This window comes from Acomys minous (genome assembly GCF_964271855.1).
Source record: "Acomys minous genome assembly, chromosome: 2".
NCBI lineage: Eukaryota > Metazoa > Chordata > Mammalia > Rodentia > Muridae > Acomys > Acomys minous.
This window is the reverse complement of record NC_140484.1, coordinates 97842885-98995439: the sequence shown is the minus strand read 5'-3', so window position 1 is coordinate 98995439 and position 1152555 is coordinate 97842885. Positions and strand designations below refer to the sequence as shown.

The following is a 1152555-nucleotide window of genomic DNA, read 5'->3' as shown; positions in this document are numbered from 1 at the left end:
ATCACAAGCCTGCTTACCTGAGCAATGGCAACATTGGTTATTGTATTTATAAACAAAATACCATCACCACTGCATAAACCCCCTCATTACAAAAAGCCCACAATAGTTTACCTTCCTCCTTCTCTATACCTGCTGCGTCAATCTCCCCTCAAAGATATTTTGCACTACAAAGCACAATTTCAGAAAGACAAAAGTAATGCCTAGGCGTGTATGTCCTGTGGATGAGCCCATACCAAGATGGCAGCCAATGTAGTTACACAGTTATGCAAGGTGAGAGACAGATTAACCCTTTGTAGGTATAATGCCATTCATTAATATCACCCCTCTGTCATAATACTTGTTTAGCTGCAGACTGAGACATGCTGATTGATCCAAGCAACCATTCCTGATATGCACTTATCAAATCCTAATACTATCTTTCCAAGAACCATTTTAAAACATTATTTATCAGACATGTCTTCCCATTTTTTAATGTCTTTGTTGAGCAGATATAGGTTCCTCAGAGAAGTTATATAGGAAGGGTCAATTGCTTTCCACACGTGCTTCAGGCATACTCAGTGTAACTATAGCTATTTCCCCAGGAACATGATTGTGTGTCCCAAGATACCTAGGATTAATGGTCATATCTGGAGTATTGATAGAGTCCAAGAGAAGAGAAGAAGGATTTACCTCTTGAAAGAGTATTGAGAAAAATATAGAATCATCCACAGGGCTTTCAGTCTGTGTGATCCTGGCCTTGGCTGTGATTGACAAAGTGAAACTGTATTTCTATGAATATAAATAACATAGTAAAAGCAAGGAGAGCTTATAGCACACACTAGCTAGGGAATAAGCATAGAGTCCACCAAAACTCATCAGAGGCCTTTGTCAAGTAGGAAAGGGTTTCCATGGACCTTGCCAGAGTAGAGTCCCAACAGCGAAACACTCAAATCTCTTTCCTAGGTTATCAAGACAGAGTTAGAGCCAGCAAGCAATGTTTGTCTCTATTTTTGGCCTTGACCTCTTGCTATATCTGTCCTCAATTTTGGGTGATAAATCAGAAGGTAAGTGTAAGCCAAGTAGCTGCCCTCCACCTCAAGGGCCAGAGTGTTTTATCACAGCAACAAAAATGGGTTTAGAAGACTTGCTTCTGCTGCCAACTTGAAAACAGACTGAGTTTACAGATCACAGCTATAGTGGCTTCTGAGTATTAGAGGTAAAGAGAACCCAGAAAGACACTTCTCCATGCCCCTGGTCTAGAATAGCTCACAAAAATATATATCTTCTTAACCATAATTTTATGTTCTATAAGATGAAGCACATGCTTGTGATCCATTACACAGTCATATGAATAAAATAAGAGAGCATACAGGAGAGATACACAATGCTTTATTATACTTGAGGTTTTATTTTTAATTTTAATTTTCTGTAATAACTTTCACTGTTTAAAGTATTCTTTACAGAAAGTAAATTAGGATCTACCAGTATTAAGATCATGACTTCTGTACAATGTGTTTAAAGTAGATTACAGGGTGCTCATTATTATCACTAAAGAGAAACAAGACCAATATCACAACTAAAGCAGAATTCTGTTTCCTGTAGCACTTCTATTAACTGAAGTTATTTGAATCAATGCCTGTGAATTGTCTTATAATAAAATTCAAATATCTGTACTTTTAAAAGTTAAATAATTCCCATCCCTGTGCCGTTCTTCACACCTTCTCTCACCCAGTTCCCTTCCTACATAAGATGTAGGAAGAGCAGTGAGGCATGGGGAAGAGGGCTGGTGGAGATAACAAAAATTGATGGTGGGCATCTCTGGGATAAACCAGAGACCTGTGACAGAGGATGCTCCAGAGAGTCTATGGGGGTGACCCTATCTGATACTACTAACAACAAGAGACATGGAGCTGGTAGTGACCACCTCTTGTAGCCAGGTGTGACTTCCAGTGAATGGAGGTGCACACCAATCTACCCACAAAACATTTGACTCCAAATTTGCCCTGCCTACAGGATGTTCAAGGGAAACAGGACATCAGTATTCTTAAAGAAGATAAGAAAGGAGTCACTCTCTAGCCTAGGATTTTTTTCTATTCATAAATATTCTATTCATATCAAAATATATTACTTAGTCATTAATATCTGCAGAATATAGATTCATAATATTCTGTTTTATGTTTGCAAGATATAGTTTAGAGCAGATACTACTCATGTCAGACAAGGATGAATTCAGGCATGCTATCCCTTAATCTTGTCAGAGATCTGATGAATATGGTATTGAATATATATTTACGCGTATACCGAGAGAGACTCCAAAATCCTAGCCGTAACTCCCCAAGGTCTCTGAGAAGGTTTGAGCATGACAGATGATTTCAACACTGGATTGTGATATTGTAACCACTGGTCCGAACTGAGCTCAGTGCCTTGTCCAATGCTAGGGACCAGCATGAACTGTGGACAAACTGCACATCCAGAGAGTTATTGTCTCATGTTACTGAAAATGAGGTGAGTTCAGTATCTCTCATGTTCTTCTTCTACCAAAAAGAGCCTCTCATCTTCTGTGCCTGATATCCACATTGCCTCTACCCATGATGCCTGGGACAACTGTCTAGGAGGTAGACTGAGTAGTCATCTATGTCATTTTGATTGGTGCATAGATTCATCTATGTTAAAATTTATCCTTCTCAGGTCTCAAATCATATTAATAGCTGAACTCAGGGTAGCTTGACAGCTAGAGGACAATTAGATCCATTGTTAGTTCATTAGTCAGTTCCTTAGCTATTTAAAACTACTAAGAACAAGGAAATCTTGAGTTTTGCTGGCAAATGGATAGAATTAGAAATGATTATCCTAAGCGAGATAACCCAGACCCAAAAAGACACACATGGTATATACGCACTCATATGTGGATTTTAAACCAACACAGACATCCTAGGAGGGACTCCACCCAGCAGGACATAGGGACATTTACAGAGACTTAAAGCTGGACACTGGACAGAGTATCGAGTGTGTAGAGTGGCCCAGTCAGGCCACACAGGAAGAGGTCATATATAGTACAGGGGATATTAGAAAAACTAAGATCAGATGGTAGGCAAGGATAGCTCCCCTATCTAAGGACTAGGGGAGGTAGGGAAAGGGGTGGAGAGAGGGGGTGGGATCAGGGGTAAATGAGGGAGGGGTGGTATTAGGAGGGGAAGAGAGAGGGGTCCACAACTGAGATGTAAAGAACTCAAACTACAGAACAAGCAGGTAATTTATATTCCTAATCCCACTACATGGGAATAGTTCTGAAACTGGCAGAGGTATAAATGTATATAGGCATAGAGAGGCCTCATATGGACCACAAAATCTCTGTGAATTACTTTTAGAAGCCATTACTAGTAAGGAAAGAAGGAAAATTTGTAAGTGCTTTATGTCAACCCATACAATGACCAGAAAACTAGCTTTAATTGTTCTGGGCATCCCGCACACCTCATACAATTATAATGTTAGAACTGTATAATACATGTGAGAGATTATGTTTTCAGAACAAAATAACCAGCTGGATCAGACCTGACAGGAATCATTCCCCCCAGCACGATGGACTCTGATATCCTGCATCCTCCTAGATCCAGCCCGGGATGATTCTGTTCCTTTTACTCATCAGAGTTGGACAGCTTCCTGAACAATATTGTAGAAAACTTCTGATCCAATTAGGACCACCATTGCAATCTCCTACTAAGCCTGGAATCTCTCAACATTTAAAAACTGAACCACAAATGCAATCACTAGATTGCTTAACCATTCTCTCCAATTTTGGGGGGCCCATTCCAAAGTATTATGTGCCCCAATTGAACCTGAAGAAACCTTAAGAGAACAATGCCCCATTCCCTCAAGGGGGAGGTAGTTGTATAGATTGCTGTATATTTGCCTGATCTACAAATGCTTATTCTCATCAGGAGGTGGTCAAAAATCAATATTGATCGTATACAGATAAAACACAGGAATGTCTCTCTTTGCCTTTATCTTGCATATGTAGGCAAGGAGATGGGAGCTGAAAAGAAAGAAAGGAAGATTTAGGAACATAGAGGGAGGATAGAACAAAAGCTAGATGATTGAACCTTCTCCTTAACTCAAGGCCTTAATTGCTACTTATAATGAAGGGTACATCTAAGTCCTTGCTATAGAATTCAATATATTGATACAAAACATGGGCACGTCAAATAACTGGCAGATGTTAACACAAGAATATATATCCTAAGTCTAACAGATAGATATGACTATATTGATATATGAGGTAAAATAGTTGAATAAGGTCTTCAAAAGCCTCAGAGACACACTGAATATGGCATTTAAAGTTGTTCTCACAATCCTAAATTTCTTTGACAACAAGACAAGTTAACTCCTGACAACAACCAGCCAACCTCAAAGAAGATGATGAGTATCAAAGAGCCTCGTTATGGGCATGGCTTCAAAGGTGGCAAAATAATGACTGGGCAAAATGTCCTTGTTCCACCACTAACAGAATCTGACTAAAAATGGGCAAGTAGATGCAGGAAGAGTTGACGGCTGCATTCTGCTATGTCAGGGTAAGCAAGTCCTCAGTAGTTCCTGCCCTGCGAACAAGTCTGGCAGAAATATTAGGCCAGAAAGCTGAAGATGAGGCTCCAACATTATACAGTGTATTGGGGGACTGGTCAGGAGGTAAACTGTCTTAGGTCCATTTATACATTTTGGAAACTGCTAACACACACTGCTGGTTCACTCAGGAACTTAAGTTTTATTTCTCCTCAAGTCTCTGATGGGCATTGAAGACAAGATAGTATAGTTCTATAACCAAGTTTAGCTGGTTAGGGGACAAGATCATTTTAGATCAAGATAAAGAAGTTAAGCTATTAGAGTTGAGATAAAATAGATATTGAATCTCATTTGGAAATTTAGACCCAACAAGACAGGAAAAACACTTACTTCAAAGGAGATGAAAGCAGATGGCCAAGTCACTATCAATGTAACATATATAGTACTCAGTATTCTCATGATTGTCACATGGTTCTCCCTGCTGTATGTAGTTTGTTTTACACATGTGTAATAAAAGAAAAGTATATATTAAAAAATAAAAATAAAATAAATAAAACTACTAGGTACTAGATCTTTTAATTTTAAAAAGGCAAACAGGTTTGCCTTGTTCACTGGCTTCATGTTAAAAGGTAAACCGATTTCAATGTAACTTTTTACTATTCCTTTATTTAAATGAATGTTCCCAGTTACTAACTGCTTGTGTCTCCCCATGGAAAACTGAATAGAAAGCAATGTAAAGTTTATATAATATCTGAGGGTACAAAGCTTTAAAATATAGGATCTAAGAATATGTCTGAGGATAAAAGAAGGTGTTTTAGGTTTGGTAAATACAAATTATTAAGAAAAACTTCTAAGAAAGTTTTTGAGGGTCTAAGAGTGTATTTGAAGGTTACTCAGTACAAATTATGAAGGTTGAAGGGTCTAAGAATATATTTTCAGGTATATAAATGGAAGTTGTATAGCTATAAGAAAGAGATTTAAGGCATATAAAGATGAAAAATGGTAGAGATTTCTATCCTTCTCCTATGCTAGTTATGTTTTTACAAGATTTCAAAAATTCAGTATTTTAACATTGATCAGTACAGTTCTGATAAGATGGTAGAGCAGTAATTGCTTATTATTCAGTCACAAGCTCAAGATTTTAACTTCCTTTTGGTTGTCTTCTGAATATAGACTGAAGGGTGCTTCTCATCATGTTAAGAATGTGTCTGCCCAGATGGTATATCCAGCCTTCTGAACTGAGAAAATAATGTGCATGCTTTTTAGCCTGAAGTACAGCTTTTGCTAGGTCTCAAAGCATGAACTTACTCATGCTGTCTTATAGAAACAATTTTAATTTCTGTCACTAGTCTGTATTTGTCTCAGCAGATTCTCACCTAAATAACAGCCTCCATCCAGAAATCACCTGTGTATTAAAAGCTGCTGAAATCTAGACTTGCTAAAATCTGATGTAAACCAGCCCAGCTGATGTAATTGTTCCCTGTCTCTTCATCTAGATCAGCTAATTAGAGGCTTCTGATAAGTGTTATGCCTTAAATCATTGCCTACCCTTTCAGCCTTCCTGGGCCCAATAACAACGTTGTCCTCCCTAACTGGCTGAAATTCTAAGTCAAAAGAAACTCTCTGGCATAAGGGAAAATGGCTACCTATTCACACAGTAGAAAATAGGCCCTTAGTTATGTTCCTCCCAGTCATGCTTTGTGCCCTTTACATAATAGACTTTATTTTATTTTTCTCCAAAACAAACTTATGGTTTTGAGGACACAATACAACTTCTTGTATACTGTACAGAAGTCATAACATCAAAGATTTGATTCAGGTACATACAGGCGGGGGCGAATGAAAGACCTGAGTGAGCTCAATCAGATCTCTACACTGAAACTCATGGTGTTAAAATCCCAATCAGCCCTTAAACCCCATTCAAATATTTGGGATGGAACAAGACTTGATAGGGGAATGAGAGGGTTGAAATTTACTAAAAGGAAAAAAAAAGAAAAAAAAGAAAAGAAAAAAGAAAAAAAGAAAAAATATCCTGGCTAGAGTTACTTTCACAGGCACAAGCTAATTTCCCCTGGCATTGGAAAATTCCAGTTAGAGTCATGTAGCCACTGATAGGATTCCCTGTAGATGCCTTTAAAAGAGCCTGTGAGTTCTTCCTTCTGGTTGCCAAAATTTAGTATGAATGGTTGACTCCTGCATGCAGACTGTATTTGCAGAATAAATGCCTTTTGTTTTTACATACTATTTGAGTCTGGGGTCTTCTTTCAGCAATTTTCATACCATTACACACAACCTAAAGAAAGATATGTCTATAAACATACAATATACATACAGAATACTAACAAGATTGAAGCAGAAAAGAAAATTCTTCTGCTACATAATAATTAAAACACCAAATATATAGAACAACAACAAAGAATATTAAAATATGCAAGGAGAAAAGCCCAAGTAACATATAAAAGCAGACCTATCACAATTACACCTGACTTCTCATAAAAGTCTCTAAAATTATGAAGGGCCTGTGATGATGTCTTGTAGAGGCCTAAAGACCACAAATGTCAGCCCATAATACTATACCCAGCAAAAATCTCAATCACTGTAGTTGGGAAAAAACAAGATATTTAAAGACAAAACCAAAGTTAAACAGTATCTATCCACAAATCCAGCCTATAGAAAATACTAGAACTAAAACTCCACACCAAAGAAGGTTAATATATCTCAGAAAACACAAGAAATAAATAATTCTACACCAGCAAAAGCAAAATAAGGAAATAACACACAAACACACACCAACAACATGAAAATAATAGGAATTAACAATCATTGGTCATTAACAACTGTCAACATCAATGGAGTCAATTCATCAATAAAAAGACATAGCCTAACAAAATGGTTTCAAAAACAGGATCCATCATTCTGCTGCATACAAGAAACACACCTCAACAACAAAGATAAACATTACCTCAGAGTAAAGAACTGAAAATAGGTTTTCCAAGCAAATGGGCACAACAAGCAAGCTGGAGTAGCTACCCTAATGTTGAATAAAACAGACTTTCAACCAAAAGTAACCAAAAAATTAGGAAGGGAACTTCATACTCATCAAAGGAAAAACTCCACCAAGATTAAATCTCAATTCTGAACATATAAGCCTCAAATTCAAGGGCAACCACATTCATAAATGAAACACTACTAAAGCTTAAGTTAATCCACCATCACCAATGACAGATCATTGAGACAAATACTAAATAGAGAAATAAGGAAACTAACTGAAATCGTGAGTCAACTGGTCCTAATAGATATCTACAGAACTGTTTACCCAAACACAAAAGAAAATACCTTCCTATCAGAACCTCACAGAACCTGTTCAAAAATTGACCACATATTCACCAGTCAAAAAGCAATTTTTAAATGATACAAGAAATTTGAAATAATTCCTTGAATCTTATCAGACCATCAAGGATTAAAGGTGGGCTTCAGCAACACCAGAAACAATAGAAAGCCTACAAACTCATTGAAACGGAACGACTTTCTCCTCAATGACCCCTGCATCAGGAACGAAATAAGAAATTAAAGACTTTCTAGAATTCAGTGAAAACAAAGGCCCAACACACATACCCAAACCATAAAAGTGGTGCTAAAAAGAAAATTCATATCACTAAATACCTTAATAAATAATTTCAAGAGATCTCATAATAGCTATTTAAAAGCAAACTTGAATCCTCCCATTCTTCCCTCCCTCCCATTTTCCCCTTATTCCCCTCCCCTATGACTGTTTCTGAGGGGGATTACCTCCCCTAGTATATGTTCATAGGGTATCAAGTCTCCTCTTGGTAGCCTGCCGTCCCTCCTCTGAGTGCCACCAGGATGGGATAACCATTGAAATGTAACAAGAATAAAGTAATAAAGGAGAAAAAAAGGAATACTCTATCACCATAAATATCACATTGTAGGATAATATGCATTCATGTGAAAATTTTTATGATATATTGTTAGGTTATAAAAAAGCATTGCTGATCTTTTATACATTTGTATAAAACAGGACTAAATAAAAAAGGAGATAGCACCAAAAAAAAAGAAAGAAAAGAAAAGAAAAAAGAAAAAATAAATAAAAGCAAACTTGAAAACTCTGGAACAAAAAGTAGCAAATACATCCAAAAGAAGTACATGGCAAGAAATAATCAAACTCAGGGCTAAAATTAATAAAGGGGAAACAAACAGGACACTACAAAGAGGAAATAAAGCCAAGAGCTGGTTCTTTGAGAAAATCAACAAGATAGACAATCTCTTAGCCATCAAAGTAAAGTGCAGAGGGAGAGTATCCAAAAGAGATGGGAGACTTAATAACAGACACCAAGAAAAACCAAAGAATCATTAGTTCTCACTTCAAAAAGCTGTACACCACAAAATTGAATTTTTTAATTAAATGGATGATTTTCTGGATATATATCACTTATTCTGTTAAAGAAAGATCAGGCAAACAATTTAAATAGAACTGTAACCCCTAAGGAAATAGAAGTAGTCATTAAAAAGGCTAGGGCCAGATGCTTTCAGTGCAATATTCTACAGACCTTCAAAGAATAGCTAATACTAATACTCCTTAAACTTTTCTACAAAATATAAAGAACATTTCCAAACTTATTTTATGATGTCACAGTTACCCTAATATCTAAACCACACAAAGACTCAACAAAGAAAAATAATTTCAGGCCAATTTTCATGATAAGCATTGATGGAAAAGCACTCAAAATACTCACAAACCAAATCCAGGAACACATCCAAATGCCATCCACCATGATCAAGCAGGCTTTATCTAAGACATGCAGGGATGATCAACATACTAAAAAAATCCATCAATATAATCCACTGCATTTTAAAAATGGAAAAAAAATAACACATGGGCATTTCATTAGCCTCTGAGAAAGCTTTTAGCCAAATCCAACACCCTTTCATGTTTAAAGTATTGGAGAGATCAGGCATACAAGGGACATAGCTAAACACAATAAAGGCAATATACAGCAAGCCAATAGTCAACAGCAAGTTAAATGGACAGAAACTTAAAGATATTCCACTGAAATCAGGGACAAGACAAGGCTGCCCCTCTCTCCATATATCTTCAATATAGTGCTTGAAGTCCTATCTAGAGCAATAAAACAACTAAAGTAGAACAAAGGGAAGGAGTAAGTATCACTATTCATGGATGATATAGCACACATAAGTGGCCACATAAACTTGTACAGCTGATAACCAACCACCTTCAACAAAGTGGCTGGATATAAAATCAACTCAAGAAAATTAGTAGCCCTCCTGTATTCAAGCAACATATTGACTAAGAAAGAAATTAGAGAAACAATACCATTCACAGTAGCCACAAATAATATAAAGTCTCTTGGTGTAATACTAGCCAAGAAAGTCAAAGACATGTATCGCAAGAACTTCAAGTCTCTGAAGAAAGAAACTAAAGAAGATAACAGAAAATGGAAAGATATTCCAAGCTCATGGATTGGTAGGATAACTTAATACAAATGGCCATTCTTACCAAATGAAATCTTCAGACTCAATGCAATTCTTATCAAAATATGAACTCAATTCTTTACAGACCTTGAAAGAACAATCTTCAACTTCATATAAAAAAACCTAGAATAGCTAAAACAATACTGTACAATAAAAGAACTCCTGGAGCTATATTTATCCCTGATTTCAAGCTGTACTACAGAACAACAGTAATAAGAACTTCATGTTACTAGCATAGAAAAAGACTGGTAGATAAATGGAATCAAATTGAAGACCCAGAAATAAATCCCAACACTTACAGACATTTGATTTTTGACAAAGAATCCAAAACTATACAATGGAAAAATGATAGCATCTTCAACAAATGTTGGTAGTTACTGGCCTAACTGGGAGTCTACATGTAGAAGAATGCAAGTATACCGATATTTATCACCCTACACAAAACTCAAAATCAAGAAGATCAAATATCTCAACATAAAACCAGATCCACTAAGTCTAATAGAAGTAAAGTGGAGATCATCCTTGAACTCATTGGCACATGAGACAACTTCCTGAACAGAACATCAATGTCTTTAAGATCAACAATTAATAAATGAAACCTCATAAACTGAAAGCTTCTGTGCCACAAAGGACACTGTCAATAGAACAATGGAAGCCTACAGATTAGAAAAAGATATTCAATAAACCTACATCTGACAAAGGGCTAATAAACAAAATATTAAAGAAAACAAATTAAATAATCTAATTGAAAAATGGACTACAGATCTAAACAGAGAATTCTCAACAGAGGAATCTCAAATGACTGATAAGCACTTAAAGAAGTGCTCAACTTTATTAGTCATCTGGGAAATGCAAATAAAAATTAAGATTCCACCCTACACCTATCTGAATGGCAAAAAAATAGAGACAGCAAATGCTAGCAAGGACATGGAGAAAGGAGAAAGGAGAAGACTCCACTGCTGGTGGGCATGCAAAACTGTACTTCTAGATATTCTCAGAAAATTGGGAATAGCTCTAATTAAAGATCTAGCTATACCACTCACTCCTGGGCATATACCAAAAAGATGCTCCATCATACTACAAGAACATTTGTTCAACAATGTTAATAGCATCTTTATTTGTAATAGCCAGAAAGTGGAAACAATCCAGATGTCTCTCAACTGAAGAATGGATAAAGAAGCTGTGGTGCATTTACACAATGGAATATTACTTAGACTTTTTTTAAAAAAGGATATCATGAAACTTGTAGGCAAATAGATGGAACTAGTAAAGAGTGAGACAACCCAGATACAGAAGGACACACATGGTATGTTCTGACTTTTAGGCATATATTAGCCAAATAGTACAAAATAACCATACTACTATTCAAGAATCCAAAGAAGCTAAGTATAAAGGAAGGCCCAAGGAAGGATCCTTGAGTCATAATGAGAAGGTAAAATAGAATAGACAAAAGTGCTTTAAGAGATCAAACAGGATAGGAAAGTGAGTGTTGACAGAAATGAGGGTGAGGACCAAATGCAGGGAAAGGGGGTTTCTTGCAGAGAGAAGAAAAACCATGAGCAGGGGCATCTCTGAGACAAGGTGGAAACCTAAGGCAAGGTAGGTTTCTGGGAGAATATCGGGATGACTCTGAGATCCTTAGTAGTGGGAGACATGGAGACTGAAGGAGCTACTCTTTAACCAGAAAGGACTCCTATTTCAGGGAAGGGAATATCAACCCATCCACAAAAACTTTGACCCAAAATTATCATGTTTACAAAACATGCAGGGATAAAGATAGAACAGAGATTGAGGGAGTGTCTAATAAATGCCTGCCCAAACCTAAGGCACACCCCTTGGGAGAGAAGTAACCCCTAATACTATTAGCAACACTGCTATGCTTCCAGACAGATGCCTACCATAGCTGTCATCTGAGAGGCTCCATACAGCAGTGGATCTAAACAGATGTTGAGATTGGGCTAAACATTGGGCAAAGCATAGGGAGTCTTGTAGAAAAGTGTGTGTGGGGGGTAGATAGAAGGATCTAGAGGTAACAAGAGCTCCACAAGATGACCGACAGATCCAACTAACCAGGGCCCAGGAGTGAGCTTGCAGAGAGCGAAGCACCCACCAAGGACCATAAATAGACTAGACATAGGCCATCTATACAGATGCAGCAGATGGGCATCCTAGGCTTCATGTGGGTCCTGTAGCAAGTGGAGTAGAAGCTAGCTGCCTCTGACATGGACTTGGTGGCCTGCTTTTTATCACTCATTTCTGTTGGGCCTGCCTTTCCAGGCCACAGGGGAGGATGAGTTGGGGTGGATGGGTAGGGGGGCTCCCATTTGTTGAGGAATAGGGGAGGGAGTGGGAGATAGAGTAAAGGTGGGATTAGGAGGAGAAGAGGAAGTAGGCTAAAATTGGGATGTAAAGTTAATAAATTAATTTTAAAACTTGTAACTACATTTATTGTTGGCCTTAGAGCCTGGGCTGTTGGATTTCTGTTCAGGAAGTTGTCTTCTGTGCCAATGAGTTCCAGGCTCTTCCCCACTTTTTCTTCTAAGAGATTTAGTGGCTCTTTGATCCACTTGGTCTTGAGTTTGTGCATGGTTATAAATATGGATCTGCTTGCATTTTTCTACATGTAGACATCAAGTTAGACCAGCATCATTAGTTGAAGATGCTATCCTTTTTCCATTGAATAGATTTGGAGTCTTTGTCAAAAATCAAGTGTCCATACAACAATTAGTAAATGGGACCTCATGAGGCTGAGAAGTTTCTGTAAGGCACAAAACACTGTCAACAGAACAAAGTGACAGCTGACAGACTGGAAAAAGATCTTCACAAACCCTACATCTGGAAAAGGTCTAATATCCAAAATATATAAAGAACTCGAGAAATTAAACACTACTGAACCACATAACCCAATTAAGAAAAGGGGCTCAGAACTCAACAGAGAATTCTCAACAGAGGAATATCAAATGGCTGAGAAATAATGTCTTTAATTATCAGAGAAATGCAAATCAAAATGACTCTGAGATTCCATCTTACACTCATCAGAATGGCCATGATCAAAAACTCAAGTGGCAGCACATGCTGGCAAGGATGTGGAGAAAGGGGAACACTCCTTCATTGCTGACAGGAGTGCAAACTTGTACAACCACTTTGGAAATCAACCTGGTGCTTTTTCAGTACTGGTGTTTTATAGTTTTATAGTTTTCCTTTTGGTCCTTAGGTCGCTATATAGTCACTGCTGTCCTGCTGATCAAACAAGGTGTGTGTTTGATGCCACCATCTTGGATCCCCACTATATTATGCTTCCAGAGATCATTTCTTAAGTATATTTTAATAGTCTGGATACAAAGTCAAGTGGCCACTTCTGTTAATTTAATCTGTTTTGTAATATATACTCTCAAGTATTTGTGTGCACTATAATATGGGGACTGTAGTCCATATTTAATGTTTCATTTTATAGTACTCATTTTAAAAATCCCCAATAAATGTCAACAATAATAAACCATTTCCCAAGAGCTAGCTACAGGTTATATCATCCCTTTCAATGGTGAATTAACTTTTAGGATCATAATTAGATTTCTATCAGACAAAATCTTGTGACATGCTTTCACAACTTTAATGTCACCTTAAATATAAATACAAGCTCTTTCTTAAACTTTGTATGAACCTAAATTTGTAATTCCTCCTATTCCAAGTTCACAGAGGTTAATTCTACAATTAAGATATGTTCAAATTACAAAAAAAAAAACTTGTAACTACAGTTACTACAAACTACAGGTTTGATGGTTAAAAATCTATACAGAGATAATCCTATGGCTTGCTGTCATCTTTCATACTGTCTCCCCCATTGGTATGGAGCAAATTGTGTGGCTGAAAGCCATCTTTGGAAAGGATTTATTTTTCCACATGACTTCATTCCTTTCTTGCTAAAAAAAAAAAAAGAGTGACCATAGAGCATAAGCCAACCAAGGAAAAACAACTCCTCCTAGTCATAAAGCCAAAACCAGATGATTCTCTATGTTTCTGATCATGCTAAAGAGCCTTCTCTTTATTGGTCTAAATGTGCAGTCCCTTCTTACCCTTTCCAGACTCTTCAGTCTCCATTTGTACCTCATCAGCAATAAGCTGCCCAAATCAACTATCCCAGGTGCCTACTTTAAGCCCATGGGCATCTCTTATTCTTCCAGCTACTTACTCCAATCTACCATGGGACCCACTTTACCTCCCCTTACCTGACCTAAACCAGCAACAATGCTTACTTTGTGGGGGGTTTCCAGGGTGGATAGCTTGACCAGGGTACATTTTCCATTTTCACTAAGTGAACTATCTCAAACACTAAAGAGATGGGAATCCTACATTCCAATTAACTCTACATTTATTGAGGAAGTGCATGATGTTTATATGATCCTAACCAACAATATTCTCCAAGTAGTGAAAGCAAGTCTAGGGCACATTCAGATGAAATCTAGCTAACTAATGATACTTACCCAGATGGGACTGTACATGCAGCCAGAAACTTAAAGGATTGTGCCTATACATGTCATTCAAATACCATGGAACAAACCTGGGGTGTCATAATTGAATATTGAGTACAAAATAACACTCTAGCTAGCCACTTTGGACAGTGCTTATTGTGTATTCCTCCCGTTCAAATTCATGACCACCATTCGTGGCCCCACCCATTGCACTACTAGACTCTCTCACCTCTCATTAACTGCTTTTAATCAAATACCACTACCACCCATTAGCACTCCCATATTTTTCACTTGGTATTGTAGACTGTTTTGCCACCTCATGGACACATTTTATGGGACACTGGATCTCTCAGACTGTAATAATTCTTTGACTCGGAGCACTGCCAACAATACGTTATTTTCTACTGCCTATGATGCCTCAGGTTTATGGTGCCTACATACTAGGTGGTCTGGGACTTGTGCTCTGATCTTTTTTTCCCCAAAATTATTAGTAGTACCGTTTTACGAACCCTTTTCAAATCCCATAGTAGTGTTTATAGTGGTAGAACACGATAAACAAGCAGTTCAGGTCCTGTCCTTTTTTGTAGTCACGGGTATAACCAGAGGTGTCCACACTGGAGTAGTATGATTGACTACTTCCCTAAATATTTGCTATCAGTTATCATCTGAGTTCATCCATAATCTCCAATGTGTGTGGTTCAGACCGTCCTTAAACTCCAAAGTCAAATAGACTCACTGGCCGCCATTGTGCTACAGCTCAGAGTGGTGGTCTTTATCTACTCCTCAGGGAGGAATGACGCTTCTATGTCAGTCAGGTAAAGTAAAAGACAAGATCTGACAACTTCATATGGATTTCCAAAAATGTAAGAAACACCTCAATGCCTCTAGCCAGTGGATCATTGACAGTCCAATATAAAATCTGATATCACCCTTCTTAATCCCTTTCTCTTCCTTTTCTTAATCCTACCAGTTAAACTGTTTAGTATAAACTTCTTGTCTAGATTTCTTCATCAATAGTTCCAGAAGATTTCTAACCATACTTTTAAGCAGTTGCTATTGAAAGATTAAAGGAGCACCTAGCCACTAAACCAGAGGCCTGGGTTCTCCAATTATACAGTGACAATGAAGATAAAAGTTGTTCAAAGAACTTTAATTCCCCAAGGAGCAGGAAGTTGTATAATGGAGGTTTTGGGTTCTTTATAAACTCAGTTGTGTCACATAAATATATTTTTTAATTTTTTCTTTTAATTCCAATTGTGGGATTTCAGTTTGAGCTGTAGTTTGCCCACAGCTGTTAATTGTCTCATGTGGGGTGTGGCTTTTACCAGGTGGTAAGGCTTTTCTTGTGTGTCACAGAGACAGGCATAGACTAGGGCTCTGAGGATATAAATGAGAGCCTAGAGGAAGCGTGGCTTGGTGTGTGGTGTTGGTATGTGGCATGTAGCAGTTGGCAGAGACCAGAGACAGAGGGTGTGGTCTCAGACTCAGATTGATTAGAGCTAAGCAGGCCATAAAATATATGAATCACATCTTCCCTCAGGGATGAGTTCTATTGGATGGGAGCTAAAGATAAAGGTCTGTAGGGGAAAGTCTAGGATAATAATTATTATAGATTTGGACAAGCTCTGGCTCCACAGATAGCAAAAGATCACAAGGATAGTAACAACATCCAATCCCAGCTTTCTGGGTAGAATGCAAGTATTTTCTTTTTTCTTTTTTTTTATCTTTCATTTTAAAAATATTTTATTAATTTATTCATATTACATCTCAATTATTAGCCCATCCATTGTATCCTCCAATTCCTCCCTCCCTCCCATTTTCCCCCTACTTCCCTTCCCTATGTCTGTGACTGAGGGGGACTTCCTCCCCCTGTATATGCTCATAGGGTATCAAGGCTTTTCTTTTTTTTTTAATTTTTTTTATTATTAATTTATTCTTGTTACATCTCAATGGTTATCCCCTCCCTTGTATCCTCCCATTCTTCCCTCCCTCCCATTTTCCCCTTACTCCCCTCCCCTATGACTGTTCCTGAGGGGGATTATCTCCCCCTCTATATGTTCATAGGGTATCAAGTCTCCTCTTGGTAACCTGCTGTCCTTCCTCTGAGTGCCATCAGGTCTCCCCCTCCAGGGGACATGGTCAAAGGTGAGGCACCAGAGTATGTGAGAAAGTAATATCCCACTCTCCACTCTACTGTGGAGAGTGTTCTGTCCATTGGCTAGATCTGGGTAGGGGTTTAAGGTTTACCGCCTATATTGTCCTTGGCTGGTGCCTTAGTTTGAGCGGGACCCCTGTGCCCAAATCTGCCTATCATAATGTTCTACTTGTAGGCTTCTAGGACCCTCTGGGTCCTTCTACTTTGCCTTTCTCCCATGATTCTCTCATCTAGAATCCCACTAGAATGTCCTCTCCTCTGTCTCAGTTTCCTGGTAAGTGAAGGCTTTCGTGGGACATGCCCTTTGGGCTAATATGCAGATATAAGTGAGTATATACCATTTGAGTCTTTCTGCTTCTGGGTTAACTCACTCATTATGATCATTTCTAGCTCAATCCATTTATCCACAAATTTCGGGAAGTCCTTGTTTTTAATAGCTGAATAGTATTCCATAGTGTATATGTACCACAGTTTCTTTATCCATTCTTCTATTGAGGGACACTTCGGCTGTTTCCATGTTCTGGCTATTATGAATAAGGCTGCTATGAACATGGTTGAGCAAATTTTCTTGTTGTGTGCTGGAGCATCTTCTGGATATATTCCAAGGAGTGGAATAGCTGGGTCTTGAGGAAGCCCTATTCCCACTTTTCTGAGATAGCACCAGATAGATTTTCAAAGTGGTTGTACTAGTTTGCATTCCCACCAGCAATGAAGGAGTGTTCCTCTCTCCCCACATCCTCGCCAGCATGTGGTGTCGCTTGAATTTTTGATCTTAGCCATTCTGATGGGTGTAAGATGGAATCTCAGAGTTGTTTTGATTTGCATTTCCCTGATGATTAAAGAGGTTGAGCATTTCTTTAAGTGTTTCTCAGCCATTTGATATTCCTCTGTTGAGAATTCTCTGTTTAGTTCCATGCCCCATTTCTCAATTGGGTTATTTGGTTTGGTGGTATTTAATTTCTTGAGTTCTTTATATATTTTGGATATTAGACCTTTGTCAGACATAGGGTTGGTGAAGATCTTTTCCCAGTCTGTAGACTGTCGCTTTGTTCTCTTGACAGTGTCTCCTGCCTTACAGAAGCTTCTCAGCCTCATGAGGTCCCATTTATTAATTGTTGACATTAATGCCTGTGCTGTTGGTGTTCTGTTCAGGAAGTTGTCTCCTGTGCCAATATGTTCCAAGCTCTTTCCCATTTTTTCTTCTAAGTGACTTAGTGTCTCTGGTTTTACGTTGAGGTCTTTAATCCACTTGGATTTGAGTTTTGTACAAGGTGACAAATATGGGCCCAGTTGCATTTTTTTACACATAGACATCCAGTTAGACCAGCACCATTTGTTGAAGATGCTATCCCTTTTCCATCGAATGGATTTAGCTTCTTTGTCAAAAATCAAATGACCATATGTGTGTGGATTCATATCTGGGTCTTCGATTCGATTCCACTGATCAACCAGCCTGTTGCTGTGCCAGTAACATGCTGTTTTAATTACTATTGCTTTATAGTACAGTTTGAGATCAGGTATGGAGACTCCTCCAGAGCACCTTTTATTGTACAAGATTGTTTTAGCTATTCTGGGTTTTTTGGTTTTCCCTATGAAGTTCAGAATTGAACTTTCAATGTCTTTAAAAAATTGTGTAGGTATTTTGATAGGGATTGCATTGAATCTGTAGATTGCTTTTGGTAGGATGGCCATTTTTATTATGTTAATTCTCCCTATCAATGAGCAAGGTAGATCATTCCATCTTCTCATGTCGTCTTCAATCTCTTTCATTAGGGTTTTGAAATTTTTTTCAAACAGGTCCTTCACTTGCTTAGAGTAACTCCTAAGTACTTTATATTGCTTGTAGCTAATGTGAAGGGTGTAGTTTTTCTAATTTCTTCCTCTGCAAGCTTGTCATTTGTGTATAGGAAGGCTACAGACTTTTTTGAGTTAATTTTGTATCCATCCAATTTGCTGAAGGTGTTTATCATCTGTAGGAGTTCTCTGGTGGAATTTTGAGGGTCACTTATGTAGACTATCATATCGTCTGCAAATAGGGATAATTTGACTTCTTCCTTTCCCATTTGAATACCCTTGATCTCCTTATGTTGTCTTATTGCTCTGGCTAGAACTTCGAGTACTATATTGAAAAGATATGGAGAGAGTGGGCAGCCTTGCCTTGTTCCTGATTTTAGAGGAATTTCCTTGAGTATCTCACCATTTACTTTGATTTTGGCTATTGGCTTCCTATATATAGCCTTTATTATGTTGAGGAAAGTGCCTTGTATTCCCGATCTCTCTAAAACTTTAAACATGAATGGGTGTTGGATTTTATCAAATGCTTTTTCTGCATCCAAAGAGATGATCATGTGGTTTTTTATTTTCAGTTTGTTTATGTGGTGGATTACATTGATGGATTTCCGTATATTAAACCATCCCTGCATGCCTGGCATGAAGCCTACTTGGTCATGATGAGTGATATCTTTGATGTGCTCCTGTATTCGTTTCGCAAGTATTTTATTTAGTATTTTTGCATCAATGTTCATCAGAGAAATTGGTCTGAAGTTCTCTTTCTTTGTTGAGTCTTTGTGAGGTTTAGGTATCAATGAGACTATGGCCTCATAGAATGAGTTTGGTAATGTTCCATCCCTTTCTATCTTTTGGAGTAGCTTGAAGAGTATCGGTATTAGCTCGCCCTTGAAGGTCTGGTAGAATTCTGCACTGAAGCCATCTGGCCCTGGGCTTTTTTTTGGTTGGGAGACTATCAATGATTACTTCAATTTCTGTAGGGGAAATAGGGCCATTTAGCTTGTTTATCTGTTCTTCACTCAATTTTGGCAAGTGAAATTGATCAAGGAAATCGTCCATTTCCCTTAGATTTTCAAATTTTGTGGCATATATGCCTTCAAAGTAGGATCTTATGATTCTTTGCATTTCTTCAGTGTCTGTTGTTATGTCTCCCTTTTCATTCCTATTTTTGTTGATTTCAATACTGTCTCTCTGCCTTTTAGTTAGTTTGGCTAATGGTCTGTCTATCTTGTTGACTTTCTCAAAGAACCAGCTCTTGGTTTTGTTGATTCTTTGGACTGTTTTTTTAGTTTCTATTTTGTTAATTTCACCCCTGAGTTTGATTATTTCCAGACGTCTACTCCTTTTGGGTGTTTCTGTTTCTTTTTTTTCTAGGGCTTCCAGTTGTGTCGTTAAGGTGTTTATGTGCGACACTTCCAATTTCTTTTTAAAGGCACTTAGTGCTATGAATTTTCCTCTTAGCACTGCTTTCAATGTATCCCACAAATTTGGGTATGTTGTTCCTTCATTTTCATTGAATTTCAGAAACTCCTTGATTTCTTTCTTTATTTCTTCCCTGACCCAGGTGTCATTTAGCAGAGAGTTGTTTAATTTCCACATACGTGTAGGCTTTTTGTTATTTCTGTTGTTGTTGAATTGCAGCCTAAGTCCATGATGATCTGATAGGATACAAGGTATTATTTCAATCCTCTTGTATCTGTTGAGGCTTTCTTTGTGAACTATGATGTGATCAATGTTGGTGAAGGTTCCATGGGGTGCAGAGAAGAAGGTATGTTCTTTCTTGTTTGGGTGAAAGGTTCTATAGATATCTGTTAGATCCATTTGACCCATGGCATTGGTTATTGATGTTATTTCTCAGCTTAGTTTCTGTTTCAATGACTTGTCCTTCAGTGAGAGTGGGGTGTTGAAGTCTCCCACTATTATTGTATGGGGATCGATGTGTGGTTTAAGCCTTTTTAGCAGCTCTTTTACAAATGTGGGTGCCCTTGTATTGGGAGCATAGATGTTCAGAATTGTGATGTCATCTTGGTTGACTTTACCTTTGATGAGTAAGAAGTATCCATCCTCATCCCTTTTGATTAATCTTGGTTGAAAATCTATTTTGTTCGATATTAAAATGGCTACGCCTGCTTGCTTCTTGTGAACATTTGCTTGGAATATTTTTTCCAACCTTTTATCCTGAGGTAATGCCTATCATTATAGGTGAGATGTGTTTCTTGAATGCAGAAGAATGTTGGATCCTGTTTATGCACCCATTCGGTTAGTCTGTGTCTTTTTATTGGAGAATTGAGACCATTGATGTTGAGAGATATTAATGACCAGCTACTGTTAAGAGTCTTAATTTTGATGTTGGTTCCAGTCGAGCGTTTGTGTAGTTGTGTTTTTGCCATGGTATAGTTATCTATTTCCTGAGTAGTTTTGGTTGTAGCTTGACTCTTTGGGATGGAGTTTTCCTTCTAGTACCTTCTGTAAAGCTGGATTTGTGGATAGGTACTGTTTGAATTTGGTTTTGTCATGGAATATTTTGTTTTCTCCATCAATGGTTATTGATAGTTTTGCTGGGTAAAGTAGTCTGGCCTGGCATCTGTGGTCTCTTAGGGTTTGCAGGATCTCTGTCCAGGCCCTTCTGGCTTTCATGGTCTCAGCTGAGAAGTCGGGTGTAATTCTGATAGGTGTGCCATTAAATGTTATTTGGCCCTTTTCCCTTGCAGCTTTTAATATTTTTTCTTTGTTCTGTATGTTTTGTGTTTGATTATTATGTGACGGGCAGTTTTTCTTTTCTGGTCAATTCTATTTGGTGTTCTGTATGCCTCTTGTATATTTATAGGCATCTCTTTCTTTAGATTGGGGAAATTTTCTTCTATGATTTTGTTGAGAATAGTTTCTGGGCCTTGGAGTCTGATATCTTCTCTTTCTTCAATGCCTATTATCCTCAGATTTCTTCTTTTCATGGTGTCCTTAATTTCTTGGATGTTTTGTGTCAGGAGTTTTCCAGATTTGGCATTTTCTTTAATGGTTGCTTCAAGATCTGAGATTGTATCTTCTAGACTTGAGATTCGTTCTTCCATCTCTTGGATTCTGTTAGAAAAGCTCAGCACTGTGTCATTCGCCTTCTTCTCTGAGACCTCACGTTCTCGTTTTTCTTCTGTCTGTGTGTTTATCATTGAATCCATTTTCATCTTCATATCTTGAACAGATTTTTTTATTTCTTTCATTTGGCTGTTTATATATTCCTGAAAATTTTCCAGTTCCACTCTATGTGTTTCTTTTATGTCTCGCACCTGCTTCGTTGCTTCTTCCTGCATCTGATTTCTAATTTTAATTGTTTCCTCCATTACCATCCTCATTACCAAGGATTTGAGTTCATTTTCTTGTGTTTCCATTGTATGTGAGTTCTCCGGGTTGTTTTCTTTGGGGTAGCTGGGAACTGGAGACGCCATGTTGTTTTGGGTTTTTTTGCGTATGCTTTTACGCTGTCCCTTAGACATTTTGCCATCTCTGTTTTTGTTGGGTAACTTCTAGAGTTGAGTGGAGGGAGTCTGGTGATAGATTCACTTGTTTTCTCATGATTTCCGTAGGCTGGAAGCCCTGATACTTCACTTGTGTGAATGGCGGGAGGTTAGCCCTGTCGTTTTGGGCTCTCACCACCAATGATCCTCAGCTCCCCTTTGCTGTGGGTCCTGCAATCGTTCTGGGTCTCTGAATGATCATTGGGTCAGGCCAAGGTATCCACAACCTTTTGGGTCCCCTGCCAAGTCCAGCCAGGGATACTGGGCCCAAACCACGGGTGGAGCTCAGCTAGTTTCTCAGGGCCTGAACCGTCTGCCACAGCAGGAGAACTGTGACTGTACTGAGCAAGCACCCAGGGTGGAAGTGAGCACCCCACCCAGTTTGCGTCACAGCAGGAAAACCAAGTCTGCGCTGATCACGCACCCAGGGTATATCTGAGTGCTCCGCCCAGTCCGCGTCACAGCAGGAAAACTGCCACAGCGCTGAGCAAAAACCCAGAATATAACTGAGAGCTCCGCCCAGCCTGTGTCACAACAGGAAAACTGCCGCAGCCCTGAGCAAGCACCCAGAGTATAACTGAGAACTCCGCCCAGCTCGTGTCACAGCAGGAAAACTGTGTCTGCACTGAGCCAGAGCCCAGGGTAGAAGCGGGCACTCCACCCAGCCTGCGTTACAGCAGAGGAGCTGCACCTCAGGCAGAATTGCCCGCCGAGCCGAGCCCGCCTCTCCACAGCACAGCTCACTGAGCAAACCCAGGACTCCGGGGCCAAACCGTCCGCTGAGTCCAGCCTGGGTCTCAAGGCCACGCGACCCAAATCCTGTCCAGAGTCCCCTCGCCTGTCTACTGCACTAATCGCCTCCACTGGAAGGCTCTAAGCTGCAAACCTCAGCCACCGCCTCTGTCGCCGCTGGAGCTGCGCTGCTGGTATTTTCTTTATTGAGGAAACAAACTCTGAGTGTTTAACATTCCTGGTTTCCCTAGTGCTCTGTTGGAACAAGGATGTTTGTGCCTACAAGAAATAGTGATGTGAAACAGTTATGCCACTGATCTACACAGTTATTTTAATATATTATGACACAACCATATCCACTGGAAATGGTAAAAGTCAGGAAGCCAGAACTGTTTCACACAGTTTCAACAAAGCTGGGCCACATGGTATAATCACTATCATTCTGTCTCTCCCTTGTAAGTTTTTGGTCTCTGCATGTTTTAGGGTGTTTATGCATTACAATTAAGTTTATGTCTTTTCCTGGGAATATTATGTCTAAGTCATTTGAATAAGGTCCTAAAAATAACCTTATCTACTCCATTTTGGAAGTCTTCCTTATGCCCTGGAGATGATTAAGCACAGATAAGCACATAGCTAGAAATTTCTTTTTGATGTTATTATTCCAGAAGTCATCTTGATGTATCCCCTGCTAAGCAAACTCAAACAACATAATTGGTGCATGGGAAACAAAGACAATTGACAAACTCTGACTGGCCAGAAAAATATTTAAAGATTCAAGGCCTTGTTTTAACCATACACATAGAAGGTTGCAGAGAGTACACCCCTAGAGGAAGAGAACTCAATAAATAAGATAGATTGGCTTTAAAAATAAAGAAAACTTTTCATATATAATAACATAGATATAGTAAAGGGAATTGGGTATTAGTATTTGCTAATCATAAAAATAATACAGTTCAGATATTCTCTGCTGTCTGAAGTACTCAAAACCACAAATGCTGCCAGGCTAAAAGCAGACTGTCATATAATAAATGCATTTTCTTTGGAGAAGGCATTCTGTAGATTCTTTAAATTGAAGTTATAGGGCTGATAGTAAAAAATAAAATCTGTTCTATTCTTACTTTCTAATTGCGACTAAACTTGTAACCCTGTACATGCAATGAAAACTCAAACACATACTTGGGGGCAAAATGATATGATCTGTACTTCTTGGACAATCATTAGGCTGTCTTTGTTCTGTAAAACCTATATAAATTTTAAAAATCAATCTGATTGCTAGTTAGTCAGAGCTGAAAGACTCTCCTTACCATTACACCTAACCCATTCCTCTCTTGCTGGCTCCTCGACTCCTCTGTCGGCTGCCCTGGGAAGAACAGGACCTGCTTCACTCTGGCATATTTTTTTTCTTAATTAATAGTTGTGCTGGGCAGTCTTATGTCAATTTCACCCAAGCTACATTCATCTGAGAGGATGGAACCTCAATTGCGAAAATGCTTCCATAAGATTGGACTTTAGCTTGTGCCAATGGGAGATTTTTCTAAATTAATGATTAATGAGGGAGGTTACAACCCATTGTGGGTGGTGCTATCCCTGAGCTGGTGGTTCTTGGTTCTATAACAAAGTAGGTTGAGCAAGCCATGATGAACAAGCCAGTAAGCAGCACCACCCCATGGGTTATCATCAGCTCCTACCTTCAGGTCCCTGTCCTCTTTGAGTTCCTGTCCTCATTTTCTTGGCTGAAGGACTACAATATGGACGTATAAGACAAAGATACCTCTCCCGAAACTTGCTTTTGGTCATAGTGATTAATTGTAGCCATAGAACACCTAAGACAACTGTGTTCTGATTATTAAAAAATGTGAAATTAGTGTGTCATGCAATACAATGTGTTTTGTTTTGATTTCTCCTAATGGATACATTTAATGATGATGCTTCTTCATCCAGGATTATAGAAGAGCCAGCCATTATGTCTGAAACATTAACTATCTATCATGAGGATGCATTTCTTCACCACTGTACAATGTATAGATGAACATGAACTACAAAACAATTCCAAGGTATTTTCATTAATGAACTCTACAAAATGTTTAAGAAAGGGTACTAGAGAACCTACAGATGACAAGTGGGGGAATGCAGAACTTAAGAACATCTTGAATGACATAATGATACTGTCTCAAATCCTTCCCCACAAATAAAAGGTATGGATTCCATATGCTGTGTTTCCAGAAAGTGTGAAGGTGAAACCATTTCAGTTTTATTTTAAAATGCTACCACTTCCCCAATACAAAAACCAGATAGAGTTATCAAGAGAAAAAGACAAATATTTCTAGGTAAATACAATGCAGCATCTCTTAACTAGTTATAGCAAATAATATCCAGCAATATTTGAAATAAAAGATAATATAAAATAATCCAATGAGGCTTCCTTACATTAAAAGTACAAGGTTGATTCCCTGCCACTGTCTAGTTGCTCAGAGGTGGAGGCTCCGGTGTGTTCAAGATTCTCGAGTTGAAGACCCAGAAAAAAAATCCACACACATATGAACACTTGATTTTTGACAAAGAAGCTAAATCTATTCAATGGAAAAAGGATAGCATCTTCAACAAATGGTGCTGGTCTAACTGGATATCTACTTGTAGAAAGATGCAAGCAGATTCATATTTATTACCATGCACAAAACTCAAGTGTAAATGAATTAAAGCCTTCAACATAAAACCAGAGACACTAAATCTGTTAGAAGAAAAAGTGGGGAAAAGCCTGGAACTCACTGGCATAGGAGACAATGTCCTGAACAGAACTCCAACAGCCCAGACTCTAAGGTCAACAACTAATAAACGGGACCTCATGAGGCTGAGAAGCTTCTGTAAGGCAGAAGACACTGTCAGCAGAACAAAGTGAGAGCCTAAACACCAGGACAAAGGACTAATATCCAAAATATATAAAAAGCTCAAGAAATTAAACACTACCAAACCAAATAACCCAGTTAAGAAAGCTCAGAACTAAACAGAGAATTCTCAACATAAGAATATTGAATGGTTGAGAAACACTTAAAGAAATTCTCAATGTCCTTAGTCATCAGAGAAATGCAAATCAAGATGACTCGGAGATTCCATCTTATACCAATCAGAATGGCTAAGATCAAAAACTCAAGTGACAGCATATGCTGGCAAGGATGTGGAGAAAGAGGAACACTCCTTCATTGCTGGTGGGAGTGTAAACTTGTAGAACCACTTTGGAAATCAATCTGGTGTTTTCTCAGAAAACTGGGAATAAGGCTACCTCAAGACCAAGCTATTTCACTCCTTGGAATATACCCAAAAGATGCTCAACCACACAACAAGGATATATGCTCAACTGCGCTCATAGCAGCCTTATCCATAATAGCCAGAACCTGAAAACAACTTATATGGTACATTCACACTACTCAGCTATTAAAAACAAGGAAATACTAAAATTTGCAGGCAAATGGATAGAATTAGAAATGATGATCCTGATTGAGTTAACCCAGACCCAGAATGATACACATGACATATACTCACTTATAATTGGACAGCAGCCCAACTGGGCTACCCCCTGAAAGTCTTCCCTTAGACAGAGATTAGGATAGATACTGGGATTTTTATTGGGACTCCAGGTGAGAGATCTAAGGAAAAATGGGGAAATAGAAGGATTCAGAGGGTGGTAGTAACCTACAAGAAGACCATTAAGGCTGGCAGAGCTGAACCAACGAGGGTCTGTTAAAACTAATACACCAAACAAGGACAATGCATGCAGTAAACCTAGAACCATCCAGATCTAGCCAAAGGACACCGCATTCTCCACAATTGTGAGAAGAGCAGAGACTGACTCAGACATGAACTCTGATACCCTCTAGTCGACCTCTTCTCCTTGGTGGGGAGACCTGGTGATACACAGAGAAAGAGTAAGCAGGATATCAGGAAGAGACCTGGTAGGCTGTGATCTTATAGTGGGGGACAAGGTCCCCTTCTGTCACAGACCTAGGGGAGGGGAATAGGATCAAAGATGGAGAGAGAGGCAATGGGAAAAATACAAGTGAGGGGATAACAAATGAGACATAATCTGAATAAATTACTTAAATAAAATTTTAAAAAATTCAGCCTCACCTATAATCCACCACCATGGCTGAGGAAGGCATTGCTGCTGGAGGTGTAACGGACGTCAACGCTGCTCCACAAGATGTGCTGAAGCCTGCCGTCATCCACGATGGCCTAGCATATGCCATACACAAAGCTGCCAAAGCTTTAGAAAAGTGCCAGGCCCACCTTCGTATGCTGGCATCCAACTGCAAGGATCCCATGTATGCCAAGCTGATGGAGGCGCTTTGTGCTGAGCACCAGATCAACCTGATTAAGGTTGATGACAACAAGAAACTGGGGGAATGGGTAAACCTCTGTAAAATCATCGAGAGGGAAAGCCACAGAAAGGGGTTGGTTGCAGTTGTGTAGTGGTTAAGGACTATGGCAAAGAATCTCAGGCCAAGGATTGACATCGAGGAATACTTCAAAGGCAAGAAACGAATAAATAAATTTCTGGCTCAAAAACAGTACAAGGCTGATTCAACACTTTATATCATTGATTTATTCCATTCATTATATCAAAACAACTTAAAAGATAAAATGAACACATTAGCAGATGCAGAAGCTCCAGTTATGTAAAGTCAACACTTGATCATGTTCCAAACTATCAAACCAAACTAGAAACAAAATGAATTTCCTTCAACTTAAAAAGAGTTTATGTAAAGCATGTCCATGTAACATGATCCCCCACAATGATTATAAAACTCAATGCTTTCCCTATGAGACCAAAGAAAATAATATATGTGAAAGAATAGACAGAGATCTGTTATTCAGAATGCAATCGTGGAGGTAGATTGGGAGTAGTATAGTCAGTCTTTTTTCTGTCAAAGGCATGGAAGAATAGAATCATCATAGAACAATTCACTTCAAGCAGCGATGGTGGAAAATTAGCCACTTAAATGAAACTATGAATCTTGAAAATGATTTGACAAATATTTGAAATGAAACAAACGTACATGAGTATATTGATGCGGTCTCAGAGCCAAATAATATAGAACATAAACTTTAGTGAGTCAGACCTTTAAAATATATTATTTATGTACAAATCAATATTGTAGAAATATAAAGACAAGTTTAAGCCTTGGATATCACATTTTTACAACATATTTACAATAAAGAGCACAGATAAAGAATGTTAAAAACACAAACAAATAAAGGAATTGAAAAAAAACTAATATGATTATCAAATTTTCTTTCAGCAGGTGCCACCATTATCTCTACTATCCACAAATGATTATATAGCAGACTTTTTCTGAGAACGATGTAACTATCAGGTTGGAGCTCAAAATTTAGATTACACTTTTTCACATATATATCACCCTGAACAAAACTAAAGTCCAAGTGGATTAAAAATCTCAGCATAAAACCAGACACACTAAATCTTTTAAAAGAAAAAGTTGAGAAGAGCTTCAAGCTCATTGGCACAGGAGACAACTTCCTGAACAGAAAACCAAGGATCACCAACCAAGGATCATGCATGGTGAGGACCTATACCCTCTACTCAAATGTAGTAGATAAGCAACACAATCTCCTTGTGTGTCTCATAATATGGAGAATAGGGACAACTTCTGACATGGACTCTGGTGCCCACTCATTCCTTACTTCCCCCTATCAGGGCAACCATGTCAGGCCACAGAAGAATAGGATACAGGAAGTCCCTATGAGACGTGATAGGCTGAGGTGAGATGTTAAGGGAAGAGGGCTCCCTCTTTCTGAGGAGTAGGGGAGGGGGGAATGAGGGAAACATTGTGGGACCAGAAGGCAAGAAGGGAGGGAGCTACAATAGGGATTTAAAGTGAAGACATTAAAAAGAAAAAAGTCATATTCAGAATGTTTAGCTCTTGGCTCCCTTAAAAGAAATACTATCTATCCTATCTAGGTGAGTGTAAAGTTTTGCACCTAAGTCAATCTCTATCGTAGCTTGCATTTATCAATTTGAAAAATATTTTTCTAGTCATTAAAAGTAACATTTTCTTAAATCCTAAACAACTTAAGCCTAACTGTGAAACTATAACTATCTAGTCTTCAATCCCATCAGAGACTTGAGAATGAATAAATTGATTACTTAAGTAAGAAGTACAGGTAAGCGGCTTCCAAAATTAAGAAATGACAAAGACAATTTAATACCTGGTCAGTTACTCATTCTCTCTCTATAACATGAGAGCATCATCTTCAGCCTTCTCTCCCTGTATATCTGGCTGACATAACTGTGAAGGAGGAAATATGAAGGACTGGCTTGCCCTTGTCAAGCACAGCTTTGCAGTTAACTCAGCCTGCATCCAAGTCTTGTACCTTGTGCACAGCATGGTGTCAGTACAGAGAGCTGAGGCATTTTTGCCCAGTGGCTAGCTTGCCATTAATGAAGCTACCTCAAAAAAAGAGATTTTATGATTCTTAGCATCTTCATTAAGGTAGGCTGGGTGTGTTGCCAGGAGCTGACATGTGTATCAAAATAACATTATATTTAAATAAATGTATAAAATTCTATACCTATGTACTAAAAATAGCCTTATTTCTGTATCAATATACAGAACTCTATACCAGTAAATTAAGAAATATTTGAAAATGGCAATAGTTTTATAATTGAAGAGCAGATTCAATATTCTATTCTTTTCTCTTATGTGTAGCATGCATGGAATGGGCCTAGGACCCTCAACACATATGTAGCTGATAGGCAACTTGGTTTCCATGTATAGTCCCTAGCAAGTGGAGCAGGGGTTGTCTCTGACATGGACTCTATTGCCTGCTTTTGGATCACTTTCCTCTGGCTGGGCTGCCTTGTCTTGCTTCAGCGGGAGAGGATTTGCTTGGCCCTGGTGTGACTTGATGTCCTGGGGTGGGTGGTATGGAGGACAGCCCTTTTATGAGAAGGAATAGGGAAAGGTGGAGTGGGTAGGAAAGTAGTACAGGGAGTAGAGGAGGAAGTGACTAGGATCAGGATGTAAAGTGAAAAAATGAAAACATCAATATAATAAAAAAAAAGAAAGAAAAGGAGGGATATAGGAATATCATGTGTTAGCTTCGTTTAATCTAGGGTGAGAAGCCTCAAATCATAAACTAGGACATTTTATATATTTTAAAAGTCTAATAATACCGAAATAAATGAGATAAGCTTTTATTTATTTATTTTTATTCTCTTTATATCATGGGCGCTCCCCCCCTCTCCTTATGTTCCCATCATCCCCTGCCCCAGCCCGCAGGGTCTTCAGATGGGACCTGGGAAGGGGATGCAAGGCTGAAAAAGAGACAGGACAGGGAGACACAAAGAAATGGGGGCAAGTCTGGATTCTGATCAAACCCCGTTTATTGAAAAATTTCACAGAGTTTTTATAGGGTCTCAGAGAGGCAAGGGCAGGGTTACTATGGATACCTAACGGCAGCTATTCTGCTCTCTAGCCCGGTAGTAAAAACTTTAAGATAAGGGGGTAAACTTTGAGAGAATGTAGCTGATAAGCAAGCGGGTTCCTAGGAGCTAATGGGGATGCTCTGCTATATATCTCAGTAGTAAAAGCTTCAAGGATAGGGAGGTAAGTTCTGAGGAATGCAGCTGCAGAGATAAGGTAAACAAGTGGCTTCTCAGGACTGGGACTGAGTGGCGTGGCCTCCGGCTGACCCTCAGCTTGCTACGTGCCAAACAGAGGTGTAGAAAATGGAGCCTACAGGCAAGGTGGAATTGCCTATGTTTTAGGCCAAGAGCCACTAAGGTTGGCTCCTTACAATCCCTCTTCCCTACTCCTCATAAAAGGAGATCCCCCAGTACCATCCTACACCAGTACATCAAGTACCATCAGGCATGAGCACCTCTTCTTCCCCTGTGGCTTGGTGAGGCAGCCCTACCAGGGAGAAGTGATAAAAAAACAGGCAACAGAGTCTATGTTAGAGACAGTCCCTTCTCTCCTTTCTAAGAGACCCAGATGATAGCCATGCTAACCATTGGCTGTGTGTGTTTAAAGGGCCTAGGTTGAATTCACGTTTTCTTAGTGTGGCAATTGTACTTAAGCCTAACATTCTTTATCAGTAATGCTAGGGGCACTATTTGAATTTAAGAGACAGGGGAATTTTTAAATAGTTCTCTATGCATAAAGATATTCTTGAGGATAGAGCCCTTCTCTAAGGTTAAGTCATCAGGGAAACTCAAATCAAAACAACACAGATATTCCATCTTATACCTGTAAGAATGGCTAAGATTAAAAAAAAACTCAAGTGACAGTACATGCTGGCAAGGATGTGTACCAAGGGGACCACTCTTCTATTGCTGGAGGAAGTGCAGACTTGTACCACTCCTTGGGAATGAATCTGAACATTCCTCAGAAAATTGGGAATAACTCTACCTGAAGACCCAGCTATACCACCTCTGGACATATACCCCAAAGCTGCTGCACTATACAACAAGGAATTTTGCTCAACTATGTTCATAGCAACTTTATTTGTAATATCCAGAATATGGAAACAAATTAGATGTCCCCCAATAGAAGAATACATAAAGAAACTGTGGTACATTTATACAATGGAATACTCCAGAAGGCTTAGTGGTATCTAGAACTGTCTCTCCAACTTGACTAAAGCTAAGTTACAAAAGACTCACATTGGAGCAAGAAGTGCACTACAAATGTTCAGTGTGAGCTAAATGAAGAACTATGCAAAATAAATGTATTTGATACTTCTGATTCACCTCTTTGAATAACAGGGAATTTGGTGACTATAAATAAAAATAGTATTTCTTTATGTGCCCCAGAAGAGAAAATACTCTACAATGGTCATAGGGCTTTAAAATGCCAAAAATCCAGCCTAAGTCATCATCTTAATATAGGTACATCACAAGTTGATGTCCCAAACTCAATTTGTGTTGGTAGTTAAAGTGCGCCCTGATTGGAAAAGAGAAAGACGCTATATCTTAGGATGGAAATGTGTGAGAGAATCATATATAGCTAAGACAATAGAATACTCAGATCCCTTAGCATGAATCTACTGCACCCTTCCTTATCTTTGTTTTTTTTCCCCTGGGGAGTTATTCCTCTCTTGTCTATGGAATTGACAATGGCCTTTTTTTTTTTTTTGAAGAAAATGGCAAACAACACAAAGTTGACATACCTAGGTGATCACTTATCTTTGCCTTAGATTGATAAACATTCTCAATGTCAAATATGCCATTGGAGGAAAGGGGTGAAATATGACCCATGAGGTTACAGAATACTGCTAAAGCACTTAGTTAGCATTCTAACTCAAACAAATTGAAGTCTAGGAAATTTATGTGAAAATCTTTTTTAATGGTATCAGATAATAATGAGAAGGCAAAAACTAAATCAGGCTCAGTTATTGACATGGGCCTAGTGCACAAAGAATATAGATCTATTATTTTATCTCAGTTTTAAAAGGCGCCAAAGGGTTATTTGATTATTTGCCTGACTATACATTATAAGGTAATCTACTGTGAAGGAGTTTGAAATACCTGACATGGCTTGGTTTACTGTTGAGGAAAAGACTCAAGGGCACAAATTGCAGGGTATTTGACCCCACTGTGATCCCTGGCATTGTGAATTGTAACAACCTGTCTTTTGTTTATCATGGTTGAGCCTTAACACGCACCTTTAATGCAAGAACTTTCTGTTTAGTGTAAACGTGTGATTAAAGTATGGTTCAGCCAGCCCTAGAACACACCTTTAATCCAAGAGCTTTCTGTACACAGGATTTAATAAAATTAACTCCAGGTCAAGAGGTGGAGCAAGAAACCAGCTGACAGGGATTAAAGAGTAGGAGGGACTTTGAGTAGAGGGGCATCTAAGACAGCACGTAGAAGTAGAAGGAGCTCTTTAGCTCCTTAGCTCTTGGACCTTTTTATCTTTAGTTATTGAGCTCCTTGAGCTTTGGCTTTTGGGGCTTTGAGCTAGCCAGTCCTTGGCCTTGGGTTTTTGACCTTTTCCTCCTGGGATGATGTAATACCGAGATTGCTCAGTATAATACTGAGATCACCCAGATCGCGAGACCCCAAAAAGACTACCAGGACTCGATACTGATGCCACAAACACAGGCTCCTGTATTATGGGCTCAGAGCTTTAGATGACAATCCTTCCTGATGGAGCAGGACAGGAGAGTGACCTCGAGCTCCCAGGACAATGGGCTTATAAAGGGAAGCAGGGGTTGTGGGTCCCAGGAATGTTGATCGTTAGGCAGGTTGGTTAGGGGCTGGAACTTCAGGGAAGTTGTACGTCTCAGGAATGTTGACCTTCAGGCAGCTTTGGTGGGGGTTGGATCTTCAGGGAAATTGTAGGTCTCAGGAATGTTGACCTTCAGGCAGCTTTGGTGGGGGTTGGATCTTCAGAGAAGTTGTAGGCCTCAGGAATGTTGACCTTCAGGCAGGTTGGGTCGGGGCTGGATCTTCAGGAGAAGTCTCTTTTTCGCAGAGGAACATCAGTATCTAATTGTAGGTAGTTGCTCCGGTGGAAGTTTCTGGGGATTGCTGGCACGTGTTATTCCCAGAATGCAAGGAGAAGAGTCACCTAGAGGACAAGTTCTTATAAAAACCGTTATTAATTGCAGAATATACATAACATATAGAATATGGCATTGATTTTGCCTTTACAATGATAGCTAAGGTAGTGAGCCTTTTTGAACCTTTTCTATCAGGACATGAGCTGAGTAGGACGGTCAGCTGGATGATTTTTCTCTGCCTCTCTGAGCTGGCAGGTTTTTAACCTCAGCATCTGGCTCCTGAGTCTTTATTGATAAATTAGAACATTTAGGATTTTCATTTAAAACCACAGGCAAAAGCAAATAGAAATATTAGAGTGGGTTTTGTCATGTAAAGCATAATCCTACAAAATTGAGGTGACCGGAAGACTTTCCCTTCACTAATACTGTAAGGAACTGATGATATATTGGATGACCACAAATATACTTGATGAGTGTTCAGAGAAGCAAAGGCTGAAGTTAACTGTTTTCAATAGGTTAAATTGGATCCCACAGTGGAAAGGTCCATGAGACAGTACTGAATCACAAAGACAAGGCTTGAATATTCACTTTAAGGGCAGTATCTGCAAAGCAATGTCCGTAATGGTTTGGCTCTAAATAACTAATCATATTGTTTTCAAAAGCGAGGTAGATAGGAAAACTACTAAAGTCTTATTTGGTCTGTGTAAACAGAAATGTCAGAAAACAAATGAATAAAAAATTTCTTTGAATCACAATAACATCCAAATTTGGCCAACTATTGAGAAATTGTAAAATTATAAAATGTAAGACGCTTGCTTGCCCTGCCCAGGGGCTTCTCCCAGTTCTCGTTACTACTAGCCTCAGAGTTCCACCCTAGTTCCCAGAATAGCTACATGCGAGCTCCCTATATTAGAAGTCCCATATGGTTTCTAGTAACCGCCCTAGGGACCCACACCCAAGTCCCCACAAGAAGTCTCCCACTGCCAATGTCCATATGGTTTAAGCTTGATAAGGAACCCCACGTGCTTTGCAGTTTTTACCCTTAAAAACTAGTCTGTAACAGCTACTCAGGGTCCTTCACCTCCCGAGGGCTGAGGGACCCTGACGCATCAGCAATAACAATAAACCTTTGCTTTTGCATCAGTGTGTTGTGCCTCGCGTGGTCTCTCACAGCAACCCCCCTTCCCGAGTTGGGTGTGAGAGTCCAACACTATCAGTAATTGGCCCAGAGCACATGGGATCCAGGAGAGACTAAGATCCTTTAAAATCAATCTTTCTCCTGGCCTTCACACAAGGAACATATAGCCTTGTACTAGGGTAACTCTACAGTAATGGGGGAGAATTAAGCAGACCTTTCAGAGTCCTCTAAAGTTTGCTTCTGAGTAGACACTGATTCCTGGGGACCCCAAGCAACACTACGAACCTGAAGTTATAGTGGGGCTTATGGAGTTCAAGTGATCAGTGGCATTGGTTTTTCTGTTTATTTTCTGCCTCATTTTGTTTTTTACATTACATTTTTTATTTTCTTGAATATGGATGTTTTTTAACAGTTGTGGGAGATAACTTTTTTCCATTTATTTAATCACTTGACAGCCTGTTCCCAGCCTCTTCCCTCCTCTTCTCACAGTCCCACCCTCATGCCCCTCCCTCCTTTTTTCTCAGAGATGGGGAGGCCTCCAAAGTGTACCAACACACCCAGGTACCTGCCAGGGATAAATGCATCCCCTCCCACTAAGGTCAGACAAGGAAGCCCAGCAAGAGGAAATGAATCTAAAGGCAGGCAACAGAGTCAGAGAGAGCCTCTGCTTCCATTGTTAGGAGACCCACATGATGATCAGGTTGCCCATCTGCTATGACTGTGGAGGGGGTCTAGGTCCAGCCTGTACATGCTATTTTATTTATAGTTCAGTCTCTGTGATGGCCCATGGTTCCAGGTTAGTTTGCTTTGTGGGTCTTCTTGTGGTCTTCTTGACTCTTCCATCTCTCTCAAGCCTTCCTCCCACTCTTCCACAAAACTCCCCAATCTCTACCTATTGTTTGGATGTGAGTCTCTGCATCTGTTTCCATTAGCTTCTAGATGAAGATTCTCATAAGACAGTTACTCTCAGCTCCTGTCTCAAGTATAATTAATATTGTCAGGGGTTGGCTCTCTTCCATAGTGTGGGTCTCAAATTGGGCCAGTCCTTGGTTTGTCTTTCCCTCAATCTCTGCTCCATTTTAATCCCTACACTTCTTACAAGTGAAAAAAATTTTGAGTCAAAGGTTTTATGGATGGGTTGGTGTGTCCCTCCTGCTTTTTATGTATCTGCCTGTGTTCCATGTACAGACAGTATCCATGGATGGCAGAAGAGAATATTGGATTCGCTAGGACTGAAGTTACAAATGGTTGTGATTCACAATGTGGATGCTGGGAATCAAGTAAAACACCCATAATCTGGAAGAGAAGTCATTGCTCTTAAGACATGAGCCAATTCTTCTAGCTTTGATCAATGGAGTTTTAACGAGAGTCTGACACACACTCGTCCTAGTTGGTATGCAAATATCCTGTTCATTTCTCCAGTCTGAGCATGCTTAATTGATATTGTTGCTTACTAGTTGTTGTTATCACCATAGTTGCTTTCTGATCTATACGTAGAGAGAAATTATAATTGAAAATGATAAGCAAAAGCCATTAGAGCTGCCTATGCCAGGAGAAATAGTGAAGCAAAGCAACATAAGTCCCCAGAGGGATTCCAGAAATTGTGCCATCATCAAATACACGAAAGATGTAAGTAGTGTTCCCCCACCATAGTTTCCTAAAACTTTCCAATTGTGCTAATATAGAAAATGCATGGATCGTGCTGGATGAAAGTTTATTGTTTCAAAATCAATGATGTAAAAATTCTAATTATAATTGCAATATACCCAGAGTTTCCTTATATCTCCTGTCCCCTGGTATATTATTGTTTGTATTTTCTCTATTCCTATCCAAAAGACCATAAGAAGCACTTTTCTTTCAGCTGGCAATATTAGTGTTACACATTTATTTATCTACCTCAGGGTGTATAAATTCCTCAGCGCTCTACCATAGCTTAATTTTAGTGGATATTAATCATGACTCTTTTGCACATTTTTCCATTATTTTGATGCCATTATGTTAATTGGACCAAGTGAAAATGAACTAGCAATCACTCTGGATGTCTTTGTGATATGTATAGAATTAAAAGATTACAACTAAGTGCAATCAAAATTCAAAGGCCTTCTACTTCTGTCAAACTTCTAGGAGTCTAGTGGTTGTGCCATTTAGAGTGATTTCTATTAAAGTGATGTATACATAATTGATTGTGGCCACTTCCACCACCAGGAAAGAAGCACAATGCATATTGGAACTATCAAAAGAGTTTTGAAAATTATATTGCATTTATTTATATGTTCTTTTTACTGTGTAATGAGTAGGCTCCTGTGCATACTATGGCATATGTGTGAATGCCAGAACACATCTCAAGAGGATAGATTCTCTCTATAAGCCACATGGACTCCAGAAATTGAACTCAGGTCACTAGACCTGGCAGCAAGTTCTTTCATTCTTTTATCAGCTCACTGGTCAACTTCTGATGTTTTGAGGGTGAAATATTTTATCTTTAAGGTTAACATGAAGTGGGCCCATGTTCAGTGAACAAACTGGGCTTAGTGTTAGAGGTGGAATTCATTCATTCTGTAAAAATCATGGACTTTGATTCAACAAAGCTTTATTGAACATGGCTGTTGCTTAACGCCAAATCTTCCAACAGCAGAGATTAATACTAAAGCCACAACATGACACCATTCCTTGGGTAATGAGCCAGTGATTGGATATAAATTCAAATATCTTGAACAACTTAACGACACATCTGAAAACCCTGGGAAAAAAAAGAAGCAGAAACACCCAAGAGGAGTAGACATCTGGAATTAATCAAATATAGAGCTGAAATCAATAAATTAGAAAAAAGAGAACAACTCAAAGAATCAACAAAACTAGGAGCTGGTTCTTTGAGAACATCAACAAGATAGACAAATCATTAACCAAACTAACTAAAAGGCAGAGAGACACTATCCAAATCAACAAAATCAGAAATGAAAAAGGAAACAAAATAACAGACACTGAAGAAATACAAAGAATCATAAGATCCTACTTTAAAGGCATGTATGCCACAAAATTTGAAAATCTAAGGAAAATGGACAATTTTGTTGATCAATTCCATTTGCCAACATTGAGTCAAGATCAGAAAAACAAATTAAATAATCCTATTTCTCATATAGAAATAGAAGCAATCATTGATAGTCTCCCAAACAAAAAAAGCCCAGGGCCAGATGGTTTCAGCACAGAATTCTACCAGATCTTCAAAGAAGAGTTAATACCCATACTCTTCTAGCTAATCCAAGGATTGAAACAGATGGAATATTATCAAATTCATTCTATGAGGCCACAGTCACATTTATACCTAAACCATACAAAGACACCCCCCCAAAAGAGAACTTCAGACCAATTTCTCTTATGAACATTGACACAAAAATACTCAATAAAATACTCGCAAAACGAATACAAGAACATATCAGAGGTATCAGTCACTGTGACCAGGTAGACTTCATTCAGGGCATGCAGGGATGGTTTAATATATGGAAATCCATCAATGTAATCCACCACATAAACAAACTGAAAGATAAAAACCACATGATCATCTCTTTACAAGCAGAAAAAGCATTTGACAAAATCCAACAGTCATTCATGTTTAAAGTTCTGACGAAATCAGGAATTCAAGGCACATACCTAAACATAATAAAGGCCATACATAGCAAGCCAATAGCCAAAATCAAATTAAATGGAGAGATACTGTCGTGAGCAGAGAGTTTACACTCAGAATCCGGAACAAAAAAGTCAGGCCAAGAGCAAGTGGTACGATTTAGCAAGAGAGGTTTATTAGCAATACAAAGGCAACTACAACAAAAGGCAGCGGCTAAGGCTCCAAGGCCAAGCCACCAATACCATTTCATTACACTCTTAAAACTATCTTAATTCTAATAGGAGTAGCATTTAGCATCTTATAATATCAATGTTCTGGGACCTTATGCCATTAGGGTATACGACCTGATATTGCGAAGTTCTGTCGAACAGGTTCGCTGCTGCGACTTGAATCAGTTCTCGGGTTGTTATCTGACAGCGTGTCTGTCTGCTCTGTCCTGGGAGAGCGCCCGTCGGCTGGTAGCATTTTAGGTAATCATGGTGACAGCGAGAGAGAGAGAGACAGAGAGCTAGTGAGCGAAGAGAGCTGGCTGCTTCTTCTCAGGGTTTTTATACTTACTTAACCTTATCCTCTCTAATTCACACATCTAGCTTTCTGTGGCACTCTTATCACCAACTTGCAGTCCTGGCTGCTCCTAGGTCAGAACTTACTACTAAGGTTTTATCTATCACTCACACATCTGGTCAGACGTCAGCTTTTTGGGCTGTCAGCTATTTTCTACGCTGGGCCTTGAAACAAGCCCTGACATGTAGCTGCTTCCTACACTGGGCTTTGAAACAAGCCCTGACATGTTTATTACAGATACTCAAGAAAATTCCTCTAAAATCAGGGACAAGACAAGGCTACCCACTTTCTCCATATCTCTTCAATATAGTTGTTGAAGTTCTAGCCAGAGCCATAAGACATCAAAAGGAGATCAAGGGGATCCAAATGGGAAAGGAAGAAGTGAAATTAGTCCTATTTGCAGATGATATGATACTGTATATAAGTGACCCCCAAATTTCCACCAGAAAACTCCTACAGCTGATAAACACCTTCAGCAAATTGGCTGGATACAAAATTAACTCAAAAAAAGTCATTAGCTTTCCTATATACAAGTGACAAACAGGCAGAGGAAGAAATTAGGAAAACTACTCCCTTCATGATAGCCACAAGCAACATAAAATGTCTAAGAGTAACTCTAACCAAGCAAATGAAGGACTTATTTGAAAAAAAACTTTAAATCTTTGAAGAAAAAGATCAAGGTGACATCAGAAGATGGAGGGATCTCCCTTGTTCGTGGATCAGGAGAATTTACATAGTAAAAATGGCCATCTTACCAAAAGCAATCTATAGATTCAATGCAATCCCTATCAAAATATCTATACAATATTTTATTTATTTTTGCATATTATATATTTATTAGTTTGGCAATTTTATTTTGCTTAGCCTGGCTTATCACCAGAGTTACAAATTAATCACATTTCAGTGGGGCAAGCAACTCATATAACACAAACACCACAAACACAATAAATCTTCTAGATAAATTAATGTGCAACTAATAAAACATTCCACAAACTCATATTCAGTGCATGGCATCAAGAAACTGAAAGCAGAATGCATCTATGCAGACATTTTGACCCCAATAAGGTCATGACTGATGACGTAGTGCTTGTAATGACCTGCAAAGCTTGGCATCACACACATTCTGACATACTCTGCTTTCACTACCTCTGAAAATTACTAGTCTAAAATTACTTATATAATTACTCAACTAAAGTACCTTGCATTACTTATCCTGCTAGAATACCTTGGATGATTACTCTGCTAAAGTACCTTGGATGATGACTCTGCCAAAGAACCTTGGATAACTACTTTCATCAGGTACCACAACAACTGTTTCGATTCAGACAGCTGTTAGAATTCATATAGACTTGATAGTCCTGTTGGATTTGTTATAAAATATTTTAAAGACATTGAAAGATCAATTCTCAACTTCATATGGAGAATCAAATTAATTCTCTTAGGGTCCCTTTGATGGCTTTGATGGTAGACAGCTTAACAGCAGCGAGGGAACCTCACCCAGCTTCTCTCTCCATTCCCCCACCCCTCAGTTTACAGCTCCTAGGTCAGCTATTTCATATGTAAAAATCATGCCTTGTTTTTCTTAAAGCTGCTAGGTTTCCCACTGAGAAATGCAAATCAACAGGCAGGTTTGCATTGCTGACAGGCGTCATGCTGTGAAACACAAATCTACGGACTGGTTTACCTTGCTGGCTGAATTCACGCTGAGAAAGGTAAACTCACAAAACAGGATTACCTTGTTGATAGGCTTCGTGCTGAGAAAGGCAAACTCACAAAACAGGTTTCAGTGTAACAATTGCTTTCTACACTTCCTTTATGTGAAGAAGTTGCTTTTTAATGACAGATCTCAGTAATCAACCATCATGATCAACACTGGATGTTTCCCAATGAGAAAAAAGTTTGAAGTTGTGGACACGCGAAGAAATAATTTCAGGTGTGTAAAAAATGAGACTTAACAATGACACACAATATGAAGACTTCAATGTTCAGAGTTTTATCATATTAACCAATGGAGTGCTGTCATAGGAGAAGTTAGCAAAAATATTTCTGATGGGGATGAAAAATATTTTTTATAAGGAAGATGGAACCTTTCTCATTTTCACACAATATGTCCCAAAATGATGAATCATAGATATGAGTAATAATACTACATATTTGATATTTATTAGCATAAACCGCCTTCTGAAGAACCTGCCCCAAGGCTCCCAGATGCTTCCCCATAGTTGGAACCTGAGCTGTTTACTTAAAGGGACAGTTTAGCAATTAATGCTGGTCAGCTGAAGCTGAGAAATTAGTGGTGATTAAGAAGAGAGCAGCAACATTGGTAGTGTCAGGTGGTATTGGTTTCAAAAGCATGAAGGGGTCATGCAGAGTAGCTGAAGTTTGGCATTGTGTGGTAAGGCTGGAGTCCTCAAAGAGAGACCATGAGAAGCTCTTGGTGACTGTGCAGCCCAGATGAGTTTTGGAGATGCCGGTGCCATTGGCAGACACTAAGAAGAGCAACAGCCATAGAGTGGATTCAACCTGAGTTTAAGACAGTCTGTGCAGGACACAGTGAGTGGAACCTGAGACATGACCCTGGCCTGGAAGAAGGCCAGAAGGTAATAAGTGGATCCTAGACATTGGATACAGCAGTTATTAACAAAGTTTGGGTTTGGGTTTGAGTTTGCTTTTATTTGATTGTGACTATGCCCTAGTCCTTCACTCTCTACTTTTTTTATTTACTCACTCATCATCTACCTATCTATCTAATCTATCAATTATCTATCTATCTATCTATCTATCTATCTAATCCATTGATGTTTTGCCTGAATATCTCTGTCTGTGTCTCTGTATCTCTGTCTCTCTCTCTGTCTCTCTCTCATGCGCACGCGCGTGCGCGCGCGCGTGTGTGTGTGTGTGTTGTGGTGCATTGTGTCAGATCCCCTGGATGTAGAGTTACATAAGGAGTTATGAGCTGCCATGTGGGTGCTGAGAATTGAACCAGGGTCCTTTGAAAGAACATCTAAGTCTCTTAACCCCTGAGACATCTCTCCAGCCATAATTCTTCACTCTTTAAAAAGAAAATATTTGACTACATTTTTTATTTTAAAGGAGCCAACAATTGAGAGACTTGGGGTTTTAAAAGAGACCTTTTTAAAAGAGATTTAATAAAATCTTAAAGCGTTTGAATTTGTAAGACTGTGGAACATTTTATTTGTAAAATATTTCAAATTGTGATGTCAATACTAATGTGTGGTCTTGGGGATGAACAGAAAAGGAAAGATTGTGAGTTAACAGTGATGTGTTTGGATGTCTAGCTGACAAGGTGTCAGTTATGCTTGCTAGGTTTAAACAAACTTGACACAAGCTAGAATCATGAAAGAAGAGGGAGCTACAATTGAGGAAAAAATGCCTCCCAAAGATCTGGCCCTAGGATAGCCTGATCTGGGTAGGCCCAGCCCATTGTTAGTGGGGACACACCAAAGATTTTGATCCTGAGCTTTACAAGAAAGCTTGCTGAGCCAGCAGTGAAGCACAAATGAAGAACCCATGGCTTCTGCATCAGTTCCTGCTTCCATTTTCTTGCTTGAATTCCTGCCCTGACTTTATTTGGTGATAGACTGATATGTGGAAATGTAAGCAAAATGAACTTGCTACTTCTCTGGGTGCTTTTCCTCATAGAGTTTCATCACATCAGTGTTTAGTGTAACTGTGACGCTCACCTTCACGCCTTGCTGGTACTAGACTTTGACATCTGTGACCACTGATACTCCATCCATCTGTAACATCATAGTTCAGTTTTTTATGGCTTTCAGGTGTGGATAGAATAACAGTGGCTTTCATGATATCCTCTAGTCCTGAAGCATTACTGTCAAACTTCTGAGGCAACTAATCTCATAGACTAAGGAGAAACTCAGCTGGCTTTTGTTGGACTACTTAATGCATATGATATCAGTCTAACAAATCCCATTTGTAATACACATACATTTTTTTATTCAACTAGAGAGTGCCAACTAAAATTGTTTAATATTAATGATGAGTGTTCCATACCTGAAATGTTAGGTCCTCAAGTTTTCTAGAGATTTCAGGCATTTTAGGTTAGTGAATAATTTCATAGTTCATCATATTTAGATGTGATAAAGAATTGATTGGGGCAAAGTTTAGGCAGTGAGTTCATTTATGCTTTTCTTGTAGCTCATGCACATAGCCTTACAGTGAATTTCTACAGCATTTTAGTGTACCTGTATTTTCACTACAACCCATCACATAAGATGTGGAATTTTGTACAGAAATATAACTCTAAAAGCTATAATTATATAGAAATATAATTCAGATTTAAGATTTTCAGATTATAAAACATTAAGATACATAATATTACTTCTTGAACAAAGATCAAATGTGGGGAAAGAGTAGAGACTGGGTAGAAATTGGGAGTCTCTGCCTCCTGTTATTCTTTTGGGGACAGACCCTTTCACCATTGGATTATTTCCTCTAGGTTCTTAGGATCCATCCTTTCACTGAAATTAAAAGAGCAAAAGAAAAATTATATCAGAATCATTGTGGACTAGATATTGTAGTGGGGTACTCTCTCTCTCTCTCTCTCTTTCTCTCTCTCTCTCTCTCGCTCATCTTTCTCTGGCCCTTAGAGAATTGAGTTACATGATATCACCTAAGCACAGAACAATGGTTAGTAAAGATAAGGCAATTGGACATTCAAATAGAACTATGATTCAAATGCCATAGAATTATCTTTTATGTATTAGCCCTAGATATCATCAAATATTTACTTTATACCTCCACAGAGGAAAAAATATTTTTCATAATCAAAGTTATCTATAATTTTACAGTCCTTCAATGAGATCTACAGTTCTGGATGATACTTCCTTCTATCCTGACTTTATTTTTTTTTAAGTTTAAAGAAGCAAGAAATAACCTGAAAACTTATTTCCTTCTATAGAAAGTCACCATGGCAGAAAAAAAATGGATAACGATAAAGTGAATCCTCGTTTAGAAAGAAGAAGATGGTTCCTAGCATCCTCTGGTGCACAGGACACATGGAAGCTAGCAGTTACTGTAGGATATTTGGCCAAACTGTAAACCCTGAAATTGTGTAGTGAAAATAACCTGTTTCTAGTTGTGGTATGGCTCAGCCCCAGCACATACCCTTAATCCATGATCTTTCTATAAACAGAATTAAAGTGAACCATAGGTGAAGAAGTGAAGCAAGAAACTGGTTGATGGGAAATAAGCATGGGGGGGAAACATAGTGAGAGGAAGTCTGGAGGACAGATGGAGAGATGCACAGGAAGTGGAAAGAAAGGATGCTCATTTTGAAGGAGTTTTAAGACAATGTGGAGAAAAGTGGGCTTTTTCTTTCTGTGACTTCTCCTGAATAGGAAGGTCAGTTGGGTGCTTTGTTTGTCACTCTGAGACAGTAGGCCTTCACCCCAGCGTCTGGCTCCTGAGACTTTATTGGTAAAATTGAACACTGGAATTTTGTTTAAAAACAACAAGAGGTGCTTGATTATTTACTACAGCAATTCTTTCAGGACATATATCTGTGACAGACATTTGGTTCTACTCTTTTTGATTAATAAAGATATATAAGGAAGTGAAATAAGAAGACTTTTGTTTTTTCATTGAAAAGAGATCAGATCTGTGGCTTGACGCTATGCCAAAGTAATTATATAGATGGTTCACTCTCCTATTTCCACTCTCAGGGTCAGAACTTACCTGGGTGTGAGTCATCTATATTGAAAGCTGGTCAGGATATTATCTGAAAAAAAATGTCTTCATGCTTATAAGGAAAGGAAAAACACATTTCTAATACTTTATGTATAGTTCTTATAAGTGGCTATTGACTGTTTGCTCTGTGTGCAAATGTTTGTGTGGTTTGATTTAATTCACAATTGTTAGTGTTGTTTTCATACCTTGTGACTTTGACATTTGTGTAGGGAATGTTTGAGCAACTTAGTCATAACATGTCTGCACTGTTTTTTTTTTCCCTAGTAATCATTGATGTCTAGATAGAGGAGACTTTTGCATAAAAACAGAGCATATGCCTTGCACATCCCAGTTCATAGACAAATATCTGCATCACAAATATTTGTATGAGCTCAGTTGCACCTTCCTCACAAATGAATGGGTATTTAATGGCCATTGTCATACATGTTCCAGCTAGACCATATAGTGGTCAGTGTGAGTGATACCGCATCAAAAACTGTATTGTGGGTTAAATTACTGTGGTCAGTGATGCTTATTGGTTCTAGTAGACACCTTTTGCAACTGAGATATGGAAGAACAAATTGTACATTACAAGTGTATCTTCCACAGATGCATACACTATGCTAATGGTTACTTAGGAAAGGGAAATGATTTATATTTAAGAGATCACCTAGAATGGACAGTTTTGGTGTACTGGGGTTGTTCAGAAATTCACCAATAGGATAATGAATACATTTTAAACACATTATAGTGTTTTATTTAGACAGTAACACCAGGAATGATTGGCACCTAACCCCAGGAAAGGATTTAAGAGGGCTCTAGAGATGCAGCACCTAGCCATATTAGCCCAAGGCTTTTATAAAGGCAAAAATCAAAAAGTTACCAAGTTACAAATTTTGGTGGGTGGGTTAGTTCACATCCTGCCTTTTGTGTGAGTAGTACCTCACTTTCACACCAGATGTTTGACAGATGCCTGAGTTATCTCCAGCAACCAAGCAAATTTTATAGAAGCAAACCTAGAGGTTAGTTCCCCAGGCCCATTGTCTTGTAAAAACAGCAGATGCGTAAAATTTACAATGATATGCAGTTTGTTCACATCAGCTCAACTCTTCCATGAGGGCCTTCTATTTGGGCCCGTTCACTGACTAGAGATTTAAAATCTAAAATTTTCTCTCAGGGATTCTTTAAGAATAATAGTTCAAAATCTAAAAATTGTAACTATAGATGGAGAGCAAATCAGACACAGTAAATGTATTACTCTTTTCCCAAGTGACTAGATGGTATTCTCCTTAAATTTTGTGATCTCGATTAAAACATAGAGACTTTAAAGGTAGAAGGAACATCAAATAAGGAGGTTCCTCCATCAGACTGGCCTGTAGGCATGACTGCAGGGCGTTTTCTTTTTCTTTTTTGTTTATATAATCCAAACACTTTTAACGTTTTTCATTTTTGAGATAAATATATAATTATAAAATGTATCCATTTCTTTTCTTCTCTTCAAATCCTTCCAAAGATGCCCCTGCTTTCTTTCAAATTCGTGCCTTCCTTTTTCTATTAACTCTTATTTCTTGCATGCATGTATATGCATGTACATGTATATTTCTAAATAAAGCCTGCTTGATCTGTATAATATTTTTGTATGTATGTTTTCATACCTGACAATTTGGTACTAGATAACCAGATGCTATGTTATTCCTTAGGAAGACTATTTCTTCTGATTTCAGCATTGGTTATTTACCTGTAGCATTTTGTGTCGGGTGAAGTCTTGTGGGGTTTTCCCTGTCCACTTTGGCTTATATATTGCTGCCGTCTTTGTTCTGATAATGTTTGGGCAGTCATGTTGGTGAGACTTCATGTGTGTAGCTTATGCTATTACTAGGAAAAACAAACTCATTGAAAAAATGCTTGGTGTTCTGGCTCTTACCAACATTTTGTCCTCTCTTCTGTAATGTTTCTGTAATGTACTTGCTTAGGTAGGTATGAAGCACGTTGGAAATGTATCCACTGGCACTGTGCTCCACTGTGTTTATCTCCTTTGTAAATTTAAAAGAATTTTTGTAAGCTACAGGAAATCCACTTCTCAGGTCAAATGGAGAGCAGATAGTACTGTCAATCAAAAGCCTAAGTTTCCCACCTATTGCTTCTCTCAGAGGGCGAGATTACTCTGCCTTTCCCTGTTTTTTGGACTCCTTATCCCCCAGGAACCAAAACCATGGGCCCAAAGCTTTCAAATGTGCCTCAAGACTCGATAGGCTCTCCCAGCATCTGCACTACCCACCCCTGTGTAGAAATTGCTGGGACCCTATTCTGGGGCTGCCCGTGAGTGGCTCACGTCCAGGCTCCCCAATCATTACATTCTTACATGCAACAACCACTTGGTGAGTTCCTCCTCTTTTTGCTCAGCAGTGCTTCTCTGTGTCTGAAAGACTTAGCAGTGCCTCTCTGGCACCTTTTGAGGTGGAGGTACCTCCAGTCACAGTCTTTATGACTATAGCTGGTCTGGTGCTTCTCTCTGACCTTCATCATGGCTTTTTCTGTGGCTGACAATCCTGGTACCAGGTAAACCATGTCTGTCTGGCTATGCTTGTGTTTGTCCGGCCTGTGGCCTTTGTCGCAGACCAGTGCTGACAAGCTGCTGGAACAGATTACACCAATTTTTGAGTCAAAAATCCACTCTTAGGACACCTGGTACAGATCACCAACTCCACGTTACCCACAGGAATAGTCCATTCGCCTGTCCTGCAGGTTCCCCTCTGGGATGCCTTCTGGAGAATTTCAAATCCCTGCACCTAGTGCCCCCTCTAAGGGCTTCCAACCTTACATGCTTCTGCAACCAAACTTGTTCTCAATATCCCTTTGATTGCAGATCTAAAAGGAGACCTTTTCAATTACCTCCAGCAATCAGGCAAATGGGAGGAGGTTCCCTATGTTCAAACTTCTTTTCTGCATTACTCCAAACCTTCCCTCTCTGCTTGCTCTCACAAAGGATTCAAATGTACACCTAAAACAAAATTTTCCCCTTAGTCCAATAACTTTGTCTTCTGCCTATAAATATGTTCCAGTATCCTGTCAGGTCCAGATGTTTCCAACATCTAAGGCAGCACCAAGGCAGCTACCTACAGGCACTCCAGTCTGACCTCACAGAGTGTGTGAAGACAGATCTGTAACTTCCCTCCAAGCCACACAGATGTTCTCATACTTTATTTATTGCATACTCATATGTACATTAAAATAAAAAAATGAAAATCACACACACACACACACACACACACACACACTTTTGATTTCTTTCCTGATTGTAGAGGTTTTCCTTTTCCCACTCCCAACCCAGGCATTTGACCATACATTTTATTTCTGCTTTGGGCTAAGAAGAAGTAAGGATAAAGGGGACTTGGGCTTTCATCTAGGCACAGTCTTTCCGGGAATACTCCTATTTCATACCTGATTATTTCTACTTTTATTTTTATTTTTTTTTCAAATTTCAAGTCAATGATTTGTATATATATATTTTTTGCCTTAACATATTATTTGCCTCACAGAAGAGTGAAGAAAAAGTAATCTTCTCTACCAAGAATAGTATGTTCATCTTTTGATTGAATTTTTTTTACTTCTTAATTTATTCAATTTATATGCCATTTGTAGCCCCTCTCTTGTCTCCTCTCAGTTCCACCTTCTCTCCTTCATTCCTCTTCCCTAGTCCTCAGAAAGGGTGAGCCCTCCTCCCCATCATCTGACCTCCTCCTCCTCCTCCTCCTCCTCCTCTTCCTCTGTGGCCTGGCCAGGCTGCCTCTGAGTCCTTCTACCCCTCCACACTTACATAAGATGCCCTGATCTGCTGGGATAATCTGATGTATTTTGATGCTAATTACTGCTTGCTGTCTGACCCACCTTTTGCTTAATGAAAAGCCATCCCACCTGGGCAGGGTAGGAGATAGGCGGGGCTAGGAGAGAGAGAGAGAGGAATTCTGGGAAGAAGAAGGACTCCCACCAGGAGAGAAGGAGAGAGACCTGAAAGGAAGAGAGGAAGGTCGCAGTGGGTTAGCTGGAGGAGAAGCACATGGCTGGCGGCGTGGATGGAGAATCCGGCCCAGATGAAGAACATGAGCAGGTATATGGGATTATAGATGGGAGGTAGCTTGATAGAAGTTACTAGAAGCAGATGGCCTGGGACTAAGACAGGGATCCCATGCCTGAGACCCTAGTATGGAAGGTAGTTTAGAGGATTGATATCTGCCCTGCCCCAGGTTAACTAAGGCTATGTTAAAATATAACAAGTGTCTGTGTCTTAATTGATTGCTAGCCAGGCTTACAGATAATACATGTAATTTTAAAACAATACTGAACTCTGCCTAGAGTTTGGCTGCGAGTCTCAGCATCTGCTTCTATCCCCTGCTGGGTAGAATTGTTCAGAGGGCCCTTGTGGTAGGCTCCTGTGCTGTTTCTTCTCTTCAACCGCTTCTATTCTGTTTCACCTTCTGAATGAAAATTAAGCATTCTCTCTAGAGTCTTCTTTGCTATCTAGCTTCTTTAGGTCTTACGTTGTAGTGCAGTTATCCTGAATTATGCGGCTAATATCTGCTCATAAGTGAATATATGTCATGTGTGTCTTTCTGGGTCCGAGTTACCTTACTCAAGACTCTTTCCTAGTTCCATCCATTTGCATGCAAATTTCAAAATGACTTTGTTTTTATTTTTTTACATTTTTATTTATAATTTGTTTACTTTACATCACAATTGTAGCCCCCTCCTTGTCGCCTCCCGATCCCACCCTCCTTCCCTCATACCGTCTCCCGCCTTCCCCTAGTTCTTAAGAAAGGGGAGACCTCCTCCTCGCACATCTGACCTTGGCCTATCAAGGCTCATCTGGACTGCCTGTATCCTCTTCCTCTGTGGCCTGGCAAGGTTGAGCCACCAGGGGGAAGTGATCAATATGTGGGGAACAGAGTCCATGTCAGAAGTAGTCCCAACTCCCTGTGTTATGGGATGGAAAAGGAGACTGTGCTGCCTATCTACTACATCTGCAGAAGGTCTAGGTCTACACCATGCATGGCCTTTGGTTGGTGCATCATCTCTGAAGCACCCTCTCCTCCACCCTGATTTGTTGGCTCCAGTGGTCTTGTTGTGGAGCTCCTGACCCCTCCAGGTCCCTTTATTCTCCCCTTTATTCACCCCAGGGCTTGGCTGTATGTCAAGGCATCTGTTTGGATCTCCTGCTGGGTGGGGTCTTTCAGAATATATCTAAGACTCCTTCCGGTGTCTATTCTATTTGTCCTCCTGAATGAGAGAATTAAACATTCTCCCTAGGATCCCCATTGTTACTTAGTTTCTTTACGTCTGTGTATTACAGTGTGGTTATCCTGTACTTTTTGGCTACTGTCTGATTATGAGAATATACAATGCATGTCTTTCTGGGTCTGGGTTACATCACTCAGGATGATCATTTCTAGTTCCATTCATTTGCCTGCAAATTTCAAGGTTTCCCTGTTTTTAATAGCTGAGTGGTATTCCATTGTGTAAATGTACCACAGTTTCTTTATCCATTATTTGGTTGAGGGGCATCTAGGTTGTTTCCAGACTGGAGATATTACAAATAAAGCTGCTATGAACAGAGCTGAGCAAATGTCCTTGTTATATGGTAGAGTATCTTTTGGGTATATGCTTGGGAATGGTACAGCTGGGTCTTGAGTTAAAGCTACTCACAGTTTTCTGAGAAAGTGCCAAATTGATTTCCAAAGTAGTTGTATAAGTTTGCACTGCCACCAGTAATGGGAGAGTGTTCCCCCTTTCTCCACACCCTCACCAGCATGTGCTGTCACTTGAATTTTTGATCCTAGGTATTCTGACAGGTTTAAGATGGAATCTCAGATCCATTTTGCTTTGCGTTTCCTTCATAAATAAAGACTTTAAGCATTTCTTGGCCATTCTATATTCCTCTGTTGAGAAATCTCTCTTTAGCTCTGTACCCCACTTTTAATTAGATAATTTTGTTTGGTAGTGTTTAATTTCTTGAGTTCTTTATATTTTGAATATTAGCCCTTGGCCACATGTAGGGTTGATGGAAGATCTTTCTCCAGTCAGTAGGCTGTCATTTTGTTCTTTTTATGTTATCGTTTGCCTTACAGAAGCTTTTCAGTTTCATAAGGTCCCATTTATTAATTGTTGACCATAGATCCCATGCTAATATTTTTTATTAGTTCTCTGATAATTCAATACACTGAGCTTTGATTATATCAATTTCCTTTCATACACACCAAATTATTTTGCCCTCTCTGTTTTGTTGTTTGTTTTTTTACATCATGAGAATCCAGTTTGTAATGCCTACATATTCTTTCATATGTGGCCGTCCATTAGAACATAAGAAAACTCTCAGGGGACACATTCTTAAATAAAACATTTTCAAACACACAAATTGTGTTAGAGTGAAGGAGTAAAGGATAGCATTTACTTGAAACAGGAGCCCTTTAATATGGACTGCATCTCATCTTAAAAGCAAAATTTTGCTTTTATAATTTTTATGTTTCCTCCTTTATGAAAAATTTTAGGCAATTACTAAGATGAACCAGAGACAGTTGAACAACTGTGATTTCTCTGGTTGAAACGTGAGAGCACGCACTAATAAATATAACCACTAGAGGGCACACATGCAGTTGATAGATTAGCAAAGGTGTTAACAGCTTCAAAGAGTCGGATGCATATTCTTCTGATAGAAATAGACTAGTAATTGACATAATCATGAGTTGGTCAACCAGCAATTACCTTGTGTTAATTATCCTAAGCATCCTATAATAGCACTTTCAAAGTATTAGGAGTAAGCCTTGTATTATAGTTGAGTTTTATGGGTACAATACTTCAGATTAGAGTAGAACATATGTGTGTGTGTGTGTGTGTGTGTGTGTGTGCGTGCGTGTGTGTGTGTATTATGTGAAGATAATCTTACATTTGATTTCTATACCAATGTATCAAAACTAAACTTATTTTGCGCCAATATGCAATTATCTATACAAATGAATTAAAAATAAACTTGTAACAATTAAGACATTAATTTGAGGAGTAGAGTCAATAACTACTTCTTGTCCTATCACCCCAACATATTTCTATGTTCTCTCTTCTTTGTTTTGAACCCCTATCTCCAAACCTAAGAAAGAAAGAGAAGAGAGAGAAATCCCTGAGTCCAATCTCATTTTTCTCTCTGAATAAGACTGAATAACTTATAACCAACTCCCAATAAAAATAAACCCCTAAAGCCCAAGAAAGCAACCAAAATCCTACCCAACCCCCTTAAGGGAAATGGGGCATCATCCTCTACTCAGATAATTTTATTCCTTCTCAAGTCTCTGATGGGGTTGAAGACAAGATAGTTTAGTTCTACAATTAAGCTTAGTTGTTTTGGGGCTAAGATGTTTTTAGGACTAAATACATGTTTTAAGTTGATAAAGATGAGATGTGATATTGATATACATTCAGAATTTTAGATGCACCAAGATAGAAAAGATGTTTTTTTAAAGGTTGCCAAATACAAATAGGCAAAACCTATGAATGTAACATTTATATAATTCCTGATTGTTTCATGGCTCTTCTTGCTGTGGGCAGTTTATTGTATATATACATATATATATATGTAATAATAAAATGTATATATAAAAAAGAAAAATTTAAATTAAAAATTTAAAAAGCGTCTGATCTGTTTTTACTACCATATGAAATCATTGCTCCCATAAACCGACACTGTGGGAATTACATGTAAGGAAACTTGTGAAATATGTCTCATTTGTAAAAGAATTGATACTGGATATATTCTTACTCCAGTCTGTACTTGATACAGAAAACTAACAAAATGTGAAAGAAAAATAAATTCCCTATGGGAAATTAATGACTCTATTTTTAAAATTACAGACAGGTATAAGAGAATGATTAATCAGAAATGTTTTTGATTAATAGTGATTTTGTTAGTTATCCAAGTTTCTGCTATAAAGAGCTGCTTAGACGGATCACAAACCCTGAGTTATGCATACTATGTACACTTCAAATACCTTGATCATATTGACAGGGAGGAAATTTGATACCAGGGACAGGATTTAACTCTGCAGACTCTAGTTTTCTGAAACTCCCTGTTTAACTCAGACTCCAAACCGCCGTGATCTTCCTACCCAGTTGTTTTGAATACTAAACAAGAATCACATGGAAACACTAGTAAAACTATATAAATATAGTAGTAAAAATATGAATTTGAATCTATAAATAAGTCCATTTGTTTACTTCAAAAAACATGCAGTTCCCAAAACTTCAGTGAATATGAAAATATTTTTAGACGATGAGAAAATAAAACATGTTCACTTACCAATGTCTTAAGAGTTTTATCATGGGTACCTATCAATTTTACAAACTTTGTTATTTCTGATAGTTTATATTTTTACACTCTGGTTTTTTTTTGTTGCCATAATCAATTACATTACTGATTTCATATGTTCATATTGGCTTATTACATTAAACCACTATAATGATGTCTTCTTCTGTTTCATCATTTTAGATATGGCTAAGCTTCACTTTTTTATTCTGTTATAACCCTTTCCTATCTCAGTTTTTAAATTTTACATTGGAGGGTATAATTTTCTGGATGTTTTCTTGTTATATTCTCTCCAAAACACAGACTCCCAGTAAGACTGTCGCTGCATTTGTGCAATGTAAAACATACTTTTCATTACTACACATTTGTTCTTCAGTGAAAAAATTTTCAGTTAATTTTAGTTTATAATTGTAGTTCTGTAAATTTTTGCTTATACTGCAATAAAATTGGGTGTAAGATTCTAGTCCTAAGCATTTCTTAAGGTTTGTAATTCCAATGACCCCTCTATACCAAATTAACATTCTCTCATTTGTTATTTACTTTAGATTATTTGAGATTTTCATTTCAGAAACATTTTCATATTTAATGGCTAAGTTCTTCCTGGTTCCTTTCTAGGGTATGCATGGTTATATATACACAGTTTTTATTTTTTTAAAAATATTAATTTTTATGTATATGGTGGTTTTATGTATATGGTTCTTGAATGTATATATTTACCATATGATTACAATGCCCATGCAGTCCAGAAGAGGGCGTTAGATCCCCTTGACAGATCATCGAGATCACCCATGAGGATTCTTACACTTTTACCTGATCTTGAGAAAGAGCAGCCAGTGTTCTTAAACTTTAAGCCTTCCCTAGAGTCCCTCATTTTTTATTCTTGATTTTAGTTTACTGCTCACACCTTCTCACTGAATCTCATGGAACTGTACTGGTTTTTCTAATTGCAGTAAGAAATCACTTTCTTCTTGTTCTCCTGGTTATATTCCCTTTTTGTTACTTTGAGTTGTCATTTACTGTCATTTCCCTTCTAGACTTGTTTCTGGTAAAGTTCAGTATCATGTTTTCTGGCTACCTGGACTGGGTTTTCACCGCAGGAATAATCAGTGGCCAAGCATGCTTTGCTATAACTGTAATCTTAGACTTCCATTCAAATCAGTGGGGTAGGATGATCATCATGGTTCGGAGTTAGTTTCAGAACATCATATGATACAGAATGTGATCGTGCCCAAGAAACTGGCAGAATTCTTCCATTCACAATTCACCAGGCATTACACATCCACATAGTATATCTCAGGGTCTGCAAATTTCCTCAAAATAACTAGGTCCTGCGGGAGGTTATGGGCTATATCAGGATCCAAAACATCCAGTGAGTCACTAGCAGGGTAATAAAATCTTCCTATTTGTGTAAACTTGCTTCTCTGGTGGATAACCCATAATATTTCAAAAAGATATAAACAATGCCCAAACAAAGCAATGAGAGCAGATTCTACAAAAATACCAATGTTCAATTATTTTGGGTGTAGAGAATTGCTTTGCATTCCAGGCTGACACTCAATACATTACCCTTCTGACTCGGCTTTTTATATGCTTGGATTATAGGCATGAGCTGCCACACCAAGCTCAAACTCTGTTAACCCTTGTGATAATTCTAATTTCCAATATTGATTAACATTTTGAGATAGTATTTAATGAGTATATTGTAGAAAATTTTTGTACTAAGTTATCATCTAAGGCACAAGTACAATTTATGTTCTCTTCATTTGATATGAATATTATTTTAAAATATTATTTTCACTTCAACATATGTAGGTTTATCAACAAAAAACAGGTTGCACATGATAATATGATTTAGTATGATTTTGTGTCTATGGAAACATGGATCCTGTGTGTGCACCTTCCGTCTTCTGAGTCCTTCCCCTCACAGGTGATTATGATCACTATTCTAATTTTCAGATGGAATATATTTTGGATTGTAAAATATTCAGTTTTAATAAAGTGCATAAAACATTCATAAGTATGTTCTGTATAGGAAACCATTTTTCTTTGTTTAAATATATATTTATATTATTTCACATATATACAATACACTACCTACAGCAAAAAGAACCACAAAACAGTCAGAAATTATATAAATGTTACATTCATAGTGTTTTGGCTATTTGTTTTTGGTAACCTTGAAGAGAACATCTTTCTTATCTTGGTGCATCTAAAATTCTGAATGTAAATCAATATCTATCATATCTCATCTTTATCAACTATCTAGACCTAAAAACATCTTAATCCTAAAACCACCAAGCTTAATTATAAAATTAAACTATCAGATGGAATTGTTTATCACAAAATTTTAACATATAAATTATGCTTTACCAATCTGGGTAAATTACTGAATACTATTTTAATTATACATACATAAACTGTATTTACCACACACTCATGTATACTTTAAAATCTGAGAGATAATTACATACATATCTACATGTATACATATATGCACATTTATTTAACTTTTATTTTCTTCCTTGTTTGTAGAAGTTTTCTTTTTCCTGTTCCCACACCAGGCATCTTATTATAAATTTTATTCCTGCTTCTTGTTATGAAAATGAAGTGAAGGTGGAGGGGACATGTGCCTTTATCTGGGCACAGTCTGTCCTTGCATACTTCCATTTCACACCTGCTCATTTCTGCTTTTATTTTCTTTGATTTCAAGTCAATGTATTTGTAATTTTTATGTTAACATAATTCAGCCTCACAGGAAAATGTACAAAAAGCAACCTGCTCTACCATAAAAAAATGTTTTATACTTTTGATTTAAGTTTGTATTAGTTCTCTAAGAATTCCATAATGTGTGTTTTGATTATATTTATTTACATTTCCAACTCCTCTAAGACCTAACCCCTGTCATATACACACAACTTTTTGTGCACTTTTTGGTGTTTTTTCCTTATTTGTTAATTTTTCACATCACGAGAATCCAGTTTGTGGTGCCCATATATTCCTGCATATGTGACCTTACTTTAAATCATGAGAAAACTAGTACGGGACTCACTCTTTAAAAAAGAATTTCAAGCACACAAATTGTGTTAGAGTGAAGGAGTAAAGGATAACGTTTACTTGAAACTGGAGCGCTTTAATATGGAATGCATCTCATCTTAAAAGCAAATATTTCCTTTTGTAATTTCCACATTTCTTCCCTCAAGCAAAAATTTTAGGCACTTACTATGAAGAATCAGAGACAGGTGAGAGCAACTGTGACTTCTCTCATTCAAAGGCGAGAGCATGCACTTATACATGTAACCACTAGAGGGCACACATGTAATTGATAGAATAGCAAAGGGATTAAAATCTTCAAAGAAGCTGATGCATTTTTACTACCATATGAAAACGCTGCTCCCGTCAACCCGGACATCAGGAATTACATATGAGAAAATCTGTGAAATATTGAACCTGAAATATGTCTCGTATTGTAAAAAAATCGAAATCATTCTGAATATACTCTTACTCTAGTCAAAACTTCAGACAGAAAACTAACAAAATGTAAAAGAAAAATAAATTCCATATAGGAAATTAATTCCTCTGTTTATAATTATACACAGGTGTAAGAAAAGCACAAATCAGAAATATTATTTAACAACGAATTTGTTATTTATCTAAATTTCTGCGAGATATACATACTATGTGCAATTCAAATATCTAGATAATATTGAACCTCTGTTTTGATTTTGATACTTTTTGGAGCCAGGATGTTGCTCTGTGGCTTACCGTTTTTCTGAAACTCACTGTTTAACTCAGACTCAGGCCATGGTGACCCTACTACCGAATTGTTTTCAATGTTAAATAAGAATCACAGCCAGACACTAGTCAGATTATAAGACTGTAGTAGTAAAATATAAATATAAACAAGAATCTGGAAATAATCACAGTTGCTTACCTCAACAAAACATGCAGTTCCCAAAATTTTGGTGAATATGAAAAGTGTTTTCAGGCAATAAAAAGCAAGTCATCTTATCTTACTAGTGGGATTGTTTAATCACAATAATTTAACATATAAATTACACTTTAATATTTGTTTAAATTACTGGACTTTATTTTAATTATATATACATATACTTTATTTACTACATACTCATATGTACTTTAAAATATACAAGGTAATACATATATGTATACATATAGATACATAAATTTAGCTATTATTTTCTCTGTTGTTTGTAGAAAAATTTTTTCTCACTCCTCAAACTGCCATCTTTCCATGAATTTTATTTCTGTTTCTGCCTCTGAGGAAGAAGTGAGGATGGAGGTGACTTGGACCTTTATCTGTGCACAGTCTGCTCATTATTCCTTTTATTTTCTTTGATTTCAAGTCGATGTATTTGTAATGTCTATGTTAACATAATTCTGCCTCACAGGAAAATGTACAAAAAGTAACCTGATCTACCATAAGTACATTTTTTACACTTTTAATTAAATTTTTATTCGTTCTCTGAGAATTTCATACTATTTGTTTTGATTATATTCATTTTTCCCAACTCCTAGAAGATCCAACCGACTACATACACACACAAGATTATGTGCTCTCTTTGTTTTGTTTATATATTTGTTTTATTGGAATACAGTTTGTGATGTACATATACTTTTTCATGTGTAGCCTTTCATTAGATCATGAGAAAACTACAAGGGGACACGCTCTCAAAGAAAACACTTTCAAACACACAAATTGTGTTAGAGTGAAGGAGATAGCATTTATTTGAAATGAACCCTTGAATATGGACTGCATCTCATCTTAGAAGCAATTTTTCCTTTTATAATGTCCATATTTCTTTCATCATGCAAAAGCTTTAGGCAGAATCAGAGGACCAGTGAGCAACTGTGACTTCTCTGCTTGAAAGGCAAGAGCATGCGCTTATACATGTAACCACTAGAGGGCAGTCATGTAATTGATAGACTAGCTAAAGGATTAAAATCTTCAAAGAGGCTGATGCATTTTTACTACCATATGAAAACGCAGTAAACTTCAAACCCCTACCCAGATCTAGCCAATGGACAGGACATTCTCCACAGTTGAGTGGAGAGTCGGGGCTGACTTTCACACAAACTCTGGTGCCCCGTATTTGACCACGTTCCCTGGAAAGGGAGACCTGGTGGCACTCAGAGGAAGGACAGCAGGCTACCAAGAAGAGACTTGATACCCTATGAGCATATACAGGGGGAGGAGGTCCCCCTCAGTCACAGTCATAGGGGAGGGGAGTAAGGGCAAAGTAGGAGGGATGGAGGAATGGGAGGATAGAAGGGATGGGATAACAAATGAGGTGTAATATGAACAAATTAATAATATATATTAAATTAAAAAAAGAAAGAAAAGGCTGCTCCCATCAACCCACACTTCGGGCATTACATATGAGGAAATCTGTGAAATATTGGGCCTGAAATATATCTCATTTTGTAAAAGAACTGAAATCATTCTGAATATGTTCTTACTCCAGTCTAAACTTTAGACAGAAAACTAACAAAATGTAAAAGAAAAATAAATTCCATATGGGAAATTAATGACTCTATGTCCAAATTACACACAAGTATATAGAAGCACAAATAATAAATATTGTTTAATTAACAGTGAAGTTCTTATTTATCTAAATTCCTGCTAGGAAGAGCTACATAGAGGGAAAGGCAGACACTGCAATATACATGCCATGTGCACTTCCAGTGCCTGGATCACATTAAAAGGGATGATTTTGATGTTTTTTTAAAAAAGATTTCTTTATTTGTTATGTATACAATATCCTGTCTGCAAGCCAGAAGAGGACACCAGATCTCATGATAGATGGTTGTGAGCCACCATGTGGTTGCTGGGAATTGAACTCATGACCTTTGGAAGAGAAGTCGGTGCTCTTAACCTCTGAGCCATCTCTCTAGCCCAATTTTGATGTTTTTTTTTTTTTTTTTTGAGACAGAATTTCACTTGGTGGCTTACAGTTTTCTGTAACTCACTGTTTAACTCAAACTTAAGCCACGATGATCCTCCTATCAAATTGTTTTGAATGTTAAAGAAAAATCACAGCCAAACACTAGTAAAAATATAAGAATGTAGTAGTAAAAATATAAATACAAAAATAAATATAGAAATAAGTATATTTGCCTACCTAAGAACAACATGCAGTTCCCAAAACATCAGGAAATACGAAATGTTTTCAGATGATGAAAAAAAAAAAACCAAACCAAAACATGTCTGCTTAACAGTGTCTTAATAGTTTTGTCACTGATATTTATTACTTTGACAAAATGTACAATTTCTGATAGCTTATGCTTTCTACATTTCTCCTTGGCTGTGCTGCCACAATCATTTACATTAATGATTTCATGGATTCATATTGTCTCATTATCTTAAGCAACTATTCTGGTGACATGTTCTGTTTTGTCATTGTAGATATATCTTAAGTTTTACCTTTCTCTTTCAGTTTTTCCCCTTCCCTGTCTCACTTTTTAAAATTTTAGTTTTAAGGCATGAAGTTTTCTGGATGCTCGCTTGTTTCATTCCCTCTGCAAAGAGAGACTCTCTCTAAGTGCATATCTTCATTTGTGTGACTTAAAACACACTTTTCATTAGTGCATATTTGTTCTCCAGTGAATCTTTTGTTGATTAACTTTAATTTATGTGCATAGTTCTGTAAATTTTTTCTTATGATTTGATAAAATTTGTTGTGAAACATTCTGGTCACAGATTATTTTTTAAAGGGTTTAGTTCCAATTATCTCTGTATACCAGCTAGAAGTACATGAGCATCCTCCTTGCTTGTTATTTACTTTGGTTATTTGAGATTTTCATTTCAGAAACATGTACACATTTAATTGCTAAGTTACCCCTGGTTTCTTTTTAAGATATGTATGGTTCTGTAGAAACAGTTTCTATTCTTTAAAAAATATCAATTTTACGTGAAAAAATAGATGTTTTCCCTGCATGGATGTCTCCACCATATCATTGCAGTGTCCATGGGAGGCCAGAAGAGGGCACTATCTACACCCTTGGCTGGAATGACACGTGTTTGTGATTATCCATGTGGGTTCTTGGAATCTTCCCTGGGTCCTCGGGAAGATGCAGCCAACCTTCTTAATCATTAATCCTTCCCTTCAGTCCCATTTTTTACTCTTGATTTTAGGTTACTGGACACATATTCTCAGTGAATCTCATGAAGCAACATTAGTTGTTCAAGTTGTAGTAGGAGATCACCCTCTTGCTGTCCTCCTTGTTATATTTCCTTTCTGTTACTTTGAGTTCTCATGCACTGTAATTTCCATCACACGCTTCTTCCTGGTAAAGTTTTCTGTCATGTTTTATGGTCACCTGAATTTAATGTTTGTACCTGACATGACTAGAAGTGCAGATTAGCTTTCAAAGCAGTGGGGTAGAAGGACCAGCATGGTTTGGAGTCTGCGCTAAACAGTGAGTTTCAGAAAACCACATACTGCACCCATGAGATCTTGTGTTGGAATCTGACAGAATTCTTCCATTCACAATTCACCACACGCTGGAAGTGCACCCAGTCTATCTGAGGTTCTGTAATTTACTCTAACTACTTAGTCCCTGGTGGAGCCTCAGGGATACACCTGGATCCAGAAACTACAGTGTAGTCACTGAAGTCTTCCTATTTGTTTAAACTCCCATCTTCTCTGGTGGAATCCCCACAATATTTGAAACAAAAGACCAGTAAGATTTAAAATATGCCCATTGGTCTGGAGAAATGGCTCAGAGGTTTAGAACATTGCCTGTTCTTCCAAAGGTCCTGAGTTCAATTCCCAGCAACCACATGGTGGCTCTCAACCATCTACAATGTGATCTGGTGCTCTGTTCTGGTGTGGAGGTATATATGCAGATAAAACACTGTATACTGAATAAATAAATAAATCTTTAAAAAATAAAATGAAATGAAATATGCCCAAAATGAAGCAATGCAAGACCAAATTATTCTGTGGACAGATACTTGCTTTGTATTCCAGGCTGTCATGAATGCATCATTCTCCTGCCTGACCTTTCCATATGCTTGGATTGTAGGCATAAGCTCCCACACTGAGCTCTAACTCTATTAAATTTAGTGAGATCACTTATATAACTCTTAAGCTTCAATATTGATTAAAGGTTTTGAGATAGTTTTTAACTGGTATATTGTAGAATTTTTTTGTCTATAAGTTATCTTTTAAGGCACAAATCCAATTCATATTGTTTTCACTTGATATGAATATTATTTAAAACATGCATTTAATTATTCTACACATGTACTCTTATTAGCAAAAACTAGTTGCACATGCTAATAAGATTAAGTGTGATTTTGTGTATATGAAAACCATATGCATGGATCCTGTGTGTGTGCATCTTTCCTTTTCTGGGTCCTTCCCTCTTACAGGTGATTATGATCAGTATTCTGTTTTTAGAGGGAATTGTTTTTCACAAAATTTTAATATATATTATGCATTAACAGTTATGTTAAATTACTGAACTTTATTTTAATTATATATACATAATCTTTACTTACCACACCCTCATATATGCATTAAAATAAACAAGATAATAATATACATATGTAAATGTACACGTATATTTACCTTTTATCTTCTCTCCTATTGTTTTTCTTTTCCACTGCCAAATCAGCCATCTAATCATACCTTATTTTTGTGTCTTGTTCCAAAAAAGAAGTGAGGAACAAGAGCATGTGACCTTTATCTAGTCACAGTCTGTTCTTGAATACTTCCATTTCATACCTGCTCATTCCCGCTTTTATTTATTTTTTATATTTTCATGTCAATGTATTAGTAAACATTTATGTTAACATATTTTTGCCACACAGAAGAATTTATAAAGTACTGTGCCCTACCATAAATAAACGTTTTTATATTTTTATGTAAATGTTTAATTAGTTCCCTGAGAATTCCATATACTGTGCTTTGATATCTATTTCCTTTCACACCTCTTCCAGATTTTTGTGCCCTCTTTGTTTTTTTGTTATTTATCTTTACATTATGAGCTTCCAGCTGTGATGCCCATATATGTGCCCTTCCATTAGATCATGAGTAAACTACCAGGGGACACGCTCTTTAAACACACAAATTGTGTTTGAGCCAAAGAGTAAATGAATAGCATTTACTTAAAGCTGAAGCCCTTGAATACTGACTGAATCTCAGATTAAAAGTGAAATTTCCTTTTATAATTTCCATATTTCTTTCCTCATGCAACAGCTTTAGGCAGTTACTATAAAGAATCAGACAGGTGAGCAGCTGCGCCTTCTCTGACTGAAGGGTGAGAGCATGCAGTTTTACATGTAACCACTAGAGGGCACACATGTAAATGATAGATTAGAAAAGGGATGAGAAGCTTCCAAAAGTCTGATGCATTTTTATTACTTTATGAAAACACTGCTCCCATCAAGCCAGACTATAGGAATTGCATGTAAGGAAATGTGTTCAATATTGGACCCAATATGTCTCATATTGTAAAAGAATTGAAATCATTCTGAATCCATTCTTACTCCAGTCTATACTTGAGACAGAAAACTAACAAAATTTAAATGAAAAATAAATTCCTTATGGGAAATTAATGACTTTATTTCCAAATTATATACTGGTATAAGAAAACCACAAATCATAAATACGATTTCATTAACAATGAAACTTTAATTTATCTAAATTTCTACTTAGAGTAAACACCCTGAGTTATGCACTTCAATTACCTCGATAATATTGAAAGGGAATTTTGATCCTTTTCAGAGACAGAATTTTACCTTGCAGCCTCTGGTTTCCTGGAACACACTGCTTAACTCAGACTCCAGTCCACATGATCCTCCTACCCAATTGTTTTGAATGCCAAACAAGAATCACAGCCAAACACTGATAAAAATATATAAATATAGTGGTAGAATATAAACATAAAAATGAATACAGAAATAATTATAGTTGCTTACCTCAAAATAACATGCAATTCCCAAAACTTCAGTGAACATTAAAAATATTTTTAGATGATGAAAGAACATGTTTGCATACTAGTGTCTCAAGAGTTTTCTCATGGATATCTATTAATTTAAAAAATGTGCAATTCTAGATAATTTATATTTCTTATATTTATCTTTGACAATGTTACTGTAGTCCATACAACAATGATTTCTATTCAAGAATTGTCCTCTTACCTTAAAGCACTATAATGATGCCCTGTTCTGTCTTTTCATATTATATGTGGCTAAGCTTTCCTTTTCTCATTCTGTTTCTCTCCCCCCCCTTTCTGTTTCACTTTTTAAAATTTTATTTTTGGAGCACCATAGTTTATTGGCTATTTCCTTCTTTCATTCCCTCCACAGAGAGAGAGTTTATCCACGTCGCTGTCTGCATTCGTACATCTTAAAACATACCTTTCATTACCACACATTTGTCCTTCAGTGAATCTTCGATTGATTTACTTCAATTTATAACCAAAGTCCTGGAAATATTTTTGTGAAAAATTCTGTCTGGGGATTTTCTTTTTAAGGTTTTTAATTCCAATTACCTCTCTCTACCAGCTAAAAATATGTTAACACCTCTCCCTTGTTATTTACTTTGCGTAATTTGAAGTATTCAAGTTTCTATTTTCTATGATGTGCATACTTCTATGGAAAAAGTGGGAATAACATTTTTATTCTTTTAATAGATTTCTTTTTTTTACTTATATGGGTGTTATTTTTTTTTTCCTGCATGAACGTCTGTGCACCATACTGTTGCAGTGCCCATGGAGGTCCAAAGAGGCCATTAGATGCTCTGGGACTGGAGGGACAGATGGTTGAGATCATCCATGTGGGTTCCTGGAACCTTATGTGGGTCTTCTGGAAGATCAGCCATTGCTGCTCATCATTAAGGCAGGCATGTTGATAGTGGATGCAAATATTTTTCCATTGATTAATTTATTTATTGAATTTACATCCTGATCACAGCTTCCCCTCTCCATTCTTTCCTCCCAGCCCTTCCCTCTCCCTTCGCTTTCCTCCACTAACCCTTCTTTTTCCTCAAAGAAGGGGAGGCCTGCCATGGATATAAACCCATCTTGGCATACCAGGTTGCAGTAGGACTAGGTGTGTCTTCTTCTGAGGCAAGACGAAGCAGCCCAGTTTGGGGAAAGAGATCCAAAGGGCAGGCAACAGAGCCAAAGACAGCCCCTGTCCCTGCTGTTAATACGTACAGGGCCTCGGTCAGTTCCATGAATGTTCTGTGGTTGATGTTTCAGTCTCAGTGAGCCCCTATGAGTCCAGGTTTGTTGATTTTGCAGATCTTCTTCGTGGTGTCCTTGACACCTCTGACTCCTTCAATCCTTCCTAACCCCTCTTCCACAAGATTTCTGAGCTCTGCCTAAATATTTGGCTGTGATTCTTGTTTAGCGTTCAGAACAATGGGGTAGGAAGATAACCATTTGGAATCTGAGTTAAACAGTGAGATTCGGAAAAACACAGCCACAGAGTGAAATCCTGTTTCCAAAATATACCAACATCTCTCCCTTTCAGTATGAACCAGATATTTGAGGTGCACACGATATGCGTGGCTCAGTGTCTGCATTTCCCTCTAAATAGCTCATTCTAACATAAATTTGGATAAATAATGACTTCATTTTTTAATCAACTCATATTTTTGATTTGTGGTTTCCTTATACCTGTGTATAATTTGGAGCTCTAGTCATTAATTTCCCTAGTGGAATTTATTTTTGTTTCACATTTTTTTTTAAGTTTTCTCTCTCAAGCATAGACTGGAATAATAATGTACTCAGAATGATTTCAATACTTTTATAACACGAGGCATATTTTAGGCCCAATATTTTACAAATTTCCTTACATGCAATTCCCATAGTCTGGATTGATGGGAACAGTGCTTTCCTATGGTAATAAAATACACTATTTATTTCTATGTTTTATTATAAAAACTCTGAGAGATTCAGGACCTTGTATGAGAATTGGTAATAACCCAAAGGAGATTAAAACAACCATATATAATTAATTTAATTCAGGACTAAGTGGGCCTGACCATTGTTATTCTTGATTCCTTGTACTTTATATTGTTTAGGAGGTCATTCTTATTGCTAAAAGAAAATGCAGAAATAAATTTATTGGTTCAAAGAATAAGTTAAATTTGTAAGTTGGTTTTCCCCTTTCACAAGATGTCAGAAAATTGATTGGTAGCCACATCCCAAAGCCCTGACCCTCTCCCTCTGCTTGCTTCTTCAATGTACAGCAATGGTCTATCGTACCAGACAAAGAATGTCAACTAAGTGTCTGGAATTTGGGATTTTATCAGTTTTTTTGTGGTACTAAGAGTCACAGCTCTAACACTCAGTGCTAGGACACCACCGCCTGCTAAAGTGAAACCAAAGCCTTAACCCGTCAAGTTTGTTTTTGCAAAATATCTAAACAATACTAACCTGGCTTTTTTGCTTCTGTAGTTCTGCTTTTTGTTATCTGAGGTTTCTTAACTCAGGAAAAAAATTTTTTTTTCTTAAACATCTCCTTTCTGGCATAAATCTGGATGTGCACAAATATCGCTGTTAATCAAATCGTATTTTCAATTTGTGCTTTTTCTCATATCTGTGTGGAATTTTGAAACAGAGTCACTAATTTCCAATGATTTGTTAATGGTTTTTCTTTTATATTTTGCTGTTTCCCTGTCAGAATTCTTTCATATCATCGAAAGAAATGAGGAAATAACTTTCTCAGTCTAAAGACTAAGTTAAAATTGTAAGTTCATTTCCCTTTTTCAAGGCATATCGGAAAATAGGTAGTAGCTTGCTTCATCCCATGCCAGATTTTCAGCTGGAATAATAGTATATTTAGAGGATTTCAATTCTTTTAAAACAAGACATGTTTCAGGGATAATATTTCCTAAATTATCTCAGTAATTTAATTCCTACTGTCTGAATTGTAGAGCAAAGTGTTTTCATATCATAATAGCAACACATCAGACTTTTTTGGAGCTTTTAATTCCTAGGTAGTCCGTCAGTTATTTGTGAGACCTCTAGTTGTTTCATGTGTTCGTGCACGCTCTCACAATTTAGACTAGAACACTCTCAAATTTTAGACTAGAAAACTCATTTTGGCAGTTCATGAAGAGAACTCCTTATTCTCTTCAATTGCCTAAAACATTTGCATTATGGAGCAATGTGAAAATTATAGAAGAATATTTTTGCTTTATAAGATGAGATGCAGTCCACATTAAAGGGCTCCAACTTCAAGTAAACACTAGCCCTTTATTTCGTGCCCCAAACGCAATTAGCATGTTTGAAAGTGTTTTCTTTAAGATAGCATCTGCCCCTTTGGTAGTTTCCCCACACTCTAATGGAAGGCCATACATGGAAGAACAATGGGACATCACAAACTAGATTTGATTGATGTAAAAAGCAAAAAGAGGCCTCAAAATGTTGTGTGGGTATGAAAGAGGTTGCATCAGGGAGAAGCTGGAAAAGGAAGTGAATATAATCAAACTACATTGTGTGGAATTTTCAGAGAACTAATAAAAAACTAAAAACAAAATAAAAGAATAGTTATGGAAGAATACATTATTTAGAGTAGGTTCTTCTATGAAGAAAAAATATCTGTTAACAGGAAACATTCAATTATACATTGACTTGAAATCTAAAATTTTTTTTGAAATAGTCATATATAAAAAGGGACTATTTCAAGAGAGGATGTATCTAAATATGGGTCCAAGTCCCCTCCATCCTTAATTTCTATTTAGCCAGAAGCAGTAATAAAATACATGGTCAGATGGCTAGTTCATGAGAGGCAAAGGAAAAACCTCTAAAAAACAGGGAAAAAGAGGTAAATGAGATATTACTAAATAATGACATGTGCATTTTAATGTATGTATGAATATGTAGTAAATAAAATTCCCATATATAATTAAAGTATAATGTTTAATAATTTTACATAATTGTGAGTGTATAGTTTATATGTGATAAAAATGTGATAAGAAAAATTAGATCTTAAAATAGAATAGTGACCAAAATCACCTAGAAGAGAAAAGGAGCCAGTAGAAAGAAGGCTTTTGCAAAGGACCCATGCATACTATTTCCATATACACAAAATAACACTGAATATTATTAGCATGTGAAATTTGTTTTTGTTAATATAAGTACATATGTGGAAAATAAAATTGATCTCTTAAAAATATTCATATTAAATTAAAAGAACAGTGCTTGTATTTGTGTCCTACAGGATAGCTTCTACACAACTATTTTCTACTATGTACCTATTAATATTTCAAAGGCTTTCATTATTATTAGAATTTAGAGTTACAGATAGGGATCTCACTAAATTTAAAGATGGTTGAAGCTCAGAATGGCAGCTCAGGTCAGTAATCAAAGCATGAGTAAGTTCAGGATCATCCCAGACAACAAAACATTCCTCTGCCCTCACATTAAATAAATAAATAAATAAATAAATACGCATAATTTTTGAAGGGTTTCATTTTGCTTTTACTACTTTTTTTTAATTGACTTACTTCAGTTGCAATGTGGATTATCTACCAGAGAATGCAGGTCAAAAATGGGTTTAAGCCAATAGAAAGCCTTTATTGTCTGGCCAGAGTCTACGGTGGATGCTTGGGATACCATTTTAAGGACAAGCCTTTCTAGGGTAAGTTTTTAAGCACAGAATCCTTATCCTGAGTTGACATACCTCAGTTAAGAGGAAGACTGAACAAGAACAGTTGCAAACTGGAAACACAGAAGCCCAAAGGCAAGTTCATACCACTGTTTCAGCAGGAAATATCAGCCACATAGGATACAGTCTTTTAAATGAAAATTTAGCAATATCTTGAGCATATAAAACATACCAATATTACCATGACAGCATATAAATCAAGCTTAATTTGACATGTGTAGAGCAGATGAAGCAACTAATCTTTAAGAAACCCACACACATGTTCTTAGATGTGTCTTTTGTCTGAGCACCTTCTCATCCTAACCCTTAGGCTTACATCTGCATTAAACATCTGTCGTAAGATCTCAAAAAGCTCTAAAAGTTTTAATGAAATTCTAAAATTATTAATGATTATACTATGGTGATTATAAAGCTAGTGTGCTTATTATAATGAATGTGACTTTGCTGGTTGTAAAAGCAAGTTGTTACTGTATTATTTAAGCCTCTTCTAGGTCCATATTGAAATTAAAAGAAAATCTGAGGCACGGGACTATGATTCATTGCATGTATGTATGTATGTATCAAAACCTGGGTTCAAGTTCAGACAACCATTTTCAAAGGCTCAGTATGAGAAGCACCTGTCTATAGTCACAGTGTTCCTATTATTAAAAAAGACATAGATACAGGAGACCTCCCCAGAAACTGACAGGCTATATGGCATACACAAGAGCAGACAACAGGGGGATTTTGTCTTAAATAGAGTAGGATTTGAGGGCAGATTCCAGCAGCTGGACCTATAATATTATCTATGGCAAAATACACAGCATACACACACACACACACACACACACACACACACACACACACACACACACGTAATGTTTTGATAAATGATTTAGAAATAATTTTTTATCCAGTTATTCATTCAGAATCATTAGATATTCATTATACAAACAGCCCATCAGTCCCCATGAATTTCCATTCTAATTCCAGCCTTAATTCGTGGCTGTCAGAGGAGCAGAGAGACAAATGTCCACCTGCATGCAGAAAGGTGCCTGTGTCTGATCTTTTGGAGTAGAATTACATACAATGGCTTTTAAATTTTCAAGGGAAAAATAAATTTGTTTATAGATATGAAACAATATTCATTCAACAGTTCATGTCCTTGGAACTCTCAGAGAGCCTACCAACATACTGCTGTGACATGGATCTAGTAAAGAAAAATGAACTGACAAAGAGAGAGTCTAGTCAGATGAATCTAACATAGATTATATACATATGAACTGACAAAGAAAGAGTCTAGTCACGTTATTGTAAAATATAATATATACATCGCTCAAACTTTAGCTGTGGGCACCAATATTGTTCAAATTATTACTTTTTTAATAATAAATTTTCTTTAATACTTACACATGGTTGTTAGCCAGCCATTATTTATTCTTATTTTTTTTTTTTAGATACAAGACCATACTATGTTCCCCAGGATAGCACTGGCCTCAAAATCATGGGAATTTTCTCATTTCCACTCATTAGTGCTAGGATTATAGCTATGCACCATTGTGCCTGGCTTACTTTCTAATACCAAACATGGTAAAAAAAAAAAAGTAAAATTAATACTAGTGACACAAAGATTTCAGTTAGATAGTAGAGGACATGAAACCATAAGGCTTCTACAGACAGTTAATTCCTGTCCCCAGCTGCCCCTTCAGTGCTGCTGAGGCAGTAGCTGGGAAGCATAGCACTATTGTGAACGAGCTTGCTTTGAGACTATTGTGTTCTTTTTAACTGTGGACATGTTGAGTGTGTGGGGGTTAGCTGTGCAACCCTGCTGCTTGAAAAGAAAGACATAGGACCAGCTGCCTTTTCAATGCAGCCCCACAGTCTAGTCTCCAGTCTCTGGAACTATTTGTCAAGCTGTCTACACTTTCCCTCTCCTGTGCGCTGCCTACAATCTCCACCTTTGCCCTTGTCAGTTTGTACCCTAGCAACATGATGTTCCACACAATCTGCGTTAGAGTTGTGCTTCTGCATTCTCCACTCGGATCTCCTATTTCTGGACATTCAGGAGACCCTTTGTTGCAGTCTTAGGGCCCAAAGTCTTCTGGATTTTTCTTGAAAAGACAGTTCTACTTAAACAAAAAATGGAAGAAGTGATCAGAGGTATGTTTTCAGAGAATCTTTGAATATATTGATGCTAAAAGAGAGAAAAAAAAGAAGGGAGGGAGGGAATCAAAGAAGGGAAAGAATATGGTTTCAGGTGGTCAGAGAGAAAATTCTGAATATAGCTTCTTGGCCAAGATGTAAAATTGTTGTTTAATATACTTTCTTGGTCAAAATGTAAAATTGTTGTTTAATATACCTTCTTGGCCAAGATGTAAAATAGTTGTTTCTTTCTCTCAGGGTATCCCAACAAATATTTATAGTTACTGGTCTACTTGGAATTTTTAAAGATTAGCATGTGACTTTAATTTCTAATATAATATTACTGAATATCACTCTTACATGAATTGTCATTATGAAGTAGAGGACACAATATACACAGGACTGGAAGCCAAATACAGCAGCAAAGCCTTGAACATATTAAGAATGCATTGATTAATTTTCAGTTCTTTAAAGTTTGAGGTGAAAGAGTGGTCTGAGTCAGTATTAAAGGTACCTGGTTAATATAGTTGGTGTGAGTGTCTAAAGTATGGGTGGATCATTGTTGTTTAATAATTTAAATAATTTATTTAAAAATTAAAAGCAAGATCCTAAGAAATTTCATTTACATTTCAGTTATTCAGAATCCAAGAGAGGCTAGTGAACTGAAAAGCATCCCTATAAATTGTTTATAGAGATTTCTAATGCTTTATAAACACAAGATTAATGTAATTTATATGTGGTTCTTGAGATAAATCAATACTGAAAAAAGTATGAGTTCTACAAATATCCAAGATACTTAAATTTATAAACTGTGGGTAGTTTGGTATTTAAGGCTAGGATCTACACTAATCCTTTTTATATTTAAAAATTAGTCAGGCTGTTAAAAGAGTTAGCATTAACTAATACATAGAGAACACTGAAGAGAAAATATATTCTTTACAGTTCAAATATATCCTACTTTGGAAAACCTATTATCTGACTAAAAATTCATAATCACTATGCAGAGGAGAAAAATAAAAAATAAGCAAGAGTTTCTTGATTCAAGATGAAAACCAAAGGAATGATTAAATGTTGCCCATGGAGGATGCTTTATATTTAAGTAAAAGTGAATTTTAGTTGGTGACAATAAATTTCACAGGATAAACAATCTTAATTTCCATAAATTCAATCCACTTTACAGATTTAAGGATCATTTATGTCTGTATACATGCTATATAAATTGTACTTTATTTATTGAGTTTCTGAGCACCATGCTTGCTAAGTATGCAAACAAACTAACTTTTTTTTCTGTGCATAATTTAAAATTTTTCCTGTTAGTAAACTCATTGCTTTCTGATTCTAACAAATCTGATTTCTTTCCTTGTTCTGTTGTAAAAGTGGGAACTTTAAAAAATACAAGCTTTTCAACTTTTATGTTTATTTAAGAGTAAAAGTTTTATCAAACCTTATTTCAGAATTACTTATGTAGCTTACTTAATTGATCTGTATTTCTGTTTCTGGTAGTTTTACTAATGGATGTTTCTAGATATATGACCATTTATGAAAACTCAAGTTTCATATTCAAATGTTTTCCCCAATACCATTTCATAGGTTTTAGGTTTCTCATAAACTAGTGGCACTAAAAACATCTTAAGACTTTTAGATTTGCTGTTAATTAGTGCCAGCTCTTTTTAAAATAGGTGACAGTTGCAATCTAAGCCTTTTATTACTTTTTCTTAATAAGTTACACAATAAAAATTTTGCTTATTCTATTGTCCTTATTTCATGCTTATTCTGCTTAATTTACCTGTTTTTAAAAACAGGTAAAATTCTATGATAATGTTCCTCCTTGCTTAGCATTGTTTGTTGTTGTTGTTGTTGGCTTTGTTTAATGGGGACATACTTTGATGTGGATGATTATATCATAGACATTAAGAGTTTCTTTAAACTTGAGCTTTTAGACTCTCTACGATAAAATTATTTTAGCAAACATAATAGAATGTTTAGAGAAAATGTAGTAAGTTAAATATTTCAAACACTGCAAATTCGGATAATTAAGTTCTGAAAGGAAGAACTATTACTCAAAAAAAAAAAAAAAAACCCCCGTATAACTACAGTATAAAATTTACTATGCCACTATAGTAGCATTGAAGAAATAGAATGTATCTACAAAAGAAAAATTAAAAAGGAACAACTCAGTGTGGATATGGCAACAAGGCAGAGCTGGTAGTTTGAAAGGCTCTCTGCAGCAGGATGGCATGAAAAGAAGAGCGGGGAACAAAGGGTCTCTGAATCAAAGCAACCGAAAACAGTTAAAGCCTGGGTCATTTGCGTACTTTGCTTTATTAAGGCTTCATCAAGGCTGCACCAAATTTGGGCTTCTACACTGTTGGGGGAAAAGAATGTAACAAAAGCAGGAAGGCTCTAAGAAACCTCAATTCAGAGGACTCCCGCCTAATTAAAGTACACCCAAATTAACCCTTTAAGGGACTAAAGACGGAAAGAAATCCTGTCAGGTCTGTAAGGGCCAAAGGAGAAAAGCTTAGGCAGGGTCGCTGTTCTATTTTAAAAATTAGTCGCCTATAAACAAAAGAGTAAACAGAAAATAACTTATAATGCTTATGAAGAAATGTTTTTATAAACTCCAAGAGCAGCAGATGGCAGAGGTAAGGATTGTATAGCTTTCTTTACACAAACATAAAATAATGGAATACAGTGCGTACAAGGAAAACCCGGGGAGATTAAGAGATCAACCTTGAGTGGAAACAATGTACAAACGGGGATTCGGGGCTTAAAAATCACATTAGGAGACCCCGGTGAAGCCCGTCCGGCGATCGTAAACTCTTAGCGGCGAGAGAAAAACATGGCTGAAGCAACTTCCGCTGAGCGCCGGAAAGTGGTGTCTCAACCGGAAGTGTCCGTCTGCCTGGAAGCAGGTAGGAACCAAAGTTTACAGGGAACAGGGAGCAGGTGGGAAGACAAAAAGTGGTGCACTTCTTCCCGAGAAGAAGCGGAGGATCGGTCCAGCTCCAGCTCCGCGATTCAAGCACAAAAACGATACAATATTAGAGGGTTTCTGGACAGTGTCAGGGGCAGGCAATAACGATGGAAGAGTCTACAGCTCCCTCTAAATCCTACGCCGCCGCAGGTGCCGAGGCAGGTGCCGAGGGGGGGGAGGGTGTGTCAGTTCCCCCCCTTCCTGAGTTTGAGGCCTCCGGAGCTTCTGCGGTAGTCAGCTCAGCCCCTCTGCAAGAGGCGGCGGGCCTGGCACCGTTCCTTGTGGCTCCTGTCCCAGCGAACCGGCGCGCGGCGAGTTTGAGGCCCGCTCCAGCCGCAGGGGGCGGAGCCAGGTCTGCTCCGGAGCGCAACAGTGGCAGCTGGACAAAGCAGATCCTCTGCAGGTATTATCTGCATGGGCAGTGCAAGGAGGGCGATAACTGTCGCTACTCTCATGACCTTTCTGGGCGGCGGAAAGCTAGGAGGGGCCAAGATTCTCAGCCTCGGGCCTCTGCAGACAGAGGGCCCAAGATGGCCACTCAGAGGGAGCCCCCGACTCAGGAAGTGGCAGAAGCCCCCCCTACTGCATCCTCAAGGTCCTTGCCTCTGATTGGCTCCGCAGCTGAAAGGGGCTTCCCAGAAGCTGAGATTGACAATGCAGGCATTGGCTCAGCTGCTGAAAGGGGCTTCTCTGAAGCCGAGATTGACAATGCGGGCCTTGCAGCAGGTGCTGCGGGAGGCGCGGGTGCAGAAGGCTGGGAGGGGGCGATTGAGTTTGTTCCTGGACAGCCCTACCGAGGTCGCATGGTCCCCCCGCATGGTCCCGAGGCTCCCCTGCCGAGCCCAGAAATTGAGAGAGAGCACATGGCTATGGGCATGGGGATGCCGCTGCCGCTTTGCCGCTATGCTGCCAGGGGACAATGCCTCCGTGGGGACAGGTGTGCATACCCCCACGGAGAAATATGCGACATGTGCGGGCAGCAGGTCTTGCACCCTTGGGATGCGGCCCAGCAGGAAGCACATAGAAGGGCCTGCGTTGAAGCACACGAGAGAGATATGGAACTCTCTTTTGCTGTGCAGCGCAGCATGGACAAAGTGTGTGGCATCTGCATGGAGGTTGTCTATGAGAAAGCCGACCCCAGCGATCGCCGCTTTGGCATCCTTTTCTGCTGCAACCACACCTTCTGTCTTAGATGCATCCGCAGGTGGAGAAGTGCCACACAGTTTGAGAACAGGATCAGTAAGTCCTGCCCACAGTGCAGGGTCTCCTCTGGCTTTGTCATTCCTAGTGAGTTCTGGGTGGAGGAGGAAGAGGAGAAGGAGAAACTTGTTCAGCAGTATAAGGAGGGTATGAGCCAGAAAGACTGCAGGTATTTTGCCGGAGGCCTAGGGCACTGCCCATTTGGAGAATTCTGTTTTTACAAGCATGAATACCCCGAGGGCTGGAGAGATCAGCCTCCAAGGCCAGATGGTGGTGGATCCTCAAGCGCCTACTGGCATCAAGTTTTGGAGCCTGTGCAGTTGCGAGAGGGAAAGGTGCTGTTTAAAAGCCGTAAAAAGGAGCTTGCCGTGCTTCGCCTGGCCAATCAGTTGCTTAAGAAGTTGCTTTGCCTGAGAGGCAGTTTTTCCTTCTCGGATGATCGGTGGCTCTTTCTTCAGTACCAGCTGGAAGAATATTTCAACTTGAATCTGTAGTATCTTGCTGTGGCATGTAGTCTAGTATGCTAAAGCTCTGTTGTCTGCTGTTGCTTATTTCCCTTTATTGACTGGTAAACCTATTGCTTTAAAAGGCTATTGAAGCAATCTTTATGCAGTATTGCTGTTTTTTCCTCTACTTCCCATTTCTCACTAGAATTGTGATGTTTCTCTGTGTTACAAAGTAACAAATCTTAAAAGTATTGTTTGGTGAAATTACTATTTCTGTCAGCTAATGACTTGTGGTGTCTTTTTCCAACAGGATTCAATCACTTCTAGTCTAGTGTTTACAGTTTTTCATCGTGAAGTCCCTTAAGAGTAAATGTGACAAGGTGACAAAAGTCTTTAACTGAATTATGAGCTTTTTGCTATATAGCCTTAAAAAAAAATGGACCCTTACAGGGCCTTGCAGCTGCTGTCTGTGTTTGTTTACATGTCTGTTTCTTCCCTTATCTTTCAAGTGCACTTGTTGACTTGTGGTTAATTTGTGATTCTGTTTACTTGACCAAAATGAGGTGCATATGTTTACATGTTTTTATCCTGTTTGGCTTGATGTGAAATTATTTATATTTGGAAATATATATTTAAGAATGATATATATATATGCGTATATGTACACAAAGATGTATTTGGAAAAAAGAATAAATATGGAATAATTATGGAAAAAATAAACACCATAATATATATGTTTGAAGTAATGAAATAAATGCAGAACTGAAAGCCTAATGTTAAAGTCTAGGTGTATGGGCTCTGTGTGAATTGTGTGGACGATTTTTCTGCCCCTGCACTGATGTCAGTGATTAGCGTCTAATAAAAATGACTGCTATGTGTATTGGACTCTTTTTAAAGGACTTATAAAACATTGGGGATTCCTATGATAGCATTAGCAGCTTTTAGCTGTTAAAATCACAAAAATGTGCCTCTAAATGTAGTCACCATCTGATTATTCTTAACAGTGGCAATTTCTGAACTCAAATACACTATCTTCAATAACTGGTTATGTTATACTTTAGAAACAAAGAACTTTTGAAAATAATTTTTATAATAAAAGTTATAAGACTATAAAAGAAAATGATAATAAATATTGAAATAAGTCAGAATATAAGAATGGAAATAAAAAGTGAGAGATGGGGCTTTTAAAATGTTAAACATAATAATATTGAAACATCCTAATATAATAAGCCGTAATTTGATCTAAAATTCATTTAAAAATCAAAGGTTATTTTACTTGCTTTAAATGGTACTATATTCTACTGAAAATGCACAATGATCATTAAAATAAAGCAGGAGGATTGTGGTGAAAGTAACTGTACAGGTACTGAAAGTATAACAGACCAACTTTCTACTAAACATTCCTGAAGAGGAAAAAGGTAAAAGCATTAAATTATAATCGATCTGGAATATATAACTTCATATTCCATACCCTTTCAATATGACACAATTAAACAAATGAATAATTCATAGAGATAATACATTCCAAGTGCTTAGTGGACAGTTTTACTATGTCTTTTAATAAATGAAGAGACTTGTTCAGTCACTGAACAGTGCAGTTTTAAGTCTCCCAATGGTACAGAATATGGTTCATTTTTCTTGACTGAAGTTGGTGAAAAATATGCTATGGGTCTCAGTTCTCTGGTATACACCATATTCTGACTATGTAACAAAGCCAACATATTTGCAGAATTTTTGTTGGTTACAAAGCATGTTTTGAAGCACTGGTTTTGTCAGAACTACCTTGAGTGGGACTTGCAAGTTTGCCATGTGATGAAATAAATGAGGTAAAAAAAAAAGTATTTAACAACAGGAATGTTATACAAGTATTACATTTTCAGAGCACTGAGATTAGGGTATTCTACCTCTGGCCCACATATTAAAACTCAGAAAAAGGTGTGTGTGTGTGTGTGTGTGTGTGTGTGTGTGTGTGTGTGTGTGGCTTAACTTCAACTTTTAAGCATGGATTCATCAGCTGGAGCAGGGCAGGACCAACCTTCCACAAAATGGGGTATTTTGGTGCTTTTATCTGTGAGGTGCCAGGCTCTGTTTAGTAGTGAATTGTTCACAGCAGGATATGCCATAATGCTTCCCTCTTCATTCCAAATAATGCATCAGTCAGGGGCCTGGACAGCTGACTATTTCCCCACTAAGTAGGAATTGGGGTTAGGTCAGATTAGCCAACCAAAGAATGAGATCAGATGGGGCATTTTTGAGGACTGCTGATTGTCAAGTCTCACAGGTGTTTCTATACTGGTTAAGGTGTAATGGGATTTTGATCTGAGCTTCAAAAGCTCTGAAAATTCTAATGTACACTGCACAATCTCATGAAATGATAAGAGTTTTCTTCAAGAAGTATATTGGAGTAGGACGTCATAATAGATTTCAGCAGTTACAGTGGTTTTAAGGCTAGTAGAGAAATGACAAGGAAGACAGATTACAGGGTAATAGAGTCTTGATTCAGGCTGTGTGGGATGCCAGGTAAGGGAGTGCTTGTGTCTACCTCAGTTTGTACATAGGAGAAGTGGGTGCAGTGTGACCTGTTTTGTAGAATCATTGTGCAGACCAAGTATGCTGTAGGCAAAAGGTTTGGAATATGTTTAAAAGTGTTTATGTACAAGTATAATTTGCATGCTTATCAGCTCAAGTGGCTATTACCAGAAAATGAATACTCTACCAGGTTTTTCTTTTATGAATCTTTGGAACTCAAGGTAAAATTTATTTTGACATTATTTTTTTGGGATTCAAGTATAGTACCTATTACCCTTACATTAATAATTTTAATTGGCTTTTCTTCCAGCAGAAATCATAGTTAAAGCTAAACATATTCTATTCAGTTGCTTAAGAATACCAAATATTAAAAGCCATTTCTTGTAGCAGATGCATAATGGGGAAATAGCAAAATACTTTTTAAAAATCAAAATTCCTTATTCATCTAATAGTTCATTAAGAAAGAGGTCAGTAACAGATGTCACTGCCACCAAAACCAAGTGAATTTATCTCAGCTGCTTTCCCAGGAAGGCTGTAGGTCCAGGCCTGCTGTACTCAAGAACAAAGGAACTCTTACCACACAAAGGTTTGCTTTGTGAGGAATTGAGAACAGGCTGCCCCTACCTCAAAAGAGCTTTTGAGCTTCATAAAAGAACTTTATTTCTAACTGAAACAGAAGGATTCTGGTGAAACACATTTAATTTCCTTAATTTGGTGGCTGTGCATGTATACAACATGCTAGTGTAATTTTACCTAGTTACCACTCAGTAAAGTTACAGAAACCACTGTTTCTCAACAGCTCATATCATTGATTCCATCTATGAAAATTTACAGACACACAAAAAAAGTGTAAGCAGCCCACAGTCAGTGCTTTTATGCACTTCTGCTTGCGTGTTTGCAAATCTTTTTTTTTTTTTTTTGCATGTTTGCAAATCTTAGCACTGTGGCTCCTGCTGACATATACAAGTGGATGGCCTAGGGATGTAGTTGAGAAAAAGTACTTTTAGAAATTATTTCTAGTGCCAAGAAACAATTACTATGTCAAATATCTTGCCATTGATGGCATGCTGACCAGAAATAGTGGCCAAGTAGTGGATTACAGTGAAATGGTCAGTTGCAAATTTAAACTAGTGATTGTTTTCATAAATATCTATGAATGTTGGTACAAAACTGGATGAGATAATTGTGTCCTCTGCCTCAGTTTGTACATAGGAGAAATGGGTGCAGTGTGACCTGTTTTGTAGAATCATTGTGCAGACCAAGTACACTGTAGGCAAATGGTTTGGAATATGTTTAAAAGTGTTTATATACAAGTAGAATTTGCATGCTTATCAGCTCAAGTGGCTATTACCAGAAAATGAATACCAGGTTTTTCTTTTATGAATCTATTGGAAATCAAGGTAAAATTTATTTTGATACTGTTTTTATAGGATTAAGTATAGTACCTAGTACCCTTACATTAATAATTCTAATTGGCTTTTCTTCCAGCAGAAATCATAGTTAAAGCTAAACATATTCTATTAAATTGCTTGAGAATACCAAATATTAGAAGCCGTTTTTTTGTAGCAGATGCATAATGGGGAAATAGCAAAATACTTTTTAAAAATCAAAATTCCTTATTCATCTAATAGTTCATTAAGAAAGAGGTAACAGATGTCACTGTCCTAGGAAAATAAAGATTATAAAATAAGATGATATTTTCTATCAAAAGAGAACAAGTATCTTTGTGTCTAAAAAGTATTAATCAGAAAAAGATTATTAATCAGTTTGCTAGTATAAAGTACATGTTATATTGATAGGTGATATAAATATGTATGTGCATATCTTGTTTGACTTCTAAGTTATTCATTTTGATTTTTATCAGGCAAAAAAAATAGTTATCTCTCATCAATAAGCATGATTTTGATGGGTAAATCTGTGCAAATGTGTGTGTGTATATATTATATATATATATACACAATATATATATATATACATATATATACATATATATATATATACACACACACGTACGCACACACTCACACGCAAATGGAACAAACGCAAGTGTGACATTTCAAGAGAGTATCAGAATGTCCAACAAGCCATAAGAAGACAAGTAAAGCCCTATGTAATCAAAATAACATAATTCCTATTATAACCCAAAAGGTGGTACTAGGGCAAAAGAGCTATTTTTATTATAGCAGATATAGAAATAGATACCAACCTGTAAATCTGGGGGAAAAATCACTTTTTAAGAAGTTTTTTTAAAAAATGCTTAAGACATGAAGTTTTATTTCAAAAAATTGATAGGGAAATTTGGTATTACAATTTTGTGTTTGATGATGTTCTAGTGATCTTCAAACAAGTCATTAATAATTTTTTGAGAAATGAAGAAACTTAGGAATGTCTGCGGTTGAAAACACAATTAATAAAGGCTCAACATTTTATAATAGTAAAAAAAAAAACCAGGTACAGTGGCAAATACTTGTAATCCTACCATTCTGGAGGCAAAGGAAACAGGATCATGAGTTTGAAACCTGCTTATGCTAAATAGCAAATTTCTGTCTCAGCAACATCAAAACACAGCTCTATATGAAGGGCGCTACCGTGGAGGTGAAACAAAGCATGGCGTGAGAACAAAGGGGAATGAGAGCCAATGAATGAACCCTGATGTCTCATAAGACACCGTGCCATGTATTCTGAGTGTGGAGAGACACAAGATGCATTCGAATTCATGTATTTCAAAAATGTGTGTGTGTGTGTGTGTGTGTGTGTGTGTGTGTGTGTGTGTTCGTGCAGATACACACATGTACCATCATGCTTAGCAAGAGTATATTTATCAGGCTCACAAATAGACATATATTTAATTCAAGTTTGTGATAAAGATCATTAAAACAACTTGGTATTATTCAATACAGATTGTATGAGCTACAAAACGACTTAGAAAATGAAGGTGTGGGGCTCATATGAACACCTTTCTAAAAAAAAAAAACATTTGGCAGAATCTTAACAATACATAGTAAAATACTTCGTGGATCTTACAGTGTGATTGTCTTTGTTATAATGACATATCTCATTTTATTTTTCCAATCATCCAAACATGTAAATTCTGTTATTAACAACTTTCGGCCACTGGGAAAACTGCAGCTTAGGGAGGTTGAGATTCCAATGGCCAGTGTAGCAACTCCAAAGTTTGCATAAACAAGCCCAGAAGGAAAGGGTTGTTTATAATAATTTTAAATAATGTATAGTGGTGCTGAAGAGATGGCTTCATAGTTAAGATCATTGATGGTTCTTCAAGAAGATACAGGTTTGGGTCCTGATACCTATTTGGCAGCTCACAACTGTCTGTAACTCCAGTCCCAAGAAATCTGATGTCATGTTCTGACCTTTGCAGACAGTGCATGGATGTGATGCATAGGCAAACATGCAAGTCAAACACCCATACACATAAAATAAAGACAAAATAGAAAAAAAAGTTTACAAAGTGGCAAGTGGTACAAAAACTTAACTTCCATAATGTATAAGGTCTTTAGTAAAACAAAATGAATAACTTAATAAAATCATGATGAATAGAACCTGCAGGTTCCATGAAAATGGAAAAACTTTTTTAAGTGTCCTTAATAGTGGCACTTACTAAAACTGTACAGACTTTAAATTTGTCTAATACCCAAGTGCTTTCAAACACTCTTGTTGAAGGTTTGGAAAGTGGGTAATCTTTTACATTGCTTTTAGGAGTGTCACTAGTACATAAATTGCCTCAGAGGTATATTATACACTATGATATTGCTCAAATAGGAGAATGTGAGTTGTAACCTCCAGGAGAGCAGGAAAATTGCAGAAATAACCAAAATGTAACAGTTGACAGCTGCTGAAAAATGGATCAGGAACCCAATACAATTTTAGGACTATAGATTTAATAGTGAGACAACCATGAGAGAATCTATGGGAAACATTGTGTGAACAAGAAGTAAATGTGTGGAACTCTATAGAATTAAGCCACTCATCTAGGAACTAATAATTTCATGTCTAGGTTTATATTTGTAAAAATATCTTGAAGCAATATAAAATAGTCACATATATGCAGATACACAGTCACAGATATAAAACTATGCATACATACACAAGTGTGTAAAATATATTAGGTGAATGCACACAGAAATCACATAATGTAGATATGTAAAACATGCATAGTGGAAACTGTCAAATTTTTAATACGTTTGATTGCTTTGTGAAGAATCAAAATGTATTTTGTTAGACCTCAAGGAGAAACATTATTTAAATTTCTTAAGGAAAAGCCAGTGATAGGTGATGTCTGCAATGCAAGCATTTGGAGGCCAAGTACTGTAAGGCACAACTAGGCTTCAGAGTGAAACCAAGCAGTGAGTCTCTGATCCAGTCACCACAAAAAGAGTGCTAGTTCTAACACTAATGTCCTGATGGGTCATGGGGATTTGGTATAGCTATCTGGTAATGTAAGTTATAAAGTTGAATACAGCTATGCCTAATGTCATTTGTACTCATCCATCTGTTTTCACCTGAGCCTTCTGAAATAAGGTGTTTGAGAACTATTGGAACAGTAAGTGAAACTCTGGGGTATTAAAAAGCTGAAAGATATTAACTATGTAACAAAGTAGAAAATGTGAAACCAGTGATAAAAATACCAGTGAGATGGTTCAGTGGGCGAAGACACTAGCCACAAAGCCCGACAACCTGATTTCAACACCTAAGGCCCGTAATGGTGGGAAGAAAAGTGACTTCTGCAAGTTGTCCTCTGACTTCCACTCTGGCACATATTTGTGCACACAGCAAAAAGTTAGTATTCTGCATTTTACAAAGACACAGAAAATAAAAATTAAACAGCAGTGGGAATTAAACACACTCAAAAAGAAAAAAAATTCTAGGTTTATAGCAGACAATGTTACTTTTAAGTCAAAAGTGTTGGTAGATGAAATGTGAATGATTCTTAGAAATTTAAAACATTCCAAAATTTGCATTACAAAATTAAATAGTCTCAAAATATTCAAAGAAGAAATGTTAGCTAGATATTTTCTTGAATCATTAGTACTTACATATTTTAATATGCTTTTATACAAGTAACTTATTTAAAAAGTGGTCAGCATAGAATATATTTAAGTAGCACAATGGGGACTGTAAATTCAACTGTCATATTTAGAAACATATTCACTAAATAGTTACTTCTCAGTATACAATATCAATGGGAATGGAAGATGCCCTGCCCAAAGCCTAAATCCCATATGACTTCCATTAGAAAGTTTACAGGCAGTGTGCCTGTAGCATGACTGAGTTCAAGGGCTGACATCCAGATTAAAGTAATTTTCATTATCCAGATCAGGGAATAGGTTACAGATAGGTGGTATGCCCAAGGTCAGCTCATACACAGAAAACATGGACCCAGGATTTCAACTTAGGTTACTTAATTCTGGAACACAAATTTTCTGTCTCTTCCATCCTGTCAACACTTTTAATGTGTACTTGCCCTGTGTATATGGTGGGCAGACATCTGCCAACAACTAGTTGGACAAAGGTGCACATCCTTTCACTCGTGGTGCATTTACCAAAGGACACCAACTGAATGAACGTGAGGTTTTGCAAAGTGAAGACTGAAAGGATTTCTGGTTTTGTATATATTACCTGTGTTTAAAGGGACCATCAGTGTCTGTATCCTGCAGACACTGAAAAGCATCAGATGCATCAGACTGCACCTGAAAAGAGAAAATGAAGCCCTTTAATGACGATTTCTCATTTCCTTGATGTCTTGTAAATAAATTCTTGAAGACATTCTATACCTTTATTCTATAACAATGAACAGGAAATCTAGTCTCATAACTCGTTAATGCTGCCTGTTTTCTCAAATTTATACAGTAGTATTTTGAGTTCAGCTCTCCTGTCTTCAAAAGCCAGCACTTAACTGCTGAGCCCCACTCCTTGTCTCTTTATTCAAATCAGGCATTTATGATACCACTGTTAATTGTTCGATTCTGAAGTTTGTATGACCAGCACAAAGCTTTCTAGAATTTAGACACTGAGAGAGGATGCCATGATCTGTATGTTGGCCGGCAAATCACTTAGGCATGTTCTCACCCACCTTCACTGAGAAGCATTCTTTGGGGAAGAGGGGCTTATTATGCCATAACTGCCATCTATGCTCGGTCCCCGTACAATGGGCACATGGGCTCCTTTCTAGACCCTCCTTCCTGCACTGTACAGCCCATCATCCTCTTTTGCGCAGGGGCTTTTCATGCAGAATGAGTAATCCTGTCCAATAGGAGTTTTTGTTGCCTTTTAAAATTTTAGATTAAGTTTTGGCTAAATTTATATTGACTCAGCACTGAGTCAATTGTACTCAGAATGAGTACAATTTTTCCAAGAGTCTGCTATTTCTTCCAGAAAAAAAAAAAAAAACAACAACAAAACAAAAAAAACCGAAACTAAACACAACAAAATCCTTGTCGTCACATAGAGTAAAGCAAATTGTTTCTTTTGTGCCTAAGGTTCTGGGTTTTGTTTTTGTTTTTTTGTGTGTGTGTGTTTGTGTTTTAAAAATAAGAATCTAACACCATGACAAAAGCATCAGAGGCAACCCACTCTTTCTGAGCCATGGGATTGCATATTCTTCCTTTCAGTGCTCTTGGCTACTAAGTCTTTTTTCCCCCCAAGACACAACTTTACTCTTTTTTCACATGTAAAAGTTCTGTATCACAAGAAATGGAATGTAGATGATGGATGACTGACATAGCTCTAGCGAAAATGATTGTATAAAAAAAAGTAATGTATTGAAATTTATGCGTAACGAGGGCCTTTTATTCCTGCCTTTCTCCATCTCCCTCTGAAGCCTCTTAATAATAGTCTTTGGAGGAAGGGGTTAAAATGTGACTGTTTCTAAGGTGTTGCCCTTTGGCAGCAGCAAACATGCTTTAATGTAACAGGCAGAATGACAAAGAGTTCCTTTTGCTTTGATAACACGGGATTTTGTATTACACTGTAAAAAAAAAAACCTGTGCTTAAAAACAAGAGATGTAAAACAAATTAAAATGCTCTGATATATCGCTAAAGCTTCAAATCACAGCAGAGCAGGGTCACAGCGCTGCTTTCTGTAGTCCGTCCTAAATGACCTTACATTTATTAGTCCTATTGCATTTTAAGTGCACAATTTTAAGAGCACCTCAATAAAACAACAACAAAGAGACCGTTAGGAATGAGACAAAGAGGAATAAATATGGAGCATGCTCATGAACGAGTAGAAAAGTTTTACTCGTTTTCTTTCTCGGAACAACAACTGAAAACCTTCCCAGATTTGTTAAAATTTTGTATTTGTTTTCCTTTTCCATTCTTTTGGAGTTCTCCAACTTCGACTCATGGGTTCCCTGTCCAGGTGGGTCCTTCTGCTGAGGCTGTCCCACACAGCGCCCGCCGAACTGTGTCTGCGGAGTGGAGAGCGCAGGCGCGGGATTTGGAAAAGCTGCTAGTGGCAGCCCAGGCGATATTTACATATCCCTGACTGAGGCTGTAGTGGGTCACTTGTGGCCTGACCAGCTGTGCCCCCGCGGTTTGTGTAGCTCTATTGTGACCCAAACAGGGACTCTTCTCCATCCTCCAACTCGAGACCGGCATGCAAACCAAGGATCTGCGAATGACCAACCTGGTGCTGAGGCTCCCGCTCAAGGGACACTGACAGGAGGGTCTCTGGGGGTGGGGGTGGGGTGGGATGGGGTGGGGCTTGATAAGGGATCTCTTCTTCTAAGTGGGTGACAGTCCACCTTAACCAAAAGACAAGAAATATCTAAAGCACCAGAAGTAGTGGGGGAAAGGGGGAAAGTAGCCCATGCTGATCCCCAACTGCCACTACCGACCTCTGTCTGCCTGCAAATATCAGCGGGGGGGGAGGGGGGAGGCGGGGGGGGGGGGAGGGAGAGAAGCTCCCTAAATGTGTCTCAGGCCCTCAAGTCTTTTTCTTAACCCCTCACAAATCCAAATAGGTTGGAATGCCAATGCAGCAGCATAACAGTGGGAAAGTTATTTACCAAACTTTTTTCAAAAATATTTTCTAAAATAGCCTTTGGGGTTCATTTTTTTTTCGGGACGTGGGATGGAGGGTTGTTTGTTTTGTTTTTGTTTTTTGTGTTTTTTTTTTGCTTGCATTTCAAAGGAGCTTTTCATATTTGTTACAACGCACGTGATTTTTTTAAAGTCCAGTACATCTCTTAAATCCTCATAAATCAACCTCTGTGAAAATAAGCTAAAATGAGTTAAGTTGAACAAAGGTTAAAGGATTTCAACACGAACTGTTAAGAACAGTACAATACGAATTGATAACATCTTGAAAGAAATGGAGTATTTTAAAATTTGTGTGAAATGATTTTATGCTTTTAGTATATCTCATCCTCTGATATTACATGTAATGTCAAAGTCCTGGGGGAAAAAAAAAGTCAACATGCTAATGCCAGCCATTTCATAAAGAATTTCAAACTCTGCTGCAGTCACTCCAGGCAGCACCGACTGGTAAGTGGATCTAGTGATGGTTATCCAAACAAGACATGGGAGGGGAAGGGAACTTAAGTAGAATCGGAGAATGAAGCTGGGAGTAGTTGTCACAACATTTCACTGTAATACATTGTTAAGACGACACAAAGAAAACACGGGTCATAGATACAGCTGTGTTTGGGTAATTTGTAGACATGCAGAATGTTCTAAGCTTTTTGACTTCTCACTATTGCTTAAAGAAACTGTTATTTTTTTTTTAAATAAAAATTCCAAATATAGAAAGCTTCAAGTATCAGCCTGCAGTAAGTCCACCAGCTTACTATGGTCTGTGTACCCAAAAACAAACAAACAAACAAACAAACACACAAACAAATCTCTTTTACCTTCGTGGCCATCAGTGGCGATTGATCTTGGAATTATCCACAGAAGACTATACATGTGTTCTGAACACAGAAAGAATAATACTTTTGGGAAGAGGGGGGACCATTGGGAGGAAAGATGATGGGCAAAGGGAGCAAAATAAGAAGACACATATATGTGTATATGTATGTGGGTGTTTGTGTGTATGAATGCACACTAACATAATGAGTGTTACAGTGAAACCCATCCCATTATTTGATAACTGAAATATAACTTTAAATATTGTTATGGAAAAACCTTGCTGTCTGTATACTGGGGAGGAAAAGTAATTTTCAACACCATTGTGTATCATGAACAATATCAAGCTCTAAGAGACTTAACTATAAACTCCCATCTGTGCATAGGGTTAGACATACTTTTTTGAGCTAGGAAATATCTCATCTTAGATACACAGCAGTGTTACTACTGTGTGTGAAATACACAATATTACTTTAGCCTCCAACTAGAAACTAATACATGAGAGGAGCGAGCTCCTTGGTGTTTACTTTGAGGATTCTGCATGGTCAAAGATGTAGTGAGGAGGTTTTCCGGTAAGAGCTAGGCAAATTCTGGGAGCAAGTTCCTTACTTATATATGTGGTTTGCCTTTTCATTCTCTTTCACTCTCGCTTTTGTGTCCATCTATTTCTGTGTTCTCCATTCTGGATCTCAGATACCTATGTGCACTGTTTCACTTACACTACTATGTTTTCTCTTAGGGAAAGCATTCTGTTCCTAAGGATACACACGATTGCTGATGCAATATTTGAATATTGCTTCTTCTACAAACAATATCAGAACTTAGAAGTTCAAGCTCACAGTGGCTGCTAGCATTATGCTAAGTATATTTTACCTAAAGGAATCACCAAAGATATGCTACAAACAGAACTTCCTAGTCTGTTCGTTATGCTGTAGGACCTATGATGGAACACAGACACTTGCACATGTTGGACAAGTAGTATGCCCTTAAACCATATCCCGAGCCGCATTAGTCTTGAAAGACACCAGAGCATGGCTATACATACATGTGAAAGACAAAGCACAGTCACTGTTAAGATTTTGGGATTCAGGTTGGAGAGGTGGCTCAGTGGTTAAGAGCACTGTCTCCTTTTCCAGAGGTCCTGAGTTCAATTCCCAGCAACCACATGTCTCATAACCATCTATAATGTGATCTAATGCCCTCTTATGGCATGCAGGCTTACACATAGATAGAGCACTGTATACATAACAAATAAATTATTTTAAATAAATAACTTTTTAAAAATAAATAAATTAAAAAATAAACTCTTTTTTAAAAATAAATCTTTTTAAAAAAGATATGGGGATCACATGGTCTTCAAGGCCTGTAACACTCACCACAACACCTTCTTGCATTGTGTTTCCTACAGATACTCAAAGAAGTCCCCACATTTCCTGAGGGTTATGTCCCACAGACTGCAGTTACTTATATGTCTCTTCTATTTCATGCGACTCTCTTCATTATATGAAAGTCCATTCCTTTGCCCAGAAAGGCACAACAGAGAGCTTTCTATCAGCTTACCATACATTTCTCCAAAATTAGCTTGTACTCAGTTATGGAAGGAAAACTGTATACAATAAATAAAGCATCTGTACTAAACACCATCAACTAGCTGTTGAATTTGGGACAAAGTGAGTTCCATGTATGTCCTCAGACGAGCAGGCTCTACACATTTAGAAGACTGGAGGCACTTCTGGACCCCAACACCAGTTGCTCTCAGCTTTGAGCACAAGGTGACTTATTGTGGTTGCTGAAACCACTGTACTAAGACAGAAATCACAGCTGTAGGGAATGGAGGAATCTGACATTATAGGTCTTTTGAAATATAGGAGACGGTGGCACTCTCCAATCTTTTTTTTTTTTTCTTTTGGAACTCTTTTTTTTCCTTCCTTCCCTCTTTCCTTCCTCCCTCTCCCTCCCTCTCCTCCTTCTCTTTCTTTCTTTCTTTCTTCACTTTACATTTTTGTCATAGCCCCATCCCTCCTCACCTCCCAGTTCTACCCTCCCTCCGTCTCCTCCATCCCCTCCCCTAGTCTACAAAAAAGAGGAGCCCCCTCTTCCCATCCATCACAGTATATCAGGTTGTATCAGGACTGATCCTGTCCTCTCCCCCTGTGGCCTGGCAAGGCAGTGCCTCCAAGGGAAAGTAATTAAAAACCTGGCAAGAGAGTCCATGTCAGAGAGAAGCTCCACTACCCTTACTAAAGGACCCACATGTAGCCTGAGCTGCCCATCAGCTACATCTATTTAGGGGGTCTAGGTCCAGTCCGTGCAACGTCCTTGGTGCTTCTGTATCAGCAGGCCCCTCTGTGGCCTGGTTAGTTGGCTCTGTTGGTCTTCTTGTGAAGCTCCAGGTCTTTTTCTTCTTCTTCCCACTTTTCCACAAGGATCCTATGCAATGTTTGGCTATAAGTCTCAGCATCTGTTTTAAGGTGCTGCCGAGTGGAGTTTCTCAGAAGACAACTGCTTGACTCCTGACTGCAAACATAGCAGAGTATGGTTAATAGTGTCAGGTGTTGGTTCTTTCCCATGATATGGGCTGTGGGTTATGCCAGGCCAATGCATGGACCTTTCCTCAATCTCTGCCTATCTTGATGCCTGCAATTCATATAGACAGGGTAAACTTCGATTTGAAGTTTTTGTGGCTAACTTGGTATTCTACTTCCTCTACTAGGAGACTTGTCTAGTTAGAGGGTGTTGTCTTCAATGGCTATGGCCCCGGCTACTACGAGTCTCTGTAGAGTCCCTCTCATAACCCCAATCCCAGTAGCGAACCCCTGACTTAGGTCTTCAGCTGTCACTGAGATGCCCTGCATCTCTTTTCCCTACAGGTCTTTTGTCTTCTTGTCCCAGCTCTCCCCAGGTCGGATCTCTCTATGTCCCTTCTACTTTGTTCCTTTGCTTCAACCACTCCCTCTGTTTATTCTATTTCCCCTTCTAAGTGAGCTTTAAGCACCCTCCCTTGGATCTGCCTTGTTACTTATTTTCTTTGGGTCTACGCATTATAGTATGTTTATCCTATACTAGATAGCTAAAATCCACTTATAAGCGAGCACATTCCATGTGTGTCTTTCTGGGTCTGGGTTACCTCACTCTGGGTGATCTTTTCTAGTTCCGTTTATTTGCCTGAAAATTTCATGATTTCCTTGTTTTCCATAGCTGAGTAGCATTCCATTGTGTAAATTTACCACAGGTTTATTTATCCATTCTTTGGTAGAGGGCCATCTAGGTTGTTTTCAGATTCTGGCTATTATGAATAAGGCTGCTATGAACATAATTGAACATGTGTCTTTGTTGTATTGCGCACACCACTCTTAACCTCATGAACCTGTTGCTCTTGAGCAATAGGCAAATTCTCCACAGTGATCCCCTTCTCTCAGGATGTTATCTGTTTATTGAGCCCTACAGGTTTCAGGGAGAAACAGCTAGAAATTTCATGGATGACAATGCCAATGCTGTAAACATGCAACCACTTAAAATTGCTTTACAAGTTCATACACATGTAGTTTTATCATATTCCCCTCCTTTACTTTCTCTTACTGCTTCCCCACTTCATCTGGAGTCCTGTTGTTTTGTCAAGAAGCCACCCTCCTTTTTTTCATGTCTTTTGTTAATGGCCCACTGAGTTTAATTAAAGATGCTTTCATGTTCATAGGTATGGGTTTCATGTACTGGAGCATAGAGAACTCATTACCTACACCACTAGGGAAAATAACTCACACCCCACTAGCATCTCTTTAGTGCCAATAGCTTCTCAGCAACTGATATGGCCTCAGGAGCCCCTTTCCCATCCAAACCAGAATGATGATGGCCACACCACTGTAAAATTTGAGCAGCAGATAACCTTAACATTTGAGATTCTGTGTGTGTGACAATCATGTGGCGTGACATCTCAGCACACTTGGCAGCTTCCAAAGTAAGGAGCACCCTCTCCTAAGCCCAGCACATTTGCAGAACTTGTCATAGATTCAGTGACCTAAGAAATTGGATAAGTGGAGCTTTGCATCATCACTGACTTACAGATAATAAATAGCTTATGTGTTTTGGTGAGGTATTGGATATTAAACCTGCTTAAGGTACCACCATGTGGAAGAAAATTACCATTTAAGTACATATCTTGGTCCTGTAAATGTCACCCCTTTGGACACCCTAATCTAAAAATACTAAACTAAAAGGGGTTTAATGTTAAAAATCACACTAGAAAATTCCAGACCAGAAAGTTGTGTTTCATTCAAAAAATTACTAAAAATGTTTCATAGTATTACTTTCAGGATATTTGTACATGATGTGTGTTAAAGTCAATTGATTGCAATTTATCATCAGTGTCTGTCCCATCGTTGAAAATCTCTAAGTATAGGGGGGTGCTTAAATTTCCCAAATCTGAGAATCCAACACATCTATTTCCAAATGTTTCAAATAAGGAATAGTCAACATGTAGAAAAATTATTACTAAGAAAATAGTCCACTTTACATTCAGATTCTTTATGAACTGTATGAGGAAATATCACAGTTTTAATTTTTTGAGTTCTTAATGTATCTTTAACAAAGTGAAGGTTTTATTGTACATGTACACAATAGGCTCTCTCATTCATCACCAAATAAAGTAAATTATAACATTTACAAGGAAGTGTTTGAAACTGCAATTCATCATAGTAATTAATATAAGGCAGATGTAGAATAAGAAATACATTTTTAACCTCTAAGACATCCTAAAAACTTTTTTAGAATTTACTTAAATTTTAAACCCGCAGGTTACAATCTGGCCAACAGAGGGCTTCGTAGCCTTAGAAAAGCTAAAGTTAATACAATCAGAAAAAAAATGGAAAAGCTGTTGTTTTATGGATGGCCACCAGAGGGAGCATAAGGACAATCTTAAGACCATAGAAAGAGAATGAAGTTTGCAGCTATGTTTTAAATTGTTACTGAGGAGAACACTTTGCCATTTGTTTGCAGTTAAGGAGCTAAACGTAATGTAGACTAATGAGTTACAAGCTAGGTAGAAAGACTGCAGTGTTCTACAGAACTAAAATTAAGTAAGAGTCTAACTTACATAACATACGTTTTAGAAGGATAATATGAATATGCACATATTTGAAATGTGCAAACATAGATGAGCCCCCATGAGACAGCTATATGGATATTACTACATGCCTTTAAATCAAAGAGAATTGCTCCTATTCACTTATTTTTGAATAGGAAAGGCATAATAGTATTTAAAAAAAAAACACCTAAAACAAGGTTTCTGCAATCACCACACGTTTTGTGATTATTTTTGTCTTATTGTTTATGTCTCAATTGGGCTATTTGTAATTGTATATTTTAGATGATATTTTTATCATATATGTGGTATGCACATATTTTTCCAAGGCTGAAGAGCAGTGAATTCTACAGAAAGAAAGATTATTTTTACTAAAGATAAATTAATTGTTTTTCAAACATCATGCAGACTCATCAATAAGCCCACATGCATGTAAAGTTTCTCTAGTTTTTCTATGAAATATCAGACTTTCAGTTCAATTTGAGTATGATTCATTTAGAATTACTTCTTCATGTAATGGGTGAAGTCAGTGTTCAGAGTTTCATTTGTATTTTCACTTCTAACTGTTGAACATAATTTGTTGAAATGAATGTCCCATTACTAATGGGTTGTCTTTCGCCCTTTGCCAGGAATCATCTGGCAACTGTTGTACCCATCTGCTCCTGAGTTCTCCACTATGGGACCTGAAAGGAAAAGGGTTACAAATGCTACATAGGAAACTAATATCTTGTTTTAAAAAACCAATGAAACATATAGGCTTTTAAATTGGAGATTCTGAGTGTCCTGGTAAGCTTTTATCAACATGGCACAAGTTAAGGTCATGTGAAAGAGAGAACCACAATTGAGAAGATGTCTCTATTAAGTTCACAGAGAAGTCTTTGATTTTGATTAATGATTGATGTGGGACAGTCCAGCACACTTCTGGGTGCCATACCTTAGCAATAGAAAGCAAATTAAAGCACCATGCCCAGATGGAAAAGTCTGCATCTAGCAGTGTTGGCTAATAAACAATTCTCCAATTCCAGGGGTTTAACACCTCTTTATGAGTTGGTGGTGAGAGAAGCCTCTAAAACAATACAGGCTTTTTCATTCCTTTTGATCACCCATCTGAACAAGCTGATGAACCCCATTAGTGAAGGCATCACATACTTCATCTCAAGATATAGAGAAACAAACTGTATATGAACACATACCTTTTCCCCTGCTGGCTACGCTTTTACTTTTCTTTAGAAAAAAAAATGCTGTTGTTGTTTTTGAAACAGGGTTTCTCTGTGTATCAGCCCTGGTTGTCCTGTAAATCATTTTATAGTCTATGCTGGCCTCAAACTCACAGAGTTCTATCTGTTTTTCCCTCTTGAGTCTTGGGTAAAAGCAGGCTACCTTTCACATGTCTAGAAATAGCTGTGTATGTTGCTGAGGAAGAAAAAGCATCCGTGGGCTTATCCAGCTGTAAACCCTAGGAATCTCAGGATCATTCATGATCTTCCCAGCTGGACAATGATGACATTAATATTCCAGGGGTAACTAGCCACCTTTTCTGTGGATTTGAAGAAGCCCGCTGCACATGAGGCAATCCATGCTTCACTCTATAAACCTGGAAACCACACTAGAGGAAATCACGGAGCTTGCAGGGAAAAATGAATACTATTGTTTAGCTAAACTGACATAAAGTCAACATTCTTTCTAAATATATTTTATGCTAAAAGATAAATGTTATTTTTAACCTTAATCAGGGTAACCTGCCTTTTCAGTAAACAACATGGAATGCACAAACACATGGTTTTACAGGGAACAGAGAATAAGTAACAGATTAGTGACCACCCCTAAAGAAGACATTTACGTTATCCCTTCTAAGTCTTAGGGAACATTATAGAAGAGCAGATTAGGAGAGTCAGGTCTTGGAAAGAAGAGTGGCAAAATGCCATCTTCTGGGAAGATACCAACATTGCAATCATGAATTCATATCTGATGCAGATGCCTGGATCTGCACAAGGCTGTGACCATTTATTATAACCTGGATGGGAACTATACCACTAACTACTGAAATTTTGCTTCTGATCGATTCAGTAGAGAAGCAGCCCTTTCCATACTTGTGACTACATCATGTCCCAGTGGATGGTTTCAATACAATGTTTAAATCAATGGGTCTGTTTAAATGAAATGGGCCACAGAATAAAACCAAAAACCATAAATCTGGGAAAAAGACTAGTACAAAAGTGGTTGATAGAGGTGTGTGTGTGTGTGTGTGTGTGTGTGTGTGTGTGTGTGTGAGAGAGAGAGAGAGAGAGAGAGAGAGAGAGAGAGAGAGAGAGAGAGAGAGAGAGAGAAGGGTGGTGAGAAGAGTAATCAGAAAGTATTATATATTAAAAACAAAATTAATGTAAAAAATATCTGTGAACAAATAGAACCTGGTGCTATAGGGGGTCCTGTTGGTTTTCAAAAGCAACTTACATGACAAAAAAGTTTACTTGGATTACATGTCTTGATCACATCCAGTATTGAAGGATGTCAAGGCAGAAACCCAAGTAGGAGCAGAGACAGGAATCTTGCAGAAATTTCTGCTTACTGGCTATCTCATTGCTTTTCTTATATTCCCAGATTTCTTATACCTTTCAGGACCATTTCCTAGGGGTGGATGGATCATCCCATACCAATCACTCATCAAGAAAATGCTGACTGAACTTTCCTCAACTGGGATTCTTTCCTCCAAATGACTATTGTTTGTATCAAGTTGAAAAAAATCAACAAGAACACAGGTTTTTCTTAATACCAAGAGCATATGGAATGCTTTGTGCTTATTCCCATATATACCACACTTGATAAGCAGTGAAAGGCTACATACACAGTGTCCACTTGTGTAAGATACTTATGAATCATTATTTTCAGTGTACAAAGGTGAGCAAATTGCAGAGTGACACATTTCTAAGAAGACCTATAAGGCCCTGCTTCTCTCCTGTCTTTGACTCTGAGATTTAAGAAACTTGGCCAAGTCATATTTTGAAAGGATAGGCAATCTCTAAGTGTAGCTTATATGAAGAACTAATAATGCTGAAGAATTTAAGAAACTCCTACAAATATCATGTTCTTTGTAGTAAGAAACATTACTATTGTGTAATATTTTATAAACTTCTGTGGATGAGAATTTAAGTGATGACCCTTTGTACAAGTGTCACCAATGGGTGTTAGAACAAACAAGGTTTGGTTACATGCCTTCTTGTAGGTAGACCAAGTGTGAATACAACCACATAGGCGCACAACAGTCAAATACTTGTATACAAACACACTTCATAAACAGACACACTTATGTACACTAACATGTACCAGTACATAGGATCATGCATAAATGCACATTCTTACACACATATACACAGACATAAGTCACATACTTCTTTACATGGTGAAAACATCTTCAAATGTAATTTTCCACACCAACAACTACGTAGTTCCTCGTGCTAACCCTAAAAATGGACAAAAGTAAAATACAAACATATAGTTCCATACAAAACCAACTAAAATACATAATGTGTATCCACAAGAAGGCATGTGAAAAACACCCATGGACAAGCATCCTTTTCTACACACAGTCACCTTCATTTAACCAGACCATTTGTGAGGCTCAGTAGTACTTTTGTTTGCTCTCCATTTTACAGAGTATACCTTGCAGCACTCACTACTTTCAAATATCATTTCAGGGCTTTAATTTGATTCCAGTTTTTTTTTATTCTAAATATTTTTTTGTAATTTCTTTACAAAGTAATTTCTGCTAAGCTAAATGGTTTCCTACTGCTACCTAAATATAGATACAATAGCTGGCTTTTTCTCTCTCCTTTTTTATTTATTTGTTGTTTGTTTAAGTTTTTCAACACAGAGTTTCTCTGTACAGGCTTGGCTGGATCTCACAGAGATCTGTCTGCCTCTGCTTCCCAAGAGCTAAGATTAAAGGCAAGTGCCACCATGCCAAAACTCTTTTTTTTTAAAAAAATAATTTGTCAGTGTATTTTCCTTAAATGTCCATTGCTAATTGGGATCATTTCCACTTATCTTTCAGTTGTGGGTCACTTCTTGCCCTAATCTAAGATCCCATGGCTGCTTTTCAGAGTCTGAGTTACCAACTGTTCTTCAAATATGCAGTCCAGTGTCTGCTGGCAAACCTCAACAGGGCATTCAGCCTTTCCTACTTGCTGAAACCTACTGGGTGTATCTTCAGGGGTATCTGGAAGCAAGCCCACACATCTGGTGTAATAACACACTGTATAGTTCACTCAAATTTCTTTCCATAACAAAGCAAAACTAAACAATCTGTCTGTGTAACCCCACTTATTGGATTTGTAGCACAAATATGTCACAACCACATGCACACCCTCTCTGGCTAGCTCTGTAGCTATCTTTGTAGGATCGCTTTATCAATGGAAGACTGTAAATCCTATCCACCACCCAAGCCAGAGAATTCAGTGCTGCCTTTAATGGCAATATGTTGTTTGTACTAAGTGCAAAGGGAAGAGTTTTTCCTGACTCTCCTAAATCTTCAGATCAATTGTCCTTATCTTACCTCTGCCACACCCTAAGATTAGCAAGATTTCAGTTGATCACAGCAGCTTCCAACTGGCTTTACTAATTTGTCTATCTTCACGGGAAGAGTGTGTTATTTCCCCAAGAGTGTGTAACTGATTTCATAGTGAGCATAGAAAAGGTATGTGAATAAACACACACACACACACACACACACACACACACACACACACACAGACACAGAGAGAGAGAGAGAGAGAGAGAGAGAGAGAGAGAGAGAGAGAGAGAGAGAGAGAGAGAGAGAGAGAAAACAAAACAAAACAAAAACCACACAGCTCTCACCTTAAAGGGAATAAGAGTTTACTCTAGAGCCACTTTAAGTGACTATGGGTGGGGAACACAGATATAGGTTAGTTCAAATTCCATCTTCCAAGATGGAAAGCAATTCCATGAAGTTCTATAGTTTTACATAAAAAAGAATGTTATAAATCTAGGGAATTTTATAATACACTGTTGGTTATATGGAAGAGGCAGGTACAGCAAGAGAGTGGGGAGCTTTTCTATAGTCTCAAGATGCTATCTGATGATGTTTTTAACTTTAGAACTGGTAGGAGCCGGTGCTCTGACAAGTTAGTAGATTCAAAGTGCTTTTATCTATTAGTCACAAGATGTTAGTTCCAAAACAGAGATAAGCAATGAACATCTGTTCCTGAGGTTAGGTCCACCCCAAGGTAAGGTAAATAGCTTTTGGAACTACAACATTCCAATCTTTCCAAAGCTAAGGAGTTCTAATCAGTCAATCAGTCTCTGCAAACACAACTTCTTTTCAGGAGGTTTTGTTCATAGTGTTTCAGATTAGGAATTAACTGGTTCAGGATTTGGGTGCAGCTGAGTACCTTGACACAGCTTTGAAGCATGATTCATGTTTTTTTCTATTTCAGATACCAATGTATCACTCTTCTTTCTGGAAACTAAATCATCAACAAACCAGAGTGTTCAGTGACTTTCTTTTCCTCCAGAGGTTTGTAAAATGGCATAACACTCTCAAGAATTTGGAAATCAGACAGACACTGTGAGTTGTGCATTGTTCTATCAATCTCAAAAATATGTTTTGATGGCTCAGTCATGAAAAGCTGTCTACAAAAAGAGAGCTTAGAATTCCTTAAAAGTCTGCTTTCTTTATGATATTCACCCATTGGGTCTTCCTGAATAATCTACCCTGCCTTGTGTGCCCTGTCCCCATATCTTCTATGCCACATTTTTTCATATTATGGGGGTAATTTTCACCAGATGCCTGATTGATTTATCACTTTGTTATGCCTGAGGATCCTTAGTAATGGTAGTAGTGGGCGAAGTTGTATCTATTCAGAGGTTACTGGACACCCTGCTGAGTAGAAGAAGACAGTGCTCTCTCTTCCAGTTAAAAAGTTAAAAAAGTTAAAAAGTTTTTTAAGAAGTTAAAAAAACAAGAGGGGGAATCCAGTCAGTAATGAGAACAGCTAGGGATTTCTTAAGACTCTGAAGCTACACAAAGGCATCAAAGGGAATCTAGCCCAGGAAATACCAGCCGCTGAATTCTTTTCACTGGAGCCCTTGGTCAAACATTCAAAGCCTCTTGTCACTCACAGATGTTGGTGACTTGCCTAGATCTACTATCTTTATGCTTCAAGGTCTTCAGGCAAACAAAAGGAGGTGTAGAACAATTGGAAGAACCGCAGGTTTTTCTCTTTCATCTCTTCCTAGCCCTTTGATAAAGAATCTTTACTAAACAGCTGGGCAAGGTGGTTCATTCCCGCAGTTGATTCTCTGGGAATCAAACTATTGATATGAAACTTCTTATATATTTTTTTAAAAAGAAGTCTTCCATAGAGTTTAATGTGAAATATACTTCCCAATCAGAAAAGCAACACACAGAAGACACATCATGGGGAATATATTTAGGAAGTTGAAGTGGTGTAGCTGGTTTCTGATGAATGATAAGGAAAGTAGAGGAAATGAGGAATGTTGAGCCTAGACTCTCTAGGGCTGCATAGAAAATGGTGAAGCATTTATCATTCACTATGCTTATTAGAGAATACCATCCAGAAATTTGTAAACAAGAAAAACACATGGGTTTATTAAAATATTTGTTTTTAAAAAGCTCTTAAATGTTTATTTTAAAATTGTTCATATTTCTCTTTGTGTGGGAGAGTACATATGAATGCAAGTACCCAAGGAGGCCAGCAAAGGACATCAGCTCCACTGAAGCTGCCTAGTGTGAGCACTGGGAACCAAACACAGTTCCTTTGCAACTTGTTTGCTCTTTTAATTACTGGTATAGATCTCCAGCCCCATGATAATTTTACTATTAAAAGACAATTTAGTTTACTTTTGTAGGAGAAAAGATACCTATGAAAAAGTAATAACAGTCTCCAGGAAATATTACTTTATGAAAAATAAAAATATGCTATACTCCCTTAAATAAATCAAATTTATGAAAATTAGGTATATTATGTATTTATATGGTAATTATTTATTAAATATTCAACCTTATATGAATTAAAATTATCCTAATTCCCAAATTTGAAATGTTAATATAATATCAACATCTAAAATTCATATTATTTATGCCTGAAAATAGTGTTAAAGTTTGATATTAGTATAAGATATCTATAAAATATAAGTTAAGTTCTGGAACACTGCAGCTTCCCAGGCACTCCAGATTAGGAATTGTCAATCCACAGTGCAATTATTTTACTATGAAAACATGGCTCACGCATTTGTTGGTGAGTTTGAGTCACTTACTGTAGTTCTGAACTTTTGACTTTTCTGTGTAGTGTTAGAGAGGCCTTGATTTATAAACAAAAATTAAAACACTATTTGAGGTTCCTCTCTTGAGAATTTTTTACTTAGATCTATGCCCCATTTTTAATTGGATTATTTGGCTTGTTAATGTCTAGTTTCTTGAGTTCTTTATACATTTTAGAAATTAGGCCTCTGTCAGATGTGGAGTGGGTAAAGATCTTTTCCTATCCTCTAGGCTGCAGTTTTGTCCTTTTGATCATGTCCTTTGCCTTGCATAAGCTTTTCAGATTCATGGGGTCCCAATTATTAATTGTCAATCTTAATTTCTACACGATTAGTGTTCTGTTCAGAAAGTTGCCTCCTGTACCAGTTCACTCAAGGCTAGTCCCCACTTTCTTTTTTAAATAGGTTTAGTGTATCTGGTTTTATGTTGAGATCTTTGATCCACTTGTACTTGGGTTTTGTACAGCATGATACATATGTATTTATTTGCATTCTTTTAAATACCTACATCCAGCACCATTTTTGAAGACGAATTCTTTCTTTCAATGTATAATTTTGGCTTATTTGTCAAAAGTCCAACTGTCCATAGGTGTGAGGATATGCCATGGCTGACTGATGACTCTGGGAGGCCTTCTCTTTTCTGGAGAGAAACAAAGGAGTGGATGGAGCAGGGAAAACAATGGAGGTGGGAAGACTGACTGGGAGGAGTGAGGGGGAAACTGCAGTTGGGATGTAAAAATAAAAAGAACAAACTTAGAGTTACTGATCTTACAAAGAATGAATAAGTTAATAGGGAACCAGCTTCACCTTCCAAAGGCAGCTAACGGAATGTAACTTTATATCATTGAAACAGTAGGCTATTCCCATTTCTTTGGAGATTTTCTTATTTAAAAATGTAAAAAAAAATGTAATCAGATGGGTTTGCATTTGTTTTGAGTCTCTTGTTTTCTCTGTCAGTCACATTCACATGTACCGAAACTGTAACTTAGTACAGGGGATTGCTTCTATTTTTATTTTTTATTTATTTTTATTTAATTAATTTATTCAGATTACATCTAAATTGTTATCCCCTCACTTGTATTGTCCCATTCCTCCTTCCCTCCTTCTTTCACCTTATTCCCCTCCCCTAGGTCTGTGACAGAAGGGGACCTCCTCTCCCACTATATGGTCACAGCCTATCAAGTCTCATCCTGGTAGCCTGCTTATCCTTTCTCTGAGGGATTGTTTCTATTATAATGATAATATTATACAATGCATTTACATAAAGTGTTATGAACTTGATTATTGACAGAATAACATTTTTATCAATAAACTGTGATGTTGAGCGAATACAAAAATTAAAGTACTCAAAGCTGCTATTTAATGTACTAGCCACAAGATGGCGATATGATAAGTAGAGAGAAGGAAAACTAAGGTACCCGCGCCATTTCTTTCCCCTTACAGTTTCATGACATTTAAAAGGCTATTTCTCCTTGTGGCCACCAGAGGGAGAGATAGGATCTAATTCAAAGCAACCGAAGAGTCTGATGTTTGCAGCTGGACTTTGTAGTGTAAGAATAATTACTGTTTGCTTACTATGAGGTGAATTTTTTTCCTCATTTACATCATCTTAATTAAAGGGGCACAGTGCCTACTCCACTATAAGTTCACACAGAGCTGGAATAGAAGGTGACCAACCCCAGAAAAGCAAAAAATATCCCTACTTCAGAATATTGATGACCATATGCACAGAATATGTAGTCCTACATTTGAGAGCCAAATATATGCATATATAGTTCTTTTTAAAATTAACTTATTCTTGTTACATCTCAATGGTTATCCCATCCCTTGTATCCTCCCATTCTTCTCTCCCTCCCATTTTCCCCTTACTCCCCTCCCCTATGACTGTTCCTGAGGGGGATTACCTCCCCGTGTATATGCTCATAGGGTATCAAGTCTTTTCTTGGTAACCTACTGCCCTTCCACTGAGTGCCACCAGGTCTCCCCCTCCAGGGGACATGGTCAAATGTGAGGCACCAGAGTACGTGAGAAAGTCATATCCCACTCTACACTCAACTGTGGAAAATGTTCTGACCAATGGCTAGATCTGGGTAGGGGTTTAGAGTTTATCACCTGTATTGTCCTTGGCTGGTGCCTTAGTTTGAGCAGGACCCCTAGGCCCAAATCTGCCTATCATAATGTTCTACGTGTAGGTTTCTAGGACCCTCTGGATCCTTCTACTTTGCTATTCTCCCTTGTTTCTCTCATCCAGAGTCTCAATGGGATGTCCTCCCCTCTGTCTCAGTTTCCTGGTAAGTGAAGGCTTTCGTGGGACATGCCCCTTGGGCTAATATGCAGATATAAGTGAGTATATACCATTTGAGTCTTTCTGCTTCTGGGTTAACTCACCCATTATGATCATTTCTAGCTCAATCTATTTGTCCACAAATTTCGTGAATTCCTTGTTTTTAATAGCTGAGTAGTATTCCATAGTGTATATGTACCACAGTTTCTTTATCCATTCTTCTATTGAGGGACACTTAGGCTGTTTCCATGATCTGGCTATTATGAATAAGGCTGCTATGAATATGGTTGAGCATATGTCCTTGTTGTGTGCTGGAGCAACTTCTGGATATATTCCAAGAAGTGGAATAGCTGGGTCTTAAGGAAGCCCTATTCCCATTTTTCTGAGATAGCACCAGATAGATTTCCAAAGTGGCTATACTAGTTTGCATTTCCACCAGCAATGAAGGAGTGTTCCCCTCTCCCTACATCCTCGCCAGCATGTGGTATCGCTTGAATTTTTGATTTTAGCCATTCTGGATGGAATCTCAGAGTTGTTTTGATTTGCATTTCCCTGATGACTAAGGAGGTTGAGCATTTCTTTAAGTGTTTCTCAGCCATTTGATATTCCTCTGTTGAGAATTCTCTGTTTAGTTCCAAGCCCCATTTCTCAATTGGGTTATTTGGTTTGGTGGTGTTTAATTTCTTGAGTTCTTTATATATTTTGGATATTAGACCTTTGTCAGATGTAGGGTTGGTGAAGATCGTTTCCCAGTCTGTAGACTATCCCTTTGTTCTCTTGACAGTGTCTCCTGCCTTACAGAAGCTTTTCAGCCTCATGAGGTCCCATTCATCAATTGTTGACATTAAGCCTGGGCTGTTGGTGTTCTGTTCAGGAAGTTGTCTCCTGTGCCAATATGTTCCAGGCTCTTCCCTGCTTTTTCTTCTATCTGACTTAGTGTCTCTGGTTTTATGTTGAGGTCTTTAATCCACCTGGATTTGAGTTTTTTGCAAGGTGACAAATATGGGTCCAGTTGCATTTTTTTACACATAGACATCCAGTTAGACCAGCACCATTTGTTGAAAATGCTATCCTTTTTCCATCGAATGGATTTGGCTTCTTTGTCAAAAATCAAATGACCATATGTGTGTGGGTTCATATCTGGGTCTTCGATTCGATTCCACTGATCAACCAGCCTGTTGCTGTGCCAGTACCATGCTGTCTTAATTACTATTGCTTTATAGTACAGTTTGAGATCAGGTATGGAGATTCCTCCAGAGCTCCTTTTATTGTACAAGATTGTTTTCGCTATTCTGGGTTTTTTGTTTTTCCACATGAAGTTCAGAATTGAACTTTCAATGTCTTTAAAAAATTGTGTAGGTATTTTGATAGGGACTGCATTGAATCTGTAGATTGCTTTTGGTTGGATGGCCATTTTTACTATGTTAATTCTCCCGATCCATGAGCAAGGAAGACCATTCCATCTTCTCATGTCATCTTCAATCTCTTTCTTCAGAGTTTGAAATTTTTTTCAAACAAGTCCTTCACTTGCTTAGTTAGAGTAACTCCTAAATATTTTATATTGCTTGTGGCTGATGTGAAGGGTGTGGTTTTCCTAATTTCTTCCTCTGCAAGCTTGTCATTTGTGTATAGGAAGGCTACAGACTTTTTTGAGTTAATTTTGTATCCAGACAATTTGCTGAAGGTGTTTATCAGCTGTAGGAGTTCTCTGGTGGAATTTTGAGGGTCACTTATGTACACTATCATATCATCTGCAAATAGGGATAATTTGACCTCCTCCTTTCTCATTTGGGTGCCCTTGATCTCCTTTTGTTGTCTTATTGCTCTGGCTAGAACTTCGAGGACTATATTGAAGAGATATATAGAGAGTGGGCAGCCTTGCCTTGTTCCCGATTTTAGAGGAATTTCCTTGAGTATCTCACTATTTACTTTGAGTTTGGCTATTGGCTTGCTGTATATAGCCTTTATTATGTTGAGGAATGTGCCTTATATCCCCGATCTCTCTAAAACTTTAAACATGAATGGGTGTTGGATTTTATCAAATGCTTTCTCTGTATCTAAAGAGATTATCATGTGGTTTTTTATTTTCAGTTTGTTTATATGGTGGATTACATTGATGGATTTCCGTATATTAAAGCATCCCTGCATGCCTGGAATGAAGCCTTCTTGGTCATGATGAATGATATCTTTGATGTGTTCTTGTATTCGTTTTGCAAGTATTTTATTTAGTATTTTTGCATCGATGTTCATAAGAGAAATTGGTCTGAAATTCTCTTTCATTGTTGAGTCTTTGTGAGGTTTAGGTATCAATGTGACTATGGCCTCATAGAATGAATTTGGTAATATTTTGTCCATTTCTATCTTTTGGAGTAGCTTGAAGATTATTAGTATTAGCTTGCCCTTGAAGGCCTGGTAGAATTCTGCACTGAAACCATCTGGCCCTGGCCTTTTTTTGGTTGGGAGACTGTCAATGATTGCTTCTATTTCTGTAGGGGAAATGGGACTATTTAGCTTGTTTATCTGTTCTTCACTCAACTTTGGCAAGTGAAATTGATCAAGAAAATCGTCCATTTCCCTTAGATTTTCAAATTTTGTGGCATATACGCCTTCAAAGTATGATCTTATGATTCTTTGTATTTCTTCAGTGTCTGTTGTTATGTCTCCCTTTTCATTTCTGATATTGTTGATTTCAATACTGTCCCTCTGCCTTTTAGTTAGTTTGGCTAACGGCCTGTCTATCTTGTTGATTTTCTCTAAGAACCAGCTCTTGGTTTTGTTGATTCTTTGGACTGTTTTCTTAGTTTCTAATTTGTTAATTTCATCTCGGAGTTTGATTATTTCCAGACGTCTACTCCTTTTGGGTGTTTCTGCTTCTTTCTTTTCTAGGGCTTCCAGTTGTGTCGTTAAAATGCTTATGTGCGATGCTTCCAATTTCTTTTTAAAGGCACTTAGTGCTATGAATTTTCCTCTTAGCACTGCTTTCAATGTATCCCACAAATTGGGGTACGTTGTTCCTTCATTTTCATTGCATTTCAGAAACTCTTTGATTTCTTTCTTTATTTCTTTCCTGACCCAGGTGTCATTTAGCAGAGAGTTGTTTAGTTTCCACATATGTGTAGGCTTTTTGTTATTTCTGTTGTTGTTGAATTGCAGCCTAAGAGCATGGTGATCTGATAGGATACAAGGTATTATTTCAATCCTCTTGTATCTGTTGAGGCTTTCTTTGTGACCTATGATGTGATTAATTTTGGAGAAGGTTCCATGGGGTGCTGAGAAGAAGGTATATTCTTTCTTGTTTGGGTGAAAGGGTCTATAGATATCTGTTAGATCCATTTGACCCATGGCGTTGGTTAAAAATATGGAACGCTTCATGAATTTGCATGTCATCCTTGCGTAGGGGCCATGCTAATCTTCTCTGTATCGTTCCAATTTTAGTATATATGCTGCCGAAGTGAGCATGCATATATAGTTTTTAATGCAGTCACATTTGTAAGGCAGAAGCTACACATAATTATTTATGAACACGTTAGGTACAGCAAAAGGAAAAAAGGGATTACTTCCATGCTGCACATGTGTGTAGAATATTTCTATGTAACTTGTTGTCCATTTATTAGTCATTTAGTCTGTATTGTAAGATTTTTTTGTACATGACGGATGCAAGTTCTTCACTAAATATGTGATATGCAAACCTTTTGTTTTAGTCTTGTGAGTTATTTTTAATTTCTTTTGTGTAGTGTGAATCCACTGTCAACCATCTCAGTTGTATATGAACACCTCATATTCACCTTCATTTTTTTTTGACAATTTTTTTTATTAATTTATTCATATTACATCTTGATTGTTAGCCCTTCCCCTGTTTCCTCCCATTCCTCCCTCCCTCCCACTTCCCCCCTTCTCCCCTCCCCTATGTCTGTGATTGAGGGAGACTTCTTCCCCCTATGTATGCTCTAAGATTATTGAGTCTCTTCTTGGTAACTTGCTATCCTTCTTCTGAGTGCCACCAGGCCTCCCCATCCAGGGGACATGGTCAGCAAAGGGGCACCAGAGTTCACGTGAGAATCAGATCTCACTCTCCACTCAACAGTGGAGAATATCGTGTTCGTCGGCTAGGTCTTGGTAGGGGTTTGAAGTTTACTGCCTATTTCTCCTTGGCTGGTGCCTTAGTTTGAGGAGGACCCCAGGACCCAGATCTGCCTGTCATAAAGTTCTTCTTGTAGGTTTCCAGGACCCTGTGGGTCCTGTTATTTCCCCATTCTTCCATGCTACTCTCGCCTAAAGTCTCAATAGGATGTCCTCTCCTCTGACCCACTTTCTTGGTAAGTAAGGTTTTTCATGGGACGTATCCCTTGGACTAGTGTTTTGATATAAGTGAGTATATACCGTTTGTCTCTTTTTGCTTCTGGGTGAACTCACTCATTATGATAATTTCTAGGTCAATCCATTTGTCCACAAATTTCGGGAATTCCTCGTTTTTAATAGCTGAGTAATACTCCATAGTGTAAATGTACCATAGTTTCTTAGTCCATTCTTCTACTGAGGGACACTTAGGCTATTTCCATGTTCTGGCTATTGTGTATAAAGCAGCTATGAACATGGTTGAGCATATGTCCCTGTTGTGTGTTCGAGCATTTTCTGGGTATATTCCAAGGAGTGGGATAGGTGGGTCTTGAGGAAGCCCTATTCCCATTTTTCTGAGAAAACGCCAGATAGCTTTCCAAAGTGGTTGTACTAGCTTGCATTCCCACCAGCAGTGAAGGAGTGTTCCTCTCTCTCCACATCCTCGCCAACATGTGGTGTCATTTGAGTTTTTGATCTTAGCCATTCTGATGGGTGTAAGATGGAATCTCAGTGTCGTTTTGATTTGCATTTCTCTGATGCCTAACGAGGATGAGCATTTCTTTAAGTGTTTCTCAGCCATTTGATATTCCTCTGTTGAGAATTCTCTGTTTAGTTCTAAGCCCCATTTTGCAATTGGGTTGTTTGTTTTTGTGGTGTTTAATTTCTTGAGTTCTTTATATATTTTGGATATTAAACCTTTGTCAGATGAAGGGTTGGTGAAGATCTTTTCCCAGTCAGTAGGCTGTCGCTTTGTTCTCTTGACAGTGTCTGCTGCCTTACAGAAGCTTCTCAGCCTCATAAGGTCCATTCACCTTCATTTTTGCATTCCACATATTTTTGTCAGGATTCAGATGACACTATTTATGATCATTCATTCCTCTGTTCTTCACTCTAAATTACTGGTCTCTTTGCTCATTCTTTCACCCAATACTAAAAAGGTAATAATAGTAATATGATGATGATTATGAATATGATAATGATAAATGTATGTTTACTATATGATATAGGAATTGCATCCATTTTTAACAAATATGTGAATATTTGTATTTGTAGAAACACCTGTGTGTGAGTGTTAATCTTGACTGTATAACAAATTATTCGAAACAGAAAACAACAGTATTGTCCTTTGTTAGCAGGCATGTTACCAATGTTAAAAGAGAGTTAACTATACATACAAAGATTTGAGTCAACTTCAAAGGAATTATGCTGAATTAAAATGCACCAGTTTCAACTTTAAATCCCAATGTTTTAAAGATTACCTCATCTATACTAGAAAGATCAACACATTCTAAAGTTGTGAATATATCCATATTTAGGGTATAATTCTGAGCCATTATACAGTGCACTCTAGTAAGTCTTATAGGTAGAGAAAAGGCTGAAAGTTTGGGGTATCACCAACGTCTCTTCTAAGAGTGATGCATAGTAAATAATAATAAAGACAGCATATCTCATTCATAAGTGAGTTGTCAACTTATAGAGCACTGCGCTATTTGTATAGGAAATAATATTTCCTTAAGACAGCCAGGGGACTTTCCAGAGTTCCAGTAAACAAAAGACAAGGATATTGATAATGGAAGGTACTTCAAACAGAAAGAGAAGTAATTTTGTTTTCAAGATCCCATAAGATTCAAGGAAGGACTGCATGATGCTTGAGATACAAGGTAAAAATCAATTGCTTTAAATCAGAAAAAGGTAGAAAAGTATAATCAAGGTGGATCCACAGAGTGAGTTCCTTTCCAGAAAGTGTGTGTGTGTGTGTGTGTGTGTGTGTGTGTGTGTGTGTGTGAGAGAGAGAGAGAGAGAGAGAGAGAGAGAGAGAGAGAGAGAGAGAGAGAGGAATATATACATAAAAGTATCTATGGCTATCCCATTAAACCTGCCTGGTGATAAAGAAAGTTCAGGTCTTAATTGAGGAGAGGTTTGTCTTCCCTTAGGATACTTTTTGGTAGAAAATCTTACAGCTTGTTTTCATGTTTTTACTCTTATTTTTATTTTTCTGGGAGGGAGGGAGGGAGGGAGGGAGGGAGAGGAAGAGGAGAAGAAGAAGAAGAAGAGGAGGAGGAGGAGAGGGAGAGGAGAGGAAGAGGAGAGGAGGGGAGGGGAGGAGAAGAGAGGAGAGTAAGAGGAAGGTGGGAAAGAGAGGAGGGGGAGAAGGAAGGATCAGTGAGGAAGGAATGGAAGGAGAAGACATGAAAAGACATTAATTGAATGTGTAGGGAATAGGGAGCATTTGGGAGAAGTTGAAACTAAATAAGTTTTAAATTCAGATTCTAAGTAATTCTTGGAGCTGGCCAGCAGATGGCGCGCTAGTCTCATTTGTAAATCTTTTATTCCCTGATGACCAATAAGTTAGCCAAGGAATACCAGGTTCTAATCAGGAACATTGAGAGCCACCGCATGTATTAAGATGGATGATGCCTTATGGGATTTTATCCTGCCTTAGTGACCATGGCTGCTATGTGGCAGTCTGATGGAGGGGCAGAACTGAAGGTAGAGAAAGGCTGGCACAGTGATGTGTGTGTGTGTGTGGGGGGGGGGGGGGGAAGGGGGGGCAAGAAAAAGCCATGAAAATACAAGATGGCAACACTGGTGTTACCTGAAAGCCTTTTGGGGAGCAAGAATATTTCTGTTTTTTTTTTTTTATCACATACAGGCAGACTATAGAGATGATCCTGTATCTCTTTGGGAATTGTGATTGTCAGTAAGAAGGTGACAAGACTTGGTGTTCCTCCAAATCAGAAGCAAATTCATGACATTGGCAGCTGTGCAATGGAGTAAGTTTTTCTGGGGGCATGAAGATTCCACATTTGCATCTAGAAAACAAATGTTTCTTTAATCATAGTGTTGATTTCTAGCTCCTGTTTGCTAAAATGGCTGGCACATGTATGACCTTTACAAATAACTGGTCCATTTTCATATAGCTCTAAGGAACGATGGATTTAGAACAAAATTACTGTGAAACACAGGTCTTATTTTTAAAAAAAATAACCCACCATTAACTTGCTTATAACTTAGAAACTTGTACATAGTTTCCAATTGTTTCTCAACTTCAGAAAGCCATATTTGGATTAGAATTTATTTAAGAAATATATTATAACAGAAAAAAGTATTTTGGTGATTCCTCTTCACTACAAATCATAGCTTAATACACAGTGGTTTCTACTGTGGCCATTATACAGTCATTGTATTTTAGCATACAGTTTTTAAAAAATTGAGTATAAACCTTCAACTTGTTATCCTGGATTTTAGTCTTCTAAACTAGGTGTCACCAGATCCACATGTGTTGTACGATATGTGATCCCATTGTGAGCCCCAAGATTGTGAACTATAAACCATGTTTCATGTTTGGTGTGCTTCAGCTTTAGCACACAACTTTGATCCAAGAACTTTTTGTTTATTGTAAACAGGTGATTGTGGTGTAGCTTAGCTAGCACACTCCTTTAATCCAAGAGCTTTCTACATGAAAGATTTAATAAGGTTAACCCTGGGTCAAGAGACAGAGCAAGTAACCAGATGATATCTCTGTGATAAGATGGAGACCTAAGTCAGGGTAGGCTTCTTGGTGGATATGAAGGGGACTCTAGCTAAGACTCCTAGTAGCAGGAGCTATAGATATTGAAGAGGACACCGTCTAACTAGAGAAGACTATTAGTGGAGAGAGGGGAACACCAACCCACCTACAAAAACTTTGACCCAAAATTACCCTGCCTACAATATATGCAGTGATGAAGATAGAGCAGAGATTGAGGAATTGTCCAACCAGTGGCTGGCCCGACCCAAGGCTCACTCCCCTGGAAGAGAACCAACCCATGACAAAATTAATGACACTCTGTTATGCTTGCAGACAGGAAGCCTAGCAAAGTTGTCATCTGAGAGGCTCCACTCAGTAGCCGAGGGAATCAGATGTTGAGAGTCACAGCCAGACACTGGACAAAGCATAGGAAGTCTTGTGCAAAAGTGGAAGAAAGGAGGAAAGGACCTAGCGGTGACAGGAGCTCCACGAGGAGACCAACAGAGCCAATTAATCAGAGCCCCGAGGGGCTTGTGGAGACTGGAGCACCAAGAAAGGACCATGTGTGATTAGACCTAAGCCTCACACATAGATGTAGCCAATGGGTGGCTCAGGATTCATATGGGTCCTCTAGTAAGGGAAGTGGGGGGTGTCCCTGATATGAATTCTGTTGCCTGCTTTTTGATCACTTCCTTCTGGTGGGACTTCCTTGTCAGGCCACAGGAGACAAGTACATGTTCAGTTCTGAGGTGACTTGAGCTGGGGAGGGTAGGTGGGCGGGGCTCCCATTTTCTAGGGAATATGGGAGGGGGAGGGCCGAAGAGGGAGGAAGATTGGGAATGGGAGGAGAGGAGGGAGAAGGCTATAACCAGGATGTAAAGTGAATAAATAATTTAAAAATCAACAGAAAGGACATACTTTGAGTTGAGGACATTGTGGAGAAGAAGGAAAAAAGAGAGCTTTTCGGCTCTTTGGCTTTTAGATTTGGCCATTTCCTTCTGGGCTATCTGGTGAGCTAGCAAGCCATTTCCTGCTGGGTATTCAGCAGAGATAGCAAGCTTTTGGTGTCAGGCTTTTGGTCTCTGGCCTTTTTCCTTTGTGATGTGAGCTGAATAGGAAGGTCATCTGGGTGCTTTGTCTGCCTATCTCATCTAGCAGGTTTTTCACCTCAGCATCTGGCTCCTTAGTCTTCATTGGTAAAATGAAACAACTTGAGTTTTTTCATTTTCACAACACACATGGCAGGTTACCATCATGACATGCCTCTTTTTATCCAAGACATTGCATAACTTTACTGTGAGTTATGGGATTTGCAGAACTCTCTCACTTTCCAACAACTCTTGGTAAACATTGTCACAATAGATCCTCTGGAAAAGGGGATCCTTGGACCATGTGTATCCATGAAGGTCAAGTGTATAGTAGGGGCCAATTGGCTTACACATGTTCTGCAATGGCAGGATAGACATTGCCACTTTGTTCTAAGTGGCAGTGTAACAGGGCAGAGGGTAGTAATCCTTGAGTGAAGCTTGGGCTGCACTTGAGGAGATGTTTGAACTTAGCCTATCAGATAAGAGAGAAAAAATGTTGGGTATAAACAGAAGTGAAATTATGGGAAATGGCATGAAACAAATAGTGGGGCCGCTTGTTTGTTTATATGGGTTAAGCTTTACACTCAAAGACAATGGCCTCAGAAAGAGCTGTGTAACTGTTAATCGGCCAGTAGGTGGCAGAAAAGTTCCACTATTGGTGCTCGCCTTTCTGTTCCTCGGCTTTTTAGAAAGAATGGGAAGACAAGGGGTTGGATTTCTTGATTCAGACAGAACAAGAGGTGGCAAGCAGAGGTTTTCTGCCCCTGTCTAAAAGCTGTAACCCTCAGACATTCTTCTCATATGCACAGCATTTATATGCACATGAATTCATTCCCCAGAACACAGGCTGGTGAGCCATTCGCCAAGTTCCTCTCCTTGTGGTCCTGTAACTAAAGACTGGCTGCAGACATTTAGCCATTTCCTCTCCGGATGTTCTCACAGAACTCAAGGATGTGGAGTTGCCCACCCTCCCCTTGCAATAGCTACCTGTAATCTGCAGAACCCCCAAATCTTTAAATCTTGGTTTTCTTCTTCCCTGGTATGATTTTGATATTTTAAGGGGGGAGAGGGAACAAGTTTCTATTCTGGTACCAGTATAGTACCATCTGACCACCTGCAAATCTTCAATGCAGACTACTGACAAAGAAAACTCTGGAGTTTTGTTGTATGGCTACTAAATCTGGATTTTGTTTTATGGTCCTGAGGGTACAGTGTCCTCCTTTTCCAAATACCCCTGAGGAGATTTTCTGCTTGGAATTATAATTTTTACCAGTGTGATATTCATATATATGTTAATTAACTCATTGATGTCTTATGGCCTTATGTACAAAACAGACATGATGCCTAATTTGAAAGGTTATTGTGAAAATTAAATCAGAGGGGACATACAGCTCCCCTCTTAATTTGACATGTCTTGCTTATGAGGTTTTACTTTCACTTTAAGGAAATCTCTGGCTTCCACACCCACCACAATCACTGCATCGCTTTAAGGATGAATGGAGTACTGTTCTGGGAATCTGTCATCACCCGTGAGTTTTACTATCACTGATAGTAATCTTGGTGTTTATATGTATTCGCGGAGGGTGGCAAAGTCGGCCTCCCACCATCCTGTTCAAAACTAAAATAAAGACAAACACTTCATGTTATGCTAAAAGTATATTTATATAGATATAGATCTTCACTTTCCCCCCCAGAAAATATTTTACTGATGAGTCATATTAACAACCAAAGAACATCCTATTATGATCTTACACAAACAGAATGAGAGAAATAGACTGCCACTTCATTTCACAAAAGGCTGCACAACTTGGATTCTATAACATAACAATCAGGACACAAAACAGAGAACCACAGATCTCATTAAAAAATACAAATGCCCAAATACAAAACAGTACAACAGCCACTTTAAGTCATCTCACATAACTGTACAAAAGCTTTGGCAAATATAAAAAGAGGCTGAAATTCAAACTTACACACAGAGAACAATACCAAAAAACACCAGAAAGCACAATGTTCTCCCCGCCCCCCCCCCAACCCCCACTGTCTGTTGTCTTTGGCCTGGGACCCCCCCCCCCCCCAGGAACTAGATAGTCTTAGTAACATCTATTAATGAGGATGGTGGCTGCTGGTGGGCTCGTGAGAATCGTCATCGCTGTCGTGGGGCTCTTCATTCGTGTCCTTGTATTCCAACTCTCCCAACGATTCAAGGTACTGGTATGACCAGGTCTGGGGCTGGTTCTCATAGAGCGCTGACAAAAACCTCATGATATGCACCCTGTTTGTCTCAAGGAATGCCCGGGGTCCCCAGAGAAGCTCATATTCTGCTGGCTCAGTGAACGGGATTTGCCTGTACTCTAGGTACCTGTGTCTCACAAACACACTGGTGATGAGCTTCTTTGTACTTCTGAAGAGACCGCTTGTCTCGTGGACGTCCAGCCCTAATTGGAACAGGAAGTTAAAGAGCAGATTCTCCCGTATACAGTAGCCTTTCATAAAGATGAGGCTCAAGACCACCATCAGGAGGTTGAACTTTGGCCTGTCTAAATAGGATGTCAGCAAACTACACTGAGGATTCCCCGTCTTTTTGACGATGATGTAAGAATGGGTTTTGGTGTCAACTTCCTTCAGTTGATAGCCAAAGGTGCACTCTAGCTTAGTGTTTGCACGGCTGATGATTTCTAAGCTCTCATCTTTATATTCTCGGATGACAACATTAACCATCTCCGAGAGCTGGACAGGCACCTTGGCTTGGTCTTTGACCAAGAGAAACTGCACCAAAGCATTTGCTCTCTCATCTAAGGGGGACAGTGCCTGGCTCTCTTCATTGGAGTCCTGAACAGCACTGGATCCCCGAGAGGCACTTGGGACCTCAGAGACCATCCATGACTGAGACCCCTGTGAGCTATCACAGAACCCCTGGTCCTGTGAAGTGCTGGGGCCATCGAAGCCCCTTGGAATCCTAGAGGTATTCGGGCACCCCCAGCCATTCCTATTCTGGGGAGTGTGGAGGGATTCCTCGTCCCCCAGGAGCTGCATAGCCCTTTGGATTTCCCAGTCATTCTGGCTGGAATTCTCCCAGGATCGAGGGCCCTGCCAGTCACGTGAGGCCATCCTATGGCCAGAGTTGTCCTCCTTGGGTTCCAGATGCTTCTTCTTCCTGGTGGCTTTGCCAGAGCGTCGTGGTGCCTCTGAGGACTTGGAGGCCTCTGCACCGGTGGCACTTGCCTGGGGAGCAGCTGCTGTCATCATCAGGATGGCAGGCACTGACTTACACGCTGGCGAGGCATTCACCTCGGGATATGGAACCCAGGGAACTGCAGGCAGGGCCTCTACACAGGCATAAGGATCCTGTGGAGCAAATGGCAGTGACTTTGGGCTCTCTGAGGTGGCAGAGGGGCCTCTAACGGAATCAGAAGAGGCAGGCTGGAAATGAGAGGTAGATGGAAAGACCCTTGAGGTGGCAGGAAAGGTCTCTGATGTGGCAGGCAAGTTTTTCCAGGCAGTTGGCATGTATGCCCGGGAAGCTGATGCTGCCCTTGGAGCAGAGAAGGTGGCACCAATGATCATGCGCTCCTTTGGAGGACCCTTTCTGTCCCGTGCAGAGGTCCTGCGATCTCTAGAAGGGCCCCGAGGTTCTAGAGAAGAGGGGCCAGGCTCTCCTGATGGAGTCATAAGTGACCTAGTGGAGCCCCTGGGAAAATTTGTCGGTGTTGCAGAGGCTCCAGGCTGGGCTTGCAACATTGGCAGTGGGCCTTGCCAAGAAGGCTGCAGCTGCACCGATGGCAGTTCTGCCTGCAGGCCTGTGGGCTGTGCCTGGTGGGCAGCTAGCTGAGTTTGCAGTGCCCTGGGGGAGGCTGACGCTCCCTGAAAGGGCTGCTGCTGCTCCACATGGGCAATCTGAGTGGCCTGCTCCTGTGCCTCCTGGGTAGGCACAGGCTGCCAGAAGTGAGTGGGTACCCTGGGTGCCCGCCAGCCCATTGCTTGGGCCTGCTGTGCCTCCTGGAACTCCAATGGCACCTGGAGCTCCTGTGGCACCTGGAGCTCCTGTGGCACCGGGAGCTCCTGTGGCACCGGGAGCTCCTGTGGCACCTGGAGCTCCTGTGGCACTGGGAGCTCCTGAGGCACCGGGAGCTCCTGTGGCACCGGGAGCTCCTGAGGCACCGGGAGCTCCTGAGGCACCGGGAGCTCCTGAGGCACTGGGAGCTCCTGTGGCACCTGGAGCTCCTGTGGCACCGGGGGCTGACCTTTGGGGGCCTGCCAGATGATGGATGGGCAATGCACAGCCCTGGGAGCAGACTGAGAGGCAGTCGGGGGCACCGGAATTGGGACAGAAAGTGCGCCTGGCAGCATTGTCTGAGGCACCTGTGGGCCTGCCTGTGGAACCAAATGTATCTGAGCAACTGATGATGCTGCAGGCACCTGGGGTGTCCCTGGTACCCTTGGGACTAGTACACGAGCCTGTGGAGCCTGACGCAGTGGAGGTGGGGGTGGCAGGACTTGCCACAGCTGAGGCTGGCTTGCTATGCCGTGTGGAGCTGGTCTGATAGGCTGAGGGGTATGGCGGGTCAGTGGTGGGGCTTGCCGCATCGAATGTGGGGTCTGACGCATCACAGGAGGTATCTGGCGAAGCACTGGAGGTGGTCCAGGTCGAATGGGTGTGTGCCCGGTACGAATGGATGTGGGTCCTTGACGCACAGTGGGAGGGGCCTGCCAGGCTATCGCTGGGGCCTGCCACGTGACCTGCGTGGCCTGCCAGGCAACAGGGTTAGGCTGCCAACCCTGGGGGGTCACCTGCCAATTGGGTGTGGTGGCTTGCCAGCCTGGGGGTGTGGCCAGCTGCACCTGGGGGGCTGGGGGGGCAGGGGGAACCTGTGGAGGAGGCCTTATGACTTGAGACTGGATTTGCAGGATCAAAGGCTGACCCTGTGGAGCCCAAGAAGCCAGGGGCTGCCCTGGGGCCATCACTGGCTGCGCCATTGGTGCTCCCGATACAGGAGTCTGAATGATTGGAGCTCTGGCAGCTGAAGGATGGATCATCACGACACCAGGACCAGCAGGCTTGGCCATCGGAGTTATCGACGGTGGAGGCTGGGTCATCAAGGCCGGAGGAGGAGGAACCATTGGAGCTCCTTGAGCAGGAGGCTGGACCATCAGGACTCCCGGTGTCAGCTGTTGGGCCATCAGGACTCCTGGGTTTGGTGGCTGTGCTATTGGCGTCCCCGCAATGGGACCATGTGGAATTGGTGGTCCATGTGGGGGAGGATGGACCATCGGGTTTCCGGGAGGAAGAGGATGCACCATTGGGTTCCCGAGTGGAGGAGGATGGGTCATAGGGTTCACAGGAGGCGGAGGGTGGCCCATAGGGGTCCCAGGTGGAGGTGGGTGGGCCATCGGGGTCCCAGGAGGAGGAGGAGGGAGCGCCATCGGGGTCCCAGGAGGAGGAGGAGGAGGAGGGTGTGTCATTGGGGTTCCTGGAGGAGGAGGATGAGCCAAAGGGGCCCCCGGGACAGAAGGGTGCAGCATCAGGACTCCTGGAGTAGAAGGCTGGGCCATTGGGGCTCCAGGAGGGGGAGGATGAACCATCAAGACTCCAGGAGTTGGAGGCTTGGCCATTCCTCCCCCCAGCGGTGGGCCCTGGACCATTGGGGCTCCTAGGGCAGGAGTCTGGGACAGCTGAGCCACTGGGGCAGGCAGCTGGCCCTCTGGAGGCTCCCATGCAGGCTGAGGAGTCTGCCAAGCAGCCAGGGGAGCCTGCAAGTCCACTGGAGGTGGATCCCAAGGGACAGGAGGAGCCCGGGAGGAAGCAGGCGGAGCCCTCATCAGAACTGTAGGGCGGCTATGGACTTGAGGCACCGGGGTCTCCGGAGGGCTGGAATCACCCACATTCGTACTTAGCTCGTCCCTTGATTGACTGGCGGTGGCTCGCCTCCGGTTGCTGCGCTTTTTCTTCCAGTGTTGAGCATGTCTACGTGGCTGTCCAGGATCCCCCTCCAGCTTGAAAGCTGAATAGGCTGCAAATGAGATTGGTTTACTCTGACGCTCTCAGCGAGCGCTGCGGGACTCTCTCCCCAGCTCTCGGCGAGCTTGGCGGGCTCTTCCCGCAGCTCTCCGCGAGCCTTACCTGGCTAGCACCGCAGCTCTCGGTGAGCGCGGTGGGCTCCGTAGCTCTCCGCGAGCAAGGCGGACTCTCCCCGCAGCTCTCAGGGAGCGCGGCGGGCTCCGTAGCTCTCAGCGAGCGCTGCGGGCTCTCCGCAGCTCTCAGCGAGCCTTACCTGGCTAGCACCGCAGCTCTCACAGAGCAGTGTCTGGCTGGTACCGCAGCAGAGATGTTTGACTTCCTCCGAGGTTTTCTGCCAAGTGCTGCTGCCCGGCTTACTCTGCCACGCAGCTAGCAGCTCAGCTCGCAGCTAACAGCTAGCAGCCCACTGTGAGTGCGGGCTGCCTCTGCAGCTCTCCGCAGTAAGAAGGAGGGGGGGGGGGAGGGCTTTCAATCCCGCCCTTTCCCCGCCCCCGACCACCACAAGTGGATTGTGCAGAGGGGCGTCTACCAAAGTCCTGACTGACACAAGATCCTTTCTTCTACTCTATAGTTCCTCAACTCAGCTAGTTCAGCCTATTTAATCATAAATTTATATAGGCAAGCAACAGGAATAGATTTATACTTCAAAAAAATACCACTGTGTTGTATTGTGAAGTGGGATCGGACCACTAGCAACATGGAACATGTCCAAAGGTGGGGGCGGTGGTGTGGTCTGAGCTCAGAAATGAAGCATATTGACGTAAGTGGTACTGGGGATCTATACCAGACAGCTATTACAATTTAACGAAGGTGTAGGGAAATTGTGGGGGATGTATTTAGGTATCTGTCTCGAAAAAGTGTGAATTTCCTGGAGAATTTATTTTCTCCGGCGACAACGAGGCACGGGAAGCACAGGGAAAGAAGGCTTGATGAGTATTTGCTAAGACACGGGTCACTTTACCAGCGATATCTTAGGCGTTCTCATCTAACGGTATTCATTAAGAGCATCTGAGAATCAAGTTTACCAATTGTTTATCAAAACAGAGCATCAGTAGTGAAAATAGTTGCAGCAGAGTGTGTTTAGAGTGGAAAAAAAAAACCACCACTAAGCTCATCTAGAAGAATCGTGACTACACTGTAGAGTCAGGCAGAGAAAAGATGAGCCAATTAGAGAGGAAAGAAATAGGAATCTTGGAGGTTAGTTAACAGAAATTCATAGAGACAGTTAACAGAAATTCCATTTCCGAAGTGGGAGAAACGAGACAATGGAGTGTGAGAGACATTCGAAAAACAAAAAAAATGAAGCAATGTGCCAGAAATTAGCAAATAGGCTAGGAATACTTCCAAATATTTCCAGAAAAAATAGAAACTATAAGAAAAGCTTTCTGGAAAACCGGCTCAACAGTTGGATGTATGCCATGTTAACAGATAAAGAGGGAAACATCAAAATTTCTCTGTATTGGTATTCTTTCTCCTAGAAATTAAGTGGCAATCACAGTTTAGTTGAGGAATTTTATGGATATTTAGATGGTAATTAACTTTAGGGTTCTTTTAGAGGGGCTCTTTGCAGCCTAGGGCACGAGTCCAACGTGAGGAAAGAAAACCACAAGGGGGCAGGAGAGGATGATCGAGGCTATATCCCATTCTTAAGATACCCACAGCAAAAATGTTCCTCATATCTTTTTATTTGTGGGCTCTAAAGGAGAAATGTGCTCCCGGACTACAATTTCTTAAATAATTAAAGAAGAATTTGGGAGTCGTATTTCAGAGACTATCTGGCTGTGGAAAGCATGTTATACCCGCAATTCACAATGATCTAGGTCAGTTTTGTGTACATGGGGGGTGGGGGGGAGGTTGTGTCCAAAGCAGAAGCAGCCTTCTGTAGAATGAATACTGCAATATTGTCATGGTTTTCAGTTTTCACCTCAGGTTCATAGCCCCAATCTATGCAAGAACTGTGACATGGGTTAGAATCCTTTGAGAGGAACCAGCTATAAACATAACCCCTTTGTTCTCTATTATGAGCCTTGCCACATGGTTTTTCCTAACTGTGGGTGGTTTGATGAAAACTGGTTCATTTTCTCATATGCTAACTCAGATAAATAAACACATCAGAATAAGTTCTCCCACTAACCGTTTGTTTTCTAGAATTGTGACAGATTTGGATTCCAGTCTGCCAAAGTGTAGGTCACCCCTCATGGCAAATGGCTTTCAGTAGGGCATGGTTATTCTCATTGACTTGGACATCAATGAATAGTTCTGCCGTAGCCCATCAACTCCAGCCAAACCTGTTTTATGGAAAGAGCATCCAATTATGTCAATAGACAGTATATAAGCCACAAGGAAGTGATTATGAACGATTCAGGGTGACAAAGAAAAACATATATGTATAATTAGAAGCAGATGATAAATAACTTGCAATCTGTACAGGGGCTGTTCCTTGGTAAATATGTAAACAACAGAAAAACTTGAGGATGGAGGATTTGGTGATTGTCGAAGGGCTTGTAAATGTGGGTACTTCCTAAAAATACAGATCTGTATATGCTGAGCAATAGGTACTCTCCAGCTCACATCATACCCAGACACCAAGGAGCATATAATTCTGTTCTGCAAACTGACCAATGCTAAAACGTAACAATTCAAGCATCACCAGACTGAAGAGACATCTGCATCACCATTCTGAGTTCCCTTTATCTTTGTGAAATCTTCCAGCTTCCAGAGTTCCTCATTAGCCTTTTATGCGAGTACAACATTTCCCTCCAATAACTCTGATCCAAGTGTTTCGCCTCCTCAAGAAGACCTTGAAAATTCAATAAAATTCATAGGAAACACAGTGGAAATGAATATGAAACATTTCATTGAATTTTGGCATCTGTTTGTCCTTTTAGTGACTTAAGTCAGTGTATAATGTGTGCAAATTGTTGGAAAATAAAAGAAAGAAAATTTACCCCTGTGTCATAGAAGCATTTTTTAATTTGAAAGCAGTCTGGAACTTTGCTTTGGCACACTAGTTAACACCAAGAACCCTGAGTGGTCAGTAAGCGGCTGTGGACTATGAAGTGAGAAAAATAAGTTGTGGTCTTCACAAGCAGCTCACAAATTATTTATATAATATTTTTTGTCAAACATTCACTGGGTGCCTGGAAGTGTGCTATATGTAAAAACTACAACAAAACAAAACAAAACACAGAAACAACAACAACAAAAACCCCAAAAAAACTCTGATGCAAGATCTTACTGTTCACTACATACAAATATTAATGTGATGATTTTTGTGTCACTATGAAAAAACATATTGGCCATAATTGACACAAATAAGCAAGTGTTCACTTTTGCTTGGCACATTAATGCATAACTGTCATGCTAAATGTGCATCAGTGAAAAGAAAATACTACTACAACAATAAAGCTAGGAAAGGCTCTTAAATGCTCTTCAAATAGATTTAAAAAAATAAACAAAATACTCAAGATACCAGACATAAAAATAGTTAAAAAAATATAAAGGCTTCAATAAGATAGCAAAACTATCATTTACTGAATTGTTGTGATTTGATAAAATATTGCCCTTAGATCTTTATATATACTATTTGTTATTTAAAATAAATCCTTAAGTGTTTGGTTTCATTTTGTATACAAATATGTAGGATCTGATCCTGTATCCTGCAATAGATAGCAGAATGCATATCTTAATAAAATAGTGATTAAGATTAGCAGTCTTAATCACTAAGTCAGTGATGCCCAAACTCTGAAAAATTTTATATAATTAACATACAATAAAATGCACAGACTTAAAATGGGTTTAGCTAGTTCTTTCAAGTAGCATGTAACAATCAAAGGACAGTTTCATCATTAAAGGAGAATTCTCATTTGCCACGATAGCCATTTTTCAATATTCAAAAGAAAACATTTCCTTTTCTGCTTTTTGTTCAATATGCTTAGCCAGTTTTTCATGTTCATAAATGACAGTAGTATTTTTTGTTGTTTATTGTTTTATATTCTGCTGTTTGATGTACTTTTTAAACATGCAGACACTTTGTACCTATTATAACTTTGTTATCTAACTCTTAAAATCATAGAATTGTTTTGGAACAACGCAGTTCATTTAAGGCTCACCTATGAGCATTTGAGATAGCCATAACTCAGTGCTATTAGTAAATTCTTTTCCTTGTCCTTGGTAACATGTGCTTTAATTTATTTTAGCTAAATTAGTAGGGGTGAATGGTGGCATTTGTTTATAAGATTCTGAAGCAGCCTCCACAGTTGGGGTAGAACATTGTATACTCCTCCAGAATATAATGGGATTCCAGATACTCACTATGCTGCAAAAGTTAGTAAGTCTAACCTTTTTGATGATTATATTGTAGTGAATATGAAATGGTGTTTATACGACTCTGTACTCAGATTGTTAAGTATGAGTACTACATTCCTGTCAAGTTGATACTGACAGACATTATAATTGTCTTAATAATTACAAATATTTATGGAGTAAGTGTGATAATTAGCTACATTTACACATTCTATAGTTACCAAATAAGAGTAATTAGCATTTCTATCTCCTTAACTAGTAATTATTTGTCTAGGTTAAGAACCATATAATAAATTCATACTAGGTTTTTTTTTGTAAGAATATGGTCAATTACCAAAACTTACTGTCATCCCAATGTACAACAGAATAATAAAGCTAGCTATTCTTATCTAACTGTATTTTGGTACATGCCATCCCGCTTCCTTCTATCCCAATGTCCTCCATGAAACCTGCAGTTATTATCCTATGATTTATGCCTATAACTTCAAAATCTAAACTTCTATTAAGGACTGGGAGCACATATTTTTCATTTGTGCTAGGGCTTTCATTTCATACCTGTCCTCCAGTTCCATCCATGGCATAGTAAATAAGTCTGTCTGTCTTCATAACCTTCAACTGAATCTCATTTTGTGTACATGTCATGATTACTTTTTAGTGTATTCATTTTTCTCTGTTACCTATCTTTAGCTCCTTATGTTGACAATTATGAACAACTTGATCATAAATATCGAGTGTGTGCTTTTCTTTTGGTTGTTGTTGTCTTTCTAGATAGTCAATCTATCTGCAGCCTGGCAGGCTTGAAATGTATGATGACACTCAACGTTAGCTTCTCATGACCATTTTCCTGTTTCAGCTTCTTGAGGTTTGGGATTACAGGCATGAGATAGCACACTTGGATATATATTAATATTTTCCTATCTTTGGAGGTATATATCTAAGAGTTAGCTGGCTGGTTCCTATAGTAGTAGTTCTACACATCTTGATAAAGTTATATTTATATGTGTTCACTAGTATAACTATGCATTAAATAGTGATATTGTATCTTATATAAGTGAAGAGTATGCTATACCATGCAAGTCTAGGTGAGAACACGTAGCCATTCACACAATGAAGATATAGGTGTCAGATATATCACCACTAATAAGCCATGGATACATACACATTAGTATACAGAATATTTTACTCTCTTAGAAACTCCTTCAACTCCTTCCTGCAGTATCCTTGGTAAATTTTAGTTATTTTTACTGCCTTCATAATGTTTGTTTTAAAGAATGTCACATGATCTCATTTATTTTCTATAAGGGGTTAGCTCTAGAACCTTTCTAACCAATATGAGAAGAACATGCGATCTCTTTCATTGTCAACATCTTCCTCCTAAGCAATCCATCTGTTACATTAAGTGAGCTTGTACTGAAACATAACTATAGCATGAATCACACCAGGCTTAACTCTTGGTATTGTTTGTGCTATGGCTTTTGACACATGTTTGGCATCATATGAAGATCACTACACAGTCATAGAATGTGATGTTTCTCCTCCTGTGGCTGGCTTATTTCACAAAGTCTAGTATTTTGGGAGACCAGTGGTCAAAACTACCTCAGTAGATCTGAAACCCTAAGGATGTTTACACTCCTTGTGTGATTGTGTAGACAGTGCTCCCATATAACATATGCAATACTCGGCATGATGGTAGGTCTCTTGATAACTTATATCACATATGATGTAAATGCTATACAGTTTGTTATGAATTATTGTTTAGGAAATAATGTCCTAAAATCCTCTCTTGTCTGCCTTATTACACTTTCTTTCACTGGTTTGTTTTTTCTTCTGCTGTGTAGGGTGCATGTGTGTGAATATGCACACGCAAACACACACCTATGTTCATTTTCACGTACACATATGCCCACAAACTATCACACATTGTTTTGTGAGTTATATGTTAATTATCTAGATCATTTCAAACTGTTTTTCTCTAGGTCTTTTTTTTTCCTGAAATTTTAAGTTTACTGCAACTGTTAAGTACAAATCTTTTGTTAGATATGTATTTTCCTTGTGATTTCTTTTAAGTGTCAGATGATGAGGATTTTTTTTTGTATTTAAAGGTCATCTATATATCTTCCCTGAATGTTTCATGTTGCTGCTTACTTTGTAATTATATAGGTCATATATTTTCATTGATTCCAACAGAAATTCATGTTCTTTATTCGCTCAGTTGAAATTTTGGCAAATTTTGGCCTTTTAAAAATAGTGTTTTTCTACACAGCCCTGGCTATCCTGAACTTCACTATGTAAACCAAAATGGTCCCCAACTTACAATGATCTACCTGTGTCTTTCTCCTGAGGGCTAGAATTATGTGGCAGCTCTTTAGCATCCCCTTTTTTTCCTGGATATTTTAAAGGTGAATTTCATTTAAGTTGTCTATTTTATTAACTAAAATTGTAAATACTCTAAATATTCTTTTATTGGCAGTTAATCTTTTATTTGTTAAACAACCTGAAATTTAACAAATTCCCTATGATAAGGGAAAAGGTAATAGAATCTCTCTTTGTGACTCTCTCAATGTCTATGTTATGTTGTAGTTTCTCTTTGGATTGTATTTTATTACTAATTTTTAAGCTTATTATTTGCCTTTGTATGGTGTGTGGTTGTAGTTTTGTGAGCCATAGCATGCATATGGAGCATACAGGTAAACAATTTTCTAGTCAACTCCCTCCTTCCACATTTGCATAAATTCTGGGGATTGAACTCAGGTCACAGGTTTGTCCAGCAAGTACTTTCACCCACTATGATATCAACTCCTCCATTCTTGATATGACATTGAACCTTATCATCATCCATCAGCATCTTCTTTTTAATATTACTTTATCTATTTATTCACTTTGCATCCTGGTCATAGACCCATCCCTCCTTGCCTCCCAGTCCCACCCTTCAACACTCTTCCCCCTCCCCCTCCTCTATCCCTCAGAAAAGGGAAGCCCCACTCCCAATCCATCCCAGCTCATCAAGTTGCAATCAGGACTGAGTATCTTCTCTTCTCCTGTGGCCTGGCAAGGCTGTTCCACCAGGGGAAAGTGATAAAAAAAGATAGCAACAGAGTCCATGTCAGAGAAAACCCCTGGTCCCCTTACTAGAGCCTCCACATGAAGCCTGTGCTGTCTGTTAGCTACAGGCCTCTTCTTCTTTTGAAACCCTGTTCCTAAGACATCCATAAACAACCTCAGTAAAGGTCTTGGTATCCTGTTAATGCACTAACATAGACTCCCTCCCTTCCTCCCTCCCTCCCCCCTTCCTCTCCTTCCTTCCCAATTCTGCTGTCTCCTTTTTTATATTTCTGTTGTTCTCTCCTTTATTTTCTAGTGTTTCAATGATTTTCATTGATGTTAATTCTTTTCTGAAATGAATTTTGTATTGTATTATTTCTTTCATTTATCTGTTTTCTAGTTCAACTTACTTCTCTTCATTTTCTACTTAAGTTAAATTTGGTTAATTTCTGAATTATTCATTTTATTTTTATACAAGGTAAAAATTTACAACAACAACAACAACAAAATAAAAACGAAACCAAAAGGCTGGCCCAAACTCATATATGTACTCACAGAGTACAGAGATGGCTCAGTTCTACTCAGTTCTAGTATTGACAAAAGCCTATGTCACCAGGCTTAACACTTTTTCTGTGTTCTTAATGTGCATAAATAGGTAATTGATTTGAAATAGTTATTGGTATATAATGTAGGTTTTGAAAATCATATACTTTTCACTAATCTTTGTTATACTAGCATCCTAAAGCACTCAGTGTTTTTTTTTAAATTAATTTGAAACTACTTCATATGTGCCTATGTGATTTCATCGACTCTTGGCATATTTTAAGTTTTAAATTAATACAACACTTTAACATTTTATAGAATTTTTAATCACATACCTTTTTAATTTAACTCTAGTGGAATCAGATAATATGTACAATATGGTCACATTTGCTCATATAAATATATAAATTCCCTGTTCTGAATTTACTTTGAAATAATAGTTTGAAGGCAGCCTAAAATACATATCAAGACTCTCTTAGAAATGTGCTCCTGGGCTGAGAGAAAGTTCTAAATATGTTCTGAGTAGATTATTTCTTATAGTTTCACCTTATTTTTTTTTAAAACTCTGCTTGCTTACTTATTCTGAGAAATGTAAAATCTCTAAGTATGTATGTGAACTTATTTATTTCTCTTACTTAACTATTAAACTTAATATGCCACTAACTCCCTTGGTATGTTGTTCACATTGCATATGTTTATGTCCTTCTATTTGACCCCTTAATTGTTATAAAATGCCCTCCTAGAACTGTTCATGTTTATGGTCTGAAAGCTTCTTTGCTTGACACTAACAGGGCCACCCTGGCTTGCTGGGGCTTGGTCATTGTATACTTTGTTTATTTACATACTTTGCTCACTGTTTGGTTGTCTAGAGGTCTCACTGGCTTTTCTCTGCCAATTAAAGAATTAAAAGGCAGGAAAATCTCAGACACAGCAGACAGTGATGGTTAACAAACTTCATTAAAGTGAAGAAACGCACACTCACAGAGACAGACAAGAGCAAGGCACACAACAAGATTCCCTGCAGAATAGATTTTTAAACTGCTTTTAGTGGTCTGGGATGGATGTCATTCCCCAAATTTTGGCTCAGTCAAGTTACTCAAAGAAATGGGAACTGAGAAGTTCCCAGTGTCAGGTAAACAGGCGTGAGTGGTGGAATAGCCTAGGTCTCTTTCACTCTTTTAGGGTTTTTCAACTTTGATAAAGAAAGAGGAGTAGATAGGTCCACAATTTCAAGTAAACATGTTCAGGGCTTGCCTAGACTATATCTGACTAATTTGGACAGATTAACCAGAAGGTAAGCCCTTCTGCTGGGATAAAACGTCTGTCAGGCCCTTGTCTAACTAAGATCAGGAAGGTGAAGAAGGAAACAAGAATCTGACATTTTCATTATCTGTCTGAAGCCCATTTTGCTATCTCCCTGTCTGAGATCTGTGAAGCTCCTAGTCTCTCAGCTGAACACGTATAAACTAGTTGTATATAGATATAGTCTCTGTCTTAATGATTCTTTTTTTTAATTCATCTGTACTTTTTTTTTTATTAATTTATTCTTGTTACATCTCATTGGTTATCCCATCCCTTGTATCCTCCCATTCTTCCCTCCCTCCCATTTTCCCTTATTCCCCTCCCCTATGACAGTTCCTGAGGGGGATTACCTCCCCCTCTATATGATCATAGGGTATCAAGTCTCTTCTTGGTAACCTGCTGTCCTTCCTCTGAGTGCCATCAGGTCTCCCTGTCCAGGGGATATGGTCAGAGGTGAGGCACCAGAGTGTGTGAGAAAGTAATATCCCACTCTCCACTCTACTGTGGAGAGTGTTCTGTCCATTGTCTAGATCTGGGTAGGGGTTTAAGGTTTACCGCCTGTATTGTCCTTGTCTGGTGCCTAGTTTGAGTGGGACCCCTGTGCCCAAATCTGCCTATCATAATGTTCTATTTGTAGGCTTCTAGGACCCTCTGGGTCCTTTTACTTTGCCTTTCTCCCATGAATCTCACATCTAGAGTCCCACTAGTATGTCCTCTCTTCTGTCTCTGTTTCCTGGTAAGTGAAGGCTTTCGTGGGACATGCCCATTGGGCTAATATGCAGATATAAGTGAGTATATACCATTTGAGTCTTTCTGCTTCTGAGTTAACTCACTCATTATGATCATTTCTAGCTCAATCCATTTATCCACAAATTACTGGATGTCTATGTGTAAAAAAATGCAACTAGACCCATATTTGTCACCTTGTACAAAACTCAAATCCAAGTGGATTAAAGACCTCAACATAAAACCAGAGACACTAAATCACTTAGAAGAAAAAGTGGGGAAGAGCCTGGAACATATTGGCACAGGAGACAACTTCCTGAACAGGACACCAATAGCCCAGGCATTAATGTCAACAATTAATAAATGGGACCTCATGAGGCTGAAAAGCTTCTGTAAGGCAGATGACACCGTAAAGAGTACAAAGCGACAGTCTACAGACTGGGAAAAGATCTTCACCAACCCCACATCTGACAAAGGTCTAATATCCAAAATATATAAAGAACTCAAGAAATTAAATACCACCAAACCAAATAACCCAATCGAGAAATGGGGCATGGAACTAAACAGAGAATTCTCAACAGAGGAATATCAAATGGCTGAGAAACACTTAAAGAAATGCTCAACCTCCTTAATCATCAGGGAAATGCAAGTCAAAACAACGCTGAGATTCCATCTTACACCTATCAGAATGGCTAAGATAAAAAATTCAAGCGACACCACATGCTGGCGAGGATGTGGGGAGAGAGGAATACTCCTTCATTGCTGGTGGGAATGCAAACTAGTACAACCACTTTGGAAATCTATCTGGTGCTATCTCAGAAAAATGGGAATAGGGCTTCCTCAAGACCCAGCTATTCCATGTCTTAATGATTCTTTAACTCATACTTTCCCAGCTTAAAAGGGTGAAAAATTACAAAAATAATGCGAAAGCAAAAACAATGTGAAAACAATTTTATCTTTTTACTGTACATTTATTTATTTGTTTATTTTTGAGACAGAGTGTCTCTGTGCTGGCTAGCCTACAACTTTCTCTGTAGACCAGGCTGGCCTGGTCATAGAGATCTGCCTGCTTCTGCCTCCTTTATACTGGGATTAAAGGTGTGCACTTTTTACCTTTTATGTGACATTTTTACTGGACTTTTGATAGGATTGTGGTATTCTTATATAGGGGAGTGGCAGCTAGCTGTAAGCCAAATATACAGTCATGAGAGAAGATAAACAACAGATACCCAATATAGTGTCCCGAGATTCTCATGGTTTATATTTTTCATTGTGTGACTTTGCTTTCTGTTACGTCTACTAAAAGTAACCCCACGTATATGTATACATTAGATATTCCACGCCTTATTATAAACAGGTTTTATGTCAAATGACAGTGCTTAACTGCAGGCTGTGGTAAGTGTTCTGAGAACATTAAAGTAGGGCTTATGACATTTTTCAAATGACTTTTCTGCCATGTACAATGGTTATCAAGGAATAATCCCACAACTAGGCAAGGATTATGCACACAATTGCTGTATTAGAGAGAAAGAAAGAAAAAGAGAGAAAATTGGCTCATTTTACTTAAAATCCTAAGGTTGTGTTTCAGCATGCTTGAGGCCACGCCAACCAGCAGTTTACTTGCGGCATGGGTCTGAAGATCCAAGGACCTCAGCATTTGATGGTGTGGTTGCAGTTAGAATTAGGTGTGCTGAGAACTCAATGTGAACTATCCTTCAGGCTGAGTTCAAGGGGAAAACCAAACAATGTTACCCCATACATGAAGCCCATCAAGTAGGAGACATATTTTCCTTTTAAATAGAAGCATCAGTCTTTTTGTCTATTCAGGCCTTCACCTGTCTAACGACAGCCCATCTGAATGATTTTTTTTCTATTCTGCTAAATATAATGTACCCTTCATCTAAAACATTGTCCCTGAAACACTCTGAGTTTGTTTGATTGATGATTCAGGTACCACATCATCTAGATAAATTCATTAAAATATTTCAGTATTATATGCAGATTCTGTGTTTAAAAAACTACTGAGTTCTGCTTTTTTATGGACTATTTATTCATTAGCATTTAGTGTCATTAATTGGACTAAATTAACTGTATTGATTCATTTTTCTGTATGTCTTTTGTTTTTATTTCCCAGTTTGAATTAATAAAGTTTATAGAATTTAATTTTCATTCTATATTAACTGTTATATAATCTTCTTTTCATAATGGTCTCACTAATACTCATAATACTCATTTTAAAATTTTCTTTGTTTGGTGTCTTTACATATCAAGGCTAGTTACAATCCTGCCTTTCTCAGTCTCTCATAATTACACTTGTATTTATTGCTATTCAGGGCTTGTAATACTCCTATTTAATTCAGTACTGTATATGTCAAAGTTCATGAATAAAATATTTGCAACAGTGTAATTCCAGTTAAACTGCTCAGATTCATTGTATTCTCACTGTCGTGCATTTTTAGATGGAAATCTAAACATGCTAAAAATCTCAGAACACAAAGATCTAGTCAGATTGATGTAGAGTGACAGTGAATCATGATTGGCAGTACGTAATTATACAATAGAAAGTGGATGTAAAATGATTCCATCACAAAGAAGTGGCACATACTCTAGGAACTAGATATACATCACTCAGTTGTGCCAGTTGTGCATATGTGGAGTCATCGTAAGGTACCCGATATTATGTAAACATTTTGTCTTTTATCTATAGCAATCAAAATAAATTACAATTTAAAAAGATGTTCTTTGGCTGTTATCTGGAAATGAGATCTTTCTGTTCAACTCTATGTAACCTCGTCCATTTTGTAACTTCCAAGGCTTTTTATGTTTGTACTTTTGCAGCATAATAATAATAATAATAATAATAATAATAATAATAATAATAATAATAATAATAATAATAATAATAATAATTTTCATCCTGATTAGGATATGCTAAACTTGTTGGGTGATCAGGTTAATATTTTAACAAAATTCTCGCCTATTACCTTTTGAAATAATTCTGTCCTATTCCTTTTTCCACATCAAATACATGTTTGCATGCTTACTATGGGAAATGAATGCATGTTCCCCTCTCTTTATTCTTCTACACTTCAGTTTGCATGGTTTTCTCTGACCTAGCTTTATATTCACTGATCCTTTGTTCTGTTACTATATTCATTTTGCTCCTGAGTCCACTGAATTGATCATTCATTTTATTATTGTACTTTTCTATTACATTATTTCCACTCATCTTTTTTTTTGTGGTTATTGTATCTGGGATATCTCATTGATTCATGTGTGCCGTTTTCTTTGTTATGAGATAATGGAACACACTTACTATAATTATTTTAAATTATTCTTTGTCAATTCAAGCATCTAGTCTGTGCCTAAATCCCCTGTAATCAAGATGACCATGTTCATCTATCGGCCATACACTCCAACATCTCCTGTTTCTCACCTTTTATTGTATGAAAGACACTCTGTGTGAATAATCAGAAACTAACATACATTCTATTTTCTCTCAGGGAAAAGCTATTTGTTCTTCTTTTGTCAGACCATCATAATGTGGTCTTTGATCTAAAAAAAAAAATTGAGTGCTATCCGGGATTTGTTACAATTATACTTAGATTCAGCCTCACTGTGGTGGCAGATCTATTTTCAGGGTAGAAAATGATGTTTGTTAAAGCAGAACTTCAAATATAGGAGCATAAAAGTGTTAAATATCTCTGTGTATTAGACCTGGATGCTTATTTTATGACTATGTACAATATTTCTTTCTGGTTTTTTTTTTTTTTGCCCATTTCTCTTTGTCTCCTCACAAAAAATACTTGTTCATCTTTTGATAAATAAAGGACTTTTCTTTACTCCCTGCCTCTGTTTTTGGATACTCAAGCCCCAGGAGATGACTCTTCTGTATATTTCCTGCTTCCAGCTTCCAGTGAAGCTTTTGTGCACCTAGCAGAAGATCGTGCTGCCCCTTTCTCAGCCCACAACCTCTGCAGGGTGCTGCTCCCTTGCAATCTGGAGGTGCCTGTGCATTACAGGATGCCTACTCAGTTCTCCTCTCCTGCGTTAGTCTTCTTCAGCACCACTTTGCCCTCAAGGAAGAGACCACTCACCTTCTTGCTCTTACTCTCAGCTATCAGTGGGTTATTCCATGTCATCAGCTAGAAAAAGCCCAGAGTGAAGAAGAGATTTGGTGGGTAGATTTTTGCTTCTCTCAGATGCCGTAGAATTATGGCCTGTCAAGCCAGACATCATGCAATCAATAAAAGTTAAACACTGGTTTGGTTTCTCTTTATAGTCTTCACTGAGAGACTTCGTATTGGGTTCCGTGCAATCCCCAGAGATTGAAGCAGCAACAGGCCTGTTCTTTAAGAAAGGCACCCAACTCATACAATATAATTAAGTTACAATAATTATTGAAATGGCTCTATACTTAAGAGGTGGTAAAATAATATTAATGCTGCATATCCCTTGCATTCAACTTGCTCTGGTGCTAACGACATGCATAGTTACAGAGCAGCAATCAAAATGGCTGCAGAGTTAGTAAATCGATTAGTACTCTTTTTCTGTTTTGCTTTTTAGGTTTTGAAGTGCACTCATTTTCTTATGTACTACAAATGTCTGTAAAATTTATCATGGAATCCACTTTTACAGGCATCAGTGTCATCAAGATATAGAACCATTGCATTATTTCACACGCTGAACCTCTATCTTACATTCCCTACCAACCATTGGCCTATTATTTGTTTTAACAATTTAATTTTTTTTCTAGAATTTTCTACATACTTTTCAGATTTGTTATAATTGTTCTGTATAACAATATTGCTTTATTTAATCATTTATTTTTATGTGTATGACGGTTTTGTTTGCATGTATGTATTTGTACTGTGTGCATGCTTGGTGCCTATGGAGGTCAGAAGAGGATGTACGATAGATCTCCTGGAACTGAAGTTAAGGATGATTGCAAGCTCCTCTGTGAGCGCTGAAACTGAATTCAGCTCCTTTTAAGAACCACACATGGTTTTAACTGTTGAGCCTTCATTCCAACCCCCATATTCGTTCCTTTTTATTACTCAGTAATACTTCACTAATTTATGCTTTCCCATGTTCAAAGACACATGAGATTTTCCCATTTGTTTACAACTGCAAAATAAAGCATTGATAAATGTTGTCATACATATCTTAGTGTAGAAACATGTCTTTAATTCTGTATACATTCAAACTAGATGATATACATTGGATTATATGATCAGTATATGATAATAAAAACATTAATTTGGTTTACAGAGTAGCTATTGATTTGACAGATGCATCAGCAGTATGTGAGTTCTCCATCTCTTTCACATATTCTCTTTTATAGTGACATTGTATTCTCTTATATCCGTTCTAATATGTGTACAATCGTATTCTGTGTAAAATAAAAGAAATATGAAAGTAGAAGGAAGCTAGCTAGAAAGAGGAAAGAGGTTAGAGGGAATATAAAAAGGAACAAGAAAGAGTATGTGTGGGACGAAAATGCCCTAATAAAATCCATTATTATGTATAACTAATATAGGCTATTATCTTAAAACATTAAAATTAATTACACTTCTCTAAGGGTGAACTATGTATCCCACCATTTCACAAACTTAACTTGTTACCTACACTTCTTGACTGGGTTAGTCTCTGTCCCAACATCTATCTTCTGATTGGTTTCTTTATTAGTGTTGACTTTAAAATATTTTGATTAAGCTAGTTCTTTGACAAATTCATACACACACACACACACAATTTATTATTATGCTCTCTTCCATTTTCTTTTTTTGTAGTTTGATTTTTAATTTTACTATAATTTATTCACATTACATTCTGATTGTAATCCCTTGCTCTTATCTTCCTGTTACCACCCTCCCTTGCTCTTCCACCCTATTTCCCTCCTCACCCTGTACAAAGCTAAAGTCCAAGTGGATTAAAGACCTCCGCATAAAACCAGACACGCTAAATCTGTTAGAAGAAAAAATGGGGAAGAGGTTTCCACTTTCTTTTATCTCTCTTCCAACCCTGTCAATCTTCTCTTCTCTCTACCCATCCATTTTTAATGTTTATGACTTTTGTTTTATTGCTTAACCCACATCATTTAGCCAAGGCCATCTGTGTGACCATTAGTTTAAATTGTCCTTTGGAGCCTGGTGAGGTCAGCAAAGGGCACACAATTGAGATAATGTCTGACTCTTCCTAAATGTGTTGGTAGGAGATAGTTCAACAGTAAGAGGCCAGTTCCCTCAAGTCCTGTAGGATTCCTCTTTACCAGTTGGGTTTTCCTTGTGCTTTCAGAAGCCTTTTATTTTCATGATGTAAAGTTTGTCAGTAGTTGGATTTATTTCCTGAGAAATTAGTGTCCTATTTACCAAACAAGTTAGAGGCTATATTCACATGGTAGCACATTTCTTATTTGTTATGTCAGTCTGCAAATAGTTTCCCCAAATGATGATTGCTTTTTTTTCTTTATTTTTGATTTCTGGATTTTTTTTTCGAGACAGGGTTTCTTTGTGTAGCCTTGGCTGTCCTGGACTCATTTTGTAGATGAGGCTGGCCTCAAACTCATAGAGATCCACTTGACTCTTTCTCCTTGAGTGCTGGCATTAAAGGTGTGTGCCATCACCCTCACCTCAATTTCTGTATTTTTTTTAAAGACTAGGTTTCACTATGTTGCCATGGACAGCCTGGACCTATGCAAAGTAAAATAAATAAACCAATATAATTTCACAGTTACAGATATTTAGAGCTATACTAAGTTTTAGTTAATTTGTATGTAAACTGTATTTCAAGTCTTGGGTTTGTGTGAAATTTGCATACAATGTCATTTATTGAGGTACCGTCTTTCTATGAGTTGTTATATCATGTTTGTCAGAAATTGTGTGTGTGTGTGTTTTTTTTTTAAGTAACTTACATGTGTATCCTTTTGCCAAAGTACACATTGTTTTCGTTTCTGAGTTGTGTAGTCAAGTACAAAGTTAGGATGCATCTTCTCCAGCTTTATTAACCTTTGGGCCCTTTTAGTCAGATTCTCTTCCTTTCCTGGTCAATTTGTATATTTGTTTTACTTTTGCCGTGTCAAATTTTTCTGCACTTTACATGTAACACTTAAACAACAGCCCCTTCAGAGATCACCAAGTGTATTTCTTAGGGGTGGTGGTGGGAGGAATCACACAATTTCTTTGAAATAATTTCCTTCTTTTTTATTCTCATCCTCATGCATTTCAAAATTACATGGATATTATTTTTGTCACATACTTTGAAAATATGATTTTTATGACAAACCAGCATTTTGATTCCTTTCCTGCGACTGGATGTAATGAGCTAGATCCTCTAAGGACATGATTCATTCCGTTTCTGTAAAGCCAGCAATACCAATCATGTTTCTGCATGTTTTCCAAAAATTGAAAAATTATTAAAATACTAATTACGAAAGCTTACAAAACACAAGCAAGCATGCATCCCCCTTTTTAGCAGTGCTGTGTGGTCTGCGAAATATTTAACAGGTAATATATTTTCATTTAGTTTGATAAGAAGCTGCATACACGGAATGGAATTTGCCAAATTTACATTGGCACGATCTGCCAATGATGCATATGGATGAGCAATATCTACTTAGGGTTTGAATAAGGTATAAATAATCTTTTGTTTTTCGTTTTCTAAGACTTAATTAAAATTTTCATAAAAAACAAGAAGGTAATTGGAAGTTCTATTTTTTAAATTAAAGTGACTCAGAGGTAGGTGGAAAACGTGTTTTGTTTCCTATTTGATGCATCCCTTGATATATAGTAACAAGCATGATTGATGAAAAGACCTAGCAGAGTCAGCTGCACACCGATGCATCTGCTATCCTCATTTCCTATTTTATTCACCCAGAGGACATTAGTTATGACATATGAGTCAGGAGATGTCATTTTACTCAGTTTTAAAAAAATCAAGAAAATTAAAGGAGGACATGTGCTTATTTATGTGTTTTATCCAAGTATTTTAGTAGCTGCAACTTTAATTAAACACTGGTATGTTTTTAGAGACAAAAAGAAACATTTAACACAGCTAGAAGATAGCTCTCCCACAGTCCCCGTGGTTTTTGCATCAATGCCATCCTATTACAGATTAAAAATATTAAAAGAAAATGTTTATTATACATGTTGACACATCTTTTCTTGTTATTTCCTAAATAACACTCACATTAACTCTTTTCTGGAAGTTCTTGTGTATTAGGTATAAGAAACCATTGAGAAAAGATAAAGTATGTGAATGGATGTGTATGAACTGTGTATAAGCATGTTGCAATATTTCTTAAGGTACTTGAAAGGATTTATTTATCTGTAATGGCCCTAGAACAATGCACTGCAGACACCGAGGGACATTTTTACATGTATGTCTTATATACACTTTGTGAGATTTCATTTCATTAACAGAAAAATTCTACAGAAACATACACAGAGTGAAGAGGGCAGCCACATGCAAGCGAAGGTGGGCTTCAGCAGAACTTTCCCTTATAGTTCTCAAAAGGAAGTGATTGCTCATCCCTGAGTGATGTGCTTCAGTCTTCACTGTTATGAAGAGATGGATTTTTGTGTAAACCATCTAGTCTAGGTATATTACTATTCATGCCTGGAAAAGCATTGGGATGATTCTGCTTTCTCTATTAAGCCCAATCACAAATGTGTTTTCTCTGCTGTACACAATGTGCTATCTTGTTTACTACAGTTTTAGTCCATTTATATGTAGCCTGTAGATACCATAAAAATAAAACCATAATTTAGCCTTCCATACTCTGCTAGCCTTCACATTGTTGTTCTTATTTTCTCTATCTGAATTCTCAGAAACCATGGCCCTACTGCACTAAGCAAGGACAACACAAGCAGTAAACATTGAACCTCTATTCTGATCTAGCCGATGGACAGGACATTCTCCACAGTTGTGTGGAAAGCAGGAGACTGACTGGGCATGAACTCTGGTGCCCCATATTTGACCACTTCCCCTTGGTGGGGAGGCCTAGTAGCACTCAGAGAAAGGATAAGCAGGCTACCAAGATGAGACTTGATACCCTATGACCATATAGTGGGGGAGGAGGTCCTCCTCTGTCACAGACCTAGGGGAGAAGAATAGGGTGAAAGCAGGAGGGAGGGAGGAGTGGGAGGATACAAGGGATGGGATAACAATTGAGATGTAATCTAAATAAATTAATAAAATAAAAATTTAAAAAGATAGCTCTGATTTTAAAAAATGTGAAATGGCACTAAATTGACAAAGACGGAACATCAAATATGCAGGAAAAGAAGTTTCTAATAGCTTCTCATGGTCAGAACATTGTATAATTGATCAAACAAGTCACAAGAGTTTCAACTGTACCAAGACAGATTGTCTAGTTTTATGGGCTGTACATTATGTGCCATTTATGGTCAGGGGAAAGAAGTCATAGAGGCATGAGAAAACATAAACTTTCTGTTCACATGTGACCATGGACGTCCTTCAGCTGTTTCAAGATTGTAAAGGAGGTTTTGCAGTTTCCTTGCAAACAGGTTTACTCATAGAGTGTGTTCTGACATGTCACAATTGCTACCCAGAAAGTGGGATTTTTTGGTAGCAAAAACAGGAAAAAATGTAGGCATTTGATTTTGGTAGAAATTGTATTAATTTTATAACTGAAATTTGTCTCTTTACTCTGTTCTGATTTATAAACACGAGATTTCTCTGTTTATTTTCTTGAATATGTTTTAGTGTTTTATATGCTTTTCAACATACAGACTCAGAGCACACTTAGTTAGATGTAGTTTAAAATGTCTCCGAGCTGGTATAATTTGTATTAGATTTAACCTTTTCCCCATTCCTGTAGCTTGAAAATAGAAATTTTCTTATTAATTTTGAATCTATTGTTACCAATAAAATTCCTTATTTTTCTAGAAATATTTCATTTTTGAATTTCTAAAATTATTTGAGACTTTCTAAGTATACAATTATACCATAATATGTAAGTAAGGATGGCTTTCTCTTTTTACTTATCTCATCCTCTCTGGGCAGACACTTTGCTGCTAATTTGAAAAGAAAGAGTTAAGAGTAAAAGTGGATCCCTTCCTTTTGCATCCAGTCTCAGTAAAAGCATACCTACCATTAACTATTAAATATTGTGATGATTTAAAAGATAAACTTAGCTAATCTGCTGTTCATTTCTTTTTAAATTTTAATTGATATGTGACAGTTCAAAATATTGACATAGTATGGTCTTTTGATATGTGCATAGAGTGTTTAATGATCATATCAGAGTAATTAGCATTTTGATCTCGTCAAACATTTTTCATTTCTTTGTGTTGGGATTCATGATCCAGTAACATCTCTGCTGGCTATACAGCCAAAAGGAATGAGATGTGTTTATAAAAGAAACATCTTCACTCCCACAGTTATTACAGAACTGTTCAAAACAACAAACATATGAAATCAACTAAAATGTCCATAATTATCTTGGATAAAGAACTGCAGTGTATGAACAGAATACAATATTATTAGGAAAAATGGAAAATAATTTTGTCTTTTTTTTTTTTTTTTTGCTTAGAAATAGATTACCTTGGATGGTCTCATGCTAAATTAAGCCAGTAGTAGAAACACAAATACTGCATATTATCACTTTCATCTCTTTCTTTGGGATTGTAATTTTGTTACAGTATTTCTCTCCCTGCTTTCATTATTTCAATATCTCCCATGTATCTCTGTCTGCACTTCTTCAAATTCATAACCTCTTTTTTTTCATTCATTGTCACTGCATGCATCTGATATATATATCCTGCTGAATACACACAGTGTTACTTGTATTATGTCATGTGGGCTGATCACTTGGCACTGGGCTCCTAATTGGTGTCCCCTTACTGGGGTATGGCTACTTCTACTTCTTTGCGTAGTGGTGAGGCTTTATGTGTTTTCCCCAAATTTGGCATAATTGTTGATGTCATCCTTGTCTGTCTCATGTTGAGGTGTCCATATTGTTGAGACTTTATGAGTATAGGCTTTGGTGTCACTATAAGACACAATATCACAGAAAACTCCCTGATCCTCTTATGAAATGTTCTGAGAGGCTTAAGTGGAACACTGTTTTGCAGGTATATACATTGGGATTGGGATCCATGATGGCATTTTGTTTGCTTGTTTTTTTTTTTTTTTTTAATGGCTGTCTCTGTTGAAAAGAGAAGTTCTTTTGATGAGGGGTGAAGACTACATTTATCTGTAGGTAGAAGGACAAATGTTTATAGAATTTTGTTAGGGACGATACTGATTGCATAAACCAGTGGTTGCATCTTCTCCAGTGACCATGACTTCACTAGCATTGACTAGTTAGTAGGTTTCCAGTACCAGGCATGGTACATTTTTATTGAGCAATATGGGAGAAATATAAAACAGTTACAAAGGCAAAATTATTTTTACTGATGTTCCTTTCCAAGTCTAAATTACTAACTTTTAAAAATATCAGTACGCATCAAATTTTATCAAATATCTTTTCTCTGTGGATTGATATGATCGTATATATTTTCTTCTTCTGATTGTTAATGTGGTTAAATTATGGCAGTTTCTTTCTAAATACTGAGACAATCTTGCATTTCTGGATTAAATTGAAAAACATGGCAGTATTTTATTATTCTTTTTATATATTAGTAAGTTAAAATGTCTGATATCCACTGGACTTTGCCATGACAGTCTGCAGTGGTTAATTCATTTGGATTGGTGTTTATTATACTATTTCCTGTCATCCTCTGAGAATATAATGCCATCAACTTTTGTCACGGATGCAAATAGGCATGCAACTATCATTCATTTTTATCTACCTGTCTCATCTAAATGACACATGCATTCTCAATTCCATTTAAGGCATGTCACTCCACTTATGCGGATTGTCACCCCATTCCCTTAGTGCTGGCTTCTCTCAATCTTCAGTATTCAAGTTGATTATACACTTACGCTGTTCAATTCAATTCTCAATGTGCTAAAAACGCTTTTTTTTTTTTTTTTTTTTTTTTTTTTGGGAATCAGACTTTTGGTGTTTTGTTTCATAAGTTTAAATAATTTTTTTTTTTTTTTTTTTTTTTTTTTTTTTTTTTTTTTGGTTTTTCGAGACAGGGTTTCTCTATGTAGCCTTGGCCATCCTGGACTCACTTTGTAGACCAGGCTGGCCTCGAACTCACAGCGATCCGCTTGCCTCTGCCTCCCGAGTGCTGGGATTAAAGGCATGCGCCACCACGCCCGGCGCAGTTTAAATAATTTTTAAAATAAATACTTTTTAGTAGATGCTTTCTGTTATTTCATTAGTTCAAATCTTAGGAGTAACTAACCCCACGATCCTTTGATTCTCACAACATTTGTAAAGTAAGTTTTCTAGACTTCACTAGACTCTGTATTTTCATGATATTATTTGAGCGTTCTTTTTCTGTATTTCAGATTCATTTCCTTTCTCCTCTTTCTTGCTTTCCCTAAGTTCCCAAGAATTTCCTTAAAAGGAAAAGGGAACATAGATAACTGGTGTTAGTGACTGAAAGTGAGCAGCAGAGGGAATTTCCTGCCTAAGTGGCATGGGAAAAACACAGTTTACCTTCTCAAACCCCACCACTGTCTCTAAGCAGTTTCACCCGTCCACAGTCATGTTTTCACCAGATTGTGCCCCACATTTTAGCTTTTTCTCTTGTGAATTTCTACTCTGTCAAATTCACATCTCTGTTTATGTGTCTCATATTCATGTCAAAAATCAACTTCTTTTAAACGGAATTCATCATCCTCCCACGTGAATCCTCTGTGTTTACTTTCTAAATAAACAACTGATACTCAAGAAGTTCTGAATGCCAGACATCTGTCCACAGTCCTTCCTTTATCCTACCCTTCTTATCTGTAGCACTTAGTTAATCACTGCCTTTTTGTCTACTTGATCTACAGACATTTTCAAATATTTCTCATTATTTTCCATTCTCATTACTCATTCCCTGGTTAAGTCCATAATTGTTTTTTTTTTTTTTTTGGCCTGAGTTATCATAGTTATTGCCGATCATGTAATATATTTCTAAACTTAATTTCTTCTCTAATCAGCAAGGATCACACTAAATGCAAACATCCCTTTCCAAACTGTTTATACTTCAAGAGCATTTGATACCCTTGGCGACTTCCTCTCCCTGAAAATGTTGCTATTTTGATATCTATGACCTTGCACTCTGCTGGCTTTCTTTTTGAACTCTTATCCAGGCAGTCTTTGTAGTGGCACTGCCAGACATTCCTCTTGCACTACTCGAGAAGGAAATGCTTCAGGTTCTCAGAATACAAGCATGAGCACATTTTTAAAATAGTTTCTGTAGATAAACGCATTACTCTACTGTGGGGGGGGGATTGGATGCCTTCACTTGAGCTGACGGTCCTCATTGTATAAGTCATCCATCTTTTAGTACAGTTCATAGATTTTTCCATATAGAAATGTCTAGCTTTCTCCCACACTTGCTCTTTCCTACCTTGTTCCAGTCTCATCAATTTAAACTGACCTTTAACCTGTATTCAAGCCTGAAACCCGAGTCAACACCTGTTGCTCATTTCTCACCTTATCCTCAATCCCTCAACCTACAAAATAAAAAAATAATGAGCAAGTATTACAGTGTGCTATGAAATAACCATTGGTATCATTGAGATTTTAATTTGAGGGACATTACTGATTAAAATTAGAGTCACTTTGACCTCACCAATATTACTATAACTAGACAGTTGATCTAATAAACAAGACAGTTACTTACAGACATTTTTTATGAACAGAGTACATTACATACTTGTTGAAGTATATTTACACATGCCTTTAATTTAATTAATTAATTAATTAATTAATATTTATTTATTTTTATTTTATTTTTTCAGTATTAATTTATTCTTGTTACATCTCAATGGTTATCCCATCCCTTGTAACTTCCCATTTTTCCCTCCCTCCCATTTTCCCCTTACTCCCTCCCCTATGGCTGTGCCTGAGGGGGACTTCCTCCCCCTTTATGTGCTCATAGGGTATCAAATCTCTTCTTGGAAGCCTGCTATCCTTCCTACACATGCCTTTTAAAATTTACCAATATATACAACTTTCTACAACTAGTTAACAATGCAATGAAGTCTAATAATTTTAAAAAGCAAATAAATGAATAAGTGCATACATCAAGCTCCAAAAGCTGTAATGTCTTCTCATATTAAGTTACTGGGAAAATAACTTGAAAAAAGTCACCAATGTGGGGCAGATTAAGAGATTAAAATATTTTAGGCAATAAATTAATTAAAATATCTTAGACAAATTGAAATATAATTTACTTCTTATTTTCCTTTTCTTTCATTTCAAGGTAATATATAGCATATTGAGTCTGTGTTTTCCTTACAGTGCTTAAACACAAAGAGATGCTTCTGTCAAATTCACCCTTCTTGGTATCACTTTCAATTTGTTAATCACCGTTCATACAGTAAATGCAAACTTATACAATACTTCTTTTGGAAACTCTGAGTTATGTGCATCTGTTTGCAGTCCTCTCTCCTCATGTTGCTTCTAGGGTGGCACTCTGTGTGCTGAAGGGTAATTCTCGTTACCCACCTGCCTTTTTCCATCTAGCGAATCCCTTCTGAACACAGGACAATGCTTATTTGTTTATTCTCGAATCCTTAACCCTCCGCCCTTCATTTTCTAAGCTCTGAATGCTCAACACGCACTCCAGTGAGTATAGAAGGCAAGATGTAGCACGTGTCAAACTACAGAAGGGCATGTAAGTGCTCATGTCAATGAGTTAGAATGTGATATTCATTCACTTTTTATTATGTATTTACTCACTTACTGTATAAAACACATCTTGATTTTGGATTTTTTTTTCACTTTCTCACTTGATGTTTTATTCTTACAGTACAGACTATATTTTTGTACCTTTCTACTTTTGTTTGAATTTACTTATTATTCATCCTTCTCTCATAAAAAAATAAACTCACCACAGCCTCCCCGTCCGTCCTCCTCTTCATGAAGTCCCAAACACCTCCACTCTCACGCATCCACTGCTTCTCCATTTCCTTTAAGGAAAGTGCAGGCCTCCCCAGTGACAGCAGCCCTCCTTTTTTATTTTTAAACTAAATTAATTTTAATTAAAGTGAATTAAACCCTTCCTTTCCCCAATTTCTTCCTTGCAGCCCCATCCAGCTACTTGTGTTCTTGCTCCACTTACACAGTAAGAAGTTGTTATTTGGTACTATTTATCTTTTGAAAATCCCTGGAAAAATTAGAAACGGATTCATATTGTTGGTTTTTTTTTTTTTAAAAAGTGGCTCAATGTTTTCTACATTTATTTCCTTTCTTTAATTGCTTACCTCTTCCTATTTTTCAGGCTAATTGAGTATGTTTGTTGTTCTTGTTTCTTTCTTGTCTGAAGGTGTTGATCTTTTCTAATATTTTGAGTTTTCAGGTCCTTTGCATATGCATTACGGACAGCTTCAAGTTTTGTGTTTTTATAGGATTAATAAAGATGCAAACAAGTTGATTTCTGCACCTATATCTGTTTCTTGTGCATTTTCTTTGGCTTTTTCCTCCTATTTGATTGTATTTTCCTATTCCGATGTATTAGTTTTTGTTCCACATTATTATGTCCTATTATTTCCATAAAAGCTGTTTGTTTTGTAATTAGAGACAGGTACAGAAAGAGGGTGGATCAGAGAGGGAGGTGTGGGGAGGAACTGGAAGGGGCAGAGGGAGGGGAAACTGTAATCAGGATAAAGTATATAAGAAATAAATCAATATTCAATAAGAGAGAAAGAGAGAGAGAGAAAAGAAAAGAATGCTCCATTTCTTTAAAAAGAAGTATATTCCAAGAACATCCATGAATCAGACCCAAAGGAAAGGAGCTTTAGTTACATTATGTGCAAAGCAGAAAATACTTTTTACCTTCATGTATCTAACAATCCACAAAATAGTGACAAAATATTCTCATTTATGAACATCATGTATATTCTGGGTAGGAGTTTAAACATGTCATTGTGAACAGGCACAGGAAGGGGTATCTATAGTTGCTCACACAATATTATAGTAGTGGTGAGAATACCAGGACATATAGGAAGGACATGATTTTACCGGCTCATCCAAATTTCCTATTTAATTATGCTATAGTTCAAACCATATGGGCTTTTCTGAGGTTCGCTTAAACTGAGCATTATAGTTTATATTAAAACTCCAGACATTCTTTTTACCTTATATACTTTAAAAAATGAAGTGAACTAATGTGAAAAAAATGTACTAAAACAAGAAATATTAATGTGAAATAACTAGGAGGGGCTGGAGGAAGGAAAAAAAGGGAATAGTGTAATTCTTTTTCAATTAAAACAGTAATATAAAATAAATTTTAATTGAAAAATAATAATGGTACACAGATAGGTCTGCTGTAACAGTAAAATATCAAGGTAAAAATGAAGTTACTGTTGGCAGATGTGGTACATTTACACAATGGAATACAAGGAAATCCTAAGATGTGCAGGCAAATGGGTGGAACTAGAAACAATCATTGTGAGTGAGATATCCCAGATCCAGAAAGACACGCATGGTATGTACTCACTTATAAGTGGATATCAGCTCAACATAGACGTCCTCTGAGAGACTCTACCTGGTGGGGGACCAGGACAGATACTAGGACTCTTGTGGATCTGGACCCAGGGTAGCCTGCACAAACTGTTACAACAACCAAGGATGTATCAAGCAGAGAAGCAGGGAGGATGATCCCTGGACAGCTCATCCTCCACATGGGAAGGGCTGGGGAAGGGGGGAGCAGAGGGACTGCCTCTGACAGTAACTCTGGCGCTTGAGATTTGATCACTGCCCCTTGGGGGAGAGGCCCTGTGGGAACACAGAGGAAGCAGATGCAGGCTATCCAGATGAGACTTGGTAGGCTGTTGTCAGAAGGTGGGGGAGGAGGACCCCACCTGTCAGAGGTCTAGGGCAGGGGACTAGGGAAGAAGTGGGAGGGAGATGGGAACGAGAATATAAGAACGAGTGGTTTACAATCCGGATGTAATGTGAATAAATTATAATAAAATAAAAAACAAACAGTACAAAATAAAAAGCGTGTCTCATAGCTATAGTATCCCAGTGTCACAGCGATGGCCTCTCAAGCTGAGAGTCTGCTGTTCCCTTAATGATCTATTTCATTAAGGGACTTTCCCAAAATACTTAGAGGACTCTCCTATCTTTTAATTTTTAGGCAAATATGAAAATATAAGAAAGTTATTTAGTGTCTCTTCCCTGTGTCCCCATGCTACTGTGTCTACAGAACCAGGTGTCATGAATTAACTACACACTCAGTATCTGCAAAGCTTCCGCTATGGCTAGCTGTCTCCAAGACAACCCAGTTGGAGAGCAGCCCTGCTCTTGCGCTTGTCTGGCATCAGTTCCTTGTTTTTTCACAATGCTATTTCTCAGCAATGGTTTGGCTAGGCCAGTGTCTGTAACCTCGAATCGGACTTGCAGATGCATGCAAAACAGACACATGATTTTTACAGCACAGAAAGCCTAACGTTTTTAAATAGGTGTGACAACTAATACAGGCTTTTCATGAATAAGTTAGTTATGTCACCCACGTCAGGGTTAATGAGATTGCCCACCCACTCTCCACTCTCGCCAGCAAAAAAAAAAAAAAAAAAAAAAAAAAAAAAAAAAAAAAAAAATCAAAACCAAAATCAAACAAACAAACAAAAAAAAAACAACAACAAAAAAACCTATGGGGACAAGTAAATAGGACAGATTCCATTTTAACAAATATGTGGGTATATAAGCATTTTCCTTCCTTGCACCACCAGCCAGGTAATATCACTGTGTGTTGACAGTTCCATATGTAAACACACTGATTGTAGATCTTGCACATGAATATGACTCCCAGTTTACTTTTGTGTATGCTGTGACAGATGTGCCCCCCTTATTCATCCTCTCCGGAAAAAAATTTTTAATTTTGGCCAAACGACTTTCCCCACTTACAGTCTAAAGGATTTATAATCTATTAAAGACTGTTCTCTCCCTCTTTCTCTCAGACCAAAAGCTTCCCAGTAATATTTCCCACCAGGTCCCGCTGTTTACAGTGGCTCTTATCCCATTTCACCCTCTCATCGCGTACTACCCACTGCAATGTACAGATTTCTGAGCCACAAATATGATTGTGTTGCTGGGGGCAACTTCCTAACCCCAACCCCGCCTTTATTTCCTGTGTCATGGCTGTTACTGGTACTACTGTTTGAATAACTTCCCTCATCTTCATCCTCCTGGAAATATTAACTTTCAGATCCCGTCTTCATCCCTAAGCAGGAGAAGGGCTTGATTAGGTTGTCAGTTATTTCTGAAACTGAGTTTGCTAATTTGCACATTCAGAAGCTTATTTTCTGTGAGCCTCTTGGAAGTACTTAGAAAAACAAATTTCTTAGTGCATGCAGCAGGGAGGCAGGAGTTCTCATGTGAGTGGTGGCCAGAGGAGAGCTAAGAGTCAGGACTCCAGTATAAGGCCTATGATTTTTAGGATATTCATTACCAACACGCTTTATATTTCTTCTCCCGTGCTTATACAGCAACTTCCCACCTTTTATGGCTGGCAGGAGGGGGGATAAAATAAAGGAGAAAACGCACATAAAGGGTTAATAACAATACTTCATTCCGTTAAGTGCCCACCAAAGATTAAAAAAAAAAGAAAAAAAAGAAAAAAAAAAGAAAAAAAGGAAAAGGTGCAGTCGCTCCATAATACCTATTATTATTCCCATGTGGAGTGATGTTATCATGCCCTTCTTGTTGGTTATTACACCTTTTTTTATGTGACCAAGTGTTTGAATCACCATGAGTTTCATTAAAAAACAAAACAAAACTGTAAACTTCTGATGGGTCATGTGTAGTGGTGTCTCATTCTGTCAGAAGAACACTGTATTTGTTCAGGCTGTATATGTAGGGACCCTTTCTCACCTCCACCCATTCCCATCCACCGTTTCAACAAAATAAATGCCCCATCCATCCCCCAAAAATTTTTTCACAGGCTCTTTAATGCTCACTTAAAGTTTATTTATGGTGGGGTTGTATACATGTTTAGGAAAGTGTGCTAAGTGCCTACACTGAGAACATTCCAGTTAAAACCAGTCCATTCCACATGGATGCTTCCAGTGCCAGTTGAGGTCACACAGAGAGGGGTCTTGATCTTTCCCTTGGCCAAGCTTCTGTTGCTGGTGAGTCCTGCTAACTCTCCAGGGCCTTCAGTGTTGGTACAGACCATCAGTCCCATACAAAGAACAAGATAAACAACATCTCAATGCATTTCACAAGTTCAGCACAGCACATCTCTTGTACAAAAATCCAAGAAAGCACAAAAGTGAAAGCACCAACCTGCTTACTCATAACACACATGCACAAAATCTTACATAAAAGTACACAAATGAATACATTGCATTAAAAAGTATAAAAGCACTGTAAGGGAAACTTAAAAGTTATACATGAAATACTGCACTGTGAATCTGGAATACTCTAATGACCCAACCCCACCCTTACACAGCCCTATATGGGTCAGAAACTATCAGTGTGCCCCTGGACCTTTCTAGTCCTCAGAGACACTGCTGCGGGGGCAGTGGGCAGCAAGATTAGCCTCCCGCAGAGCTCTGGCTTGCTCCAGAGCCTCTCTGTATCTGGAAGGCCAAGCCTGGGGGTCTTTCTTGAAGACCCTGGCCAGGAACTCCATGATCTGCATCTTGGTGATTTCACGGTTGGCTCTGGACCCCCAGAAGAACTCGTACTCGGGAGGTTCGATGTGGGGCACACGCTGGTACTTCAGGTAATTCTGCTGGACGAACTCCTCGGTGATAATCTTCCTCACATCCCCAAAAGTGGAGTGCTTCTTCCAGGGCCTCAGGCCCAGGATGCGCAGCACGTTCCAGACGGCACCCTCTCTGGCTCCGCGGCCCTTCACATAGATGAGGCTCAGGATCATGAGCAGGAGGCCTGTCATGGGCATACGGTTGTTCAGCGCCATCCTGTCCAGCTCCTCTGGGCTGAGTGCTTTGACAAGCGCAAACTCCATGGTGTGGAGATTGGTCAGCCTCAGGTGCAGCCCAAAAACTCTGGCGAGGATGAGGCTGGTGCGCCTGAGGATGCTTCTGCACCATTTCTTGTAGCTGCCCATGACATCTTTCACCATGTCTGGAAACCAGAGGACCATCCTCTTCTGGTCCTTCACCAACACGTACCACATGAGCTCGTGCGCCTTCTGCACCAGCTGGGCCGGGGCTGGCGGTGCTGGGATCGCCCGGGCTGGGCTCTGGGGCTGGTGGGCGCGGCCCTCCTCGGCAGCCTGCTGCAGGATCTTAGGGTCAACCTCTTCGAACCTTTCTGCGGGTGGCGGAGAGGCCTGTGGGGCTGCCATCGGGCCTTCGGGAGCGCTTGGTGGCCCTGCAAGGTTTGCGGCCAGAGACGCAGCAGGAGGGACCCCCACCGGAACCGCAGGGCTGTCAAGCACCTGGGAGTTGGGGACCTCGGTTGCAAAGTTAGGGTCGCTCGGGTCCTTGCTTTGTTCCGACATCTCGGTACCTTCTGATCGGAGCAGGACCGCTGCGACTTGGAGCTCTTGGAGCCGACACTCCCTAGGTGGACACTCGCAGAGGAAGTGCGCGTTAGTGAGCACTCCGCCTTCCGCACAGCGGGTCTGGCGGGGCGGGGCGGACATGATACTGCGCATGCGTTCCAGAAAGCCAGCAGGGTGGTAGGGCTGGGTAAAAGTAAAGAAGCAAAGCCCAACCGCTGGGGTCTGAGGGAGGGTACCACTAGACTAATGAGAAAGATCTCCAGGTCTCCCCTATAGTCCAGGGACGGATGGTGGTTGGGGAAGAAGAAAGTTTAAGGAGAAAGATGTAGCTGAGATGTTGAAGTCAAGTTAGAACACACTGAGTTTGTACAAAATCAAGTTAAGTATGATGGTCCTGGATGAAGAGGACTACTGCCTCTTTTTTGAACTTGTGGTTTCTACAAATGAATAGGAAAGACTGTAAAGATTTTTTGAGAAAGTGTGTACATTTAAAGGTGATGTGATGTCTACGATCGCAATGTTGATAAATTAGTAAAGATAAATCAGTACCAAATCAGAGTGCAGATCAAACAAAGAAGAATGTAGTTACAGACACTGGAGTGAGATTTGAATGTTTTGGAAGTAATAGATTCATATAGCATAATTGTTTTGGATTTAAATTTTTAATTGGGCTGAGCATTGGTTCAGTGGGCAAAAACTTTTGCAGTGCAAACATGAGAACCCGATTTCAAATCCCCAGGGCCCACATGTACACGATGATAATATAGTCTATGTTTGCAATCCCTGCTCTGAGAGGTGTAATTAGGAAATCACAAGGCTTTGCTGGAGACCAGCTTAACTTCAGGTTCAGTGAAGGACCCTGTCTCAGAGGAATAAGGCATAGAATGACAGAGCAGGAAACACAATCTTCTCTGACATCTGCATACATTTTCACACACCTACACACATTTAATTGACACAAAGTGTTTATATTTGGTGGGGACAGTGTGTCCCAATACAGGAACACTATATATATATATATATATATATATATATATATATATATATATATATATATATATATATATATATCCTCCATAATTAGCATATTCATCATCTCAAATATTAGAATATTCAAAGTTACTTTTCATAATTATTTTAAAATATACAGCAGAGTATAGTCACTCTTCTTGTTGTAGTACACTAGAGAACATTGTTCTTAAATGTGTACTTGTATCAGAAGGCAATCTTTCTGTATTGCTTCTCCCTGTTCCTTTCAGAGCCATTGCTAACCAACTTTCTACTCTCTACTTATGTAACACCAACTTAATTAGTTTCCCCAAATGTGGGAGGTCATTAAGCATTTTTCTATGTATAGCATTTATGTTTCATACAATGTCCTCAAGTTCATCCATGACAGTACAAGCAATAAATAATATTCTGTTATACATAATACACCAAATTACATATACAAATATTTGTAAATGAATATAATCACATATGCATCACTACATATGTATGTATACATAGACATAAAATTTTATGTATTCATCTATCATTGGATATTTAGCTTGCTGGTTTACAATTGTTTTACTACCTATAGATTTTGCCTCTCCACTTCTATTACATCACTTTTGATTTAATTTATAATTTCCTTTGAGATACTAGAGGGAAATGATCACCATATTTATTAGTAAAATTTTTATGGTAGTCTAATTTTCATGTTTTCCAAGTGCCCTTTCTGCTTACTACTGCTATATCTTCTGAACTTATAAGAAATCTTCTTCTTCTCATATTATGTTGTTAGAAAATGACTATTTCCTTGTTGGATGAACATCCAAATCCTTCCCAATATGTTTAAATACAGTTCCTATAGATAATATCTAACTCCTCTCATCACTGAGATACAGCATATTGGTGACCATTTCCTGAGTGAAAATAAAAATGTAAAGACTGAAGGAGGTAATCTGAAGCTGAGTCTTTTTTGGTCCTTTATACAATGACCATTGCTGAAGCTTTCAAGATCAGAAGTCTTTAGATTTGATCATCTTCCTTGTTCTGAAATATTGGGATATCTTGGCCCTTCTTTGGTTTCCTTAAGTTTAAAGCATCTTAAAATTATGCCCTGAGATTCATTATTGTCACTTGAAAGATACTTAAGACATCATGTTGGCATCTCTAGGTTCCATAATTTGTTTATTTAGACAGGATGAATATCATCTACCCAGAATATTTGTGACAAGAAAAATTTCAGAGTTTTTCAGATTTTAGAATATTTGTATATACAAAATAATATGTTATGAGATCAAGTTTAAACATGAGATTAGATTGTTTTTTGTTTGCATTACATACAGAGTCTGAAGTCAACATTATGTGATAGTCTTGGTAACTTTTGTCCTAGTTGTTATCTACTTCATGAAGTTTGATGTGGAATTTTTCATCATAATGTCATGTACATCCTGGAAATAGTTAAGATTGTTTAGTATTCCAGGTTTATGGATTAAGGGTGTTCAAGTTCTCTTATATTTGTTTCTTAGATTTGCTTTTCTCCTAGTGGGTTAATTTTGAAGAATTTTCTGGGATATCTCATTATGTTTATATACGTATCATATTTATCATCTTGGACTTAATTGGTTCATGAAAGCAAGTCACAAGTACAGGGCCAACACTTTTAAAGTTGTTTCTTGCTGAGGGAGGATACCAGAGAGATACTTGGGCCTTAGCAACAGCCTAGAATGACCTGTATAATTGTATATCTACTGGACCTCACTTAGATGAAGTTGTTACCATGATAGTAGAGAGAACCTCTACAGAAACTGACACCACACATTCTTACTGATAAGAAAATTGATTAATGCTGAACAAAGGCCTATAGATTAGAACCACACTGAGAGACAGTGCTTCAAGAGTTTCAAGCCATAGAATTACTGTTCCACTTGAAATGAGCCCATCATAAACTGTGGTGCTGCTTACCCTCAGGGCTCTGAAGCACCCCTTTAGATATGATTTCATCTATTCAAGGAAGTCCTTTTGAAGAGGATCAATCTACTACCATAAAGAAGAGGAAGATTTTTTGGGGTAATCTTTAAGCAGAGAAAACAGACTTTCAATAGAAAGCATATCTGTTATGAAAGCTAGAGAGGTGATAGCTACACAATACATTACTTACCTCTATAGAGAATGGCAAACATTACAAAAAATACTGAAAAGGAGAGTGACAATAGGGAAAGGAAAATAATTCAGTACTTGTGCTGTATCCATGACTACTCCAAACCCGAGGGAGATATTGTGGCTAGACATCTTTACAGTGGGCTTAACAGGACATAGAAAGCAAGCCATCTCACCAGAGGTTCGGATGGAAAAGCAGAAAACTTACGTTAATGACTCCCAGAAAACACTCAGAACGAGATGTAGAAAAAAATAAATGGAGATGTTATGTCTTTGGATTTTTTTTTGAAAAGACAGTTTTTCCAGTGGGTTACTTCAGAGTGTAATATGGAACAAATCATACAGCTGTGGAATAGGCTGTTCTTGGCAGACTCCTCTGAAGAGGCCTGTCCTGGCACCAGCTTCCACAGAGAGCTGGGAAAGGGGGTCATCCTGGAACCTCATGAGGATACTGTGCATGTTCTCAGGGCAGGGCCCTTGGATGAAATGTGAATTTTCCTGGCTCTTTCCCATCCACATAGCCAGTGACCTTTCTCTTGAAGCCCCCAAATGGGCCCCACATGCCTTTTCTGGCCAAGAAATTGAAACAGAGAACTCATTTTAATATTTTCAGCAAATATTATTAAGCAATATCTGTAGTAGTTTTAAAATTTGCATTTTGAAAAGTATCTGTCTTGTAGATAAAGCTGAAGTTGGGACTACTGGGCATCCAAGTCCCTTTTTTGTTAGAAAAGAATAGAAGTCAAAGACAGAAGGGTACATTTCTTGGTTGTAGGGAGGAAAAAGGCCAGTATCTGACCTGTCATAATTTGCGTCTTCATTATTGGGTGGAACTCAAGTTTGTTTCCTTTTGAGGCCAGCCACACTTATCCAAATTAGGCAGTCTAGTTCTGTCCCCACTCAGAACTCATTCAACCAATACACAGAGAATACAAGGGTTGAAAGTGTGTCCTAAATGGTCACCTGGACGGAGAGTTAATACTGAAAGTAATGATAAAGAAGAAATGGGTAGGGAGGCTCTGAGAAGGCAAGACTATTGACACTCGTATTAGAACTATAGCTTGGGTCTTTGCCTGGGATAAAGTACATACAAACATATGATGTGTGAGAATAAGAAATGGGAAAGAAAAACACAATAAGAAAAAAAAATCAAGAATAAAGTAGTAATTATTTTGATGAGTATTGTTAATTAGCTGCAATTTTGCCAACTAGCCTGAAACAGAAGTAAAGGATGCTCAGTAGGAATGACAAGGAAGAGGTGGTGAGGTATATAAAACAGGAACAGCAGGAGTCTGCCTGCTGTGTGACCATGATACGTGAGACCATTTTAGATATCTATGTAGACTGAATGGATCTCAGTTCCCAGGAATACAGAGTTGGCATGCCTGTGATAAACCGGCATAAATACAAGGATGGTGACATTTATCTGAAACTCAGGGCTCCATAGTAGAGTCAGGATAATCCAGAGTTCAAGGACAGTCAGAAATAAACAGTGATACACTGCCATTCCTTTTAACCCCTAAACACACAATAATCTGGATGAATAATTATCATAAAAATATGTTGGCGGAAGGTGAAAAAGGTAAGCACTATCATTCTCAGAGTTCCTAGAGCCATATTTTTTTATAGTGACTATTTCTGGCGTATAAGGATCCTTTTTCTTGTTCAAGAGTACAATTAACACCCCATTATCCCACCTCTACCCTCTAAGAATACCATGAGGAAGGCAGAAAAATTAAAATGACACTTTATTCATACGACAAAACCTTCTATAGGCAGCCAGGTACTCAATTTAAAACTACAGAAATGGTGGGGGAAAAAGATCAGGGAGGAGAGAAGAGAGCCAGCTATGTCAACAAATCTAGGCAATTTATGCCTCTTTCCAAAATAGCATGCTACTTTTCCTACTAGATCTATTTTGGAGCATATGAAAACAGGATTCTTCATCCTAATCATACCTCTCCAAAAATGTTATTTGCACCACACCTTGGCTTCAGGTTTGTACTGTATCATATTAGTAGATTTTGCTTGCTAATATTTTGTTGAGAGGTCTCATAGATATTCTCATCCTGTGTGCTTGTTTTTAATGATTTTTTTGGCCAAGTTTTTACTTGGTCTTGATATAAGGTATTATTTTTAAAATTTATTTTTATTTACACATCCCCCTCCTTCCCCCTCCTTTTGGTCCCACTGTCCCACCCTCTTCCTCCTTTCCTCCATCCCTTTGCCCTCAGAAAAGGAAAGCCCCTCCTTCATATAAAAGCACTCTGGCACTACAAGTCCCATCAGGTGTAAGCACATCCTCTTGCATTGAGGTCCCACAAGGCAGCCTGGCTAGGGAAAATTTTCTCAAAAGCAGGCAACAGAGCCCATGTCAAAGACAGTCCCCACTTCCCTTGCTAGGGGACCCACATGAAGACCAACTGCCTATTTGGCTACATATGTGTAGGGGGGCATAGATCTATTCCATGCATGCTGTTTGGTTTATGCTTCAGTATCTGTAAGACCCCATGGGACTAGGTTAGTTGCCTTTGTCAGTCTTCTTGTAGAATTCTTGTTTCCTTCTGGTCCCTCAATCTTTCCACCAACTCCTCCACAAGACTCCCAGTTCCTCCTAGTGTTTGGCTGTGAGTTTCAACATCTGTTTTGATCCACTTCTGGTGGAGCCTCTTAGATAGTTATGCTAGCCTCCTGTCTGCAAGCATAGTGTCAGAAGTTGGCTCTCTCCTTTGGGGTGGGTCTTGGGTTGGGCCAGTCACTGGTGGCCATTTCCTCTATCTCTGCTCCATCTTTATCTTTGTACATCTTGTAGGCAGGGTAAAATTTGAGTTTAAGGTTTTGTGGTTGGGTCGGTGTCCCCCTCCCCCCACCCCAGACATCCCTCATGGCTAGAAGGTGGCCACTAAGGTCTGCATGTCTCCTGCTGCTAGGAGTGTCAGTTAGAGTCACCCTCATTCCAGGAGCCTACCCTGTCACAGGTCTTCAGTTTGTGATATTAGGTATCATTATAATCTCATAAAATTGGTCTTCCCCACTTTGGCTTACGGAAACAAACCTATAGCTCTAGATTTATTTCTTTAAAAGATGAGTAGCATTTTTTTTTCAGTGAAGCCTTCAGTGTTTAGAGATTTCTTTTTGCAGATGGTCTGTGACTACAGATGCAATTTAAAAATGTGTGGTTGTGGGCCTATTTAAGTTACCACATTCTTGTTGATAATTCATGGTTCTCATGAAAGTTGCTAAAATTATGTGTGTAGTGGTATCTGGAGTATTTCCTCTCATGTACTTTATAATCAGTTCATCCACACTGCCACTTTTTAGCTCTCAACTCTGTACTGGACATACCCAGATACCTATGCCATAGATACTCCTCAAGAGACTCCCTTAACTCTCTTAGTTACCTTAGTTACCTTATAGGCTACCCAGACATCTGAGAAACTACACATGCTTCATATCTTTGCATGTGTCTTTTTCTCTAATTTTCCCTTAAAACTTGGGCTTCTTGCTTGCTTGTCATTTGTCCTCATCTTTCCTCATCCTATCTCTCCCTGAGCGTTTTTGTCCTTTAGGTATTGTCATTTACATCTCCGTACCAGTGAAATCCCAAGTGTTCTCCTTCAGTTCAATCTATCTTTCCTTGTGACTGTAGCAGTGTATTTAGTTACATTGTTCTAGCTACCTTAAGCATAGTAATCAGGATCCTTTTCAAGATCTGTTTCCTGTATGTTCCTTCCTCAAAACTAGGCTAAGGTGGTCCACTTAGGTTTCAGAGGAGAAGTTAGAATAACATGGAGTATATGTCCTTCTCGTGTGCTGGTGCATCTTCTGGGTATATTCCCAGGAGTGGAATAGCTAGGTCTTGAGGAAGCCCTATTCCCAGTTTTCTGAGATAGCACCAGATAGATTTCCAAAGTGGCTGTACTAGTTTGTATTCCCACCAGCAATGAAGGAGTGTTCCTCTCTCTCCATATCCTCTCCAGCAGGTGCTGTTGCTTGAATTTTTGATCTTAGCCATTCTGATGGGTGTAAGATGGAATCTCAGGGCTGTTACGATTTGCATTTCCCTGATGACTAAGGACATTGAGCATTTCTTTAAGTGTTTCTCAGCCATTCTATTTTCCTCTGTTGAGAATTCTCTGTTTAGTTCTGAGCCCCATTTTTCAATTAGGTTATTTGGTTTGGTGGTGTTTAATTTCTTGAGCTCTTTAGGACTATCTTTTAAAAGGCCTTAACTTAATCACATCTGTAATGATACTTTGTTGATTTGTTTCCTTGTTTGTTTCTATAGGAGATGAATATTCACACATTTCAGATATAAGGAGAATGGCCTTAAAAAAAAGCATTCTATATATTTTCGACCAGAATGACCAAACACACATTAAGCTAACATAGACCTCAGATATTTATTAATGCTGAGAACTAAAGAATAACCCAGAAATTTAAAAAAACAAACAAATAAATAAGAAATTCTAACAAACTCTTTATCTCAAAAAATTATCTCCTGAGAGAGATGGATGAAAAGAATTCAAGACTGGTGAGATGGCTCAGAAGGTAAGCAGATTCACTACTAAGCCTAAGAATCCAAATTCAATTCTTTAAATATAAATGGAGGATAGAGAGCACAAAATCCCTACAGGTTTTAGTGCATGCGTGTGCGTGCATGTGTTTGTGTGTGTGTGTGCACAGAATAAAACGATTAAAATCCAGGTATGAGGATGCATATCTATAAATCCAGAACAATAGGAAACAGAGTAATAACTTGACAGTTGAGATTGACTTGAGGTGTACATTAATTTCCAAGACAGACTGAACTATATATAAAAACAAAGCTGAACAAAAATAAAACAAATGAAAAAAAAATCTGACTGTGAAATGGAGTCCTGCTGAATTTTGATGGGGAATTCGTGATGATGATAAGGGCTGCTAGGAAGAGTCTAAACAAGTCTCAAGAGGGAATGTGTCCTTTAGCATCACTGGGTGCAATTACCAATTTAATGAGTTTGATATATAGATTTGGATACCACCTTCCCACTGACAAATTAAGACCAGGCACTCATTTTTGGTATAAACATACTCATTAGTCATGAAATCAGTACTCTATTTTACTATGTCCATCACAGCCATCAGAGAAAGACTACATCAACCTGTTAATAATGATTGCCAAGTTTTAATTTTTGTAAAGACAGAGTTGTATGCAACCATGTAAAATAATTTTTCTCTTAGGATGTTACTTAGCTCCTTTTCTATTAATGTACCATTTAGTGATTTATAAGCTCCACTGGGGTTTAGATTATTGTATTACACATAGTCTGTTTTGGCTTTAATTGTTTTGCTGACAATTGTAATTACAGTTAGGAAACACCTCAGGGGCTAAAGGGCACAATCTCCTTAATGACTGCCATTCCCTAGGGAATGCTGCACTTTAGGAATCTTAGGCCGCTGACACTTTTGATTTTCTACACATTAGGAATTTGCCAGAATCCCTCAGGCACAATAGTTCATTAGAATGACTCACTGGGCTTGCTGAAGTAACATACTTATAATTTCAGTGTTCTTACTAAGGACACACAAACACTAGAGCCTGGCCTCTCTATCTGGACAGGTCACACTCCCAGAGCACACATCTAGAATGTTCTCTTGGGTACAGTTTTCAGATATTTTATGACATAGGTATCACTGCCTTGTACCCTTAGTGAGATGATTAACCAGAAGCCAGGAGCACACAATACCAGGCAATCGAAGTTTCCATAGTGCTAATCATATTTTTTGATTCTTAGTTATTCACTGAGCCCTAAATTACTGTGTCAGTACAGTAAGGACACTCCTGTAGCTGAACAAAATTATAAGTCATTTTGGAATCAGATGCAAATACTAAACAAATTTCTTTGTAGCGTCTAGCCTTTCATCAAACACCAGATCAATCTTCACCAGTACTTCTGGTACTGCAACTTTTTCCATTTGATGTCTTTGTTTTTACATAAATGTTTTTATTCTAGGAAAAGCTGTGATGATGTTGCTGTCCATAAAGAAGAGTGGCTGGGCATGGTGAGGCTCTCCACATGGGTATGCTGTCCATTTTTCTTGGAGCAGGAGGAAGAAGGTGTTACAACTGTGAGACATGTGCCTTTGGATACCTTTGCTTCCCACATCTTGCTTTATCTACACGTTCCTTTTTCAGAGACAAAGTACCACAGTTTTGCATTGTTTTATTAAGTTTCTACTGATGAATCCCACATATTGAAGTTGTATAATTTGATTGTTCTTGACATGTGTATCCACATATCCATTACTACTATATAATGAATACAGGCATTATCTCCCTGTTTCAGGCCCTTTTAAGATTGCTCTCCTACGCACTCAGTCTTTTCTTCTCAGTTTAGCAGTGATCTGATGTTTTTACTCAGGAAGTTAGTCTGCAATTTCTATAGGCTCAATAAATGGAGTTTCTGTTCAATTTATTTTCTCTGGCACCTTTTCTTCTCAGCAGTTATGAGATTCTTCCTGTTTAGGGTATGTCTGGGGTTTAATCTCTCAACAAATGGTATTATGCAGTTGGCACTTTATATTACTGTGACCAAAATTCCTGACAGAAACGGTTTATGGCAGGAACAAGTTATTTTGGCTCCTGTTTTCAGAGGGACTCAGTCTATCATGATGGAGGAGGCAGGGCTTACTATGCCAGGGCCATATGATGAGAAACACTTGACTAGCAGCAGGCTTAGAATCATATTTGCTGGAATCAAGGTGTGGGATATAACATTACAATCTCACAGCCATCATTAACCTGTAGCAGCCACATCGACATTCACAATACTTTCACAAAACATACATGAACAGGAGAAGCATATTATTTGGGAAAATAAAGGAAGATAATGCATGTAAATATGACCATAATCCACTGTGGGCAAATACGAAACCTGTCAAAACAAAACAAATAACAAGACTAAATGAAAATTTACCCACTGACAGCTTTCTTTGTCCAGTGGAACCCTAGGTCACAAAAGCCTCCCTAGCCTACCAAAAACATGAACCTATGAGGATTTTCAGAGTCAAAACGTAATGATCATGCTGTACAAACATATTGAAATTTATTTAGCCTTTTTATTGTTTACACAGTGATTTTCATTTTGGAACTACGATAAGTATAGTTGACATAACTGTTCTTGTAAAAAATTATTGTCAGATGCCATCTCTTTTCTTACTAAAAATTGGATGGCTGGATTATGGAGTAGATGATTATTTACCTTTTAAAAGTTAAATAGAAGTTTTTTTTCAGTTCATATCTATACTAGTAATGTGCAATGGAGCTAGTTCTGCCACATTGTGGAAATCTTGCATATGGTGTTTAATATTTTTATTTATTTTCACATAAACATGACAGTGTCTTGTACTACTAATTGTATGTACCTAATGATTAGTGATACTAGGCATTCATCTTTTCTTGTGCATTCTTTTGTGTACATGCTATCTTTGATAATCATACAAATCTCTCTTTCTCATACACGCATACACATACATTCTCTCTGTGTCTCTGTCTGTGTGTCTGTGTGTCACTGTCCCTCCCCCCAGCCCCCGCCTCCTCTCCTTATTGTGTAGCTGATGTTTGAGGCTGGCTGCAACTCACTCTCTCCTTTCTATCACTGGCTGTTATTACAGGCATAGACCACTACAGCTGACTCCTTGTCATCATCTAATTGTACATTTTATGAGTACAATATTTTCTCTTCACTATATACAGTTGAAAAAAATTTCATTTCAAAGACTGATTTTTAATAGCGTGAGTGAGTGTGTGTTTGTATCACATATGTCCATGTGAGTGCAGATGCCTACATGCCAGAAAGGCTGGTTTGAGCACCTGAAGCCTGATGTGTAGTCGGTATTGAGCTCCTTCATGTGGGTGCATGGGACCGATACCGGGTCTTCTCCATGAGCAGCAAGCAATCTTGGCCTCTGAGACAGCTTTCTAGTCCTGAAAAAAAAATTATTCTCACTTACTAAGCATTTGCACACTAAAGCTGAGAAATATTGTCCTGGCTTGAATATATACTGTTTTCTTCTAGAAATATTGAAATTTTAAGTACAATGGTTGTATAATTCATGCCAGAAATGTTTCATTTCATAGTAGCCTATATCTATTTTAGAAAGAATTAGCTACCTTTTGCTTTTATTAGTTTGAAAGAAAACATTGTCTTGGTACCTCCGTGGCCTTGGAATTCATTACCTCCACACCTGTGGTTATTAGCCAGGACCGACCATCTTGTTTCTCTGACCGGTCTTCTTTCTATCAAAGGCAGGAAGCTGTCTATAGTTCTAATCACATCAGTTACTAAGATGCCTTGATGAATTGCCTGGCAAAACACTTGAAACAGGTAAAAGTCTCTGAAATACTACACTCAACTGTACCTAGGCATGCATGTGGATATATGTGAATGAAAATGTGACTATCTATATATATATGTGTGTGTATGTATATTTTTAAGCTTACAGGTATATTTGTGGTATGTGTGTATATATATGTGCTTACATATGTGTGTTTTGCTTACATGTTTGTCTATGCATATGCATGTGTATGTATGTATGCACATATGTATAAATGCATGTATGTAAGTGAATATTTTTGTGTCATTGAGAGGCATGTACATGTACACAGGGCACTTATAAACATCAGAGGAAAACGTTTGGAGTTAGTGCTCACTTTCCACTTCTTTTGAGACAGGATCTCTTGTTTGTCAGTGTGTTTGTCAGACTACTTGACCTGGAACATCTAGAGACTCTACTTCTCTGCTCTGCATTTCACTATAGGAGTGAAGAAGTTACAGAATCAGACTATCCCACCCTGCATTTTTTTTTATATATCTGGGTATCCAAATTCAGGTCTTTACATTTCCATGACAATTTACCCAGTGAACCATATCTCTAACTTATATTAAAACACTTTGATGCTAATTGTCCATTTATCAATTTTCTTGGTCATATGTCACTTTGTTCTGTTGACAGTGTCTCCTGCCTTACAGAAGCTTCTCAGCCTCATGAGGTCCCATTTATTAATTGTTGACCTTAAAGCCTGGGCTGTTGGTGTTCTGTTCAGGAAGTTGTCTCCCGTGCTCATGTGTTCCAGACTCTTCCTCCATTTTTCTTCTAACCGATTTAGTGTCTCTGGTTTTATGTTGCGGTCTTAGATTCACCTGGTCTTGAGTTTTGTGCATGGTGACAAATATGAGTCTAATTGCATTTTTCTACATGTAGACATCCAGTTAAACCAGCACCATTTGTTGAAGATACTATTCTTTTTCCATTGAATAGATTTGGCTTCTTTTTCAAAAATCAAGTGACTATATGTGTATGGATTCATTTATGGGTCTTTGATTTGATACTATTGATAAACTAACCTATTGCTGTGCCAGTACCATGCTGTTTTAATTACTATTGCTCTATAGTACAGCTTGAGATCAGGCATGGAGATTCTTCCTGAAGATATTTTATTGTATAGGATTGCTTTAGCTATTCTGGATTTTTTGTTTTTCCATATGAAGTTGAGAATTGGTCTTTCAATGTCGTTAAAAATTTTTGTAGGTATTTTGATAGGGATTGCAATGGATCTGTAAATTGCTTTTGGTAAAATAGCCATTTTTACTATGTTAATTCTCCCGATCCATGAACAAGTGAGATCCCTCCATCTTCTGGTGTCGTAGTCAATCTCTTTCTTCAGATTTAAAGTTTTTTTTCAACAAGTCCTTCACTTGCTTAGTTAGAGTTACTCCTAGATATTTTACATTGCTTGAGGCTATCGTGTTGGGTGTAGTTTTCCAAATTTCTTCCTCTGCATGATTGTCATTTGTATATTGGAAGGCTACTGCCTTTTGAGTTAATTTGTATCCAGCCAATTTGCTGAAGTTGTTTATCAGCTGTAGGAGTTCTCTGGTGGAATTTTGGGGGTCACTTATGTATACTATCATATAATATGCATATAGGGATATTCTATAAAGCCAGATTTGTGGATAGGTATTGTTTTAATTTGTTTTTGTCATGGAATATTTTGTTTTCTCCATCAAAGGTTATTGATAGTTTCACTGGATATTGTAGTCTGTCCTGGCATGTGGGGTATTTTAGGGTTTGCAGGACCTCTGTTCAGGCCTTTTTGGCTTTTATGGCCTCTGCTGAGAAGGTGTAATTCTGATAGGTTTGTAATTGTGTGTTACTTTGCCTTTTTCTCTTGTTGCTTTTAATATTTTTCTTTGTTCTGTACATTTTGTGTTTTTATTATTATGTGTCAGGAAGATTTTCTTTTCTGTTCTGTTCTATTTGGTGTTCTGTAGGCCTCTTGTATGTTTATATGCATCTCCTTCTTTATATTAGGGAAATTTTCTTCTGTGATTATGTTGATATTTTCTGGGCCTTGGAGTTGGGTTTCTTCTCTTTCCTCGATGTCTATTTTTCTCAAATTTTGTCTTTTCATGGTGTCCTGTATTTTTTGGATAATTTGTGGCAGGAACTTTTCAGATTTAGCATCTTCTTTGATGGTTGTTTTAAATTCTAGAGTTGTATCTTCTAGTCCTGAGATTTGTTCCTCCATTTCTTGGATTCTGTTAGAGAAGTTTCCTTCTGTGTTCTTACTTTTTTTTTTTTTTTTTTTGGTTTTTCAAGGCAGGGTTTCTCTGTGTAGCCTTGGCTATCCTGAACTCACTTTGTATACCAGGCTGGCCTCAAACACACAACGATCCACCTGCCTCTATTTTCTTCTCTAAGGTCTCTTGTTCCTGTTTTTCTTCTGTCTGTGCTTTTTTTTTTGTTTTGTTTTGTTTTGTTTTGTTTTCCCCCTCCCATTATTTCCTCCAAACCATATACTCAACCTTTATTTCGTTCAAATTCATGGTATCTTATTTCACACACACATACACACACACACACACACACACACACACACATACATACATACACACATGCACATGTGTGGGCATATTTTCCTAAATACATAAATACAAACTCTTGCATTTGTACAATGTTACCCGTGTGTTTTCAGGGCTGACCATTTGGTACTGGATAACTAATTTGTATGCTATTCCCTGAGGAAGGCTATTTCTCCCACTTTGTTGCCTACTGTTCTTTGCCTAGAGTTGAGGCCCTGTGGACTCTGTCCCATTCACTTTTGTTATGTCTGTTGTCTTTGTTTTCCTCATTCCATGGATAGGCAGTCACGCTGATAATACTTTATGGATGTAGCTTCTGAAATTCCTAGGTGACACAAAATCACTGCAAACTCACTGTTTCTCTAGGTCTTACAATCTTTCTGCCCTCTTCTGAAGTAATATCTGAGACTTAAGTGTGGCAGTTGTACTGTAAATGTATCCATACTGGAAACCTAGCCAATTACCCAGTGCTAATGAAGGCATGGATCTTGGAGGAGAACCTCCAACTACTACTTTATTAAACTAGCATAATCTCTATCTACATTCTAAATATGTATGTTTATACCCACAGATAAGTGCAGTCCTCAGACCTCATCAAAGAAACTTCTCTTTGGAACAGACACCACTCTAGAAACCACAACCAATCAAGATGCAGAGATTTAGAGCTCTGTCTGTGCTTTTATCACTGTTTCCATTTTCATCTTCAGATTGTGAGCTGTTTTATTGATTTCCTTCATCTGGCTGTTTGGATTTTCCTGAATTTTTTTCCAGTGCCTCTCTATAGGTCACTTTCATGTCTTCCACCTGTTAGCTGCATCATCCTGCATTTGATTATGGATTCTATTCATTTTCTTCATTATCATCTTCATTACTAAGGATTTGAGGTCATTTTCTTGTATTTTGATTGTGCTTGATTTCTCAGGGTTGCTTTCTTTGGCATAGCTAGGATCTGGGGATGCCGAGTTGTTTTGGTTTTTGTTGTTTGCATTCTTATGCTGTTCTTTAGTCATCTTGCTATCTCTGATGTAGGGTGGTCACTTCTGGTGTCCTTCACTGGTCTTTGAGAGTGGGTAGCTAGTGAATGACTATAGTCATGTTCCCTTGCCTGTGCGGATCAGGGAGTTCTTCTCTGGAACCAGCAGGCAACCTAGTTTCTACTTCAGGAGACTTTGCTCTACACCTTAAGCTCCTGACTGGGTCAATAGAGGTAGGCTTATACTTGATTCTTTTCACGCTACTGAGAGGAATCAGACCAGCTGTGTTGGCAGCTGCTATTTAATTTTCTGTCCTGACCCCTTGGAGCAGTCTAGCCTCTCCCAAGCCTGTAAGAGACCACAATGGGCCATGGGGACTGTGGCTTTATTTGCCCAATTGTCCAGGCCTAGCCTGCTGTGGTCTGCAGACAGGCTTCTGCCTGGATCAATCTAGATTGTGCACTTTTGGTGGCTCAGTCCCACCACGTCCTGGCCACAACTCAGATTCCCCTCTGGACACCCAGGGTAGTCCAGCTTCTTCCACAAGCATGGGAGTCCCTGCTGGGCAATGGGGACTGTGGCTTTATCTGCCTAATTGTCCAGGCCCGGTCTACTGTGGCCCACATACAGGTTCCTGCCTGGATCAGTCTAGATAGAGGACCAGTCTAGACGGGGCACCTTTGGCAGTTCAGTTCCATTGAGCTGTTCAGGGGGGCCGCAATTCAGACCCCCTTCCACACCCTCAGGGCAGTCCAGATTCTTCCAGGAGTGTAGGAGTCCCTGCCCGGCCATGGAGACTGCCCTCGCCTTGTTCTATCAACCCAATTTTGCAGGCTTGGTCGGCTGAGGCTGGTTGCCTGCTGCTGCTGGGTGTCTTGGGCTTTGCCATGGCCTCCAGGGATGCCTAATTGACTGTGATGGGGTGGGTGGGGGGTGTCCGAGGACAGATTCACTTGTTTCCATGAGACTTCCCTCGGCCAGGAGCTCTGGTGTTTCAAAGCCCGGAGAGTGGGTTCAGGCCCTCTCTGGGCTGTTGTTTGACCCAGGACCAAGCCGTCCTGTGGTCCACACTGTGCAGATTCACCTAGTGTTCTCCAGTTCTTGCAGTCTGTGGTTCCCAATCCGATCCCTGGTCTCTGTGTGGTAGATCAGATACAGTGCATGATAGGTGCCGCCATCTTAGAACTCTCAATTATTTGAGCTTTAATAGTTCTTTATATGTTATAATCTTTCAGATATCTGTCCGTCATTAGGTAAATTATTTTCTTCTAATGTAAGTGCAAAAAATTTCAAAAGGTAATAAAATTGGCTCAATAATGCATGGAAAATTTACATACAGTGACCTAGTATAGAACCTATTCCAAGTGTGGGAAGGCTTCTTCCAGTTGAAGAGCCAATTGATGCAGCAAACTGCTATGCCAAGAAGCCAAAGAAAAGGTGTCAGCACTTTGTACATTGCTACTATCATTTGGAATACATATAGCTAAGAAATACAGAGGGATACACTTTATTTTTCTGCTTCTCTTTATATATTTCTGAAATTCCCTATGCAATGAGGTTGTCTTTGGATGGCGCATCAGTTTCGCAGGACCTCTATGGTAGACTCCCATTCTGTTCCTCCTCTTCAACTGCTTCCAGTATCTATTCTATTTGTCTTTCTGTCTGAGAATTAAGCATTCTTCCTAGGGTCCTCCTTGCTATTTAGGTTTTTTAGGTCTATGTATTGTAGTGTGATGACCTTCTATTATTTGGGTAATATTTTCTTCTAAGGGACTATACACAATATGTATCTTTCTTGGTCTGGGTTACTCACTTAGGATGATCTTTTCTAGTTCCATCCATTTGCCTGTATATTTCAAGATTTCCTTCTTTTTAACAGCTGAGTCATATTCCATAGAGGTCCTCTGAAAGACTCCACCCAGCAGGGGATCCAAGGCTTTGGTGAGAGAATCAGCCAAACTTCAGGGTAGAGCAGAGGGTGTCTTATGGAAGAGTTGGGCAACAGAAGGATCTGTAGGGGTCAGGTGCTCCATAAGGAGACCATAAAGGCATACAGATCTGGGCTTAAAGTGTCCTGCAAAACTGATGCACCATCCAAAGACAATGCATGAAGAGAACCAAGATGCCCTGTTCAGATGTAACTGATGCTCTCCACATGGGGGTTGGGGAAAGATGCTGAACCTCTGATGTGCACTCTAGTGTCCATGATTTGGTCACTGCTCCTTGGCAAGATGGCCTAGTAGGCATACAGTGGAAGGGAATGCAGGCTATCCTGATGACGTCTAATAGACTGTCACCAGACAGTTGGGATAGGAGCCTTCCTTTCAGAGGTCTAGGGGAGGGGATTAGGCAGAAGAGGGAGGGAGGTTGGGGATGGGAAAATAAAAGGGAGGAGATAACTATCAGCATATAATGTGAATAAATCATAATAAATAAAATACACTTTAAAAAGATTTTACACCAATCAGTTTAAGGCAAATCCTATTGAAATATACATTATAGAAAACTGCAATTGTAGTCTTTGGGTGAGAACATCTCAAGAAAAGGAAAAAAGTGTAGTGTTAAAGATAAAATGATACCAAATGATATCCTGCTATACTCATAGGGTAGTGCCTGTTTCAGCTATTGTCAGAGAATCCTTTTCCTGCAGCAGATGGGAAAAATATAGAGACCCACAGCCAGACATTATGTAAAGAATGAGAGACCTTGGACCACTCATCCATAAATGGGATGAGTTTATCAAATTCCTCCCCTTGGAGCTCAGAAACCCCAAGGAAGAGGAGACAGTAAGAGTGTAAGACCTAGATGGTATTGAGAACAACAACAAAACAAAACAAAAAATAAAAATATAAAACAACAAAAAACCCCAAGGTTCTCTCAATCAATAGGAGCAAAGCTCATATGAGCTCACAGAGACCGAAGCAGAATGCATAGGTTGAACATGGGTCTGCACCTGGTCAACTCTGCTTATAGCGTGGCTTCCAGTTTAGTGTACCTATGGGATTTCTAGGTGTGTAAATGAGTGGGTATCCAATTCTTGTATTCTTTTCTTTCTTTTGGTTTGTTTTCTCCAACTTCAATGTTATAGCTTTTGTTGTAGCTCATTATACTATATTTTATTTTGTTAAAAATAATTTTTTTCCATGTTTGTCTACCTGTAAAAGTGTTTCTTTCTTTTGTTTTTTAAGGAAATGATGTTTCATATTTACAGGCTTAAAACACTAATCTCTAGTAAAATAATTAAGATACCGTTGAAATTCAAAATGGAGATTCCTCCAGTAAATTCCTCTATATCATCATCACCACCACCACCATCATTGATTATTATTTAAACTGCTGTATATCTGTGTGTGAAGTGTTTGTGTGCATGTGTGAGGAGGAGTGTGCCTGTGTGTGCCTATAGGAAGACCAAAACCAACCAACTGTTGCCACGTCCTTATCTATGACTCTGAATTCTATTTCTTTGAAGTGGTGTCCCTCACTGAACCTGGCACTAGGCTGGTAGCCAGAAAACGTCTTCTGCCTTCCTGTGTCACTCTGCTCAGCTCAAGTTACAGCACACCTTCAGCCATTGCCAGCTTCATTTACATTGCTCCTGGGATCTCACCTCAGTTCCTTGTGCTTGTACAACTATGACTATTACACACTGAACCATCTGTTCACCCCAGGTACTTTAATTTCCCTTCATACAAGCATTGCTTATGTTTATTTACTTTCTCCCAATGTTTCCCTATGCACATTTGGAGAGAATATGATGATAGTAAATTTAAATATATTTTTACTTCACTTCAAATTGAGATCATTTTCATTTCACTTTCTTCTACAATTTAGTGAATAGTGGCTACACTACCATATCCATGAGGCATAGATTTTTAAAAACATTATTTTACAAATTTCTACTGAAGTTTCCCCAAAAATTGCTTGCATAAATTACATCTATATTATATATGTGTGTTGTTAAATATGCATCCTACATATCATTAGAAATAGAATTTCTGTGTTAAATAATTGTAATTTACTTTGTTGGTTTGCCTTGGTAGATATTTTGTTGATTCTGGAAGGTAGTGGCAGTCTGCCAATGTGAATTTCTCCGTGCACACATTAGGATTATCTACTAACAACTAATCTTTTCAGTGGAAATGTATTTAAGAACCAGTGAAGTTGTTCATCTTGAAATGGACAATGCCTCCCTGACCTATTTTGCCCCCTCGGATTACTTTAAAAAGGCATATAACTGTCTTGTACATGTCCTTTTTATTGCTAGGATAAGAAAAATAAGTATTTATTGACTATATTTGTGGCAAATATCTCACTTTGAAAATTGTTACCTGCTAATCTTATTGCTATTTCTGCAGAGGAAAAAACATGTATCAACAGAACCTGACAGTTTCATGATTGGTTTTACAGTTTTGTGTGTAGTTGATCCTTTCTACACTACCATTTCAGAAAAGCTACAGATTTAAACCAGTTACACATACCTTGAAAAATATTTCTGCCATATGGACCATTATCTAGGGAAAGGGCTACAGTTAGTGAACCACGAGGCTCCTCAGCATAAGTGGAGATCAAAATGGCATTACACAGTGGTTTCCAAGGAAAGCCCATGAAACAGAGCACCTTAATCCACTGACTTTAATTCATTTTATATAGCGTATATGTTATTAAGCAACCTGGGAACTCTGAAAAGCAAAACATTTTTATCACTCCATGGCCCTGAGCTGGTAATATTGCTGTTTGGAGATCTCTTTTCTGGAATGTCTACCTTTGCGTGCTGTAGTGCCTATTTCTTTTTCCTTCAGTCACTTCTCAGCCAGCATACATTTCTCTCTGCAGTGGGGATCCATCATACTGCACTCTTATATGATTTTTTAAAAACATAATCTCCTGGATCTCCTCACTTCTGCCAATCTTTCCTTAGGTATAGACAACAGAGTTTTAAAGGCATGATTTTAACTCTGTGGAGAAATGATCTGATTCGACCTGTGGGTGTTCCTCTGGACACAACACAATTTCCTCAAACTTTTCAATTCCAACTGTCCATGCTTAACAGACTCTCAAAGGGTGATTCTCATTTCTTTTTTCTTCCTTAATTGAAAGGCTCACAGGCTGAATGAAGGCTTATTAACTATTTGTATGCCACAGAGGGGAAAATGCTGAAATTCCTGCCCCATAGAAAAACAAAATGACCAACATGAATAACTTTAAGTATTCTAGAAATACATCTGTGAGAAAGACAAAGGAAGGAAAGGAAAAGAAAGGGAAGAAAATAAAGAAAAGCAATGCAAATAGGAGATGAAAGAGGACGAAGGGGGGGAATTCAGGTTGACACAGGTCTGTGTATCTTATCACTCTGGGACGGGTACTGGAAATGTTCAGAACCAAAGATACTCTCTTCTCTAGCAGAAATTCTAAATGTCTTGCCATTTTTTTTTTCTTTTAGATGATGTGGAGGCATACACTTAACCTCAGTCCCCTCTTTAAATTGAGAATACTGATTGAAACAACCCATGCGCTGCATTAAAAAGATGACAAGATGAAATGGCTGGCCCTGATTAAGCAATTAACTAACAGTACCCACTATTATCATTTCAAATTATTTGCAAGCAATGTGTAATGCTATTATTCTAAATGATTATAGCAGAAAACCCAGGTGATATTTACTTTCGGTGTTTTTGTTGTTACCTTTTCATGAACAAAAATTACCTACATTTTCCAGATAATGGTTTTTCTTTAAAATATATAATAACATCAATTTTCTTTTTCCCTTTATCCTCACAGCCTCTGCCTTGGTTTAGAATTTCATCATCTCTCATTTACGCAATTTCAGGACCCTAGTAACCCGTCTCCCTGGCAACAGTTTCCACTCTACTCATCGCCTAAGGACTGATTTCCTCCCCTCTCCTCCCCTCCCATGCCCTCCTATTCTTCTATCTTCTCGATCAAATGAATTTCAGTGCCACACATATAATACATGGTATAATATTGTTTGTGTGACTGGCCAGATTTTTTTGCATATGAATACATGTTTTTCAGTAGTTGAAATGATAGCTACATATAATTTATATTCTGATTTTCACCTAACAATAATTTTATGTGCACTGTCTAGGCTGCTAAGAAGCCCTGGTAATTATTTTTCTCAGCAACATGAGGGTCTTTCAGGGGAAAAAAGACCATCATTCAATTAGTTATTGTATACTGTGGTTGAAATGAAGGCTGCCTCCAATTTTCCAAGGTTGCTTAAATTATGTTATTTTGGAGGTCCGTATGTATGTTGGTATTTTCCTCAATTTTGACTAATTTCATCATAAAGAAGTGTAGAGTAATACTGCCTATGTGACGAGGGCTGGGAATGATTTGCGGCACTGGATCACAATGGCAGTTGATTTCCACGTGTGGTGACTGAGTCTTGGCAGGGCCCTTGTGTATTTTGCATCAATTTCCAAAGACATGAGAAATCACACTCTATCATTTAGCCTAGTTTGCCCATTAAGGAATGAACAACTTCTTAATTTTACAGTTATGAACTGGAACCTTTGCTTTATTTTCATTATTAGCCGAGTTCAGATTATAAAAGTTTTTTCACTGTGTAGAAACCTGTGTGTGGGCAGGTCTTTGTATTGTACCTATTAACACCCCCCCAGATGACACATACGTATTTGTGTTTTGATTTTTTTTTTTTGCTTTTTTACAATTAGCAGAAGCCCTGCATTAGCAAGGTAAAAATCACCTGCAATATTTCTTGCAATGGCTTTCTTTGTTTTGATGTCTTGTTACTTTTGATGAGGAAGGTAGCATATTCTTTTTTCCTTGTCCCCTTATTGGGTTTTATATCATGCACTATCGTCCGATTTGCTTTATGTTCTTTTCATATAAAAGCTTCCCTAACATCTTCATTCCCGTCAATGAGAAGATTAAAAAGTAAAAACAATAACACATGTTCACGAGCTGCAAGATTCTTTGTAATGAAGCCACTCCCTCCAGTCAGCACAGAGTGAGGGGCCCACCAAAGGAACAAAGTCTTTGTGTCTGCAGGACAAGTGGAGTAATGCCACTGGACTAATCTAATCACTCTGAGGCTCCCTGAAGAAGTAGAGGTACAGAGCCAGGCACAGCCTACAGCAGCAATGTGTACCACCTCTAGGTTCTGTTTTCTCTTTCTTGTACCTTCTCTTTCTTGTGTTATGTGTATGTCATTGAAATTCATTTGATCAAGACATAGAGCAATTGGAGGGGATGGAACAGGATCGAAGAAAATCAGTCCTTAGGCAATGGTTAGATTGGAAATGGTTGAAAAGGAGACAGGCTATTGGGATCTTTTAAGTTTCACATAAGTTTACCGAGACAGGCCTATTGTAATTGGAGGTCTTCTAAGTGAATTAGACCATCCTCAATAGTGTGGATGCCTAGAGGACACACAGTGCATTTTATTTATCTGTTTTTCCTCTATCATTTATGTCTCAAAGAAAGACATTTAAAATCTATATTGAATGAAGGGACAGAACATTATGCTCTGGGGTACAGTGATTTCAGAAAGCAAATGACTGTGTGGATGTTGTTTCCAAATAAGTGTGGGGATTTATGCCCTTGAATGTGCTCTCTGGCCCTTAGAATGGGATTCTAGTGGGAGAAAATTGCAGTGTTGGATGAACAAGCACCCAGAAATGCATTAGGTATAAGAGAATAAATTAGAGGAAATAGGCTTCAGGGAAATAGGTCTTACAAAGCATTGTTCCTTCCTGTATTATCCAGAAGTGGACTGCACTGAGGGTCCTAAACAGATTGTCAATATGTGTGTTTTGTTTGACAAACAAGGATTCAAATCATTATCGTTGTTTGTAAGATAGTCTTGCTTATACTTTTCTTTCTTTTATCTTTATGTTGTATATTGAAATGTTATTAAAATGTTTTGACTTTATTTTTTATTTTGAATTTTTTACTGTTAGCATATTAGAATACAAGATTTTAGTCTAAGTTATGTGATAATCATATATTTACAGAATAATGTGAGAAATTGTACAGATACACACCTACAGTTCTTGCAATCAGCAGTCAGAGGCAGGGTTTTGGAAAGTGTAAATACAGATTTGTCTACATGAAGCTCTTGTTCAACCTGAGATACATAGCAAGACCTTGTCTCAAAACAAAACAAAACAAAACAAAACAAAACAAAACAAAACAAAACAAAAACACCCTACGACATAACACAGAAGATTCTTTTCTGCTCTTTCAACTCATTACAGTGCTAGCATCTTCTAAACACACAGTGCAGGGCACAGGCACAATTGACGCACTAAGATCCAGGGCTCCTTCTCCTTTCTCCCCTCCCTGTTTTTCTTCTTTCAACTTGTTTTTCCTCTTATATAATATTGGTCATGTCTTTTGTGTTTATTTAGTGTTTGTAATTCTTGTTAATGGCATGATACCTTGTTAATTCACTTTTTTATCTATTTTGTTATATTTTATTCTTAAAATATTTTTTGTGATTGGGTATTTCTTTGTATTTTTATATTACAGTTGTTTGTTAAGTAAATGGTTTAGAATTTTTTTTTTACCCTGTTTGTAGTCTGTACTCACACTTTCTCAGTAGATCCTTTAGTGAGAAAAATCATAACAACAACAATAATTTCACTGACTTCTAACTTATTAAAATCTTTTATATAATTTACTTCTTGGTTTGAGAATTATTGTCTATTGGAAATAGACAATACCCTGAAAATAATCTATTTCTACAAAGTTTTGTTTATCCATTTTTCATTTACATTTGTGTTGCATTTGAAGCAACCTCTTGATAAGCTGAGAGTTAGGGTAGTGTTCATCACTTGATCCATTGATGTTTAACAGACTCGTGCTATTAGTTGAAATGATATATCTTTCCATCTATTTGATTTTGCTCCTGTGATGAGTGTGCATTTCCATTTTTCTATTGTTTTAGCTAGCAATCAATATCTATACTAAACCACTCTTGCATACTAATCTTATTGGGATATAAGTACTCACATTCTATGAAATATCTGTTTAAAGTGCAATGTTCAGTTAGGTTTAGCATGTATATTCACAAAGTTTTGAAACCATTACAAATGTCTTTTTTTTTCATAGCATTTCATCATAGTTTTCAAAACAATGTTGTCTATTTCCCATGATCATAATCAAATCATGCAATATCCAGGATTCAGTGCTTAATGTTTTGCACGTTCGTGCACCAACTCAGCGTAACATGAAGGACTCATTGTCCCTCTTGTTCACTTAGGTACTTTTTCTCTTTAGGCTACTGCAAATAGCGCCGCTGCTCAGGCACTGTTTTCCCCCCTCCTGTTGATGCAGTTTAATTATGTTGAATGATCATCATATACATCTGTAGGCTTGGTTTCATAGTATTTTCTTAAGGATTTCAAAATGTACACTTCTAATGGATATTTGCTTGTTTTTATTTTGTTTGATATCTCATCTCCTCAAAACTGACCATCTTAAAGAGGGTTTCCACTTTCTATTTGTTGAAAATATTTTGTGAAGAATTTCTGGTAATTATTTTTGAATATTTATATTGTTCTTGATGATGTTTCTAGTTATCAGCTTTCCATTAAAATTATTTTAAAAATTACTTATAAAGATTATTGCTTGCTATTAATGTATTCCAGTTTTGTAAATTTTAGCAAGTTTCAGCATCTTTCTAGAAAAATTTTCTCATTAACCTAGGTATTGTGACATGTGCATTTCATGTCTGTGTGGTCCTTGCTTGTGAGATGTTTACTTTATGTTTTATGATTAAGTGCTTGTATTCCTTCTCAGTTTTTCCTATTGTTTTAGCATGAGTAAAGATTCATATTTCTCAAATATACAAGCTCTGGCTTGTTTGGGAAATACCGATTTTCTATTTCATTATTTATGTGTGTTCTAACTTTTAAACTTTTTGCAGTCTATTTATTTTGGTGTTTTTTACTTTTGCTTTTTGAAATGCAGGATGGAATCATTTATTTAGTATCTTAATTTTCTATATAGGTAAACATATGTAGCACTTATGCATCTGTAGTATACTTATGAAACACCGCTTTTCAGCTTGCTTTCAATTTTGGTATTGTGTGCATTCATCTTTAATCATCAGAAAGAAGTTTTTTAATTTACATTTTGTTTTCTTATATTACATCAGTTGAGATCGTGTCATTTAATTCCTCTGTATTTGTGATTCCCCTCTGCCTGTTTTTTTGTTTCCCTGATTTCTAATTTTATGGTATTTTGTTTGGAGGATAATACTGTGTATGATTAAAATTCTTTTGAATTGATTGAAGCTCATTTTGCCCTGACATATGGTGCCCCTGGACAGTGTTTTTGTGCTCATCATGGACAGAATGTGTGCTCTGCTGCTTTTCGGTAGAGCACTTCGCGTTTGTCTATTATGTGTAATTGGTGTGTTGTGCTGGAGGAGTACTCTATTTCCATGCTAATTTTCTGTGCAGTTGTTCTGTCCATTATCGAAAGTAGGTTATTGAAGAATTCAACAATTATGTTTGAATTGCTTATTCTCCCTTGAATTCTGTATTGCTTCACCTATTTGGGTGTCTGTTGTTAGATGAATTTGCAACTATTTTGTGACTGCAATAGAAGGGGCATTTGTTATTATAGAGTATACTTCTTTTTCTCCAACAGTAATTTTTATCTTAAAGGTTAATGTTTCTGATATTGGCATAGATTATGCTTTCTTGATGCTTTTTATAAAAACTTTATTTTTCACCTGACACATTTAGATCTCATCTATAGAACATATAATTCTTACTCTATTTATTCTTCCTTATCTGTATTTGTTTGATTTCCATTTATTTAACTGACTGATAATATATAACTCAAAACTTATAATTAGTTGATTTCCCTATATCTTACATCATCAATTCCTTCTGTAAGTGTATTTATTGTTTAATAAATAAATATTTTCTGCTGTAACATTTTAATTTCCTTGTTTTTTTTGATGGTATGTTTTTGTTATATTCTTAGTGGGGCCTTTAAACATTATAATTAGCAGCTTAATTTATAACAATCCAGAGAAAATTAAAAGCAACTTAATTGAATAGTATACAAGAATCATGCCCCTTTATGGCTGTATCACCTCCCTCTAATTTGTCTTGTTATTGTCAGACAAATTACCCCTTTGTACATTTTAATCCCATCAGCACAGACTTATAATCATGCCTTTATGCATTTGCCATTAAATTAGATAGGATTAAACCGTTGTTATGAACAACAAATCTCTTTGTGTTGCCTTTTCTATTTACTGAAATAGTCACTGCCACTAAAGCTCTTTATGTTTAATTTCCTTTTAGTTCACCCTAATAAACTCTATTGCTTGTAGTATGGGTTTGTGGAAATTTTTTTTTGTCCATTCTGTTCTCTTTTTGTTGTTATTGTTATTTCATGTCAAGGCATAGCCTTCTTTCTATTTTCAACATGGATTTTTCTGAGTATAAACACGTTCTTAGACTATTTTTCTTTCATCATTCTCATGGTGAACTTCTACAATCCTTTGTTCTTCCATGGTTTAAGGAGGCACCTGTGTATACTCCTGATGAGCTGTGTATGTGGTGACATGCCACTCTTGCAGCTTTCAGTATTTTCTCTTTGTCCTTGGCTTTGACATTTTCGGTTATTAGTAGGTTTAGAGATTGATGTCTTTGAGTTAATATTACTTGGAGTTTATTATAGAGTCTAGATGGGTATACTAATGTTTTTTTTCAAGATCAGAGATATTGATTCTTTGAATATCCTTTTAGACTCTCTCTACTCATTTTTCTTCTGGCACTCATTATGAGCATGCCAAAGTACTTTATGTGGTTCAGCAGGTAAATAATAAAGCTCGTCTCATTCTTCTGAGTGTTGTTTTCATTCTCAGGCTGTTTAAAGTCAACTGAGTCATCTTTGAACTTTTCCACTGCTTATTCTGAGATTTTAAATGTTATCTTTTCTTTCTATTTGTGCCCCATTATATATGTATTTTTAAAAATTAAAATTACTATTATTTTTTTTTACTGCAAAGTCTGTTTTTCTAAAGAAATGACCCAACTTTTTGTTATTTACTTATGAGATATTGTACACATATCTTTCATTCTTCAGAAATGTTTTTACTATATCCTTAAAACTTTTGATGCTGATTTGAAATAATTTCTGTAGAGATCAACTCCTTGTTCCTTCATGTTTAACTTCCTAAGGATCATTTTCTATGGATTGATTTAATTTTTTTCCTCTGGGTATATGAACCATATAGTCTTATATTTTTGTATGCTTCTTGTATTTTTGTTCAAGATACATATTTCACTCTGTCATGAATTCATATGGTAGTAATCTCATCACAAAGTGAAGGAAAAAGATTGAGTCATTTAATACCAAACCAGGCTACATAGCAAAAACACATTGCTTAAAAATAAATCTACAAATTTGTATTCAATAACTCTCTTCTTCTCAAAGTTTTACTGTGATTATATGTCATATTTTCATTGCCAATGTTTTAGTGATTTCAAAACTATTTTAACATATGTATGTTTTGAACGTAGGTCTCTGTGTGCTGTGCTAGGTATTTAAGGTAGTGTTATGCCCCTGAATTCAGGCTGTGCTTCTCCACTAGGCTCAGATTATGTGGAGTGTTTACAAATGCAGGACAGAGATGCTGTTTCCTTTCATAAACGTACACAGAAACATTAAGACTTGGTTAATATAGTGGTCAATTAACACACTTACCATCATTGTCTTCTTATAGCTCTGAAGGTTTCCTTATTTAGCTTTTTAAGAAATCAATTTTATTTCTAAGTATTAAACTGGATATGTGCCCCTAAAGTAAACCAAGTAGGATTGGTTCTCTTGTTTTATTTATTGTTGATTGAGGAATGCTAATACTTCTTTGGGATTTCATACCTCTTTCCTTGGGATGTACATTGGTCCATAGCAATATACCATTTGTTACCTTGTGCTTTCTTATGTTTTATTTTAATATAATATAACTTTCATGATATGAATTTTAAGGCAGTCCTCCACCCCTTGGAAAACACTATAGACATGAAGCTCATTATTTTAACTTTTAGGAGACCTGTACTCTGTAGTTGTCCATATATGGAGAATCTGTTGCGAAAAATTTAAATTATACATCCTATTTCTTTTCCATTATAGGGATAGTCAAATCTTGTAATACAAGCTGGGTGAGTTGTACCAGGCTGTAGTGTTTCCTGACTTGGTTCATTTCCAGTAAGTGCTTAAATCCATGTGAAGTTATTTTTAATGTTCACTTGTCATTAACTTTTCAGGGCATAGTAACAATGCTTATTTGATTCTTATTGTTCATAATTTGCATCTTTCCTTTTTCTTCTTTGTTAGCCTTACAATGGTTTGTCAATTTTTCTGATGATTTGACAGTCTGTCATTTAGCTTCACTGGGTCTAATAATCTTCTTTAAACTTGAAATTATCTTTCAACTATTTAATTACCATTCCTGTGATTGCTTTAGATTTATTTTGTTGATAATTTTATGTTCTTCAGGTAAAATCTGAATTACTACTGAGATTTTTTCACATTTTAAACTAGTTTTATAGATTATAAACATCCTTTTAATGATGATTTGTCTATTTTAGTGTTTTAATTTTTATTCATTTATGTGTATTTAAATTGTTTAAAAGGCTGAAAATTTAGATCAGCGGTAGTGCATTTGCATATTAAGCACAAGGCCTTCATTTTCTGCTGGAAGCTTTTTTTTTGTTGGTCAATGTATTATTCAGAACTGAATTGTTTTTAATGTGTTTGAAGACTTTGATAATATGTTTATATTTTATATTGCCTAAGTAGTAGTTACAACACTGCCTAGAGGATTATAATTTTATGATTGAGTTGTTTTCTTGCATTGCTCAGTAAATGCTTATAAACACCCAAATGAGGCAAGTCTCACAGATGAATAAATAAAAAACTCATGAAATGCCATTTTCCATTCTTTAATTTTCATCTTAATTACAGTGATTACATTTGAAGGTGTTTTCTTCTAGGCAGACTGAAATGGGAGCATTTTAAAATCTATTCTGACAAAGTGTTTTGCATTTTTAATTGTATTTACCTAACTTTTGCTTAAATTGACCATGAATTCATTAGCAGTTATTGAAAAGCATTTTCCATTAGTTTTGTGCATTTCCAACCCTCACTATATTAACTTTCCCCAGTGCTGCACTTGATTTTTTCCCCTGAAATTCACTTACAATTTAGTTAAAGATAAGGATACATTTACTTGAAACAGTATCTTACAGTGCATCTTAGTTTGGACAGGAGCTTACAGCAATCTACTATCTCAGAACCTGAGTGCTTGAATTGTAGGTGTAATCCACAGAATCTGGATGTTTAAAGATGTCCAATAAGTGATTTCTCTGTTTATCTGTTTGTGTGTACACTCTGTTTACCTCAAGATACTTAGAGTGCAATTTTACTATTTCAAATGAAATTTGGAGAACTTTATTTGATTTCCTTCCTTTATATTATATAAAATATTACTCTTTCTGCATGGAGACCTCGGTAAGAACTTACTCTGTTTTTTTTACTACCAGCATCAAACATTCTGAGATACTCAACAAGAGATGACATATCATATAGATGTACTTATATATTTTTCCTTCCTTTTGTCCTTACTTTCTTTTTCCTTCCTTCCATCTCCTTCTCTTCCAATCTCTAGCTTCTTTTCTTTATTGTTTTCAGAAATTACTTCTTGTCCTCTTTTCTGTCATAGCTAAGATGAACATAAAAATTGTTAACTAAATTGTCCACATTTTTTCCACCTTAAAATTCCTTGATTTCTCTCCTTTGATAAATATGTATTTCCAGTAGATAAAGCTCCTGAGGTGGCTTTCTTTCCATTCAGAACTTGAAAATTGTTGTTCTGTCCCTGTGTGTCCCCTGTGGTTTCTGATGAGAATGCCACTGTTTTTCAAATTGCCTTTACCCCACAGGCAAGGTTGTTTCTGTCAGCTGTGTTCAGTTTTTTTCCTTTGAGCTTTAGTGGCCTAAGTTGACTATGGTGTATCTTGGTATCTACCTGTCTGAATTTTTTCAGTGTTGAAACTCCTTTCTGCTTCTCCAAGAAGTGTGTAAAGAGCTGTTGAAACCTAGGTACAAGCCCATTAAAACATCTTTTAAAGCTGTCAGCCTTTCTATTTTTCTCCTCATTATCTAGAACTTCTCGGTATAATGTTTAGATCTGAAGGCTGTAGAGATAGTTTTGCGATCAAGAGTACTTGCTGCTTTTGCAGACACCTCAGTAAGTTCTCAGTTCCATAATTTCACATAACTGCAGCTTTATGAGGTCTGACTTGGTCCTCTGGCATCCTTGGTCTCTCTCTCTCTCTCTCTCTCTCTCTCTCTCTCTCTCTCTCTCTCTCTCTCTCTCTCTTCTCTCTCTCTCTCTCTCTCTCTCTCTCTCTCTCTCTCTCTCTCTCTTTCTCTCTCTCTCACACACACACACACACACACACACACATCATGAAAGTAAAAAAAAATATCATTACAGTTTGGGACTTTAGTACAATGGCACAGGTCTCAGGAATTATTTATTTGTATTTTCAAGCTTGTTCCCTCTTTGAAGTGCTGGTTTGTTGTTTCTAACAGAAATGAAATCATCACAATAAAATAGGTAGATAAGTCAGGAAATTTCATTTGTACCTTTTTTATTTAACATGATAATGCAGGTTCTAGTACATATAATAATATTGGAAGAAGGAAAACTATTTGAAGAATCTATAGGTAGAGATAAAGATATCTTTATTCATAGCAATAAAACCATGTGTACAGATGTGTCAAAAATTCTATTATGAGACAATTGATGTAAGAAAGTATATATCTGAAGATTCTACAGGATAGATGCAAGAAGTAAGTGGAGACAATTCAATGAACCTTCTATAAAAGGCAAAGAACTTTTATAGGACCTCAAGGGTTTGTGTGACTGGAGTAAGAAATAAACTTTACATAGTACAAGTTATTGGATAAAAAGAAAACAGTAAGATCGGCAAACTTCAAAGTAAAAGGAGTGAAAGGATCTGGACTTGCAAGAGATATGAACACACTTGTTCGAGAAGCAGAAAAATGTCTCTACTTCAGGAGAGAAATGTTGGACAAGATACACCATAGTCAACTTAGAACTTCAAAGCGTAAAGAAAAAGTATTGAATACCCCTGAGAAGAAACTACACCTTGCCTGTGGGGGTAAAAGCAATTTGAAAAACAGTGGCATTTTTATCAGAAGCCACAGGGCACAGAATGAGGTGAAAGAACAATTTTCAAGTTCTGAATGGGGAGGTGAGCCACCCTAGGAGCTCTATCTACTGGAAATATACTTTAGGAAGCATGACATTTTCAGGTGGCAGAGAAATGTGATAATATGTAACCAACCGATGTGTTATAGAACTGGCCAAAGGAAAACTTTCCACACTAAAGGGAAGGAATGAAAGATAACTTTTTGAAAAACATGTTTCGAGTGTGAGATGCGAATTCAGCGCTAGCTCATGCTCTCATGCTGCTCTTATTTTTTTGTTGGCTCTGTATACCACAATGGCTTATAACTTTCTTCCTACTTTTATTATCAAACATTCACTGTACCTCTTCCTTCATATAGAATTACATATACCTTAAAGCATACGTCCATGGTAAAACAAAAGTTGTGTTTTATTGCTGCTTGGAAGGCATTATTTTTGAGAAGATAATCCATAACTACTGTAATAATTTGACATCTTGTCAAAAATTAGCTGATCATATGTATTTGGGTTTGTTAATTTCTTCTGATCCATTGATATGTGTCTATCTTTTGGCTCTCAAACAAATGAAGAAGATAATTCACACACTACTGTATTAAATTGGCATCCAGTCAAAATTATTTGGCCATATGTGTTTGGGTCTGTTAATATTTTTTCTAATCTATTGATAGATGAGTCTATCTTTTGGCCCTCTAAAATGATTTGAATTACTATAACTTCACAGTGTATCTTGTCAGACATATTTATTTGACTATTTCTTGAAATTACTATTTCTTCATAAATTTTAGAATAAATTGAGTAATTTATATCATAAAACACTTTACATTTCTCTATGGTTATTGATCCATTTCAAATAATTTCATCTCCTCCCTAATTGACCTCTTCCTCAACTGTTGCAAAAATTATTCTTCCAGTATATAGACTTATTTATCACATATTTAATTTATGTCAACAGGATGCTATAGTTAACAGTGTGTCATTATTTTAAATAGTTTGTTTATTACAGCAGTAAGCAAGTGTTTGTAACAATTTTTTAATGTTACTTAAATGTAATTTTCGGTTATTCTTTGTATTGGTAGTCTATATATATTAACTTTATATTTTTAAATTGTAGGTAATATACGATAGCTGAACACATTTATAAGTCACATTTACTTTCTAAAAATTTTTCTCTGTAAAGGTAAGCACTGTATATATATATATACACACACACACACACACACACACACACACACACACACACACACACGCACACACAAAGGCAGTTTATTTCTTTTTAAAGTATTTTCACATTGAGAACATATTTTAATTACATAGATTTATTGCATACCCTGTGATAATTCAGTGTATGTACACAGTATACAATGGTTAAACCAAGGAAATTGATATTTCTATCTCCTTATATTTAATTTTTGTTAACATATAACAATCTGAATTAATACATGTCATTGCAACTTGGAGAATGTGTGCATGTGTATATATGTGTGTAACTATGAATGGTTTGTACATTTCAAACTCTTGAATATTATCTAATTTTGACACTACTGAGTTGCTTTCCTGGGTATTATAACATGCATCATATTTATTATAAACTGTCATTCCTCCAGCCTTTCATGAGTAACAAAACACATTACATATAAGTGATATCTGATATTGCTAATAGATGTCACATAATAATAAGGTAGAAATAATTCCATTTTCCTCTTTTTATTCAACATGATAGCAGATATTGTATCTGCTAGAATTAGCAGTTACAATGATGTTGAAAGAAACAATCATATCCCTGTTCTCCCTACAATGGTGGAGAATGAGCTATCCATTAAGTAAATATGAACAGGGGGGCTAAGTTTGCTGCATGCATTGTACTTTGTTGGTGCAACAGTTTGTACAGGTTCCCCTGGGTCCGTATCTGCCGGCCATGATGCTTTCCTTGTAGGGCTCTTGAAACTTCCTTCTATTCCCCCATTTTTCCATACCACTTTTCACTCAGAGTGCAGCAAGGAGTTTCAGCAACTGTCCAAATCCTCCACTGGATGGAGTCTCTCAGAGGACTTCTATGTTTGGCTAATATCTATTTATAAATCAGTAAATACCATGTGTGCCTTTCTGGGTCTAGGTCACCTCACTCAAGATGATCATTTCTAGTTCCATCCATTTGCCTGCAGATTTCAAGATTTCCTTGTTATTAATAGCTGAGTAGTATTCCAGTGTGTAAATTTACCATAGTGTCTTTATCCACTCTTTGGTTGAGGGACATCTAAGTTGATTGTAGATTCTAGATATTATGAATAAGGCTGCTTTTAACATAGTCAAGCAAATGTCCTTGTTGTATGGTGGAGCATCTTTCAGGAATATGCCCAGGAATAGTATAGCTGGGTTTAGAGGTAGCACTATTCCCAATTTTCTGAGAAAGCATCAGATTGATTTCCAAAGTGGTTGTACAAGTTTGTTCTCCCACCAGCAATGGAGGAGTGTTCCACATTTATCCACATCCTCGCTAGCAAGTGCTGTCACTGGAGTTTTTGATTTTAGCCATTCTGACAGGTATGACATGGAATCTTAGTGTCATTTTGATTTGCATTTCCCTGATGACTATAACATTTCTTTAAGTGTTTCTCAGACATTTTTTTCCTCTGTTAAGAATCCTCTGTTTAGCTCTGTATCCTGTTTTTAAGGGATGGGATAACTATTGAGATGTAACAAGAATAAATTAATAAAGTAAAAAAAATTTAATTATTTGGTTTGGTGGTGTTTCTAGTACCCCAAATGTGATCACTGACCCTTGGTGGGGAGGCCTGGTGGCACACAGAGGAAGGGGAAGTAGGCTAGCTGGATGAGACCTGAAAGGCTGTTGTCATATGGTGGGGGAAGAGGTCCCCTTTGGCTAGAGGTCTAGAATAGAGGAATAGGGTGGAAGAGGGATGGAGGGTAGACATGGGAAGATACAAGGAGGAGATAACAATCAGGATGTAATCTGAGTAAATTATAATAAATTAAATAAAAACAGTCACATTTGAGAGTGTTTCAGTATGATATCTAACTTTGTACTGTATTTCCTTCCTTATGTTTTTCAGGTCCTAACAAACACTATATACGCCCTTATTTATTTGTTTATTCTTTTGAGTCATGGATCTTTCTAAGTTCCCAGGTAAGCTTCAAGCTCCCAAGTATGGTGATCTTCCTGAATCAGTCTCCTAAGCAGCTGTGAATATAGGCATGTGCCAATGTGTCCAGTATACTTTTCTTACAAATGGAAAAATTTTAAATGATTTTAAAAGTAAGTTACTATATAGATATAAAACCAGAATATTCAGTAAATCTGTGTAAAATATTTTTCTGGTGCTAACCAGTATAGTTAAAAATATTCAGTCTTTTTATTGTTTTAAACACATTAATAACAACAACAACAACAACAACAATTGTTGTTGTTTTTGTTTTGTCAAAGGATCTCAGTATGTTGCCCAAGATGACACTATCATACTTTTAGTGGAAGAACATTGTTGGATAGAGTGTTATATATCTGGGGAATACCACAACTAGTTTTCCAAAACTTATAGTCATTTTTCATCATCTACTCAGCTCCTCCCTGTGGCCTACTGAGATAGGGCTTTCACTCATATCCCCACTCCAGTGAGTCCAGCTTGCACTGTTTGGTCTGTCTCAAAGCCAAGAGTAAGTTAATTCTTTCAGATGCTGTACCTACTGTTTGAGCTGGCTCTGACAAGCTCTGGATTGGTGGTATAGCCATTGCCTATTCATCATCAGCAGCTGGATGATGAACATGGAATAATTGATGAGATTAAGGTGACAGTTTGAATGAAAGTAAATTTATCTTTTTTATCTAATAGTGTCACCATGGAGCTATATCTGATTTGTGGAACAATTATGCTCTTTAGTTTCTGTGATACAAAAGCAATGGAAATTCCCTGCATATTTACCATCATAGTTAAGTATCCTAAATGAGACTGAAAGAGCTATGTAAACAATAACAATTTTCAGCTAGAAAGTTTCAGATAGTCAGTGATAGTAATCTTGAGGTTTTCTTTTTTAATGATTTACTTTAGTTAACTTGTTTATTTCTACTACTAGGCATTTAATTGCACATACCAAGCTCATGATCTACCATATTGCTATACCTCTGATCCCAGTTTATTTTTAAATGATATACCACATTAAAAGCAATATATATTAAATTTGAACTCAAGTATAGATTGTGTGATGCTCATATAATTCCAAACATTGTTTCTTTATGTTGGAAGCTATATAAATCCTTCTACTTCTGAAGTGTATGCTACATTATGGTGATCTTTAGTCACCTACTGAGAACATTTGGTCCCCTGCTGTCCAGATGCACGTTAACTTTTTCTTTTCTATTTAGCTATATCTTTGTATGCATTGATCCATCTCTTCCCACCTTTCCCATCATCAGGTAATTGCATACAATGTCTTTTATGAGAACAACACTTTGGATTCCACATGTGATTGAGAACACCAGGTGGTTGTGTTTCAGCGTCTGGTTTATTTCACTTAAGCTGATGATCTCCAGTTCTATCCATGTGGTTGCAAATGACAGGATTGATTTTTTAAAAAAATGATTTTTTCTCATGACTAATTTGAGAAAAAAAAGTCAAACTGAGCCAGTGTTCATGTGAAAAGGATCCAATTTACAGTTGTATTGCCACAGAAATTGTTGGCTTTTCAAGCTTACTTTCATAATTTGTTTGGAAGAGATTTTGGACTTGTTACAGATGCTGTGTGTTGTAATAAATTACATTGACAACATCTAAAATGAAGAAGCTGTGACTGATTTAAATTTAGTGGTGGCACATGTGACCAATTAAGGGCATTTTGTACATCAGTTGAGATACAAAATTCAGCAATAGCCATATCCTTGCAAACTTCTAGAAGCACATGCTATTCCATAGGATTCAACAACAATAAGCAACAGCACTACTTCTCTGTCTTAGTTGACATAAAACATGAAGCACAACATCTGGCTAGGATGTTTGGATTTCAGATGATGCATGTTCCCATCTAAGAGAGTGGGGAAAACACACACACACACACAGATACATCTCAACAAAAGTCCGAATAATGGTAGCTTATAGTTGTGAATATTGATGGCTTAAATAATAGCATTATATCTTTATGTCCCAGATTCAGAACAATTTTATAAATAAATATATTTATGAACACGTAGTTTATGAAAAAAATCCTTTAGGTGTCATCAAACAGTGATTCTGATTTTGGACTAGAAAAGTCCAGCTGCAGTCATACATCAGCCTTACTCAAAAAGTCCTTTTAATGCTAGTTTTGTGTTGTTTTCAACTATAAGAATAACTTGAAATCTGAGACGACAATACATTCATCAACTTTAAAAAGTTGTTTAGGATGTTTTGGATATTCTGGGTATGTTATGTTTTCACATGAAACCCATTTCTATTTCTGTATCATGTTATTTTCCTTTACCCTCTTTCTTCCTCCCTCTAGTTTCAGGCCCCTTCTCACCACTTTCCCTCTCACACAAGGGCCACTTTGTCCTTGTTTCCCTTCAGAGAAGAGCAGCCTCCCAGGGATATTCATTGAACATGGCATAACAGGATACAACCAGACTAAGCACAAACCCTCATACCAAGGCTAGGTGAAGTAACTCAGTAGGATGAAAAGCCTCTCAACAGGAGATGACTGTCACTACCACTTTTATTAGTCCCACAAAGATGTCAAGCTAAACCCCAATATAGATGCAGAGCACCTAGGACAGACTCATGCAGACTTGATTACTGCCATTCCAGCCTCTGTAGCCCCATGAGCATTCTTTAGTTGATGTCTGTGACCGTTTTCCCGGTGCTCTCAACCTCCCTGGCCTCTACAATTCTTCCTCTTCCACAACTGTGAACTGCAGATGTGGGCTTTCACCTGCAGGTCGAAGTGAGGCACCCATTCTTTTAAGCTGCCCTCCCCCTAACTCGGAATAGAGGCTTCCTCCCTGCCAGAGCCAGTTCACACACAAGGCTCTCAGAACCCCAAGGGGAAGGATTCTGTGGAGATTTCAAATTTGAGCTCTCTCTCTCTCTCTCCTCCTAATGTTTGGTTGTGGTTTTCTGGAGCTACTCTTATCAGCTGCCTGCAAAAAACCTCTCTGATGACAATTGGTATAAGCACTAATCTATGAGTATATAAGAATATCATTAGAATCATTTTATGATTTTTTTTTCTATCATAGGTTTCTGGGCTATTCTGTTTCCAGTTCCTGGTCATCTAGGCAGTGTCTGGCAAGGACTGCACTCTGGGTATGGGCTTCAAATTAGGTGAAGTCATTGGTTGGCCACTTCCATAAGTTGGGTGTTTCCATCCCACACAACTTGCAAGTGGGACAGATTGTAGGTTGAAGGTTTTGAGTCTGGGTTGGTGTCCATTCCTCACACAACAAGACTTACCTTGTTATAGAAGATGACATATTTAGGCTCTGAAGCTTCAGTTACTCAGAGTTCTCAATAGGATCACCTTCATGGAATCCTGGGAGTTTCGATGGTTTGCACGTCACTCCCCACCCCACTCCACAGTGCCACAATGCCCTCCAACTCCAGTTTTCCCCCCAGACTCTCTCCCTCCATCCCTGCTTCACCATCTGATCCTTACTCTTCCTATTTCCACCTGCCCCCTGTTTACCTCAAAATCTGTTTTATTTCCTCTTCCCATGGAGATCTATGCATTTTTTTCTTATAACCCTCAGCAGTAATATGCCATGTGTAAATGTACATTATTATGTTATTAATTTCCAGTTTAGGGTTGTCTTTATTTCTAAACATACCTGTTTATGTATCTTGAGAGCTGTACACATGATTGCTTTAATAACATTATTTATAACTCTTTCTCCTTCTCATAGTGAAAGTATGTTACCATTCACATATCTTTCAAATTCAGACACACATATTGACACACACACACCGACACGAATACGTATACATATATAAAAACATACTTTCTTGAATCAATTTTGTGTTGCTCATGTAAGTTTGGAGCATTTCAGAATGGATTACCTATCTGGCAGCTTCCCAAGAAATGATTGATTTTTCTCCTTCTTAACTACATTAATTGTATTTGCTTTTTTAGTTGGGGGTGGTACCTTGTAGGATTTCATTAATCCATGCACGCAGCTTCACTTCTCTTCCATCTTTCCATACTCCCTATTTCTCATCTCTGTATTACATATTCCTTCTTTTTAGTGGCATCCTCTGCAGGGCCCAGAGTGGGCGATTGGATGTCTCTATTCTTTGATTTTTAACTAATGTGGACTTTTTTGTGGTAATCTCTTAATAAGAAGCTTTTTGATAAGGAATGAGAGATACACTCACCTGTGGATATACATACCGATTTTTAGAATGGCATGAGAATTCTACTTTTTAGCAAAGAGTGAGTAGTACATTCTCCTCTAGGGATCTAGGGACTTACTACCCATGTGTATTTTATTAGGGTTACAGTACCAGAAGTGAATTCCATTTTATCTACTGGCTTTTAAACGTATTGAACAATTTTTGGCTGCCCTCAAATCGTAAGTGCTACTATTCTTCTCTTTGATTTATCTTGACATGTTGGTCATTGCAATGGTTTGTAGGCATTTATAGTTGGGCAGGACTATTAATTGTTTTGTCCTTTGGCAGTGTACATATTTCCTTTAGATGCTATGAAAGCTAATCCTTAGAGAGAATGCTTACAGGTCAGTTAAAGTTCAAATCCTCCAACATCTTTCTGTTTTGGATTGTAAATTATCTTAAACAATAGGGTCTTGGCCAACAACTTGAAGGTAGCTTTTCCCATTTCCAGTAGGGTTGTTTTTAAAATAAACAGAAAATAATATTATTCCTCGTGGACTTTTATTTTTTTTAATTGGCATATAATTACAACACTTTCCCAACTTCTTTCCTAGAGCCTTTCTCAGATACCCTCTCTTTAGTTAACATCTCTTCCACACATCCCATGGCAGTCCTCTCAATTTGATAATCTCTTTTTCTTTGATTATATTATATATGTATATATATTATAATGAGGATTTTATATTTAGGAATGGATATATATATTCATATGCATATAATAACAAATGCTGAACAAAGAGACCATCATTTCAGAAAGAATAAGGAGAAGTATATGGGAAGGTTTGCAGGGTAGAATGGGAGGAGATGATATATATATATATATATATATATATATATATATATATATATATATATGTGTGTGTGTGTGTGTGTGTGTGTGTGTGTGTGTGTGTGTGTGTGTGTGTACATATATATGTGTGTATATCTTCAATTAGCAAATACAAATTAAAATTAATTTGAGATTCCAACTAACAGCTGACAGAATGACAGAATGATTAAGGTTAACAAACCAACTGACAATAAACTCTGAAAAGAAAGTAGTGTATTTACTACTTGTATATTTGCAGAAAATGAGTGTAGCCAGTATGTAAATCATTGTGTATAACTCTCAAAAAGCTAAAGTAGGTCTACTATAGGACTCTAGCTATATCACTGCTTGGTATTTGCTTAAAGTACTTGACCTCCTACTCCACAGGACTTGCTCTCCTATGTTTCTTGAAATCTATTCATCATCATTATAAAACGCAACCAATGTACCTTAACTGATACATACACAGAATGGAGTCAGAACATTTTTAACAGAGCCTGATCCTCTTGTCTTTAAAATACATTTTTTTTTACTACATAAGAGCCACACTTTCATAAAATTTAATCATTTTTTGTAATTTTTATTGTGTGGTTACCTGTTTAGAATATTTTTATCACACTTAAAATTCTATAGTATTAGGTAATATTAATTTGTAACTGAATTTCAGAGTCAAGTAATTATTACTAATCAGGTAAATGAAAATCAAAAGAACAGTAACATTTCATTTTATATCCATTATGCTGACCACTGTAATGAAAAGCTAAAACTTGAAAGTGGATGCTCTGAAACCCTGTTGCACTACTGATAATGTTGAAAATTTAAGATACTCTTCAAAAAATTAAAAATTGAATTATCTCAGAATTCCACTTTTTATATATACTCAAATGAATTAAAGGATGGATTTTGATGAGAGTTTTTATATCCACATCCACAGCAACATTATTAATGGTAGGTGACACATGGAAACACCAGGCACCCTTGAGTAGATGAATGCATAAAATGTAGACTAGGCATACAGTTAAATATTATTCCTTCCTTAAAAAGACATTTTGTGGAACATGGATTAACCTTAAGCAAATAAGAAAGTAACCATGAGATAGATTATTTATGATTCCATTTCGGTGAAATACTTAGTGCCTTGTATAAACTCAGTGTTTAGAATCACAGGACAGAAAATAGAGGCTCTGTCAGCCAGAGCTGTGTGAATAGGAGTAGGGAGCTGTTATTCTACAGGCAAAGAGTTGTTGCTTTAGGATAAAAATCAGCTGAAGATGGACATTGCTGACAAACAAAAATGACATTTCACTTACTACTCCTGAGCTGTACATTTTAAAGTGACTAAGATGATAATTGTCTTGCTGTTTATATTTTACCACAATAAAAGAAAATGATTCAAAGTTTTCTAAGTTGAACATTTCCTTCACATAAACATGGGTTCTCAGGATGGAGTGGGAAGCACGTAGGAATATGGTATTATTTAGCAATGTATTCACCTCTAGGATATGAACAGAGTTGGAGTAGAAGCACTGGAAAGATGTAAATGACAAAAAATGAAAGGCTCAGTGATGCAACCAGACACGATTGGAGAGAGTTTTCTGGAAGGCCCAGCTGGGATGTTCAATTACCTCAGAATTTTGTCACAAGCATGGGAAACAGACTAAGACCCATTATAAAAATCTTGCTGGGGATACCAAGAAATTTCATAAAAGTCAAGAAATGTTTTATATTGATTTTCCTAGGAGTGCAAACTCAGTATTGTGGATGGGGAGTGTAACATGTAGATTTAGGATTTCAGAGATACACATATGTGGGTGGGGACCAAAACCAACTTTACATAATTTTGCTTTCTATAAAGCAGCTAAACTGTATCCCACAGGCAAACCTATGGTATGGAATATTAAAGTTGGTTTGAAGAATAAAAGATGTTATTGATCAAACATTGTTCCAATGGGAAACAAAAATAATTCTCAATCTTCCATACATTTCTTTGTGCACTGTTTCCATAGAGTTTGCTCTAACTGAAGTGGGCATGCAGTTCTCTAGGTGGCCACATGCTTGCCCTTCCTATTTACCTATAGATTCTGTTTCAGAACAGCATTTTTAAACTTTTTTTCCTTTTTAGTTCATGTGTTTTTGAGACTGGGTTTTCTGTACTGTCCAGGGTTTCTCACACATGGCTCTTAGTCTTCCATATACTGGTATAACCAATGTGCAATATGACAGCTGACTGATTGCTAGATTTTGGTGTCTTATTGATTAGTCCAGCCTTATTGTTGCTCCTCAAGCACGCCCTCTCTATCACTGAATAACCTCCCCGTGTTTAGACATCTGTGAAAAATTAGTCTCTTTGTCTCCCTCTACCAAATCAACGTGAGTGTGCTAAGATAATGAATAGTACTCAGGGCTATGGCTGATGCTGGGTTAAGAGCTCGTCACTGTCAAAATACCTCACAGTGACTGAAGAAAGCATGCACCCAGAATTTCCTTAGCCTCATAAACTTTTTCTTTCATCTTGTGGTTGTATTATTTACTTACTGCTAAGGCGTTAGAAAAGAAGACGGAATGAATATTTAGTCTTGTGGCCAGGTGCAAGGCAATGACGTTTTAAATCAAGGCTATCCAAGGGACCCTTGATATTGCACATTTTGCATAGGCTTTATTCCTGAAGACAAAGCTAGTCTTTGTCAGAAATGGAAAATAGACTTTAATAGAGGAAAGAGACACAAAAAGTGGCCCTTTGTCCTCGGGAGATTCAAGGAGGCACACTAGTGGTTCCTTTGTCTCTGGCATACTTGAAGAAGAGTGGTGGGGCATGGAGAGGTAGGGGGCATGTATAAATGAATGGGTGCAGAAAACTGGAGGCACAGCAAAAGACACAGAAGTGGGGCTCTAGAGAGGTGGAATCAGTGAGAGGTGTGGGTGTAGAGATGTGAAGAAATAAGAGATCACGGCAAAGAGAACAGGTGGGATTTTAGAATAAAGGGGTCATAGAGTGGTGAGGTCATAGAAAGTTGGGGAGCATAGACCGATGGGGCATTTATCTTTTATACCTTTCTACATCTCTACTGCTATTACTTTCTGGGTTTGGTGTAAATGGGTTGCATGGTCGTGTAGTGGTTCATTACAGAGTATCCTAATAGCAGATAAGCCATTAGGCTTCTCTTTCTGATACCTACAGTTGTTTTTGTGGGTGCTGAGCTCTGGGGGGGGGGGAGTTAATTTCAGTCCATATGGCTAAGATGATTTGAATCTAGTAATGGAGGTAGAAAGGGTTTAATTAAGTAAACTGTGATAATGGTACAAAGGGCTGAACAGTATAAAAAATGGAACAGAATTTCAATTTTGAGCACAGAACATAAAATTGGAAAAATTGCTATCATTTCATAAATGGCCACAATTTTCCCATTAGCCTCATTTTACACTCCAGTACTAAAAGAGATGATTATGTTAGATTCAGAAGATATCTCACATGGACAAACCTACTTTAGGACTCTCAACATTAAGGTACTTCAGAAATTATGGAGTCCAGCTTGTATATGTTGAGAGGATGGCTGTACGTGATAGCCAGCACGAAGCAGTGTAGTCAAGGCAATAAGCAGAGCCTCTTTTGCATTGAGGGGGTCTTCGTAGTGGGCTTTGTAGACTAAGGGAGCTTCTTTGTGTCTGTCTCTCTTTATCTCTTGCTGGGGGAGGTGAAGTGGGGGCTGGGCAGACTCCTTCTCTATTCTAACCTCAGCCTATTCATCTCCCTGGGCTCAAGAGCACTAATCATCTATTTTATATTCTATAACTGTGCAGACTTAAATTGCCTCCACTTAAATTATTTTAATTTGCCGATCTTCTGCATGAAGGTCTAAAGGGATCTTTGGTTTGTGTGCAGAACAAAAGTATAGCAAAAACTACAGCACCTCAAGATTCACAGGGGGATTTGCTTGAAGCGGAAGATAGGCAGTATCAGTTGAGACTGTGAAGGAGTTGCAGAGAATATGAATGAATATATCATGTAGTTTTAGGATTTCTGAAATATTGACAGCCAGGTGTACCATTCACTTAGCAAAGAGACAATGATAAGGCCCTGTTGCCTTTGCTCCTCATCCATTATGTAACAAGGTTCAGCAAAGAATATGAGGCTGCGTATATTCTCTGGAAATGTGTGCACTGGTCTGCATCTTCAAAAGCTTTGTTTTGAGAACAAATGTGTGGTCCCACAGCTGGGAGGGAAGTGTGCAGGACAGAGGGAGGGGCAAATCACGAGCCCTCCTATTGTGAGGAAGGGGCTTCTAGCCTTACACTCTCTTTTCTGATGCCTGAAAAAATCCATCATTGTGCTTGTGCCTCTTTTAGGGTCATAGCAGAAGCAGCGTGTGGGAACAGTGGAGAGACAGATGGAACTAAAGATTTGCAGACCCTCCCAAACTGCCATTCTTCCGTTTGGGCTGACAAACTCTCAGCAGCCATTGTCCTTACAATTATGAAGGACAACATTCACTGGCTCCAAATAAAATTACCATTCTGATCACCTGCTCCCTCTCCTAATGTAACTGTGGGTGTGGACATTTGGGAAAAAATGTTGGGGACTTCGTTTCAGGTGTGGACGAATGGTGAGATCTTGATCATCTGCGGCTTAAGATGTGAAGTTTAAAAGGCAAATGGGACTCGGCAAGAGGTGAGTTCAGAACCTGACAAGTTAAGGGAGACTTCAAGAACAGCCCCCAAGTAAAAAAAAAAAATAACAGAGGGTTAAACCATGACGTTCAGCAGCCTCTGATATAAGAAATATTGATTATGTCTTTGCCATTTTAGTTCTTTGCCCCAGAAGCATATGTCTCTCAGGACTGCAACAATGTGCTGCAATGCCCTACAGATCAGCCCACACAGAGGTCACTAAAGCTATGATTGGCTTCTGTCCACTGTCACAGAAGTGCAGGAATTATTTGTTCATTTGTTTGTTTGGGGATTTTTGTTGTTATCCTTATTTTATTTTGTACTTCTGACGATAAGATTGATTATAGCCCTTCGGACAGTGTTCCTTTTAAGCACTGGCAATAACCTTCTGTACAGTGATAGTGGGCTGTTTGAATAAGAATTCTTGAGAATAGCTGATTTCAGGCCCATAAGTAAAAGATTGCCTCTGAGAACAAAGCTTGTCAGGAGTCACTTGTGTTCCGAGCTGCAGAGGGGGAGGGGAGAGTCCTGGTGTCTGTGTCCTGGGAGAGATCTCTAAGCTTGCACACTGATCTTTCAGCATAGGGGAGCGTGGATGGAGATTTAGGCTTCTCTCTCTACACTGGGCACTTGATGATGGGTGGATTGTCTGGGAGAGAGGCTGGGTGTTCCTTTCCGTCCTGCACCCCATCCATCCCTGTGACGTAGTGATTATTAATAAACCATTTCTCACTATTGCTGCGGATATAAACACTTCAGAGATTTGCGCAGCTCTTGCGTGCACAGTCCATTGACGTAAATGGCAGTCCGGGATTTGAGATGGGCTATGAGTATGCCAAATTTAGATTTAAAATATAATTATAATGTCTTGATCACTGAGAGCTGTGATGTAGAATAAAAGGGCAGGAGGTGCTTCATGAGACATAATTAAAGGGTGGAGGGGCTTGGACAAATCTAACTGCTTTCTACCCACACATCTTCTGTTAACCCTATGGTCTCCCCTTTGTCTTGAGTACAGGAATGTGGTGCTGGCTTACTAGCGAAATCCAAGTGCTCACACTGGGCCGCATTAAGCTTATCAGTGCAGGTTTCTGTTTGGAAAATAGTGATATTAGTGACTGAAGAAAAGGTTTTCACTAAGGAGTGGGTCCACAAGAAACTCCAGGTTATTATGAATCAATCTCTGTCATGTCACAAAAGACCTACAGCCAGTGCGTATATTCCCTCTTCCTTATTGATTTTAGCCTGAGTGTGGGGTGTTTTCTTGTGTTAAAGATCTGCTCTTTAACAATTAAGGATGGTCATACCTTATTGTTACCATTATCATACATGATGGCTTTATAGTTCTGAAAAGAATTCACCTGTTCAAGGTTCTATGTCCTCAAAACCCTGGCATCACAAAAGTATCTATAGTGTGTCTATGGTTTTTCCTTTCCATAATTTCCATAAAGTAAATTACATACAAAGTAGCCTTATTAATGTATGTATGTATGTATGTATGTATGTATGTATGTATGTATATGCATACCCATATCTGTGTGTGTTGTCTGGCCATTCTATTTCACAGCTAAATTGTAATAAATATAAATGGATGTAGCAGTTTTTCCCTTCCCCTATCTCTGGTGGAAGGAAATCTTGGTTGTTAGAGTGTTTACTGATTATGAGTAAAAGTTTTGTAATCATTCTCATGTACAATATGTGTGTGGACATGAATTTTCAGATCAGTTGGTTAATAGCAGTGTGACTGGTAGATCATATGGCAATGCTGTGTTTAGCTCTGACAGACTGCCAAACTGTCTTCCAAAGCAACTGTGCCACTTGGAATTGCAGTCAGCAATGGGCTAGTGTTCCTGATTCCCAGATGCTCGCCATAAGTGTACTGTCAGCTTCTTTGCCTTTTGGAGTTGAGCCACTCCAAGGAGAATCATGGAATATAGGTTTAGTTTGTACTTCCATGATGGCAAACTGCATATCTTTGCCTACAAAGGTTTCTATTTGTGTGTCTTCTTTGATGAGATTTCTGTTCATTTCTTGCTTTCATTGAATCATTGGATTTCTTCTTCCTAAGATTTAAGAGGCCGTTACATATTTTTTTGATTTGAATTTTACAAACACTCCTGCTAGTCTGTGGCTTCCCCCCTCATTTAACGTTATCTCTGGCAAGGTAGTCACTAATTTTAATAAAGTCCAACTTGTTATTCATTTTGTTTTCATATTAAATTTTAAAAATTTGCAATATAATTATATTAGCTTCCCTGTCATCACTCCAACCTTTCCCATATCTTTTTCTCAAGTCCTTCTCATATACCTCCTCACTTCCTCATAAATTGATGTTTTTTATTGATTATTGTTGATGAATATATGCATAAATACATAAATATTTAAATACAACTTTTTATGTCTATTTAGTGTGACTTGTGGGATCCATTCTGTATTGGATATCTAATTCAGGATATTATCTTTGAAAAACACTAATGTACCCTCACTCATAAAGTTTTCCCTTTTCACATTAGCATGTCTATAGGTATTATCATTTTTTCATGTCTTATTTAGACAGCCATAGGAATAGCGTCACTATTGTTTCTGGTAGACACAACCTTACAGCTCATGTCCTGTTACTCTGGCTTTTACATTCTGTCTTACTTGACCCCTTATGCATTAAATGTATAATTGGTGATTTGATGTATCTGCTGGGGCTGGGTGCCACAAAATTTACTGTTGTCTGTGCTATGACTTGTGGTTTTATGTAATGATTTCTATTTGCTATAAGAAGAAGCATCTTTGATGACGTAAGAGTACATGTGAGTATAGGACAAGCTTCAGAATGCAGTTAGGAGTTTTACTAGGCTAGTAAGTTGACACTGGTGAGGTATCGTCTAGGACGGATTGCCTTACAAGTCCCTAGTAGTTGGCTAGTTTTCTAGTACCAGGTATGATTTCTCTCCCACTGAGAGGACAGTAAGTCCAGTTAGAGAATTGTTGACTAGCTTCAGTATTTAGACACCACTTATGCATCTTTAAGGATAACTTTCCACATTGTCCTTATTATAGTTCATTGGTATCACAGCTGTATAGAATTATTGCTTGCTTCCTACCCAATGTAGCTTGCATAGTACCTTGAAAGCTAGACCACAGGAAAGAGAGTTTCAGGTTATATCCTGCTTTAAATGTTGGAGTCTGTTTTCTGCAATGTGTAGTGTCCCCAGCAACAGACACTAAACTTTTACCTCTCGGAGGTAACAAAGGAGAGCAGCAATAGTACATTTCTATGGGAGTCATGTGGACTACCTTTCCGAACAACTCCAAGGGCTTCAATTTCTCGTATTAAAGGTTTTGATAGATTCTGCCTCTTGTGGGGGGCATTGTCAGCCCAACAGGGGGCACAACTTTATACATTTACATTTGTTATGTATGATTTTACACTATCAATGGCTTAGGATTATTTCTTTCCCCTACCTTTTCCTTGTGTTTCTTTATTGGCCTTCCTCCTCCTCCCCTATCAGAGTGCACTCTCTGTTTTTACAGGTTCCTCATTCATACCAACATTTTCTCCTGCTATTCCCTTTTCCAGACAATCCTCCCATGTTCCATTTTCACTTTCATGATTTCTTTCATTACTTTACATTATAAAATCACATTTGAAGATTTGGGGCTGGGAATATCCAGTAAGAAAAAGGATGAAATGTTTTTGTATCTGAGCCTGGGTTAGGTTACCAATATGATCTTTTCTAGTTTCACTTACATATCTTTAAAGCTCATTTTTCTGTTACAACTGAATAGCATTCTGTGGTGCTATGAACTTCCTTTTCATTTGATATGAATAAGCTGAAGGACATTTAGGTTGTTTCTGTTTTACAGCTGTTATGAAGGGAGCCACAGTGAATAGGGCCAAGCAAGTCATTGTAGAATCTTAATGGGATGTTGAGTCCCTTGGATACATGTCACAGAAGCTCATAGCTGAGTAATGTGATAGATTGATTTTTATCTTTTTGAGGATTCTCCATGCTTATGTTTGGATTGAAAGCTACAATTTGACTTCTTCCCAGCAGCGAAGGAGGGTTTCTGTTCACCATATCCTTGTTAACAATTAGAATCAATTGATTGTTGGTCTTTACTATGCTGATTGCAGTGAGACAAAACCACCAAATTGTTTTGATTTGCATTTCCTAATTGCTAAGGATGTTGAAATTTTTTGATGTATTTCTGAACCATTTTATTTTTCTGTGGACGATTCTGTTTAGGCATAGAGTCCATTTAACAGCTAAGGTGGTTTTAAAAATTTTTCTATATTTATCGCTTTCTATCACAGAAATGTTAATATTTTGTTAGATATACAACTGGAAATATTGTCTTCCACTCTGAGGGATTCTTCTTCACCCAGTTGGTTGTGTCTATAGCTTTGACTCTTAGCTTTATGAAATCTCACATGTCAGTTGTTTGCTTTAATTCTGGAAAAAAAAATAAAGTCCTATTCAGAGAGTCATTTCCTGAAAGTCATGGAGGGTACTTCTTGTCTTTTTTTCCCCCCACAATTTCAGTGTTTCAAGTTTTAAATTGTCTACTTGAAGTCATTTTAAATTTTTAAATTTAAATATATTTAAAAAATTTATCCACATTACATCCTGATCATAGTCCCCTCCCACATCTCCTCTTAGTAGCTCCCTCTTCCCCCTATGCCTCTCCCCTAGTCTTCAGAGAGCAAGAGTACTAGTCCCCTACCAACTACCCCAGACAATCAAGTCTCCTCAGGACTCCCTGCATCCTCCTCCTCTATGGCATGGTGAAGCTTCCCCGTAAGGCAGAAGTGATCCAAGAGCAAGCACCAGAATACATTGCAGAGACACAGCCCCTGCTCTCCTTACTAGGGGAGCCACATGTAGACTGAGCTGCCTATAGGCTACATTTGAGCAGGGGCCATATGTCCTCTCCATGCATGGTCCTTGTTTGGTGCATCAGTCTCTGCAGGCCTCCCTGGGCCTAAGATTTGTTGGCTTTCTTGATCTTCTTGTGCACCTTCTGTCTCCTTCATGTCCTTCTATTCCTCTACTGTTCCTAAGACTTGCTGCATTATGCCTAAAGTTGGGCTGTGAGACTCAGCATCTGCATCAATCCCCTTCTGTGTAGAGCTTCTCAGAGGCTGTCTATGCTAAACTCCCTTCCTATTCCCTTTCTTAAGCTGCTTCCAGTGTATATTGTATTTGCCCTTCTGGATGAGAATTAAGCATCCTCCCTATGGTCTTTCTTGTTACTTAGCTTCTTTAGATCTATGGATTGTGGTATAGTTATCTTGTATTAAATGGCTAATATCTGCTTATAAGTGAGTATACACCACCCGTGTCCTTTTGGGCCTGGGTTACCTCACTCAGGATGATCTTCTCCAGTTCTATCCATTTGCCGACAAATTTCATGATGCTTTAAATAGGTGAATGGTATTCCATTGTGTAGATGTACCACAGTTTCTTTATTGATTTTTTTAGTTGAGAGACATCTGGGCTGTTTCCAGTTTCTTTCTATTATGAATAATGCCACTATGAACATAGTTGATCATATGTCCTTCTTGTATGGTGGATCATCTTTTTGGTATATTCCCAAGAGTATCATAGCATAGTCTTGAGGTAGGGCTTTTACCAATTTTATGAGAAGCACCAGATGGATTTCCAAAGTGGGTGTACAATTTTGTACTGCCAACAGCAATGCATGAGTGTTCCCCTTTCTCCACATCCTCACCAGCATTTGCTGTACTTGAATTTTTGATCTTAGCCATTTGGATAGATGTAAGATGGAATCTCAGAGAAAGCTCCAGATTGATTTCCAAAGTGGTTATAAAACGCTTTATCAGAAAATTAGGAATAATGATACTTCAAGATGCAGCTATGCCACTCCTGGGCATATACCTGAATACAGGATAAACACACTACAATTCACAAACCAAAAGGAGCTAAATAACAAGGAGGACCCTAAGGATAATGTTTAATTCTCATTAAGGGCTACCTTGGGGGCACACAGAGGAAGGGGATGCAGAAGGGCAAGTAGAATCAACACCAGGAGTGGTTGAAGAGAAGGAAGAGGATGGGAGCCTATCAGAGAGGTCCTCTGAAAGACACCACCCAGCAGGGGATCAAAGCAGATGCTAAGGCAGCCAAACTGTGTGGTGGAGTTCAGGAAGTCTTATGGAAGAGTTGAGTGATAGAAGGACCTGCAGAGTCAGGAGCTATACAAGGAGACCGATGGAGCCTGCAGATCTGGGACAGGGAGCTGTGGTGGGGGTTTCTTCAGAGATTGATGCATCAACCAAGGACCATGCATGGGGAAGACCTAAAGAGAGAATAGGAATGCTCAGATGTAGTAGATAGGCAGTGTCTTCTCCTTGTGGGTCTCATAATATGGCAAGTAGGGGATACCTCTGACATAGACTCTGGTGCCTACTTGTTGATCACTTCCCCCTGGCTGGGTGACCTTGCCAGGCCACAGAGGAAGAGGATGCAGAAAGGCCAGATGAGATTTGATTGGCTGTGGTCAGATGATAGGGGAGCAGGCTCCCCTTTTCTGAGGACTAGGAGAGGGAGGGAGGGAGGGAGAGAGGGAGGGAGGGAGGGAAGAAAGAAGAAGGAAGGTGGGACTGGTAGGAGAGTAGGGACGGAACTACAAACCAGATTTAAAGTGGATAAATTAAAATGAAAATAATTTTAAAAAGGATGGAATCTCAGTCATTTTGATTTGCATTTCCCTGATGGCTAAGGACATTGAGCATTCCCTTAAATGCTTTTGGGCCATTCAATATTCATTCAAAATTCTTTGTTTAGCTTTGTATCCCATATTTAACTGGAGTATTTGGTTTGTTGGTTTTTAATATTAGCTCCCTGTCAGATGCACGATTTTTTCCAAGTCTGTAGGTTGTTCTTTGGTTTGACACTATCCTTTGCTTTACAGAAGCTTTTTAGTTTCAACATGTTGCATTTTGTATTTGTTGGTGTTTTGTTCAAGAAATTGTCTTTTTAAAAATGTTTTATTAATTTATTCTTGTTACATCTCAATGGTTATCCCATCCCTTGTATCCTCCCATTTTTCCCTCCCTCCCATTTTCCCCTTATTCCCCTCCCCTATGACTGTTCCTGAGGGGGATTTCCTCCCCCAGTATATGCTTATAGGGTATCAAATCTCTTCTTGGTATCCTGCTACTCTTCCTCTGAGTGCCACCAGGTCTTCTCCTCCAGGAGACATGGTCAATTATGAGGCACTGGAGTTCATGTGAAAGTCAGACACCACTCTCCACTCAATTGTGGAGAAAGTTCTGTCCATTGGCTAGATCTGGGTAGGGGTTTAAAGTTTACTGCCTGTATTGTCCTTGGCTAGTGCCTTAGTTTGAGTGGGACTCCTGGGCCCAAATCTGCCTATCATAATGTTCTACTTGTAGGTTTCTAGGACCCTCTGGATCCTTGTACTTTGATATTCTCCCATGCTTCTCCCATCTAGAGTCCCAATAGGATGTCCTCCCCTCTGTCCTAGTTTTCTGGTTAGTGAAGACTTCCATGGGACATGGGCTAGTATGCAGATATAAGTGAGTATATACCATTTGAGTCTTTCTGCTTCTGGGTTAACTCACTCATTATGATCTTTTCTAGCTCAATCCATTTGTCCACAAATTTCGGGAATTCCTTATTTTTAATAGCTGAGTAGTATTCCATAGTGTATATGTGTGTATATGTGTATATAGTGTGCTGGAGCATCTTCTGGGTATATTGAGAAATGGGGCTTGGAACTAAACAGAGAATTCTCAACAGAGGAATATCAAATGGCTGAGAAACACTTAAAGAAATGCTCAACCTTCTTAGTCATCAGGGAAATGCAAATCAAAACAACTCTGAGATTCCATCTTACACCCATCAGAATGGCTAAGATCAAAAATTCAAGTGACACCACATGCTGGCGAGGATGTGGAGAGAGAGGAACACTCCTTCATTGCTGGTGGGAATGCAACCTAGCACAGCCACTTTTAAAAATTTTTTTTTTTAGCACAGCCACTTTGGAAATCTATCTGGTGCTATCTCAGAAGACTGGGAATAGGGCTTCCTCAAGACCCAGCTATTCCACTCCTTGAAATATATCAAGAAATTGTCTTAACTGTCTCTTTCATCTTGTCATTTGGAAATCTACTAACTTGCACTCCTGGCATACTCAGATAATCAAGTTTATTTCTTCTCAAGTCTCTGAGGGTGTTGAAGACCAGGTAGCTTAGTTTTACAATGAGGCTTACTCTTTAGGGGTTAAGATGTTTTTTGGTCTAGATAGGTGTTCTAAGTTGATAATGACAATATTTGATGGAGACTGAGTTATGTTCAGAAATTTAGACACACTAAGACAGGAAAGAAATCTTCTTCAGGGCTGTCAAATACAAATGGCTAAAACACTAAGAATGTAACATTTATATAAATCCAGATTGTGTCATGCTTCTTCTAGCTATATGTAATCTATTGTATATATGTGCAATAATATAAATATATATGTAAAAAATTTTTAAAAATTGCACAAGGGAAAAAAAGAAAGTGTCTCCTGTCACAATGAGCTTCAGGCTTTTCTCAACTTTCACTTCTAATATATTTAGTGGTCTGGTTACATAATAAGTTCCTTGAGTCACTTGGACTTGATTTTTTACAATGTGATAAATATGGATCTATATGCATTTTCTACTTGTAGATATCCAGCTAGAACAGTGCCATTTTTGAAGAAGCTAATAGAAAGTAAGCTGTGTAATGCTGTGGCAAGCAAATAGCTCTCTGTGTCCTTTGCATCCTCCACCACCTGCAGATTAATGGAGAGCACAGGGAGAAACAATGTGGGTCTGCATGTCCATTCTTGCCAATCATTTCTTTGGTTAAGCTCCTGGGAACTAATGGGACAGGTTTGAAATGTATCACCCCCCAAAAAATCTATCATAAATATGACTTCCCACAAACAGCCACCCTTCTGCCAGTAAAACAAGTCTAACTGTAAGAGGGTACAATTTGACATCTCTAATTCTGAACTAGAACAAATCTGATATTTCATGAGCTATGACTCAGAATGAATGGGCAGCTAGTGTAATTTAATAAATGGTACTTTTCAATCTGGTGGATTGATGAGAAAACAAGCATTTAAGGGAAAACAGGGAGGAAGGAGGACCAACGTCATAAATCTCAGCTCCTCTCCCTGTCATCCCTAGCCTTCATTTTCATCCCTAAATTACCCTCTAAGCAGAGCCCTCTGGACAGATTTCAAGACAAGAAAGTAAAAAATCCAAAGGTTTTCTTCGTGATTGCTTTATAGATAAGAGGTCTTCCAATTGTAGATGCATGGCAACATGTGCTGGATAAGTATACCTCTGTGTTTTAAAAAGTCTCTCACACTCCCACAGGGGTGTTTTGCTAATTTCTTAGGGGCATCACAATCCAATATAGTTGACACTCAAGATTAATTTCATGGATAGGGCAATAACTTTAGAAGAAAATAATTAACAGGATTTCTCTAGTATGTTAGATTGGTCTGATTAATCAGATAATAAATAAAGGCTGACATCAGACTCATTTGGGCACCAACAGCAGTTGTAAGATAAAATATGGAAAGGAACTAGGAATTGTGGTGCATTCAGGAAGTAGGGTCAGGAGACACTGAATATCAAAGTCGGCCTGGGTTAGTTGAGATTTATACTCTACAAAACCAAAACACTAACAACCAAACAAAAACAAGTAACACAGAACAAATAAACGAAAACTAACTAACAACAGTAACAAACCACCACACAGGGTAAGATTATTTGGGTATTTTTTGTGTAACTCAAAGAATTATGAGTGTATATAGGCAAGAGCAGTTCAGCTGGTCTTCCTGTATGTCTTTTCTAAACTGTGAAAGGTGAGGAGAGCACGGATGGTAGAAAAGTGTCTGTTTGTCTCTTCTCTCACTGACACGTTCCCTTTCTACATCCATGTCTATCTGTGAGGTGTTTTGAAAAACCCTCATAGAGCTCTATGTCTGCCTTTGTATTTAAAAATATATATTTTATTAATTTATTCATATTACATCCCAATTGTTATCCTACCGTTGTATCCCCCATTCCTCACTCCCTCTCATTTTCCCCTTGCTCCCTTCCCTATGACTGTGACTGAAGGTGATCTCCTACCCCTGTATTTGTTCATCAGGTATCAAATCTCTTCTTGGTAGCCTGCTATCCTTCTTCTGAGTGACACTAGGCCTCCCCCTCCAGGGGACGTGGTCAATTATGGGGCACCAGAGTTCCTGTGGAAGTCAATCCCCACTCTTCACTCACCTGTGGAGAATGTCTTGTCCATTGGCTAGATCTGAGTAGGGGTTCGAAGTTTACTGCACGTATTGTCCTTGGCTGGTGCAATAGTTTGAGCAGGACCCCTGAGCCCAGATCTTCTCATCATAATGTTCTTCTTGTAGGTTTCTAGGACTGTCTAGATCCTTCTGTTTGCCCATTCTCCCTTGCTTCTCTCACCTAGAGTTCTAATAGGAAGTCTTCCCCTCTGTCCCACTTTCCTGGTAAGTGAAGACTTTCAAGGGACAGGCCCCTTGGGCTAGTGTCTAGATGTAAGTGAGCATATACCATGTGAGTCTTTCTGCTTCTGGGTTAACTCACTCATGATCATTTCTAGTTCAATCCATTTGTCCACAAGTTTCGGGAATTCCTTGTTTTTAATGGCTGAGTAGTATTCCATAGTGTAAATGTACCACAGTTTTTCATCCATTCTTCTATTGAGGGACACATAGGCTGTTTCCATGTTCTAGCTGTTATGAATAAGGCTGCTATGAACATGGGTGACCATATGTCCTTGTGTGCTGGAGCATCTTCTGGGTATATTCCAAGGAGTGGAATAGCTGGGTCTTGAGGTAGTGCTATTCCCAGTTTACTGAGGTAGAGCCAGATAGATTTCCACAGTGGTTGTACCACTTTGCATTCCCACCAGCAGTGAAGGAGTGTTCCTCTTTCTACACATCCTCGCCAGCATGTGGTGTCGCTTGAATTTTTGATCTTAGCCATTCTGATGGGTGTAAGATGGAATCTCAGAGTCATTTGACTTGTATTTCTCTGATTACTATAGACGTTGAGCATTTCTTTAAGTGTTTCTCAGCCATTCTATATTCCTCTGTTGAGAATTCTGTTTAGTTCTGAGCCCCATTTATTTTCATTTTTTATTAATTTATTCATATTACATCTTAATGGTTATCCCTCCCTTGTATCCTCCCATTCCTCCCTCCCTCCCATTTTCCTGTTACTCCCCTCCCCTATGACTGTGACTGAGGGGGATTTCCTCCCCATGTATATGCTTATAGGGTATCAAGTCTCTTCTTGGTAGCCTGCTATCCTTCCTCTGAGTGCCACTAGGTCTCCCCCTCCAGGGGACATGGTCAAATATGAGGCACCAGAGTACATGTGAAAGTCAGACCTCACTCTCCACTCAACTGTGGAGAATGTCCTGTCCATTGGCTAGATCTGGGTAGGGGTTTGAAGTTTACAGTCTGTATTGTCCTCGGCTGGTGCCAGAGTTTGAGTGGGACCCCTGGGCCCAAATCTGCCTATCATAATTTTCTTCTTGTAGGTTTCTAGGACCCTCTGGATCCTTCTACTTTGATATTCTCCCATGCTTTTCTCATCTAAAGTCCCAATAGGATGTCCTCCCCTCTGTCCCAGTTTTCTGGTTAGTGAAGACTTTCTTGGGACATGCCCCTTGGGCTAGTATGCAGATATAAGTGAGTATATACCACTTAACTCTTCCTGCTTCTGGGTTAACTCAATCATTATGACCATTTATAGTTCAATCCATTTGTCCAGAAATTTCGGGAATTCCTTGTTTTTAATAGCTGAGTCATATTCCATAGTGTAAATGTACCACAATTTCTTTATCCATTCTTCTACTGAGGGACAGTTAGGCTGTTTCCATGTTCTGGCTATTATGAATAAGGCTGCTATGAACATGGTTGAACAACTTTTCTTGTTGTGTGCTGGAGCATATTCTGGGTATATTCCAAGGAGTGGAATAGCTGGGTCTTGAGGAAGCCCTATTCCCAGTCTTCTGAGATAGCTCCAGATAGATTTCCAAAGTGGCTGTGCTAGTTTGCATTCCCACCAGCAATGAAGGAGTGTTCCTCTCTCTCCACATCCTTGTCAGCATGTGGTATCACTTGAATTTTTGATTTTAGTCATTCTGATGGGTGTAAGATGGAATCTCAGAGTTGTTTTGATTTGCATTTCCCTGATGACTAAGGAGGTTGAGCATTTCTTTAAGCGTTTCTCAGCCATTCGATATTCCTATGTTGAGAATTCCTGTTTAGTTCTGAGGCCCATTCCTCAATTGGGTTAATTGGTTTGGTGGTATTTAATTTCTTGAGTTCTTTATGTATTTTGGATATTAGACCTTTATCAGATAAAGGGTTGGTGAAGATCTTTTCCCAGTGTGTAAACTTTCACTTTGTTCTGTTGATAGTGTCTCCTGCCTTACAGAAGCTTCTCAGCCTCATGAGGACCCATTTATTAATCATTGACCTTAAGGCCTGGGCTGTTGGTGTTCTCTTTAGGAAATTGTCTCCTGTGCCAATGTGTTCCAGGCTCTTCCCCGCTTTTTCTACTAACCGATTTAGTGTCTCTGGTTTTATGGTGAGGTCTTTGATCCACTTGGACTTGGGTTTTGTACATGGTTGACAAATATGGGTCTAATTGCATTTTTTACACGTAGACATCCAGTTAGATCAGCACCATTTGTTGAAGATGCTCTCCTTTTTCCATTGAATAGATTTGGCTTCTTAGTCAAAAATCAAGTGACCATATGTGTATGGATTCATTTCTGGGTCTTTGATTCATTTCCACTGGTCAACCAACCTATTGCTATGCCAGTACCATGCAGTTTTAATTACTGTTGCTTTATAGTACAGCTTGAGATTCCTTCAGATGATCTTTTATTGTACAAGATTGTTTTAGCTATTCTGGATTTTTTGTTTTTCCACATGAAGTTGATAATTGAACTTTCAATATCTTTAAAAAATTGTTTATGTGTTTTGATAGGGATTGCATTTGTATTTTTATTCACACCTAAAATACAAAGAATTTTCAGGTATTGTTTCTAATGTAAGACTCAGATACAGGATGTGACAATTTCTGTTGAGAATCTGTGAAAAGTAACGTGTTGCGTCAAACAGCTCCATGTTAGGAAAAGCTATTTTCATTTGCAGATGAAATTTCAGAGGGTTGACTAAACACATATCTTATGGGGAACATAAGCTCATCTATAAATCTGTGTTCTGCTCCCCAGTGACCCTATTACTCACATTCTACCTCTGCCTACATATTTTTGCCAAGCTTGGGCAGAGATGATGGGATGCTGACATGGTGTGTGATTCATCTGCCACCAGAGCAGGATGTTTGAAATTGGATATATGATGTTCTAAATTGCCACTCTTTGGACGAGCCAACTTCCACAGCCATCTCTGGATGTGTAATCACACGATTTTCACAGGCTCAAGAGACTGCAGTGCAGTGTGGACACCTGTTTGCTGACCTGCAGGGTTGGCAGCCAGACAAGCCTAAGGAACCTCAGCTATGAAACATCTAGGCAAGATCTTGCTTCAACTTAATCCCACAAATTCTCAGAATCCCTGCTCAGCAAATGGTAGGGATGGAGTGCTGGCAACTGGTTGCCTGAGTCAGGATAGTGGGAGAGACTTTTAACTTGGTTCACTTGTGTCGTTAGATATAAAAATTTTTCCCGAGAAAGTGTTTAGTAAAGTCTTCACAATTTTCATTAGAGGAGATGAGGTTTTATCTCTAGCATTAGCATTTCTTGTATACCTGATTCTTTCTCTCTTTCTTTCTCTCTCTCTCTCTCTCTTTCTTTCTTTCTTTCTTTTTTCTCTTTTTGGGGGTGAACTACAGAGTATTTTTTTTGACTGAGTATGTCTTCTTGTGTACATGGGTGATGATTAAAGGCTTGCAAAAATTTGAAGGCATTTGACTTTGGAGTCCCATATTGGTTTCATTTTATGGGAGAAAAATGTGGCTCTTAGTTTCAGGTGTAAAGAAAAATTGCAATGATAGTATAGAACCCTCATGTACTTAGCCTCAGTTTTTCTACTCAGTAACATTTTACAATAGAATTATCCACCAGTCAAAATAGTGAACAAATGTGGAGAATGTTGAAATATGTTTATTAAAACTACGTTGTATTAAATGTCACTTCATATAGATCTAATTGTGTCCGAGCATTTTTTCCCAGGAAGCCACATTGGATTTATCATCATCATGTAGCTTTTGGCTTCTCTTGATTGTGAGAATATTTCAGTATTTGATGACCTGTACAGCTTTACAAGTTCTAGTCTGATATCTTATAGCTATTCTAAGATTTTATTTCTTATGTTTTATTTCTTTTTCATGATTGACTAAAGTTAGAGCAGGAGAGACATAGGCTCTCCTATAATTTCTATCCCCTCCACTCAAGACTGAAGAATTTACTGACCCATAATTGCTATACCTATCATCATTGCTGAGTTGGATGAGGTCATGTCTATTTCATGACCATTCAGAAGAAGGAAGGCACTATGTCCTGTGCAACCCACTGTGTGTGGATATGAATCATGCTTTCCCTCCTTGGTGATGAAGAGTTCATATAAATTACATAGAATTCTCATTAATATGGGCTTTTGTGTGAGCTATGATATCTAGAATATTCTGAATTTCCAAGAAGGGCAAGAGTAGACTAATATAGATAGAAACACCTAAATAGAAGTTATTCACGTGATTTTGTTGTCTCTATTCATAGTTGTTTGAAAGTTTTGTTTTACTTTCTCTGAAGAAATAACCTTGATGCTAGTGTCTCAAGTAGCATATGGAGAACTAAAGTGGGATCAGCTTTCTTCAGAGCCCAGTCACTAACAGCAGACACAGTCACCAACATAAGCTTTCCTATGTTCCAAAATTCTCTCCTTAAAGCATGCAGGAGCACTAAGGAGCTTTAGAAAGGAAAGTGTCATTTGGGTGTTGATAAAAGTTCATCAGTTGCTAGTAAGTTGTGGCTCAAAGACAAGACCCAGCATGGGACAATAGAGCAGGCCTCTGCTGAAGTACATTCTTCATTATGAAATCTGGGTTTAACATATGCAATGAGCCAATGTGTGGATTAGAAACAGTTTTCTTAGCTGATATTTTCTTCTCTTTGTTTCTCACCTTCCTGGTCTCTGGTACAAGTGTTGCTTCCTTCTGCTGCTTTGGCACTCATACCAATCAATAAATACAGCTTCTCTCAGGGAAAATCATGGGGGACTTATTTCTCCTGTATATGATTTAAACAGAAAAAGGACAGGCATTTAAATGACATTTATAGAAAATGAACTTTTAATTTGAAAAACAACAGTCCTTTGTTCTGCAATTTTCTTCTGAAGAAATGAGAAATGTGATAGATTGTTAGTCAAAATTTAGAAGGTATTGTACCACAGTCAGACACTCTCCAATCTCATCAGTTTTGATCATGAATATTTCTTTATTGCTCACCTATGTGATAGGCAGCTGAATACAGTTCAGTGTGATGTAGCTTCTGGTATCTTGGCAGAAATTACATCACATTCTTATATCAGAAATTAATGTAATCATTCTCCCTTTAATGAGTGCTTAGCCATCGGCCTGGATACTTCAACTCACATTTGAAAGGCAGGTTTTGGTGAGGTTCAATGTGTGGGGAATAAATTGTGGAGGTGAAATGAAGACAATGAAATCAATTGTAATCCTCTTAAACATATTTTTCTTGTAAACATGAGACATTCAATGTTTTTCCAGTGAAAATATCAAAGCATCATCTATTCATCTAATCACACCACCAGACTCCAGTATCTTATAGTCTCTAGCTGGGTGTGTTTCATCCTAATTATCTATAGAATTAAATGTATCTTACTATTTTTTCCCCATCTGTAAGAATATGACACAGGGCATTCTCCACAGTTGAGTGGAGAGTGGGGTCTGACTTTCACATGAATTCTGGTGCCTCATATATGACCTTGTCTCCTGGAGGGGGAGACTTGGTGGCACTCAGAGGAAGGATAGCAGGTTACCATGAAGAGACTTGATACCCTTATGAGCATATACAGGGGGAGGAAATCCCCCTCAGGAAATGTCATAAGGGAAGGGAATAAGAGGAAATGGGAGGGAGGGAAGAATTGGAGGATACAAGGGATGGGATAACCATTGAGATGTAGCAAGAATAAATTAATAAAAAATTAAAAAAACAATATGACACAGGACAACTGATTTTGCCAATATTTTTAGTCACAATTAGAAAACAGTGTTGTTGTAGGTTTCAGCTCTCCTGATTTTGTGTGAACTCTGAAATATTACAGACAGACTGACAATCTGACAAATTACATATTTATTAGGTCATCATTTTTTCATTCCCTATGGGTAATCTTTCTAGCAGAGCTCCATGTCTTTCAGGTCCACCTCCTTGGAGATCTCTCATTCTCTATCATCTTTATTGGACACAATAAAATAGGGCATTAAGGAACAATGTCTCCCTGTAGGGTGAAGAAAACATTATTTACTCAAAGATAATTTCAAATCTTAAATATCTATAAAAATTATGCCAATACAAATCACTCAAATTTTAGTTAGTTTTTATTTCAGGTGATTGTAATGTTCGAATACTAACACTATATTTTCAAGATATGTACTACTTGTACATTGATTCACCATAATATATATCAAGTTAAGTTTGTTTATTGCAACTCAAAGAATTAGACATGCATTTATTCTTTTTTCCTGGGGTGTTTTATATGATAAATATTGACTGGATCCTCTTGACTGGGTGCTCTTATCCTATATAGTTTGTATCTTGAGCACCATCCTCCAAAGGCCTATGTGTTATAGGCTTTGTTCTTACTTCGTGATGCATTGAGACAGGAAACAGAGATTGGAAGCTTATTCTCCTAGGAAGTTTCAGTTATTGGGAGAAGGCATTTAATTTTGGATATTTTGGAACCATGCTTACTTTATCTTTTCCATCCCTGGATATTTCTTTGGTAAATAGCAGTAGCCCAAGTATGCTAGTTATTACCAGTTTCCAATATATTTATATAAATTCATGCTATCAGTCCAAATCACCATGCTCAGGTGTTTTAACAAATGTTATTCTCAATAAAATGTTAGATCGCTGATTTTTTTTGGAGTAAACTTTTTGAATTTCTGTGGACTTAAGAGGAGTACTTTAATATTTTGTTTGCATGGTACCTCACAATGGATAGATATTTCTGTCATTATTACTAATTCACTAGGTTACTGGCATAATAAAATATATCACTAAAATATTGCATAATTATAATACCACTCTCTTGTTCACTATGCCTCTGATAGAGGCCAATTACAATTTCCTGCATTTTCTTGATTCTACAATCCAGGTTGAAAGGCATGCCATTATTCTGACAGCAGGAACAAAAGCAATTCCAGAAGCATAAGATGGCTCTAAGGCTTATGTTCAAGTGTGACATTTGCCACTGCTCCTCATATTTCATTGCCAAAAGCACGGCACATGTCTAGGCATTGAATGGAGCAATAAAATCTAATAAAATGAGTCAATCATTTGTATGAAAAATGTAATTATTGCCGTATGAAAGACGAAGAGGATGTTCCTCATCATAAAATGTCTTTGTATAGTATATATAATATTATTTGAATAATGTATTCACATACTGTGTTGTACGCTTTTAAAGTATTTTTTTTAAAAGAAGCTAGAGAAATTAAGCTTGTAATACATGGAAAGGCAGGACCGTCATCTTGGCTTTTTGCCTCCATGCTGGAAGCAATACATCTTAATAGAACTTCTTCTATCCTGTTGCTATGGTGATAGAACAAAATACTGCTCAACATTTACTCACTGCGACCCACCTGTTTCCCTGTTGACAAGCACTGTAGTCACTGGAGTTGGAATGAATTAAGGCGATCCCTGATAAAGGTCTCTATAATGTATGCACAATATACTGATAATCAGAGATTTTTAAGTAATTTATAAAACATGAAATTTCAAAAGAAGTAAGCGAATGACAGACAGAGAGGCACTTCACATAGTTCTGTGAACTAATTGAAGAGCATATCTAATGCAGGAACTTTAGCTGGTTTGTTAGTCTCTCCCCTCGATGCCTGGGCTCATTCCTAGAAGCATTTTCTGGCTTCAAGACGAGCACAGCTGTTGAGGACATGCTACGTGATTCATACTGCTACAAGCAAGAACATGTAAAACCAGAGCAGGGTATTTTAAAGTAGTTTTATCAGGTGTTTTTGTTCATATTGAGCTACCAAAAATAAAGTTTAGGGCCAGACATATGGCAAGACATGTTAAGAAAGAAAAAGAGAAAAATTCATTCAGATTAAAATATTAATCTTTTGTTGCAACAGTGTAGATTTCTCTGCCTGATCTTGCCTTTACACAGAGGGGCATGTCATTGTTTTCTAGACAACTTTATCTGGTAATTAATCATCATTTGGAATCATTATGTCTTCAGATTCATTCTTACATGGTTAGTTTGTAGAAGTACTACCATTTAGTATTATGCTATTGTGAAGCCATTTGCATAAAGGTTCTAGAAACAAAAAATAAATACATCTATCACTCTTTATATTTATTCAGACATTAAAGGAAATCAGTTAAATTTCACAAAAATGTTGCTATTATTTATATAAAAATACAATCCAATATCATTTGCTCATGAATTTTCATAAGTATTATTTATAGTTTTACCTTATGTATAAAAGTTTGAAGTTATTTATTTGGCAAAGCAGTTTATCCTCATGTGCTAGGAAACTATGTTAGTTGGTAGTATCATTTCAACTATTTATTAATAGTTTTCACCAAATGGAAGAAAATACACAGAAGAGGTAAGATAAGTTTTCAAAGCCTAATGAATAAAAAAACAAATTTAATGAGAGCATTAAAGACACAATTGATAAAGTTATGAACTCTATATATGCCAATAGCTTAAATAACTTAGTAAGAAATAAGACATTTCAATACTAAATATTTTAAAATAATTATACAAAAATCACATCACATTTGCAACATCTAGGACACAATGAAAGTATTAAACACTTGAAATAAAAGTGTAAAATGAGAAAGAAAGCTACACACTTTTGAGGAAATATTGTATGTACGTTTTCTAAAATTGATTCATACCTAAATAAACACACTGAGAAAGTCCAGTGACTTCATGACAAGGTAAATGAAAGCTTCATTACAAATGTCGGACACCATGGGTAATGAGGACAACCTTGAAAGAAACCAGAAAAATAAAACACATTTTGTTTAAATGAGCACCAATAAAACTGACATATTTCTAAACAGAAATAATTGAATCCAGAAAGCAATGGAATGCCTTTTTGTAAGCAACAAGATATTTCGTTATCATGATTTCTGTACTCAGTGTGAGTAATCTTTAAAATAAAAGTACAATAAATGTTTTTGCAGAAAAAATTACCAATAGATCATTGCCAAACAAAAAGACAATCAAGAAGACTTTTTTTTTTTTTTTTGGTTTTTCGAGACAGAGTCTCTCTGTGTAGCCTTGGCCGTCCTGGACTCACTTTGTAGACCAGGCTGGCCTCGAACTCACAGCGATCCGCCTGCCTCTGCCTCCCAAGTGCTGGGATTAAAGGCGTGCGCCACCACGCCCGGCTCAAGAAGACTTTTTAATGTGATTAATGGTTACATTTCTCTCTTTAAATTGGAATACTATCTTTAACTTTGTGTGAAAGTGTGTCTGGAAGCAGATGTCTATAGATGTTGGGGATACATTTGTGACACCACCAGTGCCTTCTTTAGAGTATAACAAGGAGCCATTTCATTCAATTTTGATCCTGTAAAGGATAAAATCTGTCCTTATATAAACTGGAGCAGGTGTGACAAAGATCAACTGTAGTGGTGTACAGATCTTAGAATGCAGCAGCACCTTCCTAGTTCTAGCACTGTGAAGAATAGTGTTATATTGTTTAAAGCCAGTCAGTTTATATCACGGCACTGAGACATAGCAATGTGAACTGGTCAGACACCTACAGAGGCAGAGTTTGCTTCCAAGAAATGAAAATCCATAACAAATTCTTAAATGTGTTGAGAGAGCTTTGGAACAGGATTTATTGACCTTTTAAAAGTTCTGAGTTGCATGCTAGACCAACCAAAGTTTTCCAAGAGGGATTTTTACACGAGTCTCATGAAAGAATAAAAAGAAAAGGGGACATCTAGAGAGAAATATCTCATTTCCCTCTAGACATGGTTCAGAATAAAACATTGATGGGGAAAATGGATTCTACATAGCATTAAAATGAGGTCTCAGAAATAAGGGAGTGCGTTGCTGGAAAGAAACTGATGGCTTCTGTATATATTGAAGAAAAAAAGCACTCGCTGAACTTTATTAACTGCACAATAAGGTAGATCTTGTGTACTATAAAATGATTTATGTATTTCTAAGTAAAATGTTGAAGGGTTGACTTTACTTCTCCTGATGGCCAGTGATAGCAGTAAACAAAACCGTCAAAGATAGAATTGTCAAAGAAAATGGAAATTAAATATTTAGAATTTTTTCTGGATATGTACATAGAAGATAAATTTGATGTCTGTGTGAGGACACTAAGAACATAGATGGGTGAATAGGAAAGAAAGGTCAGTGTGGTAGTAAGAATTTTTATGAGCCTTGGTTTAAAAAAGCCGTGCTGATCAGATCTTCTGCATCTGTCTAGTTTTCAGAAGCAAGTAAAGTACAGATAAAGAAAAGCTATCCTACTTATTAGACCTTACAGAAATATTCAGATATAGCTATGTTTATTTGTCATTAGAAATGATAAGGACTATCCATTTAGTGCACATATAGGGAAGAGTATCATAATGAAGGGGATTGTTCCAGACCATTGTTAGATTTGCAGGTGACTTGGTTTGGATGATTGCCCTTTTTCTGTGTGATATTTCTCATATGAAATGGAAATGGCAAGACCATGTTGTTTTGTAAATATTGTACTTGTTTAATTCTCTGGCTCACAGTTGCAGAAGAATGTTGCTTTCAAGTGAATTGTTATGCTATTCTCATCCATATATAATATAGCTGATGCTCTGGTGATAATTTAAACTTTATGTTTTAAAGGTGATGTTGAAAGAACTTAAGACTTTTAGGTGTCTAAGCATGGTGGCATATATACGCAACCCAACAAAACACTCAGGAGGCTGAATTAGGTGTATTGTAAATTCAAAGCCACCTTAAGCTATAAAATAAAATTGCACATGGGCAAAACAAAGGTTGTGGGAGAATGCTTGTTATTCATAAATGATGTTATGGTTTGATTCTCAATACCAGAAAAGAGATTTTTGAGACTGTTTGTAGAAAATGAAGGTATCTTCCATGTGAGGGCACTTATACTGAGAGAATAGAGACAGAAAGAAATGAAACAATTGTTTCCTTGTCACTTTTCAAATGTTGAAGATCCAGATCCAATATTAAGAGATTTAGAGGTAGATCCTCTGGGAAATAACTATGTGATGAAGGCTGAACATTTATTCATGTCACCCGCATCATATAGAAAGAGTCCAGAGTGTTTCTACCGGAGGCTTACACAACCAGATATCAGGACTTCACACAAACAAAATAGGCAGACCTGACTGTGGTAACAACTTTATTGTTAGATAAAGAAATTATCAGTCACACTAACAATCAGTGATTTACAGGATCAATATAATGTATCTATGTTTCCATTTGATTTTCAATGATATAGGAAATTTAAATCTATCAAAGTAAACACTCACTCTCATATTGAAAAATTGGGAAACATTGTTATATTTCCACGGAATCTTCTGGTCTTGAGTACTTTGTGTTCAGCACTTATTGAGCCCAAATATCCATATATCTAATTTTTCCCTGCCTTGTATACCGGAAGAACTGTGACTTTTGATAAACCAATGCACCTCCATAACTCTTATCAGATACCAGTCTTTCACAACAGTCCTGAGATACATAGTTCTATTGTGATGCCTTTGTACACTAAACTCATTCAAACAACATTAGACTTCTATGACATTGGTTAGGTATGCTTGCTTTTCTCACATTGGAAGGGAGAATATAGTACAGAGAATTTAAATGATTTACATGAAACCGTAGAGCTGGTAAGTAGCAGAATCAGGTTAGGAAATGAAATGATTGTGAGGGATATCATTCTCTATTATAGCTTTTACAGTTTTTAAAAATATCTAAAATAACAGTGGGACTAAGAATTGGCAAGGAGTAAAGAAACATGTAAAGTGAAATGACAAGGCCAGCTGCCATGATATATTTAAGACAAGGAATGGAAAATCTTGTGAAAGTTGACCAGGGTGAGGTAAGAGATCAGAGAGCAGCGGGAGGGAGGTGGCTCTTACTGGCCAAGTGTCCAGAAAGAAGGCACCTAAGGAATGACTTTAGTGAGCTCAGAAATATGAGCCATGCCCTCACCAGCTGTTCTTTTACCCGAGGTGCTGAGAAGAGCCTTATACTGCAAGAGGAACATAAGGAGAAACCATGGTGCATATGACTGAGCTCAAGCCACAGTTATGGAATAAATATGTGGAGATAAGCAGCGTCCATTGAAAACTGAATCATACCGAGACTTCTAGGGACAGAACTTGTGGTGATGTTTAACCAAGCAAGGGCACATACTGTGTCTAAATAGTTTCATATCATCAGCAATTAAATATGTTCTTTGTTTTCCTATGGCTTTCATTTCAACCTGTGCATTTTTTATGGGTCACAGCATGGAGATGGACAGTAAGGCTGCTTTTCATCTGCACCCTTCCCCCTCAAGCACTCCAAACACATAGTTTCTGAGAGGTTGTGTGTGTGCTTTCACTCTACTGGGTTTATTTTTACCTGTCTTATTTCACTTTGATTTTTATAGAAGTATAGCTTCCTGTTTTAGGACTCTGAGAATAATTCTAAACACCACATTACAGGCAGAAAGTGAATAAGCAAAGAATATGTTTTAAAAGTCTTCTTATTTTCTGTTTGCTTTGATTTTTACTTTTAATGTTGTTTTTGTTTTTTGTTTTGGAGAGAGAGGTAGAGGGAAAAAGAGGTAGCACTATAGAGACCACGTGGGTGGGTAGAAAGGTGGGAAGTATTTTGGAGCAGTTGGGGGATGAAAACATGAGATAAACAATATTTTTATATAAATTAAATGCAGACAAAGATCTTGATTTTCAAAGATCATATTTTTAAAAAAGACAGAGTTCTTTTTTAAAATAAGTATCAGATGGCGCTGCTGGAATAAAAAAACACATAATTCAGCTGTAGCATGTTGTAATATCATAAAGTTAAAAAGCAGCGGTAGGAAGAGACGGTAGGTAAAGACACAGAAATTGATTTGATGTATGCCTGGCTTCCAAAGTAATACAATTTCAGCGAGAAACTTAAGAATAGATTTGGACTATATTCCCTAGTATAAATAAAAATACCCGAGTTCATTCTTTCAGTGTAGTATGGATTTCATAGAAATTTGCTTCCAGCAAGCACAGAAATGAGAAGTTGCTCTAGAGAAACCTACTGAATGACACCACAAGTGCTCAAGGGTTTCACTGGTTAAAATAGGTCATACTAGTATCATGTATACCTAGAGGCTATGTTACAAGAAGGATTTCTTCTGCCTGTGGCACTCCTCCCAAAGCCTATACTGAACCTGTGTTAATCCGTTGTAGGTTAACACGATGGAAAAGTAGAAAAGAGCATATCAGATCTGAGCATATGTTTGCATTTTTACTGTAAATCTAACATGATTTCTAGTTACTTTTTAAGGACTCTGTGGAGGATTAATCAACAACTAAGAAGAGCAGACTCAGAGATGAATCTCAAAATTACTAAGATGATTAAAGGATATAGACTAAAAATTATACGCTCTGCATAATTTTGTCCATATAAATTTCATAAACATTAAAGCTAAAATAAAATTTAAATATATAGATGCATTTCTGATTATGTAACTGTGAATGGATTATAAAGTTACATGATGAGGATTTCCTGATTACATATACATTGGAATACTCACTAAGTTATCAAACTATATACACCAGATATTTGCAAGGTGTGTGTTACCTTTGCTCTATACAAACAAGCGTAGATGCATGGATTTACTGAGGAGAGGTCTTACTCTTTAGGTAATAATGACAATATGCATCATAGGGGTCAATAATAATCACCTCCTACCCACTTTGTAATAACTAATTCATGCCAGATGACCAGATGAACTATGTGGTGAAAGGGACTTGGGTGGCTTCAACTATCCCAGAGTAAACACATCTGTATTTCCATCAAACACATCCAAACACAGTATCAAAGAGAGAGGCAACCCACTGCCATGGACTAAAGGCTAGTCATATGTGTATACCTGAAAGCAAATCCCCTGGAATCAAGCCAGAATGTAGAAAATTTGGGACTCTTCAAAAATCGAGTGTCATGTGATGTATATATACATACGTGTGTGTGTGTGTGTGTGTGTGTGTGTGTGTGTGTGTGTGTGTGTGTGTGTGTCTGTGTGTGTATGCTGTTAGGCATTTGGAGGAATGAGGATATATATTAACATTCTCAGCTGAATTCCCTTCGAAGCTATAATGCCATCAGAGTTGTGCAGTAATAAAGCAAATATGCGAAGATGGATTGTCCACAGATAAATAGGGGTGGAGGTGCATAGATAAATAGCAGGCAAGAACGCTAATCTGCCAAATTGTAAGTAATTGGTGAATTTAGGTGACGCTATTATAGAAGACTACTTTATTATGCTTTCAACATTTCCATCAGTTTGAAAATTTTTTAAATAAATAAGTAGAGGAAGAAAGAGGAAAATAGCATGAAAAAAGCTTTGTTTTGTCCTGGGTTGGGCAAGCAATCTATCTTTGCTGCATTCCGTCCTGTACAGGTCGCCGACCTCTAAAAGCCTCTTCTCATCAAGCTTAGGGATTGGTTGTCGTGAAATGGCCATATTGTCACCAGATTGTTTGGAGTTTTTCTTTTTATTCCTTTCTTTCTTTTTTCCCCCCAGAAAGGTGGTGTATCCAGGCTAATGGGGGAAAACAGGATGGAGGGAGGAAGGCGAATGAGTCAGTTGCCATGGCACCGAGCAGTGAAGGGCCCCTCTCGCCTGGGTTTGACGTGTGTTTATAATCCCGAGAGGTGATGGGGGTGGGGGGAAAGAGGAAGAAAGATGGGGGCTTAATTTGCTCTCACAGATTCTGGCTGCCCACGGGGCTTATTATCCTTGATTGCCTGTTTTCTGCTTTTTGTCACCATGGAGACAAGTGAAAACGTGATTCTACCCAGATTCACGCACTTTATTTGATGAATGCCTGGCCCTGCTGTGCCTGCTGTGCCTGCTGGGCCTCTGTGGTAGGATAGGGTCCCTGCAGAATGTGTGGGTGTGAAGCCCTGTGATTAGAAGGTTGGCGACCACGAAGAGCGTTGTACCCTTGCAGGTAGGGGTATTAAGATGTCCATAGGGTGCTTGCTAGAACAGAGTTGTCTCATTCCCTGGTCACTGAATCCCAGTCAGTCTTGTTTTCAAGGCTGTAAATTGAAAGCACATCTGTACTGCTGAAGACACAGTGTGTGTGTGTGTGTGTGTGTGTGTGTGTGTGTGTGTGTGTGTGTGTTGGTGTTTGTGTTATTCAGAAGTTTTACCCCACCATGAACATTTTGTCATATATACAGATTCTGTTCATAAGAATAGATCCAGTGGCAATGGCCTGTTGTCACTCTAATGGATAGGCAAGCATTAGTAGCCTAGCTAGGGCACCACAGTTTTCAGCATAAGGGGGTTCTGAGAGTAGATGATTTGTTAAGTGCTGAAAATGAATCTGGTGACCCATCCTCCAGGTGTTTGATATAAATGACATGGAAAGGTGGAGTTTCCTAGCTTTTACTCACTTGAATAGCATGAGGTTCTTTGCAAGTGTCATTGGCCCCTTTATAGTTCCATAACAGAAATAGTTTTTGGCTTCTTATCTCTGTAAAAGATGAGTTGGCAGCATTTACAAAGGAAAGACGAACATTCAATCTATAAAGACTAGAAGTATTACTTCTCCAGAAAAGGGTACTATTCAAGAATCAATGGAAGTGAAATGACCATGCTACCCAAAGTAGAATACACAATAAAAATAATCATTAAAGTCACAATATCATTTTTAATAGAAGTAAAAGATAACTTAAAATATTTGCTGGGTCTAGGAAATATCCCAAATAGTCAAGGCAATATTTAAGAAAATGACTGAATCTCAAGACACTGTATAACATGATTTCAAATATATTACAAATATTAGTAAACAAAACATTATAATACTAGCATAAGATAGACACCTCAACAAACAGACTAGGATAAAGAATGATCAATGAAGCTACATTCTTATGGTCACTTGGCTCTTAACTCATGTATCCTGAATATAATAATGAGAATGGGGTATGTTTTTCAATGAGCAGTATAGTTAAGTGCTTATAAATATTGGCAAAAATATAAAGAAAACCAAATCTTTAGTTTTACATTTTATTTATTTTAACAACTTATACAATGTGGAGAGTGCATTCACAGAGGAGGTCAAAGGAAAACTCACTGGATTTGGTTCACTCTTTCACATTGTGTGGTTTCTGGGGATAGAACTCAGTCTGTTATTCCAGAAAAGAAAAGTTTTATGCTTTTGTCCTTGGGATTCTGAGTTGTTACAGTAATCTTCTGAAAAGGCTGAAAAGAGAGCCATTATATGTCTCAACCAACTCAGGTGGTTATTTTTTTCTTAATGTACTAGCAGAACCTCAGGAAAATTTTTGAGTCATGTTCATTGCAGCATTACTCACTGTAAAAGGATGTTTATTCCAACCAGGTGCCTGAAAGTGAAGGACAAGGAAGATAATGGGTTTTATAATCACAGTAGGCTATTCAGTTTTTAAACAGCAACAGTGTGCTTGGATCTGGAAGACATTATGCTTAAGTAAGGCAGATACTGAAGAGCAACACTCTACAAAACATGAAACATCTAAAATAGAAATGTATGTTAAAAATAAAGAATGATGGTTACCAGTGGATAACAGATGAGGACAGACAATTTATTATTATTATTATTATTATTATTATTATTATTATTATTATTATTATTATTAAAATGTCATCCAGAAACAAATTAATAAGTATTTTAAAAATCTTTTGGGAAGCACAGTGCCTATACCTAAAATGTATATTCAAAAGTGCTTAAGAAACAAAATTCAAAATGTTTTTCTGCAAGTCGTGTGTCTATGCATATGATGATTAGTTTGATTTGATAGTGCAAGCATATAAAAAATCACATTGTGCCCATATTACACATATGTACTGTATCAAGTGACCCCCAAAATTTTATTAGAGAACTCCTACAGCTGATAAACACCTTCAGCAAAGTTGCTGGATACAATATTAATTATAAGACAAAGTATCTTGGTGTAATTCTAACCAAGGAATTCAAAGACCTGTAAAACAAGAATTTCACATCTCAAATTAAAGAAATCGTAAGATGGAAAGATGTTCCATGCTCATGGATCATTAGGATCATTAGGATCAACATAGTAAAAATGGCCATCGTACAAAAATCAATGTATAGATTCAAAGTAATCACCATCAAACTACCAACACAATTCTTTACAGTTGGGACTCCAGGTGAGAGAACTATGGGAGAATGGGGAAAGAGAAGGATCCAGAGGGTCCTAGAAACCTAAAAATAGAACATTATTATGGGCGGATCTGGGCCCAGGAGTTCTGCACAAACTATGGCACCAATCAAGGACAATATGTGCAGTAAATATTGAGCCCTTACCTAGATCTAGCCAAGGGACAGGTCATTCTCTACAGATGAGTGAAGAACAGGAACTGACTTTCACATGAACTCTGGTGCCCCATAATTGACCATGTCCCCTTGATGGGGAGGCCTGGTGGCACTCAGAGGAAGGAGAGCAGGCTACCAAGAAGAGACTTGATACCCTATGAGCATATACAGGGGGAAGTGGTCCTCCTCAGTCACAGTCATAGGGGAGGGGAATAGGGTGAAAGAGGGAGGGAGGGAGGAATGAGAGGATATAAGGGATGGAATAACAATTGAGATGTAATATGAATGAATTAATAAATAAATAAAATTTAAAAATAATAATAAAATAAAAAATAAAAAGAGAAAAAATATAACAAAAAAAGACAGAACAAGTTGAAACTTCATATGGAAAAACAGCAACAACAAGAACAAAACCCCAAGAATAGCTAAAACAATGCTATAAAATAACAGAACTTCTGGAGGTATCTGTATCCATAACTACAAGCTATACTACAGAGCACTAGTAATAAAATCTAGCAATATACTGGTTGATCAAATCAAATCAAAGACACAGAAATAAACCCACAAGCCTATGGACACTTGATTTTTGACAAAGGAGCTAAAACCACACAATGGAAAAAGGATAAAAATCTTTGAAAAAGGGTGCTTGTTTACTAGATGTCTAAATGTAGAAAAATGCAAATAGACCCATATTTATCACCCTTCACAAAATTCAAGTCCTAGTGGATCAAGGACTTCAACATAACACCAGCAACTCTAAATTTATTAGAAGCAAAAGCAGGGAAAAGCCTTGAACTTATTGGCACAGTAGATGACTTCTTGTCTCAACTCTGGTTCTAAGATCAACAATTAATAAATGAGACTTCACGAAATTGAAAGATTCTGTGTAAGGCCAAGGACACTGTCAATAGAACAAAATGACAGTGTACAGATTGGGAAAAGATCTGAACCAGTCCTACTTATGACAAAGGGCCAATACCCAAAATATATAAAGAATTCAAATCATTAAACACCAACAAACCAAATAACCCAATTAAAAAGTGGGGCACAGAGCTAAACAGAGAAGTCTCAAAAGAGGAATCTCAAATGGTAGAGAAACACTTAAAGAAATGTTCAGTGTCCTAGTCATCAGGAAAATGCAAATAAAAATGACTGAGAAATTTCATGTTAGACCTGTAAGAATGACTAAGATAAAAAAACTGAGGTGACAGCACATGCTGACAAGGATGTGGAGAAAGGGGAACACTCCTCCATTGCTGTTGGTAGTGCAAACTTGTACATCCACTTTGGAAATCAATCTAGTGCTTTCTCAGAAAATTGGGAAAAGCTCTACTTCAAGATCCAGCTGTATCACTCCTGGGTATACACTCTGTACCATAAAACAAGGTCACTTGTTCAACTATTTTCATAGCAGCTTTATTCATAATAACCAGAATTTGGGAACAATCTAGCTGTCCCTCAACTGAAGAATGGATAAAGAAACCATGGTATGTTTATACAGTGGAATACTATTCAGCTGTTAAAACCAAGGAAATCATGAAATGTGTAGGCAAATGGATGTAACTAGAAAAGATCATCCTAAGTGATGTAATCCAGATTCAGAAAAACACACATGGTATGTACTCATTTATAAGTGGCTTTTAGCCATATAGTACAAGATAAACATTCTACAATGCACAGACCTAAAGAAGATAAGAAACAAGGAGGATCCAAGGGAGGATGCTTAAATCTCACTCAGAATGGGAAATAGGATAGACTGAGGTAATGGTTGTAAAAAGGCAACAAAGAAGGAGAGGAAACACAGAGTGATGTAAGGAGGGAGATCAGACCTGGGGAGAATGGTATAGGATGACAAAAGACCTATAGGGAAAAGAGAGACTATAGGCAGGGACATATCTTTGATAAGGTGGAGACCTAATCAGGCTAGGCTCCTAGCTCCCAGGGCATTGCAAAGGGACTCTAGCAGAGACTTCTGATACTAGAGGACACAGAGACTGAAGAGGACACCCTCTTATTAAACAAGTCTCTTCATAGACGGAGGAGAGCTCCAAATCACCTACAAAAACTTGAACTTACGATTTACCCCGCCTACAAGATGTGCAGGGATAAAAATGGAGCAGATACAGCAAAGATTGAGGGATGTCTAACCAGTGTCTGGCCCAACCCAAGACCCACACTATGGAGGAGAACCAACCCCTGACATTATTAATGATACTCTGCTATTCTTGCTGGCAGTAACCTAGCAGAATTGTCCTCTGAAAGGTTCCACCCAGCAGTGCCTCAAAAATGATCCCAAGACTCACAGCCAAATATTAGTTAATGTATAGGGAGCCTTGTGGAAAAGTGCAGGGAAAGACAAAAGGACCTTGAGGTGACAGAAACTTCACAAGAAGGTCAAACAGGGCCAACAAACCAGGATCAAGAGGGGCCTGCTCAGACTGAAGCACCAACCAAGGACGTTGTAAGGACTGGACTTAGTCTCCCTACAAAGGAGTAGCTGACAAACAGGTAAGGCTTCATTTGGGTACTCTAGTAAGAAGATCAGGCACTTTCTTTCTGATATGAACATTCTTGCCAGCTTTTTCTTTACTTACCTCTGGCAGGAATGTCTTGCCAGGCCACACGGGAAGAAGACAAGCTCAGTCCTGATAGGACGAGAAGAGCTGGGGTGGTCGGGAGGGGGGCTTCCTTCCTTTTCTGGGGAATAAGGGCAGAGGATGGGGGAGAGGGAGAGTGAGTGTGACTGGGAAGTGAGAAGGGATGGGTCTAGGACAAGGGTCTAAAGTGAATAAATAAACAAACTTATAAAACACTGCAATGCAACTTAAAGGATGATGGAGGAAATAGGAATATAGTGAATTTAAAATCTTGATACAGATACTGAGCTGTGTTCCTGTTTGCTCATATTAGTCCTTGCAGAAGTTTGAACTTGAGCACCTCTAACTTGCTACAGTATTGAGGGAAAAAAAGATGAGTTATGTGGATGCTTATAACAGCTACTGGGACCCACTGCTATATCAGCTAAATATTGGTTAAGGAGCATCTTCCTGTCCCATTAATAAGTTGTATGTCACTATTTCAGATAATTGTGGCTTGTGGCTTGATCTCTTTTTGTTAGTCCTAAAATTTTGTAGTGCAGCCATGTAGACCACAAACAGAGAAGAAAAGATATAGCAAACAAGTCTTCGACTTACAACTATCAAAAATGTTAAGTAAATAAGCTTCTTTTCTTTAAAAAGTTCTTAGCCTCCAATTATTTTGTTATAGCAAGGAAAATGTATTACCAAACGTTCAAATCCATTTTCTTCTCCCTTTCATTTCCAAATACATTTTTTTTTCAGATCAAATGAGGAATATAATGCTTTTTACTCTTTCTAAGCCCTTTGGTCTCCAGTAGAGATGACACCAAGGGTCTGGAAGAAGTTATAGGAGGATATAACAGCTAAGGAATCACACTGAAAGTTTCCTAAAATATTTTTTGCAAATGATAATATCAGCAGAAAGCAAAGACAAGAGATCTGTATTTGAGGGGAAAGCTTTATCTGAGCAGTGGGCTGCGCAGTGATCCACATTTCTTTTACACACACACACACACACACACACACACACACACACACACATACACACACTCATACAGACATGCATAAGGATATACATATACAAATAATCATATAGTCACAGACAAATGTACAGATGCAGACACATGAACACATACATACACACATATATTTATATATACATTTACACACATATGAACACCAGGAACACATACAGATATCCATACATGTACACAGATAATATACACACATATAGGCACACATAGAGATATACACACACATAAATGCACATAAGCACATGCAAACACGCATATACATATTCAAATAAGTACACAGACACACATAGGCATGGTCATATGCATACAAACACACATGAGAACATGTGTATATATAGTAACTCATACACTTACATGTACAAACACACACACACACACATATATATATATATATATATATATATATATATATATATATATATACACACATGCACACAAATAGACATGCACACATTTAGACACATACACATATGCCAAATTTTTCCCATCCTTTGTTTTTATCTTAGATCACTGCTCTAATGGTTAGAAATGTTTGGTCCTGTTGTCCTTATTTCCCTCCGTCTCTCTGTCTCTATTATCTTTCTTTTTCTCTGCCTCTCTGTCTCCCCCTCTCCTGTTGTTTAAGATGATAGTTTCTTGGGATATAGACTTTTACTTTTCTATAGAAAGGGCTTTCAAGATGCTTTGAAAAGCTTCTTTTTACTTATTTGTAATTCCCGCTGTTTATACATTGGAGAATCCTGAAAAAATGGCTCAGGAGGAGTTTGAGATAAGCATGAATATAGAAGATACCTTATCAGTTCTTTACACATAAAAAAGCAGCAGCTCTTCAATACCATGAAGGCATGATAGGAGAGGGGAGAAGCCAGAGTGTGTCCTATGAAAATAGAGACCCTTTCCTGCCAGCACAGCATCTGGGTGGATTTAGGTCATTCTGGAATTGACTCTGCCAGAGAACTGAATTTTTTTCTTACAAAACAACTGAAATTATAGTATAATCATGCAGCTCCTCCACTTTCTTCCTCCAAAGCCACTCTTATACCCCTGCTTGCTTTCAAGTTTATTACTTACTTTTCCTCATTTGTCATTTCATGCATGCATACACCTGTATAATGCTACTTGAAAGTATGTTTACAGGGCTAACCATTTGGTGTTGGTGTGCTTTTTCCTGCTACACAGCATTTTCCTATTCTCGGCATTCCTCAGTTGCCCATAGATCATTCTGTGTGGTTGACACCTCATGGGAATTACTATGTCTGCTTTGGAATGTCCAGGTCACATTTGGGCAATCTCAAATGCATGCATTCTCATTCTCACAAAATTATGACACACACACACACACACACACACACACACACACACACACACACACACCCCTAGGTGATGTCATCTGGAGAATAATACCTAAAGTTTTTACGTAGCCTTCACATGCTTGTACATACACATGCATGCCAACAAACATACTCAGCCACACATAGAATTTTATGTATGTTCTAGGCAATATGTAATTATAGCTCATACATGTTATTTAAATATTTTTCCAAATCTTTTGATTTTACTTTAATTTTTGATGGTGTACCTTGAATCATAATATACCTTAATCTAATAAAAACCCAATTTATTTTGGTTTGTGACATATGATTTAGATGTTATATATGAAATCTATTATTTGCTTTAAGTATGTAGAAATGTGCACCTATTTTTATATTTTTAAGGTTTTTACATCTTGCAGTAGCATTTAGAATTGTGCTCAATTTTGACTCTCTAATGTAGAGAATCAGGAAGTCTAGATTGTATGTATACATTGCTTTGTTCATATTTTAAACATTATATCTGGAGAGTGGGATATTACGTTCTCACACACTCTGGTGCCTCACCTCTGACCATGTCCCCTGGATGGGGAGACCTGATGGCACTCAGAGGAAGGACAGCAGGTTACCAAGAAGAGACTTGATACCCTATGATCATATAGAGGGGGAGGTAATCCCCCTCAGGAACTGTCATAGGGGAGGGGAATAAGGGGAAAATGGGAGGGAGGGAAGAATGGGAGGATACAAGGGATGGGATAACCATTGAGATGTAACAAGAATAAATTAATAATAAAAAAAAATGGAAAAAGGAAAAAAAAAAGAAAAAAAACATTTTAAATATTAAATTGTTTTAGAACACAAATTCAAGTAACCATAAATCTGTTTATGTTATATTCTCTCATATTTATGGATTGTTTTACATAAGCATCTAAATAATTGTGTCATTTTATCGTGATCCTTGTAGCTTTATGGTGGGTTTTGAAGTCAGGAATGTTCAGATGAGTATTCCAACATTATGGTTATTTTTCAAGGTATTTTTACTATAATTTTACTATATTTTCTCATGAAAATTTGAATTAACTTTTCTTTTTTATTTAAATAATTTATTCAGATTACGTCTCAATTGTTATCCCCTCACTTGTATCTTCCCAGTCCTCCCTCCCTCCTTCTTTTACCCTATTCCCCTCCCATAGGCCTGTGACAGAAAGGGACCTCCTCTCCTACCATATGATCACAGCCTATGTGGTCTCATCCTGTTAGCCTGCTTCCCCTTCTCCTGAGTGCCACCAGGCCTCCCCACCAAGGAGATAGAATTAAGTTTTCAATATCTGCAAACAAATATGGCAGTAAGGATTTTGATGAACTGTTTGCCATCTTAATGTGGGTGTTCATAACAAAAAGCATGGTGTAGTTATCCATTAAACTAAGTTTTGCTTACATTTAGAGAGTTTTAAACAACATATTTTGATTATATTCATGTCCCAACTGTTCCCCAACTTACCCTTCATATCCTTTATGAAACAACTTTGTGTCAATATTTTCTTTCAATACTACTTTGTGTTTCCAAATATTCTCAAATATAAATCTTCCACTCCAGGGAGGTTGACTTACCAAAGCCTTCATTATTACAGAAAGCTCTCTTTTAAAGATGGGGGTGGGATTATGTCTCAACTCCTTCTTGCTGGGAATTGGTCTGGCTTGGGCTCACAGAGTTTTTGTGCATGACTTCATATGTGCACTTATCCTGCTGTATCCAGAGGATAATGATTCCCTTGTAATCAATCCACTAACAGAGGTTCTTACACCTTTTCCAATTCATCTTCAATAATGATCCATGAGCCTTGGGATGAGATTATAATATGTATGCTCCATTTAGGACTGAGCATTCTGTAGTCTCATACCTTGTACCTTGGACAGTTGTGTATTGTGATTCTAATAATAATAAGTGCAAAAATAAGTTACTCAGATTATACTTGAGAAATACATTGATATATGGATATAATAAGCAGTAATTATGAGTCTGTTTAATATTATGTACATTTAATGGCATGGCAGTTGAAGATTCTCATCTAGGGACTATGACTTGCCTATCTATAGATTCCTAGCATACTAATGATTCCAGGTATGGGTTTTCAACTGAGGACTTAAATCCAATCAGAAAGTGGTTGGTTATAGTGATGATGTCGTGTCCCCAGGGCATGTCTTTCTGAGCTAGTTGTTATTTTAGTTCAAAAAGTCCATAAGTAAATGAAGTGATCAATATTACTTTTATCCTTCTTTAGCATAACTAGACAGTAAGGATAAAACTTTCAGGCAGTACAAGTATGATTTTTTTCCATATTCTAAGACTCAAGAAAATGACTTCTTCAGCAATAGTGTCTCATGGTCACATTCAAGAGGATGACCAAGAAAATTGGAAATAGCTTGTAATGTTTGGGAACTCTTTGGGGACTCATTGGCCAGCAAGTAAAATAAGTTAACTCACATGGCACTGATGTTTTTATTTTTCAAAAGATCTTCAGTATTATTTATCAACTCTCTACTCCCACCTCTGTTTTAAATTCCAACGTTTCACCAAGATTAATTCTTTAAGTTCCATGATTTCCTTTTAATTTTTTTAGACAAGTGCATTCTATGTCTTATCCACTGAAAGCCTCCACCAATTATCCATTACTATTTACCTGGCCTTCCTGATATTCCAATCTAAATAGTCACACCACCATTGAAATCGACAGATGAAAGAAAACATGTGACATTTCTTTTACAGGTCACTTCCAGTGGGAATATTTGGTGCTGATCATTTCAAATGTACTATTCTGTATTTATTTTGGGGTAAAGATTTGCCTTATGACCTAAAGTCTGCGGGAATTTCAAGATAAGTTAATTGTATTCAGTTTGTTAATATTTTTTAACGACAAATGAAAGTTTCATTTCTGTTCATATGTCAGAGGTGATATAAAAGTATGTACAATTAAGGTTTGAAAAGAATAAAGTGGATTATTACTCCCTTGTCATTATACTGGTGCTACATCACATCACTGTAATTCTCACTAAGGATAGTAAGGCTGGCCATGTAATAAAACAATTATTAAATAATTGCTTCTCAAGAAGATACTTTCTTGCCCCTTCCTTAGTGATTTTCAAAGCACATACACTTAGCTATAGCCAAGAGAAAGAGATGAACCAAGACTCATTTCCTGCAGGAAGAAAGGTTGAGTAATTCAGAAGGCATTTGCTAAGGATTTCAGAGTAATTAGTATTTGGAAGGTTAGAGTAAACTGTTTGGAACCTTGAAAAGCATATGCTGATCCTGAATGTGTCATTAGATGAATTTCTCAGCTATCAGTGGATTTTTTCCTCAATACTTAATATGTATTTATCATGGTGATTTAATGTTTTCTTTAATCATTTATTCTTATATCGTGTTAAGTGTTTGCCTTCATTCTTTACTTATAAATTTTTCTATCGTCATTAACATGTAATTTAATTGTGCAACAAATTTTGAATGTATAACACAATCACATTTTGTAGGCATCAGTTGTTGAACATATTTAGGAGATACATCTTGGATATAGAAACTTACTCCACTCTATCCTCACAACTGCTATAGTTTACAGTATTTCCCTGAGTTGAATTAATTTTATACATCATACAAATGAAACCACACTGGATTTTTTGCTATGAATACCTTATTTCACTGAAAAGTTTCCTTAATATTCAGTCAGCATGTCACTTATGGCAAAATAATATTATCATTAATTCATGTGTTCCTGTGCTTGGCATCTCCAAGTCACATAGTAATTCTATTTTAATTTTTAGAGATCTTCATACTCTCTTGTAGAGCAATTGTATCACTTTATGGTTATACCATCAGTGCATAAGAATTGTGATTTCTTTTTTTTTGTCTTATAATGGTAATTCAGTTTTTAAATTTTTTTCTTTTCTTTTTTTTCTCCTTTATTAATTTATTCTTGTTACATCTCAATGGTTATCCCATCCCTTGTATCCTCCCATTCTTCCCTCCCTCCCATTTTCCCCTTATTCCCCTCCCCTATGACTGTTCCTGAGGGGGATTACCTCCCCCTGTATATGTTCATAGGGTATCAAGTCTCTTCTTGGTAACCTGCTGTCCTTCCTCTGAGTGCCACCAGGAATTTGTGGATAAATGGATTGAGCTAGGATTGTGATTTCTGTGTAATACCCTACACTGAAAATGATTAGGGATGATGTTGAGCATCTTTTAAGTGCTTTTTGGCAATCCCCATGCCTTCTTGGAGAAATGCCTATTCAGGTCATTTGCAAAAACTTAAAACTTGAGATTTTAAAATCTCTTTCTCCCTCTCTCCCTCCCTCTCTCTCTTTCTCTCTACCTATCTATTTATCATCTACCTACCTTTGTTGCTGTTTTTCTTTCTCAGTGCTACCTTTCAGAATTTCTCAGTGGAGCTCTGTTAGACTTTTCGCTAACTTTACAATGACATTTCAGCATTAGGTGTGCTTCTTGACATTAGCATGCCATATATAAATAATTTGTTTCCATAACTGGTTATATCAAAATTATGCACGCACAGAGAAAATTAAAGCAAACATGCTTATTATAACCAAAACAGTCTAGCCTTGAATTGTACCATCTTGTTACTCTTGGCACTGTTAATGTCTGCGTGATCTTGACAAAACTTTTCCAAACTCAAGTGTTCATTAATTGTTTTTCTACATTTATGCACAGAGCGATTTAAAATTTTCTTCATTTATTCTTCATTATTTCTTCATTGTTGCCAGCCTTAAATCAATGTAGTGGATGCTGTCTTGGAGTAAAGACCAGAAAGCATCCACTTGATCAGCTGCTTAAAGACGCAAAGTCAAAAGCAGATTGGAACTTGGCAATGGTGAGTTGAGTGCTTAGAGGATTGAAACTTCCAATATGGAAAGCACTGTAACACAAACTGTTTGGTTGTCCTTGGTGTGTTTGTGGTTAATTCCATTAGCAGAGAGCTTCACTCTCACAGGGATTCCATCAGGGTAGGACACAGAGGTATATGTTAATTCATGAATATTCCTGGGATTTCTACTCTCTAAGATGTTGAAGGTTGGACTTCTTAAGAAAGCAAGATTCCAGATATCTAGTCACAGGTTTCCTTTCTGAAGATAATTGTATAAGTATCATTTAGGTGACAAAAGCTTGAAAAGTTTTGTGGCCTTCCTTATTGTCAATGCTTCTACCCTGCATTAAGCAGTACAAAGACATTCATTTCTTTCTTTTCATTTTTTGTTTTGTTTTGTTTTTGTTTTTAGAGATAGGGTTTCTCTGTGTAGCCTTGGCTGTCCTGGACTCGTTTTGTAAACCAGGGTGACCTTGAACTCACAGTGATCCACCTGCCTCTGCCTCCTGACTGCTGGCATTAAAGGTGTGAGCTACCACACCTGGCTCTTCCCTTATATCTATCTATCTATCTATCTTTCTTTCTTTCTTTCTTTCTTTCTTTCTTTCTTTCTTTCTCTTTGTCTCTTAAAATTCATATTTCCTGCTTAGTGTACTGAGAAAGAACAGAACACAGCTTGGGAATAACAACATTAATTTGAATTACCTTTTGATTTTTACACATTTTCCAGTTGGTTGTAGGATCCTAATACAGTGGTATGAATACACATAAAGGAAAAGGATCTCATGTGTGCTCTAAATAGAAAGAGGAACAGCTAAGCCATCAGTCCTGAGAATGTGAACCTCATTAGGGCAGGTACAGTACATACTGAGTGACTCTGAGCCTTCAGGTCTAAGTTGTACCTTGGCAGCCTTGTCCTCAGTGATAGGCAACTCGGTGGAAACCTCTTTCGATTCAGTACTGAGGAAGCCTAATGCAGACCTGCTGCATGTTTTATCATAATAGAGGGTTAAACTTTCAGCATATGGTGATACAATATCAAATTAATTTCCATGGTGAACAAAATCCTTCTGGTACAATTTTTGATAATGAGACCAAGCTTAGCAATATAGCAGTTAACAGAAAATAGTATAATCAGAATAGGGAGAAGAATGTTCTGAGTTAGTTTGTAGACTAAGGAAAGTCTATGTGAAGCCTGAAGTATTTGAGGAAAACTATACAGACTTTCTGTTGTATTTAGAGTAGAGAAAATGGGGACAAAGTTTATGATGTGATAGCCTCCATCCCCTACCTGCTTCTCCATCTGTATTAGGTCAAGATTCCTTGTTCTTTTGTTTATGACACATTTATTGATATAAAATAATGCAACATACAACTAAGCATGTAAAACCATTAAATTTTAACATAGTCACAAAATTTTTATCATGGTAAATAAATTTAAGGGCTGTAGATATGGATGAATGATAATTACTTGTTCTGCATGCATGAACACCTGAATTCAGACTTCCAGAACTCATGTAAAAAAGTGAACATCGTGTATGTGCCTGTGACCTCAGTTGTGGAAGGTGGAAATATAATTCCTGAGGATTGGGGAGAAGCTAGTATAGACAGCCTTTGAGCTCTAGGTTGAACGAGAGATCCATTCTTAGAAAAAAAGTCATCAACTTACACCCTCCATATGTAAATGAATATATACATGTGCACACATACACACATATATATGTCTACAAATATATATATATATATATATATATATATATATATATATATATATATATATAATGTGTGTGTAAGAGAGTGTATGTGCATGTGTGAGAAAAATAATTTTAAAGCAAGTTAAATGAATTGAACACATCAAGACTAAACTTCAAGTCTGTACATTTTATTGTCATCTCTTTTTTTCTGTACTTGCTAGCTGTATGCAAACACTATTAATATGCTGTCCTTAATTATTTGTTTATTGTAATTACTTTATAAAAATGGAATTAAAAGTTATGTGGTCTTTTGTGGCTGGTTACATCTGCTTAGCAAAATGCTTTTAGTGTTTGTCCATGTTGTAGAAATTTTTAACACTTCATTTTTATAACCACATAGTATTCTACTAAAGCATATGCCATCTTTTACTTATCTCTTCACCCTTAAAAATAGATATTTGTATTGAATATATATTTTTGTTCTCCCAAAGCATAAAACTGTGTGTACTTGTTTTTTGTTAACATGTTTCTTACATTACTTAAAAACAGGGAAACAGCCTGACTAATTCTGAGAAATGCATTAGGTGATTTTTGTCATGGTACAAACATCCTAGAGACTACACAGAAAAGATTTGTGTTGAATATATATTTTTGTTCTCCCAATGCATAAAATTGTGTGTACTTGTTTTTAGTTAACATGTTTCTTACATTACTTAAAAACAGGGAGACAGCCTGACTAATTCTGAGAAATGCATTAGGTGATTTTTGTAATGGTACAAACATCCTAGATACTACACAGAAAAGATTTGTGTTGAATATATATTTTTGTTCTCCCAAAGCATAAAATTGTGCGTACTTGTTTTTTGTTAACATGTTTCTTACATTACTTAAAAACGGTGGCACTCAGAGGAAGGACAGCAGGTTACCAAGAAGAGACTTGATACTCTATGAACATATACAGGGGGAGGTAATCCCCCTCAGGAATAGTCATAGAGGAGGAGAATAAGGGGAAAATGGGAGGGAGGGAAGAATGGGAGGATACAAGGGATGGGATAACCATTGAGATGTAACTAGAATAAATTAATAAAGGAGAGAAAAAAAAACAGGGAGACAGCATGACTAATTCTGAGAAATGCATTAGGTGGTTTTTGTAATGGTACAAACATCCTAGAGACTACACAGAAAAGATTTACATAGTACGTTAAGACACTATTATCCTTGGATACATGTTGGATAAAGTGTTACTCTGTGTACATGACTACCCAAAGAAAGTATTACGGTATTCATTTATTGAGCTGATTCTTATTCTATTCCATGTATAAACAGTGTGTTGCTAATGAGTTGCACTGTCAATGAATATTCGATTTGTTCTGCATTTTGTCTGTTACATAGAGTGATACCATTAACATAGATGTGCCAATATATCTTTGAGGTCGTTGGTTAATTATTTTTCTATATATCCAAGGGAGGAACTATTGGACAAAATGGTAATTCTTGTAATGGTTAATTGAGGGTCTCCATAGTATTTACAGCATTTTACATTCTTAGAAACATGGTACAAAAGTTCTGATATCTGTATCTTCTCCATAAACCTTGTGCTCATTAATGACTGTTGAAAGGTAACTGTTTTGGACTTAATTTCCTAAATAATTGGTGGTTCAGCGCATCTTTCTTGCTTACACTGCTCATTTTTGTATCTTTGGAAACATTTGTTAAGATTATTTTTTCTCTTCCTAATGTGTTTCATTTGCCTATTGGTTTGGTGTCTTGGCTATTTCTAAGATATATACAGAATTTTCATTGCACATATTTATTCAGGAATGCCTAGAATGTGTGATTGTTCTTCTAACATGTCCACATATAGTTATGAGTCATCCTAGATAGAAAAGGCAGGATCATGTGCTGCATATAGATGTAAAGGCACGTATTCAAGAAACATCTGAATCACTATGGATTATCAGAACACTATTATATAGATAATAAAATACCTATAAAATAAGGAGGTGTAATGAACACTGTATCAAGAGAGATGTGACAACCAAGGTTGTGCTGATCATAGAATATGCACTTTGCTCTAATAGACTCTCTATCTCTTTTGTTTCCTTTTACAATATTTAGGCTTGTGTGTTCAATGCTATACAAAGAACTTCAGGCAACCATGGCACTATATGAGTGGAAGAAACAGTATTCCCCAGGAAATATCACACCAATGGGTTATCCAATACCAAATAGTCAAATTGTGTTCTCCGAGCAATGTAGTTTTCAGCAGGGTGATTTTGGTTTCTTGGATTGGTTGTGTTTCTGCTTAAAACCAGACATCACTATGTAGTCCAGAGTAGTGCCAAATCTGGGACTGCAGGTATGGGATGTCATACCTGGCACCCAGGGTCTAATATTCTGAGATGTATATCTTCTCTCTCCTTTCCCCCGCCCCTAGGTATGGTTTCTCAGTGTAGCTTTCACTGTCCTGGACTTGCTATGTTGATCAGGAACTCACAAAGCTGTGCTTGTCTCTTCCACCCTGAGTTCTGGGATTACAGACCTGTGCCACTGTGCCTAGCAATGTAGATCATTCTTAAGACATCTGTGGGACTGTGGTGTAGAGAGGCCCTATTTTGAGGGCACAGCAAGATTCTTCTTACCAATTCCTTGTTCAATTTTATTACTATGAGCTCTGTAAAGCACTGTTTAATTAGTAATGTCGTGATCAGTTTACCAGCTACTTTTCCAGAAATGATTGAGTGTGTTTTGGTTTTTATTGGACTAATTTAATTCAAATGAGGAAGGAGAAATCTCATATAATTAAACAAAGAGATTAACTAGGAAGTCTTACTTTTTCATTAGTGATTTAAGAGTATGGAAGGCTAAATATCTGTAAAATGTGACGCAGAAACAGCATTTCACCCAAGAAAAACGAGCAGGTTTGCCTACATCCATTATTCTACAGAGGTCCTTGCATTTGTTTTCTGAGACTATTTGCGGAAATATTCCGTTTCACAAATTAAGTCTCCCATTTATTCCAAAGTCATTTTAGCTAAGGGAACTCTCAAGCAGGATAAATGATCTTTCTATGGAGTTCTGCTTAGCAATCATTCCCAAAGAGCACTTCCTTCCTTGCATAACTCCACCATGAACACGGGCTTATCAAACAACTCTGTAATCTCCTTTATCGTATAATAGACGTAAAATTGAAGTAAGAAAAAAAAATAATAACTAGGAGTGGTTCTAGTAGGTGAAACTAGGAACTCATAGAAGCTCCTTCCTATCAATATGATGATTTCTGGGCAGAGACGATTTAAAGGATGGAACTGGCAGCGTGAGTTCTGTGTGTGCTCTACCCTACTCAGTGTGAAAATTCCCGTGGCGACTGTGGATCTTGCACGAGCACTGTCCTTCTGCAACTTCAACTCAGCCGCCACACATCCTCCAGTACGATTCCCTGTTCCCGGAAATAGTTGCGAGTCCACCAAATGGAAGAGGGAGCGGCATAAAACCACTTTTCCGTGGGAGTGGCGTCAAACCACGGTGGGTAACCTCTGCAATGACTAAATTTGGAAATAGTTGTGTATTACCTGTCAAATTATTAAATGGAGTGGGTGCTATAATAGCTCACACAACAATTATCTCTGATTATATACTGAGCTTTTCACAGCTTGTTTGAATAAGAATTTGGAAGAAGGGAATGGTTGCAGAAAGGTCCAGACAACTTATATCCTAATTCTGGTGATACATACTCTTCTGCCATTCCTACTCTGATGATCTGATCCACATAAGACTTTTCCGTTGGGAAACTGAGATAGAAGCTAAATATATTTGCACTGTGATTTCATCGAGAAGCTTTAAGGATATTCAATAAATTTTGTTTGTGTGCTGGTTTGAGAATATGGATAACCTTTCTGCGTGCAGAATAAAATAGATTGTTCTTGTTGTCAGGGGTCTCTGAAAAGCATGGAGATGGAACTTGATGCCTTAAGTGACATCAGTGACTGTGAACACTGTGCAATTCTACCCTTCCCTACTGCCATTCCTCTCCTTCCATTCTTCTTCTTCTTCTTCTTCTTCTTCTTCTTCTTCTTCTTCTTCTTCTTCTTCTTCTTCTCTCTCTCTCTCTCTCTCTCTCTCTCTCTCTCTCTCTCTCTCTCTCTGTTCATTTCATCAAATATTAAGACTGTGGATAGTTCAAATTATGACCTTCATCTCTCTCTCTCTCTCTTTCTCTCTCTCCCTCACTCCCCATTCTTCTCCATTTTTTTCCTTTTATTCACTCCCCATCTGTACTTTTTGATGACAGGTCCGGACTGCAACATGTTGTGTAGCTCAGGTTGGTCTCAAAACATGCTTTTCCTCCTACTCCATGATGAGTGTTAGCACTACTGGCATGTAGCCCAGTGTCTGGCTATTTTCTGCCTCATGACATGAAATCTTGTAATGTTACTGAAGCCTGAAACCATGAGCATATTCTCCAAGTATTTTTTTAATAACTACAAATTATAGCTCTAACAACTGAACACTCCTCATTCCTGTATTGTGATCATGGTTTGAAATAAATACTAGAGTGACTTTGATAAAAGACATAGCTTATCTGGTGACTAGAGCTCTAGTGAGAATAAAGCCATGGTAGGAAATAAAATATTCCATATGACTCTGCAGTCTGTGATTGTGAAAGCCTCAAGAAAGATCAGTAAAAAGGATACATAAAGGTCAGAACTAGGTACATCCTTGAGAAAATGTGGCTGGAGAGCTTCATCAGTGTTTGCATGATTGCAGCATGACCAAAACATATCATGAACTAACATTAAAATTAAACAAAGGCATTTTAGAATACCTGTAGCACCACAATATAGCATAGCCTAACATAATGCAGCTAACACCACAGCAAGAAGAATAACATACATCTGGCTGCAAGGAAACTGAAACTAATACCCAGAGAGATGCTGCTTTTTTGTGGTAACAAGACAAAAGATTATTCTATTGTCTGCCTATCGGTGGTCAGATAGACTACCTGCATCCAGAGCTCACAGTATGAAAAGGTAACTTGTGAAATCGAATCTCTGTTCCAAGTGACTTTTTATTATCTTCAAATAGTAAAATATCACAAGAAAAAAATCAGCTCAGAATACAACAGATAAGTGCACAATCAGGAATGTAAAAGCAAGTGATGAGAAGGAAACATATTTTAAAAATAAGAAAGCAAATGAAGGATACAGACCAATAAATTGATTTCCTCTCTAGTGAACATTCTTGAATATGGTGGGAGATGTTGGGGGTTGTTAAATGGTTTTATTTTTATCTGTAGCTTTTTCTTTGTTCCTGAGAGAATATATGCACACCAAAATGTGAAGTTTATCCTTTTTAATTGCAATCAAATGTAAAGTTTGAAAACCTATTTTTTTAAAAGCCAAACTAAGATTTTTTAATCTGAAAAAGTATCAAGGCAATAATAATTCTGTAAGGGACCTTCAAAATATTCCAAACATCCTAAATTTGTTAACATATCCTGAAAAACATTACAAGGTTGGGGAATCCTTATTCTGTGTTCCAAGAAGATTAAGCATTCTGCTTTCCCAAGCTTTGCTTTTCAAATTGAAAGTCATGGCAATGAAAACATAGAAATGGATAACCGACAAGTCCTCTAAAGACTCGGAATATAGATGCTGAGAAAATATGCTGAATATAATAAACACATACATCACCAGACTGCTGTGTGTTTAGGAGATATAAAACCGGTAACTCTAGGGGTTAGCATTGTGCATCAATAGTTCTGCACCACAATGTACCAAGCCAAAAACCTCACCCTAGTTATTTACTCATAAAAATAAAGCTTTATGTCTGAAAAAAGCTCAGATTCTCATGCTCAAATATATATATATATATATATATATATATATATATATATATATATCTGATAGTCCTTATCTAGAATTCATTCAAATGCAGTTAAACAAGTACTGGATACACACATGACATGTTTATACATTGAAGTGCTACTGTGCAATGAAGTAGGGCAATTGACAGGTAGATGATACAGCACACACAAATATCAAAACACAGTTAAGTGAGGGGAGGTAAAATAAAGGTTTTTTCCCATATAATTTTATTTATATTACATCATAAAAAAAGAAATTCAATCTGCAGTGGTAGATCATCAAGGAAGCCATAGAGTCCAGAAAAATGTCTGGAAAGCTTTTGGTGTTATGTAACATTTCAGATGAGCTTGGAAAGGGACAGCTCACAGTCAAGTTGGAAAAAGAGGTTTCTCTTCCAGGGGATATCATTTGATCATTGCCAGAGTCTCTGTTCAAGTTTTAGCCTAGGAGATCTCAGAAGTGGAAAGGTAGGAGGTTTGTTTTTATTTTCCACTAAGCTTCTCATCCACTCCAGCATCCATATTCCCTGTATGCTCATTTTTAAACTATAAACATGTCATGTGCCTAAAACCTTTTATTTTCTAAAGATTAATCTTTTTCTACAGCACATATACAAACACTTGAATACACTTGCATCCCCCCCCCCCAAATTAAAAATATCAGTGGCAATGGCTCCAGGAAGAAGACTGAAATTGTCAGTGAGTATTAGTTAGGCCACAGGCATCACAAGAGAATTAGACAACACATTTAGAATGATGGAAAGACACAATGTCAAAATAAAACTGTTTACTATTGATTGGCATGATATCTGAAATAAAAACAAATACAATAGACCTTCTATTAGCAAAAGAAACAGAAAAGTAGAAAAATGTACTTTGTAAAACTTGTGCAATACATTAGCACTAAAAATGCTAATATTGGTATGGAAATTTTGAAAAGATCACATAAATGCAAACAGTGGGCATAGGCATGGACAAAGTGATGAAGTGTGTTAAGACATTGAGTATGTCTCAAATGGTTACACAGATAAATTAAAAAATACAATGCTGGCACATGCCTACAACCCAGTACTTTGGAGGTAAATGCAGATGGACTCTGAATATAAGGCCAGCATGGTCTACAAAGTGAGTTCTAGGACATCCAGAGCTACACAGAGAAACTTTGGCTTGGAAAAAACAAAAACAAAAACATGACCCCAAAACTATGGAGCACATGAAGGACTTTGTCAAGATAGTGGCACAATGAATCTAAAATTCATTACAATAAAAATGGACACTTTTCTTCACACTCCTGAAAATATATTTAACTTGAGTAATGTACATATAAGAAAGTAGTATAAATAGGTATATATATATTATATATTATGTTACTCTAAGTAAAGTTATATTATAAACAGTTTGAGTCAAAGATCATTCAATCTATCTCCAAGGGAATTTTCTGTGTGTTATGCAGGACTTTTTCATCAAAATGGGGAAATGAGTTGTTGCAATATCTCCCAGGATACATATATTTAAGCAAAGCTGGACTTTTGAAATAAATGAAATGTCAATATAATAAAGCATCTACAAAACAATGGGAGGATGAATTTATTGGTTCAAAATGTGAATCATGTTTAACAATAATTTTAATTTCACTAATAATGATACTCTGTATGTTTGCAGACAGGAGTGTAGCAGAGTTGTCTTCTGAGAGGCTCCACCCACCAGCGCTTAGAAGACAGATGCTGAAACTCACAGCCAAACATTGGGTGATGCATAGGGAGTGTTGCGAAAAAGTTGAGGGAAAGAAGAAAAGGACCTGGAGGTAACAGGAGCTCCACAAGAAGGCCAACAGAGCCAACAAAACATGGTCTAGAGGGGCTACTGAGATGGAAGCCCCAACCAAGAGCTGTGCATGGACTAGGCATATGCCCCCTACGCAGATGTAGCAGATGGACAGCTCAGGCTGTAAGAGAAGTGGGATTTTCTCTGACATGGACTTTGTTGCCAACTTTTTGATCACTTCCTCATGGGACTGCCTTGTCAGGCCACAGGGGAAGAGGATGCACTCAGCCCTGATAAGACTTGATGAGCTCGGGTGGATGGGAAGTGAGTTTCCCTTATCTGTGGAAGAGGGGAGTGAATATAGTGGAGAGGGTGGGAGTGTGGGACTGGTAGGAGAGGAGGAAAGGGGCCTACAGCCAGAATGTAAAGTGGATTAACAAAATTTAAAGAAAAAAGAAAAACCACTCATCACAGCAATATGAATGATCTGCAAACTACCAAGGAAAACAAAAGAGTATTTGGCATTTTGTTATAGCTGCAGCTTGGTGCACACGGAATTGAAAGGTAGAACGAGTCTAATTGTCAGAGTATCACTAACTTTGGCATGGAATGAACTGAGTCCTTAAAATGGGAAAACTACATTGCAAATAATCTAACATATAGATGTCTTTAAAAAAGTAATGATGATCTATGACAGGTGGATCCAGGTCCTGGGGTCCTGATCAAACTATGGCACCAGCCAAGGAAAATATAGGCAGTAAACTTCGAACCCCTACCCAGACCTAGCCAATGGGCAACACACTCTCCACTGTTGAGTGGAGAGTGAGGTCTGACTTTCATACAAACTCTGGTGCCCCATTTTTGACGATATCCCCTGGATGGGGAGGCCTGGTGGCACTCAGAGGAAGGACAGCAGGTCACCAAGAAGAGACTCGATACCCTATGAACATATACAGGGGGAGGAGGTCACCCTCAGTCACAGACATAGGGGAGGGGAGTAGGGGGAAAGCGGAAGGGAGGGAGGAATGGAGGATGTATGGGCTGGGCTAACATTTGAGATGTAATATGAATAAATTAATAAAATATTTTTTAAAAAAGAGAAAATAAAAGTAATGAAGAGATATGTTCTTATTAATGTGTAATTGTGCCTATGTTCCAACTGTTTCCTAATCAACTGAAGCATCTATCACTCTGCTATGTCTACCACATGTATGTGCAAGAATAACATGGAACTGGAGGTGTGACTCAGTTGCATGGTGCTGGCTTAGCAGTTGCAAGCTGTGGGCTTGATCTCTACTACCGCAAAAAAAAATGTTAGTCAAGGGGCTGGAGAGATGGCTCAGAGGTTAAGAGCACAGTCTGCTCTTTCAGAGGTCTGGAGTTCAATTCCCAGCAACCACATGTTGGCTCATAACCATCTGTAATGAAACCCAATGCACATGCAGGCAGAATGCTGTATAAATGATAAATAAATCTTAAAAATGTTAGTGAGAAATTGGGAATTCCTTGCTTTAGGGATCTAATGTTTAACCTGAGTTCCACAAGATGGAACCTGAAAGGGGATTGAACCTATATCTATGTTGTGGCAGGCTGGGACAGGGAGATGTCACAAAGCACCTGAAAGAAGTGTGATGTATAGTTTCAACAATACCATTATATGACAAACAAGATGCTGCACATCATTGCCACCAACTTTCTAGGTTGAAATTTCTGATCACCTGAAACCTATATGGTCTGAAACAAATGCTTACTGACCATATAATTAATAGGATTAGAAATATTTGACCATGTCCCTTGGATGGAGATGCGTGGGGGACTCAGAGGAAGGATAATAGGTCACCAAGGAGAGACTTGATACCCTATGAGCATATACAGGGGGAAGAGGTCCCCCTCAGACACAGACATAGGGGAGAGGAGTAGGGGGGAAGTGGGAGGAAGGGAGGAATGGGAGGATACAAGGGATGGGCTAACAACTGAGATGTAATATGAATAAATTAATAAAAAAACTGAAAAAATATTAAGGCTTTTGGTAGAGTTTTGTTAGCCAGGAAATAAACAAAATATTTCGATATCAGATTTATGGAAAGGGGAAAATGAACATGGGTCATTCCCATATCAGAGATGTTTACAAGGATAAGCAAAGGCTCTCTTGTCTCTTTGTAAATGTGGCAGAGTTTCACTTCCATTCCCACCTCCGTACAGATACATCAATTTACTGTAACGAATCTATTTTCTTATCTGAAGTGCAAGGGCACATTTTGTTTCATATGTGTGGCACTCTCTGCACATTGTCTTTTTTTTTTTTGTGGGGCGGCTATTTTATTGGAGGTACAAATTTCTTGATTTAGGGAAGCTAACATCCATATTTTAATGTCTTGAGAATGGGAGTTGAGGAGTCTGAAATCTGGCACATAGTTATAAACTTGGAAGTGAGTAATGGTTTCATAAAGAATGAATTAAGAAAACAGATGTATCTTAGGAAGAGCTGTGAGCAATGCTCCTCTCAGCTGCCTTTTCTGGCCTATGTGCTGTCTTACTCAATTCTACACTCTGGGGTATTACAGTTGGACATACGGACTGGCATGCATTGTGGTACATATATTAGTGACCAAACATTCATACTGAGAAGACACCTGTGGCATTATTTTGGGGAGGCTTTTGAGGTAGGGGATTAGAATAGCATTTCTGTGTGCTGTGTGCCCCATCAGCTGCAAGTATGTCTCCAGGATTACAAACATTAGACACGTTGAGAGCTAGAGTACATTTTATAATCTCAAATCTCAAATCATTTGCTCTTTGTAAAGACAGAATAATTTTGAAGTTGACATTTGTGAGAAATAGTTATAGTCTGGTTATCTTGGTATAAAAAAAGATATGGGTCCTGTATGTTCCCAGAAAACCACATCTGTTTTTAAAACATGTATATAGAAAGATTTAGGCTCTACTTTTACCTATATATTGATCCCTAGGATGTTTCCCTTCACTTTGTGATCCAAATCCCGTCCTATCTGTTCAACTTAGTATCCATATTAATATGGATTAATGCTAATTCTTTGAATAAATGAGGTCCATCACCAGCTCATTATTTTCTTCTCTCTTTCCTGCTTGACCCCCATGTCTGTTGGTCACAAAGGTCATTGTGATGAGGCACATCTATTGAAAAACATCCCTTATAGCCACACTAAAATTGAAAAACTACTATGTACCATGAATCTGGGAATATAATGTAAGTAGGGACATGATAGTCCAATATTGTAAGATACTAAGGAAAGAAAACTGTATTAAATAAAATGAAAAAGATTCTCCTAATTTAAGTCTTGACTAGATGCTGTGTTTTCCTGTGGGATGAGGTCAGCACTTGGAGAGATAGGTGCTTTGTGAAGGCTAACTGGAAACAATAGCAATCACTAAGGGATAAAGAAAAAAGAATGAAAGGAAAACAGAGCCATGTTTCCTGTCTTTGCTGTGCTCAATCCAGGTCTCCAACTCCCCAAAGTGGGTCCTGTCTAAAGCTGCAGGATGTGTTATTTCATTCGGTTTATTAAAACAAAGAACATATTTTGTGTTTTTGACATGGATGGGCAGCCATATGCATCTGAGATTTCTTCCCTTAGCACACAAGAGGAGGAGAGATGGTGGGAGAGATGAAGCAGTCTTAGCATGCAGAGCTCTTTCCTGAGCCCACACCTTCTGCTTACCTTCTCCAAGTGTTCAATTCCCCCTTATCCTCTTTCAGATAGATGCATCAGAAAGGATAATTTTTTTTCTGTCTTCTGTTTACCCACCAGGTTTTTCCTCAAAACCCATAGCAAAATTCATAGTACATAAAAATGAAAAATAAATGTATGTAAAAGCCTCTATGTATTGACTGAAACCTGTCCATTCCGCCTTTCCAAAACAACCTAATTTTCTTTGGTGTCTGGAAACAAATGAATGTGCTTCTGATCAGCTGGCATGAAGTTTTGCTCCATGCCATAGTCATGCAAATAGAAAAAAAATACGGACCTATGTATAAATATAAACTATACATATATATCACTCTTATTAATTTTATGTTCGTCTAATATGCATAAGAGGTAGGAGCTTGTGTCTTCAATTCTCCCTGAACTCCTAAGCTCAACTGAGGATTCTCAGACCTCAGTTAATATAATAGCTTAAATTGCTTGTGCACACCACTTGCCTATATAACATATTATTAATATTAACCATGATAAGCCTATCTTCAAAATTATTTGAATGTATCTTTAAATATTATAGTGAATAGAATCTTGACTATAAATAAAAAATGTGATACAAAATCACCTTTTTGAAATTACCCAAGAGACACAAAAGCAGATATTCTGGAATGGTTCTGAGTCTATCCTATACATTTAGGGTTTTTTTTCCGTCATTTAAATAATACTGGTCTCAATTCTGTGCCGTGGAGGGTATCTAGAAATACAGTTGGAAACTATGCATCTGTATGGCCTTTCAATAGCAGAGGATAGAGTTAAGGAGCGTTATATCACATAGGTATGGAAGAGTTTCAGAAACAAGTGTTATACAGAAGACGTTCAATTCTATAGATCTGTTCATATAATCCGTCCATCTCTAAATGGTCCTGAAATAATGCATAAAGATTAGTATGGGCTTCCCACTGGAAAATAAAGAGAGCCTGAATTTACACCATCTGCAGAATCAGTTTGTTCAGCCAAGTTAACTGTTTATTTATGCATGTTATAATGATGTTTTGTTTAAGTGAACACCATGATATTCACAGGATACATTTCTCAGAATGTAGCCCCGCTGTTAATTGACAGCTAACACTATGCATGCATCCATCAGAAGAGTGTGTAACAATCAAGAGTGTTTATACTGTGCAGTCAATAATGTCTAGGCATATGAAGAAACAGGAAAGTGTGACAGCATGCCCAGAAGCAAAGAGAAGGAAGAGAAACACAGCAAAAGCCAAGTGAGGATCTGGTCTTTGGGACAACTGGGAGATGATTTGGCCATTAATAACCAAAAGCTTAACGTCTGTCTCCACGCAGCTTGCTGAACAAAACATGAACTGGAGTTAGAAAGTTTTGACTACATAGGTGTGAATTTTGTTGTTGTCAGCTCTAATTTTATTGCAGAGACATTGATAGCTGGGAGCTGAATATCTAGGACCTCTGCAAGGATTACTGTATAGGTCACATAAAATTAGTGGGCAGAGATTAGAATGGTTTAGACTGCGTTAATCTGAAGAAATATTCTGCCCAGTCCAGTTGGAAAAAGGAAGGGTTTAAGGTTTGCTGTGGAGACTGGGTTTAGATTAATGAGAATTCCCATGCAACGATGTGGGTTGTACTTGCATGGACCCACCTCTTGATTTGGGTCTAGGCCACTAAATGGCACTGGTGTATATTTGTGCACAAGCACAGAACCTGTCTATATTCTCCATCTCTCTGTCTCTGTCTCTCTCTTTGTATCTCTGTCTCTTTCTGTCTTTGTCCCTGTCTCTCTGTCTGTCTGTGTCTGTCTGTCTGTCTGTCTGTCTGTCTGTCTGTCTGTCTGTCTCTCTCTCTCTCTCTCTCTCTCTCTCTCTCTCTCTGCATTAAAATGGTTAATTTGTTTCTCATTTAGCTTTAATCTTTCACCTATTAACTTGTTCTTTGTCATTCTGTAAAAAAACTGGATAGTTTAAGCTCAAGGTAAATTATGTGTGCAAGTTCACACTCCTGTTTTAAGCACTCACACCCAGACTCCCTTGTTACTGCCTTTTTGTCTTGCCTCCTCGGATCATCTCATTGCCCTGTTGTAAAATGGCTTAAACATAGAGAAATTAATTCCATTGCCTCTCATTAAATATACCAGCCAAGTAAACAAGAAAGTGTTATGAGACCACAGAGGAAAAATTTCTCCCATACTCCTTTAATCATAGAAATTAGTCAGCTTCTTTTTAAAAAGAGGATTTAAAAGATGACAGGATTCTGGAACATTGAAAGAGCACAGCAAATTAAAAGAAAATCTGATATTTGCACCTGGTTATTTTTCCGTGGTCCCAATTGCCTGGGACTAGGATTTGGGGCAAATGGATAGGGGCAACCGTGTGTGGGAGTCAAGTTAAAGCCAGCATAACCAAGGATGCTCTGTTGCATCTGTCTAAAAACATGGTACTCAGAGCCAATTTCCTGTAGATTCCTAGCCCCTTAAGTACTTCTCACATCAGGCTTCCAGAAGGACAGGTTGCCAAGGAGAGCAGAAGAGAACACTACTCCGTTTGCTTCCCACCCCTCAACAGCACTCCACCCACAATGTGCCGAGTGAGCAAGCCAGGAGGAGGTTTCCCAATTGCCTTGGTGTGATCTAAGCCCATCTTCTGCATCTCGGATCACCCTGGTGGGGTGCCTACAAGATGTTTTTAGAGGTAGAGCAGTTAATCTTCTGTTTTGAGTCATCTGCTTCCTACCCATCTATGACTTCACAGAGGCTAACAATTAATTTCTTGGTTCTCACACACAGACATAAGTGTGATGCTGCTAATGAGCTTCAGTATGCCTACAGGAACCAGCCCTGAGATAAGCTAGTGGGGGTTTCAAACAGACCTAGAGGACTCTTGATGTAGAAAAAAGGGACACGTTGGTAGGTGAAAGTTTGCAATTAGGAGATGAAAAGAAGGTGAAGATGGACATGATAAGTTTATAGGGAACCTTGACTTTATTCCACCTAAAATAAAACAACCAAAACAGACAAGCAAGCAAACAAAATATAGCATAGCCACAAAAGGGGCAGGGAAAGGCAGTCAAAAAGGGTAGGCTAGGCTGGAGAACCCTAGAAGAACATAATCAGGAATGAGTAGGAGATGGCAATGCAAGAAGGGGTGATGTGAGGCCTTGTCTGATAATCAATATCAAAAGGCCTGGCTATAACAGCGAATGTCAGCTGAGACATGAGTAAGTTTATTGGCATGATATGATGAGAACAAATTTTTTTTGTAGACCCCCAATAGAAAGATAATAATGGGTGTAATCCTAGAGAGATCTCTCCTGCCCTTATGCTTGAAGGCCTTTAAATTAACTTTTCCTAGAAGAACACACACACACACACACACACACACACACACACACACACACACACACTCCACCACCACCAAATGTATGCAAAGTCTCATGGACACACACACACACACACACACACACACACACACACACACACACTCCACCACCACCAAATGTATGCAAAGTCTCATGGACACACACACACACACACACACACACACACACACACACACACACACACTCCACCACCACCAAATGTATGCAAAGTCTCATGGCCACACACACACACACACACACACACACACACACAAATACACAGAGAAGCATGCACAGACATATACATACTCAGAATACAATCATGGAGACATAAACAGAAACACTCACAGATGCAATAAAAAACAGAAACACATACAGAAACAAATATGGATGCACAAAGGCAAGCAGAGTCATAAACATATCCATAAAAATACACAGGTGTATATAGACATTCATACATACACAGACACTGAGATGTATACACTTGGGACACACATAAAGACATATACTCACTCACACAGACCCACACAACAAAACACACTTTTGACACACAGTTGAGACACACTAAAAACACGCACATACACGTATCAAAACAAAGACACACAGAGACACAGACAGACACACCCATACAGATGCACGTAGACACAGATGAAACAAGAGACACACTGAAGCACACATTTCTGGACACTTTTACACAGACACACAGTCATATACAGACATGAGAAACACTCACATTGATGCACATAGATGAACATACACACAGAAACATTTCCACAGAGACATTCTCATACACACAAACACTCAAACTCAAATGTTCACAGACACTCTTATAGACAGAACAAACAAAGGCACAATCAAACACATATAGAGACACGGATATATTTGGAGACTCACACATACACACAGATACAAAGGCTATAACACACACACACACATACACACACACACACACACACACACACAAACACCAGGGTATTCACACGTGCAGACTCACATGTAGATATATACAAACACAAGCAGACATACTCACACAGATGCACACACAGACACACAAATATACATACATGTATACCCACAGATATAGACAAACAGATATGCACATAGTCAGACATACACAGATACTCGCTCAGAAACATACACATGCACACACACACACACACACACACTCAGGCACACTCACACAGATATTCATGCAGATACACATGCAGACAAACACAGACATACACAGATGAACACAAAACAACACACATATTCACAGACACAGACTCACACTGATGCACATAAACACACACATATAAACCTACATCCCCACAGACATACACACACAGATATATGTCTCTCTCCCCACTCTTTCCTCTGTCTCTCACTGAAAAAACACAAACATTCCTGAGTTCGATCTCTCTCTCCATGTCCTAAGGGAGCATATGCTAACCTCTGACATATTTCAGAGGCTCTAAAGACACCACCATTCCAGGATCTACTCATTTCTTGGCCAGAAGCGAAGAGTGGATTTTAAGGATGGCTAGGTCCAGCTGGAAATGTACAGCAGGCAATTTTTGTGTTTGGACAGGACAGAGGCTTGTGATGATCATGATAACTAAACATGACCTTCAAAGTCATTTTTATTTATTAGTCCTTGAGGTGTCATGTGTTAAGATTCAACAGAAAAAGACTATTTTATAATAAGAAGTTTAAGGACCTTTATCTTAATTGTTATGTAGAAGTACACATAGGGATGAATATATGTTCTGAAAATTCTGTAACAGTTTAGTTGTTTCAAAATATGCAATGCAAAAATGTTCTTAAACATTTATGATTGCCTTCAACTCCCTGCAGATAAAGGTAACAAAGCATTCTCCATTCAGGCTGTTCTTAATCTCCCTGCGGAATTTTCTAATGTAATTTTAAGACGTAAAATGTATTCATGATCACACCAATAATTACATGCTTGGAAAATAAAATGATTTTCTTATTCCCCATTAACATTAATTGTTTCCAGAACCTCAGTCTCTGGCAAGAGCCTATCAGTGCCACAGGGCAGCAATGCCCATGAGGCCACACTGTTGAAGAATGGAAACATGGAAATAGAAATCATCAATACACATATTTAAATCTCATGTTGCCATAATTTGATTTTCATATAATTTGTCTAGTTTCCCATCACTTCAGCAACCCTTTCTTCCAGTGATTTATAGATGTTGTTTCTGTAATATAGTTACAAAATTTGCAAACATTTCCACCAAGCCTATATCTTCTCTTTTTCACTTTTTAAAAACTACCGTTCCTGATTTCAGACCACTGGGTTTATTTATTTTTAATGATATAAGATAGTATTTTAGCTAGTTTCTCCCAATGGAAGCCAACCAAGTGTTGTGAAATGATTTTTAATGTCTCAACCTTATCCTGTGGGAATTATTTTAATTTGTTTGGCTAAATCTCCACGTATACATAGATTAAATACAGATCTTGTTCCTTCATTCCCCTCCTTTTTTTTTCTTCAACCTCCGTAACATTTAATTACAATTTTTGCCACTAAATCCACAGTGACTTGCTTTAATTCATCATTTATATTTATGGGATGAAAATCCTCTAAATAAGGGTTTTTGTATGTCTCTCCACTTGGCTCCAACAACCCACTTGTGGCAGTCCTCCCAACTCAAGTGTAAAACAGCAAAATTCAGGATAATTAAAATTTGATGGAATACTGTTCTAATAGATTTCTCTTGTCATCTGAATCATTTTAAGCACCATGACTGCCCCCCATGCCAAATATCAGCCCTTTCTGCAAATCCACTGCAGCCACATTTTTCAGGGCTGCCCTTTTATGTCTTATTTCTGTAGATTACAACATGATAGGTCCCCGAGAAAAGTCTGCTTTGTGTTCTGTGCATTTAGGCCATTTCCCAAGAATGTGAGGGATCAGGAGACTGCGTGATTGAAGATAACAGAACTTGCGTTCAGGTCCCCAGGCACTTGCTCTAATACAGCTGTGTTTTCATCCTCAGGAGGGTTCCTGCTTTCCTCTCCACCCAATTCCTCAAACATCTGCTTGTAACCAAAAGAACAAATCCCCACTTCCTCAAGGAAGGAATGAACCCCAGGCACATCCAAGTTGGCTGTTTCAAAGTGATTTTTATTTTCATTTCCTTTATGATGGTGGAGAGCCTTCACTAATCAGGTTACAGTGCCATCTAGCAACCAGCACAGGAAGTCTTTCTCTGGAGTAAAGTGCCTACAATAAACCTCTGAAACTGCTGGAAAGAACAGACCGTGAACATCGCAGGCACTGATGACTGGGTGCTGATGGGGTTAATGAAGCAGAGCATTTTTAAAAAAATCATACTTACAACAAACATTTAAATAACATATCATTGTGCAAAATCACCAAGTATTTGTGCTCCATTCCGCTCTCTCTAACTTAACCAGATAAATGCTTATTTCTAACTAAGCAGCATTTTAAAAGGGATTGATGACTCTAAACACACAGCTAATTGTGTCTACAGAAATACATAGTTTGCTTTTTACATTATTTTTGTAATCTGAAAATGTTCTTAGCTTGGAAAAATCTCACAGATCATTTTTTATCCTGTCATATATTATCAAGTCTGTGATACCTAAGATCATATGCATCATTGTTTTGTAGTCAATCAATATTCACAGACAACTAGAACATTTCTAATTTTTCTGCTATCGCAAATAAATGTTGATCTCAACATATTTGTTCTCTTTATCAAAAATATTTCTGTAGATGTAAAATAGGTATAAGTGCAGGCAGAATATTTAATATTTTTCAACGTATTGAAAAATATTTCCTCTAGTAGAGGCGTCTATGAGATCATAAAAACGGAGGCTTCAAGATAGACTTGCTTTGATTTCACAAAGGAAGTTATGTCAATTTCATTGCTCTATCTAGACAATTAATTCCTCGAAACCCTCTCTGGCTAAGGGCAAGGACTGATCACTTGAAGACAGCCTATGTGATTCAGACACGTGGAGACCAAGATATTAAAGATGAAGCCACCGATTGTGAAACTGAGGACTTCCAGGGAAAGCAAGTTTCATGCCCAAGTGTATGCACATTGTGTTCCAAGGAAGTGCGGGCTCGGTGAGCTTTTTGTTGGCCAGTGCAGTAAGGGAAGAAAAAGCAAACGTGATGGAGCCTTTCATTGTGATCACATTACACTCTGCCAAGAACACAAAGAATTTTTAGAATACTGTTTCAGAGACTAGTAATTTTGCTTTGGTATTTTTCTTAGGTGCTTTTCATTGTCACTAAGCCAATTCATTTTATATTGAAAACCCTGCTATTTTATATTAAGATCTCACTTTTATTTATCTATTTACTTATTTATCTAACAAATATGTATTGAAACTCTGCTAATTATGTAATCCCATCCTAGGAGCCTGAGAAACATTTGTGTGTAGAATAAAGGTGCATGTTTCCATGTAGATTTTTATCAGGCTATCATTATATTTTCACATTATGCAGAGCATAACAGACCCAAAAAAATTGATGCACACAAAGGCAAGACTGAGTGTGCTAGATGCCTAATGCTTCAAAAACTAATCAAGGGAGTCTGGGCAAGATGTATTTGACTGGAATTTTGATAAAAATGCACAAAAGCCGAGTCGAGTCAATCAATAGAAGTGGAAGATGGGTCTTACTAGGAAAAAACACTACAGTGCTAGTGTAGTCTGTGAATGACGTTAGGGTCTGTGTGGCTGGAAAGAAGTTGGAGTCAGAGGTTCACTCAGAGAGCATATAGCTTGATTCCTCTGGCTTCCACCCTGAGCGCAGTCAGCTACCATTTTAACTTTTGAAAGGAGATTTACCTCAGTGTGACTCATTCTGCTGTGTGGATGATATGGGGGGGGGGGCAGCACTATAGGAGTAGAGGCAGGAAGTCATGTTAAGGAGTTACTTGAGATACTCAAGTAGGTGCGATGGACACAGGTCAGGTTTCACCTATGGGCCAGGTCCTTTCCAGCTGCTTTTAGTTTGACAAAACTACGGGGTTATGTGAGTTCCTGACAGCTGCGTGAAGGAGAATCTATAGTAGCTCTATGTAATGTTCCAGTAACAGTGCTGAACCTCAGTAAGTATTAAAATAAGGTAAAGAACAAGTGCTTTGCTGTGCTCCCAGATCCTTGCTGCTCAGAGAAGCCTTGTTTAGTGGGACTCTGGGGCAGGATACTGAAGGTGTGGCTTGGATCACAGCCAGTTTGAAACCAGAATGTTTAAACTTGAAGTCTATTGGGAAAATGCGGTTCTTAGCAGAGGGAAAAATGGCCCAAGGAAAAACTGTGCAGGCATTTGTATGTAAGGCTAGAGTTCAGTAACCAGGGAGGCTGCGCTCCCGCCCCTCCTCTGCCTCCAGACTTCTGGTTACAAATGGAGTCTCTGCTCCATCAGGCTTTCTGTGCCTCTCCTGATTCCCCATACCTGTGAGTTATTAAGATGTCATGGCAGCTCAAAGCCTAATTAGTTTAGGTTCGTCCAAAGTTTAAGGACGGATGATACCGATAACCCATGATTTAAGAAGCAGGAAAGCCAGAGGTCAATTGCAAATGCCGTCTCCAGGCTGTGAGGCCGATGAGACTTGAAGTCAGTGAAGTGTCTGGAAAACCTGATTTCAGAAACCTGAGCTAATCTGACCTTGGCTAATTGACCCAGAGTTAGCTCACTTCCTTGCTTTAAACTGTCACCTTGGGGTCAGGGGCAGGTATCTGGGTTCTGTTCCAGCAACTGAGAACATTTCAGTTACATTTCTGCAGGGGAACCAGTTTCAAAAGCAGCATTTTACAAGCTCTCATCACCCTTTTGGGGCCTCATCTAATGTCAATCACCTGAAAAGAAAAGCAGGAGGCTTTGGGCTGAGAGCAGCTCACAGTCTTGGAAGAAGGGGGGCCTGCTAGCACATGCGCACTCTTTTCACCGCAGTGCAGGGGTCTGCTCACAAGGGAGGGGGATTTCTTGGCACATGCGCAATGGAAACACACTGCAGGCGCTCCCTTCGCTCGGGGAGGGGGCTTCCTGGCGCCTGCGCACTCTTAATGCAGCATTGCAGAGCCTTCTTTGCGACTGCGCCAGTTTGGCAGCTTCTAGAAAGATCTGGGACTAGGCAGGGGCGGGGGACAGAGGGAGTTGGGCTGTGGCTCTTTGCTCCAGCCCCTCCCTCTGCAGCTTTCAAGCCACAAGTGTTCCTTTGCTCAGGTTACTGCGCCAACAGGCGGCTGCTGCATGGAACAGAAGAGGCCCCTCTGTCCCCTGACAGCTTCTGACTGCGGTGTTTGTTAAGGCTTGGAAATGTTGGAAATGTGCTGTGTGGGTCACTAAAGTGGTATTCGAGTCAAATAACACATCCTAATTTTGGAAAGAGCAGCCGCATAGGATTTTTGGGTGAGTTGACAAGCTGGAAGTAAGCTACCTCAGAAAAGGATCACCTCAGCATTTGAATCCATTGCCCCTCAGGCTGCCCCCAACCCCAGAGCCTATACTGGGGGTTCAGCCCCCTCCAGGCGTCCACATTAGAACGACATTGTTAGAAATGCAGATTCTCAGTTCACTCCCGTCAGAAAAATCCATTAGGAAATCAGAGAGGACCCTCCCTGGCTGGAACAGCTTGGAGTGTTTTATATCCGTATCCCCAGATGGACACTAAGGAAGGGTGCAGGGACGAATATCTGGTAAACAAGGGCCTAACTGCTTCCTGAGAATGCTGCTTCCTAGGATCTTACCCTGAAGTCCCACCCTCCTGTGGCTGACAGGAACAGCAGATCATCATTTGGGCAAAACAATGGTAATGTCTGTGAAGCCAGCAGAAGACTGAATTTTTCGGAAGCCTGCATGTTAACAGGTGCACTAAAACACCATCTTTGGGCTTCCTTCCCCACATGGTCGTGTGACAAGCAATGACTCAAAAAAAGCTTTCGAAGGACAGGATGTCATTCTTGGACAGCCTTCGCTGCCCTGAACTGCTGATCACCAGTCTCTCCCCTAAACTCTGGTCATTTAGCTTAGAGGTGTTTGAAACAATGACACCACTATTTTCCTCAGTCAATCTACTAGATTTCTGTCCATACATCCCTGTGTTCATGGAAGTTTTGGTGAGTTCCTGTACTGAGAGGACTGGAAAGGAAGCTATGTGATGTGACACAGGGTGAGTAAGGATACTCACAGCCTGTCACCAACTTCATATTTGCTCAAAGGAAAAGTTAGCTGACTTTTTCCATACTCAAGAACTCAAAGCAGGAATGAGTGTCCTGACAGGAAACAAACAAACAAACAAAAAACCCAAAACAAAACAAAACAAAAAACAAACAAAAGACAATCCCCCCCAAACAAGCAAAGTTCACGTTCTGACTTCTTAATGTGTGGAACAAATTGGTGAAAATTCAAGCAGATTTCGAGTTAACTATATTTTGTATGCACGTGCAACTTATAGTATGACTTGGAACCAACCCTCATGAACGTGGACATATTTACATGGTGAAATTAAAACCATAGCATGTGAGTTAGTTTTCTTCATTCTAAAGCATAATAGAATCAATGAGGTTTTATTGAAAATTTCTGGGTTTTCTTTAGCTTCTACATGAAAAATAGTTCTTCACTCTCATTCTTCAAAAACCTTGTTTATGGATTGAACTGTTTTTTCTTAAGCTATTCTGTACTTTTGGTTGTACTTTATAATACTTAACAACAACAACAAAGCTTAGTGACTCATTTTACTTGTGAATCATCTTGTCATGCATGGTTCATAAGTCACTGGTAGGTACTTCAGTTCCTCATCAATGACATTTAGCAGTTTTATCCAACCTTTAGCTACTGAAGCTTGTTTATTTTTCCCAGTGTTTCTAACACTTAAAAAAAAAACCTTGTTTTCAATCTATGCCATTCCAAAGCTGGTGATACAGTTACTTCTTTTTATTGAGATATTTCATTTTGGGTAGTGTGAGCACATATGCACACTCGTGTGTGTGTGTGTGTGTGTGTGTGTGTGTGTGTGAGAGAGAGAGAGAGAGAGAGAGAGAGAGAGAGAGAGAGAGAGAGAGAGAGAGAGAGAGAGAGAGATATGTTTTTCTTCCCTTACGGATTTATCCCTCAACACTAGACTTTAGTTCAAAATCATTCTGAATATTTCCATTTACCTGAAAAATAATCACAGGGCACATAATAATCTCTAAATTAATTTAAGCTTTGTTACTATCTGATTTTAAATATAAAAGAGTTGTCATCACGGTACAAGGGATTTTTTTCTTTAATAATATTTGTCATATGTTATCATATATTCTACTTCTTGTTATTTTCTCTACATATGTTCACATGTACAAACAGTGCGCACATATTTATGTCAAACCATTGAAAAGACATTAGAGAAGGGTTTTTTTTTTAAACTCAAAATCTCTCATAGTGCATTTGCTGTAAAACAGATATTATATAACCACAGTTCAGGCAAGTTAAGATTGATTAAATACTCAAGAACTTATCTACTTCATAGTCACATTGAAATTATCCATAATTGGATATGTTCCTTTAGAGATAGCATTTTAGAATTTGACATCAAGAGATAAATTTAATTTTAATGTCTTTTTGGTCAGTTTTTAACTGGTAAATATTTTTTATGGCTTCTGGGGTGTACAAATCAGTTATTTTTGTAAAATCCTTCTGAATTGATGCTTACATGATATTTTTAAATTATTAGATTTATAATTTATATGTCTTCACAGGAATGTTACTATACTGTTAGTGTATCTTTGGGCACATCATTTCAAGCCTGTTTATGTTTCTAAAGGTATGTAGTTGATAGATAAAGCCCTCAAATTCTACCTGGAAACCTTACATTAATCTATTTTTGAAGGAGGTTTGATAGCCCTGACAATTTTGTTTTTAGTTAAAATCCGTTTCATTCAATTGTGAGGAATCAGTATGCTTATAATATAGAAAAATATCATAAAGCTATTCAACATCGCCATCTGCCATCCAGAAATGGAAATGCAGCATTAGGCTATATCTTATGGCCAGGGACCCCATTAGTGAGGGGCATTATCAATTTAGATCAGATTATGGAAATGGCTCAATAAACTACTAGACTTCTATGAGGAGCATATTTAATCTCCCCCTCTCTCTCCTTCCCTTTCTCTTTCATCCTTCCTTCCTTCTTTCCATCTTCCTGTCTGTCTTCTTTCTTTTTCCATTTTTCTTTTTTGCTAAGAAAAAGATACAAATCTATATACACATGACTCAAAGGGCTCAGCCATGAAGTACCTAGCCTGGGTACATGTGGAAATCCTGGCTCCAAAACAACAAATAACTGTAAACCAGAGACCAGGAAACAAATAACAATAAACCAGAAACAAGGGAAGAGTTAAAAGACTGACATATAACATCTCTGTTATTTTTACTTACTTTGGTACTTCTTTTTAAACATAAACATGTTCAAAATTTTCAAGACCTTAATAATGTACTCAACTTTCTATATCCATCTGAAAGGATACAGTGTGGGAAGAAGGAATCTCAACCGAAGAATTGTGTCTAGCAGACAAGACTGTAGCTAAGACTACAGAACAATTTTCTTGATTTATGGTTGATGTGTGAGGGTCCAGCTCACCTTGGAGTTGCCACCCCATGGGCTGGTGACTCTAGGTAGTGTAACGAAGTATGCTGAGCTAGCCATGGAGAAGAAGCGAGCAAGTAATATTCCTACAATGCCTGCTTCTAGGTTTCTGCCCTGAGTTTCTCTGTCTTTAGTTCCCTCAGTGGACTGTTACCTAGGATATGTAAGTCAAATGTACCCTTCCTCCTTAAATTTGGTTACCATAGGTCATCACAGTAATAGAAATCTTACCTAAGATAAAGAATATTTCCAATTACCCTCAGTTACATCTACATATTTCTACAGAGTCATTAATAATTCTACAGCTAATATATAAAGCTAGCTTTATGTGATACTCATTTTCCAGTGTTTAATATGCAGAACATTGCTTTATTTTTCTTTTTTATTAAAATTTTTAATTTATTATTAAACATTTTTATTTTTTACATATACATTGATATTACACATATATACAATAAACTACCAATAGCAAGAATAGCCATGGCTCACTCAGGAATTATATAAATGTTACATTCTTAGTGTTTTGGCTATTTGCATTTGACACACTTAAAGAAAACATTTTTCCTATCTTGGTGCGTCTAAAATTCTGACTGTAAATCAATCACCATCACATCTTGTCATTATCAACTTAAAACATCTACCTAGACCTAAAAACATCTTAACTCATAAACAACTAACCTTCATTGCAAAACTAAGCTATTTAGTCTTCAACCCCATCAGAGACATGAGAAGGGATAAACTTGATTATCTGAGTATGCCAGGAGTGCAGGTTAGTAGCTTTCCAAATGAGAAGATGACAGAGACAGTTTGTTAGCTAAATAGTCACCCCAAACTCTCTATAATGTTGAAGCATCTTCAGCCTTCTGGCCCAATATATCTGCTAGACATATTTGTGAGGCAGGAACAATTGAGGACTTGCTTACCCTGCCTTGGCTGACTATGGCTGTCAACTCTGCTCGTACCCAAGCTTATCTTGCCCTTTTTTGTAGGAAGAATTATGTCAGTGGTAGAAGCCAGGACATTTTGCCCAGTGGTTTGTTTGCCACATTTGAATCCATCTCCATAAGAAAGTTCTTTGATCCTCATCATCCTCTTTGAGGTAGCTGGGTGTTCCTAGGTGTTAATCTGTCTCATTGTGAGTGAATCTTTAAAATAATAAAAACATTTTTAAATGCCATATCCTGAGATTTTTGAAAATAGATATGCATTATTTTTGTATTTTTTGTGATCCTAAATACAAATTTATTTTAATTTATATATAAAATATCAATACATACTTGATTTATTGTTTTCTGTTTTGCAGAAAATAGAATAAAAAATATTGTAAATTTCATACTTGTGAGTTCACTAGTAATAAAATTATTGAGACCCCCAAAAGACCATCATGATATTAATTCTATATTAAATATGCAGTGTTTAGGCTTTAGTATTAGCAGCTCTCCTTCTGAAAGATAAGACAGCTAGTCTGATATGTTTACTTTAGTGTTCTTAAATGCATATTATTTGTTTTCCATATTTCTTTTTATTTTTTGGAAAATTGTCTTAACATTTTAAAATTTATTCACTATTTTTCATTTGAGGAAGCCCTAGTTCCAGTTTTCTAAAAAAGCGTCAGATAGATTTCCAAAGTGGTTGTACAGAAATTAGGAAAACTACACCCTTCACGATAGCCAGAAGCAATATAAAATATCTAGGAGTAACTCTAACCAAGGCAAGTGAAGGACTTGTTTGAAAAAAAAAACTTCAAACCTCTGAAGAAAGAGTTAGAAGATGACATTAGAAAATGGAAAGATCTCCCTTGTTCATGGATCGGGAGAATTAACATAGTAAAAATGGTCATCTTACCAAAAGCAATTTATGGATTCAATGCAATACCTCTCAAAACACCTACACAATTTTTAAGAACATTGAAAGATCAATTTTCAACTTCATATGGAAAGACAAAAATGCAGAATAGCGAAAGTAATCCTATACTATAAAAGATCCTCAGGAGGAATCTCCATACCCGACCTCGAGCTGTAATTTAGAGCAACAGTGATTAAAGTCAGTGGCCTTCGAATGGTTCTGCTCACAGGTCTCAGCTTCAGGTTTGCTAGGTGCTTCCCCTCAGAATCTAAAGTTGGACTTGGAACTTCCTGCCCAGCCATGCTTTCCAAACAGATTCTAACCCCACACAACATATAGAAGATAAACGTTTCCCCCAGAAAATGTAGATATGTATTTAATATTTATCATGTTTATATTCATGCACAAGAAAATAAAGTGCATATAGTAGTATTATCTGCACATTTCTTCCTTCCCTTGGTCAGCATACTTTTCAAAATTTTGTAGGTTTAAATTTTTTGTTTGTTTGTTTGTTTTTGTTTTGCTTAACAAGAAGACTGTTAGTTATACCAAGTCTGATTTTCTATTTTGTACATGGTAAATCGTTATTCATTCACTACTTCGTTTGTCAGCACTCTGAATTTAAAGAAATAAGTTAATGGAAAAGAATCAGAAAAATACCAACACCAAAATATTGTTATTTAGGATTTGTGCCCATCTACAGTTCTGGAATTATTTAAAAAGTAGTCAGATCTATATCCAGGTGATCATTTCACTAAGTGAATTTTAGAATTTTTGAAGAAAAATTGAAAGAATTCAAATTATACATACAAAAAATTGTACAATGAAAAGTCAGTCTGAGCCAGGCAGAGTGGTAGCACCTTTTATCCCTGCCCCACCAGGGAGGCAGAGGCAGGCAGATAGCTGTGAGTTGGAGGACAGCCTGATCTACAAAGTGAGTCCAGGAATACCAAGATTACACAGAGAAACCCTGTTTTGAAAAACAAACAAACAAACAGACAAACAAACAAAAACAAAAAAGTCACAGCCTGACTTTGGAGTTCTGCATTTTGTAAACACCACCTATACTTTTTAAACCTATGTGTGCAGAAAAAGTTTATATGTTATGCAGTAGTATCTGCAAATTTCTTCCTCCCCTTGGTCAGCATGATTTTCAAAATTTTGGTGTTTTTCCATTAGGTAAAATGTGTACCAGGATCATCAAGTTAATTTTAGATAAATATATTGTTTCATATGATAGTTATATATTACTCTTAGTGTCACTTTAAATTGATAGGATTTTCTTATTAAATAGACAAATGCTGTGTGAGATGTTGTACCAAGTGTTTTGGTAGGAGCACCAAAGGTGCAGTAGGCAAACAATTTAAAAAGCTCAAGAGGATTTAAGTGATGTGAATCTAATATCTTCCTATCTCATCTTCTTCACCACTGTGCACAAGTATTCATTCTTAGTGTCCTATTGCCCTAGAGTTGTTTACTGTGCATATTTAGGTATTAACAAGCAATAGATTGTTGGTAATATTTGGACATCTATTTTAATGATATGCAGTGAGATTGTTGCCAAATTATATTACCATTATTTGATTAGCATATATTAATTGTGGTTTTCATTTTATTTGGCTTAGTTTGTATCTGTATTGCTTCAGTTGGCCTAACCAATACTGAAATACGTATATTTATGCATTTATCTGCCTTATCAACATATTATTTTGTAGAACAAAATTTAGAATTCAGTTTATTGGTCAATGCATGTGCATCCCTCAAATCTTCATACATATTAGCACATGGGAATCCAAGTAGTATTAGTCCTCATTTGTTTATGCATCAAAATAAACTTTCATGTCCTAAACATCCATATATAATTATAAAATATATTATTCAGTCACTTCATATTAGTAAGTATTTAAATACTGAATAGTGCATTTAGTTATTTTTCACAATCTGTGTTTGTAGGTGGATGACTGGAACATTAACTGAAAATGCATTATAAACCAGAGGGCAAAGGACAGAATGTTACCACAGAGAAACAAAACTGCTGTATATGAAAGAACATGGATTGAGACATTATGGGATTTAAGTGGTTGTGATGAGTACTGCCCAGATATAAAAGAACCTAAATCCTATGGCTTTTGTTGTTTTCCTTTTTTGTTGTTGTTGTTTTGTTTTTAGAATTCCTGTTTTAAACAAAACTTAAACTCTTATGTTAGTTTCTTAAAATTGCAATGACTATTTGTTTTCAAGATGATCTTGAAATCTCAACTTCTTAACAATCTTTTCCATCATAATCAGTATGTAGACATGGCTCTGAGGAAAAAATAGTATCTTACTCCTTTAATTCTGGAAGACATGATGTCAGAGGCAGGAGGAAAGAACCATACAGCTTGTTAGATTGCATGTGCAGGGGTCACTGAAAATTTCTTTTACTATTTTTTTTTTATTTTTTGAGATTATACAGCACTTATCTCTTGCCTTTCCACCTTCTACACTCCAAACTATTTTCCTTAATATTTGATGTGTCTTCTTGCATGCATTATATATACGTGAATATATTTCTAAATATAGCCTGCTCTATTTATATAATGCTACTTGCATGTATGTTTTCAGGTATGACAAAGTTTTGAAAAACATCTGTGTTATTTTATACATCTCTCAGCTAAAATTTGAGTTTAGTAGAGAAGATTAGGATGCCTTGCTATTGGATCACATATGCTAAATATTTTTTGTTGTAGTATGAATGATTCAATAGAAACTCTTTGATCAAACGTTGACAAATAATATGGGCAGGTAATCCCAGTACTGTTATCCAAATACTCATTAGGCTGGTATAAGAAGATCACTGAGTTTGAGGATATCCTGGACTGCACTGAGAGATGTTATTTGACTCCCCGATTTTCCAGTGAGATAATGGAATATTTTAAATACTTAGAGGTTATTGTATTAGAGATTACAAGAAGTTTCTCTGTTATTTTCAAGATGAAGACAAAGCTTAGGTAATGATAATCTGAGAGGGCACACTTATTAATACCTATGATGTCACCTGGTTTCAACTGTGAGGAGACAGCAGGGATGGTGGGTGTCATTCCTCTTTCATCTGATTTTCATTTCTCATTCTCCACATTCACGAATTTTTGATACAGTACACCGATCTCTCACTTTGTCATAACCACAGGAAAACAGGTTGCAGAATAATTCCTGTTTATAGTTATTCTTAAATATATTCCTTGGTGAATAATGATAAACCACAGAATTAGCTATTTCCTGATATGGCTGCGTGTGTGATGTGAAAGCGTGAACAGTGAAATAAGGTGTCTTAGCTTTGAAAATTTGAAGATACAACATTTTCTATAAGATATTGCTTCCAGTTAACTTTCTGAAGTGAGAAGACCCCATCTTATTACTACACTTAATAAAAACGCCAGGGAACTGAACATACAAGAAATGTTTTGGTTCCTGGTATTTTGCTTGGCATCAGAAAGCTGTAAGCTGTGCTTTATTTTTGTCACACTTTAGAGGTCATCAAAACACAGTTCTGATGCATTGTTTAGACACTCCCCCAACAAGACCATTTTGTGTAACTGCAGGATGATGCTCAAACTGTAGAATTGGCATTGGTGAAAACAAATTTACTGACCTATGTATGTTTTGCTTCCACAATTTAAGTGAAGTATAAAATTATTCACATGTATATATTTATGTCACATGTGTGTGCTGCTTTGTGTGAGTATGAAGTGCACATGATGAATTTGGAGGACAACCTCGGGTGTTTGTCCTTCCGTTCCATCTTCTTTAGGACAGAGTTACTTCTTATTCATTGTTGCCTATATCTGCTTCAGGGAATTATCTTATGTATACCTGCCATCTAGCTAAAGGAGTGCTTAGATACTGCTCCGACTTTATATGTGTTTGGGGGGGTAACAATTTCTGGTCCTCCAACTTAATAACAAATGCTTTACCCACCCACTCACTATACTACTTCTCCAGACTTTTGACTTATTCATTTTGATTAATGCATTAATACATTGAAATACATATATTGTTTGAAAAATCTACTCATATTTGTCACCAAGTACTATATTCCCCTTTATTGTTTTTCTTTTCCGATTAAAGAAAAAACAGGTTACTTGCACTTTGGGGACAGTAAAAGTAAAGTACTATGATCACATGTTCTTGCATGCATTTAATTTTTATTTTCTAATTAGGATAAATGACCATGAATGAGACTAATGGGCCATATGAAAGAATCAAGTGCCATTTTATAATTGTCATAGTTTTCCAGAGATTCTGGACCATTACAAAGTCACAAAACCACTTGAGATATCCTCAAATAAAAGAATTTCAGCGAATATTATAGGCATGCTATATTAGCTCTTACTTGAATTACTGAGAAGCAAAGATACGTTACCATTTTCATCATCTTATAAGTATAAGCTAAATTTTTGTTCTTTTCTATTTTAGCTTCCAAATTTGGTTCATTATGTCTCCACAGACGCATCAAAACTCCATCCATATTCCGTGTTGATGGTATTACCTAACCTACTTAAGTTCAAGCATCAACTGTGTGAAATTTCAGTAGCTTCCTTAAAAATTTCAATGTAAATTTACATCTGAAAACTACCTACTTTTATCACCTTCACAGCTTTCATCCTCTTCTTTCTGTTTTTTCACTATCCCGATTCATAGCCCTTCCTTTACTATTCTCCTCTTCTGGTATTTTTGTCTACACATACTTTCTTGCAAATTGGGTGGAAGTAGATTTTTTTCCTTTTCTAAATAGGAATCATTAGTGTTTACCATTGCAATGCTATATAGGGATTTTAGGGGTAAGGTTTTTACTACTTGAGGAAATTCAGAACTTTACTTTGGGCTGTGACTATTTCCTGACAGATGGTATTCTGAATGAATGGTGCTATTTCTATTTCTTTTTTTTCTCTGTGGGTGTGTTTTAGATTTACTTAGGCTGATGTTTTCTTCAAAGATATGGTCCATCTTATAAAATATTCCCTGTTAAAATGAAAGAAAATTCAGATATTATGGATAAAGTATAAAATTATGTAGGTGAAAACTAGGTCGCATTAGTAAATGGTGTAATTCTAACATCCTTCATTATTAGTTGTTTCTTCCCCATTTCAATAATCACTGAGATTTGATATTGGAGTTTCTAATTAAAACTTTGAGTTCTTTATTTGTCCCTCAGGTTCCATTAGCTTTTAGCTCATGCAGTTAAAAGATCATTGTGCGGTATCCAATGGTTGTGTATTCTAGGTACTCTTACAAAGGAATATCTATTGCTAGAAAGCAGCATTAATCATTAGTATTATTCTATATAAACATGACTTTGACTTGAATTAATATTATTTTTTAATTTAGAAGACTTGTATATATCTATGCTCTAACATTTACTATATTTGTACTGTCGTATTTGCATATGACTCTACAGAGTACTTTCTTTTTTTTCACATTTTAGTGAAATGCTTAATCATATATGTTTAAAATCCCTAATCTAACTGCCTCAATCTGATGTAGGAAGCTTTCATATAATCTTTAATTCTTCATTCATATATTAAATTCAAATTGCAGTAATCTCTCCCTCCCCTGCCCAAGTCTTTTATCCTCAGCTCCTCTCTCCCCAACATCCACCTCCACCTCCCTACAGAAAAGAGTAGATCTCCCAAGCACAGAAACCAAATATGGAATAATAAGCTGTAATACGACCAAGCACATATATCTTCTCCAGTAGGAGGAGAAAAGTCACACAATTAGAATAAAGAGTCAGGGACAGCTCTCTAACCCCACTGTTAGGAATCCCACAAGAACAACTTATGTATGCGGAGGACATAAATCAGTCCCATACAGGCTCCCTTACCTATGAGAGCATTTTTGAGTCCTGGTAGGTTGATTCTGTTCTGTAGGCCATTTTCTCGTAGTGTCCCTGACCCATTTATTTCCTCCAATCTTTCTCCTCCTCCTCAGGACACCCTGAGCTCTGCTTACTATTTGCCTGTGGTGTTATTCATGTGATTCCATCAGTTGTTGGTTGAAATCTCTCTGGTCTATTTGAAGATGATTAGGCCAGGCTCTGGTCCCAGAATACTTTGCAGACAGGACAAACTTCTTTTGTGGGGCTGAGTTGGTGTTTCAATCCCTCTACCTGAGACCTTGCCTGGTTACAGAAGATGGTATGTTCAGTGTCCGTGTGCCACATTACTAGGAATTTTTGCTAGGGTCAGTCTCATAGATTCCATGGGGTTTCTATTGCACTAGGTTTCTATATTACACCCCAAATATCACAGCCCCCAATTCCTGTAATTTCTCCCAGTATTTTCTCCTTCCCACCTACATGATCCATCCTGTTCCCAACTACACCCACCTACAGTCCACCTGTGAAATCTACTCTATTACCCCTTCCCATGGAACTCTTTGTATCCTCTCTTAAACCCTCTTTGTTGCTTAACCTCTCTGGGTTCCTAGATTGTAAGATTATTATCTTTACTTTACAAACAATATCCACTTATAGGTGAGTAAGTACCACGTTTGTTTTTCTCAGTCTGGGTTACCTCACTCAGGATGGATTTTCCTAGTTCTGTCCTTTTGCCTGCCAATTCATGTTGTTCATCTTTTTCATTGTATTTATTATTTTCAGATATGTTTCTTTTAATACACATGCATAAAACAAACTACATACAGCAGGGAGAACCAAGTGACAATCATGAGTTTTATCAATGTTACATTCATAGTCATTTGGCTATTTGTATTTGTCAAACTTGAAGTAAATATCTTGCCTGTCTTGTTGAATCTAAATTTCTGAATGAAATTCAATATCTATCCTATCTCATTTCTATGATCTTAAGTCCATTATCTTGATCTAAAAATACCTTATCCCCTAACCAATTAAACTTGATTATAAAACTAAACTATCTGGTATTCAACGTCTCTCAGAGACTTGAGAAGGAACAAGACTTAAATTCCTGAGTGAGCCAGCAGTGCAGGTTAGAATCTTCTAAAATGAACAAAATGACTGAGACAGTTTACTGCCTGAACAGTCACCCAACATTCTCTATCATGTAGGAGCCTCATCTTCAATCTTCTGGCCCAATACTTCTGTCAGACTTTTTCGGTAAGGCAGTAACTATTGAGGACTTGCTTACCCTGTCTCGGCAGAGTTTGGCCATTGACTCTGCCTCCATCTAAGATGCCCCTTTTTAGACAGAATTCTTTTTGTGGCAAGAATAAGGACATTTTGCCCAGTGGCTGGTTTGCCACATTTGAAGCCATCTCCATAAGGAGGTACTTTGATGCTCATCATCTTCTTTGAGGTCAGCTGGGTTTTGTCAGGAGTTAACTTGTCTTGCTATCAAAGAAACTTTAGGAAAATAAAAATATCTTTGCGCATTTCTTTTTTAAATTGAGTAATTTACATCCTGGTTGAAGCCCTGCCCTTTTCTCCCCCCAGTTCCACTCTCTCTCACTCTTCCCTGCTCCTCTCTTCACTCTTCCTCAGAAAAGGGGAGCATCCTCACTCACCCCAGCTCATAAAGTCACTCCAAGAATGAATGTTTCTTCTTTCCCTGTGGGCTGACAAAGCAGTCTCACCAAAGGGGACATGATTAAAAAGCAGGCAACAGAGTCCATGTCAGAGACAGTTCTCACTGCCCTTACTAGATGACCCACATGAAGCTTGAGCTGCCCAATTGGCCACTTCTGTGCAGCATCCCTAGGTCCAGTCCATGTACAGTCCGTGATGAGCACTTCAGTGTTCAAAAGACTCTCTGGGCCCTGGTTCTTTGGCTCTGTTGTTTTTTCTATGGAGCTCCAGGCAGCTCCAGGTCCTTCTATACACCCTCACACTTTCCACCTAGATTCCGTATGATTCATCCAATGTTTGACTGGGAGTCTCAGCATCTGTTTTTGAAATGGTGTTGGGTGGAGCCACTCAGAGTACAACTCTTTTAGGTTCCTCTCTGCAGGCATGGCATAGTATCCATGACAGTGTCAAGGGTTGGCTTTTTTCCATGGGGTGGGTCTTGAGTTAAGTCAGGCATTGACTGGACATTCTTTCAATCTCTGCTCTATTTGCTCTATCTTTATCCCTGCATGTCTTGTAGGTAGAGTCATTTTTGGCTTAATGTTTTTGTAGGTGGATTGGTGTTCTCCTCCATCCAATAGGAGTCTTGTCTAGTTAGGGAATATCCTCTTCCATCTCTGTGGCCATGGCTACTAGGAGTCACAACTAGAGTCACCCTAATATCTTCCCAGAAACCTACCCTGACTTAGGTCTCCAGCTGGTCATAGAGAAGCCCCCACCTAGTTTTGCTTTGTTCTGCAGGCCTTCTGTCTTCCTGCTCCCACTCCTGCAGGTGTGATTTCTGCCCTCATTTATTTCTGTGCTCCCTCTCCTATCTTTTTGCTTCTCTTCAGTCACTATTGCTGTCTAGTCTATTTCCCTTCTGGGAAATATTTAAGTATCCTCCCTTAGATCCTCCTTATTCCCTCTTTTCTTTGGGTCTGTGCATTGTAATATATTTATCCTTAATACATTGTTAAAATTCACTTATTAGTGAGTACCGTTTCATTCACTTGCCTGAAAGTTTCATGATTTCCTTGTTTTTAATAGCTGAGTAGTATTCCATCATTTAAATGTACCACAATTTCTTTATATGTTATTTAATTGAGGGGCATCTAGGTTGTTTCTAGATCTAGCTATTACTAATAAAGATATTATGAACAGAGTTGAGGAAATGTCCTGGTTGTATGGTGAAGCCTCTTTTGAGCATATATATAGGAACAGTATAGCTGGGTCTTGAGGTAGAGCTCTTCCCAATTTTCAGAAAAGCACGAGGTTGATTTCCAAAATGGTTTTACAAGCTTGCACTTCTACAGGCAATGGAGGAGTGTTTCCTTTTCTCCACATCCTTGCTAAAAGCTTGAGTTTTTGATCTTAGTTATTCTGACAATTGTAAGATGGAATTTCAGAATCATTTTGATTTGCATTTCCCTTTTTACTAAAGGTGCTGAGCATCCCTTATGTGCTTATCACCCATCTGAGATTCCTCTGTGGAATCTCTATGTCCATGTTTTTAACAGTTGAAATTACTCCCTTGTGTAAATGTACCACTTTTTTGAAGTCATTCTTCATTTGAGGAACATCTAGGGTATCTCTATGTTCTGCCTATAAAATGACTAAGGTTGTTATGACTATAGTTCCGCAAGTGTCCTTGTAGTAGGTTGGAATTTTTTTTTTGATATAAGCCCAGGAGTGGTATAGCAGGGTCTCCAGGTAGATCAATTCCCAATTTTCTGAGAATCTAACATACTAACTTCCAAAATAGTTGTAAAAGTTTGCACTTCTACCTACAGAGGAGGAGTGCTCCCCTTTCTCTATATCCTCACCAGCATGTGCTGTCACTTGAGTTTTTGATCTTAGTCATTTTGAAAGTTATAGGATAGAATCTCAGAGTCATTTTGATTTGCATTTCTTTGATGACTAAAAATATTGTGCATTTCTTTAAGTGTTTCTCAGCCATTAGATATGCCTCTGTTGAACATTCACTGTTTAGCTCTGCTTCATTTTTAATTGGGATATTTTGTTTGTTGTTATTTCATGTTTTGTGCTATATGAGGTTCTGTCTTTAAATAGTGTGTATTAAAGAAGCTTTACAGCCCCTTAAAATGCAATATATTGTCCTCTTTGGATTCTAATTCAGGAAAAAAGCATTAAAAACAGTCTTTTGGTAAGTTACTGATAGAGAAAAATTATTCAGTTGTAGAACATAATTTAGCTTTCTGCTTTTGTGAGGAGATATCTGGTTTAGACATGAATGTGAAGGTATGTAGCAATTAAATGATATGACTTACAAGAATTTGCCTTAAACTGCTCATTAAATAAAAATACAGATATATCTATGGTAAGACTGATGCTTATAGAATATACGTTTTGAATATAGGAGTGTTCACTACTTTGCGTTATTGCATATGTCTTTAATTATTGTTAAGGCTAAATTTCAGTGTGTAGCTGTGCTGTAAAGGCTGGAATCAAGCTTCTGTACACTTTGTTTTTCCGTTTTTGAGATGGTCTTTCACTGCAACCTGAACATGTATATTATGTGAGGCTGGATATCCAGCAACGTTCTGGGTTCTCCTTTCTGTCTCTGCCTTCCGAAGGTTGAGATTACAGGAAGATGTCAAAAGTTTATAATTTTACCATCAATTAAAGAAGTTAACTAAAAGCAAGTAAAACTGGGGAAAGAGGGGTGTTATTCAGGCGTTTCCCAGGTTCCATCAATCTCTGTGCAATGTCTGTTTTTTTAAATTGGTCCATAATCTGCAAGTTTTGACAGAAGTGGTCTACCTGAATGTAATAGAATTTTCAGGACTTATCTCTGAGCAGACAATGAAGCTCATGACATATTGCTGCCAGGCATAAAGTATTACATATTTAAAAACAACGTATACAGGGCGATACTGGCAAAACATGGTAACTAATAAAGACTTGAAAATATTTGTCTAGAGAGACAGGTTAATAAAGCTGAATATTTGATAATGATTTAAGAGATTTTAACCAGAAGATATACAGATAAGGAGAGAGCCCATATTGTCAGACTGTTTACCAGAAGTTGATAAAGGGTGGCCAAAACCAAGAATTAAATTGGGAAGAAGGGACTGCGCCTTGTCTTGAGAAAACAAGAAATAAGGAAAAAATGGTAATCACTAACTTCAAATCTTCAAATCGAAGACTTGTTTTTAATTGGAAAGCTGGTAGAATAAATGTGAGGAGTTTGAGACATTAATTAATGTCGAAAGACATAGATATAAAGGAGAATCCGTGTCTCTTCTTCCCAAGACATGTGAAGGACTTGAACAGACACCTATAAACATAGTTTTCAGCTTCCCTGATATTTCCTTTTCGTACAGATGGATAAAAATTGAACCTAAAATGCCTCCCTGTAATCCAGAGACCAAATCAGAGCTAGGTGGGATGGAAAAGAAATGCATTCTTTATGAAAAAACATAGAGATGCTCTGAAGATGGTGGACAGTAGAGTCAGGTAAGTATGTGGGATAGAGAAAAGCCGTGTTCATGGCAACAGACTGGGAGTTGAAAAGAGGCCAGTGGATTTGCAATAAAGCAGGGAAAAACCTCAGCAACCATGACAGGAACAAGAAGGTCAAAGCTAGGATACTGGACAGGTGAGAGGAATGTATCTTCCAGAAGAATTTCTTCTTGTGCTGAAGAATTTTGTAGTCTATTTGTCATTGGGTTTATTCTTTAATACGTCCTCTACAACAAGACGTCTGTTTGTGAGAAAGAGCACAGAAGCTCTTCCCTAGGCTACTTCCTGGTGAGTTGGGTTTAGGAAGGGTATGCATTGCATAGAAAGGACTGCTGGGGAAGTGGGCTAGCAGGCTTGGTGACTGTGATTTTTTTTTTCTGTTCACCTTTCTCTTCCTTACGCCATTATGAGGACTTCACCCTCCCAGGCCAATATGTCCATGTTAGTTTTCTCATTTTTTCAGGCTTAGGTAAATTCTCTGGATTAGAAATTCAGATTCACAGGCCACATTACCATCTAGTGTCCACTAGGTGGAGGCTGCGAACGGACTGCTGGGAAGCTGCGGTTGGGCAGGGTTTGCAGCTGCGCAGAGAATGAAATGGAGGGTGCAACACTGGCAAGGCCCCGACCACTCCATGAGACAAAAACCTTGGCAGGAGGTAAGCTTTGAGGTCTGTGGACAGCGATGAATGGTGGGCGTCCAGTGTTTGAAGAAGTATTCATTGTAAATGCGTGGGTGGAAAGGCACTGTGCTGTGGGTAGTCCTCCCTGGATTTTTAGCATTGGTACAGATTCTCCTGTGTCTGCATCTTGCTTTGTATTATTACGTAGTGTACTCAAAACATCTTTGTGATTTTACCATGTACCTCAAATTGTAAGGTGTAATTTGACATCTTTTTCTTTCTCTGTCCCCTCTGCATTTCTTATCAATTAATACTGTGGATAATTATAGCTTTGGGTGGTTTGGTTATTCATAAAGAATTTTAGCAAACAAAGGGAATTACCTCATATTGGTACATTTTTATTTAACAGTTGCTAAAGAATACTATCTGGCCATTTTAAGGGATCTGCTTTTGTGTGTTCTAAAGCAAAGGTTCGGTTTGGGGTTTGATGTGTATCTTGCTATTTTTGAATATTTTGTTATGTAAATTTTTAAACAGTATTCCTATGAATAACTACATCGTATTTACTTTTGTTTCTAAAATGTAATTTATATTACATTATTCCTTGATAAGTTCATTTTTGTATATAATGTATATTATATGTATGTATAATGTATATTAACCATATCCATCTGAAAACATCCCCCCCAACTCCTCACTGTCACCACTGTGCCCCTCCTAATTTTTTCTTTTATTCCCTCCTAGTAACCTGGGTCCAGTTAATATTTCTTGTATGCATAAGGTTGTTGAGCCACCCACCAGAGCATGAAAACACTACCCCAGCCACACCCCTGAAGAAACCTTACATTCTTTCCCCTAGCAGCAACTGCCAGGCTGAGAGTGTCAAACAGCCCACATACTCCCTCTTATATGTGAGTTGTAGCTTTGCATCTTTGGATTTGTGTGTTTGCCTTAGAGTTATGGTAGAAACCAGGACATGGGACCATTGGAGGGCTTGAGGGAAGGGGGATAATAGAACACTGGTGTTCTTTTACCTTTTTGAGCAATCTATAAAAGTTTATAACTTCCTCTACCTGCATTCTTAATCACATTTAATTGTATCTTTGAGTTCACTGGATGAAAAAAACAAGACACTAATTTAGGGCTTCTTACTTTTCTAACTCACATTCAAACATTTATATTTTACCTAAAATTATGATGGTTCAAGGGACATATGCTAATTGTATTGGTTTTCTGCCAAAGCCTAAAATCTATAATTTCCTTACATATTTCTCACTCCTTTTATTGAAGAGTTCAATAGAGAACTTTTTTTTAACATCAACTGTATACAGGATGTAGCATTATTATTTGTCTTAAAATGATACAAAAATTTCAAAACAAAGCCATAAAGTTATTTCCAGTGTTGTGTGTTTTGTTGCCATTATTTAAGGTGTTAATACTTTATTGTAATTTATAATTTATTACAGGAAGTATATGGGAGAAGTGAAATAATACAGAGGAGGATGTGAAGTGACACAGCTAACAAGTATGTGCCGTTCCCTCAGGTGTATTTGCAGAAGCTATGCATTATAAGTTCATCATTGGTCTATTAAGATTAAATTCTTGTAATTCTGGCCCTTCATCAGCTTTACTATTCATTTAGAACAACATCTATTTAACTAGGATTTGGTTGATTATGCCAATTTTTTTCATTTCAGCTTTGACTTCACATCCTGTATTTATCATTTAAAGAATAGCTTAAAGATTGATTCATATGTTATTTTCATCATTGATAGGGTTTCTAGTTTTAGTAACAATCTGGTATATGGCCTTTTTTGATGCAGTTATGTATGCAGTGTGAGCGGACTTATTTGTGTTTGACATTAGTTTTGACTAACACATTTAAAATTATATTCCTTTTTCATATCATGAAAATTTGTAAAATCAAAGGGTTAATTCTGAATGTTGAACTTTATCCCACAGATCTATATATCTAAACATATAAAGTATCAAAATATTTTAACTGCTTTCAGTTTGTCATAAGGTTTAAATGGAGTATGTGTCAAGTACTTCAAATTTCTTTTGGCTTTCAGGATTGTTTTGATTATACAGGATAATTGTTTGCATTTCCAGATAACTTTAAGAACTGGCTTATTCATTGTGATGAAATACTTAAATATCTGGGGTTTAGACTGGGTATTCTCTTAATCTCAAGGAAATTTATGTCATCACAAAATATTTAATTTAATTATTATTAACCCTTAATTATTTAAAAAATTTTAAAGGTATATTTTATTTTTTCTGCAAGACTTAAACAGATTTAAGTGCACATAGACTATACTTATTCATTTATTTTCTTTCTTTCTTTTATTTTTCTTTCTTATCTCTTTTCCTTCTCCTGTCTTCCTTTCTTTAAAAGCAAATTTATTGCTAAATATTATATTTTATATGTCATTTTGTTTATTATTATTACTTTCCAAAATGAGACATGACAAAACCAAAAAATATAAAAATGTAAAAAATAAAAAAGATGAATCCTCACTGTGTTTCTCTTGCCTTTCTCAGGCTCACACACGGAATAGGTACGCCTGCCGCACCTTCTACAGCAGCATGAACTCTAGACGTGCGCGGCCGTACCTCAGTGACAGTACTATAATGTAAGTGATGTCTAAGTTTCACTTTCCAGCTGTGAATTTTTATCTATAAATTAATATTAAAATTTTGTTGTTGCATATACTGATACTTTAATGAACTCGTTTTTATTTCTAATCATGTTTTCCTGGATGTGGCCTTTTGTTCTCTTTCTCTTAGGTTGCATCTTTGAGTATTCGTGTGTGAGTATGTGTATATCAGTGGGCGATACCCAAGAGGTCAGAAGGAGGGACCAGATCGCCTGAAGATAGAATGACAGCTAGTTTTTAGCTGCCCGATATAGGTACTCGGCTTGGAACTTGGATCCTTAGAAAGAGCACCAAGTTCTCTTAGCTGTTGAGCCATCTTCCAGTGCCCAGATGTGTTTTTCTTAGGCAGAAAATTATGTCCATTGCAAATATATGCAGTTCATTTTTGCTGTTTTGATGCAGTTTATCTTAACTCTGATAGGGATAAAACACATAAGAAATAGGCATATGTAATTTATTTTGTTCATAGATTGCCTATGATGGCAAGACACAGTGCAATGTTCAATAAGAATGGTAAAGCTTGCATCTTGTTTCACTTTTCTTCTTTTGGGTTTTGTGTGTGTGTGTGTGTGTGTGTGTGTGTGTGTGTGTGTGTGTGTGTGTGTTTGTGTGTGCGTGCGCGTGTGTTGTTCATGCATGAAATGTGTTTATGCATGTAGGATCAGTGGAGACCACAGTTTAACCTGTGACTTTGTTTTCCAAGAGACAGCCTCTCTTTTTAAAGTTTAATTGTTCTGATTTTATGCAGATGGTATTTTTTGATTATATGTCTGTCTGTCTGTGCAATACTTCTTTCCTTTGTATCTTCTGTGGCCATAAGGGGGGGATTGGTTCTCTGAGAACTGGGGTCACTGATGGTTGTGAGCTACCATGTGAGTGCTGGTAATTTAACCCAGGTCTTCTGAAAGAGCAACCAGTGCTCTTAACCTTTGAGCCATCACACTGGACACTTGTTTATTGACACAGAGACTCTCACTGTCACATGAGGCTCACAGGCTGCCTTCCTGGCCAGGGAGCTCCAGGGACATGATTGTCTTGACTTCCCAATGTTCTGAGTTATAAGTACACACCTCTATGATTCCCCCATTTTTTGTTTTGTTTTCTGTTTTTGTTTGTTTTTTTGCTTCAAAGCAGATTTTTTCTGTTTAGCCCTGGGTGTCCCAAAACTAGCTCATTAGACCAGACTAGCCTGAAACTCAGAGATCTGCTTGCCTCAGTCTCCAAAGTGCTAGAATTAAAGGTATGCACCACAATTGTCTCATGCTTGCATTTATATATACAGGTATTGCCTGGGTAGTTTACCAAGTTCCAGTTAATTTTGTTTCTAACTTTGAGCAAAAGACTAAAATGTTTAAAAGAAACATAAGATTTTATGTGTTTCATTTTAACTTTAAGAAATCCAGCTTCAGAACCTAACTTGTAATTTTTTTTTTTTTTAGTTTTTTTTCTTAGTTACATTTTATTTAGTGTGTGTATCACGTTTGTGATTGTGCTACAGTGTGTGGACAGAAGTCAGAGGACAACTTGCATGTGTCAGTTTGCGTATTATACCATGTGAATTCTGGGAAGCCGAGGCTATGAGACTTGGCAGAAAGAGCCTTAATTTCAAGATCCATATTGCCAGACAGCTGTATTTTCATTTCAAACTCATGAGCGAACTTCAGTTTTCTCAAATGTTTCAAATTCTTCTTTTGACATGTTTGTGTAATATTATCATTTATTGTGTTAACATAGTTAACACTGAATTAAAATATATGTGCATCTTATTCAAGACCTGAAGATTTGGTGATATTCCACTTGTCATATTGTACTATCAGTTTTATGTGTAGGAGGGTTTGATTTAATAACATTTCCTTGATTTGTTTTTGTTTTTGTTTATAATGAGTGCCAGTCTGCAGTTTTCTATCCCCATCAGACAGTAAAATATCTCCATAGAATGATTTAGGAAGTCTTAACTTATATATATTTTAACTTTCAAATATTTTGTCAATTACCAAAATTATTATTATTTTTTGATAAGTGGAATTATTCACCACTGAAACTTTCTTTACTTAGGTCATGTATTGAACCATTGCAACAATTGCATGAGCTTGATGGGGTCCTTCCCTGCTGAACCTACAAGTTCAGTCCTCATGCAGATGCTTGATGACTTTTCTTTTTTCTTCTTCCCCTCAAATGTTGCATTTAGTCAGTGATTTGAATGGTGGTATCTACCTTGGTTCTTACAATAAATAATTTTAGATATTGTTTTAATAGCTTATCTAAAGAACTGTAGGGGCTAGGGAGAGGGGCCTTTGATTAAGAGCACAGAATGCTCTTAGTCTCCACCACACAAATCAAGTAGCTCTGTCACTCACATCTGAATAGCACCACTATATACGATTTTAAATATTTAGTAATATAAATCTGAAGTATCCCACTAGTGACACTCATTAATACATAAGTTCTGGTCATTAGACAAAATCTGGATATGTCACCTTACTATTGGTTCACCAGTCAGGACTTTATGGAACCCTTTTCTTTGTTTTTTTTTAAATCCATTTATTTATTTATTTACCTATCTATCTATCTACTTATTTATTGAATCACTTTACATCCTGATCCCAGCCTCCTTCCTCCTCTCCTGCAGTACCACCTTCACATACCCCTCCCCCATTGCCCCCTCTCCTTCTCAGAGAAGGGAAGACTCCCATGAGTGCCAACACACAATGACACAGGAAGTTGCATTAAGAATAAGCACATCCTCTCCCATTGAGGCCAGACAAGGCAGCGCAGCTAGGGGAAAGGTATCCAAAACCAGACAACAGAATCATAGATAGCCCTTACTCCATTGTTAGGGCACTCACATAATGACCATGCTGTACATCTGTTACAGATGTGTAGGGGGCATAGGTCCAGCCCATATATGTTCTATGATTGGTGGTTCAGTCTCTGTGGGCTCTCATGGGCCCGGGTTAGATCTCCTTGATGCCTCTGGCTCCCTCAATCTTTCCTCCCACTCTTCCTCAGAACTTCCAATGGTTGGCCTATTGATAAGCTGTGGGTTTCTGCCTCTCTTTCCATCAGCTGCTGGATGAAGCCTTTCAGAAGACAGTTATGCTATGCCACCTGGGACAGAGAGAAGACCCCTCTATGCCTTCTCTTCCTGCCTGTTGGATCCTTCTGTGCAAGCCCAGCAATAGTGAGACATGCCCTGTTCCCTGTATGCTCCATCTCCCAAACCACATCCCTACCTGCATTGCCAGAGGCCTGCCATCAGGGACTGCCAAATGAGACTTCTTTGCCCACAATTCCCAACCTGTCTTGTCCTTTTGGGAAAAGGACATCAGCGGTGAACACTGCCTCACGCACTGTGTACCTCATTCCCTGTCCACAGCTCATCCTCTATCCCTGCAGGCCTGCAGCCCCCCCTGGACAGACAGATGAGACTTCTCTCTTCCACCCCTACCTGCTGGCTTTTCCTTGGCAAGCCCAGCAGCAGTGAGCTACAGCTTGTACCCTGTGTGCTCCATCTCCCAGACCATAGCCTTACCTGCATCCCATAGGACTGCAGCCATCAGGGACCACTAACTCAGCCTCTGTCCCTGGAGACCTGCTTGTCACCTGGGAAAATATAGAGGCCTGAAGTCATCAGGGACCACCAGAGGTAAACATCTTCCCTAAGACCAAAAATATTGGTATGTATCTATTTTCTTTTTGTATTCTTGTAAAACTTTGCTGGAGACATGTCTTTTCAGGAAATTATTTAGGTAGGTAATACATTCTTTTTTTTTTTTTTTACTTCACAGAGGTGAAACATTTAATATTTTCATAGTAGTAGTTTGCTTTAATTTGTGTGATTTTAAAATGTATTATTTCATTGACTGAGATGTTACTTCATAGCCATTGTACACTCAGGATTCTCAGTTATTTTGGATATTGTTTTTAAGTTTTCTTTGTCTATCTTTTTGTGGTAAATGTTACTAGGTATTATTACTTAATGGTACTTATACTGCACAAGAATGTCCATGAAGAAAAATTAATTAGAACAGGAAAGTTATAAAGAGACAAAGGTGCTGGATGTACCCCATCTACTGGGTTTTATGTGCAGGCTAATGATTTCTTTTTTATTAATTTATTAATTTATTCATATTACATCTAGATTGTTAGCCCTTCCCTTATTTCCTCCTATTCTTCCCTCCCTCCCACTTCTCCCCTTCTCCTCTCCCCTATGTCTGTGACTGAGGGAGACCTCCTCCTCCTATATATGCTCTTAGGATACTGAGTCTCTTCTTGGTAACTTGCTATCCTTCCTCTGAGTGCTACCAGGCCTCCCCATCCAGGAGATGAGGTAAGAAAAGGGGCACCAGAGTTCGTGTGAGAGTCTGATCTCACTCTCTACTCACCAGTGGAGAATATCCTGTTCATCGGCTAAGTCTTGGTAGGGGTTCAAAGTTTACTGCCTATGTTCTCCTTGGCTGGTGCCTTAGTTTAAGGAGGACCCCAGGACCAGATACGCCTGTCATAAAGTTCTTCTTGTAGGTTTCCAGGACCCTGTGGATCCTACTATTTCCCCATTCTTCCATGGTACTCTCACCTAAAGTCTCAATAGGATGTCCTCTCCTCTGACCCACTTTCCTGGTAAGTAAAGTTTTTCATGGGACATATCCCTTGGACTAGTGTCTTAATATAAGTGGGTATATACCAAGGCTAACGACTTCTATGCTCCAAATTTTCTCACAATTCCTTTACTCACTGGTAAGCACTGTTACAACAAAATTAAACTCTGTATTTGGTTCATTGTACACTTTGGAGTCCTTAAATCATATTTTAAAATGCTTAACTTATATTGTTTGCAATGTATGTTTTTTCCAGTTTTTACTCTTTTGACTACACATATTAAGATTATTGACTTTTATTGAAAATGTTCATAAAACATATATGATAACAGTTTCTTCTCCCACAAATAATTCCCATTTCTTCATCTATCCACCTACCACTTACTATCTTCATTCTCTTTGCTTCCTCATCTAACAAACAAACAAGCAAACAAAAAAAACTAAACATCAACCAAAAAACCGTAATAAAAATCCAAGAAGCACAAGAAATACACACACACATACACACACACACACACACACACACAGACAGACAGAGACACACACTAAAATGCATAAAACATAGTTGTGCAGTTCTGGGGCATATCTTTAATTCCAGTACTTAGGAGGCAAGTCTCATGAGTTCAAGGACAGCTTGGTCCACAAAATGAGTTCTAGGACAGCCAGGGTTACACAGAAAAACTCTGTCTCAGACAACACACAACAAAACAAAAAAACTGAGTAAGAAAGATAGAAAACAAGAAAGAAAGAAAGAAAGAAAGAAAGAAAGAAATGAAATGCATAAAACACAAAATTAGAAGGCAAAATATACAAGCAAAAAGCGCAATAAGTTAATGCCTAGGGTGGAACTGAGCGCTCGATGGGGAAGCCTGGTGGCACTCAGAGGAAGGATAGCAGGCTACCAAGAAGAGAATTGATACACTATGAGCATATACAGGGGGAGGAAGTCCCCCTCAGTCACAGTCATAGGGGAGGAGAGTAAGGGGAAAATGGGAGGGAGGGAGGAATGGGAGGATACAAGGGATGGGATAACCACTGAGATGTAATGTGAATAAATTAATAAAATATTTTTAAAAAGCGCAGTATCAGAAGAGAATAACCATGGAAAGCAATATGATATAAACACTCTACAAAAAAACCCCACTGAGTTCATTTTGTGCTGGGCATGTACTTCTGGGCATGAGGCCAACTTTCAAGTGTGGTCAACACAGTCAGTGAGACACTATTGGAAAAAACTTATTCTTTCTTTGCAAGTGATTGTCAATTGAAGATAGCCTCTTGGCTAGTGATTGGGGCCTATGCTTATGTCCACTTCCCCCCTCTTCATGCTAGAATCTTGTCTAGCTTGAACCTGTGGAGCTGTGCAAGGTACTATAATTTTTGTGAGTTCATATGATATCTTTTCTTCTATATCTGAAAGAGTGTTTCTATGGGAAGTATCCATCACCTTTAGCTCTTAAACTCTTTCACCTTCCTCTTCCTCAAAGAATGAGTGGAGTGAAGTTCTAAAAGACATATTATTTGGTACTGAGTGTTCCAAAGTCTCTCACTTTCTCCACACTGTTCAGTTATGGGTCTCTGTTCTCAGTAAATACAAATATAGCTGCACACACACTCACTCACACACACACACACACACACACACACATATATGTACATGCACATATTCATAATGTAATATATATACATGAATACACATACATAGATGCATGCATACATACATGCATGGATTATCATTTTGTGTTTCCTAATTACTTTCTGGCCTGCAGCTTGTTTCCTGTTTACTGCTGAGATTTTGTCTGTTTTGAATATGTGAAGTCTTCTGTATGCAGTAACATTCTCTGTGAGGTCAGACATTTATTGGTTCTCTTGTGTACTGAAGAGACTTTTCTCTGGTGTCATTTATCATTTCTTTCTCCTTAAGTCTTTCTACTTTCTCTTCCCCATAGATCTATGAGGCTTGAAAGGAAAGGTTTGATGAAGAAATCTCATTCAGGACCTTTTGCTCCAAAGTCTGCATATTTGCTCCAAAGTCCAGTTGTGAGTTGTTAGGTTATTTCCCGTATACTACAAGAAAAAGCATCTGATAAGAGTTAAATGTTGCACTGATCTATGACTATAACAATATGACATTAGAAGTCATTTCATTGCTATGTTACATTTGCAGAATAATAGTGGTTCTTCCATGAGGTCCATGACATATGTATTTTCTGGTTCTTTACCATATTAACAGTGTCAGGTATGGGTTTTATTTCATCGAGTGGGCCATTAATTCAATCACAAGTAGGTGATTACTTCAATTAAATCTGTGACACAATTATAGCAGTATATTTTGCAGGCATGTCACTATAGTAGATTCCAGGGTTTATAGTTGAATGGTAATGACTGTTTATTTTTTTCTCCAGTAGCATGCAGAGTACCTTCCAACTCCAGGAACACTAGGAGTGAAGCTTCTGATTGGGCATAAACTCAATTTCTCATGTTTGATGATACAAGTAAGTGGTATTAGGGCCTTACCTTAAGGTTGTAGGGTATCAGAGTATCAGAGACCTATCAGAAAAGACTTATTTTCCATCTTTTAGTATCTATTAAATACCCCTAGATCTTAAGTATGGGGCATTGTAGTATTTTCTCAACACACATTGACATGTCTACTTGTGTGTTGATTTGCTAATCTTTAGGTATCCATTTTGCTGACATTTCAAGGGAATGTTTTCCTAGTGCAGAAGACAGTTTCTTACAGCAGACATTCCATTAGTCTGGATGTTACAATCTTTCTGACCTCTTTCAGCAACATCTTCAGAGGCTTGGGTCCCAAATATCATTTTATTTTTAATTTATCTGTTATGATTGGTCACATCACTGTCAATTCTTTTATGTAATTTGACCAGTTGTGGATTTTTGCAATGTTTTCTGTCATTTTCAAAATGAAGCTATTCACTGAGGGTGACAGTTACACTCATCAGCGGGTCTAAGGATAGGTATTTGAAAACTTGTTAGAACTTATACTTGTTTAGGAAATTGACAGCATATTTTCTTGCAGGGATTATAACCTTACAAGCCTTAAGTAATTGGCTAGGTTTGTAGTCAGTTATCTGGCATAAGTTCAGTTCTGTGGTATCAGTTTGTATTACTAATGAGAAATATAATGAACAAATTGGATATGCATTTTTTCCACCCAGTAACTAATATCCTGGAACGCAAATTTTGGAAATGATGACACTTGTGGAAATTACTGAAATAATGAAGTTCATGTAGATATTTTGTATCACTGTTATCTGTAGTGTTTACCTAAACATACTATGGTTGTAAAGAGAGACAAAATAGAAAGCAGAATGAAACAGGAGAATATCTCTACTACCTTAGTGTTGAAAGAAATTCTTAAGTGGAAATTTTGGGAAGTGAAATGAAGGTAGGGGGAAAATTTGACAATGTCTTGGTTCACATATGTTGTGTAGTATGTGGGAGGGTGGTCTATCTTGCTCTTGTTCTACAATGTGTGTGGGGATCAGAGGAGAACAGCACAAACTCTAATTTATTAAAATTTTAGTTCAGAATTCAGAAAACCAAATTTGATACTTCTGTGGTATAGCAGAGAAAAATCATCAAAACTATAATTGCTTTTTACAACAGATTTACATAGAGATAGCATCAATGTTGTCTTTGCACAATATTCAGTGTGTGCTAAAATGTGTAGGTCTGGAGAGTTGGCTAAGTCATAAATGTACCTGTCTTACAGGTATGAACCCCTGAGTTTTATTTCTAGGGTATACATATGAAAGCAAGGATAACTGTATGTACAAACACTCCCAAGACATGAAGGGAAATGACAGTCTGATATCTGAATTTTGTCAGCCAGCCAGCATATACTTCTTTGAAATTTCCAGATTAGTGAGAAACACTGTCTCAAGTGAGCCAGGGATAATACACATCTACATCAAAGCAGCATTTGCTGGATGTGACAGAAAAGCTGAACAAGTGAACTCTTAACAGCTAAGAACATATACACAAGATGTGTACTAGAGCAAGATCCAATATTGCGCCATGGGTGGAGGAAGGACTTAGGAAGTCCTACCTTGCATATATATTTAAATGTGATTGCATTTGGGAGCTGAGAGAATGATACTTCTTTAGGGTTGTTTGCCCTGTGAGTCTACTCGTTCTCCAATAGATTGTCCCACATTCATGCCCATACATGAAGTAGTAAATGGACTCAGTTGGTATAAAGGAAAGAGAGAATATATGAAGTTGTAATAGAATAATAACAGTAGAGTAGTTACAGGAAAATTTCCATGTGTTTATTAATTTAATCTCTTTATGGCCTGGCCCCAGCTACCCTCCATCCTCTCCTCATGGTCACGCCCTCACACCCCTCCCCTTCATCACTCCCTCTTTTTTTGAAGGAGACAGAGTCTTTATAATAGCCAAGGATGAATGTATTGTTCTTCCCTTGAATTCACTATTTCATTTAAGTATTATATGTAAGCCTTTAGATGACTGTAATAGCTCTAATTGGTGGGTATATGGAATGGAATGTGATATTGTTTATTGAATGGGATTTTACCAAAATGTGTTTCACCATGCCATTCCAGATTATAGCAGAGCCTTTATAGTTATACATGAGAAACAGGAATAACAAAACAATATTTTATTGCTATAGTGATAGTGTATTTTTTGTATGTAGGGATGGTATGTAAACCTGAAAGCAGTCTTCATGCCATTATGCTAATGGTATGCACACAAGTACTTGATAAATAATCTATCAATCCCTTTTCAGAAATTTCATTAGTATCACCAAATGCAAGGAAGATATAATAGCTTAGAAAAGCAGTTCCTAAAGGTGGTGCAACATTCCATAGAATTTATAAAAAATGCTGTACAATCAAAACGTTCATGTGCACAGAAGTTTACAGTGCGAAAATTTGTGGAAAAGAAGATAGGAAAGCCTTTAATAGAGTTTGACCTAGATGGCATAAAGTATATATTATTATATTTTCCTTTTTCATTTAATCAAAGTGTTATATTTACTAATTTATTTGTATAATTATATGTGAATTTAAGTAGTAGGAAATTATTGTGTCAGCTTTTGTAAGAGACTATGTAAAGTTATTATACAGAAAATGAGGTGATGATTAAATATATTTTTGACAAATCAGTTAATATTAAAAAATACTACCAATAATTTCACAAACCTTTGAATAGTCTACTGGATTATGCATGGGTGTCTCATTAGTTCCTTATATAGACCAATAATCAGGCACCCTTACCTAAATTTTCAACCAGAAATCAAGTTGTTGGAGCTCAGTGAACCCTACGGAAGAGGAGGAAAAAGGATTGTACGAGACAGAGGGGTAAAGGACACCACGAGAACATGGCCCACTCAGCCATCAAGGCAAGACTCATAGGGGCTCACAGAGACTTAAGCGACAGTCACAGATCCTGTATGGGCTGATCTAGGTCTTCTGCATATATATTATGGCTGGGTAGCTTGGTGTTCTTGTGGGACTGCCCAGACTGGGAGTGGCATTTGTCTGACTCTTTTGCCTGTTCTTGAAACCCCATTTCTGCTACTGGGTTGCTTCATTTAGTATTGATATGAGGGTTGTTGTTCTTCATGTATGTATGCGTGCGTGCGTGTGTGTGTGTGTGTGTGTATGTGTGTGTGTGTGTGTGTTATGAACTTCATTTATTTTATGTCTACACCTGTATTCTGGTTAAATTGTTTCCCTTATTTTTTTCATTAAATTTATTTATTCATTCATTTGACATCCAGATTGCAGTTTCTTCTCTCCTCTTTTCCTGGTCGCACCCTCCCACCCCACTCTCCCCTTCCCTTCTCCTCTTCTCCTCAGAAAAGGGGACTCCTGTACTAAATCACCGTGGCACATGAAGTCACGTCAGGACGAAGCACATCCTCTTCCGCTGAGGCCAGACAGGGTAGCCTAGCTAGGGGAAAGTGATGCAAAATCAGATAACAAAGTCCATGTCAGAGACAGCACCTGCCCTTCTTTTTAGGAGACCTACATAAAGATCAAATTTCCCCTCAGTTATATATGTCTCTGGGCCTATCTTGGGACAGAAGAGTTTGGATGTGAGGGGGTTAGGAAAGAGAAGGGAAACCACGGTGGAGGACATTTCTGGGGAAAAGCTGGAGACCTGCCACAGTGTAGGCTCCTGGATGGATATGGCAGTGACCGAATCTGAGACTCCTAGCAGCGGAGTACATGGAGACTGAAGTGACCACCCCCTAGCCACGTAAGACTTCAAGTGAGGGAAGGAGGACACCAATGCACCTACAAAACCTTAGACTCCATGTTTACTCTGCCTATAAGATGTTCATGGATAAAGAGGGAGCAGAATTTGAGGGTATGTCCAACCAATCACTTGTCCAACTTTAGACCCATTGCATAGGAGAGTACCAACCCATGACACTATTAATGATATTCTACTATTCTTGCAGACAGGAGCCTAGCATAACTGTCCTCTGAAACTCCACCCAGCAGTGGACTGAAACGGATGCTGAGACCCACAGCCAAAAAGTAGCAGGAGCTCCTGGAGTCTTGTGGAAGAGTGGCAGATAGAACAGAAAGACTCAGAGGGGACAAGAATTCCACAAGATCAACAGAGCCAACATTCACCTAGTCCAGCGGAGGCTTACAGGACTGAAGTACCAACCAAAAAGCATGCAATGACTGGACCTAAGCCCCTAGACTTATGTAACTGATGAGTAGTTACTCTTCTTATTTCAACTTGATATGTCCTGTTTTTGTTTATATCCCTGGGAGGCTTGATCCTATTGGAAGGGAAACAAAGAAAGGGTGGATTTGAGAGAGAGAGAGAGAGAGAAGAGGTGGGTGCAGAAAAGGAGGGATGGAGGAAGGGAAATTATAGTGAGGATGTAACATAGGAGAGAAAAATAAAATGTACATATTTAACAATTACTAAATCCTTATTGCTAAACATTTTGTGTTTTTCCTTCTAGGTTGCTGATGCAGCATTACACCATGTCCTTATGTTGGCCTCAGCTTCTGAGGAGATTCTTGTTGCCTTTTTCTGGAGGAGCTGGTACTAAAGACTGAGACCTCACAGCTGCCTGGTGATACTTTAAATTGAGGGACTTTTCCCTTTCATTTTCCATTATTATTTTCTCCTATAAAAATTCAATTGAAATTTATATATTGGATTTTTGCAAGCTATATTTCTAAATCTGGATTTTGTGTATTTGTGACGATTTCTGTAGAGATTACATGATACCCTTTCCATTCCAAGTAGTCTGTCTTCCCTGTCATAAGTAAAAGTCAGAATGCTGACCTAATTTAATTTTATACACTACTTTGACTGAGATTAATGGCTACTATATATTTTTGGAGAGACATCCGCTTATATCTTTTCCTTTATAATTTTAAGAAAACTACTTCAGTATCTTAGGTACTTTCTTCTATTCAAACTCATGATCTTTCAGTGCTGTATATGACCTGATTTGTTGAGATTTTTTTCCTTAGAGTTCATTTTTTAAATAAACACACTTCATGCATTTATATAATGAGTTTTTTGCTTTTTATTACTCTTTTTTATTTTTTACATACACATTTCTATTATTACACATATATACAAGCAAGAAGAACCATGAAATAATCAGAAATTATATAAATTAATTTTCATTTCAATTATTTTATTTCATCCTATTTGTTTTCTGCTGAAAACATACATTTGAAGTATCCTTACAATTTTTTCATTTTAAAAAACGTGAATTTCATATGACTAGAGTATTTGCATACTTTTGATAAGTCTGTCTAAATCTTCCCATGTATTCCCCTCTTCACTCTAATTCTTGTACTGTTCATTTATATATATATATATATATATATACACACACACACACATAAAAGCACATGTATGTATTTGCATGTAAATACAAATTACTGAATAACTTTCATGTTGCTAGCTCTATAATATACTGTAGGTATAAGGACCCGATTTAATCATGAAGTTAGGAATTATAATAACTTGTGAAGGTGCTGGTGTGGTCCATAAGTTTCCAGGACATGGTAGCCTTTTAAATTTTTCTGCATTCCAATACATGGCATCATTCACTTCTCATTATACAGACCTTGGGTTATATTTGGTAGCCCGTAGTTACAGAAACAAACAAATCAACAAATTGTGAATGGTGGTATGCCTTCTAATTCCTGAATTGGTTTGACATTCAATTAAGTTTCTGAATTCTAAGATGAGTGACAGAAGTGGTCTCAAAAAAGGCAGAATAGGATTTATAAAAAGACCCGGTGTGGATCATGTATTCATTCACACATGCACGTTTTACAGTATTCTCACACACCCATGATCATATACACAAAAGCTATTTAAGTGTTCATTTTGGCACCTGGTTTTATTTTACTAATATATGTTTAACCATATACCATATTCAAATGTATTTATTTGTCATAGTTTTTTAAAAGAAGCAAAAGTTTAAGCTCTCCATCTTTGTTTTTCTTTATCTGAATATTGTGTCAGTTTTAGCTATTTATGGCAATTCCTCATACTATTTAGATTAGTTTAACAGTACAATAAAAAAGTAAGATACATTGCCTTTGGATAAGGCCATTATTTTTTCTTTTTTATATTTTATTAATTTATTCATATTACATCCCAATTGTTATCCCATTCCTTGTATCCTTCCATTCCACCCTCCCTCCCATTTTCCCCCTTACTCCTCTCCCTTATACCTGTGACTTTCATGGGACATGCCCCTTGGGCTAGGGTCCAGATATAAGTGTCTAATAGCTTTAATTATTAGGAACTTTTAAAGTAAATAAATTGGGGTATTAAAATATATGGGTGTTATTAATAATCTTAACAACATGTTTTTGTCTTTAAGTTTTCTTACACTCATTTATTCATGTGATTTCCACTTTCTGTATGTCAGGAATTTCTGATGTGGAGTCTCACTATATTGTGCAGTAAGGTTGCACTCAAGTCCTACAGCCACACTTCCTCTCAGTCTCCTGAAGTTCACACTGGAGGCCACTACTCTGAGATTATGGTATTATATAATTAATTATTTCTGAAAATTAGTTTTTGATGCTTGATTATGTGTTTAAATAAACTGATTTTTATATTTTGCTATACTTTACAATTTTCAGAAGTTATTATACTTAAGCACATTTTCAATTTCTTAATAGTTTTCAATAAATAATGTTATGCCCTTCCAAAAGTTATATATTATTTTTCTTAAGTGTCAGGCATCTCAGAAAAAGAAATATACAATATTTATTTTCCCAATAAATTCCAGGACAATAAGAAATGGAGATTATAATAGTACTTATTATTGGTTATTAAACCTGAAGAAGTACTATACTCTAAATTTCTATGTATGTGCTATATTCATAAATAATATATCATATTTTATATGTGTGGAGGTTTTAATTTTGATTATTAGGTTGTATTCTCTCTTATTCATTATTTTATATACAACTTTCTGTAATTTCAGGGTTTTGATGAGTTTGGTACCAAAGAGACGCCATGGAAAGATTTCAAAAGTGATATCTAAGTATTGTTTCTCAGTTATTTGTTAAGTAGTAGTCCCAAGCTTTAAGTGATTGGCACATGAGAAAGTGGATAAAATGAGTGGACAGCATGATGTTTACTGTGTGGATTCATAGGCCTGTCAACAACTAACATATCATGTTTGTAGCAGTTCACACATACAAAAATAAAGTAGCTGTGAAACACCTTCACATTGTAAGAAATTATAAAGAAGCACCAAAATAATGTTCTAAGTTGATTTTATGTAGTGGATTCTCCTTCCAGAAGGACATAAAGTCACCTTATGGTCAAGATGCTAATTAGATGTGAAGAAAATGATAATTAGTGTAGACTCCATGGTTATCCACCACACCACAGCCCCTGTTCAGGAAATCACATAGCACTTCATAACTTTTTTTCCATTTTTTCTTTCACATAATAATTCAGCTAAACATTGATTAAAAATAAAGGGCATGAACATGAAGGCACCAGTATTTTAATAGTTTTAAGCAGACACTAGTATTTTAACCAGTTCAAGCAATTAACTATTTAGTGTTTGTTCCACACAAATGAGAAAATCCTAGTGGATGAGAAGAGATATAAGTAATGATCTCGAATTGACAAGGGAGAGTGAAGATTCTTCATTTGTTCTGGAAAAATACAGAATCACTCAGTAGCAAGGACTGACAGACCATCAGTCAAATTTCCTTCTTCACATTCCTTGCTCTGCAGAGCAGCATTTGAAACTGAATTTTCCGTAAAGCCTTTGAAGTATAGCCTACCCTCCATTTTAGCCATGAAACTAGCACATTTGGCATAATGATATATCTCCACACCATATTTCTATTTTGAGTGAGGAAACTAGGTTCTATGTACTCAAATGTGGAGTAACAGATGTAAGGGCCACACCAACATTTGTACTTCTGCTAGACGTGTAAGAATTGTTAGGTGCCTTCTGTTTTGTGTATTTAGAACTGAGAAGCCCTGTCTTGCCAGCCGGGTCATCCAGATATCATTCCACAGTAACAAAAATGAATGTTTTTATTTTGTGGCCATTTATACTGAAGTAATATAACAGTCATATGATTTTGTTTGCCCCATCTCCTCATTTCTGTGGGTACATTATATATGATGCTGATTATAGTATGATATGTTGTTGCCTCTGGAGATGCTACACAGACACATATGTGCTGTAACCTGCCTCATAGAGTGAAATGACATAAATGAAGTTAGTAATCAGGTTTAGAGACCTCATGCGGTACACATAATTCTGCTGTGCTGTGATACCATGGCACAGAGGATTTGGCAATACGCTGCCAGTTAGATCACATGACCCGCTGAGAGCATTAAGTGTATGAACGGCCACAACCCAGGAGGCACACAGGCAGAATATACATTTGCAAAGAGATTTAGGGATGAAATTGATATAAATATACTATTATAGTTAACCAGATTTAAGATAAGTTATGACCAAATGTCTTATATAGACTATATTCACTAGATTGCATAGATACAAGATTAAAACTGAAAACCAGATTTTTAATTTTCATTAGGCTATGGAGGAAAAATAATACATCCAGTTTTGTTCAGCGTTCTAAATCATGAGGAAAAAAAATTCACTCACTGTGTCCATCATTCATGTTTCCATGTCTTAAGGAGAGTTTCTGTCAGGGTGAGACTCAATCATTCCAAAGGCAGGGTGTATTGCCTTGCTTTGTGACAGAAAACAAGGTGATCTGTGTGATTACCATTCTTGAGACTGCACAAAACTGATTCAACCAGACAGCATTAGTCATCATTAAATTTGCAGTGATATTACATAGTTGCAGTATAGTTTAGAATTTGTTTACTTTTGCGTGTTTTTTTAACCAGGTTGTCCCTAAGGTAATAGATGATTTACTCCCCTCTTCTCAGTGAACACTCCATTCATGTGATCATACTTGTTCTTGTGCATTGTACATTTTATGCTTTATTAATTTTTCATACCGTATATTTTGATTAATTTTATTTTCCTCTCCCTACTCCATTCAGATCCTTTCTAGTTTTGTACCTAGTTTATTTAATATTATCCTTCTTGTTTCTAACTTTAAGAAAAAAATGAAAATGAAATCAAACACTGAACCTAATAAAACAAAAACATCATAACAAGACACATACACTTCATTTTCTTTCAGTCCACTATTCTTGGGAATGAATCCAGGCAAGGATTTGTTTCTGATATTGCCAGTAGCTTCATTTGAGAAACTTGATTATTCCTTTCTCTACAAATATAAACTACAAATAGGTTCCTGATTAGCTTTAAGATTTTATGTCCACATCCTTAATCAATCCTGAGACAGAAAGTGGTTTGAAATTTTGGCAGTCTTTTCTCTACCTATTATTTTAGAAGCTTCTTATAATACAAACATATATAATAGCAATTTTAATGTACTCATGACATATCAAGGAGACAATTTCTCAGCTAGGCATGCCACCAAGTAAACTTTAAGTACTAGAGATGCATTAAGTCTTGCAAAGAGTTTCCATACACCCCAGCAGCAAACATGAATTAATGTTGCTACAATTATTATTTATATCCAAAATATTGGTGGAAGGCCCTCTTCCTAAATTTCCCACTTACTTGTATCATCAAACATGGAGTTTGTGCACAAGAAGGTACCTTTATCCATATTAGCTAGATTATATGCCCCAGAAGTTATTTTTCATGAAACGAAAGGATAGTAGTATTCATCAATATCAAACAGCTACCTTACACACTTTGATTAGGGCTTGATTGTAGATTTTAATTATTTCAATCCCTCAGCACATTATTCATTTTGAAAGATGATGGAGGATATTTATCCGTTTTGTAGTATACTTGTTTATGCTGGTGGACCATTGTACTCCTAACTGTCTGTACATTGAAATAGTAGTTCTCTCACGAGAGGCTCATTTTATCATCAGAATGTCATATTCTCCTTGTAGTGCCTGAGTTCTACTCATTGTACCTGTTTTCTTTCTCTAGACAGTCAATGGGAAAGAAAGAACATGAGGGCACGACATTTTGATCAACTGAAAACAAATAAGGAAAAATAAAAGAGACAATAAAAGAGTACACAGTACTGGGAGATTTTTTTTTTCATGGAAATCTTAGTGTGAGGAGAGAATCTTTCTTAACTAGAGTTGCACATTTAGATAGATAGAGCATCCTTAGAGATGTTCGTTTACATACCCAGATAAGCAAAGCCTTTCTACTGTCCACAGCCATCACAGACACTTCCCATTCAATTTGCTTCTAGCAGAGACATGGAAAATTTCAGGTGGCCATACTACAACTAGGAATTATATGGAGGGTATTTATGCATAGACAGTGTGCATTGAGAAACTCAATTCTGCAACTAATGGGATGTACTGACTTTCTTTAAGGAGTTTTGCACTAGAGCATAAGCGCAAGAATGAAGTATTGTTTGACAATGTTGAGGAAGATTAAGGAAGCAGAGAAATGACATCAATTGTGAGTATGATGTAATCACTTTTTAGTAAAAGATATTCAAATACCTGTAGAAACATCATATTATTGTGATAATTGGTGATAACATAATTTGTAATTGTAACATTCTACTATTAATCATATTCTCTAACCAGAAGGTATTGTTTGAATTATGTTATCGTACTGATATTTCACTGGGTGATGTTTAAGCAATATAAGGTAGAATGTAATACCTTGGGCTTCATATCTTTACCCATGAGATTCTTTCCCATAGACAGAAATGTATACACATGCACACAGTGAGAGGATTCCCAGTTAAATAAATGACACATCTTGGTAGTAAAGTCTTTTTCCTACAAAAATCACTGAGTTTTGTGCTTTTATAAGGCTAAATTAAATTTGGAGAACTTATGTATCACTATTTTACTTTCAACATGTAAACAGACCTACACTGTCTTGTGTCTTGCTAAACCTTGACTAAAATCCTGAAGAAAAGAAAGAAAGAAAGAAAGGAGGAAGAAAGAAGGAAAGAGAGAGAGAATTAGAACACAATGGATTCTCTCAAATCTTTTTGTGGCATCTGATCTCATATCACCTATGAAGTGTATTTCTTTTAATGGCCATTTCCTCTGAAATGAAACATTCATACCTGGAAGGATAAGGAAAGTTTAGAGCACTCAGACAGCACTGATACTGGCAAGTTTTATGCGCACATTTTCAGCAGTTATTAATAGTGTTATTAATGGTGCTTTCTTTGTTACATAGGTAGGTCTCTAACTGTTCCAATTTTGAGATCCCCCACACGATTTATTTCTTCAATACACATGTAAAGTCCTCATACAGTGGTATAAATATGCAATTCATGAACATGGTCCGTGACAGATCTCTGAGATATTTCTGACTGGTCAATCTAGATTATTTGGTTAATTTCAATGAGAAACATTGTCTCAAATGATTCAGATATAGCAGACATTTGAATCAGTATAATATTTGCCAAAAACGATAGGAAAGTTGCACACAACAGTGCCCAGTAGCTAAGACTGCATGTGTAAGATTTGTAAATGTCTCAGCTTGTCTGGTAGAAGGACTCATGAAGTCTCATCCCTATTTTAGTAACTACTGATATTTTGATAGGCTTCTGGATAAGAAATAATTTTGAGTCTTTGGGGATGTTTGGCCACATATGCCACCCATGTTACAGTAACTTTCTGCACTTTACACACAGGCAGCCCTACAAGAACTCAGTTGCTATTAACAAGAGTGGGAGACTGGGATTCACAACTCTGTATTTTGATTAGTTAGGGATTTCTGTAATGATTTCCATATGTTACAAATGGAATATTCCTTATGAGAGATGAAGGCTTCACTTATCTCTGAACATAAGGACAAAAGTTTAGAAACTGTTGCTAGAGATTATGTTGATTGAGTAATTTTTGGTTGTAAATTTTATTCCAATGACTCACTAGCATGGAGTTATTAGCTAGGTATCCAGTAACAGACAAGGTACAAATTTCTGAAGAAAGTACTAAGTGCAACTACTGAGCTGTTCCTTACCAGTAAGTTATGTGTGCTATATTTCACATTTAGGGTTATTGTTCAATGCTACTCAGTGATGTCTTTTCTTCTTCCTCAGCCAGATTGTAAGTCCTATTAGATATATGTACAAAACACATTCACACCTAGTGTTCATGGAATATTGCTGTAAAGTGTGCAGAATAAGTTTGAGTCAGATGATAAGAAAATGTGTATTATATTGCTTATCCTAATAATATCAGAAGCTCCACTCAAAGTCTCAGCAACACGACTGCCCAAAAATGAGCTGAATAAGAATTAACCTGCCAAACATGACAGAGAAAATCCCACAGGACTCAACTATGCCCACAGAACTACAGGCACCTTAGGAAAGCTAAAAAAGAGAAATGTAGACTTTCCCAGTCTACATAATATATGATTGTCTAGGACAAAAGAATCAGTTTTGAAATTATACATGCAGGTAGCATTAGATGTACTGAACAGGATATATTTAAGAATGTGCATGTACATTCTTATACAATATGCATATAATTACAATTATTAAAAAGGGTATGGGTGTGAATTTGAAGGAATTCATGTCCTGATGTACCAGAAAGTTTCAAGGAAAGAAAAAAATAAGTATTGTAATTATGCTAAAAATGAAAACAAAGAAAGCCACATTGATGCATTCATTCATATCTGCAACACCACATACAGAACCACATAATACACACACACACACACACACACACACACACATACACACACACACACGAACACACAGAGAGAGAGAGAGAGAGAGAGAGAGAGAGAGAGAGAGAGAGAGAGAAAGAGAGAGAGAGAGAGAGAGAGAGAGAGAGAGAGAGAGAGAGAGAGAGAGAGAGAGAGAGAGAGAGAGAGAGAGAGAGAGAGAGGGGAGAGAGAGAGAGAGAGAGAGAGAGAGAGAGAGAGAGAGAGAGAAGAGAAGAGAGAAGAGTTATTGATGTTAGCATAGGACAGTGTTAGTAGTGATAAGAGAAGAATTTTAGGTTAGTGTATGAATTGTCAATTTTTGCAAACATACAATATGTATATGCATATGGTTTTGTTAAATTACATAGTTTAGCAATGAAAGAAAGAAAGAAAATAACAGTTTTACTTCCAGATGTCATCTCAGTACACACATATGTTCACTACTCATATCAAAATACACACACATACACACACACACACACACACACACACACACACACACACACACAGAGAGAGAGAGAGAGAGAGAGAGAGAGAGAGAGAGAGAGAGACAGAGACAGAGACACAGAGACAGAGACACAGAGAGACAGAGACAGAGAGACAGAGAGAGACAGAGAGACAGAGAGAGACAGAGGGAGAGACAGAGACAGAGAGAGATATGAAAATATGAGAGAGATGAAAATATAAATAGATTTTCCAAAATTACTCTAAATTGTTTCATTAACACTATGACAGTTTAATTTACTCAATGGTCCATTGTTCATGGGCATATGGCTTAATCAAGACATGACCACTTTCTTAAATCTTTGGTAAAAATTGATGTTAGTGTGAATTTGGTATTTTTTGTCCTGTTTTTTTGTTTTTTTATTATAATTTATTTGCATTATATCTTGATTGTTGGTATTTTTTTAAACTATAATTTCCCAGTGGAAAAAAAATCTAAGCAGTTTTTTATAGGGTACTGCAATAGAGATACTATTCTAATCCAGTGTGTTCACACAATTAATCACAGCAGTTGGGGAAATGAAAACAAGCACCTTACAAAGAGTCAGCACAAGCTGCTCTTAGCTGCACAGAGTCACAATCACAAGGGCTCAGACTAATTTCAAGACTTTCTACTAAGTAGCCAGTATTTAGGTCCAAGTGGCCAGGTACATGCTCACACCCAGTACTACTGCCTGTTTTTGTCTGCTCTCATCTGGAGTCAGAGCATAGGAAGACAGTATTTTTCCTGTCTTTATGCTTTCATTTTCCTTGCTTCTGCAGCACCATAAAGGGAGGGGAAGTGATAGATGAAATAGCTGCTCTTATGGGAATCTTCCAAGTTACAGCAGAGTTTTAGTATCCATGGCTAGGTTTGAGACCACTCTCTTGACTGGATTCAAATATATTCCCTATTTGCATGTACATATTCAGCCAATCATAGGCAACCAGAGCTAATATAAATCCAAGTAAACAGGGTATTCACCATCCAGGCTTCTGGCTGGAGTTAGCTCTCAGCTGGATCTAGTCTCCAACCAGGGCTTGACTAAAATCTGTTAGTCAGAAATGGACAGTTCCTCATGAGGCCTGAAGGAGACAGCCTATGGTAATAAACACTGTGGGATGGCATGTTGGGATTGCTCACAGATATTCTAAATGTGATTCTGTACTGTTTCATTTATTGGAAATTTGATTCTGCATCTGAGGCCACTGAATCTCCTTTAAGATAATTTTTTTCTGAGTTTGTTATTCTGACTATATCTATGAGAATGTGATTCACCTTAGCCTTCAGAATGTCACAGTGACAGGAGACCTGCTTGTTACTCACACTCCCTTTATGAACCTAGTATGTGAGGAATTATTATTTCAGTACAGTTGTCACCTATGACCTCAACACACTGAAAACTTAGTACTAAGACATTCTCTCTCTCTCTCTCTCTCTCTCTCTCTCTCTCTCTCTCTCTCTCTCTCTCTCTCTCACACACACACACACATACATTTTTGTTACAGAGAGATTTTAATTCATATAATATATATTTGATTTAGTATTTCTGTCCCTTCCTTCCTTTCTCCTCTCCACTTTCCCACTCATCAAAATTTACACTATGTCTTTCTCTGTCCTTCAGTAGAATATAAATGGACACATGTAAACAATATGAATATTAATGATAGAAAAATTGGGAAAACAACATCAAGGTAAAATGAATAATGAAACAAACAGAAGAAAAAAAGCCAATGAAAAACCACAATAAAATATGTCAATAGAGAGACACACACTTGTTCATGCCAACAGATATTTCATAATAACACAGAAACAGAAACCAAAAGATTTTTAAAAAGTGAGGGCATATCTGTAACAAACTGGACACCTAATTCAAGATAGGCTCCTGGGAGGATAAGAGGGGGACTGTAACAGAGACTCCTAGTAGCAGGGGCTAGCTATATAAGTCTCCTAGTACAGGGAAAGGAACACCAGTCCACCCACAAAAGCTTCAAGCCAAACTTACCCTACCTACAGGATGTACAGGTATAAAGATAGAGCAGATAGAGCAGAGATTGAGGGAATGTCCAACCAATGGCTTCCTGAACCCCAGATACAACCCCCATGGGAGAGAGCCAACCACTAACACAATTAAGGATGTGTTGTTATGCTTGCAGACAGGAACCTTGCAGAATGGTCTTCTGAGAGGCTCCACCCAGCAGCAGTTTGTAGCAGATACTGAGACTCACAAGCAAACCTTGGGCAATGGGTAAGGTGTTTCGTGGAAAAGGGGGGAAAGGAGAAAAGGACCCAGAGGTGACTGAAGCTCCACAATAAGACCAACAGAGCCAAATCACAAGGCCTGGACTTGCTGAGACTGATGAACCATGCATATGCTGGACAATACAAGTGCTGGACCTAGGCACCCTACGCAGATGTAGCCAGAGGGAAGCTCAGGTTTGATGTGGGTCCTCTAGTAAGAATCATGGACATTGTCTTTGACATGGAGGCTGTTGCCTCCTTTTTGATCACTTCTGTCTGGTGGAGCTGCCTTGTCAGTCCACAGCAAAAGAGGACATGCTCAGTCCTGATGCCACTTAGTGAGCTAGGGTGGATTGAAAGGGTATCACTCTTTTCTGAGGAATATTAGAGAGGGAGTTAAGGAGGGAGGGACTGTGATGCGAGGAGGGATGTAGCTATGACCATGATTTAAAATGAATACAAAAAAGCACCAAGAAAGCATTATGATACTAGCAACCTCTAAAAATGCCATTGAATGCTCTTTGTTGGGCCATCTATTGCTGGGCCCTGTCCTTATGAGAGCTGCATATATGCAGTGAGGCTCCACTGCAGAACACTAATTTATCACTTGCTTTCAGCTTTCAATTAGAGTTAGCTTCTGTGACTGCGATGGGCCTTTTGATGACACTTTCATGTTTGGTATCCAATGGCCACCTAAGAGCAGAGAAAGAACTTTTCCACCAAAAAGAGGCATTTATAATTAAATTTCTCTCTTTAATTTACTTCAACCAGTTCCATATACCCACTTCCACAATTCTTCAAATTGTATTGTACTCACACACACACACACACACACACACACACACAAACACACACACACACACAGACACACACACACATATACATAAATATAACCTGTTCAGTATTTAAAATGTTTTTAAATATTTGCTATCTGGAATTATTCTTTAGACTTATAATTCAACTTAGTATATAGTGTCTGTTTATTAGCATTCTTTCTCATCAAACTGTTCATTGTAGTGAGGTAATTTTGTTCTTTTTTAAATAATACTTTTATTATACATGTATAAAACAAACTACATACAGCAGGGAGAACCATGTGACAATGATGAGAATGAGTTCTATACATGTTACATTCATAGTAAATATTTTTAATGATTTATTTTGATTTTAGTTTTTTAAATTTGTTCACTTTACATTCAAATTGTAGCACCCTCTCTCCTCTCCTGCTGATCACACCCTCCCTCCCTCATCCATTCCCCTCCCCTAGTTCTCAGAAAGGGAGAGCCCTCCACCATCTGCCCTTGGCTGATCAAGTCTCATCTAGACTGCTTGTATCTTCTTCTTTTGTGGCCTGGCAAGGCCGCCCTACCAGAGGGAAGTGACCCATGAGTGGACGCCAAAATCCATGTCATAAGTATTCCCTACACCCCATATATGAGACCCATAAGGAGCCTGTGGTGCCTATCTACTACATCTGAACAGAGGGTCTAGGTCCTCACTATGCACCGTTATAGGTTGGTGCATCAGTCTCTGCAGCACACCCCCTCCTTTGCCCAGATTTTTTGGCTCCATTAATCATGTTGTGGAGCTCTTGTCCTCTCCAGGTCCTTATATTTCCAAACTATTTGATAAGACTCCCTGCTCTCCACCCAAAGTTTGGCTGTGAGTCTCAGCATCTGCTTCTATCCCATGCTGTGTGGAGTCTTTCAGAAGACCTCTATTTTAGGCCCCCTTCCTATTCCTTCTCCTCACCTGATTCTCTGGTCTATTTTATTTGCTATGCTCAGTGAGAATTAAGCATTCTTCCTAGGGTCTTCCTTGTTATTTAGCTTCTTTTGGTCTGTATTTTTTTATTTTTTTATTTTTTTCTCCTTTATTAATTTATTCTTGTTACATCTCAATGGTTATCCCATCTCTTGTATCCTCCCATTCTTCCCTCCCTCCCATTTTCCCCTTATTCCCCTCCCCTATGACTGTTCCTGAGGGGGATTACCTCCCCCTGTATATTTTTAAATGTATATTTTATTTATTATAGTTTATTCACATTACATCCCGATTGTTAACCCCTCCCTCTTATCATCCCATTCTCACCTCTTCTGCCTATTACTCTCCCTTAGATTTCTGGTAAGGGGCCCTCCCACCCCAAATGTCTGGCCACAGCCTATTAGGTCTCATTAGAATAACCTGTATCCCTTTCCTCTGTGTGCATTCTAGGCTATCTTGCCAAGCGGCAGTGACCAAATCTTGGGTACCAGAGTACGTCTCAGAGGTTCAGTAACAATACCCCTCCCATGCATGTGGATAATCAACAATCCATTGGTTAAAACTGAACAAGGGTCTTGGTTTTCTGCAGGCATTGTTCCTGGTTGGTGAATCAGTGCAGCCCCCCCACACTCCCGTGTCTATATTAATAGGTCTTTATGGTGTCTCTGTAGAGCTCCTGCTCCCTTTTGGACTTTCCATCCCCCACTCTTCCCTACATTGCTGAACACTCCACCCAGAGTTCAGCTTTGAGTACCATTATCTGTCCTAATCCCTCACTGGGTGGAGTCTCTCTGAGGAGATCTATTTTGGGGTATTTTCGGATCTGGATGTTGTAGTTCTGAGCAGTATCTTTGTACACTCAGGGCTGGTACAATGGCTGCCTTTGTCATTCCCTGTCAAGTTCTGCAAATGACAGAATTAAGGGAGATAGGTCAGGGATTAATGACTGGGAGGCATAGGAGGAGGTTGTTTATCAGAACTATAGGAATTTATAATCTTCCAGCATTGAGAGCTCATGAGGGAAGCAAAGGACCAAGCTGCTTGACACACTCAGACCTCCACTGATCTAGAAATCTCCTCTGGTTTAGTAATCAGAAACCAGAAGACCAGGGAGGAAGAGAACATAAATGCCAACACATAACTGCACTGAAAAAGAATTAAAAATTCCAACTGTTATATACAGACAAATAGTGATAAGTTTTAACTTACCTATATAGGTTTTTTTTAATTAATTTATTCATATTACATCTTGATTGTTAGCCCTTCCCCTGTTTCCTCCCATTCCTCCCTCCCTCCCACTTCCCCCCTTCTCCCCTCCCCTATGTCTGTGATTGAGGGAGACTTCTTCCCCCTATGTATGCTCTAAGATTATTGAGTCTCTTCTTGGTAACTTGCTATCCTTCTTCTGAGTGCCACCAGGCCTCCCCATCCAGGGGACATGGTCAGAAAAGGGGCACCAGAGTTCACGTGAGAATCAGATCTCACTCTCCACTCAACAGTGGAGAATATCGTGTTCGTCGGCTAGGTCTTGGTAGGGGTTCGAAGTTTACTGCCTATTTCTCCTTGGCTGGTGCCTTAGTTTGAGGAGGACCCCAGGACCCAGATCTGCCTGTCATAAAGTTCTTCTTGTAGGTTTCCAGGACCCTGTGGGTCCTGTTATTTCCCCATTCTTCCATGCTACTCTCGCCTAAAGTCTCAATAGGATGTCCTCTCCTCTGACCCACTTTCTTGGTAAGTAAGGTTTTTCATGGGACGTATCCCTTGGACTAGTGTTTTGATATAAGTGAGTATATACCGTTTGTCTCTTTTTGCTTCTGGGTGAACTCACTCATTATGATAATTTCTAGGTCAATCCATTTGTCCACAAATTTCGGGAATTCCTCGTTTTTAATAGCTGAGTAATACTCCATAGTGTAAATGTACCATAGTTTCTTAGTCCATTCTTCTACTGAGGGACACTTAGGCTGTTTCCATGTTCTGGCTATTGTGTATAAAGCAGCTATGAACATGGTTGAGCATATGTCCCTGTTGTGTGTTCGAGCATTTTCTGGGTATATTCCAAGGAGTGGGATAGCTGGGTCTTGAGGAAGCCCTATTCCCATTTTTCTGAGAGAATGCAAACTAGTACAACCACTTTGGAAAACCTATATAGGTTTTTTTTCCTCCTTTATTAATTTATTCTTGTTACATCTCAATGGTTATCCCATCCCTTGTATCCTCCCATTCTTCCCTCCCTCCCAATTTCCCCTTATTCCCCTCCCCTATGACTGTTCCTGAGGGGGATTACCTCCCCCTCTATATGATCATAGGGTATCAAGTCTCTTCTTGGTAACCTGCTGTCCTTCCTCTGATTGCCACCAGGTCTCCCCCTCCAGGGGACATGGTCAAAGGTGAGGCACCAGAGTATGTGAGAAAGTAATATCCCACTCTCCACTCTACTGTGGAGAGTCTTCTGTCCATTGGCTAGATCTGGGTAGGGGCTTAAGGTTTACCGCCTCTATTGTCCTTGGCTGGTGCCTTAGTTTGAGCGGGATCCCTGTGCCCAAATCTGCCTATCATAATGTTCTACTTGTAGGCTTCTAGGACCCTCTGGGTCCTTTTACTTTGCCTTTCTCCCATGATTCTCTCATCTAGAGTCCCACTAGAATGTCCTCCCCTCTGTCTCGGTTTCCTGGTAAGTGAAGGCTTTTGTGGGACATGCCCCTTGGGCTAATATGCAGATATAAGTGAGTATATACCATTTGAGTCTTTCTGCTTCTGGGTTAACTCACTCATTATGATCATTTCTAGCTCAATCCATTTATCCACAAATTTCGGGAATTCCTTGTTTTTAATAGCTGAATAGTATTCCATAGTGTATATGTACCACAGTTTCTTTATCTATTCTTCTATTGAGGGACACTTAGGCTGTTTCCATGTTCTGGCTATTATGAATAAGGCTGCTATGAACATGGTTGAGTATAGGATTTTTTCATCTAAATTATCTTATAAACTAATTTTGGATTGCTGAATTTTACCAGAAAACTCAATAAAGAAAAAATATATTTCTACAAATCAAAAGAAATGTGCTCTGATTTCAGCACCTTATCTTTAGTAAACAAATTGCATTGTAGTTCTAACTCATGCCAATAAATAACCAAAAACTGAGTTTATTCACTGCTATCGGGACCACCCACATTTAGCACAGATGTTCAGCAAAAGATTTAGGAACTGTTTGGAAGCCACTTATATGTGAACATATACCATGTGTGTCTTTTTGGGTACGTGTTACCTCACTTAGGATGATTGTTTCTAGTTCCATCCATTTGCCTTCAAATTACAAGATGTGGAGAAAGGTAATCACCTCTCCATTGCTGGTTGGAGTGAAGATTTACACAACCACTTTGGAAGTCAATATGGCACTTCTTCGAAAATGGGGAATAGTGCTACCTCAAGATATAGCTATACTTCTCCGTGGCATATTCCTGAAAGAAGCTCTGCCATGCAACAACTTGCTTAACTATATTCATAGTATTACTTGTAATAGGCATAATCCAGAAACCACCTAGATGTCCCTCAACTGAAAAATGGATAAAGAAACTGTAGTACATTTACACAATGGAATAGTACTCAGGTCTGTGTATTATTATGTGTTTATTCTGTATTTTGTGTCTAATAGCTGCATGAGTATATAACTTGCATGTCTTTCTGGGTCTGGGTTACATCACTCAGGATGAATTTTTCTAGTTCCATCCATTTGCCTGTAAATTTCAAGATTTTCTTGTTCTTACATGCTGAATAGTATTCCATTGTGTAAATGTGCCATTCTCCAGTTGAGAATCAACTTTTTTTTCCAGATTCTGGCTATTACCAATAAAACTGCTATGAACATAGGTGAGCAAATGTATTTGTTGAATGGTGGAGCATCTTTCAGGTATATGTCCAGTAGTGGTATAGCTGAGTCTTGAGATAGCACTATTGACATTTTTCTGAGAAAGTGTCAGATTGATTTAAAAAGTAGTTGTATAAGTGTGACCTCCCACCAGCAATGTAGGATTGTTCCCCTTCTCCAGATACTTGCAGCATGTGCTGTCAGTGGTTAGAGCTTCATCAAGATACCTTTTGGCTTTTGTGGCTATTGTGAAGGTTTTTGTTGCCGTACTTTTTTTCTCAACCTATTTGTGTTTTGTATAAATAAGAACTACTTATTTTTTTTAGTAGATTTTGTATCCAACCACTTATTTGAAGGTGTTTATCAGCTTTGGTAAACCCATGGTAGGATATCTGGGGTCACTTATGTATACACTCATATCACCTGTGAATAAAGTTTCTTTGATTTCTTCCTTTCCATTTTTTGTGCCTTTGATCTCCTTTAGTTTTTTTTTTTGTTCCTCTAGCTAGGACTTCAATACTATATTGAAGCGATACAGAGAGAGTGTGCAGCCTTGTCATGTCCCAGATGTCAGTGTAATTGATTTAAGTTTCTCTTAATTTTGTTTGATGTTGGCTATGGGCTTGCTGTACATTGCCTTTACTATGTTTAGGTATGTGCTTTTTATCCCCAGTCTCTTCAAAACTTTTAACATGAGTAGATGTTAGATTTTTTTCAAGTGCTTTTTTGGGACCTGAGGAGATGATCTTGGATATTTTTTTCTTTCAATTAGTTTATATGATGGATTACATTGATGGATTTCTATATATCATGGTATTTATATTAATGCAGAGACATTACTTAATCTAATTTGTTCCTTGAATTCAAAAATTATTCTTAAACACTTTTATTGACTATCATTTTGCAGAATGAATATACAAACCCACACAAGAGGGAGTCATATTGTTTTTATATTGAACCTTATTATAGGCCTTGTATTAGGTGCATCCCCTTAATATTTCACTTGTTGAGTATTTTAAAAGGGCAAGAATTCAGGTTCATGGGTGGTTGCCAAAGGAGACACAATAGTGACAGCTCAACAAATACATCCAAAAGATGGAAGTGTTTTATCATTTAGAGATCTCAAAGGAAGAAGTTTTATTTCAAAGTTCAATTCATGGAACGATGAATTGATAAGAATAGATGGGAAAGGTAAGGCTGTTATTGGATAGAATTTTTGTAGATTATAAATGTAAATTGGACAAGAGACAGAGAAACATACGCACACACACACATACATGTAGGGTGAATCACATATCATTTTGATGTACACACCATTATTCAAAAAGACTTTTCTTCCGTCATCTGTATGGAGAAGCTATCAGATTGCAGGCAGTATCAATTAGCTAAACAGGGTTTGCTATGCTGTTTTTATGAGCAATGTGAATACACAAAATCACAGGAGCATCTCAAATGTTGATTTGACTTTTCTTTCTTTTTTGAAAATTTTTATTAAATATTTTATTTTATTTTTTTACTATAACTTTTTGTTATTACACATATGTACAATAACCTACATCAAGAAGAACCATGAAATAATCTGGAATTATAAAATGCTACATTCTTAGTGTTTTGGTTAGTTTAATTTGGCAGCCTTGAAGAAAACATCTGTTCTATCTCGGTGCATCTAAATTCTGAATGTAAATAAATATCTTTCATATCTCATCATCATCAGATGAAAACATCTATCTAGACCTAAGCACATCTTAACCACTAAACAATTAAGCTGAATTGTAAAACTAAACTATCTGGTCTTCAATTCCATCAGAGACTTGAAACAGAATAAAATTAACTACTTGAGTGTACAGGAGGGTGCAGGTTAGCAGCATTCCAAATGAGAAGATGACAGAGACAGTTTGCTACCTGAGCAGTCACACAAAACTCTATATAACATTGGAGCACCATCTTCAGCCTTCTGGCCCAATATATCTGGCAGCCATATTTGTGAGGTGGCAACTATTGAGAACTTGTATACTTTGTCTAGGGGAAGCCTACTGGTCTGATGCAGCTAGGACATAGAACAGACAGGCTGAGGAGAGACCTGTTGGGCCACACTTCACATTATCTGCTACTCTGTGAAGAGCTTCGAGCTCTGATCTCTCTCTGCCCAAGGATAGCTTATTGGCCTGATCCATCTAGGTCACAGAGCAGACAGACAGAACAGAGACCTGTGCAGGTCACATTCCATATTAGCTGCTATCCTGGAGCAGCTATGGGCTCTAATCTCTCTCCATCAGCCAACAGCTTACTGGCCTACCCCAACAGGGACACAGAGCAGATCAGCAGAGCCCTGTCACATCGAGAAGGCCTGTGGAGCACCCCAGCAGCTTTGGGCTCCAAACTGCTTCATCTTGCCAACTGCTTCCCAGCCTGCCCCATCAGGGATACAGAGCAGATAGACAGTGCTGAGTCTGGCCTGGTTTGGTACTCACATTTGCTTCCATCTCAAGAAGGTCTGTGGGGCACCTGAGCAGCTTCAGGCTTGGATCTCTTGCAGCCCCTCAGCTGCTTACAGACATAGCCCATCTGGAACACAGAGCAGATAGACAGCTCTGCCATATGAAAAAGGACGATAGGGCACTGGAGCAGCTTTGGCCTTGGAAATCTATCTGCTACTCCTCTCCTGATTTGACTTTTCACTATGACCTTCACACTAGGGTGGTGGTACAGGAGTCTGAATGGGCAATTTTATGAAGTTTGAGGAAGTAGAGACTGCAAAATATAGTCAAAGGCACATTCATCTGTTTTCTTTTATAAAAAAGTCTAAGCTGATAAATTGATTCTAATACATGGCAAATAGAAGAATTCATTATATTATTCCAATAGTGATTACAGTAATTTGCAAGTTTAAACAGTTCTATTATATGGTCAATTTTTAACCTAACCAATTTTTATTTAAGCATTTAATTGGGTAAAGCTTACATTCAGAGATTTTGTCCATTGTATTTTTGATGTGAAACATGGTAGTATGCAGCTAGACTTCATGGTGTCTTTATATATATATATATATATATATATATATATATATGGATTTATATGCAGCAGAAAGAAAGACACTGGAGCTGCTTAAACATTTAAAATCTAAAAGCCACTCCTAATGAAATACTTTCTCAATCAGGACCTCAGCCTCTCCAACAATACATATCTTCTCATATGACCACTAAATAGTGATCAAACATTCAAATCTATGAGCCTATGGGGTCCATTCTTATTCAATCCACCACCTTAGCTTAAAGTGGTATATTGCTAAGCTCTCATAATTGTTTCTATCAATTAGGATATCACAGCAAATTCCTGTTTATACTAATAGTAATGTAAATTTAAGTGACAGAGATAGAGAATTCTGGATTAAATTACTCTTAGGACTTCAAATCTGTTTCTGCTAAAGTGCTCTTGACTCCTAGGGATACCACATATGGATTATAGTTTACTGATATCTGATAATAGCTTAGAATTATAATCAATGAAATGTCATATGGGACTTTTTAATATTTGTAATTTTATTTGACTTATTCTTTGACATTATCTATGTTTACACAATAGCTTTTTGCCATATTCACATCCTATCTACCCTTGGAATTTTTCATGATGTCCATATCAAATCTTGATTCCAAGTTCATGTCTTCTTTCTATCACTGAAGAGGAATGGTCAATTAGTGCTTTACATATGTATGTTTATGGTGAGTACCAAGATAGAAAACATTCAATGTAAGTAATAAGGTAGGGGAAAGGAGAAAACAGAGGGGATGTAGATAGATACCCCACACAAGGAAAGATAAAACATTTATTAGAATATAGCAAACATCACAAAGCCCACCTTGAATACCTGATTTAGAGTAAGTACATGGAAAACAGGAGGTCACTGCTACCTTGTAGCTGAGTGGTAGTTCATATGCATTTCTCCATGGACTGTGGAGTGAGAGTGTCAGTGGTGATACTTAACTGTTGTCTCTCTCTGTCCCCTACAATCTGGTCACAGTGCAGATTTGTTCTTTGTGGATAGCCAGACAAATCACATTGATATTGTTAGGAATAACCATGAACTAGAAACCTGAAGGCTGTGGGCACTACATTTTTAAATGATAAACTTGAGTTCATATTCTCATGAATATATAGAATAAAAATTTAAGCATCCACTTTATCTTTAATAACACTTAAATGTCCAATAGTAACTATTATCATGAAGAGTAGATGAATCAATTTTATAAAATTGTTGAAATTTCATTTAGTAATTTTTCTTCAAGAAATGCACAGACATTTTAGCTCATTTTCTAGTATGTTTTCTAAGAAATGTTATCTCACAGACTTAGTTAATTCCACAACTAATAGAGTCCAGATGTGTCTGTCTAATTTAAGTGGTATGTTGTCTAGACAGTACTTTTCGTATGAAGATTCTCTTGTTTTCTCCCATGTATTAAAAAACAACAACACACAGAAAAACAAATAATCAAAGAAAAAATTTCACTGGCTCTTTTCTGAGTATTTCTTTAGATAAACAAAACAAAACACACAAAACCCATCAACTATCAAAAACAAAATACAAAACAAAACAAAAATGTGTTTGAAGATTGGAATAGATAAAAAAATCACAACAAATTTTAGGGGAGAATTGAGACTTTCTTAAGAAATACAGCATCAGTCATGCATCAATTCCACACAGAGGATAGCTTTTTCAGAAAGCCATGGCACAAGGGAAGGAAGTCTCTTACATAGTCTGATCAGGAAAGAAGTCAGCATATATATATATATGTTACTATATCTGGCTTATTTTAACTTCTCAGTCCCCTAATATATACACACAAACATACACACATACACCACATACACACTCAAATATATTATTGTGCACATGATATTTCCCAAGTACAACCTTGGCTGTCTCAGAACACAGCTTCTGCATGATGATGCTCAGAATACAGTTGCTAGACTTCATCTTACTAATGCTGGTCTTTTGTAATCACAGCTAATTATTCAGGCCCATATGAACAGTATCCATTGTCCCAGCAATATTTTTTTCAAACTACAGACTTCCCTTTATTGAAATAATCAAAGTGAAAACTAAATCTCTTAAGTCTTTTCTTTATTTTATTTTATTTTATTTTTTCTCCTTTATTAATTTATTCTTGTTACATCTCAATGGTTATCCCATCCTTTGTATCCTCCCATTCTTCCCTCCCTCCCATTTTCCCCTTATTCCCCTCCCCTATGACTGTTCCTGAGGGGGATTACCTCCCCCTGTATATGTTCATAGAATATCAAGTCTCTTCTTGGTAACCTGCTGTCCTTCCTCTGAGTGCCACCAGGTCTCCCCCTCCAGGGGACATGGTCAAAGGTGAGAAGTAAAACATTATGATAGGCAGATTTGGGCACAGGGGTCCCACTCAAACTAAGGCACCAGCCAAGGACAATACAGGTGGTAAACCTTAAACCCAGCAATATTTTTAGGATAGGGTTTCTCTATGTAGCCTTGCCTGTTTTGAAACCCACTCTTTAGAGAAGTCTGACATTAAATACAAAGAATTGTCTGCATTGGCTTTAGAAGTGCTGGGATTAAAGGTATGTATCACCACTCTTCTGATTAAATTAAAATTTTCATAGAAAAAGTCAAATAGATCAAGAAAGAAAAAAAATGTTTTTAAGAGAAGCAAGGACTAAGCCTTGTCTAAATACTTGGGAAAGTCCTAGTGTTGACTTATGTGAACTTACCCTAAGGCTTAGGGGACATATCTTGAAGCTATATTTTATTTTATTCATTTTTTTCTTTTATTAATTTATTCTTGTTACATCTCAATGGTTATCCCATCCTTTGTATCCTCCCATTCTTCCCTCCCTCCCATTTTCCCCTTATTCCCCTCCCCTATGACTGTTCCTGAGGGGGATTACCTCCCCCTGTATATGTTCATAGGGTATCAAGTCTCTTCTTGGTAACCTGCTGTCCTTCCTCTGAGTGCCACCAGGTCTCACCGTCCAGGGGACATGGTCAAAGGTGAGGTACCAGAGTATGTGAGAAGTAAATCTTTCGCCTTGAAGCTATATTTTAATGATGAACATTTCTGTTTATTCACTTTTACTAAGCAAGCCCCTTCATACTCTGATATTCATTTACACCAAGAAACTTTTAATTAAAGTATATGGAAATGCTAACAACTAGACAGTAGAAGATTCAAAGAAAATGATTCAAGGAAGATTTATAAGCTTTCAGGAAGATTACATAACCTTACTCTATAGGAGCATTCCTGCTTACATTGTCTAAATCATTGGATCTGATAGCTTTTGAAATCTTTCAATGCACTTGTCCATAGTAATTTCAGGGAGCATGATCAGCACCCACTCTAAGTAAGTATAATTTGTTTATTTTTTTATTATTTTTCTTTTTTACATACACATTTATCTTATTACACATAAATATAATAAATTACATACAGCAAAAAGAACCATGAAACAATCAGGAATTATATAAATGCATTCATAGTGCTTTGGCTATTTGTATTTGGCACCCTTGAAGAAAACATCTTTCCTATTTTTGTGAGTCTAAAATTCTGAATGTAAATCACCATCAAGTGTAAAATTTAAGCATATTCAGAAATACAACTAGTTTTTATAGCACACATTTTGCAATATTATTGAAGTCGGTGTAATGTTTGCGTTGGTTAAGAGTGACGTGCTAAGAAACAAAATTTGGTTTCACCTATGAGTTGCTTTCATTGCACAACCTTAAAGAAGTAATTTTTTGTTACTTTGTTTTCCAAAATATATATTTTCTATAATGGCAGTGGCATGTTTCTTCAAACAGGCAGTTTGCACCCTTTCTTTTTTAATGTTAGATTATGTCATATTATTTAATATTATTTCTGATGCACATCCAACATCTCTTAATTGTATTCTGATCTCTCTCATCACTTTTTGTTATTATAATTATAGCAATTCAATATATTCAAGAATATTTAGCTTTTATTTTATTTTATCTTTATTTGAATTTTATCTTATTTTGTTTTTTTACATATACATTTATATTATTACACATCTATCTGAGAAAGTTCTGACAGCAAGAAGAAGCACAAACCATCAGGAATTATATAAATGTTACATTTACAGTGTTTTGGCTATTTTTATTTGGAAACATTGAAGAGAACATCTTTCCTGTCTTGATGCATCTAAAATTCTGAATGTAAATCAATATCTATCATATCTGTTCTTTATTAACTTAAAAGGTCTACCTAGACCTAAAAACATCTTAACCCTAAACAACCAAGCTTAATTGTAAAGCTAAACCATCTGGTCTTCAACCCCATCAGAGACTAGAGAAGGAATAAAATCAATTATCTGAATAGACAGGAAGTGCAGGCAAGCAGCTTCCACATGAGAAAAATGACAGTGACAATTTGATGCTTTTATTTTCAATGTTATGTTTTCACGGTTAAGTCTTAGTATCCAATTATTTATACAAAACAACATTAAAAATGGAGAGAAAAATCATATATATTAGCTACTTTTTAAACTTTAACTAATTATACTTCAATATCTTTTAAGTATACAAATAATGAACATATTTCTTTTTGCATATAGACTTTATTAATTTATAATAAACTACATAGAGTAAGAAAGGTTACATAACAATCCATATGTAAAAGTTACATTTGAAATCTTTTAGCTCTTTTGTATTTGACAGCCTTGAAGAAAATACCGTCAAGCATATCTAGGTGAGTCTGAAGGTTTGGAACTGAATCACTCTCTGTTATACCTTGCAGTTATCAACTTAAAAAATCTTACCAGGCCTTAAAACATTTTATTAAAGCTTAAACAACTTAAGTCTAACTGTGAAACTCGATCTATTCTTCAACCCCATCAAGGATGGGAGAAGGAATAAAATTATTAAGTAGGAAGTGAAGGCAAGCAGTTTCTAAAATTAAGAAACGACAGAGACATTTTACAGGCCTGTCATCCATTCTCTCTATATATCCTTGGAGCATTTTCTTGAGCCTTCTGGCCCAGTATACATGGCCGACATTATTGTGAAGCAGAAAACATAAAGGAGTTTCTTACCTTGTCATGGTAGAGCTTGACAGTCAGCTCAGCTTGTATCCAAGTCTTATCCATTTGTGGGAGCATATTATCTTTAGAGAGAGCTGGGGCATTTGTGTACAATGGCTGTCTTGCCAATAATGAAGTTATCTCCAAGTGGAGATTTTATGATACACATCATCTTCATTGAAGTAAGATGGGTGTGTTGCCAGGAGCTGACATATTTCAAGTCAAAGAAGCTTAAATTAATACAAATGTCTTTTTATTATGTGTTTACACTTATATTTACATTGTCTGTAATCATATCTATCATTATCTATCTATCTGTCTATCTATCTACCTATCTACCAATCATCCATCTGTCTATCTATCTATCTATCTATCTATCTATCTATCTATCTATCTATCTAACAATCATCTATCTATCTGTCTATCAATCATCTATTTTAATCATAATTCTGAATAGGCAAACATTGCTTGCTTCTGGCTATTTACTATCTATTCAACCTAGGATGTATATTTCTGTGATAAGCTAGACTAGTATCTGACAGGACCATGAGTCTGATTCTAACCATTAACTTGTATAAGTTAATTGTCAAAGTCTAGTTTTGAGGGATCCAGAAGGAAAACTGAGGCAAGTGGATTCAACATTGGAATTTAGGGTCAGTCAGATTGGTGAGTGAAGACTTTCTTTCCTTTGGAGTCAGTCAGTGACTGACATTTCTTTCTCATCTTATATACCTAAATTAAAAAATATTTTTAAATTCAAAGACTGCAAGAAGAAGCCAGTAGGAACTGGGAAGGTGAGAGAGAGGCAGGGTTTCCTCTCTGTGGCTCAGGAAGGGCTGTTCTGCCATGAAGGAGGACAAACTTAAATGTTTCCTTGTAGTACCAGATGCAAAAAGCAGCTTCTAGACAAAAGCTATAGGAAATTGTAAAAGGAAGGTCTTTGATCCATATATAGGCCTCTTTGTGGAGATCTATGGTAGGCTAAAATATGTTGATGACAGAGCCTGGAATCTGTTGACTTATTGCTGAATCTACAGGGGAATAATAAACAAGAGAGACATAGAAAGAAGATCACGCACACATACAAGCTTTCAAGAGAGAAAATTGATTAGGCAAATGGCCCCAACAAACTCTTTTGTTCTGGTTATATCTCTTATACTCTGAACAAAAACTCTCTCCATCAGAGAAGGAATTGTCTTATAGTTAAAAGAATTTATCACAGAGACAGATAAAACCATTACAGTGGTCCATAAAAGTACTTATTGCATCTATAAACTTTCTATCAACTGTTTAACTTTTTAAATTCTAAAATTCTATATTTGGAAATTAATTCATCTGAACAGCAGTGCATTATCAAAAAGGTCCCATAGGAAGATTGTTCAGTCAGAGTGGGTATACCCAGAAACTGAGGCTTCGCACCATGCCAGATTGCTGAGAAATACAGCAACACAGAAATGAGGGATGCTATGGGCTGGAAGCAATACTGGGGGTGCATTATGGTACAGATATTCTAAAATACCACAGTACCTTGCAGAAAGCCCACATGCCTACTGAACTTTGCCAATTCAATGGCTCTTGATAGTTAATTATCCTAACAACTTTTAACAGGACTGGAAGTAAACTTTACATTTGCAAATGATTAGTGTAGGTACAATACCTAATTCCACAGTAGAAACATACTTATATATGTGTTCCAAAATAAGCATAAATTTGAATCAACACATAAAATTCTATACTCATGTATCAAGTAATCTTATTTCTGTATTAATATACAGAATTCTATACAAATGAATTAAAAAATTGAGAATGACAATAGTTGTATAATTGAATTAACATATTCAATAACCTAGCCATTCTCCTGTTATTTCTATATTTTTCTAGATGATATTTTATATTCTCCCCCTTCTTTTAAAATTATATGATGTTTTAGTTTTTTCACATTACTTACTGATCCCAACCTCCTTCCCTTTTCTCCCCTCTGTCCCATTATCCAAACCTCTTCTACATTTACCCCTACCAATTCTTCCCAGAAAAGGACACCCTTACCCAATGCATATTGGCACATCAAGTTATACCAGGGCTCAGTGAACCCTCCTCCATTGAGGCCAGACAAAGCAGACCATGCAGAAAAATGTGATCCAAAAACAAGCAATAGAATCCATGTCAGAGTCAGCTCCCGATCCATCTGATAGGAGACCTTCTGAAGACCAAACTCGGTTACATATGTATTGTGGGCCTACATCCAGTCCATACATGCACCATACATGCTCTTTCATTGGTGACTCATTCTTTGTAAAACCCTTGGGCCTAGCTTCGTTTCTTCTGTTGATCTTCTTGTGAAGTTCTTGTACCCTCGGAGTCCTTCTGTCAATCCTCCCACTCTTCCATAAGCCTCCATTAGCTCTGCCTAATGTTTGGCTGTGGATCTGAGGCATTAGAGACCTAGACATGGCTATACCCGTGCCAAACAAACACATTCTTTCAGAATTTCATTGTTTTTTCATGAGTACATAAAATATATGTGCAGTGTGTCTGATTTTTTCTGTGTATTTGTAGGTAGTGTATTATCAAAGTTTAGTCGACATGAATATATGGGCCTGGAGGATATAATTCAGTGTTAGCTGTCTTCCCCTTTCACTCTCCATATCAGTATTTGGTACAGAACTTATGATAGAAATCCAGTTAATTATTTGATCTACACTAGTCCTCTCTGATCCCCAAGGAAACTCAACTCTTTTGCCATATGCTGGAATACAGTTTTTCACAAATCCTGGCCTTGACATTTTGTGTGTTTATTATGATTGTACTTGTTTTATATGCTCATATAGTAGACAAATTATTGCCTTAACCATACTCAAAACATCCCTTTTATTTTTCTTTTGTTTCTGTTCATCTATGGTATGATAAAATTCTGGCCATGTTACCTCTCTAATTAGTTTTGTTATCAAAATTATACCCATATACTGATTTGGGAACATATATTCCCTAAGTCATCTGTAGTAATTTTCATCTATAGAGTTCATTTTGAACAGGCATGAACTGAATCTGGGGACCAACCATGTATACTTGGTAAAGAAATCTGTCCCTTTGTGCCTTGATACTGACATAAGCATTGGCCATGATCCACAACTGCAGTCTCCACCAGAGAACCTGTGATTAATCTATATGTAGACCTGTCATCTTTAACCTCATAAAGTTTTGTGGTGATTTATTCTCAAGAATTTTGGGAAGAAGTTTATATTTGAGAGCTAGAGTCCAAGGAACCAATCATCTTCCTATTTTGGGGGTCAGGGAATATTCCTACAAGATACACCTGGGAAATCTCCATATAGAAAGCCACTCTGGTGCTGAATCCCAACTTACCACAAGGTTTGACCTTGGATTTAAGCATCATGAATATCTTAGTGTAGTCAGCTAGGGCCAAGGAGGTCTGGGGAAGGGAAAATATACAAACTTATTTATTTTTAGCCACTGGAATGTAGGAAACTCTAAAGCAGTCTTGAAGTTTTCTAACATACTGAAAAGAAAAGTAAAACAATTTTGCTCCAAGTTCAAATTTGACACAGCCAAAAATTCCAGTGGAGACAACTGGAGTTTGTTTGGTGGGAAAATATTACTACGTGTAGGACATCTTCCTTGAATGATCAATCCCCTAAACAAGTTTACTTCTTTGGCCAGAATTACAGAGCACTGGGTTCTTGTCCTTGTTATTTGTGAGACAGCTAGAGTATCGATATGTTCATAAATCAAAGAATTATCATAACAATCCAAGACCTTATTTCGAACATGTGTATTCACCTTTCTTTGTGCTCTAAAGGGAGTGATATGGATAAATTCTGAAGAGAGAAATGGTACAGCAGGATCACAGCCCCATGGCTTGTACTCTGTAACAGGACAGTTGCATCCTTGCAGGTACTTCATTTGAACATATGACTCTTCTTCATTCCAGGCACCTCAGCAAAGGGTCTTCTAAAATATGTGCCTACCCATTGTAATATTGTTGGTCCACAGGTCTTATAAATGAGGATACCATAGGTACTTGACTTAGGTAAAGACAGTCTGTAGTGGGATACAGTAAACATTTTCAGAGAATGCCCCAGGATCTAATTAGATGTAGTTGTAAACATTGCCCTGTCAGGCCAGGAGAGGCAGAAGAGGTCAAGTACTTGGATGTCGATGTTAGACTGTTGTATTATGAGCATCTGTGGTGATTTCCTTTCTAATTTCTTTATTTTCATGTTAACGAGAAATGTTTAATTTCTACTTTCACCTTTCTACTTTTCCTGACATTACTTCTCCACTTCAGAAACTGTCACCTCAGCCTACCTCTGGCCTCATCTAAAGAGATAGAATTTCCCAAGAAGTGAAAAGCTATTATCATTTAGTGACAGAATATCACTGATAATATGTGCGTTCCATGGCCTGGATCATTCTATCTTGATGACCCTTGTTTCTATGAACATGGAACCTTAGTTTAGATGCCTCCCTCTTCTTGTTGATGATTGACCAGTTATCTATACAAACTGGTTCAAAGCTATAACCCTTGGCCTCACATCTGTCTAGTGAAATGTGATAGGAGACATAAGTGATAATAGGTAGGTCATGGTGAAGAAAGGTGTTGAACTATGATCAAATGCCTGTTGCCTGAATGCAGGCTGAGCACATCTTTGAAACTTTGCTGGGTGAATTTGAAAGAACTAGTGAGTTGTATGTCACCCGCTTTCTTGGTTGGCCCCACACTCAGTGGCAAGACACAGATGTGAGTTTCATATTGGGAACAGTTTTCTTTTGGAAGAACCTCCAAACTGCCCATTTAGGGATCACACAGGAGTGTGATGAGCACAAAATGCAAACCATTGCCATGAAGACCAACATTGCCTCTTACCTTGGTCAATAACTGTGAAAGAATTATAACAGTTTTCTTTGGTTTTCTGCCAATTACTATATTGTACATACATTTTCATATAACTTACAGTTGGGGGAATACATCTGTGCCAGTTTTAGAAGATCATCACATCTTGCCTTGTTGACTACTTTTCTGCTCACATGCACAAAAAAAGCAAGCTGGGTTTGGAGACTGCCATATGATCATCCAGCCTATCCCTCCCACTTGTTTTATTTCTGCTCTAAGTAAAGAAAACATCAGAGACAGGCTAGAGTATATAGTCCAGGAAAAAACTAGGGTGGATGTTTTCATCTATACAGCTAGAGGAGAGCCATCGTCCCTGCTGGGAAGACAGTCTGAGCAGCATTTGAATGAGATAACACTAACTTTGATATCTATGCTGTGCTTACAAGCAAAATAGTGTCATTAGGTTCCAAGTGTTTATCTTGAAAGGATGTAAATAGGTTTCCTCTTTGGAACATATGAGGAGTGTTAGAGATAGTTTATATTTCTTGCTAAGTAAAGGAGTGCTTGTCTCATTTGTGGTATTCAGGAGAACACCAAAACTGCAGATGGGTTCAGGAATTCAGTGATGATTTTCCTGATATATGGAATGAGAAAAGTAACTGAAGTGACATTGTTTGAGTGAGAAGTCATGCAAGGGAAAATTTCAATTTTTTTTCTGAACAGTGATTAAGGGAAAAGTTGCACAGTTATAAACAGTACTAGTATGGGTTAGAATTGGGAATGGCCCATGTGAGATATAATTCTCTGTGAACAGTTGCAGAGGCAACATGGCTACCTCTAAAGGCAATGAGAATTGTATGTCACTGTGAATTTACAGATATGGGAGAGGCTATGTGTATGGCAGGGATTGTAGAAAGGTCTGGATATAAGGATGGGATTTGGTATTGGCTTCTGACATAATGAGGTAAATTAATTGTTGTGTTCAATTTGTTTGTTTGTTTGTTTTTGCTTTTCAAGATAGGGTTTCTCTGTGTAGGCTTTTCTGTCATGGGCTTGGTTTGTAGAGCAGGCTGGCCTAGAATTCCAAGAGATTTACCTGCCTCTGCCTCCCTTTGATTAAAGGCTGGGATTAAAGGTGTCCACCACCACACCTGGCTTGTGTTGGACTTTTTCCTAGTTAGGTAAACAGTAGAAAAACTGGACAGGGATTACATCAGTAATATACAGCACTGCCATGGAGTCTCAAATCTTGAGCCAATGGGAAGAGCCATGTAGTAATTAGGGAGCGTGTGACTAGAGGATCTCACATATTTTCTGAGAGAATATTGTAACACCAAAGCTTGAGGTCTGCACAGAGCATAGTGGTGTGGGGGAAATGATAGACAAGAGAGCCTTTCACAGAGTTGAATATGAAAAGGAGAATGGGAATTTAATGAAATTTTATTTATTTATTTTTAACATTTAAACATGGAGTTATATTTGCAATAAATGTTTACAATTATAAGGATTGAAGTTGTGGTCAGTCATGGTGTATGTTTTTCTCAGCAAAGACCAGGAAGACTAGCAAAGTCAAATGAAGATTTCCACAGTGTAGCAATGCAAAAGTCCCCATCCTATTGTTTGTGGTTCTTTTTATACTCCTTCCAAGCATCATGTGCACCCTCACTTATATCTTACCAGGAAAACATCACATGCCCTCTCACAAAACGTCTACCAGAAAAACCACGTGACCTCTTACAAGACAGCTTTCTGTAAAATGCTGCATGGTGCTCATCTTTAATCTCAGCAGTCAGGGGGACAGAGGTAGGCATATCACTGTGATTTCAATGCTAGTCTGATCTACAAAGCTAGTCTAGCACAGTCAAGGCTAAACAGAGAAACTTTGTCTCAAAAAAGAATCCAAAAATAAAAGTAAAAGTAAAGTTGTAAAAAAATTATCTTTTTATATTTTGTTAGTATATATTCTTCACTTTATGCAAAACTGAGGAGTTTAATATTGAGTCACATATTTTAAACAGACAATTAACATTAGAAAATGTTACTGGACTATAGAAATGGCTCAGTGGTTAAGAGCACTGGCTGCTTCATCACAGGGCAAAGGTTCAAGTCCCAGCACCCACATGACAGCTCACAACCATCTGTTACTCTAGATCCATGGGCTTCAGTATCCTCACACTAACATACATGTCCACAAAACTCACATATATGCCCACAAGGCATGAAAAAAGGAAAATACTACCAGTAGTTTTGGTGGATCTGCCATCAATTTTTCTGCAATGCATTGTGATTTTATTCAGTCCTCACATTAAACTAAGAATCGAGCAATCTTTTTCCTCCTTTGCCTTATTCTCACACTGAGATGAAGGTAAGTAAGGAGGTAGTAGAGAGACCTTGAGTGTGGTAACTTTGTTCCCATGGTCTTTCCTCACATGACCCAGGTTACTCCATTTTTTTCTTTTGTGAATGTACATTATCAAATGTTAAGCAGTTCCTCCGGGGAGGACAGTTCCTGAAAGAGGGTCAATGAATTAACTACAGTGTTGTGTGGTCATTGTGCTAATCTGTCTAGGTACCCCCATTGTTGACATTTCACGAGAATGTTTTCTGAATCATGTGTAGAAGACAAGGATTTTAAAATATTTCTGACATCTTTCAGCAACATTCTCTGAGTCTTGTGTTCAGAATGAGTTTTTTTTTTTTTTTGTAATTTATCAGTTAATATTGGTCACATCACTGTTAGTGTGTGTGGCTGTGTGTGTGTTGTCATTCTATCATAAGTTTTGAAACAAGGTAAGCAATCTTCAAGTCATAATCAGAGAAGCTTCCTCCAGTGGCAGATAGCAAAAGATACAGATACCCACAGACATTATGTAGAATTAAAACCTAAATTGGAAGTTTCTAATGGGTCTTTATTTTAGAGCTCTGGGAACCTCATGGAAGACAGGGAACAATGATTTTAGGAGTCAGAGAGGATGGAGGACACCAGGAAAACATGGCTCACTGGATCAAATTATCTGGGCTCATATGGGATCACAGAGACTGAAGTGGCAAGCATGAGACATTCAAAGTTCTGTAATAAGTCCTCTGCGTGTATGTAATGGCTGTTAGCCTGGTATTTCAGTTGGAGCTTACAGTGGCAGCAGGTGTATCTCTGATCCTCTGGCCTGCCCTTAGGAAGATTTTCTCCAAATTGTGTTCCCTTGTCCAGCCTTGCATAAGGGCTTTTACCTTTTCTTACTGTATGTTGTTTTGTTGTCTTTGGTTGTTGTCTTTTGGAGCCCTGCTTGTTCTGAAGGAAAATGGAAAGAAAGAGGATTTGTGGTAGAGAGGATGTAAGAGGTAAGAAGGTATTGTATGAGAGAAGAATCTTTTTAAAGAAGAAAGGAAGTCTGAATCTACTATTCTGATTCATTTCTTATTTTCAGAATAATTTCATTAATATTGGATTTCTTGTACTTCTGTACAAATGTTAGGATTATTTTTGTCATTAGCACAAAATGATAACACATATGGATACCGGCATGGCCACTGAAATGAGTTTCAATATTGCTTATGAATACTAAACTCATAATAATGTTAAACCTCTTGTTTATAAACATTGGATTTCTATATCTTATATAGATCTTAGAAATAACATGAAAATTAGTTTTTGCGTAGTTGTAGAATGGAGGAGCTCAGTGCATCCTCCAGAAGAGGAGAAGAAGGATTGTATGAGACAGAGGGATAAAGGACATCAGAAGAACATGGCCCGCTCTATCAACAAAACAAGGTTCTGAGAGACTCACAGAGACTTAAGCACAGTCACAGAGTCTGCATGGGCTGAGCTAGGTTTTATGTAGGAGCTAGGATCTATGTTATGGTTGTGTAGTTGATGTTCGTCTGGGCCTGCTCAGAGTAGGAGTGGCATTTGTCTGATTATTTTGCCTGTTCTTGGAACCCTTTTTTGCCTCACCCAGCCTTGATATAAGGGTTGTTCCTCTGATTTTTTTGCGTGAGTTTGACATGAACTCTATTTTTATATCTACACCTGTATTACAGTTAAATATTTCCCTTATTTTTAAATATAATTTACTTACTTATTCAGTTTACATCTTGGCTATAGCCCCCTTCCTTCTCTCCTCCCAGTTCCACCCTCCCAGCCCTTCTTTCTTTCTCTTCTCTCCTTCTCCTTAGAAAAGAGGAGCTCCCCCAAACTACCCAGCATATAATTTTCTATCAAGATTAAGTTCCTCTTCTTCCACGGAGGCCAGAGTAGACAGTCAAGCTAAAGGAAATAAGGCAATAGAGTCCATGCCAGAGACAGTACCATACTTCACTTTCCAGAGGACCCAAATGGAGATGAAGCTTCCCATCATTTACATATGTGTTGGTGGCCTAGGTGGGTATTATGGCAGTGGAAAGTGAGAGGTCTGGGAGAGCATCTCTGGGAAAAGCTATAGACCTGTTACAGGGTAGGCTCCTGGGATTATGTTGGAGTGACTCTAGCAGCAGGGGACATGGAGACTGAAAGGGCCCCCTAGTGGAAGTCCTAGCTAGGCAGGACTTCTAGTGGAGTGAGAGGAACACCAAAACATCCACAAAACCTTACCTCAAATTTTACCCTGCCTATAGGATTTTCAGAGATAATGTCGCAGCAAAGACTGAGGGGATGTCCAACCAATAACTGGCTCCAACTGAGACCCACTCTGTAGGAGAGTGTGAATCCCTGACACTATTAATAGTTCTCTGCTGTGCTTGGAGACAACTTAGAATAACTGTCCTCTGAGAGGCTCCACCAAGCAGCAGATCAAAATACATACTGAAACCCACAGCCAAACACTGAGTATAGCTCTGGGAGTCCTGTGGAAAGCGTGTCTTGGAGCAGAGGAGGCTGAGGATAGAAGTACCAGGAGCAAACAAGAACTCCACAACAAGACCAGCAGAGTCAACTAACCTAGTCCCGTGGGGGCTTACAAAGAATAAAACAGCGAGAAAAGAGCATGTGTGGACTGGAATTAGGGTTCTGACACATAGGTAACTGATGGGTATTTCCTCTTTTTATTGCAACTTGTTTGGTTAATATCCTTCAGAGGCCTGATCCTATTTGAAGGGAAACAGAGGAGGAGTTGATCTGAGGATCATCAGAGGTGTGTGCTAGAATGGGACGATTATAGTGAAAGAAAGTGCAGTGGGGATGTAATGCAGGAGAAAAAAATAAAATGAACATATTTTACAATTACTAACTCTTTATTCCTAAACATTTTGTTTTTCTTTCTATCATGCTGATGCAGGGTCTCACCATGCTCTCATATTGGTGTCAGATTCTGAGGAGGTTATGTTGCCTTTTCCCAAGGAGCTTTTTCTAAAGACAGACACCCAACACTTACCTTGTGGTATTGTACATTGAGGAGCTTTCTGCTTTTCATTTTCCATTATTATTTTCTTCTGTATAAAATCAATTGAAATTTATATATTGAATTTCTACTAGCTTTATTTCCAAATCTGCAAATTTTTGTGAACTTCTGACTATTTCTGTAGAGATTGCATGATATCCTTTCCAACTACAAGCTGTTTGTCTTCCTTGTCATAAGTAATACACAGAACACTGACCTATTGTTCATTTTACTTACTGATTTTACTGAGATTAATGTGCAATATATTTTCTGTGAGAGGGATCAACTTGTATCTTATTATTTATAACTTCCAGGAAACTACTGAGACCTTTATTATCCTAGGTATTTCCTTCTATTCAAATTCATGAGTAATCAGTTCTATAAAAGAGCTGTTTTGTTGAGGCTTATTTTATTACTAAATATATTTCTTGTGTTTATATAATGAATTATTGTTATGTTCATCTCAACTCTTCTATCACAGTTCACTCTTTTTTTCTGCTGAAAACTTACATTATAAGTCTCCTTACTATTTCCTTTATTTATAAATGTGAATTTCATATGACTGCTGTATTTATGTAATTTTAACATGCCTGCCTCTCCAGTTCTTCTTGTGTGCTGCCCTCTTCACTCTCTAATTCATGTAATCTTCATTAATCATTATTGTTACATATATATTCTTACATATAAACATATGTTGTTGTGTGATATCAGAGCAAGAGTTATATATAATTTGGGATAAATATAAATAAGATTTATCTTGTCATTTTTGAAGAAACTGAGTGTTTATATTTATTTTATAAAATTTGAAGAATGGGAGGATACAAGGGATGGGATAACCATTGAGATGTAACAAGAATAAATCAATAAAAAATTTACATCTCCAACCCTCATAAAACTGCTTTACAGAAATGTCCATTCAGAATATTACTTATATAGTTCTGATATTCTGTAGGAACCAGGCCCAACTGGGCTGCCTACCTGTCTTGCTGTTTCATGTCCTGTTTGTAGCAGCTTCCGTGTCTGTGTTTATGTTGGTTAGCTAGTCATGTTTACTACTCTGAGAATGCACCCCTCCCCTCCTTGGGACTTTTCCTTCTGTGTGCAATCACCTCTTGAGGGATTTCACATGAGAGCGGCATTCCTGCTTTGCTGCCTACAAGAAGGCTCTTTGATCACTGAATAAAAGCTGGTGCTGCTGCCACTGCTGCAGCTCTCTTAGCACAAAGGACCCACTGTTTTAGTGTGTGTGTATGTGTGTGTGAGTTTGTGTGTGTGAGTTAAATCCGCAGTCCCTCGCCCTTGACTCGGTACTGTGGTGGTGCAGGCACCACAATATTCATATTTAAAATTTAGAATATTAGGACATTTTACACGTGTGTGGTAGTAGACTTATCCAATGTTATCTAAAAATATGTGATTCTAATGACTGCATTTTTTACTAAGTTATATCAGGCTCTACTGTTTTTATTTTTCTTGATTATTTTGTCTGTTATTGTGTAGTGATGGCAGTTTTATGTGTTATCACTTTATTGTAATTTGTGATCTATGAAAGCAACTACATTATAAAATTCAGGTAGCAGAGGGAATGCCTTGAAGGGACATAAGGTGATGTACATCACCACATAGTTTATATTTGCATAATTCATTCTCTTGTTCTGTGTCTCTTCCAAACACTTTACCTCACTGCCAGTTATTTTACCCCGAAGTCCAATATTTGTGTGGTCCTAGCTTTTTGAATTCATAATTCATGTTATGCATAGTTTGTATTAAGTACAATATGTTCCTTTCAATGCATTCCTTATGCCTCTGTGTTGCTAATAATCTGTTCATTAATGCTATAATAATTAGCTCATTAGATTTCACTGTCTGGTACATTTTCTAATTTTAAGTATATGTTGGTGTGTGGGCAATTTTAGTCTGTGTTTTTGATGTATTCCCATGTGTGTAATGTATAAAATTGTCCCAATAGCTTTAAAAATTACTCTCTCTAGTTCATATCTCAGAAGTTTGTGGTATTTATTAATGCTAAATGTAAGTGTCTTTGGCTGTGGGATTGCTCAGTTATAAAATGTTTCCCACAGAAACAAACAAATCAACCAAAAAATAGGAAAAGATGGTATGCCATTATAATCCAATATTTGTTGTGCTAGACTTTCAAGTTGCTGTACTTTAAGATGAGTGTAATAACTTAAAAAGTTAGAGATCCATTGATTAAAAAGGCCTGTTGTTGACTATGTATCCAAACACATGTGCACATTTTTGCAGCATTCTCACATGCCTATGATCATATGCACAAAAGCTATTTACATGTTCATTTTACACCTAATTTCTTTGTACTCATCTATGTTTAACTATATACCATATTCAAATGCCTTTACTGAGAATAATTTGTCGTAAGTTTTGAAACAAAAGCAAAAGTTCAAGGTGTCCATCTTTATTTTTCTTTATCTGATTATTGTGTCAATGTTGGTTATTTCATGGCAATTCCTCATGAGTGTTAGAGTAGTTTGACCCCGCCCCCAAAAGTAAGACACATTGGCTTTCTGTGTTCTGATACTCTTAGTGTCTAATAGCTGTAGTCATTACAGACTTCTTAAAGTCAATGAATTGGGACATTAAGAAATATATGGATGTTGTTAATAATTTTAAGTACATGATTTTATCTTTAAGTGTTCTCACTCTTAATTATTACTCTGTTTTCACTTACTGTATGCCAGGTATTTCTGATATGAACTCACACTGTATTGCTCAGTGAGGTTGACAACCCAAGACCCGAAGCCACTCTTTGCCTCAGCATCTGGAGAAGCTCACACTGGAGACCACTACCCTGAGCTTGTGGTATTATAACATCAATTGCTTTTGAACTATTTTTATATTTCAACACTTATGTAAACAAGTAGATTTAATTATGTATTTTTATGCTTTAGAATTTGATGAAGTTATTAGATCTAAGCACATTTTTATTACCTAATAATATAATGAACAAGATTATGTCCTTCACAAAAATTGTAGATTATCCTTTTTGCCTCAATGTCAGGCATCCAAGAAAGAGAAATGTACAGTATTTATATTTTTTACTGACTGCATTGAGGAAACAGTCCATGACAATGGGAAATGGCGATAGTAACAGTATTTATTATTGGCTACTATTTGAACTTTCAGAAGTACTGTCCCTTAAGGTTCTGTACATGTGCAACATCCATACATACTATGTACCATATTTTATGTATGTTGGGGATCTTTATTTTGATTACTATCTCGTATTTTGTCCTATGTATATTCATTAGGCATGTATTGCAAAACCCTTCAATTTCAGGATTTTGATGAGTTTGGTAGCAAAGAGACCCCATGAATTAATTTCAAAAGTGTCATATCATATGTGTATTGTTTTTCAATTGTTAAGTAGTAAACGCACGCTTTAAATAATTCCCATTATTTACAATGAAAATTTTCATGAGTGGTCAGGAAGCGAATCACAGCAACAGTATATGAGCTTAGAAGTGGAATCAAACAAACTAAGCCTACATTCTTGTCTTCAGCCTTAATAATGAAACAAATTTCCATTTCTCACCAGTGTGATGATGTGTGTTCTTGCTCGTTGAACCTTGAAGACCCTTCGGTTTGTTTTTGTTTTTGCTTTTTACAGAAAAACCTGAATACCTAACAGTAAGTACAGTGTGATATCCTGGTAAAAGTGTAAACGTGAGAATAGGTTGTCACAAGAAAATAGGTAAAATTAGTGGACAACAGGAAGTTTGCTATGTGGATTCATAGGGCTATGAATAACAGTGTTGACTAACATTGTATTTGTGTGGAGTTCACAAATACAAAACTAAATTGGCTGTGAAACACACACATACTGTCTCTTCCACCTTGATACTTTAAGAAACTAAAATAACATCAAAATATTATTGTCCTGAGTTGATTTTAGTGGAATCTGCTTTCAGAAGGACATAAAATAAGCTTATGCACAAGATGCTAATTAATTGTGTTGAATACAAAAATGAATTGTAGCCTCTATGATTACCTACTGTACTAAATGCATATGCCTCCACTCAGGAGATCACTCACCACCTCAGAACTACATCCACATCACACATTCCGTTTTCTATTGCTTTTAAATAAAGGCATGGGCATGAAGATACCAGTATTTATTTATTTTCAAAATCAAAATATATTATTTTTATTGGTGTATATTAAAACAAGTTACTTTTCAAGGATGTGCTATTTTGTACAGTTGATATTTATGAGAGTTTCCGTTTAGACATGATATATGTTAAAGTGCACAAAATGACATTTGATTTTTCCAAAAGTCTTCTTCATATATTATACATTGTTTTGTTTTCTTTACAAATTATTCATTAAGGTTATTTTTACTATTTTAAGAAAACACACACACACACACATACACATATATATATATGTATATATATATATGACATTAGCTTAATATTTTGGAAGTATTCATACTTAAATCTTGACAATGGAGATCAACCACTGGCAATTTACGGTCTGTAAGATATCAACTTTTAAAATTATGTCACACTGTAGTTGATTAACTTTATTTTTCATCACTTTAACATTTAATCAATTTAAAACTTGTTGACATTTTAACCCTTTTTAAAAATTATTTTGTTTTTGTATATACACTTTTATATTATTGCATATATGTACAGTAGATTACTTATGACAAGAAGAACCGTGATGCAATCAGGAATTATATAAATGTTACATTCTTAGTGTTCTGGTTGTTTGTATTTGACGGCCTTGAAGAAAACATCTTTCCTATCATGACACCAGTATTTTAATAGATTTAAGCAGACACCAGTATTTGAACAGCTTGAATCAATTAACTACTTAGTGTTAATGGGAAATCCTAGTTCATGAGAAAGGATATAATCCAGACCCATGCAGTGAAATAGGATTGACAAGAGCGAATAAAGATTCTGCATTTGAGCTGGAAAACACAGAACATTCACTAGAACGGACTGTCAGGTCATGCCACAAGTCTCCTTCTTCATGTTCTCTACTCTGCCAAGCAGCATTTGACATCTGAATTTCTGGCAAAGCCTTTGAATTATAGCCTATCCTCCAAAGTTAGCCATGAAACTACCAAATTTGGCATAATGATGTGATGTCTCAATAACATGTTGCTATTTTGAATGAGAAAATCAGGTTCTATGTTCTCAAATGTAGGGTGACAGATATAAGAGCATGATAACTTTATTACTTCTGTGAGGTATGTAATTATTAATATTAAGTGCTTATATATAGTGTATTTGGGATTCAGAAGTCCCATCTTGCCCCCAAGACCATTCAGATATCATTCTACAATAACAGAAGTGGATGTTTTCTCTCTTTTTAAAACTTTTTTTACTGAAGTTCTATAACAATCATATGGTTTTGTTCATCATATTTCTGGCTTTCTATGGGAACATCATGTATGATGATGACTATAGCATAATTTTTTTCCTCTGCAGATGCTACACAGAAGCACACATGCTGTCACCTGTATCACAGAGTGAAATGACCTAAACGCGGTCAGTAAAAAGGTTTGGAGACCTCATATGGTACACACAGTTCTCTGTCCTGTGATGTCATGAGCACAGGATATAGTGATAATCTCCCAGACAGATCACCACACCCACTGGTAACATGAAGTATATGAACAGCCACAATCTTGGAGATTCCCACCTAGGAGACTCATTTACAGAGGACTTCAGACATCAAGTTACTACAAATATACCTTACAGTTAGATATCTTGTTTGAGGATAAGTTATGCACAACATCTTGTATAGTGTATATTCAAGAGAGTGCATAGATCCAAGTGTTAAGAGAAGTAATAGATCAAGATTGTGAGAACTAGATTTGTATTTTCATCAGCTTTGGTGGGAAAATTAATTCATCAATATTTGTTCAGCATTCTATATCATGAGAAAAATTTTTACTCATTATGTTGATCTGGAAACACCAAAGCTCATTCATGTTTCCAAGTCTCAGAGGAGAGTTTTTGGCAGAGCCTGGGCCAGACTCCAGAGTTTCTGAAGATAAAACAAAACAAAACAAAACAAAACAAAAAAAACAGGCGATCTGCTTGATCGCCATTCCAGAAACTGTGCAAAACAGGTAGAACAAGGCCGTATTAGGCACAATTAAATTTGCAGTGCTGCTTCATATTTCCAATGTAGTTCAGTATTTGTTTATTTTTGTCTGGCTCTTTACCGAGCTGCCCTCTAGCATGTGTATTCAGATAACAGCTGATTTTGTCACTTTCTTCTCAGTGAATATTTCATCCCATATTTGTTTATGTGTATTATACATTTTATGCTTTATTATTTTTATGCAGTATATTTTGTTTATTTTTTTCTCTCAATTCTGCTCAGATTTTTCTTATCTTCCTAAATACCTAAATTAATATTATCCTCTTCTCTCCACCTTTAATTAAAAATGTTAAATGAAATTAAACAATGAACACCACAAAACGAAAACACTACAACAAAAGCACAAACACATAAACAGACGAACCACATATTTCTTATTGTTTTTGTTTACTACTCCTGGGTAGTAAGCCAGCCTTGGATTGTTGCTGATATTCTTAGTAATCCATTTGAGAAAACTGATTCTCTCTTTTCCAACAAATATAAAATACAAGTAGGTTCCTGGTTAGGAGTAGGATATTGTGTTGACACCCTTAACGAATGCTGGGATTGTAAGTGGTTTGAAATTTTGGAAGCCTTTTCTCAACCTATTACTGTAGAAGCTTCTTATAATATGTACATATATGATAGTAATATTAATGTACTCACCACATATAAAAGAGACAGCTAGGCATGACACCAAATAAATTTGCAGTAGCAGGAATGGGTTAAATCTTGTGGGTAATTGGTCAAAAAGTTTACATACACCACAACACCAAGCATGAATTTGTCCTGCTAAAGCTATTATTTACACCCACAACCCTGATGGAAATCCCTTTTTTAAAAATATACCACCTATCAGTATCATTAAACATAGAGAAATTGAATTAGTGTCTAAGAGGACACCTTGTCCCTATTAGCTAGATTTCATGCTTCCAGAAGTTATTCTGCATGCCACTGAATGATAAAAGTATTCTTCAATATCAAGCCACTACTGATTCTCCAAGTGTGTGATGGGGGGCTGCTGCTGAGTCTCTGACACGCACTCCTGTATGTATGCATGATTTGATCATTTCCCCTTGGCAGGATGGCCTTGTGGGCACACAGAAGAAGGCTATCCTGCTGAGACCTGATAGGCTGTGGCCAGACAGTGGGGTAGGAGTTCCCCCTCAGAGGTCTAGGGGATGAGAATAGGTAAGAAGAATGAGAGAGGGTGGGGATGGGAAGATAAGAGCATGGGGTAACTATTATGATGTAATGTGTAAATAAATTATAATTTATTATATAGTATCATATATTTATATATAATATATTATAAAAATTATATTAATACATATACATGAACACACACACAGACATTTGAAAGAGTAGTTCTCTCACAGGAGGCTTATTTGATCAACAGAATGTCATGTGCAAGTTTTAGGGCTTGTGTTTTACTCATTGTCCCTCTTTTTTTATGTGATCCATGGCAAGGAAAGAACATTATGTCAGGACTGTTTGATCAACTCTATAAAAATGAAAAAACCTCAAAGAGCACACAATACTGGAAATATTTTTCTCTTAGCTCAAGGAGAGAATATCTATTAACTAGCATTTCACAATTAGGAAGACAGAGCATACCCAAAGAAGTTTGTTCTCATGCTAGGATACCAAAACCAATGTCCACAGCCATCTTAGACACTTTGCTTTCAGTGTGGGACTAGCAGAGGCATAGAAGTTTTCAGGCAGTCATACTGTAACTAAGAATTATATGCAGGGTATTTATACCCAGACAGTGTGGATAGAGAGACTCAATTCTGCAACCCATGAATAGTATTTTTCTTCATTTAAGGACCTGCACACTACGGAGTTGTTGCAAAGAATGGAAAGTTTCATGAACCACATTGAGGAATATTGAGGAAGCAGAGTAATAACATCAATTGTGAGTATTATGTAACCATTTTGCAATAAAGGGTCAATTGATATTCAAATATATGGTCAGGCATCATAAAATTATGATCATCAGTGACAACACAGGTTGTATTGTAACATTCCACTATTAATAAAATTATCTAAACAGAGGTTATTATTTGAAGTGTGTTATCAGTATTTGATTGGGGCATGTTTAATGAATATATGGTATAATAAAGTATTTGAGCCCTCATGCATGTCTCTACACAGGAAATGCTAACTCAAAGACAAGAATGCATACACATATTTACACTATAAGAGGATTCACAATTATCTCAATGATACATTTTGGCAGTATCATCTTTTCTCCCCAAGATGACTGAGTTTGTGGTTTCTATAAGCTAAATCATGTTTTTATGATCTATATATAATTATTTTACTCAGTCTTAATGTCAGCAGACCTACACTGTATTATCTCTTTCTAAAACCTGGTTAAAATCCTGAAGAAATAAAAAGAATGAATGAAAGGAAAGAAGGAAGGAAGGAAGGAAGGAAGGAAAGAAGAGAATTTGAACACAATTTATTCTCAAATATTTTTGTAGCTTTTTATCTTTTATCATCCATGAAAGATTTTCTTTCTTAGTTATTTTACCTTAAATACCCACTTTTCATCTTGATTATAGCTTAGTGCCTCCTCTCCTCCCACTTATTCCCTCCCATCCTCTTCCCCATATCACTCCTCTCCTCAGAAAAGGGGAGTTCCCCCACCAAGCCAACCCAGCACATCAGCTTGTATTCACTGAATACAAGCAAGGCATCCCGTTAGAGTGAAGTGTTAGAAAGCATGCAACAGAACCCATGTCATGGTCAGCACCCATCCAATTTACTAGTGGACCCATATGAAGATCAAACTGCCTATCTGCTACGGATGTGTGAGGAGACTATGTACAGTCCATGCATATTCTTTAGTTCGTGTTTCCATTTCTGTAAGCCCATGGGTCTAGGTAAGGTGATTGTTGGTCTTCTTGCAACACTCTTGTACACTCTGTGTCTTTCTATCCTTCCCTCCCACTCTTCCACAGGATCTCTGAGCTCCACTTAATGCTTGGCTATGAGTCTCAGCCTCAGAATTGATCAATTGCTATGGGATGGAAGGCTCTCAGAGAATGGTTAAGTTAGGATTCAGCCTGTAAACATAGCAGAGTATCATTAGCGGGGTCAACGGTTGTCTCTCTCCCGTGGATTGGGTCTCAGGTTGGACCAGGCATTGGCTGGTCATTCTCTCAAACTCTATATTTATATCTGTACATCTTGTATGTAGAGTAAATTTTGGTTTAAAAGTTTTGTAGGTGGTTTGGTGTCCTGCCTGGTTAGATGGTGGCCTCCTCAGTCTCTATGTCCCCTGCTTTTAGGAGGCTCAGCTATAGACATACTCATCTCCCCTGTAGCCTACCTTGTCTCTGGTCTACAGCTTGTCTTAGGTGATGTCCCCAGCCTTTGGTTTCCCTTTTCTCTCTAGGCCCTAAAACATCCCTTCCCCACTCCCTCCACATCTAACCCCCACAATTTCCCTCTTCACATCTTATCCATGCAGTTCCCCCTCGATTTCCTCTTTCACCCTCTATTCTAATTCCCCATTTGAGTGAGATTGATACTTAGCTTCTTTGGTGTTTGTGATTTGTTATATATCCTGCAATATATGGCTAATATCCATTTATAAGTGAGTACTTATCATGTGTGTCTCTTTGGGTCTGTGTTACCTGGATCAGGATGGCCCTTAGTGGTTGCTCCCATCAGCCTGTAAATTCATGATTTCCTATTTTTTAATAGCTGAGTAGTGTTCCATTGTGTAATGTAGCTATTTTCCTTATCCATTGTTCAGTTGAGGGACATCTAGGTTGTTTCATATTTGTGGCTATTATGAATAAAGCCACTATGATCATAGTTGAGCATATATCTTTGTGGTATGGTGGAGCATCTTTTGGATATATGCCTGGAAGTGACATAGCAGGGTCTCAGGGTAGTGCTGTTTGTAATTTTATGATAATGACATAAATTGATTTTCAAGGTGGTTGTACAATTTGCACCTCAGCCAGCAATGGAGGAGTTAAATTAGAGAACTCTTGGTTACTGCAAAAGTATGTGTGTCATTCCTGCACCCAGATTTCTCTCTCTCTCTCTCTCTCTCACTCTCTCTCTCTCTCTCTCTCTCTCTCTCTCTCTCTCTCTCTGTGTGTGTGTGTGTGTGTGTGTGTGTGTGATGCTCTTGTGTGTTGTGGTTCACAGGTGTGATAGTTGAGTAGGACTATTGTTAATGTGTGAAATGTGTGTGAAAAGTGATATATAGAGAACCATCATCACTCTTCTTGTTTTACTTCATGTGTGTGGTTAACCACATGTGGTTACACACAATTATCCACTTCATGAGATTTCAGTCCTGTATTCAAAAAACTAAAATGAACACTAGACTATCTAAGATAACTATATCAGAGAGAGCGAGGAGGAATATTTGATAATTACCTGTAATGAGTATAAGGCAGGTTTCTGAATTATATTTAATTTGTTATTTAAGTTTAAAAATTCAGGGCTAGGGAGATGTCTCAGTCAGTAATGTACTTGCTGTTTTTCTCACTGGTGCTCTCTCTGTTACATAGGTATAATCTTAGAATTCTTCTGACTCTGGTTATCATGAGCTATGACCACATGAACACCACGAAGCTTGTCAGATATTACTTTAATACATTTGATTTATGATATAGAGTCTCAATTTGCTTATCAATATTATTGAATCTCATTAGTGTAGTCATACTTGTTCCTTCAGATCCTGAGGAACTTACATTGCATGTGTAGGCCTCCACATTCACTGACTGGTGGTTTTGAAAAATCGGATGATATTCAACTTCAGTTTTAAATGTGGATTGCTGATATATAGAATACAACTGAAATTTTTGTATACAGTACTACTTTATGGAAATTAATTTTTGACCTAAAAGCACCAATATTTTTCTATATACAAGATAATGTTCTTTCTAAAAATTTTAGATTATTTTTTGCCTTAAGAATCAGAAATTTTCCTGGTAAGTGAAGGCTTTCGTGGGACATGCCCCTTGGGCTAATATGCAGATATAAGTGAGTATATACCATTTGAGTCTTTCTGCTTCTGGGTTAACTCACTCATTATGATCATTTCTTTGGGTCTCTAGATGAGAGAAGCATGGGAGAATAGCAAAGTAGAAGGATCCAGAGGGTCCTAGAAACCTACAAGTAGAACATTATGATAGGCAGATTTGGGACCAGGGGTCCCGCTCAAACTAAGGCACCAGCCAAGGACAATACAGGCGGTAAACTTTTTTTATTAATTTATTCATATTACATCTCAGTTGTTAGCCTATCCCTTTTATCCTCCCATTCCTCCCTTCCTCCCACTTCCCCCCTACTCCCCTCCTTTATGTCTGTGTCTGAGGGGGACCTCCTCCCCCTGTATATGCTCATAGGGTATCAAGTCTCTCCTTGGTGACCTATTGTTCTTCCTCTGAGTGCCACCAGGTATCTCCATGCAAGGGACATGGTCAAATATGGGGCACCAGAGTTTGTGTGAAAGTTAGATCTCCTTCTCCACTCAACAGTGGAGAATGTCCTGTCCATCGGCTAGTCTGGGTAGGGGTTCGAGGTTTACTGCCTATATTTTCCTTGGTTGTTGCCATAGATTGAGGAGGACGCCAGGGCCCAGACTCGCCTGTAGTTTTCCAGGACCCTCTGGATCCTTCTATTTCCTCATTCTCCCAGGCTTCTCACACCTAAAGTCTTAATAGGATGTCTTCCCCTCTTACCCACTTTCCTGGTAGGTACAGTTTTTCATGGGGACATACACCTTGGACTAGTGTCTCGATATAAGTGAGTATATACCATTTAGCTCTTTTTGCTTCTGTGTGAACTCACTCATTATGACAATTTCTAGTTCAATCCATTTGTCCACAAATTTTGGAAATTCCTTGTTTTTAATAGCTGAGTAGTATTCCATAGTGTAAATGTACCACAGTTTCTTTATCCATTCTTCTACTGAGGGACACGTAGGTTGTTTCCAATTTCTGGCTATTATGAATAAGGCAGCTATGAACATGGTTGAGCATATGTCCCTGTTGTGTGGTAGTGCATCTTCTGGATATATTCCAAGGAGTGGAATAGCTGGGTCTTGAGGAAGCCTTATTCCCATTTTTCTGAGAAAGCACCAGATAGCTTTCCAAAGTGGTTGTACTAGTTTGCATTCCCACCAGCAATGAAGGAGTGTTCCTCTTTCTCCACACCCTCACCAGCATGTGGTGTCAGTTCAGGCGTTAAACTTTAAACCCCTACCCTGATCTAGCCAATGGTTTGAACATTCTCCACAATTGAGTGGAGAGTGGGATATGACTTTCTCATGTACTATGGTGCCTCACATTTGACTATGTCCCCTGGAGGGAGAGACCTGGTGGCACTCAGAGGAAGGACAGCAGGTTACCAAGAAGAGACTTAATACCCTATGAGCATATACAGGGGGAGGTAATCCCCCTCAGGAACAGTCATAGGGGAGGGTAATAAGGGGAAAATGGGAGGGAGGGAAGAATGGGAGGATACAAGGGCTGGGATAACCATTGAGATGTAACAAGAATAAATTATTAAAAAAAGCAGAAATTTTAGAAGAAAATGTCCAGTTTTTATTTTCCTCAATAACTCCCTTGAGGATGTCCTCTGGGACTATGTCCAATGCAAAGTGCCAACATTGGATATGATTGATTTTTTTTAAAGTACAGAAATAGTGAATCTTATCAAATGTTATAGCCTCTTAAGATTATAGGAACTCATTCCTATGACTGATTTTTTTCTAACCCTGAAATACTTAGACCTTCTTGAAGATTTTTTGCTGTGTCCTTTGAGATATTCATTCATTCTTGTTTCCTTGTAATAAGGCAGTATGTTACATGAAAGCTTTATGTATATTCTACTAAATATACATATATCAGTCATTTTCATTAATTTTATTATAAAGTGCTTTCTATAAACTGGAAGTTCTTGGTGATATTTTCAAGTATAGATTTTTAAGTTGCATTATATTTGTTTTAAATAAATACTTTTCAACTGCTTTCAAATTCTTTCCATCTAATTACCTACCCAACTTTATATTTTTCTTTATTTCTTTACCTTCCCACTTCTCCTCTCTCCTTTTCTCTGTCTATAAAGCACACACTTTCTAAAAGATAAAATAAGGAGTATCAAACTAACAAAAACAAAACAAAAACCTCATAAGAAAAAACTACCACAACACAAAACAACAAAAAGTCCACACAAAATCCAACACAAAACATGGAGTCCCTTTTTTGTTAACTTACTACATGTGGGGTTAAGGACTGCCCTGGACTCAGTGAGAATCTACTGGAGAAAACCCATTTTCCCTTCAACAGTAGATACTAATTATACATAGCTTCACAAGAATGGTGGGATGTTTTTTTCCATATCCTCTGCTGAGTGCAGGGATTTTTGCTTGGTTTGTCCCATGAAGGTCTTATACATGCTGCCACAGGCTGTGTACTGATATGTTTATTTGTCCTGTTGTGTATAGAAGAGTTTTTTTCTTGGAGTCATTTATTACCTCTGGATCTTACACTGTTTCTGCCTCCTCTTCTTCACAGATCCTAGAGGCTTGAGAAGAGAGGTTTGATGCGGACTTCCTATTTAGGAAGAAGTGATCCAAAATATATTCACATTGTCCACTTGTGGGTCTCTAGATTATTGTCCATCTAATATAAGACTACATTTTTCAAATAGAGGTTTAGTGATTCACTGATCTATGTCATTAGAAATCATCTTATTGATATTTTCCTGTAGCAGAATAACAGTACTATCTTTAACCCTAAGAATAAGACCTATCTAGTCTCAGATACATAATATATAGTATAATATACAGCAATAGTAACATATGTATATATGCTTTATATTTTGCATGTGTATCTATATTTATAGATTCTTGGTAATATACATTAACAAGGTTTTAACTACTTTAAAAAATTAATTATTCACTTTACATCTCAGTCTTAGCCCTCTCTTTCCCTCCTTGTGGCACCCTTCCTCCCTGCTTCTCCTATTCCCCATCCTCTACTCCTCAGAGAAGGAGATCACCTCCCCCCACCCCAGCATGTTAAGTTGCATCAAGACTGAGTGTGTTCTGTTCTCCTGTGACCTGGTGAGGTAGCCTCAACAAGGAGAAGTGATAAAAAAAAGCAGGCATCAAAGTCTATGTAAGAATCATCCCAAATTCCCCTTACTAGAAGACCCATATATAGGACCAAGCAGCCCATCTCTTACATATATGTAGGAAACATAGGTCCAGTCCATGCATGGTCCTTGATGGGACATTCTGTCTTCCTGGACCTCCTACACCCTAGTTAGTTGTCCCTGTTGGGCTTTGTGTGGAGCCCCTGTCTCCTCTGAGTCCTTCTATTCTTCCCCTTACACTTTCACCAGACTCCCTGCATGGCATGCCAATGTTTAGCTGTTGATCTTTTCATCTGTTTCCATCAGCTGCCGTGTGGAGCCGCTGAGAGAACATATTTGTTAGGACCTCAGTGCAAGTATAGCAGAGTATTGTTAATAGTATCAATCATTTACTGTTTCCCATGGGGTGTGTCTCAGGTTTGACCAAGTACTAGTTGGACATTTACTCTGCTTTATTTTTGTCCATGCACATCTTCCAGTCAGGGTACATTTGGGATCAAAGTTTTTTTGGGGGGTAGTTTGTTGTTTCCTTCCTTCCATTATAGTTGTGTCTACTTAGGGGGCATCCTCTCCAGTCTCCATGACTCCTGCTACTATGAGTCTCAGCTAGAGTCACCCTCATATCCTTTCCAGAATCTACCCTGTCATAAGTCTCCAGCTTGTCACAGAGATAGCCCTGCCTAAGGTTTCCCTTTTCTCTGAAAGCCCACTGTCCTCCCACCTCTTCGCTGCCGGTCTTACATTGTCCCACATTTTGCTCCACCTTCCTTTTCTTACTCTGTTCCCTCTCTTAACCACTTATACTGTCTATTCTACTTCCCCTTCTGAGTGAGATTTAAACACCCTCCCTTGGGTCCTCCTTGTTACTTATCTTCTTTTGATCTTTGAATTGTAGTGTGGCTAAAATCTGCTTAAGTGAGTACAGACGATGTATGTCTTTCTATGTCTAGGTTACCTCACTCAAGGTGATTTTTTTCTAGTTATTTTCGTTTGTCTGCAAGTTTCCTGATTTCCTTATTTTTAATAGCTGAGTAGTATTCCATTGTGCTTGTTAATATGTATTAGCAAACTTATGTAGGAACCAGGCCCGACTGGGCTGCCTGCCTGTCTTGCTGTTTCACGTCCTGTTTCTAGCAGCTTCCAGGTCTGTGTTTATCTTGGTTAGCTAGTCATGTTTAATGCTCTGAGAATTCGCCGCTCCCTTCCTCGAGACTTGTCCTCCTGTGTGCAATCACCTCTTGACGGATTTCACCTGGGAGGAGGATTCCTGTTTTGCTGCCTATAAGAAGGCTCTTTGGAACTCTGAATGAGAATAATAAACCACTGCCGCGGCTGCTGCTGTGGCTGCTGCTCTCTTAGCACAAAGGACCCGCTGTGTTATTGTGTGTGTGTGTTTGTGTGTTGTGTGTGTGTGTGTGTGTGTGTGTGTGTGTGTGTGTGTGTGTGTGTGCATGAGTTAAATCCGCAGTCCCTCGCCCTCGGCTCAGTACCGCGGTGGCACGGGCGCCACAAACTTGTAAGTACTTTTAAATTTTTATATACTTGTAATGGATTTATAATTATTCTATTATTACTTCTTTCTAATTTTAAAAAATTTGTTCATTTACATCCCAACTAGCCTCTTCCCTCATTCCCTCCACTAGTACTTAGAAAGTACTAACAGCTGACCTCAGCCTACCAAGTCTCACCTGGACTGTTTGTATCCTTTTCCTCTGTGGCCTAGCAAGGCTGCCCTGCCAAAGGGAAGTTATTGACCTGTGGGGACAGAGTCCATGTCAGAAGGAGTCTCGAGTCCCCATATTATGAGACCCATGAGGAGACTGTGCTGTCTATCTACTAGATGTGGACTGAGGGTCTAGGACCGCACCATACATTTTTCTTGGTTGGTACATCAATCTCTGCAGCACTCTTTTCCTCTGCCCAGACTTTTAGGCTTGATTGGTCCTCCTTGTGGACCGACTGGCCCCTCCAGGTCCCTCTATTCCTCAACTCTTCCATAAGATACCCTGCTCTACACCCTGGAATTTGGCTGGGTGTCTCAGAATTTGCTTGTATTCTCTGCTTGCTAATGCTCAGCTGCTGTTCTGAGACGGTCCAGGGTGGGGTCTCTGGTGCAAGATAGATACACGGATGCTTGCTAATGCCCAGCTGCTGTTCTGAGATGGTCCAGGGTGGGGTCTCTGGTGCTAGATACGGATGCCCTTCCAGTTTGCCTCATCTCTCGGGTCACCAGAGCTGATGGCTCAGGCAACTGATCAGGACTGAAAGAAAAAAGGGAAGAATGGGAGGATACAAGGGATAGGATAACCATTGAGATGTAACAAGAATAAATTAATAAAGGAGAAAAAAATAAAAAAAAATTAAAAAAAATGGAAGGAACATTGCTCAGCTAAAAAAAAAAAAGCAGAAAAGGGTCCCAAGGTTTCTTCTCCAGGAACTGGCTATACTGTGGCAATTTTCCTATGGCTGAGGCTGTAAAAGCAGCTTCTAGCTAGAGACTGCATAGGGGTCATCAAAGGAGGGGCTCTTTGCTGGAGATCTCCAGTAAGCTAATGTAAACTTAGGCCTATTATCCTAAAAGGCTGATGGTAAATCCCTGAGTCTGGTAATTTATTTGAGAATCTACAGGGAAATAAGAAATGAAAGAGAGAAAAAATAACCACTGACACACACACACATTCAAGAGAAAAGGTGGATGAAGTTAGGCATCTTACCTTCAGGTGAAGTTAAGCTTCTCAATTTCAATGCCGTTTATTGTTGGTCACTGTTCTTATACTTCTGAGAAAAGGGAATTACCTCATAGCCAAAAATGGGCAATTAATCTAAAAAACAGATGAATTCTTTTTAAAAGTTTTATTTATTTATTAACTCATTCATATTACATTTCAATTGTTATCCCGTCTCTTCTATCCTCCCATTCCTCCCTCCCTTAAATTTTCACCCTATTCCCCTCCACTATGACTGTGACTGAGGGGGCCTCCTCCCCCTGTATACGATCATATGGTATCAAGCCTCTCCTTGGTAGCCTGCTATCCTTCCCCTGAGTGCCACCGGGCCTCCCCATCAAGGGGACATGGTCAAATATGAGACAACTGAAAAAAAATAGATGAATTCTAAAACACAACAGATTATATGTCTTAAAGCTAAGCATTTCTTATCTAGATATCCATAACATAAGTTCACAGTGATGTCAGAGTGACAAAGGTAATATATGGCATTTCCATGTTACAAACAGAATTTTCCTTCACAAGAGGTAAAGGCTTCACTTACCTGTGAGCATGAGGGCAAATATTTAAAAACTGTTGTTAGAGGTTCTGTTGATTGAATAAATTTGTGGTTGTGACTTCACTAGCACAGAGTAATTAACTAGGTGTCTAGTTACAGACAAGGGATAAATCTTGAAAGAAGGTCTTAAATGCAATTACTGAGCTGTTCCTTACTAGCAAGGTGTGTATATGTGCTATATATTTCACACGTAGGGTTATTGTTCAGTGCTGTGCAGAGATGTCTTTTCTTTTTTCTCTGCCAGTTTGTACATCCTAATAGACATATCTACAAAACACATTCACACCTAATGTTCAAGCCATGTGGCAGAAAGCTTGTAAAAGCCAGATGATCAGGAAGTTCATATGATATTATTTATCTTAGCAATAACAGAAGCTTAACCCATAAAGTCTCTGCAAAATGAGTGCCCCAAAATAAGCCAAATAAGGATTAATCTGTTAAACTGGACAGAGAAAAACTCACTGGACTCAATCATACATATTAAATTATATGCATATAAGGAAAGCTGGGAAAGAGAGATGTGGACTTTTCCAGGAAGGAACACAATGTACGGTTGCCCATGACCAAAAAGTCAGTTTTGAGAAAATACATGCAGTTAGCATTAAATGACCTGAGAAGGTTATATTTAAGAATGTACATGTACATGCTATATAGAATATGTATGTAATAACAATTAGTTAAAAAAAAATAAGGCTATGAATTTAAAAGAAAGCATGTACTGGAATATGGGACGGTTTCAAGAAATGGAAAAAAATGTTGTAAATACACTATAATCTCAAAAATGAAAACTAAGAAAGCCATATACATGCATGCATATGTGCACACAAACAACCAACCCACACACACACATACACAAGCAAACAAATAAAGAGAAAAAAGGAAGTTATTGATGTTAGCATAGAATAATGTTAGTAGTTATAGGATAAAAATTTAGAGTAGGGCATGAATGGTGGAATTTTACAAACATAATATATTTATATGTTTTGTTAAATAACATACTTTTATAAATGAATGCAGGAGAGAAGAACAGTAGACTTACTCTTCTGGGTGTCATCTGAATGCACATGTGTTCACTCTATTTGTCTAAATTTGCATGCTCAGATAGATATGTGTGCGCACATGCACATACACACAGACACAAAATATGAAAATATACATAGATTTTGAAAGTTTCTTTTCCAAAATAAGCCTTTAAATTATCCTTTTTAACTTTTTAATTAACTAACTAATTAATTCACATGACTATCATTGCCCACTCCATTGTCTCCTCCCTGTCCCATCCTATCCCTTTCTCTTGTCTCCTATTCCTCTGAAAAGGGGAGCCCAACCAACAAGTTGCATCTGTTCTGAGTTTGTTTTCTACCCCTGTGCTCTTGAAGGCAGTCTCCTCAGGGGGAAATGATCAAAATGTAGGTAACAGAGTCGATGACAGAGACAGCCCCACTTACTCATGGACCTAAATGAAGTTTGAGCTTCCCCTCAGCTACATCTATGTAGAGGACCTTGGTGCAGTCTATGCCTGGACCTTGGTTGGAGTTTCAGACTCCATAGCCCCTCTGGGTCATTGTTAGTTAGCTCTCTTGATCTTTTTCTGGAGCTCTTGTCATCTCTAGGTCTTTTTATCCTCCCCATTTTCTACTAGATGCCTTATGCTTGGGCAAATGAGGTCTGTGAGTCTCAGAATCTCTTTCAGACAGATGCTGGGTGGAGCCTCTCAGAGGACAAATTTGATAGGCTCCTGTCTGCAAGCATAGTGGATTATTGTTAATAGTATCCAGGGCTGTCTTTATCCGTGGTATGGGCCTTGGGTTGGGCCAGGCATTGATGGTACATTCCCTCAATTTTTGCTCTATCTGCTCCATCTTTATCCATGCATGTCTTGTAGGCAGGGTGTTTTGGATCAAAGTTTTTGTAGGTGGGTTGATATTCTCCTTCCTCTACTAGGAGTCTTGTCTAGTTAGTAGGTGTCAGCTTTAGTCTCCATTGTCCCTGGCACTAGCAGTCTCATGTATAGTTCCTTTCATTGTGGCGTCCGTGCTTCCGCAGTACCGAATCACAGGCGAGGGACTGTGGATTTAACTCAAACACATGTACACACACAATAACACAGCGGGTCCTTCGTGCTAAGAAAGCAGCAGCAGCAGCAGCAGTTTTTATTCAGTGTCCAAAGAGCCTTCTTATAGGCAGCAAAACAGGAATGCCACTCGCAGGTGAAATCCCTCAAGAGGTGATTGCACATGGGAGGAAAAGTCCCGAAGAGAAGAGAGGTGTGTTCTCAGAGCAGTAAACATGACTAGCTAACCAACACAAACACAGACACGGAAGCTGCTAGAAATAGGACATGAAACAGCAAGACAGGCATGCAGCCCAGTCGGGCCTGGTTCCTACATCTCGTATCATCTCAGAGGCCTCTTCTGAGTTACATCTCCAGCTTTTCACCGAGATGCCCCAGCCCACAGTTTTTCTGTTCTCTTCAGGCCTTCTGACCTTCTGGTATTGCTCTCCCCAGGTCTGATATCTAACCTCATTTCTCTCTGCACACCTCTCCTATTTTGTTCCCTCTCTAACCACTACCTCTGTCTATTCTAGCATCCTTCCTTGGGTCCTCATTACTTATTTTCCTGCTTTGTGTGTTATAGTATATTTATCCTGTACTAAATGGCTGAACTCTACTTATAAATGAATACATACCATGCCCATCTTCCTCTGTCCCATTTACCACACTTTGGATGACCTTTTCTAGTTCTATACATTTGTCTGCAGATTTCATGATTTCTTTGTCTTTAAAAGCTAGGTAGTATTCCATTGTGAAAATGTACCACAGTGTCTCTATCCATTCTTTGGTAGAGGGGGTCCAGGTTATTTCCACATTCTGGATATTACAAATAAAGCTTGTCTGAACATTGTTGATAAAGTGTCCTTATTGTATGGTGGAGCATCTTTTGGTTGTATATCTAAGAGTGGTATTATTTCTTTAACACTATGATACTTTAAGCCACTCAATGTTCCTTTGGTATATTGCTCAACCAGAGATTGATACAACAGTTTCTTTAAATCCAAGTAGTTTTCAGAGGGCACTCCAATAATGTTTCAATTCTAATCCAGTGTTTTCATACAATTAATCACACCAATTGTGAACGTGGATACAGGCTCTTTACAAAGTGTCAGCAGCAAGCTGTACATTGCAGCCCAGTTTTAGAAGCACAGATGCTCAAGCCCTTTTATTAAATACCTAGGATCTATGTCCAAGCATGCAGATAGATGCTCACACTGACTACTACAGAATTCTTTTCTGTTTTCATTTGGAGCCAGAGAACAGCAGAAATTGCACTTTTCTTGTCTTTATCCTTTCACTTTCCTTGATTCTACAGCAATATACGGGGAGGGGAAAGTGATAGGTTAAATAACAACTGAGATGGTAATTTCCTATGTTACAGCATACTTCTAGTATCCATTGCTATCTTTGAGAGCATTCTCTTGGTTGGCCTTATATATATTTTCTATATGGATATACACATTCAGCCAATCAAAGGAAACCAGAGCTAATATAGGTCTACATACACAGGATATTTGTCAGGCAGGCTCTTGCCTGGAGACCAGCTCTCAGCTGGTTCCAGGCTCTAGCCAGGGCTTGACTAAAATCTGCTAGTTAGAAAAGGAAGACTGGGGGCTGGAGAGATGACTCAATGGTTAAGAGTGCCGCCTGCTCTTCCAAAGGTCCTGAGTTCAATTCCCAGCAACCACATGGTAGTTCACATGTGGTAGTTCTGGCCTACAGGTGTACAGGAAAGCACAGCACTGTATACATAATAAATTAATAAATAAATAAATCTTTAAAAAAAAAGAAAGAAAAGGAAGACTGCTCCTGAGAGCTACAGGAGACAGAGCCTACAAGACGACCAACAGAAATAACAAATCTGGGCCCATAGGGCCCAGATGGAGACTGATGCACCAAACAAGGACAATTCATTGAGAGGACCTAGGCCCCCTGAACAAATGTAGCAGATAGGCAGCTCAGTCTCCATAGTGATTCCCTAGTAAGGGGAGCAGGAACTGACCTTGCCATGGACTCTGTTGCTCATTCCTTGACCACTTTCCCCTGATTGGGTGCCTTACCAGGGCACAGAGGAAGAGGATCTAGGCAATCTTGATGAGACTTGGCATGCTGGCATCAGTTGACAAAGAAGAAGGCCTCCCATTTCTGAGGATTAGTAAAAGGTCATGGGGGAAGAGGAAGGGATGTTGCAACTGGGACAAGACAAGAGAGGAGTGACAATAGGGATGTAAAGTAAACAAAATTTTAAAAAGTTAAATTAAAAAAGCACTGTGGGTGGCATGTTCAGATTTTGCACAGTTATCCTTAGCCTGATTCTGTACCTATTTTACCTGTTGGAAATTTGTTTCTGCAGCTAGAGCCACTGATTCTACATAAGATATATTTTTCTTACTGAGTCTTATATTCTGGGCATATCTGCAAGAACGGTGACTCATCTCAGCCTCCAGGATCTAACAGAGATAGGAGACATGCTTACTCCTTATACTCCATTCATGGGCCTACTATGTGACCAATTGCTATTTCAGTATAGTTCAAACCCAGCACACCAACACACTGAAAGCTTATTACTAAAATATTTGTTCTCTTTCTCATGTGTGTGTTAATAAAAGATAGCTTTTAATTCATACAATATATTTTTATTTTGCTTTTCTATCCCTTAACTTCTTGAGATCCTCTCCACTTACCCACTGAACACAATCTACTATAATTCTTTATCTTTAATCAGGATATAAACGTACATATGTTAATAATATTAATGATAGAGAGATAGGTGGATAGATAAAATCAGTTCTGATTAAATTGAATAATGACACAAACAGAAAAAAATAGACAAAGAAAAATCACAGGAATCACATGTAAGTGGAGATACATACTTCTTCATACCCACATATATCTCATAATAACATATAAACAAAACCAATAGAATATAGACAACTGTTTTTGAAAAAGCACTGAGAAAGCATTATGATACACATAACCTCTAAAAACGCCATTGAATATTTTTCATGGGAACCATCTACTGCTGGGCCCTGTTCTTAAGCGAGCTGTATATATGCAGTGAGGCTCCATTGCAGAACACTAATTTATCATTTGCTTTCAGTTTTCAGTTGAAGATAGCTTATGTGCTTGGGATGGGCCTTTTGATGACAATTTCTTGCCTGGTATCCAATAGCCATCTGAAAGCAGAGAAATAATTTTTCTACCAAAAATAAGGCATATTTTAAATGTTGAGTTTATTATTTAATTACAACATTTCTCCCTTTATTTTTCCTCCACATCATTCAGTATACCCATTCTCACTCTCCTTCAAATCCATGGCCTCCTTTTTTGCCCTAATTGATAATATTGCATGCATATATATTCTTAAATAATATATATATATATATATATATATACATATATATGTACACATGTGTACATATGTACACATACATATATATTCTTAATCTGTTCAGTATTTAAAATTTTTCTTGCATATTTCATTTCAGAGTATTGTTAAGATTTGTAATTTCTCTTATTATCTAGTTTGTGTTATTAACATTTTGTTCTCATCAATCTCTTCAATGTAGTGTGATTTTATAGTAATTCAGTGTCAATACATCATCTGAATTGCTCCTTGAAACCATAACTATTCTCAAAAATTATTATATATCATTTTATAGCATGCATATACATAGATCCACAGGAGGGGGGGTCATAACATTTTTTATTGTACCCTATTTTATATTAGCTTTGTTACCTTCAAATTTAACTTGTTCTTGAGGATTTTGAAAGGGCAAGTATTCAGGTTCAGGAGTGGTTGTCAAGGGAGACCTAGTAGAGACAACTCAACAAACACATGCAAAAATGGAAGTATTTTATTACTTAAAGATCTCAGAGGAAGAAGTTTTATGCCTCAAACTAGATGGAATGACAGATTAATAGGAACAGTGTGAAAAGTAAGATTATTACTGGATAGAGATTGTTGTAGATTACAGGTATAAGATAGAAAGACAGAGGGGAAGAAGAATTGCAGAGAGAGAGGGGGGTAGAGAAAAAGAGAGGCTTATATACACATGGTGAGGTCACATATTTTAATTTTGAACACCAATACTCAAAAAGGCTTTTCATTCATCAGGGATATGGAGGAAGTTAGCAGGTTTCCAGGAACTATTGTGGTAGCTAAATAGGTAGCATTTGCTGTGCTCTTCTGCATGAGTGGTATGAGCAGTTTGTTTCACTGGAACATCACAAATATTAGTTTGACTTTCCATTAGAAACTTTGCATGAAGGGGTTGCTCTGAAATGTAGGTGCCTAGATGGGCAATTTTAGGAACCTTGAGGAGGCAGAGACTGCAAAATATAGTCAAGGGTGCATTTGCTTTTATGTTTTATAACAAAGTTAAGGGGATATTCTGGGAAAAAGAAATTTACTGAGATCAAACTCTGTATATGGTTGCATGAGGGAGTGTATGTTGGGGATGAGAAGATTTAAGATGAGCCGTGAATTTCATGGAGTCAGGGGACTAAGACCATTCTTTATTCTATCTTATGAATTAGATATTAGAATACAAAATTTTGAATTAATGCAAGCAGTGACCATTGACCAATGTATTTTGAAGGCAGATTGGGACGAAGAAGCTTGAACAAGTATGGCCAGAGATTTTTATGTTTGTATGCTGATAGATTAGCCTGAAGAAAGGCTCAGAATGTGTAATTTGAAAAACACAATATTTGCAGAATGAAGGTGAAAGCAGAGGTTGACAATCTAGAGAATCAGAGCAAAATGTGCCTGGAAGGTAGAAAAAGCCTTTCAAAACTCAATAGTTTCCAATAGTCAGGAAATGACAGAGCTTGAGAAAAGCTCAAAAAGCCACTGACTAAACAGTCTTAATATGAGTCTTGTGATTCCAGAAGACTTAAATTGGGTTTTTCCAAATTAGATGACACAAGGTTTCTTGTGCCAACTCTCTTGGAGGTGTTCGATGAATAGTTGGGTTGGATGGGAAAAATCTCCAGTCCCCAGGTTAGACTCTGCCTGAGTAAAACAGAAAGGAGTAAGAAGTGATAAGAGATAAAAAGTGACTTTCCGATAGACACACGGTACTAGCCATAGGGCCAGCAAGTGAATGAGAACCAGGGGATTGTTTGAGGAGAGTTCAGGCCAACAGTGGATTACAATTGATCTTTCTGGGTTTCAGCACCAGATGTTAGATATATGAGGCAGCTTAAAGTAAAAGAAAACAAACAAACAACAATTCCAGTTCGAACCCCACAGAAGAGGCTGGACACTGTCTCTCTGAAAGGAGACTTGGTTTGTCCTTGATTATCTGGTATTCACTGCAGAAGCCACCTTCTGAAATGGAACCCTAAAACCAAAGCTATTACTAATGAATCACCATTAATCTTCAGCTCTACTAAGAATGAGATAGATGAGATGGTTTTGCTCTCATGGGGCTGTGAACTTTGATTATGACTGTATGCATGTTTGCACTGAAGGATCAAGGGAGGAGAATTATACTTGGGAACTGTATCTCAATGGTTTGGAGGCAAAAAACCAGATTTTACTCTACATAAATCCAGAAACATTCCATGGGGATAGTCATTCCACTACTGAGGTACCCTTTTGCCCCAACATGGATGTTGTATCCATGCACTATGATTACCTAATTATAGACATCTAAGGGTAGGATGCCTACAGGAAGGGGAAACATTTTTTTTCACAGAGAGAATTTTTATTAAGCAGGAAAGAAAAGTTAAAGTTACTGCCTTCTGACTTAGGCAGGAAAACAACAGCAAATTACCTTGTAGATATAACTTTTAAGAATCAAAACTGGAGGGGTATGTTAGAATAGAATAGAATAGAAAAGGATATGAGGTTGTATATTTTGATTGGACATATTAACTAGGTGAAGTAAAGGGGACTTTTGATTGCTGGACTTGGTAGTCAACTTCAGGAGGAGAAAGTGGACAAAAAAGGTAATAGACCTTGGTGGATAACTTTAGAAAGGAAATTTAATTTTTTTTTTTATGAAGGCAGAGAGAATGGGGGAAAAGGGCAAGGCCTGCTAGAGTACTGCTGGCCATAGACCTTTTAGTGACTTAACTTGTAATTCTAGACATGTAGTCAAAATCAAATACATGTCCAGAGACAAAAATTATATAATCCATACTGCTTAATCATTAGTTTGTCTTTGTTCTCTGTATAAATAAAGAAGCAACCTGGTTGCTAGTCAGTCACAGCTGCAGGATTTCCCTAAGTACTTCGCCTAACTTACTCCTCCTTTGTCAACTCCTCATGGTCTTTTGAGCCACCCTGTTAAGTGGTGTCCCTTACCAGTGAGATATAAACCTTCTCTGAGGAAACAACCTTTTAACCATCCCAGAGACAATAGATGTGAATGAATCTACAAGTAGACTACCCAACATTAGTCTTCTTGGTTCTGGAGTTGTTTGCGTCTTCCTTTGTCAATCTATAGGATTTATTGCTCTTCCTTTGTAAAATAATATTCAAGAAAGACTCTTAAGCCATTGTTTGAAGGAATCTACTCTCCGAGGGAGTTACTTCCCTGCTATGTAATGGGAAGATCTCATATTAAGCTTAATTGGCTTTTGTCAATCTACCTTCTCTCATGTCTCAGCTATGAATTTATGAGGGATATAAAGGATGGTTATACATTTCTCCATTTCATTCTTTTTATATACTTACTATAGCAAAATAGATAAGTGTAGTTCATTTATTTTAAAAATGCACCTGGAATGTCTTCTTACATTAAGAGGTGGGATTCCTGAATAGTAAGTTTTTTGAGGTCAGAACTCATGATATTTTTAACTATCCTATGCGTGGCCCTAATAATCATAATAAATCACTGCTAGCAAATGATTTATTACACAATAAAGTTGGTTCTCTTAGGGCATTCTGGGGTGTACAGTCTTGTACTTGGGCTCAATTTGATGACCTGTAGTTATCTCAAGAAGATGATGAGTATCAAGGAACCTTATGGAGATGGTTTCAAATTCGGTAAACCAGCCACTGGGTAAAAAGTCCTCATTTTGGCTATAGTCAGAATTCTGTCTAAAAATGGGCAAACTCAGATGCAGGCAGAGTTGCCAGCCAAATTCTTCCAAGAAAGTTTAAGCAAGTCCTTAATAGTTCCTGTCTTACAAATAAGTCTCTCAGTTATATTGGGCCAGAAGTTTGAAGATGATGCTCCAACGTTATTAATAGTTTTGGGTGGATGTTCATGCAGCAAACTGTCTCTGTCATTTTTTACATTTTGGAAGCTGCTAACCTGCACTTGCAAGATACTCAGGTAATTAAGTTTTATTCTTTCTCAAATCTCCGATGAGGCTGAAGACAAGATAGTATATTCTTTTAAATTAAGCTTAGTTGTTTAGTGGATAATTCTATTTTAGGAAGGGGAAACTTTTAAAAAAAGATTTATTTATTTATTATGTATACAGTGATCTGTTTGCATGTAAAGACTGCACTCCAGAAGAGGGCACCTGATCTCATTGTAGATGGTTGTGAACCACCATGTGGTTGCTGGGATTTGAACTCATGACCTTTGGAAGAACAGCCAGTGCTCTTAACCTCTGGGACGTCTCTCCAGCCCAGGAAGAGGAAACTTTTTAAATATACCTATTGCTTTAGCTTTTCTGTCATTAAGGCAAACTTTGAAGTTTGTGAAGTTTTCTGATAAGATGTCAAAGTGATACTGAGCCTTCTTTAAATTGAAGGGGAGAGAACCTGAAAGTAGATTAGAAGCCACTTGACTGTGTTAGCATGTAAAGCGATGTCTCTGTTTATGAAATCTTTCTTGAGTGATGGCCACCCTTACTGCCTGTCCAGAAATAACATGGCTACTGGAATTTTTGTCATGGATCTTAGAGATCTGAAGATAAAAGGCATGGTTGAATTTCTTTACATTTTTATCACAAAAGTCATTAGAAATAGATAGAAAACTGTGCCTTCACCTGCTGTGGACTGAGATATATGGACACTAATGGAGGACATTGTTGCAGCATAAGCAGAATATAATATGTGCAGACTGTACAATATTTCAGATAACATAATCACTGAATGTGAAGGGGCTTTCTCCACACATTTGAAGCCTAACCACTTCATGGTCCCTCATTATACATTGTTCATATAATGGTCATTAATGTCTTCATGGAAGACACCACGGGCTCTGCAGGTATCTAATGTGATTTAGGATAAGGGAATATAATGTCACAGAATTAAATGTAACACCTGATGATGTTGCCCAACTGTAGAAAGATTTTCTGTCCACAGAAGCGTTGGGTTTTCTTTGTACCACAGTCAAAGGGGAACTAAATATACATTGTATAAAGAATATTTAACAAATATATAGCTCTAGCGCTAATATGGGTGACAATTAAAGTACATGTTAATTCTCATCTCCCAAGGCCAGGGGCTAGGCTAGCAACACAGAGAATCAAATAAGGATCAGCATATTAATTTGAGATATTGGAAATATTATGACATAACTGTTTATTAATGCCTACTTCTTGGAGAGTAAATCCAATCTTGTTATTTATTCAGAACAAACTGAGTATTCCATATTCTCTATAATCTTTGTACATGTGGTCAGTTACTGATATTTTGCTTCTTTGGTTGCTTGTAGATCATAAATTAATTACAAAATACAAGAGTCAGAAAGAATACTAACTCCAGATCATTGTTTGAACTATGGATATTATGTAGGCAAGACAAGGTCAGGAATTTGTTAAGGTTACAACAGTTCAAGTGTCACATAGATAAGAGACAATAATGTAAATAAACCAGGTATTTTTAATAGGTACCATCGAGAAAGAATAAAGCACAGGTGCTAATACCCATTACAATAAGATTACCGTAGAAGGCTTTTCCAAAGGAATGAAAACCATGATCTGGAAAATATTCCAACAAATCTTTTATTATCCTATGGATTTCAAATCAACATAAGAGGCTCTTTACTGTCTACATAACCATTTGGACATATTTGATCCACAGATCTTTAATATAGGAACCCAACAGGTTCATGGTATTTGGGATAGAGTAGCCTGTTTGGTTAAGAAAACATATTTAGAGCATCGTCTATAAACATTAGGTTTGTCACAGTTCAACATAGGTTTAACATAGGTTCACACACTCAATCCTTGCAGGATCAGTGGAAACAATAAAAAAAAGTCAAGTTCTGGGGCTTTGAATTCACACCACTGTGTCTTGAGCTCCTTCAGAGATTTTTCTTATATTCCCTTGCTTTACATGGTAAATATGAATAGGCATTGTCTAGTTTTCCTGCATTTTTTGTTCCTTATACTGCTTTCCCACCTTAGATAGTATCTCTTTAGCTTAACTTTAAGCTGTTCCAGGCACCTTGTTTTTCTTTAGAGGTGAGAGGATTTTCTTTCATTATAGTGGCATAGAGTGTCCATGTAAATGTCTTTCATGTTATAGATCCTTCTATCCTTATGACCCTAAGAACCATGATCCCTTTTCTTGACAATTTGAACAGCTTCTACTCTGTGGATGGATTTAGGTATCTCCTTGTTGAAGTTCTTTCTTTCAGGTGAGAACATTTAGTGCAGGTCCTTATGTTTTTTTTACTTGAACTCTTGGAACCATGATTGTGTATTGAATTATAATATGGAAGGTGAATATTAATAAGAAGCTTGTGTTAAAAATGTGCAGAAAAGAAAGTAAAGTAAGAGTATGCTAAAATTGTCAGGCAGGTCTAGTGAGAGGCAGGACTGGCAGTGTTTCACCAGCAGTCAACATTGACCTGGATGTGCTGGATCCAGTTTTACTGGCTGCCAAGGCAGCTCTGCCATTGCTGCCTTGACTACCTTGAGCATTAGTCAATCCCCAGTGTCCAGCAGTGATTCTTCCCCCAGAGAAATGGAGTCTCAAATGGTTATGATTGAGGAATGGTGCAGCTAAATTTATTTATAAATATTCGACAGTGGGGAGGGGCTTGAACGTGATTGCTTCTGATTTGCTGGTACTAGAGGTGCCATGATACTTAATCTACAGAGAGTGGTATAGTACCTCATTTACATGCTGTAGCACAGGGAATTATCACAAGAAGAAAAGCATAATACTTAATTATCCCATGTGTGGTTGAAGAATTTCTAGATATTATTAAAGATCATTTGCTGAAAGATAGGATATTAGCATAGGCTGGATGGGGTACTCCCAGGAATCTTCATGTGCCTGCTGAACATGTTCTATCAGAAAAGGTTTGGGTCTGTATTTTTTCTGAGGGCTATGTTCCCAGATGCCCAGATCAGGTAAAGAGAGAACACCACAGAGAAAGGGAGTCCATTGTACTAGATTGAGCTTAGTTGGCTATTTGGATACACTAGACTTTGATCTCTCCAGCTGCGCACCATATATATATTATACATACATATACACACACGTACATATTTATGTGTTTAGAGCTTAACTCTCTTTTTTTACTCAACTTCATCAAACAGCACATCCCGAGAGAAGACTGCTTTCCATCTCTTAGCCTTGATTGTCTCTAAAACTAGCATTAAGAACTTGTGAGCATCTTCTCATTCAAACTGACATTTTAAGTTGAAGTGTCATTTTATTATTTTTCTTTCAGTATTCTTATTATTGTAATTTCATAGATGCAGTTTCTCTGTCATATATAAAAGATATATGTTACCGTGTTTCTTCCACAATATTCTCTGAGGCTTAAGTGTTGGGTGTATTTTTTTCTTTTATGTATCATTTAGTACTAGACATATCACATTCATTGGCTTTTTGTATTTTTGATTAGTGGATTACTGTCATGGTTTCCATGTACTGCAAAATGAAGCTACTTTGCTAAGGGTGCATACTATAGAAATATGTAGATAAAATAGTAAATATTTAAAATGATGTTAGTATTCACTTTACTCTGATTGTAGCCACTTCTTTCATCTCCTCTTGGTCCCACCCTTCCTCCATGTTTCCCCACACCACTTCCTTATTCTTCAGAGAAGGTGAGCTCCCCCATCCAAACATACAAAGTTGTATCAGGATTGACAACATCCTCTAGCCAGAGAAAGCTACCCTTCTAGGGGAAGTGATAAAAAGCAGGCAATAGAGTCTATGATAGAGATAGCTCCTGCTCCAATTTTTCTAGGGGACCCACATAAAGCCTGAATTGTCCATTCGCTACATCTCTCTAGGGGGCCTATATCCATTCCATGCATGGTACTTGCTTGATGCTTCATTGTCCATAAGGTCCTGTAAGCCCTTTTTAGTTGGCTCTGTTGGTCATCTTGTGTAGCTTTTGTCCCATACAGATCCTTCTACAATTCCTCCACTTTCTCGCAAGACTCTATTCACGTGGCAAAATGTTTGACTCTGAGTTTTAGTGTCCATTTTGATCTGCAGCTGGTGGAGTCTTTTAGAGGACAGCTATGGTAGGCTCCTGCCCAGAAGCATAGCACTGCATCATTAATAGTGGGGAGCTGGCTTGCTCCCATGTGGTGTGTCTCAGGTTGGGCCAGGCACTGACTGGACAATCCCTCCATCACTGCTTTATCTTTTCGCTGTTCATCTTGTAGGCAGGGTAAGTGTGGGAGTCTTGATCAACTATGTTAACAGCAGCTTTATTTGTAATAGTCAGAATTTTCAAATAACCAGGATGTTCCTCAACCAAAGAATTGATAAAGAAACTGTGGTACATTTTCACAATGAAATACAACTCAGCTAATAAAAACAAGGAAATCATCAACTTTGCAGGCAAATGAATCAAACTATACAATAATCATCCAGAGGTAGGTAAACCACAAACAGAAAGACACCAAAGGTTGTACTAATTTGTAAGCAGATTTTAGCCATATAGTTCAGGATAAACATGCTACAATTCACAGGCCAAAAGGAGAAAAGTAATAAGAAAGACCAAAAGGTGGACATTTAAATCTCAATACAAAAGGGGAAATAGGAAGACAGCAGAAGAAGTTGGAAGGGAACAATGTAGAAGAGGGGACAGAGAGTGTGATGATCAGACGCAAGGAGAGAGTGGGGTGGAGGACAGTGGGCTTGAAGAGAGAAGAGACTGTGGGAAGGAGCATCTCTGTGTCTAGAGACCTAAGACTGGGTAAAATCTGGGAAGATATAGGGGCGACTCTCACTGATACACCTAGTATAAAGGGTTATGGAGACTGAACAGGACGGCCTCTAACTAGACAGGACTCCTCGTGGAGCAAGGGAACCTCAGCCCAACCAATTCTGTCTATAAGCCAATCATCTGTTCATATTGCCATCTCCAATACAGATACAATTCTAATCCAGTGTGCTCATACAATTAATAATAGCACTTGGGGAAACAGACACAAGGCTAACTAAAAAAAGTCAGCAGCGAGCTGCACTTGGCTGCAGAGTCATAATCACAGGGGCTCAAACAGAACTGAAGATTTTCTAGTAAATAGCTGGGATCTAAGTCCAAGCAGCCATATACATGTTCACCCCCACTACCATTGAATGTTTTTGTCTGTAGTCATTTGGAGCCATCACACAGTAGAAATTACACTTTTCCTGTACTTTACCTTTCATTTTCCTTTCTTCTGCAACCAACATAAAGGACCAGGGAAGTGATAGATGAGATAGATAGCAGTTCTGATGGAAAGCTCTCCAGTTACAACAGGCTTTGGGAATGCACTGCTAGGTTTGAGATCACTCTCTTGATTGGCTATAAATGTTTTCCCTGTTTGCTTGTACACACTCAGTTAATCAGTGGCAACCAGACCTAATATAAGTACGTGTACCCAGGGTATTTATTAGTCAGTCTCCTGGTTGGAGTCCAGCTCTCAGCTGGTTACAAGCTTGAGCTAGGGCTTGACTAAAATCTGTTAGTCGAAAATGCTCAATACTCCTAGTCATCAGGGAAATGCAAATCGAAATGACTCTGAGATTCCATCATACACCCATCAGAATGGCTAAGATTAAAAAAAAGTCAATGACAGCACATGTTGGCAAGGATGTAGATAAAGGGAAACATCACTTCATTATTGGTGGATGTACAATCTTGTGTAACTTCTTTGCAAACAAATCTGATACTTTCTCAGAAAATTTGGAATAATGATACCTCAAGACCCAGCTATACCACTCCTGGACATATACCCAAAAAATACTCCACCATATAACAGGGACATTTGCTCAACTATATTCATAGAAGCTTTATTTGTAATAGTCAGAGGCTGGGAACAAGCTAGATAGATTTACACAATGGAATACTACTCAGCTACTACAAACAAATTTGTAGGCAGATGGATGGAGCTAGAAATTATCTATTGAGTGAGGTAACCCAGACCCAGAAAGACACACATAAGTACCCAATTATAAGTGGATATTAGCCCAACCTAGATGTCCTCTGAGACACTCCACCCAATGGGATATCAGGACACATAGTGGGACTCAAACAGGACTCTGGTTAGAGCACTGAGTGTTGTAGAGAAGAGTGGGTGGATGGAAGTCTGGGAGGGAACAGGAGCTCCACAGGGAGACCACCATCAAGGCCTGAAGATCAGGATACAAGGGTGCCTACACAAAATGATGCAACAGCGAAGGACAATGCATAGAGAGAAGCAAGAAACCCTGTTAAGATGTAACCTATGTTGGGGGTAGGTAAGACTGATGCTGAACATCTGATATGCACTCTGGTGCCCATAATTTGGTCGCTTCCCCTTGGCAATGCAGCCTAGCAGGCACACAGATGAAGGAGTTGCAGGCTATCCTGATGAGACCTGATAGGCTGTTGCCAGAGAGTTTGGGTAGGACCATCCCCATCAGAGGTCTTTAGGAGGGGAATAGGCTTAAGAGGGAGGGAGGGTGGGAATGGGACTATCAGATGGGTAACAATTGGGAATAAATTATAATAAATAAAATATACATTAAAAGTGTTTTAAAGGATTGTTCCTGAGACCTACAGGAAACAGAGCCAATGGTTATCTAGAAAAAGCACTGTGGCTTGGCATTTTCATATTACCAACAGTTATCATTAGCTTGATTCTTCACCTGTTTAATCTATTGGCAATATATTTCTGCATCTTAGGCCACTTATTCTCCTTTAAGATATATAATTCTTACTGACTCTTATATTCTGGCTATACCTGTAGGAATGGGGATTCATCCCAGCCCTCCAAGACTAACAGAAATGGGAGAATTGTTTCCTCCTCGCACTCCCTTCATAGACCTACTGCTATCTCATTTCAGTTCTCAGCAGCACTTGAAGGCATTGAAAGGTTAGTATTAAAACATTTGCTGACACTCTGCCTTTCTGTATGTGTTGCACTTTTTAAAGATAGATTTTAATTCATATAATGTATTATGGTTATGGTTTTCCATCCCTCAACTCATTCCGAATCTTTCCACGTATGTTCTGTCTGAAATCTACACTCTTTCTTTATCATTCATTATATTATAAACAGACATATGATGATAATGTTAAAATAAATGATAGTTATCTATCATTAAGGAAAATAAGATCATGCTTAAGCAAATCATTAAAAAAGCAGAAGAAAATATCCAAAGAAGAAGAATAAGATACCCGTGAAAATGTATAGACACACATGTTCATACTCCCAGATATCCCAATAATAACACAGAAAGAGAAACTGTATAGACAATAGTTTTCAGAAAAAGCCTGAGAAAGCATTATGATACAACTAACTTCTCAAAATGACATTGAGAGATTTTAGTGTATCTCATCAATTACTGTGCCCTGTCTTTAAGAGAGGTGTATACAAGCAGCGAGTCACCATTGGAGAATGCTAGTTCATTATTTGTTTGTAGTTAACAACTGGAGATAGCTCTTGCTCTAGAGATGGGGCTTGTGCTGAGATTTTCTTTCCTGGTATTCAATGGCCACCTGAGAACCAAAACTACAATAACGGCATTTTTCTTTGTTTCCACCCTGTTGCTATGAAGAGTTTCATACATTCTACTTTCCAAATTGAGTTCTCTTGATGGGAGTATATTGTTACTTACATGACAAATATGCTTTCTACTCTTCCCTGACTGCACACTATACTATTTGAGATCAAGGTAAGAGGGTGGTCCATATGCCCATATACATAACTCTTCTACCCACCCCAATATATATTTCTAATTTTGAGATTATGATTTAGTTACTACATTTACTTTCCCTTCAAATCATTACATATATACACTCCCACACTTCTTCATATCAATGGCCTCCCTTTTTCACTAATTGCTGTTGCATGCGTATATATATATTTAAAGGATGATTCTTTAAACTGATAATTCTCCTCAACATCTAGTGTCTGTTTATTTGTATTCTGTTCTCATAAATATCTTCAGTGTTGTGAGATATTTATTTTTTATTTTTTAAATAATTTAATTAATTTATTCATATTACAACTAAATTGTTATTCCATCACGTGTATCCTCCAATCCCTCCCTCTCTCCTGCTTTTACCCTATTCCCCTCCCCTAAGTCTATGACCCAGGAGGACTTCCTTTCTCATTATATGGTCACAGGCTATCAAGTCTCATCTTAGTAGCCTGCCTATTCTTTCTCTGAGTGCCACTCGGCCTCCCCATCAAAGGGAAGTGGTCAAACATGGGGCACAAGAATTCATGTATGAGTCAGTCCCCGCTCTCCACACAACTGTGGAGAATGTCCTGTCCATTGTGTAGATCTGAGTAGGGGTTCGATGTTTACTGCTTATATTGTCCTTGGTTGGTGCAGTAGTTTGAACAAACTTCCCTGCACCCAGATCCACCCATCATGATGTTTATCTTGTAGGTTTCTAGGATCCCCTGGAATGGATAAAGAAACTGCGGTACATTTACACCATGGAATACTACTCAGATATTTTTAAAAAAAAAAGAAATTCAGAAATTTGTGGACAAATGGATGGAATGAGAAATGATCATACTGAGGGAGTTAATCCAGAAGCAGAAACACTCACATGATATATACTCACTTATAATTGGACACTACTCCAAAAGGCATGTCTTATGGAAGTCTTCACCTACCAGGGGATTGGGATAGAAGTGAGGACATCCTATTAGGACTCTAGGTGAGAGAAATGTAGGAGAATGGGGAAATAGAAAGATCCATAGATATTTCTATTAATGCAATGACATTACTTTGTCTGAATTGCTCCTTGAAATCATAAATTATTCTTCATTATTTTTATTAGATATAATTTTTCATCATATGTATACATACATACATTGGGAGCATATCTTTTTTTACTGTACCTTATTGTATGCACTATATTGTTTTTTACATTCAAATTTCATTTCTTGTTGAACATTTTGAGAGAGCAATTGTTCAGGTTCAGGGGCGATTGTCAATGGAGACACAGTAGAAACAAGAAAGAAACACGTGTAAGATGGAAGCATTTTATCATTTAGATATCTCATATTAAGAAATTTTAATGCTTCAAACTTGATGGAATATTGGATTAATAGGAACATCTGAGAAAATTAAAGTTATCGGATAATGATTCTTGTAGATTATGGGTTAAATAGGATGAGAGACATGGAAAGAGAAGGAGAAATGGAGAAGATAGACAGAGATAGAGAGGGAAAAGAAGCATAAACACATGGTGCTAAATTTATTTTCTTGTGCACACCATTATTAAAATGTCTTTTCTTCTATCATGGGTGTGGAGGAATCTAGCAGGTTCTAGGCAGTGTCATTTTAGCTAAGTAGGATTTGTTGTGCTCTTCTCCATGAGTGGTATGAGCAGACAAGATCACTGGAGTATCTCATATTTTTTTCTATGATTTTGTTGAAAATATTTTCTGGGCCTGGGAGCTGGGAATTTTTTTTTTATATTTCTATTATTTTTTAGTTTCTTCTTTTCATGGTGTTCTTGATTTCTTGGATGTTATGTATCAGGAATTTTTAGATTTAACATTTTTGATGGATGCATTGGTTTATTCTATTGTGTCTTCTGCATCTGGGATTCTTTCCTCCATCTCTTTTATTCTGTAGCTCTTGTTTTCATTCCTAAGTTCTTTCCAATCTCCTCCATTTGTGCTTCCTTTATTGTTTATATTTCCATTTTCAGATTTTGAACTGTTTTATTGATTTACTTCCCCAATTTGTTTGTACTTTTCTGCATTTATTTAAATGAAATGGAGAAAATTTGTTCAGTTCCTTCCCCTATTTCTATTTTCCTGTCATTCTTTGAGTGTTTTATTCATTAATTATCTAAAGGCTTCAAATTGTTTGCCTGTACTTTCTTATATTTTTAAAGGATTTTATTATTTTCTTCCATTTTCATTTTCATAAGCATAGATTTAATGTCATTTTCTCGTGTTTCAGTTATGTAAGAGGATCCAGGGCTGCTTTCCATGGGATAACTGGGTTCTGAAAATGCCATATTGCACTGGCTTTTGTCAATTGTGGTTTTATGATGGCTTTTAGCCATCTGGTTGTCTATGGAGTTGGCTGGTATATTCTGTTGCCTGATGGACTTCTTGGGGTACAAGAAGAGACCTGGGAAGGAAGATGCGTGTTCCTATAGCAACCCTCCTCAGATTGGTTGGAGTCATCTTGGACTTGTGAGTATTTCTCCAGGGCATGCCTCTAGCTCTCCTTAGATACATGATGTTGGGGTTTAAGTGGGCTTCTCAGGAGCCCAGGGACTTTCTGCACACCAAGGGAAGTCCCAGAGTTAGCTGTCTTCCTACTGGATTTCCTGCTCCAAGATTAATGAGGACTTCCTGCTCAGACACTGTGCTCTGACACTGATCAGACACAGAGCTCACTGGTCACAACTAAAGTTTAATAGAATGGAAAGTATGGCTTCTGTAGGACATCTTCCTTGAATGGTGAATCCCCTGAGCAAATTCACTTCTTTTCCAGAATCACAGGGCTACTAGGTTTTGTCTGTGTTATTCCTGAGAGATATGGAGTGGAGGCATGTTCATGCCTGAAAGCTTTTCTACCTCAGTCCCATACCATATTTGAGAACATGAATATTTACCTTCAATTGTGCTGGAAAATCACAAATTGAGAAAAGAAAAAAGGTACAACAGGATTACAGCCTCTTTGCTTGTACTCTGTTAAGATGACACCAGAACCTTGCAGGTATATATTTTGAACATATGCCCCTTTTCATTTCAGGGAACTTCTTAGTAGAGGCTCTCCTACAATGTGTCCCTTCCCATTGGAATATTGTTGATCCATAGGCCTTATAAATAGGAACAGCCTAGGTACCCATCTTAAGTAAAGAAGTAATCTGTAGTGGGATAATTAAAACATTTTCAGAAAAGATTCTAGGAGCTAAGTAGGTGTAGCTGCAAGTTTTATCCTTCCAGGTCAGGAGAAGCAGAAGAGGTCAAGTACTAGGCTGTTAATGTTATGTTTCAGTATTGTGGGCACTTGTGGTAAGTTTCTTGATTTTCATGGTTAAGAAGAATATGTAGTGCCTAGTTTCACCCATCTACTCTTCTTGCTACCACTTCTCCTTGAGACACCATCACTTCAGTTACCTCTGGCCTGGCCTAAAGAGCTAGGATGTCTCCAAAAGTGAAAGAAATTATTTAGTGTCAGAATGTTATTTATAATATGTGTATGCCATACCATTGATCTTTCTATCCTGATGATCCTTGATCTAGAAACATTTTTTTTCTGAGTAGATACTTCCCTCCTTGATGGATTTAGATCTCATTGATGAGATCTATACAAGTGCTACTTATTCAAACCTAGAACCCTGAGTCTTACAGATTTGGAAGACTGGACACTCCTATGGAATGTCATAGGAGAGGCAGATAATAATAGACTGGTCATATTAAAAACTTGTAGAGCAATGAACCAATACCTGTAGTCTGAATTCAGGCTGAGGACATCTTTGAAACTTTGATGGATGAGATTGGACAAACCACTAAGTTGCATGTGAGCAGTTTTCTTGGCTGGCCCTACAATCAGTAGGGCAGACACAGATGTGAATTTCACATTGGAAGGATTTGTCTGTTGGAAGGAAACCTAAACTTTACTTTTGGGGCGCAGTCAGGAATATGATGAGCACCAAATGCTAAACTTATCCAGGGAGACCAACACTGCCTCTTAGCCTTAGTTTCTAATGGACAAATAATTATCATAGTTTCCCTTGAGTTTCTAAAAATTTTTATGTTGTGCATACATATGAGCGTACAACTTACATCTTTGGGCATATAGTTGTGTCAGTAATAAAAGATCATCCTATCCTGGCTTTTTTTTTTTACTATTTCTATGCCCATGTAGAATAGCAAGCAAGGGTTAACAACTGTCATATGATTATTCAGCCTTTCTCTCTCAGTTATTTTATGCAGTTCTGCTGTAAGTAAAGAGAAGATCAGAGACAGGATAAAGTATATAGGCCAGAGAAAAGCTAGTGTGGATGTCTCCATCTATGCAGCTATAGGAAACCCATCATTCCTGATATGAAGACATTCTGAACAGCATTGAATGAGCATTTCCTAACTTTTGTATTTAGCCTGTTATGCTAGCAGAATAGCATCATTAGTTTCCAGGAGTTTATCTTGTGGGTTCAGGGTTGTGAATAGGTTTGTACTTTGAAACTTTTGAGGAGTTGAGACATAGTTTACGTTTCCCTCCAAGTGAAGGAGTGTTTGTCCCATTTGTGGTAGGTAGTTGGGAGAATACCAAACCTGCAGATAGACTCAGGAAATAACTGATATTTTTCTTGAAATATAGAATTAGAAAAGTAACTGAAGCCATATGGTATGAGTGAGAAGTCATTGCATAGGAAATTTGTACATTTTTTGTCTCAACACTGCTCATGAGAAAAGTTGTGCAATCAAAGACAATACAAATATGGATTAACTTTGAGGATAGCCCAGCTGAGGTATAACTCACAGTGAACAGTTGCACAGGCAACATGGCTAGCTATGAAGGCAATGGGAAATGTATAAGACTGTGAATTTGCAGAAACTGGAGAGACTATGTGTATGGCAGGGATTGTAGTAAGGTCTGGATATGAGGATAGGATTTGGTATTGGCTTATGACATAATGAGATAAATGGTGGTGCTGGATTTGTTTGTTTGCTTTTGTGTTCCCAGGCAGAGTGTCTCTGTGTAGGCTTGGCTGTTCTGGACTTGGCTTGTAGATCAGGATGGCCTTGAATTCACAGATATTCACCTGCCTCTACCTCCCTGAGTGCTGGGATTAAGGGTGTGTGCCACCACATATGGCTTGTGTTGGATTTTTTCATGGTTAGGTAAACAAGAAAAGAACAGGGCACAGATTACATCAATAATATATGGTACTTGCAGGGATTCTCAATTATGGAACCAATGGGAAGAGCCATGTAGTCATTAGGAAGCATGTAGCTGGAGGATCACATGTACTTTCTGAAAGAATTTTGCAGAACAAAACATGAGGTATTCATAGAGGATAGTGATGTGGGGAAATGATAGAAAAGATAAGAAAGCCTTTTAGAGTTAAATCTGAAAGGAAAAATGGGAATTTAATGTATTTTCTTTACTTATCTATCATTTTCGTGCTTATATATTCATTATATTTACTGATAAATATTTGTAATTATAAGAATTAAAGTTGTAGCTAGACTTGGTGGTGTAGGCCTTTAATGTTAGGCTCATGGAAGCAGAGGAAGACATTTCACTGTGAGTTCAAGGCCTTCCTGGTCTACAAAGTCAATCCAGGACATCACCAGCTCCACAGAGTAACTCTGTCTTGAAAAAACAAACAAACAAACAAAACAAAAAATTAATGTTGTAAATAATTATCACTATATTTTGTTAGTGAATTTTTCATTGTTATGGAAACCTGAGGAATTGATTATTGCATTATATGTTTTTATAAAAGTATTAAAATTGAAAAACACTGCTTTGATGGAGAGATGACTCAGTGGTTAAGAGCACTGGCTGCTCTTCCAGAGGACTCAGGTTCAATTCAACACGTGCATGGAAGATCACAACTGTCTGTAAATCCAGATCTAGGGACCCTGACACCCTCACACAGGCATATAGCCACAAAACCAATAGTGAAATAAAATAAAATAAAATGCTACCAGTAGTTTAGAAAGCTCTGCTTCTAATTTATCTACTATTTACTGTGACTTTATTCAGTCCTCACATTACATCAAGTATCAGACAGACTTTCTCCTCCTTTGTTGTATTACCAAACTGAAGTGAAGTTAAGTAAACAGTGAGTAGAGGAACCTTGAGTGTGCTGATTTTGTCCCCATTCCTTCCTTGCATGACACAGGTTAGTTCATTCTATATTTTGTAAATGTACTTTATATCAAATTTCAATCATTCCCTTTTTGAAGGATACTTCATTAACTAAGGTCACTGTTTTCCCTACAATGCTAATGAAGCTCAGAAACTTATTAGTTGAAAAAACTTGTTCCACATGCTTCATTTATATAAATATTAAATAATTATTATTGTAGTGGGGGCTGTTTAGTTGAGCTTTGGACATTCATGGCAGCAAAGATCTAGCCTTGCAGCTTTCCCAAGTAATTGTCATTGCTAATTTGTGCTTCTTGATGGTGCCTGTGCCTTAGTTTCACCTGTAAACCCAATCAATTCACTGGCTCATCAAGCAGATTAGTGCAGTTTCATAGTAAATTTTATGGATATCCTATCATGGATGAATAGATCTTCCTTCATGTCTTTCTGGGAAAAGACAAATAGCAGGATAAATACCTAAGCCCAGTTTATTTTTTCCAAATTTTAAGAAATTATTCCTTTCATGTTTCGATATTATAATATAACTCCATCACTTCTTCCTACCCTTTCTTCTTCTACAACTTCCTACTCACTGTTTCTTGCTTTCTTTCAAATTCATGAACTATTTGTGAATTTATTGTTTTCAGACACACACACACACACACACACACACACACACACACACACACACACACACATCCTGGTAAATCTGAATGAATTTACTTTTTTCATTTTTTTAAGGTTGACAACCCAGTATTGATAAACAATTTGCTGTGTCTACTTGTTATGAAAATTTTTCTCATTCATTCATTCATTCATTCATTCATTCATTTACTTTATATACTAGTTGCAGCCCCCTCCCTCCTCTCTTATGAGGTCCTCCCTCCTAGCTCTTCCTTAAGACTCAGCTATATCCCTGCTGGACATATACCCAAAAGATAATTTTTTATCCTTATAGATAAGTTGTATTTTTTCAGAATTTTTTTCATTATGTCATATGAAAAAGACTCAATCTTTTGAACATTGTTATTCTCTGAATTTTCCATGAAACTGAAGCTGCCACAAGCATATCTCTTAGTTTTCATAATTATATTTTTCAGTTAATTAATTGATACCAAACCTCTCCTTATTCTTCCTCTATTGCTTGTATAAGTAGGAAATTTCTATTTCTCCAGCATCATTGAGAACAAGGGTAGGAGACTATGGAAATATACCATGATAGTCCCATCCAACAGACAGGATATAGAGGACATTTTTCTCTTTTTTCCATAACATCTATGGCTGCATGATTTAGAAATTATTGTTTTTAATAATGATTCTGAGGTCAATTGTTGAGATGTATGATCTTCGATTATTGTGTATGTTTTTGAAGTTTTAAATTAATTGCATTATTTCTCCAATTTCTTTTCTTCTCTCTAAATCAACCATATAATCCTCCTTGTTTACTTTCAAATTCATTAGGATTTAAAATTCAAAATAGCATTTGGAGTAATTTTATTGCTATATTTTCCCCCAAGTAACATGCAGCGTACCTTTCAGCTGTAGAAACTTAAAGGCGTATCTTCTAGTTGGACATCAGCTCAAATTCCCCATGTTTGATAAGTAAGTGGTATCTTTAGCATTGGAGCTTTCTATTAAGGTTATAGAGTGTTAACTAATAGCCTTCTAAACAGCTGGTTTGGGGTGGCTATAGGTACCCATCAAACAAAACTCAGCAAAAATAACGCTCTCCTAACTCTGGAGGTTTTATTTTGTGACATAATATACCTAGTTGTGGTATTGCCTCCTCTATTTCATGGCGACTACCTTTAAATTACTTTCAAAATATTTTGGGAAGTTCATACATTAGTACTTTTTTTTAGATAATTTGGACCATTCCTCCCTACGCTACTGGCTCCTCATATATATGCCCTATTATCCATCAACTCATGAACTCTTCTTATAATTATTATGCTACATACATATTATTATGTGTTTTAACTAGTAACTACTGAGTCCATTAAACAATGCTGAAATGTTTTCGTGTTTAGTTATAGCTTGGGAGGTTTGTGCAGGTTTTATGGCATCACATTGGCCAGCAAAACAACAAAAATGAACCATTCCTAACACTTAACATTTAATTTTATAGAACAAAATATCTAGTTGGAATATTGTCTTTTCCATTATATAGTTACTACCAAAGGGTCCCACATGGTCACTGGCATCAGTTGACCTAAAGTAGCCTGGAGATACCGATATTTCCCCTCTTAGAAGTCATTACTTGCCTGTAGTTCTTAAGTGTTATGCCTTATACTTTTCCAATACACACTAGTATGTGTACTCATGTGATGATTATATCAACCTTCCTTAGGTATCCCTCCTGTTGGTATTTCATGAGATTAGTTTCACAGTCATTTGTAGAAGATAATTTCTCTGCATGGAATTGTGTTCCTCTGCATGTTTCAATATTTCTGACTTCTTTTAGCAACATTCTCTGAGTCTTGGGTTCAGAATTATTATTTTTTACTTATCAGTTAAAACTGGTCACATCACATTGTTTTCCCTATTTTGAGCAGTTGTGGATTTCTAAAATGATTTTTGTCTATTCCAAAAATGATGCATTCTTGCCAATGGTGAAAGTTACACTCTTCAATATTTCTAAAGATAGCTATTTAAAATGTTAGAAATTATACTGGTAGAATTCAAGGCTCAGTGGTTAATAGCACAACCTGATCTTCCAGAAGTCCTAAGTTCAAGTCTCAGCAACCACATGGTGGCTCACAGCCATCTGTAATGTGATTTGATGCCCTCTTCTGCAGATAAAGCACTCATATAAAACAAACAAACAAACAAACAAACAAATGGAAAGGAAAGGAAATTACCAGAAGCGTATTTTCCATAAGGGTTTATGACCTTGCCAGTCATGAGTAGTTGTCTTGGTTTACATTATCAGACAGAATTCCTCTTAATTTCCATGGTAGAAATTAACTAGAAATATAAAGAGAAATTTGGATATGGCTCTATGCCGCCAAGCTACTAATATCCAGGATAGGGCTACAATTTGTGGAATGCTAACACTTGAGCAAATTAAATAAAATCATGAAGTTGATCTAGAAGTTTTGTAGCACTGTTAGCTACAACAATTACATGAACATAGAATGGTGTTAAGGAGTAGACCAAATACAAAGCCCAATAAAATAGAATATTGTTTCTAACACCTCTGTATTGTAAGAAATTCTCTTATTTTGAGATAGAGTTTCTCTGTGTAGCCTTGGTTGTTGGGGACTCACTTTGTAGATAAAATTGGCCTTGTACTCACAGAGATCCGCTTGCCTCTGCCTCCTCAAGTGTTGGGATTACAGGCATACACCACCATACCCTCCAATGGACTTGTGTGGAAAGTGGAATGAAGAGAGGTAAAATGTTTGACACAATCTTAGTTCACCTGTGTTCTGTAATATGAGGGAGAGTGATCTGTGCTGCTCGTGTTCTATTGTATGTTTCCAGTTAACATGGGAACAGTACAGACATTTTTCTATTTACTAAGATTTTAGTATACTATTCAGAAAACTAAAATTGAAACTTGGTTATGCTCACAAAGGAAAGAAAAATATTGTGGAGATTTACATAGCGAGCAGGATTGTGGTCCTTTCAGTGTTATTTTTAATTTTTATATTAAAATATGCTGGTATGGTGAGGTAGCTCAGTCATAAATTTGCTTGCCTTACAGATCTGGACAACCGAGATTTATTTCTAGAGTATGCATATGAAAAGCCAGGCCTAATGATATGGACAAATATTGCAAAGTTATTGGCGGGGGGGGGGGAGACAGTCTGATATCTGAGTTTTGTCATCTAGCTAGCCTATACTACTTAGAAATTTCCAGTCTAATTAGAGCAATGTCTCGAATAAGCCAGAAGTGGTACAAATCTGCATTATAACAGTATTTGCTGAATGTGATAGAAAAGCTGAACAAATAAAGTCACAACAATTAAGACCACATGCACAAGACTTGTACCAGAGCAAACCAAATAATATCTCACCATGGATGAATGAAGATTTCATGAAATCTCACCCCTGCATATCTTTTTGAATTTAATTGCCTTCTTGGAGATTAGAGAGTCATAATTCTTTCGGGCATTTTGCCTCAGGATTCTATTTATTTTGCAATAGATTTTCCCACATTGATGCACACACATGAAGTAGTAAATGGACTCAATTTATCTAAAGAGGAGAAAGAATACATGAAGATGTAATAGATTAATTATAGTGGGGTTATTTTAACACATTTTGATTTGAAATGAAGGAGACATAATCCTTGAAATAGTCAGTGGTAAATGCACTGTTCTTCCTTTGGTTTTACTATTTCATTCAAATATTACTTATGAGTCTGCTAATGACTGTAAAAGTTCTAATTGGTGATTTGATTGAACACAATATTGATAATTGAATGGAATTTTAATAAAAAATGTTTTAGCATGCCATTCCAGATTATAGGTTGGCCATTATAGTTATACATATGAAAAAGAAATAACAAAACAATATTTTATTACTCTAGTGATAGAGTAGTTTTTATAAATAAGGTATAAAGTACTCTTTATAAGTAGGGATGGTATCTAAGACAAGAATGAATCTTCATTTCACTAGTACTTGCTCACAAACGTTCTACCAACCCCTTCCAGAGACTCTATTATTATTACAGGAGTATATTATAGCAAAGCAAAGGAGATAGAACAGCTTAGAAAGAAAATTCCCAAAGGTGGTTCAACATTTCTTTAGAATTTCTCAAAAATGCTTATTATTAATAAATTTGGTATCCACAGAAGTTTACAATGTGGAAGAATTTTGATAAAGAGGATAATAAAGCCTTTCATAGAATTTGAGCTAAATGGTAAGAAAGTATATGTTATTGTATTTTCCCTTTAATATCCTTTCTCATTTACTCACATTACTATATTTACTAATTTATGTTTATAATTATATAGGAATTTAAGTAGTAAGAAATTATTGTTTCAGAATTTGTTAGTAGCTATTTAAAATTGTTATACAGGAAATGAGAAGATTAAATAATATATTTTGACAAAACCTTTAATATTAAAAAATACTACCAGTACAGACCTATGAATAGTGTACTGGATTATTCATGGGTATTTCGTTAAATCCTTATATTATACCAAAAGGCAGACACTCTCACAATTCTCTTGCCTAATTCTCAACCTGAGATCAAGGTAAGTAATAACTGAATAGATGTACCTTGGATGTGCTCACTCTTTCCCCTGGTTTTTCCTCATATCACTTAGGTTTTTGCAATTTTCTCTTTTGTGAATCTATTTTCTGTGAATTAAAGCATTTCTTCTAGAGAGGATATATCCTGTACTAGGAGCATTGCATTCACACATATACTAAGGAATCTCATGACATTACTAGTTTGAAAAGGTTTCTTAAAGTTACCTCATTTATGTAAAAGGTGAATTATCAATGTGGTATAAAGGGCTACTCAGCTGAGCTCCTGTTAATAATCATAGCAAGGCAGTTCTGACTCTGTACCTTTCCAAAACCATCACCATTGCTGGGTTAGTTTTTTTCGTGATGTAGGTGCCCAGATTACATAAATCACCTCAATAAATTCATTGGTTCACAAAACAGGAGTTTGGTATAATCTATTATCTATTCATCTATCTATCTATCAATCTACACACACACACATCCATCCATCCATCCATCTATCCATCCATCCATCATTCAACCTGTGTAAACACACCCAAGTGTCTGACTCCATCTCTCAGAGGTGACATAAAGGACCTTAATCTCTTTCGTCAATAATTTATATGGCTCTACAACATAAAAACTATTTTTAATAATGCATCAGATATGAATTTGGATGATATATGACATTTTCATTATTTTTGAGATTATAGCTACATTTTGTTATATTATTTGCTTTTTATGTAATTATATTTAAAAATGAGATTATGATATAGTCACATCATCTCTTCCTTTTATTTTTTTCTCTTAAAATTCTTATATATTTCCTTGTTTACTTTCAAATTCATGACTTTTTAAAGGACTCATTATTACATACACACACACACACAAACACCCACACACATACACTCATAAATAAGTAAATACAGATCTATTATGTTTGTCATATGAGTTTAAAATCCAAGTTTTTGTGATATCTACCTGTACTAGGACTTTTGAGAAAAAAATTATCTTGCATGACTTTTGGCAGTTTCAACATGAGTTAAATGATAATTGGTAAGTGATAATTTTGTGCCCTCAAATTATCTCTAACAGTTTTGTATTTATATGAAAGTGTGCATTTATGTGTCTCTGTGTGTGTGTGTTTGTAATTGTGTGTCTCATGTAACACTATTATACATTTTGATAGAAGATAAGTGTCTTGTCAAATAATCATCAGAGAGGCTTTCTCCAGCAGGGGATGGGAAAGGGTACAAATACACAGTCAGACATTATGTGAGATCAAATCTAAATTGGAAGTTTGCTGGGTCCTTGCAATGGAGTTCTGGGAACCTCAAAGGATACAAGTAGCAATGATTGTAGGAGTCACAGGGGATGGAGAACACCAAGAGAACATGGTTCACGGAAGCAAATAATCTGAGCTGATATGGGATCTCAGACTAAAGTGGCAAGCATAAGACCTTCAAAGTTCTGCAGCAGGTGCTCTATATGTATGTTATGGCTGTTATCTTGGCATTATTGTTGGACTCCTAACAGTGGGAGAATGTGTGTCTCTGACTCTGTGGCCTACTCTTAGCCCTCCCCTTTTTGCTAAAATATGGTTCCCTAGTCTAGTTTGACGTGACTTCTTTTACCTTGTCTTACTGTGTCTTGTTGTGTTTGGTTGCTTTCTCAGGGAGTTCTGCTCTTCCTTAAACATACATGGAAGGGAGTGCATTTGTAATTTATAGGATGTGAGGGGGGGTGGGAGGATTAGGAGGGGATCTTGTAGCCAGAAAGTATTTAATGAGAAAATAATCTATTTACAGAAATAAGGAAATACGAATGGATTGTTCTGACCTTACTCTTATATTCAGAATAATTCATTAATGTTGGATTTCTTCTGCTTATGTACAAATGTTAGAAATATATTGGTCATTAGGACAAAATAATCACATATATGAGTGCATGGATGGCCACTGCAGCAATTTCTATATTGCTTGTGAATACTGCATTCACAATAATGTTAAAACCTCTTGTTTATGTATTTCTAACTACTAAAACTTATATAGATCATTAAAATAATATGAAAATTATTTTTGCTTAGTTATAGAATGGTGGATCTTGGTGCACCCTACAGAAAAGGGTGACTAACAATTTTTTAAGACAGAACGATTGTGGACATCATGAAAATATGGCCAATTAAATCCACAAAGCAAGACTCATAGCAGCTCACAGAGACTTAAGCAACAATCACTGAGCCTTTATGGACTGAGGTAGGTCCTCGGCATACATGTTATGATTATGTAGCTATGGGTTCTTGTTGGACTGTTCACAGTAGGTGTGGGGCTTGTCAGACTACTTTACCTGCTATTAAGACCCTTTCCTGTTACTCTTCTATTTTTGTGTGTTTAACACGAACTTTATATTTTATGTCTATACCTATATTACAGATAAATTGTTTCACTTATTTTATATTAAATTTATTTATTTATTCACCTGACATCCTGATTGCAGCCCCTCCCTCCTTTTCTCTTGGCCCTTCCCTTCCAACCTCTCCACCTTTTCCCTTCTTTCCTTTTCAGGGTAGGGGAGACACTGCAACCCACCCAGGCAAATCAAATTGTATGAGGACTAAGTGATGCCTTTTCCACTGAGACAAGAGAAGGCAGCCAAGCAAGGGGAAAGGGATCCAAAATCAGGTAACAAAATCCATGTCAGAAACACTTGCTAGGGGACCCACATGAAGACCAAGCTGCTCATCAGTTACATATGTGTAGGAGGTCTGGGTGGATGTTGAGGATGTGAGAGGTGAGAGATCTGGGAGAGAGAAGGAAAAATGAGCAGGGACAGCATCTCTGGGACAAGCTTAAAAGATGCTACAGGGTAGGCTTCTGGGATTATATGGTAGTGACTCTAGCTGAGACTCCTAGTAGCAGGGGAAATGGGGACTGAATTCACTACCTCCTAGCCAAGCATGACTTCCAGTGGACGGAAGGAGATACCAATCAATCAACAAAACTTTCCGCTCAGAATTTACCCTGTAATAATATGTGCAAAGACAAAGTTGGAGCAGAGATTAAGGAAATTCCAGCCAATGACAGGACCAAATTGAGACCCATTCCATAGGAGAGTGTCAACCCCTGACAGTATTCATGATTCTCAGCTATGTTTGCCAACAGGGGTCTAGAATAACTATTGTGTGAGAGGCTCCACCAAGCAGTAGTTCAGAACATACTGAGACTCAAGGTAAACATGAGGCAGAGCTCAGGATGTCTTCTGGAAGAGTGGGGGTAAGGATAGAAGGCCCAGGTTGGGACAAGAACTCCACAAGATCAATAGAGTCAACTAACCTATGCCCATGGGGGCTTAGAGAGACTGGAGCACTGAGAAAAAAAAAAGCATGCATGGGCCTGACCTAAGATCCAGACACTTATGTAACTCATGGGTTTTTCCTCTTCTTATTGCAACTTGATATGCCATGTTTGGTTACTATCCCTGGGAGGCCTGATCCTATTTGAAGTGAAATACAGGAGGGGTAGATCTGAGGGAGAGGAGTGGAGGAATGGAAACTGCAGTGAGGATGTAATGTATGAGAGAAAAATAAAAGAATAAAATGTACATATTTTACAATTCTAATTCTTGATTCCTAAACACATTGGTTTTTCCTCTTATGATACTGACGCAGGGTCTCATGGTGATCAAAGATTCTGAGGAGTTTCTTGCCTGTCTTCTGCAGAGCTTTTTACTAAAGACAGATACCCCACACCTACCTGGTGGTATGGTAAATTGAGAAGCTTTCTGCCTTTCATTTTTCATTGTTATCTTCTCCCAGACAAATTAAATTAAAATTTGTATATTTAATGTTTGTTAGTTATGTTTGTGAATATGGACATTTTTGTATATTTCTGACAATTTTTGTAGCCATAACATGATATCCTTTCTAGCCATAATTAGTTTGTCTTCCTTGCCATAAATAACAGACTGAAGATTGACCTACTGTTCCTTTTATTCACTATTTTGACTGAGATTAATGTCCAGTAAATTTTCTGTGGGATGGCATCCACTTATATTTTCTCCTAATTATCTTTTAGGAAACTACTGAGCCTTTTAGGTATTACTTTTCAAATTCATCAGCTTTCAGTTCTGTACATGATCTGATCTGTTGATGTTTTTGTCTTAGAGTTCATTTCCTTAATATATAAATAAATAAAGTTTGATGGTTTATAGTATGGGGAAACATTTACCTCAGTTAAGCAGGCCTTAGTTTAAATTAGGTGGCTCTTAGTTATTGAAAATGTATAAGAGCACTATTGTACTTTTAGAGATATGTTGCCGTGCTTGTCATTGTCATGTAGACATATCATAACTGGCTTGGACAATGATGGCTTCTAAACAGGTTTCATCAGCCATTATTGTGCTATGAAATTGAAATCTAGTCCATAAGAACTAGAATTTTCTGTAGTTCTATTTCAATTTCTCATAAACCCATGTCTAAATGTAGTGGTTTCAATAATGGATATTTACATACCACTTCTTGGAGCAAACCACATGCAATAGGAATAGACTACACTCTTGTGGTAATCTCCCAGACTCCCTTTACACGAACTCAGTGAATTTACCAACATCTCAAAACTTAGGAGTTTTCTTCTCATTGGCTTGGGAGTTTTTCTTAGTTATTCATGGCTAATGTTGGTAAATTATTTTTTCCATTTGTGTATAATTCATATACACATGCATATATACACATGTTTTTCAATTACAATCACCCTATACCTATAGCAAAATTCATGTTGAAAGTAAACTAGCCACCATGTACATGGTAATATTGTGCCAGTGAGAGGGCCACAGGTTCATTTCCCAGTGGCTATTCATCACACCTTCATGTCTTCAAATTCAGAATATCCTGAGGGACATGTCTATTTCCAAGGTTGGTTGCCAGCATGACATACACACTTGGCTGTCCCTAGACACAGCTTCTGTGTGCTAAGCTCAGGGAACACTTGCTAGAAGACTTCATCACATAGATGCTTGTCTCTTCCTAATCAGCACTGATTCTACAGCCCCATCTGTCCAGTATTCATTGTCCCAGGAATGCTTTTATTTCAAAACAGGGTTTCTTGGTGTAGTCTTGGCTATCCTGGAACAACTCTATAGAATAGTCTGGCCTCAAACTCAGAGATATGACTGCCTTTGTCTACTTCAGGAAATTCTACAGGTGAGCACCAAGCACAACTAATACAATGAAAAGATTTTACTTTAGTATTTCTAAACTCTTGTAAACACAGCTGATTTTTCAGCACTAGCTGTCCAGACAACACAGACTCATTGTAACAACTGCCCTATAGAATTTTTGCTACCCTATAAAACCTCCCAATCCAGGAAGGCATCCTTTGCCTACAGTTCTCCCAAGATTCTCATCTTGTAAGCTCATAGAGCAGGTAGGTCACTGAGTTAAAAGCCTCAATGAATTTTCAAACAAAGACTTCAAAAGTTGTTTCACAATGTTCCCAAAATATCATGGTCATTTCTGACGCAGGAATACTCAACTCCTGGTACTTATTTCTTTCTTACTTACAGGTACTACAGCTGTGGTGAAACATCATGACCTGAAAAATCCTGTGGAAGAAAGAGATTATTTATCTGCTACTTCCTCATTTTATTGCATCATGAAATGAAGTCAGGGCAGGAAATCAAACAAGGCAGAAAACAGGAAGCTACAGTTGATGCATAGGTAATAAAGTAGTGAAGCTTAGTAGTTTGATTTTATGTTTTGTTTAGACTGATTTTTATGCACCCTAGGATGACAATTGTAGTGATGAGCCCAGCCACATTGCTCTGGGTCCTTCTCTATGAATAACTGCTAAAGTAAATGTCATAAAGCTTTCCTAAAGCCAGAGCTCATGAAGACATTTTTCTTTTATTTAAATATTTTATTATGTTTCTTTTTAAACATATGCATTTATATTGTATTATGTTATATTTTTAACACATACATTTATATTATATATATTGTACATATATATTACACATAGGTAAAACAAACTACATACAGCAGGAAGAAACACAGAACAATCAGGAATCATATAAATGTTGCATTCATAGTGATTTGGCTCTCTGTATCTAGCAAATTTGAAGTAAACAGCTTTCCTATCTTGTTGGGTCCAAATTTCTGAATGGAGATCAATATCTATCATATCTCATCTCTATTAACTTAAAACATCTATCTTTATCTAAAAACATCTTAACCCCTAACATACTAAGCTTAATTGAAAGACTAAACTATCTGGTCACAGAGGCTGGAGGTGTAAGGAAATGGTAGACAAGATAAGAAATCCTTTTACAGATTTGAATCTGAAAGGGAGAATGGTTATATTACCTTAAATTTCCATCCTTTAACATTGGTATTATATTCATTGTTAAATGTTTGTAATTATAAGAATTAAAATTGTAGCCAGACTTGGTGGTACAGGCCTTTAACCTCAGTGGTCAGGGAGGAAGAGGCTGGAAGTTCACTGTGAGTTTCAGGCTAGCCTGGTCTACAAAGCAAATCCAGGGTAGCAAGGCTAAACAGAGAAACCCTGTCTTAAAATGACAGTAACAGCAGCAGCAGTAACAGCAGCAGCAGTAACAGCAGCAGCAGCAGAGGCAGCAGGAACAACAACAATTAAAGGAGTAAGAAATCATGACTATATTTTTCCTTCCAATAACTTTATTAGCAGAGACATAAATTTCTTTTTTTAAAATTCACTTTACATACTGATCATAGCCCCGTCCATATCACCTTCCAGTCTGACCTTACCTCCTCTCCCTGTCCCCTATTCCTCAGAGAAGGGGAATCCCACATCACATTCACCCCCGCTCATTAAGTGGGATCAGAACTGAGCATTTTCTTTTCTGCTATGGTCTGGCAAGGCTGTATGACCAATGCGAAGTTATTTAAAAAATATGCCAATATAGTTTACCTCAGAGACAGCCCCTGCTCTCCTAACTATAGGCCCAAAATGTACCCTGAACTCCCCATTGGCAAGAGCTTTGCAGGGGCCTACGTCGAGTCCATGCATGGTTAATGAGTATCAGGAAGCACTTCTGTGTACTAGTTAGTTGGCTCTGTTGGTCTTTTTGTGAGCTCACGTTACCTCTAGGCCCTCTTCTCCTTCCTCTTACTTTTCCAAAAAACTCCTTAAACATTGCTCAATGTTTACCTGTGAGTCTCAGTATGTGTGTGAAGGACTGTTGGATGGAGCCTCCCAGAGGACAACTCAGCTAGACTCCTGTGTGCAAGCATAGCAGAGTGTCATTAATAATGTTAGGGTATGACACTCTCCCATAAAATGGGTCTCAGGTTGTTCCGGGCATTGGTTGCACATCAATTGCTGCTCTATCTGTTATACCTTTGTCCCTTGAACATTTTGTAGTCAAAATAAATTTTATCTCAATTTTTTGTGGGTATGTTGGTGTTTCTCTCCCTCTACTAGAAGACACATCAAGTTAGAGAGTTTCCTCTTCATTCTCTATGACCTTAGGTACTAGGAGTCTCTGATAGGGACTCCTCATATCCTCTTAGTAGCCTACCCTGAATTAGGTCTCCAGCTTGTTACAGAGATGCCCCTGGCCACAATTTCTCTGGCCTCTACAGGGCTTCTGTACTCTTGTTCCCACTCTCCCCAGGCCTGTTCTCCACCTTCATTTCTCTCTGAGTTCTCTCTTCTACCTTGCTTCCTCTCTTCAACCACTGACTTTTCTGTTTCCCCTTCTGATAGAGACTTAATCATCTTCCCTAGGATCTTACTTATCTTTTTTGAGCTTGTGCAATGTAATATGTTTATCCTGTACTATATGGTGAAAATCTACTTATAACTGAGTACATACCATGTGTGCCCCTCTGGGTCTGGGTTACCTCACTCAGGATGATACCATTTTCCTGATAATTTCATGTTTTCCATGGTTTTAATAGCTGAGTACTATTCCATTGTGTAAATGTACCACAGTACCACAGGTTTTTTTAATACATTTTTCAACTGAGGGATATCTAGGTTGTTTTCAGATTTTTGGCTGTTATGAATAAGGTTGATATGGCCACAGTTTAGCAAATGTCTTTGTGGTATGGTGGAGTTTCTATTGGTATAAACCCAGAAATAGTATAGCTGGATCTTGAGGTAGAGCTATTTTCAGTTTTCTGAGAAAGCACCAGATTCAGTTCCATAATAGTTGTACAAGTTTGCACTCCCAGCAATGATGGAGAAGTATTCCTCTTTCTCCACATTTTCTCCAGCATGCGATGTCACATGAGATTTTTCATCTTAGCCATTTTTACTGGTGTAATATGGAGCCTTTTTTATTTGAATTTCCCTATGACTGAGCACATTGAGATTTTCTTTAAATGCTTCTTGGCCATTCAAGAGCCCTTTGTTGATAACTCTGAGACACTCCACCTAGCAGCAGTTCAAAAAGGTTCTTTGACTCACAGACAAAATTTCCAAGAGTCTTGTGGAAAAGTAGGGGGTAGGAGATAAGGAGGTGACAGGGGCTCCACAAGAAGACCAACAGAGCCAACCAACCAGGGCCCAGAGTGTCTTGCTGAGACTGAAGCACCAACCATGGCCCATGCATGTATTGAATTTAAGTCCCCTACACATATGCAGCTGATGAGCTGCTCAAGCTTCATGTGGGTCCTCTAGTAAGAGGAGTGGGGGCTGTCCCTGACATGGACTCTCCTGCCAGATTTTGATCGCTTCCCCCTGGACTGACTGTCTTGTACAGCCACCAAGAAAGAAGACACAATCCTGTTGAGACCTGATGAGCTGGGGTGGATGCGAAGACAGGCCTCCCTTATTTGGGAAATAGAAAAGAGGGCATGGTTGGAGAGTGAGGGAGAGTGGGACTGGGAGGAGAGGATACATGGGGGCTATGACAAAGATGTAAAGTGAATAAATAATTTAATTAAAAAGAAGACATTGTGCAACACCATGTTATTAAAGAGAAAATGGAACCCAAATTACATACATAGCATAATGCAGTAAATTGTTACACCTATGGAAATACTGTTAAACCTTAGGCCATGTAAGTATGTTTCTAGGTATACCTTAGAAAAATATACGATTGAGTTTATGATTTATGTAGCATATAAAGCAGCAGTTTTCATCCTGTGAATCAAGACCCTATTGCAGGCTCAATGACCCTTTCAGAGACATTACAAGTCATGTATTCTCTATATCATATATTTACATTGCAATTCATAATAGTAGAAAATTACAGTTATCAAGGAGCAATGAAAATAATTTTAAGTTCAGGGTCACCAGTCACAGTCATAGGGGAGTGGAGTAAGGGGAAAATAGGAGGGATGGAGGAAAGGGAGGATACAAGGGATGGGAAAACAATTGAAATGTAATATGAATAAATTAACAAAATATATTTAAAGATAAAATATAATGATCTGTGAGTTCCATGACAGTACTCACCCCAGACCATTCTTTATTCCATCTTATGAAGTTATCTACATCAGGTTAGACATAAAAATTTGTTTTTATTTTTAATTTCCTCTGCCAAAAATAGATCAGTCTCTATTCTCTAGAACTTTTGGACATGTGGTAAATTGCTGAACTTTTGCTTCTTTGTTTTTTATAGATTATGAATTAATTACAAAATGTAAGAGTCAGAAGAAATATTCACTCCCGAGAAATGTTTGAACCATGGGTTTTTCTAGCCAAGTCAAGATCAAGAATTGCTTAAGGTTACAACTACTAAAGTATCACATAAACAAGAGACAATAATCTGAGCAGGACACCTTTTTTATAGTAGCTACTGATAAATCAGAAGGTACAGGCCCTAATGCACATTTAAATATAAGGTTCCAGAGGGATGAAGACAAAGATCTAGAAAATGTTCCATCAAATTTTCGAATAGCCATGCCTGTAGCCCGTGATGGTTGGGGCGACTAGGAGACCCTGTTGATTATTGTCACAATAAATAACCTATTTTTGACATTAGAGTCTTTATTTCATGGTACAAATATGTCTTTTCTATTGTAAATTAACTGCTCTAAATTTCTCTCATATATATGTATATATTGAAGTGTGTGTGTGTGTGTGTGTGTGTGTGTGTGTGTGTGTGTGTATTTAGGGCTGAACTCTTCAATTTACTCTGCCATTTTAGTTTACTTGGCTGATCCTAGAAAAATATTTATCCATCTCCTCGCCTTGATATTCTCCAAAATTAGCATAAAGAACTTACTTGTTTCCTTTCACCTACATTGATATTTCAAGTTGAAGTATTATTGTTTTCTTCTTCTTTAGGTATTCTTATTATTGTGATCTCATGGGTGCAGTTCGTATGTCGTCTATAGAAGACAGATGCTACAGTCTTTCTGCTGCAATAATCTCTGAGGCTTGAGTGTTGGGTGAATGTTTTCTTTTATGTGTCATGTGGTATAGGACATATCACATTAAGTTGATTTTTGACTCATGGGTTACTGGAATGGTTTCCATGTGTTGCCAAATGAAGCTATATTGCTGATGGTGTGTGCTACATTAGTATGTAGGTAAAAGGATAAATATTTAAAATGCAGTTAGTATTTATATGAGTTTGGATAACTGACAGTTGTACATTATTTTTAAGCATCCAAGACAACATTACATATTTGTAGCTTCCAGGTTTACATAGTTTCACTTAATTTCTTTCCTTGATAATGTTATAAGTCTACCTTACTGATGAGAGTGTCATGAATAACTCACATGTGGCTTTGAGGCACTAAGCCTTAAGTATCCTGGTATGAGCTAAGTTTAGGCAAATACTGATACTTGAGGAAGTTTGGTAAAATCATGAAATGTACCTAAAAGTCTTGTAATCCTGTTATCTGCAGTGTATCCAGTAATATAGCATTCTGGTAAGGAGTCAACCAAATATAAAACTTAATTCTCATTCAGCCTTCAATGGGCAGCCAGACTTCCCTGTCTGGTGGACTGGTGTAGGCTCTGCTTGCTTCTGGAAGAGAAGGGACAGACGTTGATAATCAAATGTCCAGTTCCTCTCAGGAGTGGCTAGAGTGTTTTAGGTCAAGGCCTGTGTTCTAGGCAACGCTCCTGGGGTCACTTGGGGAAGTGGAAATAATTTTCCACCAAGTGTTGCAATTTAGCAGTGGAGATTTGGGAACTCCACAAGTCTGTGCTGATACCAAAGAGTTACAGCTCTTTGTGTAGCTGTACTAAGCACAGTAGAACAAGGAGGTTGGTGCACAAAATTGGCCAGCATGCAGGTCTATTGAGACCCAGGCCTAGGCAGTGGATTCATAGGCAGTCAGCACCAAGACAGCAGGGGCAAGGACCACGCTCCAGTGGCTACTGTGTCAGTTCTGCCATCACTGCCAGACCACCAGGAATACAGCAATGGTGCTTCCCCCTAATAAATCGAGTCTCAGATGCTCATAGTGGAGGGATGGCTAGCTCAAGATTGAGCACACTAGTGACCCTTTATTTATGCATGAGTAGTTGGGAAAAGATGTGTAGGTGAATGTATATACTTCCCTGGGACTAGAAGTGCCAGGATATTTTAATAAACATGAGGTGGCACATTCCCTCATTTACGTGTAGTATCAAGGGGTCCTATCACAAGAATAGAAACAGAATACATAATCGTCCTATGGTTGGAGAAAAAACTTCTAGATATGGCCAAAGATAATTTTCTTAACTCTAGGTTCTCCTTAGCATAGGGTCGGGTATATATTAAAGCATATCTGTACATACATAAACATGCCATTACACACACACACACACACACACACACACACACACACACACACAGAGAGAGAGAGAGAGAGAGAGACAGAGAGAGAGAGAGAGAGAGAGAGACAGAGAGAGACAGAGAGAGACAGAGACAGAGAGAGAGACAGACAGAGAGACAGACAGAGAGAGAGAGACAGACAGAGACAGAGAGAGACAGAGAGAGACAGAGAGAGACAGAGAGAGACAGAGACAGAGAGAAACAGAGACAGAGACACAGAGAGACAAAGAGAGACAAGGACAGAGGGAAAGAGAGAAGAGAGATTTATTAATATTTTAGAATGGAAAGGGGAAGAAATTTAGATTACGGTATGGATGGTGGGTTTTTACAAACATACAATATATGTTTATGTTAAATTACAGTTTTCTAATGTCATTAGAATGCACACATGTATTCACTCCCCACATAAAATCTGCAGATGTATGCAGGAGCATGTGTATACAAACACACACACACACACACACACACACACACACACACATACGCACACACACACTACTAACACAATGATGAAAATATAGATACGTTTTAATATTTCTTTTCCAAAATAACTCTTAAATTTTTCTTTATACTATGGCACCTGAAACCATTCAATGCTCCCTGTGTATATGGATTAACCAGAATTAACCCACCACTTATATCTTTAATCCAAACAGTTTTTCAAGAGTACTCCAGTAGAGAAAAAAATTAATCACAATAGTTGTGGAAGTAAATAGAGGTACCTTACAAAAAGCTATGAAAAGAGGGGCTCAAACCATTCAAGCCTTTCTAGTAAACAGTCAGGATGTTGGTCCAAGCAACCAGATACATGCTCTGACTCAGTACTGCTGGTTGTTTTTGTTTTATTTTTCTAAACAGGATTTCTCTGTGTAGCCTTGGTTGTCCTGGACCTATTCCGCAATCCACCAGCCTCTGCATCCTGAGTGCTTGGGTTAAAGGCATGCTCCACCATGCCCAGTTTACCACTGGTTGTTCTTTTTTTCTACTTGTGATTTGGAGGAATCATATTTTTCCTGTCTCCATCCTTTCACTTTCCTTGCTTCTGCAGCAACATACAAGGAGGGGATTGATAGATGAAATAGCAGCTCTGCTGGAATCTCCTAGGTTACAGCAGGCTTTTGGTATCCATGGCTAGGTTTGAGATCACTCTCTGCATTGGCCCTAAATGTATTATCACCTATTTGCATGTACACATTCAGCCAACCAGAGGCAACCATAACTAATATAAGTTCATGTACCCAGGATATTTGCCAGTCTGGCCCTGGCTGGAGTCCAGCTCTCAGCTGGTTCCAGGCTGTAGCCAGGGCTTGACTAAAACTGCTACTCAGAAAAAGGAGACTGCTGCTGAGACCTGCAGCAGAGAGAGCCTATGGTAATCTTGCATAATCACTGTGGGTTGGGATGTTGGAATTCTCTACAGTTACACATAGTGTGATTTTATACATGTTGCATCTATTAGAAATTTGTTTCTGCATCTGAGGCTCATGTTTCTACTTTAAGATATATCATTCTTATTGAGTCTTTGCTTCTGGCTATATCTGTATAATGGTGTTTCACTTCAGCATTTAGAATGTCACAGAAATGGGAGACCTGCTTGCTCCTTGCACTCTCTTCATGGACCTAGTATATGAAGAATTGCTATTTCAGTACATTTCTTACCTAGCACACCGAAACATGAAATTTATAAATTTATAAATTTGTTGACACCCTGTCTTTGTGTGATTTTAATTTATACAAAATATTCTGGCTATGTTGCTCCATCCCTCATCTCTCCCCATATCTTCTTCCCTTATGTACTCTCTAAAATATGCCCTTTCTTTCTGTAGATCTTCTTAGAATATAATCCAGTATATTATAATAAAATTAATATCAATGATATATAGATAGGGAAAATAAGATATGGGTAAAATAATAATTAAACTAACAGAAGACAGTAACAAAATAAAATGAACAAGAAACACATGTAAGTGGACAGACACATATTTATAACCACAGATACCTCATAATTACACAGAAACAGACAGCATCAAATATAGCCCAGGGCTAAAAGAAAGGCCCAAGAAAGCCTTATGATAAAAGTAACCATAAAAGTGCCATTGAGTAATTTTTGTGGTTGTCATAAACTGCTGTGCCCTGTGATTAAGAAAGCTGTTTAAATGAAGTGATACCTCATTGGAGAACACTAACTTGTCATTTGGTTGGATTTATCAATTTGTGATAGCTTCTGCTCTAGAGATGAGATTGTGCTGACAATTTCTTTCCTGGCATCCAATGGTCATCTGAGAGCAGAGACAGTAATAATGGCATTTCCCTTTGTCTCCATCTTGTTGCTATCAGGAGTCTCATTGATCCTACTTTCCCAATCAGTTTGTCTTGAAAGGATTGTATTATTAGTGATGTGGCACGTGTATTTTCTACTTTTCTCTGATGGAACATTCTCTTATTTGAGATAAATTAAGGTAACAATGTTGTGCATATGTCCATAGAAAGAACTTTTCTACCAAATACAGTTTATTTTTAGCCTTGATATTATTACTTAATTACATAATTTTTCATGGCCTTTTTCACTAAATGATATTTTTTTCTAAAATATAACCTGTTTAGTCTTTAAAATCTTGCCTGCATATTTGGTGTCAGGGATGACAAATTTAGCTAAGTATCTAATGTCTGTTAATTAATATTCTGCTCTCATCATTATTTGAATTGTAGTTGTGGTATTTATTTTAATGCAGTGGCACATCTTTGTCTGAGTTGCATCTTGAAATTATAAACTATTCTTAAATAGTTTTATTATATATTATTTTGCAGCATGCATACACACACAAACAAGCAAATGCACAAGGGTTCTTATCTTATTTATTCAACCCTATTGTATGCCTTACATTAGTTTTATTCTTTTCAAATTTCACTTCTAGTTGAGAATTTTGGGAGGGCTAGTTTTCAGGTTCAAGAGTGACTCTCAAGAGAGACAAAGGAGAGACATTTCAACAAACATATGCAAAAATATAAATATATTACTGGTTACAGATCCCAGAGAAGGAATTCTTAAATTATCAAACATGATAGAATGATGCATTAATAGTAACAGCTGGGTGAGGTAAGAGTATTATGGGATAGACATTGTTGAAGATTATGAGCTATATAAGATCGGCGAGAGAGGCATCTCTACACATGGAGTGTCACATCTCTTTTTAATGTGCACACCATTATCTAAAAAGGCTTTTTTCCCATTTGTGTTATGGTGGAAGGTATCAGGTTTCTAGGCAATCTCATGAGGGCTAAGTAAGATTTGCTGTGGCCTTCTGCATGAGTGGTATGAACAGGAAGGCTTACTGGAGCATCTCAAATGTTGATTTGACTTTCCATTAAACAATTTACTTTAGGGTGTTGATCCAGAATATATACACCTGCATGAAGAGTTTTAGAAAGTTTTAGGAGTCAGAAAATGCATAATATAGTCAAAGGTACATTCATTGCTTTTGCTTTATTAAAAAAAGTGATGCTGATACTCAAACAGATCCCTACGTATTCTTCCTGAAATTACTCCTCCAGTTTAGGCACTGTCACTTCTTCCTAAGTCTGGTCTGGTCTAAAGAGCTGGAATGTCTTCAGAAGTAAAAATCTATTATTATTTAGTGACAGAATTCATTAATAATATATGCATGATAATCTATGGATCTTCTATCCTGATGATCCTTGGTTGTAAGAACACTTCCGTTTGGGTGGATACCTCCTTCCTTGATGGCTTTAGATCTCTTCTTGTTTAAGGCCTTTTTATAACTTCACAGATGGCATTCATGATAAAGAAATATAGGTAAAGAAAATCAAGACTTTCCTAGATTTAGGCAACTTTTATGACAATTTAATGATTTTTTTCTTTTTTCAGTGAAAAAGTCTATGGAGGATTGGATGGTTTGCACAGCCTGGGCTCTCTCAAGCAAGCAGCCGCATTTTGGGTGGAGAGGAAGCAGCTACTGCTATAGATGAGCCTCTCTGATGAACCAGGTCATCCACAAATGTGGTTTATTCTATTAATATAGTATATCAGTTGCAATTAGGGAAGATATGTTAGTGAGACCTACACTGCTCCTCCCAGCTCAACCTGCATTGCCCTTCCCAGCTACAGAATTTTCTCAGACCCTGGACAACAAATATAACAGCCTGTTCTCCCACAACTTGGACAACATTTCAGCCTTTTAAATGCCCTATCACCGCCCTACTCTGTTTGGATGTTGTCTCTTGGAGCTCTGCCTTTTCCTGAAGGGAAATGGAAGGGGACTAGATTTGTGATAGACAGGATGCTAGGGGAAACTGGGAGGAATAGAAGAAGGGAAACATGTGGTCAGAATATATCCTCTGAGAGAAGAATGTATTTATAAGAAAAATGAAGTGTGCATGGAGTGTTCTGATTTTATTCTTGTTTTTAGAATAGTTTTTATTAATACTAGGCTCATTGTGCTTCTGTACAAATTTTAGAATAATTTTCATCAATAAGACAAAAGAATAACATATATGATTATGTCGATTGCCAACACAAGAACTTTCTCTATTGCTTGTGAATACTGCATTCCTAAAAACCTTAAAACATCTTGTTTATGAATTTTGATTTTTATACTTAAACGCATGTTCATAAAAATATGAAAATCATTTTTGTTTACTTGTACAGTAAACTTGGAGGGGAAGAAAGATTGTATAGGACAGATTTTGAGGACATCATGACCTCATTGCCAAATAAATTAACTAAGAAGACCCATAGGGTCTCACAGAAATCAGAACCTGTATGCACTGAGCTATGTGCCCTGCATACATGTTAGGTCTTACAGCTTGGTGTTCTTATAAGACTGCTCACTGAAGGAGTGGGGCTTTTCCTGAAAATTTATCTGCTCTTAAGACCATTTCTCTAAAAAAAAAATGTTGCCTTATCCAGCCTTGATATGAGGGTCCTCTTCTTTTTTTGTGTTTGATATGAACTTTATTTTATTCTCCTTTTTCCTGATCACAGCCACCTTTCTCCTCTCCTCCTGGTCCCACACTCCCACCTTATACGATTTCTGTTCTCTCCTTTTCCTCAAATAACGGACACCCCATACTAACCTATCCTGGTACATCAAGTTGCATCAGGACTAAATTTATTGTCTCCTGATTAGGCCAGAGAAGGCAGCCAAGTTAGGGTAAGTACTCCAAAAGCAGGCGACAGAGTCATTGTTAGAGGCAGCACCCACTCCATTTGTCAGGGGAATACATGAATACCAAGCTGCTCATCAGTTACCTATGTGTCCATGACTTAGGTAGGGATTGTTGGGGTGGGTGGTGAGAGGCCTGGGAAGGAGAGAAAGGAAACCAATTTGGAGAAGTATCTCTGGGACAAACTGGAGACCTTTTACAGGGATGGTTCCTGGGAGCATATGAGGCTAACTCTAGCTGAGACTCTTAGCCGCAGGGGACTTGGAGACTGACGTGGCAACCTCCAACCAAGCTGAACTTCAAGTGGAGCGAGGGGGACATAAACCTACCTGCATGGATAAAAATGGACCAGAGATTGATGGAATGTCCACCCAATGACTGACTCAATCTTAGACCCACCCCATAGGAGAAAGCCAATCCCAGAGACTATTTATGATAATCTCCTATGCTTGCAGACAATGCTCTGAGAGGTTCCACACATCAGCCGGTCAAAACAGATAGTGAGACCCACAGCAAAACATTAGTGAAGATCAGGGAGTCTTGTGGAACAGTGGGAGTAGGATAGAAAGACAAGAAAGAGAAAATAGCTTCACAAGAAGACCAATAGGGTAAACTGACCTAGGCCCATGGGGGCTTCCAAGACTGAAGCACCAACCAGAGAGCCTGTATGGTCTTGATCTAGGACCCAGACATATATATAATTGACGTGATGTTTCTCTTCTGATTGTAACTTGATATGCCATGTTGCTTTGGGAGGACTGCTCCTGTTTGAAAGGATTCAGATCAGGAGTAGATCCCAAGGAGAGCAGTCATGGCTGGGAATTGGGAGAAGGGAATTGGGAAGGAAACTGTAGTGAGCATGTAATGTAAGAAAAAAGGAATAAAGTGTATATATTTTTCAATTTGTCTATTTCTTTTTAGGATACTGATGCACGGTCTCACCATGCTGCTAATGTTGATTTCAGATTCTGAGGAAGTCCCCTTGCCAGTTTCCTGAAGAGCTGTTACTAAAAGTAGATGTTCCATACCTAGCTGGTGGTATTGTAAATAGAGGGGCTTTCTGTTTTTCATTTTCCATTATTAGATTCTTTCATTTAAATTCAGTTGAAATATATATTTTCAAATAATTACATGCATCCTAGCAAAATTTCTAAATTCGGACATTTTTGTGCATTTCTGACTATTTCTGTAGATATAACATTGCGTTCTTTCCAATTATAAGTAGTTTATCTTGCTTGTCATAAATAAAACACAAAATATTCACCTACTTTTCCTTTTGTTCACTAATTTGACTGAGATTAATGTCCAGTAAATTTTCTGTGGTGAAGCATCAATTTCTACCCCTCCATTATAACTCCCTTGAAAGTACTAATTCTTTTTGTATTCTAGATATTTCCTTATATTTAAATTCATGAGCTGTGAATTCTAGACATGACTTGAAATGTTGAGCTTTTTTTTTAAAACATAGAGCTCATTTTCTTAATCTATATATGTATTTTTTCAGACATTTATAAAATGAGTTTTAGTCATTTTATTCTTAATTTTGAGATCTCATTCTACCCTTTTCTTGCTAAGAACTTAGAAACTAAGTCTCCATATTATTTTTTCATTTTTAAATGAGATCTTGTTATGACTAGAATATTTACATAATTTTAGCATGTAAGTCTCTCAAATTCTTTTCCTGAACTCTCGACTTGACTGTCTAATTCATATATGATTTACTAATATTATACACACACACACACACACACACACACATATATATATATATTCTCATACACAAACAAGCATATGCACTTGTACATTAATACAACCTACAGAATTAATTTAATTTTTCTTGTTCTTAGTTTTTAGTATGGAGCATCATTTACCTCTTGTTAAGCAGGCCTTGTGTTAAGTTAGGTAGCTATTAGTTATTGAAAATATAGGAACATTATGGCACCTTTAGAGATATATTGGCATGCTGGAGATTGTCATTTAAATGTATAAGTTGTTTGGAGACTTTATAATTTGACTTTTTAACAGCTTTCATAAGCCCTTATTGACCTATGAAAGTGAAAGCTAGTCTGCAAGGATGAGGCTGTTATGTTTTTCCAGTTCAGTTTCCTATAATCCCAAATTCAAACTGCAATGATTTCAGCAATAGGTATTTTCCTGTCACTTAGTATGAACGATCAAGGGCTATAGAAATAGACTACACACATGTGGCAGTCTCCTGGACTCACTTTACAAAAATTTAGTAAATTTACTAATAACTCAATACTGAGTTGTTTCTCTTGACTGGCTCTGAAATTTTTAGAGATATTCATGGGTCCTCTTATGAAAATTATCTTCCAAATTGTGTGTAATTTCAACACACACACACACACACACACATGCAACACTATGTGTGAGTCTACATGAGGAAATCATATATACAATTTGGGATAAATATAAATTATTCCCTTGTAATTTTTTACTATCCACAGTGTTTTTATTTATTTTTATAAAATTTATTTTTCTATCATTATAGAACTGTTTAGCAGAAACGTATATTCAGACTATTACTTACATACTTCTGATATTCACCTTTACAAGTTAGAAAATTATGTTTTTATTTTCATAAGATTTTTGGGGAAATAAATATATCTAATGTTGTTCAGTGCTACAAATCATGAACAAGTGATTTTCACTTACTCTTTTGATCTGGAAACACCAAAGTTCATTCATGTTTTTAGTCCTAAAGGAGAGGTAGTGGTAGAGCCAGAGAAAGACTCTAAACTTTCTAAAGATAAGGATGTATTTATTACCTTCTGATGTGAAACAAGATGCTCTGTTGATCATCTCATAAGACTGCAAAAAAAAAATAGATTGAACAAAGCATCATTAGTAAACCTAATTTTCCCTTTGCCAACAGATATGAAGTATTTCTAGAATTCTGGTTAGGAGTAGAACCTATATTTACATACTTAATCAATGTTGGGATTGTAAATAGTTTAAAATTTTGGAAGTCTTGACATAACCTATTGTAGTAGCTTCCTATAATATGTGCATATATGATAACAATTTTAATTTATTCACCATATATAAAGGACACAATTCCTTGGCGAGGCATGCCACCAATTAAATTTCTAGTACTAGGAAAGGGTTAAATCTTTCTTGGTCCATGGTCAAAGAGTTCCCATACACGCCAATCTAAAACACATATTAATATTGCTAAAGCTATTATTTACAGCGCAATCATGATGGAAAGGCTCTCTTCCTAAATAAATGTCAACAAACAGAACAATGGAATTTGTGCCCCAAAATATACTTCATCAGTATTAACTAGGTTCGTGTGGCTAGAAGTTACTTTTCATGGAACTAAAGGAAAGAGTATTCATCAATATCAAACAGCTAAACTTTGCCTTAGGACTGACTGTGATTTTAATTATTTCAATCCTTTAACTCATGAGTCATTATTTAAAGTGATCGATATTTATCCATCTTGTAGTGTACTTGCTTATGCTGGTAGGTCATTATCCTCCTGACTGCCAAGCCACTGAAATAGTGGCTCTCTCACAGGAGGCCTATAATATCATAGGAATGTCATATGATCCTCATTGTATTCTATTCATTTTCTCCCTGTTTTCTTTATTGAGTCGATCTATGACAAGGAAAGAACAAGTGTAATCAAGTGAAAAAAATAAAAGGAAAAGAGACACTCAAAGAGTACACAATACTGTAAGTTTTTTTTTTCTCCCTGCAAATCTTAGTGCAAGAATATAATCACTATTAGCTAATATTGCATATTTAGGATGACAGAGCATACCTAAAGATGTTCATTCACATGCTGTGATATCAAAGTCTTGTCACTGTCCACAGCCATCTTAGACAGGCTTCTTTCAGTGTGGGTTTAGTAGAGGCTTAAATGTTTTCAAGTGGTCATACTATAAGAATTATATAATGGTATCTATGCATAGACATTGTGGATAGAGAGACTCAATTCTGAAAGTCATGGTTGTATTTGATTTTCTTTAAGGAGATGTGCAGCAGAGAGTCATTGCAAAGAAGTGAGAATTCGATGGACCCCGTTGAAGAAGATTGAGGAAGCAGAGAAATGATGCCATTGTGAACATTATGTAATCATTTTGCAATCAAGGGTAAGTTGATATACTAACATATGTGGAAATCTTATAAAATAGGATCATTAGTGATAGGATGATTTATAAACATACCACTTTAGTATTAATCAAAGTATCAAAGCAGAAGGTACTAGTTGAATTATATCATTGGTCTTTCATTGGACAATTTAATCAATACAGGGTATAGTATATATCTATTTCTTAGTGCCCTTACTCATGACATGCTAACTCGTAGACAGAAATTATACATTTATTCACAAAATAAGAGGATTCACAGTTATGTCAATGACAAATTTTTGGTAGTACTACCTTTCTCCTAAATATAACTGAGCCTGTGGTTAATATACAACTACAATGAGTTTGTAGGATATATATATATATATATATATATATATATATATATATATATATATATATATATTTCACTTACTCCTAATATTTCAACAGACCTTCAATGTTTAGTCATTCATAAGATCTGGGTAAAATCATAAAGGACAAAAGAAAGAAACAAAGAATGAATGAAAGAGACAAAGGAATAGGGAAATAGGCAGAGAAAGAGAAGTAGCGAAGGAAAGATGAAAAGGAAAAAAGGAAAAAGTCTATTAAGATGTAACTAATGTTATTTCTTCTCACATCTCTGATGAGATTGAAGAACAGATAGTTTAGTTTTACAATTCAGCTTAGTTGTTTAAGGATGAAGATGTTTTTATGTCTAGCTAAATGTTTTAAGCTGATAATAATGAGATATGATAGATATTGATTTTTAATCAGAATTTTAGACTCACCAAGATAGGAAAGACATTTTTTTCAAGGTTGTCAAATACAAGTATCCAAAACACCATAAATGTAAAACTTATATAATTCCTGATTCTTTTGTGGTTTTTCTTGCTGTAGGTAGTTTATTATATATATATAATATAAATGTATTTGAAAAATAAGTAATAAAAACAAAACAAAAAAGAGAACACAATAAATTCTTTTAAATATTTCTGTAGCTTCTAATCTTATATGATATATGATGAAAATTCCCTTTGTAATTAATTAACTTACTTATTCAATTACACCTTGGCCACACCCACATCCCTTTTTACCTCCCAATCCCACTCTCTATCCTTCCTCTACATCCCTTTCCCTTATTTCTCAGAAAACGGAGCTTCCCCTTCCTTTTAACCCCAACTCATGAAGTTGTATCATGACTCAGCATGTCCTCTTCCTTTGTGGCCTGGGTGGGCACTCCTACCAGCAGGAAGTGATCAATCAGCAGGCAAGGAAATCCCGTCAAAGACAGGCCCCATTCCCATTAGTAGAAAACTCTAATCAAGCCTTAGGTGACCATTAACTACATTTTCGTAGGTGACCTAGTTCCAGTCTATGCAAGGTCCTTGGTTGCTGCTTCTATCTCAGCTGTATCCTCTGAATCCTGGTTAGTTGACTTTGTGGGTCTTCTGTGAGGCAACCCTTCATATATACCCAAAAGACACTCCACCAGATGAGAAGGACACTTGCCTTAACTATGTTCATAATAGCTTTATTTATAATAGCCAGAATCCAGAAACAACCTAGATTTCCCTCATGCAAAGAATGGATAAAGAAATTATGGGACAATACACAATGGAATGCAACTCAGCTATTATACACAAAACAAACAAAAAATCAAGAAACTTGTGGGCAAATGTATGGAATTAGGAAAGATGATCCTGAATGAAGTAACTCAGGCCCAGAAATACACACCTTATATATACCCACTTCTATGTGGCTTTTAGCCCTACAGTACATAGTAAGCATTCTTCAATGCACAAGCCCAAAGAAGATAATTAACAAAATGGATCCAAGGCAGGATGTTTAAATCTCACTCAGAAGGGGTCCTGCAATAGAACATCATGACCCTGGGTGGATCTGGACCCAGAGTCTCTGCTCAAATTACTGAACCAACCAGTAACAATGCATGCAGTAAACATAGAACCCCTACTCAGATCTAGCCAATGGCCAGTACATTCTCCACAGTTATGTGGAGAGTGAGGACTGACTCAGACATGAACTCTGGTGCCGCATATTTGACCACTTCTCTGTGGTGGGGAGGCCTTGTGGCACTCAGAGAAAAGATAATCAGGGTACCAAGATGAGACTTGATAGATACCCTGTGACCATGTAGTAGGGGAGGAGGTCCCACTTGATCATAGACCTAGGGAGGGGGAATAGAGTGAGTGGGAGGAAGGGAGGAATGGGTGGATAAAGTGAAGGGAAGGCAATTGAGATGTAATCTGAATAAATTAATAAAAATAAGTTACATTATATTCATAAATATAAACCAATCATTTTCAGATTAAAAAAAAGAAGGGGTAACAGAATAGACAGGGGTAGTGGTTGCAGAGAGATACGAAGATGGAAATCAGACATGAGGAGAGCAGAGGCTTGAGGACAAGGCCAATAGAAACTGTGAACTGGGGCATCTCTGTGACAAGCTAGATACCTAAATTAAGGTAGGCTCCTGGGAAGATATGAGAGGGACTCTATCAGATCTCCTATTATCAGGCATCATAGATTAAAGAAGACAAGACACTTCATAATTAGACAAGTCATCTAGTAGAAGGTGGGGAACACCAACCCATGCAAATACTTCAGCTCCAAACTCACCCTGTCTACAAGATGTGCCTGGATAAAGAAAGGGCAGAGAATGATGGAGTGTCAAAACAATGCCTCGCTCAACCCAAGACCCACCCCATGGGTGATAACCTACCCCTGACACTATTAATTGTATTCTGCTAGTCTTACAAACAGGAACCTAGAGAATTGTCCTCTGAGATTCTCCACCAAGCAGGGCCTCCAAACAGATGCCAGGGCTCATAGACCTACATTGGTTGATATCTAGGGAGTCTTGTGGAAAAATGAGGGAAGGCACAGGGGACCTGGAGATGATGGGAGCTCCACAATAAGAATATTTGTTTTAATGTTCACTTTATCTGAGATGAATTATTCACACCAAAAGGAAGTGGAAAGTGAAGGACATTCTGATAGCAAAGACATTGGCAAGTTTTATTAACAAACTTTGAGCTGCTATTTAACAGTAAACAGTTGTGTGTGGAAAAGAGTCTGATAGAACTGCCTTGTCTTAGGGCACTGATCTTTGCTTTTTTTCCCCTTTACTGAATCATCATGCACTGTGTTTTGTTCTTAGTGTTACTGTCTTGATGTTACACATGATCTTTTAACAGAAACCACTCAACTTAATTCATTGATCTTGACTTGGTTTAAATTGTTTTTAGATATTGTTCTGTTATTTGTCCCATTCATTCAAATCATCCAAGGGGCTGTCCACCCACATATACAGAAAGAGGGTAGTTATATACCTGCTTTTGGAGCCAATAAACTTGTCCTAAGTTATATACTTTATTATGTTGTGCACCCATTTTCACACATAAGTCATATTTATATTTTTGTGTATAATCTTAAATATGTATCAGAATATTTTGGCTCATGCATGCATGTGTTCATTTTCTGGAATATGTCCAGTTTTTTCTTTTCTCTTTTGTTGTCCATTAAAAGCAATCTGGGATTATCCTAACAAGGTGTTCCTTTCAGTCACAGTCAGGTCACTGTCAGCTATTACAGCCGTGACACTGTCAATATATGACTCTAGAACATCCTTAGAGGTTCAGAATTTGTTTCATATATAAAAATACTATCAATAATTCCATATATGCTGTTGGAATATTAGAGATAAGATATTCTCCTAACATATTTTCTTTAATTTCTGTGTTAAGAATATTATTATGTTGTTCTCCTTCCATTTTTTTCCCTTCAAACACTCCAATATACTTCTCTTTAGTTTGTTTGAAATTTGTGTACTCTTTGCTTATTTGTTGTTATAACACACAGATATCCATATTTAGATACATGTATATCCCCAAAAATAACCACTTAGGATTCATAATCTCTGAGCAAATTTGTGCTTGTTTGGCTCTTACCTGTCTGAGTCTTCTATTGTAGGTTTAGGTGGGGTAATGTTTTATAGATGTATCCATTGAAACTAGGCTCCACAACTTTGCCTTTTGATTCAGTGTGGTTTACTGTATTTATCCCCTTCTACTTCAAAGAGAGGTCTCCTTCACGACGGTTGAAACTACACACTTCTATAGGCAATACAAAAACTTTATACAGATGTTAAGGATTAGGCTGCTTTAGTAATGTCATCATTCTTAGCATAGTCTATTCTAAGAATGATGCAGTAGTGAGCTAAATTTTCAGTACAAGACATGGATCTGTTCAAGATGAGTAGGTCTGAAGATGAATTAGAGAGTTCTTGAATAGTGGCAAATTATGTGTGCCATTACTGCACCCTTAGGATTTTTTGGTGTTAGTTTGGTGTATGTTGTGGTTCATAGATGTAATGCTGAGCAAGTCTTTTGATTGCTTCCTTCCTTTGAAATGTCATGTGGCATTTTCTGCTGTTATGAAAACCAGTCCTCATGCAAAAGGTTTTAAGGCCAGTTTCACATCATAAACCATTAAGCCCTGTGTTTGAAGTATGGAAATTGGGATAGATACTTGGACTTCCTTTTGGGACTCCAGGTGGGAGAGGTAAGCGAGAATGGGGAAATAGAAGGTTCCAGAGGGTCCTAGAAACCTACAAGAAGACCATTAGGCCACCAGATCTGGAAGCAGAGGTGGCCTGCTCAAACTACTGTACCAACCAAGGACAATGCATACAGTAAACATAGTACCCCTATCCAGATCTAGCCAATGGACAGCACACTCTCCACAGTTGTGCATAGAGTAGGGACTGAGTCTGACATGAATTCTGGTGCTTTCTATTAGACCACTTCCTCTTGGTTGGGAGACCTGGTGGCACTCAGAGGAAGAGTAAGCAGGCTATCAGGATGAGATCTGATAGGCTGTGATCACATGGTGGGGGAGGATGTCCCCTTCTGTTACAGACCTAGGGGAGGAGATTAAGATGAAAGAGGGAGAGAAAGTTTGAAGATACAAATTAGGAGATAACAATTGAGATGTAATCTGAATAAATTAAGTAAATAAAAATATGTTACTCTAATCAATACAGAATTACTTTCCACATCTGGGAGCCAATGATAGGCAAAAACAGCCAGTTTGCTTTGGGAATCTCTCGAACAGATCTTAATAGCAACTCAAAAGATGGAATCTTTTACCTATTTTGTGAGTTTTGCCTGGTGGAGTATGTGTGTGTGTGTGTGTGTGTGTGTGTGTGTGTGTGTGTGTGTGTGTATGTGTGTGTGTTTGTGTGTGTGTGTGTATTTCATAATTTTTAGTTCAGTGATATTATGATTTCCTGTGACTATTCAGGTATCATTATGGTTATTTTCACATCTTCAATTCTATGTATATATCTATCTACACAACATAAAGCCCTTGTTTTATGATTTTCCCAATCAATTTACTTTTATTAATTTTTTAAGTTTTTTTGTTTGTTTCATGACAATGTTTCTTGGCATAGCCTTGGTCTGCCTAGATACGCTTTGTAGGTCTGGTTGACATCAAACTCACGGAAACCCACACTTCTTTGGCTCTCTCGGTGCTGCAATTATAGCCATGCAGCACCGTGATGGGCTTTATTGTGTTTCTATAGGGGAAATACCTTGATTTTGAAATAGAAAGCTAATTTCTGAGCTCATTAGAATTTTCATTGCTATATTTGGAAAACACAAAATAATGATTAAGGTATGGGGACAGAGAAGTTGGAATAAAGAAAAGGACAACCAAGAAAAAAAAGAAAGCATGAGAATGAAAAGATAGGAATGGCAATGTCAATAGATTTTTGGGATGGGTCTTGAAATGGATTAGTCAGCAATAAAACAATGAGATGAATTATAGTCGGGAAAGTCAGCGAAATAAACCTTAGCATAAATATATGCCATTCTAATATGTTTAATTGTGTTATATTTTATAAGTTGGAAGTCCTATTACATTACTTCAAACTATATTAATTTTTTTGAGCTAGCCATAACACTATGCAATGTAGAAAGGCATTCTTGTTGAACAGTAAAACCTGTTCATGCAAAATACCTAATTTAAAATGAAAGAAAGTTGGAGATTATTGGAAAGTTGTGTGAATTTAGGTGAGGAATTTGACAAGACCTGTTTGATATGTGAGAAGGGATATATACACAGCCATTGGCACTGCTTTTGTTCTACTACATATGTACAGTTAACCACGGAGTCACACAGACATTTTCACATTTCCCCAGATTTCAGTCCTGTATTATAACAAAACTAAAATTAACATTAGAGAAGTATCTCAGAGGAGGACACCAGACATAGTGTGGAGCAAAGTTTGATATTTATATGCAGTGAGTAGCAGTCAGGGATTTGAAATATAGTTTTACTTAAGTTTAATATTGCAGTACTGAGGAGATGGCTCAGTCACCAATGTATTTGTCTTACAGTTATGATCCTCCAAAGTTTATTCCTAGTACAAATGTTAAATGTAGAGATAAAGGTTTGTGAAAAACCACTCTGACATCAGAGTTAGAGGGACCTTTACGTCTTGCTTGTTATCTAGCATAGACTACATCATGAAATCTTTCCCACTGTTAAATGTTATATAACTAGATACAGAGAGCAGGTGTCTTCAATGAAACAGTATTTTGTGGACAGAACAGCACATTTCAACAAATAATCCACCAAAATATGGAGCGACATGCACAGTTCTTGTACCAGAACAAGACAAATTAATCCCAGAAATGTCATGAGCAGGAGGCATGAAGCCAAAGTCATATCTGAAAAAATAGTAGCATTAGCTTAGCTTCAGGTTGAGTGAGAGTCCTTTATCTTCAGAATCACTTGCCATGAGAAATTATCCATGATCTAGTACGTGGTTACACATCTATGCACACACAAAGAGTACTGAATGAACTGAGTTTGTTTTAAAGAAGAGAAGATGTGAAGTTGGGAATAATCATTAGTCCATACTGAGAAGGAATTCAAGTTGAGGCAATTGTGACAGGTTAGTACATCGTGAAATATATATTTGTCTTCTCCTTATCTTTTCAATCAATCCTTTGGTGGCACAGAATTCAAGAGTCCTATAAATATATTTTTACTAAAAATTTCCTCTTTCAGAAGTTTCTCTCTGATTTGTAATCTCTAATTAGTGATTAGTGTGTTTATGTAGTTATATTGCTTTATCTGAGCTGTTCTTTGGAATCACAAAATTTTTCCAGTCACATTTATTCTATATAACAGTGCAGTTATTGTGTGATCTATGTCAAAATGTTTCCCTTCAAGTTTTCCTCTTGTGGAAAATATTGTGAATGACAGGAATTCCTGATCAGGAGAAATGATTAAGAGATAAGTTGTAGAGACAAGTCAAGAAAACATATGTCAGAATATATGTATTCCATCACTTACAGATCTCAAAGAAAAGACTTTTTATGGCATAAAATGAAGGGATGATGAATTGACAACATCTGAAAAGGGATTGGGAATTATGAGTTTGAGTTTACTGGAGAGATAATAGATAAATAGGGACACCAAGAGCAGCATTGCAGAAGAGGAAAGAAATGTTACATTTTGCTAAAAAAAAAAGGGGGGGGCAATGCAAAAGAAGCAGCAATTATAGAGTGTCACAGGAAGATACACTCAAGGTCCTAGTAAAACTCAGGAGATGGCAAATGCCCATGACAACAGGCGAACATTTGGTTATAGTGCCTATTCCACAAGCATACTATCTGAAGGAGATAGTCTTTGTAACATATAAAAGTGAAACTCTTAGTAATATAATTTTTTTCTGAGGGCATAATTAAGATAATAAGTCAGGCAGTTTTCTCCTTATTACAGAAAGGGTATAACTAAGAATACCATCTAAAATAACTGTAAATATATCTTTATAGGTGCTAGACAAACTGTTGATTTACATCATTGTTGATAACAAGATGCTAGGGCATTGCTTTGGTGACAGTTTTTAATGAACAGAATAAGTAGAAGAGGGGAATAAGGGGAAAATGAGAGGGAGGGAAGAATGAGAGGATACAAGGGATGGAATAACCATTGAGATGTAACAAGAATAAATCAATAAAAAATGAAAAAAAAAGAATCATGCATTGTGCTAGCCCAAAGGGCATGTCCCATGAATGTGTTCACTTACCAGGAAACTGGGACAGAGGGGAGGACATCCTAGTGGGACTCTAGATGAGAGAAGCATGGGAGATTAGCAAAGTAGAAGGATCCAGAGGGTCCTAGAAATCTACAAGAAAAACATTATGAATGGCAGATTTGGGCCCAGGGGTCCCACTCAAACTAAGGCACCAGCCAAGGACAATATAGGCCATAAACTTCAAACCTCTATTCAGATCTAGCCAATGGCCAGAACATTGTCCACAGTAGTCTGGTGCCTCATATTTGACCATGTCCCCTGGGGAGGGGATGCCTGGTGGCACTCAGAGGAAAGATAGCAGGCTACAAAGAAGAGATATGATACCCTATGAGCATATAAATGGGTAGGATGTTCCCCTCAGGCACAGTCATAAGGGAGAGGAGTAAGGGGAAAATGGGAGGGATGGAGGAAGGGGAGGATACAAAAGATGGGATAACCATTGATATTTAACAAGAATAAATTAATAAAAATTAAAAAAAAGAAAAAAAAGAATCATGAATTGTCTCTCTACTATTACTAAATTGGAAGAAGTTTTATAATTTTAGTATAATAATCATGTAAATTTTGTTTAGTAAGATGAAATGCAGTTGTTTAACTGGTTGGACCACAATGTGCCTTAGGTATGTAGCCAGTAACTGTAATTTGGTCTTTATAAACATTAAACACCTGCGTATAGCAAAAGCACCTGGAAGGTTTTTTAAATAATTCTGTTAAATTCAGCCATGATTGACAATTTAAAAAAGAGAGATTTCTCTTGAGTCATTTTATAGGATTATGTAACAAAATTCTACACACTGAGTATTCTGAATAATTACTCAAGGTTGTGGATTTCATGACAAAGTATCTGTCAGCCATCCTTGATCTGGGTACATGGGTGGCTATGGTATGAACCATTGAATTAGATTTTGATAAGAGGAACTATTAAAGGCCATTTTAAAGGTCATGGGTAACTGACCTATTATGTAGGCCTCGTACTAATTGTGTGGCTAGGTACTAAGTTTCCCTATTCACACATTCCTTATTTGTCAATTTCAGAGTCATGGATAACAGAGTAACTGGTATGTGTTTCTCTGTTGTTTATTAGTGCAGAGTCTACAATCCTCTCTTGGGTAAGAAACTTTTCCTTCTGCCATGTGAGACATGAGGAATAATGCATTTTCCCTATACAATAGTTGGAGGGTTTCCTGGACTGGTTTACATAGTGCACCAGAGTTCATGTCTGAGTCAGTACCCACTCTCCACACGACTGTGGAGAATGTCCTGACTACTGCCTAGAACAGAGTAGGGGTTTGATGTTTACTACTTGTATTGTCCTTGGTTAGTGCAATAGTTGGAGCAGACTCCCCTGGACACTGATCCACCCATCATGATGTTCTTCTTTAGGTTTGTAGGACCCCCTGGATCCTTCTATTTCCCCATCTCCTATATTTGTCTTACCTAGAGTCCCAGTGGGATATCCTCACATCTATCTCAATCTCCGGGTGAGTGAAGACTTTCATGGGACATGCCTTTGGGCTAGTTTCCAATTATAAGTGTATATACCATGGAAGTCTTTCTGCTTCTGGGTTAACTCACTCAGTATGATCATTTCTTGTTCCATCCATTTGTCCACAAATTTTGGGATTTCCTTGTTTTTAATAGCTGAGTAATATTACATTATTTTAAGTGTACCAATTTTCCATAAATTAGAACTTCTTCTGAGATTGGCATTGTATAATTTCTCTCTTGTTACAGTTTTGAAGCTCATGTATTACAGTTTTGAAATGATACATTTTTGTACTAATATACATTTACACCATAAATACAGTTCACTGAGAGTTTGGCAATCTCATTTTCTTTGTCTTTTTAAAGCATTTTATTTTTTGTTTGGTTTGTTTGTTTGTTTGTTTGTTTGTTTGTGTCTGGTACAAGGAGATACATTGGGAGATTAAGAGAAGGTTATGCTAAATGGATAGAGGCCATATGTGTGGCATCAAGGATGAGAAAAATGAGGTAGAGGGAAGTAAAAGAATACACCATGGGCAGAAAGAGAGAGAGAGAGAGAGAGAGAGAGAGAGAGAGAGAGAGAGAGAGAGAGAGAGAGAGAGAGAGAGAGAGAGAGAGAATGAGAATTAGAACAGAAGGAACAAAGAGACAAGGAAACAGAACGGAGAGCTAGGGTCACAGAGGTGCTTTTATCTTTTTTTTTTTAACATTTACACATTCTTCATTAAATTTTTAACTTGACATGGAGAACACAATGTTATTTAGATAGAGTAAATGAACAAAAACTACCAGAAGGATACTATAAAAAGATCATTTTGGTTTTTTTATGAGGGATCATATTTTATTTTTTATTTTTATTTTTTTAAATTCTTTTTTTTAATTAATTTATTCTTGTTACATCTCAATGGTTATCCCATCCCTTGTATCCTCCTATTCTTCCCTCCCTTCTATTTTCCCCTTATTCCCCTTGAAGCAACCATTAAAGAAAATACAAGAGGCCTGCTTTTATCTTTTATCTAGCAGCCATCCATGGAAGAACCTGGAGGCAGCAGGTGATTATGTATGACATTGTTAGGTGCCTGAGGACAGGCCAGCAGGATTCCCCCCACTAGTAACACTCCTTCCTTTTTGTTTAATAAAAATGAGGGACTAGGAAGTGGTGGTAAGATGGGAATGAGTGTGTTGTGTTCTTTTTGCTGCTTCTTGCTGACTGGGGTTAAAGGCATCTTTGGGGGCCATGAGTAAGTTGGGATGCTGGCAAAGTACTGGGAGAGATGGCTGTTTGGTTCTCTTCAGAATTTCTAGGACCATCTGTGGATAGGGAAGCACTGGCCTAGCTTAAACAGTCTTCAGGTTTGGGCTGTAGCACCTGTGAGTAACTCTTTTGGAGGTGTCCTGGGTGCAGGAAAGACCTGGACTTGGCAGAATAGTAGAATATATATATTCCACAAAGTTAGGAAGAAATTTTTTACATGTACATGTGATACCTTTAGGGCCAACCTCTTGATGTGTTGGTGGAGGGGAGTCCCAAAACCAGGAGGAGAAATTCCACCCTCTAAAACAGGAGGTCAACATAGGTTTTTGATTCCCAAAGGGTACTTAACTGGTGTCCATTTGATGTCTGAGAGGTGGATCCAAGTGGATTCTCTGAAGCTTACAAATACTTTTTTTAGTTTACAAAAGAGTCAAGGTTTAGACAATTTAGCATTACCATTGTTTGCAGTCTGTATTGAAACACACATAATAGAGAAGAAGCTTGAGAAATAATTTTGGGTTAAAAGGATAAAACCTCTTTGAAGTGATCTCAGTGAAGATGTGGTTCTGTGGAGTAAGAGGATCAAAAATTTCATTTGATTATGATTTCTAGTATTTGAGCCGACTGTGAAAGAGGGGCTTGTTCCCTCTGTATAGAAGATTGACATTGGTTGTATATAAATTTAGCACAATAAGACAACACTTTTAAGTCTATAATTAAAATCCAACCCAAACAAATTTGAAATCTTGAAATTGTGACTATGATAATGGATCATAGAGTGAAGGCTATTTACAAGAGTTAGAGTACTAGTTTGTCATAACTCTACTGATTAATGCCAAAGCTCTGAAATTTGGAGCCTTAATGCAACAGTAGCATAGCACATGAAGAAGTCTGAAGCTTTTTTAATTCTTTTTATATACTTTAAATCACTTTCATTTCTTACTTTATGCTTTTCCTTGCATCTATCAACCATAAAACAACTTCTTATATCATAAAATATGTTCTTAGGTCCTCATAACTTAAGCTGATGTATCTTTAATCCTTACATAAATTTTACATACTTTCCCTATTCAAGTATTTGCCATGTCACAGGTGTCTGATTTTTTTTTTTGGTGTTTTTTTTCCTCCTTTATTAATTTATTCTTGTTACATCTCAATGGTTATCCCATCCCTTGTATCCTCCCATTCTTCCCTCCCTCCCAATTTCCCCTTATTCCCCTCCCCTATGACTGTTCCTGAGGGGGATTACCTCCCCGTGTATATGCTCATAGGGTATCAAGTCTCTTCTTGGTAACTTGCTGTCCTTCCTCTGACTGCCACCAGGTCTCCCCATCCAGGGGACATGGTCAAAGGTGAGGCACCAGAGTATGTGAGAAAGTCATATCCCACTCTCCACTCTACTGTGGGGAGTGTTCTGTCCATTGGCTAGATCTGGGTAGGGGCTTAAGGTTTACCACCTGTATTGTCCTTGGCTGGTGCCTTAGTTTGAGCGGGACCCCTGGTCCCAAATCTGCCTATCATAATGTTCTACTTGTAGGCTTCTAGGACCCTCTGGGTCCTTCTACTTTGCCTTTCTCCCATGATTCTCTCATCTAGAGTCCAACTAGAATGTTCTCTCCTCTGTCTCAGTTTCCTGGTAAGTGAAGGCTTTCGTGGGACATGCCCGTTGGGCTAATATGCAGATATAAGTGAGTATATACCATTTGAGTCTTTCTGCTTCTGGGTTAACTCACTCATTATGATCATTTCTAGCTCAATCCATTTATCCACATATCTTGGGAATTCCTTGTTTTTAATAGCTGAATAGTATTCCATAGTGTATATGTACCACAGTTTCTTTATCCATTCTTCTATTGAGGGACACTTAGGCTTTTTCCATGTTCTGGCTATTATGAATTTGATTTTTGACAAAGAAGCCAAATCCATTCAATGGAAAAGGGATAGCATCTTCAACAAATGGTGCTGGTCTAACTGGATGTCTATGTGTAAAAAAATGCAACTGGACCCATATTTGTCACCTTGTACAAAACTCAAATCCAAGTGGATTAAAGACCTCAACATAAAACCAGAGACACTAAATCACTTAGAAGAAAAAGTGGGGAAGGGCCTGGAACATATTGGCACAGGAGACAACTTCCTGAACAGAACACCAACAGCCCAGGCATTAATGTCAACAATTAATAAATGGGACCTCATGAGGCTGAGAAGCTTCTGTAAGGCAGGTGACACGGTAAAGAGAACAAAGCGACAGCCTACAGACTGGGAAAAGATCTTCACCAACCCCACATCTGACAAAGGTCTAATATCCAAAATATATAAAGAACTCAAGAAATTAAATACCACCAAACCAAATAACCCAATCGAGAAATGGGGCATGGAACTAAACAGAGAATTCTCAACAGAGGGATATCAAATGGCTGAGAAACACTTAAAGAAATGCTCAACCTCCTTAATCATCAGGGAAATGCAAATCAAAACAACGCTGAGATTCCATCTTACAACCATCAGGATGGCTAAGATCAAAAATTCAAGCGACACCACATGCTGGCGAGGATGTGGGGAGAGAGGAACACTCCTTCATTGCTGGTGGGAATGCAAACTAGTACAACCACTTTGGAAATCTATCTGGTGCTATCTCAGAAAAATGGGAATAGGGCTTCCTCAAGACCCAGCTATTCCACTCCTTGGAATATACCCAGAAGATGCTCCAGCACACAGCAAGAAAATTTGCTCAACCATGTTCATAGCAGCCTTATTCATATTCATAATACGTGTCTGATTTTTTAAAAGAATATAGTGAGTTACTTTTAGGTAAAGGAATAGTAAAGGGTAACTTTAAACCTGGAACTATCTGGAGCAGAGTTAATCTTAAGGCCTGATTTTTACACATGAAGAAGACTGAAGGCTTCTGAAACTTTAGGTAAACCGATCAGTCTTTCACGAGTCTAGTCTTCATACCCATTAGAGACCTGAGAAGTATAAATTTCACCTGAGTAAGCAGAAACTGCAAACCAAACAGCGTCTTAGTATATAAAAATGACAGAGGCTTAGTGGCTACCTGGACAGTCAATGAAAGTTTGTCTCTTTTGCTGGGGGCATCCATCTTTGGCCACCAGTCCCAGATCTAATAGAAGTTTCTGTGAATCAGGAACCAGGAGGGTTGCCATACATTTATTTTATCAAAGTAACACAGTCAACTTCTCAGTGTTTTTCCTGTAAGCAGTTTGGAAAACGTGCTGTCAGCAGTCTAGGTAGAAGACTGTCTACATTGGCCACTGTGGTGACATAAAGCAAGTTTCAGGTAGGGGTTCGTCTGTGCCCATCATCTTTACTGGAGAAGTTTTGGAGTACTGTCAGCAGCTAGCATGTTTATCATAAAAAATCACTTTTTATTAAACATGTTAAATGCAACATTCTACAGATCTCTGAAGTGTTTGAGGACCACATATCTAAGTAAAATAGACCTAAATAGACAAACATTTTCCTTTTTTTGTTTTTTTTTGTTTTTGTTTTTTCGAGACAGGGTTTCTCTGTGTAGCCTTGACTGTCCTGGACTCACTTTGTAGACCAGGCTGGCCTTGAACTCATAACGATCCGCCTGCCTCTGCCTCCCAAGTCCTGGGATTAAAGGTGTGCTGCACCACGCCCGGCCTGACAAACATTTTTCTTGTTACTTACTTTCGGTTTAACTTTAAAAACATGGACAGGAGGTTAAATAAAGCTTAGTCTTGTCATTAATTTCATTAGTTATTAGCATGACTATAAACATTTGTCTGAATACATTAAATGATTTGATCATTTATAAGGTAACTGATTAGGTTGCATTTATTTTTTTAATTAATTAATGTACTTTACATCTCAGCTGTAGTCCCCTCCTTCCGTCCCCTTTAGGTCTCACCATATATCCCTCTGCCTTATAAGCTCCATCATGGAAATATAAAGCCACACCATCCATCCCATGACTGAAAACATCCTCTACCACAGTGACTTGGCACTGTCTTAAGGAAGTGATTGAAAAGTATGCAAAAATCCTTAGTCATAGATACCCCTTGCCACTCTTCCTAGGGAATGCACATGAAAACAAAACTTGCCATGGGGTACATATTTGAGAATTGCCTAGGTCCAGAAAACCACTTGTGAACAGAGTCTTGTTTAGTTCATTTGGTGTTTTTATCATATGATAATTTAAATCATGCGTATATCATCTAACATAATGTAACTGAGGGAACCTGATTACCATCTATGATTCTGGCCTGTTGGTAGGGATAGAGAATTATGTGTGGCTGCCCCATTTCCATCTGAAAATTTCTTTACCATAGCTTCTGTATCCACTATTTTGCCTTTGTGATATAGTATGCAGGTAGAGTCATTGTCTGGGTAATGCCTCAATTATTATGGACAATGGGAGCCATTTGGGAGAAGGAACACAGGAGTTTTTTAGAACTAAACTCTGAGCCTAGTCTTAGTTGCATTAGTGTGTTTAGTGGCAGGGATAAGAACATGAAAAAATAGGCTTGATTTTTATGGAGGCAGAGGCCCTAGACCATTCTCTATTTCATCTTATGAAATTACCTATATTAGTTTAGACATTAAAATAAAAGTTCTTACTTGGGATCAGCAGTCACCATTGACCAATGTATTTATTGAGGCCAGAGTAGGACCAAGAGGCCTATACAAGCGTGGTCAGGGATTTTGCTTACTTATATGTTGGCAAAATAACCTGCAGACAGGCTCACGGAGTACATGTATAGGTGCTGTATAATTTGGAGTACATGTTAGGTGCTGAATGAATATAAATACAGAAGTCAACATCTAGTAACTTAGAACAACCAACCTAGTATAAGATTGCCAAAACATGCCTGGAAGGTAGGAAGGGCATCTCAAAACTCATTGTTTTCCAGTAGTAAAGATACCCAAAGTTTCCTGAAGATCTCAACAGGCATCACATATTATCTTGTCCCAACTGTTCTGGAGGTATTGCATGAATATTCTGGTTGAAAGAAAAAGCTCTCTTATTTGAAGGCCAGATTGTACCTGAATAACAGAGTGCAGTAAGATTGGAGAAAGAGATTGAAAGTGACATCCTGAGAGACATATGGCACTGCCAGTCTGTCTCAGTCAGGCCCATAGCATCAGCAAGTGAATATGAATAGGGGAGTTCTTTGTGGAGAGTTGTAAGGCCAACAGCAGATTCCCTCTGACATTCCTGGGTTTCAACACTGCATGGCAGAATTTTGAGGAAGCTTAAATTGACAGAAGGCAGAAAACATACTCCATGAAGACACTGGACAGAGGCTCTCTGAAACAATAGACACAGAAAAGAATTATGTGGATTAGTCAGGGCTTGGTAGATTTTGTTCAAAGTTGATTCTGACAACTCTCACCAAAGTTTTTATGAGGACTTTGATGTGGCCCTGGGTATATGTCAATCACTTCTGAAGTCACCTTCAGAAAATGACCTCCAACACATACACAAAGGCTATTGGATTTGGAATATTCAGTTAGTCCCTACCTCCACTAAAAATGAAAAGAAAAAATGGAGACCATGTTGTCATGAAGCTGTGAACTTTAATTATGGGCATGTGAATGTCTTCCCTGTAGAAACAATGGAGAATTATGCTTGGGAAATTGACACTCAAGGGTTTGAAGGCAAAAAGGAGATTTCACTCTAGATAAAACTTGAAATGTACCATGTGGGTAATCATTCCACTGCTAGTCCGTTCTTACCCCAAAGATGGATCTTGTGTCCATGCTCTATGATTAGCTGAGTGTAGACATTTGAATGTAGGCTTTTTATAGAAAGAGGGACCTTTTCAATGAATTTTTTTTTAGCTTATCTGGAATGAAGGTATACTCTGAAGTAGTCTGGAGTTTTCTGATGTACTAAAAACAACATGATACTGAGCCGGATTTAAATTAAAGGGTAGACAGGTCCTGAAATTAGATTATAAGCCACTTGGTTGTGTTATGTCGAAAAGTCCTATCTCTGTTTAGGAAATCTTTCTTGAATGATGCGAGCCCAGACTGCCTGTCCATAAACAGCATGAGTATGTTAATTTGTCATGGTTTTTCCTTAGAGATCTTAAGATAAGAGGAATGAATTTGTTTCTTCAAGTTGTTATCAACAAAATCTTAATGAATAGGTGAAGCCCTGTGCCTTCAGCTGCTGATGGTTTCCATGGGAGTTTAGATAATATGGTCAATGCTGGAGAGCTAATTTGAGTAGACTATAACAGGTGCAGGTTGTACTCTCTTTCTGATTACACTAGCCCTGACTGTGAAGGGGATTTTTCCACAAAGGCTTTAATATAAGAACACAATGGTTGCATGAAATTTTTAATAAAGTAGTCTGTATAGGCTAAAGAAAACATTTTCAGAGCATGCCCTAGAAACATTAGGTAATTTATAATTCAATATATGTTGAACATATTCAATCTTTGCAGGACCAATAGAAGCAAAAGAGGTCAGGCACTGGACATCTGAATGCACTCTGCTGTGTTCTGTGTATCTACGTTTATTCTCCTTCTAGTGTCTTGCTTTCCATGGTTAACAAAGATGTATATTTTACTGTGTCATGGCACTCTGGCACCTGCCACTGCTTTTCCACCTTAGACACTGTCCCTTTAGCCTATCTTTTACCTGGACCATGCATCCAGTGATTACCCAGAGAGATTGCATATTGTTATCCTTTTGAAATAGCATTATGGAGTGTTGGCATAAATGTCTAAATGTCATGTCACAATCCTTCAATCCTGATGATAGTTGTGACCATGATTGTCCTTCCTTTGGAACACCCTCTATTGTGTGACTAGATTTAGGCGTTTCCTTGTTTAAGCATATGTTTCACCTTTTCCAAACATACTTTATTTGAAGTTCTTTAAATTCTTATATCTCCCTTCCAACTGACTAACTGTAGTTGGGAGAGAAAGGAGACTTATGGGAACAGGGGGAAATAAACTATGTTGAACTCAGTTCTGGGAAGTGAGTCCCCTGGCATAGTTGGCAGGATTTCAGCAGACCAGATATCCTACCAAAGTTGCTGCTGGAACCTGGAGCATCAGCCAGAACCTGGATCCTTGAGTCCTTTACTGGAGCAGTCACTCTATGAAGGTCTTGAAGTGCAGCAATGAACAGCCAAACAATACCAAGACCCAAAAAGCTCCAGCCTCTTGTTTTGTGATCATGTATGTATATATAAATCCTCTCTGAGTCTGTAATAGGATGTTTTTCAGCTGGCAAAAACCAAGCCACGCCATGATGTGGTTCGACTTCCAAGTCGATAAATATCACCTGTTCTTTCATAAATCTGCTCCCCATTCCCCTCTTGGGATCAAAACAAAAACGTGTTCACATCCAACATCTATCCCAAACTTGGGATCAAAACAAAAACATGTTTATCCACTGTATATCCTCATTTATATTAAAAATTAACTATATACAATAAAATAATTATGTTAATTATCCAAGCAAAGCTACACTTACAAGGACCAGCCCATTTGTATTCGATAATCTTGGAAAATTTATTCTATGATCTATCCTATTCTACTGATAGGATGGTGCCCAAATTTTTTAAAAATTACTTTATTATAATTTACCTTTATTGACCTCAATACATGTTGTTCTCTCTTAAACTAAAGCTTATAATAATGCTATGGCTACATATCCTTTAACCTTGTCTGAGACTTAAGAAGGAAATATCTAACATGAAGGAAGTGAAGGCAAGCAACTTCCAAAAGTATAGACAGGACAGACAGAGTTGACTGTCTGGACAGTCACAGGTTTTTCTCTATTGTTGGGGTCTCCAGTTTTTAGCCTGCCAGCCCAAAATATCTGAGAAATTGTTCTGTGAAGCAGAAAATTTGAAGGACTGGTCCACCTACTCTCTGCAAAGCTGACACCCAATTGCTCAGGGTCCTGTTTAAATCACAGTTTACACAGTCAGACTGTAATCTGCAGTAGAGATAAGAACAGCTCCTCAGTCCAGTAGCTATTCCACCAGTGGGCTATTTCTTTGATGCCCTTCATGTTCACTGAAGTCTATTGAAGGTGCTGCCAGGAGTGGATGTGTTTCTTTGCCAGAAACCCCTTTATTATGAAATGCATATTTTTAGAACTCTATAGTGTTTGAAACCATCTATACATTTACTACAGTGTATAATCATATCGATCTATTCTATCACTTGTCTATTCTATGTATCTATTTGTTAATTAATTTACATATCTGTCTCATTATATTAGAATAGACAAACATTGCTTGTTTTTAGCCATGTAATACTTGCTTAACTTTGAAAATATATACAAGAAACTAAATAAAGCTTATTCTGTAATTAAGTAAACTAGCATCTAATAAGACAAGTAAGAGTTGCATGTGCCTAACTACTAACTTGTATCTCCAAATACTGTGAGCAGCTTGTAGTATTTAGCTCTCATATGACTATCATGTTACCATAAGACTTTCACTTTGCATCATTTCAAATGAGTTGTATATGTACAGTACATTAAGCAAATGTTGAACAGAATCTATCAAAATACAATATACACAATATATATACAGCAAAAGTTGAACAAAATAATCTTAAATTTCTATTGATCTACAACATCATTATAAAATATTTGAGCCTAATAATTAAGTAATTTACCTTATATCTTATAGTTCTATATCCTCCCTGTTTTTCTCTCCCTTTTTCCACGACATTGAAGTGTCTTCTCTCAGTGAAAGCATTCTGTACATGTTCTTTTGGTTCTAACCTTGAGCCCTTGTGCCTTTGTATATTGAACTAAAACAGAGAAGTAAGATGTTAATAGTGAGCCTGTGTTAAAAATGTGCAGAAGGGAAAGTATTACTAAATGTCCTAAAAGAAGGTTTTCTTTTCTGCTTCGTAAACCTTTTTGACTAAGTAAGAAAGAATTTCACACAGCTTCTGTTGTGTATATTGGATATTGGAATGGACAGAAACAGTGTATTAAAAGTATTAAAATCATTATTAAAAGTATTAACAGTATATTAATCACAGATACTAAGAAATAGAATTCCATAACTCCCTTGGTGTATAATCTGTATAAACTGACACCATCGATAGCAAAATATTCTTGATAAACTCTCTCATATCCATTAGTGATGCCATTCCATCACCAGAGGAGTTCCTCATACAGAGAAATCTTGTTTCAAAAGAGAGAGAAGATAGACGTTGTAGAGACCTTGAAGTATTAAATGACTTACACCAGACTTTAAATCTTATCCGTAATGTAGGACTTCATTCTGGCATGACATAGAAAAGATATGCAAAAGAAGAATCCTGTGTGGAGCCCAACTTCCCAAGAAAAACATTTAAAGTTCTAAATACTTTTCTAATGAAATTTTATGACGCTTTAAATATTTACAAGACCAGAACAGAAGGCATTCAGACTAAAATAATATAGTTGAAAAATCAAACATATCCCTGGTGAAGGAAAAAAAAATGAATGAAGACATGTTTGCTTCTGTGGGGTTGACATTCTTATACTAGATATGAAAGAGAGAACATAACTACACTTGTGTGCTGTAGACTGAATCATGCCTTGAGGGAAAAGAGCAGGCAGAACGGAGTATGAGAGGATGAAATAGGAACCTAGAGCACAGAGGCCAGGAGATAGCCAGTATATCAGGAGACCAAGAGGCGCTGGTATAGTAAAAAAGGCCATGATATACAGGAATCAGAGGAATTGTGTAAGGGAAACTTCGTTCTGTCTCTGGGCTTGGTTTTTTTGGGATAGGGGACAGGGTATACCAGCCATAATGTATCTGAAATGGGTACTGTTGATCCTGAGAGAAGCTTTAGTATGTGAATAGCCCCTTCAGTTAGCCATTTCTCCCTTGTATGAGACCTAACACTTGTCAGTACAATTACTCATCTAGATTAATCAGTGCTTCTTCTCTTTCCCTGAAAAAAAAAACATGTTAGGCTTGGGGATTGTTTCCATAACTAGGACATGCACCAGGATTCAAATGTGGTGGATGTCAGGCAAAATTCATAACTAAGGCATCAATATAAAGCAGAGACATTGTGATGCCCTGGTAATTAACCTAACCACCAGATGTAGCACTATAGAGCAGAATGCCACTTGACTTTTGCTATAAAAGAGTTACTGTCTCTTCCATGCTATCTTACTTAATATCAATGTGCACAAAATGTAACTTGTGTTAACACTGAATGTGGTTAGATCTTGCTTATTATTTGACTTCAGAGTCTCCTTACTTTTGAACTCCTGAGATCAGCTGACACATTTTCAAGAGAGAACACTGGGTGCTGTACCAAGGTAGTGGTACAGGAATTTACACCATTATTCTGTCTATCTTCCCTATAAAGCCTTTTCTATGTAAATAGCATAGTACTATACTTTCATTGTTTTACAGATGTAAAGACTCACTGAATATACAATTGAGTGCAAGCATTGAAATGTAAGAACACATACAACACAGGAGAATCCCTCCCAGGGACATGTTTGCAGCTGGATTTCAGACACCAATTTTTAAATAAATATGCCATTGCAGTTATCCTGCTTGAGGTTAAGTTATGAGAAAATGTCCTGTACAGTGTATTTTCACTAGATGGCATAGATCCAAGTGTCTAGAATATCATAAATCACAATTGTGAAAACTGGATTTGTATTTTCATCAGTTTTTGAATGAAAATGAATATATCTAGTTTTGCTCAGCGTTCTAAATCATGAACAAAAAATTTTTCCTCTCTGTGTCGGTCTGGAAACACCAAAGCTCATTCTTGTTTCCTTGTCTCAGATAAGAGTTGGTGGCAGAGCCAGTGTGAGACTCCAAACTGTCTGAGTATTAGAATGCATTACTTTCCTTTGTGTCAGAAAAGAACATGATCTGTTTGATCACTTTTCATGAGACTGCAAAGAACACACTGAACAAAACAGCATTAGACATAATTGTCTGGTTCTTTACAGAGTTGCCTCTCCAGCATATGTATTCAGGTAATAGCTGGTTTTCACTCTTTCTTCTCTGAGTATTTCACTCACATAATCATGCTATTTACATTTATTATACATTTTATACTTTATTAATGGTCATGCAAAATAATTTGATTAATTTTTCTCTCAAGCACCATCCTGATAATTTTTGTCTCCCTTCACTCCTAATTAAATATTATCCCTCTTCTCTTCTTTATGAAAAATATGAAAATAAAAACAAACAGAAAACCTAATGAAACAAAAAGAATACTATAAAACACACATAGAAACAAATAATACACAAGAAAAGAAAACACTTATTTCATTTTGTTTGTGATTCTTGGGAAGTAATCCAGCCCTGGATTGTGGTTGGTACTCTTATTAACTACATTTGAGAAACCTGATTCTCCCTTTGCCAATTGATATGAAATATAGATAGAAGTCTGGTTAGGAGTAGACCCTTGTATATACATAATTAATTCTGGAGTTGTAAGTAGTTTGAAATTTTGGAAGTTTTGTGTGTAGCTATTATGGTAGAAGTTTCCTATAATATGTAGATATATGATAACAATTTAAAATTTTACTTATCATATATAAAGGAGACATTTAGGCATGCCACCATGTAAACCTCCAGTGATACCAAAGGGTTAAATCATTAGCCTAAGAATTCCCACACACCCCAACCTTAACCATGAATTAATATTATTCACAGCATAACCATGATGGAAAGGGCCTCTTTCTAAATATACCACTTACTAATGTAATCAAGATGAGAAAAATGTTTGTTCCAAAAGAGATGCTTCCTCATTATTAACTAGATTCATGTAGTCAGAAGTTATTCTTCCTGCAACTAAAGGATAGAAGTATTCGTCAATATCAAGCAGCTATAGTATGACTTAAGATTGATTGTTTTCAATAACTTCAATCCCTTACCTCCTGATTCATTATGAAAGATTATAGAGTATACTTACCCATTTTGTAATGTATTTGTTTGTGCTGGTGGGACATTTTACTCCTGACTGTTCTTTGAATGAGTGTTTCTTTCAGTGGAGGTTTATAGTATCATCAGAATGTAGAGCCTGTGTTGTAATCATTGTCCTTTTGTTTTCTTTCCCTAGGTGATTCATGGCAAGTAAAGAACATGGGGTCAGGTCTGTGTGATTAACTGCAAAAAAAGTGGAAAAAAACTAAAATAGTACACAATATTGACAGCATTATTTCTCTTAAAATTTAGAGCGTGAGTGAATCTCACTTAACTAATACCTCACTGTTATGATGACAGAGCATTCCTAGAGATGCTCATTCTCATGCTGAGGTACCAAAGCCTTATTAGTGTCCTCAGTCATTTTAGGCTGTTTCTTTTTAGAATGGGTTTAGCAGAGGCATGAAAGTTTTCAAGTATATACTTGACACTATAATTATGAATTATATAGAATGCATTTATACACAGACAGTGTGGAATGGTAAGACTCAATTATGCAACTCATGGCTTGTATTTGATTTTTTTTAAGGAAAGAAAGTTACACTAGAGAGTTGTTGCAAAGAATGGAGAATTTGGTTGTCAACATTGAGGAAGGTTGAGAAAGGAGAAAAATGCCATCAATTGTGAGATGATGCAAACATTTTTCAATAATGGGTAAGTTGATAGTCTAAAAATGTGGAAGAAGCATAAAATATGATCATTAGTCATAACAATTTATAATTTTACCAGTCACCTATTCATTAAGTATCTAACACAGAGTTATTAATTGACTTATGTTATAATATTGATATTTCAAGGGACATGTTTAATGAATATAGGCTATATTATAATAGCTTAGTCTCTATGCCCTTTCCTATAAAGTGCTAACACATAGACAAAAATTCATAATATATTCACAAAATAGGAAGATTTTTAGCTTTGTCGATGAGACATTTAGTGAGCAGCATCTCTTCTTTCCAATATAATTGATTTTGTTGTTTGTGTATAACTAAAATAAATTTGTAGGATTTATGCATAGGTATTTTATTCAGTCCTAACATTTCCACAGACCTGTACTGTCTTGTCTTTTATTAAGCTCAGACTAAAATCCTGAATTAAAAAACAGATCATTTTCTTTATTTTTTCCTTAGCAGTATAACAGTAGTAAGTTTAGCCTTAAGCATAGTAACTATCTAGTCTCAGATTCTTATACTCGTCTCATAGATGGGTCCCAGTTTATGGAATGGCCTTTAAATACAAGATGAAGTTGTTCATTACTCCCATAATATTGTTGTCTTAATTGCAACAGTGTATCTTACATGGATGTCAGTACTGTAGCTTTCAGGGTTTGTCTGGGTGACACTGATAATTTATTTTTTTATTCTAGTAGTGTGCAGTGTAACTTCCAACACCACTGATACTCGTTCAAAGTAGTGAAGCTTGTAGCTGTAAACCAGCTCAAGTACTCATTTTCAGTGCCATAAATTCATAGCATTTTCAAATTGTGAAGAATAACTGATGATCTTGGCAATAGCATGTTATATTGGAAGAGTGTTTGCAACATCACGGGACATTGCTACACAAAATGTTATCCACTCTTGACTCTGAAGTTTTTCTTTAAAATCACAATATGACTATCTGAAAATGGCCTTATCTACTGTAAGGCATTTCTACTTAAGTGACTTGTATTTATGCATACATATATTATGTATGTATGTATGTATGTATGTATGTATATTTATATTAGCAAGCATATATATGCACACACATAAATATTACAACACACACACACACACACACACTCAGAGAAGGTATTCTTTTTCTTGAGCAGAAGAACAATACTGTTTAACCTGTAACATAGGACCTCTCTAGTCGTAGACTGAATGCATGTGTGTGTTTGTTTGCTAATATATATTAGCAAGTTTTGAAGTATTTTTGAAAATTTCACATACAGGAAATGCATTTAGTCTTTTAAGTTTTAAATTTTAGGAAATTTATCATTTAGGAAACTACTAAGCCTTTTAGGTATTACTTTTCAAATTCATCAGCTATCAATTCTGTACATGATCTGATCTGTTGATATTTTGTCTTAGAGTTAATTTTTTAATGAATAAATAAATAAAGTTTGATGGTTTATAAGTATGGGGAAACATTTACCTCAGTTAAGCAGGCTTTAGTTTAAATTAGGTGACTCTTAGTTATAGAAAATGTATAAGAGCACTATTGTACTTTTAGAGATATGTTGCCATGCTTGTCATTGTCATTTAGACATATCATAACTGACTTGACAATGATGACTTTTAAACAGGTTTCATCAGCCATTCTTGTGCTATGAAATTGAAATCTAGTCCATAAGAACTAGGGTTTTCTGTAGTTCTATTTCAATTTCTCATAAACCCATGTCTAAATGCAGTGGTTTCAACAATAAATATTTACATACCACTTCTTGGAGCAAACCACGTGCAATAGGAATAGACTCACTATTGTGGTAGTCTCCTGGACTCCCTTTACACGAACTCAGTGAATTTACCAACATCTCAAAACTTAGGAGTTTTCTTCTCATTGGCTTGGGAGTTTTTCTTAGTTATTCATGGCTAATGTTGGTAAATTATTTTTTCCATTTGTGTATAATTCATATACACATGCATATATACACATGTTATGTGTGTCATATCAGAATGAGCGTTATATATAATTTGGGATAAATATAAATAATAATTCTCTTGTCATTGTTGACTATTGTTAGTGTTTTTATTTATTTTATAAAATATGGAATGATGGTATGTCATTCTAATTCTGGAATTGGTCTCCTAGGCTATTAAGCTGCTGAATTCTAAGACACGTGACAGAAGCTTTCTTAAAAAACTAAAATATAGTTAGACTGTTAAAAAAAAGCCTGACATTGAGCATCTGTCCATACACGTTGGCATTTTGTCAGATTCTCTTACTCTGCATGATCATATGCAGAAAAGCTATTTCTGGTTATTTTTCCTAATCTATGTTTAACCATATACCATATTCAAAAGTCTTTCTTGAAATCAATTTGTCATATGTTTTGAGACTAAAGAAAAGTTCAAATATCAATCTTTACTTTTCTTTATCTGAATATTGTTTCAATGGTTGCTATCTTATGGCAATTCTTATGATGTTTAGATTGCTTTGACTCTACTACATAAAATATGATATGTTGGCTCTCTATGGGGATTCCCTTAGCCTCTAATCGACTTAAGCATTACTGATTCTTAATGTCAATGCATTAAGACATTAAAATATGGGTGTTATTAGTGATATAACTACATGTTTGTAGCTATAAGTTATCTCATATTCATTTATTCCTGAAGATTTCCCTTACTGTATTTCAGGTACTTCTGATATGGAATCTCTCTGTACTGCTCAGTGAGGTTATAATCCAAGCCACACAGGCATGCTTCCTCTCAGCATCCTGAGAAGTTCACAGTACGGTCCACTACCCTGAGCTTATGGTATTGTATGGCCTATTCCTTTTGAACATATGATTTTCATGCTTGATTACTCATGCAATAATTAGATTGAAATTTTATTTTTTTATGCTTCACAATTTGCTGAAGTTATTAGGCTTGAGTATATTTTTCATTACTTAATTATTTTTAGTAAATAAGGTTATGCCTTTCCCAAAAGTTGTAAATTATCTTGTTTAACTTAAGCACAAGACAGCTAAGAAACAGAAATGTGGAATGTTTATTTTCCCACAAACTGCTTTGTGGAAGCAGTCCAGGACAATGAGAAATGGAAATGGTAATGTTGATTATTATTGATTACTATTCCAACCCAAAGAATTAATGTCCTTTAAGGATATGTACATGTGATAATTTGATAGTTAGTATGTAACATTTTATATATACTGGGGGTTTTCATTTTGATTAATAACTTATATTCTGCCTTATTTACATCTATTAGGCATGTAGATGCATAATTATCAGCACTTTCAGAGGTTTGATGGGTTTGGTACCAAATAAACCCCATGAAATTGTTTCAAAAGTATCTCATCTTATATGTGCATTGTTGCTCAGTATTTAGTTAAATAGTAGTCTTTGGTTTTAAATAATTGCCATTATACACAAGGGAAAATTTCATTACTGGCCAGGAAATGAAACATTGTAACAGATATATAAGCTTAGCATGGTATCAAGACTACCTGGGCCTACATTACTGTCCTCAGCCTTGATTATGTAACAAAACTTCATTCATGACCAGTGTGATGATGTATACTACATATGTGTGTTTGAACATTAAAATGTGAGCACACTTTTTTTATGAAACTGTTACATACTTAGCAGTATTACAAGGTGATATCCTGGTAATGTGCAAAATTGAGAAAATCTTGACTCTCCAGAAAATGGAGAAAATGAATGGAAAATGTGACATTTACTATATAAATTCATGGGGCCGAACACTGTTTTGACTAACATATCACATGTTTGTGGAGATTGCAAATACAAAAACAAATTATCTGCTAAAAAACATACACTGTTTCTCCCACCTGAATATTTTAAGACACTTTAAAATAACTTAAGAATATTATTGTTCTAAGTTGATTTTATTTAGATGAATGTACTTTTAGATGGGCTTTAATAACCCTATGCCCAAGATGCTAATTAGATGTGCTAAAATGAAAATGAGTTTATAACCTCCATGATTATCAATCATGCCAAATGCAGGTGCTTCCACTCAGAAAGTCACTCACATTTCAGAACTTTTTTATTCTTTTTTCTTCCACATCATACATTCAGTTTACCATTGCTTATGAATAAATGACATGAACAAGAACATCCACTATTTTAATAGATTAAAACAGACACAAGTATTTTAACAGCTTGAAACAATTATCTATTTAGTGATTCTTCCACAAAAAACAGGAAAATCCGTGTTCATGAGAAAATATCTAAGCCATACCCATACCGATGTAGTGATCTAGGATTGAGAAAGAAAAATAAAGATTCTGCACTTGAGCTAGAAAACCTCTAACTGCTCAGTAGAAAAGAGTGCCAAGACAACGCACATATATCCTATTTCACATTCCTTGCTCTGCAGAGAGCATTTGAAACTGCCTTTTTTGGGAAGCCTTTGAAGAATACCCTACCCTCTGTTTTAGCCATGAAACTACCACATTTGGCAAAAGGATGGTATCTCCACACCTTATTCTTATTTTTAATAAAGATAATTAGGTTATATGTACTTAAATGTGGATATATATATTGTGTGTGTATATATGTATCACACCAATTTTTTATACTTTGGTGAGAGTTTAAGAAATGGTAGGCATTCTATTTTGTGTTTTTGGAAATGAGAAGGCATGACATGACCCCAAACTCATTCAAAAATCATTTTGCAATAATAGAACGTAATGTTTTTACTTTTTTATCATTTATACCAAAGGCCTATAACTGTTCTATGATTTTGTTCATCATATTTCTTCATTTTATAGGTACGTTATATATCATGAGAGAATGACATGAAATAATGAGGCCAATAAGAAGTTTAGATGCCTCATATTGTACACACAACTCTTTGGCCTGTGATATCATGGACAGAGAGGATGGGGTGATAACCCCCCATTAGATCATAGGAGCCACTGAGAGTGTGAAATATATGAACAGCCACATCCCAGCAGAAGCCCAGGCAGGAGACACATTTGCAGAAAGCTTCAGACACCAACTTGGCATAAATTGTTTAAATATGCCTTTATAGGTAGCTTGATTTAGGCTAAGTTATGAACAAATGTCTTGTACAGTGTATTTTCTCTAAACAGCTTAGAGCCAATTGTTAAGGAAAATCATAGATTAAAAACTGTGACAACCAGAATTGTATTTTTGCCAGCTTTTGGAGGAAAATCAATGCATCCAGTTTTGTTCAGTATTCTTAAGCATGAGCAAAAATTTTCAATCACCATTTTGATATGGAATCACCAAAGCTTATTCATGTTTACAAGTCTCAGAGGAGAGTTTTTGGCAGAGCCAGGGCAAGACTCCAAACCTTCTGATGATCATAATGCATTACCTTCCATGTAGACAGGAAACAGGGCCATCTATGTGATCACCATTCCCAAGACTGCACAGAACTGATAGAACCAAGGCAGTAGTAGGCACAATTGAATTTACAGTGCTGTTTCATATCTGTAATGTAGTGCAGAACTGGATCACTTTTGTCTGCCTCTTTACAAGGTTGCCACTCCACCATGTTTATTCACATAATAGCTGATTTTATTTCCTTGGCAGAATCATACTAGTTTGTGTATATTATATATTTATGTTTTATTATTTTTCTCCCAAACTCCTCTAAACCTTTCTTATCTCCCTACAACCTAATTCAATATTATCTCCTTCTCTATACCTTTAAGTTAAAAGATGGAAATAGTGAACTTAACAAAAGATAACCACCATATGTATATTTGATTGTTTTGTAATTGTTTTTCTGTCATTTGTCACATTAATTCATACTTCCAAAGGGAATACCAAGCAGTAGGATGATAAAATGGGAGGCTTTATATCTCCTTCTAGAGACATATCATATAATATGATAGTAAATTTAGTAATTTTAGTGTATTCACCACATATAAAGGAGACAATACTCAGCTAAGCATGCCACCAAGTAAACTACCAGTGGCATAAATGAGATAAACCTTGCTGGGTCAATGGCAAAAGTGTACTCATACACCATAACATTAAACATAATTAATACTGCCAATGCCAGTATTTATACAAACAACCCAGAATGAAAGGCCCTCTTGCTATATATGTCACTTATATCATCAAACAAAAAGAAATGAACTTTGTTCCCAAGAAGATTCTTCATACCTATTAGCTAGATTTCATGCTGCCAAATATTATTCTGAATGTAAAAGAAGGATATAAGTATTCATCAATATCAATACCTTCCACAATTTACTTGGATGAATTGTTTATTATTATTATCATTTCAATCTCATTCTTCATCATTCCTGCAGTAAGGAGATGTAGGATATTTTTTATTTTGTACTGTATTCATTTATGCTGTTAGAACATTTTATTCCTGACTTTCTGTCCTTCAAGAGAGTAGTTCTCTCACAGGAGGTTTATTTTATCATGAGAATGTGATGTGCTCTTTATAGGGTGTGTGTTCTATTCATTGTCCTTCTTTTCTTTCTTTAGGTGATTCGTGGCAAGGAAAGAACATGAGGTCAGGACAACTTGATAACTGCAAAAAAAAAAAAGAAAGAAAGAAAGAAAAGAAAATAGACACTAAAAGTACACAATACTGGAAGTAATGTTTTCTTTGAAAATCTTAGTGCTAGGAGAGAATCTCACTTTACTAGACTTGCACATTTAGGATGACAGAGCATACTTATAGAATTTGAAGCATAGGCTGGGACATCAAAGTCTCACTAATGTCCACAGCTGCTTTACACACCTCCCTTTCAATGTGGGTCTAGCAGAGGCATAAAGTTTTTCAGATGGTCATACTGCAACTAAGGATTTTCTGAAGGGTATTTATTCCCAGACAGTGTGGATAGGAAGATTCAATTCAACTCATTGGTTTCATTTGACTTTCTTTAAGGAACTGCACAGTAGAAAGTGGCTTCAAAGAATGGAAAATTTGATGAACCACCCAGAGGAAGATTGAGGAGGCAGAGAAATGATATCAATTGTGAGCATGATGTAATCATTCTGTAATATAAGGTAATTGTATATTACAATATATGTGGAAACAGCATAAAATTGTGATGATTGATGATAATATAATTTACAATTGTAACTTTCCACTACTAATCGAATTATCTAACCAAAGGTATTCATTGAAATATGTTATATGACTCATATTTGGGGGGCATTTTTATTCAATATTGGGTAGAATGTAATATCTGGTGCTTTATGCCATTACCCATGAAATTCTAACACATAGATAGAAACTCGTATGCATATTCACAAAATGAGAACATTCAAAATATGTCAATTACACATTTTGGCAGTAGAGTCTTTTCCCTCCAAAATAACTGAGTTTGTGGTTTGTCTAAAACCTAGTGAAGTGTGGAAGATCTATGCATTGCTATTTTAGTCAGTCTTAACATGTCATCAGACTACCACTGTCTGTATCCTTACTAAATCCCAGCTGAAATCTTCAAGAAAAAAGAAAGAAATAAAGAAATAAACATAGTTGATTCTCTTAAGTATTTTGCGGCTTCTTACCTTATATCACCAATGAAGCATATTTCTCTTAATGGTCATTTCCTCTGAAATGAAACATTCACACCTGTAAGGAGGAAGAAAGTTTATGACATGCAGATAGCACAGACATTGGCAATTTTATAAACACATTTTGAGCAGTTATTAACAATTGTTTGTGGAAACGAGAATCTGCTGGCGATACTAGTTGACAGGGCCTTGATCTCCTCTTTTGTCCCTTGCCTGAATCATCATCTACTCAGTGGTAAGTGTTTTTCAATGTAGCTGCCTTTATGTCACACATGATCCTTTAACAGAAACCACACAGCTCATTTCATTGATCTGGACATGGTTGAATTTGTTTTGTAATTGTTGTTCTCTCATTTTTCACATTAATTCATACTTTCAAAGGGAATACCACTCAATAGGATGATAAAAATGGGAGGCTTTATACCTTCTTCCAGATTCAATAAACCTTTCCTAAGTACTCTATATAGCACCTGTGAATGCTGCCAGTGACCCTCTGAGTTCATATGTTTGTCATTCTTGATGTGTCTGGAAGGTGTTGCTTAATTTTTGTCTTAGAACTTCACTGGATCTTACAGTCTTATACACTCCTATTCAGCAATATCTTCAACATAATTTTTAATTACTAAGAAATAGTAGTTTGACGTCTAACTATCAAGTGCACATAAATATATATTTATTCCACTCATGAAAAAATGCATTTTTTACACATAAGAACAGAATGGTGAGATGTAGGGTAATAATTAATGATTATAATCATAGCAGTTGGGATAACAATGCAAAGAGTCAACAGTAGGATGCACTTGGATGCTTAGAGTCATGATCAGAAGGGCCTGGACAGAAAATGAAGAGGTCTTTCTTGATATATTGTGGTTAATTTATCAGTATTGCCTAATAATATTAACTATCAGGCCTATAATTATTGTCAAAGGCATATTTCTAACCTTCTTGCAATCAATCAAGAGAAAAGCTTCCATTATATTTTAAAATAGCCTTAGTTAATCGGGGCAGGGCATATATTAATCTTCTAGAATAAATCCCAAATTGGGGCAGGTATAAGATACCTGCCTCAAACTCATGCTATTTCCATCTGATACTTTCTTTTTAAAATTTTTTATTAATTTATTCATATTACATCTCAATGGTTATCCTCTCCCTTGTATCCTCCCAATCCTCCCTCCCATTTTCCCTTTACTCCCCTCCCCTATGACTGTGACTGAAGGAGACTTCCTCACAGGGTATCAAGTATCTTCTTGGTAGCCTGCTATCCTTCCTCTGAGTGCCACCAGGTCTCCCCATTCCGGGGACGTGGTCAAATGTGAGGCACCAGAGTACATGCAAAAGTCAGACTCCACTCTCCACTAAACTGTGGAGAATGTCCTGTCCACTGGCTAGATCTGTGTAGGGGTTTGAAGTTTATGGCCTGTATTGTTCTTGGCTGGTGCCATAGTTTGAGCGGGACCCCTGGGCCCAAATCTGCCTATCATAATGTTCTACTTGTAGGTTTCTAGGACCCTCTGGATCCTTCAACTTTGCCATTCTCCCATGCTTCTTTCATCTAGAGTCCCAATAGGATGTCCTCCCCTCTGTCCCAGTTTCCTGGTAAGTGAAGACTTTCATGGGACATGCCCCTTGGGCTAGTATGCAGATATAAGAGAGTATATACCATTTAACTCTTTCTGCTTCTGGGTTAACTCACTCATTATGATCATTTCTAGTTCATTCCATTTGTCCACAAATATCAGGAATTCCTTGTTTTTAATAGCTGAGTCAGATTCCATAGTGTAAATATACCACAGTTTCTTTATCCATTCTTCTACTGAGGGAAGCTTAGGCTGTTTCTATGTTCTGGCTGTTGTGAATAAGGCTGCCATGAACATGGTTGAGCAAATTTTCTATCGAGCTACTTCCCATCCATAATCACAAATATATGCTAATGCTCTTCCTCTGAACCAAATCTCCAAATCCACTTTTTCCAGTAGCTAAAGTTTGGGAAATGTCTTCTCAGGCACGTGTGACAGGATTATTTAGAGTCAGTCAGCTCTGTTTTACTAAGTCGGCTCCATTTGTCACCTATCTGCCCTGGTACATTAAAACGTTGGGTTGTCTGTTTGGGAGATTATCCCCCCCACCCAAACTATGATAAATTATTATTTTTCAAGACTTTGGATACATTAAATTTGGCTTGGTGACAATATGTTGTGGTTATTTTAGCAGTAGGCCTAGAAAGGTTTATTATTTGCCCTAAAAATTAGTATGGGGGGTATTGTCTAACCCACTAGCAATCAATCAAGATACAAACCTCTGTTATTTTAAAAATATCCTTAGTTAACCTGGAGCAGGACAGATATTAATCCCATAAGCTACTTCCCACATTGCTGGCTGGTATCTCATACCTGCCCCAATCCCATGCCATCTGCTTCTAATAATTTCTAACAAGCCACTTACCATCCATGATCTCAAATACTTGCTAATGTTCTTTGTGTGGGCCAAATGGCCATCTACCCCATCCATGTGCTTCTTCCTGCCTAACCTATGGCACCAGCCTCCTTCTTCTTGCTCTCCCTGGGCTCTCCACTCTCTCTGGATTCTCTCTGTTTCCCAAAGCATGGGAACCTTATCCATTACTATGCTGTTTGCCCTGCTCAGGTGTGATTGCTTTTTATTGATCAAAAAGGAAAAAGCTTTTAGGCAAGGTACAAACAGTCCTCATCAAAGTATATCAGACCAAACTCCAACAGAAGCCCCATGTTACCAATACATGCTTATCCCCAAAACACCACTGGCTATATTATCTCTTTTTGGTTGATGCCAGACCTCCAGCAAATTTTATTTTCTACTGTCTGTCTTGTTGCACTTTCCCTGTTTCTGCAAAAGTACACAGGGTGAAGTGATAGCTTCTTCAAACCATACCTCTAATGCAGATCTCTTAGGATGTTTTTGATTTCCCTTTCTTGATTTGAGTGCTATCTCTCTCTCTCTCTCTCTCTCTCTCTCTCTCTCTCTCTCTCTCTCACCTTCTCTCTCTCTCTTCTCTCCTCTCCTCTCTCCCCTCTCTCAATATTTTGCTTTCAGGTGTGCCATTCATAACTCAGTTTTTGATTCCAGATTTTTCAAATGGAAGTATGGTTCATTTCATCCTTTGGAAATAGACAAAAACAGAATTTTGTTTTTTACACTCCCTTGGTGGACATACCTGGTAAAGAATTGATATGACAAGGGTAGCTCTCAACTGCCAGCACGAGACTATCTGAGGGCATAGAGATGTAATATGTGCTTAAATGCCATGGCTTTCTGATATTATTGCATTCGCTTGTATGTTGTTGCCTTCATTCTACCATAAAGAATCTTAAAGCTTTTATTTTCCTGACAAAAATCTTCTAGTCAGAAGAGGAAGACTATTTCTGGAGATGGAAACTATAGCAGTCCAGCATAAAGACTGTAGGTCGGCATGTTGGGATTCACCACAGTTTTCCTTAATGTGATTCTGTACCTGTTTCATCTACTAGAAGTTAGTTTCTGCATCTGAGCCCACTTATTCTCCTTTAAGATATATTGTTCTTTTTCTGTCCTGTATTCTTGGTATTGTGGGACTTTGCTGGATAAGGTTAAAGTCTGATTTCTCTGGATAGCCATTTCATGCTTGGTCTATGAAGAGTGGACTCACTTTCTCTGCAGGGATCTCACTCCAACTGATATGATAATCTCAGATTTTGTGAGGGGTGTCACAGAATCCTAAAAGAAAGATACAGCCTGACCCTTTCCTGATAAGAAATATTAACAGGCACAAGGAATCCCAGAAAGTACCCCAAACTGTACTGAGATGCTAGCCTCTAGCAAATGTACCTAGGAGTCATCCCCTCACATATAGGATAATTAAGTACTGTTTTCTCCTGTTTGTGTTTGGACCCTATGTTACTGAGGCACTATACTACAGTACATAGATTAAGTATCTTGGCATTCTTAGCCATAGGGAATCAGACACATTCATACTCAAAACCCCTGGCACACTGCCTAAGTTTGTAAATAAAGGCTTGCTGGCTTGTGGGGGAGGGGTTGTGCACATGCTCCTGCTCCTGCTTGTGTTCCTGTTGATGCTCTCCTGCTTGCCATTCCTCCACCATTACCATCTGTGACTCCTTTTATTCTGTGTGTGACAGGGGACTGCTGCTGGATGCCTGGTAGTCAGGATACAATGGGTGAACTGCCTTTGCAGCTGCTGTGGCCTGCTGATCCCCCTGAAGCACCTTATCTTGTCTGCCAGTGGGTTTTGGACATTTGCTTGCTTCCTCCCGGTGCTCTGCTTGACACAGGGCCTCAAACCAGGAGCTGAAACACTCGTGGAACTCTCAGGTATCCACTGCCTATTGACAGCTGCAATCTCATTCCTAACTTTAACACCCTGTGTGAGAATTCATTTAACATCTCCCTCTGTAGAGGTGGGTATCTGGCTTTGGGACCTAGCCACAATCCTCATCCATAAAGCACTTTAGCCAACTCTGAGTGAGAAACAGAACCTCAGACCTCAAAGTCCATCCATTTTGTCTGGAAGCAAGCAGCTGCTAGATTGACCCCCTGGATGCACAGCCACAGGCTATATCTGTAAGGCTTGTGTTCATCTTAGCCCACAGAGTCTAACAGAAATGTGAGACATGCTTTCTTATCTCACTCCATTCATGGACTTAACTATGTGAGCAATTACTATTTCAGCAAAGTTTTCATTTATCCCAAGGAATCTCTGAGAGCTTAATGCTAAAACATTTGCTGACACTCTTCTTTAGTATGCATGTGTCTCTCTTTGTGTGTGCACGTGGGTGTGTGTATGCACATGTGTTTTGTGCATGTCTTTGTGTTTATTTTTATTAAAGATAAATTTTAATTCATACAATGTAATTTGTTTACATTATTCCATCCCTCAACTCCTCCCAGATTCTCACCACTTACCCAGTCACTACACACTTTTTCTCTATTTTACACTTGAATATAAACATGTATGATGATAAATTAATATTAATATTATGAGAAATAAATAGGAAAAAATAAGATCAAGGTAACATGACTAATTAAAAAAAACAAGAAAACTCTCCTAGAAAAAACAGAAAAACATGTAAAAGAGAGACACATGTATTCTTACCCATAGATATCTCATAATAACACAAAAACAGAAACAACAAAATATAGGCATAGGATTTTAAATAAATAATTAATTTCACAAATAGTATAGTCTAGACATACATGTGTTGGGATGTATTTAGTCCTGACAGTAAGTTTTATATGCAGATCACCTCTATTTCTCCTACATATTAAAGAAAACAAACAAACAAACAAACAAACAAAATGTCCACTGGTCCTCTTCTGAATATTTCTGTGGAAAAAAAAGAAATGAAAATCTATCCAAGACAAACAAGAAAAATACCAAAGATAACTCCCAACCTCACAAACAAACCACCCCAAAACCAAACCTAAAAACAAATCAAATAAAACAAACAACCATATAGAGTATATGACACAGAAAGGAATCCATACATGATGGTGTTGAGTATATTTCATCATTAGATAAAAGTAGAAGTACTGTCAATTGATTTCATAGAATCTATTTTAAACACATATTCATATTAATAAATACATCATGGTTTTCTAAAATGATACAGGGACCATGGAAAAGTTATGCTTACTGGCTAACTCCCTGTGAGGTACACAGCCAAAATTCTTACAGAACTTAGGACAACCAGCACAGGTGTGGCACAGACACAATGAACTCACTGTCAATCATTAATTAAGAAAATTACCTACAGAATTTTTTACATCTAGATCTTAAGGTGGTATTTTTCAATTACAATCACCCTATACATCTAGCAAAATTCATGTTAAAAGTAAACTACCCACCACTTGATAATATTGTGCCAGTGACTGGGTCACAGGTTCAAATCCCAGGGGCTATCCATCACACCTTCATGTCTTCAAATTCAGAATCTCCTGAGGGACATGTCTATTTCCAAGTTTGGTTGCCAGCATGACATACACACTTGGCTGTCCCTAGACACAGCTTCTGTGTTCTAAGCTGAGGGAACACTTGCTAGAAGACTTCATCACATTGATGCTTGTCTCTTCTTAATCAGCACTGATTCTACTGGCCCATCTGTCCAGTATTCATTTCCCAGAAATGCTTTTTTTTTTCAAGACAGGGTTTCTTGGTGTATCCTTGGCTATCCTGGAACCAGCTCTATAGAATAGTTTGACCTAAAACGCAGAGATAGGACTGCCTTTGTCTACTTCAGGAAATTCTACAGGTGAGCACCAAGCACAACTAGTACAATGCAAATGTTTTACTTTAGTATTTCTAAACTCTTGTAAACACAGCTGGTTTTTCAGCACTAGCTGCTCAGACAACAGACTCATTCTAACAACTGCCCTATAGAATCTTTGCTACCCTTCACAATCCAGGAAGGCATCCTGTGCCTACAGTCCTCCCAAGATTCTCATCTTGTAAGCTCATAGAGCAGGTAGGTCACTGAGTTAAAAGCCTCAATGAATTTTCAAACAAAGACTTCAAAAGTTGTTTCACATTGGTCCCAAAATATCATGGTCAGTTCTGACACAGGCATACTCAACTCCTAGTATCTATTTCTTTCTTAGTTACAGGTACTACAGCTGTGGTGAAACATCATGACCTGAAAAATCCTGTGGAAGAGATTATTTATCTGCTACTTCCTCATTTTATTGCATCATGAGATGAAGTCAGGGCAGGAAATCAAACAAGGCAGAAAACAGGAAGCCACGGTTGATACATAGGTAGTAAAGCAGTGAAGCTTAGTAGTTTGACTTTATGTTTTGTTTAGCCTGATTTTTGTGCACGCTAGGATGACAATTGTAGCAATGAGCCCACCCACATTGCTCTGGTCCCTTCTTTATGAGTCACTGCTAAAGAAAATGCCCTAAAATCTTTCCTAAAGCCAGGTCTCATGAAGACATTTTTTTTCTTTTTTAAAAAAATATTTTATTATGTTTCTTTTTAAACATATACATTTATATTATGTTATATTTTAACACATACATTTATATTATATATATTATACTTATATATTACACATAGGTAAAACAAACTACATACACCAGGAAGAACCACAAGACAATCAGGAATTATATAAATGTTACATTCATCATGATTTGGCTCTCTGTATCTGGCAAATTAGAAGTAAACAACTTTCCTATCTTGTTGGGTCTAAATTTCTGAATGGAGATCAATACCTATCATATCTCATCTCTATTAACTTAAAACATCTATCTTTACCTGAAAACATCTTAACCCCGAGCATACTAAGCTTAATTGAAAGACTAAACTATCTGGGGTGTGAGACAAGATGATAAGAAATCCTTTTACAGATTGGAATCTGAAAGGGAGAATGGTAATATTACCTTAAATTTCCATCCTTTAATCATGGTATTATATTCATTGTTAAATGTTTATAATTATAAGAATTACAATTGTAGCCAGACTTGGTTGTACAGTCCTTTAGCCTCAGTGATCAGGGAGGAAAGAGGCTGGAAGTTCACTGTGAGTTTCAGGCTAGCCTGGTCTACAAAGCAAATCCAGGGTAGCAAGGCTACACAGAGAAACCTTGTCTTAAAACAACAGTAATAGCGGCAGCAGGAGCAGCAACAATAACAACAACAACAACAGCAGCAACAACAACAACAATTAAAGGAGTAAGAAATTATGACTATATTTTTTCTTACATATACAGCTGATGAGGTGCTCAAGCTTCATGTAGGTCGTCTAGTAAGAGGAGTGGGGGCTGTCCCTGACATGGACTCTCCTGCCAGCTTTGGATTGCTTCCCCCTGTAGGGACTGTCTTGTACATCCACCAAGGAAGAAGACACAGTCCTGTTGAGACTTAATGAGCTGGGGTGGATGACAAGATGGGCCTCCCTTATTTGGGAAATAGGGAAGAGGGCATGGTTGGAGAGTGAGGGAGAGTGGGACTGGGAGGAGAGGATAAATGGGGGATATGACAAAGATGTAAAATGAATATATAAAGTAATTAAAAAGAAGACATTGTGCAACATCATCTTATTAAAAAGAAAGTGGAATCCAAATTACATATATAGCATAATGCAGTAAATTGTTACACCTGTGGAAATACTGTTAAACCTTAGGCCATGTAAGTAAGTATCTAGGTATACCTTAGAAAAACATATGATTGAATTTATGATTTATGTAGCATATAAAGCAGCAGTTTTCATCCTGTAACTCAATACCCTGTTGCAGGCTCAGTGACCCTTCTGAGTTGTTACAAATCAGATATCCTGTATATCATACATTTACTTCACAATTCATAATAGTAGCAAAATTACAGTTATCAAGTAGCAATGAAAATAATTTTAAGTTCAAGGTTGCCAGTCACAGTCATAGGGGAGGAGAGTAAGGGGAAAATAGAGGGGAGAGAGGAATGGGAAGACACAAGAAATGGGATAACAATTGAGATATATTATGAATAAATTAATAAAATATATTTTAAAATAAAATAAAATGAGCTGTGTGTTCCATGACAGCACTCACCCCAGGCCATTCTTTATTCCATCTTAGGAACTTATCTATATCAGGTTAGACATAAAAGTTTTGTGTTTACTTTTAAGTTCCTCTGCTGAAAATAGATCATTTTCTATTCTCTAGAATTTTTGGACATGTGGTAAATGACTGAACTTTTGCTTCTTTGTTTGTTTATAGATTATGAATTAATTACAAAATGTAAGAGTCAGGAGAAATGTTCACTCCAGAGAAATGTTTGAACCATGGGTTTTCCTAGCCAAGTCAAGATCAAGAATTGCTTAAGGGTACCACTATTAAAGTATATAAACAAGAGACAATAATCTGAGCAGGACACCTTTTTAATAGTACCTGCTGATAAAGCAAAAGGTACAGGTCCTAATACAGATTTAAATAATATTTCCATATAAGGTTCCACAGGGATAAAAACCAAGATTTGGAAAATATTCCATCAAATTTTCCAATAGCCATGGCTGTAGCCTGTCATGGTTGGGGAAACTATGAGACCCTATTGATTAATGTCACAAGAAATAACCCATTTTTGACATTGGAGTCCTTATTTCATGGCACAAAATATGTCTTTCCTATTGTAAGTTAACTACTTTAAATTTCTCACATATATATCTATATACTGAAGTGTGTGTGTGTGTGTGTGTGTGTGTGTGTGTGTGTGTGTGTGTGTGATTTAGGGCTGAACTCTTTAATTTACTCTGTCATGTTAGTTTACTTTGCTGATCCTAGAAGATGACTGTTCTCCATCTCATAGCATTGATATTCTCCAAAACTACCATAAAGAACTTGTTTGTTTCCCTTCACCTACATTGGTATTTTACGTTGAAGTATCATTGCTTTCTTCTTCTTTAGGTATTCTTATTATTGTGATCTCATGGGTACAGTTCCTATGTCATACATAGAAGATGAATGCTATAGTCTTTCTGCCACAATAATCTCTGAGGCTTGAGTGTTGGGTGAATTATTTCTTTTATGTATCATGTGGTATTAGACATATCACACTCAGTTGATTTTTGACCAGTGGGTTACTCTAATGGTTTCCATGTGTTGCCAAGTGAAGCTATATTGCTGATGGTGTGTGCTACATTAGTATGTAGGTAAAAGGATAAATATTTAAAATGCAGTTAGTATTTATATGAGTTTGGATAACTGACAGTTGTACATTATTTTTCAGCATCCAAGATAACATTACATATTTGTAGTTTCCACGTTTTCACAGTTTCACATAATTTCTTTTCTTGATAATGTGATAAGTCTACCTTACTGATGAGAATATCATGAATAATTCATATGTGACTTGAGGCACTAAGCCTTAAGTATCCTGGTATGAGCTAAGTTTAGGCAAATAATGATACTTGAGGAAGTTTGGTAAAATCATTAATTTATCTAGAAGTCTTATAATCCTGTTATCTGCAGTGTATGCATTAATATAGCATTCTGGTAAGAAAGAAACCAAATATAAAACTTAATTCTCATTCAGCCTCCAGTGGGAAGTCAGACTTCCATATCTGTTGGACTGGTGTAGGCTCTGCTTGCTTCTGGAAGAGAAGGGACAGACATTGATAATCAAATGTCCAGTTCCTCTCAGGAGTGGCTAGAGTGCTTTAGGTCAAGGCCTGTGTACTAATCAAGGCTCCTGGGGTCACTTGGGGAGGTGGAAATAGTTTTCCACCAAGTGTTATAATTTAGCAGTGTAGATTTGGGAACTCCACAAGTCTGTGCTGATACCAAAGTGTTACAGCTCTTTGTGTAGCTGCTGTAGTAAGTGAAGGAGAAGAAGGAGGTTGATGTACAAAATTGACCAGCATGCAGGTCTATTGAGAACCAGGCCTAGGCAGTGGATTCATAGGCAGTCAGCACCAAGATAGTGGGGGAAATGGACCGTGTTCCAGTGACTGCTATGGCAGTTCTGCCATCACTGCCAGACCACCAGGAATCCTGCAGTGGTGCTTCCTCCTAATAAAAACAGTCTCAGATGCTCATAGTAGAGGGATGGCTAGCTCAAATGCGAGCACATTAATGACCCTTTATTTATCAATGGGTAGTGGGAAAAGATGTGTAGGTGAATATATCTACTTCACTGGGCCTCAATGTGCCAGGATACTTAATAAACACGAGGTGGCACAGTACCTCATTTACATGAAGTACCAAGGGGTCCTATCACAAGAAGAGGAACAGAATAATTAATTATCCTATAGTTGTAGAAAGAGCTTCTAGATATGGCCAAAGATAATTTTCTTAACTCTAGGATCTCCTTACCATCGGGTGGAGTATGTATTTATGCATATCTGTATATACATAAACATTCCCTTACACACACAAAGGCAGAGAGAGAGACAGAGAGAAAGACAGACAGAGAGAGAGAGAGAGAGAGAGAGAGAGACAGAGAGAGACAGAGAGAGACAGAGAGAGACAGAGACCGAGAGAAAGAGAGAAGAGAGATTAATTAATATTTTAGAATGGATAGGAGAAAAAATTTAGATTACAGTATGGATGGTGGGTTTTTACAAGCATATAATATATGTTTATGTTAAATTACAGTTTTCTGATGTCATTAGAATGCACACATGTATTCACTCCCCACATAAAATCTGCGGGTGTATGCAGGTGTGTGCATGTACACACACACAGACACACACAGACACACACACACACACACACACACACACACACACACACACTAACACAATGATGAAATATAGTTAGGTTTTAATATTTCTTTTCCAAAATAACTCTTAAGTTTTTTCTTTATACTATGGTACATGAAAGCACTCAATGTTCCCTGTGTATATGGATTAACCAGAATTAAACAACCACTTATATCTTTAATCCAAACATCTTCTCAAGGGTACTCCAGTAGAGAAAAAAATAATCACAACAGTTGTGGAAGTAAACAGAGGTACCTTACAAAAAGCTGTGAAAACAGGGGCTCAAACAATTCAAGGCATTCTAGTAAATAGCCAGAATGTTGGTCCAAGCAACCAGATACATGCTCTGACTCAGTACCACTGGTTGTTTTTGCTTTGTTTTTCTAGACAGGGTTTCTCTGTGTAGCCTTGGTTGTCCTGGACTTACTCAGCAATCCACCAGCCTCTACATCCTGAGTACTTGGGTTAAAGGCATGCTCCACCATGCCCAGTTTACCACTGGCTGTTCTTTTTTTTCTATTTGTGATTTGGAGCCAAGGCACAGCAGGAATCATATTTTTCCTGTCTCCATCCTTTCACTTTCCTTGCTTCTGCAGCAACATACAGGGAAGGGCAGTAATAGATTAAATAGCAGCACTGATGGGAATCTCCTAGGTTACAGCAGGCTTTTGGTATCCATGGCGAGGTTTGAGATCACTCTCTGGATTGGTCCTAAATGTATTAACATCTCTTTGCATGAGCACATTCAGCCAAACAGAGGCAACCATAACTAATATAAGTTCATGTACCCAGGATATTTGCCAGTCAGGCCCCTGGCTGGAGTCCAGCTCTCAGCTGGTTCCAGGCTCTAGCCAGGGCTTGACTAAAACTGCTACTCAAAAAAAGGAGACTGCTGGTGAGACCTGCAGCAGAGAGGGCCTATGGTAATCTTGCATAATCACTGTGGGGTTTGGTGTTGGGATTCTCTACAGTTACACATAGTGTGATTTTGTTCAGGTTTCATCTATTGGAAATTTGTTTCTGCTTCTGAGGCCCATGATTCTACTTTAAGATATATCATTCTTATTGAGTCTTTGCTTCTGGCTATATCTGTAGAGTGGTGATTCACCTCAGCCTTTAGAATCTAACAGAAATGGCAGACTTGCTTGCTCCTTGCACTCTACTCATGGACTTAGTATGTGAAGAATTGTTATTTCAGTATAGTTCTTACGTAGCACACTGAAACTTGAAAGTTATAAGTTTATAAATTTATCAATTTGTTGACACCCTGTCTTTGTGTGATTTTAATTTATACAAAATATTCTGGCTGTGCTTCATCCCTCATTTCTGCCCACATCTTCCTCCCTTATGTACTCGCTAAAATATGCACTTTCTTTCTGTAGCTCTTCTTAGAATATAATGCAATATATTATAATAAAATTAATATCAATGATATATACATAGGGAAAATAAGATATGAGTAAATAATAATTAAACGAACAGAAGACACTAACAAAATAAAAAAAAACACATGTAAGTGGACAGACACGCATATTTATAACCACAGATACCTCATAATTACACAGAAACAGACAGCATCAAATATAGACCAGGACTAAAAGAAAGGCCCCAGAAAGCCTTATGATAAAAGTAACCATACAAGTGCCATTGAGTACTTTTTGTGGTTGTCATAAACTGCTGTGCCCTGTGATTAAGAAAGCTGTTTACATGAAGTGGTATCTCATTGGAGAAGACTAATTTATCAGTTGGTTGGAGTTGTCAATTGGAGATAGCTTCTGCTCTGGAGATGAGAGTGTGCTGACAATTTCTTTCCTGGCATCCAATGGCCATCTGAGAGCAGAGACTATAATAATGGCATTTCCCTTTGTCTCCATCTTATTGCTATCAGGAGTCTCATTTATCCTACTTTCCCAATCAGCTTGTCTTGACAGGATTGTTTTATTACTGATGAGGCACATGTATTTTCTACTTTTCTCTCATTGAACATTCTATTATTTGAGATAACTTAAGGTAACAATGTTGTGCATATGTCCATAGAAAGAACTTTTCTACCAAATACAGTTTATTTTTAGCTTTGATATTATTATTTATTTACAAAATTTTCATGGCCTTTTTCACTAAATGATATTGTATGCAACCCCTACCCAGATCTAGCCAATGGACAGAACACTCTCCACAGTAAGGTGGATAGTGAGATATTACTTTCTCACATACTCTGGTGCCTCACCTTTGACCATGTCCCCTGGAGGGGGAGACCTGGTGGCACTCAGAAGAAGGACGCAGGTTACCAAGAAGAGACTTGATACCCTATGAACATATACAGAAGGAGGTAATCCCCCTCAGGAACAGTCATAGGGGAAGGGAATAAGGGGAAAATGGGAGGGAGGGAAGAATGGGAGGATACAAGGGATGGGATAACTATTGAGATGTAACAAGAATAAATTAATAAAGGAGAAAAAAAGAAAAAAATAATAAAAAAATAAAAAATCTTACCTGCATATTTGGTGTCAGGCATGACCATTTTTGCTAAGTATCTAATGTCTGTTAATTAGTATTCTGTTCTCATCATTATTTGAATTGGGGTGGTGGTATTTAATTTAAAGCAGCGGCACAGCTTTGTCTGAGTTGCATCTTGAAATCATAAACTATTCTTAAAGAGTTTTGTTATATATCATTTTGCAGCATGCATATACACACACAAACAATCAAATACACAAGGGTTCTTATCTTATTTATTTAACCCTATTGTATGCCTTACATTAGTTTTATTCTTTTCAAATATATTCAGGTTCAGGAGTGACTGTCAAGAGAAACAAAGTACAGACATTTCAACAAACATATTCAAAAATATAAATATATTATTGCTTACAGATCTCAGTAGAGGAATTTTTAAATTATCAAACGTGATAGAATGATGCATTAATAGTAACAGCTGGGTGAGGTAAGGGTATTATTGAATAGACATTATTGAGGATTATGAGCTATATAAGATCAATGAGAGAGGTATCTGTATATACATGGAGTGTCCCATCTCTTTTTACTGTGTACACCACTATCTAAAAAGGCCTTTTTTCCATTTGTGTTATGGTGGAAGGTATCATGTTTCTAGGCAATCTCATGAGGGCTAAGTAAGTTTTGCTGTGGCTTTCTGCATGAGTGGTACGTACAGGAAGGCTTACTAGAGCATATCAAATGTTGATTTGACTTTCCACTAAACAATTTACATTAGGGTGTTCATCTTGGACATAGATGTCTGCATAACCAATTTTAGAAAGTTTTAAGAGTCAGAAAATGCAAAATACAGCCAAAAGTACATTCATTGCTTTTGTTTTACTAAAAAAAAAATGACGCTGATACTCAAACAGATCCCTATGTATTCTTCCTGAAATTACTTCTCCAGTGTAGGCACTGTCACTTCATCCTAAGTCTGGCCTGGTCTAAAGAGCTGGAATGTCTTAAGAAGGAAAAATCTGTTATTATTTAGTGACAGAATTCATTAAAAATATATGCATGATAATCTATGGATCTTCTATCCTGATGATCCTTGATTGTAAGACCACTTCCTATTTGGGTGGATACCTCCTTCCTTGATGGCTTTAAGTCCCTTTTTGTTATAGCCTTTTTACAACTTCAGAAATGGCATTCATGATAATGAAATATAGGTGAAGACAATCAAGTCTTTCCTAGATTTAGGCAAGTTTCATGAAAATTTAATGATTTTTTTTCTTTTTTCAGTGAAAAAGTCTATGGAGGATTGGTAGATTTGCACAGCCTGGGCTTTCTCAAGCAAGCCATGTTTTGGGTGGAGAGGAAGCAGCTACTACTATAGATGAGCCTCTCTGATGAACCAGGTCATACATAAATGTGGTTTACTCTATTAGTATAGTATATCAGTTGTAATTGGGGAAGATATGTTAGTGAGAATGCAAGGATAATATGATTATTTTCATGCACTCACACATGTTCTTGGTTTAGAAACCTCCCATCAACCCCTTAGAATGACTCTATCAGTATAACAATGCTGATAGCTTAGAAAAGCAGCTGCTAGATTAATCCCTGGACTTTCCAAAAAAGTATTAAAGTATTGAAGCACTAACCTATGTGTTTGCCTTGTGGAAAAGGGTGGACAAGGTGATAAGAAAGCCTGCTCAGAGTTGAAGACAAACAGAAGAATTTGTATTTTTATTTTATATGCCAACATGTAATCATAGTATCATATTTACTGATAAATGTTTATAATTATAAGAATAAAAGTGGTAAGAAACTATCATTCTATAGTTATTAGTAGACATTTTTCATTATTATGCAAAAATGAGGTCTTGAATACTGAATCATACATTTTTTAACAAAGCAATCAGTATTAGAAAAATACCACCAGTAGGTTTTACAGACCTGCAACTAATTCCTCTACTATGCATTATGACTTTATTCAGACCTTACATTAAACTAAGAATTACAGTCTTCTCCTCCCTTGCTATATTCTCAAACTTAGATGAAGTAAGGAGTGAGTGTGCAACTCTGTGTGTTCTTTTCAGAAGTATATGTTTTAGTTATTATTTGGTAGCTATCCTCTTTTGATGCTTCCTTCATTACTTGTATTCTTCAGAAATTTGAATTTCTCTAACATCATGTCTCAGAATAGGAGCCTGTGAAAACATGCCAAAATAGTCCCATCCATCATAGAGGATATAGAGGAAATTTATCTCTTTTTTTTGAGATTTTGACTTAGAAACTGTTATTTTTAACAATGATTCACAGTCCATTCTTCAGTCTCCCAACAACAGCTGAATTCTCCCTTCCTAGTCTCATAAATGCTTCCTTTTGTCCAAGAGACTGTCAACACCTCTCTGGTTCACTGGGAGCAGAGGTACCCAACTTCTTTGCTGACCTCCAACTAAACTCATCCCCATCAAGTGAGATTCCTGAGGTAGCTTTCTCTGCTGTTCTGCGACAGCCGCTAAAAAATTGGAGTGCACTCATAGCTGCATCCCTGTGGCTAACTCATCTGTTGAGTTAGGTTGTGACTAACTCATCTGTTGAGCTAGGCTGCTGGTTGCTAGTTAGTGCTGATGGGCTACTAACTGGTCTGCACCAAACCCTTGGATCACTAACCATTTTGGGGATGTCCTGACAGCTTAGGCTTACTGTCCTCACCTCCCCATGGGAAACATCCAGGCATCCATTCTTCCTGACACACCTTTGGGAACACCCACCTTAAAGCTTACATGCCTCTACAACCAAATTTGGACACACCCAAAACTAAAGTGTTTTAATTATTGCCAGCAATTGGGTAAATGGAAGGAATCTCCTATATCTAGACTTTTTCTTTGCTCTCCCAAAAGTCTCACAAAACATCAACATTGTCTTCAGCCTTTTTTCTTTGCTCTCTCAAGAGTTTCAAATGTACACCTAAAGGAAATTTTCTCCCTGGCCTACTAACTTCGTCTTCTGCCCATATATATGTTCCAGCATCCTGGCAGACTGCCTACATCTGGGACATCATCAAAAGAGCTACCCACAAATGCTCCCGTCCAACCTTAGAAATCATGCCAGCTGGACCTGCTCATCCCAGCTGGACCTGCATTGCCCTTCCTGGCTACAGATTTTTCTCAGACTCTGGCCAACAAATACAACAGCCTGTTCTTCCAAAACTTGGCCAACATTTCAGCCTTTTAAATGCCCTATCGCCACTCTACTCTCAGCAGGCAGTAGTTAAGACAATTATTTCTCCCCTTATCTATTTACAAAAGGCTGAAATGGTGTGCTCCAGGTTCCCCCAGCACTCCTCATTCCCTATCTGCTATAAGGCATGGCTGACATAGCCTGCCATCTACCTTGAATTTTCAGGGCAGAACTTTTCCTTCCTCTTCATGATACAATTTGGACATTTTGTTGCTATTGCTGTTTTTTCTATCTTCTTTCGCCATTACCTACATTTATATACTTTATCTTGCCTTATATAAAAACAACCAAGCATTCCTCATTTTTAAAGATAGGAAAAGGTAAGAATGTTAGGATTCTTCTTCAGTGGGCCTACCTGTGATGTCACTGCTTACTTGCCATGGGGGATTACCTCTGCCCTTGGCCATATAAAAGACACCCTCCATGTGGCACTCTCTCTACCTCTCTACTTTTCTACCACTCTACCTCTCTCTACCTCTCCTCTTTACCTTTCTCTCTACTTCTCTCTCTCTCTCTCTCTCTCTCTCTCTCTCTCTCTCTCTCTTTTTCTCTCTCTCCCTGGGGTGCCCTTTCCCCTTTCCTTCTCCTCCCATGCTCATTTAATAAACTTCGTGTAACATAACATCTGCTACCTGCTACCTTATATTCTATCATCTGACATCATCTTTACTTTCTATATATAACAGGTAGTGGGGTTCCTCTTTTCTGAAGAATAAGGGAGGGAGATGGTAGAAGAGAGTGGGAGTGTGGTAGTGGCATAAGAGGAGGGAAAAAGGCTATGACCAGGATGTAAAGTGAATAAATAAGTAAATAAATAAATAGTTACATAAACACATAAACAATAAAATAAATCAATAAATAAAAATTTTAAAATGGCAAAAATAGAAAGCGTGAATTTGTCCAGTATTAGGAATCAGTATAGGAACCTGTAAAAACACACCAAGGTTGCCAGCCCCATCCATTAGAGGCAACATAAAGGACATTTATCTCTCTCTTTAATAAATTCTATGGCTGTATGACATTTAACCTATTGTTTTTAATAATGCCACAGAGGTTAATTTGTAAGATATATGATGTTTGATTATTAGTTAAATTAAAGCTACATTTTGTCACATGGTTTGATCTGTGATATGATTATATTTTAAAATTTTACATTATAAAATATTTACATCATTTCTACTTTTTATTTTTGTTCTTCACATTCTTCCATATAACCTTCCTTGTTATTTTCATATCCATGTCTTCTTTCACTACTTGTTCTTTTTTCCTTTTCTTTCTTCCTTCCTTCCTTTCTTTCTTTCTCTTTGTTGTTTTGTTTATCTATTCAGGGTTTCTCTGTCTAGCTTTAGCTGTCTGGGACTTGCTTTGTAAACCAGGCTGTCCTCGAACTCACAATGACCACCTCTGCCTCCCAAATGCTGGGATTAAATGAATGTGTGTGAACACACACACACACACACACACACACACACACACACACACACACACACACACACACACGGGGGTGGGAGAGAGAGAGAGAGAGAGAGAGAGAGAGAGACTCCTAACTAAGTAAATGATGAAATCAGTTATGTTTAGCATGGATATAAAAAGATTCAACTTTCCTAATTGAGAACTTCTGAGAAATTTTTTACCTAGTAAGATTTATGGCAGTTTCCCATATAAGTTAAATAACAATTACTAAATGATTGTTTTGATCACGCAAATTATCTGAAATAATTATATATTTATATGAATGTGTGTATTTACTGTGTGTGTGTGTGTATGGTTGTATGTTTAGTGACACACTATCATAAGTTTTGAAACAAGGTAAGTGCCTTTGTCAAGTGATCATCAGAGAGGCTTCCTCCAGCAGTCAGAAATTATGTGAAGATAGAATATAAATTGGAATTTTCCATTGGGTTCTTATCTTGGAGTCCTGGGAACCTCACAGAAGACAGGGAGCAATGATTGTAAGAGTCAGAGAGGATGGAGAACACCAGGAGAACATGGCTCACTGAATCAAATAAGCTGGAACCATATGGGTTCATAGAGCCTCACGTGGCAAACATGGGGCCTTCAAGGTTCTGTACCATGTCCTCTGCATACGTGTTGTGGCTATTAGTTTCGAATTTTTGTTTGGACTCTTAACCATGAGTGCAGCTATATCTCCAACTCTCTGGCCTCTTCTTAGGACTCTTTTGCTAAAATTGGGTTGAATTGTCCAGCCATGATATGAGAACCTTCACCTTGTCTTAAAATTTTTGTGTTGTGTTTGGTTGTTGTCTCTTGGAACTCTGCCTTTTCCTGAAGGGAAATGGAAGGGGATTGGATTTGTGATAGACAGGATGCTAGGGGAAACTGGGAGGAATAGAAGAAGGGAAACATGTGGTCAGAATATATCCTCTGAGAGAAGAATGTATTTATTTAAAAAATGACGTGTGCATGGAGTGTTCTGATTTTATTCTTATTTTCAGAATAGTTTTATTAATACTAGGCTTATTGTGCTTCTGTAAACATTTTACAATTATTTTTGTCAATAAGACAAGAGAATAACATATGTGATTTTGTGGGTTGCCAACACAAGAATTTTCTCTATTGCTTGTGAATACTGAATTCCTAAAAATGTTAAAACATCCTGTTTATGAATTTTGACTTTTATAGTTAACTGCATCTTCATAATAATATGAAAATAATTTTGTTCACTTGTAGGTTGGTGGAGATCATTGTACACTACAGAGGAGGGGGAAGAAAAATTGTATGAGACAGATTTTGAGGACATCATGACCTCATTGCCAACTAAATCAACTAAGAAGATTCATAGGTTCTCACAGAGACTCAGAACCTGTATGCACTGAGCTGTCCTCTGCATATATGTTAGGTTTTATAGCTTGGTGTTTTTGTAGGACTGCTCACAGTAGGAGTGGGTCTTCTGAAAATTTCCCTGCTCTTAAGAGCATTTCTCTGATAAAATATTGCCAAATCCAGCCCTGATATGAGGGTCCTCTTGTTTATTTTGTGTTCGATATGAACTTTATTTTTATGTCTACACCTGTATCACAGTTAAAGTTTCCTTTTTTACATGAAATTTACTTTTTATTCACCTTTCATCCTGATCACAGCCCCCTTCTTCTTCTCCCCCTGGTCCCATGCTCCCACCCTTACACCATTTCTGTTCTTTCCTTTTCCTCCAATAAGGGACCCCCCATACTAACTTATCCTCGTACATCAAGTTGCATCAGGACTAAATTTATCCTCTCCTGATTAGGCCAGAGAAGGCAGCCAAGTTGGGGAAAGTACCCCAAAAGCAAGCAACAGAGTCATTGTTAGAGACAGCACCTACTCCATTTGTCAGGGGAATACATGAATACCAAGCTGCTCATCAGATACCTATGTGTCCATGACTTAGGTAGGGATTGTGGGGGTGGGTGGTGAGAGGCCTGGGAAGGAGAGAAAGGAAACCAATTTGGAGAAGTATCTCTGGGACAAACTGGAGACCTTTTACAGGGATGGTTCCTGGGAGCATATGAGGCTAACTCTAGCTGAGACTCTTAACAGCAGGGGACTTGGAGACTGAAGTGGCAACCTCCAACCAAGCTAAACTTCCAGTGGAGCGAGGGGGACATACACCTACCTGCATGGATAAAAATGGACCAGAGATTGATGGAATGTCCACCCAATGACTGACTCAAACTTAGACCCACCCCATAGGAGAAAGCCAATCCCAGAGACTAATTATGATAATCTCCTATGCTTGCAGACAATGCTCTGAGAGGTTCCACACATCAGCCGATCTAAACAGATAGTGAGACCCTCAGCAAAACATTAGTGGAGATCAGGGAGTCTTGTGGAACAGTGGGAGTAGGATAGAAGGACAAAGAGGAGAAAATAGCTCCACAAGAAGACCAATAAGGTAAACTGACCTAGGCCCATGGGGGCTTACAAGACTGAAGCACCAACCAGAGAGCCTGTATGGTCATGATCTAGGCCCCAGACATATATATAATTGACAAGATGTTTCTCTTCTTATTGTAACTTGATATGCCATGTTGCTTTGGGAGGACTGCTCCTGTTTGAAAGGATACAGATCAGGAGTAGATCCCAAGGAGAGCAGTCATGGCTGGGAATTGGGAGAAGGGAATTGGGAAGGAAACTGCAGTGAGCATGTAATGTATGAAAAAAGGAATAAAGTGTATATATTTTTAAATTTGTCTTTTTCTTTTTAGGATGCTAATGCAGGGTCTCACCATGCTGCTCATGTTGATCTCAGACTCTGAGGAAGTCCCCTTGCCAGTCTCCTGAGGAGCTGTTACTAAAAGCAGAGATTCCATACCTAGCTGGTGGTATTGTAAATAAAGGGGCTTTCTGTTTTTCATTTTCTATTCTTAGATTCTTTCATTTAAATTCAATTGAAATTTGTATTTTCAAATAATTTCATGGTTCCTAGCAATATTTCTAAATTCGGACATTTTTGTGCATTTCTGACTATCTGTAGATATAACATTACATTTTTTCGAATTATAAATAGTTTATCTTGCTTGTCATAAATAAAACACAGAATATTCATCTACTTTTCCTTTTGTTCACTAATTTGACTGAGAATAATGTCCAGTAAATTTTCTGTGGAGAGGCATCCATTTGTAACTCTTCCTTTATAACTTCCTTGAAAGTACTGATCATTTTTGTATCCTAGATAGTTCCTTATATTCAAATTCATGAGCTGTGAATTCTAGACATGACTTGAAATGTCGAGCTTTTTATTTTATTTTATTTTATTTTTAGATTTCATAATTTTATTTTTTATTTTTTACTTTTTTCTCCTTTATTAATTTATTCTTGTTACATCTCAATGGTTATCCCATCCCTTGTATCCTCCCATTCTTCCCTCCCTCTCACTTTCCCCTTGTTCCCCTCCCCTATGACTGTTCCTGAGGGGGATTACCTCCCCCTGTATATGTTCATAGGGTATCAAGTCTCTTCTTGGTAACCTGCTGTCCTTCCTCTGAGTGCCACCAGGTCTCCCCCATAGAGCTCACTTTCTTAAATATGTGTTTTTTCAGACATTTATAAAATGAGTTTCAGTCATTTTATTCTCAATTTTGTGATCTCATCCTATTCTTTTCTTTCTAAGAACTTAGAAACTAAGTCTTCATATTATTTTGTTTCATTTTTTAAATGATATCTTGTTATGACTAGAGTATTTACATAATTTTAGCATGTGAGTCTCTCCAATTCTTTTTCTGAACTCTTGTCTTGACTGTCTAATTCATATATGATTTACTAATTTTATACACACACATGTATATATTCTCACACACAAACAAACATACGTTTTGTGCATTAATACAACCCACAGACTTAATTTAATTTTTCTTGTTCTTGGTTTACAGTATGGAGCATCATTTACCTCTTGTTAAGCAGGTCTTGTGTTAAGTTTGTAGCTATTAGTTATTGAAAATATATGTGCATTATGGCACCTTTAGAGATATATTGGCATACTGGACATTTTCATTTAAATGTATAAGTTTCTTGGAGAGTTTATAATTTGACTTTTTAACAGCTTTTATAAGCCCTTATTGAGCTATGAAAGTGAAAGCTAGTCTGCAAGGGTGAGGCTACTATGTTTTTCCAGTTCAGTTTTCTATAATCTCATATTCAAACTGCAATGATTTCAGCAATAGGTACTTTCCAGTTACTTAGTATGAGTGATCAATGGCTATAGAAATAGACTACACACTTGTGGTAGTCTCCTGGACTCACTTTACAAAAATTCAGTAAATTCACCAACTCAGTACTGAATTGTTTCTCTTGACTGGCTCTGAAATTTAGATATATTCATGGTTCCTCTTATGAAAATTATATTCCAAATTGTGTGTAATTTCAACACACACACACAATGTGTGAGTCTACATGAGGAAATTATATATACAATTTGGGATAAATATAAATGATTCCTTGTCATTTTTTATGGTCCACAGTGTTTTTATTTATTTTTATAAAATTTACTTTTCTATCATTATAGAACTGTTTAGCATAAATGCTAAACATACTTGTGATACTCACCTTTACAAGTTAGAAAACTATGTTTTTATTTTTGTAAGATTTGTGGGGAAATAAATATATCTAATTTTGTTCAGCACTATAAATCATGAACAAATGATTTTCACTTACTCTTTTGATCTGGAAACACCAAAATTCATTCGTGTTTCCAAGTATAAAAGGAGAGGTAGTGGTAGATCCAGAGAAAGACTCCAAACTTTCTAAAGTCAGGATGTATTTATTACCTTCTGTCGTGAAACAAGATGATCTGCTGATCACCTCATGAGACTGTAAAAAAATAGATTGAAGAAAGCATCATTAGGCAAAATTTCTGGTTCTTACAGCATTGCCATTTTAGCATGAGTATTAAGGTAATAGCTGATTTTCTCTTTCTTCTCAGTGAATATTTCATTCACAGAAGTATATTTGTTTAATTTTTATTAAATGTTTTATGCTTTATTAATGTTCATGCAGGATAATTTAATTTTTTTCTTCCAAACTCCATCCTGATCATTTTTGTCTGCATAAACACCTAATTCAATATTTTCCATATTATCTCCTTCTATATGACAAATATGAAAATAAAAACAGTCAGAAAACCAAACAAGATGAAAATGCTACAAAAACACACATAGAATCAAACAAACAAAAACACGTATTTCATTTTATTTTCTATTCTTGGGAAATAATGCAGCCCCATATTGTGGTTGATATTCCCATTAACTCCATTTGTAAACATAAATTTCCCTTTGCCAACAGATATGAAGACTTTCTAGAATTCTGGTTAGGAGTAGAACCTTATATTGACATACTTAATCAATGTTGGGATTGTAAGTAGTTTAAAATTTTGGAAGTCTTGTCAGTACCTATTATTGTTGTAGCTTCCCATAATATGTGCATATATGATAACAATTTTAATTTACTCACCATATATAAAGGACACAATTCCCCAGATAGGCATGCCAACAAGATCATTTCTAGTATTAGGAATGGGTTAAATCTTGCTGGGTCAATGGTCAAAGAGTTCCCATACACGGCAACCTAAAACAAGTATTAATATTGCTAAAGCTATTATTTACAGGGCAATCATAACAGAAAGGCTCTCTTCCTAAATATACCATTTACTTATGTCATCAAACAGAACAATGGAGTTTGTGCCCCAAAATATACTTCATCAGTATTAACTAGGTTCATGTGGCCAGAAGTTACTCTTCATGCAACTACAGGATAGAAGTATTCATCAATACCAAACAGCTAAACATTGCCTTAGGTCTGATTGTGGTTTTAATTATTTCAATCCCTTAACTCACCACTCATTATTAAAAGTGATGGCTATTTATCCAATTTATAGTGTACTTTCCTAAGCTGGTGGGCCATTATCCTCCTGACTGTCAGTCCACTGAAAGAGTGCTCCTCTCACAGGAGGCTTATATTATCATAGGAATGCCATATGCTCCTCATAATGTTCTATTCATTTTCTCCCTGTTTTCTTTATTGAGTCGATCTATGGCAAGGAAAGAAGAAGTGTACTCAAGTGAAAAAATAAAAGAAAAAGAGACACTTAAAGAATACACAATACTATAAGGTTTTTTGTCTCTGCAAATCTTAGTGCAAGAATAGAATCACTCTTAACCAATATTGCATATTTAGGATGACAGAGCATACCTAAAGATGTTCATTCACATGCTGTGATATCAAATTCTTATCACTGTCCACAGCCATCTTAGACAGGCTTCTTTCAGTGTGGGTTTGGCGGAGGCATAGAAGTTTTCAAATGGTCATAATATAAGAATTATATAGTGGGTATCTATGCATAGACAGTGTGGATAGAGAGACTCAATTCTGAAAGTCATGGTTGTATTTTACTTTCTTAAAGGAGAAGTCCACCAGAGAGTCATTGCAAAGAAGAGAGAATTTGATGGACAATGTTGAAGAAGATTGAGGAGGCAGAGAAATGACACCATTTGTGAACATTATGTAATCATTTTGCAATGAAGGGTAAGTTGATATACTAAACATATGTGGAAACAGTATAAAATAGGATCATTAGCTATAGAATAATTTATAAACATACCACTTGACTATTAATCAAAATGTCTTAACAGAAGGTCTTAGTTGAATTATGTTATATAATTGATCTTTCATTGGAAAATTTAATCAAGCAGGGTAAAATACAGTATCTATTTCTTAATGCCCTTACTCATGAAATGCTAACTAAGAGACAAAAATTATATATTTATTCATAAAATAAGAGCATTTACAGTTATGTCAATGACACATTTTTGGTAGTGCCACCTTTCTTCCCAATATAACTGAGCCTGTGGTTAATATACAACTACAATACATTTGTAGAATATATATATGTATATATATATACATACCACCTAATCTTAATATTTCAACAGACCTTCAATCTTTTTTCATTTATTTAGATTTGAGTAAAATCATAAAGGACAAAATAAAGAAAGAAAGAATGAAAGGGATAAAAGAATAGGGAAATAGGCAGAGAAAGAGAAAGAGCAAAGGAAGGAAGAAAAGGAAGAAAAGAAAAATGTCTATTATGATGTAACTAATGTTATTTCTTCTCAAGTCTCTGATGAGTTTGAAGAACAGATAGTTTAGTTTTACAATTAAGCTTAACTGTTTATGGATGAAGATGTTTTTATGTCTAGATAAATATTTTAAGCAGATAAAAATGAAATATGATAGATAGTGATTTTCAGTCAGATTCTTATACTCACCAAGACAGGAAAGAAAATTTCTCCAAGATTGCCAAATACAAATAGCCAAAACACCATGAATGTAAAACTTATATAATTCCTGATTCTTTTGTGATTTTTCTTAATGTAAGTAGCTTATTGTATATATGTGCAATAATATAAATGTATTTGAAAAATAAGTAATAAAAAGAAAACAGAAAAGAGAACACAATAAATTCTTTTAAATATTTCTGTAGCTTCTAATCTTATATGATATATGATGAAAATTCATTTTGTAATTAATGAACTTATTTATTCACTTTATACCCTGGCCACACACACACATCCCTTCTTACCACCCAGTCCTCCTCTCTCTCCTTCCCCTACATCCTTTCCCTTATTTCTCAGAAAAAGGAAGCTTCTGCTTCCCTTTAACCCCAACTCATCAAGTTGTATCATGACTTAGCATGTCCTCTTCCCTTGTGGCCTGGGTGGGCAGTCCTACCAACAGGAAGTGATCAAACAGCAGGCAAGAGAGTCCCCTCAGAGACAGGCCCCATTCCCAGTAGTAGAGAACTCACATGAGGCCTTAGGTACCTTGACTACATCTCTGTAGCAGACCTAGTTCCAGTCTACACAAGGTCCTTGGTTGGTGCTTCAATCTCAGCTGTACCCTCTGCATCTTGGTTAGTTGACATTTTAGGTCTTCTCAGGAGGCAACTCTTCATATATACCCAAAAGACACTCCACCAGATGAGAAGGACACTTGCCTTAACTATGGTCATAATAGATTTATTTATAATAGCCAGAATCTGGAAACAACCTAGATTTCCCTCATGCAAAGAATGGATAAAGAAACTATGGGACAATACAAAATGGAATGCAACTCAGCTATTATACACAAAACAAAAACAAAAAAAAATCAAGAAAGTTGTGGGCAAATGTATGGAACTAGGAAAGATGATCCTGAGTGAAGTAACCCAGGCCCAGAAATACACATATCATGTATATTCATTTATATATGGCTTTTTGCCATACAGTACATGATAAACATTCCTCAATGCACAGACCCAAAGCAGATAATTAACAAAATGGATCCAAGGGAGGATGCTTAAATCTCACTCAGAAGGGGTCCTGCAAGTAAAACATCATGACCACAGATAGATCTGTGCACAGGGGGTTCTGCTAAAACTACTGAGCCAAATAAGGACAATGCATGCAGTAAACATTGAACCCCTATTCAGATCTAGCCAACGGACAGGACATTCTCAACAATTATGTGGAGAGTGAGGACTGATTCAGACATGAATTCTGGTACCCCATATTTGACCACTTCTCTGTGGTGGGGAGGCCTTGTTGCACTCAGAGAAAAGATAAGCTGGATACCAAGTAGTGGGGGAGGAGGTCCCCCTTGGTCATAGACCTAGGGAGGGGGAATAGGGTGAAAGCAGGATGGAGGGTGGAACAGGTAAAGTGCAGGGAAAGCAATTGAGATGTAATCTGAAGAAATTAATAAAAGTAAATAACATTATATATGAAAAATATAAACTGATCATTTTCAGAGAAAAAAGAAGGGGTAACAGAACAAACAGAGATAGTGGTTGCAGAGAGATATGAAGGTGGAAATCAGACATGGGGAGATCAAGCCTGGAGGACAAGGACAAAAGAAACTGTGAGCTGGGGCATCTATGTGACAATCTAGATACCTAAATTAAGGTAGGCTCCTGGGAAGATATGAGAGGGACTCTATCAGATCTCCTATTAGCAAGCGTCATAGACTGAAGAAGACACTGCATAAACAGACAAGTCATCTAGTAGAAGGTGGGGAACCCCAACCAACCCAAAAACCTTCAGCCCCAAACTCACCCTGTCTACAAGATGTGCCTGGATAAAGATAGGGTAGAGAATGATAGAGTGTTGAAACAATGCCTGGCTCAAGTCAAGACCCACCCCATTGTTGGTAACCTACCCCTGACACTATTAACAGTATTCGGCTATGCTTGCAAACAGGAACCTAGACAATTGTCCTCTGGGATTCTCCACCCAGCATAGTCCTACATTCATTGATATCTAGGGAATCTCGTGGAAAATTATGGTGAAGTATAAAAGGATTTAAAGATGATGGGAGCTCCACAATAAGAATATTTGTTTTAATGTCCACTTTATCTAAGATGAATCATTCACACCAGTAACGAAGTGGAAAATGATAGGAAAGACATTGACAAGTTTTATTAAGAAGTTTTGAGCTGTTATTTAACAATAAATAATTGTTTCTGGAAAAGAGTCTGATAGAGCTGCCTTGTCTTAGGGAACTGATCTTCGATTTTTTTCCCTTTTCTGAGTCATCATGCACTCTGTTCTGTTCTTAGTGTCACTGTCTTGATGTTACACATGATCTTTTAACAGAAATCACCCAACTCAATTCATTGATCTTGACTTGGGTTGAATTGTTTTTAGATATTATTCTGTTATTTGCCACATTCCTTTGTATCTTCCAAGGGACTGTCCATCATCATGAACATAAAGAGGGTAGTTATTTCTACCTGCTTTTGGAGCCAATAAACTTGTCCTAAGTTATATACTCTAATATGTTGTCCATCCATTTTCACACATAAGTCATATTTATACTTTTGTGTGTAATATTAAATATGTATCAGAACATTTTTGCTCATGTAAGCATGCATGTGTTCATTTTCTGGAATATGTCCAGATTTTTTTCTTTTCTTTTTTGGTGTCCATTAAAAATAATCTGGGATTATCCCGACAAGGTGTTCCTTTCAGTCACATTCAGGTCACTGTCAGCTATTACAGCCAAGCCACCTTCAATATATGACTCTGGAACATCATTAGAGGTTCAGAATTTGTTTCATATATAAAAATATTATCAATAATTCCATTCATGCTTCTGGAATATTAGAGATAGTCTCTTAACATATTTCTTTAATTTCTGTGCTAAGAATATTGTTATATCATGTTCCTTCCATTTTTTCCCTTCAAACATTCCAATATACTTCTCTTTATTCTGTTTGAAATTTGTGGACCTTTTGCTTATTTGTTGTTATGACATAATGTGCAGATATGTATATTTAGATACATTTATGCCCCCAAACATAATCACTTAGGATTCATAATCGCTGAGAAATTTTGTGCTTTTTTAACTCTTACCTTTCTGAGACTCCTACTGTAACTTTAGGTGGGGTAATGTTTTATAGATGTATCCATTGAAACTAGGCTCCACAACTTTCCTTTTTGATTCAGTGTGGTTTACTGAATTTATCTCCTTCTACTTCAAAGAGAGGATTCCTTCATGGTGTGTGAAACTCACACTTCTGTAGGCAATACAAAAACTTTATAATGATGTTAAGGATTATGCTGCTTTAGTAATGGCATCATTCTTAGCATTATCTCTTCTAAGAATCATGCAGTAGTGAGCTAAGTTTTCAGTACCAGACATAGATTTATTCAAGATGAGTAAGTCTTAGGATCAATTAGAGAGTTCTTGATTAGTGGCAAAGTATGTGCGGCATTACTGCACATGTAGTATTTATTTTTGTGTTAGTTTGGTGTATGTTGTGGATCATAGATGTAATCGCTGAGCAAGTCTTTTGATTGCTTCCTTCCTTTGAAATGTTGTGTGGCCTTTTCTGATGTTATGAAAACCAGTCCTCATGCGAAAGATTTTAAGGTCAGTTTCACATCATAAATCATTAAGCCCTGTGTCTGAAGTATGGAGATTGGGATAGATACTGAGACTTCCTCTTGGGACTCCAAGTGAGTGAGATAAGAGAGAATGGAAAATAGAAAGATCCAGAGGGTCCTAGAAACCCACAAGAAGACCATTAAGCCTGCAAATCTGGAACCAGGGGTGGTCTGCTCAAACTACTGTACTAACCAACGACAATGCATGCAGTAAACCTAGAACTCCTATCCAGATCTAGCCAATGGACAGCACATTCTCCACAGTTGTGTGCAGAGCAAGGACTGAGTCTGACATGAACTCTGGTGCTCCCTATTTGACCACTTCCTCTCAGTGGGGAGACCTGGCGACACTCTGAGGAAGAGTAAGGAGGCTATCACAATGAGATATGATAGGCTGTAATCATGTGGTGCAGGAGGAGGTCCCATTCTGTTACAGACTTAAGGGAGGAGAATAGGATGGGAGAGGGAGAGGGAATGGGAGGACACAAGTGAGGAGATAACAATTGAGATGTAATCTGAATAAATTAATTAAATAAAAATATGATACTTTAATTAATACAGACTTACTTTCTACATCTGGGGGCTGATGGTAGGTAACACAGCCATTTTGTTTTGGGAATCTCTTGAACAGACCTTAAGAGCAACTCAATAGAGAGAATCTTTTACCTATTTTGTGAGTTTTTCCTGGTGGAACATGTGTGTGTGTGTGTGTGTGTGTGTGTGTGTGTGTGTGTGTGTGTGTGTGTGTTTGTGTGTGTACCATAATTTTTAGTTCAGTGATAGTATGATTGCCTATGACTATTCATGTATCATTATTGTTATTTCACATCTTCGATTTTATGTATATACCTATCTACTCCAGAAAAAGCCCTTATTTTATGATTTTCCCAATCAGTTCCCTTTTTGACATTTTTTTTTGTTTTTCTTTTTTATTCGTTTAGTGTCAATGTTTCTTGATATAGCCATGGCCTGCCTAGACTCTCTTTGTCAGTCAGGCAGACATTAAACTCACTGAAACCCACTCTTCTTCGACTCTCCGAGTGCTGCAATTACAGCCATGCAGCACTGGGATGGGCTTTATTGTATTTTTATATGGGAAATACATTGATTTTGAAATGCAAAGCTAATTTGTGAGCTCATTAGAACTTGCATTGCTATATTTGGAAAACAAAAAATAATGATTAGAGGACAGGGACAGAGAGGTTGGAATAAAGAAAAGGCATGGGCTGTGGCTCCATCTGCATCACTCAGGAAGTGATGGCCTGCGGCCGGCCCCAGGGTACCGCTGTCTACAAGGTGGCTGAGTATGCGCGGCGCTTTGAGGTCCCAGTGATAGCTGATGGCGGCATCCAGACCGTGGGCCATGTGGTCAAGGCCCTGGCACTTGGAGCCTCTACAGTGATGATGGGCTCCTTGCTGGCTGCCACCACGGAGGCCCCCGGCGAATATTTCTTCTCAGATGGGGTGAGGCTTAAGAAGTACCGAGGCATGGGGTCTCTGGACGCCATGGAGAAGAGCAGCAGCAGCCAGAAACGATACTTCAGCGAGGGGGATAAGGTGAAGATTGCACAGGGTGTCTCAGGCTCCATCCAGGATAAAGGCTCCATTCAGAAGTTTGTGCCCTACCTCATAGCGGGGATCCAGCATGGTTGCCAGGATATTGGGGCCCAAAGCCTGTCTGTTCTACGATCCATGATGTACTCAGGAGAGCTCAAGTTTGAGAAGTGGACCATGTCAGCCCAGATAGAGGGCGGCGTGCATGGCCTACACTCTTACGAGAAGCGGCTGTACTGAGGATGGCAGTGGAGGCCAAGGCAGTGGAGGGGGTGAACCCCGGGGTCCCACTCCAGGAACGGCCCTCCTCCATAACTGAGCGGTCACAGATTTGCACTATGGGTTTCCCAGTTCCTTTCCAGGGAGAGAAGTGGAGTCCCCGAGGGGACTGTGGCCCCTCTCAGGGCACCCCCACAGGGTCAGGTAGCTCCCTGTGCCAGGCTCCCCCATGAGACCTACTGGGCTCCCCCCATCTTCAGCCCCTCCTCCCCCCCTCTGAGCCAAGTCAGCCTTGGCTCTCAGGTCCTGTGCTTGCCTCAGGTCTTTCTCGCTGGAGCCTGCTCTGGCCCAGTGTCCAACTCTGACCCCTGGGGAAGGTGGCCCCTCCTGGCTTCTCCTATAGGGCACCTCTTTCTCGCTGCCCCCTTCCCCCCCAGGAAATGGTGCTCTTTTGACCCTTCCTCTGGCCCATCCCTGGACTTCTGTCCTCTCAGCCATGTGGCATTTGGGTTCTGGACCTAAGCTAGGGGGAGGTCTCTGCCCCCTTCCTCTGGCTTGAGGCTCCCATGGACCCTGCCCCTCAGCCCACTTCCCCATCCCTGAGCTTGGGGAGGGCCTGACTATGACCACCTGCCCTTCATTCCTGACTCACCATCGTCCCAAGGTGAACCGTTTCTGCCCTCTCCTCTCAGCTGCAGTTGAAGGCTTTAACTTTGCACACTTTGGGGTCACAATCATGTCATTGTATATTAAATAATCTGAATAAATCATGCAGTTATCAATGCCAAAAAAAAAAAAAGAAAAGAAAAGGACAACCAAGAAAAAGAGAAAGACAGAGTGAATGAAAAGAATAGGAATGTCATGCCAGAAGAGTTTTGGGATGGGTGTTGAAATGGATTAGTCAGCAATAATGTAAGGAGATGAATTATAGTGGGGAAAGTCAGCGAAATAAACCTTAGCATACATATATGTCATTATAATATGTTTAGTTGTGTTATATTTCAGAAGTTGTAAGTCCTAATTACATTACTTCAAACTATATTAATTTTTTTTGCTAACCATATCACTATGCAATATAGAAATGCATTCTTGTTGAACTGTGAAATCTGTTCATACAAACTACCTAATTTAAAATGAAAGAAAATTGGAGATTATAGGGAGGTTTGCATGAACTTAGGTGAGGAATGTGAAAAGACCTGTTTAATGTGTGAGAAGGGATATATAGACAGCCATTGGCATTCCCTTGTTCTACTACATGTGTACGTTTAACCACAGAGCCGCACATTTTCACATTTCCTCAGATTTCAGTCCTGTATTAAAACAAAACTAAAATTAACATTAAAGAAGTATCTCAGAGGACGACACCAGACATAGTGTGGAGGAAATTTTGATAGTTATATGCAGTGAGTAGCAGTCAGGGATTTGAAATATATTTTTATTTAAGTTTAATATTGCAGTACTAAGGAGATGGCTCTGTCACCAATGTATTTGTCTCACAGTTATGACCCTCCACAGTTTATTTCTAATACGAATGTTAAATGTAGAGATAAAGGTTTGTGAAAAACCACTCTGTGACATCAGGGTTAGAGACAGAGAGACCTTTAAGTCTTGCTGCTTAGGTAGCATAGACTACATGTTGAAATCTTTCCCACTGTTAAATGTCATATAAATTCGACAAAGATAGCAGGTGTCTTCACTGAAATAGTATTTGGTGGACAGAACAGCACATTTCAACAAAGAACCACCCAAAATCTGAAGCGACATGCACAATTCTTGTACCAGAATAAGCCAAATAAATCCCAGCAATGTCATGAGCAGGAGGCATGAAGCCAAACTCACATCTGAAAAAGTAGCAGCATTAGCCTAGCTTCAGGTGGAGTGAGAGTCCTATATCTTCAGAATCACTTGCCATGAGAAACTGTTCATGCTCTAGTACATGGTTACACATCTATGCACACACAAACAGTGCCAAATGGACTGAATTTGTTTTAAAGAAGAGAGGATAAGAAGTTGGGAAGAATCATTAGTGGTTACTGAAGAGGAATTCAAGTCGAGACAATTGGGATGTGTAGTAAATATTAAATGTATATATCACTATGATAAACATCTATATGGGATGAATGATACCTGAGAAACAATTTGAGGAATCTTCCTCTAGTTTCCAAATTTATGCAGACTTTGTACTCACTCAATGGAGAAAATATATGTTAATTGCCTTAAACAAATGGTGAAAGTATGAGTAGAATTTGACTATTTTAAAAATATATTTTATTAATTTATTCATATTGCATCTAAATTGTTATCCCATCCCTTGTATCCTCCCATGCCATCCTAACTCCCATTTTCTCCTTACTCCCCTCCCCTATGATTGTGACTGAGGGGGACTTCCTCCCCCTTTATATGCTCATAGGGTATCAAGTCTCTTCTTGGTAGCCTGCTATCCTTCCTCTGAGTGCCAGTGGATGGTTGCAAAGAGTCAACAGCAGGGTGCATTTGACCATCCTTAATCACAGTCAGAGAGCCCCAGACCCAAATAGAACTTTTCTTGTATGGTGCTAGGATGAGGGATCAGGATGACCAGATAAAGCCTCGAGTTTCCTTACATCAATGGCAACTTTTCTCCAAAGTCAGATAAATCCGTCAACTTTGACAAAAAGAAAGGTGACTTAAGAAATGGATCAGGCTTCAAGGGAGAACTCTCCGAGCTTTCTTTTTCCATTTCTATGCATGAAACTTCTCTTTTGCTTAGCCTTTAATTCATTCTTCATTTGAATGCACACACTTAGCCTACGAGAGGTAACCAGTGCTAATAGAAATTTACACACATAGTATTTTTGGCACTTAGGGGCCTGGCTGCTGTCACCTCTCAGCAGGTACCAGGATCAAGTCAGATGTTGACTGAAACCTGTTCCTCATAGAAGGACTGCTTCTGATTTTATCTAGGCAACAGACAAACAGAAAAGGTAGGGATCCTTGATGGGATTATCCACAGTACATTTTATTTTGTCTTCTCTGTCAGCCTAATATTTCTTAATTATTTGTGTGACATATGAGGGAAGAAGGATTTCCACACTCCAATGAAAAGAACTTTACACAGTAAAAATTTCTGTCTTTTTTTAAATTGGCAATATCATCTTGTGTACTAAATATCTTTATTAGCAACCTCCCCCTTCCTGTCTTTTTTATTGTGCTAAGTCACGTGGTTTAATGTAGCTGTATTACTTTGTCTATGTTGCATTTTGCAATCACTAAACTTTTTCAATTTTTATAACATCTAATGGGTCCATGTTAACATTTTTCACTCTCAATTTCTCATCCTGTTGAGACTCTGAGGGGAACAATAATGTTAGAAGATATCATCAGCTCAGATAAAGAATAGACAATGCAACAAGATATTTTATTCTTATAGTAAATTTTGGGTAAGACTGTTTTAGAGGAGGTTCCCTCAAGTTAGTTAAGAAGTGACAAGGCTTTAATTTTACTAGCTTTCACTCACACTGCTTTGGAATTTTAGTAATGCAATTGCCTTTGTGTCACATAAGCATACTGATGGCTTTGTATGTAACTCCATTAAACACAATGGTTCACCCAGTAAGCATGAACTTACTGGGACCTGTTAAATTTTCTTTCCTGTCATCCATGTTGTTTCTGAGTCAAAGACATCACTCACTATGCCTCTCCAGGAAAAGAGAAAGTTCAGGGAAATATGTCCAGACCTATCTTAAGAATAATTCCTTACCAATGGAAAGACATTTTAAAAGAGTATCAAATAGTGTTTATATATAGATGCTGTCATTTCTCAATGATGCTCTCTGTCTGTTACATAGGCAGGTCTCCAAGTATTATACACTTGTGATCCTTCTGACTCAGCCTCTAGTGAGCTGTGACCACATGAACATGACCAAGCTTGGTACATATTACTTTAATGCATCTTATTTATGAGACAGAGTTATAATGTGCTTTTCAATATGATTTGAATCCCCTCTTACAGAGAGGTCACTTCTGTGGCTTTCAGGGTTTGTATCTTGGTAATATTGATGATCTGTTTTTTAATCTAGTAGTGTGCAGAATACTTCATTAGATGTAGTGAAACTTGTACCTGGAAACCAGCTGACTTTTTCCAGATTCAGTATCATCAATTCATGATATTTTCCGGTTGTGAAGAGAACTGATGATAATTGCAATGCATGTGATATATGGGGGGCAAGAGCAACACCATTAATCATTGATCCACAAAAAGTAATCCATTCTTGACTATGAAGATTTTTTTTGGTATCATATATGTCTAGATGAAAATTTTCTCACCCATCATATGGTATCTCCATTTAAATGACTGTTATGGACACAAACAAATACTCATATGTATATATTATATATATTATTCATATATTAGCAAGCATACATGTACATGTAGACACATATATATGTACACACACACACACACACACACACACACACACACACACACTTACTATTTTTCTTTAGCAGAATAACAGTATGAAGTTTAGTCAAAAACATAGGAGCTATTTGGGTTCCTGGTAACTTTAGCAGTTGCATATACAGCATCCAACTTATGGAATGGCCCTAAATTATATATTGTTATGCATTCCTTTTCATGAAAAATTAAAACACGTTTTACTTTTATATTTTGTTTTATATTTTATTAATTTATTCATATTACATCTCAATGGTTATCCCATCCCTTGTATCCTCCCATTCCTCCCTTCCTCCCATTTTCCCCTTACTCCCTTCCACTATGACTGTGACTTAAGGGGACCTCCTCCCCATGTATGTGCTCATAGGATATCAAGTCTCTTCTTGGTAGCCTGCTATCTTTCATCTGAGTGCCACCATGTCTCCCCATCTGGGACATACACAGAGAAGCCCTGTCTTGAAGTTAAAAAAAATAAAATTCCTGAGACCCCACCTGAAACTGTAGAATTTTATTTTTTAAGCTTTTATTTCAAGACAGGGCTTCTCTGTGTAGCCTTGGCCATCCTGGACTCTTGTTGTAGACCAGGGTAGCATCAATCTCACAGAGATATGCTTGGCTCTGCTTCCCCAAGTGCTGGGATTACAGGTGTTTCCCCTGTGGACTGCTATGAAAATTTTTAATTGATAAGAAATAGTAGTTTGACTTCTGATTATCACCTGCACACACATATCTATTTATCAGAAACATTCAGAAATAAATTTTATAACAAATAAGGACAAACTGTGTTGATCCAGTATAAATCAAGGCTATAATGGTAGCACATGGCAGAATTGACACAAGTAGAATGCAAAGAGGGAATATCGTGCTGCCCTTGGCTGTGCAGAGTCAGAATTAGAAGGGACCAGATAAAAATGGCTTTCTGTAGGAAAGCCATGCTAAAGCCCCAATTAGCACATACATGCTCATTACCAAAGCACCATTGGCTATATTAACTGTCGTCAATTGACGTGTAGCTCCAGGTAAATCACTTTTTTCCATATATTTCTTATTTCACTTTCCCTGTTTTTGCTAAAATTACACAGGGGAATGATAGTTACTTGAAAGAGTACCCCTAATGGAGATCTCCAAGGATACAATTTTGATTTCATTTTCTTGGCTTGAATTCTCTCTCCCCCTCTCCCTGTGCTGACTCTGCCTTCACATGTCACTCATAACTCAGTGTTTGACTCCAGGTGTCTAGACAAAGAATGGTTCACTTCATACTCTGGAAACTGAAACAAAGAGAAATTGGTTTCCTTACACTTCCTTGGCAAAAATAGCTATGTCAAGGGAAGTTCTTAAATTTCAGCATGAAAATCTCTGACAGTTTAGAAATGTAACATTTGCTGGCCCTGTTTTACCTTATATCCATGGCTTTCTGATAACAATGTATTGGAACATTGGTATCTACTTTGTTACCATCATTCTACCATTAAGAATCTCAGGGCTTCCACTTACTAATCCAACTTCTACTGACAGGTCAGTACATAGTGAAATATATATTTTTTCTTCTCCTTATCTTTTCACTCAATCCTTTGGTGGCACAGAAATCAAGAGTCCTATAAATACATTTTTTACTAAAATTTTCCTCTTAGGGAAGTTTCTTTTCTCTCTGATTTGTAATCTCTAATTAGTGATTAGTGTGTTTAAGTGGTTATATTGCTTTATCTGAGCTGTCTTTGGAATCACAAAATTTTTCCAGTCACATTTATTCTATATAACAGTGCAGTTATTGCATGAGATATGTTAAAATGATTCCCTTCAAGTTTTCCTCTTGTGGAAAATGTTGTGTGTGACAGGAATTCGTGATCAGGATAAATGATTAAGAGATAAATTGTAGCGACAAGTCAAGAAAACATATTTCAGAACGGATGTATTCCATCACTTATAGATCTCAGAGAAAGAACTTTTTATGGCATAATATGAAGGGATGATGAATTGAGAACATCTGAAAAAGGATTGGGAATTATGAGTTTTTGAGTTTAATGGAGGGATAATAGAGAAGTACGGACACCAAGAGAAGCAGTGCAGAAAAGGAAAGAAGTGTTACATTTTTTTTGCTCAAAAAGGGGGCAATACAAAAGAAGCAGAATTATAGAGTGTTACAGGAGAATCCATTCAAGGCCATGGTAAAACTCAGGAGATGGCAAATGCCCATGACAACAGACAAACATTTGGTTATAGTGCGTATCACACAAGCATATTATCAGAACTGGATAGTAATTGTAACATATAAAAGTGAAACTCTTAGTAATATTGTAATTTTTCTGACAGAATAAATAAGATAATAAATCAGGCAGTTTTCTCATTAGAGAAAGAGAACATCTAAGAATATCATCTAAAATAACTGTAAATGATTTGTTATAAGTGCTAGCAAAACTGTTGATTTATATCATTGTGGATAACAAGATGCTAGGGCATTGGTTTGGTCACAGTTTTCAATGACAAGTATAAGTTAATAATCATGCATTGTCTCTCTACTATTACTAATTTGGAAGAAGTTTTATAATGTTAGTCTAATAATAGTGTATATTTTTTTAGTAAGATGAAATGCAATTGTTCAACTGGTTGGACCATAATGTGCCTTAGGTACATAGATAGTAACTGTAATTTGTTCTTTATAAACATTAAACTCCTGAATATAGAGACAGCACCTGGAAGGTTTGTATAATAAGTCTCTTAAATTCAGCCATGATTGAAAATTTAGAAAAGAGATTTCTGTTGAGTCATTTTATAGGATTATCTAACAAAGTTCTACACACTGTTTGATTATTCTGAATAATTAACCAAGGTTGTGGGTTTTATATCTCTCAGCCATCCTTAACCTGGGAATGTGAGTGGTTATGGTATGAACCACTGAATTAATTTTTGATAAAAGGAACTATTAAAAGCCACTTTAAAGGTCATGATAACTGAATTATTATGTAGGCCTCATACCAATTGTGTGGCTAGGTACTAAGTTTCCCTGTTCACACATTCCTTATTTGTCAACCTGGGGATCATTGAAAACAGAGTAACTGGTATTTGTTTCTCTGTTGCTTAGTTACTTATGGTATGAGTGCAGAGTCTACAATCCTCCCCTGGGTAAAAATCTTTCCCTCTCCCATGTGAGACATGAAGAGTAATTCATTTTCCCTATATATTAGGTGGAGGGTTTCCTGGCCTGGTTTACATAGTTGCACCAGAGTTCATGTGAGAGTCAGTCCCCAGTCTCCACATAACTGTGGAGAATGTCCTGACCACTGGCTTGATCAGAGTAGGAGGTTGATGTTTACTACTTGTATTGTCATTGGTTAGTGCAATAGTTTGAGCAGACTCAATGGACCCTGATCCACCACACATCATGATAGGTTTGTAGAACCTTTTGGGTCCTTTTACTTTCCCATCTCCCATATTTGTCTTACCTAGAGTCACAGTGGGATGTCCTCATATCTATCCCAATCTCCTGGCAAGTGAAGACTTTCATGGGACATGCCTTTTGGGGTAGTGTCCAATTATAAGTGAATATATACCATGGAAGTCTTTCTGCTTCTGGGTTAACTCACTCAGTATGATCATTTCTTGTTCCATCCATTTGTCCACAAATTTTGGGATTTCCTTGTTTTTAATAGCTAAGTAATATTCCATTATTTTAAGTCTACCAATTTTCCATAAATTAGAAATTCTCTTGTGATTGGCATTGTATAATTTCTCTCTTGTTACAGTTTTGATGTGATATATTTTTGTACCAATATAAATTTAAACCATAAAAACAATGCACGGAGAGTTTGGTAATCTCATTTTCCTTGTCTTTTTTAAAGCATTTTATTTTGTTTTTTTATTTTTGTTTGTATCTGGTACAGGGAGATTTATTGGGGGTTTAAGAGGTCTTGCTGAATGGAAAGAGGCCATAGGTGTGGCATGAAGGATGAGAAAAATGAGGCAGAGGGGAGTAAAGGAATACACCATGGGAGAGAGAGAGAGAGAGAGAGAGAGAGAGAGAGAGAGAGAGAGAGAGAGAGAGAGAGAGAGAGAGAGAGAGAGAGAGAATTAGAACAGAAGGAACAAAGAGACAAAGAAACAGAGAACAGAGAGAGCTAGGGTCACAGAAGTGCTTTTATCTTTTATCTAGCAGCCACACATGGCAGAATCTGGAGGCAGCAGGCGATTATGTAAGACATTGTTAGGTGCCTGAGGACAGGCCAGCAGGATTCCCTCCACTAGTAACACTCCTTCATTTTTGTTTAATTTAAAATGAGGGACTAGGAAGTGGTGGTAAGATGGGAATGAGTGCGTTGTGTTCCTTAGACTGTTTCCTGCTACCTGAGGTTAAAGGCATCTTTGGAGGCCCTGAGTATATTGGGATGCTGGCAAAGTACTGGGAGAGATGGCTGTTTGGTTCTGTACAGATTTCTGGTACAATCTGTGGATAGGAAAGCATTGGCCTAGCTGAAGCAGTCTTCAAGTTTAGGCTGTACCACCTGTGCGTAACTCCTTTGGACCTGCCCTGGACGCAGGAAACACCTGGACTTGGCAGAATAATGGAATATATATATTCCACAAAGTTAGGAGGAATTTTTTTACATGTACATGTGATACTTTTAGGCCCAACATCTTGGTAGTGTTGGAGTAGGGGAGTCCCAAAACCAGGAGGACAAATTCCATTCTCTAAAATGGGAGGTCAAGATAGGTTTTTGATTCACAAGGGTACTTCACTGGTGTCCATTTGAAGACCATTTGAAGTCTGAGAGGTGGATCCAAGTGGATTCTCTGAAGCTTACACATATCTTTCTATGTTTACAAAAGAGACAAGGTTTATACAAGTTAGCATTACCATTGTTTGCAGTCTGTATTGAAACACACATAATAGAGAAGAAGTTTGAGAAGTTATTTTTGGGTTAAAAGGATAAACCCTCTTTGAAGTGATCTCAGTGAAGATCTGTTTCTGTGGAGGAGGAGGATCAAAAAGTTCATTTGATCATGATTTCTAGTATTTGAGCAGACTGTGGAAGAGTGGCTTGTTCCTTCTGTAGAGAAGATTGACATTGGGTGTATATAAATTTAGCACAATAAGACAACACTTTTAAGTCTATAATTAAAAGCCAACCCAAATAAATTTGAAATCTTGAAATTGTGACTATGATAGTGGATCATAGAGTGGAGGGTTTTACAAAAGTTAGAGTACTAGTTTGTCGTAACTCTACTGGTTAATGCGAAAGCTCTGAAATTTGCAGTCTTAATGCAACAGTAGTGTAGCACATGAAGAAATCTGAAGCTTGTGTCATTCTTTTTATATACCTGAAAGCACTTCATTTACTTACTTTATGCTTTTCCTTGCATCTATCAACTATAAAACAACTTCTTATATCCTAAAATAAATTCGTAGGTCCTCATAACTTAAGCTTATGTATCTTTAATCCTTACATAAACTTTACATACTTTCCCTACCCAAGTATTTACCATGTCACAGGTGTTTGATTTTTGAAAAGAGTATAATGAGTTACTTTTAGGTAAAGGAATAGTAAAAAGTTCCTTTGAAACCTGGTAGTATCTGTAGCAGAGTGATTTTTACACATGAAGAAGACTGAAGGCTTCTGAAACTTTAGGTAAACTGATCAGTCTTTCACCAGTCTAGTCTTCATACACATTAGAGACCTGACAAGTACAAATTTCACCTGAGTAAGCATAAAATGCAAACCAAGCAGTTTCTGAGTCTATAAAAATGGCAGACGCTTAGTGACTACCTGGACAGTTAATGAAACTTTTTCCCTTTTGCTGGGGCACCCATCTTTGGCTACCAGTCCCAGAAAATCTAATAGAAGTTTCTGTGAATCAGGAACTTGGAGGGTTGTCATACATTTGTTTTATCAAAGTAGCACAGTCAGCTTCTCAGTCCTGCCTGTTCACAGTTTGGAAAACATGCTGTCAGCAGTCCAGGCAGAAGACGGTTTACAGCAGCCAACTTTGTCACATTTAAAGCAAGTTTCAGGTAGAGGTTCATCTGTGCCCATCATCTTTATTGGAGAAGTTTAGGACTACTTTCAGGAGCTAGCATGTTTATCACAAAAGCACTTATTATTAAACATGTTAAATGCAACATTCTCCAGATCTCTGAAGTGTTTGAGGACCACATGTTTAAGGAAAATAGACCTAAATAGACAAACATTTTTTCTAGTTACTTACTTTCTATTTAACTTTAGAAATATGTACAGGAGGTTAAATAAAGCTTAGTCATGTCATTAATTTCATTAGTTATTAGCATGAGTATAAATATTTGTCCAAATACATTAAATGATTTGATCAATTATAAGGTAACTGATAAGATTGCATTTATTTTTTAATTAATTAATTTAGTTTACATCTGAGCTAAAGCCCCATCCTTCCTCTCCTCCAGGTCTCACCATATATTCCTCTGGCCCATATGCTCCGTCATGGACATGTAAAGCCACACAATCCATCCATGACTGAGAACATCCTCTACCATAGTGGCTTGGCAATGGAGCCCTGTCTCGAGGGACTGATTGAAAAGCATGCAAAATCCTTAGTCATAGATAGCCTTTGCTACTGTGGTTAGGGGATGCACATGAAAACAAAACTTGCCATGGAGTACATATTTGCGCAGGGTGTAGGTCCTGACAACCACTTGTGAACAGAGTCTTCTTTAGTTCCTTTGGTGTTTTTATCATATGATAATTTAAGTCATGTGTATATCATTTAACATAATGTAGCTGAGGGAACCTGGTTACCATCTATGATGCTGGATGGTTGGTAGGGATAGAGAATTATTAGTGGCTGCCCCATTTCCATCTGACAGTTTCTTTACCAAAGCTTCTGTAGCCACTATTTTGGCTTTTTGATACGGTATCCAGGTAGGGTACCTGTCTGAGTGATACCTCAATGCTTATGGACAATGGGAGCTATTTGGGAGAAGGAAACCATGAGTTTTTTTAGAGTTAAACTCTGGGCATAGTAGCATTCGTGTGTGTAGTGGCAGGGATAAGAACATGAAAGATAGGCTTGATTTTGATGGAGGCAGGGGCCCAAGACCATTCTCTATTCCATCTTATGAAATTACCTATATTAGTTTAGACATTAAAATAAAAGTTCTGACTTTGGATCGCCAATCACCAGTGACCAATGTACTTATTGAGGCCAGGATAGGACCAAGAGGCCTATACGCGTCTGGTCAGGGTTTTTGTTTACTTATATGTTGGCAAAATAACCTGTAGACAGGTTCAGGGTGTACAATTTGGAGTACATGTTAGGTGCAGAATGAAGACAAATGCAGAAGTCAACATCTAGTGACTTAGAGCAACCACCTAATATAAGATTGCCAAAACATACCTGGAAGGTGGGAAGGGTATCTCAAAACTCATTGTGCTCCAGTAGTAAAGATACCCAAAGTCTCCTGGAGATCTCAAAGAGTCACTGACTGAACAAGCCTTAAGGTGAGACTTGTGATCCCAGAATACCAAAATGTGGTGTTTCTGAGTTAAGCATCACATATTATCTTGCCCCAACTGTTCTGGAGGTATTGCATGAATATTCTGGTTGAAAGAAAAAGCCCTCTTATTTGAAGGCCAGATTGAAACTGAATAAAACAGAGTGTAGTAAAACAGGAGAAAGAGATTGAAAGTGACATCCTGAGAGACATATGGCACTGCCAGTCTCAGTCAGGCCCATAGCATTAGCAAGGGAATGTGAATAGGGGAGTTCTGAGTGGAGAATTAAGGCCAACAGCAGATTCCCTTTGACATTCCTGGGTTTCAACACTATATGGCAGAGTTTTGAGGAAGCTTACATTGACAGAAGGCAGAAAACATACTCCATGAAGACACTGGACAGAGGCTTTCTGAAACAATAGACAGAGAAAAGGATTATGTGGATTAGTCAGAGATTGGTAGATTTTGTTCAAAGTTGAATCTAACAACTTTCACCAAGGTTTTTATGAGGACTTTGATGTGGCCCTGGATATATGTCAATCATATCTGAAGTCACCTTCAGAAAAAGACCCACAACACACACACAAAGGCTATTAGATTTGGAATATTCAGTTAGTCCCGACCTCCACTAAAAATGAAAAGAGAAAAATGGAGAAAATGTTGTCATGAAGCTGTGAACTTTAGTTATGGGCATGTGCATGTCTTCCCTGTAGAAACAATGGAGAATTATGCTTGGGAAATTGACGCTCAAGGGTTAGAAGGTTTATAGTATCATCAGATTGTAGAGCCTGTGTTGTAATCATTGTCCTTTTGTTTTCTATCCCTAGGTGATTCATGGCAAGGAAAGAACATGGGGTCAGGTTTGTGTGATTGATTTACTGCAAAAAAAGTGGAAAAAAAAACTAAAATAGTACACAATATTGACAGCATTTTTTCTCTTAAAATTTAGAGCATGAGTGAATCCCACTTAACTAGTATCAAACTGTTAGGATGACAGAGCATTCCTAGAGATGCTCATTCTCATGCTGCGGTACCAAAGCCTTAACTGTGTCCTTAGCCATCTTAGGCTGTTTCCTTTTAGAATGGGTTTAGCAGAGGCATGAAAGTTTTCAAGTAGTCACACTATAACTATGAACTATATAGAATGCATTTATGCACAGACAGTGTGGAGTGGAAAGACTCAATTATGCAACTCATGGCTTGTATTTGATTTTCTTTAAGGAAAGAAAGTTACACTAGAGAGTCGTTGCAAAGAATGGAGAATTTGGTTGTCAACATTGAGGAAGGTTGAGAAAGGAGAAAAAGGCCCTCAATTGTGAGTATGATGCAAACATTTTTCAATAACGGGTAAGTTGATAGTCTAAAAAGGTGAAAGAAACATAAAATATGATCATTAGTGATAACATAATTTATAGTTTTACCAGTCCCCTATTCATCAAGTATCTAACACAAAGATATTAATGGACTTATGTTATAGCATTGATATTTCACGGGACATGTTTAATGAATATAGGCTATTTTATAATAGCTTGGTCTCTATGCCCTTACCTATGAACTGCTAGCACATAGACAAAAAATTCATAATATATTCATGAAATAAGAGGATTTATAGCTATGTCAATAAGACGTTTAGTGAGTAGCATTTCTTCTTCCCAATGTAACTGAGTTTGTGATTTGTATATAACTAAATAAATTTGTAGGATTTATGCATAGATATTTTATTCAGTCCTAACATTTCCACAGACCTGTACTGTCTTGTCTTTTATTAAGCTCAGGATAAAATCCTGAAAGAAAAAAACAGATCATTTTCTTTATTTTTTCCTTTAGAAGTATAACAGTAGTAAGTTTAACCTTAAGCATAGTAACTATCTAGTCTCAGATTGTTATACTCATCTCATAGATGTGTTCCAGCTTATGGAATGGCCTTTAAATCCAATATGAATTTGTTCATTACTCCCATAATATTGTTGTCTTCATTGCAACAGTGTATCTTACATGGAGGCAAATACTGTAGCTTTCAGGGTTTGTCTGGGTGACACTGATGATTTTTTTTATTCTAGTAGTGTGCAGTGTAACTTCCAACACCACTGATACTCACTCAAAGTAGTGAAGCTTGTAGCTGAAAACCAGCTCAATTACTCCATTTTCAGTGTCATAAATTCATGGCATTTTCAAATTGTGAAGAATAACTGATGATCTTGGCAATAGCATGTGATATTGGTAGAGTGTGTACAACATCACGGGTCATTGCTACATAAAAAGTAATCCACATTTGACTCTAAAGTTTTTCTTTAAAATCATAATATGTCTATCTCAAAAGGGCCTTATCTACTGTAAGGCAATTCTACATAAGCAACTTGTATTTATGCATATATATATATATATATATATATATATATATATATATATATATATGGGAAGGCCTATATATGCACACACATAAATATTACAACACACACACACACACACACACACACACACACACACACACACACACACGGTTGCTATTTAAGTTTAACCCAAAGCATAGGACTTCTCTAGTCGTAGACTCATGGCCATCTTAGTTGTATCATACATGGCTTCCTACTTATGGAATGGCCCTTAAATACATTCCAATTATGTATTTGTTGATAATTGTCCATATATGTATTTTTGTACATATATGTATATGTATATATGCATGTGTGTGTGCTTGTTTGCTAATACATATTAGCAAGCTTTGAAATATTTTTGAAAATTTCACATATAGGAAATGCATTTAGTCTATTTCCATGCTCACATCTTTTTACCTGCAGCTTCTTCTTTGTGAGTTCCAGAAGCTGCCAAATTCATCACCTATTCTTATATATTACAATCATAAATATTTAGCTACCAACTACTAAGTCCCTTAGATGTTGCTTATGTATATGTGTGCTTCAGGCAGATTATTTGTGAGACTTCATAGCTTCTTAAGGACTTGTTCCAGGGAAAACGTTATTCTCCCTATCTTAGAATCTATTAATTACAGGTAGGTCTACAGTTTACAGTGTGGTCTGTAACATTTCTCTCAGCCACCTCAAAAGAAGAATTTGTGGTTTCATTTTTTTAATATATATTATTTATTTATTCAAATTAAGTCTCAATTGTTATCCCATCCCTTGTTCCCTCCCATTCCTCCCTCACTCTCATTTTCCCCAAACTCCCCTTCCCTATAGCTGTGAATGAGAGGCACCTTCTCCCCCTGCATATGCCCATAGGGTGTCAAGTCTCTTCTTGCTAGCCTGCTATCATTCCTCTGAGTGCCACCAGGCATCCTCATCCAGGAGACATCATCAAATATGGGGCATTAGAGTTCATGTGAAAGTCAGACCCACTCTCTACTCAATTGTGGAGAATGTCCTGTCCATTGGCTATGTCTGAGTAGGGGTTCGAAGTCTATTGCACGTATTGTCCTTGGCTGGTGCCATAGTTTGAGCAAGACCCCTGGGCCTAGATCTGCCTGTCATAATGTTCTTCTTGTAGGTTTCTAGGACCCTCTGGATCCTTCTATTTCCCCATTCTCTCATGCTTCTCTCACCTAGAGTCCCAATAGGATGTCTTCTCCTCTGTTGCACTTTCCTGGTAAGTGAAAACTTTCATGGGACATGCCCCTTAGGCTAGTGTCCAGATACAAGTGAACATATACCATGTGAGGCTTTCTGATTCTGGTTTAACTTACTCATTATGTTCATTTCTAGTTCAATCTATTTGTCCACAAATTTTGGAAGTCCTTGTTTTTAATAGCTGAGTAGTATTGCATAGTGTAAATGCACCATAGTTTCTTTATCCATTCCTCTACTGAGGGACACTTAGACTGTTTCCATATTCTGGCTACTATGAATAAGACTGCTATGAAAATGGTTGAGTAAATGTTCTTGTTGTGTGCTGGAGCATGTTCTGGGTATATTCCAAGGAGTGGAATACTTGGGTCTTGAGGAAGCCCTATTCCGAATATCTGAGATAGCGCCAGATAGATTTCCAAAGTGGCTGTTCTAGTTTGCATTCTCACCAGCAATGAAGGAGTGTTCCTCTTTCTCCACATCCTCACCAGCATGTGGTGTCACTTGAATTTTTGATCTTAGCCATTCTGATGGGTGCAAGATAGAATCTCAGAGTTGTTTTGATTTGCATTTCCATGATGCCTAAGGATGTTGAACATTTCTTTAAGCGTTTCTCAGGCATTCAATTTTCCTCTGTTGAGAATTCTCTGTTTAGTTCTGAGCTCTATTTCTCAATTGGGTTATTCAGTTTGGTGTTGTTTAATTTCTTGAGTTCTTTATATATTTTGGATATTAGATCTTTGTCAGATGTAGCATGAAGATCTTTTCCCAGTCTGTAGGCTGTCACTTTGTTCTGTTCACAGTGTCTCCTGCCTTACAGAAGCTTCTCAGTCTCTTGATGTCCCATTTATTAATTGTTGACCTTAAGGACTGGGCTGTTGGTGTTCTGCTCAGGAAATTATCTCCTGTGTCAATGTGTTCCAGGCTCCTCCCCACTTTTTCTTCTAACCGATATAGATTCTCTGCTTTTATGTTTAGGTCTTTAATCCACTTGGACTTGAGTTTGTGCATGGTGACAAACATGGGTCCAATTGCATTTTTCTACATGTAGACATCCAGTTAGGCCAGCACCATTTGTTGAATATGCTATCCTTTTTCCATTGACTAGATTTGGTCTTTTTCAAAAATCAAGTGACCATATGTGTGTGGATTCATTTCTGGATATTCAATTCGATTCCATTGATCAACCAGTCTATTGCTGTGCCAGTACCATACAGCCTAATTGTCCCTCAGTTGAAGAATGTATAAAGAAACTGTGCTACATTTACACTATGGAACACTACTCAGCTGTTAAAAACAAAGAAATCCCAAATTTTGTGGACTAGATGGGACTAGAAATTATCATAATGGGTGAGTTAACCCAGAAGCAGAAAGACTCTCGTGGTATATACTCACTTATAATTGGGCACTAGCCCAAAAGGCTTGTCCCACAAAAGTCTTCACTTACTAGGAGATTGGGATAGATTTGAGGACATCTTACCAAGACTAAGTAAGAGAAACATAGGATATGGGGAAATAGAAGGACCCAGAGGGTCTAGAAACCTATAAGAAAAACGTCATTAGGGGTGGATTGGGGCCGAGGCGGTTCTGCTCAAACTTTTGTACTAACCAGGGACAATACAATAGTAACCATCTAATGCCTATTCTTATCTACCCAATGGACAGGGCAATTTCCACAGTTATGTGGAGAGTGGTAACTGACTTTGTCATGAACTCTGGTGCTCCATATTTGACCACCTTCTTTGGTGGGGAGGTCTCATGGCACCCAAAGAAAGAATAAGTAGGCTACCAAGATGAGACTTGATAGCTTATGAACATATAGTGGGGGAGGAGTTCTCCCTCTGTCATAGACCTAAGGGATGGGAATAGGGTGAGAGCAGGAGAGAAGGAGGAATGGGAGGATACAAATGATGGGATAACAATTGAATTGTAATCTGAATAAATGAACAAAATTAAAATTAAATTAAAAATAAAATTCAGAATCAATCTTGCATGAATTCCACACAGAGGATGGGTTTTGGAGGAGAACCATAGAGTGATGGATGAATAGAACACAGTAGATGTCAATACACACATTTTTATTTACTGTATCTGCTTCATTTTAAATCCCCATCCCCATAATTATTTACTAAATATGAATATATTTATATATACATATATATTTATATGTATATACATATAAACTTGAAGACATGATATAGCAAGAAATTTATAATGATGATGTTGAGTATTTTCTTCATTAGATAAAAGTGAAGTATTGGCAATTGATCCACATGATCTGTTTTGAACAATATTCAATATTAATTAATATTCCATGGTTTTAGAAGCTGATACAGGTGCCCTGGGAGACTTCTGCTTACAGGTTTCCTCCCTATGAAGTACACAGCCACATTTCTTAGATAATGTAAAAGCACAGGCACAGCCACACACTAATGGAATGTGTATTCTGCATCAGTCTCTAGTTAAGGTAATGCCCCACAGGAATTTTTACATGTAGTTCTTATGGTGACATTTTTAAGTTGAGGTTTCAGTCATCCTCTGCCTTTAGCCTATGCTATTTTTAAAGTAGAATATACAACACATACATGGCAATGTTCTGCAAATGACAGGGTTATAGTGACAAATCTCAGTTGCTCTCTATGACATCTTCATGCTTTCAAATTGAGAACCCTGAGAGTGACATGTGTATTTCCATGTTTGGTTGCCAGCATGACATACACGTGTGGCTAACTCTACAACAAAGCTTCTGTGTGCTAAGCTCAGATAACACTTTCTAGAAGACTTCATCTTATTAATCCTTGGCTCTTCTTAATCACAGCTGATTGTTCAGCCTCATCTGTCCAGTATTCATTGTCCCAGAAATGTAGTTTCTTACAAGACAAGGTTCTTCTGTGTAGCTTTGTCTATCCTGAAACCAGTCTGGCCTCACCTGTCCTTACCTTCTTTCATCAAATTCTACAGGGGTCACTAAGCACTACAGGTTCAAGCAAAGATTTTACTTTAGTGTTTCTGATCTTTTATTAATCAAACTGATTCTTCACACAAATAGCTTTATAGGACCTTTGCTAACTTGTGAAACTTCACAAGCCAGGCCTCCATTGCCTGCACTTACTCAAGATTCTCATCTTCTTGCTGACAGAGAGGCATTACCTCACTGAGTTCTCATAACTCAGTGAAGTTTCTAACCGAGATAGTTAGGTCTAGATAGATGTTTTAAGTTGATAATGACAATACTGCTTTACCTTCAAAATTTAAGACACACCAAGATAAGAAAGCTATTTTCTTCATGGTTGTCAAATACAAAATCCAAAACACTAATAATATAATATTTATATAATTCTTGATTGTGTCAATGTTCTTCTTGGTATAAGTACTTTATTGTATATAAGTGTAATAATATAAACATATATGTAAAAAATAATAAAATGCTTAATCAATATATATATATATATATATATATATATATATATATATATATATATATATAAAAGAAAAAATGTATCAACAAGTCTATTTGTATGACCTGAGCCTGGCTAAACTCACACAGCTAGGCCACAAAGCCCCCCTTCCTGGACATTTATGACTGAGTTCCAAAAGCTCACTCTAGAAATTTAGACTTAAGACAGTTTATGACCAATATTTGAAACTTTGCATATCTTTGCTTCTTCTATCCATACTTGTCTTGCAGTGCTCCAGTTAACAATAGAACCAGTCCTGCAAAACCTCCAGTGAGCAGTGACATCTCAACAAACTACAGTCCCTATCATTACATGTAACACGGGTATATATTAATGGCATCTAGTTTCCACCAAAAACAATGTATTGAGGTGTAATTCACACAACATAAAATTAAGTTTTATGGTAAGGCATCTTTCTATAGCTCAAGCTGATCTTGAACATGGAAGCTTCCTGACTCAGTGTTAAGATTACAGGCCTATGCCAGCACACCTAGTTTATTTTACTTTAAAATTTTATTTTGAGGGCAGGCATGTTAGCACATAGCTTTATTTTCACCATTCAAGAGGCAGAGGCAGGTGGATATGAGCAAGTTCTAGAACAGCCTGGTCTACATAAGGAGTTCTCAGACATCAAGGGCTACATAGAGGAGACCTTGTGTCAAAAGAAACAGACAAACAATCTAACACTTAAAAATAAATTAACTAAAATTAATAGGTACGTAGTTTACCTGATGGATCTCAATTAATGTAATTACTATTTAAGTAAATTATCATTAGTGTGACATGTACCTAGAAATTACTTTTGTTGCAAAGTATAGACTCGTCATGTGGGGTTCCAATGCAAAAACGCCTGGCATTTCTACCTTTATTTGTTTCTGTCACCTTTTCTCTGCATACAGTCCTAGCTCGTGCTTAAACTCAGCATTCCCTATGCTATTTATTAAATTATATGTTTAAGAAAAAAATTGTTTTTCTGAGACTTCAAAATTTGTTCCACAGTCTTCCAGAAACTACAATGGTCCATTCTGGCACAGGAATATGCAACTGCTTGTAACAACTTCTTTCTTACTTACAGGAACCATTGCTGTGTTGAAACACCATGGCCTGAAATAACCTGGGGAAGAAATGAATTATTGATCTTGAACTTCCTTGTTATATTACGTCTTTTAATGAAATCAGTCAGAAACTCAAACAATGCAGGAAAAAAATCAATAGTTGGTGCACAGATAGTAAAGAGGTGAATTTTAGTAGTTTGATTTTATGGTTTGCTCAGTCTGTTTTCATATTCAACCTAAGACCACCAGCATCAGGATGGACTCATGCACAATGCCCTGGGCCCTTCTCCATCAATCACTACTAAAGAAAAAGGCCTTGTGGGCTTGACTACAGCCAGATCTCTTAGAGGCATTTTACAGTTGAGCCTCTGTAGTCCTCTACGACTCTAGTAAACATAAAGTTGAAATTAAGCCACACAGCACATAGATGGACTTGTCTTGCCAATGACATGGACCAAATGTCACCTTTTGAATTGAGGACATTATTTTTTTGTGATGAAAAAATCCATCTTTCAGTTAAAAATATCTTTCTTTTTAAGCATTTATAGAAATTATATGATAATAAAGTTGTTGGTAATTTGTTCAGCAGAGGAAGATTCATTGTTGGCTCATAGCAAGTTCAATATTTTATTATCACTCCTACAAGAGTTACATCATGCTTGGCATTAACAATTCACAGAATTGTAGTCCAGTCTCCAATTAAATATACACCGAAGGACCAAGCATTGTTACAGGGAAGTAGTACTGACTATACAGCATAGTTATTTGGAAATCCTACAAGAAAAATAGGGTAAAACATATGAGATAGCACATTCCACAGATAAATAAATGTTCAGTTATCCCTTAGGAGCTTCCAATACACTGTGAGTATACACTGAGCCCCATGAGTGTCTACAAAGTCAGAACTACTAGTTTAATATTCACTACTATGGGGCATTTTCACCATATTGATATGTTCATTGAAAATATTTCATTCTGTATCTCATATATTGGAAAAATTGAGAGCTGCTTTGTCCCATGTGTCTCACTTCTGAGATCAGTGTAGCTAATATTGAAAGGTGTTAATTTTGCATAAATGGAACTTCTTGGTCTTTTCCTCACCTCTCATCACATAAATTACTTCTGAAAACTGGACAACCAAACTGAAAATATACCTTGATTTAATTGTTTACATTACAACCCAGAATTTAAGGCAAATGATTCTTATTGGGGGAGGATATAAAAATTTGGCCCATATCTCTCCTGGACATGAGTTACTGAGTTGTATATGAGTGCAAGTTAAGTGGTCCATGTGGTATAAGCCACTATGCAGGATTACTCATTGGTTTCTCTTCATTTCCTACCTACAGGGCTCGCTCTGCAGTTACTTGTTTTCCTGAATTTCCATCACGAAGTGATATAAGCTGTAAGATGAACTTAATACCCTTTTATCACCAAGTCACTTTTGGTCCCACTGTTCATTACAGCAATACAATATCAAATAATGATAGAAGAGCAGTGGAAAATATTACAATTTCTGATACGTATGTGAACAGAAGAAGACTGTTACTAAAAACAATACCATGTTCAGTGTCTTCTGGGGTTAGAGGTGACATGATCCACATAGAACTAGACACATTCTGTCAGAGTATCTCACACCTCAGTGCAAATTGCCCTGTTTACATTCTGTAAGTATAAGGTTTTCTTTAAAAGAATATGTTAAGTCACTTGTAATAAGTGCTCCCTAGACTACCTGTTCTGGAGAAGTTCCATAAGGAACGCACGACAAATATCCCAGTGAAACCACACTGTAATCTAAAAGTCCCAAGCTTGTCTATGAACCAGTATAAATGGAAGAGAACATCTATTCTGTATAGGAACCAAATATCTTACTATTTTATGTGCATAGCTATCTTAGACTGAATAAATATGTTGTTTGAAACATCATTTTTAGGACTATACAAAAAGAATTAGAGAAGAAGATAATGTTACATAAATAGTTGTATAGAATCATTAAACTGAGATTCCAACTTTAGAGAATATCATGTCCCTAAATTGTGCTGAAAATTTCAAGTTAAATTAGGTAAAACTTGTCATATTTCAAGATTTATCTCGAGTTATATAAATCTCAAATATTTCTACTTAATCATTAAAGAAGAAGACACCACAACCAAGAAAATGTATCTATAAGGTTGAACTGTTCAGAGTTGTGTTTGAAATTTTCTTAATTTGTAATTGATGTGGAGAGCCGAGCACATTTTGAGTGTTGCTGCCCATGGGCTCATGATAAGCTAGGCAGTTCAAACTATGTTTAGTTTGTTTTCAACATGACACAGGCTAGATTTATAATAATATGGGAAACGTAAGTGAAAAATGAAATCATAAATATAGATGTAGAAAAACCCATAGAGTATTTTCTTAATTAATGTTTGATGGGGATTGCCCAGTCTATTGTAGGTGGAGCTACACCTATGCTGGTGGTCCTGAGTTCTCTAAGAAAATTGTCTGATCTCCTCATGGGGAACAAGCCAATAAGCAGGACTCCTTAATGACCCCTGCATCAGCCCCTGCCTCCAAACTCTGGCCCAGCTCGAGTTCATCTCCTGACATCCTTTTATGATGAAGATTACGACACAAACCATTTTCTTCCTATTTTGCTTTTGTTCATGGTGTTTCATCATAGTAAAAGAAACCCTAAGACAATTTACTTTCCCACTGTGGATATCAGAGATCAACATTGTGAGTTCTGTTCCCTATTCCTGGTATGTAGGTTCTATATTACTAGTAAAGACAACTCCCATGGCAGAAGGAACTTTTCATGTGAGACTTTAATTTTGACTTCTAAGTGCTCACTAATGAGAACTTCCCATAAAGCTTAGGTATGCATTAATATTTTCTGTCCTGTGCTGTGATTTTGGATTTAACAAAAAAGGAACAGACAAAGGGTCTAAAGGAAGGGTAGACATTCAGATACATGTATCATAGGTATGGGACTCTGTAAAGGGCCTTTGCTCTGATGAAGAGAATCATCTGTGACTGTATACTCAGTAAATATATTTTACACTTCTGTATCAAGAAGGTGGGTTTACTTTATATAGATGAATATGGAGGCAGTTTTATGGCATATGAAAGAAGAGAGAGACATGTTTAGATACTCTTGATAACATATCTCTGCATTGTTGCATCTCAGACTGTACTTACTCATTTAGGAGGGAGCTGTGCTTGGTAATTATTACATAGCCTGGGGATATTGAAATAGGACGAGAGTTTTGTCATCATACTGAGTTTCACTTGGTTAAGGATTTCAAAATACCACGTGTCTGAGACATTGTGGACATAGACATGTCAAGCAAACACATTCTCTCAGAAATTCATTAAGTTTTCATGAGTACTAAAAATATGTTTTGCAGTGCTTATGTTTTAATATGAATCAGTCTTTTTTTCCTGTGTACTTGTGGTAGTTTATCATCCATGTTTTATGCACACAAAAGTGCATGTGGATCTGAAGGCTACAATTCAGTATTTCAGTATCACTCTTCATAGTAATTTTGATTCAGAATTTCTGATAGAATGGTCATTAATTATTTGAGGTAGGCCAGAATTTTCTGAGCCACAAGGAAACTCCTAGATCTTTCTCCAAATGGTTCAATACAGTCTTTTGCAACCCTAGGTCTTCATATTTTATGTGATTACTAGGTTTGTACTTGCATTTACATCCAACATAATGGGAAAATTATAACCATAGTGATACCCACAGAATTTCTATATTTTTATTTTGTTTTTGTTCATTTCTTATGGTACCATAAAATTCTGACCATGTTACCTGCTTAATTTGTTTCATTATCAAATTTTCCCATATAATTTTTTGGGAAAATATATGTACTTAATAATATGTATTAATTACTTAACATATGAGTTATTATAAGGAATTAATTCTGAAAAAATCTGAGAACAGGTATGTGTTTATGACAAAGGACTCTGGCCTTGTGTGCCTTGATCCTGAAATAAGCCCTGGCCATGATTGACAGCTGCAGTCCTCACCAGAGAAGCTGTTAGTAATCTACATGTGGAACTGTAAGCTTTTACCTCATAAAATTTTGTGGCAAGTTGTCCTGAAAACTTCAGAAAAGAGGCTTATGTCTGGAAACTGGAGTTCAAGGAACCAAACATCTTCCTGTTTTGGGTGGCTAGGAGAGATTACCACTAGATACATCTGGGAAAGTTCCATATAAAAGTCATTCTGTTGCTTAATCTCAACATACCACAAGGTCAAGACTAAGTTTATGCACCAGGAATCAGTTAGTAAAGGCAGATAGAGCCAAGGTATTAGGGGCAATGGAAAACATGTGCAAATGTAACTGTCCTTAGCCTCTGAAGGGTAGGAATCCCAAAAACAGTCTTGGCATTTTCTGAAATAGTGTGAATTTGTAGATCTACATGCCTTATAAATAGGAACATCATAGGAACACTTCTTAAGTAAAGAAGTAATCTGTAGTGCAATGAAAGAAACATTTTTAGAGAAGGCTCTAGGAGCTAATTTTTTGCAGTAGCAAACATCACACTGCCAGGTCAGGAGAAGCAAAAGAGGTCAAGTATTAGGGCGTTAAAGTTAGATTGCTGTATTATGAGAACTTTTGCTGTTTCTCTTTCTAGATTCTTGTTTTTTCTGTATCTTGGTGAGATGTGTAGTGCCTAGTGTTAGCTATCTACTCTTCCAGACATAACTTCTCCACCTTAGGTACCTTCAGCTCAGTCTATCTCTGGCCTGGACTAAACACCTAGAATGTCTCTGGAATGCACAAGATATTATTATGTAGTGACATAAGGTCATTGATAATATTTGCATGTCAAGTCATAGATCTTTCTATCCTGATGATCCTTGGTTACAGAAGCAACTTATTTTCTGGTCACATACCACCCTCCATGATATCTTTTTTTCTATTCTTGTTCATGGACAAGTGCTCTAGTTTAAAATGAGGACACTTGGCCTTACATTTGTGTAGTGAAATATAACAGTAAAGGTAAATGCTAACAGTCTGATCATTTTGAAAAACATGTGGAACAAGGAGCAAATACCAATCACTTGAATGCAGGCTGATCACATCTCTATAAGTTTGTCGAATGTGTTTGAAAGGACCAGTGAGTTACATATAAGCAGTTGCCATGATAATAGTATGAATTTCACATAGGCAGCAGTTGTCTATTGGAAAGATCCCCAAAATGCATATTTGTTTAGCAGACAGGAATGTGATGAGCAACAAATGCTAATTTTTGTGAGGGAAACCAACACTACTTCTTAGCTTTGGCTAATAAAGGACAAAGAATCATAATAGTTTTCCGATAATTACTATGTTGCACATACAAAGTCATAAAACTTAAACTTGCAGGATTTACCTGTGCCAGTTTTAAAAGATCATCCTGTCCTGCCTTGATGACTACTACTCTGCCCATATGGAATGGCAAGCAGTGTTTGGAGCCTGCCATATAATTTGAATATCCAGCCTCTCTTTCAAACCTAACTTATGCAATTCTGCTTTAGGTAGCCAGGGGGTCAGATAAAAACTAGAATATATAGGCTAGGGAAAGACTAGTGAGTGATTCCATTTATGCAGCTGTAGGAAAGCTACCATCCCTCCTGTGTAGTCATTGTGTACAGATTTTTACTGAGAAGACCCAAAATTTTGTTATTTAGCCTATTATTTATATTATGTAATTTATGTAAGCAGGTTAGCATCATTATTTTCCAGGTGTTTATCTTGGTGGGTGGATGTAAATTGGTTTGCTCTTTGTATATCATGAGGAGCATAAGACATAGTTTATATTTCTCTCCAAGTAAAGAAGTATTTGTACCACTTGTTGTAGTCAGGAGAATACCAAATCTGCAGATGAGTGCCGGAAATCAGTTATGTTTATCTTTATATATGGAATGAGACAAGTAACTGAAGCAAAGTGGCATAAGTTAGAAGACATTGCATAGGAAAATTTTACATGGTTGTTTGTCTCAAAAGTGCACTAACCAAGGACAATACAGATAGTAAACACTAAACCCATACTCTGATCTAGGCAATGGACAGACCATCCTTCACAGTTATGTGGAGAGCAGGGAGTAACTATGATATAAGCTCTGGTGCCCCATATTTCACAACCTCCCATTGGAAAGGTGCCTTGGTGGCACTCAAAGAAAGAATAATCAGACTACCAAGATAAGACTTGTTAGCCTACGACCATAAAGTGGGGAGAGGGGATCCCTCTCGGACAAGGACCTAAGGGAAAGCAATAGGGTGGGGGTGGGAGGGTAGGAGGAGTGGAATGGTATGAGTGATTGGAGAACAATTGAGATGTAATCTGAAAAAATTAATAAAACCTGGTGGCACTCAGGGAAAGGATAGCAGGCTACCAAGAAAAGACCTGATACCCTATGAGCATATAAAGGGGGAGGAAGTTCCCCTCAGGCACAGTCATAGGGGAGGGGAGTAAGGGGAAAATGGGAGGGAGGGAAGAATGGGAGGATACGAGGGATGGGATAACCATTGAGATGTAACAAGAATAAATTAACAAAAAAAGAGAAAAAAGTTTTGCTAAAAAAAGTTTAAGAGAAATGGTGCACATTTGGTACCATAGAAAATTGGTAGCATTGCCTTGGGGATGGCTCAGGTCAGGTACAAGTTTCAGAGAACAGTTACAGCTGCAGCATGGCTACTTCTGAAGGATATGAGTGATATATACACTGTGGATTGTCATAGAGGAGAGATACTGCTTGTGTATGGCATGGATTTTAGCAAGACAGTGATATGAAGATTGGACTTGGTATTGGTTTCTGATCAGTGAGATGAATGGTGGTGTTGTATTTTTTCTTGTTAGTGAGGCAACATTACAAGAGAGCATAGATTACACCATAAATATGCAGTACTGCCAGGTATCCTTAAACCTTGAACCAAAGGCCAGTGTCATGTAGTAGTTAAGAAACAAGTGTGTATGGAAAAACAAAAAGATAAATTTGATTCCACAATTTGATACAAGTAAGGGGTATCATTAAGGAAGCAGCATTCAGACATTAGTCATAACTCAGGTTTTAACATCAGTCATTACTCAGGTGTATTAGACAGTGGTATCCAAAGATAATTCAACATAAAAATCTGGGATTGTGAAATATTGAAAAGCAAGTAAAGACTCTTTCATAGCCTCACTTGTGTTGCTTTGGTCTGTGAGGCACATAGAATCTGTTTTTGGAATGTGGAAATAGACAAATTGAACAATGTAGTTATTTATCTCTCCTAGAGCCAAGAGAAGTGTAAACTGAGGTTGTTCAAAGGTCATTAGTCTTTGATGGACCCATATGAGCCAATAGAGATACTTGTCCATCAACTTTGAAGTCTTGGTACAATTCAGAGTGTAAAGGACAGTGGAGGTGGAGTTAGCGCTTCTGAGGGAACTAAGGATAATGAAGGTTACGCATGAAGCTCAGTTAATTTGGGTTGCTAGTACTGTGTTCAGAGCAAAAACTTGAGACTGTCGTGGACATTTAGTATCTTTTCTGGGCATTTTGTCCAGCAGGGTCTGTAAAAATTGAAAGCCGTTGGCCAATTTAAGTGCTATAGACCAGCATGGAAAGAGTGTCTATAAATGGTATTGCATCCTAGAAGAGATAAGAGAATGAATGGATAAGCAGAGAAAGAAGTCTGTCTTGTGCACTGAAAGGCAAGGTTTCATGTTGATACCATTTCTAATGAAAAACACTGAAACAAAGTCTAATTCTGTGGTTAAAAAAACAACCTCTGGGGCAATTTAAATCTTCATTAGAACTTCACAGAAGGCATTCACAATAAAGCAATGTAGATGAAGATAATCCTGTCTATTTGATTCAGGCAATTATCCACCTTGATTAGTGACTTTTTCCTCTGTTTCTAGTGAAAATGTATACCAGGGAGTGGATGATTGGCACAGTCTGGCTTCCCCAAGCAGCCAGGTGTGTTGGGTGGAAAGACAACTGATACTACCACAGCCAACCTGCCAAGCCTGAGCCTCTCTGATGACCCAGTACACACACAGCTTACTCCTTTGGTGCTAGTGTATGGTTTGTAATTTGGAAAATATGTCAGTCAGTGAGAAAGCTATTTGAAAGTTATTATTCTTATATACTCACATATGCTATTGCTTTATTTTACTTTGTTTTATTTATTTGTAATTAATTTATTCAGATTACAACTCAATTGTTATCTCATCACTTATATCCTCCCTCCCTCCCTCTTTCACCCTATTCCCCTCCCCTAGGTCTATGACTGAGGGGGACCTCCTCCCTCACTATATGGTCATAGGCTATCAAGTCCCATCTTGGTAGCCTGTTTATTCTTTCTTTGAGTGCCATCAAGCCTCCCCATCAAGAGGAGGTGGTCAAGTATGTGGCACCAGAGCACATGTCTAAGTCAGTCTATCCTGTCCAGTGCTAGATAAAAGTAGGGGTTTGATGTTTTCTACTTGTATTGTCCTTGCATGGTGCAATAGCTTGAGCAGAGAACCACTGGTCTCAATCCACCCATCATGATGTTCTTTTTGTAGGTTTCTAGGACCCTCTGGGTCCTTCTATTTCCTCATTTCCTATACTTGTCTTACCCAGTTTCTCAGTAGGATGCCTTCACAGCTATCCCAATCTCCTGTTAAGTGAAGACTTTCATGGGACATGCATTTTCCACTAGTGCCCCATTATAAGTTAGTATGTACTATCTGAGTCTTTCTGCTTCTGGGATAACTCACTCAGTATGGCCATTTCTAGTTCCATCCATCTGTCCACACATTTTGGCATTTCCTTTTAATAGCTGAGTAGTGTTCCATGGTGCAACTATTCCACCATTTCTTTATCTGTTCTTCAACTAAAGGACATTTAGGCTCCTTCCAGGTTCTGGCTATTATGAATAAGGCTGCTATGAACATGGTTGAGCATATGTCCTTGTTGTGTGGAGGAGCATTTTCTGGGTATATTCCAAGGAGTGGGATAGCTGGGTCTTGAGGAAGTGCTATTCCCAGTTTTCTGAGAAAGTGCTATATAGATTTCCAAAATTGTTATACAAGTTTGCATTCCCACCAGCATCAGCCCTTTAAATGACTCTATCAGTATAACAACCTGTATTGGTTGTTAGCATTCTGTTTCAGGTGCCTACCTGTGATGCCACTGCTTACCTGCCATGGGAGAGTGGCCCTGTCCAGGGCCACAGACCCTCCTTATGCTCTCTCTCCCTACCACTTCTACCTGCTTTAGTCTCTTACTTTCTCTCTCTCCCTCTTTCTTTCTCTTTCTCTGGGGAACCCCCTTTTTTCCTACTCCCCCCATGCTCATTTAATAAATTCCTCTACAACATAATATGTGCTGTCCAGTACCTTATTATCTTTATTAACTTATATCTTACTGTTTTAATTTTTAAATATATTATTGGTGCCTTGACTCAAATATGAAACCCACAGCACCACTCCACCTGTCTCTCTTACACGCTGTCTGCCTGCCTGCCTGCCTGGTATACTTCTGGTAAGCTATCTGTAAATTACAAATAAGCTCCATTGGCCATGGATTTCTCTGGAGTTACTACATACAGCTTTCCTCTGATTGGGTTGGTTAACTGGCCTCAGACTGTATGAGATGCCATAGATGGTCTACTTTGAATCCAAGGAAGGCCAATAATGGCCCATCCCACCATGCCTTTTGTGGTCCCTGCACAGCTGGTCACATTCTGCCAGCTGCATGCACCTCCACACTCTCTGCCATTCCATTACCCCCACCTTGGGGCATGTGTCTATTTGGTGTGTAAATATTGTGCAGGTCACACAAAGCATGGACAGAAAGGGGCTGCAGGCACTCCACAGCTCTGCTTCCTGTCTGTACTGTGCTCAGCCACCCTGAGAATTTTTTAATTGTTTTATTTTTGTACAAATAAATTTATATTATTACACATATGTACAGTAGATTACCAATGGCAAGAAGAACTGGGACAAAATCATGAATTGCATAAAAGTTATATTCTTAGTGCTTTGGCTACTTATATTTGACCTCCTTGAAGAAGACATCTTTCCTATCTTGGTGCATGTAAGTTTCTGAATGTAAGTCACTCTCCATCATGTATTGTCATTATCAACTTAGAACACCTATCTAGACCTAAAAACATCTTAACCCTTAAACCATTAAGCTTCATTGTAAAATTAAGCTACCTGGTTTCAATTCCTTGAGAGACTTGGGAAGGAGTAAACTTGATTATCTGAGTATGCCAGGAGTTTAGCTTAGTAGCTTTCCAAATGAAAAGATGACAGAGATAATTTTCTACCTAAACAGTCATCCAAAACTCTTCATGACATTGGTGCATCTTCTTCAGCCTTCTGGTCCAATATATCTGACAGACATATTTGTGAGGCAGGGTAAGCAAGTCCTCAATAATTTCTGCCTCACCCAGAGTTTTTAAGTATGCCACTATGTGGTAGCTGCCATGTTAAATTTACAGTCTCTCCCCTCTGCATCTGACCACATGACTGCTAGCTTCCCACCTCTGCTCTGGTCCCTTCCCCTTCCCCATCTCAGGCCTGTTGGAGGTCCAGCCTACCTACAGGCTGGCCAGGGAAGGCCAAAGGCAGAATCAACATCCTCCAGCTAACTCCAGCAGAACTGACAACTTGCTTTCTCTAAAACTATTTTCCAACTCTTAAAAATAAAATTTGTCTCCAATTTATTTTCTACTCCCAGAAACTTATATGATTATTTATTGGATATACAACTATTTATTGCCTACATTTTTATGCTGATCTAAAATATTTTATTGCTAATTTATGTTTTTCCTAATTCCTAGACAGGTAAATAATGCTACTTCACCTGCCATCATCTAACCTGGATTCAACTATTCCTGGCTAATGAGTTTGATACAGATTTTTAACATTATTCTATAATGTTCTACTGTATTAACATTCATTTGTTTACAATGTTAAAATCTAAATCAGTCTTAAACAATTATTTGGCCTAGAATTCTAAATGTGTTATTTATACAGAAACTATTCTATTCTCTTTTAGGACTGTGCGTTGGGACTATGTTTGAGTTTTTAACGTTCCAACTAAAAAGAGATAAACATAAAGTCTTAGTCTTTAAGTATTAAGATAAACTATAAACAAAGTTGTCTATTTAAATATTCTTAAGATAGACAAGACTGTGGTCTCTGCCATCTTAATTAAAAGGCTAAGGATGTGTCCTAAGCCCCCATATAAGAACTGGTAAAATCTTTAAAACCTGAAAAGAGCCTTCCTGATAGGCTCAGTTATAGGAAACTCTTTTCCAGGCCTTAGCCACTACACCTGAAGAAAAATAGAGGTCTGCAATACCCCTTCCTGCCAGGGTACAGCAGAGCCAGCTCTGCCAAGGACCTGTTTCAGATACAGGCTAAAGGAGACACCAATCTCACAGCTACTGCAGCCAGAATGGGACACTGGTCCCACAGCCTAGCCTGTCGGCAAATTTGGCCTATGAATGTCAATGCTCACATGCAGGCTTGTTCTCTGTGCCGAGCGATTGGAGGTTCAAACAACACAAGAGCTTTAGACATTTCCAGCCTTCAACCTCCTTGACCTGGTGAAGTATACAAATTGCTCTTAAATTCAGCTGCCTCACCATCCAGGGTAATGCTACAAGTCTGTTTCAATTTCATACTCAGGTTACACAGTCACATGGCCAGCTTCTATCATGGGAGACTTCAGATACTTTCCAGCTCTCTTCATATGCAGGAGACCAACCTTAAACTGTCAGGTCTATATACAGTCAACTTTGTTCCCATTCTTTTAGCTAAAGAACAGTGACTACTTAAAGCATTGTCACATATGTCTGGAAACTTCCAAGAACGTGTTTTAAAACATGTTTTAAGTTGGTAAATGCAAGTTATGAAGGTCAACATGTCTAAAGGATGATTTATTTTTTCCTGCTGCTATCCCGTTGATATGCTATTGTAGTATTAACTGTTCAAAGTACTGACACTGATCAATGGAGCTCTAATTTATTAATCTAATTATGGCAAAACATTCCACTATATGATCCTATCATAGTTCCAAGCTCAAGAGTTTAAATTTCCTTTAGTTTGTCTTTTTTTTCTGGACATTTTATATTTAATTTATTTATTCAAATTACAACTAAATTGTTATTCCATTACTTGTATCCTCCCATTCCTCCCTCCATCCTGCTTTCACACGATTCCTCCGCCCTGGTCTCAAACCAAGGGGGACCTCTTCCCCCATTATAGTCATAGGCTACAAAGTTTCATCTTGCTAGCTTGCGTATTCTTTCTTTGAGTGCCATCAGTCCTCCCAACCAAGGGGAGGTGGTCATATATAGGGCACCAGAGTTCAGGTCAGAGTCAGTTCCTGCTCTCCACATAACTGTGGAGAATGTGCTGTCCATTGGTTAGATCTGAGTAGGGGTTCGATGTTTACTATCTGTAATGTCCTTGGTTAGTGCATTTGTTTGAGTAGGCCCCCTTGGGCCCCTATATACCCATCACTGTGTTCTACTTGTAGGCTTCTAGGAACCTCTGGTTCCTTCTATTTCCCCATCTTCTATCTTCCTCTTAGCCAGAGTCCCAGTAGGATGTCCTCACATCTATCCCAATCTCCTGGTATGTGAAGACTTTCAAGAGACATCCCTTTTGGGCTAGTGTGCAATTATAAGTGAGTATATACCATGTGAGTCTCTCTGCATCAGGGTTAACTCACTCAATATGATCATTTCTAGTCTCATCCATTTGTCCATACATTTCGGCATTTCCTTGTTTTGTTTAGCTGAGTAGTATTCCATAGCATAAATGTACCACAGTTTCTTCATCCATTCTTCTACTGAGGGACATTTAGGCCTTTTCCATGTTCTGGCTATTATAAAAATGGTTGCTATAAACATGGATGAGCATATATCCTTTTTGTGTGGTGGAGCATTTTCTGGGTATATGCCCAGGAGTGGAACAGCTGGGTCTTGAGGAAGCCCTATTCCCAGTTTTCTGAGAAGGTCCCAGATAGATTTCCAAAGTGGTTGTCCAAGATTGCAATCCCACCAGCAATGAAGGAGTGTTCCTCTTTCTCCACATCCTCACCAGCATGTGGTGTCACTTGAATTTTTTATCTTAGGCATTCTGATGGGTGTAAGATGGAATCTCAGAGTTGTTTTGATTTGCATTTCCCTGATGATTAAAGACATTGAGCATTTCTTTAAGTGTGTCTCAGCCATTCGATATTCCTCTCTTGAGAATTCTCTGTTTAGTTCTGAGCCCTATTTCTCAATTGGGTTACTGAATTTGGTGGTGTATGTTTCTTGAATTCTTTACATATTTTTGATATTAGCCCTTTGTCAGATGTAAGGTTGCTGAAGACCTTTTCCCAGTCTGTAGGCTGTCGCTTTGTTCTCTTGACAGTGTCTCCTGCCTTACAGAAGCTTCGCAGTCTCATGAGGTCCCATTTATTAATTGTTGACCTTAAGGCCTGGGGTGGTAGTGTTCTGTTCAAGAATTTGCCTCCTGTGCCAATGTGTTCCATGCTCTTATTTGTCTTTTTTCTTAAAATGTCTCTCACTGTGCTTAAATTATCCAGTGTTCTAAACAGAGGCACGGAGCCCCTCTTTCATGATGTGTACTGATACTAAAGTGAGCGTTTTCCTTTGCTCTACAGAAGATTTCTGTCCTTCTCATGTTACCATTCTACAGAGGTGAAAAGGCTTCTGCCTTCCGTAAGCTGACTTCAGAGTATTTGTGTACTTAGCACAAAGTTCTTTTCCCAAACTTCTATGAATATTTCACTGCAGATTACAAACAGTGATGATACTAAATTTATTTTTCATTATGAACTTAAAAGGATTCTTGAAAGCTACAGGAAATACATATCTCAGGTCAATAGAATCCAGATGAGTACTGTCAATCCATAGCCTAAAAGATAGAGATAGCCTATCACCTATCTCTAAAGGTGGGATTCCTCAACTTTTTACTGGTTTTGGGACTCCTTCTCTCTAACTATCCAATTGTCACCATTCTGCACCCAACACCAGATGACAACCCTGCTCTGCATGACTGGCTATTTTGTCTCACTAACCTATGACAATGACTTTCTTCACTAGGTGAAACCACTGCTTCCTCTTCCTTTCTGCTGCCACTGCATATGAAAAATATTCCATTTGCAGTCCATTCTCCAGTCTCCCAACAACAACAACTGAATTCACCCTTCCTAGTCACATAAATGCTTCACTTTGTGCAAGAGACTGTCGACACCTCTCTGGGTTACTGGGAACAGAAGGACCCAACCTTTTTGCTGATCCACAACTAAGAAAGTTCACACTGGGTAATAACTGACACAGCTACGCCTACCACCACTTGGCCTCTGAAAAATTCTGAGTGCATTAGGTAGGTGACTGTGTCCCTGGGGTCAGCTCTGCTGCAGAGCTGCCCTCTTTGGTTTCTGTCCAGTACTAACAAGTCACTGGGACAGCAGGTACACCTGTTTTTTTGGGTCACTATACATTTTGGGGGATGCCTTAATTGGGTTACTTACCTCACCTCCTCATTGGAAATGTCCAGACACCTGTTCCTCCTAACAGGCTTGGGGCTCTCTTTTAGAGAATCTCAAATCCCCATGAGAACATGAAGTGCTTTTAAGCTTACTTGCCTCTGCAACCAAACTTGGACAGATCCAAAACTAAAGCCTTTTAAATATTTCTAAAAATCAGGCAAAATGGAAGGAAGTTCCTATATCCATACCTTTTCTTTGCTGTCACATATTCAAGCCTTTCCTGGGGTAAAATGGAAAGTCGTTCCCCATGTTCAAACCTTTGTCTTTTCTCCCAAAATTTTCACAAATTGTCAGCATTGTCTCAAGCCTTGTCGCTTCGCTCTCCCAAGAGTTTCAAATGCACACCTAAAGAGAATTTTCTCCCGAACCTACTAACTTTGTCTTCTGCCCACATATATATTCCAGCATCTTGCCAGACTTCCTACATATGGGGACATCGTCAAAACAGCTACTCACAAGTGCTCCCACCCAACCTCAGAAATCATGCCAGCTGGACCTACATTGTTCCTCCTAGCCTGACGTACATTGCCCTTCTCAGCTCCAGATGTTCACAGACCCTGGACAGCAAATCAGCATCCTGTTCTTCTAGAACCTGGCTAACATTTCAGCCTTTATAACACCCTATTGTCACCCTACTGCCAGCAGCAAGTAGTAAGACAATTACTTCACCCTTTATCCATTTGCAAAAGGCTGAAATGGTGTACTCCAGGCCTGGGACAAACAGCTCCAGACTCTCCCTGCACACTTTGGTCCCTATCTACTGTAGGACATGGCTGACATAGCCCGCTTTCTATCTTAAACTTTCAGGGCAAAACTTTTCCTTCTTCACTATATAATCTTCACCTTTTGTTACTATATTTTTTTTCTCTTTTACTCTTACATGGCAGCCAAAAGCTGATTCCAATGAACCTACATTTATACACTTTAAATTACCTTAAATAAAAAACAATCCAACATTCCTCATTTTTTAATTAAAGGAAAAGATAGGAATATTAGCATTCTGCTTCAGTCCACTTACCTGTGATGTCATATAAAAGGATAGACCCTCCATGTAGTCTTTCTCTACCACCTCTATCTCCTCTACTCTCTTACCTTCTTCCTCCCCCTCTCTCTCTGGGGTTCACTTCTCCCCTTTTCCTTCTCCCACCCATGCATATTTAATAAAATTCTCTGTAACATAATATCTGCTCCAGGTACCTTATTACCTTATATGTTACTGCTTTAATTTTTAAATAGAACAATGGGGCTGTTGTAGGTTAGAAAACCAACTTCTATAAGGTTCTGTGCAAGTTAAGGAAAATATTTCAGTACTAAACCATAAGATGTCAGTGTGGAAAAATATAAAAAGATAAGAAAGCTTTTTATAGCTTTGAATCTGAAAAGGAGAATGGGATTTTATTGTATTTTTCTTTATATTCCATTATTTATTCATGATACATAACTACTGGTAAATATATGTAATTATAAGGATAGAAGTGATAAGAAATTATTGTTTTATATTTTGTTAGTATACATATATTACTGTTATACAAATATAAGGAGTTGATTATAATATAACTGTATCTATATATGTATATGTATATATGTATTTTACAATACTATTAACATTAGAAAATACTACCAAAGAGGATGGGGTTATAATTGGGGTATAAAGTGAATAAACTTTTAAAAATAAATTTAAATTTAAAAGACAGATTACTCTACCAGAGCTGGCTGCAGTGGCACACACCTGTAATATCAGCAGTCTGACAGGGTGAGGTGGTGGATCTCTGTGAGTTCAAGGCCACCTCAGTTTTCAAAGGGAGCCTGTGACAGCTGAGGTTTCACATTGATACTTTGTCTTGAAAAAAAAACACTATCTGTAGTATGTACAGAACTGTGACTTAATTTTTCTACTGTACATTATGAATTTATTTAATCCTCACTTTACACCAAGAATCAGACTGTCTTTCTCCTCCCTTGCCTTATTCCCAAACTGAGATGAAATTAACTAAAGAGTGAGTAGGGGAATCTTGAATGTGCTGATTGTTTCCTGTGTTTTTTCCTCACATGACCCAGTTTAGTACATTTTCTCTTCTGTAACTATAGTCTATCACATTCCAAGCATTTCCTCTTGGGAAGATATTTCCTAAACTAGGGGCATGGCATTCACTACACTATTCCTGAATCTCATAAACTCATTTGTTTTAAAAGTCTTTTCCCATATTTCTCATTTATACAAATAGTAGATAATTATTGTAGTAGAGATGGCTCTTCGTTTGAACTTCTGGCAATCATGTCATAAAAGTTATGTTGTCTGTTTGTGAACTCTATCTGCAATCCCAGTAAACTCATTGGCTCATCTAGAAGATGTTTAATGCAATTTCTTGTTAAATTTTGGATGTCTGTCCTGGATAAACAGACCTTTCTTCATGTCTCCCTTGGAAAAGACAAATGGCAGGAAATTATATCAAAGCCCAGTTTAGCTTTTTTTTTTTTTTTTTTTTTACAGATTTTCATAAATTATTTTTTTCATTTTTAAGACTCATATAATTGGAGCATTTCTGACAATCCAGGCTTGCACTTAGCCTGACTGAGATACCATGAGTCACTATCCCTTCAGAGGAATGGGGCAGCTTGGATACTCAGATTTGAGAAAAGTCCAGATAACAGAAAGTTCTTAGTTAATATAAAGACAGTTGGGAGTCCAAGAGCTAGATTTCAATTCAATAAGCTTAATGATTAAAGAAAGACAAAGACTGGAGCTACAGATGAAGAAATGGGGGACTCAAATACCCCACTCTAGAACTCTGGATTTTAAACAAGGTGTATGTGAATTGCAGAAGCCACACCCAGGACACTTCTCAGGGCTTGTCTCCAGGGCATCTCTGATATGTGTTTCTTCAAAAAGCCAGATTTTGACACCTTTTGGCCTAAAGTCTGTGTGCCTTGCTTTGAAAGTGTCTTTGCAAGGAATTAGCTTGTTGACACCTATTGTTTAGGCTTTTGTAGGCTGTTGCCAGTAGGTGGTACACCCCCTATTTCTGAGCTCAAAGCTTACCTGGAGGGGGTGTTCCTCCACCTACAGACAAAGGCAGAAGACAAAGTTAGTAGGTCAGGGAGAAAATTTTTTAGGTGTACATTTAAAACTCTTGAGAGAGCAAGGAGAGAAAAGGTCTGGATATGGGAGCTTACTTCCATTTGTCCAATTGCTGGCAATAATTAAAACAATTTACTTTTGGAAATGTCCAAGCTTGGTTGCAGAGGCATGTAAGCTTTAAGGCCAGTGTTCCCAAAAATGTGTCAGGAAGAATGGATGACTGGATGTTTCCCAGGGGAAGGTGAGGTCAGTAAGCTGTCAGGGCATACCGCAAAATGGTTAGTGACCCAAGTGTCTGGTGCAGACCAGTTAGTAGCTCATCAGCACTAACTCGCGACCTACAGCCTAGATCAATAGATGACCTAAACATAGCCTAACTCAACAGATGAGTTAGCAACATGGATGTAGCTATGAGTGCACTAGAATTTTCCTGCTGCTGTCACAGAACAGCAGAGAAAGCTACATCAGGAAACTCATCCGATGGAGACATGCCTAGTTGGAGGTCAGCAAAGAGGTTGGGTACCTCCGCTCCCAATGAACCAGAGAGGTGTCGACAGTCTCTGGGACAGAGGAAAGCATTTTTGTTACTAGGAAGGGAGAAGTTAGCTGGTTCTGGGTTTAGAACGGTAGCAATGAGGTAGTTAGGGAAAGGGGAATCCTAAAACCAGGGAAAAGAAGAAGGAATCCCACCCATAGGTGAGAAACTTAGGCTTTGGATTATATTACTTATCTGGACACCATTTGAGCTGAGAAATGGATTTCCTGTAGCTTACAAGAATCTTTGTATGTTCATAAAGGGAGATATATTTAGCATCATCACTGTTTGAAATCTATAGTGAAATACACATTGTTAGACAAGAATATATTGTAGGAAAAAGGTAGTAGACATATAGCATAAGACAGGCTGGGGAAAAGAACTTTGTGTTAAGAGCACAAATATTCTGAGATGAGCTTAGGGAAGGCAGATAGAATCATATAGTGGAATGTTTTACCACAATTAGATTAATAAATCAGAGCTCCATTCAACAGTCTCAATACTTTGAACAGTTAGTACAAACGCATAGTAACAGGAAGAAATAAAGGATTCTTTTAGACATGTTGACCTTTATAACTCACATTTACCAACTTAAAACATGTTCTTAAAACACCTTTTTGGATACTATAAGCAAAAGGTAAAATTAACAGTTAAAGTTTGGTCTCCTGCATTTGAAGAACCTGGGAAGGTACCTGAAGACTCATAGAAGCTGGCAATATGACTATGTAACCCAAGTATGAATTTAACACAGACCTGTAGCATTACCCTGTTTGGCAAGGCTGCTGAATTTAAGAGCCATCTGTACTCCACCATGTTAAGAAGCTTGAAGGCTGGATATGTCCACAGCTCTTGTGCTGGTTGAACCTCCAGTGATTAGACACAGAGAACAAGCCTGCATGTGAGCAGTGACATCCATAGGCCAGGTTAGTCTGTGGGGCCAGTGTCCCATTCTGATCGCAGCAGCTGTGAGACCGGTGTCTCCTTTTGGCTATATCTGAAACAGGTTTCTGGCAGTGCTGGCTCAGGCTGTACCTAAGCAGGAAGGTGGGGAAAGGACCCCACCTCTATTTTCCTCAGGGGTAGTGGCTAAGGCCTGGAGTAGTTTGAGCCTGTCAGGAAGGCTTTATTGGGTTTTAAAGATTTACCAGTCCTTAATTGGGCCTTAGGACACATACTCAGCCTTTCAACTAAAATGGCAATGAGACCACAGTCTTGCCTATCTTAAGAATATTTAAATAGACAACTTTGTTTATAGTTTATCTCTCAAGTTGGAACGTTAAAAACACAAGTACAGTCCAAAACCACAGTCCATAAAAGAGAACAGTACAGTTTTTATACAACCAATAATATCACATCTAGAATTTTAGGCAAAAGACGGTTTAAGAAAATGATTGAAAATCTAGTATTGTAAACACATGAATGTTAATACAGTAGAACATTATAGAATAACTTAAAAAGCCATATCGAACCCATTAGCCAGGAAGCCTGTGGTTGAATCCAGGTTGTCTGGTGAAAGGAGAAATAGCATTTATTTACTTGTCTAGGAATTAGCAGAAGCATAAATTAAAACATAGTCAATGAACAATTATATACTCAATAATCACTCACGATTTTTTTTCATCAAAAGGTGGGTGTAACAAACAGCAAAGCTGGGCTGACTGGCTGAGCATATCTACTGAATTGTCGGCATACCTGCAATGGGAAGGAAGTGGCACCAGAGCATGTGGGTTGCCCTTAACAAAGATGGCAGCTAACTACAGTTGTCCTTAGAGAGTAGCCATGTGGTCACACAAAACAAAGATGGAGGCTAGCCACAAGGCCAGCAGGGAGAACAGCAGACAAAATTTAAAATGGTAGTAGGCTGTGAGTGGTGGTGCATGGTTCCCTTGAAGGCTGTGCCTGCGGGCTTGCTGATGACCTGTTCTGTCCTGTTGAGGCAGGGGTCGGGGACAGCAGTGGTAGCTCCATGGCAGAAAAACAGCACTAGCTGAGTCTAGGTTGGCAGAAGGAACGTAGCTGGCAGCATGGAGCCAGGAATGTCCCAGCAGGATCAGATCTCTGGGCCTTTTCTGGAATTAAAATGGACTATCTGAGGTTATAGGTATGCATTCCGGGGGACTTGAATCCAGTGAGAGGAAAGATGTGTGCAGTAAAGCAGAAGTCTATGACTGATGGACCCATGGGTGCGAGTCAGTGAAGAGGACCAGGGTATCTCCTGCTCCCATTCAATTAGAGAGGGCCAGCAAACTCCGTAACTAGAGGGAAGCATTTGCACTGAGAAAAAGAAAGAAAGAAAGAAAGAAAGAAAGAAAGAAACTAACTAATTAGCTGGTGTGTGAGGAGGCCAGAATCGGGATTAAGGATGGATCTGTAAGCGGGCAGGCCAGCGGGTCTATGATGGAAAGAGAGGATTGTAGTGTTTTTTTATTGAGTAATCTGGGAAGGATCACCCTTTATCACCACCAGAAGGGACTCCCTGGCTTTGGACATCAAATGTAAAAAGCTAAGTGGTGGAGGTTATAGGTGAACAGCAGAGCTGTACAGAGGAATGGAATCACACCATGCAACAGATCCCCTTATGAGGCTTAATAAGGAGAGATGGGAGAGAGAGAGAGAGAGAGAGAGAGAGAGAGAGAGAGAGAGAGAGAGAGAGAGAGAGAGAGAGAGAGAGAGAGAGAGATATGAGAGAGCATGCGCCATGTGGAGGGTGTCTTTTGTATGACCCAGAGTCAGGTAAACAGTGATATCACAGGTAGGCAGGCTAAAGCCGAATCCGACCAAGTCCATTGGGTGATCCTTATGCAACAAGCTGTTTTTTTGAGACCTCATAACTTATTACAGGACATGTTCCAGGGTAAATGTTATTCTCCCTCCCTTAGGGTCTATTATTTACAGGTAGGTCTGCAGTATGCAGTGTGGTCTGTAACATTACCCTCATCCATCTTGGCAGAAGAATTTTTGGTTTCATTTTTTTCAGTCTCCTTTAGATATCTCTATTATTTTAGATTTTAGTGGATGCAACTTCCTTTTCATGAGTAAAAGACACTTTTTTTCACAACAGACATCCTGTTCCTCTGCATCTTACATTCTTTCTTCTACCTCTTTTACAACTTCTCTGAGTCTTGGTTGTAGTATGACTTCATTTTTCCTGTTCTTTTTCTGTTTTTCATTCTTATTTTTCTTTTCTTGTGTTGATTTATCAATTGATGTTGTTAACACCAGTTATTAATTCTTTGATTTTATTTTTTACTCATTGCGGAATTCTTTTCTAGTCTCAATGTGCTCTAAAATGAAGCTTCATTGTTGAGGGTGAGAGTTGCAGTAATGTTTGTGTAAAAGTTTAAATTTTTAAAATGTAGTTAGAAATTAAACTGATTGAAAAGAGCAGCTATGTTAAGTTCTTATGCAGTATCCATAACCTCACCAGCCATGTACTGTAGACCAGGTACACAGTATCCATCTTGATTTGCTTTTGGCAAATTTTACTCACCAAAAATAGTGTGAATAATTCATGTTTGGCTTTGGGACATTAAGCCTCTAATACCATGGGAATGACTAAGATTTTGAAAATGATTGTGGGAAAGAAGGTAAAAACATGAAGTTTACCTAGAAGTGTTTTTTTTTTAAGCTATGTTATCTGCAGTGTTTACATCAACATAGCATGGTGGTAAGGAATAGACCAAATGTAAAGCTGAATGATATAGGAGACTCTCTTATCAGTTTAATATTGCAATGAATTCTATCATTGGATTTATTGGAAAGTAGAATGAGTGTAGTCTAGGCTGTTGACTGATGAGTGTGCCATGTGTGTCATAGAGCATACATTAGAGACTTCTGTGCTTCTCTTGTTTCACTACATGTTTGAGGTTTACAGAGGGAAGGGCTCCAGCAATTCCTTATTTCCTGAGATTCCAGTCTAGTATTCAGAACAATAAAGTTGTGGACAGAACATTCTCCACAGTTGAGTGGAGAGTGGCGTATGACTTTCAAATGAACTCTGGTGCCTCATATTTGACCACGTCCCCTGGAGGGGGAGACCTGGTGGCACTCAGAGGAAGGACAGCAGGTTACCAAGAAGAGACTTGATACCCTATGAGCATATACAGGGGGAGGTAATCCCCCTCAGAAACAGTCATAGGGGAGGGGAGTAAGGGGAAAATGGGAGGGAGGGAAGGATGGGAGGATACAACAAATGGGATAGCCATTGAGATGTAACAAGAATAAATTAATAAAAAAATTTAAAAAAAGAAAAAAAGAGAAACTTGAAGAAGATATCAGGAGAAACCTTCAGAAATAATGTAGAAAAGAATGGAGGCTTATAGAGTGCAAGTAGCCTTTGGCCAATGGATAACTTCCATTTTGCTACTTTTCTTTTTTAAATCAGAATATGCAGGCCCTGGAGGTAGCTTAGTTAGTAATATACTTGTGTTACATTTATGAGCACCTGAATTTCTTCATAGAATAAGTATGTAAAACCCAAGGGATAGTGTTGTTTATTGTCAGCTAGCTCTCCAATGTCATGAATGAAAATCACGTATAATTTTTTTCCCATCTAATCTAGACTACTTTTCCAAACTAGTCTATTAAGAAACATTATCTCACATGAGCAGAGGTAGATAATCTCCATCATAATACTGTTTTCTGGACATGACAGAACAGTTGAACACTTGAACTCCCTATAGCTAAGATTGCATGCAAAAAACTTGTACCACTTCAAGGCAGAAAATATTCTACTGTAGCTGGAGGGTACACTTGTGAAGTTCCACTCCTATCAGAGTAGCTATTAGCATCTGAAGGGCTGACAGATATGGGTAAGTAAGTACCTTCACGGATATTTGACCTGAGGGGATACCTGTTGTCTATATGATTTTTCAACCACGCACAACAGGATTTACATTAACACATTTGGGGAGAGAGAGAGAGAGAGAGAGAGAGAGAGAGAGAGAGAGAGAGAGAGAGAGAGAGACAGACAGACAGACAGAGACAGAGACAGAGACAGAGACAGAGACAGAGACAGAGACAGAGAGAGAGGCAGGGAGAAAGAGACAGAGAGTAATGGAAACAGAGAAAGATAGAGGAATAATACAGGGACAGAACAAATATTTGGGATATAATATGGATAGTATAGGAGGAATTTGTAAGCACAGTATATATTAACAATGAATAAAATATTTTAATTGAAAGTATTTTTATGATATTTTGTGATTATGGTTTCCTACTGACCTCTTCCAAACACTCTGTGCCTCCCAAACCTTTTTACTTCTTTCTTTGTCTATTCTTTAGAAAAAAAGTAAATAAAAATAGCATAAGACAGAGAAGGAGAGAAAACATCAAGAAAAGAACAAGAGAAGTACGTATACACAGAGATACATGACACATGCACAGAAGAAACATTTAAGGAAATACAAATTCAGAAACTATAATATATCAACAATATACAATAATGTAAAAACTCCCAGCAGAGCATTATGAGAAAAACTATCATCAATGATGCAATTGATTTGCTTTGACTTGGCTGTCTTTTACTGGGCATGGGGCCTGTCATTTTAATTTGGTTTATAGAGTCAGTGAGAATTCACCAGAGAAAATCTCTTATTTATTTTCTATTTGTTATTATTATAATTTATTTACGTTAAATCTCAGTTTCAATCCCCTTGCTCTTATCTTCCTGTTCCCACCCACCTCCTTTACAATTTTATTCTGCTCTCCTAGACCTCTGATAGGTGGAGTCCTACTCCTCCACCTTCAGGTCACAGACTATTAGGTCTCACCTGGATAGTCTGCATCTCCTTCCTCTGTGCTCCCACAGGGCCTCTCCCCTAAGGGGCAGTGAAAAATATCAAGGACACTATTGTTCTTTTCAGGCAATCTTCCCCTCCCATCTTCATCCTCCTGTAGAGAATGAGCTGTTCATTGTCTACATCTGAAAAGGAAGGACATCTAGTTCTTCTTCCAATGTCCTTGCTTGGTGCATCAGTTTGTGTAGGACCCATTTGTCCAGATCTGTCAACCTTGATAGTCTCCTTCTGGAGATCCTAACCACTCTCGCACATCTTTCAGTCCTCCACTTCTTCCCCTAGAGTTGAACTGCATGTTCCAGTATCTATCCTGAACCCCCACTGGGTGGAGTCTCTCAGATGACATCTATGTTGGGCTAATATCCACTTTTAAATGACTATATGCTATGTATGTCTTTGTGGGTCTGGGTTACATCATTCAGGATGATCATTTCAAGTTCTATCTATTTACCTGAAAATTTCAAGGCAATCCTTTTTGACAGATGAATTGTATTCCATTATGTAAATGTACTATAGTTTCTTTATCCATTCTTCTGTTGAGGTACATCTAAGTTGATTCAAGATTCTGGTTATTACAAATAAATCTATCATGAAAATAGCTGAGCAAATGTGCTTGTTGTATGGTGGAGCATCTTTTGGGTATATGCCCAGGATTGGTATAGCTGGGTCTTGAGGTAGAGCAATTCCCAATTTTCTGAGAAAGCAGTAGATTGATTTCCAAAGTGGTTGTAAAAGTTTGAACTCCCACAAACAATGAAGGAGTGTTCCACTTTCTCCATATCCTTGCCAATATGTGCTATCATTTGAATTTTTTTAAAGCATTAAGACAGGTGTAATATGGAATCTCAGCGTTTTGATTTGCATTTCCCTGATGACTAATGATGCTGAAAATTTCTTTAAGTGTTTCTCAACCATTCAATATTTCTTTGTTGAGAATTCTCTGTTTACCTCTGTACCCCATTTTATATTTGGATTAATTGGTTTGGTGGTATTTAATTTATTTTTATTCCTTTATGAGTAGTTATCCTTTGGAGATAGCTCTTTGCTTAGGAATGGGAGATCATGACTTCCCCTTCTCAGAGTTGGGATCCTATCTGTCTTTGTCTTTAAAAGTCCTGAATATGCTGCCACTGATTCTCAGAGTTCATGCGTATGTTATCCTAATTGTGTCAGGAATGATTGCTTCATTTTTTTCTTCGGACAACACTGGGTTTTGCAATCATATACAGTCCTCTTCATCAGATATATTTATTTTTCACTGATAATAAATATTAGTTTGACCTCTGACTATCACCAGCACACACATGTGTTTTTAACCCACACATACAGGAATGCATTTGTATGCACACATAATGGCACAATGCTATGATCCTTTGTAATAACTCATGTATGTCTATAATCATAGTATTTAGAAGGAACTGACAGAAGGAGAATAAAAATACTCAACAGCATGCTGCCATTTGCAGGCCAGTGTCATAATTAGAAGGCCCTGGACAGAAAAGGAAGAAAGCCTTCTTGTTCAAGGCTTGAAAAGTCCCAATTGGGAGATTCATGCTCCACCCCAAAGCAGCACTGTCTGAATTATCTGTTGTCAATTGAGATCATGTCCCCAGTTATATTACTTTCCTTATTTCTTTCTTGTTTCACTTTCTGTGTTTCTGCTAAAATATACAGAGAAGAGTAATAGCTGCTCAAAATCATACATCTAATGGAGATCTAGAATATTTTCTCACTTCCCTTCCTTGGTTGCACTGTCTATCTCTCTCTCTCACTCTGTAGAGCTTTCAGGTACATAATTTTTAACCCAGTGTTTTATAGCTTTATCAAAGCAGAGCATGGTTCACTTCATTGTTTGGAAACTGACAGAAACAGAAGTTTTGTTACTTAGACACCCTTGATGGACATACTTGGTGAAAAATTGCTATCACATGACTAGCTTTCTACTGCCACCATGCAGGTGTTTTAGGGCTTAGAGCTGTAACATTTTGGACACTATTGCACCTTACGTTTCCTGACTTTCTGATAGCAAAATATTATAACATTGGCATCTAGATTGTTGGCCACAGTCTGCAATAAAAAATCTTAAAGCTTCTACTCTCTTGACTAAAATCTGCTAGTCCCAAAAGGAAGCTTGTTCTTGAGACCTGCAGAAGACAGAGCTATGGTAGTGCAGCATAAGCACTGTGGAGTGTCCTGTTGTATTCCATTGCAGTTATCCTTAGTGTGATTCTGCACCTGTTTTATCCATTAGAAGTTTGTATCTGCATCTGAGGACACCGATTTGCCTTTAAGGTGTATCATGCTTACTGAGTATTGTATTCTGGCTATATCTGCAGGTATGATGATTCACCTCAACTTTCAGATGTTAACAGAGATAGGAGACTTGGTTGTCCCTCACACTCCCTTCATGGACCCACTATGTGAGTAATTGTTATTTCATACAATTTTCACCTTTCACGTGGAGAATCTGAAAGCTTAGTGCTACAACATTTTCTAACACTCTCCCTTTGTGTATTGTGTGTTTCATTTTTATTAATAGATTTTAATTTGTATAATACATTTTGGTAATATTTTCCACCCCTCAATTTCTTTGAGCTATTCTTCACTTATCCACTCATTGAAATCTACACTCTTTCTTTCTCTACAATTAACTAGAATATAAAAAGATATTTGATAATAATATTAATGATAAACAAATAGGAAAATAAGATTAGAGTAACACAAATAATTTAACAGACATGAAAACTAGCCAAATAAAACACACAAGAAGCACATGTAAATGGAAGGAGACACCTGATCATAGCCATAAATATCTCATAATAATACAAAACAGAAACGATGAAATACAGAAATGGTTTTTAAAAGGTCCCAAGAAAGCATTATGTCACAAACATACTCTCAAAAACATCTACTACTGTGCTCTGTTCTTAAGAGAGATGTGAGCATGCAATGAGATTCAGTTGGAGAACACCAATTTATCATTTGCTTGCAGTTATCAATTAGAGATAGCTCTAACTTTAGGGATGGTGTTTGTTTTGTCATTTTTTAGCATGGCAGCCAACAGTCACCTGAGAGCAGAAACTATAGTAATAGTTTTTCCCTTTGGTTCTATAAAGGGTCTCATAAATTCTACTCTCCAAACCAGTTTGTATTTACAGTTGTATATTGCTACTGATGTAACAAAAACATTTCTACTATTTAAAGATTATATTTTCAAACACACACACACACACACACACACACACACACACACACACACACACACATATATATATATATATATATATATATATATATATATATATATATATATATATATATAAACCTATCAGAATTTAAACCCTTACTTGTATATTTGTTTTCAGAATGATTGTTTAGACTTGTATTCCCTATCATATCTAGAGTTTTTAAAATTAGCATTATGTTCCAGTAAGTCTCTTCAGTGTAGTGAGTAATTTTTATTAAATAATTTGCATAATTTTGCTTTAATTGTCCCCTGAAATAATAAAATATTGTCAAACATTTTTATCTACATATTATTTTACAGTATGCATATACATATAAACATGGGCATTTAAATATTTTCATTGTTCCCTGTTATACGATTTATATTAGTTTTTCCTTTTCCTTTTCACTTCTTGTTGGCAGCTTGAAAGGGCACGTATGTAGTTTCAGGAGTGATTGTCAAAGGGGTACACAGTAGAGAAGACAGCAAACACAGGTAAAATGGAAGTACTTTATCACTCAGAAATCTCAAAGGAAGAACTTTTCAGCCTCAAGCTTGATGGAATGCTATATTAGTAGGAACAATTTTGTGTGGAAAGGATATCATTAAAGAGAGATTCTTATAGATTATGTGCTAATTACCTGAACGATAAAACAAGAGATGAGGAGAAGGAGAAGAGACATGGAAGAGAAGAGGAGAGGAAAGGAGAGAGAGAGAGAGAGAGAGAGAGAGAGAGAGATTATGAGAGGGTCACAACACTTATTACTGTGCACACCATAATTCAAAGAAGGATTTTATTCTATCATGAGTATGGAGGGAGCCAGAATGTTCCCATGTAGTATCTTGGTAGCTAAATAGGATTTAGTGTGCTCTTCTGCATGAGTGGTGTGAGCAGGTAGGCTCACTGGAGCATCTCAAATGTTGATTTGAGTTTCTGTTATGAAATTTAGATTAGCGTATTGAACTAATGTCTCAATAGGCAATTGTAGAAAGCTCAAGGACATAAAGACTACAAAATATAGTCAAGGGTGCATTCATCATTTTTTTAAATAAAAGTAGATGTTGATAGGCTGAGGTGTGATGTTAGGGGAGGAGTCTCCTTACTGTGTACTAGAGGAGGGAGAGAGCTTTGATTTGAGAAGTGATGACGGAGGGGGAGCACTGTAGGGATTTAAAGTGAACTAACTAAAAATACTTTTAAAAAATAAAATATTTTATTTAAAAAAATTTAGTTTTTTAAATATTTTAAATATTTTTTAAAAATATTTTATTTTAAAAAATAAAAACACAAATGCATGCTGATACATGTTGAGTGTAAGAATTCACTCTATTATGAAAATTTGTGATTACAGTAATCTGCAAACTTAAATAGAGCTATTATGAGATAATTTTTTATCTAATCAACTTTTATTTAAACATACTTTTTAATTTAATATAAACAAAGAAACATTTTGTTATCTGTGTTAATCAAATTTTCTAGTGCTATGAAAAGACACCATTACCACAAAAAGAAACTTTTACAGAGGAAGGCAATTAACTGGGGCATATTTACATTCAGAGATTTCACCCATTATCATCATGGTGAGAAGCATGGTAGTACACAGGCAGACAGGATGGTGTCTATGAAATATATATATATATATATATATATATATATATATATATATATATATGAATTTATATGCAGTAGAAATAAAGACACTAGACATGGTTGAGTATTTTAAATCTCAAACCCAAGCCCAGTGATGTGCTTTCTCCAACAGGGCCATGCCTATTCCAACAAGCCATAAGTCCTAATAGTGCCACTCCCTAGTGATCAAACATCCCAGCCTATGAGCCTATGGGGGTCATTTGTATTCAAACAACATTATTTTAGAATAGTATATTGAGAAGCTCTCTTAATGGTTTCTATGAAATAGAAAGTCACAGGAAATTTTTGTTTAATCTATTAATAATGTAATTTTCATTGACATAGATTGATAATTAACCATAGAGCAATCTGGATGTGATTATCCTTAGGTACTCAAACATGTATAAGTTCAAAGTCCCATTAACTTCTATAGATACCAGACATGGATAATAGTTGACTGATATCCTATAATAGCTTAGAATTATAGTTAAAATTTACTTGGAACTTTTTAACGTTTATAATAGTTTTTCTCTTTTATGCCTATCATTATATTATTACATATATAGGCAATAATCTACCTACAGCAAGACAAACAATGAAACAACCAGGAATTATATAAATATTACATTCATTGTGTCTTGGCTATTTGTATTTGGCAACCTTGAAAAGAACACCTCTCCTATCTTGGTGCATCTAAAATTATGAATGTAAATCAATATCTATCATGTCTCAATCTGTTAACTTAAAACATTCATCTAATCCTAAAAACATCTTAACCCCCAAACAACTAAGCTTATTTTTAAAACTAAACTATCTGATCTACAACCCAATCAGAGACTTGAGAAAGAATAAAATTAATTACCTGTGTAGACATGAAGTGCAGGTAAGACGCTTCCAAAATGACAAAATGACAGAGACAGTTTGATGCCTGCACAATCATACAAAACTCTCTGTATCATTGCAGCATCGTCTTCAGCCTTCTGTCCAAGTATGTCTGACAGACATATTTTTGAGGCAGGAACTATGAGGACATGCTCACCCTGTCTTGGCAGAGATTGGGTCTAGGCTCTCCCTGCAAGCAAGCTTGCCAATTTTTGACAGAAATCTGTTTGTGGCAGAAACGAGAACATTTTCCCCAGTGGATAGTTTGTTATATATGAAGCCATCCCCATAAGGAGGTTCTTTTATGCTCATCATCCTCTTTGCGTTTGGCTGGGTGTTGCCAGAAGCTAACCTGTATTGTTGTCAAAGGATCTTTAAAAAAATAAGAACATGTTTAAATGCCATATTTTGTTGGTCTCTGAGGCTTTTGAAGACCTTATCTAACTTCTTTACTTTATATCTACATTATCTTATTCACCTTTTAAAGCTAGGATAGATATTCCTGTGATAGAAATATATTAGTAATTGACATAAACCTCATTTGGTCAACTAATAATTAACTTGCATTACCTAGTTATTCTAAGAAGCCTGGAATAGCACTTTCAATGTACTAGAAGTAAACCCTGTATTAGGGTTGATTTATGGGCACAATATTTCATATTAGAGTAGAATATATATATATATATATATATATATATATATATATATATATATATATATATATGTATGTATATATATATATATATATTGTTTGTGTGAAGAATAATTTTAAATTTGAATTCTATACCAATGTATCAAAATTAAACATAATTTGCATTATATACAAAACATCTTTGAATGAAGTCAAGTAGGAAATCAAACAATGCAGGAAACAAGAATCAATACTTGGTACATAGGTAGTGAAGAGGTGAAGCTTAGTAGTTTGATTTTATGGTTTGCTTAGCCTGTTCATGTCCAACCTAAGACCACAAGCATAGGGATGGACCCATGCACAATGCCCTGGGACCTTCTCCATCAATCACTAGTAAAGAAAAAAGCCCTGCAGGCTTGTCTAAAGCCAGATCTCTTAGAGGCATTTTACAAGTGAGCCTTCCTAGTCTCCTATGACTCTAGTAAATATAAGGTTGAAGTTAAACTAGACAGCCCATACATGGAACTGTCTTTTCAGTGAATGGACCAATGTTACCCTTCTGCATTAAGGACAGTATTTTTTTGTGAAATGAAATCCAACTTTAAGTTTAAAATATCTTTCTCTTTAAGCATTTATAGAAATTATATGATAATAAAGTTGTTGGTATTTTGCTCAGCACAGGAAGACTCACTGTTAGCTCAGGTCAAGTTTGATATTTTATTGTCAATCATACTGTACATTAACAATTGAACAGAATTGTAGTCCAGTCTCCAATTATGGGTACACTGAAGGACCAAGGATATTACAATTTCTCATACAAATGTGAAAAGAAGAAGACCACATTACTAAAAACATAATACCATTCTTAGTGTCTTCTGGTGTAAGAGGTAACATGATCCACATAGATCTAGACACATGCTGTCAGAGGAGCCCACAACCCAGTGCAAATTGACCTGCTTATATGCTGGTAGTATAAGGTTTTCTTTAAAAGAATATGTTTAGTCACTTGTAATAAGTGTTCACTAGACTCCCTGTTCCGGAGAAATTACATAAGGAAAGCATGGCAAATGTGCCAGTGAAATCACATTGTAAGCTAGAAGTCCCCAACTTGTGAATGAACCAGTATAAACGGAAGAGAGCATCCATTTTGTATAGGAGCCAAATATCTTACTAGTTTATGTGCATAATTATCTTAGACTGAATAAATATGTTGTTTGAAACATAATTTTCAAGACTTTTCAGAAAGAACCAGAGAAGAAGATGGTGTTAGACAAATAGTTGTCTGAAATTATTAAACAGAGATTGAGCTTAAGAGAACATCATGTCTCTAGATTATACAGATTTCAAGTTAAGTTAGGTAAAACTTGCCATCCATAGAGAATTATTACTCAGATATTTCTACTTAAGTATCAAAAAGAAGGTGCCACAACCAAGAAAATATATTTATAATGCTGAAATGCAGGAAGTAGTATTTGACATTTTCTTTACTTGTAATTGATGTGAAAAGCCCAGCCCAGTTTGAGTGTTGCTACCCCTGGGCTCATGGTACTCTGGGCTTGTCAAACTATGTGTAGTTTTTTTCAACATGATACAGGCTAGAGTTACGTGATGATGGGAAGCTTCATTGAAAAATGACAGCATAAGATATAGATGTAGAAAAACCTATAGTGTATTTTCTTAATATTTGATGGGGATTTCCCAGTCTATTGTAGGTGGAGCTACACTTGTGCTGGTAGTCCTGAGTTCTCTAAGAAAATTGTCTGATCTCCTCATGGGGAGCAAGTCAGTAAGCAGGACTCCTAAATGCCCTGTGAATCAGCTGCTAACTCCAGATTCCTGCCCTGCTCCCGTTCCTTTCCTGACATCCTTTCATGGTGAACTATGATCTGGAAGCTTAAAAGAATAAGCCATCTCCTCCCCATTTTGCTTTTTGTCGTAGTGCTTCATCATAGTAATAGAAACCCTAAGACAATTTACTTTCCTATTCTGGACTTCAGAGATCAACATTATGAAGTCAGTTATCTCTGATATGAAGTTTCCACATTACAAGTAAAGATAATTCCCATAGAAGAAAGGGTGTTTTCATCTGAGACTTTAATTTGGACACTCAATACTATTTTTATGACTATTTGTAGTTTGGCAGATTCTTAAGGTATATATTGAATTTCTTTAACTTTTTGGAAGAACTCATCTAGAAAAACAGTATACCCTTATATTTAAAAAGAAGACGCTATGGTCATTGCAGTTACTTAAATTTCACTAAATTCTTTAATTTTTAACAATATCATTATCAATCAAATAGTGATAATTTCATAAACTGCCCAAATCAAAAAATTATATAGGAAAAAAATGAAACAAAAAATTCTTCTCAACAAAAGTAAGGACTAGGTCTTGTCTGAGTACGTGGGGGATTATAAGTGCTCACTAATGAGAACTTCCCATAAAGCTTAAGTGTACATTAAAATTTTCTTTCTTGTGCTGTGATTTTGGATTTGACAAAAAAGAACTGACAAATGATCTAAAGAAAGGGTAGACATTCAGATACATTTATGATAGGTATGGGACTCTGTAAAGGGCCGTTGCTCTGATGAAGAGAACCAACTGTGACTATATACTCAGTAAATACATTTTACACTTCTGGATCAAGAAAGTGGGTTTACTTTATACAGATTAATACTGAGGCAGTTTTATAGCATATGAAAGAAGAAAGTGATATGTTTAGCTAATCTTGATAACATATCTCTGCATTGTTGCAAGTCAGACTGTACTTATTGGAGGGAGCTGTGCTTTGTAATTATTACATAGACTGGGAAAATTGAAATAGGAGGAGAGATTTGTCATCACACTGAGTCTCACTTGGGTAAGGTTTTCAAAATCCCATGTGTCTGAGACATTGTGGACATAGACATGTCAAGCAAACACAGTCTCTCAGAGATTCATTAAGTTTTCATGAGTACTTAAAATATACTTTGTAGTGCTTATGTTTTAATATGAATCAGCCTTTTTTCCCTGTGTACTTGTCGTAGTTTATCATCCAGGTTGTGTGCAACAAAATTACATATGGGTCTGGAGGCTATAATTCAGTGTTTCTGTATTCCAGTGTCACTTTTCATATAAAATTCTGATACAGAATTTCTGATATAATGGTCATTAATTATTTGAGGTAGGCCAGAATTTTCTGAGCCACAAGGAAACTCCTAAATCAGTTTCCAAATGGTTCAATACAGTCGTTTGCAACCCTAGGTCTTCATATTTTATGTGATTACTAGATTTGTACTTGGATTTACATGCCATCATAATGGGAAATTTATAACCATAATGATACCTACAGAATTTCTATGTTTTTATTTTGTTTATGTTCATATCTTATTGCACCATAAAATTCTGACCATGTTACCTGTTTAATTTGTTTCTTTATCAAATTTTCCCATATAATTTCTGGGAAAATATATGTACTAAATAATATATATTAATTACTTAACATATGAATTTACAGAGAATTATTCTTGAAAGAATCTCAGAACAGGCATGCATTTATGACAAAGGACTCTGACCTTGTGTGCCTTGATCCTGAAATAAGCCCTGGCCATGATTGACAGCTGCAATCCTCAACAGAGAACCTGTTCATAATGTATATGTGGAGCTGTAAGCTTTCATCTCATAAACTATCCTGGAGAAAGTCATCCTGAAAATTTCAGAGAAGAGGCTTATGTCTGGAAACTGGAGTTCAAGGACCCAAACATCTTTCTGTTTTGGGTAGGTGGGAGAGATTACCATGAGATTAACATGGGAAAGATCAATATGAAAGTCATTCTGTTGCTGAATCCCAACATACCACAAAGTCAAGACTAAGTTTATGCACCATGAATCAGTTAGTGAAGGCAGATGAGGCCAAGGTGTCGGAGGGAATGGAAAACATGTGCAAACGTACCTGTCATGAGCCGCAGAAGTGTAGGAATCCCCCATATAGTCTTGACATTTTCAGAAGTATGGAAAAGAAACGATTCTTGCTGTGATTTCCAACTTGACAGAGACAAAAATTCCAGTGGAGACTACTTTAGTTTGTTAGGAGGGAAAGTGAGGTCTCTGTGTGGAACATCTTCTTGGAGTGATTAATCCTTAGAGTGGGTTTACTTATTTATCCAGATGTATAGAGCTACTGGGCTCTTGTCCTTGTCATTTTTGAGTTATCTGCAGCAGATCCATATTCATATATCAAAAGTTTTTCTCCTCAGTCTGAGTCAATATTTGGGAATTTATATATTCCTTTGTTTGAACTCAAAATGAGTGATATGCATAAATTCAGAAAAGGTAAATGGTACAGAAGTATCACAGTTTCTTTTCTATAACTCTGTAAGATGACAGAACCTTGCAGAGACCTCTTTTGAACATAACCTCTTCTTCATTACAGGCACCTTTTCAGCAAAGGCTCTTGTAAATGTGTCCCTTTTCATTGTGATACTGTAGATCCACACGTCTTATAAATAGGAACATCATTAGAACTTGTATTAAGTAAAGAAGTAATTGGTAGTGGGATGAAGGAAATATTTTTAGAGAAGGCTCTAGAGCAAATTATGTGCGGTGGCAAACATCACACTGCCAGGTCAGGAGAAACAGAAGTCAAGTATTAGGAAGATGAAATTGGATTTCTGTATTATGAGAACTTTTGGTGGTCTCTTTCTAGTTCCTTGGTTTTTCTTTAACTAAATGAAATATGTAGTGCCTAGTTTTACCTATCTACTCTTTCCAACACTCCTTCTCTACTCTAGGTACCTTCAGCTCATCCTACCTCTGTCCTGGACTAAAGAGCTAGAATGTTTCCAGAAATGAAAAGATATTATGTAGTGACAGAATGTCATTAATAATATGTGTATGACAAGCCATAGATCATTCTATCCTGATGATCCTTGGTTACAGAAACAGCCTGTTTTCTGGTTATATACCTCTCTCTGTGGTAGCTTTCAGTCTCATCTTATTGATGGTCCACAAGTGCTAGTCATTTAAAACTAGAGCACTTTGTGTCACAGTGGTGTGGTGAACTATGATAGTATAGGTAAATGCTAATAGGTAGATCCTGTTGAAAAGGGTATAGAAGGAAGAAAATATACCTGTCACCTGAATGCAGGCTGATCAGATCTTTGCAAGTTTGCTGAATGCATTTGAAACAACCAGTGAAGTGCATATAACCAGTTGCCACGGCAAAAGTGTGAATTTCACATAGGTAGCAGTTGTCTATTAGAAAGATCCCCAAAATACAAATGTGTGGGGCAGACAGGAATGTGATGAGAAACAAATGCTAATCTTTGTGAGGGAAACCAACACTACTTCTTAGTTTTGGCTAATAATGGACAAAGAATCCTAGTAGTTTTCCTAGGATTTCTGATACTGATTATGTTACACATACATAGTTATACAACTTAAACTTGCAGAATTTTCCTGTGAGAGTTTTAAAAGATCATCCCACCCTGCCTTGTTGACTATTTTTCTGCCCATATGGAAAAGGAAGCAGTGTTTGGAGACTGACATATTTTTATCCAGCCTCTCCCTCTAACCTATCTTCTGCAATTCTGTTTTATGATCAGGGCGTCAGAGAAAGACTATAATATATAGGCCAGGGAAAGACAAGAGTGGTTACTCCATCTATGCAACTATTGGAAAGCTACCATCCCTCTTTAGAAGTCATTCTGTAGAGCATTTTAATGAGAGGATCCAAGCATTAGTATTTAGCCTCTTACTTATATAAGTAAGTGGAATAGCATCATTATTTTCCAGGTGTTTATCTTGGTGAGTGGATTATAATTAGATTTCTCTTTGGATCTTATGAAGACTATTAAAAATAGTTTACATTTCTATGCAAGTGAAGAATTATTTGTCCCTCTTGTGGTAGTCTGGAGAACACCAAACCTGCAGATGAGTTCAGGAAATAAGTGATGTTTACCTTGATACATGGAATGAGACAAATAAGTGAAGCAAAGTGGCATAAGTGAGAAGGCATTGCATAGGAAAATTTTACATGGTTGTTTGTTTCAAAATAGTTTAAGGGAAATGTTGCAAAGTTGTGTACAGCCCAAAATTTGGTGGTGTTGGCCGTGAGGATGGTCCAGGTAGGGCATAAGTCTCAGTAAAAAGTTACAGAGGCAACATGGCTACTTTTGCAGGAAATGAGTGATATATAGATTTTGAATTGGCAGAGAGGAGAAAGACTGAATGCGTATGACAGGGATTTTAGCAAGACAGGGATCTGAGGATGGGACTTGGTATTGACTTTTGACAAGTGAGATAAATGGTGATGTTTTATCTTTTTATGGTTAGTGAAGCATTATGACAAGAGGGCATAGATTACACCACAAATATTCAGTACTGCCAGTATCCTCCAACCTGGAGGTAATGGGTAGGGTCATGTAGTATTTAAGAAGCATGTGTCTGTGGAAAAAAGCAAAGACACCATTTGATTCCACAATTTGATGCAAGGAAGGGGGGAATCATTAAGGAAGCAGCATTTAGATATTAGTCATAGCATTCCTCAGGTGTGTTAGACATTGGAAAGCAAAGATAATTAAAAATCAAAAGACTTTATTTGTGAAAATACTAAAAATCAAATAAAGGCTTTCCGATAGCCTCACTTATGTGGCTTTAGTCAATGGCACATAGGATTAGTTTTTGGGATGTGGAAACAGATACATTGAGCAATATAGTTATTTATTTCTCCTTGAGCCAAGAGAAGTGTAAACGGAAGTAGTTCAAAGGTCTTTAGTCTCTGATAGACCCACGTGAGCCAATAGAGATACTTGTCCATCAACTTTGAAGTCTTTGTAGAATTCATAGGGTTAATGACAGTGGAGGTGGAGTTAGCAGTTCTGAGGGAACTAAGGATAAAGAAGGTTATGCATGAAGCTCAGTTAATTTGGGTTGCTAGTACTGTGTTCATACAAAATGCACTGTTTATGTGTACATATTTTAGTTACTCACTATTCCTGTAAACTCTTTCACTTTATTATTCTAAGGGCTCAGGCAGTAATGAGGTTCTTCTCTTCTCCTGACAAGCTTTCATTGAAGACACAGAACTCATACTTTCTTAGTGCTATTGTAAATTGAGGTGCTTTCTGCTTTTTATTTTTCATTATTAGTTTGTGTGTAAAACTCAATTAAAATTCATTGTTTGCACGTAATTTCATGTTTGTTGGTTATATTTTTAAATCTGTGTATTTTGATCATATCTTATTATTTCTGTAGAAATAGCATGATATTCTTTCAACAAGATGTAATATATCTATCTTGCCATAGAAATATCCACTGTTTATTTTCTCTAATAATTGCCCAAAGGACAATGTCAGAAAATTTTCTGTGAAGTGTCATCTATCTTTAAGGATTATAAGTATTTGCTTCCATTTAAATTTATAAAATTCTAGTTCCATACATGACCGGATTGAGTTTTCTTCTTCTAGGATTAATCTTGATTAGTAAAGATGTTTTCACACATTTACATAGTGAATTTTACTCATTTTCAACCCAATTCTTTTTTCTTATATTGCTCTTAGCTAGAATCTTACTTTCTAAATCCCTGTACTATTTTTTATTTTAAAAATGAGCTCTCTCTCCACTCTTTCTCTCCCTCTACCTGCCTCTTTACTTTCTCTCTCTGGGGTACCCCTTCCCTCCTTTCCCTCTCCCCCCATGCTCATTTAATAAACTCTGTATAACATAAAAAATGTAACAATTCCATACAAGACTTATATATTTATATAATTTCTACATCTCTGTCTTTCTAACTGTTCAAGTGTACTTCTCATACCACTTTAAAACGCATGATCTCTTCATTATTATAGTTAAACACACACACATTTATATATAAATACAATATTTGCTGAATCAATTTAATATTCCTTGATCTACAAAATTCTGTGGGTAAAAAGATAAAACTTCTAACACAAAAATTATACTGGCTTATGAAAGTAGTTATAAGGTATTCTAAAATCCATGAGTTTATCAGTCATGTGACCTATGATCTTTTAGGGTATGTAGAGTATGAGACATAATTTTCCTCTTGTTTAGCAGACCCTGGGTACAATTAGGTAACTATGGGATACTGACAAGATGTAAGGGCCACTTGTGTATTTTTAGAAATATCCTGCCATGGTGCCCATTGTCACTCAAAGATAGCACAGATACTTCTCCATTTATTAGGATTTCAGAAAACTAAAATTGAAGAGACTCTCAGAGGAAAACTGCAGAAGTTGTAGAAGAGTGGAGGTTTACATAGAGTGGGCATCTTTTGGTTTTAGAATTATATTTAAAGAGTTACTTTTTCTTTTAAAATCAAATATGCCAAAAAATAAAAAACAAAACAAACTAAGAAAAACTAAACAAAACCAAACAAAAATCCACCAAATATTCCTGGATGGGAAGTTGACATAGACATCAATACACTTATCTTTTAATTATAAACACATGTGCATATTTCTAGACTAAAGGTGTAAAATTTCAGGAATAGTATTGTGGATGTGCAGTTCCAGACAATGATGGGAAATGATAGATCTCTGAGTATTTCTGGTCAGAAAAACTAGTTTATTTGGGGAATAAGTGAGAATCATGTCTCAAATGAGGCAGAGATGATACACATTTGAGTTAAAATAGTACTTGTGGAACATGATTGCACACCTGAGTACCTAGCATTTAGGGAAGATATACAAGATTTGTAGCAGTTCAAGATAACAGAAATCTCAGCATGGCTGGTGAGTGAACTCATGAATTTCTGGATATATATATTACTGGTGGGCTGATGAAATCACTTTATCTGCTTGAAGGAAGAAGACTAGGCCAGAGGACAGGTTCCAGCCAAAGGTCCAGGACTTTGGTTTGGGAAATAGAGGTCTTTTTAGAGACAGATATTTTAATTACTATGAGCATCTTAAGGGCTACTGAAGAAGGAACAGTAACTGTTCTTCAGATATGCTCACTCTCAAGCTCCTCACAATTGATTTCTATATATCTATACACAAACAGGCAATCCTAAATGGGTACTTTTATCTGAACACTGGGATTCATTTTTATTGGTCTGGCATTTTTGTAACGGTCTCTATCTGTTGTGAAGAGAAGTTTATTCATGAGAGGAGAAGATTAAATTTATCCTTGGGTTTAAGGGAAAAAGATTATAAATTACAGATAGAATTTATGTTTTTTGAATATTTTTTGTTTGTAGATTCTCTTCCAGTAATGCTGAATTCACTAGTATTGAGCAGTTAACTAGGTTTGCAGTAGTATTTATGATATTTCCTTTGTTGATATGTCATAATTGTAATTAGAGAGCTGTTTGTTATTGCGAGGATATATGTGCCAACACCGCACCCTTTGGATTATTTTGCCCTGTTATTCATTGAGGTTACTCATAACTATCATGCCTATGTCATACTCTTGAATTCTTTATCTTTTGTATGTTGGTACAGTACTAAACACTTTCACATCTAATGCTTAGAAAATCTTACATGAAACATGGTAGAAAAATTGTAAGGGCTAGATATTCAGAGAGTGTGCTGTGATATTGTGTCTTTAAATAATATCATGTAGATAGAGTCTTAGCAACCTGGCTGACTAAGAATCAGCTGAAAAAGTATTACACAAATGAACATGTCAAAGTGTTTAAATAAAAGCCAAAAAGGATTCAACCCTACTCAATGTACTATAGGCAACTTGCAAAGGGAGATGTTGGCTTTCTCAGGGAAGATCACATCAATTGGTTTTCTATTACCAAAGGTCTGCTTTGAAAACATACACATGGGTAGGAGAAGCAGACTGATCAGGTTATAGTCATTCAACAATGATTTTTAAAATGAAGCCATAAATTTTAAGGAAAATTTAAAGCTACATGGAAGGGTTTGAAGGAGGAAAAAGAAGACAGAAATGTTGTAATGAAATTATGCTATCAAAATAAAATGGAATAAATCCCTATGCAACACACATTCAAGCACACATATATGAACATGCTTGCATGTGTGCATGAAAAACATGTATACAAACATGCACACATAAACAAAGAGAAGACAGGGATCTCAAAGTTAAAATGGAATAGTGTTAGTTGAGACAATAAAATATTTTATTATAAATTTTTATTAAATATTTTAATATATTTATATTATCACACATATAAACAATAAATTGCCTACAGCAAGATGAACCATAAAATAATCAGGAATTATATATATATTTCACATTCATAGTGTTTTGACTATTTGTATTTGGCAGCCTTGAAGAAAACATCTTTCATATCTTGGTGATCCTGAAATTCAGAATGTAAATCAATATCTATCATGCTTCATCATTATCAACTTAAAACATGTATCTAGACCTAAAAACACCTTTTTTTTTCCTAAAAACACCTTAACTCCTAAACAATTAAGCTTGGTTGTGAAACTAAACTATTTGGTTTTCATCCTCATCCAAGAATTGAGAGGGAATAAAATTAATTACCTGAGTATACAGGGAGTGCAGTTAGCAGTTTCCCAAATGAGAAGATGACAAAGACAATTTGCTACCCAAAACTCTCCACAGTGTTTGAACATCATTTTCAGCCTTCTTGTCCTATATATTTGACAGACATATTTTTGAGGCAGGAACTATTGAGGACTTGCTTACCCTGTCTTGGCAGAGTTTGGCCAATGATTCTGCCTGAATCCTTGATTGCCCAATTTAGGAATAATTCTGCCTGTGCTAGAAACAAGGATATTTTGCCCAGTGGCTGGTTTGGCACAATTGAAGCCATCTCCATATGGAGATTCTTCAATGCTCTTCAATTTCTTTGAAGTAGCCTGGGTGTTGCCAGGAGTTAATCTGTCTTATTGTAAATGTATCTTTGAAATAATAAAACCATCTTTAAATGCCATAATCTGTATGTATCTTAGGTTTTAGGAGACATTATCCAACTATTTTTACCTCATCTTTCTATAGAATCATATCTATCTATTACACCTAGGATGTATATTCTTGTGATTAAAAAAAAAAGACTACTAATTGTTAGGACAATGATTTGATCTACTAAGAATTAACTTGTATAACTTCCTTATCATAAACAGTCTGCATTAACAATTTCAAAGTATTGGAAGTAATCCTTGTATTGTAATTGAGTTGTACGAGTACAATGAGGCATATTAGAGTAGAAATATATATAATGCATGTGAAGAATAATCTAGTACGGTGGAAGGTACCTTTTTACACTATACAATATTTACATATTTATATTGAATTAACTATTTTTACGTAGTTAGAGTACCAGAGTAGCAAAAGTAGAATTTATGCTCTATATGTTACCTGCTTGCACACATGAGTTCAATCATCACACCAGACCTGCATATGCACACACACTACACAAAATAACATACACATATGTATACACATAAAACAGATTTGTCAAATTTAGCATAGAAAAAATGACAGTAGAGATATGGGAAGGGTTCTAGATTGGGGTGTGGAGGGTGTGATTTTATAAATACACAGACAGTATTTGCATATTTATATTGAACAGTTTAAGAAATGAAGGTATTAGAGAAGCAATAGTAAGATAGATCCTCTGGCTGGCATCTTCATGAATATATGTGTGCCTTCCCAATGTCAAAAACTACGTATTCATACACACATATATACAAACACACAAAATATACCTAGCATGGAACACGACAGGTTTGTTTTTCTTTTTTTGTTTGTTTGTTTGTTTTTTTCATTTATTAATTTATTCTTGTTACATCTCAATGGTTATCCCATCCCTTGTATCCTCCCATTCTTCCCTCCCTCCCATTTTCCCCTTATTCCCCTCCCCTATGACTGTTCCTGAGGGGGATTACCTCCCCCTGTATATGTTCATAGGGTATCCAGTCTCTTCTTGGTAACCTGCTGTCCTTCCTCTGAGTGCCACCAGGTCTCTCCCTCCAGGGGACATGGTCAGTGAGATATTACTTTCTCACATACTCAGGTTTGTTTTTCTAAACCATCTCTTTTTATTTATTTATTTTACCACCATGATACTTTAGGACTCTCCATGGTCACTGGTTATATTGTGTAACAAGGCTTCAAAACCAACATTTCTTCTTTAATACAAGGGGCTATATGTAGGGCAGTGTAATAAATATAAAGTTCTAATCCAAGGTGATAGCTCCTGCATATAATCATAGCACTTGGGAAAACTGACCAGGCAGATTTTAAAGAGTGTGCAGCAAGCTGAAATGACAGCCCAAGGTCACAAACAGAATGGTCCAGAGCAAAACAGAAGCTTTCTTTTTAGTAGCCAGGACCTAGGTCTAATCAGCCAGATACATGCTCAGGGTCCAGGTAACACCCACTGGTTTTATCTGTTTCCTATTGGATCTACAGCTCACATTAAAATCTTTTATTTCTTTCCTTTTAATTTTCTGCTTCTGCTGCAACATATAAGAAGAGTAAGACAGATGAAATAAAAGCTTTGATGAAAATCTCCTTAGTTACTGGAGGTTTCAAACCTAAGTTTGAAATTTCTCTCTTGATTGGTCCTAAATCCATTTTTCATTTGAATGTGCAGACTCTGCCAATCAGAGGTAAACAGAACTTACATAAGTCCCTAAACACATGGTTTTCATTGGTCAGGCTCCTGTCGGAAGTTCAGCTATTGGCTCCAGGCTCAAGCCAGGGCTGGACTACATGCAGCTCAGTAGAGAGGGTAGATTGTTCCTGAGTCCTGCAGGAGATAGAGCTAATAAAAATGCACTGTAGGGCTAGTGTCCAATTATAAGTGGGTATATGCCATGTATATATCCTTTTTGGTTTGGTTTAACTCACTCAGGATGATAATTTCTAGTTCCATCTGTTTGCCTGCAAATTTCAGGATTTCCTTGTTTTTATTTATTTATTTATTTATTTATTTATTTATTTATATTTTTTACATATACATTTATATTATTACACACACATATACAATACACTATCTATAGCAAGAAGAACAATGAAACAATTAGGTATTGTATAAATGTTACATTCGTAATGTTTTGGCTATTTGTATTTGACAGCCTTGAAGAAAACTTCTTTCCTATCTTTGGGTGTCTAAAATTCTGAGTGTAAATCAATCTCTATCACATTTTGTCATTATCAACTTAAAACATCTATCTAGACCTAAAAACATATTAACCTCTAAAGAACTAAACTTCATTGTAGAACTAAGGTACCTGGTATTCAGTTCAACCAGAGACTTGAGAAAGAGTAAACTTGATTATGTGAGTATGGCAGGAGTTCAGGCTAGACACTGGTATAGAGTGCTGTATATAGATGCAAAATAAATTTAATTCTAGATACAGTATTATGGAATTCAAATGTAAGTTTATTTTTTCACATACATTATTTACAAACATTTCTACTGTAATATGAGCTATTATACCCATATAACTAAGTTATAATTGAAGGTTGACTTCCAATACTTTGAAAGTGCTAATGCAGGTTGTTTTGGATAAAAAGTAAGACAAGTTACCTGTTAGCTAACCAAATCATGGTCTTCTATATCCCTAGTCTACTTTTATCACATGAATATATGTCTTAGGTGTAGCAGATAGTTATAACTCCATAGAAAGATAAGCTAGGAGAGTTAGATAAGGTCTTCAAAGACCTCAGAGACATAGAGAATATGACATTTTAAAATGTTTTTTATTGCTTTAAAGATTCACTGACAATGAGACAGGTTAACTCCTGGCAACATCCAGCCTACCTCAAAGAGGATGATGAGCATCAAAGGACCTGTGGAGAATGTGATGTCCATTGGCTAGATGTGAATAGGGATTCTATGTTTACTGCATGCATTTTCATTCCTTGGTACAGTAGTTTGATGGCTTCAAATGTGGCAAACAAACCAGTGGTCAAAATGTCCTCATTTCTGCCACAGACAGAATTCTTCCTAAAATGGGCCATCATAGATGCAGGCACAGTAAATGGTCAAACTCTGCCAAGACAGGGTAAACAAGCCCTCAACAGTTCTTGCCCTACAATTATGCCTGTCAGATATATTGGGCCAGAAGGCTGAAGAAGTTTCTCCAGCATAATAGAGAATTCTGTGTGACGATTCAGGTAGAAAATGTTCTCTGTCATCTTCTCATTTGAATTTTCTTGTTTTTAATAGCTGAGTAGTATTCCATAGTATAAATGTACCACAGTTTCTTAATCCATTCTTTGACTGAGGAACATCTGGGTTGTTTCCAGATTTTGGATATTACAAATAAGGCTGTTATGAACATGGTTAAGCATATGTCAATATTGTGCGCTGAAGCATCTTTTGGGTATATTCCAAAGACTGGAATATCTCTGTCTTGAGAGAGACCTATTCCCAGTCTTTTTGATAAAGCACCAGATTGATTTCCAAAGTGGTTGTACAAGTTTGCACTCCCACCAGCAATGAAGGAGTGTTCCCCTTTCTCTATATCCTAGCCAGCATGTGTTTTTTATCTTAGCCATTCTGATGGGTGTAAGATGAAATTTCTGAGTCTTTTTTATTTGCATTTTTCTGATAACTAAGGACACTGAGCATTTCTTTAAGTGTTTCTCAGCCACTCCCTTGAAAGTCTTCATTTAACAGGAGACTCGTAATAGATACTCTGAATTCCTTTTGGGACTCCAGGAGAGAGAGGTATGGGAGAATGGGGGAATAGAAGGATCCAAGGGTCCTAGAAACTTAGAAGAAGACCTTCAAGGCTGGCAGATATGAACCCAGGGGTTCTACTCAAACTACTGTACCAAGGAAGGACAATGCATGCAGTAAACCTAGAATCCCTATTCACATCTAGCCAATGGACAACACATTCTCCACAGGTGTGTGAAGAGCAAGGACTGACTCTGGAACTCTGGTGCCCCATATTTGACCACTTCCCCTTCTTGGGGAGGCCTGGTGGCACTCAGAGGGAGGGTAAGCAGACTACTAGGATAGACCTGATAAGCTGTGATCATATGGTTAGGATGAAGGTCCCCTTCTGTCACACACGTAGGGGAGGGGAATAAAGTGAAAAGAGAGGGAGGGGGAAATGGGAAGATATAAGTGAGGAGATAGCAATTGAAATGTAATCTGAATAAACTAATTAAAAATATAAAATGCACTGTTGGCACTGTTAGGTAGCAGGTTGTAATTTACACAGTTATCCTTAAAATGATTCTGTACATTTTTAATCATTTAGAAATTTATTCTTGCATCTGAGGGCACGGATTCTTTAACATATATCATTTTAACACATCTTTCAGTTCTGGTTTTATCTGATGGAAGGGCAATTCATCTCAACTTTCAATATCTAGCAGAGAGAGGAAAAGTGCTGCTTCTCACACTCTGTTCATGGACCTATAGTGTAAAGAATTGTTATTTACATACATCTGTCACAGCTCAGGCTCTGAAAACTTAGAGCTAAAACACTTGCCAACCTCCCTTTTTTTGGAAAGTTTCTTTCTTATTGATGAGTTTATTTTGTACAATATGTTATGATTTCAGTTTACCCTCCAAATTCCGATATAATCTATGGTGATACAGTCATCCAAAACTACACTCTTTTCTGTCTTTCATTAGAACATCAGCAGACATATGACATATGTTTACTATTACTACTGTTACTGCTACTGATAATTATAATGATAATAATTATGATGATGGTAATGATAGCAGTAATAAGGAAATCAGTAGTGTTTAAAAGAAATAAAGAATAAATGGGAGAAAATATCTAGAGTAAAATCACATGAAATACGTAGATGTTACACACATATTTAACTCACAGATCCTATAAAAACACAATACCTGAAACTGTTTTAGATAGGAAAGGGAACTGTAAGCCTAGGAAAAAGGCTTGGGCAAAACAGTATGAGAGAAAGACCTCTAAAATGTGGGGACCAGCTACTGCTGAGCTCTGTTCTTAAGTGGGGTTTGTATAAACAATGAGAATCCACTGGAAAAACATCTTTTTAATTTTTCATTCATTAAATGGAGATAGCTTCTGATTTAAGGACAGGACCTTGTGCTGACATTTTTTTTTGGCCTGATACACAGTGTCCTTCTCTTTGAGAGCACAGCACTATAACAGTGTCTTCCTCCTTTACTCACATCCTCCTTCCATCAAGAAGTTTCTTAGAATCTATTTTCTAAGCCAAGTTTATATTGCTACTGGTTTGTGAAAATTAATTTGTTGAGTTTTCCCATAGAACACCACCTTCTATTATTTGATGAGGGAAGACTTTGGTCCATACTCCCATGTGAAGATCCTTTTGAAGAAAATTTCCTTTGTCTTCTATATTTTATTGTGTCTTAGATTATGATTCAATAACATTTCTCCCTTTCATTTACCCTTCTACCCTTCCATATACCTATTCATACTCTCCTTCATGTTCACAGAATAATTTTTCACTAATTGACATTGCATGCTTATTCTTACATATATATTCTTACATACAAACTATTAAGTCTGTATGGTATTACTTGTAATACTTCTTTTCAGGGCTGATTGTTTAAATCTGTAAACTTTATAGTAGGTGCTCATCAGCATCTGTTCCCAGCAGTCACTTTATTGAGGATATAAATGTATGTTAAGAGAGCTGAGTTACCTTGAGTTGCTTTATAAAACTATAAGCCATTTTCAATCATATTTATTATATATTATTTTTTAAAATATTGTACTACTTGTCAGTTTTTTTTTTACTTAAAAATTTTGTTTATTTTTACTTTATATAATTTACATCCCAATTGTAACTCCTTTCTCATCTCCTGGTCCTACCCTCCCTCCCTACTGCCCCCCCTTCTCCCTCCCCTAGTCCTCAAAATGTAGGAGCCCTCATCCCGTACCAGCAGACTGCAACCTGTCAAGTCTCATCTGGACTGCCTGCATCCTCTTTGTCTGTGGCCGGCAAGGATGCCGTTTCAGGGGGAAGTGATCAATAAGTGGGCAACAGAGTCCATGTCAGGGACAGTCTCTACTCCCCATATTATGGAACTAACATTGAGGCTCTGCTGCCTAGAGACTACATCTGAGCAGGGGTTCTAGGTCCTCTCCATGCATGGTCTTTGGTTAGTGCATCAGTCTATGCAGATCACCCTGGGTGCAGATGTGTTGGCTCTGTTCTTATCTTTGTGTAGATCCTGGTCCCTTTTATACCCCAACTCTTAAAAAGTCTTGCTAACTCTGCTCAGAAGTTTGGCTGTTAGACTCAGCACCTTCAATACTCAACTGGATGGATTCTTTGAAAGGACCTCTATGGTAGACTTTCTTTGTAGTCTCTCTCTAAGTACTTCCAGTGTCTGTTCTATTTGACCTTCTCAATGAGAATCTTATTTATTACTTAGATTTTTTTAGGTCTCTGTATTGTACTGTGGTTAGCCTGTATTATATTGCTAATATCCACATATAAGTGTGTATATAGCATGTGTTTCTTTCTGGGTCTTGGTTACCTCATTTAGGATGATCTTTTCTAGTTTTGTCCTATGCCAGAAAATTTCAGAATTTCATTGGTTTTAATGGCTGAGTAATTTTCTTTCTTTTAAAAATATTTTATTAATTTATTCATATTATATCTCAATTGTTATCCCATCCCTTGTATACTCCCAGTCCTCCCTCCATCCTGCTTTCCCCCTATTCCCCTCCTCTATGTCTGTAACTGAGAGTGACCTCCTCCCCCTGTATATGATCATAGGGTTTCAAGTCTCTTCTTGGTAGCCTGCTATCCTTCCTCTGAGTTCCACCAGGGCACCACATCAAGGGGACATGGTCCAATATGGGGCACCAGAGATTGTGTGAAAGTTAGTCCCCACTCTCCACTCAACTGTGGAGAATTTCCTGTCCATTGGCTAGATCTGGATAGCAGTTCAAAGTTTACTGCATGTGTTGTCCTTAGCTGGTGCCATAGTTTGAGCAAGACCCCTGGGCCCAGATCCACCCATTATAGTGTTCTTCTTGTAGGTTTCTAGGACACTCTGGATACTTCTATTTCCCCATTCTTCCATGCTTCTCTCACCTAAAGGCCAAATAGGATGTCCTCCCCTCTGACCCACTTTCCTGATAAGTGAAGACATTCATGGGACATGCCCCTTGGGCTATTGTCCTGAGTAGTTCTTTATTGTGTAAATTAGCAAAATTTCTTTATCCATTCTTCAGTTTAAGGATAAGTATGTTGTTTCCAGATTCTGACTGTTATGAATAAAGCTGCTATGTACATAAATGGCTTTGTTGTATGGTGGAGCATATTTTGGGTATCTACCCAGGAGTGGTATAACTGGGTCTTAAGACATCACTATACCAATTTTTTGAGAAAGTGCCAAATTGATTTCCATAGTGGTTGCTTAAGTTTGCCCTTTCACCAGTAATGGAGGAGTGTCTCTCTTTCTCCACATCCTCACCAGCATGTGCTGTCCATTGAGGTTTTCATCTTAACCATTCTGATAGGTGTAAGATGGAATCTCAGAATTATTTTGATTTCAATATCTTGATTATTATGCATGTTGAACATTTCTTTATTTGTTTCTCTGCCATTTGATATTCCTCCATTAAAATTTCTCTGTTTATCTCTGTACCCCATTTTATTAGATTTTTGGTTTGTTGGTGTTTAAATTATTGAGTTTTTCTATTTTTTATTAATTTATTCTTGTTACATCTCAATGGTTAGCCCATCTTTTGTATCCTCCCAATCTTCCCTCCCTTCCACTTTCTTCTTACTCCCCTCCCCTATGACTGTGCCTGAGGGGGACTTCTTCCCTCTTTATATGTTCATAGGGTATCAAGTCTCTTCTTGGTAGCCTGCTATCCTTCCTCTGAGTGCCACCAGATCTCCCCCTCCAGGGGACATGGTCAAATATGAGGCACCAGAGCACGTGTGAAAGTCATACCCCACTCTCCACTCAAAATACCTTTGATGTTAGCCCTCTGTCAGATGTAGGATTGGTGAAGATATTTCCTAGACAGTAGGCTGTATTTTGTTATATTGACTGTCCTTTGCCTACAGAAGCTATTCAGTTTCAAGAGGTCCCTTTAATTAAAACATTGATCTTGGAGCCTGTGCTGTTGCTGTTAGCTAACATAGTCTATGAATGAATTCATAGCCAAACTATAACTTTGTTAAAAAAACATATAGTCTTTCTATTAATAGTCCCTTGATGAGTCATACCAAGGCTAGCAAATTTAGGTCTCCTTTTTTCTAGTAACCTTATCAATGAACTACATTGATACATTACTATTTTCTTGACCTACCCTTTCCTTTATTCTTATAAGCATTGACATTATCATTCCATTCCTTTATTCAATATACATAATTATTATAACCGAATAAGGAAAACTAATAACTTTCAACCCCCCCACACATATAAGAACTTACACTTATAGCAATTCATATTATTCCCCACATTTTATTAGCCATTAACCTCAAACTTATCATGTGTTACGCATTACATAAATATAGTTTGCAAAATACATTAGACTATAATTTTTATTTATCAAGAAAGTATACCAGAACTGCTAACTCATGTATCTACATTTAAACATATAACTTTCTTACTTTTTATAGGACAGAACTAATACATTGTTTTAGGAACCAAATCTTGATGCAATTACAAATAAAAGTAATAAACTTTACCCCATCTTCAATAGTCTTAATTTTTCCCTCATGCCCCAATTTTCATTTCTGTAACTAGTCTTTTAAATTCAAATGATTTTCTACTCTACATAACATCAATTAAATATGCCTTCTTTGCCTTTTACCCCTTATACTACTTTTCTATTCTACCACCAAATTTGTAAATACCAGTTGACACCAAATAACTGTTGATACTATCAAACTTTTTAATCAGCTTCAAAATTGACTTCTCTTTTTATTCTGTCTATAACTCTTTTTGTAACCTAGTCTATCCTACCTTTCTTTATGATATATAAACTCAGATCATCACCTCAATTGCTTTATTAATTACTGCTATTAATTTACATTCCATTAATGAACTATTTCAACTATTTATTGAAAGGCGTAGGAATTCTATCATTTCTTCTCTTTGGCTGAATATACAGTTGAACTGCAGCACTGTACACAGTCTTATACAACCATGTTGGTGATATTGGGTTCAGTGTAGCTATAATATAATTCTGCCTAAATACTAACTACTGAAAACTCCAACATTTTTTTCATCCAAAAATACTGTTTCATTTATATATCTTTTAAATGCAGCCAGAATAAAATCTGCACAATTTGGTCTACACTCCTGACTGGCTGTACCTAATGAGTGACTGCTGTGAAATACAGACTGCCCTACCTCAGTTTCAGCTCTACTCCATTTATGCACAAGAGTTATAGCAGGTATCTTCTTATTATTTCATTTTTCAACTAACCTCAAATAATAATGTTATTTTAACACTTATATTATGCTTAGGCTCACTTACCACATGATTGTAGTTATTTGTGTACTAATCCAAGACAACATTTTAAAAATATAGCATTCTCATGATAGGCAGATTTGGGCCCAGGGGTCCCACTCAAACTAAGGCACCAGCCAAGGACAATACAGGCAGTAAACTTTAAACCCCTACCCAGATCTAGCCAATGGTCAGAACATTCTCCCCAGTAGAGTGGAGAGTGGGATATGACTTTCTCACATACTCTGGTGCCTCACCTTTGACCATGTCCCCTGGAGGGGGAGACCTGGTGGCACTCAGAGGAAGGACAGCAGGTTACCAAGAAGAGACTTGATACCCTATGAGCATATTCAGGGGGAGGAAGTCCCCCTCAGGAACAGTCATAGGGGAGGGGGATAAGGGGAAAATGGGAGGGAGCAAAGAATGGGAGGATACAAGGGATGGGATAACCATTGAGATGTAACAAGAATAAATTAATAAAAAAATTAAAAAACAAACAAAAAACAAACAAACGAAAATACTAACAAACCAAATCTAAGAACACATCAAAATACTATTCATCATGACCAAGTAGGCTTCACACGAGGCATGCTGGGATGGTTCAATATATGGAAATCTATCAATGTCATCCACCATGTAAAGAAACTGAAAGAAAAAAAATATGATCATCTCCGTAGAAGCTGAAAAAGCATTTGACAAAATCCAACACCCATTCATGTTTAAAATCCTGGAGAGATTGGGAATACAAGGCACATACCTCAACATAATAAAGGCAATATACAGCAAACTTATAGCCAATATCAAATTAAATGGAGAGAAACTTGTCTATTCCACTGAAATCAGGGACAAGATGCAAAGCGTTTTCTTCATTCAGTTAATTTTGATCAAATCTTCCTCTCTCAACTTCACAATGTCCTTTCTATCTCTGTAACTTCCCTAATTCATGTTATTTTTCTTCTCTCTCTCTCTCTCTTTAAGAAAAAAGAAAATGGAAGTAAGACAAAACCTAATGCAATGAAACCACCACAATAAAACATAAAATCAAGGATTCCATTTTATGTTGCCCAAGTAGTTCACTTTTTGATGCCTCTTTGCATGGAGTCATCTCTGGAGTATGAATCACGTCCTCAGTGAAACTCCATTTGATAAATTAAATTGTACCTTTCCCAACAGATCTAAGTGGCAAATCATTTCCTGATTAGGAATTACACTTTATGTTTGCATGTTTTATCAATGCTGGAATTTATCTGGTTTGAAATTATGTAAGTCTTCATTGTATATATTATTGTAGAAGCTTCAGAAAATATGTACACATTTTAAAGACATTTTAATGCCACCAAGTAAAGTGCCATTGGCAGGAATGCGTTAAAACTTTTTGGCCAATTACCTCTCAAATTTGTAGCATATTCTTCTTCTTTCTAGCAAGAAATAAAATTCATTTAATTTAATATTACACTTGCAACATAATTTCAGGTGCTAAAACACAATATGCATTCATTTCTACACTGACAAGCATCCATAGGCTGTGGCTTCTCTGTAACAACAGACTTTTACACACTTACCTGACCATACACGTATCTAATAGCACAGACATAAAAGGTAAATAAAGTACTCTGTATTTATTATGTATAAAGGGGTTATTACATTTCCTTAGAAATATGATCAAAATGCACAGAGAAATCTAATATAGCATTGTATGTTGGAACATTATAGTATATAACTAAATAAAATAACTTCCCCAACCTCAAAGTTGTTCATTCAAAGCTGGAGTTCCCTCTTTTTTGACTAACAACAGTGATGAATTGAGTGAAAGCCTCTGTATGCTTGCTCACTTCCAGTCCCAAACTCTATCCCAAAGTTGTCAGTTATTTGAGTGAGATTATGTCTTCTGTGTTGGGTTTGGAAGGACATTTAGCATTCTAAAAGTAATTGAAACTTTCATGTCACGCTTGCAAAATTCCAACAGGAATTGTTAAATGGATTTTGTGAGATTCTACTGCAGTCCCCAGGGTACCTGCTATCAATACACTTTGAGAAGAAGATAGATTTGGGACACAAGGATGTCAGGGTTTAAATTTCCTACATTTTGCATATAAAACTGATTATTTCTATTTTGAATCTAGAATTATCTGATAAGGTTTTGTTTGGGTAATTCTAAAATCATCAATAAGTAGCAATGTCTGGAGACAAAACACACATAAAGTAGATAGAAAAGACTCCCACAAATCTTACCTAGGGGCTTCTGGGTACCCTGGTAGCATACTATGTGAACCTCCAATAAATGAAAACTGCAAGGAGTGTTTATGGAGTCTTTAGTAACAACCTCTTGTTTCTAGTGCAGAGCTTCAGATGTTACTGTAACATTTTGATGAAACGCTAAAGAATAGCCAAGTTACACAGTATCAAGTATATGATAAATAAGCTAATTTAGTCCCTCAGTTTCCAAGATAAGATGTTTTGTTTTGTTATACATATACATTTTTATTACACATATATACCATAAACTACCAATAGCAAGAAGCACCATGACACAATCAGGAATTATATAAATGTTACATTTTTAGTGTTTCCGTTATTTGTATTTGACAACCTTGAAGAAAAGATATTTCCTATCTTGGTGTGTCTAAAATTCTGAATGTAAGTCAATCTCCATCACATCTTGTCATTATCAATTCAAACATCTATCTAGACCTAAAAACATCTTAACACCTAAACAACTAAGTTTAATTGTATAACTAAACTACTTGGTCTTCAACCACATCAAAGACTTGAGAATGAGTAAAATTAATTACCTGAGTATACCAGGAGAATCAACATAGTAAAAATGGCCATCTTACAAAAAGCGCTCTACAGATTCAAGGCAGTTCGCATCAAAATACACAATGAATCTTTACCGACCTTGAAAGATCAAGCCTCAACTTCAAATGGAGAAACAAAAAACCCAGAATAGCTTAAATGATCCTGATTTATAAGAGATTTTCTGGAGCAATCTCCATCCCAGATCTCAAGCTATACTATAGGGCAACAGTAATAAAAATAGCATAGTACTGGCATAGCAATGGGCTGGTTGATCAATGGGATTGAATTAAAAACCAAGAAATAAACCCACATACCTATGGACACTTGATTTTTGACAAAGAAGCCAAATCCATACAATGGGAAAAAAGATAGCATCTTCAACAAATGGTGTTGGACTAACTGGATGACTACATGTATAAAAATGGAAATATATCCATATCTTCTTAATTATTATTATTGTATACAAGAATACAATTATATATTCTTCTTGTAGGTTTCTAGGACCCTCTGAATCCGTCTACTTTGCTATTCTCCCATGCTTCTCTCATCTAGAGTCCCACTAGTATGTCCTCCCCTCTGTCCCAGTTTCCTGGTAAGTGAAGGCTTTCATGGGACGTGGCACTTGGGCTAGTATGCAGATATAAGTGAGTATATACCATATATACCATTTGAGTCTTTCTGCTTCTGGGTTAACTCACTCAATATGATCATTTGTAGCTCAATCCATTTGTCCACAATTTCGGGAATTCCTTGTTTTTAATAGCTGAGTTGTATTCCATAGTGTATATGTACCATAGTTTCTTTATCCATTCGTCTACTGAGGGACACTTAGGCTGTTTCCATGTTCTGGCTTTTATGAATAAGGCTGCTATGCACATGGTTGAGCAAATTTTCTTGTTGTATGCTGGAGCGTCTTCATGGTATAGTCCAAGGAGTGGAATAGCTGGATCTTGAGGAAGCCCTATTCCCAGTTTTCTGAGATAGCACCAGATAGATTTTCAAATTAACAGTTGCTAATTCTTTTAGGAGATGCTTATACATTTGTATTTAGGATTGATATCTTGAGATTTGATAAATTATCCATGGACTTGTCCCAGGAAAAGACTAATTTGAATCACCATTCATCAATTACCTGTAGCTCTTCTACTAGCACAGAGTCTTGTGGGACTTCTGCCATTTACATTGACTTGAAACTTGTGGTGCTATTTTGTTAATCTTATTTAGGCATTTTAATTGTTGAGATTTTTGTAGATGCATCTTACCTATTATGAGTAGAAAACACTTTCTGACAGAAGATATCATGTTCTTCTGGATATTCTATTCTTTATGCACCTCACACAATGTTCTATAAATTTTCTTTGGTATATTTTTTTTTTCATTTTAGTTTTAATTCACCTTTGCCATTGGGCAAAACAGAGACTTGTTTTTTTTATTTTTATTTTTTAATTTTTATTTTATTTTATTTTTTAGTAAATGAAAAACACAAAGAATATCAGAGATTCTACTTTTCAATCCAAGTTCTATTGTTAGGTGTAAGATGTTACTGCTATGTAACAAATATTGCCTTGTTTCTCTTTTTTAAATTCTTTTCTATCTGTCCACTAAATCTTTGAGAAAAGGCAAGTAGAAAGTCTGTACATAGTGCCATGGAAGGAACTTTAGTCAGTGAAACTATCTTTTTTTTTCTTTTTGATTAAATTTCTCTACTTAGTGTTCTGTGTGTCTTCATCAATAACCTGTCCTTACAATCACTAGGTGTGCTAAGTCATGTATAGTAGAGCAGGTATATTGCTTTGTATGGGTCATTCCTTGGAATCAAAAACCCTTTTTACATTTGTACTTATACATTTTCTTGGAGCTGTTGTGTGAATATATTGCTTTTATTCCATGCAAATTTAATTTCTTGTGAAGCATTTTGAGATTTCAGGAAAGATCAGGAGGGAGAAGAAATAGTCAAGGGAGAAATAGTAGTGGCATGTCAAGAAGGCACGTGAATACATTTTATCATTTTAGTGATATCACAGGAAGTTTTCACACCTCAAAATATCTAGAATAATGAATTTTGATAACAATGTCTGCAAATGGTGAAATAGAGAGCCACATACTGAAGGTAGTTAGATAAATATGTGTACAGAAGCAAAAATAAATACCAAGTAGAGATAAAAGGGTTATATATAACTTTCTTTGACAAAAGAGGTAATGCAGGAGGGACAGAAATTAGAGTGACTCAAATGATGATCCGTCCAAAGGCCCACAATAAAACTGATGCTGAAGATATAGACCATAAGGCAGCCACTTCGGTATGGTATGTATTATTCTACCATGCTATGCTAAAGAGATATTATCTGGAAAATGTAAGAAGTGAACTTTCCCATTTATTTAGTTAATCATTTAGTCACTTTACAGCCTGGTTGCATGCCACTCTTTCATCTTCTTACAGTCCCATCCTCATTATCTCCTTCCTATTACTCACTCTCTCCATTTTTCTTGAAGAAGTGGAGGCCCAGAAAAAGTGAAACTTTTAGTAGTAGTATTTTACTCTTTACTGAGAACAGTTAGGAAAATACTTAGTGCAGTTAATCCTTATTCAAATATGAGAACTGACAAGAAAATCATCTAAGCAATTTTGAGCAGTTTATTGTCATAGATATTTATAAGACCTGATGATTTGTTTAATTATTGTTAATCACAAGATGTAACACTACAGATTTGATTGAAGCACTTAAGACATTATTTTTTGGCCAGCATATATTAAGAATCATTTATTGTGTCTTCTGTATTACAACCTGTGGTAGTCATTAAGAGTTTGACATATGATTACCATAAGTTTTGTTTACTAAAGCTAAATAAAGTTGTACAACTGGATGGACAATTTACCAGAATTCTGTACAAGAATAAGGTAATTGTAATTAATTGTTTGATAAAATAAGACTCCTGCATAAGGAACAAGAACCTAGAAGGTTTTTTAAAAATAAATATGTCGTCTTTGAATACTACTCAGCTATTAAAAACAAGGAATTCCTGAAATTTGTGGACAAATGGTTTGAGCTAGAAATGATCATAATGAGTGAGTTAACCCAGAAGCAGAAAGACTCAAATGGTATACACTCACTTATATCTGCATACTAGCCCAAGGGGCATGTCCCATGAAAGCCTTCACTTACTAGGAAACTGGGACAGAGGGAAGTACATCCTATTGGGACTCTAGATGAGAGATGCATGGGAGAATAGCAAAGTAGAAGGATCCAGAGGGTCCTAGAAACCTACAAGTAGAACATTATGATAGGCAGATTTGGGCCCAGGGGTCTTGCTCAAACTAAGGCAGCAGCCAAGGACAATACAGATGGTAAACTTTAAACCCCTACCCAGATCTAGCTAATGGTCAGAACAGTCTCCAAGTTGAGTGGAGAGTGGGATATGACTTTCTCATGTACTCTGGTGCCTCACTTTTGACTATGTCCCCTGGAGGGGGAGACCTGGTGGCACTCAGAGGAAGGACAGCAGGTAACTGAGAAGAGACTTGATACCCTATGAGCATATACAGGGGGAGGTAATCCCCCTCAGGAACAGTCATAGAGGAGGAGAATAAGGGGAAAATGGGAGGGAGGGAAGAAGTGGAGGATACAAGGGATGGGCTAACCATTGAGATGTAACAAGAATAAATTAATAATACAATTTTTTAAAAAAGGAAAAAATAAATATGTCATATTCATCATCTGATTGAAAAATTATAAATGAAATAGGATCTATTGAGTCATTTTCATATGATTTTATAGAAAAGTTCCAAAGACATTACTTAGAATCTCTGTAATAATTAAGCAAATCTGGGAGTTTGATGTCTAATTATCTGACATCCTACCTTATTTAGAAAACATGCTTGATTAAAGTATTGACCATGAAATTAGCTTTTGATAAGAAGAAGAATTGAAAGCCAAAGAGAAGTGTACATCCAATTGAACTATAAACCAGGTCCCATAGTAGTTGGGTTTTAGGCATAGGTACAAGAACCCACAATTTACCCTTAACTATTATGCCAGTTCTGGACCTATTGAGTACAGAGAAATTGCTATTTAACTTTTGGTAGTTTATATATTTAGGATGTAGGTGAAAATGCTAAGATCCTCCAGTGTGCCAGAGAATTCATTGCTTTGTCATTTGAGACAGGAGGAATTATTAGTCTTCCTGATAGATAAGGAGGAGAATATTTTTGGTTTGTCCTACAGCATGGGAACTGGTCTGGCACTGGTGACAACAGCAGCAGATATCTTGTAGGTCTTGATTCCTCATTCATCATTAAGCTATAGTGATACAGTCATGTAATGTACTCTGTTGGGGTTGTATCTTGTGCAAGAGAAAGGATACTACTTGAGCTTTTGGATGTACTTCTATGCTAGTGCATCTCTATATTTAACTCATTTATAACAACATTTACATTTTTATACCTGATTTGAACATTAATTTATATTAAATAAACTTTAATATTACATTAATTTTGTTTTGAGTTACTCATGGTGGCGTATGCCTTTAATCCCAGCACTCAGGAGGTAGAGACAGGCAGATCGCTGTGCGTTCCAGGCCACCCTGGTCTACGAAAGAGAGTCTAGGACAGTCACAGCTAACACAGAAAGATACTGTCTCAAAAAAAATGAAAGACCTGGTGGCACTCAGAGGAAGGACAGCAGGTTACCAAGAAGAGACTTGATACCCTATGAGCATATACAGGGGGAGGAAATCCCCCTCAGGAACAGTCATAGGGGAGGGGAATAAGGGGAAAATGGGAGGGAGGGAAGAATGGGAAGATACAAGGGATGGGCTAACCATTGAGATGTAACAAGAATAAATTAATTTTAAAAAAAGGAAGAAAAAAAAGAATGGAAGATAAAGGAGAAAAAAAAAACCAAAAGCAACAAAACAAACACACAGAATACCTATGAGTCAAAATATTCCAATCATGTTTTGGAAAAGAATTACATTTGTACTTAACATAACTGCAAATATATTTTAAGCAGATTAAATGATTTCATTATCAATAAGATGGCTGACCATTTGATTTTATTTCTTTATTATATTTGATGTAAAATATTTAAACAAATTTGTGATTTTTCAGACAGTTCTAATGTGATAACTTCATTCTCATTAGAGGTTTTACACATCAGTATTTATCACTTTTGGATTAAATATCTTTTTGTACTAAAATGAACGTTAAATTATAAATACAGCCTACAGAAAAATTGGTAGCCTAATTTTTCTTATGATTTGTGTTTATAAAGAAGCAGAACTTTATGTGACTCAGTTTCTTTAAATTTCTAAAGCTAAGTAAAGTTAGCAAAGGAATTCATGATTAAATATATATTTTGAAGTCTGTTTGTGATTATACATACATATTTTAAATGTTTTGCTACATTGAATAAGCCATTATAACCTATAAATGTATTACACTTAATTATCACACATATGTAGTTCATAATTCCTATTTCAATAACTAATTTTATATACTCAGACCTTTATGATTTTATTTTTAAGTTTCCATGACTTTGTCCTCATGTGTTATTTTTTGATTATTAGGAAAAGTCTTCATATAAGAATCCATTCTTATATTTAATGTTTTTAGTCAATTTAAAAATTAAAAACAATTTATGTCTTCCATCTGTTTAACTAATTTTATCATTTCTACTTATTGTTAGCTTTATTTCCTCAAACAATAATTTAATGAAAATTACCTATACAGAATGCTGTATAAAGTAAGATTATTAGTACATATATGTTTCTTTAATGTTGTAAGGTAAATTTTTCCCCTCTTGAAATTTTATAGGTTTTTAATGCATGGCTTCAATGGTCACAAGAGAATGGAAGATTACATTTCAGCAAGAGCTTTAAGAATATTAATGATTTTGAATGGAAGCAATAGTCTTTTAAAATAAAACCTAAATAGGGGGTAGATTTCATACAACTAAATACCTGGGCAAAGAACCATCATATATATTTATAATAAAGCATATATTTAAGTAAAATTATATAATTAAGTAAAATTAAAAAATATATTAACTTAAGCAAAATAAAATGAAGAATTAGATAAAAATAAGAATATTTAAAGTTATGTGATTAATTAAAAATTGATTAAAATTAAATATCATGAGACAAATATGGTAAATAAATAAATTTACAAATCAATAAATTTACCATGTATTGTAGAAATTTTCCTCTTGGGAAGAGTTAAGCAATATCTGGGGACACATTTCAGTATGTACATCATTTTTTCATTATGACATATATTGATTCACCCTGCATTTTAACTTTTAGTAAATACATCCAGTTTTTACAAAAAACTACCCCTTGAGAGCTAATGTAATTAGTGTCTAGTTGCATAAAAGTACCTGGGAGGAGAGATTGGACAACAGAATAAGTTCCTATGATGCTGGATATTTATTTTCTCCTGTAACTATTTTAAACAAACACAGCTAGAGTACTGCATACAGGAATGGTGGTATTGGTCTGTTTAGAAGGTATTGCACAACATTACCATAATGAAACAAATTAATAACAAGGAAATGCATTCATTGTGGGTTTAGTCCAAGGATAAAGCCCAGATGAACACTATGACAATAAAGACCATATGACTATAGAAACAAAGAATAAATGGTTATCTATACAACACAGACACCAGTTTCTTAGAAAATCCTTGAAATAAAAAATACTCTCGCTTTGAACACCAAACATATGCTGGCGAGGATGTGGGGAGAGAGGAACACTCCTTCATTGCTGGTGGGAATGCAAACTAGTACAGCCACTTTGGAAATCTATCTGGTGCTATCTCAGAAAACTGGGAATAAGGTTTCCTCAAGACCCAGCTATTCCACTCCTGGGAATATACCCAGAAGATGCTCCAGCACACAACAAGAAAATTTGCTCAACCATGTTCATAGCAGCCTTATTCATAATAGCCAGAACATGGAAACAGCCTAAGTGTCCATCAGTAGAAGAATGGATAAAGAAACTGTGGTATATATACACTATGGAATACTATTCAGCTATTAAAAACAAGGAATTCCCGAAATTTGTGGATAAATGGATTGAGCTAGAAATGATCATAATGAGTGAGTTAACCCAGAAGCAGAAAGACTCAAATGGTATACACTCACTTATATCTGCATATTAGCCCAAGGGGCATGTCCCACGAAAGCCTTCACTTACCAGGAAACTGAGACAGAGGGGAGGACATTCTAGTGGGACTCTGGATGAGAGAAGCATGGGAGAATGGCAAAGTAGAAGGATCCAGAGGGTCCTAGAAGCCTACAAGTAGAACATTATGATAGGCAGATTTGGGCCCAGGGGTCCCGCTCAAACTAAGGGACCAGCCAAGGACAATACAGGCGGTAAACCTTAAACTCCTACCCAGATCTAGCCAATGGACAGAACACTCTCCACAGTAGAGTGGAGAGTGGGATATGACTTTCTCACATACTCTGGTGCCTCACATTTGACCATGTCCCCTGGAGGGGGAGACCTGGTGGCACTCAGAGGAAGGACAGCAGGTTACCAAGAAGAGACTTGATACCCTATGAGCATATACAGGGGGAGGTAATCCCCCTCAGGAACAGTCATAGGGGAGGGGAATAAGGGGAAAATGGGAGGGAAGGAAGAATGGGAGGATACAAGGGATGGGATAACCATTGAGTTGTAACAAGAATAATTTAATAAAGTAAAAAAAAAAAAGAAATAAGAAAGAGGCAAAAACTTCTGCTTTAAACTCCTAATGATCACATAGATAAAAACCACTGCTGTAAACTTATAATAAACAGAAGTATCTAGTTAGATATACTTCTAATGAAAGAACTTAGATCCAATAGTTCTACTGTATCTCCCTCTCTTGTAATTATTGTATATATTTTTGAATGAGGAATTTTTCATAGATGATATAAAAATCCAGGACAGAATTACAATTTTTGTGGGTTGATTAGAGTTTTCCTCTATTAACCATCTACCAAACATATGTCTGACTGTCTGTCTATGACATTATGTATGTTTATGAATGATATGTGGGCGTTCCCTATGTTTGTGTCAATGTATGATCTTTCTTTTTTTCTTTCCTCTTTCTTTCTTTCTTTCTTTCTTTCTTTCTTTCTATCTTTCTTCTCATTGCAATCAGCAGCCCCAAACAGCAAGGCTACCAGTCTGAGAGTTTCTGAGTCTATATATATATATATATATATATATATATATATATATATATATATATATATATATGAGAGAATTTCTGAATAACAAGACTATCAACCTGAGAATTTAAGAGTTAAAGTATAGCTGGCAGAGCCATTAGCCTGAGAGATAAAAGGGAAAAATGTTCAGAGTTTCTTGCTGTGACCAGAGGTCCCATAACCTGAAAGTTTAATAGTTAAAACATAGAAACAGTGGAAGCAACCAACTCCTATCCCAAATAGACCTAGAGTAAAAGCCTTTGGATCCTCTTTCTTGATGACTCTGCTGTCCAACATGAGCCAACCATGGACCCTGTAAATGTAAATCCTGTCTTTTTAAATTTTTTTACAATATCCAAAATACTCTAACTATTAAAACAGAAAAAAAATTCTCAAATTTAGGGCAGCAGAGGTTGTTGTCCAAAGTATAGTCAAGCCAGATTGAGAGTGAGTGCTAAAAACATTTGGGCAAAGTTTTCTTTGTTATTTTAGATTATAGACAAACCAAAACAATTGAGTTTGCAATACATGTTAAGAGCAAGACCAAGGTAAAAACATTGGCCAAACTATAAACCCTTTTTTTCCTTTAACAATCTGATTACCAAAATATGTCTGGTATGTAGGAGAGTTGCCCTCACACTTGGTAACATCTAGGAGTCAAGAGACCACGGGATTACTCTAAAGCTCTCAGAACCATCAACTAAGCAAGTCTAAAGGTGATACTTGTAATTCCTCAAAAAGTAAATAGAGTGTATCCAAGTTAAGTTCCATGATTTACCTTGTCCCGATATTTTTGGAGCTGTTGGACATATGGTCTGGTTGAATGGAGAATGACCTCACATCTGGATATCAGAGTTTGTGTCATCAAAACAAATGGTGATGAGAGGAGAGACACACGGAGATGGAGAGTGAAAGAATGACTGCCTGAGAGAAACATAGCTACCCAGGCCCCTTGCATGCCCCAGCATTAATAGGTGAATGAGAACAAGTGAAGTCAATGTGTAAAGCTAAGCTACTAATGAACGCCCTTTTCCCTTCCTAGGTGTCTGCACTTGATTTAATATTTCTGATGTGGCTTAACATGTCAGAAGGCAGAGAAGAGACTAGTATAAACAGAAGACCCTATCTAAGAGTTGAACTCTTTTACAGTGACTAGGTGGTTGGTTATGGTTCTCTGAAACAATCTCCTTCTGTTGAAATGAGGAATTTTTTTACGTGGGCAGAAGACTAAATTTATCTGAGCATATGATGACGAATGTTTATAAATTGTTGTTAGATATTATATTGGATTAATACATGTGTGGTTGTTGCTTCTCCTCCCTTAATCATAACTTCACCAGCACTGAGTAATTAACTAGGCTTCCATTATCAGGCATTGCTTCACGCTTCTTGAACAGGCCATATGTGCAATTAGATAAGTATCGGGTACCATAAATATATGTGTGTTACTACTCCACACTCAATGTTATTTTCCTATACTGTTCCTTGAAGAGCGTCATAGCCATCAAAGTTGTGTAGGCCTTCTGATTGCCTTCATCCTCTAGAAGCTTCCGTACTGTTAATGAGTACATCCATAAAACACTCCATAATTTTCATGGTTCATTTCAGTTAAGTGGCAGAAACGTTATATGATCAAGACGTTTGTTATATTATGGTTTCTTCTCATAATATGAGAAGCTCCATCAAATAAGGTCAACCCGCATGCCTGTTCAAAAATGGGCTGAATAAGTATGCTGGAAATGAGCATACCAAACTTGGAAGGGAAGAAACACAAAGAGACAACCATACACAAAAAACAATAGGCAACTAAGCTGGAAAAGGAAGATGTGACCTTTTCCAGGGAAGAAAACTCCAATTAATTGTCTCCTAACAAAGTTAAGCTTTAATGACCAACTTGCAGGTAGCATTCAACTTACTAATCAGGTTATACTTAAGAATATATATTAAATTAATATATATTAAGTAATTAGTAAATTTGAAGGAAATCATGAAGCAGTATATGACAAAAATATAATGAGAAAATAGTCTCACACATACGCACATCATGGTAAAATTATGCATATATTTTGAACTTTTTTTTTCATAATACTTGTTTAAAATTTTCCCTGCCTTTAAGATACTTTAAGATTTGCATGATCATTGAATATATTGCTTGACCAGAGGTAGAATCCAAAGTTTTTCAATTAATCTAATCAACTGTTTGTAAGGCACTCTAACAGACATACAGTTATAATCCAGTGTGGTGGCTTATGCTTACAATCATAGCACTTATGGAAACGGATACAGGCAGATTGCAGTAAGACACAGCTTCACGTGATAGCTCAGAGTCACAATCAGAAGGGCCCAGACAGACATTGAGGCTTTTTGTAGGTATCCAGGACCTATTCTCAAGCAACCATATTCATGCTCAGCCCCCAAGCATGACTGGCTACTTTTGTCTTTTGTCAATAGGAGCAAGAATCCATATTAAATCACAATATTTTTTATATCTCTAGTCTCACTTTCCCTGCTCCTGCTGTAACACACAGGCAGGAGTTATAGATAAATGAAATTGTAATATTGGATAGAAATCTCCCTGGTTACAGTAGGCTTTTCATTTGCATTGCTAGATTTGAGATCATTCTCTTGATTGGCCCCAAATCCTTTCTTAATATGAATACATATACTCAGCCAATCAGAGGCAAACAGAGCTAATTTAGTTCCCTTCAAGCAAGATGCTTATCAGTCAGGCTCCTGACTGGAGTCCAGCTCTCAGCTGGTTCCAGGCTCTAGCCAGGACTTGACTATAAGCAATAGAGGACTGCTGCTAAGGTTAGCCAGGAAACAGAGCCAATGAATATCCAGCATAGAGGCAGGTATTTCTAAGATACCCCAACCTCTGGGTGAGTCATCTGTTCCTAATTTTTTTATGTTGGAAATATGTGTCTATTTCCTGATCCTCTGTTTCTCCTTTAAGATATATTGCTCATAAGGGAACACAGAAACTGAAGCAGCCATCATGGAGCCTGCATGGATCTGTGATAGGTCCTCTGCAAAAATGCTGTGGTTATTAATCTTGGGGTTTTGTGGTACTTCTCACCATGGGAGTGAGGGTGTCTCATTCTTTTGCCTGCTTTGCGAGCTGTTTTCTTCCACCACATTTGCCTCATCCAGCCTTCATGTGAAGGTTTGTGACTAGTGTTGTAACATCTTGTTTTGCCTTGTTTAGTGGTTATCACTGGGAGTCCTGCTCTTTTCTGAAGGGAAATGGAGGAGCAGTGAATCCAGAGGAGGAGGAAGGTCACAGGTGACTGGGAGAAGTGGAGGGAGGGGAGTCTGTGGTTGGGATGTATTTTGTGAGAGAAATATACATTTTTAAAAAGATATATCATTCTTATTCACCCTCAGGTTTGGGCTTTATCTCTAATAACTATGAGACAGGAGACCTGCTCCTTTCCGTACTTCCTTCATGGACCTACGGGGAAGAAATGCTACTTAAGTATATCTGCAATCTGGCAGCCTAAAGTACTTAGAGCTCAGAGCTCTAACATTTGCTGATATTCCTCTTTTAGAGGGGTCTTTTTTTTATTGTAAATAGACTTTATTTCATATAATATACAGTAGTTATGGTTTCTCTTCCCTAACCTCCTTTAAGCTCTTTCCCATATACCCACCCACCCAAATATATACATTTTCCATCTCTCATAAGAATAATCACTGGTATGTATAGTAATAATTAATAATAATATAAAAGTAATAAATAAAACAAATCAGTACAGAACACAAGAAACAGATAAACAGTAGAAACACAGTCAAAGGAGAAGCAGGAGATACACACCTAGATGCAGGGACATACATGTTTATACAATCATAATTGCCACAAAACCACAAAACCATTATATGCAGCCAAATAACATGTCAGAATAAAAAAGTCACTGACTAAGTATTATGAGAAAAAGAACCTTAAAATATACTATTGAGTGTTTTTTTGTGTGTGTGTGTGTGTGTCATCTGCTTCTGGCCTTTGGGCCATTAGGCCTGCCATTGAGGGTGATTTTCTCCACTGAATAAAATTAATTTTTATTTGCTTGTAATTATTTACTGGAGATAGTTTGTGCTTTGGGATGTGATCTTTTGCTAACTTTCTCTTGCCTAGTACCCATCGATCATCTGGGAGCAAAGAATTGTAACACTGACATCCTTCTTTGTCTCTCCAGCTGCATCAAGGGTCTCATCCATTTTATGTTCTAAACCACACCCTATTTACAGGTGTATATTGTTACTGCTGTGTGACAAATATATTTGTTTATGGCTTCTTGCATGTTCACTCCAGTTTTAGAAATAAGGAAATATAAGAGGTCGTCTTATTACCATGCAATGAACTTTTGTTTTCAGAGGCAATCATTTTAACTTGTAATCACTTAGTATTTATTGTTCGTTTATGATGGTTCTGTTTGTACCAATCACTTCAGTGTGTTTACTCATGTTCATGGAGTTAAATAGCATTGTCTCGATTCCTTTTTTAAAAACTGGCTAAAGAGAAATAAAATAAATTTATTTCAGTTATTTAAATTTTTTCCATTTTTCTTATGTTTCTTTTTAAGACATATACATTTATATTATTACACATAAATAAAATAATCTACATACAGCATGAAGAATCACAAAACAATCAGCAATTATATAAATGTAACATTCACAGTGATTTGGCTATTTGAATTTGGCAGACTTGGAGCAAACATCTTTCCGATCTGGTTGAGTCGAAATTTCTGAATGAAAATCAATATCTATCGTATATCATCTCAATTCCTTCTTGAAATAACAAACTGTTTTCAATTATATTTATTACATATCATCTTGTGGCTGTTGTGCATCTTATGTTAACTTTATTCCTTTCTTGTGGAATATTTGAGAGAATAAAACTTTGGTGTCTGGAGTGATGGTCAAGTGACATGCAGTAGAGACGAATCAATGAAGCACATGTAACAATGGAAGTATTTTATCACATAAAGATCTCAGTGAAACCTGTCTTGTTCCCTCTCTTCAAGAACTTCTGGGGTCTATTCTAGTTGCCCTTCTGAATGAAAATGAAGCATCTTCATTACAGTCCTCATTGATATTTAGCTTCTTTAGGTCTGTGGATTGTGGCTTAATTATTTTGTATTATATGGCTATTATCTGGTTATAAATGAGAATAGATTATACTTTTCTTTCTGGGTCTGGATTACCTCACTCAGGATGATCTTATCTGGTTCTACCATAGGGGTTCTATGAAAGATGCCACCAAAAAAAGAGATTTAAGCAGATGCTGAGACTCATAACCAAACTTTGGGGCAGAGGTGAGGGAGACTTACTGAAGAGTTAGATGATAGAAGGGCTTGAAGAGGACAGGAGCTCCACAAGAAGAACAACAGAGCCAACTAATCTGGGCCCAGGGAAACTAATAGTGACAGATACACCAACCAAGGACCATGCATGGAGAGGTCCTAGACGCCCTGCTCAGGTGTAGTTGATAGGCATCATAATCTCCATGTGAGCCCCATAATACGGGAAGTATGGGCTGGTTCTGACATCGACTCTGTTGGCCACACATTGATCACTTCCCTCTGGTGGGGTGACCATGACATCCCACAGAAAAGGATGCAGGCAGACCAGCTAATCATTGATAGGCTGCTGTCAGATGGTAGGTGAAGAGGGCTACCCTTTTCTAAGGATTAGGGGAAGGGAAAGAGAGAGGGAGGGTTGGCCCAGGCAGAGACATAAGGGAGCGTGGCTACAGTCAGAATGTAAAGTAAATAAATTAAACATAAGCAAAATTATTTTTTAAATCCTAGATGCAGTAATGTGCATTCCTCAAGTTGATGCAAGGATGGATCAATAAGATAGCTGGGAAGGTTGTAGTTACTATTTGGTAGTGGTATTCACATAACTGATAATTAGCTAAATATAGTAGGGGTAGTGAAGAGAGAAGAGTTCACATTCTTTTGGGGGTCGTGTTTTGAGTCAGAGTTTCTCTTTGTAGCCTTGGTTGCCCTGGATTCACTTTGTAGACCAGGCTGACCTCAAACTCAAACAGTGATCCACTTGCCTCTTCCTCTTGAGAGCTGGGATTAAAAGCGTGTACCACCACACCTGGTTTGAGTTAACATTCAAATGTTTCTCTTCCATTATGGCTTAGGAGGAAGCTAGCAAGCCTCTAGGAGGTTTACATTTCATTTACATTACACTAATAATAATATAATTTTACTAACAGAGATTGAAATGTAGTTATAGAGAAGTCTGAGCATGATTATCCTTAGATGCTCAAGCAAGTGCTTCCTTAAATCCCATTAGCTTCTACAGATGAACCATAGGGATCATCACTTAGAAATAAGTCAATCAAGCATTCACATGGAACACTTTATTATGTTGCAATATTTATTTGATTTGTTCTTTGAAATTTTCCTACTTGTATCTAATATAGTGCATTAGTATCTCTACTTTCTGTCTTACAAACCTCATTTTAACTTCATGTCTTCCTTTTATAATAGCTTATTTTCTTCTTCAAACCAAAGTATTTTAATTACTGCTTCCTATATGTATATAAGAGGTGAGTACTAAGACATGAACACTTAGCATGAAAACAAAGGCAGGAGATAAGTGGGGTAGAGGAAGAACACAAGCACTGAAAGCCAAATTATTTAGTGGAATCTAGTAAAGTTCTCAAAACCTCCCATGGGTGATACGTCTGGAATAAGCAACATGAATAACAGGAAATCACTTTCAACCTGGAACTGAGTGGTAGCTCACAGGCATTTCTATGATGAGTATAGGATGAGAGAGGTTCAGCATTGTCATTTACCTGCTGTATGTGTCTTTCCTTTTGAATCTGACCAGGAGGAAGATCTGCACCAAGTGGATATCTAGAGTCATCAAATGGATGAAATTAGAAATGCCGATTAACTACAAACCTGAAGGGTGAGGGATTTTAATGATCAATTTGAATTTAGGTTCACATAAATGTATAGCATGAAATAATAAGCACCCATTATTATGTATAATATAAGTTAAATTGTGCAATAGTAATTCTCATCACTAATATTGGATGAGTTAATTTTGTAAAATTGCTAAAAGTTCATTTAATCATTTTTCTTCAAGAAATGCACAGGATATACAAGCTGACTATGAAATTCAATAAAACATGGTATTTCACAGGAAAAAAAGTAGTTAATTTCACTAATGTAGGATCTACATTTGCATTTGTACAGTCTGTACGGTAAGTCGGCCTGATAGTATGTGTCCTCTTGTTTACCTATGCACTTTATAAAACATCTGTCACTGCCTTTCTTTGAGTGATTCCTTCAACAACAGAACATTTTTGAAGCTACAATAGCTGTAAATACAATTTTTCCAAAAAGTGTGAAGTGTTCTTAAGATATTTTGCATCATCTGAGGTTCAGTTCCACACAGAATATCTAATTCCGAGGTTACAATGGGTAGGAGAAAGGGGAGTCTCTCACATAGTCTTATTTAAATGAAAGTCAGGACATACATGTTGACTTACTATATCTGCTTCACTTTAAAACCACACACTGTCACATGAATAACTTTATAAAATTCATTTACATTTTAAGATTGTATACAGTTTTTAGAAACTGTAAAATAAATTTGTATGTGATAATGTTGAATATCTACTTTTCATTGTTAGGTATATGTGACATATTGTCCCTTGATTCACATCATATGTTGTGAAAACATTTTTAATATAACTAAACATGTCAGGGTTTACTATTAATCTACTTATCTGCTTATGTCTAGTTTTTGTCCTCACAATGTATCAGAAATTTGACATAATTCTACCCTTTAGTCCTGATTCTGCACCTGAGCAGAGTTCTAACAAGAAAGGAATTGTAAGCCTTTGGATCTTCCCACATTGTCTCTGTGCTGTGCTCACATGTATTAAATTATGCTACCTACACATTGCCCTAATTAGGATTACTATTCCAGGGAGGAAACATCATTACCAAAAGGATATTGGAGAGGAAAGGGTTTATTTCTCTTACAATTTATCTTATTTAGGTTTCTATTGCTTGAAAGAGACACCATAGCCATGTAAATTTTATAAAAATATTTATTTGGCACTGGCTTACAATGTAGAGGTTTAGGCCATTATAATCATGGCAGATGGCTGCAGGCAGGTAGACATGGTGCTGGAGAGGTGGCTGAGAGTTCTATATCTGAAACTATAGACAGCAGTAAGAAAAATGGCTTGAGCTTCTGAGACCTCAAAGCCCATGTCCTGGTATCATATGTCTCCTAAAAAACCTACTCCAACAGAGCCATATCTCCTAATAGTGCCCCTCTTATGGGCATGTAGTGACTATTTCCATTCAAACCACCACAAACTTCCACATCTTCTAACATTACTGCAGGAAGCGGGGCAAGAACTCAAACAGCTGGAGGCAGTAGCTGACATGGAAGTCATGGGGAGGTGCTTCTTACTGGTTTGCTATCACGGCATTGCTGATTTTGCTTCCTTATGGAATCTAAGACCCCTGCTCTTGGATGGCATCACCCACAATGGAGTGGATTATCCCTCATTAATAATTAAGAAAAATGCTGTACATTCAGCTGCTATGGTGGCATTTTTCTTTTCCTTTCCACTGTTCTTTCTCATTTAATCACTTTATAGTCTGATTTTCACCCCTCCCTCCTCTTCTCACAGTCTTACCCCCACAGACCCATCATCCCCTATTCCCTCATTTTCTTCTTAGAAAAAAGGAAACCCCCAAAGGATACCAATCCATCCTGATACCCCTAGTTGCAGTAGTACAAAGCAATGCTCTCCCACTGAGTCCTGAAAAGGCAGTCCAGCTAGGAGAAAGAGATCCAGTGGCATACAACAGAGTAAGAGACAGCCCCTATTCCCAATGTTGGGAGACTCATATGTTGACTAAGTTACACATTTGCTTCATATGTGTAGGGAGATTAGGTTCACTTATGCTTCTTCTTTGGTTGGCGGTTCAGTCTCTGTGTGCCCCTATGGGCCCAGGTTAGTTTACTCTGCAGGTCTTCTTGTGGTGTCCTTGACCCTTCCAGCTCCCTCTATCCTTCCACCCACTGTTCCACAAAACTCCAAGATCTCAGCCTGTTGTTTGGCTGTGGGTCTATGCATCTGTTTCCATCAATTAATGAGTGAATCCTCTCAGAAGATACTTATGCTAGGCTCTTATCAGCAAGCATAGTAGAGTATCATTCATAGTGACAGTGGTTGGCTCTCTCCCATGGAGTGGGTCTCAGGTTGGTGCCGTCATTGGTTTGCCATTCCCTAAATCTGGGATCCATATTAATCCCTATATGTCTTGTAGGCAAGACAATTTTGGAGTTGAAGGTTTTGTGGGTGGGTTGTTGTAAGGAGGCATCTTTCAACTGAAGTTATCATCTCCCTATTAACTCTAGCCCATATCAAATTAGAATTAAACTGCCCGGCACAATTAATGTTGTCTCAACTTGAAACACGAGATTATTACTGTTGACCAGTGGGGTTCACTTCACTTTGTGGCTAAACTCCATAATCATATATCAATATAACATTGCATAATAGACATTCCAAATTTTAAAAGTCCAAGTTGTCAAGTTAATTCTTTTTAAAATACTCAGTCTTTTTGGAAATCCAGAATTATTTAAACTCAAATGTCTCTGAACTTTCAGCTACTATAAAATAAAAAATAACTCAAATTCTTTCTTAATAAAGGAAGAAAGAACCAGGGCACAGTTACAATAAAATCAAAGCAAGAACAAGCCTTTACCATGTAAATAACTAAGGATTCAATGTCTAGGATACTGTCCTAATCATCTGGGCTTCTCCAAAGCATTTGTTTGACTTCTCTGGCTTCACCTTTTCAGCACACACAGGTTAACTTGTGTGCTTAGGACAACTCAACCTCACACCTCCTGCTTTCCTTGGTAGTTTGTTGAAAGGGATTGGCATCTCCATAATGCTGGGATCCTCAGTTGCAATAGGGATACACTTTCACCAATTGTCTCCCGTGGGCTTTCTTCAAGGACTCCAGCTGTGCCATGCAGTGCCATGCCTCAGCTGGATCCAAGACTCTTCCATGCCTTCAAAACCAGTGCTAGCTGCATGACTCTTACAGTACCCATTTTGGCTGATAACAAGAGGAACCTGGGATCTCAGCAGAGGAAGAGTACCATCCAGAATTTCCCAAGTTAATCTTAATTTGTCACCAATTAAGAAAGTGCCTTACAAGCTTGTAAAAATAATTAAATTATATTTATTCTTTTTAAAATTAATTAATTTATTCCCTTTACATCCCAATCGTAATCCCCTCTCTCCTTGCCTCCCAGTCCACCTTCCTTTATGCTCTCCCTACTCTTGATCTGCTTCTCCTCAGAACAGGGGAGCATCCATACCATCCAACCCCAGCACATTAAGTCACATCAGGACTGAGTGAATCCCCTTTTCCTGTGGTCTGGTGAGGAAGCACCATCATTGGGAAGTGATTGAAAAACAGGCAACAGAATCCCTGTCAAATACAGCCTCCATTACCCTTACTAGGAGTCACATATGAATCTGGAGCTACTTAAAAGTTAAATATGTGTTTGGGGCCTAGGTCCCCTCCATGTATGGTCATTGGTTGGTGCTTCAGTCTCCACAAGCCCCTCTGGGTCCTGTTAGTTGGGTCTATTGGTCTTCTTGTAGAGTTCCTGTCACCTTCAGGTCCTTCTATCCTTTCTCCCACCTTTCCACAAGACTACCTGTGCTTCACCTAATGTTTGGCTATGAGTGTCAGCATATGTTCTGATCTGCTGCTGGGAAGAGCTTCTCAGAGTACAGCAAATACTCTGATTTTTCTTCAGAATATTTGAACATGATGGAAAATTTGATTGGCCACACTGAGGAAGATTATGAGGGCAGAGAAATGGAAACATCATATATGATTATGGTATAATCTTTTTAGAATAAATATTAAACTGATATTCAAATATATGTGGAAACAACATCACACTATGACATTAGTTATTGAACAATTTATAATTTTATCCTGCTATTAAATGATGGATCTAACATTAGGAAAATTCTGTTATACTATTGATATTTCACTGGACCATTCTTAATGCATATAGAATAGAATGAAATAGCTGGGATTCCATGCCTTTACATATGTAATACTAACTTCTGGGCAGAAATGTATACATATATTAACAAAATAAGAGGACTGGCAGTTATGTCAATGTTTTATTTGGCAAAACAGTCAAATTTCCTAAATAACTCAGTTTGTGTTTTGAATACAAATGAATGTGCCTGTAAGCCAGCACTTGGGGATAAAGAGGCAGGCAGATCTCTTTGAATTTGATGCCAGTCTGGTGTACAAAGTGAGTCCAGGACAGCCAAAGCTACACAGAGAAACCCTGTCTCAAAAAAACAAAACAAAACAGAACAGAACAACAACAACAACAAGCAAACAAAACCCCAAATCAAAACAAAACAAATGAGTTAACATATGCTATTTTGTATTGTAATGTATTGTTATTTTATTCAGTCTTAACATATCAACAGACCTATACTGTCTTGTCTCATTCTAAATCTGAGCAAAAATCCTGAAGAAGAAAAGGTAGAATAAGACTGGTAATTGTCAGGTTCTCCAAAGCTACATATCTCCTAATAGCTAAAAAAGAATATTTACTTTTTGTGGCTAGTTTCTCTGTATATCATACCTGTTGGCCAGAGGTTATCTCAGTGTTCAGGAAGTAAAGAAACTGGCAAGTTTCATCAATATACTTTGAGTGATTATAAACAGTGATTAGTTAGTTGCTTGGAGGGAAAGAAACTGTGGTGAAGCTGCCTTCTCTTAGAGCAATGATTTTCCCTTCTGTACCTTCTCTGAACCATTACCTAATATGTAGTGAGTGTTTTCTAATGCAGTTGGTTTCATGTCACCCATGAACCTTTAACGGAAGTTATTCAACATATTCTATTGATCTGTACTTGTTTGAAATTGTTTTGTACTTTTGGGCTCATTGACCCTGTATCTGGGCTGAAGAGCTATCCATTCATACCTTCTCAAGGAAGATCACACAACAGAATTTAAAGTCAGGGATTATTTTTACCTTCTCCCTGGGTCAATAAGCATTCCCTATTTAGGTTTAAGTATTGCATTATATTATCTATATATTTTCATACACATAATATTTACAGTTTGTGCTTAATTTTAAATTTATGTAAGAACTTTTTGGCCCATGCATGTGTTCAGTACTCTTAAACATGCCCAATATTTTTTTTTCTTTTCTTCATTGATGTCTGTTACAAATATCTTGGATGCATCTCATATGGTGAACCTGTAAGTCATACTGAGTGAAAGGTCTGCTATTTAAGTTATGATATCTTTAACCTAAGGCTTTGGAATCTACTTAACATATGAACATTTTCTTCATTTGTACATTTTACCATAGTCTTTGCATACATACTATTGAGACATTATTGCCAATTTTAAAGATTTTTGTTTTGTGAATGTACTAAGCTTACATCACTTCTTTCTTCCTTTTCCTCATTTTAAACACTCTTATACTACACTCCCTGTTCACTTTCAAATCCATGGCCTCTTTGAGTTCTGTTGTTATATTTTATCCGTATATGTAGATAATTATATATTCCCAAATATAACCCCCTAGGATTAAAAATATCACAGCAAACTCTCTGCTACTTTGGATGGAAAATCATTCTAAGACATCTGTAATCTTCTCTTACCCTTTTCTGGGGTGGTGTTTTGTAAATTTTTCTCATGGAGAAAAACTACACAACTCTTCATACTGATAGGTTGCAATTTTCTGTAATGTCTCTCTCTGTTTCAAAGAGAAGTTTCCTTCATCATGTTTGAACACTATTAAGAAAAAATGCTTAAACTGTTATTAATGATTATGCTGCTTTAAAAAGACTTTTAGTTTCTTCTCTAGGAACCATGACTTCATTAACACCTAGTACTTAGCTAAGTTTCCAGTACCATGCAAGGATTTAAGTTGAGCAAGTCTTCAGTACAGCTAAAGGGATATTTTTATTTCCAAGGTATATGTGTCACATGGCATCCAAGTTTGATGACAGTATTTGACAGACTCCTTTAATCAGGGAATATGGGTGGTTACAGTATGAAGCATAGAATTAGCTTTTGCTATGAGAAATAATTAAAAGAAATGGTAACTTGCATGCCTATTGGAGTAACATGCAGATTCCAGATTTGAGTGTTAGTTATAATGTTACTTTACTTAGAACATCCACATATGTAGGTTTGGAAGACCATGAGGGTTAGTTATTTGCTACTTATCTATTTTCATGTATATATTTGGGTTAAGAAGACAGACTGTAAAACTCTCCACTGGACAAATTAATTTATCCCATTGTCATGTGAGACATGAGGAGTTTTTCATATTCCCTATAGTGTAGGTGGTGGTTTTAGTGATCATACCTATATAACTAGCGATGGTCAGGACAACCACCTGGAATCAGAGGTTACACACTTCTGCTGGGTTTTTTCTCTAATGTATACTTATCTTTTAATGAGGCTAGCATGCAGTCTTTCTCTGGTGGGGTTGTGTCCTATTCATGAGAAAGGGTTTTTTACTGAACTTCAGGATCGCTTGTCATACCATATACTTATACATTTAATCCATTTTATTCAAGCATTCAAATTTTCATAATCAGTTTATGTATCCAGTTTTTCATATGATTTTATATTAAATAAACTTTAATATTGTCTTGAGATACTTGCTTTAGGCTTAACTTTAACAACACTTACAGAAAACTTCATAATGAGACTTATAAATTGGTCTTCACACTTCATACTTGTCTGTAAATCAATTACATTTGTATTTAGCATGGCTATACATATAATTCTATGCACATTAAATAATTTGATCATTTATAAGGTCACTAACCATTTAATCTTAAGTCTTAGTATTGTAAGACTGTGATCGGGAGAGAGTCTATATGAGGAAGCATCAAATGAGAGAGACGGAGCCTGGGTCGATGCAAAAGCAAGAGGCTTTAATGTTCCAGAGTGCTGGGGTCCACCTGCGTACAGGACTTAGGCGACCGTGGACAGAAGAATTTTAGCATTTTTATATTCTTAGGCTGGGCAGATTTTCATCACAGTTCCTGGAGGGAAGGGAGAAGGTGAGGCTGTAAACTTCACAGTCAAGTTGGGTGGACACTGAGGCTCCAAGGAAGTTGTTTTATCTCAGCTAATCACTCAGGTGGAGTTTCTGGAAACTGCTAGCTGCTCTAGTTTATGGCAGTGCGTGGTCATTCCAGGAATGCAGGAAGAAGTGAAGTCACCTGGAGAACATGTTCTTATAGAACATTTACAGACCATGGCATTAATTGCAGAATATAGATTAAATATAAAATATGGCATTAATTTTGTCCCTACAGTATCTTTGTTTTAATAGATTTCAACAAATTACTAGTATTTATAAAACTAGGATTTCATAATTTTATCTATGTTCAGTTTCTGCAGTTCAAAGAATAGTTTTTATATTGATGCTCTTTTGTAAGAAAAAACAAACAAAAAAGAAATAAACAAAAACAAAACCTCCAACAACTTTAAACCACTAACATAGAATATAGAGAAGCTGCAAGCCATATTTTTCTAGTCTTCTTATAGCATATGTTTATAAAATATGAGTTCATTATATCACACAGTTTCTCCAAACAGCTAAAACTTTATAAAGCTTACAAAGATGTTTGTGACTACGCACTTTTTCTCTGGTGGGGATGTGTCCTACAAATGAAAGGGTATTACTGAACTTCAGTATGGCTTGCTGTACAGAATTCTTGTAAATTTAACACATTTATATACTGTTATAATGTTGGTAATGTATAAATCTCAATCGTCAAGCATGTATTGTTCTTTTTTGTTTGTTTGTTTGAGACAGGGTTTCTCTGTGTAGCCTTGAGAGTCCCAGAATTGCTTTGAGGATCAGCCTGACTTCTAACTCACAGAGATCCTTCTTACTCTGCCTCCTTGAGTGCTGGGACTATAGGCTCATGCCACTATGCCTGGCTACATGGATCATTCTTAAATCTTATTTTCCAAAACCTTATGTATAACTTACTCAGACATTCTATTACTCGGTATTAAGCTCTTATGGCTTTGTCCTCATTGGTTATCCTTCCATTCTTGGAAAAAATAAAAAATGTATTCCTAGCTAACATATTTAACCCTTTTCTAAGAATTAGAATGATATCTAATATTTTACGTTGGTTTACAAATTTCTCTTATTTTTTATTATTCCTTTTTATTTCCTAAATAAGATTTGAATCCAAATTATATATATGGTAAGGTGTATTCAATTAATATTACCTATACTTAGACTTTTGATTCTTAACTTTTTTGTTATAGGCTTTAAGCTCACTTTTCCTATTCAGTTTTGTAGTTTTTTGAACTATATCCCTAATGACTACAGATCCTAATACAAAGAAGTTTATATTTCATCAAGAGATTGAAAGATTTCCATCACACAGAATGTAGGAAGTAAAACAACATGTGATATCTTTCTAATATTCTCAATACACAAATGACATCTAAATTTGTGTAAGACTGAATCTTGTAATTGATATTTCCATAGACTCTGTATATATTCAGATAGAGGCTGACAACCTGAAAAGATTTATGTTTTATGAAGATATTAGGCTTCCAGTAACACACAAGTACAAATAGCCTAGGGGCCAATAAACAGAAAATGATACAAAGAAAAAAAGAGTACATGGTATGCTATTTTGCTGATGCTTCACTTTTTATAAACCCAAATGGGCCTAGTTTAGTTGACACCGTTGGTATTCTTGTGAAGTTGTGAAGTTCTTGTCCCTTCTGGGTTCTCCTCTCCTTATGCCACACTTCCCCAAGACACCCAAGCTGTGGCTAATGTTTTGCTATGAGTCTCTGCATCTGTTTTGATCCTATAATAGGTTCAGCATATCAGAGGCCATTATGGCAGGCACCTGTCTGCAAGCATAGCAGAGTAACATTAATAATGTCAGGGGTTGGCTCTCTCCCATAGAGTGGGTCTCAGAATGGGCAGGTCATTGGTTGGATATCTTTTCAATCTCAGCACCATGCTATGCCTGTACTAATTGTAAGCAGTTTAAATTTTAGGTTAAAGGTTTTGTAGGTAGGTTGGTGCTCCCCTGCCTCCACTAAAAGTTCTACTGGCTAGGACATGGCCATTTTAGTCTCTGTGTCCCTTCTGATAGGAGTCTTAGGTAGAGTCATCCCCATATTATCCTAGGAGCTTGCCCTGTCTCCAGATTAATTGAGAGAGGCCCTCTCTTGGTTTAACTCATTCCTCTGCACATTCTCACTTCCTCTCCTGCCTTTGTTCTCCCCATAAAGTCTGGATCTAGGCCTTCTACACATATGTAGCCAATGGGCAGCTTGGTGTTTGTGTGTACCCTTTATCAAATGGAGGGAAGGCTGTCTCTGTTCTGGACTCTGTTGCCTGCTTTTGGATCCTTTTCCCTAGCAGGACTACCTTGCCTGGCATAAGTGGAACAGAACACATTCAGTCCTGATGTGACTTGATGCACTGAGGTAGGTTGATGGCCTCCCCTTTTCTCAGAAAAGCAGAGGAAAAGGTGAGAAGAGTGTGAGGGTGGGACCAGGAGAAGAAGGAGGGTCTTGCATTCAGGATGTAAAGTGAATTAAAAAGAGAGAGAGAGAGAGAGAGAGAGAGAGAGAGAGAGAGAGAGAGAGAGCCTGTACTTGTTAGAGCAGAAATAAAGGCAGAGCATGGGCATAGGGAATGAAGTCTCAAGAATATAAACACTTTTATATCTCAGTTATGAGAAGCAGCCTTGCATACTCTGTAGAAAAGTCAGATATTAGAACCCAATATACTTGTGTCGCCAGTTTCCCTTCTAAGCCAAGAAGCCAAGGAGATTCCTCCACATAGAAACTGCCTTGTATAGGCAAACAGGCCTTGCCTCCTGAAACTCTTCTGAGGTGGGATCCTGGACTCACTGCCTGACAAGGCTGTTTAGAGTCCTGACTTTTCAACTTGGGTAGAGAACTAGAAGTGTCTGTTCCATTTACATATTGGAGTTCCTATCACATGGCTTCTATAGCCCCTCACTGCATTGTTTAGGCTGTCCAGGCTAAGTGTTTATATTTACTTTATGATTCCTTCCCATGGGCCATGAGAGACCTTTCTATTAAGGGGGAATAGAAGTTAATTAAGTTCAGGCTCTGGACTTGGTTGTAAGAGGGAGCTGAATGACAGGAATGAGAAGGGTTAAGATGCACAGTTAATTGTATGGGATTAAGAGCCTCAGACCATCTTCCATTCCATCATAGGAAGTTATCTAAGTTGATTTAAATATTAAAATAGAAATTCTTAAATTCAGGACATCAGTGGTTATTTTACAATGAATATTGTTGCCATATTTAAACCAAAAGCTGAAAAGGTGTGTGCCTGGACAATAGGAGAGGTAGCTACAAACCTGGAGGTATTCTAGAAGAAAGAATTTGGCCAGCATGTAGGAAACCCACAAAGCCATCAATTGAGCTTGTCTCAATATAAGACCTGTGATTTAAAAAAAAAAGACATTAATATAGCACTTCCATGTAAGATCACATGAATTACTTTGTTTTACCAATTTTGTAGGTGTTATATTCATGGTCTGGAGGAATTGAAAAAGGACTACTATTTAGAAGAGAGTTGGTATCTGAGCAAAATGAGGAGAAATGAGAGGAGACAAGGGTGGAGAAGGAGAATAAAAGAAATGACTGCAGGAGAGTTCAATGGCCCTTCCAAGCCTATTCAAGGCCCCAATGCTAGCAAGTGAATGAGAGCAAGCGTGGTCTCTGGCATACACAGGCCACCTGTTGAAACCCTGGTTTCACCCTCCTGGTTTTCAACCTCAGATGCTGGATTTCTGAGTCACCTATAGCAACAGAAATCAGAAGATACCAGTCTCACTTCCACAAAAATACTGATTATTTCAAACAATAAGGCACAGATACTCTTACACATGGGAAGGTGTGACTACTTTGATCAGGGTTAGGTAGAGCTTGCTCAAATTTATTCCAAAAGTTCTCATAAACATTTTAGAAGTCCTATACTCACATACATATACATTGTTGAAAGCTGTGGAGGAAGAATTGGGTGTGAACTATCAGGCACTAATTCCAGAATCCCTCTTCTGACAGGGAAACCCTTACATCATAGGTAGTTCAGTTGAAATTCCCAAGCAGTCACTACTTCAAATAATAATGAGAAGTGTAGGAGGATTCTGTTTCAATGGGTCTGTGAAATTTGATATGACTTTTTGAAGGTTTCCCTGCAAAATGAAAGGAGAATAAATATGCTTTGTGACTTGAGCTCGAGGACACAATTATCTTCCTGGATTGGGATGCAAAGAATACATTTCATTATAGAGAAACCTAGAGGTGGTTAATGTGTGTAGTATTCCCACTGCAGAACCCCGTCATACCCCAAGCTTGGAACCTGGCCATATGAGCTCAATAGCTAAGCATGGCCACACAAGGGTAGCCTGTCTGAGGGAAGGTGGAACTTGTCTTCACTTATCAGCCAAGTGGGACAGAGGGGAGGACATCCTATTGGTACTCTAGGTGAGAGAAGCATCAGAGAATGGCAAAATAGAAGGATCCAGAGGGTTCTAGAAACCTTCAAGAAGAACATTATGAGGAGAGGATCTGGGACCATTGGTCCTGCTCAACTATGGCACCAGCCAAGGACAATACATACAGTAAACTTCAAACCCCTACCCAGTTCTAACCAATGGACAGGACATTCTTCACACTTGAGTGGAGAGTGGGGTCTGACTTTCACAGAATGATGATTCTTAATGTAACAAATAAACAGTATTTTTAATAATAGTGCCTTACTATCAGAAGATTGTGGAGAATGGCTAATATCTTGGCTGTAGACTAAAATGATTTGATAGTCTAATTGATCCTGCTGATTAATGACTCAACTCCTTGGCATATACCTGAATGATGCTTCACCATGCAACAGGGACATTTGCTCAAATATATTCATAGCAGCTTTATTCATAATACCCAGAATCTGGGAACAACATAGATATTTCTCAACTGAAGAATGGATAAATAAACTGGTATATTTACACAATGGAATACTGTTAAGCTGTTTAACAATAAAAATGTAAATCCTGAAATTTTCAGGCAAATGGATGAAACTAGAAATGTTCATCCTGAGGGAGGTAACTCAGACTCAGAAAGACACACATGGCATATACACACTTATATGTGGATATTAGCCCACCATAGATGTCCTCCAAGAGACTCAGTAGGGGATTGGAACTGATACTGGAACTCAAATCTGGACTCTGGGCAGAGTACTGAGAGTTGTAGAGAAGCATGGGGAATGGAAGTTCCTGGAAGGAGCAGGAGCTCTACAGGGAGACCATCAAGGCCTGCTTATCTAGACACAGGGGAGCCTGCACAAACTAATGCAGCAACCAAGGACAATGCATGCAGAGATCCAAGATTCAGATAGAGCTGGTGGACAGCTGATTCTCCGCATGAGGGGTGAGTGGGGACTGCTGATGAACCTCTGACATGCACTCAGATGCCCATGATTTGGTCACTGCCGCTTGGCTAGATGGCTGCGAGGACACCCAAAAGAAGGGGCTGCAGGCTACTCTGATGAGACCTAATAGACAGTCAGCAGAGAGTGGGGTCAGAGGCCCCCCAATCAGAGATCTAGGGGAGGGTAATAGGGCAGAAGAAGGAGAGAGGGTAGGAACAGGAAGATAAAAGAGAGGGGATAACAATCTGGATGTAATATGAATAAATTATGGCAAATTGAATATATATTTTTATAAAAGAAAAGAATAATAAACAGCCCATTCCCATCACTGGAGGTTTTATTTGGTGTCATAAAATGTCTAACTGGGGATTGTCTCTATATTTTAAGATGATTATTGAGGTTCCTTTTAATATATGAATATCTTTCAGGAAGCTTCTAAATATTTTTTCACATACTGTAAATACTTCATTTGGATTATTTTTACCCTTCCTCCTATCATTTTTAGCATCTTCTCATATGCCACATTTGCTTTCAAATTCATGGCCTATTCTAAATTATGGTCTTATTCATGCATGGACTTATTATCAATTTTGTACTTACATCTATATAATTATGTGTTCACTCTGTGAAGGCTTACCATGTTATGTAGCTATTACTTGTCATTCCAAGAATTACTGAGAACTTAAAGACGAAGCATGGTCTGACTGTCTGAACTTGCATCCATCAGCTGTCTGAAAGTAAATTTACTTGAATCTAGACATCCCCATTGTTGCTATTCTGCTGGCAAATATCTAAGTGGCTTTCTGTTGCGATCTGAGTTTTACTATCAGGTGGAAGTTGCTATTGCTACATGAAAAATAAATTTTCCTCTTTCTTTTATCTCTCTACTCACTCCATTCTTTGAAGAACAACAAGACAAGAGAACTGTATATACCTCTATAGAAAGTACATTATTCCACAAAAATTTATTTTTGCTTTTTGCTTTATACTCTCAGGTTACTGACTAATATATCTTCACCAGCATCCTGTTTCAGTCAGTCATTTCATTGTTCTGATTCATGCTTGTTAGTGCAGTTTAACTGCTTTGTCGGTGTCAATCTATGGAATCAAAGACATTTTTCAAACTATATTTATTACACAACGTGTAGTACCCACTGTATGTCCTTTGTTAATTTTATCCCTTGCATATAACTTCTTGTTAAATACTTTGTGGGAACAAAAATTCAGGGTCAGGAAAGACAGTGAAGTAAGATACAACGGACACAAGTCAAGAAAGCATATGTGCCAATATTGGTATTTCATCACTTATAGATCTCAGAAGAAAAAATATTTTCATGCTACTAAGTTGGCGAAATGATTACCTCACAGCCACATATGGGAAAGGTGAGGGTGTAATGAGACAAAATAATTTGTAGAGATGATAAAGAAGTATGTACAGAGATAGGAAGAATGCAAAGGAAGGAGAGGAGTGTTATATTCTTTTAGTGGAGAAAAGGGGCAATGTAGCAGGGACAGCAATAGGCCTGTCTCAGAAGAGGATCTTTCCAAGGTCCCACAACAAAAATGAAGATCTGGCAATGGCTCAGAACATCAGACAGCCATTTGGGGACAGTGTCTACATTTGAAGTGCGCCATACAAGGAAGTGCATCTGTAAGATATATAAATTGAAACGTCTAGTAGTACGTTTTACTGAGGGAATGGTTAAGAAAATATTTAGGGTAGTTTTTTTCTTTATTTAATGAAGAAAACAGGCAAAAAATCTCAGCAGTCTTTGCTAGGCATTTGCATAGGCTTTAGCAAGACTGATGACTTGTGTCGTTGTTGATCATAAAGTGTATGACTCTTGGCTTGGAGGAAGTGCATGAGACATTTCCCACTAGGCAGCAGAATTGTAGAATCAGAGTTGTGGTTCTGTTCTATTAAAACTTTGTGGGAATCACTAAGAGTTTAACATCATGATTAACATAAGTTTATTTTTTACTGGATTAAAATACAGTTGTAAAACTTGCTGGTAACTACAATAAGTTTCAAACTTCTGCATAAGGAATAGGTGCCTGCGAGATTTGTAAATGATGTGTGTTAAATTCAGCACATGATTGAAAATTTAGAAAAGAAGTAAATTCTTATTGAGTCACTTTTATAAGATGGTCTAGCAAAGATTCAAAGACATCATTTCAATATTCTGAATAATTACCCAAGGCTGTAAGTTGGATGAAAGAGTGTCTGAAATACTCCCTCTATCAGGGAACATGGATGGTGAGGCTATGGACCATGGAATTAATTTTGCTAAGAGGAAAACTGAAAGCCAGGATAAGGGGCACGGCCAACTGAACTATCATGCACTTCCCATACTAGTTGGATTGTAGTGCAAAGTATAAGGTTCCCCTATTAACAGCAAACTTATATATCAGTTTGCATGACATTCAACACAGAATAATTTGCCTTTGTTATTTAGACACTTAGGATAGGAATGCAAACTCTAAGGTGCTACCGTTGGCAAGAGAATTCATCCTTCTGTCATGTGGAATACTATTAGCAATCCATCTTCTCTATAGAAAAGTTGGGGTTTTCATGATCTAGCATACATAGCTGGTGCTTGTCAGCTCAAAACAGCTGGGGACAGAGCCAGCAGGCTTATGGCAGTTCTTATGTCCCCAAGCATCCTTATCCTATAATGAGATTAGCCTGTGATTTACTCCAGTGGGGCTGTGTCATAGCCAAGAGAAAGGGTGTTACTCAAGCTCTAGGATGTCCTGCTTTAAAAATGTATTTGTAAATTTAACTCATTTTATTCAGACATCCAAATTTTTCATAACTAGTTTTTTAAACTAAATTTATTTTTTTACTTACTTCGCATCCATATCAAAGTCCCCTCCTTACTTTCCTCCTGGTCTCACTCCAACTCTTCCCCCCCCTTCTCCCTTCCTCTTCTCCACAAAAAAATGTTAGTGCCCCCATACCAACCCACTCTGGCCCACCAAGTCTTCCACTGAGGCCAGACACAGCAGCCCAGCTAGGAGAAAGTGATGCAAAAGCAGGCAACAAAGTCCATGCCAGAGACATCCTCAACGTTCAAGGGGACCCACATGGAGATCAAACTGCTCATCATTCATATATGTTTGGGACCCTAGGTCCAGCTCTTTCATTGTTTTTCAGACCCTGTAAGCTAACTTAGGACCAAGTAGCAAACTCTTGTTCATCTTCTTGGGGAATTTTTATCCGTTCAAGGTCCAGTTCCCTCCACTGGAAGTCCTGCCTGGCCAGGAGGTGACCACTTCAGTCTCCTATCTTTGCTGCTAGGGGTCTCAGCTAGAGTCACTCTCATATCCTCTCAAGAACCTACCTTCTTGCAGGTCTCCAGCTTATCCTAGAGAAGCTCTCATGACTTGATGCCTCTTCTTTGACCCTGCTCTCTTTACTCCCACCCTAACTCTCCACAAAAGCACGTAAAGAAATGGTCAATATCATTATTCATCATGGAAATGTAAATCAAAATAACTCTGAGATTCTACCTTACACCCATAAGAATGGCTAAGATCAAAATCTCAAGTGACAGTCCATGATAGCAAAAATGTTGAACAAGGGGAACACTCCTTCATTGCTGGTGGGAGTGCAAACTTGTGCGGTCATGTTGGAAATTAATCTGGTGCTTTCTCAGAAAATTGGGAATAATTGTACCTCAAGTATCAGCTGTACTACTCATGGGTACATAACCAAAAGATGCTCCATCTTTCCATAAGGACACATGCCCTGCTATGTTCAAAGCAGCTTTATGAATAATTGCTAGAAACTGGAAATAACACAGATATTCCTCAGCTTAGAAATGAATAAAGGAAATGTGGTTCATTTACAAAATGAAATACTTATCAAAAAAATTTTAAAAAGGAAAGTTTGCTATTTTCAGGCAAATGCATGGGTGTTGAATATATCATCATGAGTGAGGTAAATTAGACACAGAAAGACAAATCTGATATGTACTCACTTACAAGTTGATATTAGCCATACAGTACAGGACAATCATACTACAATGCACAGATCCAATGACGCTAAGTAACTAGCAGGCCTCAGTGGCTTGAATCCCACTCATAAGGGAAAATACAATAGACATTTTATGTGGATGAAGTGAAGGAACTGGATGGGAGAATGGGAAGGAAAACCAGGTTGGGCGTCATAACCAGTCTTTATAGCTGACTTTGAGCATTACTTTATATGAAATTAACTTAAATTTTACTTTTAATTTGTTTTAAGTTGCTTGCTTTAGGCTTAACATTAACAGCATATACAGAAGACTCTATAATGTGAGTTAAAAACTGTTCTGCACATCCAAAGTTGTTTCTGTAAATGAAGTACATTTTTATGTAACATGCATATAAACATAGTTCTAAGCACGTTAAATAATTTAATTATTTAATAATTTAATTATTTATAAGGTGGTTGATCATTTACTTTTATGTCTTAGTGATTTTAACAGTTTTTAATGAATTAATAATTCTTAAAATATGATATTTTTGTAATTTTATTTTTGTTACAGTTGCTGAGGCTCAAAAATCACAGTTACTGTAATGAAGCAATTTTAGTACCAAAATGAATTTTAAACCATGAATAAAATATAAGGGGTGACAAGGATCCTTATTTTCCTCATCTTTTTTTACCATTAAAAGGTAGCACACATACTCTGATGCCTCATATTTGACCATGTCCCCTGAATGGGAAGACCTGGTGGCACTCAGAGGAAGGATAGCAGGCTACCAAGAAGAGACTTGATACCTATGAGCATATACAGGGGGAGGAAGTCCCCTTCAGTCACGGTCATAGGGGAGGGGAGTAGGGAGAAAGAAGGAGGGAGGGAGGGAGCAATGGGAGGATACAAGGGATGGGATAAAATTGAGATGTAATATGAATAAATTAATAAAATAAAATAAAATAGTTTTTTTTTAGTTTTTAATAATAGGTGGATCTTTTTATTAATTTATTTTTGTTACATCTCAATGGTTATCCCATCCCTTGTATTCTCTCATTCTTCCCTCCCTCCCATTTTCCCCTTATTCCCCTCCCCTATGACTGTTCCTGAGGGGGATTACCTCCCCCTGTAAAGTAACAGTATTTATATGACTCAGTTTCTCCAAATTGCAAAACTTAATAAAATTAGGAACCCAGACATGATTAGACTTGCATCTTTTAAGTGAGTTTTTGATATGGTGAATAGACAGCTATAAAACCATAGAAATGTATAAGTCTTAATTGTCAAACATAGATTATCCTTAAATCATATTTCCCATAAAGTTCTGTAAGTTATTCAGATATTCTGTGACATGGCTTATGCATTTATGGCTTTTTTTATATTTCTCTTTTCCACTCTTAGGACAAAAATTATCATACAAATATCTGTTTTCATAAAAATATTTTATCCTTTTTAAAAATTAAATCATAAATTATATTTTACCTCAAAAATTACTTTTTCTCATATCTACTCATTGATTCTTTCCATTTCTATAAAAAAGAGTTGAATAAAAGTTACAGATATAGTGTGGTGTACTAAATGAAAATTATACGTATATTGACTTCTGACAATTAACACATAATTTGTTATGAGGTTGATAAAAATTTTATACTGCCTGTAATTCTACAGTTCTAAAAACCATGTCTCCAGTGATCTTACACACTCTAAGAGAAAAAAAAAACTTTACATTTCAGCAAGAACTTTAAAGACTTTGAATAAGGGACCATTTCTTAAACTAATGAAAAATGGGAAAGGACTTTAGAGAGCTAAACACCTATAATTATATTTAGCCATTTATATTTTTATATGTACATTTTTATTGATTAAAAAGCTAAATATCAGGAGACATTACAGTAACAAATAAATATACTATGTGTTATAAAAATATTCTTGATAGACATTAGGTATTATCTGGTGCCAACATTCAATATATGTAAACTCTTTTTCATTACTATGTAGGTGCTTACTTTAAATTTTAGCCTGTACATCTCAGGTTTATGGGGCAAAATTGAAATCTCATATAATTATGGTCCAGTTAGATATAAACACCGAGGAGGAATGACTGGACACTTAGGAAAAGGTCCAATACCCTGCCTATGATTCTTCTTGGAAACCTACAAAATATGATATTTAAAGACATTTTTATTTCTTCAAAGATTCTTTGACAACAAGTTGGGTTAACTCCTGCCAACACCCAGACTACTACAAAGAAGATGATGAGCATCAAAGAACATCCTGATGAATATGGCTTCAAATTTGGCAAGCCAGCCACAAGGAAAAATGTCCTTGATTCTGTCACAGATAGAATTCTGCCTAAAAATGGGCAAGCTTGGATGCAGACACAGTAGATGGCCAAACTCTGCCAAGACAAAGCAAAGAAGTCCTTAATAGTTTCTGCCTCACAAATAAGTCTGCAGGTATATTGGGGCAGAAGCTGAAGATGCTCTAACGTTATAGGTTTGGGTAACTGTTCAGGCAATAAACTGTCTCTGCCTTTTTTCATTTTGGAAGCTGCTAACCTGCAATTCTGGTTTACTCAGGTAATTAATTTTAATTCCTTCTCAAATCTCTGATGAGGTTAAAGACCACATAGTTTGGCCTTACAATTAAGCTTAGTTGTCTAGGGCTTAAGGTATCTTTAGGTATATATAGATGTTTTAAGACAATAGAAATGAGATATGACAGATACTGATTTTCTTTCTTTTTTTTCTAGAATCTTCTTGAATTTCTCTCTCCAATATTTCTATTTTTATTATATTTTTTATTGAATGTCTATGCTTTACACGTCATGCGCCAAAATCCCTATCCTCCTCCCAGTAAATTAAACAAACAGACAAATAAGTCTTGTCACAGAAGCTGTAGTGTAGCACACAGTATAGCCTTTTGTCCACATAGGTTTACTTTCAAATGTTCATTGCTGCGAGTCATGAGTCTGGGTGGAGGCCTACACTATTGTTACGGGATCCTCATTGGGACTTTTGTCAGATATCCCATTGTTGCTGTGTGTCAAGGAGATTTTTAATCTTTCAATCTTCAGGTCCATCCCTTCATGTGTTCCAGCAGGTTATATATGGGGTAGATGTTGGGGTTCACTCAGAGCCCTGGATCAGAGCCCACTCTCTTGTCCTCAGGGCAGAGCCTGCTCTCCCACTCCCACGTCCTCAGGGCAGGGCCCACTCTCCCACTCCCATGTCACATGGCAGGGTCAGCTCTCCTACTCCCATATCATAGACTCACCAAGATAGGAAAGATGTACTTTTCAAGTTTGCCAAATACAAATAGCCAAATCACTATGAATGTAACATTTATGTAATTCCTGATAATTTTGTGATTCTTTCTGCTGTGTTTAGTTTAGTTTATTTATGAATAATAATATAAATATATATGTAAAAAGAAATATATACAGAGGGAGGAAATCCCCCTCAGGAACTGTCATAGAGGAGGGGAATAAGGGGAAAATGGGAGGGAGGGAAGAATGGGAGGATACAAGGGATGGGATAACCATTGAGATGTAACAAGAACAAATTAATAAAATAATATATATCTTGGGGGGAAAAGAAATATAATAAAAATAAAATAATAACTTCAAACCATAAAAATGTAAAATCACAGTGAAAAATTAGTGAATTCAAGAATAGAGGCATGAATGTATTTTCTTACAGAATTATCACAAAAGACATAATAAGGAATTATTATTAGAAGTGTGCTTCAGTCTGGCTACCTATGATGTCATTGCCTACCTGCCATGGGGACATGGCCCTACCCAGCATATAAAAGGACAGACCCACCTTGCCCCCTCTCTTCTCTTTTCCTCTGTCTCTCTTTGTCTCTTTCTTTCTCTCTTTCTGGGGTAACCCTCCCCCTTTTCTTCTCCCTATGCTCATTTAATAAACTCATCATCTAATATCATATCTGTTGCCTGGCATCTGCTATCTTACTATCTTATCATCTTATATTAATCATAAAACTGGTGCCTGAAACCAAGATACAATACCTAAAGGAGCACATTCCTTTCTCTAAGTACTTTCCTTTGTCTCCAATTCCCTGTTGCCACTTGATGGGACCTAAGACTAACTTAGCCATATTTTCCCAGAGCCACCGGTGAGGAAACCTTCCTGACCAGCTGTTCAGGACTGCCACTGAAATAGTGACTCTAAGCTGAGGTAAATTTCTGCTGCTACACTCTAAAATTAGCTCTCCCCGTGTGCATCATTCCAACCAAAGCTAGGTAATCTACCTTTAAATATCAACCATTAACCTTTCTTTCTCCATTGGCCATGGACTCCACTGGGGGTATGTCATGCAGCTCTTCTCTTGCTTGGCCTGGGTTATCAAGCACTCTAGGTCTTGTGCGCCCACAGCATACAGCTGCTGCCTTAATTCCTAGGGAGTCCAATTATGCCTAGGGTCAATTGCTGGGTGCCTAGCAATTCCTGAGCTTCCCTGACCCACCATCCTCAGTGGACCAGATGACTGAGCTAGCTACCTTCTGTGAGACACATGCAGGTACATGCTCTGCCACTATCGCTGTGGTGCACTGGCATCTGCTCACACACATACCCACCCATGGACGTGTCTTGGGAAATCCTCTAGTTTTGGGTTATTCTTGGAACATTGCACTCACCCACTCTGAGCATCATGGCATCCTGATAACCCTGGTTTCAGAATTAATTTTCTGTTTAATATAAGAAAATGATAATAGGAGATAATAAGAAACCAAGGTAACAGATGTTAGAATATCTGAGATTTATTAAATGAGCATGGGGAGAGAAGGAAAAGGGGGAGTGGCACCCCCAGAGAGAGACAGAGGAAGAGAGAGGAAGAAATGGGAACAGAGAGAGGAGGAAGGAAGGGGGTGAGGTAGGTCTGTCCTTTTATATAATGGGTAGGGTCACGCACCCATGGCATGTAAGCAATGACCTCACAGTTAGGCCAACTGGAGCAGAATACCAAAACTTGATAATACAGATTTTCAAGTACATCTACCAGCTGTTACCTGCTCCTAGGCTCCATATGGGTTGAAATATATAAACTCTGATATAATGTTGCAGAAGGAACAAGTACAACATGAGAAGGTTGTACTTATTCTCAGAAGGCTACAACAGGTCTGAACTTGCAGGGGCCTTCTCCACACATGTATAGGTTTTTTACTTCAGGCTACCTCATTCGATACTGGTTCCACAATGATTTAGGCTGGCCTTTTGAAATTAATCTAATGTTCTAGAGGACCTCAGCCTGTGTATTGCACCCCTTTTGGGTCAAGTGACCTTTTTTCAGGACTTTGTTAAGAAAACACATATATGTACATCACATTCATACCAACAACAAACATTCCAGTTATAAAGTATTATTGAAAATAATTTTATGGCTGGAAGTCACTATAATATGAGAAATTGTATTCAATGGTCACAGTGTTGGGAATGTTGAGAACCACTGCTTTAGACCTTCTAAAGAATATAGGGGATAAGGGAAGAAAATGGCAAAAAAGAAGTTAACATTAGTGCCTGATTATGTGGCTCACTTGTAGCGAGATTTTCTTGTTACATGAATTTTAGGTTTCCTTTGCAGCACTAGAATATTCAGACCATAAGCAAAATAAAATTCCCATTGTCTAAAAGGGACTTAATGTTTTTTCAGGCCAAGTGATTATAGGTCTAAGACAGCTAAAACTAGTAAGCTCAAGTCAGTTTTCAGTAACATATGCCCAAGTGCACATGGGCTGCTCCCAATAACGTTAAGAAGAAATTAGTGTTCCATGATATTTAAAATCTGGGCACAGGTGGTAATTTACTGGCTCTTCTTATTTGATGACTTAAGGAGGATATATTAAAGCAAAACCAAAGAGAAAAAGATTATTTACTTCAGGTAAATGTTTGAATTATGAACCTTACATTGACAATGAAAAAATTAGGAGTTCTTTACCTTTATAGATATTATAGTGACACATATTTATGAGATAAGAATAAGAACAGGAAAGAATTCTTAATTTGTACCTAAGAAGAAGAAAATATAGATACCCTTGTTCATGTCAATAAATTTTCCATAGAAGCTCTAAGAGGAAAACAAACAAGATCTGGAAGATATTCTAATATATATATATATATTGTCTTACAGTTTGATAGTCATCAAAATAAGCTGTCCTGTTACTGTTTACTTACTCACTGGAATATTTTTAATTCAAAGACCTTGTATAAAGGAAAACAGCAAGCACTGTCCTAAGAAAAATGGTAGCATGTAGTTGATTAGAGAAAGCATGTTCAGAATGTTAGGTGTTAGAAGTTCAGAGTGTTAGTGTTAGAAGTGTTAGGTGTAGGAGCCACAACTCAGTCCTTCAGGGTCAGTGTAATAGAAGACACCATGCATTGGTCCTTTGAAATCAGAGTGCTCTGTCCTAAGCATTTGCCATGATTCTTCTTCCATGTTACTATTTCCATTTTTATTTGAGATGTATTCTATTTATTTCCCTGCTTTCTAGTTCTTGATACTACATCTTCCCCTTTAGACACTATCTCCTTGTCCAGACTCTGGCTTGGTCCATACAGTTTAAGATTCTTTAGAGGTGATTGTATGTTGTTATCTGAGTGTCAGAGAGTGTCCTTATACATATCTATGTGTCATGCCAAAGATAATTCTATGCTGATAGCTTCTGGGACTGTGATTTCCTTTTCTCTCAATTAGAAAACACCTGTCTTTTTTGAGAATGGATTTAGTCCTCTCCTTGTTGTAGTTCCTCCTTCACTAGGAGGCCTATACATGTTCTAATGGTTCCAGCCTTGAACCTTTGGCCCCTTGCTTATATGTGGAAGTTTATTTGGGAAGGTGCATATTAATAAGCAGGGCATGTTGAAAATTGTGCAGAATAGAAAGTATTCAGTGGTTTCCTATACCAGGCTTTTTTTTCCCCTGAAACTTCGCTAAGTTCGAAGGGACCTGTCAAAGGGACAATCAGTAGCCAAGTTACAGGCGTCACATTCACAGACCCAACAGTTGCCAATGGGAAAGACTGCAAACCTGTTCATCTGGGCACCAGACAAGGATGTGATACCCAGCAAGTGAAAACGTGTGAGGAAGACAAAACTGCCTGTCAGCTGTGTCTGATAATGAGTTAATAAGTCTACTTGTTTCTCTGGGATTCCTCCAAATATCTTCATTTCACAGAACTATCTTCAAAGTCATATAATTAATTTGTTACTACCAGGTTTATGCAACTCTGGCAAAAGTGAAAATGATCTTGCAAAGCAGCTAGTGTATATAGCACTAGGGAAAAGTGCTCCATGTATGTAATTATATGAACTGTATTATCTGTGCTTGACAAAGACATTCTGGTACAACCTTGGATGGTCACACTCAAACTCCACTGAGTAGCCTATTACCTTTGCTCTTTAAGTAATCATGAAATGGTATTGATTCCCCTAGAGCAAAATTTTGTAGAAATGTTAATTAATCTCTCATTGGTGTCTCAAAGGAACATGCAGTTGTGTAAATATATCTGTATGAAGAGGAATTTTATCATTATGTGATACAGTTGGAGGACACAACAAAACTGCTGATGAGATTGGAAAAAGCTCTGATGTTTTAGATGTGGGGAAAGAGAACAGTAGCTTAACAAAATTTGCATGAGATTGTGAGGAATACAGTGGATATTTTCACATGGTACTTTTTTTTCTGTAAGGGAGTAGGGGAGTTGTGTCAGGGATAGGCGTAGTGACAGGTGTTCTGAGTTATGTCAGAAATGTGAGGCCACCTGGGTAGTGGCTGCTTGTTAGAGAACTCACGGGATTGTAATCTTTTTCTGTGTGGTATATGGTAACAGAAACACTTCTTGAGTGTGAGCCTGAATAGCTCATCCAGGATCAGTAAGTACATGAAGAAAAACTATAGCTACTGATGGAGGAATGAGAGGTGTGTCTCAAGGTGAGTGTCAGCTCTGAGGGAAACTACTGGTGTAAGGGGTGGATTCTACACAGAAAGTGATGTGGGAGTTATACTTTAATAATGTCTTCCACTGGAGCATATAAGCTGCCCAACAGAAGAGAAATGACAGTGTTAACTGATATTATTTACAGCTAAAAGTAAGTAAGTATAGAGGAAAGTGTAAGAGGGCTTTAATTAGACTAGTAATACAGAGCATTATCTGGCACCTCCAAAGCAGTATCTTATTGTAATCTTGTTGCAGTGAGGAAGAGAAAAACCTAGAGAAAAGAAAATACACACATGAGCAGTACCATTGGAACTGATAAATGGAAAAATCTATGAGCCACAATTCAGCCACCAGACTTCCTTAAGTTTAGGTGTCTGAGACAATGGTTATCAAATACAAAGAATAAAATTGGTGGAATTAGAAAAAAGAAAACTGTAGAAAATAAAAAGTACCTCTCATATCCAAGACAGTGGGTTTAATGAACATGGGGCAGACACAATCTGTCCATAAGCTAGGGAGCCAGAGAAACTGAGAAATTTAGTCACATATGCCCCTTCGTAGATAGGCTACATAAACTGAGGTGGTAGAAGGGGAACCAATTCCTGATGAGAAGTCTTCGTATATGGCATTAGAGATGCTGTCCTTTCACCAGAGAAGGTCCAGAATGGTATTGGTGGATGGACAACCATAGAGGTGGCAAGAGAACTACTGAGGGAATTGGGTATAAAGAAAGCAATATCTGTTTTCCAATGACTGAGACTGATAGCACAAAGTTCATCACAGACTTAAAGAAGGCCTGAGTTTCGCAAGGATTTTGAGTCTGGCATGAATTGTTAGTGTTCTTGCTGATTTCCTTGATCAGGCAGGATCCTTATAAAATTGCAAAAGCTTTGGCGGATTTAAATGACTTATAATAGCCTGAAAACATTGTCTATAAAGTGAGATGGCATCCCGGAGGAAAGCAGATAATGGAGAAACAGAGGAAGAAGCCTATGTGGGCTACCAGAAAGCAAATTTGTCATGATTTATGTTGAGTTTAAGTTTCTATGGAAAGCAAAGATAGTATTTTTAAAAATACATTTTAAAGGAAAATTTGGGAGATTTTGAGTTCTAACTAGAACTTCACAGAGTATCCATGCCTAAGCAATATATGTGAAGACAATCAAGCCTATCCCTGCTCCTTGCTGTTACCCTTTTAGATGAATCAGTGAATCAGTGCATCAATGCTCTTCTGTGAAATGATTTGTTATGGCTGTTGATGATTTGTGCAGCTAGACACATATCATCTAGTTGGAGACTATCTTAATTATGGTAAGATGAGTTTTTAAAATTACTTCCATATAAGCCTGTATTTTAGGAAGGATATACATTTTTTACATATGCACATATAGGCACAACATTTAGATCATTCACACTGCTCCTTCTTCACCCAAAGGTCTTCCTAGGTGTGAGACATTTGTTTTAAAATTCAGCTTATTCTCTTTTTTTTTATTATGTTTCTTTTTATCAAATACATTTATATTATTACGCATGAACAAAATAAATTACACACAGCAGGAAAAACCATGAGACAATCAGGAATTATATAAATGTTATATTCATAGTGATTTGGCTATTTGTATTTGGTAAACTTGAACTAAACATCTTCCCTATCTTGTTGGGTCTAAATTTCTGAATGGAGATTCATGCCTAATCCACTGAAAGACTCTACAAAGAAAGTGAATTTCAGACCAATTTCTCTTATGAACATTGACACAAAAATACTCAATAAAATACTCTCAAACAGAATCTAAGAACACATCAAAAATATTATTCACCATGGCCAAGTAAACTTCATACCAGGTATCTAGGGGTGGTTCAATATATGGAAATCCATCAACTTAATCCATCATATTAGTAAACTGAAGGAAAAAAACCTACATGATCATCTCCTTAGATGCTGAAAAAGCATTTGACAAAATCCAATACCCATTCATGTTTAATGTCTTGTAGACAGTGAAAATACAAGGCACATTGACAGCAAGCCTATAGCCAACATCAAACTAAATGAAGAGAAATTTAAATCAGTTCCACTGAAATCAGGGACAAGACAAGGCTGTCCACTCTTTCCATATATCTTCAACATAGTACTTGAAGTTCTAGCAAGAGCAAAAAGACAACTAAAGGAGATCAAGGGGATAAAAATAGGAAAGGAAGAAGTCAAACTATCACTATTTGCAGATGAGATGATAGTATACATAAGTGATCCTAAAAATTCCACCAAGGAACTCCTGCAGCTGCTAAACTCCTTCAGTACAGATACCACTAGATACAACATCAACTAAAAAAAATTAGTAGCCCTGCTCTATACAAATAACAAATGGCCAAGAAAGAAATAAAGAAACTATACCCTTCACAATAGCCACAAAGAGTATAAAGCATCATGGTGTAGCTCTAACCCAACAAATGAAAGACTTATATGAAAAAACGTCAAGTCTCTGTCAGCACCACACCATCCAGCGGAAATAAGACGCCAACAACCAGACTTCTTCTCGAGATCTTTACTCAGGATTAAGCTCAGAGGGAATGGCCCCGAAGAAGGGAAGGGCCAAGCTTAAGTACAACTCAAGGGCCAATCAGCTCATGCCAGGTGCCACCTCCTCATAGGTCCGCGTCAGAGCAGGACTGCTCATCATCAGATCACCTGTTACCCTTGCACAGCCTTTTGCCATATGAGGACTTGTTTATCTTAGAGAGAGCTCACTGTCGGGATGGCGGAAACCTGCGCCTTGTTAAGGCGCGGCACCTCGCAGCTCTCCACAAGTCTCTAAAGAAAGAAATAGAAAATTCAGTTTATTCTTAATAATTTTTGTAGTTACATACATATAATTTTGTATATCTTATGAGCAGTTTTTGAACATATTAGGAGTTGCAAATATATATGTGCGTGTATGTGTGTGTGTGTGTATATGTGTGTGTGTGTGTGTGTGTGTGTGTATGTGTGTGTGTGTGTTTAGGGATGAATGATTTGGCTGTTCTGTCCCATCAAAGTGCTCCTGTGGGATAAGACTGTTTCTCCAACTCTTAGTATCATTTCCTGTAGCTCTTCAGCTAGCAGTGGAACCTTGTGAGTTTTCCTGCAACAACTTTGGCATTTTGACTTGAACTGTATTCTTCTTTAGGTATATTTATGACTGAAACTTCATTGGTGCATCGTTTCTGTCATGTATAGAGTGCAATTTACCACAGCAGACATACTATTCCTTTATGTATTATATCATCTGCCACTTCATTCACAGTATTATCTGATGCTTGACTGTTGGATAATTTAACAAAATCTACGAGCATGCAAAAGTCAGTTGTATTTTCACCAGTGGATTATTGTAATGCTCCTTCTTCTGCAAAATGAAGCTAGTTTTTGAAGGGTTAGTCGTACCTTAATCTGGGATATGGACAAAAGCATACATATCAAAAATTTAGTGAAAAATTAGATTGGTTCAGAAAATTGGAAGCTATAAATTTTCTAAGCTTCATGATTTTACTGTATGTGGATATTTAGCCAGGTATACCATATGTGGAACAATATAAGTTTAATTTCCTGACCAGAACTATCATTAACAACTCACATGTTGCTTTGAATCACTTATCATTCAATATTCAGGTAAGGGATAAGATTTGGGAAATGATAATACTGGAGGGGATTTTGTAAAATCATGGGCTTTGCATACAAGTTCTCTACCACTGTTATCTGTAGTGTTCAACTTAGCAAGCTGGTAAGAAGTAGAGTAAATATGAATTTGAGTGACAAAGGAGACTCTTTTTTACCACTTTAATATTATAATTTTTACTCAACATTATTGGAAACTAGAATAAATGCATTTTGACAGAAGCTTGACTCACATGTGGTATGGAATATAAGGGAGATTCATTCATGCAGCTCTTGTTCCATTGTCTGTGGCTCACAACAGAACAGCACAAGCACGAGCACTTTCCCATTTCCTAATAATTTAAACAACTACAAGTAATATTTTAGTAGGATCTCAGAATAAAGCTTTCAAGATGAAGTAGAAGAAGATTGGAAGTTTACACATAGTGGGCAGCTTTGTGTTATGTGATATATATATATATATCAGTATCAATATATACCTCGTAATAGAACCTGGATTGAAAATTAGAACCTCTAAGAATCTTGATGAGAGCAGAATAGAAACAAATGAGGATTGGAGTGTTATAACTCTGCTTTCAGATGGCCAACCATTGAGCTCCAGACACAAGGACATCAGCACAAGTCCCCATCCTTAAGCCAGAAGCTGTATATAATTGATAACTGAAAGCAAAGGAAAATTTAGATTTGTTTTCCGATGGAGGGATATCTCCTGAAATATTGGAAATTTCTCAAAGCCTGTGTTGTATGATGGATTTGGAGTAAGCATCAGGACTCTGCAGAGATTATTGTCACTCTGTAAGTGAGTCATAGATAATATGCATTTCTGCAAGCATTACGAGGTGAGAGACACTCGGCGCTAATGCTTAACTCTTGTATCTCTCTTTCTCTTAGACTCTAGTTATGAGCAAGTTTTGTTCCACACTGATGTCTAGATGGATGATATTGATGATGTTGGAGATAGAATGCATGAGAAACCTAAAGGGTAAGTGCACTGAATTTTTATTGATAAAGCTATTTATATTTACATGAATGTAAAGTATGGTATCATAAACATCCGTTATTATGCACAATAGTAATTAAACTGTCCAATAGTAATTCTCATCACAAATAACGGATGAAATAATATCCTAAATTGTTGAAATTCAATTTCATCACCTTTCTTCATGAAATGAACAGGATACTCAAATGTTTATTTGCTTTTTCCTAATAAAAGGTATCTCAAAATCAAAAGTAGCTAATTTTACTAATAATAGGATCCAGACTGAATCTTTCTTGTATGAATGATATTCGGTCCAGCAGTACTTATTATGTGTATATTCTCTTCTTCCATATGTACTAAACAAACAGAAACCAACAACAATAACAACCTTACACTGGCCTTCATCAGCAAAACACGTTTAAAGCTGCAGTAGATATAAATGCAAATTTTAGGAAAGAATGTGAGACTTTCTTTCTTTCCTTTCCTTTCCTTTCCTTTCCTTTCCTTTCCTTGTTTTTTTCAAGACATTCTTTCTACACGCAGCCATGGCTGTCTTGGAAATCACTCTGTAGACGAGGCTGGCCTATAACTCAGAGATAGATGCCTGACTCTACATCTCTGAGCTCATGGAAAAAGGCCTGTGTCTTTTCACCCAGCTGTGACTTTTTTTTTCAAGAAATCCTTTATTACTCATGCATCAGATCCACTCAGAAATTGGCATGTCAAGAAAGCATGGACAGAAGAAAAGAGTCGCTCACGTAGTCTGATCAGAATGGAAGTCAGTACATACATGTTGAATTAATATATATATGCTTCTTTTTATCTACTCAGTATAATAAATGGCATATATGTGCATATGCGATTTTATATAATTTGAAAAGCATGAAGTCTTTGTTACAATGTTGTGTAGTCGTTTTTGTCATTAGATAAATGTGAAGTACTGACTATTTATCTACATGAGCTGTTTTATAAAATATGATCTATGATAAATATATCATTGTTTGTGATTTATCTCCACATCTTTTATGTTTAATTCATTTTTTTCCTTAAGACACATCAGAAATATGACCTGATTCATTCATCTTAGTTCTATATCTATGCAGGTGTCTAGATTGAGAAGAATTGTAAGCCATTGAAGCTGCTGATTCTGCCTCTATGCTTTGCTCACATATATTATAATATGTCCCTATGTACATTGTATATTGTCTTAGTTACACTTACATATCATAGTACATGAAAGGGACATAAACAGTTCATAAATACAAACATGGCAGGAACCAGGATGCAGAAGATGATGCAGAGGCCATGGATGGGTGCTACTTTCTGGACTGCCCATTTCTGAGATCAGGACAGCATATGTTAAAGATATTTACATTTTGTACGTAGAACTTTGTGAACTTTTTAAGCATTTTGATCTCACAAATTTAGTCCTGAAAGTGGACAATGAAACACAAAATACACCTTAAGTCATGGATGCTCAGATTGTATAGATATTATTGGCAATATTTAACTTTATATCGTTTTTTTAAATCTTAATTGTTAAATTACAACCCAGCATTATAATTATTGCATATTTATCCATCTAAGCTCCTATCCATTTAGGAGAAAGCTGTACTTGATAGTTATTATGTCGAGTGGCCATATTGAAATTATATGAAAGCTTTGCCATCACACTGAATCTTACCTAGTGAAGTCTTTGAAAATGCCATGTGTCTGAGGTATTGTGGTTTTAGGAGTTGTTGTGGCCTTGTCAAATAAGCACATTACAGAAGAATTTCATCAGATCTCCCATATTCCTTAAATTTATTATTCTATTTGTGTGATATAATATGTATCAATCTGTTTCTTTTTATTTGTATATATGTACATCATGCAATGTTTTTGTATAAAATATACCCATATTGTTATCCACACTAGTATTTGATAAAGAATTTCTGAGGGAAAAGAAGTTAAAATCTTTGATAGATAAGCATTTCATCACCCATGAAAAAACTCTCAACTCTTTATCTAATTACTATGGAGGTCTATATCCAGTCTATATCTACATGACATATAGGCTTTCATTAACACTTGGGATGATATTATATAAGCTTGCTAGTCTTACTTGTAGTTGTACATGTCCTCTATAATGAGAAATCTATTGCTTTAAACATACCAGATCATCCATGTATTTTTGCTTTGTTTATGTTTATAGCCAATGGTGACATAATTTCTACTCTTCTCATCTGTTTGACTAGTTTAAGCATAAAATTTTTCTGATATAATTTTTGGAAAATATATATGTATATATACATATTATATTTATGATAAATTTTACCCTCTTTATATGTATTTATATAATATATATATTTACTCTCTCATTATATGTTTATTCTAAAGTATGTGTCATAACTCATTAAGCATTTCTATTACTAGCCAGAGAATTTATCATGAAATAGATGATTCTGAGGAACAAAACTGTGTGTACTTTGAAGGGGAAAGTGTTCTGCTCTGCCTTAATTCAAAAGTAATTCTTGGACATGATCTGCATCTACATTCAGGAACCTGTAAGTAGTATCTGTGGTCTCATATTGCTTTCAGCAGGTTGACCTTGCATAATCTAGGGAAGAAGCTTATGCCTGGGAAGTAGAGCTCAAGCAACACATAGCATTTTTGTGTTGGGATGTTGAGGACGTGCTCCCAGTAGCTACATGAGGAAAAAATACAAATAGAAAGGTATCCCAGAACTTTCCACCCAAACGCAAAGGAGTATACCTTTTTCTCAGCACCCCATGGAACGTTCTCTAAAATTGATCACATAGTTGGTCACGAAGCAAACCTCAACAGATACAAGAAGATTGAGATAATACCTTGTATCTTATCAGATCACCATGGTCTGAAGCTGGACTTCAACAACAATAGAAATAACAAAAAGCATACCAACACGTGGAAACTAAACAACTTTCTACTTAATGACACATGGGTCACGGAAGAAATAAGGGAAGAAATAAAAGACTTCCTGAAATTCAATGAAAATGATGGAACAACATACCCAAATTTGTGGGACACATTGAAAGCAGTGCTAAGAGGAAAATTCATAGCACTAAGTGCCTTTAAAAAGAAAATGGAGTCATCCCACATAAACAACCTAACAACACAACTGGAAGCCCTAGAAAAAAAAGAAGCAGAAACACCCAAGAGGAGTAGACGCCTGGAAATAATCAAACTCAGGGCTGAAATTAATAAATTAGAAACAAAGAGAACAATCCAAAGAATCAACAAAACCAAGAGCTGGTTCTTTGAGAAAATTAACAAGATAGACAAACCGTTAGCCAATCTAACTAAAAGACAAAGAAAAGCTATTCAAATTAACAAAATCAGAAATGAAAAGGGAGACATAACAACAGACACCGAAGAAATACAAAGAATTGTAAGGACCTACTTCAAAGACATTTATGCCACAAAATTTGAAAATTTAAGGGAAATGGACAAATTTCTCGACCGATTCCATTTACCAAAATTGAACCAAGACCAGATAAACAAATTAAATAGCCCTATTTCGCTTATAGAAATAGAAGCAACCATTGATAGTCTTCCAACCAAAAAAAGCCCAGGGCCAGATGGTTTCAGCGCAGAATTCTACCAGTCCTTCAAAGAGGAGCTAATACCGATACTATTCAAGCTATTCCGAAAGATAGAAATGGACGGAATATTACCAAACTCCTTCTATGAGGCCACAGTCACATTGATACCTAAACCCCACAAAGACCCAACAAAAAAAGAGAATTTCAGACCAATTTCTTTTATGAACATTGATGCAAAAATACTCAACAAAATACTCGCAAAGCGAATACAACAGCATATCAAAGACATCATTCACCATGACCAGGTAGGCTTCATTCCAGGAATGCAGGGATGGTTTAACATACGGAAATCCATCAATGTAATCCACCATATAAACAAACTGAAAGAGAAAAACCATATGATCATCTCTTTAGATGCAGAAAAAGCGTTTGACAAAATCCAACACCCATTTATGTTTAAAGTTCTGGAGAGATCGGGAATACAAGGCACTTTTCTAAACACAATAAAGGCTATATACAGCAAACCAATAGCCAACATTAAATTAAATGGAGAGATACTCAAGGAAATCCCTCTAAAATCAGGGACCAGACAAGGCTGCCCACTTTCCCCATATCTCTTTAATATAGTTCTTGAAGTTCTAGCCAGAGCAATAAGACATCAAAAGGAGATCAAGGGGATCCAAATGGGAAAGGAAGAAGTAAAATTATCCCTATTTGCAGATGATATGATAGTGTATATAAGTGACCCCCAAAATTCCACCAGAGAACTCATACAGCTGATAAACACCTTCAGCAAATTGGCAGGATACAAAATAAACTCAAAAAAGTCAGTAGCTTTCCTATATACAAATGACAAACAGGCAGAGGAAGAAATTAGAAAAATTACTCCCTTCACGATAGCCACAAGCAATATAAAATATCTAGGAATAACCCTAACCAAGCAAGTGAAGGATTTATTTGAAAAAAACTTTAAACCTCTGAAGAAAGAGATTGAAAATGACATCAGAAGATGGCGGGATCTACCTTGTTCGTGGATCGGAAGAATCAACATAGTAAAAATGGCCATCTTACCAAAAGCAATTTACAGATTCAATGCATCCCTATCAGAATACCTACTAAATATTTTGAAGATATTGAAAGAACAATTCTCAACTTCATATGGAGAAACAAAAAGCCCAGAATAGCAAAAACAATCCTATACAATAAAAGATCCGCTGGAGGAATCTCCATACCTGATCTCAAGTTGTACTATAGAGCAACAGTAATTAAAACAGCATGGTACTGGCACAGCAATAGGCTAGTGGATCAATGGAATCGAACTGAAGACCCAGAGATGAATCCACACACATTTGCTCACCTGATTTTCGACAAAGAAGCCAAATCCATTCAATGGAAAAACGACAGCATCTTCAACAAATGGTGCTGGTCTAACTGGATGTCTACATGTAGAAAATTGAAATTAGACCCCTATTTGTCACCATGCACAAAACTCAAGTCCAAGTGGATTAAAGACCTCAACCTAAAACCACAGTCATTAACCCAGTTAGAGGAAAAAGTGGGGAAGAGTCTGGAACTCATAGGCACAGGAGACAACTTCCTGAACAGAACACCAACAGCCCAGGCCTTAACATCAACAATTAATAAATGGGACCTCATGAGGCTGAGAAGCTTCTGTAAGGCAGGTGACACTGTCAAGAGAACAAAGCGACAGCCTACAGACTGGGAAAAGATCTTCACCGACTCTTCATCTGACAAAGGTCTAATATCCAAAATATATAAAGAACTTAAGAAATTAAACACCACCAAACCAAATAACCCAATTGAGAAATGGGGCGCAGAGCTAAACAGAGAATTCTCAACAGAGGAATATCAAATGGCTGAGAAACACTTAAAGAAATGCTCGACCTCCTTAGTCATCAGAGAAATGCAAATCAAAACGACACTGAGATTCCATCTTACACCCATCAGAATGGCTAAGATCAATAACTCAACTGACGCCTCATGCTGGCGAGGGTGTGGAGAAAGAGAAACACTCCTGCATTGCTGGTGGGAATGCAAACTAGTACAACCACTTTGGAAAGCTATCTGGTGCTTTCTCAGAAAAATGGGAATAGGGCTTCCTCAAGACCCAGCTATTCCACTCCTTGGAATATACCCAGAGGATGTACTACCACACAACAGGGACATATGCTCAACCATGTTCATAGCTGCCTTATTCATAATAGCCAGAACTTGGAAACAACCTACGTGTCCCTCAATAGAAGAATGGATAAAGAAACTGTGGTACATTTACACTATGGAATACTACTCAGCTATTAAAAACAAGGAATTTCCAAAATTTGTGGACAAATGGATTGAACTAGAAATTGTCATAATGAGTGAGTTCACACAGAAGCAAAAAGAGCTAAATGGTATATACTCACTTATATCGAGACACTAGTCCAAGGTGTACGTCCCCATGAAAAACTGTACCTACCAGAATAGTGGGTAAGAGGGGAGGACATCCTATTGAAACTTTAGGTGGGAGAAGCCTGGGAGAAAGAGGAAATGGAAGGATCCAGTGGGTCCTGGAAAACTATAGGCGAGTCTGGGCCCTGGGGTCCTCTGCAAACTGTGGCGACAGCCAAGGAAAAAATAGGCAGTAAAAACCTTGAACCCCTACCCGGACTAGCCGATGGACATTCTCCACTGTTGAGTGGAGAAGGAGATCTAACTTTCACACAAACTCTGGTGCCCCATATTTGAACATGTCCCTTGGACGGAGATGCCTGGTGGCACTCAGAGGAAAGATAATAGGTCACCAAGGAGAGACTTGATACCATATGAGCATATTCAGGGGGAGGAGGTCCCCCTCAGACACAGACTTAGGGGAGGGGAGGGGAGTAGTAGGGGGGAAGTGGGAGGAAGGGAGGAATGGGAGGATACATGGGATGGGCTAACAACTGAGATGTAATATGTATAAATTAATAAAAATGTATTAAAAAAAAAAAAAAGAAAGGTATCCCTATGCTGAACCCGTCTTACCCCAAGGCTGATCCTGGGCCAATGTATTTCTAATAGTGAAGTTTAGGTGCTTAAGTGTAAGAGTTCTCAGGGAAGAAAAATTTGAACAAATTTTTTTTCTGTGTCTTGTTCCTTTTTAAAATGACATAAAACTCCAAAATGGCACTGAAAATTACTGATGTACTGAAAAGAAAGTGAAACCAATCTTTTTCTAAGTCAGTTGGGAGATGTTAACTATTTCTAGTGGAGACCAATTGAGCTATTTATTAGGGAAGGTATGTTCTCTGTGTAGGAAACTTTCCTGCTGTGCTGGAATCCCTGAGTGAGGTTTATTATTTTTCCAAAATGATGGGGCTACTGAAGTAAACCTTTGCTGACCTGTACTCCCTTTGTAAACTTTGTAAATTTTGTAAACCTTAAAGTCGGGAAAGTGGCCAGACCTCTGCCTGAGGAACTCCAGAAGCCAGGCCTTGTCCTCCAGACTTCCCTAACACACCTCAAGGTCAATTTATAACAGGTCTAACTATCATTCCCAGATCCAGGGCAAGAGAGAACACAGTCCTGACAATATAAGAAAAACAAAACAAAACACCAATCCATGAACTCCCACAAGCTCATGACTTGGAATCCCACCAATACTTATCATGGAAATATCCACCTTGGAAAATTCTGTCCCCTAAGAAATCCTATATAAGACCTGCCTACTGTTCAGTTCCCTGCTGTTTTCTGCCTGGAGCAGAGGCTGCCACTTATGAATTTGTTACTCCAAACCCTGGATTTGTCTTTACAATAAGTCTCTTTTATTATATGTGGCTCCTGGTGTGACTATCTCATATGAAGAAGCCAAGAAAGGTAGATGGGAGAAGCGAAGAAGTGGAATGGGGCTCCTGAGCTCAGCTGGGGATTCCCTCTCCTGGGAGCTGCAAAACGTAGCTGTGACACTGCAGCACTCCAGTTCAGCCAGGGATATCCTCCTTTGGGACTGCAATACCTCTATTGAGGAGAATGCCTTTCAAAGCTATGTGATTCCTGGACTACCAAGACCCAGGATACTTTCAATCCAAGCAGGAATGCCAATAGTCACTTTGAGATATCGAGGAGAGAGTTTCTTCATGTCTCAGTGCTTTCCCACCACTGTCCCAAGGAATATTTGGGAACCTGTACCTTTTTCTGTCTATGGGCTATAAAGAGAATGAGATGTATGAACTCTAATAGGGGAGATCGTACAACAGGGTAGGGGTTTTTACTTGCAATGGCATGGATCTTTCCTTGGGACTAAGAACATTGTGCCCTGATTATATTCCTCCTTCCTTTGAAGTATTTATGATTCTCCTTGAAGACTCATCTGTTTTCTACATGTGCCATGTGTACATTCTTTGACCCCTTAGCCTCATGCTCTGTACTGAAATGTAACAGAGACAGTGGATATAAATAGGCAGTTGATGTTCAAGATGTGTAGAATAAAGAGCAAATTGCTATGGCTTGAAAGCAGGCTGAAAGCATTCTCTGAAACTTTGCTTTTTAAAAATTTTGTTTTTTTTTCAGGAGTTTTATAAACAGGTATATTTGAAGTCTGACATATCTCTTCAGGAAATAAATCAAAGCACCTTCAATATATGATAAAATAGTGTATTGTGTAATTATAGCCTGTTTATGAGTTTATTTTTCATTAATATACTTTATATATTAATTAATTTATATATTTATATATATTTAATTTATATGTTCCTCTCCTCCCTGTCCCTCCTCACCACCTTGTTCTGCTTATGACTCCTCCCTTTGTCTTCAGAAAAGGGGAATCCCACACCAACCCACCAGAGCACATCAAATCACATCAGGACTGGGTTCCACCCACTGAGGCCAGACAATGCAGCCCTGTTAGGGCAAAGTGATCAAAAACAGGCAACCACTTTGGAAAGCTATCTGGGGCTTTCTCAGAAAAATGGGAATAGGGCTTCCTCAAGACCCAGCTATTCCACTCCTTGGAATATACCCAGAGGATGCACTACCACACAACAGGGACATATGCTCAACCATGTTCATAGCTGCCTTATTCATAATAGCCAGAACTTGGAAACAACCTATGTGTCCCTCAATAGAAGAATGGATAAAGAAACTGTGGTACATTTACACTATGGAATACTACTCAGCTATTAAAAACAAGGAATTTCCAAAATTTGTGGACAAATGGATTGAACTAGAAATTGTCATAATGAGTGAGTTCACACAGAAGCAAAAAGAGCTAAATGGTATATACTCACTTATATCGAGACACTAGTCCAAGGTGTACGTCCCCATGAAAAACTGTACCTACCAGGATAGTGGGTAAGAGGGGAGGACATCCTATTGAAACTTTAGGTGTGAGAAGCCTGGGAGAAAGAGGAAATAGAATGATCCAGCGGGTCCTGGAAAACTACAGGCGAGTCTGGGCCCTGGGGTCCTCCGCAAACTGTGGCAACAGCCAAGGAAAAAATAGGCAGTAAAAACCTTGAACCCCTACCCGGACTAGCCGATGGACATTCTCCACTGTTGAGTGGAGAAGGAGATCTAACTTTCACACAAACTCTGGTTCCCCATATTTGAACATGTCCCTTGGATGGAGATGCCTGGTGGCACTCAGAGGAAAGATAATAGGTCATCAAGGAGAGACTTGATACCGTATGAGTATATTCAGGGGGAGGAGGTCCCCCTCAGACACAGACTTAGGGGAGGGGAGGGGAGTAGGGGGGAAGTGGGAGGAAAGGAGGAATGGGAGGATACATGGGATGGGCTAACAACTGAGATGTAATATGAATAAATTAATAAAAAATATATTTAAAAAACAGGCAACAAAGTTCATATCATAGACAGCACTCATTCAACTTAGTAGGGGGTCCACATGAAATCACACTGCCCATTGGTTACATATATGTAAGAGAATCTAGATCCAGTCCATGCATGTCCTTTGGTTAGTGATTCCATCATTGTTAAGCTCCATGGGTCAATATTAGTTGACTCTGTTGGTCTTCTTACAGTGTTTTTGTTCTCTCAGGGCCCTTCTTTCCTTCCCTCTCACTTTTCTATGGGGCTTCCTGAACTCCACCTAATACATGGCTGTGAGTCTCAGTATCTGATTTGATTGGCTCCTAGCTGAGGTCTCTCAGAAAACAATTAAGTTAAGCTCCTGTCTGTAAACATAGCAGAACATTGTTAATGGAATCAGGGGATGACTTTCTCCTATGGGAAGGGTCTCAGGTTGGGCCAGACATTTGGTTGGTCATACCCTCAGTCTCTATTCTATATCTCTGCACATCATTTTAGGCAGGGTAAATTTTGGTTCAAAGGTTTTGAAAGTTGATTGGTGTTCCCCTCCCACCAGTATGGGTCCTGCCTGGATAGAAGGTGGCCTCCCCAGTCTCATGTCCCCTGCTGCTAGGAGGCTCAGCTAGAGACATTCCCATATGCTCCCTGTAGCCTACCCTTGTGACAAGTCTCCAGCTTGTCTCAGTGATGCCCCTGCTTTTGGTTTTGGTTTCCTCTCCAGGCCCTCAACCTTCCCCTCCCCACCTTTGATCCCCCTTAGTTTGAATCCCCACATCCTTTCCCCTCCTATTCTCTCTACTGGCAGTGTTTTTTTAAAAAAAAAACCAGTGATATACATATAACTATGCTTTTTTTCTGCCTCTACAATCAACAAGACATAGGTGTGAAGATTATATAGTTGAATGTTACCTCTGGGAAATATATACAACCTGAACATTTGTGTACCATATGGGAATGTGATGAGCACCAAAGTTAACCTTTGCCAGAAAGGTGAATGCTGCCTATCCATTGTAGCTATAATGGGCTGAGAATTCCAATTGTTTCTATTGTGTTTCTGTAAAGAAGATGTAGAACAGGGCTATCATCTGAGTCATAAAATGAACAATTTAGGAGTTGAGGTGTACCAGTTTTGATAGATTATCTGATGTTGACTTGGTGACTGTTTCCCTGCCAACATAGAAGAGCAGACACAGTAAGGAGCCCATCATGTGATTATCCAGTGTGTCTCTCTCACCTGTTTTATGCAACTATACCATAAGTACACAGGGAATCAGAGATGAGCTAAACCACATAAGCCAGGGATAAGTAGAATAAGTTGGCTCCATTTAGGCAGTTGTAAGAAAAGCATCATCCCTGTTGGGTAAGACATGGTGCAGCACTGGGGTGAGAGTAGCCTCACTGCAGTAACTGTGCTATCATCTATGTTCTATAAGCAAGTACTATAGCATTATTGGTTTCCCAGAACTTTCTTATAATATGGAATTGTAAGGTTTCTTTTATGGGAACATTGGAGGAGCAATATACATTGTTTACACTTTTCTCCAAATGAATGAGTGTGGTAGATGAAAATGCAGATGAGTTTGGGAAATCCATGATAATATTTTTGATACGGTGAATAAGACAAGTAATTGAAGCAAAATTGAAGGCAGAAGCAAACATTGCATAGAAAACTTTTCCATGGGGGCTTGTCATTACAATGCTTAGGGGAGTGTCTGCTCAATGCACAGGCATGGACAAGGGTATCAATATAAGATTATACTGAAACATATCCCTAGTATGAGGCCAACTTGGCAAAACTATTTGTAGGAAAAATCACAGGACAGCAGTAATTTTATTTTTGATTTTAAGTGGCTGATGGTTGGATGGATTTGTGGAATGAGATCTTAGGACAGCCCATCTGAGTCTTAACACTCAGTGGTGAGCTGCTAAGGCAATATGGCTCCTGCTAGTAATGAGAGATGAATCTCACTGTGAGTCAGCAAGTGGACAAGAGATCGTGGGTGTAAGATATGGATTGTAGTAAGAAAGAGATATGAGCCTGGGATTTTGCACTGGTCTCTGACAGAATGAATAAATTTTAAAAAGAGGCAAAATGTTGGTGTTGGCAGGTTTTGTGTTTTATGGCTAGGAGAACAGTAGGGGAAGAGGGTACAGATTAGCAGTAATGTAGACCACTGCTAAGGATTTCAAAACCTGAAACACACGGGAAGAGCCATATAGTAAGGAAGGAATAAGTGACCTAGAAAACCAAGAGATACAAGTTCAGTCTGTCAAAATGTGGAAAATCAATGAAGTAGCATTTAGATACTAAACTTATTTATGGTCAAATTTGTGAGTCAATGGTAAGAAAAGATTATTCACTATTGAAAATGCTTGAGAGACAAAAATGTTTTATACATGCAAAGAGAGAATCTCTCATAGCCGTGTGTGTGTGTGTGTGTGTGTGTGTGTGTGTGTGTGTGTGTGTGTGTGTTTATAGCAAGTGATTTGAGACTATGGTACATCTTTAGTGGCTTTGCTGAGACCTTTATCCATTCAGCAGGTCTTTTAAAATACTGAAAGCTTTTGGAATATTTTAGTGATTTAGAACAGTATGGAAAGTGCATCTATAAACTAGGATTACATAAGGGAGGTGATAAGGTATAATGGATAGGTATAGTATGAGGTCTGACTTCTGTACTGGAAGAAAAATTCAGGAGAACCTACATTGAGTTTGGGTTTGCAAGGGGGAAATTGAAATAGAATCAAATATTGTGATAATAAAGTAGGAGGTTTTAAAGCCACTTTAGAACTTCACAGAGAACATTTATAATAAAGCAATATAGGTGAAGACAATCAAACATAACTTTGATGTGCGAAATTATCTGTCCAGGTTAATATGATTTTTTCTGTCTTCAATAAAATCTTATGACAGGAGATGACATAATTTGCACAGCCTAGGCTTTCACCAAAAGCCAGGTGTGTTGGATGAAGAGGCAGCACCTGCTACCACAGTCACAATGTTAATTCTGAGTCTCCCTGATGACCCAAGGACACAATCTGTTTAGTATGTGGAGCAAGGGAGACCAGGAATTCATTCTTTTTTTCTTCTGGAGTCAAGTAACACAGGCAGGTTTAACTAATTGATCAATTCTACAGAAATTAAAGATAGCTAGATGAAGAAGCTTCAGAGTGTGGAAGTGGAATGGCTCAGAGAAAATGACTGCCTAGTGTGGATTGGTTAATATGTATCTCCTGACTATTCTGCTATACCCTCCTTTGGTATATGAAAGAAATTGATGCTAATGGATTGAGTGCTTTGTTAGACCTTGATTATATTTGGATTATTTATCACTTTTGCTTTTAACTCCTGAAATTAACTGATACTTTAATTTTTATCTTTATATAATGTATTATAATTTAATTGACATTACAACTCGATTGTAATCCCCTCACTCTTCTTGTTTCCACCCTCCCCCCCCCATTTCTGCCCTATTTCCTCCCCTAGAGAGACCAGGTGACACTTTCTCAGACAAATAACAATGGACATTGGACATCCCAAGTGCTTCACCATAACTATATCTATAGTCTTTCTATTAAATACAGTGTGGTAGCTGAGGAGATTTTTCTGAAATAGATCATTGTTTTGCCCATGTTTTGTGAACAGTGCTTTTTCTCTACAGATACTGTAATGATAATCTTTTTGTGTTTTGCAGATTAAGAGTGATTATGAACATGTGAGCGCAGGTGAAGATTCAAATATACAAATTTGTTTCACACAGATGCAAAGGAAAGAGATTTTTAGAGAATCTTTGAGACCTTTATTTTAAGGTAAAGTAAATATGAGATTTCCAAAGGTGATTTAAAAATTTACAATAGCATTTTCTCATAAAAGGATAAAGGGTCCACAAAAGACAAATGTTTGCTGAAGTCCTAACATGTTTAGATGTGAATGTCAATACAAGGAGTGAGTTATTTCAATAATAATAGTCAGCCACAGAGACCATAGAGGCCTCTTCCTTTCCACAACTCTTTCTGTGTACTCTCAACTTCACACTCAAGTTCATTATTTTTTCTTTAAACATTATTTTTTTAATTTTTTATTTTTTTATTAATTTATTCTTGTTACATCTCAATGGTTATCCCATCCCTTGTATCCTCCCATTCTTCCCTCCCTCTCATTTTCCCCTTATTCCCCTCCCCTATGACTGTTCCTGAGGGGGATCTTCTCCCCCTGTATATGTTCATAGGGTATCAAATCTCTTCTTGGTAACCTGCTATCCTTCTTCTGAGTGCCACCAGGTCTACCCTTCCAGGGGACATGGTCAAATATGAGGCACCAGAGTTCGTGTGAAAGTCATACCCCACTCTCCACTCAACTATGGGGAATGTTCTGTCCATTGGCTAGATCTGGGTAGGGGTTTAAAGTTTACTGCCTGTATTGTCCTACATTATTATTTTATATACACATATACATGTACACATACATACATACACACTGATCAATGTATATATAGGTGCATTTATATATGCATATCTAAATACACATTTATAAGTACAACCTGCTGAACCATTTAGTGTCCATAGATCTATACCTATCTCTGAGGATAAATACATACAAAATATTTAGAAATATTTTAATAAAAATTGGAGTTAGTAATTCTAAGGTATCAATTGCTTTCCAGATTCTTTATTTGTTATTGTTGTTGGTTTTTTGAGACAGAATTTCTTGTTATATAGCCCTGAGTGTCCTGGAACTCACTTCATAGACCAGGCTGGCCTCTGACCTACAGAGATCCACCTAGCACTGCCTCCCAATTTCTGGGAGTAAAGACATGTGCTACCATACCCAAATCCTACTTTCATTTTTGACTGAAGAGTGCTTCTATAAAAATTATATTGAATTTTCTATTTTTGTTATGCTCTGTTTGTTGGCTGAAGTTATTTATTAGACCCAATTATATTTGTGATTACTGACTTATTTTGATTAGTTGTTTATTTATGGTTATGTCTTTAACAAAAGATATAAGTTGTCTTCCTTGCCTTAAGAATCAGACATCTAAGAAACAAAAATGCCCAGTATGTGTTTTCTTTATTGCCCTCTACGATAATGTCCAGTGAAGTTGGCAAGAGGAAATTCTCTTGGTTTACTTACAGACGTGCAGTAATACTGAACATTCACAGATCCTTACTTTTACTAGTTGCACTTAAATTTGCATAACTTAATATTCATTAGTAATATGTGAGGGTTTTTCTTTAAATCTTGATGTCATTTGTTACTTCTCTTTTTTTTTTCTGATTTCTTCTTTCTTGGTTACCTGTACCATTTGTCCATTTTTATATTAGTATATTGCTTCATTTTAATGGTTTATTTAAGTTAAACTAAACTTGCATATGTGATCACTTTCATATTGTCATCATATATCATGTTTTCTCTATTTCTTAAGGTTTGTGTTTTAATTATTAACTTACATTCTTTGTCATTTACATTCATTAAGCTTATTGACATGTATTATTTTAATTTGCCAGAATTCTGACTTTTTATGTGTATTTATTTTCTTAGATATTGGCTAAATAGTAATTTCAAACCTTTAAATATTTTGAATCGTCCCAGGGAAATTTTCTTCAGTGGTCATACACTTAACCCTAACAATAGTCATATGTGCTTGGTTGGGGATCATAACTAACTTAATCTGCATTTCTTCCTCAGCTTAACAATAATATGACTGCTTTATGGTGAAAAATTCAGGTGTGCTTGAGCCATCAAGGCATTTGGTAAGATTTCATGGAAAAAGTTATGTATCTAACTGTAAGTATAGTGTAATATGATAAAGAGTAAAAATATTGAAACTTGAGAAAAGTTAGTAAAAAGTGTGGAGGAAGCCCTCACTGGTCAGAGGTCAAGAGGAGAGGAATAGAGTGGAAAGGGGAGGGAGGGAATTACAATTAGGATGTAATATGAATAAATTATAATAATAAAAACTTTTCAAAAAATAAAATAAATTACAAAAAAGGGAGAAAATCATGAATTTTACTATGTATACTCCTGGGACTCTAAACATCACCATCAATATTTATATCAACATACCATGTTTTTCAAAGAGCTTACAAATAGGAAGATAAATTGTCTTCAAAAGTTTATATTCATGTATCACTTTGATATCATAAGAAACTTTACAATGGCATTAAATTATTATTGTTTCAAGTAGATTTTATTTAATAGACTCGTTTCACACAAATACATAACATGACCTTATGGCTATTCAGATATGTTGAGAGAGAAAAAGCAAACAAACAAAACAGAAAAAAACATTGAACCTTCCATGATTATTCACCAATCCAAACACATATGAACCTACTCAAGACATCATTCACACTGCTGAATGGTTTTCCCTCTTCTTCCACTTCACACACTCATTTTACCATTGCTTAAAAGTAAAAGAATGACCACATTGACATCAGTATTTAACACTTAAATATTAGAAATTCTTTCACACAAAAAGCAAAATCTTAGTGCTTCATATAAGACATGAGCCACATCCATGTAGTGACTTAGAATAGACAGAAAAAGTTGAGCATATTTCAAATGAGGTGGGAAAGCACAGAATTCTTCAAAAGAGGGCACTGCCTTATGATCACACATGCCTCCCTGTACACACTCCATGGTCTATGGAGCAGAAGTTGTAACCATGTTTATATAGACTACAAAGTTATTGTATTATACACTGCTTTCCAGGGTTATCCATAAGTACTACACATTTGTTATATTGATGTGTTATTTTCCACATGTTATTTCAGTGAGAAATCTAGATTCTATGTCTACAAAGGTGGGGTGGCAAAATAAGTCTTTGATTAGTTATTTTACTTGTGTGATAAGTGGAGTAGATATGATCATACAAACATCATTTCTCAATAACAGAAATGAATTTGTTCACTGTTATGCCATTTTTATTGGAGCCCTTACAGTAATCATATTATTCCATAAGTGAATATCTCCTCATTTATACAGGAACCTCAAAAAGACAAATATAGTCACCTGTACTGCAAAGTGAAATGACAAAAATGGAGACAATAAAATTTACAGGACAGAAAGAAGTACAATCCTGTCCTGACATTATAACACAAGCACAGAGGGACACAATTACAATATCCCTGTTGTCCTAAGTCTCATTGATAGCCTGAAATCTACGACTTTCCACATCCTAAGGGAATTCAACCCAGAAGTAACATTTACAAAGGGTTCTCAGATACCAAATTGTTAGAATTATACTATTACAGTCATCCTACTTGAGGACAAATTATGGACAAATATCTTTCACAGTGTTCTGCAGTTGCCTGAGTAGATCCAAGTATTTAGTAAACCAGAAAACAACATACAAAACACTATATTCTCATTTTCACCAGCTATTGTGTGGAATGTGAAATTTTGTCCATGTTATTTGGCGTCCAAGAACATTATTAAAAATAATTTTGTGCACTGGTGTTAATTACAAATTCTCTGGGATAGGACATACATGGCCCATCTCTCAGTCATACTGTGGGCGAGGTCATGGCATCTTTTGTATAAGATACTAGAGGCTGCTCAGGGAAGCCAGCATATGTTTTATATTTACATAACATATTACCAGTAACTCAATCAAGCTTGCTGGGACACTGTTCATGGCTTTATGAAATATTATGATTTCTGTAAGACAAGGCAACATTCAGAAGTTCTTGGAACCTTACCATACTTGGTAAGTAAACAAAACAAAGAAGGGTGAGTAGGAAGAGAGATTATGGAAAGAAAGAAGACAAGAATCAAAGAAGAAATGTAGGAAAGGGGTGACATGTAAGGAGGGTGAGCTAAAAGGATCAGGAACAGCATGAATAGAATGAGAGGAACAACATATGCGAGCTGAGTAAAGTCATTATTACTATCAACTTTTTTTTGTAGTAACAACTGTGCTCTATGTTATAATTTAGGAAAACTAACTACATTGTTTCAAACTAAACTAATTATTCTGGCCACACATATCAAGAAATCGTATGCTATGCCTAAAACGGCATCCCTGGTGCATGGTGGAACCTGACCATATAAGTTACTGCTTTTGAAATTAAAGAGAATGGACAATTATTTTAAATTGACAGAACTTGACAGAGGTATGGTTCCCACATATACAAAAGGCCTCTGTACTCTAAATGTTTAGTATATATTTATGGACCCAAATGGACACAACACAGACACTTTCCTATTTTCAAGAGTTTTAGTCATGTATTCAAAATTTCCATTGAAATAGAATAAGAAGTTACAGAACAGCAGCAGATTTGGGGGAGGACAATATTAGAATCTTCATAGAGTTAATAAGTGTAGTCTCAAAATTATATTTGATCAGCTGTTTTTAATTTTAGGGATAAAATCTGCAAGGCTTGGACATGGCTCACTCAGCATTGTATGTGACTTCCACATATAAACACCCACATTGTATTCTAGCATACACATAAAAAACAGGAATACTGATATGACAAAAAATTTCAGGTCTTAAGGTTTATAGTTAGAGAGTCCTCTGTATCTTGCTGAGCAGCTAGCCTAGACAACATGGTGAAATCCAGTCCAGTAAGAAACACCATCTCATATGAGTCAGACATAGTAGACCACTGAACTGAAACAGTATTTGCTGGACATGGCAGCATAGTTGTGCAAATGGGCTCATAATAGGTAGGACAATATGAACAAAACTTGTTCCTGATCAGGCCAGCTAAAACCATGATATGGCTAGAGGCAGGATTCATGAAGTCCCAGTTATATCAGAGGGACTCTGCATATGATGGGCTATTGGTGCAGGAGCAGTCAGGCTTCTTCAGAGAGGCTTACTATGGAAGGTTGTTGATTCTCCTTGATATTAGCACATGTCTGAGGAAAAAAGTGAGACATCACTAAATGGACAAAATGTTTATTCAATAGGAAAAAATCATGGTAAATCATAATGGAAATGGGGTTAGGTTATTTCCAATATATTATAGGTATTTACAAATATTAAATAAAGTATTTTTGAAAATATGAATGATACCTAAAAAGAAATTCTAGAATTTCTGCAGTCTCCATAAGCATATGCACATGAATGTACACAATGTGCATATACACATGGAAATACACATATACCCTATCGATCAAAGGCAACCAGGCCTAATATGAGTCCATTCACGTAGGCATTTTAGCAATCAGGCTCCTGAATGCTTCCATATCTCAGATAGTTCCAGGCCCTACACAGAGTTTTGACTTCAAGCAGCTGAGAAGGGGAAAGGGGCTGCTGCTGAGACCCCCAAGCAACAGAGCTAGAAGACACCTAACATGAATATACTTACATCTTATACATTCCATTATAAAATAAATTTCAATTAAACTATTTCTTTATCACTAGGATACTTTAGGACACTCATTGCTAATTAGGTATGTGGTTCAAACATTAGTTGTGATAATCATTTATTTAGGTAATTCAAACCTTTATTTTGTGAACTGTAACACACATAAACTGGTACAGTGTCGTTGATTATCATATAACCGCATCGCTCGAGAAATCTCACAAAGGAGGATTGCAGTGAATAAGCAGCAGGCTCCATTTGACACTCCACAGTAACAGAGTCAGAGTCACCAGACAGAAATGTAGGCTTCTTTTAAAGAGCCAGGACTAGGGCCAATGGATGGCCAGTTCCCGGTTTTTCGTACCAGGCATCTCTGGCAGATTTACTCTGTTTTCAGTTTTTCAAGCCAGATCCAGAGGAAATACAGCATTTGTTCTGTCTTTCTCCTTCCCCTTCCCTGTGCCTGTTGCAATACCCAGGGAGGGGGGAGATGAGAAGGAGCAGCAATTTTGATGGAGATCTCCCAGGCAACAGCAGGCTTTTCCATTCCTAGGTTTGAGATCTCTCTCCTGATTGGTTATTAACCTGCTCTTTATTATCGTGCACACACCCACCAATCATAGGCAACCAGAGCTAATATGAGCCCATTCACATAGAATTTTTGCCAGTCAGGCTCCTGGCAGGAGTCCAGCTCTTAGCTGGTTCCAGGCTCTAGCCAGGGGCTTGACTGCAAACTGATGAGCTGAGAGGGAGGACTACTCCTGAAGTCTGCAGGAGACAGAGCCAAAAGACACCTAGCATATGCAGGGACTTGCTGGGATTCCACAGAGGCAGAGTCACCTGTTCCTGTTATCTCTGCTTGGAGTCTGATTCTGTTTCTGAGGCCAGGGCTTCAGTTTTAAGATTGATAATTCCTGATGCAGGATTGGAGTCTGAATTCAGTTGTAACACGGGTGATTCACTTCAGCATTCAGAATCAGACAGAAGCGTGAGACTGCAGCTACTCCATTGAAGAATTGCTACATCATGGTTAGTTCTCACTCGTCACTGTGAGCCTCTCCGAGAGCTTAGATATTTCCTAACAGTCTCTTTAATGGAACTGACAGTCTCTGATTGTAACTGAGTGGTAGTTCATGTGCATTTGTTTTGCATGGAGTATAGGATAAGAGAGCATCGTTGGTATTACTTGATCGTTGGACCTGGATTTTTCATAGAATCTGGTCAGGAGGGAGATTTGTTCCATGAGGATATCTAGGTGGATAATAATGATAACATTGGGAATGACTGAGAGCCAGAAACCTGAAGGGTGGGTGTACTGAATTTTTAATGTAAAGTTAAGGCTATTTTCACATGAATATACGGCATAAAATTTTAAGTGTTTGTTGATACATACATTAGTAACTACAATAGTAACCACCACTGATAGTGGATAAATTAATTTTATTAAATTGTTGACATTTAATTTAGCATTTTTTCATTAAGATACCACACTGATTATACTGCCTGATTCTTTATGTTTATTCCTGAGAAGTGGGAACATGTGGAGAAAAATAATTTATTCTAGTAATAATAGAGTTCAGATTTGCATATTTTATAAAAGAGTCCCTTACATTCTGTGGACCACATCAGAAAATCTTCCGTGACTACATCTTCTGTTATCACTAACATTCCAAAATTACATCACATATGTACTGTTGAATGCAATGGAGTACGAGCTGCAGTCTCAACTGTCAGATCACGAAGACAAAGGGTTTATTTTTTTTCAGATGAAACAAAATGTTGTATGTGGGTTGGAAAATGCTAATGAAAATCTCAGAATCAATGCAGAACACAAAATGCTTCCCTACAGAGGTGTCTAAAAAGCACAAATACCTCACTCAACTGTGAGTGAATACTGAACAGCATTAGAACTCCTACTTAGTGTTAGAGAAGCAGGTCCTATCACTGAAAGCCTGGAAGGGCAATGACAGCTGCACCGGCTCACAAGTCTCACTGCTGAGAGCATGACAGCACACATTTAGCTCTTCAACTTTGTCTGCTTTGAGCTTCACACTTTTTCTTCTCTGTTTCATCCCATAAAATATCCTAGAAAATGGACAGCAAAACTCAAAATGCATCAGAGCTAATTGAGTTACATTTTGTTTGTATGACTTTAATTGGTAAAATTCTTTATATACGTGCAATTCTTGATGTGGAAGATTTTTATTACAATCCAGCCTTCTATGCACCGTGTATTCATCCCTAAATCGGATGATTCTCATACTTATTCTTTATGTTGATTAGGTTTTTTAAATTTTATAAATTCTAGACATATTTGAGAATAGTGAGTATCAAATGAATTTTTTTCAATTGTACTCTTTCAGAATTTATTTTGAAGTATTTTCCAAATTAATGACTGTTGTGAGAAGTACAAGCCAATTTTGAGAAATTTCTATGTTGCTCAAATATACTCAGATTATATAAGACAGCAAGTTATGTGAGCCATAGGAATCCAGTAAGCAGCACTGCTTTGTGGCTCCTTCTTAGTTCCAGAGTTTAGGTTACAGCCATGAGTTGCTGCCCTGACTTCCTTACTAAGATCTACAAGATTAAATAAACCATTTCAGCAACAATTTGTTGTATAAATATAAAACATAAAATTGTAAACATTTGTTATTACATACAGTAGTAATTAAAATAGTAATTAAGACTAATAAATAAACACTAGAACATTTAGTCCTAGTGTTCATCACAGCAATAGAGAATAAACAAGGTCAGGAACATAATCAAATATAAATACACAGAAGTAGAAAATTCTTCAAAGATATCATACCTAATCTCTTACAAAATGAATGTCAATTTATTCAGAATGTTGTTTATTAAGAGAGCAAAGAAAATACGCAATATTCAAGATACCCAATATTAGAGGAGCTGAGGACCAGGTTCTGAGAGTCCAGTTTCTACAAATGACACTGAAAAAAATAAAAGATGGGATTTAGCACAAATAATTACATCACATGTGAGAAGCCATCACAGAAGGATTTCAGTTATTCAGAAATTGAGGAAATAGCTGTTTTTGACATCTCATGGAGACAACAGGGTGATCCACAAGCCAACTTTCTGTCAGTATAATATTGTTAATCGGATAAAGCATCTAAAAATGGATGAGCTAAGTATCTTTGATAAGTCCTTATCATTGTATTATTTAACCCATCTTTGGATGGATTAAGATGTTGTCTGAATGATTGTACCAAGATGGATACAAAGAGAGTCAGACAGAAATTGATATCAGACAAATAATTGATTATGGTATCATGGTTGAATAGAGAGTACAGCTCAGAACAAAATAAATGTTTACAGCATGTGAACAGAGTATCAAAGTATAGTTTATTGTGTGTGACACAACCTGAAGTCTCTACAGAGTTGTTAGTACAGTTCTTAGAATTGCATGAAACTCAGACATTTATGTGTACTTTCAAAATTGTCTTTTCTTTAAATATTTATGTATTCGTGTGTTTGTCATAGAGGATTGTTATCAAATCAATTTCCTCCACTACTATGAGGATTTGAAGTTGAAATACATTCATAAGACATTGGGGTTCTCTAAACTTGTCATTTACTTCTTGTCTCACAGTGGCATTTTCAAATAGGTCAATATATATTTTAAAATATAAATATGTTAAATATGTGCCAGAGCATGCTCCAGACAATATTGAACATGTCCTAGAGCAGGGAATGATGCTGAGAAATAAAAGAACAGAAATAAGAAACTGAGGCAAGAAATAGTCAGTAACACAGGATAGACTCAAGTGAGCCTGCAGTCATCACATCACAGCTCAACTTTATTTATCAGTTCACATTATACACATTTCAGGCATGGGAAATCAAAGCAGAAGGTCACTCTCAGAAGATAAAGTAGGCATTCTCACGGGAAAGGTGTTGTGATCTCAATGAACTCTCAGCCTTGAAGCCACAGTGTACTTTTTCTGATAGTCTGAAGACATTGCGTGTGTACTTGGCAGAACATCTTGCTCAATCCCAGTCTCAGCAATCCATATGATTCTTTGGAGAGCACCACATCAATGCATATGGACAGCGAGCCTTTACAAATGGCTCCCAACAGTCCCCCCTTTTAATTAAAAAAAAAAGCCATAGCCTAATTGCTAGGGGCAGAATGACTATTCCTGTCTTAAGTTGTCCTATTAAGGGCATAGGTCTTAACCATAATTGGTACATGAACGCCATCATTCATGCTCTATCTTAGGTTGATCTATCCCTAATGGATCTTACCTGTCTCTGACTACCAAACCCTGCAGAGGGATTATAGCAATGCTCGTAAATTGACATTGTGCACATCAGCTCAAATGTTCCAGAAGGAGTTGACCATTGTTTTGACCAAAATCAGTACTATACAGACATCAAATAAAACACATATACTCCAGGTTAAAGCCCTCCTAAAAGAGAGGTAAAGGATGACCAAGAAGGAAGAGTGGCCTTTAGTCCACTTAGAATATCTTCTGCTGCTTTAGCTGCATCAACTTTGAGCAGTTTAGAATTTTTCAAGTTTAAGATTTTTTGATACAACCATATTAGGTCAATAGAAACATTTGCATTATTCCATACTCCTTGTAAGTGAGTTTTAACTAAACTCAAATTATAAACCTTTTCATTATACACTTTAGAAGTAACAAAAATCCAATCATAATCTGCATGACAATTTAAATGAGCTCTAACTTTAACTCACTGTACTTCATCACATAGAAATTATGCCATCTCATACAATGCATATAATTTATTCTCTAGATTAACATCAATATTTACTTGAGTTCCAAGCGCCATAGTGACATTTCTAGATAGCTGATTTGCAAAAGAAGCAGTTTGCACTTCTTGAGACAAAGTAATTGCAGCAGCAGTGGTAGTAGCTCTGTGACTAAGCAAAGCAGAAATCCCAGTTATAATCAATCCTTTCATTCTCTATTGTCTACTTAAAGCATTTCTCAGTTTTTCCAAAATTTGTAAACTCTTTTCCTCATACCAAGATCCTGAAACGTTAACTGGGACCATAACACAGGACGGCTGTTGAAGTACCATAACTTGAGTGCCATTATGTACCTCAGGAACAGAGTTAGTAGTTGTGCAAATAGTACAGCTAATACTGAACTACTCATTAACAAAAGTAATTTTTGAATTTCCCAGTAACTGAACATAAGGTGGGTTTACACATGTTTTAATAATTCCTGATAGAGGACATCCAGGAATGTTGTTTCCATAAGAGCCCTTTCTTGGCCTCTTTTTTTTCTCCTTTATTAATTTATTCTTGTTACATCTCAATGGTTATCCCATCCCTTGTATCCTCCCATTCTTCCCTCCCTCCCATTTTCCCCTTACTCCCCTCCCCTATGACTGTTCCTGAGGGGGATTACCTCCCCCTGTATATGTTCATAGGGTATCAAGTCTCTTTTTGGTAACCTGCTGTCCTTCCTCTGAGTGCCACCAGGTCTCCCCCTCCAGGGGACATGGTCAAAGGTGAGGCACCAGAGTATGTGAGAAAGTAATATCCCACTCTCCACTCTACTGTGAAGAGTGTTCTGTCCATTGTCTAGATCTGGATAGGGGTTTAAGGTCTACCACCTGTATTGTCCTTGGCTGGTGCCTTAGTTTGAGCGGGACCTCTGGGCTTTCTTGGCCTCTTACCAGGCCCATGGCTGAAGCAACTTTCCATACATACATCTGAGGATATCCTGAATCTGACCACCAAGGTCCTACAGACAGTCCTTTTTCCCATGTGCAAATTAAGTTGAGGTGATTCTTCAGTACTTCCTATTTGGTTGCCTGACCACTCCAATGGAAATCTGTTGCTTTTAGTCACATTATGTTGTAATAGTTTGTCTCCTAGACAGCTTCTCCATGATAAAGTTTTGTGTTTTACGTTTTATAATATGTCTCTGGTCCATATGGTAAAAATTTTTGCAGAGAAACATTTCCTATTACCAAATTACCTTTAAGAAGTAACAGTTCAGCATTGGTACAAATTCCTCCACATCCAATAAGAGTATGATTATAGACTCCAACACAACCTGGTGGAGAAGTGTTTTTTTGTTTTGTTTTGTTTTGTTTGTTTGTTTGTTTGTTTGTTGTTTTTTTTTTTTTGCAAAAAGAGGGCAACCCTTTTCCAAAACCTAAATAATTAAATCTTGATGTTTGTTGCGTATTTGAACATTTCAGGACAGCATGTACGAGCAAGTGCATATTATTCACCAGTACCATAGTTTCTAGTCCTTCTCAAAGTGTAGGATGTAAAAGTGGAGCATTTGTAATGTGGATCCAACACAGCTCTCCACTAGCTTGCATCATCTGACACATCCTTCTCATCATCCACAGCATCAACTATCTTATATTCAGTTCCCGCAAAACTCACCAACCTTTTTGGCAACTGCCTGGCATTCTCAGCATTCTGTGTAATACAAAAACATGTCCTCTTCCCCGAATTAACACTGGATGGGGATGTGCCATTCCCCTGTAAGAGGGTCTTTCCACTTAGCCCAAGCATAGTTATTCTGAGTTCTAGGTAACCATAACCTCTCTGCAGCAGAATGACCAAGATCATTCACCTTTTAAAATTTTTAAATAAAAAGAGCATGATTTAAATTCTTATGTGAAGAGGAGGGGGTATAATTCCCCTGTTTAATTTTAAACAATTGAATTTTTAATGTGCCATGAGCATCTTCCATAATCCCTTGGTTTTGATGATTATAAGGAATTCCAGTCTTACGACTGACTGAGAATTGAGCCCAATAGCATTGAAACATTCGGCTTGTATACCCTGTCCCATTATCTGTTTTTATTGCAGCAAGTATACCAAGTGTAGCAAAACACTATAGACAATGAGAAACAGCATGTTTAGTTGCATTTCCTGTTTGTGCAGTAGCCATTATAAATCCTGAATAAGTGTCGATAGTAACATGCACATATTTTAATTTTCTGAACTCTGGTATATGAGTAACATCCATTTGCCATAATTGATTAGGAATCAGACCCTTAGGATTTATTCCATATAGAGGAACAGGATGAAATTGCGTGCAAGCAGAACATTGTTTAACAATTGTTTCTCACAGCCTCTCAAGTAATATAAAACTGCATTCTTAGACTTTGACTATTTTGATCATGCAAAGCATGAGATTTTTGAGCAAGTTCAATCTGAGTAAAATATACTTGTCCTGTAGTTCTCTCTGAGATATCATTTCCTTTTGTGAAAGGACCAGGAAATCCACAATGAGCTCAAATGTAGCTGACATAACAAGGATGAGTCCTTGTATGTAAATGTCTCTGTATTTGAGTGAATAATAATTGCATTTGAATGTTAGTAGTCTCAATATATAGAACCATTTCTAAAATCTGTAAGGCTCAAGCCATATATTGACTATCTGTGTATATGTTAAAAGAAACATTAGCCATAGTATCAAAGACAACTGTTACAGCCCTTTATTTTATAAGTTAATAAAATATCATAGTTTCCATTGTTTTGAAAAGTGAAGTCATAGAGCATAACCATAATTTTTAAAATTAAGACCAAATTTTAACAGTGTTAACAATTTCAAGAAGAGACTTGATACCCTATGAGCATATACAGGGGGAGGAAGTCCCCCTCAGTCACAGTCATAGTGGAGGGGAGTAAGGGGGAAATGGGAGAGAGGGAGGAACGACAGGATACATGGGATGGGATAACAATTGAGATGTAATAAGAATAAATTAATAAAATAAAAGTAAAAAATTAAAAAATAACAAAAAACAATTTAGCATCTTTAAGTGGAATCACTACATTAACTCTTATTATTCAATACCCTACTCCTCCCCATTATGGGTAGTATGCTCACTATATTGAAGCTTTTGGGCTTGCCAGATGTCAGAGCACATCATTGGGTGTTTCAGAAGCCCTGGGTTTGTTTCTAGTTTGATCCAAACTGTATACTCCGAGCTGTAAATGCTTGGTTCCAAGGACAGAGCTAGTTTATCAGTTTTTGTTGTCTTCCTTTTTGATAATCTTTTTAATGAGTTAGGAAAATGGCAATCAGGTGAAGTTTGGCCTTTTTCTCAGAATATAAGAGATTAAACATTTAAAAAATTAAACTTACAGACATAGAAACAAAATTGGTCTTGACAACCATAAAATAATCTGATGAGCAAGACAAAAATGACACAGTCTTGAGGTAATATATAGCTGAACAGATTCCAGAGAAAATTAGAAGGAGCTATGTGACCACAACCAAGCTGTTCTTGTACTATGTTCTCTGAAGCATGAATTTACACAGGCTTGGGCTGCAGAGTGGAAGGCTTAGTTTCACTTTTCTTGAGCACTGCAGTGTCAGTCACAATGTTGGTTTAATTGCCTGGGGTCTAAACTATCTCTATCTAAAGCCCACAAAGTAAAAGTGTTTGCATGAACCTTCTCAGATCCAAAAACATCATAATTATCCTATAACTAAACTCCTATCTTTCCCCAAGTATCCAAGTTTACTGTTCCCTCTTCAGGGAACCATGGACAAACACTTTCTACAAACTCTAAAAATTTTTTAAAATGTTGCTGATTTACCTTTGTTCCTCAGACCTGATGGATGTTTGTAAGCATATGTACAAACAGCAAGCGACTATTACCTTGGCACATTTTTACTCTTGAAAGATTATACCTCACTCTTTATTTTATATGCGCTCACTTTTATCTTCTGGTGTCCTTCAATGAATCCCCACTATCTAGGAGTCCCTCTGCTTAGGCCCCACTTGCCAGAGCTCACTCTGGACAATATTGAACAGATCCTAGACCAGGGAGTAAGGATGAGTAATAAAAGAACAAAATGAGAAACTGAAGCAAGAAATAGTCAGAAACACAGGATAGACTTGACATGGCCTGCAGTCAACAACAGAGGACACATCAGCTTTATTCACTAGTTCAAATTATACACACCTCGAGCATGGGAAATTAAAGCAGAAGGTCACTCTCAGGAGGTAATGCAGATATTCTCAAGGGAACGGTCGGGTAATCTCAATCAACTCTCAGCCTTAAAGCCACAGTGTACTTTTTCTGATATTCTTTTTTTTTTAAGATTTGTATATTTCTTTTTATGCATAATAATATTCTTTTTTTCCTTCTTTTTTATTAATTTATTCATATTACATCTCAGTTGTTAGCCCATCCCATGTATCCTCCCATTCCTCCCTTCCTCCCTCTTCCCCCCTACTCCCCTCCCCTCCCCTAAGTCTGTGTCTGAGGGGGACCTCTTCCCCCTGAATATGCTCATACAGTATCAAGTCTCTCCTTGGTGACCTATTATCTTTCCTCTGAGTGCCACCAGGCATCTCCATCCAAGGGACATGTTCAAATATGGGGCACCAGAGTTTGTGTGAAAGTTAGATCTCCTTCTCCACTCAACAGTGGAGAATGTCCATCGGCTAGTCCGGGTAGGGGTTCAAGGTTTACTGCCTATTTTTTCCTTGGCTGTTGCCACAGTTTGCAGAGAACCCCAGGGCCCAGACTCGCCTGTAGTTTTCAAGGACCCACTAGATCCTTCTATTTCTTCTTTCTCCCAGGCTTCTCACACCTAAAGTTTCAATAGGATGTCCTCCCCTCTTACCCACTATCCTGGTAGGTACAGTTTTTCATGGGGACGTACACCTTGGACTAGTGTCTCGATATAAGTGAATATGTACCATTTAGCTCTTTTTGCTTCTGTGTGAACTCACTCATTATGACAATTTCTAGTTCAATCCATTTGTCCACAAATTTTGGAAATTCCTTGGTTTTAATAGCTGAGTAGTATTCCATAGTGTAAATATACCACTGTTTCTTTATCCATTCTTCTATTGAGGGACACATAGGTTGTTTCCAAGTTCTGGCTATTATGAATAAGGCAGCTATGAACATGGTTGAGCATATGTCCATGTTGTGTGGTAATGCATCCTCTGGGTATATTCCAAGGAGTGGAATAGCTGGGTCTTGAGGAAGCCCTATTCCCATTTTTCTGAGAAAGCACCAGATAGCTTTCCAAAGTGGTTGTACTAGTTTGCATTCCCACCAGCAATGCAGGAGTGTTCCTCTTTCTCCACACCCTCGCCAGCATGAGGTGTCAGTTGAGTTATTGATCTTAGCCATTCTGATGGGTGTAAGATGGAATCTCAGTGTCGTTTTGATTTGCATTTCTCTGATGACTAAGGAGGTCGAGCATTTCTTTAAGTGTTTCTCAGCCATTTGATATTCCTCTGTTGAGAATTCTCTGTTTAGCTCTGTGCCCTATTTCTCTATTGGGTTATTTGGTTTGTTGGTGTTTAATTTCTTGAGTTCTTTATATATTTTGGATATTAGACCTTTGTCAGATGAAGATTTGGTGAAGATCTTTTCCCAGTCTGTAGGCTGTCGCTTTGTTCTCTTGACAGTGTCACCTGCCTTACAGAAGCTTCTCAGCCTCATGAGGTCCCATTTATTAATTGTTGATGTTAAGGCCTGGGCTGTTGGTGTTCTGTTCAGGAAGTTGTCTCCTGTGCCTATGAGTTCCAGACTCTTCCCCACTTTTCCCTCAACTGGGTTAATGTCTGTGGTTTTAGGTTGAGGTCTTTAATCCACTTGGACTTGAGTTTTGTGCATGGTGACAAATAGGGGTCTAATTTCATTTTTCTACATGTAGACATCCAGTTAGACCAGCACCATTTGTTGAAGATGCTGTCGTTTTTCCATTGAATGGATTTGGCTTCTTTGTCGAAAATCAGGTGAGCAAATGTGTGTGGATTCATCTCTGGGTTTTCAGTTCCATTCCATTGATCCACTAGCCTTCAAAATAAACTCAAAAAAGTCAGTAGCTTTCCTATATACAAATGACAAACAGGCAGAGGAAGAAATTAGAAAAATTACTCCCTTCACGATAGCCACAAGTAATATAAAATATCTAGGAATAACCCTAACCAAGCAAGTGAAGGATTTATTTGAAAAAACTTTAAACCTCTGAAGAAAGAGATTGAAAATGACATCAGAAGATGGAGGGAACTGCCTTGTTCGTGGATCGGAAGAATCAACATAGTAAAAATGGCCATCTTACCAAAAGCAATTTACAGATTCAATGCAATCCCTATCAGAATACCTACTAAATATTTTGAAGATATTGAAAGAACAATTCTCAACTTCATATGGAGAAACAAAAAGCCCAGAATAGCAAAAACAATCCTATACAATAAAAGATCCTCTGGAGGAATCTCCATATCTGATCTCATGTTGTACTATAGAGCAATAGTAATTAAAACAGCTTGGTACTGGCATAGCAATAGGCTAGTGGATCAATTTTTCTGATATTCTTAAGACCTTGAGTGTTTACTTGACAGAACATCTTGCTTACTCACGGCCTCAGCAATCTATCTGATTTTTATGCTGGAGCAGAGAGCATGAGAGCAGTGCATATGGACAGAGAGCCTTTACAAATGACTCCCGACAAATATGTTCATTTCTTTTTGACCAGTAGTGGAAAAGCAGTTTTTAATGCTAATAATTTGAATTGGTTTGTTACAATTTTCTTGGCCAAGAGCCTTTCTAGGATAACATCGTAGTATTCATACATATAAAAGAAGATTCTCCAGTCAAATGCTTTTTAAATTTAATCTATTCCTTTGAAAATTTCATCAATGGTATCATTATCAACCTTACACAAGTCTAGTTTCTTCTTTTTCAAAGAACTATTTTAGAGTAAGTATTGCATAAAATATTTTTAAAGTTAAATTTGCAGAACAGAAACAACTAAGAAAATAAGTAAATAATTTTCAACAGATGAAAAGGCTGTAAAGAGAGACAACAGAATGCTCATGTGACAACCCTTACCCACACCTTACCATACACAGCTGAGACAGAAAGACATCAAAGAGAACTGTTAAAATTGTTATAGTGATGCTGAAGCTGTTCACAATTGCATAATTCTAGAGGTGGTATTGGTGGGGAAGGACACAGTGCTTTTTTCATTTTAATAGGCTGGGCAGTGTGTGTTTGATCATGTTCCAGTGAGTATATGGTCTACTCAAATTGAATTAATCTTCCTCCTACTACTCTTCCTCCTTCTTCCTTTCTTGTTCTTGTTTCTCCTCCTCCTCCTCTACTTCTTCTTCTGTGATTGTGGTCATACATAGCAGGATGAGAAAGTGAGGTTGCTCAGGGTGAAGATGTGAAATTCCCATTAATAAATAAAAAATATTATGAAAAAATAGAATTAATGGATAAGTCAGGTGAGAATATTTGGGAAACCCTAAGTTCTGACTTGCATAAACATACCCAGGGGCTTTGGGAACATGAAGCTGTATTTCCATCACAATCTTTTCAGGCTGACTTTCATTAAGCAAGCCATTTCATCATTTGATATTAGTCCTTAGCAACTAACTTCCAATTAAAGCTGATGGAGATGTTAGCAATTAGAACACAAGTGACACACAGATCCACATCAAAGTACATCAAAGAAGATTCATAGAATTTTCCAGAGGCTCACATTGCTGCACTATAGAAAAGGCACTCCTAAATACACTGCATGAGTCATTGCATATGGTCTGTTCATCATGTCTTATAGCTATGTAGGAGGCCATGCACAACTTCTATTTTCAGCAATTGCAATTTATAAATATATTTAGGAACACAGGTATAGATTCTGTGCTAGAATTTTTCTTTTTCTTTGAGATTTGGAGAAATGTTTTTATTTGTTTTGAGAAAAGTGGTAACTCTTAAAATTTTTATTTGAACTATGAGTTTGCTTCTATGTAAGGGTGTGGATCAGTAGTTTTTTATTTGTTTGTTTCTGCTGTTTATTTTGGAGCTTTTGTTTGTTTATTTGTTTGTTTGTTTAACACAGTGTTTCCTTGTGTAGTCTTGGCTGTTCTCGACTCCCTTTGAAGACCAGGCTGTCCTCTTACTCACAGAGACCCACCTGCCTTGGCTTCCCAAGTGCTGAGATAAAAGACATGTGCCACAATTCCCAGCTTTGATCGGTAATATTATGGCTTATTTCTCCCTGCATGTCTTGCTTTTGCAAAATGCTAAGGACATGTTCCTTCAAATAGGAAGTTTGACCTCTCCCAAATGTATCCCCAGTTTCTAGGCTAATGAGAAACATTACACATAACATAACATATGATATCCCACATAGCATACTACATTCATTACATCTCCTGTTAACAGTATGCCTCTCAGGTTTGTGCAATCGATCGCAAGGCTGTTTAGATTTGTGTTTCATTAAGACTGAAAATATTGAATAATTGTATATGTTTTTGCATACTTCTATACCCCGGTGAAATATCTATTCATAACATTTATGTCTCTACTTTAGATATTTTGTTTAAGGTTACAGTTGTAGTTCATATATTCTTGGTAGTAAATTCTCATTACATATGTTACTGCAAGTATGTATGTAACTCCATTGGTTGATTAGTTTTTTCTGCATATTTCCTTTGATCATGATATTCTTCCTGTCCTTTTGTGATTTTCTGCTGGTTATTATTTTTGGTGTAGCATTTTTTGGTGTTTATAGTCCTTGGCAGGGATAAAAAGAGTGAAGTAAAGTAAACCATGAAAAGCGTTGAGAAGATATTGGTGGTGAGTATTTTTTATTATATGGTTTCTCTGAAGTGGCTATTCAGGATGACATTGCCTATGCACTGGCTTTCCCTACAGCCCTTCACAGATTATTCCAATAACAATGTTCTTTGTACTTGTGGATCATAATACCTGTTGGAGTACAGGATCATATCCATTGTGTGAGTGCTTTTTTACAGTGCTATTCAGGGATACAGGTACTGAGTCACTAGTGAAGCAAATAAGTGAGGTATGGACAGACACATAGAGACATGCACTTAAAAGTTGGGATTGAATAGGATCTGCTTACACCTGGAATATCAATTTATTTATTTTACAGCGATGCAGTTTATTTTATGCAGATGAACAAAGAGATAGGTTTAGATAATCTTGGAGGGAAATCTCTGTAGTGCAGCACTCTTCATCTGCAGATTCATGTCTTTGTTTTCATTTATTATTGTTACCTCTATATTTGTACTGCATATGCATAGTTTTAAGATCATTTTCCTGAGATTCAGCTCTGAAGGAACCAGCTTCTCCTCCTTAAAGGCCCCCATTAAGGCCAAAGTCTGGGGAAAAGTAAAAGCCGGCCTACACAGTCCTCCCTTAAGGACCCCCATTAATGCCAAAGTCTGTAAATCTCCACTGCTACACACTACTTTAACACTTCCCTTCTCTGATAGTAAAACAATTCTGAGAGGAGCCACAACTGATAACTGACCCTAGCCAGCTGTCAGGGCAGAGTGCCACAAGAGTTAAAGAAATACACTGTTTAGACTAACAACACAGCCAGCTTGCTTCAAAAATTTCAAAACCTACTCTCTCCTAGTCAAGATGACCAGCAAATTATCTAGAACATAACAACAACAAATTAAGAGAAGCCAGGCCAAAGTTCCTAACATCCCCTGTGACTGCCTCAAACAATCTTTTCCATAGGTCCACTTGCTTCTCAACCCACTACCCAACCATGAAACGCCAAGCCTTGTAACTCCCTGCTTGCAGCTTTTCTGCCCAAATGCCAACCAATAACAGACTGTAAAACTCATTTCTTTGTCAAAAACCTATAAAAACGCTACAAATTTGCTGTTCACTGTCACACCGGAACAACAAACCTCTTGCTTTTGCATCGATCCTATTTCCATATCGCATTTGGATGCTTCCAGTAATAAACTCTCCCAACTAGAGACTTACAGCTCCTTAGGGTATCTGCTGATGTCTGGGCTTTCTGGTGGATCAATGATGCCCTGGTTTTTGCTATTTGTCTTCTTTCCTTTTCCTTTAGGCATCTGCTGAGAGGCCTTGGAATTTCTAAGCTGTCAGTCACTGGGGTGAGTACATTGGGAAGGCATCTGCTTCATATACTGGATCAGCAGACACTGTCTTCCTTGATCAAGATTTGTCTGAACTCTGCCACCTAGGATCCATGATTTTGTAACGTTCCTCTGCCTATTTGTTCTCTGATGAGTCATCCATAGAGTAGAACAGTGGCTTGGATGCTAGAATACCGTGTTGCTTCCATTGTGCTGATCCTTTCTTGTGTGGTGGGCAGGGCTACCCTGCTGCAGTACTTAAAAGAGTGCAGTGTGCTTGGAGCTTGTGCTTCCCAACCCCAGGGGAAGTCAGCCACGGTGAAGTGGGTGTGGGTGTGGGTGTGGGGGCTTCTTTTTATCCTCCCCACTTGTTTAGTCTGAGAAATCCCCAAGACTGTGTTTTTAAAATTTTTTTATTAATTTATTCTTGTTACATCTCAGTGGTTATCCCATCCCTTGTATCCTCCCATTCTTCCCTCCCTCCCACTTTCCCCTTATTCCCCCCCATGACTGTGACTGAGGGGGATTTCCTCCCCCTGTATATGCTCATAGGGTATCAAGTCTCTTCTTGGTAACCTGCTGTCCTTCCTCTGAGTGCCACCAAGTCTCCCCTTTCAGGGGACATGGTCAAATATGAGGCACCAGAGTTCGTGTGAAAGTCATACCCCACTCTCCACTCAACTGTGGAGAATGTTCTGTCCTTTGGCTAGATCTGGGTAGGGGTTTAAAGTTAACTGCCTGTATTGTCCTTGGCTGGTGCCATAGTTTGAGCAGGACCCCTGGGCCCAAATCTGCCTATCATAATGTTCTACATGTAGGTTTCTAGGACCCTCTGGATCCTTCTACTTTGCTATTCTCCCATGCGTCTCTCATCTAGAGTCCCAAAAGGATGTCCTCCCCTCTGTCCCAGTTTCCTGGTAAGTGAAGTCTTTCATAGGACATGCCCCTTGGGCTAGTATGCAGATATAAGTGAGTATATACTATTTGAGTCTTTCTGCTTCCGGGTTAACTCATTATGATCATTTCTAGTTCAATCCATTTGTCCACAAATTTCTGGAATTCCTTCTTTTTAATAGCTGAGTAGTATTCCATAATGTATATGTACCACAGTGTTCACCTGGCTGTTGCTAGTCTGCCTCCAATGCTGCAGACATTGCAGTGGACCCTCTGTTCTCCAGGTGGCCCATGCTCTCTCCCATATTCAGTGGAACACAGGGTGATAGAAGTGTGTGGTTGGAGGAGCAGAGCTTGGAACACCTGGTTTGTTCCCTTCATTCCATTTTGCAGCCTTTGCTACTCAGCCTTCTAGACATGGTCCATACTGTGTGCCACCATCTTGTCCCCTTCACTTGTGAATTTTTAATGAGTTTAACGTAGCAAAATAGGGGGGCTTTTGAAGGGAATAGTCCTTATAACTAATCTTTACATCATAAAGATTCTATTCAATAAATACGAACTCTTAAAATGTTTTTAGGTATTATTAATAGTTTTATTAGCTGAGTGTGGTGGTGCATTGCCTGTAATCCCAGCACTTATGGAAGCAGGGGCAGACTAATTGCTGTGAGTTTGAGACAAGCCTGGTTACAAAGCTAGTCCAAGACAGCCAAGGCTACACAAAGAAATCCTGCCTAGAAAAAAAGTTTTTAAAATGCATTTGTTTTTATTTATTTAGATTATTGGGTATGATTTACTATGCTAACAATTTCTTATACATAAATGGATTTCATATTGAAAGCAATAAAAAGGAATTACTAACTTTATTCCAAGTTCCTGACTTCTAATAATCCACCTGCTTTAAAAGTGCTGGTGTAAAATGTTAGTCAATCCTTCTACTGTCAGAACCAAAAGCTAGTTTTCACAGTATAGAATTCCAAGAAAATCTCTACTATCCAGAGTAGTTTAGCACATAAAATTAAACTGATTCGCAATCTCTAAAACATTTGTTTGCATAGATAATAAATATCTAAAAAGAATCAGTGCAATAATATGTTATATTCTTGCATTCCATCTAAGGTAATATAACTCTACTAAAAAGAACTTGTACCAGAAAAAATGTGAAAAATTATACTTTTAGCATAAACCAGTGATTTCTAAAAAAAAAAAAAAAAAAAAAAACAACTAAGAATATTTTCAAACGTGCAAGTTTTTAATAGATAAGATATGATTATAAATGCCTATTCTCAATTAAAAATAATTTATTCAGATTAATCTTGATTTTTATCCCCTCACTTGTATCTTCCTATTCCCCACTCCCTCCCTCCTTCACTTTATTCCCCTTCCCTAGATGTGTGACAGAAGGACACCTCCTTACATACCATATGACCACAGCCTATTAGGTCTCATCTGGCTAGCCTGTTTCCCATTCCCCTGAGTGTCCTCATCAAGGAGAATTGGTCAAATAGGGGGCAAAAGTGTTCATGTCAGAGTCCTCACTCTCCTCACAATCATGGCGAATGTACTGTCCATTGGCTAGATCCGAGTAGGGTGGTCTAGGTTTGCTGTTTGTGTTGTCCTTGGTTTGTACAGCAGTTTGTGCAGGCCCCTCTGGGTCCAGATCTGCCAGTCTTGATTATCTACTTGTTGGGGTCCTGGACACTCTGGATCTTTCTATCTCCCCATTCTTTCATACCACTCTCATCTGGAGTCCCAATAGTTAGTTCTAGCATCTGTCCTGATCCCCATCTGAGTGAAGACACTTAGAGGACATCCATGTTGGGCTAATATCCAATTAAAAGTGAGCATATACCATGTGTGTCTTTCTGGGTCTGGGTTGTCTCACTCAGGACGATCATTTCTAGTTCCATCAATTTGACTGCAAATTTCATGATTCCTTTTTTTTAAATAGCTGAGTAATATTTCATTGTGTAAATATACCAGTTTCTTTATCCACTCTTCAATTGAGAGACATCTATGTTGTTTCCAGATTCTGGCTATTATGAATAAGGTTGCTCTGAATATAGTTGAGCAAATGTTCTTGTTGTGCTCCAAGTTTGAGACTTGGATATGGTGTTGCATCAGCTATAAAGGAACATTTTATAATCTAGTATATGTCAATTATAGATAGCATTCACAAATACTTTCAAGAGAGATATTTGAAACTTCTTCGGTGAATTGCTTTGCTTTCCTTGCATCATTTATGAACAGTTAGTGTTTAGTTTAATTCTGTAATATGTGCTTCCATATTACAATTTTGTTTTTAGATTAAAGTATTCATAAGTTACATTTACTCGAGTATTGGTCTTTGATGTATGTCATATGCTTTTTATATAATGTCTTACTGTGTTCCTCACAGTAATCTTAAACTTATCACTGAAATCATGTTTCTTTTCAGCATTATGAGATCACAGCTTATATGCAGAACACAACACTTAGAGCTGATGGTGTCATAAAATACCTCCTTTCCAACTTTCATTTTTTTCTTTTTATTGCTTGTTTATAAAATTCAATAGAAAATGTGTATTTTTCAATAACTCCAACTTTGCTGAGATTGTGTTTTGGTCTAAACATAATTTTAGTACTTAATATTTTCTATGCACAAAATAATTTCTTTTATAAAACTTGTAAATTTTTTCTTTGCCTTAAGCATAAGATATTTAAAAAAACAAAAATTTCAAATAATTACTTGCCCTAATGAATTATTTAAGGATATCTCCTAGGACAATGTCCAAAATAGGTGGCAACTATTTGAATCCTTTAATATTTCTAAAAGTGCTGATATACTGAGACATTTAAGACCTGGGAAAGTGTTATCTTTCCTTAAGTTTATGGGATTTTTAGTAACTCATATTTGATTGTTTTTCTTCAAATCATGAATTTGACTAGGAATTCTCAAAAAATTATTTTTTATTTTAAGATGATCATATAGTTTTCATTATTCCTTCAATTTCTGTATTTTTACATAAATTCTTTATGCATCATTCAAGTTATTATAAATTATTCAGATTACATCCTGATTATTATCCCCTTGCTTATGTCTTCCCATTAACACTCTCCCGCCCTCTTGCACCCTATTCCCCTCCTCTAGACCTCTGACAGAAATGGACTTCTTCCCCCACCATATGACCACAGACTATCAGGTCTCAACTGGATACCCTGCTTTCTCTTCTTCTGAGTGCTGGCTGGAACTCCTCACCAAGAGGAAATAATCAAATTGGGGCAACTGAGTTCATGTCATAGGCTTTCCACAGACTGTGGAGAATGAACTGTCCATTAGCTATATCTAAATAGGAGGTCTATGTTTACTGCATGCATTGTCCTTGGTTGGTGCAAAAGTTTGTGCAAGATTCTATGGGTCCAGGTCTGCTGATCTTGATGGCTTCCTTGTGGGGTTCCTGAACTATCAGGGTCCTTCCATCCTCCCATTTTTTCATATCACTATCAGCACTCTACTTGGAATCCAGCACAGAGTCTCAGCATCTGTACCTATCCCCCACTGGGTGGAGTCTCCCAGAGTACATCTATGTTGGGCCAATATCTACTTATAAGTGAGTATATGTCATGTGTGTCTTTCTGGGTCTGGGTTACCTCACCCAGTATGATCTTTTCTAGTTCCATCCATTTGCCTTCAAATGTCAAGATGTCCTTGTTTTTAATAGTGGAGTACTATTACATAGTGTAAATGTACTACAGTTTCTTTATCCATTCTTCCATTGAGAGACATCTAGGTTGTTTCCAGATTCTGACTATTATAAATAAAGCTGCTATAAACATAGTTGAGCAAATGTCCTTATTGTATGATGTAGAATCTTTTAGGTATATGTTCAGGAATGGTATAGCTGGGGGTCTTGAGGTAACACTGTTCCCAATTTTATGAGAGAGTGACAGATTGATTTCCAAGTGGTTGTACAAGTTTTCCCTTTCATCATCAATGGGGAAGTGCTCCTTTTTTCCCACATCCTTTCCAGCATCTGCTCTTACTTGAATTTTTTATCTTATTATTCTATTAGGTGTAATATGGAGTCTCAACGTCATTTTGATTTGCATTTCCCTGATAAGTAAGGATGATGAGCATTTATTTTGGTGCTTTTTGGCAACTAGTTGATCCTTTATTGAGAATTATCTATTTAGCTCTATATCCCATTTTTAATTGGATTGTTTGGTATGGTAGTGTTTAATTTCCTGAATTCTTTATATATTTTGGATATTAGTCCATTATACTTTGATCACATTTAAAGTTAAGCTATATTCTAGTGTAGAATAAAATAAATCAGCAATATTTCCTGCTACTAACCCTGAAATATACACTAGTGACAAGTCATTAAGATATTTTATTACTATATTGGTGTAAATATTATGGGAGTAGCCAACTACTTTGATTAGTTTTATGACCGTTAAATCTTTTCCATTAGAAAGAATATTTCTATGTATTAAATATTTGGGTTGTATTAATATATTTTCCAAACAATATAGTTTGATCATATTCTTTCTCATTATCTAACTTCTCTCAGATTTTTCCCTACCTCCTTACCAACACAACATTGTGCATCTCTGCTCATACACAAAATCCCCTTCTCCCTCTCTCTGTCTGTCTCTCTACCCAAAAAAGTAATAAAAATGGAGGAAAGAAAGAAAGAAAAACAAAAGAACCAACCACCAAAATATCAAAAATTTAGGCAATAATATTAATAAAGAAGCAAAAAGCACAAAAAAAGTGAACCGAAAATAGATAAATTTTTGTGTCTGTGCACATGGGTGCTACTCTGGAGTGTGGTTGATATAACTATATAACCAGTGACATGTCATTTTGAAAAGCAAGGTGATGTTTTCTCTTTCTTTACCATAGACATCAGTTTTAAATACTATCTTTAAGTAAGGATGGTGCTTTTTGTCTATTTTCCTCTCCTGTCCTGGTGTTTTGTCTGATTTGAACGTTTCAGATCCTTTGTGGGATTCCACTGCCACAGTGACTTCCTATATCTGTCAATTAAGTTGTTTCTGGATAATATTGTTTTCTTTAACTCTTCTACCAGCTCTGGGCATGTTAACAATCTTTCTTCATCCCTTTCAGCATAGATCTGTAAAGGTTGATGGGAGAAGTTTGATGAAAACATCCCATTTAGGACCTATTACTACAAAGCCTTTCATTATTTAATATGTCCCTCTCAGCAGCTCTAGTCTATTTTCTATCTACTGCAAGAAGCAAATGATACACAAATCTATGTGTAAAGCAACATGTTATTAGGACTCATTTTATTTCTGTGTTCCTTTAGTGGAATAGGAGAATTAGCTATTTTTTTTCATATGTCTGTGACATATCTAGACTCAGTTTCCTGGCCACATTAGCAATGTGTGGTATATTTTCTCTCTCATGGACTAGGTCATAAATATAAGTAAAATAGGTGATTACTTCCATTAAGTATAGCAACAGTGTATTTTGAAGACTTCTTACAAGTGTATATTGCAGAGTTTGTAGACTGTGATATTGGTTATTTCTTTTTCTCTTCCAGTTGCTTATAGATTCACTTTCAGCCTTACAAAATGTAAGCAATAGCCTTGAAGCTTCTAATTATGTACCAGAGAAATTCATCTTTTAAATTACATAAGTTAGTAACATCTTCAGCAATATCATCTTAAAATTGTGATGTGGAAATTAATCATAGTTTTGGAAATGGTACCTGATGTTTGACTAGGAAACTATAGAGCCCCTATGACCAAGACTCAAAATATCATTACTGTCAACAGAAATTTCATTTTTTTATTATTTTATTTTAGTTTGGTTTTTTCAAGACAGAGTTTCTCTGTGTAGCCTTGGCTGCCCTGGACTCTTGGCAAGCAAGGCTGGCCTCGAACTCACAGCAATTCACCTGCCTCTTCCCCTGAGTGCTGGGATTAAAGGGGTGCTTCATTTCATTTTGTAAAACTTGTAGTTATTGCAGCAATACATCTCTGAACATGGGGTCGATTTAATTCTCTCTCTCTCTTTCTGATGGCTTAGGTCATAAATCTAATTAGTAGATGTGTGTGTGTGTGTGTGTGTGTGTGTGTGTTTCTTTAGGTCTGACCAATTGTTACTGAACAACTAATAAGGGGTCTTATTCATGGAGAAGAATATTCCTGGTCTCTTAACATCCATCATTTCCCTGTGATTTTTTCAGCTTAATGTGGGATTTGAGACTTTCTCCTCAGTGTTGGAATTTCATCTTGTAGTGTCTTTCTACTTGTATTTGTATGTGTGCACGTTTGTTAGATTTTATGGGTATAGCTTCCTTATTCTACATAGAAAACATTCTTTTCCTCTGGATAACCTGTTTGTCTCGTTTATGCAATGTTGTCACAATCTTGGAGTATTTGTGAATTTTTGTAACTATTTTTTGGACCAGGGACAGCATTTTCAGTTTGTCTTTGAAGGTTTTGCAGCTGTGAAATTCTGTAATGGTCTCTTTGTGGTGCAAAATAAAAGTCTTTCTGAAGGTGACTGGTTAAAGTGTTTATAAGTATAAGGAGAGATGTTTGAAACACATTGAGGAATTATACTATTTCAGGAAAATTAGCATCTGAAAGTCATGTTAAGGATCCTTGATAACACCAGCCATATGTAGTAGCCTGGTTTACTGTACTGAACATAAGTTTTCTCCTCATAGATGAAAAAGTCATACTTTAAAAGCAAGAATTGGCTTTGAGCATCAAGATATTAATAGCTTTCTATTGGTAATGTTTGTCAAATTACAATACTAGAAAAAGAGGTAAAACCATGCAGCTTACTTTGAAATTTTGTAGTACTCTCAGCTGCAGTGCTTATATCAATGTAGCATGGTGGTGAGGTGTAGAAAAATAAAAGTCTGAGTGACACACAGACTGTCTCTAAGAACAGAATATTGTAATAGATTCTTAAATGAACATTGCGGTACACTGCTGCAAATAAAGGTGAGGATTTTTACTAAAGCCTGAGATAGAAAATACTGGAGTGATGCTCTTGTTCCATTTTATGTGTAGGGAATCACAAGGAAGCAACACATATACTTAACCATATCCTAAGGTTTCAGTCTGGTATTCAGAAAAAAAAAGTTGAAATGGAATACAGAGGACAGAATGAGAGCTGGGTAAGAAGCATACTATGTATTTACCCAAAGATGAGCATAACTGTGGTTCTTGAGTTAAATTCATCAATTTGTTCACAGCTAGGTAAATGACTCAGTCAGAAACATGTGTGTGACTAAATAGGAGTATGTGTTTTTTTCTCCCCTTGAGTACAAATATTAAAAATTAAGTATACTGGTATTAGAATGCAACCACAGGGTAATAGGGTGGGGAAAAGTCTCTGACTTGTTCTGTCTGTCCATTTAGGCTAGACTATTTTGCAAATCCCATTTTTTGAAGAAACACTATCTCCCACCAGAAAGTGGTAATATACATCTGTACTGAAGCAGTACTTGATTAATATTTAAGCATAGTAGCATGTATTAATTGCTGTCCTTTGTTATTGTAGGCACAAGTCTTACATGATATTCAGTCTGATTTTCTCAGGGATGCTTACCCTGAGAGGCTAACCAGACAGCAGTAGATGAACCCATACCCATGCATGCACTGGTATCTTAAATGAATTCAATTGTTATTGACTAGCGAAGAAGTATTTTTAACAAATACATTTTTCAAATATTAACATAGAACAAAATATAAGAATATCAATTGTACCCGAGAAATAACAACGGTTGCCAGATTCCTGCAGACACATGTGCAACCACACATTAAAAAAAAAAATCCTACACTCACACAGAATTTTTGAGAATATGTATATATTTTAAGCTTTTCTATGCTAAATAATAGCTTTTTAATTATCATTATCATTATGGGCTTGTGAAATATTCTAATTGGATATGGTTTTGAGCGGGGCTAAAAAAGCAACGTTTCTTTTTCCAACCCAAGCAGTTTTTTGTAGGGCACTCTAATAGACATATATGTATCATGTACGATTAAAAATTCAAGCATATAGTCATAGCACTTGGGGAAACTGAAACATGGAGATCACAAAGAGGCAGCTGCGAGCTGCACTGGACACCCCAGACTCACAATCAGAATGATGCGGACAGAAATGGAGGCACTCATGCAGATAGCCAGGAATCATTCACAAACATCCAGATACACGATTAATGCCCCACCCCCACCCCACCCTCACCCTGACTGCTTCAGTGTATTGTTAACTGAAGCCAGAGAGCAGAGTTAAATTCCAATTTTTCCTGCTTTCCGCTGTCACGTTCCCTGCTTCTGCAGCAGCACACAGGGAGGAGGGAGAGATAAATGAATCAGCACAGCTACAATGCAGATCACCAAGGTTACTGCAGGCTTTTGCGTTTCATGCCTAGATTTGAGATCTCTCTCCTGATTGGTTCCTATGCAGTCTCTCTTTGAATTCACACACTCCTCCAATCAGAGGCAACCAAAGGTAATAAAAATCTCTGCAGCCAGGCTTTTTACCAGTCAGGCTCCTGGCTAGATTCCAGGTACCAGCTGGTCCCTGATCTAGCCAAAGCCTGACTGTAAGCTGCTGAAGAAAAGGAAGACTGCTGCTGAACCCTGCAGGAGACAGAGCCAATTAAACAGCGTAGGCAGTGATTTGCTGGGATTCCCCACACTCCTGCTCTGAGTCAGAGGCTTCAGCTTCCTGTGTAGGAAATGTGATTCTGTTTCTGAAGTCACTGCCTTTGCTTTAATATCCGCCATCCCTGTTGCAGTCCTGTAGCCTTGCATCATCTGCAAAGAGCACAATACAGTTTTGAGTCCGTTTCTGAGAGACCAGGGTTATGCTGTTCCTTACAATCCCTTGGGAGACACACTGTGAATGACAGTGTTCACAAGACCCCCTGATACTATGAGAGCGTTGACCTTTAATAGTCTCAGACCCTATCTTAAGTGTCACCAAAGGCTCTTTGTGCACAAGAAATATAACACTGGCAATTGTGTTATCAATCTGCTGCCTTTCTGGGTCTCAGAAGCTCAACTTTTTTCTTTTATTTATTTATTCTTCTCACATAAAATCCATACCAACCATAGCCTAAGTGCCCCCCCACAAGCATCTCCCCCGACTAGATCCACTGATTTTCATTTCCCTTTAGAAAAGAGTGGGCCTCCCAGTGATATTAAGTGAACCTTGCATAACAAAATTTCAACAATACCTAGGTTCTACAGTAAGGTTTGCACTGTCATTGTGCTTTTGCAAATAAAAGCTCTTATATTTTACTCCATCTGCCTGTTTCATTCTATGATATCCAGCAATTCAGGAGGGTATTAGGAAATAAATTTTCTCTCAGGGGTATCAGCCTGCTGTTTATTACTCTCACTGAAAAAAACTTACCCACCAGATACTCTTGTCATTATTTGACAATGAATCTCCACTGGCTGCCCACTACTCCTCATTTGCATTACGTTTCTACAAATCATTTCTGTGTGGTATGGTAGTGATTTTTTTTAAGACATACTGCTTTGTCTGTGCTGCTCTTTGCAATCACAAAAACGATTTTCAATTGCATATATTACATACTGTCTGGAGGACTTATGTCTCATCTTTGTAAGCACTGATGGTGTGTTAGCCAGAAATCAGACTTAATATGACCGTCCTGGGGATTTGTTTGCTGCTTACTTTGACCCCATCAACCTGCAGCAGCTTTTCTAAGGCATACCTTAGAATTACTGTAAGAGTCATATGGACTTTCTAGAAAAATACTGCATGAGCATATTATAAGACTCGTGTAGATCATAGTATTGGATAAGGAGATACAAAATCATTTCACAGAGTTGGATATGAATTTACAAAAGGTCATTTTGTTGTATTTCTAAACAATTTACATTATTTCATTATTATTCATACTAATACCTGTGAAAACTTAGACAAGAATTTAAGTGTTGCAGATTATTATATCATATTTTGTAAATTTTTTTCATTTTTATTAAAGATGAAGTAGATGAATGAGTTAAATACTGTATATTTATGAAAACTGTTGGTTTTAGTTTGTAGACACCTGGAACTAGTGGACTGGATGACACATGGTTGTTTCCGGCAGTGCTCACTTTACTCCAAGAAGTAGACGCTCTCAACACTCCCTCAAATTAATTCTCAGCATGAGATAATGTCATGTGATAAGCGAATAGATGAACTTTAAGGGTGCTTATTAAGTGTCTGTGGTCGTGGTTCCCAACATTCCTAATGCTGTGACCCTTTAATGTAGTTCCTCACATTTTGGTACAACATCATAACTGTAACTTTAACTTTTCTGGTGTTATGAATTGTGATATAAATATATGATATGCAGGATAGCAAATATGTGACCCCCAAATGGATCATTACACACAGATTGAGAACCACTGCTCTAAGATCTTTACTTACAATAAACATATCAGTGCGTTTCCCTGGACTATCGATTTATGGGAAGAAATTTGTTCTCAATTGAAACAACCCCTTATTTTGAAGGATTATTCTTAATTTTAGATTCTTCATTAAAATACATGTTTAGGAATCTCGGAAAGTAGTTTGAACAATCTTCTTTCACTTGCCTCATTTATATGAGGAGTAAATATTAATTGGAGAGTATGTGTTCTGTTTGAATTGACCTAAGATAATCCCATGCAGAAGAGTGTATCTAGAGTACTTTTATGTTTTATTAATTAATTCTGCTCTGTCTGCACTCCTTAGAAGCTAGTATTTAAATAATATAATACAAATAATTATAAGATATAAAATCTTTGGTCAGTTTTTAAATTATAGAATCATTGTGCTATATAATATTCTTTTTATTTAACTATTTTTATATATGCATTTTTTGAAATATTATTTAATTATACCATTTTTCCTCTGCAGCATGTAAAGAATGGTTTATACCCCTCATTTCTCTCTATTAAATTCATGGCATCTTTTTAGTTGTGTGTGTGTGTGTGTGTGTGTGTGTGTGTGTGTGTGTGTGTGTGTGTGTGTGTATGTATGTGTGTGTGTGTATGTGTGTGTGTGTGGGTCTGTGGTGTATTTAATGGATCTGCACTGTCCATTAATCTTAGTAGGTATATACTTATCCATACTTAACTGTAGTTGTAAAAAGAAGTATTTATAAGGTAGTTAGAAATTATATAGTTGAAAAAAAAGGAATTATATAGTTTTATGAAATTGATTGAGATTAGGGATCTAATTGAGTTGTAAAATATTTGTTATGGAACATGAGAAACTCTATTTGGATACCAAGTGTCCGGACCTCCCACACAATCAACTGGGACCCTCGGACCCCTAGGGAGAGAGTGGGGGACAAGAGACTCGAAGAACAGACAGCAAGTCAAGGAGTCTGACCAAGCTGACAAATTTTATTTTCTCACAGGCAATTATATACCATTGAAGCAGGAGGCTGAGTGAGGTGATCCGGGTGGGAGGTTTTCGCAAGATATCAGGAAGTCAGGAAGTTTGGCAGTGGGAGGGCCCCTATTGTTCTGGGGCTGGGTGGAATTGTTAGGCATCTGGAACCACAAGATGTTATCTATAGACTTTGTTTCATTCGTCCTCTGAAGGTCTCTGTAATTCCGGGAATATTGAGAACAGCTGGAGAGTACCTTGAGGGAGGGGAAGAGGTCGCAAGGCAGTCTTCTGGAATGTACCCTGAGGCATGGAGGTAAAGAGGTCACAAGGTAGCCTGCCCCAGGTCCACTCAATGTATTATGCCAAGGTCTGTGATGCTTGCCGGCTATGGTCTTGGCTGCCCACAACCAAGATTCTATATAAAAAAAAAACCAAACAATTAAACCATATGTGATTGTATTCCTCTAACAAGTGGTTGAGCTGTAGGTTTAGTGCCAGACCTTTTTGCAAAAAAAGAAAAATATGATTGAGATGAATTGAGGAAGAGGCTTCATGCTGACTCCTGACTTCAAGCATGCGCTCATATGTGCAGGGTCATTGAACACACATGAATACTCATTTATAAATACTTATTTATGTATACAATTGTATAAGAATTTAAGAAAATTCACATGTAAGAAGTTTTATATTATAATACTGAATAGTTATTTACATCATTATATGAACTAAAATGTTAATGCACATAATATATTTCAAAAAATATTAAACAAAAAACATAGTTGATGGTTTATACTCATCTGCAATGAGTCTTCATGTCGATGAATGTCTAATTTATTCAAAACTCATGACACATCAAGTAGTTGACTTGATTCTACTCCTCAGCGTAGTGAATATGTTTTTATTTTTTATCACAAATGTGGGATGTTTAACAGACCTCTGTGAGTGTGTGAAGCATTTTTCTGCTGGAAACAGACTTGTGAGTGAATAGGTGATGTTTTTCCACTAGAAGAGGAACCACCTCTTGCAGGGGCATAGTCTTTGTCAACTTATAAAACAAGATGCTAGGCTTTTTTTTTTTTAATTTTTTTGGTTTTGGCATCAGTTTATATTGTTTGGCTGTTCATTTTTCCCCTTCAAGATTCTCCTAGAGAGAACTGTTTCAGCTAACACTGCTGCTCTGGGTTCTGGCTGCTGCTCCAGGTTTGAGTCGCTGCAATTGCAGTCACCTTCGCAGAATTGGGGTTTGCGGTTTAACGGGTCTGCTATAATCTGGGCCACTACATGAGTGGAATTGCTCCAAAAAACTGGGTCTAAAAAAAGGTCTACTCATTTCTGCCACATACAGAATTCTTCCTAAAATGCACAAGGTTGGATACAGGCAGAGTCAAAGGTCAGCAGCCAAACTGCTAAGACAGGGTAAGCAAGTCCTCAATAGTTCCTGCCTCACAAACATGTCTGCCAGATGTATTGGGCCAGAAGGCTAAAGATGATGCTCCTATGTTATAGAGAGTTTTGGGTGACTGTTCAGGTAGTAAACTGTATCACTTTTTCCTTCTTGTTTTAGAAGCTGTTAACCTGCGCTTCTGGTTCATTCAAGTAATTAAATTTCATTCCTTCTCAAGTCTCTTTTGGGGTTGTAGACCAGATACTTCAGTCTTAGAGTTAACCTAAGCTGTTTAGAGGTTAAGATGATTTTATGTCTAGATAGAGGTTATGTACTGGCAGAGATGAGAGAGAATAGATAGTGATTCTCATTCAGAATTTTAGACTCACCAAGATAGGAAAGATGTTTCCTACAAGGTTGACAAATGCAATTAGCCAAAACACCTTGAATGCAACATTCATATGATCCCTGATTGTTTCGCAGTTCTTGCTGTATGTAATTTTTCTACTTATGTGTAATATTATAAATGTATGTGCCAAAAAATAAAATAAAATATTTTTTAAAAAGGTCTACTTCTCCTGTTCCCATTAGCCTCTTTTTTCTCCTTTCTAGAGTAGGTGTATTGGAACGGAGGTATAAGCATTAGAGAACCACAAATAAAGTAGCTTTTTAAAAGTTCAAAGTCTTCATCTTAGTCCCAGGTTTCTGTTAGTAGAATTCTAGTATGAGAAGATTTGAAAGTCCTTGATTCTAATCTGTCTAGCTTGATGCTCTATTCACTTCACATGTGTTAGAATATTTTCTTTGCATGTGAACCTTTTTTTTAGAAATTTGTTTATTTTAAATTTATTCATTTATATCATGATTATAGCCCCATACTTATCTCCTCCCAGTCGCACCCTCCTTCCCTCTTCCCCCACCTCTGATAGTCCTCAGAATGGACAGATCTCTTCCCCTACCATCTGACTCCAGCAAAGTAAGTTTCACCTATGCTGCCTATATCCGCTTCTTCTGTTGGCTGGCATGGATCCCCTGCCAGGGGGAAGTGATCTGTTGCCTACCCAGCCAACAGAGTCTATGTCAGAGACAGTCTCTACTCCCCATAGTATGAAGCTCAAATGGAAACTGTGCCATCTATCACCTACATCTGAGCAGGGGGTCTAGGTTGTCTCTCTTCATGGTCCTTGGTTGGTGCATCAGTCTCTGCAGGTGCCCCTGGGCAATGACATGGTGACTCTGTTCTCCTTGTGGAGCTCCTTTTCCCTTTAGATCCTTCTATTCCCTAACTCTTCCATAATTCTCCCTATGCTTTATTCCGAAATTTGGCTGTAAGTCTCAGCATCTGCTTCTGTCACTTGATGGGTAGAGTCTTTCAAAGAACCTCTATGGTAGGTTCCCAACCTGTTCCCACTCTTCATAGCCTTGTGTGCCTTTATTTTCATAGAATTCTATGAAGTCTTTAATTTCCTTATTTTATGCCTGACCCAGTTGAGTAGAGAATCATTCAATTTCCTTGTGTGCTTAAGCTTTTTGTTATTTATATTGTTGTTGAAGTTCAGCTTTAGTTCATGGTGATCTGGCAAGATACAAAGTATTATTTGAATTTTCTTGTATCTCTTGAGGCTTGCTTCGTGTCAGACTATATCGTCAATTTGGAGAAGGTTCCATGAGGTAGAGAAGAAGGTGTATCCTTTTTTGTTTTGGTGAAAAGTTCTGTTGATATCTGTTAGGTCTATTTGATTCAGAACATCTGTTAGTTTCATTATTTTTCCATTTAGTTTTTGTCCCGATGATCTGTCCATTTGTAAGAGTGAGGTGTTGAAGTTTCCCACTATTAACGTGTGGGGTTTGATGTGTGCTTTAAGCATTAGTTATGTTTCTTTTACAAATGTGGGTACTCATGTATTTGGATAATAGTTGTTCAGAATTGAGATATCATCTTGGTGGAATTCTGCTTTGATGAGTATGAAGTGTCCTTCCTCAACTCTTTTGATTAATTTTAGTTGAAAGCCTATTTTATTAGATATTAGATATTAGATATTAGAATTGATACTCCAGCTTGCTTCTTGGGTACCTTTGCCTAGTAACCTTTTTCCAGTCCTTTACTCTCAGGTAAAATCTATCTTTGTGCCAGAGGTATGTTTCTTGTATGCAGCAGGATGATGGGTCCTATTTAAGCATCCATGCTGTTAGTCTGTGTCTTTTTATTGGAGAGATGAGTCCACAGATGTTGTGAGATAATAATTACCAATGACTGTTATAACCTTTTATGTTGGTATTTATTGTGGACAAATGTTTGTATGCTTGCCTGCTTTTTTTTTTTTTTTTGATTTAGTGACGTCACTTATATCCAATGTATTTTTAGTGTAACCAGGTAAGGTAGAAGTTTTCTATCTAGTACCTTCTGCAGTGCTGGTTTTGAACATAGGTATTGTTTATTTTTATTCTTTTCTGGAATGTCTTGTCTTCTCCATCTACGGTAGTTGAAAGGTTTTGCTTGGTATATTAGTCTGAACTGGCATACGCCTGACCAGGCATTTCTGGCTTTTATGATCTCTGCTGAGAAGTCAGGTATTATTCTGATACATTTGCAATTTTAAGTTACTTCTCTGTTTTTCCTTGAAGCTTTTAGTATTTTTATTTTTTCTGTACTCCTAGTGTTTTGATTATTATGTAGTAGGAGATATTTTCTGGTATAATCTATTTGTTGATCTGTAAGCATATTTATAGGCATCTCTTTCTTAAGATTTGGGGAATTTTCTTCTATGATTCTGTTGAAAATACTTTCTGGGCAATGAATCTGGGAGTCTTCTCTTTCTTCTATCCCTATTAGTCTCAGATTTCATCTTTTCATGATGTCCTTGATTTGTTGGATGTTTTGTGGAAAATATTTTTTTATGTTTAACACTTTCTTTGAAGGATATATTGATTTCTTCTATTGTATCTTCTACATCTGAGATTCTTTCCTCTATCTCTTTTATTCTGTGGTCAATGCTTATAACTGTAGTTCCTGTTTACTTCCTGAAGCGCTCCTTCACCAAGATTTCTTCAGTTTGTGCTCTCTTTGTTGTTTGATTTCCATCTTCATGTCTGGATCCATTTTATTGATTTCCACTACATCTTTTTATTTTCCTACATTTCTGTATATGATTTGGTCAATTACTTCACCTGTTCATGTTCTCCTCTAATTCTTTCAATGATTTATTCGTTTCCTTTACAAATGCTTCAAACTGTTTGCCTGTACCTTCTTGTATTTCTTTAATGATTTTTTTTTCATTTTCTTTGTTATCATTTTCACAAGCATATATTTAATGCCATTTTCTTGATTTTCAGTTGGGTTAGGGCATTCAGGGAGTTCAGTACTGAAGATGCCATATTGCTCTAGTTTTTGTCGATTTTGTTTTTATGCTGGTCTTTAGCCACCTGGTTATCTGTGGTGTTGACAAGTAAATCCTGTTGCCAGATAGAGTTCTTGGGTGAGAGGGATGAAGAAGGAACCCTGGGAAGGAAGCTGGATGTTCTTGTAGGTGCCCTTCTCAGATTCTTGGGAATAGTCTCAGAATGGGTGGTTTTCAGGACCTTTCTGGAGTCTATCCTCAAATGTATGATTGTGGGGACCAAGTGTGCTCCTCAGGAACTTTCTGACCCTCCTCACACCAAGGGATGTCAGCTGCCACCTTGCTTTCTTCTTCCAAGGTTAATGATGCCCAGACACTCTGATCAGTCACTGTTCTCACATATTGTGCTCAACTGAGCCAGGGAACACAAGGTTGGAATCTCCTGCCCAGATATCAGACAGGATCTACTCCATGGGAAGGTCCAGGGTTGGGTCCATGAGTTACCATTCCCCGAAAGTATCCCTCACATTGGGGATAAAGAGTGTACCTGTGGTTGGAGCTGCATGTCCCTGTCCAAGAAACCCTGGTATCTGGAAATTCTCACAGCAATGAGAGTGTTATGCAGGCAATAGCCTGGAAGTTTGTCAGGCTTTATCCTGATGACCTGGGATTGGACCTATAAACACACACCTCATATTTATGCACATATAAACAAATAATACATAAATATGCAAACATATCATATATAAAAATTTTCCCTTTTTTGAGTCAAAGACCTTTTATATTTTCTTGAATGGATTGACACTTCCTATATAAGACATGTTGGCTTCAATATTAAAAAGATTACTATGAGTCTTTCCCCTTGTGTTAGGATAAAAATCATGCACCAACATTCCAATCACAGACATGTTAGTCACACACAGTAAAAGAATACCTTTATTATAATTACTTTGCTTAGAGAAAGAAAGTATCAAACTCTGAATCTTTACTCTTGATTTCTACATGATGGATCAGTGTTCACTATCTTAAAGTCACTCATAAAATTTTGATGAAGTTAACCATAGGACCAACAGTTAAATATCCATGTTTTGGAAGGGAATAGTCCTAATATCTAATAAGTTTTGAAATGTGGGGCTTTTTTCACATTACAGAGATGAATAAATGAATCACAACATTTAAAATATTTGTTAATATTATTAGTAGTTTAAAATGCTCTTGGTTGTATTATAGAAAAATTTGTATAATTTATTTTCTAAAACATGTCTTCTACATAATGAAATTCCATAATCTATGCACTTAGTATTAATTCATAACATTACCCCAAGTGTCAATCTGCAAACAATTCTACTGCTTTAAAATTTTTCTGTAAAATAGTAATTGATTATAGTGTTGTCAGTACTGAAAACTGCATATCATAGCATAGCATTCCAAAGGAGCTTCTGCTCTCTGAATGATGTTATTACATGAAATAAAATTATTTTCCATCTCTAAAACTGAAGAACTTACATATGTGATCAATAAAAAGATAGGATTATTGTATGTAATTCAAATTTCACCTGAAACAATACAAATCTACTGAGAAAAACAGATATCAGAAAGAAGCATTTGAAAAATATGCTATTAGCATAAGACATTATTTCCTAAAAAATATGAAATTTAAATAAAAATATGAGAATATAATTTTTATTTTATTTTATTAATTTATTCATATTATATCTCAATAGTTATCTCCTCCCTTGTATCCTCGGATTCCTCCCTCCCTCTTATTTTCCCCTTACTCCCCTCCCCTATGACTGTGACTGAGGGGGACTTCCTCCCCCTGTATATGATCATAGGTTATCAAGTCTCTTCTTGGAAGCCTGCTATCCTTCCTCTGATAGCCACCAGGTCTCCCCATTCAGGGGACATGGTCAAATATGGGGCACCAGAGTACGTGTGAAAGTCAGAGCCCACTCTCCACTCAACTGTTGAGAACGTCCTGTCCATTGGCTAGATTTGGGTATGAGTTTGAAGTTTATGGCCTGTATTGTCCTTGGCTGGTGTGAGAATATAATTGTTAAAGAAGACAAACATGAATAATTTTGTTTTCTAAAAGGTTAAGGACTGATTTGTATTTGTATATTTTTATGCATAAAACATTAGTTATACTTTTAATATATGATGTTTTCACACTGACAATGAAATTCCATTGTCCTTTAATGTGTCTTTTTTAGTTTTGTTGGAAGAATTGCTCTTTAAAAGGTATTCAACAAATATATTATTCGGCTTCTAATATGCCCCCTGGGTCCTATAGTCTATCTTAGAATTAATATCTTTGTAGGCAATAATTATTATATCAAAAATTCTTACCTTATAGTAATTGCAATATTTCTTGATAGTATACATATTTTTAAAATACTCTTTCAGTTACACAGTTTGTTTGTTTGTAGTATTATGTAAACTTATAGGTAATTGCTTAAGAGAAAATTTCTAAGCAGTTACTGTTAAATGTTACTCATGATTATTACTATGCATACTAATCTTTTGTTTATAGTAAACACAGGTTGCATTTATTCCAGTATTGTTCTTTCTGTGTCTATCATGTACTTTTTTTGTGCACCTCACTGGGGTCATCACTGAAGCCGGCCATGCTTCCTCTCAGCATCAGGAGATGATCTCAACAGATGCAATCTGCCACAGTCTGCTCATCCTATTGTAAAACAACATGCTTTCTGAATTTCATTTTGAGTGTTGATTGTTTATCTATAAAATTCAATTGGAAAGTTCTAGGCCTCATTGACTACCATTTTGCTGAGTTAGAATTAGATTTGATCATACATTCACAACTCCCTGCTTCTTTCACACAAGTTTATGCTCTAAAAACTTAGAAATTATTTTTCCTTAGGCATCACATATTTTAAAATGTTATATCCAGTATCAATAATCTCTTATAACTTCATCAGTGATACCATTATTTCTTCTCTCCAACTTCCCTCATATTCACCACAAGTCCAAGAAAACTTCATATGCTCTAGATTAAGTACAAGCACTCTGATTCTTTCTCTTCCCCATTACCCCCCTCCATCCTCAAAATAAGGCAAAACGAAACAAAATAAAAATAAAACAACCATCTAAAAGCAAGACAAAAAATATCAAAATTAAAAGAGCAACACTTTAAAAAATAAACAATGAAACCAAAATGCAGTCTGTTTTGTAATGGCAAACTACTCATGGTGCTGAGACATAATCTGGAATATGTTTAATAACCAGTGACACTCTAGAGGAATAAACTGATATTCCACTGCCTTTCAACATATATATTTTGCAAATTGCTCTTAAGTTAAGGCTTGTACTTTATGTATACTTTTCCCTTCTCATAGCTTGAATTTTGTCTGTTTTTAGCCTGTGCAGTATTGTTTCTGCTACAGTATTCTCTGAGAGTTCCTATGTCTGTCAGTCCTATTGTGTGTGGGAAACACTGTTTCCTTGTAGGCATTTACTGTCATAGACTATTATCTATCTGTTTCTTTTTCCACATAGAAGCAGGAGGCTTGAGGGGAGATATTTAATGAAGACTCATTTAAGAGCTAGTACTTCTAAGGTGTTCATGTTTTGTATATAGACCAGTTGAGTATCTGTTTGTTACTTCCCATTTGGGGCAAAAAGAGGCACTCCTGATGAAAGTTGAGCTATGAACTGACTGATTAGGGGTGGCGGGTTCCTAGGGGCAAGGCCAATCTTTGTCATCAGGATATTCAGCAATTCAATAAACCATCAAGCCAGCTATCCAGCAATAGCAAATACAGCAGAAGAGCCTAACAGTAACAGTGACAGAAGCAGGGGAGCAGTCTCCACCACAGGCTTTCTAAGTGTTCTCCAATGTATATGTTCTTCATAGTCCCCAGAATTAAAGTATCTACACCCTGCAAAAGCTATGACCATTGTAGAACACAAGATGATCATAGTTAGTTGCTGTGAACAAACAGAAGTAGCCTTTATCCCCACCTGAGAATAATAAAAAATAACATATTCACTTAACTGGGTTTTAAAGAAATCAAAGTTCTCAGTACAGAAAAGCCCACACAGAAATAGAAGCCTTTTCTTTTAAAGTCATTAGTGAATCTGAAACAGGTGGTTCTCCTTTTCCCTGTGGGGTGGTTGGCCACCAGACCACTCAGGCAAGGGGAGCAGCAGATGAAATGCAGGGCTTGGAAGGTCGTAAGCATGACAAAAATCTAAGTCTGTAGGAACAAATTCAGGAGACAGCTCAACTTTAACCATGGAGAACAAAGGCTATACACACGTTAAGGAGTGCATGTGGGGCTTCCAGAATAGGCATTCATAATTGGTTGGAATGAGGCACTTTTAGGATGCTTATTTTACATTTGGCAGCATGCTCCTAATTATTGTATAGTCAAGAGAAGGGAGATCTAGCAGGGAGTTGTGTCAAAGGCTATATATCCAAAGTAATTAGGTGCATCTATTTCTAAAGACACTTTTCAGATGGAGTCAGGCAGAGAGCCAGAGGCCCTGCTGGAGAGAGGGAGTCCTGCACCTAATGCTGAGCTCAGAGTGGCTATCTGGACCAAGAGGACTGCAACCTCAAACATCAAGATTATTCCAACAAAGCAGTTAGAGACATGGTCAAACCTCAGGCACCCAGAATCACCCCAGAATGGATAATTCTTTCTGTTGTCAATTGAGCCAGACATCGAGGTATACTGCATTTTTCTGTATGTATTTTTTTCCATTTCCCAATTTCTGGTGTGATATAAAATGAGGGAGCCAGGTGAGAAGAAATAGCTCTGATAGAATTCTCCCAGCTTACAGCAGGCTTTCATTTCCATTCCTAGGTTTGAGATTTCTCTCATTATTGACCCTCAATATTGATTTCCTATATGTACTCATCTAAACCGAGGAAAGCAGATGTAACATCAATTCTTCTACAGCATTTTTGCCAGGTGGGCTTCTGGGGGGTTGACACTTTAGCCAGGCGCTGACTATATGCTGTTCCTCAGAGAATGAGGACTGCTCCTATGAACTTCAGGAGACAGAACCAAGTGAAACTCAGCATAGGCAGGGACTTGCTAGGTTACCTCACAATCTGGTTGAATAACTTGCTCCTATTTCAAGTGCAGGGACTGTGTTCCTTCTACTGAAGTCAGTAACTTTACTTTAAGATCTGCCATCCTTGTCTTAGTCTTGGATCCTGCATTACTAGCAAGGGAATCGATTTACTCCAGAAATCAGTATCTGACAGAAACCAGAATTGTGCTGCTCCTTACACTGAAGAGTTGCTATGGCAGGGGCAGTTCTCTCCTGACACCGTGAGATGCTCAAAGACCTTTGAGGTGTATAATTTGTAGAGAGTATCTGAACTTTACACAAAGCCCTCTGAGGACAACAACAGATGAGAGAGCAATTAAACATGTTATTATCCTGTTGCCCTAAGGGTCTCAGAGGTTTAACTCTCAAGTCTTGTTCCTATAGCCATGTTTAAATTGTCATTACACTTTGGCAAGTAGTAACTCCTAAAGTTTTTCTTTTCTTCTTTGAGGTCATGCAAGGTATGAGACTTCAGGAAAATCATATTTTGATGGTGTCTGATTGGTATTACATATTTTTATCAAAAGAAATTTAAACATCAGATTTTCTTGTCCTTTTTAAATATTGAATTTACACTGACTGACACATAGCTTTTCATCAACATCTACTCTCCACCAAACACATCTTTGTGATATATCATATATGTTTATACAACTGTACTTCTTTGTTTGAGTTTCTTCTTACAATCACAAAACCTTTTACAGCTGCACATTTCACATATTTTCTGGCAGTCTTTTGTGTTTTAGGCTAATTTAATTCTCTCAAAATTTTTATGTTTTGGACCATATGAGAGGACAAGAATTTAGGGTCTTACCTGATGGTTAGTTGAAATTGGGCAGAGACAATATGGCAGAGCGTGAGCAGGAATTCAAGTACTGTATCACATAGAAATATCAGAAGAAAACCTTTTTGGGAATCTCAGAATGATGCATTGAAAGAAAATCGGGATAAATTGAGGTTTTGATGATATAGACATATAGAGAGAACTGAAAGTGATGATGAATGAGGAAAGTGAAAGGATGGAGTCAGGAAGTAGAGGGTAATAACCGTTATTGATGTGCACAGCATTCCTCAAAGGCTTCTATTTCATAATAGCTTTGAAAAAAGAAAATGTAAGTCTCAAAAAATATTTCTCTGAGGAACAAACACCTAACTGGGCAAATATCTAACTGAGGTCCCTGTTAACATATCAAAGTGAACAATATCTCTTACATGCCCCACAACTGCAAATAACTTTTCAGGGTCTTGGGTCCTCTCAGAACTCACCCTAGCCCCCTGCTTTAAACCATTCATACCATGCAAACTATACATTAAATTTCAGCCATTCCCCTAATTTCTGATCCCTGTATGTCTCACTTATTTTTGCTATGAGCTCTCTTTGTTCTCCTTACCTTCCTGTTAATTGTTGTCTTTTTTTGATATTTCCATTTAAAAAGCATATAAGGAAAACATTTAAAAATAAAGATTCACAGTAATAGTACTAAGATCCAGTCTGATATAAATTCACCTACTTTAATGATGCTGGTATAAAATGTAATCTGACCACAGTGCTGTCATAAATGAAAAGTAGATTTTTACAATAGTTAGTACATGATATTAAGCTGGTTGGCAATTCCAATAACAGAAGGTATTACATAGATGTTCAATAGTAAAAATGTTCACTAGAATCAATGCATAATCTTATGGAATTCTGCTCAAGCAATACAATCATTGCAAAAATAGTATCAAAAGGTAGCATTTGAAAAACAATATTCTTAGCATAGGCATTGGTTTCTAAAAACAGAAGAAACGTAAAAATTTTGAACACTGAAGTATTTTTAAGAGTTCACATATCATCGTCTTTATCACATAACAATGATTAATTTTTTAAAATTTAGAACATTTTTCATGAACTACAAGTATTTCTTAATTTAATGTATTTCCATATAGATGTAGACATTAACATTGACTTTCGTGTGTGTGTGTGTTTAGCTTCCTTTGCCAAGTTTCAGGTCTCTGTTTACATATTTTCTGAGTACTTCTTGTTTAGTTTAATTCTGGAATATTTTTACGCACATTACTTTTTTGTTTGTAGTTTAAAGTGTGCATAGGGTACATTTATTCCAATATTGTTCTTTTAATATATATCTCTGTACTTCTGATGCAGACTTTCACCATATTGCTCACTGGGATGTGAAACTCATCTCTCAAGCCATACTTTGTCTCAACACAAGAAGAAATTCAAGGCGTAGGTGTAGACCACAATACTCAGCTGATGGTATTGTAAAGCCAAGTGCTTTTTAACTTTTTTATTGCTACAGTAGTAATTCAATACAAAACATCTATTTTCTCAATACTACAGCTTTGCTGAAATTATGTTTAGATTTAGACATAATTTAAAAAATTAATGGTTATATACGCAAGGTTATGTCGTTTACCAAGTTCCCAAGTTACTATTTTTGCATTAAGAATCAGGTATTAGAGAAGCAAAAATACCTGGTATTTATTTTCCATAATGAATTTCCTTAGGAAAATTTCTAAGACAATGTCAAATAGAGAAGCCCACAATTGTTATCCCTGGACTCTTTTTAAATTTTTAGGTATACTGAGGCATATTGGGACTCTAGATGAGAGAAACATGTGAGAATAGCAAAGTAGAAGGATACAGAGGGTCCTAGAAACCTACAAGAACATTATGATACGCAGATTTGGGCCCAGGGGTCCCACTCAATCTATGGCACCAGCCAAGGACAATACAGGCTGTAAACCTCAAACCCCTACCCAGATCTAGCCAATGGACAGGACATTCTCCACAGTTGAGTGGAGAGTGGAGTATGACTTTCACACGTACTCTGGTGCCTCATATTTGACCATGTCCCCTGGAGGAGAAGACCTGGTGGCACTCAGAGGAAGGATAGCAGGCTACCAAGAAGAGACTTGATACTCTATGATCATATACAGGGGGAGGAAATCCTACTCAGGCACAGTCATAGGTGAGGGGAGTAAGGGGAAAGTGGGAGGGAGGGAAGAATGGGAGGATACAAGGGATGGGATAACCATTGAGATGTAACAAGAATAAATTAAAAACAAAAGAACATGAAAAAAATAATGTCCTCATATATAGTATTTCCACTCATGGTGGTGGCTATGGACTCCCAAGGATATTTTTTTTTCTGTACTTTGAGATGATCCTCTAGTTTTTGTCATTCCTTGTATAAATGGTTTTCTGTACAAAAACTATTTATGTTCAATGCATCCTATGTATTTAGGTGACATTTGCTTCACCATAGTATAGATATTCTATGCAAATAATGGTATATATATATGTATATATACATATATATTACTGTAATCATTTTCAAACAATATATTTAGCCACATTCTTTTCCCTTCCACAACTTCTCTCAGATTCTTTCTACCTCCCTACCAACACAAATTCATGCATTCCTGCTTGTATGTCAGGTCTCCCTCTCCTGTCTCTCTCTCTCTCCTAAACAGATGCTTTATTTCTCTCCCTAGATTTGAGATTACTTTACCTATTTGACATTAATCAGAATTATCATTACTAAGAAAACAAAATAAAGAGAAAGCAAATATGTGAGTTTCAGATAAAATTGTATTAGTAGTGATTGGAGAGGAATTCTAGTATACATATGGACTCAGTATCTTTTTTCAACCACAAAATACGCATGTATTAGTATTGAAAAAATATAAATATGAATTACACCTAAGAAACATAAATTAAGGCCATCTATGGGCAGAAAATTGTGCATCAAACATAATATATTACACACAAACAGCAAAATTTTTAGTGTATATCATAGCATATATAAAATATATTCAATATATTACAATATATTCTGATAAAACACAATTTTCAGACAACAATTTATTCTCTATTTGATTGCACAAACTCCTACAGTAAGAGGCAAGTAGAGCAAAGAAAAGTCTCTGCAACCTGGATTTTTACCAGTCAGGCTCCTATGTGTCAACTGGTTCTCAGCTGACACTGGGGTATACCTGAACACTGATTATAAGCCCCTTCAGAGAAGGAAAACTACTCAGAAGACCAGCAGGCGACACAGCAAATGGAAACATAGGATAAGCAGGGTGTTTGTTTAAACTCTTGCATTCTTCTTCTAAGTCAGCTGTTAACTACTTCCTGTGCAGCATGATCCTGCCTCCAAAGCTACTGCTTCTGTTCCGACACGTGTCATCCCTGTCTCAGTCTTGAAGTGGTTCATTGCGCTTTTGGTATCTCACAGAGACTAGGGACAGGGGGGAGGGACTCACTATGAGAATTTCTATAACAGTCACAGTCCTCACTCTGGCCTCCTTGGATCTGTGAAATGTTTGAGCTATAACACCTGCAGACACAATCTTACATGTGACCCAAATCCACTGTGGGCAGAGAAGTATAATATTTGCAAGCATCAAGGTCTCAGCTATTCAACTTTTTAATCCAGGTTCTACAAGCTTAAACTGTCACTATAATTTAGTAAATATCAATTCTTATAAGTTCTTCTCTATTTTCTGTCTTCACATTCCATTCTGTGAGGTCAGGGAACACGTTAGAGAATTGAAAACCATTTTTCTCTGATTGGTTTCAGGTTGGTATTCTGTACTCCCACCAAAAGAAATTTACTTACCAGATTTCCTTGTCATTTTTGACAATGAATCTCCACTGAATGACCACTATTTTTCATCTGCATTCTGTTTCGACCAATTCTGTGTGGTATGGCATGTGTACTTATGTCTTTATACCGCGTCGTTAAATTGTTCCTTACAATCATGAAACCTTTTTAAAATTCATATATTATATTTTTGGAGGGTTTCTATGTTCTGTGTAATTTCCTTTTCTCCAAATTTTCTTTCTTGTTGTGCATCTGAGCGTGAACATATTTAGCTTCAGAAATCATTGTCAATCTAGAAACAGTAAAAACAACTCAACAAACAGGAACTATACAAGTATGCATCATTCAGAAATATCAGAAGAGGACATTTGCATACCCCACAGATATATATGTGTAACAAAACCTGGTAAGCTTAAAAGTATGTTGTTGGAGATCAATAAATGGTTCTCAGTCTTTCTAATCCTGTGAATCTTTAATATGGTTCTTCGTTTTGTGGGTCCTCCAAACATAATTATTTCCATTGCTACTTCATAACTAATTTGGCTACTGTTATGAAAATGTAAATAGTTTTGGGAACAGAAATTTCCTCCAATAGGTCAGGACCCACAGGTTGAGAATCACTGATATAGAGGTGTAGTTATGGAGTGAGAGATATAGAACCAGAGAGGAAATAGGGGGAATTCAGTAGGAGAACATAGGACACTGTTTTTGTGCATGAAGTTACTATAATTTTTTAATTTTCAAATATATTTTGGAAAGGTCCTCACAAATCCAGGGTATCTTATTGTCTCCAACTTGGAGTTAGATCTGTTTTCAGTATTGGAGAAGAGTACAAGAGGTTTACATCTGAATCAGTCACTCTGAGAAAATTCAAGTTCCAGAGACCTGAAAATTGACATATTATTAGCATTGTTCTTACTCTGAATTATCCTTATAATTCAAATAGTTACTTTAACAAACAGGGCAATGGCTATAATATCTTTAAACATCAAATAGGTAAAAAATGATTTTCTTAACTGAGGAAAAATTTCCTAAATCTTGTTTCACGATAACTCGCAATATGATAGCTGATTTAACAGTTTTAAAGAGGAAATCAGAAATAACATAAAATATTTTATGCTATACAAACCCATATATATATATATATATATATATATATATATATATATGTGTGTGTGTGTGTGTGTGTGTGTGTGTGTGTGTGTGTGTATAATGTGTATAAATATAAATGCTATGCTAGTGATGAAGTCTGACTGTGAATCTCCTTATGTGACCATACATGTGTTTGCTTAAAAATCTTCTTTCAGTTCCTTATAGTTATCCCATCCTTAAAACAACCTGCAGAGGGATGTTACAATTTAGAAAATCAATACCTTGAGGAGTCAGTTGGACTTCATTTAAAAAAATCCTCCATCACCAATCTATGGAGTCTGCACAGAAAGCAACAATGTTGGAAAAAGTTGAATTTGGGCACTAGAGAGATGATTCATTCACTGAGAAACACAAATTAATCTAGATGTTATTGTAGGAGAAGCTGCTTTCTACCTCTTGTTTTCCATGATTAGATTCATATGAATAAAATTTATTCAACTTCCATCTTCTAATCACATAATAGTTTTGCAAGAAAGAAAGGGGGATATAGAAATACAGAGGGAGGATAGAACAAAAGATATATTGTTGAATCTACTCCTCATCTCAAGGCCTTAATTTTTACTCAGAAATAAGGTTATTTTTAATTAAATGGTATTGAATTATGTATATTGATGCAAATCATAGTCATGCCAAAAACTAGTAATTTTATGAAATGAATATATATTCTAGGTCTAATGGATATGATTCTATAGGTATATAAGGTGAAATAGTTAAATAAGGTCTTAAAAGCCTCAAATACCTACAGAATATAGCATTTAAAGATGTTTTTATTATTCTAAAGTTTCTTTGACAAGAAGACAAGTTAATTCCTGACAACACCCACCCTGCCTCAAAGAAGATTATGAGCACCAAAGAACCTCCTTATGGAGTTGGCTTCAAATGTGAGAAATCAGTCACTAGATAAAATGCCCTTATTTCTGCCAGACAGAATTCTGCCTAAAAATGGGCAAGTTTAGATGGAGGCAGAGTCGACTGCTGAACTCTGCCAAGACAGGAGAAGCAAGTCCTCAATAGTTCCTGCCTTGCAAATATGTCTGTCATATATATTGGGCCAGAATGCTGAAGATGATGCTCCAACATTATAGAGAATGTAGGGTGACTGTTCAGACAGCAAACTGTCTCAGTTATTTTTCATTTTGGAAGCTGCTAATTTGCACATTTGGTTCACTCAGGTATTTAAATTTTATTGCTTCTCAAATATCTGATGGGGTTAATGTCCAGATAGTTTAGAATTTCAATTAATCTTAGTGTGTTAAGGGTTAAGATGTTTTTAGATCAACATAGATATTTTAAGTTATAAGAGATGAGATATGATAGATATTTATCTTCACTTAGAAATTTGGACCTAACATGATAGGAAAGATGTTTACATCAAGGTTGCCAAATACAAATAGCCAAATCACTATGAATGTAGCATTTATATTATTCCTGATTATCTCTTGTGTTTTTTCCTTGTATGTAGTTATGTTATTCATGTGTAATAGTATAAATGTACATGTTAAAAAAGAAACATAAAAAAAAACAAACTGGCAAATGGACCCCATATGATGGCATTCCATTGTAGTTCCAGCTTTGGTTAGAAAAACTAACAACCTGCCGAGCTCTAGATTTAGTAACAATCTATATCTCAAGCAAGAAAATGTAGTTGGATTGAGAAGGACACTTCAGGCTGACTTCTGGGCCCTAAAATCCTATACACCAATGTTCAATATCATCTCATACATACAAATACTCATTTATTTATATACAATTTATATACAATAGATTCTTATAGTAAGAAATGTATATGAGATAATGTTGAGTAGTTGTTTTCTTTTCTTAACAAAAATTTAAATATTCTCCATTAATTCACATGATTTATTTTGATGAAATATTAAATATTATAAATACCTCATGTTTTTTTCGTTCATCACGTGTGTATATACATTCATATAGATGGTTAGTTCATTCTATCTTCATAACACATCAAATTATTTACATGATTCAACTCCTCATGCCCAGTTCTGTATGACAAAAGAATTATAAAAGGAAAGGAATTGTAAGCCCTGGATTGGTCCTAGTTTATATTTATCCTCTGCTCACTTCATGTGTTAAGATATTTTCCCTTTTCATGGATTTTTTTGTTCCAATAACAGGGACCAAATTATCCTCCTGCATAGAGAAGACATTTTTTCTATCTTTTCTCACTTTTTCTGACATGGCTGACATGGATTCCTGATTAAATTTTAAAGACTGCTTTCTATTTATTTCTTCATAGAAACCATGTGAGAATGAACATGTTAATATTTTGTAGACTCAAGCATTTCACTGTGACCATGTCTTCATTTATCACACATATGCCATATATAACACACTTTTCAGTGCCAAATACAGCATAGTTGCAGAGTCAGTCTCCAATCATGGCCAGACAGAAAGACAAAGGATTATATCAAGAGGAGTCTTTTATTGATACATACTGTGTACTCCTCAATTGACAAAACCCAGTATCAAATCAGAAAGTAATATGGCAAATAACATATCCCCTATGATATTGTCCAGTTACCTACAGATTATCTACAATTCCCATATCACGATGCCTACATAGCCAGTACTCTATTTCAATGCCCATGTCTATGATGCCTCTCACTATACTCATATATTCATTTAGAAATCTAGTGCCTGTGGTCTAGATCCTGGAAAGAAACTGACAGCATCTCTGGACAACATATTTTACTTCTGAAATCAGGACAGCACATACTATGTATAGGGCTATTATTTGAAAATGGCAAAGGAAGTGCCTTAGAATCTTTTTCACTCCAATCTTCTCATACATGACTCAGGGATAATGGGCAAAAAGACAATCTACATGAATTCATCAGGGTGAAATATGATTGATGATTTTATTTAGTAACAATACAGTTAATAACAACACTTTTTACTTTAGAGGTTATCTTGTGACCCAGAATGATGTGTGTTGCATATTTATTCATAAAACCTATTATTACGGAGCTAAAATATGTCACAATTTAGTTTTTCTATTTTTCTTTTTTCTTTTTCACCTAAGTATTTTTATTACTACACATATATACAATAAACTACCTACAGTAAGAAGAATCACAAAATAATTAGGAATTATACAAATGTCACATTCATAGTGTTTTGGCTATTTTTATTTGGTAACCTTGAAGAAAACATCCTTCCTATTTTGGTGCATCTAAAATTCTGAATAAAAATCAATATCTATTATATCTCCTTATTATCAATTTAAAACATCTATCTAGACCCCAATTCATCTTAAATCCCTAAACAACTAAGCTTAATTGTAAAACTAAACTATCTGGTCTTCAATTGCATCAGAGTATTGTTAAGGAATAAAATTAATCATCTGAGTATGCAGGGAGTATGGGTTAGCAGCTTCCCTAATGAGAAGATGATAGAGACAGTTTACTGCCTGGACAGTCACCCAAAACTCCCTTCAAAATTGGGGCATCATTTTCAGCCTTCTGGCCCAATATATCTGACAGACATATTTCTGAGTCAGGAACTATTGAGGATTTGCTTACTCTGTCTTGGCAGAGAAATCTGTCTTTCATAGAAACAAGGACATTTTGCCCAGTGGCTTGTTTGCCACCTTTAAAGCCATCTCCATAAGGAAGATTTTAGGTGCTCATCATCCTCTGTAAGGGACCCTGGGTGTTGCCAGTAGTTAGCCTGTTTCATCGTCAGTGAATCTTTAACATAATAAAAACATTTTTAAATTCCATATTCTGTATGTCTTTGAGGTTTTGAAAACCTTATTTAACTATTTTACTTTATCTTTCTATTAGAATCATACCTATATATTATGTCTAAGATGTATATTCTTGTGATAAAAATTGACTAGTAATTGACATGACCATGTACTGATCAACTAACACTTAACTTGTAACACTTACTTATCCTAAACATCCTGCAATAGTGCTTTAAAAGTATTGGAAGTAAACTTTGTATAATTATTGAATTGTATGAGTACAATACAGCATGTATGTGTGTGTGTGTGTGTGTGTGTGTGTGTGTGTGTGTGTGGTGTGTAAATCTTAAATTTGAATCTATATCAATGTATCTAAAATTAAACTTTTTGCGTCTATATACAAAATTCTATACCAGTGAATTAAAATTAACCGTGTGAGCAACAATTATGACATTAATTTGAGGAGTAGATTTACTAATATATGTTTTGTTCTCTTTCCTGTTTATTTCTGTATTTCGCCTTCTTTCCTTTCAACCCCTATCTCCAAACTGAAGAATGGGAGATAAAGGAAAAGAGAGACATCCCTGAGTCCAACTTTGTTTTCTCTCTAAATAAGACCAATAATAATTTATTGTTAGGGGACGATCTAATGTATTTTGATGCTAATTACTGCTTGCTGTCTCTGTGCCCCACCTTTTGATTAATAAAAAACTATCCTACCTGGGCAGGGCAGAGGACATAGGTGTGGCTAAGGTTCTTGGCCTTAGAGAAACAGGAATTCTGAGAAGAAGAAAAGGGTCCCGAGAAGAGACAAGAAGAGGAGGAGGAGAGAATACAGCCATTATGGGTTAGATGGAGGAAAAGCACTTGGCCGGTGTGGATGAGATTTGGACCAGATGAAGAACATTAGCAAGTATATGGGATTATGGATGGGAGGTTGCTTGATAGACATTATTAGAAACAGATGGCATTAGGAAGTAGTTTACAGGATTAATGTCTGTGCTGCCCCAGGTTAACTAAGGCTATTTTTTAAAAAGCATGTAAAATACACTTTTTTATTTCCTACAATATATTTGATCATGGTTTTCTTTCCCCTGCCTTTCCTGGTCTCTCTACATTTCCCCGTTTCCAGTTTTATGCTCTCTCTTTCACTTTCGAATAAACAGCAAAGCAAAAATATAAAGGAGCAGACAAACAAAAAAAAAAACCCCAGCAAATCATAAATGAACTAAGGCTATTTTAAAATACAAGTCACTGTGTCTTGGGTGATTGATAGTGGGCATCCAAAAAAAAAAAAAACAGATAATTTAAAATCAACAATTGGTAACCAGCTCCCAGTGAAAATAAACACCCATCAACCAAGAAAGCAACAAAAAACCTACCCAATCCCATGTAAGTGAAATGGGGTGTCATTCCCTTAAGTTTTCTTCCAGATGATTTGGGAAAAAGAATATCTTTATAAGGACCCAAATTAAATTGGAAAAATGGTTAATCAAGGAAAGAGTAGCATTTGTGATCCAGCTCCTAAACATTTAGAAAGTCCAGGCTTAGTTAGAGTCCTATGTGGGACAGTCTGAAATGCTGGACCAATTGCAATTGGAAACTTTCTTCGAAGGTGTACTGGGAACTGTCCTCTTCTAATGAGGAACAGCAACTGAAGCACTTGGTGTTAGAAAATGAAGGATACAGGCTGTCAGTGCCCATAGGCTGAAAGGAATGAATAATCTCAGATCTGAACCAGTGTGTGCCTGGTTCTTTTATTCTGAATACATATAACATCTTACAAGCATTATACAGTCCTAAAATTATAAATGTATAAGGTGTGTATGATGCACAGAACTATTAAGACTGGTTCTCTACTCTTTGTATGTGGAGAAAAAAGACATCTGTAAATCTTCATTTATGCCATAGTAAGAATGACATCTAATAATAAATCACAGGGATTCTGTAGCCAACAAGAAGCATTGCCTATGCCTAGACATTCATGTCTCAGCCAATCTCAGAGCTTGTTCTGCAGGTTGAATTCCTTACATCTTGATTATAGCTCTCTCCCTCATCTCCTCTTTATCCTCCCTCTCTCCTTCTTCTCTTCATCTCTTCCTTTCTCTCCCTTAGTCCTCTCTCTTCCCCTGTTTTTGTCAACTTGTTACAACTTGGACATATTTTGAGAGAATAGATCTCTGTTGAGTAATAATATCCATCATATTGTCCTATGGGCATTTCTTTAGGTTCCTTTCTTGATTGGTGGATAACATGGCAGTGCTGGCCCATTTAAAACAATTGTTTCCCTATGAAAGCTGGACTGCATTGTCTTTAATAGCTAATTATCTGGCTGTTGTCAGCATGCCAGTAAGCAGAATTATCCACCATAGCTTACAATTAATTTCCAGGATCCTGGTCCTTGTCATGGGCTTCCTTTTAAGAAGAAAATAAGCTGTAATGAGAAAGAAACTGTTTCTTCCAATTATTTCCCTCAGCAATGATATTTAATCATACCACAGAAATTAGACTAATAAAAATAAAGCATCTTGGAAAATTCTACAAGTGTCTCATGTAATGTGAATAGAAGGTTTATCTCAGGGAAATTCTGTCATATGGCTCAGAGTTCCTGATTTAATAGATAACAGAAGCCAGTAACAAATATCAATATATGAGGCACTCAGGACCAGGTGTTAAGTGACATGTCCCTACACATAACACTGTAATAAACTAGAAGAAAATACTTTTTAAAAGCCCTCTAAATGCCTCCTTAGAGATTGTTTCTCAGAGTCAGTATGTCTAAGATGCTTAAAAGTCTAATAAAGAAGAAATTACAAACATTACAGTGAGACTACTATGTGAGCCAGAAGCCACAAGCCTGTAAATTCACTAGTCTAAATGGAATACTATGATGAGTGAAATGTGTAACAAAAACCTTTAATAAGATGTTATTGCTGTGTTACTTTACCCATCCTAATCTAAATTAACATGTTATTTGTATGATTATGCTCAGCTGACAACTTAGACAAATAGTTGATTTTTATTGAATGATTAATGTGTGTATGCATAACAGGAGATTAGCACTGATTGTTTCAGGGTGTGAAGGATGTATCAAGTTATTTCTTCTATGAAAAAAACCCTGCTGTATTTAAAAAAATTTTGCTTCATTCTCCAGGGTGACACTAAACACTGACATATCAATGTATTTTTCAATTTTGTCTTCCATAAATAACTCTTTGACTCATGTCTATCTCTCTCTCTCTGTATTTCTTTATTTTTGTTTCTCTCTCTCTCTCTCTCTCTCTCTCTCTCTCTCTCTCTCTCTCTCTCTCTCATTCTATCTCTCCCTCTTTTTCTGTATTCATGTGTATCTGGCTATGAACTTTAGAAGACAGTGATATGGACACAGATGCCTCCTTCTAACATGTGGCTTCTAAATACAGATAAAATCATTTGTTCTGATAAAAGTAGCATTTACACAGTCACAAAACTGTTCATCATTGAAGATAATGTCAAATACATTAATTTATTTTAAAAGTATATATTATGTTTATTTATGACTATTAGTACTAAAATAGATTTTTAATATTGATTTTTGCAATTAGTTTACTTTAACTATCTAGTATATGAATCCTCTAAAATACTAATATTTCTGTTTTATTTTATTTTCAGATAATTATATAATTATACTGTTTTGTCCCTCTCTTTTCTCCATCCAAAGACTCCTATATACCACTTCTTCACTTTCAAATTCAGGTTTGGTTTTTAATTTAATTTTTATTATATGCATTATATACATATATATGTACATATTATTAGTATATCCTGTTCACGTTGTAGAAATTATAATAGTTAGTGTATTTACTGCAGCTGTAATGCCTTATTCCATATTTTTGATCAACAATATCAGAATCAAAATTATACAAGTTAAATTGGTTTTTTTTTTTTTTTTTTTTTTTTTTTTTTTGGTTATTCGAGACAGGGTTTCTCTGTGTGCCTTGGCTGTCCTAGACTCACTTTGTAGACCAGGCTGGCCTCGAACTCATAGCGATCCGCCTGCCTCTGCCTCCCGAGTGCTGGGATTAAAGGCGTGCGCCACCACACCCGGCCCCAAGTTAAATTGTTTTTAATAACCATTATATAAGATATTTAAAAATATTCATTCATATGGGCAGACTAACAACAATCAATAAATGTAATCAAATCATGTTGATACAATTTCAAGACTAATTTCCCTTCAGCATTCATTTATCATAACACTTTCACGTACTCAATATTGGCTCATGTTGTGTGATGAAATGAGCAGGGAGGCAAGGCGTGGTAAACAGATTGATAGACCTTTACTGGGTACTGTGTACAGGAAAAGCTGGAAGTAAAGGATTGTGTGTTTAGAGACTCCAACAAATGTTTGAGGATATAAATTTCAAAATACAAAGTCATTCCCAGTTTTATTCTTCATGAAAGTCTCGTTAGAGTCTTGGCAAAAAGAAACTGATGTGTACTATGGCTAAAGGTCCAATATTGTGTTTTGGTTATGGAGGTCTAGCCACTGCAGATAGGTAGAAATTTAATGTAATGGTAATTACCAGAAATCTCTGAGGGTGACCCTAGCTAACACTTTTGGAAATGAAGATATGGAACGGCCAGTGTTCAGCCATCTTGTCAGAGCCTACACCTTTAAGTTTCTCTTTTGCCCAGTGCTTGCCTGGGAAACTAGCTGATTCTGTTTTCGGTCGGCAGTTAGACTAAAGATAGATAGAGATGGAGCAACCCTGTTGTGATTTAGCAGTTAGACTAAAGACAGATAAAGACGGAGTGAGATAGTCTGCGTGACAGAACATCATGACCCTGCCTGGAATTTCCTGTGTTTTGGGATAGTCTGCAGCTGGGTTGCTATAGCAATATGCATCCTTGCCTTCTGCCTTATAAATATTGCTGCCTGACTAATAAAATTAGAGAGTTTGATCAACATTCAGACTTGCTCTCCTTCTTTGTGTCTTGTATTTTCTTTTCACACAGGTGAATCTCCTGAGCTTTACTAGAACACCCAAGGCTCGGGGCACTGGCCATCTTCTGTAGCCAGGCAAGTCTTCCAGTGAAGGAATTGAGACACTGACACAGCAACAAAATCTGCAACCTACAATTTTTCCAGCCTGTAAGATATTCTGGGGTAAATGTGGGACAGAATTTGTCAGAGTGTCTAACCAGTATCTTGCTGTTAGTTTTGTTAAATATGAGTCAGTATGTTCTTTTACATCTGTACTTGTATACATTTTGAAGGTCTGTCCAAACATGTGAACATGGGTCTGGCACATCACATCAGCTTACTTCCTATTAAGTTTATGATACTGAGTTTCTGATCAAAATACAGGTAAGTGGTATATGTAGACCAACTGTGTAATGACTCCTGAAGAAACTCTTAACTTTCTAAATACAGCTTTGTATTACTCATATACTGTGATTTTTTATAGTAAAACAAAATGAAATTTAATGACCTTAAGTGCAATAGGTTTGAAAAACAAACAAACAAACAAAACACAAAAAAGCAAAAGAAAAATAACAGAACAGAACCTCAAAAGTTCAAGGCAGTTGTGAAGAGAACAATGAGGATTAATCCTTAAAACTACAAATCAAGGATTTTTTGTTAATTGATAACTGGCTACTGTACTTTTCTTCTGAGTGTCCATATAAAACCAAAATATGAAAGCAAAAATCTGACTAAAATTAGAGAAAGTCTAGTATTCATAAGGAGGGCAAAAAGGGATAAGGCCAACCACCAATGAGAGTGGACCAAATAGTTTCAGAGCAGCTCCAATATATTCCAGAGTCAGACCTGAGCTCCAGGCATCCATGAAGATGTTCCACTCCTCTGACATCCTGAATGTCTATCCACACATTGCATATATGTGGCCCACACATCAAATACTATTTTTTTTTTTGCAAACTCTCAAGTTTCTAAGGGCATTTAACCTACCTTGAATGCACAATAATTGCTCTGTTTTTAATGACAGACACATTAGAGCACTGTATTTGTTGCACCCCTCCTTCAGAGTACTGCAATTTTTGTACCCATAGCCTCTTTTAATTTGGCTTACATTTTATCCATATATGTATAGAAACATCATTTGGTTTCTTTACGGGCTATTTGATTAGTTTTGTGACCAAATCCTCCTATAGAATTATTTGCAAAATATTTTACATATATTTACTCAAAAATATTTGTATTAATTTTTGAATAATTCATTAATTAACCAGTGAACTCATCATTAATTTCAGGAATGGAAGAAAAACCAACACCCACATGAATTTGAGAATGCACCCTGTCTATTGATGCACAATTTCAGACATCAGTCTTGGCCAGTGTCCATATCTGCCATTCTGGGATGAAGAGCTGTGAGTAATTGATACATTAATTTAACTGCAACACCCCCAGTTAATTTGTTAGATAAACCAAGGAGTAACAAAATGGTATTAGGAATTACTTGGTAAAATGTTTATTACCAATCTGTAAAAAATGGTGATATTGATGGTTTTACAACTAGATTTACAAGACTGTCCAGAGAAATTTGTACAGATATAGTATGAATTACTCATGGTTGTCTAGAGGAAGGGAATTGACAGCATGTGTATCATTATTTGATACATGTCTAAAATGATTTCCAAATAACTTTCCTCATTTTGGATAGAGTCTGTTGTCTCAAACATCCTATGTTGCCAGTCTTCAGTAAATCTATATTTGTGGGTGCTGGAGAAATGGCTCAGAAGTTAAGAGCACTCGTGTCTCCTCCAGATTCAATTCCCAGAACCCAAATACCAGCTCAAAACTATCTGTAACTACATTTCCAGGGGATCTAACACACTCACATAGACATACATACAGGCAAAATACACTTACACATTAAATAAATACATATGTTGCTTAAAATCATAGAGACGCCATCAAATTACTTCTTTGAACATCAAGCTAAGAATATTCATTTATTTATACATTCATTAATTTATTTATTGGTTTATGTAATTTAACTTAAACCAACTTAGTCAAATAAGTACTGTTTATATGCACTTGTGTTTCAAATTATTCATTGGTTAATTGACATCTTAAAAACATTAGTAAAGACCCAATAAATGTGCCTTTTTCCTCTATATTTATACGCTGCAAATGTTCACTCTTTATGAAAAGAGACATCTTGCCTTGACAGATTTTTAACTTACTTAATTTTGTGAAGGTCTTATGTAGACTTTTTCTGAAGATCACTGGGGAATAGTCGTATAAGTCCAGAAGAAAATATTTTCTAACTCTCATCTAAATTTTCTTCCTTTTACATCACATACATTCCTCATCATCCTTTATTTATCCCTCTTTTTTGTATTAGTAATGACAGAATGAAAGAGATTTGCAGACACATAGGTAGACAGATGAAGCACAAGTAAGCTTGCTAACATGGGGCATTTTAATTTCTGAAAGACAGTTGTACAAAAAGTGAAGAGATGGCCTAGTAAAAGATATTTGAACAGAAACAATAGGGTAACTATAGGATCCCAGGGACTTTAAAACATGTAATCCAAAGCTCATTAAGAAGAATCCCACATGAGTTAAATTACTGACCCATTGCTTATTTGTTTGCTTGTTGTTTATGAATTTGAGGATATAAGAGTCAAATAGAACCCTTAATCCAGGCGGTGTTTTGAATAGCATCTCTTATATAATCAAGAAAAATTGTGAAATATTTAAGGTTACAAGAATTGGACATATGACGCATTTTCAGAGCATCCCCTGCAAGTAACAACGGAGCTCATTAGCTGTAGATAAAACCATTCAGTCCTAAATGGACAGGAGACCTAGAAGAGGTTCAGTGCTTTGGCTCTGAAATCAGATATTTGGTTCTGAACACCTGGGGTAACATACTTCTAAATTCTTGCTTCCAATAATTATGAATGATGTGACATATCTAGCGTCATTTCTTTCCTGTTTTTCAATCTATGTTTCCAACTTAAACAACATCACTTAGCTCACATTTACACTGATCTATATTGCTAGGGCTACTATATATGTGATAAATCACTGAAATATTAATAGGAAATACAGTCCCTGCAAGTGTCTACATGACATGATACGGATACTTCTAACCCAATGACCCTCTGACTGTTACTTCTTCCTCCAATTAGATTCAAATTAATTGTATGGATTTATACAATGCTCCATCATCTCTGGGACTGCATAGTTACCAGTTGATCCAACCCTGGACACTCGGCATCATGGTTGAATGAAGTATAATAGGTAAGTAAAACAAGACTGTATACTTACTATTGTAGCAAGGTATTTTTATTAAAATATATTATTATAGTAATATAATATAGGAAACTTTGATAAGGAAGGTCAATATTAATAGACAATATATGTTAAAAACTTACAGTCATCAGTAAATAGTAATAACCTAAATGTAATCCAACCATGTGTGTGAAAATTTACTGATGATATTTGAAAGGACCAATGAGCTGCATTAAATGAGTTTGTATTGGCTAGTCCTGACTCAGGGACAAGCAAATGAGTGTCACTTCAGTGGTATCACCTGTCTCTCTAAAAGAACTCCAGACTGTTCCTCTTGGTACCAGAGAGGAAATGTAATGAACACCAAATGCAAACCTCTTCAGGAAGCCCAATCCTTCCTGTCAGTTTTGGCTGAGAAATGTAATTATTTCCTTGGGACTAATGTAAATTACTTTTTATACAGTTCCTTCCATCAAGCCTTACAATTAACAACTTAATGCTTTTAGATGTGACATCGTGAGAAAGATCTTTCCACCTTGCTTTCATGACTGTTTCTCTGACACATAGGAAAACAAGAAGACTCAACATACCCATATATAAGTATCTTGCTTCTTCTCCCCACAGATTACAGGCATATATATATATATGTACATATACATATAACCATGCATATTACTCAATCAGAAAAAAATTGTTTCTAGCTACCATACATTTACTTCCAAATTTCATGATATTGTTTTAAGTAGCCGAGTAACACTCCATTGTGAAAATGTACATTTACTTTATCCTTTTTTTTTTTTTTGATGATAGACATATAGTTTGTTTCTACATGAATAGACAGGCAGTGAATATCTTTGAGAAACGGTTTCTGTGGTGAGAAAAATAACCTTTGGATATATGCACAAATGGTATAGCTGGAGATTGAGATATATAGATTTCCATAGTGGCTGTAATAATAGACTAGTAATTGATAGGACCATGATTTGATCAACTAAAAATTAACTTGTATAATTTATTTCTCCTAAACATGTTGAAATAGCACTTTCAAAGTATTGGAAGTAAGCCTTGTGTTATAATTGAGTTATATGGTTATGATACCTCATATTAGAGTACAAATATATAATGTGTGTGAAGAGTAATCTTACACTCAAAATCTATATCACTATATGTAAAATTAATTTATTTTACATCTATATACAAAATTATATATCAGTGATTTAAAAATAACCTTGAGAGACAATTAAGGGATTAAGTTGAGGAGTAGATTCACTAATCTACTTTTTGTTCTATCTTCTCTATATATTTCTATATTTCCCTTCTTTCCTTTCAACCCTTGTCTACAAATATTAGAATGGAAGACAAAGGCAAAGAAAGACATCCCTGGGCCCAACCTTGTTTTCTCTATAAACAGGACCATAACAACTTATAAACATCTCCCACTGAAAATAATCCTCTATAACCTGAGAAAGCAACCAAAAATCTACCCTAACACCATTAAATGAAATGGGACATTGTTCTCTTAAGTTTTCTTCTGGCTGATTTGGGACAAATAATGCCTTTATTGGGGCCCAAATAAAATAGGAGAAATAGTTAAATAAGCTAGGAATAGCAATTGTGGTCCAGTTTCTAAATGTTGATAAATTAAAGGGTTAACTAGCATCCTGTGTGGGACAATCTGAAATGCTGGACCAATTGGGATTGGAATCTTTCTTCAAAGGTGTCCTGGGAGCTGTCATATTCTGATGAGGAGCAGGAAGTGACGTACTTGGTGCTGGAACATGAAGGATGCAGGATGTCAGTGTCCAGCATGCTAAGGGTAATGAATCCTCTTAGAACTGATTCTGTGTCTAGTTCTTTTATTCTGAAAACATAACTTCTCACAAGCATTATACAGCCCTAAAGTTATAAATGTATAAGGTTTGCGTGATGCACAGAGCAATTAAGCCTGGTTCTCTGCTCTTTGTATAAGCAGGAAAAAGATATATATAGATTTTCATTCATGCCATATGAAGAAAGGCATCTAATAATAATTAATAGGGATTCTGTAGCCAACAAGATGCATTGTCGATGCCTGGACATTTATGTTTCAGCCAGTCTCAGAGCTATTCCCATATAGTGGGATTAGCAATATAAATTACCTGCTTATACTGCAGTTTGAATTCTTTACATCTCAATTGTATTCTCCCTCCTTTGTCCCCTCTCAATTCCCCTCCCTCATCATCCTTGTGCCGAATCCTTCCCTTCGCTAGTCCTCAGAAAAACGAGCCCTCCTCTCCTAACATCTGACCTCAGCCTATCAAGGCTCATCCGTATTATCTGTAACCTCTTCCTCTATAGGCTGGTAAGGCTACCCTGCCAGGGGGGAAGATATCAACATTAGGAGACCTGAGTCAATGTCAGAAGTAGTCCCTGCTCTCCACATGGTAGGACCCACAGAAAGACTGTGCAACGACATTTGAGCAGAGGGTCTAGATCCAAATCGTACATAGTCCATGGTTGATGTTTCAGTCTGTGTACTGTAGTGTATTTATCCTGTATTATGTGGCTATTATCAACTTATGAGTGAATATATACCACACATGTCTTTCTGAGCCAGGGTTACCTCACTCAGGATGATCTTTTCTAGATCCATCCATTTGTCTGCAAATTTCAAGATTTATTTCGCTAATAGTTGAATAGTATTCCATTGTATAAATGTATCACAGTTACTTTATGCAATTTTAAGTGGAAGAACATGTAGGTTTTTTCTAGATTCTGGCTATTATGAATAAAGCTACTATGATTACAGTTGAAAAGTTGTCTTTGTTGTGGTTTTTCTATTTTATTATTTAATTATTTTATTCAAATTTCATCTCAATTGTTTTCCCCTCACTAGTATCCACACATTCCTCCCTCCCTTCCTCTTTCACCCTATTCCCCTTCCCAAGGTCTATGACCAAGGGGGACCTCCTCCTCCACTATATGGTCCTAGGCTATCTATCAAGTCTCATCTTGGTAGCATGCTTATCCATTTTCTGAGATTTAACCATGTTCATAGCAGCCTTATTCATAATAGCCAGAACCTGGACACATCCTAAATGTCCCTCAGTCGAAGAATAGATAAAGAAACTGTGGTGCATTTACACTATGGAATACTACTAAGCTATTAAAAACAAGGAAATCCCAATATTTGTGGACAAATGGATAGACCTAGAAAATATCATACTGAGTGAGTTAACACCGAAGCAGAAAGACTCACATAGTGTATACTCACTTATAATTGGACACTAGACCAAAGATTTCCTTCTTGTACATGGAGCATGTTTCAGGTATATTCCCAGGAATATTAGGGGTGTGTCTTGTGGTAGAATTATTCCCAATTTGCTGAGAATGCACATTGATTTCCAAAGTGGTCGTACAAGTTTGCACTCCCATCAGAAATGTGAGTGTTCCCTTTCTCCACAACTTTGCTAGCATGTGCTGGCATTTTGAACATATTCATTTGGATAGGTGACAGATGGCATCTCAGAGTTGTTTTGAGTTGCTTTTCTCTGATTACTAAGGATGTTTAGCATTTCTTTAAATTTTTTTCAGCCATTTGATATTTCTCTGTTGCCCAGTCTCTATTTAGTTCTGTGCCCATTTTCAGTTGACCTATTTGGTTTGGTGGCACTTACAATTTGGAGCTCTTTATGTATTTTTGTGTTAGCCCTTTGTCATGTATAGGGTTGGTGAAGATCCTTTCCAAGTCTATAGGCTGTCTTTTTGTTCTGTTGACAGTGTCCCTCAACTTATGGAAGCGTTTCGGTTCCATAAGGTCTCATTTGTTAATGGTTGAATTTAAGACCTGAGCTATTAGTGTTCTTCTGTTCAGAAAGTTGTCTCCTATGCCACTGGGCTCAAGCCCCTTCACAGTTTTCCTTCTAGCAGATTTAATGTGTCTGGTGTTATGTTGAGGTCTTTAATCCATTTGGACTTCAGTTTTGTGCAGAGTGATAGATATGGATCTATTTGCCTTTTTCTACATGTAGCCATCCAGTTAGATCCGTGCTATTTTTTGAAGATGTTATCTTGGTTTTTTTTTTTTACACTGTATACATTTAAGTTCTTTTTTAAAAAATCAAGTGTCCAGAGGTATGTGGGTTCACATCTTGGTCTACAATTTGATTCCATTGATCAACTTTGATTGTATCTTCCACAATTGAGATTCTTTCTTACATCTATTGTATTTGGTTGGCATTGCTTGTGTCCACGGTTCCTGTTCTCTTCCCTATGTTTTCCAACTCTAAGATTGCTTCAGCTTGTCTTTTTCTTGTTGTTCTAACTCCTTCTTTAGGTCTTGAATAGTTGTATTCATTTTTTCTCCCATTTTATTTAATTTTCCTGTAAGTCTTTATAGGATTTATTCAATTCCTTCATCTCTTTGGGTGTATTTTCCTGTAACTCTTTATTGGATTTATTCTATTACTTCATCTGTTTGGATGAATTATTCTCGATTTCTTTTATTTATTTTCCTTTTTGAAAGCATCTATCATTTTCATCTCCTAAGATTTACAATGTCCTTGTGCTTCATGGGTATTCATATCTCCAGGCATTTCTGGGGTAGTATCACTGGTTTCTGGTGGTGTTAAATGAGCTTTCCTGCTAGTCTTCTTGTGCTGTCATCTCCACATCTAGTTATCTCTAGTATTAACAGACCTCAAGGTTCCTCCAATGAGGTCACTTTCTGTGTCCTACATGGGCCAGGCAGGTTGGGTGATAATAAAGAGAACTCCAAGCCAAATGGTGTTTGCTAGGGCTCCGCAGACCTCCTTCGGATGTTGGACAGTGGGTGATAGAGTCTGCATCTAGCTCAGCTCTGCTGGGCTCACTGTCTGTATCCCAGTTGGGTCAGACAGAAGAGGAGTGGGCTGATAATTTTCCAAGTCCAAAGCTGCTCAAGTGTTCTACAGTCCTTTTGGAGATGGCAGGCCTCTTGCCTATCTGCTCTGTCTTCCAGGTGGGCTAGACCAGTAAGCAGCTGGGGGACTGTGTGAAATTCAATCTTGAAGCTGCTCAGGTGGCACACAGACCATCTTGTGATGGCAGCTAATATAGGTCTTGGCTCACACTAGACTCAGCTCTGCCTATCTCCTCTGTATCCCAGATGGTCCAGGCTGGTGAGTAGCTGGAGGGACCAAAGCTGCTCATGGAATGGCAGTTAATGTACAGTGTTGCCTGTGCATGTCTCCGCTCTGCCTACCTGCTTTGTGACCTAGATGAATCGGCCAATAAGCTGCAGATGGGTAGGGAGAGAACAAAGCCAGAAGCTGCTAGCAGGATGGCAGCAAATGTGGATTGTGGGCCCACTCGTGTCTCTGCTAAGCCTGTCTACTCTGTGTGCTAGCTATGTTAGAACAGTGTGCTTCAGGCAGGTGGGCATAGATAGACTCAAGATGGAATCTTCTCACAGGTAGCAGCTAATTCAGATTATGGCTAGCCTGGATTCAGCTATTCCTGTATGCTCTGTGTCACAGATGGACTAGGCTGGTAAGTGGCAGGGAACTGAGAGGGATTGTAACCCAAAGCTGCTTGGATGCTCCACAGGCCTTTTTGTGATAGGAGGGCTCTGCCTCTCTGCTCCTTGACCCAGATTGGCTAAACCAGTAAGCAGCTGGGGGGTTGAGAGAGATCAGAGCCCACAGATGCTTGGGTGCCCCACACTCTTTCTTGGAATGGCAACTAATGTTGATTGTGGCCAGATTCAGGACTCAGCTCTGCCTATCTGCTCTTTGTCCCATATCCAGTAAACAGCAGATGAGTGGTGAGAGCCCTGCAAGATGTCTCACATTCTTTGTCAAGATGGCAGCTAATGCGGGTTTTTCTGGAATTTTTCTGCATGTTAGCTGGGTGACCAGAAGTCGGACTCACCGGTGCTCCACACAATGAGGATCTGTCTCCACTGGGAATAAGCAGCACTGGTGGTTTCTAGATCTCAGTTTAATCTTTAGGTCGCTGTGCAATCCTCGTTGTCCTGCTGATCAGAAACAGGGTGTGATTGGCACCACCATCTCAGATCTCACTAATTCAGATATTTGATGGTTTCATTTTATTTCAAGGTGGAAAAACAGAAGAAATTGAAGATTAGAAAATAATAGATAATGCAACTTAATTCCTCAAAAACTGAAATCCATGAAAGGGTCATGTATGAATGAGGAAGAGAGTGACTCAGAAAAATAAAAAATATAAACTTTACACTCAATGTTGACACAGAGAACAAGAAAACCAGAATGACACGATGTATATATTCAATAGCCTTTAATTATTAGCATGTTACAGAGACAATTATAATCAGTGGCAATAAAACACTTAATTTGTGGAAGACTAGGAAAATTTTAATCAAGCAATGAAAGAAGCTCATACACACTGAGTCATTTGTCTGCGGGAAAATGGCAAAAGTATCTCACCAGTATGAAAGCTACAGAAGCATGGAATCTGAGCTATGTAACCAAGAGAGGTTATATAGCTTGATTGAACTTGAGAAAAATGCTGTTATATCCTGAGGAAGTGCAAGAGGAATCTGGTCCTGATGGACTGTTTCACATCATATAATAGAGATACTTGGAGATGTGCCCCTTGGATGACATAGGTGGGAAAAATATAGAAACTAGGCAGGCATTACTGACAGACCCAGGTTGAGGAAAACAATATATGATGCCTATATCATTGTAGCTGATATAGTCTTTAATGTAAATTTAAGAAAGAACTGGATTCCGGGAGGAGCTATAGTCTAACATGGAGATAAAAAATGCTTACTTTAGACTTTTCATTTTGTTTTATATTTATAAAGTATTGATCCCTTTTGTATATCTAATTAATATGCCCAGCAAACAAAGAATGTATGTACAGATGGAATTAAGTCTGGCAAAAATAAGAGAAAAAGGAGAGAAGGAAGTGTACCTGGAGCTAAACCAGACAAAGGTTCAGAATAGAGGAGAAGAAATGCTTAGGTTAGAGACAAGGTGACTAGAAAAGCACAAGTGTTAACACAAAGGGAACGAGTTTGGCTTCATAAAATCAGGAAAAGTGAAAAATATAAATAACTGTTTAACTATAATCTTTTTAGAAGTTGTGTTCATTTGCAGTTTGGAAATTTTGGACAGCCTTTTCATTTATGCTTCACTTTTCATTGTGCAGAATAAAGACTGAATGTCGGCGCCGCACCGTCCAGCGGAAATAAGACGCCAACAACCAGACTTCTTCTCGAGATCTTTACTCAGGATTAAGCTCAGTGGGAATGGCCCCGAAGAAGGGAAGGGCCAAGCTTAAGTACAACTCAAGGGCCAATCAGCTCATGTCAGGTGCCACCTCCACATAGGTCCGCGTCAGAGAAGGACTGCTCGTCATCAGATCACCAGTTACCCTTGCACAGCCTTTTGCCATATGAGGACTTGTTTATCTTAGAGAGCGCTCGCCGTCGGGATGGCAGAAGGCGGAAGCCTGCGCCATGTTAAGGCGCGGCACATCGCAGCTCTCCACAACTGAATGATTAATGTAAGTCCAAATATATGAGTAACCACACTTTGAAAACCACATTCTCATACTCTGTGACAACTCGATTCTCTCTTGGAGAGTCTTCATAATACTGCATATGTTTCTCATTGGCCATGGGAATATTTATATTTCTGGAAATTTTAGTATTTTGTACTGAAGATCAGTTACTCCTTGAAACTTTACAAGGTCACTTAACTATTATCACTGCTACATATATGATACTGTGTTTAAACAACTTGACAGAGGAAACATAATGGAGGAAATGGTTTATTTGGCTGAGAGTTCTAGGTTAGGGTAGAATTCATCACAGTGAGGCAGTCAAAGGCAGAATCTAGTCATACTATATTCACAGTCAATAACAGCGTAAAACAAATGCCTCTCACTCTTAAAGTTTTTACTGCTCTGTTTAGAAAGTTTAAAGAAATAAAACCTCTACCTCTTGCCTTCCAAGGACAATTTCCAAAATTAAATAGTAAAAACTAGCCATTTTGAACAATTATAACAGTGTCAGATACAAATATTATCTAATCACTGAAACATCTTATATCTGCACATTGTATACAAGTAAATATTGAATAAAATAATCAATACTTTTGAAAGACTTTTTGTTTTGAGCAAGAGATCCTAAGGAGGATGGGAAGGAAAGAAAGACAAATTGTATTATAATATTATTACAGGGACTTTAAATATCAACAATATTCTGGGATGACATTCATAATAAGGCAGTTTGATATAAAAAAAAAAGTCCATCCCTGCTATGGGCAATTGACCAATGTTATTTATTTAACATGCTGCCAATTTTTCAACATGACCTGCTTATTAATACATATCTTCCACATTACATTATACTAAACATTATACTAAAAGTGTATGAGATCTTGTGTACAAGGTTTTATTATAACAAGAAGAGGCCTTATGTAATCCTTAGTGGGAGAAGGGCCTTTAATTGGTAGATAAAGTAGCAGTACAAATACACACATATCATGTTAAAAAGTACACCAAAGATAAAAGCAGATGATTGTTAAGAACCAAACATGTTATTTGTCAATGTCAGAGTAAGAAGTAGGTTACCTCCCATGTAGTATTTGGCAAGTGTGTCTGGTGGTGTGTGACATTTGCTAGCTTCTTTCTAAGATTTAAAAAAAAAGTTCCTGTTGCTGAAGAGATTAATTTCTTCAGTTTTGTGACATGGATTAATGAATTTAGAGATGTTAGGATTAGCCTGATACATTTCCTCCATATGACTGGCTTCTAAATGTTGCTCGGGAGCCAGGGAACACCTTCTTCCTTTTGTGTTATCCAGGCATCAAGACGTTCAGGTGCTGGACTCCAAAGATAAAGCTTAGCCCAAGTGAGAGTGGGTCTGTAGGTTTCTGATTCTGTAGTGAATATGAGGAGGGAGAGGTAGTCTTCTCTGATATAGCTTTCAGTGATATGGCCCTTTTAGTGACATAGCTCTTCCAGTGATACACCTTTCTTTATTGAGGGAGGGTTGGCACAAGAACTATATACACCTCAGGGAAGTGGGAAGTAGGTCGGGGTTTTCAAGTGAATGAATACCATTTGCGGAGATAAAGTGCTGCAGATATCTCATTTGCATGGAGTGGAATTTCAGGTGCTAGGTTACATGACTAGCTTGAGAATTGTAGAAGTGCGGATTGTAAAACTGTGTGCTGCAGCCCAGACACAGAATGTGGGGAGCAATATTTACTCCTGCCTGTCTCAAGACTGATATTTTGTGCACTTGGACACACCTTGGTTTCACCCTAGCTTCAGGATGGTTTGCCTGGCCATGCAGTCCATGTGCCCAATGCCTAAAATCCAACTATACTCCTTTAATGATACTAGAGAGAATTAAGCTACAGAGACCTAAATGTTGTGAATATTACAGGTTTTATAGTAAAAGTACAAGCCTTGATGTGTCAACTAGTGCAATATAACATGAGTGGTTTTTGAAAAGCATTAAAATTTTTATTGGATTGCATGTTAACTCCAGTAGGGCAAAAGTCAAATGTGATATTGATAATATACACAAGAATTTGTGACCAGGGAAGTCGAGGACTGCAGTGAAAAAGCATCTGATATTGACTGCTTAATTTAGTACCACCTATGAGCTCCCATACATTTGTGCTTATTAATATAGAATATCAATATATTCCATGTTTATTAACTCAGATTTCCATTTTTTAAATTTTGCATCATTCCCATCACTTCATTTCATGGTAGAAAGATCCTCAAGACATTTCCACAGTTCTGTACCAGAGACAGAACTATGACAAAATTGTTTCAGCATTTAATAATGTGGTGGAGCCAGAGAAATATTAGATATTTATGTAATATCCTCCATAACTCCCAGATTCTTGTGCAAGAGAGTTCTTAGTGAAAGAGCTCAAGGAATGAATGATGGTGTTATATTTTTATATCCTCCATGTGAAACAATGGCCAAGAATTCATATACCTGATGTAAAGTGAAATGAATCAGCCGTTCTCATCATGTGGGTCATAATGTCTCTGTTGATCCAATGACCATTTCAAAAGGATCACCTAACACCATCATAAGACACAGGTATTTTTATTATGATATAGAAGAGTAACAAAATTAGATTTAGGAAGTAGCAATGAAAATAATTTTATGTCCTCCCCTCTGTCTCAGTTTCCTGATAAGTGAAGGCTTTTGTGGGACATGCCCCTTGGGCTAATATGCAGATATAAGTGAGTATGGGAGAATGGCAAAGTAGAAGGATCCAGAGGGTCCTAGAAGCCTACAAGTAGAACATTATGATAGGCAGATTTGGGCACAGGGGTCCCGCTCAAACTAAGGCACCAGCCAAGGACAATACAGGCAGTAAACCTTAAACCCCTACCCAGATCTAGCCAATGGACAGAACACTCTCTACGATAGAGTGGAGAGTGGGATATTACTTTCTCACATACTCTGGTGCCTCATATTTGACCATGTCCCCTGGAGGGGGAGACCTGGTGGCACTCAGAGGAAGGACAGCAGGTTACCAAGAAGAGACTTGATACCCTATGAACATATACAGAGGGAGGTAATCCCCCTCAGGAACAGTCATAGGGGAGGGGAATAAGGGGAAAATGGGAGGAAGGGAAGAATGGGAGGATACAAGGGATGGGATAACCATTGAGATGTAACAAGAATACATTAATAAAGGAGAAAAAAAGAAAATAATTTTATGGTTTGAGATCATCACAACATGAGGAAATTCATTAAAGGGTCACAGCATTTGGAAGGTTAAATACCAATGAAATAAATGCTCAAAAATTAAGGAATATAAAATTAAGTGGCAAGAAATTATTGCCAGTTTTGCTAGTGGTTATTTTCATTACTACATAAGAGTGACAACTTGATAATTGAGAAGATCAGTATTATCTCAGAACACTAACTCAGGAAAAAACAGTAATTAGTTCACTGTATACTTGTATGATTAAATACTTAAGTTATTACAGCATTTAAGGAATAGTAGGATTCCTACTGCCTAAGTCCAATTCTGTATTCAAGACTAGTTCATAAAGTTTTGCTGTTTTGGAGATAGTCTTAAGTATGTTGATCTTTCAATGGTTAGAGAACTGTAAGACTCTAATTTCTAGAATCTTTCTCCCACATTTCTTGTGGATTTTGTGTTATACATGTTTACTCATGGTTCTGTATTAATCCCCTTAATTTATTCACCAGCCTGGACTGTATGGGACTGTAGAGGAAATTTCATCAAATACCATGGCTGCTGTGGCTGGAATACAGATAGGCTTTTAATCCTAGGATAAACAAACAGATCTCAGAGTGCAAGGTCAGCTTGGTGTAGAGAAAGTTTTATGTAAAGCAAACCTTAGGTCTAGGCATCATGGAACATGCCTTTAATCCCTATACCTAGGAGACAGAGACATGCAGATCTCTCAGCAGTTTCATTGAATCAATAAGGTGAAAGGCAGTGGAGTTGAGTTCATGGTAGATCAGTTTGTAGAAATCAGAAACAGGTTTACTGGGAGAGTTTTATGAAAAGAGAACAGGCCAATTACAGAGGAAGATGAATAAGCCGGAGAATGACAAGGAGTCAGAAGATTAGAACATATGGCAGAAGTTAGTATGAGTTCAATTAGAATGATTCAGTCAGAGGCCAAGAGAGAAGCCATTTTAACCCAGCATCTTGGTGAAAAGTTTGTGCCAGAGGACCTGAGTTGAACCAGCCAGGAAGATTTCAGAAATAACTAGAAATGGTGAGCCTATTCTGAAGTAAATCTCAGAGGCTGAAGACATGGTAAGCCTGGATTAGATTGTATGAAGGTTAGAAGCTTCCAGGACTAGGCCTAGGTTAGCAGAGGCAGTAAGCCTCCAAGATGACAATTGCATCAGGTAAACAAAAGATACTTTTCATGTGACCTTTTTAAGATTTGACCTGTCATCTACATAGTATCTTGTCCAAACATATATTTTCTTTTTTTTTTCTCAAGTAAGAAGTACACAGAAAGAATGTCCAAACCTAGCTGAAGTATATTTTATAGATCCAAATTAATTTGTATAATATGATGCTGAATTATTGCCCCACTTCTGAGAAAAATAAAAGTCAAACATATAAAGGGGAAATCAAACCTAATACACCAGTATAAATGTACAGAGTAACTACTTAAGATAAACATGGTTAAGATTTACTCTTGTACCTTCAACACACAACAATCCAAGATTGTACCAGGCCTTTCAAAGAAAATCTGTGGAAAAAAATAATAGACATGCAAGGTTACGCATTTATTACTAGTTTTTACCCAAGAAACAAATGGAGGCAAGTTAACACAAGTTTTTTTTTTTAAGTATTCTTCCCTCATATATTACGTCCTGATCACAATTTCTCCTCCTCCCTGTTATTTCACCATTCCTCCCCTCTTCTCCCATCCACTCTTTCTCGATTTCCCTTGAGATAAGGACAGGCCTCTCAGTGATATCAGCTAAATATGGCATATCAAGTTGCAACAAGTATAGGTATGTACCTTCATCAAGGCAGGACAAGGTAGCCCAGTAGGAAGAAAATCAGACAAGAGAATCTGGGACAGCATCCTCTCCTACTCTTTGGAGTTCCACAAGAAGAACAAGCTTCACAACAACATATATGAAGAGATCCTAAGTCAGACCCATGTATGCTTTCAGGCTCTCTTAGCCCTTATGTGCCCAGGTTAATTGATTCTGTGGATTTTTTCTTGATGTTCAACACCCCTCAAGCTCCTACAGTTCCTCCTCTTACTCTTTCTCAGAGTTTCCTGAGGTCCACCTAATATTTGGCTGCTCCTTTCAGTTGTTGGACAAATCCTCTTTGATGATGCTTATGCTCCTATATACAAGTATAGCAGAGTATCATTAATAATAATTTTATTGACCTCTTTGCCAGTCATGTTTGGCTCTACCATAGGTTTCTTTGATACCCAGCCTCTGGTCCCTGGCCCTACAAGGAGTGTCAAGGGTGGGTCCCCTCTTGTAGCATGAGTCTCAAGTGGACACAGCCCACTACTCCTACTAGTTCTGTGCCATCTTTACCCTATAACATCTTTCAGGCAGGACAATTTGTAGGCCACAAGTATTTTGACTGCATTATTGTGCCATTACCTCCACTGGAAGCGTTGCCTGTTTACACAAGATGGTTCAGTGTTTATATCCATCATTACTGGGAGTCTTGATTCATGTCATTCTTATAGATTCCTAATAGTTTCTATTGCACTAGGTTTCTACATTACCTCTAAGATGTCCCTAATTTTAGTAATCTTTTCCAGTATTCTCTCCCTCCATCATCCCTACACCTGGTCCACGAAACACAAGATTTTTTTAAAGGTATGCTAAGATGAAAGTATCCAAGAAAAATGACTTCCTTAAGATGTGAAGGAGCCATGTATAATATAGAATCATAAGTAAGCTATATCCTCTATGTACATTTGTTTTAATTTAACATGGGAGTGAAAGGAGGAATTCAGCAATGTCATTGGAAGATGTTTAGGTTTTGTAGTATATTTAGCTGTATCTTCTAGGATTGAGTATAATAAAGATGAAAACTAATTAAAATATAATGGAAAGAGAAAGAATAAACACTATGATCAAGATTAATAGAGTTCTAAGTCCATTTTGCTATGATTCATCAGGCTTTCAAATATCAACATCCTTCAGGAATGCATCAGACAAATTATCTAGATAAACAATATACCACAGACTTTGATTTGGTAAATACCATCTATCCCTTCCCCTCTACTTCCAATCATATTTCTTAGAATAATACAGGCAGAGAATACCTATCAGTTGTGAAGAATCCCTAACACTTTTCCAGTGTGGAATTCTGCATAGTCCAGAAGAACCTTTCTTTTAATGATTGTTTGGAACTAGACACTGCAGCTTTACTTAGTATATGTAGTGTTTATTTAGAGCCAATTCAGCTACAGGAGCTGGATATTTGAATTCAGGAAGAGTTCCAGCAATTCGTTCTAAAGTATCAGCTTGTCCAAAGTGTTTAGTGGTTTGTGGGGGTAAATTCAGCGATCCATTTGGCGTTATTGTGCCAGTGCCTAGAGTATCTGGGTTACCTGCTGTCAGAGGAGCAGGGAGAATGGTACTTTATTGTTTCTGCTTATAGAACTGCCCATAGACATTTGGCCCATCAACATCTCTTGTTTTGTAAAATGATAGAAGGTTCCTTTGGTTCCTTTATGCTGTCACCACATTTCTTCTTGTTGCCACTGAGTTTCTTCCTCATGGGACCAGCATTATTCTTTCTACCTGAGGTTTATCTGCTTCTGTTTGTGAACCTCTTGATTATGCAGCTCTTTATTCTCTAAGCTTTTCTTGAAGCCTCATGAATCTTTCCTCATTACTACAACCCAGTGCTCATTTTGTATTGCCTCCATCTTCAGTTTCTCATGAGCCTCATTGATGTTGTATTCTACTTGATTCTGCTGTTGAGTATTTACCTAAGTAAATACCTTCTAGAACATGGCATTCTCATACTCAAAGGATCCTGACTGTGCAAATCTGGGTGGCTCCTCCCACTACTTGTGAAATTGCTTGGGATTTTATTGTTGTTGCTAATGTTTGTTTGGTTTGTTGTTGTGGTAGTTGATTTTAAGATAATCTCACTACCGAATGGTGATGAAATGAGAATACAGATTAACAGGAAACCCAGAGAATAAAATGTGACTGCAACAGTAGAAAATATAATTGAGTTCTGAAATATAGACCTCTCTGAATTTTTCCTGGAACACTGTAGTCTTTACAGCATAAGCTCACTAATACATTTATTTTAGAAACATTTTCTTTATTTGCTAATTCCATGACCATGGCTTTGAGAATTATAAAGCATGGCTTAATTCCTAATTTCTGAAATTTCATCCACACACTTACTATTCTTTACTGTGTTATCTTCTCCTTTCATTTGTTCTCTGCTTTGCTTCTTCAGTTTTTGGCCGAAATCTGCTGTCTCAGACCCCTACAGCAGTCATTACCTTTTCTGTCCTTCTAAATTGGTTGGCTTCATGTCTCTATTTGCTGTCTTTTCAAGTGAATCTTCCAAGCACCTTCAAAACACAAACTTGCAATATGTGGCTTATCACTAAGGGGTTTTAAGAGACTTAGAGACCATTCTATGATTTCTGGTTGTTTTCCTTCTGAAATTTCATGCAAAATAATGTGAATTAACCATTTCATCATTTGTTTCCATCAGTATTGGCTGACGTGGAAATTCCTCTCAGAATTAATTAATGTGTAAACTGAATTCATCTTTTTCTTTATTCTCTCATACAATACATCCTGACTTCAATCTTTCCTCACTCTGTTCCTTTCAGTCCCCATCTTACTTCCTTTCTCCCCCAGATCTATTGTTTATCTATTTCCCTTCATTAAAAAAAAAGTAGGCCTTCTGTGATATCAACCAAACACTGCTTAACAATATATTATGACTGGGCATTAACTCTCTTATCTGAAAAGTTTGGAAACCTGCAACAGGCAACATAGTAGGAGTTAAGAGGTCACATAACAAGGTAAAAGTGTCAGAGACACTCCCACTCCCACTATTAGAAGTCCAACATAAAGACCAAGCTAAGCAGTCATAGCATGTATGCTGAAGTCTTGGTGCATACCCATGCAGTCTCCACAGTTTCTGTTTAAATCTCTGTGAGGCCTATGTGCCCTGATTAGTTGATTCTATCTGCCAAGGCCTCTTGGTGTCCTCCATGCCTCTGAATCCTACAGTTCTTCTCCATCTTTTCTGCAGGGTTCCTCAAGCTCCATGAAATGTGTTGCCATGGTCTACATATCTGTTTCCATCTGTTGCTGGAGGAAGCCTCTTTGACAATAATGGGAAGAGCTCTGGTCTATGAGTATTGCAGAATACCTTTAGGAATTGCTGGTATTTATAACTCACTTCTCTGGAAGTCTTTCTTTTTCATCTAACTGGACCATAGACTCTGCAGTCCAAGCTGAGGAACTGCACTTAACAGGAATGAATCTTCACTGTATCTGTCCAGAGTTTTTGAGAAGCTGGCTACACTGAGAATTCAAATATGTATTTCCCTGAAGCCTTTCCTCAGTCATCCACAATGACCACAGCCCTCTCCACTTGGCCAAACAAAGAAAAATTTTCATCTAGAAATTCTTTGGCCAAGTATTAAGGGGGGTTGAGATATATGTGATCCATTATGACAGGCAAAGCTCATATGCAGCTGCTTTCCATTGGAGGGTCATATATTTTCTAGCTACAATTTGGCAATTACCACTAGCATTCATGATTCAATGTAAATAAAGTTGGAATTTTTATTCTTATGAATGAAAACTTTACCTACTTTTCCACATATCTCAAAATGTTTTATTCATTTCCTCCTTAGTGACGTTGGAATGAAGATTACCTACAAAGAGAGACGTCCACATTAGGAGAAGGTCTTCTTTATTGTGCTTCTAAAACTCTTCAGCTGAGCCTTCATTCTGTCTGATGCACTGCTGTACATTCATAGGTATAGATGAAGCAGGCTGCTGCCAATTGTGCTGCTGTTCGTGGTGCCATTGGTAGTGTTGATGATGCTTTCTCCATGGTCTATTCATTTGAAAAATTTACTAAAGAGTCTTTATATTAAAATATTACACTTTTCTCTGGCACTTTCTGTTTTCCAAAGCGGGTCTCCATCTCTTACATTCATGTGATACTTCTCTTTCATGCGCAGGTAAGCTGTGACCACAGGAATACCAAGGCAAGCATAGATTTCTTCAATATCTTTGTTATTTGAGTTAACATTTGGAGTTATCATTTATATGGTAATTCAACTTGACATTTACTTTGATTGGGTGAGTTGTATGAAAGACCAACTTCCTTTATATTTTAAAAGGAGTTTTGTTAGTTCTTTAGGAGATTTATATCCACAAGGTTATGGTATTTTCACAGGTTTATTTGTTTTCATTTATGAAAAGTATCCTCTAAATTTAGTATTTCTTAAGTTATTTCCTTACCTAATACACCTGAAAATAGACTTTCAGCAAAATTTAATTAGAAATATAAAAGAAATGTATATCAGTTTTGGTCTTTAATCTGGAATATCAAGAACTTGATGATAAAATGGTATGTATAAATTTTTCTGATGCCATTTAGGTTTAAGAGATTAATTTTTCTACCAAATTTACCGAGTGTTTTATTATAATTGGATTGTGGATTTGTGAAATATTCCCTCTCCCTCCATTCAGATAATAACTCATTTTTATAATTTTCTATGTGAGCTGTGCAACAAATTAACTTTTTATTTTAATATTTAGACAACTTTTGGGAATCTTGTGTCTATTACCCTCCTTTTTAACTTTTGTCCTTCTTTCATTGATGGTTTTTCAATTATATATTTTGAAGAATTTTACTTTTATATTCTTTTATTAAAATATTGATTTAATTTTACTTATACTGAATACATTTAAATTAATGATTAACATTATACCATGTTTATCTCTACTGAGAATCCAACTGCATTAAGTATTCTAGTATAAAATGATGATTGGTCATATTGTTGTCAGAAATAAAACCTGATTTTTTACAGCAGAGAACTCCAAACCAGTTTCTGTTATGTGAATGAAGTTAGTATATAAAATTAAAACTGGTTTGTCTGTACATAGATGATCAATACCTGAAAAGATTCACTGGAATCAATGCATATTCTTCTGACATTGTATCTCAATCAATAAAACTCTTGTAAAAAACAAAACAAAACAACAAACAAAACCCTCTGATATCAGAAAGAAGCATTTGAAAAACAACGACTGGACAAAAAAAATCAATGAAGTTGCTCATAACGATGTTCTGCTATACTGATAAATTGGTGAATTGTCCAATCAACATCAGGGAGGCCTCATCTGGCAGTAGATGGGAGCAAGTGCAAAGACACACAATCAGAGAGATGGAGATAGAAAGAGATAGAGCGAGGGAGAGACAGAGAGTCTAAATTGGAGGGTCCCTCTTCTCAGAGTTTGGGAACCCAGAGTAAGAATTAAAAAGCTGTGGAGTCAGAAAGGATTAGGGACAACAGAACCTGGCCACCAAATCAATTAATCAGGACTCACATAGGCTTACAGACACTGAAACATCAAGCACAGGGCCTGCATCAGTCGGCCTCAGGTCCTCTGCATATATGTTATTTCTGTTAGTTTAATGTTTTCTTAGACTCCTAACAGTGGGAGCAGGTGTGTCTTTGACTTTGTTCCTCCTTTTGACATTATTTTCATCCTATTGGGTTGCTATTTCCAGCCTGTATATGAGGCTGTTGCCTTATATTCTTGTATCTTTTTTTTTCTGTTTGTTATCTCTTAGAGGCTTGCTCTTTTCTGGAGAGTAAAAGGAAAGGGGTAGATCTTGGTAGGTGTTGTGGAGATCTAGGCAGAATGGCAGGAGGGGAAAATATGGTTGTAATATATTGCATAAAATATATACTCTATGAAAATTGAATAATATATTTTAAATAAAATAGAAAAAGAAAATATTCTCTTAGTTTAAGGCAATGTTGTTTACAAATAGAGCAACACTAAATTAAAAATATTTGAATATGCAAGTTTTATAATGTTAGATATTATAACCTTAATTTTTTCTCAGAGGTTAAGGGTTTATTTGGAATATACTTCATAATTGTAAGAGAATACTTCATATTCTAATATACTTATACAGAGCTAATGGCAGTCCCATGTCTTTCTGGTCATCTTTTGTAGATGATTTGAACTGATTTCTTTACTTAATTTCTGTGCAGTTGAGTTTCATTTTGAGATATTTACATGCATATTACTATTGCAGTTCAAAATACACATAATTTAGATTTATTACAGTGTTGTTCTTTTAATGTATTCCATGTATTTCTAACTGAGAGTCTTTCCTTTGCTGCTCACTCTGGTATCAAGCTCATCAATGAATCCACACTTACCCTCATCATCATGTGGATCTCCTAATTCAGATGCAGACTACAAAACTCTGCTGATGGTATAGTAAAACTACTTGCTATTTTACTTTCAATTTTTATTTTCCTTTGCTTGTGTATGAAATTCAATTGAAAATTTCTATTATCTCAATTTCTAAAGGTTTGCTGAAATTATGTTTATATCCAACCATATTTTGTTACTCTGTGTATTCTATACACAAGGTTATGCCCTTCACAACATTTATAAATTATTTTTTGCTTAAGCCACACATATTCAATTTGCATTATTCATATTGTATTAATAGCATCCTAAGGATTTTCTTTATTATAATGATCTAGGGAAGTGGCCATAAAAGTTATCATTTTAGTATTTATAAAATTACATCTATCTTGAGATATTTAATACCTACATATATGGTATTTCCACAGAAGTACTTTGAAGATCATATCTGAATCAATATTAGAGTGGCTTTTTTCAAATAATGAAGTTGCCTCTGGTTCTTATAAGTGTTTTTATATTTTTGAGTTGATTATGTCATTTGGTCATTCTTCCTATTAGAGTAGTGATTCACATGAACTCTTAGTGAAATGTAAACTATGCGTTCATAGTAAGGTCACATTTGCCTGCACATAGTCTAAAAATATTCTGTACTTTGTATTATTTGATTTGTTTTAGTTTGTTTATTTTTTCTCTTTTTTTTACTTTATTAATTTATTCTTGTTACATCTCAATGGTTATCCCATCCCTTGTATCCTCCCATTCTTCCCTCCCTCCCATTTTCCCCTTATTCCCCTCCCCTATGACTGTTCCTGAGGGGGATTACCTCCCCCTCTATATGTTCATAGGGTATCAAGTCTCTTCTTGGTAACCTGCTGTCCTTCCTCTGAGTGCCACCAGGTCTCACCCTCCAGGGGACATGGTCAAAGGTGAGGCACCAGAGTATGTGAGAAAGTCATATCCCACTCTCCACTCTACTGTGGAAAGTATTCTGTCCATTGTCTAGATCTGGGTAGGGGTTTAAGGTTTACCACCTGTATTGTCCTTGGCTGGTGCCTTAGTTTGAGCGGGACCCCTGTGCCCAAATCTGCCTATCATAATATTCTACTTGTAGGTTTCTAGGACCCTCTAGATCCTTCTACTTTTCCATTCTCCCATGATTCTCTCATCTAGAGTCCCACTAGAATGTCCTCCCCTCTGTCTCATTTTCCTGGTAAGTGAAGGCTTTCATGGGACATGCCCCTTGGGCTAATATGCAGATATAAGTGAGTATATACCATTTGAGTCTTTCTGCTTCTGGGTTAACTCACTCATTATGATCATTTCTAGCTCAATCCATTTATCCACAAATTTTGGGAATTCCTTGTTTTTAATAGCTGAATAGTATTCCATAGTGTATATGTACCACAGTTTCTTTATCCATTCTTCTACTGATGGACACTTAGGCTGTTTCCATGTTCTGGCTATTATGAATAAGGCTGCTATGAACATGGTTGAGCAAATATTCTTGTTGTGTGCTGGAGCATCTTCTGGGTATATTCCAAGGAGTGGAATAGCTGGGTCTTGAGGAAGCCCTATTCCCATTTTTCTGAGATAGCACCAGATAGATTTCCAAAGTGGTTGTACTAGTTTGCATTCCCACCAGCAATGAAGGAGTGTTCCTCTCTCCCCACATCCTCGCCAGCATGTGGTGTTGCTTGAATTTTTGATCTTAGCCATTCTGATGGGTGTAAGTTGGAATCTCAGAGTTGTTTTGATTTGCATTTCCCTGATGATTAAGGAGGTTGAGCATTTCTTTAAGTGTTTCTCAGCCATTTGATTTTCCTCTGTTGAGAATTCTCTGTTTAGTTCCAAGCCCCATTTCTCAACTGGGTTATTTGGTTTGGTGGTGTTTAATTTCTTGAACTCTTTATATATTTTGGATATTAGACCTTTGTCAGATGTAGGGTTTCTGAAGATCTTTTCCCTGTTTGTAGGCTGTCGCTTTGTTCTCTTGACAGTGTCTCCTGCCTTACAGAAGCTTCTCAGCCTCATGAGGTCCCATTTATTAATTGTTGACATTAATGTCTGAGCTGTTGGTGTTCTGTTCAGGAAGTTGTCTCCTCTGCCAATATGTTCCAGGCACTTCCCCACTTTTTCTTCTATGTGATTTAGTGTCTCTGGTTTTATGTTGAGGTCTTTAATCCACTTGGATTTGAGTTTTGTACAAGGTGACAAATATGGGTCCAGTTGCATTTTTTTACACATATACATCAGGGCTGGAGAGATGGCTCAGCCGTTAAAGGCTAGGCTCACAACCATAAATACAGTTTGTTTATTTTTAAAATTTTATTTTTATTTAAAATTTTAAATTCAATATCTTTTAATTTCCCTAACTCTGTTTACCACAACTTCTTCTAGAATCTCCCTACCTTTTTACCAACATGTCATACTCTTTATTTCTCTCTCTCTCTCTCTCTCTCTCTCTCTCTCTCTCTCTCTCTCTCTCTCTCACACACACACACACACACACACACACACACACACACACGCACACACATCCTTAACTCTGATCTCCATTTTTCTTTACTTCTTCCAACAAAATTAATAAGAACACATCATGAAATTAAAATCAAAATGACTAAACATACTAAACCAAAATAAGACAAAAATTATGAAAATAAAAAATTTATTCTTAGAAAACATTTTCTCCAGCAGCAATTATATAAATTGCTATTTGTCTAGAGGTGGATTTTGCATCTAGTTTTTCTTCTAATCCCTGGAATGTTGCCTGGTTTGAACCTGATCAGTATTGTGGCTATTGCCACAGTCTGCTGGACTTCCCAAGTGATTCATTCTTGTGTCTGGAAAATATTGTTTCCTTGAATTCAGACACTTCTTCTGGCTCCTACAATATTTTTGCTTCCTAGTTTACTGAGATGCATAAGACTGGAGGGAAAAATCTTGATGAAGACATCCCTGAAAAACCTTGTGTTCTGAAATCTCTAAAGCTACAATGATGTTAGTTTAGGTTCCCTGTGTTATTTTTTGTATAGTACAAGAAGAAGTATCCCTGATGATGGTTGAACAGCACATCGATCTATGAGTATAATAGTATGCCATTAGAAGCCATTTTATTTCAGTGTTCTCATAGCAGAATAGTCGTGTTTTCCTCTATAATCACAACCTGTATAATTTCATGTTCTTGGCCCCTAGCCCTTAAGAGCAACAGAAGAAAGTACTGGGTTACTAACATATATTTGTCATTATTACATCAGTATATCTTGGAGGCAGATAATTATTTTAGGTTTTCAATGTTTGTAGCTGGTGATATTTAAGAATTCTTTCTCCTCTAACAACATTCATTGAGCCTTCCAGCATTATAAAGACTAGTCACTAGCAGTAAAGCGTCTTTGTGGCAAAGTGTCATTTATCCATTTTTGATGGCATAAGCAATAGTATCCTGAACAATAGAGCCTTACCATCATGTTGTGAAAATTAAAACATAGCCTTGTAAATAATCTGTGTTGTTTGTGTGAAAAGCCATTGAACCTCTTTGGCCAATGACTCAACTAGAATTAACCATTTCTTACATGAAAGATTTTACTTTGGTGGCATGAGACTTCTAGCTGGGAGCATGTCTTTCTAAATATATGATGACTCCATTTAAATTTCTTACACATACTTAAGCTCCTATGATTTATTTGAGAAATTAGTACATGTGCCCAACATGGACTATTCTTCTACCTCTAGCCCTACCCATGTTATTTAATTCATCCTCGATACTTCTTAATTATTATCATTCTGAGTAACACACACACACACACACACACACACACACACACACACACACACATATATATATAACTACTCACTGTTATGTGTTTATCATATGTCTTTACATTTTGTCTGGCCATTTGGTATTAAATAGCCTATCATGGTGCTTTTTAAAGGAGAACATATTTGCCTGTAGATTTTCAGTTATAGATGAGGCATGTGAAAATTCCCAATGTAAATTGATGTCAACTTGTGGCATCATTGTGCTGTTATTCTTTAGGTATGCATGTTGTTGAGATTTATGGGTCCAGCTTTCATACTCTGTATAGAAGACACTTTACTTACAACAAATGTCCTATTCTTCTGGATCTTATACTTTTCCTGCTGTCCTTCTGTAATGTTTTCTGAGTCGTAGCTCAATGGCATTTTAAAAAAAATTCTCAATTGTTGTTGGACATACCATTGACAGTTATTTTTGCATTTCAAGCATTTGTGAATTTCTATAATGTCTTTGCTGCAAAATGAGGATTATTCTTGAGGGTGATATCTAAGTTTGTCTTGGGTATAATGATGGATATATATAATACACTTAGAAATTATACTGCTTCAGCAAATTGAGAGGAATAGGTCCCCCTCCAGAAGCCATGGTCTTACCAGCCACTGGCAGTTTTCTATACTTACAGTATCAGCTATAAATTCAATCCTTAATCATAATCTAAGTCTGAAATATTCACCGGAGATATCATAAACAACTTAATTGTGGCTTTGTGATACCAATCCACTACTAACATACCTATAGCTAAGATTTATAAAAGGATGACACTTGGAAAATCTGGTAAAATCATGAAGTAACCTTTAAGTTTTGTAATACTGTTGGATGCAGTGTTTATATTAACACAACACAGGTGTAAGTAATAGAAAGAATAAAATCTGTGTGACATAAAGGACTGTCTCCCAATTTTACTATTGTAATCAAGAAAAATATGAGAAATTTTGACCAAATTCTAACATAGCATATATGGAGAATCCTCTGTGCTGCTTCTGCTCCAGTATATATGTGGAATCACAGAAGGAATGCACATACACTTGTCTATGACCTAATATTTCAGGCAATATTCAGACAACAAAAGGTAATACTGGTCCAATACAGAAGACAACATTGCAGCTAGAGAGGAAAAAAATAGATAGTTCTACTAATAAGCAGGGTAGTTCTTGAATTACAATATATATATATATATATATATATATATATATATATATATATATATGTGTGTGTGTGTGTGTGTGTATGTGTGTATATATATATATATATATATATATATATATATATATATATATATCTTTTAAAATTATAATATGCAGAGCCAGGTAGATGACTTAGTCAACAGCATGCTTGCTTGTAAATATGAGCACCTGTGATTCATTTCTAGAACAACATATTAAAAAGCAGGCATACTGGAATTAACATTCAATCCAAAGGTAAGAGGGTGGGCAGTTACAGAAAAATATCAGAGTTTTGCTGGCAACCTAGGCAAGACTCCTCAGCAAATTCCATTCCTTAAAAAAATGCTGTCTTAATTCAGTCATTGGTAATGTACATCTGCATCAAATGTGTATTTGATTAATATATTTCTATAATAAATTAAAAGGAGGGATACTTGTATTAGCATGCAATCTACGGGTAAAGAGGGAGTTCACAGTGGCACCCCTGAATGCTCAACACTTGCTATTCCATATGCATTTTTAAATTATATCTATCCAGCCAAAATACCTGTGTGGGTAAGGCAGGACTCACACACCCTAAATATTATCAGAGTGGTTATTGGTATTTAATGATATGATGGAGAAAGAGTGAAAGTCTCTCAGGGATGCTTGTCCTTTTATGCTACCATTTTCCATTAATTGATCCTATATCCATGTATATCAGATGCCTTAAATTAATTAAATTTTTATTAAAAAGAAAGAACATGTACAAACTTTGGACTAATTAGTAGTAGGAATGATTGGAGGGAAGTGCAATAGAAAGGAATAGCATGAAAATTTCCAGGTACAAATTTTTATGAATATCAGTCACAGTTGAAATAAAAATGATTGTCACTTGCCTATCACTATCACTATCAGAGAAAAATTTACATACCCATAAACAAATACACACACACACCACACACAAACCACATACATGCACACACACGGAGAGAGAGAAAGAGAGAGAGAGAGGGAGAGAGAGAGAGAGAGAGGGAGAGAGAGAGAATATACATGTATTTTAAGCTTTGCTTTTCTAAAATAAATACCGTTCATTTTTGTTATCAGTATGACTGTGAGATATTGTATGATAATTTCATATAGCTGCAGCAGAGGTTGAAAACAATATTTCTGCTTACAACCCAAGCAGGGTTTTTTTTTGTAGGTCATTCTAATAGATAAATATACTATACAGTGTTAGAACTGGGGAAAACAAAAGCAAGCAGATCATAAAGAATCAGAAGCAATCTTCACTGGGCACCTCGGACTCACGATCAGAAAGGTGCCGGCAGAAATTAAGGTTTTCATTTAAATAGCCACAATGTTGCTCCAATTAGCCAGGTATATTATCAGCACTTAGGCATTACCGTCTGGTCGTATTTTTTCTTAATTGTAGGAAAAGATCAGGGTAAATTACATTTTTGGCTTGTCTTCCCCTTTCACTTTCTCTGTTCCTGCTGCACCACACAGGGAGGAGGGAGAGATAGATGAATTAGCACAGCTCTGGTGCAGATCACCAAGGTTACCTAAGGCTTTTGCATCCCACACCTAGGTTTGAGATCTCTCTCCTGATTGGTCCTAAATCCAGTCTCCATTTGAATTCAGGCAGTCCTCCAATTAGAGGCAACCAGAGGTAATAAAAATCTCTGCAGCCAGGGAATTTACCAGTCAGGCTCCTGGCTAGATTCCAGGTACCAGCTGGTCCCTGATCTAGCCAAAGCCTGACTGTAAGCTGTGAAAACAAAGAAGAACTGCTCCTGAACCCTGCATGTGCCATAGCCAGTGAAATCTCAGCACTGGCATGGATTTGCTGGGATTCCCCACACTCCTGCTCTGAGTCACAGGCTGCTGCTTCCTGTGTAGGAAAATGTGACTCTGGTTCTGAATCTACAGCTTTTGCTTTAATATCTGCCATCCATGCTGCAGTATTATAGTCCTGCATCTTATTCAAGGAACATGGTACAATTTGGTATCAACTTCTGACAGAGACCATTGATGCACTGTTGTGTTTCCTTGGGAGGATCAACTATGAAGGAAAGCTATGCCAAAAGCAGTTCTCACATGGCCCCCTGAGACTCTCTGAAAGCCTTGATTTTTTTTTGCAGATATACCTGTCACCTAAGGCCCTCTGTGGGATAGGAAATATAACACCCACAATGTTATTTGCTATAATCCTGATGCCTTCAAGGATCACAAAGTTTTAACTTTTCAATCTGGTTTCTACAGTAATGTTTGATTTTTTTCATTGTACTTTGGCAAATAAGGGTTCTTACAGTTTTTCTTTCTTCCCTAACTAACCATGCATTTCTATGAAGCAGAGAAGGGCATGGGAGTATTGGAAAATAATTCTCTCTCTTTAGTGTCAGAGTCATTTTCCATACCCCCACAGACATTTACCAACCAGATTTTCTGGCGACTCTTTCACAAGAAATATCTACTGATTGACTGGTATTTCCTCATTAAAAATCTCATTCCACCAATCAATTCTGTTTCATTCTTGCAGTCTCCAATTGCAGTTGCAGATAACTATAATGGGGGAAGGCTTTGCTTATCACATCATGAAACCCAATGTCAAATCAAGAAGTAACACAGGAAATAGCATCCCCTAGGAAAATTTTCAGTTACCAGTAAATAGCATTCAATACCTTGTGAGTTCACAGAAAGTACTATATATACACACAGCCAGGAATCCTGCTTTATGGAACCTCACTGTAATATTCATATATTCGTTTACAATACTTGATTTTGTGGTCTAAGTCCTTGAAAGAGTGTTTCATTCCCTGCCTCCATGTCTTTACCATGAGTGCCAGCCATGATTTCACGTTATAAAAGAAATGCTGTGAGCACAGGAGTGTCTATATCTGGGAAAATAGGAATTGTTTAAGGATACGAATGCCAGAACACAAAGTCATCTGCATGTGCTTCTGTTTATTTAAATCCATGAAAGTCCTGTTACAGTATTGACACCATAAAACTGGCATTTATTATCTATCGATAAAATTATGCTGGTGTCCAGCCTTGGGGTGAGGGTCAGGGCCTGAAGATGGGTGGATGCAAGAGTGATAAGAGAGGAAAGGAAGGAATGAGTCAGTCATGGGGAGTGGGATTGGGAGGAGTTTTGTAGCCTGACTGATTGGCAGTCAGAGTGCTTCTTTATTTAAACAGAACTCCATAGGCATGGATAGATGCATGTTGCTTCAAAACATAGATATTTTGTAGGAACCAGGCCCGACTGGGCTGCCTGCCTGTCTTGCTGTTTCATGTCCTGTTTCTAGCAGCTTCTATGTCTGTGTTTATCTGGGTTAGCTAGTCATGTTTACTGCTCTGAGAATGCGCCCCTCCCTTCCTCAAGACTTTTCCTCCTGTGTGCAATTACCTCTTGAGAGATTTCACCTGGGAAGAGGATTCCTGTTTGGCTGCCTATAAGAAGCCTCTTTGGAACTCTGGGGAAAGAATAAATCACTGTTGCATCTGCTGCTGCGGCTGCTGCTCTCTTAGCACGAAGGACCCACTGTGTTATTGTGTGTGTGTGTGCATGAGTTAAATCCGCAGCCCATCGCCCTGACTCCGTACTGCGGTGGCGCGGGTGCCACAAGTGGAGGTTCCACCGAGATCAGGGAAAGAAAGGAGTAAGCTGATGGATCGGATCACTCAGGGAAGCTGGCCAGTGTCCCAAGGAGGTAGGAAAGGGGCATATTGCAATTAGGTGCCACAGGTTTGTCCATGGTTTTGGTGGGCTAGTGATTAAGGCACCGGGAAAATGAGTGCCTCAGGTTCATCCACGGTTTTGGTGGATCAAGTATTGAGATTGTTAGAGGATCTAGGCACTGGGATTAAGGATGAGAGTGTTAAAGATTTTATGAAAACAATAGAATTGAGTAGTCCTTGGTTTATGGTATTGGGAGAGCTAAATATCCAAGATTGGGATCAGGTGAAGTCTGATCTCCAGAGGACTTTACGAAATGAAGGGTCCAACAGTGTTTCTGTCGCTACCTTTTTGTTATGGCGTCTTGTTAGAGATGAGCTTAGGAGTGAGGACTAGAAAATAAGAGAGCAGCTAGGAAGTTTTGGAACTTGCCCTAAATGAAGTGCAGGAGGAGCAATATGTAAAATCTATGTCCCCATCTGAGATTGCCTCTGATATATCATCTTTTAATTTTGAGGAGGAAGAGGCAACTTTAACCTCTGAGATACGAGCCCTAAAGAAGGAGTTGAAGGAGTGTAAGATTAAAGGAAAAAAACTAGAGGAGAGCGGCCCCCAGTGTATAACCCAGATTATCAAAGTCAAATATCTTTGGGAGCCTTCTGCTCCCTCTCGGGGAGTAGTCTTTCCAGTAGTTGAAGTGCCTCACCCAACTAACCCAGGGCAAATGCAGAGACAGTATGAAGCCCTCCAGTTTAAAGACATAAAGCAGCTTAAGGAGGCAGTTATGGCCTATGGTCCACATGCCCCTTTTATGATTGCCATTTTTGAATCCTTCACAGGACAATTCTTAACACCTACTGATTGGCAACAAATGTGTAGAGCAGTGGGAGGTGATTATTTGCTTTGGTGCAGTGATTATCAAGAACAGTATATTCAGACTACTGCACGTAATGCAGAGCTGGGGTTCCAAAGAGAAACGTGGATATGCTAGCAGGCATGGGTTTGTATACTGAACTTAGTGCCCAGATACAATATGACCCAGCTGTGTATGCGCAGATTGCAATTTGTGCCACGAGGGCTTGGAAGTCCTTGTCTAATGAGGGGGCAGGAGAACAGCTATCCAGGAACTCTCGGAGCCTTTCCAGGAATTTGTTGATCGCCTTATGCAATTGGCAGGAAGGATTTTTGGAGATGTGGAAGGAGCCATGCCTATTATTAAACAATTGGCCTTTGAAAATGCTAATAAGTATTGTCAGGAGCCCTTCAACCTTATAAAAGAAAAGTGTGAATGACTATCTAAAAATTTGCCGAAGTATAGATACTACTCACATAATGGGACAAGTAATAGCTTCTGCTGTCCAGAGACGGTCACCGTCTGGGGGAGTCTGGCCATAATATGTTTCAGATATGGGCAGTTAGGACACCTTAAGAGAGAATGTACTTGAAGGGAGACTGGACAAGCTCAAGATAGAGTTGATCATACTAAGCTAGGTTTGTGTCCTTGTTGCCAATGGGGGTATCATTGGGGGAATGAGTGCTGCTCTAAGACAAATAGGCAAGGGAGGCCATTGCAGGGAAATGGGCCCTGAGGTCAGCTCCAGGCTCCGTCAAGACAGGTGTACAGAACATTGCAGACACCTGCCCTTCAAAGGATTCAACCTGTGCATTCTATCCCCCCAAAAAAACCCATCTTTATCTGAGATCTCACCCAGGGGACAGCAGGCAGTGCAGGACTGCCCTCTGTACCTCCACCAGAGTCATATTAACACCTCAGATGGGCCCCCAGGCCATTGGGACAGGAATTTTTGGTCCGTTACCTGATGGCTCATTGGGACTGTTGCTGGGTCAAAGTAGTGCCCTTATGAGAGGTCTTAAAGTTATTCCTGGAGTCATTGATGCTGATGCAAGGGGAGAAATAAAAATTATGGTGGAAACTACTAAGGGTATTCTGGTGATTCCCCAAGGAGCCCGTATAGCTCAAATAATCCTAGTACCTCAATTCTGAACAACCAACCCATTTTAAAAGGAAAGGAGAGACGAGGGAAGGTTCGGCTCTACTGGACCAGTGGCTTATTGGAGTGCAACCCTTAATGACTGCCCTATGCTTACACTGAAAATTGATAGCAGAGACTTTAAAGGCCTACTGGACACAGGAGCAGACACCTCGGTCCTTTCGCTCTCTTATTGGCCTGTGGCCTGGCTGCTGCAACAAACAAATACAAAATTGCAAGGAGTGGGAACAGCCAACACTCCTTTTCGCAGTACTAAGATGTTGATTTGGAAGGATGAGGAGGGACATCAGGGAATATTTCAGCTATATATCATCACTCATATTCCTATTAATTCATGGGGAAGAAATATACTGGAAGGAATGGGGGCTGTATTGACCACACAACCAGTACAAAGAATGTTAAATCAACAAGAATTTTGTCCAGGACAAGGTTTAGGCAAAAACTTACAGGGCAATAACCGTCCTGTCTCATACCAAGAGATAACTCCGCCACCCTTCTGATAAACAGGGGCTAAGGTATTTTCCATAGGGGCCATTGTTAAACAGCCTCCAATTCTCGCTATTCCTATTAACTGGAAAAATGATACCCCAATTTGGGTTGAACAATGGCCCCTGTCTAAAGAGAAGTTGGAGGCTGCCAATATGCTTGTACAAAAGCAGCTCACTCTAGGTAATATTAAACATTCTACATCCCCTTGGAAGACACCTTTTTTGTTATCAAAAAGAAATCAGGAAAATGGAAATTGTTACAGGACCTTAGAGCTGTCAATGCTACGATGGTAGTTATGGGGGCCACTCAACCTGGCCTCCCTGTTCCAGTAGCCATTCCTATGCATTGGCATATGATTGTAATTGACTTGAAAGATTGTTTCTTTACTATTCCCCTACATCCCAATGATTCACAACGGTTTGCCTTTAGTGTTTCCTCCACTAATTTGAGAGAACCTTATAAAAGATATCAATGGGTAGTATTGCCCCAGGGTATGGCTAATAGTCCCACCATTTTTCAGAATTATGTGGCATCTGCCATAGAGCCTGTCAGGATGCATTTTCCTACTGTATATATTCATTATATGGATGATATTTTACTGGCTGCACAGACAGAGGAGGAGGTATTATCTGCTTTAGCTGACTTACAGGAGATGCTGAAATGGGCTAATTTACAGATCTCACCTGAGAAAATTCAAAAGCAATTTCCTTATCAATATTTAGGTCATCAGTTGTTGCAGAATGGTGATGAACCTCAAAAGATTACTTTAAGATTGGATTCCCTTTCCACTCTCAGTGATTTTCAGAAGCTTCTGGGAGATGTTAATTGGATTCGTCCTGGTTTAGGAATTACTTCTGGACAGTTAAAACCTTTGTTCGATATTTTGCTAGGAGATCCTGATCCTACTTCTGCCCGACATTTAACACCGGAGGGTCGTACTTGCATAGAACTTCTGCAAAAGGCCCTATCTCAGGTCCATGTTAATTATATAGATTATAAACAACCGTTATTGCTATTGATATTCTGCACAGCCCATGCTGCTACTGGAGAGATTACTATATCAGGCTCTTTTCCAAAAATATGCAGGCTGGATTTCTGGGCCTTAAATAATAGCGTTATTGCAGCTTGAGGATAAGAAATTACTACTCTAGCAGGTGAAGCCTGCGAGTGTACCCACATGATAGGCCAGGTCTGCCAAAAAACTGGACATGTGTTTTAACTTCTGCTTGGTCATAAACTTAGTCATCAATGATAAGCCATGACAGAATATAACCATCTTTTACATCAGTTTTCCTCATCAACTTCACAATCCAATTTTTAACAATATTAAAATTTCCAGGGCATATTTTGTCATAGCATGACAGCCTGTTTTCAGGCTGGTATCCTTTGCAGTCTAATGGCAATAGACAGAAAGAAAATCTCGAAGCCACCCTGTGCAGATTGTCATGTCCCAAGCAGTGGATTATCAACTTTTAATAGTCTGAGTGAAAATTGTCATTATGTCCAAAGAAAATCTTCAGGCCAATGCTGCTGCAGGTATTATTCAATTTCTGGCATAATACAGTGTTTATATTCTAGATATTTGTAGAGTTTATTTATATGTCTAATATTGGCAATTTTGTTCCTTATTCATAGTACACCATAGTAGCCCTGTATGAGTCCATTTTTTTCTAAGAAAGATAGGTCTTTATATTTTATTTTTTTATCATTAACTACACTATTCTCTTTCAATCTATATAAGAGAGAGGCTTTTAATTAGATCTGGTGCATTTTTTTGTTTTACCTTTTAGTGTTTACTTTGTTCTGGTATTCTCTTGTCTCTGAGAAAGTAAAAGGGCAGAGGTGCCAAGACTATCTTTGAGTCAGAGCCTAGTAAGTAGGTCACTGGCATATTTATTTGAGTCACAACCTCCAGGGAGTGCGGCCGACATTGAAGTATGGTGAGATAAAGATACCTCCTGAGAAGCAGGAGGCCTAGTATGGTCAGGACATTCCTGGGAAAGCTGAGAAACAGAACTCTTAGGAAAGAGCATAAACACTTCATTCAAAGTTTCCATCAATTCAACATCCCAAAGTTGTATAAATAGCAAAATCTCTCCAAGCATGTGACATGTAGACATCAAGGCCATACCACAGTGATTGCATGGCTCTGCTCAGCTTTGCTGGAGCTTTATCAAAGAGCTGTCTTAGGCGTTATGATATTTATTTATTTATTTATTTATTTATTTTTACTTACTTATTTATTTATTTTGGTTTTTCAAGACACAGTTTCTCTGTGTACCCTTGGCAGTCCTGGATTTTCTTTGTAGACCAGGCTGGCCTCAAATTCACAAGAGATCACCCTGCCTCTGCCTCCTGAAAGCTGTGATTATAGGTGTGCGCCACCATCAGGCTTATAGCTTCATGACTTTGGCAGTTCCCATTAGATTTGCCTGTGCCCAAAATCTCATATCCAGCCTGGCATGGAGGCCTTGTTGAAGTCAGGAAATAGGAACTTAAATTGCTGTACTGGTTAAGAGTGATCATTGTTCCTGTAGAGGCACGTAATTTGGTTCACAGTTTGCATATTGTATGACTTATTGCAGCCTGTGATTCAAGCTTTAGGGGTTGTTAAATCTGCTGAAAAGCCTCTGTGGACCCTTCCAGACATATGTGCAGGCACATAAAATGACATCATTAAAAACACTTTAACAGAAATAAGTGGAGTCAGTTTGGTTTTTAAAATTCCCAGTCTGCACATTCTTTCATTTAACCCTATAATCTCAGCTACTATGAACATTTCACATAGCTGCATATCATTTTTACAGGGCCATACTAGTGGAAGTACTTTTTTACTTAACATAATACCTATTAGATTTGCATACTCTGTCTCATGTTGTTTAAAACTCTATTTCACTAATATTTTAAAAAATTGAAAACTTTTTTGTTTATTGCATAGTGCCTTAAATACCATGAGTAATCATCTATTTTTGGAATTTGCTTGATTAAGACAATCTTCTGGTAACTATATAGTTTTTTTTTAATATTCTGAACCAAAGATGCTCCACACTTATCCAATTGAAAGTGTGTTATATTATTGTTTAAGCTGTCTTTTCTACATGTTATAGCTTATCAATTTTCTTCTCTTTGTTGATGATACACTTCTTTATATTACTATGCAAAGGTCTATATTTCATGAGTAAGATTTTATTGCTGTTTATAAATGGAAGAATGAGTGGACAATTTACTGATCCAATATGTTATGTCTCTGCAGATGACATGCAGGATAACATCAACTGCAAGATGAGTTTCATATCCACAGCCTGCCTCTTATTCGTAAAATTTCTTGAATAAGCATGCTCTTTATATTTTGAGATTTTGTTATCTTAGTCATATATTATAGCTTTCTCCTCTTGCTACTCGGCATTTTCTTTGCTGAAGTGACAAGTGAATGGGGAATGTGCAGACAGCAAGATATAAAAGTAAGATTTGGGGCTGGAGAGAGGGCTCAGTGGTTAAGAGCGCCGCCTGCTCTTCTGGAGGGCCTGAGTTCAATTCCCAGCAACCATATGGTGGCTCACAACCCTCTAGAGTGAGACCGGATGCCCTCTTCTGGTGAGCAGGTGTACATGAAGGCAGAACACTGTATATGTAATAAATAAATCTTTTTTTAAAAACCAAAGATTTATTTTTTAAAAAAGTAAGATTTGTTAGCCTGTGCTTTTTCTGACAGAGAGGAGCATCAACTGTTCCAGGTACATTAATGCATTTATTTTACACATTTGGATGATGGAAGAAGTTTATTAAATAGAGCTGTGTAATGAGGCAGGGTTGTGGTATACAGATGAAGAAGAAAGGCTGGTTTAGCTAATGTAGAAGGAGGCCAGCTGTGGATTGTGACCCTGCATAGTTTGCATATCACATATCTGGCATATTTTCTATTTACATTATAATTCATAGCAGTAACATAGTTTTGGTTTTGTAGAAGTTACAAGATAATTTTGTGGTTGGGCGTATCCATAACATTAAGAACTGTACTAGAGCATCACAGTGTTATGAAAGTTGAGAACTATTGCTGTAGGAGAACATTCGAAGGCTGGAATTATCCTGAAGGAAGAAGAAGTGATTGATAGTTCCTACATAAAATGTCATTACTCAAACTATCATTTTTATATATTGACATCACAGTGAGCATCACCTGCAAAAAGCTTTTCAAATACCATGGGTCAGAGCTATTGAGTCCCTTGATATTATCCTGGCCAGGACAGACAAAATTCGTATAGTCAGGACATCAGCATCTCCACATAATTAAAAAAATCATTATTCTTTGTTTTATGAGATATGAACCACTGTATTCCAGTATATATTTCTATGCCACTAGGAACACTGAGTTTTATACATCCATATAAGCTGGCACCCTTTATTTCTCTCCATATTAATTTTGTGAGATTGAATTCCTGAATGAAATTTAGCTACTTATTTTGGGTAGACTAGCAGTGCAATAATTCCAAGAGAAACTCTTAAATGTCAACAAATACCAGAATGTAGTCTTAATTTTTATATCCACTTGATTTTTATACCGTTTTTTATTTTCATACCAACCCTCCTTTATGCTGGTCCTGAATTTTATTTATATGCCTATGCAGATATATATTTATGTCCACTTTAGGTGTTTGACAATTTTTATAATTAAAATAATCCTATCAATTTTTTGAAAATATTAATTTATATGCATATTTATCCATTTTTTAAGTTTTATTTTTATTACTACCTTTATTTTATTACACATGTGTAAAACAAACTACATACAGCAGGGAGAACCATGTGACAATCATGAGAATGATGAGTTCTATACATGTTACATTCATAGTGACTTGGCCATCTGCATTCGTCCCATTTGAAGTAAGTGTCTTTCCTGTCTTGATGGGTCTAAATTTCCAAATGAAATTCAATATCTATCCTATTTCAACTCTAATAGCTTAACTTCTTTAACTTAACCTAATATGATCTTGTCCCCTAATGAACTAAGTTTGTTTCTAAAACTATACCATCTTGTCTTCAATGCCCCTCAAAGACTTGAGAAGAAATAAAACTTAAATTCCTGAATGAACCAGCAGTGTGGGTTAGCAGCTTCCAAAATGTACAAATTGACTTAAGACAGTTTACCTCCTGACCAGTCACCCAATACACTTTGTAATATTGGAGCCTCTTCTTCAGCTTTCTGGCCTAACATCTCTGCCAAGCTTGTTTGCAGGGCAGGAACTATTGAGGACTTGCTTACCCTGGCTTGGCAGAGTGCGGCCGTTATATGTATATTTAATATAAAATATTTGTTTTAGTTTCTTAAATATTTCACTTATTAAACACTGAGTTCTTTCTGAATGGTCAGTCATAGGAAATCAATGACAACATTGCCTCTGTCTATTAATGATGAATTTCAGACCTCAGCCTTTGCCATGATACGTATCTGCTGTACTGGAAAACAAAGCAGCAGTAAGTAATTGCCATGTGCATTTGAAAACAGATCAAAATGAAAATTGTGTTGTACACAATCAAGTGATATTACAGGTGGCAGTATGTTTTAGTCAGTATCCTTGTTATTACCAGTCTATTAAAAATGATGACACTAGTAAAATGGTTAGAATTATCACCTATTCTAATTTTAAATGTAGTTTTTGGTTACTGGCCTACAAATTTTTCACGAAATGCTCTGTGCATTATTCAGGCTTCTTTCAGGTGTCAGAATAACTAGAATGTATATATCATAATTAGATGAACCTCTACCTTCTACTAGAAATATTTTTTTTCATATTTGGGTGATTTTTTTTCTCAAAAATCTACATGTGTTGCTCAATCCCAGTCTATCATGGAGACACATTCCAAATCATTCTCTTGAAAATTAATTGCTGTCAAGATCACATTTGTTTGTTTGTTTGTTTGTTTTATTTTAACACCACTGAGTTCAATTAGTTTTCCTCATATGCAAAAAAAATCTTAGGTCATTGGAATATTAGCATTATACAGTGGACTGAAGAAAATGGACTTTCAATCTTCGGCATGCATCCTCTGGAAATGTTCTTTAATATGTATTAAGAACTTTATATACACCCCCCTTCGTGTGTCTTTTCATGCAGGTGTTTCTATAAGTTCCCTGTGCAGTAATTATGTCAATATCATAACATATTTCCCACTATTGTTTTACATTTTCTTGCTGTCACATTCTCTTTATATTCCAATTTCTACTTTCACTCTTTCTCCCTTCTGCTGATTGATATAGGTTACAGATAGCATAGTTAAGGAGACTTGCAGAGACACGTGTAGACATGAGAATCCCAATTGTGACCCACTATGGCTGATCTTTATTTCTACAAGAAATTTCTAGGAGAATGAAGAAAAAGCTGTGGCAGATATCTCTAAACAGGAATGGTAGGGTAAATGCAAGAACTCAGGATCCCTTTGAAACATCTACCCAAAGTTCATTAGTAGAATATTAAATTGGTGCGATTCCATGCCTAAATAACACTAGAATGTCTTTCATTTTGCTGTAACAATGATTCAATCATCTGTCTTTCCCAGGAAATTAACTCAAATGTTATCCAGTTGACCAAGTTTCCCCAAATAACCATTTTTAGGGATAAATTTTCAGGGTTTTAGATGACCTCTATTCTAGTTAGTATACCTGAGTGGCAATCATGGAGAAAGATTTTGATGTGACCATGACTATCCCTCATTCTTTTGTGCCTCATTCAGAGTGATGAGACTGACACTGCCATGGATGGTAGAGTTTAGTCCCCTAGTCAGGTTCCAACTTCAGCAAAAATAAAAGAGTAGAAAGATTCCCACAGAGATGTGAGGTTTGTTCTAGTATGGATGTGTGAATATTTCCCCTTAATAATATAGAAAGGAGGCATATTCCTGGGAATGGAGCCCATGAAATCAACACTTTCCCTGAGTTCGGTAACAGAGTACTGATTTCTCCTTGATACATGTGGGAATAGCCAGTGTAGGCAGTAACTCCTCTGCTTAGTAACTTATCTCACAGCAGATGCTGGAACATAAACTGTGAATAGCTAAGCATAGCCACACAAGAAGAAAACAATCAAATTTCTCTCTCTTGTACTAAAAATATATTATACCAATATTGTTATGTGTTCATTAACATCGCATCATGAATTTCAATAGGAGCTGGCTTGAATGAGTTTGAAGGGACAATTCTGTCTCTGTGAAGAAAATTTTGTTGGGGCTTGGATACCTTGAAGAGGTTTTAATTGTTTGTCTAGAAGTCATAGAGATATTAAAGATAGTCCTTGAGATTGCAGGAACTGAGCCATGATCACACTGTCTTAAAGCATTATCCCCCATGGTGCTGATGCATACTTGGGTACCTGTGTTTTTGCTTTCCTCTGGGTTCCATGTGGGATGTGATTTATGATCTTGGAAGAAGGGAAATGGTACAACAGAAGCAACTTTGGCTGACTTCTCTTGTGTATGAATTTTATTGGCTATCTTCTCTTGCAAATGTAATATACATCCACTATAAACATGTGCCCTTTGTTAATGACCAAATTTTTTCTTCTATATTGTGTGTAAAAATTACAGTGCTTGCCTTAAGAAAGGAACTAGGTTCTAGAATTTCTTGTGAGATTTTGGAGAATGGTAGAAATTGGTAAATATTGTATGGCCTGAGCATGTGACTCAGTGATAAAAATCTTCAGTGAATACATGAAGCTCTGGGTTCTATATACAGCATTAAACATTGAGATAGAGGGGAAACTGCATTTACTTTGTCTAAAGGAGACTTAATATTCCCCAGTCTTGTGAGGATAATGCTAATATGGTTAAAACATAGAAGGTACTATGGATTTTCATGAGCTCAGAACAAGGTGCTAGACAAGCTCCTGAAATTGAAAATTAGAAGAATATAATGATAAACCAACCTGCTTGGAAAGAGGTTGAAATTATAGGTTCTCTCTAGGTCTCAATACAGATATTTTTCCTAACATTTTCAGCCATTCCACCAGTTTTTAAATAAAAATAAAATGAAATATTGTTTTTATTAATGTTACCTTCTTTGCTCATCATTCACTAATTATTTGCAAATTTAAAATTCATTTTCTAAATTATGTGACAGAAACAAGTATAACATCCAAGTATCAATATAATCTAAGAAGTAAATGAAGTGAATTATTGAACATTTGTTTATTTGCTTGCTGACAGATTGTGGATTTGAGAAAAATATTTGAAGAGAAAATATGTAACATTAGGAGGCTTGAATCCATGACAGAAATAGTCCCTACCCCACATATTGTGGGACCCACACAGAGACTGTGCTGCCTATCTACCACATCTAAGCAGCATGTCTGAACAGGACTTCTTGTTCCACATGCCACATGGACCTTCCTTGGTTGGTTCATCAGTCTGTGTATTATAATGTGGTTAACCTGAATTAAGTGGCTAACATATACTTATGAGTGAGAATACACTGTGTGTGTCTGTCTGGATCTGAGTTACCTCACTTAGGAGGATTGTCTCTAGTGCCCTCCATCTTCCTGCAAATTTCAAGATTTCCTTGTTTTAATAGCTGAGAAATATCCCATAGTGTAAATGTACCCACAGTTTCTTTATTTATTCTTTGACTGACGGACATCTAGTTTGTTTCCAAGTTCTTCTTATTACAAATAAGGCAGATATGAACATGGTTGAGCATGTGTCCTTGTTGTGTGGTGGAACATCTTTTGGGTATGTTCCAAGAAGTGAGATATCTGGGTCTTGTGGTAGCACTATTCCCAGTTTTCTGAGAAAGTGCCAGATTGAGATTCAAAGTGGTTGTACAAGTTTTCACCCCTACCAGCAATGAAGGAGTGTTCCCCTTTCTCCACATGCGTGCCAGCATATGATGCCACTTGAGTGTTTGTTCTTACCCATTCTGAAGGGTGTAAGTTGGAATCTCAGAGTCATATTGATTTGCATATCTCTGATAACTAAGGATCTTGAGCATTTCTTTAAAGTGTTTGTCAGCCATTCGATAGTCCTCTATTGAGAATTCTCTATTTAATTCTGAGTGTCATTTCTTGATTGAGTTACTTGGTTTTGCGGTATTCAATTTCTTAAATTCTTTATGTAGTTTGGATGTTAGCCCTTTGTCAGAAGTAGGGATGGTGAAGATTTTTTCCCAGTCTTTATAATGTTGATTTGCTCTATTGACTGTTTCCTTACAGAAGCTTTTTAGTTTCATTAGATCCCATTTATTGTTGACATTAGAGCCTGGGCTGTTGGTGTTCTGTTCAATAAGTTGTCTCCTGTGTCAATGAGTTCAAGACTCTTCCCCACCTTTTGTTCTAAAATACTTAGGGTGTTAGGTTTTAAGTTGAGGTCTTTAATCCATTTGGAATTTAGTTTTGTGCATGGTGATAAACATGGGTCTATTTGTATTTTTCTATGTGTAGCCATCAAATTAGACCAGCACCATTTGTTGAAGATGCTATCTTTTCTTCATTGTATGGATTTGTCTTATTTGTCAAAAATCATATACAGGGGGAGGAAGTCCCCCTCAGTCACAGTCATAGGGGAAGAGAGTAAGGCAAAAATGGGAGGGATGGTTGAATGGGAGCATACAAGGGATGGGATAACCATTGAGATGTAGTAATATGAATAAATTAATAAAAAATCAAATAGATATGTGGTTTTATTTCTGGGTCTTTGATTCCACTGGTAAATCAACCTATTTCTATGCCAGTCCCATGACGTGTTTATTACTGTTCCTATATAGTACAGCTTGAGATCCTTGATGGAGATTCCTCCAGATCTTTTATTGTACAAGATTGTTTTAGCTATTCTGGATTTTTCCATATGAAGTTGATCTCATATGATCCATCTGAGAAATGATCTTTCAAGGTCTCTAAAGAATAGTCTTGGAATTTTGATGGGAATTGCATTGAATCTATAGATTGATGTAAGATGGACATTTTTACTTATGTTGATTCTCCCAATCCAGGAACACAGGATCTGGATCCAAAGCTGTGGCTCTCTTTTTTCCCTAAGGATGTCCCGGTAACACTCTGAACTGGCCTAAGAAGGATGAAGTGGAGCTGGAACAGGTGAGGTCGTCAGGATCCTAGCTCTAGTCTGGATGCTGGTCCATCTGGGAGTCAGAGGGATGCTTTTCCAAGGATTCAAGTGCTATAGCACTTTTAGATTTCCTAGTGAAATAGCAGCTCTTAAATGCTATTCTGTGAAATAGCTTGTATTTGTTTCTTCAGGGTGAACAAAGGCTATGTGAACATTGAAGAGTGTGAAGGGATTTTCTGGATGCATATCATTGGCTGAAGCTGAGATTGTAGAGTTTCTTTATTTGCACATAGAAGAATTCCAGTTGTTAGGCTGCATGACCACCTCAAAACTGCAGAGGCAGGTGTGGAGATTATGTGTACTGGGGCATGTATACGTAGAGCAGGGAGAGAACTAACCTTACTTCTGCTGGTCTCAAGATTCATATTTTTGGGTTTTGGACATGTCTCAACCTCACTTTAGCTTCTCGTCAGTTTCCTTGATAGAAAGTTTCACTTGCCTCATAGTGAATTAGTTATATAATTAGCCACTCAGTCCTGCATGGACAAGAGAAGAATAGCAGGTTTAGTATTGTAGTTCTGAAATTAGTCCAATCTTTCAGAGAACCTTGGGTGATTCTCTTTCAAAATTTCAGTTCTGGAGTTTATAAATGATGTGTCATTTCTAGTTTTCTTACCCACTTAGTCCCAACACTCCTTTTACAACTCAGACAAATTTGCTTAATATACCTCTACAGTAAGGGATACTCCACATGGGAGAAATAATTGATACCCTAATGACAAATAGAACCTTTGCAAGTGTCCACATGTCATGCCATTGATCACACTATTCTGATAACTCTTCTAATCATCACCTCTTCCTCCATTTATATACCAATGTCTCCAGATTGATCTTTCTTTGTGGATGTTCCACTATCTCTGGGACTGTGTTCTGTACAGTTGTTACTTGATTCTGTCTTAAACACTATCCCTCATGGTTTTGTAATAAACTATAAAGGGGATGGTTGACATTACTAAGTAATTTATTTTGCAACCTGCAAACCATGAGAAAATACCAGTAGGCCTTCATGCTTTTCCAGTACATGTGTGAAACTTACAGAATTTTAAAGGACTAGTGAGTTGCAGGTAACTAGTTTTTGTTGGCTGGCACTGATTCGGTATATAGCTACAGGTATGAAACTCGAAGTAGTCTACCAGAAGAACTCCAACCACATAGAAGAGTAAGCAAAGCCAAGATATCCTTACTTGAGTATCCAGACTCTTCTTCTCTCTTGTTATAAGCTGCACACACACACACACACACACACACACACACACACACACACACACACACACCACCTATATGTGTGCCACTTATGCTGTGCCAACAAGCCCAAAAACTTCATTTGTTCCTCAGAGCAAATATTGATGAATTGCAAATTGATTTTTTGTTGACACATTAGGAGGAGTTTTAGACACTATTTTTTTCTCTTACCAAAGGAAGGGATTTTAGCAGCAAGTGGAGTAGTAGGAAGGTAATGACAAACCTGAGGTTAAGTTTGTAAAAAGAATGGATAATTTCATTGGAGGTGGGGAATTAGAAACATAATTCAAGCAATTTTGAATGTAGAGTGAAATGTGCAGAAAAAAGTTTTACATTTTATTTGTCTCTATTCTGTTTGGGGTCATTGGATGGCAAGGGTATGTCTAGTATATAAAGTATTGGCTCATGTCAATAATGTGAACCCAATAGAAGTCTCATCTACCCAGGTGGTCTCACATCAGGGAAGTAATAGCATTAAGTACCTATGGAGGCAGTAATGTTTCTGCTGTGTGTAATGAGAGATCTGCCACTTGGTAAGCTGACATCCCTATGGAAGATTGCAGGTTTAATTTGCAAATTGTTTCAGAAAGTGCTGGTTGGTGTCTTTGTTATTGGTTACTGACATATTTGGTAAATTCAATATAAGCAGAGAAATAGATATGTCAAATATTTCTTTTATTTCAAGGTTAGAATAATTAGGAGGTTGTCATTAAACCAATATAAAGAACAGAGCTTGGTAACCCAAAACCTAAAACCCATTCAAGCAATCATAAATCAATGAGGAAGGGAATGATTGGAAAGAAGATACCCCTTCATAAGTTCTCAGTTGCCACAGAAAACATGGACATCAATGAGCCTCCATGTATGTGTTAGTCTTAATTGTGATCAGATTCCTGAGACAACTTAAGACACAATTATAACAAATAGGACTTATATAGAAAAGCTTTAACCAAGAAAACAATGTGTCTCTCACAGACTGGTGCTTTGGACTGCAGGACTTTGGAGAAGAGATAATTGGTCAGAAAGTTGTGAAAGTAGAGAGACTGAGCTACATAACTACACTACTCACCTTGAGACAAATGCTGTGTATAGAAACAGGAATCTCTTCCTGATAAACTGTTTCACACCAGCATTAGATATGCTTTCATATTACCAGAGAAGGGCTTTTTGAACACCACAGGATGGAGAACAGTAGATCTGACTTGCCTGTATGCGAGGCTTGACTGAGGGAAGCAGTATGAAGAAAACACCCTGCCAGAAGAACTCTAATCCAGAGTCCACTGTACTACCTATAACCACTTCCTCTGTGGCCTGGCAAGGCCACCTGGCCTAGGTAGAAGTGAGCAACGTTAGGAGGCTTGAATCCATGACAGAAGTAGTCCCTACTGCAAATATTGTGGGGCCCACACGGAGACTGTGCTGCCTATCTAATACATCTGAGCAGCAGGTCTGAAGAGGAGGTTTAGTTCCCCGTCCCACATGGACCTTGTTTGGCTCATCAGTCTCTGTATTGTAATGTGGATAAGCTGAATTAAGTGGCTTAGATGCTTAGACACTTGGGCTGATTGTATATAGTCTGTAGCAGAAATGTAATAAAAAATCTATATTCATCCAGAGTATCAAGAATAGTAAAGAGATCTACTGAATAGAATAAGACTTTACATTTAATAGTTTTTTTTAATAAAATAGGGAATCTCTTTGTAGATAGAATTGACTAAGATAAGCATTCAAATGAGTGCATGTAATGTAAGAATGCATTCTGGAGAAGAGAACGGCAAATGTATTAAAAGGTATGCCTGTCATATCACAGTCCTTGAGTGTATCAATGTTTGTGTTGAGTTGGAGTTTCTAAGTAAAAAATTGAAAGAAGGGCATAGTCTGTGCTAATGATATCTTGGGAGATTTAAAGTTTATCAGGAATCTCAGAGAAGGCATCCATGTCAAAGAAATATATGTAAGGTTAAGTCTAACTTTTGTACAGGCAATTATACAACTCCTGCAGTTGTATGGATAGATCAATCCATAGAACAAAGTATAGGTATTTGTAACATCACTACCTACAGTAAAATAAAGACTTCTCACATCTAGGGAAGCAACTCCATAAGTGAAGGACAGGCAAGTATTGAGTACAGCCTTAAATGAGGTAGGAGACAGGCTGAGGCATTTGATTACATTGTTTGTATGGATAAGAAATAGAGCCACCAAAATATTGGTTCACAGTTCAGTTTTAATCTCCTTTTCATTGTATATTATACTGTATCCTTTAAATTTGATGAGCTTATACCTAGATCTTCTGTAAAACCATCAGATAGATCTAACATTTTCCATCTGAATCATATTTCATGTTGGAATAGTACCTGTTATCATATATGATAGGTGTCAACTCTTACATAAATCTATATGTGCAGCCCTAGCACAGTGAGTCATGAAGACACCTTCCATATTACTCCCTTTTTACTTCAAGGACACTTACAATTAATCACTTAATTGATTATCTTATATATTTAATATTTATTCTAAATAAAGTAAAATTGGTGATCCGTTAATAATGTTATCAACACAAATAAAATTGGAAAAGTCTATTAGTAAGTTCATTTTCAGAAATATACAAAATATTAACATAATGGAAATAATTTTATCTGCTAAAACCCTGCATGCCTTAATTTTTTGAGATCAGGTTTCTCTATATAGTCTTATTTTTCCTGGACTCACTTTATAGATCATGCTAGTCTTGAAATCAGTGATTTGCCTGCCTCTGCCTCTCTGAGTGTTGGAATGAAAGACATGCATCACCATGAGCAGCTGTTAATTTTTATATGTATTTCAAATTTATGGATATTTTGATAACATTCTATTCCTCTCCCTATTCTTGCTAGATCCTCTTCCCTTTCCTACTGTATACATCTTATGTTCTTTCTTTTAAAAAAACCAATAGGAAAAATGCACCAAAAATGCTTCAAAATCAGGAAACAAATAAATCTACTTTTAAAAATAAATCAACATATACACGCAAACAAAAGAAACAACAAACATCATATGATTCCCAAATAAAAGCACACAAATGACCTCTGAAGTTAGTTTTATGTTAATGGGCAACTCCTGTACATTGACTTGTCTTTGAGTGATTAATATATCCGTGATTTTCCATTAGAGAAAACAAATATGCCCTCCCCCAGCATGTATCATTGACAGTTCAGCTGTTGCCTTTTTCCATAATAAAAATATTTATCCATCCATCTATGTATCTATCTATGTATCTATCTATGTATCTATCTATCTATGTATCTATCTATCTATCTATCTATCTATTAAGTTAAAACAAAATCTTTAGTTATTATCAACATAAAACATCTATCTAGACCTAAAAACGTCTTAATCCCTAAACAACTAAGCTTAATTGTAAAACTAAACTATCTTATCTTCCACCTCTTCAGAGCCTTGAGAAGGAATAAAATTGATACCTGAGTATACTGGGGGGCAGGTTAGTAAATTTCCAAATGAGAAGGTGACAGATACAGTTTGCTATGTGAATAGTCACAGAAAACTCTCTATAATGTTGGAGCATCATCTTCAGCTTTTTGGCCCAATATATCTGACAGAAATATTTGTGAAGCAAGAGCTATTGAGGACTTGCTTACCCTGTCTTGGCAGAGTTTGGCTGTTGACTCTGCCTACATTCAATCTTTCTCTTTTTAAGGCAGAATTCTGTCTGTAATAGAAACAAAAACATTTTGCTCCAAATGATGAAATATGTTAGGTTTTGATTAAAATTCAGGATTTTAGACACACTAATATAGGAAAGATGTTTTCTTCAAGGCTGCCAAATACAAATAGCCAGAACACCAAGAATATAACATATATAAAATTCCTTATTGTGTCATAGTTCTTCTTGCTATAGGTAGTTTATTGTATATATGTATAATAATATAAATGTATATGTAAAAATAAAACAATATTTAATAAAAAGGGGAAAAACTTTCACGTTGAAGATGCACAAGACAATCACAGAAAATGAAAGATGTCCAAAGGAGTCAAATAGACCCATTCATTTGCACACTCAAGAATTCCATAATAAGACTAAAATTGAAGGCAAAATATAAGCACGGAGAACTAGTACAGACTGGTGCAAGGCCTGTGCTAGTGGCTTCAGTCTCTGTGAATTGATTTAAGCTTTGATCATGTTGATTTAGATTGATTTCATTGTGTCATTTATCGCCCTGTTTCTGGCCCTATTTTAGCTTCCTCTTTTCTGAGCTCTAGGGCAAGGATGTTATGAAGATTTCTCATTAGTGCTTAGTGTTCTAAAGTCTCTAATTTTCTGTGTAATGTCTGGCAGTGGGGCTCTATATTTGTTCCTACCTGCTACAGATAGACACCTCTCTGATGATAGTTAAAAAGGAAATTATATTTCATAATTCTAGTGACTGTGGCTTGGTTCATTCACTATAAGCTAATATTTACATATAAGGAAGTATATACCATATTTTTCTATCTGGATCTGGGATACCTGTACTAGAATATATTACTTTCTACGTCAACCAATTTGCCTTTCAAATTTACGAGGCCATTGTTTTGAACAACTGACTAATATTCAATTATGCATATGTACCACATTTTCTTTATCAAATCTTCTGTGGAGGAACATCTACGTTGCTTCAATTTATATCTCTTGAAAAAAGAGCAGCAATGAACATGTTTTATCAAGTACCTCTGTGGTGGAATGAATCACCATTTGAATATCTTCCTAAGAGTGGTGAAACTGGAGCTTGAAGAAGAGTGATTCCCATCTTTCTGAGGATTTGACACACTGATTTCCATAGTAGCTGTATGAGGTTGCACTCTAACAACCAAATTAAGAGATTTTCTCTTACTCTATGGCCTAGCTAGCATGAGATGTCTTTTATTTTATTGTTTTTAGCCATTCTGAAATGTATAAAAGGAAATCCCAAAGTAGTTTGTTTGATGTTTTTGTTTGGTTTTTGTTTGTCTGTTTTTTTTTTCTTTTATATTTTCATGATGGCTTTAAATGTTTCTTAGCCTTTTTATGTTCCTTTATTGAGAATTCTTAGTTTATATATGGACACCATTTTACCTTGTCCTTGAGCCTGCTTCTCTTCTGTAATGTAGAAGAAGAGTTATTGTGAAAAGGGAGGTAGTGGGAGGGATATGTCTGGAAACAGATGCCTTCAAGAAAAAGGAGTTTGTAGAAAGAGTGCCAACAACTGGCTGATTTGGGAAGAGACTGTTTATCACTGATAGAGCCTTTTACCAACCCATAAGACCTTTGCTGCCACAAGGACTTGGACAGTTTGAGGAAGTTGTGAGAAATGGGAAATATGTGCATTCTTTTTTCTCAAAGGAGTAAATAAGACAAAATTGCATTGTAAAATGTGAAGAAGCTTCTTGGCAAAACCTAGGTCATGACTTCTTCAAAACTGTACCACTTTGCATTAGTCAATTGTATAATTGAAAGTGGAGCTGGAAATGTCAATGTCTGACACTTTAGGATAGCCTCTGAGCTAGGTATACAGTGAAGGCACTCCTTTTTCCAGTATAGTTGCCTCTCTGAACCCTAGAAATTCTAAGGGGTGTCACATAGCTAACAGGGAAGTTTGTAAGCCCAAACTTTTCCTGGTAGAACCTGTTCAGCAAGCACCTGGGGATTTGGGGGAAAACCCATCCTATACTAAGAGACCTCAGCCTTTAGCAAATGACATTTAATTGACCTGGAAGTTCTTTCCCCACCAAAGGATAATTAAGTAAGGTGATCACCTTCTTTAGCTAGGACTCCATACTACTACATGTAAATGATGCACAAGATGACTGCATGTAAATGAAGTATCCTGGCACCTTTAGCCTTAGCCAATTAGGCAGAAACCCCTCCCTACTGCGCATGATGTGAGGAAAATGTCTCACCAACTATCTCTTCAAAACATTCCCTCTGCTACACATGTATAATTGTTACATACTGTATGCATATATAGATATGTGTAGTCTAAAACATAAATATAGCTTCTATATTCTGTATAATATTATATATGTAGTGTTTTAAGTATTGAACTCTGTGTACTGGAAAGGAACTGGTGTGCTCTTTCTTGTGTAGGCAACATCTCATGCTCTCACCATTCCTTAGGTTCTTGAAATATTTTATGGGTTTTGAGGAACCCTGGGATTTGTTCATGATAAGTTTCTGTGTGTAACCTTGGCTGTCCTGGACTCAGTTGGTATACAAAGCTGCCCTCAAACTCAGAAAGTTCCATCTGCATTTGTCTTCACAATTGCTGGGATTAGAGGTATATACCACCATGCCTGCTTATCGCCTGAGATTATGAGGTTCACTTTAGCATACCAATATCTGTTTTCTTTTTTCAGCTCATGTGTGGAAATTATTTTGGAGAAATATTATGAGTGTAATTTTGAGAATCCTAGAGGGCACAATCTAACAACAAATTTCCTGATCCCTGGCTCATAAAATATTTCTTATTGCTCTTCCACAATAATCCCTGAGTTTTATGTGAAGGGGATATTTTACAGAACTACTCATTTATACCATGTGTATCTTTGTGAGTCTGGATAATCATTTTCTGTCCATTCATCTGCCTGCAAATTTCATGACTTCCTTCTTTTTTAATAGCTGAGTATTATTTCATTATTTATATGTACCACAATTTCTTTATCCAGCACATTAGCCCAACAGAGTTGTTCCCTGAGAGACTCTACCTAATTGAGGATCAAGATAGATAGTGGGGCTCTGGGAAGAGTGCCTATAGACAAATGGAAAAGTAGGGGGGATGGAAGGATCCAGAGGAGTCAGGAGCTCCACCAGGACACAATCAAGAACTGAGTATCTGGGCCAGAGGATGGGGCTGCACTAACTGATTCACCAACTATGGACAATAAATACAGAGAACCTAGTTCCGTGTTCCCATGTCCCTGATGGACAGCTTATTCTCCACATGGAAGGAGCTAGAGAGGGGAATGTCTCTGAAATTAACTCTAGTGCCTGAGATTTTATCATTTCGCCATAACAAGGCAGCCTTGTGGGCACACAGAGGAAGGGGATGCAGGCTATACTGAGGAGATCTCATAGGCTATAGTCAGATGGTTAGGGAAAAGGTACCCACTGTCAGAGGACTAGAGGAAGGGAATAGGGCAGAAGGCAGGGGGACTGGTGGAGGGTGGGTAAGAAAGCATACAAGAGAGGCTGGGGTGACAATCGAGATGTAATGTGAATAATTTATAAATAAGAAGTGCAATCAATCAGAAATAGAATATTTTAAAAAGGAACTACTCTTTTATTGTTTTTCATACTGTATTTTTGTCATTGTACTCTTGTTTTTTGTTTTTGTTTTTGTTGGTGGTGGTGGTGTTAGATTGTCTTTTTTGTTTTAGTTTTGGCATGAAATCTATATGATGGCCTATATAATGACTTGTATTTACAATAGGTATTTTTAGGTATATAGTTGATATTATGGTCCCTTCTGTGGCTTTTTAACATTCTTACTATAACTTTAGCCTATTTCTTCATTCTGTATTTATCCCCCTTCATATTCTACAAATAGATCCCTCCTGTTTTTCCATTTTCCCCATCAGATCACTTGTATCTTCCAAACTATTTTGTTTCCTACAAATAACCTAGGCATGGTTCGTTGTTATTTCCAGTTTCTGCAGTTCATTCTATGTAATATGGAGACTTTAATCTAAGAACTTCAGATAGGAGAAATACATGACACCTGTCATTAAGGGTCTGGGATGCCTCATATGATAGGATATTTTCCAGTTATACTTGTTTATTTAAATTTTTCTTTTTTTTTAAATTAATTTATTCTTGTTACATCTCAATGGTTATCCCCTCCCTTGTATCCTCCCGTTCTTCCCTCCCTCCCATTTTCCCCTTATTCCCCTCCCCTATGACTGTTCCTGAGGGGGATTACCTCCCCCTGTATATGTTCATAGGGTATCAAGTCTCTTCTTGGTAACCTGCTGTCCTTCCTCTGAGTGTCACCAGGTCTCCCCGTCCAGGGGATATGGTCAAAGGTGAGGCACCAGAGTATGTGAGAAAGTAATATCCCACTCTCCACTCTACTGTGGAGAGTGTTCCGTCCATTGTCTAGATCTGGGTAGGGGTTTAAGGTTTACCGCCTGTATTGTCCTTGGCTGGTGCCTTAGTTTGAGCGGGACCCCTATGCCCAAATCTGCCTATCATAATGTTCTACTTGTAGGCTTCTAGGACCCTCTGGGTCCTTCTACTTTGCCTTTCTCCCATGATTCTCTCATCTAGAATCCCACTAGAATGTCCTCTCCTCTGTCTCAGTTTCCTGGTAAGTAAAGGCTTTCGTGTGACATGCCCCTTGGGCTAATATGCAGATATAAGTGAATATATACCATTTGAGTCTTTCTGCTTCTGGGTTAACTCACTCATTATGATCATTTCTAGCTCAATCCATTTATCCACAAATTTCGGGAAGTCCTTGTTTTTAATAGCTGAATAGTATTCCATAGTGTACATGTACCACAGTTTCTTTATCCATTCTTCTATTGAGGGACACTTAGGCTGTTTCCATGTTCTGGCTATTATGAATAAGGCTGCTATGAACATGGTTGAGCAAATTTTCTTGTTGTGTGCTGGAGCATCTTCTGGATATATTCCAAGGAGTGGAATAGCTGGGTCTTGAGGAAGCCCTATTCCCATTTTTCTGAGATAGCACCAGATAGATTTCCAAAGTGGTTGTACTAGTTTGCATTCCCACCAGCAATGAAGGAGTGTTCCTTTCTCCCCACATCCTCGCCAGCATGTGGTGTCGCTTGAATTTTTGATCTTAGCCATTCTGATGGGTGTAAGATGGAATCTCAGAGTTGTTTTGATTTGCATTTCCCTGATGACTAAGGAGGTTGAGCATTTCTTTAAGTGTTTCTCACCCCTTTGATATTCCTCTGTTGAGAATTCTCTGTTTAGTTCCATGCCCCATTTCTCGATTGGGTTATTTGGTTTGGTGGTATTTAATTTCTTGAGTTCTTTATATATTTTGGATATTAGACCTTTGTCGGACGTGGGGTTGGTGAAGATCTTTTCCCAGTCTGTAGACTGTCGCTTTGTTCTCTTTACAGTGTCTCCTGCCTTACAGAAGCTTCTCAGCCTCATGAGGTCCCATTTATTAATTGTTGACATTAATGTCTGGGCTGTTGGTGTTCTGTTCAGGAAGTTGTCTCCTGTGCCAATATGTTCCAAGCTCTTTCCCATTTTTTCTTCTAAGTGACTTAGTGTCTCTGGTTTTATGTTGAGGTCTTTAATCCACTTGGATTTGAGTTTTGTACAAGGTGACAAGTATGGGTCCAGTTGCATATTTTTACACATAGACATCCAGTTAGACCAGCTCCATTTGTTGAAGATGCTATCCCTTTTCCATCGAATGGATTTAGCTTCTTTGTCAAAAATCAAATGACCATATGTGTGTGGATTCATATTTAAATTTTTCATTTTTCTTTATAAGCAAGGATTATTCTATCTATCAATAGTTAATATCAAGTCCTCAGTTAAAGTATAGTTATGTTGTTACCATTTTTTAGGTATTCTGTTTATAATGATAGTGAACATGTCAAACAAATCTCTATGTAGTAAAACAGAGATTTTTAGACATGTGGCATGGAGAGGTATAGTTGAAAAATAAGGGGAACTTATTTTTAGCATTTGATAAATCTCCAGATTGATTTCTCGAGTTACTGAACAACTTTTCACTCCTATCAACAAAGAATGTGTGTTGCCCTTTTCTCACTTTCTCTACAGCATCTGTTGTCAGTATTTGTTAGGCTTTCTCATTCATACTGGCATGAGCTAAAAGTCTTGAATTGTTTTGATTTACCTTACTACATGATGTTATTTTAGCAACAAACTAACAGTGAGGAATAATCTAAATTGGTACTTGTACCAGTAAAAGAATACAGAAGTTCACAGTGTGCTCTTATAAGAACAAATTCATGATGAATCTTGACTCTGATATTGTAGCAGGTTATCCATTAGATATTTGTACAGTCAGTTAATGTTATGAAATATGCTTTCAACTTTTCTTCATCTGGCCATAACTCTGGATTTGAATGAGTTATTGATTAGTGGAAATATCTTAACATTGGGTTTTGAAATTTTTTGATATGGGAGTAGATCAGCACTCATCACTGAGCATGGATTGAGAAGCTTTGTAGATGTGCTTTTATTCTGTGATTGTGTAGTATAGAGAAATGGAGAAATGCTAACATAAGATACAATAGCTACAGATTGAGACATAAGAGATCAGCTCCAGGCATGGAAATAGGGTTGTAAGTCTCCAGAAATACTGCACAAGGAGTATGGGAGATGGTAGTGTGCTGGGACATAATTAAGTATAAAAATCACATTACCTCTTCTGACCATTCCACAAAACAATTTAGAAAATAATGTCTACCCCTACTGATAGGCTAGTTATGAGATTCCAGGTTGACTCCAGAATGTGGTAAAACAATGAGAAACAACAAGGAAAGAATTATTCATGGTTCTTCCTCCAACTTATTGTGGATACCACAAAATATTTTAAATAATGGATATGTAGATAGTAGAGAATAATCTCAAAGAATGAGCCACTTTTGAACTTCTGATAGAAAACTATAATTTTATGGAGATGTTTATCAGTAGGAATATAATCCTTGGAGATGTTTCCATTCTGGAATAGCATGGAAGAATCCAGGTTCACTTATAGGCCCACATAGTTTATCACAATCAAAGACTGAAGTAAAAAGGAGAGTATATATCAACTTCCATTTTTAAGCACACATAAATTAAATATTTTTGCACTGTTCCATTTAATTTATAGGTTGCATTTTAGATATTTATAAAAGCTGCAACTCCTATCATTATTTCTTTTGTTTTGGTGTTGAATTCCACACATAAGACCCTCAGAAATATATTAAATCACAATGATTCCTGCACAATATTTCATGATAATCCTTTTTGCATGGCATGGACTTGTAAGTAGGCTTAATCTTGTATAGATTATAGGAGGGAAATTTCACTGAATCAACTGTAAATTTCCTATGCATAGTAAATTGCTGTGTTCAATTTTATGAAGAAACCAATCAATTTCATATGCGTATTAACTTGTCTTTTGCTGTTCATAATCAGAAAAATCTTCATTTAGAATTGGTATTTATTTCCTACCAATTTCATATCAAATAATTTGTCTGAAAATATCCTATGAAGCTCCCATTTCTCATTTATGCTACAGGCCTAGTGTGTGACAAGAAGCAATAGATGATACAAGATCCAAAAAATAAAATCACTGTGACTGTTGTGATTTACATGGTATCAAAAACAGCAGTTTTGGAAGGAAATTCCAGCACCACATTTTTCTATGTCTATTCCTTGCAATTACCCACATAAATTACTAAAGTCTTTACAAGCTCTCATGAAAGCTATACATAAAACAAAAGGCAATCTTTATATAGAACACAGGTTTCTATGTGATTTTTGCAATTGTGTAATTGCATGTGGTAGACAGAGAAAATGTGGTGCATTTAATATCAGATATAACAGCATAATTTAAAAATTTTTTGAGAATTCCAACCCTAAGAATATATATGTAGGCAAAAAATATTTTGTATACATATGAACACAAAAACACAGAGAGACACAAGTACATTCTCACACATGTATTAGGCATCATAGCTTTAATTGATTTAAAAGACATATAATGTTCATTTCAAACTATAGACTCAGATTTATACTGCTTGCATTTTATTTCAAATCCTTCAATTATACTTTTGCAGGTAAACCCTGTGCACAAAGTATATTGCCTTAATGTAAAAATGAGTCTTTACTTTGGAAAAATAAGAGTTAAATAATTTAACTTGGGATCATACTCAAAACATCAGTAATAAAATACAAAAAAAAAAACCCACATAAACACAACAAATTTCCTAGGTTGAGAAAGTAATGATTGTGTACAGGTGTAAAAGTCCTTCAATGAGCAAATATCCAATGGTGCACACATCAACCAACCTCCTTCATAGAACGAACTGAGCAGATTGGAAAAGGGAGTTGTACATAAGCTTGATAAAGACAGGATCCAGTGACAGTGTGGATTATTCCTCTCATCATACGGGCTGTATTTCACTCATTGTTTTTTGCTGTATAATTTGTGAGATTTGCCCAGGAACAATGTTAGGGTTAAGTTTAGGGTTAACAAAGAGGGCCTCCAAATACAAGGAATTTTACCCTGTAGACCATGACTATTTACAGAACCAGCACATTTGCTTTGATGGTGTCAAATCCTGAGCTACAATTTCCAGATAATTTTTATATCATTAGTGAATAACCTAGGTTCTAGTGCCAACAAATCTGTAGGGATGGAAAGAACAGTGGTTAAAATAGCAGACAATTTATATATTTCTTCTGTGCATAAGAAAAGCAGTACATCTTGGAATAAGTGCACAGAGAATACTTTGATTATGGAATATTATGGTTTTATTTATAATTACTTTTAGATAAATGTAAGTATAAAATATACTTTAACAAAACTTGATTTTTTTTATTTTATTAGATTAATCACACTTTGGCATTCTCTTTTTAAGTGCATCCGCAAATGTTGACAATGTGCAGAGCACTGGTCCCTGCTTAGCTATTCTCATGCCCACCCATGTTCTTCTCTTATTCTTTAAAATAATTTATTCATATTACATCCCAACTGATATTCTGAATCTTGTAACTTCCTGTTCCACTACCTCTAACTTCCCATTCCCCTCCCTCCCTCTTTCACCCTATATCCCTCCCCTAGACCTGTGACCAAAGGAGACCTTCTCCCCCACCATATGACCAGAGCCTATCAGGTCTCATTCAAATAGCCTGCTTCCCCTTCCTCTGAAAGCCACCAGGCCTTACCATCAAGGGGAAGTGGACAAATATGGGGTACCAGAGTTCATCCTCAATCAAGGTAATAAAAATATAGCTGTCCTATTCCACTCCTTGGAATATACCCAGTAGATGCTCCAGAATACAACAGGGACATATGCTCAACCATGTTCATAGAAGCCTTATTCATAATAGCCAGAACATGGAAACAGCCTAAGTGTCCCTCAGTAGAAGAATGGATAAAGAAATTGTGGTACATTTACACTATGGATTACTCCTCAGATATTAAAAACAAGGAATTTCTGAAATGTTTGGACAAATGGATTGAACTAGAAATGATCATAATAAATGAGTTATCCCAGAAGCAGAGAGACTCAAATGGTATATACTCACTTATAACTGGACACTAGCCCAAGGGGCATGTCTCATGAAAGTCTTCATTACCAGGAAAGTGGGATAGAGGTAAGGACATCCTATTGGAACTCTAGGTGACAGAAATATAGGAGATAGGGAAATAGATGGATCCAGAGGGTCCTTGAAACCTACAAGAAGAGCACTATGATGGGCGGATCTGAGCCGAGTAGTTCTGCTTGACCTATGGCACCAACCAAGGACAATATGTGCAGTCATCATCAAACCTCTACCCAGATCTAGCCAAAGGACAGGACATTCTCCACAGTTAAGTGGAGACTGTGGAGTGACTTTCACATGAACTCTGGTGCCCCATATTTGGCCATGTTCCCTTGATGGGGAGGACTGATGACAATCGGAGGAAGGATAGCAGACTACCAAGAAGAGACTTGATATGCTAGCATCATATTCAGGAGGAGTAGTTTCCCCTCAGTCACAGTCATAGGAAAGGAGAATGTGGTGAAAGCGGAAGGGTGGGAGGAATGGTAGTATGTATGTGATGGGATAGCAATTGAGATATAATATGAATTATTTTATTTAGAAAATATACTTACTCCAAAATATATATATAGCTGTCAAATACAAATAGCCAGAACACCAAGAATGAAACATGTACATAAATCATGATTATGTTATGATTCTTCTTGCCATAGGTAGTTTACTGTATGTATCTGTAATAATAGTTAATATATGTAAATTATAACAAATGTTTTTATATATGTATATATAGCTTATATATATACAGTTTCTCTAAAGTACCAGGAGGTTTGTGTAACTTTAGAGACAGCAATGACTCTGAACAAATCACTACTTTAGGCCACATGACAGAGCAGAAATGTTCATAATCTTTTAGAGAAGAAGATAATGTTTTCTTTATCACTTGGAGGAAAATGTAATACAAATAATTTGCAATTCTTCTCTAGCCCATCTATTGTTTTGATTTGACTCAAATAACATTTTCTTGTTTTTGTTATCAACGTCTTAATGCATCTTCTCAATCTTGGGGACAGGTACACAGAACTTTATGTGCATGAATAATGTAAGTTGATGTAGCAATAAAAAATGTGCAGACAAAATTCAGGTAAGGAGATAGGAGCCAAAAAGAAAGTAAAGAGGATATAGAAATATAGAGGGAGGGTAGAACAAAAGGTAGATTATTGCATCTACTGCTCATGTCAAAGCTCTAATTGGCACTCACAATTAAAGTTATTTTTAAATTCAATGGTATTGAATTTTGTATTTCAATGCAAATCATACTCTTGTCAAAAACTAGTCTAATTTTCTCACAATAATATATATTCTAGGTCTAATAAATAGATATGATCCTATATATGAGGTAAAATAGTTAAATAAGGTCTTCACAAATCCCAGAGATCTACAGAACATGGCATTTAAAGATGTTTTTTATTATTCTAAAGATTCTTTGACAGCAAGACAAATTAACTTCTGGCAACACCCAGCCTGCCTCATAGAAGAAGATGAGCATCCAAGAACCTCCTTATGGAGTTGGCTTCAGTTGTGGCAACCCAGACACTGGCCAAAATGCCCTTATTTCTGCCACAGACAGTATTCTGCCTATAATGGGCAAGTATAGATTCAGACAGAGTCATGTGCCAAATTCTTCCAAAACAAGATAAGTCCTCAATAGTTCCTGCCTCACAAATATGTCTGTCACATATATTGAGCCAGAAGGCTGAAGATGATGCTCCAGTGTTAGAGAGAGTGTTGGGTGACTGTTCAGGCAGTCAACTGCGTCAGTCATATTTTTCATTTTGGAAACTGCTAACCTCAACTCCATGTTCACTCAGATTTTTAAGTTTTAGCAGTTCTCAAGTTTCTGATGGGTTTAAAGACCAGATGCTTTAGTCTTGCAATTAAGCTTAGTAGGTTAGGGAGTTAAGATGTTTTTAGATCAAAATGGATGTTTTAAGTAAATTGAGATGAGCTATGATAGATATTAATCTCCATTCAGAAATTTAGATACAACAAAATAGGAGAGACGTTTACTTCATGTTTGCCAAATACAGATACCCAAGTCATTATAAATATTACATTTATATAATCCCAGATTGTCTTGTGGTTTTTTCCTGCTGTATGTAGTTTATTTTACTCATATGTAATAATAGAAATGTATATGTTAAAAAAGAAACATAATAAAAATATTTTGAAAAATGACAAAACAAAACATCATTAACAATGGAACTTAGGTAAATAATCTATTGCTTACTATTCAAGAAAGTAAATGTTGAGACCCCCAAATTTTTGAAATATGAATATAATTCTTAACTAGGAATGTGTTCTAGATAAGTGCATGAATCTAGGTGCATATAGAGAAACAAGATGGTTCTGCTCTGTAACAAGTATATGAGCTCATGTATAAAGTATATGATTCCATTTATGTCTTCTTAGTCATTCTTATGTGTCGTCTTCTACTACGTAACCTGAATGAAATCATATATTAGATATTTCACTCTGAAGCATGGTCAGGTGGAATGTCAGAAGTGGGCCATAAGTAGGTGAGAAAAGAATGAGAATCTGTCACAAATGGCAATCAGTCAGCTTTATGTGTTCAAGATTAAGAGAAAATATATGGCACATACTTATGCTAGTTGGATATCAAAATAAAACAAGAAAAAACTCACAAATAACACAACAAAATGCAGTTTTTGTAGTGGTGTCCACCTTCTGCATCCTGTGACTGCTCTAAAGTGTTATGGATATAACCAGTGATGCTATTGTACAAAAAGATTAATAAACAAACAAGACAAAACAAAACAAACAAATGTCCCTGAAATGTTTTTTCCTTTTTTACCCAGAGTGTCAACTCCATACTGTTTTTTTAGTATAAGGCTATAATTTGTGTCTGTTTAGCTTCTCATGGTTGCATTATTGTCTCATAGGAACCTGTACATTTTTTTCCTGCTGCTGCATTCTGTGTGAGTTCCTATGTATGACAGTTCTGATGGATCTGGGAAGCATTATTTTCTTGAAGTAATCCATCCACTCTGGCTCTTACAAGTTTTATGTCTTCTCCTCCAATTAGATTTGTTATATTTCTTTTTTTAAATACATTTTTATTAATTTATACATATTACATCTCAGTTGTTAGCCCATCCCATGTATCCTCCCATTCCTCCCTTCCTCCCACTTCCCCCCTACTCCCCTCCCCTCCCCTAAGTCTGTGTCTGAGGGGGACCTCCTCCCCCTGAATATGCTCATACGGTATCAAGTCTCTCCTTGGTGACCTCTTATCTTTCCTCTGAGTGCCACCAGGCATCTCCGTCCAAGGGACATGTTCAAATATGGGGCACCAGAGTTTGTGTAAAAGTTAGATCTCCTTCTCCACTCTACAGTGGAGAATGTCCATCGGCTAGTCCGGGTAGGGGTTCAAGGTTTTTACTGCCTATTTTTTCCTTGGCTGTTGCCACAGTTTGCGGAGGGCCCCAGGGCCCAGACTCGCCTGTAGTTTTCCAGGACCCACTGGATCCTTCCATTTCCTCTTTCTCCCAGGCTTCTCACACCTAAAGTTTCAATAGGATGTCCTCCCCTCTTACCCACTATTCTTGTAGGTACAGTTTTTCATGGGGACGTACACCTTGGACTAGTGTCTCGATATAAGCTATCTGGTGCTTTCTCAGAAAAATGGGAATAGGGCTTCCTCAAGACCCAGCTATTCCACTCCTTGGAATATACCCAGAGGATGTACTACTACACAACAGGGACATATGCTCAACCATGTTCGTAGCTGCCTTATTCATAATAGCCAGAACTTGGAAACAACCTACGTGTCCCTCTATAGAAGAATGGATAAAGAAACTGTGGTACATTTACACTATGGAATACTACTCAGCTATTAAAAACAAGGAATTTCCAAAATTTGTGGATAAATGGATTGAACTAGAAATTGTCATAATGAGTGAGTTCACACAGAAGCAAAAAGAGCTAAATGGTATATACTCACTTATATCGAGATTTGTTATATTTCAAGGAAAAGGCTTTATGAAAAAAAAATCCCAATAACAAAGTACCAGTACAATGATTTTCACTCTCTACAAACACACTTGATGAGGTTTCTTGTGTTGATTTCCATTTATTGCAATTACCTAGTGTGTGTTGACTAATATCAACAACATTTTCTTGGTAATGCTGTTTGTGGTGGAGGTGGTTTTTGTTGTTGTTGTTTGTTCATGTTTGTTTTTACTTAGATCTATGACCTATCTAGACTCATGTTCTTGTTTTAAAATTCTTATAGGAACTTATAGGAAAGTAGAGTTAAGAAAGGTGAGGATTTTGGCTAATTTCTGAGATTAAATGGAATATACAGAAGATTCCTCTGTGCTGATCTTGTTTCACTATACGTGTGGGGATCACAGGGTATCACCACAGAAAGTTGCATATTGCTTATATTTTGTATCTAATGTGCAGAAAACAAGAGTTGAAACAGTTGAATTACAGAGGACAGAATCAGAATTTGGGAGGAAGAATATGTGATTCCATAGTATGAGCAGCAATGTTGTCCTACAGCTGTGTTTATTATGCTATTTATTATTTTCAAGATTATTGTATACATATCCAGATAGATGATTCAGTCAACAACATGCTCCCTAGAAAATAAGAGTACCTTAGATTTATTTCTAGAATAAACAGAGTAAACAGCGTGCATCCTGGTATTAGCATGCAATCTCATGACATGAGGTAGGAGTAGTGACAGAGAATCTCCGTGTTTTATGGACCAGTTAGACTCAACTGTTTGGAAAACCTCATTCCTTGCTGAAACACTATTTCAAAAAAACAAGTGATAATGCACATCTTCATCAAACCAGTATTAGATGGGCATGTACACTCAGTATTAATCATGAATATCCATCATCTGGGATTAGAAGCACAATTCTTATATTATGTACAGTTAGCCAAAATCCCAGTAGGGCTAAGGGCAGGACTTATGAATTTTAACCATTATTAAATTGGGTATTGGTGTTTAATGATCTGATGGAAGAAAAGAGTCAGATTTTTCTCAGTGATCACTGAGCTGAGAAGCTACAAATTTTCCAGTAGATGGTGCCATATGCATGTACACATAAGTGCCATAAATGAACTGAGTTATTATTAGAGAGAGAGACAGAGAACTACAGAGCTTCAGATGGAATCTGATAGTGATGATTGGAGAGGAAATCTCATTTAGAGAATAGAGTGGATTTTTCTAAATACAGAATTTTTATGTCAACTTTGAATATTTTATGAATATCAGCTGCATCAAAGAAATGAAAATGAGAGTCACCTGCATTCAAACGTGTGCAACTACTCATAAAAATTTAAATACTCCCTCAGAGCATTGTTGAGAATATACATATATTTTAATAATTTCTTCTATAAAATAAATAATTGTAAATTTATTTTTTATCACAATGTCTTTGTGTGATATTTTTAATGGTAATTTAGTATTTTGGATCAGGTCTTTAAAGCAAAACTTCTTTCAGTGCTAACAGATTATAGTATGGCACACTAATAGATATAAATATATCATGCAGTGCTATAACCCAAGCTTATAATCCTACCAATTAGGTAAATTGACACAGAAAAATATTAGAGTCAGCAGGAAGCTACAGTAGGTAGGCTAGAGTAACAAACAGAAAATTGCAGACAGAAATAGATGTTCTGCTTGAGATACCCACAATATGCTCCCAAGCAGCAAAATACAGTATAAGCAGCCCACTCCCACCCCCCAGCACCACTCATTGGTTTTGTGTACTGTTAATTGGAGCTAGAACTCAAGATAAATTACATTTTTTCTGTCTTCCCTTTTTAATTTTCCTGCATCTGCTACACCACAAAGGGACAGGAAAGAGAACAGTGAATCGGCTGCTCTAGTGGAGATCACCAAGGTTATCAGAAACTTGTATTTTCCATGCCTAATTGTGAGTTCTTTCTCCTGATGGGTTCATAATCAATTATCTATTTTAATATACAAATCTCCCTCCAATCAGAGGCAAACCGAGCTAACAAAATTTTCCTCAGCAAGGGTTTCTAACAGTCAGGCACCTGGCTAGAGTCCAGTTATCAGCTGGTAGCTGATCTAGCCAAAGCCTGACAATAAACTGCTCCAGAGAAAGCAGCCTGTCCCTGATACCTGCAAGAGACTGATCCAATGGAGGCTTATCCCAGACAAGGAATAGGTGATATTCCTCCCTCTCCTGCTTTGAGTCACCTGTTCCTGCTTATTTTGTGTGGCATGTCATTGTGCTTTTGAAAATAAGCATTCCTATAATCCCATTTTGTCTATAATGTCAGGTAAATCACTTGAGTATTATAAAATCAGCTGTTTGTCTGTAGTGCCAGACTAGTTTTCTGTATTTGCATCTAAAGAAAGTTAGCCACCAGATTTCCTTGCCAATCTTTAAAAATGAATCTCCACCACCTAACCAGAATCTTTTCATTAGCACTCAGTTCCCACTAATCATTTATATACAGTATACCAGAAGTGTTTATGCTTGTATGAGTATCTCCTTTCAATCACAAAACCTTTTTCAATGTCATATATTATACATTATCTGGTGATTGGTATGTCCTGTGTAATTGTATCCTTTACATATTACCCTTCCCATGGACTAAATGAGAAGAAAAGAATTCAGGGACTGAGCTGATACTTAATTGAAATATAGTGGAGACAGCTCAACAAAGCATTAGTGGCAATGTAATCATTGCGCACTTTGAATTATCAGAGGAAGATGCTTATTTACATTTTAGTGATGCACTGACAGTAATATTTTGTAAAGTTTAGGTCATGTTGCTTTAGAGGTAGATATAGCAGATGGCTCAGCAGTTAAGGTCCTCTTTATTATTGTGCTCATGCTCCTCCAAAGATGTTTGTTTTTTAATAATTTTGAACAATGATATCACTATGTTATTTTTCATGGACATGAGGAATTAGGCTCACTGAAGTAACTCAATTTTGGATTTGATTTCAACTGTGAGCTTAGCACTAGGAAAAAGCCCATGAGTTCAGAATATGAACTGCTTTCAGGGATATGGAGAAGGCAGAGACCTACAAATTATTCTGATGTTGAGTATTCCTTTTCTGGGAACATATTTCTGAGAGACAATAAGAGAAAATACAGACACAAATTTCTAAAGAGGAATGCTAATAAGAATGGGAGAACCCAAAGGAATTATTGAAATATCTGAACAGATGGTCACTTAATCAAATTCAGGATTAGGATGAATTACACCCCATAGTCATTCTGCACAACCTTGGTAATTTTGCTTTCTCAAAAAGTAAATTTTCTGGTCTTCTGAAGAAATGATCTCAACAAATATTCAATTGATAAATGTCTTACAAGTTACCTTCCTTGGGAACTCACATCCATGATTTAAATCATCTCAATTGAAGTTAATATTCCAATTTACAAACATGAAGAGTTGTATGTGCCCATGAATTTCATGCAATCATGATGACCCCTTCTGAATGAGGAGGAATGTACTGTAATTATTAGTACAGTGAAAACCCTTACTAAGTTTCTACCTTCAGAAGGATTTAAGAGCATAGGAAGATTTGGCTTCAATGTAGCTTTAAGTTTAAGTTTGTATTAACTACAAGGAAACTTAATCTGAATAATGCAGAAGGAATTCTGTGCCTAGGAATGTAACCCAAGGAATTAATATTTTTCGTGGCTTGAAGAACTGAGTGCAGATTTCTCAGATATACAATTGAAATTACCAATGTTGATAGGCACTCATTGGCACAATCTCTCTTATCCCACACTCAGATTCTAGCACATTAACTGTGGATAGCTAACCTATGAATAGGCTGTCTGATAAAATGTATGTGTCCATATTTCTCTGTTGATAACCTGTGATTTGCTACACTGTGTGCTCCATATAGCATGTACTTTATAATCTGAGGAAGGGGGAAGTAAAACTCTTCTCCACTTTAGGCTTAGGCCATCAACATTGGAGGACAAATAACTCTCCTACCCTAACAAAAGCACTAGTTTCTACAGTTTTCCATAATGATGTGCAATAAAGGAAGAATATGGAAATATTAACTGTAGAGACTTAGGATAAATCTCAATGGTACAATGCCAGTGTAGATACATGCAGCCCTAGGTTTTCTCTGCAGTGTTTGAACAGCCAGCCAGGGAGAATATCAATTTACTTTGTCTAGGGGAGACTTTACAGTTTTCTCAGGCTTGTGACTCTAACTCTACTATAGCTAAAACTTAGAAACTAATGTTAATTTGTAATATCTCACAGACAGGTGATAGACAAGCTACTGCCATTGATGACCAAAAATAAAAAGCATCTGATTACTTGGGTGGTACTTTGGAAAAGTTAGGGCTTCATTGGATGGGAAAACTAATTTTTATACTAATTAACTTAATACTAGCATTTCCTGTCTAAGAAACCCAATCATGCTGCCATTTTTTAAATCTCTGTGACATGGAATACTCTTTTTCTCCATGCTGCCTGCTTTTAATTCTAGTTAATCATGTCACACTAATTTTTACTTTTGTTCTCATTTCCCAGTTATAACTGAAGTACTGTCGACTGAGGAAGTTGTGGTTGAATTGGGGATTTTTACGTTGTTCTTTTATCTCTATTCTGTTGAAGGTGATGTTACATTATTTTGGCAAGTATATGGGGTTGTGAGATGTGTGCATGTTATTGTGAGACCTTGCACACAGTTGAAGTTTCTAGGGTAAATCCAAGAACATCTATGTTTTTGTATGATATGCAGTGGCTACTCTTACTGAAGGATGTTTGTAATGTGCCCTGGGAGTCACACATCAAGGAGGAAGTATTACTTATAAGCTACAAAGCCTCATGGCTCCTGAGATGTGCCCTAACAGTTACCTCTCTGTGTAAACTGACAACCCTGAAGGAAAAAACTTGTATGTTAGAAAATGTTTTAAGATGGGATAATATACTGATCTCTGACAATGTGGTTGTATTTGATAAAGGAGGATAACTTATTGTATTCTTTGATTGTTTTTAAAATTTTAAGATGAATAAAATATGATAGTGATCAAATTTGAAAACAATAAACATCACATCTTGGTAACCAAAAGCTAGAAGCTTTGTATCCCACCATGGAAGGTATTGTGTGTCAGTAGGTGAGGGAATGACCTAGAAGAGTAAAATTATATTCCTCAATTCTCATGGTGTCATAGATAAGGGACTATCAATGAATCCTAATGCAGAACTCAGTCTTAATTCTGGTAATTTTCAAGATACAAATATAATTTTAAAAAAACAATTGAACACTGAAATATCTGGACATAAAAACTTTCTTTAACCCAGCAAAGAAACACTCTTTCACCGACGGTTTTTTTGGATATGGGACCTTTAGGAAGAAAGAACCAGTCTGAAAGTTCTAGAGGCAGAGAAACTGAGTAATATAACCACACTATTCAACTTGAAATAAATGATGCATGAACTGAAATTGCTCAAGGGAATAAGTCCATTACAGATTATTTATATGAGTTTTAATGCCATTGGGCATGATGAGATGTGAGTTCTTTTCTCCAGGAGTCTGGGCTGAGAGTCTGGTCACAGAGTTTTCTTAAGCCTTCTGGAGGCTAGCTGAAAAAGGCTTTGTCCTGGGACTGGTCATGAAAAAGCGAGGGAGTTTTCTGGTGAAATTCCACAGATTAGGGGTTGCAGGGATGCTATGCTCAGCCTGCATTGAGTTAATGACAATCTCTGTCCCTTCCAGCAAGAAAATGGAGCCTTTGACTTGTAAAAACCAGATAACCTATCACATATGATTAAAATAAAGACAGTCAAGAGTTGAAGAGCTAGATTTTAATTCATTATGCTTAATGATAAAAGAAAGACAAGGACAGGGAGTGACTTAGGGAGAAACAAGGAGTGCCGTTATTAACCCCACCACCTCTGGGTTTTTTAACCAAGGCTACCTGAATAGCAGGAGACACTCTCAGGACACTTCCTGGGGCTTTTATCCAGGGCACTTTTGATATGTTTTTCTTCAATGAAGCAGTTTTTGACACCTTGTGCCTTAGGGATTGCTTTTGAAGTGTCCCTGCAAGAAACTAACATTTTAACACAGTTGGAGGTTGGTGGGGCTACACTTGCTCACCTATGTCCAAACAGAAAAGTTACCTGGAGGAGGGTCTCCTCAGCCTACAGCAAGGGCTCACAATCAAAGAAGGTACAGTGGAAGTCAAAGGCTGAAGAAAGGTAGTAAAGATGTGATAGGAATGACTAAAGGTACCATGAAGGAGAAAAACCATAATTGATACCTTGGGCATTATGGATAATAGCATAGTATGCAACAAAGATTTGTGAAAGAACTGAATTTAGCCATGCTCTCTAGACTAACATGGAGAACTATAGGCTTTGCTCAGAATTTTTTATTTGGCAGTGTATTTATAAAGCTTCAACCCATTGGGATTAAATGTCTAGTATGCAAAGAATGGCTGCAAATTTGAATGCAATCTGAATAAGATAAAAGAATGGACAAGCAGAGTAAGACATGCACCTGGGGTAATAGATGGCAAAGGTGAAAAGATATGTATGGAGCATGATTTACTAAGGAAAAAAAAGAAATTCTATGGAAATGATAAGGGAGGCTAGAGAGACTGACATGAAGTTAACAAAAGGCATCTATGATAAATCAATATAGATGAATACAAGTCTATCTGTAGTGTTGGAATTTATGCCATTTTATTCTTTCACTAAGCTACACATTTTTAACATGACCTGCCAATTAATATCCACTCTTTCTATTACATTATATTTCATAAACATTATATCAATTGTTCAAGGTTTGACAATATACGACCAACAGAGAATAGAGTTGGAACTTAAGAAGAAGAGCATATAAACAATCTTTAGTGGAACATTGTTTATAATGATAGAGGGATATTCATCCTTCAAATGATCATCTTTATAGACATATCCATGGGGTACTGTGTATATCACTTTTCAGAAATGAAATGACTTTTTCAAAAATTAGAAAATAAAAATATTCATTCCTCCATCTCTTGAATTCTGTTAGAGAAGCTTACCTCTGCATTACATGCTTCCCTCTCTAAGGCCTCTCATTCCAGGCTTTCCTCTGTCTATGCTTATAACTGGACACTAGTCCAACAAAGATGTCCACTGACAATCTTCACTGGAGAAAGGGATAGATACTTGAACTTCTTATTGGGAAGAATGAGGAAATAGAATGATCCAGAGGGTCCCAGAAACTAACAAGAAGAGCATTAAGGCTGGTGGATCTCAACCCAGGCGGGTCAGCTCAAACTCCTGTACCAACAAAGGGCAATGTGTAGAGTAAATCTAGAACCCTATCCTGATCTAGGCAATGGACACCATATTATCCACAATTGTGTGGAGAGCAGACAGACTTCAACATGAACTCTTGGTGCCCTGTATTTGACCACTTCCCATTGGGTGATACTCAGAAGTAGAGTAAGCAGGCTACCAGGAAAAGACCATATAGGCTGTGATCTTATAGTGGAGGATGAGGCCCTCTTATGGCACAGACCTAGGAGAGGGTAATGGCATGAAAGAGAGAGGGGGGTGAGAATGGGAAGATACATGAGAGAACATATCATTTGGGATGTAATCTGAATAAATTACTTAAATAGAATTTAAAATACAAAATCAAAATACAAAACTGAATGGCCAAATGTTCTACCAGTTCTCAAATTGTTTAAGTCCATGTATTTATAGGTATTTTATATTTATTTATATTGCCCATAACACAGGATATTTGTATAGGTAAAATACCCATAGACCCCATTGTAATATATATGTGATATATTTTGCCCCAGGGCACCCGGGAAGACATTCTCTAAAGTAATGCAGCACTTTCTCATCTTTGTAGCATTATCAAAATAGAGTATTTATACTGGTGCTCTTAGCTATTCCAATAAAAATTATGAGCTTTTAGATGATACTTGAAGAGAAAAATAAACATAGTGCTATAACTCTGAAAGGACTCCATACACGACCTCTTCCCCATACTCCTAAAATGAGGCAGAAGTGCACCATTTAAGGATTCCTAATCCCTTAGATGATAACTTCTAGACTCTACCACTATAGTTACACTTTAGCTAAAGCAGTTACTGGTACCTCCTTTAGCAACTGCTGGTGCAGCTCTCTGAGAAGCAGAATTTAAGTGCAAAAAAAGGGCATACCTAAACAAGGCAAGCAATATATGGCTGCTGGAAAAGTGTCCCTTGGTACTGTAAAATCTGCAAGGAGAAACTGAGTATAAACATGGGGCTGACTCAAAGTCAGATTAAAAAGGGAAACAGAAGGATACACAGGGCCCAAGAAAATAATCTCCAAGCTTCAGTATTCTCACATTTCCAAATGTTCAATTATTTATCTACCCTAGAGAATGTACTTCCTGATCTTATCAGTGTTGATATCTAGAGTAAGAGTATGTCATTTTTATCTTATTTACATTTCAGATATGATTGCTTAATCTTTAAAATATACATTGAGAATTGTATCCCTAAATATGTTTATGCAGAAATAGTAACATGTCTATGTATGAACACAAATACATACACATTAGTGCATAAAAATGTATTATAATAGCATCTATTTAATCTATAGATAAATATTGAGTGTTTGTGTTGTTTCAAATCATACAATTATATTTAAAGGATAAGCCTGTGTACAAGAATATTGTAATGGTAGAAAATTAGGTCTTTTAACTGCAAAAAATAACGTTAAAATGTGATCATGGTAGATCATGGTACTGTCAGTAACAGTACAAAAAATGACCATTTAGATACCATGACTACTATAAATCAATGAAATTATTGCTTTGGACTGTGATGTAATTTGGCAAGGTGGTTGTAGTACATGAGTAAAGAATCAAAGAGACAGACATCAACCAGTCCTGTTCATGAAGCCACTATGAAAACTGATAAGATAATTCAAGCTACACATGAGTTGGCTAAAGAAAGAATCCTGCTGCAGTGTGGATAGTCATGATTGTTACAGTCTTTGTTTACTCTCATCACTCTCTTCTGTGTACTTCATTGGTTATTTCCATTAAAATTTTATCAAATCTTGAAAAGTTGAGCAAATGCCCTTGTTCTATGGTGGGCTATCTTTCAGATACATTCTCAAGAGTGGTATGGCTGAGTCTTGAAGTAGAACTGTTTTCAATTATCTGACAAAGCACCAAATTGATTTCCAAAATGCAAGTACAAGCTTGAACTCCCCACAACAATGGAGGAATGTTTCCTTTCTGCACACCCTTGTTAGTATGTATTCAAGGTACTTCCCCAATGTTTCTTCTAGCAGATTTAGTGTGTTTAATCCACTTGGAATGTAGTTTTGTGCATGGTGAACAATATAGATTGATTTGCATATTTTTACATCTAGAAATCCAGTTAGACCAGCATCATTTGTTGAAGATCCTATCTTTTTTTCATCGTATGGTTTTTGGCTTCTTTGCCAAAAATCAAGTGTCCATAGGTGTTTCAGTTTCTTTCTGAGTCTTTGATTCAATAACATTGATCAATCATCAGCCTATTTCTATGCCATCACCATGACCTTTTATTACTGTTGCTCTATAGCACAGATTGAGAACAGGATGGAGATTCCTCCAAAAGATCTTATATTGTACTGGATTGTTTTAGCTATTCTAGGTTTCTTTTTCCATATGAAGTTGAGAATTGATCTTTCAAGGTTGTTAAAGAATTGTTTAGGTACTTTGATGGTAATTGAATTGAATCTGTAGATTGCTTTTGGTAAGATGGCCATTTTTACTATGTTCATTTCCCCAATCAGCGATCATGGGTGATCTTTCCATCTTCTCAAATCTTCATATTCTATCTTCAGAGATTTGATGGGTTTTTTTCATACAAGTCTTTCACATTCTTGGTTAGAATTACACCAAGATACTTTATAATACTTGTGGTTATTGTGAAGGTTGTAGTTTCCCTAACTTCCATATCAATCTGCTTGTCACTTATATATAGGATAGATACTGATATTTTTAGGTGATATTGTATACAACCACTTTGCTGAAGGTATTTATAAACTGTAGGGTTTCCTTGGTAGAATTCTTGGGGTCACTTATGTACTCTATCATCTCATCTGAAAAAGGTGATACTTTGACACTTTATGTTCCCTTGATTTCCTTTAGTTGTCTTATTGCTATATCTAGGATTTCAAGTACTATATTGAAGAGATAAGAATAGCATGGAGAAACATGGCATGCCCCTAATTTGCAGTAGAATTGTTTTAAGTTTCTCTCAATTTAGCTGGATATTGACTGTATACTTAATTTACATTGCTTTTGCTATGTTTAGGTATGTGCCTTATATCACCAATCTCTCAAAGATTTTTAACAAGCATTGGTGTTGGATTTTTTCAAATGCTTTTTCAGCATCTACGGATATGATCATAAGGTTTTTTTAGTTTGTTTATATGATGGATTACACCGATATATTTTCCAATATTGATCCATCCCTGCATGTCTGTGATGAAGCCCACTAGGTCAAGGAGAATGATATTCTTGATGTATTCCTTGATTCAGATGCAAGTATTTTGTCCTGTATTTTTGCATCACGTTCATAAGGGAAATTGGTCTAAAATTCTCTTTCTTCCTTTGGCCATTTTTTTTTAGCGTCCCAGATGTCCTGGATAGTTTGTGTCAGGGACATTGTATATTTAACATTTTCTTTGAATGATGTATCAATAACTTTTACTGTATCTTTGACACTTGAGATTCCATTTGGAGGCTTTACCAAGGTTAGTTCTACTGGGTTTCCTGCTGTGTCACAGTTTGGTCAGGCAGGAGAAGAGCAGACTAAGAGAGCTGATAGCTGAGAGCTGCTCAGGTCATCTCAGGCCTTTTGGTATGGTGGATAATGTGTGTGTGGCTGGAGCCCAACTTGCCTCTGCTGGTTCACTTTCTCTGACCCAGATGGGCTAGGCTCATAAGCAGTGAGCACAGCGATTCCCAAGTCCAAAGCTCTCAGGTGTTCCACAGGCCTTGTCATGATGGGAGTTAATGTGGGTGTAGCCTATGCTCAGCCCAATCAGCTCTGCCTGTTTGCTGTCTGTGTCCCAGATTGCCCAGGCCAGTAAGGGCTGGCAGATAAAGATCCAAGCTCAGAGCTGCTTGCCATTTCCACAAGCCTCTTCAGGATAACATCTAATGTGGGGTGTGGCCTGCACCCAAACCAGCTTTCCCAACTTGGTTCAGCTGCACTGAATTTCTTTGAATAGCCTTACTCTTTGAGTATTTGCAGGAGTGTAGGGTGTTCAAGCTTGTGACTCCCAAACCTGGGGAACATCTGGCCAGGATTGAGAAGTGGATGTTCTGATCCTACCCAACACCTTCCTGACAGTCAGTTTCATAACCTTGATCCTCTGCTCCCTATACACTGTACACAGTGGGTGCTGATATCTTAGAATCCAGGGAAGATGATTTCAATCCTTAAAACATTAACATAAAAACAAAGGAATATGTACATAGGATCTTAGGTAAACTATCATTTATAACATGAAAAGAAATATTTAGACATAAGATTTTTGACAAGGAAGAAAATTAACAATTAGGAATGTGTTCTGCACATGGGGTAGAATATCATTGTATATAAAGCATCAAGAGTATTATACCCTGTAAAAAGTATTTGAGATCTTGTAAAAGTATGTGATTCCATTTATATTTTTGTACTTTATTTTAAATTCATGCTTCCAATATTTTATTATATTTTTACAGCAGAGGTGCTAACAGAAACTTTAGTGAAATTTACTGATAGGTCACATTTTCAGATATATTTTTCTTCAAATTTTGTGTAACTCCTGATGTATAGATTAAGTATTATTCTCAAATATTACTATATTTTACCATAAAAACATCAACATTTTACTAATTGGTTAAATAAACTTAATTTGTCTTAGAGAAATAGTGTTCAGTCCATACTGAGGAATATTAGAATATAATTAAATTACCATCTTGAAAAAAATAAATAAATAAAAGAATATGAAAAAGACAAACCGAAAAGAAATACTTGTATCACATAACCACACATTACTCTAGCTAAAAATTCAACAGGAATTATGCAGGGCCAGGTGTTTATAATACAATTATACATTCTTAAGCATTCATCCCCATGAAATACTTTTGCCTTTTCCTCAAATTCTCACACTTTACATAAACTTTGGACTGTCCTTCATTTTACTGTGTCTTAGATTCTCTCAATACAGACATTATTTCTGCACCATATTTTTTCTTCATGTACATTTTTAAAGATCACTTTTCCAATATCTAATACCTAACTAGCTTCTTTTTACTTTTATAAGAATTTTGGCATACTGTATAACACAATTTTATTCTTTTTCTTTGTTTTTGTTTTTGTTTTTCATTTTTTGAGACAGGATTTCTTAGTGTAACCTTGACTATCCTGGACTCTCTTTCTGGACCAGGCTAGCTTCAAACTCACAGTGATCCAATTGCCTCTGCTTCCCGAGTGCTGGGATTAAAGACATGCACCACCACTGCCCAGCCACAAATTTATTCTTAAATCAAGCACTCCACACAAAACTCTGGTAAGGTGGACTTTCAGAAAGAGGCACAAACAGAACTAAGTATTAGAATTTGTTAGTGACAAATAGGCAGTTGGTCATACTTGTACAGATTAAGAGAAAATATATGACATATATTTATCATAATGTGATAAAATTGGCATATGGGGTCCTGTTTTACAAAGTACCCAGATAACACTTACCAAGGACACTGCAAAACCATCTTTGTCATGTCACATAAGCTGGACGCCATAATTCAGTGAAATATATATTAGAGGAATGGAAATTAGTACCACATCATAGAGCAATACCCACTCTCCCTGCAGGAGACAAAATGATCTAAGTAAATATATTATAGGAAATCTCAAATATATGAGAACAAGATTGACAAATATGAAATGACAACAATATTTTGTTTCATATTTTAAATATATTTTACTAATTTGTTCATATTACATCTCAGTTGTTATCCCATCCCTTGTATCCTCCCATTCCTCCCTTCCTCCCAGTTTCCCCTTATTCCCTCCCCTATGAATGTGACTGAAATGGTCCTCCTCCCCCTGTATATGTTCACAGGGTATCAAGTATCTTCTTGGTAGCCTGCTATCCTTCCTCTGAGTGCCAACAGGCCTCCCCATCCAGGGGACATGGTCAAAAATGGGGGACCAGAGTTCGTGTGAAGATCAGACCCCACTCTCCACACAACTGTGGAGAATGTCCTGTACATTGGCTAGGTCTGGGTATGGGTTTGAAGTTTACTGCACATATTATCTTGGCTGGTGCCAGAGTTTCAGCAGGACCCCTGTGCCCAGATCTGCCCTTCATAATGTTCCTGTAGGTTTCTAGGACCCTCTGGATCCTTTTCTTTAACCATTTTCCCATGCTTCTCTCACCTAGAGGCCCAATAGCATGTCTTCACTTCTGACACACATTCCTGATAAGTGATGACTTTCATTGGACATGCCCCTTGGACTAGTGTCCTGATATAAGTGGGAATATAGCATCTGAGTCTTTCTGCTTCTGGGTTAACTCACTCAGTATGATCATTTCTAGTTCAATCCATTTGTCCACAAATATCAGGAAGTCCTTGTTTTTAATGGCTGAGTAGTATTCCATAGTGTAAATATAACACAGTTTGTTTATCCATTCTTCTACTGAGGGACACTTAGGCTGTTTCCAGGCTCTGGCTATTATGAATAAGGCTGCTATGAACATGGTAGAGCAAATGTTCTTGTAGTGTTCTGGAGCTTCTTCTGGGTATATTCCAAGGAGTGGAATAGCTGGGTCTTGAGGAAGCCTTATTCCCAGTTTACTGAGATAGCACCAGATAGATTTCCAAAGTGGCTGTACTAGTTTGCATTCCCACCAGCAATGAAGGAATGTTCCTCTCTCTCTCTCCACATCCTTGCCAGCATGTGGTTTCATTTGAATTCTTTATCTTAGTGATTCTGATGGGTATAAGATGGAATCTTAGAGTTGTTTTGATTTGCATTTCTCTGATGACTAAGGACATTGAGCCTTTCTTTAAGTGTTTCCCAGCCATTCTATATTCTTCTGTTGAGAATTAACGGTTTTGTTCTAAGCCCCATTTCTCAATTGGATTATTTGGTTTGATGGAGTTTAATTTCTTGAGGTCTTTATATATTTTGAATATTAGATCTTTCTCAGATATATGTTTGGTGAAGATCTTTTCCCAGTCTGTAGGCTGTCACTTTGTTCTGCTAACAGTGTCTCCTGCCTTACAGAAGCTTCTCAGCCTTACAAGGCCAGTACCATGTTGTTTTATTTACTGCTGCTTTATAGTACAGCTTGATATCAGGTATGGAGATTTCTCCAGAGGATCTCTTATTGTCCAAGATTGTTTTAGCTATTCTGGGTTTTTTGTTTTTCCATATGAAGTTCAGAATTGAAGTTTCTATGTCTTCAAAAAGATTGTGTAGATATTTTGATAGGGATTTCATTGAATCTGTAAATTGCTTTTGGTAAGATGACCATTTTTACTATGTTAATTCTCCTGATCCATGAGCAGGGAAGATCATTCCATCTTCTCATGTCATCTTCAATCTGTTTCCTCAGGTTTTTGAATTTTTTTTCAAACAAGTCCTTCACTTGCTTGGTTAGAGTACCTCCTAAATATATTATATTGTTTATGGCTATGTGAAGGGTGTAGTTTTCCTAATTTTTTCCTATGCATAATTGTCATTTGTATATAAGAAGGCTACTGACTTTTTTAGTTAATTGTGTATCCAGCCAATTTGCTGAAGGTGTTTATCAGCTGTACTATTTCTCTGGTGGAATATAGGGGTCACTTATGTACACTATTATATCATCTAGTTATAGGGATAATTTGACTTCCTCCTTTCCCATTTGGATCCCCTTGGTCTCCTTTTGATGTGTTATTGCTCTGGAACTTCGAGTACTATATTGAAGAGATATGGAGAGAGTGCGCAGCCTTGCCTTGTTCCTGATTTTAGAGGAATTTCCTTAAGTATCTCACCATTTAATTTGATTTTAGCCACTGGCTTGCTGTATATAGCCTTTATTATGTTCAGGTAAGAGCCTTGTATCCCCGATCCCTCTAAAACTTTAAACATGAATGGGTGTTGGATTTTATTAAAGGCTTTCTCTAGATCTAGAGAGATGATCATGTGTTATTTTATTTTCAGTTTGTTTATATGGTGGATTACATTGATGGATTTCCATATATTAAACCATCCCTGTGCCTGGAATGAAACCTTCCTGGTCATGGTGAATGATATCTTTGTTATATTCTTGTATTCATTTTACAAGCATTTTATTGAGTATTTTTGCATCAATGTTCATAAGAGAAATGGTCTGAAATTCTCTTTTTTTGTTGGGTCTTTGTGAGTTTTAAGTATCAATGTGACTATGACCTCAGAGAATGAATTTGGTAATGTTTCATCCATTTGTATCTTTTGGAGTAGCTTGTAGAATATCGGTATTAGCATATCGTTGAAGGTGTGGTAGAATTCTGCACTGAAATAATCTGGCCCTGGTTTTTTGTTTGTTTGTTTGTTTGTTTGGGAGAATATCCATGATTGCTTCTATTTCTATAGGGGAAATGGGACTATTTAGCTTTTTATCTGTTCTTCATTCTATTTGGGCAAGTGGAATTGATGAAGAAAATCATCCATTTCCCTTAGGTTTTCAAATTTTGTGGCATATATGCCCTCAAAGTAGGATCTTATGATTCTTTTTAATTCTTCAGTGTCTGTTGTTATGTCTCCCTTTTCATTTCTAATTTTGTAGATTTGGATACTGTCTCTCTGCCTTTTAGTTAGTTTGGTTAACGGTTTGTCTATCTTGTTGATTTTCTCAAAGAACCAGCTCTTGGTTTTGTTGATTCTTTGGACTGTTTTCTTTGTTTCTAATTTATTAATTTTAGCCCTGGGTTTCATTATTTCCATATGTCTACTCCTCTAGAGTGTTTCTCCTTCTTTTTTCCAGAGCTTCCAGCTGTGTTGTTAAGTTGCTTATGTGGGATGTTTCCAATTTTTTTTAAAGGCACTTAATGCTATGAATTTTCCTCTTAGCACTGCTTTCAATGTATCCCCCAAATTTGGGTATGTTGTTATTTCATTTTCATTGAATTTCAGGAAGTCCTTAATTTCTTTCTTTATTTCTTCCCTGACCCAGGTGTCATTAAGTAGAGAGTTGTTTAGTTTCCATCTATGTGTAGGCTTTTTGTTATTTATGTTGATGTTGAAGTACAACCTAAGACCATGATGATCTGATAGGATACAAGATATTATTTCAATCCTGTTTTATCTGTTGAGGCTTATTTTGTGATCTACTATATGATCAATTTTGGAGAAGGCGCCATGGGGTGCAGAGAAGAAAGTATACCCCTTTTTGTATGGGTGAAAGGTTCTATAGATATCTATTAGATACATTTGATTCATAGCATTGGTTAATGATGTTAATTCTCTGCTTAGTTTCTGTTTCAATGACCTATTTTTCAGTGAGAGTGGGGCATTGAAATCTCCCACTATTATTGTGTGGGGATCAATTTGTGGTTTAAGCTTCATTAGCAGACCTTTTACAAATGTGGGTGCCCTTGTATTGGGAGCATAGATGTTCAGAATTGTGATGTCATCTTGGTTGACTTTACCTTTGATGAGTATGAAGTGTCCTTCCTCATCCCTTGATTAATTTTTTTGAAAGTCTATTTTGCTAGATATTAAAATGGCTATGCTGCTTGCTTCTTGTTTGCTTCCATTTCCTTGGAATATTTTTTCAGCCATTTACCCTGAGGTAATGTCTATCTTTAAGGGCAAGGTGTGTTTCTTGAATGCAGAAGAATGTTGAGTCTTGTTTATGCATCCATTCAGTTAGTCTGCGTCTTTTTATTGTAGAATTGAGACAATTGATTTTGAGAGATATTAATGACCAGTGACTGTTAAGTGTCTTAATTTTGATGTTGGTTCCAGTGGAGCATTTGTGTGGTTGTGTTTTTATGGTGTAGTTACCTATTTCCTGTGTAGTTTTGGTTGTAGCTTGTCCCTTTGGTCTGGCGTTTTCCATCTTGTACCTTCTGTAAAGCTGGATTTGTGGATAGGTACTATTTGAATTTGTTTTTATCATGGAATATTTTGTTTTCTCCATCAATGGTTATTGATAGTTTTGCTGGGAAACGTAGTCTGGCATGGCATCTGTGGTCTCTTAGGGTTTGCAGGATCTCTGTCCAGGACCTTCTGGCTTTTATGGTCTCTGCTTAGATGTCTGGTGTAATTCTGATAAGTTTGCCATTAAATGTTATTTGGCCATTTTCCCTTGCAGCTTTTAATATTTTTTATTTGTTCTGTATATTTTGTGTTTGTTTATTATGTGATGGGAAGATTTTCTTTTTCTTTTTTTTTTTTTTTGAAGAATGACAATTTTAATTGGAACCGTATTTTTTCCAACACAATACACAGTTCAAGCATGCTGAGAAGAGACTTCTTTTTTTTCCTTTATTAATTTATTCTTGTTACATCTCAATGTTTATCCCATCCCTTGAATCCTCCCATTCTTCCATCCCTACCATTTTCCCCTTATTCCCCTCCCCTATGACTGTTCCTGATGGGGATTACTTTCCCATGAATGGAATAAGAAACTGTGGTATATATACACTATGGAATACTATTCAGCTATTAAAAACAGGGAATTCCCGAAATTTGTGGATAAATGGATTGAGCTAGAAATGATCAAAATGAGTGAGTTAACCCAGAAGCAGAAAGACTCAAATGGTATATACTCACTTATATCTGCCTATTAGCCCAAGGGGCATGTCCCACGAAAGTCTTCACTTACCAGGAAACTGAGACAGAAGGGAGGACACTCTAGTGGGACTCTAGATGAGAGAAGCATGGGAGAATGGCAAAGTAGAAGCATCCAGAGGGACCTAGAAGCCTACAAGAAGATTTTCCTTTCTCGTTATTTTATTTGGTGTTTTGTATGCCACTTATATGTTTATAGGCATCTCTTTCTTTATATTGGGGAAGTTTTCTTCTATGATTTTGTTGAGAATATTTACTGGGCCTTGGAATGTATTATCTTCTCTTTCCTAAATGACTATTATCCTCAGATTTCTTCTTTTCATGGTGTCCTTGATTTCTTGGATGTTTTGTGTCAGGGTTTTTCCAGATTTAGCATTTTTTTTAATGGTTGCTTCAAGGTCTATGATTGTATATTCTAGACCTGAGATTTGTTCCTTGATCTCTTGAATTCTGTTAGAAAGGATCGCCTCTGTGTGGCTTGCCTTCTTCTCTGAGCTCTCATGTTTCTGTTTTTCTTCTGTTTCTGTGTTAGTTATTTAATCCATTTTCATCTCCAGATCTTGAACTGTTTTATTGATTTCTTTCATCTGATTGTTTATTCCTGAGTTTCTTCCATTTCCTCTTTATAGGCCTTCAGAGCTTGAACAGTTTTATTGATTTCCTTCATCTGGTTGTTCTTATTTTCCTAAACTTTTCTAGTGCCTCTCTACAGGCCTCTTTTTATGTCTTCCACCTGTTTGGTTGTGTCTTCCTGCATTTGAGTACCAATTTTATTTGTTCCCTCCATTATCATCCTCATTACTAATGATTTGAGCTCATTTTCTTTTATTTCTGTTGTGTTTGAGTTCTCTAGGTTATTTTCTTTGGGATAGCTGGGATCTGGAGATGTCATATTGTTTTGTGCTTTTTTGTGTATCATTTTACGCTGTCCATTACTCATCTTGCAATCTCTGTTTTGGACAGGTAGCTTATGGAGTTGGGTGGAGGGAGTCTGAGGATGGATTCACCTGTTTTCTCACAATTTCCCTAGGCCAGAAGCTCTGATGCTTCACTGGTCTGGATAGCAGGAGGATAGCCCTGTAGTTTCAGTCTCTCATTGCCAGTGATCCCCAGCTCTCCTGTACTGTGGGTCCTGTGATCATCCTGGATATCTGAATGTGTGTTGGGTCAGGACAAAGTGTCCACACCTTTCTGGGTCCCCTTGTAGCACCGGAGCTCTCCAGGGACTCAAGAAGGCCGGGTGTAGGGGCTCTAATGGCCACTCTACTCTCTGTCTCCCCAAGATTTCCTTAGTTCCAGAGCTTGCTGTTCTGCTGGTCTGTGGTTCCCAGTAGTGTTGGGACCCAGACTGCTCACAGAGCCCAGGTTAGTGTCACGGGACCCAAACTGTGCACACACACACTAATTCTAGTTCACATCTCTGGACCCAAACATGTCCCAGGGTATAATACATGCCTTAGTCCAGTTAGCACTGAGTCCAACCAGGATCATTGGGCCAAACCGCACACGGAGCTTGCCGAGTTCAGCTAAAGTCTCAGAGCCAATAACGCATGCCGAACCAGCCAGAGTCTCAGGGCCAGGATTGCACACCAAGCTCAGTTAGAGTCACTGGGCCCAAACTGTCCACCAAGTCCAGGTAGGAACTCTGGGTCCAAAACATACGCCAAGCTCAGCTAGAGTCTCAGGGTCCAATCTGTCTGCTGAGTTCAGTTAGGTTCTCTGGTCCCAAATTTCCCAACAAGTTCAGTCAGGTACTCTGGGCCCAAACAACACACATAATTCAGCTAGGGACTCTGTGCCCAAACTGCGCACCCAGTCCAGAGAGAGTCTCAAGGCCCAGACATTGCACCAAGCTCAGTTATAGTCTCTGGGCCCATATCACACTCTGAGATTTGCCAGGGACTCTGGGCCCAAACTGTTTGCAGAACCCAGACAGAGTCTCAGCACTGGGACTGCTCACCAAGCTGAGTTAGAGTCTCTTGGTCCAAACTGCGTGTTGAGCTCAGCTAGGGACTCTGGGCACAAACCACCTGACAAGATCAGCTAGAGTCTCAGGGACTAGCTGTGCACTGAAACTAGTTTGGGTCTCAAAGCAGGAGCCACGCATCCACTTGGGGTTGGGTTATGGGGCCCAAACTGTGCTCTGAGTTCAGCTAGGGTCACAGGGCCCAAATCTTGCACAGAGTCCCCTCTCTCACAGAAATTACCACTGGGCCAATCACAGCTGCTGGAGGGGTCACAGCTGCAAACCTAAGCTGTGCCACGGCCACCACTGCTACTCTGCTCTGAGAACATCTGAGCTCCTCTCATTAGCAGGGGTATGCAGGATTTCTGTATTTTGGTCCTTTCAAACTGTGGAGTACTACCACTGTATGGGGTGGGGAGCTTGGTGTTCCTGGTTTAGAATTCCATCCAATTCCCTGAACCATATAGTGGAATCTCTAAACATGGTCCACTCTGCTCACTGCCATCTTGAATCTCCCACCTCTTTGTTTTTTCTTATTCCATTATTTATATGTACCACAATTTCTTTATCCAGGACAGTAACCCCACAGAGTTGTCCCCTGAGAGACTCCACCTAATTGTGGATCAATATAGATGGTGGGATTTGTAGCCAGGCTCTGGGAAGAGTGCCTATAATCAAATGGAAGTGTAGGGGGAATGGAAGGACCCAAAGGGGTCAGGAGCTCCACCAGGAGACAATCAAGGACTGAGGACCGGGGCCAGAGGTTGGGGCTGCACTAACTGATTCACCAACTATGGACAATAAATACAGAGAACCTAGTTCCGTGTTCCCATGTCCCTGATGGACAGCTTATTCTCCACATGGAAGGAGCTAGAGAGGGGAATGTCTCTGAAATTAACTCTAGTGCCTGAGATTTTATCATTTCGCCATAACAAGGCAGCCTTGTGGGCACACAGAGGAAGGGGATGCAGGCTATACTGAGGAGATCTCATAGGCTATAGTCAGATGGTTAGGGAAAAGGTACCCACTGTCAGAGGACTAGAAGAAGGGAATAGGGCAGAAAGCAGGGGATGGGTGGAGGGTGGGTAAGAAAGCATACAAGAAGGGCTGAGGTGACAGTTCAGAAGTAATATGATAATTTATAAATAAGAAGTGAAATCAATCAGAAATAGAATATTTTTTTAAAGTAACTACTTTTTTTACTGTGTTTCATACTGTATTTTGGTCATGATACTCTTGTTTTTTTGTTTTTGTTTTTGTTGTTGTTGTTAGATTGTCTTTTTTGTTTTAGTTTTAGCAGGAAATCTATATGATGACCTATATAATGACTTGTATTTATAATAGGTATCTTTAGGTATATATTTAATATTATGTTCTCTTCTGTGGCTTTTCAACATTCTTACTATAACTTGACCCTATTTCTTCATTCTGAATTTATCCCCTTTCATATTCTACAATTAGATCCCTCCTGTTTTTCTATTTTTTCCCATCAGATCATCTGTATCTTCAAATCTATTTTGTTTCCTACAATTAACCCAGGCATAGTTCCTTGTTATTTCAGGCTTCTGCAGTTCACTCTATGTACTACGAAGACTTTGGTCTAACAACTTCAGATAGGAGAAAATACTTGCCACCTGTCATTAAGGGTCTGGGATACCTTATTTGATAGGATATTTTCCAGTTATACTTGTTTATTTGAAAAATTCATTTTCTTTACAAGCAAAGATTATACTCTCTACCAATATTTAATATCAAGTCCTCAGTTAAATATAGTTGCATTGTTTCCAATTTTAAGTATTCTGAATATAATGATAGTGAACATGTCAAACAAATCTCTATGTAGTACAACATAGAGATTTTAGACATATGACATGAGAGGTATAGTTGAAAAATAAGGGGAACTTATTTTTAGCATTTGATAAATCTCCAGACTGATTTTTCAAGTGACTAAACAACTTTTCACTCCTACCAACAAAGAATGTGTATTGCCTTTTTCTCACATGCACTACAGCATCTGTTGTCAGTATTTGTTAGGCTTTCTCATTCATACTGGCATGAGCTAAAAGTCTTGAATTGTTTTGATTTGCCTTTCTACATGATGTTATTTTAACAAGCAAGTAACACTGAGGAGTAATCTAAATTAGTAATTGTACTAGTAGAGAATATGGGAGTTCACAGTGTGCACTTATATGAACAAATTTATGATGAATCTTGGCTCTGATATTGTACCAGGTTATCCATTAGATATTTGTACAGTCAGTTAGTGTTATGAAATATGCTTTCAACTTTTCTTCATCTGGCCATAACTCTGGATTTGTATGAGTTATTGACTAGCAGAAATATCTTAACATTTGGTTTTGAATTTTCTTGAGACAGGAGTAGATCAGCACTCATCACTGAGCATGGATTGAGAAGATTTGAAGTTGTGTTTTTATTCTGTGATTGTGTAGTATAGAGAAAGTAAGTGCTTGGAGAAATGCTAACATAAGATACAATAGCTATAGATGGAGACAGAAGACATCTGCTAAAGGATTGGAAATCAGTTATATGTCCCCAGAATTACTGTACAGGGAATATGGGAGATGGTAGTGTGCTGGGACATAATTAAGTATAGAAATCACATTACCTCTTCTGACCATTCCACAAAACAACTTAGAAAATAATGTCTACCCCTACTGATAGGCTAGTTATGAGATTCCAGGTCGACTTCAGAATGTGGTAAAACAATGAGAAACAACAGGCAAAGAATTATTCATGGTTCTTCCTCCAACTTATTGTGGATATCACAAAATATTTTAAATAATGGATTGGTGTAGATAGTAGAGAATAATCTCAACACATGAGCCACTTTTGAACTTCTGATAGAAAACTATAATTTTATGGAGATGCTAATCAATAGGAGTATAATCCCTGGAGATGTTTCCATTCTGGAATAACATGGAAGAATCCAGGCTCACTTATAGGCCCACAGGGTTTTTCATAATCAAAGACTAAAGTAAAAGGAAAAGTATATATCTACCTCTATTTTTAAGCACACGTAAATTAAATATTTTTGCACTGTTCCATTTAATTTAATAGGTTGCATTTTAGACATTTATAAAAGCTGCAACTCTTATCATTATTTCTTTTGTTTTGTGTGTTGACTGCCACTCACAATACCCTCAGAAATATATAAAATCACAATGATTCCTGTTTCATATTTCATGATAATCTTTTTTGCAAGGCATGGCCAGTAAGTTGGGTTAGTCTTATATAGATTATAGGAGGGCAATTGCACTGAATCAACTGTAAATTTCCTATGCATAGTAAATTGCTGTGTTCAATTTTATGAAGAAACCAAGCAATTTTATATGTGCATTAAGTTGTCTTTTGCTGTTCATGATCAGATAAAATCTTCATTTAGAATTGGTATTTATTTACTACCAATTTCATATCAAATAATTTGTCTGAAAATAGCCTATGAAGCTCCCATTTGTCACTTATGCTGTAGGCCTACTGTGTGACAAGAAGCAATAGATGATACAAGATCCAAAGAGTAAAATCACTGTGCCTGTAATGATTCACATGGTATCAAAAACAGCAGTTTTGGGAGGAAATTCCAGCACCACATTTTTCTATGTCTACTCCTTGCAATTACCCACATAAATTATGAAATATCACTACAAGCTCTCATGACACCTAAACATAAAACAAAAGGCAATCTTTATATAGAACATATGTTTCTATGTGATTTTTGCAATTGTGTTATTGCATGTAGTAGACAGAGAAAATGTAGTACATTTAATATCAGATATAACTGCATAATTTTAAAAATTATGTGAGAAACCAACCCTAAGGGGATATATATATATATATATATATATATATATATATATATATATATATATATATATATATCCAAAAATATTTGTATACATATGAACACAAAAACACAGAGAGATCCAAGTACATACTCACACATGTATTAAGGTATCATAGATTTAATTGATTTCAAAGCCATATAGTTTTCATTTTAAACCATAGACTCAGATTTATACTGCATGTCTTTTATTTAAAATCTTTCAATTATTCTTTTGGAGGTTAACCCTGTGCACAAAGTATACTGCCTTGATGGAAAAATGAGTGTTTACTTTGAAAAAATAAGAGTTAAATCATTTAACATGGGTCATACTCAAAACATCAGTAATAAAATATAATAAATAACCATATAAACACCCAATTTTCACAGGTTAATGAGTAATGATATATAGTACATTGTATACAGGTGTAAAGGTCCTTCATTGAGGAAAAATCCAAGGGTACACACATCAACCAGCCTCTTTCATAGAAGGAACTGAGCAGATTAGAAAAGGGAGTTGTACATGAGCTTCATAAAGACAGGATCCAGCGTCAGTGTGGACTATTCCCTGTCATCATACAGGCTGTATTTCACTCATTGCTTTTTGCTGTATAGTTCATGAGATTTGCCAGGAACAATGTTAGGATTAGGTTTAGGGTTAACAATATTAAGAAAGAGGGCCTTCAAATACATGGAATTTTATCCTGTATTACAAAACTAGCACACTTGCTTTAATGGTGTCAAATCACGGGCTAAATTTTCCAGATAATGTTTATATCATTACTGAATAACCTAAGTTCTAGTGCCAACAAATCTGTATGGATGAAAAGAACAGTGGTTAAGATGGCAGACAATATATATATTTCTTCTGTGCATAAGAACAGCTGTGCATCTTGGAATAAATGCACAGAGAATACCTTGATTATGGAATACTATGGTTTTATTTATAATTACTCTTGGATAAATGTAAGTATAAAATATACTTTTAAAAAACTTGATTTTGGTAACTTATTAGATTTATTGTACTTTGGCATTCCCTCAAAAAATGCACCCACAAATGTTGACAATGTGCAGAGCCCTGGTCCCCGCTTACCTATTCTCATGTCCACCAGCTTTCTTCTCTTATTCTTTAAAATAATTTATTCAGAATACATCCCAACTGTTATTCTAAATCTTGTAACTTCCTGCTCCCCGCCATCTTACTTCCCATTCCCCCTTCTGCCCTCTTTCACCCTATCCCCCCCTCTAGACTTGTGACCAATGGGGACCTCCTCCCCCACCATATGACCAGAGCCTATCAGGTCTCATTCAAGTAGCCTGCTTCCCGTTCCTCTGAAAGCCACCAGGCCTCACCACCAAGGGGAAGTGGACAAATATGGTGCACCAGAGTTCATCCTCAATCAAGGTAATAAAAAATATAGCTGTCCTATTCCACTCCTTGGAATATACACAGTAGATGCTCCAGCATACAAGAGAGACATATGCTCAACCATGTTCATAGCAGCCTTATTCATAATAGCCAGAACATGGCCTAAGTGTCCCTAAGTAGAAAAATGGATAAAGAAACTGTGATACATTTACACTACAGATTACTCCTCAGATATTAAAAACAAGGAATTTCTGAAATGTTTGGACAAATGGATTGAACTAGAAATAAGTAAGTGAGTTAACCCAGAAGCAGAGAGACTCAAATGGTATATACTCACTTATAACTGGACACTAGCCCAAGGGGCACATCTCATGAAAGTCTTCACTTACCAGGAAAGAGGGATAGAGGTAAGGACATCCTATTTGGACTCTAGGTGAGGGAAAAATAGGAGATAGGGAAATAGGTCGATCCAGAGGGTCCTAGAAGCCTACAAGAATAACACTATGATGGGCAGATCTGGGCCGAGGAGTTCTGCATGATCTATGGCACCAACCAAGGACAATATATGCAGGCATTATCAAACCCCTACCCAGACCTAGCCAGGGGACAGGACATTCTCCACTGTTAAGTGAAGACTGGGGACTGACTTTCACATGAACGCTGGTGCCCCATATTTGGTCATGTCCCCTTAATGGGGAGGCATGATGACACTCGGAGGAAGGATAGCAGACTACCAGGAAGAGACTTGATACTCTAGCATCATATTCAGGGGAAGGAGATCCCCCTCAGTCAAAGACATAGGGAAGGAGTATGGGTTGAAAGCAGGAGGGAGGGAGGAATGGAAGGAGGTATGGAATGGGATAGCAATTGAGATGTAATATGAATGATTTTATACTTCGAAAAATATACTTACTCCAAAAATATATATATAGCAGTCAAATACAAATAGCCAAAACACCAAGAATGTAACATTTTTATAAATCCTGATTGCATTATGATTCTTCTTGTCATAGGTGGTTTATTGTATATATGTTTAATAATAATAAATATATATGTAAAAATGTATATATATATATATATATATATATATATATATATATATATATATATATACAGTTTCTCTAAAGTACCAGGAGGTTTGTGTAACTTTAGAGACATAAATGAATCTGATCAAATCTCTACTTTAAGCCATATGACAGAGCAGAAATCTTCATAATCTTTTAGAGAAGAAGATAATGTTTTATGTATCACTGGAAGAAAATATAAAACAAATATTGTACAATTCTTCTCTATCCCATCTGTTGTTTTGATTTGACTCAAATAACCTTTTCTTGTTTTTGTTATCAACATCTTAATTCATTTTCTCAATCATATGGACAGGTACACAGAACCTTATATGCATGAATAATATAAGTTGATGTATCAATAAAAATGTGCAGAGAAAATTCAGATAAGGAGATAGGAGCGGAAAAGAAAGTAAAGAGGATATAGAAATATAGAGGGAGGATAGAACAAAAGGTGGATTATTGAATCTACACACCTCATCTGAAGACTCTAATTGGCACTCACAATTAAAGTTATTTTTTAAATCAATGGTATTGAATTTTGTATATTGATGCAAATCGTACTCTTGTCAAAAACTAGTCTAATTTTATCACAAGAATATAAGTCTAATAAATAGATATGATCCTATATATGAGATAATGTAGTTAAATAAGGTCTTCACAAATCCCACAAACCTACACAACATAGCATTTAAAGATGTTTTTATTATTCTAAAGATTCTTTGAAAGCAAGACAAATTAACTCCTGGCAACACCCAGCCTGCCTCATAAAGGAAGATGAGCATCCAAGAACCTCCTTATGGAGTTGGCTTCAGTTGTGGCAACCCAGACACTGGCCAAAAGTCCTTATTTCTGCCACAGACAGAATTCTGCCTAAAAGGGGGCAAGTTTAGGTGCAGGCGGTGTCAAATGCCAAGTTCTGCCAAGACAGGGTAAGTAAGTCCTCAATAGTTCCTGCCTCACACATATATCTGTCAGATATATTGGGCCAGAAGGCTGAAGATGATGCTCCATTGTTAGAGAGAGTGTTGGGTGACTGTTCAGGCAGTAAACTGTGTCAGTCATTTTTTTTTTCATTTTGGAAGCTGCTAATCTCCACACCATGTTCACTCAGATTTTTAAGTTTTAGCACTTATCAAGTTTTTGATGGGTTTGAAGACCAGATGCTTTTGTCTTTCATGTAAGTTTAGTTGGCTAGGGGTTAAGATGTTTTTAGATCAAGATAGAGGTTTTAAGTTAATAGAGGTGAGATATGATAGATATTAATCTTCATTCAGAAATTTAGATCCAACAAGATAGGAGAGATGTTTACCAAATACAGATTTGGAAAATATAGGCTTGCCAAATACAGATAGCCAAATCACTATGAATATTATGTTTATATACTCTCTGATTGTCTCGTGGTTTTTCCTGCTGTATGTAGTTTATTTTACTCATTATAATAATATAAATGTATATGTTAAAAAAGAAACATAATACAAATATTTTGAAAAATGGCAAAACAAAACACCATTAACAATGGAATTTAGGTAAATAATCCATTGCTTACTATACAAGAAAGCAAATGTTCAGAGCCTAGGTTTTTGAAACATGAATATAATTATTAATTATGAATTTGTTCTATACAAGTGCTCGAATCTAGGTGCATATTAAGAAACAAGAATATTCTACTCTGTAACAAGTATGTGAGCTCCTGTTCCAAGGATATGATTCCATTTATGTCTTCTTAGTCATTCTTATGTGTCTTTTTCTACTACACAATCTAAGTGAAATTATATATTAAATATTTCACTCTGAAGCATGGTCAGTTGGTATGTCAGAAGTGGGCCAAAAGTAGATGAGAAAAAGAATCAGAATTTGTGACGAATGGAAATCAGTCAGCTTTACATGTTCAAGATTAAGTGAAAACATATGGCAAATACTTATGCGAGTTGGATATCAAAATAAAAGAAGAAAAACCTCACAGATAACAGAACAAAATGCAGTTTTGTGGTGTGTACACCTTCTACATCCTGTGACTGTTCTAAAGTGTTGCTGATATACCAATGATGCTACTGTACAAAAAGACTAACACACAAACAAAAGAAAACAACAACAAAAACAAAAATCCCTTAATTGTTCTTTTTTTTCTACCCAGAGTACCAGTTCCATATTGGTTTTAGAATAAGGCTATAATTTGTGTCTCTTTAGCTTCTCAGGGCTTAAATATTCTCTGGTTGGAACCTGTACCGTTTATTCCTGCCACTATGTTCTCTGTGAGGTCCTATGTATGCCAGTCCTGATGTATCTGGAAAGCATTATTTTCTTGAAGTAATCTACCCACTCCAGCTCTTACAAGTTTTATATCTCCTTCTCCAATTAGATGTTTGATATTTCATGGGAAAGGCTTTATGACATAATCCCATTAATAACATACCAGTACTAAAATTCTCACCCTTTATGAACCTCCCTGATGAAGTTGCTTGTGTTGCTTTCCATCTATTGCAATTACCTAGTGTGTATCACCTCAAATCATGAAAGTGATTGAAGATTCTCAGATATTTTTTCCTTTATACTTTGAAAGGACCATGTTTCCTTTTGGGTGGCTGGTTTTATTGTTGTGGTTTTTGTTGATGATGTTGATGATGATGATTTTTGTATTTTTTTTTGTGTGTTTTGTTTGGAGGCCAATTATTTTCAGAAAAGGAAGTGGAGAAGGAGTGGATCTGCAGTACAGGGGATGTTGATGGGCCTAGCAGGAGTAGAGTAATGGGAAACTGTGGTTTGGATATATTGAATAAGAGAAGAGCCTATTTTCAATTAAGTAGAGGTTCTCAAGTATGTCTGTCATTCATTCTAATAATGTAGTACATACTTGAAAAAATTATATATGTTAAATTAGTCCTTCATATAAAATATATATTTGCTTCATAATAGTTTAAAAATACTCTGTGTAATTGGTGTTTCGATTATATTAGCTGGTGGTTTTTAGGTTTTTAGGTATTTTATTGGTTTTCTTATATCTCCACATCCCTTCCAACTCTTCTCCATCCCTATGCCTTCCAACCCCCCAACACCATGTAAGAGAGAAAAAAGGTCAGAGGGAAAAAGGGAAGCATATGTTTCTTTTGGCTACTTTCTTCTAAGTAGGGTCATTAGGTTTCATGGGGTAAGTCATTTCAGGATATCTCCAATTTCTTATTCTCATCAAATTGCAACAACAACTAGAGGTAGCAGAGAAATCAACAGAAGCCTTCTTTGCAGCACTCCTAACCCTCACTGGGCTCTGAAATTTACATTCTCTCAGAGTTCCCAGAGTAAAACTATCTACAGCTGGCAATGATCACACACCTTCCAGAGCCTTTATGAGCTAAACAACCTGACGCTGTGAAAAATGTGAAACAACTCCTTATCCCACACCTAAGATTAACACCAAACATGTTTACATATCATTACTGAGTTTTTTTTTACTGAAAAAGCATATCTGATATGAGTCAAATGCTGCTCAGATTCAAGTTCCTTTAGCAGACTATTATCAACAGCATTTTCTTGGTAATACAGTTTGTGGTGGACGTGGTTTTTGTTGTTGTTGCTGTTTGTTCATGTTTGTTTTTAGTTAGATGTATGACCTATCTAGACTCAGGTTCTTATTTTAAAATTGTAAGAAATTCTTACAGGAACTTATAGGGAAGTAGAGATAAGAAAGGTGAGGATTTTGGCTAAATTCTGAGAGTCAATGGAATATACAGGAGAATCCTCTGTGCTGATCTTGTTTCACTATACATGTGAGGATCACAGGGGAACAGCACAGATAGATGTTTATTGCTTAAATTTTGTATCTAGTGTGCAAAAACCAAAAGTTGAAACTGATGGATTACAAAGGAGAGAATCAGAATTCGGGAGGAAGAATATGCGATCCCATAGTACGAGCAGCAGTGTTATCCTACAGCTGCATTTATTATGCTATTTATTATTTTCAAGATAATTGTATACATATTCAGATAGATGGCTCAGTCAACAACATGCTCACTAGAAAATAAGATTACCTTGGATTTACTTCTAGAATAAACAGAGTAAGCAACGCTCATACTGGTAGTAGCATGCAATCCCATGACATGATATAGGAGTAGTGACAGAAATTCTCTGTGTTTTATGCACCACCTACATTCATCTCTTTGGAAAACTTCATTCCTTGCTAAAACACTGATTCAAATAAACCAGTGATAATGCACATCTGCATCAAACCAGTATTTGAAGGACATGTACACTCAGTATTAATTATGAATATCTATCATCTGGGATTGCAAGCACAATTCTTATATTATGTACAGTTAGCCAAAATCCCAGTAGGGATAAGGGCAGGACTTATGAATATTAACCATTATTAAACTGGCTATTGGTGTTTAATGATCTGATGGAAGAAAAGAGTCAGATTTTTCTCAGTGATCACTGAGCTGAGAAGCTACAAATTTTCCAGTAGATGGTGCCATATCCATGTACACATAAGTGCCATAAATGAACTGAGTTATTACTAGAGAGAGAGACAGAGAACATACAGAGCTTCAAATGGAATCTGATAGTGATGATTGGAGAGGAAATCTCATTTAGGGAATAGAGTCGATTTTTCTAAATACAGAATTTTTATATCAACTTTGAATATTTTTATGAATATCAGCTACATCAAAGAAAAGAAAATGAGAGCCACCTGCATTCAAACATGTGCAACTACACATAAAAATTAACACACTCCCTCAGAGCACTGTTGAGAATATACATATATTTTATCATTTCTTCTATAAAATAAATAATTATAAATTTATTTTTTATCACTATGCCTTTACGTGATATTTTTAATGGTAAATGAGTATTTTGGATCAGGTCTTTATAGCAAAACTTCTTTCAGTGCTAACAGATTATAGTATAGCACACTAATAGATATAAATATATTATGCAGTGCTATAACCCAAGCATATAATCCTACCAATTAGGTACATTGACACAGAAAAATATTAGAGTGAGCAGGAAGCTACACCAGGTAAACTAGAGTCACAAACAGAAAAGTGTAGACAGAAATAGATGCTCTCCTTTAGTTACCCACAATATGATCCCAAGCAGCAAAATACAGTATAAGCTTCTCACCCCAACCCCCAGTACCACTCTTTGGTTTTGTGTACTGTTAATTGGAGCTAGAACTCAGGATAAATTACATTTTTTTCTGTCTTCCCTTTTAAATTTCCCTGCATCTGCTACACCACAAAGGGACGGGAAAGAGAACAATGAATCAGCTGCTCTATGGAGATAACCAAGTTTATCAGAAACTTGTATTTTCCATGCCTAATTGTGAGTTCTTTCTCCTGATGGGCTCATAATCAATTATCTATTTTAATATACAAATCCCCCTCCAATCTGAGGCAAACTGAGCTAACAAAATTTTCCTCAGCAAGGGTTTCTAACAGTCAGGCACCTGACTAGAGTCCAGTTATCAGCTGGTAACTGATCTAGCCAAAGCCTGACAATAACCTGTTCCAGAGAAGGCAGCCTGTCTCTGATACCTGCAAGAGACTGAGCCAATGGAGGCTTATCCCAGACCAAGAATAGCTGATATTCCTCCCTCCCCTGCTTTGAGACACCTGTGCCTGCTTATTTTGTGTGCCATGTCATTGTGCTTTGGAAAATAAGCATTCCTATAATCCCATTTCTTCTATAATGTCAGTTAAATCACTTGAGTATTGCAAAATCAGCTGTTTTTCTGTAGTGCCAGACTAGTTTTCTGTATTTGCATCTAAAGAAAGTTAGCCACCAGATTTCCTTATCAATCTTTAAAAATGAATCTCCACCACCTAACCAGAATCTTTTCATTAGCACTCAGTTCCCACTAATCATTTCTATTCAGTATACCAGAAGTTTTTGTGCTTGTATCAGTATCTCCTTTCAATCACAAAACCTTTTTTAATTTCATATATTATACATTATCTGGTGATTTGTGTGTCCTTTGTAATTGTTTCCTTTACATATTACCCTTCTCATGGACTATGTGAGAAGAAAAGAATTCAGTGACTGAGCTGACAATTGAAATATAGTGGAGACAGCTCAACAAAGCATTAGTGGCAATGTAATCATTACGCACTTTGAATCCTCAGAAGAAGATGTTTATTTACATCTTAGTGATGCACTGACAGTAACTATGTGTAAAGTTCAGGTTATGTTGCTTTAGAGGTAGATATAGAGGAAGGTCAGCAGTTAAGGTCCTCTTGATTATTGTGCTCAGGCTCCTCCGAAGATATTTGTTTTTTAATAATTTTGAACAATGATATCACTATGTTATTTTTAATGAACATGAGGAATTAGGATCACTGAAGTAACTCAATTTTGGATTTGATTTCTACTGTGAGCTTAGCACTAGGAAAAAGCCCATGAGTTCAGTATATGAACTCCTTTCAGGGATATGGAGAAGGCAGAGACCTACAAATTATTCTGACATTGAGTATTCCTTTTCTGGGGACATAATTCTAAGAGACAATAAGAGAAAGTACAGACACACATTTCTAAAGAGGAATGCTAGTAAGAATGGGGGAGCCCATGGGAATTATTGAAATATCTGAATGATGGTCACTTAATCAAATTCAGGATTAGGAGTAATCATACCCCATAGTCATTCTGCACAAACTTGGTAATTTTGCTTTCTCCAAGAGTAAATTTTCTGGTCTTCTGAAGAAATTATCTCAACAAATATTCAATTGATAAACATCTCACAAGTTACCTTCCTTGGGAACACACATCCATGATTTATATCATCTCCATTCAAGTTAATAATCCAATTTACAAACATGAAGAAAAAGTTGGATGTGCCCATGAATCTCATGCAATCATAATGACCCCTTCTGAATGAGGAGGAAGGTACCATAATAATTAGTACAGTTGAAACCCTTACTAAGTTTCTACCTTCAGAAGGATTTAAGAGCATAAGAAGATTCTGCTTCAATGTAGCTTTAAGTTTAAGCTTGTATTAACTACAGGGAAACTTAATCTGAATAATGCAGAAGGAATACTGTGCTTAGGAATGTAACCCAAGGAATAAATATTTTTTCTGGCTTGAAAAACCAAGTGCAGATTTCTCAGATATACAATTGAAATTATCAAAGTTGATAGGCACTCATTGGCACAATCTCTCTTACCCCACACTCAGATTCTAGCATATTAACTGTGGATAGCTAATATAGCTACCTATGAATAGGCTGTCTGATAAAATGTATGTGTCCATATTTCTCTGTTGATAACCTGTGATTTGCTACACTGTGTGCTCCATATAGCATGTACTTTATAATCTGAGGAAGGGGGAAGTAAAACTCTTCTCCACTTTAGGCTTAGGCCATCAACATTGGAGGACAAAGAACTCTCTCAGCCCTGCCAAAAGCACTAGTTTCTACAGTTTTCATAATGATGTGCAATAAAGGAAGAATATGGAAATAATAACTGTAGAGACTTAGGATAAATCTCAATGGTACAATGCCAGTGTAGATACATGCAGCCCCAGGTTTTCTCTGCAGTATTTGAATAGCCAGCCAGGGAGAATATCAATTTACTTTGTCTAGGGGAGACTTTACAGTTTTCTCAGGCTTGTGACTCTAACTCTACTATAACTAAAACTTAGAAACTCATGTTAATTTGTAATATCTCACAGACAGGTGATAGACAAGCTACTGCCATTGATGACCAGAAATAAAAAGCATCTGATTACTTGGGTGGTACTGTGGAAAAATTAGGGCTTCAATGAATGGGAAAACTAATTTTTATACTAATTAACTTAATACTAGCATTTCCAGTCTAAGAAACCCAATCATGCTGCCATTTTTTAAATCTCTGTGACATGGAATACTCTTTTTCTCCATGCTGCCTGCTTTTAATTCTAGTTAATCATGTCACACTAATTTTTACTTTTGTTCTCATTTCCCAGTTACAACTGAAGCACTGTCGACTGAGGAAGTTGTGGTTGCACTAGGGATTTTTACATTGTTCTTTTATCTCTATTCTGTTGAAGGTGATGTTACATTATTTTGGCAAGTATATGGGGTTGTGAGATGTGTGCATGTTATTGTGAGACCTTGCACACAGTTGAAGTTTCTAGGGTAAATCTAAGAACATCTATGTTTTTGTATGATATGCAGTGGCTATTCTTATTGAAGGATGTTTGTAATGTGCCCTGGGAGTCACACATCAAGGAGGAAGTATTACTTATAAGATACAAAGGCCTCATGGCTCCTGAGGTGTGTACTAACAGATCCCTCTCTGTGTAAACTGACAACCCTGAAGGAAAAACTTGTATGTTAGAAATTGTTTTAGGATGGGATAATACACTGATATCTCTGACAATGTGGTTGTATTTGATAAAGGAGGATAACTTAATGTATTCTTTGATTGTTTTTAAAATTTCAAGATGAATAAAATATGATAGTGATCAAATTTGAAAACAATAAACTCACATCTTGGTACCCAAAAGCTAGAAGCTTTGTATCCCACCATGGAAGGTATTGTGTGTCAGTAGGTGGGGGAATGACATAGAAAAATAAAATTATATTCCTCAGTTCTCATGGTGACATAGATAAGGGACTATCAATGAACCCTAATGCAGAACTCAGTCTTAATTCTGGTAATTTTCAATATACAAATATAATTTTAAAAAAACAATTGAACACTGAAATATCTGGACACAAAAACCTTTAACCCAGCAAAGAAACACTCTTTCACTGACTGTCTTTTTAGGATATTGGACCTTTAGGAAGAAAGAACCAGTCTGAAAGTTCTGGAGGCAGAGAAACTGAGTAATATAACCACACTACTCAACTTGAAATAAATGATGCATGAACTGAAATTGCTCAAGGGAATAAGTCCATTACAGATTATTTATATGAGTTTTAATGCTATTGGGCATGATGAAATGTGAGTCCTTTTCTCCAGGAGTCTGGGCTGAGAATCTTGTCACAGAGTTTTCGGAAGCCTGTTGGAGGCTAGCTGATAAAGTCTCTGTCCTGAGACTGGTCATGAAGAAGGGAGGGAGCTTTCTGGCAAAATTCCAAAAATTAGGGGATGCAGGGATGCCATGCTCAGCATGCATTGAGTTAATGACAATCTGTGTCCCTTCTGGTGGAAAATGGAGCCTTTGACTTGTAAAAACCAGATAACCTATCACATTTGATTGAAATAAAGACAGCCAAGAGTTGAAGAGCTAGATTTTAATTCACTATGCTTAATGATAAAAGAAAGGCAAGGACAGGGAGTGACTTAGGGAGAAACAAGGAGTGCACTTGTTAACCCTACAAGCTCTGAGTTTTTAACCAAGGCTATCTGAATAGCAGGAGATACTCTCAGGACACTTCCTGGGGCTTTTATTCAGGGTACCTTTGATATGTTTTTCTTCAATGAAGCAGTTTTTGACACCTTGTGCCTTAGGGTTTGCTTTTGAAGTGTCCCTGCAAGGAACTAACATTTTAACACAGTTGGAGCTTGGTGGGGCTACACTCACACACCTATGTCCAACCAGAAAGCCTACCTGGGGGAGGGTGTCCTCAGCCTACAGCAAGAGCCCACAATCAAAGAAGGTACAGTGGAAGTCAAAAGCTGAAGAAAGGTAGTAAAGATGTGATAGGAATGACTAAAGGTACCATGAAGGAGAAAAACCATAATTGATACCTTGGGCATTATGGATAATAGCATAGTATGCAACAAAGTTTTGTGAAAGAACTGAATTCAGTCAGGATCTCTAGATTAACATGGAGAACTATAGGCTTTGCTCAGAATTTTTATTGGGCAGTGTATTTATAAAGCTTCAACCCTTTGGGATTAAATGTCTAGTATGCAAAGAATGGCTATAAATTTGAATGCAATCTGAATAAGATAAAAGAATGGACAAGCAGAGTAAGACATGCACCTGGGGTAATAGATGGCAAAGGTGAAAAGATATGTATGGAGCATGATTTACTAAGGGGAAAAAAAAGAAATTCTATGGAAATGATAAGCGAGGTTCGAGAGACTGACATGAAATTAACAAAAGGCATCTATGATAAATCAATATAGATGAATACAAGTCTATCTGTAGTGTTGGAATTTATGCCATATTATTCTTTCACTAAGCTACACATTTTTTAACATCACCTGCCAATTAATATCCACTCTTCCTCTTAAATTATATTTCATAAACATTATATCAGTTGTTCAAGGTTTGACAATATACGACCAATACAGTATAGAGTTGGAACTTAACAAGAAGAGCACATAAACAATCTTTAGTGGAACATTGGATATAATGATAGAGGGATATTCATCCTTCAAATGATTATCTTTATAGACTTATCCATGGGGTACTGTGATTATCACTTTTAAGAAATGAAATGACTTTTTCAAAAATTAGAAAATAAAAATATTTATTTCTCCATCTCTTGAATTCTGTTAGAGAAGCTTACCTCTGCATTACATGCTTCCCTCTCTAAGGTCTCTCATTTCAGGCTTTCTTCTGTCTATGCTTATAACTGTACACTAGTCCAACAGAGATGTCCACTGACAATCTTCACTGGAGATTGGAATAGATACTGGGACTTCTTATTGGGAAGAATGAGGAAATAGAATGATCCAGAGGGTCCCAGAAACTAACAAGAAGAGCATTAAGGCTGGTGGATCTCAACCCAGGCGGGTCAGCTCAAACTCCTGTACCAACAAAGGACAATGTGTGCAGTAAACCTAGAACCCTATCCTGATCTAGCCAATCGACACCATATTATCCACAATTGTGTGGAGAGCAGGGACAGACTTCCACATGTACTCTTGGTCCCCCGTATTTGACCACTTCCCATTGGTGGGAAGACCAGGTGATACTCAGAAGAAGAGTAAGCAGGCTACCAGGAAAAGACCTGATAGGCTGTGATCTTACAGTGGAGGATGAGGTCCTCTTATGTCACAGACCTAGGGGAGGATAATAGGATGAAAGAGAGAGAGTGGTGAGAATGGGAAGATACATGAGAGGACATATCATTTGGGATGTAAACTGAATAAATTACTTAAATAGAATTTAAAACAGAAAATCAAAATACAAAACTGAATGGCCAAATGTTCTACCAGTTCTCAAATTGTTTAAGTCCATGTATGTATAGGTATTTTATATTTATTTGTGTTGCACATAACACAGGATATTTGTATAGGTAAAATACCCATAAAACCCATTTTAACATATATGTAATATATTTTGCCCCAGGGCATCCGAGAAGACATTCTCTAAAGTAATTCAGCACCTCCTCATCTTTGTAGCATTATCAAAATAAAGTATTTATATTGGTGCTCTTAGCTATTCCAATAAAAATTATCAGCTTTTAGATGATACCTGAAGGGAAAAATAAATATAGTGCGATAACTCTGAAAAGACTCAATAGCCGACCTCTTCCCCATACTCCTAAAATGAGGTACAAGTGCACCATTTAAGGATTCCTAATCCCTTAAATGATAACTGCTAGACTCTACCACTATAGTTACACACTAGCTAAAGCAGTCACTGGTACCTCCTTTAGCAACTGCTGGGGCAGCTCTCTGAGAAGCAGAATTTAAGTGCAAAAGAAGGGCATACCTAAACAAGGCAAGCAATATATGGCTGCTGGAAAAGTGTCCCTTGGTACTGCAAAATCTGCAAGAAGAAACTGAGTATATACATGAGACTGACTCAAAGTCAGATTAAAAAGGGAAACAGAAGGTACACAGGGCCCAAGAAAATAATCTCCAAGCTTCAGTATTCTCACATTTCCAAATGTTCAATTATTTGTCTACCCCAAAGAATGTACTTACTGATCCTATCAGTGTTGATATCTAGTGTAAGAGTATGTGATTTTTATCTTATTTACATTTCAGATATGATTGCTCAATCTTTCATATATACATTGAGAATTGTATCCCTAAATATGGTTATGCAGAAACAGTAACATGTGGATGTATGAACACAAATACACACACATTAGTGCATAAAAATATATTATAAGAGCATCTATTTAATCTATAGATAAATATTGAGTGTTTGTGTTGTTTCAAATCATACAATTATATTTAAAGGATAAGCCTGTGTACAAAATATTGTATTGGTAGAAAATTAGGTCTTTTAACTGTAAAAAATAACGTTAAAATGTGATCATGGTCGTTTTGTCAGTAACAGTACAAAAAATGACCATTTAGATACCATGATTACTATAAATCAATGAAATTATTGATTTAGACTGTGATGTAATTTGGCAAGGTGGATGTAGTACATGAGTAAAGAATCAAAGAGACAGACATCGACCAGTCCTGTTCAGGAAGCCACTATGAAAACTGATAAGATAATTCAAGCTACACATGAGTTGGCTAAAGAAAGAATCCTCCTGCAGTGTGGATAGTCATGATTGTTACAGTCTTTGTTTACACTCATCACTCTCTTCATTGGTTATTTCAATTAAAATGTTATCAAATCTTGAAAAGTTGAGCAAATGCCCTTGTTCTATGGTGAGCTATCTTTCCGGTACATTCTCAGGAGTGGTATGGCTGAGTCTTGAAGTAGAACTATTTCCAATTATCTGAGAAAGCAACAGATTGATTTCCAAAATGCTTGTACAAGCTTGAACTCCCACCAACAATGGAGGAATGTTTCATTTCTTCACATCCTTGTTACTATGTATTCAAGGTTCTTCCCCAATGTTTCTCTAGCAGATTTAGTGTTGTTAATCCACTTGGAATGTAGTTTTGTGCATGGTGAACAATATGGATTGATTTGCATTTTTCTACATCTAGAAATCAAGTTAGACCAGCATCATTTGTTGAAGATCATATCTCTTTTCCATTGTATGGTTTTTGGCTTCTTTGCCAAAAATCAAGTGTCCATAGGTGTTTCTGTTTCTTTCTGAGTCTTTGATTCAATAACATTGATCAATCATTAGCCTATTTCTATGCCTTTACCATTCCCTTTTTATTACTGTTGCTCTATAGCGCAGATTGAGAACAGGATGGAGATTCCTCCAAAAGATCTTATATTGTACTGGATTGTTTTAGCTATTCTAGGTTTCTTTTTCCATATGAAGTTGAGAATTGATCTTTCAAGGTTGTTAAAGTATTGTTTAGGTACTTTGATGGTAATTAAATTGAATCTGTAGATGGCCATTTTTACTATGTTCATTTCCCCAATCAACGATCATGGGTGATCTTTCCATCTTCTGAAATCTTCATATTCTATCTTCAGAGATTTGATGTTTTTTTTTCATACAAGTCTTTCACATTCTTGGTTAGAATTACACCAAGATACTTTATAATACTTGTGGTTATTGTGAAGGTTGTAGTTTCCCTAACTTCCATATCAATCTGCTTGTCACTTGTATATAGGAGAGATACTGATATTTTTAGGTGATGTTGTATCCAACCACTTTGCTGAAGGTATTTATAAACTGTAGGGTTTCCTTGGTAGAATTCTTGGGGTCACTTATGTACTCTATCATCTCATCTGAAAAAGGTGATACTTTGACACTTTATATTCCCTTGATTTCCTTTAGTTGTCTTATTGCTATATCTAGGATTTCAAGTACTATATTGAAGAGCTAAGAATAGCGTGGAGAAACTTGGCATGCCCCTAATTTGCAGTAGGATTGTTTTAAGTTTCTCTCAATTTAGCTGGATATTCACTGTATGCTTGATTTAAATTGCCTTTGATATGTTTGGGTATGTGCCTTATATCACCAATCTCTCAAAGATTTTTTAACAAGCATGGGTGTTGGATTTTTTCAAATGCTTTTTCAGCATCTACGGATATGATCATAAGGTTTTTTTTAGTTTGTTTATATGCTAGATTACACGGATATATTTTCCTATATTGATCCATCCCTGCATGTCTGTGATGAAACCTACTTGGTCAAGGAGAATGATATTCTTTATGTATTTCTTGATTCAGATGCATGTATTTTATCCTGTATTTTTGCTTCAAGTTCATAAGGGAAATTGGTCTAAAATTCTCTTTCTTCCTTTGGCCTTTTTTTTAGCATCCCAGATGTCCTGGATAGTTTGTGTCAGGGACATTGTATATTTAACATTTTCTTTGACTAATGTATCAATAACTTTTACTGTATCTTTGACACTTGAGATTCCATTTGGAGGCTTCACCAAGGTTAATTCTACTGGGTTTCCTGCTGTGTCACAGTTTGGTCAGGCAGGAGAAGAGCAGACTAAGAGAGCTGATAGCTGAGAGCTGCTCAGGTCATCTCAGGCCTTTTGGTATGGTGGATAATGTGTGTGTGGCTGGAGCCCAACTTGCCTCTGCTGGTTCACTTTCTCTGACCCAGATGGGCTAGGCTCATAAGCAGTGAGCACAGCGATTCCCAAGTCCAAAGCTCTCAGGTGTTCCACAGGCCTTGTCATGATGGGAGTTAATGTGGGTGTAGCCTATGCTCAGCCCAATCAGCTCTGCCTGTTTGCTGTCTGTGTCCCAGATTGCCCAGGCCAGTAAGGGCTGGCAGAGAGAAATCCAAGCCCAGAGCTGCCTGGCATTTCCACAAGCCTCTTCAGGATAACATCTAATGTGGTTTGTGGCCTGCACCCAAATCAGCTTTCCAAACTTGGTTTAACTGCACTGAAATTTTTTGTATAGCCTTGCTCTTTGAGTATTTGGAGGAGTGCAGGGTGTTCAAGCTTGTGACTCCCAAATCTGGGGGACATCTGGCCGGGATTGAGAAGTGCATGTTCTGATCCTACCCAACACCTTCCCGACAGTCAGGTCCATAACCTTTGATCCTCTGCTCCCTATACACTGTACACAGTGGGTGCTGATATTTTAGAATCCTGGGAAGATGATTTCAATCCTTAAAGCATTATCATAAAAACAAAGTGATATGTCCATAGGATCTTAGGTAAACTATTACTTATAACATATGAAAACAAATATTTAGACAACAGATTTTTGACAAGGAAGAAAATTAACAATTAGCAATGTGTTCTACACATGGGGTAGAATATCATTGTATATAAAGCAACAAGAGTATTATACCCTGTAAAGTATTTGAGATCTTGTAAAAGTATATGATTCCATTTATATTTTTGTACTTTATCTTAAATTCATGTTTCCAATATTTTATTATCGTTTTACAGCAGAGGCGCTAACAGAAACTTTATTGAAATTTATTGATAGGTCACATTTTCAGATATATTTTTCTTCAAATTTTGTGTAACTCCTGATATATAGATTAAGTATTATTCTCAAATGTTACTATATTTTACCATAAAACATCAACATTTTACTAATTCGTTAAATAAACTTAATTTGTCTTAGAGAAATAGTGTTCAGTCCATACTGAAGAATATTAGAATATAATTAAATTACCATCTTGAACAAAAATAAATAAATAAAAGAAGATGAAAAGGACAAACTGAAAAAAATACTTGTATCACATAACCACACATTACTCTATTTATCTAAAAATTCAACAGGAATTATACATAGGCCACATGTTTATAATACAATTATACATTCTTAAGCATTCATCCCCATGAAATACTTTTGCCTTTTCCTCAAATTCTCACACTTTACATAAACTTTGTGTTGGCCTTCATTTTAATATGTCTTTTATTCTCTCAATACAGACATTATTTCTGCACCATATATTTTCTTCTTGTACATTTTCAAATATCACTCTTCCAATGTCTAATACCTAATTAGCTTCTTTTTACTTTAATAAGAATTTTGGCATACTGTATAACACAATTTTATTCTTTTCTTTTTTTTGTTTTTGTTTATTGTTTTCTGAGACAGGGTTTCTTAGTGTACCCTTGACTATCCTAGACTCTCTTTGTAGACCAGGCTAGCCTTGAACTCACAGTGATTCAATTGCCTCTGCTTTCCGAGTGCTGGGATTAAAGGCATGCGCCACTATTGCCCAGCCACAAATTTATTCTTAAATCAAGCACTTCACACAAAACTGTGGTAAGGTGGGCTTTCAGAAAGAGGCACAAACAGAACTAAGTATTAGAATTTGTCAGTGACAAATAGGCAGTTGGTCATACTTGTACAGATTAAGAGAAAATATATGACATATATTTATCATAATGTGATAAAATTGGCATATGGGGTCCTGTTTTACAAAGTACCCAGATAACACTTACCAAGGACACTGCGAAACCATCTTTGTCATGTCACATAAGCTGGACGCCATAATTCAGTGAAATATATATTAGAGAAATGGAAGTTAGTACCACATCATAGAGCAATATCCACTCTCCCTGCAAGAGACAAAATGAATCTGAGTATATATTTGATGGAAATCTCAAAAATATGAGAACAAAATTGACAAATATGAAATGACAACAATATTTTGTTTCATTTTTAAATACATTTTACTAATTTGTTCATATTACATCTCAATTGTTATCCCATCCCTTGTATCCTCCCATTCCTCTCTTCCTCCCATTTACCCCTTTTTCCCTCCCCTATGAATGTGACTGAGGTGGTCCTCCTCCCCCTGTATATGCTCCCAGGGTATTAAGTGTCTTCTTGGTAGCCTACTATCCTTCCTCTGAGTGCCACCAGGCCTCCCCATCCAAGGGACATGGTCAAAAATGGGGGACCAGAGTTCGTGTGAAGTTCAGACCCTACTGTCCACAAAACTGTGGAGAATGTCCTATACATTGGCTAGATCTGGGTATGGGTTTGAAGTTTACTGCACATATTGTCTTGGCTGGTGCCATAGTATCAGCAGGACCCCTGGGCACAGATCTGCCCATCATAATGCTCTTCTTGAAGGTTTCTAGGACCCTATGGATCCTTCTCTTTACCCATTCTCCCATGCTTCTCTCACCTAGAGACTCAATAGCATGTCTTAACTTCTGACACACGTTCTTGGTAAGTGACGACTTTCTTTCTTTTTTTTTTTCCTTTTTAAAAAAAATTTATTTATTCACTTTACATCTTGATTGCAGCCGCCCTCCTCGCAGTCGCCCTCTCACACATTCTCTTCCCCATTCTCCCCTATCCCTCCCCTCAGAGAAGAGGGAGGTCCCCTATGGATACCAATACATTAAGTCCCTTCAGGACTAGGCACATCTCCCACTGAGGTCAGACAAGATATCCCAGCTAGGGGAACAGGATCCAAAGGAAAGCATTAGAATTAGCAGGCCCCTTGCTCAGTTGTTGGGTTATCCACATGAAGACCAAGCTGCTAATCTGCTACATATATAGAATTGGCTTAGGACCAGTACATACATGGTTTTGGTTTGTGGTTCAAACTTATCCTCTTTTATTTTTAAAATGCAGAAACAATTTTCTATGTAAAGACCTGTCTTTTATTGTGGTCTGCTGTAACAAATAACTGTGAAAGGAGTTGGCTTCAAGTTGTTCTCTAAGCCAGAATCCTGATACATTCCATTTGGGTCAAATAAAGGTGCTAGCAGGTCTCCAAATCTCCCACAAGATCTGTAGGCAAGCTTTTTCTTCTGTCTCCTCGAGCTTCTGATGCTACTGAAATCATTACCCACCCAATGTCTGTTTTCACAGTATCTTTACCGATTTGTGTCTGATCTCCCTCCATTGCACTATCACATTGGCATTTGATGAGTGCATTCAGGTCAGGGGCAGCAAATTCATCTAAGATACTCTCTCATCTCTAATCTTTCACTTAATTGTTTTCCTTTTTTATTAACTTATTCTTGTTACATTTCAATGGTTATCCCATCCCTTATATCCTCCCATTCTTCCCTCCCTCCAATTTTCCCCTTATTACCCTCCCCTATGACTGTTCCTGAGGGGGATTACCTCCCCCTGTATATGCTCATAGGGTATCAAGTCTCTTCGTGGTAACCTGCTGTCCTTCCTCTGAGTGCCACCAGGTCTTTGATTCACTTGGATTTGAGTTTTGTGCATGGTGACAAATATGGGTCCAATTGTATTTTTCTACATGAGACATCCAATTAGACCAGCACCATGTGTTAAAAATCCTATCTTTTTTTCATTGAATAGATTGGCTTCTTTGTCAAAAATCAAGTGACCATATGTGTGTGGATTCATTTCGGGGTCTTCAATTTGATTCCACTGATCAACCAGCTTATTGCTATGCCAGTACCATGTTGTTTTCGTTACTGTTGCTTTATAGTACAGCTTGATATCAGGTATGGAGATTCCTCCAGAGGATCTTTTATTGTCCAAGATTGTTTTAGCTATTCTGGGTTTTTTTTTCCATATGATGTTCAGAATTTAAGTTTCAATGTCTTTAAATAGATTTTGTAGGTATTTTGATAGGGATTGCATTGAATCTGTAAATTGCTTTTGGTAAGATGACCATTTTTACTATATTAATTCTCCTGATCCATGAACAAGGAAGATCATTCCATCTTCTCATGTCATCTTCAATCTGTTTCTTCAGGTTTATGAAATTTTTTTCAAACAAGTCCTTCACTTGCTTGGTAAGAGCAACTGCTAACTATATTATATTGTTTGTGGCTATGTGAAGGGTGTAGTTTTCCTAATTTTTTCCTGTGCATGATTGTCATTTGTATATAGGAAGTCTACTGACTTTTTTAGTTTATTTTGTTTCCAGCCAATTTGCTGAAGGTGTTTATCAGCTGTAGTATTTCTCTGGTGGAATATAGGGGTCACTTATATAGACTATCATATCATCTAGTTATAGGGATAATTTGACTTCCTCCTTTCCCATTTGGATCCCCTTGATCTCTTTTTGATGTGTTATTGCTCTGGCTAAAACTTCGCGTACTATATAGAAGAGATATGAAGAGAATGCGCAGCCTTGCCTTGTTCCTGATTTTAGAGGAATTTCCTTAAATATCTCACCATTTAATTTGATTTTGGCCACTGGCTTGCTGTATATAGCCTTTATTATGTTCAGGTAAGAGCCTTGTATCCCTGATCCCTCTAAAACTTTAAACATGAATGTGTGTTGCATTTTATTATATGCTTTCTCTAGATCTAAGGAGATGATCATGTGTTATTTTATTTTCAGTTTGTTAAATGGTGGATTACATTGATGGATTTCTGTACATTAAACCATCCCTGTATTCCTGGAATTAAACCTATCTGGTCACGGTGAATGATATCTTTGATATATTCTTGTATTCATTTTACAAGCATTTTATTGAGTATTTTTGCATCAATGTTCATAAGAGAAATGGTCTGAAATTCTCTTTCTTTGTTAGGTCTTTGTGAGTTTTAAGTATCAATGTGACTATGGCCTCAGAGCGTGAATTTGGTAATGTTTCATCCATTTGTATCTTTTGGAGTAACTTGTAGAGTATCGGTATTAGCATATCATTGAAGGTGTGGTAGAATTCTGCACTGAAACCATCTGGCCCTGGGTTTGTTTGTTTGTTTGTTTGGGAGAATATCCATGATTGCTTCTATTTCTATAGGGGAAATGGGACTATTTAGCTTTTTATCTGTTCTTCATTCAATTTTGCAAGTGGAATTGATGAAGAAAATCATCCATTTCCCTTAGGTTTTTAATTTTTGTGGCATATATGCCCTCAAGGTAGGATCATATGATTCTTTTTATTTCTTCAGTGTCTGTTGTTATGTCTCCCTTTTCTTTTCTAATTTTGTAGATTTGGATACTGTCTCTTTGCCTTTTAGTTAGTTTGGCTAACAGTTTGTCTATCCTGTCGATTTTCTCAAAGAACCAGCTCTTGGTTTTGTTGATTCTTTGGACTGTTTTCTTTGTTTCTAATTTATTAATTTTAGCCCTGGGTTTGATTATTTCCATATGTCTACTCCTCTTTGGTCTTTCTGCTTCTTTTCTTCCAGAACTTCCAGCTGTGTTGTTAAGTTGCTTATGTGGGATGTTTCCAATTTCTTTTTAAAGGCACTTAATGCTATGAATTTTCCTCTTAGCACTGCTTTCAATGTATTCCCCAAATTTGGGTATGTTGTTTTTTCATTTTCATTGAATTTCAGGAACTCCTTAATTTCTTTCTTTATTTCTTCCCTGACCCAGGTGTCATTAAGTAGAGAGTTGTTTAGTTTCCATCTATGTGTAGGCTTTTTGTTATTTATGTTGTTGTTGAAGTATAGCCTAAGACCATGATGATCTGATAGGATACAAGGTATTATTTCAATCCTCTTGTATCTGTTGAAGATTACTTTGTGATCTACTATATGATCAATTTTGGAGAAGGTTCCATGGGGTGCAGAGAAGAAAGTATACTCCTTTTTGTTTGGGTGAAAGGTTCTATAGATATCTATTAGATCTATTTGATTAATGGCATTGGTTAATGATGTTAATTCTCTGCTAAGTGTCTGTTTCAATGACCTATTTTTCAGTGAGAGTGGGGTGTTGAAATCTCCCATTATTATTGTGTGGGGATCGATGTATGGTTCAAGCTTCATTAACAGACCTTTTACAAATGTGGGTGCCCTTGTATTGGGAGCATAGATGTTCAGAATTGTGATGTCATCTTGGTTGACTTTACCTTTGATGAGTATGAAGTGTCCTTCCTCATCCCTTTTGATTAATTTTGGTTGAAAGTCTATTTTGCTAGATATTAAAATGGCTATGCTACTTGCTTCTTGTTTGCTCCCATTTCCTTGGAATATTTTTCCAGCAATTTACCCTGAGGTAATGTCTATCTTTAAGGGCAAGATGTGATTCTTGATGCAGAAGAATGTTGGGTCTTGTTTATGCATCCATTCAGGTAGCCTGTGTCTTTTTATTGGAGAATTGAGACCATTGATGTTGAGAGATATTAATGACCAGTGACTGTTAAGTGTCTTAATTTTGATGTTGGTTCCAGTAGAGCATTTGTGTGGTTGTGTTTTTATGGTGTAGTTACCTATTTCCTGTGTAGTTTTGGTTGTAGCTTGTCCCTTTGGTCTGGGGTTTTCCATCTTGTACCTTCTGTAAAGCTGAATTTGTGGATAGGTACTGTTTTAATTTGTTTTTAATCATTGAATATTTTGTTTTCTTCATCAATGGTTATTGATAGTTTTGCTGGGTAGAGTAGTCTGGCATAGCATCTGTGGTCTCTTAGGGTTTGCAGGATCTCTGCCCAGGACATTCTGGCTTTTATGGTCTCTGCAGGGATGTCTGGTGTAATTCTGATAAGTTTGCCATTAAATGTTATTTGGCCGTTTTCCCTTGCAGCTTTTAATATTTTTTATTTGTTCTGTATATTTTGGGTTGTTTATTTTGTGACAGGAAGATTTTCTTTCCTGGTTATTTTATTTGGTGTTTTGTATGCCACTTGTTTGTTTATAGGCATCTCTTTCTTTAGATTGGGGAAGTTTTCTTCAATGATTTTGTTGAGAATATTTTCTGGGCCTTCGAGTGTAATAGCTTCTATTTCCTCAATGACTATTATCCTCAGATTTCTTCTTTTCATGGTGTCCTTGATTTCTTGGATGTTTTGTGTCAGGGATTTTCCTGATTTAGCATTTTAATTAATGGTTGTTTCAAGGTCTATGATTGTATATTCTAGACCTGAGATTTGTTCCTCGATCTCTTGAATTCTGTTAGAAAAGCTCACCTCTGTGTGGCTTGCCTTCTTCTCTGAGCTCTCATGTTTCTGTTTTTCTTCTGTTTCTGTGTTAGTTATTTAATCCATTTTCATCTTCAGATCTTGAACTGTTTTATTGATTTCGTTCATCAGATTGTTTTATTCCTGAGTATCATCCTCTTCTGTTTCTGTGTTAGTTATTTAATCCATTTTCATCTCCAGATCTTGAAAAGTTTTATTGATTTCCTTCATCTTGTTGTTTGTATTTTCCTAAACTTTTCTAGTGCCTCTCTACAAGCCTTTTTTATGTCTTCCACCTGTGTGGCTGTGTCTTCCTGCATTTGAGTACCAATTTTATTTGTTCCCTCCATTATCATCCTCATTACTAATGATTTGAGCTCATTTTCTTGTATTTCTGTTGCGTTTGAGTTCTCTAGTTTATTTTCTTTGTGACAACTGGGATCTGGAGATGTCATATTGTTTTGTGCTTTTTTGTGTATCATTTTACGTGTCCATTAGTCATCTTGCAATCTCTGTTTTGGACAGGTAGCTTATGGAGTTGGGTGGAGGGAATCTGAGGATGGATTCACCTGTTTTCTCACAATTTCCCTAGGTCAGAAGCTGTGATGCTTCACTGGTCTGGATAGCAGGAGGATAGCCCTGTAATTTCAGTCTCTCACAGCCAGTGATCCCCAACTCTCCTGTACTGTGGGTCCTGTAATCATCCTGGGTATCTGAATGTATGTTGGGTCAGGACAAAGTGTCCACACCCTTCTAGGTTCCCTTGTAGCACCAGAGCTCTCCAGGGACTGAATAAGGCTGGGTGGAGTGGCTCTAATGGCCACTCTACTCCCTGTCTCCCCAAGATTTCCTTAGTTCCAGAGCTTGCTGCTCTGCTGGTCTGTAGTTCCCAGTAGTGTTGGGACCCAGACTGCTCACAGAGCCCAGATTAGTGACATGGGACCCAAACTGTGCAAACACACTGATTCCAGTTCACGTCTCTGGACCCAAACATGTTTTAGGGCCTAATACATGCACTTAGTCCAGTTAGCGCTGACTCCAACCAGGATCACGGGCCCAAACCGCACACTGAGCTTGCCGAGTTCAGCTAAAGTCTCAGACCCAATAATGCATGCCGAGTCCAGCGAGAGTCTCAGGACCAGGATTGCACACCAAGCTCAGTTAGAGTCACTGGGTCCAAACTGCCCACCAAGTCCAGGTAGGAACTCTGGGTCCAAAACATACGCCAAGCTCAGCTAGAATCTCAGGGTCCAATCTGTCTGCTGAGTTCAGTTAGGTTCTCTGGTCCCAAATTTCCCAACAAGTTCAGTCAGGTACTCTGGGCCCAAACAACATGCATAATTCAGCTAGGGACTCTGGGCTCAAACTGCACACCCAGTCCAGACAGAGTCTCAAGGCTCAGACTTGGTACCAAGCTCAGTTAGAGTCCCTGGGCCCATACCACACTCTGACATCAGACAGGGACTCTGGGCCCAAACCGTTTGCAGAACCCAGCCAGAGACTTAGTGCTGGAACTGCTCGCCAAGCTGAGTTAGAGTCTCTTGGTCCAAACTGCGTGTTGAGCTCAGCTAGGGACTCTGGGCACAAACCACCTGCCAAGATCAGCTAGAATCTCAGGGGCTGATCCATACACTGAATCCAGTTTGGGTCTCACAGCAGGAGCCACACATCCACTTGGGGATGGGTTACGGAGCCCAAACTGTGCTCTGATTTCAGCTATGGTCACAGGGCTCAAATCTATCACAGGGTCCCCTTTCCCACAGAAATTCCCACTGGGCCAATCACAGCTGCTGGAGGGGTCACAGCTGCAAACCTAAGCTGTGCCACGGACACCACTGCTGCTGTGCTCCGAGAACATCTGTATTTTGGTCCTTTCAAACTGTGGAGTACTACCACTGTATGGGGTGGGGAGCTTGGTGTTCCTGGTTTAGAATTCCATCCAATTCCCTGAACCATATACTGGAAATTCTAAACACAGTCCACGCTGCTCACTGCCATCTTGGATCTCCCACCTCCTTGTTTTTTCTTATTCCATTATTTGTATGTACCACAATTTCTTGATCCAGGACATTAGCCCTACAGAGTTGTCCCCTGAGAGACTCCACCTAATTGTGGATCAATATAGATGGTGGGATTTGTAGCCAGGCTCTGGGAAGAGTGCCTATAATCAAATGGAAATGTAGGGGGAATGGAAGGACCCAAAGGGGTCAGGAGCTCCACCAGGAGACAATCAAGGACTGAGGATCTGGACCAGAGGGTGGGGCTGCACTAACTGATTCACCAAATAAGGACAATGAATAGGGAGAACCTATATCCCCAGTTCACATATTGCTGATGGACAACTTATTCTCCACATGGAAGTAGGTAGAGAGGGTAATGTCTCTGAAATTAATTCTAGTGCTTGCGATTTTATCATTTCGCCATAACAAGGCAGCCTTGTGGGCTCACAGAGGAACAGGATGCAGGCTATACTGAGGAGACCTCATAGGCTGTAGTCAGATGGTGAGGGAGGAGGTACCCACTGTCAGAGGACTAGAAGAAAGGAATAGGGCAGAAGGCAGGGGATGGGTGGAGGGTGGGAAAGAAAGCATACAAGAAGGGCTGAGGTGGCAGTTCAGAAGTAATATGAATAATTTACAAATAAGAAGTGCAATCAATCAGAAACAGATTTTTTTTAAGGTAACTACTCTTTTTACTGTGTTTCATACTGTATTTTGGTCATGATACTCTTGATTTTTGTCTTTGTTTTTGTTGTTGTTAGAATGTCTTTTTTGTTTTGGTTTTAGCAGGAAATCTATATGATGACCTATATAATGACTTGTATTTATAATAGGTATCTTTAGGTATATATTTAATATTATGTTCTCTTCTGTGGCTTTTCAACATTCTTACTATAACTTGACCCTATTTCTTCATTCTGAATTTATCCCCTTTCATATTCTACAATTAGATCCCTCCTGTTTTTCTATTTTTTCCCATCAGATCATCTGTATCTTCCAGTCTATTTTGTTTCCTACAATTAACCCAGACATGGTTCCTTGTTATTTCAGGCTTCTACAGTTCACTCTATGTACTATGAAGACTTTGGTCTAACAACTTCAGATAGAAGAAAATACTTGATACCTGTCATTAAGGGTCTGGGATACCTTATTTAATAGGATATTTTCCAGTTATACTTGTTTATTTGAAAAATTCATTTTCTTTACAAGCAAAGATTATACTCTCTACCAATATTTAATATCAAGTCCTCAGTTAAATATAGTTGCATTGTTTCCAATTTTAAGTATTCTGAATATAATGATAGTGAACATGTCAAACAAATCTCTATGTAGTACAACATAGAGATTTTAGACATATGACATGAGAGGTATAGTTGAAAAATAAGGGGAACTTATTTTTAGCATTTGATAAATCTCCAGACTGATTTTTCAAGTGACTAAACAACTTTTCACTCCTACCAACAACGAATGTGTATTGCTTTTTTCTCACATTCACTACAGCATCTGTTGTCAGTATTTGTTAGGCTTTCTCATTCATACTGGCATGAGCTAAAAGTCTTGAATTGTTTTGATTTGCCTTTCTACATGATGTTATTTTAACAAGCAAGTAACACTGAATAATAATCTAAATTAGTAATTGTACCAGTAGAGAATATGGGAGTTCACAGTGTACACTTATATGAACAAATTCATGATGAATCTTGACTCTGATATTGTACCAGGTTATCCATTAGATATTTGTACAGTCAGTTAGTTTTATGAAATATGCTTTCAACTTTTCTTCATCTGGCCATAACTCTGGATTTGTATGAGTTATTGACTAGCAGAAATATCTTAACATTTGGTTTTGAATTTTCTTGAGACAGGAGTAGATCAGCACTCATCACTGAGCATGGACTGAGAAGATTTGAAGTTGTGTTTTTATTCTGTGATTGTGTAGTATAGAGAAAGTAAGTGCTTGGAGAAATGCTAACATAAGATACAATAGCTATAGATGGAGACAGAAGACATCTGCTAAAGGATTGGAAATCAGTTATATGTCCCCAGAATTACTGTACAGGGAATATGGGAGATGGTAGTGTGCTGGGACATAATTAAGTATAGAAATCACATTACCTCTTCCGACCATTCCACAAAACAACTTAGAAAATAATGTCTACCCCTACTGATAGGCTAGTTATGAGATTCCAGGTCGACTTCAGAATGTGGTAAAACAATGAGAAACAACAGGCAAAGAATTATTCATGGTTCTTCCTCCAACTTATTGTGGATATCACAAAATATTTTAAATAATGGATTGGTGTAGATAGTAGAGAATAATCTCAACACATGAGCCACTTTTGAACTTCTGATAGAAAACTATAATTTTATGGAGATGCTAATCAATAGGAGTATAATCCCTGGAGATGTTTCCATTCTGGAATAACATGGAAGAATCCAGGCTCACTTATAGGCCCACAGGGTTTTTCATAATCAAAGACTAAAGTAAAAGGAAAAGTATATATCTACCTCTATTTTTAAGCACACGTAAATTAAATATTTTTGCACTGTTCCATTTAATTTAATAGGTTGCATTTAGACATTTATAAAAGCTGCAACTCCTATCATTATTTCTTTTGTTTTGTGTGTTGACTGCCACACACAATACCCTCAGAAATATATAAAATCACAATGATTCCTGTTTCATATTTCATGATAATCTTTTTTGCAAGGCATGGCCAGTAAGTTGGGTTAGTCTTATATAGATTATAGGAGGGCAATTGCACTGAATCAACTGTAAATTTCCTATGCATAGTAAATTGCTGTGTTCAATTTTATGAAGAAACCAAGCAATTTTATATGTGCATTAAGTTGTCTTTTGCTGTTCATGATCAGATAAAATCTTCATTTAGAATTGGTATTTATTTACTACCAATTTCATATCAAATAATTTGTCTGAAAATAGCCTATGAAGCTCCCATTTGTCACTTATGCTGTAGGCCTACTGTGTGACAAGAAGCAATAGATGATACAAGATCCAAAGAGTAAAATCACTGTGCCTGTAATGATTCACATGGTATCAAAAACAGCAGTTTTGGGAGGAAATTGCAGCACCACATTTTTCTATGTCTACTCCTTGCAATTACCCACATAAATTATAAAATGTCATTACAGGCTCTCATGACACCTAAACATAAAACAAAAGGCAATCTTTATATAGAACATATGTTTCTATGTGATTTTTGCAATTGTGTAATTGCATGTAGTAGACAGAGAAAATGTGGTATATTTAATATCAGATATAACTGCATAATTTTAAAAATTATTTGAAAAACCAACCCTAAAAGGATATATATATATATATATATATATATATATATATATATATATATATATGCAAAAATATTTGTATACATATGAACACAAAAACACAGTGAGATCCAAGTACATACTCACACATGTATTAAGGCATCATAGCTTTAATTGATTTCAAAGCCATATAGGGTTCATTTTAAACAATAGACTCAGATTTATACTGCATGTCTTTTATTTAAAATCTTTCAATTATACTTTTGGAGGTTAACCCTGTGCACAAAGTATACTGTCTTGATGGAAAAATGAGTGTTTACTTTGGAAAATAAGAGTTAAGTCATTTAACATGGGGTCATACTCAAAACATCAGTAATCAGCCACGCGTGGTGGTTCATGCCTTTAATCCCAGCACTCGGGAGGCAGAGGCAGGCGGATCGCTGTGAGTTCGAGGCCAGCCTGGTCTACAAAGTGAGTCCAGGACAGCCAAGGCTACACAGAGAAACCCTCTCTCAAAAAATCAGTAATAAAATACAATAAATAACCATATAAACACCCAATTTTTACAGGTTAATGAGTAATGATATATAGTACATTTTATACAGGTGTAAAGGTCCTTCAGTTAGGAAAAATCCAAGGGTACACACATCAACCAGCCTCTTTCATAGAAAGAACTGAACAGATTGGAAAAGGGAGTTGTACATGAGCTTGATAAAGACAGGATTCAGCATCAGTGTGGACTGTTCCCTGTCATCATACAGGCTGTATTTCACTCATTGCTTTTTGCTGTATAGTTCGTGAGATTTGCCAGGAACAATGCGAGGATTAGGTTTAAGGTTAACAATATTAACAAAGAGGGCCTTCAAACACATGGAATTTTACCCTGTAGACCATGATTATTTGCAAAACTAGCACACTTGCTTTGATGGTGTCAAATCATAGGCTACCGATTCCAGATAATGTTTATATCATTAGTGAATAACCTAAGTTCTAGTGCCAACAAATCTGTATGGATGAAAAGAACAGTGGTTAAGATGGCAGACAATATATATATATTTCTTCTGTGCATAAGAAAAGCTGTACATCTTGGAATAAATGCACAGAGAATACCTTGATTATGGAATATTATAGTTTTATTTATAATTACTCTTGGATACATGTAAGTATAAAATATACTTTAACAAAACTTGATTTTGGTAACTTATTAGGTTTATCATACTTTGGCATTCCCTCTTAAAATGCACCCACATATGTTGACAATGTACAGAGCACTAACTGATCCCTGCATAGCTATTCTCATGCCCACCCATGTTCTTCTCTTATTCTTTAAAATAATTTATTCAGATTACATCCCAACTGATATTCTGAATCTTGTAACTTCCTGTTCCACTCCCTCTAACTTCCCATTCTCCCTTCTTCCCTCTTTCACCCTATTTCCCTCTCCTAGACCTGTGACCAATGGGGACCTCCTCCCCCACCATATAAACAGAGCCTATCAGGTCTCATTCAAGTAGCCTGCTTCCCCTTCCTCTGAGGGCCACCAGGCCTAACCACCAAGGGGAAGTGGACAAACATGGGACACCAGAGTTCATCCTCAATCAAGGTAATAAAAAATAAAGCTGTCCTATTGCACTTCTTGGAATATACCCAGTAGAAGCTCCAGCATACAACAGGAACATATGCTCAACCATGTTCATAGCAGCCTTATTCATAATAGCCAGAACATGGCCTAAGTGTCCCTCAGTAGAAGAATGGATAACGAAACTGTGGTACATTTACACTATGGATTACTCCTCAGATATTAAAAACAAGGAATTTCTGAAATGTTTGGACAAATGAATTGAACGAGAAATAAGTAAGTGAGTTATCCCAGAAGCAGAGAGACTCAAATGGTATATACTCACTTATTTTTTTTAATTTTTTATCTTTTTTTATTATTATTGTTAATTTATCCTTGTTACATCTCAATGGTTATCATATCCCTTGTATCCTCCCATTCTTCCCTCCCTCCCATTTTCCCATTACTCCCCTCCCCTATGACTGTTCCTGAGGGGGATTACCTCCCCATGTATATGTTCATAGGGTATCAAGTCTCCTCTTGGTAACCTGCTGTCCTTCCTCTGAGTGCCATCAGGTCTCCCCCTCCAGGGGACATGGTCAAAGGTGAGGCACCAGAGTATTTGAGAAAGTAATATCCCACTCTCCACTCCAGTGTGGAGAGTGTTCCGTCCATTGGCTAGATCTGGGTAGGGGCTTAAGGTTTACCGCCTGTATTGTCCTTGGCTGGTGCCTTAGTTTGAGCGGGACCCCTGTGCCCAAATCTGCCTATGATAATGTTCTACTTGTAGGCTTCTAGGACACTCTGGGTCCTTCTACTTTGCCTTTCTCCCATGATTCTCTCATCTAGAATCCCACTAGAATGTCCTCTCCTCTGTCTCAGTTTCCTGGTAAGTGAAGGCTTTTGTGGGACATGCCCCTTGGGCTAATATGCAGATATAAGTGAATATATACCATTTGAGTCTTTCTGCTTCTGGCTTAACTCACTCATTATGATCATTTCTAGCTCAATCCATTTATCCACAAATTTCGGGAATTCCTTGTTTTTAATAGCTGAATAGTATTCCATAGTGTATATGTACCACAGTTTCTTTATTCATTCTTCTATTGAGGGACACTTCGGCTGTTTCCATGTTCTGGCTATTATGAATAAGGCTGCTATGAGCATGGTTGAGCAAATTTTCTTGTTGTGTGCTGGAGCATCTTCTGGATATATTCCAAGGAGTGGAATAGCTGGGTCTTGAGGAAGCCCTATTCCCATTTTTCTGAGATAGCACCAGATAGATTTCCAAAGTGGTTGCACTAGTTTGCATTCCCACCAGCAATGAAGGAGTGTTCCTCTCTCCCCACATCCTCGCCAGCATGTGGTGTTGCTTGAATTTTTGATCTTAGCCATTCTGATGGGTGTAAGATGGAATCTCAGAGTTGTTTTGATTTGCATTTCCCTGATGATTAAGGAGGTTGTGCATTTCTTTAAGTAAGGGGCATGTCTCATGAAAGTCTTCACTTACCAGGAAAGTGGGACAGAGGGGAGGACATCCTATTTGGACTCTAGGGGAGAGAAATATAGGAGATAGGGAAATAGATCAATCCAGAGGGTCCTAGAAGCCTACAAGAAGAATACTATGATGGGCAGATCTGGGCCAAGAAGTTCTGCTTGATCTATGGATCGAACCAAGGACAATACATGCAAGCATCATCAAACCCCTACCCAGACCTAGCCAGGGGACAAGATATTCTCCACAGTTAAGTGGAGACTGGGGATTGACTTTCACATGAACGCTGGTGTCCCATATTTCGCCATGTCCTCTTGATGGGGAGGCATGATGACACTCGGAGGAAGGATAGCAGGCTACCAGGAAGAGACTTGATACTCTAGCATCATATTCAGGGGAAGGAGGTCCCCCGCAGTCACAGACATAGGAAAGGAGAATGGGTTGAAAGCAGGAGGGAGGGAGGAATGGGAGGATGTATGCGATGGAATAGCAATTGAGATGTAATATGAATGATTTTATTCTTCAAAAAAATATACTTACTCCAAAAAATATATATAGCTGTAAAATACAAATAGCCAAAACACCAAGAATGTAACATTTTTATAAATCCTGATTGCCTCATGATTCTTCTTGCCATAGGTAGTTTATTGTATATAAGTTTAATAATAATATATGTATATGTAAAAAATAAAAAATGTTTATATATATATATATATATATATATATATATATATATATATATATATTGTTTATTTATATACAGCTTCTCTAAAGTACCAGGAGGTTGTGTAACTTTAGAGACAGAAATGAATCTGACCAAATCTCTACTTTAAGCCACATGACAGAGCAGAAATCTTCATAATCTTTTAGAGAAGAAGATAATGTGCTGTGTATCACTGGAGGAAAATATAAAACAAATAATTTACAATCCTTCTCTAGCCCATCTGTTGTTTTGATTTGACTCAAATAACCTTTTCTTGTTTTTGTTATCAACATCTTAATACATTTTCTCAATCATGTGGACAGATACAGAGAACTTTATATGCATGAATAATATAAGTTGATGTAGCAATAAAAATGTGCAGAGAAAATTCAGGTAAGGAGACAGGAGCTGAAAAGAAAATAAAGAGGATATAGAAATATAGAGAGAGGATAGAACAAAAGGTGGATTATTGAATCTACACCTCATCTCAAGACTCTAATTAGCATTCACCATTAAAGTTATTTTTTAATTCAGTGGAATTGAATTTTGTATATTGATGCAAATCATACCCTTGTCAAAAACTAGTCTAATTTTATCACAAGAATATAGGTCTAATAAATACATATGATCCTATATATGAGGTAAAATAGTTAAATAAGGTCTTCACAAATCCCACAAACCTACAAAACATGGCATTTAAAGATGTTTTTATTATTCTAAAGATTCTTTGACAGCAAGACAAATTAACTCCTGGCAACACCCAGCCTGCCTCATAGAAGAAGATGAGCATCCAAGAACCTCCTTATGGAGTTGGCTTCAGTTGTGGCAACCCAGACACTGGCCAAAATGTCCTTATTGCTGTCACAGACAGAATTCTGCCTAAAAAGGGGCACGTTTAGGTGCAGGCAGAGTCAAATGCCAAGTTCTGCCAAGACAGGTAAGTAAGTCCTCAATAGTTCCTGCCTCACACATATATCTGTCAGATATATTGGGCCAGAAGGCTGAAGATGATGCTCCATTGTTAGAGAGAGTGTTGGGTGACTGTTCAGGCAGTAAACTGTGTCAGTCATTTTTTTTTTTCATTTTGGAAGCTGCTAATCTCCACACCATGTTCACTCAGATTTTTAAGTTTTAGCACTTATCAAGTTTTTGATGGGTTTGAAGACTGAATGCTTTTGTCTTTCAAGTAAGTTTAGTAGGCTAGGGGTTAAGATGTTTTTAGATCAAGATGGAGGTTTTAAGTTAATAGAGGTGAGATATGATAGATATTAATCTCCATTCAGAAATTTAGATCCAACAGGATAGGAGAGATGTTTACCAAATACAGATTTTGAAAATACAGGCTTGCCAAATACAGATAGCCAAATCACTATGAATATTATGTTTATATACTCTCTGATTGTCTCATGGTTTTTCCTGCTATATGTAGTTTATTTTACTCATGTGTAATAATATAAAAGTATATGTTAAAAAGAAACATAATACAAATATTTTGAAAAATGGCAAAACAAAACACCATTAACAATGGAATTTAGGTAAATAATCCATTCCTTGCTATATAAGAAAGCAAATGTTCAGAGCCTAGGTATTTGAAATATGAACATAAATATTAATTATGAATTTTTTCTATACAAGTGCTCAAATCTAGGTGCATATTAAGAAACAAGAATATTCTACTCTGTAACAAGTATGTGAGCTCCTGTTCCAAGGATATGATTCCATTTATGTCTTCTTAGTCATTCTTATGTGTCTTTTTCTACTACACAACCTGAATGAAATTATATATTAGATATTTCACTCTGAAGCATGGTCAGGTGGAATGTCAGAAGTGGACCAAAAGTAGATGAGAAAAGAATCAGAATCTGTGACAAATGGGAATCAGTCAGCTTTACATGTTCAAGATTAAGTAAAAACATATGGCAAATACTTATGCGAGTTGGATATCAAAATAAAAGAAGAAAAACCTCACAGATAACAGAACAAAATGCAGTTTTGTGTTGGTGTACACTTTCTGCATCATCTGACTGCTCTAAAGTGTTGCTGATATACCAATGATGCTACTGTACAAAAAGACTAACACACAAACAAAAGAAAACAACAAAAACAAAAATCCCTTAATTGTTCTTTTTTTCTACCCAGAGTACCAGTTCCATATTGGTTTTAGAATAAGGCTATAATTTGTGTCTGTTTAGCTTCTCAGGGCTGTAATATTCTCTGGTTGGAACCTGTACCGTTTATTCCTGCCACTATGTTCTCTGTGAGTTTCTATGTGTGCCAGTCCTGATGTATCTGGAAAACATTATTTTCTTGAAGTAATCTACCCACTCCGGCTCTTACAAGTTTTATATCTCCTTCTCCAATTAGATGTTTGATATTTCAGGGGAAAGGCTTTATGACATAATCCCATATATAATATACCAGGACTAAAATTCTCACCCTCTATGAACCGTCCTGATGAAGTTGCTTGTGTTGCTTTCCATCTATTGCAATCACCTAGTGTGTATCACCTCAAATCATGAAAGTGATAGAAGATTCTCAGATATTTTTTCCTTTATACTTTGAAAGGACCATGTGTCCTTTTTGGGTGGCTGGTTTTGTTGTTGTTGTTGTTGTTGATGTTGTTGATGATGATTTTTGTATTATTTTGTTTTTGTGTTTTGTTTGGAGGCCAATTATTTTCAGAAAAGGAAGTGGAGAAGGAGTGGATCTGCAGTACAGGGGATGTTGATGGGCCTAGCAGGAGTAGAGTAATGGGAAACTGTGGTTTGGATATATTGTAAAAGGGAAGAACCTATTTTCAATTAAGTAGAGGTTCTCAAGTATGTCTGTCATTCCTTGTAATAATGTAGTACATATTTGAAAAAAATATATATGTTAAATTAGTCCTTCATATAAAATATATATTTGCTTCATAATAGTTTAAAAATACTCTGTGTAATTGGTGTTTAGCTTATATTACTTTACACACTATATTAGCAGGTGGTTTTTAGGTATTTTATTGGTGTTTTTATATCTCCACATCCCTTCCAACTCTTCTCCATCCCTATGCCTTCCAACCCCCCAACACCATGTAAGAGAGAAAAAAGGTCAGAGGGGAAAAGGGAAGCATATGTTTCTTTTGGCTACTTTCTTCTAAGTAGGGTCATTAGGTTTCATGGGGTAAGTCATTTCAGGATATCTCCAATTTCTTATTCTCATCAAATTGCAACCACAACTAGAGGTAGCAGAGAGATCAGCAGAAGCCTTCTTTGCAGCACCCCTATCCCTCACTGTGCTCTGAAATTTACATTCTTTCAGAGTTCCCAGAGTAAAACTATCTACAGCTGGCAATGATCACACACCTTCCACAGCCTGTATGAGCTAAACAACCTGCCGCTGTGAAAAATGTGAACAACTACTTATCCTACACCTGAGATTAAAACCAAAAATGTTTACATATCATTACTGGTTTTTTTTTTTTAGTGAAAAAGCATATCTGATAAGATTCAAATGCTGCCCAGATTAAAGTTCCTTTAGCAGACTATTATCAAAAGCATTATCTTGGTAATACTGTTTGTGGTGGAGGTGGTTTTTGTTGTTGTTGCTGTTTGTTCATGTTTGTTTTTACTTAGATGTATGACCTATCTATACTCACGTTCTTATTTTATAATTGTAAGAAATTCTTACAGGAACTTATAGGAAAGTAGAACTAGGAAAAGTGAGGATTTTGGCTAAATTCTGAGATTTAATGGAATATACAGGAGAATCCTCTGTGCTGATCTTGTTTCACTATACGTGTAAGGATCACAGGGGAACAGCACAGATAGATATATCTTGCTTAAATTTTGTATCTAGTGTGCAAAAAACAAAAGTTGAAACTGATGGATTACAGAGGACAGAATCAGATTTCAAGAGGAAGAATATGCGATTCCATAGTACGAGCAGCAGTGTTATCCTACAGCTGCATTTATTATGCTATTTATTATTTTCAAGATAATTGTGTACATACTCAGATAGATGGCTCAGTCACCAACATGCTCACTAGAAAATAAGATTACCTTGGATTTACTTCTAGAATAAACAGAGTAAGCAACGTGCATACTGGTAGTAGCATGCAATCCCATGATATGAGGTAGGAGTAGTGACGGAAATTCTCTGTGTTTTATGCACCAGCTAGATTCATCTGTTTGGAAAACATCGTTCCTTGCTGAAACACTAATTCAAATAAACCAGTGATAATGCACATTTGCATCAAACCAGTATTTGATGGACATGTACACTAAGTATTAATTGTGAATATCCATCATCTGGGATTGCAAGCACAATTCTTATGTTGTGTAGTTAGCTCCAATCCCAGTAGGGCTAAGGGCAGGACTTATGAATATTAACCATTATTAAATTGAGTATTGGTGTTTAATGATCTGATGGAAGAAAAGAGTCAGATTTTTCTCAGTGATCATTGAGCTGAGAAGCTACAAATTTTCCAGTAGATGGTGCCATATCCATGTACACATAAGGGCCATAAATGAACTGAGTTATTATTAGAGAGAGAGACAGAGAACATACAGAGCTTCAAATGGAATCTGATAGTGATGATTGGAGAGGAAATCTCATTTAGGGAATGGAGTTGATTTTTCTAAATACAGAATTTTTATATCAACTTTGAATATTTTTATGAATATCAGCTGCATCAAAGAAATGAAAATGAGAGTCACCTGCATTCAAACGTGTGCAACTACTCATAAAAATTTAAATACTCCCTCAGAGCATTTTTGAGAATATACATATATTTTATCATTTCTTCTATAAAATAAATAATTATAAATTTATTTTTTATCACTATGCCTTTGTGTGATATTTTTAATGGTAAATGAATATATTGGATCTGGTCTTTAAAGCAAAACTTCTTTCAGTGCTAACAGATTATAGTATAGCACACTAATAGATATAAATATATTATGCAGTGCTATAACCCAAGCTTATAATCCTACCAATTGGGTAAGTTGACACAGAAAAATATTAGAGTGAGCAGGAAGCTACACCAGGCAAACTAGAGTCACAATCAGAAAAGTGCAGACAGAAATAGATGTTCTGCTCGAGATACCCACAATATGCTCCCAAGCAGCAAAATACAGTATAAGCATCTCACCTCGACCCCCAGCAGCACTCTTTGGTTTTGTGTACTGTTAATTGGAGCTAGAACTCAAGATAAATTACATTTTTTCTCTCTTCTTTTAAATTTCCCTGCATCTGCTACACCACAAAGGAACGGGAAAGAGAACAATGAATCAGCTGCTCTATGGAGATCACCAAGGTTATCGGAGGCTTGTATTTTCCATGTCAAATTTTGAGCTCTTTCTACTGATGGGCTCATAATCAATTCTCTATTTTAATAAACAAATCCCCCTCCAATCAGAGGCAAACTGAGCTAATAAAATTTTCCTCAGCTAGGTTTCCTAACAGTCAGGCACCTAGCTAGAGTCCAGTTATCAGCTGGTAGCTGATCTAGCCAAAGCCTGACAATAAACTGCTCCAGAGAAGGCAGCCTGTCCCTGATACCTGCAAGAGACTGAGCCAATGGAGGCTTATCCCAGACCAACAATAGCTGATATTCCTCCCTCCCCTATTTGAGTCACCTGTTCCTGCTTCTTTTGTGTGGTATGTCACTGTGCTTTTGAAAATAAGCATTCCTATAATCCTATTTTTCTATAATGTCAGTTAAATCACTTGAGTATTTCAAAATCAGCTGTTTTTCTGTAGCACCAGACCAGTTTTCTGTATTTGCATCTAAAGAAAGTTAACCACCAGATTTTCTTGTCAATCTTTAAAAATGAAACTCCACCAGCTAACCAGAATCTTTTCATTAGCACTCTGTTCCCACTAATCATTTCTATACAGTATACCAGAAGTGTTTATGCAATTATACTGCTTGTGTGAGTATCTCCTTTCAATCACAAAACCTTTTTCAATTTCTTTTTTTTAACTGAAAACCAAGAAATTTATTATAAGTTTCAATTCGCAAAGCTAATGTACATCATCCAAGATAACTGTTCTTCTATTTCTCACAAACAACAAATACATTTTTACTCTCTTTCAATTTATATACTTTGAAATATACAGGGGGAGGTAATCTGCCTCAGAAACAGTCATAGGGGAGGGGAATAAGGGGAAAATGGGTGGGAGGGAAGACGGGGAGAATACAAGGAATGGGATAACAATTGAGATGTAACAAGAATAAATTAATAAATAAAAATTATTTTAAAAAAGAAATAATTCCTCTGTGATACTTTATTTCTTAAACTGTCTTCTCTTCTGAGAAACAATATTTTCTCCTGTTTTATTCACTGAAAATTGTAAAGAATTTATATTTATATGTTTTAAGGAATGATAACCTTTTTAATATTTTTATTTAAATTTATGTGCATTGGTATGAGGGTGTCAGATCTTGGAGTTACAGACAGTTGTGAGCTACCATATAGGTGCTGGGAATTGAACCTGGGTCCTTTCAAAAGCAGGCAGTGCTCTTAACCACTGAGACATTTCCCCAGCCCCAAGAATGATAACCTTTAATAACATGTGATCTTTTTTTTTACACATTTTTATTGAAAAATAAAATAATTCATATTACATCTCATTTTCTATCCCATCCCATGCATCCTTCCATTCCTCCCTCCCTCCCACTTTCACCCCAATCCCCCTTCCCTATGACTCTGACTGATGGGGACCTCCTCCCCATGAATATGGTGCTAGAGTATCAAGTCTCTTCTTGGTAGCCCGCTATCTTTCCTCCGAGTGCCATTGGGCCTCCCCAACAAAGGGACATGGCCAAATATGGGGCACCAGAAATCCTGTGAAAGTCAGTCCCCAGTCTCCACTTAACTGTGGAGAATGTTCTGTCCCTTGGCTAGATCTGGGTAGGGGTTTGATGATGACTGCATGTTTTGTCCTTGGTTGGTGCCTTAGATCAAGCAGAACCCCTCATAATTTTCCTCTTGTAGGTTTCTAGGACCCTCTGTATCCACCTACTTTCCTATCCCCTATATTTTCTCACCTAGAGTCTCAATAGGATGTCCTCACCTCTATCCCACTTTCCTGGTAGGTGCAGACTTTCAAGGGACCAGCCCCTTGGGCTATTGTCCAGTTATAAGTGAATATATACCATTTGAGTCTTTCTGCTTCTGGGTTAGCTCACTCATTATGATCATTTCTAGTTCAATCCATTTGTCCACAAATTTCGGAAGTCCTTGTTTTTAATAGCCGGGTAGAATTCCATAGTGTAAATGTACCACAGTTTCTTTATCCGTTCTTCTACTGAGGGACACTTAGGCTGTTTCCATGTTCTGGCAATTATGAATAAGGCTGCTATGAACATGGTTGAGCAAATTTTCTTGTTGTGTGCTGGAGCATCTTCTGGGTATATTCCAAGGAGTGGAATTGCTGGGTCTTTAGGAAGCCTTATTCCTAGTTTTCTGAGATAGCACCAGATAGATTTCCAAATGGCTGTACTAGTTTGTGTTCCCACCAGCAATGAAGGAGTGTTCCTTCTCTCTCCCCACATCCTCGCCAGCATGTGTTGTCACTTGAGTGTTTGACTTAGCCATTCTGATGGGTGTAAGATAGAATCTCAGAGTTGTTTTGATTTGCATTTCTCTGATGACTAGAGGTGTTGAGGATTTCTTTAAGTGTGTCTCAGCCATTTGATATTCCTCTGTTGAGAATTCTCTGTTTAATTCTGAGCCCCATTTCTCAATTGGTGGCATTTAATTACTTGAGTTCTTTATAAAGTTTGGATATTAGAACTTTGTCAGATGCAGGGCTGGTGAAGATTATTTCCCAGTCTGTAGGCTGTCGCTTTGTTCTTTTGACAGTGTCTCCTGCCTTACAGAAGCTTCTCAGCCTCATGAGGTCCCATTTATTAATTGTTGACCTTAAGGCGTGGGCTGTTGGTGTTCTGTTCAGGAAGTTGTCTCCTGTGCCAATGTGTTCCAGGCTCTTCCTCACTTTTTCTTCTAACTGATTTAGTGTCTCTGGTTTTATATTGAGGTCTTTAATCCATTTGGACCAGAGTCTTGTGCATGGTGGCAAGTATGGGTCCATTTGCACATTCTACATGTAGAAATCCAGTTAGACCAGCACCATTTGTTGAAGATGCTATCCTTTATTCCATTGAATAGATTTGGCTTCTTTGTCAAAAATCAGGTGACTATATGTGTGTGGATTCATATCTGGGTCTTCAATTCAATTCCATTGATCAACCAGCCTATTGCTGTGCCAGTACCATGCTGTTTTAATTGCTATTGCTCTATAGTACAGCTTGAGATCAAGTATGGAGATTCCTCCTGAGGATCTTTTATTGTATAAGATTGTTTTAGCTATTCTGGGTTTTTTTGTTTTTCCATATAAAGTTGAGAATTGACATTTCAATGTCTTTAAAAAATTGTGTACGTATTTTGATGGGGATTGCTTTGAATCTGTAAATTTCTTTTGATAAAATGGCCATTTTTACTATGTTGATTCTCCCGATCCACGAACAAGGGAGATTCCTCCATCTTCTCAAGTCACCTTCAATCTCTTTCTTTAGGGATTTAAAGTTTTTTTCAAACATGTCTTTCACTTGCTTGGTTAGAGTTACTCCTAGGTATTTTAAATTGCTTGTAGCTAACGTGAAGGGTATAGATTTCCTTATTTCTTCCTCTGTATGATTGTCATTTGTATATAGGAAGGCTACTGATTTTTTTGAGTTAATTTTGTTACCAGCCAGTTTGTTGAATGTGCTTATCAACTGAAGGAGTTCTCTGGTGGAATTTTGGGAGTCACTTATGTACACTATCATATCATCTGCAAATAGGGATAGTTTGACTTGTTCCTTTCCCATTTGGATCCGCTTGATCTCCTTGTGTTGTATTATTGCTCTGGCTAGGACTTCAAGAACTATATTGAAGAGATATGGAGAAAGTGGGCAGTCTTGTCTGGTCCCTGATTTTAGAGGAATTTCCTTGAGTATCTCTCCATTTAATTTGATGTTGGCTATTGGCTTGCTGTATATAGCCTTCATTATGCTTAGGAATGTGCCTTGTATCCCCAATCTCTCCAATACTTTAAACATGAATGGGTGTTGTTTTTTGTCAAATGCTTTTTCTGCATCAAAGATGATTGTGTGGTTTTTTAGTTTGTTTATATGGTGGAGTACATTGGTGGATTTCCATATATTAAACCATCCCTGCATGCCTGGAATGAAGCCTACCTGGTCATGATGAATGATATCTTTGATATGTTCTTGTATTTGTTTTGCGAGTATTTTATTGAGTATCTTTGCATCTATGTTCATAAAAGAAATTGGTCTGAAGTTCTCCTTTTTTGTTGGGTCTTTGTGAGGTTTAGGCATCAACGTGACTGTGGCCTCATAGAAAGAATTTGGTAACGTTCCATCCATTTCTATCTTTTGGAGTACCTTGAAGAGGGTCAGTATTAGCTCCTTTTTGAAGGTCTGATAGAATTCTGCACTGAAAACATTTGGCCCTGGGGTTTTTTTGGTTGGGAGATTATCAATGATTGCTTCTATTTCAATAGTAGAAATAGGCCTATTTAATTTGTTTATCTGATATTGATTCAATTTTGGCAAGTGGAATCGATCAAGAAAAATGTTCATTTCCCTTAGATTTTCAAATTTTGTGGCATATATACTTTTAAAGTAGGATCTTTTGATTCTTTGTATTTAGTGTCTGTTGTTATGACTCCCTTTTCATTTCTGATTTTGTTGATTTGGATACTGTCCCTCTGCCTTTTAGTTAGTTTGGCTAACGGTTCGTCTATTTTGTTGATTTTCTCAAAAAACCAGCTCCTGGTTTGCTGATTCTTTGAATTGTTCTTTTTGTTTCTAATTTATTGATTTCAGCCCTGAGTTTGATCATTTCCAGATGTCTACTCCTCTTGGGTGATTCTGCTTCTTTCTTTTCTAGGGCTTCCAGATGAGTTGTTAAGTCGCTTATGTGGGATGTTTCCAATTTCTTTTTAAAGGGACTTAGTGCTATGAATTTTCCTCTTAGCACTGCTTTCAATGTGTCCCACAAATTTGGGTATGTTGTTCCATCATTTTTATTGAATTTCAGGAAGTCTTTTATTTCTTTTTTTTTATTTCTTCCATGACCCACGTGTCATTAAGTAGAAAGTTGTTTATTTCCATGTGAGTAGGCTTTTTGTTATTTCTGTTGTTGAAGTCCAGCCTTAGACCATGGTGGTCTGATAAGATACAAGGTATTATTTCAATATTCTTGTATCTGTTGAGGCTTGCTTTGTGACCTACTATGTCATCAATTTTGGAGAAGGTTCCATGGGGTGCTGAGAAGGAAGTATAATCTTTTGTGTTTGGGTGGAAAGTTCTGTACACATCTGTTAGATCCATTTGATTCATGGCGTTGGTTAGTGATGTTATTTCTTGGCTTAGTTTCTGTTTCAAAGACCTATTCTTCAGTGAGAGTGGAGTGTTGAAGTCTCCCACTATTAATATGTTGGAATCAATGAGTGGTTTAAGCTTTGTTAATAGTTCTTTTACAAATGTGAGTGCCCTTGTATATGGTGCATAGATGTTCAGAATTGTGATGTCATCTTGGTTAGCCACCAGATTTCCTTGTCAATCTTTAAAAATGATTCTCCACCACCTAACCAGAATTTTTTCATTAGCACTCAGTTCCCACTAATCATTTCTATACAGTATACCAGAAGTGTTTATGCTTGTATGAGTATCTCCTTTCAATCACAAAACCTTTTTCAATTTCATATATTAAGCATTATCTGGTGATTTGTGTGTCCTGTGTAATTGTATCCTTTACATATGACCCTTCTCATGGACTATATGAGAAGAAAAGAATTAGCTGATATTTAATTGAAATATAGTGGAGACAGCTCCACAAAGCATTAGTGGCAATGTAATTATTGCATATTTTGAATCATCAGAGGGAGATTTTTATTCACCTCAGACACTAATAGTCACTTTTTGTAAAGTTTAGGTTATGTTCCTATAGAGGTAGATATAGCAGATGGCTCAGCAGTTAAGGTTCTATTTATTATTGTGCTCAGTCTTCTCTGAAGATTTTTGTTTTTTAATAATTTTCAACAATGACATCACTATGTTCTTTTTCATGGACATGAAGAATTAAGATCACTGAAGTAACTCAAATTTGGATTTGATTTCAGCTGTGAGCTTAAATCTAGGGGAAAAAAAGCCCATGGGTTCAGTGTATGAACTGCTTTCAGGGATATGGAGAAGGCAGAGACCTACAAATTATTCTGATGTTGAGTATTCCTTTTCTGGGAACATATTTCTGAGAGACAATAAGAGAAAATACAGATATAAATTTCTAAAGAGGAATGCTAGTAAGAACAGGAGACCCCAAAGGAATTATTGAAATATCTGAACAAATGATCACTTAATCAAATTCAGGATTAGGATGAATTACACCCCATAGTCATTCTGCACAAACTTGATAATTTTGCTTTCTCCAAGAGTAAATTTTCTGGCCTTCTGAAGAAATGATCTCAGCAAATATTCAATTGATAAACATCTCAGAAGTTACCTTTTTTGGGGACTCACATCCATGATTTTAGATCACCTCCTTGCAAGTTAATACATTCAATTCACAAACATGAAGAAAGACTTGGATGTGCCCATGAATCTCATGCAATCATGATGACCTCTTCTGAGTGAGCAGGAAGATAGCATCATGATTAGTACAGGTGAAACCCCTACTAAGTCTCTACCTTTCGAAGGATTTAAGAGCATAGGAAGATTCGGCTTCAATGTCGCTTTAAATTTAAGCTTGTATGAATATAAGGAAACTTAACTTGAATAACGCAGAAGGAATACTATGCCAAGGAATACAACCCAAGGAACAAATATTTTTCCTGTCTTGAAGAACCGAGTGCAGATTTCTCAGATTATACAATTGAAATTGTCAATGTAGATAAGCATTCATTGGCAAAATCTCTCTTATTCTACACTCAGATTCTAGCACATTAACTGTGGGTAGCTAAGTATAGTTACTTATGAATAGGCTGTCTGACAAAACATATATGTCCATATTTCTCTGTTGATAACCTGTGATTTGCTACCCTGTGAGCTCCATATAGCATGTGTTTTATAATTTGAGGGAATGGGAAGTAGAAAATAGAAGCAAGGTCTAATTGGCTGGCCCATTTGGCAGATAACAGCTGTGCTTTGCAGATGTCATCACTGTGTATATAAAATTCTTCCCCACTTTAGGCTTAGTCCATCAACATTGTCAGGAAAATGAACTCTCCCAACCTTTCCAAAAGCACTAGTTTTGACAGTTTTCCATAATGATGTGTGAAAATGGAAGAATATGGGAAATAAGTGTAGGGACTATGAATAAACCTCAGTGGTATAATGCCTGGGTAGATACATGCAACCCTAGGTTTTCTCTACAGTATTTGAACAGTCAGTCCAGGGAGAATATAAATTTACTTTGTCTAGGGGAGACTTTACAGTTTTCACAGGCTTGTGACTCTAAATCTACTATAGCTAAAATTTAGAAGCTCATGTTAATTTGCAATATCTCAGAGACAGGTGCTAGGAAAGCTACTGCCAGTGATGACCAGGAATAAAAAGCATCTGATTACTTGGGTGGTACTTTGGAAAAGTTAGGGCTTCATTGGATTGGAAAACTAATTTTTATACTAATTAACTTAATATTAGCATTTCCTGTCTAAGAACCCCAATCATACTACCATTTTTTAAATTTCTGTGACATGGAATACTCTTTCTCCATGTTGCCTGCTTTGAGTTCTATTTAATCATGTCACACTAATTTTTACTTTTGTTTTCATTTCCCAGTTACAACTGAAGCACTGTTGACTGAGGAAGTTGTGGTTGCATTGGGACTTTTTTTTTACTTTATTAATTTATTCTTGTTACATCTCAATGGTTATCCCATCCCTTGTATCCTCCCATTCTTCCTTCCCTCCCATTTTCCCCTTATTCCCCTCCCCTATGACTGTTCCTGAGGGGGATTACCTCCCCATGTATATGTTCATAGGGTATCAAGTCTCTTCTTAGTAACCTGCTGTCCTTCCTCTGAGTGCCACCAGGTCTCCCCCTCCAGGGGACATGGTCAAAGTTGAGGCACCAGAGTATGTGAGAAAGTAATATCCCACTCTCCACTTGACTGTGGAGAGTGTTCTGTCCATTGTCTAGATCTGGGTAGGGGTTTAAGGTTTACCACCTGTATTGTCCTTGGCTGGTGCCTTAGTTTGAGCGGGACCCCTGGGCCCAAATCTGCCTATCATAATGTTCTACTTGTAGGCTTCTAGGACCCTCTGGATCCTTCTACTTTGCCATTCTCCCATGCTTTTCTCATCTAAAGTCCCACTAGAATGTCCTCCCCTCTGTCTCAGTTTCCTGGTAAGTGAACTGCTTGCCGCCATCTTGGATCCCTGCATTGGGACTTTTTACATTGTTCTTTTTTCCCTATTCTGTTGAAGGTGATGTTACATTATCACAAGTATTAGGGTTGTGAGACATGTCCATCTTATTGTGAGACCTTGCACCCAGTTGAAGTCACTAGTGTTAATCCAAGAACATCTATGTTATTGTATGATATGCAGTGGCTACTCTTATTGAAGGATGTTTTTAATCTGCCCTGGGAGTTACACATCAAGGAAGAAATATTACTTATAAGCTACAAAGGCCTCATGGCTCCTGTTGTGTGCACTAACAGATATCTCTCTCTCTCTCTCTCTCTCTCTCTCTCTCTCTCTCTCTCTCTCTCTCTCTGTAAGCTGGCAACCCTGGAGGGTAAAACTTGTACAGTAGAAATTGTTTTAAGATGGGATAATACTCACTCATTAGGATCATTTCTAGCTCAATCCATTTATCCACAAATTTCGGGAATTTCTTGTTTTTAATAGCTGAATAGTATTCCATAGTGTATATGTACCACAGTTTCTTTATCCATTCTTCTATTGAGGGACACTTAGGCTGTTTCCTAGTTCTGGCTATTATGAATAAGGCTGCTATGAACATGGTTGAGTAAATTTTCTTGTTGTGTGCTGGAGCATCTTCTGGGTATATTCCAAGGAGTGAGTGAGTTAACCCAGAAGCAGAAAGACTCAAATGGTATATACTCACTTATATCTGCATATTAGCCCAAGGGGCATGTCCCACAAAAGCCTTCACTTACCAGGAAACTGAGACAGAGGAAAGGACATTCTATTGGGACTCTAGATGAGAGAATCATGGGAGAATGGCAAAGTAGAAGGATCCAGAGGGTCCTAGAAGCCTACAAGTAGGACATTATGATAGGCAGATTTGGGCTCGAGGGTCCCGCTCAAACTAAGGCACCAGCCAAGGACAATACAGGCAGTAAACCTTAAACCCCTACCCAGATCTAGACAATGGACAGAACACTCGACACAGTAGAGTGGAGAGTGGGATATTACTTTCTCACATACTCTGGTGCCTCACCTTTGACCATGTCCCCTGGAGGGGGAGACCTGGTGGCACTCAGAAGAAGGACAGCAGGTTACCAAGAAGAGACTTGATACCCTATGAACATATACATGGGGAGGTAATCCCCCTCAGGAACAGTCATAGGGGAGGGGAATAAGGGGAAAATGGGAGGGAAGGAAGAATGGGAGGATACAAGGGATGGGATAACCATTGAGATTTAACAAGAATAAATTAATAAAAGTGAAAAAAAAGATGGGATAATACACTGATATTTCTGACAATGTGGTTGTTTTTTATATGAGGGGATAAATTAATGTAGTCTCTGATTAGTTTTTAAATTTCAAGATGAATAAAATATGATAGTGATCAAAGTTAAAAATAATAAACATCTTATCTTGTTACCCAAAAGCTAGAAACTTAGTATTCCGCCACGGAAGGTATTCTATGTCTTTAGGTGAGTGAGTGACCTAGAAAAATAGAATTATATTTTTTTGATTCTCATGGTGACACAGATAAGGGATTATCAATGAGCCATAGTGTGGAACTCAGTCCTTATTCTGGTAATTTCAAGAGACAAATAAAAAAACAATTGAACACTGAAATATATGGACATATAAAACTTCTTTAACCCAGCGAAGAAACACTCTTTCACCGACTGTCTTTTTAGGCTGTGGGACCTTTAGGAAGAAAGAACCAGTCTGAAAGTTCTGGAGAAAGAGAAACTGAGTAATATAACCACACTACTCAACTTGAAATAAATGATGTATAAGCTGAGATTGCTCAATGGAATAAGTCCTTAACAGATTGTTTATACCAGCCTTTAATGCTATTGGGCATGATGAGATGTGGGTTCTTCTCTCCAAGAGTCTGGGCTGAGAGTCTGGTCACAGAGTTTTCTTAAGACTTCTGGAGGCTAGCTGAAAAAGGCTCTGCCCTGAGAACTGGTCATGTAGGAGGCCTTCTGGGCAGGAAGGGAGCTTTATGGCTAGATTCCACAGACTGAGGGAGTACAGGGATGCCATACTCAGCCAGGGTTCAGGCAATGGCAATATGTGTTCCTTCCGTTGGGAAAATGGAGCCTCTGACTTGTGAAAAGCCAGATAACCTACCACACTTGGTTAAAATAAAGACACTCAAGAGTCTAAGAGCTAGATTTTAATTCACTATGCTTAAGGATAAAAGAAAGACAAGGACAGAGAGTCACTGAGGGGGAAATGGGGAGTGCACTTGTCAACCCCACAACCTCTGGGTTTTCAAACCAAGGGTACCTAAATAGCAGGAGACACTCTCAAGACACTTCTTGGGGCTTTTATCCAGGGCATCTTTGATATATTTTTCCTCAATGAGGCAGTTTTTAACACCTTTTGGCTTAGGGGTTGCTTTTGAAGTGTACTGGCAAGGAACTAATGTTTTAATTCATTTGGAGTTTGGTGGTGCACACTATCTCACCTATGTCCAAACACAAAGCTCACCTGGAGGGAATGTCTCCTCAGCCTACAGACAAAGGCTCACAATCAAAGAAGGTACAATGGAAGTAAAAGGCTGGAGAAAGATATTAAAGATGTGATAGGAATGACTGAAGGAACCATGAAGGAGAAAAGCTATAATTGATGCCTTGGGCATTATGAATAATACCATAGTATGCAACAAAGATTTATGAAAGAACTGAGTTCAGTCAGGATCTCTACCCTAGAATGGAGAACTATAGGCTTTGTTCAGAATTTTTATTTGGCAGTGTATTTGGTAGATTACCAAATTGGTAGATTTGATAGATTAAATATCTAGTATGCAAAGAATGGCTGTAAATTTGAATGCAATCTGAATAAGATAAAAGAATGGACAACCAGAGTAGAACATGAACCTGGGGTAATAGGCTGTTTGTTAGAATGCCATAGAGGCCCTCTCAGGATGGCCTACAATGGGATTTGGAAGCTTCACCCAGCTTAGTTCTACTGAGTTCCCTCCTCTGTCCCAGTTTGTTCAGGCAGGGGAGGGGAAGCTTAAGAGAGCTGATAGCTGAAGCTGCTCAGGGCATCTCAGGTCTTTTGGCATGGCAGATAATGTGTGTGTGGCTGCAGCCCAACTTGCCTCTGCTGTTTCACTTTCTATGACCCAAATGGGCCAGGCCCATAAGCAGTGGACAGAGAGAGGCCCAAGTCTAAAGCTCTCAGGTGTCCCACAGGCCTTGTCAGGATGGCAGCTAATGCGGGTTGTAGCCTATTCTCAGCCCAACTCAGCTCTGCCTGTTTGTTCCCTGTGTCCCAAATTGCCCAGGACAGTAAGTAAGGGCTGGTAGAGAGAGATTCAAGCCCAAAGCTGCTTGGCATTTCCACAAACCTCTTTAGGATAACATCTGATATGTTTGTGGCCTGCATCCAAATCAGCTTTCCAAACTCGGTTTAGCTGCACCGATCTTCTGTGTATATGCTCGCTGCTTGAGTATTTGGAGGAGTGCAGGGTGCTCAAGCTTGTGACTCAGAAACCCGCACCACATCTGGCCACGATTGAGAAGTGCATGTTATGATCCTACTCAATAGGATCCCTACATTCAGGTTCATAACCTCCGATCCTCTGCTCCCTATACACTGTACACAGTGGGTGCTGATATCTTAGAATCCTGGGAAGATGATTTCAATCTTTAAAACATTATCATAAATATAAAGGAATATTTACATAGGATCTTAGGTAAACTATTACAACATATGAAAACAAATATTTAGACAACAGATTTTTGACAAGGAAGAAAATTAACAATTAGGAACATGTTCTGCACAGGGGATAGGATATCATTGTATATAAAGCAACAAGAGTATTAGACCCTTTAACATGTATGTGAGATCTTGTAAAAGTATATGATTTCATTCCTCTCTTTTTACTTTTATAAGAATTTTGGCATACTGTATAACACAAGTTTATTCTTATATCAAGTACTTCACACAAAACTGTGGCAAGGTGAACTTTCAGAAAGAGGTACACATGGAACAAGGAATCAAAATTGTTAGTGACAAATAGGAGGCAGTTTGTCATACTTGACATATACTTATCATAATATGATAACATTGACACATGGGGTCCTGTATCACAAAGTGCCAAAATAAGACTTACCGAGGACACTGAAAAACCAACCTTGAGCTGTCACAGAAGCTGGACTCCATAATTCAATGAAATATACATTAGAGGAATGCAAATTAGTACCACATCATAGAGCAATATGCATTCTCCCTGCAGGAGCCAAAATGGATCTGAGTATGTGTTTGATGCAAAGCTCAAAAACATGAGAACAAAATTTACAAATATGAAATGATAACTATATTTTGTTTCATTTTTTTAACATCAGGGAACATAAAATATCACTCCTTCTGCCATTATTCAAGTAGAGAAAGACAGTACAATAAATGATCTTAGGAGAATTATTTTCTGAAGCACATGCCTGTTGTATAATGATTTTGTAATCAGAGTTGATTTAATTATAATGATAATCTTGGAACAACATGAGTTATTTGCAGTAGCTGCTGTTTGCTTAATACTCAAATTGGTAATAGACCTCCTAGGATCATTGATCTTATTTCTAGTAAGAGGCAGAAAATCACATGATTTTTAAATCTTTACACCACTTCCTATTTTTGTTTATTTTCACATAATACTTTGTTGTCTTTCTCCATATTTTCTTCTTCTTCTTCTTCTTCTTCTTCTTCTTCTTCTTCTTCTTCTTCTTCTTCTTCTTCTTCTTCTCCTTCTTCTTCTCTTTCTTCTTCTTTTTCTTCTTCTTCTTCTTCTTCTTCTTTTCTCTCTCTCTCTCTCTCTCTCTCTCTCTCTCTCTCTCTCTCTCTCTCTCTTTCTGAATCATAGATTTACTATGAGTTCTCTACATATTATATTGTTGTCAATTTTTTCCTGTATTAGTGCTCTTGTAAGAACACAAGACTGTATCTAAATAGACGTTTAGGAATGTTGTGGGTGTTTACAGCACTTGTGAGAATTCTTTGACTTGATATATGTCTTAATGACTTACTGGTCTTTCAGACAGTCTCCAAATTTATGTCAACTGAACTGTTTTCTTTGTGTTAGTAGTCCCAATTTTATTCTAGGTAAGTTTACTTATTAACAGTTGCATTGAGAGTCCAGGAATAAATTTTGAGAATGTTGGACATGTGGGAATCAGAAGAACATCTCAATAAAGAACTAACAGTTTTAGTCCTTTATCACTAAGCTACATCAGAGGCATGTGGGAGCAAACATTATAAGGTGATGGAATAAACGTGTAATTGAAGGAGATGAACAATGAAACAAGTTATGTTGGCCAGTGTAAGTATGTGGAGGTGTGTGTGTGTGTTTGTGTGCATGTGTGTGTGTGTGTGTGTGTGTGTGTGTGTGTGTGAGAGAGAGAGAGAGAGAGAGAGAGAGAGAGAGAGAGAGAGAGAGAGAGAGAGAGAGAGATGTGGGAGGAGAAATGTAGTAGATAAGGGGAGAGATGAAGATCAAAACAGAGGGAGATAGTAAGGTGGTGAAAAGATGAAGAAATGGAAGAGTCTGTTGGTTCCTTTTAGTAAACTATATACAAACTAGATCCAACTGGGTAAAAGGTTCCTTAATTAACAAATCGCCATCATCAGATTATCCTGTGATTGATGATTTATGATTGAGGGCCATTTCAATGTGAATGGGGACACCCCTGAAGAGCAGGAAATAGGTTTCATAAAAAAATTTATGAGGGTCTTACCATGATCTCTACTTCTTTTCCTGCCTTAATGTCCATTCCTTTTATACCAGTCTTGAGTTTTCATGTTGATGTACTGAAAGTTGTGAAAGAATTAAATTTACCTCTAAAATTGCTGCAGGTCCATATATTATCACAGCAACAGAGTAAAATAATCCAGCACATATAGAAAGGACAAATAAAAAAGAGATTAAGTGTATAAGAGGTGAGTGCCAAATCCTTTGCTGAAATTGCTTGACCCTTCATTTTGGAACATGAGCTTGAATGATGTAGCATGTTCCAGGAGGTCCCATTGTAACAAAGAAGATTCTGGATGATGTATATTTCTTTATGATGGTGGGTTGTGAAAAAAAGAAATATCACAAATGTTGTGTTTTATATTTTTTAGAGAGCATATCATGCTGTACCAGATAAATAACCTAAATATCTATTTAAATTAAATTAATTAATTAATTTATTTATTTATACACATTAAGTCCTGATCCCAGCACCCTCCCTCCTCTCTTCCTGGTCCGATTCTCACCTCACTCTTCTCTCCTTTTCCTCAGAATGGTTGAGCACCCCCTGACCCACATACAATCTAGCCAGGCACTTCAGATCACATTAGGAAAGGTGCATTGACTTCCACTGTGGCCTAACAAGGCAGTCCAGCTCTGGGGAAGTAATCCAAAAGCAGGCAACAGAGTACATGTCAGAGACAGCCCCCATTCCACTTGCTAGTGGACCCATGTAAAACAAAGTTTCCCATCAGTTACATATGATTCTCAGTCCTATATCCAGTCCAGGCTACCCTTTGGTTGGTGCTTCAGTCTCTGTAATCCCCAACAGGGATAGCTTAATTGACTCTATTATTCTTTTTGTGGAGATCTAGTTACCTCTATGTTCTTCTATCCATCCCCTCAACACCAACAACTCCATAAGACTCACTGAGTTCAAACTAATGTTTGGCTGTGTGTCTCAGCACTTATTTCAATCCACTGCTCTGTATAACCTTTCAGAGGACATGTATGCGTGTTTCTGTTTGCAAGCAGGGGAGAGTATCATTAATAGTGTCATGGATTGGCTCCTGCCTATGGAATAGGACTCAGCTTGGGCCATTCCCTCAATCTCTGCTCCATCTTTATCCTTTACATCTTGTAGGCAAAGTATATTTTAAGTTGAAAGTTTTGTGGGTCGGTTGGTATTCCCCTTCCTCCACTGGGAGTCCTGACTGGCTAGGAGTAGCCACTTGGGTCTAAAGGTCCCTCAGTTCTACATGTCTCAACTAAAACCAACCCCATTTCCTCCCCGGAGCCTACCCTGTCACAGGTCTCCAGCTTGTTCCAGAGATGTGCCCCACCCTCTCTCTTCTCTCCCCCAAACCTCTCACCTCTGATCCTCACTCTCCCCACATCAGATTCCCACCCTCGTTCCCCTCCCCACGTGCTCTGCCACCCATTTACCTCACTTCATCCAATTTTTATAGAGTATAAACTTGTACAACCACTTTGAAAAACAATCTGGTGCTTTCTCTGACAATTGGAAATAGTTCAACTTCAAGATTCAGCTTGGGAGTCCTGGGAATATACACAAAAGATCATCTACTATATCACAAGGACATTTGCTCACCTATGTTGGTAATAGTCAGAAACTGGAAACCACCTAGATATCATTCAACTAAAAAATGGATAAAGAAAATGTGGCATATTTACACCATTAAATGCTACTCAGCTATTAAAAACAAGGAAATCTTGAGAGTTTTTGGCAAATGGTTGGAATCATAAAATATTATCATGAGTGAAGTAGCCCAGACCCAGAAATATACACATGATATCTACTCACATAGGCAGATATTAGCCATATAATACAGAATGGCCATACTACAATCCACAGAGCTGATGAAGCTAAGTAACAAGGAGACTCCAAAGGAGGATGCTTAAATGCCAGACAGAAGGGAGCATAAAATAAACTAAATATGTTAAAGAAAGTCTTTCAAGAAATTATAGTGAACAGAGACCTGAAAACTGCCAAGGTGGAATGTTCTGTTCTTCATATGTAACTGTTAATCTCACATGTAAATGGATACTCACTCAATAAAATAGCAAGAATTCTTCATGTCATTCACATAGTTATGGTGATAGTCAGATAATAATTTAAATGCACCAATCCCTAGATCAAAGAGTATTTGAAATATTTTATTTTTTCTAGAGAAGATTATAGTTGATCCTTCTTGGTTTACAAATGAAACTTGATATATTTGTTTTTATGAAATTTTCAGAGAAAAATAATTCATTCTACTAGAGACATTATATTTTTACATTCATAAGAATGGTTTGTTATGTAGAAAGAATTCACAAACTAAATATGCTTAGAGATTCCAAAAATGCTTTCTTAAATAGCTTTCACTCTTTGGTATATGTTTGTAACTATTAAATTAATAGTTGACCTAATATGTCTGGTCTTTAACTGCTGTAGTTCTAAATGCAGGTAGTGTGGGCTAATCAGCTCCCAGTGAGAGTGAGCTTGTCTCCATGGGAGCTGAATTGCATGCAGTTGCATCCAGCAGTGCAGTACAGAGAGCAAATGGATGTGCAGGGAAGCTCAGTTTTTTGGGCCATGGGTATTTTTTTTTTGGAATTTCCCAAAACAATTTTTAAATATGATTTTGAAGTGTGCGGATAACATGAAATTTATTGAACAGCAATATGTTGCAGGAAATTTTTAAAAGCTTTAAATATTTACTATTAATAGTCTATATTTATTGTGGTGTTTATTACCAATCCACTACCATGTCAATAAAAGACACAGTCACTTTATACATTTTTAATAAGTTTTATTTCACTTGGGGCTAGGCAGATATTAATTTCCTACCTTGTTATCTTCCAGTCCTACCTCATCCGATGCCATTTGCTTTAATTGTTCCTATCTGGGCAAATTCCCATCCAAAATGATATAAACACTTGCACATGGTTTCCATCTGGGATACTTCTCTCCATCCATTCAAATCCTCAGAGTAAATCATTCCTGGCCATGTGCCTTTTTTATGCAAGTCCATGGTGGTATATTTCTCTTCTCTTTCCTTCCTGGGCCACTCTTTCCCCTTTTCATGATCTGTCTGTCCACCGAGCCCATGTACTTTGGCTCTGCCTATGTTGCTTCTTCCCTGCCCAGGTGTTTAGACATTTTATTGGACAAACATGGATTGTTTGGAGGTAAGGTTACACAGAAATATTTGGAGAATATACATGTGCTCATAAAAGATAGCAGTCAGACCCGGGGAGCAAAATAGTTACAGGTCATGTCATCATAATTCAGAGACTCACATCTTCCTCCAGGTTCAGCAGATCTGCCATATTCATTGTATCTCCATTTTAGTGGGTTGTTTTGTGATATATATTTGTTCACTTTAATCTGACTGAGTCCAATTAATGTTATCCATAAGAATATAAGTGTGAAGTTATTTATTGGGACATTAGCAACACAAGAAGACTGTTTCAGTCCTCAAGAAATGTGACTTTCTTTCATGAAGTTATTCACTATAAATATTTCCTCAGCATGTAACAGACACCCTTTTTACATTTTCCTTCTTTTCTGGAATTTTAAGTTTCTTGAAATTGTTTAGGCCTTGGTCAGCTAATCATTTTTTGCTGTGATTTGTTTTCAATAGCCACGGCAGGTCCAGAAAACATACTTTCCAACCGCTTCCACTCTTGCATCCTCCCAGTGTTTCTGTTCCTACTTTTTTTCTCCACTCAGTACTCTGATACAAACAACAACAACAACAACAACAACAACAACAACAACAACAACAACGTATTCCATCCATGGCAGAATGAAGGAGACTTTCAGAGCCATAAGTAGAGAAGAACAGCTGAGGTGAGCTCACTGATGTGGGGGTTCATATTACTAGAAAATATAGATTAGGGGCAGGTTTCTTAATAGGAACAATAGGGGAAATGGAATGACCAGGAGGCCTCTTGGATATTTATTCTGAAGATCACTAAGAAGAATCCTAGACTTGGGGCCATTCCTTCCCTAACTAACATTGAAAACCTTGTTAATTTGACTTTCTTTAAGACTCTTGTCCTTTCCTTAAGTATTTTTGCCCCAAGGATCAAGCTCAGCAATTATTCAGATGAACATTTCGAAGTTACTTTTCTTGGAGACTCTCATTCAGCAGTTTAGATCTCTACTCTTGTTAATATCCTGAGGATGATTTTGGAGAAAAACTTGGATGTTCCCCTCACTGTCGTGATTCTTGGTAACCCCCACTGAGTGAGGGGAGTCTCACCACCATGACTAGTACATTTGTAACCCCCAGTCATTTCTACTACCAGCAGGAGTAAAGAGGGGAGAAAGATTCTGCTTACATGAATCTGTGAGATTTGGTTTAGCAATGAGGCATATGCCTGAAAATGGAAAGCAGGAATCAGTACTTTTCTTAGGTTGGAGAACAGTGTATAGACTCCTCTTATACATACCTGGGAATTGTCAAAATGAACAGTCAGTCCATTGCTTAGTCTCTTCTAATACCCTTTACAAATCTAGGGCCTTTGAGTTGTAAATAGCTAAGCTTAACTATCTAAGGATAGATATTCTGGGCAAAGGCATATGATAACATTTCTGTTTCTTCTGCCTGAAGTAGTCTTTAAATTTTTTGAAGTACCAAAATAAATAATATCAAGTTTACTTTGAGTTCAAAATTTGGCCAGGGCCTGGAATTCAATGGGAGGTATCTTGAATAAGTTAGAAGGAAATGTTCTGAAATTGTATAGTGAACATTTTTGTGGGCCTGGAAAGCAAGAGGTGATTTACGGTATTTCCAGAAGTGAAGGGTATACTACATGATAGTCTTTGAACTTTTCTCAAGAGGAAAAGCATGAAAGTGCTGCCTTAAAGGTTTTTTTTTTTTTTACCACATTGCTTTGCATAGTTTAGTAACTGTACCTTTACTTTCTTGTGGTCACAATATGTCATATGATATATTATCTGAGACAGGGAAACAGTAGTATAGGATGAACAGGGTTTGTTTGTTCTTACAAATGGCAATTATGACCTTGCATATTTCATCTCTATAAGTGTTCCTCTTCTCTAGCATAGGCTTCCTCATTCCCCTTTAGTGTGTGTAAGAACACTCTCCTGGCTTTGCCAAAGACATTAGTTCTAGAGTGATCCACAACGGTATATGAGAAACAAAAAAAAATAGTAAGGAGATTATATGGATGATCCAAAGATGTGCCTCAGTGGTAGGATGCTTGACTAATCACCTGATGCATTGGGTTCTCTCTGATGTTCAGAACAATCCAAGAGACAATTGTATTGTCTTTGTCTAAAAGAGATCTAACCATATCCTCAACTTTGTTTCTCTATCTTCAAGACAGCTAAAACTTGGAAGTTCATGTTAATTTGCAACATATCAGATCCATGTCATAAACAAGCTACTGCCAGTAATGACCACAGGAAAGGATAGTCTTCCAGCTTGGATGGGAGATTAGAAAAGTTATGGGCTAATGGTTCTTAACGTTTACCTTTCCTTTCAAAGGTCTACATCCAGATTACCATTTTAAAAATCTATATGAGATGATATTATTTCTCTAGATGATGCTTTCTTTAATTTATATTCCATCATGAAATAGGAATGTATAGTTTTGTTTTTGTTTTCTATTTGGGATCATACAAACAAGATGAACATTCCACTATCTAAATAATCTAGGTACATGAAGTAAATTATTGACCATTACTTATTTGTTTCCTTACAGACTATGACTTTTATGGAAAAAATATTCAAAGACAAACTTACTGTAGATTGATTTTATATAAGTAATGTAGCTCCTAAACAGGCCAGAAAAAATCTTAGGATTCATTAAATGTCACAAAAATGTGATGAAGAAATTATTTTCAAATATCTCATATAAGCAACAGATAGGTACTTTGTGTGTAGACACAGCTCAGTCTTGTTCTGTCAGGGATACCAGAAGAAGTTAAGGCCTAGGACTCTGAAGGAAGACTTCTCTGTTCTGAGAACATGGGATAATTCTCCTTTGAAACACTTGTATGTAGTGATTTTTTATGATTAAGGTAAAAATTATAAGAAGATAATAAGATACCAGATGCCAAACATGAATTAGAATATATGAGGTTTATTAAATGAGCATGGGGAAAGAAGGAAAGGGGTAAAGGGTACTCCAGAGAGAGAAAGAGACAGACAGACAGACAGGGACAGAGAGAGAGAGAGAGAGAGAGAGAGAGAGAGAGAGAGAGAGAGAGAGAGAGAGAAAGAGATAAGACAGAGAGGGATGAGTTAGGTCTGTCTTTTTATATACTGTGCAGGTCATGTCCCTTTGGCATGTAGGCAATGACATCATAGGTAGGCAGACTGAAGCAGAATCCCAACATTCCTCCATTTCCCTAAAATTAAAAAAATGAGAAACACTGGACCATTTTTTATAAGGTAGGTTAAAGTATATAAATGTAGGTAAGAAGAAGAAGAAAGAAAAACAATAGAAACAAATGTTCAGATTATGTAGTGAAGAGAAAGGAAGAGCTCCATCCTAAAAGTTTAGGGTAGACGACGGGATATATCAGCCATATCTTGCAGCAGATAGCCACCAAGGAATGCTGGAGACAATCTGAAACTGTTTGTCCTAGGCCTAGAACACACCATTTAAGCGTTTTGTAAATGGATAGGGAGTGAAGTGATCATTTTAACTACTTCCTGCTGACAGTAGGGTGGACAGTAGTGGGTTTAAAAGGCTGAAATTTTGGCCAGGTTACAGAAGAACTGTCCAGGGTCTGACAACATCTGCAGCTGGGAGGAGCAATGCAGGTCCAGCTGACATGATCTGTAAAGTTGGACTGGAGCAACTGTGGGTAGCTTCTATGACAGTGTCCTGGATGTAGGAAGTCTGGCAGGATACTAGAACATATATGTGGGCAGAAGATAAAGTTAGTGGGTTGGGAGAACATTCCTTTTAGGTGTACTTTGAAACTCTTTGGAAAGCCAAGGTTTGAGACAATTGAAAAATGATTGAAAATTTTGGGAGAGCAAAGCAAAGGTTTGTTCGTGGGAACTTCCTTCCATTTTACCTGATTGCTGGCAATGATTAAAAGGCTTTAGTTTTGGATATGTTTAAGTTTGGTTGCAGAGGCGTGTAAGATTAGCAGTCTTTCATGTGGGTGGAGGGATTTGAAATTCTCTAGAAGATGTCCCAAAGGCGTGATAGAAGGAACAGGTGTCTGGACATTTTCCATGGAGAGGTAAAGACAATAATCCATTAGGGCATCTGCAGAAGAAAGAGCTACTAAAAACAGGTGCACAGACTGTTCTGGCAACTTGTCAGTAATGGACAGTGACCAAATGAGCACAGCTCTGCAGCTGAACTGGCCTGGGGACATAGCCACCTATATAGTGCACTAGGACTTTTCAGAGGCCAAATGGTGGCAGGAGTGACTGTTTCAGTTCTCACCCAGTGGAAACTGTCCTAGTTATAGGTCAATGAGTCACAGCCTCAGTTGTAAATACGGGATTTGGGTCACCAATGCTCCCCATGAACTGGAAATGTGTCAACAGTCTCTGGGACAAAAGAAAGTGTTTAGATAACTAGAAAGGAAGAATTCAGCTGGTGTTGGGTATAGAAAGGTATCAATTGAGTAGTTAGGGGAGTCCTAAAACCAATGAAAAGGAGGATTCCCACCCTCAGAACTATCCAATAGGTGAGAAACTTAGGCTTTGCATTGGCAGTATTTATGTGGATTTTATTTGATCTTAGAGGTGGATTTCCTAGAGCTTAAAAGAATCCTTTTAAGTTCATAAAGGGAGATACATTTTAGACATGTTAGCATCATCATTGTTTGAAATCTGTAATGAAATACACATTCTAGACATGTACACCTTGTAAGAAAAGGCAGTAGACATATAGCATAGTAGAGGCTTGGGAAAATAACTTTCTATTAAATATGCAAATACTCTTTGAAGTAAGCTAAAGAATGCCAGAAGCCTTGTGGAACTTTTTCTAACACCCTTGAAATGCTAACATGGGAGGACAGAAGTCTCCTGTAGAGCAGAAGGGAAGAGGCTTACTTGATCTTGGTATGTTAATATCAGTACACATCATGAAAGAAGGGCTTCTTCCCTCTGTTAAGAAGACGCGAGGTATATAATTTAAGCAAACTGAAAGACATTTTAAGAAAAAGACCAAAAAAAAAAAAAAAAAAGAAAAGAAAGAAAAAGAAAAGAAAGAAAGAAAGAAAAAAGAGAAAGAAATTTAAATTTTGAGCTTAGAACTATGATAGCATCCTACAGTGGAATGTTTTCCAGAGTTAGACTAATAAACCCAGTGCTCCATGGATCAGTGTCAACACTCTGAACAGTTAATACAACAATAGCATAGCAGCAGGATAGCAACAGGAAGAAATGAAGCATCCTTTTACACGTGTTGACATTCATAACTTGCATTTACCAACTTAAACATTCTTAGACCTTTCAACATTCACAAAACACCTTCTTGGAAGCTTTAAGACATAAATGAAATTGCTGTAAGCAGTCACTGTCCTTTAGGTAAAATAATGGGAAGGTATCTGAAGCCTGTATATCTTTAACATGAGGTCTATGAGTAAGAGAAACCTGTTTGTCCTTTTTAATAATAGACCTAGTGCCTAATAATCTTAACTAGCTAATGAGTTGACTAATGAACTAATGTGGCAGATTACTTTGAGCTAACAAGCTAATTGTCTGTTTGTTAGCTATCAAGCTAGCATGAGCTTAGCCATCGATGTGACCAGAGATCTGAGAAGGATAAATTGTAACCTAAAGGAATCCATGTATTAATAAAAATGAAAGAGATGACTAGTTATCTCAGTAAATAGACAGTTGTCCCAGTTTTCTCCTGTAGCAGCATGGAACCATGGGCAGAGCCAGTCTTGCATCAGGCACAGAGGACAAGAGTCTATTTATGTGGAAGATGAACATGGAAGAGACTAACCTCACCTTATTTTAAGCAACATGAGACAATTACTCTCAGGGTGTCCAGTTTGTCCACAGCTTGGTCTATCATAGAGGGCAAGATGTTGGGAGCAGTTTTGCTCAGTGGCCAGAAACCGCAATCAAGGATTGAAGTTGCCTGCCATTGTGTCCAAAACTTCTGAGACCTTTAGGGAACTACTGTTATGATCTGGGAATCTCTGTTTTTTATAATAAATTTACACATGTTAAATGACATATTCAGCAGATCTCTGACAAGTTTTAGGGTTGCCATATTTGAGTTAAATTATCTTTGTGTCTAGTTATCTGCTCTAAAGTTTACTTTGTAAAGATAAAATAGAATGTTATCTCATTCTATGATTGACCTTGAGAATATAGTCAGCCAGAGTCCAGCTTCAGATAAGGGTCAAGCACTAAAGAAGGATGTATGTAAGAGTGAAGAGGGAAGAAAGAATCAGACACAGAACACCATTCAATTCTTTTGGTGAGAGACGGTACAGAGAGGAAGCTTTAGTGGCTTTACCTGATCTGACAACTTGTGTCTCTTATAAGCTTTATTTATACATAAAAATCATTTCCTTAAAAACTTTAATCATTGATTACACAGCTTGAAATATTTTTGGTTATATAAGTATATAGGAACAAGAGGAACAAAGCAAGCAAACAGCAAATTTCCTAAGAACTAAAAATTACCTTTAGGATAAAATCAGCTTTCTTTTAACTTAAAACTTTATTCCTTATGATTGATATCATAAAGCCTTGCAGTTACAAAAGATATTAAACAAAGCAACTGTATTTAATTTTGTTTTAAGTTGGCACATAGTTAATAGATCAAAGATCAATCCATCCACCTGATACCCTAAACTTGTCTTCCTGGCCCTTAATTATTCCTTTATTTTCCTTTATCATATTTAAAATAAAGCTACCATTGAAAATATTATGAAGCCTCTTTCCTAACATTTCACCAAATTTTTGTCTGTTAACAATGCACCTGCTTCAAATAATAATGTAAAACATTAATTCATCATGTTGCTCTCAGTGTGTGTAGTACAATCAAGTTTGCTGTGAAGTGTTTGTAGCTAGCACTATCCAAGTGTTCTTTCTCCTCTAGTGCCATGAAATTAACCTTCCAGCAAGCATCATAATCACTAGAAAGTCTTTGTCAAGCTTCTTTTGAGAAGAAGGTCTAATTATTTCCTTTTGGTTATATAAGAAATATTATTCTTAGAAATTATACCTTACCATCTGGTTGTGAGTATTCAACTATAGCCTTCAAGAAAGACTGTGTTGTATTTGCAGAAGGCTAGAAGACAGCTTTGCCAATGTGTTAATGAGAATACTTGATGTCATAAGACTTCTAGCTTGGGCATTGTCTCTCAAAGTGTATGGTGAGTCTATGTAAATTTCTTTCAGACACACACACACACACACACACACACACACACACACAGAGAGAGAGAGAGAGAAAGAGAGAGAGAGAGAGACAGAGAGAGAGAGAGACAGAGAGAGAGACAGAGAGAGAGAGAAAGAGAGAGAGAGAAAGAGAGAGAGCGCTTTATAATTTATTTGATGATTTATATGAATAGTATATTGACCTTATTTTCATACTTCCTTCTACTTCCAGAACTACCCATGTCTGCTTCAGTCACTCTTAATTTTATTACCTCTTCTTAGTGATTATTATTGTATATATATACACATACATAACTACTTACTGCTGGTCACATGTATAAATATTTAGGTTTACATCATGGTATGGAATAGCTTATCAGAGAGCTTATCCCTACATAATACTGATTCTCCCTCTGTTAACATTTATTAATTAATTGTAGATTTTCAGCTATAGATGAGAACTGTAGTAGTTTTCCATCTGAAATGGCATGTAACTTTTGATGTTATTTGGCTAATCTTCTTGAGGTATGTGGTTAAGTTTCATGGGTACCACTTCCCTATCTCATACAGAAGAAGATTTTTCTCACAGCAGGCACACTGTTCCTCTGTACTTCTAAACTCTCAGTTGCACTTCTTTTGGATCAATATTGAAATTTTTAGATTCATCAGTTAGGTAGAGGTAGACACACTAATGTCACTTGTTCTTTGCATTTTGACCTGTTGTGGAATGTTGTAATGATTTCCGTCTGATGCAAAACGAAGCTTTTTTGATGATGGTGACAGGTCCATGGGTCTATTGATAGAAGGAACATATTTAGAGTATAGTTATAAATTGTACTGTTTCATGATACTATCAGAGAAAGTCCTAGTCCATGTTCCATAATCATAGCAACTACCGGTAGTTGATAAGGCTTAAGGACTCCAGATAAAAGTTCTCTCTTTGACCATGATAGAGTTCTGAACTTCTCAACAGAGATATCACTAAAAAAGACTTATGTGTAACTTTGTTACAATAAGCCAATAATACACTAATAATGGCTAAAATATGGGAAATTGTGACACTTGAGAACGTTCATAAAATCATAAAGTTTACCTAGAAATTTTGTAGCAGTGTTGTTTTCCATGTTCATGTCAACATGTTATGATAAAAATATGTTGACAAAATACAAATCTGAATGACATGGAAAACTCTCTCTACTTGGAAAATTCCATTCCAGATAGAAACATTTTCCCAATGGAGACAGAGTTAGTGGGCATCTTCATCAAAAATTATTTGATTACTATATCAGCACAGTTATACACACAAACTCCTAACAGCTGAAGTTTCACTGTAATTATTTTATTATTACTTACATCCTGATTGTAGCCTCCTCTTTCATCTCCTCTTGGTCCCACCCTTCCTCCCTTCCCTCCACATCCACCTGCCCTAGTCCTCAGAAAGGGGAAGCCCTCCTTTCCTTACCAAATGACCCTTGACTATCATGTCTCATCAGGACTGCCTGTATTCTCTACCTTGTGGAGCCAGGAGAAAGTGATCAATGAGCAAGCAACAGAGACCATGTCAGACACAGTCCCTGCAATCTGTCACTTTCTCAGAAAAGCGGCAACCTCAAGACCCAGCTATACCTCTCCTGGGCATATACTCAAAAGATGCTCCTCTATTCAACAAGGACATTTGCTCAATTTTATTTATAGGAGTGCTATTCCTAAAAACCAGAAACTGGTAACAACCCAAATGTCTGCCAACCAAAAAATGGATAAAGAAACTCTGGGACATATACATAATTGAATACCACTCAGCTACTAAAACCAAGCATGTTATAAAATGTGCAGGCAAATGGATGGATCTGGAAAAGATCACCCTGAATGAGGTAACACAGACCCAGAAAGAAAGATGCAATGGTATATACTCACGTTTAAGGCTATACTAGCCATAATACAGGATAACCCTATTATAATGACAGACCTAAACAAGGTAAGTACCAGGAGTGTGCATAATTCTCATATCAGAGTGAGCCAGCCAAAATTCCTGTGTAGCTGGAGGCAGAACTTATGCATCCCTCTTATGATAGTCATTGACATTTGATGGGTTGATAGAGAATGGAGGGACAGTTTTCTTCAGATATTAGTCAACTCTTGATTCTATCCAAGTTTTAGTAGATGGTGCTGTATCGATGCACACATAATTGCCTTCAATAAACTTAATTTTTATTAAAGACAGAGAAAACACATGAATTTGGGAGGAACAGTGATAATAGGGATAGGAGAGAAATTCCAGTATAGGTTATAAAGTAGATTTTCTAAATATATAATACTCATTAATTTATATTGAATAAAATAAAATATTTTAATATTTTATGCATTGATATAGGAAAAAACTAGAAATTAATTTTGGTTACCTACATGCACACATGTATGAAAAAAATCAGAATATGTATATGTATTCACATACAGCAAGAAATTGTGAATATGTGTATTTATTTTAACCATTTATATTCTAAATAAATACTACCTTAAAATTTTTGTTTTAATATATCACACTGTGATGGGCAGTAGGCTTCTGGACTATATTGCTTGAAAAGCACTAGACTTCATTTGCACTTGGCAGCTCAGAGTCATATTCAGAAGAGCCCAGAAGAATATATAAGTGTTCTTTCAGATGGCCTGGTCTAGATCCAAACAGTTAGATAGACAGACAATACAAGTCCCAGGCACCATTGGGTAGTTTTTCCCGTTGTCAATTGGAGCTAGATCTCAGGGCAAATTACAGTTTCCCCTTCTTTTTCCATTCATTTTCCCTATTTCTACTGCAATGCATAAAGAAGACATGATTTTGATTAAGTATCAGCTGTAATGGAAATCTCTCAGATTACTGAGGCTTTGACTTTTCGTCCTTAAGTATAAGAGCTATCTTATGACTGGTTATAAATCCTTTCTGTTTTTATTTGTGTATCCTCAGCCAGAGGCAGCCAGAGCTATGACATATATTTGTGTATGATATTTTTGAAAGGCAACCTGCTAGTTGTTGTCAAGCTGGTTTCAGGCTCTAGCCAAGACCTGACTATGTGCTGCTCCTCAGTGGAGGAGGCCTTCTCTTGAGACCTTCAAGAAACAGAGGCAATGAAACCCTGCATAAGTGGGAACTTCCTAGGATTATATATATACCTACACTGAGTCAGATGCTCCTGTTTCCTGTGCTGGAGATGTGTTTAATTGTTTATGTCTTAACATCTGTCTTTCCTGCCCCAGCCTTGGAATCATGTTTCATCCAAAAGGATTATTCTCTTCAGGAATTAGCAACTGAGAGAGACGAAGAAGTGCTGTTTCTTACACTCTCTTGGGGATCCGCTGTTAGGAATTACTATGGCAGGGAAGGTTTTATCCTGGAACTCTTAGACTCTCTGAAATCCTAAAGTTGTAACATTTGAAGATACTGACTTACATGGCATCCAAGGCCCTATAATGGCAAGGACATATATCACTGTCAGTCTCTTTTCTTATCATCCTCTTCCCAAGTCTCAGAAGTTCAACCTTTCACTTCATGTCCTACAATTAGGTTTAAATTGCTATTATGCTTTGGCAAATAAAAGTCTTCATAGTGTCCTCTCTCTTCTTTTTCTACATATTTTTTCTACAAAGTAAAGCAAAAAATGATCCTTTTGGGAAAAATAATTTGTCTTAAGAGTGTCAGACTGGTATTACATACTTCTATCAGTAAAACTTACAGACTACGTTTCCTTGTATTGCTTTGACTTCGAATTTCCACTCAGTAACCAATGTTTTTTTCATAATCCTTCTGTTTCCAATAATCACTTCTGCATGGTGTGTCATTTATATTTATGCAATTATACTTCTTTGTCTGCAGTGCTCCTCACAATCACAAAACTTTTTCTGTTGTATACTTTAGATATTACCTGGTGATCTTTTGTGATCTGAGTTAACGTAATTCTCCCAAAGTCTACCTTTTTTTTGGAACATCTGAGAGAGAATGAACTTTGGGATAGTATTGATGTTCAGCTAAGATACAGTAGAGACAACTAAACAAATAGCAAGCAGAAATGCAAGTATTACATACCTGCGAAATATCAGAGGAAGAAGTTTTTTGACTCTTAGAAGGATGCACTGATAACAAAGTCTCGTAAAGTTGATGGTATGATAATATAGAGACAGATAGCAAGCTGGAAGTGAGAAGTAGATGGAAAAACAACAAAAAGAGAAGAGTTGATGGTAATATAAATTATGGTGAGTACAGTATTCCCTTACTTGAGGATGCACTGTTAAACAATGTCCAATGGATGTAGCAATTATTGACATTCTAGAATTTTTTTTAAATTGTGGATATGCTAAAGCATGTAAGACCTTTGCATATGGTATTTCCACTTAATATTATGAAATTCCATTTTATAACTAATATATTTGTGGTTTTCTTCAAATCAAGAATGTTGCTAGGAATTCTCAAAGATGTTTTTCTCTGCACCTTTTCATGAATATATAGCTTTATCATTCTTTGTACTTTGTATTAATGTAGCACTTTATATGATCATTTTTGTACGTTAAACTAATCCTTTATATTGAAGCCACTTTTGTTCCACCATAATATATATATGATTATATATAAATATGTATATGTATATATAAATCTATGTATATATATGAACACTGACCACATAATTTCACCTTCTCCAGCTTCTTCCACATTCTCTCTACCTTCCTAAGAGCATACCTTCATTAAGTATTGCTTTTATGCATGATTCCTCTATCCCTCTATCTGATAATTCATCTAGCATGAGAAATTAATAAGAATACAACAAAGAATAATAATCAAAATAATCAGAAAAACACAAACAAAAATACCACAATAATATATTTAATATAATACATAATAATATATGTAAATTGTTTGTACTTAATTGAAAATGTTACAGATGAGTAATGTATTAAGACTGTTGCTTCTAACAGACTTAGTGTGTCTGGTTTTATGTTGAGGTCTTTAATCCACTTGGACTTGAGTTTTGTGCATGGTGATAAGTATGGGTCTACTTTCATCTTTCTACATTTAGCCATCCAGGTAGACCAAAAACATTTGTTGAAGATGCTATCCTTTTTCCATTAAATAGATTTGGCTTCTTTGTCAAAAATCAAGTGTCCAGATGTGTGAGGATTTACTTTTGGGTCTCAATTCGATTCCATTGGTCCATGAGCCTGTTGATATGCCAGTACCATGCTGTTCTAATTACTGTTGCTCTATAGTGCAGGTTGAGATCACATGTGGAGATTCCTCCAGAGGATATTTTATTATATAAGATTGCTTTAGCTATTCTGGGATTTTTATTTTTCCATAGGAAATTGGGAATTGATTTTTCAATGTCTTTAAAAAATTGTTTAGGTATTTTGATAGGGATTGTATTGAATCTGTATATTGGAGAATGGGGAATTAGAAGGATCCAGAGGGTTCTAGAAACCCACAAGAAGAACTTCATGACAGGCAGATCTGGATGTGGGGGGTCTGTTCAACCTACTGCACCAACCAAGGACAATACTTACAGTGAACATTGAACCCATACTCAGATCTAGCCAATGGTCAGAACATTCTCCACAGTTGTGTGGAGAGCAGGGACTGACTCAGCCATGAACTCTGGTGCTTCATATTTGATGATTTCCCCTTGTTGGGAGAGACCTGGTGGCCCTCAGAAAAAAGGATAGGTAAGCTACCAGGATGAGACTTGATAAGCTGTGACCATATTATGGAGGATTAAATACCCTTCTGTCAAAGACCTAGGGAAGAGTGAAAGAAGGAGGGAGAGAGTAATGGCAGGATACAAATGAGGGGACAACAATTGAGATGTAATCTAAACAAATTAATTTAAACTTTAAAAATGAGTCTGTTTTCATCTTCCCTTCTCTTATCCCAGCCAATAACATGGAAGCATACTTCATTATCAAAATTATTACCACTTATTATTATTATTTTTAAATATACTTATATATTTCCTGTTGTGTAATTGTGAGGTAATCATATTTATATGATATGTGTGTGTGTGTCCTGGGACAAATTTTTTTGTGTTGAGTAGCCAATTAAATATTTGCACCTCAAGAACACCAATTATCCCTCTCTTAACATTCATTACTTGGCTGTAGTTTTACACCTAAGTTTTGGATTATGAGTATTTTACCTATTTAGTTTTGCATGACAACTCGTGGTGTCTGTGCTCATCTTTTTTGGTATGCATGTGTTTGAGACATCAGGCTTGTGGTTTATCTATTATATATACAAGACACTTTCCTCACAACAAAATTTTTGTTACTCTGGTTCTCATAATCATTCTGACCACTTTTGGTAATATTGTCTGAATATGGATAATTTTGTGGGTTTATTAATTTGTGTTTGACACAGTACTATTACTTGTCCTTTGTATTTTGGGCAGTTGTGGGGTTCTCTAATATTTCTTTAATTCCTTAAAGAAATCTTTTTGCTAAGCGTAAAAATTGATCTTTTATGTGGGAATAAGAATAGATAAGTGGAACTTATTTAGAAATAAAATGTTTGAAGAAATTAGAAGATAAAACTTCTTTTTTTCAGTTTTCTGTTATTTTCTTTATTAATTTATTCATATTACATCTCAATGGTTATCCCATCCCTTGTATCCTCCCATTCCTCCCTCCCTCCCGTTTTCCCCTTACTCCCCTCACCTATGACTGTGACTGAGGGGGACTTCCTCCCCCTGTATATGCTCATAGGGTATCAGGTCTCTTCTTGGTAGCCTGCTATCCTTCCTCTGAGTGCCACCAGGCCTCCCCTTTCAATTCATGACTTTACCAGCCTTTTCAGTAGGCTACATTTCCTGTATCAGGCATAAATTATCTCTTTGGCTATGATATATGTCTGTGTTATTTACTGTTAGGATGGTGAAAAATTCAGATGTGGCTTTGAGCATTACGCCACTGAAATACTTGTAAGAGGTAAGACGTAGCAAATTATGAACTTGAAAATGTTAGTGAAATTGTAAGTTTAACTTGAAATTTTGTAGTACTGCCTGTTTCCAATATTTCAATAACACACTATATTGGTAAGAAGTAGAAAGAATAAAAATTCTTTATGCTAGACTTTGTCCATTCCCTTAGTATAATTCCCAGACCACTAAGTAGGTAGACAAAAGTAAATTTGAGTGTTGCATTAGGACCAAGCTGTTTTGAATATTTGGACATAACATCTTGTGGAAGTGCTCATATTCAAAGTATTACAGACTGATGAATCTAATGTGTCCATAAAATGTGTCCCTGAGGAGTTAAAGCATACTAGACTACCAAAGAGAGGGAGGGAGGTGGGGTGATATAAGTGTTGTGATATTTTGCTTAGAGCAGTTACATAGAGGTGAGACGAAGGGTATAGAAGTCCAATGGTGAGGCCCAGTGTTGCAGATAGCTTAAGGAAGATGTGGAGCTTAGCAGGAAGCTACTAGAGTGAAAAGTCAATGAAACAGGGAAATTAATTCCAATAGAGGAACAAAATCAAGTGTCTTAATAACTAGCACATTTCCCACATGGTGAGGCTTTAGAGGTTAATGAAAGCGTGAGGAGAAATAAAGAGGATGCGTACTGAGTAGGTAAGAAGGGATGGGATGCATGGTTAAAGCAAATGAAGGAAAAGATAACTGAAGAGGCAGACTATAGGATTTGGAAGGAGATATGATGGATGGCATAAGTCAACAGAAACAAATGATCTGCACACATCTTAAGGAAGCCAAATCAGCAACTTGAGTCCATTTAAAATGTGGAGATAAAGGCATGTCTGAAATATAAATATGACATCCTCTAACCAGTGCTACCCAAAGAGAGAAAGCATGGGGAAAGATTAGTGTTTGTAGATCCCTGTACATTAGAAGGTGAGGAGAGAAAACAGTTAGATAAATTCTGACCTCTGGGCATGAAAGCACCTATAGCAAGCAACATTAGCTGCAGAGCCTGGCCAATGGCAGAGAGAAAGAAAAAAAATCACAGACCGAGAAATCTCACATACTCATGAAGAGTATTTCTATACTCAACTGGGCCTCACAAATTTCAATCTCAGAGTCTCAGTTTCCATGTGGACAATGAAACTTACAGACAGACTCAAAAATCTAGACCAATCTTCACACAGAAATTGGACAGATATTTCCCAATGACTATATTCAGACAGGCAGACTTTGTTTTGCCTTTTTTCCTGGATGGGAGTAAAGGGGTTTTGAAATTGGGTGAGAAGGAAATGATGTTTGATTATATAGGGGTTTTGGATGACCCAAACATTGAGATCCATCTCAGAAGCTAGTAAGGGAAAGTGTGTGCCATATTGTGTGATTTGTAGGAGAAGTATGAAATGATGGTTTATGAAGCTGAGCTTAGCCCGGTGGAACAAATGAAATAACCTAAGGCTCCTACTTTACTTAAGAGGTCGCTTCCAAACAATGGGAAGGCAAGTAGATGCCACAGAAAGGAGTGAGTAAGGGAAATATACATAAAATACAGCTAAGTGGTGGTGCTTTGTGAAGTTGGGAAGACTGTGTTCCTAGTTTAACAACAGAAAAACGAGGAGAAGAGTTGGATCTCAAAACTCCATTAGGACTGAAAAAAGTGGCCATGATATTCAGAAGGACAGAAATTGATTATCTTGATACTATGATGACTACCCAAGGCTCAATTTTGGAGATGGTTGTGGTAGTCAGTCTGGGAGAACATTGGTCTCTTCAGTGACTCATGAGCTCACCTAGTGTTAGGGTCCTGAATTCTCTAAAAAAGACCCCAGATTCAAATAATATATAAGCAAAAAAGAACATTAATTCCACAGAAATCCACCATACTATGGTCACCACATAGGCACCATGGCGATCCGAAGGTGAGCTTGCAGGCTATTCTTATTTTTTTTCTTTTTTTTTTTCTTTTTTTTGCAGGTTATTCTTAAAGGCACCTTGTGGCATTCCAAGGCAGAGGGGCAGAGTTAACTAATCAATAACGTACTGGTATCAAAACTTACACACAATTGTAACCTCAGGTGAGCTCCAAGGCCCCCTTTACAAGCTTCTAAATTCCAAAAAGGGTTAAGTAATCATTTAAAGCAGATTGGGGTCCCGCTCAAACTAAGGCACCAGCCAAGGACAATACAGGCAGTAAACCTTAAACCCCTACCCAGATCTAGACAATGAACAGAACACTCTCCACAGTAGAGTGGCGAGTGGGATATAACTTTCTCACATACTCTGGTGCCTCAACTTTGACCATGTCCCCTGGAGGGGGAGACCTGGTGGCACTCAGAGGAAGGACAGCAGGTTACCAAGAAGAGACTTGATACCCTATGAACATATACAGGGGGAGGTAATCCCCCTCAGGAACAGTCATACGGGAGGGGAATAAGGGGAAAATGGGAGGGAGAAAAGAATGGGAGGATACAAGGGATACGATAACCATTGAGATGTAACAAGAATAAATTAATAAAGTAAAAAAACAAAACAAAACAAAGCAAAAACAAACAAAAAATAAAGTAAAAATCTCAGTCAAGCTGAGTAAATTCAGGCAACTCTGACCAGGTCATGAGTTAATCATAAATCAGAAAATTTCCAGACCAGTAGTAAATCTTCCTCCTGTCAGGAGGCTAGGCCATCTCTGGTTGGCTGTCCACTTTTTGCTCCATTTCTAGTTGCTGCTGAATCCACCTCTGAGGAATGGAGGCCCAGGACTTTTCTGAACCAATGGAAACTGAAGCCTGTTGTGGAGTTATCTTGGGCCGTAGATCAAGCCTTTTGTGGCCTCACTGTTCCTCATGGGTCTTTAATATGTAATGATTTAGTTATTTACTTTTGTTTAATTTTGAAATAAATATAGGAAGCCCAATAAAGCCTACCCTGGGAATCAATCATGGCCATAAGTACAGTCATGGCTATTTTAAGCCAACCAACAATCATAATAATAGGAAATCCATTAAATTGAAGGTTCTTCATCATCAAGATCTCTAAATAAAGGGGCTGAGAACTCTCCTGACACCCATATGGCATATCATTACAGAACACAACAGTTTCTTATATGACCCAGTTTATGAAAAAGTAAAGAAAAATAGTTATTTCTTTAATATTACTGTTAAAGAAAAGGAGGTTGGATCTAAATCTTTAACTCTATCTTTGTTAGCCTGAAAAAATTGTATGAGCCAGTAACTCCAAATATTTTTAAAGAGAAATTAATACAACATAAAATGAACAATTTATCAAGGCATTTTTTCCAAACATATTCCTAAGGCTTGATTTTTTTAACCTTTTTGTGAATGATGTCATAGAATATAAACATAATTTTTAGAAGTCAAAACTCAAATTTTCAACAATGTGAACAATTGAATGTCTCTAAAATTATTATATGCCAAATTAAAAGTACCTTTAGAATCACGCATTTCCAGTATGCAATATAGCATTCTCTTAATCTGAATCAACCTTTATAACCTTAAATTTTTACCATCAAATAAAGAATATTTTGAACCAAGATTAAATCACATAACATCTGTGTTTCTTGTAGTTTAAGTTAACACTTTTTACAAAATCAATATGTAAAGATTTTTAGCCATCACCAATAACCATTAATTTATAACCAAGATGTATACACAGAAAGACAGACATACACTCATACATACACACATATACACACAAATGAACTAACTTAATTAAACTAGATCCTGGGACATAGTTTCCAGAGGGCCAAGTGGGGGAAGGAACTGAGTTAAGACAGGCCCCTGCCATTGCACTTTCCAGTGGCTAACTGTGAGGGGCAATTTGCAGTGCAACTCATGCTCATAGGATAGTGCTGATATTCCAGGAAGCAGAATAAGACAACCAATAAACAAGCACACAGGTAAAAGTTCCCAGGAAGCGAAAGCAAAAACCAGTGGCTAGGTCAAATGGACCCTGTTGCCTGCAGTGTGAAAAATGACCATATGCCAGAGTAGAAAACCAGACAAGAACTTCCTTTGTTTTACAGAAAAACAAGAGGATTCAGATGAGAACATACTTTATTTCTCACAGAAAGGTATGCTAAACTTCTTCAGAGACCCCAGCTGGAGGGATAAAAAGCAATCCCACTTAATTCCCAGTGGCCAAATCAAACAGCCAGGCTAAAAGCAGATAAAGACCAAACAGACAACAAAATGAATGGGGCGCCCAACATACACAGACTAAAGAAAGCAGCCAGTCTAAAAGAAGATAAAGATCAAAACTCAAGCAGATACTCAGACGCAGACCCAATCAATGACTGGTAGGACAGTTGAAAAGTTACTTTTAAATGCTCCACATTTTGAGGAAGGTGCTTCAGCACATTCCTGGCCAATATACCATATGTTAGGTTCCTGAAAAAAAGACACCAGACTCAAATAGTATGCAAGCAACAAAGAGCTGCATGGTGTGTGTATGTGTGTGTTTTAGGTAGTCATTAGCATATTGGGATTATCACTTAGACACAATGGTGGCCTCAGATGAGCCCTTAGGTTCCATTTACAAGCTTTTAAATTCCAAAAGGGGTTAAGTAACCATTTACTTTAAAAGATGAGGCAAGCTGAGTAAATGCAGGCAGCTTTGACCAGGTCATGAGTTAATAATAAGGCAGATTTCCAGACCAGCAGTAAATCTTCCTCCTGCCAGGTGGCTAAGCCATCTCTGGTTGGCTGTCCACTTTTTGCACCGTTTCAAGTGACTGCTGAATGGGGTCCCAGGAATGGAGGCCCAGGTCTTCTCTGAACCCACAGAAACTGAAGCCTGTTGTAGAGTCAGCATGGCCCCTAGACCAAGACTTTTGGGGGCCTCAGTGTTCCTCATTAGCCTTGAATAGGGGTCCCTCTAACACCTCACATTAGGATGTTAGATGGAAGGTGCTATGAGATTGATGTCTTCATGTTATGATGGGCATGAAGATAGACAGTGGCACAGTGGTCCCCTTAATGCCATGGTCAGAATATTTTGTGAGCCTTTGGACAGACCTAAGTCTAATGACCCTTCTGAGACCATTAGAAACAGGGACCTAGATGGTATCCAGCTTTGGGCGCCTAGGCAGTTGTTATGGCCATGTGAAAAGACTTATCCAGCAACTGACACTTTTGGTTTTGGGTTTTTTCATCTTCCCTCTGGTACACATTGAAGGCCATAGTGGTGGGACTAAGAAGAAGGATAGCAGACTACCAAGAAGAAACTTGATACCCTATGAGCATATAAAGGGGGAGGAAATGCCCCTCAGGCAGTCATAGGAGAGGGGAGTAAAGGGAAAATGGGAGGGAGGGAGGAATGGGAGGATACAAGGGATAGGATAACCATTGAGATGTAACAAGAATAAATTAATAAAATAAATAAATAAATAAATAAAAATAAAAATAAAAAAAGAATTATGCTAGTGGAGTCCTGGGTGTTTTTTTCGAGACATTTAATTTTGGCTCTATTAACAAAAAAAAACTCTGCGAGAAGAAGTAGGTCATAAGAAGGTTTCTATCTGGAGACTTAGCATCCAGTTTGAAATATTGCAAAAGGACCTTTGTAAGTTGGATGAGGAATTGAGATGCATTTCCATACTTGTCCTGGATGACCTCTTTGATTTTTCCTGTCTGGCCTAGCAGAGATGGTTAATGTCTACTAAGGATGCCTCAGGGGTAATGTTATTCCATTCAGGGTCCTGGTAAGTGATGGCCTCAGTCCCATCTGGGTCATTAGCAATAGTTTTATGGATTTCATTGCACATACCCTGGTCTGGTTATAGACTCACCTGAACTTCTTGAGGAAAAGATTGTGAGAATCATAAACATCATGGAATGCAAGGTTTAAATATGGGCAATATACTGGAATTCTTTAGTTAAAGGTAGACAAATTAGCAGTGTAGAACTCCAATGTGTTTTCAATTTGAGAGTTTACTTAATGAAAAGGGAGTTTGTACCATGATCAAGCCATCAGCCTTAACAACTTCCCACAAAGTGGGCAGGTAGGCAGAAGTTAAGGGGTTTCAATGGTGGGGTGGAGTTAGTAGCTGGAAGACTAAGGGCTTCCAGAGGCCTGAAAGTGGGCATCTGAGAGGATTGACTTGGGAAATCTATTGCTGATGAGGGAGAAAGGAAAACTGAAGGGGCCAGAGAGGGAAAGAAGGGACTGTGGGTTGAGGCTAATAAAGAGGAATTTTGTTAATGTTTTATAAAATAGTAAAGGAATCATCTGGTTCGGTATTCATGACTAGAAGGAGTTATTTTTTTCTTGGTTGGCTTATACCTAGTAGTCACTTTTTAATCAGGATAGAAGTGAAGATGCCTGGCAAAGCCATCCTTGCCCACCTCAGCAGAGAAGACTGGCAGCAAGCTGGCTGCCTCCATTCCACTGTGAGGATACATAAGCTAAGAGGGCAGCAAGCCACATGTTTCCTTTAAGATTACCTATGCATACATTATCAACCATCAATCATTGTGTTAAAATTTTTACATTAACTATTTTGTTACAGATTTTACAGGATTTTAATCACACCCAAAATGCTTATAATCTCTAGATATGATTGCTACATTATCAAAAGTATTAAAGTGTTAAACTAAAACCAAAATAGTACGGGATAGTGGCATTAGTCTTGTTTGGAAATAAACTGTCTCAATACTTTTTTAACTCTCCTTTCTCTGTCATGTAGTTAGATGGCTTGCCTGATATGAGAAAGACATTTCGGAAAAAACAATTAAACAATCATGCTTGGGTCTACAGAAGGGGTAGACATACCTCAACTCCAGAGTCAGCTTTTAGCTAGAGTGTGACAGCAAAAAACACCACCTATAGCAAAAGACAGGAAATACCAGTGAAACTAAATCCAGTAAGATGCTAAAAAAAGATGGCATAGATAATAGGAAATTTTTCAGTTCTGGTTATAGACAGGATGCTGCTCAGAGGTGCAAAAGCCAGAGAAGAATACATGAGGGGGTTTGTATGTTGAAGCTGGCCTACTCCTTTGTTTTCTTGCCCTCCTACTATGTCTTCCTCCAAGGCTCCCGGTTTGCAACTAACTTACAGACACATCAATGTAACTTAAAAGTTAAGACTAGGTTAGCTCAGCATAATACTTGTGGAAAAGCATATAATAAAGTATCTCATTGATCCATATGTTTAAAATAAATGTACTGACGTTCCAGGCACAGTTGACCTTCAACATTAAACTGAGCATAGCTCATCCAATCCAAACTTGTATAACAAATATCTTTCATTTCCTCATTCTACCAGGTAATATATATATATTTATGTGTGTGTGTGTGTTGATATGGTTCTAAAATATAAAGAGAATGTTTATTACAAAAAAATTACCTGGGGGAGGCAAACTATAGGCATGAAATCCATCATGTAGACAACATATATATATATATATATATATATATATATATATATATATATATATAATTAGTTTATTCATATTACATCTCAATTGTTATCCCATCCCTTATATCTTCCCATTTCTCCCTCCCTTCCACTTTCTCCTTACTCCCCTCCACTACAACTGTGACTGAGGGGGACCTCCTACCTCTGTATATGCTCATAGTGTATCAAGTCTTTTCTTGGTAGCCTGCTATCCTTCCTCTGAGTGTAACCAGGCATCCTCATCAAGGGGATGACGTCATATATAGGGCACCAGAGTTCGTGTGAAAGTCAGACCTCACTCTCCATTAATTAATTCTTGACCTTAAGGCCTGGGCTCTTAGTGTTTGTTTCAGGAAGTTGTCACCTGTGTCATTGTGTTCCATGTTCTTCACCACTTTTTCTTCTAACCAATTTAGTGTCTCTGGATTTATGTTGGGATCTTTGATCCACTTGGACTTGAGTTTTGTGCATGGTGACAAATATGGATCTAATTGCATTTTTTAATTGTAGACCTCCAGTTAGGCCAGCATCATTTGTTGAAGATCCTATCCTTTTTCCATTGAATAGATTTGGCTTCTTTGTCAAAAATCAACTGACCATATGTGTGTAGATTCATATCTGGGTCTTTGATTCAATTCCGCTGATCCACCAGCCTATTGCTGTACCAGTACCATTCTGTTTTAATTACTGTTGCTTTATAGTACAGCTTAAGATCAGGTATGGAGATTTCTCCTGGAGGACTTTTTCTTATACAAGATTGTTTTAGCTATTCTGAGTTTTTGTTTTGTTTTATTTTTCTATATGAAGTTGAGAATTGAACTTTCAACATCTGTAAAAAAATGTTCTGTAGGTATTTTGATAGGGATTGCACTTAATCCGTAAATTGATTTTGGTAAGATGGCCATTTTTACTATGTTAATTCTCCTGATCCATGAACAAGGGAAATCATTCCATCTTCTCATGACATCTTCAATCTCTTACTTCAAAGTTTTGAATTTTTTTTCAAACAAGTCCTTCAGTTGCTGGGTTAGAGTAACTCCTAAATATTTTATATTGCTTGTGGTTAAAGTGAAAGGCGTAGTTTTCCTAATTTCTTCATTTGCATGGTTTTCATTTGTACTACTGGCTTTTTTTAGTTAATTTTGTATCCAGCCAATTTGCTGCAGGTGTCTATCAGCTATAGGGCTCTTCTGGTGGAATTTTGGGGGTCACTTAGGTACACTATCATATCATCTGCAAATAGGGATAATTTGACTTCTTCCTTTCCCAGACAATATTATTCTTAAAGAATTCTGCATAGATACCCATTAAAAGAGAAAACTGTAAAAAAAAAAAAAGAGGACATATTAAGATAAAAAAATAAATAAAAGAGAAAACTGTTCACTTGAAGTATTCATAAATTTCATTGGAATACCAAACTTTTTCTCAGTCTCCCATTTATAAACACCAATAATATCTTACTCTAACAATTACAAACAGCACATAGTAGTAACAAAATGACACAAAAAAGAGAAATCGGAGAAACTCAGAAACCATAACATTTAGAAAGAAATCTTAATCAATGGAGTAACATATTTTCAAATCACACAGCTTATCAGTCTATATTGTCCAGCATACATAAAATACCATGATAAATTATCAGAAGAATGTATTCGCTAAACAATGATTTACATGAATAGACATTTCTCTAAATTAACTTTAACAGCATTTGAGAAAAATAAATTTAAAATTCAATATTTTAATTCCTAGTGAAAGACACACCTATACAACCTTGAGAGAGACTACTCAGATCCAATAGGCATACTGTTAACTAGAAATGCCATTTTATTCTGGATGCTACTAGATATTAGCTATGTTGTATGAAAAAATATTACAGTAACAGTGAATATGGAGTCTAATGAAAGAGATAATAAATAGGCCAAATGTAAGACATGCTTTTAACTCTTTGAAACATTAAGAAAATCTAGTGGAGCATAAACCATAAAATGAATGAACTCAGGCCTTACACAAAACTACGTTTCAAAGTATAGCAAATTTTCAGACTTGCCTATTCACTTTTGCACTAGCTTTATAGAAACAGCCAAAGGACTAGTATTGCAATTACATGTAAATATTGAGTCCTCTTAATTTTTCATTTGCTTATAAGCTGTAAGAGTTCTTTGGTAGAAATTTTGGGGTCACTTACATATGGTACCATATTATCCATGAATAGTAATTCTTTGAGTTCTTCCTTTACAAATCGCATCCCTTTGAGCTCATTTAAATGTCTCCTTGCTCTAGGTAGGACTTCTTCTACTATACTGAAGAGATATGGAGAGAATGGAGAGCCTTGTCTTGTCCCTGATTTCAGTGAAATTGATTTGAGTTTCTCTCTGTTTAGTTAAATGTTGGCTATAGATTTGCTCTATACTGCTTTTATTATGTTTAGGTATGTGCCCTTATATCCCTCATCTTTCCAAGACCTCTAACATGAATGGGTGTTGGATTTTGTCAAATGTTTTTTTGGCACCTAAGGAGAAGATCTTTCCCCCCTTTTATTCTGTTATGTGGTGGATTGCATTGATGGATTTCCTTATATTGAACCATCCCTGCATATCTGGGATGAAGCCTACTTGGACGTATTGTATTATATTTTTGATGTGACATTGGATTCAATTTGTAAGTATATTATTGAGTTTTTTTGCATCATGTTGATAAGAGAAGTTGGTCTGAAATTCTCTTTCTTTGTAGAGTCTTTCTGTGGCTTATCAAGGTGATTTTGGCCTTACAGAATGAGTTTGGGAATGTTCTTTCTGTTTTTATTTTGTGGGATAGTTTAAAGAGAATTTTTATTACCTCCTCTTTGTAGATCTGGTAGAATTCTGTACTGAAACCATCTGTCCCCAGGCTTTTGACTGCTTTTGTTTCCTTAGGAGATATAGGACTACTTATTTGTTTACCTGATCTTGATTCAATTTTGGTAATTGGTATCTATTTTTAGATTAGACATTAAGATGTTTTTTAGATCAAGATTGATGTTTTATTTTAATAGATATGAGATATTATAGATAGTAATCTCCATTCAGAAATTTAGACCCAACAAGCTAAGAAAAATGTTTAATTCAGGCTTGCCAATAAAAATAACCAAATCAGTATGAATGTAACCTTTATATAATTTATTATTGTTTTGTGGTTCTTCCTGCTGTATGTAGTATGCTTTACCCATGTGTAATAATATAAGTATATATGTTAAAGAACAAACATAATAAAAAATATTAAAGTTAAAATCCAAATAATTGTTCTGGAAGAAAAAGTTAAGACATACACTGTGTGGGGCTTGGGGAAGGAAATCAGAAAAGACACACAGAACTTGCAGAGGTGAAAGAAAAATTATGGAATAGGGAATCTTTTTCCATTTCTCTGATTACTCACAGTACTTGTAACGATCCCAATTCATATTAGGATCTAAGGTTCTGTAAGGCAAATATTTTGTTTGATTATCTAAGGGGTAGTAAGGCCAAATTTAATTGCAAAAGTGAATAAATTTAGATCGCTTCAAATTAGGTGCTGAGTGGGTAGGCTGGAGGTTTTCTCAAGGGCATCACAAGTGGGAATTTAAAGATATGGAAACCATCATTCCCATGGATAATGGCGGGGCTGGGAGAAAAAAATCACTGCAGCAAGCTGTCATGGGAATCCCTAGGATTCGGGAGACCTGCGTGGGAGAATATATAAGCCATTCAGTGGGTTGTCACTTGATTCAACAAGGGTCATGTTCTTATACTGGCTAAACTAGAGGAGAGTCTTGCCTGAAGGTCAGAGGGCAACCATGAAAACCTAGCTCTAGCCACAGGACAGGGTTGGTTCACACAGTCAAAAATGTTACAAGGGCCTAGATAAACTATGGGATTATAGATATCTCTGACTCGAAGGTGGAGGAAGAGACCAAGAAGAGGTACAATAGTGTTGTTAAGAAATTAGTCTCCTTAAGAAACCCTAAGGAAATGGCAGGATTGCAGCTCGAAAGGTGGGCAGACAAGTCAGGTAAAGAGATCCAACAGTAGCCTTGAAGTCCAAATGGATGCTGGACACTCAACACTTACTTCCTTGGACTCAGGAAAATCTTTACACAGACCAAAGAGGAATGTTAATTACTGCCACTGCTGGATGGGGTTCTGAGCAATTGGTGAACTGGAACATGAGTCTATTACCAGTGGACTTGAGATGAAGGATAGGATCCCAGTACATATTAGACAGTGAGGGTGAATGCAGGCACCAAGAGAACCTATCAAAATAACAGCACCACTGTAAGTGTTACAGCTCTGAGGGATGTCGTGTTGACAGTTGGGAGCCATAGAATACCACAAAGTCACACCACCTAAAAAATATCAAACTAGACACTTATTGGGAAAAAAGATCCCAGGAAAGTGACTGCATTTGCTTCAGCAAGAATGAGCAAAGAAATGAGAAGAGGAAATGGTTTATATAGGATTTCTTGGCAAGCAAAACTTTCCATGGAAAAGATTTCCAGTGCTAATTGGTGAGATTTCTATTCAAGACCTTGGGGCCTTGCCCATGGATTGGTGAGTTTTCAAGTCCTTATCTTTGGCTTCTTTGCTGTAGATCAGTGTCTGTGTCCAGCTATTGCTCCTGTTAATCACAAAACCTTTTTACATAGTATCTGGAGGATAATATAATGTGGAAGAGTCTGTGCCTTATGTGATTTTACTCTCTCCAAGATTCCCTTCTTTTTTTATTTTTTATTTTTATTTTTTTTGTTTTTTTCTCCTTTCTTAATTTATTCTTGTTACATCTCAATGGTTATCCCATCCCTTGTATCCTCCCATTCTTCCCTCCTTCCCATTTTCCTCTTATTCCCCTCCCCTATGACTATTCCTGAGGGGGATTACCTCCCCCTGTATATGTTCAAAGGTTATCAAGTCTCTTCTTGGTAACCTGCTGTCCTTCCACTAAGTGCCACCAGGTCTCCCCATCCAGGGGACATGGTCAAAGATGAGGCACCAGAGTATGTGAGAAAGTAATATCCCACTCTCCACTCTACTGTGGAGAGTGTTCTGTCCATTGGCTAGATCTGGGTAGGGGTTTAAGGTTTACCGCCTATATTGTCCTTGGCTGGTGCCTTAGTTTGAGCGGGACCCCTGTGCCCAAATCTGCCTATCATAATGTTCTACTTGTAGGCTTCTAGGACCCTCTGGATCCTTCTACTTTGCCATTCTCCCATGATTCTCTCATCTAGAGTCCCACTAGAATGTTCTCCCCACATGCTGGCAAGGATGTGGGGAGAGAGGAACACTCCTTCATTGCTGGTGGGAATGCAAATTATTACAACCACTTTGGAAATCTATCAGGTGCTAGCTCAGAAAAATGGGAATAGGGCTTCCTCAAGACCCAGCTATTCCATTCCTTGGAATATACCCAGAAGATGCTCCAGCACACAACAAGAAAATTTGCTCAACCATGTTCATAGCAGCCTTATTCATAATAGCCAGAACATGGAAACAGCCTAAGTGTCCATCAATAGAAGAATGGATAAAGAAACTGTGGTACATATACACTATGGAATACTATTCAGCTATTAAAAACATGGAATTCCCAAAATTTGTGGATAAATGGATTGAGCTAGAAATGATCATAATGAGTGAGCTAACCCAGAAGCAGAAAGACTAAAATGGTATATACTCACTTATATCTGCATATTAGCCCAAGGTGCATGTCCCACGAAAGCCTTCACTTACCAGGAAACTGAGACAGAGGGGACAACATTCTAGTGGGACTCATCACCAGTACTTTTTGTTTCATTTGGAACAAAAGAAAGATTTCAGGTTCTAGAGTATTATTATAGTGACTTACTTATATATCCAATGATACTAAAAACTCAAGCAAACACTTCTATCCCACCTTTCAGTCAATTGATAATCCAGACCTGCTCTTTTCCTTCCTATAATGCCCATGTCCCTAGGAAATTTTCTTTCCTAGCATCAAGCAACAAGAAAGGAGCCTGTGAAAACACTTTAAGGCATCACCATGAATCAAAGTATACATAAAGAAATTTATATCTTTATTTAATTACTTCTGTTCATGCTGCATATCTTCAAAAGTAGTATTTTAATACTGCATATTTAATAATGTAGGAGAGAATAATTTCTAAAATGTGTGAGTTATGGTAACTTTTTAAACTATAGGTTCATTTTGGTACATGATGTTTTATTTAAATATATTTATAGCATCATTTTCATTTTCCCAACTTCTCCCTCTATACGCTGCTTTAAATACTTCTTACTCTCTGTCAAACTTATGGTGGTTTTTATACACACACGCACACACACACACACATACACACACACACACACACGTGTGTGTGTGTGTGCGTGTCTGTGTATGAGAGAAATATAAATACAACCTTCTTTGGGAATTTAATCCTATTGCATATATACTTTTCTGTGGGCTTAAGAATGAGTATCTTATAAAACAGTTAGGAATAATCATTTATGATAGTGATGAAAAGCTTCAGTAAGAGCCATGCTCTATTTAGCCATGTGTATTTTATTGGTTTCGTATTAGGTATGTTTATCTTTTGCTACATAAGCCTTGAGTTCAAGGAGATAGCCATTAGTTAATGATCCAACAGAGTTGCCAATATTCTTCCTGTCATGATATCTTGTCATTCAAGTTATTGCTGTGGTTAAAAGGTTCTGTACCTGGGTTCAAGTATATTTTTCTTCTTTAACATCTTTCAAAGCACCTTCTTAACTTTATAAATCTAGTCTTTATTTAGCAGGCTCTCATCTAGTCCCCACTCAAGATCTCTCAGACTCATAACAAAAAAAGAAATCTCACCAATAAGTGCTTTACCTTCCATTCTGTGAGAGAAACCAAATACAACAATATAAGCTATATTGTAGTGTAAGTCTCTTGGATTCCTCTTACCAACAACTTCATAGAATATTTTCATAACTTCATAACTTGTATTAGTATTTTAGTTAAATAGGCTATGGATTTTAGTGAATGTATCATATTTTAAAGTGTGCATAATTATGCTGAAAGAATTTACATGGAAGTATACACACACATACATACACACATATATGTATATCAATATAATTATGAATATATACATAAATGTGTATGTATTTATATAAACACAAACATATATACATTTAATTTTAGGCAAAAGTAAGATAATTATTCCATATTCATATTAAAAGTACATTTATGTTTAATTGCATTTAATGGTTTATATTTTGTATCCTCATAGGGTTATTTTGCAGAAGCATCATTTCAGTATATTATTTAATCAGTAAAAATATTCCTTCTTTAACAGTACAATGGTAAATTAATTTATGCATTCTGTTCATTCAACTTTACAATGTGATTTGAGAACATATTTGTCTGGACTGTCTTTTTATACATAGCTATTGAAAGCTTCAGTTTTCACCAACAGCCCAGGCCTTAACATCAACAATTAATAAATGGGACCTCATGAGGCTGAGAAGCTTCTGTAAGGCAGGTGACACTGTCAAGAGAACAAAGCGACAGCCTACAGACTGGGAAAAGATCTTCACCGACTCTTCATCTGACAAAGGTCTAATATCCAAAATATATAAAGAACTTAAGAAATTAAACACCACCAAACCAAATAACCCAATAGAGAAATGGGGCGCAGAGCTAAACAGAGAATTCTCAACAGAGGAATATCACATGGCTGAGAAACACTTAAAGAAATGCTCGACCTCCTTAGTCATCAGAGAAATGCAAATCAAAACGACACTGAGATTCCATCTTACACCCATCAGAATGGCTAAGATCAATAACTCAACTGACACCTCATGCTGGCGAGGGTGTGGAGAAAGAGGAACACTCCTGCATTGCTGGTGGGAATGCAAACTAGTACAACCACTTTGGAAAGCTATCTGGTGCTTTCTCAGAAAAATGGGAATAGGGCTTCCTCAAGACCCAGCTATTCCACTCCTTGGAATATACTCAGAGGATGTACTACTACACAACAGGGACATATGCTCAACCATGTTCATAGCTGCCTTATTCATAATAGCCAGAACTTGGAAACAACCTACGTGTCCCTCTATAGAAGAATGGATAAAGAAACTGTGGTACATTTACACTATGGAATACTACTCAGCTATTAAAAACAAGGAATTTCCAAAATTTGTGGACAAATGGATTGAACTAGAAATTGTCATAATGAGTGAGTTCACACAGAAGCAAAAAGAGCTAAATGGTATATACTCACTTATATCGAGACACTAGTCCAAGGTGTACGTCCCCATGAAAAACTGTACCTACCAGAATAGTGGGTAAGAGGGGAGGACATCCTATTGAAACTTTAGGTGTGAGAAGCCTGGGAGAAAGAGGAAATGGAAGGACCCAGTGGGTCCTGGAAAACTACAGGCGAGTCTGGGCCCTGGGGCCCTCCGCAAACTGTGGCAACAGCCAAGGAAAAAATAGGCAGTAAAAACCTTGGACCCCTACCCGGACTAGCCGATGGACATTCTCCACTGTTGAGTGGAGAAGGAGATCTAACTTTCACACAAACTCTGGTGCCCCATATTTGAACATGTCCCTTGGACGGAGATGCCTGGTGGCACTCAGAGGAAAGATAAGAGGTCACCAAGGAGAGACTTGATACCGTATGAGCACATTCAGGGGGAGGAGGTCCCCCTCAGACACAGACTTAGGGGAGGGGAGGGGAGGGGAGTAGGGGGGAAGCGGGAGGAAGGGAGGAATGGGAGGATACATGGGATGGGCTAACAACTGAGATGTAACATGTATAAATTAATAAAAATGTATTTAAAAAAAAAAAGAAAGAAAGCTTCAGTTTTCTTATTGTTTGTTCACTTTTATTTTTGTTTTACTCTCCTTGACTAGGTTCTCCTTTTCATTGCCTATTTTACAATTTCTTTTCTTTTTGCATGGTATAATTTCTTTGGGATTTATGATTCATGACTGATAGATAACTGCAAAAAACTCTGTAGCAGATAGAAAATTTGGAAGAAGTGACAGTGTTACTCTACCTATTGTTTCTGTGCAGACTATCTTCTCTTCTTCTGGGTCACCTTTCTTTGCTTTGACATTGGCAAACATTTTTGCATTAAACTCATTCGTGTTATCTCCACCATTTGAGTGTAAAACTCATATTTTTAAAAGCACACCTTTTATTAATTGAAATGATATACATTTCTTTCAGTAATTTGTCTCTGTGTTAGTTATCATTTTCTCAGCATTGCTTCAGTGATTAACTCATAAGATGTTGTCTTTGAAATATTTTCCAAGGTTGGTAAATGTTTTAACGGGCAGGATCTCTTCTACCATATGTTCTATTGAGTGAATGATCCAGTATTCATATGCTATCCTCTTGTCATCAAAGTTTTGAATATTTTTGAATCTTCTGAAAGTAGTTAGTTTGAGAAACAAATTAAGTATATATGTATGTTTATATATGCATGCATGTATTTATAATTAGTATATATGTGTATATATACATATATACGTATATATATATATATATTTGGTCTAAACATTATGTACACATATATGGATGTATATACATATAATGGAATATATCTCAGTTTAGAACTGTTTGTTATGGACCATGAGACCTTCTGATTGTATTCCTTGCATTCATATCAAGAATGAAACAAAAAGAAAAACAAATCATATTGAATGGCATTCAAAACGCTGTTGAGCTCAAAGTTCAGTGAGAGATCATGTCTTACAAAGTAATTTTAAGGCAGATTAAGCTTAAGCTGACTTCCAGCATGCACAAACCTATGCTCACATATAAAGAATACTTACACACAAATGAATACTCATTTACAGAGGTGCATTTATGTGTTTGCAAATGTCTAAGAACTCATAAGTTTCATATGATAAGAAGTCTTAGTGGTCCTAACTTGCTTTTAATAAAATTATACATTTTTTGCTGGAACACATTGATTTAAGTCCCAAAGTTTTAGACAAACTAACTTTGAACCTCTTTTTTTTCATTCTGAACATTTATTTTTATCTTCTTTTTTAAATAATATATTTTATTGATTTATTTATATTACATCTCAAATGTTATCCCATCCCTTGTATCCTCTCATTCATCCCTCCTTCACATTTTCCCCTTACTCTCCTCCCCTATGACTGTGACTGAGGGGTTTATGATATGTTTTTATAAGATATTAAGTGTAAAACTATTTCATGGATTATACATGCCTCTGATGAGTCTACATATCTATGAACGTTCACTTCATTCTTTCTTTATATCACATCAAGTAGTTGATGTGGTTTTATTCAATAGGTTCAATTCTGTATGTTACTCAAATTCTAGAAGATGAAAGATTCTAAACCCTTGATTCTGCTCAAGCTGTTTCTTTGCTGTTCTCACTTCACAGGTGATTATTTTCTTTGTTCATGGAATTATTATGCTAATGGAAAGCATCAATATCCACCGTCTGCAATGAGAAATGTCTTGTTTTGAAATGAATTTCTTCTTTAAATTTTAATATAACTTTCTTTAAGTGTTTAATGAAACCACTGAATAAGAAAGTTCTGGTCTGAAGTAGTGCACTCTGACGGTATCTTGCATTATCTCTCATTTACCACAAATATATCACTCACTACAAAGTCAAATTTAACAGACTTAGAGACACAGTATTCAGTCACGGATGTACTGAAAGACTCAGGTTTGTATCGTGGAGAGGGAAATTCTTTTTATTATATCCTCTGTCTATCTAGGTGGCAAAATCTGATGACAAAATAAAAATTAACTGAGGACAATATGTGTTCTCCAGTGCATTTTCCAATGACCAATAAAAAGACTATGAGTGTATGCTAAGAATGTACAGATTCAACACAAATCGCAACTAAATTGTGCTGGAATTTAGTTGCAAATTGGGTTGAATCTGTAGATGTTGTTACTCCGATTTCTTTTTTTTATTTTTAATTTATTCATTTTACATCCCAAATATAGCCCATTCTCTCATTTCTTCCCAGACCAACCCTCACTCCTCATCCCCCTCCCCAAAGCCCCTACTTTAGAAAGGGGGAGACCTCCTCACCTAACATCTGATTTCAGGCTATCAAGTCTCATCAGGACTGCCTGTGCCCTGACTTAAATGTGTGTTTGTTAATTTGTGTTCCATTATACAAGTGTATTTCTATGTCTCTCATAAGTATTGTATCTGGAAAAGAATTTTTCTTTGGGATTATCCACTACCTAATACTCCTCAAAATCTTTCTGGCTACTTTTGCACATAGTCCCATGAGAATTGAGGAGAGAAATTAGTTAGGTATTTCGGAACTTATGCTCCAAAGTCTCCTTGTGTCTACATATAGCCCATTGAATATTTTTCCATTATTTCCCTTCTGGTGTAAGAAGAAGCATCAGTGATAAGTGCAGAATAATTCACTGATCTATGCACATAGCAATATTTCATTGGGAGTCCTTTTATTTCTATGTGTCCATAACAAAATAATACATGACTTTTTTCTCCTCTAATATGATTATCTAGTCTTAGTTCCTTGTTCACTTAACAGTGTGAGTTATGGCTTCTGCCACATGGCATGGATCACATATCTAAGCAAAAATATGGTGGTTATTCCTATAATATTTGTGACACTCCAGCACCAGTATATATTGAACACATGTCACTGTTTTAGGTTTTGGGGTTCATAAATGGTGATCAGGATTATTTCATTTCTCTTCCAGTAACATGGAGTGTAACTTTCAAGAATATGAATGTAGGAAGTCCTGGGGAAGTTTCTGTTTTTCATCCAGATCACGGCATAAGTAGTTGTATCTGAAGTAACAGGACTTTAAAAAGAGATTGTGGAAGTTATAGCTTCTGAAATGGTGTAAATGTTTGAATGTTAGACAATATGGCACCTTTATCAGACCACTCAAAAACCCAGGATTTATTCCTTGCAGAAGAGAAAATTGCTTTGTGGTTGGAGATATGTATTTGAGGTATTATCACTTCAAGTATTTATTGACTCCATTTTATTTCCTTCTCTCTCTCTCTCTCTCTCTCTCTCTCTCTCTCTCTCTCTCTCATGTGTGTGGTGCATGTGTGTGTGTGTGTGGTGCATGTGTGTGTGTCTGTGTAAAAGCTGCTTTGATTTATTTGAGAATTTTAAGCAGTATTGAACTGTATATTTTACCATTCTTTCTTTTATCCACGGCCTCAAAATATCAGCTACATTTGCTAACAAAATAATTACCTTTTTAAATTAATTATTATTTATGTACATAACTACTCTTTGATATGTATATTAAGTATAGAATACACATATACATTTATTTGTGGTGTTTATGTTTAGGACTGACATCTTGGTATTAAATAGACTATCAGTCTAGAGAAGACTGATTCTCATTCACCTAGCATTCATTAATTGACTGTAGCTTTTTTCTAAGTTTGAGCTTTGTGAATACTTACCCCATGTCATGGATTGGGTGGCAACTGTGATTTCATTAGGTATGCATGTGATTGAGATTTCATGTGTGAAGCTTCCACACTTTACATAGTAGACATTTTCCTCATTGCAGTCATCCTGTTCCTCTGGAACATGATTTTTTCTACTTTCTGCATTGTTCTGTGATTTTGGTCTATGGTACATATTGAAGATTATAAGTTTTGGTTTGGAATACTATCACACTATCATTTTTTCTCATTTGCAATTACACAAGGTTTGGAAATCTGTTGCAAGGTGAATCTTCTGTGGTGAAAGTGATACCTAAATTTGTCTCTCTTTATAGGTGTGTATTGACACTGCCAGAAATTATATTATTTCAGAAAATTAGCAGAGGTACTTTCTTCTCCAGGGTCTATGATTTCACTCATCATGGTAGTTGTCTGGGTTTACAGTAGCATACACAATATATTTCATTGGCCACGATATGCTATATTAATATGAGAGTCTACTCACAAGAGATATTATGAAAAATTTAGATGGGGTTTTCATTCTCGAAACCAGGAATACCCTTGTAAATGCCAAGATTTGGAAAATTGTAAACACTTGAAATAGTTGGAAATATCAGGGAGTTTGCTCGGAAGCTTGGTAGCAATATTAGCTGCATTATTTATATTAACAGAATATGCTGTCATAGAGTAGAATGAACACACACCTAAATGACTAAGAGACTCTTTATAGCATCTCAATTTTGTAATAAGTTCTTGAATCAACTTTACTGGAAAGTAGATGAACAAAGTTTAGGATTTTAATGAAAGATTGTAGTAGAATATAAGAGAGTCTTCCGTACTGCTCTAGTTACTTTATATGTATTGAAATCAAAGTAGAATATTTTGTGAATTTTCAAAGAAATCAATCCAGTATTTGAAAAATGAAAGTTGAAACTGAAAAAGCGCAGAGGCACCTGAAGTAGGAAGGAAGAGGAATAGATAGTTCCAAAGAGTGAACAGTAGTTTGATCCTTGGGTTATATTCACTATGTTACTTTTCTTTTTGAGGTCATGATATTCATGGCAAGGTAGAAGGCTCAGAAAGTTCCATTTGGTTGGGAATACCTAGAATATTCCCCTATAATGCACACATTAAAAACATGGCATAATGGTGTAACCACAGAATCTCAGATTTGGGGCAAGAGGATGAAAGAAAAATCTCTGAGTTTTATTTGCCACATAGCCTAGATTCTTTGACAAATTTCATTCCCATGAGAAACAATATCTTAACTGTGACAGAAGGAAGTAAAATAAATCTGCATAGTATCTATTTTGGATGAACATTTTATGTACAATTACACTCATGAATTCCAAACAGCTGGATTGCTTATACAATTCTTAGACTACATAAAGCCAGCCTAAATCCCGGTATGGCTGGTGTCAGGACCCATAAAACACTACTCTACTGGAGTGGTTATTGGCATTTAATAGACTGATGTAGGAAACAGAGTAAGACTTATGCTGGGATGCATGCCTTGAGAAGCTACTCATCTTCCAGTAGATGGTGCAATATTCATGGACACAAAGATGATGTGAATAATGTCAGTTGTTACTAAAGAGAGAGAAAGTATAAGAACCTTGGATGGCATTATGATGTTGGTATTAGAAGAAATTTAGTGTAGGGAAAAATTTTAGTTCTTTCAATGATACAATATCTTATATTAATATTTTAAAATGTTATCCATATGAATTGCACTTTATGAAAAATAATAGAAATTATCCTATGTGGTCACCTTTTATGCATCATCACATACAAACACAGAAAAAAGGTTATGAATATTTTTTCATCATTTCATTTCTAAAAACAAATACCTCTTAAATTATTTCTGTATTATTACAAGACTATGAAACCTTGCTAATTGAGTATTTATGGAGTAAGGCTGAAACATATTACTTGTGAGACTATTTTCTTTTATTTGAATCATTCACATAGTATTTTTTTCTTCAGATAACATCTTGTATATTGTATGGAAGCAGAACCCATCAATAAAACAATCTGGTGGCCTATAGGTTAGGCCAAAAGTAAGAGGTGGGGCATCTGGGAGTCAGAAAGGTTTCTGGAAGTAGCCAGGTGTGGAGGATTCAGCCTGCAAGATATGTATGAGCACAAGTAAACAGCCATGTGTCAAATTATAAATTAGCATAATTTTCTATTTTAAGTTATGAGCTATTCAGAGAAGAGCCTAGCTATGTGGCCAATGTACTTGTAATATAGCTTGAGCCTCATGATTCATTATTCCTGAGATTGTGAACCAGAAGAAAGACCTCCATCAACAGTTTTCTAAGATTCAGATACTTCATTAAGGTGCATGTTATAGAATCTTATAAACTTGCTGGTTTTAAATGCCTTCATTCACTTGCTTCATATATATATATATATGAAATGGGTATTTGGATTGCTTAGATTCCTTTAGTGATGACCTTTTCTGGAATAAGCACTGAAAGAAGAGGTTTGATGGGAAAGTTCCACTTGGAGAAGAATGTTCCAAGGTCACTGATTGTTTTCATAATATGGGTTTCTGTATTGGTTTCCATTTCCCATAGAAGTAATTTTCTCTAAAAATGGGTGAGCTAGGCATTGATCTAGGAGTATTGGAGAATATCATTAGGAGTCATTTTATATTTTGTTTGTTTCTTGTTTCATGTTTCTATTTATATATTTAGGTTAGTACTAGACCTGGGATATCTATTGTATAATTTGAGGTTTTTATATGTCCACCCTTGCTCTGAATAATGATGCAGAGACCTTTATATTTATTTAAAGATTCATGCACTATAACTGGGCAGATACTCAGCCTTTATAAAGTACCAATAGAGGCCTGTGCTATTTACAATCCACATGATCCATTACCTGCCATCTAAGTATCAACCTGTCACCTACTTCTTCATCTGTGTACAGATGGACATGCTTCTTTCTCAAGTGCCCACCTAATACCTTCTCCCTGGGCTCAAAACTATACCTTATCCTCTACAGGCCAGCTATTGGATATTCAGATCTTTATTCAGCTAGTCAGAAGATGATGGAGAACAATGTTCATAACATGTCAAGACAGGAGATGCTTCATAATAGTTACAATGCCAAAATCTGGACTGAAACCTGATCTCTCAGTACAAAAGTAAGCATTTCAATACACATGTGCAAAAACATCCTACAAAAATCTAGTCTTTAGTTCTAATCAGCATTGTATATCACAACTCCCATGGACTAGACCTGAAGTCAAATCAAATATTGATTTGTTCCTCCCACAAGCATTGTTCCACAGCTACACTAGCATATCTGGCCGGCAAGACTCTACTATCAATCAAATGGTTTGTGGCTGGCTTGGTGTTTACATGTCTCTTTAATAGCATGGAAAGAGCCTTCTTTAACCAAAGATATTGGTATATAGGGATGAAATCACTCCCTTGTTACCAGCTCTACATCTTCATCATCAGTGACTTATATATGAGTTGTCTTAAGTAATGGGGCCTTGTCAGTTTGTGGAGAGCAAATTATAATCTTAGTAACAGTCTCAGTTGCTCAGGTAGTCCCATGGGAATTCTTTGGTCACAACTCAATAAAATGTAACCTCTATAAGTGAAATTCAAGCTTTTTCCCTTGGACTCTCCTTGGCTTCTTTGGGTCTCTGGATTTTGGAGTGGTTATCCTGTTCTATATGGCTAATATCCACTTATAATTGAATACACACTCCCTTCTTTTTTTTTTGACTCTTAAAAGGTATCAATTATAACAAAAATCTAAGAATTTACAAGTTGCATTTTTTGGGGCAGAGTACTCTGAAGAAAGTTTGTACAGCCATTTGTTTTGAGTATTACAACTATTCAGTTCTGCAGTACTGGGAAGGCAGAATGTATTTAGCACAAAAATAATTCCTGGGAGTTACAAACAAGAGAAACAACACCTTTTAAAAAGATTTTTTTACTTTTCTGGTAGAAATATATGTATTTTTCTGAGTCTGGGTTTCCTCACTTAGGTTGCTCTTTCTAGTTCCATCCATTTGCCTGCACACTCATGTTTTTCTTGTTTTTAAATGGCTGAGTAGTATTCCACTGTGAAAATATACCACAGTTTCTTTATCTGAGGCTTTTATGTCTTTTCCCAGTTTCTGACTATAATGAATAAGGCTTCAATGAACATATTTGAGCCAGTTTCTTTGTGGTAAAGTAGAGCATCTTTTGGTTATAAATCCCAGGAGTGATATTGCAGACAAGAAAAGTAGATGTAGGGAGAAAACTGAGTGGGAGATAGGATGGGGTGGATAATGGGAGTGTAGATCATGTGTAAGGAAAGAGGAAGAGGGAGTGAAGAAAAAAGGGGAGAGAGAATAGTAGTGAGCAGCTGGTATCTTCTGGGAGTTTAATGGGAGTGACCCTAGCTGAAACTCCAAGCAATGGGGGTAAAGGAGCATAAAGTTAGAACATCCTATGGTCAGGAGAGGTTCCCAGTGGAGGAAGGAAACACCAGTTCATACAACTACAAGACATGTAGGATCAAAGATGGAACAGAGATAAAAAAAATGGCAAAGTAGTGACTAGCCCAGCTTGAGACCCACCCCATGGGAGAGGCCTGGCCACTTTCACTACTACTAATACTCTCCTATGCTTCAGACAGGAAATCTGGCGTAACCGTCTTCTGAAAAGGTTTCTTCGGCAGCTGATAGAGACAGAGGTAGTGACCCAAGGCCAAGCAATATGGAGAATGCTGTGAAAGATTGGGAGAAAGGATGAAGAGAGCAGGAGAAATCAAGGGCAACACAAGAAGACATACAGAGCAATATAACCTTGGCCCATGGGAGCTCACAGAAACAAACCAACCAACCAAAGAGCTTGAATGTGCAGAGCCTAGACTCCCTATACATATATAGGACATGTGCATTTCGGTCATCATGTCAGTCCCCTAACAATAGGAGTAATGGCTGTCTCTGAATCTGTTACCTACTGCTGGATCACATTCCCCTAGATAGGCTTTCTCGTTACTCCCCAGTAGGAGAGGATGTGTCTACTTCTGTCCTGACTTGAGATACTAGGGTGGTTTAGTTCCAAATGGGGACCACTCCTTCTCTGGGACAAATGAGAGGGGGAAATGGGAGAAGGGACATAGGAGATAGCACTGAGAGGAGAGGAGCAACGGTGCTGGAATTAGGATGTAAAGTGATTAAATAAATAAATAAATAAATAAATAAATAAATAAACGTAGGGGAAAACGTAACTTAGCCTTCTGTTACTGGAAGTTTGACTTGTTGAAAAGACATGTACACTGAGACTCTAACTCCTCTGTTACATCATAATTTTATATGTAGCACCTTTATATATGCATATATGTCTATAAGCTCATATTGTATTTATTCCCCTTGCTACTCCTCAAATGCTTTGCATTTTAGCTCTCTCTCTCCATATCCCTTCACTCATCCCCACTTTCCTTCTGCCTCCCTACTTAATTCTCCATTTGGAGATTCCCTTTGTTCATCCACAGCTATCTACTTTTCCCTAAGGGATCTATTTCTTGCATCTAATTCTTTAGTCTATACCTATCCTTTGCAGTTTTAATGATTGTACATTGATAATAATTGAATTAGCAAATAATATACACATATAAACAAATACATACTGTATTTCTCTTTCTGAGTCTGAGACATATCACTTGGGATAAATTTTGTTATCTCATTTCATCCATTAAATAGAGATTTCAAAATCTCCTTGTTTTTAATGGTTGAGTGATTAAACACTGGACAAATGTACCATGAATTATTTACTCATATTTTATATAGTGACACTATATATATTTTATATAGTGACTGGTTGTTTCCAGTTTCTCAATCTTAAAATTTGAGCAGTGCTGAATACGGTTGAGTAGGTCTCTGTGGTAAGATGAATCATCCATAGGGTAAATTCCCAGAGTGATATTGCTGGATCTTTAGGTATATTGCTTCCTATCTTCCTGAGTAAAACACAATAGTTTTCCATAATTGGGTTACAAGATTTCACATCCATCACCAGTATATGAGTGCACCCTCTACTCCCCATTCTCACCACTATGAGCTATCACTTGAGAGGTTGAGTTTAACCATTACGCATATAACATAAAATCCCAAGTTATATTAATTTGCTTTTATCTTATGGATAAATATGTTGAACATTTATTTCAGTGTTATTGGGCCATTTGATGCTCCTCTACTGAGAATTCGTTCCTGTATTTGTATTAGATTATTTGTTTGCTTGGTATCAGTATTTTTGAGATTTTAAAATATATATTCAGATTATTAGCCTTCTATTGTATTTACAGTGGTTAAACCTCCTTACCCATTCTGTAGCCTGTCATTTCCTCTGAAATAAGGTGTTCTTTGCTGTGCAGAAACTTTCTGGTTTCATGGCATCACAGTTACTAACTCCTGAGCTTAGTGCCTGTGGTAATGATGTTTTCTTCAGAAAATCTTTTCTTGTGTCAGTGAGTTCAAGGCTATTTTTTCACATATTCTTCCATTAGGTTCAGTGTATATGTTTTTCTGTTGAGGTCTTTGATCTATTTAAAGTTGCATTTTCTTTCTTCATGGTCTTGAGTAAGAGGGGGATGGATGGACCCTGAGGGGCCAGGAGCTCCACAAGAAGAACATCAAAACCAGCTGATCTGGACCTAGGTGGGCCAGCTCAAAATAATGCACCAACCAAGGAAAATGCATGCAGAGAATGTAAACACCTTTTCAGATGTAGCCAATGGGCAGCTCATTCTCTATGTGAAGGAGTGGAAGAAACATGGACTGCCTCTGACCTTGCAGGCCCAGAGAAGAAGGGAATACTGGATATCCTACTAAGACCTGATAGCCTTTGGTCAGATGGTGGGCGAGGAGGCACTTCCTGTCAGAAGACTAAAGGAACGCAATAGGGAAAGAAAGAGAGTGGGAGGGGTGGGAACAGGAAGATATGAGTGAGGGGGTAACAGATGGGATATAACAACTAAAATAAAAATATATGACATTGAAATTAATATACTTTTCTTTATATAAAAAGTTTATATTTTGATATAAAGATATTAACTTTATACATCATGTAGTAGTATTATGCTCACCTATTAGTTATTATCATCAATAACAAAGCATAATCTTTTTCATTTTTATGATAAATTATAGGAGGAAGTATGTTAATTAAATGAAATAAAGGCCTAATATTGATGAAGATGTTCATAAATATCTCCTTAACAATATGACTATACATGTTATATTATATGTATATTAATGTTAATATTAATCATATCTAAATTTTTTGTTGAAAAAAAAGGTAGAACTCAACAACAAGAGAAACAGCAGAAAGTCTACAAACTCATGGAAACAGAACAACTTCAAACGCAATGACCTCTGGGTCAGGGATGAAATAACAAAAGAACTTAGAGACTTGCTAAAATTCAGTGAAAATGATGACACCCTGTTGTAGGTCTCCAGATTGTCTCAGAGATGCCTTCGCCTTTGGTTTCTCTTCTTTCTCCAAGCCTTCTCATATCTTGTTACTGGCACATGGACATTTGATTAACTATATTCATACCAACTTTATTTGGAATACCCAGGAACTCGAAGCAACCCAGATGTCCCTAAGCCAAAGAATGGATAAAGAAAGTGTGGTATATTTACACAATGGAATACTATTGAGCTATTCAAACAAGGAAATCATGGAATTTTCAGGGAAATGGATGGAATTATAAAATATCATTCTGATTGTGGTAGCAAAGACCTGAAAACATACATATTGTATGTACTCATTTATAAGCAGATAATAATATAGTACAGGATAATCATGTGACAATTCACAAACCCAAAGCAGCTAAGTAACAAGGAAGTCCCAAGGGAGGACATTTCATCCTGAGTAAGAATGGGAATAGAATAAAAGTGAAAATGGATGAAAGGGGAAACAGGGTAGGAGGGAGAGTGTGGAGGAAAATGAGGATTGGGATATCCACATTAAAAACATACTTTTGGTTGGTTGTTTTGCTAAATGTGAATTTGTATGTTTTTACAATATCATTTGTGTACATTGTACAGGTTTGTGCGTGCATTTTTATGTTTCTCTAGAGCCTATTAGTCTATGTGAGCTTTATCCTTGTATTTCCCTATATTAATGTCCTGAGATTGAAAATCTGACTTAAATTCAGTTAACTGGTTTGTGTAGCTCAGCAGTGAAATAACTTCTGAAGAAATTCTTAACTCTCTCTGTGCTAAATTACAGCTGTGAACTAGCCCTGTTCTTGACATTTTCTTTTCTATAGCTTCTTTATTTTGGCATTTGTCAATATGCCTCTGGAAGCAGCCATTACTGTCCTGTAGAATTATTTTGGAAATATTATTTTATAAGTATAGTCACCCTAAAATGTCTGTATTAATTTGTTACCTAACTCAATTATTAACCTGTGAATTCATCCCAATTGATCAGGAATCAAAAAAGGAGGATAGGGACGAGGAAAGGAGGAGGAAGAAAGAGCAACCGAAAGAAGGAAAGAAAGAAAGAAGAGCATGAACTTGGAAAGTATCCTGCTGCTGATGACTCACCTGTCTTGTTCATGATCAAATCTCCCTTCCTGAATTGAAAGACTGTGAGTAGTTGCCACATGCCTTTGACTAAAAGCTATATGGTTAATTTGTTTTATATAGTTAAACAGTAATAAAGATAGCAGTAGGTCTTATTGTCATGTTTACTATCAATGTTATAAAAATGATGGTACTTGTAGAAATTGGTAAAGTAGTGAACACTGATATTTGATATTATTTTGTATGACCTCTGTAGTGTAATGTAGTGAACACTGTGTTTTGGCAAGTATTTTTCGAAGACACAACAGTCTATATAAATATACTCTGTGGATTTGTCAAGGTTCTCTAGAGGAAGAAAACTGATAGAATGTGTATTATAATCAGATTAACATATACTGTATTCTCCAAATCAGTTTCTTACTAGAACCTTTTGTCTATGTGCTCTTTTACTCATCTTTCATAAATGTGTAACTGCAGCCAATCACCTCAAATTGTGGAATTGCAATATGAGGTATTTATTTGAAATTAAAACTAAGATTGGTAGATTGATTTTCCTTAAACGAATTATATTGACTAACTATTGCTCATGTGAATATGGGTATGGGGTTATTCACTGGTATGTTGGCATCCTATAAAGAGTGGTCTATACTCCCAGAAATTTGGCTTTCACTTTTTACATCTATTAAGTACAAATATGTGTTCAGCATGTAACAAAATCTCTATATTTGCTCCCCTGTCATGTTGGAATTTTTTAACTCTGTTGATTTTATGAAGTATTTATGCATGTTTTATATGAATGCACTGTGCATTAGCCATCCCATGTACAGAAGTAATATTTGATATTCTCCTTTATATTTTCCTGTTTTTATATCATCCTCTTCCTGTTCCTGCTTTCCTCTTCTCCCATTTTGCTGTAATATATATATATATATATATATATATATATATATATATATATGATTTATAAATATATATCACATATATATATATATGATTTATAAATATACACCACACACACACACACACACACACACACACACACATATATCAATGGCAGAGTAAGGCAGTTTTTATAAGACATAGATACATAGATGAAACAGAAGTAATCTTGATGACATGAGAGATTCTTTTTCCTGAAAATTCTTTCTAGAAGAATTTTAGATATATAATTCTGTATATTCAGGATCAGATATATAAACATGAGCAATTGGAGAACTAAGGGCTCCCAGGTCACTTATGAAACAAATAACCCAAGCTCCATTAGGAAAACTTAAACTTGGAGCAATTCCATTCATATAATATTGAAAAACCCTGTTAATTTGGCCTTCTAATGAGGCTCAGCCTTTTGTTCTTTTGGAAACACATTTCCAGCAATTATCTAAAGGGCCAACATTCACTGTATTTCCTATACTGCATACTGTCATCCAGGTTTTTAGAAAATGTCTACTCAAGTTAGTACACCTGTGTGGCAATCGTGGGGAAAGAATTAGATGCTGCCATGACTGTCATACAATCTCGTGATCTCCTTATGAGTAAAGAAACTGACACAACCATGAGAATACAGTTTGAATCCTGAGTCATTTCCACCTCCATCCGTAATAAAGAAAGCATGAAAAATATGATCTGATTTATTTGTGAACTTATATATTTTATGGCTGCATGGAAATTTCTCCTGAATTATGCTGGGAGAGGAATATGGCTAGGAGTGGATCCCAAATATTTAATACAATTGATGGGCTAGTTAGCAAAGGCCCGATTCCCTATAGATACAACTAGGAATTGCCAATGTCGACCATCACTTCTCTCTTCAGTATCTTTTTATCTCCCACTCAGATCCTCTGTCCATAAGCTCTAAGCAGCTCAATGTAGCCATGTAAGTGAAAACTCTTTGGCCAAAGGAAGTTTTCAAAATTTGGGTTCTTCAGCCTGAAATAGTCTTGTAGATTTCCAATTTACTAAAATTAAATGATCCCAAAATTGCTTTTATAAGGTTGGCAGTGCCTGGAATTCAATAGTAGGTGACTTCAGTGAGTTAGGAAGGCAGGTTCTGATGATGTATATGAAACCTTTGTAGGGGAATGATGATCTAAGGATAATTAAGTAATTCTTCAGAAGTTACAGAGCTACAAGAAGCCAATCTTTTATTCCATAGAAGTCTCAAGAAGAGCGTCATGCTTACTCAAAGTGTTATTGCCACAGTGCAGAACCACAACTGGGGATCTCTGCCTTGGATTTCACATGGTAACCACATGAGGTGCAATGTATGACCTCTGAAAAAGAAAAATGGTACAACAAGTGTAGTATATGATGTGCTGGACTGTCTGCCAGAAGAAAAATTATGCCCTTCTATATGCCTCCCCTATGGATGTTCCCTTTCTCTACTACATGCCCCTTCCTTCTATATTGTGTTTGCAGATGACTTTACTAGACTTGTGAGGGACTCTAGGTAAGAGAGTGTCCCATTTTGATGCTAGAAAATAATAATAAAAATAATTAACTACAGGAATGATGATGTGTCTCAGTTCTACAAATCTAGACTGGAAATATAAAGCACTGGGTTAGCTCTGTAGCATTAAATGAGAATTTTATTTTCATTAATGAATAATAATATATAGCCATATATATATATATATATATATATATATATATATATATATATATATATGGCTAAAAATTGAAATCTCTTGTTAATCTGCAGTTGTCCAAGGCCACTTGTTAGACAACTTACTAGTAGCAACCAGAGGAAATTAAGGATCAGTCTGCTTGCATGAGAGGTTAGAAACATTAGGGCCCCAGAGGCTCTTACTGAGGACTGTCTAACAAGCCCATCCACTCCATTATTTTGAATAATGAGATAGATTATTCTTTTTCTTCATGCTATCTGGTTTGTTTTTTCTAACCATGCACTGGAAATTTAAATTTTTGTTTTTATTTTCCAGTAACATGACATAGATATCTGAACATGACCCTATCAAGAGAACCTATGTACATTTATAAATTTGCATGGAAAAAAGTATAAAAGCAAGGAACTACTCAAGAGAGTTTTTGAATTGTAAATCTTACACAGGCAGGAGAGATTATAATTAATTTATTGTTACTGGAAATGAAAATTTAAAAATCATTTTCAGGCCACCTGCTATCATCAAAAGAAGATATCCTTAAATGTAGGTACAAGATGCTCATAATTTTGGATCTGGAGAACCAGAAGAACTTAAGCACTGAGGCTCAGATATCAGACTGCTCTGTGCTGAGAACTTGTGGTTATTCTCTTTCCAAATTCTTGCTTCCTTTGTTTAAGAGTAATGTATCATATTTAGTTTTACTTCTATCATATTCTTTAGTTCACCTTCCGACTTAGGCACCATATTATAGCAGCACTTTATTCTGATCTATATGTCAAAGGCTACTCCAGATATGAGAAATCACCTTTATTCTAATGGTAAATAGTCTCTGTGGAAATTTCTACATGTCACAACATTGATTTATCTATTCTGGTAATCCTTGTGACCATGATAGATTTCTCCCTCAATTAGATCCCTCATCCTTTTTTGGCTATAAACCTATTCTTGCTGAAATTTGACATTCTCTGTGACTGCTTTCTGTGTAGTTGCTAATTGATCTAACTTTGGACAGTTGGCCTCATGTCTGTGTGGTAAAATATAATAGAGCAAGTAGATATTAATAGACAATTTATCTTGGAAACTGATAATAATGAATAATCAGCAGTAGCTTGAATGCCAAGCCAAAGATACATATGAAATATTGCTGACAATATTTGAAAGACCAATCTGCTAATTTTGGCTTGCTGGTCCTGAAATAGTGTCAAGATACATGGATGGTGCTATCATTGTTAATAGATGCCTTCCTGAAAGCCCCCCGCCCCTGCTTATCTGGTGACAAGAGTGGAATTGAGCACCAAATGCAGTCCTGGGCAGAAGAACACTCATGTCAGCTGTGGCTGACAATTCTTACTTTTTCTCTATTATTTATATAAAAGACTGTCTTACATAAGACTTTGCTCTCATCCATACAACTAACATCTTGGAGTTTAGCTGTGGTAATTTGTGAAAGATTATCCCAGCTTGGCTTGTTGATTTTTCACTTTTTCTCATAAAAAAAAACAAGCAGAATAAAGAGATCCTTACCTGACTATCCAAACTTTCCCTTTTTCCTATTATAAGCAACTCTGCACAAAGCTAACATGATCTATGAGAAGTGATTGTGTGTGTGTGTGTGTGTGTGTGTGTGTGTGTGTGTGTGTGTGTGTTTTCATGGTAGTCTAAGGGAGGAAGGATCCATATATGTAGCTATGGAAAACAATTTCTGGTGCAGCCTCTTGTTGGAGTTGCAACACTCAAATAATTAACGCATCAACTATGCTTTGCAAATAAGGCTATGAAATTTATCTGTTTCTCAAAGCAAAATTTGATGAAATTGTAAATTGATTTGCCACTGATCCATTAGGAAGGGTTTTAGACATTACTTCATCTCTCACTAAGAAAAATAATTTTAGCAGTATATGTGGTAATTGGATACAGTTCTCTAAGTGAAGATGGGTTAGGGGTGATAACCAATGCAGCTCATGAAATGGAAAATAAAGCAGTCAGGGTGCAATGTTTATTGAATGAATGGAGTTTACAGAAGATAATTTTTCATTTTTCTAACTCCATTATGTTTAGGGGGTTAAGTGTCAGGGTTATGTCTAAAATATAGAATGGCGAGACATGTGTCATCTGGCCAGTGTTTAGCTCTAGGGAAAAAACCACAGAGGAGTAGGTTCTTTCTGTGTGATATACTGTGGCATTCCTGATTGATGATAAGATATTTTCCACATGCACTTGTAGCTATGCACTGGAGAAGAATTTTTAATATGTAGCTACAATTTACAACATTTCCCTTTCTGTGTATAATTAGAGATATGTCCTTGAGTAAACTGATATTCCTCGGGAAGACCAGTGAAATAAGTTGATAATTATTTGAGAAAGAGAGAGTAGGTTGACTTCCTTGGTAGTTCCCCTAATATAGTTTGTAAATTGTATGGAAGATGAGAAATGGAGGTATTGGCAGTTTATTTAACTCTAGGTATAAGTATATAGAAGGAGCTCCAGATTAGACCAATAATAAAGAGCACAGCTTGCTATCCTTAAACTTGGAGCCCATGGAATTATTTATATATCATTGAGGAAGAAAGTGACCTAGAAAAAACAAAAGATACCCATTAAGTACATGTTGACACACACATTGATGAACCAAAATATAGATATTAATCTCTAGTAGGGTCACAGTCCAAAGATAATTACAATCAATGACAACTAAGCACTGAAATATCTCAAAATACTCAAATGAATTAATAAAACAAAGATAGACTCTCAGATACTGGAACTTCCATCTGTGAAAGATGTAGAAAAAAAAAACCAGTTTGAAAATTTTGTTAACAATTAATTTGAAACAACCACTCTATAAACTTTGAGACAAATATGGAATGAATGCAAGCAGATTATGTTCCTGATGAACTGTTTTATATCATCCATTATGGATACTTGGACACCATAAGAAAATATTCCCATGGTCAATTATAGCAACAAGAAAGGCACAACTGAGGAACTAGATATGAGGTTAAGCAATGTATGCTGCTTAGGACACTGGGTCTGATAGTATATAGACAATGTCAGATATTTTAGAACTCTGGATTAAGATATGACCTCAAGACTTCATGAAGACTTACTGTCTCTGCTGAGGCTTTTCTTGAGGCTTTATATTTATAACTTAATTATTCCCTTTGTAGGTCTAATTGACTAAGGCTAGCATGTAAGGCATTTCTGTGAACTGGGAATTCAATCCAGAAAACACAAAGGCAACAAAGATGAAGGTGTGCAGTGGTCCCATTAGACAAAGTTGGAAAAATTGTATTGAAACTGAATTCTCAAAGAAAATAAGTGGAAGAAAGCCATTCTGTGTTACTTATATTGTGGTAGTCTTTAAAGACTTAGAGGGGAATAAGGGGAAATTGGGAGGGAGGGAAGAATGGGAGGATACAAGGGATGGGATAACCATTGAGATGTAACAAGAATAAATTAATAAAGGAGGAAAAATAAATAAATAAATAAATAAATAAATAAATAAATAAATTGGAATGCCCATTAAAATAAAGAACAGTTGCTAGGTGGAGATAAGGTAAACTGAGTAAAGAAATATAAAAGAAAAAAAAAGACTTACAAGAATTTCAAAGAAGACATCCATGATGAAGATATATAAGTGATAATATGTCAACTCTTTTGGTGTGCAATTGTCCCATACTGTTTTCTCACAATGCTGCGATATTTCAACATGAGGTAGGCTGTTGAGTGTGAACAAAGGCTCAAAGTCTAAAAAATAGCATTTGTGTATACAATAGGTGTATCTTCAATAAGAAGAGACCTAAAGCTTCTAACAAGGTGAGGATATCTAATTGGTGCAGAAAATAGTGTCAATTCCAAAGAGCATCTGACAGTAAGATCCATGGAATAAAGTATAGGGAATTCACAAGTTCCATCTGTGCACCAATATAGCGATGAATTCTTAACTCTGTAGAAGCCAAACTGTGAGGATATCCATAATGGAGGCATAGATTAAGATAAAGTTTAGAAATGGTGGATGTAAGTTAGGCTGAGAGAGTTTCTCTGTGTCTATAGTCAGGAAACAGAGACAAATTAATAATAATAGTAGTAATAATAATAATAATAATAATAATAATAATAATAATAACAATAATAATAGAAAACAGTTCAATTTTCCTCTCAGTTTATAATATTTTCTATTCATATATAATAAATATTATATATACATATATATTATATATATAATCACTATCAGAGTTAAACTACTGTCCACTCCAAATCATATTTTCATGTTGGAATTAAATTCCTGTCATTATATGACAAATATATGAGCAGCCCTACACAAACAGATAAGGAGACACACTCCAAATTAATATTCTAAAACTTCAAGGAAACATTTCATTAATTCATTAACTAACTAGTTTGTTTGTTTCCTTATTTTAAAATGATTGAGTGTAATTTGTGCTGCACATATGACCATGAGTATTGCATCACTCTCTAGGGCATTGCAATGTAAAAATTGTGGCCTAGACTCCATAAAAATGAACTCTTATGTCTTCCTCAGATATTGACAGTAAATATTTTCTTACCATGTAGCAAGAACATTATATTCCTTCTGCTTCTTTCCTTAAAATTTTAACTTTCATTTGTCCAGTTCTTGTTTAGTTAATCTGTGGGCCTTTGTCTGTAATTGGAGGACACACATGGTATGTACTTATAATTGGATATTATCTCAACATGGATGTCCTCTGACAGTTATCTTTTTTAAAATTTTTAAGGTAATTAATTCAGATTACATCCAAATTTTTATCCATTCATTTGTATATTCCTGTTCTCACCATCCCTCCCCCTTTTGCCTTCTTCCCCTCTACTAGACCTCAGACAGAAGGAGTCCTCCTCCCCTACCATATTTCCACAGCATATCTAGTCTCATCCTGATACCCTGCCTCTCAACCAAAGATAAGTGATCAAATCTAAGTGCCAGAATTTATACACTGGCAGTCCCCACTCTATCCAGAACCATGGAGAATAAGCTGTACATTGTCTATTTGTGAACAGGAGGTCTAGGCTTATTACATGCATTGCCCTTGGTTTGTACAACAATTTGTTCAGCCCCTCTCCCTGGGTCCAAATCCTGAAGCCATGATTGTCTCCTTGTGGGGCTCCTGAAACCTCTGGGTCCTTTCATACTTTTATTCTTCCACCACTCTCAGTGCTCCACAGGAGTCCAGCGGCAAGTTCCAGCATCTGTCCTGATGCCCTGCTAGGTAGAGTTTCTCAGAGGACATCTATATTGGACTAATATCCATCGATAAGTGAATATATACCATGCGTGTCTTTCTGAATATGGATGGCCTCAATCAGGATGATCATTTCTAGTTCCATCCATATGACTGCACATTTAATGATTTCCTTGTTTTTAATAGCTGAGTAGTATTCCATTGTGTAAATGTAACACAGATTCTTTATCTATTCTTCAGTTGTGGAACATCTAGGTTGTTTCCAGATCCTGGCTATGATGAATAAAGCTTCTATGAACATACTTGAACAAGTGTCCTTGTTGTACTGTGGAGCATCTTCCAGGCAAATGCCCAGGAGTGGTATAGCTGGATCTTTTGGTAGCATTATTTGCAATTTTCAGAGAAAACATCAGATTGATTTTCAAAGTGGTTGTACAAATTTGATTTCCATTCTCCAGGGAGGAGTGTTCTTCATTCTCCATGTCTTTGCCAGCATTGTGCTGTCACTTGAATTTTTGAACTTACCAAGTTGAGTAGGTGTATGTTGGAATATCAGAATTGTTTGACTTTCATTTCCATGATAAGTAAGGATGTTGGACATTTTGTTAGGTATTTTCCCACCATTTGATGGTCTTCCATTGAGAATTCTTTTTTTTACCTCTGTACCAATTTCTTTTTTTTTTTTTTTTGGTTTTTTCTTTTTTAAAATATTTTATTAATTTATTCATATTACATCTCAATTGTTAGTCCATCCGTTGTATCCTCCCATTCCTCCCTCCCTCCCATTTCCCCTTATTCCCCTCCCCTATGACTGTTCCTGAGGGGGATTTCCTCCCCCTATATATGCTCATAGGGTATCAAGTCTCTTCTTGGTAACCTGCTGTCCTTCTTCTCAGTGCCACCAGGCCTCCTCATCAAGGGGACATGTTCTTAATTGGGTTATTTGGTTTGGTGGTGTTTATTTTCTTGAGTTCTTTATACAATTTAGACATTAGCCTCTTGTCATATGTAGGGTTGGTGAAGATCCTTTGACAGTCTGAAGGCTGTTGTATAGTTCTGGTGACAGTGTCCTTTGCCTTTCAGAAGCTTTTCACTTTCATGAGGTTCCATTTATTGTAGGCTGATCTTAAAGCCTGAGCTGCTGGTGTTCTGCTCATGAAGCTGTCTTCAATAACAATGAGTTCAAGGCACTTCCGCACTTTTTCTTCTAACAGATTTAGTGTGTCTGGTTTGATAATGAGGTCTTTAATTCGCTTGTACTTAAGCTTTGTGCTGGGTGATAAATATGTATCTACGTGCATTTTTTCTACATGTGGACATCCACTGAGACCAGCACCATTTGTTGAAAATACTTTTTCATTGTATGGATTTGGCTGCTTTCTCAAAAATCAAGTGTCAATAGGTGGGTAGGTCTGCATCATTTCTTTCATTCCATTGATCAACAAGGATATTTCTATGCTAGAAAGATACTGTTTTTTTACTGTTGATCTATATATAGTACAGGTTAAAATAATGGACGGAGATTTGTCTGGAAGATTTTTTTATTGTACTGGGTTGCTTTTGCTATTCTGGGGTTTTTTTTTTTTTCATACAAAATTGAGAAATGCTTTTTCAAGGTCTATAAAGAATTCTGTAGGTATTATAATGGGAATTGCATTGAGTATTTAAATTGCTTTTTGTAGATGACCATTTTTACTATGTTGATCCTCCTGATACAACGAGCTTGGGAGACCTTTACATCTTCCAATAACTTCTTCAGTTTCTTTCTTCAGAGACTGGAAATCTTTCTTATAGAAGTCATTCACTTGCTTGGATAGAGATCAATAATATACTTTATATTATTTGTGGATATTGGGAAGGGTGTAGTGTCCCTAATTTATTTCTCATCCCATTTGCAATTTATATACAGGAGGGCTAATTTAAAAAAAAAACTTGTATCTGGCCACTTTGCTGAAGGTGTTTATCATCTGTAGGTGTTCTCTGCTGGAATTTTGGGGGTCATGTATGTACACTATCATTTCTTCTGTTAACAAAAATACTCTGACTTCCTCGTTATCCATGTAGATTCCTTTCACTATTTGTTGTCTTATTGCTCTAGACAGAACTTAAAGTACTATATTGAAAATATATGGGGAGAGTGGGCAGCCTTGTCTTGTCCTTGATTTTAGTGGAATTTCTTTGAGATTCTCTCCATTTAATTAGATGTTGGCTTTTGGTTTGATCTATACAGACTTTCTTATGTTTAAGTATGTGCCTTGTATCCCTTATTTCTAAAAGACTTTAAACATGAATGGGTGCTGGATTTCATCTAATTCTTTTTTTTTTTCATTTAACAATATGATTATTTGTTTATTTTTTCTTTCAGTTTGTTTATATGGTGGATTACAGTAAGGGACTGTACTTACTGTAATTTAACCATCCCTGCATGCCTGGGATGAAACCTACCTGGTCATGGTGAATGATATCTTTGATGATGTGTTTATAGTTTCAGTTTGCAAGTATTCTATTGAATATTTTTGTACCAATATTCCTAAGAGAAATTGGTCTGACATCCTCTTTCTCTGTTGAGCCTTTCTTCTTTTTTTGTTTATTAAATTTTATTTTTCCTATTACACCCTAATTGTTATCCCTCACTTGTATCTTCCCAGTCCCTCATCCCTTCTCCTTTTATCCAATTCCCCTCCCTTAGACCTGTGACAGAAGGGGACTTCCTCCCCACCATATGAACACAGCCTCTCAGGTCTCATCAAGATATCCTGCTTCTCCTTCCTCTGAATGCCACCAGGCATCCCCACCAAGGGGAAGTGGTCAAATAGGGGACACCAGAGTTCATGTCAGTGTCAGTCCCAGCTCTCCATACAACTGTAGAGAATGCACTGTCCATTAGGTAGATGTGAAGAGGCAATTCAGATTTACTGTCTACTATGCCCTTGCTTGATACAGTAGTTTGGGGTGCACATCCACCAGCCTTGAGAGTCTTTTGTTCCTGGACACTCTGAGCCTTTCTGTCTCCCAATTCTCACATACCACTCTCACCTGGAGTCTGAATAGCAAATCTCAAGCTCTGTCCCTATCTCTCACTGAGTGAAAACTCTCAGAATACATACACATTGGGCTAGTATCCAATTATAAGTGAGTCTTTCTGTAGTTTAGGTATCAACATGATTGTGGCCTCATATAATGAATTTGGTAATGTTTTTTTAATTGTATTTTGTGTGTTAGTTTGAAGATAATTGGCATTATGTCTTTTCTGAAGGTCTGGTAGAATTCTGCACTGAATCCATCTGGTCCTTGGCTTTTTGTTGTTGTTGTTGTTAGGAGACTTTTTATGGCTGCTCCCATTTCTGCAGGAGATATAGGATTACTTATTTTGTTTACCTAATCCTGCATCAACTTTGGTAGGTGGAATTTATCCAGTCAATTGTATAGTTCATTTGATTTTCATATTTTGTGCCACAGTGTTTTGAAACAAGACCTAGTGATTCTTTGGATTTTCTTTGTGTCTGTTGTTATGTCTCCTTTTCCATTTCTGACTTTTTTGACTTGAATAGTGTATCTCTGCCTTTTTGTTAGGTGGGCTAGCGATTTGTCTATCTTACTGATTGTCTCAAAGAACCAGCTCGTGTTTTTGTTGATCTTTTGAATTGTTTTCCTTATTTCTAATTTATTTATTTCAGATCTAACTTTAATTCCAGATGTCTACTCCTCTTTGGTGTATCTGCTTCTTTGTATTTTTTTTAACGGCCTCAAAATGTGCTGTTAATGTGTTTGTATGATATGTTTCCAATATCTTTATGAAGGCTCTTAACATTATAAGCTTTCCTCCTAGCACTGATTTCATTGTGTCCCATAAAGTTGGTTATGTTGTACCTTCATTTTCATTGAATTTTAGGAAGTCTCCAATTTCTTCCTTTGTTTCTTCTCTGACACAGTTATCATTCAGAGACTTGTTCAGTTCCCAAGTGTGTGTAGATTTTATGTTATTTCTGTGATTGCTCAAGTCCAGGTATAATCTAATGTGGTTGATAGGATACCAAACATTATTTCAATCTGCTTGTATCTGCTTATGCTTACTTTGTTACTTACTGTATGGTCAATTTGGGAGAAGTTTCTGTGAGATGCTGAGAAGAAGGTATACTCTTTTGTGTTTGCGTGATTATTTCTGTAGATATATTTTAGGTCTGTATGATTCATGACATCTGTTAATATCATTATTTCTCAATTTAGCACCTATTTGATTGACCTATCCTTTGGTGATAAGGCAGTGTTGATGTATTTGACTGTTAATGTGGGGAGACTGATGTGTGGTTTAAGCTTTACTAATATTTCTTTTTAAAATGTAGGTGCCCTTTTATTTGGGGCATAGATGATCAGAATTCTGGTGTAATCTTGGTTTATTTTATTTTGATGAATATGAAATGTTCTTGCTCATCTCTTTCGATTGATTCTGCTTGAAAGTGTATTTTATTCTATATTAGAATGGTTATACTGGCTTGTTTCTTGTGTCTATTTGCTTGGAAGACCTTCTTCTAGCCCTTTATTTTCAGGTAATATCTATATTTGTGGCTGAGGTGTGTTTTTTTTTATGCAGCAGAATTATAGGTCTTGTTTTCATATCCATTCTGTTAGTCTGTGCTTTTTAATGGAGAGTTAAGACGATTGATCTTGAGAGAAATTAATGACCAGTGACTGTTAGGTCTTTCCTTTTTATGTTTGTAGAAATAGTGTGTTTGTGGGCTTATATGATTTTTGTTCTGCTAAAGTTATCTTGTCTATTTACTGTGTTTTTCTGGCTGTAGTTAGCCTCCTTTGGTTGGAGTTTTCCTTCTAGAATTTTCTGTACTTCTGGGTTTGTGGATAAGCACTCTTTAATTTTTTAAATTTTTAAAAATTTTTAAGTACATTTTATTTTTTATCTCAGAAAAATGGGAATAGGGCTTCCTCAAGACTTAGCTATTCCACTCCTTGGAATATACCCAGAAGATGCTCCAGCACACAACAAAAAATTTTGCTCAACCATGTTCATAGCAGCCTTATTCATAATTGCCAGAACATGGAAACAGCCTAAGTGTTCATCAATAGAAGAATGGATAAAGAAATTGTGGTACATATACACTATGGAATACTATTCAGCTATTAAAAGCAAGGAATTCCAGAAATTTGTGGATAAATGGATTGAGCTAGAAATGATCATAATGAGTGATTTAACCCAGAAACAGAAAGACTCAAATGGTATATACTCAATTTTTTTAATTTTTGTCATGGAATATCTTGTTATTTTTTCAACTAAAGTTATTGACAGTTTTTCTGGGTATAATAGTCTGGACTAGCATCTGTGGTCTCTCAATGCTTGGCCACATCTGTCCAGACCCTTCTGGTTTTTATGGTCTCTGTTGAAAAGTTGGTCGTGATTCTGATAAGTTTGCCATTTTATGTTACTTGGCTTCTTTTCCCTTACTGCTTTGTTATTTTTTCTTTGTACTGTACATTTACTGTTTTGAGTATTATGTGGCAGAAGGGTTTTATTTTCTGGTCAACTCTATTTGGTGTTCTGTAGGACTCCTTAATGTTTATATGCTTCTCTTTCTTTAAATTTGGGGAAATTTTATTCTGTGATTTTGTTGAAAATAATTTCTGTGCCTTGGAGGCAAGCATCTTTTCTTTCCTCCACTCATATTATACTTAGGTTTTGTCTTTTCATGGCATCCTTGATTTCTTGGATGCTGTGTGTCAGGAAATTTCTTAACATTCAACATTGTCATTGATGGTTGCATCAAATTCTTCCATTGTATTTTCTACATCTGAGATTCTTTCCTCCATCTCTTATATTCTGTTGGTGAAGTTTACCTCTGCAATTTCTATTTTTTATCTAAATTCACTCTTTCCAGGCCTTCCTGAATTTGTCTTTTTATTATTGTTTCCATTTTCATCTTCAGATCATGAATTGTTTTATTGATTTCCTTGCTGTGATTATTTGCAATATCCTAAATTTCTTCCAGTGTTTTCTTCATTTCTTCTTTGTTGGCCTCTGTCATGTTCCTCTCTAAAGCTCACAATCTGTTTGGTTTTATCTTCCTGTATTTGTTTATAGACCTATTAGATTCTTCCATTATCATTTTCATTAAGAAATGTTTGAGGTCATTATCTTGTGTTTAGATATGTTAGAGTTTCCAGGCCTGGTTGCTTTAGGATAACTTGATTCTGGAGATGCCATATTGTTTTGGCTTTTGTTGTTTGTTTTATTATGCTGTGTTTTAGGCATATTTATGTATCTGGCATTGATAGTAACTTCTGGTGTCCTTCACTGGCCATTGAGAGCAGCTCATAACTGAATGGCTATAGGTTGAGACATCTCACCCGTGGAGATCAGGGACCTCTTCATTGGGTGACCTGAGATCAGACCTGGGAAATATTTATGGAGCAGCTGGGTGACCTAAGGCCAGGTTAACTTGTGTCCTCCACCTTCTTGTCTCCTTTCATAATGGAGACTCAGACAGTGATGTTCTGTTGCCCATGATTCCTTCTGAGACACTGAATGCAGTTGCTCTCTGCCCCGCCAGGCATGTGACTTGTCCTTGTAGCCCATGCCAGTGCCTGTGTGAACCTGGGGAATTTCTATGGATTGATCAGGTTACCTGATGTCATATCTATTTGTGTTTGAGATTGTGGGGTCTTCTATATTCTAGAGTCTCGAGACTTCAGTCTCTTTGTAGGCCACAGCTACCTCTGATACCCACAAGTCAGAAGTTGCACTCCCTGACTGGCATGAAGCTAGTTTTAGAACCAGTGCCTCTTTGTACAGGGACTCAATTAGTTTTTTGTTGATTAGTCAGTTGACCTGAAGCTGGACCCCTCATGCTCCAAACAGTTTGGACCCCTCTCACCTGGGGTTCACCAACAGGGCTGTTTTATAGTTCTCTGTTCTGTTCTTATGTCGTTGTGCAGTCACTGCTGTTCTGCTGATCAAACAGAGTGTGTGTTTGGCACTAACATCTTCAATCCCCTGGCAGTTATCTAACTGGTTAGAAAATGACAATATTTCTAAATATCATCAAGACAGAGGTATATAATATGTATGGTATTTACAAGGGTCACCTGTGCCACTAGAATAACAATGGCTTCTAAATTTTTGACATGCTCACAGATTTATAGAACATGTCAGACGCTGATGAAGATGAAGAAGTCTAAGTTTCAAAGAAGTTTGAAGAACAGGAAAGGAACAGGAGACTGATCAACCAATTCAGTTATAGATTAGGAAATACTTCAGGACTACATTGGCAAGCTCTATAGGATGGAAGTATAATGGCTCATGGAGATGTACTAAGGAATTTTCATTAAGTTACAGTCTCATATTTATTTTATCACATCCAACAGTGGTATATGGAAGAAACAATTACAAGGAAAAGATCAAATCCACTGATGCTCTAGTACAGTTGAGTTAAATTTCATGATAGTATCTCATTATTTGTGGACTTTATTTCACTTCTTCAGAACAGGTGACAATGGACTTTCAAATTGTTCCTCCAAGTTTATCATTTCTACAGTCCTACTGTTAATTATATAATGGTGGCTCAACAATTTACCTCATTATTCTGCCCAAATACTTTTTCTATGTAGAGAGCATTATACTAACCATTGGCAGTTCTCAGATCATTAAACTGATTTAAGAGACCAAGGTAATTGTGAAATTCTACAATAGCCTTTGGCTGAAATGTTTAAATATTATACAAAGGGTAAATTCAGATACATGTTGATGACCTAGCAATGCAAAATTTGAATATTAATGTAAGTCAACAGTTACCCCCACATCTTTGTTGGCCACAGATGCCCTAGAAGTTTCTAAAGCAGATCCTCCTAGATCATTGGTTCTCAAACTGTAGGTAGCAAATTCTTTGGAAGATCCTACAAGTTTTTCACAGGGATCACCTAAGACCATCTCTAAACAAGGGTATTTATATTGCAATTCAAAACAGTGCAAAATAATTACATTTACAAAGTAACAAAGAGAATAATGTTATTATCAGTGTTCACTAAAACTGGAGGTATTGCATTAAATGGTCTAAGAATTAGGAAGGTTAAAACACACACTCACTCTCTCTCTCTCTCTCGCTCTCTCTCTCTCTCTCTCTCTCTCTCTCTCTCTCTATATATATATATATATATATATATATATATATATATATATATGGAACGTAGTAAAATGGACAGACACTTCACTATACATTATCTACTTATCATAATTCAGATAGAGAGACCATGAGTTCTGAAAATCAAGATGTATCCACCTAAGTTTAGTGTTTCTGGAGAAAAGCACACAATCACATTTTTCTATTTCTTCTGCCTGGAATAAACCTGTTTTCTGGTATACTGAAAATAAATATTAGTAAGGTTGCTGTGAGTAAACGGTGGCCTGGGTAATAAATTAATAAATGGTGGCTTAATTGATTTAGGGGGAAGGTTCTATCTCTGTGTAGGACATTTTTTTATGGTAGTTAGTATACCTAAGTGCATTAAGAACTTGTGAAGAGTGAATAGGGCTAATAGAAATTAGTTTGTGGATGTCCTTGGAGACACCAGTAAGACAGGCAAGAACATGCTTACTCCACAGTGCTGATGAGCTGTGTTGGGTACCTGTGTATTTTCTTTCCTTATGTATCCATATGGGATGTAATAGAAATCCTTGATATAAGCAAAGTAGTATAGCAAGACAGGGTCTGTTTGGCTGGACTGTTTGACAGATGATAGCTATAGACTTATAAATTTCCTCCCAATATATGTGCCCCTTATCCACTGCAGATTCATTCCTCTTTGGTTTTATATACAAAGAACTCTGTTTATATTACCAAAGCAGCTAGGTTTTATAGTTATTCATGATTATGTGGTAAAAGGATAGAAAAATAACTTCAGGGTCTAAGAATTTGACCAATTGGTCAAAAGCTTCTCTAATATATGAAGCACTGGGCCTTCTCTCTGCAGTACTAAAACAGTCAGCCAAAGAGAAAAATAAATTTACTTTCTGAAGGAGACTTAAGTTTCCCCAGCTTGTGACTCTACCTCTAAAATGTCTAAATCTCAGAAGCTTGTGTCAGTTTGAAAACAGTCAAAGCCAGGTCCTAGAAGACAAGATTCCACCAGTAACAATCAGAAGAGTGTTACTTGGGTCATATGTTAAAAATGGTAGGTCCCAACTGGATCATAATGCTTACCATTTTTTGTATATTGACTACAGCCCAACACCATTTCTCAAATACATATGAGATATTATGCTGCCTTATGGATTGAGAATTTAATTTCCAGTTTTCCTTTGATTTTCCAGATGCTGTCATAGAAACAAGATAAATTTTCCACTATCAAAATAATTTATGTTTGAGCTAAACTATGGACTCATCAGTTATTCTCATGGCTACAGATTATGGATTTGGGAAAAATTCATAATATTGAACACTTAGTACAGTTAGTTTTTTATCTGTGGCTCTGAAAGAAACCAGAAAATATTAAGAGTTATTTAAAGTAACTTGAATTGGATAATGGATCCTTTTAAGTGCGTTCACTATAAGCAACAGGAGGCTACAGTTACAATGACTGAATCTGGCAGGATCAAGAAAATCAGAGAAAGTTAAATACTGGGACTCTGATTTCAGAGTGCTCTGTTCATGACACCTGAATTCATTTTGTAAACTACTGAGTTCCCTGAGTTAGAATGTTATATAATATCTAGTTTTACTTTTCTCCTGTTTCTTACACAACCTTTCCACTTTAGGTAGCTTCTCTTAGCATACAACTAGTCAGGTCTGTATGGATTATTCAGAGGAGAAAACTAACTGTTATCACAATGATAAATAATTTCATGTGAGAAATGTAACATATTTGTTTCAGGGAAGAAACGTAGAGGGAGATTCTATATATTCAGCATTGGGGTAGTCTTTATCTCATCTAGGGAAATGCTTTGTCTTACAATGTTTGTGTTGAAACTCTCACACTCTAGTAAATGGCAAATAACCTATGCTTTGCATATAAACACAAGAACCTCATTGATTCCTCAGAACAAAATTTGTAGAATTATATGTCAAATATATTGGTCTGAATGTGATACCATGGAAACAGTGGATCCAGTGCTATGTAGCCTTCATGTAAGATTTTACTGAGAACATAGGGAATTTGGTTTGCTGCTACCTAATAAAACTTCTGTTGGAATTGACTGTGGTAATGTGGAACCCAGAGTTCAGAGAAGTAAAACCTTAGCATAATCTAACTTGATAAAACATCTGAAAGAATTTTTTCACTATGCAGTGGCCAACATATTGCTGGTTATAAATTTAATGCACATACCAAAAACCTGAAAATGCAATTAGCCTATATAAAATGATGAGACTACATTTTGCTAAATTTTCATCAGAAAATGTCAAAACTCACATATGCCCTAATAAGATTCATGATCCCACTTCCATATATAATAGTATGGGATTATTATATTGAGCATAATTTATCTGCCTGACAGGGATATAGGTCTTCATTACTTACCAAAGATATTGTAAAACTTCAGGCATAGCTTTGAGAATCAAACCACATATACCCCAATAAGTCTCTTCTTGGTAGCCTGCTATCCTTCTTCTGAGTGCCACCAGACCTCCCCATCAAGGGGACATGGTTAAATATGGGACACCATAGTTCATGTGAAAGTCAGTCCCCACTCTCCACTCAGATATGGAGAATGTCCTGTCCATTGGCTAGATCTTGGTAGGGGTTTGAAGTTTACTACATGTATTGTCATTGGCTGGTGCAATAGATTGAGCAGGACCCCTGGGCCCATATCTACCCTTCATAATGTTTTTCTTGTAGGTTTCTAGGACCATCTGGATCCTTCTATTTCCCCATTCTCCCTTGCTTCTCTCACCTAGAGTCCCAATAGGATGTCCTCCCCTCTGTCCCACTTTCCTGATAAGTGAAGCCTTTCATGGGACATGCCCCTTGGGCAAGTGTCCAGATATAAGTTAGTATATACCATTTGATTCTTTCTGCTTCTGGGTTGACTCACTCATAATGATCATTTCTACTTGAATCCATTTGTACACAAATTTTGGGAATTTCTTGGTTTTAATAGCTAAGTACTATTCCATGATGTAACTGTACCCCTGTTTCTTTATCCAATCTTCTACTGAGGGACACTTAGACTGTTTCCATGCTCTGGCTATTATGAATAAGGCTACTGTGAACATGGTAGAACATATATTCTTGTTGAGTGCTGGAGATTTTTCTGGGTATATTCCAAGGAGTGGAATAGCTGGGTCTTGAGGAAGCCTTATTCCCAGTTTTCTGAGATAGTATCAGATAGAGTTCTAAAGTGGCTATACTAGTTTGCATTCCCACCAGCAATGAAGGAGTGTTCCTCTTTTTTTGCATCCTCGCCAGCATGTGGTGTCAGTTGAGTTTTGATCTTAGCCATTCTGATGGGTACAAGATGGAATCTCAGAGTTGTTTTGATTTGCATTTTCCTGATGACTAAAGACATTCAGCATTTCTTTAAGTGTTTCTCCGCCATTCGATATTTTTCTGTTGAGAATTCTCTTTCTAGTTCTGAGCCTCATTTATGAACTAGGCTATTTGGTTTGGTGGTGTTTAATTTCTTGAGTTCTTTATATATTTTGGACATTAGACCTTTGTCAGATGTAGGGTTGGTCAAGATCTTGTCCCAGTCTGTAGGCTGTTGCTTTGTACTCTTGGCAGTGTCTCCTGCCTTACAGAAGCTTCTCAGCCTCATGAGGTCCCAGTTATTAATTGTTGAACTTAAGGCCTAGGCTGTTGATGTTCTGTTCTGGAAGTTGTGTCCTGTGCCACAGTGATCATTTTAAAGGCTCTGATTAGGTTCAGCTGTAATATCTGCTAACTTAATAGGCAACCCAGGATCTTTCTAGACTTGGAAGCAATCATTCTGGTTCCATTCTGTGTCTGAAGTTCAAATCTCAATGCTTGGTTTTTGTATTGTTATTGACCTTTTCTGAATAGTAGTACTGTTTTTTTAATATTATGTGCCCTTCTTTGTCAGACATTCTTTTCTGGGAGGTCAGGGGACACTGGAACCTTTTTGGGAAATCATTACATTATCCATTAACTGTGTCAGCTTATTATATATAAATACATTTTACACAGAAAGTGTCTTTTTCTATCTATTATCGTGAGTTCCTAATGACTTGGCCTTTATATATGTGGGTTTTTTGTTTGTTTGCTTTTTCTTTTTATTATATTTTATTAAGATTACATTCCAATTTTTATCCCCTCAGTTTTATCATCCTATTCCTACCCTCCCTCTTTCTTTCACCCTATTTGCCTTTCCTAGACCTCTGACAGAAGAGGACTACCTCTCCCATCATATGACCACATCTTATAATGTCTCATCTGGATAGCCAGCTTACCCTTTCTCTGTGTGCCACCAGGTCTTGCCACCAGTGGAAAGTGATCAAATTGGGGCCGCCAGATTTCATGTCAGAGGTTGTCCACACTCTCCCCACAACCATGGAAAATGAACTGTTCATTGGCTAGATCTGAACAGTAGTTCTTGTTTTTATTCATGCATTGCCTTTTGATGAAATGAAGATTTGTGAAGGACTACCTTGTTTCCTTATCTGCCAGGCTTGATAGTCTTCTTGTGGGCTCCTGAACTCTCTGGGTCCTTCCATCCTCCCATTCTTCAATGCCACTCTCACCTGAAGTCTAGCAATGAGTTCCAGCATCGAATGAGTCCTGATCTCAGCCTGAGTGGAGATTCTCAGAGAACATTTATATTAGGCTAATATCCACTTGTAAGTGAGTATATATCAGTTGTGTTTTTCTGGGTCTGGGTTACCTCACTCAGGATGATTATTTCAAGTTCTATCCATTTGCCTGCAAATTTCAAGATTTTCTTGTTTAATAGATGAGCAGTATTCCATTGTGTAAATGTACTGCAAGATCTGAAGATGAAAATGGAAACAATGATAAAAGTATAAACTGAGGGAAGCCAGGAAAAAGAGAACTTAGAGAAGAAAACAGAAACTGCAGAGGTAGCATCACCAACAAAGTACAAGAGATAGAGGAAACAATCTCAGTTGTCGAAAATAAAATGGAAGAATGTGATGCAACCATCAAACAAAATGTTAAATCTAAGAAATTCCTGACACTAAACATTGAAGAAGTCAAGGACACCAGGGAGATCTAAGATAACAGCACCAATCACAGTCCACCTCTGATCAGCAGGACAATCAAGGCTGCACAGCGACCTAAAGAACAAACTGAGATCTACAAAATACCAGTGCTGCTGATTCCCAGATGACATGGATCTACATTCAATGGAGAACAGGTGAGTCTGACCCTTGACCACCCAGCTAACTCACAGTTATCTGTAGGGGACAACCTGGGGGACAACCAACATTAGCGTCCATCTTGAGAAATGCTGTGAGACATCTGTGTAGCTTTAGACTCTCACCACCTGTCTGCTGCCTACCAGATCTGAGACAAAGAGCAGACAGGCAGACCAGACTCCAGGTACTGGAGACAATCCACATTAGCTGCCATCCCAAGCACCTTTGGGATCTGATCTCACTCAGCCTCTCACCTGCATAGTGGAATAGCCCAGCTAGGTCACTGAGCAGATAGGCAGAGTCCTACCATCTCCAAAAAGCTTTTGAAGGGTCCCAACAGCTTTGGGTTCTGATCTCTCTCAGTCCCCCAGCTGCTTACCAGCCTGGCCCAAGTCACATATAAAGGCAAACCCATAAGAATTACATGTAACTTCTCAACAGAGACTATAAAAGATAGAAAGGTCAGACAAACATGAGGAGATTACATATGCCAACACAGATTACTATGCCTAGGAAAAATTTCAATCACCATAGATGGAGAAAACAAGACATTCCATGACAAAACTAAATTTAATTAGTACCTAACCACAAATCCAGGCATAAAGAAGGTACTGTCAGGAAAACTACACTGAAGGAGGCTAACTACACACAGGAAAACACAGGAAATGAATAACACCTCAACCACAAATCCAAAACACAGAAATGCACACACACACACACACACACACACACACACACACACACACATACACACACACACACACACACACACACACACTCACACACACACACACACACTCACCAACAATATCAAAATAAAAGGAACAAACAACCACTAGTATTTAATATCTCTTATCAATGGCCTCAACTCCCCAGTAAAAGGACACAGGTTGACAGAATGGATGCAAAAACAGGTTCCATCATTCTGGTGCATACAGGAAACACAACTCTGCAATACATATAGATATTACCTCAGAGTTAAGGGTTGGGTCTGTATTCCAAGTAAATGTACCCAAGACACAAGCTGGAGTAGCCATTCTAGTATGTAATAAAATAGACTTTCAACCCAAAACTTAGCAAAACAGATGGGAACTTCATTTAATTCACATCAAAGGAAAAATACACCAAGATCATGTCTGAATTCTGAATATCTATGCTCCAAATGCAGGAGCACCCACATTTATAAAAGTAAAGCTACTAAACCTTAAATCACACATTGAACACCAGACATTAACAGTGGTAGACTTCAACACCCATATCTTCTCAATGGACAGAATATCAAGACAGAAACTAAATGAAAAAAACAAGGAAACTAATAGATATCATGAAACAAATGTACCTAACTGATATTTACAGACCATTTCACCCAAATACAAAAGAATACACCTTATTTTCTGCATCTAAGGGAATCTTCTCCAAAATTGACCACATACTTGGTCACAAAGCAAACTCAGTAGATACAAGGAAATCAAAATAATCCCCTGCATCTTATCAGACCACTATTGATTAAAGCTGGAATTCAACAACAAAAGAAACAACCAAAAGCCTACAATCTCGTGGAAACTAAACAACTCCCTAGTCAATGACATTTGAGTAAGGGATGAAATAAAAAGAGAAATTAAAAACTTTCTAGGATTCAATGAAACTAAAGGTGCAATAAACTCTAACTTATGGGGCACAATGAAAGCAGAGCTAAGAGGAAAGTTCATTGCAATAAGTGCCTTTATAAAGAAACTGTAGAGATCCCATACCAGCAACTTAACAGCATACTTGAAAGTTCTAGAACAAAAAGAAGACACACACAAGAGGAGTAGACAGCTGAAAATCATCAAACTCAGGACAGAAATCAATAAATTGGAAACAAAGAAAATAATTCAAAGAATCAACAAAACCAAGAATTGGTTCTTTGAGAGAACAACACGACAGACAAACACTCAGCCAAACTAACCAAAAGACAGAGGGAGAGCATTCAAATAAACAAAATCAGTAATAAAATGGGAAACATAACAACAGACACTGAGGAAATAAAAAAGAAATCATCACTCTTACTTCAAAAGCCTATATGCCACAAAATTTGAAAACCTGGATGAAATGGACAGTTTTCTCAATAGATACCAACTACCAAAATTGAATCAAGATCAGGTAAACAAACTGAATAGTCCTATCACACCTAAGGAAACAGATGCAGTCATCAAATTCTCCCAACAACAACAACATGGAGGGATTCAGTACAGAATTCTGTCAGACCTTCAGAGAAGAGCTAATACCAAACTATTCCATAAAATAGAATCATAATGAACATTGCCAAACTCATGCCATGAGGACACAGTCACCTTGATACTTAAATCACAGAAAAACCAAACAAAGAAAGAGAATTTCAGAGCAATTTCTCTTATGAACATTGATGCAAAAAATACTCAAATATTTGGAAACGGAATCCAAGAGCACATCAAAGATATCATTCACCATGGCCAAGTAGGCTTCATCACAGGTATACAGGTGTGGTTTAAAATATGGAAATCCATCAATATAATTCATCATATAAACAAACCAAAAGAATGAAAAAACACATGATCATTATGAGTGTCTCCTAGCAATCAGAAATGTGGCTTTCTTTTGCATGGACTCTGTAGCATGATTTCAAATATTTTCTACTAACTAGGCTGTGCTTACTGGCCTCCATGGAAGATATAGGCTTATTCCTGTTGTTACATGTAGTGCTGGAAGGGGGTGGTATGGTTAGGGGTAGGAGTTAGAGGAGAAAGGAAGATGTGAAAGAAGAAATGGTTGGCAGTATGGGAACAGTAGGAGAGAAGAGAAGGTGCTGCAATGGGCATTAATGATGAATAAATTAAAAAAATAAAATTGAGTATATTCAGAATGGGGCCAAAATATGTCATTCAAATAATACTGCAACCATCTATTTTAGGGCATTCCAATTGGTATAAATATACTAGGGGTCGCCACAATACAAGCATACAATTGTTCCACTTAGGGAAATAGATTCAGGCAGATCTCCAATGATCACCAGACAAATATACTTGTAAACTCAGATTTATAATATGAACATCTCAGACAGCATAGACTCTCATTTATGTCATTACGAAACACACTGAAGAAACGAGCTTTATGATTAGACACCAGGTTTTTGTCTGTTGTTCACTGTTGAAAGATTCCAGGTAACTACAATTTTCCTGCCATCCCATTTCAATTTCACTGCTTCATAATACAGGGAGGAAATAGATCTAGATGAATCAGCAGGTCTAATGGAGATCTCAAAATTTAGAGCCGGCTTTGCTTTCCGTATCTAGACAGGAGATCTCTCTCTTGATTGGCTCTCATTCTATTCTCTATTTGAATGCAAAGGCTCTATCAGTCAGATGGAAGGATTGTAAATAAAATTTTGTACAGAGAAGGATTTGAGCAGCCAGGCTTCTGGTTGTATCCCATGTCTTAGCTGTACCTGGATTTAACCAAAGCCCTAACGTTTGGTGTTAAAAAGTAGAGAATTTGCTACTAGAAGTGTCTAGAGTCATAGTAAGTGGAAAAGAGCAAAGACAGTTTATTGTTTGATTCAGAGCCTTCTAGCTACTATTCACCATCTCCTGATACTTGTATAAAATTGTGACTATATCTGAAGCCAAGGCTTCATCTATAAGATGTGCCACCCCTATCTTAGTCACGTAGACCTGTGTCATGTGCAAGGGAGATATTCAACTTCAGGCTTCATTTTGTAACAGAGGATAGGATTGTAATAAAATTATCTCAGCCTTGGACTGTCCACTGTTAGAATCCTTATGGCAATGGCAGTTCTCATTGGTCATTCCTAAAGGCTGTGATAAGTTTCAACTGTAATATTCACATACTCTGTCTCAATTGGCAATCAAGACTATCTGTGGAAGATATTATTCTTTTATCATTCAGTGTCTCTGATGTTCCTCTCCCAATCTTTGGATTTACTTTGTTATTGAGCTTCCTCAAATAAAAATTCTTGTAGTTTGTATTCTGTTCTTTGTCAGATATTCATTCTCTGAGATCAGCGGACATTGGAATCTTTCTTCGACATCAATGTATTATCCATTAATGCTGTCATACTATATTGTATTTAGAAAATATACTTCTCTGACTCTTTGTCATAGTGGATTCCTAGTTACTGGCCATTACATTATTATTAGCTTTCTGCCTCACGCATCAGTTCAGTGATGTAATATATATACATATATGGAGAGAGAGAGAGAGAGAGAGAGAGAGAGAGAGAGAGAGAGAGAGAGAGAGAGAGCGCTTTGGTTAAATTGCTCACTTAAGCTGTCACCACAATACAATTGTTCATAATTGAAGTAATCTGGTAAACTATATGCAACTATGAATAAAATCTTTTACACAAACCAGGCTTTATGGCAATTAGGCAAATATTTTAAACATTGTTTGTAAAAATAAACACCTTTTAATTTTTTCTATTATGAAAATACAATGATAATGAGAATGAAAATTATGTGTATTAAAAGTTAGGTAACATATTTGACCATGTCCTCTTAATGGGGAGACCTGGTGGCACTCAGGAAGGATAGCAGGTTACCAGGAAGAGACTTGATACCCTATGAGCATATACAGGGGGAGGAGGTCCCCCTCAGTCACAGTCATAGGGGAAGGGAGTAAGGGGAAAATGGGAGGGAGGGAGGAATGGGAGGATACAAGGGATGGGATAACCATTGAAATGTAATATGAATAAATTAATAAAATAAAAATTAAAAAAAAGAATTAGGTAAATGATGGGCAGATCGGGGTCCAGGAGTTCTACTTGAACTATGGCACCAACCAAGGACAATACATGCAGTAACCTTCAAACCCCTACCCAGATCTAGCCAAGGGAAAGGACATTCTCCATGATAAGTGGAGAGGGATGACTGACTTTCACATGAACTCTGGTGCCCCATATTTGGCCATGTCCCCTGGATGGGGAGACCTGGTGGCACTAAGAGGAAGGATAGCAGGTTACCAAGAAGAGACTTGAGACCCTATGAGCATACACATGGGGAGGAGGTCACCCTCAGTCACGGCGTAGGGAAGGGGAATGAGTTGAAAGCAAGAGTAAGGGAGGAGTGGGAGGATGCATGGGATCAATAGCAATTGAGATGTAATATGAACGATTTTATTTTTCAATAAAAAATGTATTCCAAAAAAAGATTTATGTAAGAATATACTTTTGAAGTAACAATCCAAGCACTTATTGTAGGTCACTTTAATAGACATAAAAATAGGTGGTGCTATAATACAAGCATACAATCATTACACATTGAGAAAAGAAATAATGAAGTTCTCAGAGATTCAGAAGCCCATTATATATGTAATGTAAGTTTCAAAACCTGAAGGTCTCAGACAGCATAGAGGCTCTCTTTTAGGTTGTCAGGAAGAGAGCTGAAGCAACAACATCCATGATTAACCGCAAGGTCCCAGAAATTGATTTTTTCTATTGATCATAGTTTACAGATTTCAAGGTAACTACAGTTTTTCCTTCCATCTTCTTTTGTTTTTTTCTTTATTAATTTATTCTTGTTACATCTCGATGGTTATCCCATCCCTTGTATCCTCCCATTCTTCCCTCCCTCCCATTTTTCCATTATTCCCCATCCCCTATGACTGTTCCTGAGGGGGATTACCTCCCCCTGTATATGCTCATAGGGTATCAGATTTCTTCTTGGTAACCTGCTGTCCTTCTTCTGAGTGCCACCAGGTCTCCCCCTCCAGGGGACATGGTCAAAGGTGAGGCACCAAACTGAGACAGAAGGGAGGACATTCTATTGGGACTCTAGATGAAAGAATCATGGGAGAATGGCAAAGTAGAATGATCCAGAGGGTCCTAGAAACCTACAAGTATAACATTATGATAGGCAGATTTGGGCTCAGGGCTCCCGCTCAAACTAAGTCACCAGCCAAGGACAATACAGGCGGTAAACCTTAAACCCCTACGTAGATCTAGACAATGGACAGAACATTCTCCACAGTAGAGTGGAGAGTGGGATATTTCTTTCCATCTTCTTTTGATTTCACTTTTTTTGTTGGAGAACCCGGGGAGGAGGGAGAGCTGGATGAATCAGCAGTCAGATGGAGATCTCCAAGGTTACAACCAATTTTCCTTTCCCAGTTTAGATATGAGATATCTCTCTCTCTCTCTCTCTCTCTCTCTCTCTCTCTCTCTCTCTCTCTCTCTCTCTCTCTCTCTCTTGATTTGCTCCCATTCCTTTCTCTATTTGACTGCACAAGCTCTTTCAATCAGATGCAAGGAGAGAAAATAAATTTCTCTGCAGGGAGGGATTTGACCAGTCAGGATTCTGGCTATATTCTAGGTCTTAGCTGGACCTGGATTTAACCAATGCCTGACTGTTTTCTGCTAAAGAGCAGGAAATAGGATCTTGAATGTGACTAGAGTCAAAGCCAAGGTAAAGTAGCAATGAGAGTTTATTGTTTGATTCAGGACCTTCTAGCTCTAAGTAACCATCTCCTGATCTTTTAATGGAACTGTGATCCTATCTGACACTAAGGATTCATATCTAGTATGTGCCATCCCTATCTCAGTCATGTAGTGCTGTGTTTTCTGCAAGGAAATTATTTGATTTCAGACTTCAGTTTCTGACAGAGGCTAGAAATATGCTGATAATATCTCAGTTTCAGACCATCTGATGTAATAATTCTTATGGGAGTGAGAGGCCCCAGTGGCCACACTCAAAGGCTCTGATAATTAAAGCTGTAATATTCACAGACCATACACAGGCATATACAAGCATATATATGCCTGGATATATATATGCTTAATCTGCTTTAGCTCAGTTTCACTCAGTGACCCTAATTATAATACAAGTGTATATGATTTATGTAACCCATGGACTTTTGTGCAAATATGCACAAAATCTTCAGAAGAAACCATGAATTGAGATTAGACAATTTAAAAATCATTCTTTGCAAAATGAATTACGATTTATTTTCTCTCCTTATTATAAAGACACTGTGACATTCTGCATGCATATGTGGGATGGCATCTCTGGGATGATCTGGAGACCCATGACAGGGTGTGCTCTTAAGAGGAAATTTGGGTGACTCTAGTGAGAATCTCAGGAGTGGGTGATATGGATAATGAAATGAAAACCTGCCATAAGAAAATAGGAGCTCCAGGGGATAGAGGGTATACCAACCCACTCACAAAATATTTGACACCAAATTTGCCCTGCCTAAAATGAGAACAGAGATAAAGTTGTAGCAGAGTGAAGGTGTGGCACAAATTGATATCCACCACATCTAAGAGAAACCACCCGTGACACTATTAATGATATTCTGCTATGCTAACAAAGAGGAGAATAGCATAACTCTTTTCTGAGATGCTCCAGACAGCAGCAGATCAAAACAGATGGAGAGACACACAGCCACATTAACCAGAGAGTTCAGGGAGTCTTGTGGAATAGTTGGGGGAATGATAGAGGAACCTAGCGGGCATAAGAACTTCAAAAGAAGACTAGAGTAGAAATTAACATAGGACAATGTGGCTTACAGAGAACAACCACCATATAATGAGCATGCATGGATTGGCCCTAGATTCCCAACATATATGGAGCTGACAAGCAGCTTAGTATTCATGAGGGTCCCCTACCAGAGATGTTGTTCTCTCTGACATGGAATCTGTTGCTTGGTTTGAATAACTTTCCCCTAACTAGGCTGCCTAGTCAGGCTTTAGTGGAAGAGGGCAGGCTTACTCCTGTGTGAGTTGATGTGCTTGAAGAGGTTGGAATGTTGGGGGATAACATTTAGTTGAAAAGAAGGGAAGAGGTGAAAAAAAGAAAAGAAACTGGTGGCAGTGCAGGACCATTAGGAGAGAAGGGAGGGTGCTGTAATTGTGATGAGTAATGATCGAAGTAAAAAAAAAAAAAAAAGAAAAGAGAAGAGAAATTGGGTCTATTTGGTCTGTGACAAGAAAAATGCTTTTCAAAAAACAATTCAAGTATCTTTTTTGGGGAAATACAACAAACATAAAAATACCAGGTCATGGTATAATAAAAGCATACAATCAATGCACATCAAGAAATGGAATCAGACAGATATCAAAGAATTGACAACCAATTATACATGTAAGGTAGGGGTCACAGTTTTAACACTCAAAAAGCATAGAGGCTCGCGTTTATGTTTTCAGTAAAGGCACTGAAGCAACAAGGTGCATGATCTGTTCCTGGTCTGAGAAACTGGATTTGTTTAATGTCATTATTGACAGATTCCAATATTTCCTAACATCCACTTTCAGTTTCCCTGCTTCTGATCCAGAATCCATGGAGAAGGGAGAGATAGGTAAATCATCAGCCCTGGTGGAGATCTCTAAGATTACAGCAGGGGTTTCTTTCCATGCCCAGGCACATTAGCTCCTCTCTCTCTCTCTCTCTCTCTCTCTCTCTGTGTGTGTGTGTGTGTGTGTGTGTCTCTCTCTGTCTCTGTCTCTGTGTCTCTCTCTCTCTCTCTCTCTCTCTCTCTCTCTCTCTCTCTCTGTCCTCTTATTCCATTCTCTATTTGAATTCATGTTGACACATTCCATCAGTCAGTTGCAAGGAAAACAAATAACTATCTCTGCAAGTAGGGATGTGACCTGCTAGTTTTCTGGGTATATTCCAGGTCTCAGCTGGACCTAGTTATAACCAAAGCCTCATCGTCTGGTGGGAAAGAAAATGAAAACTTCTCCTGAAAGTGACAATATAAAGGGCTGATGAAATTTAGCATAGTCAACTATTTTTTGGTTAAGAGCCTCCTGCACCTAGTTACCATCTTCTGATTCCTGTACAGGAAAAGTGATCCTATCTGAAGTTAATATTTCATATCTAAGATGTGCCATCTTTATCTCAGTCATGTAGTGCTGTGTCTTCTACAAGGTACTTTACTTCAGGATTCAACTTCTGAAAGAAGCTGGGGAGTTGTGATCCTTTATCAACCTCTGGTCATCCACTGGGAGAATACATAGGACAATATGAGTGCTTATAAGTCACTCATATAGGTTCTGAAAAGTTTCAGCTCTAAAATTGACATGATCTAACTTATCTTGCAACCAAGGATATCTAGGGACTTTGCAGTCATCCTGCTGCCAATAAGTGTTTCTCATGTTCAACCCCTCCTCCTTCGTATAGTTTGTTATTGAGATTTTGCAAATAATAGTTGTTGTATTTTGTTTGCTTTCTTATCTGACATTCCTTTCTGTGATATCATAAGAGACATGAAGCCCTTTCAGAAATCAATTATTCTCTATTGGTGGTGACAGGTTTGTATTGTATATTGACAATGAAGAAATTACACAGTAATATTCCTTGTCTACTTTCATAGTGGATTTCTGGTGACTAACCATTATATTTTCATTAGCATTCTATCTCACCCAATCAGTCATGTGTTGTTTGTCATGGATGTATATTACAAGTATTCACCTTTGGCTGAATTATTCCCAGCAACCCTAAGCCCAGTCCAACTACATATGATTGATATAACTTGTGGGCTTGTGTAAAATATGCATAAAATATTCAATATAAACTGTGGTTTGTTGAGATTAGGCAAGCATTAAAACAATTCCATGCAAAATTAAGTACCACACATTTTTTCCTTATCATGAAGACATTGTAACTATAAAGAGATGGGTGGGTGGAATCTTAGGACAAATCTGGAGATCCATGACAGTTTATGCTCATGAGAGGGCATTTGTGTAATTATAGTACAACTTCTAGGATTGCAGAATATGGACAATACCCTACATTCGTCCTATATCCAGGCTGGAAGTCCACTGGAGGGAGGATGACACCAACTCACCTACAAAATCTTCAAGACAAATATGACCCTGCCAGAAATGTGTGGAGACATAAAGTTGGAGCAGAGATTGAGTAAACTACCAAATAATAACTGTCCCAACTTGAGACCCACCCCATATGGGAGAGTCAACCCTGATATTATTAATGACACTCTGCTATGGTGGCAGACAGAAGATTAGCATAATGTCCTCTGACAGGCTCCACAGAGCAGCAGATGGAAAAAGATAAAGAGACACATTAGGTAGTGCTCAGGATGTCTTGTGAAGTATTTAGGGGAAGAATTGAGAGACCCAGAAGGGACAAGAATTCCACAAAAAAATCAAGAGAAGTAATTAATCTGAGACCATGGTGGCTTATAGAGAATTACCACTAAACAACAATACATGGACTGGACTTAGGTCCCATTCACGTATGTAGTTGATGAGCACCTTGGACTCCCTGAAGGTAAACTAGAAATCAGAAACGTGGCTGTCTCTGACATGGACTCTGTTGACTGATTTAAATCATTCTCTTCTAACTAGATTGGTATGATAGGACTCATTGGAAGAACATGGGCATATTCCTGATGGGAGTTGATGTGCTAGAAGTGGTGGGTGTGGTTGAGATAACCCTCTCTGAAGAGAAGGGAAGGCTTGAAAGGAAAATGGTTGGGAGGTGGATATCAGTAGGAAAGAAGTGTAGAGGAAATTATAGGGATTAATAACAATTTTATTTCAAAAAAGAAAGAAAATAAGATTGAGTGTATCTGGCTATTGCCAGAAATGTCAATCAAGTAGCAATCTAAGCAATATTTTAGGGTTCTCTAATAAATATAAGTATACTCATGTTTACAATAATAACAGCATGCAATCATTGCACATAGGGAGATATACTTAGGCAGATATCAATGAATCACAAGCCACTTATAATTGTAATATCATAATTAAAATATGAAAGCCTCAGAGAGCATATAAACTCTCCTGAGATCATTAGGAAAGTGAATACAGTAAGCTATATTTATCAGCAACCAGATCCCAGGAAATGGTTTTGTAACTACAATTTTTCCTGTCATATCCTTTCAATTTAACAGCTTCTGCTGTATAACCCAAGGAGCATGGAGAGCTGGATGAATCAGCACATCTGATGGAGGTTTCCAAGGTTACAGCAGGCTTTTCTTTCAGTGCGTATATGTGACATCTCTCTCTTCCTTGTCTCTCACTCTATTCTCTATTTGAATGTACACAGTCTGTCAATGAGATGCAAGAGGGGAAATTAAATTTTTCTGCAGGGAGAAATATTAACAGTCAGGCTTCTGGCTATAATCCATGTCTTAGGTGGCCTGGGGTATAATCGAATCTCCACTGTTTGGTGCTAAAGAGAAAGGAAATCTGACACTGAAAGGAACAAGACAGAGGCAGTAGAAAGTAGTAAAGACAGTTATTGTTTAGGAAGGAGTCTCCTGATGCTAATCACCATTTCCTGATTCTTTCTTAAAATTTTATTTTATTAATTTATTCATATTACATCTCAATGGTTATCCCCTCCCTTGTACCCTCCCATTCCTCCCTCTCTCCCATTTTCCCCTTACTCCACTCTCCTATGACTGTGAATGAGGGTGACTTCCTCCCCCTGTATATGCTCATAGGGTATCATGTCTCTTCTTGGTAGCCTGCTATCCTTTCTCTGAGTGCCACCAGGTCTCCCCATTCAGGGGACGTGGTCAAATATGAGGCACCAGAGTACATGTGAAAGTCATACCCCACTCTCCACTCAACTGTGGAGAATGTTCTGACCATTGGCTAGATCTGGGTAGGGGTTTGAAGTTTACGGCCTATATTGTCCTTGGCTGGTGCCATAGTTTGAGGGGGAACCCTGGGCCCAAATCTACCTATCATAATGTTCTTCTTGTAAGTTTCTAGGATCCTCTGAATCCTTCAACTTTGCCATTCTCCCATGCTGATCTCATCTCTAGAGTCCCAATAGAATGTCCTCCCTTCTGTTTTAGTTTCCTGGTTAGTGAAGACTTTCATGGGACATGCCCCTTGGGCTAGTATGCAGACATAAGTGAGTATATAACATTTGACTCTTTCTGCTTCTGGATTAACTCACTCATGAGCATTTCTATTTCAATCCATTTGTCCACAGCTTTTGGGAATTCTTTGTTTTTATTAGCTGAGTACAGGAATTTTGGTTCTAACTGACGCTAAGGCTGCAGATCTAAAATTGCCATTCCTATCTCAATTATGTAGTGTAGTGTCTTCTGCTAGGGAGATACCTAACTTCAGGCTTCAGTTTCTACAGAGGCTAGAGATGTGTTATCCCTTGTCATCCTTGGTCCATCAATTGTGAGAATTCTTAGTATAATATGAGTGCTCAGAGGTCATTCTTATAGACTCTGAAAAGTTTCAGCTCTAATAGTCACAGACCCTATGTTACTTTGCCACCAAAGATTTCTAGGGATGTTGCAGCTACATCTTTTTTTTTCCCAATAAGTGCCTCTGATGTTCAAAACTCCATCTCTGGATTTAGCATTTTTTGTTGATTTGAGAAATAATGGCTGTAGTGTTTTTGCTCTTTCTTTTTTATTTTTAATTTGTTCAATTTTCATCCCAATTATGGAATCCTTCCTCATCACTTCCTGTCCCTCTCTCCCTCCCTCTCATAGTCCCCAGAAAGGGGAGCTCTCCTCCTCTAACACCTGAATTCAGCCATCAATTCTCCTCTGGACTGTCTGTATACTCTTCCTTTGTTGAATTTCAAGGTCTCCCAGCCAAGGGGAAATGATCAACATGTGGGGGCCAGAGTCTATATCACAAGTAGTCCCCTCTCCTGATATTATTGGACCCACAAGGAAACCATGTTGCCTATTTACTACATCTGAGTATAGGGTCTAGGTGCTCACCATGCATGGTCCTTAGTTGGTGCATCGGTCTCTGCAGAATGCCTCTCTTCTACCTGAATTTGTTGACTACACTGATTTCTCTGTGGAGTTCCTGACCCCCTCCACGTCCCTCTATTCCTTAACTCTTCCATAAGAATCCCTGTGCTCTACCCCGGAGTTTCGCTTTGTGTCTCAGCATCTGCTTTGATCTATTGCTGGCTTGAGTCTGTCAGAGGACTTCTATGATAGGCTCTCATCCTCTTTCTTCTCTGCAATTGCTTCAGGTGTTTATTCTTTTTCTCCTTCTTAATGAGAAATAAGCATTCTCCCTAGGGTCATATTTCTTATTCAGTTTCATTAGGTCTGTGTATTGTAGTTTGGTTATCTTATATTATGTAGCTAATGTCTAGGTATAAGTGAATATATACCATGGGAGTCTTTCTGGATCTGTGTTACCTCACTCAGGATGATTGTTTCCAGTTCTACCCATTTACCTGCAAATTTCAAGATTTCCTTGATTTTAAACTGAGTAGTATTCCACTGTATAAATGCACCACACCTTTATTTATATTTATATTTTTTTATTAATTTATTCTTGTTACATCTCAATGGTTATCCCATCCCTTGTATCCTCCCATTATTCCCTCCCTCCCATTTTCCCCTTATTCCCCTCCCCTATGACTGTTCCTGAGGGGGATTACCTCCCCCTGTATATTCTCATAGGGTATCAAGTCTCTTCTTGGTAACCTGCTGTCCTACCACGGAGTGTCACCAGGTCTGCCCCTCCAGGGAACATGGTCAAATGTGAGGCACCAGAGTATGTGAGAAAGTAATATCCCACTCTCCACTCTAGTGTGGAGAATGTTCTGACCAATGGCTAGATCTGGGTAGGGGTTTAGAGTTTACCACCTGTATTGTCCTTGGCTGGTGCCTTAGTTTGAGTGGGACCCCTGATTGAGCAAATTTTCTTGTATGCTGGAGCTTCTTCTGGACCCATATTTGTCACCTTGCACAAAACTCAAATCCAAGTGGATTAAAGAACTCAACATAAAACCAGAGACACTAAGTCACTTAGAAGAAAAAGTGGGGAAGAGCCTGGAACATATTGGCACAGGAGACAACTTCCTGAACAGAACACTGACAGCCCAGGCCTTAATGTTAACAATTAATAAATGGGACCTCATGAGGCTGAGAAGCTTCTGTAAGGCAGGAGACACTGTCAACAGAAGAAAGTGACAGCCTACAGACTGGGACAAGATCTTCACCAACCCTACATCTGACAAAGGTCTAATATCCAAAATATATAAAGAACTCAAGAAATTAAACACCACCAAACCAAATAAACCAATTAAGAAATGAGGCTTGGAACTAAACAGAGAATTCTCAACAGAGGAATATCAAATGGCTGAGAAACACTTAAAGAAATGCTCAAGCTCCTTAGCCATTAGGGAAATGCAAATCAAAACAACTCTGAGATTCCCTCTTACAACCATCAGAATGGCTAAGATAAAAAATTCAAGTGATAAGAAAACATGTAGTAGATCACATATCAATAAAGAATAGCTGATATGTTGTTAGATAAGTAAAAAAAAATTCAAGTGACATCACATGCTGGTGAGGATGTGGGGAGAGAGGAACACTCCTTCATTGCTGGTGGGAATGCAAACTAGTACAGCCACTTTGGAAATCTATCTGGTGCTATCTCACAAAACTGGAAATAGGGCTTCCTCAAGACCCAGCTATTCCACTCCTTGGATTATACACACTTTTTTTTTATTCATTCATTGGTGGTGGACATGTAGGTTGTTTCCAGATTCTGGCTTTTACAAATAAAGCTGCTCATTGGCTAGATGTGGGTAGGGGTTTAAGGTTTACACCCTGTATTGTCCTTGACTGCTGCCTTAGTTTGAGCGGGACCCCTGGGCCCAAATCTGCCTATCATAATGTTCTACTTGTAGGTTTCTAGGACCCTCTGGATCTGTGGGATATTACTTTCTCACATACTCTGGTCCCTCACCTTTGTCCATGTCCCCTGGAGGAGGAGACCTGGTGGCACTCAGAGGAAGGACAGCAGGTTACCAAGAAGAGATCTGATACCCTATGAGCATATACAGGGGGAGGTAATCCCCCTCAGGAGCAGTCATAGGGGAGGGGAATAAGGGGAAAATGGGAGGGAAGGAAGAATGGGAGGATACAAGGGATTGGATAACCATTGAGATGTAACAAGAATAAATTAATAAAGGAAAAAAATAAATTGCAAAAAAAACAAATAAGGCTGCTATGAACATAGTTGAGCAAAGTCTCTTGTTATATGGTGGAATATCTTTCTGGAATATGCTCAGGAGTGGTATGGCTGAGTCTTGATGTAGAAATATTCCTAATTTTCTAAGGAAGTGCCAGATTGATTTTTCAAAGTGGTTGTATAAGTTTATATTCCCACCAGAAAAGGAGGAGTGTTACACTATCTCCATATCCTCAACTACATATGCTGTAACTTGAGTTTTTTATATTATACATCATGATAGATGTAAGGTGGAATATCAGACTTGTCTTTATTTGCATTTCCCTTATGACTAGGAACACTGAGCATTTCTTTTAGTCATTTCTCAGTCATGTGATATCTCTTTGTTGAGAGTTTTGTGGTTAGTCCTGTACCCAATATTTAATTATAATATTTCGTTTGATGTTGTTTAATTTCTTGATTTCTTCATATATTAGCCTTCTCATGGATGTAGGGATGGTAACATCTCTCAGTCTTTAGGCTGCCATTGAGATTATTTTGCTTTTCCTGAATTGCTCTCAGAGTCCCTAAACATAGCGCAATTGTATATGATTGGCGAGGAATAAAATCATTCCCAGTAAAACTAATACCACTTAATGTTTTGTGTATTTTGAAGAGTCTTTGACATTTAGTAAACTGATAGAAGGGGTATCTGTGCAACAAGCTGAATAGCCATGACAATGTATGCTTCTGGGAGGATATTGGGGTGATTCTAGTGAGACTCCACTGAGAGGGATATGGATAATGATCTGGACACTTCCTATAGCCAGGCAGGACATCCAGGGGAGGGATAGGTACACTAACCCACCCACAAAACCTTCAACACAAAATTAATCTTGCTTAAAATTTGGGCAGGGATAAAGTTGGGGAAGAAATTGAGTGTACTGCCAAATAATGACTGGCTCAACTTGGGACCCTCTTTATATGAGAGAGAGAGAGTGCCTGTATGCTTGCAGAAAGGAGACTAGCAAAACTCTTCTCTGATAGGCTGTACACAGGAGCAAATTTAAATATATGTAGAGACAAACAGACAAATATTAGAAAGTGCTCAGGAAGTGTTATAGAAGAGATGGGGTAATAATTGAAGGAATCAGAGGGTATAAAAACTCTGCAAGATGCCCAGGGTAAGAAATGAACTTAGGACCGCGGTGGCTTACCGAATATGACCAACAGACAAAGACCATGCATGGCCTGGACCTAGGTCCCCTATATATATGTAGCTGATGAGCAGCTTCATGTTCATGAATGTACCCTAGAAATCAGAGTTTGGTTGTCTCTGACATGGACTCTGTTGCCTCATTTAAGTCACTTTCCCCTAGTTAGGTCCCATGTCAGGCCTCATAAGAGAGAATAGGTTTATTCTTGATGTGATTTTATGTGCTAGAAGAGGTTGGTAGGATTCGGGGCAATGCTTCTCTGAGTGGAAATGAAATGGTGAAAGAAAAAAGGGATGGGGGTTGGGATGAGTATGAGACAAGGGAAAATGCTGCAATAGTAATGAATACTAATTAAATTTCAAAAAAGAAAAGAAACTGAGTATATTCAAAATGCGTCCAGAAATATACCTCTCAAATAGCAATCTAAGCATTTATTTTAGGGCACTCTAAGAAACATAGATAAACTAGGGCCTACCACAATACAAGGATACAATCATGGGCAAACACACTCAGGCAGATATCAAGGAATAAGCAACTATCTGTACTTGTAATGTCAGATTTAAATATGAAAGTCTCAGACAGCATAGAGACTCTCTCTTTACTCACTAGATTGGGGCAAAAGAAATTATGTAAATGATCATCCTCAGGTCTTGGAGCTGGATTTTTCTATTTTTCATTGTAGAGATATTGTAAGATAACTACAAATATTCCTGCTATCCCGTTTGATTTTAATGCTTCTGCTGCGTAACTCAGTGAGGATGGAGAGCTCAGTGAATCAGCACTTTGCATGGAGATCTCCAAGGTTACAACAGGTTTGCTTTCCCTGCAGAGATATGAAATCTCTCATTTGATTGGCTCCCATTCCATACAATAATTGACTGCCCAGACTCCATCAATTAGATGAAAATAGAGCAAATAAATTTATCTGCAAGGATGTATTTGACCAGTCAGGCTTCTGGCTATAGTCCAGGTCTTAGCTAGACCTGGATTTAATCAAAGCTTGATTCATTGGTGCTAAAGTGTAGGAAATATGCTCCTGAAAGACATTAGATTCAGAGACAGTGGAAAGTAGCAAAAAGCATTCGTTGTTTGATAAGGAGCCTCCCAGATTCTAGTCATCATCTCCTGGTTTCTGTTCAGGAACTGTGTTACTATGTCTTCATCTCTAAGATGTGCCACCCCTATCTCAATAACACAGTGTTGTGTCTTCAGCAAAGAAGATACTCAATTTAATGCTTTAGTTTCTGACAGAGGCTAGGAATGTGATGATATCTCAGCCTTGGGCCAAGCACTGTTGGAATTAGTATTGCAACGACAGTTCTCAATGTTTGTTGTCAAAGGTTCTGATAATTTTCACCTATGATATTCACAGAACCGAACTTACCTGACAACCCAGACACCTCCTGGACCTTGAAGATATCCTTTTTTTGTCATATAGTGTCTCTGATGTTCAAATATTAATCCTTGGTTTTACCTTGTTATTGAAGTTCAGAAAATAACAGTTCTTGTAGTTTGTGTGCTGTTAGCTACAGATATTTCTTTCTCAGATGTCAGGGAATACTGGAGCCTTATTTGGGAGTCAATACACCATTAAAGGAGGCAGATTTTATTATATATTTATACAGAAAAAATACACAGTATATTTCCTTTCCTTTTTTCATTTTGGATTCCTAGGAACTAACCATTATCTTTTCATAAGCACTGTGTCTCACCCAATATGTCCTCATGGATATATATGCACTTAGTCTTCTTTAGCTGAGGTTCTCTCAGCAACTCTATACCCAGTATAACTGAATATGATTCATATACCTCATAACTTTCAGCAAACGTAAGTATATAGTCTTCAGAAAACAAGCATTTTTGAGGTTAGGCAAGTGTTAAATCTTTCTTTGCAAAACTAAATAACACTTAATTTTCCTTATTATGAAGATATTGTGACATCCAGTATACAGATGTGGAATAGCATCCCTGGGATAAGCTAGGAACACTTGATAGGGTATGCTCCCAGGAGGACATTGAGGTGACTCTAGTGAGACTCCAAGGAGCAGGGGACATAGAGAATGAGCTGGAAACTTACCATAGCCAGGTAGAAGCTCCAAAAAATGGAGCTGCACACCAACCCACTAACACAAACTTTGACAATGTGTCACCCTCGTAAAATGTGGTCAGGGATAAATATGGAGCTGAGATAGAAAGAACTGCCAAATAATGACCAGTACAACTTAAGATCCACATCATCTGAGAGAGCCAACCTCTGACACTATTAATAATATTCTGCTATGGTAACAGTCAGGATAATAGCATAATTCTTTTCTGAGATGCTCCAGACAGCAGGAGATCAAAACTGATGCAAAGACACACAGCCATTATAGCCAGAGAGTTCAGGGATTCTTGTGGAATAGTTGAGGGGAGTATAGAGGGACAAAGAAGGGAAAATAATTTAACAATAATATCAGAGTAGAAATTAACCTAGTGCAATGTGGATTACAGAGAATAACCACCAAACAAGAGCTTGCATGGACCAGACCTAGATTACTAACATACAGATCTAATGAGCAGCTTAGTTTTCATGAGGGTCCCCTACAAATCAGAAATATGGCTCCCTCTGACATAGAATCTCTTGCATGATTTGAATCACTTTCCCCTAACTAGGCTGCTTAGTCAGGCCTCAATGAAAGAGGATAGGCTTAGGCCTGATTTGAGTTGATGTGCTGGAAGAGGTTGGAATGGTTGGTCGCAATACTTAGCTGAAGAGAAGGGAAGAGGTGAATGGAGAACTTGATAACAGTATGGGGTCATTACTAGAGAGGGAAGGCTGCTACAATAGTGATGAATAATGATTGGACTAAAAAATAGAAAAGAAAAAATTGAATCTATTTGGTTTGGGGAAAGAAAGTTGTTTTTCAAATAGCAATCCAGGCATCTATTTAGAGTACTCCAATAGACATAAAAATACTAGGTTGTGCTACAGTCACTGAACATCAGGAAATGGAATCAGGTAGATATAAAAAATTCAGAATCCCATTATGCACACAAGTTAGATTTCACAATCTGAATGCTCAGAAAGCCCAGAGGCTCTCATTTAGGTTATCAAGAATGGGCTGAAGCAACAAGGTACATGATTAGCCCCAGGTCACAGAAACTGGAGTTGCCTATTGTTCATTGTTGACAGATCCCAAGGTAAGTATAGCATTTTGTATTTCATACTTTCAATTTCACTGCGTCTGGTGCAGAACCCAGTGAAGAGTCAGAACTAGATGAATCAGCATCTCTGACAGAGATCTCCAAGACTACAGCAGGGTTTACTTTCCATGCCAAGATATGAATTCTCTCTCTCTCTCTCTCTCTCTCTCTCTCTCTCTCTCTCTCTCTCTCTCTCTCTCTCTCTCTCTCTCTCTCATATCTATCTATCTATCTATCTATCTATCTATCTATCTATCTATCATCTCTTTATTCACTCTTATTCCATTCTGTATTTGAATGCATATACTCCACCAGTCAGTTGCAAGAAGAGCAAATAAGTTTCTCTGCTGATTGGGAATTGACCTGGTAGGCTTCTGCATATATCCCACATCTTAGCTGGACCTGGGTACAACAAAAGGCCTAATGTTTCTTTCTAAAGAGAAGGAAATCTCCTGAATGTGACAAAAGACAGTCAGAGGAAGGTAGCAAAGGTAGTTATTGTTTGAGAAGGAGCCTCTCAGCTGCTGGTCATCTTCCCCTGATTCCTAAACAGGAACTGTGATACTATCTAAAGCAATGGCTTCAGCTCTAAAATGTGCCACCCCTATCTCAGTCATATAGTGTTGTGTCTTCTACAAGGAAGATATTTGACTTTAGGATTCAGCTTCTGATGGAGACAGGGAGGTATGATCCTTTCTCAACTTCTGGCCATCCACTGGGAATATCCTAAGGACAGTATGAGTGCTCAGAGGTAACTCTTACAGCCTTCAAATAGTTTCTCTGCAATTTTCTAAGATCCTTATTTACCGTGCAACAAAGGCTATCAAGGGACTTTGCAGTCATCTTGTTCCCAATAAGTGCATCTGATGCTAATATCTCAATCCTTGGTTTAGCTTGTCACTTAAATGTCACAAATAACAGTCTGTATTTTGTTTGACCTTTCATGTCTGACATTCCTTCCTGTGAAATCAAAAGACTTGGTGCACTTTCAGAATCAATAGCTTATCTATAGATGATATCAGAAATATATTTTTACTTCACAACTATTTGTGAAATAAATTATTTGTGTAGTAAATTACTGTGAAAATTATTTCATAAACAGTAGTTGTGGTGTTGTTGCAATTTCTGGTCAGACATTCCTTCAAGGATGTCATAAGAGACTTGAAACTCTTTCAGGAAGCATTACCTTATCTACAAATGGTGTCAAGTTTTTAGAGAATATTTTCAAAGAAAAAATTTACACAGTAATTTTATTTATTTCTTTTCAAAGTAGATTCCTAGTGACTGACCACTGTCTGTGGATTAGTATTTTGTCTCACCCAGTGAATCCTATGTGGAGTGTCATGAATATATGTGCAATTTATTTGTTTTTGCTGAGTTGCTCCCAGCAGCCCTAAACCCATCACAATAGTTTATGATTCATATAACTTGTGGACTGTTATCAAAATATACATATAATCTTCAGTAGAAACCAGGCTTCAGTGAGATTAAGCAAGTATTAAAATTATTCTTTCAGAAATGAAAAAGCAAGTATTAAAATTATTCCTTCAAAAATGAAAACCATAGGGTATCAAGTCTCTTCATGGTAACCTGCTGTCCTTCCTCTGAGTGCCACCAGGTCTCCCCCTCCAGGGGACATTGTCAAAGGGGAAACTGGGAGAGAGGGAAGAATGGGAGGATACAAGGGATGGGATAACCATTGAGATGTAACAAGAATAAATTAATAAAAAAAGAAAAATGTAAAAAAATGAAAACCAGTTAATTTTTTCCTGCATTATGAATACACTGTGACATTCCACAAACAGATGGTGGGTGGCATATCTGGGACAATCTGGACACCCACAACAAAGTTTCCTACTAGGAGAATATTGGTGTGACCCTAGTGAGATTCCTAGGAGTGGGATGTATTGACAATAAACTGGATACATCCTATAGGCATTTAGGATCTGTAGTGGAGGGAGAGAAACACCAATCCACCCACAAAACCTTCAACACAAAATGTACCATGCCTAAAACATGGGCAGGGATAAAGATGGAACAGAGATTGAGGAAACTGCCAAACAATGACAAGCCCAGCTTGAAACCCACCCCATCTGAGAGAGCCAACCCATGATACTATTAGTGATACTGTGGTATGTTGGCAAACAAGTGGAGCATAATTGTTCTATGAGAGGTTCCATACAGCAACAGATCGAAATCAATGTAGAGACACATAGCCAAACATTAGGTGCAGTTTAGGAACTCTATGGAGTAGTTGGGGGAAAGATAGTGGGACCCAGAAGGGACAAGAAAGCCACAAGAAGAGCAACAGAAGATGCTAACCTAGAACCATGGTGGCTCACAGAAAATGAGCACTCATTAAGAGAGTTCATAGACCAGACATAGGTTCCTTAGGTATATATAAATGATGAGCAGCTTGGTTTATTTAAGTTGCCTGGCAATCATATATGTGGCTATTTCTGATATGGACTCTGTTGCCTGATATAATTCACTTTTCCTTAACTAGACTGCATTGTTGCTCCTCAGTGGACTAGGATAAGCTTAGTCCTATGTGCTTGATGTGTTGAAGTGGGGTTGGTGGGGTTGGGGGCAATTGTTTGTTGAGGTGAAGGGAAAGAGGTAAAGCAAAATAATTGTTGAGAATGGTGAGCCAATAGGACAGAAGAGAGGATTCTGCAATCAGGATAAATAATTATTAAATTAAAAGAAAGTGGAGTATACTCACACTGAGTCCAGAAAGATGTTTTTCAAATAGCAATCTAAACATTTAATTAAGGACACTCTTATAGACATATGAATATAGACATATGGACATATAAATATATAGACATATTAATATAAGTGGAGTTACCATAATAGAAGCATACAATCATTGCACCTAGAGAACCAGACTCAAGCAGATCTCAAAGTATCAGCAGGCTGCAGCTCTAAGATTGGCATCCCTATCTCAGTCATGCAGTGCTGTGACTTCTTCAAGGAAGATACTTCTCTTCAGTATGAACAGAGGTTAGAGATGTGTGATACCTTCTCATCTTTGAGCTGTCCACTGTGAGAATTCTTATTACAGTGTGAGTGCTCTTACATGCTTGGAAAAGTTTCCACTGTTATAGTCACAGACCCTAACTTACTGGCATTCAAGGCTCTATAGAAACCTACAGCTTTCATCCTGATGCTAATTAGTGTCTCTGATGTTCACCTTTCTATCCTTGGCTTTAGCCTGTTACTAAGATTTCACAAGTAATACTTGCTTTAGTTTGCCTTTTCTTGTCAGACATTCTTTCTAGGATATCATAAGAGACTTTAATGTATTTCAGAAATCAAAACCATATCTATTGATGGTCAGGATAGAATATATATTTACTAAGAAAAAAGTTACACAGTAATACTCATTGCCTCTATTCAAAGTGGATCCCTAGTGACGGACCATTATCTTTCGATTCGTGTTCTTTCTCACCCAATCACTATTCATGGTTGTATGTAATTATTCAGCTTTTCATTGGTTGCTTCCAGCAACCCTAAGTTCAGTGCAACTATAGTTGATTGCCATAACTTGTGGAATTTTGTGAAAATGTGCATAAAATCTTCAATTGATTCTGGGCTTTGTTGTGATTAGGCAAGTATTAAAATCAATCTTTGCAAAACTAAATACCGCTTAATTTTTTCCATATTATGAAGACACTATGAGGTTGAGCAAAGAGATAGGGAGTGGGCATCTCTGAAACGAGTTAGAGACCCATGACAGCGTATGCTTCTGGATGCATACTGGCAACTCTAGTGAGACTCCTAGGAGCAGGAGATATGGAGAATGAACTGGACACTTCCAATAGCCAGGCAGGATATCCAGTGGAGGGAGTGGGACAACAGCCTACCCTCAAAACCCTTTGAGAAAAGATGGACCCAGTCTAAAATGTGGGTGGGATAAAAGTAGAGCAGAGATCGAAAAAACTGCCAAATATTAACTGTCACATTTTGAGACTGACCTCATCCGAGAGCCAATCTCTGACACTATTAAAGATACTTCAAATTCTGGAAGACAGGAGACTATCATAGCTCTTCTCTGAGAGGTTTCATACAGAAGCAGATCAAAGCAGTTGAGAAACACAAGGACAAACATTGGACAGTGTTCAGGAAGTCTTGTGGAATACTTGGGGAAGGATAGAGGGACCCAGAGGAGACAAGATCTTCACAAGACCAGCTGAAGAACATAATGTAGGACCATGGTGTCTTACAAAGAATGACCACTAAACAAACAGCATCATGGATTGGACATAGATCCCCTACATATATGTAGCTGATGGGCAGCTTGGTGTTAACAAGGTTTCCCTAGCAATCAGAGATGTGTGTGTTTATCTCTACATAGATTCTGTTGCATGATTTGAATCATTGTCCCCCAACTAGGTTGCCTTGTCAGGCATTCGGGGATGAGGATGGGCTAATTCCTGTTGTAAATTGATGTGCTGGAAGAGGTTCAGAGGGTTGGGAACAAGCTTCCATGAGGAGAAGGAAAGGTGTAAAAGAAGAAAGGAATGGGATTGTGGGATTAAGAGTAGGGAAGGAATGGTGCTGTATTATCAATGAATAATGATTAAATTAAGGAAAACAAAAGAAAATTGAGTGTATTTAGGATGGGACAGAAAGATTTCTTTCAAATAGCAATTCAAACATCTATTTATATCTAATAGACATCAATGTACTAAAAGTTGCCATAACACAAGCATTCAATCATTGCACTTAGGGAAACAGATTCAGGCAGCTCTCCAAGAATCAGCAGGCATTTATCCTTATAATGTCATATTGAAGAGTCAAATGGTATATACTCACTTATATCTGGACACTAGCCCAAGGAATGTGTCCCATGAAAGTCTTCACTTACTAGGAAAGTGGGATGGAGGGGAGGACATCCTATTGGGACTCTAGGTGAGATAAGTATGGGAGAATGGGGAAATAGAAGGAACCAGAGGATCCTAGAAACATACAAGAAGAACATTATGATAGGTGGATCTGGGTCCAGGGATCTTGCTCAAACTATAGCACCAGCCAAGGACAATACATGCAGTAAACTTCGAACCCCTACCAAGATCTAGCCAATGGACAGGACATTCTCCACAGTTGAATGGAGAGTGGGGTCTGACTTTCACACAAACTCTGGTGCCCCATATATGACCACATCCCCTGGATGGTGAGGCCTGGTGGCACTCACAGGAAGGATAGCAGGCTACCAAGAAGAGACTTGATACTCTATGAGCATATACAGGGGGAGAGGTCCCCCTCAGTCACAGTCATAGGGGAGGGGAGTAAAGGGAAAATGGGAGGAAGGGAAGAATGGGAGGATACAAGGGATGGGATAACAATTGAGATGTAATATGAATAAGTCAATAAAATATATTTTAAAAAGAAAATATTAAAATCTCAGACAGCATAGAGGCCCTCTTTTACTTTACTAGAAAAGAATATCCATGATCAGTCCCCAGATCCCAGAAATTGATTTTGTCTGTTGCTTATTGTGTACAGATTCCAGAATAACTACATCTTTTCCTGATATTGCCTTTTGATTTAACTGATTTTCTGGCAAAACCCAGGTAGGAGGGAGAGGTAGGTGAATCAGCAGTCAGATAGAGATCTCCAAGGTTACAGCAGGCTTTGCTTTCCATTTCTAGACATGAAATCTCTCACTACATTTTCTATTTAAATGCACAGGCTCCACAAATCAGTTGCAAGGAGAGCAAATAAATTTCTCTTCAGAGAAGGATTTGACTTCTGGCTAGAATCCAGGACTTAAGTGGACATGGACTTAAGCAAATCCTGACTATTGGGTGCTAAGGAGTGAGAAATCTACTACAGAAACTGGTTAGAATCAGAGTCAGAGAAAAGTAGCAAAAACAATTATTGCTTGATTCAGAGCCTTACAGCTCTAAGTCATTAACTCCCAATTCTGTATTGGGTACGTAATTCTATGTGAAGCTAAGGCTTCATTTCTAAAATGTGCCATCTTTATCTCACTCATGTAGTGCTATGTCTTTGGCAAGGAAGATAATTGACTCAGGCTTCACATTCCAACAGAGAATAGGATTGTGGTGAAATTATCTCAGCCTGAGGCCATCCACTGTGACATTCCTTAGGGCAATTACAGTTCTAAATGGTCATTCTTAAAGGCTTTAATAAGTTTCAGCTGTAATATTCACAGAACTTAATTTACTTGTTAATCCAGGCTGTCTTTGGACCTCAAAGATATTCTGATTCCATTCTGTGTCTCTGATATTCAACTCTCAATCCTCGGTTTTACCTTGTTTCTCAAATAACATTTCTAGTAGTTTGAATGCCCTTTCTTCTCATACACTGCTTCCTTAGAGGTGAGAGCACACTGAAGCCTTCTTGATAAATCAATAAATCACCTATTGAAGATTTCAGGTTATATTATATATTTATACAGAAACAAATTTATACAGTGTATTTCTTTCTCTCTTTGTCATAGTGGATTCCTAGTAACTGGCCATAATATATTTTTTATTTTTTTAGCCTTCTTTCTCACTCAGTCATTTCTGTATCATATGCTATATGTGTGTGTGTGTGTGTGTGTGTGTGTGTGTGTGTGTGTGTGTGTGTGTGTGTGTGTGTGTGAATTTAAATTGTTTGTTCTTAGTTGCTCACTGCAACCATAATCTATGATTGATGTAGTCTGGTGAACATTTGCAAGCATGAGTAAAACGCTCTCATATTACACAGGATTTATTGTGATTAGGCAAATATTATAAACATCTCTTGCAAAAATACCTTTTAATTTTTTGTTTTATGAAGAGTCTATGACAATAGGAATGAAAATTGAGTGCAGTAACAGTAAGGTCTGAATAATGCTCAAATAATTATCCATCCACGCACTTATTTTAGGGAACTCTAGTAGACATAAACATACTAGATGGTGCTATAATGTAAGCATAGTGTCATTTCACATTGAGAAATGAATCATGTGAATCTCAAATATTCTTCAGCCTATTATACATGTAATGTAAGTTTTACAATCTGAAAGTCTCAGATGGCATAAAGGCTGTCTTTAGATTTTCAGGAATGGCATTAAAGCAAAACATTCCATAATCAACTCCCAGGTCCCACAAACTGATTTTTTCTGTTGTTCATTGTTGACAGATTCCAAGGTAACTGAATTTTTCCCTGTCATCCCCTCTTTATTTCACTCTTTCTGATGCAGAGCCCAGGTAGGAGGCAGAGCTGGATGAATCATCAGCTCAGAAGGAGATCTCCAAGGTTACAGCCGACTTTGTTTTCCATACATAGAAATGAGATCTCTCTCTTGATTGGCTCTCATTCCATTCTATTTTTGAATGCACATATTTTATCAATCATATTCAAATTGAGAAAATCAATTTCTCTTCAGAGAGGGATTTGACTAGTCAGGCTTCTGCCTATATTGCAGGTCTTAGGTGAACCTTGTTTAACCTGAGGTCAACTGTTTGGTGCTAAAGTGAAGGGAAATATGCCCGTGAAAATAACAGAAAACAGAGCTAATAGAAAGTAGAAGAGGCAGTTATTGTTTGAGATGCATCCACCCAGCTTCTAGACAAAATCCTCCAATATATGTAGTAGAATTGTGATCTGATCTGAAACTAAGGTTTCATCTCTAAGATGTGTCATCCCTATCTCACTCATGTAGTGCTGTGTCTTCTGCAAGGAAGTTGCTTGATTTCAGGCTTCAGCTTCTACAGAGACAGGAGATGTGTGATCCCTTCTCAACCTCAGGCTATCCACTGTAAGAATTCTTATGACAATGTGAATTCTCAGATGTCACCCTTAAAGGCTCTGAAAAGATACATCTGGAATATCCTCAGAACCTAACTTACATGTCTATCAAGTCTCTCTAGGGACATTACAGCTATCATCCTGTTGCAAATAAGTATCTCTGATATTCAACTATGAATCCTTAGACTTAGTTTGTTATTGAAATTTTGCAATTAAAATAATAGTATTTTGCTTGTTCTTTCATGTCAAATATTTCTTTCTGGTAAGTCATGACACTCTTTCAGGTTTTTCTTGTAAATTTTTAAGAAAAAAAATACATAATAATGTTCCTTGTCTCTTTTCACAATGGATTCTTAGTGACTGACCATTATTTTTTGATTAGCATTTGGTCTCCTTCAGTCTGCCATATGTAGTGTATCATGGACATATATATTCTAATCTGCTTTGCCTGAGTTTCTCAAAGCAACCATATATAAGATTCATGTAATTCCTGGAATGTTGTGCAAATACAATTTAACCTTCATAGAAACCAAGCTTTGTTGAGATTAGGAATGGAATAAAATCATTCCTTTCAAAAATAAAGACCACTTAAAGTTTTCTGTATTATGAAGTGTCTTTGACATTCAGTAAACAGATGGAGGAGCATCTCTGTGACAAGCTGAAAATCCATGAAATGTATGCCCCTGGGAAGATATTGGGGTGACTCTAGTGAGACTCCTCTGAGAGAATGTTATAGATTATGAACTGAATACTTCCCATGGCTAGGCAGGACATCCAGTGGAGGGATGAGTACACCAATCTACCCACAAAATTTACCTTGCTTAAAATGTAGGCAGGGATAAAGTTGGGGCAAATATTGAGTGAACTGCAAAATAATGACTGGCCCATATGAGAGAGCCAATGCCTGACACAATTATTGATAACCTCCTATATTGGCAGAAAGGAGACTACCAAAACTCTTCTTTGAGATACTACACACAGCAGTAAATTGAAACAGATGTAGAGACACACAGCCAAATCTTAGGCAGTGCTCAGGGAGCCTTGTGGAAGAGATGGGGTAAGGATTGAGGGAATCAGAGAAGACAAGAACTCCACAAGATGTTCAGGGTAAGAAATTAATATAGGAGCATGCTAGGTTAAAGGTAATGACCAACAACCAAAGATCATCCATGACATGGGTCTAGGTCCCCAACATATCTGTAGCTGATGAGCAGCTTGGTGTTCAGGAGTGTCCTGTAGATACCAAAGTTGTGGATGTCTCTGATATGGACTCTGTTGCCTGATTCAAGTCACTTTCCCCTGAATAGGCACCCATGGCAGGCCTCAGTGGAAGATGATAGGCTTATTAGTCATGTGACTGGACATGATAGAAGGGGTTGTTAGGGTTGGAGGCAACTATCTCTAAGGAAAAAGGAAGGGGAATGGAAAAAAGGGGTAGGAGGGTAGAACCAGTATGAGAAAATGGAAAAATCCACAATAGGGATGAATAGTGAATAGATTTCAAAAAAGAAAAGAATATTAACTATTTTCAGACTGGGGATGGAAAGCTGTCATTCAAAAAGCAATTCAAGTATATATTTTAAAGCACTCTAATAAATATACATATATTAGAGGTTGCCATAATTCAAGCATACAATCACTGACCTAGAGAAACAGATACAAGGCAGATCTCAAAGAATCTGCAGCCACCTATACTTGTAATGTCAGATTTACAATTTGAGAGTCTCAGACAGGATAGAGATTCTCTTTAGCTCATTAGAATGTGGCAAAAGCAATGAAGTCCATGATCACCTCCCCCTTGGTCCCAGGATCTGTTTTTTTTTTCCTGTTGGTCTTTATGGAGAGATTTTAAGGTAACTAATAATTTTCCTTCCCTTTCTTGTTGATTTCACTCCTCCTGCAGAACTGTGGAGGATGGTGAGCTAGATGAATCAGCAGCTCTGATGGAGATCTCCAAGGTTACAGCTGGCTCTGATTTAAATGAGTAGGTATTAGATCTTTCTTTTGATTGGCTCTCCTTCCATTCTCTATTTGAATGCCTACACTCCTATCAGATGCACGGATAGCAAATAAATTTCCCTGCAGAGAGGAATTTGAATAGTTAGGCTTCTGGCTAGATTTCAGGCCTTGGCTGGACCTGGATTTACCTAAAGCCTGACTTTTTCATTCTAAATAGTAGGATATCTGTTACTTAAAGTGACTAGAGTCATATCCACTGGAAAGTATCAAAGAGCGATTATTGTTTCATTCAGAGCCTTCAAACTCTGAGTCACCGTCTTCTGATTCCTGTACAGGAACACTGATCCTACCAAAGCTACAGCTTCCTCTCTTAGATGTGCCACCCCTACCTCAGTAATGTAATGCTGTGTCTTCTGCAAGAAAGAAAACCAACTGCAGGCTTCTGTTTTCAACAGAGGCTAGAGAGGTGCTGATATCTTGGCCTCAGGCCATTCACTGTGAGAATTCTTCTATCAATTTCAGTTCTCAGTGGTCATTATTCTTTATTTTATTTTATTAATTTATTCATATTACATCTCAATTGTTAGCCCATCCCTTGTATCCTCCCATTCCTCCCTCCTTCCCTCTTTCCCCTTACTACCCTCCTCTATGACTGTGACTGATGGGGACCTCCTTGCCCTGTATATGCTCATATGGTATCAAATCTCTTCTTGGTAGCCCGCTATCCTTCCTCTGAGTGCCACCAGGCCTCCCCATCAAGGGGACATGGTCAAATATGGAGCACCAGAGTTTGTGTGAAAGTCAGTGCCTACTCACCGCTCAACTGTGGAGAATGTCCTGTCCATTGGCTAGATCTGAGTAGGGGTTCAAAGTTTATTACATGTACTGTCCTTGACTGGTGCCATAGTTTGATCAGGACGCCCGGGCCCAGATCTGCTCGTCATACTGGATCCTTCTATTGCCCCATTCTCCCATGCTTCTCTCACCTAGAGTCACAATAAGATGTCCTCCCCTCTGTCCTACTTCCTGATAAGTGAAGACTTTCATGGGACATGGCTCTTGGTCTAGTGTCCAGATATAAGTGAGTATATACCATTTGACTCTTTCTGCTTCTGGCATAACTCACTCATTATCATCATGTCTAGTTCAATCCATTTGTCCACAAATTTTGGAAATTCCTTGTTTTTAATAGCTGAGTAGTATTTCATAGTGTAAATGTACCACAGTTTCTTTATCCATTCTTCTGCTGAGGGACACTTAGGATGTTTCCATGTTTTGGCTATTATGAATAAGGCTGACATGAACATGGTTGAGCATATGTCCTTGTGTGCTGGTGCATCTTCTGGGTATATTCCAAGGAGTGGAATAGCTGGGTCTTGAGGAAGCCTTATTCCCAGTTTTCTGAGATAGCACCAGATAGATTTCCAAAGTGGCTGTACTAATTTGCATTCCCACCAGCAATGAAGGAGTGTTCCTCTTTTTCCACATCCTCGCCAGCATGTAGTTTCGCTTGAAATTTTTATCTTAGCCATTCTGATGAGTGTAAGGTGGAATCTTAGAGTTGTTTTGATTTCCATTTCCCTGATGACTAAGGACATTGAGCATTTCTTTAAGTATTTCTCAGCCATTCGATTCAGTGGTCATTCGAAAAGGCTCTGATAAGTTTCAGCTATAGTATTCACAGAAACTAACTTACCTGCCTATGATACTGGTTAAATCTGGAGTTTATAGTATATCATTATACTGCCATTCAATGTCTCTGATATTCAACTCTCAATTTTTGCTTTTACCTTGTTTCTCAAATAACAAAGAGTTACTATAGTTTGTGTATTCTTTATTGTCAGACATTCTTGGAGGTCAGAGGATATTGGAGCGTTTTTATTAATCAATACATTACCTCTTGAAGGTTTTATGTTATATATTTATACAGATAATTTTACACAGTATAATTCTTTGATCATTTATTACAGTGGATGCCAAGTGACTGGCAATAATATTTTTATTAGCATTCTGTCTCACCCAATAAGTTCTGTGTTGTATGTCATGGATATATATTCACTTAAACTGTTTTGTCTGACTTGCTCACTTCAACAGTAAGCATGATTTATATAATCTGGTGGACTGTTTGAAACCACAAGTAAAATCATTCAAACAAACCAGGCATTGCTGATATTATGCAACTACTATAAACATTGCTTGTGAAAAACAACCTCTTAATTTTTTTGTATAGTGAAGACTCTCTGATAATAAGAATGAAAATTTACTATACTAAAAGAAGGCCTGAATATATTTTACAAATAACATTCCACCACCAATTTTATGGAAGTCTCATAGATATAAAAGTAATATACATTGCTGTAATACAAGAACTCTGTCATTGCTCATTGAGAAATAAACTCAGGCAGATCTCAAAGATTCAGTAGTCTATTATAGATAAGGCCATTTTCACAATCTGAACTGTTTTTCAGACTATGCAGGTGCTCTCTTTTGGCTTACAGGAATGGGGCTGAAGACACGAATTCCATGGTATGCACCCAGGTCCAAAAAACTGGCTTTGTTTCTTTTTCATTTTTGACAGTTTCCTTGGTAACTAAAATTTTTCCTACAATCCTCTTTCAATTTCCCTGCTTTTGCTGCAGAACCTAGGGAGGAGCATGATCTGGATGAAACAGCGACTCTGGTGAAGATCTCCAAGGTTACAGCAGGCTTATTTCCATGCTAAAACATGAGATCTTTCTCTTTCTCATAATGTTTCTCATTTATTCCCTATTTGAATGCACACACTCCATTAATGAGATTAATAGAGAGCAAAATTTCTCTGCAGAAAGGGATTTGACCAGTCAGCCTTATGGTTATATTCTAGGTCTAAGCTAGATCTGGGTGTAACCAAGGCATGACTGTCTGCTACTAAAGAGAAAGAAAACTTCCCCTGAAAGTGACAAGAGCCAGAGCCTGTGGAAAGTAGCAAAGGGGGTTATTGTTTTATAAGAAGTCTCTGAGCTCCTAATCATTATCTCCTGATTTCTGTATTGGAACTGTGATCCTATATGATGCTGAGACTTCATCTCTAAGATGTGCCATCCTATCTCAGTCATGTAGTGCTGTGTATTCTTCAAGGAAGACACTTGACTTCAGGATTCAGCTTCTGGCAGAGGCTGGGGATATGTGGCCATTTCTTCATCTTGGCACATTTTCTATGAGAGTTGATATGGCAATGACAATTCTTGATGGTAATCCTTATAACGTCTTAAAAGCTGAAGCTCTAACATTTGCAGACACTATCTTCCCTGGATTTTAAGTTTCTTTGTGGAGAATGGAGTATATTATAGTAATATTACTTGTTATATTTCTGTTGTTATTATAGATTTCAGAGACTCAATGTTGCAAACTTGCTTTACACTGTCATTTTACTTTGGCAAATAGCAGTTCTTTACTTTGCTCTTTTTTGTCAGCCCATATCTTTCTTTGATGTCAAGTGAGGAAAGAGCTTTTGAGGAATATAATTATCTATTAATGATGTCTGACTGATAGTATATAGTTCCATTGAAAGAAATTTACACCCAAGATCTTTGTCACTTTTTAGTACTGAATTTCTATTGACTGACTATTATCTCTTTGTTAGCAGTATGTCTCCACCAGTCACTTCTTTGTGATAGACCAAATGTATTTATACAATTATACTGCTTTGTCTGAGATGCTCCTTTCAAGCATTAGTTTTCAACTGCCTATGTCACATGCATTCTCTTCCTTTTTGTGTGTGCAATGTTAATTTAATTTTTTTGTATTTCCCCTGTTTTGAAGCATCTGAGAGGGAAGAAATTTATGATCATAACTAATGACCAAGTAATGGAGTAGAGACAATTAAACTAAAAAGACAACAATTTAGTCATTGCAACAATTAGAAATACCATAAAAGATGCACCTTACCATAGGAAGCACATAGATTTTAGAGCAGTAAAAGAAAAAAAACAGTAAAAACAGAAACCATACAATAAGTTTCTCCCTAGTTTTCTCCCCACACTTTTGAGTGGCAGAAAGTGCATCTTATGGTCTGAAAAATATGGTATCAGGAAAATATCATTTTAGGCTTCACAGAATGATGTATTCATGAAAATACTTGGTCAAGTGAGGGTATGATGATATACGTTTGATATAGATATGAAACAGAGTGAAAAAAGAAATTGATAAATTAAGTTATTTGTTAGTGAAAGGCTATACCCATGATTGGTGTACTTAGCATTTTCCAAGGACTTTTATTTCTAATACACTTGAGTATGAAATCCCATACTGAAAATATTTAAAGGTAATAACTCACATTTTACAATGTTTCTCTCTTCCAAGATTCTATATGCTTTATATCTCTGGTGGTAAATATTGATTGGCTATGCCATAGTTATTATGGTATTGAAAAATGCCTTTGATTGTAATTTCCAGTGGAGTTGGCAACTGTTGGTGTATCTGGACTACTTTTAAAATTGCAGATATACTGAGGGATTTAAGAGGAAAAGGCATGTAGCAATTTCATTTAAAATTATGAAATTTAATTTTTTATTTTTGTTTTTGTTTTTATCTTGAGACTGGTTTTCTCTGAGCAGCTGTCCTGGAAAGGGCTTTGTAGAAGAGGCTGGCCTTGAATTCATGTAAATAAGCCTGCTTCTGCATCCCAAGTATTGAGGCTAAAGACATGCATTACCACACCCAGTTTACTTTAGTTTTTATAACTAACATTTCAGTGTTCTTTCACAAATCATGAAGGTGGATAGGGAATCACAAATATGTTGTAATATTTGTCATCCACTGAATTAATGTAATACTTTCCATGGACACTTTATGTATGTGAAGCTATTCTGAATATGTAAGTCACATTTGTCTCATCACAATGCAATATATTCCCTTTTGCATAGAAGGTCCCTCTTTTCCTCTGCAAGTCAGTCATTCTCCTTGAAACAATAGGAACAAAACAACCAAACTTTTGAAAAACAAAACTTCCAATGCCTACAACTAAAAATCTGAGTCAAGATTAACAAGATGAAATCAAACAAAAATCACACACACACACACACACACACACACACACACACACACACACACATGCTTGAAAGAAAAACATTTTTTATTTTAATTTATTAATTTATTCAGATTACAACTCAAGTGTTATCCCATCACTTGTATCCTCTCATTCTTTCCTCCATCCTGCTTTCAACTATTCCCCTACCCTAGGTCTAAGACTGAGGGGCACCTCCTCCCCTACTATATGGTCATAGGCTATCAAGTCTCATCTTGGTAGCCTGCTTATTCTTAAAAGAAAAATATTTTTTATTTTGTCTGTGCATATGGGGCTCAGTCTGGAATGTGAATGATACAACCATTGGCCCACCCTCCATGGTAAAATCTGATTTCTCCCATTCGTCCATGAAGATATATACTGAACTAATGCATGGTGTATAACTGTGTGAGATCGTATGTAACTGTGTTTAGGGTTAATCTTTTGGAATTGATAAATTCTTTTGGATAGATATACTGAACACAGTTAGAAATTTTAGTTTTATGAAAGTAACATGAAGTTTCTCCTTCAATGTTCATGATTTCACCTGCCATGTATTGTAAGGGCGGATTACTCTATTGGAAATAATTTATACCTCTGGCACTTATATAGGTCTGCACTACTCACCTAATCTATAGTGAAATATTTACATGTGGCTTTGAAAACCAAGTTACTAATATCCTAACAATGGCTAAGGCTTATCAAATTATAGCATTTGAAAAAGTTGGTAAAATATGGAAGTTTACCTTGATATTTTGTAGTACTGTTAATTTCAAGGTTTACATTAACACACTATAGTGAGTTTTAATATAAATAATAGCAATATAAATGACATATCAGGCAGTCTCTCTAAGACCTTAATATTGTAAAAAAAATCCTTAAATGGGCCTCAATGTAACATAGAATCAAGATATGTGAATATCTTGACCAAATTATGACATTTTATATAAGGGAGAGTCTTCTGTGTTTTGAGGATCACAAAAGAACAGTATAGCGACTATCTTGTTTCCTAAGATTTCAATACAATATTCAAAAATAAATGTTGAAACTGGAGGAACACATAGGATAGAATCAAAAATAGGAAGGAAGTATGCAAATTTAGTATATTTAGAAGGGCTTGAAAGTAACATTTTTATTTACAATGCATGCATCATTTTGGGGGCAATGTAATAAACCTAAGTATGCTATATATTGTTATAATTTAAACATATAATCATTTCATTTGTGTAAATTGACATATGGAATCACAAAGAGTTAGCATCCAGCTGAACTTGAAAGCCCAGAGTCATCATCAGAATGGTCCAGATAGAAATGTAGGCTTTTAAAAAGATGTTTAGCATGTAGGCCCAAGTATCCAGATAAATGATCAGCCTCCAGTTATAATTAATTGGTTATGTTTATTGCTAATTGTAGCCAGAGCCCAGGGTAAAGTACATTTTTTCCCTGTCATCTTCACTGCTTCTACTGTAAACCCAGGGAAAGGCAGAGATATATCAAACAGTTGCTTTTTGTGGAAATATTTGAGTTTACAGCAGGCTTTGTTTTCCAGTTTCTAATTTGAGATTCCTCATCTAGTTAGTTCTTAGCCTATTCTATATTTGAATGCCCATACTGGACAGCTAACACAATTTTCTGCAGAGAAGGTTTTTACCAGTGAGATTTCTGAAAATAGTCTAGAACTCAATTAGCCCAAAGCTCCCCCCCCCAAAAAAAAGGAAGAGTGCTCTGAAATGTACTGGAGACAGAGCCAAAGGAAATTAGCAAAGCAGGGATTTTTTTTCATAATTAGCATTCCTACTCAGAACCACCTTCTCCTGTGCAGGAAATGGGATCTTGCCTCTGAAATCACTGCTTCCCCGTTGAAATGTGTCATGCATGTGTAATTCTTGAGATGCCACACCTTCTTGAAGGAAGATCATTCTCTGTCAGTACCTGACAGTTACTTGGGATGTGCTGTTCCTTTCTCTATCTTAGAGAATCCTTTTGGGCAATTGCTATGGAAATTGACAATTCTCACTTTGCACCATCGACTCTCTGAGAGCTTTGAGATGTAACATTTGGAGGAACTGTCATACCTGTCACCCAAGAAGGCTCTCTGAGAACAATGAAGTATAATACTTGTAATTTTGCTTAATATCATCCTGCTTCCATCTAGTGCCTCAGAATTTCAAGTTTCCAACCCAAGCTCTACATTTAGGTTTAAATTGTCACTGTTGCTTTGCAAAGAATAACTCTCATATTTTATTCTTTATTCCCACCCTTACCATTCTTTTCTATGAAATCAGGCCGTGAATGAAAATATTTTAATATCAATTGAATATCTTTGGTCTCCATACTCCCATTTAAAGAAGTCTCCACACCAGAATTATTTGTCCTTTTTATATATTGAATCTATAATTATTTACAGTATGCCAGCAGCAGCATGCTGTCCCTACCAATAATTTCTGGGTGACAGCAAAATATCATTTGGATATATTGTGTTCTGTGAAATTTCCTTCCCTATAAGTTTTCCTCCCTATGGAGAATTAGAGACCTAAAGATGGCCAGAAGCTATCGTCAACTGGGAAACATTTACAAACAACTCAAGAAAGCAAAGCAACTATGGATGTATTGCACTGATAATAATATTAGAAGAGGACATTAGCATGCCTCACAGAATGATGCATTGATATACAAAGGTCGTAAAAATTAAGGGTGTTTTGCTATAGAAGTACATGTATGAAGGTAGACCAGAGAATAGAAGCAGAGAAGAAAAAAGAAAATAGGAAAGGGAGTATCGTACACATTATTACTATGCACAGCTGTACTAAAATAACTCTTTTGTAACAACTTTAGAAAGAAAAGCATGAATTCAGGAGTTCTCATGGTCTGTAACTGGGAGTTTCTATGTGTTTCTTCATGAATGTGAGGAACTAGGCCCCCTGGAACAAATGAAAATTTGAATATGATTTCATATAGGACATTAGCATTGTGGAACATCGCAAGGAGGTGAGTGTGTGAATGGGATTACTTTTAGGCAGTTGGAGGAGGCAGAGACTGAAAATTGCTAGCATCGTTTGCACTGTTCTCCGAATTGTTCAGAGTGATAATAAGCCTGCTACTGGCCGAGATAGCTTTAAAACCTAGGGATGTAAAAAGCTACTTGGTTAACTGAGATTCATTTTCCCCAAGCCTGTTTCATCTTATCATGCCATAGAATAGCTGAACAGTTATTGTTTTAAAGAAGAAAAAGAAGGTACCACAAAAATTTTATTCTATATTTACTCTTTACTTTTTCTCTCCTCTCCATTCCCCTATCTCCTCTCCTACTCTGCTCACCTTGCCTCCTTTTCCTCCTCCTCTTCCTTCTCTTCCTCCTCCTTCTCCTTCTTCTTCTTCTTTTTCTTCTTCTTCTCCTCCTCCTCCTCCTCCTCCTCCTTCTTCTTCTTCTTCTTCTTCTTCTTCTTCTTCTTCTTCTTTTCTCTCTCTCTCTCTCTCTCTCTCTCTCTCTCTCTCTGTTTTTTTAAACAGATTCTCTCTGTAGCCTTTGATGTCCAGGACACACTTATAGGCCAGACTGGCCTCAAACTCAGAGAGATCCAGTAGCTTCTACCTCCCAATGTTCTAGGATTATAGTCATGCATGGCTGCACCTGACTACCCATTTACTCATTTAAGTACAGATGATATTTTAACTATAAAGCAGTCTTAATGTGACTATTCAAATGTGATCATACATGTGCTTACTATAAAAATACCCCTCAGATCCTTACAGTGATCTCATCCTTTCAATAACTTGCAGTAAGTAGGGATATTATAACTTTGAAATGCCTGTCCTGGGGACTATATAAGGAAATACTGTAAATCCAAACATAAAGTATCCACAGAAAATGACAATGTGTGAAATTGTGGGCAAGGTCATAGAAAACCCTTCGCAAGGCTCAATATATATTTATTCCATTTTAAAAAGTTTACTTCCTTAAAGCATTATACTTACTAACATATGTGAGTCATTATATAAACTATTAAGAGTTATTATTATTTCATATTTAATAGTGTTTGTTTCAATTTTATTGAAAAGTAAAGTGATTAATGAATCAAACAATGTGTATTTAATGGAATAGTCAATATTAAAAAGGACTACCTATATTTTATAGAGAGGTGGAATGAATCTTTCTGGATTACACAGAGTTTCTTCATTCTGTCCTGACTTTACATCAAGAGACATGCATTCTTGCCATTTTCTAAACTAATTATCAACATGAGATACCATGATACCATATAGTAAATGAAGAGATGAGCCTAGAGTGTGCTCACGCTGTGTCTATGGTCTTTCCTCACAACCCATACATTAGTGAATTTTTCCAGTCTGTGCCTCTGTAGAAAAGATATTTTCTCTGAAATGAAATATTCTCCTTCATGTAAGGATTATCTTCAATGAGATTTTCATTAATTTACATGGCATGAGAATCATAAACTTGGAAGTGTGAACATTCTTTTTCAGCTTTCTTCATTCATATAAATAATCAATAAATCAATAATTATTGGGGAAGAGTTATGGATATTCTGTCCTGGGTGAATGGACCTCTTTCCATGTCCCCATAGGAAAAGAGGAAGAACAGGAAAATATGCCAAAGTTTGTTTAAATTTTCTTATTGCTAGATTCTTAGGTGAGTTGTATCTTCTGCAGCATTCCATGATTCATCTGGAATGAAAGGAAGATTGCTGTGTCTAGGTTAGATCATTGCATATAGACTTTTGTCTCTAGTTAATGTGAAGCTCAAGCAACTACTAGGATTTCCCACTCCTCTTTGTTTTTAAAAATACTTCTACTTAATACACCAGGGCTCTCAGTCTCCTTCTTGTACTGCCTTTATCCTTATGAAGTTTGATGTGCCCAGCATCACGCAGCGGGAAAGGAGCCCGTAGAAATAAGCCCAAGCAACTCCAGGAAATAGGGTGCATCTAGCAGGTATTTTTCTCTTGCCACGGTAACTTGTGCTCTGGCTGCACACCTTAGAAACTCTATTTAAGCAATACAACAGAGATGAACTTGTGAGATGTATTATTTTTTATCTTGTTTAAAATTACAAATTAATTTTGGTATATTATGATTTTTATTTAACTATGTTTTATCATTCATTTTTGAGATTATAATTTAATTCCATAATTTTTGCCCTACTCCCACTAAACACACCTTTATACCTCTCATTTTCCTCTTTCAAATTTATGGCCTCTTTTGGTTAGTTATGATATGCATATATACATATGCCTATATAATAAATATAATGAGTTTTCCTTTTATGTGTTTGTTCCTGAACTTTTCAGAAATATTTTACCCATTTTACATTTTATCTATTTGTAATAGCAGTTAAATGGTAATTAGTCAGTGAACAAACCACTTATCCCCTTATTTTTGTATAAGTGTGTGTGTGTGTGTGTGTGTGTGTGTGTGTGTGTGTGTTTACATGTCACATTGCTCTGATTTTGTCCTTTTTTAGGATACTTCATAGACAGTGGATTTCTCATACTAGTCTACAAGTTTTAGAATTGGTTAGATCATTAGACAATGATACAATTAGATACAAGAATAACACACCTTGGATCCTGGGAACTCAATTTCTTGTGAATATTGTTTTTGTGATAATAACAAAACTTATCTAACACTCTAAGAATTTCTATATTTATGTGGCTATCTTTTTTAAAATATCTTTTATTGATTGATTCATGTTACATCTCAATAGTTAGATGTGGCTCTTTCTAATCACATGGAATATTGTATTGTTTAAGTGAATATATCATAATTTTCCCTGTTTATTCTAATATTTTATTTTGTGATCCTGAGGCATGGTCTCACCCTATAATGTGTGCCAAATAATGTAGAATAGAAAAGAAATGCCCCATGACACATAATTTTCAAAAAACTAAACATACAGGGAAAAGTATTAAAGGCTGCAAAAGAAAAACACCAAGTAACATATAAAGAAAGACCTATTAAACTAATACACAATATTTCAATGGAGACCCAAAACTTAGAAGAGCCTGGGCAGATATTCTACAAACTTTCTAAGATCACACATACCAGCACATACTATACTATACCCAGTAGCACTATCAATCACAATAGATGGAGATAGAAATTCCATAATGATAGCAAATATAAGCAGTAGCGATCTACAAATCAAGCACTGTAAAACAAACTGGAAGGAAATTTCAACCTAAAGAGGTTACAATATCCAAGGAAACTTCAGGATAAGTAATCTTAGAACAAGAAATCAAAGGAAGGAAACAAAAAAACCACAACAAAATAACAGTAATCAACAAACAAAATCATAATTTTCCCTGTTTATTCTAATATTTTCTTTTGTGATCCTGAGGCATGGTCTCACCCTATTGATCATGCTTGTCTCAGACCCAAACTCTTATGAAGTACTTATTTTGCTGAGACACAAACACTTCCCCTAGCTGCAGGTACTATAGGCAGACATGATTTATACCTTTCACTTTCCATTATTGTTTTCTAGTATCTAAATTTTAATTGCATTTTCATTATGAAAACATATATGTGGTTATATTATTAAATCTAGATATTTGTGTGTGTGTCTTATTATTTCTATTGAAAAGGCATCATGTCTTATAATTACCCAGGATATACTCCCATGCAGCCAGCAGATACATTATCAACACCCAAGCACTAATAGGTGTTTTTTTCTATTGTCAATTAAAACAAGAGCTCGGAGTAAATAATATTTTTACTGTCATCCAGTTATGATTTTCCTGTTTCTGCTGTAACAAACAGGAAGAAGGGAATGGAAGATGAATCATCAATTCAGATGAAGATCACTAAGATTATAGCAGGCTTTTGTTTTCTGGTCTAAGTTTGAGATCTCCTAATTGGTTTTGTTGGGAGGGGGGTTTCATCTATATCCAACATAACTCAAACAAATTGTCAATGCAGTTAACAAAAATTTATTGTAATCAAGCTGCTATAGCTCTATCAGTGCCACAGAACAAACTCAGAAACTGATCTACAACCCTAAAGGGACATTGTACAGCATATATAATGCATCTTGTGCAGGCTATAGTATTGCCAAATTGTATTTTGAAATAAGGGGTTTAGCAGAGAATTTAAAAATGGGGACTGGGTAGAGTGATTTGGATTCCTGGAAAATGTACCATATGTTGTTAGATACATTTAAACTCAACATATCTCAAACACCACGTCAATGAAGAAGACAAAAATTATTGTAACCAAGTCATTACTGAACTAGCAGGGCTAAAGATCAGACTCGGGATCTGAATTATGACCCTAAAGTTACATTGTGTGGCATATTTAATGGATGAAACCATAAAGAGAGTCAGAGCAAGATGGGATGTAGCATTGTCCAATCATCTTTTATTATAAGGTGTTGAGAAAGGGAGTTTCCATCATTCATGATAGGAGTATGTTTCTGGACCTGGGAATATGAACTTAGTTCACCCTGCCATCAAGATGGATGAGCTATCCTTGAAATGATTGAACTCAGACAATTGTCTTTAACAAGTTGTCTCTTAGACGACTGGACTCACACAACTCTCTCTTTTTACAAGTTATCTTTGAGTTTCCTGGACTCAGATAACTGTTTCCTTACAGGAGCTGTTCAGCTGCTGGTAAGACCCCATTTAATGTAAGGGCTGGGATCTTGAACTTAGTATCTCTCTATGATTATATAGAGGCTAAAAATGAAATAATGCTTAGAATAAGTTTCTTTTGCTTGTTCCCAACAGTTTATGAATACATTATTTTTAGATGCCTACAATCCTTTAATCAGATGCAAGGAGAACAAATAAAATAAGCTCCTTTTCAAGTCTCTAATGTGGTTGAAGACAAGACAGTTTATCTTACAATTAAGCTTAGATTTTTAGGGGTTAAGATATTTTTAGGTATAGATAGATGTTTTAAATTAATAGAAAAGAGATATGATAGGTATTGATTTTTCATTAAGAATATTAGACTCATCAGGAAAGGAAAGCCATTTACTTCAAGTTTGCCAAATACAAATAGCCAAACACTATGAATGTAACATGACTATAATTAGTGATTATTTCATGTTTCTTTCTCATGGATATAGTCTATTTTATTTATGTGTAGTGATATAAATGTATATGTTAAAAATGAAATATAATTTTTAAAAAGCAAAAGGCAAAAAAGGTCTCTGCAATGTTACTGACAGGTATACGAATCAGTTGGTCTTGGATATAACCAAAGGCTGACTATAAGCTGCTCCAGAGAATGACAATTGCTCTTGAAATCTACAGGAGATGGGGCCAATGGAAAGTAGCAATTGTTTGACTGATTGATTCATAGCATTACAGCTCTAAGTCACCATCTCCTTCTCCCGTGAAAGAAATTTGTTCCTTCCTCTGAAGCCACTAATTCTGCTTTAAGATATATCATCCTTTCTTTCAGTTTTAGGGTCCTGCATCATCTTTAATGGACATTGTTCACTTCGGGAATAAATTTCAGACAGATACATTATTTGCTGCTTTTTACACTCCCTTGCAGAATCCCTTGTGAAAAATTGGTATGGCTGTAAGCTCCTCAAGGAGCAGAAGTGGCCAGGCTCTACCTCTGATGACTTTCAACCACCATGTTCCACCTGTAGAACATGCTAACTTCCCTAACCACCAGCTCCATCCCCATCCTTAGAGAGAGAAAAAACCCAATCTCTGGACCTGAAACATCACTAATCCCCACTCTACAAGTCTCCAGAAAGCTCTACCCACAAGAAACCCTATATAAATCGTCTTGTACTCAGTTTTCTGCTGCTTTTAGTGTAAGCAGCAGATATTCTTTGGCTCTCAACTTTCAGGCTAACTTTCCAATGAGAGCTGTCACACTCATATTTGTAACTCATACTTAAATTTCAGCAAGATCTCCCATACTTATAAAGGCCCTGGATAATACTAGGATCTAAGATTCCATTATTTGACACGTTGGATTGGTTATCTAAGGGGTTTTGAGGCCAAATTAAATAACAAAAATGAATAAATTCAGGGCCCCTCTGGTTGCAGTCAGGTAGAAAGAATAGAAGTTTTCTAAAAGTTTCATCCCAAGCCTGCAAGGAGAAGTATGGAAGATACCATTTCCATCGACAAGAGGGAGCTAGAAGGAAGATAAGTCACTGCGACCTGTAGTAACAGGCATGCTCAGGACTCAAGAAGGCCCAAAAGAGGACACAAGTTATTCAGCAGGTTTTCACCATACTTAAATTGGGTCATGGGCTTACCCTGGCTAAGCCTGAGGAAAGCCTGTCACTATGGATTTTGTGGATGCCAGAAAGAAAGAAGGAAAACTGAGTTCTAGGATGGTGTTCTCATACACAGAAAAGTGTTGTAAAATGGAGTGACAAAAACCATTAGGCCTAGAGGAGTTGGGAATTATATAAAACTCTAAAAGGAAGGTAGGACAAGAGGGAATCAATGTGAACAATAGCCTACCTGAAAACTACAGGATTCCAGTTTCTAAGTGCTTGGGGATGGGAACAGAGTAAGGTTAAGGGGAAAGCTGTCACTTTAAATACTGTGGCTGATAGGGTATCAAGTTTCTTCTCTGTAACCTGCTGTCCTTCCTCTGAGTGCCACCAGATCTCCCCCTCCAGGGGACATGGTCAAATGTGAGGCACCAGAGTACGTGAGAAAGTCATATCCCACTCTCCACTCTACTGTGGAGAATGTTCTGACCATTGGCTTGATCTGGGTAGGGGTTTAAAGTTTACCACCTGTATTGTCCTTGGATGGTGCCTTAGTTTGAGCAGGACCCCTGGGCCCAAATCTGCCTACCATAATGTTCTACTTGTAGGGTTCTAGGACCCTCTGGATCCTTCTACTTTGCTATTCTCCCATGCTTCTTTCATCCAGAGTCTCAATGGGATGTCCTCCCCTCTGTCCCAGTTTCCTGGTAAGTGAAGGCTATGCAGGGGGAGGTAATCCCCCTCAGGAACAGTCATAGGGGAGGGGAATAAGGGGAAAATGGGAGGGAGGGAAGAATGGGAGGATACAAGGGATGGGATAACCATTGAGATGTAACAAGAATAAATTAATTAAAAAAAGAATGTTTTTATGTGGGAAATAATTTGACTTCTCAAATCATTGCTCTTAGGGTATAACTACTTCCTAAAGGCTACTCCATGCTGAACTGTAATACTAAAATAAGATTGAAATCTGGAATTTAATACAAATATTAAATTTTTAAAAAAGACTATGGCTGGGGGTACCTCTGCTTCCAAGAGTACCAAAGGAGTGCTGAAATCTCAATCATAACTTTCTAGGACTCAAGGAAATGTTTACACTTACGAAAGCAAAACATTTATTTGTCCCTGGTGGATAGGATATCCAGAGACTGCTGAGCTGGATCACGAATCTGTTGTGGGTGAACTGAACAAGATGGATAAGGTCTCAGTACAGCTTAGACTGTGAGGAGATGTTCTTCATTCCTATTTCACTTTTCTTCTTTTCATGCCCTGTTTACTTTTTTATTTTATTTTTATTTTATTTTATTTTTGGTCTACCTCCAACTCCCACATGATGTTAATATCCTATTTTTTAAGTTACTCTTGATGTATCTGTATATTTGTTGCAAAGTGGCAGCCAGGAATCAGACCTAGCAAGGGGAGAATAAAACAAAGGTGTATCTCTCTCTCTCTCTCTCTCTCTCTCTCTCTCTCTCTCTCTCTCTCTCTCTCTCTCTCTCTCTCTCTCTCACACACACACACACACACACACACACACACACACAAACACACACTCTACTGACTTGAGCATTGCTTAGCTCCATTCTGCAGTTTCCTCTATCTATAGCCATGTCTAGAATTTTTATGCCTTCTTTTATCTCAGTTTACTGGTTTCAGTTTTACAGGGCTTCTGGCAACTTTTAGGTATGAGTGTCATTCAACTGTTATTGCTTCTTTTTTTGTTTTGGGCAGGTTTTTTTGGGGGGGAGGTTGGCTTTGATTTGTTTTCTTTTTTTAAGCTGGCTTGCACCATTAAAAATTGGCTGTGGAGTTGAGGTATGGATTCTATTCCTCAAGGCCCAAGTATGCTTGTTTAGAAGCTTCTTCCAAAATCTCTGAGAAAGAAAAAGATGGTTATTCAAAATGGGAATTATTGCTATCATCTCATACTCTTTGTTTTGGCTTAAGTCTCTAAAATCTTGTTAAAGTTTACATCCTACCTCAAGATTTAAAAGCATATTGGATATGATTAAAAACTGGCAGAATCTGTAATAAAAGGATTAACCTAATTCTTGTAACACTAAGTTGATGGATAAAAATCTATACATAGGTAATCTTAAAGAAAGCATGTCGCTTGCTGCCATCCTAGCTGCTGTTTCTCCCAGTAGGTTGGAAGCTGAAATCCACATTTGCTAGGTCGGAAAAAGATGGATTTTTGCCATATGACTTCATTACTATCTTAACTAAAAATTATCACACAGAATATACAAACTGAGGGAAAAACAGTTCCTCCTAGCTATAAAGCCCAGATTATTTCTCTACTATTTTTCAACCACACTAACAACACTTTTGCTTATCAGTCTCAACCCAGTCCTTTCCCTGTCTAGCCATTTTGTTCTTTGTTCTCTTCAAACTCAACATAGATAGGCCACTCAAAAAAATTCTCTCAGGTGCCCACTTTCAGCCCACTGGCAGCCCATAGTAATTTGGCTACTTCTTTTCTCTATACCATATCAATATCTTTACCTCCCTGTAGCCAGGGCCATGGTTGTACCATTGTATGAAGGTGCCAGGGTGGATAAATCCCATTCTCATTAGGTGAACTTTCTAAAACAGAAAAGATATAAGAGTCTTAGAATGCTAGTTTTTCCACCTTTATTTAAAAGTTCCAGTATATTACTCAATGTGACTACCTTATTTTCCGTGATGTTTATATAATTCTCACCAACAGTCTTCTCCCTAAAGAGTGCAAGTCTGGCTCTATGTTAGGGCACATGCAAGGAAGATCTATCAAATTATGCCACTCATGCAGTTGAGGCTGAGGCAGCCCCTGACCAGCTCCCAAAATGAAATTACAATACTCCAAGGGTTATCCTTGCTATGAATCGATTTATAACCTGCCTTCTCACTAGTCTCCTCAAGGCCTCCATCAAAGTGGTAAATTGTGAAAATGAAACAAAATAAAACAAAGCACAAGATATCATCTATAACAAAAGTCCATCTCAGTTTCTATACTACCTTACAAAGGCCTTTTTACAATATACCAATCTGGATCCCAAGACTCCAGATTGAAAAAAAAACTATTTATGACCTACTTCTTCTCCCAGAGTTTCCATTACTTATTTATTATGGTATTAAAACTTCATCTCCATGCATTCATATACAAAAATGTACTTCTGGACACAACTGAATTTCTTATGTGAGAATCAAAAGAGTTAAGCTTCAAATTACCTATTACTGTCTTCTTTCCTCACCACTTGTTCTACCTTTTAACATACAGAGGTCTCCAAACACTACCTCTTCCTGAATTCTCTCTCTTCAGGTAGCATCTATAAAGGGTCCATCACTTACCTTCCAGCCTCTTAACAGTTCATAGCTCCTCTACTGACCATCTCACTCTTGCATTGAGACCCAAAAAGAGTTATTTCCTCCTACATATATGCAAGAAAGTGTTAAGCAAGACCATGTATAAATATTGTTGTGTGTCTCTTCTGGTTTAAAATCATGACCATCATTTGTGGACTTCCCCCATTGTCTTACTGACTCTCTGACCTCACTAATTGTTAACTACTCTAAGCCAAATATAACAAGCATCCCTTATATTTCCTACATCTCTCTCTCTCTTTGATATGTCAAACTGTTTTGACTCCTTTGAGACACACTTCATAGTCACATAGGCCTCCTCAGACTGTGATTATACTTTGGTTCTGAACACTGCCACCCAGTTCCTATTAAGAATGCCTTATTATCTGCAGGATTCACATTTACTACTTCCTACCAGCTGGGTGGTATGGGACTTGTCCATGGTGGCCATGTATTCAAAATTTAAAGTGGTACCTGGAAAAGACCCCTTGCCAATCCCCATCACAGTATTTATAGTGGCATAGCATGAAAAACAAATAGGTGGCTCAGATTCTACATTCCTCACAGTTCTGGGAATAAATTCTGGTGTCAGCCCTGAGTGTGGGACAGACTACTCTCCTAGCTATTTACCACCAGTTTTCCTCTAAGTTTATCCAGAATCATAAATGGGTGTCTCAGACCATCTTTATACTCCAGGGCCAAATTGCTGGCTACCATAGTGCTATGAATTTTGTGAGTATTATATTTACTAACAAGAGAGAGCGACGATCTTTGTCTTTTTCTCAGGGAAGAATGTTGCTTCTATTTCAGCCAGTCAGGTAAAGTAAAGGACAATATCCAACAATTCCAGATGGACCCACAAATATGTAAGTAACTGATCTCTGGCTAGTAGATCACTGACAGTGCAACATGGAATTGGACACTACACATCTTAACTCCTTTTTTTTCCTCCTTTCTTAATCCCACTAGTCATACCCTGCCTTATAAACATCTTATCTAGATTTCTTCAAGAACAGATACAAAATAATCAGCTGCAATTACAAGATTACAAGCACCTAGCTACAGAGCCAGAGGCCTGGGAATTAAGTTTATGTTGATGGTGAAAGTCAAGTTCATCCCAAGGCCTTCAATGCCCTAATTTAGCAAGAAATAGTTTAATAATAATAATGGTGATACCTAATCCCTGGTTGTTTATTACTAATTAAACAAAATAGGGGAAATGTAAGCCCCTTGAGGCATACAAGTAGCCCTATCCTGCCTTTTATGACTTCTCACCACCATCTCCAGCCCACAGAACACTTAATTGCCCTAACAACCAGAGCCAGGCTCATTCCTAAGTAGCAAGAAACCTAAACTCAAGACTTGAAATGCCACCAATTTCCATTCTAAAAATCTCTAGAAATCTCTGCCCCCAGGAAGTCCTATACAAACCCTATCTCTTCTCAGTTCTCTGTTGCTTCTAAGACAAGCAGAGGCAGCTACCTCCCAAAAAATGTCTTGTGTGAGATTTGTTGTGTGGTGAGACTTTTTGGGATTCTTTGGCTCCTGCCTGCCAGGATACCTTCCCCTTAGAACTGTAATATTCACAATGGCTAGAAGATTTTTCACAAGGACTCCTGAGACTATCACTATATACTTGTTGCACAGGGATCGCTGGGTAAAAAGAAAAATAATACTTTATTTATTTCTTACTTGTTATTATCCTAGGGTCATCAAGAGTCTCAGAGGTTCATCTTTCCAATGTGGTATCTACAATCAGGGTTAATTTGTCATTGCATTTTGCCTATTATTAGTTCTTATAGTTCTTTCTCTCTTCCTTTCTTGCCCATCCTTTTATATGATGTCAGGCAAGGCATAAGAGTATTAGGAAATCAATTGCCTCTCAATGATTTCACACTGGTATTCCACACTCTCATCGAAAGAAATTTACCCACTAGATTTTCTTGTCAGTCTTTGACAATGTATCTCCACTGACAAACAAGTGTCTCTTCATTATCATTTATGAACACCAATTACTTCTATGCCATATGTTTGTGTGTTTATGCAATTATACAGCTTTTCATGAGTTGCTCATTAAAATTACCAAACCTTTTTCAATTGCATATATTACATATTATGTAGTGTTATTTTGTGTCATATATAATTTTATTCTCTCCAAGTTTTCTTTCTTGTGGAGCATCTGAGAGGGAAAGAATTTAGGGTAAAAACTGTTGGTCAATTGAGACATAGTAGAAACAACTCTTCAAACACAAGGAAAAAGGCAAGTATTGATTTAATAAAAAATATCAGAAGAAATTTACATGACTCACTAAATGATTCACTGATAGCAAAAGCTAGCAATTTCTGGGAGTACACTGTAGGTACAGAAATGAAAGTGAGATTTTATGTAGACCTTATATAGGATTTGCTGTGAGTTCACAATGCAATAGCCATGCCAATTCCAGAAGGGCCATACTTCCAAACTCTCCTCCCAATTTTCCTATTCTTACATCCAACTTATGTACCTAATCTACTTTCATTCTTTTTGTTTTTAACATATTGGTATAGGCATTCCTGTAGGATCATAGTGAAGAATATTGTAAGAAATACAAATAGTAGTTAAATCTCACTGAAATGAGAGATTATTATTCCTGGAATACATTTCAAGTTTATCTGAAAAAAGAAAAAGGCCCAGAGTTTCTTAATATATACAATAAGAAAAATGGAGTGCCCAGAGGCCTTTTGGCACATCTAATTCACTTAGAATCCTAACTTAGGGCTAGTCTTTCCCTAACTAATACTGGAAAACTTTGGTAATTGGCTTTTCTCCACAGCCCAGTCTTTTTTCTGTCCAAGGAAATGAGCTCAAGTTTTATCCAGATGATCAAAATGCCAAGTACTACCATTCTCGAGGACTCTCATGCAAGATTTATAAGACCCCCTCCTCAAGTTAATATACCTGACTGATAATAACGGCTAGAGACATGGATGTGGCAATAGTTGTCCTGCATTGTTAAAGGTCCTTTCTGAGTGAGAGGACAGACATCACCATTACTTCAAGTTTGAACTCCCAATCAGTTTCTACTTTGAACAAGCTTAAGAAGAGCACACACAAGAAGAGGGGTGTGGTGGCTCACACCTGTAATCCCATCACTCTGGGAAGTGAAACAGGTGGATTTCTGTGAGCTTAAGACAAGCCTAGTCTACAAAATGAGTCCAGGAAAGTCAAGACTACACAGAGAACCCTGTCTAGAAAAACAAACAAACAAACAAACAAAGAGCACAAAAATTCTGTTAATTTGGAAGTGTGTGATTGGATCTTGATTAACTCTCTGAACATTTCTCCTGAATAATGCAGGAAAAAGCCATGGACCTGGAAAGGAGGCTCAAGAACTAATAATTTTCCCTGGATGGCTGTCATAAGAAGGACTTCCCTAGGCAAACCTGAGAATTGCCTGTGTGAACAGTCACCCCCTTGTTCAATCTTTTACCTCTTGTTTTTTGTTTTTGTTTTTTGTTTGTTTGTTTGTTTTTAATTTATTTATTTATAAATTCATTCATATGACATCACATTTGTTATCCCATCCATTCTATATTCCCATTACTCTCTCCTTCCCACTTTCACCCTATTTCCCTATCCTATCACTGTGACTGAGGGGGACCTCCTTCCCTGTATATGATCATAGGGTATCAAGTCTCTTCTTGGTAGCCTGCTATCCTTCCCCTGAGTGCCACCGAGCTTCGCCATCAAGGGGACATGGTCAAATATGGGGCACTAGCGTTCATATGAGAGTCAGTCCCCACTCTTCACTCATCTGTAGAGAAATGACCTGCCCTTTGGCTAGATCTGGGTAGGGGTTCAGTGTTTACTACATGTTTGTCCTTGGTTGGTGCCTTAGTTTGTGCAGAAACCCTGGGCCTCGATCTACCCATCATAATGTTCTACTTGTAAGTTTCTAGGCCCCTCTGGATTCTTCTATTTACTCATTCTCCCATACTTCTCTCACCTAGAGTCCCAAAAATATATCTTCACTTCTATGCCACTTTCCTGGTAGGTGAAGACTTTCATGGGACATGTCCCTTGGGCTAGTGTCTAGTTGTTAGTGAGTACATACCATTTGAGTCTTTCTGCTTCTGGGTTAACTCACTCATAACTATCATTTCTAGTTCAATCAATTTGTCCACAAATTTCAGGAATTCCTTATTTTTTATTAGTTGAGTAGTATTCCATAGTGTAAGTGTACCACAGTTTCTTTATCAATTCTTCTACTGAGAGACACTTTGGCTGTTTCCAGGTTCTTGCAGTTATGAATAAGACCACTATGAATATGGTTGAGCATATGTCCTTGTTGTGTGCTGGCGCATCTTCTGGGTATATTCCAAGGAGTGGACTACCTGAGTCTTGAGGAAGCCCTATTCTCAGTTATCTGAGATAGCACCAGATAGATTTCCAAAGTGGCTGTACTAGTTTGCATTCCCACCAGCAATGAAGGAGTGTTCCTCTCTCTCTACATCCTTGCCAGCATGTGGTATCTCTTGAATTATTGATCCTAGCCATTCTGATGGGTGTAAGATGGAATCTCAGAATTGTTTTGATTTGCATTTCCCAAATGACTAAAGACCTTGAACATTTCTTTAAGTGTTTCTCAGCCATTCAATATTCTTCTATTGAGAAGTCTCTGTTTAGTTCTGAGCCTCATTTCTCAATTGTGTTATTTGGTTTGGTGGTGTTTAATTTCTTGAGTTCTTTATATATTTTGGATATTAGACCTTTGTAAGATGTAGGGTTGGTGAAGATCTTTTCCCAGTCTGTAGGCTGTTGCTTTGTTCTGTTGACAATGTCTCCTGCTTTAGAAGCTTCTCAGCCTCATGAGGTCCCATTTATTAATTACTGACCTAAAGGCCTGGGCTGTTGGTGTTCTGTTCAGAAATTTGTCTCCTGTGCCAATAGGTTCCAGGCTCTTCCCCACTTTTTCTTCTAGCCAATTTATTGTCTCTGGTTTTACGTTGAGGTCTTTAACCCACTTGGATTGGAGTTTTGTGCTTGGTGACAAATATGGATCCAATTGCATATTTCTACATGTAGACATCCAGTTAGACCAGTACCATTTGTTGAAGATGATATCCTTTTTCCATTGAATAGATTTGGCTTCTTTGTCAAAAATCAAGTACCCATATGTGTGTGGATTCATTTCTGAGTCTTAGATCCAATTCCATTGATCAACCAGCCTATTGCTGTGCCAGTACCATGCTGTTTTAATTGCTGTTGTTCTATAGTATAGCTTGAGATCGGGTATGGAGATTCCTCCAGAGGATCTTTTATTTATTAGGATTGTTTTTGCTATTCTGGGTTTTTTCTTTCTCCATATGAAGTGGAGAATTGTTCTTTCAATGTCTTTAAAATATTTTGTAGGTATTTTAATAGGGATTGCATTGAATCTGTAGATTACTTTTGGTAAGATGGCCATTTTTACTACGTTAGTTCTCCTGATCCACGAACAAGGGAGATCACTCCATCTTTTGATGTCATCTTCATTCTTTTTCTTCAGAGAGTTAACTTTTTTTTTTCAAACAAGTCCTTCACTTGCTTGGCTAGAGTTACTCCTAGATATTTTATATTGCTTGTGGCTATAATAAAGGGTGTAGTTTTCCTAATTTCTTCCTCTGCATGTTTGTCATTTTTAAATAGGAAAGCTACTGACATTTTTAGTTAATTGTATATCCAGCCAATTTCCTGAAAGTGTTTATCAGCTGTAGGAGTTCTCTGGTGGAATTTTGGGGTTCACTTATATATAAACTATCATATCATCTGCAAATAGGGACTAAAATTCTTCAATCTTTTATCTCTTACTCAGATTCTGGGCACATGAGCTACATGAAGCCATTTGAGGCTAAGCTGTTTGGCAAGAGATAAATGTTCAAATTTCTCAATATTTTAAATTTGAAGTAGTCTTGAAGGTTTTTTTTTTTGATGAATTGATAACAAATAATATCAAGTTTGCCTTGAGTTCAAGGTAGGCAGGGCCAGGAATTCAAAAGAAGGTAGCTTCAGAAAACTGGGAGAGGGCTCTATAAAAAGTCGGCATATGGGACTGAACTCTAGCAGTGAAGCACCAGAGCTCCTGTCCTGGGGAAATCTCAGGGAAATGGCTGAGTCTGCCCTTAGACCACACCCACCCACACTGCACCAGTTCACAGACAGCCCCAGGTGCCACATGGAGCCTCAGGTGGCTATGAACATGCTACGCAGCCACAGCAGCACAGTATGAATGGGCCCAGGCAGGAACCTAGCTACTGGCAAGAGCAGACCAAGACTGCACAATTGAGAAGATCTAACCTGGTCTAGCCAGGCACCACAACCTGGTAGGGACTCCCATGCTCTTGGGAGAGGATGGGTTGGCCAGATGGGGCAGGACAGAAAACTAACCTACAATCCCAACGTACTGGGACTGAATCGACAATGTTGCATGGTCTGAACTGTACTGGACCTGAAACTTCCTCTGCTGACCCAGGGGGGAGCCTAAGGTGTGAAGGAATGTTTCCTGGAGCTGAAAACAGGTCACCTGTCTGTTCTAGGGAAGAATTCCCAGGTCCTCACAGGCAAAAGCCCTTGAGCTATAATCACTCACCAATAATTCTTTCTCAACAAGCAGTGAAGGACACCAGAAACTACCTCCCAACATCTGAGACAGAAAGACGACTAAAGGCCAGCATAAGAATGCCAACAACAAAACCCAAAACAATATTCCATCTCCAGATCTGAGCTATCCCAAAGAAATCAACGCTGAGAATTCAAACACAATCTAAATGCAAGAAAATGACCTCAAATCCTTAGTAATGAAGATGATAATGGAAGAAACAAATAAAATCTGTAAACAAATGCAGGAATATGCACCCAAACAACTTGAAGACATAAAAGGGGCCTATAGAGAGGCACTGTAAGAAATTAAGGGAAACACAGTCAGATGAAGGAAATCCATAAAACAGTTCAAGATCTGAAGATGAAAGTAGAAACAATAATAAAGGCACAGACAGGAGAAAAATGGGAATAGGGGAACTTAGAGAAGAAAGCAAGCAGCATAGAGGTGACCTTCTTTAACAGAATCCAAGAGATGGAGGAACAAATCTCACGACTGGAATATCCAATGTAGAACTTGAGGCAACCATCAAAAAATGCTAAATCTGAAACATTCCTGACACAAAACATCCAAGAAATAAAGGACATCATGAAAAGATGACTTAAGGATAATAGGCATTGAGGAAAGAGAAGATGCCCAACTCCAAGGCCCAGAAAATAACTTCAACATAATCATAGAAGAAAAATTCCCCAACATAAAGGAGATGCATATAAACAGAAAAGAGTCCTACAGAACACACAATAAAATAGACCATAAAAGAAAATCTTCCCATCACATAATAATCAAGAAACAAAATATACAGAACAAAGAAAAATATTAAAAGCAACAAGGGAAAATGGCTACATAACATATAATGGCAAACCTATTAGAATTACACCAGATTTCTCAGCAAAGACCTTAAAGCCAGAAGGGCCTGGATAGAGGTCCTCCAAGCCCTAAGAGATCACAGATTCCAGGTCAGCATACTATACACAGAGAAACTATCCATAACCATTGATGGAGAAAACAAGATATTCCATGACAAATACAAATTCAAACAGTACCTATGCACAAATCTGGTCTTAGAGAAGTTACTAAAACCCAAAGTGACAAACTACCCCTAAAATTACATGGAAAACAATTAACTACATCATAGCAAAAATATAACCATATGAACACTTAATTGAACCCAACATCAAAATCAAGGGACTTAGCAATCACTTGTCATTAATATTCTCAACATCAATGGTCTCAGTTCTCCATAAGAAGGCATAGACTAACAGAATGAATACATAAACAAGACCCAACATTCTTCTGCATTCGAGAAACATGCCATAAGGATCGACATTACCTCAGGGTAAAACGCTAGAAAAAGTTATTCCAAACAAATGGACACAAGAAACAAGCTGGTGTAGCCATTTTAATATATAATAAAATAGACTTCCAATGTTAATTAATCAAAAGAGATGAAGAAGGCCATTTTATACTCATCATAGGAAAAGTCAACCAAGATAACATCACAATTCTAAACGTCTATGCTCCCAATACAAGGGCACCCACATTTGTAATAGAACTATTAATTAACAAAGCTTAAATGACACATTGATCCCTACACATTGATATTGGGAGACTTCAACACCCTACTTTCACCAGATGATAAGGCATTGAAACAGAAACTAAAAGAAATAATGACACTAACCAACATCATGAATCAAATGAATCTAACAGATATCTACAGAACTTTTTACCCAAACAAAAGGATTACACCTTCTTATCAGCACCTGATGGAACCTTCTCCAAAATTGATTATATAGTAGGTCACAAAGCAAGCCTCAACAGATTCAAGGGGATTGAATAATACCTTGAATCCTATCAGATCACCATGGTCTAAAGCTGGAATTCAACAACAACAGAAATATCAAAAAGCCTACACACACATGGAAACTAAAGAATTCTATAGTTAATAAGACCTGGGTCAGGGAAGAAACAAAGAAAAAATTAAGGACTTCCTGAAATTCAATGAAAATTAAATAACAACATACCCATATCTGTGGGACACATTGAAAGCAGTGCTAAAAGTAAAATTCATAGCACTAACTGCCTTTATAAAGAAATTGTAAAAATCCCATATAAGCAACTTAACAGAGAATTCTGAAGAGAAGAATATTGAATGGCTGATAAACACTTATAGAAATGCTCAACAGTTTTAGTCATCAGAGAAATGCAAATTAAAACAACTCTTAGAGTCCATCTTACACCCATTAGTATGGCTAAGATAAAAAACTCAAGTGACACCACACGCTGGCAAGGATGAGACCTGATAGGCTGTGATCATATGGTGGGGGAGGAGGTCCCCTTGGGTCACAGACCTAGGGGAGGGTAATAGAGTGAAAGTGGAAGGGAGGGAGGAATGGAAAGATACAAGTGAGAGGAAAACAATTGAGTTGTAATCTGAATAAATTAATTAAATAAAAATATAGTCTTTATTTATTTATTTTGGATTTTTGAGACATGGTTTCTCTGTATAGACTTGGTTGTCCTGGACTTGCTTTGTAGACCAGGCTTGCCTTAAACTCACAGTGATCCATCTGCCTCTTCCTCTGGAGTACTGGGATTAAATATTAAGATATAATTAAAAATAAAAGCAGATGTTTTTCAAGGCCATGTGAATGGCTATGCTAAGAGTGACTTAGTTACTTCTCTAGGTATTGTTGGCTTCAGTGGGCCTAAAGGTTTCTAAAAAAGTAAAAGCTGTGGTCACATTTGTTGGTTGCTTTCCAAGTGTAAACGAAAAGCCTATTACTGAGATGGTATTTATTTCTGTATGTGACTTGGATAAATAAAGCCAGGACTAAGAACCAAAATCATCTCCCCCTTAGAGCTTGCACCTTAAGTTCCAGTAAATACTACTGAGTATGCTGGAGAAAACTGAGATTCAAATTCTGATACACTTGTGGATCTTGCATGCTTTACAAGAGAAATTACAGTCAAAATGTGTCACCTAATGCAATATTAGCATTAGTGGTTATATAGAGAATCATAAAAAATGTATTAAATGTCCATTCCAGGAGGACAAAAGCTGCATGTTCTATATGCCATTTAGACAAATACTTTTGACCAGAGAAGTAATGGACTCCAGTGAAAACACATAAACTATAAATTGGATAAATGTAGAGCGATCTAAAATGCACGACTAAATTGTGTTTACTAATGTTCCATGAGTTTTCTGATGTTCCATGAATATAAATACAGTATTCCATTTCTTAATATTCATCATTGGCATCACTGATGCTTCATAGTGTCTGGTCCAAGAAAATCCCATTTCTCAAAGCAAGACATTTAAACAAAAGCCATAATTCACTCAGGTACTTGAAAAAATATATTCTATGTGCTAAAAGGAAGCATTTTCTTTATTCTGGCAAAAGAGACCTCTAGCTCTTTTAATAACATGTTCATGTGATGCCTTTTAGAATTTCAAGATAGCTTCTAGGCTCCTTCAATCTCCACAAAAAGTACTTTAAAGTCCCTTATCCCAGTTTACGGATTTTGAACACCATGTACCACATTTCTCTTGCCCCCTTCCCATTTTGCTTCCCTCTGACTTAATTAAAAGCTAGGATGTTTGTTTGTTTTGTTTTGTTTTTTTCTTTTGGTTTTTCGAGACAGGGTTTCTCTGTGTAGCCTTGGAAAAGCTAGGATGTTTGGAATACACATTTCTCTTTATACTGAAGGAACAGATATTCAGTTCATTTGTTTTTAATTCACCAATGACATTCATTTGGCACCTAAAACCCAGGAGAGCCAGAAATGATCCTCTCTCCAAGGGGCTTAGCCAATTCTATTTGAACCAACCTGCCAGTGTTTCCCTCTTGGATGCAAATTACTTGCCCACACTGGGCTCGGACACTTCCCACATTTTGGATTAAAAATCTTTAGTCTAACACTTCTGCTGCTCTTCCACAACCTGCTCTACCATCTGACACCTTAACTATTTAATAAGTGACTCTTTGGATCCTGGAGCCTACGATGCCTGTCTAGGTATCTTTCTATACTAATCCATATTCCTCTCCCTCTAATGAATAAACACTTATCCCTTTTCCCAAAAGCCTTCTCAGTCTACCTCTCCAGCTGTTTTCTCCTCTGCCTGATCTAAGCACTCATCTACTGGAGCTTCCTCTTTTGTATATTATTTTAGCATCTGACAGCCTCTCTAACCTGCCTCTAGGTTGCTTAGCAACTTCTGAAATCATTATCTGCCAACACATGTGTGCCAGAGGCACCAGATATAACAGGACCAATCAATCCAATTTCTCTCTCTCTCTCTCTCTCTCTCTCTTTCTCTCTCTCTCTCTCTCTCTCTCTCTCTCTCTCTCTCTCTCTCTCTCCATTCTGTCTGCCTCTGTTTTTCCTGCCTCCGTGTTGCACTTGTACCCCATTCTTTCTTTACCCAAGAATCTACAATAAATCCATTCATATCACATCTGTTGCCTGTTGCATCTCTCTATTTTTACATATATATTTATATTATTAAACATAAATAAAATAAACTACATACAGCAGGAAGAACAGTGAAAAAATCAGGGATTATATAAATGTTACCTTCCTAGTGATTTGGCTCTTTATATTTGAGAAACTTGATGAAAACATCTTTCCTATCGCAGTTAGTCTAAAATTCTGAATGAAAATCAATATCTATCATATCTCATCTCTATTAACTTAAAACATCTATCTTCACCTAAAAACATCTTAACCCCTAAGCAACTAAACTTAATTATAAGACTAATATATCTGGTCTTCAACCCCATCAAAGACTTGAGAAGAAATAAAACTTAATTACCTGAGTGAACTGGAAGTTAAGGTTAGCAGCTTCCAAAATGAAAATAATTGACAGAGACACTTTGCTGCCTCAAAAACCACCCAAAACTCTCTATAATGTTTTATGATCACCTTCACCCTTTTGGCCCAATATATCTGGCAGACATATTTGGGAGACAGGAACAGCTGAGGACTTGCTTACCTTTTCTTGGCAGAGTTTGGCCATCGATGCTCCCTGCATCCAAGCTTGCTCATTTTTAGGCAGAATTCTGTCTTTGCCAGAAATGAGGATATTTTGCTCAGTTGCTCTTTTGCCACATTTGAAGTCATCTCCATAAGGAGTTTCTTTGATGCTAAACATCTTCCTTGAGGTAGGCTGAGTGTAGCCAGGAGTTAATCTGTTTTACTGTCAAATAATATTTAAAATAATAAAAACATATTTAAATGCCATATTCTGTAGGTCTCTGAGGCTTTTGAAGACCTTATTTAACTATTTTACCTTATATATCCAGAGAATCATATCTATCTGTTAAACCTAGGATATTTATTCTTGTGATAAAAATAGACTAGTAATTGATGATCATGATATAATCAACTAACAATTAGACTGTATTACTTAATTATTCTGAACAGCTTGAAATACCACTTTCAAGGTATTGGAAGTAAACTTTGTATTATAATTGAATTCTATGGGTACACTACCCCATATTAGAGTAGAAATATATATAAAATATGTCTGAAGAATAATCTTAAATTTGAATTTATACCAATGTATCAAAATTAAACTTATTTTGCATCAATGAACAAAATTCTATACGAATGAATTAAAAATAACCTTATTTGTGAGTAACAATTAAGGTCTTAACTTGGTATGTAGAGTCAATAATCAATTTTTTTTCTGTCATCCATATATATTTTTTTACTCCTTTCTTTTCAACACGTTTCCTCATATTTATGAAAAAAGACAAGGAAAAAGAGAGACGTCCCTGAGTCCAAACTCGTTTTCAGTCTTTATAAGATTAATAATGACTTATAACCAACTCCCAATGAAAACAAGCATCTGTAGCCCAAGAAAACAAACAAAAACCTATCCAACCTCTCTTAGCATAAATAGAGATTCTCTTAAGGTTTCTTCAGGCTGATTTGTGATGAATAATACTTTTGTAGGGGCCCAAATACAATTGGTGAAGATGGTTAAACAAGCCAGGGATAGCAATTGTGGTCCAGTTTCTAAATGGTGTGAAATTCCAAGATTAATAGTAGTTCTGTGTGTGATAGTAAAAAATGCTGGACCGTTTGGCATCTGCATCTTTCTTCTAAGCTGTTCTGATGAGTAACAGCAACTGAAGCACTTGAGATTAGAGCATGAAGGATGCAGGATGTCAGTGTCCAGTATGCTGAGAGGAATGAGTCCTGTCAGGTCTGATCCAATGTCAGTGTCTGGCTCTTTAGTTCTGTAAATATATCATTTCTCACAAACATTACACTGTTCTAAAAATATAAATATATGAGGTGTTGGGATGCATAGAACAACAGAGGCTGGTTTTCTGGTTCTTTGTATGAACAGAAGAAAGACATCTGCAACTGTTCATTCATAACATATGAATAATGTCATCTAATAATAAGTCACAAGGATTCTCTCACCAACATGAAGCCTTGTCTATGCATAGACATTCATGTGTCAGCCAGTCTCAGAGTTATTCCCATGTAGTGGGATTAGCGGTATAAGCTTTCTGCTTGTTCTGCAGTTTGAATTCTAACAATCTGATTGTATTTCCTTCCCTCATCTTCTCCTGATCCTCCACTTCCTTAGTCCTCAAAAAGAGAGCCCTCCTCACCTAATATTTGAGCACAGCCAACCAAATCTAATCTGTACTAACTCTAGCCCCTTCCTCTGTAGCCTGCTGGAGGATGCTGCAACTGCTAGAGCATCTACCAGATCCAGGTGGGAACAAGTATTATACCCTACACCTTTCCCCACCATCAGACCTCAATTTTCACCACTGTTGAGTTAAATTTGATTCTAAATACTACTTAGAGATTCTTTCATGTAGCTCTGGCTCTAGTCTCTACATATGCTCTTCCCTGACTCCTTCACCAGGCTTTCAGGATTCCAAAAGACTACACTCTTTCCAATCTTCTCTAATTTTCTCTCAATTCCAAAAAATTTCACCTTATTAAAAAGTTAATCTCCACTTTCCTCTATGATTTCTTTTTCTGCTCTCATAAAAATTTTCTTTTTTAATTTATAAAAGTAATTTATTCAGATTACAACTCAGTTGTTAGCCCATCACTTGTAACCTCCCATTCCTCCCTCCCTCCCACTTTCTCCCTATTCCCCTCCCCTAGGTCTAAGACTGAGAGAGCCTCCTCCCCCACTATGTGGTCACAGGCTATCAAGTCTCATCTTGGTAGCCTGCTGATTTTTTCTTTGAATGCCACCAGGCCTTCCCACCAAGGGGAGGTTGTCAAATATGGGGCACTAGAGTTCATATCAAATTCATTCCCTGCTCTCTACATAACTGTGGAGAATGTCCTGTCCATTTGGTAGATCAGAGGAGGGGTTCGATGTTTACTACTTGTATTGTTCTTTGTTAGTGCAATAATTTGAGCAGACCCCTGTGCCCCAATCCACCCATCACCATGTTCTTCTTGTAGGTTTCTGGGACCCTCTGGATCCTTCTCTTTCCCCATCTACTATGTTTCTCTTACCTAGAGTCCCAGTAGGATGTCCTCACATCTATCCTGAGTGAAGACTTCTGTGGGACATGCTGTTTAGGCTAGAGTCCAATTATAAGTGAGTATATATCATGTGAGTCTTTCTTCTTCCAGGTTAACTCACTCAGTATGATCATTTCTAGTTCAATCCATTTGTCCACAAATTTCAAGATTTCCTCATTTTTAAATAGCTAAGTAGTATTCCATAGTGTAAGTGTACCATACCACAATTTCTTTATCCATTCTTCTACTGAGGGACATTTATGCTGTTTTCAGGTTCTTGCAATTATGAATGAGGCTGCTATGAACATGGTTAAGCATATGTCTTTGTTGTGTGATCGAGCATTTTCTGGGTATATTCCAAGGAATGGAATAGCTGGGTCTTGAGGAAGTCCTATTCCTAGTTTTCTGAGAACGTGCCAGATAGATTTCCAAAGTGGTTGTACAAGTTTGCGTTCCCACCAGGAAGGAAGGAGTGTTCATTTTTCTCCACATCCTTGCCAGCATGTGGTGTCACTTGAGCTTTTTTATCTTAACCATGCTGTTGGATATAAGATGGAATTTCAGAGTCATTTTGATTTGCATTTCTCTGAGGACTAAAGACATTGAACATTTCTTTAAGTGTTTCTCAGCCATTTGATATTCCTCTGTTGAGAAATCTCTGTTTAGTTCTGAGCCTCATTTCTCAATTGAGTTATTTGATTTGGTGATCATCTCCTTAGATGCAGAAAAAGCATTTGATAAAATCCATTACCCATTCATGTTTAAAGTTTTTGGAGAGATGAGGAATGCAAGGCATGTACCTAAGCATAATAAAGGCAATGGCCAGCAAGCCAATACCCAGCATCAAATTAAATGGAGAGATAGTCAAGGAAATTCCTCTATAATCGGTGACCTGACAAGGCTGCCCACTTTCCCCATATTTCTTCAATATAGTTCTTGAAGTTCTACCCAGAACAATAAGACAACAAAAGGAGATGAAGGGGATCCAAATGGGCAAGGAGGAAATCAAATTATCCCTATTTGTAAATGCTATAATAGTGTACATAACTGACCCCCAAAATTCCACCAGTGAACTCCTAGAGCTAATAAACACCTTCAGCAAATTGGTTGAATACAAAATTAACTCAAAAATGTCTGTAGCCTTCCTTTATACAAATGACAATCATGCAGAGGAAGAAATTAGGAAAACTACACCCTTTACAATAGCCACAAACTATATAAAATATCTAGGAATAACTATACCAAGCAAGTGAAGGACTTGTTTGAAATTTGTCTAAACTTAAATTTTTTTCAATACAATGTATATTGTACCATGCATCAAAATTATTTTAATTACCTACATTTTCATTAGTTCTTGGTTGAGTTCTCTTTCTCCCACTACCAGTTGCTCTGGGTTCAACCACAGGCTTCCTGTCCAATGGGTTTGATATAATATATATGCACAAAGTTTTTTCATTGGTCTACAATGCTCGACTATGTTGTCAGCCCTTGAAACACTGATATAATAATTTTAGAGGCATTCATTTGTTTACAATGTTAGAACTTGGCTGTTAAGACATACCTACATTCTCAGAATGTTAAAAGTCACTGCCTTAAAATATGTGTAGCTTAGTTTTCTGAATGTGATGTTATTAATCAATAATATAGCTTTATACTTTTATGAGCTATAGACTTTTTATAAACTAAATCATAAGGTAACTTTTCTTCTATTTATGGACTGTATTTATGTTTTTTAAGGCTCCAACTTAGTGGAGATAAAACCTAAAGTTTTCATCCTTAATGCTTGTTTTGATCTATTGACCTTTTATTTATTAAAGGTTGAGCTTTATTTAGACTTCTATACATATTTTCAAGGATCAACATAAATTAAAATAACATTCTGTTTTAGGTTTGCAAGGTGTAGTTTACAGTAGCTAACTAAACATACACAAAGATTTCTTAACTTAAATATTCTAACCCTCCAGGTTGTCAAAGATCTGTTGAATATGGGATTTGACATGTGCAAGTTTATTATCATAAACAGAGATTTCCAAATGCTAGTGACAGTTTCTCATGATCTTTGAGAAGATTTGGGAATGGCAGATGACTTCAGGCTTGGATCTTGGTATGCTAAACACTGGAAAAGACTTCACCCAACACCTTTCCCTCTGCTAGGGCCTAGCCTGAACTATAGACAAACTGGATACCTGGAGAGGATTGTTTCATGTTGCTGAAAATAATGAGATCAGACCCAGCCATGTTCTCCCACAGAAACAGACTCTTGTCTTCTGTGCATAATGGCCAATCTCTACCTACATTGCCATAAAAACCACAGGAGCTTGAGATGATTGTCTAGGTCATGGAATTTGACTGACTAGTCATCTCTGTCATTCTTATTAACACATAGATTTATTTAGGTTGTGGTTTATAATTCTCAGGTCTCTGATCAAATTGAAAGCTAAACTAATGATACCTTGATAGCTAGAGAACAGGAAATTAGCTCATTAGCTCTAAATAATCAATGATGTTAATTCATTGGTAAATTCATTAGCTAATTACAAAAAGGTAGACAGGTTTGCCTTACTTACAGACTTCATGCAAAAGATAAACAGATTTCAGATGCTTTCTCAGTTCCCTTTTTATGTGGGAGACAAGGCCTTAAGCTTTACTCCTAGAGATGTTTCTGGCAGGCTTAGATATAGACTACCTTGTTACCAGAAATGAAACATGTCTTAGATACAACTGTTTAACATTTTTAGCTAGAGGATAATGACTGCTTACACAAATTTTAGCTATGTCTCATGGCATAATTATATATAAGGCCTAAGGATAAAGAATTTTATGTTAAAAATGAAATTTCTAAAACTTTTTTGAGGGTCTAAGAAGGCATTTTAAAGTAGGTAAATTCAAATTATAAATATTAAATGGTTTAGGGGACATTTTAAGGTTGGTAAATGTAAGTTATGAAGGTTGAAGTGTCTAAAAGATGATTCAAGATATCCAATATAGATAAAAAATAATTCACATTTCTTCATGTTGATATACTATTGTTGTAGTAACTATTCAGAGTTTTGACATTAATCAGTGGAACTCTGATTTATTAATCTTACTATTGCAAAAACATTCAACTATATGATCCACTGTCATATTTCTAAACTCAAGATTATAATTTTCCTTTGTGTTATCTTTTTAGCACAGGATTAAAATGTTTCTCATTGTTTTTTAATTATATTCATCCAACCTTTCATGATGTGTGCTGATGCTGAAAATTAAGTTCAAGTGAGCTTTTGTCCTTCTGTTCTACAGGACGGTTCTCTCCTCACCATGTTTCCATTTTGCAGATGTCAGAAAGATTCATAAGGATTCTGATTTTCCCAAGCTCATCTCAAAGAGAATTCACACTTTTAATCCAATTTTCCCCAATCTCTGCTATGCTATAACACATAAAATATGCTTACTACCTTTTTTCTACAATGTGTATTTCATTGCAAATTGCCAACAATGGTAAAGCTAACATGTCTAGAATGTGTCTCCCTTTGTAAACTTAAACGGATTCTTATAAGATACAGGAAATCCACCTCTGGGTTTGAGATAGGTACTGCCAATCAACAACCTAAGTTTCCCAGATATTGCCTATTTCAGAGGGTGAGATTTCTCCCCCTTTCCTTGGTTTGGAGACTTTCCTCCTTCACTTTTCCAACTACATTTTTGCACCCAACACCACCTAATGACTGAGTTTTCCCTTCTAGTTGACATGAACATAAATGCTTCCTGTCCTTCCTGACAAAATATGTTCAAACCCTCCATCTAAGACATTCTCCCTTGGGTGAGATCTCACTCTATCTGCATGGTGCCATCTCTCCTCCCCCATCTTGCTCATACTTGAAATCCTAGCACTAGGTCACTATACCTGCTCAGGCCATGCCTTTGGTCTCTGAATAGCACTGACTAGCTGCTGGTACAGATTACACCAATCTTGAGCTAAATTTTACCCTTTGAACCACCCTTTGGGCAGGTCACTGACTTATACTCTCCTCATGGGAATTTTCCATTCTTCATCACTCCAGGGTCTCCACTGGGATGCTTTCTGGATAATTTCAAATTTCTATGCCCACATTAACACGTACTAAGCTTACATGCCCCTGCAACTAAATTTGGACAGATCCAAAACCACACTTTTTTACTTACTACCAGCAACTGGGTAAATGGAAAGAGGTTATCTATGTTTGAGCTTTTCTCTTCTTTTATCTCCAAAACTTCCATCTCTGCTTATTCTCTCAAAAGTTTCAAATGTACATCTTTAAGGAATTTTCTCCCTAAAATAGTTAACTTTTTCTTCTGCATATATATACATATATATATATAATATTCACATATACATATATGTATATATATATGTATACACATACATATATTTGTGTATATATATATTTTTTCCAGCTTCCTGTCAGATTTCCTACATCCATGACAGCTCCAAAGAAACTACCCACAGGTGCTCCATTATAACCTGACAGATTGTGCCAGCTAGACCTGTATTGTCTCTCCTAGCAGCAGATGTCCTCAGACCCTGGACAGCAAATAAAACAACCTGCTCTTCCCAGACTTGACATACATTTCAGCCTTTTGGCCTCATAATGCCACTCCAATATCAGCAGAAAGTATCCAAGTATGATTGATTTATGTATCACTTATGCATTTATTATCAATAAAAGTCTGGAATGGTGTGCACAAGACCTGGGGCAAACAGCTCCATGCTTTCCCAGCACTCCTCAGTCCCTATCTGCTGTAAGAGATGACTTGCATATCCTGTCCTCTACACTAAACTTTCCATGACAGGAGCTTTTCCTTAACCTTAATAATATAATGGGGACTTGGGACAAAGAGCTCCAGGTTCACCCAACACTACTCAGTCACTATCTGCTATAAGACATAGCTGGTATACCCTCTTTTTTACCCTGAACTTTCCATAGCAGGGGCTTTACATTCATTCCCCTTTATCAAAAAACTGGAGATTTTGCTGCTTTTGCTGTCCCCAACCTCCACATTGCATGATGGTCAAGAGCTGCTTCCAGTGAACCTATATTTATATACTTTAACTTGCCTTGTATGAGAAGCAGTCCAGCATTCTCATTCCTGCTTTGCCATCACTTCCTTGATCCTCATTTTATATGTATAGAAAAAGGGAGGAAAGTTAACCTTTGGTAGTCTGCTACCTTGCCTCTAGGCTGCTTAGCAACCTCTGATATCATCACCTTCTACCTGCCACCTGATGTGTGTCAAAGCCACCATATATAAAAGGACCAACCCCCTTATCTATCTGATCTATTTGTCTGTCTTTCTGTTCTCTTGGGCACCCTCCTCTGCTGTTCTTTCTCTCCTAATGGTTCTGCAGCAAATCTCTTCATATCAGATCTGTTGCTTCTCTCTCTCTCTCTCTCTCTCTATATATATATATATATATATATATATATATATATATATATATATATATATATATATATTCTTTTGGCAAATCTCTTAGTTCATTTGGAGAGTCCCTGTACTGAGATTTTTTTGACATCACACCCTTCTCTGCTCCCTTACCTAGATTATGTGTCCCCCATGCTCTTTTATTCTTTTATCATGAGATATTTCCACTTAAAACCTAAACCTTCAACTTTGCTCCCATGTCTTCTCAAGTCTCTGCCTCCTCTCAGACTTAGGGATATCATTAAGCCTCATATGTATTTTTCTTACTGTAAGAAGGCCTGGCAAAAAGAGAAATAAAAAATCAATCTCACTATCCAAAAGACAACACACTGACTACCAAATCCTCACTGATCTACAGAAGCACTGCCAACACATGGGCTAATGGTCTGAGTCCACTTTTGTGCAGGCTTTTTTTTTTTGAGGAAGCACCTGCACCCTTCTAGATGGTATGATAGAGGTCATTCAACAGTTTGAAAGCATGCCACAGACTAGCCTGTGTGAGACCTCTTTCTTGTTTTGCTTTGTTTTGTTTTCTCTCAAGACAAGATTTCTCTTTGTAGCCCTCCTGTCATGGAACTCACTCTGTAGACCATGCTGGCTTCTTAATACAGGCTATTATAAGACAGTTCTAAATGAATCGTTGAGTCTTATCCACATCTTTGGTAGTAACAGTGGTCTCATTAACATAACTTTATGCTTCCTTTGTGTTTCTTCCCTTGCAAGAGTTGCTGGTGGTGGTTACCCACCTTAATCATGTAGCTCTAAACTAACCCTAAGTTCTGTAAAGCCATAAATAGCCCCCCATTACTGCTAATCCTGGGATTTGTTTTATAATGTCCAAATTAAAGCAAGCTGTACTTGAATGCACTTTAGGCTGGCCAAACATCTGTTGGCGGGTTGGTTGGGAAAAACCTCAACTGGCTTTTTGAAGTTCTTTTAATAGGGAAGATAAATGAGATAAAGTGTTTAAAGTAGATGTGAGAGTTGGTGGTTATTCATTTTATAAAATACACTGATAAGGAAAGGAACAAAAGTATTCACAAAGGCATAGATATATATCAGTGAGTGTGGGTTACAAGCAGTAGCAAGGCAAAGATATAATCAGTGAATAGGGGCTACAAGCAGTTTGCATCAGAACAGGAACTGACTCTTGATTGCAAATAGAGCTCTTAACAGGGACTTGAGAATGGACAAATGGACTTAACACTTAGCTAGATTTTAGGACCAATCAAATTGTTTTAACTATACACAGAATTCCTATCCTATAAGGTATGTTTTCTGTATTGTTCTTATTTCATCCTGTTAGGTATTTGTTCTGGCCTTGGTCCTACATCACCTACAATGTCTCTTTAGTCTCTGAAGACAGCAAATGACTTCCTCTTCAATAATTTCTCTCAGTTTTTCCCTTTATCAATGCATACCAATATATACATTTCAGAAAACTTCTGATCACCAGAAAGAACTCATTTTGGTTTCCAATTCAAGCTTTACCATTATATGGAGAAATCCACTCATGGTTCCTTATTCTCCACTTTATTACTTCTCCACCTTACCCTATAAACAGAAGGGGAATTTTATACTCTTCTCCTAGTCTCACACAGAGATTTATGGGCTATAGACCTCAGCATATTAGTTGGAATTAGTCTTGCAGCCTCAATGGCTGCCAAAGGTTTGATTGAAGACATCTTGGGAAACAGTCTTAGCAAATATTCACCCAGCTTTCAGATACCATCCAGGAATCTACAATTACTCCAAAATCAGTTCTCTTCTCTGGCCTTGGTGGTCCTACAAAACTGTTGGACTCTCAACTTATAAATTACTAAAATGGAAGGCATTTGCCTTTTACTCAAAGAAGAATGTTGCGACTATGTAAATCATTCTGACCAGGTAGAAGAAAGAATTAAAGACTTTCACAAGCTGGAATGGACTCTTTAGGCTGTAAGGGCAATCCGTTTGCAGAACTCTTTTCTGTTCTCCATTGTGCCCCTGGCTTTTCAGTCTCCTTTGCATACTGATTTATATATTTCTTGTAATAATGAGCATTCCCTGTATCTTTGGGTACTTTCAAGAAAGAATTAACAAAATTACCTGATGGTAAACCAGATGCTTCTGATGGAATTTCCACGGACCTACTACTCTTGCTTACTAGCCTGAGCTTCTCTCCCTCCTAAACTGCTTCAAAGCATTCATCCATATGTTGTCCAGACTCACAAATTGATCCAATGCTTCCTGTACTTGCTTAGGCACACATGGTCCTTTAGATTCAGGACAGAAATTAAAACAACTTTACTACTCTTTCTCTCCTTGGTCAACATTACAACTCTTTACCCCAACAACTATCCCTTAATGTCAGTAAGAAGTAGTCACAGAGAATATTATGCCACCCTGGTATAGGTATGACACAGTACAGCAAATCTGAGCTGAATTCTTTTTTTTTTTTTTTTTTTTTTGTCATGCTGCTGTCTTTCAGTTTGTGTTTTTGATCTCTATATTGCATCTGTGGGGGACTTTTAAAATTATGACATGGAGATTATGAAAAGCACAAAAACTGTTGCATAGCCCCAGAGTTCTCTTGGAATACCTGTACCTAAGCAAACTCAGAAACAATAGATTTGGCAAAAGAACAGATTACAGGCTTCATCCTATATGTAGTCTACAGAATATTGTACTCAGACATAAAAACTTAATAAATTAACAAACTTTGATTATATATACATATATGTATATAATTAATAGAAAAAATATAAAAATTTTCCAATCATCAGGAGACTCTCACTTTAAGTAGCTGTGAGATTTTTATAACTTAACATGATTTGAAGTTGATGATACATATTATTATACTAATATTGAATATGCCTCTCAACAGATTTGGCATAAAGGAGCTTTGGGAAAGGGAAATGGGGATAAAGAGGAGAATTGCACTCATGACAGAAAGAGACAGAGAAAGACACAGGGAGACAGGGAGAGGGATTGAAATTTAGAGAGTATAAGATGCTTGTGGGGTTCTTTTTATCCAACACAGACCTAACAGTGGGAGGTGATGTCTTCAGAATGTTGCTAGGCCCAAGAAAGGAGGCAGGACAGTGGGATGGCCTGTGAGATAACATTCCTTCCTTTTTGTTGAGTTAATCTAAGACAAACTTAAGGAAGGGTGGTGAGGCAGGAATGCTGACACTGTGTTCAAAAAAGCTAATTCCTGTTGACTTGAGCATGATAACATCTTTAGGGACTCAAAGAGGATGAGGGGCTAGTGAATTCCTGGGAAAGCAGGCTGTTTTACTACTATCCAGTATCTGTGAGATCAGTGGCTAGAAAGAAAAACGTAGATCCAGCTGACACAATCTGGTTTGGAGCACCAATAGTTAGTTGTTTCTTTGATGCCACAGATGTAGGAAATGCCTGGTTTTGACAGGATACTGAAACATTTGTATGGCCAAAAGAAAATATTAAGTATGTTAGGAATAATATCCTTTTTCAGGTGCACATTTGAATCTTTTGAACCCATGGTTTTGGCAGTTGAGGAAAGGGTGCCAAAAATCTAAGGCAATTGGGAGGAATCCCCACCTCTGAAATAGGGAATAGTTGGTGCTCTTGATTGGCAATACTTATCTCAATTTCATTTGACCTACAACAAGAGGATCCAAGTGGATTTTCTGTAGTTATAGTAATCCCTCTTTTTTACAAAGAAGATAAGTTTTAAACATGATAGCATGACCATTGTTTGTAAACAGGAGTGAAAGACACATTGCAGAAAATAAAACAGTAGACACACATAGTTGTGTCATAGCATAGCATAGCCTTGGGAAATTATTTTGGGTTAACAGCATGACCACACAACAAGGACATATGCTCAACCATGTTCATAAAGGCCTTATTCATAATAACCAGAACCTGAAAACAACATAAATGTCCCTCAGTTGAAGAATGGATAAAGAAACTGTGGTACATTTACACTATGGAATGCTACTCAACTATTAAAAACAAGAAAATCATGAAATTTGTGCACAAATGGAATTAAAAACAATGATATGGAGTGAGTTAACCCAGAAGAAGAAAGATTCACATGGTATATACTCACTTATAATTGGACACTGGCCCAAAAGGGATGTCCCATGAAAGTCTTCACTTACAAGGAAATTGGGATAGATATGAGGACATACTTTTGGGACCCTAGGTGAGAGAAGTATGGGAGAATGGGGAAATAGAATTATCTACAGGGCCCTAGAGACCTACAAGAAGAATATCATGATGGGTGGATCTGGACCCAAGGGCGTCTGCTCAAACCACTGCACCAACCAAGGACAATACAGTAAGTAAACATGGAGCCCCTTCTCTGATCTAGCCAATGGACAGGACATTCTCCACAGTTATGTGGAGAGTGGGGACTGACTCTGACATGAACACTGGTGCCCCATATTTGGCCACTTCCCTGCGGTGGGGAGGCCTGGTGGCACTCAGAGAATGGATATCCAGGCTTCCAAGATGAGACTTGATAGATAGCCTGTAACCATATAGTGGGGGAGTATGTTCCCCTTGGTCATAGATCTAGGGGAGAAAAATAGGGTGAATGTGGGAGGGAGGGAGGAAACAAGTGAGGGGGAAACAATTAAAAATTAATATGAATAAATTAATTAAATAATTAAAAACAATTTCATTCTTTATCTATTCAGAAGACATATAACAAAGCACTTCCTATATTATGGCCTTCATCCTAACAACCTACCTCTCTTTGGAAAAAAATAACTTTACCAAATGTGTTCCAAGTATATTTAGCTCATATCAATGTTGTATTGTATATCTGTTTTCACTGTTCTCAGAATTGACATGGGGAGATGGGGATCAGGAGAATGAGAAAAGAAGAAACATTTGAAGATAAAAGTTGGGATGGGGTAGGTTGTGCTTGTTCTCATGGAGAACATCAACTATGCTTTGGTCTTCAGTACATTTATTTTAACATCTGGATCAAGGGGGCAATTTTTGTGTACATCAGGCATGTTTATGCTATGCAGATGAAAAGGATAGCAGGTTTATATAATCTAAGAGGGAAACCACTGTAGGGGAATAATCTCAGGCAGCAGTTACCCTGGAAACAGAAAACTATGGTTGAGAGTTTTTACATACAGTGTCAAAACTCACATTTCTACCAGTGTATGTCTTTGTCATGCCATTGAGCCTATTCTGAAGAATACTCTTCAAATTTGATGAGTTTAAGGTACTGGGTTTCTTGGCATAGTCCTGCCCATGACAAGCAAAACATTTAAGAACTCACCATATCTCCAAAATTCTTTTAAGCTTACTTTATTTTGTTTGTTTTGTGAGATGTGGATTGGTAAGTTCTTGTTTACTAACAATGTACATGGCACAGCTTTGTCCATAGCCTTGTAAATATGTCTGGAGATGATAAATATTTGCCAGATTTCCCCCTATATTGCTCTCCATATCATTATTTTTTTGAGATTGAAAATCTGAATGAAAATCAGCTGACAGTTTTGCACTGACCAGCAGAGCAATAACCACTTAAGAAACTCATAACTTTCCTCAAATGCTAGAAAAGCTTGGAATTATACCTATGTTGACTTTTTTCTCCTCCTCAGCACATTTATGTTTTTCATACATTTTATTCATATCTCTATGGAGTAGTAAATGTCATCCATTATCAGCTGTTTGACCAATACATTGAACAAATTTATTATATAGAATTATTTGGAAAATACTATTTTATATGTATATTTACTCTAATACATTTTTATTCATTCATTATATATTTCATTTATTAACAAATGACTTCTTCCTGAATAGTTAAGAATAGTATCTGAAGAACAACTGTATGAACTTGGAAGGGGACCATTTCCTACTGATGCTTAATTTCAGACTAGAGCCTTGGTTGTGATATGAATTTGTCTTCTTAGAGAGAAAGACTATGTTAGTATTGGGCTTGTTATATGGTCAACAGAGCCTCACAGAAAATTTGTTATGTAATCAAGATGCAATAAAGATGGAAGTATGTTTTATTTGGCATCTTGTGTAAATCCATTCTATAAAAACTGGTCATTGTAGAGAAAAATTATTATAATTAGTGGACATGTGATTTCAAAAGTAGTTTCAGAAAATGGTCAACCAAAGTTTGCACAAATATATTCAGATTGTTATCCAGGGTTCTCTATAAGAATATAAATAAGAGAAAATGTCTAATAACCAGATCTGCCTCATTTCTTCATGTTTGGGTGGAATGAGTTGTCTCACACATACTAATGCACAAGTCTTCCAAAAATTTATATCTGTTACTCCAACAAACTATATCATATAGATATCATGCACATTACACCTCTGAACATGAAGTTCACATCTGTTTGTTTGTTTGTTTAAAGTTCATTGATTTCAATTAGTGCTGTTCACATTTACATGGTTTTGGAGTCATGTACTGGAATATTGTCATCAAAAAATACTATTCCTGCCTCTAAGAAATGTGACTCTCACCTCCTAGCATATATTCACTAAAATATTCCATAAACATATAATAATAATTCTATATACCTTCTTTTATAATGTTGGAATTTTTTATGAGATACAGATTTTTTTCTGTGTAGCCATGGCTGTGCTGAACTTACTTTGTAGGCCAGGATGGCCTCCAATTCACAGAGATCTGTATGCCTCTGCCTCCCCAAGGGCTGGGATTATAGATGTGGTCCACTGTACCAGGCTACAATGTTGAAATTTTTAGCTCACAATTTTGTGAAGGTCCTATGCAAGTTTTTCTATGAGTTCATTGTACAATAGCCATGCAAAGTCCATGGGGCAATAAGTTCTACTTCTCCACATTTTATACCTCTTACATTCTGCCATTCTCTCTCTCTCTCTCTCTCTCTCTCTCTCTCTCTCTCTCTCTCTCTCTCTCATTTTCTTGGTAATGCTAATATTCCAGCAATAGCAGAGATAAAGGCATTTGCACAGAAATAAGAAGAAATGGTAAACAGAAGAGATCTCAAATACTCAGTTGAATCATATTCCTGGAATACATTTCAAGGAAATATAAAGAGAAGATCCCAGAGCAAATGCCTAAACAGGAACATGGGGGGAGGGAATGGGAAAATCCATTAGCCTTTTAAACATCTAATTGAAAGATCACTTAAAATATCCTAAACTTAGAGGTATCCCATTCCTAACTAGTGATAGAAACCTTGGTAGTTTGTCTTTCTCTGCAATCAAGTCTTCAGTACTTCTGAGGGAATAAGTTCAGCTACTTTCTAGATAACAAAAACTTCCCTTTCTTAGGTGTTTAATCTAGATTTTAGGAGACCACTACTCAAATTTATGTACCTGATTGACAATCATGAAGAAAGACTGGTTATGGCCGTGATTGCCATCCATTCTCAGGTGCCTCTTTTGAATGAGGGGAATGATACAAACTATGATTTGTACAATTGGAATCACCAGTCAATTTTCAACTTCAACAGGAGTTGGAATTACCAGCTTCCATTGGAAGGTGAGTTGAGGAGGATTAGCTTTTCATAGGCCTCTGAAGTTTGCTCTCATAGTGCTGGGTGTGGAGATTTATCCTGAATAATCCAGTTACCTTGGAATTGGTGTTCAAGGGAGCAATGCTTTCCTGGGTTCTGTAATAGAGGGCAAAAATCCCATAAATATACTTGGGAATTGCCAATGTGGGCAGTCACTCTTATTCTGTATCCCTTCTTAACTCACATACAGTTCATGGACTGTGAGCTGTAAATAGCTCAGTTTATCCACCTGAGGTTAATCTGTCCACTCAAATGGATTTTCACATTTCTTTGTTTTGTAAGTTTTGAAATTTTCTGATATGTCAAATAGGTCATATTTTTTTTTTCATAGATTTGATTGTGGACAGGGCCTGAATTTCAAGAGGTGGTTACTTAAGTGAGTTAAACTGGTGTAGTGGCTCTGTCACTGTATTGGAAACTATTGTTGGGGGCTGGCATTCTTGAGGAGACTTAATCATTATTTCTGAAAACATAGGAATACTAAGCCACTCTTTGTACTTCCTTAGAGGTCTTAGGAAAAGTGACCTGAACACACTGTCTCAAAGCATTATCATCATAGTGCTGATACACAGTTGGAGAATTGTCCTTTTATTTTCCTATGGGTTCCTTTTGGATTGTGATGTATGACCTTGCAAGGAGGTAAATGGTTCAAAAGCAGCATGGTCTGTTAGCTTGAACTGTCTGGCAGATGCTATGTATGGTTTTAGAGACGGATAGTTATTCAAAATAGGCTCTTTCCTTTCCTATTGTGTGTACAAATAAATCCACTGGACTTGATAAACACAATAGCTTCTAGATTTTTTTCTGTGATGTTGTGGCTGAATAAAAGATAAGGGTAAGAAAAATAATTGTAGAGAATAAATATGTCTATCAATGGTAGAATCCTTGCCTAGATATAGAAAGCTCTGGGTCCTCTCTGCAGCCTGCAGCAATACACCAGTCAATCCAAGTGGAAACACATTTACTTCTTCTCATGGAGACTTAACAGTTTTGCTTGCCTTGTGTCTTTAGAAATAAAATGTCTACAACTTGGAATACCATCTTAATTTATACAATTAAAAAACACATAATAGACAAGCTGGTACCAGTAACAAACAGAGGACAAGAAAGATCTGACATTAGACAGGTAAGTCAGGCCTCAGTCAGCTTTAATGGTTACTTTTTTTTAACACCTCCAACCATTTCATATTTTAAGTACAATAAAATGTGATTTCATTTTACTTCATAGCACTTGCTTTGTTTTCTGCCCCAAAATGAACAAGGTGATTACCTTTTTGTTTTCCTTTTGTATTTATTGTGACATAAGCAAGCTCAGCATTCTGCTATGAATAGAAACAAAGTACTAATGCAAATCATTAACACATCGATTATTCACTGGTTCATAGATAACTCACTTAAGAAAATAAGGGAAGGAGACAATCATAACACTCTATTTTTTTTTAACTTCAGCTCTTATAAAGTCCAAAAACAATTAGGGATTATTTACGGTTACTAAAATTGGATAAATGAAACATTTTCATAACATCCACCAGAAACAACAAAGGAGTGACTCTGGTGAAGGTACACCCATTCAGTCCTGAAAGATCCAGAGAACCAGAATAACCACAATATATTAAGCACTTTTATTTAAGTCAGACTGTTCAGTTCCGTGTACTTAGGATAATTTTCATTCTAAATTCTCTTTTCCATTTTTAAAGAATGACCATTAAAATTTAGACCATTCCTTTATGTACCTTTAGTCTAGCCTATATACCTAGACCATATCCAGACATGAAAAATCACTTTCTTCCTAGTGGTAAGTAGACACCCAGATGGCTATATGCTATGCCCTCAATACTTCTATCCTGCAGATCTTTAGACCTGTCTTCTCTTCACCCCTAATAAGATACCAGCTTTCAGTATGGATTCACAGCATTTTTCTTGAAGTTCTACTCTATCTTTTACTGCTTTCAGGTGATACTTTTTCCAACCTTTAGTCTCATGGTTATGTAGTAAAATAAAATAGGGACTTATTTTTTAAAACTAGACACTCATGAGAAAATAACAATGGTCTGGATGGATGTCAACAATGTCTGAAACATTGTAAAGTTTGAAAGTATGTGAGAACTGCAAGAACATGTTTTCTTTTATCTGATCCTATATTCAGGATCAAGATACAAATGTGAAAATGGAAGAACTGGAAATTGTCTCCCAGAAAGACCTTCAACTTGTTCATCTGAGGACAAGCCAGGAATGTGGGGAGCATCAAACACTCCATCTTTCAGGTCTGGCTTTGTCTTAGAAGTTTCACACTCCAGAAAGTAGTCCATCACCTGTGCGGTTTCCAAATAAGCTTAGAATTTGTTCCTCTACTAACTGTTTTTTTTTTGGTTGGTTGCTTGGTTGATTGTGTGTGTGTGTGTGTGTGTGTGTGTGTGTGTGTGTGTGTGTGTGTTTGTGTGTGTGTGTGTGTGTGTGTGTGTGTGTGTGTGTGTGTGTGTAGTTGGCACAAGCTAAAGTCACCAGATCAGAAAGAGCCTCAGTTGAAGAAATGTTGTTAATCATTTTCTCAATTAGTGATTAATGTGGGAGGGCCCAGCTTATTATTTATGCTGTCATACTTGGGCTGGTAGTCCTGAATTCTATAAGAAATCCAATTGAACTTTCTGGGGAAACAACCCAGTAACATTCTTACCTACCCCCAAGGCTTCTGCATCAGCTTCTGCCTCTAGAATCCTACCTTGTTTCAATTCCTTTCCTGAATTCCTCCAATAAGGAACAGCAACATGAAGGTGTAAGCCAAATAATAAGTTTCCTTTCCAACATGCTTTTTGGTCATGGCATTTCCTTGCAGTAATAGAAATCCTAACTAAGATGATTACTCTAAGTAAATTTTGTTGGAATTGTAAAATTGTCTTGCCATGGGTCCCATAGTGGGAGTTCTAGGTATTACTTATATCTCTCACCAAAGAAAATAATTTTATCAAAGCATGAGATAGCTAAGAGGTAATAACAAAAGCAGTGGTTAGTTAGGGAAGAAAATTGATATATCCTTTAGGCACAGAAAATGAAGCAATGTTGAATGAGCAAGGGAAGTTTGCTGATGAAATTTTTAAATGGCTGTTTGTTTTTATTCTTTGTAGGAATTATAGTAGCATGGGTATGAAAAGAATGTAGTGTATAGTGACAATTCAATAATGTGTAGCAACTAGGGAAGGGAATATATAGTGTAAATCATAGGGTGGCAGTATTTTTACTTGTGGTATATGGTGGCCATCCTGATTAATGGATGTATATATAATTGTCATCTACTTTGTCTTTCACACATCAGGAAAAGTTAGTATTTAATATCAAAAGAGTCCACATTGCTCTTGAGATGTGTTAATAACAGATATTGTTCTGGATATACTGACAACTATGGGGAAGACTGCTAGTGAAATTTAGAAACTGTGTGAAAGAGGGACACCATGATGGTTTTTTTGTAAAAATTCTAATTCTTTCCATGGGATATCTATAAATGACTATATTACACAAGATTATCCTCTAAGATGGAAAGCTAATATATCAGAGTGTTTGGCTGTGCCAGAATGTGAAAATTTATCCCACCTTGTCTTGTTGATTGTTTTCATTCCAACAGAAGAAAGGGTCTATGACATAGTGTGGAACTGGAACAAAAAGGACAATAAATGTGTTTTGGGATTATTTTGTAAGTCTCTAGGTGGAAAAAAACATAAGAGGTCCTGCAATAGACCCAAAATAAAAAACAGAAATCTATAATATTTTGAGGACTCCTTGATCAGAGAGGAAAAGAGTTACTTGTAAAAATACAAAACAAACAAAAGATAACCTTATTTCCTAATCGGGCACAGGGAAAGGGGAAATCAGTGAGCCACCATGTATATATGATTCTTAATCATTATCAGGTTTCAGAGACAATTATAATCAAAGATAACTAAACATTGAAAATTTCAGAGATAGAGAAGAATTTTAAACACATTGAGACAAATTCTGTACAAACTGGAGCAATGTAATGAGAATAAATCCCTAATGCACTGTTTCATATCAGCCATTAGAGATATCTTCGCATGACCATAAAAGGTGCCCATGGATGCCATATCCTGGAGAAAATTAAAGACAGAATAGTCATCATTGACTGGAAAATATATACGCAAACAATATATAATGCCTATGTTACTGGGCTTATAATATATTCTGATGCAGAGATTTATAAAAGAATTGGATTCAGCCAAGACTTCTAGACCAGCATGGGGATTTATTGAGATTGCTAAGACTTTTTATGGGGTCTTATGATATTTATGAAATTATAAATATCATAAAAAATTATATCATATGAAATTATAAATATTCATAAAAATATTTATGAAATTATAAATCTCTTAGCAGATCTAATTGGCTAACTCTCGAATGTAAAGACTGCCTCTCAAGTCATATGGCAATCCAGAGAATATAAGAAAAGTCAAGCAAAGGAAAGGGTGTGTCTGGGATACTAAAAAGCAATAATGACAAACGTTCTGTTGAGGCTTGGTTCCTGTAGATAGTATAAAAAAAGAAGCCAAAGTCTATGCTAGTGCCATTCTGTGATGCTTTGTATATAGTAATGAACTTTGTAGAAGGCACCTATGATGAAGCAAAATAAGTAAGACAAGTCTATTCCTGCTATTTTCAAGGCAAACAACCTATTATTCACCAAACTTCATATTATGTTTATCTACACAACCATGATTCCAAAGTTCAACACTTGAACAGTTAAAGCTTATATAGAAAACAGTTGAATCTTCAACAGCAAAGTTCCTAAAGCCATCCCTTATGGGGATGAGTATCGTATTGGTGAAGAAGTTCCAAGAATCATCTGGATATACAGATCAATGGCAAGGTAAGCAGGCACTTTACAAGGTCACTCTCTCCACTAAGTTAATGTTTCTCTACTCTGGAGACACCAAACTGTATAGATTAGACAACATGTAATCTAAACATAAGGTACTATTCTGAAAAAGTTTTATGAGTACCGTATGGAAAGGAGCAATATACATCGATCTAATCACTGTTGAGGAAATGAAGGATAACTCTGATGAATAGCTCTAGGGTGTAGAATTTGAATGGATCAAGGAGAATGTCTGAGGACTTTACAAGTCTAACCACATTAGTGTGTCCTCTATATTCTACTGTATTCAATATTGCTATGTGGAAAAAATTGATGTAAATGAAATGAATCTGCCCATGCCCTAGCATACCTCTATTTTATTTGATGTTAGTATCTTCTTGGTTATGAACCTTCTAAAACTTGCTCAGAACACAGGAAAATAGGCACTAAAACTTATTCATCAAGTTTTTCACCTCTGCCATTTTTACAACTAATGGTTATAAGATTATGGCTTCAGAGTTTGCCAATTGTTCTGCCCATACACTGTAAAAAGTTTTTATTTTTCTATGTCAACAGCATAATGCTAATCTCGGAGTATATACATGCATGTGTAACCAAGGAATATTAGGTCACAAAGGCTGCAAAGGACAAAGCATGAGGTAGAAGCCTTGGGAGCCTTACTATTGGATAAGGCAGAAATTATATCTGCCAAGATCATTAGTGAACCTTCCAATTGTTTTTTTCTACAAATATTACAGTGTATGCAAAACATAAAACTAGACATTTGTTGAGTCACTAACATTTATAAGATGTGAATGGCAGTGCTAGGAATGGGTTACCCCATAACTTAGGTATGAGCCACAGAAACATTTGAGGCTTTGAAATCAATAAAGGCTAGTGCCACAGTTGCTTATTGCCTTCCAGACCTGATTTAAAAATTCCTATTTCTGAATAAACTGATTGTTCTGGGTATGGGACATGGATAAACAAAGACAGGTCTGGCCTGAAATATCCTCTGCCTGGGAGCTGGGTAACATACTTACAGGGGTTGCCACCAAGGACACTAGGGAGAAATAAACCTCATATCCCTACTCACTTTTAGATCTTGTATGTTTCACAGAGTAAATCAATATATATCATAAAGTGCAATAATGTAATGGGTAATTATTCATAATATCAAAATTTATTCTTTTGTTTTGTTTTGAGATTTTTTTTTTGAAGAAATGTTCAGTCCATTGTACAAACTTCACATATGGTTTTTGGTAACTTAGAAAATTCCTTGTGACTATAAAGTCATAGGCGTCACTGAATAAGCATTTGCTGTTGATTAATTAAATATAGCATTAGCTGAAATGCTCTCTTACATTTGTGCTTACTATCTTGCATTATTTCATATTCCATGTCTATTAAAACAATTTCCCCTTCTTAATTTATATCATTTTCTTTATTTGTACTTTGTAGTAAGAAAAGAAATTTTCAGCAGCCCTAATGTAATGACAGAGTTATAACGAAGGTACCTTGGTGGGTCTGTAACCTGCTGGTGTAGAAAACTGTAAGACATTTTAATTAACACCCTGTAAAAGTCAGGAACCTTTGAGAAAGAGGAAGCAGGAAACAATGACAAAGTTGAGGAATGGAGAAAAAATGCATCCAGTTTTAGCTTCTAAGCCAAATTAATGTTATTTTATCAGCTAATATTTGGAAACCTCTGTGTTAAGACATTGGGGATATAACTTGCAGCATTTCTAGAAGACACAATTTTAAAGTTAACTGCCTGATTATCTGGCTCTTATAATCACTCACATTACTCTTTTACAATATTTAGGTGCAGAAGATGTTTTGTATAAACATTTATTGAAAAGGATTGACACTGGGTTTGGGTTGTTTATGCTTTTCTTATTTTCTTCTTGGATGGTTTTTCATTTTTAAATGAACAGCTTCAGCCTAGAAGGAAAAGCTTTATTGGAAACATATATAATTATCTATACCATGGCATCTATTTATTATAAGTATTTTAGGTAGAAAATAGTATAATTATTTCTGTGGTTTTAATACATGCTTTCTATGATTTTATTCTTTTTCTTCATATTTGTTTACATCATTTCACCTTTGCTAATTAAAGCCCTCTTGTTGTCCCTATTTTCCTTTCTTTTTTATTTTTTTAAATATATTTTATTAATTTATTCATATTACATCTCAATTGTTATCCCATCCCTTGTATCCTCCTATTCCTCCCTTCCTCCCACTTCCCCCCTACTCCCCTCCCCTATGTCTGTGTCTGAGGGGGACCTCCTCCCCCTGTATATGCTCATAGGGTATCAAGTCTCTCCTTGGTGACCTATTATCCTTCCTCTGAGTGCCACCAGGCATCTCCATCCAAGGGACATGGTCAAATATGGGGCACCAGAGTTTGTGTGAAAGTCAGATCTCCTTCTCCACTCAACAGTGGAGAATGTCCTGTCCATCGGCTAGTCTGGGTAGGGGTTCGAGGTTTACTGCCTATATTTTCCTTGGCTGTTTCCATAGTTTGCAGAGGACCCCAGGGCCCAGACTTGCCTGTAGTTTTCCAGGAACCGCTGATCCTATTTCCCCATTCTCCCAGGCTTCTCACACCTAAAGTCTCAATAAGATGTCCTCCCCTCTTACTCACTTTCCTGGTAGGTACAGTTTTTCATGGGGACGTACACCTTGGACTAGTGTATATAAGTGTATATAAGTGAGTATATACCATTTAGCTCTTTTTGCTTCTGTGTGAACTCACTCATTATGACAACTTCTAGTTCAATCCATTTGTCCACAAATTTTGGAAATTCCTTGTTTTTAATAGCTGAGTAGTATTCCATAGTGTAGATGTACCACAGTTTATTTATTCATTCTTCTACTGAGGGACATGTAGGTTGTTTCCATGTTCTGGCTATTATGAATAAGGCCACTATGAACATGGTTGAGCATATGTCCCTGTTGTGTGATAGTGCAACTTCTGGGTAAATTCCAAGGAGTGAAATAGTTGGATCTTAAGGAAGCCCTATTCCCATATTTCTGAGAAAGCACCAGATAGATTTCGAAAGTGGTTGTACTAGTTTGCATTCCCACCAGCAATGAAGGAGTGTTCCTCTTTCTCCACACCCTCGCCAGCATGTGGTGTCAGTTGAGTTATTGATCTTAGCCATTCTGATGGGTGTAAGATGGAATCTCAGTGTCGTTTTGATTTGCATTTCTCTGATGACTAGGGAGGTTGAGCATTTCTTTAAGTGTTTCTCAACCATTTGATATTCCTCTGTTGAGAATTCTCTGTTTAGTTCTGTGCCCCATTTCTCTATTGGGTTATTTGGTTTGGTGGTGTTTAATTTCTTAAGTTCTTTATATATTTTGGATATTAGACCTTTGTCAGAGGAAGGGTTGGTGAAGATCTTTTCCCAGTCTGTAGGCTGTCGCTTTGTTCTCTTGACAGTGTCACCTGCCTTACAGAAGCTTCTCAGCCTCATGAGGTCCCATTTATTAATTGTTGATGTTAAGGCCTGGGCTGTTGGTGTTCTCTTCAGGAAGTTGTCTCCTGTGCCTATGTGTTCCAGACTCTTCCCCACTTTTTCCTCTAACTGGGTTAGTGTCTCTGGTTTTAGGTTGAGATCTTTAATTCACTTGGACTTGAGTTTTATTTACTTATTTATAGCTTTGTGATAACTTTCTACACTAATTTCTGGATTTGCTGAGAAAGTTTCCAATGTCACCAACAGAAAATGAGTTTTTCCTAATTATTACTTCCTCTATAGTTTTTTTTTTCATTCTGTTCTTGTTGTTTGCATTTGTCACTCTGACTAGTATGAGATAAAATATCAAGCTTGGTTTTTTTATTTGAATTTCTAGGCAAACAAATTTTAGCAGCAATCAAACACTTGGAAAAATGTGACTTAATAGTTGAATAAGGTAGAGAATAATTAGAGCTCAAAGTGTAGACTTCTTGGAAACAAATTATGATGGATATTGATGGCTAGAATCTACCAGGTTATTCCATGGATATTTATGCAATCAATTAATATGTGGAAGTTATATATCCATGTATGTGTACATGCACTTGCATGTTGTATATGTGTGTGCTTAGTTTACAGTCATAGGGGAGGGGAATAAGGGGAAAATGGGAGGGAGGGAAGAATGGGAAGATACAAGGGATGGGATAACCATTGTGATGTAACAAGAATAAATTAATAAAGGAGAAAAAAATTTTAAAAAATTAAATAAGTTTTACTTTTTGCTTTTTCAATTATTCGTTACTTTAAAAATATTTATTCTCTTTCCTTTACTTCCACTGTTATCATCTTTCCTCCTCACAGGAACAATTTCTTTCTCATCTTTTCCATACTTTGACCTGTGTTCTTCTCATCCCGATCTCTAGAAAAATTTCCCAAGCATATGATGCCTTTAACTATCCTGGTTCTTATGTTTAGTTCTTGTTATTTACTTGCACATAAGATACACAACTGTGACACACAGAAACTTTTATTGTTGTTTGTATGTGAGTTACCTTACATGAAGACCAGAAGGAGTGCATAACACCATTACAGCAATTCAAATCCAACCACTAATGTTTTAATCTAAAAGTGAAATGCTCACTAAAATTTCTCTTTCTCTTCTGTGATAGAAGTTATGGAGGAAGACTTTACAATATAATTCTCTCTCATTCAACAGCTATCAATGGACCTGAAGACAAACTCTGATTACATCATTCTCAAGAACTGAAATGAACTTTCTCTGGGCTTTAAAATAAAACAATCCAAATCTGAAGGTTTAACCAGTCATTTCACTGATTGGACAGAAGCATTTAAAGGTATTTCTCACTTATTTACACTGCTTGTCATCTAGAAATTCCATTTTGGCAAAACCCTCATGCAGCGTTGTTTCAAAACATATAGGATGAATTATACCATGAAGAATGAGGACAAAATTGCTAAGGAAACTGTGTGCCTCTTGAACTTTCTAGTATCCACAAGAGATCCAGTTTCTTTTGAAATACTTAACTGTTCCAATAATGAATTACAAATCTATAATTACCTAACAGATATAAAGAATAACTGTATACCTTAAGCTCTGACATTGAAAGGACTTAATGAAGGGCCTCAGATTGCTCTTTTATAGCCTCCATAAGTGACTGCAGAAGTGCACCTTTAAAGCTCCCCATTCTTCCAGAATAATAACTCCTAGAATCTAACAACTCTAATCACAAATTAATCAGGTTGCCACTGCTCCTTACTCTAATAGCTGTTCATGCTAATCTCTGGAAGAAGGGGGTAAGATAGGTAAGAACATAACTACAAAAGGAAAATGATACTTTGATCCTGAGAATATGGCTTCAGTCACTGGAGTACAGGACAAAGAGAAAAAGAGGCATTGTATGAGGTTAGAATCAAAACAGAATAAATAAGGAAAATGGACAGATACATGGGTCCCTCAAAAATCTCCAAGTTTTAATCTTTCTTTGAACACATGTTCAATTTTTTGTCCTTGAAAGGGAAGAATTTAGTGATCCCATGGATGGCTATAACAATGATTATAACATTACATTGCTATGGCTTTACATTAAACACATAAGTGTATTTTTAATGCCTTGAAAATTTAAACTATAATTATATATGCATATATATTCAGAATCAAAACTATGTGTACCTAAAATCATATGCATTATCATCTTTATGCATTTGAAGGCAAAATAATATTCTAATAGTGTACATTTTATTATAGACTATTAAATACTGAATGTGCATATTAAATTTTAAATCCTGCAATTACTTTTTACAATGATAAGCTTAATCATAAAATATATTGCATTGATGAATGATTAAGTGTTTCACATGCAAAAACAATAATAATATGACTTAAAGAAAATTTAAATGAGATTTAGGTCAAAACATCAGTAACAAGCAGTGACCACTTGGATATGAGGCTTTTTTAGAGATCAATACAAGTACTGCTTTAGCATATATAGTAAACAGGTGAAGAGATCCTAGTGTATGAGTAATAACCAAGGGCACAGGTATCTAGCAGTCCCCTTCAGGGAAATATGATGGAAACTGGAAGAAGATGATACATATCATAAGAAACCCTGGGGCTCACAGAGACTGAGATCATCCCTAGGACAGACTTAACCCATATGTGTATGTATATATGGGCTTGGTCTTTATGAGACAGCAGAATCAGAGGCTCTCTCTGACTCTGTTGCCTACCTCTGGTTCCCCTTCCCTTAAGTGGACCACCCTGTCTAGCATAAATAGAAGATGCACCAAGGCCAAGGTGGGTTGATATCCATGGATGTCTCTCCTTCTCTGGGAAGAAAGGAAGGGAACATGGGGGCGGTTAAGGGGGAGATGGGGTGAAAACAGGGAGCAGAAGTTCTTATCTGGATGGAAACTAAGTAAATTAATTAATAAATAATAAGTAAAAATAAAGTTGGTAGGTAGGGTAGAGTTAGGATCTGTAAAGACTTAGGGAGGTGAAGAATATTATCAAAATATAATTAAGGTTAAAATTTGTTTTAAATTATAGAAAATAAATTATGTGTATAGAGTGCACAATCAAACAATTTCAAATATTTCATAGTTAACCTGGTTTCTGAAAACAGCTCGTGTAGTGCCTAGCAGTAGCAGTGGTGGTAGTAGTAGTAATAGTAGTAGTAATAGTAGTAGTAGTAGTAGTAGTAGTAGTAGTAGTAGTAGTAGTAGTAATAGTAGTAGTAGCAGCAGCAGCAGAAGCAGGAGGAGGAAGAGGAGGGGAGGAGGAGGAGGAGGGGGAGGAGGAGGGGGAGGATATGTTTCACATTTAAAGAAAAAATCTAGAGAGAGATTAATATAGGACCTTAGGTAAGCTTTTGCCATCAACATATGAAAAAAATTTAGATTTTTTTTGGGAATATAAATATAATTAAAATTGAGGCCCTGTTCTACAAATGTGATGGAATATCATTGCATATAAAGTTAAAAGGTGGTTTTACCCTGTAACCAGTTATGTAAAATCTTGTAACAAGTTCATGCTTCTATTCTTCAGTGTCTTACTTATGCTTTGGGGTGTGTTATCATACAGTATAAATTGAACATATTCCTAAATCAGGTCATTCACAAAGGTGCATGGTGATCTTGATTGTGAGAAATGAACTGCAATGTGATCAAACCAAGGAAAGAGAATCTGTCTGTGACAAATGAAAGTAAGTGACTTAAATATGTTATTGATTAAAGGAGAAATGATATACATTGGTTGTAATGAAATTCCATGAGCAAAAAGAACCCATTGCTTGTTCTTACCCCACATAAGACTTTCTAAGGATATAGGGTATTTGTTTGGCTAGTACTTATTAAAAACCATCTGTGAGATGTCAACTAGAGCCCAGAATTTAGAAAAGTACAACATTTGAGGAATTTAAATGTATACCTCTTTACAGGGAAGAATCCTTTCATTCTGCCATTGCCTAAATAGATTATGTTATGTAACTAATGCACACATAAAACATAAGTACACTTTTGAACATATAACTGTAGGAAATACCTTGGTTATAACTACTTTGAATGTAAAAATGATTTTGCAATTTCTACACCTTTATGCTTGATTTCTATACGTGTTGTAAGTATTGGGTATCTTTGAGTCTCTTATGAATTTTCTGGGGTTAAACATAGGCACAAAAGTAAAATATCTGGAATATTGGAGGAAATATCTAATACTTAATACATTTGTTATGACTAATGTTCTTTTTGTCTTTGTGTTTTTAAGCTGAAGACCAACAGAACCACCAAACGTGGCCCAGGATGGCCTGGCAGAGACTGATGCACCAAACCAGAACCATGCATGTAGAGAACCTAGGTCCCACATTCAGATGTAGCTGACAGTCTCCATATAGGTTCCCTATTAAGAAAAGCAGAACCCCACTGCCTGCACTTTGATCACTTCCCCTTGGTAAGTTGCCTTATGAGGCCATAGAAGAAGAGTATGCAGGTAGTCATGATGAGACTTGGTAGGGTGGGGTTAGTTAGTAATGGATAAGGACTTCTCTCTGAAGAATCAGAGAGGTGAATAGGAGGAAAGGGAGAGGGCTGGGACTAGGACTAAGAGGAAATTAGGTAGGGGATGACGATTGAGATGAAAAATTAATATTTTAATGACTTTAAATTTAAAAAAAAATAAATAGAGGAAAGAGGAAAAATTTAGTAACCCAGAGAAAAGTATGAATGTACCAGTTGAAGTGGATTCTTTGTTGCCAGGTATTTTTGCAGAAGACATAGGGAATATCATCAGTGGCTTTCACCCAACAGCCTTTCTCCAATTGAAATAATTCCTTTAACAAACATTTCATGTTTATAGGTCATATCACCTTTGAAATATATTATTGTTTTCTTGGGGTTCTGCAGAACTTCAGGGCTTGGTCTAATTTGGAAGAAAATAAAGAATATACTCCTATACATTAATGACAAATTTGAGTTGGATGTACTTGCTGTGATGAAAAGTACCATCTGTTCCTTGAACTCCAGTACACTTATTTCACACATCACTTTCCATAAAACAGTTTATTTTGCACAGCTGAACAAGGAGGCAGATTTGTGGCATACAAGTGAATGAGTAAGCAGGTTTGCCTAATCGCAGGAGCTCACAGTATTGTAGCATACCCCAGTTTCAGGTATCCAGTGAAGCGGAAGCTGTGGTTGACAACGTCTATACACATTGTCAACATTCCATTGAATATTTGCAAGCCTACATTGCTTCACCTGGGAAAAGATTACACGTCCTGTGAATCCTATGTATTGAATTCTTTGACAAAGCAAAAGAAAACAAAAAACATATTCATTTATGACTTCATGATTTTTCTGCAGTTTATATTTTACATTTATGTATTTTGTTTGTGTGGTAAGATATGCACAAGTGTTAACATGAGTCTGAAGGCATAAATCTTTGTTGCAAGTCCAGCTGTGACACAGAATTGGCCAGATTAACTACTCTTCAGACATTTTTTCTGAGGGTTTACCACTTAATTATTTATATTATCAGAAAAAAATTCTAGCTCTTTTAATCTGGAATGAGCAACAAAGGCCTAATGATAGATAGATAGATAGATAGATAGATAGATAGATAGATAGATAGATAGATAGATTGAATCATGCATTCTCATGCATTCCATAGTATCAGTTCATACATACAGGCAAACAATTAGACATGCACACATTCATACACATAGTCACAGATATTTACACACTTGTACACACAAACATATCAGACATTCATACACAGACAATCAGACAATCAGACATTCATACATTAACATGCACACAAATAGTCTGACATATGGAAAATATACATAAATGCATGTATACAAATGATGGATGAAGTGAATTCCAGCATCAACAGCCAAGTTAAAACAGGCCTCACAATTACACAGACATACACACATACATACATACATACATACATACATGCATGCATGCATACATACATACATACACACACATTTTGGATGAAACATGTGGCTTCAACAACTGCTAAATACCATCTAATAAAAAATTTTTCTATGGATGGAAAAAATTGCCTCATTTAAAAATACATACAATACATACATAAAGGAGAAATTACAGTAGGACTATTAATTCTAAGTTCTTTCATTAGAACTATAACAGTGGTATTATCTATATGCTCATTAGGAGTTCAAAGCAGAAATTATACTATATTTTTATATTTTTATTAATTTATTCATATTACATCTAAATTGTTAGCCTAACCCTTGCATCTTCCCATTCCTCCCACCCTCCCATTTTCCTCTTACTCCCCTCCCCTCTGACTGTGACTGAGGGGGACATCCTCCCCCTGTATATGCTCATAGGGTATCAAGTCTCTTCTTGGTAGCCTGTTATTCTTCCTCTGAGTGCCATCAGACCTCCTCATATATTTTTCTTATTTCAAATGTGTATTATTGTTCAAATCAAGAATAGGTGTCATCTATTATTATTATTATTATTATTATTATTATTATTATTATTATTATTATTTCACATTAATCTGATTGTTATCCTCTTGCTCTTCCAGTTCCTACACCCCTTCCCTCTTCTGCCTTATTCTCTTTCCTTGTACCACTGCCTGGGGGAGATGCTCCTCCCCAATCTTCTGACCATTGGGTCTCATCAGGATAGTCTGCATCCCCTTCTTCTGTGTACCCACAAGGCTGCTCCACCAAGAAATCAAATCTCAGGCATAAGAGATCATTTCAGAGGCATTCTCCACTCCCTTCCCCCTTTACCCACATACAGAGTTATCTGTCCATTGTATATATCTGAAGAGAGGGTTCTATGTTCTTAGCATGCATTGTCCTTGGATGATGCATGAGTTTGTGCAGGACCCCTGGATCCAGATCCGCTAGCCTTGATGGTTTCTTTGTAGAGCTCCTGTCCTGTCTGTATTCTTCCATCACTCCATTCTTCCATACTACTCTCAGCACTCTGCCCAGAGTCCAGCTACAAAGCACAGCATCTTTCTCTATACCCTGCTGGGTCAGAGGACATCTATTTTTGGCTAATATCCACTTATAACTAATACCATGAGTGTCTTTCTGAGTCTGAGTTACTTCACTCACGATGGCCTTTTCTAGTTCCATCAATTTGCCTACAAATTTTGATATTTCTTTGTTTTTAATAGTTGGGTAGTGTAAATGTGCCATTGTTTCTTTATCAGTTCTTTAGTTGAGGGACATCTATGTTGTTTTTAGATTCTAGATACTTCAAATAAAGCTGCTGTGAACATAGTTGAGCAATTGTCCTCGTTGTATGGTGGAGCATCTTTAGGGTAGATACCCAGGAGTGGTATGGCTAGGTCTTGAAGTAGAACTACCCCCAATTCTCTGAGAAAGCACCAGATTGATTTCCAATGTGGCTGTACAAATTAGCACTCACAACAGCAATGGAGGAGTGTCCCCCTTTCCCCACATTCCTGCTAGCATGTTCTGTCACTTGAGTTTTTGATCTTAGTTGTTATGATAGGTGTAAGACGGAATCTCAGAGTGGTTTTGATTTGAATTTCTCGGAGGACTAAGGACATTGAGCATTTATTTAAGTCTTTTTTGGGGTCGTTCAATACTCCATTGCTAAGAATTTTCTGTTTATCTCTGGACCATATTTTAATAGGATTATTTGGTTTGGTGGTGTTTAATTTCTTGAGGTTTTTTTTTTATATTAGCCCTTTGTCTGATGTAGGGTTGGTGAAAATCTTTTCCCAGTCTGTAGGCATTGTGCTGTTGACAGTGTCTTTTTCCTTACAGAGGCTTTTCAGTTTCATGAGGTTTCATTTATTAATTGTTGATCTAGGAGCCTGGCTTTTTGTTGTTCCATTCAGGAACCTGTCTCTTGTGCCAGTGAATTCAAAGCACTTCATCATTTCTTCTTGTAACAGATTTAGTTTTACATTGAGTTCTGTAGTTCATGTGGACTTTAGTTTTGTGCAGGGTGATAAATATTGATCTCTGAATTTTTCTACATGTAGCCAACCAGTTAGACCAGAACCAGTTTTTGAAGATGCTTTTTTTTCTTGGTATAGTTCTGGATTCTTTGTCAAAAATCAAGTGATCATAGGGGTCTTATTTCTGGATCTTAGATTTTATTCCATTAATCGTCCAGACTATTTCTATGCCAGTACTGTGATCTTTTTATTACTGTTGCTGTATCACACAATTTCAATCATGGGTGGAGAGAGATGGCACTAGAAGATCGTTTATTGTACAGGATAGTTTTTTTTTTCCATTTGAATTTGAGAAATGATCTTTCAAGGTCTGTAAACTATTATGAAAGTATTTTCATAGGGATTTCATTGTATCAGTAGATTGCTTTTGGTAAGAAGGCCATTTTTAATAGGTTGATCCTCTTGATTCATGAGTATGGGATGTCTTTCCATCTTCTGATATCTTCTTCAACTTCATTCTTCAGTGTCTTGAACAGTTTTTCATACAGGTCTCTCACTTTCTTGGTTAGAGTTACACCAAGATACTTTATATTATTTGTGGCCATTGTGAAGAGTACAGTCTCCCTAGTTTATTTCACAGACCTTTTATCATTTATATACAGGAGCACTACTGATTTTGTTGAAATAATCTTGTATCCAGACACTTGGCTGAAGGTGTTTATCAGCAGTCAAAGTACTCTGGTGGAATTTTGGCAGTCACTTATGTATATTATCATATCATCTGTGAATATCAATAATTTGACTTCCTCCTTTCTGAGGTAGATCCCCTTGATTTCCTTTTGTTGTCCTATTGCTCTAGATAGAATTTTGTGTACTGTATTGATGATATATGGACAGAATGTGTAGCCATGTCTATTCCCTCGTTTTAGTGAGATTTCTTTAAGTTTCTATCCATTTAATTTTATTTTACCAATAGACTTGCTGTATATAACTTTTATTATGTTAAGGTAAGTGCCTTGTATTCCTGATCTCTCTAAAATTCTAAATATAAATAGGTGTTGGCTTTTTCAGGATATAAGGAGAATTTCATGGTTTTGTTCTTTTAGTTTGTTTATATGGTAGATTATATTGATGGATTTTCATATATTGAACAACCCTTGCATATCAGGAATGGAGCTTATTTGTTCATGTTGAATGATATTTTTATGTGCTCTGGGTTTCAGTTTGTGAGTGTTTTATTGAGGACCTTTGCATCTATGTTCATAAGATAAATTGGTCTGAAATTCTCTTTCTTCATTAGGTCTTTTTGTGGTGTAGGTATCAAGGTGACTATGGCCTCATAGAGTGAGTTTAGTAATGCTTTTTCTATTTCTATTTTGTGGAAAAGTTTGAAAAGCACTCATTTTAGCTCTTCTTTGAAGGCCTGGTAGAATTCTTCACTAAAGCCATCTGGCCCTGTGCTTTTTTTTTTTTTTTTTTTTTTTTTTTTTTTTTTTTTGAGACTTTTGAGGACTGCTTCTATTTCCACAGGGAATATAGGACAATTTAATTTGTTTACCTGATGTTGATTCAAATTTGATAAGTGGAATCTATCGAGAAAATTGTGCCTTTCATTCAGATATGCAAATTTTGGGGCATATAGGCTTTTGGAGTACTACCTAAAAGTCTTTGAATTTCTTAGGTGTCTATTATTATGTCTCCATTTTCTTTTCTGATTTTGTTGATGTGGGCAGTGTCTCCCTGCACTTTAGTTAGTTGCTTTGTGTATCTTGTTGATTTTCTCAAAGAAACTGCTCTTGGCTTTGCTGATTCTTAGATTTGTTCTCTTTGTTTGATTGTTTCCAGATGTCTACTTCTCTTGGGTGTGTCAGCTTCTCAAATCAAGGAATCTTAATGTTAACATTTTCCTAAGAAATAGGTGTTATTTTTTGTTTCTATATGCATATGATATTTCATATTGTGGTGTACCTCTGAGCCTTATCCTTGGACTAAACCTAGAATAATGTATGTTCTCAATTATCAATTTGTCCAGTCTTGTTTTGCTTCTATTGATTTTTGGAACACTGCAGGAGTGTTTTATAAATTACTTGAATTAAATAAGAAATTCTATTAAATCATCATCAAGGATTATGCAACCATTCATTAATATAAACAGCACTGTTTCATGAAAGTACAACTTCAATATAATCTTCAAAAAATCTACTCAACAGAGTGAAGCAGTAAACAGTAAGGGTCTCTGCCAGGCCAAGTATAGGAGACAAACATGGTAAGACAGTACAGCAAGAATAAGAAGTCTTGAGGCAAAATCCATGTGGCTTTGCCTAAATCAAGGAAACACTCAAACTCCAGTTGTGCAAAAGGTAATAGGCTGCCTCCAGGAAGATCACTTGCTTGCTTTTGTTAGTCCAGCATGTGATTAATCCCAGCACTGTGTCAGCTGTCACCCTGTACTGTTCTCTATATTAATTCTATGATATTTACTTTTTAGTAAAATTGTAATGCAGTGCAATAACCCCTGAAGAAACTCTTTATCTCTTTAAGAAGCACCCAGTCCTTTGTAAGCCCCAAGACCTTGGCACAATTTGCTCCATGATGAGAGAACCCTCCATGCCATAAAACTTAGTAAGTATGTAGCACCATCTGCCATAACAAAAACAAAGACCAATTCCATAGTACTGGAAAAGTCTGTAAATGTACTTTGATTTTTCACTTTTGAAGTTCCACTTCTGGCTATCTGTCCATGTTACAGTAAGTATGACAACCCAGGATATATTTTTTTTGTGCTTAAAAGCTCATCCTGAGAAAGAGTCCAGAACACTCAGTGTAGTTACTGGCTCACTAATAAAGACTTTCTGTTAGCTTAAACCTGTGTTTATGTAGTCATCTCTGTTGGATACCACATAACACCTCCAAATTCTACAAGACAATATTGTACTATCCCTATGCTTGACTTGTTTGTTTTAACCAGGGCTTGTACTTAGATATTCATGTGGGCAATAGAAAGCTTATGAATTGATCCATCCCTATAGCCTCTTTCTACTCTTCTTTTTAAACATTTCATTATTTTACGTATAGAGTCATAAATTTCTCTTCTTGTCCACTACTTGCCTAGTTTCATTATCAAAATCATCCTATAAAATTATCTAGAAATATCATTTTATATGCACATTTACTTTAATTAATTAGCACTAATTCTTTAAACACTTCAATTATTAACCAGGGGATTCATCCTGAATCATCATGAATAGAGCTTAAAAAACAACCACATGACCTTGGAAGTGGACCCTGTCCTGATGCTTATTAAGCTCAAACTTCATCCTTGGCCATATTCTACATCTGCCTCCTCTACTGAAAGAATGTGAGTAATTGCTATGTGGTTTTTAACCTCAAAGACACATGGTTAATTTATTTTGTACAATCAAGAATTAGTACAGATGGCAGTATGTCTTAGTTGATAGTACATTTAGAACTAATCTATGAGAAAATAATGGCATTGGAGGAATATGTTAAAACTAACAGATACAATTTGATAAGTAGTTTGAGGATACTGACTACTGCAACTTGCAAAAACTTATTCTTTGCATAACTCCAGGTTCTGTAGAGGCACAGAGTTGATAGAGTGTGTCTATATATGCTAAAATGAGTTTATTAGAGTCCTTGTAGGCTGTAATCAAGAAAGTTCACCAATGGTTGTCTCTCTACAAAAAGACCAGGATTCCTTTAGTTGTTCAATCCATGAGGCTGGATATCTATGTTGGTCCTCAGTATAGATTGACATCTTAAAAAATAATCAAGTACTTTCAAAGGATGGCCTCAGAAGCAGGATACACAAATTTGCATGATGGCAAAGAGTGAAGAGTAAAAGCCTCCTTCTTCTATGTTATTTTATGTAAACTGCCACCTGGAATAGTGTCCCCCAAATATAAGGTGTGTCTTCTTAAAAGAAATGATTCAATCAAGGATAATCCTTCACTGGTGTGTCTACTTACTTGACTTTTATTTGATACCAAGATTAGATTTAATACTGCTCATATTGAAACATTTGTCAGACACTAAACTGATTTGAAAAACTCTATATTATCCCAAGATTCTAAGAAATTCTAAAAACACATGAGAATAACAGTTTATAAAAGTATTGACTTGATACAGTATTTACCCTAAAACACATATAAGTGAATCTGTGCCTTATGTAGAAAGAGAACAGAAGAATCCTTTTTTATCATTATTTCCTGTTCTAAATCAGGTGTATCCTTCAAGGCTCATTCCCTATTGCAGGATCAATGTTCAGTTGCCCATCTAATGCTGCAGTCCACCGTGATTTATGACACTATCTGATAGAATAGTCCAAGGATCTCTTTTGGGAACATTAATATTTGTCTCTAGAAGACATGTACTCAAACCAATCTTCTGTTCCTGTTGCATACAACTAGATCCTATCAACCAACAAGAAGAAACAAAGTGGCTCAAATTTTTAGAAATTACTCTCCATGATTAGGTGGTGACAATTGCTTTCTGGGAAAAGAAAGCAAACAATGGAAATTATGAATGGTGGTGTAAATCGTTACTTAATGGTCCAAATCTAAAAAATATATCAGGAGTATATTGCAATGTCATTTCATTGTATTCTTATTGAGCTCCTAATTTACTTGCCCTAAACTCTAATTCTTTAAATTGCAGCACTGTGTAATTTCTTAATCATATATAAAAATATACCAATGTTCCATGTCACTAATGATCCTTCAGGGAAGACTAGAGATCAACACTATAGCACTGTTATTCATAAATGACAGATAATATGGCATTAAGTAACATTTCTGTACTAATACATTGCTGTCAAATGATACACTTTTATTTTCTTAAGAACATCGTCATTTTTGGCTGAGAGTGTAAAGATAGAGTCCATAATGAAGATAGAGCCATGGATTGGAGACACCTCAGATATTATGAGTCAGCCTGAGACAGTTGGTTACATTGTGTCTGTAGAAAGGATATAGAAAAATGTCTACCGGCTTGGTAAATACACTATTCAGTTTCTTTTCTTTTCATTTTATTTTTTCATTCTTCAAAATTTGATGAATATATACTTTGTGTCTTGTATGCCATGAATATAACAACTTCCAAACTTCGCTCCAAATCATTTTGATATTTGGATGGAACCTGTTAATTCACATAAGCTAGGCCACCACTCTTTCAAGAATCTATATATGCACCCACATCCAAAATGATGATAGAGGCACACCAAATTACTTTCCTCAAACTTTAAGGCCGCATTTCTTTCTTTCTTTGTAAGTATGTTTTAAATTCACTGAGTTAATCAGTGCTGACAATACGCACATTGATGTTGAGTCATTCACTATTACATTGGCAATTTAAATCAGTGGCCCTGATCCACAGTGAAGTCTAACATTCTGCCATGCACCCATTCACTACAAATATTTTCCCTGCATATAGGATGAACTCTATGTATCCTTCCCTCCATTGCTAGAAATTTTACCTCATCTGATTTTATTCAGATCTTGTTTATATAACTAATTTTCCTGCGAGTTCTGTTCAGTAGCCATGTCCAGAAGTCAATATTTTCTATATCACTTTGACGGTTTCCTGTTCCTAAGTCCTCCCCATGTTTCAGTTCCTACTTTTGATCACTCTCTTCTCAAGTTGACATAAATATTCTAGTGACATTATAATGAAGAATTGCAGAGACATAAGTAGACAAATTAATAAGAAGCCCTGTCTCTGACATGGGGGATTCTAATTCCCAGAAGTTATTTATAGGAGAAAAGAGGAGATAAGGCCCACTGCCTGGTGCCTATACAGGAATAACAGAGGGAATGTGAGAACCCAGAAGCCTTTGGAATCATTGACCTAAGTGATCGCTTATCAGAATCTTAGACTTGGGACCATTATATCTCTAACTAGTACTGAAAAATCTTGTCAATTTGGCCTTATTCAAGACTCAGTCTTTTTTTCCTTCCTAAGGAATGAGGTCAACAATAATATAGATGAACAGAATGCCCCAAAATACATTTATTGTAAACTCTCATCCGGGATTTTATAAGACCTCTACTCAAGTTAACATGCTTGTTTGACAATTGTGGAGAAAGATTTGAATTATAGACATAACTGTTTTGCCATCTCTAGTGCCCCATTAAATTTTATAATATTATCATGGGCAAGGATTTTATGTGTGAAACATGTAGTGGTTATGTATAGAATTGTCATATTGTGGGTCTATATGGAGAAGCCTAGAGCCATGTCTTCTAATTCCTGGCATTTCATTGGGGAAGAAAGTGATGGTAGTCCTAAGATCATCAGGGTAGACACATCTCTGGAACTAAGGTTAGGAATTTGCAAGGCCTCTCTCTTCACACAGATAACAATTTTGTTTACATTGGGAGATATCCTTTCTATGTTTCTATTGTTTCTCTTGAATATATACTCACATCTGAAGATTTAAGCTAGGAACTTTAGGAGAGAAAAAATATGTGACAGCAGTCTGAGTTTGAATTAGCACACTCAATTGGATCTTTTCTAGTTATATCCATATACTACAAATTGCCTTATTTAATTTTTCTTTTTAGAGGAATAGTATTACATAATGTATATATACTATATTTTCATTTGCACTCATCAGTGGATGTCCATTTAGTTTGTTTCTATTCCCTACCTATTGTCCTAGAGCAGTAATGAACATGGCTGAGAAAGTACATGAGGAGTAGGAAGTGGAGTCCTTTTTTGGCTTATGTCAAGAAGTGGTACATCTGACTCATATGATAGATATATATTTCTGAAACTCTTCACACTTATTGAGGACCTGTTATTTGGGTGCGAGAACATCAAAGTCTAGCTTTGTAGGTTCACTTTCTTAACAAATATGTTTTATTATGAACTTATTAACTGTGAGTACTTCACTTATAACCTGACTAAGCTAAACAATAGGAAAGGAAGATTTAAAAAAACAATAATGGAACCGTAACAATATCAATTCCGAGGAACGATTCTTCTGGTGTAAGCAGCAGGATTTCTTCTGCTGGAACCTGGAGCAACCAGAACCCTGAACCTCATCCGGAGTCTGGGGCCACAAAGCCTTCCCTTTAGCAGTTCTCTCTAGGAGTGTTTCAAAGTGGAGTGATGAAAAGCCAAAACCTATCCCAAGCTCTCCTCTTGGTTTTGTCTCATTTTTATACCTCCTCTCAGAATTTGTTCAAGCGTGTTTTTGAGCTGGTTAGTAACCAATCTCTCCCACATGGTCATTTGACTTCTAAGGGATAAACATCAGCTGCTCTCTCAAAAGTCTTTTCTCATCCACCACTTGTGGTCTAAACAACAAAAATGTTTATCTTTCCTTCATCTCCCCATTTCTATTAAATAAAATAAGGTATACACAACAAAATAAGAATTATCAATTGAATCACATTTACAAAGACCGGTCATTCCATTTGTAGTTAACAATTTAAAAAAATATTCCACTATCTCTCCTATGCTACTGATTATCCTAATGTCTAAAGTGTTCTGTTTTTATTTTTAACTAAAATTATATTAATACTGTCACTATCTAGACCCCAGAAGGAAAAACTATCTAATACGAAATAAGTGCAGGCAATCAACTTCCAAATGTATTGACAGGACAGAGAGCTGACTGTCTGGACAGTCACAAGTTTCTCTCCATAGTCGGGGCATCCAGTCTTCAGCGAGCCAGACCAAAGCATCTGAGAGACTGCTTCTGGACTGTGACAAGTTTCTCTCCATCACAGGTGCATTCCACCTTCAGCCAGCCAGCCTAAAGCATCTCACAGACTGCTCTGAACTAGGAATCCTGAAAGACTGGGCCCACTTAATTTCTGCAAGGCTGAGCAGCCAATTTTTCAGTATCAGGCTTGATCATAGTGGATGGTCATTCTGTCATCAGCAGTAGAGATAAGCAAAGCTCCTCAGATCAGTATAACCCAACGTCTCTCAGCTGCTGTTGTCAATTCATCACCAACATTCAGAAAATTTAAAGTCAACAAAGTATTATTTAATCTGTCCCTAGGGTTCTTTACTTTTCCATTTTGTTTAATAAGCATCTCTTTTAAAGTATGATTTGCACTTTCAACAACTGCTTGCCCTATTGGATTCTGTAGTATACCAGTAATATGTTTAATATTATGACATATAAAGAATTTCTTCATCTTAAGGGACACATTTGTAGGAGCATTATCAGTTTTTATTTGTGCAGGTATTCCCATAATTGCCATTATTTCCAATAAATGAGTAATTACACAATCAGCCTTTTCAGAACATAGGGCAGTTGCCCATCTAAATCCCTAACAGGTATCAATAGTGTGAGGTACATATTTTAGTTTTCCAAATTCTGCAAAAGGAAACATCCATCTGCCAGATTTTATTCCTTTTTGTACCTCTAGGGTTAACTCCAGCAGGTAAAGGATTTTGATTATACAACAAACATGTAGGACACCTATTAATTATTTTTCTGGCTTGTTGACATGTGATAGGGAACATTTTCTTCAAATCCTTACCATTAACATGATGTTTCTCATGAAATTTTGAGGCTTTGAGTACATTCCCTGTTAATAACTGGTATATTTCCTCATTTCTTTGTGCCAATGGACCTGGTAAACCTCTATGAGATAGAATATGAGTAATATACAAGGGACAGTTTCTACTTCGTATGACCTGTTGCAGTTCTATAAATAGTGTATTCAATTCAGAATCATCAGGAGTAAATTCAGCAGTTTTTATATGCAGAATGACTCTTTCTGCATACTGAGAGTCAATGATTATATTAAGAGATTCAGGAAAATCTAACAGTACCATAAGGACTGTGTATAATTCTAATTTTTGGATGGAAGTAAATGAGCTTTTGATCACCTTAGTCATTTTATTAGACTTATAGCCAGCCATACCCATCTTATTTGTATCCATGTAGAAGGTGGGTGCCCCTGGTATTGGTGTCCTCTTTATAATAGCTGGAAGGATCCAATTAGTTTTCTTTATAAATTGCATGAGTTTGCATTTTGGGTATTTGTTATTAATTTCTCCCAGATAATTACTAAAAGCCCTTTGCCAATCTCCATTAATTATCCATATTGAATAAGTTTAGAACTAGTAAGAGACACCACAATTTCCACCGAGTCTGTCCATGATAGTTGACACAATCTTATTCTTTGCTTTGTAATCAACTCAGAAATTTTTCGATGTATGTCTTCAACTTCTTACTTTGTTTATTTGATAGAAAAACTCATTCCATAATTCTATCTTCCCTTTGGATAAGAAGCCCAGTAGGAGAATGTTTTGAAGGCAAAATAACCAGAATGCAACCACGTTTCGGATAAATTCTATCCACATAGGCCCTTTGCAGCTTTTGCTCTACCAAAATTAGCTCCTTTCCCATGTCAGCTGTTAGACACATTGCATTATTTAAATCTGACTCCCCTTGTAATTTTTCAAATAAGTTACTTGGCTCATAGGTAGCTAGTCCAATTGTAGGCCTTAACCAGTTGATGTCGCCCATTAATTTTTGAAAATAATTTAGTGTTTGTAACTGATTTCTACACATCTGTACCTTTTGGCATCTAATTTTTTGTTCATTTATCTTATAGCCTAAATAAGTAATTGAATCCCCCTCTTTCTTTTTTTTTTCTACAGAAATTGTAATCTCCAGCATGGCAGAATGCTTTGTACTTCTTTAAACCTTTTTTTTCTAAAGTCTCCAAATGAGAATCAACCAACAGAATATCATCCATGTAATGGTAAATGATAGATTGAGGAACTGCTTCTGAAGTATTTCCTTTTTTCCCTATTTACTTTTTATTCATAATCTCATAAACTTAACTCTGCAATCCAGCTAAAGTTGGAGGAGAATGAGGACAGAAGCGTGTGCCATTTCACCCCAAGCTTCATCACTGCTTATCTCTGTAATTGCAGGAATATTAATCTGAGTGCCCCATTGTTGTAAGAAATTCCCATCCCCATAGATTCATGGGTATATCAGCCACATAGCTTCCCTGTCTGCCCTTCTGGCCCCACCCACTCAAACCACTATATGCTTTGTTGTATTTGAGACAATTTACCAATCCCTATAATTTCTGTATAATCCTTCTGAAGTGGCTAACTTGGATTTCAATACTTGTTTGAAATAATCGTGATGTCCACATCGTTATCCACCAAACCTTGTAATTCAACACCATTCATTTGTGTTATTAATTTAGATCTCTGATCATTAGCCATCGTTTGCCAGAACACACATTTCCCTGTACTTCCGAATGCACCTGTTCATTCTACTGGAGCAACTTTACCCTTAATCTCGGGATACAGTAATAACTGAGCAATTCTATCCCCTGCATTAATTCATATCTCTTTCTTTACACATGCCACTTTTTCCCTCTTTCCAATACCCATCTATAAAGCCAGGATGCACAAAAGGACCTTGAGAAGTCATCCCATGTCTTCCCAGAATCATTGCTACTGTCCCTAAAGGCAAAGGGCCATAACTACCAGTACTCAGTTTGTAACAGTCAACCTGTGGAGATAATGTAATAGATATATCTGAGGCCAGATCCAAGGCCGTGCTGCCTTCAGTAGCATGTATTAGATCACTAACACATAATTTCTGTTTTCCTATGAGTCCATTACTTCTGTACTGGCCAGAGATATTTGGCTTGTATTGTTGGTCATGGGACCCCAAGCTGATGGGCACTTGCTGCTTTTTTCCAATGGTAAGATATTACCTTGCACATCTCTTTTGGATTGACAATCTGTGGTCCCATGTTTTCCTTTCTCACATCAGATACAATACACTGGAAGTCTCATAATCACTATGGCAAGATGCTCCTTGTTCTGCCCTAAGAGTATCATGTACTCCAGATTGAGTGTATCTGATTTTTTGAGGTCTGAAACTTTTATCCCTACAGTTTCTTTGTACATGACCAAGTCTGCCACACTTAAGGCACCAGATGCTATGGTATCTGGGACTTTTGGCCATAGCTTGACCTACTGTTTTGTTTTGATGTTCTGGAAAGCTAATACTGTTTCTCTTAGCCATTCATCTAATGGAGCTCCTCTTTCCTTTAAGGGTCTAATTGCCCTCTTACATTCTGTGTTAGCGTTCTCATGTGCCATAATGAGTTTCAATGCCTGTTTGGTGTCAGAATCCGTTGTTGCTCTATCTAGCACTGATCCCAATATCTACAAAAATTCTGTGAATGCTTCCTCAGGCTCTTGAAATATCTTAGAAAAGGGAATGATTATCTTACCAGATTCCTCCACCATGCCCCAACCTCTTCAGGCTGCAGCTCAACATTATTTGGTCATTGGATCATCATATTGGACTTGTTGTCTTAAGTCAGCATATGGCCATTCACCAAATAATTGCTATTTATTAACGTTTATCTCCCTTCTCCTATTTTCTTGTTCTATTCTCTCTGCCTCCCTTCACCACCATGATAACCATTGCAGTTGTTGTGCTGCTTCTAAGACCACTAAAAGCAAACTTTTCCAATCTTGGGGGACAGGTATATACTTCATGGCCCAGTTGTCCAACATTTCAATGATGAAAGCAGAATGTAGCCCATACCTGATGACAGACTCCTTAAAATGTTTTAAATCTAACATATCTATTGAACTCTATGCCATTTCATCATAACCCTCAGCACCATTCTGAGTAGGCACGTATCTTATAGTAATTGGAAAAGCTGATGGTGATGGTGGGATTCTGAGGAATTCCTCTACGAAAAAAATTTTAAAAGACCCTTTTGTTTTCCTGATCTCCTGTTCTTGTAGTTTTTTCAGTCGGTAGAGCATGAGACTCTTTTTTTTTTTTTTTACTGCCTCTCATGCTTACTGTTTCTCTCACTGCCTTCCATACACTGGTGATCTGACCACCTGGCCTGCAGAGAAGGGCAGGGCAACAATTGTGGGAAACACTTGCTCTCAGTTACCAGGTTTTTCTCCTTTATTAATGGGACAAGTTGTTTTCTATTTGCTTCAACCTCTACTTTCAAATTTTCTAGTTATACTGCCAACTCTGCCATCTTTTCCAGAAAGATAGAATTAACTGACCCTACTGGTTTTTGCATTTTATCAGTCTTTCTTCCAATCTTTTAAAATATGTTATACAGCAAAAAGAAAACAAGAAAAAACAAAAAAAATGAAAAAAAACCAAAAGACTATGTCTAGTATAAGGCAGGAAAGGACTTTGTAATAGCAGCTGCGATTTTGCCAACACCCTATAAGAGCATTACTATCTCCTGAAAACCAATATCTTCCTCCACAACAGTAGAAGTTAAGTTATCCATTATGTCCAGAGCATATTGGATGCCACTTGTAGGCTTATTTTTTAACAAATATATTTTATTACAAACTTATTAACCAAGAGTACCTCATTTATAACCCAACTAAGCTAAACAATAGAAAAAGAAGATTAAAGAATAAAATAATGAAACTGTATGGATATCAGTTCCGGTTCTGAGGAATGATTCTCCTTGCATAATCAGCAGGATTTCTTCTGCTGGAACCTGAAGCAACCAGAACCAGGAACCTCAGCCAGAGCCCAGAGCCTGGAAGACTTCTCTCGAGCAGTTCTCGTTAGGAGCATCTTAAAGTGGAGTGATGAACAGCCAAAACTATCCCAAGTCTCCAAAGGCCCTGCCTCTTGTTTTTGGTTCATTTTTATATCTCCTTGCAGAATTTGTTCAAGGATGTTTTTCAGCTGGTTAATAACCAATCTCCCACACATGGTAGTTTGACTTCTAAGGGGATAAACATCACCTGCTCTCTCACAAATCTTTTCTCATCCCCCACTTGTGATCTAAACAGAAAACATGTTTCTCTCTCCTTCACAGCTTTGATATAAACTGGGGAAAATTGAGACTGGGTCTTGGCTGCTGACTGGTAACTCTGCAGACTTTCTTTGATGGCAGTTTTCCAAGCCAGAATTGATGACTCAAGCCAGGGATAGGGCTGATGGCTCTTAATGGGGGCTTTCAGTGATGGTGGCAAGTAATTAGGTGGACCCTACCTATTTCTTTTATTCATCTGATTGCAAGATCTGTGAACTTGAGAGAATCCTAATACTGAATATACCATAAACTTCTGTTTTTATGCTATGGTTCCTGTGACTACTTAACCTTACTTACTCACATCTAAGATCCAGAGATAGCTGTAAAAAAGGACACCACATTGCATTTGTCCTCATGAGTGTACATTACTTCACAAGTAATCCAGATATAGGACATCATGATATTGAGTAAATTCAACACTTCAGTGCCTATTTTCAGCCAATATAAGCCAGCTCCATATTGTTTCAACTTAAAGGTAAATGATGGATAAATTCTTTCATTCTATATATGGTATATGGTGGGACCTCAAACTATGATTATTTCCACTGAAAAGATAAGAAAGAGCCTGAAAAGAAATCATGCATACTTTATTATCCAGAAAAAAAATATACTCAAATATTAAGGCCTGGGACATTGGATTAACAAACTGAAGGAAGGCACAAAATGAACATCTAAATAGAAAGAATGAGGTAAATGGGAAGACCCAAATGTCACTGTAAAATATGTAACCTAGAGTCCATTTAGAGGAGTCCAAGCATTTGCACTCCATCTAACACATAGTCTTATACTAACATCTAATATTGTCACTTTCTTCAAAATGTGATCTTCTATCTTCCACACATACTTAACTTCCATCTACTCAAGGAAATGAGCTAAGTGATCCACTCAATAGCTAAAACTGTTAAAAATCTTCTAAGAGTATATTGTTTCCTCTGTACATTGCAAATATAACTACATATTTAAGGAAATGGTTAGAGGATAGTTTGTGGGCTCAGTAGGGTTTACACACATACACACAATGTAAACACACACACAGGAACACAATTGTTTGGATATGATCACTTAGAACTATTTGGAAAAGAAATCCTTGTGATATTCTGTGAGGCTCATGGACCACGCCTCCAGGGTAATTAGCACAGACCTTCTGAGATGAAGTATGTTCAGACCCTGTAAATATCAAATTTGAGACTTAAAATCTTATCCTGAGAATGAGAAGTGTGGGACAAAGCCCTTGCTGATTTCTGTGCATTCTCTAAGGTTACAGGTGGTCATCCAAGCTTACAGGTAGTCAGTCATAGGGCCAGCATCTTAGCCCCAGCCAATGACACTCATTCATCCTCAACAAGCCCTCCCAATGTATATAAGTTCCTGTTTCATAATAACTATGTTGTTTGTAATCTACAGGTACAGTTTTTAGTACAGTGTCTATAATTTGTTTAAAATTCTGAAACTATATTCCCAAGGTCAAATCAAAAGCGAGAGAACATTATATTGATAGACCAGGTATATCACTTTTTGAATAGTGAAGAAAAATGAATCCTACTAGTTAATGGAATGTTAAAACAGGGGCTTGCACAAACATGCAAACCTTATACACTTCACCAATGACTGCCTTGAGACTTGCTGTTTATTTTGAGGAAATGATTCCACTCTTCCCCCTCCTCCCTGAAGAAGTCAACACTGGACCCCAGGGCTTGACTTCAGGTCAGGCAACCACAGTGGCCTAATCAAGCACAGGATTCACCCACATTGCCTGCCCCTAGTATAGCTTTACAAAAAAACAGCTGTAATCTGCTGCTGCTGCTGCTTCTGCTGCTGTTTTAAAAAAGTGGTAATAATTGTTATGGAGAAAATATTTTGTTCCTCACATCCAGCTATAGAGGGTATCCTGTGACATGTGGATTCAGTCCCTTAAGTTTCATCGTTCCCCTGTCTAGAGAGCTACATTCCTGTGAGAGGAGAAACCTTTGACTATGTTCTTTACCCTTTTTCATACGGAAGCTGATGGTACTTGGACTTCCACTGGAAAAAGTGTCCTTCCAGCTGCACTCAGCAGTGGCAGTGGCAGGACAAACAGTAAGTGTGTTAATTGTAATCTATAGGTACCATTATTTTCAACGTGTTTATAAATTGTTTAAAGTCCTGCAAATATATTTCCCAAGGACAAACGAAAAGAAGAGAGCACATTATATTAATAGAGCAGGTGTTTCACATTTTAAAAAGTAAAGGAAAATGAATCCTACTGGCTATATGAATGCTAACACGGGGGCTTGTTCAAAACATTAACAATATAATAAGTGAAAATCTAGACACCATGATTTTCATAGGTCATTGCAAGTATAGGTAATAATTTTGAATGTGTTCCAAACAAATGAAGAGGTCCTTGTACATGATGAATTAAAAAAAGAAAAGATCGACAATAGGCCCTTGCAGGAAACTAGGTTGGCAAATGAAAGAATATGAAGAAAATGAATAAATACAGAATCATGTAGAAGTTTGGAGTGGCCATGCCACCATATGACCTCTCTTTACAGCCACTGATTTCTACATAGCAACAGCAATATTGCAACTTGAACGATGTTTTCAAAACCTACAAGACATAAGTTGCACCCCGCACACCATGGTTATCCACAGATTCCAAGATTCTTTTTTTTTTTTTTTGATAGTATCAAATCTTAGGCTACATTACCAATATAACATAAAAATATATTTCTAGGATCTACAATGCTATAATTGTGGAAATAAAAATATTATATTTGGAATTCAAGGGATTGTTTCATCCCTCTAAGCTCATTCCTTACTCTAATACTAAAACTGCATGTAACACATAAAAATGTATTATCTTTAAATAATTTTGTCTGTAAAAAATAAGGTAATTTCATTCACCTCTATTTCCTCAATTGTATGAGTGTGTTATCATCATGTATAATATTAATATTTCCTATATTGATATAATCTATACACCATGATGGCCAGGAGTAATAATGCCATAAATTGTCTTATGTAAATCAGAATAAGGACTAAATACCCATATGTAACAAAGGGGTATGAGTGGGCTCTACAGAATAATATTTAAGATCAAACAGATGATAGATACCACTAAGCCCTAATAAGAATTAGTCCTCTAATAAATCTATCTGACACCATGGAACATTTTGCTTTCTACCACCTACATAGTAAAAATATGTCTTTTAGGTTGACCAGATATTGAAGTTTTAGATAGTAATGTAGATAGTAATTACTATAGTAATATTGAGTGGGATGCCCATCATTTTGTAACGGCTCAAAATGTATCTCAATCAGTGTTCTATTGTCACAAGGAGTCAGCCATTGTAAAGGAAATTATTAAAATCTTATAGTTTTAGAGGTTTCATCCATTGTCATTATGGCAGGGATCTTGGAAACATATAGGTGACATTATGATCAAGAAATAGCTGAAAGTTCAGTGTCCAGATATACAGGCAGTTGGATGAAAGAAAGCTGCAATGCTTGGCTTAGAGTTTTGAAAACTCAAAGACCACAATCAGTAACACACTTCATCGAACAAAGACACACATACAGAATAAGGCCATACCTCCTAACCATTTTACGTAGTGCTATATCCTGAGGAATAAGCATTCAAATATGCTAGTCCATAGTGCAATTTTCATTAAAATAATTATTGCAGTTGTCTTTGTGAGCCAGACTATCTGGATGGTGCACAATCACAATATGAAAATAGTCTTTGAATATTCTTCACAATTTGAGGGCAATGTTTGTCCAGGCATTATTATTGAACATTCAACACCATAATTGATTGACTTTTATCACTCAAAAAATTTATCAGATAATGATAGTAACCAAAGCAGAGTTGTACAGAGTAGCAAGAGGAAATTTCTCAATATTTTTTGAAGACCATGATAAGTTTTGACTTTTGGACGATGATTTGTGTGATTACTTTTGTTAAGATTACAAACAATGGTACTTCCTTGTTTTTAATAACCGAATAGTATTCCATAGTGTAAATGTACCACAGTTTCTTTATTCATTCTTTAGATGGACACTTAGGCTGTTTCCATGTTCTGGCTATTATGAATAAGGCAGCTAAGAACATGGTTGAGCTTATGTCCCTGTTGTGTGGTGGAGCATTTTCTGGGTATATTCCAAGGAGAGGAATAGCTGGATCTTGAGGAAGCCCTATTCCCAGTTTTCTGAGAAAGCGCCAGATAGATTTCCAAAGTAGTTGTACTAGTTTGCATTCCCACCAGCAATGAAGGAGTGTTCCTCTCTCTCCATATTCTCACCAACATGTGGTGTCACTTGAGTTGTGGACAAATGGAATGAACTAGAAATTATCATAATGAGTGAGTTCACCCAAAAGCAAAAAGAGACAAATGGTATATACTCACTTATATCGAGACACTGGCCCAAGGGGTATGTCCCATGAAAGACTTTACTTACCAGGAAAATGAGTCAAAGGGGAGGACATCCTATTGGGACTTTAGGTGAGAGAAGCATGGGAGAATCGGGAAATAGAAGGATCCAGAGGGTCCAGGAAACCTGCAAGAAGAACGCTATGATAGGCAGATCTGGGTCCTTGGGTCCTTCCTGCTCAAACTACGGCACCAGCCAAGGAAAATATAGGCAGTGTAGGAACCAGGCCAGGCTGGGCTGCCTGCCTGTCTTGCTGTTTCATGCCCTGTTTCTAGCAGCTTCCAAGTCTGTGTTAATCTTGGTTAGCTAGTCATGTTTACTGCTCTGAGAATGCGCCCCTCCCTTCCTTGAGACTTTTCCTTCTGTGTGCAATCACCTCTTGAGGTATTTCACCTGGGAGAAGGATTCTTGTTTTGCTCCCTATAAGAAGGCTCTTTGGAAATCTGGGGAATGATAATAAACCGCTACTGCGGCTGCTGCTCTGGCTGCTGCGGCGGCGGCTGCTGCTCTGGCTGCTGCTCTCTTAGCACAAAGGACCCGCTGCATTATTGTGTGTGTGTGTGTGTGTGTGTGTGTGTGTGTGTGTGTGTGTGCGCATGAGTTAAATCTGCAGTCCCTGGCCCTCGACTCGGTATTGCGGTGGTGCTGGCGCCACAAGTGGAGGTTCCACGGAGATCACGGAAAGAAGGGAAGAAGCTGATGAATCGGATCGCCCAGGGAAGCTGGCCAGCGCCTCAGGGAGGTAGGAAATGGGCGTATTGGAAATAGGTGCTGCAGGTTCGTCCACGGTTTTGGTGGAGTAGTGCTTAAGGCGCCGCGAAAATAGGTGCCGCAGGTTTGTCCACGGTTCTGGTGGGCTAGTGATTAAGGCGCCAGGAAAATAGGTGCAGTAGGTTCGTCCACAGTTTTGGTGGGCTAGTGATTAAGGCACCGGGATTAAGCATGAGAGTGTTAAAGATTTTATAAAAACAATAGAATTGAGTAGTCCTTGGTTTAAGATTGAGATCAGGTGAAGGCTGATCTCCAGAGGACTTCTCTGGGTCCAACAGTGTTACTATCGCTACCTTTTTGTTATGGCTTCTTGCTATCTGGGGAAGAATAATAAACCGCTGTTGTGGCTGCTGCTGCGGCTGCTGCTCTCTTAGCACGAAGGACCCGCTGTGTTATTGTGTGTGTGTGTGAGTTTGTGTGTGCATGAGTTAAATCCGCAGTCCCTAGCCCTCGACTTGGTACCGCAGTGGCGTGGGTGCCACAGGCAGTAAACTTCGAACCCCTACCCAGACCCAGCCAATGGACAGGACATTCTCCACTTTTGAGTGGAAAGGGAGATCTGACTTTCATACAAACTCGGGTGCCCCATTTCTGACCACCTCCCTTTGATGTGGAGGCCTGCTGGCACTCAGAAGAAGGATAACAGGTCACCAAGAAGAGACTTGATACTCTATGAGCATATACAGGGGAAGGAGGTCCCCCTCAGTCACAGACATAGGGGAGGGGAGTAGGGGGGAAGTGGGAGGGTGGATACAAGGGATGGGCTAACAAGTGAGATGTAATATGAATACATTAATTAAAAAAGATTACAATGGTAGAGACAGACTAAAGAGCACTTGGATAAATAAACATGTTTTTTGCCTTTAGTAATTAAATTGCAATGCAGTAAACTTCAGGTCTTTAAAGAACTTTCATATAACAAAATAAAATACATATAATAAGATTTTTAAAAACTCATATTGAATCTGGACACAACAATGCAACAGAAGAAAAAGAGCTTTGAGAGAAGGCACCAAAATCAGAGATTACTTGTTCACAAACTCAGTAGTGCTAAAAAAAAAAAAAAACTAATAAATTAAAAGCTAAAATATATACACAAAGCAAAACGGCAGCCTATAGACTGGGAAAAGATCTTCACCAATCCTCCATCTTACTGAAGGCTAATAACAAAAATATTTAAATAACATAAGAAACTAAACACCAACAAGCCAAGTAACCCAATTAAAAAAAAATGATACTGTGTCAAATAGAGAATTCTGAAGAAAGAAATGCTGAATGGCCAAAAAGTACTTACAGAACTGCTCAGCATCTTTAGGCATCAGGGAAATGCAAATTAAAATGCAAGTCCAGATTTTATATTACACTTATCAGAATGGCTAAGATAAAAAACTCAAGTGACACCACATGCATATGATTATGTGGAGAAAGGGGTATACTTTCCCATTGCTGATGTGAGTGCAAACTGTTACAACCACTTTGGAAATGAATCTGGTACTTACTCAGAAAATTGGGAATAGTGCTAATTCAAGACCCATCTATACCACTTCTAAGCATATAACCAGAAGATGCTCCATGATGCAACAAGGACATTTGCTCAGTTATGTTCATAGCAGCTTTATTCATAAAAGCCAGAATCTGGAAACAATTTACATGTCCCTTAACTAAAGACTGGATACAGAAATTGTGGTATGTTTACACAATGGAATACTACTAAACTATCAAAAACAAGGAAATCATTCAATTTCCAGGTAGATTGATGGAACTAGAAAAGATCATCCTGAGTAACCCAGGCCCAGAATGACATGCATGGTACATACTCACTTATAAGTGGATATTATCCCAACATAGATATCCTATGAGAGACTCTACCCATTACGGGACTGGGACTGATGCTAGGACTTGCAGCTAAACTCTGGGTCGAGCACTGATAGTTGTGTGGATGAGTACAGGGATGGAAGGACCCAGATGGGTCAGGAGCTCCACAAGGAGACAATCAAGGCTGATAGATCTGGATCCAGGGGGGCCTGCACAAACTGATACATGATCCAAGAACAATGCATGCAGAGAACCTAGATGCCCTGTTCAGATGCAGCAGATATACAGCTCATTTTCCACGTTGGGGTGGGAGATTAGGGGCTGCTTCTGACATGATCTCTAGTGCCTGAGATTTGGTCATGTCCTCTTGTCAAGATGCCTAGAGGGCACACAGAGAAAGGAGAGTCAGGCCATCCTGATAGTCTGTAGACAGATGATTGGGCACAGGACCCGCTGTCAGAGAACTAATGGAGGACAATAGGGTGGAAAAGAATGGGAGTATGGGAATTGGAAGATAAGAGTGAGAGTGTAAACAGCAGGATGTAATGTGAATAAATTATAAAAATAAAATGATGAAATAAAGTATACACACAAAAGACCTGCTATAGACCCACGTGGGCCCTGTGCTTGTTTATGAGCCTGCTCCATTGATTTAGAGGGCTCTATTTTTGTGTTTTAATCTGGCACATCTTGTTCCCACACATTTCTGGCTCTTTTCTCAGGGTGTTTCCTGATAATTGTGTGGAGGGACTTGAGGTAGACATCCATCCCATTTCGAACTGTGTGTTCAAAGGACTCTCACTGCATAATATCTGGCTGTCAGTCCCTGCATTTGTTCCCAACTGCTGAAGGAGGAAGCTTCTCTGAGGATGGATGAATATGGCCCTGATCAATGAATATAGCCTCATATTATCAGGAATCATTTTATTGTGTTTTGTTGCTATTTATTTGTTTTGTTTTGGCTCGTAGCACTTAATTTTATGCTAGATCTCTGGGATATCCAACCTCTGGTTTATGGCCACACAAATACTTTCAGGTTTGGGTTCCATAAGTCAGTTCAGATATTGATTGGTTACTCTCACAAACTTTGTGCCACCATTGTCCTAGCATATTTTGAAGGCAAGACTTATTGTAGATCAATGTTTTTTTTAATCTGGGTTGGTTTTCACATTTTATTTTTGTTAGCCAAAAAATGCCTTCCAGTACAAAAGCACTACAATATGGACGTGAAGCTTCTATGGAGAAACCAGCTTGACCTGTTCATGTCAATGAGGTGTGTTGATGTGGTCTTCAGCTATGGGGCCTTGCTATTTGTGTAACTCAAGCTATTGTTTGTACTAGACTTTTTTTCTAAGAAATTATAGAAAAGGAGTTAATCCAGAAGGGAAAGACGGTGGAAATGAACTGGGAAGGGAAACTTAATCAGGATATATTTTATGAGAAGATAATCTACATTTTAATAAAATTTAATTGGGCTTACAGTTTCAGAAAGTCAAGGCTAAGATGGTAAAGCAAACACATCATAAAAGAAATAGGTGCAGTCACGCCTTGATCAAAAAGCAGGCGGGGAAGGGAGGGAGGGAGGAATGGTACAAGTTTGTTGAAACCACAAGGCCAGTTCCCAGTGACACATCATCCCCATCAAGTCTATACCTCTTTATCTTTCTCAAAAAGTTCTATCAATTGGGGATTAAGTCCTACATCTGATTATAATGCATTTTCCCCATTAATCAACTAAGGAACATCTTGGTTGTGACCAACTTGGAGTATTAAGAAAAACCTACTATAAACATCTATAGGGTTTTTTGTTGATATATGTTTTTTGTTTCTTTTTACAAATTACAAGAAATTAATTCCTAGATCATATAATAAAAATGCCATTAGTTTTATAGGAAACTGTCTCTATTAAATCACTTTTAAAACCATATTCTACCCAGGAGGGTGCAATCCTTCTGGGGAAAATCAATCTCTATTTCCTCAAACTAAGAAAAGAAGAAATATTAACCATATTCGATCACAGGTTGATTGAGATGTAACTGACCTCTATTTATTAAGCTGGGGATGTATGTTTCAGGGAGAAAAATCACAGTAATAATGTAGTACTCATTTTTATTTGTTTAATAATTAACTTTATAGTATAAGAACTGAGTAGTTATTTCTCTAATCTTAAACCTTTAAGCTACTTTAGCTTCCTCTTAGCTCACATCCCATTGATACTTGCACTTTGTAGCTTTCCCACTCCAACTCCTCTTTCTTGATGTTTCCTCAACCTCTACCATGGCTGAACTCCCCACTTCCTTCTCTCCCTCTTCCCTTGGCTGGTATAAGTCCAGCCTTCTTCTCTCCTTTGTTCAGCTGCTTTATTGGCATACCAGGGGACAATTAGGTAGCAATGTTTGCACACATTGAGACAGGACATTCTCAGATCAAGCGTTTTTTTCTCCTTTATTAATTTATTCTTGTTACATCTCAATGGTTATCCCATCCCTTGTATCCTCCCATTCTTCCCTCCCTCCCATTTTCCCCTTATTCCCCTCCCCTATGACTGTTCCTGAGGGGGATTACCTCCCCCTGTATATGCTCCTAGGGTATCAAGTCTCTTCTTGGTAGCCTGCTATCCTTCCTCTGAGTGCCACCAGGTCTCCCCCTCCAGGGGACATGGTCAAAGGTGAGGCACCAGAGTATGTAAGAAAGTAATATCCCACTCTACTGTGGAGAGTGTTCTGTCCATTGGCTAGATCTGGGTAGGGGCTTAAGGTTTACCGCCTGTATTGTCCTTGGCTGGTGCCTTAGTTTGAGCGGGACCCCTGAGCCCAAATCTGCCTATCATAATGTTTTACTTGTAGGCTTCTAGGACCCTCTGGATCCTTCTACTTTGCCATTCTTCCATGCTTATCTCACTCAGATCAAGCTTTGCAATCAGAATGGTGGGTACAGAAATCAGCTTTGAATTACACAATTAACCTTATGCTTACAACCCGGGTTCAAGGCAAAGAAAATATTTTCAACAAAATCACAAAAGAAAATTTCTCTAATGTAAAGAAGGAAGAATCTATAATGGTACAAGAATTATTTTTAAAAAACACAAAATAGACTAGACAAAATAAATTTCCCCACTTCCCCTAAACTCTGGTTAGTTGACTCTGTTTTTCTTCTTCTGTAGCTTATGTCACCCCTGGGTCCTTCTATCCTTCCCTTCACTCTTCCCCAAGACTTCCTGCACTCCTTCCAAAAATTGACAGTGAATCTTGACCTCTATTTCAACCAGTTGCTGGGTAGGGCCTTTCAGAGGACAGCTACGCTAGGCTTCAGTCTTCAAGCATTAGCAGAGTATTGATAATAATGTCAAGGGTTGTCTCTCCCTGATGAAGTGGGCCTCAGGTTGGTCCAGACATTAACTAGACATTCCCTCAATCTCTGCTGTTTATTTCTTACTCTATTTTTGTTTTTGTTTTTCTGCCCATCTATTTGTTTTCTCCTGTTCAATTTTTGTGTGATTGATTGTTTAATTCTGTATGATCAACACAAGCTGTTCATTCCTTAGAATGCTAAAGATGCATGAAATCAGGATGATCTAAAACAATATACAACAGAGATATGATATAGACTGAAATTATAGAAGAAGTCATGTATAATCATCAATGACTAATATTTTATAAAATTATCAGAATAATTCAGAATAGAAACTAATGAGTTATCTTCTCAGCTAGATAGATACAAATATAGGAGTTAAAACTGTGTAACCAGAAATATATCATAAGTTTTTTCTGTTGGTTTGTTGTCATCAAAAGTAAAAAGAATCTATTTTTAATCTAAGGTAAAGCATGCAGTCAGTTAATTTTCCACCATAAATTTGTTAAAGTCCAAAATACAATCTCTCTCTCTCTCTCTCTCTCTCTCTCTCTCTCTCTCTCTCTCTCTCTCTCTGTGTGTGTGTGTGTGTGTGTGTGTGTGTGTGTGTGTGTGTGTGATATTATTTGGGCCCTGTGTAAGGCATATTTGTGAAGATGTGGAAATAGTTACTGATTAGACTAGATTTCAAATGCCCAAAAAAAAACAAGAATAGAACTGAAGAGATTGAGTCTTCCTAGTCTGTCTTCTTCATTTTGTTCAAGGCTAGTGCTAGATCCCATTCCCTTTAACATGGAACTCTTGTATAGCTATCTTCTATAACTTGAAACATGCTCTTTTTTCAGAGGTGAGAATGTCTCCTTAGACTCAAGAAACTTCAGAAATATAGAAGACCTAGGATGATCTAAATTGAGCTAGATTCACAGGATCCCATTCTTAGGTAATAAAATTATAAGTAATTATTGAAAGAGAATAGTTTTGGATATACCTGGATGAAGTTGGGGAAGAGATATCCAGGGATGCAATCACTCCTGTTGAATTGTACTTTTCAGTAATGCAAATTTTAATTCAGTTAAGATTCCAAAAATCACCCGAATAAAGCCATTGTTTTATCAGTCTGGAATTTGCAATTGTACTTTTATACTTGATATACTACTGGGCTGAGTAGATTTTATTTATCCCAATGAAAGGTAGAGAATGATCTATTAGGTTAGGCTAGTAGGTTTTGCCTCTGTAACAATATGTTAAAATTGCATTGAATATATTTAGATTACTTACACATATGTTACTTACACATTAATCTATCTTTCATACATTTTAATATATGTGCACCTTAACAAAATATTAGTTCTGCTAGAATTTCAAGTAATGTATTTTTAGAGAGAAGTTAGGAAGAAGATATAGATTAGTCATTTAACTATTTCCTCCATAAATGTTTTATATTTCAATCTCCTCCAAACTTACTCCCTCCGACGATTATTTTTAAGGCAATTGATTATATGTATTTATTTTGGGAATTTTATACATGTATACAAGAAAATATGATAGTACCTACCCCATTTTGTTCCAACCAGTAACTTTATATACTAGACAACACAATTCCTCCCAAATATTTTAAGTAATTTAACAGAGTAGAAGGATTAAAGTGGAAGGCTTCATAGTCCCTATTTCTTTGATTGTGGTTAAACATGTCTGTATATGTAAATAAACAAAAATTATACACAGAATTCACGACTGAAACTCAAGAAAGATAAGAATCTGGAGGCAGGAGCTGATACAGAGTTTGTGAAGGAGTGTTGCTTACTGGCTTGCTTCTCATAACTTTCTCAAACAGCTTTTTTATAGCACTCAGGACTGTCAATTTATGCACCATGTGCTGTTTGCTATCACATAACTAAAAGAGAAAATGTCATATAGGATTGTCCACAGGAAGATCTTATAGAAGCAGTTTCTCAATTTTGGTTCCCTCTACTCAGATGACTATAGCTTTTGTGAATATGACACAAAACAAGCTAGCATAAACAGTGCCAATGGTAGGTATCTACAAGAAGATAGAGGGAAAAAAGGGGGAAGAAATTGATATATTTCATTAAAAAACATTAGCAATTCGTAAATTAGATTAATCTTTAACAAAGAATGTTAATCATGTGTGGTGACAGATGTCTATAATCCTATTATTTGAGAAGCTGGGGCTGAAGAAATTCTGTAAATTTTAGGACAAACCGAATCAGTAATTCAGAACATTTTATTTAGATCCTATAAACCAACAACTCCCTAATTGGACTCAAGGCCTACCAAGTTAGAAAGAAATCATGCCTGGTACTGTTAACCACCAAACTGTACATAGCTTGTAAGGTCATAGATATTAGAAGAAAACCCATTTACAAAACTTTCCTAAACCAATGTATTTGCTAACTGTATTCTTACCATTGTTATACCTACATGTAATTGTATTTATCTCATCTCATAAAAAAATCTATGTTTTGTAGAAGACAGACAGCATTATAAGGAGCAAATAGTCAAAAATCATAGAAGAAATAAACATGGAGTGCTTAATCCTGAGTGCCAAATATGCCATAGTTCATTTACCATAATTGTAACAAATAGAAAAAATTGTAAGAGGTAGAAGACTATGGGTTCTAGTGTGTTCAGGACATCTAACATGACAGAGAAGCTACACTCATGAAATCTTAGCAAAGTAACTACCTAAACTGTGTGTCAGCAATTCCAACAAGCTTAACAATCGAACATTTATGATAGAAATCTCATAAACTTAAAAGACATACAACAAGTGAACATGCACAATAGTTAGACTCAGAATTTTTGCTATTTGCCCCACAATAAAATGTTCCTTCTTCCCTCTCTTTTGGAATTTTCATTTATTTACTGCATATTCTGGTTCAGCTCCTTATTTCAATGACTCTCTGTAGTGAGGTTTATATATATATATATATATATATATACATATGCATACATATATGTATATGATATTGTGCCATTATTGGCAATCATGAAGATTCTTAGGAATTTTAGATGAGTTTAACAATAATAGAAAAAGTAAGATAGCTAGAGATAGCAAGGTTTTGTTAGAGAAAAATACTTAGTCTTTAAATAACTTTGACAATTGTTGACTTCTTCACACACACACACTTACAAAGTATTCTCCATATTTTACAATCTTTGTCTTAGTATCTTTGTGAGATCAATTAATATTACCATCACGGGATTCCAAATCTAGATGAAGAACTACAATTAACTGCTAAGGGGCAGAATATTAATGTTCTTTCCCCAGGATCAGCCACTTGTTGGGCTTCTGACCTGTAAAAAATGGCTTACGTACCTATTTAATCTATCAAGATGAACCAGGCTTCCAGGTTCCCCCAGCATCTTTCATTCCTACCTGTAACAGGATATGACAACCATACCCTACTTTCTCTCCTGAACTTCTCAAACTATAGACTTGGCTTATCCTCCCCAGAGGCTCTTCCCTATATAATCCAGATCTTTTTATCTCTCTGTGTCTGTCTGTCTCTGCATGCCTCTCTGGATATCTCTGTCTTTCTCTGTGTCTGTGTCTGTCTGTCTGTGTCTGTGTCTGTGTCTGTCTGTCTGTCTGTCTGTCTGTCTGTCTGTCTGTCTCTGTCTCTGTCTCTCTCTGTCTCTCTCTCTCTCTCTCTCTCTCTCTCTCTCTCTCTCTCTCTCTCTCTGCATGTACATGTGCTCTTTATGTCTTCCTGCCTGCATGACAATTTTCCTGACCTTATTTTCTGAGATCAGTGAACCTACCTGCTGAGAGCTGTCCCAAGTAAACCTGTTCTGATACTTTTAATTGGCTCATTTCATTAGCGGAGAAAACCTATTAACACTGATTTTTTTAGCTGATAATATGTAGTCAGCATTAGAAACATACACACACAGTCAAAATTAAACAAACTCTACAGGTTGTATTTATGTGTTTATTCACTTATATTTATTTGTAATAACAATGGTTTATAAAGTGGAGACCTTGAGAATTCAAGGAAAAAATGAAATGAAAAGAGGTAGGAGGTACTAAAGGAAAATAAAGCAGCAAGGGTTTGACATAAATATATTTTAATTAAACTTAGAAACGTATTTATATAAGAAAAATAAGAAAACTCACCCACTCAAAATACCATTAGAAAAAAAATTGGACGCTAGATGTTCTCATTGTTGATGGAGTTCCTCATGAAGATATACTATATCAGCTGACAGGATGGCCATATATGTAACTGTATTTACTTCTACTTACACATTGATTTACACTTCTGCCTATGTGTGTCCTGATATATAGAGATAAACTAAACGTGGTTACTAATGTAATTAAGTGTTCCAGAATCATGTGAACTATTTCAGCACCAAATGAATGAATAGTGTGGCAGTAAGGTCCTTGAATTATATACAACTGGTATATTTTCTTTTAATATAAAAATATTCAGGGTTGGGTATGAGCCTCAGTCAGTAATATACTTGCCTTCAGACATGAGCACCTGAATTTTATCTCTATAATACACATTGAGAACACCAGGCATTATGGTATGTGTGTGCAATCCAAACACTTGTGGAACATCAGACAGATTTCTAAGTCTTGTTGGCTAGCCAGTCCTAGGCTAATTGGTGAATGCAAGACCAGTGAGAACCATCACCTCAAATGAATTAGATGTAGTTGGCATTTGCATTAAACATTATGTGCTGGGAATGAAAGCATGTTTGTGTACATGTATTCTCAGAATCTAGGAATATAGTGCTAAGAATAACAGAAGGCCAAACCAGCCAGTATCTTACCAGAGTTAGAGAAGTGACTTCTAATTTCCCTCTCTGTTTTAGGAGTTTTTGAACTTTAATGGCTGCCAAGTGAGGATCACTTTTCTTAAGTGATGATAGCCCTGATAGGCTATCAAAAGTCTAGTGAATGTTATCAATTTAGGCACATATGGGCAACACAAAATGGATACATGGGTATACTATAAAAAGAAAGTGCATATGCATTTGGGGAAGGAAACATGTTGGGGCTGTAGGGGTGTTATTTTATGGAAAGAGATGAGGGAGTCAGATTTTAAATAAAACCATTACATGCATGAATGGAGGGTAAATAAAATATCCAAGATGTACATGGGCTCAAAATACAGTAGTATACTTGTCCCGCCTAACAGAAAATAAATATGCACAATTTATTGTTTTGACCATTTCTTTTCTAAAATAAATACTATAATATTTCTTTACTACTATAGTATTATAAGATACTCTAAGTTAATTGTGCATATTGCTTGATGAGAGCTAGTACTCATTATTAGAGGGCCCAGTATTAGAGATAGTTGGCTTTTTAGAGATCCCTAAAAGACATAAAGGTCTGATCCAATAAAATGTCTTGTGCATCTAATCACAGGACTTGAAAAACTGATGCAGAAATGGAGTAAAGCATCAGCGTAGGGCTGCATTTATTATGAAACACCAACTGTCTAAAGGCCTCAGTCCTAAGTGGGGGATTTCATGTAGTTAGACAAGATGGAGGACTCAAACATTCAGATAGAAGTTCAAGGCCCCATACACTACTGGATACTTTTACCTTTTGTAGCTTCAAGCAAAACACTGAACAAAACTTATTTTGTTGTTGTTGTGGCAGTGTTTGTTGATTTTGAATTTCTTTTTTCCTCTTATACTGCAAAACCCAGAGCAAACAAACATCTATTAAAATTAGCAGAAACATAGAATATGATTTTAGTGGAACAATGTTTGCCAGTGAGACAGGGTATGGGGAGGAGACCCCAAAGAGCAGAAGGCTCTTTGCAAATATACCACGTGTGCCGAGGGACATCAACACCTGTCTTTTCAGATTCTGTTTTTTGTGTCCTCACTTTCCTTGTATTCTCTAAGTCTTGCATCATAAATCTCAATAAAGTAATCCCACATAAAATGTAACCAAAGTACAACATACATAAGAGAAAACAGTACCATTATCAGTTAAATAGAAAAAATGCAAGAAAGAGATAAATAAACAGCTCATTTTATAGAATAAATCATTTTCACATGGGTTGAATAAATCTTTGGGCCAGAATGCATTAAATAGTTTAACACTCTAAAGTAAAAACCAGGAATATCAGAACTCAGTAATGTGTAATCTGAAAACACTCTGAATAGACATTTCTGCATAGTAGTTTTATGTAGATACAGGAAGTAAATGGAAAAAGGAGTATAGCAAGGAAAACATATAGATAGATATTATTTTATAGACACACACACACATACACACACACACACACACACACACACATATATATATATATATATATATATATATATATATATATATGAGAGAGAGAGAGAGAGAGAGAGAGAGAGGGAGAGATTATTTCAGAAAATCTCAGATAATACAATACTATTACCTGATTGTGGTAATCTACATCTACAGTCTCAAGAAGTTTGAAAAGAACCATGATTCATTGATGAATATTAAACTACACTGAACATTGCCCTTTGATTCTGTATCCGGAATAGATGAGCTATATTTGAAGAAAAACATAGGATATTATGTCACATTGGCATACTTAAAATTACAAACATGTGTAAGATCATGACTAAAACTCATCTACATGTTTATTTTTTTTTACTTTATTAATTTATTCTTGTTACATCTCAATGGTTATCCCATTCCTTGTATCCTCCCATTCGTCCCTCCCTCCCATTTTCCCCTTATTCCCCTCCCCTATGACTGTTCCTGAGGGGGATTACCTCCCGCTGTATATGCTCATAGGGTATCAAGTCTCTTCTTGGTAACCTGCTGTCCTTCCTCTGAGTGCCACCAGGTCTCCCCCTCCAGGGGACATGGTCAAAGGTGAGGCACCAGAGTATGTGAGAAAGTAATATCCCACTCTCCACTCTACTGTGGAGAGTGTTCTGTCCATTGGCTAGATCTGGGTAGGAGTTTAAGGTTTACTGCCTGTATTGTCCTTGGCTGGTGCCTTAGTTTGAGCGGGACCCCTGGGCTCAAATCTGCCTATCATAATGTTCTACTTGTAGGCTTTTAGGACCCTCTGGATCCTTCAACTTTGCCATTCTCCCATGTTTCTATCATCTAGAGTCCCACTAGAATGTCCTCCCCTCTGTCTCAGTTTCCTGGTAAGTGAAGGCTTTCGTGGGACATGCCCCTTGGGCTAATATGCAGATATAAATGAGTATATACCATTTGAGTCTTTCTGCTTCTGGGTTAACTCACTCATTATAATCATTTCTAGCTCAATCCTTGGAATATACCCAGAAGATGCTCCAGCACACAACAAGAAAATTTGCTCATCTACATGTTTAAATATTATAATTCATTAAGTTTAAGAGCCAAATAGTTCCAAACTAGTTAAAGATTAAAAATATTCCCACCTTAATATCCCATCTAAGCAGTGCTATCTGAAATTTCTTGGTGACTACAAAATAACTTACAATGACACAGTGTCTAGAGAAACAAGAGTAAACTGGAGAACTGGAACATATATTTATTGTGGGGTCAAAGTAATGACAGAATTATGTTAATGAAGATGTGTGGCCATGGTAAAATGGTAAGTGGAAGAAATGTTATGTTCCAAAGTGAGCATTTACACAAATGTATGGAAGCCAAGATCAATATTAATTTTTTCCATTGCTTAAACATTTGTGAATTTTATAACATAGCCATAACTTTACTGTCCTCTCCACAAAATCTCCCATTTGTTATTTCTTCATCTCCCCAAATCCATGGTTTTACTATTTCTCAATTTTTATTACATTCACATGTATGTAATTGAATATAAGCTTCTTAGCCTGTACAATGCAATTGATATGTTTTCTTTCAGAGCTGGCCATTGGTCATTTAACAACTAATTGGTGTGCTCTTTCCCAGAAAAGACCAACTTTCTGACTTTAAACATTACTCAGCATTCTGCAATTTTTTTGTGTACAGTTGGGGACATGTGACCTCACATAGACACACACACACACACACACACACACACACACACACACACACACAGAAACTCACACATATATCCACAAATAATGTGTTTGGATCAAATCATCTCCCATTTCAATCTTAAAATTCCTTCTTTATTCCACACATCTTTTCCTTCACAACTTCATGTACTTTCTTTTTTTTAAAGAACTATTTAAATCAACTTTAGTGCTGCTTGTGTATGTCTGGATGTGGAACTCTATCCTATAGCTTGGGCAGCCCCACAGTGCCAGTCTTCCTGGAGAAAAATAACCCATCCACCAAGATGCATCAAATGTCAATAGCTTTTCAGATAGGTCTTTGACTATATAGTACATTCTATCAAACATGATAAGATTTTCTGTGGCTTGATATAATGTTATGCCTTGGCAAGCAGTCCTGGCTATTTTGAGCTCATATGTACAAATATATTTCCCTGTCTCTCTGTCTTCAGAGCCAATCAACTGGCAACTTTAGACATTCAGCTCTGTCCTATACAGGAGATCATTTCATGTGAGCTTATTGGTGGCTAACATATTCCCACAAGCGTCAGTAGGCACAATATTCTCAGATCATTGTCCATCTGTCTGCTACTCACTGCTATACAAATCTCTGCCATTGTTGCACATTTCTTGGGGAATATGCTAGAGAAAAGGTTCCATCTATGTGGACACATGAAAGATGTCATTATTCCTAGATATATATGTCTTCAGTATAGTTTATTGGGAGAGGGGTCAACACATGTATGTAGTTTCTTATGTACACTCTTAAAGAAGGCCAACAAAATGACGTGCTGATAAGACTGAATTTGACAGATTTTATATTTGTATTCTGGAGATAAATTTCTGAATCTCATATTTGCAAGGTAAGCACATTCATTTTCCATTCCTGAATACAATGTTTAATTTAAGTAGAAAAAAATAACCATTTGAGTGTAATTCAAAGATAATACTTCTGCACACTGTTTAGGATCATTTAAATTTCTTCCAGTCCACGTCTGATGCTGCCATATAAGTTCCTCATTAAGCCTATGATTATACAGTGAGGGAGGAGGTCCACCTAGGTCACAGACATAGGGAAGGGGAATAGGGTGAAAGCGGGAGGGAGGGAGGAACATGTGAATACAAGGGATGGGATAACAATTGAGATGTAATCTGAACAAATTAATTACATAAAAATAAATAAGTAAATAAATAAGTTCCTCATTAAGTTTCAATTTTAGTTTTCTGAATACTGAACTGAGTTCTTACAAAAGGATAATGTTGGTACTTTTTCCCTGTGAGCCCCACATATGTAGGAGAACAAAGTACTCTCAAGTAAATTTCATGTCAAGCATGAGCTAAGCTTCTTTCAATGTTCTCACCTACATGAATCCACTTTTCATATGCTCTAACTCTCCTTCAATTAAAGAGACGATAAAAGTTTATTTTTTAAAAAAATAATCACACAGAATATTATGTAGCAAGTGATAAAATTGAGAACAAATTATCAAATAGAAGTAGGTTTCCTGAAAGTATGTGTTTGTGTGTGTGTACACGTGCGCACATGTGCATGCACATATAAATTTTAGCCAAACAAAAAACAATGCTGAGAAAATTGGTGGAAATAGGCAGCTGAAATAGAGTATTCATGAAGTAAGCAAAAATTAAGACTAAAGCAAGAAGCTGAATGGGATACATTTTAACACTCCATGTGAGTTATATTTTTTCATAAGCCAATACAGAAACAGGTATAGTACTAGTATTCATGATTTTTGTAACACATGATATGATTGTCTAATAAAGTCAAATTTATTAAATATAGTGTGAAAGATTATGGAAAACTAAATAGTAATAATTTTCACGTGTTGATGGATTTGTTCATAGGATGAATTGGTCAGCACTTGTGTTTTATTCAATCTAGATATAGTTGTAGACACATATACACAAACTCAGATATATATATGTGTGTGTGTGTGTGTGTGTGTGTGTGTGTGTGTGTGTGTGTGTGTATGCACAACCACATACCTACTTTTCCTGACATCTGACTATTGTAAAAAGCGGAATTATTTATCCTTTCTATCTTAATTAAAAGAGTGAGTTATTAAGGCAGTAGGTTTATGTAACCATCTAGTTCCACAATGACTGACACAGAAAGCCTGATTTATTTTTAATCTGTAAGTACTATGCTGGAAAGAATCTGAGCTACTCTAGTCTTAGTACCTTTAAAATCCACATAAAAATCAACCACTTGCCCATCTGGTGACTCAGAGATGGTTTCTACTCCATCGGTCTATTCCTAGAGCCATGTGCTCAGCTATCTTCCCATTATTTACAAACCCACCTGTTTTCCTCCATGTCTCCAGGCCAAAAGACCTTTCTCTCTTCTCTTCCCAGAGTTCCTTTCTCCGTACTAGGAAGTCCCACTTTCCACATTTGTTTTTCTGCTCAGCTGATTGACAAACCAACTCTTTATTGACAAACCAACTCTTTATTGACAATTGATATATCTACATAATACATTCCTCCATAGCTGATGGATTTTATATCACGACAAACCTCATATTAATATGAGTGTCCAGTATTCTTCTACAAGTTTTTTATTTTGTTTGTTTGGTTTTTTTTTTTTTTGAGACCGTCTTATGTTTTTTCTTTCATGTGTATTTTTTTCCTTTTGTGCATTTTAAGATAATACCTCATTTTATAACCTAGGCCAATAAGAACTCCACACTAGATCAGGAAGCCTTCTAATTCACAGGAACTTTCCTGGCTAAACTTCTCAAGTGCAGGGATTGCAGGCAGCTATAATTGATTTTAATAGCATGCAGCAATTACTTTCTAATATTAACCTCTAATAAAAGAATCTAAAATATTTGGGAGAAAGCATGTTGGTCAGTCTATTGGGTGAGTCAGATGTAGAAATGGAGTTTGTATGTGATCCTATTTCATTGCATGACTGTAACTATAGCCCAAAAATAAATAAAGATGGGATTGAAAAATCTAGAGAGATCTATTGGAGGACCTCAAAATATATTACATATATTTGTAATATTTTTAATAATAAATAAAATACACCTTTTACCCAAATCGCATCTCAAAACACATTGTATAAAATCACAGTGAACTAATAAAATGTGCCACTAAAAAAAAAGAAAAAGAAAAAAGAAAGAAACCACAAATCACTATATAGCTGAAACTTCTTTAAGGCATCTTTGTGTACCTGGTAATTAACATGAAATCCCAGTGTGCAGAGAGTGCTTTCAAGTGCTCAGTTTTATATGGGATGGTTTTGCTTACTCTCCTCCCTCAAGGCTCAAGTGTCTATGTGAAGTGGAGGTGGAATGGTTTTAAAAGACTGAACTTGCGAACAACTACAAGGAAAGAACATTTTCCAGATAGAGCAGGCCTGATATACATATGAACTCTCAGAGACTGTGAAAGCATACAGAAGACCTTCAAAAGTCCAGATTGGACAAAATATCAGCAAAAACAAAAGAAATGGTTATAAAGTCTTATCTCTAAACAAGAGATGAACTAAAGTTGAAAAAGGGATAAGTCACTTTTCTTCATTGTAGTAACATGAGTTATAGCAACAAAATTCCAGGGTAAACCTCATCCTCAGGAGTAGCTTACCAATACAAAGTGGTTTGCATATTTTTGTGATTTTTTTATGCTTTGTATTATTTTGGGCATTGAGTTTTAAGAGAGAATGTGACAAGATGAATAGGAAAAATAAAAGGAACTGGAAAGAGTTGGAGGAAGGCAAAGAATATGACCAAAGTAAATTGTATAAAAATGTTTAAAATATAACAAGACAAATAACTGTCTGTCATTTCTGTTTTGGAAACTGCTTGCCTGCATTTCCTACAAACTAAGGTTTTAGTATTTCTAGATCAGTCTCTGATTGGGTTGAAGACTAAATAGTTTGGTCTCACAATTAAGCTAATGTTGTTTAAGATTTAGAAAATGTTTTAAAACATATTTTATGTCTTCATAAAAATTTTAACTTGTTAAACACAAGCTATGATAGAAATAATTTGGGTACAGAAAACTGAACTCACCAAGATAGGGTAGATATAGTATGCTTTCTTCTAAGCTTCCAGAAGCATATGTACTGTAAATGTAACTCTCATATGATGTTTTCCTAATTTTTTCATGTTTGTTCATACTGTATGTAGATTGCCATTGTAAGAGAAAGACTCTTTTCATGTACACAAAGGGAGTATTGTTGGGGGTTGGCCTGATGCTATATATTCTAATGATATGTACTGACCCACAAGATCTCTTTGCTATCCAGATGAGTGCCTTCTCATATACACCAAGTGATATTGTGTAAAACTTTCTCCACAATTTACATTTCTTGGATAATAAAATTTGCTAAGAGACTATATCTGGGAAGAAGAGAAGTAGGTAGAGTTTAGGTTTCTGGGCTTGATATCAAGGAGGTACCACAACTCCTGGAGGAGAGGAAGAAAGAAAATATATAGCAGGAGGAAGAGAAGAAGACAGAGACAAGGAAATGACCTTAGGGCAGTTTTCACCATGAGCACATGGCCATGAGGGCTGGCTTGAGGGAACAGAAGCATTCCTGGCAAGAACAACTATGGCAAGTAACTTAAGGTGTTTAGATGGGAAATAGCAAAATAGCTTAGAGTGCTGATATCTTCCAAGTTATTGTAATGTAAAGCTTTTATAATCCAAGATGTCTCTGTCTTGATTATTTGGGGGCTATTTATAGTAGAGAAGACTACTAGAGTCTAATATCCATATTCCACAACAGATACATAGAAATATATGGCTTTATGAAGTAGATTCTTTAAATGATCTGAGGGTCACTCTCACTTTCAGTCTTTATGGAAATTATTACGATAAGAAGATCCTTATGTTCCATGGGTTCAAGGAGGAATTCTCCATGCATCTTGTATCCCAGAGTTCACAGCCAAAGTCAAAGTCATAATCTCAAATGCTGAGTCATGGAGAAATAACCCTAGTTAGTTTCCAGAAAGCTAATGACAACTACAACTGACAGTTTGTTCTCCATTTTTTATCCCCAAATTTTCAAATACTGTGACAATTTTTACACCAAACAAAAATGAAACGTAACAGAGACCAAGTGGCATACTAAGTTCAATGGCATGTCCACTTAAATGCGTGCCTTTTAAATTTTGGCGATCTTTCTTACAGTTGTTTGCATTTGTACTTACAGATAAGTAGTGATCAGCACACACTTTCCCAGACTGTCGACTTATACATTTTTATCTCTTTAATCCTTGGTCCATGGGATATAGGACAGGATCTTATGATTTTTTTTTTAAATCATGGCTTAGCCGAGGTTATAGCTCTACCTCAAGACCCAGCTATACTACTCCTGAACATATACACAAAAGATGCTCCACCACACAACAAGGACATTTACTCAATACACTATACATTCTATTGTAAAAATGCAATTAATTACAGTATAGAATAAGTACTGTGAGCTATTCCTGTTTGCTATACTTTTACTCCTTGCTTAATGATGTTTTTCACCTCAACACTGAATAAAACTACAGTTCTGTGGTATGCACCTCAGGGTGCATTGTTTATTCACATTATATACAACATAAGTAGATTTTAAAGTACTAGTTCTTTGTGAAACTTTTAAAACTGCCCATGCCTGTGTTCCTTTTTGTTGTTGTTTCCAGGTATTAGAGTGAGGCCTAGATACCTCCATTTGAAATTATGATTGTTCTGACATACAAGTTTAGTTCAAAACATCCACACAATAGATACTGATGTCTAAGTTCTGGCTTGAACATTATTCTTTGCCAAGAGATTATTTTGAGGAGCAGACCATCTCTGTGTTGATATGGAGATGGTTCTCCCAGGCTAAGTATGGTTTTCGGTGTATCCATCCTATACTCCATGTTGCTAGGTATTTTGCATGTAGTGATGATCTTGGATTCTACCATTATAAGTCCTTGTTCTTATTTATTGTCCTTTTATAGCACAGAGATGAGTGGAAGCTTTTTTATTTAAGTATATTCATTAAACAGATGCCTTGATTTTGGTCACAAAAATGACATCATATAGTTTCAAATATTACTATGCTCGAATCAAGGTTCATACCAGTGTTCTTAAATGCATCACATATTCCGTAGAAGGGGTGCTTATAAAGATGAGTTTTCTCCTTATCACTTAGGAACCATTGCACTAACACATGCCCTATAAACAATGCTGATTCCTATCATAAACTACAATTTAGAAATTCTTATATCATAATTAGGACTTTAAAATAAGTTAGCTTTTGTCTTCTTAGTTCTTAACATCTCTCTTTGGAGACAGCCTGCTCTGTTCTCCTGTATTTTATGGATGAGTAACCCTCATTTGTTTCTTGTATATCAGTTGTTAGCCTAATAGAGCATGTATAGCACTTTCCTCAGATAAGTGTGGACCAACTTTGTAAATAGTCATTTACTTGAACTCTTTAGAATATAGATTAAAAATAAAAAAGACAAAGTACATGAATTAAAACATTTTAATTAATGCTTGGTAGACTCTAATTATAGGATTCTGGTTGTGGGTCTTTCCATTGACGAATGCAAAGACCTCTATCATGTATAATCTAGTCTCCTCCTGACTGCAGGTGGAATATATTTTTCATCTGCTGTCTTTGCATGAAAATATAGAAATCTCAACTCCTCCAGTGTCAAACCTGCCTACACAATGCCGTGCTTCCCACCATGATGATAATTGGCTAAACCTCTGAAACTTTAAACTACACTAATTAAATGATGGAGGGATGGTAGAACCAGGTGGAGAGTTGCCCTGATTATTGTGTCTCTTCACACAGTAAAGAAACTCAAACAAAGACAGAACTTGGTACCATGGGTCACGTATTGGTGTGCTAGGCCTGGCCATATTTTTCTTTAGAGGAATATTGTTAGGGGACTGTGAGGTACTGCTGTGATAGGCTTGCTTTTCTTTGGAGAAACGTAAATTTTGTGACTTTACATTAGGAAAGCATTTGTATGCTTTAAGTGGGAACTAACAGGCCATTCTAATAAATATGGAAGACATTGTTGGTGAAGGTGATTTGCACTCAGGGAGCTTGGCTCAAGTGTTCTCAAAATAAAATAACTTTAATATGTTGCCTAGAGATGTTTATTGTGATATTTTAGTGAAGAATGAGGCTGTTTCAGCCCCTGTCCATAAAGTCTAGCTGAGGCTAAAGTGAAGAGATTTAGATTAATTTCTTTGACAATAAATCTCAAAACAGAGTAGAATAAACTATGTTCTGTGGCTCCCTTTTATGTAGAGTGTGTGGAAAAGAAATCTGCACAAGAAAAATCATAATTCAATTATTAAAGGAACACTAGGAAGTGGGCTGGAGGTAAAGCCTGTGTTCAAGAAGACAACCAGATTAAAGATATTAAATGAAATTAATGAAGTTGTGACCTTGGCGCAAGATCCCTCCCAGCTAAGCTTCCAACTTGTGAAAAGGATTTTGAAAAAGGAACATTGGCACCTCTTCTAAATCCACTATGCTTTTACAATTGTATGGGAGACAGTTATTATTTTATGTGTTATCATGATCCAGTAATTGTTTATGTATTTGTGTTTGTATGAGGGATAGCCATACCATACTAGGCATTATTATGACCTCCTTATTTTTTTTATTTTGACATTTTTGACATAAGGGTGTAAGATTTTCCATCAAGTTGACAAGGTATAGATTATAATGACTCTTCTCTGTTGTCAACTTGACTATAGCTAGAGGAAATTACAATCCATAAATAGAGGACACACCTCTGATCCAGATCATGAGTCAGGAAGATGGGAAGCCTTTCATCTGGATCTTGAGGGTAGAAGACACATACTTTGATCAAGTTCAACACATACCTTGAATCCAGATCTTGAGACATAGTGGCCATTCTTATAACAAACATGAACTAAAAAAAAAACAAATATAGGCCTGATGGTACATGCCTTTAAGTCCATTCCACAGAAGACAGGGGCATGTAGATCTTGGAGTGCAATGTTAGTCTACATAGCAATTTTCAGGAAAACCAAGCTTAGGCATTAAAGGAAATCATCAAAAACAGAAAGCTGCTGAAGAAGTAATAGAAGGGGGGGTCATGTTCCAGGCCTGGAAAGCAGAAGAACTTGGCAGTTTTGGATATATAACTCTGACTTTAGAATAAAGAATGGAAGGAGGTATGGAATTTCCCTCCATTTCTACAAAAATCTGCTGAGGCCAGGTGTGTGGCAGGAGCATCCCTGTATGGAGTCCAAGAGAGTCCATTGAATGAAGCCATGAAGTTAAAGTTGTCTTGGAGACCACAAGATATTAAAAATGCAAGCATTGTGAAAATAGAACCAGTCCAAGAGAGAGAAGTGTATTGTTGTTAACAAAGCAGAAAGAAATTGTGATTGGAGATCCAATGATGAGTTTGATATCAGACATTGAGATGCAGTTTGGAGTTTGCCCAGCTGGTTTTTGGTCTTGTTTTGGTTGAAAACTTCCTCACAATGACATTTTGGGCTGGACATGTATATCATGTGATGTTTGAAGTATGCATTTTGTTTTTTACTTTATTGGCAATTACAGGTGAAAGATTGCATGAATCCCGGAAGAGAGTTTGAACTTTGGAGCTTTAAACATTGTTGAGACTCTGATAGACTATGGGGATTTTTGAGTTAGACTTAATGTACTTTGTATTATTCTATACCTACAAGTTTATGGGGGCCAGTGAGTGGAATTTGGTGGTTTGAATAGGTTTGGCACCACAGATTCAAGTTTCTAAATGTTTAGTCATGTAGAATGCCTCTAGTAGGAGTTATGACCTTATTGGACAATTTTGGCCTTGTTAGTGGAAATGTATCACTGTATAGGGCAGACTTTGAAGTATCCTGTGCTCAGGATCCACACAGTATAAAAAAGTTTCCTCATGTTACTTTCAGAACATAGTTTCCTGCTGCTGCCTTTGGAGCTCTTGGCCTCTACAGCACCAAGTCTTCCTGAGTGATGTCATACTTAAAACAATGAAGACAATGGAATAAATCTCCGAGACTGTACGACAGCATCAATTAAGCATTTTTCTTTATAAGAGTTGCTTTGATTATAGTGTCTCTTCACAGAAATTAATTCCAAACTAAGACAGAATTTGGTGCCAGGAGTGGAGAATTTCTGAGACAGACATGACTATGAGTTTGGGGTAAGATTGTGGAATGATTTTAGATATTTGTATTAGGAAGGCTATTGAGTATTACAAGCTCTATGGAATGGAGCTGAGAAGATAACAATATTGAGAGCAGTGCAGAGGATGGAGGCATGGTTTGTAAAACTTCAGTGGGAAGTTTAAGGATCACACCAGGGCTGTTTTCTATTTTTATTTAAGAGTCTGTCATCCTGTTAAGCTGTGACTAACAGGATACCTGAACTATTACGATGAAAACTTTTATGTTACTTGGACAATTAATGTTGATTAGCTGGAGCTAGAGAAATTAGTGGTGATTAAGAAGAGGGCAACATCACTGAGGTGAGATCTTCTGGGAAGTGCTTCCTGAGAGCACAGAGAAACTGCATTCCAGAGGCAACCACAAGTGTACTTCATATATGTTGCCAGACATAGTAATATGTAAGAGGCTCACAGGTGGTACTGGTTTTAGAAGCATGAAGGAGACATGAAGAACATGTGACATTTGACACTGGTAGAGGCCAGAATTTGTGAAGATGCAGCCTTAGTGGCAATTGTAGGCCTACAATGAAAGGGATCATGCAAATGAGTGGAGGCCTGGCACCAGGAAGAGAGCCTATGACACGCTATTGGTGAAAGCACAGCACAGTTACAGTAAGGGACCCTGCAATTTTGGAGATGCCAGTACGATGGGATGACCACCAAGTACAGCAGAGGTCAGCGTTGATGGAGTGACCCAATCTCTTTGGAGCAGCTCAGAATATCATGTGTTGATCCCAAACATTGGACATTACTTGTTGTACTGTTGAAGTTAAGCTTTGATAGGTTCAGTTTATAACTGTGCTCTGATTCTTCCCTCTCGAAGATGAAATTTAATGTGAGTTTGATTTAAAAAAAAAAAACAGGAGCACATGGCTAGAAGAAATTAAACTTTAAAATGAGATTTTAGATTTTTAGAGAGACTGGATTTTCTTTTTCTGTCTTCAGAATAAGCTTTATTTTTAATTAATTTATTCAGATTACATCTCAATTGTTATCCCAACCCTTATATCCTCCCATTCCTCCATCCTTCCCTCCTGCTTTCACTCTACTCCCCTGCCCTATGTACGTGATGGAGGGGGACCTCCTCCCCCACTATATGGTCATAGGCTATCAAGTCTTATCTTGGTAGCCTGCCTATTCTTTCTCTGAGTGGCACCCAGCCTCCCCATCGTGGGGAAGGGGTCAAATATGGGGCACCAGATTCACGTCCAAGTCAGTCCCCACTCTCCGCTCAGCTGTGGAGAATTTCTTGTCTATTGGCTAGATCTGAAAGGGAGTTTGATGTTTAGTGCAAGTATTGTCCTTATTGTCCTTGGTTGGTGCAGTAGTTTGAACAGAACCCCTGGGCCCAGATCTACCCATCATCATGTTCTTCTTGTAGGTTTCTAGGACCCTCTGTATCCTTCTGTTTCCCTATTCTACCATACTTCTCTCACTTAGAGTCCAAATAGGATGTCCTCACATCTATTCCAATCTCCTGATAAGTGAAGACTATCATGTGACATGCCTCTTGCACTAGTGTCCAGTTATAAGTGAGTATATACCATGTGAGTCTCTGCTTCTGGATTAACTCACTCAGTATGATCATTTCTAGTTCCATCCATTTTCCCACAAATTCTGGAATTTCCTTGTTTTTTATAGTTGAGTAGTATTCCATGGTGTAAATGTACCACAGTTTCTTTATCCATTCTTCAACTGGGGGACATTTAGGCTGTTTCCAGGTTCTGGCACTTATGAATAAGGCTGCTATGAGCATGGTTGAGCGTATCTTCCTTTTGTGTGGTGGAGCATGTTCTGGATATATTCCCAGGAGTGGAATAACTGGGCCTTGTGGAAGCCCTGTTACCAGTTTTCTGAGATAGTGCCAGATAGATTTCCAAAGTGCTTGTACAAGTTTGCACTCACACAAGCAATGAAGGACTGTTCCCCTTTCTCCATATCCTCACTAGCATGTGCTATCACTTGAGCTTTTTATCTTAGACATTCTGATGGGAGTAAGATTGAATCTCAGAGTCATTTTGATTTGCATCTCTCTGATGACTAAAGACATTGAGTATTTTTTAAGTGTTTCACAGCCATTCTATATTCCTGTTAATAATTCTCTGTTTAGTTCTGAGCTCCATTTCTTAATTGGGTTATTGGGTTTGGTGGTGTTTAAATTCCTAAGTCCTTTTATATTTTGGATATTACACCTTTGTCAGATGTAGGGTTGGTGAAGATCTTTTCCCAGTCTGTGGGCTGTTGCTTTGTTCTGTTGACAGTGTCTTCTGCCTAACAGAAGCTTCTCAGCCTCATGAGGTCCCATTTGTTAATTGTTGACCTTAAGGCCTGGGTTGTTGGTGTTCTGTTCATGAAGATGTCTCTTGTGTCATATATTCCAGGCTCTTCTGCACTCTTTCTTCTAACTGATTTAGTGTCTCTGGTTTTATGTAGAGGTCTTTAATCCATCTGGACTTAAGTTTTGTCCATGTGATAAATAGGGATCTAATTGTATTTTTCTACATGTAGACATCCAGTTAGACCAGCACCATTTGTTGAAGATGCTGTCCTTTTTCCATTGAGTAGATTTGGCTGCTTTGTCAAAAATCAAGTGCTCATAGGTGTGTGGATTCATTTCTGGGACTTTGATTAGATTCCATGGATCAACCAGCCTATTGCTGTGCCGGTGCCATGTTGTTTTAGTAACTGTTGCTCTAAAGTACAGCTTGAGATCAGGTATGTAGATATTTTGAAGAGATTGAAATTTTAAACTGTTTTAACTTGTAAAGACTGAAGGACATCTAATGTTTATCTTTTTAACAAGGGATCTTGTTGATGAATAAGACAAAAAGGATTGTGGCTTAATAGTGATGTGTTTGTGTGTCAAGTTCACCAGCGTTCAGTTGCATTGGCTGGTTTTGTGTGTTAAACTGACACAATTATTCATCAGAAAGTAAGAAACCTCAGTTGATAAAATTCTTCCATGTGATCTTTAGGTAAGATATTTTCTAATATAATAAGTGATCAATGGGAGAGCCTCAGTTCATTGTGTGTGATGTCATATGTGGGCTTGAGGTTCGGCTTCTATAAGAAGGCATGCTGATCAAGCTACGGAAAGCAATCCATTAAGCAGCAACCTTCCATGGTCTCTGTATCAGCTCTGGCCTCCAGTTTCCACCCCTGCTTGTGTTCCTTGTCCTAACTTCCTTTTGTGATGATCAGCAATGTGGAAGTCTAAGCCAAATAAACCCTTTTCTCTCAAATTGCTGTTTGGTCATGGTATTTTATCACAGCAGTAAACACAATGACTAAGACACTGGACTTTCAAGATTCCCATTCCTTTGCAACTGGCACAATTGCAGCCCCTTCAAACTCAGTAGGGAGAATATTCAATGTTGATTGCCCCCTTCATGTCACTTCTCCAGGTCAAGGTAAATGATCCCGGCATTGTATATATAACTTGTAAAAGAAAGGCATTTTCTTGAGAGTTATTATGCTATGTAAAAATTGTATAATGTTATAGAATAAAATGCACATTGTTGGACATTTTCTATAAAAAATGACAAACAAAACAAAAAGAATTTAAATGAAAATCACATATACAGAAACAAAACACTAAATGGGTGCCACAAATTAGTGTGTGTGTGTGTGTGTGTGTGTGTGTGTGTGTGTGTGTGTGTGTTTTCATTACCTCATACATTGATTCTTGTGATGATATACAACAGAATAATACATTCGGTTTCAAAACTGTGGTATTACACTGTTCACTCCATCATCATCATCCACAAAACAAGCACACTTATTTGGATGGTGTCAAATCATTTGATATATTTTCCAGTGTACATGAATAGAAAGAATAAAAAACTAGGAGTTGATCAATAATCTACTTTTTGTCCTAACATCCTTATATATTTCTATATTCCCCCTTCTTTCTTTATAGCCCATATCTCTAAGCCTAGAAAAGAAAGATAAATGAAAAGAGAGACATTCCTGAATCCAACCACACTTTCCAGATAAGACCATTAGTAACTTGCAACCAATTCCCAATGAAAAATAAGCATCTATAGGCCAAGAAAGCAACCAAAATCCTACCCAAGCTCCTTAACAGAAATGGTGAGTCATTCTCTTATGAATTCTTCTGGCTGATTTGGGATAAATAATACCTTTGTAGGGGCCCAAATAAAATTAAACAAGCTAGGAATAGCATTTGTGGTCCTGTTTGTAAATGTTGAGAAATTCCAGTCTTAATAGACATCCTCTGTGTGACAGTCTGAAGTTCTGGACCAACTGTGAACAGAAAATTTCTTTGAAGCGCTCTTGAGAGCTGTCCTGTTCTGATGGAGGACAGCAACTGAAGCACTTGGGGCTGGAACATGAATGATGTAGAATGCCAGCATCCAGAATTCTGTTAAATCCGAACCAGCTTCAAAATCTGGTTCTTTTGTTCTGAAAACATGTAATTTCTCACACACATTACACAGTCATGAAATTATAAGTGTATGAGGTGTGCAGGGTGCCTATAACAATTAAGGCTAGTCCTCTGCTCTTTGCATGAGCAGAAGAAAGATATATGTAAAACTTCATTCATGCCATAAAAAGAATGGCATCTAATCCCAAATCACAGGGATTCTGTAACCAATAAGAAACGTTGTCTATACATAGACATTCATGTCTCAGCCAGTCTTAGAGCTATTCCCATGTAGAGGGATTAGGAATATAAATTATCTGCTTGTTCTGAAGTTTTAATTCTTTACATCCCAATTGTATTGAGTCAAGTCCTCAATTTAAGGCCTTAACTGTGCTCACAAGGTTATTTTTAGTTCATTGGTATAAAATTTGTATATTGATACAAAATAAGTTTAATTTTGATACATTAATGTAGAATTCAAATTAAAGATTATTCTTCACAAACATTATATATATTCTAATCTAATGTGAGTTATTGTGCCCATACCACTCAAATAGAATACAAGGTTTATCTCCAGTAAATTGAAAGAGCTATTGCAGGCTGTTTAGGATAAAGTAAGTTAGACAAGTAATTGTTAATTGATCAAATAATGTTCACGTCAATTACTAGTCTATTTATTTCACAAGAATATACATCCTATGTGTAAGAGATAGTTATGATGCTACAGACAAATAAGGTAAAATTGTTAGATAACGTCTTCAAAAAGCTCAAGAGTACCACAGAATATGGAATTTAAAGATGTTTTAAGGATTCTTTGACAATAAGACAGGTTAACTCCTGGCAACACCCAGCCTACCTCAAAGAAGATGATGAACATCTAGTTGAGTTGTTGGACAAAGGGACTATAACAGAATCCTCAAACAACCCAGGCAGTTCTCAAGATTGCAATTTTCCCTGCATAAGCTGATATGAGACCCCTTTGCTAAAAACAATACCTATATTGATTATATCATGATTGAAATAGAACTTCCTCACCTTAATAGCTGTATATATGGGGATCCATTTTACTAACCAGTTATTCATTTAATAGATATGAAGCTGTCAATAATATCCATGCCCTAGATCCTATATAGATTATCACCTTCCCTCATGATTTATAAATTAACAAATGGACTGCAAAGACAAGACCAAAGGTCAATTTGAAAGAAGAAAAAAAATTTTAAATAAGAGAACTTTCTTCATAGAGATGGTCTCTTTTGAGGAAAATTTGCTTCAAGTTAACCAAAATTAACCAGGACACACAGTTAACAGCTTGTCTCCTTAGTAACTACTTTATTTTTCATGTCTATATCATGTGAAAACTGCATAGATGTCATCATTTATATCAAGATCTTAAGCTTTAAAGTAAATATATCGTAGGAAGAATCCAAAAGTAATAATATTACTAGTAGTTTTCTTTCATTTGAAGATAGTTTTACCCAAGATTTTTAATTTGAAAGAACTTTAAAAATTACCAGGTGATACTGTATTTCAATCAGCTAAAACAATAACATCCCTAAGATGAAGAGAATGGGGTCCATGGTGTATAGTTCTATGTCAATGTGAATTCGTCCTTGACAATTAAAAGAGAGATGCAGCTTATTAAAAAGTAGACTGAATGTTGGTAAGGATTTTGAAAGAAGCTTGATTTTCATATTACATGGCATGTGAAGAACAATTTGGAATATAGTGTCTTTTTGCATGCATTTAGTCAAGCAAGTTAGTGTTTACAGATGTTTGCATGAATGTAAGTACATAGCCTCTCTGATAGTCAGTCTCTTTCTTTGATTGAGTACAGCTGTCAGTTATTTCAAGTCTATCCTCATGTCTTGACAACAACAGGCCTCTGAGAGTTTGAAAGCCTCTCCTGACACCTGCATAACCACCCAGTAGAAGTTCCAACATATACAGAGAGAGTTACTGGTACCCACTTGCTCTGCTCAGATTTCTTTCTATTGCCCTTGATTCACTCCATGGAGTTTACTCTTATCTTGGAAAGTCAGTTTGAGTCCATTATGGCTCTAGTAAGAAACAAACTAGGTTTCAAGGGAATTAAAAGAAGATAAAGAGACAGATACTTGTGCACACTGGAAATCTTTTTTCATTTACACTGAGATCTGCAATAGGGAAATATTAGTATTAGAAGCTGAACAGTTGAACATAAACATAAACATAAAGGAAATGTCAAGAGTTGTGTGTTTAGCTCAGTCAAGGAGGCAGGTTCAGCTAATCTCTGTAAGAGTAGGCTCTCTAGTGGTGTAGTCTTTACTGCATGCATGTAAAGGGCAACAGCCTATGGTGGACCTTTCTGAATATATTTTTTATAACTCATACACTAGAGAAAAGATTTACCATTCCTCTGAGCTTTATCCTGGCAACTCAAGGGAGGGACGGAAAAAGCTTTCACCATAGGGCTGGAGATAAGGTGTCTTTGTCATGTCCATGCTCAGATCAACAATACTAATTCACTCTGGGCTTCCTCTGCTTAATATATCTGACTTTTTCTTTTATGGTGTATGTTCAGTGGGTAATTTTAAGCTTATACCAAGGTCATTTTGCGTAATAAAAAATGAAGATGTTATGAGGTTCTATGCCAAAAAAAAACAAAAACAAACAAACAAAAAAAAAGGAATGTTGTTTATCAAATCCTAATAAAATAGCACTGGGTTCTTTTTGCGTTGATCATCTAGTGCTGGATAAGGAATGTGTCCTTACGTGTGGTTTAAACCCTCAGTGAGTCTTTGTTGGAGAAAACTACTTTTTTCTTGGCAAGTGTTTATCAATTGAAAATAGCTTTTGGGTTAATGACAGGGAACTTTTACACACTTATCTTTTAATCACTATGACACTATCTAGCTCAGACTTGTGGTGGCCTTGTGCATGCTGCCACAGTTTCTATGAGTTCATATATGCATCATTTCTGTTTTGTTTAGAAGTTCTTGTTTCCTTAGTATCTCTGATCTCCACTGGATCTTCTGCTTTTTTGCCTCCTCTTTCACACTTAGAGGCATGGATTTTTCTAAATATGTTGTGTTAAAAACTGTATCTTCTAAGATCTCTACCTCTCTGCACACTGTCCAGTTATGGATCTCTGTTTTCATCTTCATCTACTGAGTGAAGCCACTTTTCAGTGGATAGCTGCACAGGGCATATATTTTTTTCATATGGCAGAATGTAATTATGGGTCATTTTATAATTATATTCCTTTAACAGAGCAATACCATATGCTCTTCTCATACATCTATTATAACCACACTCCATGTAACCAGTAGGGCTAGTTAAAGAGTAAGGAGGTAAAGGGAAAAGAAAAGTTTAATTTTTAAAATAAATTTTTGCAGTTAAATCTGGTCATCAGCATGAACTACTTTAAGTTTATTTCCACCACGTTTCCATCTAGTTGATTGTTCCAACATGTATATAACTTAGGATCAGAATTGGTGATGGAGTGAGGCACAAGAAAAAGAGCGAAACAAATCAGAGACAATAATGAAGGCATTTTTTCACTTATAGATCTCCAAGCCAGAAAAATATATGCTGCATAGGGTGGCAGAATTAATTGATTGTTGTAAATGAACAACAGAAACTCATTCATCTAGCAACCATTAGTAATGGTTCAACAGTAGGTAAGAGAAGGGTGACAGAGAGGAATAACATGTTTCGTTGGACTACAAAGAAGTAATTTTTCATCATGTTTTTTGAAAAAAATAAGCTGTATTCTTGGAGCTCATGGTAACTAAGGAAGTATTCCTATGCTCTTCTGCATGTTCTGTGTAGTAAGCATCTTAGCTCAGAGTCATATTTATAACTGTATCCAAATTTCCTCCAGGACCTTCCTACTAGGAAGCAGCTCCACTACATGGTGCCCTGATGGGTCACTTTGCAGAAGTTCAGGAGGCATAGAAATGAATAAAATAATCACAGGTATGTATACCATTCTTTTCTAAAAAGCTTAAGCTGATAACCAAGTGGATGAAGTGCAAGGTATATGGTAAGTATATTTTGATAACTGAAATCTTATGAAATGATGTACCATAATACTACACCAGTTTATAGCTGATTTCTCATAGTTTAAAATGAGAAATTCCAAGTATCAGAAAGATATTTTATTTGACTAATAATGTATTATTGGTAAGTACAGATTTTAAGATAGGCATGAAAAAGTTGAAATGGGACAATTCTTATATAGTCAAATATATTCTTGCTCAAAATCCTTCCATAAGTGTTGCACTCTGTAGTGTTCCAGGGATTGTCCAAAATAGGACATTGAGAAAGAGAGAAGTAAGAGTGGACAGTGAATAAACAAGACTCATGGATATAGAAGCTGAAATATGGTAGTCTGTGTACTCATAAGGCGAGGTAGCTCCACCTCAGTAGTTCCACATGCTTATGATATGACAAATAACAGGACAAATAACGGCGATCATTGCGTATAGATAAACAAAAATGAATGGCTATTGTATACTTCTGAACAATGAGGGAAGTTTAATATTGGCAGAAACATCTCTGTAGGGAAGATGCCTTCAAAATATGCTTGGTGGAAAGATTATGGCTGATGTTCTACACATGTACCATCTACCTTCCCACTCATACCAGATAAAGTGTTTGCAATCTATCTGAATTTCATCTGGTGACGGCTTTGCTACTTATAAATGTGGTCTTGTCATGCCTATGTCAGTTAGGCACATACATAAGAACTTCTCTTTCCCCACAGAAACCTTTGCGATCACAATCTGTATAGGAATTATCATATCTGAGAAAAATAATCAGTGTAGGACTAGGGTGGGAGGTTTTCAACACTTAAATTTCTCTGTGTTTTTTTTTAAATGTATTTATATCTGTGTTCGTAAAATTGTGTGGCAAATTTGAGCATAGGTTTATAGTGGCCAGAGGTCAACATGAATTGTTTTCTTCAAGCTCCACCTTACTTTTTCAGAGGGAATCATGAGCTGTGGTAGAAAGTGCTGGGTCTTCAATAATCCAAACAGATCATGTGTATATGTGAGTGTGTGTACACGTGTGTGTGTTTGTGTATGCCTTTGAGAGAAAGAGAGACAGAGGCATATAGACAGATATGTAATAGAGATTAAAGGTGTTCTTTGATGTAGTAGATCATCATGAAACACATCACCTGAGGAAACTGACACAGAAGAATTGTTACAATTCAGTAGCATTTTACATGTGGCAAGCCACAATCATGAACAGGCTCCAAAAAGATATATAATCTTTCTTGTAATAAATGAGATGGAGTCCCAAAAAACCCACGTACAGGATTAAGCCTCCTGATACCATTGGGTGGTTTTCTATGTTTTCTGCCTTTTCCCCTTCACTTTACTCACTCATGTTGCAGCATACACAAAAGAGGGAATACTAGATCAAAGAGCAGAACTGATAAGGATCCCTCAGCAATAGCAGACTTTTGCTTTCCATTACTAAGCTTAAGATTTCTATCCTGGTTGGTGCTTATGCCATTTTTTATTTTCAGACACACACTCAGTAAATAATATGCATACAGAGTAAAGTCACTACACACAGTATTTTTTTGCCCATCATTTTCATGGCTGGTGACCAGCTCTCACCTGGTTCTAGGCTCTGGCCAGGTGTTTGACTATAGGCTGTTAGTCAGAGAAAGAAGGCTGCTAATGAGGCAGTGGAAATAAAAATACAACACAGTAGGTTTCTAGGACCCTCTGGATCCTTCTACTTTGCCATTCTCCCATGCTTGTGTCATCTAGAGTCCCAATAGGATGTCCCCCCACTGTCCCAGTTTCCTGGTACTTGAAGGCTTTCATGGGACATGCCCCTTGGGCTAATGTGCAGATATAAGTGAGTATATACCGTTTGAGTCTTTCTGCTTCTGGGTTAACTCACTCATTATGATCATTTCTAGCTCAATCCATTTATCCACAAATTTCGGGAATTCCTTATTTTTAATAGCGGAATAGTATTCCATAGTGTATATGTACCACAATTTCTTTATCCATTCTTCTATTGATGGACACTTAGGCTGTTTCCAGGTTCTGGCTATTATGAATAAGGCCGCTATGAACATGGTTGAGCAAATTTTCTTGTTGTGTGCTGGAGCATCTTCTGGGTATATTCCAAGGAGTGGAATAGCTGGGTCTTGAGGAAGCTATTCCCATTTTTCTGAGATAGCAGATTTGGGCCTAGGGGTCCCGCTTAAACTAAGGCACCAGCCAAGGACAATACAGGCTGTAAATTTTAAACCCCTACCCAGATCTAGCCAATGGTCAGAACATTCTCAACAGTAGAGTGGAGAGTTGGATATGACTTTCTCATGTACTCTGGTGCCTCATATTTGACCATTTTCCCTGGAGGGGGAGTCCTGGTGGCACTCAGAGGAAGGACAGCAGGTTACCAAGAAGAGACTTGATACCCTATGAACATATACAGGGAGAGGAAATCCCCCTCAGGAACTGTCATAGGGGAGGGGAATAAGGGGAAATGGGAGGGAGGGAAGAATGGGAGGAGACAAGGGATGGGATAACCATTGAGATGTAACAAGAACAAATTAATAAAATAATATATATCTTGGAAAAAATACAACACAGGCAGAGCAGCTGCTGTGATCCATTCTTCCTTGTCTCTGCAGCTAAGTATTTCTGTTCCTGTTTTTGTTGCTAAGAACTGTACTTTAACTCTGTGGCCACTGACTCAGCGTAAAAATAAATCATTGCTGATTGAGGGTTGGAATGCTGCTTTAGCTGTAGAAAGGTGATTCAGTTCTGCTTTCGGTATCTGAAAGAGACGGGAGACATGGTGCTCTTCATACTCCTTGGGGAAATACATGAAAATTGCTGTGTCAGGGACAGTTGTCAGCTTGTACATTGAGACTTTCTGAGTTTAGAACTAAAACAGTTGCTAACACTCAGTTTCTTTGGTTGAGAGCCTTCTGAAGCAAAAAGGATAACACTTGTATCTTACTTTTGCTGCCATTCTGACACTGTCAATGGTCTCAGAGTTTCTACCTTCATACCGTGTTCTAGCATCAATTATAAAATGTTTCTGGAGAGTTTGTTTAGTCTTGTTTTTGGTTCCCCTCCAATTCTTGAGATCAGTTAATGTGAAAAGACCATCCACATTCTCAATTAAATAACTTGATCTATGAGGAATTTATTTGTCATTTCTACTTTGAATCTTCTGGTACTGTCTATGCTGTCTTCAGAAGCACCCTTTTTCAACTAATCACTTCAGTGTGTTAATTTATAAGTGTTAAGTCAGTTATATTGCTCCTTTTGGTCTCTCTGTAATCACAAATTCCAACTTTCAGTACTGGTATCTATTCTGGCATGAGCCTATGCAGGTCATCTGCAGGCAGATATAGTCTTTTTGAGCTCATATGTACATTAGTCCTGTTGCATTTAGGAGTCAGTTTCTCTTTTGTATCACACCACAGCCTCTGGAACTGATAATCTTTATGAATCCTTTTGTTAAGAGATCCCTGACTCTGTATTTCTGTGTGTGTGTGTGTGTGTGTGTGAGAGAGAGAGAGAGAGAGAGAGAGAGAGAGAGAGAGAGAGAGAGAGAGAGAGAGAGACAGAGAGAGACAGAGAGAGACAGAGAGAGACAGAGAGAGACAGAGAGACAGAGAGAGACAGAGAGAGAGAGAGACAGAGACAGAGACAGTGACAGAGACAGAGACAGAGACAGAGAGAGAGACAGAGAGACAGAGAGAGAGAATATATATTTATCTTTGTGTGTGAGAGAAAGAAAGATAACACACACACAAACACAAACACAAATTAGGTTCTTCTCTCATATAATACATGCAAACCATACTTTCTCTTCTCTGCATTTTTCCCAGATACCACCCATCTCCATTATCCTCAAGATACACTCCTTATCTGTTTCTTTTTTAGAGAGGAGCAGGTCTCCAAGAGACAACAGCAAAACAGTGCAAAGTATGATACAGTAAGAAAAGACAAAGTCCCCGTATTTAAGATGGAAAAGGTAACCCAATATGAGAAAAGGAGTCTCACTAGCAGGCAAAAAGACTTAGAGAAACACCTGATCCAACTGTTAGAACTCCCACAAAAACACCAAGTTAGCTGCCATAACATATATGGGAGTTATATATGTTACAGTAGACCGTCACAGGCACTATTCTTGCTATTTCAGTCTCTGCGAGTGTATGTGAGCACTTCTTGGTTTATTCAAAAGGCTATGTTCTCCTAGTGTATTCCATCCCCTCTGTCTCCCACAATCTTTACTACTACTCTTCTGCATTGTTCCTCATTCTCCAGGAGGAAGTATGTAATAGAGACCTATTTAGACTCTCTCTGTGAGTCTTTGTATTCACTTCCATCTTTTACCAAGAAAATCCCCTAAAGTAATGACTACAAAAGGCACTAGGCTATGATTGTAGCAGAGTATCTTTAGGACTCATTGCATTGGTATTTATTTATTTATTTATTTATTTATTTATTTATTTATTATGTCCAGTCACATTTGGTTCTACCTTAGATCTGTGGGTTTTCCTGTCTCTGGTTTCTGAACATCCAGGCAGTGTAGGGCACGGGATTCCTTGCATGGCTCATGTCTTAAGTTAAACCAAACAGTAGAAGGATGTGAAAGTCATCACATTAGATACTTTCGGTGTTTCATGCTCAACACCAGCTTTGGCTCTATATTTTAATACCCATGTTTTGCCATAAGAAGATTCTCTGAGATTGCCTGACATATGAACTGATCATTTTACATACTTTTACCCAAATGTAGCAATAGAGAACAAGCTACAACAGGAATGAAGACACTCTAGCAAGCCTAAACATGATAAATATGTCTCTGGAAAGACTTGACCTTCTGCCCCACTACTTCTTGCTCGCAAAAAACAGTTAGCTAACATTTCTGTGACTGGCCACCAAGGTTCACTTCCTTGATTGTCAATTTTCCTCCTAATGTGACTAACAAAGTAAAACTTACAAAGTATAAAAAAGGTCAGAAATCAAAAGTCATCTTTTTCTCACTTAATTAACATTCCTAGCTAAAAGTAAATTCCTTTCCAATCACTAAGAGAGGCAGGGAATGGCTGATCATTGTGTGTTTGAGAGTATTAGGCCAGCCTGTTCTACAAAATAAGTACAGAACAAGCAATGCTACACAGAGAATCCCTTCCTCAAAAAAGAAAAGAAAACAGCAACAACAAAAAAATAATCACCTAATCATAAAACATGGTTTCCCCTTTTACCTTTGAAAATAGCCATTTGCTTATGGGTCACATCTACCTTCTCTCTATCCAGATGCAGTTCTTTGTCCCATTCTGGGACAAATACCCCTTCTCCCACCCTCTTGTTCCATTCTCCTTTTCCCTAGTCCTATATCTCCTGCCTCTGTCTCTTATTCACTGACCTATGACCCTCTGGGTAAACAAATATGTTTTTCTGAGAATTTTGTCTTGTGGTCCTAAGACAATATGGATCCCTTCCCTTCAAGTGGATGTTGTTGCAATGGTAATATAAATGTGAGCTAGAAATAATTTCACAAGCAAAATAAGTTCAATTTGTTCAGTTACTTCTTACATAAAAATGAACAGAATATATATATATACTTTGTGCATGCACGTGTGTGTGTGTGTGTGTGTGTGTGTGTGTGTGTGTGTGTGTGTTTCTCAGAAAGCTTGAGAACAGGTGATGGGTTTCCCAGGCCTAACATACAACACTGTGATGAAACTGAACTTATGATTAAACTCCACTTCCCAAATTCCTGTAGGAAAGATTAATAGAGGCCTTCTGTCATCCAGAAATTCTCAAATCAGGCCATCATATGCACATCAGGGATACTGTGCTAATCCAAGAGCAAATTCATCAGGGTGACCATTTCATTCATTATCCAGATATCTTTCTAAATACTTGATATTAAATTTATTTACCTATATTGAATTGAATTATTTGGCTGTTTATGTTAGTATAATCAGGGAGCTGTAAAGAGATGCAGAAAAGATGAAATTAGACAAGCAGTTGCTTGGGGTTGAACAATTAATGAGAATGCAACTTAGGAGGCTATCATTCACATTTCATGGATGTGCAGTTATTTCCTTTATGAAGCATCCTGCAGTATTTAGAACCATTAGCCCAGTTCCCAGAGTCAGGTATGTCTTTGAAATTCTCTTTAGTTTTTTTTTTTTTAATTTCCTTTCTTTTTATCTTTCTTTTTTCTTTTTTATTATTTTTCTTTTTCACTTATACATTTATATTATTAGACATATATACAATAAACTACCTACAGCAAGATGAACAATGAAACAATCAGGAAATATATAAATGTTGCATTCTTAGTGTTTTGGCTATTTGTACTTGGCAATCTTGAATATAACATCTTTCCTATCTTGGTGAGTCTAAAATTCTGAATGTAAATCAATATGTATCATATCTCATCTTTATCAACTTAAAACATCTATCTAGACTAGAAATGTCTTAAAGCCTGAATAATTAAGCTTAATTGTAAAATGAAACTATCAGTTCTATAACCACATCAGAGACTTGAGAAGGAATAAATTTAATTATCTGAGTAGACAGGGAGTTCAGGTTAGCAGCTTGCCAAATGAGACTATGACAGGGACAGTTTGTGGCCTGTACAGTCACTCAAAACTTTTCATAACATTGGAACATCATCTTCTGCCTTCTGGCCCAATATATCTGACAAACATATTTGTGAGGCATTAACTATTGAGGACATGCTTACCCTGTCTGAGAGGAGTAGAGTTTGGCCATTGACTCTGCCTGCATCCACGCTTGCCCATTTTAGGCAGAATTCTGTCTATGTCAGAAATAAAGACACTTTTCCTGGTGTCTTGTTTGCCACATTTGAAGCCAGCTCCATAAGGAGGTTCTATTGTTCTCATCATCTTCTCTGACATACGCTGGGTGTTGTCAGGTGTTAACCTGTCTTATTGTCACAGAATCTTTAAAATAATAAAAACATCTTTAAAGGCCATATTCTGTAGGTCTCTGAGGCTTTTGAGGACCTTATCTATTTTATTTTACCTATCTATAGAATCATATCTATGTGTAAAAACTAGGATGTATGTTCTTATTATAAAAATGACCGTGATATGATCAACTAACAATTAACTTGTAACACTTAATTTTCCTAAGCAACCTGCAATAGCATTTTGGAAGCATTGGAAGTAAACTTTGTATTATAATTGAGTTGTATGTGTACAATATTTCATATTAGGGTAGAAATATATTTAATGTGTTTGAAGAATAATCTTAAAATGGAATTCTATAGCTATGTATCCTAATTAAGTTTATTTTGCATTAATATGCAAAATTCTCTTCAAGTGAATTGAAAAATAACCTTGTGAGTAACAATTAAGACATTAAGTTGAAGAGTAGGTTCACTAATCGACTTTTTGTCTTATCATCTCTATATATTTCTACAGTCCCCCTTATTTTTTCTACCCCATATCCAAACGTAAGTAATAGAGATAATGGATATGAAAGACATCCCTGAGTCCAACCTTGTTTTCTCTCTGAACAAAAACAATAATACGTTATAACTAATTCCCAAAGGAAATAACCCTCTATAGCCAAAGAAAGCAACGCAAAACCTACCTAACCATCCTTTAGGAAAATGGAGTCCTGTTCTCTTAAGATTTCTTCAGGTTGATTTGGGAAGAATAATACCTTCATAGGGGCAAAAATAAAGTTGAGGAAAATGGATAACCAAGCTAAGAATTGAATATGTGGTCCAGTAACTAAATGTTGACAAATTATAGGCTTATTTAAAGTCCTCTGTGGGACGTTCTGAATTTCTGGACCAATTGTGATCTGAAGCTTTCTACAAAGCTGTCATGTTATGATGAGGAACAACACCTGTAGCACTGTTGCTGGAACATGAAGGATCTAAGATGTAAGTGTCTAGCATGCTGAGAGGAATGAATCCTTTTAGATCTGATCTAGCATCAGTGTCCGGATCTTGTGTTCTGAAAATACATAATTTCTCACAAGCATTATATAGACCCCCTTTCTCCCTCATTCCCTCTTGCTCCCTTTCCTTGTCATGAGAAAGGAGAACCCTCCTCCCCTAACATCTAACCTCAGCCAATCAAGTCTCATCTTTTCTACCTGTATCCTCTTCCTCTGCACTGCCTGGGGGAAGTGATCAGCCGTGGCAGGACAAACTCGATGTCAGAAGTAGTCCCTACTCCCCATATTTTGGGACCCATAAAAAACTGTGCTATCTACTACATCTGAATGGAGGGTCTATGTCCACATCATGCATGATCTTTGGTTGGTGCCTCAATCTCTGTATTGTAATGTGGTTATACTATACTATGTGGCTAATATCTGTTTATGATTGTATATATACCATATGTATTTTTCTGGGTCTGGGTTACCTCATTCAGGATGACCTTTTCTAGTTCTATCCATTTGCCTGCAAATTTCAAGATTTCCTTGGTCTTAATAGCTGAATAGTAGTATTCCATTGTGTTTTTATCCACTTGGACTTTATTTTTGAACTGGATGATAAATATGGACGTATTTTTTTTACAAGTATACAGCACCATTTGTTGAATATGCTGTCTTTCTTCCATTGATTGGTTTTGGCTTCTTTGTCAAAAGTCAAATGACCAAGCAGGGTGAGAGTGGCACATGCCTTTAATTCTAGCACTTGAGAGGCAGAGACAGGTGGATCTTTGTGAGTTTGAGGCCAGCCTGGTCTACAAATTGAGTCCAGGACAGCCAAGCCTACACGGAGAAACGCTGTCCTGAAAACCATAGAATAAAAGAAAAGAAAACAAAAATCAAATAGATTTATTTCTGGATCTTCAGTTATTTCCATTGGTCAAAAGGCCTATTTCTATGCCAGTACCATGCTATTTTTATTACTGTTGCTCTACAGTACAACTTGAGGTCAGGGATGGTCATTCCTCTGATAGATTTTTTTGCTGTACAGAATTGTTTTAGCTACCCTGGGCATTTTATTTTTCCATATAAAGTTGAGAATTAATCTTTCCAGCTCTGAAAAACATTGTGTTGGTATTGTAATGGGGTTTGTATTGAATCTGTAGATTGCTTTCTGCTGGGGGCCATTTTTAATATGTTAATTCTCCCAATCCATGTGCATGGGAGATCTTTCCATTTTCTGGTATCTTCTTTAATTCCCTTCTGTAGAGACTTGAAGTTCTTTTTTTCATACAAGTCTTTCACTTGCTTGGTTAGGGTTACACCAACATACTTTATATTATTTCTGGCTATTGTGAAGGGTGTGGTTTCCCTAATTTCTCAGCCAGTTTGTCATTAGTATACAGGAATGCTATTTTTTGTATTAATTTGTACCCTGCAACTTAGCTGAAGTTGTTTATCAGCTATAGGAGTTCCTTTGTGGAATTTTAGGAATCATTGATGTATACTATCATATCTTCTGTGATTAGCAAAACGTTAACTTCTTTCTTTCATATTTGTATCACCTTGATCTACTTTAGATGTCTTAATATTCTATCTAGGGCTTCAAGTACTATACTGAAGTGAAATGGAGAGATGGGGCAGCCTTGTCACGTCTCTGATTTCAGTAAAATTGATTTAGGTTTCTTTCCATTTATTTTGATGTAGACTATAGGCTTGCTGTATATTGCTTTCACTATGTTTAAGTATGTGCCTTTTATCCCCAATCTCTCTAAGACTTTAGACATGAAAGGATATTGTATTTTGTCAAATGCTTTTTTACCATCTAAAACAATGATCAGGCTATTAAAAACAAAGAAATCCCGAATTTTTTGGATAAATGGATGGGACTAGAAGTGATAATAATGAGTGAGTTAACACAGAAGCAGAAAGCCTCACATGGTATATACTCACTTATAATTGAGCACTAGCCCAAAAGGCATGTCCCATGAAGTCTTCACTTACCAGGAGATTGGGATAGATGTGAGGGCATCCTACTGAGACTCTAGGTAAGAGAAATATAGGAGATAGGGAAATAGAAGGAATCAAAGGGTCCTAGAAACCTACAAGAAGAACATCGTGATGGGCAGATCGAGACCCAGAGGGGTCTGCTCAAACTATTGCACTAACCAAGACAATACAATAGTAAACATCGAACCCCTACTCTGATCTACCAAATGGACAGGACATTATGCACAGTTATGTGGAGAGCGGGGACTGACTCTGACATGAATCTTGTGCTCTATATTTGACCACCTCCCTTTGGTGTGGAGGTCTAGTGGCACTCAAAGTATGGATAAGCAGGCTACCAAGATGAGACTTGATAGCCTATGACCATATAGTCAGGGAGGAGGTCCCCCTCAGTCATAGACCTAGAGGAGGGGAATAGGGTAAAAGTGGGAGGGAGGGAGGAATGGGAGGATACAAGTGATGAGATAAGAATTGAGTTATAATCTGAGTAAATTAATAAAAGTAAAATAAAATATTAAAATAAAAACAACAGAAACAAAACAAAAAAAAAGTTCTGTGGATGTCTGTTAGGTCCATTTGATTCATGACTTCTGGTATCTTGATTATTTCTCCATTTAGTTTCTACCTTGAATATCTGTCTCTTGGTGACAGTGGGATGTTGAGGTCTCCCAATATAATTATGTTGGGATCAATGTATGATGTAAAATGTTAAAGTATTTTTTAGGAATACAGGTGCCTTAGTATTTAGGATATAGATATTCAGGATAGTAATGTCCACTTGGTGGAATTTTCTTTTGATGAGAACAAAGTGTCCTTCTCCATCTTTGTTGATCAATTTTAATTGAAAGTCTACTTATCAGATATTAGAATGGCAACTTCCATTTGGTTCCTAGGTCCATTTGCTTGGAAAATCCTTTTCTAGCCCTTTACTCTCACGTAATATCTATCTTTGTTGAGGCCATTGATGTTGAGAGATATTAGTGACTAATGGACATCGGATCCTTTTATCGTGGGCTTGGTTGTGACTCTGTGTGTGTGTGTGTGTGTGTGTGTGTGTGTGGCTGTGCTTGTTTTGGTTTTGGTGTTGTGAGATTATCTATATACTTCATTTTCTTGGGTGTGATTAACCTTGTTGTGATGAAGTTTTCCTTCTACTATCTTCTATAGAGCTGGACTGGTGTTTAGATATTAATTTTGTTTTGTCGTGGAATATCTTGCTTTCTCCATCTGTGGTGATTGAAAGTTTTGTCTGGGTTGGCATCTGTGATCTTTTGGTGTCTGGATGACCTTAGCTCAGGCCCTCTGGCTTTCTCGGTTGAAAAAAAAAGGCAGTTATAATTCTGATGGCTCTGCCTTTATATATTACTTGGCCTTTTCCCCTTGCTGCCTTTAATGTCGGGACAACTTGCTGTCTGGAACATACAAACTCTAAACACCCTCACTCCTATGAATACAAGAGAGAATACAGACTACCTGAGGAACAGAAAGTCCACTGTGGTGGCTGCAGCAACTGCAGCAGGAGGCAGCTCAGACCAGTAAAAACAGGTTAGTAAACAAACGTGGCACTATCCAAAGCACAGACTTGGAGACTCCTCAGTCTAAACAAGTGGGAAGGAAAAAATGAGTCCCAACCCACAACCCCATCCATACTTCATGCCCACCCCTACTGTGGCTGGACTTCCCCCAGTGTTGGGAACCACAAGCTCCAAGCACACTGCACTCTTTTGAGTATTGGAGTAGTGTAGTCCACCTGCAGAACAAAGGATTAATACAGTGGAATCCACACAGCATCTGGCATCCAAGCTACTATTCTACCTTGTGACTGACTCCTCTGAGAAGAACAAGTAGCCAGAGGAACCCTACAAAATTACAGATCCTAGGTAGCAGAGCATGGACAAATATAGATACAGGAAGACATTGTCTTCCAAGCCAGTATAGGAAGCAGCTGCCTTCCAAAGGTACTTACTCCTGTGACTGCTAGTCAGAAAGTTCAAGCCATCTCAGCAGATGCCCAAAGGAAAGAAGAAGAAGACAAATAACAAAAGCCAGGACAACACGGCTCCACTAGAAAGCCCAAACATCAACAAATACACTAATACGGCTGAATCTCAGGAAAATGGCTTCAAAAACTATGCTTAAACAGTTATTTGAGAATTAAAAAGAGGAAACTAATAGATCCTTCCAAGAATTCCAGGATAATACGAAGAAATGAATAGAGGCCATCCAGGAGAAACAAGAAACCCCAAGGAAACAGGTGAAGGAAATGAGTAAAATGATTCAAGACATGAAAACAGAATTAGACAGCATTAAAAAATCTGAAATTGAGAACCCTCAAAATGGAACAATTAAAGAAGGAAGCAGGAATCTAACAGACAATTATAACCAACAGAATCCAATGTATGGAGGAGATAATCTCAATGAGAGAAGTAGAATTAATTGATAAATCTCTCAAAGAAAATATTAAAACAGAACAATTTGTGACACAAAGCATCCAAGAAATCAGGGACACCTTGAGAAGGCATAACCTCAGGATTATAAGAGTAGATGAAAAGGAGGATACAAGTCTCAAGGACAAGAAAATGTTTTCAAGAAAATCATAAATGAAAATTTCCCCATCCTAAAGAAAGAGATACCCTGAACATACAAGAGACCTACAGAACTCCAAGTAGGCTAAACCAGAAAAGAAATTCCTCCCACCACATAATAATCAAAACACTAAACCTGTAGAACAAAGAAAAGATATTGGAATTAGATTTTAACGCCAGCAAAATAGTACCTCAGCAACAGGATTGATGAACTCTCTGGCAATGTGAGAACAAACCAGCATAAAAAAAACAGTCTTTCTTCTTCCACATCTTTATGTCATATTGAGCCAAAAGATGTGACCTGTATTTACCTGTGTGCATCTGTCTCAAATATATCAGATTCATTTATTGACATCCATTGTTGCAAGCAAAAAAATCCCTTATAAGTGTGCCCACTGAATGGATTTATTTAATTTCATATTTAGTAACTTGACAAGCATCTTTAGTCATCAGAACTCATTTGTTGGTGTCTAAGTTTGTTCATTTTTGGTAAGTGAGACCTTGCTTCACATTGCACTCTTCTTAATCCACAAAGTTTCAGCTGAGGCTGATGGTTACACCAACAATTAGACCTGTGGTGACAGAGAAGATTTATAACAAGCACATCAATCAAAATAATAGTGCTTTTGTAGAATGCAATGCTGCCTGAACTGTATAGAGTGCATTCCTATTTGAAACAATTGATCTTAATGAACACTGATACATATACAATATATGGCCTTTTAAATTACATAATAGTTTTATTTAGAATGCACAGTTCAGCAAATGAAAATTTCAAGTAGATTAAAGAATATCAAAAATCAAGTGACCATATGTGTGTGGGTTCATATCTGGGTCTTCGATTCGATTCCACTGATCAACCACCCTGTTGCTAGCCAATGATCAGAACAGTCTCCACAATTGAGTGGAGAGTGGGATATGACTTTCTCACGTACTCTGGTGCCTCACATTTGACCATGTCCCATGGAGGGGGAGACCTGGTGGCACTCAGAGGAAGGACAGCAAGTTACCAAGAAGAGACTTGATACCCTATGAGCATATACAGGGGGAGGTAATCCCCCTCAGGAACAGTCATAGGGGAGGGGAATAAGGGGAAAATGGGAAGGAAGGAAGAATGGGAGGATACAAGGGATGGAATAACCATAAAGATGTAACAAGAATAAATTAATAAAAAAATTAAATAAAAAAAGAATATATGCATGACTGAAATACTAGTCATTGACTTAGTTTTTGCTTATTTGTTTTGTTTTTAGGTTAGGGTAATGTTTCCAACCGTTCATCCTAAGAGAAATACTTCAGGATTTGGTGTGATCCATGAGTTTGCTTCTCTTCAAGTCTTGAGATAATCAGTTTTATGACATTTTTCACCACTCTGTCTTTGTTTTCCAAAAGAATTCATTGCAGTTACTACAAACAGGCAGCTTGCACTTTTTCCTTTTATCCACACATGCTCAACCACAGTGAAACTTTTGACACAAAACAAGAATACAAAATAACATAGCCAACATGACATATTAAGTTCAATAATAAGATTTCTTAATTCTGTTTCAAGGTTGTTTAGATTGGCACATCCCAAAAATTGAAAATTTGAGAATTTAATGTGGTTTTTTGCAAAATAGTCCAACTAATTTGGAGAGATGTCTATTCCAAAAATTTACTTACATTATTAAGAATCAGCTCGGTATTATTTATAGATGCTTTTGTAAAAATCTCAATCAGATATTCAATCAGATGTGTTAGTACAAACATTGCATTGTTTGATATGTCTTCTTATGTGTTTTGGTCTGTTTGTTTTTTGTTGCTGCTAATATTCTTCTTTTTGACTATTATTTAGTGGTATTATTACTTTAAGTGTATCACTATACTGATATTTATAATATCTTAAAGGAGAATAATAGAGCAGTAAATTCAACTTCCCAATGATCTTTGTAAAGATAGATAGATAGTAAATTTAGTCTGCCTTGTGTTAAATCTCTGTAGAGACTATGAAGATAGCATTAATGTGGTGGTTTTCCTATACACAGCTTGTCTTCTATTGGTGAAGATTGCTCCAGCACAAGTAGTTCATGAATTCTGGGATGTTATCACTATTTGAGCTTTTTTTAACATTTTAAACTACATTTCATTGCTGAAGCATATTCCACACATTTATACTCAAGTTAATTCAAGCATATGAGAATTTTATAAACCATTATATTTTTATCATATACAAATAATGCATATACCAGTAATCAAAAATTAAATATGTCAATTTTTTCATGTATAGTCATCTTTAACATTCCAAAATCATCAATCTGTAGAAGCTGTAATTTTTTTTATCTTAGTGTATGTTCCTGTGGTTGGTACAATCATAACCTGTACTTTGTTTATAACACACTGTTGTAGGCTTTGAACTTTTTCAATCCTATTTTACTTGAGGTTCTTTAATGATTACATCTCCCTTCCAACCCACCTACCCTATGTAGGAGAGAAAAGAGGTTAATAGGAACAGAAGAGATAGACCTTTTTTATATTCAGTTCCTTGGAGGGATTCCACTGGCATACTTGGCAGGATTCTAATACACCAGTTAAACAGTAAACCAGAAGTTCAGTGATGGTGACTGCAACTGCAGTTGCTGGAATCCGAGACAGCAGTTGGAGCCCAGAACATTGAAGCCCTCACTGGAGCAGTTTTCTCTAGGAGTGTCTTGAAGTGGAGTGATGAAGAGCCAAGACCAAAAAAGCCCCACCTCTTGTTTGGGCATATATACATCAATACTAGGATGTTTATCAGTTGGCAAAGACCATCCTCTCACTTAAGGCAGTTCCTTTTCCAGTGGAGAAACATCACATGTTCTCTCACAAGTCTATTTTCAGGGGGAAAGCACTGCACACCATCACACAAGTCTGTTTTCCATCCCATGCTTGGGATCAAAACAAGAACGTGATTACACCCACTACAAACTGTGAAGTTCGTTTTTTGTTGTGTGATGAATGATATGTGTTTCTTTATTTAGCAATTTATATATTATGCAGGTTTGTTCACATAGTTACATATTACATACATACATCTGGATGCTAGAACTCTATGTCTAAGATCTTCCAATGTTGCTATGCATATTAATTTTGGAGATAGAATCTGTCACCAAAATAGAAATAATTATTAGTATAGGCCAACTGGTCAGTAAAGCTTGAAATCTCATAATCCTCCCTTAAATCTTTGGCATATATTTTGCACTACCCTTGTACCTGGAATTTTAAGTGGTTATAAGGGATCTACATAGTTTTAAAATATTGTCCAGTGTTATATATACTAACTAAGCTATATGATGAGCACCTTTGAGTTTTCTTATGTTTCTATGCATAGGAATATGGGTCTGAAAATTTCTTTCCATGTGATGTTTTTATTTTGAACCTAGTCAGGCACCATTCAAAATCTGTTTCGCAAGCCTCAGCTAAACCATTTGACCTCCAATTTCCATCATTCTTCATGGTCCACATTTGTTTTCCTGAAAGAAGAAAATGAGAGTATTCTATGCACTACATGTTACATGGTAACTTTTCATATAACAATAGGTAATACAGAGCTAAGTCTAAGGTGGGATCCTTATTAGAGACAAAATATAGAATGTGATGGTACTGAAAGCAGTGCTCAAAATAATAGCTATTTAAGGCACACTATTAGTTTTGGAAAACTGAAAAGTTCTCACAATCATACTTTGTTAACCAAGAAGTTTCCAAGACATTAAACTGAAGGTCATGGGAAACTATGTAACATCTTCAAACTCTGTGTAATTCTAATATCACATCAGAATAATTTTGGATCTAAAATTATCAATTGTGTTTAATTCTCCTCCCCTAAAATATAAAAGTTAGCCTGATCCCCAGGTACTAAATAGAAATAAAGAAAGAAATCAACAGAACATCTCTCATGATCCACCTTCCAAAACTCTTTCACAAGCCTCAGATAAAAAAATTAAGCTTCAGCACACTTCCCATTATTCTTCATGGATTTCCCACTCTCAATTTATATTAAAAAGTTGGATGCCACTATCCACTCCACCTTTGTGCTCACACCAGTTTCTAATGTCATCTGGCAAAACAGCTGGTGAATATTCCTTTGATAACATAACTGCTATTAATAAAGTGAGCTTCCATTACAGTTACCTAACATTTGCAAAATAACCTACCGAACAAAAAGAAGATAAACAAATGTTCATATTTGTTTATTCATTCACTCACTTTAGCCCACTGAATCTAATTAGTTCTGCTCAAATAGAGGTGGATTTGGGACTATTTCTAGGACCTTTGACAATCTACTACTATAGGCCATTCCACAAATATGAGACTTCTTTGCCTAAATATGTATTATCAACATTTAGTTTCCTATCATATAACAAGGACCAAATATAAACCCAGTTACCCATCAAAGAATTATTTACTCACTTAATTTTGTGCAATATCCATTTCATGTCTAGGAAAAAATTTCTCTCCTATTTTTGTAATTGTTTTTATGGTAACTTTAATATTAGTTTCATGTTTTATTATGATTTGTTTCTGCTAAAAGAAACATATTGTGTTTGGAAAATCTAAATAGAATAGCATGACAGCTTACATTGAACCTCAACACTTTGCATTGATTCTTTGTGTGTGTGTGTGTGTGTGTGTGTGTGTGTGTGTGTGTGTGTTTTGTGTGTGTGTGTGTGTGTGTGTGTGTGTTCCAATAAAACGTTATTTGTAGAAACATATTGAGCTAGATACAGTTTCCCTTATTGTTGCACAGTTTTTGCATTATTTATCTTAGAAATGCTTTTGTTATTGCATGATTTTCTCCATATAGGTGAATACCTGTCATCTTTAGAAATTTTCTAATCTGTTTCAACTCTTCTTTTTTATTAATTCATTCATATTACATCTCAATAGTTATCTCATCCCTTGTATCCTCCCATTCCTCCCTGCCTCCCGCTTTCCCCCTATTCCCGTCCCCTATGACTGTGACTGAGGGGGACCTCCTCCCCCTGTATATGTTCATAGGGTATCAAGAAATGATCATAAATGAGTGAGTTAACCCAGAAGCAGAAAGAGTCAAATGGTATATACTCACTTATATCTAGACACTAACTCAAAGGGCATGTCCCATGAAAGCCTTCACTTATCAGAAAAGTGGGACAGAAGGGAGGAGATCCAATTGGGATGGTAGGTGAGAGAAGCACAGGAGAATGGAGAAATAGAAAGATCCAGAGGATCCTAGAAACCTACAAGAAGAACATTATGATGGGCAGATCTGGGCCCAGGGGTCCTGCTCAAACTGTGGCACCAGAAAGGACTATACATGCAGTAAACATTGAACCCCTAATCAGATCTAGCCAATGGACAGGCCGTTCTCCACAGTTGAGTGTAGAGTGGGGACTGATTTTCACATGAACTCTGGTGGCCAATATTTAATCACATCCCCTTGATGGGGAGGCCTGGTGGCACTCGGAGGAAGGATAGCAGGATACCAAGCAGAGACTTGATACCCTATTTTTGTAATCTTATATGCTACCAAGACTCATATCCTCAAACTCACACATTCATTCCAGACATTGTTCTCCTCTTTTTTGTAGACTTTCTACAAATAATAAAATTGAGAACAGTTACAGAAACATAGATAAATAAGTAAAGAAGAAGTTATACCCTTGATGTTGGAGCTCTTTGTTCATTAAGGATATTTCAAGCACAGAAGACACAGTAATGGATATCTAAATAGAACCTACAAAAGAAGTTGGAAGACCCAGGAGACATATAAAAACCCCAACCCATAGTTCATTAAGCAGAATTGCATTCTAGGGTTCTTTCACATTCCCAGTAGTTATGGAAAATTTCTGTTACTCTTCATTTACCCAGAATAAGTATTTTGTCCTTTCCAAGGTTTGAGCTCATTGAGACAATCAATAACACCAATATTCAAGCTATATTAGTTGAAGATCCCAACTTGGATTTTAGAAGATCCTTTTTAATATTATATGGCAGTTTGAATAGTTATGGTCTCCATAGACTGATGTGTTTTAATGTGTGGCTCATAATGAGTAGGACGATTAGGAGATGTGGCCTTATTGAAGTACATATGGCTTTGTGGGTAGAAGTTTTTCACAGTCTGGGAACTCTTTAGAGTTTCCTATGCTCAAGCTATGCTCAGTATTCCACAGAATATCCTTCTTCTGTCTGTGGATCAAGATGTAGAACTCTCAGCTCTGTTGCCAGCCCCATGTGTGCCTGGAAGCTACAATGCTTCCCACCATGACAATAATGGACTAAACCTCTGAACTGCAAGCCAGCCCAATTAAATGTTTTCTTTTTAAGAGTTGCCATGGTCATGGTGTCTCTTCCCATCAATAAAACCTTAACTAAGTCACATATCTGTCCTAAATATGGCAGGTCTTGGATGCAGTCATAACTCCCATCTTCCTAGGGCTACTTTTGAATGAGTGTGTGTACTTTTCAGAATGATAGGCACAGATAAAACTCCAGTCATTCCACACATCCAAAAAAGCAAGGTTATTAGAGGACCCCCATGGATCTGCAAACACTGATCTCATGTGGCTTTTTAAATATATCTCCTGCAAAATCCAGCATGAAGGCTTATGTTGCCATTCCTAAAACCAAAATACTCTAATCGAACAAGTCATCTTTCTGAGTTTAGTGTGAAGAGGCACAGTCCCTACACAATATGCCTTGACGCAGTTGATGGTGATGCTCATTACTCTGATCAATCACTTTCTCACTCCACACTCAGCTACAGAAAGCTGAATATAACTTTTTGGGATTATTGAATGAGGGAAGGAAAAACTAGACTTTCTAACATGGAAGCAAACTCTGCAGGTGTCTGGGGTTTTCTCCTGTCTTAAAAAAGAAAGTAATAAGTAACTTGATTTGAATTCAAGAGTAGAAGGGCCTGGAAATTGAATGAAGATGGCATTGGGTTATTTATGAGAGAAAGGTTTATTTTATAGGTAGGAAACATTTGTTGTATTCAGGCACAGCTGGTGGGCTTCAACTGTTTCATTAGAAATCACAGGTGTACTTGAAGCCTCTCATTGCTTTTACATAAAACTCTTAAGAGTGGCATGAGTTAGTCATGATGGTACAGACCTCTAATCCCAGCTCTTAGAAGGCACAGCTAGATGGATAACTGTGAGTTCAGTTTGTAGACACCCTGGTATACATAGTGAATTCCACTTTAATTATAAAACACAGACAGAAAAAGATTGAAAGAGAGAGAGAGAGAGAGAGAGAGAGAGAGAGAGAGCAACATTCTGCTGTAAATCTTTGTCACCAGAGTCTTAAATCACAGGTTGAAATTTGGATCTTTTTCTAACTGATATTTTTCTGTGGGGTATGATATGTGAATTTTGAGGAGGGGTTAGTGTAGTATGTGAAGGTTCTCATTTTCTAGATATCAGATAACAGCTCTGAGCTTTCTGATATTGCCTCTATACTGTGCTTTCTTTTTCCAGTCAAGCCCCTCACATTCATTACTGTGTGGGTAAATCTTACTGCTGGTCTCCCAAAAGACATTTGGCAAAAGAAGTCACTAAGATGAGAGGTTATGTGAGAAAAATATGGCAGAAGTGATAGCTGTAAAGGCTGGGTGTTTCAATGAATAGGAAGTAGCCCTCATAGGAATGATTAAAGTTTACAGCCTGACTGGGGAGTTGTAAGGTAGTTTAGAGAGTTAATATCTGCACAGTCTCTCCTCAAAACCCAGCTATTCCACTCCTTTGAGTATACCAAGAAAATGTTCCACCACACAAAAGGAAGATATGCTCCACCATGTTCATAGCAGCCTTATTCATAAGTGCCAGAACCTGGAAACAACCTAAATGTCCCCCAGTTGAAGAATGGCTAAAGAAACTGCGGTACATTTGCACTATGGACTACTACTCAACTATAAAAAACAAGGAAATCCCAGAATATGTGGGCAAATGGATGGAACTAGAAATGATCAGACTGAGTGAATTAATCCAGAAGCAGAGACTCACATGGTATATACTCACTTATAACTGGACACTAGCGCAAGAGGCACATCACATGATAATCTTCACTTACCAGGACATTGGGATAGATATGAGGACATCCTACTGAGACTCTAGGTAAGAGAAATATAGGGGATGGAAAAATAGAAGGACCCAAAGAATCCTAGAAACCTTCAGGAAGAACATCATGATGGGTGGATTTTGACCCAGGGGAGTCTGCTCAAACTATTGCACTAACCAAGGACAATACAATAGTAAACATCGAACCCCTGCTCTAATCTACCCAATGAACAGGACATTCTCCACAATTATGTGGAGAGCGGGGACTGACTTTGACATAAACTCCATATTTGACCACCTCCCCTAGGTGGGGAGGTCTGGTGGCACTCAAAGAACGAATAAGCAAGCTACCAAGATGAAACTTGATAGCCTATGACCATATAATGGGGGAGGAGGTCCCCCTTGGTCATATACCTAGGGGAGGGGAATAGGATGAAAGTGGGAGGGAGGGAGGAATAGGAGGATACAAGTGATGGGATAACAATTAAGTTGTAATCTGAATAAATTAATAAAATTAAAATTAAAAATTAAAAAATATATCTGCCCAGTCTCAGGTAAAATAAGAGTATTCTAAAATACAAGTGTCTGTGTCTTTGTTGATTATGATAGTGGGTTAGATAGTATAGCCATAATAATTATAGACTAATTTTAAAATAAACATTATTAGTTATTTTTATGTTTTATACAACATATATTCTTGAAGTTATTGAGAAGCTGCATAACATCCATATGAACACTGAGTTCATACCATTGATCTGCACCCAGGATATTTTAAGGAAATTGCTTGAACCAGGTAGTGAGTAGGACTGGTCTGCCTCACTGACCCCTGGGAAGCATGGACGATTTATGTCATATTATAGAATTAAGCAAATGATTCTCAGTCCATGTGTTGTAACTCCTCTGAGAATCACATATCATATACCCTTTAATCAGATATTCATATCACAATTCATAACAGTAGAAAATTTTCAATTATGAAATAGCAATGAAATAAGTTTATAGTTGAGAGTTCCCCACAACATGAGAAACTGTGTTAAGGGGTCACAACGTTGGAAAGGTTGAGAACCACTGCTCTAAGCAGTCCATCCATATGAACACCATAATCATATTCAACCATCCTGCAGAATTGATTGGGATGAGAGTCAGCTACTGAAAAAGGAGAATGCTTCAGAGTGGAAAAAACACATCTGCATAATCCCAGTATCTCTTGTGAAGCAGATTATCTTGCCAAGACTTTGCCAGTAACCTCCTCAACCCTGCAGTCTTATCATACAGGGGCTACCTAGGCCACCAAGCCAGAAGTGTTGAACCACAGTGTCAGATGGTTGTCGAGCAGGGTGTAAAGTGGTGTAAATAAAGGTCCTGGCCTTCAAATGACAAAAAGAAAAGAAGTGGCACAATTAACCATTTTTTCTTACCCTATAGGATAATCTTGGTGATACAGAATCTGGTTATTAGGATGAAGGGTTCTTATCTTACAAGCCACCTATACAGATAAAGTTAGCCATCAGTTGTTGCTATAATTTGGATTGGAAATATCCCTCAAAGGCCTGAAGTGCTGTTGCACAGAATGCCTCAAAGAGTAGGATGCAATGTGAATTAGATAGTCATATATCTTATAAGGAACATTAAAAATTTGCCCAAGCTCTTTCTCTCTCTGATTTCCAACTAATATGAGTCTGCTCTAATTTCCAATTAGCATGAGGTAAGCAGCAACTCACCTCCTGCCTTAATTCTATCTAAGATCCTAGTCCATTAAATGATGCTGCCTATATTTAGGGTAAGACTTTCAACTTTAATTTCTCAAACAAGAAAATCTCTTATATGCCTTTCCAGGGCTAATTAAATACAAATAATCCCGCAGAGTTCTTCCCAAAGGTTCATTTCCTGTGAATTTCCAGCTTTTGTCAAATTTACAGTAAAATGCAATAGATGGTATTGTCATAAAAATATACATATTGATCAAAGGAATTGAAAGAAAGACACAGACATAAATCCACAAACTTCTGAAAACCATTTTTAAATAAACAATTCAGAAATAAACACTGGGAAAATAAATCATCTTCACCTACAAGTAGAACATTAGGATAGGCAGATTTGGGCACAGGGGTCCCGCTCAAACTAAGGCACCAGCCAAGGACAATACAGGCAGTAAACCTTAAACCCCTACCCATATCTAGACAATGGACAGAACACTCTACACAGTAGAGTGGAGAGTGGGATATTACTTTCTCACATACTCTGGTGCCTCACCTTTGACCATGTCCCCTGGAGGGGGAGACCTGGTAGCACTCAGAGGAAGGACAGCAGGTTACCAAGAAGAAACTTGACACCCTATGAACATATACAGGGGGAGGTAATCCCCCTCAGGAACAGTCATAGGGGAGGGGAATAAGGGGAAAATGGAAGGGAGAGAAGAATGGGAGGATACAAGGGATGGGATAACCATTGAGATGTAACAAGAATAAATTAATAAAGGAGAAAAAAAAAGAAATCATCTTCAACAAATGGTACTGGTCTAACTCGATGTCAGTGTGTAAAAGAATACAAATAAATCTATATCTGTCAGTTTGCACAAAACTCAAGTGCAAGTGGATCAAAGACCTCAACATGAAACCAGTCACACTGAACTTAATAGAACATAGAGTGGGGAATAGATAGTCTTGAATGAATCGGTACAAAACACAACTTCCTTAAGAGAACAGCAACAGCTCAAACTCTGAGATAAACAATTAATAAAAGGGACCTTGTGAAACTGAAAATCCTCTGTAAGTCAAATGACACATAAATAGGACAAACCAGAAGCCTATAGAATAGTAAAAGATTTTCACCAGCTGCACATGTGATAGATGGCTAAAATTCAAATTATATGAAACCTTTCCTATCTTAAGAATTATGTACTTTTACCAGCACATTCTTATTCTTCCATCTTCTCTATTCCTATCTCTCTTCTCTATCCTTCTACTGCCTGCTTTTAAGTCATCATTTTATATTATGCACACTTAGTATCTATTGAATTTAGTTATCCCAGGGTATAAAAACACCTTAATATCCACCCCATAAATGAGTCTAATCATGTACTCTTTGTCTATTGAAAATGACATTAAGAAAAGCCTAGATAATATGAATTTGAAGGAATGAAGGGAGAGATGTATGGAAGAGTTTAGAGGGAAGGAAAATGATGGAGAGGGCCAGACAGCAAACGTGGTACTAAGAGTACCTGTACATACTGTGTATGCAGTATCCAGTCTGTTTATTTTTAATACATAAGCATTTTCTTTCTTCTCTCACCCCAAGGAATGACAAAAATTGCTGCAAGGCTCCAGTTCTCACCCTTTCCAGACTTTTGCTTTAGTTGAGCTTTTTAATAGTTAATGTTAACATAGTTATGATGCAAAACTCACAGGAGTACCACTAGTACATGCATAGGTAGCTCCCTGCCCTTAGGTATTGAAGGGACCATTTTAGTGTTATTCTTTACTTCTTCCATTGTACATTCAGGTAGACCTCATGCTTGAGACTATATCATCTCAAATTAACTATCTCCTAACTTAAAACAAGCATGCATTTTAATGCTTCTTTACCTTGCTTTCTTTGTTTATTTGGCTTTCTGTACTTTCCTCTACTTCAAGACACCAACAGATCCTGCAATTTATCTTCAACCTTATATTGTATCTTCTCATAAAATACTTTCCTAACTATACAGCATGTAGAATGCATATGCACGTGGTACCTCAACTCTTCATAGATTGACACAGGGCACCCAGATGTACTCTTTACCTCTAGCTTCTCCCTTCACTACTTTGCACAGTCGTTTAGGTAAACTCCCTTCAGTTTCTCCTTCCCTCTGTGCTTCTGTTGACAACTAGGAGTTTGCTGGCTCTGGAATTCTAGCCCCAGGCTACTCTTTCTGCCCCACTCTTCCTACCTGATACCTGCCCAATGCATCCCTCTCCTATTCCAACAAAAACCCAAGAATTTTTAGTGCAGGATTTGATCAGACATGTCCAGATCCAATAGATGTTTAAGTAGACAACCATTTTTACCTCTATCCTTTATTTTACAGCCTATTAGAGGAATATACAGTATCTGACACCCTAAGACCCCATGACCAATACCATCATATCCAGCCAGACTAGTCACAGAACCACACATGGCCCATCCTAACAATAAGCATGAGACATCTGCTGCTAGTAGGACTAGATGGTGAGTTATGTTGTCTCCTTGCTTTTCCTTTACTACCAAGATTGTCCCCATCTCTGATCCCTATAGCTTTCATGGTATCGTGAGTACTGCTCTGAGCCTTGCTTTGCCTTACTCCCCATTCACATAGGCAATGAAACCCCAGGGTCCCTACATAGACCTAGTGGTAAAACAACAGCATAAAGAACACCTCCCTTCTTCAGTGAGACCAGATATTGAGTATGTGCCTCTCCTTCTTTCCATGACCCATGGAGAGGTATTAATATGTCTTCTTCCACTGTGGCCTGACAAAGCAGTCACACTAGAGGAAAGTAATAAAAAAGCTGGAAACAACATCCGTATCAGAGACCAGCTCTGCTCCTCTTATACAGGGCTCACATGAAGCCTGGATACAACTGTGTAAGGGGCCAAGGTACAGTCCATGCATTGTCCATGGTTGGTGCTTCAGTCCCAGCAAGACCCTCTGGGACCTCATTAGGTAACTCTGTTTGTCTTCTTGTTGAGCTCTGGTCAACTCCAAGTCATTTTCTTCTTCTCATCACTTTTTCAGAAGACAGTCTACTCATCAGCCAATGTTTGGCAGTGAGTCTCTATTTCAAACTTCTTCTAGGTAGGAGTCATACTATCTTTTACATTTACATGAAGTTTTTATGACTTTACTTGTTGTTTGGTTTTTTTTCAAGGCAGGGTTTCTCTCTGTAGCCTTGGCTGTCCTGGCATTTACTCTGTAGATCATACTGGCCACAAAGTCAGAGATTCATTTGTCTCTGCATCCTGACTGGTGGAATTAAAGGTGTACAACACTTTATCCTGCCTTTTTATGGTTTTTTTATTCTGAGTTGAAAATATAATATTTAATTCACATTTCATTACAATGTTATCTGATAAGATTTACTCTCATGGTTAAACAAGCTAGGAATAGCATTTGTTGTCCAGTTTCTGAATGTTGAGAGATTCCAGGCTTAATTAGACTACTGTATAGGACAGTCTGAAATGCTGGACTAAGTGAGATTGGAAGATTTCTTCAAAGATGTCCTGGAAGCTTTCTTGCTCTGATGAATAACAGCAACTGAGACACTTGGTGCTGAAATATGAAGCATGCAGGATGTCAGTGTCCACCATGCTGAGAGGAATGTCTCGACTCCTATGAGGTCTGATCCAGTGTCACTGTCTGGTAATTTTTTTCTGAAAACATATATTTTCAAAATGGTTGGATACAAGATTAACTCAAAAAAGTCAGTAGCCTTCCTGTATACAAATGACAATCATGCTAAGAAAGAAATTAGGGAAACCACACCCTTCACAATAGCGAAAAGGAATATAAAATATCTGTGAATAACTCTAACCAAGCAAGTGAAATGCTTGTTTGAAAAAAGCTCAGGTCTCTGAAAAAGGAGATTGAAGAAGACATCAGAAAATGGAACAATCTCCCTTGTTCATGAATCAGGAGAATTAGCATAATAAAAATGGCAATCTTACCAAAAGCATTTTACAGATTCAATTCAATCCTATCAAAATGCCTCACAATTTTTAAAGACATTAAAAGATCAATTTTCAACTTCATGTGGAGAAACAAAATAATGTAAAATAGCTATAACAATGCTGTACAATAAAAGATCTTCCAGAGGAATCTCCATATCTGATCTCAAACTGTCCTATAGAGCAACAGTAATTAAAACAGCACTTTACTATCATAGTAATAGGCTGGTTGATACATGGACTCAAATTGAAGACCCAGAAATAAATCCACACAAATATGGATAATTGATTTTTGACAAAGAAGCCAAATCCATGCAATAGAAAAAAAAGATAGCATCTTCAACAAATGCTTCTGATCTAATTGGATGGCTACATGCAGAAAAATGCAAATAGATCCATATCTATCACCGTGCACAAACTCAAAGTCCAAGCAAATTAAGACTTCTTCATAAAAACAGACACTGAATCTGTTAGAAGAAAATTAGGGAAGAGCCTTGAAGTCATTGGCACAGGAGACAATTTCCCATTTATTAATTGTTGACCTTAGAGCTTGGGAACTCATGAGGCTGAGAAATGTCAACAGAACAAAGTGACAGCCTAGAGACTGGGAAAAAATCTTCACTAATCCTACATCTGACAAAAGACTAATATCAAAAATATAAAAAGAATTCAAGAAATTAAATACCACCAAACCAAATAACCCAATTAAGAAATTGGGCTCAGAACTAAACAGAGAATTCTCCACAGAGGAATACCAAATGGCTGAGAAACACGTAAAGAAATGTTCAACATCCTTAGTCATCAGAGAAATGCAAATCAAAATGGCTCTGAGTTCCCATCTTGCACCCATCAGAATAATTACAATTAAAAACTCAAGTGACAACATATGCTGGTGAGGATGTGTAAAAGAGAGAACACCCCTTCATTGCTGGTGAGAGTACAAACTTGTACAACCACTTTGGAAATCAATCTGGCACTTTCTCAGCAAACTAGGAATAGGGATACCTCAAGACCTAGCTATTCCACTCCTTGGAATATATTCAAAAGGTGCTCCACCAAACAACAAAAACATATGCTCATCCATATTCATAGCAGGTTTATTCATAATAGCCAGAATCTGGAAACAACATAGATGTCCCTCAGTTGAAGAATGGATAAAGATACTGTGGTATATTTACACTATGGAATACTACTCACCTATTAAAAACAAGGAAATCTTGAAATTTGCAGGCAAATGAATGGAACTAGAAATGATCATCCTGAATCAATTAACCCAGGCCCAGAAATACTCACATGATATATATTCATTTATAATAGGACAATAACGCAACTGGGATGTCCCTTGAAAGTCTTCACTTAGCAGGAGATTAGGATAGATACTGGTACTTCCTGTTGGGACTCCAGGTGAAAGAGGTAAGGGAGAATGGGGAAACAGAATGATCCAGAGGGTCCTAGCAACCTACAAGAAAACCATAGAAGACCATTAAAGCTGGCAGATCTGGACTCAGGAGGGTCTGCTCAAACTACTGTACCAACCAAGGACAATGCATTCAGTAAACCTAGATCCCCTATCCAGATCTAGCCAATGGACTGCACATTCTCCATAGTTGTGTAGAGAGCAGGGACTGACTCTGACATGAACTCTGGTGCCTGCTATTTTACCACTTCCTCTGGGAGGGGAGGCCTGGGTGTACTCAGAGGAAGGGTAAGCAGGCTATTTGGATGAGACTTGATAGGCTGTGATCATATGGTGGGGGAGGAGGTCCCCTTCTGTCACAGACCAAGGGGAGAGGAATAGGATGGAAAACGGAGTAAGGGGGGAACTGAAAGATACAAGTGAGAAGATAACAATTGAGATCCAATCTGAATAAATTACTTAAATAAAAAGAGAAAACATAATTTCTTATGAACATTATTTAGTCCTAAAATTAAAATGTATAAGGTGTGCTAATACACAGAAAAATTAAGACTGCTTCTCTGCTCTAGTTTAGTTTCACAATTAACCTTATTTGTTTAGAAATTAAGATGTTTTTAGGTCTAGACAGACGTTTTAGGTTGATACTGACAAGATTGATAGATATTGTTTAACATTCAGAATTTTAGACTCACGAAGAAAGATTTTCTCTTCAAGTTTGCCAAATACAAATAGCCAGAACACTATAAATGTAACATTTATATAAATCCTGATTATTTCATGTTTCTTCTTGCTGTCTGTAGTTTACTGTATATATTTGTAATAATATACATGTATATTTAAAAAATAAAGAAATAGTTAATAAAAATGATTTACTGTCATAATGGGAGAATGATAGACAGTTAAAATATTAAAGAAAAAAATCTTAGAACTTTATCACACTTACATTTCTCTGTGTTCTAAGGGAATTATGTTACCTTTATTTATTTTATCTTTGTGTGCATGAGTATTTTGCCTCCATGTATATATGTGTACCATGTGTTTGCCTAATATCTGAAGAAGGCAGAATATGGAGAGTTTGATCACCTAGAGACAGAATTATGAATGGCTATCAGTCATCCAATGGCTCTGCCTATTGATATTGGGCATAGTCCAACAGCAGAAAGTACTCTTAACCCTTGTGCTATCAGTCATCACTATGCAATGTATTCTTGGTGAAACCCCATTATGAATCAACTAAACACTGTGGTTCTTTGCACTTCAAAGTTAATTTTAAGAAAGCCTTTAGATATTTCAGAAGGTTAAGGTACTTGTAGTCATGACTGAAAACTAGAATTGACTCTCATTGCCCACATACTTATGTGCTTTGTCCCCAACCCTCCATACATACACTGGCATGTACATGGGCCCATAAGCAAGCAGCTACAAAAAAGAAACAAAATAACTAAGTAAATAAAAGATAGGTATAAATTTAAAAAAGAGAAAGAGAACAAATATCTGTATATGGGAGAATCTGGAGGGAGAAATGAAAAAGAAAACTACGAGATTATACGTTCATATTTCAAACAAAAAAATAATTTAATTAAAAATATATCCCATATCTAAAAAGTAAAGTCATGTTTAACATTCACAGCTTCATAAGTATGTATAGTCTTGAAATTAAGAAGATCATTTATTTGAAATAAGGGTTTTAGTGACAGGTAGAGATTAAAGAGAATAATGTCAACGTAAACCTTACTAAGTACATATATGGAACTCTCAAAAAATTTTTAAATGAAATAAAATGAAGAATGATAACATAGATTATCAAATAAAGATGATTGAACCTCAAGCTTAGAAATTTGAGTTCAATCCCTGGATCATATACAGAAGTGAATATAGACAACTAATCACATATATTTTTACCTTCTGTGACTTTTGCATGTTTACATGGTACACACACACACACACACACACACACACACACACACACACACACAAATGAACTATTCTGTGTGTAAATTTCACTGGAGAATAGCCAACAAACCATTAATTACATCATTGAAGAAAGATGCCTCTCCCTTTCCTTGTAACTGTAGAGGAATTTTAATCCAACAACATGGCAGCTCTGACAAGGGAACACATCCAATGACTTGAGCTATGTGATCCATTGATGAACAGTCAGGGCTGGGAAAGGTGGAAGGGAAGATGTTATCATTAGACTACTTCCTGCTTAAGGAGGGCATAGAGGTCCCTAAGGCAAGTTGATATTCTAAATTAGGATGTAATCTGGACTGGCATATTTCTGGCTTCTGAACTAAAGGCTGGAATCCTGTAATAATAACTGATTAAAAGTGTGGTTAGAGATCTTTGGGATATGTTGTTGAAGGAATCTAGACAAGATGTTTATGATGTAGGATACAATTACTACAATTAAGAAAAGAAGGAGAGAGGGAGACAAGAAAGGTAGTATCCAATTCCGTATGAGAATGTCAATAGTCCATTTGCCAGAGGTAGCAAGCTGTTTTCTGTTTTTGGAGATCCATCTGGAGTTGTAGAACATTACCTTTTACTATGATTGACTGGTTGGTATAAAAGCAATATTCCTCCCTGAGAAAAGAGGCAAAGATCACCACTCTCTAATGTTAGGAAATCTAATCCTTGCTGATTTTGTGGCACTACAGTGGCCAGTGAGTCTATTTGGCCTTGGAGGATGAGGATGGTCTGAATCACTTGTTGAAGATTCTGAATGAACTGAGAAGAAAACCAATAGTAGCTAAAGAAGTAGTTAGTCCTGATGTTCCAGTGGCAACTCCAGCAGTTGCACTTAAGATTGCATTGCTTCTCTAAAACATTGTTATGGAAACTGTTAAAGTTTTTTTAAATTTTTTATTAATTTATTCTTGTAGCATCTCAATGGTTATCCCATCCCTTGTATCCTCCCAGGATTTTTCCCTCCCTCCCATTTTCCCCTTATTCCCCTCCCCTATGATGGTTCCTGAGGGGGATTTCCTCCCCCTGTATATGCTCATAGTGTATCAAGTCTCTTCTTGGTAACCTGCTATCCTTCCTCTGAGTGCCACCAGTTCTCCCCCTCCAGGGGATAAGGTCAAATATGAGGCACCAGAGTACGTGTGAAAGTCATACCCCACTCTCCACTCTACTGTGGAGACTGTTTTGTCCATTGGCTAGATCTGGGTAGGGGTTTAAAGTTCACAGCCTGTATTGTCTTTGGCTGGTGCCTTAGTTTGAGTGGGACCCCTGGGCCCAAACCTGCCTATCATAATATTCTACTTTTAGGTTTCTAGGACCCTCTGGATCCTTCTACTTTGCTATTCTCCCATGCTTCTCTCATCTAGAGTCCCAATAGGATGTCTTCTCCTCTGTCGCAGTTTCCTGGTAAGTGAAGGCTTTCGTGGGACATGCACCTTGGACAAGTACGCAGATATCAGTGAGTATATATCATTTGAGTCTTTCTGCTTCTGGGTTAACTCACTCATTATGATCATTTCTAGCTCAAACCATTTGTCCACAAATTTCAGGAATTCCTTGTTTTTAATAGCTGAATAGTATTCCATAGTGTATATGTACCACAGTTTCTTTATCCATTCTTCTACTGAGGGACACTTAGGCTGTTTCCATGTTCTGGCTATTATGAGTAAAGCTGCTATGAGCATAGTTGAGCAAATTTTCTTGTTGTGTGCTGGAGCATATTCTGGGTATATTCCAAGGAGTGGAATAGCTGGGTCTTGAGGAAGCCCTATTCCCAGTTTTCTGAGATAGCACCAGATAGATTTCCAAAGTGGCTCTACTAGTTTGCATTCCCACCAGCAATGAAGGAATGTTCCTCTTTCACCACATCCTTGCCAGTATGTGGTGTCACTTGAATTTTTGATCTTAGCCATTCTGATGGGTGTAAGATGATTGAGTTTATTCAGAAGCAAGTCTTCAAGGCTGAAAGCATTCTAGGCTTAAGTTAAGAGATGGAGGCTGGAAGCAGAAGCTTTCTGTGCCTGGGCTTGCAAAATATTAGATTGTATGGAGGCTAGAAGGGTTCAGATCTAGGCCTGAGGATATTAAGATAGAAATGCTCTGTGTTAGTAAATCCTGTATATGGCCCTCATTTCATAACCTCATCTGAGGAAATAAAAACAAGATTTTCATGACTCTCAGTATCTCCCTACTATGTCTTCCACAATAAGCCTTGAACCTTGGTACGAGGGTATGATATAGATGTCCCATTTAGTTAATGCTTAGCACTGTGCAACATCTTGTTTATTCTCTGCATCTTTACCCCTTGTAAGCTTCTGGATTTTGTACTATGCTCTGTAAATAGAACCTATTTTATGAAGGGTAAAACACTAAGTCATTAAAAGTTGATTTAATACTATGTCCATTTAGTAGAGTAGTAATTGTGGACATTTTTCAGTCAATAATTAGCAGGTAATAATTTTATTGCCACAATATATCTACTTACACACATCTTCAGAAAATGGTGCTGAAAAACTGAATATCCACATGGAGAAGAAATAAATTATATATTCATTCATTCCCAGGTTCCCCTGCCTCTAGAATGGCATAGGTCTCTATTTGCCCAATTGCTAAGGCCAAATTTTGACATGTGGAATTTTTCTAATGGTAAAACATTTCTCCATTGGCTAAAGGAAGAATTGTCTGGTGGAAGCACAATGTCACATGAGATAAGATTACTACCCTGAATATATAAATAATTCTAAAAATAAAGAATCAAGAAAAATCACAGACAATTTGTCTATTAAAAAATAATATAATAAAAGAAATTTGAATATTAAGCTAAAGTAGACCCCCAAAAGACAGTCACATATAAGCTGAAAATTATCGTCAGAGTATATTTAAGAGAGTTGAGGATATTATGTTCTGGGCTGACAATTTCATACAGAGTAAGCAATTTGCATGTTCTTCCTTGAGGAAGACTAAACCTGCCTGAATCTGTCAATGAAGCACTGTTATATGTAAGAGTAAAATAAATAAAGTATTTCCAGAGCTCGCAAAAAATGGACTTGATATAAGAACAAAGAAAGAAAGAAAGAAAGAAAGAAAGAAGGAAAACAAGAAAACAAGAAAATAAAATAAATTGGTAATAAGTATCTCAAAATAATGTTCACTGCCCCTAGTAAGTATGGAAGTGCAAAGGAAAACAACTTTGAGCTTTTATTCTTCCCCGAGCACCCGTGCAAAAATCATCAACAAAAACAAAATGTACAGCAAATACTGAAATTGTGTAGGGAAGAAAGAGCCCTCACTCAATTTTTATAGAATTGCTATTTGTATTGCCTATTCACCACACTATGAAAATTGATGTGGAAAATTCTAAAATATCTAGCAATAAACCTACCTTTATAACCTATAACTCAGCTTTATCATTCCTATCTTTATGCCAAAATCACTCACCTTTCTACTTCAAAAACACTTGCTTGGCTACATTGCTGTTCTATTGACAATAGCTAGAAAGTGGAAGCAAGCTAAGCCTTTGAAATGATGACTGGCTAATGAAAATATGGAATGTATACATTGTATAATATTATTTAGCTGTAAAGATAAACAAAATCGTGTACTTTTTAGGAGCATAGATGGAACTAGAAAAATCTTATTATATAGTATATCCACTGCCAGATAGATAAAAGTCATATGTTCTCACTCACTGGACACTTCTAATTCCAGATCTTCACGTGTGAATACATATCATGAAGCAACTGAAGAAACAAGAAAGCTAAAATGGAACCATTTATGAGGTAGTGCATTGGGGGAAGCAGAAGAATAAGTATATCAGGACACAAATGAAACGACCACGGAAATTGGAAGGGGCTCTATTTAGGAAGAGTAAGGGAGACAAATACAGAAGAAGCAGGTAAAAGAATAAAAGGAAAGCGAGAATATCTGAGACAGTTATTAAAAATTATACTATAACTATTTCCCATTAAGAATGAAAAATAAAAGTATACTGCACATAAGTCTATATGTAAATGTGCATATATAGTTTAAGTAAAATTTTGTTAATATTTGGACTGGCAATGTTCCCTCCCATAGCAAACTACTAGGTAGTAAAAAACACAACAGACAAAAGGAGACCTGTTTTGTGCTGTTGGTCAAGCTTGTCCAATTGACTCCCAATACCTAATTACCCAGGTCAAGTGAAGTCATGAATTTTAACCTGCATCATTTTTGCTACATTCTAAATATTTTCTTTTGTATTAACAGGTCAGGATAGTCCTCTTCTCTCAAAGGAAAGTTTTTCAACAGAGATCATTACAGAAAACTACAACCAATCACCATGCAAAGTCATAGAATCCAGTCCCAATGGCTAGATACATAACAGCTTATCACATAAGACTCGGTGTAATTGGGGTATAAAAGGCTGTAGTCTGTCTACTCCAACAGTGGCTGTCTACCAATGAAACAAATTCAAAGAATCCCAGTAGTTATTCTGTCCACAAATCGGGCTACCTCAGCTTGTCTTTTGTATATGTATAAATCCCAAAGTATTAGACTGCAATGGTTTCCCCTGAAGGCATTTCAGTGGCCCAATCAGCTTCATGTTTGCCAAACTTGAAGAAAGTTTGACCAGAACCACGGAACATATAACAACATTAGATTTCTAAATGTAGACAGCAGAAACTGTAAACCGAAGATAACAGAAACAAAGAAAGAGAGAAACAAAACAGACATCAACTAAAAGTTTGAGAATGTTAGTTGCTCATTAGAACATTGCAGTTGTGGATATTTGGATTTTTAGTACCCTTAGTAACCATTTATTGCTTGACTCTGTCTGGCGTAACATCCTTTCAACTAGAAGGTAAAACTTAAATATATTTCTAGAGGCCAAGCTAATACACAAACATCAAATATTGTCTAAAAACTATGGCAACCCTTTTCTTATTTTTTACAGATACTCACTTGATCATAATCAAAAACATGCATGTAAAATACTTTTATTTATGAATATTTTTAATGTGGCTATACAAGTCTATGTATGACTTCCATGTTAGAACATGTATTGAAAGCATCTAGATTTCCTGTTTGCACCTGGGGTCATTTATCTTTGGCTTAGAGTAAATGAAATCCAATTTTCTTTCAAGTAAAATATATGTTGGCATCAATACATATGTACCCAAATACTTGTACATGTCTAAACTCATCTGTATTCAGTTAAACCTTAATTATTATAATGCTGAAGAACTTGTCAAACTATTCTTTCCCATTTACTTATGTTTAAATTCACACTTTACTCAGGAGAAAATTAACATTATTTAGTTTATTATTAGATCTCAAAATGGATTTAAATTTGCTTTTACTTATTTTCCCCATTAGGCAACGGCCTTCATTACCTATGTGATATTGTTATATACAAACAATTTGATCATTTGACATGTATTTCTATATTTCTTTTTTTATACTTTTACTTTATTACACATGTATAAAACAAACTACATACAGCAGGGTGAACCATGTGACAATCATGAGAATAATGAATTCTATATATGTTACATTCATAGTGACCTGGCCATCTGCATTCGTCTCATTTGAAGTAAGTGTTTTTCCTGTCTTGTTGGGTCTAAATTTCCAAATGAGAGTCAATATCTATCCTATCTCAACTCTAATAGCTTAATTTCTTTATCTTGATCTAAAATTATCTTGTCCCCTAACCATCTAAACTTGGTTATAAAACTATACTATCTTGTCTTCAATGTCCCTCAGAGACTTGAGAAGGAATAAAACTTAAATTCCCCAGTGAACCAGCAGTGTGGGTTAGCAGCTTCCAAAATGTACAACTTGACTTAAGACAGTTTACTGCCTGACCAGTCACCCAATACACTTTATAATGTTGGAGCCTCATCTTCAACTTTCTGGCCTAATATTTCTGCCAGACTTGTTTGCAGGGTAGGAACTATTGAGGACTTGCTTACCATGACTTGGCAGAGTACGGTCGTCGACTCTGCCTACATCTAAGTTGATCATTTTTAGGCAGATTCTGTTTGTGGCAGGAAGGACATTTGTCCAGTGGTTCTTTTGCCACCTTTGAAGCCATGTCCATAAGGAGGCTCTTTGATGCTCATCATCTTCTTTGAGGTCTGCTAGGTGTTGTCAGGAGTTAACTTGTCTTGTTGTCAAAAAATTTAGGATTGTAAGAACTTTATTTTTTTAATTTATTAATTTATTCATATTACATCTCAATTGTTAGCCATCCCTTGTATCCTCCCATTCCTCCCTCCCTCCAGCTTCCCCCCTACTACCCTCCCCTATGTCTTGACTGAGGGGGACCTCCTCCCTCAGTATATGCTCATAGGGTATCAAGTCTCTTCTTGGTGACCTGTTGTCCTTCTGCTGAGTGCCACCAGGCCTCCCCATCAAGGGGACGTGGTCAGAAATGGGGCATGAGAGTTTGTATGAAAGTCAGACACCCCTCTCCACTCAACGGTGGAGAATGTCCTATCCATCGGCTAGGTCTGGGTAGGGTTTTGAAGTTTACTGTCTATATTTTCCTTGGCTGGTGCCATAGTTTGAGCAGGAAGGACCCCAGGACCCAGATCCCCCCATCATAACGTTCTTCTTGCAGGTTTCTAGGACCCTCTGGATCCTTCTATTTCCTCATTCTCCCATGCTTCTCTCACCTAAAGTCCCAAAAAAGATGTACTCCCCTCTGACCCACTTTCCCGGTAAGTAAAGTATTTCATGGGACATACCCCTTGGGCTAGTGTCTCAATATAATTGAGTATATACCATTTGTCACTTTTTGCTTCTGGGTGAACTCACTCTTTATGATAATTTCTAGTTCAATCCATTTGTCCACAAATTTCGGGAATCCCTTGTTTTTAAAAGCTGAATAGTATTCCATAGTGTAAATGTACCATAGTTTCTTTATCCATTCTTCTACTGAGGGACACTTAGGCTGTTTTCATGTTCTGCCTATTATGAATAAGGTAGCTGTGATCATGGTTGAGCATATTTCCATGTTGTGTGGTAGAGCATTTTCTGGGTATATTCCAAGGAGTGGAATAGTGGGTCTTGAGGAAGACCTATTCCCCTTTTTCTGAGAAAGCGCCAGATAGATTTCCAATGTAGTTTGCATTCCCACTAGCAGTGAAGGAGTGTTCCTCTCTCTCCACATCCTCAACAACATATGGTGTCACTTGAGTTTTTTATCTTAACCATTCTGATGGGTGTAAGATGGAATCTTAAATATCATATTCTGTGTGTCTCTGAGGCTTTTGAAAACCTTATTCAATTTTTTACCTTATATATCAATAGGGTCATATCTATCTGTTAGACTTAGGATATATATTCTTGTGTTAAAATCTGCCAAGTATTTTACATGCCCATGTTTTGTATCAATATACTAAACTCTATAGCAATGACTTAGATATAACCTTCATTATAAGTAACAATTGAGGCCTTGAGTTAAGGAGTAGGTTCAATCATCTAGGTTTTGCTCTATCCTCCCTCTGTGTATTTCTATATTCCTAAATACATTAAGTAACTTCTTTTCTCTTCACTACCTTTAGTGAATTATCTTCATAATTTTTATACAGTTATAGTTTCTTCCATTTTTCTAACATTAGATCACAAATCTGGCAAGTAATGTTTGTGTGTGTGTGTGTGTGTGTGTGTGTGTGATGTAGAACTATTTGTCCTATTTTGTTTTTGTTTTATAAGTGTCTCACTATGTAGCTCTGGCTGAATTTCACTTATAGTTTGTTTGCCAAAATTAACTCAAAAGAAAGCATTACAAACATCCACAATTTGAAGTAATCTTTTAAATTTCTATATACTTACATTAATAGTAGTACCAAAAGCCTCAGTTATTAAAAATACTGGGAAAATTCACACAATGTTGGAGAGTTTTTAAGTAAATTGTTTCTCTCATAATATATCATGATTGCAGTTTTCCTTTTTTCTATTCTTCCCAATTCCTTCCCACCTCCACCATTGTTTTTCATTAAAAAATAGTCTTCTAAGAATATTAAAATAAAATATAAGACAAAACAAAAACTAATGCATCAGAAACTGTCAAATAAAGAGACGAAAAGGTACCCAAGTGAAAGCATTAAAAAGATAGACCATCCTGGTCACATACTCAGGAATCCTCTAAAAAAACATTAAATGCAAGTTGTGTGGGCATTGTGTATGCCAACTCAGTCTTTAAGAGTTAATATCAGCTTTGAAATGTTTATTTAGAAAGGTTTGTATTTTTGTTCTACTCCGTTCCCTCTGGCTCTTACATTCTTTTGCCTCTTCTGATTCAGGTTCCCCTGAGCACTGAGGGAATATACTTGATAGAGACATAAAGTTTAGTGCTGAGTGTTCCAATATCTCTGCCTATCTGCATAATGTCTGTCTGCAGTCTCCTTATTTGTTCCCATATGTTCCAGGAGAAAGCCTCTCTGATGGCTGAGATGGGCACTAATAAACAAATATAACACAATATCACTAAGAAAATTTTCATTGTTACTTTATTATTTTATAATGGTAGTTGTTGGCTTTTTCCTGGTCTCTGGTCTCAAGTTCTTGCTCCCCCAAGAAGTATGAGGTTTGGGTTCCATCTCATACAGTAAGACTTAAGTCAAATCATTTATTGGTTGGTTACTTCCATAATCTTTGTAACATATTGCACAAGCATATATTGCAGGCAGAATACCAATTAAAATCAATGACTTATGGGCTGGGTTGGTGTATATGTTTGTCTTTTGGTCACATGCAGAGTACATCCCTGTATCAATTACTCTAGGAGATAAGGGTGAAGGTTCTATGAAGATAAGAGCTTGGCTTCTCCATTTTCAATGAGTTTTTTAGGTGAAATCCAATTCCTTTACTAAAAGCTTCATTGGTGAAAAGATCATAACAGTTGGCATTTTTATTTAGAATATATTCATATATATACATACTCAGGAAGCTTCTGGTCTTTAAGTTCCCATATTATCCCTCCAATGGCCCCCAACTTTAGCTTTCTCTGCCTCCCTTTTCCTCTTCTATACAATCTTCCTGTCTTGATACTTCTATTCCACCACAATACATCCATAGCTAGTATATTTCCCTTTCTAGAGTGACAGATTAGACCTCCTAAGTATATTTATTCCATACCTAATCTCTGTGGTTTTAAAGAATGTAGATTGCTCGTGGTGCACGCCTTTAATCCCAGCACTCAGGAGGCAGAGGCAGGTGGATCACTGTGAGTTCGAGTCTAGCCTGATCTACAAAGTGATTCCAGGACAGCAAAGGCTACACAGAGACCCTGTCTTGAAAATGAAAACACAAAAACATACAAACAAACAAACAATCTAGATTGGATACCATTGAAGTAGCAGCTAATATCCACATACAAGCAAATGTGTATCATATTTGTCTTTTGCCATCTGAGTTACCTCTCTTTAGATGATTTTTCCAATTTCTATCCATTTATCTGTGAGTTTCTTGATTTCATTTCTTTTGATGATAAATTTTTCCAACAATAAAAGTAAATGGATATTACCATGATGCCTCTTACCTATAATTCCACACTGAACTGAACTAGGAGGATCACTGTTTGAGGACTCCTTGGATTACAGAAGCCAGCCTAGACTGCATTTTCAAAACCTGTATCAAAAATATACAAAAGAAGTATGTCAACCATGAGAGGAGTAAACAGAGGAACAAAAATTTTAATTTATCTAAGACATCAGTAAGGCAAACCCTATAGGCATCCACTCAACCTATAGGTCTGATCAAAATGGCAGTACAAATCAGATTAGATTACTCTTTCCAAAAGCCTACTGAATAGGGGTGTAACTCAATAGTAAAATGCCTGTCTGAAGTTTTTTAGTTCCTAAGCTTAAATCCCAATATTTCAGTAAAAAGAGTTAATTTTGGGAAAAAGAAGATAGCTCAGTATGTAAAATAGCCTTGATCCAAGCCCAACAACCAGTGTTCCATCCTAGAAAACCTCAAGACAAAAGGAAAGAATTGCCTCCTTGGACCAATAAAAATGTCTGCTCCCATAAATAAATTAGTTAAATTTTAATGGCTTAATATTATGTCATGAAGCATTCATTTAATTATTTTTCTGGAAACATATTTTTTCAGACCATATATTCTGATGATTGCTCCTCCCATTCATGTTCTCCTCTCTGATCCTCACCAATTGCCCAACTATCTAACTCCTCTCTTTCTCTTTTTAGGAAATATGCAGGGAAGTTTTTTTAAACCTAACAAGAATAGAGTAAAATCAAGAAGCAGAGAGAGAGAGAGACAGAGAGAGAGAGAGAGAGAGAGAGAGAGAGAGAGAGAGAGAGCATAGGAAAAACAGACACAGAGACACATACGATAACATAAATCCCATAAAAACACAAAATTGGAAATAATAATAGATAAACAAACTACCTGCAAAGAAAAACAGACAGAGCATTATGAATCAAATAAATATCTTCAAAGTAGGATTGAGTTCATGAGTTGGTTGTTGAATGCTTGACATGGGGCTTCCACATGAAGGTAGTTTATATACCCAGTGAGGTTCCATAGCACAAACTAGTTTTTCTTTTAGGAGAAATTATCTTTTGGAGATAGCTTCTTGGTTAGAAGTTAGAGATTAGGGGCACTTCTCCTCAATTATGAGACTCCCAGTTGACTTCAATCTCTGCAGACCCAGTGTATGCTGTTGTGACCTATGTGTGTCCATTTGTGAGTCAGTCCTGTTGTGTCTGAAAGGAATTGTGTCCCTAGTTCCACTCTTTCCAGCCCCACTAGCTATTAGAATCTTTGTACCTCTCCTCTGCAAAGTTTCCTAAGCCTAAAAAGGAGAGTTTGGATGGAGACATCTCATTTATGTCTGAGTTACACTCTACACTGAGTTACAAGTTACACTGTAATAGGATACACTCAATTATGTCTGAGTGATCCAATGTCTCTCACTTTCTGTACATTGCTCAGTATGGGTTTCTGTATTTGTTTCCATCAACTACAAATGATAGCTTTTCTGAAGATGGCTTCATCAAAATAAATTGATCAATGGATATAACAGAGTGTCATTATATATCATTACATTGCTTCATTTCTTTAGCATAACAATAGTATCTGGTTTTTCCCTAGGCCCATAGCCTACTTAGTCTCAGGTATTTGGACACAAGAGTAATATCAAAGATGTGGTTTTTTTTTCTTATGAAGTTGTCCTTTGAATCCAATAAAATGGTGGTTGCTTACTTCGACAATATTCCTGCCATTATTTCTCCTGTGTACCATATAGGAAGGCCAAATTGTAGACCAAGCAGTTTAGAGGTAAACTGGTGTTTAAATTTCTCTCCAAATAGTATGCAGAATAGTTTCCAGTACAATCATTACTATTCAGAAGGAGTGAAGGCTTAAGTTGGGAATATATTTACTGTTTTCATTGAGATATACAGGTGGTTGTCTTAAAAATAGGACCATACCATGAGTTTATGTAGGAAATGGCCTGACTTGTTTGTGTGGTTCCAATGAGACCCTTTGTCCAAGAAATCAATTAGATATAATCTATAACTGGGACTGGAGATTTCATTTTGTGAGAGATGTGTATTTGTGGATTTCTTTCCCTGTTATTTGAAACTTTGATTTCTGTTTCTTTCATTTATACATGTTATGATATCTCCTGTAGTAGGTTTCCATAACACCTTTTAGATGGTCCACTGTTTTATTTGTCACTCTCAATATTCCATCCCTTATTCTCATTTTTCTTTCCCCTGTCCATTTAATATTACGATTCCAGTATCATCTACTTAAGAATTATTACATATGCTATTTCTCCTTCCTCAGAAAATCTTTCCCTCCCTCTGACTCTCTTACTCTATGACTAACATTTGTGGATTTAAGGATTCATGAATGTATTTGTCTGGCTAAAAACATAATATCCAAATATAAGTGAATATATACAGTATTCACCTTTAGGATTTTGGATACATCACTAGGGATGACTTTTCTTCTATTTACATCTATTTATCTCTGTATTCCCTGATTTTCTATTTTAACAGTTGATTTATATTCCATTTTGTAGATACACTATTTTGTCATTATCCATCGACTTGTTTATGGACATTTAGGCTATTTTCTATGTCTGACTGATATGAATAGAGCAGTAGTGAACAACGATAAGCAAGTTACTCTGTAATAGGATATAATGTCCTTTGAATATATACTTAAGAGTAGCACACCTGGATCTTGAAGTCAATCATCCTTTGTTACTATGGCAAAACAACACAGATTTTCACAGTGGATGAACAAGTTTGTACTTCTGCCATCATTGCCAAAGGATGTCCCTTATTCTATATCCTCTCTAGCATGTGCTTTCATTTGCTTATTGGTCTTGGCACCCTGATTAGTGGAAGATGAAATTTCAAAGTGGTTTTTATGCATATCCCTGATAACATAGGAAGTTAATCACTTCAAGTGATTCCAGAATTTGTATGGTCAACTATGGGTCATTAGAGAAAGCAATTTATAATTGAATACACAAAGATAAGTAGGTGGAAACCATGGAATTTAGAGCTAAGGAAGACAACAGGAGGATTACTATTCAGAGAGTTACCATAGCAAACAAAAGATCCAAATTCTTTGGAACATGTACCACAAAAGTATACTAGCATTTTTACTTCAGAATATATAAATGATATTAAATTTTTTCATTTCATCACAAAAATAATGAGGTCATCCAGCTTGAGAATAACACTTTTTAAAGGAATTTTTAAAAACTTATGTAGTTTGTTGGTGGAGGATGATAAACCATGGAGTTTAGGGTCTGATTTTAGATAAGAAATGTAAATAAATAAATAAATAAATAAATAAATAAATAAATAAATAAAAAATATGGGGATGCCTAAAGGAAAGAGACTACAAGACTACAGCCCAAGAAAATGGTGAGGAAAAAATATGTTCTCAGTGCAGAATCTCTTTCTTCTCTGCCTAGATCTCATCCTGAAGTCATTTTAAGCACCAATTGCATTCTTGCCTTAAAGCCACATGCCAGGCTGCAGGTCAAGGAGTTACTACGTACTCACAGCGCCATCTAGCTTTTGAAAACACACTGCTTGAGCTGAAGTTCCAGTTTCTCCCTATTTTAAAGCAGTAGTTGTTATACAAAAAGAATCCCTGTCTTGAAAAACCAAAAGGAAACTGCTGTGGTTCTCATCCTGTGGGTTGTGACCTCTTTAAGGGATAATATATGAGATATTGTGCACACCAGATATTGTGCATATCAGATATTTACATTTTGATTCATAATAGCAAAATAACAGTTAGGAAGTATCAATGAAAATGAGTTTATGGCAGGGGGGTCAGCACAACAAGAAGAACTGTATTAAAGGGTTGCAGCATTAGAAGGGTTAAGAGCCACTGCTTTAAAGGCACTTTTCAGACTTCCACGGCTCATTATGTTTTGGGAAATCAGTAATCCCCACATCACCTCCTATCATCCAACAAAATGGAGGGGTCTAAGAAACTGTCATTTAAGAGTTCTGAAAGAAAAGAACAAGTAGTTCATGGACAAATTACTGTGTTTAGTCCAGCTGAACTCTTAATGTTTTATTTCAATATTGAAGTATAACAGACAATTGCTGAAGTAGAGGGATCCAAATAATGTTTCCTTGTAAAACAATAAAAGTTTCTGTACCATGTTAGCATATCCTGCAACTTCATACACAAACTATGAGTGCTAACAATTAACAAGGATATTATAAAGCTTTTATATTTTTTTACAAACATGGAGAAACAATAGAATATTGGTATGAGCACACACATTGTTCATATTTATCTCTCAAATTTATCTATTTGGCTTTGTGCTATGATATTTATTTTTAACTGACTGAAACTGGCATATTTCCATAAATAATTTTCCTTCAGTTGTTCTATGGTTCACAGGCCTAGAAAAAAATCTCTTAAATCAAAGCTTCCATGCATTTAGCAACGTAATAAATGTGATAGCATGGTCTATGTTCAGTGCAGTCTCCAGGTGGTATTCGGGCCCCTAATACCCTGCTGAAATCAGAGCTGAGAAGCAGAAAAATGGTTTTGCAGATGGAGCACTACAGACCTGCTAGTAAGTGAGAGTTCTAGTGCCTCGTGAGGACAACCTAAAGCCCAATTGAAGGTTCTCACCTTTATTTTACATTATGAGGGTATGATGTGAAGAAAGGTGATGACCCTCACCCTCTGTTTTTATAGATTGAATGCACTGCCAAGCCTTTCCACATGTAGCCCACAGTGAAAATGTTTACTATTCACTCTTCCTGACAGTTTTGATGCTTGCTTCTAAATTTTTTGTCAATTTATGATTATCTAGTTATTTTTTCTGAAAAATATATAGTGCTGGTTTGTGAAGCACTGTTTAATTGGTATAGAGTGTTTAATTTCCTCAAACAATGTTCTAGCCTTCCTCTTAAAAATTAATATTATCATATATTTATATGGTTTTAATTGAAAATTTTAACCATAATGAGTAACATCACTTTTATGTATGAAAATAAGGCAAGAAGATATAAGGCAAGAAGATGAGAAGGTACCAGATGCCAGATGTTATGTTATAGAGAAGTTTATTAAATGAGCATAGGAGGAGAAGGAAAGAGGGCAATGGTACCCAAAGAGAGAGAGAGAGAGAAGAATAGAGACAGAGACAGAAGAAGAGTAAGAGGTAGAGAGAGAGCCATGAGGAAGGTTTGTCCTTTTATATAGCCCTCGGCAGGGCCATGGCCCTGTGGCAGGTAGGCAATGACATCACAGGAAGGCAGATTGGAGCAGGAGCCTAACATTCTTACCTTTTCCTAGAATTAAAAAATGAGGAACATGGGATTGTTTCCATATAAGGTAAGTTAAAGTATATAAATGTAGATAAGGAAGAAAAGAGAGAGAAAAAAAGCAATAGGAATAAATATCCAGAAGGGGAAGGAAAAGTTCTGCCCTGAAAGTTTAGGGAAGAGGGCAAGCAAAGTCAGCCAAGTCCTGCAGCAGAAAGAGACCAAGGAGTTCTTGGAGAACCTGGAGCTATTTGTCTTGGGTCAGAAGCACACCATTTCAGCCTTCTACAAATGGATAAGGGGCAAACTAATCATCTTAACTACTTCCGACTGACAGTAGGTCGGAGATAGTGGGTTTAAAAGGCTGAAATGTTGGCTAAATTCTGAAAGAACAGGCTGTTGATTTGCTGTACAGGGTCTGATAACATCTGCAGCTGGGAAGTGTAATACAGGTCCAGCTGGGAGAAACAATGCAGGTCCAGCTGGCATGATCTATGAAGTTGGACTGGTGCACTTGTGGGTAGCTGCTTTCATGATGTCCCAAATGTAGAAAGTCTGGCAGGATACTGGAACATACATGTGGGTAGAAGACAAAGTTATTAGGTTTGGGAGAAAATTTCCTTTAGGTATACATGTGAAACTCTTGGGAGAGCAAAGAGAAAAGGCTTGAAAACAGGAAAAGAGACAATGATGACAAATTTGGGGAGAGCAAAGAAAAGTTTTAGGCATGGGAATAGAAAAGGCTTGAACATGGGAGAGCAAAGAAAAGGTTTGGATATAGGGAGATTCCTTCCATTTTACCTGACTGCTGGCAATACTTAAAACAGTTTTGATTTGAATCTGTCCAAGTTTAGTGGCAGAAGCATGTGAGCTTAGTAGCCCTTAATGTGGGCACAGGGATTTTAAATTCTCCAGAAGGCATCTCAAAGGTGTGTGAGAAGGAACAGGTGCCTAGACATTTCCAATGGGGAACTGAAGTCAGTAATCCATTAGGGCATCCACAGAATCATTAATAACTCAGAAAACAGTGGCACGGTCTGTTCCAGCGACTCATCAGTACTGTACAGCATCCAAGAGTGCAACTCTATGGCAGATGAGCTGGCCCGAGGACACAGCCAACTACCTGGTGCACTAGGAATTTTTCAGAGGTGAAGCGACAGTGGGGGCAACTGTATCCGTTCTTACCAAGTCAGAAGTATTGTAGTTGTAGGTCAGCAAGAAGTACCAGACACAGTCATGAATACCAGGGTTGGGTACCTCTGCTCCCAATGAACTAGAGAAGCATCAACAGTCTCTTGGACAAAGAAAAGCATTTATGTGACTAGGAAGAGGAAATCAGCTAGTGTTGGGAGCAGAAACGTGGCATTCATGTAGTTAGGGAGAGAGGAGTTCCAAAACCAGTAAAAGGGAGAGGAATCCCACCCTCAGAGATAGGAGATAGGTGAGAAACTTAGGCTTTGGCTTGACAGTACTTATCTGGATTCTATTTGACCTGAGAGATGGATTTTTGTAGTTTACAAGAATCCTTTTCAGTTCATAAATGGAGATAAATTTAGCATCATCACTCTTTGAAATCTTCAGTGAAATTCACATTGTTAGACATGTGCACATTGTAGGAAAAAGCAGTAGATATATAGAATAGTAGAGGATTGGGAAAAGAACTTTGTGTTAAAAATCACAAATACTCTGAAGTGAGCTTAGGAAAGGCAGAGCTTATGTAACTTTTTTGATACCTTTTAAACAATAACATGGTGTAGGACAGAAGTTTCCTGTAGAGCAGGATGATAAAAGCTCACTTCAGCATCAGTATACATCATGAAAGATGACAGTCCAGAAGATTGGATATGTATAGTTTTAGCACAATGAGAAACATTTTAAGAATATATAAAGAAAAGGAAATTTAAAATCTTGAGCTTGGAACTATGATAGGATCCTATAGTGGAACGTTTTACCATAGTTAGTTTTATAAATTAGAGCTCTATTGATCAGTGTCAACACTTTGAACAGTGAATACAATAGCGTAGCAATGGGATGAAAAAACTTCTTTTAGATATTTTAACCTTTATAACTTGCATTTACAAACTTGAAACACTTCCCTAGACCTTTTAGCATTCATAACTTGTATGTATCAACCTTAATACACCTTCTTGACCTTCTAACATTCATAAAACATCTATCTGGAAGCTTTAAGATATAGTTGAAATTCACTGTCCTTTAGCTAAAGAATAGTAACAAGGTAAATTTTAAAGTCTATCTAGGCCTGACAGTTAAAGTTTGGTGTCCTTACAAGTGAGAGGATAACAATTGAGATGTAATCTGAAAAAATTACTTAAGTCATTTTTTAAAAATTTGGTCTCTTGCATATGAAGAGGGCTGGGAAGGTATTTGAAGCCTCCCCATGATAGAAGATGACAATGTGACCTGAGTATGAGGTAAAAACAGACCCTGGGTTTGGTGAGGATGCTGAATCTGATCCATACTCCACCAGGCCAAGGAACTTGAAGGCTAGAAGTGTATAAAGCTCTTGTACTGGTTGAACCTCCAGTGGCTGGGCACAGAGAACAAGTGTGCCTGTGAGCATCTTGACATCCATAGGCCAATTGGTCAGCAGCATAGGCTGTGCAATTGGTGTCCCATGCTGGCTGTAGCAGCTGTGAGACCAATGTCTCCTTTTTGGCTGCATATGAAGCAGGTCCATGGGAGAGCTGGCTCAGGCTGCACCTTTGCAGGAATGGGCATTGTAGACCTCTGTTTTCTTCCTTCAGGGGTATTGGCTAAGGCCTGCAGTATAGTTTTGTTGTAACTGATCCTGTCAGGAATACTCCTCTGATATTTTAAAGATTTTACCAGTTCCTATATGGGGGTTCAGGAAACATCCTCAGTCCTTTATTTAAGATGGCATAGAGATTGTAGTTTTGTCTGTCTTAAGACTACTTAGATGGACAATTTTGTTTACATGTTATCTTAATACTTAAAGACTAAGACTTTAGCTTTTATTCCTACTAAGTTGTAGCCTTAAAAACATAAGCATAGTCCATAAAAAGAGTGCAGAACAATTTTTATATGATCAATAACATCACATTTAGAATTATAGAATAAACATGTTTTAAGGCAGTGATTTATATTTTAGCATAGGAAACAAATGGATTTTAATACAGCAGATCACTATAGAATAATTTGAACACCATATCAAACCCATTAGCCAAAAACATTTTGGATCAGGATAAAAATCAATAAACAATTATATACGCAATAAACAATTGTACGAGTTTTCTTATTAGAGCAAAAAATAAATCAGAGACAATTTTTTATTTTTAGCTGAGAGCCAGGCATATTTGACTTTTTTAGATGATAATTTATATAGTTACCAATTGCAGCTGGAGTTGGTCATTGCTTGTAGATCTTTGACTCCACCCCTGGCCTGCCTGTGGGCAAGAGGGGCCTACAAAGTAGAGACTGTACCTGCACATCTTTAACAAATCACCTGCAAACATGTGGTGTTAAAGGGCCAGGGGCCAGGGGCAGCAGCAGGAAACAGGCAGTAGTCATGTGGCTGCCCATAAAGATGGGGCTAAACTTATGGCTGACCCAAACGCTCTACCTCCTCTATCCTGAACTAACATGACAACTTTATTGACATATATTGACAATATATATTGGCCAGAGGATTTGTCATATCACCAGGGAAGCGAGGTGCAGGCTCTCTGCTGACCTATCTTTTATAGGCTCGGCCTAGCTCTGTCCAAAGTTCCGTCCCATCTGGGATTTGTGTGACTTAAGCTGCAGCAAAACCCAAGCAGAGATTCATCCGAGGTCGGGGGGTGGGGTGAGTGGGGATAGCAGAAGAGAGGTTACCTACACATAGGCTGGTGGACCATGCCCATTCAAAGTCTTTCTCATCAGCAGGACCCACTGCAAACAGCGCTGTTCTGGGGGTGGTGCAGCCATGCAGCAGAGTGAGTTACCTGACTTGGGTGCTGGCCCAAGGAGAGATTGGAGCAGCGGAAATTTTCCTCAGCATAGAATCTCAGAAAAGCTATCGAGGAGGAAGGCTTCCTCACAGGTGGCTCTGAGTAAGTGGGGGGGGGGGGGGGAGGGAGAACAGGACTTAGAGAAATTTAGACAACAGAATGGTCCTCTGTGTTGCATTTCAGAATTTCTCAGCACCAATTTTATGTTTAACAATCACTGCCCTATTTATAGAAGCTGATGTGTTATGTTTGTCTTTTATTGTTAATTTATTTCCTAGTGTTTCTTTTTATTGTGGGATTTTTTAAATAAGCCAATTTTAACTTGAGATTGGTTGTTATAATGTTAATCATTATCCATAATGTGGATCATCTATTATAAAATACAATTTGTCAAAGCTTTAAAGAACTTTCTCTGCTGCGTTAAAAAAAAGTACTGGGTTGACACTCTAGAATCTCACTTGAATTAGTCAATATGTAGTAATTTCTGTGAACCTTGCTCTATAATAGATCCTTTTACTTTTCCAGTTCCCTTTCATTCAAACTTTTAGAAATTTTCATTTCTTAGAAAAGTATTAACCAAACTTCATAATTCATAATTCAACATACTTTTGTGTTTTAAGGAGTCTTTAGTAAATAATAGAAACCTTATGGGATATTTATCTTTAATTAGCTAGGGCAGAAAAACAATGATAAATCACATGAGAATTCAGTTGACTGAGAGGAGATGAAGGCATCCAAATTATAGACTTTTTTTTTTAATCCATGGAGTCTTTCAAGAAGCATGTTTATAATGCTAATACAACAAATCTTATTCAGGGTAAACCCATGGTAGAATATACAGAAAGTAGTATCTGTTGTCATATACTTATAAGTTTTCTTATTTTACTTCAGTTTTATGCTTTAGGTGGAAACGTTAGTAAAACATTTGATAAGGTAGGTGAAAGTACAGAAATTCTATACAAAGTAATTCACACAGTTATAGTTGCTACTCTGATTATTTGATCCATTATTTAAAAAAATATTATCATTTTAGCTATGATAACTATCTTATCTCTTCAAAATAAGCATATGCTAATGATTAAATACATAAATGGAAAAAGAAATTGTAATGGAAATTCTCCCTTGTGCCTATGACTCCTGACATTGGAAATCCAGTTTATTTATCCACATTAGATTTCTGCTGCTTCATTTGACATGTATGTTTTTATCAATATTTTCTTATCTAACCACAATTACTGCTATGTGCTGTATAACAGCCCATACAGTTGAAAAACAGGAAAAGGTTGGAAATCAGCCCTTAAAAATAAAACAAGAATATTAGAGAACACATTCCTTATTTTGTTATTTAAGCACATTTTTATTGAAAAATAAAATAATTCATAATACATCTCATTTGCTATCCCACCCCATGCATCCTCCCCCCCTCCCGCTTTCACCCCATTCCCCTTCCCTATGACTGTGACTGAAGAGGACAACATCCTCCTTCAGTCTCTTCTTGGTAATCTGCTATCCTTCCTCTGACTGCCCTCAGGCCTCCCCTTAGAGGGGACATGGCCAAATATGGGGCACGAGAGTTCGTGTCAAAGTCAGTCTCCAGTCTCTACTTAACTATGGAGAATGTTCCATCCCTTGGCTAGATCTGGGTAGGGTTTTGATGATGACTGCATGTGCTGCCCGTGGTTGGTGCTTTAGATTGAGCAGAATGCCTGGGCCCAGATCTGCCCATCATAGTTTTCTTCTTGTAGATTTCTAGGACCCTCTGGATGCATCTATATCCCTATCTCCTATATTTTTCTCACCTAGAGTCACAATAGAATGTCCTCACCTCTATCCCACTTTCCTGGTAAATGAAGATTTTCATCGGACCTGCCCCTTGGGCTAGTGTCCAGTTATAAGTGAGTATATACCATTTGAGTCTTTCTGCTTCTGGGTTAGCTCACTCATTATGATCATTTCTAGTTCAATACATTTGTCCACAAATTTTGGAAATTCCTTCTTTTTAATAGCTGATTATTGTAATATTGTAAATGTACCACAGTTTCTTTATTCATTCTTCTACTGAGGGACACTTAGGCTGTTTCCGTGTTCTAGCTATTATGAATAAGGCTGCTATGAACATCATTGAGCATATGTCCCTACTGTATGCTGGAGCATCTTCTGGGTATATTCCAAGGAGTGGAATAGCTGGGTCTTGAGGAAGCCCTATTTCCAGTTTTCTGAGATAGCGCCAGACAGATTTCCAAAGTGGTTACACTAGTCTGCATTCCCACCAGCAATGAAGGAGTGTTCCTCTTTCTCCACCTCCTAGCCAGCATGTGGTGTCACTTGAACTTCTGATCTTAGCCAATCTGATAGGTGTAAGATAGAATCTCAGAGTTGTTTTGATTTGCATTTTTATGATGACTAAAGGCGTTGAGCATTTCTTCAAGTGTTTCTCAGCCCTTTGATATTCCTTTGTGAAGAATTCTGTTTAATTCTAAGCCCCATTTCTCTCTTTTTTTAATTTTTTAAATTAATTTATTCATATTACATTTCAGTTGTTAGCCCATCCCTTGTATCCTCCCATTCCTCCCTTCTTCCCACTTCCCCCCCTACTCCCCTCCCCTATGTCTGTGTTTGAGGGGGACCTCCTCCCCCTGTATATATATGCTCATAGGGTATCAAGTCTCTCCTTGGTGACCTATTATCTTTCCTCTGAGTGCCACCAGGCATCTCCATAAGACCCATTTCTCAATCAGATTATTTGGTTTGGTGGTGTTTAGTTTCTTGAGTTCTTTATATATTTTGGGTATTAGACTTTTGTCAGATGTAGGGCTGGTGAAGATCATTTCCCAGTCTGTAGGCTGTCACTTTGTTCTGTTGACAGTGTCTCCTGCCTTACAGAAGCTTCTCAGCCTCATGAGGTCCCATTTATTAATTGTTGACCTAAAGGCCTGGGCTGTTAGTGTTCTGTTTAGGAAGTTGTCTCCTCTGCCAATGTTGTTCCAGGCTTTTCCCCACTTTTTCTTCTAACTGATTTAGTGTCTCTGGTTTTATGTTGAGATCTTTAATCTGCTTGAACTTGAGTTTGGTGCATGGTGACAAGTATGGGTCTAAATGCATTTTTCTACATGTAGAAATCCAGTTAGACCAGCACCATTTGTTAAAGATGCTATCCTTTTTCCATTGAATAGATTTGGCTTCTTTGTCAAAAATCAGGTGACTATATGTGTGTGTATTCATATCTGGGTCTATTGCTCTGCCAGTACCATGTTGTTTTTATTACGATTGCTCTATGGTACAGCTTGAGATCAGGTATGGAGATTCCTCCTGAGGATCTTTTATTGTATAAGATTGTTTTAGCAATTCTTGGTTTTTTGTCTTTCCATATAAAGTGGAGAATTCACCTTTCAATTTCTTTTAAAAATTGTGAAGGTGTTTTGATAGGGATTGCATTGAATCTGTAAATTGATTTTGGTAAGATGGCAATTTTTACTATGTTAATTCTCCTGATCCACGAACAAGGGAGATTCCTCCATCTTTTCAAGTCACCTCCAATCTCTTTCTTCAGGGACTTACAGTTTTGTTTTGTTTTTTTCAAACAGGTCCTTCACTTGCTAGCTTAGAGTTACTCCTGGATATTTTAAATTGCTTGTGGCTAATTTGAAGGATGTAGATTTCCTAATTTCTTCCTCTATATGATTGTCATTTGTATATAGGAAGGCTACTGATTTTTTGGGTTAATTTTGTATCGAGCCAGTTTGCTGAATGTGTTTATCAGCTGAAGGTGTTCTCTGGTGGAATTTTGGGGGTCACTTATGAACACTATCATATCATCTACAAATAGGGATAATTTGACTTCTCCCTTTCCCATTTGGATCCCCTTGATCTCCTTGTGTTTTCTTATTGCTCTGGTTAGAATTTCAAAAACTACATTGAAGAGATATGAAGATAGTGGGCAGCCTTGTCTGGTCCCCAACTTTAGAGGAATTTCCTTGAGTATTTCTCCATTTAATTTGATGTTGGCTATTGGCAGCTGTATATAGCCTTTATTATGTTTAGGATTGTTCCTTGTATCCCCAATCGCTCCAACACTTTAAACATGAGTGGGAGTTGGATCTTGTCAAATGCTTTTTCTGCATCTAAGGAGATGATCATGTGGGTTTTTTCCTTTAGTTTGTTTATATGGTGGATTATACTGATGGATTTCCATATATTAAACCATCCATGTATGCCTGGAATGAAGCCTACCTGGTCATGATGAATGATATCTTTGATAAGTTCTTGTGTTTGTTTTGCATGTATTTTATTGAGTAACTTTGTGTCTATGTTCATAAGAGAAATTGGTCTGAAGTTCTCCTTTCTTGGGGGTCTTTGTAAGGTTTAGGTATCAACGTGACTGTGACCTCATAGAAAGAATTTGGTAATGTTCCATCCATTTCTATCTTTTGTAGTAGCCTGAAGAGTATCGGTATTAGCTCTTCTTTGAAGGACTGGTAGAATTCTGTGCTGAAACCATCTGGCCCTGGGCTTTTTTTGTTTGGGAGACTATCAATGATTGCTTCTATTTATATAGGAGAAATAGGACTATTTAATTTGTTTATCTGATCTTGATTCAATTTTGGCAAGTAGAGTCGATCAAGAAAATTGTCCATTTCCCTTAGATTTTCAATTTTTGTGTCATATGCCTTTAAAGTAGGATCTTATGATTCTTTGTATTTCTTCCGTGTCTGTTGTTATGTCTCCCTTTTCATTTCTGATTTTGTTGATTTGAATAGTGTGAGGGCAAATTCTTGTCAATGGATTGTGGACAGCATTTGTCAAACATAGTTAGGGAATACTTTCATTTTGCATTATAGAAAGGAAAACCAGATATGCACTGTTGAAGAAATGAGAGATAGAATATTTCAACATATTGCAACAATTTTACTTTCTAAAATCTTTCTCATATTGTGTGTGTGTGTGTGTGTTCACGTGCATATGTGTGTTTGTGTGTGTGTTGGCCTGCAAGTATGCTTATGCAAAATGTGTGGGACTGGTTTCCATAGAAGTCAAAAGAGAGTGTTGTATCACTGTAATGGGAGTTAGAGACTGTCATAAATCATAATGTGGTTGCTGGAAATCAGACCTAGGTTCTCTTCAGGAATAAGGGTTCTTATATGATGAGCTATGGATTTTAAATAGTTTCCTAGTCAGTCATGCAGAAGCAATTTTTCATATAATTATGGAAATGGCTTCTATTAGTGGAGAAAACCTTTGTCTATTCCTACTTTCAACAGCAATAAAGGTAAGACTTTTCTCTTGTTCTTTTCTTCAGCTATTGATACTAATGTTCATGGGTTTCAGTATTTTCAGAATTGAAGTTAGAGTACATTGTATTGGCTTCTTCAGTTGTGGTTATAGTGCAGTTTTTCAATCATCAAAATCTTCATCTCCATCATCACATCTGTCATCATAATATTTATATTCATAATCATCATCATCATTATTCATTTTCAGCTTGCATTCTATTTTCAGTTGCACCTTTCTCCCTTTTTGGCAGAACACATCATTTTATAGATATACTTAAGAGTTTTATAACTGTTTCTAATTATGCATTTTCTTCCACAGCCACTAGGTGCTGTGCAGTAAACAAACATTTGACCTGAAGATGGCAGATAGTACAGTGTCAGTGCTTCCAAAGGAAACTTGAATGTACAGATACTTTAACACTTGTAAGTATACTACCTTTACAAGTCATTTCCTCTGCCTCAACAATATATAATTTATCTTTGCCCCAGCCCTGGACTGGATAGTTGAAATTAATAAGTTATTATTATTATTATTATTATTATTATTATTATTATTATTATTATTATTATTATTATTATTATTATATTACTTATATGTGATAATCATTGCTATCCTTTAATTCATAATCAAAGAGAAAATGTTTACTTTTCAGAGGATCATTTTCTATCTATCGAGATTTTCCTGAGTTGAAGGCATCCAATTCGGATGAGAGAAGCCTGAAGGAGGTATTTGACAGCTACTCTTCAGAACAGACACACAGGACAAATTGAACAAGAGAATTTAGACATATATACAAAAATAGCCAGAAACATAACATCTCCAAAGGTATATCTTGGTGTATTACTTTACTTCCTAAACTTATGAATAGAGATAAGGAAAATATTGACAGACTTGGCAGATACCACTGTCCCCTGTGGTCACTTGCTACAGCCATGTTCAACCTCACTGTGTTTTTTGACACACGTGCCAATGGAGAGGCATTTGGATATGTGTCCTTCCAGCTGTTTGCAGGCCAAGTTCCAAAGACAGCAAAAAACATCCATGCTCTGAGCAGTGGAGAGGAAGGATTTGGATATAAGGGTTCCTCCTTTCACAAATGTTTTTCCAGGATTTACATGCCAGGGTGGTGACTTCACATGCCATAATGGCACTGGTGGCAGATCCATCTATGGGGAGAAATTTAAGTATGAGGGATTCATGCTGAAGATTACAGTACTTGCATCTTGTGCTGCACCAAACACAAATGTTCCCCAGGTTTTAATCTGCACTGTCAAGACTGAGTGGCTGGATGGCAAGCATATGGTCTTTGGGAAGGTGAAAGAAGGCATGAGCATCATGGAATCTATGGAGCACTTTGAGTCCAGGAATGGGAAGACCAGCAAGAAAATCACCAATTCCACCTGTGGACAACTCTAACTCTTTTGACTTGCAGGCATCTTACCAACAAGACCATTCCTTCTGTAGTTCAGGAGAGCACCCCACTCCATATTTCCCTCATTCCCCTCCAAGTTTAGTTGGATTGCAGATCTAAGTTTATGATTATGAGTAAAAAGTAAATAAGAAACAAAATTGACAGACACAGTGCTCTCCGTATTCCATGTGAGTTCTTGTAATAGAACTCAGGTCATTAAAGGAAAGGTGCTTCAGTGCCTAGATGTAAGCTCCTTTTCTTCCTAAACCATCTTACTAGGTGCACTTGAGATTTTTGATATCAGTTTTTGCAGGTGTGCATGTGCATGTCTTTTTTTTTCTTGTCAGTCATTTAGGAATGGTTTTCATTTCTTGATATTTCTTCTATTGATGCTTCTCTTTTTAAATTTAGTTTAACTTATTCAAATATATCAAGTGTACATATTTATGGGATAATGCAAATGATAATTTTTAGAGGTTAGGACGCAGCATGGTCTAGTGAAAATTTTAGCCAAGAATTCCCAGGGTATCAGTTCACTGAAAGTTACCAAGTTTACACCAGGAAGTTAAACAAAATTCTTCATTGACTATATGTTAGCTGTAGTAAGGGTGGTCCCATTGTGGTAGCTATTCTGTAGGGCTTGTGTTAAGTATTACAGAGGGGAGGACAACCATGGAGGAGTAACTGGATCTTTTTGTTCCTCTTCTCAATGTGATCATATTGAATACATAAATTTTCTTCCTTTCATTATTAACTAAGCTTATTTAGTTGGATTATTTAGTACAAATATATGTGTCTAGTTGGGGTATAGGATACAATAAACTACTAACTCTAGAAACAATGTGAGAATATTTATGGAATAACAGGGCATGTTTTGAGGGATCAGTACTCATGGGAAGTTACTCTTACATGGAGAGTAAAGATGTAAATTCCTAGAAGCCACTTACTCCAGGAAAAAAAAATCTGATCATCTCACTTCAGCTTCTTTTTAATTTATACTTGTTAAAACATGAAAAGAAGTACTTAGATTTTGTTTTAAGTTTTCCAGAAAGTCTGGCCATTGATAAATGTACCTCTCATGAAGGAATCCTGTATTTATAGCATTCAGAGACTATGAAAGAGTTCCACTGCTGGTCAAAATGAAGAGAGCAAGTGAACAACCCCAACCAATTCCTCTACAAAACAACATATACACCTAAGGCTCAGGAAACTTCACTGAAGAGAAGACAAAAAAAAATTTAAGAGTGAGAGTATCAAGACAACTCCTAGAAGGCACATCCATTAAACCTAAATAATATATTTACATAAACAAGACCAGTACTTGGACACTACCAGTAGTCTTCCCAACACAGATTGGGGACACTTTACAAGACATCTCACAGATGGAAAGATTTTTTCAGTCAGTTGCTCCTAAGATAAGGGGAATGAGTTTTCACTAGGGATAAGCCTGTGGAGATAAGGAGTATACACAAATACTCAGGAAGCAAAATATACTTAGTAAGTTGTGTTTGTGTGAGAGTGAATGTTATGTGGTAATTATTACACATTATTGTTGTAACAATATTAATTTTAGAAAAATTTGCCATAGATTTTAGAAGTAGTCAAAGAAAATTGAAAAAGGATAAAGAAAATTATGGCAATATAGGACTCATATATGATATTATTAGAAATATATAATATTTCATTAAAATAAATTTTATGAAAGAAAACTTCTGTTTCTTGTTTTCTGACTGTAATTATTTTTAGAAGAGGAGAGGAAGGTAAGATTGTTTTTATAATCTTAAATTTCCTATTCATGTTGTAGTATGAATACAAATCCATTTTCCTGCCTAAGGAAAGCCTACAGTGAGATAAAAACCATCAATTATGGTTTCCTGATTTCAAAGGCAAGAGGGCCCTGATCTGTCTATTTTAAGTTTACCTTTTTTGTATAATAAAAACTTGAGATGCCACAACTACAGCCATTACCTCATTTATCTCCATCTGGCAGCCTCATAGATGTAATTGAAAACCCAAGAATGTGTAGCTAGATGGTTGACCTATGACACAAAATAATTTCATCTCTGTCATCTTCACAAAACAGGATTCAATCTAGAACTTGGATAGATCTGTTTCTATGGTTCTCATTGGGAAAATATCCACACCTGACAATTTAAAGCAGGTAAACATCTCAATGTATAAATACGTCCAAGGGTCTCCTTAAAAAATTAAAACAAATCCCTTTCTACAACTTGCCAAATTTTTCAGTTTCCATTTTATCTCCTCTACTCTTCTCTGGTCAATACTAGTAAAAGAATAAAAACAACAACAATAATAGTGATAAAAATAAAATGTAAATATCTATGAGAGTTGGAGATTAATCTTCTTAATACTATACATGATTTGCACTGAAAAAGAGAAGGAGCCAGGTGGTGGTGGAGATCACCCTTAATCACAGCACTTGAGAGGCAGAGTCAGGAGAATCTTTGTGAGTTCAAGGCTACCCTTGTCTACAGAGTGAGTTCAAGTACAGTCAAAATCACATAGAGAAATATTGTCTCAGGAAAAAAGAAAGAGAGAACAGGTATACCTGCACTAATTTACAAGTAAGAGACTTTGCCAGACTGTTCATTTAGCTCTCACTGTCTCCATGGGAACTGGGATGCCTGTATGTTTGAGTTGAAGTTATTGGTGGAAATAAATTTTAAAAATGTAGAAGAATAAGAATTTGTCTGAACTCTCTGAATTCCCTTAATAATACAAATACTGTAAGTGGAAAACTTCTGGAATCTTCCTCTCTGCTACAGTACTCAGTTCTTTGTTTTCCTATATGTTCATTGCCAAATCAATAGCACCTTACACAGCCTTTTTTAACCATTCTGATTTTATTTACTTTAAATATTACATAGAGTTGTTCCATAATGTTTTTACAAGTCATTTTACTATAATCAATGATAATGATTGTAACTATATTGCTTCCAATTGCTGTCCAGCTCATTGGGAATAGAAACCCCATCACACACATTAATCATCAATACAAACAAGATTTATGCCCACAGGCAATCTGATAGAGGGGATTTTTAACTGATGTTCACACTTCTTAGATACTCCTAGTTATGTCAAATTGAGAACAATATTTTACCAGTCTACTTTTCGTAAAAAATGAAACTCAAGAGGCAACTTGTACTTTGAGTACAAAATTAAACTATAATTAATAATTCATATTTTTACTCTTAAAAACTGTTTTCAACTCAACATTATTATTTAATACTTGTGATATTCAGTCATGACTATATATTTGAATTATCAGTAAATTTTTGAAGACGTGCTCCTTATGAAGACTGTGGTTTTTTAATTAAAGTGGGCCACCATAAGATCATAAGGAGTGGCACTATAAGGAGGGATGTCCTTGTTGGAACAAGTGAGGCCTTGTTGGAGGAAGTTTTCAACAGAGGTAGACTTTGAGGTTTCAGAAGCTCAAAGTAGGCCAACTGCATGTGTCTCTCTTTCTGCTGACTGATAACACATATATAGAGCACCTGGTCCCTTTTCCAGAACCATGTCTGTCTGTGTGATGCCATGCTTCCTGATATGCCAATACCAGACTAAACCTTTGAACCTGTAAGCCAGCCCCCATTTAATGCTCTCCTAAGATTTGCCTTGGTCAACTTCTTGTGGTGCTCTTGATCCACCTGGATCCTACAATCCTTCTTTACCCTCTTTCATAGGATTTCCTAGGCACTGCATAATGTTTGACTGAGTTTCATTGCATCAAATACCATGAGTTTATGAATGAAGCCTTTCTGATGATGATTATGCTAAGTTCCTATGAGTATAAAAGAGCAGCTATCATTAATTATTATTTCATTAACTTATTTTTGCCTTTTATGTTTGATTCTATCCTAAATCTGTAGACTATCCTGCTTCTGATTGCTGGCCCTCCAGGAAGTGAGAGGGGACCTCTCCCTTGTGGCTCATGTCTCAAGCTGGAATGGACATTAGTTGGCCACTGCCACAATTTTTCTGCCCACTTTGCCCCACAGAATCATTCTGGCAGGGCAAATTGTCAGTATAAGGTTTTGTGGGTGGGTTGTGCCTCATTCACTCCAGTGGAAGCCCTACCTGGTTAAAAAATATGGTCTGTTCAGGCTCCTTATGCCCCATTACTAGGAGTCTTAGCAAGGTTCATCCTCAAAAATTCCTGGAAGATTCCATTGCACTAAATATGTATCTACCTTGCCATTCAGATGCCCCCTCCCCAAATGCTAGTTGTCTCTCCCAGTACTCTTCCCTCCATTCTCCTTGCACCTGTTTTCTCCTACCCACACCAAGTCCACTAGTGAACTCTGTTGTATTTAATCTTCCTTTGAAAATACGTGCACCTCCCCAGCATTACCTTCCTTGTTACTCAGCCATTCTGGCTGTAAATTATCTTTTGCTTTATAGCTAATGTGCACTTATAAGTAAGAATATGCAATGTATGTCTTTCTGGGTCTGGGATACCACACTGTGAATGACTTTTTTTTCTAGCTGTATATATTTTGCCTGCAAATTTCATACCATTGTTTTTAACAACAGTGATAACTCCATTGTGTATATATACCACTTTTTTACTCATTCTTTCACTGAGGAACATCTAGATCATTTTCAGTTTTCAGCTATAAAAAATAATGGTGCTATAAACATAATTAAACAAGTGTTCTTGAGGTAAGTGGAGCAACCTTTGGTTATGTGCCTTGAAGTAGTATAGCTGCATCTTAAGGTGGATTGAATTGCAATTTTCTGAGAAATGGCCATAATGATTTCCAAAGTGGCTGTACAAGTTCGCATACCACCAGCAATGGAGGTGTGTTCTCCCTGTTCTCCATTGCTCCACATCCTCACCAGCATGACCTGTCACTTGCATTTTTTTAATCTTAGCCATTCACAGAGGTTTAAGATAGAATCTCAGAGTCTTTTTTGATGTGCATTTTCCTGATGGATAATGATGTTGTTATCCCCTTACTGCTATCTTTCATTTCCCATCCTCCATCCCTCTTCCATCCTACTCCCCTCCCCAGACCTCTGACCAAATATAACCCTTGAAAGCCAAAAGAGCCTGTAGAAATACCATGAGGGCCAGCTTGAAATAACATACACAGTAAAACCATCTCTCATAATTGAAGAATAAAAACAAACTTTCCAGGATATAAAGAGCCTAAAATTTTCATATCTAATAAGGCAAATCTAAAGTAAAAAAGAAGCAGTATTTCAGGCTGAAGAGAAGAATAAGCAAAGCGATAAACTATTGGAAGAAAAGTGAAGCTATAACTATTAAAACACAAATTACAAATTCCCATTAAGAACAAAATCAACAATGCAAAAACCACAATTAGTTTATATGTTTCAATAATAGTTTTAAAAGACAGTAGCTTCAATTCTGCAAACAATAGGCAGACTAACTTAATGGATCAAGAAATATTTACTACTGTACCCCATTTTTAAGTGTATTACTTGGTTTGGAGGTGTTTAATTTCTTGAATTCTTTACAAATTTTGGATATTAGCTCTCTGTCAGATGTAGGGTTTGTGAAGATGTTTTCCAAGTCTATAGCCTGTCACTTTGTTCTGTTGACAGTGTCCTTTGCCTTTCAAAAACTTTTCAGTTTCATGAAATCCCATTTTTAATTGTTATTCTTAGAACCTGAGTTGGTGGTGTTCTGTTCAGGAAGTCGTATCTTATGCCAATGAACTCAAAGCTCTTCCCCATCTTTTCTTCTAGCAAATTTCATGTGTCTAGTTTTATGTTGAGATCTTTAATCCACTTGGATGTTAGTTTTGTGCAGGATAACTAATAAGGGTCTATTTGCAGTTTCTACATGTGGAAATCCAGTTAGACCAGCAAGCTTTGTTAAAAATGCTATTTTCCATTGCATGCTTTCTGCTAACTTTTTAAAAATCAAGTGTCCATAGCTGTTTTGGTTTATTTATGGGTCTTCAATGTGATTCCATTGATCCACCTGTCTGTTTCAATGCCAATACCTTGCAGTTTTTATTACTGTTACTCTATAGCACAGCTTGAGATCAGGGATGGAGATACCTCTATAAGATATTTTTTTGCAAAGTATTGTCTTAGCTGTTTTGCTTTTATTGTTTTTCCATATGAAGTTGAAATTTTCATTCAAGGTCAGCAAGAAACCATGTTGGTATTTTGATGGGAATTGCATCAAATATGTAGATTATTTTTGGTAAGATGGCAATTTTTACTATGTTAACCCTACCAATTCACAGCAGGTTTTTCCAACTTCTGCTATCTTCTTCAGTTTCTTTCCATAAAGACTTGAAGTTTTTTTCACCCAGGTCTGTCACTTGCTTAGTTAGAGATCCACCATAATATTTTATTTTTTGTGCCTATTGTGAAGGGTGTTGGTTCTCTAATTTCTTTTTTAACCAGTTTTTCTTTTGTATAAAAAAGAGCTACTGGTTCTACTGATTTTTTTTGTTAATTTTGTATCCAGCTACTTTGATGAATGTGTTTACCATCTGTAGGAGTTCCTTGGCACAATTTTGGGGGTCATTTATGTGTACTATCATATCATACAGGAATAGTGATACTTTGACTTCTTCCTTTCCAATTTGTATCCCTTTGATCTCCTTTAGTTGTCTTATTGCTGTAGCTAGGACATCAAGTATTATATTGAAGAGCTACAGAGAGAGCAGACAACCTTTTCTTGTCCCTGATTTCAGTGGAATGGCTTTAAACTTCTATTCTTATAACATTTATAATATCTTATAGTGTTTCAATGGAATTTTTTAAAGTTTTAATACATTTAGTTGGATATTGGATAAAAGCTTGTTGTATATTGCCTTTACTATGTTTAGGTTTGTGCCTAGTACCTCCAATATCTCCAAGAATTTTAACATGAATGGGTATTGGATTTTGTTGAATTCCTTTCAACATCTAAGGAGATGATCATGTGGCTTCTTTATTTCAGTTGGTGTATATGATAGATTACATTGAAGGATTTTCTTTTATAGAAACATCCCTGCATGCCTGGGATTAAGTCTACTTGGTCATGGCTAATGATAATTTTATGTGATCTTGGATTTGGTTTTCATGGGTTTTATTGAGTAGTTTTGCATCAAATTTCATAAGGGAAATTGGTCTGAAATTCTTTTTATTTGTTGGGTCTTTGTGTAGTTTGAAGATAAATTATATTAACTCTTCTTTGAAGGTCTGATAGAATTCTGCACTTAATACATTTGGCCCTGGGCTGCTTTTTGTTGTTGTTGTTGTTGTTGTTGGGAGACATTTGATAACTGTTTCTATTTTTTTATTTTCTTAGGAGATACAGAACTATTTAATTTGTTTGCCTATTCTTGATTCAATTTTGGTAACTAGTAGCTATCAAGGGAATTGTCCATTTCATTTAGATTTTAAAATTATGTGGCATATAGGCTTTTGAAATAAGACCAAAAGATTCTTTGGATTTTCTCAATGTCCGTCATTATGTCTCCCTTTTCATTTCTGATTTTGGTGATTTGACTACTCTGATTTTCAGTTAATTAGGCTAAGGGTTTGTCTATCTTTTTGATTTTCTTAAAAAAAAAAGAAAAACATAAAAACAGCTCTTGGTTTAAGTGATTCTTTGAGTTGTTCTGTTTGTTTCTAATTTATTGATTTCAGCCCTGAGTTGGGAGATTTTCATTTTTTAAATATATTTTATTAATTTATTCATATTACATCTCAATTGTTATCCCATCCCTTGTATCCTCCCATTCCTCTCCCCTCCCATTTTCCCCTTACTCCCCTCTCCTATGACTGTGACTGAGGGAGACCTCTTGCCCCTGTGTATGCTCATAGGGTATACCCTATGATATGATACCCTATGAGTTGGGAGATTTTCAGCCATCTACTCCTCTTTGTTGTATCTGTTTCTTTTTGCTATAGAGTTTTCAGATGTGCTCTTAAGTTGCTAGTATGAAATCTCTCCAATTTCTTTATGAAGGTCCTTAGTGCTGTGAATTTTTCTCTTAGCACTGCTTTCATTTTGTCCCATAAGGTATGTTGTGCTTTCATTTTCATTGTTTTTCCTAGTTCAATTGATTTAATTATGAGTTCAAACATTTTTTTTAAAATCTGAGCAATATACCAGGCAAGGTGGCACACATCAATAACCACAGTACTCAAAGAAACAAAGGAAGGCAGGTCTCTGTGAGTTCATGTCCAGCCTGGTCTACAAAACAAGTCTGTCTGCCCAGGCCCGCAGTGTTTTCAAATGGAACCTAGGAAGGGGTTTGCGTGTGGGATAGGACCGTAGACATAAGAAACAGGAGGCAACAACTTTGACCATGTCCCCTGGAGGGGGAGACCTGGTGGCACTCAAAGGAAGGACAGCAGGTTACCAAGAAGAAACTTGATAACCTATGAACATATACAGGGGGAGGTAATCCCCCTCAGGAACAGTCATAGGGAAGGGGACTAAGGGGAAAATGGGAGGGAGGGAAGAATGGGAGGATACAAGGGATGGGATAACCATTGAGATGTAACAAGAATAAATTAATAAAGTAAAAAAAAAAAAGAAACAGGAGGCAAGTTTGGATTCTGATCAAACCTCGTTTATTGAAAATTTTCACAGGGTTTTTAGAGGCAAGGGGGCATGGGTATTTGCATAAGCGAAGGTTACTATGGATATCTAACTATGAAATACTCCAGCAGGTGTCTACTTTTACAGCTGCTATAATCACAGAAGGTGGAGAAATTCCAGAGAGAGAGGGAAGTTGTAAAAGATCTGGTTAGTCAGGAAAATGTTCCTGGAACTGCTGCTCACGGGCAGATAGCCTTTAATCTGATTTTACCAGTAGACTTACTAGAAAAGCTAATTTATAGCCAGAAAGAAGTAGCTCCCACTATGAGTCCAGGACAGCCAAGGCTACGCAGAGAAATCATGTCTTGAAAAAAAAGATATGAGTAATATTCCATCCTGTAACATACCATGTTTTAATTATATATTCCCCTGTAATTTGATCAGCTAGGATGTTTCCTATTTCTAACTAATGTGAATAGAAGTGTAATGAATATGACTGAGTGTCTCTACAATAGGATATAGCTTGTTTTGGGTATACACCCTGGAATTTGAGGTATATCATGCCCAGGTTCCCAAAGCAAAACCACACTGATTTTCAAAGTGGCTGTACATTTTGGTGTTTACACCAGCAGTGAATAGGTATTCTTCTTACATATTCTCCTCATCAGCATGTGTTGTCATTTTTTTTATCTTAGCCATCCACATTAGTGGAAGATAAAATCTCAATGTGGTTTTAATATGCATATCCCTGATAGCTAAAGATGTTGAACTTTTATGTGAATCAAGAATTTGAATGGTCATTTATGGGTCAGCAGATGATGGGATTTGTAATTAAATACAAAAGGATGAAAGACATGGAAATTAGAGGTACAGAAAACAGTGGAGGAATTAGTATTCAGAGAGTAACCATTAGAAGAAGAGCAGCCAAAACTTTGAGAAATATATTATATGGAGTTATTAAGTAACTTCTCTTCCTCTCAGCATGTATATATGTTATATCACACACACACACACACACACACACACACACACACACACACACACACACATGCATTTGTTGTTTCTATTATGATTTATGCAATGGAGCTATTCAGTGAACTCAGAAATCATGCCAGGCAGGAGATCCATATGAGAGGTTTTATTGGGAAAAGGGTATAGAGCCTGTCTCTGGGGATACACAGGTGAGAGACAGAAGGAGGATGGGAGAAGTCTCCTTTTTAAGATGACTCAGTGCATGCACATAAAGTGCACAGGTGGCTTATGAGACCTAAATCCTGCCATCTGACAATGACATGTTCATTTTCAGGGTGGTTTTAAAGATGCCTGACTTCTTGCCCCTGTGGTCATTGCATCACTGCATGATTACCATCATTCCTCATGTTGTTTAATGTAAAAAGAAATTATGAAACTAGGAAGGGAGTGAAGGGGAGGAGAAGGGATATAGACCAAGTTCACGATCATCATGCTGCTTCATGCTGATCAGAGATGTTGTCTCTTTTGGGATGTAGCTGACCCTTCTATCAGAGCATACTGGATTGCCTTTAGAATCTGGATGTGTGGCCAGGGGTTGATAACCCTGTAGAAGTAACTGATTAATAGTTTGGTTAGACATTTTGCATTTGGTGTTGGAGGACTATAGAGAACAAGTTAATAAAGCGGGGTACAAACACTAAGTACAGAAAAATAAGCAGAAGATGGGTCAAGAAAGATAAAACCCATGTCCATATGGAATTCTCCAAGATGCAGGGCATTAGAAACCTCTGCTCCCTTCACTTTTGGAGATCTGATGAAGTTGTTGAATCTTATCTTTTGCTATACCTGACTGGTTGAAATAAAAACAGCATTTCTCTTGGAGTAAGAGACAAAGACCACCCTTTTCGGCTATAAGGAGGTCTAGTCCTCTTTGATTCTGAAATATCACTGCTGTGAAAGATTTGATTTGTCCCTGAAGACTTAATATTGTCGGAGTCACTTCCTGGATCTTCTGGATAAACTGAGAATAAATCCCATAATATAAATTCAGTGAAGTGGCCAGTTCCACTGTCCTAGTTCCAATACTGGCAGTGATTCCTGCAAGACCCAGGAGGGGTAAGATATAAATTGCCCTCTTATGATGGACAGCTATTGAGTCCACAAATGAGATTGGTAAGGATTTTTCTCCATATATTACTCTCAACTCTAAGAAGAGCAGCACCAGTGTGCAAACTCCTGACCAGCCACCAGGTAGATAATGATAGAACTGAAGTGTTATGTACAGTAGGACATTCGAGCTGAGATGTGGTATCAAGGATTAAGATATTTATTGAAGTCTAGGGAACTTAGTGTTCCTATAGGACATGCCCCAGATGCCTTCAAACAGCTTGCCATGCCAAAGAGGGTGATATGAAAAAAGGTAGGGGGTCATGGCAATGATGGAGTTAGAGCAGTTGATGAATGGTGAGGTGAGGTTACTTGACAGAGTAACTGGAGACACAGCCAAGTGACAGTTCTGAACAGGTCCCAGCAGGGACACATAGGCAGCATTATGCAATGTGGCCATGCTGGGTGACATTAATGACCTTGTAGGCTGAGGTCAGAGTCTGAAGTAAGGCATGAAATTACAGGTTTGCTTTGTTTTAGAGAGGGGATGTTAGAGAGGCCATTGCCTCTCCTTGGAGGAGTATTTAATCACTTTCTCCCAATCAAAGGATTGAGTAATTGGTACATATTTTCTCCAAAGATGAATTGTATTTATCAGAAGTTCAGGTGTGTAGTGGCAATAGGATTTACCAATGATGCCTGTTTCCCAACTGGGATCCCATGGGTACTGGATATAGAACAGGTTCTTCCTGTAAAAGAGAAAGAGTTTCTTCTGTGCTTGTGTGTGAATTTGGCACAACCAATATGGGCTGCCCAATGGGTGTCCGTCCATTCCCTGAAACAACTTTCTCTTTGTTCAGAGAGGAAGCAAACAGCAATTCTATCAAATAAGAGAGTAGGGATAGATGTGGGTGTGATGTCAATTTCAATTAGCTTCTGACAGCCTTCCATAGAACAATTGTTCTATTACTTGACCCTATTTGGCAAGACTGTTTGTTATGAATGAGAGTTTCTTGAATATCAAATCTCAAAATATAATGGTTACCCTCGACAGAAACAGACAAGAAAGGGAAGATGGAAAATATGTATCTAACTCAGTAGAGTTGAACACTGCTGATAAAGTGAAGCCTCATTATTCTGGAGTAGCAGACAAGGTGGTTGCTCTTGGCATCCTCTGGAGCCTAAGGGAGAAGGGTCCTGTTGGAGTTAATGTGTAAGAAGGGACATTACCTTGAAGAGAAGGTTAATAGACTTGAGGTGAGACAGGTGAATCTAGTGAGAGAAGCCTTCCCACTTAGCACCTGTGGGAGTCTCAAGACTTACCTTGAAGGGACCCTGCCATTTAAGGGAAAGACTTGAGTGATGGTCCAGAGGGAAAAGGAGAACATGTCTCAAATGTTGGTAAGAGATGGATAAGAGTTAGTACGTGGGTGTGGATGATGTTGGTCAGTGAAGTCCCATAGTAGTGGGCAGAGATGACAGAGTAAGCGGGTGAGTAGATGGTCACCGAGGGGCAAGGATTTACGTGAAAACTGGGAGTTAGAACCAGTCATCCACAAATGAGCTCAAACGGTGAAATAAAAACAGTTTTTAACGGAGAGCTCATAGCCTGAAAAAGGCTAGTGGTAAGAATTTTACCCAGTCAAGGGGATGTTCCTGTGACAGCATAATATGAATATTTTTTTAAGAATCAGTTAGTTTGTTATAACTTTCCCAAGGGCTGCGGATGGTATTTGATATGAAAATACTAAGGAATGTTTATGGCTTAAGATAAGATCTGGAAAACCTGAGAGGTGAATTCAGGACCATTGTCTGAGGGAAGAGGTCAGAAATTATGTGAGCCCTTTTGTTAGTAGTGGGAAAGGCCTCCACTCAGCTTGAGAAAGTAGCTATCAGGACCAGGAGATAACAGGCATGCTTGACTGTGGGCATGTGGGTAAAATCAAGATGCCAATCAGTCCTGGGGAAGAAGTCCCTAGCCCGGTGAGTAGGGAAAGTGGGACTACAATACCTGGAGTTGGGGGTTGATGTCTGACAGGTCTTAGAGGAGGCAGGTATAGTCTTTAAGAAATGTAAGCCATTGGAAGTAGGCTGTACATGGGTTTTAATAAAATTAGACAAGGCTTGCCTATTAGGATAAAAGACATGGTGTAAATAGGACAGAATTTGAAGTATCAGGATGTCACAGGGTGTGTGTGTGTTGTAGTAAAAATATTTCTAGTGGTGGGTGAGACATGTTGAGGCCCCCAAGGACTGCAGCCCTAACTACCTCTTCAGCCCTGTTATTTCCTTTAGAGATTTTGGAGTTGTCACTCTAGTGTAACCAACAGTGGACAATTTGAATAGCTGTGCGAAGGTAGAAGTTTTCAACATGGCCATAATCTTGTCTACATTAGTTATATATCCTCCTTTTGTTGTTAGTAATCTCTGCTCTTTCAGGATGACAGTATGGGACATGAGGATATGAAAGACATATTTGGAGTCTGTGTAAATATGTATGGATTGTCCCTGTGCCAATTGGAAGGAATATATAAGAGCTATTCATTCAGCTTGTTCATTATTGGTATGGGCATGGAAGGCCTGTGCCTCAACCACCTCAGTATTTGACACTATGAAATAGCCAATTTTGCAGGATCCTTCATGTACAAAGAAGCTTCCATCTTTGTGCGAGGTGTGGATGGCCTTAGGCAATGTGCCTCCTCTATGTGTGAGATGTAGGGGAAAATTCCTCCAAGGTTTCAATGCAGGAATAAGATGGGAAATAGCATTAGGTTGCAGAAGAAGACTAGAAATGTTAAGAGGTAGGAACAGTTGGAAAGTAAGTGTAGAGTCCTATATTAGTACCACCTGGGGGGAGAAAACCCTAGAAAGAGGTAGCATTTTTAAGCCCTAATACATTAAAATATGGGAAAGATTGTGATAAGAAAACACTGTATGGGATACCCCAAAGTTATTTTTATTGATTCACAAAAAAGGAGTTCAGCAGCACCTAAAGCATGTGTGCCAGGTGCCCATCTTTGGGTAGTTAGGTCCAATTTCTTTGACAGATATGCTACAGGTGTGAAGGACTGTCCCCGCTTATGACCTAGCAATCCAAGGGTATGTCCCTCTTTTTCTATTACAAAGAGGGAGAAGGGGTGGGTTAGGTGTGGGAGATGTAAAGCTGGGGCCTGGAGAAGGGCCTTTTTGGAGCCTATGAAAGGGATTGATAAGGGTTTTAGAGGGGGGTTATGTAAGGAGGCTTGGGATGCCTCACACAGAGAATTGGTGAGAAAGGAAAAGGAAGGGATCCAGAAACATAAGAAACCAGCCATTCCTAGTAATCATGAAATACCCTCATTAGTGGAGGGAACTGATAAAGACTGAATCAGGTGCCTTCTAAGGCTTTGCAGGTTGGGAAATTGTTTGTTCCAAATATGTGATCTCATGGGTAGATGTTGGAACAGAAGGTAAGACTCCATAACCATGGCTAGACACGAAATTTAGAGGATCAGGGGTTTTTGCTAACTTGTAGGTATGTGCTACATAGGAAAAAGGTCCTTTACATATTGTATAAGTTTAGAGTTAGGGAGAGATAAGGTGAGTAAATCAGAGGCTAGAGCCTGACCAAACAGGTGGAAGCTGTCTCAGAATCCCTGGGGCAATACAGTCCAGGTGAACTAAATAGAGAAATGTGTATCAGGGTCAGGCCAGGTTCAAGCAAAGAGATTTTGAGTCTGGACTTTGAGGATGATTACAAAAGAATGTGTCCTTGAGTTCCAGGACCGAGAAATAGGAGGTTCCTGAGGGAATGGTGGAAAGGAGGGTATAAGGATTGGCCTCATCAAGGTGGAGGGGAACCACAGCAGAGTTGAGAAGTCATAGATCTTCAACCAGATGGTAAGTTCAGTTGGGCTTCTTAAATACAAGTATAGGGGTATTAAAAAGGAGAGAAAATGGGGCAAAGAAGATTTTTTTCTTAGGAGTTCAGATATAATAGGCTTGAGTCTCCTGAGGCTCTCAAGACTGAGTAGGCTTTGGGGTTGGTTGACATTCGTGATAATGTTTTGTAGATGGATGACCATAGAGGTTTTGGACATCCCAGACTTGTAGGTTCGTCTGAGAGGCAGTCAAAGGTAATTTTTTTAACTGGTAGGTTTTTGGAGCTAGAAGAAGAAAGACAGAGGCTGTGTTCAAGGTTGGGTTTAGGTGAACTGAAGGAGCAAAGGTGATAATGGCTCCCAGTTTAAATAAAAGGTCCCTTCCCAATAAGGGGACACGATAGGTTGGCATTATTAAAAAGGAATGAGTTAAGGGAATGCTCCTGAAAACACAATTAAGTGGTGGAGTTTGGCAAGATTGGCAAGGCTGCCCCTCTACCCCCAACAATAAGGGACACCAATAATCCAACAGGACTGAGTAAGTGGCACCAGTGTCCAAAGGCAAGGAGATGGGTCACCCAGACACCACCATAACTACCCATGGCTCCCTATCAGAGATGGCAGTATTCAGGTATAGGGAGCCTAGACACCTTCAGTTGTCTGGGGCCAGGCCTAGGCTATCAGACAGAGGGTGATCTGGGAGTGATATCCCCATGTAATGGAAGACATGAGGGCATGTATCAGCCCAATGTCGCTCTTGATAGAAGTTTGGACAAGGTTTATGTGACCTATGAAGGCTAGGGCAGTCCTAGACTCAATCACCATTTTGACCATATTTATAAAAGTGACCTGGTGGTCCCTGAGCTTTGGGAAGCAAGGGATCATGGGTAATTCCTGGGGCCAGTCAGATGGACTAGGCAAGCACTTGATATTTTTGTTGGCTGGCTTTTTAATTTATTCCATGGGACACATTAAAGTTCTGTGCTAAGAGACTTCTTCCTGTGCAGATAAGACTCCTCTCTCTAAACTTTTAATTTTATCCTTGATGTCACAGTAACTCTGGGAAAAGAAATAAGTCATCAAGAGTTATTTGCCCTCTGGATTTTCAGGGCCTAGATATACTTAACAAGTATATTGTAAGATGGTCTTTGTAAGGTGCTCTAGAAATTGGGGTCAATTTTCTTTTTCTTTTCTTGAATGACCCCTTGGAGTTTTTCCATAACTTATTGGCTTAAGAGAAGCCTTTCAGAGATGAGCAGGAGTCAGGTCATGAATTGGTCTCTTGCTAAAATGCCTTTTGTAGTATTATAGTTCCATTGAAGATCCTGATGGGACACTTCCTGAGCTCTGAATGGCTGTGTTATTTTAGTTTGATATATTTCATCTTCATGCATCTTAGCCTGCTCCCAAACTTGACTGTGCTTCTCAGATAGTAGTTTGTTGGTAAGAATCAGATATATATCCTGTAAAGTAAGATTATAGGATTAAGTGATATATTTAAATTGTTTAATGAAAATAGAAGTATAGTGCATGTAAACATGTTTGTTTTATTACCAATTATGGGAGAGGAAACTGTGTTTAGTTTGCCCACAGATGATTAGCAGCCTCATGAGAGGGCATGTTGTAGTAGATGTAAATATACTTTTGTCTTGATCCCAAGTGTGGGATGGGAAACACACTTGTGACAGGTGAAGTTTGTCCACTGGAAGAACAACCCCTTGTCAGGGCATGGTGTTTGCCAACTGATAAACTTCCTAGTATGGACTCTGAGAGGATGTGTGTGTGTGTGTGTGTGTGTGTGTGTGTGTGTGTGTGTGTGTGTGCGTGCATGTGTGTGTGTGTGTGTGTGTGCATGTACACACACACACACATGCACGCACACACATATATATTCACAAAACAAGAGCTTTGGGCTTTTTTGGTACTGGTATCATTTCCTATTATTTGACTGTTCATGGCTCCACTTTGAGATGCTGCTAGAGAGAAATGCTCCAGAGACCACTCAAGGTTCCAGATTCTGGCTGTTGCTCTGGGTTTCACATGCTGCAGTTTCAGTCACCTTTCCTGAATTGCTATTTTCAAAAGCATTTGAACAAATATCTCAAAGCCAAACCTATCCCTCAGTTTCAACAGGAGACATCTAATGTATGTTTCCCTTCCGAGATACAGGGAAGATGATGGGGAACCATGTTAACTGACCCATTACATTATACACAAATCAATAGAATGAATAAAGAGCAATGAGACCCCTTTGAGGATGCTTGACTTAAAAAAATGGATGGAAATAAAAATTTGCCAAAGTCAGATACATAATGTAGATTTGATTGTGAAACTAATTTGGTTGAACATTGTGTATGTCATATTTTTTATTCTGAATGGCTGCATTTTCTTCCACACACATTTCACTTCAGTTATACCGCAATTTATAAAACAAACAGTGATTTATCAACTAAAGTTTTGATTTTTAAAGTATCCATTCATGGTTAGATTGGACACATTTACTTACCACTGCCTCCAAGGAGAAGACAATGCTTCTGGCAAGTCTACTTGCAGATACCTCCCTCAATGGTCACCATTAGCACTTACAGATTGCTTCCAGGAAGTGTGCTAGTTTTCATTTGGTCTGGCCAACTACCTACGTCCCTTCAGTGATAGGATGACAGTTGTCCCTGCAGGTCAATTGTCTTTGCTTCTGAAATGAGGTAGTATTAAGAAGTCAGCATGAAGAAAACCCACCCATCCATAGGTTTTCTGTTTGTTTTTCACTTACTAAAATCCTGTTCCTCCTCAAATCTTGTTTCTTTTCAAATCCTGTTCCTACTCAAATTAAAAAAACAACAGCAACAACTCTTCAATCACTCCTCAAGGAGTAATTGTTTATCAGAGTCTTCAACCTGTAATCCAGGTCTGTTAAAAATGGTCTATTTAGCTTGCTTGGTGAAGTTGAACTTTGCTTTGTAACTTTCTATTAACAGTTAATAAATTGTGCTAGAAATTATTCCTAGAATAAATATAATTCAATTCCTAAAGTATATTTCCTCCCTTATATACTTGCATAAAATATTGCCTTAAATCAAAATTTCAAATTACTCTTCTTTCATAATAGTGTCTTAAAATTCTCGTGTTTAACATTTAAAAATCTTTTTATTATTTTTTCATTGATGTTTATCCTTTACTCATACAATTCATCCCCTCCACTCCTTTCACTTCAAACAGTCCTCCCCCAACTTTTTCCCCTCCCCTGGATCCACTCCTCCTCTATTTCCCAACAACAACAACCAAAAGGCCAAGCTTTCCAGAAATATATCAAACAAACATGGCATAACATATTACAATAAGTGTTTGCATATAGGCAGTTTACTCTAGGTTGCTTAGCAACTTATGATGTTATCAGCTGCTGCTGCCAGGCATGTGCTAGACTATAAGGGTCCTAACATGCCATCTCTCTCTCTCTCTCTCTCTCTCTCTCTCTCTCTCTCTCTCTCTCTCTCTCTCTCTCTCTCCCTCCCTCCCTCCCTCCTTCCCTCCCTCCCTGTGTGTGTGTGTGCATGTGTATTCCCCTGGTATGTATTCCCCTAGGACTACCATCCCTGTCTTCTTTCTCCCCCAACTTCTACAATAAATCTCTCCATATTAGATCTATTGTGTTTCTCTCACTCTATTTATTTTAATCATAACATTTGGTGCTGTGTAAGACTGAGACCTCTAGAGAGATCACTAGTCTATTTCCGGAGTCCCCACTAAGAGACAGAGTCTGTTGTTGATGCAAATGCATAGGAATTTATTGAGCCATAGTGATGGGGTCTGTCCAGATCTTTCAAGCTGCAGACCCTGAGAAGCAGAGGCATGGGCCTTTTATAAGTTCTAGACAAAGAAATGAGTTTTGCAGTATGTGATTGGTTGACATTTGGGCAGAGAAGCTGCAAACAGGGTGTTACAAGTCTTGGCGATTTGTGCTTGGATAATGGGTGGAGGGGCAAGTTAACCTATGGAAATGATTGGTTGAAGCAGTCACAGGGGGCACTTAGAAACTTTTTTATTTGGGGAGGGGTAGTGGAAATTTTAAACACAGCTGGTTGTCCTTGAGTCTAGCTGTACCCCGAGCACAGACTGAGACTTTAAGTCAAGTTGGACTCTTCAAGGTTTTTCCTGTCCCTGCCATACACACACAGTGATCTGATATGTTTCTGTCCTTGGTTCAAGCTAGACCCTCTAGAAATTTACATGTTTTGGCCTTAATGGGGGTCCTTAAGGGAGGACTGGATAGGCCGACTTTTACATTTTCCCAGACTTTGGCCTTAGTAGGGGTCTTTCAGGGGCCTGGTTCCGTCAGCTGAAACCCAATGAACTACTCTGTTGTCTTCACTCCGGATTCACATTACATCTAGTCACCCCATATGCTCTGCCTCTGATGCCACTTTCTTGGCTCTCCCACTGCAGCAGCCACTTGTTAAGACTCATGGGCACCAATCAGTCCAAGGTTGGGTAAGCTACTGCTGCTGTCCATAGTCTCACAGATCCTGCTGACCCTTGATCACCACAAATAACATGGTGCAATCGCAGCTGGCATGATCACCCTATGAGGCATTGCCTCTGTGCATGGATGGTTTCAAATAACAAGCCCTGTCTCAGTGCCACCCGTTGAAAGACTCGACACTTAGGACAGGACCTGCAAGTGCTGGGCTACCCCTACAAATGCCAATGCACTGGGCTACTCCCCATATCACTGGCATGCAGACATAGTCCAGTAACTTCTCTAGGGCTGTTGAGAGGATGAGGGTATGATGCTGCATCATGCAGAGATCAGAGCCTGGCAGGAATAGACACTACCCCCTACACTTGCCCCCACTGTCAGACCATGATTTTCACCACTGCTGAGGTATGACCAAATCATTTGTTAAATTTGATCCTAACTTCTACTTAGAGATTCCCCAGACCTGGCATGCTCTTCCACTTCCCGCAGGCAGCTGCCCTCTGCGTCCTTGAGTCCAGATCCCACCACCACACACCCATGCATGGTCTTGGAATGTGGTGATGATAGCAGCCACTGCAGTAGTTCTGACCATGCCCCAGCCCTGGCATCTGGGCAGCCGCAGTGGCAGGAGCAGCAGCAGTGGTGGCAATAGGTGGGAACCCTGGCAGCCTGGTGACACTTTCAATATGCCCTGCTGCCCGCAACACATGGTTGAAGCCATGTTGATTTTGTGATAAAGGCTTAGAGCTAAGGCATCCTCATCATCTGTCATCTTGACTAAGGAGTCACATGACTAGCCACCATCTTTGTTGTGGGAGAGTCCTGGCCATCTTTACTTAGGGCTTCCAGTGTCCTTCAAATCCTTGCCTAACTCCAAATGCAACTTTCCACTTTTCAGTTTCTGCTGTTCAGTCTATAATGATGCAGTTAATTACATGATTAAGCTTTACCTAGTCTCTGGTTTTATATTTTCAATGTTATGCTTTAGGATGGGTAACTAAAAAGCAATGTTTTATTTAAATTAATATTATATATATATATATATATATATATATATATATATATATATATATATATATATATTTCAACTCTGGTTCAAAATGTTTTATATAATGGTGAAATTTTGAGGTTATAAAGATTTATTGAGATAAATAATCTAATTTAAAATGTATGTCTAATTACTTATGTCTTTACTACTCCTTAGATTCATGAATGATCAAATCTGTTTCTCCCACCTCAAGTTGCTCTGTGTTCACCTGAAGGCTTCCTGGCAAATGGACTTGGTATAATAAATTCAAATATAATTTAAAAAATGATCTACTACATTTTCTAGTCATATAAACAGTGATATATTAATTATAAAACATTAATTTGTTTATGATGTTAGCCCTTACTTATTATGCCCTACCTTCATTCTCAAAAGCTTAAAAGTCACTGCCTTAAAATGTTTATCCTTATTTTCTAAATATGATATTGTTATTAATCTATAATATGGCTTTAGAGTTTTATAAGATATGGACTTTTTATAAACTAAATTATATAGCAAACTGTTCTTCTTCCTCTTTATGGACTGTGTTCATGTTTTTTAAGCTTTCAGTTTCACATGGATGAAACCTAAAGTCTCAGCCATTAATAACTAAGATAAGCTATAGATCTTTTTTTTATTAAAGGATTAAGCTTTACATAATTTTTACATCTATTTAAAATACATGTGGTCCTCCAACACTCACCTACAGAATATGGCATAAGCACAGATCACAGACAAAGATTGCTTAATTCAAATATGCTAACCCTCAAGCATGTCAGAGATCTACTGAACATGTCATGTCATATATGTAAGTTTATTATGAAAAACAGAGTTTTCAAATCCAAGAAGAAGTTCTGCAAGATCTCTGAGAAGATTTCTTCATGGCAGATGACTTCAACTCTGGATCCTATTATGGTAACCACTGGGAAATACTGCCAACACCTCTGCTATGGCCCAGAATGAACTATAGACAAACTGGACACATGGCAAGTTTTTAAAGAATATTGCTGAAAATGAGATTAGGTCAGACACTCCCATGTTCTTGTACAGAGACAGCCACTCTATCTCTGTGTCAGATTGCAGACTGTCACTGCCTACAATGCCCTGAAAACCACAGGAGCCTGGGACAACTCTGTAGGCTATGGGCTATAACTGACTAGTCAGTCATCTCTGTCATTTTATTGATTCATTTATTCATATAGGTTACAATTTATCCTTCTCAGGTTTCTGATCACATTGACAGCTAAGTTAATCTTAGCATGATAGGTAAGATTTTCATCAATTAGCTCTGTTGCCCAAAGTAATCCATCATGTTACATTAATCAATTTGTTATCTAGTTAAAGCTACAAGACACTTGATCTCTTATTTAAAAAGCCAAACAGAGTTGCCTTATTTACCAACCCGTTGTTAAAGATATAAAATATAAACAGCCCTCATAAGCCTTCCCAGCCCTCTTTATATGCAATGGATCAGGCCATAAGCTTCACTTCTAGAGCTACTACTGTCAGGTCTAGATACACTCTATCTTGTTACCATAATTTTTTAAAAAGTCTCAGTTGCAACCTTTTACCACCCTTTTAGCTAAAGAACGGTGACTGCTCACAGCAATTTCACCTGTGTCTCGTGACAAATAACTAGAAAAGAAAACAGAAGTGTAAGTTAAAATCTAAAGCATCCAAGAAAGTACTTGAAGGTCTAAGAAAGCGATTTAAGGTTTATAAATGCAAGTTATGAAGGTTGAAAAGGATGTTCTATTTCCTCCTGCTGCTTTGTTATTGCTGCACTGAAGCTGTTCAGAGTTTTTACACTTATCTTTGAAGCTCTGACTTATTAATTTATCTATGGTAAAAAAAAAATTCCACTATGTGATCCTCTATCATAATTCCAAGTTCAAGGTTTTAAATTTCCTTTGGTTTGTCTTTTAAATATATACTTAAAATGTTTTTTATTTTTCCAAACTTATATACATTCAGTCTAATGAAAGAAGGACTCTTTTATGTTATTTAATCATACTAAAATTAATATGAAGTGAAGTTTTGCCACTTCTACTTCACATAAGGTTTCTGCTTTCCCTGAACTCATCTTAAAGAGTATCCATGCTCTTAAGAAGGGTTGTGTGTCCACTGCCTTTTCTACGATGCATATTTCACTGCAGATTATAAACAATGCCAATACTAAAATGGCTAAAATGTACCTCCTTTTGAAAATTTAAAAGGGTTCCTTTTAACCTTCAGGGAATCTGCCTCTGAGGTCAAAGGAATCTAGATAAGTAGTGTCAATCAACAGACTGAATTTCCTACCAATCAACAGACTGAATACCCCACCTATCGCCTACTTCAGAGAGTGAGATTCATCCCCTTTTCCCTGCTGTTGGGACTCCCATCACTACCTGATCACTATGTTCTTGCACCCTAACACCAACTGATTACTAAATCTGCCCTGATAGATGGTGTAAATGCTTCCTGACATCCTCATCAGCCTACATCCAAACCCATCATCTAGGACCTTCTCCCTTGGGTGAGATCTCCCTCTACCAGCATTGCCTCTTTATCTTCTTCCCCTTCTTGCACATGCTTGAAAATTCATGAAAGATGATGCCTAAGCAATACCAAGTGTTAAAACCCACATTAAAGCTGAGTGTATTTTTTTTCCTTTCAGTTTCCTAACTGGTAACTAACAGCCCATTTCAGCATCCTGCTCCATTCCTTAGACCAGCAACAGGAAATAGGTCACAAACCTCTCCCATGGACCCATCTCTCATGGAAGAAAATATGATAAAACTATAGGGACTAAAGTTTCTTTCAGTTTTCAACTTCCACCTGGTGCCAACCATACAAACAACAGCTGCCCTTGCTAATTTACTGTGGTCCTGGTAGAATAATGGACCCTCTTTCTTTTTGTTTTTAGGTTTAGGATTTCATTGTTTGAATCATGAATTTGCAATTATATGGATAATCCAAGTCCTGCCCTTTTCTATTAAGTTTGTTTTCTTTAGATAAATATTTTAAAATCCTTTTATATATATTGAAGTGAAGAGTTCACAGTTAATTCAAAGGTTACAGAAATCATGAATTGGTTGGCCCTTTATTTTTAAAATAAAATTTTACATTGAGTTTTTAGCAAGTTTGTAGACTTTTTAATATTTCTTTGGCTGTGGGTCCCTAAATAAAATATGAATGTCTAACACACAATTTATTTTTATTCTGCCATTCTGTAATATTTTGACCAGAATATTTCTAAACAGAAAAGTGAGAGACAACATTTTATAGGAGATATATGCTTCAGTGCTATATAATTCATCTTTAGGTATGCCATCTACCAGGTGTGTGTGTGTGTGGTATGTCTGTTTGTGTGTGTGTGTGTGTGTGTGTGTGTGTGTGTGTGTGTGTGTGTGTGTGATAGAGACTTTTTTGTGTTTTTAAATATTCATTGTGCTTTAAACTGTCCATAAGGATATTCATTATGATAACAGAAGAACCTTGTTGGTGGATTGTGGATATATCAGAGAATATCATAGGTACTTATGAAAGTTTTATAGCCAATGAGCAAGTGAATTAGTACTGGTCAATGAGAAATTATCAAGTACTGAGAAATACCATGGCTCAAGAAGGATCAGCATGATAAAACAGCATCTGGGAACGGGGAAGAATAAGAAACATACTCAGATGTGCAGGCTGACAGAGTCTTGACTAATGAGAAATGGTTATTATTAAGGTAGAGTTTCATGTCTACCTGGACAGATATCCTAAGAATAGTTTCTACATCACAATCAAATATAAATAAGAAAAGAATGAATGTCATTTTTAGGACTTTTAAATAGTTTTTTCTATTATTCTTGTTCCTGTAGTTTATAGTGTGGTTGTTTTCCCTATATATTCAGGGATCATTCTCTAGAACTTTGGACATACGTACCAAATGCTCTACTGGTCTTTAACAGTAGCATTCCCATAATTCAAGATTTTTTAATAAAATATTCCCATTTTGAATATATCTTCCTTTTTAAATAAACAACAAGAATAATTTTCACGACTTCTATCATCAAGTGTGAGTTATGTCTACATTGTTATGTTTTACTCTGGCTCTCAAAATCATTATAGCAGAGTGAAATCTAAAAGCCAAATTCCTTGAAGATTCTCTTTCAGTGAAACTTCTGAAACAGATGGGGACTTATTCTGATATCAGATAAGTACACAGATTTAAGAGCCATAGAATATAACTATGTTGCAAACCTTATAACATGCAAAGAATCAAACTGTATGAAAATTGCCAGGAATTATATATATATAATTATTTATGTTTAAAGTAATTTCCCTAGAACCAATAATTTTAAGATGCAGTTAAAGTAACATTTCCATAGTTTGTCCCAATGTTACCAAGTGGTGAAAGCACTTCTCTTATTTCAATAGAAACACTATATATCTCTGGCTCTTGCAGTCAACCTTACCATTGCAGACATGGTTTTTTAGTCTTCAGCATCCTCTGGAGTGGGTGAAGTTCCTCAAAATATTTATTTTACATTTTACATTTAATTACACATTAATACTAGTAATTAATGTTGACATTAAAAATCATGTCTTTAGCAAGTGTTATGTCACAATCTGGTAATCACAGCAGTCAGGGAACCTACCTTTTCCCTGAAATATTGTTCATCCCTTGAGATCACTGACTATTCTTCCAGAGACCCTGTGTTGAATTTCCAACAGCTATATTTCTGCTTAGCACAGGGGAGCAAAGGCAGTCTTTTCACCTTTTTTTTTTTTTTTTTTTTTTTTTTTTTGGTTTTTCGAGACAGGGTCTCTCTGTGTTAGCCTTGGCTGTCCTGGACTCACTTTGTAGACCAGGCTGGCCTCGAACTCACAGCGATCCACCCGCCTCTGCCTCCCGAGTGCTGGGATTAAAGGCGTGCACCACCACGCCCGGCTGTCTTTTCACCTTTTTAGGCCCTGCAGACCTGTGGTCCTCTATGTAGTACCTCTGTAACATTTTCCCATATCTTTCTCCTCTGGGAAAAGGCTCTATCCAAAGTAGCTTCCTACTTACCTCTAAGCTGCACAATATTCTTTTCATCATTTTCATCTGTGCCAATCTCATACTCATCCATCTCTCCTTCCTTCATACTGAGATTGTTGTGGTTATGGTAGGGAGTGGCACTTGATGTCTTGAACTTTAAACCTACCTAAAGCCATGAGAACACTTCTCAGGCATTGCACTGCTTTCACCTTCCCTGCCATGATGCAAGTAATACTTCCTGCTTTGGGATTTTTTAACTCTGAACCTAATTTTCCTTCAAAATATGCTGATTAAAAATTACTCTTGGTGTTTCTTTTGTCCCTGTAGTACTTTTCTCACTCTGTCCTCTCCATCAACTTTGAAACAGTAAGATTTGCTGAACTCTGCAATCTCCCTTCCTTGGGACCCACAAGGTTTTTGTTCACTAGTTTTTATTTGTCAAATTCTTGGGTGATCATTCCTACTTCCTCAGAATACTCCTTTGCTTCTTATGAGTGAGGTGATTGGGCACCTGGAAATGAATGATGGAGCCCTGGAGTTTGATTCCCCAGTGATTTGTTTTTAATCTTTTGTGAGTACTGTCTTCTCAGTTAATCTTTTTCTCTTGTGGCTAGAATCTTCCAAACTTACTGATTTTTCAGATGTACCTTGTATAATATCTCCCTCCTTATTTCTCTTTTTATGGCACAAAACATCAAGGTGGAGATGAGCAGAAACATGTTGTATTTTTTCATTCAGTCTTGTAGCCAGGATCCTCTGCTATTTCTTTTCCTCATATGCTAAGCCATGTTTTCTGAATGTACGGTAGTAAATTTTAACCCAGAAACTTCAATACTAGAACCACTAAATGAAGCCCTTCCTTTGCTGGTTAATGGATACTGGCCATCTGGGGCTAAACAATCAATTATCTGGGATATAGAAGAGACTAGCATTATTGAGATAAAGGCTTCTGGAAGTATTTCCTAAGGGTCAGCAAACAGAATCTGTGTTCCAAATGTCCAAGATTGTATCTCTTTTGGATACTGAGTTGACGGTTTTAAGAGTCACTCATAGGGTACAGGATTTTCTGGCATGGAGAAGTCATGGAGAGCAGCTGAGGCTTGTCACTGTGTAACAGGGATATAGGTTCTAAAGATGCCCTAGATAGGAAAGGCTACAGTTGAAAGTGCATCCCAGTTGCAGCAAGGTGTCCTAGTGTTTGGGGGGATACAAGTACCATAGGATGACCATCAAGAACAGCAGCAACTGTGAAGTGGTGCCAGCCATAGCCCAGAGGATAAGATGTATATATGCTGAAAAGAACAGAGCAGAGGAAGTCACCCAGACCATATGCAGGATCCCAGAAGTTGGTGGGTGGATCCTAGACATTAAATATTGAATTATTTATACTGTTGGGGTTTGATTTTGCTTTGTTCAGATTGTTTCTTGATCCTCTTGTACTGAAAATGTACTTTAAAAATTTTTATTTTTACAGGAAATCATTGCTGAGAGGGTTTAAACTTTATAAAAGATGAGATTATTTAAATTTTTATAGAGAATGTGAATTTTAAAAGATATATTTTTAAGATACTGGATTTTTAAAATGCTTAAATTTGCAAGGCTATGGAAATTAAAAGTGTTTTATTTTGTGATGTATACATGAATATGGGTCCTTAAGAATGAACAAAAAATTAAAATCATAGCTTTCCAGTTATTTGTTTGTGTGTCAAGTTCACAAGGTGTAAATGGAATTGTCTGGACAGTTTCATGTCAGAAACTGAATCATTTTATGACAGAAACTAAAATCATCTGAGAGGAGGGAAACTAGATTTTGAAAAAAAAGCCTTCATAAAATCAGGCTCTAGACAAAACTTTGAGGCATTTTTCCCACTTACTGATTTCTGAGGGAATGCTCAGCACATTGTGGTTATTATCATCTCAGGACTGGAGATCCTTGGTTCTATAAAAAAGCAGGCTGATCAAGCCAGAGGGGAAAAACCAGGAAGCCACATTTTTTGTGGCATCTGTCTCCAGATTCATGCCCCAACTTAATTCCAGGAGTAACTGCCTTCGATTATAAGCAGTGCTATGGAAGTATGAATTAAATACACCATTCCCTCCCCAAGTTGCTTTGGTCATACTGTTTTATTACAACAAGAGAAACCCTAAGATACATAGAATGTATTTTGATTATATTCACTCCTCTTTTTAAATTCTTCCCAGATTCACATTTGTTAGATGCTTACCTAACTTTGTGTATTCATTTTTTAATATTTATTTATTTGATCATTTATTTATATTGCTGAAACCTGTTATATTTAGCCATGGTTAACTTGGATATCAATATGAGGAATGCGTTAGCCTCAAATTCACAGAGATCTACCCATCCCTGCCTCTCTTTGCTCAAATTAAAGATATGCATCACCATATTTGGTTCATTTGGGCATTTTCTCGTTGTTTTTTCTGTTGTTGTTGTTGCTGCTGCTGTTGCTGCTGCTGCTGATGATAATGTTTTCCTTCAGTAAGTGCTGGCTCTTTACTCTTGGATTTGTAGACATTCAGTGTGGTTTAACCTACCTACAGGGTCACATACTATTAAAGAAAAATCTCTGGGCCTATTACTAATTATCAATTACCCATAGACTCACAGCTAAGGGTGGTACATTGTTATTATCTCTCCGTAGGTGATGAAATTTTTCTAGTTAAATTACATAGGGTCTGTGCACACAACCATAATGGCTATACTCTCATATCTGAAAGTGACTTGTTGTGTCCAGAACTCATTGTTTTGTTTTGTTTTTTTCTTCCCTTTCTGTTCTGCAATAATCCGTAATCCTAGGAAGGAGACTGTAAATCAGAGTTTCCATCTAGGACTGAGCACGTTGTAATCTCATATTCTCCCCACCCTAACCATTTGTGGTTCTTTTTGCTAATTTCCATCCACTGCAAAAAGAAGCTTCACTGATGCGGTTTGGTAAGTACACTAATTTCTACATATAATAATTCACTATTATAATAACATTAAGTTCATGTCACTTTTACACCACTGATCATATGTTATCAAGCTTGCAAGGTTTACAGGTGTGTTCAACTGATGGTTATTTTTCTCATCTTGTAGCATGCATAACATCTTCTAGCACTAAGAATGTACACCAGTAAACACAAAGATTCCAGTTAGGTACCAGATTTTTTCTCTATGTTCATTGACTCATATATGTGTGATGGTCAGCATTAGAGTCTCTTTGATCAAGAGTAAAGGTTAATCATAAACAATGGAAATGCTATCTGTTGGTCATTAGAACCTTATCAAGGCTCCTATCAGGACACAGCTACCTAGAACCAAGTACATCCTTCCTAACCTTTTCATAGATAATAGAAAGAGCAGATACATAGACATCACAACAGCAGAGCCATTATTATGGACAGAGAGTTAAGTCTTAGATAAAGAAGATGAAACTTATATGAAGAACAAGATTAGGGGCTTCACTGAATGAAAATTTATTAATAAATTAGAGAGTCAGGCTAAAAAGAGTTCACAATGATAAGATATTACCTGTGAAATTGTGCATGATAAAAAAGCTAATCTTATATCCAGTAGAGGAGAGTTTTTTCTCCTTTATTAATTTATTCTTGTTACATCTCAATGGTTATCCCATTGTATCCTCCCATTCTTCCCTCCCTCCCATTTTCCCCTGATTCCCCTCCCCTATGACTGTTCCTGAGGGGGATTACCTCCCCTTGTATATGTTCATAGGGTATCAAGTCTCTTCTTGGTAACCTGCTGTCCTTTCTCTGAGGGCCACCAGGTCTCCCCATCGAGGGGACATGGCCAAAGGTGAGGCACCAGAGCATGTGAGAAAGTAATATCCCACTCTTCACTCAACTGTGGAGAGTGTTCTGTCCATTGGCTAGATCTGGGTAGGGGTTTAAGGTTTACCACCTGTATTGTCCTTGGCTGGTGCCTTAGTTTGAGCAGGACCCCTGAGCCCAAATCTGCCTATCATAATGTTCTACTTGTAGGCTTCTAGGACCCTCTGGATCCTTCTACTTTGCCATTCTCCCATGCTTCTCTCATCTAGAGTCCCACTAGAGTGTCCTCCCCATAGAGGAGAGTTTTGATAGATCAAGTTCCCAGCATACTTACTAAAATTAAGTTTTATTTTAAAAATATATTTTAAATCCGGGCACGGTGGTGCATGCCTTTAATCCCAGAACTCAGGAGGTAGATATAGGTGAATCACTCTGAGTTTTAGGCCAACCTTGTCAACAAAGTAAGTCCAGGATAGTCAGGGCTCTCACAAAGAGAAACCCTGTCTCCAAAAAATAATACATATATATATATATATATATATATGCTATGTTTGATATTAAACCTTTGGTCAAACACTTGCATAGCATGAATAGATTTAGTTTTGACAGCCACCATAAATGCATGTCAAATTGATAATACATGTCCCTACAGCAATCAAAAGGGGGAGTCAAAAGAATGTGAAGCTCTAGGTCATCCTCAGCATCTTCAGGCAAACAAGTAATGATCAAAGAAAAAGGCACATTCAAACTTGGGGGAAAGCATTCTAGGCATTCTGACTCACACCTGTAATCCTATCATTCAAGAGATAGATGCAAAACAATTACAAGTTTGAGATCAGCCTAGGATACTGAATGAGACTCCTTCTCAAAATTACAAAAATAAAGAAGGAATGAATGAAAAATGTGTTAAATAGAAGTAAAAGGGGAGGATCTCAATATTGACTGCCGAAGAAAAGCCCAAGATACATGAATAAAATGACTATTACATATAAACTAGAATTCTATGCAATGAAAAGAAGGGATTTTGGAAAAACTGAGGATATACAAACTAGCCTCTGTCAAGAGGAATAACAAATAACTTGGTACACAATTTATTCACTTTACATACTGGTCTCAGGCCTGTCCCATCCTCCTTCCCTGTTTTCCCCTCCCCTTCTTCTGAGAGTGGAGAGCCCCCACACGCATGTCATCCTACCCCACACTTAATGTCTCATCAGGACTAAGTGTGTCCTCTTCCACGAAGACTGCCCAACTAGAAGATGATACAATAGCAGGCAACAGTGTCCTTATCAGTGGCAGCCTCCACTTCAGTTGCTAATAGACTCCTGTGAAGTCTGAGTAGAATGACTATCATTTGTAATCTAGAATACTATCCTTTGTACTTCTTTTCTCTTCCTCATCAAAGTAAAGTGGTATGCTTTCTTATACTTCTTATACTAAATAGCCTCATGTCCACCAAACCAAAAGAAAGTAAACACAAACACACACACACACACACACACACACACACACACACACACACACACACACATAAGAATAATACCTTATATCTGTATGGGATGCCCAACATTACTGATATAAAAAGAAATTTTCACTCATCTACCTGGACCAACTAGGACACAGACAGCACATCCAGCAGAGCAGAGCTGCTTGTGGACTCCAAATTCCATTGCCTGCCATGTAGAGGAGGCCTGTGGCAAGCCCTAGAAAGTAGCCTTTGGCTTCAAGCTCTTTTTTCCTACCTGGACACAAACAGCCACCCCATCAGAGAAACTACCAGGTCAATGTAAGAACACAAGCAACAAAAGTCACAGCCATATGACACCACCAGAAACCAGAGGCCCTCCCACAGCAAGCCCTGGAGATACTAACTCTCCTGAAGTGCAAGAAAAATATTTTAAATCTGAGGTTATGAAAGTGACAGAGGCCTTGAAAGAGGAAAATAAATCTCTACAAGAAATACAGGAAAATACTTTCAAACAGATAAAGGAAATGAGTAAATCCTTTAAAGAATTAAAGGAAAATACAATAAAACATGAGAAGGAAATGAATAAAACTATTCAAGACCTAAACGTGGAATTAGTAGTAACTGAAAAAAAAAAAAAAACTCACAATCTAAGGCAATCCTGGTATTTGAAAACCTAGGGAAGAGAAATGAAACCACAGACACAAGCAACATCAACATAATTTAAGAGATAGAAGAGAGAATCATAAGTGTAGATGATAAGGTTGAAGAAATTGATGCATCAGTCCAAGAAAATGTTGAAACTAAAAAGTTTATGACAAAATAATCCAAGAAATCTGACACACTGAGACGACCAAACCTAAGAATAATAGAAATAGAAAAAGGACAAGACTCTAGGCTACATATCCCAAAACAGATTTTCAGCAAACTCATAGAAGAAAACTTCCACAACCTAAAGAAAGAGCTGCCCATAAAAATACAAGAAGGCTATAAAACTGCAAATAGATTGGACCAGAAAGAAAAATCCTCCTGCCATGTAATAATCAAAATGTTAAATGTACAGAAAAAAAAAAAAGAAAGGCTGCAAGGGGAAAGGCCAAGTCATATATAAAGGCAAACCTATAGAATTACACATGACATCCCAACAGAGACTATGAAAGCTAGAAGAACCTGGTCTGATGTCATGCAGACAGTAAGAGACCAAAGATGCCAACCTAGACAACTATACCCAGCAAAACCTTCAATCACCAAAGATGGAAAAAACAAGATATTCCGTGACAAAACAAAGTTTAAGCAGTACATAGCTAAAAATTCAGCCTTACAGAAGATAATAGAAGGAAAATTCCAACCCAGATGGCTAACTATACTCAGAGAAACACATGAACTAAATAGCCTCATGTCCACCAAACCAAAAGAAAGTAAACACAACACACACACACACACACACACACACACACACACACACACACACACACACACACACACATTACTACCAGGAACTAACAACCACTGGAAATTAATATATGTCAATATTAGTGGCCTCAACTCCTCGGTAGGACTCTAGTTGAGAGAAGCATGGGAGAATAGAAAAGTAGAAGGATCCAGAGGGTCCTAGAAACCTACAAGAAGAACATTATGATAGGCAGATTTGGGCCCAGGGGTCCTGCTCAAATTATGGTACCAGCCAAGAACAATACAGGCAGTAAACTTCAAACCCCTACCCAGATCAAGCCAATGGACAGGACATTCTCCACAGTTGAGTGGAGAGTGGGGTATGACTTTCACAAGTACTCTGGTGCCCCATATTTGATCATGTTCCCTGGAGGGGGAGACCTGGTGGCACGCAGAGGAAGGATAGCAGGCTACCAAGAAGAAACTTGATACCCTATGAGCATACACAGGGGGAGGAAGTCCCCCTCAGGCACAGTCATAGGGGAGGGGAGTAAGGGGAAAATGGGAGGGAGGGAAGAATGGGAGGATACAAGGGATGGGATAACCATTAAGATGTAACAAGAATAAATTAATTAAAAAATGCACAGTATAAAAGAATGGATGCAAAAACAGGCCCCATCATTCTCCTGAAAACAAGAAGCACACTTCAACCAAAAAGATAGACATTACCTCAAAGTAAAGGGCTGAAAAAAGGTATTGCAAGCAAGTGGTACAAGCTGGAGTAGCCATTCTAGTACCCAATAATATAGACTTTCAACAAAACTAATCAAAAGATATGGAGAGGGACATTTTATATTCATCAAAAGAAAAATACTCCAACACCTTGTCTCAATCCAGAAAATCTATAGCCTGCAAGAGCACACACATGCATAAAAGAAACATTGCTAAAGCTCAAACCACACATTTATTCTCTTTATGTCCCACTTTTACCCTCCTCTCTGTCCTACCCTCCCTCCTTTAACTCCCCTATCCACTCCTCTAGTCCTCAGAAAGGAAGAGCCCTCCTCCCTATCATCTGACCCCAGCCTTTCCAGTCTCATCTGGACTGCCTGCATCCTCTTCCTCTCTAGCAGGGCAATACTAACCCACCAAGGGGAAGTGATTAATGAGTAGGTACCAGAGTCCATGTCAGAGGTAGCCCCTTCTCCTGATATTATGGCACCCACAATTAGACTGTGCTGCATACTGACTACATCTGAGCAGTGGGACTAGGTCATCACCAAGCATGGTCTTTGGTTGGTGCATCAGTCTCTGCCACCCAACCACACCTCTCCACTGGGCCACAGATTTGTTGGCTCCATTGTTCTCCCCATGGAGTTTCTGTGCCCTCCCGGTCCTTCTATCCCCCAAATCTTCCATAAGACTCCCTATACTCCACTCCAAAGTTTAGCTGTTAGTCTCAGGCTCTGCCTCGATTCTTTGCCGAGTGGAGTCTTTCAGAGGTCCCCTATAGTACACTTCCATCCTGTTCCTTCCATTCTGGTGTCTATTCTATTTGCCCTTCTGAACAAGAATTAAGCATCCTCCCTAGGGAGGATGAGAGAAACATAGAAATGTACACAATGATTAAAAGTAAGAAAACCTACCTAACTGTAGTGGCATATGCCTTTACTTCCACCACTTAAGAGGATTGGACCTAGACCACCTACACAGATGTAGCTAATGGAAAGTTCAGGTTCCATGTGGGTCATCTAGTAAGGGAATTGGGGATTGTCTGTGACATTGCCTCTGTCACCAGAGTTTTGAATATTTCTCTCTGCCATGACTGCCTTGCCAGGCCACAGGGGACGAAGACACTCAGTTCTGATGTGACTTAATGAGCTGAGGTGGATAGGAAGGAGGGCTCCCCTTTTGTGAAGAATAGGGCAAAGGGGATAAGGGAGAGGAAGGCAGATATGGCTGGGAGGAGGGGACAGATGGGGCTGCAACAAGAATGTAATGTATATGATTAATTAATTAAGAAAATCTTGCTAATTTTGGTCACATGTACCACCAATTAAGATGTAGGAGCTAGTGGATTTCTGTGAGATCAGGTCTACAGCTTCGTCTACAAAGTGATTTCTCAGTCCAGCAATCTCAGAAGGACCATGTCTCAATAATTAATGAATTAATTAATTAATAAACAAACTACATCATAACAAGTATTATAAAAAAGGAAGAAAATCATCATAGGATGATAAGCCAACACTTTTATTAAAACAACAATCATTTTGTTCATGGTAAGGGATTCAATTTACCTGAACACATTTAAAACCTTAAAAATAAAATAAAAAAGTGAAACCTGAATAATGCAAAATATTTTAATGTGGCATTTTTTTATTCATTAGTGATTTCTCCTGTTAGTGTCTCAAGTATTTAGGATTTTTTTAAAGCACCCTTTATATGAGATCTAACACTAAATATAAGTAAAGATTATGTAGTCTGTATTGTCCACAAAATACCTTGAATTTGTTTCTGACTAATTTTTATTGGGATTTATGAAGACCCTCCTTTTCTATACCAGCAATAAGGCTTAAAACTAATGGCTGCCTGTCTTACCTCATTAGTTTAGAAAAGACGTTAGGGTCCCTGCAGCCTGGCAACCATGCACGCATGCGTGATTGGACGGTGGTGCAGGCTCACTAACAGAGGCTGGGGGTTGGGAGTGTGATGAGTCAACTCAGTGCAGCAGATCCTGCTCAGAGAAGAGGCAGACAAAGATTCCTGTGGCATCCACCTTAAGAATGGTCAGCAAGGCAATGCAGCAACGAAGGTCAGTTCCCTCTTGGCCCTCTTCTATCTTTCATATGAGAACATGATTTTTGCACATTAAGTATTGCAAATCTCTTGGGATTAAAACGTTATTCTTTAAATGTCAAGTACTTGAAAGATCAGATCAGAAAGCAATCAGATCAGGGCCTCACTTCCTTTGTCATGCCCTGTGTTTTGTTGCCTGCATAGTGTCGCTCCCTCAATATGTCCTGTCACTTTAGCTCAGTTCTCTTCCAGGGTGAACGTTAACTTTCAAAGCATGGGCAATATTGTGGATTATAGATGTGTGGAATTAAAGACAGTGACCAAAAAAAAATGATCATTTGTTCTGTTATAGGATTGTTTCATAAAAAATAACGTTACAAGGGAAAGCTAAGGTAGGGGTCTGTCATGCGTTAAAGGATGTAAAGGGTTGGAGGCCCTTGAGAGTTAACATACAGAATATCCGCAGAGTGATGACACAGCATACCATGGTGGTTTGCACCTGCCCGTTTCTGAAGAGTTAGGAAAATCAGATGGGTATGAGTTCTGACACTATGCTAGTTAGAAAAAAGGAAAGTGGTTTTCAAAGTATCTTTAAGAAATTAAAAAAAAAAAGAAAAAAATAATGGTAGACAGAATGAATTGAGGTTTGTGAATTGCCAATGTGTGGAAATGTGTGGTGCCTTTCACATACAGAGCTACAGCCTGTTGTGTGGTATAGAATAATAATTTTTTCTGTCATCTTGTAAGGTGATCTAGTTTGGATTTTATGAAAATGCTTCAGTGTCTTCAGATATACTATTTTCGGAAATATTGCCCAGATTCAACAGTAAACTGATGGTTTTGAAAATACTTTGTTCAGATGTTTAATCTATATTACCTGTGTTTTAATCCCCTGATTTCAAGTGATGTTCATAAGGTATGCAAAAGAACAGGCAGAATTTTTTTAGCTATACTCTAACAGAAAAATCCACAGGGATGTGTCTTGGATTTTGTTTGGTTTGTTTGAGATTTTATTTGTTATTTTTTTATTTTTCAAAATTGCAGTTTGCTTTTCATTTCAAAATGGTATTGTATTTATTTTTTAAATGAAAGAATTATTCATTTTCTTTCATCAACGGTTTTACTTTAATTCATGCAGCTGTTAACAAATATGTCGGGTACATCGAAAATATTTATAGAATGCAAATAAATTCTGTAACCCAGTCTGGCCTTGAGCCTATGGTGTGATCTTACAGGGAATATGAGCATGAGCAAGTAAGTACCACACGTACTTCTTATCATCCTTGGGAAACCAAACAGAGCCTTTGCACATCCCAGGAAAATACTTTCATGTATGACGCATAGACATTGGACCTCAAACAGGGACACAAGCTTGCCAAAAATCCTCAAAATTTCTTTGGTTATAAGTTGAAATTTGATTCTCTTTAATGTATCACCATTACAATTTCCCTACCGCCTAGTCTATTCATTTCCTTGCCACCTCTACTCCCATCCAGATCCACTCCATTTTTGTTCCTCACTAGAAAACAACAGCCTTCTAAGAGATAACAGCCAAATATGACGAAATGAAATATAATAAGACAAAAAATCATACTGCAGCTGAAAAAGGCAACCCAACAGAAGGAGAAGTACCACAAGAGCAGACACAAGAATCAAAGACCACTTGTTAGCACACTCAGGAATCCCATAAAAACACTATGCTGAATGATATCATATATAAGCAGAGGACCCAATGCAGAATCATGTAGGCCCTGGGACTAAGGTCCATAAAGGTGTGGATTTTTTTTATCATTGTATTTTGTTTTTCATTTCAAAGCGTTGTATGGATGTAAGATTTTTAAGGTATTTACAAAGTGCAAGGATGTGATTTCAAATGTCAGCAGCACTCTGTGGGTGTGCAAAAGCTGTAGCTTCTCAAGAGGATATAACTAACACAGACATAGCATACTATTACCATATAATTTTTCTATGAAGCATAGTTTGAAAGTTGCCATCATGCTATTCCTTTATTATTAAGGTTGATATTCTCTAAACTGAGTATTTTTGCTTCCATATAAGTTGCAAATATGTTATTAATTAGTGTGAAAGATTTTGTGGGTGATTACATTGAGTATGTCAATTGTTTTGGTGATGGGCAATTTTTATAATAGTTTTCACAATTTATAATAATAAGATGCATTTCATGCTCTGTTTTTTTCATAAATTTACTGTTCTGGTTTCATAAATTTTCATTGTAGCCTTTCAAATTTTTGACAAGTATTTTGTGCACTTATGTATACATGCACATATTTATATAACATATTGATCTTAATATACTATATATAACATTGTTGTATATATTATATAGTTATGCTTAATATACATGTTTACTGTAAATGATATTGTTTCTGTGATCTTTCTCAAAATATTTGTTATTTCAGAAACTTTAATTTTTTATTTTTATTTTGTGACTTTATTGAATGTAGTAATCAGCATTATGAGTTTTTCTTGTTGCATCTTCACTTAAATGAAGAAAAATTGACTTCGGCCTTTCCTATTTGTATCACCTTTATATCTTTCTCTTTTCTCTCTCTCTAAGACTCCTAATACTGTACTGTACTGAATAAGAAGGGTTAATAGTACACATCATTGTCTTGTTCCTGATTTTATTGAAAATGGTTTGAGTTTCTCTTCATTTAACAAGATGCTGGCTCTAGGCTTGTATTTTGTTTTATCATGCTGAAATATAATCTCTTTATCTTAGTCGTGGCCTTATATCTAAGGAAACAGTACAGGACACTTGTTCCTGTAGTAGCCGTCTATGCCAATAGGTAGGTCCACAGGTTGGGTTGAAGTATTGAATGCCTTACCATCTTCCTTGTTTGGATTTGGGCTTGACCTTCTGAGTGGTACATATGTAACCAAAACTATTGAAGGTCATATTTGCAACAGCCATGCCATTTATAGTAAACAATATTTAACAGGATTTCTCTCCATCCTCTACCTTTTTTTGGTTTCTACTACATTTTTTTTCAAACTTAATCACTTTACAGACTGATCCCAGCCCTCTCCCTCCTTTGCTCCCAGTATCATCATTTCTTCCATCCCTCATTACCCTCTCTCCTTCTTCTCAGAGAAGTAGAGGTCCCCAATAGGTACCAACCCATCGTGGCACCTCAAGTCACAGCAGAACTAAGTGTTCCCTCTCCCACTAGGGCCCATCAAGACAGCCCCAAGACAGGAGAAAGTGATCCAGACACAGACACCAGAGTCTAAGGCAGAACTTAGTTCCAATGTTGGGGCACCCATATATTAACCAAACAGCACATCTACTACATATATGTAGGAGGTCCAAGCCAAACCCATGCATGAACTTTGCTTGGAGGTTCAGTCTCTGTGTGCAACCATGGGCCCAGGTTAGTTTACTCTGTAGGTCTTCTTGTGGTATCCTTGACCTCTCTGGCTCCCTCTATTCTCCCTCTCATTCTTCCACAAAACATCACAAGAACAGCTCTGCATATTCAAGAGCTGTGGGATGAAGCCTCACAGAAGACAGTTATGCTAGGCTCCTGTCTGCAAGCATAACAGATTACCATTAATAGTCTCAAGGGTTAGATCTCTCTTGTAGGGTGGGTGTCAAGTTGGGCTAGTCATTGATTTGTCATTCCTTCAATCTGCTCTGTCTTAATCCATACAATTTTTTATTAAAAAAATGACAAATTTCTTGGTAAACGTGCTGTCCTTCCTCTGAGTGCCACCAGGTTTCCCCCTCCAGGGGAAATGATCATATGTGAGGCACCAGAGTACGTGAGAAAGTCATATCCCACTCTTGACTCAACTGTGGAGATGTTCTGACCATTGGCTAGATCTGGGTAAGGAAGAGACTTGATACCCTATGAGCATATACAGGGGGAGGTAATCCTCCTCAGGAACAGTCATAGGGGAGGAGAATAAGGGGAAAATGGAAGGGAGGGAAGAATGGGAGGATTCAAGGAATGGGATAACCATTGAGATGTAACAAGAATAAATTAATTTTAAAAAGACAAATTTTTAATCAAATGTTTTATGAGTAGGCTGGTGTCATCCCCAACTAGAAGTACCACATGGCTACAAGAGGTGGCAACTTCAGCCTCCATATACCCCAGTGCTGGGAATGTCAGGTAGGATCATCCCTAAAGATCCCAGGAGCCTCCCTTGTCACAGAGACACACACCAATGCTTTCAATTCTTGATGTCTATGGGCTCTCCCCCTGCTTCTACTCTCCCTACACCTTATCCCCAACCCAGTGACACTCTCCACACTCTCTCCCAGCCATATTCCTCCCTCCATCTTCTTCACATATCTATTATTTCCTCTTCTGAGTGAGATTCAAGCATCACCCATCAGGCTCTCCTTTGGTTCCTTTGGGTCTGTAGATTATAGTATGGTTTTCCTGTACTTTATAGAAAATATAAAGTTCTAAGTGAGTATATACCATGGATATTTTTCTTTGTCTGGGTTACCTCACTCAGCATAATTTCTAGTTCCATCCGTTTGCCTGAAAATTGCATATCACTCTTTTTGATAGCTGAATACTATTCTATTGTGTAAATGTATAACAGTTTTTTTTTAAATATACATTTTTCAGTTGAGGTACAGTTTCTGGCTATTATTAGTAGAGCTGCCATGAAAAAAAGTTGAGCAAGTATCCTTGTGGTAAGTTGGAGCATCTTTTGGGTATATACACAGGAGTACTATACCTGGGTCTTAAGGTAGAGGTATTCCCAATTTTCTGAGAAAGTGCCAGATTGATTTCCACAATAATTGTATAAGTTTGCACTCCCAACAGCAATGGAGGAGTATTCCACTTGCTCCACATCTGCTGAGCATGTCCTGGAAGAGTGTGGTTTCTGTACCCAGTGACACTCCACTATAGCCAACTACTTTTTCCCTTGGGAGCATTTGTAAATTAAGGATAAATACTTGATGAGGCATGGGGGTTTCCATGAATTGTCTGTGACCAAAAGCTCAATAAGATAAAACTCATACCTGGCACTGGAGGTTTCTTTTGGTAACAAAAATGTTAGGTTACTCTTTCCATTATTTAGTAATTTGTTGTTGTAATTTGTAATTTGACAATTAACTTTCTTCCATAAGAATTCCTCTTGCCCCACATCCTTACCAGCATGTGTTGCCATTTGTAACATTGGTCTTGGTCATTGTGCTTAAAGGAAGACTGTCTGAGTTAGCATTTTATTGCTGTGAATAGACACCACACCCAAGGCAATTCTTATAAATGCACACATTTAATAGGGGCTGACTTACAGTTCCAGAGGTTTATTAACATGGTGCTAAAGGAGGTAAGAGTTCGATATCTTCATCCAAAGACAGCCGGGAGTATTATTTTCTCACTGGGCAGAGTCTGAGCATAGGAGACCACAAAGATCACCTATACAATGACACACCTCCTCCAATGTCAAAATTCCTAGTAGTGCCACTTTTTGGCCCAAAATTCAAATATATGCATCTATGCATCAAGACCTATTCAACCCATCACTAAGATGAAATCTTAAAATGGTGTTGAGTGCATATCCAAGATGGTTAAATATGTTGAACATTTCTTTACTTGAAAGAAGAATTTAAAGACATCTATGGGTCATAAGATGAATGAATATATAATTGAATATATTATAATATATATTATACATTCAGATCTTCTACTCTAGTCATTTTCTATAAAATTCTTCAGATGGTCCATAGTTTTCTCTGTCTCTTACCCCATTTTCCTCACTCTCTCCATTGAATATTACCATTCCAGTATCCACCTCTCCCAAAGGTCTCCAGAATTGTTTATTCTATTTCCCATTCCTTGGGAAAACTTTTCCTCTCTTTTAGCTGGTTATTCTACACCTTACATCTGAAGATTTAAGGATTGTTACATGTGTTTGTAGGGATTAAATATAACATCCAAATTTAAGTGATTAAATTCTATATATGTCTTTGGAGTTCTGGGTAATTCACTCAGGAAGACTTTCGTTTAGTTACATGCACTTAATTACATATTCCATGATTTCATTATTTCAACAGCTGGATTATATTTGATTGTGTAAGTGTACCACATTTTCATTATCCATTCACTTGGTAAGGGACATGTAGGCCAATTTCTATTTCTGGCTAATATAAGTAGTGGAGTAATGAACATGGATGATCACGTGTCATTGTAATAGTATATACAGTCCTGTGGGTAAATGTCCAAGAGTGGTACAGTGGGATCTTGTGGTAGATATATTTCCAAGTTCCAAATAAACTCCCTCACTGATTATAATTGAATATATTAGAATATGTAGGTAGAACCCACAGTAATTTAAGATATGCAAGACAATGGAAGGATTAGTATCCACAGAGAACCAAAGCAGGCAGAGCAGTCCAAACCTTTGAGACATACATCAGAAGAGAAACTAAGCAATTTAATTTTTGTCAGTATACAAATTTTACACTATTTTCTGGTTTCATCATGCAAAATTAAGTCAGGCTATTTAAGAATATACCTTCATTAATAAATTTAAAGAACCTGTGAAATTATTCAACTGACTATCATGTATATTTCTCCTTCATTCTGTTGGAGTACATTTTCTTTGACATGCTTTTTACTTCAGTGACAACATGATTCATTTAACAACCAGTATTTTTATTATCTGAAGTATTGAAGCTGGTTGCTCTTTAAAACATCCCTTCAGTGTAAGATTGGACATGGTATTTGCCTCAGAATCTGAGGAGGGGGTCATGATCTTGGCAGCTCTATATGCACATGCCTCCCATAGTGTTGTCCACTTGCACTTCCAGATCACCACAAGAAATGTACTGGTTGTCAGTAGGGCTGGAAAACTGGTTCTGTGCTATGAGGAAGTCCTATTGGTGGGAGGACAGTTGGCCCGGAAAGCGGATGGATCCTGCTTTCCTTTAAATGTAGGTATTGCTTAGAAGTCAGTATTAGAACAATTTCTTTTCCCTTACGTTTCTTGTGTTCTGTACACAGGACATGTTGATTGCTCCTAAACATCGCCACTGAATACTTCCCATAGGCTGATTGTGTTCCACAGGCTTCAACAGGTAACCCACTACTAACATTGTTGTTTCACTTGCCTATCAGTGATAAAGATTTCTGCTGCATAATTTTCCAATGAACTATAGTAGGTTATATTTTTCCTAGAATATGGATACTCTTGTTTATAAAGCATCTTTTTTCCTGTCTTTCAAATTTACATATAGTGTAGCCTTAAACCATAATTTTAAATTCTTTCACTTCAGTATTAGTAATTTTCACTTCTATTTTTTTTAATCCTTTAAAAAATTTCTTTTAGCCAGGCATGGTGGCACATACCCATTATCTCAGCACTCAAGGAAGCAGAAGCCAGCATAGCTCTGTGAGCTGAAGGCCAGACAGGTCTATAAAATGAGACTAGGACAACTAAGGCTTCATAGAGAAGCCCTGTCTCAAAAATAAAAACATAAATAAACAACTAAATAAAGAAATAGATTTACTTTACATCCCAATCATAGTCCTCTCCCTCTTCTTCTCCCAGTCCCTCCCTCAAGCCCTCATCCCCCTATCTCCTCTTCCTGTGTCCTCAGAAAATGGAAGCCCACCACCACCACCCATTGCAGAACATCAAGTGTCATCAGGACAGAGGTCTTCCTCCTCCACTGAGGCTAGGCAAGGTAGGCCAGTTAGGGTGAAGTTATCAAAAGCAGTAAATAGAGTCTATGTCCTAAATAGCATTTGCTCATCTTACTAGTGGGTCCACATGACAGTCAAAATCTCCATTTATTACATATGTGAAGGGGACCTAGGTCCAGTCCATTCATGCTCTCAGGAGTGGGATAACCCGAAGCTGGTCATACCCCATCCATCCTCATCACCCAATCCCATTCTCCCTTCCTCTACTACATCTTCCTCCCCTGTTCCTATCCACCCGGGCTCATCAATCATATCAAGACTGAGTGTGTCCTCTTTTTTTTTTTAATAAGCAAAAAAAAAAAAAAAACCCAACAACTTTATTCAATTACCTTTAGACAGGAACTAGTACACAGTGAATGAGATAGAAACTGCAGCTGACTAACAATCACAGTCTCTTTAGCAAAACTGGACATCCATTGCATAACATGTGGTATGATTTGGACTACTATGACAGAAAGAAGAAATAGTGAAAATACTGTGTATCCTTTCATTTTGTTCCAGTGTGCAGCTTTTTTCTTGTTTTTTTTTTTTACTTCTTAATTTTTTTTTCCTTTATTAATTTATTCTTGTTACATCTCAATGGTTATCCCATTCCTTGTATCCTCCCAATCCCCTCCCCTATGACTGTTCCTGAAGGGGATTGAGGAAGGACAGCAGGTTACCAAGAAGAGTGTGTCCTCTTGCCCTGTGGCCTGGGAAGACAGTGCTGCTGGGGAAAGTGATTGAAAAGCTGGCAAGATAGTCCATGTGAGAGAAAGGTCAGTTCTGCTGACTAGAAGACCCACATGAATCTTGAGCTGACGCTTAGCTACATTTTTGTTGGGGACCTAAGTCCAGTCATTACAAGGATCTTGGCTGGTGCTTCAAGTTCAGCATGCCCATCCTGTCCCTAATTAGTGGCTCTGTTGGTCTTGTGGAGCTTCTGCCACCTCCAGGTGCTTTTCTCCTTCCACCTACTTCTCTGCAACGTGACCTACACATCACCCAATGTTTGAGTGTGAGTTGCCGCATCAGTTTTGAGGTGCTGCTGGATGGAGCCTTTCAGAGAAAATCTCTGCTTGACCCCTTTCTGGAAGCATAGCAGAGTATCATTAATAATGTCAGGGGTTGTTTGTCTCCCATCAGTTGGGCCAGGAATTGGCTGGACCTCCCACCCTCTCAGCTATATCTGTTTTACATTTATCCCTGCATATCTTGTAGGCAGAGTGAATTTTGGGTACAAGTTTCTGCTAGTTTGTTTGTGTTCCCCTCCCTTTACTAGGAGACTTACCTAATTAGAGGGTGTCCTCTTCAGTCTCTATGGTCCCTGTTACTAGGAATATCTGCTAGAGTCCTTCTTATATGCCCCTGGGAGCCTACCCTGACTTAGGTCTCCAGCTTGTCACATAGATGTCCCTGTTCATAGTTTCTCTTTTTCTATAGGCCTTGTCTTCCTGCCCCACTCTCCCCAGGTCTGTTGTCCTCCATTATATCTCTCAATGCTTCCTCTACTACTTTGTTCCCTCTCTTCAACCACTATCTTGTCTATTCTATCTCCCCTTCTGAGTGAAGTTTATGCACCATCCCTTGGCTCCTCCATGTTACTTATCTCCTTTGGGTCTGTGCATTGTAGAGTGCTTATCCTGTACTATATGGTAAAATCCACTTATAAGATGCAGAAATGGCTCAGCGGTTAAAAACATTGACTGGTCCTCCAGGATTGTTTTTTTAATTGTTCCTCTTACTTTTTCAACCCTGGTGTTCTCACAGATTTATTTTTCTTAGAAAAAAATCATTCCACATACTATAATAGTGCATTGAGAAGCAGTCATAGATTAGATGTAGAGATCATTAGAGCATTGTTTGTAAAATGCAAATGTGGAGCTGTTAGTTTCCAAGACTTCAGCTTACTAAGAGTCTATCAGAGATGAAACTGGAGTGTGCATAACACCTGTGGTCATGCATGTCCTATTTCATTGTTGCTAAGAATTTCTATTTTTCCTTAAGATGATGTAATGATGCAAACTTTAAAGGACCTGAGTCTCACACACAATTTATGCAGAAAAACAGATATTAAATAAAACTCCTTTAAAAGAAAACAAACACAAATGATTTTTTATTTTATACACAGTTACTATGACAGAGCAATATTAGAGGAATTAAGGGAATGTTTATTGTCACCTAAAGAAACTACAGTATAATAAAATGACTAATTTCAATGGCAATTGTTTTCTATATCATTTTATACATTTCATCAATTCTGGCTATCTTTTTTTCTAGGAATACACACAGATGGTCAAACAAATTAAGAAAGGAAGAAACCATAACATTTACATTGTATATTGATGCTAAGAATTTGGAATCATAATGGATTAATGACATTGCCTTTCCTTTGTTCCTACCACAATGTAAGTTCATGAAAGAAATTATTATTATTATTATTATTATTATTATTATTATTATTATTATTATTGCAACCTATCAATTATTTAGTGAGCATAAAGGCATAGAAAAAACCATGCCAACAGGTGTATGGGACCTATCAATTATTTTTTATATTGCTATTATGCCACATAGTTTTACATAAGAAAAATGTATATAATATGTCCAAAAATTACATCTATTAATTCATATAACATAGACTATAAATCCCTGCTCCCCCTTTTAAAATATAAACTATGCTTAGTCACTTCATACATATGTTTACCTAATGTTCTAGTCTTTGAAGTAGGTTGGTGGATGCAATAATCATTTTCAGGTACGACAATTAGTTACTAGGAGTTGGTTTAAATGAGGACCACCAAGCACAGTAATAGTAATAGGTGTGCAACGAAGAGGAAGAACCTGTCTACCAACAGGTTCCTGTTCCTGAAAAACAAAGCCAGTTTGATTTGGAGCCTTAAAATCCAATAAAATTGTTGGTTATCCACAAGATATGAATATCATTATTGTATCAGCTGGCATTTTTTGACAAGCTGTTTTTGTTTTTTTTTGTTTTTTTTTTTGAGACAGGGTTTCTCTGTGTATCCCTGGCTATCCTGGACTCACTTTGTAGACCAGGCTGGCCTTGAACTCACAGCAATCCACCTGTCTCTGCCTCCCAAGTGCTGGGATTAAAGGCGTGCATCACCACCGCCTGGCTCAGGCTGGTTATTTTAATCACTAGAATTCAGAGCTTTGAAAGATGAGTATAACTCTTATTCTCCTGTTGTAGCATGCTTGGTATCTTCTAGAACGAGGAAAACTATCCAGTAAGATATCCAGTAGAATCAATATTATTGGCGAAAGCTAGATAGAGCTCTCTCTTCTTTGACTTAACCATGTGCTGACTTCAGCAATAGGGTCTTACTTTTGAATTCTGTATAGTATAGTATCTATGAATGTTGGTAATAGGCTGTAATGTATTGGAACTCTATGGAAAGTAAATCCAAAGCAGAGAACCCATTCTTGTTACTGGTCTATATATTTGTTACCCTATAGTTTCCATAGGATATAGAGATGTCATTGTCTGCTTTCTAGGTAACACTATTTGAAAAGTGTTTATGTATATATTTATACAGTAAAGCCTCTTTTACAGTAGCATGTTTCCATATAACTTTTTCAATATTAATTCTGTTTTATTTATTCTTCCTTATATTCATTCTTCTATTATGAGCTTCCATTATTCTTACCACTTAATTTGGAGTTTATCATTAATTTTTTCTTAGTACTTTATACTATTGCTTTCTAACCTCTTCCCTTCCATTAAATACACCACCATGGTATGTTTCTAGTTTCCAGAACCCTATATTATTCCAACTAGAACATATATATCTGAAAAACATTTGTAAGTTTTTCCTTTGAATCTTCTTCTTGTTTGACATAGTGTTTCACCAACATGTAAGGATTAGCTTTGAAGTTGTTCTGTGGTGCAGACAAGTCTATAAAGAGTAGTCTAATTATTTCACCCTCCCAAATATCAAACAATGCATTCTTAAATTTCCTGGTAATACTTAAATTTCCTGGTAATACTGGAAATTTAACTTTCAGAATCTTATGAAATCATCATGAAGTGGTGCATATTTAGACGTTAATAAACTTTCACTGTAGGGAAAATATTCATAAAATTCTTCTGATTGCTGGGGCATATGTGTGTGATGCCCTCTGTTAATTCCCTGGAAGAAGAAAAGAAATATCCTGAATTTTAGGAATGGTTTACAAATACCAATCCTTCTGTTTTACACACACACACACACACACACACACACACACACACACACACAGACATACACTCACACACACACATTTCAACATACTTGGAAATCACAGGCTAGTTTTTCTGAAAAAATAATTAACTCATGACAAAGACTTGCCAACACTTCTGATTCATGCAGTTAATACTTAACACATACAAACCCAGGAATTTGTCCCTAAATTAGAACTTAAAATTTTATATGTATATGGAAATACAGCTCAGTAATAGACCAGTTGCCTAGCATTGCACCAATCATGTTTCTATCCCTACATGAGAGTGATTCATTTTTTTTCTTCATAGGATTCATTTTGTTTTGCACATGTACTATGGAGAAAGTTCAATTGTAATAATATTAAATCATTCAGCAGTATTTATTAAAGAGTGAAATTTTTGACAATATGGATGTTTATTAAGAAATTATTAAAGTCCTAAACTTACATTAAAATAACAAAATAAGTAATCTTCATTGAAAATTATGGTGTCATAGTTATATATCATGTTATTCCCCCATCAATGTCTGCCTTTTTAAAAGAGTCCTTCGTGGTAGATATTATCCTTCTTTGTTATAATTATTTAGAATTGTATTACTATTATATCTTCTGGAATTTACTTAAAACATAGCAAACTGGAAGAGATATTTGCTCCAACAAAGACTGTTGAACACCAAGGTTAAAGCCGAGTACTGCCTTTCCCTTTCAGCACCCTCCAACTTCCCTCAAGCCTATTGCATTGTTGTGCTGCTGGTGGCAAGGCTGACAACAGAAAGCACATCGCAATCTCACATCATGAACATATTTTGCTACAGGGGCAGTGTGAGGAAGCCACATGGGCCACATTTCCTTGGGGTTTACAATTTCTCCAATCTGAACAACATTAACAACTCCAGCCTGACATTTTTGTGGTCACTAGAGAGTGTCACTGAGTTTGTTCTATCATTTCCAGGTTTAGAATTAGAGTGCTTAAATAATGAATTTGCAATTATATGTATTTCGTTAGAGCTACCATTTTATATTGTTTGCTTTCTTTAAATATTGGTTTACAAGCATTCCTACAGAGAATTTTGCTTTTAGAAATAATGAAATGAAGAGTTCACCATTAATTCTGTGATTATAAAAGCCATCTCATGGGTCAGTCTGCACTTTAATTGTAAAAATAAAGTTTTTGTGTTATACTTTTTTAGCAGGTTTAAAGACTGCTTTAAAAATCAATTTAGATGTTTTAAGTACAATATGGATGTGTAACACACTTTTTAAATCTAGCATTCTTGTAATTTTTCTACCATTACATCTCTAAACAGAGAAGTGAAAGACAATATTTTAAAGATGTTATTCAGTGCCAGATAATTCATCTTAAAGTATTATGCCATTTATTATACTCACATATTTGTGTGTGTGTGTGTGTGTGTGTGTGTGTGTGTGTGTGTGTGTGTGTGTGTGGTCTCATTTGCTTTGAACATTTGTGTGTTGTTTTTTTCATAAAAAATTCAGTACTCTTGTTGAAACTGTCCATAGTACACTTATCTATCATGAATAAAAAGGCAACTTCAACAAAGTCTTCTAAATGAGGGGGTTGAGGTTATATCAGAGTACATCATAAGTTCTTGAGGATTTATTATAGTCAACAAGCAAGTGAAGGATGAGTGAAAATTGTCACTAATTAATTTTGACATTTCAGCGTGTACAGTATGTTGTTCTTTATCCTCTCAGTAATTTCCACCTAGAGCCAAGACATGGTTGATGTAACTCATTTTTTATGCTTTTATGTCAGCTGATGATAAAAGTACTTCTCTGATCTAAGTAGAAATATTGCATATTTCTGGCCTCTGGACTCTGCCCTCCATTTGTGGATATAGGTATTTAGTTTATACTATCTTCTGAAGGTTATAGCAGCCTTCAAAATGTTTATCTTGCTCAAAAACAGACTACATTGAGTTGAAAGGTTTAGACTAGTAGTTAATATTAGCATTTTAAAATCCCTATTTGTACACTGAACAATGGCTCAGTATTTAAGAGTACTGAATTCACATCCTCAATATCTGTGTCCAATTTCCAGTGTCCACATGACAATTTACAACAATCTGTGACTCAAGTCCCAAGGAATCTGAGGAATACTTCTGACATCCTCAGCCTCTGCAGGTATGTACTCCACAGACATATATTCAGAACAAAAAATAATACAAAATACATAAATTTAAATAATAAGTAAATCCTAAAATAAATTGTTTATGTAATTGGCCTTTTGTTATTGGAAGGTGGGCGACTTGAAAATTTTTTATTTAACAAAATTGATGAAGATTTTGAAATTTATTGCCATTCAATAAATTCTAACATTGTGGAAAGTCACAAATATGTCAATTTCTGTTTTTAGTATCATATTATTCTGACTTTAAAAAAACCAATTCCTGATTATATATGCCCCACCCCCTACTGTATTAGTCTCTCCAATTTTACCTAATGAAATTTATCCTGTTCTAACATTGAAGACAGCAATGAAGGTTCTTGAGGAAGCTTCTAAGTAATGCAGTGCTAATGGGATACTTGCTAAGGATATTCCACTAAATGCCCAACTTTATTCCTAGATTAGAAAAAGACTCAATTTCCTGTAAGCTCATATACATGAGGTAGACAAGTGTGATTTTTAAGGACTTGTATTATACTATGAATGAAGGTCTAGAGTTTTCTAATTCATGTAAGAAGACGTATAGGTATGAGGTTGAATTTAATGGAATGAAATGGTAGTAGAAAGAGTAGAAAGCATAGTAAACTAGAACCTGCTAAATTTATTAATGTAAGTTCTCTGAAAGGTGATTCTCAATTTAATGTTGCAGACTACACATTCTCTAAAAGAGATATAATCATTTATGATATTGGTTTGCTACTTTGGAAATCTATCTGGTGCTTTCTCATAAAACTGGGAATAGGGATTCCTCAATACCCAGCTATTCCTCTCCTTGCAATATACCCAGAAAATGCTCCACTACACACCAAGGACATATGCCCAACCATATTTATAGCAGCCTTATTTGTAATAGCCAGAAACTGGAAACAGCCTAAATGTCCCTCAGTTGAAGAATGGATAAAGAAACTGTGGTATATTTACACTATGGAATACTACTCAGCTATTAAACACAAGGAAATCCTGAAATTTGTCAACAAATGGCTGGAACTAGAAATGATCATACTGAGTAAGTTAACCCAGAAGCAGAAAGATTCACATGGTATAGACTCACTTATAATTGGGCACTAGACCAAAAGGCATGTCCCCATGAAAGTCTTCACTTACCAGGAGATTTGGATAGATATGAGGACATCCCACTGGGACTCTAGGTAGAGAAATATAGGAGATAGGGAAATAAAAGGAACCACAGGGTCCTAGAAACATACAAGAAGAGCATCATGATGGGTGGATCGGGGCCCAGGGGGTCTGCTCAAACTATTGCACTAACCAAGGACAATACAATAGTAAACATCGAACCCCTACTCTGATCTACCAAATGGACAGGACATTCTCCACAGTTATGTGGAGAGTGGGGACTGACTCTGACATGAAATCTGGTACCCCACATTTGACCACCTCCTCTGGGTGGGGAGGACTGATGGCATTCAAAGAAAAAATAAACAGGCTACCAAGATGAGACCTGATTGCCTATGACCATATAGTGGTGGAGGAGGTACCCATCTGTCATAGACCTAGAGGAGGGCAATAGGAGGAAAGTGGGATGGAGGAAGAAACAAGAGGATACAAGTGATGGGATAACAATTAGTTGTAATCTGAATAAATTAATAAAATTAAAAAATAATAAAGAGAGCAAGGGGTGGTATGGGAAAGTTCAGACATAGAATAGAAAAGGGAGAAATGTAATTGTATCTCAAAAACAATGTATATTATCAGTTTGCTAAGAAAAAGTTTGTAAGATGGCCTATTGGGAATGAGCTAGAGTGTTATGTGAGTTTAAAACCAGCCTGCCCCCAGGCATATGGACAGTGTCCTCTATACAGTGTGACAACTCCAAGGATTTACTTTTCTGTCCAAGTATTTCATTTACTTGGTCTGGTGAGTTGAAAATTTCAAAATATTTTTTTAACAAATTCTGTATTTTATTTAACATGTGAACAAAAAGGGTTAACATAAAGAGACCAAAGACTGAGGCTGAAGAGATAGCTCAATGGTTAGGAGTTCTGACTGCTCTTCCAGAGGATGCAAGTTTAATTTCTAGCACCCACAAGCCAGCTCACAAAGATCTGTGACTGCGAAATTGACACAGATACACATGTGGGTAAATCAACAATGCAGAGATAGATGATAGATAGATAGATAGATAGATAGATAGATAGATACATAGATACATAGATACATAGATACATAGATACATAGATACATAGATACATAGATACATAGATCAACAAATAGATAGATAGATGATAGACACATTGAAAAAACATGTTGTTATCATCAAAAGACATGTCATCATCAGACTTGACAGATGCTTTCTTCTTTACCTTCACTACCTTCTCCTAACATGGGGGAGTTGTGCTAGAGGGGATTAAGTCATTGATGATGTGATCTTTATGCTGGAGCAAGATTACTACATCCCACATTGCAAATGGGACTCCCAGTGGTAACATTGGAAAAGTTTCCACATTGACATCCATTGCTTTAATGAGAATGTTATTCTTATCCTCTGATCATCCCCTTGTCTTTCACCACATGATAGCACAGCATCAGAACATATCAAACAAAAGCTATATAGGCCATGCTGCTGCCACAATGCTAATCAGTGGATATTCTTTATTTGTTTATATTGTATTAATCTGAAAATTAACCGTTACAGATAATGTTATTCTAACTTTTTCATAGAAGTTGATGTATTGTATTGCTCTATTAATGCTATATAGTGTTTCTACTGGTGTTTTTTTTACTTTGTAATATTCCAACAAAATAATAGTAGTTTTAGATTTATTGCTTGAATGTTCATCATTAAACACAGAATTACGACCTATTATAAAAATACCATTCAGAAACTATTCAAGTTTCAAAGAACTTTCTTCATTTTATTTTCCAAACAAGTACTGAGGTTGCAGCTCTATATGTGTCTTATGTAGTCTATCACTTTATAATTTCTCTGAAACTTGCACCACAATGGCTCTTTATACTTTCCCACCTCTACTGCACTCAAAGTTTTGTAATTTTTCTTTTAATATAAAAACAGAAATAATAATTATAATTATTCAACATTTTAAAAATTACTAAGAGTTACATGATAAGTAGTTCAAACATTATGGGCCATTAGTCTTCAGTAGTTAGACTAGGAAAACAAATGATAGATAATATGTAGATGAAGTAGTCTGAGATTTGCTGAATGCATCTTTTTAAAGAGTTATTTACCATTGTAGGCTTTGAAGATGCTCCAAAATAAGAAAAACCTATCCACATGGTAAACTGATTGAAAATATGTAATGCAAAGTAAGGACTCTTCACATGTACTTGTTAAGTATTTTTATTTTGTTTTAATTTTATGCTATAGGATGGAAATTATAGAACAATTTTTAAGAATATAGGAAAAAGGACAGAAACTCACATACAAATCACTAAACCTTACTAGCCTGATTATTTGATCTATCATTTTTATGCTAATCCACGGTGACTCTGCTTTCTCCTTCTGCCTCTCCTGTCACTCTTCCTCATCTCCTTCCCATAATCCTCCTGTCCTCCAAGCCTCCAAACCTGAGCTCTTCCTACCTGTCTTCTGCTCTGATCAGGTCTAGGGATTTATTAGCCAATCAAGGATAATTTAGAGTCAAGGCTACACATTTGCTCCCAGAACAGTAAAGCACTCCGGGAGGTAAACAATTAATTACATACAGAGAAACAGACTATGGCACAATAAAATTTTTATACTTTCAGCCATTTTAACTCTCATATGTGTTTAATTGAAACATAAGCTAATGGTGACAGAACAGAAGGAAAAGGAAAAAGAATTGTAATGGAAACTAACTCTTGTACCTAGGATACTCGCCATTGGAAGGAAAGTGCATTGCCCAAATTAGAGTTCGGCTCCTTTCCTCTCGTAGTCATGCTATTATTGCAGTGTACAATTGTGTATTTATATGAGTTCTATTTTGTTACTTTTTTTAAATGCTGAGTTCATTCCACATCCATATTTTTGTCAATATATTTATATCTGACCACAGTTATCTTTCCTTTTAATTTTTATTAAATAGTTTACATATATTTTTATTATATATATATATATATATATATATATATATATATATATATATATAATAAACTACCTATAGGAGGAAGAACCACAAAACAATCAGTAATTATGTGTATATATATATATGTGTGTGTATATATGTGTGTGTTTGTGTATATATATATATGTCACATTCATAGTGTTTTGGCTATTTTTATTTGGAATCCTTGAAGAACACTTCTTTTCTATCTTGGTGGGTCTAAAATTCTTAATTTAAATCAATATCTATCATTATCTCATCATCATCAACTTAAAACATCTATCAAAACATAAAAACATTTTAATACCTAAACAACTGAGCTTAATTGTAAAACTAACCAATCTGGTCCTCAACCCTATCAGAGACTTGAGAAGGAATAAAATTATTTTCAAAGATACATTTACAATGAGACAGGATAACTCCTGGCCACAATTAAAATGTGCTATATAACATTTCAAATATCTGTTTTTAAATAAAGCAGTGGGTCAATCCCTGCCCTAAAAAACAAAACAGGGAAATTAAAATGCACATTAATGGCAATGGTTCTTGGACATATTTATCAAACACAGCAGGGAAATATTCTCCATTTGTATTACAGAAATGACAATCAGATATCTACTGTTGAAGAAATGAAGGAAGATATCTTATTTCAACCTGACCAAGTAATTATTTTCCAAATCACATTATAAATTATTTATTTTATTTTACATATACAATTATCTTGGCTGCACATATACTTGTGCACCACATGTGGTGCTAGTACACATCTCCAGAGGGTATTTGATCCCTGTAGAAACTGTTGTAAATCATGATATGTATCCTGGGAACCAAACTAACACTCTTTGCAAGAAGAAATGCTTTGAATCACTAAACCATGATCTTATATAGACTCCTTGTCAGTCATCCATTAGCAAATCATCATATAACTATGGTCATGATATCTACCATATTAAAAAAAAACAAGTTTTGTCTATACACACTTTTGTTTTTCCTTTGATGTCAATAGACTTAAGACTTTTATGAGAGTATTTTGTTCTGTGTTTTTGAAGGATTCTTGACCTTCAAAATCATACTGTTATTGGTTTTAATCCTTTCTGTTTTGAAGCGTGGGAGTCTCATATTGACTTCTTCAATGTCTTTACTTCATATTTTTCATCAAAACCATCATCACCATCAGTTTTACATATTTTGTTGGGCATTCTTACCACTTGTGGGAAAATATTACTTTCCAAATACACTTAAGAGTATTAAACATCTTCCTTGTTTTTAATAGCTGAGTAGTATTCCATAGTGTAAATGTACCACAGTTTCTTTATCCATTCTTCTGTTGAGGGACACGTAGGTTGTTTCCAAGTTCTGGCTATTATGAATAAGGCAGCTATGAACATGGTTGAGCATATGTCCCTGTTGTGTGGTAGTACATCCTCTGGGTATATTCCAAGGAGTGGAATAGCTGGGTCTTGAGGAAGCCCTATTCCCATTTTTCTGAGAAAGCACCAGATAGCTTTCCAAAGTGGTTGTACTAGTTTGCATTCCCACCAGCAATGCAGGAGTGTTCCTCTTTCTCCACACCCTCGCCAGCATGAGGTGTCAGTTGAGTTATTGATCTTAGCCATTCTGATGGGTGTAAGATGGAATCTCAGTGTCGTTTTGATTTGCATTTCTCTGATGACTAAGGAGGTCGAGCATTTCTTTAAGTGTTTCTCAGCCATTTGATATTCCTCTGTTGAGAATTCTCTGTTTAGCTCTGCGCCCCATTTCTCTATTGGGTTATTTGGTTTGGTGGTGTTTAATTTGTGGACAAATGGATTGAACTAGAAATTGTCATAATGAGTGAGTTCACACAGAAGCAAAAAGAGCTAAATGGTATATACTCACTTATATCGAGACACTAGCCCAAGGTGTACGTCCCCATGAAAAACTGTACCTACCAGAATAATGGGTAAGAGGGGAGGACATCCTATTGAATCTTTAGGTGTGAGAAGCCTGGGAGAAAGAGGAAATGGAAGGATCCAGTGGGTCCTGGAAAACTACAGGCGAGTCTGGGCCCTGGGGTCCTCCGCAAACTGTGGCAACAGCCAAGGAAAAAATAGGCAGTAAAAACCTTGAACCCCTACCCGGACTAGCCGATGGACATTCTCCACTGTTGAGTGGAGAAGAAGATCTAACTCTCACACAAACTCTGGTGCCCCATATTTGATCATATCCCTTGGATGGAGATGCCTGGTGGCACTCAGAGGAAAGATAATAGGTCACCAAGGAGAGACTTGATACCGTATGAGCATATTCAGGGGGAGGAGATCCCCCTCAGACACAGACATAGGGGAGGGGAGTAGGGGGGGGAAGTGGGAGGAAGGGAGGGATGGGAGGATACATGGGATGGGCTAACAACTGAGATGTAATATGTATAAATTAATAAAAATGTATTAAAAAAAAAAATGTTAAAACCTCAAAAAAAAAAAAAAAAAAAAAAAAAGAGTATTAAACATCTTGGAACCCTCAGTAGAAGAATGAATAAAGAAACGGTGGTACATTTACATTATGGAATACAACTCAGCTATTAAAAACAAGGAATTCCCAAAATTTGTGGACAAATGTATTGAACTAGAAATGGTCATAATGAGTGAGTTCACCCAGAAGCAGAAAGAGTCAAATGGTATATACTCACTTATACCTAGACACTAGCCCAAAGGGCATGTCCCATGAAAGTCTTCACTTACAAGGAAAGTGGGTCAGAGGGAAGGATATCTTATTGGGACTTGGGGTGAAAGAAGCATGGGGTAATGGGGAAATAGAAGGATCCAGAGGGTCCTAGAAACCTACAAGAAGAACATTATGATAGGCAGATCTTGGCCCAGGGGTCCTGCTCAAACTATGGCACCAGATAAGGACAATACGTACAGTAACCTTTGAACCCTACCCAGATCTAGCCAATGGACAGGACATTCTCCACCATTGAGTGGAGAGTACGATCTGACTTTCACACAAACTCTGGTGCTTCATTGCTTCATTTTTTTACCACATCCCCTTGATGGGGAGGCCTGGTGGCACTCAGAGGAAGGACAGCAGGCTACCAGGAAGAGACTTGATACCCTACGAGCATATAGAGAGGGAGGAGGTCTCCCTTAGTCACAGACATAAGGGAAGGGAGTAGGGGGAAAGTGAGAGGGAGGGAGGAATGGGAGGATACAGGGTGGGCTAACAATTGAGATGTAATATGAACAAATTAATAAAATATTTTTAAAAGAGTATTAAACATAGCCATACACGGTAGAAAACACCTTTAATCCCAGTACTCAGGGAAGCAGAAGCAGGCATATCTCTGTGAGTTCAACACCAGCTTGGTGTACAAAATGTGTCCAGGACATTTAAAAAAATATTAAACACTTCTTATTTATTCTGTATTTTTTCACAGCTACGAGATATTGTCCACTAATATGTACACTACCTGAACAAGAATTGAACCTTAAGATTGCAGGTAATGTAATGTCAATGTCCTCAAAGAAACTGAATGTACAATTTGCTATTTGCAAGCATTAATATAATTTTACTGCCTTCATAATTCATTATCTCTGTGTCTTACTGACAACAAAAGGTATGATTTTGGCCACCTCTGTAACACAGCTTCTCTGTGCTCTTATGACACACTTCTCAGATGATTTCACCACAGTAATGCTGGTCTCCTCTTAATCACTGCTAATTTCTTAGCTCCAGCTATCCAGCTTCAGTTGCATCTATACCACAAATGTTTCACTTCAACTGTGCTCGTCTCTTGTTAATTGTGGCTGAATCTTTAGCTCCAGCTGACAAGAATGACAGAATCTGTTTCAAAACAGCAAACAGCACTGATAGAGTCTTTTCATTTCCCACTGAAAGTTCACAAGCTAGGATTCCACCTCCTGAACTGATCTCATCGTTCTTATCACGCAAGCTCCTCAAGAACAGAGAAGAAGAGAATGAGCTCTCAATACTCCACAGCTCTCCTAGCCCAACGTTCCAAAGACCTTCCACAATTGTCCCCGAAACATGTCAGGTCTATTACAGCAATACCTCATAATTTTGGTACCAATTTCTATCTTAGTTAAGGTTTCTATTGCTGTGAATAGAAATCATGAGCCTGGCAACTCTTATAAAAGAAAACATTTATTTGGGGCTAGCTTACATTTCAAATATTTAGTTCATTATTGTCATAGCTGGAAACATGGCAGTGTGCAGGTGCATGTGGTACTAGAAGAGCTGAAAGTTCTACAACTTGATCACAAACAGCAGGAAGTGAACTAGCTGAGACATCAAAGCCTGCTCCCACAGTTACCCATGTCCTCCAACTGGACCACACCTACTCAACAAGGCTTACTCAACAAATGACTGAATATTGCCACTTCATCTGGACCAAGCATTCAAAAACAGGAGCCTTTGTGGGCCACTCCTATGCAAATCACCACACTCTGCCTCAACAATATGTAGTTCATCATTTGCCATGGCCCTGAAACTGGTAATTCTTAAATGGTACTTATTTTCATCATTATCATTTTAAAGTGATAGTCTTTTCTGTCCTTTAATATAATAAGAAATGCCTAGTTATGGTAGGGTATGCTTTTAATACCAGTGCTCAGGAGGCAAAGGCTGAAGGATCTCCATGAGTTCACTTTCAGAATAGGTATCAGGACAGCAAGTGCTGTACAGAGAAACCCCATGTGGTGGCTTAAATAGGTATGACACCCATAGACTCATGTGTTTGAATGCTTGGCCCATAAGGGGAAGCACTGAGTTATGGCCTTGTTAGAAGCATGTCATTATCAGGATGGGTTTTGGGGTCTCCTATGGCTCAAGCTATGACCACTGTGACACACAGTCTCCCTCTGCTGCCTGACGATCAAGATGTAGAACTCCCAACTCTGTTTCCAGAAAACATGTTTTCCTACATACTGCCATGTTTCTCACTATTATGATAATGCACTAAACCTCTAAAATGTAACCCAGCCCCCAAGTACATGTTTCCCTTTATAAGAGTTGCAGTGGTCATGTTGTTTCTTCACAGAAATCATACCCAGACTAAGACACCCTGCCTCAAAAAGGTTTGTTTTAAGTTATCATGTCCAAATGTCCATGTCCATCCAGTTTTCCATGATATGGATACATGCAATTTAATATGAGGATGTAACTGCCAGCCATTCTGTAGAATAGCCACACATGTCAGACTCACAAAAAGGCTTTTGTGTTATATTTTAAAATAATGTATTCATACTGAGACATAGTCAGTTACATTACCATCGCCAAATATATCAGGACCCTGATAATCAAGTATTTTCTGTGTATTATTGTATTTCACAATGATTTACTCAGCAAATCTTATGTATCACTTACTGTGGTCCTAAGGATTTAGACATTTAATAAATAGCAAGGTAGAACAATTTATTCTTTGAGTACCAATGATTACCATGTTTTCTCACATTTACTTCATTTTGTCATCGATGTGTGTTGTAGATAGAATGCATGACATAGAAAAGGATTGCACCTTGTAAAAAGTTGGAGGGACTCAGTTATCTTCCACAATATGAGTTCTGGGTATTAAACTCAGGTCATAGACATAAATCATCTTAGAAGCTAGCATCTGAGCCACATTGTTAGCCCTATTTGAAAGTTTTTATATCACTTATTGTGCTACTGTGTGTGTGTGTATGTATATGTGTGTGTATAACAATTATAGAAGTGATCATGAATTGCAGGTATAGTAGAGAAGCAGGGGTCATTGAAGGAGTAAGAAATTGGAGAGAGAGTTATGGAAATGATGTTATCAGAGTATATTTATATGAAATTATCAGAAAAATAAAATATTTATGTGAAAATAAATTTTGAAAGAGAAAATATCTGCTAGGTTTTCATTAATGCAGTTGTTTTTTAGATAAAGAAAGACATGTAAGATTGTCTTTAGAATTTTAAATTTTCTTTTATTGTTGGAGTTTGAACACAAACATATCTCTTGCCTCAAAAAACCCTGTATTCCTCACTTTACAATGAAATGAAAAACATCACTTACTGTTTCTTTTCTCTAAGGAAGAAAGAGCCATATTTTATCCATCTCTGGTTTATCTTTTTTAAAAAGTAAATATTTAATGAGACACAGCCTCATCTATTCTCTAATTTTTTTTCTGTGTCAACCTCCTTCCTACAATGGCAAACCCAGTAATTTGCAAATAGCAGAATGACCAATAACATTTTTCTCATGGTTCTCTCTATCACTCATATTGAATCTGGAAATTGGGTTCTCAATTTCTAATGATGGACAGATCCACACTTAGCAATTGAATCTAGTTGAACATCTCAATGTATAAATACTTCAGAGGGTCTCTTTGAAAATAAGTTTTAATAGTGTAAATGTACCACAGTTTCTTTATTCATTCTTCTACTGAGGGACACTTAGACTGTTTCCATGATCTGGCTATTATGAATAAGGCTGCTATGAACATGGTTGAACAAATTTTCTTGTTGTGTGCTGGAGCACCTTCTGGGTATATTCCAAGGAGTGGAATAGCTGGGTCTTGAGGAAGCCCTAATCCCGGTTTTCTGAGATAGCACCAGATAGATTTCCAAAGTGGCTGTACTAGTTTGCATTCCCACTAGCAATGAAGGAGTGTTCCTCTCTCTCCACATCCTCGCCAGCATGTGGTGTCGCTTGAATTTTGATATTAGCCATTCTGATCGATGTAAGATGGAATCTCAGAGTTGTTTTGATTTGCATTTCCCTGACAACTAAGGAGGTTGAGCATTTCTTTAAGTGTTTCTCAGCCATTTGATATTCCTCTGTTGAGAATTCTCTGTTTAGTTCCAAGCCCCGTTTCTCAATTGGGTTATTTGGTTTGGTGGTGTGGAATACTACTCAGCTATTAAAAACAAGGAATTCCCGAAATTTGTGGACAAATGGGTTGAACTAGAAATGATTATAATGAGTGACTTAACCCAGAAGCAGAAAGAATCAACTGGTATACACTCACTTATATCTGCACACTAGCCCAAGGGGTATGTCACAGGAAAGTCTTCACTTACCAGGAAACTGGGACAGAGGGGAGGACATCCTTTTGGGACTCTAGATGAGAGAAGCATGGGAGAATGGCAAAGTAGAAGGATCCAGAGGGTCCTAGAAACCAACAAGACGAACATTATGATAAGCAGATTTGGGCCCAGGGATCTTGCTCAAACTATAGCACCAGCCAAGGACAATACATGTAGTAAACTTCGAACCCCTACCAAGATCTAGCCAATGGACAGGACATTCTCCACAGTTGAATGGAGGGTGGGGTCTGACTTTCACACGAACTCTGGTGCCCCATATATGACCACATCCCCTGGATGGGGAGGCCTGGTGGCACTCACAGGAAGGAGAGCAGGTTACCAAGAAGAGACTTGATACCCTATGAGCATATACAGGGGGAGAGGTCCCCCTCAGTCACAGTCATAGGGGAGGGGAGTAAGGGGAAAATTAGAGGGAGGGAAGAATGGGAGGATACAAGGGATGGGATAACCATTGAGATGTAATATTAATAAAGTAATTAAAAAATAAGTTTTAAAAAAGCTTCCATATGTTCCCAGTATTGGCAATTTTACATTTATTCCTTTACTGGTCTCTAATCACTGGGTTTTTTTTTACTATATAAAGAGAAGGGTGAGTAGAGAACAAAGGGAAAATTTGAAAATATCTATGAATGTTTGGAGGTAAAGCTTCTAAATTATGTGCATACTTTCCATTAACAGAGAGAAGCACCAGATTCAGTCTTTAGCACATATGTAGCAAGCATGTAGGCATACATGAATGCTTGCACAATTCAAAAATTCAGAAATTTGGCCCCACTGCCTTGTATCTACAATTAGAATTGTCACTCTATTCTGAGAGTTAATATAGCTGTCATTGTCTCCATGGTTACTGGAAGGCAAGAGTTTTTGAGCTGGAGGAGGGATGGGAGGAAAGAAAGGGAAGAATCAGAATTGTTCTGTAATTTTAGAGTTCACTTTTTAATATACACACTGTAAATGGAAGATTTATGAAGATCTTCCTCATTACTACATTATTCTTTTATGGGTTTTTCTAGGTGTTTATCACAAACTCAGGAGTGTTTTTGTCCTTTACTAGTCTGTATATACTTACCTTAAATTTATACATAGAGCTGTTCCATAATATTTTACAAATAATTTAACTATAATCACTGATACAAATTGCAAATGAACTGCTCAGATAAAACTAAACCAATATAACATAATAGGAATGGGTTTATTTCTTCCTACACATTCAGGTAACAATCCATCCCTGAGCAAATTAAGAGCAAGAACAGAATCAGGTCTCCCCCTCAGGCACAGTCATAGGGGAGGGGAGTAAGGGGAAAATGTGAGGGAGGGAAGAATGGGAAAATACAGGGGATGGGATAACCACTGAGATGTAACAAGAATAAATTAATAAAAATTTTTTAAAAAAGAACGGAAGCAAGAGAAGAAGCAGGAACCATAAGAGGAAACTGTTTACTAATGTTCTCCTTCTAGTTTTCTCAGCTTGCATTCTGATGGCAAACAATACCTACCTGCCTAGGGATGGTCCCAACACAGTTGGCTGGACCCTCCCACATTAATCATCTGTAAAGAAAATCCCCACAGAACAATCTGATTGGGGGGATTCTTAAGTGATGTTCTAACTTCTCAAGTATTCTTGGTTGTGTCAATTTTACAGTAAAAACTAACCAGTCTACTTTTCCAAAAAAATAAGGTTCAAGTGCATCTTGTACTTTTTCTTTAATATTATTGAGCACAAAATTATTTAACTTACAAGTACCTAAAAATTCATAATTTCACTATTAAAATTATTCTAACCCACATTGATTATTTAACATTTGTAATTTAGGTTATTTTTGCCTATTTGCATTTAGAGTACACATTTGAAAATTTACACATTATAATGATATTGGCTATGGCATTTTTTCTTCACCAAGAATGCCTCCTTTTATAGGAAATACTGTACATATTTTAATAAACATCTTCTATACCAGTGTTTTCATAATTATCCATGTAGTCAACCTACTATTTTATGATAGGTAGACAGTTTTCTTCTGGAACACATGCTACATTTTATATTTCCATGAAGGTTATATTATTTTAATTTGAAAATACACTATTAGATTCAAAAGATATTTACAACATTATAAATTGATATTTAATGCCAATGATTCTGGGATTTACAATGATTGTGTAAACATGATAGACAGCTCAGATAACAAAGTGCAGCAAAATATTAATGCTGTATCCTGCTATATGTAATTTTTTCTTTATGAAATGTATTCATTTCCTTTCTATGTGCACAAGTGTTTTGGCTCCATTTATATATGTGGATCATGTGTGTGCCTAGTGCCAGCAGAAGTTAGAAGAAGGGAGTTGTATCCTTAAAGCCAGTTATGGATAGTTTTCAGTCATCATGTGGGTTCTGGGTACATAAATCGGGTCTACTGCAAAAGCAGTAAGTGCTTTTAACTACTGTGCTATCACTCCAGGCACTGTGGAGCATATTTTGTTAAAATACTGCAATGAACTAACTTAATACTCTGGTTCTTTGCACTTCAAGGTCAATTTTAAGAAAGTTTTTAGATTTCTCTGGAAGATAAGGTACATGAAGCTGTAATTGACAACATGAAATGGATCCCCAAAGCCTATATGTTGGAAAGAATTTCATCTGCTGAAGGCACACGTACTATGGCATTAGCATGTACCATCACACAAACACACAAAATGACAAATATAAGTAGATAGTTATAAATTCTAAAAATAGAGATTAATTTTAAAATAGAAGCCACCAATATGAGTAAAAGTCAATACCTATTTAAAGGAGGATTTGGATGAAGGAATAAATGATATTATTATATTATAACTTTGTAAAATTAAATTTGGAAACTCAAATGCCAACTTAATGCCACATTTAGTATTCAGAAATTCATGAAAGTACATATATTTCATAAAAGTAAGATAAGAACTTGGAAATATGAATTTCAGTGGCAGATGTATAGCCATTACAACGATACAGGATATAGATGATCAAAGCTCCTTCTATCCATGTATGGATTTGTCTAAGAATAAAAAATAAAAGCTAATGGCTCAGTAGATAAAGGTAGTTGCTGTTCAAGCCTGGCAATTTGAATTTGATCTCTAGAATACATATAAAGGTAGATATTGTGAAATGACTTCGCAAAACTTTCCTCTGACCTTTACATACAGACATTGTATGTACACACACATACACACACACACACACACACACACACAGAGAGAGAGAGAGAGAGAGAGAGAGAGAGAGAGAGAGAGAGAGACTAAAAATAAACTTCTGTTTGTGTCCTCCCCTGTAGTATGGCCAACACACCAGTAGCCACATCATTGAAGAAATGCGACTTTAATCATTCATTGTCTAAAAGTAATAGAATCCTCCCAGTGTGTCATCTACCATGAACCATGATCCTTGGGGGGAAGAATATAATATAGGCATTCCAGTTTGCACCTAGAACTGAGCAATATATTATTCTCCACATCTTGAACAGTTATGGGCCTTTATGTTAAGTACTATGTTCTAGCAAAAGAATCATTCCTAATAAGGTTTAACAAATACACTCAGCATTGTGTATAAAAATAAGTCATTAGGAGCTGGTTTAGTACTGTGTTCATTTTGCAGAGTAATAGTATTAGACTTTTCCTTATGTCTTATAATCTGTCTGGCTACAAGATTTTGTTCCCAATAACAGCACCATTTATAAGTTTCAACATGAGGAGTAGACCTCAAGTCCAACCAGAGTGTAGCTTGATTATTCCCTTGCCATTCATACCCTATTGCATAAGTGGGCATTTTTGCCAGGCCTATTAATGTTATAGTTTGCCAGATTCACAGCTAGGTAAACTTTAATTGAAATTTTTTAAAAGAAGAAAAAAAAATTAGATGGGTAGGGTCGATCTGGGAGGAATGGGAGGAAGAAGTGAATATGATCAAACCACCCCATGAAATTTAAAAATAAATAAAATGAGGGATTGTATATATATATACAAATTTGTTCATATATTTTTAGTATTTTCTTTATTTAATATTTATTCATATTTTATTATATTAATGAGGAGAATGTTTTGTAGATAGATCTACAGATAGGTTTTTATTGAGTTAGATTACAAAGACATTATTCCATCAATTAGCAAAGAATAACATCTTAGAGAACCACTCTACATGTGTTCATCCTTTATCCTTTTCTCATGTCCCACATTCAGTGGAAGTTGTATCTTTCCCAATGTAATTTTTAGTTGGCATTCCTTCAGGAATAGTATTATCATCCATGTTCAGACTGAACACCTCACTACTTAGGATATCTACAAAATCACTACATTACTTCTTAACCTACAGCAAACACCCAAGACATCTGACTCTGGGCCCATTCTTTTTCAAGAAGAGGGAAAAATATTGGCCAAGTATATAAATTTTTTCTACAACATTTCTGATCATCTAAGTCCCTGAAAATATCCTCAAGATCACATTTCCTCATCAAGAAATGTTGGCTTCTAGGCTGCCCCATACAAATTTAATGTTCCATTGGTTAGTCACAACTTACACTTTATCTTCTAGGAGATTAGCTCTGCCTACAGTAATATTTTTAAGCATTTTTGATACACCAATAATATGTAAGTAACATAGTGTGGATTCCTCTCTCATTAATTCAGATAGAGATTAAGAGTTGAGCATCCATCTGTCAAGCAGTTGTGGAACAAGCCTTTAATACCAGAACTTGAAAGAGAGGCAGATCTGAGTTCAAGTCAAGCAATATCTAGAGAGCAAATCCTACGACAGCCAGGACTACAAAAGAAATCCTGGAGAGAGAGAGAGAGAGAGAGAGAGAGAGAGAGAGAGAGAGAGAGAGAGAGAAGAAAGAAAAGATTTTGAGCATCCATCCAGATGGGAAAGTCACAGCAGATAACTCCTAACTCATCACCAGTAAGATCTATGGCCTATCTTAGTAATTTGCCTGCATATTTGCTTCAAAGCAATAAAAATTAACTAACCCCCACATATATTTTCAGTTTAAATTTTTACCATATCTAAGAAGTATATCTGGCCTTGTTTCCAAAAGCACATCCTCTACACCATCCAAATATGTAGATCTGCATAATTCTGCCCATCTACCTAATTTCCAATTCCTAGGCTTAGAATGGATAGCATATTCTATGCAGAAATCCATTTTGAATAGTACCTTATCCTCCATCATACTTTCTGTATAACTATATCTCGTATTTTCTGTACTTTTTCCAGTTATGAGTCTCTGTGTTACTTGCCATGTGCTGGAAAAAAGAAGCTTCTCTGATGAAGTTTGAAAGGTACACTTATCTTTTTATATACCAATAAAACATTAGAATTTGGTTTAATACTAGATAGGCTAGTTGTATGTCAATTTGACACAAGACAGAGCCACCAGAGAAGAGGAATAGTTGATTGAGAAAATGCCTCCATAAAAAGAGTGATGTATAGAAAAGGCTACAGAACATGTCCTTAAGTAGTAGGAGTGTGGGGTGGCTAAGCTCAATTTTGTACAGATACTTTGGGCAGGTGGCCATGGATTCTATAAGAAAGCAGGCTGTGCAAGCTATCAGGACTAAGCCAGTAAGTAATACTCTTCAGGGACCCCCAGTAAGTTCCTCCCTCCAGGTCTCTGCCCTGTTTCATCACAGCAATAGACCATCAAACTAAGATAAATACTATGTCTCTTCATCACAGAATAGTAGTGATTGTTGGTGCTTACAGTGGTGTCGTTGCTAGTCTTCACCTTGTGAAGGGGATCGCAATTTAGAAAATAGCTTGCCACTCTCATGAAGTCCATTCCACTATTTCACCATTTGGCAATAGAAAAGTAATTTGTAGGTATGTGGAACTTTACTAACCAACAACGGCAAAGAGGTTAAACTATTCCTGGTACCGGACTTTTTTATTTTCAGTCCCGTGGTATTTAATAGGGGCATTGTTGTCCCATTACATGGTCACTCAATTTAAACTCTATATATCTGCATATTCTAAGAATCTCTGAAAGGGTAGTTTCTCATGGTTTTTCCTAAAGTTCTTTCGTGTTAATTTCCCTCCCAATATTCCCTTCTTAGCCTATTCTCCCACCTTCCACGGCATAAAATCTTTTCTGATCCATGATTCCTTTCACACTTGTTATCATTGTCTTTTCTTCCCTCCATTGAATATCCTCCATATTTGATTGCTGAAGATCTATCTTTATATATTTCTGGCTTTAGGCTCAATTTTTTTTAACAAATATATTTTATTAACAACTTAGTGACTGAGCATACATCCCTTATAACCTGATTAACCGAAACAATAGAAAATGAGGATTAATGGACACAATAACAAAACCGTAAGAATATCAGTTCCAAGGAATGATTTTCCTGGCACAATCTGTAGGATTTTTTCTGTTGGAACTAGAGTATCCAGAACCCAGAACCTTGGCAGGAGCTGGAGCCCAGAAGCCTTCTCTCAAGTGGTTCTCTCTAGGAGCATCTCAAAGTGTAGCGATGAACAGCCAATGCTATCCCAAGTCTCCAAAAAGCCCCGCCTCCAGAACTGCATGAGGTGATTGCTCTTTTAGTGGATTAACCTCACCTGTTCTCTCATGAGGATATTCCAATCCCACACTTGGGATCCTAAAAAACAGGTTTATCTCTCCTTCATCTGGTTTTGAGAACTCATATTTATTGATCTTTTCTCTGACTACATTGGATGTATCTTTACAGTGCTTTCTTAAGAAACTATATTTTATATATGAAGGTATTTTTATCATTTCTTTAGTTACAGACATCACTGTCACTTTTCGAGACAGCTTGAGACTATTTCAAAGGAAAGGTGATATATGCTCACTGCTATTCATTGTAATATAGGAAATATTTAACTTGCTTTTGATTTTATGGGGGTGATGGTACATCTAAAATATTAACTTGAGTTTTAAAAGAGATATTTACTTTTGTTTTTTGGGCTTTTTTTTTTTCAAAACAGGGTTTCTCTGTGTAGCCTTGGCTGTCCTGGACTCCCTTTTTAGACCAGGTGGCTTCAAATTCACAGAGATCTGTCTCTGCCTCACAGAATTCTGGGATTACAGGTGTGGACCAGAGTGACTGGCTAGACTTTGGACTTTTAAACAGTATTGATTCTTTGAAATATTAGGACTTTTTTGTTGTTGTTGGCTGTTTCGTTTTTCGTTTTGTTTTTTCTTTTTAAATTTTTCAATTTATTTATCTTTTATCCCAATTGTAGGCCCCTCCCTTGTCTCCTCCCAGTCCCACCCTCCCTCCCTCTTCTACCCTATGACCTTCCCCTAGTCCCCAGAGAGGGTGAGTCCTTCTCCTTTTTCAGCTGACACCAGCTTAACAAGTCTTATCTGGACTGCCTGCATCCTTTTCCTCTGTAGCCTGGTAAGGCACACCATGAGGGGTAAGTGATAAAAGAGCAGGCAATAGAGTCCATGGCAGGGATAACTCCAATTCGCCTTACTAGCGGGCCCCTATGGAGATGGAACTGCCTATTGGCTACATCTGAAGAGGAGGCATAGTTCCTCTCAATGCATTGGTCCTTGTTTGGTGCATCAGTTTCAGATAGGACCCCCTGGGCCTAGATTTTTTTTACTGTTAGTCTTTTTGTGGAGCTCCTGTCCCCTTGGGGTCCTTCTATCCCCCAATTCTTCCATAAGACTCCCTGCCTTCTGCCCAAGGTTGGCTGTGAGACTAAGTCTGTTTGGTTTTTCAAGACAGAGTTTTGTTTGTAGTTCTGGCTGTCCTGGAACTGGTTCTGTAGACCAGACTAGCCTCAAACTCAGAGATGAGCCTGCCTGTAAAGTAGAATTAAACAGATTTTAGATTACGATATGGTTGTAAACTATGAGAGTCAAGGAGCAGAATATGGTGATTTGAATGAGATGCCCCATTTAGTTCCTGGTATTTGAATATTTGACCCTGAGTTTGTGGCTGATGAGGGACAAGGAATGTGGCACTGATGGACAAGGTAGACCCCAGGGAATAGGCTCTGAGCTTTCACAAAACTCATGTTATTTTAAGTTACCTCTCTCTGCTTTCTGGTTGTATTTTGAGTTGGGAGCTATAGCAGCTACACAATCTACCTGCTGCCTGCTGCCTCCTTTCCTCCACAGATGCTGTCTCAAACCACAAGCCCTTAGTACACTGATTCTTTTATAAGTTGCCTTTGTCATTGTGTTTTATCACAGTAATAGAAATGTAATGAATAAAATATATAAAGAGAGACCTTAAGTGGAAGAAAGGGAGGAAAGAAGAAAAGGAAAGGAAAGGAAAGGAAGGAAATGAAAGGGGACATGACTGGTTTTGGGGGAAAGCAGTATTCTATTTTCATCATGTTGATTCAGGTAGCTGGACTTGGAAGCAAGTTATCCTCTAAGGAATCTCATTGAACTCCAAATGCAAGGTTTTACATAATACTTCTTTGTCCTGTATGCATGCCTTATATTAAGAATTTTAGGTTTATAAACTGCTGGGGTCCTTTTGATGATTATTATTTTTTAATTACTTTACATCTTGGTCATAGCCCTATCGATTTTCTCTTCCCAGCCCTACCCTCCTTCCATCTTCTTCCTCTCCCTTCCCCCATTCCTCAGAAAAGATGATCTACCCCCTTCCCATCCACCCAGCACATCAAGTTGTATCAGGACTCTGTGTGTCGTCTTTCCTTGTGGCCTGGCAAGGCAGTGACGCCATAGGGGAGTGATCAAAATATGGCATCAGAGACATCCCTTGCTCTGCTTACTAGAGGACCCACATGAAGCCTGAGCTGCCTATTGGATACATCTGTGTAGGGGGCCTAGGCCCAGTCCATGCATGCTCCTTGGTTGCTTATTTAGTCTCTGGGCACTGAGACTCAAGCCCCTCTGGGCCCTGACTAATCAGTTCTGTTGGTCTTCTTGTGGAGCTCCTGTCATCTATAGGCCCTTTTCTTCTCCTCCCCCCCACCCCACTTTTCCATAAGTCTCCCTACATATTGCCCAATGTTTGGCTGTGAGTCTCTGCATGTTTTGAACTGCTGCTGTGTGGAGTCTCTCAGAGGACAACTCTGGTAGGCTTCTTTTTGCAAGCCTAGCAGAGCTTCATTAATAGTATCAGGGGTTTGCTTTCTTCCATGGGGTGGGTCTTGGGTTGGGAAAGGCATTTTGTTGGCCAGTCCCTCAATCTCTGCTCTACCTGCTTTAACTTTATCTCCGGGGGCACATCTTGTAGACTGGGTAAATACTGGGTCAAAGTTTTTGTGGGTGGGTTGGTGTTCCCCTCCCTCTACTTGGAGTCTTGTCTCGTTAGAGGGTGTCCTCTTCAGACACAATGACCCCCTACTACTAGGAGTCTCGGCTAGAGTCCCCATTATATTCTCTCAGTTTAGATCTCCAGCTTGTCACAGAGAGGCCTCTGCCCATAACACAGTTTCTCTTTTCTCTGTAACCTCCCCCCCCCTTCCCCAGGTCAGACCTCCGCCCTTGTATCCCTCTACACTCCATGTCCTACCTTGTTCCCTCTCTTCTTCCACTACCTCTGACTTATCCATTTCCCCTTCTGAGTGATATTCCAGAATCCTCCCTTGGATTCTTCTTTTTACTTATTTTCCTTGGGTCTGTGCATTGTATATAAACTGCTGATTTCAAAGAGATATTCTAAGGTGGGCATAGTGGCACACACCTTTAATCCCAGCACTGAAGAGAAGAAGACAGGCAGATCTTCATGAGTTCCAGATCACAGGTGGACATGAATTTCCCTGGTGTGAAGGGGAACAGCACACATTTTTGCACTGTGCTGGCTGATTTGAGTAAAGTTAGCACAGGTTAAGATCATCTGAGAGAAGGAAATCCGAGTTGGGAAAATTCCTCATCTGATCTGGCTGTAGGCTGTAGGCAAGCCTGTAGAGCATTTTTCCTAATTAGTGATTGATGGGGGAAGGTCCAGCCCACCTAGGGTGGTGTTTTCCCTGTGATGGTGGTCCTGGATTTTATATGAAAGCAGGCTGAGAAAGCCCTGAGGAGCAAACAAGTAAGAGAATCTACTATATGCTCTCTTCATCAGCTTGTGCCTCCAGATTCCTGCCCTGCTTGAATTCCTGCCCTGACTTTCTTTGATGATGAGCTAATGTGGAAGGGTAAGCCCTTTTTTCCTGACTTAATTTTGGTCATAATGTTTATCACAGCAATAGAAACCCTGACCAAGACAATCAGTTCTCTTTCATAGTCTCTAATTGCAGGACCACTATTTAATCTACTCTGTTCTCTATCATATTTGGTGGGGGCCTATTAATTTTTTTTTAATCAGATATATCTTCAGTGTTCATGTACTTGCACTTTATTTGTAATTTAATTCTGAGACAGGTGTGTTGGCTCAGCTGTTACCCTGCTTGTTGCCAATTTTGGGGAACTGGATCTAATTAGCAGAACCTACCAATAGTCTATTCCTACAAGTTGTCCTCAGACCCACTCATGCCCTTTAGCACATATAAACACCAGACAAATACTGAACCAATAAATAAATAAATGGAAACTTACAATTTATCCTTACCACTCTCCCTCAATGATCACTAGAGAAAGAAACTAGTGTTTCAGTTGTTCACTTCCAGGTGATCCTGCATACTGAGTATGACTTGCTATAAAATAGGTCTGAGTCTTCCACAGCCATCTGATTCAGAGTAACTACTTAGGAAGACCTAGATGTGGCTAAGTCAAAGGACAAGTGAAAGTAGTTACCTCTTTTGCAACTTCTTTTTGTTACTTGTTTGTATCTTCAGGGCCTGCCTATCCCAGCATGATCTCTGACATGTAACATGTCTATTCAACTGTATAGAAATAGTGTGTGTTCCTTTATTTGTGAACTGAAGGTCAAGTGTTTGTGGTTTCAATATTATCAAAATGTTCAAAAATAACTATTCAAGTCACAAGGAAACTTAGTGGCCTAAAGTTAAGCATTTAATCTACACATTTTATTAATACTTGTGTCCATGCACTCATGTATGGGCTGGGTCCCCTAGAGTAAGAATGATAGGTGTTCATAAACCTCTCAATATGGGATGTAGATGCTGGGATCTGAATTCTGGTTGTTTGATGAAGCAGTAAGAGCTCTTAACCTCCAAACTCACTCTTTCTGTCTCTGTCTCTGTCTCTGTCTCTGTCTGTCTCTGTCTCTGTCTCTCTCTGTCTGTCTCTGTCTGTCTCTGTCGCTGTCTCTGTCTCTGTCTCTCTCTGTCTCTGTCTGTCTCTGTCTCTGTCTCTCTCTGTCTCTGCCTCTCTCTCTCTCTCTCTCTCTCTCTCTATCTATCTATCTATCTATATATCTCTATCTCCAGCCCTACTCATACCATCTCGTTTTTGAGACAGATTCCCTCACATAACCCAGAACTTGCTGATTTGTCTAAACTAGAGAGACAGTAAATCCCAAGCTTCTGCTGCCTCTTCTTTTCTATGGCTGGAATTACAGGTGCATACTGTCTCTGACTATTTCTCTTAGGTCTAATTTAATTGTAATCAGGTCTGCCTACTTGTCAGGAAAGCACTTTATTGGATGTCCTATCTCTCAAGACCCTGTACTGACTTAATGAATGAAAATATCATTAATGCGTTTTAAACAACTGATAAAAAACAACCGAATTCAGAAAGCCTGATATCCATTCAGAAAATTTATCAGTATTTATTCCTCTAGAAACACTCTTCTTATATATCATTATTATAATTTTAATCATTATTATTATAATAATTATAATTATCATTACATATGTGTGTATGACTATGCTTTAGCAAACCTGAGAGGCCAGCAGGTAACTTTGGTTTGGGGGCCATTTCTTTAGTTTTGTTTTTTTATTTGTTTTGTCTTTTTACTTGTTTTCTGTTGTTGCTGTTGTTGTTGTTGTTGTTTTGTTTTGTTTTGAGACAGTGTTTCTGTGTGTAGCCTTGGTTGTCCTGGACTTGTTTTGTAGACCAGGCTGGCCTTGAACTCGCAGTGACCCACCTGGTGCTGATTCCTTGAGTTCTGAGATTAAAGATAGCAGGTAACTTTGTAAAATTCATTCTTCTCTTTCACTTTCATGAGTGTTTTGATTATTGGATTAACTAGAAACACTCATTTTGAACTTTACAATCATCATTTTAAAATTACTATTGGTATTGTTATTATTGTATATGTCTTTGGAGTTCCTGTGTGGTGGATATGAGTATGCCTTGTACACATGTAGAGATCAGAGAGTAACTTTGTGAAATTCATTATTCTTTCTACATTCATAAGTATGTGGGCGAGTGAATTAAATGTATCAAGCCGACATAGTAAGTTTTCTTCACCATGGAGGCATCTTTTTGGCCTGTTTCCTTGATACTCTCCTTTTAAATTTTATTTTTACAATTAAAATGTAATTACATTATTTCTTCCCCCAAGCCCTCCTATAAGTCTCCTTGATTTCCTTCTAATTCATGGCTCTTTTCTTCTTATTATTATTAATGGTTGTTAAAATACTATGTGCTATATTGATCTGCTTTCTCCAGAAATAAAAGCAGAACTAGCAAATGCAAATGTGATCAGAGTCTTCCTGTGGAGATCAAGGTTATGCCTGCCCATAATTTATTCCATATTGGGGCAGGAGAGATGGCTCAGAGGTTAAGAGTACTGCCTGTTCTTCCAAAGGTCCTGAGTTCAATTCCCAGCAACCACATGATGGCTCAGAACCATCTAAGATGAAGCCTGGTGCTCTCTTCTGGCCTGCAGGTGTTACATGCAGGCAGAATACTGTATACTAAATAAATAAATCTTTTTTACAAAAAGCTAGATGTGGCGGTGCACACATTTTTTAAAAAGTTATACCATATTGTATAAAGTCATGTTTTTCAAACTGTTCCTTACCCTAAAATGTGTACATTTTACAAAATAGTACTATGTTCTGTTTGCTATAAATCCTGAGGCAGAATTTAGCTACATTATGTTTTTACACTTAATATCTACTACCTGTGCATCCTGAACTACAAGGCACCAGTGATAAATAACTTACACACACAGAGAGGGGGGGGGGGAGGGAGAGAGAAAGAGAGAAAGAGAGACAGACAAACAGACAGACAGACAGAGACAGACAGAGACAGACAGAGACAGACGGAGACGGAGACGGAGACAGAGACAGAGAGAGACAGAGAGAGACAGAGCGAGCGAGAGAGAGAGACCAGCAATAGACTTCTCAAGGTAAATCAAGAACACATGGAAGATATATCACAAACATCTCCAAACATAGCCCTGTGAGCACTCCCCTCCAACTGGGACTGTACCAGATGCAGAGACCCATGATTGTGATATGGCAGGCAAACTGACCGGTCACAAACCATCTCTGCAACTAAGGAATTGCCAGTTGCATTACTAAGGTTGCTGTGATAACTCACGGATCAAAACCAACTTGGGGAACAAAGTGTTTATTTGATTTGTATGTTCTAATTATAGTTCATCTTTGAGAAATTCAAGACCGGACCTCGGAAGCAGGACCTGATATATGGAAACTCTGCTTACGGTCAGTCATGTTCATCACAGCTCACACAACCTTTCTTGTTTTGTTGTTTTGTTTTGTTTATTGTTTTTCAAGACAGGGTTTCTCTGTATAGCCTTGACTGTCCTGGACTTGATTTTTAGGCCAGCCAGGCTTCAAATTCACAGAGACACCTCTGCCTCTACCTCCCTGAGTGCCGGGATTACAGGAGTGCACCACTGTGTCTGGCTTCAGGTTTATTTTCTTATATAGCCAGAAGGAATTGCCTATGGATGGCACAGTGCACAATGGCCTATGTCCTCCCACATGAATCATTAGTCAAAAAAAATTACTCCCACAGACTTGCCTGAAGGGCAATATGAGGGAATCATCTTCTTAACTGAGGTTCCCTCTACACTGATGACCCTAGTTTGTGTTAAATTGAAAAAAAAGGCACATTTATATTTTTTTTACTCCAAACCTCCTAGTTTGTACTCTCTGTGAAACATCCCACTTAGAACTGCTTGACTGTTAAACTACCTGCAGCCCATTTGTGTATTTGGTACCTTTCCACCTTGGAGCAGCCTTATGTCTGCCTTGCAGCTTATATATAGCCTCTTAGCTGGTCCCCTGTGGGGCTTTTAGTTCTCTGCATTCAGTGAAGTCTTTTAACACTTTCTTGTCCAATGTATAATCTATCTCCCTCCATGTAACACATAAACATACACACACACACACACACACACACACACACACACACACACACACACATGCTATACTTTATGCAGCATAGTTTGCAATCAAGGTATTACTATTTATAATCATGATTAAAACAAAGACTGCCTGTACTGTTAACGGCCACACTATTATATGAAATTTCAATTATTTATATAAATATGTCCCTCTATGTATCTGATATAAATCACTCATGCCAATCTTAATCTCTCTTGATTTTTTAAAAATTGACACATAAATACTTATTTGAAATAGAATTAATTAATTAAAAGGGAAACTTGAAATTTCTTGATTGTACAGACTGGGAAGCACAAAAGGAACAATTCCTGCTGCAAACTCAGGAAAGAGTAGAAGGTATTGCTTTCTAGCCTTAGAATAAAATTCAGTCCTCTATTCTCTACCATTGAGTGGAGAGTGGGGTCTGACTTTCACACAAACTCTGGTGCCCCATTTTTGACCATGTCCCCTTGATGGGAAGGCCTGGTGGCACTCAGAGGAAGGATAGCAGGCTACTAAGAAGAGACTTGATACCCAATGAGCATATAAAGGAGGAGGAATTCCTCCTCAGTCACAGACTTAGGGAGGGGAGTAGGGGGAAAGTGGGAGGGAGGGAGGAATGGGAGGATACAAGGGATGGGATAGCCACTGAGATGTAATATGAATAAATTAATAAAATATTTTTTAAAATTAAGTCTTCATACTGGTCCTATGAAGGCTTTGAGACACATGAAACTCCCCAAGAACCAACTACTTTTCTGAAATTCAGATTACTATAAGGTTTTTTTTTTTTTAGGAAATGTTCTACTCTATTTACAGCTTAATCACATGCTTTAAGAAATAAATAAAATCTGAGGAAATTTTCATAACTACAGTGTATTTATAAAATGAATAGTTGCTAGACTGAACTTTCCCCTTGGAAAAATAAATAAAACAGACAAACAAACAAATCTACTTAAAGGAAACATTCATTTTGGGAGTTTTCAATGCACCAAACTCCAAAACAAGAATATCTGACCTAATTCTCCAGAGCTGCTTATATTCCAATTTAAGAATTTAAATATCTGGTCTTCAACATCATCAGATACTTGAGAAGGAATAAAACTTAATTACCTGAAGTTCAGGTTAGCAGCTTCCAAAATGAGAAAAAAAAATGGCAGAGACAATTTGCTGCCTGAACAGTCACCAAAAAACTCTCTATAACATTGAGGCATCATCTTCAGCCTTCTGACCTAATATATCTGACAGACATATTTGTGAGACAGGAACTATTGAGGGCTTGCTTACCCTGTCTTGGCAGAGTTTGGCCATCAATTCTGCTTGCATTCAAGCTTGCCCGTTTTTTGACAGAATTCTATCTGTGGCAGAATCAGGGACATTTTTTCCTTGCAGCTAGTCTGCCAAATTTGAAGCCATCTCCATAAGGAGGGTTTTTTGATGCTCATCATCTTCTTGAGGTAGTCTGGGTGATGCCAGGAGTTAACCTGACATCTTGTTGTCAAAGAATATTTCAAATATAAAACGCATCTTTAAATGCCATATTCTGTAGGTCTCTGAGGCTTTTGAAGACCTTATCTAACTATTTTACATTATCTATCTTAGGATCATATCTATCTGGTAAACCTAAGAGGTATATTCTTGTGATAAAATTGGACTAGTAATTGATATGACCATGATTTGATCAACTAAGAAACAGCATGTAATACTTAATTATCCTACACAGCCTGCAATAGCACTTTCAAGGTATTGGAAGTAAACTTTGTATTATAATTGAGTTGCATGGGTTCAATACCTCATATTAGAGTAGAAATACATATAATGTGTGTGGAGAATAATCTTAAGTTTGAATTCTATACCAACATATAAAAATTAAACTTATTTTGTATCAATAATCAAAATTCTATACCAATGAATTAAAAATAACCTTATTTGTCAGTAACAACTAAGAATGTAACATTCATAAATCCCTGATTGTTTTGTGGTTCTTCTTGCGATATGTAATTTTTTACTTATGCGTAATAATACAAATGTATATGCCAAAAAAATAAAATAAAATCTTTAGAGAAAAAACAAACAAACAAACAAAAGAATTTAAATATCATTTAAAGTGAGATTAGGGTTAGGACTGTTTAGAAGAACAAAAGTATATGAGATACCATACAAATATAGCTTTGGTCTGTTTCTGTTAGATTTCTGTGTTCAAATTTGGACTTTCCTAAGAAGTTAGGAAGTTATATTTCTTTGGGGATCTGGCCATTGTTATGTTGCTCATGCTTATGTGGATGGCCCCACACTCAGGTGCCAGGGCCACTATTAACCAGACACAGGGAGTTGGTGATGAAGACGGTAATAGTAATGATGGATGCAGAGTCCAGATAAAGATGGGTTAGAGGGTCTTGGGGTGTTAGGGGGAGTTAGTGAGAAATGGGTATGATAAAAATATATTGTGCCTATGTGTAAAAATTTCAAAACAGTAACAAAAACATTACTTTAAACATTTTACAATATTTTAGATTAACAATTTATAATTCTTCATAATACATGACATTGTTGTGTCAAAATATTATACTTTCTTATTTATTAGTATTGTTGGAAAGTATCCACTCTCCTCACTCCAGCTCTCATGGATTACTAGTGAAAATTTGAAAGAGTCCAACTTAAAAAGAAAGAAAGAAATTTCTGAATCATAAATTACATATATATAAATCTAAATTTATATTACTTTGTAAATTACTATTTGTATTATAAATTTAATAACAGTATTTGGAGAAAGTATTTCAAAACTTCTAACAAAACTATAGAAAGAAGTTAAAGAGAAAGAAACCCTCATGAAATAATTTTAAAAAGTATTACTTTTTATACTAAATAATTATCTTCTCAGGACAGGGTTACAAATATCTAACCTATTGATATTTAATGTAATTTTAGTTACTTCATCATTCTCAAACCTTCTGTTCTATACCAACTATAAAAAGAATTAAAATAGTATATCAAGAGTATCTACATGGTGGCGCATACCTTTAATCCCAGCACTTGGGAAGCAGAGGCAGGCCGATCGCTCTGAGTTCAAGGCCAGCCTGGTCTTCATAGCGGGTCTGAGATGGCCAAGGCTAACACAGAGAGACCCTGTCTCGAAAAACCAAAAAAAAAAAAAAAAAAAAAAAGTATCTAATCATGCCTGAAAAGATATGTTTGGAATGAAGAATTGGATCCTTATCATTTTGTTCATATTTTTAATGGGAATATGTGTATTACCTGTAAGTTTATTAGGTCACTCATTTAAGATATCAGAGTTCTGCATGCTTATGGTCTAGGGGTCTCTTCTCTAACATCAACAGATTTTCTGGAGCTCTGTGTTCTGACAAAATATGTGCATATAGTTCTGATGGTATTGCTAGTTTATTGTGAAGCAAAAGAATTATGGACATAAATTTCTAGCATCTACAGAACCGTATCATAAACAGGTCTCAGTTGTCCTGTCCTGTGTTGTCCCGATTTCTCCATGTTACCGCCCATCACCCTTATTTCTTCTAGTAAAGTCAGTACAAAAATTTTCATGGGTGGATTATTATCCTCTAATGTAAAGATTTCAGTGGTGGTGGTGGTGGAGGAGGAGGAGAAGGAAGAGGAGGAGGAGGAGGAGGAGGAGGAGGAGGAGGAGGAGGAGAAATAGTAACTACAAAGCAGTATAAGAGAAGAGATGCATGTTGAATTGGTTTAGAGGATGGTAAACTGAGTTGCATATCAAAAATTCTAGTCCAAAGCAAGATTAGCACTTCAGAGACCAGATCAGAGGAGAGATATATCGGGATGGTTATTCTGAATTAGTACTGCATGTGGAGTGTTCAAAGTCCCTGTAATGGGCATCATGTAAGGCAACATGTGCTTGGCTCTGATTTGGTGAGAGGGACTCTTATACATTTGAAACCAGTGGCAGATCAGTGTAATTCTTACCACAGTGTATGGAAGAGAGTGAAATGCAGCTTTTATTTTACGGTAACAATTCTTTTTTTCTGTGAACTTAGTCAGTAATTGGGTTTGTATTTCTTTCTTTCTTTCTTTCTTTCTTTCTTTCTCTTTCTTTTTTTTTTTTTTTTTGCCAATTACAAAAGATTCCATGGTATATATTTAATGAGAGAAAGTAAATATTTGTACAACTAAAACCTGAAGACACAATAGGAGAAAAATGATACGGGAAACTAAAAAAGCTCCCATGTCAATTAATAGATTGGTAGAATCAATAGTATGTAATTGGTCAGCTTACCGAAAGTAATTTACTAAATCAGTGCAATCTTTATTAAAATTACAATGCAATTCTTCTCATAAATTGAAAATTAAAATGTCAGAATTCCAGTGGAAACACAAAAGACCAAGGATATGTAGTTTTTATTCCTGTGCTATGCTGTTTTTATGACTATATTCTATAGTCTAACATTAAATCTGGGCTTATATTTCCTGAGTGTATTTTATTTCTTATATTTCCTAATACTACCCTGCCCTATAAATTGATAGCTGAAAAAAAACTTGTCTCTCTTTACTTATTTAGTTATCCCCCATACAATCCTTGACTTTTTGGACTAATGTATAAATTCTAGAAGTCAGGATAGCCATAATAAAACAAGATCAGTGCTAGGAGGCAGAAGCAGAGGGAATTCTGTGAGGCCAGCCTATTCTATGGAGCAAGTTCTAGGCCAGGAACAGGTATTAAGGGTAATTGTGCTGGGCATGGAGGTGGCACATGCCTTTAATCCCAGTACTCAGAGTGGCAGGGGCAGGCCACTGCTGTGAGTTGGGGGCCAGCCTGGTCTACAAAGCCAAAGCCAATCCAGGACAGCCAAGGCTACACACAGAGAAACCTTCTCTCATAAAAAAAAGGGGGGGGGGGATAATTGTGCCTTTAAAAAAGAGTTATATCCTATGGAGAACTCTGATAAAAGTTGTGCCTAAGAAAGCCCAACTACATTGCTCTTTCACTGATATTCCTGCTGTTAAAATCAAGACTTGAAAGGTATATTGAGATATAAGAGGACAAGAGTGTCTTGTCAGAATGTTTTAAAGTTCTCCAAAGCTGGCATAAGCTGCAGAAGGACTGATTTAGAAGAGCACAGCAGGTTTCAGGGTAGTTACCCCTCACACTATTGCATGACCTGAGATATGAGCATACAAAGCCACTGTTAATCCAATCAGAATGAGACTTAAAGGCAGCCAGCAATGACAGCAGAGTAGTTATCTTGGGGAATCTGGAGAATAAAGTAATTCCTGTTATTTCCCTGGCCAGGGTGAAATGTTTCTCTAATTTCTCCTAATCAATTAGCAGATAAGCCACAGGTTTTTCCCAAAGCCATTTCTTTTATCTCTTGAAAAATCTAAGTCTCTTCACTTTTGTAAGACTAGATCTGTTTTAATTCAGAAATGGAAACTTACCTCTCAGTCCTGATCAATTTACTACTATGGAAAGTATCAATAGAGGCCCTTTTAGTCAAACTATTGTAGCATGTCCACAAAGTAGTCTCAGAGGCCCAGTAATATTTTTGTTATCCATAGGGATTAACCCATAAAGCAGAATAGCAAGCATCAGAATAGGGGAAGTGCCTAGGCTAAAGCCTTTAATCCCACCCCTTTAATCCCAGAATTTAGGAGGCAGAAGCAGGTGGATCTCAGAGTTCAAGGCCAGCAAGGTCTTGTGAGTTCCAGGACAGCCAAGGCTATACAGAGAAAAATAAATTCCAATAACTGCTGGCCTTCTTCTTCTTCTTCTTCTTCTTCTTCTTCTTCTTCTTCTTCTTCTTCTTCTTCTTCTTCTTCTTCTTCTTCTTCTTCTTCGTCTTCTTCGTCTTCTTCGTCTTCTTCTGCTTCGTCTTCTTCTTCTTCTTCTTCTTCGTCTTCTTCTTCTTCGTCTTCTTCTTCGTCTTCTTCTTCTTCTTCTTCTTCTTCTGCTTCCTCTTCTTCTGCTTCCTCTTCTTCTGCTTCCTCTTCTTCTGCTTCCTCTTCTTCTGCTTCCTCTTCTTCTTCTTCTTCATTTTGCTCATTTGAGATAGGGTTTCTCTGTGTAGCCTTGGCTGTCCTGGACTCGCTTTGTAGACCAGGCTGTCCTCAAACTCACAGCAATCCGCCTGCCTCTGCCTCCTGAGTGCTAGGATTAAAGGCAAACATCACTATGCCCCACTTTCTTCTGACCTGGTTGCCCAACAAACATCCCTAAGCCTGGAGCCTGTGGATATGTTGATGACATACCCTTACCTGATATTGCCTGAATGGACAGCTCAAACCCACAGGCTAATAATGGCTGGGTAGTCTGGCAGTGATACCCCTGCCCAGCCCAGGGGTATCTTGGTGCTTTTTTTTTTTTCCGAGAATGGTGTGTTTTATGAATCATTGAATACAAAGGCAACAAAAGTTGTAAAAGAGTAAGGAGTATAACTTTCCTCTTTTCCTTCATACTTAATGTAGTATTTTCCCCCTTCTCTGGGACTGCTTAAAGGAGCATCACACATGGAGAAGAAGGAATGCTCACCTGAGTATACTATTTCCACCATTCCCTGTATGCATTTTTCTTAGAGGACAAGAGAGTCTTGGATGAGAGGCCTGACTTATCCCCACAGAGGATGTTAGTTTCTTCATAAGAGTCATCTGTGTTAAGGTCTGGGAGCCTACTAAAGTCTGAGGCTTGGATGGAGAGATGGCTCAGAGGTTAAGAGCACTGGCTGTTCTTCCAGAGGACCTGAGTTCAATTCCCAGCACCCACATGGCAGCTCACAACTGTCTGTAACTCCAGTTCCAAGGGACTTGGTACCCTCACACAAACATACATTCAGGCAAAACACCAATGCACATAAAATAAAATAAATAATTAAAAATAAATAAATAAAGTCTGAGGCTCTGTTATATGACCAAAGCTGCCAAGTTCTTCTGCTTTCTGGCTCCCTACCTTAATTACATCTGCACCAGCTTTCTGTATTGGATGTTTTCCTTCACTACCTGAGCATGGCTGTCCTGCACCCTGTTTTATAGTGGAGGCTGGCAGTAAATTTAGAGGTCTGCCATCCTCTGCCTTCTACGTACTGGGGAATAAAGGTGTGTACTGCCACACCTATGCCCAAACTGTTTTTAAATTCCTTTTCACAAGTTGGAAGCTTAGCTGGGTGGGGTCTTGCCCTGAGGTCACCACTTCCTTTTTTCTATTTATCTTCAGCCTTTTGTTTGTTGGTTTTGTTTTGTTTTTTTTTTTTTTTTTTTTTTTTGGAGACAAGGTTTCTCTGTGTAGCCTTGGCTGTCCAGGACTTGCTTTATAGACCAGGACAGACATGAACTCACTGGGATCTACCTGCCTCAGCCTCCCTGAGTTCTGTGATTAAAGACAGCAGGCAATTCTGTAAAAATCATTCTTTCTTCTCATCCTCTTTCGTATGTGTTTTGATGACTGGATTCACTAGAAATGATTCTATATTTATTCTTAGTACTCAAATTATAATTTGTTGAGAGAAAAGTACAACCTGCATGTCAAAGACATGAGAGAGAGTTTGTTACGGAACCACATTTTGTTATCTTAGTGGGGTTGTTAGAATTCTATCTTTTGAAGCAGTCATTATCTCTTTGTGTTGATAAATTTCAATTTTCTCCCCAGTGATGGTGGCTGGTGTAGGAAGCTGAAAACTTCTGTCTTCAAATGTAAGCAGAGTAAGCAAGGAGAGAAAACAAGAAGCTGCGCAAGGCTTCTAGAAATCTCAACAATCACCGTATGTGTTAAACCTTTCCAGCAAGGTAACACCACTTAAACTTCACTAAACATAGCCACCACCTAGGAAACAAGCATTCAAAATAAATGGTGGAATATTTCTTATTTGAACCATCACAAATGGTCTCTACCCAGCCATACGTGCCAAGCAAGTTAGTTCCACAGTTTCCATAGGCTCCAGAACTGTACCACGGCCCTTGCCATTGACCAAACTGACTGCTGAAAGTCACAGGGCTAGGCAAATAACATCTGCCCCTAAGTTGTCATACTCTGGGGGAGGTAATTGCCTACCCATAAGATAAACTTAAGCTTTTAAAATTTATTTCTCCTTTTCTTTTTCTTTTTTTACCTATACATTATGTTACATTCATAGTGTTTGGCTATTTGTATTTGGCAGCCTTGAAGAACACATCTTTCCTATCTCGGTGAGTCTAAAATTCCTAATGTAAATCAGTATCTATCATATCTCATCTTTATAAACTTAAACATCTATCTAGACCTAAAAACCTAAACAACTAAGCTCACTTGTAAAAACTAAACTATCTGGTCTTTAACCACATCAGAGACTGGAAAAGGAATAAAATTAATTACCTGAGTAGACAGGAGGTACAGGTTAGCAGTTTCCAAAATGTGAACAAGACAGAGACAATTTGCTGTCTAAGCAGTCACCCAAAACTCTCTATAAAGTTGGAGCATCATCATCAATCTGCTGGCCCAGTATATATGACAGACATATCTGTGAGGCAGGAACTATTGAGGACTTGCTTACCCTGTCTTGTCAGAGTTTGACTACATCCATGCTTGCCCATTTTTAGGTTTTTCAAGTCAGAGTTTCTCTATGTAGCTTTGGCTGTCCTAAACTTGCTTTGGTAACCAGGATGACCTCAAAATCGCAGAGATCCATCTGTCTCTGCTTCTCTGAATCCTGAGACAGGTATGCACAACCCCCTTGCCTAGGCAAAAGAAAAAAGAAAAAAAAAGAAAAAGAAAAATGAAAAGAAAAAAGAGAGTTTTGTTGTTGTTTTAGTGTTTATTTTTATGTTATTTTATTATTTTACTTTTTGAGACAGGGTTTCTCTGTGTAACAGTCCTGAGTGACCTGGAGCTTGCTCTGTAGAATAGGCTGGCCTTAAACTAACAGAGATCCACCTGCCTCTGCCTCCTGAGAGCTGAGATTAAAGGCTTGTGCCACCATCACCTGTAAAAAGTTTTTAAAGGGTCTCAATAAACAGTCTTTGCTGACCTGGAACTCGGCTATATAGACAAGGATGTGCTTTAAGTCACACAGATCCTCCTTTGCTCTCAGTAACTGGATTTAAAGGCATGGTCTACCAAACCCAGGCCAAACTTAATCTTTATCACCTGCATTATTTACCATTTATGTTTTTGTAAGCTACTGCCTGGGCTTTAAAAACTTTCAGAAGCTCAATAATACAGCATTTGGCTTTTTAGTAGAATTTTATCTAGGCATTCAGTGCTCAGTACAATCCTCACTACATTTGCTATGCATGAACCCAGACAGGCATTTGTCTGCTTGGGCCAGTCCCTGATGCCTTATTAGGCATTTTATGAACCCAATTCCCATTCTAGTGTAAACCCTTCAAACATGATCTCATGTATCAGCAGTCCACTCAAGGATTTTTGTTCTTCTTCCATTGTCTTACAGTCTCTGATATTCATAGGGATGTCTAATACAACCTTCCATATGCTCTTAGTACAATAACTGACTTGTTCTGTTATTCTCCACTACTTGATACTTATGGTATTTCTCTTCATGCAATAACCAGGCAACCTGTGCAGATCATTCCAGAATACCTGGGATTTGAGGACCTTAAAGAATGGAGTGGATCACTGTCTGATAGAGCAGACAAATGTACTTTGGTTTCAGTATACTTTTATACATGAATGAGAAAGAAACAAATGATCCAGGGAAGGCAATTTGAGTTCAGAAAAGCATGTAAATAAATGTCAATAAGCACCTATTAATATTAACAGAGCAGCCATTTCCCAGAACTTTCTCAGGTGAGACCAAATCAAACATGATTACTTGGCACATACTATAGATTATATTTGGAAATACACAAAAAGCAAGGCAGAAGGCAATATTCAGATTCAATTCAGGGCATATTAAGAACAGCACTCTGCATGTCCTTTAACCAGATTGAGTTTTAGAGCTATATTCTGACATCCAACAAGAATAAAAATGTCTTGTGTGTTGCAGGAGGCACAAAATCACATCCAAGAACAATCCAGGGACCAAAATACAGTTGAGGTAAAAGGTCTCTGTCTCTTTTCTAGCAGCCTCTCTTACAATTTCCCAAGGCATTGTCCACTCTGTATCATTTTTTATCATGTTCTGACATGGTCTCAAAGAGGAGTGAGTAGTATGTCACTGAGTTTCCTCATTTCCACAATACTCAGAATGACCACATCCTCATAGCATCACCTGCCAAGCTTTAAGGAGCTCTTTCATTCCATGTCTAAATTTCTAGAAGTCCTCTCCTTAGTAGCAAGTCCTCTCCTTTAATCCCATCACTTGGGAGGCAGAAGCATCTTGGTCTAAATAGCAAATTCCTTACAAGCCAGAGCTAAGTAATAGCTCTCCGTCTCAAAATAAAAGCAATAAAATCAGCAGCAGCAACAACAACAACAACAGCAACAACAACAACAATTCTCTCTCAACAAAAGCAATTCTGGTACACAATTTTCACTAATTATTTTCAATTCCTGTGCTAGAACATTATTAAGACCCATAGCTATATAATAAATCATAGAATCCCTTCTTCATTGATATTTTACATTGTGTACAAGGAAAGAAAACATAGGATATGAAAAAAATCTGAAGTCCAATAACCATAGACACTACAATGAATAACATTAATTTTCCTTTGCAAATGGATGTCTGACACGTATGAACGTATGTATGTATGTATGTATGCATGCATGCTTATGGATATATTAAACAACAGTTCGGGATAGACCATGTCCAGGAGTATGTGGCCAACATAAAACATAGTTGTTGTTGTTGTTGTTGTTGTTGTTGTTGTTGTTTCGTAGACTTTTTGGCTCATATTGTTTTGTTCAGGATTTTTTTTTTGTCTTATTATAAGGTCTTTGCTTGGATATTTTGGTTGATTTGTGTTTTTATGGTATATGTATGTTTCTTGTGATTTTTAAAAATATATTTTTATTAGTTTGTTTGTCTCCTTGAAAGAGAGAGAGAAATGAATGGCACGGAATAAGAGAAGCCAGAGATAGGAAGTTTGGTAGAATCTGGGAGGAGTTATGAGAGGAGAAAGGATGATCAAAATATATTGTAAGAAAACTCTTTCAACAAACAAAAGGAAGAAAGAAAGAAAAAAGAAGAAAGGAAGAAAGGAAGGAAGGAAGAAAGAAAGCTGGAACAGTGGCACAATGGTTTCCAGAGGACCTAGATTTGCTTTGCAGAACCCACATGGTAGCTCATAACTATCTATAACCCCAGTTCTAGGACATTTGACATCTTCTAGACTCTGAAGGTACCAGGCATGACCCTGGTACACAGGCAAACATTTACCAAGTAATAAAATAAGCTTTAGTGAGTGAGACACAGAGAGAGAGAGAGAGACAGAGACAGGGTGAGAGACAGAGACTGAGAGCGAAAGAGAGATAGACAGATACACAGAACAGAGGGACAAAGCAACAACAAAGAAACCTCAAAACATGTTTTCTCGGTATAAACCCTTTTTGATCTAATGTGAAGATGCTGAGTCAGGTCCTCAAACTGTCTTATAGGAAGAAGACAATTGAGTTCCAAGCTCAGAATCCTTACATTTCCAAACAACAGTTAAAGAAAAGAAAAGGGGGGGAAAGTCATGAATTTAAAAGAGAGCAAGGGGAAGGAGGAAATGGAAGAAATAAGTGGCTTAATGGTGCTGTTCTATTATCATTTCAAAAAAGAAAAAGAAAAAAGAAAAAAAATACCCCATTATACTTCTGGGAATCTTTGGCTATTGTAACCACAGCGACATCTAGCATCCAACAAAACTGTTGCAGAAATTGCATGAGAGTGCTGGTAAAATCAAAAGCAAGCTTTAAAAAAATGTTTTGAAAAAGGGGAGGAGTCTATGAAAAGAGTACAGCAAAATTTCTTAAAAATATTTATTTCAAAGGTAAAACTTAATGTAAAATTGATGGAAGGAACATTCCGTTCATGAGTCTCTGTAAGGAAACAAGAATAGCCAGGCTGTTGGGTTGAAGGCCTTTAACCCCAACACTTGGGAGGCAGAGATAGATCTCTGAGTTCAAGGCCAGCTTGATTGACAAATCAAGTTCCAGGACACCATTACATAGGGAAACTTTGTCTTGAATGATTCAAAAAAAAAAAAAAAAAAAAAAAAAAAAGACCAAACCAACAAAAAACAAACTAACAAAACGGCACAACAAAGCAAGCAAGCAAACAAACAAAATACAAAGTGGGGGGTGGGGGGATTGTCCCAAGGCTACTTTTCCTGCCAGGCTACATTTACTGAAGGTGTTGAAGAGCTATGTGAATTTTATTAAGCTGAATTATTTCATATTCATACATGGATATAGAAGCATATGAACAAATACACAGTTCATGTTTGATGACAAACTAATTTAATTGACTTGAGTTGAGGTATTTACCATTAATCAGTTGTTGCAGTTTATATTCTCTGAATATGTAATGCTTTTCTTCCATAGTATTATATCTTGTGATTTGAATGAATTAATGGACCTTTTTTAAAAAAAAAAATATCTGATAACCTGATAGTCTTAGCTGCATTTCCCTCCCTCCTCGTGGCCCTCCAGACGATGTGCTATATGTTGGTCCAGGGCCAGTCTTGACCTAGTCAAGAAGAATACTGATAACTGAAGGTAAATTTGGTCTAAATTTGCAACTTTCCAACTCCATATTAAACCAACTTTAAAGAGTATTAAACTCAGGTGTCTCTTTTTCTTCTCAGAGAATTGACTGATTGTTTGTTTTCTCTGAAACTATTGGGTCTCGTTGGGTCCATGAACCTGGCCTAGAACTCAACACCTCAGTGTCAACTCTGAGTACTACATTACAGAGGTGAGCTACAATGCTTTTATTTACAATATCATACTGTATCTTTGCTTTATATAGAAATACTTACATAACACTCAATATGTCCAGTAAATGCTGACTTATTTAATAAGCAGAAATTTTTTTTTATTCCAAAAGCTTTTTTTTTTTTTTTTACAATTAGTCAAGTGAGATATTTTACATAGCTTTATTTCTTTTTTTTCTTTTTCTTTTTTTTACATCAATCCAGTTTATTAGGGTTACTTTAGGAGCATAGGTGACTCACAGATACAGCTTTACAGCTGGCAATTCCTCCAAATACCTGATGAGCAGCTATAACACTAAGAGGCCCCCTCACAACCTCACAATCAATTTCTTTTTTTAAAATATATTTTATTAATTTATTCATATTACATCTCAAATGGGTCTGTCTGTATAAATTTGTCTTAGTCTTCTCCAAAACTCTTCATCTTTCCTTTCTTTCATTCTTTCTTTCTTTCTTTCTTTCTTCTTCCTTCCTTCCTTCTCTTCTTTTTTCTAGATTTCATTTTCTCTTTTTGCATATATATTTATATTACTACACATAAATAAAAATTAGGAAATATACAAATGTTACATTCAAGGTGTTTTGACTAATTGTATTTGGCAACCTTGTAAAAAACATATTTCCTATCTTGTCGAGTCTAAAATTCTGAATGAAAATCAATATCTATTTTATCTCATCTTTCTCAACTTAAAATATCTTTCTAGACCTAAAAACATATTAATCCATAAACAAAGAAGCTTAATTGTAAGACGAAACTAATTATGTGGTCTTCAACCCCATCAGAAACGAGAAGGAATAAAACTTAATTACCTGAGTGAACTGGAAGTGTAGGTTAGCAGTTTCCTATCTCAAAAAATATATATAGTGTGGTCACATAGTATTTGTTCTTTTATGTTTGAAGATTTTCAGTGGGTATTATATTTATGATTTGTCAGTGTTGGAGAATTTTTCAGATTTTCTTTTCTGTGTATGGCTGAATAATGTTCCAGTATATGTATATACTACTTGCTTACCCATCTGTCTGTGAATATTGGGTGACTTCTACTTTTGCTCATTGATGATAGTATTACTGAAATTCTAGTGAGTGACTCAACTTTTGTATTTGTTCAGTGAAGCTGTAGTTTCTTTAGGGTAACTCTAGTTGTACATGTACCAAAATGCTATCCATATATGTTCCTATATTTTGTTCTTTCCTTTGTAGAAGATCAGTTAATACAAATTTAGGTTAGATGTGTTTTGATCACTTCCCCCTTGTGGGCTGTCCCACCAGGCCACAGAGGAGGAGGATGTGCTTAGTCCTGAAGAGACTTGATGTGAAGTGAATAGGTGTGGGGCTCCTTTTTTCTGAGAAGTTGGGGTGAGAGGTTTGGGGCAAGAGAGAGAGTGAGGATGGGACTAGGAAAAGAGGAGGGAGGGAGCCTACAATCAGAATGTAAAATGAAAAAATAAATTAATTAAAAATATTATATAACTTTTGGTTAAACAATAAAAATCACCTTTACTATGACATAAATTATGTAAAATTATTTCATTGGGTAAGATATGACTAGGCATAAATGAAAATTGCTATAAAAATTCATGCTAGAAACAAAGTAACTGTTCTTATATTTTAAATTGTCAGGGAGATAGCATATTATATCACTTCCAGCACCTCTGCTTCTCTTTATGTTCCATTCATTTAACATGATCAGTGAGCCAGACCACATGCTTTAGACTACTGATTTGCAAGGTGCTATTCCAAACTGAAATACAAAACCAGGTGTGGCTATACATGTCTTTCATCCCAGCACTTAAGAGACAGCAGAAGGCAGATCTCTGAGTTTGGGGCTAGCTTGGTCTCTAGAACTAGGTTTAGGACAGTCAGGATTACATAAAAAACCCTGTTTCTAAAACCCAGAAGAAGAAAGAGAAAAAAAAATAAGAAAGAAAGAAAGAAAGAAAGAAAGAAAGAAAGAGGAGTGAAGGAAAGGAAGGAAGAAAGAAAGAAAACCACTTAGTTTGTACGGCATTGTAATGTACAACTTTAATCCTAGGAGTTGGCAGGCAGATCAGGCAGGTATTTGTGAGTTCAAGGCCTGCATGGTCCACAGAGTAAGTTCCAGTCTCACCAGGCCTAGAAAGAGAACCCCGTTTCCAAAGCAAACAAAAAACTTGTCTTGCATCTATTCAACCACTTAGGAGTAATTTTGTGAATGGTTCTTTATCTCTTTTGGGAATTGGCTGTAAAAATAAAAGTTTTATTGTCTCCTGGTTTTTGAAACCATATCAGAAATATAGGGACAAATACAGAGGTTTTTTTTTTTTTTGGTTCATTTTTCTAAAAATACATTTATAGCACATATTAGTCTTCAGATTCCTATAGGCCTGTATCGTCTTGCACTCGCAGTCCTCTCCAATCATCTTTCTTGGCACAGGATGCACCATCCCCTTGCTTTTGCTGAACTTTAGTTCTTTTTTTCTTCACTGTCTCGGTGCATAGACCTGGCTTGCACGTAATCACAGAAATCTGCATGTATCAGCCTCCCAAACCTTGTGCGATAGCAAATCTGTAGTGCCAGAAGAGAAAGCATAGTAGGAGTTTGAGGCTGGCATGGTTTACACAGCAAGCTCTAGGTCAGTGAGAGCCACGTACTGAGACTAAGTCTAAAAAAACAATAAGAACAACAACAACAACAAAAAAACCCAACCAACCAACCAAACAAACAAACAAAAAAACAGGTAAGGTTTTTATATTATGAAGCCCAGGCTTAGAAAGTGCTCTCTCTGTCAGATCTCCAGCACCACATTATTTCTAATCCAACATAGTTTAATCTACATGGTAAATTCCAACCCAGCTGGGACAGATCCTGTCTCAAAATCTGCCCCACTTGGGAAAAAGAAAACAACAACCCCTTTCCCCACCTCACCCACCCCCAGAATGGAAATAAACAAACGAACAAAACCAGACATGATGATTCACACCTGTAATGTCAGTACTTGGGAGACTCAGGATAGGTGGCACATCCTGAGTTTTAAGCCAGCTAGAGCTATGGCTGATTTTCCATGTACACCTGGGGTAGATTAAGAACCTGCCTCAAAAAAGCAGCCACAGATTTCACCCACCCCCAACCAAGTTGAGCTACATTCCTGGCTACATTCTTTTGTCTTTTTTATTTTTTCCTTTATGTAGTCTCTCATTTGCATTTCCATAATGACTGACAACAGTACCTATTCATGTGCTTGATTGCAAATTTTTAAATCTTATCTTATGAGAACTATCCATTTGAATCCTTTCCCACTTAGAAAAACAGGTATGTTTTGAATTCATTAAATATTCTAAATATTCTACTTTAATGAGTTTTGTGTTTTACACATGATTTCTTCTTTTGAAACAAAACCACATGAATAATTTGTGGAATATAACTTACCTATTACTTTTGTTGCTTTTGTTTTACTATACATATATAATAGTCTTAAGTTGGCAGAAATATATTCTGATTTTCTTCTAAATTATTCATATTTTAAATCTCTCAAAATCAATTTTGATTTTTGTATTTATTGTGGTGTATGAGTCTTGATCAGTTTTGCAAGTTCTCTATTTTCAATACTACTAACAATAAATTTTGTGTCAGATTTGGGGTCTTAAAAGCTCATCCATACACCATTTTGGCTTGAGGGTTAAGTGTTTATTTCGGAAATGATCAAATGATACATTAGATAAACTTTACTGATAAAATCTTGCTGTATTTTCCTTACTGTTATAAGGAAAATAAATCTTCTAACTCAGATTTGTAATTAATATGTTATTATAGTGAAGGATGTGATTGAGCCAAACAGCATGATTTTTAAAAATTTTGTTTTAAGGCCTGTTCTGGAATCTAAAAACCCTGTTTTCTATTTCCTTTATTTAATAAAGGCCCACCTTGAACTCCATTCTGATCCTTCTGCTTCCATACCTATCACAGCAGCCTGAAAAGTTCATCTTTTAATATCGCAAAACAAATAGATTATAAGAAGTGCAATTACAATGTGAAAAGTCCAGATCAAGAAGGGTAAAAGAAAGGAACAAAAGCTACACAATCAACATTAAAGTTGAAATTAAATATACCTTAATTTTTATATTGTGATTACAGAAACATTTTCTGATTAATGAAAAGTGATAATAAGTATTGTAAAAACTTAAAAAAAAAAACCAAAATACAATATTCAAATTAATAAACTCAAGGGAAATCCAAGATACATGATTAATGATTATTCAACGTAGTGTGCGATATGTTGTATACAACCTTAGTAAGACACATGCTTAACTAGAACAAAGATAACAACAAATTTGTATACAGCATTGCTCCCAGGTGAGTTTCAACTGAATCCCTTTATGGTGTTAATAGTCTGTGTTAGGATAGGGTTAGGATAGGACAACAGAATGTAGCTCAGCTCTGTTGGGGGTAGGTGAATATTGTTGCTGCTTTTCGTAGACAGATTCTTAATCTACCCCAGGTGTGCGAGAAAAATCCTCTGAAGCACTTACTGGCTTAAAACTCAGTATGTGCCACCTACCCTGAATTTCTGAAGTACTGACTTTACAGGTGCAAATCACCATGCCTGGTTTTGTTCATTTGTTTGTTTTTGCTTTTTTTCTTATGTTTAAAAAAAAAAGTTTATATTAGGACATGTAATATTAAGAATGTTGTATGAATATAGTTCTCTTCTCATTTAAGCAAAATCGATAAAGCAAAGCACTTTGCAAATTTTAAGAACTTTGCCCAAACTAACAGATAGGTCAACTATCAGATATATTTTAAATCAAGAGCAACTTTAATCAATGAAATGAATTTCAACACTGTATATATATATATATATATATATATATATATATATATATATATATATTTAATTTTAAGTGAGTAGATGGTACATATTAATATTTATTTTTATATTTTATTTTTAAGTTTATCCCTAATACTTAATATACAAACATGCAAAAATTAATACAAGCTATAATTTTTAGATAAAAAATTATTGAATATTGTTTAGAAGTGTTTGATAAACCTGAAGTCTCATTCTTGGTAGGCAAATAAGTTTCATATGCACCTGTGAGTATTAACAATTTTGTATCACTCAACCTAGTACCTTATTATTTGTATCAGGAATATCTAATTTTCTTGTTTTTATGTAAATACATTTCCTCACTTGTTTTCAAAAGTTTATGTTATTCGTTAAACTTAGAATTGACTGTGTCTTCCTTTAAGTTGAATATAGGATGCTTGGGAATTGAACTGTAACTCGAGTAGGGAGAACATAAGCTCCATAATACCCATTACAATACCTCACCGAGAATTCTTGGTGGCAGTCAACAAGAAAGTGTGAAAGTATGTTAAACATTATGTAAATGCAGATTCCTTCCTTTTCTGTACTTGGCATTTTCTTTTCTTAAACTGCAAATACGTGCATATTGGAGTTAACAGCACATCAATGCCTTTACATGTGCAGACAGGAAATTAATAGGTCAAAAGTTACAGAAATATATCCATTTGTATATATGTATCCACAATCTACATAACATTTTTGAGATAGTGTGACACATTGACCCCAAGCTGGCCTTGACTGTGAAAAAAAAAATTCCTTTTTCAAAAACCTCCCTAGAGCTTGGATTATTGGACTGCATCACCATGTCCAGGCTGAGGTCATATAAATGTTTGTCATTGAGTACTGTTATACCCCAGTCACTATTTATTATTGGTAATATTTTAAATGTATCAAAATTTAATTGGCAGGGTAATTTCTCATTTTTTATTTTTACTTGGAGTCTTCTCTTAGAAGCTGATAGAGCTGAGTGTTGGTGTACCTTTAATCCCAGCACTCAGGAGGCACAGGTAGGCAAGTCTATGAGTTCCTGAAATTCAGTCTCCCAAAACAACAACGACATCAACAAAAGAAGCTGGAGAGGTTTCATGACTGAATGACCTTTTGTTAAAATTTAATTATACTGTGATTTGGAAGAAATATTTTCATTCCCAGTCAGACTCATAGTAGAGAATGAAAATACAAATATTACTACATTTTAAGAGTGTAGATTTAAAAGTCAGGATAATTTTCATCTGTACAAAATTTTAAGCATCTGACAATTTGATTGGGTCTCAGGTTGGGTAATTATTTATTTTCTAAATTATTTAAAAATTGTGACCAGCTATGTAGCACATTATAGCCTAGAAATCACAATCTTTTGATATTGGAGATCAAATCCTTTTTTTTTTTTCTTTTTCATATCATATAGTAAGAATCTGGGTGTTTTAAAATTACGGTCTTTTGATCAGTGACGCTTGCAACCACTAGGAAACTAAAAATTGCTATTTTTTTAATTTTAAAAGTGTTTAAAAACAGATGATTGTGTCCATTAGCCCAGGTTGACAACCTTTTTCTTAAAATACGTGCTCAAATTGCTACAGTAGGACTGCTGAGGGCCACAGAGCCGTCTCTTTGCCAGTCATTGCGATCAGGAGACTCTGGGACCCCTGCATTGCGGCAAAAATGTGCGCATGTGCGGTCTTTGGCTGGCGCGCATGCGTAGGGAGCCGTGCGATAAACCTGAGCCACTGCGGCACGTCTAGCGCAGAGAGGAGAGGAAGCTGGAGATGTCTGACGCTTGGTTCTGAGGAGTGATTTGCAACGCGATGGAGCGAGCAAGGTCAGGTTGGGCCAGTGGCTGCTAGTTGTGAGCGTGTTCGCTTTTTGACCAAAACATTCTAGATTTGGGGAGTTTAAGGTATTGGATGACCCAGATACCTTTATTTTCTAAAGCCGGGAGCAATGCCGGAAAGACATCGGACAGACTTGTTACGTGGGTCTAGTGCGGCATCTGCGCCATAACCCCACTGCCTGTCCTTTGGTGGTGGATTGAGGTGATGACTCTGCACTCCGGGATGTGGGACATGTATTGCCGCAGGCTGTGGGCTAACGGGATGTCTGATCGGTGTTGCCGCGGCCTGAGGACTCTGTGCTAGGGATGTCCGAGCTGCGTTGCCACGGCCTGTCGGCTGCCGGGATATCATGTCCGAGCGGGCTGCCGGAAGTCATGTCCGAGCTTTATTGCCGCGGCCCGAGGGCTCTGGGATAGGGATATAGGAACTGAGTTGCCGCGGCCTGTGGGCTACCGCGATGTCCGAGCGCACAGTCCTGTGGGCTCCGGGATGTGGGGAACTGCGTTGCCGCGGCCTGTGGGCTCCGGCATGTAAGAGCTGTGTTGTCGCCTGCGTGTGGGCGTCAGGATGATGGCGCAGTGCTGCCGCAGCCTGTGGGCTCCAGGATGACGGAGTTGTGTTGAGCCGTGTTGCGGTGCCTGCGGCAGAGAGCTGCACGGCACTAGGGGGAGGTGATCACAGTTTGCGGCCAGTGGCTGGTTCGCTCAGAGACCTCGGCGACCTCTTCAAAATACGTGTGGCTTTGCGGCAAGAAGCTAGTTGCAATTCAGAAGTTAGGTTGTAGTAGGGTTCAAGGTGGCCAGGGTGCTTTTGAATAACAGTGGTTTGGGGTCTAGGAAATTGGATGGGAGTGGGCGGAGGTGGTTACCGTATGACGCCGGTGGAACTGAGGCTGTAGGGTATGTTAATTAGCCCTGTTGTCGGCTCTGTCAGGGTGGGGCCTCCAGAGGGTCCGCAGCTGTGGCTCTACGGAATGTACCAACATTACAGGGGGGTGGGGTGGGAAGAGACCTTTGTGGGTTGCCCTGAACTCAATTTAAGGACTTTTTTTTTAAATTGCAATTTTCTCTTGTAATTAGGTTCCAGATTGTGTTTGTGTCATTTCCTTGTGTAGAATTGGTCCTCGCTTACAAGATAGTGCTGAAAGCTGCAGTGCTCAGTTTCTTTGCTTATTTTGTCACTGTCATCCCTGTCACTGCAGTTGTTAATGTATGAAGTGCATGCAAAACTGGCTTTTATGCACTCACTAAATTATAGACGTAACTAGACAATTTGTCTTTTTTGTTTTATTTTTTTCCCCCTCTGGTGTTTTGGATTTAATCTTTGCTAGTCGTCTTGGTATTTCCAGGGGGTCGTGTCTTATGTCAAACGCCATTGTAAGGTTCCCTAAAGATGGCCGCTGCTGCAGCGGTGCTGATGTGCGCAGGCGCAGCATGGTGTGCGTATGTGGGTGGAGGGAGTAGACCCCCTCCCCACTGCGCTGCAAGTCATGGGAGATGACGGCATTTGTCAGTCCTGCGATGTTGGAATTTCAGCCACACCCTCTTCTAAGGACTATGAGAACAGAGCCTACCTAGGATGACGGGTTAGATCTCCTACAGGAAAACCAGATGCAGTGACAGTGACACCCACCTATGACTGCATTGAAGGCTTAAGGGAATTAGCTGAGGAACTGCGCAGTATTGGCGTGGAAGGTATGGCAGCCATCTTTAACCCAGAGCTGTAGCTGCAGCTCTTTACCCCCTCCTTTCCTGCAGTGTCACTCTGGGGAAGGGGGATGGAAAGGAAACTGGTTTGCGCAGGCTCCTTCACACTGCTTAAGTCCTTTGGTAATGGAAGATGGAGTCGGGGAAGGTGGAATAATATATAGAGATTAGAGGTGTATACAACATGTTTGTTTGTAACAGAGCAGGTGTCTTTTTGTGACTCTTAACAAATTGCTTATTGTGCTCCACCTTGTAATAGTTGAATAAGATCCCTTTGGTGAAACTTTCTTTCTCTTTTTAAAATATTAGATACGTTTATTAATTAAGCATGGGGGGAGAAGGAAAGGGGAAAGGGTCCCCCAGAGAGAGGGGGGGACAAACATACAGACAGACAGAGAGACAGAGACAGACAGAGACAGAGACAGAGAGACAGACACAGAGACAGAGACAGACACAGAGAGGAAGAAAGGTAAGAGGGATTTCTCCTTTTTCAAGGCTCTGAATTTTCCAGGTCTTTCTTAGGTGTTGATTTGGTTCTAGGTTGGTTTGTTATTGTTTTGAGGCAGGATTTAACTATAACTCAAGCTAGTGTCAGTCCAATCTTACAAGACTTCAGAGTGTTGTGATTATGGCTGGATTAGATACTGATTTTGAAAATGGTCTGTCTTTCCAGCTATGCATTACACTTACACATTAAATTACACATTAAAATTCAATGAATATGTTTTAATCAAGGGAACTTTAGTGTTACTAAAGGTGTAATTTGATTTGGTTGTTCATAGAATTTAACTGTAAAAGTAACTAGGCGTAATTACTGTTATTTTACTAAATACTCCTATTTGCATATTTATTATTTATCCCTTTCTCTTACCTCTCTGAAATGTATGTTCATTAAAAATAATTCACATTTGACATTGAATCTTCAAGGTTAATCTCCTATATTCTTCAATACACTCATGCTTCTTGTGTAAATATTTTTTTTTTAATTCCAAATGATTTTTTTGTTTTCAGGCAAGATTTTGATAATAGCCCAAACTAATCTTGAAATAAGAGTCTTTTTGTTTCAACTTACCAAATGCTAGGTTTACAGATACAGGTTAGCAAGCTTGGAACTTGGAGTTTTGAGAAAGGCTTTGCTGTGGAGCCCATTTTGACCTTGAGCTTACTGTATAGGACAAGATGGGGATGCTTAATTCAGCCTTCAATTTTACAGGGGATTCTTGCTGAATCAGTGTTATAAGTGTTTCAATTCCTCCACAAATCATCAGAACAGTTTTAGGTTTTTATTTTTGTTTCCTGTGTATGGATTAGGGAATGCCTGTGGACCTGTCTTCCCCCAACCCACCCTCCCTTTTTTTCTCTTACAGCCATGAGGATTTAATTGTTGCTTTAAAATTCCTAAACCTATTACATTAAAGTATAACATGGAATCTCGACATTCTATGTACTAGCTGTTGCAGAATTGTCTTCACACTTATTTTCCTCAGTTTTTGTTTTGAGGCACTGATTTTTCCTATGTCAGTGACGTACATACTGGCGTGGTATCATTTTTTTTTCCTCCCTGAGATTTTTTTTCCTAAAATTTTTGTCATCAAAGGTTAATGCAATGGACAAACTAATTTCTTCCTTAACATTTAAAATTCCTCATATTCCCTGTTTGCATGTTGGAGCAATTAGGCAGTTTATAAAATGTACCATTTTCTCTATGAGTGCCTGCATTTGCACTTAACTGGTATTTTCTTAGATGGTTTTATATTTATATGTAAAAGTTAGATTTAGAAAATTGAATTAATGGAATATTTTTATATTGATTTAACTGAGCTTTTTTCATAGTGAGCAATTAATAGGAAATGGTAAGTACAGGGTTTTTTTTGTCAGTATACATTGAATTTGCAGAATTTGGGGTTTTAATTTGGTTGGTAGGTTATTGAATCTATTCAACTAATAGAATATCAAATTATAAATGGACATGCTGGCATTCACTATAATGCCAGCAATAATCTCCCCGTTGTACCCCTACCACCAAAGAGGCTTTTTGTAAAGCTGAGTCAGGAGCTCAGTGCAATCTCTGATTTCACAGAAAATTTGAAGACCTCATAGGGTACCTGAGAGATCCTTTCTCAAAATATTAAATCATCAAATATATTTGAGTATACTGTTACTACATGGATCAGTTCTTCATTTCTGTTTGTAAATAAATGAATTCTACTATATAATAAATGTCACATCTTGTTTTATTTGTTCTTCAGTTAATGTACATTTAAAATGAAATTTTGGCAGTTAATGATGGTACTGGAAAATATATGTATAATACCAGATTGATGTTTTACTATTATTTCATCACTCTAGTAGAATTGCTGGGTAACTATTCTTAAGTCATTGGTATTAATTTTTTGAGTTACTCAAGACTTTATATGTCCATCATCTTTCATTGCATCCTCTACTCTCTAACTCTGATAATATCAAATGATATCTTACGGTATTAAAAATATTTCTCTGATTAATAATATAACATTTATTTCATATGCTGATTGGCTAATTAGGAAAACAGCCATTTTAAAAGCAGATATACAAGACGTAAAAACAACTTTGAGTTATGCCTACTATATTAAATGCCATATAAATGTTCACATATGTATGGATATATAGATATTTGTTTATAAGTCAGTACTTTTTAAAAATAGTTTTTTTGAAGCAGTCATTACTATATATTTATCCATCATTTCCAAAAGCTCCATCTCAATTTTTCTCTGATTTTGTTTTTGTTTTGTTCTCAAAACTTGACTTCAATCAATCATATAATTCACTAATCTCTTCTCTCTTTGTTTTGGTGCTATCCCTCTCTATATTCTAGCTTGTGTTTTCAGACCTGTGACAATCCTGCCTCCGTGTGTGTGTGTGTGTGTGTGTGTGTGTGTGTGCGCACGCGCACACCTGCCACGATACTACACAGTCTTGGTTAAACTTCAATTTATTTCTTAGGTTGTTTGTAATCCAGATGTCATTTTAGGGACTGTTGCTTAATCCAGTATCAGTAATGATAGCATTCTTAACTTTTAATTTATTTTCTGTGGATTATTTTGTCGGTTGAGAGTATAAAAAATATAACTGTTAGTTACTGGTAAGATGCTTAATCTAAATCTTTAAAAATAAATGTAAAAGTAGGTAGAATTCAGAGAATTGGTGTGTGATTGTGCTTTCAAGTCCTTTCACTGTTCTTTCTGGATTGATAACTTCTAATATCAGTCTTACTAATGGTTCCTAACATGGCCACCATGTGGCCATTTTGTGAGATGTTTCCAGATCTTAACATGGTAGTGTTTTTTTCCCAAGCATGTTGTTAGCATTTTGTTTAAAATTCTATTTCTTTCTAATTTTGAAGACAGCTAAAATTTTATATGGATATTTTTAATCAATAAATCTGTGATTAAATTTTTATGTTTCACTAGTCTGTTATATAAATGGATTATTATCTAAAAATATTTTTCCCAACTATTTTGCAATCAGATATGCTACTCTAGGTGAAGAGGACTAGTGTATATTTTTTTATGTATGTGTATGTATATGTGGTGTTTGTGTGTGCATGCATGTGTATGTGTATGAGTTATATCTGCATGTATATGTTTGAGAATATAGTTGGATATAATATACCTTACTTCATTTCCTGATCTTAAAATTCAGGTTTTCTGATATTTTTTTTAAACTAGATTATATTCAAATCAAAGATCCTAATTTTTTTCATTCAAACTTTTATTTTGCTATTTGTTTATGTATATTGTGGTAGGGAGGAGCAGCATGCCTGCTATGGCCTAAATGTGGAAGTCAGCATAATTCTGTGGAGTAGGCTCTTTCCTTCCACCTTTTTATGGGTCCAGGGATGAGTTTTGGATTGACTGAGTTGTATCAATGGCTGCCAATCACCTTTGCATCCTATATTATTTTTTAATGTAAGGACTTATTTAGCCTAGATTTATCACAATTTTGCTAGATAGCTGAGGATGTCCTTGAACTTTTAAGTTATGGTATTTCATCATCGCCTCCATAGTGGTGAAATTACAGGTATATACCATGATATCTGATGTACACAGTGCCAGGAATGAAGCACAAGGCTTTCTTCTTCCAAAGCAAGAGCTCTGAGTACAGTGCCAATATTCATAATATGCATTTAAATAAAAATTTGTTTCATAAACCAATACATTTTTAAATTTCTTTTTCTATTTTAGGGATCGCTTACACCTGAGAAGAACTACTGAACAGCACGTGCCAGAGGTAGAAGTCCAGGTCAAACGCCGAAGGACAGCCTCATTGAGCAACCAAGAGTATGTGAAGTCTAAGAACCAAATCACAGAAAAGTATCATATAAAGAAGATAATCACAATGACATTAATTGTATACCTAATATGAAAAATCTAACAAAATAGTGAAATCCTTCAAAGTGTTGTCTTAACATAAGTCAACTATTATTATTTTAGCCGTGCCTTGCTTGAATTCACAGAGATAACACCTTTCTTTACCTCGGGAATGCTGGAATTAAAGGCACACACCACCGCACCTGCCTCCTTAAATGCTATTCTGTATAACATGTTTCTCTTCCTGTCATGTCAATTATAGGAGTGTTGCTACCTTCATTTGCTCAGTATGTGTGTGTGCTACTGAAATTAGACTTAGAGCTTAAGTTCAATTTTAACTTTGTACAGTCTATAAAAGTGCTCCATTTATTTTTGCATGTATAAGGGATTTTTTTCCTTTAAAGTTTTATATTCTTTTTTTTTTCTCCCTGAGACAGGCTTTTTCTATGTAACATCCCAGGCTGGCTGTGAACTCACAGAGATCCACCTACCTCTGCCTCCCAAGTACTAGGATTACAGGCGTGTGCCCCCACTAACTGGCCGAATTCTATATTTTTTACTGTATGAATAAGTTATTTTTATGTTACTCATTTTGTATTCTTTCCTGTAATATTTAAGCTTTACTGTTTTTGTTTTGAGATGGATAGCCTATGCTTTCCTAGATTTCATTACAAAACCGGTTTTGGTTTTGTTTTTTTTTTTGTGGTTGGGGAGTGTCAAGACAGGATTTCCTTTTTTAGCCTTGGCTGTCCTGAAACTCACTCTATAGACCAGGCTGTTCTCCAACTCACAGATGATCTTAACTCTTGAGTTTCTTCCACATCCTAAGTGTTGGTATTATATTTGTACTACATGAAATACCTGGCTATATTTAGATTCATTTTTGCTTTTGTTTTTTGAGGCAGTGTTTCTTTGTGTAGCCCTGGCTGTCCAGACTCTTTGTAGATCAGGCTGACCTGGAACTAACAGATCTGCCTGCTTCTGCCTTCTGAGTGCTGGTATTAAAGGCATGTGCCACCCTGCCTGGCTATACTTAGATTCTTTAAGAAGTGTATCTTATCCAGCTAAAATTTTAAAAATATTTTTACGGATTCTTTGGATATACATGGACACACAAATCATATGAATAGATCTTATAATTTTTAAGTCTTTAGATTGTCTAAGTGAGCATCTTTAATATACACTGATTTTTGATATAAAAGTTCTCAAATTGAGTCTCAAAGCTATTACCAATTCATTCTACTTTTTAATCTGTAGATGTAATCTATAATTGGTCTCATTTCAGGCCTTTTCCTTGGCATTCACATGTGTGTGTGGGTGTGTAAGAGGAGAAAATATTTTGGTTCTCAACAATATGTTACCTTTTCACATTGGTGCATCTATATATTGACTTTATTTTATAGAAAGCAGAGTATAAGTGGTATAACAGTGTTTTTTTTTTATTAGACTACTTGCGGGGGATCAGCCCTAGCACTCCACATGCTGTGAGCTTCTGTAAAGCAATGATGAATAGGAGCTGTGCAAAAATCAATTCTTGAGTCAGATGTTTGATGCAAGCTGACAGGCAGCGTTCTCAGTAAATGCTAGGAGGCAGACATACAAGCAAGCAAGCAAGTGAGCAGCAAGCAGACCATAGAACACAGAACTCAGTTCTTTCTTTATTTTTTTAGGGAAGTAAAGTAGAAAACTTTTTAAGGAAGTAAAGTCAGTTATTTCACATAATAGTTCCTCAACCTCATCGAAATTTCAGGAAAGGGAAGCAAGTCCCATGTCTATGCCCCACTAACCCCAAAAGCAAGCACGTCATTTTATGTCTTATTAACTTCAGTGCTTGCACTCTTTAGCCAGTTTTGTTTTTGGTCAAAGGGCACAGCCTTTGTGGTTTCCTTTCAACTAGACATTAGTACTCTTAGGCTATTTTTGTATGGAGGTACTAGACACAACTTGTGGTTAATTTTTCAAGCTCAGCTTGATGCCTAGCTAGGCATCTTTTGTGCAATCCTTGAGCAGAGCAGAATGTAGCTGCATCCCTAAGTGCTTCCGTTCTTATATTCTTTAAGAATCCTATTTTTTTCTTCTTAGTATGACAGTTCCAAGGTCAGCTATCTGTGGCAGCTCATCTTTCCAGAAAAGTCAAATCATTAACCCAAGCTGCTTTGTTAACCATTGCACTCAGTTTTATGCCTTCCTCAGAATCCACCCAAGTCTTGTCTTAAAAGTTGCAATTCATAGACATTTTTTCCTTTTGCCTAGTCAAAGGTTCAACCCTAGAAATTTCTTTCCTCAATGTCTCATGCTTTTCATATGCCATTTGTAAATCAGAAACCATTGGAAACATTTAGTAAGGAACAATTTTTGCATTTTCGCCAAATTGACATTGCTTCCTCATCAGAGACATACTCATCCTTAAGCATGAATTGCACGCCAGGTCTTATTACTAGCTTTCCCTGCTCAGGGACTTTTGGAGAACCAAGAACATGGGGAGGGAACACATCAAGATGAAGAGAGAGGTCTGGCATGGTGTTGCTTGCCAGCTCTTGGGAGGCAGAGGCAGTCAGATCGCTATGAGTTCAAGGCAAGCCTGATCTATAAAGTGAGTCTAGGACAGCCAAAGCTACAGAGAGAAACCCTGTCTCAAAACAAAAAAAAAAAAAAAAAAAAAAAAAAAAAAGAAAAGAAAAGAAAAGATAAGATAATAAGATAAAAAGAGAAGAGAGCAGAGTGGAAGCCGCCATTATGAAAGTAACAGGTGGTATTGTGACAGCTGATGAGCTCGGGGGTCAGGAGGTATTGGATCTTTGTCAGGCGATTCAACTCCTGTCCATGCAGGGTCATGGTCTCCACTCCTGGGTCCCTGGGTCCCTGGACATGCTGTTACAGGTAACTACTTAATATTTGCTTTTGCATTCAGGTTCAGTCACTGCAGATAAGATTTTTGGTATTTGTTTTATATCCTTTATACTACAGCATCTCTAAAAATTGTAGATAATGTGCAACAGTTTGTGTTTTCATTGTTGTTATTTCTAAATTGTATATTTAAATGATAAAGGGGAATTCTAATCCAGCAATATGGCTACTCTGGCAAGGGTTCATCACATCCAAAAACCTTGTAAGTCTATGTGATTAAGCTGGAATGCAGACACTTGGATTACAGGATGATCAGATGGAATACAGATATGCCGTTAGTACATGATAATCCTTATTGCATCAGGTATATGTGAACAAGCTTAACATTTTGGTTTTGAAGAAAAAGTATTTTACTCAGATATTTAATTTGTGTAAATACTATATGTTAGGTTGGGGAAAGAAAAGTGGGATGGGGAAATGGCATAATTTCCCCATTCGCCTCTATTTGTATCGAGGATAAGTGCTTAGGAAGTATTCTGGGGATCCCCCCTGCCCTTTAAGAGGAGGCTTTTTTTTAGAATAAGAGTGCCTATATTTTTATTATAACTATCTACATAGAGAGATTTATTTTGTTCTTTTAAAAATATTGTGCTTTTGCTGTAGGTGTCATTTGTATCCTCGGCGTTCTCAGCAGCAGCAGCAGCAGCAGCAAGTTCCTGTGGTGGATTTCCAGGCAGAACTGAGACAGGCCTTCTTAGCTGAGACACCAAGAGGTGGTTAAAGCAGCATTGGAACTTTCCCGTGGTGGAAGTCAAGGAACACAGGTTAGAGTTCATTGCAAAATTAACAGAAGTAAAAAGAAAGAATCGAAAATTACTTTTTCTTCAAAGATTTGTATATCCCAGCATGACATGTTCAGAAATTTCATACAGGGAATATATTGAATAACATTGAAACCAGTATAATTATGATTTAAGTATATCTGTTCTGACATGTGTCATGTTTCTCTATTATATTTTGGAATGCATTAAGAAAATTTAATTTTGTTTTTCATTAAATTTTCAACTTTGCAAGAAACATATCACTGATTAGTGAATGTCATAGTTCCCTATTTCCTTTTATTTTATTTTTTTTATTTCTTTTTTTTGGGGGAGGGGGAGGTTTCTAGCCAGGGCTTTTCTGTGTAGCCTTGGCTGTCCTGAAACTCCCTGTGTAGACCAAGCTGTCCTCCAACTCACAGAGATCTGCTTGCCTCTGCCTCCCAAGTGCTGGGATTAAAGGCTTGCACCACCAATGCCCAACTCCTTTTAATATTTCACAAACTGTTGTACTAGCTTTTATTACCATCAAGAAATAGTATCCTGTTTATGAATATATTGAATTGGTTATTTTTTAACTATGAATCAGTAGGCTTATAATCCTATAGAGTGTATTTCACTGTAATAATTATTTGTTCATTGGATCTTCATTTATTCTTTTATATTTTCATCAATGTAATTGCTTTTCAATCAGCACATAATGTTAATAAAAATATCCATAATGTTTTATTGTGATACAGATTTGTTGTTGAATATTTATTAAACTCTGAAGGACTATTCTGTGAAATGGCTAGCACCTTAAATAATTGAGACAGAGACCTATATATTTAAACAACTTTAACACAATAGCTGTGCAGGTTCAATTTAAACTAATTTTCTACGCTAGTCTGGCTAATTCCCAGCTGCATTCCCCATGTTACTTGCCAATAAATTGTCCTGTCTGGACTGGTTCTGCCCCACCAAGCCACTTCCTCTTTCTCCATCATCTTCATCCTCCTTTTCTTCGGCTTCTCCCCGCCTGACCCTGCCACCCTGGGAACCCAAAGCTCTGTTTACCTCTGATTCTGCCCAGCTATAGGCTGGAGCCTTTCTTTATTAGCCAACCAGCAATAATAACATCATTCTGTGTACACAAGATTGTACTCTTCTGGATAGCAACAAGATTTTGAGGGCTGGTATTGAGCATTTTATTACCCAATAACACCAACCCCAGTAGAGATTTATTTAGATTTTCTGCTCTTACAGAAAAAGCTATTTAAAATGTGGTGCTTTGGTTTTCTTTTCCAAATCATTTTCTTTCAAGCCAAATAATTTTTTAATTTAAAAGTACTATATCAATATGGTGTTTTGCCTGCATGTTTGTAAACCATGTACCTGCATATAGTGCTTATAGAGTTCAGAAGAGGGCATCTTATCTCCTAGAACTAAAGTTAAAGATGATTGTGAACAATCCTATTCCCTGGAACTAAGCATAGGTCCTCTGGAGCGATAAGCTTGTGTTCTTAACTGCTAGAGACATTGCTGCGTCCCAAACCAATTTATTTGAACATTTTCACATAACTGTATATTGTATTCTTAGCATATTTTCTCTCATGTGCTTCGTTTACCCTTTTTGTTTTTGCTATAGATACTTAATAGGCCTTTAAGAAGAGCACTGTGAGGATAAATAAGAATGACCTCATTAATACTTTGTTAATCTTTGAAGCAAAGTCATTGACCATCACTGAAATTACTGTTTTCACATAGCGGAATTGGAAAATGTACATGCGGTATTGATGGTTTCCATGTAAAGACTTTTCGGTTTTTAGTTCCTAGAATACATTCCCATACTGAATAAATATCTATTAGTTGTTTATCTATGTTGTGGGTAGATACTCTGTTTGGTTTTATACACCATTCAACTCAGTGTGTAATGTTATCTTCAGTATCTAATGCCAGTATTTTAAAAGTATGTTATCCTTTTCTTGGTGGCATTTTTCTTTCAAATCAGAGGCTCTTTTTGGAATAAAAATGCCTATACTGTCCTTTTCTTTATTTCTTTACTTTTTCCTTTTTCAAGACAGGGTTTCTCTGTGTAGACTTGGCTGTCCTGGACTCACTTTGTAGACAGACCAAGCTGGCCTTGAACTCAACAGAGATCAACCTGCCTCTGCCTCCCCCAAGTCCTGGGATTACAGGCATGTGCCTCTGCTTCCGGCAAGTACCTATATTTTCATTCTTCTATCTACATAGAGAAGTTTCTTTTTGTCATTTTCTAATATTGTGCTTTTGGTATAGGTTTTACTTGTACCCACAACATTCGCAACAGCAGCATGGCAATTTGGGTTTGAGTTACAAACCATTCGAAACCGCAGAATCAGACCTTATATTTTTGGTGGCCAAGGATGCCTTGGACTCCTTATCTTCCTGCCTCTATGAATTCAATGTTGAAATTATAGGCATGTGCTACCATACTAGAGTTATCTTTCTATTTTTATTCATTCATTCAGGCTGGATCTCATTATGTGCTCTTGGCTGGCCTGGAATTCACTATGGAGAATGGAGTGGGGTTGAAATAACAGAAGTGCCTGACTCTGTCTCCACAGTGCTGGAACTAAAAGTGTGGGCCATAACACCTGTCAGTTTTGTCTTATTTATTTATTTTATTCATTAATTTCTTTATTTATGTGTAAGATATTTTGCATGCATGTATGTCTATTTACCATGTGTGGCCAGAAGAAAGCATCAGATTTCCTGGAGCTTGAGTTATAGATGGTTGTGAGCTGGCATAGGTGCTGGAAATTGAGGCTGAGTCCTCTGGGAAAGCTGTCATTCACTGTCCTTAATTGTTGTTAATTATTTTTTTAGTTTTTCCAATATGTTGAAAATCTCTGTCTTTTCTCCAATATATATTATGTCTGTATTCTCTGTCAAAAAGGAAGGCATCATTACTATCTGGCCTCTAAAATACACCCAGAAACATAAAATGAAGGAACTCTTCACAAAACAGGTAGCCAATGGGTTTCATAGATCAAGTGGGTAAAATGAGTGTTAAGGTAGAGGACTGAAATTTGTTCATTGTTGGATACGAGAGCATGGATATTTATGAAATTATATTGTTTCAAAGTTGCTGTTTTTTAAAACAGCAGATTAAAGTGAAGTCAGTTAAAATATGTTTTTCTCTGCAGGACCCATACACTGTTTGTGAAACTTTGGTCAAACTTAACATTGTATCTAAGAACCTGAATCAGACCTTTATTTATATCCCTCCCCCAATAATTAAAGATCTTGAAAATTTACTGTTGACAACGTCTATTGTGGAACAGCAATCATGGTAAGTTACACATTAAAACAGCGATAGATGATGTAATGACCCCAAGTCATAGATTCTCAATGTGTGGGATTTTTAAGTTCCAAAATTTAGAAATAAGGATTCATCTAAGAGATGAGTGCTCATTCCATAACTTAATAATTAAGAGATGACCTATGTTTGTCCTGTTATGGTGGTCAAAAGCTTTGGAAAGAATACCAGGGGGTGGCCTATCCTTTTACTTTTAGTTGATGATTATAACTTTTAAGGGACCAACTTTTACATAGATGACTCTTACATAAAATTACAGAACAAAAACACAGACTATTGGGAAGTAACAGATTTCAATGCTTTTTAATTAGCATGGAGAAGTAAAGTTGGATAAAGAGAGATTGCCCTAAATAGAGTACTGTGATTCTGGAAGTCAGGAGCACAAATTTGCAAAGGAAAGCATGACACTCTTAAATTCAAGTAATGTGACTCATGGCTAAAACCCCCACATTTGGGTGGTAAAGGCAGCAAAAATAAGGGTGCATAGCAATTTCAATGCCAATCTTGTTACCCTGATTCCTGTCAAACTATCAAGGGTACTTTATTTTATAATGATGTGGGTCTGATGAAATGACAATGAAAACCATTAGTTCCTCAAGGGTTCCCAGATTCATCAGACCCACATCATTTTGGTATTTGTAGTTTTTTTTTTATTGAGGTAGAGTTGTTTGGTCATTAAAAATAATTCAGAGTGCCAGGTGCTTTGTTAGAAGTTTGTGAAATCTTGTAGAAGGAGAGCATGAAAACTGTAATAGAAACTCCAAAGGTTGTTGGTTTAGGAGCTTCCATCTTAGAGATAAATTTATCAAAGTTATTAGATAAAATAGATCCTTCCTTAAGGTTCTGAGGAGTAAAGAGATATTTAAAGTCAACTTCAGTCAATTTGTTTGATATTTTAGTATTTAGAAAATATAGAAAAATAAAGGAGACTTTGCTAAAAAAAAGTTGGTTATAAATGTAGGTAATAAACAAGAAAAAGTTAGAAAACTGGGCTGCAGAGGAACTTACTGCTGATGCTCCTTTATAACTTGCAGACTGTGGGTAAGAGTAGCAAGATGCTGCAGCACATTGATTACAGAATGAGATGTATCCTGCAAGATGGCAGAATCTTCATTGGCACCTTTAAGGCGTTTGACAAGCATATGAATTTGATCCTCTGTGATTGTGATGAGTTCAGGAAGATCAAGTAAGTCTGTTCTGAGTGATGATATGAGAAGCAGGAGCAGAAGAAAAGATAGGAGCTAAAGATTACACAGGGTGACTTAAGTAAATACAGAAACTGTAATGGGGCCATTCAGTTAGTTATCTTGCCTGTTACCCCATATTCAAATTTGAGTAAGATCTTACATTGCGTTGGTGCTATTGTATGTAAATGTTGTTGGCAAAAATAAAAATTTGATGCCAATATTAATTGATTATAATTACTTTTAATATATTTATCATTTTAAAATAATTGAGGCTTCAATTATTTCTGTATTAATAGGGTTTGACACTTCATTCACATTGAAATTTTGCAAAGAGGCCATCATTTTGTGTATTTGTATAATATCGATGGGGTATTCATAGGAAAATAATTTTACTGTTTACACATAACTAATTCCTCAGAGTAAGCAGGCAAATAAATTACTGTTTACATGAGAAACTTTGCATCAAGTTTTGTCTTAATTGATGTCTTTGATAAGTAAGGATCACAAAAATGTAATTCTCTGATGTTTATTTTCTTCTGATTTATAGGCCAAAGAATGCAAAACAGCCAGAGCGTGAAGAAAAGCGGGTTTTGGGTCTGGTCTTGCTTCGAGGGGAGAACTTGGTTTCCATGACTGTGGAGGGTCCACCTCCTAAAGATGTAAGGAATATGTAGGGCAAGATTTTTATGTTTTTGACTTTTTAAATGTATTTATAAAAGGTAGATCCATAATATGGAAGGTATATTGTTATTTGAATGTCTCATCACTATACTGTAAAGGCACACTATAATATACTTGATCAAATAGTGTTCTTAGTACTTAATATCAGTACTTTGGTAATAAAGGATTTATTTGTGATTCCACCTAATTTATGGTATGGAGTTGACTTTATTATTTAATAAAATCCAGTCACTCTGTTGTTACATAGGACATAACATTTTCCACAAGTCTATTTTGTGAATACAGTCAATAATTACCAAACACACATTGTAGTGGTACAACTCTCTAAAGAGCAATCACTGGAAAAACTGGACACCATTTAAATGTACATAAATTTTCATGGAAAGTACTATAGTTTAGACTTAGACTTGTGTACTTTATTTTTCCTTTCTAATGCAGTAAGAAAGCACATTCATTTAAATTTTCCAAAAGCACTTCTTGTATTCTGGTATCATCATGATATATATATATATATATATATATATATATATATATATATATATATATATATATATATATATATAGTTTTTTTTTAGAGAGGGTTTTTTTGTGTAGCCTTGGCTGTCCTGGACTTGCATTGTAGACCAGGCTGGCTTCAAACTCACAGTGATCCACCTGCCTCTGTCTCTGCCTCCTGAGTACTGGGATTAAAGGCATACACCTCTACCGCCCAGCCAACATGCTAATTCTATTACATGTTTAAAGTGAATACCACAGAGTTATGAATGCAGTTTAGTCAATTTTTTTATAGAGAAGAAAATTGTTTTAGAGTTTGCCTCTTTAAATATAGATTCACGAGTGAAAATTATATATTAAAAATCTGAAGGGTGCTAAAGAGTTCCTTTCGCTATACCATCCCATTTAATCATTTGTATATACAGAATAGAAGATAGGTGGATTGTGAACATGACTGATGGAATTTGCCTTTCAAAAAACATTACTCACATTTGAACGAATCGGCCATGTTTTATAAGCTATACATTTTTTTATTTCAGACTGGAATTGCTCGTGTGCCACTTGCTGGCGCTGCAGGTGGCCCTGGGGTTGGGAGGGCAGCTGGCAGAGGAGTACCAGCTGGTGTACCTATTCCGCAAGCTCCTGCTGGATTAGCAGGCCCTGTCCGAGGAGTTGGAGGTCCATCCCAGCAGGTAGGAACTAGAACATGGTTTTTTATTAATAAGAAAATATGACTAGAGCCTGGAACTAAGGCAACATGGAAACTTTTAAGGCTATATCTATATTATTTAAGTTCATATCTGTTCTAAAAAGACATGATAGATATTCAAGTCTGGATGAAGAGATTAATACTTGCTAAGTATATGCCAGATTGAAAAAAATCAAAAGCTTAGGAAATGATAATATGCCAAGATTTAAAAACACGAGACTGAAGCTGAGTGCAGTAGTGCGTGTCTTTGATCTCAGCATTCTAAAGGCCGAGGCAGCCATGTCTCTGTGACTTCTAGGACAAGACTACTACATACAGATACTATTGTCTAAAAAACAACAACAACAAAAATAAAGGACAAAACAAAACAAACAAGAAGCCAAGTACCTAGCACTGCAGCAAAGCAAGAGCATTTGCTTAGCGTGCATTAATCCCTGGATTTATTCTTCACCAACTTAAAAAAAAATAAGTATATGACATAGCAAATCCGATTGTAGTAGAACTTATTCACTATTCATTTTCCTGTTTTGGAAAAATGAAAATATCCTCATCTTTCTTCTTTGAATAATTTCTCAGGTCATGACTCCACAAGGAAGAGGCACTGTAGCAGCTGCTGCTGTTGCTGCTACTGCCAGCATTGCTGGAGCCCCAACACAGTACCCACCAGGGCGGGGCACGCCACCGCCACCTGTGGGCAGAGCAACCCCACCTCCAGGTAAGGGCCTAATGATGAATAATGATTTGGATTTTTAAGAGATTATATCATCTTGAGGAGATAACATCTTAAGGTACTATAAATGATATAATGAAATAAAGCATCACGTCTTTGCCTTGCTTAGAATTTAGGAACCATGTGACTAGTTTATTGTTATTTACTATTGAAAATAGATTTTTGTTTTGTTTTGTTTTTGTTTTGTTTATCTGTGTAGCCTGGCTGTCCTAAAATTTCCTTTGTAGACCAGGCTGGCCCTGAACTCATGAAAACATGCCTACCCATGCCTTCTGAGTGCTAGGATTAAAAGTGTGCTCCACCACACCCTGCTTTGTGCCCTATGCTGGTGTAAACATTTTATTTTATACAATATATCCTGAATATGTTTTTTTCCTCCCCTAACTAATCCCCATTTCCCCATTCACCCAAATGAAACCCTTTTTTCTCTAATTAGATTGTGAGCAGGCATCTAAATAATAATAAAATCAAATAAGATGAAATGCAGCCACCACCAAAAAGCAGTTTAGGACAAAACAAAAAACAGCAAAAAAAGCTATAAAAGTAAACAAACAAAAGACCCATACACTGAAGCATATGCACAAAAATACCCATTAAAAAAAAACCCAAAATCATAATATTTAATCAAATCTAAAAATCAGTAAATGTTCAAAGGACTGTGAGACAAAACCTCCAAAACTACTATTGAGTTCATTTGTGTTAGCCATCTACTGCTGACCAAGGGGCTATCTATAAATATGGTTTGTATTGTGTATCCATTTTTTTCTTTGCAAGTGGTTATCAATGGGGCATACCTATGGGGTGGATTGGAGCTTCTTTCTGTTCAGGTGACATCTCCAACTGCCCCCCCCCACCTCCACAATTATCCAGTAAATCTACTCCCTCTCTCTAAACCTGTCCCCTTCAGGAAAGTCTCTACATCCCTGAGGACTGTCCCAACCCCTTTACTTGGAGTTGCCACCTTCCCAAGTCCAGCAAGTTTCAAACTTCCAAACTTCCAAACACATCAGTTTCACATCTTCCCCTACGATCCTTAAAAACCCTTCCTACCGTAATCTGGGCGTGACTTCCTCCCCTGAGGTGCTGAACTCATCTAGTATCCCTGGTTGCCAAATAAACCTGCACCCTTTTATACTTTTAATCTGGCTTGGATTTTTATCATTTCATCTGCTGAGATAACCTGTCAGTCCCATTTCTACTCTTAGTGCTGGGACTCCATATGATTTTGATATGTGCAGGCTCTGAAGTCATGTTTGTCACTTTCTTCATGGTCTCAGAGTCGTTTCTATCCTCACTGACTCTTCACATTTCCCCTCTTCGGTATAGAGTTTCCCTGAGGGGAGGGATTAGATGGGGATGTCCCGTTTAAGAGCGAGTATTCCAAGGTCTCTCTTTCTACGTTGTCTGCTTGTGGGTTTCTGTATTTGTTTCCATCTATTGGAGGAGGCAACTCCTCAGTGCAAGTCACTGATCTATCAGCACAGCAAACTATTGTCATTGTTGTTCCTTTAGCAGACAAATGATAGTTTGTTTTTACCTAGGTTTGTTGCCAGTCTAGTCTCAGTTTCTTGGGTTCAGTTCCAGGAAGCTGTGTGTCTGTGATAGGTTCCATTTCAAGGAATGGACCTTAAATCCAACTAGATAATGCTTACTCCCACAAGTTTTGCGCCACTTTGCACCAGTACATCTTTCTGACAGGTCACTTTCATAGGTCATTAAGGTTTTAAGCTAGGTAGCATCAATACTTGTAAATGAAAGGTTATAGATTCTTTGGAATTGGAGTGCCACTCTGGTATTATAATATAAAAACTTCATTTATCATTCATGCTGTTGGCTCATTTCTTTAACCCCTGTTTTGTATTAAATTGTAACACCTGTACTGAGCTACATATGAAGGCTTTACTTACTTGTGAATTTTTCAGGAATTATGGCTCCTCCACCGGGTATGAGACCACCCATGGGCCCTCCAATTGGCCTTCCCCCTGCTCGAGGGACACCTATAGGCATGCCCCCTCCAGGAATGAGACCCCCTCCACCAGGCATTAGAGGTTAGTGTGGGTTATGTTAGGACCTAGGAAGATATTCAGGTCCTTCAGAATTGGTATTCTGTTACCTTTAATGGAATTTTGTTATATTTTCCTTTTTAGGCCCACCTCCCCCAGGAATGCGTCCACCAAGACCCTAAGATGGTTGATAAATATCAGCCCTTCTTTTCCCCCTGCAATGCATCTTGTGAAATCGTGTAGCCTGCAAGCTTTCTGACCCCTCTTATTGCATTAATTATAGATAATAAACACATAGAGCAATTGAATTGAGGTTTTTTTTCTTTGTCTGTTGATTTTTTTAAACTAAGTGAAATGGAATAACTTTTCATGGTGGAATCATCGGAAAACATTATTATATTAAGTTTATATTAAGTAAACCCAGACATACAGTTTACTCAAGCTACTTTCTTAGGATGAAATGGTTGTGATGTATTTTCCTAATTCCTGACATTCACTTCAAACTTTGTTCAAAACCTTATAGACAAGGAAAGTGAAGATTTATTTGCTAAGATTCACATGGCATTCTGGTCACTTTAGCATGTCATATTTAAAGGTATGTGGTGATAGTAAATCAGACATTTAAGTTCACTGTAAAGAAATTATGATGCTGACATATCATTTTTCTCATTAATTGAAACATATAATTCAAGTTAATGCTTCTGAGAAAGGGATTGCTTTAGTTTTTACAGTTGTTTTCGAGTATAGAAGTCCTGATCTGGGAATGTATCCTCACCAAGTATTAATCTACAAATACTAGCTAACTGACATTTTATTGGAAAATAAGTTTGTGCATGATTGATGCAATTATATGGCACAATAAAATTTATATTAAGCTTCTATCTATTATGACCATTAATGTGATACTTACTACAAACATTGAGGAGCCAGTGATGGCTTTGAATTATAGCTAAGGGATTCCTTGGTAGATAATTTTAGTTTGAATTAGTCATCAAACAAAAAAGCTGTTTTACAGAGTGAAGAGATTTCTAGAGGTAATGAGTGAATTATCTACTTTTAAATAAAAATAATAATCTAATACATGATTACTGTATTTACATAATTTTTTATTCATTCCTCTTATTCTTTTAGTACATTCCACATCCTCCAAACATGCTTTATTAATTGAACTTATAAAATTATACACATGGCGCGTATACACACACACACACACACACACACACACACGGTTCATTTTGTTTCTTGTATGTACAGAAAAATTATTGGATTTTTCTCTGAAAACTTTTTTTCTCTTAGCAGTCAATGATAGTCCTTCATCTGGGTGTGGCCGTCTAAAATATCCTGTATCTATGTTATATTTTCTATGGGTGGTATTGTACATGTCTTGCTTTACGAATAATATTGTGGGGATTTCATGGATGTAGCTTTTCTATCATGTTTAGAAGTACATGTTAATTAACACCCCCTGCCATATTCTGGAGGCTGATATACAGGAAACGAGATTTGGGCATGATTGATAAAAGCACATTTGAAGAAAATCCATTGTTTTATTCCTAATCTAAAGTGGACAACCCCCCCCCCTTTTCAAGTAATTATAAGATACCTAGATTGTAAGAGATTCATCTTTAAAAGATGTTTTGCTAGTATAAATACCTCTCTTTCTGCCTGTATTCATGGAACTTTCTGAATGTTATGTAACAGTGGAGTATGTGTTATAAGCTGTTTTTCTTAAGAATTTCTACAGGTTAGAAATACGCTTCAACATGCCAGTCTATACATTTCCATGTAAGTACATTCGATTAACTTCTTCTAATTGCTGAGAAAGCCTCCTGCATTCTCAGTTTGATGCAGGTTTTATACAAAGTAGGTTGACCTCAAATTCTCCATGGGCAACAGTAACGGTGAACTCTCATCCGTCTGCTTCTACCTCCTTAAGTGCTAGCGTTACAGATATTTCTGCTATGCCCTATTGAATCCTAAGTCTTGTATAAATATGAGCCCATGTTTCCTAAAACAATTTAGAATTTTTGAATATATATGCTCTTATTAGCTCCGAATCTATAAATAATTTGATTGGCATCATTTATTTTTCTTTTCGGTAGCAGAACATATAGAAGCTCATTATAGAATAAACAGGGAGAGCAAATAATCACAGATTAAAGAGAATATTGAAGTTGGGCATGTAGGATAGTTCCTGCTAGAATGCATGAAACTAAGAGTGTGATCCCCCAGAAATATAAACCATTTTCACTGGTGTGTGCTGGAAATGGAGGCAGTGAGGTCAGTAGTCCTTTCAAGAGTACGTAGTTAGTTTTAGGATAGCATTTGATAAGGGAAACCCTTTATCAAGAAACAGGAAATATTTATTTATCAGTAATTTAGTCCTTATTTAATATCTAATTTTTATCAGACATCTCTTATTAATATATTAATATTAATATATAATGATGTAATTTCTTAAAGAAACCAGTTTTTCTTATTTATAATAGGACACTGGATATAGAATTATAAAAGTTAGAAAATACTACAAGTAAATGTCTAGTGATTTTCACAGGCTTACTGTCTTGTCTATTGAGTGATTTTTTAAGAGATTTAAATGGTTAAAAATTTGAAATTGCTTTTTAAATTTCTTTCGTAATATTTCCAAGAAGATATTTATTGTGTCTTCTCTGTCTCTATATGTGTCATCTCAGTATATTAGTTTAATAAAATATATTAAAGTATACTATTTTTATAGAATAGTATCTAATTCTGAAATAGCATGTATCTGTGTTCATGTTATTTCAGTCTCATGTGATGCCCTATCATTTTAATGACTGAAGAAAGAATTTCTTCAATGAATGTTATGGAGTTTCATGAGGTTTAATACTACCCTGTAGTGTTATAAGAAGGCTATAAATCATAATAGCTTCGCTTAAGACAGATGTTAAAACCATACAAAGTAATGTAATTCTTGATGAAAATAGAGCATTTAAAGAGGATTTGACTAGGTTTAGGATGACAGTAGGATCTTGTCTGAACATAATGATTTCAAAATTTGATCTTAGAATACCTCTGGAATCAAGTCATTGAGACTCACTATATATTATATTGCTTATTCTCCATAGAAAATATTTGTTTAGATGGACTTAGTGGTACTTATGATCCTGGCTTTTCAGATAGGGTAGTGATAGGATTACAGGTTCCAGGCCACCCTAAACTATATACTTAGACCCTATCATAGCATATAAAAGCAAGTAATCATGTTTAATGTGAGCAATTTGCATACTCAAAACTGAAACATGCACTTTTCTATTTTCTCTAATATTATTTTACAATTATATTAAAGTAATTCATTTTCTGCGTTTTGTATTTGTTGAAAGCAAAAATGAAATGTCCTTGGTTCACAAAAGGCATTGGCACCTGGTGATATGGATATAAGAATTTTTAAAAATGGAGCTCCCAAGTCATGAAAAATCGGAAGGCAACATTCAACATTTGTAAGGTATATCAGGAGGAAAGGGTGATGTTTATAGAGCATGTATGCCATGGAATGTGGTGAGTATGGCAAGAGCCTGTCTTTCTGATGTCTATGGTTTGATTAACATAATCAGATGCCATCATAGTAACCTAATAAATGTTGATTGTGTTAAAATATAAGTATTAGGTATTTTAGGTATTTATGCATTTTCTTGGTATAGAATATTAAGAGCCCATGGCTACATGGTAGCCCCAGCCCATGGTATTCTGATATTTTAGCTGACTATTATGGCTATTATATATAAATACATATCCGGTGCTTAAATATTTGCGTGTATTTGTTCTGTGATTTTTTTTAACCGTGTCATGATTGATATTCACAATGTATTTGTAGATATGTTTTAATTATCTTTGGTTAAAAGGTGAAACACAAATGTCATTAAGTGTATTGGGGGGAAGATTCTCCTCTTACATAGTCATGCTTCTCTTGCGTTCCTCTGTTGAGAATTCTGTTTAGCTCTATAGTCTGTTTTTTAATTGGATTATTGGGTGCGTGGTGTTTAATTTCTTAATTTCTTTACATATTTTGGATATTAGCCCTCCTATGGGCTAGTAAATCAATATAAGGATTAATTGACCGCAAAGTTAGTCAACTAATAAGCAGAAAACCCCAATTACATTAGATCTCTTAGGTGACAATTTAAGTTGACTTTTAGTAGTAATATTTGGTAGACATTTTTTATCAGCAGCAAATGTCAAGAGTGCACTTAAAATACTTGCCAAACATAATCTTATTTATACATTGTTTTTATTCTGTTAGACCAGTGTCAGAAGAATTCAAAAAAGATCACTAGTAATTTGAAATATAAATGAGGTGTTTTTTAAACTTAAAATTCAAAATCTTTACTAGTCTCTTTATTTTATTAGAATCAAAGAAATGACTAGTAGTTGTGGAGGTCTTACATGCATATGACATCTTTCTCTTATTATAATGTTGAAAACCAGTGTTTGGTGTAGCCACTTTTATTAGTTGTCTCCTTTGGGTCTGTTCGATAACTTGTTCAAACATCTGCAACAATGTTAAACTTTTTTGTTAAGACAGTAGTGTAGAAAGAGGTTTTTTCCCTCCTACCCTTTGCTTCTACTATAATGACTCATGAGACTAAATTATTATTTTAAAAATCCTTGCACATACAGCTCAGCACTTCTAACTAGTTCTTAACATGAATAAACCTATTTTACTAGTCTATATTCTACTACCTGGGTGGTTACCTGAACTCAGGTACCATGTGTCTGTCTTCCTCACATGTTGGCAGAGAATCACCCAACTGACTCTCCCAGAATCCTATCTACTACCAGATGTCCCACCTTCTATCCTGCCTTTTCCTAAAGGCCATTGGTCTTTTAGTTGACAGGCACACAATATACAAGATAGTCTCTATACACAATGACTTCTCCTGAGACATAGAAACCAACATTTGCTAAATGAAATCATTTAAATTATATTTTATCAATATTTATAAGGAACATTAGGCCTTGATTTAGAAGATTAATTAGTATGTGTACTAAGTGAGTATTGTGCGCATTTTGTTTAAAGTGGCAGAAGATTCTACATAAACTTAACCATTCTTACTGAGATAGTATTACAAATTTCTCTATAGAAAATTTTGATTTTGACATATCTTGTTTAACTATTGCAAAAGGTCTATAATTTACCATGACTTGATATGCATTAATTGCTAAGGTTGGTCATTTTGAACCTTTAACTTTAGATAGACAGATGTACTGTCTATTTTGTTCGACTACTTAGGGAGACTAGTGTTTGAATATTGTTGAATTTCAAGGGCAAGGAGGCCTTAGAGAAGGAACGGAATCATGGGTCAGTAGATTAGAAACTATCATGTTTGGTTTGGTGATAAACATCTTTAATAATTGCTCACAGAAGTTAGAGGCAAGCAAATTCTGAGATTAAGGACAACATTCTCTACATGGTGAGTTTCATGCATCCAGGGCTACACCGTGAAACTGTCTCAAAATTTCCAGATAATGGTGAATGCAAGGCTAAATTGAATACAAGGGTGTTAGGTCACATATAAAATGGCCAAGAATGGCTCATTTCTTTTTTCATTCATCCATTTATTTATTCATTTATTTTACCCAAGATTAAAGTAAATACACTGTGAGTAGAGTAGATACTGTGTGTTAAATACAAAATGGAATAGAGTAAATTAAGTATTGTGTTAAGCACTGTTGAGCCTTGCCTCCATCTAATGTTTATCTTTTATAATATTTTATCTATATATAACTGTAAATTTCAGTCATTAGGCCTTGTAGAAAATCTTTTTATTGAACCAAACAAAATATGAGGTCATTTATTATATATGCTTATGTTAATCTGTAGTGAAACATAGGTGATCATTTTAGCCTGTTAGCCAAAAATTAGCTTTTTTGAGTAGAGAGGCCAAGTATAGTTTTATATCCCACAGTTGTTAGTAAGGATTATTGGTATGATCACATACAAATAAGGGCTTGTAGGAAAGGAGGCTTTAAGAGAGAGGAATAATTGGTATACTTAAATTCCTTTACCAGAAATTACTATGAGGGTGTGATTTCTTTTTATAACCTTGTATCTGACATAACTCTGAAGAAATAACATAATATTAAGGTACTTAAAGTTTAGTAATTAAGAACATAGTATAACATAAAAAAGTAAAAGTAGGCCCACCACTGGAAATTCAGAGAAAATAAGATCACTAGTTAATAACCATCCATGGCTATGTCAAGTAGCATGTAAAAAGCCCTTAAATCCACAGCATTACTGGAAATATCAGTGCACAGTTGTCATTCCAAATATGTAAGATGGAGACTCTGAAGTTCACATTTATTTTCTATTATATAGAAAGTGAGAATCCAGTTGAATTATGTGAGACCACATCCATATAAATTAAAATGTTAAAATCATTAAGGTTAGTATGTGATGGAAATAGGCACTAATCAACTAATATGATACTTTAAAAATTTATACATTTACTTATACATTCACTTATTATTAACTGTATGTTTAAGTGCATAGAATGCATTTTAAAGTCCAGCACACACCTGTAATCCCAGGATGAAGGAAAGCAGAAACAGGCAAATGTCTGTGAGTTAGAGGCCCATCTGGTCCATTATCTTCTTTGAGGTAGGCTCGGTGTGGCAAGGAGTTAACCTGTCTTATTATCAAAGAATCTTTAAAATAATAAAAACATGTTTGAATATCATATTCTGAAGGTATCTGAGGTTTTTGAAGAGCTTATCTTTTTTACCTTATATATCATAGCTATCTGTTAAGCCTATGATGTATATTCTTGTGTTAAATATGGACTAATAACTGAAATGACCATGAATTGATCAAGTAACAATTAACTTGTATTATGTAATTATCCTAAACAGCCTACTTTCAAAGTATTGGAAGTAAACGTTATATTATAATTGATGTATGAGTATAATACCTCATTATAGTAGAAATATATATATAGTGTATATGCCTCTGAAGAAGAAGAAGAAGAAGAAGAAGAAGAAGAAGAAGAAGAAGAAGAAGAAGAAGAAGAAGAAGAAGAAGAAGAAGAAGAAGAAGAAGCAGCAGCAGAAGCAGCAGCAGCAGCAGCAGCAGCACCGGGCAGTGGTGACACATGCCTTTAATCCCAGGACTCAGGAGGCAGAAACAGGCGGATTCCTGTGAGTTCAAGGCCAGCCTGGTCTACAAAGTGAGTCCAGGACAGCCAAGGCTACACAGAGAAACCCTGTCTCAAAACAAAACAAAACACTGTATATATGAAAAATCTTAACTTTGAAATCTATACCAATGTGTCAAAATTAAACTTATTTTGCATCAATATACAAAATTCTATACCACTGAATTAAAAATAACTATGTGATTAGCAATTAAGGCCTTAAGTTGAGGAGTAGATTCAATAATCTACTTTTTATCCTATCATCCCTATATATTTCTGTATTCCCCCTTTCTTTTTGACCACTACCTCCAAACCTGCTAAAGAAAAAGGAAAAGAGAAATATCTGAGTCCAACCTATTTTTCTCACTAAATAAGACCAATGATAACTTATGACCAACTCCTAATGCAAATAAACCAAGAAAGCAATACAAAATCTACCCAATATGCCCCCCTTAAGGGAAATGATGCATTGTTCTATTAATATTTCTTCTGGCTGATTTGGGATGAATAATGCTTTTATAGGGGCCCAAATAAAATTAGGAAAATTGGCTAAGCAAGCTATGAATAGCATTTGTTGTCCAGTTTCTAAATGTTGATAAGATAGAAAACCTGTGTGAGATAGTATGAAATGCTAGACCAATTGGGACACTGAGTATTTAAGATACTGAATAATAGCACAAGGTAGATTATGTTTTGACTTGTCACTCTGTATTGTAAAGTATTGTCACTTGTCATTACAGAATCATCAATGAGTGAGCTCCATATTTGTACTCCAGGAAACTGAGTCATAAAAACTTTGATATAAACAACAATTTTTTTTATATTCTGTCTATGGTGACAGGTATCAGCCCTGGGGATGATTTACTTGTAGAAAGGAATGATTATAAGATTTCACTCCCCTGGCGTGATGAAACATGCTTTTAATCTCAGCACTTGGGAGGCAGAGGCCAGCCTGGTCTACAAAGGGAGTCCAGGACAGCCAAGGCTACACAGAGAAATCCTGTCCTGAAAAAAAAAGAACCTTAGAAAATAATATATTAGGGATTGGCGAGATGGCTCAGGGGTTAAGAGCACTTACTGCCCTTCCTGAGTTCAAGTCTGAGCAACCATATGGTGGCTCATAATCATCTATAATGTGATCTGGTGCCCTCTTCTGCCATGCAGGTGTGCATGAAGGCAGAGCACTATATACATAATAATAAATAAATCGTAAAAAAGAAAGATTTTGTTCTATGAAATCTAGGATCTTGCTCTTATTCTGTTGCTGGTTTGATGTTCTGTGTCTCTGCATTTATTTACATGTTTATTATATTTTTATACTGTGAACTGAACCCTAAAACCTTCAGTACTCTTCTTTAATGTTATACTGATAAGACAGGTTATCTGTGGATATTTTTTTTTTTACTTTAGGATATTTATTTGTGGTTTTGATTGATTTTTTTTTTTTTTAATTTTGAGACAGCGTCTCATGAAACTCAGCCTCCCAAGTGCTCAGATTACATATTTGCATTACATCTCCTATCTAACAGATTTATTTATTTATCCATTTACATTTATTTGTTGTATTTGTTTTTGTGTGGCTGCACACATGAATACATGATTGCATGCATGCACATGGGATCTTGTGTTTTTTGTGCCATGGTGTTCTTGAGGTCTGAGGTCAACTTTTAGGAGTCAGTCTTCTTTTACTTAATTGTCAAGCTGTCTCTAATTCAGTAAGTATATTAAAGCTTGTCAATCCTTCTCAGGCTATGATTTTGCCCTTTGTAATACTACTGTCTTAAATTTCAAAAACTATTTCAGTGTGTATCTTTATTTGTGTGTGTGTGTAGGGGAGTGAGAGACATATGTAGAGAGACAGAAAGGAGAGACAGAGAGAAAGGGAGTGAGAGAAAATTCTCATTTAATTATGGTTTGAATATAGGACTTCTGTATACCTCACTGGGGAACCAAGCACACACACTCTACACAGGCTACATTTTTTCAGGCTGTTAATCTAGCTCTGAGCCTTCGTTATGTGAAGTAATTGCTC

General features: G+C 37.2%; 6 protein-coding genes, 4 long non-coding RNA genes and 1 pseudogene across 19 annotated transcripts; 9 read left to right on the top strand and 2 right to left on the bottom strand.

Annotated features, from left to right (window-relative positions):
• Nucleotides 1-26837: 26837 nt before the first annotated feature.
• On the top strand, nucleotides 26838-27374 carry LOC311578195 (small ribosomal subunit protein eS12-like; annotated as a pseudogene). Its single transcript has one exon. The product of its transcript is annotated as a small ribosomal subunit protein eS12-like (transcript).
• Nucleotides 27375-72350: 44976 nt separating this feature from the next.
• On the top strand, nucleotides 72351-75025 carry MKRN3 (makorin ring finger protein 3). The gene has a single exon (XM_084773954.1). The coding sequence runs from the start codon at nucleotides 72454-72456 to the stop codon at nucleotides 74038-74040; it is 1587 nt and encodes a 528-aa protein (XP_084630080.1). The 5' UTR covers nucleotides 72351-72453; the 3' UTR covers nucleotides 74041-75025.
• Nucleotides 75026-111065: 36040 nt separating this feature from the next.
• MAGEL2 (MAGE family member L2) lies at nucleotides 111066-115427 on the bottom strand. Of its 2 annotated transcripts, none has more exons than XM_084771974.1 (2): nucleotides 115102-115427; nucleotides 111066-114991 (listed from the first exon to the last, which is right to left on the bottom strand). In XM_084771974.1, the coding sequence occupies exon 2, from the start codon at nucleotides 114798-114800 to the stop codon at nucleotides 111087-111089; it is 3714 nt and encodes a 1237-aa protein (XP_084628100.1). In that variant the 5' UTR covers nucleotides 114801-114991; nucleotides 115102-115427; the 3' UTR covers nucleotides 111066-111086. The 2 variants fall into 2 exon arrangements, with proteins under 2 accessions (XP_084628100.1, XP_084628101.1); XM_084771975.1 differs by having other exon boundaries at nucleotides 115253-115427.
• Nucleotides 115428-144171: 28744 nt separating this feature from the next.
• NDN (necdin, MAGE family member) lies at nucleotides 144172-145594 on the bottom strand. Its single transcript, XM_084767619.1, has one exon. The coding sequence runs from the start codon at nucleotides 145467-145469 to the stop codon at nucleotides 144492-144494; it is 978 nt and encodes a 325-aa protein (XP_084623745.1). The 5' UTR covers nucleotides 145470-145594; the 3' UTR covers nucleotides 144172-144491.
• Nucleotides 145595-266706: 121112 nt separating this feature from the next.
• LOC311592786 (uncharacterized protein) lies at nucleotides 266707-652917 on the top strand. Its single transcript, XM_084773587.1, has 65 exons — nucleotides 266707-266805; nucleotides 267514-267680; nucleotides 268236-268294; nucleotides 269314-269405; nucleotides 269560-269683; nucleotides 272496-272610; nucleotides 272826-274049; nucleotides 275977-276067; nucleotides 276433-276522; nucleotides 280488-280743; nucleotides 281010-281123; nucleotides 282954-283070; nucleotides 283518-283577; nucleotides 286958-287045; nucleotides 309513-309607; nucleotides 314721-314925; nucleotides 315617-315673; nucleotides 315818-315919; nucleotides 318637-318757; nucleotides 319494-319585; nucleotides 321400-321471; nucleotides 323144-323251; nucleotides 323889-323978; nucleotides 349641-349766; nucleotides 351292-353066; nucleotides 361506-361573; nucleotides 363974-364142; nucleotides 364452-364568; nucleotides 365555-365650; nucleotides 366981-367084; nucleotides 367167-367600; nucleotides 377531-377649; nucleotides 379750-379871; nucleotides 382829-382949; nucleotides 405868-405900; nucleotides 406261-406385; nucleotides 409073-409192; nucleotides 412877-412904; nucleotides 413283-413404; nucleotides 418075-418267; nucleotides 420551-420706; nucleotides 428859-428974; nucleotides 435011-435132; nucleotides 438700-438821; nucleotides 452010-452057; nucleotides 457717-457749; nucleotides 458111-458204; nucleotides 529854-529931; nucleotides 533501-533581; nucleotides 562647-562737; nucleotides 565150-565280; nucleotides 572978-573092; nucleotides 575798-575912; nucleotides 592073-592154; nucleotides 596264-596309; nucleotides 617753-617976; nucleotides 620513-620623; nucleotides 631492-631575; nucleotides 632839-632974; nucleotides 634096-634212; nucleotides 635986-636097; nucleotides 637806-637904; nucleotides 651853-651987; nucleotides 652463-652588; nucleotides 652796-652917. Exons 46-50 carry the CDS (start codon nucleotides 457740-457742, stop codon nucleotides 562651-562653), a joined length of 270 nt encoding a protein of 89 aa, XP_084629713.1. The 5' UTR covers nucleotides 266707-266805; nucleotides 267514-267680; nucleotides 268236-268294; nucleotides 269314-269405; nucleotides 269560-269683; nucleotides 272496-272610; nucleotides 272826-274049; nucleotides 275977-276067; nucleotides 276433-276522; nucleotides 280488-280743; nucleotides 281010-281123; nucleotides 282954-283070; nucleotides 283518-283577; nucleotides 286958-287045; nucleotides 309513-309607; nucleotides 314721-314925; nucleotides 315617-315673; nucleotides 315818-315919; nucleotides 318637-318757; nucleotides 319494-319585; nucleotides 321400-321471; nucleotides 323144-323251; nucleotides 323889-323978; nucleotides 349641-349766; nucleotides 351292-353066; nucleotides 361506-361573; nucleotides 363974-364142; nucleotides 364452-364568; nucleotides 365555-365650; nucleotides 366981-367084; nucleotides 367167-367600; nucleotides 377531-377649; nucleotides 379750-379871; nucleotides 382829-382949; nucleotides 405868-405900; nucleotides 406261-406385; nucleotides 409073-409192; nucleotides 412877-412904; nucleotides 413283-413404; nucleotides 418075-418267; nucleotides 420551-420706; nucleotides 428859-428974; nucleotides 435011-435132; nucleotides 438700-438821; nucleotides 452010-452057; nucleotides 457717-457739; the 3' UTR covers nucleotides 562654-562737; nucleotides 565150-565280; nucleotides 572978-573092; nucleotides 575798-575912; nucleotides 592073-592154; nucleotides 596264-596309; nucleotides 617753-617976; nucleotides 620513-620623; nucleotides 631492-631575; nucleotides 632839-632974; nucleotides 634096-634212; nucleotides 635986-636097; nucleotides 637806-637904; nucleotides 651853-651987; nucleotides 652463-652588; nucleotides 652796-652917.
• Nucleotides 652918-654820: 1903 nt separating this feature from the next.
• Nucleotides 654821-866398, top strand: LOC311592787. Of its 2 annotated transcripts, none has more exons than XR_014777516.1 (6): nucleotides 654821-655074; nucleotides 676129-676231; nucleotides 816100-816259; nucleotides 836659-836828; nucleotides 836942-837364; nucleotides 866317-866398. It is a non-coding gene; the product is annotated as an uncharacterized lncRNA (long non-coding RNA). The 2 variants fall into 2 exon arrangements; XR_014777517.1 differs by having other exon boundaries at nucleotides 836659-836832.
• A 46817-nt stretch (nucleotides 866399-913215) lies between these two features.
• LOC311583705 lies at nucleotides 913216-920740 on the top strand. The gene is made up of 3 exons (XR_014774645.1): nucleotides 913216-913330; nucleotides 915734-915939; nucleotides 920611-920740. It is a non-coding gene; the product is annotated as an uncharacterized lncRNA (long non-coding RNA).
• Nucleotides 920741-945197: 24457 nt separating this feature from the next.
• LOC311593080 lies at nucleotides 945198-1032820 on the top strand. The gene is made up of 5 exons (XR_014777589.1): nucleotides 945198-945330; nucleotides 975949-976043; nucleotides 1030037-1030140; nucleotides 1030371-1030443; nucleotides 1030973-1032820. It is a non-coding gene; the product is annotated as an uncharacterized lncRNA (long non-coding RNA).
• A 32624-nt stretch (nucleotides 1032821-1065444) lies between these two features.
• On the top strand, nucleotides 1065445-1117524 carry LOC311593078. Of its 7 annotated transcripts, XR_014777583.1 has the most exons (12): nucleotides 1065445-1065583; nucleotides 1072563-1072636; nucleotides 1075524-1075651; nucleotides 1079530-1079612; nucleotides 1087132-1087194; nucleotides 1100835-1100907; nucleotides 1104225-1104291; nucleotides 1112603-1112739; nucleotides 1113087-1113138; nucleotides 1113529-1113647; nucleotides 1114935-1114985; nucleotides 1117418-1117523. It is a non-coding gene; the product is annotated as an uncharacterized lncRNA (long non-coding RNA). The 7 variants fall into 7 exon arrangements; XR_014777582.1 differs by lacking the exon at nucleotides 1114935-1114985 and having other exon boundaries at nucleotides 1117418-1117524; XR_014777584.1 differs by lacking the exon at nucleotides 1113529-1113647 and having other exon boundaries at nucleotides 1117418-1117521.
• Nucleotides 1117525-1124315: 6791 nt separating this feature from the next.
• On the top strand, nucleotides 1124316-1134203 carry SNURF (SNRPN upstream open reading frame). Its single transcript, XM_084774153.1, has 3 exons — nucleotides 1124316-1124473; nucleotides 1130416-1130511; nucleotides 1134052-1134203. Exons 1-3 carry the CDS (start codon nucleotides 1124460-1124462, stop codon nucleotides 1134167-1134169), a joined length of 228 nt encoding a protein of 75 aa, XP_084630279.1. The 5' UTR covers nucleotides 1124316-1124459; the 3' UTR covers nucleotides 1134170-1134203.
• Nucleotides 1134204-1137378: 3175 nt separating this feature from the next.
• On the top strand, nucleotides 1137379-1144232 carry SNRPN (small nuclear ribonucleoprotein polypeptide N). Its single transcript, XM_084774152.1, has 7 exons — nucleotides 1137379-1137519; nucleotides 1138581-1138732; nucleotides 1139281-1139392; nucleotides 1140449-1140601; nucleotides 1141195-1141333; nucleotides 1143271-1143396; nucleotides 1143496-1144232. Exons 1-7 carry the CDS (start codon nucleotides 1137517-1137519, stop codon nucleotides 1143531-1143533), a joined length of 723 nt encoding a protein of 240 aa, XP_084630278.1. The 5' UTR covers nucleotides 1137379-1137516; the 3' UTR covers nucleotides 1143534-1144232.
• Nucleotides 1144233-1152555: the final 8323 nt, after the last annotated feature.

Bases quoted from the DNA above. Each gene is read 5' to 3' on its own strand.
- MKRN3 (XM_084773954.1), top strand. From the start codon at position 72,454: ATGGAAGAGTCTACAGCTCCCTCTAAATCCTACGCCGCCGCAGGTGCC.
- SNRPN (XM_084774152.1), top strand. The intron at 1,139,393-1,140,448 runs GTAAGGAATATG...TTTTTATTTCAG, and splicing joins AGGGTCCACCTCCTAAAGAT to ACTGGAATTGCTCGTGTGCC. The intron at 1,140,602-1,141,194 runs GTAGGAACTAGA...ATAATTTCTCAG, and splicing joins TTGGAGGTCCATCCCAGCAG to GTCATGACTCCACAAGGAAG.
- NDN (XM_084767619.1), bottom strand. From the start codon at position 145,469: ATGTCGGAACAAAGCAAGGACCCGAGCGACCCTAACTTTGCAACCGAG.
- MAGEL2 (XM_084771974.1), bottom strand. From the start codon at position 114,800: ATGAGGGCTCCGCCTGCTTCCTCCCGGGCTCCTCCTGTCCCTTGGGAT.
- LOC311592786 (XM_084773587.1), top strand. The intron at 458,205-529,853 runs GTGAGTATGATG...TGCCTTGTTTAG, and splicing joins GGAGAAAAAGGCCCTCAATT to TGGTTATCACTGGGAGTCCT. The intron at 529,932-533,500 runs GTGACTGGGAGA...GAATCTGACCAG, and splicing joins GAGGAGGAGGAAGGTCACAG to GAGGAAGATCTGCACCAAGT.
- SNURF (XM_084774153.1), top strand. The intron at 1,130,512-1,134,051 runs GTATGTGAAGTC...CTTTTGCTGTAG, and splicing joins GCCTCATTGAGCAACCAAGA to GTGTCATTTGTATCCTCGGC.